Here is a 1,153,433-nt window from a genome sequence, read left to right as displayed (position 1 = left end):
GGATGTGAATGCTTGTCAATAATTGCAGCAAATTTAATGAAAAAATATTCGTTTTACTAAATTTTTTTCGCTTTTTGGCAACCATCTTATACGAATAAAATAAACTGCCTGGTGATAAATCACACCATCTTTTTTTCGCGTCTTGACCATATTATTTGAGCACGTTTTTATAGCATATTTAGGATTGGTGATTGACACACAGTTGACTCACGACTAAGGAGAAAAGTGTGCCCACATTGTCTTTAAGCACACTTTTGCCGTTCCGCTATCAGACTGTGAATGATATGTCCATAATATGTATACAGAACGTCATTGTTACTTTGTCTAAGTATATGTATTTCTTATCGTAGTTTCACACTCAACTTAAAATTGATATCGAATTCGAATTCAGACGGGTCAATTAAAATGGCGGACATTGGAAAATTCCGGTAGTACATAATTATGTAACTAGATAATAATTATTTGGAATAATTAACAAGAAATGAAATTATTGATATTATCGATATTGCTTCTGAGAGCATTAACTTATCAGAGGATATTTCTAGATATAACAATAGCTTATGAATATCATTAATTGAATGAAATGTAATAATAAATTGAAAATGTTCAAATTACTACAGTCCAATTGATTTTATGTTGTTGGCTTCAAATAAACAAATTCAAAAATAATGATTTTACTATGTATACCTATGTTTAGTGTATAAATATAATAAAAATATATGTGTGTATATACATACTTAAGTACCTACGCCCGCAGGAAGTTATACTTCTATGGCGTAACAAAGAAAAAACCTTAGAATTGCGCCAAAATAAATATACCTTTAAAAGGCGAAGGAGATATATTGGAAGTGACAAGTTCAAACGAATTTCGATGAAAATAGAATATATTTTGTAAGCAATTTGCATTGTATTATTTTATTTTTATATTTAAGTGATTTAGTTACTTATGAGCCTGACTTTCTACGAATATCTATATTTTTATCTACTGCTGCTTCTATCAAGAATAAACGGTGCACCTATATAATATGTCGAATTGATTGTTGCAAGCCCTGTTGAAAATTCATTAGCATCTAGTTATTATTGTTGTTTATATAGTTGTGTGTTGAAGTAAAGTTTTCCATATATTTATATATATTAATATTACTACTGTGTGTCTGTATTTGTAACTCTGTAGAGTGTAGTTTATAAATTTGTAATCTGTGGCCAAGCTGATTTTTGTACCGAGTGGTGGCTGGACTGGTGACGCGCCGCCATTTTGATTTAAATGCGCTTGTGGAATAGCGGTATATTGTGATAAGTGGTGTAAATTAACAAAATAAATTACTATAAGCTTCAAAAAAGATAAAAAGTAATCCCAACAATGGTTGCGGTAAGTATATAGCAGATTATTTATTTTAAATCTTTATTTTAATTACGTAAATTCCATCAATATAGACATGTGAAATTATTTTAGCAAACAAAAGTATTCGTCGGGAGTTTACCCCAAGGTTCCAGACCAGAGGATTTAAGAAAACTTTTTGAACGATTCGGTGCTGTAACAGAATGCGATATCATGAACAGATGTGGATTTGTGCACATGGAAACTGAAGATCAAGCATCAGCCGCTATCCGCGCTCTGCACAACTCTACGTTTAATGGCGGGGTTATTACCGTGGAACGAGGCAGGATCAAGGAAAGGGGACAGCGTGGTGGTGGTGGAGGTCGAGGTGGCCGCGGAGGCATGCGAGGCGGCATGGACAGACGGGGCGGCGGACCTATGAGAGGAGGTGGACCGCCCAGAGATGCGCCGTACCCTATGAGGGGAGATAGACACATGGGACATATGCGCGGAGGCGATATGAGAGGCCCGCCCATGGGAGGTATGGGAGGCATGAGAAACGGGATGGGTGGCGGGGCCCCTTACGATCGTGGCATGGATAGGCCCCCGATGGGAGGTTATGATGACAGGTACAACGGCTACGGAGAGGACAGGCGTGGGTTTGCGCTGATGGACGGCCGTGGAGCTCGGGAGCAATACGGTGCACCGGCACCGATGTATCCTGACGACAGACGGGGATACGCACCGGTCGACGACATGCAGCAGATGTATCCGGATGAGAGGCACACACCCATGTACCCTGACGACATGATGGACCGGCGAGGCGGTGGAATGCGCGGTGGACAGATGCCCATGGGAGGTGGATATGATAGGGCTCCTCCGCGATCAGCTCCACCAATGGGCAATGGGGATATGTATAGCAGGAGAACACCACCACCTATGTAAGTGATAATATCATTACTATTATAGTCTTGGTTAAAACTTATAATCTAGAGACACTGCATGTAAAGTCAATAAATATTAAATGTAACATAAATGTTAATTATTTTAGTAGTAATACTACATGAAACTTAATAAAAAACTGCATAGTTATAATAATGTGTTCTGGAGGAAAGCAAAACATCTGCGTCTTATTTTACATTTCAAGAATCCATACACAAAGTTGTCCCTATTTTGGTCTCATTAACTGAGAGACAATAACAATGGAAGTTACCCTAAAAGTTATTGTTTATTTGCATGTTAACTAACATAACTATCACACTAAAGTATTATGTAACACATAATACACTGTCTTTTAGCTCTTTAGTGAAGATATATTTTAATTGGTTTCATTTTAAAATTTTATTTTTACATCTTACACACATTGAGTGTTTGATGTTCATTTCAAATAAATGCCACACTCCTGACAAATAATTTTGTAGATGTACAGTATTGTAATAATTAATTACATTGAATGTATTATTGTTTGTTAAGTAAATTCCATTGAAAAGTGATAACAAGTGAAAGATATGGATTACAATCTTTTTCACACAGATAATATGTACTCCCTTATTCATAATAGTCTGCTAACTTAAAGCATTGCTAATTCTCACTCTTCTTCTATTGACCTAAGTCAGAATGAGAAAAAACACTCCTAAGCAGCTGTTTAAAGTTAGTGGACCATTATGAATAAGGGGGCTAGTCTTCATCATAGACTGCTGATAGTAAAAGATCTACTAGACACTGGTCACACTTACAGACTTCAGTGTTATTTAGGAATCATTTCATCACAAATTTCACACACACCAACAGAACATAATATTTGTCTTAGCTTTAACAAAACAAAATTTCTAGTTATGCAAATATTAAACTGTTTATTATTTATTATATTCAATTTGAATATGGTATTTGTTTTTGTATAAGTTAATATTGACTCAAATATAAATTTGTTTATTCATAACCTTGCATTATGCTGTTGCACATACAAACACATGACCCAAGAAAAATATTATGTCTATACACAGCATGGTACAGTTTTCTTATAAATTGGAAAAACTTATAAACTGGGGAAAGTAGCTATTAACCGGGTAAATGTAATGTGGACCTACAAGACCTCATTACATCTCTATGAGGGGAATACCTCCCAAAATTATCAAACCATTAGTGCTCGAGTTCATCTCAGTCTTGACCCATATAGCCGAATGGTTATGGAATATTAAGGAATATGGTTGTTTGTTTCCGAGGCATGGCTGCTTATATGTATTTATGTAAGTATATTGTATTAAATACATTGTTGTCTTGTACCCATAGTACAGCCTATATGCCTAGTTTGGGGCAAGATAATTTGTGTAAAAGTGTGTTAATATAAAAAAAATGAAAAAACATTCTATGTGGGCACTAATTGGTCACCATTATTATGTGAAACATTGGGTGTCATTTTGATATTTACTTATTTCTTACATTAAATATTTCTTTTCATGTATGTGAATGTACAAAATATGTATCACATGAATAGTATGTTTGCAACAATATGACTGTGGCACCAATTATATATATACATACACCTTATGTGAATACCCTTATAGCAATAACAAAAAATATTCAATAACAACTACATAGAGATATAGATTACCTATGTATATTATCTAAGTCATATATATTTTTTAAACCTTCAATATTAAGATTGTTTGTAAGATTTTACAACATTCTTCATTACCAATTTCAGGAGGGGTGCTGCAGGTGGTGCCACAGGAGGGTATGACCGGGATCCCTATCCACAGCCGTATGCGCCCATGGGACGGTAAGATGACCTGCAACTTTATCAGTGTCTGTAACCAGTGAGCAACCATCTGTACATTCATTATTCAGTAGCATACAATAATATTTACAAAAATTGTGTATTTGTAAATCTACTTACTATATTAAACCTCAGAGGGACTCATAACACATTCATTGTGTCTAAGCCTCTTATGCTAGAATTTTATACAAATCTATGGCTTTGTACTAAAAAAATAAGTTCTAAGAAAATTTATAGTAGTGAATGTGTTTACACATGGGTATGGTAGGTTTAAAAATATAATATTCTTATCATTTATAATACTAACAATAATATCATAAAATTTAATAATATTATTTAAATTACAAATGTGTGTTGTAAATATGATTTTATTATTCTTGATTGGTTAGACTTTCAATTGAATTATTACTCATTCTAACACCTAATTATTATTGATTTATTAAATGATTAGTCAGACAAAAACAAGTTTTATATTTATTACTTATAATTGGGGATCTTGTTATTAACTTAATCATATTCAGAGTATGTTTAAACATGTACATGTGGTCAATGTACAATTACGTAGTATTATGTTGCATTGATAGATACAATATCTATCACCCTCCATACATTTCTTTAGTAGTTGGGGCTATTTACAGTTAATCTTTACTTTGTAGTTTATAATCACTTGTTTTTGACATATCCATATGTGTATGGTTACTGACTGGTTACTCGCAAAGTATATGTTTGATGTCACTAGCACTAGCTTTGTTCACATATCTCAAATAGTATATTATTTGCGACGTTTCCGCATAAAACTTGCGTTTTGATTGTTTATGTAGCTCTTCATAGAGTTCAATGTTCAAACTTAGACTCAAATATTATGTCATCGATGATATCCCTGAAGTGTTGTTGAGAGTGACTCTCACACGTATCAGTTGCGTTGGTCGTCGTCTTAAGACGTAAGTGCCGTGGGCACGCGCGGCAGAGAGCGCACGAGGCCGGCTCCCGGCACCTCAGAGGGCGAGGTCGCTTGCCGCGCGCTCGGCCCGTGGTCGTTCGCGGGGCGGAGCCCTGACCTTAGTTCTCGTTTGCAGCTACGCACAAACGCAACGTTATCAGTAACCGGGTAGGCGATGCGAGGCGCACCGCATGAGCTAAGCGGCGTTTTGTGTTTAGCGCGGGCGGCGGCGGCGCGGCGGCAGGGCCCCGCGGGAGGCCCCAGCGACCCGGCGCGGGGGCCCCGGCGCGCAGGCCCCAGCTACCACGGACCAACAAAAACTGTATAGCGCTAGTGTAGTCGCTGCACGCCACGACACGTCGCCGCGACGCGCGACACGACTCGCGGCCCGACCTCGCGACGCGGTCTTAGCTCGAGATTACGGTCACATCTAGCCCTAAGTACCTCGTCTTAGCTGTACATTCATCATGTCAAATCGCTTTTCAATTTCAAATAAATCAATGTAACGGACATTATGTTTTCATTTACCGTTGACTTATGACACGAGACGATGCAATTGTTTCCACGATTGGTGCGTCCGAGCAATAAAATTAAATGTTAAGATATCATTAAATAAGATGTATATGATAAGGCTAGAATAAAGTCCTGATATGGAACAAGGTGTCTTAGTTATTTAACATCAACATGCGCTGCGGCGACTACGTCCCTCTCCTGTCACCGTTCCGAAGCTCCTCTCCGTAAATCCCATTACATAATACAATAATGTGTAAGTGTTACTTAAACACAGCAGCTAGTGAAAGGCATTTTTGGTCCAAATAGGGTGTTTGCATATGAGTAAAATAAGTGACCTATATTTTAATTGTATTAAGTCAGAAATATGCGTGTATCAATAATTTTGATTATTACTTTATTTTGACCAAGAAATTAAATCATACATTCTCATAGCGACGCCGTTGGTCAGAGGAAATTAGGCGGAAAAGTATGTCAACCTTGGTTGATGAGACTATAACCAACATAGTATATAACTGAGCGCACCAAAATGGCAGGCGTTTAAACAATTTTTTTTATAACTTTAACCAGTATGGGGTGGAATGTTGTAAGTAACTATATAGCGATAGTAAACTAATGAATAAAAGTATATGCATATTGTATGCTGCAAATCAAATGGCGATAAGTTCTCAGTAAGAAGTATTTCATTTCGAGCAGGTGATAGAACATTGAGCATACAAAATGGCACAATTATTTTAAAATATATCGAAACTTTAATTATTAACTTGTCTAGGAAGAGCGATGCGTAATGAAAAATGTATAGTAACTAAAACAATGGGCTTGAACGTGACTTCGCATGCATACAAGAATGCGTTGCAATTGTCGTTTACAAGTGCCCTGTGTTGGTCATGCGGAGTCATATCGATTGTTTAATATTTTCCATAAAATAGGAGCAAACTTTTTTTTATTTTCAGATACGTTTTTAGCGTTTCCTATCGTGCAAATGTTCGTCGAAACCGGCGAAGGCTCGATGTTATAAAAAAAGGCATTTATTTTCATGCATACTTACCAAGCGCAAATTGTCTATTTTATATGCTGCATAATGCTTATTGTTCAATAACAGTGTTGCCATCGAGCAGAGAGCGAGCGGAGTGAGCTTATTAGTATTTTTGGCGTTTAAACGCTAGAACTCTAGATAGGTTAATAATTAAAGGCTCCAAATGAATAACTAAATATAATAACTGTAAAAAATAAATGGCAACTAAATTATCATCAGGAGGAACTATTTGATTTCGTAGTAGTGATGGCAAAGAAAAGGGAATATTTAAAAAGAATGTTGTTTATTTGGGTATAAGGGGAGCGTTTCGTAGAATACAAATTAATCTGAGCAATATTTTTTGTATATTATGTTGTGTGTGCTAACGTTCCGAGCGTCGACTTTCAAATGGAAAGTTCGGGCGAGACTTTCAGACGTAATTGCGGCTGACGTAGACGACGTTTGTGGCGACCGACATAGACGTAGTTGACGTTGATACCGACGGCGTATACGTTAGGAGGCGACACGTGACGGCGGAAGACTTCTGCGTGCGAATATACAATCGTAAGTACGGCTCTAAGGACCAAAACGGTCTCGTAACGATCAATCTCTCGATGTCAAACAAAACTATCGTGACGTCATCGTGTGAAAGGTTCCATCAGCACGTTTGAGGCACTTAACACGTTGTGCGTGTTTCTGTACTTAGCATAACATTAATAATTTAACTGTCTCGTTAAAGATCAAAACTCAGTAAATGTGTAAGAGTTGATCGGCACTGTTTGAGAAGAGAAATTTGTAGTTTAAGCTTTGTGGAGTTTATTTCTAATGTTATTTTTAATTTTGCAGGTATGGAAATTTATTACTATCCAGCAACGAATTAGGCAGCAGAACTCTAGTGTTCCGCCAAGTATACGAGGGGCGGTCAAAAAGTTCGCGGAATGGCGGGGTTGGCGGGGGTGAGGTCGCTCCTCCAGGTAGCCGCTACTTGAGTAACTCATAATTACTATATATGCCAATTTCTAGCCTAATTGGGTCATTAGCTTTCGAGTTACAAACGAGTGAACAAGTAAATCGGGAACAAACTAGCCACTATGGAGAAAATTGAACATCGCGCCGTCGTAAAGTTCCTCACCAAACAAGGAAAAACGCCTCAAACTATTTTGCAAGAGATGTTAGCTGTTTACGGAGACTCTGCTCCTGGTAAAACCATGATTTACAAATGGCACGGCCTTTTCAAGCAAGGAAGGGAGTCAATTGAAGATGATCCTCGACCTGGACGGCCCATTGAGGCCACTACGCCGGAAATCATTGAAAAAGTTGAAAAACTTGTATTGGAAGACGGAAGGTTGAAGAAGAAACAACTTGCAGCATCAGTTGGAGTATCAGAAACCACAATTTTAAATATTCTTCATCAACATCTTGGCATGAGTAAAGTGTGTTCAAGGTGGGTCCCGAGAATACTCACGCCGCTGCAAAAACGTGAGCGCGTCAACTGTTCCCGCGAGTATTTGGACCGCTGTGGAGAAGTTAGGGAAGAAATTATGGCCCGAATTGTAACCGGTGATGAAACTTGGGTTCACCACTATGAGCCTGAGTCAAAGCAGGAGTCGATGCAGTGGCACAAAAAAGGCACACCACCCCCAAAAAAATTTAAAGTGTCGCAATCGGCCGGAAAGATCATGGCGACTATTTTTTGGGATACTGAAGGTATTCTTTTGATCGATTATAAAGAACGTGGTGTTTCTATAACGGGAGAGTACTACGCTTCCCTATTGGACCGATTAAAAGAAGCTATTAAAGAAAAAAGAAGAGGAAAACTGACAAAAGGTGTACTCCTTTTGCACGACAACGCGCCCGTTCACACGAGTCATGTTGCGACGGCTGCCATTCATCGATGCGGTTTTGAACAACTACGCCATCCACCCTACAGTCCAGACCTGGCCCCTAGCGATTTTTATTTATTCCCAAAGATGAAGAAAGAGCTGCGTGGAAAAAAATTTAGAGACGATGATGAAGTCAAGTCGGCGATTTCGGCGTATTTTGACGCCCAAGACAAAACCTATTTTTTCGACGGTATTAATAAGTTATATGCCAGATCCCAAAAATGTATTCGTGTTAAGGGGGAATATATTGAAAAGGAAAAATAACATAATGTATCATTTCATCTTTTTTCCCAGTCATTCCGCGAACTTTTTGACCTCCCCTCGTATGTTCAAAGGTCAAGGACTCCGGGTTGAAGGTGAATGATATATTAATTTGAGGAAATGTTCTTCGTATCTATGTTTTGAGTATGTTAGACCATACATGATGAGAGAGATGAGATGAGTGAAATAAACGACTTAGGCAATAATGTGTTTTATTTAAATATAGATTTGTATAGAAATAGTAATATATTTCACCTTTACCAAAATACTAATGGATCAAAATAATTGGTTCGGCCATCGCTCTCATTTCTTGCGCGGTGCACCCCAGTATCAGCTCGAACTAAGTGACCGTGTTCAACGCAGAGTTGTAAAATGTAGAAACCGCAATCTAGCACCTTAATTCTAACCCAGCAGTCCCTCAAAATTAGGAAGTCGGGGAGCAGTCCCCAGTCTTGAGAGAGACAAATAGAAAAATAAAAAAAGTAGAAAGTCCGCTCGAATCCTAATAATATTTTAAAAATACGAGAAATCGTCCGTATTCTTACCTTTACCGCTTCGCCCTTTTTAGTAAGCCATATTTTTGAGACCTCAAGCAATAGGGCTTTAAAGGCCGGCAACGCAACTTCTTCGCCTGGTTTTGTTGGTTGAGTCGCCAACGCGGCTCCCGGATGTGGATAGCCACATGCCGTCCTTATTGGATCTTCTGCTGACTACACATCCCGATGGTTACCAGGTCTTCGTCGACGCCCCTCTCGGAACGTCCGACCATTGCCTGGTCAGGAGTGTAGTGCCTATCCGACGCCAACGTCGCAGACCACCAGCGACCCGCCGCGTTTGGCACTACAAGTCAGCAGATTGGGATAGGATGCGTTCCTTTTTTGCATCCTACCCTTGGGGGCAGGGTTTGTTTCTCATCGGATGATCCTAGTGCCTGCGCCGTTGCAGTAGCCGATGTGATACTACAGGGTATGGATATTTTTATACCAAGCTCTGTAGTACCGATCGGTGGCAGATCACAGCCCTGGTTCGATGCGTTAGTTAAAGCAGCATCTGACTGCAAAAAACAGGCGTATCGAACTTGGGTTGCGGCGCTGGGCACAAAGGATCCGAACTGCATAGTTCTTAAGAGGAAATACAACCGTGCCTCCAGATTTTTTAAGGGGCAAATCGCCCGTGCAAAGTCAAAACACGTCGTCAAAATCGGCGAGCAGCTTTCCAGTTACCCGATCGGAACACGCAAGTTCTGGTCGTTGTCGAAAGCTGCTCTTGGTAACTTTAGCCAGCCGTCCATGTCGCCGTTGCACATGAGGAATGACACCCTGGCCCATACGGCAAAAGAGAAAGCCGATCTCTTGTGCGCTCTTTTCGCCTCCAACTCGACTCATGACGACAACGGAAAAACACCGCCGACCATCCCGCGGTGTCAGAGCTCTATGCCTGAAGTACAGACAGAAAACTGTTAGGCGAGCTCTGTTTTCGTTGGACGTCAGGAAGTCGAGCGGGCCGGATGGCATTTCTCCAATCGTGCTTAGAACGTGTGCCCCTGAGTTGACGCCGGTGCTAACGCGTTTATTCCGGCACTCTTATTCAAAAGGCGTAGTCCCTGACTCATGGAAGTCAGCCCTTGTCCATCCGATCCAAAAAAAAAGGAGACAGTTCGGATCCGGCAAACTACAGGCCTATTGCTTTTACCTCCCTGCTCTCCAAAATCATGGTGAGCATAATTAGCCGTCAGCTCTTGGTATACCTAGAGGGTCACCAGTTGATCAACGACCGACAATACCGGTTTCGCCATGGTCGGTCGACAGGTGATCTTCTGGTATACCTAACACATAGATGGGCTGCGGCTATTGAAAGCAAGGGGGAAGGCCTGGATATAGCGAAGGCCTTTGATCGTGTATGGCACAAGGCGCTCCTCTCAAAACTTCAATCATTTGGGCTTCCCGAGAGCTTGTGCAAGTGGACCTTTCCTTGTGCGGTGATTCCGGGACGATACGACATGGGTACCTTCAAAAAAAGCGCGTACACCTTCCTTAAATGCCGGCAACGCTCCTGTGATTCCTCTGGTGTTCGGGAGATTGTGGGCGGCGGTGATCACTTAACAACAGGTTAACGACCCGTACGCTCGTTTGTCCTCCTATTCGATAGAAAAAAATGTCCATGTTCGGTCGTCTCACAACTTCCCAGCACGTGAGTTTTGCCCGTTAGCCCCTCACGTATAAAAAACGTGGGCGGCGGTGATCACTTATGACCAGGTGACCGTACGTTCGTTCGTCCTCCTTTACCATAAAAAAATGTTAGTTTTACGTGACCTATTGGATTTCAAAAATGAGCCCAAATTCATTTGCCTCCCCGCAAGAACATCGGAAACTATGTCCATATCGTTGCAATGATAATTGCGCAGCAGCCATCTTGAATTTAAGAAATAATCCAAAATAAGCAATAGTAATTAATGCGCGGCAACCTTCTTGGATATCAAAAAAGATCCCAATGTGTTACCTACCCCGAAAAAACAATATCAGTATGATAATTTTGCACGGTGATTTAAAAAAATGATTCCAAATTCGTTCTATGCTATATTGAGAACCCTGGGAATGATATCCATATTATTATTGTTGGCATGATAAGTTTTCCGAAGTGGCCATCTTGGATTTAACGCGACACTTAGATGAGTGGGCTGCTTGTTTCCGCTATGGAATTAGATTCCTTTCTATTTTATATAATATTATGTATGTACCTTTTTATTGCTAGGGGCTACAAAATAATATGCATTATAAAATTAACTAGCTGCTGCCTGCGATTTCGTCTGCCTAGACGCAAAAATACTTTGAAATACATAGGTATCTAGCGTGATAATGTAAGGTTGCACCGACCTCTTTCAAGCAATATTTGAATTAAATTATTTAGTTTTTGCGCTATGATAGTAGTAAGTTTTTGAAGTTATACTTCTTTCGGCGCTTTAGTGAAATTTTAAGATGCGCGCGCATCACTGTAACACAAAAGTAACAAGTTAAAGTTGGTTCCTAAAATTTTCTGACGTTTGCGTCATTCGTTATTTTTTTTTATTATTCGTCCATTATTAGGACAAGCAAAGAGTTCCAGCCCATACAGCCGTATTCATTTTTTAATAATTAATTGCCAGTCATGTTTGCACAATTGCATGTTTTTACAAAATTGTTCTTTCTAAAAACGTCGAATAGCACATAGGAATAAAATATTATTTTAATGATTTTTGCTTCGTTTGGCCAAAGAAGTATAACCTCTTGTGTGCATACATAAGTACACACACAGTTTTTGTTTAATATTCAATGTACAGTTGTTACGATTTTATGTAATGGTGCCTATTAGGAAAATATCCTTAATAATACATAAATAGTGCATATAAAAACAACCATTTAATTATTAATACACAATTTCTTTATTATAAAATCTAACCAACAAAATAGAATATACCAAAAAATACACAAAAAGATATCACAATAATTGATAGTTTAATATTAAATCTTTTCGGTTCACGTCACCTTAGAGAATCAATATACAAAGTTGCATTGTTTAAAGTCCTAATAAACTTATTCACTTCGTAATTAATACAAGTTTTCACAAAGTCCGCGATGTTATAGCCGGTAATACCACCGCAGTCGGTAGCGTTACATTGAAATATTTCCAAAATTTTCAACGTGATTTTCTCGGGGTCAGCATGGTGGATGACTTTTGGAGGCATTCTTCTTGCTTTCTTATACAAATTGTCAGCTGCTATCGTTAGGTTGATCGGGACAACATCGTTGCTGCGCCGTACTTCTTTCCGTGACATTCGACCCAATAGAAAGCCTAAAAAATAATTTAGTACATACATGAATTTGTAATCAGGCCTAAAAACATTCTTAGAAGATACTAGTAGGTACCTACATGACTTGTTTGACACAAGCCTGTACACCAGATGACAGGCTGGATGTCTCTTTCAGGCACAGTTATAAGAACAGAGATAAATACTTTTGTTTTATGGAAGAGGATACACCACAGGAATCATAGGAGTATTGCCGGACCTTAACAAAAGTTAAGGCGATTTTTTTAAAGGTACCCATATCGTATCGTACCGGAAAGACCGAACAATAAAACTCATTCCAGTTTTATTGTGTTTGAAAGAAAATTCCAAAAAACGCAGTGTAAAGGAACGCCAGGCAGAGTTTCAGATGGTGGGATGATTTGATATAATTTGATGATAATTTGTGGATTGTTGTGTGAAGGATACATTCTAATTATTTCTCTGGGGGAATAGAAATTATTAAGGGCTTTGGGATCAACGTACGCTTATTTTTCCTTACTTTCTATAAATTAACGTCGAAATACTTTATAATATAGCTCTATATAAATTATTATAACACTAGAATTACGAGATTGCTTGTAACCTGATTCCTGCAGCCGAATTCCACCTTCGCACGACACGCCACATGTTAGGATATCATCCCCACCATCTGGATGTGTGGCGGTCCTCCACAGTGCGGTTTTCAAGGAGCTTCCTTCCACGTACTACAAAGCTTTGGAATGAGCTTCCTTGTGCGGTGTTTTCGGGACGATACGACATGGGTACCTTCAAAAAACCGTGTACACCTTCCTTAAAGGCCGGCAACGCTCTTGTGATTCCTCTGGTGTTGCAAGAGATTGTGGGCGGCGGTGATCACTTAACACCAGGTGACCCGTACGCTCGTTTGTCCTCCTATTCCATAAAAAAAACGAATTCAAGCTTCATAAGATACATATTAAGTAATTCGGTTTAAGGGTAAATGTATAAACTTCTATAATTAAGTCCTAGTTCAGGCATTATCTATAAATAAATTGAAATTTTAAAAAAAAAAATGGCTCAGTCGTAGACACCACAGCTGACAATCTAAGTGATCTGATAGCCTGGGACTAGATTATGATTATTTTATAGCAAAGACTGTTCATTATTGAACATTTTATAAAAAAGAATGCTGGGAGAGTTTCTATCGCCGCTTCTTCTCTCTCAGAGCAACATTTGTTTCCGAAGCGGTAGTAGTACATTTCTAGTATATTAGAAATGACATCAAAAAGAATTCTCAAGGAATCAATTATAAAATAAGAAAATCAATGCCTTTTTAGAATAAGTAGATGAAAAAGTAAACTTTAACTGCTAATTAAATTACCTATCCATAACAAGTCAATCAATTAATTAACATAACTACTTAGTTTAGAAAATAAATAAACATTATTGTTGATCCGGACAAAAAACTATGATACAATCGTAAAAAACTCTCGATGTAACTAATGCAGTGTTAACTATTTGAAATACTAAGATGTACGTACTTACCTCCGAAGATACAGATGACTCCCACAAAAAATATTATAGTAGCACACAATCTATTATTCGGGGCCGGCCCTGACCCCGAGAACGTTCTATCCTTGCTCATGTTGAAGAAACAGCAAAATTCCGAGAAAGAACGAAGTCAAAACGGCTATGTCACTAACAACAATCGAATGCACCACTGAGGGCGCGACAGCCGACTCTCCCGGCCGTGAATTCAATTCTAGGATATTTTTAGATGACCCGCGTTGTCTCAGACTTGAGGATTTAACATATTTCACGTTTGTGGTAAATTATTGTGTGTTCACGTCGTAAAACTCATGAATAATGCGCTCGTTTTCTTCATGTTACAGTCAGATGGACTGTATCGGAATTGGGTGTACGAAGTAAGCTAGTAATCTATACAATACGAAGATGTGATTAATAATTAGTAAATCACCAATGCACTGAGCAATTTAAATCAAAATACATTTTTGTGTCATTCAAAATTAATGTAAACCGAAGTGTTTCATTAAAATCCATTTTGTATTTCTCGTGTTCCCGATAAAAACATTATATACTTACTGATAAAAATCAAAATCAGTTGTTTCATATTGTTTTACTTAATACATGAAAGCTTCCTTGGATCTAGTATAATAAATTCTGTTATTACTTAAGACGCGGATTGACTAGGATTGTAAATAATAAGATATATAATTATAAAAACCGACGCTACAATATTTGTGTTGATTAAAGTTAGCTAAGCTGCAAATGGGCATTTATTTTTAATAATTTTCTTTTGTTTATTCAATATGTACATATTAAATTGAATATGAATGCAGGTCTCTCTCGGGAAATCGTCGACCAGTGCCGGGAGGAACTTGTGTCTTCTATCGAGTCCTCACTCGAGGTCGCGGAATGGGGTAAATTGAACCTTGTCCAATTTAACCCCCAGAAGACTCAAGTTTGCGCGTTAACCACAAAAAAAAACCATTTGCCGTATCACCGCTCTTCCATAACACTTCCCTTAAAGCCTCGCCTAGTATCGGAATACTGGGTCTCGAAATCTCGAGCGATTGCCAATTCCGTGGCCATCTGGAGGGCAAAGCCAAATTGGCTTCGAAGAAGCTTCCTTGTGCGGTGTTTCCGGGAAGATACATGGGTACCTTGAAAAAAGCGCGTACACCTTCCTTAAAAGCCGGCAACGTTCCTGTTAAACAACGTTAAGTCCTTATTTGTGCACTGTATTTACTTTTGCGTCGGAAGATTGTGGTATGTTGTAATAGACTCTCTAAGAAACGCATTTTTTTAGATATTAAGGTGTATAACCGCGCCTTAATACGTACACATACAGATTTTTTTATGAAAATAAGGGACGAGACGAGCAGGAAGTTCAGCTGATGGTAATTGATACGCCCTACCCATTACAATGCAGTGCCGCTCAGGATTCTTGAAAAACCAAAAAATTCTAAGTGGCACTACAATTGCGCTCGTCACCTGGAGACATAAGATGTTAAGTCTCATTTGCCCAGTAATTTTACTAGATACGGCGCCCCTTAGACCGAAACACAGTAATGTTTACACATAACTACTTCACGGCAGAAATAAGCGCCGTTGTGGTACCCATAAACTAGCCGGCTTCCTGTGCAATGGAGGATTGGTAGATATGCGTCAGACGATCCTGTAAATATTTTGTAAGTCTGTAGCAAAATTCCACAATTAAAATATCACTCTACTTAATCGAAGACAGAGCCAAAAGTAGAACATATTTTATATGTTATACTTTTGGCTTTTGAAGCATTGATTATCTATAATACTAATATTATATAGAGGTGAACTGTGTAAGGCTGCAAGATCACTGGATTTACTAAACCGATTTTGAAAAAATCTGTTACTAATTATAGAAAGTCACATTATTTGTGAGTGACACAGGCTATATTATATTAATAAGAAAAATGAAGAGACTTATATTGATTATAATATTCACTATAGTGTACCCGTGACATTACGTCACTAAAGGGTATGTTCCGATATGCTCTGCAACCACTGCACAGTGTGACGTCAATTTAGTATACTGTGAAGCCGTTCCTTTATAGCCAGTTATACTGGTTACTATTTAAAACGGGACGCAATCCCGTATACTGTCAGCTGCATTTTTTGACGCAGCATTCAAATGAGTGTATTAAAGTTCTCTAGTTCATTAAAAATAACTGTTGTTGGAGTACTAACAAATTTAAAATATTTTGGATAAAACTCTATGTGTTGTTTATAAAACGTTAGGCACTCGAGTGGTTTTGACTAATCACGTGATCAAAGTACTGCGAGTACCTTAACTCGAAAACGCCAATGCTCAGAGTAGAATATGGCGGCGATTTATGACGACATTATATCCCTAGGGTACTGCGGCAGTATACTGTCAGTCCATAACGGAACGAATTTTTCTACAGTGATGGCACTGTGCAGTGCATATCGGAACATACCCAAAAACAGTCCGTTAAATTGTAAGAAATGAAGTCGACTGACAATCTTCCTTTTAAATTATAATATCACGGGATTGACAAAATACCTACGAGATATATGCATGTGGCAGCATTGGAAAACAAACTATTATGGTTACATTGGTAAAGTGGAAGAAGTCGCGGGTAACAGCTAGTATAATATAGGAAAACAAACCAAAAAAAACAGTAACTTCTGGAAGTGGGCACTATATACTTACAAAGAAAAGCACGTAAAACATAATATTTATATATAATACATAATCATTTATTTAGTTTTGTATGAAATTAGAAATACATAATATTATTATACACCGTTTCATACATTCATTTTTATAATAGATCTAAACTTTTCTTTTAGAAAAGAAGATCTAAACTTTTCTAAAAGAAAAACTTCTTTAACAAAATTAATAATTATTTAAAATCCTAGACACTACACTGGCTATCAGAACGACACTTCATTAATTATTTGGTTTCATAGAAAAATATTGAATCAATTAGATATTGTCTTAGATAAACTCTACCTAAAAATCAAATCACAGATAATAATTAAAATATATTAGTATGTAAAAAGATGATAGATTGTATCAAGTTCCTCACAATAATTTTGTAATTTTATTTCGTGGTATGTACATTTTTCGAATAAGTCTGTGCCGGCTTGAAGAAGGCAAGAATGAGGAAACTAGTTGAATAAGGTCGCGAGTGCCTCTGCACGAGATTTTATATTTATTCCGTTTCGATTGACATTAAGTGTGTTGACTCCAGTAACGCAGCGAATAAAAAAATAAAAAAATCGACACCACTTCTTGTTCATCCCCATTTCTGCCAAGCGGTAGCCAGGTGTGCGACACAATTGGATCACCCGCGCCATTTTTTTATTTGTTGATTATGGTAATCAAGTCTGAAGCACTTGCATGTTGTTGAGATGTTAATCTGTTGAGTTTGTGTCGCTGATTCGATGACATTGTCACCTGTTAGTTTTTATTGTGAGATTTCTGACGTTAAGAGTGAAAAGCTCGTTCGACAAGTAGGCAAATTTTACCTATGGCAGGACGTTACATTTTGAAATGGATGAGTGACAAAGTGAAATTAAATATTAAATTAGTAATAGTTAATTAACTGAAAGTCGGTTTATAATAAAAGTGTCGGCCTTATTGAGTAGCAATAAAATTACCCTTCATTTATTATTGTTACGTGCAGACAACTAAAAAAACTGTTTTTTAATAACAATCTTAGTAAAAGTGACATTGGTAGCGTACGTAAGCGTTTCTTATTGGCAATGATGAAAAAATTAATAACGGCATAAAATGTAATATTATAAAATAGATTTATAGTTAAATATAAATGGTATTTATATTATAGTTTGTAACCCCTGGTTATAATGGCCGAAGTGTCAACGCACTTTAATGCTTATCGAAATGGAATGGACTAAGATTTTTTATTAGTTAAAGAGTTATTAAAATTAGTATATGAACTAGAAACAGATTTTTACATTTTTTAAGGTTGAAATAAGGTTACATTAATAGTTAAATAAGGAAGCAAGAGCTTTGAATAATTATGGTATTCGATTATAATGATAAATGTAGTATCACAGACTTTAGTAGGTAATTGAGTCATCTAAATCATCCACTTGTGGAGCCATGTTAAACAGGACCTTCAGATCTTCGATGGTCAACTTGGATGCGTTGGTATGTCGAGCGCCGGTCAGCACGTTCTCCGCCAGTTCTAGCTTGGCTTCCTGCAGCTTTCGGATGGACTGCTCCACGGTGTCCACACACATGAACCTGCTCATTATAATTTCATTAATAATGGATCAAGTTAATTCACATTCATTTTTTATGGAAAAGGAGGACAAACGAGGGTACGGGTCACCTGTTGTTAAGTGATCACACACGTTGCCGGCCTTTAAGGAAGGTGTACGCGCTCTTTTTGAAGTTACCCATGTCGTATCGTCCCGGAAACACCGCTCATTCCACAGCTTTGAAATACGCTGAAGAAAGCTCCTTGAAAACCGCACTGTGGATGACCGGCACACATCCAGACGGTAGGGATGATATCCTAATTTGTCGTGTATCGTTCGAAGGTGGAACTCGGCGACAGGAATCAGGTGAAACATCTCTTCGGAACACTACTCGTAATAAATGCGGTAGAAGACACACAGTGATGGCGTTCGAACAAAGTCTGTATTGAGTTCGCTTAGGAAAGGTTCTGAAGTACCTTGCTGTAGAACTACATTATTTCAGAGAAACTGTTTTTGTATGTGCATAAAAATCTATAATCACATACCAAAAATAATAAGAGAGGTATCGTCAAATAGGTATTTCTCATCTAAATTGAAAATATACCTTATTAAAAACTGTTTATATTCATTAGACGATTATTTTCAACTAAAAACTTGACTAAATACTATATAATACTGCTACTAATCTTTTGTTAAATTGATATTATTGTAACTAATGATTTAGAAATGTATTTTATAAAATTTGCACGCCATAAATGTGGCAAACATGTACTTTATAATATTTATGTAACATCAATCTAACATGTTTATGCAAATAAAAACTTTGACTTTTGTCAAAGAAAGCAGTGGATGTTCCATAATAACCGTGCGTAAATTGATATGATTCCTAGACGCAACGGATTATAGGCCGATATCGAAGGTGACCAAACGACGTTCTATACATATAAGGACATATCAGTCGCAGTCTGATAGCGGATCGGAGCACGCTTTTCTCCTTAGTCGTGTGTCACTGTCCGAATCGGGTTCTACATTCAACATACAACAACAAATGCTTTACATTGCTGCTTATTGACCAAGAATATGTTAAACATTTGTAGTAAATGCGGCAATGTATAAATATAGCAGGCGAAGTTTAATATAGTTTAATATGGTGTAATATGTGGCATGTTCCATAGATCAGCTTTGTTTTAATTGTATTGTATAGAACGTCATTACTGCTGACACTACATCACATACAATTAATTCAATATGATATTTTTTCTTATAAAGTTTAATATTTTTTTTTATGAAAATATGGGACAAGACGAGCAGGACGTTCAGCTGATGGCAACTGATACGCCCTGTCCATTACAATGCAGTGCCGCTCAGGATTCTTGAAACCCCAAAAATTCTGAGCGGCACTACAACTGCGCTCGTCACCTTGAGACAAGATGTTAAGTCTCATTTGCCCAGCAATTTCACTAGCTACGGCGCCCTTCAGACCGAAACACAGTAATGCTTACACATTACTGCTTCACGGCAGAAATAGGCGCCGTTGTGGTACCCATAATCTAGCCGGCATCCTGTGCAAAGGAGCCTCCCACTGGATACACTTTTATGAATGAATATGGATACACTTTTTGTCAGAGGAATTAACTTAGCGTCGCCGTTCTTTTAGACACCCATGAAAAGACCACAATTTGAAGAAACATGAGTCCACGGTTCGAGCTGATGCTGATGACCAGATCAGAGATGAGAGCAATACTCTATATAATGCGGATCCGGACCTGCACCTTAGCGAGCGTGACTCAGCTTTTCAGGAGTACCAGTGGGAGGCTCCTTTGCTTAGGATAACGGCGCCTTTTTCTGCCGTGAAGCAGTATTGTGTAAACATTACTGTGTTACGGTCTGAAGGTCGCCACAGCTAGTGAAATTAGTAATGCAAATGAGACATCCGCCGTACGTTTTGCTCGTCACGTCGCTTATTGTCATAAAAAAATGTGAACAACGCTGGGTGCCACTTGATAAACGAATAAGATAACTTATCCAGTTACATCTATATATCAGAATAAGAAAATAAATTATCGTTACGGGTATCACTATTTTTAATTAACCATCGGCCATCGAATCCAACACGAAAGAAAAATAAAATTAATAAAAAAACTACTGTTATCTTTTTTGAAGCGTTTGTGCCGCTTTAGTTACTAAAACAACTGGCATCGCTGAATAATTATGACGTAAACTGTGGTACCTACAGTACGGACGGTCATTCGGTCTATAACCCTGTCTAAATATAGAACACCGATAATTCAAGCGCTAACAGATTTCCGGTCTCAACTTTTTGGACAAACTCCATTAGAAACAGTCATGAATGAAAGCGACCGTCCGCCTCGTTCAATATGCGAACAAACATTTAGACAGAGCCATGCCATCGAATAACTAATTATCGCTTCAACTTCCGAGTTTCGATTTTTTTTTTTATGGAATAGGAGGAGAAACGAGCGTTTAAACTGTTGTTAAGTGATCACCGCCGCCCACTATCTCTTGCAACACCAGAGGAACCACAGGAGCGTTGCCGGCCTTTAAGGAAGGTGTACGCGCTTTTTTTGAAGGTACCCATGTCGTATCGTCCCGGAAACACCGCACAAGGAAGTTCATTCCACAGCTTTGTAGTACGTGGAAGAAAGCTACTTGTAAACCGCACTGTGGAGGACCGCCATACATCCAGATGGTGAGGATGATATCCTAACTGGTGGCGTGTTGTGCGAAGGTGGAATTCGGCGGCAGGAATCAGATTAAACAGCTCTTCGGAACACTCCCCGTGATAAATGCGGTAGAAGACACAATGAAGCGACGTCTCTACGCAAGGCCTATTTATAACGTTATATTTATAATATTGTGTCTAGATCTTCAATTCCAATGAATGCACCTTACTTGTAATGAATTTAAAACAGTTTTACGCTTGGCTGCATAAGTCTCTCACCTAAATATGAAGTGCTGGTAACTGCACGTACCAGACGATGTGACAATATGTCGTCAGCTTGAAACATGATTTATTATCGTTATTATCCAAAACATTACTATCACCACGATAATATTTATGCGACCCTGGTACCAATGAAGTGTGCGTCGAAGGCATGCCGTCAAGATCACACATAAAAGACACGTCATCGCTTACTATTATAACCGATTAATAGATCTTCTTCATTTAACATTCATATAAGCACATTAACGAATTCACAAAAAAACTGTGATAATCACTAGGTTAACATAAACTTGTTATGCCTACTACACGGTTAAGTCAAGTTAGTAAGTCTTTGGATGCGCAAAGTTTTATGCTTTTACAACATGATCCCAGAAAATACAAAACAATTGTGTTAAGAAATCCAAAAGAATAGTTAATAAACGTTTCTGTGGTAAAAAGGTTAAAACATAAACGACTTTCTTAATGATAACACAGATTGAATAACGCGGAATGGAACGACCGCAATTTCATCCCCAATAGCCCATACTAAATCTCTCAGAAACTTGAAAAAACTCTCAAGTAGGTAAGTCTCCTTTTCTATTTACGTTGAATGCTTGCTTTGTAACAAATATATTCAACTGCCAATCCCGCGGACATATGGAGGGCAAACCCAAATTGGCTTCAAGGAAACTGGGCATCCTTAATAGAGCACGGCAATCCTTCAAGCCGGCCCACATTCTAGCGCTCTACAATGCGCAGGTCCGGCCACACATGGAGTTTTGCTGTCATCTCTGGTCTGGCGCACTCCAGTATCAGCTCGATCCATTTGACCACGTACAACGCAGAGCAGCACATGTGTTTGAATTAAGTAAATATAATTGTCGAGGACGCAATGCTATGAAAACGGCTGGATCACTTGGACGTAGTTAAGCAGAAAGGACTCAAACCACACAAAGGCATTTTTGAGTTATAGGCATTGGAAGTTACAGCTCTAAATAATCTTCCATATAAATAAAAATGAATTGCTGTTCGTTAGTCTCGCTAAAACTCGAGAACGGCTGGACCGAATTGGCTAATTTTGGTCTTAAATTAATTGTGGAAGTTCAGAGAAGGTTTAAAAGGTGAATAAATATGAAAATGCTCGGAATTAAATAAAAACAATGATTTTCCTTTGATGTCCCCCCGTCGTTCAGAAATCAAATTGAAAGAATAGTTAAAAATGAATAACTAATTAGAATCTTTGTTTCTCAGGAGGTAAAAAACGAACATTATTCTAGCTACCTATACTTAGTGGATTAACTACAGCTGTTAACTATGAGGGCAATACAACGTTTGCTGGGCAGCTTCCATATAAATTTCCAAAAAAAAAATATCAGTTTCCGTGTAACATTTTAAAAATAGGGTTTTCACTACATGACAGATTAGACCTTCAGGTGTACGATGGCATACTTAACTCTATTTTGACCAAAGTGTGGTTTGAGTCCTTTCTGCCTAACTACATCCACTTGTCGTTACGTATAGATGTCGGTTCATTGTGTCTTCTACCGTATTTATCACGGGAGTGTTTTATAACTAACTAACTAACACTAATTTCACCTTCGCACGACACGCTACAAATCACGATATCATCCCCATCTGTATATGTGGTGGTCCTCCACAGTGCAGTTTTTAAGAAGCTTTCTTCCACGTACTACAAAGCTGTGGCATGAGCTTCCTGGTGCGGTGTTTCCGTGACGATACGACATGGGTACATTCAAAAAAAGCGCGTACACCTTACTTAAAGGAAGAATGATATTGGGAAATGAGGCGGAGGCGGTGATCACTTAACAACAGGTGACTCATACGCTCGTTCGTCCTCCTTCTTCATAAAAAAATGTTAAATCAATGCATATTGTAAAAAAATGAATATGTATCGGGCGTGTTAGAAGAATGGCACACGCAAGGCACGCACCAGGTGTTCTGTCTATACAATCTTTGGTCTATAATAGCATTATACATTCCGCGGCGGTGACTAAATATTGTCACGTTAATGTTAGAAAATGTTGGCGAGCTATTTGGGCTCAAAACTTGATACACTGGAATTATAACGATAGCAAAATTCTATAAGCTCAACAAAACATTACTTAGATACCTACAAAATCTAGGCCTGGAACGCTTCTTTAATGCTCCAGTGTTGCAAGGAGTATGCGGGTCGGTGATGACATACCATCAGATAACTTGTTTCGTTTATCTTAATCGGTACAAATAAGCAACGGAGTTTTAATAATGAAAACAATAGAATGGATGTATGTTCTGTATGTTCATAAGCACATTGAGGAATTTTCTAGAAACTGTGATATTCATAATGTTAACACGAGGAACAATCATAAACTTGTTATGCCTACTACTCGGTTGGGTCGAGTTAGTAAGTCTCTTGTTGGGCGATGTATATGCTTCTACAATATGATCCCAGAAAATGTACAAAACAAATGTGTTATGAAATTTATAAGAATTGTTAAAAAACGTTTGTGTGGGAAAGGTTATTAAAGCATAAATAATTTTCTTAATGACACCACGGACTGGGAATAAAGCGAATACCCTCAGGTTCTTTAATTATAAATGTTTATTGTACGATATTACATTGTAATCCATATTTTATATTTAAAAAAAAAGCCCGCTGAGTTTCTTGCGCCCATTCTTCTCAGGTCTGAGGCAGTCTCTTTTGAATGGGTGGTAGTTTTTGACGTTCAACAAGTGATTTTAAATCCTATTTTGAATAAAAATATTTGAATTTGATAGTAGGGATACTATCCTATCACCTGCCACGGGTTAAGTTCCCAAACTATTTGGCCTGATATTAGCCGACGTTCAGCACAGCGCTATTTTCCACACGCTTAATTTCGTCCTTATGACATGGGTTGGTACTTTAAAGAAACGCGTACACAACCACCTTGAATGCCGACACAGTTGCAGTTTTTAAAGAGCTAAATACTAAAGAGCTAAAGCCTAGCGTGGCTGACTGTTTAGCACTTATCAATCAAAATCGTTTACACGTCACGGTACAGTAACAATAAATTCGATTTCATTTTTCTAATGATAAAAAGAGTGGTTGATCGCCAATAGCCGAGTACAAACTGACGTCGGTCGGTCAAGACGTGCCTCGGTAAGTTTGCCGCGTGCACTCAAGTCGGTTGTGTTTTGCCTCGCTTGTTCGACGAACGACAGAATCTTTTTCTGGTTCTAATAGTAGGGGTTCCTTAATATTCTGAACATATAATATAAAATGCCACAGGCGTTCTCCATTACTCATCTTGCTCTGGACAGCCTGTAATTTGTTTTCGTATTCTTTTCTTTACAAGTCGAAGAACTAATATAAAGGCAGTGGTAGCTATAGCTTTCCGAACGTATGGTCTCATGCAAAACTGGCTATAATATCAGCCGCTTTAGGCACATCTACTCCATATTAAGGCCTGTATTCACTTTGATTAGTGCGAGTGCGAGTGCAAGTGATTAGTTATTGAGGACGATTAGTGCAGGTGTATAGTGCAAGTAGTGTCCAATTCTTGTTTAGTGGCCCTGTTTAGTAAATTCACTTGTTAGGTGTCGACTAGCAAGTATGGACGAACATAGAGAAGCGCGCTTGCAGTTGCAAGAAGTACTTAAAGAAGTATTAAACGCGGTGGTATCTGAAACCGAAGAACTTTTGGAAGCTGAACATGCAAGACGAAAAATATGGGTTCGAAAATGGATTAATAGAAGACCCATTCATGGCGCAAGCTACCAACTCTTCAAGGAATTGGCTGCTGTAGATGCGACGGAATATTAATTTGCTCTCGTGTTTAGTGGCAGGGACGCTGCGAGTGAGGGGGAAGAGAGAGCGCTCGCGCACTCGCAAAAAAATAAAACACCTGCACTAATCAGTCGCTGTCAGTACTTGTTTTCTCCTAATCACCTGCACTAATTAGTGATTAGATCAGATTAGATCAAAGTGAATCCAGGTCTTTAAGCTGAGAGCGCGATGCTGGCTCAGTCTGACCATTGCAGCCTCCCGTGGCAAACGTCCGAAACTTCCTCGCAAGGCTGCTCGCTCAGTCAGTACCCGGCTATTGGTAGATACATCAATATATCACTTAGTTGGTCACAACGTGGTCAGGATAGTATTGAAGTTTTCTGGTACTATGATAGAATATTGCGGCAGGCAATACTCCCCGTGATAGATGCCGATCCCCGTGATAGATAACAACATACGACGTCTCTACGCAACGCCAAATGATGAAGCTCGAATGATTCTGATACTGGCGTGCACCAGATATGACTATCGATTTTATTCATATTAACTCAACCGATATGTGCGATGTCACCAAATCTTATTCAGGTTCAGATCCTTCTATTTCTGTAATATTTATTGAGAATCATTCTGTTTAAATATATTTCCGGCCGCATTGCGGAAGAATCATTTTGAGTATAAGATGTTTGCCAAAAATAATAACTGCGTGAGCGATATATAATTACCTACATAAACATATAATATATTGTCACAGTTCCGTTTAAGATATCACCTTTGTGAATTAGACGGTTAACTGACATAGATACGGCGAGATTAGTATACTTTAGTTATTTTCATAGTATTATGTCCTATGGTATATTGTTATGGGGCAGTGCGGCCGATATTAATACTATCTTTGTGCTGCAGAAGAGGGCTATTCGCGCGATTTATAACCTAGGTCCTAAAGTATCATTAAGAGAAAAATTTAAAGAAGTAAACATTTTGACTGTTGCTTCTCAATACATTTTTGATAATGTTCTGTATGTTCATAAGCACATTGAGGAATTTTCTAGTGTGACATTCATAATGTTAACACGAGGAACAAACATAAACTTGTTATGCCTACTACTCGGTTGGGTCGAGTTAGTAAGTCTTTTGTTGGGCGATGCATATACTTCTACAATATGATCCCAAAAAATGTACAAAACAAATGTATTACGAAATTTAAAAGAATTGTTAAAAAACGTTTGTGTGGGAAAGGTTATTATAGCATAAACGATTTTCTTAATGACACTACAGACTGGGAATAAAGCGAACACCCTCAGGCTCTTTAATTATAAATGTTTATTGTACGATATTACATTGTAATCCATATTTTATATTAAAAAAAAAGCCCGCTGAGTTTCTTGCGCCCATTCTTCTCAGGTCTGAGGCAGTCTCTTTTGAATGGGTGGTAGTTTTTGACGTTCAATAAGTGATTTTAAATCCTATTTTGAATAAAAAGATTTGAATTTGAATTTGTGGTGTCAACGTGTTATATAAAAATAGGAGGCGCTAAGGACGTAATACTCCTTTGGTTAAAACGATCCATTCGGTTCTAAGGTATTCTTTTACTATTTTTATTTGCACTGTCATCACCGCTTCCTTGGGGGAATATGATTCACCCCCAGGCATTTTCTAACAAGCATTGTTATAAAATGTTTTCATTTGAGGTGTTTCAATTGAACAGTATTCTATGATGTATAATAAACAAGAACGACGAAAGAAGGCCTTTTGTGCATATCATGTTTAGCAGAAATGTTTGATCATTTGCCTTACGACGTTTTTCCAGAGAGATTAAGTTAGGCACACATTGATCGACAGTGGAACACCTAAATTTTAAATGCTTTAAGAAACTTTTTTTGAATTTTCTCTAATAATCTAATCCTTTAAAATTTTCTCTCTGTTGACTTTGAACGAACAAATGCATTACATATAAAAATCATTGTGGTAATATATGTTTAAAATCTTTATTAACTCTAAGAAGAAAACCAAGCATGCGACAGGCTTTTGCAGTCACATATCTATAGTGTTGAATAAAGGTTAACGAGGAGTCAAGTTGAATTTGAATTTAAGATTATTTTTTTTTGCGAGAAAAACATATTACATTACATTTATTAATATTAAGTTGTAAGAGATTATAATTGGAATATTAACACAATTCATTCAAATCATCCTGTTATAACAATCAGAAGGTTTATTATTGTTTTATATATCTTCATATTATCAGCCACGGACTAGTAAAAATAGAAATACTCCGCGTCGTGATATTAGCAAGTGAAGCTTTATGCTAGTGTGTGTGCGGTTACGGGGTATACAAGTTACATAATTTTTTCTCCCTTAATTAATCATATACCTATCCACAAATACTTTTATATTATTGTTTTGACACTTTTTCACAACGCACGACGGCATTTTTAAAATATTTTATTGCGACGCAAACTGATCTGTCACAGACGATGGCAAATCTCATAATGGCGGCCGATCGGCTTGTATTAGTGTAAACGTATGCGTGGAGCTATGTATTTACACGTTTACCGGCTTGTTTTGGTGCTTCACTCTTATGTAAGGTGACACGGAGTCCTTATTTTTTTACTCGTCCGTGATTATCAGCATAGAGATGTGTTAACCTTTTGGTTATGACAGTTTCTAGAAAATTCACTTATATGCCTATGTACATACATAACATTATCAAGAATATATAGCTGTGTAGCAAGCTAATGTGAACGACACAGGTGACCCGCAGTACGAACGCACATTTATCCTCCTTCTCCATAAAGATAAACCTTGGATGTTTTTTTTTATGGAATAGGAGGACAAACGAGCGTACGGGTCACCTGTTGTTAAGTGATCACCGCCGCCCACAATCTCTTGCAACACCAGAGGAATCATAAGAGCGTTGCCGGCCTTTAAGGAAGGTGTACGCGCTTTTTTTGAAAGTACCCACGTCGTATCGTCCCGGAAACACCGCACAAGGAAGCTCATTCCACAGCTTTGTAGTACGTGGAAGAAAGCTCCTTGAAAACCACACTGTGGAGGACCGCCACACATCCAGATGGTGAGGATGATATCTTAACTTGTGGCGTGTCGTGCGAAGGTGGAACGGCGGTAGGAAACAGGTTAAACAGCTCTTCGGAACACTCCCCGTGATAAATGCGGTTGAAGACACACAATGAAGCGACGTCTCTACGCAACGCCAAGAGATCCAGCCGTTCACAGAGCACTGGGTCCACGATGATGTTAGGCATTACCTGTAGATGTGCACCGGGCGCCGCTGCCCCACGCGGTAGATCCGGTCCTGAGCCTGCTGCTCCAGCTGCGGGTTCCAGTGAGGGTCCAGCAGCAGCAGGTGGTTGGCGCCGCACAGGTTCAGACCGACGCCGCCCGCACACAGGGATAGTAGCATCACCTTAACACAAATTATAATAATCTACTTAACTTATGAGCTTCATTTAAAGTAAAAGGCCCGTAGACCTGTTTGTCCTTTCATTTTAAGATTGTATTCTCATTAATAATGAGAAAACTTTGTCATAGCTGCGAACCAAGCTATAAAGAGGCTTGAGTAGAAGCGGGTTGGTATTCCAAAAAAAAATGATGAAAATTTTTAAGACATTTTTATTGCCCGTCGCTAATTGCCCAAAAGCCATACCTTATTTCTATCATTATCGAATTGACACGTTATTTTTTTTATGAAAATAAGGGGCGAGACGAGTAGGACGTTCAGCTGATGCAGACAATGCAGTGCCGCTCAGGATTCTTGAAAACCCCCAAAAATTTTGAGCGGCACTACAACTGTACCCGTCACCTTGAGACATAAGATGTTAAGTCTCATTTGCCCAGTAATTTCACTAGCTACGGAGCCCTTTGGACAGAAACACAGTAATGCTTACAATTTTTTTTTCCGTATTTTCATTAAAAAAAATACGGCACAAATAGGCGCCGTTGTGGTACCCATAATCTAGCCGGCATCCTGTGCAAAGGAGCCTATTTTTTTTTTAGATTTACCAACAATAACTCAACTTATCATTAACAATTGATTTGCACTTATATACTACTTCTGGGTTTGTTATCCTACTTTGGTACATTCAACATCTATACATATAAATAAAACTGGAGTGTAAGTTTGTAATATTGAAATAACCATTTTTTACTGCTTGTCTCAAGGTGACGAGCGCAATTGTGGTGCTGCTGAGAATTTTTGGGTTTTTCAAGAATAATAATGTTGACAAACTTTTTACACACATTATCTTGCAACAAACTAGACATAACCTGTACTATGTGTACAAGATAACGATTTATTTCATACAATATCCTTAAACATACTAAAATACATACATATCATATTCAAACCAACATCCATATTCATCATATGAATGATTGAACCTACCGGGATTCGAACCCGGGACCTCTAGCTTAGTAGTCAATGTCACTAACCATTCGGCTATATGGGTCGTCACTGGATTGTAATGGGCAGGGCGTATCAATTACCATCAGCTACGCAGCAGCAACGACTTGGTCGTCTCATTCCTTATTTTCTTATATAAAATTCTCATGTCACAATGTTAGTTACCTTACTCCTCCGAAAATTTTATATGTATATTCAGTAGGATTGAGAATCAGCTACTATCTATTTTTCATACCCCTAAGTGATAAGGGTTGTTCACCCTTAACTTTTTTTTAATCTTTGGACAATTTTTTTTATTTTTATTTTATTATGATTGAGCATTGAAAAATACATACAACTTCAAATTTTCGCCCTTCTACGATCTACAACTATTTTTGTATAGCGATTTTTATATTATTCTGTTCCATCCACAAAACAGCTATAGGGTTGCAAGATGGCAATCGAATACAATAATTGAAGTACGATATATTTGGTTAAGGTCTAAGAATCAGTTAAATCTATAAATATTTTTTATACCCCATTTTTTTTTATTTATTACCTTATATGGCAATACAACGGTTGTTGGGTCAAATAGTTTAAAAAAAAAACACATTATGTTGACTAAATATTTACCCCCTTATTCATAATAGTCTGCTAACTTAAACCATTGCTAATTCGCACTCTGTCTTCTTCTATTGACCTAAGTCAGAATGAGAAAAAACACTCCTTAGCGGCTGTTTAAAGTTAGCGGACCATTATGAAGAAGGGGGTAAGTCCGTTGTTTGTTCGTCCTCACCCTGACGTCACTGCTCTCGTCGTTCAGCCGCTGTATGAGCGGCGGCCTCGCTGGCACCGCCACGGAGCCGTTGAGCGTGACAGTGGGCACCCCCGCGTGGGCCAACTCTCGCTCCACCAGCCGCAACACCGATGTCCACTGCGACACCACAACCGCCTTCTCCCCTGTTCGAGCATCGAACAAATAATTGATAAAATAATAATAATTTATGTCGATTAGCTATTCGCCCGATCAGCAATGTTAACCGCATTAGGCCGGTCCTACATTGGAAGTGGAATTTCTCCCGACCAGACCCGCCTAGACCGTCCGAACAAAACAAACATTGACGCCTTAAAGGCCGGCAACGCTCTTGTGATTCCTCTGGTGTTGCAAGAGACTGTGGGCGGCGGTGATCACTTAACACCAGGTGACCCGTACGCTCGTTTGTCCTCCTATTCCATAATAATAAAAAAAAAACGCGCCGTGTCCCCTCCTACTCTAGAGCCAGTGCTCGCTCCGGGGAGGGGGAACAAGTCTGAACTGGTCTGACAACAACCAAACAGGTTTGTTGACACCACCTGTTGTTGACACCGCGATAAATTTAAAAAGTGTCATAGAATGACCATCAAAACTTTTGATTACATACTGTCTCACATAAAAGCAGACCTACGGAAATGGAGCAACTTCAGGACTTGTATAGAGCCAACAGGAAAACTGGAGTCTAGACTATACGAAAAAGACTCCCCCTCCTAGCACACGGCGTGTCAATGTTTTGTTCAGTCCCGACCAGACCCGCCCAGACCGTCTGGTCGGGAGAAATTCTGCTTCCAATGTAGGACCGGCCTAAGGCGACCGCTGCCTTGACCACCCCATGGATCGCCATGTTCACTCACAGCAACAACCGAGTGCACTCATTCATTATATCAGTTCAAATATAACCTTAATTTAACGCCACTTTAGAACATTTGTACGTCTAGATAAGACTATGACAGCTGTGAAACCTCGAAATAAATTAATGAATTTAGGACTACCCTCCATTTTGAGCAATGCACGCACACTAACACAAAGTGTCGTACAAATCGCGAGTGTACGACGTAGCTTGTCAAGCACACTAAAGTATTAAAAACCTGGCCTGTTCTTATCGGTTGTAGACGTATAGATTATCCAAAGTGCGCAAGTTTTACTTTTTTCGTTTGGCGATATATCTCAAAGCATCATTTTCACGTCATTGATTTATATATATCACGCTTGTCCAATGAAGCGTCCGTGCCACAAAGGCTAGTGCAGTCGGGGATCGATTTTGCGAATTTATATTTATGTAAATGTGAAGAAACCAACACAGTTCTGCTCTTATAAGGGCTTGAACTCAAGGCGTTTTCACGCAAAAAAAGGAACATAGTAGTTGTCGAAAGTATCCCTTCAATACCTATTCTCATACTTACGCAGATTGTTTCTGACCTCTTTTGCACACTTTATATGTCTGTAGTAGTCACCTATAGTTTTGGGGCAAACAAATGTATAACGCTCCAATATTTCTTCAATCTATGCAATTAATGATTCTGCCTAGACTTAACTATTCGAAAATAAGAAAATTTATTGAAGTAGGCGTTATTTTGCGGAAATCCATAATTATCCTAATATTTTGAGTTTTCTTGAATGTTAATTCCGCCAATATTCGTCTTCAAACAACTCAACAAATTAGAAATAATAAAACACAAAAATAACATGTTTATATTGTTGTGTGCTGTGACGGTTTGGTTTTAGTTGGAACAAACAAATTTGGTTTCTCCACCATTGTTACGTATCTCTTTCGGGGGTAATACGTCACAACAGTCGACTAATCACAGCGCGCCAACCCATGCGACGAGAGTATAAAAGAACGGTTTTCGGCTCACTCAATTCAGTTCCGTGCCAGAGTTTGGCGAGTCAACATCTCCTGAGGATGCCTCGTGAAGAGGCGAAATACGTGACGAGTATTAGAGGAATTAACACACAAGAATATTCAAAACATTTGGATAATTCGAAAATAAAATAAATTACAAGTGATAGGAGTGACTGACATAAAGTGAGCCCCATGCAATCATCAAACACACCTCGTCGTAAAAATTAGCTAACCTTTGTTTGAAAAGACGTTTTTGTTAAGACAGTCCATGACGGCTGTTATCTTGGAGGAGCGCCTCTCCAAGTTGAAGACAGGGTTCTTAGGAGACAGCACGGAGCGGATTGCTTCGGCCACAGTGGTGCCCTCTACAGGGGGCTCCTCAACTTCATCATCTTGTGAATCAATGCTGATGCGACTCTATAGAAAAAATACTACAATTATTACTAACATTTATATGTAATTTAATATATTACGTACGTCATCATCATCAGCCAAAAGTGGACGGCTTTTGGCTGATGATGATGATAGTATATTATTTTATTATGTGTTTACCAACATACGTTCAGACTGTTTCACTAACATTTATATATTTAAATTCAAATATTTTTATTAAAAATAGGGCATGATATCATTTATTGTAAGTCAAAAACTACCACCCATTCCATATGGATCTATTGTTGTCTAAAAATAAATAAATAATAATTACTCATTTCATCAGGCAATAGTCCGATGAAGTCACTTATGATTAAGTAATTTAATTTATTTACACCCATGCTTTAAATCCTCTATTAAAGATTCTGAAACAGTTAGCTTATTACCAACATTAAAACACCCAATGTCGTAATAACCATTACATCATCCAAACGAGTGTTGTAATGTTGTACTGAATTTCATAACAACACTCCTTGGTTTTTTTTTTCGATCCCTTCATGCGCAAAGAGTATCAACAAACAGCCACATTCTTATTGCTCGATGCGTGGTATCCGTATGAATTTAAAAAAAGAACATTTCCGTTTACGCGCGTTCCACACTACCGGAACGTGGCGCGTCGTAAAAAAAAGTAGGTTATTCGAAACCCCGCCATTTTTCTTGAAAAAATGAGCGATTGAAATTTTGACAGCACACCGCCGGATATTTTAAACGCTGCAAAAGAACATAATATTCAAGTGAATTTTAATAATTACACAATACAAAATGTAAATTAACCACTAAGATAAATAATGAAGTATTTCATTAACACTTAGTTTATTTGTATAAAATCAGTAATGAATGATATTAAGTTACTACTAGGACTTGCTGTTTTAATGTTAGCAGTAAGCTAACTGTTTCAGAATCTTTTAAAGGATTCATATTCTCGGTGTAGATAAAGTCTTGTATGCAACTGTTGATAATTAGGTATTAAAACACTCATGTGATACTATTTTCACATTCGTGTTTTAATACCCCTTATTACACAACAGTTGCATGAATAACTATAAACATATTTATTTACTAAACGAACTGCAAGCATGCAGAGTATAAAGAATGACAATGATTGTGACGAGTATTCTACTATGATTTTATTATATATATACTAGCTGACCCAGCAAACGTTGTATTGCCATATAAAGTAAAAAAAAATAGATTTTTTTATAATTAAAATGTCTTGGGGTTTACGAAATATATGACGACCTATAGAATATATCGTACATAAAATTTATTGTACTACAATAATTATTGTATTCGATTGCCATCTTGCAACCCTATTGCGGATCTGTGGATGGAACAGAATTTTATAAAAATCGTGATACAAAAATAGAATAATCGTAGAGATGTGAAAATTTTAAGTTGTATGTATTTTTCAATGCTGAATTATAATGAAATAGAAATAAAAAAAAATGTCAAAAAACATATATGTATTTAGAGGTGCAATCAATATGCACACATAAATTTCATACAAATCGGTTTAGTAGTTTTGGAGGAGTTTGGTAACAAACACCAGGACACGACAATTTTATATATTCAAATTCAAATATTTTTATTCAAAATAAGATTCAAAATCACTTATTGAACGTCAAAAACTACCACTCATTCAAAAGAGACTGCCTCCGCTAGGAAGAATGGGCGCAAGAAACTCAGCGGGCTTTTTTTTTAATATAATTAGATTATATAAACACCGAAACTACTCAAACGATTTTAAATGAAAATTTCTACACTGGAGTGCAGATTGAATTTCTATGTGATAATATTTTGACGCGAGGTTGTCCGTTCTGTTGTAAAATTATTTATTTATTCATTACCAGAACAGTCATGGGTCTACCATTTTCTGTTATTGCGATTCAATTAATGACCCAAACTGAACTGCTTTGCTATTTCATACCACGACGTCATAAGAGCTATCCAATTTAGGTTGCCGTCAAATCAAGTTGGAAATTGAATCGCAAACTGTTTTAGTTCTTTCATTCATTTGTATCATGAGGTAATATTTCAATCTAAAACGGATAGCTTAAGTGTCAAAGTGAGCTATCCAAAAAAAGTTGCTCCTTTTAAGATTAGCGGAAAGTGAACCGTTTTGTTAATAACTTTTAAAAATAGATTAAACATACAGAAAAACAAAATGAAATGGAATTGATGAAAGATTAAATGAGAATACTTTTTTGGACTATTTTGGAAAAAAATACTGATAATAAATACCGAAAATAGAAATTGCATTGCCACTCAGGATTTTGGAAAAACCCTAAAAGTCTGAGCGGCACTACAATTGCGCTCGTCATCTTGAGACATAAGATGTTAAGTTTAAGACCAGTAATTTTACTAGCTACGGCGCCCTTCAGACCGAAACACAGTAATGTTTACATATTACTGCTTCACGGCAGAAATAGGCGCCGTTGTGGTACCCATAATCTAGCCAGCACCCTGTGCAAGAGAGCCTCCCACTGGTAATGTGGCTATGTTCATAAGTATGTTCTAAGCTTGAAGATCCCTAAGTTGTATCGGTTCTAGAACACTGCTACCAGATGATTCCACATTCAAAATTGATTGCTGGCATGCAGTTGTCAGGAACTCAATTGACATGCAGAGCATATACATAATATAGTGTATTAAGTTATATATAATACGACCTGTATAGCCGAGTGGTTAGCGATCCTACCTACTAACCTAGAGGTCCCGGGTTCGAAATCCCGGTAGGTGCAAGCATTTATATGATGAATATAGATGTTTGTTTCCGAGTCATAGATGTTTATATGTATTTATAATTAACCTAACTTAATAATCAACCAGCACAAAAAGCCGAAATCATGCTAGCTATCTAGGACCTTCAATATATAACCAAGTAAATAATAAAATAAAAAATTGCGGACCTCTCTTCTTACAAAGTAAGATCTACAGTACGAGAGTGGCTTTTACAACTCAGCTATGATAAAACCGAGATAATTACTAACTCAAAATTAATATAACTTTATATATTTAATTATGAATATTTATTTATAACTTTGCCTTAACAATATAACTATTTGCTTTATCTATTATTATTTAATTTTATACAGTTCTTATTATACGAAAGGTATGCCTTAAAGTTAGATAAATATTGTTTAAGTGTCAGTCTTAGTTCTATTTCATTAATTATTATCATTAAATAAAACTACATAGCAGACGGTATTCACTGGTTGGCTCTGCACAGGGTTTCCTAGTGAGCCATCCAGAGGAATTTAATTTAAAGGTGCCTCTTTGTTTCTGTTTTTGAGACTGAGACTGTAAATTTATATTAGGCATGAAGAACAATGTATTTAATTATAATTAATAAAATATAATAAAATACGTAGCCAATGGCAATTAAATATATTTTATTACCATCCTCTTGCTTCGGCCTTCCTCCAGGGATAGCTTGTTGAGCTCAGCCAGCAGATCCTTTCCAGCAGGATCTTCATCCAGGTCGGCCGAGTCCTCGTCCAACATGGCTCCTATCAGGCCGCAGTGGCAACACACTTGTCGCAGTCGCAGGAGTAGCACCAGGATCTCGTGCGATTTGACCGGCTTAGCACCTACACAAATATATGTTTATCTACCGGTGCATACAATAAACTATAAAGACTAAATGGTGCCGTGTTCTATATTTAAAAAAAAATCGTACCAAAATTCATGGAAGATGCGAGACTCGAACACCCGCGCCTCTAGTGTTCCGTCCGAGCACTCTTACCAACTGAGATGGTCTTACAACTCGGACGGTTGGTACCATGAATTTTAGGGCAAATTAAAGGAGACATTTTTTTTTGTTCGACGAATAGGCCCACCTCGAAATGTTACAACGGTATATTTAGTATGAAATGGTCTTACTGGAATAATGAGAAATACGACAAAAATGTGAACGTCAAAATAACCTAATAATCATAAAGATATGTTAATAATGAGATATTTTGTTATATCTTGTGAAAACACAAAGGGCCATAATTAAATAGGAGCTATCTAATATCAAAATAAACAAAGCCTGTAGGAAGAGTAAGGATACAGCTGATAAAAGATGGTCATGGAATTCGTGCAAGAAACAGCGCCTCAGTACAACGCTGAATGAATGAAATGGGGGAGAGCGCAGACGTGTGCGTCGCGCACTGTCGTTGCGTTGCGTCGACCCACGCGGTCGATAATTACGGCAAAATGTGTTACGTGTACATTATACTATTCATTTTCAATACAAAATATGCGACCGACCACGTGTTGCGGTTGTGGTACGTGTGACAACACCCTAATAATTGAACCAACAATACCTTGAAGGGCGATCATTTTCTTGTGCATCTTGTAGTAGGCGGTGTCGCGAGTGGTGTTACTCACGAAGTTGTCCGCCTGTTTCTCAGCGCGCTGGTGAAGGAACTGCGCGAATAGTGTCTTCGAGAACACAAGCACCTGTCAGTTAATATTTCACTTGTAGATCAACTTAATAAACGCACAACAAACCAGTTTTAAATGGAGTTAAGACCATTTTATTCAAAGAAACCTTTATAATGAACTTGAAATATCAAAAAACGTAAAATTGTGTTAGAAAGAGGTAGAATAGAACCTAGAATATAAAGTGCTCTATATTCACTGCTTGTGGCTGCGACGTGCTTCACTAAAATATGGTCGAAGGAGGCTGGCCCATGTGTCATGCTCGTGATCGGGCGCTACTCGTGGAGGCAGGATGATCCTGTTAACAGAAACTCTGTTTCCTGTTTTTAAAATTAAAGTTACTTATTCTTTATAAACGCTAATAAAATACTCGCAAAATATCTTTATTTATTTACGGTACATGTGGGTTGATGAATCTACTGTACTCAATAACTCTTGTTACGCATTGAGTATTTTTGTTGCATCACTTTACAAATATTGTATGATTTGTAAAAAGATGAAGCAGAAGATGTTGATTTAAAAGAGTGGCAATGAGTTTCTTGCGACTTCTTCCTATTAAAGCTCAATTTTTTCCGAAGTGACGGTAAATATTTAACCAAAGAAAAGAAATCTTTTGACATTCATAAGTGTCATTTCCTTGACCTACACAAATAAAGTGATTTTGATTTGATATATATATAAGTACTTAAACGTTGACTAACCGATATCTTTTTATACGCTTTATATTAGCTTCACTTGTATGTTTGTAACTGACTCCTTTAGACGCGATTTTGACCCACTTTAAACGGCCAGATTTCATTCAAACTTAGTAGATTTATCGAGTACCGATGACAATACACTAATTTGATAAGATTATTCCATTATTCAATTTGCAAACTAAGATATTTGTCAATTTATATATTTTTTATCTATAGTCGATAAGGCAGGAATTGATGTTAAAGTACTTAATAGTTTTAAAAATACGCTTTTATACAAAATTTAACTAAAAAATTAAAAATTAATAATAGTTTAAAAAAACTAAAAAGCACGCTTTATATAAAATTCAACTAAAAAAAAGAAAATAAAATTTAATAAATTTAAATTGAAAATAGTTTAAAAAAATATATTTAAGAAGCGTGGGGTATAGAAGAACTATTATTTTAATAATATCTTAAAAAGCACCCCACGCTTTTTTTACAATAAGATATATTTTTTTACACTATTTTCAATTTAAATTTATATGTTTTCAAGCCTATCCTGCAGTTGCAACAATAGTGTACTGCATTAGTTATATGTTGTGTTATGAAACCAAAGTTGTGTTCGACTCGATACGGTAAAAAACTATGAAAGACGGTGGTTAGATATATCTGCCAAAAAGTACCGCTTCGTGAGCATGACTTTTGAAATAAGGGAAAATTAAAATATCTTTCAATTATGGTAGATATTCCGCTGATAATTTCTAATAATATAGACCTTAACCTCACGGACGAGTAAAAAAATAAGGACTCCGTGTCACCTTACATAAGCAAGCCACTTGTATGCCTACAATTTTTGCAATACCGCACTGTTACAACAATGTGGCATATAATCCACTTCGTCGTATGTGCCAATTATATGACGAGTTAAGTAGTAATAAAAATTATTGTGAAATCGACATATTTTGTCAAAGTTTATATAATTTTAAAATAACAATTAAGAAGCACTGTAACATAGAACTCAAATATTAGTTGTACTTACATATTTTCAATGTGATTGTAAATAATATAAAGCTGTGTACAATAGTTAGAATCAGGGATGTTGCGAACATTCGCATCTGCATCCGCAAATGCGGAACATCCGCATTGTTTTGGACATCTGCATCTGCTTCCGCATCCGCATTAATCAATGCGAATGTTCATGCGGATGCGAATATTATACAAGTAGCGACAAGAAAGAAATTGGGCGGGGCCGGTGATTGACGCGTGCCGGTCGCACGTGACAATAACCAATGGGAGCGAAGAAATTAGTGACAAGATTCGACACGTTTGTTTGTTTTCGCTAGTGCATCATTTGTTTGTTCCTTTCCTTGCAAGTGGAAGTGAATAAATACGTGTTTGTTTGCGTTGTGAAGTGAAAGTGAACTACTTATCGTATCATAAAGATAAATAGGTATTTTTAATGTTATTGTGATACAGTGTGTAAATAAGAAGAGTTTACAAGAAAACTTTATATTATTTAAGACTAATATCCATAAGATCACAGGGTAACTTCTATTATATTACGCCGGTAATACGTTTTATTGTAGGAAAAAATATCGTTTTATGACGAAATTCGTTATTTTTCCAGTGTGATTCCCGTTATTGATAGTTTATCTATCTAACTATTTAGTCAACAATGTCACCACCGACCAAAAGTAATGTATGGGATTATTTTGAACCAAATAAAGAAGACCAGGATAAAGCTGATTGTAAAATATGCAAAAAAAGCTACTCTCGCAAGGGCCGCACCACGTCGTCTTTAAAAAACCATCTTAAGTCGATGCACTCAGAAGAATTTTCTACATTTGAGAACATTAGTAAAGAAAAAAAATTACAACAGATGAAATCTGACGCAAGTAAGTTTCATAATTAATAGTTTTAATTAATTAATATTTACTTGAGGCATTGTTTGGTTAGTTTAATAAAAGAATAGTTTTAGTTGTGGTTTATTGGCTAAGTTTCCACTCAATATTATAGTTATTTGCTGTCATATAAAACGTCAGTTGTAAAAAGACTAATATATGTAATTCATTTATCTACTTTTTTATTGTTTCAAAATAAAACAACCTGTACATAAATGTATATTTTTAATATGATATTAAAATATGAATAGTGAATTACTTAACTCAAAAACTATTCGGCTGATTGCAAAAATTTTATCACTATCAAAAAGTGTACCTTTTCTTTTTAGTGTAGTTTAGCTTCACGCTATATTTAATGTTAATGCCAGAAAACATTAGGGATCCTTCCTTCTTATAAATATTTATAAGGAATAAACTCCTTTTATTTTTATTTTTTGCAATATAAGTTGGACATTTGATAGAAAGGTTTTCTGGTGTTTTAAAATGTCCTCACTTTTTAATTACTTTTAAGTAAATAGTTTTTTACAACGAAAATTTTTATTTATTTGTGTATTTTTCAGATAAAGTTACCACTCCTCTGCAAGAATCAAAGAAACAACTTTCATTAGAGGAAATGGTTCTAAAAGAAAAGAAGTGGGACGTCAATAACTTGAATTCTAAAAAAATTGATAAACTCATTGGAGAAATGATTGCACTTCAAAATTTGCCGTTTAATTTTGTTGAAGGGCTAGGTTTTCGTAGACTGATGCAAGAATTAGCACCAAGATATAACTTTAGGGGACGCAATTTTTTTACAGATTTTGTATGCAAGGAATTATATAGCAAAGTGGCTCAAAAAGTTAAAGGATTAATCGAAAATTTTGATAACATGTCGTTTACGTCTGACATTTGGTCGGATCCTAGCTCAAACGCTTCTTTGCTTAGCCTGACTTGCCATGGAATTGCAGAAAACTTTGATAGATCATCGATAATATTGAAATGTGAGACATTTGACGGCCGTCACACTGGTGACATAGTTGCTGAAAAATTCAGTAACATGCTTTCTGAATGGAACATTAAAAAACAACAACTGCATTGCCTAATCAGAGATGAAGGGTCTAATATGAAACGAGCCGCGCGATTAGCAGCATTAAATGATATAGACTGTACTGTTCACAAGATACAACTGGCTATCCGTAGTTGTTTAGGTTCTCAAGAAAACATAAAAATACTAAAACAAAAATGTAAGAGAATTACGACCCATTTCAATCACTCTACCATTGCCCAGAAACAACTGCAATCAATTCAGGACAGACTGAATCAACCGCACCTGAAAGTGTTTCAAGATTGTGTAACACGATGGAACAGTACATTCTACATGTTCGAGCGTTTTTCAAAGATAAAGGATGCTCTGAGCCTTTACATGAATGATAATGAAATTGACCCTATTCTACCAGAAGAATGGAAAATGATTGAAAGTTTCATTCAATTACTGGGACCTTTTGAGGAAGCAACACGGGAACTGAGCAGCTCTTCTGCTCTTATTTCATCTGTGATACCGATAATACAAATGCTTGAAAAAAAAGTTGATGACTATTTATATTTAACAAGATCGCAAGAGTTTGATCCGATTCGTCAGGCTGTAACGACTTTGAAAAACGAACTTTCTACAAAGTTTTCTAGCTTGGGAGAAAACAATTTATATACCATCGCTACCTACTTAGATCCTCGCTATAAGCACAAATTTTTCACACCGGTGACTGAAGAAAAGATTAAAGATGACATTTTAAAAATGATAAATATTGAGAATGACAATTTTGAATCAGTTAATACCAATGCCAAAAGGGCTAAAATAACTGATTGCATGGAAAATGAAACAGAACAACTAGGACCAGGGACTTCAGGTTTCAACAAAAAGCCATGCTTAAAAAACGACCTGGCTATGATGTTAGATTCGTCGAGTGAAGACGAAAGTCAAGATGAGCCAGAAAATAGTAGCGTTGAAGCTGTATTAAAAAAAGAGTTACTTGCTTACCGTACTAAAAAAAGAATAAATGTGAGTGAAAATCCTTTAAACTGGTGGAGTGTACATCGAGGGGAATTCAAGGTATTATCGCCGATAGTACGAAGATTTTTATCTGCTCCACCGGGCAGTGTTCCTAGCGAACAACTATTTAGTAGCGCGGGATTAATTTACGAACCTCTGCGTAACAGACTAGAACCAGAAAAGGCGGCAATACTACTCTTCATCAAGTATAATGCTCCTATTTTTAAATTCAACTACTGATATAAAAAACAGAAGGTGTTCAGTTACATTATACATGACTTATATTTTTAACATAAAAATAAGTACTTAATTATGTTTGATTACAATAAAAATGTTAATAATTACGTTGTCATTGTTTTAATTCTTCATGGATAGACTTTATTTACATAATATCTTATACATCCGCATCCGCATCTGCATCCGCGGATGTGAGCCTGCTAAACTCCGCATCCGCATCCGTATCCGCGGATGTGAAAATATCGGCATCTGCAACATCCCTGGTTAGAATTACAATTTTATAGTGATCTTTAATTTTATTTTTATATTTCACATTTTTTACTTTGTAATCGTTTTTGTACCTTAAATAAATAACAATGAGGCTCCAAAACAAGCCGGTAAACGTGTAAATACATAGCCCCACACATACACTTACACTAATACAAGCCGATCGATCGCCATTATGAGATTTGTCATCGTCTGTAACAGATCAGTTTGCGTCGCAATAAAATATTTTAAAAATGCCGTCGTGCGTTGTGAAAAAGTGTAAAAACAATAATATAAAAGTATTTGTGGATATATGATTATCTAAGGGAGAAAAAATTGTGTAACTGGTTTACCCCGTAACCGCACACTAGCACTAGGTGCTTCACTTGCTAATGTCACGGCTCGGAGTCCTTCCTTTTTTACTAGTCCGTGCTTAACCTAAAAAAACTATTGAAGGTAGAAAATCATGTGCGTGTAAGAATCTACAATGATATTAACAAATATAGAACAGTAGAAAAATTTAGTTCAAGTGGTAGAAAAGTTTAGTCCTCCCGACTGATTTTGTTCTGTCAACATTAAAAGTAATGATTTAATGTATTTGTCAAAAGCCATTGACCATTTAAATCAAAGTAAACATGTAAACATTTCAGAAATTTTGATGTTATGAAAACAAGTGGCAGCATTACAGAGTCACTGTGTGTCAACTGTTTGAAATCTCTCTCGAGTAAAATTACCTAATTCTTATTTAATACATTAAGACATTAATAAATGATGTCCTAAAAACTCTAATTTGTCTTGTGTATATCCTGACCTTCTGGTAGACGTTCATCTCCTCCTTGGCGAGGGTCACCGCACACTGGTGCGTGCTCCTCTCTGGCAGACAGTCCAGCTGACCCTTCTCTTGCAGCTGCTGCTTGGTGCGCCTCAGCATCACGCACCGCATGATCGTGCTCAGCCGCTCTTGGCCGCCCTTGCTCTTGTTGTCGATCCATTTCTTCCACATCTATCGTGATCACATAAGCTTAGAACATATTTAGTAGCTGTTTACTGTATATAATATGTACAAGTACAGAAGGCTCACTCTGCAAAATCAATTAAAGAAAAATGAACTCTTACGGCCATCCAAAAAGGTGTAATTCAGATAGCACAGCGCTGTTAACCTAGTAGTTGCCTCTCTTTCTATCGCATGACACTAGTCTCTTCGGAAGACATTAGGGTTGTCTTTTTTACCTAAAACTGTACCTACATAGTGGCCGCTGCGTGTACTTCCGATTTCGATACCTACAGGACCTACACCTAATATAACTACCACAGAAAGAAAAGGAAATATTATAGGTAATTTAATTATTACATTTAAATTATGGAGTCGATTATCAACCGCCACTTACCTAGGGATACCTAGAAAAACCGTAGCTGATCCGCAATTGCCGAACTTGTTTATTTTTGATTGTTTAAATAAAAATTCTTACTATCAATGTCAAACTAGAGAGCATAGGGTGAAAATTAGAAAATTCAAGAAGCAACGATAACCTCTGTTAATAATAGACTTTTTGTCAAAAAAAACACTACGAACACATTAGAGCCCCAATCTTCATAATATTCTACCCCTGGGCGATCACTTAATAGTTAAATATGATTGACTCACTGTTAGTTCATCAAAGGGCGTGCACTTGAGAAACTTGAGTAAGGCAAACAGATCCAGATCCTTATTGTGCAGAGGAGTGCCCGTGAGCGCCCATCGCCTCTTGCCGTTGAGGGCCGAAACAGCGCTCGAGGTTGCCGACTTGTGGTTCCGTACGGCGTGCGCCTCGTCGAGGATTATGCGACGCCAATGTATGCGGGTTAGAACTCCGCCCTGTTACACCGACCTTCGTTAATACGCTTTTATTAGCTTCATACGTATGTTAGTATGTAACTGAAATCACCAGTGGGAGGCTCCTTTTCACAGGATTCCGGCTAGATTATGGGTACCACAACGGCGCCTATTTCTGCTGTGAAGCAGTAATGTGTAAGCATTACAGTGTTTCGGTCTGAAGGGCGCCGTAGCTAGTAAAATTACTGGGCAAATGAGACTTAACATCTTGTCTCAAGGTGATGAGCGCAGTTGTAGTGTCGCTCAGAATTTTTGGGGTTTCAAGAATCCTGAGCGGCACTGCATTGTAATGGGCAGGGCGTATCAGTTGCCATGAGCTGAACGTCCTGCTCGTCTCGTCCCTTATTTTCATTAAAAAAAACAATCTTTGAACATGATTTTGACCCCCTTCAAAACGTCGGACTAACTTAAAATTTGGCTTACTTATTAAGGACCGATGACAATTCAATATAACAAAAAAAATATGAAAAATAAATAATAGTAAAAATACGGTTTTATAGAAATCCCACAAAAAAATTGAAAATTAATCTTAATAAATTTGAATTAAAAATAGTGTAAGAAAAAATGATTTTATTGTAAAAAAAAAAAGAGACGCTTTTCAGGATATTATCAAAATAACCCTTCTACTGTTACATATACTTCTGTATATCTGTTCATAAAATATTTATAACTATTGATACCACGCACCCCGCGCTTTTTTTTTACAATAAAATCCTTTTTTCTTACACTATTTTTAATTCAAATTTATTTTATTCTACAATCAACATTCAAATTAACGGTATATCTTATCAAATGCAAAGTTACACAGAAACTCTTATAAGTTTCTGTTTAAACTTTCAACACCATTTTATTTACAAATTTCTCCTGTTGACCCGTGTTTAAATCTGAAAAATTGTCCGATTTGGTTGGCTGTTTTTTTTAAATACTTTCCAGTATTATTTTTGGAGTTGATATTTCTATATAATAATTATAATACAGCGATGTCGACTATTTAATCTACATATTTATATAAAAAATATGTTCTTTTGTTCAAAATCAAATCTCGAAAAATAAAAAATCTATAGCAATAGCCTTAAATTTTCTAAGTAATATGTTCTTATGGGAGGGTAAACCGCTTCGTTACGTACCGCTGTAGGTACTTCCTTCAGAAAAACATTGAAAGAATTTTGAAAAAAAAAAACAGAAAAAAATAATGACTTTAAAATAATTGTTCCAAATTGATCAGTAATAGTAAAAAGATAACGGACCACTTTCATTCACAATAATATAGTGACGAAATAATTTAGTATCTTTTGAGTATTTCGTATTATTTCATTTTATTCGTATTTGGGTTTCTGAAAATTTTATTACAAGGTTTTTTTTTATTTTATTTTTATGTTAGCTCTAATTGTGTGTTATTTGTTCATTGTACTAGATTTAGAAAATTTTATAATTAGGTTTTTGTTGATTTTATTTTTATCTTAGCTCTAATTGTGTGTTATTTGTTCATTGTTCTAGAACCAGCTAGTTGACTGTTACAGCTTGTTGGATCTTATAATATCTTGACCCTCTTCATTTTCGTTTCTTCTGCTTCTAACTAGCATCTCTTTTGCAAGCTGTGGCAATCTCTAAGTGGGTCTACAATTTAACAATTAATATGTAACTACCTGATTTTCTTTAGTTTAATAATGATTAATTGTAACCCGTTGATTGTCCTTAATAAATAAATAAATAAATAAAGTAATATTTTTTCTCCATATTTCATTATTTTCCTTAATATAAAATCTCTTTTTTTTACTACTATTTTATTTATTACTACGTTTGTAATAAATAAAAGTTATCTGAAGTTTGCGACATTTGTTAATTTTTAAGTTTTTGGTTTCTTCATCCATTTTTTATTTTATTTTATTTATTTTATTTTATTCGGGAAACAAACAGTACAACTTAATACACTTAAAAAATAAAACTTAAAATATAAATCACTGACCAATAAAAGTTTCCACAATTAAATAGTACATAGAAAAATGCGAGCAAATTAATTACAATTTAAAAGTACCTATTTGTAATGAAAATAATAAATATTAATTAAATATATTGATATCCATTATTAGGCCAGGCAAAGAGTTAAAGCCCATACAGCCATATTCGATAAATATTCAATAATTAAGTGTCAACGTCGTTTTTTGCATGATTATTAGAATACATATAATGTATACATTTTGTTGCTCCCTAATCAGCATCATCATCACTACCATCAGCCAAATGTTACTTAGATGGGATTAAATAATGATACTTATAATGTACATACACAAAATTCTAATTTACATATTCAAGAAGCTAACTAACTACATTACATTATCATATTAATATAGGTACCTAAAATTTAAGAAATAACCTTAGCCTTTCTCAAGTTAAACAATTTCTATATTAATAATTTCAACTTAGATTACTTTAAGTTATCACACACGTTTTTTTACACAATAGGTAGGTTACCTTCTCAGTCTCCCGCTGCAGAATGTTGTACGTAGTGAGTATCATGTCGGAGTTGGCCAGTCGGTGCGGCTGCGTCGCTCTCTGCGCGCCGTGGTGGAGGATCACCGAGAGCGAGTGAGACACACAGTGTTTGTTGACTTCCCCCGCCCACTGCTGCATCAGGGACGCCGGGCACACCACTAGAGTGCCGCCCCGAACCACTGTAGCCAAAGTAACAGCCAAACTCAGCAATTTGTATAAGAAATGAACGAATGAATTAATGATTTATTTATTCAACAAAATGCAGGTAGGTCGAAATAATGTCTGATGAGCCTTATACATTTTACCAGTGTTACTGGTATTTGAAGTCATAATAATATATAATATTACAGGTAACCTATAAGGCTGGCAACACATCACCTGTGTTATTGAAGATGCATATAAGAAGTGGTTTTTACTTAACATAGGAGCAGCCACTTCCCATGTTATGACGTCACACAAAATGATCTAACATTTATTATTTATGCCCGGTTCAAATAATTCCAGTCCAGGAATGTACCATTCCAGTACAGTTGACTGGAGTGACAGTATATTCTTCAATAAGGCTCGCCCTCGAATGAGTGCAACTGGAATAGTGTTAACAGCCAATCCAGTGCTTGATTATATGTTGATAACGTATAACGTATATAACAAATTTATGGGATATCACTTTGAAATTTTATAAACACAAAACATGCATCAATTCGCCTTGCAAAAAATTACATACAGATAGAAGGTTTTACAGTAGAGGATGTAAAGAATAACCGCTTTTTTTTGTTCTTCTTCCACTACATCAGTTACTTCTTCCAACAGTTATAATTAAACAGTTTTAGAACAATTTCTAAACTTTCTTGTTACCGATCTAACTTGGAGTTGGAATGACTGGAATATTGTGGATATCGCCCACATCCAGTCAGACTAACTTGTTGGATTACATAGCTGGTATGATGTCAATGGGGCATTAAGGCATGTATGCTATATAGTTTCTATTGATTTGTCAACTTGGCCCAGTAGCTTTTGAGTTAATTCATCAGAGTAAAGCCAAAATATTGTTTATATTCGAGACATTTATTCAAAAATATTAAATAAAAGTTTTCAAAATTTCAATGATATAAAAAAAAAATATTTGTAAATTTATTAAGAATTTTAATGATCTTAAGACATTTTGTAAGCGTTATGTTACAAAATATTTATAAACTAGCTGACCCGGCAAACGTTGTTTTGCCATATAAAGTATAATTCACGCGATAGTTTTATAAGTATTAAAATATTGCCTATATTATAGCCTGTACATCATTTTGTTCTATTGTCAATAGTTTTTGTCAATAGTGTTACAAAATAACAATTTTATTACGGATCCCTAATTTTGAAAAAAAAAACATAGCCTATAGCCTTCCTCGATAAATGGACTACCCAACACTGAAAGAATCATTCAAATCGGACCAGTAGTACCAGAGATTAGCGCGTTCAAACAAACAAACAAACAAACACTGCAGCTTTATAATATTAGTATAGATATAAATTGTTAAAGGGGAACAAACAAGGGAATACAAAGTACTACTCACATCTATTTCTCTTCTTATCTCCATCACCTTTATCATCACCATCATCCTTATCTTGTTCCTTATCACTTGCTATTAGAGATATCATAGTGATGGTCTTGCCGAGACCCATATCATCAGCTGAAACAATATTAAAATGTTAAACTAATGGGTCATTCAGAGATTGATCAGCTCAATACTAACTCCATTTATCAATCAATCAAATTTATATCTTAGCAATTCTCTCTTTATATATTTTAATATTAAATGACTATAGAACACCAATAAAAGAGGTTTTTATGAATGAAACAATGAATAACACAGACCGAAACCCTCTTGTAACTCCAGAGGAATGACAAAATCGTTGTTATTCGACCTTATAAAAAAAGTTGTGCCAAATGTGCCACCGAAGCTTCTCGATGGTTTTTTTTTATGAAAATACGGAACGAGACGCAGACACATCTAAAGCAGGACGTTCAGCTGCTTCAGATGGTAAATGATACGCCCTGCTCATCACAATGCAGTGCCGCTCCGGAAAAACCGAAAAATTCTGAGCGGCACTACAGTTGCGCTCGTCACTTTGAGACATAAGATGTTAAGTCTCATTTGCCCAGTAATTTCACTAGCTACGGCGATCTTCAGACCGAAACACAGTAATGTTTACATATTACTGCTTCACGGCAGAAATAGGCGCCGTTGTGGTACCCATAATCTAGCCGGCTTCCTGTGCAAAGGAGCCTCCCACTGGTATCGTTAAACACCATTTTATGAAATAATATAGTTCTTCGAGATCTGTTACCAAGAATGCCTCCACACGGATTCTGCGTCTCCCGCCAATGGAGCCAGGCGAGCGCGTGTTGCTGGTGCTGCATCAGCTTGGTCTGCAAGGATCGCGGGGGTTTCGCTATCTTGTGCTCCGGAGGACACGACTCCAACGACTGGTACAGCTCGCGGAGACGCTCCAGGATGAGGTTCCTTTCAGCCAGGTGCGTGGTCATTGCTGGAAGTATAATATTGTATGAGATCATCTATATGCATAGAATGAAAATGGTCTTCGTTTGATGATCAATCACGCCTAAACCACTGATCGTATCAACATGAAACTAACACCATTCGATGCGAAATTTATCCTAAATGGTCTATATATTTTTTATTGTATTTGTAAGAAGATGAATAAATTTTAAATTATTTACTTTTATAATTCCCAGCCCAGCGAAGCGGCCCGGAACGGCTAGTTAATAATATACAAATATTATAGACAAACATTATTGTAGTCTTCATTGTTAATAAGACAGTGGAGCATAGTAGCTAAGCAAGAGTTAAGCAACTATATCTTGCTGCGCCCGTCATTCAAGCACTTCAAAGATGCAATGCCCTCCTATATAATTAATAATCCTATATTCGCGCACCATCAAACAGCAATACAACAAGTTTTACTCATTCAAAAATAATTGATGCAGGATATTGCCCGAAGCGACAGAGAAAGAAATAGAGTTAGACAGCCTATGAGATGGGAAGACGACATCAAGAAAATAGCGGGGCAACTATGGACTCGTACAGCAAAAGATAGAACACAATGAAAATCTTTGCAGGAGGCCTTTGCCTCGGAAGATAAGCTCTATCACAGTAAAGACCGTTTGCCGATATTATTTACAGGCAATTTTTTACATTATTTTATTTCCTAGTATGTAAAATTAGTACAGCAAAAAGGCCTTTCATTATTATTATTATTATACTCTTTATTACAATTTCATCTTATTTTCTACATTTATATATATAACATATTTATAAAAAACAATATAAATATAAAAAATAGAGTTCCACCGGCGATGGTTCACGACAATTCCGCCGGATTATTATTATTGCCTGAAGCGAACATAATTTATTTTTAAGGCTTTTTAATAGATACTATCCACCTGGCTAAACATTTATTAACTTACCCTGTTTGCCAAACATTCGCGGTTGTACTTCGTTACTGGCCTTTTGTATGTCGTCCCAGGTAAGTCCCTCATCCTTGTCACCAACCATGATCACAGGCTCATCTGTAAGTAAACATGTTTTATACAGGTTGTCCCAAAGTTATGGGACATGAAGCGAAAGTACCTTAAATATCGAAGATAGGCTATTTTACTGAAAGAAGACTTTATGTTATTTTTAAAAGTTAGTACTTCTGCATTCAAAGATTTTCTAAAAATTACTTGCCTCGTCATTAGTTTTTGGCCATTCTTTCGATTGGCATAATAAGAGTAGGGGTGTTTTCTTTTTACATTTAAGTCAGTTCGATTCCCAGACGAGGTAAGGTACTTTCCCTTCATGTCCCATAACTTTGGGACACCTGTATACCAGTGCTCTGTAGATTCTACTTTTCACACTTTGTATAACTATCTCTTCATTGCTCAATTGCATTTGTAAAAAGCAATGTTCTAAAGAGTAGTTTGTGATGGGAGAAACGAGCAGAAGATCCACTTGAAGTTAAACGGCATCATTTGCCAAAAATCCCAGGCTTTAGATGCAAAAGGCAACTATTTTGTTTCCCAAAAATATATCACCAAAAAGTACACACATAATGCAAATTTTAGGCGCCGGAAACTCTCCTAGGTGCAATAGAGGTCCTTGTGATGTTAGAGATTAAATGTGAGAAATTAAAGAGGAGCTTAATATCTATATATATAAAAATTAATTGCTGTTCGTTAGTCTCGCTAAAACTCGAGAACGGCTTGACCGATTTGGCTAATTTTGGTCTTAAATTATTTGTGGAAGTCCAGTGAAGGTTTAAAAGGTTTGAATAAATAGGAAAATGCTGCTAAATTAAATAAAAACAACAAATTTGTTTTTCCTTTGATGTGTCCATACATAATTTCTATGAAAGAATTTATTGACGCACGGTTTGACAGTTCTGCTGTGAAACAATTTCATTCCGACAGCGGGGTGCATATTTTACGAAGTAATTTTTGATGTTATGATATATTATTGACCAATTCATATAAAAACATTATTTTATTTATTATAAAATACAGAACAACGTCTGTCGGGTTAGCTAGTAACAAATAAATTTCACTTTGGTTGGTTTTTCAGTTAACATGGCTGAAGGCTTATTCACACTTTTAATTTATTTAATCTGTGACTAAATGTTTATGTCCATATATTTTATTCTTTGATTTCACAATTTTCAATCCGGTACACTACACACTGCAGTAACTAAAAGTGGAGTGCTGTGGAAATAAAAGTGGTGGCAGTACTGTGCACCCAACGAAAGTATACGCATATTATCACAAATTAATTGAATTAACACCGCTATTACTAGAGAAAATCTACACATAGAAATGAATTGCTGTTCGTTAGTCTCGCTTAATTCGAGAACGGCTAGACAAATTTGGCTAATTTTTGTCTTGAATTATTTGAGGAAGTCCAGAGGTCAGCTCGGAATTAAATAAAAACAACAGTTTTGTTTTTCCTTTGATGTGTCCCCCATCGTTCAGAAATCAAATTGAAAGAATAGTTCAAAATGAATTAATTTAATTAAATAATATTTCTATTTTTTATATCTTTCCAACTTTCTCAGGAGGTACAAAATAAACTTAATTGTAGGTAACTATAGTAGGTAGATTAACTACATTTGTTAAATATGTATCTATTTTTATGTAGATTGATAAATCTTAAGTTTTGTCAAAGAATATATTCATTATTCATCAGAAAGCTTTACATCGATAAACAGGCTGTATCATAACAGCTTTATGTGTCTGTCAATATCCAATTGAAACCTTTTAAATAGCTAGTAGTACTTCAGTAAAACTCTGTTTTGTAAGTAAGCAACATCATGACGTGTAACTAATCGAAGATAATTATAAAATTTCATATACAAGGTGGCCCACCCAAACCAGTCAGTATGGGGATTTCAGAATATATAAGAGATAGAAGAATATCTTCTAAGGAACTACGATATCGATTTTAGGGAAAACAATAACTGCATTCATAGATTTTCAAAAAAAATCATACACGACTCGGGAATCGAACCCGGTCATTTTGGAAGAAAAATACATTTTTGTTTTATTGCCATATTGATAGTGTAGGTTGTAAGAAGTGATTGTTGCTGTGAAACCTTGTGTCTAAAATTAAAAGAAATTGCTTTATTTGATATTGTTTCATGTAAGTTGTCGGTTTTAGTCGTTAAAAAAATGTAGGCACTGACCAATCGTCATGTTGAAATCCCCATACTGACCGGTTTGGGTGGGCCACCCTGTATACCGTGCATTTTTTTATTTGTTTTAATAAAAAAGGGTTTGGTTTTGTTTATTTTAAGTTTATTTTATACAATAGTTTAGGTGTTTTATTTATCGATTGAGGTAGTACGATGTCTGCCGGGTCAGCTAGTTTTAAATAAAATTGTCGCATCATGTGTCAATATATCGGGTACCGTTGAAAATGAATGCTCTTTCATAGCTACGGCCATGTCAGTCGATCAATTCAGTCAATCCAGGGTCGGTAGCCCATTTCCTGCACTGCACAGGAACTCTCCAATATTAAATCGATTACTATTTAAATACTTTGTGTTTTGGTTTGTATTTTTATTGTAGTTTTAACTATTTATATTAAGTGTATCCTGTGAGTGTTTTATGATTTTTTTTTTCTTTCTTTCTTTCAGATGATCTATTTGGTAAGAAGCTCGCAAGCTTGGTCGTCCTCCAATGATTAACACACATGCGTGAGACAGCTGATGCTATTGAACTTATGAACAGACTTCTACTTCTAGAAGCACCAAAATTGGTATATTTAGTCTGTGTTACCTGTCTCCACAATCATGTTTGCCACGCGGTCCCCCTTGCGTCGCACCTCCGCCTCCAGGTCTTTAAGTTTCGTAATCAACTTCACGCCACCATCTGGCAGTGAAGAGGTATCCATCGACTCCAGTAAGTACTGTAATAACAAGCCGTCATTAAAATTTGGAGAGCAGTTTTCTTTTTTTTTTTAAATAGAATATGATATTACATTATTATGTTATTTTCAATGTGGTTGACAGCACGGCATTGACATAGATGATTGGGCTCGGCCCTCACGTTTAAATCTACAAACTATACTTCGCTCTATCGCTACGGTCCACAATTACTACTCGTACCACTAGCTTTAAGTTAGGTAGGTCTGTCTTTTAAATATGTCGTTGTCAAGAACTAAAAAATCGAGAGGTGATTCGGTATTCGTCTTGGCTCGGGTGTAAACGGCGTGCGGTGCGAGTTCGGTCGAGAGTAGGCGCCGGTCGAGCGCCGAGCAGCCAGTCATTAAAAGACTGTCAAGCGAGGCGGTTGTGTCGCCCGCGCACGCCGGGAACACCACATTCTTATTACATAATCATAAGTCTTTGTGAAGTACCATTAAGATTGTAACGTTCGCTGTTAATAATGATACCGTGTGATTTTATAGGACCGTATTTTACTTGCTGTTGTGGTCAACGCTTACAACAATGGACGATAACAAAATCCTGAACACAAATATCCTGAACATATTATGACGGATGTTGCCCCGTCATATATTCGTCATATGTTCAGGTAATTATCTTAGGTATTAATACCAGCTGTCGAATTTCACCACCGAACGCCCGATTGCAAAGGCAAATTGGCAGACGCATTAAGTGAGATAATTTTTGTATCGCACCTTGAGGAATGATGTACCGGCTGCTGTACTTCTGAACCGATATGATTTTGGCACCTACAGCTTAGAGCACCTATCTCAAGGGCCGGCAACATCTTGAACTTTGTCCCGTCTTATATAAAAAAAAGAACGTCTGCGAACGAAAGCTGACGAACGCATGCGAAAAATAAGCGCGTACATCTTCCTTATTTTTATGAAAATAAGGGACGAGACGAGGAGGAAGTTCAGCTAATGGTAATTGATACGTCCTACCCATAACAATGCAGTGCCGTTCAGGATTCTTGAAAAGCCCAAAAATTCTGAGTGGCACTACAATTGAGCTCGTCACCTTGTGACATAAGATGTTAAGTCTCATTTGCCCAGCTATTTCACTAACTACGGCACCCTTCAGACGGAAACACAGTAATGTTTACACATTACTGCTTCACGGCAGAAATAGGCGCCGTTGTGGTACCCATAATCTAGCCAGCTTCCTGTGCAAAGGAGCCTCCCACCAAAAGCCGGCAACGCACCTGTGATTCGTCTGATGTTGCAAGACAATGTGGGCGGCGATGATCAATTAACATCCTCCTTTTCAATAAAAACGGCGAGTCATAGATAAAGAAGACCCTTCTGTTATCATTGTTCTTACTCTAAAAACTCTTACCTTAACATTTTGCATTTCTTGCCTCAGCTCGTTAAGTTTGTTCAGCTCTCGGTCTCTCACATGCCTCCTCACATACTCCACCTGGTTCGGATACGAGGCCGGTACATTACTGCGGGCGCCAACCTCTAGATATTGTTTTATATCACTGCCAACCTTCTTAGTGACACTAGATTTATTTTTTTCGGCAGGTCTCTTTGCTGACGGCGATCTTTTTGATGACGGCGACTTCTCGGCTTTCAGCTAGAATCGACAAAGACTGCATGAATCAACCAAATTAAAATCAATCAAAAATAAATTTCTCATAAACATAATATTCACTTGTAATGGTTAATTATTGAGCAGTCATAATAGGATTTTATGCAACAGGTGTATATTGAGGGTCAAAAAACACGAGTGGAGTCACTTCACAATTAAGGACGACAAGAGCGTTTTTTGACCAAGTAATACAAATTGTGGAGCATACAATATTTTTTCTACGACTTAATATTAAATATTACAAAAATTAAAAAACAAATATCACTAGTTAGTTAGTTCGAGTTGCTGTTTAAATGGACGGGAAATGCAATGTATACATACTTATCTCTGGTGTGTGGTTTCATTTTTCCTTCAAGGAATGGCAAACGTACACCCATACAGCCAACGCAGGTAAATTGAAAATTACAAAATATACCAAGCTACTGCTCTTGGCAAATTATATTCACAAGTTTTTTTTTTCTTAAGTTGACTTTAAAATGTTTAGTCTAATCATTTAAACATGAAAATATTATGTATTTAATATATTATATACTACGTATTAACTAATATTTCTATGATCTATTAAAAAGAGCGCAAAAAAAGAACGCTGGGAGAGTTTCTTGCGCCGCTTCTTCTCTCTCTTAGAGCGCTATTTGTTTCCGAAGAAGAAATTACATCAAAAAGAATTCTAAAGGAATCAATTTTGAGAAAATAAATGCCTTTTATGAACCTACCATAACTAACCTAGATTTAGTAGTCTGTGGCACCAAAACAATTGTGCTTTTTTGGCGACATTTTAAAATCCTTTTAGGCCATGTAGTATAGACTATTTCAAAGACTCAATAAAGTATTTATTGTGGCTGTATAAATGACAGTTAAACTTAGAGGAGTAGAAAAAAATAATAAACACAAATTATTTTTGATCAAGCCATCATCGAATACAAAAGTACATATTTACCTAGAAACAATAACACCACAGACTTACCCCCTTATTCATAATAGGCTAACTTAAAGCATTGCTAATTCTCACTCTGCCTTCTTCTATTGACCTAAGTCAGAATGAGAAAAAACACTCCTTAGCGGCTGTTTAAAGTTAGCGGACCATTATGAATAAGGGGGTTAATGTAAAGACAAAAAAAAGTTTTTATTTTCATTTTCATTAATTTTACTAATTTACTATTATTTTTCTACCATCTCAATGCTATGTTCCGCGAGTCAAATAGAAGTAACTTCCTTTAGTAACTGTGTTTCCCGGCTTCTGTGTCACAAGCACCTTTGCTTAGTGCAGAGCCAACACTCAGTACATATAACGTACAAGGTACTCAAATATTCACAATTATGTTGAAGTGTATCGTGTTAACTTTAATTTCTTTGTATGTATCTCAATTCTGGTAATAAATTTATTATTATTATTATTATTAAAAGAACATCTCTAACGGAGCTACAGCAAGATAGAAAAGGAAAGCGAATCTATTATAACTGTTACCGATTTTGATTGACAAGTCGTAAAAAGACAGCCTTGGAATTAGCTCCTTTTGAATATTATACTAGCTAGTATAACAGCTACCTTATGTGGGCATATATAAATATCTACATATTTATTTTACATCAAATACAGTTGAGCTAGCGTGTCATTCGGCTTATTACACTTCATCAGGCAAGGTACAGAATTCAAATAACAACTCCGAAAGATTTAGGAATATTGGAAGTTCTAGGGAATCTTGATGCATTTTTATACTACACTAGCTGACCCGGCAAACGTTGTTTTGCCATATAAAGTATAATTCACGCGATAGTTTTATAAGTAATAAAATATTGCCTATATATATATTGTACATCATTTTGTTCTATTGTCAATAGTTTTTGCAGCGCACGCAAAAATAGGTTTCGATTTTACACCTTGCGTTACAAAATAGCAATTTCATTACGGATCCCTAATTTTAGTTTTTTAATCCCTAACATAGCCTATAGCCTTCCTCGATAAATGGACTACCCAACACTGAAAGAATCATTCAAATCGGACCAGTAGTACCAGATTTCTCTCTTTTTATATTTGGACTAGCTGACCCGGCAAATGTTGTCTTGCCATATAAACTATTTTTAGAGTTAGTTTCTTGTACATTGCAACATTACTTTATTTTTCTGAAATAATTTTTTTTTTTTTAAATAAACGTACCCTTAGTTACTCTTCATTACATCAGCTACCTGCCAATAAAAGTCTCCACAAAATCGGTCCAGCCATTTCAGAGATTAGCCGGAACAAACAGACAGACAGACAAAAATTGCAAAAAAAAAATATTTTGGCGTATATACCGTATAAATATTCATATACATATTGTAGTAAAAAACGGTTATTTCAATATTACAAACAGACACTCCAATTTTATTTATATGTAAAGATTGAGATCTAGGAAAGGAGTCAACGTGCGCGAGTTAGAATTTCCTAATAAACCAATAAGTCTCTCCAGAGCACTTAAGTGTTAGTACGAGACACGAAACTTTAGTGGAATGTAAGATTGGTTTGACGCAAGCTTTATTCCAATCGGAAACATTAAAGCGAAAATAGAATCATATCACAAAATGGCTAACAATGTCTCGTCCTTGATTTCTTTTAAAACCTCATATTATGAAATAAAAATATCTGCCGTGGTATTACTAATGTAAACCAAGAAACTATAAAATGTAATTGGTTATATTTTCGGTGTCACATTCATAAGGAATAAGTGTTTACTTACTTTTCTATGCATTTTGATATTCAATTAAAACGAACACTATATCTTAAAAGTCATTAAATATTTATAAGTGTTAATTTAAATGATTGAAACTCAAAAATACTTATTCGAAATGCGGCACTCGTTAGCAATTTGTGATATAAAATTTATAATGTACCCTCACTTCGTTTCATTGAATACCTTTAGTTATGACGTCAAGTATTTTAACCAATCGCGGTTATGTCAATACAATAGTATTGAAACGTTATAGTTTAGATCAGTAATTTCGTAGACAGAAATTACATCGTTCGGCGAATGGCGCGCAATGGCGGGAAATTTTAAAATATTCATACTTATTCATAATGACTTAGCAGAGATTTAAAACATCGCTAATGTACGCTTGTTAAAAAATGTTATTCATAATCGCATATTAGACCTAACACGCTCATTATCTCTTCGATAAAGCTCACGTGACTTATAGTGGCTTGTACCATTCTATAAATCTATTTTAAGCACTCGAACGCAAAAAATATGACCGACATCGATCAGCTGTCTCGTATTTGACGTTAAGTATTGTGATAAATAGCTTCCCGCTCAAAGTTGTTGGATATCCGCCATAGATTGACAGCCGACAGACTTCAAAACATTGATTTTTGAAGTTTGAACTTATTTTGACATCGACTTTTGACAACAGACAAATCATTGACATTGAAAAGATGTTTGTGGAACCATTGACAGTTCGTCATTAAATTAGTTAAAATCGTGTTTTTTTTGTACGAAACATTGCGTACTATAGATACGTATTAGTTATGGGAGATTTATCTAAGGAATATGAATAAGGAATTTTATCGAAGGCTCGATAGGCTTAAAACACGTTTTAACTAATATAACTTTATACCTTCGAATAGCGTTTTATTATTTTTATTTTATTTATTAAAAATTAAGTTTTACCGCACTTACATACCTACATTATTATAATAACCACATATCCTGTCTGTAAATTAAATAAAATAGTTTATATACGTTGTACTTAATATAACTTAACTAAGTAGGTATATATGAGTCCAAAAAAAATCGTACAGTTTCCACTGATTTCATTATGATTGGTTAAAATTATTAAAATAATCGCCATTTTCACGTGAAACGCTAAAATTCCAGATGAAACTATCCAAATTTATGTTCAAACGGTAAGTAAACATGTAACGATGACATGTACGTTTTCAGTTTACAATGTGGTTCACGTCGTTTACGAATGTCGCTCTAAAAGCCAATCACACGGTGAATCGCTGTAGAGATTACACGACTCGAATCTGAAGTTGCCATTTAACTTGAAATATTTGGAGTTGCAAGTAAGTAAGTGGCAAACTTACCAGTGGGAGGCTTCTTTGCACAAGATTCCGGCTAAATTATGGATACCACAACGGCGCCTATTTCTGCCGTGAAGCAGTAATGTGAGAGCATTACTGTGTTTCGGTCCGAAGGGCGTCGTAGCTAGTGAAATTACTGGGCAAATGAGACTTGACATCTTATGTCTCAAGGTAACGAGCGCAGCCGTAGTGCCGCTCAGAATTTTTAGATTTTTCAATAATCCTGAGCGGCACTGCATTGTAATGGGCAGGGCGTATCAATTACCATCAGCTGAACGTCCTGCTCGTCTCATCCCTTATTTTCATTTAAAAAAAACTTGATACGGTAGTGGTGTTCTGTCTATGGATCCGTGACATCGTAACTATTGGACCTATTTTGTTGGGGTTTCCGTGTTTGAAAGATGATATGGTTTGATATGATGGATATGGTTCTTTAAAATTATTTTTCAATGTCAGTGTTTTTTAAAAGGTCGAACTTCTCTAAAGGGTGGAAACACTTTGTGATTGAAGTGGAACTACCACTGGGAGAATTCTTTGCGCAGGACGAGGATACGCCTTCATCTGTCGCCAGGTGCAAGAACTATTTGTTTATGGTTCGGAGAGCGCCTTATTGCTATTAAAATTATTGGGCTAATGAGAGTAAGGTGACGTAATAGCGATGCCGATCAGTATTTTGGGTTTTTAAAAACGGCACTGTATTGTAATGGGCTGGGCGTATGATTTAACATCAGACCATCCTCTTGTGTGTGAAAAAACCAAAAATTCTGAGCGGCACTGCATTGTAATGGGCACCTTGAGACATACGACGTTAAGTCTCATTTGCCCAGTCTCACTGCTTCACGGCAGAATCACGGCGCCTTTGTGGTACCCATAATCTAGCCGGCATCCTGTGCAAAGGAGACTCACCGATTCTTTATATTGCCTTCCCATAACTGTTTTTACCACAAGTTGAACCACGCCTGAAACAGTTACTCATAAATAAATAGTACTTACCTCATCCTCACTATCACTGCTTAAATGAATCACTTCAGGCTCCTTATCAATGATTGTGACATCGTCATCAATTACGTGTAACCTCTTGGCAACTTTGCCCTTCAAGCCATCTGTCTCTATATGAGTCAGATCGATAACGTTACTCTGCGAAACACTGTCATCGAAATTTTCTTCTACATTACTTTGCGTAATGCTGTCGTTATTAAGCCTTTTTCTTGCATTACTCTTTGTAATACTTTTATTAAAACTATTTTCAGCTTCACTCTTTAATGCATAACCATTTTCTCTATTTGTTATATCTTGTAAAGGGCTTGAGAATGGAGAGCAAGTTAGTTTAGAATCATCTACATCATCGGGGTTGTTTTTTTGTGCAGATTTCGTTACACTGAGACCACAGTCAGGTAACTCGTCGAGGCTCGAAGCAGGCCGCGAAGACTAGAAATATAAAAAGGTTTAGCATTCTGTGGACAATAATTAATATATTATGACTTTTTTCTCTATTGACTAACGTCAAGGTGAATTTCACCTGAGTGAAATAAAAAGCATGTTCTTCAGGCAAGATTAAACCATGAATTATTAATAATTTAAATTAATACTTATATTAAAGAGAATTCCTCACAAACTTTGACTAAAACATGTGATCAGCAATTAATAAAAGGCTATTCGATGTATTAAAAGTACTAAAATGGTGACAGTGCTTTCGGGCCACACTTGAATCTAACCTAATAATAACAGAAACAACAAAAGATCTACAATGTATATTATATACTTACATCGGATTGTATAAAGTCTGATTCGTCACTTCCATCTTTTGGTATCACACCCATTATACTCATTCGTGTAGCCCGAGATACAAACATTTGGTCATCTTGGTCATCTGTCTCTGCACTATCTTCGTGATCATATTCAATGGTACCTTCACTGTCATTATCTTTACTACCTATTAGATTTGATTCATTATCAAGATTATTACTAACAACTAAATCATCGTTATTGGTTACATCATCTTTTGTTCGTGTAGCCCGAGACGTAAACTTTTGGTCGTCTTGGTCATCTGCCACACTACTATCTTCTTGATCATATACAACGGTTCCGCCACTGTCACTGTGTTTACTCGGTAACGGATTTGATTCATTTTCACGACCATTACTTATATCTAAATCGTCGTTATTTAGTGCATCATGTTTATTTGATTGGTTAACAGGTTCCTCCGCGTTTGTTACGTTAGAATTATCATCTTCATTTGAATCAGATTCGTCACATTCACTACCAGTACTTCGAAAGCTCATGTTTCTTTTACTATTATTTTTAACTTCTTCTTTATGTGGTGTTTCCTTTAAACAAATCATCTTTCTTTGACGATTATGTTCAATTATGATCGAATTGTCTGAATCAGAATCGAGAAGCATTATACGTTTTTTCTTTCTGTGTCCTATGAAGGAATCTGACGACCGCAGTGCTTTAACCCTCCGTACAATAAATGGACTTGACGATTCTCTTGCAGACGGACAGGGTGAATCTAAAATAGTTGCTATTTCATGAATATCGAAATTTAGACAAAAGTATGGTCAATAAAGTGCCAAAAAAAGGATGTCAAATTTCATTTCATCTATCTGTTACTATGTGTGTTAATAATTTATTATTATATTTCTGACTGAGATTTCGTTGTGACGGATTGAAAAAAGAAACAATTTTCGGTCTAGTAGTTCTTAATGTTACTAAGAATTAACTTAAATAATTTATTCTCCATGTTATAATCTCATAAAATGTATTTTTAAGTTTGTCCTAAACAATTGGAAATGTATTAACATGGTAAGTTTTAAATTTAGCAATTGATTTAATGCTATTATTTACATTTTGCAGCAAAACTCTCGTAGAAGCGGGTTTACGAATTACCAAATTTGTAATTTGCCGAAAATTGTCGTCAAAACAGTTTAAACTGTTGTAAGGTTCAGATTTTCTTCCAGTTATGTCCCATTTAAAAAAAACAGTACTAATACATGAGAAACAGTTAATTTCAACAACAATTCATTCATTCGCAAACAGAATTCTAATTCAAATATTTTTATTCAAAATAGGATTTAAAATCACTTATTGAACGTCAAAAACTACCACCCACCCGAAAGAGACTGCCTCAGACCTGAGAAGAATGGGCGCAAGAAACTAAGCGGGCTTTTTTTATATAAAATATGGATTACAATGTGATATCGTACAATGTGATATAATACAGAAAATATAATTTATTCGAATTCGGTTATACTTGCGTTGGGTATTTATTGCCAGGCTGCTATATTCATAACATCAAAGTGCAAAATGAATATTACGACTTTAAATATGTACAATTAACCTACATAATTATTTACTCAAAACAACGTGAATAGTAAAAAAATACGATTTCTTTTCTCTACATAATTTTGATGTTGTCAACATGTAAAAGATAAATGTATATAAATTTATAAATTGTAACTAACCCCCTTATTCATAATGGTACGCTAACTTTAAACAGCCGCTTACGAGTGTTTTTTCTCATTCTGACTTAGGTCAATAGAAGAAGACAGAGTGAGAATTAGCAATGCTTTAAGTTAGCAGACTATTATGAATAAGGGGGTAAATGTTTTGTATAATCTAAAAAAACTGTTGTATGTTTTTTTTTATTTGTTTCTTTAACTAGTTTGTGATGGTGTGTTACATTATGAATATCAACCATGCTTACCCTCATCATCTGATGAACTAAAAACCATTTTTCTTGGACATCTATTAAAATTTTGATTTTGACCTTCTGTATCATCTAAAATGCATATTATAATATATAAGCTGTTACATTATCTTCAAGCTTTTCCAAAGACTCAACCTATTAGTGCATCAAACTACATTTATTGAATTAAGTCAATAATAAGTCATATGAGTAAAAAAGTAATACATTTTACCATTTACCATTACTTCGGAAAAGGTTAAGCTTTATAAAGTGGCAAGAAACTTATCATCACTCTTTTCAATCAATCCTTACAATAAAAATGATTTAAGTTTTCTTTAGTGTTAATTCCGCCAATATTTGTTTTTAAACAATTCGACACGTGTTTCGCCTCTACACGAGGCATCCTCAGGACGTGTTGTCTCGCCAAAATCTGGCACGAGACTAAGGCGTGTCGAATTGTTTAAAAACAAATATTGGCGGAATTAACACTAAAGAAAACTTAAATCATTTGTATAATTATGGATTTGCGCAAAGTAATGCCTACTCAATAAATTATCAATCCTTACAACTTAAGATTAAGTTATATCTTGTAAAGCTTAAACTTAATTGACTAGTCGGTACATCTCTAGTTATAACAAAATTAAATCTGAATGTCTAATTATGATTCTTATCATAATTAGACATCATACTCACCATCATTACTCCTGCACACGACATTAGTGTTGGTCCAACTGCTTGATTTAGATTTGGATCTGCTTTCTGATATTTCATCCTCAGATCCTGTAAAAAGTAAATAGAATATCTTTTTAATATTTAATAACCATATTATGTTGAACTGAATGTGTTTTTAGCAGATGGTATAAGTTTCTATTAAGCTAACTAGATCATTAGAATAATAAAGCATCCAGAACTAAGAGACATTACATGTTCAAAGTCACTTGGGACATGCAGCTTAAATCAAAACAACTTCTCTGTTGGTCACAGTCTGTTATAGATATCAATACAAAAACTTTTAAATATATGCAGAATATCCAAGTCTATGCTCAAATCTCTAAATAAGTGTGTCATTTTGTCAGTTGGGTACAACAAGGACATTGTCTAAATTCTATAATGGTTTGGTGAGTGTCTGAGTAACTTTTTTTATTTTTAATAACACCAGTGAGAGGCTCCTTCGCACAGGATACCCGCTAGATTATGGGCATTACTGTGTTTCGGTCTGAAGGGCACCATAGCTAGTGAAATTACTGGGCAAATGAGACCTAACATCTTATCTCAAGGTGACGAGTGCAATTGTAGTGCCACTCAAAATTTTTGGGCTTTTCAAGAATCCTGAACAGCACTGGATTGTACTGGGCAGGTCAATTACCATCAGCTGAACAACCTGCTCATCTTATCCCATATTTTCCATAAAAAAAAAACCATGTTCCATGGCCAATGAATATTGGTGGTGACTTACCCCCTTATTCATAATAGTCTGCTAACTTAAAGCATTGCTAATTCTCACTCTGTCTTCTTCAATTGACCTAAGTCAGAATGAGAAAAAACACTCCTAGGCGGCTGTTTAAAGTTAGCAGACCATTATGAATAAGGGAGCTAGTCTCAATCTTAATCCCTTTGAATATGATTTGGTGTCTGTCTTTTAGAAAGTAGCTTTGATAAAGGATTCCATAAGTTTGGCAGTGATGAATTCAATCCAATGACAAAGCTTGTGTTTCAATTGAAAAGTAGCCACAACATGTGATGAAATCAAAATCAAAATATTTTATTGCAAGTCACATTTTACAGTAGGGTGGTACATTAATGGGTAGACAATATGTGACGCCCTACAAGGGCACAGCAATGTTATACATAAAATAAATAAGTCTTATACATTTTATACATTCTTATACTATATTGTAGCTAATTCTCACACTTAGTGTAACTAAAAAATTTGGGTAAATCATAGAAGCATTTTGAAACTAAAAAATTTTTAAGATGTCTTTTAAATAGAGAAGGCTTCTCTTTATTTTTAATATTGTTTGGGATGTCGTTATAAATATTTATTGCCATGTGATGAGGGCTCGATGACACTAATGACATACTTGTTTGGGGAATTTTTAATATGTTTAAATTTCTATTATTTTGCTTGTTATTTGGTAGTGCGGAGTATAAGTCCGAATGTTTTTTAACAAATTTACATGCTTCTAGGATGTAAATTGAAGTAAGAGTTAAAATTTTGTGTTTAATAAAATATGGTCTACATTAATCTATCTGCTGAATATTTTCTAAAATTCTGATACATTTTTTCTGTTGAATAAATATATCTTTTATTTCACTACAGTTTCGTATATATATTGTATTGTATACTGTATATTTTGTAAGAAATTTTTTGAGTTGCACAGCCACTTTGTGGAATCAATTACAAGCTGCAGTTTTGCCAATTGGATACTACTTAGGGACCTTCAAGATTAGAGCATACTCCAAACTTCAGTAACACATCTCTTGACCTAGTGGTGTAGCAGTACTAGTGTACTGCTGATGTCCATGGGTGATTACCATAACATGTTCCATTATGTGAGTCTCCTGACAGTTAGCCCCCTTTTATATAAAAAATTAAATTATAATAGTATGAAAGTGAAATATTAAAATTTTACTGTAATAACATTTAACCCATGGCAGTATAAACATTACATGATATAAGAAATAAACAGGATTTCTCACTTGTAAAAATGTTTCACAAGAATAGGCATATTATGCCAATATTTTACAATTGTTATTAATAAATTTATATGGGGGAGGAATATAGATAAGAGACATGTGTGATGGAAATTGAAAACAGTCACTCATAATCTATGTAATACCAAAGATTGAGAGATGTTATCTTATCTCCAGGCTTTATGGGAGTAGTACGGATTTGCCTCCAAGGCCGGCAACGCTCCTGTGATTCCTCTAGTGTTGCAAGAGAATGTGGGCGGCGATCACTAAACACCAGGTGACCCGTACGCTCGTTTGTCCTCCTTTTTCCATAAAAGAAGCTTTAGATTTTGGATGTGCAGAGATGGATTTTTGAAACCTTTTTTTTTATTTGTTTTTTAAATTTAATATTTGGAGTAGGATTTATAATTATTTTACCTTCTGTGCCGTCTGCCACCGAATCATCTGATTCAGGGATGTACAGAGTTTGATTCTTTTTTGCAGGTGTTTTCTTAGGAGCAAAAGATTCATCCATAAGACTGTTGTCAATAATTTCACAAACAGAGTCGTCTTGCATATCGGTTTTGTCCCGAAACTCAAAAAATGAATTTTCCATTTGAATATGAAATTTTGAAAGATTTTATCACGAATAGATATTTATATTAGATGTCATTTCCTTTAAATGTGTTATATATTATTCTATACCTTTCTCAAAATGCTTGAGAACGAAGGAAGCAAAACAAAAATATCTATAAGCCTACAAGTAAATAAAACACAAACACAAAACGAAAGTTTTTAGACTTTTGAAATTCAAAATCAACTGGTTTGTTTTTTTTTTTTTGGGATTTTATACATCAACTGGTTTGGTTACTCGGCTGAACCTAGAGTAAAATATGTTCCTTGAGCCAAACTTTGTTTTAGCTTCAGTAGACAGACAGATTTGACAAGGATTTAACAGATTATTATCGTTTTTTAAATGAAAGTTGTGACCATAGACTTACAATACTTACTAGCGTTTAGAAAAACAAAGTGAGAGAGAGAAGAACATCTCTATTCTCTAGCGAACACTGACCTCTACTGTTATACAGGTACAATTACTTAGACTGGTCAGTGCTAGCGAAGATACAGCAATATAGTATAGAAAGGTGAAACTATTCGATTCAGAGGGGCACTTCAGTCGCAATTCAGTCAATATCACGTATAAGTAGACTAAGCTTAGAGTATTTGATCGATGTTAACGAATTTACCAGTGTTTATGGTATTGGATCAGTGTGTAACTTACTAAATATTATTACGTTTAATATATTTACAGATGGAGTGAAAACTGGGCGGAGGATTTTCAGGAGGTTTGTACAAGGAAGACGTCCTTAAATGCAAACATTCTTTTTGATATATTTTTCTATCATTCGTATTCAGCGCCTTATGATGATTGATGAACAATTAAACATATGAAGATCGGAGATGTGCTCTGCTCTATACAGGTCCTAGTGTCAAACCATGAATCATATTCAGTAATATTAAAACGTTATTAATGATCAGAAATTTAAAAAAGGATGTACGTAGATACGAATCGGATAAGATTACTTAAAAGTGAATAACACTTAATTCACACGGATTGACTTAGGTTTAAAAATTACAGCACAATAAATATATTTTATAATTTTAAAGATTGTGATCAATAATAAAACAATTGAATAGGCTATGTCCTTATGTAGACACAATTTCTAAAACTATTTTTACTTTTGCCTACAGAGACTAAGAAACTACAACTACGCGCAACGCGAAGCCTGTCAAAAATATCAATTAATGCCATATTGGTATTCCGCTAACCAGGCTTGTTGCAGTTATTTTTCAGGAGCGTTGCGGTGCATGAATAGCTATTCCACTAAACTGCACTGCAACTGCACGGTTACTGCAAATTAACCGTATTCTGTTAAATTATTTTGATTTAATGACAGTAGTTTTCACAGTGCACTGTAATTATAGGAAAATTCAAGTAAACTATACAATTAATGTTTGGATTTATATCCCGAAAGATAATGTACAAATTTTAATTATATAAATGAAATTAATACGAATCACTTTTGTAAATTCTTAACAGTAAAAGATAAAATATAAAAACCTTAAATATTATTGATAAAAATATTTTCGCAACAAACTTTATCACATTAAATTTAATTAGCATATGTTAGACTGATTTAAATAGGTACGTATACTAATTATTAGATATAGATGTTTTAATAACCTACAACTTATTTATTTACTTATTTAAAGAGGGTGGTATTTTACTACTCGTGGTGAGTCCTAGTAACACCACGTCCAGAATTGAACTATTATATTTCTATATTACTACGTCAAGCCCTGCCGCCTTTACGAACCGCAGTATCTTCTTGACGCGAGTATTACAAACAGCACCTGGGAGCAGGGTTTAGCCACCAAGGATGGTATTACACTTATGCATAAGTAGGGCTGCAATCGCAGAGGAGATGAAGAGGCGTTTCAACAGCCTTAAGGCAAAATCGTGTATGAATATGTACAGCTTAGAAGCAAAGAAAGAAATTTAAATATCTAAATATACGTTAGTTGTAAATAAATTCAAGAGCAAGTTGATTGCACTTATCACTAAAATATGTGTTAAAAAGAGATTTTAGATTCCATCTCACGAAGGAATTCTCGCGGAATTACTAGGTACTATAAAGAAATGTTAAAATGGTCAGATATTTATATTGTAGGGGAATTAAAATATTAAGTAGAGACCAAACAAAGAGTATTTTATAACAGTACTAATATATAATCACCAAGCTAGCAGAATTGCTAGCCGGGACAAATAAAAAAAAAAAAAACATACTTCAAAAGTAACCCAAAACAATAACACTACAGTCAAAATAATTAAGGGAATTCAATTAACAATTGAATATAAGATATTTTAAAACTAGATCTAGTTATGAACATTTTGTAAGCGTTTAATTTCAACTCGATAGTAGATAACCGCCTCTTTAACATTCAATATGACAGAAGTCCAGTTGCAGGAGTTTAAGTTAGATCCCGATTCTGAACTAAGATTTGAAGTGGAATCGAAGAATGAAAAAGTTGTTTTAGAGGTTTGATATTTATATTTATTAACTATAAAATTAATTTGAAGCTCTTTACTATATTGAAGATACTTTTAGGTTAAGAGCGGCTATGCTGAGTTATTTGGTACAGAATTGGTCAAAGGAAAACCATATGAGTTCCATACGGGTGCAAAAGTTGCTGTCTTTACGTGGCATGGATGTACTGTTGAGCTAAGGGGCCGTACTGAAGTCAGTTATGTAGCAAAGGAGACACCAATGGTATATAAATTATGTTTGACCATAATATTATTGTTTAAATCATTATATAAGAAATATTTGTTCTATTTGCAATATTTCAAGTATCGAATAATAATTAATTATCAGCACATTAACTAGATAATATTCTATTCTCAATGGCAGCCCTCTAATTATTTTTTTAAGGGTGTTTAGGTCATAGTCAACCAAACTGGTTCAATGTGAATTGCTCAACTTTACCCTTCCTTTTGTATTGTTTGGGAAGTGTATGTAGGTTTCCTCACGTTTTTCTTCACCATATGATTTTACAATAAATTAACATACTTATTAAGAATCTTAAAAATCATAAACACTTAGGTGTATACTGTATGGGCAAGGCTTTGGCACCCAGCCTTAGGCTACTTTTTAAAACAACATTTCAAAATCAATCCAAATATAGACTGTAACCCTAAAACAATATAAGTTAGACTAGTACTCATGTAATGAGAGACGCAGCTCAAGTAATGAGAGTATTTTTAATAGAAAATTGACATTGTTTGCTTAGTATAATTAATGTAAATATTTTTGTTATTATTTGAATTATAATCTCAGCATTAATTTATTATTGTTACTATTGAGATGTTCTATTATAAGAAAATTCATTTTTGTGGCAAGTTGTGCCATAAAATGTTGGACCCTTTCTTTGGATGGAATATAATCTGACTTAGAAAGTCACTTTATTATTAACTTATGTAACAAATAATTACCTTGTCCAGTCTAGTTTCTTATAAATTTTTCTAGTATGTACTTCATTCATGTCAATTCAAGTAGGTGTATAAAAATACTTGAAACCTTAATTATATTTTTACACTACCACTGATTTCTAAAGCCGCTTTTGTTGAGGAGAATCTTCAAGAAACTCGACACTTGCTCTTATAAAATTACAAAATAATATGACAAAATGATAATATTATTGAAAAAAAAAACTATATTTGTTACAGAGTTCTTTTGTGTTGGCACAAATTCAGGCATTTAGATTTTTAATCAACTTAACATTAATTTTGCTAGTTTTCATTTTCACTACATTTACTTTTTATAGGTTATTTATTTAAATGTTCATGCTGCATTAGAACAGCAGAGAGTGGCTGCAGAACAAGAGAACACTAGGGGACCAGTCACAATGATAGTAGGGCCTGGAGATGTGGGCAAATCTACATTGGCAAGGATTCTTTTAAACTATGCAGTAAGAATGGCAAGGAGGCCTATATTCGTTGATCTGGATGTGGGGCAAGGACAAATAAGTGTTCCAGGAACTATAGGTAAATTCATTTAGCTGAAGAATGAATTTGTGAGAGTTTTAACATAATTAAACACTGCACAGAAAGTTTTTATGCTCCGTATATTATATGACACACTTTTATGTTTAATTCATTGACATACAAAAATACCAGTGGGAGGCTCACTTTCACAGAATGCAGGCTAGATTATGGGTACCTCAACACGCATATTTCGGCCGTGAAGCAGTAATGTGTAAGCATTATTGTATTTCGGTCTGAAAGATGTGGTAGAAGTAGCTAGCTGATGCAAAACTCACTATGAATTAACAAAATTATATAACTAACTTGATTTTTTTAATCATTTTGATTCATTATTACATTTCAATTGTTAGAACAAAATATGTTGCAGATGAAATGTGCGAGAGAGATGTCCGTCCTTTTCACATTTTGCACCATGTTCAATGAGCTTCTTATGAGTGTATCCAGGTGTGACTTTGAACATTCCTGCCACGAAATAAAGTGTAAATTTGAATGAATATTTTAATGATTTTTCAGCTTTGCCATTTTTGACAACCTTTTAATAGGTGATGAGTCTAGGTGTTCATAGTAAATCTATGGTTTAATTGCATCTTAGCTTTTGAATATTTAAAAAAAAATATATATTGTTCACACTTAATATTATGTAACTGTATCTTACACACCTCAAATTAAATACTCCTTATGGAAGGGAGGCGTGGACACTCTGAATTAGTGCATTCCTCCAGGAACTTTCTATCATAGTACAACATAAATCTACTGCTATAATGTTTTTTTTTCTTCTTGTACATAATTTTTAATGAAATATAAATAAAAAATGTTTGACCAGAGATGTTAAAAGAATAGGGCTGTTAAAGATCCTTGGGTATTGTAAGAGGTGAAGACAGGCTTTTGATCTGGGAGATTCATTCATCAAATTTTCACTTTAGGTGCACTACTTGTGGAGAGGCCAGCTTCAATTGAGGAAGGGTTCAGCCAACAGGCCCCGCTGGTGTACCACTTTGGTCATAAGGGACCTGGTGAAAATCTTGAATTATACAACACTATTGTGTCTCGCTTAGCTGAAGTTATAGCGGAAAGATGTGAGAATAATAAAAAAGGTACGAAAAATATAATTTTATAAAAGTTAATGATACTATTATGTTCATATTTATACATTAGCTTATCAAGCCTCCAGCAAATGAGGTCCTCTTTTGATTTCTGTGCAGTTGGTGAGGGTATTGTTAATGACTCACATGTTCTAAATACTCACATATGCATTTCACAGGCGGAAATAAGAGGACAACTGCATACACTCGACCGTAATAATGGCTCTGACCAGATAATATCAGTCCAATATTTCTTAAACACCACACGCAAGTCAATTTGTGTACCACTAGATATTATTTTTAACAAGTGCCTGACAACAGGCTGTTTCCCCAGACTCTGGAAATCGGACTACATAACTAACATCTTTAAATCTGGTACAAGAAATGACATAGAAAACTATCATCTTATTTCTATCCTCTCTACAATTCCCAAAGTACTGAAAAGAATCTGAAAAGAGGTCCTCTTCAGCGCAAAAAATGTGATTATTGATCAACAACACGATTTTGTTGCCGGCAAATGAACTCTCACCGATCTTGTATTTACCAAAAACATTTTCATCGGCTTAGATTGGAGAACAAAAATAAACACTATCTACATAGACTTCCAGAAGGCTATCAATAAGTGGATTAAAGGTAACCTCTTCAGATAAACCTCTCGGCCTATCTGCGGGACCGTATTCAGTCTCATCCGTATTCAGTAATCATTAATAGATACCGTTCCTCTCCAGTTCTCGTGACATCCGGTGTACCGCAGGGCTCTATTCTTCGACCTTTTTGCTCTTCTCTATTTTTATCAATATCTCAGTGCTTTACACATTGTCACTATTCACTTTACCGACGATTTAAAGCTGTACAATAAATTAACTAATCTGACTCGAAGGCTTTCACGTCAGCCAGGTCTCTGCATGCAGCTCATGCATTACTTTTGAACTATCATCCCCAAGAACAAACATTGGGTTTCGCGCGCCATTACACAGGATGTGTAAACCTAATAACAATTGTATTCTTGACATCGACATATTTTCGTGTACCCCCGCTGCGTTCAGACCCGATTTAGAATCAAAATCGTTGTTATCGTAGCCTCAACATTTATTTAATTTAATTTGTTTGATATTTTGTATCAATGTTCATGTTTGTGACTGTTTACCTTTTATTTTACTTTTTGTTATTATTTTATCTATGAAACATATGTTAGATCGCATCTATATTTATATTTTGTATCTCTTCCTATATTGTTTACTTCTAGTGATGTTTTTTGTGTTTCTATGTTCCTTGCCTAGTTCGGACTAGACGAGTATTTTTATAATAATATAATAATAATATTGACACACTTTTCACACAAATTATCTTGACCCAAGTTAAGCATATATAGCCTGTGTTATGGGTTACAAGACAATGATATATTTAATACAATATACTTACTTAAACATTCATAAATTCATATAAACATACTTTGAACATGCCATTATTACGGTCGAGTGTATGCAGTTCAACATCTATTTATGTATAAATACATTTAAACATCCATGACTCGGAAACAAACATCCATATTCATCATATAAATGCTTACACCTACCGGGACACCTACAAAAATTATACAAGTAGGTTAGTAAATAATTTATTCGAGTCAATCCATTTTCGTCTTTTTTTATCGGGCGAGTAGCGCCTCCCACAATCGAGTGAATCTAATGAAGGAGTCATTAGATTTTGTCAGGAAAAAAATAACTGGAAGCAACATTATACTAATCTGTTTCTTTAGACTATCCCTGACCCATGATACTAATGAACCCTATAGAATTTGCTACAGCCCCATGTGTTTATTTAATTTGATGACATGGCATAGTCCCTGAACAGGGGAGAAGAAACATATAAACTCTTATTTAAATTCCTAGATAATATATCTACCTATTTCTTTTAACGTATGGGCTTAGATGTAGGCAGAGATCTTATGCCAGAGAAAGTTGCCCCAAAATCGCCAACAAGCAAAAAATTAAAATTATGTTCTTCTGTGCTATAAGTTTCGTTTTATCATTCATATCATTGCATTTAGTATTTAATTTGTTATTTTGATATTACAATATCCTTCAATTTTATGTATAATGTAGATACTAACTATATATTATCTTTGTTTTACCTTACAGCATCAACATCTGGAGTAATAATCAACACCTGTGGTTGGATAAAGGGTGCTGGCTATAAAGTACTAACGCACGCCGCTCAAGCTTTTGAAGTAAGTGTTTCTGTTGATTGTACTATTTGTTAATCTAATTATGTTATGTAATACTATTTGTTTTCCTAATAAAATAAAAGTACATATCATATCCAACACAAGGGGTCAAAGGTTGGAGTATGCTTTATTTCTGAAGGTCCCAAAGTCGTATCGGTTTGGGAGAACGCGCGGTTTTAGAATGCCGGAAGTCAACATGATTCAAGTGGAAAATTCCATTGTAATGTGATGTCCGATGGTGGAACTCGGCCGCTGGTATCAACCCGTACTACTCTTCTGAGCATTCCCCGTGATAAATGCGGTAAATATAGTATAATTTTCACCATCTGAATGAGTGATGTGCTTCTACAGTGCGTTTTTAAGGAACTCTCTTCTACGTAATACCAAACTATGGAATGAGCTTCCTTACGCGGTGTTTCCTGGACGATTCACATGGGTAGGGGAGAGCGGGGCTGAAAGTGCCGATTTTGACAAATCCTTGTATGATTCGGATAAAACAAGTACTATGTCTGAAAGTAGTGGTTCATCCTAAGCCAAATTTAGTCTATAATACGAATTTACCTACTAATTTCGCACATTTTTAATAGTTTTTAAGAAGAAGTGATTTTTTTATACAGCGGCGGCGAGGCACTACCAACCCCACTTTGGGGCAAGTTGTGCCGTAGCTGAGGTCGGTTGTGCCGGTGAAAATGCTAGGTGATTTACATGAATGAAAATTAATTTAGAATTTAAAAGACATCAATTTTATAATAATATATTTATTCGTTATACTTTTTGCTATAAATCAACAGTTTTTAAAATTTAGTTGCTTATATAACTAAGAATTATAATAATAAAAAAAAAAAACAAATTACGTTAAGTAAGACTTGTGTCTTTACTGTAAATTAAGTAAAGCCTTATGTTATTCTTTCAAACAAAACAGCATATTCTTAATCAATAGTTTGAATACTAAAAATAATAAAGATTTCTCTTAAATAGTTCTTTCTAGAGTTATTATCTTATTGATCAGTCTCTTGAGTCTTTTTAAGAAATAAAAAAAACATAAAAACTAGTTATTCTAAGATGACTGATCAGAATAGCAATTAGGACATACAAATGCTAGGCTTTCTTTATCTTCGATACATTGCAAATGGGCCCAATTCTTACATTCTCTGCATTCAATCCATTTTTCTCCAGGGGCAGAGTTAGAATAGGCATCACAACATATGATACAATACCATTCTTGTTCGTCATCAGAACTGTCGTCATCTTGCAAAACTCTTCTTTTAGCGGGGTTTTTAGTCGGCTTTTTTGTTTGTTTACCTTTTCCCTTGCCTTTTCCTTTGCCTTTTCCCTTAACCTTCATTTTAGTTTCACTTCTTCTTTCTTTTTCCTTTTATTAGCCTGTTCTTCAGCCAAAGCATTTTTCTCTGGAGTATCCGTAAGAACAGCTGTCATTCTTTTACGTCGTTTATTATATCCATTTAATCGGGGAGGTGCTTTAGGCAGTGGTCTAATTAGCTCTGGTGAGAAAATTGTTGTATTTTTATCGCCTGTGTTGTTATCAGCTGATTGAGGAAGCTGGAAGCTGCAGCAAGGGGTAGGCTCTTGATTAGCCGATGGTTCACTTGTACAGTCAACCCTGCAGTCGCTTTGCACAGGAACATGCTGTAATATGGATGGACTAGTCTCAATCTCAACATTGCTGCCCACATAATTTGACTCATCAAGATATTGAGGAGTTCTTTCTCGATTGTTTGGAGGGACAGGCAAATTGTCTGTACCTTGTGAGAGTCGATTTTCTGGCATCGGACGATCGGTTACAAAAGACGGTGCATAATCTTCGTCTGTAAATACGTTTGAATTATAGGGCCAAATACCAGCCTTTTTAAATGCGTTGCATATATTGATAGGTGTTACTGCCAACGGGAAAGCGTATTTTACTATACCTGGTATTTCATAAATGCTCATAATCTTTCCAGGATTAGTTCTCAGCCAGTTATTTTGAGCTTTAGAGCAGTATGTTTTAAAAGGGCCATTGACACCAACATCCAGTGGTTGCAGTCTGTGGGTGCAATGTGGTGGGAACGATAATAGTATAACAGAATTTTTCTTGGCTTTTTCAATCACATCAATATCAATGTGAGATGAATGATTGTCTAGGAGTAATAGCACTGGCACTTCAGGTCTAGGCTTAGTGTGTTTTATGAAATGATCCATAAACACTAAGAACTCTGTGCTTGTCATCCAACCGGATTTATTACCAGCCCCAATACACTCAGGAGGACCGTCGCGGATAAACAGGTCTTTATATTTCAAACGTGGAAATACAAACATCGGTGGAATCGAGTTCCCCAGAGCACTTACCGCTAGCTCAACAGTGACCAAAGTTCCACGCTCTGTTGATACAATTGCTCCTACTTGCTTTGTTCCCTTTTCAGCCAAAATTTTCTTTGGTTTCAGCACAGTTTGAACACCAGTCTCGTCCAAATTCCAGATACGTGAAGGAGTAAGATTATGCTTTGTAATCAAGTCGCCAAGTTTCTCGAAAAATTGATTCACATTATGTCGGTTGAATGAGCTCGCGCGTCCTGCACTGGTAGCTTCGGGTGTTCTTATAGAAAGTGTAGAGTTCCTCTTCAGAAAGTTTGTCAACCAATCCTTGCCAGCCTCACCATTTGTATGCCAAGATGGTGGGATGTTTTGTACATTAAACTTCATCGCACACTGGTACGCAGGTTGTCGTACTTCTTCCGGTAGAAGACCAAAGTAAATAGAAGCGCTTCTTAAGATGTACTTCGACAGAAGTGTCTCTTGTTCCTCATTGAACACTAGTCTTGGTTTGTATCCAACCACAGGAGTCAGTCCACTTTTCATATTTTTGACATAGCGTTGTAGTGTTGTGTGACAAATTTCTAATTCACGTGCAACAGTTTTTAATTTGCGCCCATCCTTGATGACTGCTTCAGCAGCACTTTTTAATAGATCCTGAGATGTAGTTCCCCTTTGAGTTTTTCGTTTGTACGTCCTCATTCTGTCAAAGACAATAAATGCAGCATAAAATATCATGTCAAAAAGTACTTTCTTTCTTTGATAAGTGCTCGCGTTAACATAAATAGAATAGAATAGAATATATCTTTCTTTGCAAACATGGATACACAATAGTTCTTATACAATATTAAAACAGTAAACGTTGCTTAGGGGTTGGTTGTGCCGCGGCACAAGCAGCCCCTAATGAACGGCACATTTTACCCCGCTTATCAGAGTGTGATATTTTGTCTCTCATATAAAAATCACTATGCTCAAAGCATTAAAATTACACTGCATAACAAACTAGGATAAATAACAAATATTTTACTAAAATTCTCATATTCAACGCACGAAAAATGCTAGCTTGCGACCAAAAAGTATCGAAACGTCCGCGTCGCTGACGCAACTAAAATGGCAGCCGCTTGTGCCTGACTGTTAGGCATTACGCGACACAATACGATCATATATCTATCTCTTTCTGTTTTCGAGATATTCGCGTCGGCACAATTTACCCCCGGCACTTTCAGCCCCGCTCTCCCTACCTTGAAAGAAAGGACGTACAGCAATAAAATAAAGTACACCGGTAATTCTCCTGTTATTTCTTTTGTGTTGCGGTAAAATGTGAGCGGCGGTGATCACTTAACAGCAGGTACGCTTGCTTGTCCGTCCTTAAATAAATAAATTTAAAAGATTTCCAAGTTGTCTTGGGAGAAACGGAGCTTATAAATAGAGAAGATGAACCGGCCCTCGGCTATACTTGGAGTTTCCGTGAGAGATCATATCATATATGAGGAGATCCAAAGTCACCGACATAGAGTAAATGATTGCAAAACTAATGGCAGTGGGCAGGGCACATAGCTCGACGGACACATTGGCGGCTGTTGGGGCAGTAAAGTCCTCGAATGCCGACCACGTACCGAAAGTCGCGGTGTTGGTAGGCTCCCCACAAGATGGACCGATGAGATCATCCCGACCAGATAGTCAGGAGCGCCGGAATGGTTTGGATGAGGGAGGCGCAGGACCGATCGTCATGGAGATCTTTGGGGGAGGCCTTTGTCCAGTAGCGGGGTCTTACGGCTAATATCATGAGCTGGCCCTTATTAATTAATTTGCGGATATTGTAATTCGTGATATCAATGATACTTCGACTATCGGAATAATTTTTGTACTTGAACAAATGTAATGCTGGTATAGATGAATAGAGATGCTGATATAAGAATGATATGTCAGGTGGATGTGATCCTGGTGCTGGACAACGAGCGACTGTACAATGAGCTGAAGAGGGACATGCCCAAGTTCGTCAAAGTAGTCTACTTGCCGAAGAGTGGAGGAGTAAGTATTCTTTTTGCCTTGTTTTAGGTTACTTATATCCAGTTCACAGGATAAATTGTACGTTATTCCAGAAAAACGTTCCAAACCGCAATCATTTCAAAATTGAGTTAAGAACACAAAACCGGTCACGTGATTCATATTAACGGACTGGCAAACAATGACAGCCCTACTGTTACTCTTTAAATGACATCATGACTCAGTAGCCCAACCCACATATACGGTATACACTTATCTATATATATAAAAATGAATTGCTGTTCGTTAGTCTCGCTAAAACTCGAGAACGGCTGGACCGATTTGGCAAATTTAGGTCTTGAATTATTTGTGGAAGTCCAGAGAAGGTTTAAAAGGTGAATAAATATGAAAATGCTGCTAAATTAAATAGAAACAACAAATTTGTTTTTCCTTTGATGTGTCCATACATAATTTCTATGAGAGAATTTATTGACGCACGGTTTGACAGTTCTGCTGTGAAACAATTTCATTACGACAGCAGGGTGCATATTTTACGAAGTAATTTTTTATGTTATGATATATTATTGACAAATTAATATAAAAACATTATTTTATTTATTATATACAGAACAACGTCTGTCGGGTCAGCTGGTATTTATTAAAATTTAAATATGAATTCCATAAATGTGATGTATGGGGCTTGGAACGTTTTTCAGGAACTACGGGCAATTATTGTGATCGTCCATATACATAAGGGAGCCTCAGTCAAAAATTTTGTATTAGTTATTTATGCAACTGTTGTGTAATAAGGGGTATTAAAACACGAATGTGGATTTATGACACGAGGCGAAGCCGAGTGTGATAATAGTATCACATGAGTGTTTTAATACCTAATTATCAACAGTTGCATACAAGACTTTATCTACACCCAGAATTTGAATCCTTTTAAAAGATTATAAAATAGTTAGCTACTGCTAACATTAAAACAGCCAGTCCTAGTAGTAACCTAATATCATCCATTACTGGTTATATACAAATAAATATGTACCTATTAATGAAAGAATTATGCAATTGCAATTATTAAAATTCACTTGAATAATAAGTTCTTTTGCAGCATTTAAAATATCTGGTGTGCTGTCAAAACTTGAATCGCTAATTTTTTATAAACAAAACACTAAAAATATTATCTTTTTTTGAAAATCATACAGATACCACACATCGAGCAATAAGAATGTGGCTGTCTGTTGAAACTATTTGCGCATGAAGGGTTCGAAAAAAAAAACAAAGGAGTGTTGTTATGAAATCAGTACAACATTACAACACTCGTTTGGATGATGTAATGGTTATTAGAACATCGGGTGTTTTAATGTTGGTAATAACCTAACTGTTTCAGAATCTTTAATAGAGGATTTAAAACATAGGTGTAGATAAAATTATTTTTACCACCACCATTTATTTTTCGGTAAAGGTTGAGTTTTAATAAGCAGGAGTGGTAAGACTCTCATTTACTCTACTACTTTTGAATCAACATTTACAGCTTCATCGTTGAACAAATACTCTATGCCCTACATGAGTAAGAAAAAAAATCTTGGTTTGATTAATGTTAAATATTCAAAATACAGAGGAGCAGCAAAATACCAAGCATGACTGATGGTTACGACTTGTCAATCAAAATTGGTAACAGTTACAATGGATTTGCTTTCCTTTTCTATCTTGCTGTATCTCCGTTAAAGATCTTCTTTTCTCTCGCACTCAGACCCAGGCTTACTTCAAAAATTACCTATTAGAAGTACCGTTTGCATATTTACGACTGCCGTCAGTTAATTTGAGTAATTTCATCCGATTAATTATTGTGTGGCGCCGAACTCACTATTTTAGACGGATGTAATCCACCGTTTCATCAGAGGTCATCTTGGAGTGAGCTTGGTTTCAATCCTCGGATTATGTTTCGTCCACGATGAAATCGAAATGAAAATGAAATCCTCCTTTGGATTTTAGGATTTGGATCTAGGATTTCGAGTATGCATGTATTTTGGGACCCACTGAAAGAAGTGGCGTACATCATGGAAACTTGTTAATAATTATTGTAGAACGTAACAAATCTAAGAAAAAAGCAAATCGTAAGTAAGTCTTAAAAAATGGGAGAAACGAATAATTATACCTAAAAGTAAAATATAACCTTAAATTATTAATCGATATCTGTTGTTTAATCAATAATTTGTATCTTAAGTCTATATATAATTACTGTCTGCTAAAAGATAATATATTAAATATATGGAAGGTTGAATTGAGGATTCATATTTCATTCTTTTTTTAAGAAGGTATCGATTATTTTAAAGATACCTACTTACCTACTGATTTTAGTATCTAAGTATCAAAAAACGATAATAATCTTATTGAATCTTATTATGAATTACTACTGAATTACTAATTTGAGTAGTTATAGATAATTTGATGGTGTCGGAACTTCCATATAAAAACTGACTGTCAAAAACGTAGATGTCAAGTGCGCAAAACATTCCGTTGGTACAAGATGACTTATTTTTTAATGAATTATAATAATTAATTTCTTATGGCTTTTCCCATATTTTAGCGCCTCAATCGCTTTTGTATAAACGTCGTATAAACTTAAGTTTATAATAAATATAAACTTGTATCTACTTGTACGATGCTTTTTAAATTTTTATATTATGTCCATTGTCGCCATCCTCCTTCGCCAAACTTCAAAAAGTGGGCCTTGCTTTAGCAGTTTGAGGCTTTATAATGTAATCATACATCCATCTAGGAAAGGCTTAATTGTTGGGGTATAAATACTCAAACACTAAGCCATTTAATTGTTGTGCAGGTCGTAGAGAGATCCATATCACAGCGGGCTGAGCTGCGCGATGCTCGAATACGCGAGTACTTCTACGGAAAGAGAACCCCCTACTATCCGCATTCCTTTGATGTTAAATTCACAGATTTGAAAATATTCAAGGTAAGTGGTTAATGATGGATAAAATTCTTGGCAGTGGTCAGGGCACATAGCTCGACGGACAGATGGCCGGTTGGGATGGGAGTTTAATCACCACAAGATGGGCCGACGATCTGGTCAAGATTGCCGTGGAAATCGTGGGGCATCAAAGCCCTCGAATGGCGATCACGTGCCGGAAGACGCAGTGTTAGTAGGACCCCACAAGATGGACCGATGAGCTGAATGGTTTTGATGAGGGAAGCGCAGGACCGATCTTTGGGGGAGGCCTTTGTCCAGCAGTGGACGTATTCCGACTGATGATGATGATGATGAAGTGGTTAATAGGAAAATATGTTTAAAATATAAGATTATCTATGTCAGAGCACACATCTAACCTGCACATAATAATATAATAATAATAATATGTTTTATTACTTTATTAAAAGGTATGCACCCAGTTAAAATTAATATAATATATGTATAAAGTAAAATTATATTAAACAATTAAATTTAAAATTAAATAAATTAAAATACAATTCTGTATTCAGGTCTATTTATTTCCTATTAGCCTCCTGGTGCACTGAACGCCAATGCTTGTTAATTGAGCAATCCAGACACCCGACCAGCGTGCTCAGGATCTCATTCTTGGATTCTCGCAATCGGCTCCAGAATGTTGCGATACGCGATCTCATGATCGCAAAGAAATCCGGTACTCTGGCCTCGGCGAACATCGCCGACGCGCTACAGTACCGAGGCAACTTCATCAGGATACGATACGCATCATTGTATTGCACCCTGATGTTGTTGATGGCACGTCTGGTGTAATTCGCCCAAAGTTGGCATGTATAGAAGCTTAGACAGTAAGCTCTAAACAGCGTCACCTTCACTGGGTCAGTACACTTAGCAAAGCGACGCGACAGCATATTACACCTAACAGACAAAGCACGTCTCTCCCCATGTTGCTATATGAAAGTTGAACTATTTGCAGGTTAACACGTGTCTTTATTAGATTTGCGCTATGTATAGGTTATACTTTGCTGTATTTGAGATGATCATTAATTTATTTAAGTAACGGGGACCCAGTGCTCTGTGAACGGCCAGATCACTTGACGTTGCGTAGAATCGTCGCTTCGGTGTCAGTCTTCTATGTACCGCATTCGTACGGCTCGCCACAAATTAGTATATCATCCCCACCATCTGGATATCTGGCGTTCTTTTACGGTGCGGTTTTCAAGACTTTCTTCCACGTACAAGGAAAATATGAAATGAGATTCCTCGTGCCGTGTTTCCAGGACAATATGACATGGGTACCTTCAACAACAGTGCGGCAATCCTATAATTCCTTCGGTGTTGCAACCTCAAACCTCTTCCATAAAATATCTTTAATACGCATATTAAATACTTATTAATAAGTTATCAAAGCATTATTTAATTGAATGACATGTGACGGAAGTCAAACAAGGGTAACTAAGTAACCTATGACACGCCTCCCCCGCGATCCCCAGGAATTAAGGACGCCGGAAGCAGCTGCTCCAGGTGGCGGACATTATACGTCCGCTATCCCTATCTGATAGTGAAGGTATCCAATCCGGCGAGTCACTGTACCGAACTCCCACTTTCTGCCAGATATCGAGTAGTTGCGAGCTTGCACTCTGCTGCCGACCACAAACTCTCTCGCTTAGGCCGGGCTCTTATCTTGGCCACGAGTCGGGTTCTGACTTCTCTCCCAAACATCAGAGTATATATACATATAGAGTCTCCGGGGATGACCGGTGTGGCACGAAGGAGGCTCCTGACAGTACCTACGGACCTTGTGTAGTATCCCACCACTCTCTCCCTCTAACTTGTGCAATGATCTTTTAACTGTTTGGACGAAGCGTTCGGCTTGTCCGTTAGTAGCAGGATGGTAAGGAGCGATCGTTTTATGCACTATCCCATTCTCGTCGTCAAATATTATATACTTATTAATTAGTAATCACGGACCAGTAAAAAAAGAAGGACTCCGCGCCGTGATATTAGCAAGTGAAGCACCGTTATGCTAGTGTGTGCGGTTACGGTGGATACTAGTTACACAATTTTTTCTCCCTTAAATTGTCATATATGGCCACAAATACTTATGTAGTATAGTTTTTTACACTTTTTCACAACGCACGACGGCATTTTTAAAATATTTTATTGAGACGCAAACTGATCTGTCATAGACGATGACAATTCTCATAATGGCCGCCTATCAATCATATATCAGTTTATTCACGTAGGTTACGTAAATGACACTTATGAATGTCAAAAAAAATATTTTTCTTATTGAATCTACCGCTACTTTGTAAAGGGTTCAGCTAATGAGAAGAAGTAGCAAGAAACTCATTGCCACTCTTTTATATCAAGATTTACATTTAAGTAGATCGATTTACAAATCATTTCAAATTACAATATAATATGTAAAATGTAAAATGATGCAACACGCACACTCAAACGTCAAATAGTCAATGTCTTACACGAGTAAGTCAAAAAAGTAAATGTAAATTAATACAAAAGTTATTGAGTACAGTAGCTGCATCATCCACATACACAATAAATCAATAAAGGTATTCTGTAAGCATTTTATAAGCGATTATAAATAAATCAACATGTATATATCCATACATATATGTATACACAAAAACTTTTAAGAATCTGAAACCGAGTCTCCGGCAACAGGATCATCCTGCCACCACAAGCAGCGCCCGTTCACGAGCATGCCGCATGAGCCAGCCATCGCCTCGCTCGACCATATTTTAGGGAAGGGAACGACCCGTCCCACGTCGCCGCCTACCTGTATCGGCCTGTAGTAGTGTAAGCGTGTGCGTGGGGCTATGTATTTACACGTTATTCGTCTTGTTTTGGTGCTACACTGTTATGTAAGGTGGCACGGAGTCCTTATTTTTTTACTAGTCCGTGTTAGTAATCGAAGCATTATTTTCTGATAATAGTATTTAATTGAATGACATGTGACGGAAGTCAAATAAGGGTAACTAAGTAACGTATGAAAACGCACGTCACACGTCACTATATGTGAGCTGATGGTTGTCGCAGGTGGGCGCGCCGTGCCTTCCGGACTCGTGTATGCCCCTGGGGATGCGTGCGGAAGAGGCGCTCACCAAGCTGGTGGCGGTGACTCCATCTCCAGCGCTGCACCACCGGCTGCTGTGTGTCTCCTTCGCGCAGCCCGGAGACGAGCTGGCGCTGCACTGCAACCTGGCCGGCTTTGTCTGCGTGTGGGTAACATTCTTGTTTATCTGCACTGTATCTGCACCATATTACATGAATGTTAGTGCAGCTACTATTACACGAAATTTCCAGTTTTAACCTCAGGGTTATTAGGGTAAGATCACGTTATGTTATGGGTAAAAGCTTAGAACTTTTGTACGTCTAGGTAAACTGTTAGAATCAGGCTGGGGTGTTTTAAAATACCTTCACTTAAAGCAGAGGAAGTGCCCTGCCTCTGAGGATCATACACCATTTAAAAGTAATAGGTCTCGGAGATATAATTTAAATCTCAGCACAGTAACACGTTTCCTAGTTAGTAGCCTCGATTCTCTTCCTTAACTTTTGACTTAAAGGTAGGCGCAAGAAGGGGGCACAATAGATCCATGGTTTTAAGTGCATTTTAATCTCCAAATCATAATAATAATAATAAACAAGGCAGACTGTGATAGTTATGAAAACTTCGAAAAAAAATTTGGGTGGACAGTTAAGCTCTATTTTAACCAATGCAAGCACATTAACACAAAGTGACATACAAATCGCGAGTGTAAGACATAGCTTGTCACGCACCTTAATTTAATAAACCTGGCCTGTTTTCATCAGTTGTCTAACAGCAAGAGGCTCCTTCTAGACATATAGATTATTTAAGGGTAGAGGTTGCTTAGCATAATTTGGTCCGGCGGTTTGGTGAGTAATAATGTCATGCATGTAAAGGAAATTATGTAAAACGCACTCATCAAAGCGACGAATATAAATTATTTTTTCATTGGTGTTAATTTATTTTTATTTATTTATTTAATTCATATAGGAAGACCAAAAGCATACAATAGTTTTAAATAAAATCTAATACTGACTAAAAGCCAATAAAAGGTCCTCACGGATAGCAACATATTAGTTTAAAATAGTTACGAACACTTAAATTAATAGTGTGGTAGATATACTTTTATCATATTTACTTACTTATGCACTAACAATTTAGGGTATGTTCCGATATGCACTGCGACCACTATACAGTGTGACGTCAATTTAGCATACTGTGAAGCCGTTCCTTTATAGCCAGTTATACAGGTTACTATTTAAAACGGAACGCAATCCCGTATAGTGTCAACCGCATTTTTTGACGCAGCATACAAATGAGTGTATTAAAGTTTTCTAGTTCATAAAAAAAAACTGTTGTTTGAGTACTGTCAAACTAAAAATATTAGGCGTAAAAGTTAGGCACTCGAGTGGTTTTGACTGATGATGTGATCAAAGTACTGCGAGTACCTTACCGCGAAAACGCCAGTGCTCACAGTAGAATATGGCGTCATATATTTCCCTAGGGTACTGCGGCAGTATACTGGCAGACAATAACAGAACGAATTTTTCTATAGTGATAGCACTGAGCAGTGCTCGCAGTGCATATCGGAACATACCCTTAGTCAAAGACTATTAACTGGTAGATTGTGATCAAAACAAATTAAGAGCTCAGAGATAAATCCTGATGATTAACGAGTTTTTGTATATTACACACAGATTTCTACACACGTATGGAATATTTTTTTTCGTTTCAACTGCATCGCATATTCAGTATACTTAGACTTGGCTCAGACTGTACTTAAGTAAAATTTGGCTGAGTTTAAGTTATTTTTAATAACGTTTTTATAGCCAATTGACATTATGCTGAACTTAAGCTAAGACAGCCCATTGAAAAAGCCAATTTCTATCACACTCAGCTAAGTTATTTTTAATGGAAAAGCAGGACAAACGAGCGTAGGGGAGAGGGGGGCATAATGGGGACGTTAAGAAAAATACGAAGTAAAATAATTAACGCAATGTATTTATAAATTAAAACTAATCACAACACTTTGGTTACTTATTAAACTATCATTTGGCATAGAATTTGGTGATGTAAATAATCATATGACGTTATAATTTTAATTATTTGAAACTAATGGAAACCCCATCGTGCCCCGGGGTAGGGGCAGTATGGGGTACGTATTTATTTTGCGTCACAGTACAAGCAGATGTGGATTTCTTCTGCATTGTCGTCGTCTACACCAGCACAAGCTGTATGAGCCCATCGTCCACATAGTTGGCAAGCCACCCAACCTTCCGAAGACTTTAAATAAGTGTGGTATCCTCGTCGGTGTTCTTTACACCAGAGGCAGCTTTTTGGGTCTTCTGTTTCTTAGAGTTCTTCTTTAACTTGGGGTCATTTGGATTAGAACACTTCTTCGTTCTCTTAAGTTGTTCTCGTTCTTCTAACTCAATTTTGTAGGGGGTTGAAGTGAGAACCACAGTTTTCCCTCGGTGATAGTTTTTTCTCGTTTGGTTTCTTTGTTCGACTGTCGGGATCGCGAGAATTTCTTGAGGCGAAGCATTTGCAAACGAAGTTGTCAAATCACGACATACTTTTCGAATCGGAGATTGGATTAAGCTATGTTCATTAAGTGTTGATGGTCCAGGCTGACGCTGAGGTGTTGTAAAAGCAGGCAAATCTGCTTCAAGAGGATATTCTTCAAGAATAGGTGGCGGTGGTTGTTGCTGGATTCCGATATTTAAAGGATCTGTTTCAGACTCATTGTTTGCTAGGGGTACGTCTGTGGTTGATGCAGCTAAAAAATCTGAATCTGTAAAGTTATTCTGATTGAAAGGCCATATGCCACATTTTTGGAAGGCTTTGATTGCTGTAGACATTGTTGCAGCTTGAATGTATGCATTTGCAAATATTTCGCTTATTTGAAATGTTGTTATTATTCGCCCCGGGTGTGACCTTAACCAATCAGAGCAGGCATGGTCATAGTATACGTATTTGCGTATGTGTTACATGACCATCTAAAAGAAGCAAGACCGGATTAGTTATTGACGCACCAGAAAAATTGACAAACCGTTGGAACCAGCTCATAAATATTTCACTTGTCATCCATCCCTTAGCATTGCATTCTGCTGTCGTCCCTGGAGGAGCTCGATCCAGCAACTCTTGCTTCATTCTCTGTCGAGGAAATATTAGCGTAGGAGGCATGTAAGTTCCTGCTGCATTAAAACATACCTCAACCGTAACCGTTTGCCCTCGTTCTGCTGAAGAAAGCGAACCTACCTGTTTTCTACCCTTTTCTGCAATAATTTTGCTCTTCGTTTTTGAGACGCATGATATGACAGTCTCATCGCAATTAAAAATTCTGTCTGGGGTCAAATTATATTTGACATATACTTCCCCGGGCAGAGAATAAAATTAACTCACAGCCACTTTATTAAAGCCCATTGCTCGAGCTGCCGATGTAGCTTCCGGTTTTCGGATAGATAAATCTGGGTGGCGCTTCAAAAATCCCTTTCACCAATCTACGCCAGCTATCTTTTTATCACGATTACAATTGTTAGCTTTGCCATTTTTTTCCGCTAGCTGATAAGCTAGCTTCCGTAGGACGATAGTGGTTAAACCAAACAAACGTTCCTCCATTTCTATAATGTACCTTACCAGCTCCTCTTCTTCTTGTTTGGAAAACACGGGCTTGAAGTTACTTGGAGTAGAGTCAAGAGGCAGCTCGCCTTTCCTTATTTTAGCAACGTGACGCTCTAATGTGGTCTTTGGTACGCTATACAGGTGAGCCGCTTTTCTATAGCCAGCAGTTTTGCTTAACACTGCATCAATTGCCTGTTTCATGTTTTCGATGGACCACCAATGGACCTTAGTCTCGAACTTTTCTTCTTATCTGTCCGTACCATTTTTATACCTAAAACAAAATATTTTCTATTCTAAAATGAACAAGAACGATTCTTCAGTTAATTTACAAAACAGGGGCATAATGGGGACAATGGTTGCGGGCATAACGGGGTACCCCGTAGCCATGTCCCCGTTATGCCCCAATTTTCACATTATTTAAAATAACAAACCAAATAAAATGAGTGACGGTTAGAGTATTTTTGTTCAAAACATATCAATAAGTCTTTTATCTACAAAAACAAAATAAATACATGATAGTAGCGACATAAACACTTACCTTTTTATTTGCGTATTCGTAGTCACTCAAAATAACATAAAATTACGTTGAAAATCGTTGTTTGTTTTAAAAATCAAATGCGCGCAGTCTAGTCGCCGGTCACTGTCAGACTAAAGAGAGATACAAAATGGCTACCTATTAGCGAAAACAAAACGCATCTAGAGCGTATACTTTTTTGTAAGTGTGGATGGCCCCGTCGTGCCTCGCGTCCCCGTCATGCCCCCCTCTCGGGTCACCTGGTGATAAGTGATCACCGCCGTCCACATTCTCTTGCAACACCAGAGGAATCACATGAGCGTTGCCGGCCTTTAAGGAAGGTGTACGCGCTTTTTTTTAAGTTACCCATGTCGTATCGTCCCGGAAACACCGCACAAGGAAGTTCATTCCACAGCTTTGTAGTACGTGGAAGAAAGCTCCTTGAAAACCGCACTGTGGAGGACCGCCACACATCCAGATGGTGGGGATGATATCCTAACTTGTGGCGTCTGAGTGACTCTGAGCAAAGTCTGAATTCTCTCTGTAGATCTCAGCCTTAGCCTCAATAATTGAATGTAATAATATTCTTATGTGACAGTACCGCGGTGGACATGGAGCGGCAGACCCTCACGATCCTGTCTCCACAGCCGCGGCCGCTGCCCAACACTATCCTGCTGCTTTCTGAGCTGCAGTACATGGACAACCACTGACCATCAGCAACCAACTACTTACCAACTCCACCAGTCGGGGAGGCTCTTTGCACACACGATGCCGGCTAGATTATGGGCGCCTATTTCTGCCGTGAAGGAGTAATGTGTACGCATTACTGTGTTTCGGTCTGAAGGGCGCCGTAGCTAGTGAAATTACTGGGCAAATGAGACTTAACATCTTATGTCTAAAGGTGTCGAGCGCAATTGTAGTGCCGCTCAGAATTATTGGGGTTTTCAAGAATCCTGAGCGGTACTGCACCGCTCGTCTCGTCCCTTATTTTCAACTCAAAAAATCGCAATCGATCGTAGCTTCAGACTGCTGAGAACGTGCTAAAAGAACAGCGTGCACAGTCGTGTCCATTACAGTTCAAGGACGCGTGACATCCCGACTATGATATTGTAACAAATCGTATTACATACATAACGCTAATTTGGACGATAAACTCTTTCATTTCATGTTACATTGCGTTAGTCTACGCCGCACATTTTAACTCTCATGTATATTGATATTGTATTGTACAATTTTTTTTGAAGTTTTACTTCTTTTTCTAGAAATTTAAGATGCGCGTGCATCACCGTAACACAAAAGTAACAGGTTAAAGTTGGTTACTAAAATGTTCTGACGTTTGCGTCATGCGTTATTTTTTTGTTTCTTCGTCCATTATTAGAACAGGCAAAGGGTTCAAGCCCATACAGCTATATTCATTATAATTAATTGTCAAAGCCATCTTTGCAAGATTTTTACAAAATTGTTCTTTCTCAAAACGTAGCACGAGGAATAAATCATTTTAATGATTTTTGCTTCTTTAGGCCAAACAAGTATAACTTAATTTTATAAATTAATATTTTGTTTTACTTCAGTCGTGTGGGCTTAAGTTTTTAATTTGAATTTTTATTGTCAAAGAAATTCGCTTAAACCGTTATTTTCTTCAGTTAATGGCAAAAATAAATATTAAGTAAGATATGCAAATTAGCGAGAGTAATTCAAGTGTGTGATGGGGTGAGGCGATGTTATTAACAATAAAGCGAATTAAAAAGACTGTAATGTTTGTCTTTGAATCTGTTTGTAAGTATATTTCTGTTAGCTTTTAAGTAGTATATGAAACTGGGCGAAAAGAATTCACAATTATAATAAACATTTATTTATTACACTTTTTTAACCTCACATTAACAAAATATAACTTAACTACTAACATACATAATTACATGATATGGTGCAAATGGCGGCTTTATCACTATGTAGTGATCTCTTCCAGGCAACCATTTGTAATACAAAAAAAGAGAAACATTATTATCTTTTCTTTCTATTTCATTATTATAAACTTTTTTATTTAAAAATTCGATATCAACATTCAATGTTGGTATTTTTAAATCAATTGATTATCTATTCGCCCAGTTTTTGGTATTGTTTTGTACAATACACAATTCCGATGTGTATGTTTCAAAATTGTAAATATAAATAGGGTAATAAATAAAACGATATAAATAAATATACAATAGTTTAATTTCATTTATTGACTAGAAACATTACTATTTACACAAATATAATTTAAACTATAATTTTCGGAGGTAGTCAAAAATATTAAACTAAATTAAAACTAATTAGTTTCCATCAAACTTAAGTTTAACAAAATTAGGTAATAACTAATATATACGTAACACAACGTACATAATATTCATTAAATTGTTATTAATAAAAACCAATTGGATATCAGAATATGTTTATTCTTCCTGCTTTCCTATATTACTGATAATAACATTTATGTACCATAGAAATCTAAATAAGAAGGCAATATAAATGTAACAAACTGTGTTATGTGTTAATTCTCTTAGGGGACAACTTTAGCAGTTATACCTTACACTATATTTATACGGCCTTACAAATACACTCGGTATAAAGTTATAACTAATGATAGACAAAGAAAATGCAAAATGTTTACAATATCTTTGACGACACGAAGTTTTCCGAATGACAATCTGCCTTGCAAATAAACGCGGGAAACGTTATACGTCCGAACAAACCATTCGTAAGCGAAATGTCTATTTGTAAACATTTTACATATTCTTCTTTTTTTGGTTTATGATTAGCTTTATGTCAATTTTATTTGTAAGGCCGAAACAATATACTAGCTGACCCGGCAAACGTTGTATTGTCATATAGATAGAATAACAAAAAGTTGGAAATTTGTTTTTTGGGGTTGAAATAATAGATGTTGGCCGATTCTCTGACCTACCCGATATCCACACAAAATTTCATACTAATCGCTCCAGCCGTTTCGTAGGAGTTTGGTAACAAACGGTACACGAGAATTTTATATATAAGAGATTTATACAGTATATTCTTTATTGCTTTTTTTACAAAATATTTGATTTTTAAAACGCTTTTAACACAATTCATATATTGGATGCAGCACTTTACAAACTAATTTGTTTTGTATATTACACCATTGTAAAATACTGTATTGATTGAAAAGAGTCGCCGTTAAGTTTCTTGTATGTTCTTCACACGAGCTCAACTTTTTACGAACATATATTAGATTCAGTAATTTAAATTTACATTTGTATGACAACTACATGCACACAAAATTTAATTTTCTAGAAAGTATGATAATCATATTATGATCTATAATAGAAACAAATATAAACTTGTTATGCCTACTTACTTGGTTAAATCGATTCAACTTGTCTTTTTGTATAACGATAAGTTTCTATAACTGGCCCCCGAAAGCGAATTGGAATCCTTATTAATTTAACAGTGGGAGGCTCCTTTGCACAGGATGCGAGCTAAATTGTGGGTAAAAAAAATATTGACTTAGGCGTTACCTAGTTAGTTTAGTCTCGTGCCAGATTTTGGCGACAACACGTCCTGAGGATGCCTCGTGTAGAGGCGAAACACGTGTCGAATTGTTTTAAAAACAAATATTGGCGGAATTAACACTAAAGAAGACATAAATCATTTGTATAGAATGTAGGTATTATTGGGCATATATGGTAGTCATAATGTAGCCCGCATCGCACTCACGCAAGGCTCCGTTGACCATAACTTTATGCCACGGCTCTATGCCGTGAAGCAGTAATGTGTAAACATTATTGTGTTTCGGTCTGAAGGGCTAGTCGCCATCGCCGTAGGTAGTGAAATTTCTGGGCAAATGAGATTTAACAGCGCAATTGTAGTGCCGCTCAGAATTTTTGGGTTTTTCAAGTATCCTGAGCGGCACTGCATTGTAATGTGCAGGGCGTATAAATTAACATCAGCTCGTCTAGTCCCTTATTTTCATTAAAAATATAAATTATTGTTCACCAAGAGGCGAAAGCGATTCCTAATGATAGTGCAATCATTGGCAGGGACAAAGGAAGAAATGGAATCTATATAATATTTTAGAACAAAAAATATTTCAAAAACATTATGCCACAGATGACTTAAATTATTCCTGTTTGAAAGAATGATGTTCTGTATGTCTGGGTCGTTACGTGTTGGCCTGTGTCTCTCGAGGAGGCTCGTCGTCAAGCGTGTGTCGGCCGTGCGCCTGCGCGAACTTGACCGCGACCCTCATCGCGTCCTGCACCAGCTGCTCGCAGTTGATCAGGCTCACCTGATAAAAGTAGAACATGTTCATTTGAGTACGTTTGAAGAATAGAGCCATTGTCAAATGCAAGGAAAAGGTTCTGGTACTAAAAAGACGAACAGACAAACATACTTATTAAAAAGAAGCTGTTTAACACGTGTATATTGCCAATTTTTACCTCTGGCTGCCAAACTTGGGCACTCACAGCAGCACAATGCAATAATAATAATATTGACACACTTTTTACACAAATTATCTTGACCCAAGTTAAGCATATATAGCCTGTATTATGGGTTATAAGACAATGATATGTTTAATACAATATACTTACTTAAACATACATAAATAAATACATTTAAACATCCATGACTCGGAAACAAACATAAATATTCATCATATAAATGCTTGCACATACCGAGATTCGAACCCGGGACAATGCAATAGGTTGAAGGTAAGCCAGCGAGCCATGGAAAGAAGTATGGTCAACAAAAAGAGAATAAACAAGATAAGTAATAAACATTTGAGAGACAAAACAAGAGCAGCCGATGTTACTTATGCTATAAAGAGTGTAAAATGGAAATAGGCTGGACACATGATGAGAGATAAATAGAGCAAAACTATCACTACATTTATCACGGGGAGTACTCGTTGGAGCTCGTTCCAGCGGTCGAATTCCACCACCGGACATTAAGTGCAAAGTGCCATCCGCATCACGTTGTCGTCTGACATTCCACAACCGCGCGTTTTGCTAGAAATTTCTTGCCTCGCACAGCCACTTTGTCCAATCAATTACCGGCTGCGGTTTTCCCGAACAGATAAGACTTAGCGAACTTCAAGAAAAAAGTATACTCTCACGTTGCGGTGTCCATGGGCGGTTACCTCACCTCTCCCCATCCCGTGAGCCTCCTGTTCGTTTGCCCCCTCTTATATAAAAAAAAAATATAAATGGTTCCCAAGAGGTTGCAAGAGAAATAGAGGTAGACAAATTAGAAATTATGGGTAGTTGAAATAGTGAATTTGGCTGGAAGAACCTGGATTAGACTATCTGCAAATAAAGAGGAGTGGAGAAGAACAGGGAGGCCTTTGCCCAGAGGCACACAGACAATTAAGTATTTAATAATAATAATAAAATTATTTATTAGTTTTAACAAATTCTCCATAATAAATAGTGGCAAGAACCTCCTTTAAAGCATATAAAGAATGCTTGTGCCAGGAGGCTCCGCTCTTTCTTAGCCTTAAAATAACATACTTTGAAAACTTAATAATATTTTAAATGTGCGTGTGTGTGTGTGTTAGTGTGTGTGTCGTAAGATCAACTCAGTATCATCATAATTTTGTGGTAGTATCCAGGTGATCAGTGCAATTTTACATTCATGGGCGTTTCTATTAATTGTAACTGTTTGTTTATTTTATTATAAAGAAATGCCGCACGACATTTATACTGCATGCTATAGAACTCCGTCCTAAATGGTGTTTTTTAACAAAGGCAACTTTATCTTTCCTTCGTTCTTGTATTCAATATTAGGATTGTATGTTATTGTTTTATGCAATTTTAGAACACATTGTACAATATATAACTTTCTGACAGTTAATAAGTTACAAAGCTGATACAAGCGTTCTGTAGAAAAACGTTGTCGCTTAAAGTGCATAACCTTTAAAAGTGCTCTTTGGGCTCTTTCCACTTCCAGTAATCTTGATATAATAGCACCACCCCATACTGCGATACAATATACAGTAACAGACTGAACTAGAGCTATATATATATCATGCAGTAAGTATCTCTGAGGGCCCTTATTTTTTGCTGAATACTTATATAATACGTTATTCTATTTAGATAAGAGCTAGATTAGATTAAGGCTAATATTATTGTCAAACATAAGTGCGAACCGAACTGAACTGAAAGCATGGAGAATGCGAACCGAACACATCTATCTCGCTCACACCTTGCTTCGCGTTCGCCTTTGTTTTGTCTTAGCGTGACATGCCTTTCGGTTCGCCGCGAATTCGGTTTATTTTCGCTTTTCCATGTGACTAGATTCAAACGATACTATACATAACAAAATGAAAACGCTTCGCCACGGTTTCGGTTCGCTGTCTGTTTAAAACAATAACTCAAGAGAATGATAATATCAGTATGTTGAATCAATAGCTTAAAATTTGGACTTCATTCAGTCCGTGATGTTATTTCAAAACTATTCAGATGGTCAGAAATCAGAAATGAGTTGTTTGATTTCTAAGCGCCTAAATATGGTCCAACAAAAACCAAAAAATTGCATCTCTTACTAAAACCACCACAAAATCGCTACGCTAAAATGACAAAATAGGGCGTAACCTAATAGGCTGGCTAGGTTATTCCTCTATGATGATGTGAGCGGCGGGGATCACTTAACATCAGTGGCTACTCCTACAAAAAAAAGTCTAAAATACGGGTTAGTTACATTTGCTTTTTTAGTCTACCCAATAACGCCATCAAAATACCCTATTATTTCAATAATTTTTATTTTTACCTTGGTGGCGGACATCTGTGCGTGCGTGAGAAGCTGGTCCCCGGAGACCAGCTCAGCGCTGAAGATGGGCAGGATACAGCGCAGCCACGCACCCGCCGTGAAATACTGTGACACGCACTCCTGTCAGACATAAAAAGATCATTAAAACTAACGGTATATGCTTAAGACTATCTCTCAGAAGTCAAAATATGATCAATAACAGGTGTATAACACGAAATACACATATGTTTTGTTATAGATTAATAAAGATAATATAACAAGAGATGGCGCTGTTAACATTTGTAAATCGAAATTCGCCATCTTGGTTTTTGATTATTTCTTGTTATAGCGCCAATAGTAATACACATATAACTATTACGGCTTTCGGCTTTATGAAAAAATTGTGAAAGTGACAAAGGCAAAGGGTTCAAGCCCGTACAGCCGTATTCGGAATTTAATAATTAATTGTCAAAGCCATCGTTGCAAGATTTTTACAATATTGTTCTTTTTACAAACGTAGAATAGCACGAGGAATAAATAATTTTAGGGATTTTTGCTTTGTAAGGCCAAAGAAGTATAACTTCTTGCGTGCATACATAAGTACACACACTTTTTTTCCGACGTTTACACAGCTGACATATCTAGATGTATTAATGATCTACGCATCCCTTACCCGGGGCACCGTGGCCACGGCGACGATGACTCCGCCCGCGCAGCCCACGAACAGCGCAGGCTGCTGCGTGGATCTCGCGCCGGCTGACAAGGCACGCGCGGCCACCTCGTGCGGCATCAGGTACGAACACCGCAGGAAGTGCACCACAAACCGCCGCCCCAGTCGCTCGCTTTCCGCCACCGCCTCCCTTATTTCCGCCTCCGCTATACCGCTACAACATCACAAAAAAAAAAACACTATTAGCATTAGGCGCCACTTCCACAAGCGAATAAATCGCGACGTGTACTCACATAGGTAATCTGCATGAGACCACGATTACAACAACCAGCGAATGCACACGACTCGCGCGTACTTTCGAATCGAATCGTTTAATGAAAAACGTACTTTCGAATCGAATCGTTTAATGAAAAAAAAAGAGTTCATTTAGGTGACAAGAGCGGAATAAGTCGCCTCAATAGTTCTTATTTATTAATTATTATTGATTACATGTGTAAGTATCGCAAAAATGAACAATATTAATGTATCAGACAACTTGGTAATGGCTTCTGATCTTAGACATAGCCGCGTTCTTTCATCTTGAGCGTGGCGAGTACTGTGAATACACCGCGTATATCGCCGTGTCGAACGTTAAATTAGAGTGAAAAATATATTCACGCTAATATCTATCTATCCTTGTCCTTCTCCTATCACGCTCTCTCCCTTCACTGCTTCGCTGCACCGCGCCATATTGAAAGAAGTAACCAGACCTTCGCCGATGTATTCACATTCTGCGCACGCGTTTATTACAAAGTGAACTCGCTCCCTTCGCAAATTATCGCGCCGCGAAACGAATTGTGAAAGGAGAAAAAGCCGCTTGAATTGTATTGCCCAGCCGACAGTGGTCTCCATGACATGACAGCAATATTAGTCACTCGTGGAAGTGTCGCCTTATATTGTTTCTGATTTTCGAATAAATGTTTGCTTTTTCGACGCATTTCCGGCGAAGGAAATATCGTGGGAAAAACCACACACTCCGCCCTATCTTCTACCCCGCAAAGTTTTCTTACAAACCTAAAATTCTGAGACAAAGAACGATTTCACTCGTTACCTTTAGACTTTAGAGAAAAGATATTAAGGATCGGCCGGATTGCTTGGCAATCGTTTGCTTTACATAAAACCAGCAAAGAAAATGCGATGTAAATATTTTGTATTGAAATAAAAGAATAGGTAACACTAAAGAAGTCATCTCGATCGACGTATGAATCGTTCGAAACCTGCTCACTCGATTGGGCTCTACTGCGCCACGATAAACAATGGAGTAAATTGAGGGACATTTCACGTGAAGTGAAGAGCGAAAAAAAAGTATGGTTCTGAAATTTGTTCATATTTGGCTTACTTCTGGTAGGTATGAATGAGGACACAAAATATTTTTTTGTATGATGTTTTTTGTCAAGTTGTTGGCTTCTAAAGAATTGTAAACGGTTAAAGAATTTATTTCTCATAAGAATTTACAAATTCACATTTAGAGAAAACAATTTGATGACTTTATTATTAAAGTAAATGCCGTTAAGCTTAGTTTAAATATAGTGCATTATAAATATAATATAACTGTAATTTGTTAAGATATCGTGTCAGCAGGCGTAGTCTGACTCACCGTGGCCGGTGACCACTGGCAACGGCTGACTGACTACTGACTTGTGACAGTTGTCGCCTGTCGCTCGCCGGAATGTGAAGTGTCGTTATTGAAATTCTTATTTTTCTTTTAAATTTTCGAATTAAACTTATTTATTTTAATATAAAATATGTCGTCTTATATAGAAAATATATTTTTCTTTTTAAATCTATACTAATATTATAAAGCTGCAGTGTTTGTTTGTTTGAACGCGCTAATCTCTGGTACTACTGGTCCGATTTGAATGATTCTTTCAGTGTTGGGTAGTCCATTTATCGAGGAAGGCTATAAGGCTATGTTTATTTTTTCACCAAAATTAGGGATCCGTAATAAAATTGCTATTTTGTAACACAAGGTGTAAAATCGAAAACCTATTTTTGCGTGCGCTGCAAAAACTATTGACAATAGAACAAAATGATGTACAGTATATATATAGGCAATATTTTATTACTTATAAAACTATCGCGTGAATTATACTTTATATGGCAAAACAACGTTTGCCGGGTCAGCTAGTATAAAATAAAACTGGATTTTTTTTATATGCAAAACTAGAAATAAACTTTTAAATCAGAATTTTAGAAAGTTCAACCAATTTTTTTAATTTTTTTATTTCATAACATAGCTTAATGTTCATTTATAATACACTAGAAGTTTTGAAATGAGATCTCTAATACTTTAGGAGATAAATGAATTAAAGTACATACGTGTCGCACTGAGCGTGTTGTGGTTCCGTGAAACTTTGTTACATATAAAACGTGATATTAACTAAGCATCACGTTAAAATTTATCTTATTTTCTCTATGTAACGTGTTAGACTCGAATCCGCCGAAACCGCTTGACCGATTATCATGAAATTTTGTGTGCATATTGGGTAGGTCTGAGAATTGGACAACATCTATTTTGGGTTGGACTTAGTATCTCTTAGCACGAATTTGGATGTAAAATATATTGAAGTTGATAGAGCTTTAGTCCACGATTATCCTCATGTGTATGTTAGTGAAATCCTCCTAAAGGCTGGACCGATTTTTCAAATTTAAGACGTACAGGACAACGTCTGCTAGGTCCACTACTGTTTATATAATATTCTAATTTACCTGTATGTTAAAAATTGTGTGATGGACTTCTTTTGTTCGTAAAACATATTAGTATTATGATGCTGTACCGCCAGGACTTAATATACACTGGCTTTTGTACATTTTACTTATTTTGATATGATAAAGATATAATAAAATTGAATTTTATTTTCTCTGCGCACTTCACGTGAAATGCTTCATAAACTAGTTCATGACACCAACTTACTCCAAAGCAGCTTCACTTCTAGTCGCAGCTTTCTTCTGCAGCGTGTCGAGCAGTGTGAGGCAGTTTGCGTACTCCCCCCAGGGCGCTCCCCCCTCCCCACACAGCTCAGCCAAGTGCCGCTTGATCTGCCCCACCTCCTGTTTGACTCGCTCCACATCCGCCAGCTCTATCACCTGAGACAACTTCTCCGCACGACAGAATAATTCGCGCACCTGTAAGTTTTATTACAGCATTTTCTTTTGTATCGGAATAGAAGGGCAAATTAGCGTTCGGGTCACCTGATGCTAAGTGATCACCGCCGCTCACATTCTCCTGCAACACGGGGGGTATTATTATTATGATTTGGGGATTACAAAGCACTTAAATCTTTGGATCTAATGTGCCCCCTACTTGCGCTAGTTCGCCTGCTCTCAAACTTAAAAGTTAAGGAGGAGAATCGAGGCTACTAACCAGGAAACGTGTTACTGTGCCGAGATTTAAATTAAATCCTCGAGACCTATTACTTTTAGAAGGCGTAGGATCCTCAGAGGGTCCAGGCATGGCACGTCCTCTGCTTTGAGTGAAGGTGTTTTAAGACACCCCACGGGGGGTTTTGCAGGAGAATAAATTAGGGAGGATATCGCAACATGTTGACGTCTGGTATTCCACAACCACGCGTTATGCGAGGAACCTCTTGCCTCGCACAGACACTTTGTGAAGTCAATTACCCACTGCAGTTTTCCCGAACCGATACGACTCAGGAATCGAACCAACCGAAGGCCAGGAACGCATCTCTTGGCTTTTCCACGAGCGGTTTACACTTCTCATCACGTGAGTCTCTAGCCCGTTTGCCTCCTCTTATAAAACGAGGAGTACGCGCTTTTTTGTAACATAAAAATCTTGAAAACTGGCCCCATTTATGATTCAAGTACTTAACCTACAGAGAGAGGCACGCGTTGAAGTTTGCCTTGCCATGTTGCATCGGTGCAAATATGAAGGGGTTTTGTAACGTGTCATGAAAAATGGATTCATCGCAAGCGAACCTTGCAATAGCTGACTCCAGGTTAAACGACGCAATAATGCCCTTAAGCGAAACTTCTCATAGAAAAGTGATAAAAATCAATGACACACTACAATTTTTAGACGATTTGGAAAATTTTTTCACAGAGAGTAAAGACCGCAAAGACATTAATGATCTTTCCGTGAAATGGCTGAAATGAATACATCACGAGGATAAATACTTCGATTAAATAAATATATTTAACTTTAAAATAAAGTGTAAGCCGTCGCGCGATGCTTGGCAGATTATCTTGTACAGGTAATATGCATAAATGGATTTTTTTCGACAGGATCTCTGATAGCCTGAGTTTCTAACCTGCTAGTTGGTGGCAGATATGTTTCCGCCAACTTACCAACTATTATATTTTATACTAGCTTCTGACGGTATTACTATGAAAATGGTCAGGTGATAACTTGCTTCATGTTACAAAAGCCACGCTATATCGTGGCGACGCGTCGCTAAAAGTCGGAAAAAAGCGCAAAAAAAAGAATACTGGGAGAGTTTCTTGCACCGTTTCTCAGAGCGCCATTTGTTTCCGAAGCGGTAGTAGTATCTAGTATATTGGAAGTGACATCAAAAGGAATTCTAAAGGAATGAATTTTGAGAAAATAAATGCCTTTTTATGCCTTCATAAGCAATCCCTAATATGTGATGGTATCACCTGCAGCGCGCGCGAGCCGGTCGCCGCATACAGGACTGGCGCTTGCGTGCCGGCTCCTCGCACTCGCGTCACTACTATTTCTTCTACCAAACCGGTTGAGGGCACGTGACTACCGCAACACAGCTCCCTATATAGATAATAGAAAAACTTTAATATGAATATGTACTTACTAATTTTTCCAAGTCTTACTTATACATTAATGAATATTGTTACGGCATTCAAATTTGAATTTAACAATTGTTATGGAACGTTTGTGTTGACGACCCATATAGCCCAATGGTTAGTGATAGGGTCACTATCCGCTTAGCTAGAATTCCCGGGTTCGAATCTCGATGGGTGCAAACAATTGTGTGATGAATATGGATGTTTGCTTTCAAGTCATGGATGTTTACAATTTGTACTTATGTAAGTATATCGTATTAAATATATAGTTTAATATATCAGGTTAAATATGGGTTCAAGCCATACTACATCTAGTCTATGCCAATTTCCGTTTTAACAGTTATCTCTAAAATATTAGAAAAAATAATAAATACCAGAATAATTAAGTACTAAAATACATACGCATCCCGGTGTGGGTTTCGTGAGGGTGTCAGCACTGAGGATCTTATTCAAAATCTTACTCAAGAGACAACAAAATATATGGACAGGAATAAAAATACTCAGGCTCAGACTCAAAACAGGCTTTTGGCACCGTTTCTGTTTCCATACTTTGGCGTAAAATTTAAAAAAAATGAATTGGTGTAACGGGTAACCTTTTAAAATTACTGACGGATTATCTTCATAATTGGACTCAACGTTTAAAAAATAATAGTGACTTTTTTAGTTCTCTTAGAAATGCCACATCTTACGGTATTCCTCAGGGTAGTGTTTTCAGACTCACGCTATTCTTAATGTATATCAACGACGGTGGGTTTTTCTTCTTCGGAGAAAGGACTGCCTTGGTACATAACTGGCTTAAAATTAATTTGCTTACTTTAAATCTAACGAAAACAAATTATATTACATTTTCCATAAAATATTCTACTCAACTCAATTCTAACAAAATCTATCTTGGTATCATCACTTAAATATTGTTGCAAACAGAGCAAGAAAACTAATCTGGATTTTCAAGCGCCTACGTAATTGATTAGGATATAAAACAAATTAAGTACGTATATTTATCTCGGATACAATCCATTCTTCTATATTTTATAAGAATCATGGGGGAACTTTTTAAACTAAATTTTTAGGCATTGAACGAGCACAGAGATAAATGATTATATTCATATATGCTAAGCAAAAATCGTCATTATGATACCACAAAATTATATCAAGATGCAATATCTTTTATCCGTTAGAAAATTATATATACTACAATGCATACTAAATGTACACAAAAGTATATCCAACATATCCCCCTATTTTAAATAAACGTAAAAAAATACAATAATTAAATACAACATCAGTTTTGCTAGTCTTAGGTGTCATTCTTGCCATCTGGATGTGTGCTGTCCGCCATAGTACGGTTAATAAGGATATTTTCTTTGCGTTTAACTAAATTGTGGAATAACATTCCGGGTATTACCATTTCAATTTAATTTTTCATTCAATTTAAAATTTATATTTATCGTTTACGAGAATCGGCGGCTCCATGCGACTTTATTCGTGATGATGATATTGGTTTTCGCGGAACACTTAAACATATTGGTTCTATAACAAATGTACATTAACTTAATTTAACACTCATATACATTCGCCAGTCAATCCGCGTCCACAATTCTTGTTACAGGGCTGAAATACCGGGACCTCAAAAATTAATTCAACTAGATAGTCCCAACAAAATAGGTCCTGCCGTTTCGGATAATAGAAACGTTGCAGAACACAATATTCTAGCAAAAATGAAAAAAAATGGTATTCTGGTATAAGACAGTGTTAATATGCAATTAGGTACATTAAGTAAAAATGTTATTTTAATAAACTCTTCAATAAGCAAACAAACTGTAAATGTAACACAAACTTTGAAACAAGTGGCGGCAGGCACGTGACTAATCTTAGTCCAGTCTCCGGGTAGGTCTCTCCAGGTATAGTAACGATGGACGGGTCTGATGATAGATGGGTGCTTTCGATGATACGTGTTTTCAACGGCGCATTGGTCTTTATTGATTCCCTGTGGACACATTGAAAAGAGACTTTATATATATATTTTATTTGTTTTAAAGATTATGTATTTTTGTGAGTATTGAACCCCAAAGAAAGATATGTTTACCACCAAATAAAATTGAAGAAGTCCGCTGATAGGCGCATATGACGTCGAGTTGAAGAAAACGCCCGTGGGAAGAAGAAAAAGAAGAAGAAGCGTACATTTTCGAATAAGTGGTAGTTTTTGACGTTCAATAAAGATTTAAAATTCTATTTTCAATCAAAATATTTTAATTAAATCTATTAAATGACTTACCTAACTAATTTCTGTGCGTCAATCACAACCTTATGTGACAACTTATCACCGTAAACTGCCAGAGTCAACGAGAACCCCGTTTCGTTAACACTGGAACCCGTTTGGTACACAACACTAGATGGCAGCACCTTCCTTATTGCAGCGTTCAACAAATGTACACCAGTATGATTTCTCATGATTGACATTCTTCTATCACTATCAACACTTAACAAAACTTCACTATTATTATTTATATAGTTTTTATCATTACACAGTTTGAAACAACCCTTATGGAAGACAAAGTCTCGAATTTTAAATACACTATCAACATTAAATTTAATGTCTTTGTAGGTTATAAGACCAGTATCGGCCACCTGGCCACCGGCTTCTGTATAGAAATTTGTGCTCTCTGTGACTAAATAATACGGTCTATTTTCACATGCGTCTAGATAATCAATCCATTCGGTGTCCTCATTCAATATGGCTATCAGTTTAGTCTTTAAAGGTTTGAAAACAATATTATCATTGACTACATAATCGTATTTCGGACTACCATTGGTAGATTTGTAGCCATTTTTAATCAGAGTTTCAACAGCTTGATCGAATAACACTCCTTTTTTTGTCGTTTGCTCCTTAAAGGATGTTTTGTGTCTGGTTTTGTGTTGCGACAGGAGTTTCCAGAAAGTTGTCTTGTCGATATCATAATTGTTAAGTTTTGCGATGCGTTCAATAGTTTCCTCTTGGAATCCATGAGTGTCATACAGCTTGAATACGAGTTCTCCAGGAATTGTGTTGGATTTATGTTTATTCATGGCCTGTAATAAATTTTAAATATAAACTTCACAAAAACTGTAAAGCTTTACATTCAAATCGTGGCAGTGGGCAGGCCACATAGCTCGACGGACAGATGGCCGGTGAAGCGAAAAAGTCCTCGAATGGCGACCACGTACCGGAAGACGCAGTGTTGGTAGGCCACAAGATGGACCGACGATCTGGTCAAGATCGCCGGAATACGTTGGATGAGGGCAGCTGAAGATCGATCGTCGTGGATTGTCCAGCAGTGGACGTCTACCGACTGACGATGATGATGAATCTGAATTTTGGCTTTAAGACATAAGAGAAGACACAATTGCTTAAGCAAGTATTAATGCAATCAATTACTCTTTGTTAGACAATCTAAAAATATGAAGCGGTTTGACCGATTTGAATTTCTTCTATTACTTTCTTTATTTTCCATTCGGGGATGGTTTAAAAGACCAGAAATAATGAAAATACCCAAAGGACCATCCGAACAAATAAAGTCCAAAAGATTCGAAAGTTTGTTATTCTGTGAGACAGTTCTAATTCTCTCTTCTGTCTTTCAATGCAAGTTTCAAAACAACGATTCATTCATAGGTCTAAGTTAAATGAACTTTATTCAATTAGGCTCAAACTAAGCGCATTTAAATCGTCACTATAAATATTTCTTTTAAATTACTGAATCTGCCAAAGTTCGGAAAAAGTAAAGGTCGTGAGAAGAACATACAAGAAACTCAACGGCCACTTTTTTCAATCAATAGAGTATTTCTGCATCCAATATATGAATTGTGTTTGTTAAAAGTGTTATAAATAGGTAAAGTTTTAAGAATGTTGTTTGTTACAAATATTATAAGAAAATTTTAGTCGAAATTAAGATCAGTTACCTCTTTTAGTTCCCTGTATCCAAGGGGGAAACCAGGCAGTTCAATGTCGGAAAGAGCTTCAACCTCCGGATTAGTCTTAACCAAATCTTTCCACTTCTTCGCCAAGTTGGACCTGAGCTTCGCATAACTGTCCCTCTCATGAGCCAGAATCAATTTTGCATCTTTTTCTTTAACCACCAACTCGGGATATGTCTCTCCAAGAGTGCGAGCCACTTGGTCATAGAGGATGTTCATGAGATTTGGTTGGTGGAACACCTCGGAACATATTCTGAACGATTGGCGCATTATTTGTTTGAGATTGATGCTGGAAGAAATTCAATTCATTCAATCTAGATTTTTCAGCTATTTATCAACATTTTACCAAGAATTGACCAAAACTACACAAGCACACAAAATTTACCAATACTAGCCCCTTGCTTCTACACAACCAATGAAAACAGGTCAGGTACTTTAATGTGCGTGACAAGCTACGTCTAACACTCGCGATTTGTATGTCACTTTGTGTTAGTGTGCCTGCATTACTCAAAATAGATGGTAACAGTTAACCTCAATTTTTTTCGTCGTTTTCACATCTGTCACAGGTCAGTCACAGCAGTCTAAGGTTTAGACGTATAAATTATCTAAGACCAATACAATTAATGAGTAAAAAAAGGAACTGTTAGTGCAAAATAATATGTTTATGGGCGACGGTTCATACTTTTCTCTTTATCTCTACATAGGCTGCACTAAAAGTATCGGGAATTTAATATTTCCACTGTTCCTGTCATATTAAAATCTTTTTAATTGAAAACTCCTTGGTTTTAAAAATCGAATACCATTTATTTATTTAAAAAAAGATTCTCGGTCTTGTCACAAGGTCTTGTCAAACTTGTTTAGTCGTTGAGAAAATGGAATTAACTCGAGAAAATTTTAGAGCGATGATTTATTATGACTTTCGAAGTGGTTTAACACAAAAACAGTATGTTGACCGGATGATTTCTGCATTTGGTGATAAAGCCCCATTCAAAACCACAATTTATCGCTGTTTTGCTGAATTTCAACGTGGACGTGTCAAGCTCGGTGATGATCCCCGTCAAGGTCGACCAAAAACTGCAGTCACCAAAGAAAACGTTGATGCTGGGCGTAAGCTGATTGAGGAAGATCGACATGTGACATACCGCGAAATTCAGGCAACTTTAGACATTGGCATGTGTCAAATACAAATAATCTTGCATGAAGAATTAGGTGTAAAAAAGTTGTTTTCCCGGTGGATACCGCATTTGCTCTGTGAAGAGCAAAAAACGGCTCGTGTTACTTGGTGCGTCAGAACTCTCGAAAGATTCCACGCAGGATCCTCAAATGCTGTATACAACATCGTATCAGGTAAATTGTTCGTTCACGGATTGTTGCAAAAAAATGGTGGCCACGTTTGTCTCCGAAACCGGCCATGTTGAGACTATTCCTCTTGAGGGACAAAGAACGGTTAATGCAGAATGGTATGTTAGCATTTGTTTGCCACAGGTCGTTTCTGAACTCCGTAAAGAGAACTGTACCCGCCGCATCATTCTCCATCACGACCATGCAAGTTCTCACACCGCGCACAGAACAAAAAAGTTTTTAGAGCAAGAACACATAGAATTATTAGACCATCCGCCGTACAGCCCCGACCTTAGCCCTAATGATTTCTATACTTTCCCTAAAATAAAGAATAAATTGCGTGGTCAGAGATTTTCATCACCTAAAGAAGCTGTGGACGCCTACAAAACGGCCATTTTGGAGACCCCAACTTCCGAATGGAATGGTTGCTTCAATGATTGGTTCCATCGTATGGAAAAATGTGTCAAATTTCGCGGAGAATACTTCGAAAAGCAATAAATACATTTTTAAATAGTAATGTTGTGTCACTTCCTTGATTCCCGAAATTTTCAGTGCCGCCCTCGTAATACAAACGTTGTCTACCTAACACAACAAAAGTAAGAAATCCAACTAAGGCGAGATTATTAACATGAAATAAAACAATTTTAATTATAATATTAAAATTGTTTACTTTCTATATGATACCACGGTTAGGGATTGGACCATCAGGCTATTTAATAATAAATTATGTTGTGATGAAATTTTATAAAAAAAAATACGATGAGTTTCTTGCGACCTTTATTATCAGGTCTGAGGTATAAATTTTGGAATTAGCGGTAGCTTTTGACGTTCCATAAGTGATTTTAAATCCTATTTTGAATAAAAATATATGAAATTGAATATAAAAATTACTGTAGTAAATATTTCTCTAACTGGTTGCACTCGACTGGACTATGCCCGAACGAGTTTCGTATCCCAGCGTGACGGCTAAGTCCCATTCAATACACATATATTAAAGTGTTCAGCGCTCGTGAAGGAGTTTTCACTTCCACACAGAAAAATGCAGTTAAATTTAGAATGAATAAATGCGCTGTTGAATAGCAATGAATAACTCTCACTAACTGTTGTTCAATGCTACATGCAGTATCTTGCCAACAAACTGTTATAGTTTGGCAAGATATATTTATAAGATCAAAGTGTAATTATTAAATTAAAAAAAAATAAAAATATAAACACAGATAATTGTGATTTATCTGGTGATACAATAGAGTATCTACTGTGGTGATGACAAACCATCAGATGACCCATACACTCATTTGTCCTATGCAAAATTGGTAAATTAGTTTTATTTCGGTTTTGTAGTAACCTAGATCTTAAAGCTTATGCTTGGTATCTTTTGTTAAATCAAATTCAAATATTTTTATTCAAAATAGGATGTGACATCACTTATTGAAAGTCAAAAAAAAACTACCACCCATTCCAAAATGAATGCCTCCGGCCTAAGAAGAATGGGCGCAACAAACTCAGCGGGCTTTTTGTTTTCATCAGAAATTTGTTTTACAATTAAAGTAACATTTACAAAGTAATATTGTACAATTAAACTTATTATTTAACAGCTTGAGGGCGGTCGCACCATTCCCAATCTGTGGTATCATTAAGAAAGTCATTTATGTTATAGTAACCTTTACCACACAAACGTTTTTTAACAACTCTTTTGAATAACGTAATACTTTTGTTTTGAACATTTTCTGGGATCCTGTTGTAAAAGCATATACATCGCCCCACAAAAGACTCGCTAACTCGACTTAGCCCAGTAGTAGGCATTATAAGTAAATATTATATAGTAAGACCCTGGCTTATACATGAATTAACTGTGGAAATGGCTAACCAATATGGTGACCCAGTGCTCTGCGAGCGGCTCGATCACCTTTCGTTGCGTAGAGACGTCGCTTCATTGTGTCTCTTCTATCGTTTTTATCACGGGGAGTGTTTCGAAAAGCTGTTTCAACTAATTCCTGCCGCCGAATTCCACTTTCGCACGACCCGTCACAAATAAGAATATCATCCCCACCATCTGGATATGTAGCAGTCCTCCACATTGCGGTTTTCAAGGAATTTACTTCCACGTATTACAATGCTATGCAATGAGCTTCCTTGTGTGGTGTTTCCGCGACGATACGACATGGGTACCTTCAAAAGAAGCGCGTATACTTATCACCCGGTGACCCGTTCGCTCGTTTGTCCTTTTCCAGAAGAATCAACAACCTGGGAACCTATACCATCCGGTAAACGAATATTGCCGAAATTCCTCGGCTTGTAATCATATTTACCTGGTAGCCGGGAACACCCCATCAGCTAGACACACACTTATCATCCTGCTGTGGTCAGCCAGTCTCCTGTACGCCTGGTCCAATATCGCATCATCTTTATAGCTTCCTCTATATGGATCTACGCCTTTACTGTTCTGAAACGTCAAAAATTATTATATTTACTTTTTTTTTATGGCATAGGAGGACAAACGAGCGTACGGGTTACCTGGTGTTAAGTGATCACCGCCGACCACATTCTCTTGCAACACCAGAGGAATCACAAGAGCGTTGCCGGCCTTTAAGGAAGGTGTACACGCTTTTTTTGAAGGTACCCATGTCGTATCGTTCCGGAAACACCGCACAAGGAAGCTCATTCCACACCTGTTGATTAGATGATGGTTTTTAAACCAGATCACCAGAGGAATAATAACAGCAGCTACACCTTTTAAGTAGATGCGTTTTCTGAAGCTAAATACCCGTATCATATAGACCTGGACCGCAGATAGAAGACCGTTGAGTATCTTGGTGCTGAACACTTTTCTATTGAGCATTGTACTTGACGAGGTGTGAGTACGATGATGGACTTAAGAGACGAAAATCACCATATTTGATTTTCCCTTGTTCTGACATTCGTGATAGAGACTGCAGAAGATACAGGATGAAGTGGAATTTCATCGCAACAGTAAGGTATTAAAATCAACGTGTATAAGCAATTCATTAGTTTTAACTGCCATACACTTTTATTTGTTCCAAAATTCTGCAGCTGGGGGCCTCCTCCTCACATCACGTGAAAAACTAAAACCAAATTAGTGACTTCGCTAGTTTTCTCCATATTTAGTTATGGTGCCGGAACCTGGACACTGAAAAAGGCCCGCCGACTTTCCACAATACGCCTTCGTAGGATGCTGGAATTCTTTGGACATATTGCTCGTAAAGAGGGTCATAATCTGGAACAGTTGATGGTGACAGGCAAGGTAGATGGCAAGCGTCCCAGAGGACGCAGTCCCACGAGATGGTCGGACCAAATACGATCTGCTCTAAACATCAACTTCCATGATGCCCTTCATAAGGCAGCAGATGGAGGGGAATCGTACGGGAGAAACTAATGAAGCGGGCTCACGACCCTCAGTAATGAGGAAAACGATGCGAGGAGGGGGCTTCCGCAAGTCCTCTCCTGGTGCTAAGGTGCGTGTTACTTCCTCTCGGCGTGTGTAAGAAAAGGATTTTGCGTTGCGTTACACCGAGAACTTAATGCGAGGCGATTAGGTCGTTGACCACTGATATTGTAACAATTTACTATTATATTAAGCGTACATTATTGGTATTATGCGATTTGCGTGCGAACTCGGTGACAATTTGTTATTTGCGGCGCAAGAGACAACTGTCATTAGATTATTTCCAAAGGCAGTTCTAATCCTATTTTTTTTCAATGTACCTTCAATATGCAAATTACCTTCTGTATGGCTGTGATGATTGGAACGAACAAGTCGGTGTCGTAATTGGAGGGTACGCCCTGCAGCAGCGCCGACATTCGCTCAAGCCCCATGCCGGTGTCCACGTGCTGTCGGCGAAGCCCTACCACTTTACCTGAAGCGTCCCTGCAATTATAATAAAACAAATCAGAATTATACATTCAGTTAAAAAAAAATACATTTAGTTAATAGTAAGTATTGCATAATATGTAGATAAACTTGAATTGTTTTGTTTTTCGGTAGATTTCTCGTGACAGGTATCGTCATGCTCGCTTGTGGCGACAACGTGAGACGGGTCGTTCCCTTCCCTAAAATACGGTCGAGGGATGCGATGGCTGGTCAATGCGTCATGCTCGTGAACGGGTGCTATTCGTGGTGGCTGGATGATCTTGTTACCGGGAGGTCTGCTTGATGTGTTTTTTATTATTATTATTTCCTTTACAGTTAAAGTTATTACATATTTTATTTTATGAAATGCTCTCATAATGCCTCTATTTATTTATGGTATGTGTGGATTGATTGATTGATATTTATGGTATTGTAATTGAAATGATTTGTTTTTTACAAATCAAAATTTAAATCTTGACTTAAAAGAGTGGCAATGAGTTTCTTGCTACTTCTTCTCATTAGCTCAACCCTTTACGAAGTAGCGGTAAATTCAATAAGAAACAATATTTTTATATATTTTTTTGACATTCATAAGTGTCATTTCCGTGACATACATGAATAAAGTGTTTTTGAATTTGAATCATGAATGTCAAAAGTTATACATGTTATCATATTTTACCACAACTTCGGAGAAGATTGAATTTTAAAGAGAAGAAGTGCTAAGAAACTGTTTGCCATTCTTATCCAACAACAACAGCAACCTACGTGACATGTACTAAAACCTTCTCCGAAACACGCTACATCTTAAGGTATAAGTATTATTTCGATCGGTTCAGTAGTTTTCACAGTGTAAACGAAGAAAAAAACGACTCTCCATTTATTAGTATACGATTACGACAATTTTATTGGTATAATGTAAAAATGAAGTTCCATCATGGAGTAACTAGTTGTAGTCAGGTAGTATGGAATACCAGATGGAATAGTTTGGACCAACTTTTCCAAATTTTGATCCACATTCACTCTATATATGTGCAGACGTACAACTTAATAACATCATAATTCAAGCATTTAAAAACAAATCGAATATTTGATATTCAGGTTTTGTCTCAAACATTATTTTCTCTCATTGAATCTTCCACCATTTTATAAATACAAAATTTTATCGAAATCGTTAGAGTTGTTTCCAAGCTACGTCTAAATATAGAGTGTAAGACCCTTTGTGGACATATTAACCATTTTTTTTTCAGTTCACACGCACAATTAAAGTGGTATATATGTGGATAGAAAGTACTGAAACGATCAAACAATTTCAAGTCTTATAGTATCTGTAGTGTATTGACATCTAGTCTTAACTGAGTATGTGTTAACTATCATTGTCACTGACAGTGACATTAACCGTGTGACGTTGAGTGCTATATAACGAATGCACAGTACAGCGGAAGGTCAGTTCTAATCGGCTATTGGTTGCGTGCGGACGTCTGAGGGGGTATTGCTACATAGTAAAGATTAGTAGTTTCACTCGTGAGGAAACAAGGAACATTACAGGATCCATAAAATATTATGTTCCCGAGGTATTTAAAGGTCAATGTGTAGTTACTATATTTATTGTGCAATTTAAATAATCCTGGGAACTATTATTTTAAGTTAATGGAATGCTTGTACACAAGTAAATACCCACATTAATTGTAATGATTATCATTTTTCTACTTAATAAGGTGATCTTTATCTCCAAATATCTCGGAATAATTACAGATTTTTTGGTACCATAATGCATTTTTTGTTTGTAGTAGTATCTTCTATTCATGTATACTACTTTTATTGTGCGCTAAAACTTGCTCAATTCGTAATATATATTATTTACGCATAAATAGTAAGTATATTATAAAACATAATATTTTATATTGTACCTATTACACTGAATGAAAACAATATTCCACAGCTCTGTGAGGGATCCGTCCTGGTTCACATAATGTATCTCGGTGCAGGGCCCACAAGGGCCACAGTCACCCATCTCCCAAAAGTTGTCCTTCGCATCACAACTCCTTATGCGACTTGGTGGCACACTAAAAATAAAACATTCTTAATAGAATTGAACCAAATCAGCGAAGAATCTACATTTCCGCCATGATAAAAGGGGAACAAATGGGTTTCCTGATATACGCCACCCACACAACCAACGCTGAAGGAATCACAGGAGCGATTGATGGCCTTTCAGGTAGTTGTATTCTTTAAAGATACAATTCCAAAGGTTGGTAGTATGTGGTAGAAAGTTCGCCACAAATCCAGATGGTGGGATTGATAAGTTTATGTCATGTGGTGAAATTAGGAAGCAGGAATCGGGAAAAACAGCTCTTTAAAGTATCATCATTCATCATAAAGGCGGTAGAAAATAAAAATCATACTGTTTACAAAGTACTAAATCTCTCCAATTTCAACAGCTTTGCATACGAGTTGATACTGGAATGCAGAAAACCAGAGATGAGAGGAATACTGCATATTAATACTGCCAAACATCCAGATTGTGGATATGGTATCCATGTTGGTAGCATGTGAAGGTAGAAATCGGCGGAAGGAATCAGGAATCATCTTCGGAGCACTTCCCGTGATAAATGCGGTAGAAGACACACAAAGAAGCTCTATTATTAAAAAATCTACTATTTTTCCAAAGCATTTGATATGGTTAATTATGATATCATGCGACAAAAACTAAGGGACACTTACTGCAGCGCGACAGGCATGTTTACTGAGGTGCGCGTAGATTGTTTTTACGCGACTGTGCGTATTCTAATGGTATTCTGAGGGTATTTTCTCACAGGTTAGATTGTCAGTACCTGAATTAATGATGTATGATACATCATGCTGACACTGGTCCTGTCCTAGGCTACAAAGTCTTGGACTTTAAGAATCTTGACACTAGATTTTAAGTTATTTTCTTACTAACACATTTTATAATGATCGTTTGTAGGTTGAAATAAAGAATTTTATTTATTATTGTTATCTATGCAATGAAAAGTGATCTAGCCGTTCACAGAGCACTGGATCCCCGACTATTTAAGCAGCTCTGTGTTGCATTGTCAAATAATTAAAAATAATACTAGGGTGCGCCAAACCAGAGATGAAAGCAATATTCCATATGTGGCCAGTCCTGCGCATTGTAGAGCACTAGAATGAGCTCGGATATGGAGCTGCCGCGAGTGGGCAGACTCGTGGTCACAATCTATGTAAAGGACATGCCAAAGTTAGTCTTTCGCATCCGTCTACCACATGAGCATGATGGAGATCAAGTGCTCATTGAGTATGTGTTTGAGACTGGGGAACCCAATGGCAATAGTAGAACGTGAGCGTGTACATCTATGCATTTCGCAGAACAAGGCGACATTTATCATGGCACTCACCATCCCCAAGGACATCATACAAGCAGTCCTGCAGAGGAACCACCGCATTTACCTCAAATTTAGAATGCCAGGGGGAAGTTCGTTGACACCCCCAATGGGCTTTCCAGCCAGGGGGGATAAGGCTCATGGCAGAAGCTGCAAAACCAAAGGTTCTAACATACAGCAAGGAAACAATATAAGTTGTGTCAAACCGAGCTGTTGAAGCCTCAAATGTCAATGAGATTTTAGTCCTACCCATTCCCCCATCTAATCACTGTACTGCAATGCAACCTCCACCACAGCAAAAATGTGACAACTCAACTACATATATGGTTGGAGGTTGCATCTACCACCACCAGCCATTTAACTGAGCAGTTGATCAGGTGTGGTAATGTATTCTCCAACAAAAGTTTTTTGTGAGCAATTTTGAGGTGAGAAGCCTGTACTTTTACGTCAAACGAAACATATACATAAATCTTATAGATTTCTGTTCCAGACATCTGTGTACTATGAAGTTGAAACCTTAAATACATTTTTACATGAGCACCTGTAGATTGTATACAGCATCGACAGTACTGTTGTCGGCATAACAATGTGTGTTGGTGATAACTAACAAACAAATATACAAGAGAAATAGTGTAAAAAGATAACACAGCTTAAGAGTAGCAAAACATGGGCTTCTGGTATGCAGCAACTGTCTATAATGAAGCTGGATCTCGGCTCTTGGTGAAAAAAAATATTACATTGGAAGTTTATTAAAAAAGCTGTGTCCAATATTTGATCAAAGGTCTCTCTTATATATGTACAATAGTTTGTATGGACTACTTAATGTTATTGAAGCAATAAGTTAAGTGTGATTCAACAGTGTTCTTGTCATGTTTACTTCTGGTAAATAATAAAATTATAGCAAAAACAAACCCAATTGACTTCCATATGTCTCTACATTCTCTGTCTTCAGTGAGCCCAATCACTGGATCACCAGCAAAGTATGTCACTAAAAGATTTTCTGCTTTCAGCCTATATGGACCAAGTAGGAGGTCCCACGCCATTTCACATGCTTCCTTCTGTTGTAAACATAAAAAATTATTGCTATCATATTCTTCCTTACAGTGACACTAATTTAAAAATCAAATAATTTCAATTTTATATAATACTAGCCCACCTACCTACCTACAACTTTGTCCACATACACATACAACTGAAGCATGTAGTGCTTATAAAAATTATTGTTTCTTAAATCTTTTCCGTTCCGGGAAACGCTGATCGCGTGATATGACTCAGATTTGTGCAATTGTGGTGCTCATCCAGCATTCTGTCAATGCTTATTATTTTACGTGTAGCAATAGATTGCTCCATTTATCCAATTAGCATGATTTCAGGGCATGTATCAGAAAGCTATTGAAATGACCTATAAGACCATGCAAAATAAACCATCTTATAAAGAAGATAAGGTCAGGACTTGGTAAGGGAGTAGGGTGCCATACTGTACTTTCGGTTTTGATGTATCTGAAAAATCTAGTACCCTGGGTCACTTCCAAATTAATTTAACATATCATAATGTAGTTTTTGGTTAAGAGACAAGACTGTTTTTTTTTTTATGGAATAGGAGGACAAATGAGCGTACGGGTCACCTGTTGTTAAGTGATCACCGCCACCCACAATCTCTTGCAACACCAGAGGAGTCACAGGAGCGTTGCTGGCCTTTAAGACTGTGTCTAAGGATAAATCTTAGAAAACTTAACTGAAACCTATCCAGTAGTTTTTCCTTAAAGTGCACAGCTGCTGTCCCCTATCATTTTATATATTGATAAGATAGAGACATAATATAATGACTTAAATATTTATGAAAAAAAATCAAAATATAAAAACTACTAACAAAAATATGAATAATCCTTACCTTGTAATAGCTTCCAAATGACCAGTTACCAAGCATTTCAAAAAATGTATGATGATGACCATCTACACCAACCAAATCCAGATCATTATGTTTTCCTCCTACTCGCACACACTTCTGGGAATTAACAGCCCTAGCACAAGGAGGTTCTATGATTCCAAGGAACACACCTTTAAACTGGGGAATAAATATTATTTATATATGGGCATGTAGTTACATAAGGCAACTTAAAACAGTTACTTTCAAATAGTAAAAATATATTCTACCTGATTCATACCAGCGTTCACAAAAGGAACAGTAGGGTCACATAATGGCACAACCGAACTAGATTTCACATACTTATGCCCTTGTTTTTGAGTAAAAAATTCAATAAATGTTTTACGTATCTCAGCACTTGTGGACATGAAGCATTTTTGGGGCTCTTTTTTCATAACACAACTCCGAACCGGTACTCGCAACATAATTTATGTTTAAATCCTGCCTGATAACTGTAAAGTAAGGCTATTTTAGAACAGCTTCAGTATTTTATTTTTAATTCATTTTAAAATAACTTTTATTAAACACTTGAAAATAACTTTTTGGTAAGTTTCGCTCAAGTTTCGACTTCGTACTTCTCACTTTTCAGTTCGCAACTTCGCAATTTTTTATTTTTTGCAAAACACTTCAAACGTCAAAACAAATCTGTCGTGTCAACCGTCGAGTGTCTTTGCTGACAATAATTGACGTTGTCCTCATAGTTTTTGTTTTTTTGTATCCAATTTTGTCTTGGCCAGCCTTATTAGCATTAGCCGGAAGACGTCCACTGCTGGATAAAAACACGATCGTCATGGAGATCTAACGGTCTTGTGCTGCCTTAACTAACCTATTCCGGCGATCTTGACCATCAAGGTCAAGATGAACCGATAATCTTATTGGTCCATCTTGTGGGGAGCCTATCAACAGGAGAGCCTATTGAATAGTTTTTACATTCTACATCACAATGTAAATAATTACAATTTCCAAAAATATATCGTGTTGTTTTTTTAAATCTTCGAAGACAATCCGAGTCTACATACTCTTACAACATGAGGCTGTTTCAACTTGTTTAAATATTTAACCCAACGCGTTCCGGGCACTCTAAACCTTGATTAATATGAATCAATCAAGTATGTAGGTACTAGGTCGTAATGATTTGCGTGCGTGCGGGTAAGTGATCACAGCATTGAGGTGGGTGTTTTTATACCTACCCATATCGATAGTACAAAAGTTAGTCGAATTCTTTGTTTCGCTTCAAGTGTTTGTACTTTTAGAAAATAATTATAGCTCATTATTATAATCTATATCATATATATAAAAACTGAACCGTTATAGATTCGTCATGTGTGTCTGTCTGTCCGTGTATGTCACAGTCACTTTTTTCCAAAACTTTAACTTTTTCTTATAAACTTTTTCTATACTGTTGAACCTTGTTAATAGTATTCTGTGAACCGCATTAACATTTTCACACAAAAATAGAAAAAAAAAACTATAAATTTTGGAGGTAATACTTAGAAATAAAAATAAAATTGGTAATGGTAAAATGTGTGTCCCGCTCCCTGTAAGTTCTAAAATAGAAGAGAATGATAAAACTAAAAAAAATATATGATGTACATTACCATGCAAACTTCCAACGAAAATTGGTTTGAACGAGATCTACTCGTAGTACAAGTAGTTGTTTCTTAATACGTATAAATGATGAGATTTGCTCTGTATTATTTTGATCAAAGATTTATTGCCTTTTCAATTTAAATAATTTAATATCGTTTTCATTTCTATATAACTTTTATATTATGCTACTTGCTGCTAAAGAACCCTTGATGGGCGAGTCCGACTCGCACTTGGTCGCTTTTTATGTTATTTAAGAAAGATATACAACCTATGATACTGACCCATCTCTACTCCGTGCGTATGTCGTAAACTAAATAGAAATTGAATATATTTTTATTTACCACATAGAATCACATTAACATAACAAATTGCATCAATACTTGGTAAACGCCCTGAAGCTATATCAGTTCGAAAAGGGACTTTGGAATGGGAAGAAGAAGACAAGAACTATGAACGTACAATAAACAACTAGACTCTCAATGATCTATTAAAAGGTCATCAAAAATTTCCGACCGGCGATAAAGAAATGTATACGTACAGCTGACATCAAAACATCCATTCAAATTAACAACTTATTTCGTGTCAGTAATGCCAATTGAATACGCTCATTAGAAACTTAGACAAGATCATTTTGAGCCATTTAAATGTAATAACAAAGGTAGTTATATAACAAAATAATTAAAAACATCAAGTTAGCTACACAATTATTATTCATTTAAAGGGGCACTTACCTGAAATATGTCCATTATTTTTAAATTTCACTGAACACTTAGACATTGCATTGTAGCTGTACCTACAACCAATAATATCAATTAACACAAATGTCAAATATCTAACTTGTAACGTAGCATTATAGATCGTAGAAATAGTAATCGTGCATAATAACTGTAATAAGCGTATGCCGAAAGATTTGTTCTGACAAGAACATTTTATTTTATATAACGTAGTATTAGCTCTGATAAGAACATTTTATTTTGTATAACGTAATATTAGCCCTGATAAGAACCATTTCATAATGCTGTACATCAACTCATAGAATCATACAGATCACCAGTTTAGTCATCTCAGTAAAGTTTCAAGCATCGTACTTTCTCTCGACGATCGCAGATATACTCGCGTGATCAGTCATATGCCCCGCGATACACAACCGCACAGCAAGGCCGAGCGTCCTCGAATGAAGCGTCGGGACTCGGGGGTCGATCGCTATTCATGCAATTTTAATCAATGAGCAACAGCCGTAGGTGCGGAATGCTCATTGACATCGTATGATCGAGGTTCGACGCGAGTTTACACAAACTGCGATAGCATTAGTTTTAGAGCGTGATAGAACACATAATATTATTCTCAAATCTTATTGAATGAAACGTTTTACTATTGGTTAAAATGTAAGCTCTAGTATTGGTGTGTATTTCCTGAACTTGTAAATATTTTTTAAGTAACGATTGTAATTGGGTAACTAGTTTTAAGGATTCTGTATATATATCGTGTAACTTTTTAATAAATCATATCTTCCATATATCTTCCACATATTCCTCACAGTCAAGCAGTTGTTTTATTTAATCGCCAAACGCTCAGTCTCTAAAGTGGTGACTCCGAACAAGAACACCGACGGAAGGAACCCGAACAAGAACGCCGACGGAAGGAAGCCAGGACGCCCGAACAAGAACACCGACGGAAGGAAGCCCGAACAAGAACGCCGACGGAATGAAGCCAGAACAGAATACACCGAACCTCTGCCCGGCTACACATTGAAGAACAGCTTCACCAGGTCGCCGAAACGACGAATTCCTTTTCGACGAATCTCTGCTCGAGGAATATCAACCCGACGAAGAAATGGAAGACACAAACCAGGCTCAGCCACTCCCAGCGCCCACCGCGACAGAAATCTCCAGCATTTCACTGTCGATGCGCATACCACCATTTTGGCGGGAAAATCCGCGATTGTGGTATGACAGCTTTGAAGCCGCCACCGATGATCTCAAGAGGAGTCAAGCCCAGCTGACACAGATAGTGCTCGTCCAATTAGAAAAAGCTGACATCGAACAAATCTCCGACATCCTATTTAACATACCGAGAGACAAACAATATTCAGCAATCAAGGAACGTCTCATATCAGTGTATGAAGAATCTGACAGCCGCAAGTTCCAGAAGCTACTCGCCGAGATGGAGCTTGGAGACCAGAAGCCTTCACAGCTACTGCGACGCATGCGTAACCTTGCAAGGGACAAGGTTACCGACTCCACCCTCCGCATGATGTGGAGTAAGCTACAACCAGCCCACGTCCGCTCCGTGCTCGCTGTCAGCGAGTCATTCAGCGCGAAGTCCACGCTGGAGGAACTAGCGTTGCTTGCTGACACGATGATGGAGCAAATCCAGGAGGTAGCAGCCGTCTCCAGCCATCCACTAGCCGTCTCCAGCCACCAGCATCAGGTCCAGAATCATCGACGTCAAATCAGGTAGATCACACACAATTCCTTATTAACGAGATACGAAAACTATCACTAGAAGTCGCCGAACTCAAGTCAAGGCCATCTCAACACTATCATCGCCACCGATTTCGCTCGTCATCTCGAAATAGAGCTTCATCACAACACCGTTCCCGCACACTCAATAGCTCACCAACACTTTACTGTTATTACCATCGTCGATTTGGTAGTGAAGCCCGACGTTGTACTACGCCCTGCAGCTTCAAGAAAGAGCCATCGGGAAACTAGAACGGACGCTAGCTGCGGCGGAACCCGGCGTCCTTCACACTTCATACCGCCTTTTTGTCACAGACAAGAAAACAAAGATGTCATTCTTAGTAGATACCGGTGCTAATATATCCGTCCTACCAAGAAAACTAGGCCTGAAAGCAACGCCTCTACCATTTAAATTGTACGCTGCAAACAACACAACAATTTCAACTTATGGTGAGAAAACATTAGAACTCGATCTCAACCTCCGTCGACCATACAAGTGGAAGTTTATTGTAGCTGACGTCACGAAACCAATATTAAGTGCCGATTTTCTCAAACACCATCAACTTATCGTAGACTTAAAAAATCGAAGATTAATTGATGCCGTCACAAGTCTTAAAATCAACGCGCCAATAATGTCATCGACCTCACCCACAATACGAAGTATCGATATACAGGCCCCGTACCACGCGATACTCGCCGAATTCTCCGGTACCACGAGATTAACATCGATGCAATTATCGCCAAAAATTAACGTGGAACATTATATTGAAACACAATCCATTACATTGCCGTGCTTGTCCCATTCCACCTCATCGTTATGAAATAGTGAAGAAAGAATTCGAAAACATGATGCAACAAGGACTCTGCAGACCGAGTAAAAGTCCATGGTCTTCACCACTCCATATAGTACCTAAGAAGAATGGAGATATACGGGTATGTGGTGATTACAGACGATTGAACAGCATAACCAAACCCGATCGTTATCCAGTGCCGAGAGTCAAGGACTTCACCCATCATCTGTCTGGCAAAACAATATTCTCCACAATCGACCTCAACCGCGCTTACCAACAATTGAAGACCACGGAACAGGACATAGAGAAGACAGCTATCATCACACCAATGGGTTTATTCGAATTTCCTCGCATGTGTCCTGGTCTGAAGAATGCGGGACAAACATTTCAGCGATTTATTCACGAAGTGCTCCGTGGATTAGACTACGTTTTCCCATTCATCGACGATTTGCTCATAGCCTCAGCAAACGAGACTGAGCATTGCGATCACCTAAGAACAGTTCTTAGAAGATTGGAAGAAAACGGTATTACTATCAACCCCGCGAAGTGTAACTTAGGCAAAACGGAAGTCAAATTTCTTGGATACATCGTATCAAAAAACGGTATAGAGCCACCAGAAGAGAAGATTAAAGCCATTACCGAATATTCAAAACCGAAAACTATAGAAGGTTTAAGACGATTTCTAGGCATGTTAAATTTCTATCGTGACCACATACCGAATGCTGCATCAATACATGCTCCGCTAAACGCTTACCTACATCATGTCAAGAAACGTGATAAAACAATAATTAAATGGACCGACGAAGCATCACAATCATTCGAAGCGTGCAAGAATAGTATATCCAAAGCTACCTTACTCGCTCACCCATCACATGATGCCCCTATCGCAATATTCTGCGATGCGTCTGACAATGCAGTAGGTGCAGTCCTACAACAATACATCGAGAATAATTGGCAACCACTCGGTTACTTCTCAAAGAAATTCTCAGAGGCGGAGAAGAAATACTCAGCGTATGACAGAGAACTCTCAGCCGTCTATAAGTCAGTGAAACATTTCCGTAAGATGTTTGAAGGACGTGAATTAATTATATTCACAGACCACTAACCCCTCACATTCGCTATGAATAAAACACATACTGCAAACGAAACGCCACGCCGAACGCGCCAATTATTATTCATCAGTGAATTCACAACCGATATTCGACACATCAGTGGAAAAAACAATATTATTGCCGATGCATTAAGTCGAATAGAAACAATAACAGTGTCACCTACGATCGACTACAGCGAATTATCAATCGCACAAGAGAGAGACAGCAGCATAACACAACTCATTCAACAACCAAACTTAACCTTCAAGAAAATAAATGTACCTAACACGAACCTAGAATTATATTGTGAAACATCAACAAGTCATATACGTCCTTACATACCTACAGACTTCCGCAAACAAATTTTTAATAGTGTACATAATATTACTCACCCAGGAATACGAACATCACGTAAATTAATATCTCAAAAGTTCTTTTGGCCATTAATGAATATCGACATCGGGAAGTGGAGTAAAGCTTGTATAAATTGTCAGAAAAGTAAAATACAACGTCACACAGTCAGCAATATTCAATGTTTTGACGCAAGCGATCGTTTTCAGCATATACGCATACATATTGTTGGACCTCTACCTACCTCTGCTCAAGGACATCGTTATCTGATAACAATGATCGACAGACATACTGGTTGGCCTGAGGCAATCCCTAGCGACAATATTACAGCCGAGACAATTGCAGATATCATATACAATCACTGGATCTCAAGATTTGGATGCCCAGCGACACTAACAAGCGATCAAGGTCCACAGTTCGAAAGCTCTCTGTTTACCAACCTCATGAAAACTATGGGAGTTAAACGGATACGAAGTACTAGCTATAACCCAAAGAGTAACGGAAACGTAGAACGCTTTCATCGTTGCTTGAAGACAGCCCTTCGTTCAAGGTTAACGAACACCTGTGCATGGGTCAATGAACTACCAACCGTATTATTAGGCCTGCGCGTAGTTCTACGATCGGACACAGGCGTTAGCGCCGCCGAACTAACATACGGCTATAACCTTCGTCTACCAAGTGATTTCTTCGACATAAACACACAAACATCATCTACCTCATTGGATCATACCTACGTTGATAAATTACGCATACCGTACCCATATCGCAGCTAATAAACCACACTCACCTACTTCACATCGTAATAACAAACACATATTTGTTCATCAAGACTTACATACATGCAGTCATGTGTTTATTAGAATAGATTCAGTAAAACGACCATTACAAACACCATATGAAGGACCGTACCGTGTTATCAAACGAAGCGTTAAACTTTATACCATTCATTTACCAGGTCGACAAACAAACATATCGATCGACCGTTTAAAACCTGCATATTTATTAAATGAAACTGAAGAAAACAATACATTATATTCATTACCTTTACCTGTACAAGTTACCCAAAACCTTACCGATACCATACCTAACAAACATACCACCAATACCCAAAATACCACGTTAACGGACCCTACGAACAACTTGACGTCCCAGCCTATCAAAATGTCAAGGACAGGCCGACTCATCAAGTTGCCGGTGCGTTTCACTTGAAGGGGACTCCTGTAGCTGTACCTACAACCAATAATATCAATTAACACAAATGTCTAATATCTAACTTGTAACGTAGCATTATAGATCGTAGAAATAGTAATCGTGTATAATAACTGTAATAAGCGTATGCCGAAAGATTCGTTCTGACAAGAACATTTTATTTTATATAACGTAGTATTAGCTCTAATAAGAACATTTTATTTTGTATAACGTAATATTAGCCCTGATAAGAACCATTTCATAATGCTGTACATCAACTCATATAATCATACAGATCACCAGTTTAGTCATCTCAGTAAAGTTTCAAGCATCGTACTTTCTCTCGACGATCGCAGATATACTCACGTGATCAGTCATATGCCCCGCGTTACACAACTGCACAGCAAGGCCGAGCGTCCTCGAATGAAGCGTCGGGACTCGGGTTTATTTTTCTTAATTTTTTTTTTGAGAGGAGGAAATACTGTTACGTATTACGACATACGTATTACGACATACACTCGAGCCCCGGAACGGGGCGTAATATGTCGGACTCGAGTGTCCGCGTAAGCGGACACCCCATACCGACTAAAACCTGCTCTGTGTGCTGCTAACAAGCAGCTCTGGCTTTCACAGCGAAGTAGGACGTGGGCCGTGGAGGCCGCAAAGACTACGCAACAACAGTCGCGGGGCGTCTCCTAAGGAGACTCGAACCCCAGACCGGCTGTGTGTATGTGGGAAGGAGAATGAAAATGAAGATGAAAGATGAAAAGGTGATAAGAACACACTCGCCGGCGAGTGTGGTGATGTTTTGTGTAATGTATGTAAGTGTGTTTGTATGTGTTTATGATTGTATGTATGTTTGTTTGTATGTATTTAAGTAGTGTAAATGTTAGTGTGCATGTATGTTTGTGTCTGTTTGTGGAGTGTGTTTGTGATTGTGTAAGTGGTGTATCAGTCCGTCAGTCAGTCCGTGTGTGAGTGAGTGTAGTGAAACGATTACAGGACGAGGACTAGCGTCTCGTCGGGTATCAAAACAATGTGTAGTGTATCTAGGGTGCGGGCCGCTGACCATCGTCAGAGTGACGAGTGCCAGTGGTTTGCGGTGGTTGACCGCGCCTACGCCTGCGAAGGCGGTGTGTGCGTGTCTGTGTCGGTGTTTTTGTGGGTGTCGCGTTCGCGATGGTGATGTCGTCATCCGGGTCATCCGTTACGTGTCTGGGACGTCTTATTGGGTTGAGACTATGGTGAAGGGGGGTGTACCCGCATGCCTTCCTAACCAAGATGTTGGGATGGTTAGGCGCCTTGTCAAAGAAGCGTCGCGAGATCTCTTTAAAGTGTTGAGCTATCGTCGGAAGCTCTAGGTCGCGGTGAAGGTCAACGTTTCGGATGAACCACGGGGCTCCGGTTGCCATGCGCGTGAATTTATTTTGAACTACTTGCAGACGACGTTTGCCCTGTGCTGCCCCGGGGCGTAAAAAGAATAGGGTAGTCCCAGGTCCAAGGGTGTCGTAAGAGGCGACTACGGGCTTTTTGAAAGTGGGAGAGTCACGCTGCTGTCTTATGACGTCAGCACAATCGGGCCAGACTCGTCCGGGTTACTTACCACACTCGCACAGAATACCGGCGTGAAGTAGCGGCCTAGTGCCGCTATGTTTCGCATAGGTTAGTGTTGAGGACCGGAGGCCATTCCCCCCCCGTCCTTTCCCCCCCCCTAACAAAATATGAGAGCGGTCCTAAAAAAGAAATTACCCCAGGAGGGTACCGGCTCTTGTAGAGCCGGAGAATCCCTCCCCGAGCATTCGCGCTCGGGCTGCCCCTCGTATTCTGGGGGGGGCACAGTACCGCGTATGTCACAGGACAAACAGGGCAGCAACACCACGGCACCCCGCTCCACGCTTAATGTGGACTTTTGTAACATTCGGGGAATTCATTCCAACTTAAACGCCGTCCACCACCACCTTGAGACGGCGCAGCCGGCCTTGTGTTTCCTTACGGAGACGCAGATATCTCGACCTAGCGATACGTCATATTTAACGTACCCCGGGTACAAAATTGAGCATAATTTCATGCCTCATGCCGGGGTATGTGTGTACGTTAGTGAGGCTATCTGCTGTCGCCGTCTCGGCAATTTTGAGGGTAGGGGCCTGTCTACTCTCTGGCTCCGCGTAGATTTAGAGGACCGCGTCCGCATCTATGCGTGTGTCTACAGGTCCCATAGTGGTAACGCAGAAACGGATCACCTCATGGGCTGCGTTCAAGCGGGTAAGTGATCACAGCATTGAGGTGGGTGTTTTTATACCTACCCATATCGATAGTACAAAAGTTAGTCGAATTCTTTGTTTCGCTTCAAGTGTTTGTACTTTTAGAAAATAATTATAGCTCATTATTATAATCTATATCATATATATAAAAACTGAACCGTTATAGATTCGTCATGTGTGTCTGTCTGTCCGTGTATGTCACAGTCACTTTTTTCCAAAACTTTAACTTTTTCTTATAAACTTTTTCTATACTGTTGAACCTTGTTAATAGTATTCTGTGAACCGCATTAACATTTTCACACAAAAATAGAAAAAAAAAACTATAAATTTTGGAGGTAATACTTAGAAATAAAAATAAAATTGGTAATGGTAAAATGTGTGTCCCGCTCCCTGTAAGTTCTAAAATAGAAGAGAATGATAAAACTAAAAAAAATATATGATGTACATTACCATGCAAACTTCCAACGAAAATTGGTTTGAACGAGATCTACTCGTAGTACAAGTAGTTGTTTCTTAATACGTATAAATGATGAGATTTGCTCTGTATTATTTTGATCAAAGATTTATTGCCTTTTCAATTTAAATAATTTAATATCGTTTTCATTTCTATATAACTTTTATATTATGCTACTTGCTGCTAAAGAACCCTTGATGGGCGAGTCCGACTCGCACTTGGTCGCTTTTTATGTTATTTAAGAAAGATATACAACCTATGATACTGACCCATCTCTACTCCGTGCGTATGTCGTAAACTAAATAGAAATTGAATATATTTTTATTTACCACATAGAATCACATTAACATAACAAATTGCATCAATACTTGGTAAACGCCCTGAAGCTATATCAGTTCGAAAAGGGACTTTGGAATGGGAAGAAGAAGACAAGAACTATGAACGTACAATAAACAACTAGACTCTCAATGATCTATTAAAAGGTCATCAAAAATTTCCGACCGGCGATAAAGAAATGTATACGTACAGCTGACATCAAAACATCCATTCAAATTAACAACTTATTTCGTGTCAGTAATGCCAATTGAATACGCTCATTAGAAACTTAGACAAGATCATTTTGAGCCATTTAAATGTAATAACAAAGGTAGTTATATAACAAAATAATTAAAAACATCAAGTTAGCTACACAATTATTATTCATTTAAAGGGGCACTTACCTGAAATATGTCCATTATTTTTAAATTTCACTGAACACTTAGACATTGCATTGTAGCTGTACCTACAACCAATAATATCAATTAACACAAATGTCAAATATCTAACTTGTAACGTAGCATTATAGATCGTAGAAATAGTAATCGTGCATAATAACTGTAATAAGCGTATGCCGAAAGATTTGTTCTGACAAGAACATTTTATTTTATATAACGTAGTATTAGCTCTGATAAGAACATTTTATTTTGTATAACGTAATATTAGCCCTGATAAGAACCATTTCATAATGCTGTACATCAACTCATAGAATCATACAGATCACCAGTTTAGTCATCTCAGTAAAGTTTCAAGCATCGTACTTTCTCTCGACGATCGCAGATATACTCGCGTGATCAGTCATATGCCCCGCGATACACAACCGCACAGCAAGGCCGAGCGTCCTCGAATGAAGCGTCGGGACTCGGGGGTCGATCGCTATTCATGCAATTTTAATCAATGAGCAACAGCCGTAGGTGCGGAATGCTCATTGACATCGTATGATCGAGGTTCGACGCGAGTTTACACAAACTGCGATAGCATTAGTTTTAGAGCGTGATAGAACACATAATATTATTCTCAAATCTTATTGAATGAAACGTTTTACTATTGGTTAAAATGTAAGCTCTAGTATTGGTGTGTATTTCCTGAACTTGTAAATATTTTTTAAGTAACGATTGTAATTGGGTAACTAGTTTTAAGGATTCTGTATATATATCGTGTAACTTTTTAATAAATCATATCTTCCATATATCTTCCACATATTCCTCACAGTCAAGCAGTTGTTTTATTTAATCGCCAAACGCTCAGTCTCTAAAGTGGTGACTCCGAACAAGAACACCGACGGAAGGAACCCGAACAAGAACGCCGACGGAAGGAAGCCAGGACGCCCGAACAAGAACACCGACGGAAGGAAGCCCGAACAAGAACGCCGACGGAATGAAGCCAGAACAGAATACACCGAACCTCTGCCCGGCTACACATTGAAGAACAGCTTCACCAGGTCGCCGAAACGACGAATTCCTTTTCGACGAATCTCTGCTCGAGGAATATCAACCCGACGAAGAAATGGAAGACACAAACCAGGCTCAGCCACTCCCAGCGCCCACCGCGACAGAAATCTCCAGCATTTCACTGTCGATGCGCATACCACCATTTTGGCGGGAAAATCCGCGATTGTGGTATGACAGCTTTGAAGCCGCCACCGATGATCTCAAGAGGAGTCAAGCCCAGCTGACACAGATAGTGCTCGTCCAATTAGAAAAAGCTGACATCGAACAAATCTCCGACATCCTATTTAACATACCGAGAGACAAACAATATTCAGCAATCAAGGAACGTCTCATATCAGTGTATGAAGAATCTGACAGCCGCAAGTTCCAGAAGCTACTCGCCGAGATGGAGCTTGGAGACCAGAAGCCTTCACAGCTACTGCGACGCATGCGTAACCTTGCAAGGGACAAGGTTACCGACTCCACCCTCCGCATGATGTGGAGTAAGCTACAACCAGCCCACGTCCGCTCCGTGCTCGCTGTCAGCGAGTCATTCAGCGCGAAGTCCACGCTGGAGGAACTAGCGTTGCTTGCTGACACGATGATGGAGCAAATCCAGGAGGTAGCAGCCGTCTCCAGCCATCCACTAGCCGTCTCCAGCCACCAGCATCAGGTCCAGAATCATCGACGTCAAATCAGGTAGATCACACACAATTCCTTATTAACGAGATACGAAAACTATCACTAGAAGTCGCCGAACTCAAGTCAAGGCCATCTCAACACTATCATCGCCACCGATTTCGCTCGTCATCTCGAAATAGAGCTTCATCACAACACCGTTCCCGCACACTCAATAGCTCACCAACACTTTACTGTTATTACCATCGTCGATTTGGTAGTGAAGCCCGACGTTGTACTACGCCCTGCAGCTTCAAGAAAGAGCCATCGGGAAACTAGAACGGACGCTAGCTGCGGCGGAACCCGGCGTCCTTCACACTTCATACCGCCTTTTTGTCACAGACAAGAAAACAAAGATGTCATTCTTAGTAGATACCGGTGCTAATATATCCGTCCTACCAAGAAAACTAGGCCTGAAAGCAACGCCTCTACCATTTAAATTGTACGCTGCAAACAACACAACAATTTCAACTTATGGTGAGAAAACATTAGAACTCGATCTCAACCTCCGTCGACCATACAAGTGGAAGTTTATTGTAGCTGACGTCACGAAACCAATATTAAGTGCCGATTTTCTCAAACACCATCAACTTATCGTAGACTTAAAAAATCGAAGATTAATTGATGCCGTCACAAGTCTTAAAATCAACGCGCCAATAATGTCATCGACCTCACCCACAATACGAAGTATCGATATACAGGCCCCGTACCACGCGATACTCGCCGAATTCTCCGGTACCACGAGATTAACATCGATGCAATTATCGCCAAAAATTAACGTGGAACATTATATTGAAACACAATCCATTACATTGCCGTGCTTGTCCCATTCCACCTCATCGTTATGAAATAGTGAAGAAAGAATTCGAAAACATGATGCAACAAGGACTCTGCAGACCGAGTAAAAGTCCATGGTCTTCACCACTCCATATAGTACCTAAGAAGAATGGAGATATACGGGTATGTGGTGATTACAGACGATTGAACAGCATAACCAAACCCGATCGTTATCCAGTGCCGAGAGTCAAGGACTTCACCCATCATCTGTCTGGCAAAACAATATTCTCCACAATCGACCTCAACCGCGCTTACCAACAATTGAAGACCACGGAACAGGACATAGAGAAGACAGCTATCATCACACCAATGGGTTTATTCGAATTTCCTCGCATGTGTCCTGGTCTGAAGAATGCGGGACAAACATTTCAGCGATTTATTCACGAAGTGCTCCGTGGATTAGACTACGTTTTCCCATTCATCGACGATTTGCTCATAGCCTCAGCAAACGAGACTGAGCATTGCGATCACCTAAGAACAGTTCTTAGAAGATTGGAAGAAAACGGTATTACTATCAACCCCGCGAAGTGTAACTTAGGCAAAACGGAAGTCAAATTTCTTGGATACATCGTATCAAAAAACGGTATAGAGCCACCAGAAGAGAAGATTAAAGCCATTACCGAATATTCAAAACCGAAAACTATAGAAGGTTTAAGACGATTTCTAGGCATGTTAAATTTCTATCGTGACCACATACCGAATGCTGCATCAATACATGCTCCGCTAAACGCTTACCTACATCATGTCAAGAAACGTGATAAAACAATAATTAAATGGACCGACGAAGCATCACAATCATTCGAAGCGTGCAAGAATAGTATATCCAAAGCTACCTTACTCGCTCACCCATCACATGATGCCCCTATCGCAATATTCTGCGATGCGTCTGACAATGCAGTAGGTGCAGTCCTACAACAATACATCGAGAATAATTGGCAACCACTCGGTTACTTCTCAAAGAAATTCTCAGAGGCGGAGAAGAAATACTCAGCGTATGACAGAGAACTCTCAGCCGTCTATAAGTCAGTGAAACATTTCCGTAAGATGTTTGAAGGACGTGAATTAATTATATTCACAGACCACTAACCCCTCACATTCGCTATGAATAAAACACATACTGCAAACGAAACGCCACGCCGAACGCGCCAATTATTATTCATCAGTGAATTCACAACCGATATTCGACACATCAGTGGAAAAAACAATATTATTGCCGATGCATTAAGTCGAATAGAAACAATAACAGTGTCACCTACGATCGACTACAGCGAATTATCAATCGCACAAGAGAGAGACAGCAGCATAACACAACTCATTCAACAACCAAACTTAACCTTCAAGAAAATAAATGTACCTAACACGAACCTAGAATTATATTGTGAAACATCAACAAGTCATATACGTCCTTACATACCTACAGACTTCCGCAAACAAATTTTTAATAGTGTACATAATATTACTCACCCAGGAATACGAACATCACGTAAATTAATATCTCAAAAGTTCTTTTGGCCATTAATGAATATCGACATCGGGAAGTGGAGTAAAGCTTGTATAAATTGTCAGAAAAGTAAAATACAACGTCACACAGTCAGCAATATTCAATGTTTTGACGCAAGCGATCGTTTTCAGCATATACGCATACATATTGTTGGACCTCTACCTACCTCTGCTCAAGGACATCGTTATCTGATAACAATGATCGACAGACATACTGGTTGGCCTGAGGCAATCCCTAGCGACAATATTACAGCCGAGACAATTGCAGATATCATATACAATCACTGGATCTCAAGATTTGGATGCCCAGCGACACTAACAAGCGATCAAGGTCCACAGTTCGAAAGCTCTCTGTTTACCAACCTCATGAAAACTATGGGAGTTAAACGGATACGAAGTACTAGCTATAACCCAAAGAGTAACGGAAACGTAGAACGCTTTCATCGTTGCTTGAAGACAGCCCTTCGTTCAAGGTTAACGAACACCTGTGCATGGGTCAATGAACTACCAACCGTATTATTAGGCCTGCGCGTAGTTCTACGATCGGACACAGGCGTTAGCGCCGCCGAACTAACATACGGCTATAACCTTCGTCTACCAAGTGATTTCTTCGACATAAACACACAAACATCATCTACCTCATTGGATCATACCTACGTTGATAAATTACGCATACCGTACCCATATCGCAGCTAATAAACCACACTCACCTACTTCACATCGTAATAACAAACACATATTTGTTCATCAAGACTTACATACATGCAGTCATGTGTTTATTAGAATAGATTCAGTAAAACGACCATTACAAACACCATATGAAGGACCGTACCGTGTTATCAAACGAAGCGTTAAACTTTATACCATTCATTTACCAGGTCGACAAACAAACATATCGATCGACCGTTTAAAACCTGCATATTTATTAAATGAAACTGAAGAAAACAATACATTATATTCATTACCTTTACCTGTACAAGTTACCCAAAACCTTACCGATACCATACCTAACAAACATACCACCAATACCCAAAATACCACGTTAACGGACCCTACGAACAACTTGACGTCCCAGCCTATCAAAATGTCAAGGACAGGCCGACTCATCAAGTTGCCGGTGCGTTTCACTTGAAGGGGACTCCTGTAGCTGTACCTACAACCAATAATATCAATTAACACAAATGTCTAATATCTAACTTGTAACGTAGCATTATAGATCGTAGAAATAGTAATCGTGTATAATAACTGTAATAAGCGTATGCCGAAAGATTCGTTCTGACAAGAACATTTTATTTTATATAACGTAGTATTAGCTCTAATAAGAACATTTTATTTTGTATAACGTAATATTAGCCCTGATAAGAACCATTTCATAATGCTGTACATCAACTCATATAATCATACAGATCACCAGTTTAGTCATCTCAGTAAAGTTTCAAGCATCGTACTTTCTCTCGACGATCGCAGATATACTCACGTGATCAGTCATATGCCCCGCGTTACACAACTGCACAGCAAGGCCGAGCGTCCTCGAATGAAGCGTCGGGACTCGGGTTTATTTTTCTTAATTTTTTTTTTGAGAGGAGGAAATACTGTTACGTATTACGACATACGTATTACGACATACACTCGAGCCCCGGAACGGGGCGTAATATGTCGGACTCGAGTGTCCGCGTAAGCGGACACCCCATACCGACTAAAACCTGCTCTGTGTGCTGCTAACAAGCAGCTCTGGCTTTCACAGCGAAGTAGGACGTGGGCCGTGGAGGCCGCAAAGACTACGCAACAACAGTCGCGGGGCGTCTCCTAAGGAGACTCGAACCCCAGACCGGCTGTGTGTATGTGGGAAGGAGAATGAAAATGAAGATGAAAGATGAAAAGGTGATAAGAACACACTCGCCGGCGAGTGTGGTGATGTTTTGTGTAATGTATGTAAGTGTGTTTGTATGTGTTTATGATTGTATGTATGTTTGTTTGTATGTATTTAAGTAGTGTAAATGTTAGTGTGCATGTATGTTTGTGTCTGTTTGTGGAGTGTGTTTGTGATTGTGTAAGTGGTGTATCAGTCCGTCAGTCAGTCCGTGTGTGAGTGAGTGTAGTGAAACGATTACAGGACGAGGACTAGCGTCTCGTCGGGTATCAAAACAATGTGTAGTGTATCTAGGGTGCGGGCCGCTGACCATCGTCAGAGTGACGAGTGCCAGTGGTTTGCGGTGGTTGACCGCGCCTACGCCTGCGAAGGCGGTGTGTGCGTGTCTGTGTCGGTGTTTTTGTGGGTGTCGCGTTCGCGATGGTGATGTCGTCATCCGGGTCATCCGTTACGTGTCTGGGACGTCTTATTGGGTTGAGACTATGGTGAAGGGGGGTGTACCCGCATGCCTTCCTAACCAAGATGTTGGGATGGTTAGGCGCCTTGTCAAAGAAGCGTCGCGAGATCTCTTTAAAGTGTTGAGCTATCGTCGGAAGCTCTAGGTCGCGGTGAAGGTCAACGTTTCGGATGAACCACGGGGCTCCGGTTGCCATGCGCGTGAATTTATTTTGAACTACTTGCAGACGACGTTTGCCCTGTGCTGCCCCGGGGCGTAAAAAGAATAGGGTAGTCCCAGGTCCAAGGGTGTCGTAAGAGGCGACTACGGGCTTTTTGAAAGTGGGAGAGTCACGCTGCTGTCTTATGACGTCAGCACAATCGGGCCAGACTCGTCCGGGTTACTTACCACACTCGCACAGAATACCGGCGTGAAGTAGCGGCCTAGTGCCGCTATGTTTCGCATAGGTTAGTGTTGAGGACCGGAGGCCATTCCCCCCCCGTCCTTTCCCCCCCCCTAACAAAATATGAGAGCGGTCCTAAAAAAGAAATTACCCCAGGAGGGTACCGGCTCTTGTAGAGCCGGAGAATCCCTCCCCGAGCATTCGCGCTCGGGCTGCCCCTCGTATTCTGGGGGGGGCACAGTACCGCGTATGTCACAGGACAAACAGGGCAGCAACACCACGGCACCCCGCTCCACGCTTAATGTGGACTTTTGTAACATTCGGGGAATTCATTCCAACTTAAACGCCGTCCACCACCACCTTGAGACGGCGCAGCCGGCCTTGTGTTTCCTTACGGAGACGCAGATATCTCGACCTAGCGATACGTCATATTTAACGTACCCCGGGTACAAAATTGAGCATAATTTCATGCCTCATGCCGGGGTATGTGTGTACGTTAGTGAGGCTATCTGCTGTCGCCGTCTCGGCAATTTTGAGGGTAGGGGCCTGTCTACTCTCTGGCTCCGCGTAGATTTAGAGGACCGCGTCCGCATCTATGCGTGTGTCTACAGGTCCCATAGTGGTAACGCAGAAACGGATCACCTCATGGGCTGCGTTCAAGCGGCATTTGATGACGTGCTTGCTCAGATCCCCTCCGCTGAAATCTTAGTCTTGGGTGATTTCAACGGGCACAATGCCGAATGGCTTGGATCACGTACCACAGACTACGCAGGGCGATCTGTGCATAATTTTGCATTGGCGTATGGTCTGTCCCAATTGGTTGAGTCGCCGACGCGGCTCCCGGATGTGGATAGCCACATGCCGTCCTTATTAGATCTTCTGCTGACTACACATCCCGATGGTTACCAGGTCTCTGTCGACGACCCTCTCGGAACGTCCGACCATTGCCTGGTCAGGAGTGTAGTGCCTATCCGACGCCAACGTCGCAGACCACCAGCGACCCGCCCCGTTTGGCACTACAAGTCAGCAGATTGGGATAGGATGCGTTCCTTTTTTGCATCCTACCCTTGGGGCAGGGTTTGTTTCCCTTCGGATGATCCTAGTTCCTGCGCCGTTGCAGTAGCCGATGTGATACTGCAGGGCATGGATATTTTTATACCAAGCTCTGTAGTACCGATCGGTGGCAGATCACAGCCCTGGTTCGATGCGTCAGTTAAAGCAGCATCTGACTGCAAAAAACAGGCGTATCGAACTTGGGTTGCGGCGCTGGGCTCAAAGGATCCGAACTGCAAAGTTCTGAAGAGGAAATATAACCGTGCCTCCAGATTTTTTAAGCGGCAAATCGCCCGTGCGAAATCGAAGCACGTCGTCAAAATTGGCGTGCAGCTTTCCAGTTACCCGACCGGAACACGCAAGTTCTGGTCGTTGTCGAAAGCTGCTCTTGGTAACTTCAACCAGCCGTCCATGCCGCCATTGCACATGAGGAATGACACCCTGGCCCATACGGCAAAAGAGAAAGCCGATCTCCTGTGCACTCTTTTTGCCTCCAACTCGACTCTTGACGACAACGGAAAAACACCGCCGACTATCCCGCGGTGTCAAAGCTCCATGCCTGAAGTACAGTTCCGACAGAAAACTGTTAGGCGAGCTCGTGAAGAGCGAGAAAAGAGTGGGAGAGAGGACCGAACCCTGTGGCACGCCAGACCTGATGGGTCTGGGTGAGGATAGGGTGCCCTTTACTCGATATCGGAAGGAGCGATCAGTAAGATAGGCTCGAATGATGCGCACGAGCCTGTCTGGCACTCCCAGTTGATACAGCTTGAATACTAAGCCGTTGTGCCATACCTTGTCGAAGGCCTTCGCGACATCGAAAAACACGGCTGTCGTGGTAGCGTGAAATTGACGCCGTATGAGAATGTACTCGGTGAGTCGGTGAGCCTGCTGGGAACAGGAGTGAGCGGTTCTGAATCCGAACTGTATGTCGGGTATCAGGTTAGGCTCCGCGATGAATTGATTAAGACGCGCGAGAATTAATATTTCGTAAAGTTTCCCGATCGAGTTAATTAAGCTAATAGGCCTATAGCTACTCGGATTAGCTTTAGGTTTATTGGGTTTTGGGATACCGATAACAATGGAATCCTTCCATTGTTCGGGGAACGCGCTATTAGACAATAGAATATTAAAAATGGTAACCAATTAAGTAATAACAGTCGAGGGTAGGATTTTAAGAACCCTATTGTTTATAGTGTCGGGCTCCGGGGCCTTCTTGGAGTGAAGCTCCTTAATGATAAGCTTCACCTCTTCGTAAGAGGTGGGTTTTATTACATCGCCTGAAGGGCTCAGAGCGGAGCGACGTTCAACTTCACGATCAACTTCGTCAACGTTTGTCGGGTCGGCTGCTGCATTTGGAAAGCACTGACTCTCGAGACTATCGGCGAGGCATTCAGCCTTCTCATGGTCATCGAGCGCCGGCTGCAGTCCCGGTCTGTCCAAAGGAGGCATGACAGTGGGCGGCTCCTGTTTGAACGCACGAGGCAGCTTCCAGAAAGCCACATGTGATGGCTTAAGGTTGCCGAGCAAGCGATCCCAACGTTCGCCGCGGAGTACCCGCTGTAGGTAGCGGAGTTGGCGCCTATTCTCGACCGACGGATACCTATCGTAAAGTCTAGTGGCTCTGTGCTTCTGTGTGAGTAGGTTCCTGACCTCTGGAGGCAGGTTTAGGCGATGCGGTTGCATCGTCGGAACCTGCCTGGAGCAGGCCTTGATCCTATTCTGTATATGTGACGCCACATGAGAGATAGCACTGTGAGCCGTGTCGACCGAGTCGATGACGTCCGGTATAAGGTCAAGGTCGTCGGACTTGATAGACTCGAGATCCTTTTCCAGCCGTTGCCAATCGATCACTGTTTTCGTCGGTGGTTGAAAGTTAACCGGTGGGCCTAGATTTAGGACGACGGGCCGGTGGTCTGACTCTAATTCGTGAAAAACCTCGATTGAATTTACATTGAGCGTTACGTTTTTAAGTAACGCAACGTCAAGAATGTCGGGTCGGTGCGCGACGTTATTCGGATAACGTGTTGGTTCGTCGGGTGCTATTACTGAAAAGTTCAGCGTGTCTGTGAGAGAATCTAATAAAATTCCGTTTCTATTTGTGCCTCTACTGTTCCAGCTGGAGTGTTTGGCGTTAAGATCGCCGCCCACTATGACTGCGGCCCCGTGGCCGAGTAATGCTTCTATATCTGTGTCTAATATTTGTTTGTTCGGCGGAAGATAAGCTGAAATAACAGTGATCGGCTGGTGATTCGCCATACTGACCCGGATGGCAGAGGCCTCGATGTTAGTGAGGACCGGAGGATCTATAGGTAGTACAGTGTAGAGACCTTTTAAAATAAATGAGGGTGCCGCCCATACGGGTGGTGCGATCATTCCTGACTAAGTTATAATTAGCGATACGCGGATCGCGTATACGTGGTTATAGAAATGTCTCTTGCACTAAGAATAGGTCTAATTGATGTTCGTGAGCGAACTCCTTCACCAAGTCTAGTTGAGGCTTAAGGCCTTGGGCGTTAAAATACGCTATACGGAGCGTATGTGGCTTAACCCGTCCGCTTACGTAATTAGGCATCGCGAATGTTTTTATACTTTCGCCCTATATCGGTGAGGGCACGGAATATTTTGGCGTTGTCTGCCATAACTTGCAGGAGCGATGGCGGGTCGTCCCGGACAGCCTCGAGCCTGCTGGCCAGGGCTGTGATTTCATCTATGTCGAACAGCTCTGACAGTTCGAACATGAAGGCAAAGGCGCTGCCGCCTTGGTTACCTGTTGCCGCGGACGCGGGCGCCGGTGGTCTCGGTCGCGGGACCGACGCCGCCGGGCGGGACGCTAGCGGTGGCTGGAGGGGCGCGGGGGCCGCGAGAGTGGCCTCTGTGGCAGTGTTGGCAGCCGGAGGAGACCTCGCCCAGGCGTTTACCTTCGGAGGCGGCGCAGGTTTGAAGGTCGGAGTGAACTCCTTCTTCTCTGCTCTGCCTTGCGGCTGGCGGCGCCCTGGGTGACGCTTGTGTTTGGGTGCCTTGGGACACCCGCGATAGCTCGCGGGGTGCCCCTTCTCCCCGCACAAGACGCAGGCCGGGGGCTCCACGCATTGCGCTGGTCGAGGGCACTCCGGCGTGCCGTGTTTGCCGAGGCACTTAACACACCTCGGGGTGTGTTCGCAGTTGCGTGCCGAGTGCCCGTATAACTGGCATCTGTGACACTGACCAGGCCCCCCGCGGTTGCGAGGAGCTTCAGCCCGGATGCCCTGAAGGGAGCAAACCGATTTTATATTAAAAATTTCCTTTCCCTCTTGCGTGAGGTCGAGGACGACGAGAACCATGTTAAATGGTTGTTTGTTGGTGGTTCCGCGCATACGGTGCACTTCGTGTGCAGGGTAACCCTGCTCTTTGAGGTCCAACAGAATGTCGGCCTCGTCTAACTCTCTGGGGACGTTCCTAATAACGACCCTCAGACGCTTCTCCTCAGGCAAGGCGTTCGTGTGGAAACCCACACTCAGCTCTCTAAGAAGGGATGTCAAGGCGCGGTGGTCCGCTACCTCTTTGGTCTCTAATTTGATGAGAGATTGGTACGCCCTCGCCTGGAAGGAGAGCGTCTTCGGGATCCTATTTTTGATAACCAACTAGCGGCCTCGGTGTCCTATAAAAATAGGAGGCGGGCGCTTGGTCGGAGGCGGTACGCGGGCTTTAGCGGGCGCGGGCGTAGACGCGGGAGTGGAGCCAGTCGTGGCCGCGGCTTTCTTGGCGGGTGTGCCATCAAGAGAAGGCGATTCGCGACCGCGCTTCTTCTTGCGACTGACGGTGATGAAGCCGTCAGCATCCGACGCGACACTCTCCGCTCTCGACGGTAGAGCGGTTTCCGGCTGGGCCGGTGAAGCACTGGAAGCCCGAGGGGCTTCCGTGCGGTCAGGACTGACCGCGGGGACCTTAGGGGTTGCCTGCGCGTCAAAGTACGCCTGAAGGACAGGCGGACGGGCTGATCGGGTGATCACTTTCCTTGCTTCGTTCCTAGCTTCGGTAAGCTACGGAGCTTGCGTCGGAGTCATTACCTAATTCCATTTCGGATTACCCGTCGGAACCCGAAACGTCAGATGATGAGTTATATTTTTTGGATTTCGCTCTAATAGCCGGATCCACTGTTTCATCTATTGTTTCCTTAATAGCGGAGCGATCTTCTCCGTGAATAACCTATCTAGTAGGGCGCTTAGAAGGCCCTCGTCGGCAACCATTGGTGAAGCCATGGTTGTCATATTTAATAACTAGGTTGAGCGGGCAACAACCCCCGCTGCCCGAGTCAGGCAGAGGGGGAATATAATAATTAAGTGGACAACTATAGTTAAGTTGTACACTTGCACATTAATAAATAATATTAATAATAATAAAGTATGCAAAATTAAAAGAAATTAATAATAATAATTAAGCCTAACACTTAGCTTTGCTGGATGTACTGGCTGGGCCGGAACCCCGATGCACGCTGTGCAGGCCCCCGCGGAGAAGACACACACGTCACGAACTGCAACTCACAAACACACACGATTAGCGTGCAGAATCGCGAAACACAGCACAGGTGCTAACTAACACGATCGTAAAACCGGGTAATTAACACAGATAATAACTAAGCTACGTTCCGCGAAGGAACGTAACAGGTGCGAGACTCAAAGAGTGTCGGGACTCGGGGGTCGATCGCTATTCATGCAATTTAAATCAATGAGCAACAGCCGTAGGTGCGGAATGCTCATTGACATCGTATGATCGAGGTTCGACGCGAGTTTACACAAACTGCGATAGCATTCGTTTTAGAGCGTGATAGAACACATAATATTATTCTCAAATCTTATTGAATGAAACGTTTTACTATTGGTTAAAATGTAAGCTCTAGTATTGGCGTGTATTTTCTGAACTTTAAATGTTTTTTAAGTAACGATTGTAATTGGGTAACTAGTTTTAAGGATTTTGTATATATATCGTGTAACTTTTTAATAAATCATATCTTCCATATATCTTCCACATATTCCTCACAGTCAAGCAGTTGTTTTATTTAATCGCCAAACGCTCAGTCTCTAAAGCATGGCACTGTATTCAAAGTGTGGTTGAAACTCGAAACACAATTAAACGAAATCATTGCCTAATAGACGCGTAGGTAGAGATTTGGTTCAGAGAATTTTTGAGCGTGATTGTGAATCTAGTAACTTATGTATAGTTGTTTATTGTACGTCAAGTCGTACGTTTATTGTACCCAGACCTATGAAGGAGCCCTTAACAAATAAAGAGGATGTAAATACTTAAATACGCGGTAATAAGAGGCGGGACTGCTTGTAAAAATTTAAATTTAGTTTTGTATGAAACGTGCAGTTATTATTTTGAAATAGTAGTAATTACAGTATCACAATTGGCCACGAAGTATAATCCGGCTAACTTTGAAAGCGAACAGTTGCAAACGAGTGGATTTCGGCTATCTCCTTTTTTTTTTACAAGATTATAGCCGTCATCTGTCAATCTGTCAATGACTGCACGTTTCATACAATCGAGTGATAACAACAAGGCTAGGCTGATAACAACAGCTGACAATGTCATCTATCAATAGGTTGTCATTCCCACATCACATCTAGAAATAGATTATAGATAATTTTGTTTGAGTTTTATTAGAATGGTTGTTCTGTAATATATACGTGTTTATTTGTGAATGGTAAATAGTAGAATATGTAGTTGAACAAATTCAGCGGGACTCAATAACAAACTCTTTTAACAAATTATTTATAATTTTTTACATTGTTATGATAAGGGACACGTCAACCTTGTAGTTAGAGGATTTTTTGGCAAAAAATCATGAAGTACTTTCATGTTTACGTTTTCATGCTATGTATATTATTAACCACTGCGGAATTAGTGGGACCAGAATCACCTCAAAAAGATAAGACTAATGATAATGATGAAACTACAGAAACAACAGTTACCGAAGGCGATGCTTACAACCTTATGAAACGAGAGATAAATCTTCTTCAGGAATACGCAAAAGCTATTCGCGAAGCAAAAGAATTATTGAAGGAAGATCAAATAATTAAAGGTGCGTTATAGTCTACACAACTTAATACAGTTCATATAATAAATACCTGGCAGTGTGTAGCTTTGTAGCTCATACATAGTAACACAACAGGCCCTGGGATGAGTTGGTTTTTTTTTAATAGAATGAGGTAAAAGTTAGTTCTCACACAGAAAACAATTTCTTTTTAATTACAAAATAATTGAACTATAATCAAGGTCCAGACCTTGTCAGTTGGCTAAATTAATTCACAAGGTATTTAAATATGTATAGAGTCCTAATAACCTTATTAACCTTTCCAAATCGGCAGTGCCCCCGGGCACTAGATTTTTCAGATACACTAAAACCAAGTGTGCAGTATGGCACCCTCTCCCTTCTTCTGACCCTTATTTTGTTTATAAGATGGTTTATTTTGTAGGGTCCTATATCTTGTTTTAACAACTTTCAAATACATTCACTCAAATCATCATAATTATTAGTAATCTATTGCTACATATATAATAATATGCATTGACAGAACTCTGACCAAGTGCCAGAATTGCGCCAATCAACTCTAGATCAGAGAGCATCAATTTGCTTAGGTTGAAGCGTTCATCATTATTGAAATAAAATCCTGTATTTACAAAATGAATAGACAGAAGCTACATATCAGTATATGTAGCTTCTGTCTATCCAGGTTACCAAGAAGTTGATGTCCAATGCTAATATTTGAATTTCCCTCATTTTATTTGCCAATGTTCTGGGAAGTTCTTAAAAATAGTTAGAAGCCATAGGCTCATTTTATTTTATTTTATTTTTGATACCTTGAACCTTTTTTATGAATTAGCAGGAGCAGTTATCTTGATCTTACGACTCAATTCTAAACTAGTTTCGCATTGTCTAAACTATTCATATTTTCTTATGTGGTTATTGCAACTGTAGTTAATAATAAAATTCTGTATTTACAAAATGAATAGACAGAAGCTACATATCAGTATATGTAGCTTCTGTCTATCCAGGTGACCAAGAAGTTGATGTCCAAAGCTAAAATTTGAATTTCCCTCATTTTATTTGCCAATGTTCTGGGAAGTTCTTAAAAATAGTTAGAAGCCATAGGCTCATTTTATTTTATTTTATTTTTGATACCTTGAACCTTTTTTATGAATTAGCAGGAGCAGTTATCTTGATCTTACGACTCAATTCTAAACTAGTTTCGCATTGTCTAAACTATTCATATTTTCTTATGTGGTTATTGCAACTGTAGTTAATAATAGTTAACATTAAAATTAACTAAAAGTGTTCAAAAAAATTAGAAAAAAGGTCTAAACCACAAATAGGTGAAAAAAGCGGATTAAAAGGGAAAAAAAATATTATCTCCTAAACTACGCAAAAGCATAGAATATACATAGGGGTGATTCGGATACTCATCACCATGAGGCTTTCAAATTTTAGCTTTGGACATCAACTTCTCGGCCACCCTGTATAGTGATGTTTGCTAGTAAGGCTACTTAAGAATCCTGTTTAGTGTTGTAAGTAAGTTCTCTGCCTGAATATGAATGCTCTTGTTGTTGTTTAATACTTATAAATTATTATAGTGTCCATTTTGTTGTTTTAGGTGACCAAGATGAAAAAGAAGAAAATGCAAATTTAGAATTTATGAATATTTATTCATTGAAAACTGGTCAAACATTGTTTAAAGACGATGACTTGGGTTGGCTTGAAAGTGCAAAAAGTACAAAGAGTGATACTGAGGTAAAATTTGAACATTATTAAAAAGAGATTATGGCTCTTGCTTATAGATGTGACCCAAGATAACAAAATTGATGTTCCAATGACATTTTTATCTTATTTATCCACCTTCGCACGACACGCCACAAGTTAGGATATCATCCTCACTATCTGGATGTGTGGCGGTCCTCCACAGTGCGGTTTTCAAGGAGCTTTCTTCCACATACTACAAAGCTGTGCAATGAGCTTCCTTGTGGGGTGTTTCTGGGGCGATACGACATGGGTTCCTTCAAAAAAAGCGCATACACCTTCGTTAAAGACCGGCAGCGCTCCTGTGGTTCCTCTGGTGTTGCAAGGGATTGTGGGCGGCGGTGATCACTTAACAACAGGTAACCCGTACGCTCATTTGTCCTCCTATTCCATAACAAAAAAAATATATTACTTGAAGCACAGTTATTTATACTTAATACGGGATATTTACAATTACATATGGTAGTTTTTGTAAATATTATTTTATGTGTCAACAGTGTTTGAAACCATATTAGTTTTAAATGTTATATCTGTATACTCTTCAGATTCACCTCAATAATATATCACAAATACCAGATCTTATATTTTCAAATATCAATCCCACTTTTCTTCAAAAGAGCTTATTTATTCGTAATAATACATAATTTAATTGTTTATAGGACTATAATTGTTTATGTGATTCATATCATTTACAAATTGTAGAATACATCAATATATTTACACAATTGACATATTAATATTAATCAATTCAAGCAATACATAAAATTGTATAACTTGTATAATTTCAGTTCCTGTTGCATGTAGCCCCCTTGAGGCCTCAGACTTGGTAATAATTGATTCTAAATACAAATTTTAAACAACTCCAGGTTCCTTCTGTTCTTCTCATTTTCAGAAGTTGAATTCTAAAGTGTTAATAATGCCTTGTTCCATTTTTACAATGTCTTGCTTGTTTTACTTGCTGTCTGCTATATATATTACTATACTATTCCACCTTCGCACGACACACCACAAGTTAGGATATCATCCCCACCATCTGGATGTGTGGCGGTCCTCCACAGTGCGGTTTTCAAAGAGCTTTCTTCCTCGTACTACAAAGCTGTGGAATGAGCTTCCTTGTGCGGTGTTTCCGGGACGATATGACATGGGTACCTTCAAAAAAAGCGAGTACACCTTCCTTAAAGGCCGGCAACGCTCCTGTGATTCCTCTGGTGTTGCAAGGGAATGTGGGCGGCGTTGATCACTTAAGACCAGGTGACCCGTACGCTCGTTTGTCCTGCTATTCCATTAAAAAAAAAACTAAAAAAAAAATGTTTTTTTCTATGGATTTGTTTTTACAATGTCTATCTAGGTCTATCAATCAATGTCTATCTAACCATATATCTGCAAAATTTAGTCGAAGAAGACCCAAGTTTGTGTGTTTATCTCTAAAAAGATCTCCTCAATTTGAGATCACTGCTCCAACTGCCACAACTTGTAACGACATACTCAGTGTCAATATAATATTTTCATCAGTTCCATGGGCACTTGGAAGAGGAAGCCAAATTGGCAGTCCCGGAAACACCTCACAGCGAAGCCCATTCTAAAGCTTTAGTATGTGGAAGAAAGCTCCTTGTAAACCGCACTGTAGTGAAACACTACTTATCCAGATGATGGGATTATATTCTAAGTTGTGGCGTGTTGTGCGAAGGTGCAATTTGGCGGCAGGAATCAGGTGAAACAGCTCTTCGGAACACATGATAAATGTGGTAGAAGACACACAAACACGTAAAGCGACGTCTCTACGCAACAACAAGTGATTTTCGAATGGATAGAGCTGATACCGGGATGCGCCAGACGAGAGATGACAGCAATATTTCATATGTGGCCGGACCTGCGCTTTGTAGAGCGCTAGAATGTGGGCCGGCTTGAAGTCTTGCCGTGATCTATTTGTAACGCCCAGCTTCTTCGAAGCCAATTTGGCTTTACCCTCCAGATGACTGCGGAATTGCCAATCGCTCGAGATTACAGTATTCCGATACTAGGTAATACGAGAAATGCGGTTTATTTAGTGGTCAATGCGCAAAGCTGAGTCTGCTGGGGGTTAAATTGGACAAGTTTCAATTTACCCCATTTGGAAGTGTCCAACATATCATTGATTAAAAAATCTGGAGGCACGGTTATATTTCCTATTTAGAATTTTGCAGTTCGAATCCTTCGAGCCCAGCGCTCGTTTTTTGCAGTCAGATGCTGCTTTAACTGACGCATCGACCCAGGGTGGATCTGCCACCTGCCTGCAACTATATAATGTGCAAATTAGGCCTCACATAGGGCACTTTTCTCACTTTGGGCGGGCGCTGCCCAGGACCAGCTCAATTTGACCGCATAGAACGAAGAGCGGCTCGAGTGTGTAGGGGTAGATATGTGGGTTCTCTCTGCATCTTCTACACCTTATATGAGGAGGCTTGCTTTCCGTCCGCATCGTGTTGCCGTGTGGCATTCTACAACGATTTGAAAGACCGAAAGAAAGAAAACTTTAATGTGATCACTACACTACAATGAACACTACAATAAATCTTAAAACAATTAAATCAATCTACATAATTATACTGATAAGAAAAAAAAAATTACTAAATATAGTGTCACATGTAAAAAAATGCTCTCCCACAATTTGGAAGAAATTTCTTGCCTTGCACACTTTGTGGAATTAATTACCTTAACTATTACCTAACAGAAGTTTCCATCCAGTGAACCCCTTGCCCATTTGCCCCCTATTATATAAAGCAAACCCTGGCTTCTGGGCTAGAGGCCCCGGGTTCGAATAATCAATCATTCGAGAAATCACTACTCTGCTTGAATTCTTGTTTGTTTTATTACTTTAATTGATTTCTGAGGTCATCATAGACATTCACCATGACACTTACGAGCGTATTCACGCTAAAATCAATATATATACAGTAATAAGTGTTACATGCAGCTTTATTGGTGAAATTATTATTTTAGGAAAGCCATTTCATGCAACTCAGGATTTATGAAAATCTAAAATTATGAACTTACAAATAATAATATTAGTAAATCATATACTTGAATATATTGCTTCCTACCATACCCTGGCGAAATATAATAAATAAGAATATATTAGTTTAAATTTTCTACTTCTTCTTAGAGTACAACTGATTACAGAATGATTATGAGAATCCACAAGATATTCTGAACAAGTTGGCGCCATTACCAGAGGAGGAAGAAGAGGACCTCAGTCCTAAAATGCAAGAAGGTATAACTTTGTTATCAGTTGCTATTCATTTTAGTAGATTAGTTCATACCAGATTTGTTGCGGATGCAAATATTTTAACATCCGCGGATACGGATGCGGATGCGAATTATTAGACGTTCACATCCGCGGATGCCGATGCCGATGCGGATGCGGAAAGATAAAGATATTTCATATTTAAAGATATTTCAATTTTAAGTCCATGAATAAATGATATCGTTTTAATTGTTTGTATTTATTAAATACTAACAAACAAAACTAAAACAAACTTATTAACTTAACAAACTAACCAATACTTAAAAACTTATACTAATCAAATTTTGCGAACAAAACTAAAATAATGTTTGGTCGTACTTAATACTTATAGCCTATAAAGCATCAAAAAATCCGCAGATATGCATCCGTAATAGATCCGTATCAATTGATCCGGATGTGGATACGGATGCGGATGTCTGAATTAACGCGAATGTTCCGCATATGCGGATGCGGATGCAAATATCCGTAACACCCCTGGTTCGTACCTAGGATAAGCTCAGTAAAATGCTTTAAATTATTTTCTTTATTCTTAATCATCTCAAGTATCAGTTATATCTGTCTTGAATTCTGGGAAACAGTCACGTAACTGATTTTTTTAATTTTACAGCTAAGATACTCTATGATGCTGCAGTGTTGAAAATCAAGAAGCGAACACCAGACCTCCGAGGTGCTATACTGCAAGTTAAGCAAGCAGCGGAAAAAGGCTATGCTCCAGCTAAGATAAAACTGGCTTGGTCTTACATATTTGGTGAAGGGGTGGAGCTGAACCTGGATAAAGCCAGAAAGATATTTGAGGGCCTCTCGGAATACGGACACGCCGAGGGTCATGCTGTAAGTTTTGATGATATCTTAAATTTGGAGCATACTACCCTTTGTTATGGGAATGAATACCCGCAAACCAAAACATAAGCATGATGATGGTTGCGTAGGTCGTTTTTAAGTATGCTAGTTGAGTAATAATATCTCTATTGGTGTTTCACAGCAGCAAACATGCTTTGTTCATAGTAACCCTCATTTTTCTTATCACAGATCTTCAACATTACTCCAAATGCCTGCTATGGTTTACTAGTTATCAATATGGCGTAAAGTTCTCATTTCTGCTCTCATGCAATCATATTTGATCAAAACATTTAGTTGTGTGCAACGAATATCTGCTCAAAAGACATTTCCATCTACCAATATGTCGAAATTTCCCATAATTGTGTGTAATCTAACCCATTTACCACATAGTGTTCCAAGGAGATGCTTGACCTGCTGCCAAATCACACAAAATAATCATAAATATCATTATAACTGTAATTAATTATACATTTTTAAATGTTCTCCGCGTACCTTAGTATTTCATTAACTAGGGAAGTCCACCCATCATTGAATGGATCCCATTGAGTATTTTTGTCCAAGAGCGTGTTGAATGATGCCAATGAACGCGGTATAGGTGCCATGGCTGGGGCGCCATTTTATGGGCGAAGATTATTGAATTAGGGACACGTGTACGACATGATTGATCATGAAGATTTTTTAGCTGTTTGCAAGTCCGCCTGACCTCCAGGGAGTTGAAACCAAAACAACCTAAGACAAATTTGGTTGGATATGTATCCGAAAGGATAATATCCATAGCAACGTTTGTACAGGTGTCTTAGGAAGGCCTTCTGCACTTTGCCTAATACTAGTCCGTACTTTATCTCGTAAGTATCCCCAACACAGGTGCTTGTTTATAGTTTGCTTCTGATTAGGGCATAATAATCGTATTACGAATGGATTATGGAAGTCTCGAGAGTTTTGCAGTACGAATCCTAATCTTTGAAATGGTCAAAACTTACGCCCAGATCTCTATCCTTATTTACTCTGGGAATAGGAATTCCATCCATTTTATATAAATGACCATATTACATCCACATGACCAAACCATGGAATTAATTCGATGTCTACTTACTGTTTGCATTTTTAGGTTTAAGCTCGTTTCAGCCTTATGTCTTATAGTCGAGTGGCACACACAGCTAACTTTAGTATTTATTGAAAGGTGTGTGTAGATTTCCCTTTAGACATTTACGATGTTCCCTTCACCGTGTTTAAGAAAAAAATGATATGCGAAAACTCATTGGCGGTGGCATCTACGTGGCGGAGATCGGCTCTAATATTTCCGCCACCGACACTTGAAAAAAAAATTCTGTGATTCCTTTTGTACAAGAGAGCTAATAATTCTTCTCTCCCACACATAAAATAATAAAAAAACAGTAAAATGAACATTCAACCCTTTCCTAGGGCTTGGGTTTTCTTCACGCGACGGGATTGGGAGTTCCCGTGTCGCAAGCGAAGGCGCTTGTATACTACCAGATGGGCGCAATCGGTGACAGCGACTTCGCGCAGATGGCTCTTGGCTACCGATACTGGCAGGGGGTCACTGTGCCCAACTCCTGCAACCTTGCTTTGCAACTGTATATGAGGGTCGCTAGTAAAGGTATGTATTATCTTAATTATTTTAGTTATCTTGAATGTAAATTTCGCTTATAGTTCTTCAATCAATTCGACACGTGTTTTGCCTCTAGACGCGACATCCTCAGGAGATGTTGACTCGCCAAACTCTGGCACGAAACTATTAGTCTCATGCCAGAGTGTGGCGAGTGAAGTCAAGTAAGATAACTCAAAAAATTTGCATAATTATGTTTTTCCGCAAAATCGCCTAAAACAATATTTTTTTTAAAGTTTTGCAGCTTTTTTATTTAAATATTTGAAATTAATAGGAGAAAACAATGTTTAGTTATTAATTTATGCACATAATATAAACTCTACTATTATCCACTTGTACGCACTTTTTTAAAAGTAACCATGTAGTATCGTCCTGGTAACACTGCGCATGGAAGATCATTCCATAAGTTGGTAAGCAGAAAAATAGTTGATTTACTTTGTTTGTGACCAGTGGCGCGACAGGTAACGTACACCGGCGGCGGTGCGGTTCAGCGCACGAGGCTCACGGACGAGGGAGAGGGCGCTCTCGATACAGACCTCATTGAGTACTACCAGCTGCTGGCCGAGAAAGGAGATGTGCAGGCGCAGGTAATAACTCACTCCACAACTCCTTTTGGAACATCTTTCTAGGATTTAAGTTACAACAGTTCTTTGTTTTTTTAACTGCACTTAAACAACACCTGACATGATTCAAATTCAATTCAAACTCAAATATTTTTTAATGCAAATAGGATTTATAATCACTTACTGAACGTCAAATGCATTTCTTATATCATATCCTCACCAAAATGGGGATTAACTAACGAATTAAAAGTCTTATATTTTGATTGGCTCAATTTCAGATGATATTTTGTAAAGTCGACTAACATTGTATAATGAATGAAATAACGTCTTGTAACTTATAAATCAAAAAATGTTTTATTGAGCTCGATAGGCGGCATACAATGAATGCTACAGTTTCACCAAGAGCGGGTGATAAATGTTATTAAGATATTGGAGGTTTAATAACTTCATGCTTCTAATCGGACAAAGTCTCATCCGTTTATCTCTTCACGGAACCAAATAATCTTTGGTCCTTCGATCCGAATATATATAATTGAATTTTACAGGTGGGGTTAGGTCAGCTGCACTTCCAAGGTGGTCGTGGGGTGACCCTCGACCTGCAAAAAGCACTTCACTACTTCCAACAAGCAGCCAGTGCGGGCAACTCAATCGCTCACGGATATCTCGGGAAGGTGACTTTGTTAGCCTTACATTCCTACAATTTGTAATCAGGGGCGAAGAAGTTAGCAATTATGTCCCTCTTACTAATAATTTTTTTTTCTGATATATTGTCAGTTTGTCTGAGGCTGAGTGAAGAAGTGACTAAATGATGAATTTTGTATCGCAAATAGCAATATTTATTATTATTTATAAGTATTGCATTAACTAAAAGTTATTTATTTCAGTCATAATGATATCAGTATGCTTCAGGCTCAGGGACTACTGGGCCTTTAGACCGATAAATTTTGATCGGTCGGATATTGTTATACGTTATGTTACAGGAAACATGGTGAATGGAGCTTTGCACTCCTTTATGAACGGGCAGAAGGTGTCTAATAAGGCTCGTTTGGCTGTGCATGAGGAGGTGTTGGTTCCAACACTCATGTACGTAAGTGAAAGTTGGGTATGGCAGAAGAAACATGAAAGCAGAATAAATGCAGTTGAGATGAGAGCGTTGAGAAGTATGATAGGAGTTAAACTGAGTGACAGGATAAGAAATAGTGAGATAAGGAAACGTTGTGGTCTGAAAGAAGATGTTGTGACAAAAATTGAGAAAGGTATGCTGAGATGGTTTGGACATGTCGAGAGAACGAATGAAGAACGATTGACGAAGAAAGTGTATAAGGCCAGTGTGAATGAAAGTGTTGGAAGCGGTAGACCTAGGCGGACGTTTCAAGATCAAATCATGGACGTCTTGAAAAAAGGCGAGGTCAAGAGTAACCTAAACCAAAGAGCATGTATGAAAGGAATAATGAAAGTAGACGAAGCGAAAGAAGTATGTAAGGATCGTAGCAAGTGCAAAGAAGTAGTCTCTGCCTACCCCTACGGGAAAGAGGCGTGATTTTATGTATGTATGTATATTGTTACAGATATACCTGGAGGGTGGTGACGGTATTCAAGCAAACAACGAAACCGCTTTGAACTACTTCAAGAAAGCTGCCGAATTGAACAATCCGATCGGTCAGAGTGGCATGGGACTGATGTACTTGCAGGTAATAACTTTTTTTTTTATATATTTTATGGTTCAGCCTTATATGGTTTTACCGGATTGCATTATTTTAAAAATATGTATATGTTTAAACTTTTGTGTAATAAATATGTATCTGAATTGTTTATTTAGTGATTGACGTTGACGAACAATATTTTGATTTTTATGTCAATAAAATATTTTTGACTTTGACTTTAAAAAACATTAAGTATTACCTACACTTACAATTGGTATTTTTAACCTAATATAAATACTTCCAGGGCCGTGGGGTGCCGAAAGATCCACAGATGGCGTTCAAGTACTTCACGATGGCTGCCAACCAAGGGTGGGCGGAAGGACAGTTACACCTGGGCTTCTTGTATTTCAGTATGTTACAATGTTAAACCTATTTATCAAACAATTTAAATTTTCCGCGCCTCTCCGTCCCAGCGCTCTTACCAACTGAGCCAACCATTCGAGTGACGTACGGTTCGTAAATCTTGGTATGTCTTGTTCAACATGTTCTCAGAATGTTCTGTCTGTCTTGTTCAGCTCCATCTATACAGGATCTACTTAACAGTTGATAACCTGATCAACACCAATAATTGCATAATATCCGGACGTCCGAGCCTTGCTCGGATTTTTAAGAATGTACAAAACTTGAACAAAATAAAAACTAATAGGATATCTGGATTCGAATCGGGGTCTTTTGCTTTCCGGATCACCCAATGTCCCATCTGAGCTATTATAGTCTTGTAAGTGGGGAAATTTACCATTGTATTCTAATGTTAATGTTGCTGTTTCTCATTAAAATAAATACATATATCATAGGATAAAACTACATTTTTTAAACTTGAAACCTTGAAAAATTTTATGAAAATCGTTGGAGCCGTTTCCGTGTTTCAGATTATATATGTATACAAGAATTGGTCGTTTAAAGGTATAAGATTAGGAATTTTACTTCAGATGTCGCTATTTCAAATCTAAACAATTTGTTATGTTAAAGTGGCAACCCTCACTTCTGGAATTAATAATAAAATTAAATTTGTAGCATGACCGATGTGGGACTCAAACCCGCGCCTTTCGGATTCTGTCTGAGCGCGCTTACCAAGTTTGTAATATTGAAATAACCGTTTTTACTACATGTATATGAATATATGTATATACACCCACCAAAACAACATTTAAAAAAAAACTTTTATTGGCAGGTAGCTGATGTAATAAGGAGTTACTTAGGCTACGTTTATTTTAGAAAAAATCTGATTTATTAGAAAAATAAAGTAATGTTTCAATGCTCAAGAAACGATTTAAATCTAAAAATAATTGATATGGCAAAACAACGTTTGTCGGGTCAGCTAGTCTATCATATAACTTGCAGTGGTAGTCTCACGCTGTGTCGTTAGGGGCCGGTCAGTGTCGCTTTTTAATTCTAATACAAATTAGCATTTTAACGGATGCATTTATTTCGGTCTGTAGGAGATTCGAACTCCTCCAACTAACCTTGAAAAACTAAATCCTTCATGCTTACTATAATTCCACCTTGTATGTTATGCCTCTGGTATTGCAAATGTCATACATCTTTTAAGATAGTTTGATGCAATAAATGGTATCTCCATAATGCATTCCAGAGCCGCATATTATGACCACCATGCATTTTAAACAGTAATTGCAAGTTTTCTGGCAGCTGTCATAGTTCTTTTTAATTCAGAGACAAACTAGAGTCCGCCCCAACTATCATATCGTTCCATTTCTTATTAACGTGAAAGATTTGTCAAATTTGACAATTTAGAAATGTTCGAATTTTGAATGAAATATTATAGAATATGTTATTATTTAGCAATAATACCATTGTCACAGATATGAAATTTGTTTTAACAGTCTATTTTTATTGTGGTCATAATGTGCGGTTCTTGAACTCATTTTGATAATGTTGATTATATATTAGTTATTTATGCAACTGTTGTGTAATAAGGGGTATTAAAACACGAATGTGGATATCACGTGAGTGTTTTAATACCTAATTATCAACAGTTGCATACAAGACTTTATCTACAGCCAGAATATGAATCCTCTAAAAGATTCTGGAACAGTTAGCTTACTGCTAACATTAAAACACCAGTCCTAGTAGCTATTCATTACTGATTATATACAAATAAACTAAGTATTAATGAAACAATTATTTATTTTAGTAGTAATTTATATTTTGTATAGTGCAATAATTAAAATTCACTCGAATATAATATTCTTTTGCAGCGTTTAAAATGAATCGCTCATTTTTTGTAAACAAAACAATAAAAATGTCGAAGAAAAATGGCGGGCATTCGAATAACCTACTTTTTTTTACGGCGCGCGACGTCCTGGGAGTGTGGAGCGCGCGTAAACGAAAATGTTCTTTTTTTGAAATTCATACAGATACCACGCATCGAGCAATAAGAATGTGGCTGTATGTTGAAACTATTTGCGAATGAAGGGATAAAAAAAACATAGGAGTGTTGTTATGAAATTCAGTACAACATTACAACACTCTTTTGGATGATGTACCTAATGGTTATTAGAACATTGGGTGTTTTAATGTTGGCCATAAGCTAACTGTTTCAGAATATTTAGTATAGGATTTAAAATATGTTAAGCCTTAGTAGCCACTAACATTAGATAGTTTTATCTCTGTTATGGTCAGAAGTTACTCGTTGCCATACATAAACCGTGTCCGTGATATCATAGGCGGTACCGGCGTGCGGCGCGACTTCAAGCAGGCCAACAAGTACTTCTCGCTGGCGTCACAGTCGGGCCACGTGCTGGCGCTCTACCACCTGGCGCAGCTCCACGCGCAGGGGCTGGGAGTCATGCGCTCGTGCACCACGGCCACCGAGGTACTCACTCAAAGTCTAAGTTCTTTATTTGCCGGAAACATTCACAAGTAAAGTTGTTACAAATTTAAGAATAGGCATGCCACATGTTTGGTCTTGACAGACATGCAAATATTTTTGTGGTTTCTCTTCACAATATTATAAACCTTACACAATTAATAATTACTGCTACCTTTAATCAGACCAACGTAAAGCCTATTAAAAGACCCTAGACATACACAATTACTATGATAAATGAAATGCTAAGAGATAATGTAGTAAAAATAATCACAACAAAATATGATATTATTGGTAAAAATAGTATTACATTACCACCATTAAAATTAGCAACAGCTTCCTATTTTTGTCTAGAAGACGCAGCATATGCAGATATATTGTTTTTGATGAAAATCGCTAGTGGGTCAGTTGACTGTCCCGAATTGTTATCGCACCTTCTTTTTGAACGCTAGTGAAGTACAACTACAGACGAAACAGCGTAATTATCAGATCTGCGCACTTTATCACTTTGAATAGTTTCAATCGAATTCAAAAAAAAATTCTTATTAGTCATTTTTTTGACGTAATACCTGTTTATTTTATAATACTTAATTGTGAAGTAATATTGGCCTATAATGTCATTTAAGTGATTGATTATATATTTCGTAAATAGTGCTGTAAATCTTCCTCATATTAAGTTTGAAAAATGAAATTTGCCCAAACTATATAAACATTTTTATGTGACCAAATGGCATCTATTCCGCATTGAACTAAAGAAGAACTACGTAAATCGGATCACAAATCTCAGAGTAAACGGTGTACATACATAAAAAAAATACCGATCGAATTGAGAACCTCCTCCGTTTTGAAGTCGGTTAAAAAAACCAGGTCGATCTGTCACAGCCAACTGGTCCTAACTAGACCATTGAATGTCTGGACCGATCGTGAACTGAAGTTGCATCATTCAATGTTTAACAAGTGGGATTCTTTATAGGTAGGCACTTTTATGTTGGTTATACATTAACCCCCTTATTCATAATAGGCTGCTAACTTAAAGCAATGCTAATTCTCACTCTGTCTTCTCTTATTGACCTAAGTCATAATGAGAAAAAACACTCCTTAGCGGCTGTTTAAAGTTAGCGGACGATTATGAATAAGGGGGTATATAATGTAATTAATAAGCCTCACATAACCGTTTACTACAAATCTTAATATCGTCGTCACCATCTCGACGTGTAGCGTTCTGCCACAGAATGCTTATCAAGGAATTTTCATTGCACATACAACCAAATTATTCCTAGCATAGTTTTTTTTAGATCAATAAGTCACGGGAAACAAGAACCAACCATCGCTTATGTTTTAGTCATCATATTTAATATAATTGGGTTCTCTCTGCATCTTCTACCGCATGTATCACGGGGAGTGATTGACTGTTCGTGTTGATTCCAGCGGTCGAATTCCACCACCGGACATTAAGTGCAAAGTGCCACCCGCATCACGTTGACGTCTGGCATTCCGCGTTTTGGTGGAAATTTCTTCCCTCGCACAGCCACTTTGTCCAATCAATTACCGGCTGCGGTTTTCCCGAACAGATAAGACTTAGCGAACTTCAAGAAAAAAGCATACTCTGTAGGCCGGGAACGCATTTCTTGACACCTGTTTTTGCGGATGTCCATGAGCGGTTGCCTCACCTCTCCCCATCCAGTGAGCCTCTTGCCCATTTGCCCCCTCTTACATATAAAAAAAATTATTGTGTGCCGGCAGCTGTTCAAAAATGTGTGTGAGCGCGGGCCGTGGTCTTCTCGGTTGATGCTGGCACACGCCGCGTTCCGCGCGCGCGACTCGGACGCCGCGTTTTTGCAGTACTTAGCGCTGGCTGAGCGTGGCTACGAGATCGCGCAGACCAACGCCGCCTATTTACTGGACGAGGGTGAGTCTATTTTATATTATTACAACTTCCCCGGCAGACTTTGTTCTGTCAAAAGGTAAAAATTAACCAAACGTTACCAGTGGGAGTCTCCTTTGCATAGGATGCCGGCTAGATTATGGGTGCCACAACGGCGCTGTGAAGCAGTAATGTGTAGCAATTACTGTGTTTCGGTCTCTAGGGCGCCGTAGCTAGTGAAATTACTGGGCAAATGAGACTTAACATCTTATGTCTCAAGGTGACGAGCGCAGTTGTAGTGCCGTTCTGAATTTTTTGGGTTTTTCAAGAATCCTGAGTGGCACTGCGTTGTGATGGGCAGGGCGTATCAATTACCATCAGCTGAACGTCCTGCTCGTCTCGACCCTTATTTTCATAAAAAAATGTTTTGAGTTTTCTTTAGTGTTAATTCCGCTAATATTTGTCTTTAAACAATTTGACACGAGGTATCCTCAAGTGTCGACTCGCCAAACTCTGGCACGATACCGAATTAAATGAGCCGGAAACCATTCTTTTACACTCGTCCCATGAAATGACGCGCTGTGATTGGTCGGTTGTTGTGACGTATTACCCCCGTAAGAGTTACGTAACGATGGTGAAGGGACCAATTTTGTTTGTTCATTCAACAATCTTAACATGTTATTTTTGTATTTAATTATTTCTAATTGCTCTAACACATTCAAGCGAAATCCTTTTTCACATGTATGTGTATACACGTTTGACCGGTGTCAATGAAATGTTTCGCGAAGTGTGATTTTCGCGAATACATATAATGTTATTTCCGAGTGATGACGTTATGAATATATCAACAATAAACGACGATGAAATACAAAAATGAGTTTCATAGACTGCAATAAACTTGATGATAATCATTCTAATGTAAGCCCGGCCGGTACCGCCGCAACCCCTCTATATCCCTGCATTATAAATCAGTAATATCTTCGAAAATATTAATTTAAATTACATGCCGTTATGGTCTATATTAAATGCACAATGTATTTAAGATATTTAATTGGATTTGAAAAGTAAATAGACATTTACCATCGCTGACTTTTTTGTAGACCATATTAAGGTGTACTGTAGTAATTTATTTTGATCTAGTGGGTTCAGCTAGCGCTGGCATTGTAAGCGCGAAAAATGTGTTTATTGATTACATCATATTAATTAGAAACCTCCAAAATTATCAGTGTTTTTCTACTATATTATACATATAAACTTCCACTTGAATCACTATCTATTTAAAAAGAACCACATGAAAATCCATCCATCCAAGTTTTAAAGATCTAAGCATACATAGGGACAGACAGTGGGAAGTGACTTTGTTTTATACTATGTAATGATAATATACGGTTACTAGTGGACCCGACAGACGTTGTCCTGTACATACGTCTTAAATTTGAAAAATCGGTCCAGCCGTTAGTAGGAGTTCACTAACATACACATGAGTAGGAGAATTATATAATATGAAAGGAATTGAGAATCTAAAACAAACTCAAATTCACGGAAACAAACAAAAAAACATCAAAATCGGTCCTGCCGTTTAGGAGGTAGTTTAATTGTGAATCTAAACCATTCTCGAATCCACCTGAAGACACACACCAATCTCAAATTCACTGGAACACACAAAAATATCATAAAAATCGGTCCAGCCGTTTAGGAGGTAGTTCGATTGTGAATCTAAACCATCCTCGAATCCACCTGAATACACACAGAAAGTTTCATCAAAATCGGTCCATCCGTCTAGGAGGAGTTCAGTGACATACACACGCACACAAGAAATATATATATATATAAGATATTACTAGCTTTGGTATCGCGATCTAAAGTGTAACACTGCAATACATGGCTTGCACAAATTTTCTTCAAACAAACCCTTGGATAAATGTTGGCTTACGGCCGTTCCCAATATTCAGTCTATCTCTTGCTTGAGATAAAAATTGTAACTATCGTTGAATTTTCTGTCCCAATAAACTTGTCGACGGTAACTCAACTTATCCGTACACGCTGTCTGACAATGGGACGACGTACAGCTTCCCAGCGATAGAAGTTTGTATGGAAATTTCAATTCACGCGTACCACTATAAGTCGATAAGAATGTCTTATCGGGTATATTGGGACAGCTTCAGATTATTGACAGCATTCATACGGCTATATATAGGTGACGTATTAACAAGAAGATTTACACTTTTATAACAAGATTTCAGAAAATGTTCAAAACAAATGTTTTATGAAATTTAAAAGATATGTTAAAAACGTTTGTGTGGTAAAGTTTGCTATAACATAAATGAATTTAATCAGGCTATTAAATAATAAGTTTAATTGTATGATATTACATTATAACCATATTTTTTATGGAAAAAAATGAGGCCCGCTGAGTTTCTTGCGCCCGTTCTTCTCAGATCTGAGGCATACTTTTTGGAATAGGTAGTATTATCAATAAGATATTTATTGACATACGACAGTTAAAATGTTTATTTCTTTATAATTTTTCGTAATTATTCTATAGGGCTATTCTAGGACCTAGCTTATAAATAGCGCGAAAAGACCTCTACACATGGCATTGCACAAAGATGGTATTAATATCAGCTATACTGACCCATAACACAATATACCAAAAAAAAAATTGTGTGTGTGTGTACTTATGTATGTACGCAAGAAGTTATACTTCTTTGGCCTAACGAAGCAAAAATCATTAAAATTATTTATTCCTCGTGGTATTCTACAATTTTAGATAGAACAATTTTGTAAGAATCTTGTAAAGATGGCATTGACAATTAATTATTATCTTAATAATGAATACGGCTGTATAGGCTTGAACTCTTTGCCTGTCCTAATAATGGACGAAGAAACCAGACAAAATTACCGAATGTCGCAAACGTCAGAAAATTTTAGGAACCAACTTCACCCTGTTACTTTTGTGCAATAGTGGTGCGCGCGCATCTTAAAATTTCACTCTCATCATTTTTTTCAAGAAGAAAACTTCAATAAAATCAGGACATCTAGGAAATAATAAAATTTAAATTTTAAACGAAGCAGTACTGATTTTTTTAGGTGAGGTACGAATGTTCGGGTCGGATTCTCCTTCGTCGCCCGGTAAAGGTGAGCGGTGGTCCCGTGCGCTGCAGCTGTGGTCAAGGGCTGCGGCCCAGGGCTGTGCCGCGGCACGTGTTAAGCTCGGAGACTACCACTACTACGGACTCGGGACAGCCCTGGATCTAGAGGCCGCTGCGCATCACTACAGGTATTTTTTAGTGAAAATAAGGGACGATACGAGCAGAACATTCAGCTGATGGTAATTGATACGCCATGCTCACAATGCAATGCCGTTCAGGATTCTTGAAAAAGCCCAAAAATTCTCAGCGGCACTACAATTGCGCTCGTAACCTTGAGACATAAGATGTTAAGTCTCATTTGCCCAGTAATTTCCCTAGGTACGGCGCCTTACAGAGCGAAACACAATAATGTTTACACATTACTGCTTTACGGCAGAAATAGGTGCCAATGTGGTACCCATAATCTAGCCGGCATCCTGTCCAAGGGAGCCTCCCACTGGTAATGATCTTAGTGAGAGATAGCCCGCTTATTATAACACGCAACTCAAACTGAAATAAATACAATAAGAAGTACAAGAGCTCACAGAAAAGTGTTGTAAACCATAAACGGCTAAGATTTTGACCTTTCTACACGCTTTTAAAAAAAAAATATATTGAAGTAGGCGTTACTTTGCGGAAATCCATAATTATACAAATTATATATATACATTTGTTTGTATGTATGTTTGTTTGTTTGTAACCAACTTATTTGGGCGCGATTTAGACCCACTTGAAACGGCCAGATTTCGTCAAACTTGATGACACTACATTAATTTGATTAAAATTATTCCATTTTTTAAATTTTCATAATAACATTTTTGTTAATTTATATAAATTTCATCTTTCTTCTATTAGGCAGGAATTGATGTTAATTTCAAAATGTTTTTTTTTTATATTTTTTAGTTCGGTTTTAAACAGTTAGCTAATTGCCAACATTAAATACCCAATGTACTAATAACCATTACATCAACCAAACGAGTGTTGTAATTCAGTGCAACATTATATCATCCGTTTTCATAATAACACTCTTTTGGATGATATTATGGTTATGAGAACTGGCTTTTTAAATGTTAGCAGTAAACAGCTAACTGTTTCAGAATCTTTTATAGAGGATTCATATTCTGGGTGTAGATAAAGTCTTGTAAGCAACTGTTGATAATTAGGTATTAAAACACTCATATGATACTATTATCACACTCATCTTCGCCTCATGTGATAAACCCACATCCTCTAAAAGATTCTGAAACAGTTTGCTTACTGCTAACATTAAAACAGCCAGTCCTAGTAGAAACCTAATATTACTGTTTATATACAAAAAAACTAAGTATTAATGAAAGAATTATTTATTTTAGTAGTAATTTACATTTTGTATACTTAGTGCAATTATTAAAATTTACATCAATATTATGTTTCTTTGCAGCATTTAAAATATCTGGCGGTGTGCTGTCAAAACTTGAATAGCTCATTTTTTGTAAAAAAAAAATACAATAAAAATATCAAAGAAAAATGGCGGGGATTCGAATATCCTACTTTTTATACGGTGCGCGACGTTCCGGTAGTGTGGAACGCGCGTAAACGAAAATGTATAAGAATGTGGCTGTCTGTTGAAACTCTTTGCACAATTGTTAATCTGCAGGATAGCATCAGAGAACCTCCACAACGCACAGGCTACGTTCAACCTGGGCTACATGCACGAACGCGGGTTGGGGCTGTCGCGTGACATCCACCTGGCCAAGCGCTGCTACGACCTGGCCGCTGAAGCCAGCCCTGACGCCAGGCTACCAGCTGCACTGGCTCTCGCGAGGCTCACAGCTGTCACCGCCATGTCCTCCGTACTGGATGTAAGTAAACCTGCCTTTTAGCGAGGTGTACGAGATTTTTGATATTACCCTTCTTTAGGTGCGTTTTGAAAAAATTATGAAAGTGAAATTTTAAGATGCGCGCGAATCACTATATCTATATATATCACAAAAGTAACAGGTTGGAGTTCCTAAAATTTTTCCAACGTTTGCGTCATTCCTTATTTTTTTTTGGTTTTGTCCATTATAACGACAGGCAAAGGGTTCAAGCTCATACAGCTGTATTCATTATTCAATAATTGATTATCAAAGCCATCATTGCAAGATTTTTACAAAATTGTTCTTTCTAAGAAAGTAGAATAGTACGAGGAATAAATCATTTTAATGATTTTTGCTTCGTTAGGCCAAGGAAGTATAACTTCTTGCGTGCATACATAAGTACACACACACACTTTTTTAAAGGTGCCCATGTATCGTTTTGGAAACATCGGGCAAAGAAGGAGAAAACCGCACTATGGGCGAACGCCACACATCTAGATGGTGAAGACGATATCTAACGTGGAGACGTGTGTTGCGAAGGTGGAATTCGGCTCATAATAGCTACTTTTCTCTCAGCGCGCCTTTTGTTTCCGTAGCGGTAGTAGTAATGTAACTGGCATCCAAAAGAATTTCAAGCAATCTTGAGAAGAAAAATGCCTTTATTTAATAAAAGCATAATATTAGCCAGCACCTTACATAATTGTTACTACTTTGGGACCATAAAGCATAGGGCGTACTCTGGTCACATAGACCAAACTCTGGTAATGCAGATATGCCCAAGACAGCTGTTCTCAGTTGCTATCAAGTATTTACAAGGCCACTTGTCTATATTATATATTTAAATTCGGGCTGCTTGTGTTAAAGCAGTCGAGATAAAATTGACAAAATGTGTATCATTCATTGTATGTGTTATTTTCTTTAATTTCCAATTGCAGTCATTGTTTTAGGTAACTTTGCTTGACGTAAAAAAAAACAAGTGGGGATCAACGTCGCATGTCGATAATATTTCCTTAAAATGTGCAAAATGTTTGCATTTCTTAAATTCTCGTGACAATTTTGATTTTCAGTCGAGATCGCATTTGAAAATGTGTAATTTGTTTAGACATTGTTGCAGAGTCCGCTAGCCGTTATATTTATAACGGGCGAGTCGACCCTCCTGTGCAACTGGGACGTGTACTTGATCGCGTTACTGGCGGCAGCCCTGGCGCTAGTGCTGTACTTGAGGCGACCTCGCCAGCCCGCCGGCGCTAACTGAGCTGCCCTTGTGACACCTAGTGTGTCAGGACACAGACTATACACGAAATGTCAATATTGACTTTTTTTTTAATGACCTTAGGCAGTGGCTACAGAAATCATTGGCCAATACTTTGTTGAATATTTATAAAATATTTTTTTTGTAGTTATATTTTTGAATAAAGCTGTTATGAAATCCCAGGAATTTTTTTGACGAGTGATACTGTCTAAATCTGGGCTATCGTTCAAACTATTTTGTGAAAAGATGAACGCAATATGTAGTCAAAATGATCTCTCATTGACTTATTAGTATCCATGTAAGTAGAAAAATATTTCTGTATGAATTAGATAACAGAATTATATTAAGCCCAAATAATTTTCAGATTTTTTGTAAACTAGTGAATGTTCTTGCTTGGATTCTGTTATAAAAACACTGTAAATAAACTATTTATTATTATATTTTTGGTTTTTATTATTCATCCATTTAAAAACATAAAATCGACATCGGAAATGTTGAGCTGAGAATATGTGGCATAATTACCCCGAATAAAAAACAAAAACATTGAACAACTGCTAAGTCCACAAAATTTTTATTGCCCCTTTTCCTCCTTTATACGGTCTGCGTAAAGTTGAGAATTTTTGACAGCCGAATACAGACTAAATAACAAATGCAACGCCTGTATTCTGTGGTTCAATGTGTCACCGTGTATTGGAATGTCAAACATGGCACAGATTATATCAACGTATTCTGATATAGAGCAGTCTAGATTCGCCGGAGGGAAACCAGAATCGTTCAGAGTTTCTTCTATCATCTCTGGCCACTCCTCCATCAAGCTCTCGATATCCGGCATTTTGCTGTAGAAAAAAATGTATTCGTTTAATAAATATTCGTTAATACCCCATCCCAAAATTATCAACCAAAAATGAACAGACTATATAATATATTTTAGCTGTAATCACTAGCCATCAAATTCAAATAGTTTATTTCTCAAAATAGGATAACTACATCACTTTTTGAAGTCAAGAAAATATACAAATAATAGAATAATACAGTCCTACTGCTTATAAATTAAAATAGTATGCAGACCTTAAAATTATTTACATTGCTTTAATCCCATGCACTTTTATCTGTTATATAATCTTTAGTTGTATAATAAGCCTTTTTAAAAGTGTCTGTTTAACAAATATTTTAAACGTTTTTAATTGTAGTTTGCAAATTTCTTCAGGGATTTTATTATAAAAACGGACACATTGTCCCCTGAATGATTTGTCTATTTTCGTTAGCCTTGTGTGAATCAGAGCAAGATTATGTTTATTTCTAGTGTTGCAGTTATGAATGTCACTGTTTTTTTTAAAACGATTTATATTTTTATGCACAAATATTAGGTTTTCAAATATGTATTGACATGGTACTGTTAATATGTTGATCTCCTTAAATTTATCTCTCAGCGAATGTCTATTGGACAGATTGTAGATTGCTCGAACAGCTCTTTTCTGCAGCACAAAAATCGTTTGAAAAATCTGTTTCGCAATTAATTTCCTCCTTAATTGGATTCATTCTGCTAGCAGGGGTTGGCCTATTACTCCAACCACCAGCCCAGCTCCTTCCTGGGATGTTCGCAGATTTCTCGGAGCGACATCGTATTTACGAGAATTGTTGGCTGTTGCTTGGCATCCTCCTTGTACATTTATGATTTCGTGAGTTACCCATAAAAATGTTAAAATTAATGTCATACACTCACGCCTATGTATTTTTTATGGAATTTGGAGGACAATGAAGTATTGGTGACACGGCCTAATATCTCATATAAGATAGTACGAACCTTCAAACACCACTCTAGGAAATTCATTATACAATTTGTTAGTAAACAGGGAAGAATGATCCTTGAAGACCGTACATCCAGATGGTGGGGAAAATATTTTCGCGTAGCAACGCTTCGACGTACATGACGAGAGTTGTCAAACTTCAAGGCATTGATAATTTCCCCGCCAGACAGCTCCATCAGCAATACTTGTAGCTCAGCGGATGTGTTTACTTCAGACGCTGTAGACCCGGGTTCGATACACCTACCAGTGTATTGAATTTTTGTGTTTTGTAAAGTTAATGGAAATTTCTGGTAGGTACATGATCAAATCGAACAGAGAAAAAAGAATGGGAAATGTGTAAACAGGATAAAAAATAGTTAAAAACATTCTATCACAATTTAAATTTAAAAATGGATTGGAAGAGAATCATTTTGAAAATAGAACAGATCCGGGGCCGTAAGCCGTACTACGCGTGGCCTACCGCGGTTCCGGTTCAGACTCGAAAGTGTAAAGGAAAAGAAAAAGAAGTGGAAAGTGAATAAGAAGAAGATAGAAGAGAACTAGTGTTCGGTGCGGTGTGATCTGCTGAAGGCACCGCCATTGACAAGAGAAACAGCGGCGGACCGGCGAAGTGCAAGTTTTAAAAGTGAACGCATATAAAGACTCGTTCCTTTAAGCGGAGTTATTATTTCCAATTCCTGACCGACTCTCGTGTCGCTGGCGTGTAGAGCGATGTAGGAATTCGATGTTGGATCTATTTGTAAACCCCAATGCAATAATTCAAAGTTCATACTACGAGTAGGCAAGCGTTGGCGCTGGTTTGGAGAGATGCAGCTCGCTCACGTCCCGGATCCATCGTTCTATTGCGCGGGGGTTTTTCTCAGCGTCCTCGACCTTCTTTGTTAACTGTAATTTTACGAACACCTTTCATGATCACTGCACAAAGTATTGCGCGTAATTGCATTTGTAAATTGTATTGAACACCCTCCAAATATGGCATTGGTCAGCTAACTAAAAGTTGGCACGATCGCAGTACAAAAATAGATGAAATTTAATATATAAATTATTAAAAAATATATTTATTTAAGTGTATTACACAAGCCCAAGTGAATGTCTTGTATGTGCCAGCTTCAGTTAACTGACCTCTCTCTGTCTTGGTCTGGGATCATGGTGAATATGAAATATTACCACAGTGGACTTGGCGCTGCTGGTCTTAGATATCGCTCGTAGCTGCAAATGAAGCAGGGCGGAGTCGCTCTGTTCTGCCGCCGGCTCGTCGAGTACCGTGAGACCTGTCCACAGGGATACCAGGAGGTCATCACAATTAGAATCACTACTACTGTTCACTACATTTTCATATTGAAAGTTTATGGATCAATTATACCTACGTACCTATCTAAGTATTACTATTAATTTCTAGAATCCACCTTAAACTCTGTGAGTGTGTGTATGTGTGTGTATATGTTTTATAAATACATTAACCGTACCCGAACATGTATCTTGTGAAAATTAAGAAATAAAACTCAATTGACAATTATGCAGTTTGGGATACTGTCATCGACCGCAGTCGCTCCGAGCAGCCGCTACTCGAGCCTGGACCACTAATACTTATTCCTTAAATAACTATTCAAATTCAAATATTTTTATTGAAAACAGGATTTTAAATTACATTGTTATGCTGTTTAAAAAAAAATGTGTAAATTTTTTTTTTAGATCGTTACTTTTTTAAGATGTTTGTCCAAGTAATAAGGTACTATCAGCTATTCTGATGTTATGCATAGGTACCTAATTAAAACATGTTGCCATCAGGGGGCCATATATTATTAAACAGTCCCGTAAATTTTAATGCCGTAAAAATATAGAGAAAGAAAACTACTTATAGGTAAGTACTAACTGACCTAAGTTTTCGATGAACTCGAGCGCGTGTTCGGCCAGGGGATCACCTCTGGTGCCGCACGCAGGCGTCGTCACCTTGATGAAGGCATCCGTGTCCCCCACGCTGGGCACGTATTCGGGGATGAACGGCTGCAGCTTGAACTCAATGTCTATCTTTTGAGGTGTGTATCTAATTAAGATATATTCTTATTATTTAATATATGTATATTATTAATACTTGTATTCCACGTAAAGAATAAATTGCATAAAAACATTTCAACAACAACATTGGAAAAACTAGTTGTAGGAGCAATTTCACTGTACTCTATGGTACATCACTCTATTTAGTCTTTGTCAGTTGGCAGCCATCTTGTACTGTATACCGTACATGTGAATAATACTTGTGAGTCGTGCGATACCCTTTTCAATGTACAGGAGTAAATCGTAATGAGTGTGTTCGACAAAGCATTTCTACAATAAAGCCTCATCGTCCAGAAGGATAGCGCTTTCTTTAAACCAAGTACATCAACACAACTTACCTATACCTACACCTTAATAATACACTCACATAGATCCAAATCGTTTATATTACTAACCAACTTACCTACAACATATTTGATAAGTTTATACATATACAAAATTGTTTTTACTAGAATAATTTAAACAACTATTCAGTACTCTTCTTACTTCATGATATACTGGAATATGTTCTCCATTTCCGGTGGCACTTTTAAATCCATGAACTGTTTCGGATCGTACGCCCCCTCTGCGGGGATGACAACACCAGCAGGACGTTTCTTGCCACTGCCGACATTTGGCAACACTGGCTCCGTGCCTCTCAGTTCTGTCTCTATGTCCACGCTATCGGATTCTGGAAACAGTATCAAGCTGTTAGCATTGAACACAGCAAGTATATTTTTACTTAAATTTGAAAATACCTAGAAGGATATACTTAAATAAACAAATCGCCCTTTTAGGGCCCATAACAGAGCAGGGTCACTACCTAAGGGTGACAGTTCCAGGAAGACACTTCTATGATCACCCATCAAAAATACTTTTGCCGACTCACAACTGTGTGCTAATTAATGCACGAAAACTAAATTTGAATAAGTATAATAAATCCTTCTCTGTTTCAAAAACCTAGGGCTAAGCTGTTACATGTCTAGCCAAAGCCTCTTTGATATTGAACAAAACATTTTACAGTTCATACACCGTTTACCAAGGTTCTTGACCACTTTGGTCAGTATTACAATTATTGTCAGCAACTAAGTACCTACAGCTTTTTCAGTTTTCCAATTTAGAACAAAGAGAGTAGATACCGCCTAATGTAATATCAAATTATTATTAATAATAATGATTGAAGTAGGTAAGTATAACAAGTATTTAAAATATGATACTTTTAAAGGACTAAAACGCGTGTAATTGTAACTGTATTTGTACATTAGGTTTTGTAATAGGAGCTAGTTGTTGTAGGCGTAAAAGTTACACTTTTATTAGATACTAGCTGACCCGACAGACGCTGTTCTGTATACATAATAAATAAAATAATGTTTTTTTATGAATTTGTCAATAATATATCATAACATCAAGAATTACTTCGTAAAATATGCACCCTGCTGTAGTTATGAAATTGTTTCACAGCAGAACTGTCAAACCGTGCGTCAATAAATTCTCTCATAGAAATTATGTATGGACACATCAAAGGAAAAACAAATTTGTTGTTTTTATTTAATTTAGCAGCATTTTCCTATTTATTTACCTTTTGAACTTTCTCTGGACTTCCACAAATAATTCAAGACCAAAATTAGCCAAATCGGTTCAACCGTTCTCGAGTTTTAGCGAGACTAACAAACAGCAATTCATTTTTCTATATATAGATTATTTCTTTTTTTGTTTCCCGACGTTTTGTGACCCTTGCAGAGAACTTTTTCACAGGGAATGAAAACTTATAAACTACTCAGCATATATATCTTATTAATCGTACAACCGATGGTACGTACTTACGGCTCTTTCTGCTGTTGCCAACACTTTCGTTTAGGCACATTCGCTATATAGATTTGAAAAGTCAATCTACTTCAATCCATTATCTCTACATTTCGATAAACAGACGAAAAACCTTGCTTGAAATTACCTACGACTCAATAAAATGGTGTAGTTGAAGTATAGATATCATTTGGTAGGTATATATAGGTACCTACTTACAACAGCCGAACGAGTAGTTTTCTTAATTCGTTTATACCTAGTAAGTACTAATTTTGCTATGTGAGAATTAAGTTTTTGACGTTCCTTGATTTATAAATGGTGGACGCACAATAGATAAAACGAACCAGCTCAACGCTCACCGGAATTCGAGGACTCGCGCGCAGTATCCGAGTGCCGCTGTTTCTCCGCTCCGGCTGTTTTCGATTCCTTCAGCTCTTGTTCCTTGCCAGACTTTCGGTCTGGCGACTGAAACATTCACAACATTAGAAGACTTGTGAAATCCCAGCTTTTGCAGGGATTTCTTCCACGTTAAATTATTTTTGCGTCCCCTCGAGAAACCTAAATGTTGAGATCAAATACATCCCTATATCCTATTCTGTAGGTACCTACCCCTCAAAATGGTTGAGTAGTTAAGGCATGAAAGCGTAGGTGACAAACATACAAACTCACATTCAGAATCACTAACTAATATTAGTTCGAATTTATTCATCTAGGTATTGCAATAATTTCCTAGCAACTAACTTTCCCAGCTGAGCCCAAACTAAATCTACATAGTATATAACCTCCCGTCACTAGTAGGTACCTATATTAAGAAAAAATATCGGAGAACAGTTAACCACTAAGATCAGCAATGCACATCGCGAGTGAAAGACATAGCTTGTCATGCACTCTAACGGCCGTTCCCAATATTCAGTCTATCTCCGGTTGTAGCCTACTTGAGATAAAATCATAACTATCGTTGACTTTTCTGTCCCAATAAACTTATCGACTGTAACTCACCTTATCCGTAAACGCTGCAGCTGCCTGTCAATGGGAGGACGTATAGCTTACCAGCGATACAAGTTTATATGGAAATTGCAATTCACGCGTCCCAATATAAGGCGATAAGAATGACTTATCGGGTATATTGGGATAGCTTCAGATTATTAACAGCTAATTACTGACAGTAGAAGGTAGTATTTATCTCTATCTGTAAATAGTATATTGGAAACGGCCACTAGATTAATTAACGTCGATTAAAATAGCGCTGAGCTGTTAACCTCAATTCTCAGCATCGCACGCACACTATAACAAAGTGACATACATATTATTCTAAATTAAAAACGTTGTTTGTTATGCACACTAAAGTAATAAACCTATCCTGTTGTGATGTGATTTATATCGAAAAATTTACATAGTGGGATGTTTTAGCGTCATCCATAAGATTAAATTATTTCGTTCTAATAGCCCAACCCAATAGGGTACCTATTAACTAGTTTTCAATTATGATAATTTATCAACCCTTACCTCATCCTCCTCTGAGAAATTATCGAACTTATCCGGGGTGGAGTCACTCTCAGACGAGTCGAAGTCATGCCGTGCCGTGTGCCTCGCTGGTGGATTGAACTTGGACATGTTGACCACCTCTTCTTCAGAGCTGGGGCTTTCTATCTCGGTCGCGTCCACCACCACCGTTTCGTCGTACATTCCTCGTGGAACATTCGGGCTAGCTGTCAGTTCTGGCGTCGTGAAAGTTTGGCAATATTTGTTATCCGTTGTCATGGCAACGCTCGGTACATGAGACGCGAGCGCGTCGCTGCTGGCTCGGCATAAATGCTGGTTTCCGAGTTGTATTTTGTTTGGTAACAGCTTGTACAAGGCGCGTGAACATTGTTTTGATACACCAAAGAACAAGTAAAGTAATATATGGTTGTGGATGCTTGTTTATAATGTATTCATAGTTTGCATTAAAGCCACTGTGAATAGAACAGCCCTAACAATAGGGTAAAAAAAAGCATTTGGTGGCAGAGAATCTAGATAATTAATTACACTTTTGTTGACAAAATGTATGAGCGCATGTAGACTTACTAATGGCCTGATTGTTAGTCTAAGAATAAAACAAATTTTGACCTTCACCGGTTATCGAGATAATAGAGAAAATTTTAGTGCCTACCTAATTACTTCGACATTAAACCTACATATAGCCAAAGCATGGAATGAAGCTCTTTCCATGTTTCCAGTTCCATTACTTGGTTATTTTAAAAATCACTTTCTTTAGAGGCTTGTGTAACACTTGATGAAAATCTCTCCTGTGTTGCAACGGTAAATATTCAGCAATGATCGCTTAAGATAAGTGATATTCATTGTTTTCTGATACCATAAAATCAACGGAATCTATATAAATATTACTAGCCGACCCTACAGACGCTGTCTTGTACACACGTGTTAAATTTGAAAAATCGGTCCAGACGTTAGGAGGAGATCACTAACGTACGTAGGAGAATTATATATCGACTGTACTGAGATTCTAAATTCTAATCTCAAATTCACTTGAACACTCTAAAAAAATCATCAAAATCGGTCCAGCCATTTAGGAGGTAGTTCAATTGTGAATCTAAACCATCTTCGTATCCACACACAGAAAATTTCATTCGAATCGATCCAGCTGCTTAGAAGAAGTTCACTTTCGACACACCTAGAGAAGAATTATATATATAAAGATAAGCTGCGAGTTGTAAGTTATAAGTCCTAATTTCTTGCGGGACATCTGTCACCTATATCATATATCTCCTAAACTACGCAAAATCGTAGAACATACATAGGTCATTCGGATACTCATCACCATGAGGCTTTCAAATTTTAGCTTTGGACGTCAACTTCTCAGTCACCCGTATAATCATAAACATGCATCACAATGCTAGGCCCGTTTGCAACGCTCCATGCATTGAGAGATGACATATAAAACAGCAGTTTATTTAAAAAGCTTAAGGCTCGTGTGCTTCTCTACCGAATTTGTACGATACAAGCAGGTGTAGGAGTAGGATTGTTATTTGTCCGATCATGAAACCGGATACGTTGATCGTCTTTGTACTATTAGATTTAACCACAATCTTTTTGCGCAACGCTGACGGCGATAATACCCCCAGGGACTGTGCGCATTCTTTCAAAAAAACAAGACCGTGTGTTCACACGGGATTCACATAGCACATTTCACATAGCAGTCGGATACGGGAACGCAGGATGTGCCGTATCTACACAACATTCGGTTTTCCCAGGTCCGATGAAAATAAGATTCGGCAAAATATGACTCTTTTCTTACGGAAAAGGAGGACAATCGAGCGTACGGGTCACTTGGTGTTAAGTGATCACGGCCGCCAACATTCTCTTGCAGCACCAGAGGAATCACAGGAGCGTTGCCGGCCTTGAAGGAAGGTGTACGCGCTTTTTTTGAAGGTACTCATGTCATATCGTTCCGGAAACACCGCACAAGGAAGTTCATTCCACAGCTTTGTAGTACGTGGAAGAAAGCTCCTTGAAAACCGCACTGTGGGAATGATATCCTAACTTGTGGCGTGTTGTGCGAAGGTGGAATTCGGCGGCAGGAATCAGGTTAAACAGCTCTTCGGAACACTCCCCGTGATAAATGCCGTAGAAGACACATAATGAAGCGACGTCTCTACACAACGCCAAGTGATCCAGCTGTTCACAGAGCATGGGTCCCCGACAATTCGAACTGCTCTGCGTTGCATGCGGTCAAATGGATCGAGCTGATACTGCGGTGCTCCAGAACAGAGATGACAGCAATACTCCATTTGTGGCCGGACCTACGCTTTATACAGCGCTAGAATGTGGGCCGGCTTGAAGTATTGCCGTGCTCTATTTATGACGCCCAGTTTCTTGGAAGCCAATTTGGCTTTGATCTCCAGATGGCCGCGAAATTGGCAATCGCTCGAGATTTCGAGACCTAGAATTCCGATACTAAGTGAGACTGTAAGGGAAGTGTTGTCGAAGAGCGGCGGACTGAAATGTAATATAGTGATTGGTACCAACAGTTGCGGAAGGCTGTGGAAGTTTCTAGTATTAGATCTACTGAGTGCCAAGTGGGAGATTTTTGACCTATTGAGTCGAAAGAGCGTTATGATGTTTTCCTCTACTTTTACTAGATTGCACTCTTTCGAGGCCATACAAATTGTAAACTTTCACGCGATCGTAGGTAAAAAATCTCACACTTGGCACTTTGAACTACACCACAATAACGCGTCGATTCGGATCCGTTCAGTATTGATACTGTAAAGCTTTCTTTGTCGAGGATATGTCGCTTCTATTACATTCAAATTTGATTTAAATTTAGATTTTTATGGCTGATGATACCAGTATAAATTATACCTAATTGAAGTTGAAATATTTTAAAAATATAAGATTATCAACAATTTGTAGAAAAATAATAATTATACATTAACCAATTCAAAGTCTTTAATGATTAAAATATATCGTACAAAAAATAGTTAATCTAAACTATTGAATGAGTGGTGATTTTTATTCCGTTTGTATAAAACAAAATATACAAGTGGTCTTTCTTGGGACATAATTAATTTTTGTATGATGTAGTTAGATATGTCCAACTCATAGGGTAACTAATGGTAACCCTATTGCAATGACTCCGTTTTTGTCTGTCTGTAAGGGACACTGTTAGCCAGAAACAGCTGAAATTTTGATAGTGTGTTGTTAGATACTGTTGCCACCTTAATAATAATAAAATGGCCACCATGCAAATAAAAAAAATATATAAATTATATACATTACTAGTGAGACACTTTTGATACTCAAGGACTGGCGGAAACACACTCCTGTCGGCTCTTGCCTTTAACCACCGAAAGAATCGCAAACTAATGTATCCACACTTTTTTTTAAGGAAATTTACTCAAAAGTAGCTGACTATATTATATACAGATATCGCGCGAGTTGAATGCAGCGTTCAGGGATGCGATAGTGCTGTGACCTAATCATGAGTGTGTCGATAAATTTAAACAATGCTTTAAGATTACCATTTTACACTAGGAATGATGTAAAGATTATTTAATTAATTTTTTCATCATTTTAACCTACTTAACCTTTCTACCGTTTTCTGCGGTACGTAGCACTGTGTTATTTAATTAATGAAAATTAGGTCTAAATACAGTAACTACATGTGTGTTTTATTGCAGAATATAAGTTAAATTGTATGATTGTCAGTCGATTAATTGCATTCTATATTTGGTTTATAAAGTACACGATCAAGTTGATCTTAGTAAAGAATTTCGAATTTTTGACTATGTTCCCGAATATAGGCTAGCCATATTAGTATTATAGGTGGTTGAATAAGTGGTTTTCAAGGTACCTACTTAAATATTTCAGAATGGCGCCAACACAACCAAAAGAACCAAGAAAAACTTGCGATAAAGAACAAATGATTAAAGCCATAAAAATGGTTCGCGAGAAAGAAAATGGGCACTTTCAAAGCAGCAAACATTTTCAAAATACCAATAACGACATGCAACGCTAAGCCTGAAAACGGAACTTAGTCTTGAAGAAGCGGCTGTCACCATATTAGGTAGAAAAATTAAGTTGGGGACACAACAAAGAAAACGTTTTAGTCAAATGTATTTTAACGTTGGAAATCAAATTTCATGAACTAACAAGGACTGATCTTCGCAGAGTGGCATACATGTTTGCAGTACGAACATTTTGCAAAATTCGTTTGATGATTCTGGCATATCAGGAAAAACATGATTAAGGCTATTTTTAAACGTCATAAGGACAAACTGTCAATTAGGAGGCCTACGGTATTGTCATTTGCAAGAGGATTCGGCTTTAATAAGGAAAACGTGGACAATTTTTTTCGACTTCTGGAAGTGATGTTCGAAAAAAAAACTTCACCAGACCGTGTCTACAACGGTGATGAAACCGGCCTGACATTTGTCCAAAGTATAATTCTAGAAGTAATTGGACGCCGAGGAGAGAGGCAGATAACAGCAGCGGAAAGGGGTTCCCTGGTTACAAATGTAGTATGCATGAATGCCATCGGCCAATTTATACCTCCATTCATAATTTACCCAAGACAAAATATGAACTTACAACTGATGAAAGGTTGTACTCCTGGAGCTAAAACCTATTCACCCAACACCAGACAAAAGAGTATCACTGATATTAGATGGACACTTCAGCTACACCCAAAACATTGATTTAATAGACTGGGCAAGAGAGAATAATTGAAATGATATTGTTTCTCTACCAATTAACACAAACCAGAAGCTGCAACCGTTGGACAAGACATTAATGGGGCTGTTGAAAGTTTACTACAGTGAAGAAATACGAACCTGGATCAGAGACAACCAAAGACACAACAACAGACCACTGAGCCCTTTTGACATTGTAGATTTATTTGGGCGAGCTTACATGAATATAACTTCGTCTCCATATAAAAATAACAATAAGAAGAAAATTGAAAACAAAAATAATAAACCCAATCAAAAGAAAGAAGTATAGGAAATAAAAGAGCATAGACCAGGGACCAAAGTGAAGGTGAAGAAGATATCCAATTCGATTCAGATAGTGAACCAGATGCCCCTATAGGAAGAAAGGTTCCTGACTCTGCCGATGCAGTGTGTATGTTTTCCGAAAACGCAGCAGGAGTACTGTGGATCAGATGTTTAAACCTAGTTACTGCAACTAAAAAGTTTTTTTGTTTCTAAAGTAGATTTTGAATACAAAGAAAAGCTACGTTGTATTTGTATTTTTTGATTTTATAACTTAATCTTCATCTAAAATTTAGTTTCTTTTGTTCAGAACATGAATACCTAATGTTCATAATTATAAAAAAAATGATTTAAAACTGCTTTATTTCTTTGATATTTGCCATATGACTATAAGGCTTCGCGCGACCGTTACAAATGACAACGCGCCCGCTTGAAGGTTAATAATTTAATCCCATTTTTTTGTTCTACCCTTCTTCAACACACATTTAACGGAACGTTTAACGGAACTAGATGGACTTGGCCATCAGTCGTTATTGAAATAAAAAAAATATGTGTGGCACTCGGGGACTGCCGCGGTAAAGCTATTGCACAGCATTTTTTATCAACTCATGCAATTATAATTATTTATTTATGCAGTATTTGTTTTTTGATAAAATTAATTTAAAAAACAGAAAACGGGTAGAGAGTAAAATTTAACTTGCAAGATTTGATTACAGACAGACAACGGGACAGGTGAAACTAAATAAAAATGCTTGTCATAATAATAAAAATTTAAAAACGTGATAAAAAAAATCAAGACGTACCCGGCAACTGTAATGACCATTGCGAAATATCTATATACATCTAGTAAGTGTTAGGTTATTTTCGTTACGGAATTTCTGGATGCGGTCTCCACGCTCAAGGCCCGCGGTAGAAGCTATGCAATAGCTTAAAAATAATAATCGCAATATTAGTATTAACGCGTTAACACGGTAAGCGACGGATACGGCACACAGTACACACTACACTGCAGGCGCTCGAGGCGAGGCGGGGGAAGGCAGGGGAGATGCTCCGGCAGTTTTCCTCAGGCCCTGACTGCATTCAACTCGCGCGAAATCTGTACTTATAATGAGAATCAATTATGTACAGAGCACTCTCTTAGTGTTTGTATGTCACCAATCACATTTATAATGGTGCTAAATGCGAGTTCGACTGAATAAGTTTTATATTTACGTTTTTCCAATAACAATCGACAAATTAAGAATATATTAAATTAATGCTGATATTATAACTACATAATATATTATGGACGGCTTTACCTGTTACATACCAAGTTGTCTCATTAAAAAAATACTTAAAATTATATCAATTTTTATCGATCCGTAATTAATCTTCTCTTTGTTCACAGATTTTGATGAAGATTCGGACTTGACGATTCACATTTTGTTACAGATATGAACTAATAATTTCCACAGCCACACTGGCATTTCCGTTTTCACATTAGACATTGTGTGTGAATGTACAATTGAATATTTACTTACAAACAATAGTACAAATTTAATCCAAATATCACAAACACAACATCTACAAAAGGTGTCAACAACAAATATATTAATCCAACAAGCTTGCAGATAATATATTAAGGTTTAATTAAGCTCGGTTGCATCATATTAGCTGTTTTAGTTAAGGTTTAAGTCAAATTTAACATTCACTGTGGAATGTGTTGCACCATCGTATTTGGCATAACATTAAAGTTAAAAAGTGGAATATCAGATATTTATATGAAACTTTTGACAGGCGATTATCTATTTAACATTAAGAATAGCTTTAACCAGTGAAGATTTGATGATTACAGTTAACATTTTGAGTTATGACATTAGTTTTAAAATTCTCAAATGGTGCAACTCATTTTTTGCTGCCTTTGAATTTGACAAGTTCATACAAATTAGTCAAATATAGACACCACAAACACAGAACATTAAGTATAATGTATAATGCCAGCAAGATATATATTTGTATGTTAGTGAAATATTTATGGTTGATATGTCAGTCAAATACAACATATAAAAATCATGATTGCCTGTTTAAGTTAGCATCACAATTCAAGAATATAATATCACAGTTGATGTAAATTGCAAACACAACCATATCAAAACAAAATTAGTCCTAACATAAAATTTTAAAGTAAGCCATATAAAGATATGTTTTTATGTAACAAGAGGATGAATACGCTTCAGGGCCTCCTGATGACAAGTCATCAACATTGCCCATTATTTCTTGTCAAATGCACAGTGTAAATAAGATTAGCACTAGCTTTTACGAGTCTATGATTCTTGTTTGCAGTTTAGTGAAGTCATGTCAAGTGACTTTTCTGAATCTCATCACAAATTGCCTTCAGTTTCTCATTTTCTTCTGTTTTCTGGTTCAGTGTTGCTTCCAATGAGTTAATACATAGGTCTTTCCTTTTAATCATGACACTTAACTTAATTACTTCTGCTTTGTGTGCTTCCCTCATCTTTTCAAGTTCTTCATTAGTATGATTGAGTTTTGTAGTGGCATGTTGATTCAATAAGTCATAATTATTTTGCATTCTTAAAAGACTTTCTTCAAGTTCTTCAATTGATTTTTTATATTCCTCCTCATTCGCTTTAAAGCTCAAGATTATTTGTTTGGTTTTTTCATATTTATTAAGTAAATCATTATATGAATGTTCCACACTAGAGAGATGCCTTGCAAGTTCATCACATTTCCTTATCAGTTGTTTTCTGTCTTCCAAGTAACAACTTTTTTCTTGTTCTGTCTCTGATGCTATACTTGCAACTGTTCTCTCATATTCATCCACAACTGATGTCATTCTTTCGGCCATTTCAGTCCTTTCATCAAGCCTTTCTTTTAAATTTGAAATTTTTCTTAATCTACCATCAATTTCATATTTGAGGGACTCCATTTCAGTTTCAACTACTGTCAATTTATCTTTCAAGTCTTTATTTTCTGTTCTTAAAATTTTTTCTTCCATTTCTTTACCTGTTAACATTTCTCTTAAGCATGTGATTGTTATGTTATTAGTATGAATTTGTTCAGGAATACATTGGTAAATTTTGATGTCTTGATCCATAAGGCATATATCTGAAGTATCATTAGATATGAGATGTTGGTCAAAAGCAGCCATTTCAGGGGAAGATAATGATATTAACTGTTTACTCAATCTAGTTGGTGTTGTTGAATTTCTTGAAACTGCTGTATATAACCTTGGGGTTATAGTCATACCAGATATGCACTTATTATTATTATTTGTGTTTTCACTTAAGCAAGTTAATTGTGTGTTTGTTCTATATAAAGATGAAATATTATTATCTTGACAAATATCACCTTCTACATTTAAGGTTTTCTTTGATGTTTTTTGATTTTCATGGACTTTATTCAGTGCTAATGAGACCCTATGAGCAAACAAAGGGTCAAACTTTAAGAATAAACTTTCCTTTCCTTTATCAATAACCACACTACTTTTACTCTGATTGAGAAAGAATTCAAATGTTTTTGCATCAATGAATATTTCTCCATTATCATTATTTACTTTATTTGATGATTCACCAAAATTTATCATGTCATAATCTTCTAAAGTATCTTTCATAACATGTTTCTTCGTTGACATGTCTTCAGTGTGTATTTCCCTGATAGTCTCATTCATATCAGATTGAGTTGAGTGGCTTTCGTCTAGTATTATCATATTTTCTATTAAACTTTCATTATATGTCTCCTTACATTTATTCTCAAAGGAATTTGGATTAACAAACTTTTGTTCTTTTACCAATGCTGCGTTTTCTCCACATATTTTTATTTCTTCAGATGTAATATTACTGTGATTTTTAGTATTACAATCAGATGTTACATGAAAGTCTAAGTTTTTAATTATTTTTGAATTATCTTGCTTTGTGGCATACTTAGCTAATTTTGTATTTTGTTTATCGAAATTTGTCAAACCGTTATTGTATTGGCCTTCCATATCAGGTTCAACTAATAAAACAGGTTTCTCATATTTTGCTGTCTTCTTAACATTAATATTATGAGTTTCTGTGTAAGATTTATAATCAGAAAGTGTAGTTTCAGGATCATTGGTTTCTAAGTCATCCACTTTTATTTTCATAATATTGTCATCATTGATGAGTGTAACATTCTGCAGTACTCTAGATTTAGTACAATTCAATATATCCACATTTCTTAATGTTGAGTTAAAAGATTCAGCATGATTCTTACTAATATTCATGTCATATGCATATTCTTGGTTGTTGGTGTGTAAATTTTTATTTGTACAAATTTGAGGGGATGTAGGCAAAGTTTGGGTCACAAAGTCACAAAGATTTGAGGATGTATTAGAAATATACCGAAATGTATTTTCTTTATTGTCCAAGGGGTTTTCTGTTCTTTCCAATTCCATTGGCTCCATGTTGCCCACATTCATGATAGCCCAATAGTATGGATACGAAATATTGCTCCTTTTGTATCAACAGAAGACTAAAACAAGTCAAATATATTAGATTAGTATTAACACTATATGTATTATATTAATTATTAATATTTAATTATAAGTAAGTATAATATATTTACTATAAACAGCCTGATGATTGCTCTTCAAAGCGACTTTTAGTTCTATATATAATATTAGTAAAAAAAAACTCACATATTATACTCACTGAGTTTATACAACTTGAATGTCTAAACTCTATAGAAATCAAATGAAACTTTAATATGTATACAAACATGTAAACTTACAAAGAGCTTCGCGACTGCAAAAAGGTAAAACAGCCAACAACTATGCGATATAATTGTTCATCTTAGGAATGTTTTATTGTTTAATAACTATTTTCTCCATGCTCACGATTTCCGTTTAATTTTAAAATCTTTCCTCGATCTAGATCTATATTATTTATATGCTAGGTGCAATGACGTTCTATACAAAAGAACGTCAGTGATTTTAAATAGGTAAACGTATTGTCAGTTGTCACTTTCCTTGACCATTCCTTGGTTTCATGGATTGTCAACAATAACAACCGAAAAAAAAGCGCGGGAAACGTTGAATCGATTGGTCGTATTTTCTTTCGCTGAATTTTTATTTTTGATTTTATCAGTATTAGTATAGTACAGGGGTGCTCAAGCTTGAACTGCTGGCGATCTACCTCAAAATTGTTAGACTACGATCGATCGGCTCTGAGAGGCTTCAAGTATGTGTGATGATAGATTGTCGTCTAGGTAGAGTGTCACGATGACATAGATATTAGTTTTGCGCAAAATATGCATTTTTTTAGTCAAGGTATGTGTAGGTCTGCTCTTAAGTGTCAATGAAAAAACTCATAATTATTATTCTAAATTGCGAGTTTCTTGGTTCTTACAAAACAAACGCGTTCTAAATTTACAAGCTTAACTAAAGAGTGACTTTGGATGTTGAAGCGTGACACTGCATGCCCTGAGCATACTTTTCATAAGATGTACGAATTACTGATTTTAGTTTATTATACCGGATTTTTTTCTCGAGATCTACTCAAAAAGCACTCGCGATCGACCTGTCGATCCCGATCGACCGTTTAAGCACCCCTGGTATAGTATATTAGTGTAAATTATATTTATATTTAGTGTTAATATATTAGGTTTAGGGTTTAGCTAGAGTCCAGGTAAGTTTTTATGTATATCATAATATGAACAAGTGTTATATGAGATAGAGCAGAGTATCAGCAGTAGACTATGAGCAAATCAGTGCATTCACCATTATTTAATATAAGAAAACAATTTTATAAATTAATTACAACTTTTTACTCTCATGACAACGTAATAACTGCTTTGTAGTCATAGTAACCAAAAGTCACTAATTTCTTCTTCTATGAGTAAGACCTCTATGATACTCCCCCTCACGATGACCTTCAGGTCTGAGTGACACCTATCATCTTTAGAAGCTTTAACAATCTTGGTTGTGATAATGCCTTTGTAAAAAGGTGTGCCTCCATATGTTCTGTGTCCTTGTAACGGATGGTCACTAATTTCTTCTGGACACAATCCCGTATAAAATGTTCCTTTATACTGATATGTTTCGATCTCTTACCAGTCATTTGATTCCTTCTTTGCTTCTGTCATCGCCATATATTCGGCTTCTGCTGTTGACAAAGCCACTGTTCTTTGTTTCTTTGGTGCATAACTCATAAGGCCACCACCATACTTAAAAATATAACCGGTATATGAACGACGGTCAACGGTACATGCCGCCCAGTCAGCGTCAGCCATGCCTGTTAGTGCCATTCCTGATTGTTTATATCTGATGGTTACATTCTTCGTTCCTTTTAAATAACAAATCACTCTTTTTGCAGCTTGCCAATGTGTATTATCAAAACATGTATTATATTGGCTCAAATAACTAACAGCAAACATTATATCTGGTCTTGTGGCTACAGTGAGGTACATTAGAGATCCAATTAACATTTGGTATGGTATATTCTCCATATCTGTGAGTCCATTACCCTTCTCCAGTTTCAGACCAGTCTCCATGGGCGTTGACACTGGCTTACATTCAGCCATGTTGAACTTATTTATTAAATTTTCAATATAATTCTCCTGTGACAATGTTATTTCTCCCCCTACATGGGTGAATTGTATGCCCAGGCAATGATGGAGTGAACCCATATCTCGTAACTCAAAAACTTTTTGCAGTTTTGTTTTGACTTCTCGTAACAACATTTCTGATTTATATGCTAGTATTAAGTCATCCACATAAATGTTTACAAACAGCTTTTCTCCTCCTTTTTCTAATATATAAGCAAGGATCCGCTGAAGAATTCTTAAATCCGATTTCCAACAATTTCTCATGTAACTTTAAGAACCATTGTCTTCCTGCTTGTTTCAAACCATATATGGCTTTGTTTAGTTGACATATCCCATTATTTTTATATCTATTTATATCTAAAAGCATTCTTTTGCTTTTTTAATCAACTCTTTGTCTTTTCCATGTGTAATTATGTATTTTAAATATTTATCCAGATTTTTCGGCTTCTTCATATAAATTTGTTCATCTAAATCGCCGTTTAAAAATGCAGTACACACGTCTAGTTGGGATAACTTAAATTTATTTTCAATTGAATGTGCAATAAGTGTTCTAAGAGTACTTATTTTTGCAACAGGTGCAAATGTTTCAGTGTAATCAATATCTTCTTTCTGATTTAACCCACGCGCCACAAGTCGTGCTTTTCGTCTATCTATTTCTCCCATTGCATTATATTTATATTTTAAAATCATTTTACTATCAATCAAATTTTTGCTTTCGTTACTGTGTACAATTTTCATAGTATTATTTTTAAGATGAGATTCAATCTCGCTTATTATTGCATCTTCCCATTCATCCATGTTCTCGTCTATTTCACAGAAGAATGATTGTTCAGCATCCATCTCATAATCTTGATGCCATGCTGGTGGTTTTCTCTGTCTTTTATCAGTAGAACTAGTCGGATCTATTTCACCTGTTTCTGTATTTGCGTCAACAAATATTTCATCATTGTTCAATTCCTGGTCAGTTTCATCAATTTCATGTTCTTTCAAATCTTTATTATCTTCTACATTTTCTTTTTCAGAAGAAAACATAATTTCTATTTCCTTTTTATTAACTACATCTTGTTTTTGTTCTCCTTTGATCTCGTTTTCATAAAACATTTTGTCCAGTATTTTGACATCTCTGCTAATCATTACCTGGTCTGTTTTTGGGTTGAAAATCCGGTATGCCTTGTGATTTTCCGAATATCCTACAAAAATTCCAGGTGTCGCTCTGGCTTCAAATTTTCCATTTTTCTTTCCATTTTTATGTACAAACGCCTTAGTTCCGAATATGTGAAAATGTCTTACTGACGGAACTCTCTTTACCCATTTTTCAAATGGAGTCGCGTTATCAATACTTGTGCAAGGACTACGGTTTGCCAAGTAGTTAGCTGTATTAATAGCTTCAGCCCAAAAAACTTCTTTCATATTGGCGTCTATCAATATACATCTAGCTTTATCAAGCAATGTCCTATTTTTTCTTTCTGCTAAGCCATTCTTATTTTTATACTTACTTATACTATATATATACTTTTTTATACTTTTGTACCACATATTATTAGTTGAATAAAGGATTATTATTATTATTATTATTATTCTGTTCTGGCGTGTATTTTGCGGAAAGTCTCCTTTTGATGCCATTCTCCTTCAAATATTTGTGAAAATTATTGTTAATATATTCTGTCCCATTGTCACTTTGTAAGCATACTATCTTCTTTTTGGTAAATCTTTCAGCCTCATTTTTGAATTCCTTAAATTTTGATAGAGTTTCAATCTAAGTTTTCATTGTATATACTCTTGTATATCTTGAATAATCATCTGTAAATGTGATGAAGTATCTGGAACCCCCTTTCGATGGCTGCCTCATGGGACCACATACATCACTATGCACAATTTCTAATCTTTCATTTGTACGTTGCTCATTTTTAGGTGCATTAAACGGTAGTTTTATTGCTTTGCCTTTAGCACACACTTCACAGTCTTTAACTGTGTCACTGTTATTGAATTCTAAGCCTTCCATAATTTTCTTATCAAGTGCTATTCTCATTTGTCCTTCATTTAGATGTGCTAACTTTCTATGCCATTGCTGCATTTTGCTTGCTTCGCAGTAATTAGCTTTCTCTTCTATGTTTTCTTTAACGTAGTACAAACCGTCTGAATGTCTCTCTGCTTTTAACAGAATTTTATTGTTTCGCATCACGATAGCATTTTTTTGTTTAAATAAAACTGTTCCACCTTTGTCTGTTATTTTTCCAACTGACATTAGATTTGTAGTCAGCGATGGTACGTACAAGGCTTCAGTTAGTTTCAGATTTGGTATTTTATAGGTGTAAAGTTTTGCTGGACCTCGTCCTTCAATTTGTGCAAGACAGTTTTTTGATGCTAACCTTAACGTTTTGTTATCAGATGATGTGACGTACATCCGCTGTCAAGACACCATTTCTTAATTTTTTCTTTATTATCAGACGTATTTAGGCATGTTTCTTCTAAGCAACATAGACTTGCATTATTTTTATTAACTCGGTCCACTTTTGACCAGCATTCATGAGCTTTGTGTCCTTTCTTTTTGCATTTAAAACATTTAACAATAAAATTTTTTATTTTTGCCACGTTGTCTACTATACAGCGCCTCTTGTTCAGAGTTTTGTTCACTTGTACTAGCTATATTTTTTCTTGTCTCAGCTTCTTCAATTATCTTTATTTTCAAGTTGTCTGGATCTGGTAGATCATCCCTGGATTCTATCGCAATTCTAAAATTTTCAAAAGATTGAGGTAAGCTGTAAAGCATCATAATACTAAGAAGATCTTTATTAATTGGTATGTCCATATCTGCTAGTTTATCGACGATATCCATAAATTTATTCAAGTGATTGACAATGTTATAACCATCTTTCATCTTCTTCAATATCAACTCTTTTAATAGGCTTGCTTTTCTTGCAGGACCTTTGCTATAATATATGCTTTCTAGCGTATCCTAGACATCTTTACTTGTATGACAATTTTAACTTGTTTAAATTTGCCCGGTGATATTATGAGAAATAGCTCGGCTAATGCTAACTCATCTTTTTCCATATAGTCATTCAATGCATCACCTTCTCACGTTGGTCTCTTAATTTTATTTGAAACATAGCTCCAAAGGCCAAGTTTTAATAGTACAGCTTTTGCATGGATCCTCCATGTATCGTAGTTTTCTCTTTTCAATTGTTCTATGTGCACGTGATTACTCATTTTTCTCTTTTATTCCCGTTTCTGGGCCCATAACCTGTTATGTGAGATAGAGCAGAGTATCAGCAGTAGACTATGAGCAAATCAGTGCATTCACCATTATTTAATATAAGAAAACAATTTTATAAATTAATTACAACTTTTTACTCTCATGACAACGTAATAACTGCTTTGTAGTCATAGTCACCTCTATGATAGTATGACCTCACCGCCTGACTTGACCGCCCCGGGGGCTGAGATAGTTCCCCCGGCGGCTAATTTTATTACTGTGTCGACCAGTAATGAATCGGAAATGGACATGGATAGTTCTGTTTCCAAGCGTACAAGTCGCAAAAGATCTCATCTACATAAAATTTTCAAAACCTGTAATATGAAAAAGAGGAAACACGCTCAGGCGGTGGGTGGTAAGACTGGATGTCGTTGTGGAGGCAATGAAATTAGTGATACTTCAATAAAAATTACTAATAAACCTATAGAAACATTTAATATCACTAGTGAAAATAATCCAATAATTCTCTCAATACCCTCTATTGGTTCAGATCCTATTACATTTCTATTGGAAGGATAAAGTACAACGCATGTGACATAGCTCCATTTATTATGCACGTATAAAGAGAAATAAATTCACCAAATAACAGTACCACTCTACACCCTGTTTAATTTGGCAGGTTCCTTAAAAAAAAATCTAAATATTATTTAAATAAAATAGGTAGGAACAGAATGTCTTTATCATTCTTAAGTTTCACTGATGCTAACACCTTCATTGATAATTCCAACTTAGAAAAGATGAACTTGAAAGCATTTATTCCATCATTCCAAATAATGCGCATGCGCTTTGTACGAGGCGTGCCCTCGGACTGGTCAATTGAGGATGTTATTGAAAATGTGTCAGTGCCTAGTGGTTGTGGTACTCGTGAGGTTCTCAAGGTTAGATCAATAAATTATAAGACTAAAGTGGAGGGTTCTCCTGTCTGGAAACTTACTCAAAATCTTGTTCTGACATTCGATGGCCAGGTCCTACCGGAACGTATATTCGTTTGTTTTAATTCCTTACCAGTAGAGCTATACACATAGCCAACTAAACAATGTTTCAATTGTTGTCGATTTGGACATACGAAATTGCAATGCCAATCAAAATGTAAATGTTACAAATGCGGTTCTGAACACACTATTGACTCTTGTAATGTAAATGAGGAGAATGTTAATTGCTATTGCTCAGGTTATCATTTTGCTATCAGTAGAAGATCTACTGATAGCAAAATGATAACCTGTCCAGAGTATGAGCGTCAAAAACAAATTAAAATTTCTATGGCACAAAAATGCATCTCATATGGGGAAGCAGCGAAATTGATTCCTCCTATTAATAAATCCTATGCTTATATAGCAGGAAGAACATCAGTTTCTTATAATATTCCAGTACATCTATCTACTCGCCCTCATTCATCTCATCAGTCACAGCCAAATAGTTCATATAGGAAAACAATCTTTAGAAATCGTCGTACACCCCCTAATTATTATGTTATATATACATTACTAGCCGACCCGACAGACCTTGTTCTGTTCATACAAAAAAAATATTACGGGTGGGATTTTGTAAAATTTTTAGCTGACCTCTACTCGGTGAAAAGAATATTCCTACCAAATTTCAAGTCTTTAGCTGTAAAAGTTCCAGAGATATCGTGATGAGTGACTATTTACGTGGAAATCTCTTATTTATTCGTTATGATCAAGAGGCTCATCAAAATATAATCAAAGAATTTCACACTCCCCAAGATTGCTGTGCATTGGAAAATACTTCCACATTGACTACATCAGATATCATTCAAATTCTCATTCAGACATTAACTCAGTCTAATATTAAAATACCATACAACGTTGCATCTATAATCGATATGTTCAACAATCCAGAAACCCTTAAAAATGGCAGTACTTCAAAAAATTCTACACTGGAACTGTAGAAGTGCAGTTTCTAAAAAATCTGAAATAATATACTAAATAAACAAGTATAAGGCTTGTTTATTTGCACTCTCTGAGACTTGGCTTAAGCTAGGCTCCCCTTTTAAAACCACGGATTTTCTTGTTTAAGAGATGATAGGTCTGATGGGTATGGTGGTGCCGCTTTACATAACAGAAACACTATCTCTTTCTATCCTCTATCACTTCCTACCTATAGTAATTGTTCCGTGGTAGCAGCACAGATAAATAATATTTGTGTAGTTTCTATATATATTCCTTCCGCTTCTTCACTACTTAAACAGTCTTATCACACTTTCTCCTCTCACACAGTCTTCCTCGTCCTTTTATAATTTTAGGAGATTTCAACTCCCATCATATTTCTTGGGGATGTTCTATCTCTACACATTGTGGTGAAATGTTAATTAGTGCAATAGATCTTTCTCTTTCTTCGCCAAGTTTAGCTTCATGTATGACATGTCATACGTCATCTAACTCATATGGAAGTGATCACTTCCCAATTGTTGTTTCATTTCCGACTAATGATTCGCGTTACTTACAAAAATATAAACTCAAAAATGAAAAATTATGGGTTAAATTTAAAAGTGCCGTAGACCTCAATATTTCGAATTTACCCAACTTATCGCATGGAGTTAATAATTGTAGCAATTCATTTACAAGTGCACTACTACAAGCTGCAGATGAAACATTCCCTTTGAAAATGTTTCCTGGTCGCCATATCCCTTCTCCACCTTGGTGGGATAAAGAATGAACTGAAATAGTTAAATTAAGAAAAGAGGCTGAGAAACGGTACAATAGAGACATGTCAGATGAGAACTTTAGCGCCGTGTCACGCAAACTACTAAAAGAAAAAAATGCAGGGATGCAAAAAAAATCCCTATCCATTTCTCCTCATGTTAATCCACCTATTGTTTGGCAAAATATAAGACGATTTATAAATGTTATCAGTGATAATCGTATTATATCATTATACCCAATTTTAAGCGAAACATTTCTGGATCGTCTAGCTCCACCTTCAGTTCGGGAACACAACCTTTTTTGTAGTAATATTGCTTCGTACATCTTCCATAACCTATGTATCATTAATTCTACCTTCACTATGCAAGAACTACAAGGTGCTTTAACTTCGATCAAAGACTCTGCCCCAGGTGAAGATGGTTTTTTAGCAAACCTTAGTCAAGCTTCTTTTCAGTATTACTTGGATTTAATTAATAGAATAATTATATCGGGCAATGTTCCGCCTTCTTGAAAATCGCAAATTATTATTCCCATTCTTAAACCAGACAATTCACCGAGTCTAGCATCATCATATCGCCCAATAGCATTATCATATGTAATCGCTAAAGTTGCTGAGAATTTGGTAAAAATTCGTCTTGAATGGTTCATTGAAAATCGTGAAATACTACCCGAATCACAGTTTGGATTCAGGAAAGGTAGAAGCACTTTGGATAGAGTGGGTACTTTTATGACAGATATACGATTACTTTTTACACGTAATGAATCAGCTATTGCAGTCTTTTTAGACTTGCAATCAGCTTATGATAATGTCAATGTATATATTCTTCAATATAAAATGAATAAACTTGCTATTCCGGATATTCTAACTAACTTTATTATAAACCTTCTGTCAGGTAGAACAATAAAACTTGACCAACAACGGGATCAAAGTAGACTTGTGTGGAAAGGACTTCCACAAGGATCTGTACTCAGTCCGATACTTTTTAACCTATATACTCATGTCTTGGAATCTTCACTTCCGAACTCTATTAACATGCTTCAATTTGCTGATGATTAAGTATTATATGCCATGGGTAACACTATGAATGAACTAAATGTTCATTATGTAGCCGAATATCAAATTCCTTACATTGTTTATAACTTTGGATGGATGAAAATGGTCTCAGCGTTTTACCTCTTAAAAGTTCGGTAGTTATCTTCACGCGTCAACGTTTACATCCTCCAATTGTCATATTTTACGATAATCGTCGAATACCAACTAATAACCATGTCATGTTTTTGGGAGTCATTTGGGAAAATTGATTGAAACATTTCACTTGAACTTTAAGAAAGTTAAATTAATAAATACAACTTTAACTTTTTCAACAAAACTTAAAACAATCGCGGGCTGCGTAAAGCACTCCAGACATCGGACACACATTCCGAAAGCTCGCGTTAAGCTAAATAACAAATTACAAATACTTAAATAAAATGGCGAAAATTAATAAAGGCGTAAATAGGGTATACCCCACAATTCTAGTTTATCGATACTTTATTTACAATTACTAACCAACAATCTAAACAAAGCATTAAAATCTAGTAGTTTGGTGTTATTCGAATGTTTTAATATTTTTAACAATTAATAAATTAATGAATGGATAAGCTTTGTAAAAAAATAGTTCAATACTTACGAAACCACTGTTTTAATGAGAGATTTCCTGCGCAGCGAACAAATGGGAGGCTCTTTTGCACAGGATGCCGGCTAGATTATGGTTACCACAAAGCGCGCCTATTTCTGCCGTGAAGCAGTAATGTGTTAGCATTACTGTGTTTCGGTCTGAAGAGAGCTGTAGCTAGTGAAATTACTGGGCAAATGAGACCTAACATCTTATGTCTCAAGGTGACGACAGCAGTTGTAGTGCCGCTCAAAATTTTTGGGGTTTTTCAAGAATCCTGAGCGGCACTGCATTGTAATGGACAGGGCGTATCCATTACAATCAGCGGTGCGTCCTGCTCGTCTCGTTCCTTATTTTCATAAAAAAAGTAAGTTTGTATGATTTTTGATAGGTTGCTTTCAAATTACACATAATTAATAAATTGTTATTGTTTAGTTCTTCCTTATCCACGATCATTACCTCCAAACTACTTCATATTTTATAAAAATAAAAATTCTGAAGCTACTTAGTTTTAAATACCTAGTTAGGTGTAGTATTTTTACAATAACAGAACAATTTCAATATAGACTTAAACAGCTTATTATTTATCGATTACAACTCCTTTTAAAGAAACCTAACTATCGATAGAAGACGTCATTCCCTACGCGGACCTTGCCTTTGAATAGCGGTGTCTTTTTGACTGCGGTCAAAGAGACACCGCCGGCACGTGTATCTCTTTGACGGCCGCGGGGGGCGCAATTCAAAGGCAGCTCGGCAAAGCGACAACGCCTTATGATGTTGAAATATTCGAGTTCATTGAATTATTGACCCAGTCCCCCAAATCTTACAGGACGTTTAAATTTATTTAAAATGAAAAGCCAGCCTATTTTTTGACAAACCACTGCACGGATTTCGTTAACTTTTCGCATATCGTCAGCTAACAAGTATGTACCTATATTTATTACATAATCAAATCAAATCAAATCATTTATTAATAACACCATGTTACAAGTCAAAAAGCAAAAATAGGTCAATTTAAAATTCAAATTATCATTTTACATAGGTAGGGAAGTCCTACCTCACAATAATACAGTATTATGTAATTATATATTGTTATGTATATAAAGAAAATAAATATTTTTTACGTGTTGTAAAATAAGTTTTACCTAGTCAAATAACTGGCATCTTGTAGAACTCCTCAACTGAGTAAAACGTATGTTGGAGAAGCCATTTTCGGAGTTGTGTCTTAAACACCGTTGTGGAAGTTGCATCTTTCTTGATCGAGTTGGGCAGCTTGTTATACACAGATGGACCCATTATGTATACTGATCTCTCCGATTTACGCAGCTTATGGTCTGGTGTGACCAGTAAATGTGCGAGATTGTTGCTGCGTAAAGATCTAGATGTATTAAAACCTTTCTGTCGGAAGAGGTTTATATTATTATACGTGTACAGTGCTATTTGATAAATCAGCTCGCAAGGTAGAGGCATGATCTGAAGTTCTCTAAACAGCTCTCTACAAGAAACATCGCGCATATAAGCTGTTTCCATACTGTATATATATAAAGATAGGGAAAAAAACAAGATAGGGAAGACATGGACTGTTATAGACCAGTTACACTTATACCAATTTTCTCAAAAATAATAGAAAAGTATATTTGTAATAACTTAAACGATTATTTTGAAAAGAATGAAATATTAACCGAAAAGCAAAAAGGCTTTAGAAAAAATAAATCAATTAATTTAGCAATATACAATTTCTTGAAGGAAGTCATTACTAATGTAGATAAAAGAAAGCATGTATGCGTACTTTATATGGACCTCACTAAGGCATTTGACTATGTCGACCATCAAATATTATTGAATAAGCTAAGCGGGTACGGGGTTAGAGGAAACAGCTTATCACTTCTAAAATCATATCTAACGGGGAGGCAACAAATGACACAAATAGCGAGGTTAGTACGGCATGATAAAACAGAAACACCATATATATCGGAGTCAAAAACCGTAACCACTGGAGTACCGCAGGGAAGTATATTAGGTCCATTGTTGTTCATAACATATATAAACGATTTCCCTACGGTAACCAACCATGAGATGATTTTATTTGCTGACGACAGCACAGTGATATTTATAGGTGAAAATTTAAATTCTTTTGAAAGTGACATTAATAATACTATAGGCAATATTATAAACTGGTTGACATGTAACAATTTAATCATAAATCTTGACAAAACTAGCATAATGACATTTGTAAATAGACGCAATAAGATAGCATTGAACATTAATTATCTAAGTAAAAAAATATCTGAAATAACACAAACAAAATTTTTAGGCCTACATATTGATGATTGCCTAAATTGGAAAACCCATATTGAAAATTTGTGCATGAAGCTAAATAGATTTTCATTTGCATTGCACATGCTGTCTAAAGTAGTAAACCAGTCCGCAGTGTTAGTAGCTTTTAACGCATATGTCACATCAAATATTCGGTACGGGATCATATTTTGGGGAAATTCCACAGATAAGGATAGAGTCTTTAAATGTCAGAAAAAATGTATAAGATCTATATTTCATTTAAGCCCTACTGATTCCTGTAAACCATATTTTGATAAATTTAAAATACTTACTTTCCCGTGCCTATATATATATGAAGTGCTAGTATTCATTAGAACAAATGATCAACTATTTAGTTACTCTGATAGTAAACGCAGAAAAAATAAAATATGTTTCACGCAGCATACAACGGCACTTTTTGGTAATAGTATATTTAATATAGCTCCTCAGCTATATAATAAACCTCAGCATCATTAGCGGACCAGAACTTAAATATTAACTCTTTTAAAAATAAAATTAAGGAATTTTTAATGACGAAGAAATATTATTCAGTTAAAGAATATTTAACAGACATGAATGTATAGTCATTAGAATAAGTTAATTCAGATATTTCAAATTAACATTTTTAGTAAGCAAATTTTTATTTTTCACATTTTTATAATATTATGGTGGATAGACTTTTATGAATAATTTGGTTTTTATGTTGTATGTTTTTCACGGTAAAGTTAGAGTAAGAATTGTAAAATATTATTTTTGCATGCCTACCCGGCAGATTGTTAGCACCTATGATTATAATGTAACACCAATGTACCCACTCAATCTATGCAATTAAATGACTTGATTTGATTTGATTTGAAAGATGGACTGTGATTTCGGTGTTTCATTATATTGCAAAGTTAATAAATGCCTAAACTCAGTACTTCATTTTAATAAAATTCGTTTGTTTCTTTATTATGATGATTTTGGATTGATGATGTTTTAAATAGTTTGTATTATTATACAATGACCCTTTGTGATTAAGGGTATGTTCCGATATGCACTGCGAGCACTGCACAGTGCTATCACTAGAAAAATTCGTTCCGTTATGAACTGCCAGTATACTGCCGCAGTACCCTAGGGAAATATATGACGTCATAAATCAGATAAAATAAAGAATTAGGTACTCGCAGTACTTCGATCACGTGATCAGGCACAACCACTAGATTGCCTAAAGATGTATAAACAATACCTACAGTTTAATCCCAAATATTTTTAATTTGACATTACTACAACAATAGTTTTTTTAATGAACTAGAAAACTTTAATAAACTCATTTGATTGCTGCGTCAAAAAATGCGGCTGACAGTATACGGTATTGCGTTCCGTTTTAAATAGTAGCCAGTATACCTAGCTGTAAAGGAACGGCTTCACAGTATACTAAATTGACGTAACACTGTACAGTGGTCGCAGTGCATATCGGAACATACCTATAAAACATATCCCATATTTTCATATATCAGCGCGCATATTGATAATTATAACGGATTGGGTGAAATAAAGAGAATACGAGTATAAGCACTACGTTCACACTAAATCCAAATTTTTTATCACATATTTCTTTCTCTGAGTGACAGATATTAGCCTAGTACTATTCAACTAGTCCATGGTATAAAATAAATTATAATTCTCATTCTATTCATTTCATTCTTCTCTAAGCAAATTCAAGATCAATGTTTTGAAAAAAAATTTATAGACTAATGATATTTTTAAATGATTTATGTCACTAGGCCATACAGCCTATAGACTATAGCGTGCGATTTAAGAAAAAAAAGTGGCTTATGTCAAATGCCATACGTTTCAGGAGAGACGTTAATTTAATCCCTTTAAAATTGTTAGATTGAAAATATTCTTTAGTTCGAAAAGTTGTGGCAACAAAGTTTGTTCGTTCATGTAATTAAATACATTGATATATTTTTTTGGAAGCTTGGGATTGGATTGCCTATTTTGTAAAACGAGTAAGAATATTTGTATATACACTTCATCACACTACCAAGAATTTGTTTAATCTTTTTATCGGAAAACCTATATATAATGTAAGAAAAAAAAGTATATAATATAAGTACCTGCTTTTTTTTAGTTGTTAAAATTAGAGCAATTTTATTGTGATAATAAGTATTGTTACTCTAGCATCATAATAATTAACGATCAATGTTCAATGCTGTCGTGGCGGTTTGTGCGTAGCTATAAAAATAATAACTAAGTATATTTTATTATTGGTTTTCCTACAGCCGAAAACCGGTGGATCAAATGAAAAAGTAAACAAAATATAACGCTAACAATAATTGGTATTTAGTATGTTAAGTATGAACGATAGCAAATTATAAGGGTAGTAGGTATATACCATGTATATACTTTTTGTTCACAGAACCTCTGTGCACATCATCTTTTAATTTCTAATTGCGTCGGCTAGATATTCTTCCATACATTATTGCATAACGCAACAGTTCATAGATGTTCTATGTAAAATATACTATATTTTATTAAAGTGACGTAAACTGCAGGTTCACCATTATTTTCGATTTCTATGTCGTAATTTATTTGTTTTCACATTGTATATTGTATAATATATAAATAAATATAGTAATGCTGGCCGCAGTCTGGATCACTTGCCGTTGCGTAGAATATCGCTTCATTGTCTGCCGCATTTATCACAAGTGTTTCGAAGAGCTGTTTCACCCGATTCTTGTCGCCGAATTCCACCTTCGCTCGACACAAATTAGGATATCATGCCCACCCCTTGGATGTGTGGCGGTCGTCCACAGTGCGGTTTTAAAGGAACATTCTTCCACGTATTACCAAGCTATGGAATGAACTTTCTTGTTTGTTCCTTGTTTCCGGGACGATACGACATGCGTACCTTCAAAAAGGCGCGTCCACCTTCCATAAAGGCCGGCAATCCTCCTGTGATTCCTCTGGTGTTGCAAGAGAATGTGGGCGGCGGTGATCACTTAACTCAAGGTGACCCTTACGCTCGTTTTTCCATAAAAAAAGACGTTTTTTATAATATGCAGGTATTTTTGTGTTTTTTATTATATGTACCTATTTTTTTATTAGATTCAGAAACTACTTCTTAAAAGTTCGAATCTACCACCTAACGACGAAAATTTTTAGCCCTGTGAAAGGAAGCAAAAATTCACTTAAGCCTGGTGGCGATCAATTTCTTGTCTCTCTTCTCTAAATAAGTTTAAGTTTAATATTAAGCGCATACTATCACAAAATGCGTATTATAAGATAGAAGAATATTTAAATGACAAAATTATTTGGAACAACAATTGTAATTTAGTGACAAAACAAAATAAATAGATGATAGGTAACAGGTATTATATGTACAATACCATCGATGCCATTTGTATTTTATATTTTTACGATAATGTATTAAATTATTCTGTTGTATTTATGACGTGGAAAAGTGTATTGTATATACCGACTTTCAATAAATTGTTTTGATTTGATTTGTCATTGTGTGGTATTGTCTACTGTCATTGTCTTGAAGCGCTTACCACTGAAACGTTTTCAACAATTCTTCTGAATTTCGCAATACATGTATTTTGTAGATTTTCGATTGAGATTCTGATCCTACTCAAGACAAAAAGCTTCCCAACAAAAACTAGGGTTGTTTCGGGAGGGAGAAGGTTAGGCAGTTAGTCTGCAGATAGTGACGCGCAGCTCTGGAAACATGTATTTATTATTATTAAGGAGCTTCCCGAGAATTTTACAAGTGGTTGACCTGCTGCCTCACTGGGCGCAATATTCAGCTAGTTATCGACGATTGTTGATCAGACCCTAAGCCTGTAGACGCCAGTATTCTTTAAGGCTGCAGCGTATGCTATCCCTTCATTAATGATATAATATGTAATGGATTGCGATGCCGACAGTACGGTGGAGATAAGTACGAGGGGTGCGTTGTTCACATAAAACCTGTTTGTTTACAGTATTGAATTCCATGTTCGTCAACACACTACAAATTGGGATATCATCCCCACCATTTGGATGTGTGGCGTTGCTCCACAGGGCGGTTTTCAACCACATACAACCATGCCGTTGAATGAGCTTTCTTGTGCCGTGTGCGGTGTCTCCGGGACGATGCGAAATAGGTATCTTCAAAAAAAAGCGCCTTCCTAAAACCTTCCATTTCCTTCTTTCTCTGGTGCAAGAGAATGTGGGCGGCGGTGGTGATTTAACATCAGGTGACCCGTACGCTCGTTTGTCCTTCCCTTCCATAAAAAAAGTATGTGTGGGTTGATACACCTTCTCTCGTAACTCGAGAAGTCAGAAGAAATAAGTCGCGACTATTTCTGTTGCACCACCTTGCATAGACTGTTTAAAGAAAATATAAAAGGTGAAGCTGTTAATTATGTTGATTTAAAAGTGTGGCAATGAGTTTTTTTACCACTTCTTCTCTAAAGTTCAAACAATACAAAGTGTTGGTAAATGTTAAAACTAATAACTGTGACTAAACTAGAATACAATACACACATACCGTAAAAGGGGCAAAGTTATTTTATTTTATAAAAGAGGAGTATGATAACCCCGGGCATTGATTAGGATTTTTTAAACTCCGATTAATAAAATGGACCAGTGACCGCGACGCTTATCAATAATAAGAAGAATTTAATGAATATTTTTTTATTCCAGAACACGTTTAACTCCTTTGAATCAGCAATATATGAAAACTTTATCTGTTTATTCTTCTTTGGAATAGAAAATGTAAATGTACATTAATAATGACATAAAATTATTTTATATAAAAAATAAGAATATTAACTTGGCAATATTTTGATTACATGTGAAAACAAAATGAATGATAATTATAATCCCATTGAGATAAATTCCTCATCATTTCATAAGTTAAATTCCTCAAATTGCATTGAGTTGATGGATATACAAGATAAAAACTCAAATACATGTATGAAAAAGGTACTCCTAAACACGAATACTGCAGTAGGAAGAAAATTTGATGGCAGAATTGAAAAACGATGTGCTGCAAGTAAAGATATGCTGAATGCAACTGGTTCTATTAAATCTGATATAAATAACACAGTGAGAGAAAAGCTTGCTGAAGATGACACACTTAAAGGACAATTTTTGGATATTTTAAAGAAAGAAAATGTTGATAACACTGTAGAAAATATAGACATGATAAATTTCGAATCGTCATTATCAAATAAACAAAACAATGATGTCGGTGAAATATTTATAGATGGAAAAACTTTTGAATTCTTCTTAAATCAAAATAAAATTAATGTTGTTAATAATACTGAAAAGGAAAGTCTGCTATTAAAATTTGATCCACTATTTGCAAAAAGAGTTTCTTCAATTGATAAGCATGAAGATTTCAATAATGTCAAAAAATCACAAAGGACACCTTCGACAAATGAACCATTCAGTAGTGATACTGTAGATACAAATGGAACTAATACTTGTAAGCCGACTATGATTGTGAATCCAGCTATTAATTATCTAGTATCAACAACACCAATAAGAGAGAATAGACAGTTAATAACATTTACTCCACCCCCAGTAACTACTGTTGACCACTATTTACTTAATGATAATCCCAACATAAGTCTAATGGATCTAGACATCGCAATACACGAAAAGATGCATGAACAAATTTATACTAATAATATTAGAACACTTACACAATATAAGGAGATGTTAGCTGATAAGGAAATAGAGTTAAATATGCTACGAAAAGATACGCAAGACCTAGCATATAAATTGACTGTAATAAAATCTCAAGTAATGGTTAACAAACATGAATGTAATGATAAATTAGATAATATTAACAATTTAAATAAAAAGATTAGGGAAGAGACTATAATAACTAAAAAAATGGCCACAAGTTTAGAAGCACGCGAGGAAGCGGTTAAATGTTTAGTATCAGAGTTGGAGGGTGACAGGAAACGTAGAGCTGAAGAGAGAATAAAATTAATTTATGAACGCGATGAGTTTACTGCTCATCTCTCTAGTATGAAACATTCATTTAATGATTTTCTTTGTAAATATGAGAAAAGCAAACAAACTATTTTAGCATTGAAAGCAAATGAGGACAGTTATATGAAATCTATTGAGGAATTTGATGAGTCTGTTTTGAAAATGCAGAGTAATTTTAATTTATTGAAACAACAGACTACGTCCCAACTTAATGATGCCAATCAAGAACTTGAGAAGATCAACAAATTGCATGAACCAGAAGTATTGAAATTGAAGGCAATGATTAAGATGGAGGAACTTCGTATTAATTCATTGGAAGTTATGCTGGCTCAGAAAACACAGGAAGGTGAAAAGTTGACTGCTATTTGTGAAGAGCTTATTTGTCGTGCTAGTGTCAATAAAGGCTGAACGTTGAAATAAGTATCAGGCTTTTTAATAGAGTGATAGTAAAAGTAGGATGCTGCAGTCGCTCGTCGTACCGTTTCGCTACGGTGTATATTTGAGCGAAGCGAAATAAACTAGCGAAGTACAAAAACAAAACAAAATTTATCAAACAAGATTTGATCAATCGGCTCAATTTTTAAATAAATATAAATAGCGCGTGCTAATTTAGAATAATTTGTAAATGATGTTTGTTTTAATTATAATGATTGAATCAAGTCAAAATCTGTCTAGAAAATTTCGAAAGCTTTCTAGGAGTTAAATTTTTTTTTAAATCGGTCTAGAAATGGCCGAGAAACAATTTAACACAGAAATCAATTGGAGTCACCCGGTGGGAGCTCCGCTCATCTTCGCTTCGCTCAATAAATTGTTAGGAACTGATGAGCGGATGGTAAATCATAAATATTTGTTTCGCATTTCAGACAATCGACCCTTTTAATATATGTTCAAAATATATCTTTGTTATATTTGCGTTAATAAACTCATTTTTTAACTAGCTATGTTTCATGTGGAAATGACTACCTATATGACTGCTCTCTCTCAAAGACTCAGTGTTACCTATATTAACTATTTATAAATTGCGAACTAATGAATAATTAACTTTCCTACATTTAGATTGTGTTTTCATCTTTCGTTGATCTATTAATATTTATTTAAAGCATGTTATACGGCGACCTTAGATCGTGTTCGGCTGTAAGTCACTTATTTTTATATAGTATGTTTGCGTTTTATATGATGTGTTTTTGTTGTTAACCATTATTGTGCGGGCCATAATTGATGACTTAATAGATTTTACGTACATTAAATTAATTAATTTTTAATAAACGAATATAGTTTACCATAATTGTCTATATTTTCATTTAATTGATTAATTAACTAGGTACTATCTACGTACGCACTTTTGTGTATTTATTGAAATAGTGTCTTCGCAAAAAAAATACCAGTCTGCGAAGTAGAAAATCGTCTAAGTCCATTAATACCAGTAGTAATTGGCCACGAAGTACGTATAATCCAGCTAAGTTTGAAAGCGAACAGGTACATAAAACGTAGGGGATTTGGGCAACCTTCGTTTTTTACAAGCTTATAGACGCGATCTGTCAATCTATCAATGATGCAGTCGTTTCATATAATCGAGTGAATCGCTTTTTTTTTAGAGAGTTGCGCTAGGCTGGTGAGCGTGCCCAACGGTGGTTAATAAGCATAAGGTAACGTACGTTTACCCTTTAATAAAAAAAAACTAGCAGTTTATAGTCGTGTTCTATAATTCTTATGAATTTTTGAAGTGGACAGCTGGTACTTTTTTTTTATTGGTTCCACAAGGAACAGGCTAAGATCAGAGACCATGCTGCCTAGTCATGGACATGTTGCACAGCTGGTACTAAACGTAGGTACGACACTCTACATGTTTTTAGGTTAGGACTGAATTATACCGAAAAAAAAAAACAAATCTATATATCATTTGAATTGTAACTGGCTGGATATTCATTGTGTTTTCTATGATTTTAATAACACTCGTGTAGGTAAACAATCACAATTGTGGTTTAACGTAATTGCTTTCGGAGAATTATTCCATATTTTTTTTTGCTGATTCCAGTGCAGAGATACAGAAAAACACTTTGTTAATAAGGTTGTAATTTGACCATTTTCCATAGAAACTAATAAAATTTATCACCAGATACAAATTATTCATAATACAATTTTTATTCACATTAACTAATTAGTATCTTAAAATTATACAAATTCATAGATTATTGAATTATTATACTTATAAAGTCTACGTTAGTTTCTCAAGCAGCTCAATTTTCCTGTCGATATCATCAGCAGAGTATGTGTACTCAACCGGTTCTTGTTTTATCTCGTTCGATTGTTGATTTCTCTTCTGAAATACAGGTCTTTATTTATTGACTATATTTCAAATTCAATATTATATGTATATACGTTAATGTGTAAGCAAGTTTCTGTTAGTAATAAAGTTTTACTAGTGAGAGGCTCCTTTGCGCAGGATGCCCACTAGATTATGAGTACCACAACGGCGCCTATTTCTCCCGTGAAGCAGTACTGTGTTTCGGTCTGAAGGGCGCCATAGTTAGTGAAATTACTGAGCAAATGAGACTTAAAATCTTATGTCTCAAGATGACGAGCGCAATTGTAGTTCCGCTCAGAACTTTTGGGTTTTCCAAGAATCCTGAGCGGCACTGCATTGTAATGGGTACGGCGTATCAATTACCATAAGCTGAGCGTCCTGCTCGTCTCGTCCCTTATTTTCATAAAAAAAAAACACCTAGCAATAAAAACATCATCTTGTTAAACGTCACCTTTGACAGTTTAAACTGGCTTTCCATATTTAAATAGAAATAAGGAACTGTAAATATGAAAATCCATAATTTGTATATTTAATACAAAACATAGATAATTTATACATCTAGACTGTGACAGCTGTGAACACGTGGAAGAAAAAGCGGCGGACTGTTAGGCCTTACTTTCAGCAAAAGCATGCACACTAAAATAAAATGTCTGACGTATCGCGACTGTAAGACGTAGCTCTCATGTACACTAAAGTAATAAACCTGGCCTGTTATCATGCGATGTCTAATAGTAATAGGCTCTATCTAGACGTATAAATTATCTAAGGTACAAAAATATGTATCATATTAAAATAACAAATATAAAAGAAAAACCATTATAGGTAGTAAAAAAGAATTGAGTACCCGACTTCTGCATTTTTAACCCCAAGCAGTCTAAATTTGAGTCAGTTACTTTACCAGTGGGAGGCTCCTTTGCATACGATGCCGGCTAGATTATGGGTACCACAACGGCGCCTATTTCTGCGGTGAAGCAGTAATGTGAAAGCATTACTATTTCGGTTTGAAGTGCACCGTAGCTAGTGAAATAACTGGGCAAATAAGACTTTACATCTTGTCTCAAGGTGTCGAGCCTAATTGTGTTGCCGATCAGAATTTTTGGGTTTTTAAATAATCCTGAGCGGCACTGCATTGTAATAGGCAGGGCGTATCAGTATCAATCAGCTGAACGTCCTGCTCGTCTCTTTCCTTATTTTCATAAAAAAAAAAGTTAATTAGCTTCTAATATTTTTTTATCTTCACCGTTCTTTCCCACCATTATTTATCGATATAAGTACTTACGTACCTATTCAACTGCAAAAAAGAAATTTCTTCTGAAAAACGAGTGATTCAAGAATAGGAACCTCCATGGTAACGCTGGATATGCAGCAAAGAACTTTTCCAACTAGTTCTTTCCAGAAAACTGTACTCCCTTAAAGAGGAGTTACCTGTAGCATGGGCAGGGGCGTGCATTGGTTTAGCAAGGTAGGCACTGTGGATCTAACTAGTCGTAATTGCGTTTCAGTTCGACGGTACGACATTAGTTATTTATGCAACTGCTGTGTAATAAGGGGTATTAAAACACGAATGTGGATTAATACCCATAATAGTATCACATGAGTGTTTTAATACCTAATTATCAACAGTTGCATACAAGACTTTATTTACACCCAAAATATGAATCATCTAAAAGATTCTGGAACAGTTAGCTTACTGCTAACATTAAAACACCAGTCCTAGTAGTTACCTAATATCATTCATTACTGATTATATACAAATATACTAAGTATTAATGAAACAATTATTTATTTTAGTAGTAATTTACATTTTGTATAGCGCAATAATTAAAATTCACTCGAATATAATGTTCTTTTGCAGCGTTTAAAATGAATCGCTCATTTTTTGTAAACAAAACAATAAAAATATCGAAGAAAAATAGCGGGGATTCGAATAACCTACTTTTTTTTTACGACGCACGACGTTCTGGGAGTGTGGAGCGCGCGTAAACGAAAATGTTCTTTTTTTGAAATTCATACAGATATCACGCATCGAGCAATAAGAATGTGGCTGTTTGTTGAAACTCTTTGCGCATGAAGGGATAAAAAAAAACGTAGGAGTGTTGTTATGAAATTCGGTACAACATTACAACACTCGTTTGGATGATGTAATGGTTATTAAAACATTGGGTGTTTTAATGTTGACAATAAGCTAACTGTTTCAGAATCTTTAATAGAGGATTTGAAGCAGGGGTGTAGATAAAAGTTGTTTAAAACGCTGCTTGCTTCGCATATATAATCTGTAGACTGCCTGCCGTAGGCAGTAAATTAACTAGAACACTAGTGCTGTATTTATTTAGGTACATAATGAGATAGGCACTGCCATTTGCCTATATGATATGCACGCCCCTGAGCATGGGTGATGATAAGTTGTGCCTGCATTTGTGTTTTCATAACCCTCACTATAATTTCAAACTATTTTTACCAAAGTTAATAAAAGCCGTTAACAGTATAAATACGCACCCAGAATTGTGCATATTCTGGCGATATGGAGTGTAGGTACGCGATCTTGTCTTCCACCGCTTTGAGTCGCTGATAGACATCTGTCGAGACGGGGGCGTTGTTAACGAACGCTTCGACGGCGAGTACGCGCTCTCGTATAGACTGCGGCAGAGTCGTGTCTTCATAGCTCTCTGACTTAGGTATTGATGGAACTGTTTGTGGACCCCACTCATTATGTACTTTGCGAACTGTAACATAAGCACAACATGGATTGTAGCTGTGATATTAAATTGTTTTTAACACTCTATCCTACTAATATTATAAATGTGAAAGTTTGTATCTCTAGATGTATGTTTGAACTTCTTTAACGCAAAATCTACTGAATAGATTTTGATGAAACTTTACAATAATATAGCTTACACACCAGAATAACAAATAGGCTATAATTTATAAAACTATAGTTTGAATTATACAAAATATAAAAGAAGTGTGATTGTTACTAATGAATACAACTAGCGCCATCTCTTATCAACTAGCAAGGAACAGATCAATACAATTTATATGGCAAAACAACGTTTGCCGGGTCAGCTAGTATTTAATATATCTACAAACTTAACATCGAAGCACCACGTAAGAAAGTTCATTCCACAATTTCGTTGTACGTAAAAGAAAAATGTACTGTAGACGAACACACAAAATTAAATATATTCAATGTTTGATAGAAAGCTTTATCCCTCAGACCAAACAAGGCATTGTTTGGTATTGTTTTGAATGTCATTTTTGTTATAATTACCTACGTATTTTAAAGATTGGTAAAAAAGCAGCAAAACGTAAAATGAAGCGACGCGAAGGTATGTCCGACATTGAAGATCAAGGAGAATTTTCGTTCGCATAATAGAACTAAATTTTACAGCACAGCCAACCAAAATCAATTTCTGTGAAAGGATTATTGAAGACCAAATATGACGAGTGATTTAAGTGCTGTATTCGTCACCGCATGCTCCTCGCGGGTGGGCGTGCATCAACTCCCTTTTCGGCCTTGTCAAGGAAGAAAGGTCTCTCTTCTTTCACTCGCCTCGCTACCCACACTCTGATTTCTCTTTCTCCCGCCCTATTTCGTAATATCTGGATGAAACTTTATAAAAGTTTATTAATAACTTAGCAAAAAATTAATTAACTTAGATATTTTGTTATTTGTGGTAGGTACACTAAATTGATCCGTTTGTTGAATTGATCTTCATTCATGGGGCAGTGCAGCCGATATTAATACCATGTTTGTGCTGCAGACGAGGGCTATTCGCACTATTTATAACCGTCCTAGGTCCTAAATCTAATCTAATCCCAGAAAATGTACAAATATGTTACGAAATTTAAAACAATTATTAAAAAACGTTTCTGTGGAAAAGGTTACTATAGCATAAATTATTTTCTTAAAGTTACCACAGACTGGGAATGAAGCGAACATCCTCAGGCTCTTTAATTATAAATGTACCTATATTGTATGATATTACATTGCAATTCATATTTTTACTAAAAAAGCCCGCTGAGTTTCTTGCGCCCATTCTTCTCAGGTCTGAGGCAGTCCATTTTGAATAGGTAGTAGTTTTTGACGTTCAATAAGTGATTTTGAATAAAAATATTTGAATTCGCGTACGTCTGAGTTTCACAGCACTACTTATTGAGAGACCCTGAAGTGTGTAAGATAATTGGAGAAATAATATTTTGAGGGATTTTGTGGTGAATCATAACTCTATCTATATTCGACCGGGAACGTTTAGCCTTCAAAACACATGACAAGATTTTGGCTCCTTATAACAAGCTCATAACAAAAAGAATAAGCAGATTAAGGCAAGCACGATTTTTTTTTATGGAATAGGAGGACAAACGAGCGTACGGGTCACCTGGTGTTAAGTGATCACCGCCGCCCACATTCTCTTGCAACACCAGAGGAATCACAAGAGCGTTGCCGGCCTTTAAGAAAGGTGTACGCGCTTTTTTTGGAGATACCCATGTCGTATCGTCCCGGAAACACCGCACAAGGAAGCTCATTCCACAGCTTTTTAGTACGTGGAAGAAAGCTCCTAGAATACCGCACTGTGGAGGACTTATTTTAGGACTTACTTTTCAAATGACCTTTCGAGTCATTTCGCTTCACGAACTGCGTTCTCACTCTAGCACACGACTCCTCATCGTCCATCTCGCTCTTGCCCGGTATAAAATCGATGATATTACTCATATTGACTTGCTCGCGTTTCCTCTCGATAAAGTTCTGAATGCGTTTCGTTAACTCTTCGTTATTTACATTAATCTGAACCAAACTATTGTCCACTTTGATACTTTCTCTTTTTACACCTAAAATATTCGGTATAAGGTTAATATCATATTTGTGAGTCAAATCAAACAAGAATTCAATGAAAATATTTTTATTTATGTACTTTCAACACTTAACAGGCTACGTAACAATCTTAAAAATAACAAGATAATAAATTTTGTATATGTGAAGCATACTGAGAGTTTCTGGAACTGGCCACTTATAATAAAAGCTATAGAAAAGCAATTACGAAATTTAAAAATGGAAGTCTTGAGGATTATTTTATTTTTTATTGGCAACTTCTCAATCCATAAAATTTAAAACAAGACATTGAATTATTACTGAAGTAGACTGCTCAAACTGTTTTTTACAATGATCTCAGCAAATACATATTCATACTGAAATAATGCGAGAGTAGTCATAAAAAAATATTTTATAAACATATTAATAAATATATATAATATTTGGCCTTATAGCAACAATCAGTATGACACAAGTAATCAATGTGTTTTTTTAATATTTCGACCTAATAAGTATACTTATTGTTTTAATACATAGTAAACAACACTTGGTTTTAACCAATGTAATAAAAATATATATATTTATAATTCTCATTTGAAAAGGAACTTTTCTCTACGCTACATATTCACAACAAGCTGTATAACAAACTATTTTATATTGCTGTGCACAAAAAGAGAGGACACAGCAATGTATCAAATAAAAAAAAACCTACACCATGATATGCATTTTGTTCAAAAAATCACATGCTTATAAATTAAATAGGCACTTAAACTAGGACAACCATTGCACAAGTAAAATAATATAGTAAAAACTAACTTACAACATAATATATACTTTATAGTTTTGTAAGTCACAATGCATTTAAAATATTGTATTGTCTTATTTTGGTCTGGCATTCTATTGTCTCTGCCTACCCCGACGGGAACAAGGTGTGAGTTTATGTATGTATGTATTTTGTTCTGTTTTGATTGTGTAAGATTGAATGGTATATGTGACCCCAATCTACAAGGTGAATGATATTGAGTACTGGTTATCAATTGTTAATAGTTGAGAAATATTTGGAGACCAAAATGTTATTTAACGACCCTATAATACTCTATTGATAAGATAGTGACCACTGTAATTTTAATAATAAATCGTCTTGAGAAATAAAACTTAGACACAATCAATTTCAACTTACACAATAACTTTTATGTTATACTTAACGGGATGTCTAGCAGGGTTTTCTGAATTTCCCCGATATTTTTACGTATGACGATAAAGAAACAGTGAAATAGGGTAGTTCAATATATCTGCCAACAATATCAGTCATCCAAACATGAGGAAGATGTTTGAATAATGTTGAAGTAAGACTCTCTAATAAACATTTAATGAAGTATAAATAGTTGCACTTAATTACCAGAAATAAATAATGCATAATTCATTTTATCTACACCCATGCTTTAAATCCTCTATTAAAGATTCTAAAACAGTAAGCTTATTGCCAACATTAAAACACCCAATGTTCTAATAACCATTACATCACTCAAAAGAGTGTTGTAATGTTGTACTGAATTTCATAACAACACTCCTATGTTTTTTTTAATCCCTTCATGCGCAAAGAGTTTCAACATACAGCCACATTCTTATTTCTCAATGCGTGATATCTGTATGAATTTCAAAAAAAGAACATTTTCGTTTACGCGCGCTCCACACTCCCAGAACGTCGCGCGCCGTAAAAAAAAAGTAGGTTATTCGAATCCCCGCCATTTTTCTTCGATATTTTTATTGTTTTGTTTACAAAAAATGAGCGATTCATTTTAAACGCTGCAAAATAACATCATATTCGAGTGAATTTTAATTATTGCACTATACAAAATGTAAATTACTACTAAAATAAATAATTGTTTCATTAATACTTATTTTATTTGTATATAATCAGTAACGAATGATATAAGGTTACTACTAGGACTGGTATTTTAATGTTAGCAGTAAGCTAACTGTTCCAGAATCTTTTAGAGGATTCATATTCTGGGTGTAGATAGTCTTGTATGCAACTGTTGATAATTAGGTATTAAAACACTCATGTGATACTATTATCACACTCGGCTTCGCCTCGTGAGATAAATCCACATTCGTGTTTTAATACCCCTTATTTACACAATAGTTGCATAAATAACTATTATCTACACTCATGCTTTAAATCCTCTATTAAAGATTCTAAAACAGTAAGCTTATTGCCAACATTAAAACACCCAATGTCCTAATTACCATTACATCATCCAAACGAGTGTTGTAATGAAATTCAGTACAACATTACAACACTCGTTTGGATGATGTAATGGTTACTAGGACTGGCTTTTTTTTGTGTGAGCAGTAAGCTAACTGTTTCAGAATCTTTTATAGAGGATTAATATTATGGGTGTCGATAGTCTTGTATGGAACTGTTGATAATTATGTATTAAAACACTCATGTGATATTATCAACCCACGTTCATGTTTTAATACCCCTTATTGCACAAAAGTTGCATAAATAACATGGAAATGCCTGATACCGTGTAGATGACAAGTGACAATATTATCTGAGCACCAGATGTCCTAACCAGTAACATACCACGAACTAGATATAGATAGGCTAAAGAGACAACCAGCTCTGTAAAGATCTATATCCATGTAGTGCGACAATTTTTTTTTAAATGAAAATCAGGGACGAGACGAGCAGGACGTTCAGCTGACGGTTATTGATACGCCCTGCCCATTACAATGCAGTGCTGCTCAGGATTATTGAAAAACCCTAAAAATTCTGAGCGGCACTACAACTGCGCTCGTCACCTTGAGACATAAGATGTCAAGTCTCATTTGCCCAGAAATTCCACTAGCTACGGCGCCCTTCAGACCGAAACACATATAATATTTACACATTACTGCTTCACGGCAGAAATAGGCGCCGTTGTGGTACTCAAAATCTAGCCGACATTCGGTGCAAAAGAGCATCCCACTGGTGTCCAGGACAAAACCACAGATAGTGTCAAAAGGTCATGATGGAGTGAAAGAAACAGACAGCACTCTATAAATCTGAAACTGGCGGAATATCTCTTTATAACAACCGATGTGCATTATTTATTGCCCATCACTAAAGGACTCCAATACACAATGTATTAGACTCTCTGTGTTCGTTTGGAAGACCACGCACATTCCACATTCTCCTTCCAGACGGGCTCGCTCCCTTCGTAAACCTCTTTCTTCCAGACGGGCACGTTGCCCTTGAAGGTGTCGATGCAGAACGCTACGGCGTCCAGGGACTCCCTGCGATGTGGACTGCTCACAGCTATCACTATGGATGCCTCACCGCACGGGACATTGCCCAATCTGAAAAGTAATATGCTTCATTTCAGCTTAGTTTTGTTAGTCCAACACAGATCTTATAGCCAGTGACAACTGTAAACCTGCACATTAGTGATGCATTCGACAAAGGTAATGTAATCACTGGCTATTTAACGCAACACGACGTCGTCTGCATATTTTAAAGACACGATGGTTGTCTTGTAAAGCCAGCGCTGAGTTTTTTATGACAATACGGGACGAGACGAGCAGGATGCAGCTGAAATCCTCAAAAATTCTGAGCGGCACTACAACTGCGCTCGTCACCTTGAGACATAGGATGTTAAGTCTTATTTGCCCAGTAATTTCATTAGATACGGCGCCCTTCAGACCGAAACACAGTAATGCTTACACATAACTGATTCACGGCAGAAATGGGTGCCGCTGTGATACCCATAATCTAGCCGGCATCCTGTGCAAAGGTTCCTCACACTGGTTATCGTATAGGTTTAAGAGCTGATCATCTACACACAACCCGAAAAATCCTGAGTGGCATTGCATTGTAATGGGCAAGGCGTATCAATTATCATTAACTGAACCTCCTGCTCGTCTCTTCCCTTATTGTCATAAATAAAAATTTTACCACCAGATGGTGTATTTATCGAATGATATAATAATAATAATGACAATCTGCAATACAGTCATCGCGTAGACTATGCATTAGACACTGTATAGCCATCATACATAGACTATACATAAAAATCTTACGCTTTTTTTTTAACGTTACGGACGTTTTTTGCCGGCTAGGGTATCCCTCGGCAACGCCCCATAACGAACTTCGGTCCCAAGACCTTTGGATTTCGTCGCAGGCGTGTGTAGATTTTATCACGATGCCGTAAGAGCATCGAATGAACATATTAATTCAGAATATCGAAAGTAGGAACATGACGGGCGGGGACGTACCGGTGCTAGCGTCCGCATTAACCTTGCGCCACCGACACTTTTAGTGCATAACACGGCATTTTAATTTACAAGAAATTAATATAAATTATATATCTTGCAATGATTTAATAAGTTTGGCAATAAATATTGTCAATAAGATTTCACTTTTGTTTTAATGTAATTAGTAGAAGATTTATCAGTGGAAGGCTCCTTTGCACAGGATGCCGGCTAGATTATGGGTACCACAACGGCGCCTATTTCTGCTAGTAATGTGTAAATATTACTGTTTTACGGTCTGAAGGGCGCCGTAGTTAGTGGAAATTACTGGGCAAATGAGACTTAATATCTTACGTCTCAAGGTGACGAACGCAATTGTAGTGCCACTCAGAATTTTTGGGTTTTTCAAGAATCCTGAGCAGATGTAGTGCACTACATTGTAATGGACAGGGCGTATCAATTACCATCAGCTCGTCTCGTCCCTCATTTTCATAAAAAAAAAGATTCAATTAATGATTATTTCACTATGAAACACCGAACGTATGTTGGGTAGATGAAATATATTTTAGGTCATATCATTTACTAACAGATAGTTATTGCATCATAAATGTTGATTACATACTATGAGAGACAAGGTCAGGACACAATAATAATACTAAGTGTCTGTTGTGTTATCAAGGTTACTTTATATCTCATTATTTGTTCAACTGTGTAGTATTTCCTTTTTGATATTAACGCGAGTGTTAAACATTTAAATAAAACACTTTTTAAAGGATTAAAACTCGTGTAATTGTTTCTGTATTTTTTTAAATACTTTTTGCGAAATAGATAGTCTGCTAAAATAAAAGTAAATAAATTTTTACTTTTAAAAGAATAGTAAATATTTTTTTTATGGAATACGAGGACAAACGAGCGTACGGGTCACCTGGTGTTAAGTGATCACCGCCGCCGTGGAAGAAAGCTCCTTGAAAACCGCAATGTGGATGACCGCCACACATCCAGGTGGGTGGGGATGATATCCTAACTTGAGGCGTGTCGTGCGAAGGTGGAATTCAGCGGCAGGAATCAGGTTAAACAGAAACTTCGGAACACTCCCCGTGATAAATAAATAAAATGTAATTTTTACTCTTAAAATAATAGTGAACAATTTTTACTATTATTTTAGCTAACCCGATGATTCGAGCCTTTCCGGGCGACTGGGGTTGCCCCGACACGCGTTTTAACCTTTCAAAAAGTGTTTTATTCAACTGTGTATGCTTGCTATTGATAAACATGTATATGTGCACAGCTTGAGCCTAGACTCTAGACCATAGGTTCTCAACGTGGGCGATAACACCCCCTTGTGGACGTTTGAGACTTTCGGGGGGGCAGTAGAACACCCAGAGAATATTAGGGGGCATTGAGATGGCGCCGATGGGGCGTGGGTAGATTAAAAAATATAGTCTAAAAAGGCAAAAAAATACACGAAAATACTCTAGAAAAAAAACATATTCTCAAAGTGGGCGGTGAGCAAAATAAGGTTGAGAAACTATGATCTAGACTAACAAAAAATGTAATTAACATCAGCTAACAATTAATGTATACTATTTTAACACACTGTATATTTATATTTGTTTTTTAATCAGTAAGCATAAGTATATTAAGTAAAATAAAATGGCTCTTCTGCCTAAAATTGGAAGTCCATATCATCACACCAGCATTAATGAAGTCATATGTAGGGCATTCGCCACTCTCAATATACCAGCTATTTTAGAGCCAAGCAAGCGTCCTGATGGAATTAATTAATAGCCTGGGCAAGGGAAGGGCGCTGGTGTGAAAAGCGACTTGCGATGACGCTTTGGATGCACATCCAAAATTACTGTAGTTGATACTTAGGAGGCTGCTTCAACTGAAGACAGCAAATGTCGCAAATATGTGTGACTTATATGTTAGTGAGTCTGTTCATGTATTATCTATAAATAAATTTAAATGTTTTATTAAAAAATGGCTCAGTCGTAAATCCAACTACTCCACAGAGGAATATCTAAGTGATCCGACAGCCTAGATTATGATTATTTTATAGCAATAACTATACAATACCGTATATTTGATTAAAAAGAGTGCAAAAAAGAAAATGCTGGGAGAGTTTCTTGCGCCGCTTCTACTCTCTCAGAGCGCCATTTCTCTCTGAAGCGGTAGTAAAGTCTAGTATATTAGAAATGACATAAGAATTCTAAACAGTGTTACTTATAACTAATTGTTCAAATAGTTAAGTATTTGTACAATCAACCCTGTTATCCACAAATAACTCTTATGTTCTATGCCAATATAGCCAGCAGAAATATGTTGTCTAATTTATTCTGAGTGAAACAGATCACTTGCAGTACCTATATTTTATTTTGTAAGGCATAAACAATTATACTATCTCAATAAGTGCCAATGTTCTATTACAAACCATAGCTATTCAATAAATATTTTTAAATCCTGCTATAGTAAAACCAATCTATTTTAATCATTGGCAATTATATTACAATACATACCTATGATAAATAGCTATTCCATGTAAAGTGGACCATTTGTTCCTCATCTCATCACAGATACTCTTCATCGACTTCAAGGCCATTGGTTCATAAGCTTCATATTCTAATCTTACTACCTGAAATATAGAGATATGCTTGAAACTGAGAATATTCATAATTTTTAGTAGTCTCTGCTTTCACAATAAAAACGAGATAATTATTAAATATACAAAAGCAGAACTAAACATAGTTTATAGATAGATATTAATACCATCTTTGTGCTGCAGCAGAGGGCTGTTAGCGCTATTTATAACCTAGGTCCTAAGGAATCATTAAGAGATAAATTTAAAGTTTAAAAGGAAAAAAATATATTCAGATGCAGCAGTCAAAATGTTTATTTAAATTTTGACTGTTGCATCTCAATATATTTTTGATAATGTTCTATATGTTGATAAGCACATAAAGAAATTTGCTAGAAACTGTGACAGTCATCATTTTAACACGAGGAACAAACATAAACTTGTTATGCCTACTGAACAGTAAATGAATCACAAAAATGGCCACCTTTTTGCTCTTAATAGTGATTTTCATTATTATAACACTAGAAATAAGGGATTGCTTGTAACTAATTCTAGTAGGCTTCATAAGATACATAATAGCTTTAAGGGTAAATGTATACACTTCTATAATAAAGTCCCAGCCACTGTTCAGGCATTATCTATAAATAAATTTAAATGTTTTATAAAAAAATGGCTCTGTCGTAAATCCTATTACTCCACTGCTGAATATCTAAATGATCCGACAGCCTGAGACTAGATTGTGATTATTTTATAGCGATAGAAAATACAATATTGTATATTTTTATTGAAAAGAGCGCAAAAAAAAAGAATGCTGGGAGAGTTTCTTGCGCCGCTTCTTCTCTCTCAGAGCGCCATTTGTTTCCGAAGCGGTAGTAGTATCTAGTAGTTATTAGAAATGACATCAAAAAGAATTCTAAATGAATCAATTTTGAGAAAAAAATAAATGCCAGTTGTGTCGAGTTAGTCATTAAATGGGTGATGTATATGTTTTTGCAATATGATCCCAGAAAATGTACACAACAAATGTGTTACGAAATTTAAAAGAATTGTTAAAAAACGTTTGTGTGACTTACATGACATACTTAATATACTTATGTACAAACAAGTCAAAAAAATATGATTCAAGCTACAAATAAAAATAATAAAATTACTATGTATTGTTTATCATGATAGCTAAGATAAAATATACTAACCTTTTTACCCTCAAAATTATCTCTTGTTGTGCCAACAAATAGTGACACAGCACCACAACTATCATTTATCACCAATTCACTTATTGCTTCTATAGATAATTTATCTATAGTCAGTTTTAAATGATCCATCTTTAGGAATTAAGTTAGACCAAGTTATCCCCCACTCAATGGTGGAATCACTGCAATGCTATCAAACTCTGTGACTTCTATATCCCTGGTGTCTGAACACACCTCTTCATTCTTTGCTAGTAAAATATTGTTCTTAATACCTTCTAAGTTGTATGTCTTAGTAATTAAGTTGAGGAGTTGACTATAAGCTACTTTCCTAGGAAGATTGATTCTGGACTCTCGAGTTCCAGCTAGTTCTTTGGATTTTGCAAAAAAGAGAACCTTTACTGTGACTGCATTCTCTATTTCCATACTTTACTCTGAAACAGATATTAGAATAATTCATTGGTCATAAAGATAATGAATATAAGTAGATTGACCAGACAAGATTTGTAGAGTAAATATAGGATGCCTATGTATGGATGGATTAGCTTGTAGTACCAGGAATAAGAGATCTTGTATGGAATATGTGATAGAAGAACTTTACAAAATATTTAAGGACTCAGGTCCATGGCACGGGTCTGTAAGCTGTCCTGCCCTTCTGGGACAGTCATGAATTCAAGTATAAATTCATGTCTGATGAAATAAAATTAAATCATGAGAGGAGATTCATATTATTTACTAAGAAAACATAAAAACAGATACTGTATGAATGTTAAAATAAACTTAAAACACACAGGGTGTTCCTTCATCCAAACAGATTCAATGTAATATGGACTTTGATGGTAATTATATTTATTATTAGTATTATAAAAAGCTTAGATATTGATAAGATATTTTGGAATCTCAATGCAAGTAAACAAACTTTATATTTATATTTTTAAAGATTGAGAAATCAGTCAACAAATGGACTCTGTGTACCGTAAGTCATGTATTAAAAACCTACTATTGCACAATTTAATTACATATTATATTCGGCACATAACGCAATAATTAGGTACTGATTACGAAACCGGTTACCGAATTTCTAAGTCGTAGTACACTGTTTATATGTAGAGCACTAGAGTAGAAACAATTGATATAATCTTAAATTAAATAAATGAATTTTAAATATGGATTTAGTGTTAAAAAATACATAAACACCGATGATTTATAAATAGATTCGAGATTATACACGTACATTTAAATAAGCGTAAACCCAATCGATCATTATATTATGATACTACAAACACTGTCTGCATTTATAACACTTGCAATAATTTTTCCATTCTAAGTACCGCTTCTGTATTGAATTGTGTGTTTTTACTTTCTCATTTTGTAATTGATTCAGTTTTTCATAATGTTGCAGGTACCAGGTGGTTCGTGTTCCGTACTCTGTGACTGACTAGTGACTGTGACAGTTGTTATATTCACAAAGATCAAAGAGAATTTATACACTAAGTTCAACAAAGACATTTTTATTTTTTTTGATTCTGTTCGTCCATCTGTACAGGCAAAGGGGTCAAAAGCCCATACAGCCAAGTCTTATTTTTATTTTTCTATTCTTCAGTCTTCTTCTTCAGTCTTCACTTTACACAGCTTGTTCAAAGTCAAGCTAAGTCTTTATATCATCTTCATCTTCAAACATAAATAGTACAATTTCACATAAAAGTAGTATTTCGTGTTCTTCATGTTTCAGTTTCTTCATATACATATAGGTTCGCATGAAAGGCCGAAGTCAAGTCTTTTATTGATAATATTCTTGTTCCAATGAAGATCAAGCTTAAACCCCGGGCGGGTTTAATAATAATAAACTTTTATGATATAATACTAAAATATAAATCTCATATACGTTATAAGAAATATATTATACATGAATTATAAGTAATAATGATGAATAATAGTTGAATATAATAATTATAAGATAATATGAAACTAATTTAAGGTATACCTACATATATACTGTTTACATTTATACATTAAAATTTACATTCTATTCTATTCTATTCTTTCTAGTGGCTTCTGTGGAAGGGGCACCACAACTCGCCAATGTCACGTTTCAGTAGACCAACAAGCTTAGAGTGTGTCATTTGATCGGTGTAAACGAATTTATAAGTGATTATAGTAATGACCGGTGCCCAGAATCAAAACAGATTTATTTTCTTATTATACCTGAAACAAATATACATGCTGTTAGATTATAATGGACAAACACTAATAATATTACTTATATAAACATTTATTGTGTTAGTTATAACTTAATATTATTCTGTTTAATATATTTACATAAAGTATTTACAAAAGGAGTGAAAACAAAGGTGAGGAGGCATTTCATGGAAGTGGGGCGGGGGATTTCAGGAGGTATAAAGTTGTACAAGGAAGACTTCATTAAAGGGCAATTAAAGAATAAATGGTCTACATTTCCCTCATCAAGTCCACATTCACATAGAGAATGGTCTCTAATTCTTAATTTGGCTAGGAATACTGGAGTGCAAGAGTGGTTTAAGCGTAACCGGCAAACTGTTGATATTATTGATTTATTGGGGAATCTAAATTTCGAGAACCACGGTTTTAAAGGGATTACAGGTTGTATATCACCATAAAAGACGCCTTTAACAGTTTTGGAAACCTGCCAGATGTTTGACCACCTCTCAAATATATTTATTTTCAAAGTGGAGCACAAGTCATGAGAGAAGATTTGAGAATGTTGTTGGGAACCTGTATGAGCAGCTGACCTGGCACAAGCATCAGCATTTTCATTGCCGATTATACCTGCATGGCCTGGTATCCATGCTAGAACTATGTTGATGTTGAGATCATAGCACTCTTTCAAGTTTTCTCTTATCTTAAGTATAATTGGAAACCTACTTTTTGAGCGAAATGGATTTGAGAGGATGGATTGAAGGCAGCTTTTGGAGTCTGATAATATAATAGAATTGTTTAGGCCATGGGACTTAATAAATAAAATAGCTTCAAGTATAGCAATTGCTTCCCCTGTGAATACCGAAGTGACAGTTGGGCAGCTATAACTTAATACAATTCTTGTGGAGGGGATCCATACTGCAACACCAACTGGGCTCATGTGTATTTTAGAAGCATCAGTGAAAATCTTATGCCAATTTTGGAAATCTGAATGCATAACATGAGAAAATGTTTTGTTAGCTTCTATGGTGAACTTATTAATGCCCAGATCTAAAATTATTAAGGGTTGGAAGGTGAGTGCATTAAAAGGCATTGAGAATAGCGGTAATTTCGAAAGTTGAAAAAAGGGGTTAGGGAGTTGAGAGTACAATAGGTAACTATGGGCAAGACATGATCTCTTATCTTGAGAAATTTGGTTATTGTTGTATAGGCCAACTAATTGATCTAATTTATGCAGCAAAGGGTGATCCCGGAATTCCGCAAATTTAAAAAACAGTTTATTAGCGAGGAACTGTCGACGAAGCGAGAGGGGAGGTTCTACACACTCGACCTGCATAGCATTAATAGGACTAGATTTCATAGCTCCTAATATAATGCGCAAACATTTTGCCTGTAATTTGTCTAACTTATCTAAACCTGCCTTATTGCCTGGAACCAAAAGTAACGTGCCATAATCCATGTGGCTACGAATTATGGCATTGTATAGCAATCTTTGGGTGAAGGGGTGAGCCCCCCACCAAACGCCAGATAATGACCGAAGGATATTAATATTTTTTTCACACTTTTGGGAGATGTAGTTAAAGTGCTTTACACCTGTCAATTTTTGATCCAACCATACACCCAAGAACTTAACATTATCGACAAAAGGAACTTCAATATTGTAAATTTTGACTTTGATTACAGGGAGACGTCTTTTGTTGGTGAATAAAACTACCCTACTTTTGGAAGGTGATAGTGTTAGCCCATGTTGCAAGAGCTATGATGAGAGATATTCTAGAGCATGACTCAAACGATTAGAAGAAGCCTGTATAGACTTATCAGAAGTATATAGAACAATATCATCTGCATATTGCAAGATTTGGCAAAAGGGGGTAACTGTGCTAGAAATATCAGAGGTATACAGGTTGTATAGTAAAGGACTGAGAACAGAACCTTGAGGTAAACCTTTCCAAACTGTTTTAGGAGGTAGGTATGAGGCCCATCCTCAATCCTCTTTAATGGTAATTGTTCGCTCCATTAGCATATTGCATATGAATCGAGTTAACTTCGCTGGAATACTCAGCTGAATGAGTTTGCTCCTGAGCAGAGGAAGAGACACGTTATCATATGCGGATTCTATATCTAGAAAAACTGCCAAAAGAGGTTCTTTTGGAAGTTGAAATTTTACTATTGGATGGTTTTTTTATGGGAAAATTTTGGTCAGCACTAAATATCATGGCCTCTGCTAATTTATTATAAATTTCAACAGCATTTGAATGGTTAGGATTGGGAAAGCTTAAAATTTTTTCATCAAGGCAAGTGGAAAATTGCTGCCAATTAGCATTTGTTAATCTGTATTTGAGAGAAGGGGAAAAATTTTGAGCAGGGATTACTTTATCAGGTAATGAAATGATAATAGGATAGTGATCACTGCCATTGGAATTTTGAAGGATGTTCCAAGAAATAAGAGAAGCAAGACAAGGAGAACATAGGGTCAGGTCAACTGCACTTTTTGAATTTTGAGAAGGAGCAACCCTGCGGGTTGGAGAGCCATCATTTATTATGCAGAGATTACATTCATCAAAAATATCAAGAAGGGAAAGAGAAAAATAATCAGTAGTGCTAGAGCCCCAAGACATGTGATGTGCATTAAAATCTCCCATTAGAATCATAGGAGAGGGAATAGACGAGATTAAATGGAGGATGTCTGCAATCATAGTTGAATGAGGTTGAGGGATGTATATAGAGACCATGGAGATGTTCAAAACTTTTGCAGCAACAATATTTATACCAGGATGTTGGTTTGGAAGGATTATTGGGGAAAAGGGAAGGGTGCATCTTATAAATAAGGCACAGCCTGCACCAACACCATCTGCTTGATCATCCCTGAGGCATGCATAGCCCGGGACCCTGAAGTGTGATCCAGGGGCCAGCCATGTCTCAGATATGGCGATGGCAGAGGGAAGGTATTTATTTATAAGATGAATAAGGCTTGGTTTCCTAGGACGTAGGCTTCTGGTGTTCCATTGAAGGATGGTCACTGGGGCCATGATTGTTACAAAGGGATAAGATGTGAGATAGTTTATGGGCAACGTTGGACGGTATGTTAAGAGTGTTACTTGATATGAGACTTAGAATGAGTGAAAGGAGAACCTCCAGGAGGTTTTCATTCTGTACTGTAGAGGAGGGAATAGACTGATGCATTAATGCTGAGCCATTGGGGAACACTGAAGGTACCTCAGCAATAATGGCCTGATGAGCAGCTTTATCATAGGACTTGCTTAATGGGGCTCTAGAGTGTGGAAGAGAAGTAACAGTTTTCCTATATGAGGTAGTTGGAACAGAAGGAATACTAGTCTGGCTCGTGTGGGTTGTAGGGGCATTATGGGATGAGGAAGGATTACTTAGAATTTCTGTGAATGGCCTTGTAGATTTTGGGCAACGCTTTGCTGCCTCTACATAAGAGATGTTCTCTTGTGACATTATTATTTTAATTGTTCTTTGCCTACCATGTTCAGGACAACCTTTATTGGTGGAAAAATGTTGTCCAGAACAATTAATACAATTTGCATCTTTTTCTAGTATATTACATGAGTCACCAGACTGGGATTGGGCACATTTATAACACCTTGAGTTGAATCTGCATGTAGTTTTAATGTGTCCAAATCTGCTGCAGTTCTGACATTGAACGGTGGGGAAGAGGTAAGTTTCTACTGGAAGGGAGTTATGGAATAGGAATATTCTGGTAGGGAGTGATTGTCCTTGGAAAGTAATAACTATAGTTTGGGTTGGGATCCAAGAAACTTTATTATCCTCAATAACTTTTCTATTGAGCCTGCGAGCTTTTAAAATCTTTCCACAACCTGTGGGAAGATCAACTGACTCGACAAACTCATTCATGGATAAGTCCACCGGAACCTGGCGGACAATACCCATCTTTGTAATATTATAATTAGGTATATTTGCTTCATATTTGTTTGCAGTTAAAAGTGGGTTATCTAAAAATTTGTTGGCATCTGAAGCTGATTTGAAGGTTACTGCTATTTTATTCCTACCAACTTTTTGAATACCATCCGGGCATATATTGGCAACTTTATGTCTGTGTAAAAGTTGACCAAATTTTATAGGTCTTATTGTTAAACCTGAAGAGGGATCTTCTTCAGTGCGGGAAACATGAATAATAAATGGACCTTTATCTAATGAGGTGTATTCTTTAATCCCCACAACTAAAGTTGGGTGATTATATATATTCTGTATGGATGCAGAAGCCATATCGGTATCAATAATTGTCTTTTTAGAGACTGCATTTGCGTTATGTGTTGCGCTGTCCTGTAAACGACGTTTCGATCCAGGTAATGGAATATCCGGAGGATCCGGAGGTTCTGGGGGGGTTATATCCATAATGGATAAGTTGGTAGTAAGTCTAAGTTAGTAAGCACGCAATTAGATATCTATGTTAAATTGTTAATAAATACTTACTAGTAAAAATACTCCACCACCAATAAGATAATAAAAACTGCTATACACAAGTTATTAATAGGCACTGTGAGAAAATATAATTATAAACTGTAATAACACTCGACTCACGCGTGTTAGCTACCGAAATCCAATTTTTTATTTATATTTTGTAAAAAAAATTCAACTCCGGAGTATTAAGTATGAACTCAAATTTACATTATAAACACAAGTCCAATAATAATTTATGGACGAATATGTTTTGTCTGTGCCCTTACACAGTGTCAAAAGCCAAGCCGTATTTTCAAATTTCGCCTACCGTTGAAACTATAAATTTGTAAAGCGGCACGAAGCAGTCATAAGTTTTCAATAACTGCTGAAGTGAGCGCGGGATGTTTTCAGCATTCTTATAAATATCCAAGTCTGTCAATGTAAATCTTTGTAGATTATATTGGGGACAGTCAAAGAAAATGTGATCAAGAGTTTGGATGGATAAATTACAGAATTGACAAGTTGGAGAATCTAAAACACCGATCATAAATAGATGAGCACCAATACGAGAATGTCCCAGACGTAACCGACAAATTGTGGTGTAAAATTTTCTGTGTAAGTATTTTTTCTTTTTAACAAACCAGGGAGGAGAGATTTCGTTTTTAATGTCGGCTAACCATTTGCCCTTTGTTTGAACAACTTGTTGCCAATAAATCTGAAAGTCTTGCAAGAATGTACCTTTAAAATGAGACAGTGCATCTGTATGTGGTATGGGAATGTTCAAAGCAGTATGTATCTGATTACTATTCACAATAGATTTAGCAAGATAATCAGCTTCTCCTTTCCTTCCACGCATATGTGTGAAGGAGTCCAGAATAAAACAATTTCTTTTGTTAGGGATAAGCATTGATATTTGTCTCTAATATTGTAAATGATGAAATTAGTTGTAACATTACATTTAGGATATTGTAAAGCTTTTAAAACACTCATGCTATCCGTTATAACAATCCAATTATTATATGACTGTTCTCCAATATATATATTCTAGAGAGCTTATATGGCAGCACATTCTGCTGTGTATATACTAGCCAAGGTATTTAACCTATGACCAAACCCACTCCGCAGTTGTATGTCATAAACTGCCATAGAGACAGCAGTATTACTTTTAGATCCATCAGTATAAAGTTGGTTATAATTTTGCCACTCTGACAGCATACTATATACATCTTCCTTATATTTTAATGATTCATGCATAATTATTTTAATAGGTGTATATTTTGAATTATAAGAATTTAAATAACATGGCCAAAGAATACTAGAAAATAGATTATGATCACAAGAAAAATGTAACAAATCAGAGATGCCTTCTACTTGATAGTAGGAATTATTGTCAGTTTGGTTAATATAGTCCTGTATCTTTAATAGGAGTGGATGATTATTAATAAAAGTTAATTTGAGAAAGAATTTTGTTTGTAGATATTTGAATCTAAGAGCTAGTGGGAGAATATTACATTCTACTTGTAATGATATAATAGGAGTAGACCTAAAAGCTCCCGTTATGATCCTTAAGCATTTATTTTGTGTTTTTTCTAATTTATTCACTAATGTAATTACTCCACCATAACAAAAGAAGGCATACTCAAAATGGCTACGGACTAATGACTTATATAGTGTTAGCAAGATGCGTGGGTCTGCACCCCAATATGTACCAGCTAATGATTTCAGAATGTTGCAGGCCTATTTGTGCCATCTAAAATTACTTAAAAATGTAACTCCTAAAAACTTTATTGAATTATCTATTGAAATTTCCTGAGTACCATAATATATTTTTGCATCTCTTATTCTTATAGAATGCTTTGAAAATATTACTTCTTTGCTTTTGTCAATACTGACCTCAAGACTAAGATATTGAAAATAAAGCTCCAATTTTTTGAGTGCTAACATTAAGATCTAACACAACATTTGATAAATTAAGTCCTGAACTATATATACACTACTAGATCATCAGCAAATTGGAGGTTAGAAACTCTATTACCCAAAACAATATTTATTTGATTTATGTAGATTATAAAGAGCAATGGACTCAAAATTCCGCCCTGCGATATGCCTCTATATGAATATCGAGGACCTATTAATTGGTTATTGACTCTAACATAAAGTTTACGACCATGCAAGAAATTGAATATCCAACTATTTTTTCAGGGACATTTAAGGATAGAAGAATTGATGATAATTGTTCTAAATCAACATTATTAAATGCTCCTACAACATCCAAAAAAACACCAGCCAATATCTTATTGTCAATCTGGGCACTATGGATGTCAAGACATAAATGCCGTATAACTCTCACAAGCAGAACGACCACATCAAAATCCAAATTAATTATTAGGTAAGAGGTTGTTACTATCAATATAAAATATTAATCTCTGTTTTATTAATTGTTCAAAAATTTTACCAACACACGAGCTTAGTGTGAAAGGACCATATGAATCAGCTGAACTAGAATCTTTCCCATGCTTTAAAATTGGAATTAGACAGTCTGTTTTCCATTCTTCTGGAATAGTGGAGTTCTTCCATAGGAGATTTAATATTTTTAGAAACTTATTTAAGTTAGAAGAGTTTAGGAGTTTAAACATTTTATGGGAGAGCCAATCCAAACCGCATGCAGAGTCCTTTCTTGATGATAGACCAGCTTTTAATTCTTCAATAGTAAAAGGGGCAATCATAAAAGAGTTGGTGCTATTTAAAGGATGATTATTGTGAATAATTGTCAAATTTGGTACTGTATATTTGTAGTATATTTGTGTAAAAAGTTGGATATCCAATTATTGCTAGAGAAACTATTATTAGAATATAAGTTCTTAAATTTCCTCATTTTTGTCCAAATCTGTTTCATTGGTGTTAACCTATTTATGGTGGAGCAAAAATCTGTCCGGGATTTACGATGTTCAAGTCTTAATATACATTTTTTCTTTGCTTGAGCTTGCTTAAAATGAATGTAGTTTTGGATATTGCAATTTGATTTGAATAACAGATAAGCCTGTTTGCAATCTTCTACCACTTTAGTACATTGCCCATTCCAACAGGGAAGTTGTCACTTTCTTTTAGGTAGATTAGTAATATTGTTACAGTGGTAGTTGGTTTTAGGTACTGAATTTTCTACCACTCTAAGAATTATGGAACAGAAGTTATTGTAAGACTTCTGTAGATTACAATTATTTATATCAAATTGTTTTAACAAGTCATTTACTAAGTTCTCATATTGGTCCCAATTTACTATTTTCAGATTACTGTGTGGAGGAATGTTGGATGGAATTGAAGAAGATTCAGTTTCCGACACTACCATGGAAAATTTTGTGATTGTAGGCAAGTGATAGCTGCCCAAAGAGTCCTGATGAACTTGCCATTCACAGCACAGGAATAATGAAGATGATACTATTGTTAGATTTGGTCTCCAAAAATTAGTACCCACTATAGTTGGTTGATCATTATTTAAGAGCATTAAGTCATTATCGTCCATTACATCCATGATGTCTCTACCTCTAGAATTGGTTCTATTACAACCCCAAATGGTATGGTGAGCATTAAAATCACCAGCAATTATTAGTGGTTTTGGAATATTATGCAACAGTCTATTAAATTTAGATTTGTCAAAGTTAGGTACACTGTTGCCAGGACTATAAAAGCTAACAATTGAGATGTCTTTTTTCGTCTTCTCAGCCCCTGCGCCGAGCAGACTACTACACGCGCCTGTGCTCACGCCCCGCTACGCCGCCAAGCTACGCCCAGTGCTACGCTACGTGTGGTACAGTTCGACTGGTTAAGTCGAATTCGTTCCGGCCCGCAGCTTGTTTACAGCAATTTTTATTGTAGTAAGTGAGTTGCGTGTCATCGCGGTTGAAATGAAGGATACCTAACGGTGACAACTAACTCGGCTAATGTTGACCCGGTGCGTTTCTCAGACCTCCTGACCTGAGAGAAACCGGACGACCCGATCCCATTGCACTTGGGCTTATCCCAAGGGTGACGGTTCGCGGCTATAACCATTAGGGATAGCCGCGCCACTTCCAACCCCCGTTGCTCTCTGCCCTCGGCGGGGAGGCTTCATCAGCATGGCTCTATCAGCGGACCATGTCAACGCCGTTGTAGTCCAGATTGTGGCTTTGCTTAAAGCCGCAAATCTCCATTTCGACCAGTCACGAGTCGATAGCCTCTCCTCCGTATTCAACACTCCAAGTCGGCCCCTTGCTGACTCCCCCGCGTCCCCCGATGAGCCCTCCGCTCACAAAACTACTCCCGAGGACATGGAGTTCTCCGACTCCGCCTCCTGCGGCCGAAAGCGGCCAGTCCAGTCCTCCTCTGAGGACTCTGACAACGGAACTGTCACTGGCTCCGTTGTCAACACCTCCCGACTTCCCTCTGGAGAACCTTTCCAACTGGTTCAATCCAGGAAGAAGCGCCAGTCCAAGCGCTCAGCCACCTCCACGGATAACGTACTCTCCGCCCCAACCCCTGTCCCTCTAATGTCTCTCGACATTAGCTTGCCCGAGGTCTCTATCACCTCATCTATGAAGCCAGCCACGCGCTGCACGCCTGTCCTCCCTGCAAATAAGCCCCCACCGCCTATCTTCATCCGAGACAAGGCAAAGTGGACTTATGTTGCACAGCTCTGCGCCGACAAAAAGGTGCAATACACCCGAGCTACCAACACGGGTGAAGCCATCCGCGTAGTCGTCCCGACTACGGAGGACTTCCGAGTCCTCACTCGCCTCCTCACTCATAAGAGTGTCGCATACCACACTTATGCGCTTCCGGAAGAGCGCAAAGTGAAAGCCATTCTACGTGGCGTCCCTTATGAGCTCCCCAGTGAGGTCATCCTGGAGGACCTGACCATGCAAGGGTTCAAGGCCGAGGCTGTACACAAAATGTACAGCCGATCCGGCAAGAAATACCCTCTGGCTCTGGTTATCCTAACCAATGTCCCCGAGTCGAGGGAAATTTTCAAGAGAGAGCTCATCGTATGTGGGCTCTCAAACATCCGAGTAGAAGCTCCACACAGACGGGGCTTCCCAGGGCAGTGCCATCGCTGCCAGCTTTATGGCCACGCAGCTGCAAACTGCTCAGCCCCGCCTAGGTGCGTCAAGTGCCTAGAGCCTCACACAACCAAGGAGTGTTTGCGTCCCGCTTGCGTCCTTTGTGGGCAGGAAGGACATCCCGCGAACTACCGCGGATGTCCCCGCGCCCCTCGTCACTCAACAACGAAGACTGCTAGGAAGCAGTCTTCAAAACCAGGGCCACCTCCGGCCACTGGCGCGAACTTTCCTCAACTGAGGAACAGGACAACCGGGCCTTTACTCTCCACTTCTTGGGAGAAGCAGCCCCGGTCTAAAGTCCGGCCCAGACATCTAATGTCAATTCCCGCCCCGTGCAAGTCACCCTGAGTGGCCGCAGATGGGCAACACCTCCTCAACCAGACTCTGGAGTGCATAACCCCCCTGAGTTTCTTGACGAATGGAGAATTCGACATTAAATAATTCAACATTCTAGCCAACAAATTCAAAACAGCTAGGTCTCCACATGAGCGCCTTATTGCGATGATAGCGCACCAAGACTTGGTGAATTCTATGTACTAATGTCCCAATCGCGTAACGCTTCATCACAGAACATGGGGCGAGTGAAGCCTCAGGGCGTATCACTTGTCTGATTCAATACGCGCGGCCTGCGCACCAACCTCCCAGAGATTAAGGAATTTGTTCGCAATAAGGACGTCGACCTATTGCTTATCCAAGAAACATTCTTTAAACCCGACGCTTCAAAGGGATTATCGATCCCTTCCTACTCTCTTGTACACAATGGCAGAGCCGACGACCGTCGTGGCGGACCGTCTCAAGATACCTCTCCAGAGCGACCTTGAGACTCTTCTCTCACTAGGTGACTCAGTCATCTTGTTTGGAGATTTCAACTCCAAACACACTGACTGGTAGTGTCTATCCACAAACGGGAATGGCATCAAGCTCCGCCGTCTAATTAGGTCTATGGACTTAGACGTCCTAAGTCCCACCTCTCCAACACACTACCCGGATAACGTAGCACACTCTCCCGATATTTTAGACATCGCCTTGGTCAAGGGTGTCGCTCTTAATTTAAGGGCGATTGAACCACTCGATGACCTGGGCTCCGACCATCGTCCAGTCTCCCTCAAGCTCGGGCCCCATGCCCCCACCCCTACCACCACTCACCCTAAAACCCTCACCAACTGGGAGGGTTATAGGGAGTCTCTTGCATCAACTTTTGATGCCCCCAATTCACCATATGCAATCTCGTCCAACTATTTCGACAGTACGGATAAGATTGACATCACGGTAAAAGCACTTACTCAAACAGTGCATTCCGCTCTCCATGACAACGAGCGGGTGGTTAAGGTTAACACCCATAAGCTCCCGCTTGATGTCATGAACCTCATTAGAGCCAAGAATGCAGCTCTCAGAAGAGCCGCCAAGTACCCAACGCCCAACTATAAGGTCACGCGCTAACTTCCTCCAGAGCCAAGTTAGGTTACGTCTCTCCGAATTGAGGAATTCCAATTGGTATTCACTCATGGAGAACATTTCCCCTTCACACCAGGCGTATTACAAAGTGGCGAAAGCCCTTCGTACTGACGCAATATTCCACACTCCGCCTTTGATACGCCCCGACGGCAGTACAGCTTTCGAGGACAGGGATAAAGCGGAGTGTTTTGCTGAAAGCATTGCTTCACAATGCTCACCCAGCACTTCTTCTTTTGAACCCCTCCACGTAGCGTCGGTGGAGAATGAGGTCAGCCGTCTGAACTCAATACCTCTCACCGACGATCCCATTCCAACTACTGTAGAGGAGGTTAAATCTATCATCCGTGGATTAAAACCTGGCAAAGCTCCAGGAGCCGACGGTATTTCCAACCTGGCGCTCAAACACTTCCCCGAGCAGGTGATCTTCTTTCTTGTCCTCCTCTTCAACGCCTGCCTCGACCACTGCTTCTTTCCAACCGCTTGGAGTCCAACTCTCTCTCTTCGCTGACGATACCGCTCTCTACGTCCAGTCCCAACAGATATCTTCAGTCCTCTCCAGGCTCCAACGCTCAGTTAATGAGCTAGGTGACTGGTTTAGGAAATGGCGTATTGAGGTCAACCCGGATAAAAGCTCCACAGTCCGTTTTGATTTTAAGCGCAGACGCTTCTGCCGGGATCGACCCATTCATCTATTAGGCTCCCCTATCCCCTTCAGGTCCACAGCCAAGTACTTGGATGTGACCCTCGACTCCCAATTCACCTTCAGGCCTCACGTCCAGAAGGTGACCGGAACCGCCCGCTTCTATCTGTACCGCCTAAACAGTATGTTAGGTAGGCACAGTAAAATGTCTTTTAGGAACAAGCGAACACTCTTCAAGGTTTGCATTCGACCGGTTATGACTTACACCGCTCCAGTTTTCGCTCATGCGAAACCCAATATTATAGATAAACTCCAAACAGTCCAATCCATTTTCTGCCGTAAGGCTGTCAATGCCCACTGGTGCGTTAGAAACGCAGACCTTCACCGGGACTTAGAGCTCCCCACCATCCAACAAAACCTAAAGTGCTTGTCTGAAACTTTCTTTAAGTCCTCAGACAATCACCCAAATCCCCTGATTAAGGAGGCAGCGGATTATACCCCCCCCCCCCCCCCCCCCCTCCTTCACTTTATCAAGTCAGGAGGCCCAGACACGCCCTCTCCGATCCCCCTAACAAACTCTCGTCTGACCTGGAACGCCTCTTGGCATCCGGGGATAATCAGACGCATTTAGATTCACCTCTACTTTGTGATCATCCTTCTGATGTCACTAGTCCCAATTAGATAGCACCTTCTGTGCAATATCCCAGCGGAAACTCCATAGGGAGTGCCGCTAGCGCCTCTCTCTCCCGAAGAGAAGGTCGCCTTCGATGTAGGCTTAGAGGGCACCTGCCCAAAGCCAACTGCAGGTGGTGTTTAGTGGGTTTCACGTGAGTCCCACATAACCAACGCAGACTTAGGCTGCGTTGGTATGCATGAGCATTCACCACCTCCCTCCCGTCGGGTAGCCCATTCCCTTGCTTGGGCGCAAAAATGTATTTTTGTTTGTATTTAATTTTGATTGCTACATTTTGCAAGGAGTTCTCAGAAAATGTTTCTAACTTTTGAAAATAAATGCCATTTCTAACAAAAATTGCTACACCATTGTGATCATTACCACAATCATTTCTTAGTATTGTATAACCTCTGATAGAAAACTGTATATTTGGTTTAAGCCAAAATTCTGATATAAGGGCTATGTGTATGTCCTGCTCATAAAGGTTTTGAAGCTCAAGTCTGTTACTCAACAGACTTTGAGCATTCCACTGTACTATGTTAAGTTTGTGACAGTTGAATGTGACGTTTTATTTTTAATTTCTATGGTATCTCTAATAGCTGAACTAATTGCGTGTGAGCTAATGCTTTGATTCTGTGTTTTATTTAGTGTAATGACTTTTATTATTGATTCTGTGATTAGGTTCATTGCTGCTGGATTGGATAAAATTAAATTAATGATGTCTTGTGTGTTCTCTGTCTTATTGAGTGATGGAAAGTTTGTTGGATGTTTAAATAAATCTGATAATGGTGTTTTACTTTTATTTTTACTATCCAATATCTTCTTTTGTTTTATAGGGCATTGACCTGATACTGCAAGATGGTTTACAGTGCACACATACTGCTTTGTCAATAGGTATAGTACATTCTTTATATGAATGATTTTCAGTGCAGATTGAGCAACGTTGCGCATTCTTACAGAATTTAGCCAAGTGGTCAAACCTAAGGCATCGGAAACACTGCTTAAATGGTGGCACATAAGGTCACACTGGTAGACGCCACATCTTTAAGTGAACGTAATCTGGGAGTGAAGTAGATGACGCAAAGGTAATAATGACTGCCTGTGTAGGTTGTAATATAAAACCACTATCGGATTTGTTTTTTTTCATTATACGCCTAACAGAAATATTTTTTTTTTACTTGACAAAGATTTGAAAATTTTTTTGTTGGACATATCAATGGGTACTGAGGAAATCACTCGAGACAATTCAGTGGCACTAGCTGGGATGGACGCCTTAATATTTTGTTCCATTAAAAATGTCGTGTTGTCTAGGAATGTATTAGCCAAATTGGGTCGTTCAAACACTACTCCTATCTTATATTTGTTGAGTTTCTTAAGATATTTAATGCCTTTAATGAAGCGCGATAAGTAGCTACTAAGAGTTAGCATGTCACGACTACCAAGTGGCTGTTCAGTGACACTCTCTATGAAGACTATAAATTCATGACCGGCACCTGCGTCTTCCGGATATCGGCGACAATAGTCGGCCACCCTATATGGCAAATAAAAGTCCTCGTGGTCTTCCAAAACTGTACGCGAATCTGAGTATTCGCTACTTTCAGAGGTGGAATCTAGAATAGACTCACCTTTATCTCGTTCCGGCTTCGTTTTTTTTCCGCCTTTTCGACATCTCTTAGCACAAACCTAAATCACTAAATATATAGTCTTTTACTTATACTAAACAAATTAAATGATAAACATATACAAATACTTAGATACTTTTCAAAAATATGAGGATGATATACAATATAATAGAAATATTTAATTTTATGGTTAAAAAGACCGCCCTAAGCACTCAAGAGTTCCCGCGCTTTTTCTCAACAAAGACAATAATAATATACAAAATCATTTTATTGCAGGTCAGGGACCCATATAAAACATGTTTACATATAAGTAGGTAGTCAAAATATTTTAAAATTATAAAAAAGAATATGTATGAAGTTAACTAATTAATATAAAATTAAAGTCACTTCAAAAAAAATTAAAATAAATAGTCATTTTACGTTAGGGATCTGGTGTACCCTTAGCCAGTGTTCAGCCATATCTTCCTGCAGATATGTTAAAGATAGTAGTGGTTCCTGTGGCGAAAAACAAGACGGGTGACATGTCCAATATAGCTAAGTATAGGCCTATTTCACTAGGGACAATTGCTGATAAGGTACTTGAGCGGTTGTTGCAGCCTGAACTGATGAAGAATGTACGGATTAATGATTCTCAGTTTGGTTTTCGTCCCGGTCTCTCTACAGAGTCGGCAATTCTGTCTCTAAAGCATGCCGTGAATTATTATAAAAGTCGTGAAACATCAATCTATGCGTGTGTCCTGGATCTGAGTCGCGCATTTGATCTTGTTAATTATAATATATTATGGAGAAAAATGCGTGACTCAAACGACCACATCGGTATTGACGAGCTGATGAGATATTGGTACGAGAATCAAACGAACATTGTGCGTTGGGGCGACACAGCCTCTAGTGAGTTTAGATTAGTGTGGTGTACGTTAGGGAGGGCTAACCTCTCCGGACCTGTTTAATCTTTACGTTAATGACCTTATTTGGGGAGCTGAGTGGTACTGGCATCGGTTGTCATATTGACGGAGTTTGTTTTAACAACTTAAGCTACGCTGATGACATAGTGCTACTTAGCCCCTCAATAAATGGTCTTCGTAAATTAGTATCGATTTGCGAAAGTTACGCCTTAAGACATGGATTAAAATACAATGTACGCAAATCAGAAATGTTGATCTTTAGAGCTGGTAAAGGTCCGGAGAGGATGCCACCAGTTTTATTAGATGGGATACCAGTTCGGGTTGTGCAATAGTTCAGGTATCTCGGACACATGTTGACGGGGTCCCTGGGCGACGACCATGACATTGAACGAGAGCGAAGGTCACTGGCAATAAGGTGCAACATGATCGCTCGCCGATTTTCTCGGTGCACTGAGGATGTTAAAGTTACGTTGTTTAAAGCGTAAGTACTGTATGAGTTTTTATACTTCCCAATTATGGATCAACTACACCAAAAGATCCTTTAAAATCCTCAGGGTTCAATATAATGATGCCCTTCGCATTTTAATAAAAATGCCGAGGTATTGTAGCGCGTCGGGCGTGTTATATACATGTATATATATATATATAGCATATTTAATACACATATTAAATAGCGTGGAGAGGGCCTCATACAATTTGTTTCCAGCGTAGAGCATGTGCTCAACACCCAGACCATCATGGCCTGGTGATTTACCGCGTTTCATATCTTTAATCGTTTGGAATATAACCGTTGGACTAAAGTTTACTACAATTACAATGTAGTAAACTTTACTGTAGTGTCATTCATATTTTATTTATTTAAAAACATTAGGTACACGACCATCTGCTCAAACATACCATAACAAAAGAAAATTTAAATCATTTTTTAATATTACAGTCGATTAAAAGAAAACGGTAAGTTTATGAGCCGTACTACATAAAGTAAACAGCTATGAACTACGATATATGTATCCATTATAAGTTTTAACCCCGCCACATTAAAGATATATAGCAGAATTTTATATTTTAAAATCTATTTACAAATTTATTTGTGTGCTACACATGTAGCGGAACTGTGAATATTTAGAATCTTATACGAATACGAATATTTCTTCCATGAGTAGCTTATCTGACTCGTCTCCAAAGCTGTTAATATATAAAAAAGTCAAAGAGAAACGTTAGTAACATAATGTTTTGAAAATTGAATTGAATTTGTTTTTAACTTGTGAGTTTCTTTCAACTTTAGGTTAAAGTAATTTGCAATTGAATTAATTATAAAGTAGCTTTGAATGAAGGTCTTATAAATATATTCACTCATTCAGGCGCCTGCCGCTAGTATTACTTTGTTCCTCGTGTGTGTGAAATAAATGAAAGTGCAAATAGGAATGGCTATTTGAATATAAAGTTGTGAACAAGTAACAACTGATATTATGCGGTGTTTTGATTGAATTTAAGTCTTGCTGCAATATACTAACATTATTTAAAAGCGAAAAAACATGGGTGAAGTGGTGCATATGGATTTGGATATCATAAAGGATTGTTTTGACGATAAAGAAAATACATTTCAGAACACTAGTCATCCAATACTCACAAAAGTTGAAAAAATTCACGATATTTCGAATATTTCTGACAACCATGTTGGACCCAAAGGCTCAGCTATCAAAAATGATCAAGGTGTTAATATAAATCAAAATCTTTCTAAATCTTCGAATTTGTTATTACCTGAAGAGAGTTTATTGAAGTCTTGCAAGTCCTTACCACTGCAAACCTTAGCATCGGAGAAATTCGTTTGCATGAATAGACAGTTGACAGCAAGACAAAGTTCATTAGATATAGTTCAGAGAAATAATGCCACATTGACAACTTCTAGCACTGATATGATTGAGGATAATCATGCTTTACCACTGAAAACAATTCCACTTGCTCATACTCTAGATAATAAACTATATTCTAGAGGATTGGAGAATAATTTAACTGCTATAAGATTATCTGAAACCTCTTTAGCAGCATTTGAAAGTGCTAGTAAGCAAGATTTATCAATTAACATAGATATGACTAGGCTAGCCAAAGATGTAGCTTCAACTAAGAATTTAAACCATGATAGTCTATCAAATCAAATATCAAAAAACCTTGACACAGAGGCGCAGTTGGAAGAAGATAAATTATTTAATTTTGCTATATCATCAGCTCTTAATAATTCAAACAGTTGTGTCGAAGATGTTAATCAGGATAGTACTTTAGAATATATGGATATTTCATTTAATGAGTCTGTAAAAAGTATTATAAAAGATCAAAAACAAAGTTCAACAATAGATGAAAATAATTTAACTGAATCGGATAGTGAGTTTCAGGATTGTGAAACAACTCTGAATAAAAGTGGCTATCTGAGTATTTTGAATACTGAAACACAAGAGTTAGTTGATAAAGATAACTGCATGATTGATAATAAAATGAATATAATCTTTCAAGATCAACTAATACAATCAAATAAATTTGAAATAAAAGAATCTATGTGCAATGAAAATTCAATATGCAAAAATCTTTCTATGAATCTCAGCAATGACAAGAAAAACACTAAGTCACAAATAAAAAATATTATTCTGGATCACATGAATATTCACAGTCATATGAATGCTTCTAATAGTTCAGAAGAAAGTAATATGATATCCATAACAAAAGAAAGTGGAGCCAGTCATATTAATGAAAACAGGTCAGAAATTGTATTCCCAATCTATGTAGCAAATATTGTTGGTAGTGTCAATGTGATCAAGTCTATAGAAAAAATTAAAGATGACACTGTAAAGCCTCCTTATTTACTTGAATCTGATGATAATCAAGCTAATCCTAATTTCATTCAAAGCACACTCATAATAAATAGTTCTCCAACAGATAAGAAAAGTGAGTGTGCTGTAGCTAAAGTCAGTAATAGTAGTGAGGTTCTTAATAAAGTTTGTGTACAAGGTTTCAAAAATAAACATGACAAAAGTAATAACAATAAAACAAATTTAAGTATAGTTACTGAGGAAATTGATAATCACCAGCGAGAAGAAATCACACTTTTTGATCATAGTTCAGCTACTGAAAGTTATAGCATTAATGCAACGAAACCAAATGTAATTCAGAATACTGCTTTAGTATGTCCACTTAAAGTTCAAGAAACAAGAAAGATCAAATCAAACAATGAAAAAAATGATACCATTTTAAAAGAAACCCAATCCAACATAAGAGAAGTAAGTAATGAATATGACGGCACATTTATAACTGAAACTGCAAATAGTTGTAATAATGTAATAGATAATATACAAAACATAAATTTGATTGATTTTGAAAATTTACCAATAAATGATGTTAAAAATAATAATGGTGAAATATTTATAGATGCTGAAACATTTGAGTTGTTCCTAAATAAAAATATAAAAAATGTTGTTATTGATAGTGGTAAAGAAAGCTTGTTTCTTAAATTTGATCCTTTGTTTGCACAAAGACTGTCACTTGTATCACAAAACAAGGATCTTGGAAAAGATTTTTTTCAGAAGAAAAACTCACACGTGGGAGATAATAATGTGCTTCAAGCAATAAATAACGTAGCTTCATGCAGTGTAAATAGGGAATCATCTGATTGTGTTAGTGAAGAATATACGAATGATGTTAATACATGTAAGCCTATTATGGCTGTGAGCCCAACTCCCAATTCAGTAGCAGCAATAAAATCAACAAAACTTACTAGAGATAATAGACAATTAATAACATTATCTTCACCTGCAATGGCTGCTATTGAGCAAATACTTTCATATAATGGAAATTCCCATACAAGTCTATTGGATCAAGATATTACAATTCACAATATTAATCCATTACAAATCTGTTTAAGAGAAATGCTAGCTAGAAAAGAAACTGATGTCAATAGAATACAATCACAAAATGAAGACCTTAAGGATAGATTAATAGAAGCTGAATCTCAAGTGAAGTTTCTCAAACATAAAAGTGAAGAGACTTTAAGAGATTATGCCAATATAAATGAAAGGGTCAAGGAAAAGACTGAGATGAACAAGAAAATTGCAGCAGTCTTGGAAGAATATGAGAGAAAGATTGAAAGTTTAGTATCAAATTTGGATCATTACAGGAAATGTAACTCTGATGAAAGAGCAAAATTATTAAGGGAATGTGATGAACAGGCAGGCCATGTGTCAAGCATAGAGTATTCATATAATGATTTATTTTGTAAATATAAGAAAAATAAACAAATTATCTTGAGCTTAAAACTCAATGAAGATGAATATAAAAAAACTTTTGAGAATATAGATGAGAGAGTATTGGAAATGCAGACAAATTATAATTTATTAAAACAAAATACCACAGTAAAACTCAATGATGCAAATGAAGAGTATGAGAAGATGATGAAAGTACATGAGGCTGAGGTTATTAAATTAAATGCCATTATTAATAGCAAGGATCTATGTATTAAGTCAATGGAAGAATTGTTGAGTCAGAGAACTGAGGAAAATGAGAAATTAACTTCTATATTTTATGGGATTATTAATAAAAGCTCATCATAATATCTGTGATTCAGAATCAGAGGGCAGATTAGCACTTATTAATTTACCATAGATCATTTATCTGTCTAGATAGACTGCGAAAGCTGTGAAAACGTCGAAAAAAATTGAAGTTGAGTGTTAGCCTTTTGAGCAATGCACACACACTAAGACTTAGTGACATAAAAATCGCGTGTGTAAGACATAGCTTGTCACACACACTAAAGTAATAAACCTGGCCTGTTTTTATCTGCTGTCTATCAGCAAGAGGCTCTAAATAGACTATTGCTATTATAAGTAGCCAAGAATGATTAATAATTTACAAAATGCCCATTTTTAACTATCACTTACTACTATTGTTTCCAATTTTGAAAAATAATGTGCTAAAATAACATTTTATAAGAGTGTATATTAAAATTTTAATTAGTAGTGTACTGAATTAATTTTATTCAAGACAATATTAAATGTTTTATGTACATAACAACACAACTTTATATTTCCAGTCATAAGCCATAAGAGAAAGTAATATAAAATGATGGCTATTACCTTCATTCACAGCAGTAATGTTAGAAAAAAAAAAATATGAGCTTAAAAATATATTATGTCGTTAATTTAATAGTGACTGATTTTAGTTTTTGTTTCACTTAGTACTGTAAGCATGTGTGAGTACAGATAGCATATGACAGTATAGATGGGGTGTGAGTGAGAAAGAATGATAAGTGGCAACATGTTAGATTAATTTCTCTAGAGACTCTGCTTACAAATAAAGTTACTACTTATATACTAACTAGCTTTTACTCGCGACTTTGTCCTTGTAAAATAGTAACTTTGGGCATAATTCTTTGGGATCCTTTGCAAATAATACACATAAAAACTGGCCTTCCGCTGCTGGCGGCGCTCTTCTACGATAAAGCGGATTTCGTTTGTCAATGTGGACAGTCTCTTTAAAAGTATTTCCCTTTAATCTCCTATTTCATCCCCATGAAGACTAAAGTTTCAAAATGCTTGAACAAATACTATAAATTCATTTTTATCAATGCCTAAATACAAAGTTTCATGCTGTCATCTTCGATAATGACGAACTTCCATCCTCTATCTTAAACCATCCATTAATTTTTCGCAATAAATCTTTTTCAAGCTCTGATTTATCTCTGTATCTACTAAATTCATCAAAATCGGTTCAGTGGTTTATGCGTGAAAGCGTAACAAACTTACATTCATTTATAGTAAATAATATGTAATTAAGTAGGGTGTAATATGTATTATATCGGTGGTCACATTTATGAACATATGTAATTAAGTAGGGATTATATCAGTGGGTTGTCATTTTAGCGATGTATTTTGTATTATTGGAGATATTTTAAGTTAATAAAACATAATTGTTAGATAATTTTATGTTCTGTTTTTTTCATGGAAATTGTTATGTGATCACTATCACCCACTCCCATTTAGATTCCGAGGAATTACAGAAGTAGCCAGCCCTTATTTTGACCCATATGGTATTGTCCTGGAAACTCATTGGACAGTTTTGTTGTATGTGGCAGAAAGATCCTTGAAACTGCACTGTGAAGGAACGCCACGCATTCAGATCATTAGGGCGATACCCAAATTTGAGGAGTGTAATGTAAAGGTATTCGTCGGCAGGAATCAGATTAAACAGCTCTGAACACTCCTATGATAAATGCGTCGGAAAACACAATGAAGCGGCGTCTGTAAGTGGTCTGCCACTTACATAGTACTGAATCTCGAAAAAGCTCTCTGGAAGCCTATATTTATAGTGAAAGATTTGCGTGATTTCCATGAGTTCAGTATTATGCCTTGACCATAAGTGCCGGAATAAAAGGGTTACTACCGTGCCCAACTCAGGAGCTAAGTCTTCAGGCATAGAGCTGACACCGCCGGATGATCAGCTGTCTTTCCATTCAAAAAATGCGCGTATACCTTTCTTAAAGGCCGGCAACGCTCCTGTGATTTCTCTGGTGTTGTGAGAATGTGGGCGGCGGTGATCACTCACCATCAGATAACCCTTACGCTCATTTGTCCTCGTCTTCCATATAAAATTGATCGTTCGATGTACGTAAGAATTATTACTTTTTCGCGCTACTAATTAGGGAGGTATAGGCCACTAACTTGAGCTTATATACCTACTCGTGTTATTTACTTTTGTTTTAAATGTATTTTATATCCTAAGTGATCCTTTCGGGAATGATACTGGGTAAGAAAGGAATTCCAACCTTGTTTCTTTTATGTTTTGTGAACTCTACGAAGTACGAACCATTGTGTAATTATTTTTAGGTAAAATCATCCTTACCTACGTTAACACAGGAGAAAATAGTAATAATTTCTATACTTACTGTAATGTTTTAAATCTATCTTTTCTAATCAAGCCTTGTAAACTTAAGTACCAACTTATAATGCCTGTGCTGATATAAATAATAAAATGACAACGAAGGAATCCATAGATAAGTTTTTGTACACTTCGTCATAATAATTATCATATCCACCTTTCCCATGGTAGGGGGAAACATGTTTTTTTTAAAAGTTGTATTGTATTAATCGTTCTTATTAATAACCAGCTATCTACTGCCCGCTAGCTTTTAATGAAGATGACCCATCACTGAAAGATTAAAATTAAAACAACAATTACTTTGGCAATTGTATTTATTTACACATTTAAACAAAAATATAACAATTTATATCGCTCTCGATTTTAGCCTCTAACACTTAGTATTTTAAGGACATAATAATAGCCTTCACATTAATTTTACAACCTAGTCACACAAATTCAATGTATTGAATATATGAATAAAAATACATTTAAAAATAATTCAATATTTTAGTCAAAAGGAAAATACATAAATTCAACATAAACATAAAGTCTCCTTTCCACTATCGGCAATGAGCGTGACTTGTATGATCGTATGTCATCGGTAAGTTAATCGTTGATCCGATACACAACAATAAATGTGTGTGTGTGGATGCTTCCTCGATTGTAAGCATCCACACGATCGTTTGTGATCATTTACTGGGCGGCAGTCCTTCAAGATGGACGTGGAGTTTATAGCAATATGATATAGATATATGAACGAAAAGTTGTGCAAAAGAAATGGAATTAGAGAAGATGGTAGTGTTTCAGCATTCATCTTAATATAACAAAGTAAACTAGGGTTCCACAATAAATTCAATTTAGTAGGATAGGTACCAACCAATAGGCATTCTCTTAATAGCTCACAGTCCAGTGCCTTCTAGTTAAGGCGAAGAGTAAGCAGAAAACACGCAACATGGGGTTTTTAGACAAGTTTTATGGTGAAAGTATAGCATTTCGAGCTATGAACACTACTTAATCCTGTTACACATATCCTTAAGTCTTATTTGTAGGTTGCTAATGCTTGCTGTTGGTTATAGTTAACACTGCCGAGCCTTTTTGAAATACCACATTTCTTTGAAGTTAAACAAGTTTTTTGGCATGGCGTGACGCATTTTTTTGGTACTTCTCTCAGAAAAGTTATTCTTATAGCTTGTACTTTTTTGTGTAGGTTCATTTATTCAGATTAGTAGTGAATAACGAGGATTGTAAGAACCAACACCCAAGAATTTTGAAAATATTGGCTTTGTCACATAGATGGCGGGCTGGCAGCCGTGAACTCATATCGCTCAAGGTCGCTGGCATTTAGTGTCGCCTTAATGAATGACCGGCCACGCGAAATCCCTTTGAAGCGTGCCCGAAAAACCGACAAGACTTGACGGTGACAAGACAAGATCGCCTTTAATCGCCGATTGTGAAGAGGCGTCATAATATAACATAATGCACTATTAAAAAGCTGGCAGAGTACAAAATAGAAACAATGATTTTTTCAGTATCTCACTTGTCAAGACAAGTACGAGCGACATAACCGAAATTAATTAGATCGGTTTAATTTTTCGTTTTCTTCTTAGATAATTTATACGTCTAGGAATATTAGTCTAGTGTGCGTGACAAGCTTTGTCTTACACTCGGGATTTGTCTGACACATTGTTTGAGTGTGCGTGAATTGTTCAATATAGAGGTTAGTTCTAAACTAAATTTTTTTTCGATGTTTTCACAGCTGTCTATGAAGACGTATAAATGTTCTAAGTATTTTTCTTTTACAGCAACAGGACTGGACACCTAAGTTTAGGGACATTGTAAGTATTTACCGCCATTTTTTGGCCTTTTTAGTGATATTGCCGATGTCTAAAGCGGCTAAGTTCCTACGTGAGGATAATAATACATATCAATTAATAATAGATGAGTGCAAATTATAAATAGTAACTTGTAGTAAACACTACTGTTTTATTGCCATTACTAAAAAGTGCTCTACAGTAATAAAATTCTCACTCAGTGGGTCTAACCTGTGAAACTATTAAAATTTATTTATACTGTGGTAAATTTAAGTATTTCACTTTGAAGACATACGCAATCAAAAATATATACAATTGCAGTCAATTTATACAAAGGAAATTGAACTCAATTGTAATGTAATAAGGAACAATTTGTAGGTATGTCTCACAATTGTTTATGGAGACATTTCGTTTGAATATTGAAAATTTCAATGTTAAATTAATGCTTTTAATATTAAAGCACTCGTCGGGTTATTAAATAATATTAGTGTAAAACAAATAGGTTACATACGCATTTGACAATTGTTTTCCTTTATTCTATTATGATAATCTACTTATATTTATACAGCAACGTTTTAGAACAATTTTTGTATGCACCTCTTAAATACTAAACATTTACGGCCGTTTTCAATAACCTATCTATCCTTAGTTTCACCTACGGATACATTGCTGTCACCGTTTAATGACAAGATGTTATCTATCCATAGTTATAGTCCAATGCTTTCTGTCGATAGGTTATTGAAATGTAAGTAAGCTTAAAAGGATAGATCTGTCTACCTCTAGTAAGTTAAACTAAGGGTTATTGAAAACGGCCGTTAGTAACGTACAAGACCAGTGGTAAGTGTTTATTGGACGAAAAATAATGATTGGAAATGTTCTAGAATTTTTTTATTGTTCGACGGAAATCATTTACCATTGTCATCATGGTCATGTTATCATCATTCATAATAATTTAAGGCCCGATGTATAGGCTAGAGGCTACTGGAAACCAGCCACACACTTGGTGTAATTTAAAGTAGCTTTTTATTATTATTATAATTAAAAAAAAGATTTGTCGGTTTTCACTTAATATTATTGTATGGTAATTATGTACCTAAATGGTTTTTGGGTAAATAATTTTACATTAACCATAGGGAATAGGGGATGGCTGAAAAACAGCGCTGCATGGAACCATGAATCCATGATACCATGTGAAGTGAAACTGTGCCTTCTCCTTTCGCATATTGTTTAACAACTGTTATTTTTTAAAGTGATTGACACAAATTGAAGCCACAACAAGATCTATCAACGATATGTAACTCGAACGGTAGGCTCAGTGGAAAGAGCGCTCGCACGGAACGCGACAGATCGCGGGTTTGAGTCACGCATCGTTTATAAATTTTGTTATCAAATTGAATTTGTGTATACATTTTATTTTTTGTAATGTTCTGTATGGCAATAAATAATTTATTTAATATAGTATGAAAGCGACAGATGGCGCTGAGTTAAGTTAAAGCTTTTTTAAGTTTCCGTCCCCAACGGATAATCAACGAGAACTCATAACTATATATTGGCTGCCATGCAAAAGAAAAGGTTCTTAAAAAGTACTTCTAAAGTATATATTCAAACATCTTTTACGATAGTACGAAATATTCGGTTTTTGATATCAATCTTACGGCCTTAAAAATACAATTGGTATAAATTTGTACCTGAGGATAAACGAAGAATACGCAAAAAGTTTACATATTATAGACATTTTGCTTATGATTGGTTGATTCGGACGTATAACGTTTCCCGCGTTTATTTACAAGGCAGTTTGACATTTGGAAAACTTCAGAATTATCATTGTATTGACAGTGTTGTCAACGATATAGCCAACATTTTGCGTATACTTGTTTTATTCTAAGGTATAAGTTTACACCAAGTCTATGCACACGTTTTACAGTCCACAATTTTTAAATTACAATCCGGGGAAGTTGTATTAAATTTCATTTCACCTACCAGTAGTCTTGTACGGCGTCATCAGAAACTCGACCAAACAATAACATATAATACTGGTCAACACATGGTTATATGGAAGACATAGTAATAAAGTCGGGTATGAAAATATGTCCAAATCAGGGGAAAACTCTTATAAAATATTAAATTACATCTGGATGTGTTGTATATGGTTTATATTTAGTAGTAGGTTAACAGTGTCGGTATAGTCACAGTACAAGTAAGAGAACAGTAGCGGTCTCCTTCAAATTTATACCTACGTCTCATGTCGCTGACGAATTGGCCAGGAGGGGCTCAGCAATGACAGCAAAAGGACCAGAACCAACTATCCCTCTCCCGTCTAGCTGGCCTACAACGGTCATACGTCAACACACCAAGGAACTACATAATAAGTACTGGATGGAAGTGAGTGGGTGTGGACAAGCAAAAGAAGCTCTACCTCAAATAGACTCCAAGCTCACTCGCAAGCAAGTGAAACTTCCACGAGCGAGAGAGAAATAACTCATGTATTGACGGGTCACGGCCCTTTTAACAAATCATCTGTTTAATATAGGTATCACCGACAGTCCATTGTGCAGAGCCTGCATGGAGGCAGAAGAAACAGCCGCACACATCATTCTAGAGTGTAGGAGTGTGGCCACATACCGGGCTAAACACCTGGGGTCGCCGAGGACTCTCCCCGAGGTTATGGGTGACATCAGAGGTTTGATACACTACCATGAGGAGGGCAAAAACCACGCAAAATGGGCGCGCTGTAGTCGTCGAGTTGCGGATAATAGCCCGTGATAACCTATTACGTAGTTTGTAGACACAAAAAGACAGCGACCAGTCTCGGCGGCGTACGGCGTGGCACTCTAAAAGTTTTGTCTCCCCAAGATTGCTTAGCGGCCGTTTAAATCGTTTGTAAGTGTGCGTGCGTCGATTCGGGAGCTCTAATATGAAGTTAAAGTACTGTTCTATTACTGTACTGTGGTATAGTTATGTAGGGAACATAATATTGGCTTCTATAATATTCTATAGATTTAAGTATAATAATATTATATAAGTTAGTAGCAATAAAACTAACAATAAAGGCCGGAATACACATGCCTGTAAAACAGATCATTAGCTTGCATACAAGTTAATGGCACATTCAATAGTACACAGTGAATACATTTGCAAGTTAATCTTGCATGCTTACGCATGAGTGTGGCACACTTGCATCCTACTTCACTCTGTTCAAGTTGAGCTTGCAATGGAAAACATTCCAAGTGAATTAAATAGTATTGTACTGCAACTAACAACATAATGTGTGGCTCAAATTAGGAGAGAAAAAAAAGAAGAGAAGGGCAGATTTGAGACAAAAATTGGATTACCAGAAGGAAGAATTTAGGATCCAGCCAGCCAAAAGATAAATATATATATTGCCCGTAGGTTGCGAAGTTGCGAGTCTGCTCACACGTGCCGGTTTCGCAGTCTCTCTCATATTGCATGAAAGTAAATCAAATTGTGTGCGATACCCATACATACCCATGACAATAGCTGGCACGTGCAAGTGGTATGCATGTGTGCCAGATGAAGGCATGTGTATTTCAGCCTTAATAATATGTTTAATGTTTGTCTGGGGCAGTAATGCCACCACAACTATTCTTTCACAAAACAGCATTGCATTATAATCTACCGTTCCGGTATATTAGTGGAGCGCCGTAAGATTTATACCTCGGAATCCATGGCCAGTCAATTAATCTCTATATAATAATACTTTGGAAATGTGTTTTTAATAGTATATTATAGAAGAAAGTTATAATTCATGATTTTTTAACTGTGGTATCCAATTCTATGATTTTTTTTTACTTTCGTAATCAGTGCATCTTCCCATAACACAAGACGGCAATTTAATGTTGTACTTATATCAAATTGTAAGCAATTCTGTCAACAACAACCGCGTGCGTACCGTTTTCGTATCGAGAGACCGACTACGACCAAAGGGGCCAATTGCCTCCATTTAGGCGATTCATTTTCGGCGCGCTAGTGACATATCTACTATTTTAATACTATGATATATATATATATAGAAGGATGACACTTGATATGTTTACTGAATTGTATATTTGGATATATTGACATATTATCTTATCTACAACGTAGGAATTTGATTAGATAGACAAGTCAAAAATGTAGATCTTTATAGCGGGGGGCGTGGGGAGGGGAAAGTACATAAATTCGAATCGAATTTAAAATTATTGTAATCGAGATCGGAAAAATTTTTTATTTGAATTTTTTTATTTGAGCTTTTAATAATCTAATAAAACACTCGTTATTCATTGGCTGGCCCTGGATTCCAAGATTTTACAATTTTCATGCCTTACTTCACTATATAGGTATGGTTGTTTAAATGCTGGTGTAATTACAATTTACAGCAACACGAGACATTCCATCTAAAGTCCCAGTCTCAGTTCACGTTTTAACACTGTTATGGGCAGATGGTGCTGTTTTAATGTCAGTATATCACTAACCTGTATAAATACCACTGGACAGGCTGTTCCATATGTTTGACAGCATTCTTTTTTTGTGCTTATTTAAAGCGCCACTCGCGAGCGTCCAGAGAACTAAGTTTGACGTATAATACAAATGGCTGCGAAGGAACAAACAATACTCAGAAGTATTTGTACATTTGAATTAATTTCGTTTTCCGTGTTATGTATAATTCAAGAATCAAAGTAATAAAGTACACATTTTTTTTGTAAATAGTTTCTCACCATCTATCGATGTTTGCTGAGGTTGTCATCACTAGTTTTAGTACCGCAGACTCTCGCTACATGGCCAACAGCGCCAAAATGGCGAATATCAAACAGGCACAAAAGCACTTTGAGAGCCGCCAGTCCAGTGGTATAAAGTAGAGGTCAGCGCAGTATATGAAACATTATAATATGACTGAACTATTAACTTAAAGAAATATACAATTTTGATTTTGATTTTATTATTATTATTTGAATTTCTAGTGACTTACTAATTGAATTATTTCTATTTTAAGTATTGTAATCTGTGTTTACCCGAGGTTGGTCGAAAACGTAAATTATTATTTTTATTAACAGAAGTTGAGTCGTCACAACGGCTGCAATTCGGGAGTGCCGGTAGAAGTGAAAACTTGAACATTAACGTTGTGCATTTTTGAATACAATATTCATTTAATGCGCTATCGTACACAAAAATGACAATTTTAATTACATAAAAAATTTAACACTTCAGAAGTACTACAATTATTTTACATTAAAAAGTTAACCTCATAAAAAAATCACCTTTCATCCATAATAAACTGTAAAAATAATTCACGGCTAAGATTTGATCCCTCCACCTAGCGGTGGTTCGGCTTCTACAATCACAATGATCCAACCACTGGTATTGGACCGTATGATCATTTAAGTCGAAATAGCCGAACTATAATTACTTAAAAAAGAATGCTGGGAGAGTTTCTTGCGCCGCTTCTTCTCTCTCAGAGCGCCATTTGTTTCCGAAGCGGTAGTAGTATCTAGTAGTATAAGAAATGACATCAAAAAGAATTCTAAAGGAATCAATTTTGAGAAAATAAATGCCTTTTATGCCTTTTTAGAAGAATAAACTTTCATCCATACTTTTAACGACCGTCTTACGAATTTTCGATCAGGCCACGTGTCCTGACGCGAATTTAACATTTTATATTATAATTTTAGTGCGATTATTGCTACGAACGTATCTAAAATAGCAATAACTGCGCAACGGTTTTCTTTTGTTGAGTTGTGGCTTTCCCTTCCCCCTGAGTACAGCACAACAAATTTATAGTTTCTATTTCAAAACTGCCTCTTGTTAGGCAGCGCATGACATCAGGCCAGGTTTATTACGTTAGTGTGCAAGACAGCTACGTCTTTCCCTCGCGATATGCTTTAGTGTGCGTGCGTTTGCTTAAAATAGAGGCCAACAGTTCACCGCTATTTTTATTCGACGTTCTCACAGTCTCTTATTTTATCCATACGTTAGCCCGACACAGATATTCAGAATTCTTAAATGTCATAAGCGCCCAATTTAATTTTACCTATAAACGTTTCCGTGGTAATGGTAAACGGTAATATTTCATTCATAAGTGTTTGTACCGAAAAAATTGGCATAATTATTATTTTTTTAATTCGCTAAGACTGCGTCCGTCGCAATGAGACTTAAAGATGGAATGAATATAATATAACAGAATTACAGAAAGAATCCCATGATACGAAACAGCATCTATATCATACAAAAGGAGGTAAGTATTTAATGTGATCATCAATGAAGGTGTACATCGAAGTATTTTTCCATTTCATTAATGAAATTCACGAACGTCATATCAAACGCACCGGTAATCTAATGTTTAATTTAATAATTACAACTGTTTTCGTCTACAATTACATATAAATTTACATTCTATATTTACAGAGTCAGCGTATTCACAAAGCAATTTATCACAGACCATTCTTTGCACCCACACAATTTAATTGAATTGTTACAATAAAATTCACACTTCGAAAATATAGCATTAAATTCATAACACGCAAGTGATAATCTGAGAAAAATAAATTCTACATCGGAACTAATATCAAAACAAATTCCATGTTACTTAATTAAAATCGAGTCACATCAAACATATCACAAAGAAACATTGTCTTTTTTATTTACGTACTAAATCACATTTTATAGATAAAGAACGAGATATTTAGTTATATTACGGTCGTTACTACAATCAGCAATGAGGATAGGAGCAACAAGAATTACAGCAACATGCTTATTACGTTGCTCACATCCTCAGCAATACACAAATTCCATTCCTCATTTTGAGTATTTGCTTTTATTCAGACAATCATATAACCAAGCGACAGTTATTTATGGCAGTTACAAATAACAAGTACGACTATTAGTTTAAATTTTCAATTCTGTGTATACCCTTTTGGCTTACAATATAATCGCATTTCGTACGGGCTTTGAACCCAGAAAAGCGATTGAGGAGATCTGTCCGATACACATAATTGTCAACGGCTAATATTCATGTAAGCATTGGTCGTGCATGCTATGTAATGAAATTCTGCTGGTATTTTCATAACTAAAACTTAAAAAACATTGATAAATACGAATTGAGGATAACAGCAACAATTGTGTCAATGTTATCTCGAATCATGTTGCTGTCATCCGCATCCCAATTCCCATATACCTGTTTGTGCTAATGATAGTGGAAGAGATTGAGGAGTCGCCTGTTGATGGAGTACTGCTGCTTGAGCTCCGATAGAGGCTCTTCATCATTTCGTATGCAGAAGTAACTAGTGATCATACTGCGGCACATAGGACATTTGTCGAGTTTTGCTGAAAAAGATAAAAAAAACAAAATTAAACCTCGCCTTAATCAAGTTTTCACTACTGTCGTGTGTTTGAGATCACACCATATTTTTTAATCCATAGAGGATGTATTAAATGATTTTCCGTCCCTCGACCGATTATCCTCTAGCGATGATGTAATCCGTTACTGCAGACCTTCGTGACCGCAACCTTGTACAGCGGCCAGCGAACGTGTGACCCGCATATAAAAGTCTTTGTTTACGTTCGTATCGATGCAACATGGAATACAAATTGTACGACGAACGGCATTGATGATAATATTCTATCGTATTCAAATACGCTAATAATTAAAGCCGGCAAGAATAAAGGTGACCGAATCGATGAAACTATCAACTTACGTGGCAGCCATTTTGAAAATAGCCACCCTGGTTTTTAAAATTTATGGTCCTAGAGGTCTTGGTCAAACAGGGGATGCAGACTACGAACAGTCTGGGTTGGCATGAGTGGGATAAACCCAGGGACGTAATTCAGGACCGGTCAGGAAGCACGAATTCTTTACCATTTTATGCGTTCCTACGCATGCAGGACCAATGAGCGTGCAGGTCAGCTGATGGAAATATTTTATCATCACCATATACTCTCTTGCAACACCAGAGAAATCACTCCAGCAATCCTTATCGACAGTGACTCATATTAAATTCAGAATATATGTCAAGGCAGACTACATCTCTTCCTTTTTATAAAAATACAATTATGATAGGTAGTCAATTCAGTCCAACTTAACATTGGAAAAAAGAATAGGTATATATTTAATATACAGTAGTTATATATACACTAAACACATTGGTTACGAAAATCATAAGGAGTAGGAAAATAGAAACATTAAGAATTGGATGTGTGGCGGTCCTCCACAGTGCGGTTTTCAAGGAGCTTTCTTCCTCGTACTACAAAGCTGTGGAATGAGCTTCCTTGTGCGGTCTTTCGTGGACGATACGACATGGGTACCTTCGAAAATGCGCGTACACCTTCCTTAAAGGCCGGCAACACTCTTGTGATTCCTCTGGTGTTGCAAGAGAATGTGGGCGGCGGTGATCACTTAACATCAGGTGACTACGGGTCACCGCTCGTTTGTCCTCCTATTACATAAAAAAAACGGTGCCTATATGTATAACAGTTTATATTTTAAAATAATCAATGACTTGTCCTTGGTTTAAAAACTTAAGTCATGTCTATTTCTTTCTTTTACCCCTTGCCTGGTACTCCCATGTCACAAAGTAAGATAAAATCGTATATTATGTCGCGTGCGGTGTTGATAGAACTTTCTGTCACGTACAACCGAATTGAAAGAACTTGCTTGGGCGGTTATTCCAAGATAAGTACGTGCTTTTGTTCCAACTCCACAAAAATAGAGAAAATCGACGACACGGTTCTGGTCATACAACTGACAGACGCTAATTTGTCGTCTTACTCTTAAAAGTATGAAATCAAAAAAGCTTTTCTGAGTAGACTAGAAACTTCTCTAACGCACAAGCAGGTTCATTAAGTCGAAGGTCAATCTTATTATGGAAATTAACATTAAGTATGTTTATAATGGGCCAATGACTTTACAATGTAACAGCTTTGTGTAATTTTTCACATGTAACCCTAACTTTTGACACCTCGCCATTTACGCAAGCCGAATAGGCTATTAAACCTGTTTGATACTTTAAATTTCTGCGTTCGTTTTTTATCAGATGGAGTTGAGCTTCACTCAAGGAAGGGTTCATAATATCTAAAAAGATGTACGAACATTATGCTAACACGTATAGGTCAGTTGCGGGGACGTTGGATGAATCCGCATCATGAAAAACCGGTCCGTCTCTCTCTTACGCGGGTCCACCTTATGAGAGAGACAGAGATCATTTATTATTTACTTTTAATTATTATTACAATTCCTGATTTCTCTTTGAACTTGCCCGTTATAAATGTAAAAAAATATGAAGAAATAATTAAGCGAAGCGAAGCTGAGCGGAACTCCCACCGGGTAACTCCAATTGATTTCTGTGTTAACTTGTTTCTCGGCCATTTCTGGATAGATTTAAAAATTTTTGAACTCATAGAAAGCTTTTTTTTTATGGAATAGGAGGACAAACGAGCGTACGGGTCACCTGTTGTTAAGTAATCACCGCCGCCCACAATCTCTTGCAACACCAGAGGAATCACAGGAGCGTTGCCGGCCTTTAAGGAAGGTGTACGCGCTTTTTTTTGAAGGTACCCATGTCGTATCGTCCCGGAAACACCGCACAAGGAAGCTCATTCCACAGCTTTGTAGTACGTGGAAGAAAGCTCCTTGAAAACCGCACTTTGGAGGACCGCCACACATCCAGATGGTGAGGATGATATCCTAACTTGTGGCGTGTCGTGCGAAGGTGGAATTCGGCAGCAGGAATCATGTTAAACAGCTCTTCGGAACACTCCCCGTGATAAATGCGGTAGAAGACACACAATGAAGCGACGTCTCTACGCAACGCCAAGTGATCCAGCCGGTCACAGAGCACTGGGTCCCCGACAATTTGAGCTGCTCTGCGTTGCACGCGGTCAAATGGATCGAGCTGATACTGGGGTGCGCCAGACCAGAGATGACAGCAATACTCCATGTGTGGCCGGACCTGCGCTTTGTAGAGCGCTAGTATGTGGGCCGTCTTGAAGTATTGCCGTGCTCTATTAATGGCGCCCAGTTTCTTTGAAGCCAATTTGGCTTTGCCTTCCAGATGACCACGAAATTGGCAATCGCTCGAGATATCGAGACCCAGTATTCCGATAATAGGCGAGGCTTTGAGGGAAGTGTTGTCGAAGAGTGGTGATACGACAAATGGGGTTTTTTTAGTGGTAAACGCGCAAACTTGAGTCTTCTGGGCGTTAAATTGGACAAGGTTCAATTTTCCCCATTCCGCGACCTTCTCAAGAGAGGACTCGATAGAAGACACAAGTTTCTCCCGGCACAGGTCGACGATTTCCCGAGAGAGACCTGCATGGCCCGTGTATACGGCATCACCAGTGCTGTCATCTGCATAGCAATGAATGTTGGAGATGTCCAACATATCATTGATATGCAGAAGAAACAGCGTGGGAGACAGCACGCAGCCTTGGGGCACTCCAGCATTCACCGGCTTCGGGTTCGAGCAATATCTGTCGACAACGACCTGTATGCTGCGCCCAGTGAGGAAGCTGGAGGTCCACTTGCACAAGCTCTCGGGAAGCCCAAATGATGGAAGTTTGGAGAGGAGCGCCTTGTGCCATACACGATAAAAGGCCTACGCAATATCCAGGCTAACTGCCAGGCCTTCCTTCTTGCTTTCAATAGCCGCAGCCCATCTATGTGTTAGGTATACCAGAAGATCACCTGCCGACCGACCATGGCGAAACCCGTATTGTCGGTCGTTGATCAACTGGTGACCCTCTAGATATACCAAGAGCTGACAACTAATTATGCTCTCCATGATTTTGGAGAGCAGGGAGGTAATAGCAATAGGCCTGTAGTTTGCCGGATCCGAACTGTCTCCTTTTTTTTGGATTGGATGGACAAGGGCTGACTTCCATGAGTCAGGGACTACGCCTTTAGAATAAGAGTGCCGGAATAAACGCGTTAGCACCGGCGTCAACTCAGGGGCACACGTTCTAAGCACGATTGGAGAAATGCCATCCGGCCCGCTCGACTTCCTGACGTCCAACGAAAACAGAGCTCGCCTAACAGTTTTCTGTCTGAACTGTACTTCAGGCATAGAGCTCTGACACCGCGGGATGGTCGGCAGTGTTTTTCCGTTGTCGTCAAGAGTCGAGTTGGAGGCGAAAAGAGTGCACAAGAGATCAGCTTTCTCTTTTGCTGTATGAGCCAGGGTGTCATTCCTCATGTGCAACGGCGGCATGGACGGCTGGCTGAAGTTACCAAGAGCAGGTTTCGACAACGACCAGAACTTGCGTGTTACGGTCGGGTAACTGGAAAGCTGCTCGCCGATTTTGACGACGTGTTTTGACTTTGCACGGGCAATTTGCCGCTTAAAAAATCTGGAGGCACGGTTGTATTTCCTCTTAAGAACTGTGCAGTTCGGATCCTTTGTGCCCAGCGCCGCAACCCAAGCTCAATACGCCTGTTTTTTGCAGTCATATGCTGCTTTAACTGACGCATCGAACCAGGGCTGTGATCTGCCACCGATGGGTACTACAGAGTTTGGTATAAAAATATCCATACCCTGTAGTATCACATCGGCTACTGCAACGGCGCAGGCACTAGGATCATCCGAAGGGAAACAAACCCTGCCCCAAAGGTAGGATGCAAAAAAGGAACGCATCCTATCCCAATCTGCTGACTTGTAGTGCCAAACGCAGCGGGTCGCTGGTAGTCTGCGACGTTGGCGTCGGATAGGCACTACACTCCTGACCAGGCAATGGTCGGACGTTCCGAGAGGGGCGTCGACAAAGACCTGGTAACCATCGGGATGTGTAGTCAGCAGAAGATCCAATAAGGACGGCATGTGGCTAAACACATCCGGGAGCCGCGTTGGCGACTCAACCAATTGGGACGGACCATACGCAAATGCAAAATTATGCACAGATCGCCCTGCGTAGTCTGTGGTACGTGATCCAAGCCATTCGGCATTGTGCCCGTTGAAATCACCCAAGACTACGATTTCAGCGGAGGGGATCTGTGCAAGCACGTCATCAATTGCCGCTTGAACGCAGCCCATGATCGGTTTCTGCGTTATCACTATGGGACCTGTAGACACACGCATAGATGCGGACGCGGTCCTCTAAATCTACGCGCCAGCCAGAGAGTGGACAGGTCCTTACTCTCAAAATTGCCGAGACGGCGACAGCAGATATCCTCCCTAACGTACATACATACCCCGGCATGAGGCAAAAAATTGTGCTCAATTTTGTACCCAGGGTACGTTAAATATGACGTATCGCTAGGTCGAGATATCTGCGTCTCCGTAAGGAAACACAAGGCCGGCTGCGCCGTCTCAAGGTGGCCACCGGTCCTCGACACTAACCTATGCGAAACATAGCGGCATTAGGCCGCTTCTTCACGCCGGTATTCTGTGCGAGTGTGGTAATTAACCCGGACGAGTCTGGCCCGGTTGTGCTGACGTCAAAAGACGGCAGCGTGACTCTCCCACTTCTAAAAAGCCCTTAGTCGCCTTTTACGACACCCATGGGCCTGGGACTCCCCTATTCTTTTTACGCCCCGGGAAAAGTACAGGGCATAAAATTTTCTAGGTTATTGTCGAGACAGAATTTTTTCGACTTGATTCAATTATTATAATTAAAAACAAACATGAGGTACAAATTATTCTAAATTAGCACGCGCTATTTATATTTATTTAAAAATTAAGCCGATTGATCAAATCTTGTTTGATTAATTTTGTTTTGTTTTTGTACACAGACTTAGTTTACTTCGCTTCGTTCAAATATACACCGCAGCGAAACGGTACGACGAGCGACTGCGGTATCCTAGTTTACCTAATGAGTGACTGTGATTTTTTTTTTAATTTTCTGATTAACGCGAATGGAATAAGATACGGAAGGAAGGAAGGAAGATGGAGTTGTTCGTCGACGTGCACTGCTTCGGGTGACTCATTGTTATGGCAAAATCGACTACATTCATTGGTTGGTGATAAAAAGTTTGATGTTACATAATATTATTTCTTATACCTGTACATATTTAAAGTATATGTAGGTTGATGCAACTACTGTACTCATAGCTCTTGGGGTGATTGATGATTCAATAACTTTTTTTAAACATTGCATGAAAGTCCAATTATAGATGATTTTGAAACAATGCTATGAATATAGATTTAGAAGATTTGCACTGAGTTTTTTCCATATTAGTTAATTTTTCGACTTGGTGGATAGTAAAATTATAGTTTGAACAACTAATCACAATTGTCATTTCCTGACCTGTATGCCTAAATGATTTCGATTTAGATTTTGACTTTAATATCACTTTTCGCTAATATTTCAGTTTAGCATGATCACGAGTAACTTACTATTTATTTCAACTATTTTCAGGAATCATGAACCGCAAATGTTAGGCAGTGGAAATTTTGAGGGCTTGTTTTTAAATTAAAAACCATGATAGCAGTCTGGCGTTGCAAGAGTATGCAGGCGGCGGTGATTTATTTTTTATTTTACTTTATTCGACAAACCAACAATATTTATGCACAAATGTAAAAATATCAACAGGGAGACTTAAAACGAAAAGACACATAGTAAAAATATCAATAACTGGCATGTGCAAAAGATTTAGAGACATACAGATTATTTAAAGTAATGTAACAAAAATAATAGTAATTTCTACAAATTAGCTCCCTTACGCAGGGAGTCAACGACATTACGACGAAAGCAGGTTGATGTGGAATTAAATAAATTGAGTCGCTGATTATTTTGAGAAACTGTATTAAATTGGCGACAAATACGATTGATGCAGGAGTGATATGCTAGGTTAGTACGGCTACGTCTACGATTATGTCTAAATATGTTGTTGGTACAAACTGTGCGTTTAGGGATTTTACAATTGAAATGTATCATTGGTAATAGTGAAGTATCAATGATTACCTAACATCAGGTGATTGGTACACTCGTTTGTTCTCCTCTTCCATAAAAAAGGACATAGGATAGAGGGGCGTGTATACCATATAGGCAATTAGGCAGTGCCTACCTAGATAAACCTAGAAGAACCTAGATAAATATAGCACTAGTATTAATTTTTTTTATTTATTTATTTTACACACAAAAAAAGTATTTTACAATTTACTTAAATTTAAGTACAAATATAAACCCGTTCGGATTTTACCGTGTACTACACTCGTCGCATGTTATAAATAACTAAGAGAAAACTAAGAATATACTATATGACATAATATCAGTACTTCAAACTAATTACAATATGACTTGAAAGCATTTATTACAATAATTAATAACATTAAACACTTATTCTAATTTTTACAAACTTATTATATAAAATTAAAATCAAACAAACCTAGTTCTTACCGCATACTTATTTACAAGTACACTTGATATTGTTAAATTTGGTTCCGTTATTCTAAAACAAAACTTTTATGAAACACCCACCAATTAAATTTTTCCTTACGCTAGATACTCAATATCTACGGTAAGCAGTTTCCAGATCTCTATAATTATATCACAAACCCACTTAGTATTGTCGGACTAAAGCGTAACTAGGACTAGTAAGATCTACAGTACCTTGCTAGAAAACCAATGCACGCACCTACAGGGGGTAGGATAGTGTTGTAAAGTCTTCGCTCGAGTCGGTCACGAGGTCGAGTGTACTTTTTATAAGAGTAGTGAGGGTGTGGGGTTTGCGTCAGGGGTGATACTCACGCAAGCAGGAAGCACACAGACAGGCGTGACGGCAGGGCAGCAAGGCACGGGACAGAGGTGCGGAGGCACACACGCAGCAAAGTGCCTCACCACCTGCGCGGAACCCCTCGCTCATGTCGCTTAGATCGCGCACAGACCCGCTCACGTACAGTTGCTGAAACGAGCGCCGATGACTTGCTGATGAATCACTAATGCATGTAGCATGCTGCCATTGGGAGGCTACTTTGCAAAGAATGCCAGCTAGATTTAGTAACACACAATTTTTTTTAAATTAAAATAAGGGACGAGACGTGCAGAACGTTCAGCTGATGGTAATTGATACGACCTGCCCATTACAATGCAGTGCCACTCAGGATTCTTGAAAAACCTAAAAATTCTAAGCGGCACTACAATTCCGCTCGTCACCTTGAGACAAAAGATGTTAAGTCTCATTTAACCAGTAATTTCACTAGCAACGGCGCCCTTCAGATCGAAACACAGTAATGCTTACACATTACTGCTCCATGGCAGAAATACGGCCCTTACGGCTAGAATAATCTAGTTGAACAAAGGTCACTAGGTAAGGCGCCCTCTAAACTATCACAGAAATACTGCTTGCACACTAGTGCTTGGCGACAGAAAAAGGCATCTCTATGGCATCCTGTGCATACAAGTATTTGTTGGAAGGAAGACTGAGAAATGGTGAAAACTTGAATTGTTTACTAATTACTGTACCTGTTACAGGTAGCAATTGCTACAGGAATGCAAACGAATCCATTGAATCTGAGTTAGTGCGACAATGATTGAGAATGTAGAAGAGAAACAAACCAAGGCCTGAATGGTGGTATATGGTAAAGATACCATATATATACCACCATTGAGGGATCCGGACTGAGCTGGGATGCATTCTAAGAAATGTATCCCAGCTCAATCCGTTTATTTGCCAAATGCGGTCGCGAATGTTCTGCGTAGCGTTTAGGTGGCCAACTCTTAACTAGGCAATGATAGAATGGTTATCCGCAAAGATCCAACAAGGAATTTATTGACCACACGACATTGCATTTTTTTTTGTGAAATAAGGGACCGGACGTTCAGCTACGCCAGATATGCCCTGCCCATTACAATGCAGTGCCGCTCAGGGTTCTTGAAAGAACCAATAATTCTGAGCGGCACTACAACTGCGCTCATCACCTTGAGACATAACATGTCAAGTCTCATTTGCCCAGTAATTTCACTAGCAACGGCGCCCTTCAGATCGAAACACAGTAATGCTTAATACTGCTCCACGGCAAAAATAGGCGCCGTTGTGGTACCCACAATCTAGCCGGTTTCCTGTGCGTAGGTGCCTCCCACTGGTCTGTTACTACTTAGTTCCTGAAATAGATAACCTTTGACAAATACGTACTAGATAGTTTAATTATTTATCATTGGCCGCCCACGAAGCCAATTGCTCATATCATAGAGCAAAGGAACGCGTGGAGAGCGTTTGGGTACGTTTTTACTTTTTTATTGCCAATAGTCAATAATTACGGCGAGGGAAGAACCAAGAAGTGCCTGCTGCAATTGATCAATGCATGGGTTAGACGTTCTCACCCTCGGTTGACATTTTTCTCTTTAAAATATACTAAATCTATCCTTTACCTTTAAACAGGACAAATGGCCATTAGCCTGCTTGAGATATTGTGCTATAACTCCGCTGGGCAGCGGACACTGGTCGTCCTTTATGTGCACGATGCTAATCAATGCGACCTGCGAACAAACAACAAGCTTTAACTAATGGAGAAAAAGAGGGAGCGGTATTACCGATCTTGCGTTCTCTCGCACTTTTCAACTGTCTGTTCAAGTTGGTTCACACCGATATTATCCTTTATCACAATAACGTTAGGCCACATCTTTGGTTTCTTCATAATTCTTCAGACAGGGTAAGGAAAAAAGCAAAGCAAAAAATACTTGTCACTCTTTATAGGTCACAAGTCACAAAAAAAATCTACAGCAACGGGAAAATGTCCTACAAGATGGCAAAAAGTCACCGAACAAAAAGACACATATACACATACACTATAATTAAATTTAAATAAACCTTGATAAATACAGTTTAGACTTGAGTTTTCATACAGAATGCGAAGAAACTTTTCCCGAATACTGTTATTAGGTGCAACTCGTCTGGTAAACTGTACAATTATTAGCAAATGGAAAAAAACTATATTCTTTTTCTATTACATAAAACATATAACATAATTAAACAATTGAAGCTCCTCCAGAATCACTCTCTATCTCAAGTACGTCGTACGACTAACGCAGCGTGTTTTTGTTATTCAATTCAATTTCAGAATATCTTTATTAACAAGTAAATTAAGTTATGTACAAAACCAGTGTAGGTAGATCCTAGTAGTACAGTATCGTGATTTTAGGTATTTTTTTATGGGTACTTAGGCCTAATAAAAACATATAAAACAGAATAAATTAATTACATGCTAAACAAACGTTGTTAAGTATAATAATTAATGATTCAGCAAGGTTTCGTCTATGTAAGCCTTAGATACAGCATTACATTTTATATCAGTTGGAACTTAGTAATAAAATCAATATTTTTTATTGCTACCAGGCGAACATAGATGAAGAAGAGATAGTTGAATCTGTTTGAAAAGTGATGAATGATGCGTGTCTACATATTTATCCTGACGACATGCTGTATCAAGACTTCATATGCAGTTCAGAGACATATTTAGTCTCCAAGCTTTTTTAGTAAGCGACATTACATAACAGAGTTTTGTATTCAAAATATTCACTATAAAAAACGTGGTGAAACGGCTGGTCAAGCAATTTCCGATTTTTTGCTAAAACGAACATAAATTCGCAATATAACATACTGCGAAAACTATTGGAATAATACTTAAGCTAATAATAAATTAAGCTATGATGAAACCAAGAATATTATCAATTAAAAAATATATATTTATTTTTAACTATTGGCTTTATCTATTACTATTTAATTTTATAAAGTTTTTTATTATAAGTTAGGTATGCTTTAAAGTCAGATAAATATTGTTAGTTTTAGTTCTATTTCATTCATTATTAACATTAAGGCGACACTAAATGCCAGTGACCTTGAGCGATATGTGTTCACCGCTGCCGGTCCGCCATCTATGTAACAAAGCCAATATTTTCAAAATTCTTGCGTGGAAAACAGTTTATATGCTTACAATCCTCGTTATTCACTACTAATCTGAATAAATGAACCTACACAAAAAAGTACAAGCTATAAGAATAACTTTTCTGAGAGAAGTACCAAAAAATGCGTCACGCCATGCCAAAAAACTTGTTTAACTTCAAAGAAAAGTGGTAGTTGAAAAAGGCTCGGCAGTGTTAACTATAACCAACAGCAAGCATTAGCAACCTACAAATAAGACTTAAGGATATGTGTAACAGGATTAAGTAGTGTTCATAGCTCGAAATGCTATACTTTCACCACAAAACTTGTCTAAAAACCCCATGTTTGCGTGTTTGCTGCTTACTCTTCGCCTTAAATAAAATAACATAGCAGACGGTCATCACTGGTTGGCTCTGCACAGGGTTTCCTAGTGAGGCATCCAGAGAAATTTAATACATTAAAGATGCCTCGTTGTTTCTGTTTTGCAGACTGACTGTATGTAATTATAATTAATCTAATATATAAAATTCTCATGTCGCGGTGTTTGTTGTTAAACTCCTTCGAAACGGCATGACCGATTCTCATGAAATTTTGAGTGCATATTGGGGAGGTATGAGAATCGGACAACATCTATTTTTCATCCCCCTAAATGTTAAGGGTGGTCCACGCCAAATTTTTAATTTTTTGACATTTTCTTATAAATTTGTTTGATTATGAGTCAGCACTAAAATATATACTAGTCAAAACAAAATAAGGGCCACCACGTTTTTACAGTATTCTCATGAATCCGTTTAAAGGTTGATCAATGATTCAATTGCATAAATTGATTGATTTTTATTGTAGACAGAATAAAATAATGATGCATTCCATTAAAAAAGAAATTTTCTCCACTTTTTCTAAAAATTAACATTTTTGCAAAAATAATTAGTCAAGAAAAAAAATTCTGAAAAAATAAAAACCTAAAATGGTGGTTGATTTATGACTTTCCTCAATATCTAGTATGCCGTCCTCGATCACTAATGCACTCTTGAAGCCTAGAAGGTACACTCTCCACCAGGTGTACCACTGTTTCTTGAGGAATTTGTTGCTTGGTTTCAGAACGTTTATTAGCTGTCTTTCATTGTGCACGGGTTGGTTTGTGCTTCGAGCACTGCGTTTCAGTAAGTCCCACATGTGTTCAATGGGATTTAGATCCGGACTGTTTGCAGGCCAGTCCAACACCTGTATACCAGCCTCCTCTAGGGCTTCTCTGGTGGCCCTAGCTGTATGAGCGCGAGCATTATCGTGCATCAGGTGGAATCTTGCGCCGATTCTGTGTGCATATGAGATCACATGGGGTCTTATGACCTCCTCGATGTAACGTTGAGCTGTTATTGTGCCTTCGTTTAGAATTACCAGCTCGGTTCTGCCGGACATAGAGATTCCTCCCCATACCATAACATTGGGGCCCCCAAATCTGTCACTTTCATGGATGCAAGCATCCGAAAATCGCTCACCTTCGCGCCTCCAGACCCTAATGCGACGGTCATCACTAAAAAGTTTCACTTTGCACTCATCCGTAAACAATACTGTCCTCCAATCATTCATATCCCACGCCAGATGCTGCCTTGCGAGTGATAATCGGTTTGCACGATGAGCACTTGTTAATGGTATCCGCACTACACGTCTCCTGGAGAACTGCTGGTCCTCGTGTAAACGATTTCTAATAGTTTGATCACTAACACGTGTACCGGTCGCCTGCCGCAAACGGTTTTGTAAGGAACGGGCTGTTATACAGCGTTCTCTACGCGCAGTCAAGCGCACGTAGCGGTCCTCCTGTGCTGTAGTTGCTCGAACTCTGCCAGATCCCCGTCTCCTGGTTAGTCTCCCAGTCTCTTGAAAACGATTCCAAGCATTCTGGATCGCTCGCCGAGAAAAACCCAGCTGCAACGCCACAGAACGCTGCGAATGGCCTTCTTGAAGCAATGTTACGGCCCTAGTTACGGTTGGCAAGTCCATATGACTTCGAATTCTCGGCATAACTTTTTTTAAAATGTTAATTCAGCGACTAGTCAAACAAAACTGACAGTGTTCCTGAGAGAATCGTCAATTTGACTGAGTTGAAATCCGTCTTAAAATCGGGTAGAATCAAGTGGTTACAATAAATTATCTAAAACTACCCACTTTAAACAATTATGCGGGTGGAATGCTCAAAAATGTGTGTAAACAAATATGGTAACACCACAATAAATTATCAGCTACTTGAGAATGCATAAAAAATAAATTATCGCTAGCGAGGCCAAAAAAATCAAGTGGCCCTTATTTTGTTTTGACTAGTATACATCCATTTCAAATTTTCACCCATCTACGATCAACAGTTACTTTTGTATCACGATTTGAATATCGGCAATACAACGTTTGCTGGGTCAGCTAGTAATCTTAATATACATATTTCTTGTGTGCGTGTGTATGTCACTGAACTCCTCCTAGACGGCTGGACTGATTTTGATGAAACTCACTGTGTGTCTTCAGGTGGATTCGAGGATGGTTTAGATTCACAATTGACCTACCTCCTAAGCGGCTGGATCGATTGTGATGATATTTTTGTGTGTTCCAGTTAATTTGAGATTGGTGTGTGTCTGCAGGTGGATTCGAGAATGGTTTAGATTCACAATTGAACTACCTCCTAAACGGCTGGACCGATTTTGATGATTTTTTTGTGTGTTCCAGTGAATTTGAAATTGGTTTAGATTCTCAATTCCGTCCATATAATATAATTCTCCTGCTCATGTGTATGTTAGTGAACTCCTCCTGACGGCTGGACCGATTTTTCAAATTTAAGACGTGTGTACAGGACAACGTCTGTCGGGCCCACTAGTCTATATATATAAAAATGAATTGCTGTTCGTTAGTCTCGCTAAAACTCGAGAACGGCTGAACCGATTTGGCTAATTTTGGTCTTGAATTATTTGTGGAAGTCCAGAGAAGGTTCAAAAGGTGAATAAATAGGAAAATGCTGCTAAATTAAATAAAAACAACAAATTTGTTTTTCCTTTGATGTGTCCATACATAATTTCTATGAGAGAATTTATTGACGCACGGTTTGACAGTTCTGCTGTGAAACAATTTCATTACGACAACAGGGTGCATATTTTACGAAGTACTTTTTGATGTTGTGATATATTATTGACAAATTCATATAAAAACATAATTTTATTTATTATATACAGAACAACGTCTGCCGGGTCAGCTAGTAATAATATATAAATGAAATGAAATACTTAATATACCTTCAGATGCAGCGTGTTGTGTCGAAGAAGATTTTAGTATAATGTTTGTTGGTGAGTTTACTTATTCGGAACCTATATTTCTTCGACTTAAAAATACCTATATATTTGTAATACAAATAATTCAGTCAATGTCATTTCATTACATATGACAATTCATACAATGAGCGGGCGCGGGGTATATACTTAATTTATATGTCGAATCAAAGTTTGCCAATACATTAGTTTTCGACAATAGAATAACGACATTTATTCCTACCGGGTTTTATTACCGATACGTTTTTCAAACTCAAAATTATAACTTTTGATTAGGCTTTATTTTTTATCTTACTTACTTATAGCCATAATCCAAGGTTTCTTTTTTAATATTTAAGAAACCGGCAAGAACCTGGGCAAATTTTCCCTTTCGAAGATTTCGCATCACAAATTTCACAAGAATTAATAATCATACTTTATAAATATTTAAAATTCAAATATTTATATTCAAAATAGGCTATAAAATCACTTGTTGAAATTAAAAAACTACCACCTATTCAAAAGAATGGCTCAGACCTGAGAAGAACGGGTGCCACAAACTCAGTGGGCTTTTTTCTTTTCTTAAAAATGGTTCCATAGTTACAAAGTAATATCGTACAATTAAACTTATTATTTAATAGGCTGCCGGTAGTCGCACCATTCCCAATCAGTGATATCATTAAGAAATTCATTTATGTTATAGTAACCTTTACCACACAAACGTTTTTTAACAATACATTTGTTTTGAACATTATCTGGGAGCTTGTATCTGTAAAAGCATACACAACGCCCCACAAAAGACTAATAACTCGACTTAGCCGAGTAGTAGGCATTATAAGTTTATGTTTGTTCCTAGTGTTAACATAATGGTTATGACAGTTTCTTGCAAATTCACTTATTTGTCTATGTACATACATAACATTATCAAGAATATATTGAACAGTTGAGATGTTTATTTATCAGTTATTGTACATTTAATTTATTGTAATTACAATAATAATATCTACATATTACAGTAACACTACTACATATGGCAGTACTGACTGCGCTGGGGAGTAACACCTATAACTCAGCGCTGATATACGAGTGTCACCGATCCTTAGAACGAGCTGCCTCTAACAACTGGGTAACTCTGCAATGGATCAAAGGACACAGCGGTTCGTTGGGGAACGATGCAGCGGATGAACTTGCAAGGCGGAGGTCGGAAACGCAAGTGGCTGGCCCAGGGCCAGTCCTGCCGCTACCCTTCAGCCAAATGCGGTCATGGATACGCTCTCTCACCAACAACCTACATGGAACCCGATGGACAAATGTCTCAGGCTGTAGACAGTCGAAAGAGGCGATTCCTGCACTATCGCCCAAACTGACACGTCGACTTATTAGCCTAAACAGACATGACATCCGAATTATGGTCGGCACCCTAACGGGTCACACATCACTGAACAAACACCTATTTACAATCGGCGTTACGGACAGTCCTAAGTGCAGGGCCTGTCTAACCGAAGATGAAACGGTCACTCACGTAATCCTGGAATGTGCTGGGGTGGCCAACCAACGGGCACAAACCTTAGTAAATACAAGGTCGCTCCAGGAAGTCTGCGAACACCCCAAGAGTGTTCTGAACTTCTGGAAGGAGCTGGGCTGGTTGGAATGACTGGCCAACACTGCACGCAAAATGGACCCAATTAAGTGGTCTAATTGCGGAAACAGGAGCCCTTTACATTGGTAAAGGGCTCCTGTTTGGTATTGACCAATACCAAAAAGATAGTCGTTGAAATTTAAAATGAACACCAATTCCTGCCTTATCAACGATAAATGAAAAAAATATATACATTAACATATTAAAATCTATAATTTTATCAAATTCTGAAATCTGGCCGTTTAAAGTGGGTCTAAATTGCGCCCAAATGAGTCGGTTACAAACAAACATACATACAGGTGAAGCTACTAAAAATTAAAAAGGGTGTAATGACAGAACGTCTGTATTCGGCCAGAACTGTGATGACATTAGTAAAAGAGCTTTCTGCACGTTTGGCGCGGTGCCAAGAGACAGCTTGCCACTGTACACTGTGCATCTCTCCAGGAAAGTTTGCACTGTTTATTTTTTATGATATGCATCGCACGTTACGACCCAATTCCTTTTTACTATTCCACGGGTCAGTTAACTTGACAAATGTCGCTTTTTTGTACATCTTCTACCGCAAGCTGCATTTTCATCACAGCGAGTGTCTTGAATAGCTAAATACAAACTCTTTGCAAATATATCATATAATATATCCTTTAATTTATCAGAAAATATGTACCAATGGGTGTAAATAATTTTAAGGTATCAATGTAATCGGCCGTTTCTGGCATGAACAATTATTGTTAAGTATTATTTCATTTTTCATTTCATTACAAAATTATATATTAATTAACTCTATATTTTAATAGTCCATTGAAATGTTGTAGTTTAAGGACCGAATCTTGCATTTTTTAAGGGCGTAATTTTATTTTTGGGACATTCATTCCCCATACCTTCACATTCGACGTTCAATTATATAATACCACGTAAAAAAAACGCGCCTAGGGTCTCTAAATATGAGAAAACTAAGTTAAACAGTTCGTTTTGACAGGATTCTCATGAGTATTGACGAACCCGGTCAACTTTGGAGCACTGTAAGAGCGTTTGAAAATGAAGGAAATTAAAAAAAAATACAGAAAAATTTTCTTCAAAAGACTATCTACAATATTGGTCTGAGGTAATTCTTTTTTGTAAAATGTAAAAAAAAAGTTACAGAGAAACTTTCTCACTTTTTGCTTATAACTTCTGTCATTTCAAATTTAAAGCAAAAGTCACACGAACATTTTTGTAGGCAAAGAGATTTGCTACAAATTATCCCTTTACGAATTTTATGTGGGATGCATAGTTTCCGAGATATTGTGAAAATGGTGTTTGCACCCTTTTATCCAAGATGGCGGCCGGGGCACAAGGGCGGCAACCAAAGTAACTTGGAGTCAAGCTTCTATTAACCCCCCAGACATGTCCCAAAAATAAAATTGCGTCCTCTAAAAAATGCAAAGCTCATGTAACATTTCAATCGACTATAAGCACTTATGTCAATCTATATATATAAAAATGAATTGCTGTTCATTAGTCTCGCTAAAACTCGAGAACGTCTAGACCAATTTCGCTAATTTAGGTCGTGAATTATTTGTGGAAGTCCAGAGAAGGTTTAAATCTATACTTATTACTTATATTTACTTATAATATTATAAAGCTGCAGTGTTTGATTGTTTGTTTGTTTGAACGCGCTAATCTCTGGTACTATTGGTCCGATTTGAATGATTATTTCAGTGTTGGGTAGTCCATTTATCGAGGAAGGCTATAGGCTATGTTTTTTTTTCAAAATTAGGGATCCGTAATAAAATTGCTATTTTGTAACACAAGGTGTAAAATCGAAAAACTATTTTTGCGTGCGCTGCAAAAACTATTGACAATAGAACAAAATGATGTACAGGATATAATATAGGCAATATTTTATTACTTATAAACTATCGCGTGAATTATACTTTATATGGCAAAACAACGTTTGCCGGGTCAGCTAGTGGTGAATAATTGCATGAAAATGCTCGGAATTAAATAAAAACAACAATTTTGTTTTCCCTTTGATGGGTCCCCCGTCGTTCAGAAATCTAATTGAAAGAATAGTTTAAATTAATAACTAATTAGAATCTTTATATATTTCTAACTTTCTCAGGAGGTAAAAAACAAACTTAATTTTAGCTACCTATAGTTGGTGGATTAACTACAGTTGTTAACTATGTATTGGGTTACATTTATGTAGTTTGATAAATCTTAAGTGTCACATAATAAATTTCTGAACCTTACCATAATATCTGACATTTGACAACCAATATGTCGATCGATACCTTAGACAAAAAGTGCCTCCTTCTATCTTTGTGAGTGACGATTAACGCTAAGTGCGCGAGAACTTTTCTCCCTTCGATTAATTAAAATTAACGATGCCGAGGAGAAGACGACCTGACTAAGGTCGTCGCAGTTAATCAAATGTGCGAAGAGCTACCTCATTTGCTTACCGCAATGATGACCAGAGAGAGACATGTCAAGAAAAAAGTCGTTTTGTTATGTCAGAATTGCGTTCTTTAGTGAGTGACAACGAAGTACATAGGCTTAGAATGCAACGAGTTCATGCACATCAAACACAACAACAGAAATAATGAAATTGAGCGATTCCGCAGACGCAGTGCTCCTGTGATTCTGGAACGAGCTTCTTTCCACTGTGATCCGGCAATAGATTATTGTGCCGACAAATCGGTAACAATTGGGGAAATGACAGTTATTTATAAATATTGTAACTTAAAATACAGTTATGAATCTACTAGATTATGTTGTGCTGGAGGCAAAGCAAAATTGCCACAATTGGTCCCACCACCAGATCATTTACGATCTTTAGTTTTTGGGATTGGAAATGATACTAAGCACTTCTTGGCCCACAATCAGAAATGTCGCAGCTGTTTCCAGATGACATCGATTTGGCATTACACATATTATACAGGAAAATTTCATGCCCACTTTCATGGTATTATACCGTAATATCTAATTATATAACTAGCTGACCCGGCAAACGTTGTTTTGCCATATAAGTTGTATTGATCTTTTGCTTGCTAGTTGATAAGAGATGGCGCTAGTTGTATTCATTAGTAACAATCACACTTCTTTTATATTTTGTATAATTCACACTATAGTTTTATAAATTATAGCCTATTTGTTATTCTGGTGTGCAAGCTATATTATTGTAAAGATTCATCGAAATCTATTCATTAGATTTTGCGTTAAAGAAGTTCAAACATACATCCAGACATACAAACTTTCACATTTATAATATTAGTAGGATATTAAAATATTAAAAAAATATTTTCATACCCCTAAATGATAAGGGTCCCCCACCAAATAGTTTTTTTTTTAAATTTGTTTGAATTTTTTTTTATTTTTTATTTTATTATTACTCAGCGTTGAAAAATAGATACAACTTCAAAGGTTCCCGTCTAAGATCAACACCTATTATTGTATCGCTGTTTTTTATATTATTCTAATCCATCCACAGATACGCAATAGAATATAGCAAGATGGCAATCGAATATAATTATCATAGTAGTACGATAAATTTTATGTACGATACATTTAGTAGGTCTGAGAATCGGCCGTCATCCTTTTTTTATACTCCAAAAATTTTTATTATTGATTTTTTATTACTTTATATGGCAATACAACTATTTAAAGACTAGAATTAATATATTTTTTAAAGTCAATTTAATCTAATGTGTCAACATTTCAATTATTGGAATAAAAACAATTGCTTAGGTTATCACCTAATGAGACTTATGAATGTCAAAATTGTGCATTTTACCAGTTACCCCCCCACTTCGGAAGATACTGACAAGCAACACATTATACTGGCCAAACTTTTAAATAATCAACCAATTAAAATCTCACTATCTCAGTCAATATCTCCTGAGGATGCCTCGTGTAGAGGCGAAACACTCGTCGAATTATTTGATGACAAATATTGGCGGAATTAACACTAAAGAAAACTCAAAACATTTGGATAATTATGGATTTCCACAAAGTAACGCCTACTTCAATAAATTTTCTAAAATCTCAGTAGTTTAACATATAGGCACTAAATATTTAATATCTGTGTATAAAACAAATCAGCAGACTCCTGTAAGTGATCACCACCGCCTTAACACTCTTATATCATGACAAGTTGAATAATATTGCACCAGGAGTGTTCCTGGGATATTTTTTATAATGAAAATAAGGGACGAGACGAGCATGACGTTTGATATTTTTTTTTTAGATTTCCGATATTTTTTTCTTTTAATTAGAATACTCACTGTATCGTCAGGCCGGAGCTCAGCCGTGTCCCTCTGATCCCTGGCGAGGATCACGACCAGAGGGTAGCAGTTCCTGGGCGGAGGTCCAAGCTGGAGCGGCTCCTCCGACGATAGACTCAGGACTGACTCCTCGTGGGGCTCGCAACTGAAACAATAGTTACTTAAATTGAAACGTTTAAGTATCTTTTCTTATATACTACTATAATACTACACAGATTGTGTCTATCACTACATATTATAAAACAATGTCCTCAGCCGCGTCTGTCTGTCTGTCTGTTCGCGATAAACTCAAGAACTACTGCTACTATTTTCATATTCTTTTCTCTAATGGAGCGTGCTTCTCGAGGAAGGTTTTAGTATATACAATGTTAAATATTTGTATACATTCATTATTTGATTCGTCATGTCTGTCTGTCTGTCCGTACGTCCGTATGTCACAGCCACGTTTACCCGACCCTATAAGAACTATACTGTTGAAACTTGGTAAGGAGATGTATTCTGTGAACCGCATTAAGATTTTCACACATAAATAAAAAAAAACAAAAACATTTGAGGGTTCCCCATAGTTAAAGGAGATGTATTCTGTGAACCGCATTAAGATTTTCACACATAAATAAAAAAAAACAAAAACATTTGAGGGTTCCCCATAGTTAGAACTGAAACTCAAATTTTTTTTTTCATAAAACCCATACGTGTGGGTTAATATGGAGGTCTTAAAAAATGATATTGAGGTTTCTAATATCATTTTTTTTTCAAAACTGAAGTTTGCGCGAGAGACACTTCGAAAGTGGTAAATTGTGTATCCCCCCCCCCCTCCCCCTGTAGCTTCTAAAATAAGAGAATGATAAAACAAAAAAAATTCACCGAAAATTGGTTTGAATGATCTGTTGAGATCTAGCAAGTATTTTTTTATTTAAAAAAAAATACAATATTTTTAAAACATCGATCAAAGTTACAACGAACTACAAGAACTTTTATATTATGTTACTTGCTGCTACGGAACCCTTCATGGGCGAGTCCGACTCGCACTCGTCCGCTTTTTTTATCGTCAGAACGGCGTCGGTCGGGTCACCAAGTTTAAAATAATTTTTGAAACGATGAAGCTGTTGTGCTCATTAAAATGAGTGGCAGACTTGCAAGATTTGATTACAGACAGACAACGGGACAGGTGAAACTAAATAAAAATGCCTGTTATAATAAAAATAAAAAAAACGTGATAAAAAAATAAAGAAATTAAAAAATCAAGATTTACCCCAGGCTCGAACCTGGGACCTTCTGCACAAAAAGCATACGTGATAACCGCTGTTCCACGGCAGCTGTAATGACTAATGACCGTGCCGAAATATCTATATAGATCTAGTAAGTAAGTGTTAGGTTATTTTCGTTACGGAATTTCTGGATTCGGTCTCCACGCTCAAGGCCCGCGATAGAAGCTATGCAATATCTTAATAATAATAGCGCGTTTTAATCCTTTACAGCCTTACAAATAAACTTTGTATAAAGTTATAACTGATGATAAACAAAGAGATGCAAAACGTTTACATTATCGTTGACAACACTGTCAATGCAATAATAATTCTGAAGTTTTCCGAATGACAATCTGCCTTGCAAATAAACGCGGGAAACGTTATACGTCCGAACAGAAACATTCGTAAGCAAAATGTCTATTTGTAAACATTTTACATAATATTATTGGTTTATGATTAGTTATAACTTTATGCCAATTTTATTTGTAAGGCCGTTAAAGTTTAAACAGTATCATAATTAAATAAATGAGGAATACTCGCGTTTATCAAACACAATACTATGAGAATGTATGTCAAAATAGCTTGACATTTCGATAACGATGGCCATTTAATAATAATTGTAATATTTCGCCACTCAAGTAGATAATAATACATTGAAATAATTCAACGCAATATGGCAAATAATAATAGTAGTTATGTATACTTGTTAATTTTTTTTTATGGAATAGAAGGACAAACGAGCGTACGGGTCACCTGGTGTTAAGTGATCACCGCCGCCCACATTCTCTTGCAACACCAGAGGAATCACAACAGCATTGCCGGCCTTTAAGGAAGGTCGTATCGTCCCGGTAACACCACACAAGGAAGCTCATTCCACAGCTTTGTAGTACGAGGAAGAAAGCTCCTTGAAAGCCGCACTGTGGAGGACCGCCACACGTCCAGATGGTGGGGATGATATCCTAATTGGAACAGTACTGCTAGATTTCATGAATAACAAACAAGTAAGCTTTCATAGCTAAGAAGCGAAAAATTGTTTCAACTAGCGCCCCGCTTCCCTACGCGGAGGGCGTTGAAATCATAATATAATAAATTCAATATTATACTTTAATATTCCTGTTTTGTTTGTATTTTTTCCTTTTAGTGTTTCGTCTAATTAGTGTAAGTGGCACTGCCGTGCTAATTGGACAATAAATAAATAAATAAATAAATGGCGTGAAATTATGATTTACGTAAAATAAGATCCGTTACAAATATTTATCTCAGATATCATATCACTATCATTTATTTATTTAAGAAACAATTTAGATACATAATAGAAGTATCTGTGGCGCGATAGCGCTATTGAATCTCACGACGTTCGCCCTGGTTCGATTCTCGTCCGCCACAACTGTTTATCGGTTTTCGGAATTCATATACATCTCATTATTATAACACTATAAATAAGGGATTGCATGTAACTTATTCTAGTAGGCTTCATAAGGTACATAATAGCTTTAAGGGTAATTGTATACACTTTTATAATAAAGTCCCAGTCACTGTTCAGGCATTATCTAAAAATAAATTTGAATGTTTTATTAAAATAAAAGCTGAATATCTAAGTGATCAGACAGCCTGGGATTATGATTATTTTATAGCAATAGCAATGACAGTACAATATTGTATTTTTGATTAAAAAGAGCGTAAAAAAAAGAATGCTGGGAGAGTTTCTTGCGCCGCTTATGCGCTCTCTCAGAGCGTCATTTGTTCCCGAAGTATCTACTATATTAGAAATGACATCAAAAGGAATTCTAAATAATTTAATATTGAGAAAAGAAATGCCTACTATGCCTTTATAAACATTCAATTCGGCAACGCTCTTGTGATGCCTCTAGTGCTTGTGATACCTACAAGAGAGTACAGGTCGCGGTGATCACTTGCCCTCAGGTGACTCGTACTCGTTTGTCCTCCTCTTCTATAAATAATAAATTATTTAGAAAGATCTAAAGTCTTATGTATATTACGGTATATACATTTCAGTAGGTACTGTAGTGTACTGACATCTAGTCTTAAAGATTAGTTGTTTCACTCGTGAGCAAACGAGGAACATTACAGGTACAGTCTTCATTCACCTATTCATTTTTCTGTACGTTGTGCTTTGGATACAGTTATTATTTTGAATTTTAGACACTAGATTTGGGCAAGATATTGTTTTTACTTTAGATTAAGGATTGGTCTCCGCTGCGCAACAACTAGATACCGCAGGTGTAGTCGCATATTGCGGCAACTAATACTACGCCCAAGTGGCCGTACTCGAGCCAGTGTCGAACAATGTATGACGTTGACGTGCCACATGTTTGTTCTGTTAAACTTTGCTTATAATTGAAACTAAAATGCCGGGTTGCGTAGTAAAAACTTTGTTAAAATAATACTACAAAATATGGAAAACCAAAAAACTATTAGACCATTTCATGGGACATTCGTAAAAATCTCCTGTGATTCATCTGGTGTTGCAAAATGGTGGCCTCCTTTTACATCTGGTGACCCGTGGTTTTCCATGGATAAAAACGGACAGAAATAAGCCAGTGGGAGGCTCCTTTGCAGAGGATGCCGGCTAGATTATGGGTACCACAACGGCGCCTATTCTGCTTCGGTCTGAAGAGCGCCGTAGCTAGAGAAATTACTGGGCAAATGAGACTTAACATCTTGTCTAAAAGTGACGAGCGCAGTTGTTGTGCCGCCCAGAATTTTTGGGATTTTTCAAGAATCCTGAACCGCACTGCATTGTAATGCGCAGGTCGTATCAATTACCATAAGCTGAACGCCCTGCTCGTCTCGTTCCTTATTTTCATAAAAAGAGTCATCTTTGTTTGGACTCTAGAGCGCACGAAAGGAACCAACATACTGAATATATCTGACAAAACACGGGTAATGTGTAATCCTATGCGTCACGCAGTCGAGTAAAATAGGGTTGATACTCACTGACAGACAATGCGGAGTGGAATAAACCCAAATGTTCACCCGCAATAATTCCGTACACCGCTCAAGGCCCGCATCGTACGAACCCTACGCCAACGTTATTTGACATTGACTGCATCATTTCGCAACTGTAATTATCCGTTCTAGTTGGATGTGGTAAGTGCGATGTCGAAATGTTTACCGTGGCTTTATTTCCAAAACGTAATATTTTCGTATAGCCTCCGCGCGTTGTAATAGGGAAAGGGCGCCAAGTAAATTAATAATATAAGGAACCTAAATTCAATAAGGCGTCTCAATATCTAATCCGTGCTAAAGTTTATTGTTGTATCTTTTTAGACGTATTTTTGAAAAGATTGGCAACAATAGTGGGTGTGGACGAAGTGTGACAAACGGCGGACAGGGATCCACAGTTTTGTGGCATCACATGTTTATAAACCAGTTTACCAGAGTATACCAGAGTACGGCTCTTTTGCACAGGATGCCGGCTAGATTATGGGTAGATAAATACCACGCACCAGAATATGGTGAGGATGATATCGACGGAGGACATCTCTCTAGTATCCTAGAACATCTTTAGGGCCAATTTGGTCTTGTAAGATGACTACATGATCACAAATATCCAAAGTCTTGTATGTATTCCATACTTGTACAGAGAATCTTCGCGAAATATTATAGAAATTGGCAAAGAGGACTCTAGGTCTTAACCCGCAACCTTTAGGATTTTTATCCACAGCCCAATTATACCTCTCACTGCAAAACTTTAAAAACGACACTCATCGAATTTTATATGCATAATAACAGCATACAGAACGAATATTTAATGATAGTAAGGAAGTGTTAAATATAAATAAAAAAGTTTTTAAAATACTTTTGAAGTAAACTTCTTTAGACGCGAATCTCAGATTTTTTTTTCTGGCGGAAGTAACGCTCAGTACAAAAGTCAATGGAAAGAAATTGACTAACCGATATGATTTAATGGTTTTAAAAAAAATTTCAAATTCCTCAGTAATATTTTTTTTTAATCTCCAAGTGTTTTCATTGTTTATTTATTACTACTATTGCAATAAAAAATAAATAAGTTTTCACAAATTTTCTGACATTCGTTAATTTGTTCTTGGTTTTTGTTTTTCGTTTCCATTATTAGGATAGGCAAAGGGTTCGAGCCCATACAGCCATATTTGTTAATATTCAATAGCAACGTCATATTTATATGTGCGATTGGACAATGAACTGGATTATAAATAGAATATAATATGATGAAAATAATAATCAGTAAAATAAAATGGCGGAATCCCAGGATAATTTTACTCTTTCATCAATAAATAAGAATAAAAGAGAAAATCAAGAGCCTGATAATGAAGAAGTAAAAAGTTTAAGTGTTTATATTGTGATGAATAATTATGTGAAAATATAACATTATATCATTATTTGTAAAATATATAAAATCTCACTTGATGAAATAATATTAATTATATTATATATTTATAAAGGCATTTTTTATTTTAATTAATAATTTTATTTTATTTTAAAATCTAACAATGCTCCTAGCTCTTCAGTAATACGTGAGTGCTTAGTTGATAACACGGCTTTATTTAATGTATCTGAATACTGGGTCTAGAAATCTCGAGCGATTACCAATTCCGTGGTTATCTGGAGGGCAAAGCCAAATTGACTTCGAAGAAGCTGGGCGTTATTAAGAGAGCACGGCACTACTTCAAGCCGGCCCACATTCTAGCGCTCTACAAAACGCAGGTCCGGCCACACATGGAGTATTGCTGTCATCTCTGGTCTGGCACACCCCCGTATCAGCTCGATGCATTTGACCGCGTGCAACGCAGAGCAGCTCGAATTGTCGTGGACCCAGTGCTCTGTGAATGGCTGGTTCACTTGGCGTTGCGTAGAGACGTCGCTTCCTTGTGTGTCTTCTACCGCATTTATCACGGGGAGTGTTCCGAAGTTTCTGTTTAACCTGATTCCTGCCACCGAATTCCACCTTCGCACGGCACGCGCCCCGTTAGGATATCATCCCCACCATCTGCATGTATGGCGGTCTTCCACAGTGCGGTTTTCAAGTAGCTTTCATCCTCGTACTACAAAGCTGTGGAATGAGCTTCCTTGTGCGGTGTTACCGGGACGATACTACATGGGTACCTTCACTAAAAGTGCGTACACCGTCCTTAAAGGCCATCAACGCTCTTGTGATTCCTCTGGTGTTGCAAGAGAATGTGCGCGGCGGTGATCACTTAACACCAGGTGACCCGTACGCTCGTTTGTCCTCCTACTCCATAAAAAAATGTAAGTTTTACTTCAATCGCGCGTAAAGATTACACGCACACACTTTTTTTTATTTAATTCCCTGTATCCTATATTTTTTTTGGATACTGAATCCAAATATTCTATATTCGGTCTCAAAAAAGGTGGTAGCCCTACATAGAACATACACTAATAAGACTGAATTGCTGTAAAATATTTTCAAACTACCCTCAATTCTTGAAATCAAAACAATTCTCGAGTAACATTATTGACCCCGATATTCTACTCAGGAAACACTGCGTCGTTTCTAGGAAGTTCAAACAACAGATTGAAGGAGTTGGATGTTTATAAAACAGCAGTTATCAGCGGCATTGAGCCGTGTCGGCCATTGTTTCGTAATGTGGTACTATGTTGCGCAATTTTACGCGTGCATCGCTGCACAATCTAAGGCTTGCTACACATTATAATCGTACGTACCACAACTACAATATACTAACGGGCATTTCTTAGTTCTCCTTATTACTTATTAGGGTCTACCAACACAGGATTGACACATGGCAATTCTTAACACATCGCGCATATAAAGTTACAAAATAATTCGATACATAATAATAGAAAATTTTAGTGACATAAAAAGGAATAAATAACATTTAAAAAAATAATAGTTATAAATCTATTTTACGAATCAGATTGTCATGTTCTCTAAAGAAATCATCTTAAAATGTATTAGCATGCTAATATAGCTGTAGAGAATAGAGAGAGTTTTAAGGCGAAAGCTAAATAACTTTTACATTTTCTTATATATACTATATATACAGGGTGTCCCAAAGTTATGGGACATGAAGGGAAAGCACCTTAAATATCGAAGATAGGCTATTTTACTGAAAGATGACTTTATGTTATTTTTTAAAGTTAGTAATTCTGCATTCGAAGATTTTCTAAAAATTACTTGCCTCGTCTGGGAATCGAACCGACTGAAATGTAAAAATAAAAACCCCTACTTTTATAATGCCAATCGAAAGAATGGCCAAAAACTAATAACTCTTTTTAAGTAACATAGTATTTTAAGAGAAAGGAACAACGTAAAATGAATGTTTTCCTACTTGGATTGGATTAGATGGCCGGCCAGATCGCTGGACCTTACACCATTAGATTTCTTCTTTTGGGGATACGTGAAAGATATGCTATACAAAAAACAATACGAGAACGTGGGCGAGTTACAAATAGTATTATGCCATTTCATCGAGTATTCACCATAAAATGATAAGAAAATCAACAGGCAGCGGCAACAATTTGCGTAAGACAAGAGGGATCACATTTTGAGCATTTAATTAATTAATTTACAAAAAAATACCCACTTAATTGACTACTTTCTTTTAAAATACTATGTTACTTAAGAAGAGTTATTAGTTTTGGGCCATTCTTTCGATTGGCATCATAAGAGTAGGGGTGTTTTTTTTTACATTTAAGTCGGTTCGATTCCCAGACGAGGCAAGTAATTTTTAGATAATCTTTGAATGCAGAATTACTAACTTTAAAAAATAACATAAAGTCATCTTTCAGTAAAATAGCCTATCTTCGATATTTAAGGTGCTTTCCCTTCATGTCCCATAACTTTGGGACATCCTGTATATTTCTTTATATAGATACTCTCGGAGCACAAACAAGCATATGGGTCACTTGATGTTAAGTCAATTCTGTTGCAAAATCACAGGAGCGTTGCCGGCTTTTTCGAAAGTGTTAGCAATTTTTGAAGGGTAACCATATCGCATCATCCTGGAAACACCGCATCAGAAGCTCATACCACAGCTTCGTTGTACGTGGGAGAAAGTTCTTTAAGACCTGCACTGTATAGAAATGCCAGACATCCAGATGGTGGGGATAATATGCTAATTTGTAGCGTGTCGTGCGAAGGTGGAATTCGGAATACGACTTTTAACATAGAGCACCACCTTCCGAGGCAACAGCGACGCGTTGTACTTGTAGTACATGTGAACACACCCTAAGCTGTAGGGCTGCGAGCGCATCCCCTCCACTGCTAACCTCTCCGCTTCACAGACCTTCTTATCGCGTGCCGTGCTGATATAACCTTTGCTTTAAGAAATTATACAATGAATAAAATTTTCTAGATAGTTGTTGTAACGTGTACACTTCTTTGTTACATATTCGGAATCAATAAATATTCGTGAACGTACTTCATTTATTACTTAACTATATACGAGGGCTGCACTAAAAGTATCGGGAATCAAGGAAGTGACACAACATTACTATTTAAAAATGTATTTATTGCTTTTCGAAGTATTCTCCGCGAAATTTGACGCATTTTTCCATACGATGGAACCAATCATTGAAGCAACCATTCCATTCGGAAGTTGGGGTCTCCAAAATGGCCGTTTTGTAAGCGTCCGCAGCTTCTTCAGGTGATCAAATCTCTGACCACGCAATTTATTCTTTATTTTAGGGAAAGTATAGAAATCATTAGGGCTTAGGTCGGGGCTGTACGGCGAATGGTCTCTTGCTCAATTCAAATTTTACAATTCCTCAAATCAATTTACTCAATTCAAGAAAACAAACACTTTACATAAAGTACGACTTAAAAATCATTTATGAAACGACAAAGTCGGAGTCTCTACATTTCCAAGTAGTGCTATAATTTAGTTACATTTACCATAAAAACGGTGTTAATAATCTGAGCTTAACAATCTTAATAGTTTTTTTTTTATGAAATTAAGGGACGAGACGAGCAGGACGTTCAGCTGATGGTAACTGATACGCCCTGCCCATTACAATGCAGTGCCGCTCAGGATTCTTGAAAAACCCAAAAATTCTGAGCGGCACTAAAACTGCGCTCGTTACCTTAAGACATATGGTGTTACGTCTCATTTGCCCAGTAATTTCACTAGCAACGGCGCCCTTTACCGAAACACAGTAATGCTTACACATTACTGCTTCAATGCAGAAATAGGCGCCGTTACCCATAATCTAACTGTTACAGGTAAATCGTCATGAAATATAAATAAACTCTTCCCTCGGGGCGCTAAAGAGGGGGAGATGGGCAGAAGGCACTTTGTTTGCTAGCAACCGTGCAGCCAAATATGATTGGCCATTTGCGCCGTTCACGCCGATTTTTCTAGCCGGTCAACGGCGTCATATCTTGATCAGCGGCGGCGGTCATCGGCGTACACCCCGGTTACCACAGCGGCGCCTATTTCTGCCGTGAAGCAGTAATGTTTAAGCCTTACTGTGTTTCGGTCTGAAGTGCGCTGTAGCTAGTGAAATTACTGGGCAATTGAGAGGCAGTTGTAGTGCCTCACAGAATTTTCGGGTTTTTCAATAATCCTGAGCGGCACTGCATTGAAACGGGCGGGGCGTATCAATTACCATCAGCAGAACGTCCTACTCGTCTCGTCCCTGATGTTCATAAAAAAAATATTTGTACCAAACCTTAATGGAGATGCGAAATTCGATTCGGCACCTCTTAAGATTAGCCGTTTCATATTCCATATCTACTAGTTTTAGAAGTTAGGAATGTTAGGAGTTTTCACCTAATTGTCTCAGTGTTAGTGTGGTTAATATTAAATTTTTGATAGATTATTCATAGATGTAGGCCTCGTCCATATCGTTTCATCTTTTCCTGTCTTTGCTCGACCATAGCCAGTCGTAGCCCAATAAGATCATCAGTCCAGCCTTTATTTGGTCTACCAACATTCCTTTTCCCTTCTGGTCCCATCCTTTTCCCATTGCTTTTAGCGTCCAGCGTCCAGTCAAGCACGATTTGTGTCCAGCCCTATGCCATTAAGTTTTTAGGCGTGAGTTAGAGCATCGATTACTTTTGTTCTTTGCCTTATGTTATTATTATTATTTGCCTCTTGAGATAGGATTGCAATACTAACTTAGCCTAATGTTGTCACTAAGCCAATCGTCCGATACTAAGGAGGGTAGAGTCAAGGAGAATTATCTGTGTATATAATACTAATCACTCTAGGTCATAGTTTCTCAACCTTATTTTGCTCACCGCCCACTTTGAGAATATGTTTTTTTATTTTACTTGATTAGCGTGTATTTTTTTGCCTTTTTAGACTATATTTTTTAATCTACCCACGCCCCATCTGCGCCATCTCACTGCCCCCTAATTTTCTCTGGGTCTTCTACTGCCGAAAGTCTCAAACGCCCACAAGGGGGCGTTATCGCCCACGTTGAGAACCTAGAACGTGCACCTTGAGTCTAGGTGCACGTTTTCTCATAATAACTCTTTAAGGTTATATTTACTACATTATTTTGTTAAAGTAAGTTGTTGAAATTTTCACTATTTAACTACTTTAGTCGACAATAATATTATTTCTTTAACTCAGCATACTTCAATTCATTTACAATTGCTACATTCACCCACGGACTAGTAAAAAAATAAGGACTCCTTGTCACCCCACATAACAGTGAAGCACCACTACAAGCCGATTAACGTGTAAATACATAGCCCCACGCACACACACTACTACAGGCCGATAGGCGGCCATTATGAGAATTGTTATCGTCTGTGACTGATCAGTTTGCGTGTCAATAAAATATTTTAAAAATGACGTCGTGCGTTGTGAAAAAGTGTAAAAACGATACTTTATAAGTATTTGTGGCCATATATGATGTTTTAAGGGAGAAAAAATTGTATAACTAGTATCCACCGTAACCGCACACACTAGCATAACGGTGCTTCACTTGCTAATATCACGGCGCGGCGCCGAGTCCTTCTTGTTTTACTTGTCCGTGCATTCAATATACTTCATACACTGTGCCTACACCAGCGCCTTTGTGGAAGGTTTTCGAACTGTTATTTACTCTATAACCTGGACCCTTTTTAACTGTTCTCCCTTAAGAGATACTCCTTGCCTCTACCCTCCATATCCGATACGTACACCGTTCATACGTTCATTAAATCTTGGCATGTCTGTTCGACTTTCGAGTTGTGGCGCCATCTACAGTATCTACTTTACAGTTGATAGCTAGCTCAAGTGCAATACCTACATAAATAGGAAATTAACATAAGATATTTGTTTAGCGGTTATTATTATTTATTACTAGCAGCCGTCCGCGACTTTGCTTGCGAAGATGACGACAATCTTAAAAATTGAATGGGATTATGTATCCAAATGTTTTGAGTTTTCTTTAGGGTTAATTCCGCCAATATTTGTCTTCATAGAGTTCGATACGTGTTTCGCCTCTACACGAGGCATCCTCAGGACATGTTGACTCGCCAATTTGGACTGAGTTTTCTCTGGTAGGAGACCAGTCTCGACATAAACGAAAACATTTGGATAATTATGGATTTCCGCAAAGTAACGCCTGCTTCAATTTTTTTTTTTGGGATTATGTAGATTGTAGACAATTTAATTTTTGTTTATGGAATCTATCGGAATAGGCCACTAAAAATCCCGTCCAAATCGTTGCAGCTATTTCGATTAGCCGGAACAAATAGGCAAAAAAATGTAATATTTGATTTTTAATAAAAAAAAATATTATGTGTGAGTGTCGCGAAACGGTTGGGACGCGTTATGTTTTATTCAAATAGACTCATTAATAGTTTTCATATAATAAACACACATAAGACAATTTGTACTTCTATAAAGAATAACACTACAAACCACTTTATATACATTGTGTGTTAATTAGTTTCGCAAGGATTATTAGCGGAAGCAATCCGTCGCGAATTTGAATAAGTTGATACTAGATAATTATTTCCTAGTAGACCAACTATAAATAAATATTTCGATATTTGAAAATGAAATCCATTCATATACATCTGCTTCAGTGACGTGACACAACACATTTGGACAATGAACTAAACTAAAGAAGATATATATAAAAATGAATTGCTGTTCGTAAGTCTCGAATTATTTGTGGAAGTCCAGAGAAGGTTAAAAAGGTGAATGATGAAATAAATATGAAAATTCTCGAAATTAAATAATAACAACAATTTTGTTTTTCCTTTGATGTGTTCAGAAATCAAATTGAAAGAATAGTTTAAAATGAATATCTAATTAGAATTTATATCTCAGGAGGTAAAAAATAAACTTTATACAGAACGTCGGTCGGGTCAGCTAGTTAATAATAAAAGGAGGATGGCGAGAATGCATGTATTTTGGGAACCCACTGAAAGAAGTGGCGTACATCATGGAAACTTATTAATAATTATTGTAGAACGTAACAAAACTAAGATAAAAGCAAATTTTTTAGTAATTCTAAAAAAGTGGGAGAAAAAAGATATACCTTAAAGTAAAATATAACCTAAAATTATTGAACAATATCTATTGTTCAATCAATAATTTGTATCTTATGTCTATGCCTAATTACTGTCTGCTAAAAGATAATATATATTATGTGGAAGGTTGGCCAGCACATAATAATTGAGGATTCACAATTCATTCTTTTTTCAAGCAGGTATCGAATCTTTTAAAGATACTTACCTACTGATTTTAGCGTCAAAAAACGATAATATTCTTATTGAATCTTATTGTGAATTACTGTTTTGAGGAGGTATAGATAGTTTAATGGTGTCGGAACATCCATATAAAAATGAATGCCATGTAAAAAAAAATTGATGTCAATAATCAACTGCACAAAACGTTCCGTTACTGCAAGAGTTATTTGAATTTAAATTATAATAATTTATTTCTTTTGACTCGCATATCTTAGCGCCTCAATATTTTTTGTATAAAAATCGAATAAACTTGAGTTTATAATTAATATAAACTTGTACTTGTACGATGCTTCCTTAATTTTTAAAATATATGTCCATTGTCGCCCGTCTCCTTTGCACATTATTGGTAGTCCAGGGAAGGATATAATAACTTGGGAAAAAAATCTTTTCGCACATCTCTACTAATATTATAAATGTGAATGTTAGTTTGTTTGTTACACTTTCACGCCTAAACATGGGGATGAAGTAGGAGATTAAAGTTCACAGGGAAATACTATTGAAGAAACTGTCTACAATGACAAGGGATGTACGGTGTATAATACAAGTAAATACGAGCAGTTTTTATGTGTATTATTTGAAAAGTATCTTAAAAAATAAAATGCCCAAAGTAACTATTCAAGGCGACGAAGTCACGGGTCAGGGAAATAGTAGATTTTACAACGAGTGCACAAAACGAAACATTTTTATTCGAGACTTTTAGCAGCCCGAGCCGAAGGTGAGGTTTGATAGTAATGTCGAGGATAAAATGGTTTTGTGGACGAGTTATAAACTCTGCTTTCATTTCGATTGCGAGGAAATAAAACAGTAGCATAACATGGACATTTTTAACAATTTTAGCAAGTTTGAAGAAATTAATAAACAGACGAAAAAACAAGACCCGTTTCCCGCCGCTTTTTTTTATTTTGATATTATTATTATTATTATTGATATTAGGCTTGGGCTCCCGACCTATACAGCCTACTATTAAATTAATTTTGTAAGATATATATTTATATATATTTAATTAATTAAATAACCTACCGTATTTTAATTTTAATATCTTTTATGTCTTAAAAAACACATGAGGCAAATAAATTAAAGTAAATATTATAAAATAACAAATTCTATCTCTGAACTTTTTATTGTGTTTGGCTGTATGCCTCATTTTCTTCGCCTTAATATAGATACATTTATGAGTAGATACGTTAATGCACTTGCCCACTTGGGCACAAAAATCGATTTTGTGCAGCCCATATCGTGCACAAATAAGCAATTTCAGAGCATGAGAACTGAAAAAGTATTTTCGCACATAGTATGTATAAACTTGATATAAAATCTCTTTGACTCTCTTGTACTATTTTTATCTGGCTAGTTTTGATGCTATTAAAACCAACATTTCGAATAAAGCCAACTAATTAGAACAATGTTGTTTCCAGCTATTTAACATTTGTTTTTCATTCTGTCAAAATGAGTGGATCATAAAGAAAGAAGATACATTTATAAATTTTATTACAATAAAAAATACAAATCAAATTGAGAACTTCCTCCTTTTCGAAGTCGGTTAAAAAAAGGGAAACAGCAACAAGCCGTGAACAAAAATGCGACGTTAAGTATTGACCTAGTAGAAAGTCATTTTAAACGTGAAAACCAACATGGAATTTGTCAAAGATGCAGCACCTCGCTCTAGTTGCCCTAAACTGGAGGGCATTTTTGAAAAAGTGGATTTAGTTCGGTTTATAAGTAGTAGTGACATAGCTGAAAAACTGGAAATTGACTACAAAACAGTTTTGACTCATTTGAATAAAAGCTAGATACAAAAACATATAGAGGCGTGCATTGGTTTTCTAGCAAGGTAGGCAATGTAGATCTAACAAGTCGTAGTTGAGCTTTGGAATATGCATAGAATGCTTACCGTAGGTATTTTGTATCGAGCGTAAGGAAAAATTGTATGAGTGGGTATTCAATTGAAAGTTTGGAAGTAAAATACAGAACCAAATCAAACTAAATTATCTTTAACACTATATTTATTTAGGTTTATAACGAGGTAGGCACTGCCTAATTGCCTATATGATATGCACGCCTCTGCATACATAGTAGGTACAAAAAAAATGAACCCCATGAACCGTTTACTCATTTGCAATACTTAATGGAGACGTAATTCAAATTCAAATATTTTTATTCAAAATAGGATGTGAAATCACTTATTGAAAGTCAAAAAACTACCACCCATTCCAAAATGAATGCCTCAGGCCTGAGAAGAATGGGCGCAACAAACTCAGCGGGCTTTTTTTTTCATACAAAGTAACATTGTACAATTAAACTTATTATTTAATAGCCTGAGGGCGGTCGCTCCATTCCCAATCTGTGTTATCATTAAAAAGTCATTTATGTTATAGTAACACAAACGTTTTTTAACAATTCTTTTGAATAACGTAATACTTTTGTTTTGAACATTTCCTGGGATCTTGTTGTAAAAGCATATATATACATCGCCCCACAAAAGACTTACTAACTCGACTTAGCCGAGTAGCAGCTGTTCCTGGTGTTAACATTATGGTTATGACAGTTTGAATGAAACACCAACCGTTTTTGAAGAGAGGAAAACGTATGACAGGAACGTCCAAAAAAGGTCAGGGTCAAAGATCGGTCAGACTTCACAGACTGTGGGCAAAATCCGGTATAACTCGCAATAAGGTGACTGGATGACCTTGTTAACAGGAAGCCTGCTTCATGATATTTTTAAAAATTTATTTTATTTTTTTAAATTAAAGTTATTACTTGTACTAATAAAATGCTCACATAATGCCTTTATTTATTTACGGTGTTTGCCTTTATTTATTGATTCACCTACTTTATACTCAATAACTCTTCTTTTTATTACTTATTAATTAACATTTACTTTTATTTTACTTAGGGCCTCGTTCACCATGTCCAAGTAAAGCTGTGATTAGTAACTTCTCAATTAACATTAATTGGAAGCTCATGTAGCTTCCAATGACTATCTTTTGCCAATTTCACAAGCGAAAATTATGTCTTGAGTAACTACTGATTGGTTAAGTGAGTAATGAATCTATCACACGTCATATTCGTTCAATTTTATGTCAAATATCACTTGTCAAACGTCATTGCATGGATTTTGTTGAATGTTGAGCGTTCATCTCGCTGTTTAGCGCCCCCTGTTTGTTTACCTTTGGAAATAGAAAGCATCTGGAAATAGTATAATACAATTTTAGTTATTTAATGGTTACTTGTGTGAATGTCATTATTATGGATAAAATTAAAAGAGAGAGAAGTGCATACTTTACACGAGAGGGATATTTTGGTATTATTAAATAGAAATATGGTAATATCTTGGAATTTAAATATACGCATACTTGGTATTTGTTCCATGGAAGAATAATCTAACTCGTCCAATTTAAACAATTCGAATAAATCCATACTTAATAATTTATTTTCATGCTACCTCTGAAATTCGTTGAAAGATGCATAAAACAACAACTGATAATAATAGTAGGCACTTAATATGTATATGCTAAGTAACCGTGCTAATTGGCAGAAGATGCGGCAAGTTAATCGTAAGATTAGTGTTACTTTATGATCGTTAAATTCGAATGTTATATTACTATTGACTTTAATCAGTAATTAGCTTACTTGATAGTTTACTTGAAGGTGGTGAAAGAGGGCCTTACTCATGTAAGGCATTTAGTATTTGACGTTGGAGTATTTTTGTGGCATCATTTTCCATATTATATTGTAATTGAAATAATTTCTAAGACGATGATGGTGTAAATGTTGATTTGAAAGAGTGGCAATGAGTTAAATGCCACTTATTATCAGTAAGCTCACCTATTTCCGAAGTGGTGGTAAATGTAAAAAAAAGGCAAGATTGACATTCATAAGTATTATTTCCTTGACCTATATGAACAAAGTGATTTTGATTTGATTTTAGGTTATGATGAGTGTAGGGTGGGGATGGGAGAGCATTGTTCATTAAGAGTAGAACGGGCAGAATCATCAATTCAGATCTCTACTACCCCAATAACTGGTGAGGCTAAAGCAACAAATTCAGAGAAAACGGATGGAATTAATGTATATAAAGAGTCCTTAATCACGATAACGCTAAACCACACACATCTTTAGCCACAACGCAAAAATTAGGATAGTTTGGCTGGCAGTATTAATGATCTGCCGTATAGCGCTGACCTTGCCCTTTCAGATTCACATCTGTTTCGGTCTCAGAATTCTTAAGCAGTATCATGTCAAAATCAATTGGATTGCCTAACTATGGCCATTTTTGGCTAAAAGTCCCAAAATTCCTACAGCAACGGGATCACGTGACTTTAAAAAGTCATCGAACAAAATGGCACATATATACACCTAATGTTATTAAATTTCAATACTATTTTCCTAAAAAATGCAAAACTAAAATACTGCTTACAAATGACTGCTTCAAGGCAGAAATAGGCGCCGTTGTGGTACCCATAATCTAGCCGGCAAACGAGCCTTCCACTGGTAAATGCCTCTTACGTCACCGGGCATGGGACTTCCCTATTCTTTTATGCCCCGGAATTGCATAGGGTGTTCATGTCCTACTAGAAATGGCTCTTATTATGGATAAGATAAGATAAGATAAACTTTATTTGCATTGAATAGGTTTCATTACAAGATGGTATAGTACAAATGTTTACAGTTTGCTATTCAGCTCTATACAAAGCATGCAAATGTCAGTGATTTACAATTATTTATATAAATAAGAAATTTAAATATCCATGTGACATTTCAAGAATTCACTTACATTATAATATACTAATGTCAATAGAAATTTTTTAAGAGTTAATCTAAATTTATATTCGGATAAATTTTGTACACATTCGGGTATTTTATTAAATAATTTAACACACATTCCGTATGCTATTTTGCATCAGAATTCGTATATTCGGTATAGTGAGAAGGCTGCTTTAAGTGGTGCAAATATTTGAGCCACTTATAATGACGCCGACTGACCTTGCTTTTTCTAATATGGCTGCGACATGTTGTGGATTGCACATAAATGTTGGAACATTTTATTTACTTTTGGAAACGAGGCTTATTTGGATATGTGCTACATGGATTTCCGAATTGATACAGTATTTTTAGATAAGTTATTAGTTTGGGGGGAGATAATATTTTGGTCTTTATCAAGAACCAAAAATTAATAACAATAAGAATAATTTATTTACATATAAACTTGGTATAACGTTATAACTGATGATAAACAAAGAATATGTTTACAATATCGTTGACAACACTGTCAATACAATGATAATTCTGAAGTTTTCCGAATGACAAGCTGCCTTGCAAATACACGCGGGAAACGTTATACGTCCGAACAAACCATTCGTAAGCAAAATGTCTATTTGTAAACATTTTACATATTCTTAGTTTATGCTAGTTACTTTATGCCAATTTTATTTGTAAGGCCGTAAATATTTTACAAGCTTATATGTATGACTACATTGTGATTTTCATTGAATCGCCACACCAGTCGGAGACTGTGTCGTGGGATCAAATAGAGCTATAATAATCTTACAATAAACCATTTAACTTGGCAATTATCATTTGGCATTATTGTGACAAATTTTGAAGATACTCTAAAAATAACAATTTAATTAAATAACTACAAATTTATTAATACCAAATTGAAATGAAAGTAAAAAAATTAAATAGAGAAAAAACAGTGCGTGTGTTTTTGTAAAAAGGCAAAAGGCATTTATTTTCACAAAATTTATTCCTTTAGAATTCTTTTTGATGTCATTTCTAATAACTACTAGATACTACTACCGCTTCGGAAACAATTGGCGCTCTGAGAGGGAAGAAGCGGCGCAAGAAACTCTCCCAGCATCCTTTTTTTTGTGCTCTTTTCAATAAAATAATCACAATCTAGTCCCAGGCTGTCCGATCATTTAGATATTCAGCAGTGGAGTAATAGGATTTACGACATAGTCATTTTTGTTATAATTCATGTAGGTAGGACAATAAAATAATTATCACCCACCATAAGCCAGCAACGCATGTCATGACCTCTGCGGTTGAAAACGCATAATCACGCGTAGTTCAAGTGTGGATGACCCCTTATAAATAATTAATGATTTTCACACGGAATAGCGGGGCATGTTTACACATCACATGATGTCGGGCTGAACGAGACCGTTGACATTCCGTTTGCTTGGTTCATCTTTCATCATCATATTTGTCTGACAGTAAAATACAAACATTAGGAACATTTTAGAATATTCCACTGAGATGTTAATTAATTTTTTTATATCTATTACTAGCTGACCCAGCAAACGTTGTATTGCCATATAAGAAAAAAAATCAAGAATTAAAATTTTTGGGGTATAAAAAAGATGATGACCGACCAAATATTAAATCCTGCATAAAATCAACCAACTATACTATAGCTAAAATTAAGTTTGTTTCTTACATTCTGAGAAAGTTAGAAAGATATAAAGATTCTAATTAGTTGTTCATTTTAAACTATTCTTTCAATTTGATTTCTGATCAAAGGAAGAACAAAATTGTTGTTTTTATTTAATTCCGAACATTTTCATTTTTCATTCACCTTTTAAACCTTCTATGGACTTCCACAAATAATTCAAGACCAAAATTAGTCAATTCGGTCCAGCCGTTCTCGAGTTTTAGCGAGACTAACGAACAGCAATTATTTTACATATATATAGATTTTATAAGATTACTAGCCGTTCCCACCCGCTTCGCTGGGCGAATTTGAAAAGGAACTCGAAACGTTGGAATTCGAATAGTGGTAGTTTCATGTCGATACGATCAGTGGTTTAGGCGTGAAAGAGCCTCAAAGAAAGACCATTTTCATTATATATATAAATATAATGATAATCGGTTTCCATCTATTATATCTTTCGGAGTGAAAAGAGATTAAGAGCATAGAAAGCCACCAAATGAAAAATTTGCTATGTAAATGTAAATAACTAGGCAGTGGAAAAAGCCGTTCTATACAGGTTTCTTCAACAAAACAATTTTATTGAACTTAAATAACCAAAAAACGAAAAAGCGGCCAAGTGCGAGTCGGACTCGCCCATGAAGGGTTCCGTAGCAGCAAGTAACATAATATAAAAGTTCTTGTAGTACGTTGTAACTCTGATTGATGATGAATAATAGTGTATTTTTTTAAATAAAAAAAAAACTACTTACTAGATCTAGTTCAAACCAATTTTCATGGTTAATGTACATCACAATATATATTTTTTTATCATTCCCTTATTTTAGGAACACGCATTTTACCACTTTGGCAGTTACTCTCGCGCAAACATTTCAGTTTAGAAAAAATGATGAGAAATATCCTTATAATTTTTGAAGACCTATCCCTAGATACCTACCCCACACGTATGGGTCGTGATGAAAAAAAAATTTTGAGTTTCAATCTAAGTTTGTGGAACCCCTAAAATTTCTAGTATTTTCTATTTTTATTCGGTTTACAGAATACATTTACTTACCAAGTTTAACAACAGAATAGTTCTTATACTTTCGGAAAAAGGTGGCTGTGACATACAGACGGACAGACAGACAGACATGACGAATCTATAAGGGTTTCCTTTTTTGCCATTTGGCTACGGAACCCTAAAAACGTGGTTAGAGGTAGAACAATACTGAACAAAAAATGTATGTACCCATATGTCTTTGAATGGCTTTGAAAATTTTTCCCACTCATTTTGGACCCATCTCGATATGCCATACATCATTGATGGACAGAGTTTTAAACACGACTTGCGACGTACATTTGACCAGGATCGAAGGACACACATACTTTACTACTTTACCATCAGGTATTTTTTATGGAAGAGAACACCAGAGGTATAACAGGAGCGATGCCAGCCTCTTCGGAAGGTGTACGAGTTTTATTACGTCAAAGTCTGTCGATAAATTACAAATAAACAAAATATTGCATTTGAATTTGGAATCTGTCATTTTAATATGATTGTTCACTGAGTTTTCTCATTTTGGCGCCAATACATAGTTCAATATTTTGCGAACCGAAGCGCTGTGATTGCATTACACAAAGTAAGTATGGAGCCAAATGTAATTTTTAAAACTCTTCATAAGCTTGGTATTAGTAAAATGTTTGTGTACCCCGTTTGTGACAGAAAAAGATCTGGCCGTCCACGTAGTGTTCGTACGAAAAAGGTGGTCAAAGCAGTAAGGGGAACAATTCGAAGAAATTCTGTCCGAAAGCAAAAGATTTATCTTAGGAGATGAAGATATCACCTAGAACCTACCTAAATGTCGCGTATTTTAAAAGATGACTTAGGACTTGCAGCCTATAAGAGAGAAATGATTAGTCATTGCTTAACTGATAATTTAAAAAAGAATAGTGTGGTAAAATCGAAACAATTACTGAAGCGGTACGCAAAGGGAGGTCACAGAAAAAATTTGTTTACGGATGAGAGATTTTTACAGCGACATTTAAAAAAAAAGACCGTATTTATGCTCAAAGCTCTAAGGAAGCTTCCCAATTAGTCGACAGAGTGCAACGTGAGTGCTCACGACTCCAGTGATGGTTTGGTGGGGTATTAGCTATGAAGGAGTGTCTGAGAAATACTTTTGTGAAAAAGGTATCAAAACATCAGCACAAGTGTATCAAGATACCATTCTTGATAAGGTAGAGAAGCCCCTTAACAACACCATGTTCAATAACCAAGAATGGTCCTTGCAGCAAGACTCGGCGCCGGGTCATAAAGCTCGGTCTACGCAGACTTGGTTGGAAACGAACGTTTCGGACTTCATCAGATCTGAAGACTGGCCGTCGTCTAGTCCCGATTTTAAACCACTGGATTATGTTAATGGTCAGTTTTAGAGAGTACGGCGTGCTCTAAACGTCATGATACCATGGAGTCCCTAAAACAATCCGTACGATTGGCAGCGAATAATTTTCCCATGGAAAGAGTGCGTGCTTCTATTGATAACTGGCCTCAACGTTTAAAGGACTGTATTGCAGCCAATTGAGACCACTTCGAATAAGCTTTTTATATTTTAAATTATTTTATATTTATGTATTAAATAAATATTTAAAAACTGTAAAAGTAATCAATGTTATTTGCAATGGATTTTTTTCTTTGTTTTAGTATTTATTCATAAGATACATAATAGCTTTAAGGGTAAATGTATACACTTTTATAATAAAGTCCCAGCCACTGTTCAGGCATTATCTATAAATAAATTAAAATGTTTTATAAAAAAAATGACTGTCGTAAATCCTATTACTCCATTGCTGAATATCTAAATGATCGGACAGCCTGGGACTATATTGTGATTATTTTATAGCTATAGAAATGACTTTACAATAATGTATATTTTTATTGAAAAGAGCGCAAAAAAAAATGCTGGGAGTTTCTTTAATGCCTTTTTATGCCTTATGGCAAGACTAGGTATGTATGTCTTTACCCAACTTACCCACTTATCCTCTTATGACTTACATAACAGAATAACATATTTAAACGCCACTGCAAAATTGTTTCTTAGAACTCATTACTTTTTAATTACTTCTACCATTTATAAAACCAACTTTGATTATTAACTATAATTGACTAACTCACAGATAATTGAGTAGCTAATAAGACATTTCAAATTTAATTATATTAAATAATTAAAATATTAAACAGACAATTATTTATCTTCTCAATTAAAAACTAATTATCTAAGAATTTTTAGTAATATAATTTAAATCTGAGCCCATGATTTCTTTCGTGTATCAAAAAGTCCTGTTACTATAACATTTTTTATGGAAAACCAGGATAAACGAGCGTACGGGTCACCTGATGTTCATCAATCACCGTCACCTGCATTCTCTTGCAACACCAGAGGAATCACAGGAGCGTTACCGGCCTTTATGACAAGTGTGTGGCTGTATCTATAATAAATATGATATCCCGATATTCTCAACTGACTTCAAAAACAGGAAGCATAAAAAGGCATTTATTTTCTCAAAATGAGTTCCATTGGAATTAATGAGAGTATGTAGTTAATATTTTGCTATCTGAATAAATGCTTATTAAATACACTTTATCGCAACTTAAATTTATTTTTTTATTTAAAAAATAAAGTCCCGACTACGTAGGATATCGACAATTCCGCCGGTGATTAAGGCGATAGACTGAGAACCTTCCGCACAATTTCCAACACAGCTGCCTTCTTATTTGAACTTTGATTCAGTTACTACTCAGCAACGAGCTTCGTCTATTATCTCAAGAGGCTCCCTCTTGAGATAATAGACGAAGCTCGTTGCTATAAGACTGATTACGGAAACGACTATCGGGACAATTACTGTTGGATCAACATCGCAAATATCAGTAAAATCGAGTTTGTCTTTCACGAGCTTATCACCACACGGAACGGTAATTTCAATAGCAGTGAATGCCTGATGCTCTAACCGATCTGCCAACACAATATCAGGCTTATTAGAAAAATAGTTATGTGCAGAACAGAACTGATTCTGCACCAGAGTTCATACTTAATCACCAGACACCAGACTTCAAAATGTACCTACAAGATAGTTTTAATATACTTATTTCTTTATTTATTCAGGGCATACATTTATACATTTAGGTATTAACTTATAAATTGTATTTTGTTAGTATTGTTATTTATTATTTTCGATATAAGAACCTTTAGCGGTAAAAGCCTCTTCCATTAATTTACACTCGTTCATGTCTCTTGCAATAATTCTTGTCCACATCTTTCTGTTTCTACTATGTCATCGTTCCATCTCTCATTAGGCCTGCCTCGATTTCTTTTCCTATTCATAGAGTACCAGTTCATTACTACTTTCTTATTTACTAATACTACTTTCCTACTTATCTTTCGTCTTTTGTTCTTTATATATATCTAGCCCATTTCCTTTTAAACGTAGAACAGATAAGGCTACATCTTTTGCTTTGGTTTTCTTTCTTATTGGGATATTACTAACTTTCTCTTAGCCTTTGCCCCATTAAACTTCTTTCAATTCCTCTCTGACAATCTTAAATTTTTTCTAAGCTTCTATCGGTCAGAGGCCATGTCAATAGGTCTCTATAGCTTTCGTTTTAAGCTTCGTTGGCAAATTTGATTTTTAAAATTTCAAACACCAGTATTTATTCCAAGTGCTTTCAGTTCTACATTCTATTTCTTTCTCATTGCAATATTTGAATGATATTACATGCCTTAAGTAAATGTAATCGTCAACATAATTTATAATATACTACTTATCGCGATTATTTAACAAAAAATCATTTACAATGGCAACATCATCACGGAATACTTCAAAAAATATTCTCGACCTCTGACATTACCAGTCGCGTAAGTATTTACGTGCAAAATGCAAAACCTCTGTGGACCTTGGTATTGAACACTTCCTGGACGCATAATTAACGGATCCATTGTTTTCAGAATCATATATTTGCGTCACACTCGAATAGGTCAAGAACCTAGAACCTGTGTTTAATATAAAGGGTGTCCAGCGGGAATTTTTCAACTTTAAATAAACGTTACTCATTTGTTAGCGGGGTTAGGGCTGCGGAGGGGGTGACGTTAGAAGCGACGTTTCTGCGGATTTGTCAGTCGCCATGAGTCATTGGTCGGGCGCGCACCGCGCGTATGCGGTGGAACAATATTTGTTGAACGGCAATTCGCCTATTCGAGCGCGTCGTGCTTTTTGTTTGCATTACAACATTCGGCGATTAAGCGATGGTCCGAGTACGCAGCTTATCAGAACGTGGGTGCAAAGATTTCGAGAAGAAGGGACAATGATCAATAGGCCGCCACCAGGACCGTCTACGTCGGCAGCAACACCAGAACGAGTGGCACAGGTGCGTCAAGAAATTCTTAGAAATCCAAGGAAATCAGTAAGAAAGATTGCCGCCTCTACAGGCATTAAGAAGTCAACTGTGCATACGATTTTGAAAAAAAAACTAAAGCTTCATCCCTATAAAATGCAAATTGTCCAAAAATTGAATGAGAACGATTATGTTTCAAGAGAAAGGTACGCCAGAACGGCTTTGCAACGATTTCGAACCCCCAGAACACTTGGAAACATATTGTTCAGCGATGAGGCACATTTTCACATCGGGGGTTACGTAAACAAGCAAAATATGCGTTACTGGAATCCCAACAACCCAAGAGAACGTCATCAGAAAAGTTTGCACTGCCCGAAAACCACAGTATGGTGCGCCATCTCAGCTCAAGGAATAATCGGACCGTATTTTTTTAATCAGGGGGAAACTGTGGATACCTCTGTATACTGCCGCATGATTGATGAGTTTTTAGTGCCGCAATTGCAAGTTTTTCCAGGACGCAACAATAGGACACATTTCCAGCAAGATGGGGCAACCCCGCACACTTCCAGGGTGTCCATGTCGAAGTTAAGGGACATTTTCCCTGGAAAATTAATAAGCAAGTACGGAGACATAGCCTGGCCACCACGATCGCCTGACTTGACGCCCTGTGATTTTTTCTTGTGGGGATACCTCAAGTCCAAAGTTTACTGTAATAATCCCCGCACCATATCTGCCCTACAAGAAAATATCCGGCGTGAAATTGATGCAATCCCCCAAGCACTGTGTTCGCGCGTATTCGCCAATATGAGGGTTCGCTTACAAGAGTGTGTTACGCGAAATGGACGTCACTTGGAGGACATTATTTTTAAAAAATAAAATCCGCAGAAACGTGCTTTGTTTTAAAAATATAATAAATATTTTGAGTTTAATAATATGTTTTTTATTTAAGTTTAAAAAACAAAATTTTCCGCTGGACACCCTTTACATGTAATATGTCGTAGACATTTGATAACAAATAACATATTCCGATAAAAAAAAATACGTTATAGTGATATTATGTAACTTATTCGGAATAATTTTTATTTTCAGTCGGCTTTCGATAATTTATTTTTTGAAGTTATACTTCTTTAGGCGCGTTAGGAAAAAAATATGAGAGTGAAATTTAAGATGCGCGCGCATTACTGTACGACAAAAGTGACAGGTTGAAGTTGGTTCCTAAAATTTTCTGACGTTTGCGTCATTTGTATTTTTTTTAGTTTCTTCGTCCATTATTAGGACAGGCAAAGGGTTCCAGCCCATACAGCCGTATTCATTATTTAATAATTAATCGTCGAAGCCATCTTTGCAAGATTTTTACAAAATTGTTCTTTCAAAAAGCGTAGAATAGCACGAGGAATAAATCATTTTAATGATTTTTGCTTTGTTGGGCCAAAGAAGTATAACTTCTTGTGTGCATACATAAGTACACACACTTTTTTTATTAGATACGCACAAGCCAGAGTCTATACGACTCGCCTTTCATATTATTTTTTGCATTTTATGGAAGAAACGACAAACGAGTATAGGTATGTACATACAGGCAACCCGATGGTACTTACCGCGGCCATATCTATTGCGTCACCGACAGTTTTACATACCATCACCGACACCTTCGTAAACACAATAATGTTCGCCAAACAATTAATCACAGCTCATCTTTAAATAAGTATGCGACATCATTATCTTATTTATAAGACAAACAATAATTACTACTTGACAGCTATTGCATACCTAATTAAATGCGGAGGCATTTTATCTACACTAATATATAAAGCTGCAGTGTTTGTTTGAACGCGCTAATCTCTGGTACTACTGGTCTGATTTGAATGATTCTTTCAGTGTTGGGTAGTCCATTTATCGAGGAAGGCTATAGGCTATGTTTTTTTTTCAAAATTAGGGATCCGTAATAAAATTGCTATTTTGTAACACAAGGTGTAAAATCGAAAACCTATTTTTGCGTGCGCTGCAAAAACTATTGACAACAAAATGATGTACAGGCTATAATATAGGCAATATTTTATTACTTATAAAACTATCGCGTGAATTATACTTTATATGGCAAAACAACGTTTGCCGGGTCAGCTAGTTATAAATATAATAAAAGCGGCCAAGTGCGAGTTGGACTCGCCCATGAAGGGTTCCGTAGTAGCAAGTAACTAATATAAAAGTTCTTGTAGTTCGTTGAACCTTGATCGATGTTTTAATAATTTTTAGTGTATATTGGGTAGGTCTGAGAATCGGACAACATCTATTTTTCATCCCCCTAAATGTTGAGGGTGGTCCACGCCAATTTATTTTAAATATTTTTGTTTTTTTTTTTAAATTTGCATACAACTTAAATTTTCACCCATCTACGATCAACAGTTTCTTTTGTATCGCGATTTTAATATCGGCAATACAACGTTTGCTGGGTCAGCTAGTAATATAAGTATAATATATTGAATGAAAGGTAAATTGCGGTTTACAATTTATGACGTATTAAAAAAGTTTATTTAGTTTAATCATTTTCTTTTTTTAGAAGTTACAGCAAACTATTCAGTTTAGAAAAAAAAATGATAGTAAGAACCTCAATATAATTTTTAAAGACCTATCCATAGATATATGGGCTTAAACCACACATATGGGTTTGATGACAAACAATTTTTGGGTTTTAGTTCTAAGTATGGGGAACCCCCAAAATTTATTGTTTATTTTCTATTTTTGTGCAAATCTTAATGCGGATTACATAATACACCTACTTACCAAGTTTCAACATTATAGTTCTTATAGTTTCGGAAAAAAGTGGCTGTGACATACGGACGGACAGACAGACAGACATGACGAATCGAAAAAGAACAGTCAACGTGATACATACGACATTTAAAAAGTCACACCTACAAATTGGTGAAGATCTGGCAAGCATTGTGGAAAAATCTTTGGAATACTGAAAATTATAACATCCAGAGCAATCACACAGGCATTAGCTTTTTCAGGTGGAAAATGTTATGAGAAAAATTGGGAAGACGAAAAGTTCGTCTTAATGTGATACGCTCTGCCCATTACAATTCAGTGCCGCTCAGGTATATTGATTGAACCTGTGCTGCGCTGGTCAAGTTGAGACATGCGATGTTAAAGTCAGTCGACCCAATAATTATTGGACATTCTGCTTCACTGCTGAAAAAGGTGCCGCTGCGTTACCCACTTAGCTGACATCTTGTGCAAAGAAGCCTACCACTGGTTTGCCTACGGGCTACATTTTACCGGGACACCATGACGGCGCAACCAGTCGCCGCTTGGAACAATAGTACATTACATTAGTGCACAAAGTAGCTAGTTCCACACGAGACGTTCCGATTTGCGCACGAGTATCGTATACTATTTTTCCTATTAAGTTGCGCAAAGTTCGACCACTTTAATTATTTTCAAACATTCCAGCACGCTCAGCTACATTCTCGCACGCTCTTGTCAACGTGTGGGAAAGTGGTACATTGCGAACGCAAATGCATGCGCAAAATCGAACTTTGCGCGCGATTACAGGAAAAATATATACAGCTCTATGGAGAGTTACTCATCCGGTGTCAGTTTAGTGACGCAACCAATATGGCGGCGCGACCAGCTCGGTCACGTCCACAGAATGCTATTGCCTACGCCATGCTGGTCACGCCACCACTAATTACTATAGAGCTGTATGGTGTCTCGCGGACTCGGCCGCCAGTGACGTGTGCACTGTCGTGTTTTGTTTTTTTATTGCATTTGTTAATTGAATACGATAGATAATTTGAATACAGAAAAGTTTATTATTGAAATTCAAAGTAGACGATCAATTTAGGATAATTCCTCATCAGATAATTCCGATTTAAAAATGAAATGCTAAGATTAAATAACTCTCTTTTTCTACTTACATTTTTTTTTATGAAAATAAGGGACGAGACGAGCAGGACGTTCAGCTGGTGGTAATTGATACGCCCTACTCATTACACGCATTGCCGCTCAGGATTCTTGAAAAACCCAAAAATTCTGAGCGGCACTACAATTGCGCTCGTCACCCTTGAGATATAAGATGTTAAGTCTCATTTGCCCAGTAATTTCACTAGCTATGGCGCCCTTCAGACCGAAGCACAGTAATGTTTACAAATTACTGCTTCACGGCAGAAATAGGCGCCGTTGTGGTACCTATAATCTAGCCGGCTTCCTGTGCAAAGGAGCCTCCCTGGTTCCTTACAGCAGTAGTACTATCTCTTCGAGGTTCATTTTAATACCCTCTCAGTGTGGTGTGGCGACTCTGGTATGAGTACGTATGGTGTCTAATTTGGTAGCTCACGGACACCATGGTGGCGCCACTGGTTGCGCCACCATGGTGTTAAGTTGAAATATAGCCCTAAGTTCATTTATTTTTACACAAATAAAACTGAAAACAAAATTTTATGAACGATGCGGGACTCGAACCCGCTAGCTCTCGCGTTCCGTGCGGGCGCTCTTTCGTATCGTGACGTATCGTTTATAAAATCTTGTATGCTTTGTTCAACTCTCAGGTTGAGGCTTCATTTATATTTTAAGCGATAGATATGACTGTACAATATTGTATATTTTTATTGAAAAGAGCGCAAAAAAAGAATGCTAGCAGAGTTTCTTGCGCCGCTTCTTCTCTCTCAGAGCGCCATTTGTTTTCGAAGCGGTAGTAGTATCTAGTAGTTATTAGAAATGACATCAAAAAGAATTCTAAAGGAATCAATTTTGAGAAAATAAATGCCTTTTATGCCTTTATCTACAGGATCTACTTTACAGTTGATAACCTGCTCAGCCCCAATATTTGCATATTAGGCAATTGACTTGAGATGTCGCTCTTGCTAATCTAAGCAATAAGATATGTTTTTAAAGTGATAACCCTTACTTCTGGGGTTAATTACACAAATAAAACTGAAAACAAAATTTTATGAACGACTTATCAACTTTGCCAACCGTTCGAGAGACGTTATCATTGAGAAAATCTTGTATGCATTGTTCAAGTCTCAAGTTGTGGCTTCATTTATTTTTGTTGCACGTTGTTGAAAGTTCCCTGAAAACCGCACTGTGAGGACTGAGGATCGCTGCACACACTACGAGGAGGATGATAGTTAAGCTAGCGCGATGGTGAATTCACATCAAACACCTCTTCGGAACACTCCCCGTGATAAATGCGGTACAGGACAAAGAACGAAGAGAGGTTACAAAGAAAAAGTTCTTGATACACGAAATGATGTTCGACATCGGTGAAACTCTAAGTGGGCGTTCGGAGACGCGTCATCTACCTTCAAAGTGAGCCTGAGCACGGCTCTCGTCAGTCGAGAGCATACATAAATAAACCGTTTGAGTGTTTTATAATTAGTTCCGGCAGAATTAATTTATTTATTCAAAGAAAAAAGTCCCTCTTTGTGACTGAGAGAATAATAAGATACCTATTCTATAAAACAAAAAAGTTTGAAACACCAATAATATGAATGACGTCACGGCTCAGTAATGATTGATTTCAGAGGCGTGACGTCATAAACGGCCACCATGACAAGATCCTTCTTGGCGTCTTCATTATTATTATTATTAGATTCGTTAAAACAACAGTAATTCGAGTTACACCTTACTTTATAGCTATATTTTATATGTGAACTATACATATATTTTCATCGGAGATTATAGATGTGAACCGAAGAAGAGGAAAGTAAATAAGACTTTTTTTAATGCAAAAGGAGGACAAACGAGCGCAAGGGTCAATAAGGAAGGTGTACGCACTTTTTTGAAGGTACTCACGTCGTATCGTCCCAGAAACACCGCACAAGGACGCTCATTCCACAGCTTTGAAGTACGTGGGAGAAAGCTCCTTGAAAACCGCACTGTGGAGTACCTACCGCTGCCACACATCCAGATGGTGGGGATGATATCCTAATTAGTGGCGTGTCGTGCGACGGTGGAATTCGGAGGAATCAGGTGAAACAGCTCTTCGGAACACTCCCCGTGATAGATGCGGTAGAAGACACACAATGAAGCGACGTCTTTACGCAAAGCCAAGTGATCCAGCCGTTCACCGAGCACTGATGATGGTATGATCACAATCTATGTGCCGACTCTCATACTCTCTTTCATTCTCCAGAGTAATACATAAGCATTATCGCTCTTTCATGTGGAAGCTCTGAAGGTTTAAAGATGAATCCCAGCTCTAAAAGTTCATGCATCCAATATAGGATAATTTATATTTCAGTTTAAATTCTTTATGACTTTTTATGAAATAATTTATAATATTATTTAAACACGACTCATACATTGGATGCAGCACCTTACAAACTAATTTGTTGTGTATATTACAGCCATTGTAAAATATGATCTGATTGAAAACAGTGGCCGTTGAGTTTCTTGTATGTCCTTCTCACGAGCTCAACTATTTCTGTACATTTGGTTATTTCAAATGAATATTAATGAGATGATTCAAAAGCGCTTAGTTTAATCCTAATTGAATGAAGATGATTATTTGACTTTGAAGTTTTTTATGAGCAAAATTGAAGTGACGAGCAAGACTCGGCACTCGTCGTTCGAGAGCGAACATAATTAAGCCACTTGAGTATTTTATAATTAGTTAAATTAATCTACATATATACATAAATAAAAGTGTATGTTTGATGTCGATACAACAGTTTTTATGAAATACGCATAAACAAATAAGGTATCTGATTTAATTAAAACACTTTTAAAGGATTAAAACGCGTGTAACTGTAACGATTTTACATTATATTTTTGCGTAAAAGTTACATTTTTATTTTAGTCAACCCGACGTTTCAAGACCATTCCAGATCTCGTTTTCAGGGGGACTACAATTACACGCTTATTAATCCTTTAAAAGTGTTTTATTTCACTGAGTTGACGTCGGTGCTAGCACGTTTATTCCGGCACTCTTATTCCAAAGGCGTAGTCCCTGACTCATGGAAGTCAGCCCTTGTCCATCCAATCCAAAAAAAAAAAGGAGACAGTTCGGATCCGGCAAACTACAGGCCTATTGCTATTACCTCCCTGCTCTCCAAAATCATGGAGAGCATAATTAGCCGTCAGCTCTTGGTATACCTAGAGGGTCACCAGTTGATCAACGACCGACAATACGGCTTTCGCCATGGTCGGTCGGCAGGTGATCTTCTGGTATAACTTACACATAGATGGGCGGCGGCTATTGAAAGCAAGGGGGAAGGCCTGGCAGTTAGCCTGGATAAGCGAAGGCCTTTGATCGTATATGACACAAGGCGCTCCTCTCAAAACTTCCATAATTTGGGCTTCCCGAGAGCTTGTGCAAGTGGACCTCCAGATTCCTCACTGGGCACAGCATACAGGTCGTTGTTGAGGGATATTGCTCGAACCCGAAGCCCGTGAATGCTGGAGTGCCCCAAAGCTGTGTGCTACCTCCTACGCTGTTTCTTCTGCATATCAATGACATGTTGGACACCTCCAACATGCATTGCTATGCAGATGACAGCACTGGTGATGCCGTATACACGGGCCATGCAGGTCTCTCTCGGGAAATCGTCGACCAGTGCCACTTGTGTCTTCTATCGAGCCCTCTCTTGCGATGGTCGCGGAATGGGGTAAATTGAACCTTGTCCAATTTAACCCCCAGAAGACTCAAGTTTGCGCGTTTACCACTAAAAAAACCCCATTTGTCGTATCATTGCTCTTCGACAACACTTCCCTTAAAGCCTCGCCTAGTATCGGAATACTGGGTCTCGGAATCTCGAGCGATTGCCAATTTCATGGCCATCTGGAGGGCAAAGCCAAATTGGCTTCAAAGAAACTGGGCGTCATTAATAGAGCACGGCAATACTTCAAGCCGGCCCACATTCTAGCGCTGTACAAAGCGCAGGTCCGGCCACACATGGAGTATTGCTGTCATCTCTGGTCTGGCGCACCCCAGTATCAGCTCGATCCATTTGACCACGTGCAACGCAGAGCAGCTCGAATTGTCGGGGACCCAGTGCTCTGTGAACGGCTGGATCACTTGGCGTTGCGTAGAGACGTCGCTGCATTGTGTGTCTTCTACCGCATTCACGGGGAGTGTTCCGAAGAGCTGTTTAACCTGATTCCTGCCGTCGAATTCCACCTTCGCACGACACGCCACAAGTAAGGATATCATTCCCAACATCTGGATGTGTGGCGGTCCTCCACAGTGCGGTTTTCCACGTACTACAAAGCTGTGGAATGAGCTTCCTTGTGCGGTGTTTCTGGTACGATACGACATGGTTACCATGGGTAATGGTACAAAAAAAGCGCGTGCACCTTCCTTAAAGGCCGGCAACGCTCCTGTGATTCCTCTGCTGTTGCAAGAGATTGTGGGCGGCGGTGATCACTTATTAACAGGTGACCCGTACGCTCGTTTGTCCTCCTATTCCATAATTAAATAAAAATAAATGTGTAACACTCGCGATAATCAAAGAAAATACTAAGGTATCTGATAATATTGTGTTTTTGTCTGTCCGGAGGGTTATCACTTTAAAAACATAACATATTGTCTATTAGAGTATTTCACAATGGCCGTAATATACATAGCAAACTAGTTTGTAAAGTTCTGCATCCAATATATGCGTCGTGTTTAAATAATATTACCTATTTCATAAAAAGTAATAAATAATTAACTGTATAAATATAAATTATCGTATATTGGATGCATTAACCTTTAGAGCTTGAACTCATTGTTTCAACCTACTAACATGAAAGTTACTCAGTACCTACTTTTACCATTCAAAATGTATAAGGTTTTCGTGCAGATACATTCTACGCGAGCAATATCGCCGCGGATCTCCTTAAAATTTAGTTGTTCATTCGTTGCTCTAACCATATTGAACACGGCAAGACCACTTGCCGCTTCAATATTTGCATACTTGCCAAACACAGCTATTTACTTAAGCCAGTGAAAAAGGGTTCTCAATAGATTTTACACGTCTCCTTTGCACAGGATAATAATAATAATATTGACACACTCTTACACAAATTATCTTCCCCCAAACTAGGCATAGCCTGTACTATGGGTACAAGACAACGATATATTTAATACAATATACTTACTTAAACATACATATAAACATCCATGACTCGAAAACAAACATCCATATTCATCATATAAATGATTGCACCTACCGGGATTCGAACACGGGACTAGCTTCGTAGTCAGGGTCACTAACCATTCGGCTATATGGGTCGTCAGGATGCCGGCTAGATTATGGGTACCACAACGGCGCCTATGGCGAAGCAGTAAGGTGTAAGCATTATTGTGTTACGGTATCAAAGGTGCCATAGCTAATGAAATTACTGGACAAATGAGACTTAACATCTTATGTCTCAAGGTGACGAGCGCAATAATTGTAGTACCGCTCAGAGTTTTTGAGTTTTTCAAGAATTCTGAGCGGCACTGCATTGTAATGACCAGGGCGTATCAATTACCATCAACTGAATGTCCTGCTCGTCTTGTTAAGAAAAAAAATGCAATTTTTTATTATTTTTCTCTTAATAGAATAAAAAATCTACTGCAACAAGGACCCTCATTTTGATAAAAAAAAAAACCAAGGAGATTGTATGCGTCTACGATCTTTTTACAACATTGCTGACCAAGAAGAAATTTCTCCTGGATATTGAGGTTAGGGTTAAACCCTATAGACCAATGTTCCGATGTCTTAAAGTTGTTAAATATCACGTTTGTAGACTCCCTTCCATACCTTACAGGTCAAGCTAATATAAAGCGTAAAAAAATTACAGAAAAAAATTATTTCTTCTCATAAAGAGAGGCTAAAACACTGTAGCTCTTCGAACCGCCAGTCTTCTTGAAATGCATCAAGTTATGAATAAAATCTTTGCGGAAAACTATCGTAACTATCGTTGACTTTTCTGTCCCAATAAACTTATCGACGGTAACTCACCTTACACGCTGTCTGGCAATGGGACGACGTATAGCTTACCAGCGATAGAAGTTTGTATGGAAATTGCAATTCACGCGTCCCAATATAAGGCGATAAGAATTACTTATCGGGTATATTTGTAGAGAGTATATTGGGAACATAGCAACCGGTAATTAATTCCACAAAGTGACTGTGCGAGGCAAGAAATTTCTTTCAAACGCGCGGCTGTGGAATGCCAGACTTCAACGTGATGCGGATGGTATTTTTCATTTTGACGTAATGTTCGGTGGTGGAATTCGGCTGCTGGAATCAACCCCAACAGCTCCTCTGAGCACTCTCTGTGATAAATGCAGTAAAAAACGCAGAGAGAACCCACATCTCTACGCAACGCCGACGAATTTAATTTTTTATTAGTCCTGCCTACAGTTTCGTCTGCAATATTGTGTAATCTGTATTGAATTAAAATCTGTCTGCAAAATACGAAGATTTTAAACCTGCAACTTAACTAACACCTAAAATGTCTGATACGAGGGATGGTAACCTCGGTCATACTCCGACATACATTGAAAGGGTATAGTTTACCTGGTGAAGCTGAGGTGTGTGGAGGAAAGGATCTCGGGCAGGGTTCCCCATAGCGTCTGGTGCAGCTCCCGTACTGGGGCACCCCACCAGCTCGCGTGCCAGTACCGCACCGTCGACGACATGGAACATCTGACACCTGCACATCCAATTAACTATTAAACCATCACAACCATGTATATATTGAAAGGTTAGATGCCAGTGGAAGTGTGACAGTGTCGAGGACAATGGAATCCGTATCTCTGCAAACCCTCCTAGACAGCAGTGATTGTATGTGTACTGTAAGGTTAGGTCACGGCAAAGGTTTGATGCTAAAAGAACTCTTGGAAGTGTGACAGTGCCATGGATGGATGGATGGAATTCGTATCTCTGCAAACCCTCTCGTACAGCAGTGATTTTATGTGTGTTATTAGGTTAGGTCACGGCATAGGTTTTATGCTAGAAGAACCCAGGACATTGTGACAGTATCGTGGATAATGGAGTCTGTAATATACGCCTTCTCATCTGGGAGACAGATGTGATTTGATAATGTAAGAAATCTGTCGACTTTAAAACAAGCACTCCGAGGAAAACTAGTACTCTTGGATATAAATAAAGAAAAACGCGTGTCAAAGGTTCTGTAATATCGCTCTTCATAGGGTTAAATAGGACAGGTCAGGTCAATTGGACAGCTGATATGCTTGGTAAAAGTCGTTAAACTACCCGCGAAACACTGTGGCCATATGTGGTAGTTTTTCATAAGTTGTTTTTTAACAATCCGTACATTCTAGATTAAAATTCATGCTTTATTATACCAAAATAACTATATTTCTGCATGTCAGGCACTCCTCTATAGTGAGGTCATCAAGAAACTTTACGACATGAGTACCTGCAAACTTAGCACGTATACCGTCAAAAGGCCGGCAACGATGTGATTGTGTGATGGTGTTCCAGGATAATGTATGCTGATGCGTAGGCTCGTTTGTCCTCCTATTCCATTAAAAAAAATGTTCGCTTATAAAATGTGAAGATTTACCATCATCATGAATCGTATCATTAGATTTGATATTTTTTAAACTGGACCACTCAAGAATACCAATAAGAATAATATTTGAAATTAAACAAGTTATATACCAAAGCGGTTCATAAACATCGGACCACTGATAAGAAACATAAACTTAAACAGGAATTATTCAGCTTCCGCCTTTTTTTAAATTGTTGGACAAACACGACTCGTTCGTCAGTGATCGAGTGTTTCCTCATTATCGAACCCAATGATTCAATTGACATTAAAACAACGGGTTGATCATTGATGTCATATATTTCAATCATTTAGCAGCCCGCAACTGTTTGTGTGTTGAAAAATAAAGACGTTATTTTAACTTTTTCATTCTCTAAATAAGAATCTCTTTCGGACTTCAAAAATATCCGATAAATAATTATCCCATTGGTCCAGCATTATAACAAAAATAGCTTGTAGGTTTTTTTTTCATTTTATCTATTTTTTTATAAGCCTATGTATTGTATAATGTTGCTATATATTGCAAACGTGCAAGAGGCTCACGGGTTTGGGACTACGCGCAGCTTCAGCTCCATTCGAGTTTCGCTGAACGATTTTGGTGACACTTATACAGCTCTGCATCTATCAACCACGTACGGAACTTTAAATCACGTCTGCAGTCTTTAATCTTTGCGTGCATAATGATTACATCAAATCAATGCAGGAACAATACAGGTCGCAACTTGTCGACAAGGAGTCGCGAACCATCCCTGTAAAGAGCTGTCCCGCCGCATTCGACGGCGAACAGCGCTGTACGCGGCGGAACAGCGCCGAAACGCTCTCTATAGCATTCGCATAATAAAAACACATTAATCCTCATTTTATGCTGGTTTGCCGCGAAAGCAGAATGGACACGGAAAGCTGAATCGACGAGTACACGCCTCTATACAAAATTGTTGTTTGCTATGGACAAAAGCTGAAAAGAGCTGAATAAGTGCGCGTAGTCCCTTAAGGAGTGGTGAGCCAACCGCCCATGGACATCCGCAACAATAGGTGGCAAGAGATGCGTTGCCGGCCTATATAAGGTGGGGGTATACTATTTTCTTGAAAGTTCCTAAGTCGTATCGGTACATAAATTAATAACGATACGTATTTAAAAAGTTCAATAAATTAATTTATTTGTAATGTGTGATTGTTTATTTATATACACACTGTTGTCTGGCGCGCCGTCCGCGTCTATAAAGCAGCCAAAAATAATGTGCCAGCATCACTTAAAGCAAATACCGGAACAATATATTTAGCTTTATTGTTGACCCGATCTCTTGTTGATAATCATGCAAAATTCAGATTTTATTATATGAATACTAGCTGACCCAGCAAACGTTGTATTGCCGATATTAAAATCGCGATACAAGAGTAACTGTTGATCGTAGATGGGTGAAAATTGGAAGTTGTATGTATTTTTTAATGCTGATTCATTATCAAACAAATTTAAAAAAAAATGTCAAAAAAAAATTAAAAAAAAAATCGTGTGGACCTCCCTTAACATTTAGGGGGATGAAAAATTAAACACCATGGTGGGACGTGGGAATGTAACAGAAACTGCCGAAGAGGAAGGTAAATACTAGGTAATAGGACGTGGGACTGCCTAAGTAAAAATTGAAATTTAGTATAGTATGAAACGTGAAGTATAATCCGGCTAAGTTTGAAAGCGAACTGTCGCTTAAAAACGTAGTATCTCCTGTTTTTACAAGATTAGAGCCATCATCTGTCAAACTGTCAATGCATGCACGTTTCATACAATCGAGTGAATCGCTTTTTTTTTAGGGAGTTTGGCTAGGCTGGAAACTGCTCGTAATGCTATCTGTGTTAGGACTTCGGAAAGAGTACTAGTGACGGACGCATCGTGCGTTATTGGTTTAACCGCTTTCGTAATTACTCGCATGCTGTGTGGTTAGCTTACCCACCCACAATAATGACTCATTTCAGCAATACCGGTTTGTTGATTTACTTACCAACTAACTGCAAAAATTTGGTAATTTAACTAAAATGTAGAGAGCAACGCGCATTGAAGTTTACCGTATGTTTTTACCGTAACAGAAATAAAGGTGTTTTGGACCAGATTGTGATGCGTGACGCAAAGTGAATCCTTTACATTAATTGGGACAACAATTCCCTAAAGCGAAGCTTACCAATAAGGCTCCTTTGCACAGGATGCCGGCTGAATTATGGGTACCACAACGGCGCCTATTTATTGTGTTTCGGTCTGAAGGGCGCCGCAGCTAGTGAAATTACTGGGCAAATGAGACTTAACATCTTATGTCTCAAGGTGACGAGCGCAATTGTAGTGCTGCTCAGAATTTTTGAGGTTTTACAAGAATCCTGAGCGGCACTGCATTGTAATGGGCAGGACATATCAATTTCCATCAGCTGTTTGATGGTCACTTCATTGCGTTCACAAGAGCTTCCTCAGATTCAGTTACGCAAAAACAGCAGATGCCTATTATATAGAGTTCCGAACGATGCATGATGAAATAAATAAATTCGCAACAAAACAGTGCCGACCCATGAATCGGTAACCAATGGTGGGAGTTAGATCTCATACTGCTCGTGAAACAGTTTTAACACTGCAAGAAGTGCAGTAGGGCCAGCAGGGGAGCATCCCTCCCCTCCATACTTGCCAGGTCGTGCCAACCGACTAACATTTTTTCGTGATTTAGATAATTTTTGAACCGAACAAGAGAGACTCAAAGAGGTGGACAGAATTTAATCGGAATAATGTAATCTATCTTCTTATAAGATGGCAGAAATATGTGCTAAGACAACTAGTGTAGTTAGCTCAACTATCAACAATCAGCAAGACAGGAGACAACTGAGATCCCTCACGGGGTTCCTCTCGGGCCACTGCAAACTGAACGGGCAGGTAGCCAGAATGGTTTTCAGTGAATTAAACCGGTGCAGATTCTGCTGCGAAGCCACTGAAGACCCCATACACATCCTTCGGGAATGAGAGGCCATTTCCAGAATCAGGGGTATCTTAAAACATCCTCACTCAAAGCAGAGGGCGTGCCCTGCCTGGACCCTCTGAAGATCTTCCGCTTCTTAAAAGGAATAGGTCTAGAGAATACAATTTAAATCCCGGCACACATTTTCTAGTTAGTAGCCTCGATTATTCCACAGCTAATTGTTTTTTTTTTAGACATAAGAAGTCCGGGGTAGGCGCACTAGAGCAAGTACAATAGATCTTAGGATTTAAGTGCATCTAAATCCCCTACTTATAATAAATAAATAAAAGTAATGACAAGACGAATTCGCGGATAACGGCTAGTTCACGAATAAACGTCAAAACATTTAAAAATTGACTCAAAGTATTGACTATAGGCTGACCCAAATCTTCTAATATATAAAATTCTCCTGTCATGGTGTTAAACTTTGAACTCCTCCGAAACGGCAATACAGATTCTCATGAAATTTTGAGTGCATATTGGGTAGGTCTGAGAATCGGACAACATCAATTTTTCATCCCCCTAAATGTTGAGGGTGGTCCACACGAAAATTTTTTTGAATTTTTTTTTTAAATTTTTGATTTGATTATGAGTCAGCATTAATAAATATATACAACTTCAAATTTTCACCCATCTACGATCAACGGTTACTTTTGTATCGCGATTTTAATATCGGCAATACATCGTTTGCTGGGTCAGCTAGTATTTATATAAAGTTTAACTCAATAATCAAATAAACATAACAGAAATACTCGTACACACATAATCGGTCAGTGGCCGCGTGACCGGCAAATATCTACTTAATATGTATATTATTGCGATTCCACTTTTGATTACATTTTCCCGTTACAAGCCTATCTTTAAATACAATAGTAGTTAAAAAAAAACGCTTTTTATATATTTTTTTAGTTTGTATTAAGTATATATAAAAGCGTGTTTTTTTAGTTTCTTTTTAAACTTGCACTTAATTTGCATTGTTGAGTTAAAACAGAAACGAACACACAGACCCAGTCCAGACAGTCCCACAGACAAACCATCCAGATGGTTTTTGTGGGACCAATATTTTATTTAGTAATTGGAATGTCAAAGCTGTAATTAAACAAAAAAAAATCTCTGTGGTATTCGAGATAAACCGTTTAAAGATCTTCGTTGAAATTTAAAATAAACATCAATTCCTGCCATATAGAATTAACGAAAATCTTGGAAAACTGGAATAATTTTATCAAATTAATGTATTGTCATCAGTCCTCGTTAAATCTACGAAGTTTGAACGAAATCTGGCCGTTTAAAGTGGGTTAAAATCGCGCCCAAATGACTCGGTTACAAACAAACATACATACAGGTGAAGCTAATAAAAAGCGTGAAAAATTATGTTTTTTTTTCTATTTATCTCGTATCTAGCTGCCCGGACAGACTTCGTTCTGTCAAAACTTGAGCTTGGACCCAAAAAATAGGTACTTGAAGAAACTACCTATTGTAGTCGGTGTTAATGTGCGTAAGGTAAACAAATGAAAAGGCTAATTACAATAATTTTATTCAAAATAGGATGTGACATCACTTATTGAAAATAAAAAACTACCACCCATTCCAAAACGAATGCCACAGACCTGAGAAGAATCGGCGCAACAAACTCAGCGGGCTTTTTTTTCATCAAAAAAATATGTTTACAAAGTAATATTGTACAATTAAACATATTATTTAATAGCCTGAGGGTGGTCGCTCCATTCCCAACCTGTGGTATCATTAAGATCATTTATATTATAGTAACCTTTACCACACAAACGTTTTTAACAATTCTCGGTACTGTAATCGATTTTGATTGACAAGTCGTAATCAGTCAGCCACGCTTGGCTTTACCTCCTTAGTATTTTGAATATTAAACCACTAGTTAACGCACACATTGACAAATCAAAATTGGTCACACGTCATCGGGCTGTTAAATCTTCTATACGTATATTCTTAATCTGTTTACAAAAACACTGCACTTGGAGGCTAAAATAACGGAGCACATACACGGACGAGTAAAAAAAGAAGGACTCCGTGTCACCTTACATAACATTGAAGCACCAAAACAAGCCGGTAAACGAGTTAATACATAGCACACGCACACACTTACACTAATACAAGCGGATCGGCCGCCATTATGAGATTTGCCATCGTCTGATAGATCAGTTTGCGTTGAAATTAAATATTTTAAAAATGTCTTCGTGCGTTGTCATAAAGTGTAAAAACGATACTATAAAAGTATTTGTGGCCATATATGATTATTTAAGGGAGAAAAAATTGTGTAAATGGTATCCCCCGTAACCGCACACACACTAGCATAAAGGTGCTTCACTTGCTAATATGACGGCGTGGAGCCCTTCTTTTTTTACTCGTCCGTGAGCGCATACGGCAATATTTCTACATCATACAGAGACAAAGAAAGCCTTACTACGCATCTTCAGTAGAAGGTCATACGAGTTCAGTTCGATTAAACTCCCTCATAATGCATTGTTACAAGACCTTCGAGCATCGGGGACTTTTCAAGTGCCAAAAACTCGTTTTGCATCCAAATGACCATTATAGGCGGGTGTTTTCGGCTGCTTCTCGGGTGAATGGCCGCACCAGAGACAATGTGGTATAATTATAGATTATAGCAGGGTACAAGGTCGGATGATTTTAAGATACATAATAGCTTTAACAGTAAATGTATACACTTCTATAATAAAGTCGCAGCCACTGTTCAGGCATTATCTATAAATAAATTTAAATGTTTTATAAAAAATGGCTCTGTCGTAAATCCTTTTACTCCACTGCTGAATATCTAAATGATCGGACATCCTGGGACTAGATTGTGATTATTTTATAGCGATAGAAATGACTGTACAATATTGTATATTTTTATTGAAAAATAATGCTGGGAGTGTTTCTTGCGCCGCTTCTTCTCTCTCAGAGCGCCATTTGTTTCCGAAGCGGTAGTAGTATCTAGTAGTAGAAGAAATGACATCAAAAAGAATTCAAAAGGAATCAATTTTGAGAAAATAAATGCCTTTTTATGCCTTTTTAAAGAGCGGTCAATTGAGTGAGATTTGCACACAAAGAGCCCGCACCATCGTAGACTATGTATTTCTTAAATGAAATATTTGTAAAAAGAGAAATATTCAGTAAAAAGTCTAAGGTCAAACACGTCCTCATCAACTTGAAAGAAAACAATAGACTTTCTTTGGAGTAAAAAAAAATAACGGGTTGCACTCCGGGACTACCGGCAGAAGTGAAAAATAGAATATTAACGTTGTGCATTTTTGAATATTTTGGAATGGTTAGGGAATAATTTCGCACGAAATGCTTTATTTATTAGTATAAGAGTACTTTCCTAGTAGCATTCATGTGGTTAAATACAATATTAATTTATTGCGCTATCGTACACAAAAAATTTAATTAATATTACATAAAAAATTTAACACTTCAAAACTATTACAATTATTTTACATTAAAATGTTTATGTCAGAAAATTCAAATTTCATCCATAATTTCATCTACTGTCTTACGAATTTTCGATCAGGTCACGTGTCCTGACGCGAGTTTAACATTTTATACCCATCCCAATAAAAGTGCTCATTCCCGCTAAAGAAGTTTTCACTTCAAAAATAAAACTAGACGAAGCTATCCCGCTCAAAGTCACGCGTGGCGAGTGTAGGGACCTTTATTACATTTGGCTTGGCACCGACTTCAAAGCTATTAATATGTTGCACATACAAATAATAGTATTTTATTATTATTAAAGGTAAAGGTTTGCATAAGGGTGTATTAAATTAAATTTTTAGTTAAGTATTTGATACTTTTCAGTTTTTGAAGTCGGTTTTTTTAAGTGAAGTTTTTTTTTATTTTTTACGGTTTAGTGGGAGTTAATAATAATATATAATCAACCTGAATGAAAACTGCAAAAAACAGCCATACACAGAAAACAATTATGTCATCCAGGTAGACGAAAATTTTCATATAAATGTTCATAAAATGGCTGTAATATACATAACAAATTACTTATTAATGTGCTGCATCCAGTATATCAACAAAAGTAATAATTAATCCACTGTATTAACATAAACTATCGTATATTGGATGCATCAACCTTTAAAACTTGATTTCATTGTTTGTGTAAGGATGCTTCGTGAACATGATGGTCGTGATTTCTATCATAATTAGTAATAGCATGCACCAAATACAATGATTTATTAACTATCACAGGATTGGATTCGAAAATTACAGTGAAGCCGGAACTAATGTAAGTATAATTCTATAATTACAAAAAATAACACTTCTCTGTATTCGATAAGGCTGGTTTTAGATTTAGTAATGAAAGTTGATAAGAATGCTCAAAAACATTTCATTCATAAATTCAAATTCAAATATTTTTATTCAAAATAGGATTTATAATCACTTATTGAACGTCAAAATCTACCACCCATTCAAAAGAGACTGCCTCAGACCTGAGAAGAATGGGCGCAAGAAACTCATACTTAATATTATAACATTACAGGAAAAGGAGGAGGAGTGGAGGGTCTGTAGATACTACGTAATTCGATACTGGCTAGAAATTGATCTTATTCCTAGCCAACAGATATGTTTGAAGCGTTTCTACAGATATGCTTAAGCAAAACAGATTAAGGCGAAGGGTAAACAGAAAACACGCAAACAAGGTGTTTTTATACAAGTTTTGTGGTGAAAATATAGCATTTGGAGCTACGAACACTACTTTATCCTGTTACACATACCCTTAAGTCTTACTTGTAGGTTGCTAATTCTTATTGTTGGTTAAAGTAAGCACTCCAGAGCTATTGTGAACTACCAGTTTTCTTTGCAGTTAAACAAGTTTTTTCTCGGTATCATGCATTTGTTTAGTATGCTACTATCATAAAAGTTGTTCTTAAAGGTTTTACTTTTTTATGTAGGTACATTTATTCAGATTAGTAATCAATAATGAGGATTGTAAGCAATTAAACAGTTTGCGCCTGTTAAAATTTTTAATTTTCGACGCAAGAATTTTGAAAATATTGGCTTTGTTTTATAGGAGCCGTGAACTCATATCGCTCAAGGTCGCCAGCATTTAGTGTCGCCTTAAATGACAGAGTTACATAATCGGGATAGTAGAAGACCATGTTAACACTGGAACACACTAACTCACATACAATTAAAATTATGATATACAACGACTGTTATTGTCCAACCAACGCAATCCAAAAGAAAGGATTCATAATTGATATCATACAATTATCAACATCCTATAAATGAGTCTATAATTTACACAATCACATATTCTTACCGCACACAAATTTTCTGATTTTATAAATAGTTAATGATGTTGTGAATGTTTGAAATTATTTCTTATCATTACGATATATAGAGAGGACAGCTATCTTCATGTAATTGACATTGGCTGGTTATTATACGCATACGATTGATAACAGTGCGAAACATAACTCAAAATATTTAATATTACATGAGTAGGAGGGGATATTCGGTGCAAATCCCGATTTTTTAAGATTTCCCGAAGATGCAATATCATGGAATAAAGCGGACGAAATCGCAAGCAGAATATAGACATGATCTGACTTTTCATAAAGACGAAAATTTTAAAAATCATAATATGTGTGTCGTTTAGACAGCACAGTCATAGGGTATAAATTCCTAAAAGCTACTTATTATTTTTTATGGGTATAAATAAATAATCAAAGATCATGAGTGATTAAATTTCTGAGAGTGCTGCATTCAGAGTTCAGTCTAAAGGATCTTTGGATCACTCATTTATTCTGATGCAAGAGGAAGAAGCCAGAGAACTATACCGTGACCGTGGTATATGGAGGCCCGTAAACTCTGCCATAGCAACGTTTAATCTTCGTGTACTTGCGAAAATTTGATATAAGGACAGCAAAGAATCTAACCAAACTGAAGGAATAAAATAATGGGGGACTTCAGGTCTATAACATAGTGTGTCTGTTGGGCTCTCTATCTCAAGTGTTCGTACATATTTGAACGTTATTGTATAGTCAGTTTTTGCTATCGGCAGTACAAAATCACTAGCTGTGTGAGTTTCTGGACAAATCTCTCTTATTAAAAGAGCAATAATGTTGTTTTTTGCTTTAAAGATGTACGAGATTATTGATATATTTATGGGTAGGAAGCAGGCTATATTATACATATTGAAAAGTAATATGTATTACTAGTACCACTACTAGTATTATATTTAGTACCAACATCTTCCTGTGCAAGAGAAATTAGTTAATTGTTTCGCCAAAAAATATCATCAGAATACTTGTTATATGGTTGAGAAACCTATCTTGTGTAGGTACACTCGTGTTAATTAAGTAAGACAGGGTCCAAAAATTATTCCTTTAGACACCCCAGCATGAACTTGATAAAGGCTTGCATGGATGGCTGGTTATCATGGCATTTTAACCGATGACTCAATTATTATTATAAACATAGTTTTTAAGCTTTTCTCCTAATATTCAAATTGTCAAATTTTAATAGTAAAAATAAGTGGCCCAATGTCGAATGCTTTCTTGAAATCTGACTTCATAACATTCTTATTTCTTAAGTAGGCCATCTAATTGAATATGGCATGTCAACACGCTGCCCTCCAATTCTTTATACTGATATACACTACCAATGAATTGAACTTACCATTGTAACCAATAGGCTCGTTGTCTTGCAGTTTGAAGGTAAAGGGTATGTGAACCCTCTGCATCAGCAATCGAGGTGGATGCATGGAGCGGGGCCAAGCGTCATCACGGCCCTCGCCCACTATGCCTATCACTTCCATGTTCCTGTGAATAACGGCCAGATTAAATACTCTTTCCATAACTTATCTTGCAAAATTGTGAGTGGTTATGGTGTTCCCATTTACGAACTTAAAATGCGACTATTACAGCTACAAGACGGCAAAAAGTCATCGAGCAAAATAGCACATAATAAATGTACTGTAAGTATTAAATGTAAATATACTTTAAAAAAATATATATTAAGTTTTTCCCTGACATAATAAATAGCTCTATTTAATATATTATCAGCGTATGAATCTTTATTATTAATAGAGTCCGCTGACCTCCTTAGCTACACATCTATAAAATGCACGGGGAACAAATGATTGTCGCCGTTTATTTCAAAAACAAAACAAGTAAGTAAGTAGCTGTACTTTGCCTTCTGAGCTCGTATAATTTAAACGGCATTATCTCGGAACGGATACAGCTGTAACTGTTTATCATTGCATTACTTTTGTGCCGCGGATGCACGCACGCATCACGCACTTGTTGTATTATTTTACTAGCTGCTGCTCGCGGCGTTGTCCGTGTGTACGTTTCTAAGCAGCAAAAATACTATGCCTGCATCTGACGTGATAATAAGTAACCTGTATATTGTGCTGACCTCTTACTAATATTTTTTTTAAATAAGAACTAAATATATTCAGCAATTTATGCCTTTTAACCGGACGTAAAATTCTTTTTATTATGAAAATAAAGGAAGAGACGAGCAGGACGTTCAGCTGATGGATTACCATGGGCAGGGCGTCTCAATTATGATTGCCCAGTAATTTCATTAGCTACAGTGCCCTTCAGACCGAAACACAGTAATGCTTACACATTACTGCTTCACGGCAGAAATAGGCGCCGTTGTGGTACCCATAATCTAGCCGGCATCCGGTGCAAAGGAGCCTTCCACTGGTAAAATACATACAGACAAGCGGACAAAAAAAAACTAAATACTGTGCTTATTACTTTGTTACGATATTATTTAACTGGTAACAATACATTGAAGTGAACGGCCCAGAAACTGGTTCGTTTGTGAAAAAAAAAGTAAGTGCTATATTGTTTGTATCTTACCCCCTTATTCATAATAGTCTGCTAACTTAAAGCATTGCTAATTCTCACTCTGTCTTCTTCAATTGACCGAAGTCAGAATGAGAAAAAACACTCCTATGCGGCTGTTTCAAGTTAGCGGACCATTATGAATAAGGGGGTTATTATATATTATATAGCAAGCCGAATTAAACAATAGCAATATGCATTATTAATGGAGAGGTCGTTCTTGAAATTCGAGTTACAGCGATATGAAGTCCAAATATATAAAATATATTAAAGTGGACTATTTATGCAAAAATCACCGTAATTCAAAAAATATTTTATTATTTTTAGTTCGGCTTGCTATTGAAATATGATTTTTAAGACAGAGATAATTATTTATTTTTGTCATTTTTAGTATTAAAATTTATAACGTCGTCGGTAAATTGTATGCGAAAGTGTTGATTGAAAGAGTTGTGAATGAAACAGACGAAAAAGTATGGGATGCACAAGCGGGATTTAGAAAGGGAATGGGATGTACGGATCAGGTCTTTTCCTTGCCGGTGCCATCGGTGAAAAGTTTTTGGCAAAAACATGAAGGTCTATTGCGCGTTCGTGGATCTAGAAAAGGCCTATGATGGTGTGGTGAGGAATGAATTGTGGTCAGCAATGTCCCTCATACGAGCATTGCAATCTCTTTAAAGAGATTCTTGTGTAAGGATAAACGGGGCATAGACTGAATGGTTTAATATCGAAAAAGGTGTTAGACAGGGATGTGTAGCGTCAACGTGGATGTTTAATCAGTTCATGAACAATTGCTTGACAGGTTAAAAAGAGAATGAAAGTGGGTTGAGAATGAATGAGTTACTCCTAAAATGTTTTCTCTATGCTGATGTCCAAGTATTAGAGTTACAAGAGATGGTAACTATAACTATGAATGGAGCTTTTGGTAGAAAGGGAATGAAGATGAATGTAAAGAAGACAAAAGTGATGATGTTTTAAAGAGATGAGGTAGTGACAGACTGCAATATCGTGATTGGAGATGAAAAAATTGAACAGGTGAATGAGTTTGTGTATCTGGGATACACAAACTCATTCACCTTCTAAATTTACAAGAGATGGAAAGTATGAGAGTGATATTGAAAGAAGAGTGAATGCAGGAAACATAGTGAATGGAGCTTTGCACTCGGGGCACTTGTATGAGGGGGTGTTGGTTAAATGAAAGTTGGGTATAGCAGAAGAAACATGAAAGCAGAATAAATGCAGTTGAGATGAGAGCGTTGAGAAGTATGAAAGGAGTTTAACTGAGTGACAGAGTAAGAAATAGTGAGATAAGGAAACGTTGTGGTCTGAAAGAAGATGTTGTGACAAAAATTGAGAAAGGTATGCTGAGATGGTTTGGCCATGTCGAGAGAATGAATGAAGAACGATTGACGAATAAAGTGTATAAGGCCAGTGTGAATGGAACCTAGGCGGACATTTCGAGATCAAATCAGGTACGTCTTGAAAAAAGGCCAGGTCAAGAGTACCCTAAACCGAAGAGCATGTATGAAAGGAATACTGAAAGTGGATGAAGCGAAACAAGTATGTAAGGATAGTGGAAAGTGGAAGGAAGTGGTCTCTGCCTACCCCTACGGGAAAGAGGCGTGATTTTATGAACGTATGTAAAATTTATAACGTCGGTGGCGCGATCAATGAGAACATATCTGCCAAAGTAGTTTTATATTAACAGTTAAATTTTTTTCTGGCAGTGGCATTATTATATTATGAAGATGACAGGGTCAAGTGTCAAACATAAGTTGTTGAACTGTAAGAAGGGGATTGAAGTTGGTTTTTTAGTATGGTATGCATGTAAAAAAAGCAAAATCAACATCCATCTAGACCCGGTACCGGGTCGCAACATTCCTTGTTTTTAAAAAGACCACAGAATAAAACTTATGTCATTTTCCGCGAACTTGGGTGCTGTAGTAAAAAATAAGCAGAAGTTTAATTACTTCGCACTAAAATTTAGTGACTAAAGCGATACCAATTCATTTATACCTAATGGATGATTATTATTTTACTTATTGGAACCAGCTTGGGTTCAAAAGTATAAAGTGGGCTAAGAAGGGGCAGTGTGAAAATTACCGAGCCACGACAAAACAATGTATGGGAAACAAATTAGAATATCAACCCCACCATCTGGATGTGCGGCGGTTTCCAAGGAGCTTTCTTCCACGTACTACAAGGCTGTGGAATAAGCTTCCTTGTGCGGTGTTTCCGGAACTATACGACATGGGTACCTTCAAAAAAAAGTGCGTTCCTTAAAGGCCGGCAACACTCCTGTGATTCTTCTGGTGTTGTGAAAGGTGGTGATCATGTAACACCATGTAACCCGTACGCTCGTTTGTCCTCCTTTCCATTGAAAAAAAATTGTGTGATTTTTGATTAAAAACCTCTCACGGAACAGATTTTGATCAGAATATAGGGACAGAATGAGAAACATTAAACTTATAGCAACCTTCTTTGTCGTCTGTGTTTGAAAAATACCTAACTGCTACTCCACTGATGTCACTATCCAAATCGGGTTCTAAATTGAAAAAGTGTTTATAATACTGCCTATTGACCAATAATATTTTAAGCAACTAGAAAAAGCAGAAATGTATAGCCATAGCTGTCGACGCTTATTATGGTACCTATTACGCCATGTGCATGCATTCTGGCAGAATGGCATTTCGGCTTTGTATGACGTGCATTGTTATTGGAATTTGTCAATAGTATTTCATAACGTCATCAAGAATTATTTCGTAAAATATCTTCTAACGGCCGTTCCCAATATACTATCTACAGGTAGAGATAAATTACAACCTTCTACTGTCAGTAATTAGCATACAAACTTCTATCGCTGGTAAGCTATACGTCGTCCCGTAGACAGCGTGGACCGATAAGGTGAGTTACCGTCGATAAGTTTATTAGGACAAAAAGTCAACGATAGTTACGATTTTTATCTCAAGTTGACTGAATATTGGGCGCGGCCGTTAGTGAAATTGTTTCACAGCAGAACTGTAAAACCGTGCGTCAATATATTATTATGCAAAACAAATTTTAGAAATAAAAATAATTATGGGTCTCAAATTGAAATAAAAACAATCCTATCTCTCAAGTTAGACTAAACTGCACTCCATGACGTAATCCCTATTAAAATCCGTTCATTAGTGAAGGAGTTTACTGGGAACAAACATCAGGACACTGGATTTATATATATTACTGAGCTGACAGACGTTGTTCTGTGGATAATAAATAAAATACTTTTCTTATGAATTTGTCAATAATATTTCATAACACCAAGAATTATTTTGTAAAGCATGCTCCCTGTCAATGACGTTCTATATTATGCATAGAAAGCCATTGCTACCTGTTGTTAACTATAATGAAAATGTGTCACAGCAGAATTCTCTCATGGAAAATATGTCCATACAAAAAAATATTGGAATTAAAAATAATTATGAGTCTCAAATCGAAATAAAAACTATCCTATCTCTCAAGTTGGACTAAACTGCACTCGATGGAGTAATCCCCATTAAATTCCGTTATATAAATTTAGGATTAAGTTTTAACCAATCTGCAAGGTGGCGGTTTCATAAAAAATTGTGGTCACCCAGAGGTCGAAATTTGACCATATCTCATTTAATTTTCAAGTTTGATAATTAGTTTGGTTAATAAGGGTTTATTTGTTAAAGACTAGAATACCTCTATAATGTATGCATGTGTATGTATGTGTGTTATTGAAGGAGCAGTGTGTGTTATATTTATTTTAATTTATTTATTGTACTCATTATATATAAGAAAAATAGCTTTAGCTTAAAACAGTTATGACTACATAAATATAATCTATACTAATATTATAAAGCTGCAGTGTTTGTTTGTTTGAACGCGCTAATCTCTGGTACTACTGGTCCGATTTGAATGATTCTTTCAGTGGTAGGTAGTACATTTATCGAGGAAGGCTATATATTCAAAATAAGGGATCCGTAATAAAATTGCTATTTTGTAACACAAGGTGTAAAATCGAAAACCTATTTTTACGTGCGCTGCAAAAACTATTGACAATAGAACAAAATGATGTACAGGCTATAATATAGGCAATATTTTATTACTTATAAAACTATCGCGTGAATTATACTTTATATGGCAAAACAACGTTTGCCGGGTCAGCTAGTATAATATATTGACACACTTTTTGCTCAAATATAGCCTGTGTTATGGGTTACAAGACAATGATATATTTAATACAATATACTTACTAAACATACATAAATAAATACATTTGAACATCCATGACTCGGAAACAAACATCCATATTCATCATATAAATGCTTGCACCTACCGGGATTCGAACCCGGGACCTCTAGCTTACTAGATAGGATCGCTAACCACTCGGCTATACAGGTCGTCATAAGGTGCATTAACCTTCATAAACTGTAAATAAATAAACGTTTAATGTAATTTGTGAACATTGCATACGCAATACCTATAATATACATTAATATCTACTATTATAATATACTAGCATGGTTTTATTTTTTACTCTCCCATAATAAAAAAAAAATAGTGCATAATGATGTTAAATGGTTACCTCATTTTCTCCTGCAATACCAGGGGGAACACAGGAGCGTTGCCGGCGTTTTCGAAAAGTGTCCCTACGTCCTTTTTTACCCCCATATACTATGCAATAAAAAACTTATACTCATTTCGCGTACTTCTAAATTTTCTTATAACGACATATCAAAAGGAAATTGTATCCAATTATAAATTGTGTCGGTGGCTTAGCACCTCGCTCGTGAGCAATTTTCAAACACATACAGCGTTGTTTTGAACGGTTTTGTAAAGTAAAAGGCCAACCAGACTGAGAATCTGTGTCAGGTTGAGTGAGTATTTTAATGATCTTATTATTGCACTAGTCGCTGCCCGCGACGTCGCTCGACTCGACTCGATAAAGCAGCAAATACTCGTATATACATGCATCGAGTGTGACGGTATATCCATATTGTCCTAACCTCTTGTATATTCATGTAAATTTGAATTTATACTATTCTATTTAAAAGGAGAACGCTAGTAACAATGGGTCACCCAATGGTATGTGTTCACCGTAGCCCATACTCTCTTGGTAAACCAGAGACCTTAAATAGTCGAAAAAATGTAAATTATAATATGATGATGAACCGGGTTCAGTGGTGAGAGTCAACAGTGGTTTATGCGTGTTGCTCGGACATAAATCAAATCAAATCAAAATCATACAAATTATTTAAGTTTTCTTTAGTGTTAATTCCGCCAATATTTGTTTTTAAAACAAGTCTCGTGCCAGATTTTGGCGAGACAACACGTCCTGAGGATGCCTCGTGTAGAGGCGAAACACGTGTCGAATTGTTTTAAAAATAAATATTGGCGGAATTAACACTAAAGAAAACTTAAATAATTTGTATAATTATGGATTTCCGCAAAGTAACGCCTAACTCAATAAATTTTCTTAAATCAAAATCAGTTTATTCACGAAGGTCACGGAAATGACACTTATATATATAATGTCAAAAAAAAATTTCTTATTGAATCTACCGCTACTTCGTAAAGGGTTGAGCTAATTTGAAGAAGTAGCAAGAAACTCATTGCCACTCTTTTATATCAAGATTTACAGATCATTGCAATTACAATATAATATGTAAAATGATGCAACAAACACACTCAAATAGTCAATGTCTTACACGAGTAAGTCAAAAAAGTAAATGTAAATTAATACAAAAGTTATTGAGTGCAGTAGCTGCATCATCCACATACACCATACATACATGGCATACGAACAGACACACGGGGCAAACATACTAAAATTCTATAAACCGCTTTTTGGGATGGGTTGTTGATTACACAGTACGTATTCATTAAAAAAATATTAAATGAACAGTTTTTACTTTGTTACGATTTTATTGTATGTTACTAGCTGCTGCCCGCGACGTCGTCTGCGTGAACGCTTTAAAGGAATATATTTATATAGCTTTATTCTTAATATATATTATAAATTACGTGACACGTTGTTTGTCCGCGACGGACTCCTAAACTAATGAACAGATTTTAATTGGGGTTACTTCATGGAGTGCAGTTTGGTCCAACTTTTTATTTCGATTTGGGACCCATAATTATTTTTATTTTCAATATTTATTTTGTATGGACATATATATGAGGGAATTTAGTGACGCACGGTTTGACAGTTCCGCTGTGAAACAATTTCATTATAACAACAGGAGCATTTTATACGAAATAATTCTTGATGTTTTGAAATATTTTTGGCAAATTCCTATAAAACAGTATTTTTTTATTATCTACAGAACAACGTCTGTCGGGTCAGCTAGTATATATATATATATATATATATATATATATATATATATATATATTTGCCTGCATGTAGCGTGACAATATGTAACCTACATGTTGTCCCGACCTCTAGTTAATATTGCAAATTTTAATTAAATCTATTCAGTAGTACGCCCGCCGCCCGACCGCACCATACTATCGCGCACTCGGTTGGTCATCGTCGTTACTATTAAAATATTTGTCTAACTGATCTAACGTGAGAGACAAAGTTTATCTACTTTAAACAACAGACGCGATAAAAGTGTTTATTTTCACTTACTTATGTCTTATGGATCGTGTCGCGGTGTTTATTACCAAACTCCCCCAAAGCGGCTGAAACGATTTGTATGAAATTGGGTAGGTCTAAGAATCGGCCAACATCTACTTTTTATGCCCCAACCATTTTTTTTTTGCATTTTTTTTATAAATTTATGTGGCGATACAACGTTTGCTGGGTCAGTAAATTATAGTCAAATAAAAATTATAAATTTTTATTGTTATGGACTATTTAACATTAAATAGTTGGTAAATCCAACGGTTTTTGCGGCGCACGACAGAATAGCTCGTAGACGGCAGATTTTTATTTTACTTACTTGACACTTATCGTTGTATTTTGAATAATTCACATAAAATCTTTATAAATCATAGCTATAATATTGAAGTTTCATCAAAATCCATTCCAGTAGTTTTTGCGTGACAGAGTAACGAACATACATCCACACACTCTTACAAACTTTCGCGTTAATATTATAATATTAAGTAGGATGTATAGATGAATTGAGTAACATGTTCACTTTTTATACAAATACTAGTGGACCCAACAGACGTTGTCCTGTACACACGTCTTAAATTTGCAAAATCTGTCCAGCCGTTAAGAGGAGTTCTTATTTATATGGACGGAGAGAATTATATTATATGGACGGAATTGAGAATCTAAACCAATCTCAAATTCACTGAAACAAACAAAAAAATCATCAAATTCGGTCCAGCCGTTTAGGAGGTAGTTTAATTGTGAATCTAAACCATTCTCGAATCCACCTGAAGACACACACCAATCTCAAATTCACTGGAACACACAAAAATATCATCAAAATCGGTCCAGCCGTTTAGGAGGTAGTTCAATTGTGAATCTAAACCATCCTCGAATCCCCTTGAACTCAAATTTCATCCAAATCGGTCCAGCCGTCTAGGAGGAGTTCAGTGACATACACACGCACACAAGAATTATATATATAAAGATTGACATTAAATTTGAAATTATTTGTTTTCCTCTACATCTGCATAAAAGTGCCAGTTTGGAATAAGTACATATTTATAAAAACTGGGGCCTTACAAATGCCTTCGTAACTGATATTATTATGTCAATGTTGATTATATTTTACAAGATTGAGTGGTGTCGAGCAAAAGATCGTGGGTTCAATCCCCGTTGGGAATACTGCATATATACATTTCTATGCTAGGTTGGGTATGTATATTGTTATACAATTACGTTCCGGGTTTCAGAAAATTAATTTTTTTGTAGTATTAGTACACATTTAACCTCAAATTGAATGTGTAAAAACCAAGTTTTTGGTTTTTAAGCTATTGCATAGCGTCTATCGCCGGCCTTGAGCGTGGAGACCGAATCCAGAAATTCCATAACGAAAATAACCTAACACTTACTTACTAGATCTAGTCCCAGGTTCGAGCCTGGGGTACGTCTTGATTTTTTTTAATTTCTTTATTTTTTTTATCAGGTTTTTTAATTTTTATTAGTATGACAAGCATTTTTATTTAGTTTCACCCGTCCCGTTGTCTGTCTGTAATCAAATCTTGCAAGTAAAATTTTACTCACTTCCCGTTTTTTGCTTTTTTTTTAAATTAATTTTATCAAAAAAAATACTGCATTAATAAAATAAATAAATAATTATAATTGCATAAGTTGATAAAAAATGCTATGCAATAGCTTAACCGCGGCAGTCCCCGAGTGCCACACGTCTTTTTTATTTTTATCTTTTACAAAATCCATTTTTTTTTTTTCACGAAATTTGGTGAAAATTTACCTTTTTATGTCCCAAATACACTGTAATTTATTAGACGTGAACTATTTATTTTTTCAGCTTATTTTGACTCAAATATCGAAAAAAAAACCCTTATTTTCCATCGAAAATTAACCCGTCATAATATCAGCTTTTTCAAAAAATTGGTCTGTTTTCTGTTCGTCAAAATATCTACTTTCCGATAGGGTAAAAAAAAATACAATGGTAAATGTTCGGAAAATTTAGGCTCATAAAAAGGCGTTTCATAAGGAATTCATACATTGTTGTCTTGCAGGCCACAGCACCGACTATGCCTAGTTTGGGGCAAGATTATTTGTGTAAAAGTGTGTCAATATAATATAGGTATTATATTGTGGTAGCAGGGCGGAAGGCAGATAGGTAGTGTGGAAGTCAGTTTAATTGGAAGCTAAATTTGAAATGTATGATATCCTTTTTGTATGAGGGACGTGACGAGCAAGACTTACACCGCATGGTAGGTGATTCAGGCCTAGTAACTTCACAAGCTGTGGCGCCATTGTAACCGAAACAATAAAAGCCTAAACACATGGTCGGACTTGGTACGGCGGGACCTTTGGACGGTCCTATGGCCGGGTACGATCCGGACGATAATAATAATAATTTAGTGCGATGGAGAATGCGATGTAACAGTACCAGGTTGGACGTTTTCTGTTTTTGTATTATATAATATTATGTTGTGATAAATATTTATAATTTATTTCTCAGCACCGCGACGTGAAGTGTCAAACGGGAGCTACTGAAAATCAGTGCTGTGACCAATTGTCACAGGTAACCTGAGTAGCATCCCTTTTGATACACACTGCCACACAGCTGCTATATTATAATATCTTGGTAAAGTTATTTATTTATTCTTTGTAAAATATGTTCTAGGTTAGTTTTAGTTATAATTTTTCTTTTTTTTATTCTTATTTTTGTAGCAATGTAATTTTTCATGTGTGTGTCAAATAAAAGATATTATTATGTACCGAATATGGTCCGCTACCGGACCGCGTCCGATGGTTCGGCCGCACCAAATCCGACCATGTGTTTAGGCTATAACAAATTTCCGACACCATGAAGTAACGACAAATCTGACTCCTGTATAGTGTGGTATCTTGCCTATTTTGCGCTTGAAATAAGTGTAGTAACGCAAGGTATTGCCATGGTAAATTTTGCACGTATTTAATAATATAATATTGACACACTTTTTACACAATTTATCTTGCCCCAAGTTAAGCATATATAGCCTGTGTTATGGGTAACAAGACAATGATATATTTAATAAAATATACTTACTTAAACATACACATATAAATATACATAAACACATTTAAACATCTATGACTCGGAAACAAACATCCATATTCATCATATAAATGCTTGCACCTACCGGGATTCGAACCCGGGACCTCTAGCTTAGTAGGTAAGATCGCTAACCACTCGGCTATACAGGTTGTCATTTAATCTGTTATTTATTCTTTATTTTATGTTCCTAAATTGTTTTAGCTTTAGTTATTTAGCTTAGTAACGTTGTGCATAACTCTAATTTAGATATATTTAAAAAATAATACTATATATTTTACACGTACATGTTAAATTATGAATCTAGTTGGTAAACTTATGTAAATAAATAAATTACAAATATGAAAATATGAAAATATATATAATACTAGCTGCCCCAGCAAACGTTGTATTGCCGATATTAAAATCGCGATTTTTAATGCTGACTCATAATCAAACAAATTTAAAAAAAAATGTCAAAAAAATTAAAAAAAAAACATCGTGTGGACCACCCTTAACATTTAGGGGGATGAAAAATAGATGTAGTCCGATTCTCAGACCTACCCAATATTCACTTAAAATTTCATGAGAATCGGTCAAGCCGTTTCGGAGGAGTTCAAAGTTTAACACCATGACACCCGAATTTTGTATATTAGATGTACCTACAATGCTCCCGGGAGGAATTGAACTGTTACTCAGTACTTAGTGGTAGACACTTAAACCACTCAACCAACGAGCCCACCTAACCTTGAGCTGCTCTTGCATAAGATAATACTTACTTACAATACAACATTCATATATTTTTACTGACCTCAATAATAATGTACACATATGCATATTTTTTTGTGTTTTTGAATAGTTTAATATAAAATATCCGGACGACCAAGCCTTGCTCGGATTTTTAAGAATGTACAAAACTTGAACAAAAAAAAAACTAATAGGACACCTGGATTCGAACCGGGGTCTTCTGCTTTCCGGATCACCCAATGTCCCATCTGAGCTATAATAGTCTTGTATATAGTGGCGAAATTTACCTTTGTATTCTAATGTTATTGTAGCTGTTTCTCATTCAAACATGGATAAATCATTTTTTTTAAATTGAAACCTAGCTAGATCGATTTATCACCCCCGAAATCCCCTGCATACTTAATTTTATGAAAATCGTTGGAGCCGTTTCCGAGATTCAGATTATATATATATATATATACAAGAATTGCTCGTTTAAAGATATAAGATATATCTCAGTGTTCATTGGTGTTCTATTTTTGCTAAAATAATGACATTAAAACATCTATGTAATAATGCATGCATGTAGGTGTATATAATAATAATAGAGGTTAAAGTATTAAATTACCATAGAACCTTCATAGTTCGAGATTATTGAGTAAAACCTTTTTCACATGGTACCTATATAGTTCTTCTTTTAATAAATGTGCAACATTCAATTATCGACTTTCAGTTGTGTTTTTTATTCAGCTTAGACAAGAAAGATGGAGACTTCGAAAATTCGAGTGATTTTTTTTAGTTGAAACTCGTTTTGCCTTGTTGAATCGATACAGAAATGAAGGAATATGGAATCGAATTGTGACATGCAATGAAAAGTGGGCTATTTCTGTTAACCGAAAGCGAAAAATGCAATGGTTGACCCCAGGTCAAATGCTGCAACAGTGTCCCAAAGCAAAGCTTAACAATAAAAAGGTAATGGCTTTCTCCGAGCTGGTCAAGCAATAACAGCAGATGTCTACTGTGCCAAACTCCGAACAATGATAGAAAAACTAGCAGTGAAACAGCCCCGACTCATGAGTCTATCTTCACCATTATTTCTCCATGATAACGATAGATCCGCGAGACCTGCAAGGAGACTACAAGAACTGCAATTAGAAACCATTCGTCACCCTCCATTTCGTATTCGCCAGACCTTGCTCCAACAGACTACCATTTTTTTTCGTAATTTGGACAATTTTCTACATAATAAAAAGTTATCTTCTCAGGAGGCAATACAAATTTCTTACACACAGTTTGTCGAATCTAGATCACCACAGTTCTGTTCAAAGGCATAAATGACCTTCCTATTAGGTGGCAGTAATGTATAGATAATAATGGTTATTATTTTTATGACATAAATATGTTTACTTTCTTTAAAAAAAAAACGAATTCCAATTTTTAACCCTTTGTAATAATAAATAATGTACCGGTGACGAGAAAACCGTATATATATATGGAATATAATAAATATGTGATAGATTTTTATTTAATTGTAGGTTACGGTGAGAGTTAAGACTTATTTTTATTGTGTTAAGAGTAAATGCGACATGTTTAGTTTTAGACTCAGGCTGTGTAAAAATAATACAGACTCTATTCAAAGTTGTATACCTAAATATGTGCCAAGAAATTGTATTAAACGGATTCCCAAACGTAGACCCAGACACGTCCAGAGTGAGCTACCCGAAACACCGTATGTTCCGCGTTTTATTATACTTATCCGACCTTACAAATAAACTTAGTATAAAGTTATAACTCAATAAATATGATAAACAAAGAAAATGCAAAATGTTTACTAATAATTCTTCCCATGCCACTAAATAAATAAAAAAAAAATTATAATTCTGCAGATTTCCTAATGACAAGCTGCTTTGTAAATAAACGCGGGAAACGTTACCTATATGTCCGAACAAACCATTCGTAAGCAAAAAGTCTATTTGTAAACATTTTGCATATTCTTGGTTTATGCTTAGTTATAACTTTATGCCAATTTTATTGGTAAAGCCCATCGAGTTTTGACTTTTCCGTAGTTATCTAATTCTATAATGCAAGTTATTATTCAGCAATATCATTTATCTAGTGCGATATCTGCTTTATTTTTTCTTTATTAGGTTAATTGCATGACGTGCATTCACAAAAACAATAGTGGTGAGATCTGATACCATAAAGAAATTGAACCCCATAGGTACTAAGTGTGAATTCAAATACTGTGTTTTGTTGATTAAAAATGTTGCACAAAAAATATACAGTTTACAGTTAAACTTTTTTTAATTATAATTCCAAAAGTCAAACCGTTATGAGCTGAATAACACGTAGTCCTTCCAACAAGTACTTTGTTGCTCAACTTAATGTTTTAGTCTCAAAAAAATATGGATATATATACTCGTATCTGTGGCCTGGTGTTAAAAGGGCCAAAGTACGTTTTTGTATGAAACGAGATTGTAATGCCAGTTTATTGTAAAAGTATGATGTTTTTTTGTGCTAAAAGGGCGTTAGTGTATTAACTATGTAAAAAAGGCCAATGTAGAGTGCACTTTCATACAGTTAGGAAAAAAAAAGTGATAAAAGGGCTGCAGTATATTTAAGCCGCTAAGAAAATAATTTTTGATAATTATTGATATTGGCCCTATTAGCACCAGGCCGCAGATATTATATACTAGCTGACCCAGCAAACGTTGTATTGCCGATATTAAAATCGCGATACAAAAGTAACTGTTGATCGTAGATGGGTGAAAATTTGAAGTTGTATGTATTTTTAATGCTGACTCATAATCAAACAAATTTAAAAAAAAATGTCAAAAAAATTAAAAAAAAAATTGGCGTGGACATTTAGGCGGACGAAAAATAGATGTAGTCCGATTCTCAGACCTACCCAATATGCACTCAAAATATCATGAGAATCGTCAAGCCGTTTCGAAGGAGTTTAACTACAAACACCGCGACATTAGAATTTTTTATTAGATAAGAGATTTCCACGTATATAGTCACTCATCACGATATCTCTGGAACCATAAGGCGTAGAGACTTGAAATTTGGTAGAAATATTCCTTTCGCCGAGTAGAGATCAGCTAAGAACGGATTTAAAGAAATTCCATTCGCAAGAGTTTTTTTTTATAACAGAACAACGTCTGTCAGGTCCGCTAGTTTGGAATAAAATAATTCAAAAAGTAATATCTAAATTCAGATTGGAAAAAAACATGAAAGAAATTTCTTATCAGAATGTTAAAACTAATGGACCTGTAAGGCCATATTGTATAATTTTACCGGACGGGCGAAAATTCGGTCGAAAATGGATAGGTATGTAAAAGTTGATTGCATAAATCTCTACAATTTGTTTAAATTGCAACAAACAACTTAGAAGTAAGGTACTGAAAAAATAAGAAATTTTATAAAACCATCCATCTCTCATTTTTTTTTAAGGGAGGAGGACAAATGAGTGTATGGTCACCTAACAGCTGTTTACTACAAATGTCACGAGGGGCTGCTGAAAACCAGTGTTGTGTTGGTGTCTTCTACACTGACCAACAATACACTGAGTCAGCTCCTTTTAGCATGGAATCATGTTCATTTAATTTAATTAATTACTTTAAGATTTATACTGTAAATTGAAGGTGTGTTTTTAAAGTTAATAAAATGTTTCTATTCTATTCTAACATTAGGTGAATGTTAGGTGATCACCACCACCCACACTGTCTCACAAAAACAGAACTCGCAGGAGTGTTGCTGGTCTTTTGGGAGGGTATTCACTAAGTGAGCACTGTTTAAAAGGTACCCATGTCATGTGAAACACCTCACAAGGATGTTCATTCCACAACATGGTTACATGTGGCAGTTTCTTGAAAGCATAGATGAAAATCATATATCCAAATACCCAAGTTTATGGTGTGTCATGTGATGGTGGAATCTGGCTGTAGGAATCAAATCAATCAGCTCTTCAGAACTCTCTTGTGATAAATGTGACAACACACACAAATGAAGCTAAGTCTCATCAGACAACAATTTAAAGCAGCTTCATGTTGTAACAATTTATATTCAAAAAATGATTACACACCAGGTAAAAGAAAAATGCTATGCAACAACCACAGAAACTCATACGGCAATAGGCAAGTCATGACAATGAAAGACATACAGACCAGAGATGGACCTTGATGATAACAAAGTGAACAGGGTTTATAATATTGCAAGATAAAGCTTCTTCAAGCAATGGAAAGATATGAGAGTGGCTGACACCATTACATGTAATAAACATATTAATTTATATTTTGAGTAAAATAGGTTTAAGTTTCCCTACCACATAAAAGAAGCAACTTTATAGGACCACTTCATTGTCTATCTGTCAAGATCCTGATTCTCAGGAATAAGTGTTTGAAGTTTCAAAGAAGCTTTTTTTTATGGAATAGGAGGACAAACTAGTGTATGGGTCACCTGTTAAGTGATCACCGCCGCCCACATTCTCTTGCAAACACCAGAGGAATCACAAGAGTGTTGCCGGTCTTTAAGCTTTTGTTCAGTTTTATGATTTGCCATCAGTTGCTAGACTATGCCTACTAATATTATACATGAAAGAAAGTTGAATGAAAGTTTGTTTGTTATGCTTTCATGCCTAAACCACCAAAACTGTTTTGATAAAATTTAGTACTAGAGATAGATAGACTAGAGATTGAAAAAAGACTACTAGGCTACCTTTTATTGCATAAAAATAAATAGAGAGGATGGCAGTTTGTATGAAAATTCATCATTATCAAAGATAAAACCATGAAACTTTGTATATAGGCACTTGATTAGAAATAATTTTTAAACATTTGTTCAAGCATTTTTGAAACTGACCTACAGGGGATGAAATAGGAGATTAAAGTTCCTAGGAAAATACTATTAAAGAGACTGTCGACAATGACAAGGGCTATGTGCTGTATCATAGAAGAGTACTGACCACAGAGGAAAGAGCAGTTTGTATGTGTATTATTTGGAAAGTCCATAAAAATTGCCCAACGTAACTATTCAACACAGATGAAGTCACGGTAAAAGTTAGTAATACAATATGTTTGGTACAGTAACACTAATGTCTAGCAACTAGTCAAAGCATAAGTAAAGGAAAACGTCTAAATTATAATTAAATATCAACTAAGGTTGATAATAAACAACACTTAGCTTTTTAATGAATGAATGTATTTCTACCTATTCTTATTACTACATACTACAGAGAACAATGGTAAACAAAATCCATCAAACTCAAAATTCCATCTCAATGCTCTTCACACAGTCTATCTCTTTCATTTATTAGCTTTCTTTTGCTTGTCATTCATTCATGCTAAATGTGGACCAAAGCATAAATAAATATTGACTTGAAACTATTTCTTTTTTATGAATCCATGGATGGAGAAGCTATGGTATGAATTGTGTATTGTAATACTTAATCTGTTAAATTTATTATAGCTATATAATACATGAATTTTATTACTCTAAAATAAATAATGTGTACATATTTTTATGCTGCATCTAAGTGAATTGTTTATTTATGATGTTGAAATTCAAAATAAAGGCATTTGTAAAGTTTTGACTAGTTGAGAATAAAAAAAAAATCTAGCTAGGTATATAATGCAAATATTATGTCACATATAGTTAAATACTAAACCGTTTCATGTTATTTTCAAGAAGAAAAAATATTTACCTCAATAATATGACTAGCATGACGAACAGCGCAATTAGAGCGCCAATCATAATAAATATATTAGGCAAATCTGCCAAAGTAAGCCCAGTAGAACCCATCTTAGATAATTTATCACTCATAAAATATATAACACACAATTATGAGAAAGTCCCATATCTGTTTACTTCACACGCGCATCTAAAATAAGTCAGCTCACTATCAACACATATTTTTTTTATTTTTGATAGAAAATGTTTATTCCATTGCGTTAGTAAAATGTTAGCCAACAGTTTTACACGATTGCATTATTAGTTATTACAATATCACTTAACCTTGCCGATAACAGACTGAGCCAGCGTTGTTTTCGTCGCGTTTATCCGACGAAAACATTATCATTGATCGAAAACATAAAACAACACGTTACACCCGTATTCAATAGCACTGTAGTTTATTGAATGATCAAAAATAATGACGTGAGACGTCTCGTCTCATACAGCTAGTGACGGGGCGACGAACGGGAATGCACTGAACATGCACTCCTAATGAGCAAGACAGAAAATATTACTTTCTCTGAAACAAAACAGGGATAGCAACTGTAAACTAATGTTCAAGACGACCGGATACAATAAGGGCACCGATATAGCCATCTATTTTCAGGTTGGTTATTTGTAAATTTGACAAATAAAAATTGCTATTTGTTTTTGTTCAATCAGCTGGTATGTAGTAGGTATTGTTATGAGACAATTGAAAATTGACATTTGACAGTCACAGTTGACAGTAGTTGTTGTCATTAAAAGAAATATTTGCGGGATTGCCAAATCTAAGCTCAAATTTAGCCGTAAATAATAAATAATTTCTAATATTATATTCTATTTACTACTTGTAATTATGCATGAACACAATTGTAGTACCTATTAAATATTAATATAGTTATTCCTTTGAAAAGATCGTTATTTTTTCATGAATTTGAATGTGATGAAGTTTTGTTAAAATTATTTAATGGTTAAAGAACTTTATTCTCATTAAGAACAGAAAATATTCACTTACATGAGAAAACAATATAAACAGTAGGTAGGTATCTTATTCGTAGTACTACGAGTCTATACAAAACAAAGTGGGTAGAAATGAAAACCCCGCGTAAACATTATGATCAACACATGCATTAAGAGCTACTAGATACGGCATGGCACGTCGGATAAGAATAGTTTGATATAATTTTATTGATGTTACCTGCATCCTTCGGTTTTTTGCAGCATACGGTATTTATTAGGGACAACATTTTGGAAAGCTTATTTTAACAATTTCTAAAAGATTTACAATAGTTTTTAGTTTTACAGTCATGTCAGTTTTTCACCACATACTTTTTCTCTGTCATAAACTCTTGACCTGTTTTAGTATAATTAAGATTCTTTCTATATTTTAGCCATAGTGCATTTCTTCTATCTATTCCCTCTATGATATTTTTATTTACCCAACCTTGTTTTACTGTGTTTCATATATTTTTTTTTGTTTATTCTACTCTGATTTATGCTTTCTATTATGTTCTCTTCTAAAATACAATATTCTGATTGTTCACTATCCTTGGTACAGCTTTCAATGGTTTTATAGAGTATTTCATAGTCGATCACTTGACATATAAGTGTCTTCAAGGGTTCTGCTTTATAGTTGTGAATTTCAAAATAAATTTGCTTATGATCTGACATACTAGATTCTATTATGGCAAAGTGGAATTTATTCTGTTTTAAATTTGAGTTAATGTTATCTAAAATAGTTTTAGTTTTATCAGTTTCACGGGTACAATAGTCTTGGTGAATTTTATTTATTATTTCAAAGCCACTTTCTTTTACTGTAAGTTTGTGATTCTGAACAGTTTTGTCTGTGCTTAGTAGGTCATAATTAAAATCTCCAACTATTAAAGCCCTTTTCCTTTTTTCCAGCTGCGTTGAGTAAAAGTCTAAGAAATGTGAGTGGTTAGTACGTCCGGGTTTATGTATTCCATCTACATCTAAAAAAAATTTGCTTATGTGAATCCAAAGGTAATGATTTTCATCAACAGAGTGTTTTTCAATAAAATTATGTTTGAGACTGTTTTATGGGCAAAAATTGAGACACCACCACCCCTTACCTCTTGTCTGTAGTTGTAGTAATGAATTTAACCTGGAAGCTGAATTCTATTTGCCTCATCCTCTGAGTTGACCCATGTTTCTGTTATAACTATTAGTGGATAATGGTATTTTCGAAAGACTGAACAATGCATCTTAATTCGTCTAATTTTCCTTGCTTAGTAATACTGCGAACATTTGCGTATAGGTATTTTAAAGACTTCTTGGTAGTTGTAATATCGGAACACTTCTTGCCAATCTGAAAAGAAGTTGTGTCCCAGTTTTTCTTTTTTGAATCCGTTATCAGTTTTTTGGCGGAGCAGAAATAATTTCGCGCACACCCCTAACGTATTTTATGATAAGATTTGTTTCCCCACTTTTTGTTCGACGCTCAAGCTCTTCTCGGAGATATTTCATAAATGATTGCTGTCGGGGTGTTGCTGCCTGATCAAACATCAGAGTAAAGCTTATTCACGTCGTTCATCACACTTGATTTGTTTCGAAGTATATGCAGAGCTGTTTTTGAAGACTCAAAACAAACTTTGATTAAACGGTGTTTTTCTGGGCTATATTTTCCTAAGCATAATACTTTTTCAGGTTGAGGAGAATCTGTGTACATAGTTTTTAGGATACTCCAAGAGGCGTTCTTATCATAGTCCTGTCTCTGTCTTTATTATTATTTATCATTATTTAAAGGTACTATTAAGTATTTGTAATTAATAAGACTTTAAAATTAATTAAAATGTATTATTATTATTTTAATTTCAAATATCTAATTCATATCACTTTTAGTATTTTGTATATAGTTACAGCAGCCTCAAAAGTACTTAAGTAGGAATTAAAATACAAACAGCTTGAAAAATAATACATGAATTGTAAGTAACTATTATTACTGTGTAATTTGGATAATATATTAACCCTATATTAAGGCGAATAGTGAAACTTGAAACATGCAACATTTATACAGATTACATATAACTCTTTCATTTTCTGCTAGGTGTCGCTAATTTAAAAATACTTTACTGATTACTCTATATATTATTACTAACTAGCTGACCCGGCAGACTTCGTACTGCCTCAATCGATAAATAAAAGACCAAATTATTTGTATAAAATAAACTTAAGTGTTAATAACCGTGTTTTAAGGAAGATTATTTTTAACCTCCTGAGAAAGTAAGAAAGTTATAAAAATTCTAATTAGTTTTTATTTTAAACTATTATTTAAACGACGGGGGACACATCATAGGAAAATCAAATTTGATTTTTTTATTTAATTCGAGTATTTTAATATTTATTCAACATTTTAAACCTTCTCTGGACTACCACAAATAATTTAAGACCAAAATTAGCCAAATCGTTCAAGCCGTTCTCGAGTTTTAGCGAGACTAACGAACAGCAATTCATTTTTATATATATATAGATAGATAATTACAGCTGTTCTGTTAAAATAATTAATTTGGTTTTGGGAAATTTAGGATGCGAATGTTCAGTTTCGAGGTCGCTGTTGGCTTTGGTCTTCTCTTCCAAATCGTCCACTTCTTGTTCTTCTTGGCGTCTAAAGGGATTGGTGTACTTAGTAGGACGAGTCACTACTTCAAGCCACCGCCTGCAACTATACATATAAGGCGCTCATTCGGTCTCATACGGAGTACTGTTCTCACCTCTGGGCGGCCGTTCCCCAGTACCACCTTCTTCCATTTGACCGCATACAACGAAGAGCAGCTCAAATCATCGGCGATCAAGTCATCTCACCGATCGGCTTGATACTTTGGCGTTGCGTAGAGATGATTTACATCTTCTACCGCATTTTAATTAATTAATCATGAGGAGTTCTCAGAGGAATTGTTCGGGTTGATATCAGCGGCCTAATTCCACCACCAAATATCACGTCTATATGCGAAATCGCACCCGCATCATGTTGACGTCTGGCATCAATAATGACGCTTTTTGCCTCACACAGCCATTTTGTGGAATCAATTACCGGGTCTAGTTTTCCCGAATTGATATGACTTAGGGACTTTCACCAGTAGGACCTTTACCAGTGAGAGGCTCCTTTGCACGGGATGCCGGCTAGATTATGGGTACCACAACGGCGCCAATTTCTGCCGTGAAGCAGTAATGTGTAAGTATTGCTGTGTTTCGGTCTGAAGGGCGCCGTAGCTAGTGAAATTACTGGGCAAATGAGACTTAATATCTTATGTCTCAAGGTGACGAGCGCAGCTGTAGTGCCGCTCAGAATTTTTGGGGATTTTCAAATATTTTTTTCCTGAGCGGCACTGTATTGTAATGGGCAGGGCTTATCAATTACCATCAGCTGAACGTCATGCTCGTCTCGTCCCTTATTTCATAAAAACAAACCTTCAAGCGTAAAGCATACTCCCATCGACGATCAGGTGACCTTATAGGACGGCAACACATCTCTTGCTCCTGGTGTTGCGGATATCCATAGATGGTTTTACTGACCACTTCCATCACGTGAGTCTCATGCCCGTATATCCTCAAATATACAAAGAAATAGATAAGTTTAAATTCAACAATAAGATGCAAAGAATGACAACATCCTCCAGCAACCATAAATGTAATGAGTGTATATCCACGAGCATGACTCACAGACCAGCCATTGCCTTCCGCGACCACATTTTTAGGGAACCAGTTCGCCGAGCATGATGAAGCCATAAGTCTTTGTTATTTTTAGTTAAGTAAAAATAACAAAAACAAATTTGTAGTTATGCTCAGGTAATACCTAAATAAATAAAGAAAATATTTTTGAATTTTTATTTAAATTGAAAAGATATTTAGAAATAGAAATAGAAACACTTTGTTCGCAATAAAAAAAACACTCACACAAAAACACAACAATTTACAATATTAATTAAAGTCTTAAAATACTAAATTAAATAACATAACAAATATTATAAAAAATTAAAAATAAATAAATAAATAAAAATAACAGTGAGAGCGTAATTCCCTGCTAAAAGGAGCTGACTCAGTATATTGTTGGTCAGTGCAGAAGACACCAACACAACACTGGTTTTCAGCAGCCCCTCGTAACATTTGAAGTAGAAAGTTGATTTAGTCTTCCCATTGTAATGAATTTGTTATCAAAGGGAATGACTACATATTAAATTTTATTGATTTTTTCGTTTTTCCTAAATTATAGTGTAATAAAAAAAAAAAAATTGTAATAATAATAAATATTAAATCATAGTATAATCTGTACGTAACTGTATATAATATAATAAAAGTGGCAAAGTAAATACAGAATTGTGATAATTTATAAGATACATTGCACATCAAGGATAATTATTATATTATAATGATTTTAAAATAGTTTTTTTATATTTCAATATAAAATTTTGAACATTTTTAATAGTCTAACACTTTACATTTAATTTAATATTTTTACTAATAGTAATACTAAGATGTTAATTATTTAAAGCAATTCATACTAATGCTTTCTTATCATCTAAATAAACCTTTATATGTATTGTAAGGTGAGGCGAATATAATAGGGGTTAAATAATGAAATTGCCGTTTTATTGTACCTGGGTAACACTGAAAATGTTTAGAAAATGAAAAACGGCTTAATGTAGAAAGTTGCCAATACTTTTATTGTTTTTCGAAGTAATCTCTGTTCCTCTCTACACATCGTCGCATTCGATGGAATCACTGAGCAAAGCAGCCCATTCTTCTGCAGGGGTCTCTTCTATGGACTTTTCGTACGCTTTCACCGCATCTTCAGGGCTCGTAAAGCGAATAACTCGAATTTTATCTTTAGTTCTTGGGAATAAATATATCTATGGACAAATATTATTTCGACTACTGTCAACCGCAGTCTAACTGAAAATGAACGTGGTGTTTAAATTCTCTTTGACCTGCTCCTGCAACAATCACGAAACGTCGGGTTAACTAAATAAATTATGAAAAATGGCACTTTTACGCTAATACCTGATTTAAAAAAAACACAAGTACGCGTGTTAAAACACGTCCAACAATCCTTTAAAAAGTATTTTATTTAAATGTGTAACACTCCTGCTAATCAAAGAAAGTATGTATTATAATAATTAAGGCGAATATAATTAACCAAATTCAAAAATATATTTTGTGAAAAAGAAAGTAAGCATGTGAAAGTTCTATTATTAAGTAGGTTTATATTTTATTTTTGAAAGTAAAGCAAAACAAACTGACCTAATAAAGCAACCAATAAACGTATATAATTATGAATTATGAACCGAAAAAATATTTGTACGCGGGAGGCGAGGATCGAACAGAAGGCACCTATGTGAGAGTCAACGGTTCTATGAGCTATGTCTTTTGCGCTTGCGACGTTTCAATTACATAAGATATGAGGGAAGCGATCGAATCAGAAATGAGGAGATCCGTAGGAGGACCAAAGTTACCGATGTAGCCCAAATGATTGCGAAACTGAAGTGGCAGTGGGCAGGGCACATAGTTCGACGGACAGATGGCCGTTGGGGCAGTAAACTCCTCGAATGGCGACCACGTACCGCAAGACGTAGTGTTAGAGGGCAGCGCAGGACTGAGCGTCGTGGAAAAATTGTGGTAGGCCTTTGTCAAGCAGTGGACGTCTTCCGGCTGATGATGATGATGATGATGACCGAAGCGATGCCTGTTCCGTGCGTCAGAAGCGCCGTTCCTTGTGCCTGGTCAATTTGTAAAGTTTCAATCATTTTAGGTTTTTATTATTTTTTTACTTTATTCTTTTTTCAACTTTCACTTTGCATAGATTGTATAAAAATAATGTAAATAACAAATGAGCGTACGGGTTACCAGATTTAAAAAATAAAATGATGTTAAGTGATCACCGCCGCCAACAATCTCTTGAACAACACCAAGGGAATCTCAAGAGCGTAGCCGGTCTTTTAAAAAGGTGTACGCTTTTTTGATGTCGTATCGTCCTGGAAACACCGCACAAGGAAGCTCATGCCACAGTTTGGTTGTGCGTGAAGGAAAATTCCTCGAAAACTGCACTATAGAGGAACGCTACACATACAGATGGCGATGGTATCCTAATTGGTGGCGTGTCGTGTGTGGAATTCAGTTTCAGGAATGAGGTCCAAAAGGTCATCGGAACACTCACCTACGCATCTACGCATGCCAAGTGATCTAAACGTTCACAGAGCACTGGATCTTCAAAAATTCGAGCAGCTCTTCTTGAAGATCTACTGAAGCAACATTTACCGAAATGGTGGTAAAATATATTATAGACTTCGACATTAATACCTAAGTACTCTTATTCTCACCTAAATGAAATAAGTAACAAAAAAAAAAGCGTTGTTCAGGTCTTCACCAGCGCGAGCGCATCGTGATCTCCACGGAAAATATAACCCTAAACATAACCCTTGACATTAGAATGCCCCCAGGCTCTGTCCCCTCCTCGTGTTAACCGGCGTAACGCTCGCCCGTCCTCCCCCTTAATAATCCTCCACCGCCTATCTTCCTTCAGGATAAGAAGTTCACTTATGTTGCCCAAAGAGTATCACGTACGATACCTTTGCGCTCCCGGAAGAGCGCAAGGTCAAGGCCGGACTCCGTGACCTCCTGTATGAGCTCCCTTACGTGGTCATACAGGAGGACCTCATTCAGCAAGCTTCCCTGTCGAGGCTGTTCATAGAATGTACAGCTGTATTCGGGAGGATACCTAAATAATGATAAAAATACTTGATAATACCCTTTCGCATTTGCCTCTCTTCCGAAGGCTGCTAATAAGCTGCCTTCCAGGCCATCCAAGCCAGGGCCACCTACTAAATCTCAATCTCACTTTACTTAATCAATCAGCACATTCTGTAATCATATCTGGCTGTATACAAATCTTGTTGTTGAAAAGACTAAAAACGCTATATTATGAATACCTATAATATTCCAACGGTATATCTGAAATGTTTTCAAGTGAAAATTGCAAAACTCTTTCAAACGAAGAAGAACAGTGCGATAAACGATAATAAATATATTATGAGGTAACAAAGATAAAAAATTCTCACGAATTGATAACTCACTCTTTTTTTAAGTCGATTAAGGAATTTCAAAAATACCAATAAAATAACTAAAACTTTAATTTAATACACCTCTTATGCAAACCTTTACCTTGAATATTAATAAAATACTACTAGTTCTATGTGCTACATATTGGTAGGTTTTAAGTCGGTGCTAAGCCTAAAATTATAAAACTTAATATTATAAACAGCTTAGGTACTTACTAGTCCCGCTCAAAGTGACGCGTGACGAGTGTAGGTATCTACTATTACATTTGTAATATACATTCAACCTGAATGAAAACTCCTTCAAAAAGCCGTACACAAAAAACAATTATATCATCCAGGTAGACAAAAATTTTCATAAAAAATGTTCATAAAATGAAAACTGCTGGACAAAACTTTGTAAAATTTTTATGGGACCAAATGGCATGTATTACGCATCGAACTAAATAAGAATTACGTAAATCGGTTCATAAATCTCAGAGTAATGGGTGTACATACATAAATAAAATACCGATCGAATTTAGAACCTCCTCTTTTTTGAAGTCGGTTAAAAATATAATTCGTTTTAAACCATGTCACAGTTTATTTAGCTAATTGCTTTCAAATGGAGAACAAACACACTAGAATCTAGCCCCTCCACTGTGGTTGTCATGTGGACAGCTCAACAGAAACTGTAAACAAAACAGGCGATCGATAAATTATAACAGTTCTGGATAAAACCTTAGCGGCTTTCACCAGAGCGCCTCGTGTCCTACCTAATAAAAAAAAACTAGTCATAAATTTTGGCGGCAAATGAAATTGTATCCATATTCCATAAATGAATAATCGTGTTGTGAAACTGAATAATTGCAGTATTTACAAACAGTGGAATAAAGTGGCCTCCTGTATGGAGAAATGGTTCGGTGAAAAGCGGTTGTGGTTATTTGGAAACAATCTGCCGCTGCTACCGAGAAGGTAGGTGGCCTTGAACTTTATATACCTTCGGACGGGTCCGGAAATCATGTCTTGATGGCAGGTGATCACCGACTTAAACAATTGTGAACCAATGATCCTGCTTTTTGTGACCATCTATACCTTAAGTGTTGTTTTTGTAAGATGTATTTAAGAATTCAACTCAGACAGGTACCTATATTATATGGAAATACGAAATTTTATAGTTATCTAGTTGATGTTAGTTACCTAGAAGGCTACAACTGGCAAACGGTTTTTGATTTGTTATAACAAGAGCCTTTCACTAACCAATTGAAATAATATTGACAATAGTATTTGCTTAAAATATTTGTTTGAAATTTTAAAACTTGACTGTTGACTGTCAAGAACCATTTATTTTGTGAAATCGTCCTCAGACGTAGGCTTCTTCTAGTTTTTTCCACTCATCTCTTCTGCAAACCTACCTTCTCCATACAAAAATTGCCAAGACGGCAAATATAAAGTATATCAACGAACATACTAATACCCCAGCATGAGGTAAAAAAATATGCAGAATAATGCACCCGCGTATGTCACATACGATGTGTCGCTCGATCTGCGTGTACGTAAAGAAATAAAGAGGCCGGCTGAGCCTTTGCAATGTGATGGTGGATGATGCTTAGCCCATGCTGTATCCATATTCCATATACACGTAGTGTACAAAAGTCCAAATTAAGCGAGGAGCGGGGTGCTGTGGTGTTGTTGCCGCGTTGGTGGCGATAAGTGATAGTATCCCTTAACCAGACGATAGGCTACCAGTGCTAGATTGCTTGGGAATCGATTCTTCGAGTCTGAGTTAAGCTAATCTTATCTCCTGTGTCTTAAGAGGCGACTAGCGAGTCGCCTTTTAAGACAAGCATAGGCACTACTAGGCGTAGGGAGGTTTTTTTATGATAATAATGGACGAGACGAGAAGGACGTTCAGCTGATGGTAATTGATACGCCATGCCCACTACAATGCAGTGGCGTTCAGCTTTCTTGAAAAACCCAAAAATTCTGAGCGCCACTACAATAGCGCTCGTCACCTTGAGACATAAGATGTTAAATCTCATTTACCGAGTAATTTCATAACTATGGCGCCCTCCAGACTGAAACACAATAATGCTTACATATTTCTTTTTCACTGCAGAAATAGGCGCCGTTGTGGTATCCATAATCTAGCCGGCATCCTGTGCCTTTCCTTTGAGCCTCCCACTGGTAGTTGGAACGTCCCTATTTTTGAACACCCCGGGTAAGCACAGGGCAAATAAATTTATGACGATTTAAACACACATTTAGACAACATTCTGTTAAAGCTGGATGCACGTCGGCCGTAAGTCGCCTTTATCCAGTTTTGAAGTCGATATTGACGACTTTGGTTGCTTAAGATCGTTTTCACATATAATTTAACTAAAGTATTTTATAAAAACGACGTAAAATGCATAAGCAGTCTGTATCAATTCTGACAGATATTGACGTTCGCAATTTCTGAGAAATCACTCCATTACTTGTTCTGCTATATTTGACAGAATATTATACACATTTACATGGAAATATAATTAAATTCATTTTCGGTTATGATAAGGGCGGAAACAAAACGCAGAACACTAGTTAGTCCGTAAAAATATGCTCGAGGGGTTAAGTTAAAGTTATCGTGCAGGAGACAAATTTATGGCCAAATTACTGTGACGCAACTACATGAAGGGAAAAATCAATAAAAGTATTATTGCTGCCGACGTCGTCTCAGCCAGGTAGTTGGTACATAACATACATATTTTAATTTTCTACTCAATGAGATTGTTGCGACCTCATCAAAAATCTTTCCTTGCAGGAGAGATGTATTAAATAGGCTAAAAGATTGATATGATTTTGGTAGGTACTTATAAAACGTTGTCGTTGCAGGAAAGGTCGTTGTTGTATTATATTTTTACCAGTGGGAGGCTCCTTTGCACAGGATGCCGACTAGATTATGGCCACAACGGCGCCTATATCTGCCTTGAAGCAGTAATATGTAAGCACTGTGTTTCGGTCTGTAAAGGCGCCGTGGCTAGTAAAATTACTGGGCAAATGAGACTTAACTTCTTATGTCTCAAGGTAAAGAGCGCAGTTGTAGTGCCGCTCAGAATTTTTTGAGAAAAGTCGAGAATCCTGAGCGGCACAGCATTGTAATCACAGAGCGTATCAATTACCATCAGCTGAACTTCCTGCTCGTTCGTCCCTTATTTTCATAAAAAAAAATATTAGACATTGTCTAACCCCGTCCGGCTAACATTCTCTTTCTTCGATGTTTCGGTGTAGAATGTTCATTCCTAATTACCTCTTAATTCTCAATGTTGTCAAAATCGGTTAGCCGAGAACGGACAAAGTTAATTTCACATTTCCGTGTTATTATGGATTCTAGTTGGTATGTATATGTGTGTTCGTAATTAAGGATTAGAATACTATAGATATCGATTTTGCCAATATATCCAACTTTGTCATAAACATGCTTTAACAGATTTGGTGAATACTGACGTCACGATAAAAAATATGTGGAGGCGATTGACTATGATATATGAAGCCCACAGACGTCAACTGCTGAACGTAGGTCTCCCCCAAACACTTCCATAGTGCCCGATCTTGGGCGGTCTGGATTATACTTTTATCGGGTCATCAGTTCTTCTTGGGGTCCCATACATCGTCCTCCTACCCGTGTTCGCCACTCGAGAACCTTATCTAACCTTCGATTATCAATAGTGAAGGACCACGTTTCGGTGCCTTGTGTCATCACCGGCACCACACATGAATTGGAGAGATTATAGGCTCTGAAGGACACTGGTCGTGAATACAACAATACGATTGACATATTTGTCGAAGTTGGGCTTACCTAACTGATTTATGTACTGATATATGCACACGTCATAATCACCAACAACTCAACTACTAACGAAATAATTTGACGAAAATGAGTAAATTATAACTTACAATATATATGAAAAACATATTTTCTAAAATATTGTTGATGCTGAATGAATAATAATAATTAACAATTTATTCAATCAATAAAATGAGTTCTATTCAAATTCAAATATTTTTAATAAAATAAGATATGAAATCACTTATCGAATATCAAAAACTACAACCCATTTGGAAATGAATGCCTCAGACTTGAGAAAAACGGGCGTAAGAAACTCGGCGGGCTTCTTTTTTTTAATAATAAGATTTCGAGACAATCATATTGATAATTTAAATAGCCTGAAGGCGGTCGCTCCATTCCCAATCTGTGGTGTCATTAAGAATCGTTGTAGAAACCCTCATCAAGAATATATTGAGATGCAACTCTTTGCTCTCAATTATTCTTTAGGTTAAGTATAGCGCCCAAAGCTCTCTTCTGCAGTACAAAGATGGTATTAATATCAGCAGCATTGCCCCATACCTATATACCAAAGGACATAATACTGTGAAAATAACTTAAACTAGTCGTTCCGCATCTGTGTCAGTTAAGAGGGGACGCTAGCAGCGTTATACCATACAAACGTATCCCCTTTTTTCTCCCTGGATAATGCTTCTAGAGCGGAGAATTTTGTCACAAAACCCAGATATGCTAAAGCTATGTCTGTACGATTTTTTCAATCAACTAACGACATAAGAAAATATGACTTTTCAAACACCGTAGAAAATGCCATTTTTATACCGTCCTATTCAGACGAATACGTAACAATTTTGAAAGGTTTGTAAGAAAAAAGGAAAACATAGGGACATAGACTTATTCTTCCTGAAAATATTGTGTCAGAAGTTTTTTTGTATGTTCAATATTTTAGGGGATAACAGGGGAATACGAAATCTCTATTTAGTCAAAATTTTGGAGGTAAAATCGGTCTGAGCTGCATTTGTCCCTATCCCAATTAAGTCTAAGCTCGTTTGGCGTTTTAGATCGCGCGCTAGCAGCCGCGCGATGGAGCGCTATGAGAAGTTGGCGAAGCTAGGCGAGGGTTCATACGGGCTCGTCTACAAATGCCGTAACCGGGACACCGGCGAGATCGTCGCCATCAAGAAGTTCGTCGAGAACGAAGACGATCCACTCATTCGGAAGATTGCCCTGCGAGAGATCAGGATGTTGAAGGTTACATATTATACTTAATTCTTAGTAATAATATTATAAATGCTGATCAATTTGTTATGTTTTAAAGTGATAACCCTCACTTCTGGGATAAATTACACAAATAAAACTGAAAACAAAATTTTATGAACGACTAACCAACTGAGCCAACCATTCGAGTGACGTATCGTTGATAAAATCTTGTATGCTTTGTTTAACACTCACGCACAGAACGCTAGAGGTCGCGGGTTCGAGTCCCGTATCATTCAAAACATTTTGTTTTCAGCTGTATCACTTTAAAAAATAACAAATTGTTTATATTTGCAAGAGCGCCATCTCAAGTCAATTTCCTAATATGCAAGTATTGGGGTTGAGCAGGTTATCTGTAAAGTAGATCCAGTAGATGAAGCCACAACTTGAGAGTTGAACAAAGCATACAAGATTTTATCAACGATACGTCACTCAAACGGTTGGCTCAGTTGGTAAGAGCGCTCGAACGGAACGCGAGAGGTTGCGGGTTCGAGTCCCGCATCGCTTATAAAATTTTGATTTCAGTTTTATTTGTCTAATAAATGCTGATGTTAGTTTTACTATTACACTTTCATGCCTACTTAACCGATCAATTTGAAATATTTCACACACGTTGTCAGGGGTACCAAAGAGGTCATTTTTCACACGAAATTTTGAAGAGTTCACGTGGGAGTATGATGGTAATTTTAGCTCGGGTCCACATATTACAATGACGACGAAAGAACACTACGGAATGTTCTAAGCATTCCACGAATTTAGTATTATTTGTGAAATCCAAGATGTCCGCTGCGTAAAATTATGATTTCAACAATATCGTTTCTAAGGTTTTGAGGATTGCAGAGAACGAATTTCGGATCATTTTCATTAAAACCAATACGACTGCCGTGCAAATTCAAATTTCTTTGTTGCAAGAAAATGTATAGGAAATTATTTTGTAAGTCATTTTTTTACCCTAACAGCACTTTGACGTACATTGGTAAATGGCCTTCTGAGAAGAAGTGCTGCAAGAAACGCAGCAGTTAGCCTTTTTTTTAAAAGAAAAATACTTAAAGAATACATGTAACATTTATAAAATGTAGATGGGCATATAATAATTATCTGTATCAAATATTTTTATCATTAAAACAATCCTGTATTTCGTAGTAGATAGACCTTTGACATGTGGCATTTTTTTTTAAATGTGGTTTAAATTGATGCAAAAATGCGAATGCGAGTTTTTTAGTTAAGCTTTCTTATCTGAACTACTTGACCAATCATAACAACGCAAGTGAAAGAGAGAGAAACTAACGACCGTTTTCAATAACCTATCTATCCTTAGTTTAACTTACTAGAGATCTATCCTTTTACGCTTACATTTCATCGGCCGTTAGACTGTATCCAGATAGAACGAAAGCTAAGAAACGAAAGAGAAAGAGTGTGCGTGGCTAGGAAAAAGAAAAGGAAGGGAGACCGTTCCCTTGCGTTACCCAAAATAGTACTTCAATTATTAGGTACGTCAATTAATACGTCATGGCAATGAAAGAGAATTCAAATTCAAATATTTTTATTCAAAATAGGATGTGACATCACTAATTAAAAATCAAAAACTACCATCCATTCCAAAACGAATGCCTCAGACCTTATAAGAATGGGCGCAACAAACTGAGCGGGCTTTTTTTTCATCAAAATAGTTTACAAAGTAATATTCTACAATTAAATTTATTATTTAATAGCCTGAGGGCGGAATTGGACGTGGACATTGCGTGAATCAAAGAGAATATAATCACTACGTTTGCACGAATGGATTCCCAACTGAGCGAACATTTATAAAGATGACACGTAACGACTCGGGGCAGCGCAGGATCGTTAGCGAGGATAGGCCTATATTATATATTATAATAACGCAGTGCCTACCACGTTACCAGGCACTAGTGTTAAACTACCTATGGTAGGCAGTCTACAGATTGCATATACGCAAGCAGCGGTTCATGCAACTTATGTCCGTCCTACTGTCGGAGTAAACTGCAACTACAACTAGTAAGATTCACAGTGCCTACCTTGCTAGAAAACCAATACGCGCCCCTGCCTACTGCCAGTGGGAGGCTCCTTTGCACAGGATGCCGGCTAGATTATGGGTACCACAACGGCGCCTATTTATGCCGTGAAGCAGTGATGTATAAACATTACTGTGTTTCGGTCTGAAGGGCGCCGGTGAAATTACTGGGCACATGAAACTTAACATCTTATATCTCACGGTGGCGAGCGCAATTGTAGTGCTGCTCTGAATTTTTGGACTTTTTAAGAATCCTGAGCGGCACTGCATTGTAATGGGCAGGGCGTATTAATAACCATCAGCTGAACCTCCTGCTCGTCTCTTGCGTATTTTCATAAAATAAAAAACATCCAATATTGGACCACTAAACGGGCCTTATTACAGATATGTCGTATCAACCTTGAAACACATGTGGAGGGGAGCCATTTTCAAAGTTTCTTTTTGTAAGTGGGAGAAAGTTTCTTGATAATCAGACTGTGAATGAACGACACCTATCAATTATTATTTTTTCCAGTAATTATTGATCCGTAATGGATTTACGTTTGCCTTTGCCTAATTATGCAATCAACGGACGAGCAAACGCATGTTACCCCCTTATTCATAATGGTCCGCTAACTTTAAACAGCCGCTTACGAGTGTTTTTTCTCATTCTGACTTAGGTCAATAGAAGAAGACAGAGTGAGAATTAGCAATGCTTTAAGTTAGCAGACTATTATGAATAAGGGGGTTAATTTAATAAGGAATATACCTAATGTATTATGAAGTTTGAATTTGCCTCAAATATTGTTTTTCGAATCTTTTTGGACATATGGTATAGCGGACTTTCTTGTAGATACTGACACGTTCTATAATATTGTAGAACATTTTTTTGTTCTATAATCAATAATTTCCGCAAAGCACGCGATGACATAATTCAATGTTTTAATATTTCACTTTGAAAGATAATTTGAATATTTTCAAACCTATTTGTATTTTTCGGTATCTACGATAAAGATGTTAATGATTAATTTAAATTATGCATATTCCCTATTGAATCTAAAAAGAATTCTAAAGGAATCAATTTTGAGAAAATTAATGCCTTTTATGCCTTTTATAGATCGAGACTTTTATGTTGATAACTATAAAAATTAATGTTTATTGCCAGAACCTAAAACACCCGAATCTGGTGAACCTTCTGGAGGTGTTCCGACGGAAACGGAAGCTGCACTTGGTCTTCGAGTATTGTGACCACACTGTGCTACATGAAATGGAGAAATATCCTTCGGTGAGTGCAATATTTGTCAATATACTTGTGAAGGTCGACAGGATTTAATTTCTCAAAGTATTATGTAACCAACCTAATTAAATTACCATTTTAATGTGTTTTGTAAAATCGTAACCATTCTTTTATTAAAAAACGAACAATTCGTTGGTACGTCACGTTGTCTGTACAACATACCACACTCAGCTTCTTTGAAGTCTTAGATTAAGTATTGGTCTCCGCTGCGCTCCAACTAGATACCGTATCTACTACCTAAGAGCAATAGCTTTTTTATTACGGCAACTTTATATTGTAGTGTGTATTGGCTACATATAAAGATGCTTGTGTGCGTGGCATCTTGACATTTCAGCATTCCTTTCTCAGTCCTCTCATTACGTAGTATTTTTTACCAGACAAGTGTGTAGTAGAACACCACACATCCAGATGATTAAGTATTATTTATTAAATAAAAATCAGTGTAACCTTTACCGCCGCAATACCGCAATCAAAGCTAAAACATATTATGATTACGACACTACCGACTATCGGTTCAAAGCATTTCTTACAAATCTGCTCGGCAGTTGCATTACGTATTATGACATATTGCGCTAGCTAAACCGGCTTGGGGCATGTTCACACAGTGACGGATCGTAACTATTAGAAGGGTTTAGCACCACAGATTAGAGTCCGATCCGTATCCGTAAAAACACACTCCGAAGTAGTCGTAGAACATAAATATAATTTGAACACTAGAAATAACTACAAGCTAGTGCCCCCCTACTAGGCTCTGTAAAATAAACAATTCTTTTGCATGCAATGGTATTAAATTTTAGAATGAATTACCAAAAAGTGTATTTGAATTATTAATAAATAAATTTAAATCTTTTACTAAACGCAGACTTATGTCGAAGGCTTATTACAGTATTGAATATTACGTAAACGATATTACAATATGTAATTAAATAGTATTATAGTTGTTTTTTTATTATATGGTTCAGCCTTGTGTTGTTTCACTGGTTTGCATTGTTTTGAAAATATGTTTAAACTTTTATGTAATTAATATGTATGTATCTGAATTGTATTTTTATGTGATTGACGTTGACGTAGCAGTCTTTTGATTGTATGTCAATAAAATATATTGACTTTTTGAACTATTTCTACGATTGACGTAAAGAAATCGGTTGATGGAAATGAAATGAAAAAAAAAATTATTTATTGCGTCGAATACAGTATACATTATAGATTTTAGAAATGTATTGCAGTGGTATTCGGCTTATTTAAATTAGCATGCAAAAAGAACACTTAAAATTTAAATTTAAAAACTTTCTTAGCACTTTAATTTTTTTTTTTTCGATTAACCATTTAAACAGGAGTCCAGTAAATCGTTTCTGTGGTAAGTTTTTTATTTCTAGAGGTACTAAACTAACTGACTGTACTGACTAACTAAACCATAGAATTAGTTCTACGACTATTCCGGACCGTGTTTTCACGACGGCGAAAGAAAGCTACGAAAAGAGAAGGATAGATACACGTGTATCTATAGATATAAATACACTGTGGTACTACAATGGCGACATTAAGTAAACAAAAAAGTGTGTGTGTACTTATGTATGCACGCAAGAAGTTATACTTCTTTGGCCTAGCGAAGCAAAAATAATTAAAATGATTTATTCCTCGTGCTATTCTACGCTTTTAGAAATAACAGTTTTGTTAAAATCTTGCAAAGATGGCTTTGACAATTAATTATTAAATAATGAATACGGCTGTGTGGGCAAAATAACGAATGACGCAAACTTCAGAAAATTTTAGGAACCAACTTCAACCTGCTTATCTGCGCATCTTGAAATTGCAGTCTCATCATTTTTTCATAAGGTGCCTAAAGAAGTTTAACTTCAAAAATATTCAAAAATACAAATACACAATTCACCTGAATACATCAATTATTGTCCTTAACCTGTAACAAAAAATTATGTAATAATAAGTTGCGCTAGCATCGGCAACCTATGACACCTTCTGCGTGCTTACTTATGTACTTGTAATAGGGGTGATTAAAATTTTGTTTCCTAAATATGTAATTTGTTTATTTGAAAATTTGTAAAATTCAATTACTTACTTTAATTTTTTAATTTATCTTTTTACTTACTATTATATATTCTTTGGTACTACCCGTTTTTTCGTATTTATAGTCAGTTTCGTTTATGTAAAGTCGCCATTTTACCGCCACGCCGTATGAAGCGTGGGTATTGTGTAGCGAGTGAAAGAGAGGAGAGATATTCTCTCGCTTTTGTTTGCCGTCGCCTCGATCGTTCTTTGTGGACAAAGCCTTACAGGAAGGTTATTTTAAATGATTAATTTTTTACCAGCACTTATTAATATGCGCTATTATATCAGCGATTAACGTATACGATGTGCCACGCGTAAAACAGAAGGCTCTAACCTTTACTGATTATTTATTCGAGTATAGGATTAGTTTTGATAACATACTTTTAATAAAAAATAAATACCTGCGTTATGTTTCTATTACCGTCTACAATATTTAATTTTGGTACTTTTTTCCGTGGCCTATGGAGTCGCACGCTATCTATTTTTTTTTTATTTAAAAAGAAAACTTACAAAAGAAATTAGACAATAAATACAGAAGAAGAGTAAAAGCTAATTACAAGCTTTTGCAGATAGAATTTATGTATGAAAAAGAAAAAACACGCAACTGGGAGAAAGAAAAGGAATACAGGGGAAAAAAATTGCAAAGAATAAATAAATAAAAAAGCTATACAATATGCGGTAAAAATAAAGCAAATTTGAACAATGGCCAACAAAATTCTTAACGAGTTGTTTAGGGATTATTTATAAGCGTTAAATTATTCTTTTGGCAGTGTTTTACGAATGGTGGTGGCAGTGATGCAAAAAAGATCCAAATGTCACATACGTCAACGTATACTTATATTGTAATTGATGAGTATTTGTTGTGAATATTTTGTCTTTCGAATCACGTGTATCTTAAATAACAGTTATTAGAAGTATACCGAAGAGGACTGAGGGCCTACCATCAACTTTTAATTAGCGATGCGATTCCGATGCAGTTCAGTTTAGGTACCTAATTTGAAGTGCCTTTTACTGAATGGCGTTTGGATCGCTTATGAAGAATGAACGAAATAAATTTGTCTGTGGTCCGCGGTGTGGGAAAGAGATGACGCTCTACAGTCGTTGTATAAGTTTGTCTCTCTTACTCGAACCATATGCGTTGCGTTTCGAGACCTAAAATGATATGATTTTAGCGGTTTTTTTCACTTTCCGACTTGATTTAACGTCAACCTAAATTAGATAGCTCTAATCACGTCGTGGTACGAATTAGCAAAGCAGTTCATTTTAGGTTGTCAATTGAATCGCAATAAGAGTTCATGGTAGGCCCGCTGAACTCAATAGTCAAAACATTATGATTGCTTTTCTGAATTTTTTCTGACGGTTTTCTAAATTTTGATTAGATGCTGTCACCGACGATTCGTTATTAAAAAAACGCATCGTCGAGTGGTGTATGTATGAATTACGATTTACATTCACGTGGCACGTGACTCGTGAATGAGATCACGTGCAGCCTCTGCTACGGTTCAGGTTGCACAAAATGCGGTTAATTGATTCGCATTAAGTTTGTGGCAAGGTCGCTGCTTGGGTGAAGTAAGAACGGATAGTAATAAATAAAACAAATGTAAGGACAACCGAATAACTAACGTATATTGGTATAGTAAAATATTAAGTTTTTATGACTTATTTATCAATAATAGCCTTCTCCGATTTTGTTGAGTTCTTGAAATAATGTTCTTTAATGTTCCATATGTTTGCCAGCAAATTTTGTGTGCCTATTTAATGCGCCAATCGCGAGCGTCGAGAGAACTAATTTTGACGTATAATACAAATGGCTGCGATGCTCTGAGGTATTTTTGCATGATTAATTAATTTCGTTCGTTTTCCGTGTTATTTATACTTCAAGAATCAACGTAGTAAAGTACACATATTTTTTGTAAATAGTTTCCCACCATCTGTTGATGTTTGCTGAGGTTGTCATCACTAGTTTTAGTACCGCAGACTCTCGCTACAGGGCCAACAGCGCCAAAATGGCGAATATCAAACAGGCACAAAAGCACTTTGACAGCAGCCAGTCCTGTGGTATACAGTAGAGGTCAGTGCTTATTACTGTCACATTACACTCACTTGACATATTTCACTTTTTTATGAAAGACACGGTAAACGGTAGTTCGAGTCACCTAATGTTAAATAATCATCACGCCCACATTCTCCCACAACGTCAGAGGAATAACAGGAGCGATCCCGGCCTTTTAGAAAGCTGTGCGCGCTTTGGTTTGGTTGATCGTGAAAAAAACCGCATTGTAGAGGAACACCACAACACCAGATGGTGATGATGTATTCAAGTACTGGATCCCCGACAGCTCGGAGTTGCACGGAGTTAAATTTTTATAAGGGTTTTACCAAAAATAGGCAAGGTATTAAGGGGAGAGTTGTGGAAGAGCAGTGATACGATTTTTTTTAAATGGTTAATATGCAAACTTGTGTCTTCAGTAGATTAAATTTAACAAGTTTTATTTTTCACCATTCCGTGACCAGCGTCGATAGAAGATACAAGTTTCTTTTGGCACTGGTCGACGGTTTCTCGAGAGAGTTCTGCGTTCCTGTAAAGGAATATTAGCAACATGCCCCTTTTTCGAGACAAACGTAGAGACCATTTTCTTTAACATGCTGCGGGAGCGAACCACTTTCGTTGGTTTGACCTCGTCTTCGCAGACCCAAACTGCTGACTGATGTTTTCTTTCATGTTCGTATGAAGAAATCCATAATTCGTCACTTGAGACGATATTATAAACGGCATTTGACTTCCTCTGTTGAAGCTTTGCAGAGTATTCTGGCACCAATCTACACGAGCTGCCTTGTGTTCTTTGGACAAATTGTGGGGAACCCAGCGGGACACTAGCTTTCTTACATACAGCTCATTATTTAATATCGACTGAATTGCACTCATTCCGATACTGATAACAGCCTGAATCTGCTCGTATGTCACATGACGGTCATCTAATATAATAGTTCGCACAGCTGCGATGTTTTAGGCTGTTCTTGGTCAACCTGCAGAAGAAACAGTGCTGAGCGACACACGACCGCGTCGGAACTCGGCATACCAGCGGTATATTGTCGTTTGACTCAGTGCTTCAACATCATAAATCGAAACAAGTGCGTTGAGAAATTTATATTGAGATAAGCCGCGACGAAAATTGTGATAAATTATGGCACAGAAATGTTGACGCGTGAGCTCCATTTCTGTTAACGACGTGTCAACTTTAAATCAACATAATTTTTGTTTTTGAACTTTTTTTAAATTGTATAACTGTCATTAAGATTCTTAGAGGCCAGTATTCAAATTCTAAAAAAGGTTTTACTGTAACTCATGCTGCGCCCAGTGAGGAAGCTGATGGTCCACTTGCATCAAATCTCGGGCAGCCCACAAGATGGAAGTTTCGAAAGTGCGCCTTATGCCATACACAATCAAAACATTCGCTTAATAAAAAAAAATCAAATCACCTATTCTCGCGCGGTTATTTTCTCGAAACATCAATCTTATAACTATTTAATGGGACTAAGCCGATCGATGGCTCGAAATAATTGTTGAGAATTGTTCCAACTAATTTGATTCAAAATCTTTATATTAATAAGCATTTATTTCAGGCATAACTCATAGAAAATACAATTGAAATCAAAATTACAATTATATTACCACTAATAAATTAAATAAATATCGTAATTACTAGTTAATTTTACTTAGTTATATTTAATGCTATGCATCTATTGAAAATATCGTAATTATATAAATAATTAGAGACAGCCGTCAGAATTTCGTTTTTGGAGCGTCTCATTCAGTCCCAAAAAGATGCAATTCTTGTGCGAATTATTGCGAAGAAGTCGAGTATTCTCGCTCTCGCATACATATTTATAGCACTGCAATATCTGGGAAGTTTCATAAGAGCTCGATAGGAATCATTATATTGGACACTTAGTGAACTTAAGGTATTGTTGGAATAATTACACCACAGTTGGCAGGTGTACATACACAGGCAATAAGTTTAAAACAGAGTTGTTTTCACCTCATTGCTGAACTTTGCAAACCTTCGTGCTATCATGTTGCTACGTCCGAGAGCGCCCTTCGCTCCCTCTCAATATCGCAGTCATCTCTCAGATATTCCATTAAGATATGACCTAATATTTGAATTGATTTACAGTTTTTTAACTTTTCTCATTCAGATATACCTCAGGAATATTTTATGGTCCCTCTACAGATCTAAATACTATCAATACGGTCTTATTAACATTGTACTTCAATGTTTGTTAGCATAATTTTCACAAATTGATATTATTGGTACTACAGGGTTGTCCAGAGCTGCTGTCGAAGCAAATAATCTGGCAAACGCTGCAAGGTGTAGCGTACTGCCACAGACACAACTGTATCCACCGTGACGTCAAGCCGGAGAACATCCTGCTCACCAGCGACGGTGTCGTCAAACTCTGCGACTTTGGCTTCGCGAGGTTAATCAGTGCGTATATATTTATAGTTATCTGTCACAGATGTCCCTGTTTTGTTTTTGAGTTCAAAATAAACAATCAAACCAATCAAATGCTATTACTTTTATCATGGGCGTAGCTGGGCATTAGGGTGTTAAAGATAAGCAATGGACATGCAAAAAGTATTTATTGTTTAATTTAAGGTTGAATAACAGTCCAGTTGTAAGTCCATAATAACTGTAATCAAAATCATATCTCTGTCACAGTTAAGAAGTTGAACAGGTGGACATCACCAGTCCGAACCCTGCTATTTTTTATAAAATTTTGGTAGTAAGACTTTGCTTATCCTTTACTATAATATATGGAATGAAAATATAAGAATTATTCCGTCAGGTGGAACTTGCTCATCAGAATATTCTATCCACACAATGATCCCTTTTGGTGTCGACCTAAGGCGAAGAAATAGTAACTACCACTATATTATTTATGATTTAGAAAACTAGAATATTATATGAGGCAATTAGAGTGGAATATGTGAATTTATTTAATGTAGTTTAGTATAGTGCAATTGGTGCCTTTTACTGTAGACAAACAGTGGTGTGTAAGTACTATTATAAATATGTGTTTTATTTTGAAATTAAGGTCCGTCTTCCACGGACGTCGTAGCTATTTAAATTATTGAGCTACTGAAAATAAGGTCCATCTTCCAAGGACGCCGTAGCTATTGAAGCTATTAAAACTTAGCTCCATGTTCCGAGAGCGCCGTAGCTAGTCAAATCATTGAGCTACTGAAACTAAGGCCCGTGTTCCAAAGGGCGTTGCAATACTAAATGCGTAACCTAGTGTATTGTTGTCTCTTTTATGCACACTTAACAAGACAGTGGCAAAATACGCTTGATCACGGGCTAGTGGTATTGAGTCGTCTTCTAGGATAACAGACCGTAACACAAGTACAATCGCAATGTCCGCCGCGCCGTGAGCCGCAGTTGAAGAGGCCCCCGCAGACCATCAAGTGTGCGTCTTACTCTTTGCGTCACTTCAAATCATCCAATTATTTTTTTGAGTTATCTTGAGTATAAATTCCGAGATAAAGAGACTTTGAGTCTCGTGCCAGAATTTGGTGACTCAAAATCTCTTGAGAATGCCTCGTGTAGAGTCGAAACGCGTGTCGAATTGATTGAAGTCAAATTTTAGCGGAATTTACACTCAAGATAACTAAAATAAATTGGATAATTATGGATTTCCGCAAAATAAAGCCTATGTCAATGAATCTTCACTTCTAATCATAAAAATAGATCTCATGTTATTGTATAAATTCTTAGCCTGTGTGGGATAATACACCGAAAACCTGTCTTTTCTCACACTTCGTTCAAATGATAACAGAATAGCGTCGCATTCCCAGCGCCGACATTCCTATTTGCTCTTATAAAAAGTGACATGACATGCAAGATTTTCAACTGTTGGTGATTCGCTCCTGCCCTATAATAATGCAGTGCTGCTCAGGATTCCTGGAAGCCTCAAAAATAAACCTAATTCTTTGAAAATTGTGAGCGGCACTGTGATACCACTTGTACCCTTAAGTCTCAGTAGCTCATAATACTATTTCTGAATAAAAGTAAAGTAAATATTGTGTATTTTAAAATTATTTTATCCAATAAAAGCACTTTGTACTACTAAGTAGGTATAATTAGGAAGTTAGTAACAAAATGCGATAGTTATAGTGATAATTGTATTATAAGTAGGGCTATATAGTTTTGTAGACAAATTTAAAGCTAGTAATAATTTGGGTCCTACTACAGCACCTACAATTAGGTCCCCTAGAAGCTATACATGTATTTACGACAAAGAACATACTTACCAGCAGAATTCATCATCATCAAAGGCCAGAAATACACTTGTAAGTAATTCTTAAACGATAAAAAGGTAAAGGTAAGTATAATACTTAGTTAATTACTAGTTAACATCAATTATGCGAGTTAACCCGGGTTCTGCCACAGTCTGTGAAGCCTGACCGAACTTTGACCCCGACCTTTTTCGGACGTGATCCAATTGTCATGATCGGTTATCAACCTCTTTTAAAACGATTAGATTTCGTTTATTTATTCATTAAAGCCTTTTTAAAATATAACACTATTTCTAATTAATTAACTATAATATTGTATACTAGCTGACCCAGCATACGTTGTATCGCCATATAAAGCAATAAGAATAAAAACTTAAATTTCTTTTTTACCTCCGGAGAAAGTTCGAACGATATAAAGATTCTAATTAGTTATTCATTTTAAACTATTCTTTCGATTTGATTTATGATCGACGGGGGACACATCAAAGGAAAAACAAAATTGTTGTTTTTTTTTAATTTCGAACATTTTCATATGTATTCTAACCTTTTAAACCTTCTCTGGACTTCCACAAATAATTCAAGACCAAAATTAGCCAAACAGATCCAGCCGTTCTCGAGTTTTAGCGAGACTAACGAACAGCATTTCATTTTTATATATATAGATATCATCCCAATGCGGGCAAAAGCCTCTCCCTTCTCCATCCATTCGTCCTTAATGTTTGCTGTACCGGACAAGAGCACTCCTTCGTAATTTACTATATCGTCTCTCCATCTAGTACCAGGTCTTCCTCTTCTTCTTTTGGCATCTAATAGATACCAGATTGTGACTATACTGCTCAATCTTTTGTAACTTGCCCTTGATATGTGTCCTGCCCAATTTCGTTTTATAATTTTTGCGATTTTTATTATGTCTTTTAGTTAAGTAGATTTCGTTACGTCCCAATAATAATCGCAAATGAGTACACGATTCGTAAGATTCTTATAGGAAGCTCGTGGGGCACCCAAATATCGGTCTTTATTGTGTATCCAACTTTTTTGAGCAATGGCGTTTATTTTATCCGTTATAGGGCTACCAGAGCGAGATGCTTTAACATCAAAATTTCCAGATTGAGAACGGCCTAACCAGACTTTGTACAATTCTTACTGACACCGCATTGTGTCCATAAACGTCACAAATTTCTTTCGCGTTACATTTTGCGTTACATTTTTTTTCGTACTATGTATATTTTAAAATGTATCGAACTTCTTCATAAATTTCATTCAAATTGGCAGAAAGAAAAATACATTAAAAATGGCTGCAAACACTATACAAACTTTTTGTTTCTATTTTTTTGAAATTTAACCTTTTTAATGTCATCAAAGACCACCAGCCAAAAACAAATAGTTAGTACAAATAGATTTTATTACATATATATATATATAGTTCAGCCCATAGTTTGTGTACAACAAGAATTTTTCTTGTATTAAAATAAAAGGAAAAAAAATTTACGTCAACTTATAAAAGTTTTTGTTAATGGACGGAATATAAGTAGGTATTTCCATTATAAAAACAAGTGCGCAAAAGCGTCAATAAGTTCGTAAGTAACATAAATACTATAAAATACTATACTAAACTACATGTGCTCAATAAAATAAATTTAACTTAAAATAAAATAAATTTCCAAGTACCTGGAAACCAAAACCAAATTGTATTATAAAATATATAAGTATCAAAAATCGTTGTTTTTCAGGTGCTTGGGACATGGTCCCAGAGATAGAGACGCCATGTGCAAGGAACTGCATACCATCCATGGTATTAATAGATCGATTATCGCGGGATCTAGGAATTTGCATAAGCTATCGATATATAGTTTTTAAAAAAGTAAAAAATTATGTAAACAAATGTTTTATGTAAAACCGCAATGCAATGTTCTGTAGAAGGTTATTGAGCGCCAACTTAGATACTTAAAGTCGTAAAAGCAGGTCAAACCCTAGATCTACAGCGGAGATTGCGAACGGTGAATAAGTCGGGTCAAACATTATCTCAGTTTAATCTTCTTACGTAAATAGGTAGGCTAGCTAATGGGCTTACCGATCGAGATATGCAAATGTGTATTACAACCTATTTTAAACTGCGGACAATATCGTCACATCGAGAGTTTTTGAATTACGACTATTTTGCGGGTTCGGGTGTCGGAACAATATTTTTTATTTCCCATCTGAGCACTTGAGAAGATCTATTTTTTTTTTTTATGGAATAGGAGGACAAACGAGCGTACGGGTCACCTGGTGTTAAGCGATCACCGCCGCCCACACTCTCCTGCAACACCAGAGGAATCACAAGAGCGTCGCCGGCCTTTAAGGAAGGTGTACGCGCTTTTTTTGAAGGTACCCATGTCGTATTGTCCCGGAAACACCGCACAAGGAAGCTCATTCCATAACATTTGTGAGCGAGGTCCAAAAATTTGTTTTTCGATATACATAATAAGTAATATGTTCCGGGAAGGTTGTTCAGTTTCGTGGTGTCTGTGTTATTAAATAAACGCAATTTAAAGTTTTTCCAAGATTATTACTTTTTGTCTTTATGTCACTACAGAATTACATGTCAGGGAAAAGTAATTTTTGACTTGGAGTAAATTTTCATTGCGATTATTAATAAGCCATAATATACTGTAATGTAGTACTCTCTTTTCTGTTTTTACGTATAAATAAAACAATTTTAAATAATTAAAACGCGTGTAATTGTAACTGTTTTTAGTTTAGAATTCAGTCCTCCTGAAAACGAGGTCTGTACACGTCGGATCGACTAAAACAAAAATAAAAATGTAACTTTTACGCAAAAATCTAATGTAAAAACACAGTTACAATTACACGCGTTTTAATCCTTTAAAAGTGTTTTATTTAATGTGTAACACTCGAGTTAATCAAAGAAAATACTAGTTTTTACGTATCCAAGCTGTACAAATTACCTATATCGAAAATTAGAAATAAGTATTTTCTTTTTATGCTCTTACTCGTATTAAGGCAAAGAATTAGCAGAAAACACGCAAACATGGTGTTTTTAGACAAGTTTTGTGGTGAAAGTATAGCATTTCGAGCTATGAACACTACTTAATCCTGTTACACATATCCTGAAGTCTTATTTGTAGGTTGCTAATGCTTGCTGTTGGTTATAGTTAACACTGCCGAGTCTTTTTGAACTACCACTTTTCTTTGAAGTTAAACAAGTTTTTTGGCATGGCGTGACGAATTTTTTTGGTACTTCTCTCAGAAAAGTTATTCTTATAGCTTGTACTTTTTTGTGTAGGTTCATTTATTCAGATTAGTAGTGAATAACGAGAATTGTAAGCATATAAACTGTTTTCCACTCAAGAATTTTGAAAATATTGGCTTTGTTACATTGTGTTGGCAGGCTGGCAGCCGTGAACTCATATCGCTCAAGGTCGCTGGCATTTAGTGTCGCCTTAATGTTTTGCTAGCCTTACATCCTGCATACTGACCGGCGACCGAAGTTACCAAGAGCTGAAATAGTAAAAAACGGTCAAGTAACAAAATGTTGCTCGTTGAGCCTACTCTGTAATAATATAAACAGTATACTTACCTGTTACGGCTTATGAGACAGCCTTCTAACAGACAGACAGAACGCTTGAAGAAGGGCGGAGGCTTAGAAGTATGGTTTCGTTGGCACCTTTGATAACTGAAACCTAAAAAGATATCTCCAATTTTCGCTTCACGTAATATAGAAGCTTAGTATAAGGATTGGTCTCCGCTGCGCTCCACAAAGATACCGCAGGCGTAGTCGCAAAGTGTGGCAACTAATACTACGCCCAAGTGTGTGTACTCGAGCCAGTCTCGAACAATGTGTGACGTTGCCGTGCCACATGTTATGTTAAACTTTAGTAGTAGGGATTCGCCGGTTCTGGCTCACAGTAGTAGGGATTCGCCGGTTCTGGCTCCTCGATTCTGGCTCACTTGCTCGTGATGCCTACTAAAAAAAAAAAAAAAGAAGTTTGGTGTCAAACTGGGGGTTTTGATGTATTTCCGAGCGATTGCGCTGATCCGTTTTTCGATATCTCCTATAGTTTCAAAGTTAGCATTTTAAATTAAAGAGATCCATAATCATTAATAATCACTGGTCATTTAGCTAATGATTGGTGAGCGACTCAATGTCTAAATTTCCATGAACGTGATACAGGTAATTTACTAATTACCTCTATCACATTCGTTACTACGATTAAAAAGACAGTTTCTGTATTTATTATTTATTTTTAAAACATAATTTAAATAAAGTATATAATAAAACATCATTGCAGATTGTATCATTTTCAAAATATTTGATGAAATCATTCAAACTCTTTTTATTAAACTTAAGGTATAGATACATTATGCAGTACTCGCCACACACTGCGGTATATTCATTCTGTACTCTTGCAGTATTGTAGTTATACATTCTGCAATTCCTTTGTAAAAACATCAGCTGGAATCCCTGAGGTGGACGACCATATGAATCGAAGTATTGTCCAATACCCTGCTCATCAATGTGTATTGCAACCCAGTGAGTGCCTGGTTTATTATCACTATCTAAATTGCTGACAATATAACAGGGCGTTACAACATATATCGGCAATCGGTTTGCCGCGTAAACATTATTTTTAATACTGGGATCGATTTTGTTCAAATAATTCTGTATCTCGATTGTATTCATATTAGTTGAGAACAGGGTCTTGTCAGTTGCGAGGATTGAATAGTTATGTGGATCATAATAACATAAGCACTCAATAAATAAGGCTTTAATGTATCTTATTCATGTATTTAAAACTTATATGGTTACAATAAAACAAAATATCATTACAAGCGATTCAAATATAAATCTATGAACATTTGATGAAATTATATTTTCATCAATTTTATTATAATATAAAAGCTGATTGAAAACGAACTTTGTACCTACATACTTACGTAGTCATTAGTACAATCTGGAAATGTTGACTCCATTAAACTATCAATAATTGAACTTATCATTTAAGTGCCATTATGTTTCACCATAATAAAACAAAATATCATTTTATATACATATTTTTATTATATAAATTTATAAGGTAATCTAGTATTTAATCAACATAAAAAATACACAAGGATACAAACGATTCAAACATTAATTATTATATTCTAACTGCTGTAATCTACAGAAATATTACGATTTTTATCAATTTCAATAACATTATCGAATTCCGCATAAACAATACAGTTAATTGTTTGTGTAAGAGCTGATTCAAAACGAACTTCTAATCTTACACTACCATGTTTTATAAGATTCCAATGACTTGAAGAATTTGCTGATAAATCGGGTGTTAAGTCGAAGGCTAGCAAGCAAAACCCTTTGGCATATTGCTCTCTTGATACTCCATTGCCTTCATTTAGGAAATGTATACCTGTTCCTGAGAATAACGTATGATAGACCGTAGTAAAAATATTATTGTCAAACGATGGCTGTAAGGCTTTTGAAGGTATCTGTTGTCCATCTATGTATAAACAAAATGTATTAATATCATAATTTTCGAAATTGAATGGGTTTTTTGTGAGACTACCATTAAAGGATGCATTATTCACAAAACCGACTATACACCTTTTGGGTATTTGACCAAGGAATATGTTATCAAGGGTTTTCCCCTGAATGCCTGATGATATAGTTAAAACTTTGACTTCTGCTCGCGTGATTGGATATTTTGCTGTGGTAGATGATAAAACTTTTTGATGTGCAAGTAGCACAGTTGGGTTGATTCGTGCTCTTCGAATAATAAGAGTTGCATCTGTAATAGACACTTTAAATTTATGGTCAGTTGATGAAGCCATGAGATTGAAATTTTCTCTAGAACGAACTAACTTTACGCACATGTCAACACCATTAATCAAAAATTTTTCTTGGTTGAATAAATCTCCATGTAAATGTCCTATCATTTCTATTTCTTTGCTTTCACTAGCCAATTCTTGTCTTTTAATAAATCCTTTATTTTGTTCATCAGTTGCATCCATTTTTCCAGCTGTATCTTCATACCATAGACCACAAGTGAGATGAGATTCTTTTGCAGCAGGTGCATAATTCAATAGAGTTTCAATATAAGCTCGATATGCATATGTATTATTCGGTGGCGATACAAGTTTTTGATTTAAATATACATCAAGTTGACTGAAAAGTGTATGTAACCAATTATTAACTGGGGCCACAACTGTCGGTACTGTCAGTTTTGTATAATCTTGATTCAAAACTTTAGCTTTTATATGGAGTAAAGTATGGGATAAATCCACATAGTCATCACCTGCCCCAGGTACTTGAAATTCTATTGGTCCATCATCAGCAAGTGATGAAATGGGCTTATAATGAATCCATAGTCCACTTTCAATGCTAGTTTGAGTTGATGGTAATGCAAATAAATCCAATTCGGACTTAATGCATTCACAAGACTGACTATGTAAAAATGACATATTTAATCAGTAAATATATCTTTGATTTGTTTTTGATTCAATTTTAATTTCTTAATAGCTTTCGCTTTCGCAGTCAATGATGGAATGATCGCAGAACGACGTTTTCGTTTTGTTATATACCCAGATCCAAACATGTTGATATTATCTATTTTAGCATCAGCTTTTCGTTTCAAATTTGAGCTGACTTCTTTTAGACGAGTTTTTATTGAATCTTCCATGGGGCGTGCATTAACCATATCTGATAATATACCTACACCGGTACTTAATGCTGCTTTACCAATAGTTCGAACACCACTAGACAGTAGTGGTAAAATAGATCTAAACAGCCCCCCAAGAAAACTTCCGATTCCATGACCTCTTTGATACGGTGCTCCTTTATAAATAACTCCGATACCCGATCCGGCCTGGTGAGTATAATAGTGTTCATATGGACATGAAATATTATCACGTTTGCCGTACATTATAATTTTTGAAAGTGGAGTTTAATGCACACTGTTCCAAATTGGAATGGTATCTTTTGACCGGTGCTTGTTCTTATATCTATTTCAATTGTATCAAATTCTCTACGCATCACAGGTAGGTAATGGGGAGGAGAGAAAACGTGCATTTTGTACGCTCCATATATGTATTTTGAGGGATCCAATGGTATTATTCGTAAAAGGGGTGTCATAACATCCCCAACGATTTGAGGCTCCACTATGTCACAATAAACAAATAATTGAGACGGTAAACCCAAATGCAAATTAGCTGGACACTTTCCAAAATTTTTTTCAACGAGGTTCCTGTTTGGTTCGAACCCTAGTTGAAGACATAATTTAGGTGATAGAGTTACAGATTTTATGGATTCATCCGTTATCGTAGCAACTACAATCCTTGAAACCTCATCGCACTTAAATTTAATTTTTTCTCGAGTGTTATTCTGTGCCATCAAAATATGATTTATGTTATCGTAATTTGTGGCTGGAATATGTGTCTTGTAATAAACATATGACGGTTTACTTTCATTGGGTACTTGCATCAACTTTGTTATATAAATAATGTTTTCATGTTCTTGAACGGTGAACATAGTGCATGGGTACTGAAATTCTACTACTCCAACCCTCCATTCACCTTCTAGTATTGTTGGTTTTGGCAGTTTCGTAGAAAATAATGTTGTTGTATTATCAGGAAAATAATCCATAGAACTATTGCTTAGTAAAGTTAAATAAAAACTATCTTTATTCATATTTTTTTCAAAGTAGAAGCTAATATCCAGCTATTAAATTTATTTGGATAACCTCTCCACTTCACCAACAATTCTTTTCTGTTACCGGTATATCGAGAGCGTATTATTTTATCTATTTTGTATTTAGTAGTGGGGTCGAATATGATTTTTTGTAACTCTTTTTCATAAAAAGTACCAACTATCTCCTCGCCTTCTAAATCCTTTAAAGTAAATACTACAAACGGAGATCGGTGTATTATGGTAGATACGATGAATATTTCGTCACTCCAATTTGATTCATATCCTTTTTGGAAAATATGTTTATGTTTTGTTATTCTAACATAATCTCCAACGTGAATTCTTGGATTCACCATACTAATTGATGTTTTTATCTTACTTTCTCTATCATATAAATTTTGCCATACACTCATTATATTTGTATTATTAACATCACATGGACACATTTTTATACTAGAATGAAAACTATGATTATATGAATGCACTAGATCTTGTAAAACATCAATGTATTTATGAGTATTTTTGTGTGTAAAATAGCGCCACATTTTCGTTTTAAGAGTTCTCTGAAATCTTTCGACAATACTTGCTTTAATATCTGGATTATTGGTTGTATAATAATTTATGTTTTTTAATTTAAAATATTTTTGTACATATTTGGAAACAAATTCAGTTCCTTTGTCAGACTGTATATGTGTAGGTGTAGTATTAGCTTCAGCAAAAATACTTTCAAAGCATTCCTTAACTGTTTCAGAGTTTTTCTTTTTCATTGCTCGAACATACGCATATTTACTAAAGACATCAATAACACAAAGTATGTATTTGAAACCATCATTATATTCCGAATAAGATCTCATATCACTTAAATCGGCCTGCCATAACTCATTAATATTAGACAAAATATATCTGTTACGAGGAAATTTTCTTTGAACAGGTTTATGTAATGTATATGTTTCTTGTGATTGTAACCACTTTAATACACTATTTCTGTCCATTTTACCCTTCATTGCTTTTGACAATTTATCAATAGTGCTGTAGCCAGCAGGATGTGATTCATCATAATAAATTTTATTTATTTCTAATATGGGGTCCATTTTTCCCAGTCCGATCTTTTTTTTAGTTTCCCTGTGTACTTATTACTTGTTGGTGTAGAAAATTCTTCGTCAGGTACTGATTTAGCTTCAACCTCTTTTAATTGCAAATGGTTTATAAAATCCACTCGCATTGGGTTCCCGATATAAGTGAGTGGTACTTTTATTTCCTTTAAAGTTGTTGCGAATTTTTCCCAACCTATAGGTTCACTTTTCTGAAGAGCTCTCAAGGTATCACTCACCAAGTCCACAATATTACTCCCAGGTATTTTTTCATTATCTATAATCACGGTACCAGATTCATCCCAGCTTATTTTATTTTTATTCAAGGAAATCAAATTTAGTAAAAGTTCACCTTTTTTAGCATATGTTTTCGGTATTAGTTTCAGTATTTCAGAGCTCGTGTATATTTCTCCAATATTTTTGTTAACCTTCACTGATGTTTGAGAAGGAACTACATTTATTTTATTCACATCATGATTTATATAATCAGTATCGATTTCATTATGACCTTGATTAAAACCAATATATGAATCATTATCATTTATAAGTGGTATGTGGTATGGTTGTCGATCCTCTTTGACGAAGTTTAGATATCTTTGAAGGGTTTGCAAATATAAAATACATTTCTTTCGATCTTCTATGTCACTGCTTAAGATATTTTGCATATCAGTATCTAATCGAGATCTTGGCGTATCATTTTCTTTGGGTTGTTTTAACTTCTCCAATAATGATGGTTCAATAAGTAACATTTTTTTAGCATTATCCATTTTCTTAAATAAATGAATTAATCAACCCACTTAGAATAGAACCCAATATTATCGGTAGAAATGAACCTCCTTTTTGTACAATTATATTTTTTCTAATTTTATTCGTACCTTTTCTTACCAATTTTCGAAGAATATTTTTATATTTCTTTAATTTAGATTTTTCTTTCTCGGCCAATTCAACGTTACCCCACAGTACGTTATGAATACATTCACAAATGTAATTTATTTCTGTTTTGTTACATGATTTTAATAAAGCTTTTTGATATTTTGGCTTCAGTTTATGTAGAGCAATTAACAAATCTTTATGCGTCTTTAAACGTCTATGCATCATTTATAAATGATCGAAATTTCTTGATTCTTACCATATTTAAACCCTTTTGTGGGTACATAAACAGTGCAATATCCATCGGATGGAAATATCTTTGTCTTAACGCGACACAATTCATTTGTTTCTTGTTTCAAATCAATCATTAAATAACCATGAGCTTCATTGGTAGCATCTCTGTAAGAATCTTCCAAATATTTCGGATTTTCAGGGAATACTTGACGAGATAAGTATCGAATTTGGGTTTTATCTCGAGGATTTTTGAAATATGTTATATAACTTGAGTTGAGTGATATATCTCTTTGTCCTTTACCTTGATGAAACAAATTTTGAGATAAATAAAACACACTTAAGTTTCTATGATGACTTCCTTTCGTGAATATATCAACAATACGACAATCTGATTCCCTCATCAGGTCATCAATTATTACAAGTTGAGGATTTTTTCCGTCGAACATAGATAAATCAGGTAAACCTTGAAGATAATTAATGTGGTTGAGATTATATAAAGGCTGCATTTCATCAAAGCACCAGGTGATTTGGGTAAAATTTGTATCACAGATATCATTCAAAAATTTTATAAAATTATTTACGAAAACTGATTTTCCACATCCACTTGGACCAGCAACTATTGCAGTGAATGGATGATTGAAATGATGCATTATCTACTACGTCTATGTGTGTTAAGGTTTAGTATAGTAATGAAACAATATGTTATTAAACCACCATTTATTTAAACAGAAAAATCTATAATTGAAACAATATACAGTACATCATGTTTTACTCCGCAACTTATACATCTAAATACAATAATCTCTCATTTGGTTTTTTAAAACTATAATAATTTATTCTTAAAATTTAATATAATATTTATTCTATTTTATGATGACCCCAAGCTAAGGTATCAATATTATTTGGTAAAATGTACCGTTTGGTATCATTAAATGACAGACTAGACTTATTTATTCTTTGAGTAAAAATATTATGCTTTATTGATTTAAATCTAAGCATTGAACAATATTCGTTCTTATTTTCAAATAAGCAAGTCTTATAATTTTCCATTTTCATATTCTTAGTAACACTTTTATTAACCCCCTTAGCTTTAGCTGTGAATTTTCCCTCAACATCTAATGCATACATTTTAGATCTAAGTCCTACAAATTCATTAAATATGTTACCATTGTTTTCATCTTTAAAGTAGCCTAACTTCTTTTTATTGAGTTTTGGATAGCCAAATATATTTTTTTCTGTATAGTCAGAGGTATCGAAACGCAAATGTAAATCAGGTTTTATATCTCTGTAAAAATCATCTGTAAAAATTTGATATATTAAACTATCAGTATCTGTGTACAATAATTTTAATTTGTTTTGAAACTTTTTAAACATATAGTTATAGTGAAAATCGTACATTAGAGTTTTAGAAATATCCAATATACAAAATCCCAAATAAATAGGTTTATTATGGAACAATTTCGTCTTTCGTAATTGAACTGCAACCAAATTTTCATTAAAAATAGATAAACTATGGAATTCTGGCTTAGCAATTAAATCTTGTGCGCCTAGAATTTTACCCTGATTTTCCCAATGACTCAATAATTTTACATTTACTCTTTTTTCGATATTTTCCATTGTTTTTCCAAACACTGAGTTATTCATTAATTTATAAAAATCTTTTTCGAAATCAGATGTGGCTAGTTTACGCATGTTTGTATTTAAATCTATATAATATTGTAACCATGCGCATTGTTTGAATTTTAAAATTCTATGAATTTTTTGTAATTTTAAACCCATTGTCAGACATTGCTTTAAATTTCTGTAGTGAATCACATATTTAATTTTATTACGAAGGTTTGGAACTAATTTTATGTCTTTTGTATTACCAATACATATATTCTTGGGACATAAGGGTAGGTCAGAATGTAAATCATGCAGTTCAATAGGATATTCTAGATCTACTTCCGAAATAAAACCATATTCATAATCATCAGGGACATCAAAATTAGTTGTGACATCTACCCACTCAAAACCTCCTGTAGGAAGGAATTGAGACATGGCCCATCCGTAAAGGTTATTAGCATCAAGATAAGTTAAAAATGAGTTTGGTGTGTCTTTATCATATTCTCGCATATATTTGTTATTAGCTTTGGCATAACGATTGCTACATTGAGATACACCTCCTCGAATGCCCGATCTAATAAAAGCTATTTGTTCAAAGTCTTGAAGTAATTCTAATTTAATTTTTGTGCATTTTAACATAGCATCCCAACTTAACCCAGGTGCTGTATAATAATGAGCTGGATCTAGACCATATGTTTGCAAACATAAGGCTCGGAAATTTTCAAACACATCTGTTAAAAGTAAAACATCGGTTTTAAGATATAAATCAGAATAATCTGACATATTTTGACAATGAAAGTGTTGCCAAACATCCTTGGCATGTTCATAATCTTCATCGGAAATATGTGTGTCGGTTAATGTATTGTAAAATTTATCGCGACTAGGGAGTGCTGAAAGTTTTAAGGAATCATGTGATGACATAAATTCATATGGATAAATTCCTTTTTTTCTAAGACGTAAAAAATCATTATTATTTGGAAAATTATATTTTAATGTTTGAAATTGTTCATCCTTCAAATTTTGAACAAGTTTGTATAAACTACAAGGCAAAAATTTAAACGAATCAACGAATCTCAATTGAATTTTATGATTATTAAATTTTATCGTTTTTGTGAAAGAAATGTACTTTTCTTTCGTTTGTAGAATAATATCAATTTCCCCTTCAATAGAATTTAATGCATGAACAATAAAATGAGAGTCGTATTGACTAAGATTGTGTAAAAAAACTGGGATGTGATAGGGGATTCTAAACTTTGTCTTACATACTTCGTGTGCAACTCCTCTAAAATGTCCTGTATGCGAGTCAAAGTATAATGCACATTCACCATTTAAATTAAATTGACATATAAAGCAGTCTTTACATTGCGAAATAATTTCATTATCATTGGAAGTCAAAGGCTTTGGACTTATGACAAAAGAATTCTTTGTGCAAATCACTTCTAAATCTTTAGACAACTGATTCATAAAGACATGAGTACAATGAGGACCACTATATGTTTCATATTTTGATAAACTATCATCATATGAACATTTGATATAGTACCCAAAACTATAAACTTCGTGTTTGTGAACATTAGTTGTATAAGGTTTTGATGGATCGTTAAAGCATGTCTGAATTGGATTAAGGAAAGCTTCAAAGTCCGCGTATATAACAAAGGGTATTTGTAACATCTTATTAAATTTATCAAATTTTAAGACATTGTTTGAAATTGGTTGTCCAAACCAATCTTTTAAAGTTTTTTCTGTACTAGGCAATTCCACTTTAATATGACAACAATCATTCAATTGATGGGCTGATAACTTATCATTTGTTGAGAAGTGTAAAAGACAACCGTCACAGATGTAGATTGCATGTTCATGGTTTGAAATTTGACCACTTACTAAACGCGATAGGTTTTTAATGTAGCAAAAATTATTAATTGTTCCGTGCGAAATAAATAATAAATTGATATGAACAATTTTCCGTGATTTTGTTAAATACAATGGACCAACTAATTCATGTACTTTCTTTTTACAATTGTATTCAAGACCAAAAACATTTACACTTAAATTATTTAACCTTTCTACTTTTTGTATATCTGTCATTTTAACAGGAAACGTAACTCCGTCAAAATTTAATTTATTTGAATATTTACTGTAAGATGAAACTCTCTGAGAGTTCTTAGTAACTGGATATAATGCAGAAAGCAAAGCCCATTTAAAGCATAAATCATCCGAGTTTTGTACATTTATAACACTTTTTTTTAATTTGATTTCTTTAGGTAATTCAATGTATGATTTTCCACGTAATGGATTGAATTTGTTTATATTCATGTCTAATGCATTTATTTTCTTAAGACTCCAACCACTATCTTTTTTCTCAAATGTGCTAATTTTAGTCATCAACATATCACATAAGGACGAAAAGAAAAAATTTAAATCCTCACCCTGCATTATAGTATAACTACATGTTTGAAATTCAAATTCATTAGAAATATTTTTTGTTTCTTGAACAAAATTAGCGTGCAGAATAAAATTAACTTTAAAAATTGTAAGCAATCGAACAGATTCCTCAAATAGTGAAATAATTTCATTTTTAATAGAATTCAAAAACATTTCTGGTGTTTCGAATGTTTGTAATTGGTTGGATTTACTCTTTATTTTATATGAGATTATTCTGTTACCAAAAGCCGATTCGTGTACTGTGACATTTTTTAAAGTACTATGTAATTGCATTACGTTATTCTTATGGAGGTTACTTCTAAGATGATTTGCATAATATCTTTTCCGTATTAAGATTTGACATAAAGAACAGTTCACCATTTCATCGTTCACACTGGTGAGCCCCGATGATGTGGATGGTTCCCCTTGTCTTCCTCTCTTTGTACTTGTATCATTGTCTTCACTGTCTTGTAATACTGCACTTCTTCTCTTAAAACCTCCTCCACTTTGTAGAACAGGTTGACTACAACATAAGTGAATGATATTAGCCACATTTCATCAATAATATGATACTAAATAATTTACAAAGAAAATAACTCACTTGATCATTTTTTCAACCTCATTACATACAAAGCAGAGTTCCATATCGTTATGTTTAATTTTCCAAATGATGAGAATATAATAATATTATTTGTACAAGAGAATAAATAAACTAATAACTAAACTGAACTTATATTTATGTATTTCTTCATAGCTACCTACTTATTGTTAAAATTATATTTCTTATAATTTTCTGTTTCTAAAATTTTCTTCGTAACATTGTATAAAATTTTTTTTATGTCCTTATAACTTTCATTATTGTCGATTGTATAATATTTTAATCTATAATCAGCGTATTTCCATTGTTCTTGTGCAGGCGTGTTTTTTATTTTATTGAGATCATAGATTTCTATTTTAACCAAATGTGATGCATTTCTTCCGTCATCTGCATTAGTTGTATTGTAAATACTTCCATTCTCATGTGCTCTGGATATTGATGATGATATTTTCTTTTGTTTTGTTTTTTTCACTTCGAATAATGCATCTATATTTTCATTTGAGCTGGCCCGCTTCAAGGATTTAAGTTGAGGAACTTTTAATGAATCCTGGCTATCTTCAGACAATGGATAGTAAAATGTTTTATATGTATTTTCTTCCATTGTTGGGTTGAATGCATTCTACAACAACAATAAGACTGCTTTAGAATAGTATTATACATACATATCTTAATATAACAAATGATATTACTTTTAAATTTCAAAGTGAATAATAGATAAAACTTACCTCCATTGCAGCAAATCACTCAACAATTACACACCACACAAAATATATAATAATTTGACTGAATACGCCACTTCAATGATTATTTTTCTGAACAGTTCTAGCATTTTATACTAAAATATCGTAAAAGTAAATTTGTTTATGATTAGTACTGGTTTTTAAATATTGTGGTGAAACATAATGGCACTTAAATGATAAGTTCAATTATTGATAGTTTAATGGAGTCAACATTTCCAGATTGTACTAATGACTAAGTAAGTATGTAGGTACAAAGTTCGTTTTCAATCAGCTTTTATATTATAATAAAATTGATGAAAATATAATTTCATCAAATGTTCATAGATTTATATTTGAATCGCTTGTAATGATATTTTGTTTTATTGTAACCATATAAGTTTTAAATACATGAATAAGATACATTAAAGCCTTATTTATTGAGTGCTTATGTTATTATGATCCACATAACTATTCAATCCTCGCAACTGACAAGACCCTGTTCTCAACTAATATGAATACAATCGAGATACAGAATTATTTGAACAAAATCGATCCCAGTATTAAAAATAAGGTTTACGCGGCAAACCGATTGCCGATATATGTTGTAACGCCCTGTTATATTGTCAGCAATTTAGATAGTGATAATAAACCAGGCACTCACTGGGTTGCAATACACATTGATGAGCAGGGTATTGGACAATACTTCGATTCATATGGTCGTCCACCTCAGGGATTCCAGCTGATGTTTTTACAAAGGAATTGCAGAATGTATAACTACAATACTGCAAGAGTACAGAATGAATATACCGCAGTGTGTGGCGAGTACTGCATAATGTATCTATACCTTAAGTTTAATAAAAAGAGTTTGAATGATTTCATCAAATATTTTGAAAATGATACAATCTGCAATGATGTTTTATTATATACTTTATTTAAATCATGTTTTAAAAATAAATAATAAATACAGAAACTGTCTTTTTAATCGTAGTAACGAATGTGATAGAGGTAATTAGTAAATTACCTGTATCACGTTCATGGAAATTTAGACATTGAGTCGCTCACCAATCATTAGCTAAATGACCAGTGATTATTAATGATTATGGATCTCTTTAATTTAAAATGCTAACTTTGAAACTGTAGGAGATATCGAAAAACGGATCAGCGCAATCGCTCGGAAATACATCAAAACCCCCAGTTTGACACCAAACTTCTTTTTTTTTTTTTTTAGTAGGCATCACGAGCAAGTGAGCCAGAATCGAGGAGCCAGAACCGGCGAATCCCTACTACTGTGAGCCAGAACCGGCGAATCCCTACTACTGTGAGCCAGAACCGGCGAATCCCTACTACTAACTTTGCTAATAATTTAAAACTAAAATGCTGGGTTGCGTAGTAAAACTTAGAAAAAATAATACTACAAGAAATAAGAAAGACACTGGGTTCGCATAATTATCATCAGTAAGTATTTTGTATTATAAATATATTAAATTCAATGTAAAATAACACGAAGCGTACGAGTATGTTACAAAATTTGAAAGATGCCATTGAGTGTGAAGATGCCACGCACACAAGCATTTAATAGTTGCCGTAATAAAAAAGCTATTGTTGTCAGGTAGTGCGGTATTAAGTTGGGGCGCATCAAAGACCAGTAAATTATTAGGTTTCGAAAACGATAAATCTGGTGACAAAAAGGCCACAGTCACTGTTTTATTAGTAAATCTTAGATATAATAGAATATTTAAAAACATGTGAAAAGATTAATATGTATATTTGTTTAGAGAGGTCAAGTAAGAGGTGGAAGCCAAAGTAATGTTGCTTCATCAAATTACTTTACTGACATTTCAACGAGAAGATTGTACAATATAGGGTAGTCACGGCCAAAACTCAATCTCTCAAATTCATATTAGTTTATGTTTAGGTGTTGCGTGTGTTGAATTTAATATTTATCGATCAATGAATAAAATAGTATAGGCTTGCATAGTTTCTGCGTGATAACATGTTACGTAGGCCACAATAAAAGTTTTGCGTAACATAAAAATAACAACATGTTATAACCAAAATATTATGTTTATTGCTTTTCAAAATACCCTCCTTTACATTTTAAACATTTTTTTATGCGATCGAACCATTTTTTCAAACAGGAGGATCACAGATCTGAAGGCATGTTTTCTACGTGCTGATTGAACACTATCACTTCGCCATTGGTATTGAAACCTCTCATCAAATCTTTGATTTTAGGGAAAATACAGAAATCATAGTGTGCTAGGTCGGGGCTGTGTGCAGTTTTTCGGAACCTAAAAATGATTTAGTTTTGTTGGCCGTGTGTGAAGATGCGTTGTGATGATGTAGGAGAACGGTCGTCTTTCGCGAACTTTTTTTAACACCCGGGGTAAAAAATGGTAGAATACCACTCGGCATTAACACTCTTTTGCTCTTCAATTAAAATTGTGGAGATGGGACCCGTAGCTGAGAAACGAAATGCGATCATTTTTTACCAACGTTTGTCGCCTGCCTCACTTTTGTTGGCCTGTTCCCATTTTCAAACACCCATTCACAACATTTGCTGTTTTTTTTCGAGTTCAAAACAAAAAATCCACGTTTCGTCTCCTGTGACAATGTCATAAACAGCATTAGAATGTCCGTGGTTGTACTTCATTTGCATCTGTGAGCAATATTCCACGCGAGCTCGCCTCTTCTCCGCTGTCAGTTAATGAGGGATCCAACAAGAACAAAGTTTGCGAACTTTCAATTCTTCGTGTAAAATTTTCTGAATTTTGCTCATGCCAATCCCCAATAGTCCTCGAATTGTCTCATAGGTAATCTGCGGGTTTTCTTCAATTAGCCGCTTAACAGTAGCCACATTATTTTTGTTGACAGCAGTTGAAAGCCGCCCTTCACGAAATTCGTCATGTAAAGAAACCCGACCTCTCTCAAATTCAGCAATCCATCGCCTCACGGTGCTCAAGCAAGGTGCTTCTCTCCCAAAGCCTTTTTGAAGAAGCGGCAAAGTGCTGTGGAGAGAAAGAACTTTTAAAATCATAAAAAATCATCGCTCTAAAATCTTTTCGACTTAATTCCATTTTCGTTGTGCACTTAGAACTTTGAAGTGTGATAAAAAACGATTGACAAATGATTTCCCGCCAATTGTTTTTTCGAATAACATTCGAAATTCAAATAGTTCCGATTAGCTAGAAGTGCAAACTTTTAGTGTGCCCCGTGTATGCAAAGACATGTGCTTTCTTTTACCTACTAAACAATATTTATGCTGAGAGAGCTAATTTGGCTTGTTATAAACTATAATGCTTCTTTTTTTTATGAAGTTCCAAAATTTTGACATTAAAAACTCCAATACATATACTCTTTTTTTATGAAAGATAGGACAAGCGTTGCTGGCCCTTTAAGAAAGAGTAGGTACGCGCTTTTTTTGAAGGTACCCATGTAGTATCGTTCTGGAAACATCGCACAAGGAAGCTCATTCCACAGCTTAGTCGTACGTGGGAGAAAGTGTCTTGAAAACCGGACTGTGGAGGAACGCCACACCATCCAGATGGTGAGGATGATAATCTAATTTGTGGTGTCTCGTGCGAAGGTGGAATTTTGTGTAAAATTCTTTGACATTCATAAGTTTCATTATGACCTAAGTAAATATAATAAATTTCTTATATTCTATGTCTATGGTTGTATTATTCTTCATTATTCTCGGCTCGTGAGTCGTGCAAATATAATACGAAATACCTACTATAAACCATAATAATATATACATTTATACGTCTCGATAGACCTTCCTGTTAGGCACCGCATGACAACAGGCAAGGTTTTTTACTTAAGTGTACATGACACCTACGTCTTACACTCGCGATACGTCAGTCACTTTAATAAGTATGCATTTGTTGTTGAAAATAGAGGTGCGTGTTCACACTTCTATTAAGTAGATAGTACTAGTAATAGTGAAGTAGTCGCTCGCCTCGACTGTTTCAGTCCGAATTTGAAAGGATAAGAAGTAAAAAAGTAACGCCGTTCACTTTTTTAATAGCAAAATGTTTGTAGACGAACATTAGCTCCAATATTTGACTAGGTGTTTAATTTTTATTGCAATTTTCGTTAGGTTGTCTAATGATTTTTAAAAATATTTAAATACTTAATACCAAGGTTTCTTTATTAATAATCTAGCTTTCAATGGTTACAAATTTTCTACAAAAAGTAGGTTTAATAATTTATATTTATGTTACCCATTACAAGTCAAATAAAGTATTTTGTTTCTCTATATTGTATGAGGCAATAATACAATTTTTTATTAGAATAGAAATTTACTAACGACCCATAATCTATCAGGTCTTACCAACCAACATATCTAGCCTCAACCGGAGAGTTGAACAATCGTAGGTACCAAGAATAATGAAAGGTGTAGGTATAGAACGTTTAGCTTAGCAGTCCCGCACCGTCCAAAAATATTGGTATGAACTATTTAAAAAAATGTATTTTTATTCTCAATTTCATTAAGTGGTGGGAGAAATTGCATAAAAATGACAAAATATTATTAGCTATTTATTTATTTAGATCTACAAGTCGAGATCGAAGATAATATATAACGAAAAAACTGCTTACGCCACTTGTGGCAGCTAATAGCTTGCACCATAACGATGGCATTTAAGGTCAACCTTCACCTCAGCTATATTGGTCCCAAGGCCCCGCTCTGCGGTCTTCCGTGCCAGTGTACCTACCGAGATTCGCATCATGTTGCGTGGGTTATTTATACATGATTACAGGCACTTTCTTTAGGCCTTGTTAGTGGGCGTAGGATCATTGTTTTGCCGAAACAATTAACAGTTTGGTTATTGTTGTCTATGAAAGATAATGAGGGTTGCAAACCGAAGTTTACCATTCGGAGGCTTCTTGGCACATGATGCCTGTTAGATGGGCACTAAAATGGCGCCTTGCCCTGCCATCAAGCCATTAGTGTGCTACCACTATTTGTCTTTCGGTTTGAAGAGGGCCGGTGCTAGTGAAATTACTGGGCAAATGAGAAAGTTTTTAGGAACCCAGGAAGGCAGTTTATTGAAATAGACAGGGCCTATCACTATCAGGTCGTATTGCTCGACTTGTAACTTTTTCTCATAAAAAAAAACCACTTTAATATTATACTTGTAGTATTGTTGTACTCTATTTCACGTACACCTCTTTATAACGCTTGTAGAGTACGTTAAAATAGTCTTATTAGAAAAACTGATTTTTTAGCATATGCCTAATAAAAAAAAAATTCTCGGTATTAACTAAATGTAGTAGGTTGGTTTAACAAACATTTCATTTTACTACGATTTTGTAGTAAAATGAAATGTCGGTTTGGTAAGTTGTTGAAGTTGAAGTTTGGGAATAAATATACTACTTTAATAATTAATTTAATAATAAAAAAAATTTACTCTTTTTAACCGACTTAAAAAAAGGAGGAGGTTCTCAATTCGTCGGTATGTTTTTTTTTATGTTTTTTTTCTTTACTTATTTCAGAGGCTTACCAAACCCTAAACTCTTTTAGACTACAGTTGGCAACCCTACCTGCATTATAAATTAACTTCGCTATTGTTTTCCACTTATAAGGTACCTAGTTATTATTTAAAATTCGGAAAATTAGGCCATGAGAAACTGATGAGGTTTGGAATTTTGTATCTTCATTTTTAGTAGGTATTATTAAGTATATCATTTGAAGCTAGCTAAAGTAATATTAATATTATTATCTACTAGAACCTATCCCATATTGAAGGATTGGCGAATAGGCTTAGTTCTGCAGCATATGCGGTTAAGAAAATTAGACGGTTAACTGACATAGATACGGCGAGATTAGTATACTTTAGTTATTTTCATAGTATGTCCTATGGTATATTGTTATGTGGCAGTGCGGCCGATATTAATACTATATTTGTGCTGCAGAAGAGGGCTATTCGCGCGATTTATAACCTAGGTCCTAAAGAATCATTAAGAGAAAAATTTAAAGAAATAAACATTTTGACTGTTGCTTCTCAATACATTTTTGATAATGTTTTGTATGTCCATAAGCACATTGAGGAATTTTCTAGAAACTGTGAGATTCATAATGTTAACACGAGGAACAAACATAAACTTGTGCCTACTACTCGGTTGGGTCGAGTTAGTAAGTCTTTTGTTGGGCGATGTATATGCTTCTACAATATGATCCCAGAAAATGTACAAAACAAATGTGTTACGAAATTTAAAAGAATTGTTAAAAAACGTTTGTGTGGGAAAGGTTATTATAGCATAAACGATTTTCTTAATGACACCACGGACTGGGAATAAAGCGAACACCCTCAGGCTCTTTAATTATAAATGTTTTTTGTACGATATTACATTGTAATCGATATTTTATATTAAAAAAAAGCCCGCTGAGTTTCTTGCGCCCATTCTTCTCAGGTTTGAATAGGTGGTAGATTTTGACGTTCAATAAGTGATTTTAAATCCTATTTTGAATAAAAATATTTGAATTTGAATTTGAATATCAAGCACTAGCTGCGTACGGGGGAAACAGGACTGTAGGTCTTATTGTGATGGAGGCTGTCTCACTGCATTTCAATTAAGGGCCTAATAATTAATGACCTGTCACTCTCGTTTATATACCTGAATAAAATAGCATAATAAGTAAATAAGTCCTAAATGCTGCTTTTCAGAGCAATAATCAAGTACAGTATATATAGTCAATAACTCGATAATTTTGCGCAATTTGAAAGTTCTTAAAAAAAACCATAAGTGGTTACACAATTACAACACAGTAATTACAAATAAAATGAAAAGCTAAAACTTGCCCCGAAATGTAATTTTAACTTCTTTAGTAATTCGCGCTATACTAATAATATCCATATTACTTGCCATAATCGTAGTCTCAGTATAAACGACCACTCGCCACCATATGATTTTGAGAATATATTTTGAGAATAGCCCATTCACTAACGCGTCTGTCCCTAAAGCATCGATGATTGGATATTTGAATTGAATTGACGACCCATATAGCCCAGTGGTTAGTGACCCTGCCTTGACTTGACCTGAGCTTGAGGTCCCGGGTTCGAATCCCGGTAGGTGCAAACATTTATATGATGAGTATGGATGTTTGTTTTCGAGTCATGCATGTTTGAAATATCATTCTTTTGTACCCATAGTACAGGCTATGCTTGGGTTTTGTACAGTTTGGGGCAAGATAATTTTTGTAAAAGTGTGTCAATATTTATTTATATATTTATAGCATCGATAGAAGCCAGTGTTCGATATGAATAGGACACATTTGATCACATTGTTCCTTATGCAAATTAAATTTGTAACCAAAATGTATGAACGATGCGGGACTCGAACCCGGGGGAGACCTTTCGGGTTCCGTCCGAGCGATCTTTCCAACTGAGCCAACCGAGTACGCATGGGTAGTAAATTTTGGAATATCTTGTTCAACTCTCAGGGTCGTTCATAAATTTTGTATCTTTTATTATAACAGTAAGTGAGAGTTACTTATAAAAATAACAAATTGCTCCTTATGGCTTACGGGAATAAGGTTCTGAACTTATGAAACTGTGTGATTTGAACGTGTGATGTTGATCTGTGCAGGTCCTGGGGAGAGCTACACGGACTATGTGGCCACCCGCTGGTACCGAGCCCCTGAGCTGCTGGTGGGAGACACACAGTATAGCACTCCGGTCGATGTCTGGGCCATTGGTAACGATTTACTTTTAACAAAGTATTTTCTGATTTGATGAATTTGATTAACTCGAGTGTTTCATTTTTAAATAAAACACTTTTTAAAGGATTAAAATGCGTGTACTTGTAACATTGTTTTTACATTACTTTTGCGTAAAAGTTACATTTTAATTATTAGTTTAGCTAACCCGACGTTATGCGACCTTTTCAGTGCACGAGTCGTGATAGTATTTTGAATGTCGGGTTGGTTAAAATAATAATAATGTTCCTTTTATGAAAAAAACTAACCAGTTCTCTGTGAACGATTAGATCACTTGGCGTTGCGTAGAGATGACGCTTCATTGCGTGTCTTCTACCGCATTTATCACGGGAAGTGTTCCGAAGAGCTGCTTCACCTGATTCCTGCCGCCGTTTTCCATCTTCGCACGACACGCCACAAGTTAGGATATCATCCCCACCATCTGGACGTGTGGTAGTCCATCCTCCACAGTGCGGTTTTCAAGGAGCTTTCTTTCACGTACTACAAAGCTGTGGAATGAACTTCCTTGTGCGGTGTTTCCGGGACGATATGACATGGGTACCTTCAAAAAAAGCGCGTACACCTACCAAGAAGGCCGGCAACGCTCATGTGATTCCTCTGGTGTTGCAAGAGAATGTGGGCAACGGTGATCACTTAACACCGGGTGACCCGTACGCTCGTTTGTCCTCCTCTTCCATAAAAAAAAACAAAACCAGTTATTATTAGCTACGCGCGTTTTAATCTTTTAAACAGTGTTTTATTTATATTTACTGTTAAGATAAATTTATTTGTTTGACCTCCGAATCTCAAAAAACTGTAAAATAATAAGTTTAAATGTACCTTAAGTTACCGAATAGAAAGCTTTGCTTAGTAAGTAGGTATTGAAATAAATTTAGCCAAGGCCTAGTTCCAAACGATTGTTAAATACAATGGCATGCTTGAACAATAGCCTGAAGCCATGCTTAAAGTTTTATTAGAACAAATGCCACGGAGTCCACAAGGCCAATTTAGGCGAAGAAATTTTTGCTTTGAACTTAGGTTCAAGCTTTGGGGCTATTGGGATATTTGGGACATTTTTATACTATTTTATTAGATTTTTTGATGATTTAGTACTGAAGTAACATAAAAATCACAAAACGAGTCGATAATATTATTAGTTCTGAGGCTTCTGAGGTAAAAAAAAATTAAAATAACCTTTCCAATTCGAAGATGTCCTTACATATTTTATGAGTTTGAAAATCTTCCCGACGATGATAACATACTCGATCGGCCTTACAAATAAACTTGGTATAAAGTTATAACTGATGATAAACAAAGAAAATGCGAAATGTTTACAATATCGTTGGCAACACTGTCAATACAATTATGGACTTGCATCCCGTGCCACTAAATAAATAAAAAAAAATGATAATTCTGAAGTTCTCCGAATGACAAGCTGCCTTGCAAATAAACGCGGGAAACATTATACGTCCGAACAAACCATTCGTAAGCAAAATGTCTATTTGAAAACATTTTACATATTCTTGGTTTATGATTAGTTATAAATAACTTTATGCCAATTTTATTTGTAAGGCCGATAGAGTATGTTTTAATCGTCGGGAAAATTTTCGTAATAGGTATTCACTACCAAACATTCTGTCAATGAACTCAGTTGTGCAGGCGGGTGAATGTTTATTGTTGATGATCGTAACATAATATCGTAATCGTCAGGTAATAATCAAAACAAATATTGAAATTAGTAAGATCTTGTACCTATCTGAAAGCGTTGGGCCTTTATTAGGCGTAGGTATGTGGTGTTTTAAAGTACCTACAATTGGTTTTAGCTAACCTAACAAGTGCACTTCACAATAATATTTTTATTATTCTTATTTTTCGAAAAATTGCTTGACCGATTTTAAACATCTTTGACCAGTAAACGAACTACGATTGTAAACGCTACAACCAATCCTACAATATTAGTGTTGATCATGTTTTGAGATTTTTGACTCCAAAGTTTAGTTTTGGGAAGCAACTTTAAAATTTTTTATTGGATATTTCAAATTATATATAAATATTCCATTCAGTTCAAAATTTTCTATAAGTCCTTCTTTGTGCACTGTATTTTTTGCGTCGGAATATTTTCATTGCGTTATGTTGTAATCGACTCTCCAAGAAACCAATTTTTGTGGATATTGAGGTATGACCGCGCCTTAATACGATGAGCAACATGGACTGCAAAATTATTTTTAAAAAAAGTTAGAGATCTATGTAATTTGCAATAATGTAAGAATTGGTAAGCCTCGTAGCCAATGCTTGGTGTTAAATACTATGACTGATGTTAAAACCAGCAAGTTGTTATATTTCTTACTATCAAATTGAGTGGAACACGCGAGAAAGAAAGAAAGAAAGAAAGGAAAGAAAAGAAAGAGAAGAAAGAAAAGGAAGAAAGAAAGAAAATATATTTATTGACAAAAATGGATACATAAAAATACAAAATTAGCAGCGTTTTCCGCACTAGGCATGCCTGTATCGCGGAAAACAAGTGAACATACAAATACAATTAAGTAACAAAACCGGTTCATGAGTGAGCTTCAAATTAAATTTTTAAATGAATTCTGAAAATATTTGATAGAAGTAAAGTACTCCTTTCTAAAATTAATATAACATGTAATAAGTAACCATTATCTATGTGTTTAAGCACGTACAAAATATTTATTTATGATTTGAGTAGTGATCTGAATTATTCTGAAATAATATGTGTGAGTGTGCGTGTCTGATGTGATTGTGTGAGTGTGCGTGTGTGATGTGTTTGTGCGGTTTGAAAAATCTTAGTGGGTTATTTTAAGCAAGTTTTCGGTAGAGTCGTAGTCTAGGTAATGCAGTCGTCTTTTTAAATTCATATTTAGACAATTAGTAATGCGAGCATTATAGTAGGTATTCCAATAATCAGAGTTCCGGTAAAAAGGTTTATAATAAAATATATCTGGTCTTTCAGGATGTGTATTCGCAGAGCTTCTCTCCAGCGAAGCGTTGTGGCCTGGCAAGAGCGATCTGGATCAACTGTACCTCATCAAGAGAACGTTAGGCGACCTGCTACCCAGACACATGACCATATTTTCACAGAACTCATTCTTTCAAGTAAGTATCTCATTATACTTACGAGGAAAATAAAGCCAAGTTATTATCTAATAAGATCGCTGCATCATGCCACTATACCAAGATGTGCAATATTCTATTTATTGAGCGATGCGAAGCCAATGGATTTCTGTGTTAAATTGTTTCTCGGCCATTTCTGGACCAATTTTAAATTTGAACTTATAGAAAGCTTTCGAAATTTTCTACGTTATTGTCGAGACAGAATTTTGAATTTAGATATGATTCAATTATTATAATTAGAAACAAACATGATTTACAAATTATTCCAAATTAGCACGCGCTATTTATATTTATTTAAAAATTGAGCCAATTGATCAAATCACAACAAGTTTTAATTGTAACATTGCTATCCTTTGATGATTTTCGAATGTTCAGATCTATAAGCATCAGTTTTTGTACACAGACTTAGTTTACCTCGCTTCGTTCAAATAAACGCCGCAGCGACTGCGGCATCCTAGTAATTTTGAAGACCCGCAAAGTCTAGTTACAGTCTCTACCTTTCATGCTGACAGAGACTACAACTATGATGGGCGAATAAAAACACTACGGCTGAATTTAGTGCTCGACCGACCGTATCCGTACGCGCTGCGTTTGACCATGTTACGTTTAGTGCTCAGCTGACAGAAAACTTGATATATTATCGTCTAAGCGCGTCAGCGGAGCGACGTACGCCGGACTGACGATTATCATCAGCGCGACGTAGCTGTACGCGCGTAGCGATTCATTAGCGCTGGACTGTATGCGTTCATTATAATTATGTTTTCATTGTTATTGCTACGCTTGGCCGACGTCAGCGCTGATCGTCGCGTCGGACGTCGCGTCGGTCGAGCACTAAACGCAGCCTTTGCGTTTTAATTACTTACGCCGAGGCCCATTGATACTACTTCCAAAGATAAAATTCAATTTCAATTATTCTATTTTTTAAGAGTAGATGCTACAAAAAAATCCCACCAAAAATTTATTCGAGTTTCTGCTATTCTTTATGGATATGTGTTTAAAGACAGAAATTTATCATTACTAGAGCAAGAAACACTTTATTATAAGAGATCATGGATCAGTTTCACTTAGCAGCAGCTATGCAAATCTAAACACTTCTAATAAGCTTTTTTATCTTCTAGGGCATGGCTTTGCCCGAGCCGACAACATATGAACCGCTAGAGAAGAAAATCCCGCACCGATATGCCAACAACGAGCTGATATTAGACTTTCTAACGGTCAGTAGGTAAATAATGTTATAATTTATAAGGGAACATAGTCTAAACGTGACACCTTTTCGTAGTGAAATATAAATTAATAATGATTAATAGTAATGATTGTTATTTGGCTAGGTGACGTACTTGTTAGGTGGGAAACGTCACAAGGACCTACCTAGCCAAAATTACTTTTATCTATTGCCAACATTAAAACACCTAATGTCCTAATGACCATTACAGCATCCAAACGAGTGTTGTAATGAAATTCAGTACAACATTATACCATCCGTTTTCATAATAACACTCCTTTGGATAATATTATGGTTACAGAAATGGTCAGAAATAAGCTGTGTCAGAATCTTTTATAGAGTATTGTACTAGGTAACTGTTGATAATTAGGTATTAAAACACTCATGTGATACTATTATCGACCCATATTCGTGTTTTAATACCCCTTATTACTTATCGTCATATTAGTCACATATTGATGGAAATATAAAAATTTATTGTTGTACTACATAAAAAAAACAAATTTCAGTGTAATTTTAACGAAGGTTGTTTATTTATTTATTTGGGCAACTAACAAATTACACTCTTTACATTCCTAAACTTAAAATATAATAATAATATGGATAAGTGTTAATTCACTTATAAGCTACCACAACATTCATAAGTCGTTGTGGTTTGTAAGAAAAGATTCTTTTTGCACACAATCTCTACCTCTTTAAAATATTGGTTGCTGCTTTGGAAAGGAAGAGAAAATTTTTGAGAGTCGAGTTCTACAATTCAAATATGAGTTTCGAGAGTAGATACATACCTACACATGGCAATTAGTCACAATTATTTTCGCATGAACCCAATTATAAGTACGTACCTATAATGTTAATTAGGTATATTAGTATAAATACTTAAGTATTTATTTTTGTTATTATGCGAAAATAATCGTTGAAAATGGTATTGTCACAGACTCTTCTTTGCATTCGAAACTCTAGGATTGCTTCCCTTGTTTGAGAAGCAAGGTGACGCCGTAAGTATATTGTGGCAATCTTCAGGGGATGCCTTTGCCAAATGGAAAACGGGTAATATGCCAGAGAAAAATATTGCACCTGCTTTATTTTATTTATATAAGTAGGTAATAATTTTTTTATAGAGTTTTATTTTAAATACTATACAAAATGATAATATGTGACAGAAATGTCTTGACAAAGACCCCATGATGAGGTGGACCTGTGAGCAGCTACTGCGGCATCCCATTTTCGAGAACTTTCTGTTCACGCTGCCCACCTCTGACTACGACGAGTTCGAGAAGGCCAGGCGCGCACAGGTATGTCGCTTCTGGAAACTTAATTGCGGAAAAGAAAAAAGTTTTTTATCGCGCCTTGAATACGAGCATGGCAGGCAGACAAACCGTACCTAGGTACTGCGCTGAAATTATTTTTTAATGGAAGATGAGGAGAAATGAGTTGCGGTTCATTAATGAAAATTAAATAGGTAACTAATTACTTTTTTGATTACTTTAAGCTGCTTTGAAAAAGTTTAAACAACTAAATCTTTAATCTTATACTACCTTCAAATTGGACTTGATAAAATAATCTACATATCTAATGCAGCAAATGTTCACGGAGAGACTTCATGCCAGTGTTGAAAATTCATCTGTACAAACTGATAATACACCAACTACAACATCGAAGGGCCGCAAAAAAAAATGATTGTTAGTACTTACAAGGAAACAAAATATACCTAGGTGATAGTGTCACGAGTAGACTGTTGTGTTCTTGAATCACGTGACATGTCACAGTTTAGAATTTGATTAGTATATCATTGCATAAACATTATACATTTTTTGATAGATATTTTATTAATGTATGTTAGTATGTATTTGATAATAATTGTGTGAAATACTACGATTTTAAATAGAACTTAGTGTAAGTTAGCGAAGTGAAAAGGGTACTAAATACGAAATGTAAAAAACACAATAGGTAGATGAATTATACGCAGGTGTTTTTGAAGAAGTAGTATTAGACACTCCAAATTAAATTTATTTTTTTGCCTATTGCTTCTTTTTTTGTTGTTTTCATCAAGTCTGTATAATTAAATATTTTCTTTATAGTTGAATATCTTCTAAACCTTTGCTATATACTACAACAGGTACAGTCTTCATCACTGCTACCACAGCTGGTGACAGAGAGAGTTCAGCAGAAAGGAAAAAAATCAGACTTGGAATCAAGAGGCCACCTACCATCTATATGACTAGCGCCGATCCATCGTATTTAACAAACAATAAACTATTTATTCAATATAAATATGGACTGTTACTTTACCCTCTTAATACTTTTATTGTTAAATAACAGTGCGTGTGAAGTGATGTAACACAAGAGTCTGTTAAAATCATGAATATATTATAATAACCACCTTAAAAGTACACACATTTAAACAAAACCACATAAAATACCAGTGGGAGGCTCCTTTGCACCGGATGCCGGCTAGATTATGGGTACCACAGCACGCCTATTTCTGCCGTGAAGAGTAATGTGTAAGCATTACTGTGTTTCGGTATGAAGGGCGCCGTAGCTAGTGAAATTATTAGGGAAATGAGACTTAACATCTTGTCTCAAGGTGACGAGTGCAGTTGTAGTGCCGCTCAGAATTTCTGGGTTTTCCAATAAAAACACATCAACATACACAATTGCATACAAAGGTAAAAACTATTCTCAATTGTTAACTTGGGCCATACTGAAGGTTTCTGGACTGGCCATTTGTAATCAATTATTATACATAATTGAATTTGTGCGTGATTGCTATTTGTTTTTTCTTTTGTGACATCGTTTTGAAAAATGTTCAATGAATTAAACTTGAAAAAATTTCGCGCCCTTATTTTTCGCTAAGGCATAGCTAAACCGGAAAGTTGCCAAATCTTCAATTGGAATTTGCCATTTAGTGACGAAGCTCACGCTTGTAGCTTTGTGTATGCCTGGTTCAGTACTTCAGGCGTGGACGTGATCGTCTTTCGTGAGGGTCAAAGAGGATGTAAATAGGACGTAATAAAAGGAGGGACTGCCAAAGTAAAAATTGAAATTCAATTTAGTATGAAACGTGCAGTCATTTGACATAAGTTTGAAATAGTAGTAATTACAGTATGGCGATTGGCTATCTTTGAAAGCATACGGTGGCTTAAAACGTAGTGGATTTTGGCTAGATTTTTGCAAGATTACGGCCGTCACCTGTCAATCTATCAATGACTGCACGTTTCATACAATCGAGTGAATCGCTTTTTTCTTAGAGTTGCGCTAGGCTGGTGAGGGTCGCCGGGCGACTGCTGATACCGAAACTCATATATTGATATGACAATTGATTGAGACTATTTTTATCTCTTCCATAGCAGGACAAACAAGCAAACGAGTCACCTGTTGGTAACTGATAAAAAGTATTTACGTGTCAGCAATTTAGTACCTACGAAACTTAAGAGAATTATAAGCGTTGGAAAGAAAATTGTTGCTTCTTTTTCCGACAAATCGGGATATTAGTGACACTAACTTGAAAGCCAAATAACAGTTACTTTCCAGTAGAAAGCTTCTTTGCACAGGATGCCGGTAAAATGGGGACCTCAGTGTGTGGTATTTTATGTGTATCACAAATGTATGCGCGTGCTTGGGGTGTGGCAATTTACACGTGATGGCGGTGCGGGTTTTGTGCTGAGAAGGGAACGACCTACCTCGTATTCCTCTGTTCTCCTCTTGCAAGCGGTGTTTGTCTACTGTATTTTGAAGCACGGCACACACTGTATTGGCGAATTAGGTATGTAATTTGTTCGTGGTGCGGTAGGTAGGAGTGTCTGGCGTGTGTCAACGCAAACAGACGGCGCGTTGCCACGGACGAAATTTCGAGTGCATCGGAGGCTCTTCTCTCGCCACCTTCCACTAGATTAAGTAGGTCGTGTAGACGGATAATGCTTAGGTGATAAAAGGATGGATATAAGGTAAGGTATGGCGCGGACATGCCCCCGGCCTAAAAATCATTGGTTTTTAAGAAAAGAAAACGCGGTTATAAAATAAGTGTGCGGTTTAAGATGAACAATTGAACTAAGCGCGGTTAAATAATGAAATATTATAAAGAAAAACTTAAAGCGATTAGAAATATGAGGTTTATACTATTGAGAAGGTAGAATACACAGACAAACAACAGGTCTCAGGGGCCGTTCATAAAATACGTCACACTAAATACAGTTCATTTTGACCCCCCTTCCCCTATTGTCACGCTGTGTCACACTTTCTGTGACCCCCCCTAGAAATATATTTCTATTATTCAGAAGTCCAAGGATTTACGCTGCTAAATGGCGAATGAAGGAATAAAATAATAATAAATACATGAGAAACAGTATTTTCATTTGTTACTAAATCGAGAGCGCAGGGTACGTGGAAACGTTACTCTCTGAAGTATTGGAATAACAAAGAAACCAGTGGTGACGGATCCCAACGCCGCTAGTCGCGCCACAGAACTAGCGCTCATGTCAAAAAATAATAAACGGCGAACGTCACGTTGCCTTATACCCCCCCATCCCCTCTTGTCACATTCAGCCAGACCCCTACCCCCCCCCATGTAGATTAATATTTTTTCATAGGTGAGTTACTGATCGCCTATTGCATGTTGTGTGTCTTAAATGCCATAATAAATATCTCAATACAGCCACCACAGTGTGGGCTTTGTAGTGGATTAAATTTCCATGATATGTGGCTAGTGAAAAGCTCGTTTGCAAGAGATTTGTTATATTCCCTTGAGTTCACAAGTGAAGTAAAGTAAAGCACCTCATCTTTATCATTCTCACTTGGGAGTCCTTTTTTTTGTGTTATTCACTTTCTTAATAAGATCTTCAATTCATTGATTTTCGTAGGGTAGGGTTTAAACCTGTAGTATTAAGCATTAAGAAATGTATAAAAATGACTGGCGTCAAATTGTGTATTGTGTGAGAAATCATATTAAGCGGGTTCTACTCTATGTACTAACACTATTCTATCACATACATATTATTTGCGAGAAAATAAGTAACATCTGGGGTCCGTTAAAGGGGTCTTTAAATATACCTAAAATCTTAATCTTTTGAAGGTAGCAGCTACAGTGCTAGTAAAAAAACATTTACTTAAATTAAAAATTTTATTGAAATAACTATTTTAAACATCTTAGAAGTATCTATCTTATGAAAATGTACAATTATTGTTCAGTCCTTTATATTACTTCTCTGAGCTCTGGAAAATCTGAAAGCACAAAAATTTCCAATAGGTAAAATGATTTTACTAAATTCCATCAAAATATCCACTTCTACAACTATTATTTTAACAATTTTTAAAGAACTATCATAAGATCTGGTCATCTAATGATGGACAATCTCCCCAAACCAATCCCAGCTTTAAGCTCCTCAAAAATTTACATTATATTTATGAAAATAAGAGACGAGAAGAGCAGGATGTTCAGTTGATGGTAACTGATATAACTTGCCCATTACAATGCAGTGCCACTCAGGATTCTTGAAAAACCCAAATATTGGTGGCACTACAAATGTGCTCATCACCTTGAGACAAGATGTTAAGTCTCATTTGCCCAGTAATTTCACTAGCTATATGGGTTGATTGTCAAATTAATGCCAACTTTTAGATGATTAATAATATTATTGCCACCTGAACATATAGGAAAAATATATATTTTTAAAACCCCCCATAAGTAGAATCCCAATTCCTCTAACTGCTCAAACCCAAAAACAGTGTAATAGATACTTATTTGGATGAAGTGTCAACTGCTACAAACCTAGGTAAGTGCTTACAGTGTGTGAAAAAAAAATTACATTAAATAAATTGCATTAGTAAAATTGTAAATTGTAGCAAGACTTAGTGTCATGGGAGGATTCACAACTTATATAATTATAGAAGTACCTACTGAAACCTTAAGTAGGTACTTTCAGTTTAGAGACTTGCCTGCGGTAATTTTTTTCGATCGTCTTTAGAAACGAGAACGTCGACTGTTTGTAGATGCATCCAACCATAATGAGCCCCTATAATGAGTGGAACTACGACGATGGCAACCATATTTTTATTTATAAATTGTCGCGGGCCCATGGTATGACTTTACAAATATTTTTACATATAAGATGGAAAATAGATTGACAATGAAAATGTTTATTTTATTGCACAATATTCATTAATAGGATAAAAATACATTTCAATATTTTATTTTTGGCATATTAAAATTGACAAATGACAAAAGTAAGTGATAATTCATCCGTCATGTGTCAATTTTTTTTTTCTTGGCACTGCTCAATATGAAAATTCAGCCTTGTGTCAATTTTAATTTATTGCCAATAACCTTAGTTACAACAGTACAATGTTTTCGAACTTACAGTATTCCTGGTGTTTACCAAGTTTACCTTCAAGGTATTTAATTAGATCTCTTTGTGGGCTAATGACAATAACACCAGAGTTGGGGATATTACATTTTTTTCCATTTTTAGTTCTTTGGCAGCTCGACGACTGACAAGTTATAGTGAAGTCCTTTACGATGTAATAATCGGTGTCGCTTATTTTTTTTTTTTGTTATAGATTAATTTAATATTTATTTTCATATTTATAAATATTAAAATAAATATAAAAATTTGGTACATGCAGGCCCTGCACAGTGGGCTGTAGGTAACACCTATGTTCAACAGATGCTTGTTAAAAGGGCCGTGACTCGTTACTACATGAGTTATATTACGCAACCTTGCTCGTGGGAGTTTTACTAGCTTGCGAGAGAGCCTGAAGTATTTCGAGGTAGCACCTCTTTTGTTTTTCTGGAACGACTCACTTCTATTCATACAATCAGTATTTACTATGTAGTTCATTGGTATGTTTTCGTATGACTGTTGTATGCCATCTAGATGGAAGAGGGAGGATTGACTCTTGTCCTATTGTTGTCATCTTCAAGCCTCTCCAGGTTAGTCCATCAGAGGCATCATTACCTTGTGAGTCATCGTGACCCTTTATCCATTGAAGAGTTACAGGCATTGGTGACAGTTGTATATTAGCGTTGTCGAATCTAGTATAAATTAGTATTCTGACGACTCATGTTAATAAAAAGAAAAGAAACTATTTTACTTGTTTAATTTATATGCCCTATACTAAGAAGAAAGTAAAACTTTATATGACGTTAATATTTTATTTTATTTTAACCTTTTAGTTTTCTTGTGATCCTGATTAAATAACATATTAGCATTTATTTCTATCGATTATTTGTAATATGTGGCACAATCGTAAAAATCTTTATGTGTGGCATATCACTGCACTCATGTACCCGTACATGCAGTGCAATATTATTTTAACTTAAACAAAAAGAAACTTTATGGGAGTGAGCTGCCAAAAAGCTATTAATAAAATGGACAAAGTGTAGTGTAATAATATCGTGATATATATATATATATATATATATATATATATATATATATATATATATATCTATATATATATATATATATATATAACTAGCTGACCTCTACTCGTTGAAAAGAATTTTCCTACCAAATTTCAAGTCTGAAGCTCTACTGGTTCCAAACATGCAAAATGTTCATTAAGTAGTTGCTGAAGATCTGAAGAATTGCTATTATCATTGCTGCATTGATCTCTTGACATCGATCAAGTTATTTGTCCATGTTGCCCATGAAGTATAATTGTAAAAATTTAAGCTGTGCATCTTCGAGCGGTTGCAGTGATCCGTTAGGATGGTGAATCTGTCCTTATATCTACAATATCAAAAGCAAAATCCGTATTACTGATTTCTAAACACCTTTTTTAGAATTAACATATACAATACATAGGAATAAGTATAGTAGGTATGTTATTCTTCTACTGTATTGTGTGTAAGTATGTAAATAAATAAATACCTTGAATGTCGGATTAAATCCTCGTTCTTAGATGTCTGCTCCAAATGATGTCATTTGGAAACAAACATTGTATTTTTGAGTGTTTTCTAGAAAATGGCAGCACAATTCTTGCGTTTCTCTGCAATTCTCGCAAACAATGTCCATCGGCCCAATGCGAACGCTAGTATGCAAGCAGTACAGTATAAGTACTGCAATCGTATCGAAACGCTGCTTGATTCAAATCAGTACTTCATAAATTTCTTCTTGTTCGTCGAAAATTATCTATAAGTTGTTGATATCTGAGGATTCTATAAGTTACTGGACGATTTCGTATTGCCAACCGATCCGTTTTACGGGCTGCTACGCTTTGCTCTTGTGATTCATAGCACGACGTCGATCCAAACTGAAGCGGTTCTTTTCTTCAGTCCTTTCATTCGCAATGTTTCAAATCCTAGTTGCATTACGTCTTTGTCAGGAATAATTTGATCGCCTTAGTCGTTAGCTAATAGTCACTCGCACACTCGAAACAAACACACCAACCAGTCAACTTGAATAAAATGACGTGCACTGTCAGTTGCATTTTATTACTCATGTACAATGATATGATATACAATAAAGAGGTAGATATCGCACTAGCGCGCGCAAAATGTTGCAGACAAATTCAGACAATTGTCGTAATTTCATTTAGTCGGCTAATAGCAGCGAGCTTAGCGGAACGTTTTCGTGGCGTAACAATAATAATCTATAATGCCAACCTGTGTGTTAAGAACATGTAAAAACTTTATTTGCAAGATATATAAGAGTGAAGGTATTTCATAGCATACGAAATTATATAAAAGAACGTCGTATTTGTATTTTATCACGATTTATTTTCTAATTTACAAATAAGTCTCGAATTATTAACGTGGTGGTTCGAGCAAGATAGAGAATATGATGTTAACTGCGCGACAAGGACAAATAGTATGTGTCATAGATTAATCAACCAGAAGTGAAATCGTAGGCAGTTTTTTCAGTAACACTGCCCTTTCGGTATATCCCTTGCTAACTGCAGAAGAATCAACGGATCATTTTCTGTTTCTCCCATTATCTTATTGTAATAAACCCTCAACAAAAATACATTCATAAATAATATTATATACAAGAAATAATAATTGTAAACTTAAAACTTTTTGGGAGCCGTCGTTAGTGAAATTGTAAAAATGGAACCCTTACTGTTAAAACATTTCGGTTTTGTTTTTATATGTCTGTATGTCTTTTATTATTTTATGTACAAATAATTTATATCATCCATATAGCTATATATTATACCTAATCAATATTAAACAAAAAATTTTTAATTCAATAACACCTAATTTACCTAATTTAAATGTAGTTTTACTACTTTATAACTATTATTACATGAACTCATTAATTAATCGTATTTTATTCATAAATCACGGTGTACGGTAAAAAATCATATCTGGTGAATGATTCTGTGTTCTTGCTATGCAAATACGAAGCAATTAGCAAATTAGACTAATCTCTTTTTCACTTGCGATAGTTGCATTTACTATCCTTCTTTGACGTGTAATCGTAATGTAGTGTGCTATTGAAATGGTAAATTATTCATGTGTGCGTTTGTGTATCATTTACAAACACCGAATGTTGTCTAGGTAACCTATCTATACTTTTAAATATTGCTCATGTAGCGTGAAAGTAACAGAAAACTTCATTGAATTCCTTCTATTCTCGAGATGTCATGAAAATGTCAATCCATACAAAATGTATCAGAAAATAATTCTTTCTTATAATAATATTTTTTCGTTATTTCTTCGATATTTTATTACTTATTATCCTATTCCGAACTAAGAGAAATCCAAAAAAACAAACAACAGAAAAATTGGTCTAGCCGTTCTTGAGTTATAAATGGTGTAATGAACATGACTTTGTTTTATATATATAAATTTAATATTGCAAGTAATTAAACGGGCTATTACATTTTAAATAGGTGGGGGAACGTAACACTATTTCGTGAGAGCAGCCGGCGTTTATTGATTAATATAACGTTATCACGTCAAAAATGGTGATATAAAAGTTTGAATAATATTCCAATAAATTTTTGGCTTCTTAGAGTGGAATAAAGTGATTCACTCGTTGTATAGAACGTGTTGTCATTGATAGATTGACAGATGAGTGCTCTATTCTTGTAAAAAATTGAGATATCCAGAGACGTTTTAAGCAACTGCTCGGTTTCAAACTTAGCTGGATTATACTTTGCCACCAATTGTCATACTGTAATTACTACTATGTCCAACTTATATCAAATCTCTGCACATTTCAAACTAAACAGAATTTCAATTTTTACGACGTCGCGGCTCTTTTAGATAGTATTTACATCCTCTTTGCTATTGACAATGTAACATGACATGCCCCGTTGATTTTCGCTGTTGGCATATTTTGGCACTGATAATTGAAAGTTGACACTTGACAGTTGACACATCACATATGTAAAAGTACGAAATAAAAATAATCTGGTAATAAACATGGTCGCGTTTCAGTAAGAGGGTGTACGTTTCCATTTATAAATAAAATTTAATAGGAGCTTATTAAGCCAGAGTGTTTGAGACAAATTGTAAGTAAAGTCTATCTCTTTTGTGCAATATACAATACATACATCCTAATAATAATAGCTACTTTTACTCTAGGTAAACACCAAACCAATAAGCTTCATACTAAATTAAGGATGACGTCTGAAGAAAGCCAGATTTCAGAGGAACTGAAAGGATGTTACGAAAATCTTATTGTAATTGACATTGGTGCAAACTTGACTAACAAGAAGTACGGCCGTGATCTCGATTCTGTAATACAAAGGGCGAAGGATGCAGGTATGTTTTGAAGATCGTGTGAGTACATTGCGTGTCTTTACACACGTAACAGTTATAATAATGGTATAACAATTTCAACTTACCGTGATGTAATACAATTTCAATTCGATTTATTGTTCTATTATACAAGAATGTATAATCTCTAATATAAGGTGTAATCTCTAGTAATATATTACCATATCTTTGCTTACATATGAAACTTTGTATTTATGATGTTGAACAGCACTTCTAACGATAATTGTCTATTGTACAGGAGTCCAAAAGATAATGGTCACAGGCACATCAGTTCGAAGCAGCAAAGAGGCATTAAGACTCACCCGTCTGTATCCTAGTACAATATATTCTACAGCAGGTAAGATCTTAGTATAAGCACAATTTAAGTTTTACTAATATTATATATTACTAGCTGACCCAGCAAATGTTGTATTGCCGATATTAAAATCGCGATACAAAAGTAACTGTTGATAGTAGATGGGTGAAAATTTGAAGTTGTGTGTATTTTTAATGCTGACTCATAATCAAACAAATTTAAAAAAAAAATGTCAAGAGAATTAAAAAAAAAAATTCGTGTACATTTAGGGGGATGAAAAATAGATGTTGTCTGATTCTCAGACCTACCCAATATGCACTCAAAATTTCATGAGAATCAGTCAAGCCGTGACACGAGAATTTTATATATGAGATATTAAACACAATATGTGCCCCAATTATAATATATTAATATATTATTAAATTCTCTTATTTCTCAAAATTGATTCCTTTTGAATTCTTTTTGATGTCATTTCTAATAACTACTAGATACTACTACCTCTTTGGAAACAAATGGCGCTCTGAGAGAGAAGAAACTGCGCAAGTAACTCTCTGAGCATTCTTTTTTTCTATAAAAATATACAATATTGTACAGTCATTTCTATTGCTATACAATAATCACAATCTAGTCCCAGGCTGTTCGATCATTTAGATATTCAGCAGTGGAGTAATAGGATTTAGGATAGAGCAATTTTTTTTATAAAACATTTAAATTTATTTATAGATAATGCCTGAACAGTGGCTGGGACTTTATTATAGAAGTGTATACATTTACCCTTAAAGCTATTATGTATCTTATGAAGCCTACTAGAATTAGTTACAAATAATCCCTTATTTCTAGTGTTATAATAATGAAAATCACTATTAAGAGCAAAAAGGTGACGATTTTTGTGAATGTATATTAAATTTTCATAAATGAATTTTTTTTTTAAATAAAATAAAGCATGTTATTCAGGAACCATACACCATTATACTGGTAAATGTATGTTAAAAATTAGCTTCAGATTTTATTCATTATAAAACAATAACAAGAAATCTTTCCTCTTTATTTTAGTGCAAGGCTTCCTTGTGTGGTGTTTCCGGTACAATATGACATGTGCACTTTCAAAAAAAGCCACTCCATAATAATGGGCAGGACCTATCACTTACCATCAGTCACTTTCACTTTTTCTCATAAAAATAAAGAAAACATGAGAACGCCACATACACCTGCACAGTAATTAAAAAGTTGTGTATTGACTGAAAACTACAGGCCCAAATGGTGTTAAACCGAGGGTCAATATCTCTCCAAATAGGAAGGTGCACAATATGTCCTGTTGCAGTAAATTCTTCTTCTTCTTCTTCTTCGTCGGATTACTCTTAACAGAGCAGTGTGGTGTGGTCACGTCGAACGATGAACGATTCTACGCCAGTTATCCCTGGCTGTTGCTTCTCTGGCACATGTGTTGAGGGGAGTATTGGTTAGGGCTTTGGTATGGTCTGTCCAGCGCATAGGGGAGCGTCCTCTTGACCTACTGCCGTAAATAGCAGTTGCAGTAAATAGGCCTTGAATATATGGTTTGGTTATCCTCATCTAGTTCCTCTCTGAACAAATAAACTCTGGTTTTTCTTTTAATCATACATTGGCTTTGAATGTTTCGCTAGGTCATTCATTTCCAATGCTTCCATTCATGTTTGCAATACATTTATAACATGAATCTATTGATCTATGATTATCTCTTTCTAATTGTGATATGCAATAAGGATTGTTTAATTTTAAATTTTCTTATTTTTGTTAGAATATTTGAGCATCCTATCAATCGACATACCAAATTAGATATGATAGGTTGTTGTAAAGCATTTGGCAGACATGGTATTAAGATAGTGTCAAAATGTTCAGATTATCAATGGAATTGGGTAAAAGTGTCTGATTATGCACAATATCTATTGTTTTATCTTTTTGTTTAAGTTATTGTTTCAAAGTTTGGCAGAAATATAAACTTGTTTAGCCTACTACTCGGTTGGGTCGAGTTAGTAAGTCTTTTGTTGGGCGATGTATATGCTTCTACAATATGATCCCAGAAAATTTACAAAACAAATATGTTACGAAATTTAAAATAATTGTTAAAAAACGTTTGTGTGACAAAGGTTACTATAGCATAAATGATTTTCTTACTGACTAACAGGCTGGGAATAAAGCGAACACCCTCAGGCTCTTTAATTATAAATGTTTATTGTACGATATCACATTGTAATCCATATTTTATATTAAAAAAAGTGCACTGAGTTTCTTGGGCTCATTCTTCTCAGGTCTGAGGCAGTCTCTTTTGAATAAGTGATTTGAATCCTATTTTCAATAAAAATCCTTGAAATTTGAATGTCTAAAGTAATTTAATAAATGACATGAATTTAGTTGTAAAAAACAATTTTTAACATGTCTTTGTATAGGAATGTGCATCATTCTGTTTTTGTCAGATTTACTGTCCTGAGGGCCTACCATGAACTCTTATTGCGATTCAATTGACAACCTAAAATGAACTGCTTTGCTATTTCGTACCACGACGTGATTAGAGCTATTTAATTTAGGTTGACGTCAATTCAACTGATTAAATCGCAATGATGTCAATTGAATCGTCAAACTGTTTAGTTCATTCATTTGTACCATGCGGTAATATTTCAACCTAAACTGGATAGCTTGTGTCAAAGTGAGCGATTCGAAAAGTTGCTACTTCCTTAGAGGAAAGTGAATCGTGTTGTTAATAACTTAACTTAAATTAACTTTAAATAGTGAAAACATACAGAAAAGGAAAATTTTATTGATGAAAGATGAGATGAGAATACTTTATTGGACTTTTTTGTAAAACAAAATAAATACCGAAAATGAAAATACTAAAGACGAGGTAGTAAGGGCCCGGGCTATTCGCAAGAACGAATCAAACAAAATGTACTCTGTGCTCCTGTCAAATCAAACATCAATGGAGGTGCGTTCATAACCCGTTATTTTTACGAAAACACCTAAGCAAACATTGAATTTGTATTTAATAAGTACAAAAAAGGGCTTAATGGTTTATAGTTTGACGCTATAAAGCGCAATTTTAAAATCTATTTTAGTATTATCTACGCATAAAAACCGCTAAAATCATATCATTTTAGGTTTCGAAACGCAACGCATATGGTTCGAGTAAGAGAAACAAACTTATGCAACGACTGTTGAGTGTCATATCTTTCTCACACCGCGGACCACAGTCAAATTTATTTCGTTCATCATTCATAAGCGATCCAAACGCCATTTAGTAAAAGGTACTTCATGGTACGAATTTCAGCGATTCAGAACTGCATCGCAATCGCATCGCTTATTAAAAGTTTATGGTAGGCCCTCTAAACTTACGGTATATCTGACATGATTACAAATTTTAGAGCATTCAATATTGGGCCATTGTTACAAATACAATGAGAATACTCAAATATGACTTACATTTGATTGTTACAAAAAGTAAATTATTTAAAATAAGCACAAGAGTTATTATTGAGTATAGAAGATGCACCAATCCACATACCTACTCTGTACATAAGCGCGTACACCTTCCTTAAAGGCCGGCAATACTCCTGTGATTCCTCTGGTGTTGCAGTAGAATGTGGGCGGCGGTGATCACTTAACACCAGGTGACCTCGTGTGTCCTCCTTTTCCATAAAAAACATAAATAAAGGTATTATGGGAGTATATTATAAGCTCTTATATTCTTGACAAACTCGACCTGTTTTACAGTACGTAGTCATTCTAATCGTAAATGTACGCCTAGGTTGACCTATTTCTATACTAACCCTATCTAATTTTACTGTATAAATTACTGCAGGCGACCTAGTTTCGCCCATGATCTATAACCAAATCAACATTTACTTTGTAATGCATTACACTCTTACGGCCGTTCCCAGTAGGTATACTATCTATAGATAGAGACAAATTAATACCTTCTACTGTCAGTAATTAGCTGTCAATAATCTGAAGAGATAGAGACAAATTAATACCTTCTACTGTCAGTAATTAGCTGTCAATAATCTGAAGCTGTCCCAATATACCCGATAAGTCATTCTTATCGCCAGTTCACTGTTGCAATTTTGCATATAAACTTCTATCCCTGGTAAGCTACACGTCGTCCCATTGACAGACAGCGTGTACGGATAAGATGAGTTACCGCCGATAAGTTTATTGGGACACAAAAGTCAACGATAGTTACGATTTTTTATCTCAAGTAGGCCACAAACGGAGATAGACTGATTATATAGATGGTCACAACCTAAGAGTTGAACAAGACTTACGAAGATTTACGATCGATGCGTTACTCGAATGCTTGCTCAGCTGGTAAGAGTAATCCGTTCGGACGGTACCCGAGAGGCGCGGGTTAGAGTCCCGCATAGTCCATAAATTGATGCACATATTAAATTTGTATAGAAGTCTACTGTTCCTCAATATGTGATGGAGTAGGTGATGACTATAACTCCTCCATGTAATTTGTCAATCTACTGACTAATGCGTTTCGGGAGTCCTTGGTGAGCCCCTTGTTTAGCCCGGTATGTGGTCACATCGCTGTAGCAGCAATGTGTGCAGGTCTCTTCTACTTCAATTCTAGCTCTGCGCAGGGGACTGTCGGAATCATCTGCACTAAACAAATGTTTGTTAAAAGACCGACAAAGTTTCAGCTACTTACGAGATAGTTTAGTGTATTCTCACACTGCTATACTTAGTTTCTAAGTTGTGCATATCTAGAAGGTACAGTTTATCACGCGAACTGAATGCAGTCGGGGCCTGAGGCAAAGGGCGGGAGCAAATTTCACTCTCATCATTTTTTAATAACGCGCCTAAAGAAGTATAACTTCTAAAAACGAGTTTTTATTCATCGAGAAAATGGTGAAAACTGTTTCAGACATATGTGTTGAAGAAAGAGGCACAAATATTTTAGATTTAATTAATTAGGTTAAAATGGTAAATAAATTAATAAAATATTTTTTCATCGGCTCAACCTAGTGTCAAATAGTAAACTTTAGTCGTTGTTTAAATTTATCGACACACTCGTGATTATAGTCATCAACTATAATAAGGTTACAGCACTATCGCATTCCTGAACGCTGCCTTCAACTCGTGCGATATCTGGATGTACAATTATCTTGTTATAGTTTAGTTATTTTCATGTTTGAGTACAAATTGTTTTACACATCTTTATAACCTGTTAGGAGTACACCCTCATGATGCGAAGTCTATGGTGGAAGAGGAGCTGTGGTCTGACCTGCAGGCGACGGCAGCGGCGCCCGAGTGTGTCGCCGTCGGGGAGTGCGGCCTCAACTACAGCAAGGACTTCTCCGAGCCCCACGTGCAGCGCGAAGTGTTCAAACGACAGGTGACCAACATTCATTCAGTTACCAGTAGTCTACCAGTGGGAGGCTCCTTTGTACAGGAAGCCGGCTAGATTATGGGTAGCACAACGGCGCCCATTTCTGCCGTGAAGTAGTACTGTGTAAACATTACTGTGTTACGGTCTGACGGGCGCCGTGGCTAGTAAAATTACTGGGTAAATGAGACTTAACATCTTATGTCTCATGGTGACGAGCACAATTGTAGCGCCGCTCAGAATTTTAGGATTTTTAAGAATCCTGAGCGGCACTGCATTGTAATGGGTACGGCGTATCAATTACCATCAGCTGAACGGCCTGCTCGTCTCGTCCCTTATTTTCATTAAAAAAAGTTATTCATGACATGTCAAGTCGAATCAGAAATGAGGAGATCCATAGGAGAACTTAAATCACCGAAATAGTCCAAATGATTACGAAACTGAAATGGCAGTGGGCAGAGCACATAGTTTGACGGACAGAGGGCCGGTGGGGCAGTTAAGTCCTCGAATGGCGACCACGTACCGGAAGACGCGGGTATACCCACCCTGAAGATGGAGCGACGATCTGGTCAAGATCGCCGGAATAAGTTGGATGGCAGGCCGACTAGTCTTTGTCCAGAAGTGGACGTCTTCCGGCTGATGATGTTGATTATGAGATTTCGAAATTCTCTTTGTAACAAACCCAGTCATCAGGTTTAGTTATTTTCATAGTTTTCTGTCCTATGGTAGGTATGCTATTATTGGGCAATTCTACTGCAGTTAATAACGTACTTCCTAGAGAAACATTAAGAGAAAAAATTTAAGAAAAATCAAAATATTCTCTCGTATATAATTATTATTTTTGATAATGTGTAATCAATTAACATCAGGAATAAATATAAACTTGTTATACTACCAACTACTCGGTTAAGTTGAATTTGTAAGTTTTTAGTTGGGCGATGCTTTCAAAATGATTCCAGAATTAATATACAATATCTGGCCGACCGAGCCTTGCTCGGATCTTTAAGAATATGCATAACTTGAACAAAAAGGACATCTGGATTCGAACCGGGGTCTTCTGCTTTCCGGATCACCCAATGTCCCATCTGAGCTATTATAGTCTTGTATAAAGTGGCGAAACTTACCTTTGTATTCTAATGTTAGTGTAGGTGTTTCTAATTCAAACACGGATAAAACGTTTTTTTTTTTAAATTGAAACCTAGCTAGATCGATTTCTCGCCCCCGAAACTACCTGTATACTAAATTTCATTAAAATCGTTGGAGCCGTTTCCGAGATACAGATTATATATATATACAAGAATTGCTCATTTAAAGATCTTATCTATCTTATATATCTTCTAGATATACAAAACATGTTGTGTTGCGATGTTTAGAGAGAAATGACCAAATTACACGCGGATGAAGTTGCAGCCAGTAATTGGAAGCAAATCAGTTTTATAATACTACTAGCTGACCCGACAGACATTGTTCTGTAGATAATAAAAAAAATACTGTTTTATAGGAATTTGCCAATAATATTTCAAAACATCAAGAATTATTACGTTAAAAATGCTCCCTGTTGTTATAATGAAATTGTTTCACAGCAGAACTGTCAAACTGTTTGTCAATAAAATATGTATAGAAAATATGTCCATACAAAACAAATATGGGAAATAAAAATAATTATGGGTCCCAATTCGAAATAAAACTATCCTATCTCTCAAGTTGGACCAAACTGCACTCCAAGAAGTAATCACCATTCAAATCCGTTCATTAGTTTAGGAGTCCATTGAGGACTAACATTGTGACACGAGATTTATATGTATTAAGATTAAGATAGCGCGTGAGTCCTCCCTCACACGCGGTATCGTTTGAATATCAAAACAAAATTATATATTCTGTTATTCTAATATTCTTTGACTTTCTATTAAACATATCTCTATCTTCTCTCTTTCTATTAAATATATAAAATTCTCGTGTGTCATGGTGTTAATAATAATAATAAGTTTATTTATTTCAGGCAGCATTGCCCATATATTGTTAGTATTAACTTATTCTAGGATTAGTGATATTACAAGGATTTATTTTTAGATTTAAGAATAATATTCCATTTTCTATTAATATAATTATGTACATTATTTAAGACTCTTAATATACTATTTTCATTTTTATTAATTCTATCCCTAATTGAAAAAATCTTTTTCCTCAGAATACCATAAAAATCATCTACTCTGTATAAGGCAAACATATGAGATCCACTACGAAAACGTGTTAATCCCAAGAACATCCTAGAAGCATTATTATATTGAACTCTAAAAATGTTCATAGTTTTACGTGTATGCTTCACCCACATGTTACTTGTATAAAAGGACTGACAGTAGGTGGTGAACAGTAGCTTTTTGACATTCCTACTGCACTTCTGAAATCTTCTAACTATCATGATCGCCCTAACTGACAAATTTCTTCTCTCTCTCTCTCTCTCTCTCTATATATCATCATCATCGCTCAGAGTGCTGGTAACAAAATGGCCTAAATATTTAAATTGATTTACATTAACTAACTCTTTTCCATTAAGATATATTGGAGGGACGCAGTCAGGACCTCGCCTCGACCGAAACACTAAAACATTACTTTTTTTTTTAATTATAAAGTAAATCATGTTTACTTGCATATAAACTTGCATTAAACTTTGAACTTCTCCGAAACGGATTCACCGATTCTCATGAAATTTTGAGTGCATATTGGGTAGGTCTGAGAATCGGACAACATCTATTTTTCATCCCCCTAAATGGTAAGGGTGGTCCATTTTTTTTTGACATTTTTTCTTAAATATGTTTGATTATGAGTCAGCATTAAAAAGTACATACAACTTCAAATTTTCACCCATCTAAGATCAACAGTTACTTTTGTATCGCGATTTTAATATCGGCAATATAATGTTTGCTGGGTCAGCTAGTTAATTATAAATATTAAATATTAGGCCAAAGGCCGACCGTTCTTATTTTACTTAGTTCTCTAATTTGTCTCGTTATTCTATTAATATTCGATTATGTTCTCCTTCGCGTAAATATTCAAATCTAATATAACAAACATAACATTAAAACACCTACTTTAAATTATTATTAGTCAATGCTGTGCATTTCTTTTATAGGTGTGCATATTACAATTGTAAATTATGTTTATATGTAAATGTATTAATATGTATTCTGTTGAAGTGCTTAATAAATAAATTATCAAATAACAAACATAAACTTGTTATGCCTACTACTCGGTTGGGTCGAGTTAGTAAGTCTTTTGTTGGGCGATGTATATGCTTCTACAATATGATCCCAGAAAATGTACAAAACAAATGTGTTACGAAATTTAAAAGAATTGTTAAAAACCTTTGTGTGGGAAAGGTTATTATAGCATAAACGATTTTCTTAATGACACCACGGACTGAGAATAAAGCGAACACCCTCAGGCTCTTAAATTATAAATGTTTATTGTACGATATTACATTGTAATCCCTATTTTATATTAAAAAAAAAAGCCCGCTGAGTTTCTTGCGCCCATTCTTCTCAGGTCTGAGGCAGTCCCTTTTGAATGGGTGGTAGATTTTGACGTTCAATAAGTGATTTTAAATCCTATTTTGAATAAAAATATTTGAATTTGAATTCTTTAGCTTGACGGCCAACCATAGAACAATGAGTTCTTATAATTATGCGGATAAGAACTCCTTGTTACAATACCTAGTAAATGTAAAAATATTTTTAATACATCTCCGCCCACTGTTCAGATGCTGTAGGTCTCAATAAACAAATATAAAATTCAATTAAAAACAAAAAGAACTGCAGTAGAATAGTATTATTACTCTCATAATATATAATACTACTTTGCTGACCCGGCAAACGTTGTTTTGCCATATAAAGTATAATTCACGCGATAGTGTTATAAGTAATAAAATATTGCCTATATTATAGCCTGTACATCATTTTTTTCTATTGTCAATAATTTTTGCAGCGCACGCAAAAATAGATTTTCGATTTTACACCTTGTGTTACAAAATAGCAATTTTATTACGGATCCCTAATTTTGAAAAAAAAAACATCCTTCCAACAAGCCTTCCTCGATAAATGGACTACCCAACACTGAAAGAATCATTCAAATCGGACCAGTGGTACCCGAGATTAGCGCGTTCAAACAAACAAACAAACACTGCAGCGATATTAGTATAGATTTAGGATTACTAATTTAACTACACGGAGTAAATTTTAGGGATACCTTGTTGATAGTACAATAAGTAGTGTTTTACGAAAAGTTAAAATGACCACACACGCGCACATGCTCATACACACACATACACACACACACACACTCAGACATCCTGTTTGTATAATATTTTTCTTTTGTTAAATTATATTTTTAGACTTAATTTGTGATCCCTAGTTTTTGGTACTGTTAATTTTAATTGATATGGAAGAGCGTGGCCTTCTGGCACAGGTGTTTCTCACTTAATAGAAGGTCACATCCACTATTATGTTTGTACCGTTTTTTTTACAGAAATAAATATTATGTGACTTTTTCATTTTCATTAGATTGCCGGGGGCTAGATAATAGTTATCACGGATAAACAATTTATTAGCACTGTTCACTGTTTTTAGGCCAAACCTTAAAATTATTAAAGTTCGTGTTTTAAAGATTATATTTAGTAACAAATTACTATAATAATAGAATTTAAAACATTTTAATCGACCATCCCGTACCGGTGCTACAACTTGAATGCCTATATTCGTGGTCAACTGACAACGTCACATCGGTGTTGTCAGTTGACTGTCTCTATTTTACATTTTAATAGATTATTACAATTTAAGGCGCGGACTGACTAGGATTGAAAACGCCACAACCAACCCTACATTATTTATGTTGATCATGTGGCTAAGCTAAGCAAATGGGCATTTATTTTACTGGTTTTCTTTTGTTTATTCAAAATTTACATAATAAATTGAAAAATTGTTCGGTTTAAGTTTTAGAAAAGTACTAATTCTATTCAATTCTTCGAAAAAATAATATTGTTATCGCTTAAAATTCGTTAGTTTATTTTTGGGAATCAACTTCCAAATTTTTTATTGGATATTTCAAATTATATATAAGTATTATATTCGGTTAAAATTATCATTAAATCCGTCTTTGTGCACTGTATTTTTTGCGTCGGAATATTTTCATAGTGTTATGTTGTAATCGACTCTCTAAGAAACTAATTTTTGTTGATATTGAGGTATGACCGCGCCTTAACAATAAGATTGATTATTAAATAAAATCAACCAAGTATAGAATTATAAATGCATTAAAATTATAAATATGTTGGTAACGCTACCAAATTTGTTATGTCTTAAAGTGATAACCCACACTTCTGGGATAAATTACAAAAATAAAACTGAAAACAAAATTTTATGAACGATGCGCGACCCAAACCCGCGATCTCGCGTTCCGTGCGAGCGCTCTTTCCAACTAGTCACAACTTGAGAATGATCAAAGCATACAAGATTTATCAACAATACGTCACTCGAACGGTTGACCCAGTTTTAAAGAGCGCTCGGGTTCGAGTCCCGCATCGGTCATAATATTTGTTTTCAGTTTCATTGTATAATATATTTTATTGTTGAAATACGAATTTTTATGGATGAGTAGGATGAACAAGTCAACTAGCCAACCTTTTAAGGCGGCAAATAGAACTTAAGTATGAATTTAAAAACTGAAAATTAGAACCAACTATGGTAAAAATAATATAATATTTGAAGGAGCACAGCTATACAATAAGCTACCGAAAACTGTTAGAGAAGCGACTTCGCTCAACATCTTCAAAAAAAGGCTGCTATATCATTTACAAAGCAATGAATAAAAAACATCTTGTCATTGTAACAATAAAATATATCTTGTAACTTGGACCACCGCCTTAAAAACCGGAAAGCAGCAATGAGCAAATTCGCCTCTCACTCACTGATTTATGTTCTCATGTAAGTGACGACAGTCTTAATGAGAAATTAAAGTTCTTTAAACCGAAAATTGAATCCGGCAGATTCACATGGTGGACGAGAATTGAACCCGGGGCTCCTTGGTCAGAGTAAACGGTTCTACTTGATTTGCTTGCGCCGCTGTTGTTTTTTGAAAAAAATATTGCAAGAGTTTCTCCCGCTTCTTCGTTTTCACCGTTTCCACCTTCGCACGACACGCCACAAGTTAGGATAGCATCCCCACCATCTGGATGTTGGCGGTCCTCCACAGTGCGGTTTTCAAGAAGCTTTCTTCCTCGTACTACGAAGCTGTGGAATGAGCTTCCTTGTGCGGTGTTTCCGGGACGATACGACATGGGTACCTTCAAAAAAAGCGCGTACACCTTCCTTAAAGGCTGGCAACGCTCTTGTGATTCCTCTGGTGTTGCAAGAGAATGTGGGCGGTGGTGATCACTTAACAGCAGGTGACCCGTACGCTCGTTTGTCCTCCTATTACATAAAAAAAAAACCGTTGTGGTGATAGTATTTTAACCGACATCAAACACAATATACGTATAACAAAAGTAAGAGTTACTCGCCATCTTTAATATTAGTTAAATCGCAGCTATACATCTTTTTATAGGTGCGATACATTTCATATATTAATCGTTACCGTTTGTTGCGTGTTAACTTCCTAAACGGTGGCCTCCCGGTGTAAAGATATAAATAAATTGAAAAGGTGATTTCAATGTCTCGAATCACAGGATGAGTACAGCCGTACATTGACTCTTGGGTTCAAGGAGTTTATATTAATAAAGATAGAGTGCGTCATTTTGAGTTTGAATTCCTAATGTAGATTTAAAAATGTAACATTGTAGGCAAATGTAAATATTCTAGGTACTAAATTGCGATAGTCTCATCAAGTGGTTGATGATGTGATTGTAATAAGTATTTGTTAGCTGGTGTGTTTGTATTATTTAAATGATATTTTCGATAGTTCAAAACAATTAGCTCACAGGTGCGCGTTGTGGTGATCAGTTTGTTTTTTAAATCTCCTTAATACCTTATCAAAAATGCGATTAGTAATTTTTTTATTGGACGAGCCTGTTAGTCCAGTGCTATTTGGATGTCTGCTTGTCGAGCTACAGTGCGGCTACGACTATGTACCATCAAGTAATCCTGGTGCTTCCTCTTTGATATCTCACGTAAAAATAGTACGGGGTTACCTATAATAAACTTCCCATGCTCGTGACGCACTCAGACTGCTCCAGACCTATATGGTCACGAAGAAAACACCGCATAGTTATATGTTTTACATTATCTAGTATAGTATTTTCTATTCTTTAGACGCTTTAGCGTCGGAAAAATACGCACGCTCTATTTTATTTACATAGCTTCTGTGGAAATGAAACAGTTAACGTCCGCATCTTGCATGTTGTTCATCGTTTGCTTATGTTTGCTGTGTGTACCAATTATAGAAGTGTACATACCAACTGCCGAATACTTGGTGGCATCGAACACGGCACGTAATAATAACAAAAAAGAAATGGAAAATCAGGGGAAACGAAACATCTGACATCTGACTAACACTGGCAGTTATATTGAGACAAGTCTGGTCTCTAGAACGACACGAAGAAATATAAATGCATATAAACTGTATAAAACGAACCTCAATGTTAATGCCAAAAATGAGGATTAGAATAATTTATTGTACGAACCATGGATTTAGAACAGAACTAGCGTATAGACGATCTGGCAGCCTGATAATTCGTGACCAATTTTGATTTGTCATTGTGTGCGTTTGCTAGTGGTTTACTATTCTAAATACTAAGTAGGTAATTCCAAACGATGCTCTCGGTTTTCAACTTCACCAAAATTTACACGGTACCATACCGTGGTATGGTATATAATAATAATATAATATTGACACACTTTTTACACAAATTATCTTGCCCCAAGTTAAGCATATATAGCCTGTGTTATGGGTTACAAATCAATTCTATATTTAATACAATATACTTACTTAAACATACATAAATTCATATAAACATATCTACCTAAATACATTTAAACATCCATGACTCGGAAACAAACATCCATATTCATCATATAAATGCTTGCACCTACCGCGATTCGAACCCGTGACCTCTAGCTTAGTAGGTAGGATCGCTAACCACTCGGCTATACAGTATAATATAATATGGAATAATATCGGTATAATCGGGCTAATTCCCGCAACTCGACGGCTGCGCGCCTATTTTGCGTGTGTGGGAATATATTTGTTATTCCTGCCACCACAATTCTTCCAGAGACCTTAGCAACCTCCTCTCCCCCCTAAAGACTTCTGAGAGTGTGTTTGGGGTACCGAGATGTTGAGCCCGGTAAGTTGTTACACCTGGACAATGCAGAAGTACCTACATGTGCAGCAATTTCCTCTGTCACTATACAGGTCCTGCACAGGAGGCTGTCACTTATGCCCATATTAAAAAGATGTTTATTATAAGGACCGTGCCCGGTTAGGGCCGCCGTTATCTGTCTAAGTTGGATTCTATTGAGCTTAAGGCGAAGAGTAAGCAGAAAACCCACAAACATTGTGTTTTTAGACAAGTTTTGTGGTGAAAGTATAGCATTTTGAGCTATGAACACTACTTAATCCTGTTACACATATCCTTAAGTCTTATTTGTAAGTTGCTAATTCTTGCTGTTGGTTATAGTTAACACTGCCGAGCCTTTTTGAACTACCACATTTCTTTGAAGTTAAACAAGTTTTTTGGCATGGCGTGACGCATTATTTTTGGTACTTCTCTTAGAAAAGTTATTCTTATAGCTTGTACTTTTTGTGTAGGTTCATTTGTTCAGATTAGTAGTGAATAACGTGGATTGTAAGCATATAAACTGTTTTCCACGCAAGAATTTTGAAAATATTGGCTTTGTTACATAGATGGTGGGCCGGCAGCCGTGAACTCATATCGCTCAAGGTCGCTGGCATTTAGTGTCGCCTTAATAAGGCAATTTGCCATACTGGCATCAATGTTGGGGAATTTACACGGTTATAATAACAATGGATTCTCTTTCCTTATTTATATCTTGATTTATTTATTTGATGTCCAATTAGCACGGCAGTGCCACTTACACTAATAAGGCGAAACACAAAAAGGAAATTTACAAACAAAAATGGAATATTAACGAATAATTGAATAAATTATACAATTTTAATGCTTTCCCCGTACCTTTGTATTTCAGAAACAAGGAAAGTCCATCCATTATTGAATGGATCCCATTGAACTTTTTTTGTCCAAGAGCGCGCTGAAAAATGCCAATGAGGCAATGAACGCGGTTGCCAATAGGCAATGGTTGCCATGGCTGGGGCAACGGTGTGATGAAGCGGGTCTATGAAAATTTTATTTTATCGTGGGCGAAGATGTATATAATATATATATATACTAGCAGACCCGACAGACGTTCTGTAGATGATAAAAAAAAATACTGTTTTATAAGAATTTGCCAATAATATTTCTAAACATCAAGAATTATTTCGTAAAAAAATGCTCCCTGTTTTATAGTGAAATTGTTTCACAGCGGAACTGTCAAACCGTGCGTCACTAAATTCTCTCATAGAAAATATGTCCATACTAAACAAATCGAAATAAAAACTATCCTATCTCTCAAGTTGGACCAAACTGCACTCCATGAAGTAATCCCCATTAGTCATTAGTTTAGGAGTCCATCGCGCACAAACAACGTGTCACGTAATTTATATATATTATGATATTTGTATATATACATCTTCGCAGACATTGTTCACATGTACCTACGCTACCATTCTAAGTTTATGGTACGAATTTATTAATGGGTTAATACGAAAATGCTCGTTTGTAAAGTATCGTGTCTTAAAAGAATTCTCGACCACTCATCTTCGATTTTCGCGCTCGTTGCTCAAAAACTATGCTTTGAAACCGAACAAGATACAAATAGCTGTTAACATTTAAGTACATACAGAACTTTATACTCGGCTACCAAAGTAAGGTTTTTCATTATTTAAGTTTATAATAAAGGTTTCATTGATTGAACCGACTAAAAACGATTTTAACGATGAAACGACGCGGAATTAACCGTAAGGGTTAAAACATAATACTCCAAACGAAAATATATACAAATTGCTCAAAATTCATTGATAATTAACCGTTAAATTTAAAACCGTTTCCATGCCTAGCTCAAAAATCGCTGAATCGCCTCAACTTACACAATATGCGTAGACTCTTGGATAACATCGCCCTATATCTAGATACTTTATCTAGAAAACACCTCCATTTACTTGGCATCTTATGTGTCAAGGTGACAAGCGCAGTTGACGCTCAGAATTTTTTGTTATTTTACGAATTCTGAGCGGCATTGCGTTTTAATGGGCAGGCCGTATCAGTTACCCTCAGCTGAACGTCCTGCTCGTCTCGACCTTTATTTTCATAAAAAAAATCTTTAATCTGTTATATTGGCAGGTCGAAATCGCGTGCGAGCTCAGGAAGCCCCTGTTCGTGCACGAGAAGGAGGCTCAGGATGACGTCATCAAGATTCTGGATGAGTTCGGGAACCGGCTGCCTCCCGTCGTGATCCACTCTTTCACCGGCACTGTGGAGCAGGGCATCAAGTACATTGAGAAAGGATTCTATCTGGGTATGGGACCTTACCGTTCGAATATTACGAAACTGAATTAAAAAACTGAATATTTTTTTATCTAGATCCATGCATTAAATCCTCTATTAAAGATTCCAAAACAGGTTAGCTTATTGCCAACATTAAAACACCCAATGTCCTAATAACCATTACATCATCCAAACGAGTGTTGTAATGAAATTCGGTACAACATTACAACAACAATTCAGTACAACATTATTACGGATTCATATTATGGGTGTAGATAAAGTCTTGCATGCACCTGTTGATAATTAGGTATTAAAACACTCAATTGTTACTATTATCACCTATTAAACTCACATTCGTGTTTTTATATACCTTATTACACAGCAGTTGAATAAATAACTAATAAACTAATCTTAAATAAATAGAAAACAGAAATAATAAGATTTAAGTTTGGTTAGAACTGAATATTTTTATACGCTTCACCTGTATGTTTGTAACCGACTTCTTTGGGCGCGATTTATACCCACTTTAAACGGCTAGATTTCGTTCAAACTTTGTAGATTTATCGAGGGCCGATGACATTACACTAATTTGACTAAAAAATGAAAAATAAATAATAGTTAAAAAAAACTAAAAAGCACGCTTTATATAAAATTCAACTAAAAAATAGAAAATAAATTTAAATTGAAAATAGTGTAAAAAAAAGCGTGGGGTGTAGAAGAATTATTATTTTAATAATATCTTAAAAAGCACCCGACGCCCAAAAAAGTCGGTTACAAACATACAAACATACAGGTGAAGCTAATATAAACCGTATAAAAATATTCAGTTCTAACCAAACTTAAATCTTATTATTTCTGTTTTCTATATTCTATTTTTACAATTATATTGCTTACTTTTACCAAGTTTTACTTACCTTTGCTGCGGTTAACTTTTATTGTTAGTTGTACGTGCACGCTTGCACCTAAGCAGATATCGCTTTTATCTTTAACATCTATGTTCTCAGTGAGATGTTCCAAGGGAATAATTGTAATTATTTTATTTATAATTTGTACTCGTATGTGTATTAAATCTTTAGTTTCTGTTTTTGTCTCCAATAAAGTAAATACATAAATACTTGGGAATCGCATATTTCCTTATTTAAACTATAGATTATCCCCAGTGGAGTGTTATAAATAATCGTTTAACTCTCACATTCCCCTTCAAAAAGGTTTGATTAGAATAAAATTTACTCGAAGCAAAAAACACCAAAATAGATCATGGCGCGACGTTATCACCGTTTTACTGATAAGTAACGTAAGTAATATTTAGAATGAGATAGTTAAAATAAAACGATTTTACATTATTGATTAATATTATCACAAGTTAAACAAAATATTAATTGCTTTTAAACAGTTTCGCGTATTTACTTGCTGGTTTTAAGTGAAATAGATCACCAGCATCTTAATGTATAATAAAAATAATTTTTTTATTGATGACCCTGCCGCCTTCTAGCTCATGTGGAGTTTATACGGTCATGTTCCTACTGTAGGCTGTAGCTTTTTTCGCAGCGCAGTTCTTATAATTAATGTAAGGCTGGTGTGGTCGCTGCAGGTATCACCGGGTACATCTGCAAGGACAAGTCAGACGGCGGCATCCGGCGGCTGCTCTCGGAGAGGATCTTGCCGTTGGATCGGCTGCTCGTGGAGACAGACTCACCCTTCATGTTCCCAAACATGCGCGCATCTAAGTTGCCTCTGCACGTCAAGGACTCGCTCACTGAGAGGTGACTGTGTGTGATTGCTTTACATTTCACTAACTAGATGGCGCCACTAAGATACTATAACTCGCTATCTCCTACTACTGCTCGGTTCATGTAACACATTTGTATTTTACTTATAAATGTTTTTTGAACTCAGTATTGTGCAGTGATTATTTTCTGGAGAAATGCTTCAGTGCATGCCATCCATCCTCTTCGTCCAATGATAGATTAGCTGGTCAAAAAAGTAGGTAAGTATTTGATCTGCCTAATGAAGATTATCTGACTTTCAATCTCTGGTGTATATAGCTGACATGTGTCCAGTTATAGATATATTAACCATCGTAAATGTCATCATTGCCAGGTCCATGAACTTCGTGAACCGGTACTGCACGTTCCAGCGTAACGAACCGTGCGCGCTGCCAGCCCTGGTGGAGCTGGTGGCCGGCTTCCTGTCGGAGCGGCCCGAGGACGTGGCGCTGGCCACCGCATTCAACGCGCTCAAGCTGTTCGGTCTGAGTCAATGACGGTCTGCACCCCACTGTCCAGGTAAGTTAGTGTCAGTCCGGTTCGAAGGACCAGCGCTTGCAACCGCCTCCAATGCGCCTAAGATGTTCTTGTTCAAAAGTGGTCACCTGTGCTCGTAAAATTAATTATGAAATTGCCAATCAATTGCTTCAGATTAAAATTAAAGTTATTATTATTTATATAATCGCTAATAAAATTCTCGCAAAATTCCCTTATTTGCGGTGTGTGTGGATATTGCGTCTACTTACTGTACACAATAACTTTTATTTCATATTAATTTACTTTTACTTTGACTTACTCGTATAAGGCATTGACTATTGACGTTTGAGTATTTTTGTTGCATCACTTTACATATTATATTGTAATTAAAATGATTTGTAAAACGATGAAGGTGTAAATGTTAATTCAAAAGAGCGGCAATGAGTTTGTTGCTACTTCTTCTCATCAAGCTCATCCCTTTACGAAATGGCGGTAAATTTAATTGTCATTTCCGTGACCTACATGAACATATACATAAAGTGATTTTGATTTAATTTGATAAAATGTTGACCGTTTCAGTAATAAAAACTTATTTTTAGCCTCAATTTGAAATGATGAAAATTATTGCAATAATCCAACCATTGAAACTAATTCTAATTTTAGTTATACATTAAATCCAGGGTGCTTAGTGAATTATGTGGGAGAGCTGATGATATTACTGCTTCGTACCAAGATATAATAATCACCGCCAGCAACTGGAGAATTCTTAAGCATGAGCTGAATATGTTTCCTGTCTTCTGTCAACAGATTTGCAGTATGGCCTAATCTTTCATCTTTCAACAGTTTTCAGGGAAATCAGTCTAAACATTGATAATATTTAGCGTTTGGTATTTAAAATTAAATGCTACATTCGTTATATTAGGATATTCTTACTAAATAAAAACAATTGTCCTGGAAACTCTTGAACTATTGGAAGATTAGTCAAGTTTTTTAACAAATAGTTAAACCACAATAATATTTACATGTTTGTGCCTTTGACAATTACAATTGTATCGAATTTAATATTTCTGTTGAAATTAGTAGTTATTCTATTAGTTACTAAACTAAAGCGATAGATAGATTCTTCAGACGTCAAAGTAAAACACGACAAAATAATTCGTTTTAATAAATGTTACTACAACGGTTACAACTTTGAAAAGTCAGGTACTTTTAGAAGTTTACCCAATAATGGTAACCTAAAACGAAAACACCCTATATTTTTAAGTGGCAATTCGAGGCTAAATACTAATCATAATATTATAAAGTAAATCTTGCCAGCGATGTTATAATAAAATGCCTCTCTATTTTAATATAGGTAATTTCTTGATTGCTGAATGTTATTTAAGCTATTTATACAATGTTTGGTCCAAACTAGAATCTTACCATGGGTTGGTTTGATGCCATCATTGCAAATGGAAAGCATTATATTAATATAGATATATTGTTTGTGGTAGCTATTTTATTTCTGTTCACTGTATTGAACACGCTTTTTATACAATTTAATAAAGTGGCAATGACTAAGCCATGATGATCTCATTTCAAATTGGGCCACAGACCGGCATGGCATGTAAGTCTGTTTATACTCTTTGTATAATTATTTATTGTAGGTGTCATGTTTTGTCTGTGGTCGGGTTTGATTATATGTCTCGATACAGTTATTTTTCTAGCGAATCAACACTATTTTTGACAATATTTTTTGTTTAATGTAACTAATATAATATGAACAATTATGAAGCCGTTAGTATTCGGTAAGAATACAATTGCCACTCTATTTGACCGCACGGTTTTTAGATATTAGAGAAGCATAGACAACGATTGCTTGTAGACTATGTGACATTGTCTATGCTTTTGGGTTAGGTAATACTGCTCTGCGCAGAGCTCTATTCGAATTGTCTATTATTAAATCATTGAATATATTGTAAATAAGTATCTAGCGCTGGTAGTCACAACGAAATGAAAGACTGTGAGTTTTATGTAGAAATCTATGTTATATACAAATGTAATCTATATACTGAACGTTCAGTAGCTAATATAAGTATTGTTATTGATTCCTTTGACATTATGAAGTTTATATCAAATATTATGCACTGATTTGTATTAGAGTTATATCGTGAATGTTGAATAATGTAGCGATAAGTCTCGAGAACGTACCGGAGTGCCTTCAATGTAACGTCCCTTTGTGATACCTTCATTATATTTTCATAGATTGTATAGATGATTCTTGCAATAAACGTTATATAAAGTATGTTGGTTATTATTCCCATACAAATTTACATTAATAAGTTGAATTAATGATTAATCAAGTTTAGTTAATAAAATCGTCGGGTGGTGGACCTTAGCAATGAATATGTAGATAATCACAGAACAGAAAAAACTAGTAGAAGTGGCATCATGTCAATTTACTATGCAAACTGATGTCGCCAAACTCACACATTTATCTATTAAATATGTTTATCTACACCCATGCATTAAATCATCTATAAAAGATTCTGAAACAGTTAGCTTATTGCGAACATTAAATCACCCAATGTTCTAATAACCATTACATCATCCCAACGAGTGTTGTAATTTTGTACTAAATTTCATAACAACACTCCTAATTCTTTTTTTCAATCCCTTCGTGCTCAAAGAGTTTTAACAGACAGCCACATTCTTATTGCTCGATTCGTGGTATCGGTAGTTCGGAGTTTCAAAATGAGAACATGTTCGTTTATGCGAGTTCCACACTACCAGAACGTCGCGCGCCGTAAATAAAGTAGGTTATTCGAATCCCCGCCATTTTTCTTAGAATTTTTTAATGTTTTGTTCACAAAAAATGAGCGATTCATTTTAAACGCTGCAAAAGAACATAATATTCAGGTGAATTTTAATTATTGCATTATACAAAATATAAATTACTACTAAAATAAATAATTCTTTCATTAATACTTAGTTTATTTGTATATAATCAGTATTGGATGATATACCAAAGGTTACTACTGGGACTGGCTGTTTTAATGTAAGCAGTAAGCTAACTGTTTCAGAATCTTTAAGAGGATTCATATTATGGGTGTAGATAAAGTCTTGTAAGCAACTGTTGATATTAGGTATTAAAACACTCATGTGATACTATTTTCACATTCGTGTTTTAATACCCCTTATTACACAACAGTTGCATAAATAACTATAAACACACACTTAATTTTTATGACAATCATGAAAAGACATAACTACAAATTTATTTACATCAATTTCGAACTTAATTCAATTACGCTAATATCATATTCTTAAAGTGATTATGACAACTCGGAACTTTTTCATAAATTGCGAAAAATAACATATAAAAACTTGATGGAATAGGAACTCTGTAACCATAGATTTGACTTCTGTTAAAATACCTAGTGTTGTACGAAAATGAATAAACATATCGATAAGTTAGTGAAAACTAGAAATGATGTTATCAGGGTTGATTTATATACTTTAGTATATTATATACTTTATACATATACTTTAGTATATTACCGATAAAGTATGTCGTAAGCTAAAATAATAACAGGCCAGTATTTTTTCTTAGGTATAGTTCTATTTGAAAGGATAGACATATTTAGCTCAATTCAAATAAAATCAAGACACGAACAGTCTTGGAAAGTTACAATATTAATATTATATTTACCTGGGAAGCAATACACGCATAAAACATAGTTTTTTAATAAGTATTCATCGTTATTCTGTATAAACCCAGGGGCCAGTACGACATGAGATTTTATAAACCGTACTGCTTCCATGCGTAATGCGCGTGCAGAAAGAAAATTTTCAAAACAAGCAGTAACGAATGATTAATAAAAAGAGAAGCTATAAGTACTGATGCAGTATTAATAATCTTGTTAGTCTTATGATATATGATATTATAATGTATATTGTGCTATAATGATGGCAAACATTCCCTGAATTCATGGTTTTCGATCTATTTTTTTCAATTCTATGGGGTATTTCCTCTACTCAACCTTATCGGTGTAAAAATTATTTAAAAAATAACGCTTACTTAGTTTAACTGGAATCGTAAACATATTTGTTAAATAATAATTAGGTGTTAATAAATAGGTGTACCTAAGAGACAATTAAAACTATTAATTTGAATTCATCGTAGTCTATCTTGTCCATATTTACCACAACCATATCATTTTGCTTACTTACACCCTTATCGCATGACAATACTTAAATACAATTAATTAAAATGGACATATTTTTACAGTCCATATTGGCACAATAAGGCATATTTGTAGTTTTTTAAAAGATAATTATGCTTCACTTGACATCAAATGACAGGTCTCACTTGAACCTCGAGTAGGTACATTTGCTGGCAATGGGGCGGTAGTTGGACGGATCTGAGCGTACACCTTTCTTAGGGATCGGGTGCACTAAAGCCGCCTTCCATAATTTCGGGACTACGCCTGATGAGTAGGAGAGCCGGAAAAGACGGGTAAGGACCGGCGCCAGTTCCGGAGCACATGTCCGCAGCACTATCGGGGGAATGCCATCGGGCCCGCTCGATTTGTGAATGTCCAAGGTGAGAAGCGCCTTAAGCACGGCACTATGCCGGATTTTTACCTCCGGCATATATGAATCGCACCGCGGAATATGCGGTGGTGGTGCACCTTGGTCATCCAGAGTCGAGTTGGACGCGAAGAGGGAGCCCAGGAGATCAGCTTTCTCTTTCGCGTCATGGGCCAGCGAGTCATCATCCCTGTGCAGTGGCGGAATGGCTGGCTGGCAGAAGTTTCCTTGGACAGCCTTGGCGAGCGACCAGAACGCAATAGTTCCCGAGGGAAGGCGTGCAAGTCTCTCGCCAATTCTGCCAACGTGCTTCGACTTCGCGTCAGCAATAACTCTTTTGAAGGACCTAGAGGCATGATTGAAGTGTTTTTTAAGTTCGCTGGGATTCACATCCTTAGATACCACCGCATTGAGCCAAGCCTGATAGCACTCCTACTTTCAGAGAGACCATTTTGCAGGAGCAGTCAAACCATGGTTGGGACTTGCCACCGATAGGCACAGAGGAGGATGGAATGAAGAGTTCCATACCTTGCAGTACCACATCAGCAATAGCGTCAGCAGCGGTATCTGGATCTCCCAGCGAAAAACAGATCTGCCTCCACGGGTAGGATGCAAAAAAACACCGCATCTCGTCCCACTCTGCTGACCTATAGTGCCACACTCGGCGACAGCCTAAGAAGCGGGGCCGTGTTAGGCGCGTGATCGGCACGGTGCTCCGGATCAGGCAGTGGTCCGACGATCCCAGAGGAGGGTCAACGGAAACTAGGTAGCCGTCCGGATTTGAGGTCAACAGAAGGTCCAACAGTGAAGGTGTATGATCTTGCACATCTGGGATTCGCGTTGGCGCAATAACCAGTTGCGTCAGACCATATGCTTAGGCGAAGTCGTGAACAGATCTCCCTGCATGATCGAAGGTACGTGAGCCTAGCCATTCGGCGTGGTGGGCGTTAAAATCGCCAATAAACACGATCTCTGCAGTGGGGATCTGCTCCAACACGGAATCTGTAGCCATTTGGATGTGTTCGAGGAGCCGGTCAGTCTCTGCGTTACCGCTATGGGACCTATACAGGCATGCGTAGATTCGCGGATGGTCATCGCAGTCTATACGCAGCCAGATGATGGATAGGTCCTGGTCCTTCAAGAAAACTCAGGCGTCGAGAATAGACATCCTCCCTGACGTAAACGCACACGCCAGCCCGTGGTATAAAGGAGTGTTCCATATTATACCCCGGGTAGGAAAGGTAAGATGAATCAGCCAGGGAGGATATCTGTGTCTCGGTTAAAAAGAGCAGGGCCGGCTTCGCCTTCTCCAGGTGAAACTGGACGAAGAAAAGACAAGAAATTTGATCGAAGCCCCCTGATGTTGCAAAAGTCCACAGCGAGTGTGGAGGAGGGTGGTTTGAGCCTCCTGCTCTGATTGCTCCGAGTCAGCGCAGATTTGCCCCCTCCAGAATACGCGGGGCAGCCTGGGCAACCACTGTTAGGTACAGGCCCTAATTGTGGACGCCCAGGGACGGATTCTCCAGGGCTGCATAGCCTGGTACCGTCCTGGAGTAGTCTCTTTTTAGTCTGTGCTGCCATTTGTATTTGGGAGGGGGGATGTAGGCCTCCGGATACCCCACTCACCGGACGAAACACAACGGCATAGCCGCTATTTCACGCCGGTTTCGAGTGGGGAAGTGGTATTTCTCCGGGCGTGCCGGCCCAATTCGGTTGTGTCCGTGTGGATCCAACATGGCACTACCACTCCTAGTTGTCTTCTTTGCCTAAAATTGTACCTACCTAGACGAATAAGGTCATCTTATAAATAATAACTCAGTTTTTTCTTTAATATAAATAGTTATGTAATCGTAATTTTAAATCAATCTTCTTTAGAAGACCACGACATACTCAAACCTACTTAGTATATAGGAAATAAATAGGTAGATATCATGCTTCTATTATGAATAGTAATTTCATAATAACAATAATCCCTTTAAATTAGACTGTTTCAGCGTCTTTAGAAAGCTTAATAAATTTAAATTTGGATCGCAATGACCTTTAATATGCTAGATTTTTTTATCTATCTCCATTTTAAAAAGATCGGTGGGACCGGTGAAGTAGGTTAACAACGAGTTAAGTAAACTCGATACCGGCCCCGTTGATGTGGCCGCCGCGCGTACTTACGTTATAGATAACCTAAACGGGGAGTGAGAGAGGCCGGGCCCTAGTGAGACACCTGATGGGAAGTAGGTCATCATCGCCGCTCATTCTGCACTGCACGAATCACAGAGGTATTGCCGGTCTTTAAGACGAGTGTAACGTAAAGTACCAATATGGTATCGACCTGGAAACACATTGCTAAGAAGTTGATTCCATAATTCGTACTTTGAAAACAAGGTTACTTGAAATCCGCGAAGGTGTGGTGTAATTTTAGTATTTTACTGTTGGCCAAGTAGCGAGAGTCTACGGTACTAAAACTAGTGATGACAACCTCAGCAAACATCGATAGATAGTGGGAAACTATTTACAAAAAAGAAATGTGTACTTTACTACGTTGATCCTTCAAGTATAAATAACATGGAAAATGAACCAAATTAATTAGAATTGCAAAAATACTACAGAGTATTATACGTTTCTTCGCAGCCATTATATTTTACGTCAAAACTCACATAACATCAAAAGTTCTCTGGTCGCTCACGAGTGGCGCTTCAAATAGGCACAAAAAAATTTGCTGTGTAAATAAAACATTTAAGTTTCTTCCGCCATATACTGAGGGAGCTAAAAATCTATCCTCACTCGTTAAAAGCCTGGTTGCTGATACTTTGGTAGTAGGTACTTTGTTACCTCGATGAAAGCTTTCAACAAAATAAGTCTTAATATAATTATTCCTTATAACTATGGGTAAAAATATTTTACAGTTAATGTTAAGGCTCCTTTCTTATATATAGATATAACAAAATGTTTAAGAAGAAACTTTTTATAGCGTAGAAAATTGTCCAAATCACGAAACAATTGGTAGTACATTAGAGCAAGATCTGGTGAATACGGAGGGAGACAAATGGTTTCTAATTGCAGTCCTTGTAGATTTTAAACGGTTTTTCGTTCTGCATGAGGTCTCGCGTTATCATGGAGCAATAGTGGCGAAGATCGATTCATGAGTCGGGGCTGTTTCACTGCTAGTGTTGCTGTCATTGTTCGGAGTTCGGCACAGTAGACATCTGCTATTAGTGCTCGACCAAATCGGGGAAAGCTATAGTGAATAACACCATGCTGAGACCACCAAATAGTTACCATTAGCTTTTTATTAGTAAGCTTTGCTTTAGGATACTAATGCGGCGTTTGACATGGGATCAGCCATTGCATTTTTGGCTTACGGCTATCGTAAAGAATCCACTTTTCATCGCATGTCACAATTCGATACAATATTCCTTTATTTCTGTATCGATTCAACAAGGCTACACAAGTTTTTTCACGCGTTTCTTTCTGCAGATCATTTTATTGATTGACGTAAATTAGTCAATATTGTAGATACGGTTACTTTAAGCCATGCCGCTAATTCCTGGGTAGTTTGGATCCGCTCGCACCATCTCTTTCAATTCATTGTTATTCATCTATGTGGGCGATCTTCCACGAGGTTCGTTCTTCAAATCAAAGTTTCCATCACGAAAGCGTTTAAGCCAAAATAGCACGGTGCGTTCATTAGCAGTCCCCTCTCCAAACGCAACATTGATATTGCGAGCTGTTTCTGCCCTGTTAGTTCCGCCTCGGAACTCGTATTAAAAAATCACTTGAATTTTCGAAGTATCCGTCTTTCTTTTTTAAGCTGACTAAAAAACCAACTGAAAGTCGTTGCACATTTTTTAAAAGAAGAATACATACAACCACACACCACAATTTTTTCACAGGTGAAAAAAGTTTCCGCAAAAATCTCAAACCAAGATGGTTCTATGTCAATTCAAAGTACCTATTACAATTTCATACTTTAACTCCCATTATAGAAGCAAGTAGGCCTGCCTGGGCACTTTTCTGGGGTTCTCTTTTGGTAAATTAAAATGATATAAATTGTTGCTTCGGAATCTGTGATTATTGAAAAAAAAAACTCCGATAGTCGCGCTATCGGAGTTTTTGTTTATGGAATAGGAGGAAAAACGAGCGTACGGGTCACCTGGTGTTAGTTTGATTCAAATTCAAATATTTTTATTCAAAATAGGATGTGACATCACTTATTGAAAGTCAAAAAATATTTCCACCCATTCTAAAATGAATGCCTCAGGCCTGAGAAAAATGGATGCAACAAACTCAGCGGGCTTTTACTTTTCATCAAAAAAATATGTTTACAAAGTAATATTGTACAATTAAACTTATTATTTAATAGCCTGAGGGCGGTCGCTCCATTCCCAATCTGTGTTATCATTAAGAGTCATTTATGTTATGACGAGATGTACAACCGAGTGGTTAGCGAACCTACCTACTAAGCTAGAGGTCCCGGGTTCGAATCCCGGTAGGTGCAAGCATTTATATATGGATGTTTGTTTCCGAGTCATGGATGTTTAAATGTATTTATGTATGTTTATATGAATTTATGTATGTTTAAGTAAGTATATTATTAAATATAGCATTGTCTTGTAACCCATAGCACAGGCTATATATGCTTAACTTGGGGCTAGATAATTTGTGTAAAAAGTGTGTCAATATTATTATTATTATTACCATACAAACGGTTTTTAACAATTCTTTTGAATGATGTGATACTTTTGTTTTGAACATTTTCTGGGATCTGGTTGTAAAAGCATATACATCGCCCCACAAAAGACTTACTAACTCGACTTAGACTCAACGTACCTGGTGTTAACATTATGGTTATGACAATTTCTAGCAAATTCACTTATTTACCTATTAACATACATTACATGATCAAGAATATATTGCGAAGCAACAGTCAAGATGTTAATTACTTTGAAATTTGCTCTCAATGATTCTCTAGGACCTACGTTATAAATAGCGTGAATACCCCTTTTCTGCAGCGCTCCATAGCAATATAGGACATAATACTATGGAAATAACTAAAGTATACTAGTCGCGCCGTATCTATGTCAGTTAATTGTCTAATCTTTTTAACGGCGTATGCTGCAGAATTAAGTCACACCTTCAATATGGTTGCCATATATCCTCATTGGAATCCAGAGTAATGCCAAGAAATATAGCAGATTCTATCGGTTTTATCACCTCTCCGTACAAAACACTTGCATCAACATTTTTGACATTTGGTACGGTTAATTGTATATATTTCGTTTTCTTGATATTTAACAACAGGTTATTAGCGCTAAACCAGTACACGATGTCAGATAGAATATAGAAACAACCACTTTGTATGTAAAGATGAAAAACCACTTTGTTTGGCCAATGGTACCTACTGAAATAAAGTTCTTGGTAGGTGACCAAATTTATACCATTACAAGTCTTACTATTTTAGTATACTTACAGTTTTTATTTGACATTGCTAGCGGGTTTCATCAGATATCATGGAGCTTATTTCGTTAAATAAATGTCTATATGATGAAACCACAATATTCTTTGAATAAGCCTATTTCTGCCGTGAAGCAGTAATGTGTAAGCATTACTGTGGTTTGGTGTAAAGGGCGCCGTAGCTAGTGAAATTACTGGGCAAATGAGACTTAACATCTTATGTCTTAAGGCGTAGTTGTAGTGCCGCTCAGAAGTATTGGGACTTTTCAAGAATCCTGAGCGGCACTGCATTGTAACGGGTAGGGCGTATCAATTACCATCAGCTGAACGTCCTGCTCGTCTGGTCCCTTATTTTCATTAAAAAATAAGCATTTTGGAACAGTCTACTCCCAGAGTAGACTCCCACGGTATGCATCCTCAGTTCTTTCCACCGAAACGTGATCACGAAAGGTAGTAGAAGGGTTAACTGCTATAATAAATTCCTTACATAATTAATGCGTCTCGATAGAGCCTCTTGCTGCTAAACAACCAATGAAAACAGGCCAGGTTTATTACGTTAGTGTGCGTGAAAAGCTACGTCTAACAAAGTGTTAAACAACTCCCGAGTATTTGTATATAACTTTGTATTTTTGTGCGTGCATTGCTCAAAATAGAGGGTAACCGTCAACCTCAATATTTTTTCGACGTCTTCATAGCTGTCACAATCTATCTATATCTTGTACAAATTTAAAATATTTATGGGGATATTTGTGGATCCCGCGCCTCAAGGAAGGTATGGTATGGTATAGGGGCTACTGTATCCGGAATTAAACCACTACTATGGGTCCATTTTGTGTGCAGTATTGGCCAGTTACTCCAACCAGCCCAGCTCCTTCCAGAAGTTCAGAATATTCCTGGGGTGTTCGCAGACTTCCTGGAGTGACCTCGTATTAGTTAAGGTTTTTGCCAGTTGGTTGGCCATCCTGGGCACATTCCAGGATTACGTGAGTGACCGTTTCGTCCTCGGCTAGACAGCCTCTGCACTTAAGACTGTTACGCCGATTGTAGCTAGGTGCTTGTTTAGTAACGTGTGACCCGTTAGGGTGCCTACCATTATACGGATGTCATGTCAGTTGAGGCTGCCTGCCGGAAGGTTACCATAAAGAGCGTGTGTACTTAAAGGTCAAGTAAAAAGCAGATCTTTCCATAAAAATATCTTAAAATAGATACTATAAGACTATTTGCACTACATCAACATCGGCCCATTAGCTCAGTTGGTTAGAGCGTCGTGCTAATAACGCGAAGGTCGCGGGTTCGATCCCCTCATGGGCCACTTTTTTTTTTATTCATTACTTACTAGCTGACCCGGCAAACGTTGTTTTGCCATATAAATTGTATTGATCTTTCCTTGCTAGTTGATAAGAGATGGCGCTAGTTGTATTCATTAGTAACAATCACGCTTCTTTTATATTTTGTATAATTCACACTATAGTTTTATAAATTATAGCCTATTTGTTATTCTGGTGTGTAAGCTATATTATTGTAAAGTTTCATCAAAATCTATTCAGTAGATTTTGCGTTAAAGAAGTTCAAACATACATCTAGACTTACAAATATTAGTAGGATTAATAGATCGCACTCATTTTTTAAATTTATTTTGTTCTAAAACTACACTTACATGCAATATGAAACTATTGGGTAGACCGCATACAAAAACACCAAAATAATCAATAACTAATTTATTACACTATAATATTTACAAAAGAAAAACATACAAACATTCTTGCGAGGTCTTACAACTAACAATAATTATTGTTGAAACATGCATGCATAGGGCCCAAACAATTAGAAAGATAGGAGACATTTTCATCACCCTAATTTTATATCCAAGAATAATCTATAATTGGTAAGTATAATATAATATTTCAAGTCTTATAATAATAATTATTTATTAACATTAACTCAATTTCATTATGCATCATGCATATTAAGATTTTATTCGATAGTTCACATCAGCATTTGCAACTATTTTGAAATTACAAAAAAGAAATTATAAAAAAAAAAACAAATATTATAACATCTAATATAAAGTCAAAATACATTTTTATATGCTATGGTTGTAATTGTTTTTTTTACACTTTTATTTGATCGTCAGACCAATAATTGTCACTTAACAAATTTTTTTCCCCAGAATTTTGCCGTGTTATAAAAGAAATGAATAATTGCTAAATTATGATGTACGCATAATTCTGAGGTAATAAAGTGTGTTTTAATGTATTTCCATTACTTAAATTATATGCATATACCCAATTAATCTCTACATCTTTTTATGTTAATAAGGAACGAGACAAGCAGGACATTCAGCTTATGTTGATTGATACGCCCTGCCCATTCCGCTCAGGATTCTTGAAAAGCCCAAAAATTCTGAGCAGCACTGCAATCCATTTTCAAACAATAACTTTTCTGGGACGATACGACATGGGTATCTTCAAAATAGTGGGTACACCTTTCTGAAAGGCAGGCAACACTCCTGCGATTCTTCTGATGTTACAAGAGAATTAAGGCGGTGGTGATCACTTAACATCAGGTGACCCTTGCGCTCTTTTGTCCACCTCCTCCATTAAAAAAAACTAATTAAAATGAAAAGGTTAGAATTAAGCAACAATAGAAAATAAGAAATTAACACCTATTTTTTGTTCCAGATATATACTTGTACATTTTTTTAACCAAGAAAACATATACTTCATAAAACCGCACGGCACTCTCTAACTCTTATCAAGTTTCCTTACATGAGGTGGCGGTGGAGAAGTGATCACTTTTCTGGAGAGCCGCGCCTGCCCCGAGACAGGGTCTCGTCCGAAGTATTTCACCTGGATCTCTGAACCCACCTCCAGACCTAACGCGGACGGATGCAGTATCTGAAAGAAAAAACATCTTCTCACCAATATGCATTTGAAATATGATCCCTGGGAGGCTCCTTTGCACAGGATGCCGACTAGATTATGGTTACCACAACAGCGCCTATTTCTGCCGTGAAGCAGTAATGTTGTAAGCATTATTGTGTTTCAGTCTGAATAGCACCATAGCTAGTGAAATTATTGGGCAAATGATACTTAACATCGTATGTCTCAACGTGACAAGCGCAATTGTAATGCCGCTCAGAAGTTTTGACTTTGTCAAGAATTCTGAGCGGCACTGCATTGTAATGGGCAGGACGTATAAATTACCAACAGCTGAACACCCTGCGTCTCGTCCCTTATTGTCATAAAAAAAAAAGGTTAACGAAAGACAAAATGTCTAACCGCGAACTTCGGATCCGAAACACTATTTATTGTAAAAGGAAAATGTATGATCCGTCGACTGAAACTTCGTATTTCGATTTTGGTAATAGGGCTCCAGATCCGGTACTGTTCTAACTTGCGGAGTTTCTACGCCTACGTCGAACCCATTTTTTGTAATAGCGTAACTTAAAGTTTATCTAAGCCTACTAAGATACGTAATAATTAACTAGGAGCAAGTATATACTTCGATGTGACACGCAAAAATAATATTGTGTATGATCGAGATCACAACAAAAAAACATTGCGTGCGTACAAAGTACACATGTCAGAAGTGAAACCTGTATGGTGCATGAACCTCTAAACTGCATATGAATTCCTGGTACGTGTTGCTCGGATGACACATGATTTCAACCGCTATGAAAGACATTCCTACCACCACTAATATATATAATAATATTATGTTATCCTGGTGTCTATGTAGTAATACGTCGTGCGCTTGGAGTCAGAATATATTAAGGTATACTCGCGCCATACTTAAGACAATCTCTTCTTTAACTATGATCGCCTGGTACCAAAACATTGTATTATGCTTCCTATCTCATTATCTCCCATGTTAAATATTATGAATTATTGATATGACTGCTCTTTTTACTGTCGCTTTTTCGTTTCATCGACTTTCAAATCACAGCGATGATAAAAAAGTTTTCACTTCAATAGTATGCATATTTCTGTCTCATTCTTTGCCGGCTTCATCCTACACATTTTTGTATTTGTGTCTCTTACCTGTCGTTTTTTCCGTTGCATCCGGTTTGAAATCACAACGATTCTAAAGAAGTTTCACTTCAAAAATGTTAGGAAAAAAAAATTAAACAATATTAAATTATCATTGTCAGAGTTTGTTTTCTTTTTTGGTCGCAAGAGGAAGTTGATGTGATCATAATCCATCAATTAGTTTGGAGTGACAGAAATTAAAGTGTTGAAGTTAAGTGGTAATGGAGTATCTATTATCACTCGAATCTCATCTTTAAAAACATGGTGTAATGTAGCTGGAGAAGCCGAACTAAACGGAAAACATAAAAACACAATAAATGATTTCATATCATTAGAAATATCAATAGGTACGGTACCTTTCTGTGATCGAGCTGAGTGTTGTGTAACAGGGCGGGCGACATGCCAGGGTACAGCGTCACCAACACGCCGTTGTCGCGTACTTCCACCACCTGCCGACACACACATCAAATTGAATTGAAATCAAACGAATTATTATTAATGTTATCTAAATATTATTCAAATTGATAGTGATATCGAAGACATTTAAAGATTCTCTTTAATACGACAATAAAGTCGACATATTTGATCACTACTTACACAAATTTAAAAAATATATTAAAACGGTTCTTTCAACGACCTCAATCGTTATTTTTCGATAATATTTTGTGTAAATTTATATTAAGATTGTATTCGTAGATATATAATATATTATAGTTCTTATTTCCTCATTTTCGCCTATAATTGAGTCATCACTTACCACCATATGAATGTCATTGTTTTTGTAATATACTGTGTTTATATTAGTGTATACCTTGTTGGCGGAATTTAATAAATAAATAAAGTCAAAGTAAAAAAATATTTTATTGACATAAAATCAACAGATTGCTCGTCAACTTCAATCACAAAAAAAAACAATTCAAATACATTTGCTAATTACATAAAAGTTTAAAAATATATATGTTAAAAATTATGCAGTTCAGTAAAACTAAATAATAAAACTATTCAAGTAATATCGTTTACGTAATCTCGACATAAGTCTGCATTTAATAAAAGATTTAAATTTATTTATTGATAATTCAGATACACTTTCTGGTAATTTATTGTAAAATTTAACACCATTGAATGCAAAAGAATTGTTTATTTTACAGAGCCTAGTAGGGGGCACTATAAGCTTGTCGTTACAATACAAACTATTACTTTTTTTTTTACGGGGCCCATATGTCGGGCTCGGGTGTAAACACCCCCTACCGACTAAAAACTTCCTCTGTGCTGATAGCCCTGAAGGCTTTTACAGCGAAGCCGGGCGGGGGCCTTGGAGGCCGAAAATGTAGCTCACAGGCGCGGGGTGTCTCGGAAGGAGACTCGAACCTCGGACCGCCTGCTCACTAGGCTGGATGGAGAGAAGATCACCAACGACCTAATATATCTTTTAGTCCACAAACTATTACTATGAAGTGCGCGTCAATCAAGCATCTATAGGTCACAGAGCCCAAAAGCTATTGTCAAACATAAGTGTTAACCGAATCGAATTGAAAGCATGGGGAATGCGAACTAAAGTGGAGCCACTCGTGTCAAAGCATTGGTTTATTTGCCACCCCCTGCCACCACCAGCGGATCTTCAAAAGATTTTGTTCCGAAGAGCTGTTTAACCTGATTCTTGCCGCCGAATTCCACGTTCGCACGACACGCCACAAGTTACGATATCATCCCCACCATCTGGATGTGTGGCGGTCCTCCACAGTGCGGTTTTCAAGGAGCTTTCTTCCACGTACTACAAAGCTGTGGAATGAACTTCCTTGTGCGATGTTTCCTGGACGATACGACATGGGTACCTTCAAAAAAAGCGCGTACACCTTCCTTAAAGGCCGGCAACGCTTCTGTGATTCCTATGGTGTTGCAAGAGATTGTGGGCGGCGGTGATCACTTAACAGGTGACCCGTACGCTCGTTGATCCTCCTATTCCATAAAAAAAAAATGGGGAGCGAAACGCATTCTGAAGACGATAGTATGTTGCGTTTCGCTGTTTTATTACTAAGAAAGTTTATTTAGGAAACTCTTGATTTTCAATAATCATGGCGGTCACGTATCGAATAGTTTTGTGAATAAACACAATATGTTATGTTTTTTTAAAGTGATAACCCTCTAATTAGAGCCTTCTTATTAATACCTTCTAATACCGCCGGAGGTCGTGGGTTCGAATCCCGCATCGTTCATAAAATTTTGTTTTTCAAATTTTATTTGTGTATTAATCCTAGAAGTGACGGTTATCACTTTAAAAAAACATAACATAATGTTTAGATTTACAAGAGCGACATCTCAAGTCAATTTCCTAATAAGCAAATATTGGGTTGAGCAGTTTATCAACTGTAAAGTAGATGCTGCAGATGAAACCATAACCTTAGAGTTGAACAAAGCAAACAGAATTTTATAACGAGGCGGTACTCGAACGGTTAGCTCAGTTGGTTAGAGCACCGGCACAGAACGCCAGAGGTCGTGGGTTCGAATCCCGCATCGTTCATTTTAAATTTTGTTTTTCAAATTTTATTTGTGAATAAACACAACCGTCGTCGTAACTAAATGACAACGCTTCGCTTCGCTTTCGGTTCGCTGTCTGTTTGACAATAGCTTAAGAGATTCGGTGGTACGTAATTCAAATTCAAATATTTTTATTCAAAACTAGTTGACCCGACAGACGTTGTTCTGTATATAATAAATAAAATCATGTTTTTTATGTATTTGTCAGCAATATATCATAACATCAAGAATTATTTCGTAAAATATGCTCCCTGTTATTGTAATGAAATTTTTTTGCAGCAGAACTATCAAACCGTGCGTCAATAAATTCTCTCATAGAAAATATGTCCATACAAAACAAATATCGGACGACGGGGGACAGGACACATCAAAGGAAAAACAAAATTATTGTTTTTATTTAATTCCGAACACTTTCATATTTATTCACCTCTTAAACCTTCCCTCGACTTCCACAAATAATTCAAGACCAATATTAGCCAAATCGGTCCAGCCGTTCTCGAGTTTTAGCGAGACTAACGAACAGCAATTCATTTTTATGTATATAGATGGGATGTGACATCATTTATTGAAACTCAAAAACTACCACCGATAGTTGATAACGAATGACTCAAAAAATATGCTTACAAAGTAATAAAATAATGTACAATTAAACTCATTATTTAATAGCCTGAGGGCGGGCTCTCCATTCCCAATCTGTGGTATCATTAAGAAAGTCATTTATATTATAGTAACCTTTACCACACAAACTGTTTTTTAACAATTCTTTTGAATAACGTAATACTTTTGTTTTGAACATTTTCTAGGATCTTGTTGTACAAGCATATACATCGCCCCACAAAAGACTTGCTAACTCGACTTAGCCGAGTAGTAGGCATTATAAGTTTGTGTCTGTTCCTGGTGTTAACACTATGGTTATGACAGTTTCTAGCAAATACCGATACACTGCACACAACTTTAATATTAATATATATTTTCAGTTCTATTACATTTATAGTATTTTACGTATATTATATGTTTACAAAATTATTTTTTATATGAAAGATATAATAATATTATAAAATAATATTGACACACTTTTTACACAAATTATCTTGCCCCAAGTTAAGCATATATAGCCTGTGTTATGGGTTACAAGACAATGATATATTTAATACAATATACTTACTTAAACATACATAAAGTCATATAAATATACATAAATACATTTAAACATCCATGACTCGGAAACAAACATCCATATTCATCATATAAATGCTTGCACCTACCGGGATTCGAACCCGGGTCCTCTAGCTTAGTAGATCGCTAACCACTCGGCTATACACGACGTCTAAAGATGGCAGACGTGGAAGTGTTTTATGTTTTTTTCTTTTTTAAATTTCATTGTTTACTGGCAATCCGACAGTTAACCAGGTAGATGCTGAAAATCAGCGCTGCAGCCAGAATTGGTTTACAGCACAAGCTGAGCATCGGGCCTTTCTTTTGCCACACAACATATTTAGTTAAGTTAGGATTAAGAATATATATTAAGTATTTAGATTGTATTTTTATGTGTGTGGTATGGAATAACTTTTTCTAATTTCAAATTCACTCATGTGCCTATGAACATACATAACATTATCAAGAATATATTGAAAATAATAATAATAATTCTTTTATTTCAGGCCAATTACGTCCCATAGTTAACATTAATTCTTTATTCTAGTTAAAAGTAGACTTAAAAACTAGAAAACCATCACTGTATTAGGGTGTATGGTGTCCAAAATATAAAAATTCATAATATTAATTACAAGTCCAATTTATTTTTTGTTATTCTCAATGTGAACAGATATCCATCCTTTATATATAGGACTCTTGATATCGTCAGATATAGCCGTGAGGATTTTGTTTTGAGCTGCGCAATCGAATCCAAAATGTCGCGATTCTCGATTTTATTACAGCGAAGAAGTCAGGGACCCCACCCTCCACCAACATGCCTGATGCGCTGCAGCATCTCGGAAGATTCATAAGGGCCCTGTACGTTATACTGGACCCTTAGGCCTTGTTCCCACTATGCCGGACCGGTAGATCTGACGGAAACCGGACACCGGACAGAATGTTCACATTACACCGGATCCCGGATCTTCTTCGGTCTTATCCAACAGCACAGGTATCTCTTGGACAAGCGTAAATAAAGTTTCTGCTTAAAAGTCCATGCTACACGCCTTCTTTTATCAGAAAATGCGAGCCAAATCACTTGAGGGGAGCACGGGCGCCGCGAGCGGGGGACAGATACCGGCGCAAATTCGTTCACATAACTCCGGTCCGGTGGTTTTACCGGCACTTCGCAGTGACAAAACGCTCGGTAAAAATGCCGGGCTCGGTATTTTTTCCGGATCCGGCATAATGTGAACAGCTTCATATATATTCTTTAGCCATTAGCTCTTCCGGCAATTTTACCGAGCCGGTAAATCTGCCGGTCCGGCATAGTGGGAACCCGGCCTTATTCTTCTAAATGCTTTGTGTGCAAATGTTACCCACAGCTGACAGGTGTACATGCCTAGGCAGTAATCTTTGAATAGGGTAGTCTTTACATCCCTACTGCATTTAGCGAATCGTCGCGCAAGCATGTTTAGTTTAAGCAATAGACAAGATGTTAATTTTTTTTTAAATTGTGCTCTCAATGATTCTTAGGTAGTCAACATACCTTGGCGGTATAGATGGCACCAAACTCCAGTTGCGGCACCGACTCAGCACTGAGCCAGCGAGCAAGCCGAGTGCGTGCTTCGCTCATTGCGCACTCCGACGGCGCAAACACGGCGTACTTGTTTTCATCTATTGGACTGATCTGTAAAATCAGAACAAATATAAACGAATGTCGCGAAGGGAATGAAGCACATAGAAAGTAATTTAAAACATAACTTTAAAAAATTTGTATTGTACTTTTGTTCGAAGCCATCTCGGCTCACAAGTCTAGAACCCAAACTACAATACATGCATAACTCGCCTGGAGCGTATACAGAAGTGCTTTCTCAGGCATCTACAATTTAAAAGTAAAACATACATCCATACAGACAGATGCAAGAAATTCCACATCCTTCCACTACATCTTTCATCATCATCTTTTATATCTACTGAATATCGCATATGCTTACGAGTCCCAGGCGCACGAGTTAGAAGACCAGAACTGTTACATATCCCAATGATATCAACATACTATCGACAAAACTCATTCCTTTTAAGGGCATGCAGGTTTTATAATGACATTGTTAGAGACTGTAGCATATAGATTTATTTAATACAACGGTAACGAAATTAAAACACCAGCATTTATTATTATATTATTAAAATATTATTAAGTAATAATAATAATAATAATAATATTGACACACTCTTACACAAATTATCTTGTCCCAAACTAGGCATAGCCTGTACTATGGGTACAAAGACAACGATATATTTAATACAATATACTTACTTAAACATACATAAATACATATAAACATCCATGACACGGAAACAAACATCCATATTCATCATATAAATGATTGCACCTACCGGGATTCGAACCCGGGACCTCTAGCTTAGTAGTCAGGGTCAGTAGGTATAATATAGTGTAGACTGAAGAGTATATGACTAAGCAAAAGAGTATTCAATAAATGTCAGCCTTTATTGAACACGTGCATGTAGATGCACGTCCGTTTATGTATTAATTTTTTATGTATAATAGATAACACTCTTAAATAAACTAAGGAATCTTTATAACCATGTCGCTAGATCAGATTGAGTGATTGTGTTATCGTCGATTTGTTAATAATAATCTAGTAAGTATTTATTATGTAATTAGTTAGTAAATAAGTAAATATTGTATTTGGGATTCGAACCCGGGACCTCTAGCTTAGTAGACAGGGTCACTAACGATTCGGCTATATCGGTCGTTATAAGGCAATGTGTCAGTCCCAACCACTGACCTCTACTATATACCACTGGACTGGCGGCTGTCAAAGTGCTTTTGTGCCTGTTTGATATTCGCCATTTTGGCGCTGTTGGCCATGTAGCGAGAGTCTGCGGTACTAAAACTAGTGATGACAACCTCAGCAAACATGGATAGATGTTGGAAACTATTTACAAAAAAAGTGTGCTTTATTATGTTGACTCTTAAAGTATAAATAACACGGAAAACGAACGAAATTAATCCAAAATGCAAAAATACTTTAAAAAGAGTATCGTACGTTCCTTCGCAGCCATTTGTATTATACGTCAAAATTAGTTCTCTGGACGCTCGCGAGTGGCGCTTCAAATAGGAACAAAAAAATTGCTGTCAAACATATGGAACAACCTGTCCAGTGGTATTTATACACTCACAGGTCGTTTCTCGTCATTTATATGTGTTTTGGATTGTACCACTTATGTGGTTCTATTTTTCACTATTATTCCTGTCTGCTACAAACACACCTGCACGCCCGTCTCCAGATACAGTCTCTTGAGGTTGGTGCCGCCCACACCCAAAAGCTTGGCTCGCTTGTGTGGTTCCACCTCCATCTCCTCTAGCACTGGCATGCTCTCCTTGCGGTCCTGTCTACATATCATCTCTTATTTATTTACGGTGTGTGTGGAATGATGCATCTACTGTACCCAATAGCTCTGCCCGTGGGAGGCTGCTTTTTACAGGATGCCGGCTAGATTATGGGTACCACAACGGCGCCTTTTTCTGCCGTGAAGCAGTAATGTTTAAACATTATTGTGTTTCGGTCTGAAGGGCGAAGTAGCTAGCGAAATTACTGGGCAAATGAGACTTTTTCAAATTCAATTCAAATTCAAATATTTTTATGCAACATATCCTATGTTAAAATCACTTATTGAATGTCATAAACTACCACCCATTCAAAAGACTGCCTCAGATCTGAAAAGAATGGGCGCAAGAAACTAAGCGGGCTTTTTTTTTAAATAAAATATGGATTACAATGTGATATCGTACAATAAACATATATAATTAAAGAGCCTGAGGGTGTTCGCTTTATTCCCAGTTCGTGGTGTCATTAAGAAAATCATTTATGCTATAATAATCTTTCCCACACAAACGTTTTTTAACAATTCAATTCGTTTTCGTAACACATTTGTTTTGTACATTTTCTGGGATCATATTTTAGAAGCACATACATCGCCCAACAAAAGACTTACGAACTCGACCCAACCGAGTAGTAGGCATAACAAGTTTATGTTTGTTCCTCGTGTTAACATTATGAATGTCACAGTTTCTAGAGAATTCATGTGCTTATGAACATACAGAACATTATCAAAAATGTATTGAGAAGCAACAGTCAAAATGTTTATTTCTTTAAATTTTTCTCTTAATGATTCTCTAGGACCTAGGTTATAAATCGCGCGAATAGCCCTCTTCTGCAGCACAAAGATAGTATTAATATCGGCCGCACTGCCCCATAACAATATACCATGGGACATAATACTATGAAAATAACTAAAGTATACTAATCTCGCCGTATCTATGTCAGTTAACCGTCTAATTTTCTTAACCGCATATGTTGCAGAACTAAGCCTATTCGCCAATCCTTCAATATGGGGGCCCCACTGCAATTTGGAATCAAGAGTAATGCCAAGAAATACAGCAGATATCACTGGTTTTACCACCTCTCCATTTAATGAAATATTCGCATCTACATTTTTGACATTTGGCGCGGTGAATTTAATATATTTGGTTTTATGATTATTTAACAATAAGTTATTGGCGCTAAACTAGTACACGATGTCAGATAGAGCATTGTTTACTTCGTCATATAAAACTAACATCATATGTCTCAATGTGACGAGCGCAATTGTAATGCCGTTCAGAATTTTTGGATTTTACAAGAATTCTGAGCGGCACTGCATTGTTATGGGCAGGGCGTATTTATAACCATCAGCTGAACGTCCTGCTCGTTCGTCCCTTATTGTCATAAAAAAAAACTAGTTTTAACGTATTAATTAACACTTACTTTTGTTGACTTACTCGTGTAAAGCATTGAGTATTTGACGTTTAAATATTTTTTTTTACTTCACTTTACATGCTAATATATTATAGTCGAAATGATTTGTAAAACGATGAAGATTTTTTTTTTTATGGAATAGAAGGACAAACGAGCGTACGGGTCACCTGTTGTTAAGTGATCACCGCCGCCCACAATCTTTTGCAACAACAGAGGTATCACTGGAGCTTTGCCGGCCTTTAAGGAAGGTGTATGCGCTTTTTTGAAGGTACCCATGTCGTATCGTCCCGGAAACACCGCACAAGGAAGTTCATTCCACAGCTTTGTAGTACGTGGAAGAAAGCTCCTTGTAAACCGCACTGTGGAGGACCGCCACACATCCAGATGGTGGGGTTGATATCCTAACTTGTGGCGTTTCGTGCGAAGGTGGAATCTCATTAAAGCTCAACGTTTTCCAAAGTGGAGGTTAATGTAAGAAGAGAAGAAAATTTGACATTCATAAGTGTCATTTCCTTAACCTACCTACATGAATAAAGCAGCAGTTATTTTTCTTTTAAATTTCTAGCAAAACGTTAAACTAGTTTTATCATTAAATTTGCGTAAAATTACGTTACAAAATTGGACACTGTCAGACAAAAACCATCTGTCTACAGAAAATACCTCACCAGAGGCAACAAATGGCGCTTAACTTAATAATGCCAACCACAACAATACTATCTTTACTCATATCAACCGCAAAACCCCCCCTGAAAACGTGCTCTAGAAAGGTCGAGTTAAAAAAAATAATAATGGAAAAAACAATGAGAGCAAAATTTAAGGAAATAAACATCTTGTTGCCTTTCAATATTCTTGATAATGTTATGTATATAAACTGTCATAACCATAATGTTAACACCAGGAACAAACATAAACTTATAATGCCTACTACTCGGCTAATTCGAGTTAGTAAGTCGTTTGTGGGCGTTGTTTATACTTTAACAACAGCCCCCAGATGATGTTCAAAACAAATGTATTACCAAATTCAAAATAATTGTTAAGAAACGTTTGTGTGGTAAAGGTTAGTATAACATAAATGGTTTTCTTAATGATACCATTGATAGGTAATTGAGGGACTGCCTATAGGCTAATCTCAGCTAATCTCATATATATATATATATATATATATATATATATATATATATGAGATTTCGACGTATATAGATCACTCATCACGATATCTCTGGAGCAATATATTAGAGATAAAGACTTGAAATTTGGTAGGAATATTCTTTTCACCGAGTAGAGGTCAGTTATGAACGGATGTTCCAAATTCCATCCGCAAGAGTTTTTTTTATTATGAACAGAACAACGTCTGTCGGGTCAGCTAGTAAATAATAAATTTTATTACACGATTTTATATTGATGTTGTATATTTTTATAAAAAAAAAAGCAACCCGCAGAGTTTCTTGCACTCGTTCTTCTCAGGTCTGAGGCATACCTTTTGGAATGGGTAGTTTTTGACTTTTAATAAGTGATATTATATACTATTTTGAATAAAAGTATTTGAATTTAACTAAAAATGTAACTTTTACGCAATTTTTACCAGTGGAAGGCTCCTTTGCACAGGAAGCCGGCTCGATTATGAGTACCACAACGGCCCTTATTTCTGACGTGAAGCAGTACTGTGTAAACATTACTGTGTTTCGGTCTGAAGGGCGCCGTAGCTAGTGAAATTACTGGGTAAATGAGACTTAACATCTTATATGTCTCAAGGTGACGAGCGCAATTGTAGTGCCGCTCAGTATTTTTGGGTTTTTCAAGAATCCTGAGCCGCACTGCATTGTAATGGGTAGGTCGTAGGAATTACCATCAGCTGAACGTCCTGCTCGTCTCGTCCCTTATTTTAATAAATTTTAATTTTAACACATTTACAATAATTACACGTGTTTTAATAATTTTAAAAGTGTTTTATTTAAATAAATATTTATTTATCATAGACAATGTTAATTACTGACCTGGGTTTATCAATGCACTGGTTCATAATATCAATAATTTTGCTTTTAGCGTCGCAGGCTTTCTGTACAGACTCCATCACTACCCTGAGAGGGAGACCTGGTATCTTAATATCAGCCTGTAAGGCGGTTATGCCTTTCTTAGTTCCAGCCACTTTGAAGTCCATATCGCCCATGTAATCTTCAATACCCTAGAATGATTCAGAGGCATATAAGATTTGAAGTAAAGAATATTTACAACTTTAAAAACCTGGTCAACCTTATATTTTTAATGTTTTTATCAGTGGGACGCTCCTTTGCACAGAATGTCAGCTAGATTATGGGTACCACAACGGCACCTTTTTCTGCTGTGAAGCAGTTATGTGTAAGCATTATTGAATTTCGGTCAGAAGGGCGCCGTAGCTAGTGAACTTACTGGGCAAAAGAGTGTTAACATCTTATGTCTTGTGGATTTGTCAAGAATCCTGAGCGGCGCTGGATTGTAATGGACAGGGCGTGTCAATTATCATCAGCTGAACGTCCTGCTCGTCTTGTACTTATAGTCATAAAAATCAAATACAATATATACTTTTAAAATTGTATTTCATGAAGAAACATTATTTATATAGACGAATTGTATAGCTGAGTGGTTAGCGATCCTACCTACAAAGCTAGAGGTCCCGGGTTCGAATCCCGTTCGGTGCAAGCATTTATATGATGAATATGGATGTTTGTTTCCAATTCATGGATGTTTAAATGTATTTATGTATGTTTATATGAATTTATGTATGTTTAAGTAAGTATATTGTATTAAATATATCATTGTCTCGTAACCTATAACACAGGCTATATATGCTTAACTTGGGGCAAGATAATTTGTGTAAAAAGTGTGTCAATATTATTATTATAATTGGCATCACGTCCATTTTGATTTATTATTATTTGTTGATATATTGGCAATCATAGACTTAGAATATTCTGGGGTATAGACGATTTGACAGCCCGATAACGTGGGACCGATAATTTTTTTTTAATTATTTATTACAGCTTTGATATATGTATGTCAAACTTAAAAAATAACAGTAACTAAAAAAATGGTCCCAGAAAACCATCTTGATGGTTAGTATTGTTTTAATATTATGTAAATAGATATGGAGTTTTTATAAACATGGAATTTGTCAATGTGTGCGTTACTTAGTGGTTTTGTTATGTTATTAAAGTGATAACCCTCACTTTTAGGATTTATACTCAAATAAAATTTGAAAAATATCGGGGCTCGAACCCACGACCTTCGGCGCTCCGTGCCAGCTCTCTAACCAACTGAGCTAACCGTTCGAGTGACGTATCGTCATAAAATCTTGTATGCTTTCTTCAACTCTCATTTTGCTTTTAAATTTTGTTTTTATATTTACGAAATTTCAATTAAAATCGATCACAGTCACAACAGATCCCCTTATCTTGGCAATATTAATGTAAGTGGCGGGGGAAGACGTAAGGAGAACAACAGCAAGAAAAGGGGTGCACTTAGGGGTAGATATCTATATTGGTTTTATGGTAAAAGTATTTATTTACTTAAGATACAATATTAATCTATGACACTTGGTAAATAATTTGTGAGTACGCGGATTTCTACTATTAATTGGTTAAAATGGTTACTCGGACCAGTCCTGTAATGGTTATAGACAAATGGTTAATGGTAACTAGGACCGGACCGATCAATGGTTACTCGCGTACTGCCTTACTAAAGGCAACATATGGTTATAAGTAATTAATATTATCTATGTTATTATAGTTCGATGGATTTACTTCGAACACCAGAGATTGTATCAAAAAATAAAAGCCATAAATGAGGTTGGCACTACATACGGTTATAAAATAGTCATCCCAATTGGAACATATAATCCATTCATAATAATAGTCACCTAAAATAACAAATTTTTCTACTCGGTGTACTTCACTGTTAACTTCGGTTAAATTCCAGCAACACAACTATTTGGAACTATTTTTTACTGCTTATCTTAAAGTGGCCACCTACTTTTGCAATTATTCCCCCATATGAGATTGTTCCTATTAACCCCTATCCTATATAGAACAGAGGTATGATTAGAGTGGTGTGTTAGCGCAGACTCACTAACAAATCGGTCAGTATCCTGTAGTCGGCGACGTGACCGCGCTCGTCTGGCGTGGACACCAGGCCGATGGCGACGCCGGCGGCAGGTGCGCTTAGCGGTACTCCGGCATCCAGCAGAGCCAGCGAGCCGCCACACACAGACGCCATCGACGACGAACCTGCACGACATCATGTTACATCAACCAACATCTGGAAGACCTAGTTCTGTATCTTTATAGAAGGATGTTAAGTTTTTCGCTGTGCTTCCCAGGAGCATAAAAAATTAGTTCCCAGGCCCAAGGGTAAGGTCGTAAGAGTTGACTAAGGGCACTTATCAGTAGGAGGCTCCTTTGCACAGGATGCCGGCTAGATTAAGGGTATCTCAACGGCGTCTTGTTTTGCCGTGAAGCAGAAGTGTGTTTATTGTGTTTTGGTCTGAAGTGCACCGTAGCTAGTGAAATTACTGGGCAAAAGAAACTATATTTTATGTCTCAAAGTGACGAGCGCAATTGAAGTGCCGCTCGGAAATTTTAGAAAAGTGTTTTTCAAGCAGCCTTAGCGGCACTGCATTGTTGCAGCTGAACGATCGTCTCGTCCTTTACTGTCACTAAACATTTGGCAGAGCTAGTTCAGCATTTTCTATGGAAGAATTACGATAGTCACCGCTGCCCACTACCTATTGCGACACCAGAGGGATCACAGGAGCGTTGCCGGCTTTTTAATAGGTTATACGCGTTTTTAAGGTACTGCACGCTTTATCTTCTAAAACACCGCGTCAGGTACATCATTGCACATTTGGTTGCATATGGCGGATACTCCTTGAAAGCTGTAGTAGAGCATAGGTTCTCAATGTGGGTGATAACGCCCCCTTGTGGGCGTTTGAGACTTTCAGGGGGGCAGTAGAAGACCCAGAGAAAATTAGGAGGGCATTGAGATGGCGCAGATGAGGCGTGGGTAGATTAAAAAATAGTCTAAAAAGGCAAAAAAATATACGAAAATACTCTAGAAAAAAACATATACTCAAAGTGATCAAAATAAATTGAGAAACGATACAGTAGAGGAATGCCACACATCCAGGTCATGAGTAAGATATGGATGTTTGTTTCCGAGTCATGGATGTTTATATCTTATATCTTTAAACGAGCAATTCTTGTATATATATATATATATATAATCTGAATCTCCGAAACGGCTCCAACGATTTTCATAAAATTTTGTGTACAGGGGATTTCGAGGGCGATAAATCGATCTAGATAGGTTTCAATTTAAAAAAAGTAGTTTTATCCGTGTTTTAATGAGAGACAGGTACAAAAACATTAGAATACAAAGGTAAATTTCGCCAATATACACAAGACGTATAATAGCTCAGATGGGAAATTGGGTGATCCGGAAAGCAGACGACCCCGGTTCGAATACAGATGTCCTATTAGTTTTTTTTTTGTTCAAGTTTTGTACATTCTTAAAAATCCGAGCAAGGCTCGGTCGTCCGGATATTGTATGTTTAAGTAAGTATGTTGTATTAAATATATCGTTGTCTTGTACAGTAGTACAGGCTATGCCTAGTTTGGGGCGAGATAATTTGTGTTAAAGTGTGTCAATATTATATACAAGTTTATGGCGTGTCATGCGAAGGTCTACAAGTGGGAGGCTCTTTGCACAGGAAGACGGCTATGGGTACCACAACGGCGCCTATTTCTGCCGTGAAGCAGTAATGTGTAAATATTACTGTTTTTCGTTCTGAAGGGCGCAGTAGCTAGTGAAATTGCTGGGCAAATGAGACTTAACGTCGTATGTCTCAAGGTGACGAGCACAATTGTAGTGCCGCTCAGAATTTTGGGGTTTTCAAGAATCCTGCGCGGCATTGCATTGTAATAGGTAGGGCGTATGAACTACTATCAGCCGAACTTCCCGCTCGTCTCGTCCCTTATTTTCATTAAAAAAGAAAGTGGAATTCGGCGGCAGGGACTCAGGTCAAACAGCGCTTCGGAACACTCTCCATGTTGAATACAGTAGAAAAAACGAGGTCTAGATAAAAAATCAAGCCGTTCATAGAGTTCACCAACAGGTTTGTTTCTCTAATAAAAAAAACCATCACTCACCATTAGACTCCAGTACTTCAGCAGTTAGTCTCACGGTGAATGGCTGCTGGGGCACCACAGGCATGAGGCCCCGTTCAGCAAGGGCCCCGTGCCCCACTTCCCGCCGTCCCGCGGGGCCACTGCGGCCCACTTCGCCGGTCGCATAAGAAGGAAATTCGTAGTGTAGGAAGAAATTCTTCTCCTTTATACCACTAGATATAAACATATTATTATGAAAACTATATGATGACTAGCTGACCCAGCAATCGTTGTATTCCCATATAAAGTAATTAAAAAAAAAACAATAATTAAAATTTTTGGGGTATAAAAAATAGATGCAACCGATTCTCAGGCCTACCAAATCTATCGTATTACAATTATTGTATTCGATTGCCATCTTTCAACCCTATCGCGGATTCGTTGATGGAACAGAATAATATAAAAATCGCGTAGTTGTAGATCGTAGAAGGTCGAAAATTTGAAGTTGTATGTAAATAAAATTTTAAAAAATGTCAAAAGAAAAAAAATATTATATGCAGTGGTGGGTCACAATTCTCATTTAGGGATATGAAAAATAGATGTTGGCCGATTCTCAGACCTACCCCGATATGTACACAAAATTTCATAGAAATCGGTTCAACCGTTTCGGAGGAGTTTGGTAACAAACACGGGGACACGAGAATTTTATATATTAGATGGATGGATTATATAATTACTTATGTCTAATATATTACTCCGTTTTGTACACTATTTAAGCAGGTTAAAAAGTGGCCACGCTATATCAAGTTGATACTCAAACTTAATACGTTTGTTTACGAGACACTGTGATCATTATTTGACCGATGAGTCAGTAGTGTTCACTTCAGTTGAATAGAACTAAATAACAGTGTATTTCAGTAAATTTTGCCAAAAACCATCTGTCAACAGCAAATACCACCATCCGAGGCAATAAATGGCGCTAAACTTCATAATGACAACTATGACATATACTATCTTGACTACTGTCAACCGCAGTCCCCCTGAAAACGTGCTCTGAAAAGGTCACGAAACGTCGGGTTAGCTAAAATAACGGACTCCCTATATATGACCTTCAGTCAGAAAATAAGACATAATAGTATTGCCACTATATATTTGCCACTAGTATTAAAATTATGTAAATCTAAATAAGTCATAATAGTTTCGTCATATCTGGTAAAAAATTAGGAATATATAAGGTATAAATCTTATGTTTGTTTCACGCATTCTTCTCAGGTCTGAGGAGTTTTTGACTTTCAATAAGTCACGTCACTATTTTGAATAAAAATATTTGAATTTGAATATGTAAAAATCTAAATAAGTCATAATAGTATCGCTATATCTGGTAAAAAATTAGGAATATATAAGGTATAAATCTTATGTAAATCTCACCTCGTGATCATAGTGAGAGGGTCCATTTTGAGCGCGCTTTCGGGTGAATCAAATGCTACAGTACACAGCACCTGGGTTTGTCCACGTTGAAACAGCGCACTGCCATGTAATGGCTCGTACAGAGACACCTGTAAATAAAAGAGATTTTATATATATTATAAAAGTGAAAGTTTGTATGTCTGGATTAGAGATGAAACGGATAGCAGTTTGGCCGGATACCGGATATTTGGCCAACCATGTGGCCGAATATCAGGCCGCCGGATATCCGGCGGAACTTAGCCGTTTGGTGTATCGCTCACATAAACACAGACTTGCGTAGGCGGCGCGCGAACTATCGAGTAGACTCGGTTAGATTCGGTTCTTTTCGTTAATGAGCGAAGTTAGCAACCTCTCAATGCAGAGAAATTAGTATTTATCCACAATAATTTGCCTTTAGTGCAGTGTGAGTACTAATTAATTATTTTTTTTCTATTGCATTCATTTACTATGGTGTGATTAAAAATTTACAACTAAAACTAATTATATTTCTTAAGTGATACTAAAACTAACTAAATAAAGCAAATAATTACTTATAAATATATTTTTTATGCAGATTTTTTTTAATTCGGCCTGATGCCTATCCGGCCGAATAGTAGGTAGTTATCCGGTATTCGGCCGGATAGTATTAAGGCCGCCGGATAGGCCGGATACCGGATAGTTACCGGATATCCGTTTCATCTCTAGTCTGGATGTATGTTTGTGCTTCTTTAACGCAAAAACTACTGAATAGATTTTGATGAAACATTACAATAGTATAGTTTACACACCAGAATAACACATAGGCTATAATTTATAAAAATATTGTTGCCATATTATATTAACCCGAAAAATGAAAACACTTTTTCGTGGTCGTGGTTGTTGGCTTTAAAAATAAAGTCTGAAAAAAAAAACGGTAGAACACTAAATATAATTTGTATAGCAAAACAACGTTTGTCGGGTCAGCTAGTATATATATATGCTGCAGAAGAGGGCTATTCGCGCGATTTATAACCTAGGTCCTAAAGAATCATTAAGAGAAAAATTTAAAGAAATAAACATTTTGACTGTTGCTTCTCAATACATTTTTGATAATGTTTTGTATGTTCATAAGCACATTGAGGAATTTTCTAGAAGCTGTGACATTCATAATGTTAACACGAGGAACAAACATAAATTTGTTATGCCTACTACTCGGTTGGGTCGAGTTAGTAAGTCTTTTGTTGGGCGATGTATATGCTTCTACAATATGATCCCAGAAAATGTACAAAACAAATGTGTTACGAAATTTAAAAGAATTGTTAAAAAACGTTTGTGTGGGAGAGGTTATTATAGCATAAACGATTTTCTTAATGACACCACGGACTGGGATAAAAGCGAACACCCTCAGGCTCTTTAATTATTAATGTTTATTGTACGATATTACATTGTAATCTATATTTTATATAAAAAAAAAGCCCGCTGAGTTTCTTGCGCCCATTCTTCTCAGGTCTGAGGCAGTCTCTTTTGAATGGGTGGTAGATTTTGACGTTCAATAAGTGATTATAAATCCTATTTTGAATAAAAATATTTGAATTTGAATATAACAAGAATAATAAAAAAAGATCAAATAGGTATATGCGACATTGAAAGTTTTTATAACTGGCCACTTGTAAACAATATACAAAAATGATAATAATAATAATAATAATCCTTTATTCAACTAATAATATGTGGTACAAAATGTTTTTGTGCCCTACCCTCTGCGATAGGATACCCTGAGTTGCAGAGGCTAGGTCCTTCCGAAAGGCTATCCATTATTAAACATAATTAGCAAACTCACTAAAAAGAGGTACGTGTGTGTGCGTGTATGTGTATGAGTGCGTGTGTGTGTAAGTGTGTGTGTGTGTGTGTGTGTGTAAGTGTGTGTGTGTGTGTGTGTAAGTGTGTGTGTGTGTGTGTGTAAGTGTGTGTGTGTGTGTGTGTTTGTGTGTTTTTTTTTAAGTATTTGTTAGTATGTCAAACTTTGCACAAGATTAAATAAATGTTAGTAATTGAATATTAAGTTTTAATTTTAAGAACATTTTCTGTATCTTCGTATTTTAATACTATTAGCCATGATTTTAAAGATTTTGTTAACGAGAATTTATTTATTTTACTTATATTTTTATTATATTTACTGATGTAGTTGTAAGCGTATGTTGTATATATAATGGTTAAGAATATTATTAAGTATGTATTTTATTCATTTTTATTACATAAATAAAATTTGAAAATAAAATTTTGTGAACGATGCGGGACTAGAACACGCGATCTCTCGCGTTCCGTGCGAGCGCTCTTACCAACTGAGCCAACCGTTCGAGAGACGTTAAACAGAATACCTAATAATTTTCTACTTTAATAGTTTTTCTATTTTTCATTCATAAATGTTTGCTACCTCAATACGAGAATGTCATTATACTCAAGTACTGGCTTCAAAAAATGTCAAGTTGGAAAAAATGGTTACGTGAACGTCAGAGTGTAATTCTCCGATTGCCCAACGCTTGCCGAGATGGAACAGCATGTTGGATCGGTTTTTGCATCAATAGCACCGACGATTTTTTTTATTAAAAATAAGGGACGAGACGAGCAGGACGTTCAGCTGATGGTAATTGATACGCCCTACCCATTACAAGCAGTGCCACTCAGGATTCTTGAAGAAAAACAAAAATTCTGAGCGCACTACAATTGCGCTCGTCACCTTGAGACATAAGATGTCTCATTTGTCCAGTAATTTAACTAACAACGGCGCCCTTCACACCGAAACACAATATGATGGTGCAAAATGCCACACAAGCCATTTCACGACCAGTGAGGTTATGTATTGAGCAGGGCGGAGCACACTTTGAGCCGTTTCTGTAAATTTGACGTTTATTATGAAAAAGTAAGTGTTCATTTAGGTTGTTTCGTTAGGTTAAGTTTTTTAAGAAATTTTGTCGTTCCGCGAAGTAGGTAAAAATATAGGTACATTCGTCGTAGTTTACTCTTTTATTTTACTGAAATAGGGTATGCACAATAGTGAAATATTTTTTATTTTTTTGGGGTATGTTATGCAACGTTACTACGATCCTTAAATATTGTGAATGGACTCGTTATAAGGCCCCATTTAACCTGCTTTCGGCTTTACGGGTACTTTTGTAACAACCTGTATAATTGGTAAAAAAAATGTTGGTATTTGTAAATAAATAATTATTGGAACGCACTGATCTGCATCTACAGATGTGCATGCGTAGACAACGAATATAAACAGAGAGAGAAAGAACTGTTCTAAGGAGAAGTTGAGTGTTTAATGTGATTTCTCCCTTCCAGAAGATAGATTTGTAAATAATATACAATTTACCTCACAGTTAATTTTCCTTAGTTCATCTAAATGTCTGCCATCACACCGAGTGTCCGTCTCAAATATCAGCTGCCTGAAGATCTGCCGGAGGTTGGTGTTAAAGCAGTCTTGCAATTGGTTGAGATCTGCCTCGGTTTCTCTCAGCTGATTCATCACTGTCTGACGTAGTTCTGAGATCGCGTTGTCGCGAGATAGTTTGTCGTGATTGTGGTCACTGAAATGTGTGGTAAATAGGTGAATAATAATCTATATATATAAAAATGAATTGCTGTTCGTTAGTCTCGCTAAAACTCGAGAACGGCTGAACCCATTTGGCTAATTTTGGTCTTGAATTATTTGTGGATGACCAGAGAAGGTTTAAAAGGTGAATAAATAGGAAAATGCTGCTAAATTAAATAAAAACAACAAATTTGTTTTTCCTTTGATGTGTCCATACATAATTTCTATGAGAGAATTTATTGACGCACGGTTTGACAGTTCTGCTGTGAAACAATTCCATTACGACAGCGGGGTGCATATTTTACGAAGTAATTTTTGATGTTATGATATATTATTGACAAATTCATATAAAAACATTATTTTATTTATTATATACAGAACAACGTCTGTCGGGTCAGCTAGTGTTTTATAAAAAAAAATGAGTCTGTAGTAAATCCTACTACTCCACAGCTGAATACCAAATACACTAGTAATGTAAGTAATTATGATTTTGCACATTTTCATTTAAAATACAATAATTGGAATACTACTTACCTTAATATTTCTCTAATTTTCATAGAAGACAATGTTTGAACAGAATCAACGATGCTTTGTTCCAGGGCAGTCTGCGTCTCATATTCTCTCTTCATCTTTCCATAATCTTTTTGTAATTTTTCAATACTCCGCACAATATTTTGTGCTTCTTTAGTACCTGTAAAAATTTATACAACATTGCGTTAGGGAAAAACTCTTTTAAATAGTAATAAATTCTATCTTCTTCTTGCCCACTGCCACTTCAGTTTTGAATCACCTTTGCAACTCGATTTAAATTGCAAATTAAAACTGAAACATTAGCACACACTCATATACTTACACAACAAATACACACACACACACTCATTAATACAGAGGTTGATACATTTAAAAAAAATGTTTTGATTTCTTTATTTATCTGCATCGTACCAAATAGTTCTTAGGTTTCCCCCTCTCATTACTATGTATCCCACCTAACACCTTAGGGAGGTGGGGATGGCTGCCATATTAAGCTCAACCTACTCCCCTTTGTCTTAATTTATTATATTATATAGTTTAAAATAAGTTAAATTTGTATATTTAAATTTACTTCGAGGCAAAAAATGTTGTGATTTTATGTAATGTGTAATGGTGGATGAGGTTGAACTCATAGATGGATAAGATTGATTTTCATTGAGTGTAAATTCCGCTAATTTTTTGTCTTAACTTTCGACAAGTGTCTCTCCTCTACACAAGGCATCCTCAGGAGATGTTGACTCGCTAAATTGCATGAGACGACTAAAATTCTGGCATTGAATTTTTATATAAATATATTTGATTTAATTCTATTCAGTAGTTGGCCTGCCACCAGACCGCACGATAGTTTCGCGCACTCGGTTGGGTAGGTGAGGACCTTGCCCGGAAACAGCACGAGCTTCCGTCTTCTCCTGAACGATTCTGCCAGCGCGTTTCCCTCGTGGCCTTTTTTGGGGCTTACTACCGCCTGCTACTGGTTCGATTGTCGGCTGTCCTACGGACTTGCCTTTATCTCCAGTAGCGTTAGGTTTAGGGGGATTGCTTTTGCGGGCTTTTATCATCGCTTTTCTAGCCTCGGCTCGCGCGCGATTTCGTGCGGTCCTGCTAGGTGCCTTGTAAGTAGGCTTGGACAAATATTTTTAAATATTAAAAATATTTGTCCAAATGATGCAGGGATACAAAAATATTGTCAGTGAGCTTATCACAATCAATTATAAGTGGGCATAACTTACATTCATACCTAATTTGATGGCCTTCAACAGATCCTGTTGCAGAATATCTTTAGCGCTACCTTCTAACATAACAACTAGGTTTCCACTGGCAGCGGCCACTATTAGATTCAGTGTGGATTCCTCCAAGTCTCTACGGGTTGGGTTCACAATGATCTCATTGTCTATGTGACCTAATCTGAAATAATATTACTTTTTGAGAAATCCTGTATGAACATTATGTAGCAGACTATAGTGTAGTGCCTAGCAACAATTTTATTTCAATTAAACCCTTTAGTTATTGGTAACCAGTTGTCCAAATAACACACAAACTTTTCCTTAACCCCTTACACCTTTATCCTAGCAACTTAGCCAGTACAAGTTAAGAATAAACCGCGAGCCGCGACATCTATGGTCGGATGGCGTAACACACATTCTGTCAAGTAACCGCACACGATATATGAGCTCCCGCCACATTTTTAAATATGATAATAAAACTAAAGAGATTATCTAGATTCTAGAATGTGTGAAATACTTACTCTTCTAAAAAATTATGTCTTAAAATAAAATAATTCTTAGTGAATTAAGATTTTGTATGATATATATAATTTGATATAAGTTGGGTCATAAATTTGTATATTATAATATAAGAATAGTTTTAAATGGAGCTTAAATGGAAGTAAATAATGTAGAATAATAAATGCCTGAAAAATATTAGAATACTTAATACATTATTTGCAAACAGTTATTATGATGTTACATAGAGCTTCGGAAGATTTCACCTCTCAAAGTATGTCAGTGTTTTGTGGTACTCAAAGAAATAACAAATCATTGAGATTGTTCAATTGCATATCTTTGGGTTCTTGTTAGTGTGTTTAAGATAAGTGCGGATTTTTATTATTTAAGAAATATTGTCAGTCTAAATATACAGTGTTTTTTTTAAGTGGGACAGTGGGGAAATCCTAAAGTATAAGAGATACAGGGAAACTGTCTTAGGAAACATTAGGTACTTTTTTGTGAAAAAAAAAAAATTGGTATAGTCAAAATTTTGGTCAAGTGTGAGTTGTCCCTAAAAATTATTAATTTTGATGAAATTTTTTTTTGACGCACATCTACTCAGTTTCATGAGGGGATCATTTTATTGTATGGGAAGAAAAAAATCGGGACAGCAGAAGTTAGGTAAATTTAATAAAATAATTTTACATTAAAGTAAATGTTCAAAGTGGCCTCCCTCTTGTCGAATGCAGGCACGAGCGCGTTTCAGAAGGGTAGCTTTAGACAAGGCGTTGTGATGTATGTTGTTCAAATGATAATGCAATGCGTCTTTTAACTCTTGTACCGAGTTAGTAAGTATCTGCATAAATTCGACCTTTAAGGTACCCCCAAATGAAAAAATCCAACGGTGTTAAATCGGGTGAACGTGGTGGCCATTTAATAGGACCATTTGTGCCCATCCAGCGATCAAGAAAATGTTCATTTAAAAACTGTTTAGTAGCGATACTATTGTGGGCAGGGGCGCCGTCTTGTTGGTAGATGATATTATTCAAATTATTTAATGGAATTGCCATATCTACTAAATCCACAGCCACGTTTAATATTTCCTGATATTTTTGACTATTCAATGTTCCATGGTAAATTTTAATGGCAAAGATTTTATTATCTAATATTGCACACCAACAATTAAAGGAAAAGCGGACCTGGGTATGGGTTGCCGTAGTTCGGAAGGGGTTTGTACGTGCCCAAAAATGATTATTTTTTCTATTGTACAAGCCTATTCTAATATTCTATTGTTTGAAAAATTGCATTCATCTGTCCAAATAATCCGGCTTGGAAAAGACGGGTTTCTAATCGAGCATGCTACAAACCACTGGTAAAATGCTAATCTCCGGTCAGTGTCTCCTGGAAGCAATGCTTGTACAAGATGACCTTCTATGTAACACTTGTACTTGTAAGCCTTCAATACCTTTCGTACTGTAGATCTATGCACACCGATATTGTTAACAGCTTCCCTCAATGAGGCTTTTGGGTAGGCTTCAAAATATCCTAAGATTGCGATAGTTGTAAATTCATTTATTACTGTGGCTCGTCTCTTCCGTTTTAGTGTAAAACAGCCTCCCTTTCTTAAATTTTTCACCAGTTTGTCAAAAATTTTGCGGTTCGGTTGATCGCGGTCCGGATAACGTTCCCGATACCACTGTAACGCATTCACAGAGCTACGATAATTTACAAAATACGCTTCAATTAAATTTACTTTATGCGAGTTTGATAATTTCATGACGAGTAAAATACTGTTTGTTTCAAGAAGTTCCAAATTTAAAATTTGTTTTTTTTTTTTTAAATTAGATTTGTAAGGTAAGGTGCTCGCGTAAGAATACCTTAAAGTATTTTAATCCTTTTTAAACCAAATAAAGTGTTCCAAATTCAATTGTAAAACTGGAATAGGCAATATTTTTTTTAATAAAAACCTTGCAGTGGGCAGTGGTAGGCAATTTACAAGGGCTGTAATAATGAAAACAAATTTCTTAAATTTGACTAACTTCTGCTGTCCCGATTTTTTTCTTCCCATACAATAAAATGATCCCCTCATGAAACTGAGTAGATGTGCGTCAAAAAAAATTTCATCAAAATTAATCATTTTTAGGAACAACTCACACTTGACCAAAATTTTGACTATACCATTTTTTTTCACAAAAAAGTACCTAATGTTTCCTAAGATAGTTTCCCTGTATCTCTTATACTTTAGGATTTCCCCATACTGTCAATGGGCAATGAATGATCGGCAATAATGGCCGGGTGTCTGGATTGCTCAATTAACAAGGGGTTCAGTGCACCAGGAGGCTAATAGGAAATTAAAATTAAATTTAATTGTATTATATTATTTTACTTTGTACATATATTACTGTAATTTTAACTGGTTGCATACCTTTTAATAAAGGTATATTATATTATTAATAAAAAGATATACCTCACAGCACCAATGGGTCCATTCCATGGCACATCGGATAAGGCCAGGGCTGTACTTGCTGCATTAATAGCAACAGTCTCGGGAAGATTTGTACCATCTACTGCAAGCATATTGCACACTATTTGTGTGTCAAAATTGTAGTTATATGGGAACAGAGGTCTCAGAGACCTATCTATAACCCTTGATGTTAATACTTCTCTGTCAGTGGGACCTGTAATCAATACGCATTCAAGGTTATAAGAGGAACACTTTATTTACCTAACACATTCAATCTTATCATATGGTCATCAGGCATCCGTCTATCTTGTGGGGGGCCTAACACTATGTCTTCCAGTATGTGGTCACCATTCAAGGACTTTACGGCCACAACAGCTATCTGTATTGAATCTAATCTATCAATTGTATTGTATCTGTTCTTAGAGGTAAGTGCGCCTGCCCACTGCCACTTCAGTTTCTCATTCATTTGGGCTATGATTTTCCTACGGTTCTCCTCATTTCTGATTTGATCTTGAAAGCCATACATTGCCCTCTGAGCGACCATTAGCTTTCAGGTCTTCATTTCGTCAGTTGGCTCTGCCCAATAGACAAGTTTCTTGCCAATACTCTGTAGCCATGTAACAAGGGCTACAGAGTATTGGCAAGAAAGGCCGACTTGATACACTGTGTGTTATGGCGGTGTATATCGTGAGTTATTGACCAGGAAATCTATCTATCTAGCTGCCTATACTCATCCCTACATCGTCCGGGGACTGAAGAGCCATTTGATGTCTTCCAACAATTTGAATGTAGAATCTAGATTTTCTGGGTTCTTTTAGAAGAGCCTGGAAGAACTTAGACCCAGCCGAACAGCTTCCACAAACCTGTTAATATACTCATCCACGTCAAAGCAATAGCCCCAGACATTTGAGGCGGTTTTGCAATTGGACTTGAAAATTTTCCGGGTTTGGATATCCAAGGGTGTGTTTCGGAGTGTACCAGGGAACTTACCCAGTTGACACCACTCCAGATTATGATTAGTATTCAATGTGCGCCGTAGTAAGCAGTGCTCTTTGTTCCAGTTCTCACTGGGTTAATCACAGATATATCATTGAACATCTTGAATGTCTTTTGGTCGACATAATAAAGTCAATCTCAGCTTTGGTGGGACCATTGGCTCTAAAAACCAAGTCTATTTGCGTTGTTTAGGCTTCATGAAGAAGGAAGTCGTCATACAGAAATCCACCTTCTCCATGAAGTCAACCAGCATCTGGCCTCGAGTGTACCAATTTCCATAACCAAATTGCCCCACTCTAACTCATTGCCGCTACATTTGCCTAGTTTTGTGTTGAAATCTCCCGTTGACAAGAGACTTATGGATGAGGAACCCGACACACCCTGGGATAATTGGTCGCCCTCCCGGAGTAGAGCAGGTGTCCCAAATTTAAGATTATTGAATCCTCCCCCTGTCTGTGGACTTTAGATAGCCCTACAACATCAACCCCATCTTAGACTGCTCAAAGCTTCCTATAGTTTCTCCAACTTCTCATCAGTCCGCAGTCTTGACATTGTATGTAGAACCGGCCTATGGTCTTTGATTATGGTAGCCTTGCCTCCCTGCCCCATTGCTTAAGCATAAATCTATATAAGCAATCTATATTTGGTCTTACTCACTACTCACTCACCTAGTTCTTTTCTTAGAAAATTGGTTGGGATTCTACCAGCTGCAGCAGCTTTCTGTCTGTAGTCAACAACTAGAGGCAAGAAGTTGCTACTGCTCTGTTTAGCTTTGGACACAACGGTTGAGAGAACACTTGTATTGCCTAGGGTAGCTACACATGCACCATCAGCAAACCGGGCATAACGGCCAGAAGTCAACTTCAACTTGGTCCTGGAATAAGATATGAATAATGTCAAAACTCGGGAGGTTTATGTACATTATTAAAAACCCAACAATTATTGTTTGACAATGGGAAACAAAATGTACAGGAAACAGGAGGACTCTTCCCTCACTTTTGGTGGTTAATGCTATGTAAGCTTATATTGTTTGTCAAAATTAAAAAAAATTATTAATCATTTATAATAAAATATTGTGGATGGATATCTTAGTAATTTCAACAATCAATGATTCAACATATTATTACCATACGAAACATACATTACGTTTTACATATATAAGCATATCATCAAATTTTTATCATCTACATGTTGACTATAAATTATTTCCTACATGAGAAGCTAGCTCAAATAGGTTATGTTTTATAAACATAATATTTACTTATTCTTTATAGATATTATATAAAGCCTTACCCATTGGAAAAAGGTACTTCTATTTCCGCTAGATTTGCTTTAGAAGATAAATATTTTCTGTAATGCCTACATTTACATCGAACTCTAGTTAGTAATAGTCGGTGATTGACTAACATCTTTCCTTTTTTATTTTATCATCTAATTACTATCGTGTCAACTGTTGTACACTTGTATTAAATTAAAAATGAGTATCTTTAGCACTTGTTTCTTTCTTCAATACAAAAATATTTTTATTTTTTTTAAAGTAAAAACATAAAACAGCAACAGAAGTTTTAATTTTTAAATTTACAACCACACAACACTTTTTTTTTATTATATAAACTGGCTTCGTCGACTGAATGTCGACGATTCGGCCAACGTCAAGGTGGAGAGATTTTTTATTTTAATTTAGCTGATTGGAGTATATAAAGAGCTGAATTAAAAGGAAATGATCGGTTGATTTAGCTGTGTTTTGTGAACTGAAGAATAGGCAACAAGAGTTAGTACGCTTAGTAATAAACACCCATAATATTAACTACCTTGTTAGTATCTAATCTAAGTCTAAGGGAGAAATGTGCGAATGTAAGTGAGAATATGTGCCTAATAGAAGCGTAGAAAGTATGGAGGATAGAAAATACAATTTAATATTATTGCGATATTTTTTTTTTTTTTTTGGAATAGGAGGACAAACGAGCTTACGGGTCACCTGGTGTTAAGTGATCACCGCCGCCCACACTCTCTTGCAACACCAGAGGAATCACAAGAGCGTTGCCGGCCTTTAAGGAAGGTGTACGCGCTTTTCTTGAAGGAACCCATGTCGTATCGTCCCGGAAACACCGCACAAGGAAGCTAATTCCACAGCTTCGTAGTACGAGGAAGAAAGCTCCTTGAAAACCGCACTGTGGAGGACCGCCACACATCCAGATGGTGGGGATGATATCGTAACTTGTAGCGTGTCGTGCGAAGGTGAAATTCGGCGGCAGGAATCAGGTTGAACAGCTCTTCGGAACACTCCCCGTGATTAATGCGGTAGAAGACACACAATGAAGCGACGTCTCTACGCAACGCCAAGTGATCCAGCCGTTCACAGAGCGCTAGGTCCCCGACAATTCGAGCTGCTCTGCGTTGCACGCGGTCAAATGGATCGAGCTGATACTGGGGTGCGCTAGACCAGAGATGACAGCAATACTCCATGTGAGGCCGGACCTGCGCTTTGTAGAGCGCTAGAATGTGGGCCGGCTTGAAGTATTGCCGTGCTCTATTTATGACGCCCAGTTTCTTTGAAGCCAATTTGGCTTTGCGCTCCAGATGGCCACGGAATTGGCAATCGCTCGAGATTTCGAGATACAGTATTCCGATACTAGGCGAGGCTTTCAGGGAAGTGTTCTCGAAGAGCGGTGATACGGCAAATGGGTTTTTTTTAGTGGTAAACGCGCAAACTTGAGTCTTCTGGGGGTTAAATTGGACAAGGTTCAACTTACCCCATTCCGCGACCTTCTCGAGAGAGGACTCGGTAGAAGACACAAGTTTCTCCCGGCACTGCTCGACGTTTTCCCGAGAGAGACCTGCATGGCCCGTGTATACGGCATCACCAGTGCTGTTGTCTGCATAGCAATGCATGTTGGCGGTGTCCAACATATCATTGATATGCAGAAGAAACAGCGTGGGAGATAGCACACAGCCTTGGGGCACTCCAGCGTTCACGGGCTTGGGATTCGAGCAATAACCGTCGACAACGACCTGTATGCTGCGCCCAGTGAGGAAGCTGGAGGTCCACTTGCATAAGCTCTCGGGAAGCCCAAATGATGGAAGTTTTGCGAGGAGCGCCTTGTGCCATACACGATCAAAGGCCTTCGCTATATCCAGACCAACTGCCAGGCCTTCCCCCTTGCTTTCAATAGCCGCCGCCCATCTATGTGTTAGGTATACCAGAAGATCGCCAGTCGACCGACCATGGCGAAAGCCGTATTGCCGGTCGTTGATCAACTGGTGACCCTCAAGATATACCAAGAGCTGGCGGTTAATTATGCTCTCCATGATTTTGGAGAGTAGGGAGGTAATAGCAATAGGCCTGTAGTTTGCCGGATCCGAACTGTCTCCTTTTTTTGGGATCGGATGGACAAGGCATGACTTCCATGAATCAGGGACTACGCCTTTTGAATAAGAGTGCCGGAATAAACGCGTTAGCACCGGCGTCAACTCAGGGGCACACGTTCTAAGCACGATTGGAGAAATGCCATCCGGCCCGCTCGACTTCCTGACGTCCAACGAAAACAGAGCTCGCCTAACAGTCTTCTGCCGGAACTGTACTTCAGGCATAGAGCTCTGACATCGCGGGATGGTAGGCAGTGTTTTTCCGTTGTCGTCAAGAGTTGAGTTGGAGGCAAAAAGAGTGCACAGGAGATCGGCTTTCTCCTTTGCCGTATGGGCCAGGGTGTCATTCCTCATGTGCAACGGCGGCATGGACGGCTGGTTAAAGTTACCAAGAGCAGCTTTCGACAACGACCAGTACTTGCGTGTCCCGGTCGGGTAGCTGGAAAGCTGCTCGCCAATTTTGACGATGTGCTTCGATTTCGCACGGGCGATTTGCCGCTTAAAAAATCTGGAGGCACGGTTATATTTCCTCTTCAGAACTTTGCAGTTCGGATCCTGATTCCATGTTGAATCACATAAGTGTGATTCAACATGACACACTTATGTGATTCAACATGACACCGCCTCTGACAGGGCAATTTATTCGCCAGTAAAGATGGAATTCAGTAATTTAAAATTATATGGAACTTAGGGATCCAAACTGCAGACCCGACCCAGCTATTGTTGGATAATTTGGATGCGTCCGTGTACAACGTCACCCAATCAGACCAATCAGAAGATAGAATAGAATTAAATTTTCTATTGGCTTCAGGGCAGTGTTTAGTAATTCCAAAGTCAAAGAAAATTTTAGGATGGAAAATGAGAGACTGATATTCAACTTCAAAGACTGGGCTAAGGCTGATTGGTAAATGGGAACTGGAAAGGCTTTAAATTTAGTATAAGAATTAATTAACGGAGGCGGATCTTTATGAGACCAATATAAAGAAGTTTAAATAGTTAGAGACGTAGAGTGCAGAATATCAAGAAGGGGGTGTGCGCTAAATTGGATTACGTTAGTTAGGAATCTATCGGCTAGGTACTGACAGCGAAGGTGAAGAGGTGGGTCTACACACTCCACTTGGAGAGCGTTGACGGGAGAACATTTCATAGCACCAGTTATAATTCGTAAGCAATTCGACTGGATTTTCTCTAATTTGGACAGGGCTATTTTGCTACACGGCTCAAGTAGAAAACTACCGTAATCAAAATGACTACGAACGATAGCATTGTATAAAAGTTAGTGACAAAATGGGTGGGCACCCCAGCGTACCCCCGAAAGAGCCCTCATAACGTTGACACCCCTCTCACATTTCTTAAGGATGTACTTCAAGTGGTGAATACCGGAGAGCTTAGAGTTAAGAAAAAGACCAAGGAATTCAACGTTATCCTTAAACAGGGCTGATCATTGATTAGGATGATCAGGTAATTCATCACCTACTGAGAGATTAATTATGATCGGTATAGTGCGTTTTCGGGGAAAAAATAACCGCAGTACATTTGGGAACAGAAAGAGAGAGGTTGTGGTCTAAGAGCCATTGATTCAGATAATATAAAGCAGAATTTAAGCAAGATGAAGAATAGTTGAAAGAAGATGAGATGGAGTATAGTGCTATATCATCAGCATATTGAAGAATTTTGCAGAATGGGCTAACAGTAAGGTCAAGTTCAGTATATATATGTATATAATTATATTATATAGGATATGACTTAGCACCGAACCCTGTGGGAGGCCCTTCCAGACAGTTCGAGGTGGGAGGAGGGTTCCTTGATGGCGGATGGAAATAGAGCGACCCATTAAAATATTACCAATGATATTGATCAACCTAACAGGAATACTCAGCTGGTGCATTTTCTGCCTGAGTAGAGGAAGGTGAACGTTGTCATATGCCGCTGAGACATCTAGAAAGACCCCAACAACATGTTCGCTTCTAGAAAATGCTAAACGAATGTCAGAAGTAAGGATGCTTAGGCTGTCCAACGTACCCTTACCTTTCCTAAAACCATATTGGCTATTAGAAAGGAGATTTTTATTTTCTATTATCCATTCTAATCTATTTTTTACCAAATTTTCCATAATTTTGGCCAGAACTGACGACAAAGCAATGGGACGATAGGAGGAATCAACCAATGGGTCCTTGCCAGGTTTAAGGATGGGTTTTAAGAATTCGGGATTACACAGGAGGAGTATAACGAATTGAGAATATTAAGAAAGACTTTTTTGCTTGTGGTAGAGGATTTAAAAATGAAGGAATCATGAAGGTGATCAAGAACAGATGTTAGTTCAGAGAAGGAAAAAGGATCGTTCATTTTGTCTGAATCGGAAAGGGTGGAAATCGGATCGGGGGTAAAAAGGCAATCAGATTCAGGACGTAGGGAGGAGCTATATGGAAAAAGAAATCATAAATAAAAGAGTTTGGGTCATTGTTTGAAATGTCCGGCATGTTAAAACATCTACCATACGTTTTTATATTTTTCCAAACGAGGGAAAGGGGGGAACGAGGATATAAGGATTCACAGAATTGACGCCATCCAAGGGAAAGGAAAGAAGTCTTGATGTGCGAGCAGAAATCTGTTTAAAAGAAATAAAATCTACCATGCTACAAGATGTGGAGAACATTTTCTCAGCTTCTATTCGCGAGCGGACCATGGTGGAGCATTCAGCATCCCATCAAGGAGGGGAAGAAGTTAATTTTCGGTCAGGATTTTTTATGGGAATTGAAGCATTAGCAGCTTGTAAAATTGACGAAATGAACTTCTCATATATCTGGAGACAATTAGATGTTGTTATCTCTGTAAAAGAGTCACTTTCTGAGTCCATAAGCAATGAAAATTGATGACAATTGGCATTGGCGACTCGGTATTTAAAAGAGAGGTTGGGAAGGAGAAAAGGGGGGATATGGATGGGAATAAGAAATAATAATGGGAAAATGGTCACTACCTGTTCAGTACTTGAACATAAATAAAAGATTTGTGAACTTAAATGTATATATTAAAAACTCTGACACATTATCAAATCCAATATTAGGTGTAATAACAAGTACGGCGTGCTTGAAGGTTTGATACGGAATGAACGAATGCTCGGACTTCGAGAGCCGAAGAACTGGTTCCGCGACACAGGGATCGTATCATTTCGTAGAGTGAACTATAAAATATGAATCACAGACGGTAACATATTCCCGGCCCTGCAAAGCTTAAACTGCTTTCAAGAATCCCTTGCTTGAGTATTGGGCAAGAGATATATTCTATTTAAAGCGCGACGAACAACACCTCTTGCCGTTGAAATGTCAGCTACACGGGCTACGCCATCAGGACCCGGGAACAACCTTGATATGCGACCAAGACGCCAATGGAGTGGTGGAGTGTTATCCTCTTTCAGTAGGACCATATCGTCAATTTGGATCTCGTTCTTCTTTGTACGCCACTTGATTCGAGACTGTAGCTCCGATATGTATTCGTTGCTCCATCGCTTCCAAAAATGCTGTTTTATTTGTTCTATGCGCTGATACCTGTCAAGACGATTCATGTTAATATCTGTTAAACTTGGAGATGGTAACGACATCAGGGGTCGACCAATTAAAAAGTGACCCGGAGTCAAAGGATAATAATCGTCAGGAGAGGAACTTAAGGGACATAAGGGACGGCTATTAAGGATGCATTCTATTTGAGTAAACAAAGATGATAATTCTTCAAACGTTAAATGTGTTTTTCCTAATATCCTAGTTAAGTGAAACTTAGCGGATTTAACTCCAGTTTCCATCAAATCATTGAAGTGAGGAGCATACGCTGATGAGAAGCAGAATTCGACGCCCTCGCTGGCTGCAAAATCAATGATAGAAGTAGAGTTCGAATTAAGAAATTGCTTAATTTCCTTTACCGCCGCAACAAAATTTCCTCCATTATCACAAAATATTTTATTTGGTAAACCTCTACGAGAAATAAATCGCTTTAGAGCTAGAATAAAAGCATCTTTTGAGAGTTCGCTTACAGCCTCCAAGTGAAGACATTTATATTTAAAACAAATAAATAAACATAAGTAGCATTTACTAATTATGCAACCACGGCCTTTGCGATCCGTGATCATAAATGGTCCAGCAAAATCCGTACCGATTACATTAAATGGAAAATCCGGCATAAGTCTTTCAGCAGGGATGTCACCCATTATATTTGACATAGATTTTACCTTGGAAACGCCTACAAGTACTACAGCTTCGGACAGTACGCCGTGCCAGGTTTCTACCACCTATAGGCCAAAATCTGGTACGAATAGAAGCTAGTAGAGCCTGTGGACCACAATGTAAAAGTTTAAAGTGTTCTTGTTCGAACAAAAGCTTAGTGGTTTGATTTTAATAAAATAGGATGCTTCATGTCAAAACTGTATTCGGATGCTTATATGCGTCCGCCTACTCTTATTCATTTATTGTGTAGAAACGGATTAAGTGCAGTAATATTAGAATTTGGATTGAGGGCCATTTGTTTTTGTAACAAATAATATTCATGCGGAAAAGATTCCAATTGTGAGACGTACATTAGTGATATTTGAGCGTTTTCTAGTTCAAAAACCGTTAATGAACCGGTTGCTTTATTAATGCCTTTACAGTTCTGACAAAATCTATTTATGTATGCGAATATACGCACCAACCTTTTGAATTTAGAATATTTCTCCCAATTAATGAAAGGATCTCTATTTAGTTTGATCGTTACAGTTGCAAATGATTTTAGCTCTGGTAAAACTTGAAGATTTGACTTTATTCGCGTGGAAGGCCACTGCTTCTCTGTTGACGATAGAAATTCGGGACCGAATCACCATAGATTACAGTTTATAACTTCTCTTGGATCAAATCCCCGAGATAAGAGATCGGCTAGGTTCAACTTGGTAGGAACGTGTCGCCATGATGATGTGTTAGTTAGTTCTCTTATTGTAGCGACTCTATTTGCTACAAAAGTCTTAAGATTTTTTGAACCTACTCTTATCCAACCAAGAACTACGCTGGAGTCAGTCCAATAAAAACACCGCAAAATATTATGCCGTGAAGCTTCCAAAACCTTTGAACCCATTTCCGCAGCTAGTACGGCAGCACAAAGCTCTAAACGAGGTATTGTAGATGGCTTCGACGCGGGAGCAACGCGAGCTTTAGCACAAAGTAGACTAACACGTACATGCCCCTGCTTGTTGATACTACGAAGATATATGCAACTACCATAAGCTGGTTGAGATGCATCGCAAAAACAATGCATTTCAATTAAATCTACATTTTTTATAAGAACCAATCTAGGTATTTTCAAGGAAGACATTAATTCAAGGCCTTCACTGAAGGTTTTCCAAGCCTTTACAATCTCTTTAGGAGCTGGGTCATCCCAAACTAAATTATTTGACCATAAACACTGTATTAATATTTTGGGTACAAAGATAGGAGCCCCAAAGGATCGAAAAGTTTGAAAGTCGAAGAAAGTATGCTTCGCTTAGTCACTGTGGGGTTGAGATAGTCGACTATATGTTATAGGAAAATGTAATGTGTCTGAGGAAGGGTTCCAGCATAGACCTAAAGTATGGGTTGATTCACTTATTAATAAATCACCTGGAACCTGCCTTTCGTCTAACTTCAACAAAGATGGTAAATTTGATCGGTACTTGCGTAAGTGGAATCCTCCCTTTGCGAGGTTTTCTTTTATGGAATTTTGAATTGAATGGAGCTGGTGCTCATCATCATCACCTGTCAACAAATCATCAACAAAAAAATCAGATTGAATGATATTTTTAATGATAGTGTTCTCACACTCCTCTCCAATTTGCCAGAGAGATCGAGTGGCAAGGAAACTTGCACTGGAAAATCCATAAGTGACCGTGTTTAGCCTGAGAGTTTGTATAGGTTTGTCTTCCGCATCACGCCATAAAATTAATTGGAAGTTTCGATCAGACTCGTCAATTAACAATTGTCGATACATTTTCTCAATATCGGCTGATAACACATAGCGATACAGACGAAAACGGATAAGGATATTGAAAAGAGAGTCTTGGATCGTAGGGCCTATCATTTGTATATCGTTTATAGACATACCAGACGTTGTGCGAGCTGAAGCGTCATAAACGACACGAAGACGTGTTGACTCACTGTTTTCACGTATGACAGGATGATGCGGGATAAAGTGGCCATTTTCAGGGCGGTCTACTTCTGAAATTGGCAAGTGACCCAAATTAGCATATTCATTAATAAAGTTTACGTATGCAGCCTTTAATAATGGCTGTTTACGAAATCGATGTTCTAAATTATGAAATCGTTTCTTTGCCATATAGTAAGTATCACCTAAGCATTCCGGATATCGCTTAAATGGGAGTTTTAGGAAAAACGCCCTTCTTTGGTACGTTTTGTGTGTTGTAAAAAATGTTGTTCACAAGCCCTTTCTTCGTCTGTGAGTAAAGGTTTTTGTGGCAAGCTTTCAAGCACGCCGTACTTGATGTTACACCTAATATTGTATTTGATAATGTGTCAGAGTTTTTAATATATACATTTAAGTTCACAAATCTTTTATTTATTTTCAAGCACTGAACATAAAAGTGGCCTTTAAAAGGATATAAAATCTTCTAGCGTTGGCACCTCCAAAGCGCTTACATTAGTGTATATGAATTCCTCCCACTTTGTTCGCGTATTGCTGTCTAATTTTGCTGAAACCATAAATATGATCAACGTATCCTAATGCTCTGTTGGCTGTTTTAATGCACGTAAATTTTTTGTAACGTGATCCACAATAAATCTTAGGGATTTGTCCGATTCGCGTGACGCTTCAATATTAAAAAGTGATCTCAAATGATTATTGATTAATTGTCTTATGTTGTTATAACGATCGCAAAGTAAGTTCCACGCAACAGGGTAATTATTATCAGTTACCTCGAGGTTACTTATAACGCGGGCAGCCTCACCTTCCAAATAAGAGTTCAAATAGTGAAATTTGTGAATATTTTGAATTTTTGCATTGTTATGAATTAATGAACTGAAAGTGTCACGAAATTCCAACCATTTGTAATAAGTACCATCGAAACTTGTTATTTTTATTATCGGCAAACGAAACCCAATAACTTCGTGATCATCATCGTCTGCAGTAGTAAAACTGCTTCCGTGATTGTGTGACTTTTTAGGGCCACTGCAGCTGGCTATGATTTCCTGAGCCGCGGCAATCGAAGTGTGAAAGGTTCGTTCGATGGCCTCTCTCGTATCTAATTCGTAACTTAAATTCTTTTCATTTATCGCTTCTACTTGATTCTGCACGCCATCGAACTCGACAAATAAGGCTTCGATCTTTGCTAGTTTTTGAGTTAGTATGCTAACCTCGGATGGAGTGGGCCTTTTTCCCTTAAATTCATCTAAATAGTTGCTAAATTTCTTTACTCGTCCTTTGATTGAAACACGTTTTTAAATTTAAATGTTTATAATTAGCCTCCATACTATGTGGTTAACGTACGACACTTCAAAACAGCTGATAAACTATAACGTAAATAAAGTTAATACGATACGCTTCTCGCTTCGTTGTATGATGCACCGTTAGCTGATAAGCCGAGATCGTCAGCTGAGAATGGCGGTGGTAGTCAGCTGCGCGGCACTCGCTGCCAGCTGGTCTGCAATCGCCAGTTGGCCGCGACCTCAGTAGCAAAGCGCTCACAGGCGCGGAAGCGATGGCTGGACTGCTGCAAGCCCGTATGCAATTTCACAGCTGGTAAGGATTGTTGTAAATTCTTGTATAAATAGGAAATAAGCAAGCAAAGCGATGAGCAGTTATAGTTTATTATGAGAATGAATTTGAAACGATCAATTGATATCATGAACAACTAGATGATTAAAAGTGCTTAATTGTTATAAGTAGAATGAAATAGAATCAATGAAGTTAGAATAGCTATGTCTAATGCGAGCAATAAGTAATAATAGTTGCAGAGCTGGTAGATTAATAATATAATTTAGAAATTAGGCTTTTTAGCAAAGTGATTATTGTATTGGGTTATAGTTTATACTTAATGTATTACATCTAAGTGTACTCAAATATAATTAGAATTGGTAAAAGTTGATTAAAGGAACAAAGAAAAGGAACGGGCTCACTTTTTGGCTGGCATAACCGATGCTGTGACGCGATGGTAGGAATCTAGACGTCAGCTGGCTTGCACGTGGCTGCAAAAACGAGGCTTCCAAAATCTTGAATATTTCTCTTGATTGTAAAATATAAATATGGCTTGATATGCTCCGCTGCCGGACAAGTAGTGCTTTGATTTGCCACACACTCCCAAACTTCTGGATTACTTAATTACTGTGCACGTGGTAATCTTGCACGTAGTAGGTTCCGTTGACCTTTGGACCGACGCGATGAATTGACAGAATCAAGTTATTTGTTGTAATTAAATATCACGGTTGCCACTTTTATGTTCAGTACTTGAACATAAATAAAAGATTTGTGAACTTAAATGTATATATTAAAAACTCTGACACATTATCAAATACAATATTAGGTGTAATAACAAGTACGGCGTGCTTGAAGGTTTGATACGGAATGAATGAAGACTCGGACTTCGAGAGCCGAAGAACTGGTTCCGCGACACATGGATCGTATAATTTCGTAGAGTGAACTATAAAATATGAATCACAGGCGGTAACACTACCCAATGAACTTGTTAGCACTAGCCAAGATAAGAGGGAGACTAGAGAAGATGCAAGAGAAAGTTCTGGCACACTGATATTTTGTGCTGGGGAAACTCTACGAGTGGCAGATCCATCATTGAGGATACATAAATTTATGTCATCAAGAAGATCTAAAAGGAACGAGGAAGATACAATGAGAACCCCAGATGGTGTGTCGGCAATCAAAATCACCTAATACCACCATGGGGCTAGGCATTGAGGAGAGGATAGTATTTAGTTCGAGAATGATGTTAGAATTGGGGTGAGGGATATAAACAGAAACAAAAGATATATTAGCAGCTCTGGCAGCTACTACATGTAAACTTGGATTATGTATAGGCACAATAATTTGGGAGAGTGTCATTCATGTATTAATCAGCAGTACACAACCTGCCCATCCATCATCCCTGTCATCCTGGAGGCAAGAAAAGCCTGAAATGGGACCCAGGCATGAGCCACGTCTCCAAAATGGCAAGGATAGACAATTTGTGTCGATTGGTCAAATATGACAAATAATGTTTATGACGGCGAATGCTTCTACAATTCCATTGGAGAATTTGGAGACCTACAGGAGCCATTATTGCGGGAAAGGACTTCAAGTAACTGTTCAACCAGGGCAAGGACATTGTTCGGTAAGGCGTCCGAGAATTTGGACAGCATATTAATAAGAGAGCAAAGAAGTAGTTCAGCAAGATTATCATTTGGAGTGGGAAGAGGGGTTGATTCTATGGATGGCAATAGCTGTAAGACACAGCCGTTTGGCTGAGAAGAGGAGGGAGAGGAGATAATATTTTGGTGAGCCTGACGGTCATAGGATTTCCCTAAAACTGATTTAGGTTTAGCTGGGAGTGAGAATGTCTTCTTGTAAGATGTTGAAGACGTGCGAGGTCGCACGTTGGAATTGAGAAGTTTGAGGAGTAACAGGGAGGAATGAGAATCAGAAGAGACTCAGAATAAAGTCGTCTTGGTTTATTAAACCTGGTTGAGGCTTCCAAATAACTTATATTTTCCTGTGACATAACAAGTTTAATCATTTTTGGCGAGCATGTTCGGGGCATTTAGTATCGATGGCCATATGACTTCCACCACGACAAAGGTAGCAGGAAGCCTCCAAGTCATTACTTGTGCAAGAGTCTCCGGAATGAGGTTGAGCGCATTTATAACATCGTGGCTGAGATCTGCATTGTTTGGCTATATGCCCGAATCTGCAGCAGTTACGGCATTAAATCGTGGGAAGCTGGTAAAGGGAAACTGGGAGAGAAGCATGGTAGCAATATACTTTATCGGCTAGGGATTGGCACAAAAAAGTTAGTTCCACTGAGTTGGATAGTACCCATGTGGTGATGCCATTATTCCTAACCTTAACATTTAGCCTTCTCGCTCGAATTACATCTCCACAATTTACAGGTACACTATGCCTTGAATAAGTTCTTCGAGGGACCAATCTGTAGGTATATCGCGGACCAATTTGTTACATTCTAGAATATCTAAGTCTAAGAATTTGTTAGCTTTTTCAGCTGAAATAAAATCAACTAAGATCTTATTGTGGCTAAGTTTCTTAAAACCTCCCTCTTTAAAACCGGTTATATTATTATTATGTAGGAATTGTGCAAATTTAAGGATTTCAATGCGTATCCCGACGCGGGGTCTGGTTCAAATTTAGAGACATAGACAGAGAATGGGCCTTTGTTTTCATCAGAGTATTTAAGGTTACATCAGAGTCAAAACAAGGTTTGATTGGAAAGCTCTTAGCGTAAAGCAAAGTGCCATATTATGCGAGAATCAAAACTTGGCCTAGCTGTTTCATATAGCTAGGGAAAAGGGAAGCAAAGAGAATTTAAATACTACGTTCAAAGGGAAGTAAAAGAATATAATTAAAATCAAATTGACAGCCCGCTGATCAATGTTGAAGTGACGAATGCCTGCGGCCAAAAAAAAGGACCTTGCCTTTGCCGTGAACTAAACTAATGCGAGTGCTTGGCAAATAAGACGTAAATACTACTTAATGGTGCTTAGAATGGGTTTCGGTGTCACTGTCATCGTCAGGATCAAAAAGGATTTGCCGTGGTTGTATCCACATACCTTCCTCAGCAAGGTGTAAGAGTGGAGGTCACCTTGTAGTAAAAGCGGCGTGAAGGCTATTTAAAATACTGAGTAATAGTTGTCGGCTTAAAATCGCGATGTAGGTAGTTCTAGTCTACATCCAGGAAATACCACGGGACACCGGTGGCCGAGTGCATGGATTAAAAATCAATTTCAATAATATAATAAAACTTCAAAATACAAGAAAAGAAAAATGATTTTTGCTATCCGTATCAACATACAACTAATATAGGGACCGAGCGTCTAGACTGTCACGCCACCTGAAAAGTTTTTCACTTTTCAGTGCGCGAGAAATGATGCGCACCAAAAACGTTACTATCCCATTTGATGAGTAGGTTTTACTCTCCATATTTTTCTCATACCGGGCGCCTTATATTAAAATCGATTCTTATGGAGTAAACTCAAAAAAAATCTAGGCATATTTGACCTTTTGACATACAAACGCTGTGTATACTTATTATTGTTAAATATAATATTACTAGCTGACCCGACAGACGTTGTTCTGTAGATAATAAAAAAAAAATTGTTTTGCCAATGATATTTCAAAACATCAAGAATTATTTCGTAAAAAATGCTCCCTGTTGTTATAATGAAATTGTTTCACAGCAGAATTGTCAAACCGTGCGCCAATAAATTCTCTCATAGAAAATATGTCCATACAAAACAAATATTGGAAATAAAAATAATTATGGGTCCCGAATCAAAATAAAAACTATATAACTAACAAAATAAGAAATTACATAAAATTACACAGTTTCACGTCTGTAATACTTTAGGGTTAGAGGTGTATTTTTTCCACCCACGTTACACTATGTTTAATTCCCACGTAACAGGGGGCGACCCTCTACATTTCTGAACTATGGGCTGCTAGTGAGATATTTGCAACGAAAAACTCAATAACTGCCCCATTCCATACCCAGGCCGGGTAAAAAGCCCGGCCCGGGAATGGAATACCTAGGTACCTATTATTAATACGAGGATGGTCAAAGATATCCATATTTGACAAAAAAAATTGTGAAGAACAATTTCTTAATAGCCTATTAGAATTATCTTTATTGGATAAAACATTTTTGAATTAAGATGTTAAGTCTCATTTGCCCAGTAATAACACCAGCTACCGTGCCATTCAGACCATACCATAATAATGCTTACACATTTTTGCTTCACGGCAGAAAAAGGTGCCGTTGTGGTACCCATAATCTACAATAACAAATTTGGAATTATTTTCAATGTCACTTGAAAAAAACCTCAAATAATTCTACATTGAAGTGCTTACGTAATAACTTATCAAAAATGTGAACTCATTTAATTTTGAACATAATAAAAAAAACTTGAATTAAAAATGGTGAAGTGTGTAGGGTGCCTTTAGAAGCAGTTTCGTTTAGTGAATGTCGACAGAATTTTCAAACATTTACACACACAAAGCAGTAAATATCGTACGTATGTACGATATTTACGTACGTACGTATTCAAAGTACAATTCAAAGAGTATTAACGCAGACAGGCCGATCTTATCAATCTAACATATTTAAATAAATACAAAATGTAATAACACAGTTACAATTACACTAGTTTTTATCTTTTAAACGTGTTTTATTTAAATTTATTTACACTAGCGGTACAATCAAAGTATCATAATACTAACATAGCATAGTATCATAATTAGATTAGAATTAACTATGTTTATTGGGTAATACATAACTACAGTATATACAAATTTAGAAGTATTTTCAATGTCAGCTAAATCAAATGCACATCCAAAATAACGTTGTCTTCATGGCAAAATGAGTACACAAATTGCTTCACAGCTGCAATGAATAGTAGGCATTTTACAATTATCTGATATTATGTCACATCTACGTTTTTCATCTGTTTTAGGTCAAAGAGAGTTCAAAAAAACAGCTTATTAGGGTTGAGGGAATCATAGTTTTTGCGAAAACTTAGCACTTTAAATATTGTATTAAAATATAATGCTAATTCATTTCTGATTTCACATAGTCATTAGAGATAACCTAAGGAATGTTTGGTTCAAAGCATAGTATACCCATTTAGTTTCACAGTGTATATAGATTATTAAATATAAGGAATTTTTAATTATATCTAGCCATAGTACCTACTAATTGTATATTATGTAGTTAGTACGCCTGTTTAATATATAAATAAATTAATATTTTTCTTTTATGGAATAGGAGGACACACGAGCGTACGGCTCACCTGGTGTTTGGTGATCACCGCCGCCCACATTCTATTGCAACACCAGTTGCCGGCCTTTAAGGAAGGTTTACGCGCTTTTTTGAAGGTACCCATGTCGTATCGTCCCGGAAACACCGCACAAGGAAGTTCATTCCACAGCTCTGTAGTACGAGGAAGAAAGCTCCTTGAAAACCGCACTGTGGAGGACCGCCACACATCCAGATGGTGGGGATGATATCCAAACATGTGGCGTGTCGTGCGAAGGTGGAATTCGGCGGCAGGAATCAGGTTAAACAGCTCTTCGGAACACTCCCCGTGATAAATGCGGTAGAAGACACACAATGAAGCGACGTCTCAACGCAACGCCAAGTGATCCGGCCGTTCACAGAGCACTGGCTCCCCGACAATTACAAACTAGACGTTGCACGCCGTCAAATGTATCGAGCTGATACGGGGTTTGCCAGACCAGAGATGACAGCAATACTCCATGTGTGGCCGGACCTGCGCTTTGCAGAGCGCTAGAATGTGGGCCGTCTTGAAGTATTGCCATGCTCTAATAATCACATATTTAGACAAATTTGGAGAAAAATAAGTTCTGTGTTTAAAATAGTTAAGTTGGAATTAGTTAAATTGTCATTAATAAATAATATTGTAATTTTTTTCTATATATTTTTATTTTTTATATTTATTTTTATTGAGAGTTCAAATTTTGTTACCAATGTAAGAAACATCTAGTACACGCAGCACGCTATTAATTAACTGCCTAGTTATAAGTTAACTATATCACTTAGATCACAATTTATTGTAATTTGTTGGTGTTCCTAAATTATAACAATAATATGAAAATGCTACTAATAATAATAAAAAAATATAGCTACTAAAATTTTAGGTAGTTACCGAGTATCACCTTATACAAACTCTACGGAACTATGAATACATTGGAATCGGAGTGACAAAGTCACAGTGACTTTTTTAGAAGTGGAATGACAGTCACGGTGACAACAAAATAATATTATTTTACCTCTCCAGCGCGCTATTGCTACGTGAATACTTGCAGCAAAAACGGTTTTTGCCGCGAGCGTGAGACAAAGTGTTTTCAAAAGTTTAAATTTCAATCCCTACGTGACCATACATCCGGGAATTACTCTGCGCTAATAAAATAAACAATGCAATCCGTATCGTTCCGAAACTCATTTTAGCCTATCGTATTATCTCATTGTCACAGAAATTTATTATTATAATAGTTTCTCTTACAAACCTTATAACCTATAACACTTTTCTCGCTAGTCGAGGTGAAAAGTTTGTAGCTGTACCTACAACCAATAATATCAATTAATACAAATGTCTAATATCTAACTTGTAACGTAATACCTTCGTAGCATTATAGATCGTAGAAATATAAATCGTGCATATTAACTGTAATAAACGTATGCCGAAAGATTCGTTCTGAAAAGAATATTTTATTTTATTTACCGTAATATTAGCTCTTATAAGAATTTTTTTCATTTCATAATGCTGTACATCAAGTCATAGAATCATGCAGATCACCAGTAGTCAACTCATCGAAGTACAAGCATCATCACGTTCTCTCGAAGACCGCAGATATACTCACGTGATCAGTCATATGCTCCGCGTTACACAACCTCACAGCAAGGCCGAGCGTACTCGACTGAAGCGTCGCGGCATCGATCACTATTCATTCAATTTTAATCAATGAGCGACAGAGTGGGTGCTAAATGCTCATTGACATCGGATGGTCGAGGTTCGACGCGAGTTTACACAAGCGCGCGCTCGCTGGCCGGCTTACTATAGCCTTAGTACCTATAGCCGATAGCATTAGTTTTAGAGCGAGATAGAACACATAATATTATTCTCAATTCTTATTGAATGAAACGTTTAACAAAACGGTCAAAATGTAAGATTTAGTATTGGTGTGTATTTTCTAAACTTGTAAATATTTTTTAAGTAACAATTGTAATTGGTTAACTAGTTTTAAGGATTTTGTGTATATATATCATGTAACTGACGTAAAACATATCATCTTCCACATATTCCTCACAGTCTTCATACTACTTAAGCAGTTATTTATTTGATCTCCAAACGCTCAGTCTCCAAAAGTTGTATGTTTCATACGAGCGCAAATTTTTTTTTGTCTTTTGCCTTTAAATCACTCACTACCTCAGTAGTCTTTATTAGAATCACTCGCTACGCTTGTGATTTAATTCTAGACTACTTGGCCAATTCGTGATTAAAAGTCAGCACTCGTAGAACAAAATAACTTTGCTCACTTGCTGAACAAATAAGTATTTCCCCATAGACCAAGTTACTATACTTGGTCTATGATTTTCCCCCACCTCTCGGCGTAGCAATGCAGTTGCAGTTTTATCCCTGCCGAATAGGTACGTATCTGCATCAGTCAGTAACGTCAATTGAAAATTGTCAAATGTGAAAAATTGTCAAACTACAGCTGTTAGCTGTTGATCATGAATTCGTAAATGTAAAATTGAAATAAATCTGAATGATATCCAATAATCATTCCAATACATTGAAAATATGTGAATATTTTATCTAATAATAAAACCGTTCGTTGCGGTGTTAAAAGCTGAAAGCTTTATCTTCTTGGAGAAGTTAAAATGATATTTTTTTGATAAAAATACTTTGCGGTAAAGAATGCTATTATGATTAAAACGCAGTACTACCAGTTGTTGGGCATCTGAATGAAAAATAATCCTGCTACACCCGGTACTTGCGTTCTACTTATTCGTTTCTCTTCCTATCATTACTAATGACTATATTATAGATTTTTAACTTTATCATCGTAATTCGTAACGCTCGTGTATATCACAATAATAATAATAAGTATTAATAAAATGACGACTATTGTAAGTGAACTTAGTATGCACGATCTGAACAATAAATTCTACGAAATAATGCAAAACGAAAGCAACGTAGAAGATGCGGCAAAGTTTATCTACGACAGTCTGTATGACGATGTAGCTATGGGATTCCTATTTGAATTCCATCACGGATTGAAGACAGGACTTACTGACTTGATCGAAGGCGAGAAGGAAGATGAAGAAAGTTATAAAATTGTGAATTCTTCAGAATATGATGTGTTTGGATTGTCTGTATTGAAGAAGACACAAGATGCTAACTGCTCCTGTCCTAATTGCGAGCGTCCAGTTTCAGCGTCACGATTTGCACCACACTTAGAAAAATGCATGGGTAAGTCAGTAAGGTGCCTTGGATATTAATCCATAAAGTTTACTGTCCTTATGCTTTCTTTATAGGCTCAATAATAATAATAATAATTTATCTGACATAATTTTATTTCTTACTGCAGGTTAAAAATGTCTTTGATATAGTAAAGTAAATATACACTCCGACATGTACACTAATAAATAAAGAAAAAAACTGAAGAACTGTTATCACTTATTGAATTTCAGTAACCTTTTCACATTACAATTAAAAAAAGCTTATCGGGCTTAACAATTAATATCTCCTATTTATCATTACATGACATATACAATATTATTACTAACATTGTAGGAATGGGGCGCAATAGCTCTAGAATTGCCTCAAGGCGCATAGCATCAAATAGTCGTGAGCCAACATCATATGCAGGGCTACCAAGTGATGATGAAGATGATGCTGACTGGTCTGGTGGCTCTGTCCATAGTGAGAGACGGAAGAAGAGGATTAAAAACAGTAACAGCAGGAAATCTAATAAAATGCACAAGTTGGTAACATTTTTCACATAAATTTTGTGTAACTGGCTTAAACATGGGTCTGTAAGCAAGAAAAACTAACAATAGTTCAGTTAATCCCACAGTTATGAAGTTACTTTAGCCTACATCCAGTCCATAGCAAAAATGTATAGAATTAGGGAACAAATATTTATGAGAAATTAAGATTTCTTAAGATTATACTAGTTTATTTCAAATTATTTTTTGTTAGATGTGGGTGTAGATAAATATATTTTTATTTTAAATTACATAAACGTAGATAGAATTAAAAGAAACAAAAACAGTAATATTATGAATAATAGCTTATGTAATGAAGCCTCCTGCTACCTATCTATAATTTAGTATAGGCTGATGGTGAGTTTTAGATGGTAATGGACAATTTTATTATATATATCTGCTGGATCTGCCTGGGAATGAAGATAAAGGCACATAATATTCTTAGGATCAATTCTTATTATTATAACACAATGTATTCCACTTCTTAGAAGATATTTCCTGAAATTTTATTCATGAAGTAACCATTTTCCATGTTATCAGTATCATCACTGCTGATAATTAATTTGGTAAAATAAACGCAATTTGATATTAACTATTTTCTAGTGTCAACAGAAATACTGGTCCCCACAACTCGGACTCCAACGATGGTTGTGCCACCTATGAGACAATGAGTGCAATTGAGAAGAAGAATTTGTTGCAGCAATTGTGTGGGGTTGTTTCTGAGCATACTAAAAAGTTTTGTACTAGGTAAGTACTTCCACAGAGATCCACATACCTCACACAACTCAGCAAATATAAAGTTGCTGCCCTTTGGGTAGAGAACCCTAAAAAGACTTCAACTTCCTTCCTTGTGCGGTGTTTCCGGGACGATACGACATGGGTACTTTCAAAAAAAGCGCGTACACCTTCCTAAAAGGTCGGCAACGCTCCTGTGATTCCTCTGGTGTTGCAAGAGATTGTGGGTGGTGGTGATCACTTACCAACAGGTGTGCCGTACGCTCGTTTGTCCTCCTATTCTATAAAAAAAAGCTTCATTTGTTCAACAGTTGATGTATCATCTCGTTCCAACATTCATTTTCAATCTTAGCAAATTGTTCAATTACATTTTCGGCATTACCTTGACATAAGTTTGGATATCTACCTGTGTAACCTCCACACATTATAACAGGTGGGGAATCTTGTATTAATATTGTTATGATTTCAGAATAGAAACGGTACTTTTGTTTTGTGAATTTTCACTGTCACTGAAATGGTGGCCTGTCTCTATCTCAACACTTTACTTAATTATTTATATTAATTGAGTCAGTTAGTAAGTTAGTTTAGCTGGGCTGTTGACACACTAAGCCTCTTGATTGGGCCATTGTGCGTTTTCGTTTGTCTTCTTACTCCCACCAGCCCAGATCATTCCAGAAGTCTAGCAGTCTTTTTAAATTTCTGAAGGCATCTGGGAGCAGGATTTGTGCCCATTGTTCGGCCACACTCCTGCACTCCATAAACACATGTTCTGGTGTGTCTTATGCCTCCATGCATCCTCTGCACAAAATTATAACACTAGAAATAAGGGATTGCTTGTAACTAATTCTAGTAGGCTTCATAAGATACATAATAGCTTTAAGGGTAAATGTATACACTTCTACAATAAAGTCCCAGCCACTGTTCAGGCACTATCTATAAATAAATTTAAATGTTTTATAAAAAAATGGCTCTGTCGTAAATCCTATTACTCAACTGCTGAATATCTAAATGATCAGACGGCCTGGGACTAGATTGTGATTATTTTATAGCGATAGAAATGACTGTACAATATTGTATATTTTTATTGAAGAGCGCAAAAAAAAAAATGCTGGGAGAGTTTCTTGCGCCGCTTCTTCTCTCTCACAGCGCCATTTGTTTCCATAAAGAATTCCTTTTCCAGAATTCCTTTAGGAATTAATTTTGAGAAAATAAATGCCTTTATGCCTTTAAAGGGCTGTTTGTTACACCTATGACATATAGATGCTTGTTCAAGGGACAGTGACCGGTAACAACATCTACTATTTTTATGTATTTTGTCCCATCAGGTTGAGGTAGCAGTGGTTCCGGTCCATATGTAAGTACGATTTTATTTTGTTTGTTCACAGTGTTCTGTCCATGGGTGCATCTAGAAGTGGTATTTCCTTCAAGATTCCCTTTAGGACTCTGGAGTGAATGGTTTCTGTGTTTTGTTTCCATAGACCGTTTGCCGTTAGTCTTAAGGCCGCCTTTGCCTTTTCCTATACCACCAGATCTAAAGGTCTAAAATTCAAGACATGTTCGAGTGCAGATGATGGAGTGGTCCTCATGCATCCAGTAGCCGTTACGGTCGCTAAGGGTTGGAGACTCTGGAGTTTCGATTTTACTGTTGTCAGTTGTGCCCTGAGCCACCATACAACTGTTTCATGGGTTAGGGAAGGTCTGATGACCGAATGTGTAAAGCAGTAGTATTATCTTAATACTGATACCCCATTTTTTGCCTACTAGCCTTTTGCACTGGTAGAAAGCAATACAGGTCTTCCTTGTTTTGTCTTCGATGTGACTCACCTAGTTCAGGTTGTCATCAAAGATGATGCCACGTCACAAACGTCTGGGCGTTTAACTGGATTTGATAGGGAGAGTTTGGTGTTAAAGAATTTTGGTGGCTGGAGTTCCGGTAATTTCCTCTTGTTTGTGAAAAGGATAAGTTCTGTCTTTTGTGGATTTACCGACAGAGTATTCACCACTATCTGAACCGCCCTTTTTCTGACTAGTTCGGTAATCCAGTTCCTTATGACAGCTTCTAAATGAAATTTCCGTAGGGCGTGGTTAATGCTGTTGTGCATAGTCTTGTCAAATGCCCCTTCTATATCTATAAAGGCAGCAAGTGTGGAAGCTTTGGTCGTGATAGCCATTTCTATTTTGTGCACCTCCGAGTGGAGTGCTGACTCTGTTGATCTGAACAGTATGTTATGTTTTTAAAATGATAACCCTCATCTCAAGTCAATTTCCTAATATGCAAATACATATTGGGGTTGAGCAGGTTATCAACTGTAAAGTAGATCCTGTAGATGAAGCCACAACCTGAGAGTTGAACAAAGCAAATAAAATTTTATAACGAGGCGGTACTCGAACGGTTAGCTCAGTTGGTTAGAGCACCGGCACGGAACGCCGGTCGTGGGTTCGAATCCCGCATCGTTCATAAAATTTTGTTTTTCAAATTTAATTTCTGTTGATCTGCCTTTCCTGTATTGGTTGATATTTCCTGTGTTGGTTGAAGTGTAGCCTTATCTTTTGAAGTGTTCCATCTCTTAGTTATCTATCTACTAGTCTTTCTAGTGTTTTTAACAAGAATGTTGTTACACTAATGGGCCTGAAGGATTTGGCATGTGTTTAGTCCTCCTTGCCTGGTTTTTGTAAGAAGACTAGTTTCGCCTCCCTCCATTGTTTCTGGATGTATTTGAACTAAGTAAGAACTAAGTAAATTGTTAGTAAGTGTTCAGTTATTTGATTACTGGAAAGATTCCATCCAGCCCTGCGGATTTGAAAGGTCTGAAACTCTTAAGGCCCATTCTATTCTATCCGCAGTTACTATTTTGTTTCCGATTTCCCCATTCTTGGGTGGTTGGTGCGCTGTAATGCTCATTTGCCCACTCTGAGTCTGACACAATTTGACATTCGGGGAAGTGTGTTTCTTGTAATGATCTGCTGGTTTTTTGGTCTTTTAGGGATCCTAATAGATTCAGATCATCTTTAGAAAGAATTTTCTTCATTCTTGCGGCTTGGTTTGTTGAACTTATACTACTGCTGAAGTTGTGCCAGGCTGGAGTTCTGCGGAATCTGTTTCGTTTTTGTTGTATTTTTGTGCTCTTTTATATTCATTCCAGTCTTCCTTAGGTGGGTATTTTTTACTCGGTTAAAAAGTGCACTGAGTCGTTTGCGAAGACGTTCAAGATCTGTCCCCCACCTTTCTTGAGACTTTCTTTCCGGATTTTAGATGTTACTAAAGGACATGCTAGTTCATATCTTTTAACAGTGATATGGTAAGAAGCTATATGTTACGTTCTATGTTGTCTGTACTAAGTGTTACGTCTGTTATTTGTGTTTCACTTGGTGTTTTGGTTAAAAGATTTGTGTACCTTGTGATATCTGTCTTATGTTCTGTTATGTTGTTGTGTTCAGGGTGTGTTGGATTCTAGTTTATCTGGTAACAAACGCGTTTGTGGTCCGCGAAAGATGGCTCGTGTGTGCCGCCGAATGTGGAAAGATATATTCAGTTAGCAACTCCCCCGTTTATTAATAGACTAATAATTAGGTAACATTTAATGAGAGTGTTTTAAACATATTTTATTTTTATTCATTTGAAGTAAGAGTATCTCGTTTGACCTGAATGAGTAGTAAGTGATAGGATTGGATTTGATACTCAGCCCTTTGAGTATTGAGTGATAGGATTGGATTTGATACTCGGCCTATTGAGTATTGATTGATAACATTGTATTTGATATTCGGCCCATTGAGTAATGAATGATAGGATTGTATTTGATATTCGGCCCATTGAGTATTGTAGTGATAGGATTGTATTTGATATTCGGACCATTGAGTATTGAGTGATAGGATTGTATTTGATATTCGGCCCATTAAGTATTGAGTGATAGGATTGGATTTGATATTCGGACCATTGAGTATTGAGTGATAAGATTGCATTTGATATTCGGACCATTGAGTATTGAGTGATAGGATTGTATTTGATATACGGTCTATTGAGTGATAGAATTGTATTTGATATTCGGTCCATTGGGTATTGAGTGATAGGATTGTATTTGATATTCGGCCCATTGAGTATTGAGTGATAGGATTGTATTAGTTATTCGTCCATTGAGTATTGAGTGATAGGATTGTATTTGATATTCGGCCCATTGAGTATTGAGTGATAGGATTGTATTTGATATTCGGCCCATTGAGTATTGAGTGATAGGATTGTATGTGATATTCGGCCCATTGAGTATTGAGTGATAGGATTGTATTTGATATTCGTCCAATGAGTATTGAGTGATAGGATTGTATTTGATATTCGTCCAATGAGTATTGAGTGATAGGATTGGATTTGATATTCCGCCCATTGAGTATTGATTGATAGGATTGGATTTGATATTCGGCCCATTTTGTTCATTTCTGTTTCGTTGTCAAGTTTCGATGAAGGGGTCGTAGATGTCGAGGTGAATAAAAAAGTAAGAATTTATATAAGTTTGGATCGTTGGTCGCGCTATAGGATGAACCTCTGACCCTCACTACAAAGCCCCTGGTTCGAGCCACATGGCAATGTGATTTCGGTTTTTGAAACACATGTAAATGTTTATTTGATGCTTTATAAGGTCGGCGACACTGTTGTGATTAGTCTGGTGTTACAAGAGATTATGGGCCGGGGTGACCCGTATGTTTGTCTGTAAAGATTTGATGTCTTTACACTTTGAATGTCCAATTCAAAGTCAAATAAACTTTATTCAAATAGGCTCAAACTAAGCGCTTTTGAATGGTCACTACAAATATTTCTTTTGAATTACTGAATTTACCATATTATGTTCGTAAAAAGTTGAGCGCGTGAGGACAGCATGCAAGAAGAAACTCAACGGCCACTCTTTTCAATCAAATAGAGTATTTTTTTTAATGAAAATAAGAGGCGAGGCGAGCAGCACGTTCAGCTGATTCAGCTTGCCCGTTACATTGCAGTCCCGCTCAGTATTCTTGAAAAATCCCAAAAATTCTGAGCGGCGCTTCAACTGCTCTCGTTACCTTGAGACAAGATGTTAAGTCTCATTTGCCCAGTAATTTCCCTTTCAGACCGAAACACAGTATTGCTTACGCCTATTTCTGCCGTGAAGCAGTACTTCACGGCAGAAATAGGCGCCATTTTACAATGGCTTTAATATACATTACAAATGAGTTTGTAAGGTTCTGCATCCAATATACGAGTCGTGTTATTGATATTGCAGATCGACTCGATGCCCGCAGCACACGGACGAACAACGCAGAGCGTTACGTAACAGCGTTCTGGAGCCTTCTACCCCAGAGTCGCAGATGATGGGGCTTACCGCAGACGACGCGGGCTCGCCACCAGACTCCAGCCCTTCTTCATCATGCTCCTCGTCCAGCCGGAAGCGAGATAGACATCGGGCTCCCATGAAGGGCAAGAATAAACGCGAGAGAAATATGTCGCCTAACGCACGTGACTGAATCACATCAAACACATGAACAGTTTTAATCACGGACGAGTAAAAAATAAGGACTCCGTGTCACCTTACATAACAAGACAATGATATATTTTCATATAATTCATATAAAAAAATACATTTAAACATCCGTGACTCGGAAACAAACATCCATATTCATCATATAAATGCTTGCACCTACCAGGATTCGAACCCGGGACCTCTAGCTTAGTAGCTTTACATAACAGTGAGGCACCAAAACAAGCCGGTAAACGTGTAAAAACATAGCCCCACGCATACACTTACACTTAATACAAGCCGATCGGCCGCCATTATGAGATTTGCCATCGTCTGTGACAGATCAGTTTGCGTCGCAATAAAATATTTTAAAAATGCCGTAGTGCGTTGTGAAAAAGTGTAAAAACAATAATATGAAAGTATTTGTGGATATATGATTAATTAAGGGAGATAAAATTGTGTAACTTGTATACCCCGTAACCGCACACACACTAGCATAAAGGTGCTTCACTTGCTAATATCACGACGCGGAGTCCTTCATTTTTTACTAGTCCGTGGTTTTAATAAGGATAAAGTATACATGTTTTTACGTACCAAAATTACGAGCTTTATGTTCATCATATTCGAACGCTTAGCTTGTGCTTCTGACTAAATATGCATTTATTAGTAAAGTTATACCCCCTTATTCATAATAGTCTGCTAACTTAAAGCATTGCTAATTCTCACATATCTTCTTCTATTGACCTAAGTCAGAATGAGCAAAAACACTCCTTAGCGGCTGTTTAAAGTTAGCGGACCATTATGAATAAGGGGGATATTAATTTAAAAAAAAAATTACGACATTAAGGGACGAGACGAGCAGGACGTTTAGCTGATGATAATTGATACGTCCTGCAAGTTACAATGCAGTGCAGCTCAGGATTCTTGAGAAACTTATAAATTCTGAGCGGCACAACAATTGCGCGATATAAGATTTTAAATCTCATTTGCCCAGTAATTTCACTAGCTACTTACACATTATTGCTTCACGGCAGAAATAGGCGCCGTTGTGGTACCTATAATCTAGCCGGGACCCTGTGCAAAGAAGCCTCCAACTGGTAACATCAAGATTTAAAGAACATGCGTCATCGAACGGTTGGCTTAGCGGTAACACCCGTTGGGTTTAGAGGGTTGGAGGCGTAGTTCGAATCCCGCACCGTTAATAAGGTTCGGTATTTAAATTAAATTATTACATTTAATACTAGAAGTGATGGGATTCATATACAATAGCAAAAAGGTTAAAATGTCTGGGGGAAAAATATTATTGTAGTCATATAAACGCTATCCATGTAAGTGACCATAAATATTAGTGTAAAATACTGTATTATAATGGATACTATACTCTACATATAACTAGCTATACTATATATATATATATATTTATTTTTTTAAAAACTAAAAACTTTATTAAAAACACAAAATCTTCAATGAACAAATACTCAATGTACGATTTTATTATAAGTGTGAGAAATAATTATAAAAGACGCCATTTTAGGTTTAATCTCTATTGACTCAGGTTATACAATGAACTTGTGTGTAGGTATATAGAATTACTGTCTTATTCATAATGGCTTAGCGGAGATTTAAAACATCGCTAATATACGCTTGTTAAAAATCGCATATTAGAGCTAAAACGCTCATTATCTCTTCGATAAAGCTGACGTGACTTATAGTAGCTAGGACCCTTCTATAAACCTTTTTTAAGCACTCGAACGCAAAAAAACATGGCCGACATTGATCAGCTGTTCGTTAAATAATGTGTTTTAAAGCTTTCCGTTCAAAGTTGTTGGATATCCGTCATAGATTGACAAAAACAGACTTCAAAACTTTGATTTTTGTAGTTTGAAATTATTTTGACATCGGCAACTGACAAACCATTGACATTGAAAAGAGAAAAGAGTCTGTTTCCATTGACAGTTCCTCATTTAAATTAGTTAAAATCATTTTTTTGTATGAAATGGCAACTTTGCGTACTATAGAGACGTATTAGTAATGGGAGATTTATCTAACGAATATGAATAAGGATTTTTATCTAATCGTTCGATAGGCAACACGTTTTAACTAGAATAGCTTTAAACGTTCGAAAAGCGTTTTATTATGATAAGGCAGTTAAAGTATGTTTATACTAAAGCCAGGGAGACAAGATAAAGAATATAAACAAAGGGACTTACTGAGTTATATACTCAGTTGTATTGTCATAAATACGGCTGATTCGGTCTCATTAGAATAGGAGATCCATAATTTGTATATAACTTATTCCAATAAAAATGTTTTGAAGCCTTGAAAAAGGTTTCGTTTGTTACACTAAAATTATGACAGACAAAACATATTTACATTCTTTATCTTGTCTCGTTGGCCATACTATTATAGATGTTCAATACTTTTCTGTCAGGTACAGTACTTGTCGCACTGTCTATTGTAGAAAATAACTGGTAAATTATATATAAAATAATTAAGTACATTAAATATCACAATTAATTAAAGTGGGGAATTTAATGGAGTCCTATTTGAATGCTATGTCAATGTTCCAAAAAAGGCTGAAGATAAAATGTAAAAATGCTGGCAGCCTCTTTGGAATCCTCCACCTTAGGTTTTTATTATTTGTTGTACCAGAAATACATTTGTAAATTATTGAGGCTTATAAAACACCATAGACAATATATGAGCGTATAGACTCAACAAGGTTTTCAAGAGAGAAGAACATCTATAACGCAGATACAGCAAGATAGAAAAGGAGATCGAATCTATTGTGACTGTAACCGTTTTTGATTGACAAGTCGAAAAGAGTCAGCCACGCTTGGCTTTAGCCCCTTAGTACCTATTTTCAAAATAAAACTACTAACGCGAACATTGACAGATCAAAATTGGTCAAGAATTATCGGGCTGTCGGGTCGTGTATACGCTGGTATATTCTAAGACTATGTGAGAAATAGCCCGCGACCACTGATCTGTATAAATACCACTGGACAGGCTATTCCGTATGTTTGACAGCAAATTTTTTGTGCCTATTTGAAGCGCCACTCGAGAGCGTCCAGAGAACTAATTGTGACGTATAATACAAATGGTTGCGAAGGAACGTACTATACTCTGAAGTATTTTTGCATATTGGATTAATTTCGTTCTTTTTCCGTGTTATTTATACTTCAAGAATCAACATAATAAAGTACACATTTTTTTTGTAAATAGTTTCCCACCATCTATCGATGTTTGCTGAGGTTTTAGTACCGCAGACTCTCGCCAACAGCGCCAAAATGGCGAATATCAAACAGGCACAAAAGCACTTTCACAGCCGCCAGTCCAGTGTGATATAGTAGGGGTCAGTGCCCGGGACGGACAGATGGGCGGATGGACGGATAACAGAGTTTTAGTAATAGGGTTGTCATGTGTTCGCATTGTGTAGGAATTCTAATTCTGGATATCTATCTTATAAAAAAATATATTGTAATAAGATAAATATGTGTCTACCTATATGTTTACGAATAAAATAAATAAAAAAATTAAATTACTTTTATTTATTAAATAGAACAATAAATCATGAAGATTTTTTTTAATTTTACAAATATGATTAAAGGGAAATAATTAGTTGAAAAAATAGCGTGTATTATATTGTCATATGTTTTTTACAGAATAAATGAAAAGTAAAATTCTTGGGCATTAGGAAAGCGTTGTATTCACTACCAAAAATTACTGGTAAAGAAGTCTGTTCCGTATTTATTTGTGAAGGAGCATTCTGCGTCACTGAAGTCCTTCTGTGCGAAGGTTTGCCGGTGCTCTGCCAGCTCGGTGTATTTTGAGAGGGAGTTCTCAACGTTCTTCAAGGTCTCGCCCTGCAGCCTCTCTCTCTTCCTCGATAGCACCCAGGTGAAGACTGAAACCCATCAACTGTGATCTTCACCATGTATAACTTGAAACTTTTTTCAATGTATAATAAGGCTATGGAATTGACTTGTTTGTTTCCAGGACGATTAAGATATGAGTATCTTCCGAAAGAGCTCGTATAAATACCTAAAAGTTCGGCAACGCTCCTGTGATTCCTTTTGTAAAAAGTGGGCGGCAGTGATCATTCAGCAAGAAGCGACCCGTACACTCATTTTCGTCCTATTCTTCCATTAGCCCAGCCCAAGAAAGGAGTTGGAAAATCTTTTGCATCTACCCGCATTAAAGTAAAAGACAATGTTTGATTTATACCAATATTTGGTATGTGTTGGTCAACTTTCAGGTTGTATCTACAAGATCTACTTTACAGACGATTATTACATATTAGGAAATTGACTAGAGATGTCGCTATTGCAAATTATTAGATTTTCATGGTATACCTAAATATTTCTCGTAATAGGATTATAAATCTTTAAATTGAATGGTCAATCCCATTTGTTTAGCGATTTTAATCTAATGTAAAATGGTAGACTTAAAACATTGTTTAATCACACACTCATGGTTAAAATCATCAATTATAATTCTCTCTAATAATGTAATTGGTGTTGTAACCGTTTTAATCAAAATAAATAAATAAAAATAAATAATAAATAGGTCAAATCACCATCGCATTCGCGATCTCTGCATTCAACCTGCTCGAAATCAATTAAGGCGCTATAGTCCTAAAAAGTGACATTTTTGAAAATCTACTTAAAATACTTCTACAAATACTACGGTTCCAATTTTTTACATGTTTATCTTCATTTCTTTATCTAAATTATTGCAGTTTCGAAAACACGATTACGAAATAAAATCTCGATAGATTTATTTTTTTGTAAAATAGGCTTTTTGATATGAATTGTTTTATATTATCATATAAATATGATGGCTATAAACACAAAACTTATTTTACTCGATAGTTTATTAGTATTTATAAATATTCATCGTGGGTTTTATCAATTCGCTTTGTGAATTATTTTATATTAATTTTTTTCATAATAAACCAAACGCGACGCCTTGGTTGCATGCTCGCTCATGCCAGCAGTACGCCCGTGACCACTGTCAAGGACGATACTGTGTTCGTTTCTCTCGGGCTCACATTACGTAAGATTTTAGCAAACAAGTACAAATCGGGAATCATAGTAAAAAAATGACGATGCTGCAACAGCATATTTGCTAAAATATAATATAGGTAAATGGAAGTCGGAAAGTACTAAAATAAAATGTACGTAATATTATTTTGAAAATTATGCCACGCGGAATTTTTGTATGTATGTACTTTAGGGAAGTAAGATCTTGGATCCATCTTGGATTTAAAAAAATATGCCAAATTCGTTCTCTGCACCCTCGAGAACCTCGGACACGATATCTATATTGTTAAAATCATAATTTTGTGCGACGGCCATCTTGGATATCATAAATGTTCCCAAATTCGTTCTCGGCACCCTCGAGAACCTCGGATATATACCGATATTGTTGAAATCATAATTTTGCACAGCGGCTATCTTGGATTTCAAAAATGATCCCAAATTCGTTCTCTGCACCCTCGAGAACCTCGGATACGATACCCATATTGTTGAAATCATAATTTTGCGCGGCAGCCATCTTGGATTTCAAAAATGATCCCAAATTAGTTCTCTGCAGCTTCGAGAACCTCAGATACGATACCCATATTGTTGAAAAAAAAAAATTTTGCGTGGCGGCCATCTTGGATTTCAAAAATGATTCCAAATTCGTTCTCTGCAGCCTCGAGAATCTCGGATACGATATCCATAATGTTGAAATCATAATTTTGCGCGTAATATAACATTTCTCTCATACGTCGATAAAAAAGATTTACTTCAAAAATGCATAAAAAATATCACAGTAATTCCGTACTCTAGCGCAACTGTAAGTTTTAAAAAATATTACGCGGTCCTTCTGGGTCGGCGGTCGTTGACCCGCATCGCTCGGTTCGTTCTCAGCCATGCCCGACGCCCGTGTCCATGTGTACCTACGTTCGAGCGATTTTTACCTAAAGTGTTGGGAAAACCTCGCCTTAACTGATATCTATGAAAGGATGACGTCAGGAAGTTGACTTGAGGAAGAGGAATTAAGAGGTTGAAAAACACAATTAATTCTTCAATATTTAAACTATCGACGGAAATATAGATTCTGGATACGACACCATAAAAATGTCAGCCATGCCACATTATTTCAAGAGTTTTACGACTAAAGTTTTACAGAAAATATTATGAAAACATAAAATAAAAACCGACATCAATAAGAACAAATAATAAAAGTGAGAAAATAATTTAATTTATTAGGTACCGACTATAATATTATGAATACAAGAGTTAATGTAATTCTATAAGAATATTTTTGGAGCGTCCTCCTTTTTTTTGAGTTAAAATACGTCGTTAAACTACTAAAGTCGGTTAAAAATACGACAGGAACGCCTTTTACATTAATGATCAGTCTATCGAATAACCCCCTTATTCATAATAGTCTGCTAAATTAAAGCATTGCTAATTCTCACTCCGTCTTCTTCTATTGACCTAAGTTAGAATGAGAAAAAACAGCCCTAAGCGGCTGTTTAAAGTTAGCGGACCATTATGAATAAGGGGGTTTATGATTAAATGTGACGCTTTTGGGTGTGCGAGACGAGGGGAGAAGGTGCGGGGAAAAGGGGCATCGTGCTACCCGGCCGCCCGACTACAGACATCTCCGCTCTGCCGCGCTGCTTGCTCGCTCGCGGCACAAAATCAAAGAAAAATGAGACATCTCCTCTCCTCTCCGCTTGATCCATTTCCACCGAAGCTAAGCGGAGAGGAGGTGTGGAAATAACGAAATCTGATTGGTTATCAAAACGCATCTCTTCTCCGCTTTGGTGAAAACCGGGCCAGATAATATGGTCTGTCTTGATGTCGGCTGAGATAAAAACTGACTGTTAATAGAGCGATAGTGATAAATAACTATTTCAGTACCTCAGTTCCAATGTGTACCTACCAGATCTGTAATTCAGTAAGTTTGAGATAACTATGAGAATTTTTCTATAAACGATAACCCACCATTACCTCAGAGATACAAGTGGATGAGTAAATGCAGTTTAGTTGTTACTATAAATATTTTTCATAAGTCTGGTATATTTTTGTTGTTTTGTTTTAAAACCCTTTTCTTAATTGTTACCTACTCCTTGGAAATGTGGTATCAATTTTATCATAATCCACTTACCGTAATGTGTTCGTAGTTTCTTTTTTAAAGTTTTACAAGTGTAAGCGATGGCGTAACTATCGTAGTCTGTTGATAAAATGAAGAAAGGGAACTGAAGAATTTTGTCTGTAACAGAAAGATTTTTGAGGTGAATATCAAAAAATGACCCACACTCCAAAGCATAGATAATTTATAAGTCTTGATAGAGCCTTTTACTGTTAGGCAACTCATGGCAGGCTAGGTTTATTACTTCAGTATGCGTGACAAGTTACGTCTTACACTCGCGATACATATGTCACTATGTTTTAGTGTGCATGCGTTGCTGAAAATATGGGTAAACAGTTCGCCGCTATTTTTTTTGACGTTAGGCTTATCTAAGCCCCAAAAGGACACTGGTCTTACACACAGACAAGCCCAAAATCCAACGGTGGGATACATATTGGAAAATGCTATCATGAACGCTCTTGGAAGGACCTAGAGTTAGTAGACCTAGTGTAGTGCGGAAGATCAGTCTCAGTCTTAGCGAAACTTTAAGAAAAAACCGGTTCACTGGATTGTCTGAAACGTCAAAAGTCATTGACAGATGACGGTTATAATCTTGTAGAAAACGGAGATAGTCGAAATCCACTACGTTTTAAGCAACTGTTCGTTTTCAAACTTAGCCGGATTAAACTTCGTCGCCAATCGCCATATTGTAATCACTACTAATTCAAACTTATGTCAAATCACTGCACCAACTTCTTTGGTGGATGTAAATACTACGTGTAACGTATTAAGAGACGGGACTGCTAAAGTAAAAATTGAAATTTAGTTTAGTATGAAACTTGCACGGTGCAGTCATTTAGTAAATAAAGTATAATCCGCCTAATTTTAAATGTGAACAGTTGCCTAACGGACATTCCCAATATTCAATCCATCTCCGGTTGTGGCCTACTTGAGATAAAAAATTGTAACTATCGTTGTTTCTGTAATCGTAATCGTATTTTTCTGTAATCGTATTTTCTGTCCCAATAAACTTATCGACGATAACTCATCTTATCCGTACACGCTGTCTGTCAATGGGACGATGTATAGCTTACCAGGGATTGAAGTTTGTATGGAAATTGCAACAGTGAACTGGCGATAAAAATGACTTATCGGGTTCATTGGGACAGCCTCAGATTATTGACAGCTAACTACTGACAGTAGAAGGTAGTAATTTATCTCTATGTGTAGATAGTACATTGGGAACGGCCGTAAAACGTAGTGGATTTCGGCTATCTCAGTTATTTACAAAATTATAGCCGTCATGTGTCAATCTATCAATGACTGCACGTTTCATACAATCGAGTGAATTGCATTTTCTTAGAGAGTTTCGCTAGGCTGACATCCTCTTTGATCAGTCTTATCTAGAGATTGTAACAGCTTGAGTAGGTTTGTTTAGTCAAGTTGACTAGTTCTATTGTTGTAAATCTGTACCTCCATCTTCATGGCTGACAATGAACTGTGCCTTTCTGCCAGCGTCAAATGTTGGGTCTACCCTAGCGAAGTAGGACTTTTGTGTCCTGTTTCCCTGGTCAATATCTATATATGTCTCCCGCAGAGTATACCCCAGGTTGTCTTCTTGGAAGTCGAGGGAGGCGCAGTCGTAGATACTTCGTCCATCGCTGGCATAGCTGGCAACATTGTACCATTCACCTGAAAACTATCAAATTATCGTGACATTCTAATTTAGCAAACATAAAACAAGCCTAACCTGCAAAACATATCATCTAATAATCTAATAAATAAAATTCTCGCGTCCAGGCGCGTGTTATCAAACTCCTCCGAAACGGCTGAAATTTTGTGTGCATGTCGGGTAGTTCTGAGAATTGGCCAACGACCTATAATGACCCGCCCCTAATTTTTTGACAAAATTCTTTATTTTAATTTTACTATGCTTTAGCATTAAAAACACATACAACTTAAAATTTACACCCTTCCACGACCAACCCCTGTTCTATCCATGGATCCGAAATAGAGTTGCAAGATGGCAATCAAAAATAAAGATTGTAGTACGATAAATTTTCTTTTTACACTAAGTGTAAACATAAGTCTTATATAAATAATGTATATGCAAAAGAACGTTTGCCGTGTCAGCTAGTAATATTATATAGTAAAGCGATGGACTCCTAAACTAATGAACGGATTTTAATGGGGATTACTTCATGGAGTGCAGATTGGTCCAACTTGAGAGATAGGATAGTTTTTATTTCGATTTGGGACCCAAAATTTTTTTCAATATTTATTTTGTATGGTCATTTTTTCTATGAGAGAATTTAGTGACGCACGGTTTGACAGTTCCCCTGTGAAACAATTTCATTATAACAACAGGTACGTTACGAAATAATTCTTGATGTTTTGAAATATTATTGGCAAATTCCTATAAAACAGTATTTTTTTTATTATCTACAGAACAACGTCTGTCGTGTCAGCTAGTGTATAATATTTTATAACTGAGAATGTTACGTAGTGGTTCGGTTACTCTGTTTTGGCGAATCTGATGTCTATCTGTTTAATAGTTAAAGAAAATATTATTACTTTGTATGCAAGGTAAAGCCCCATTTGTCGTATCACTGCTCATCGACAACACTCACCTTAAAGCCTCTGGGTCTCGAAATCGCGAGCGATTGCCAATTCCGTGGGCATCTGGAGGGCAAAGCCAAATTGGCTTCGAAGAAGCTGGGCGTCATTAATAGAGCACGGCAATACTTCAAGCCGGCCAACATTCTAGCGCTCTACAAAGCGCAGGTCCGGCCACACATGGAGTATTGCTGTCATCTCTGGTCTGGCGCACCCCAGTATCAGCTCGATACATTTGACCGCTTGCAACGTAGAGCAGCTTGAATTGTCGGTGACCCAGTGCTCTGTGAACGGCTAGATCACTTGGCGTTGCGTAGAGATGTCGCTTCATTGTGCGACTTCTACCGCATTTATCACGGGGAGTGTTCCGAAGAGCTGTTTAACCTGATTCCTGCCGCCGAATTCCACCTTCGCACGACACGCCACAAGTTAGGATATCATCCCCACCATCTGAATGTGTGGCGGTCCTCCACAGTGCGGTTTTCAAGGAGCTTTCCCCCACGTACTACAAAGCTGTGGAATGAGCTTCCTTGTGCGGTGTTTCCGGGACGATACGACACGAGTACCTTCAAAAATAGCGCGAACACCTTCCTTAAAGGCCGGCAACGCTTCTGTGATTCCTCTGGTGTTGCAAGAGATTGTGGGCGGCGGTGATCACTTAATACCAGGTGACCCGTACCTACGCTCGTTTGTCCTCCTATTCCATAAAAAAAGCGACAGACTCAGGACGAACAAAAGATTGTTGAGTTTCATAAGCTGAATAGAATTTATAGCAATAATATCAAATTGGGAACATAGTAGATATCTTACTTCATCGTTTATTTTGGTATAATGTTATTATACCTACTAGTAAAAATACTTTAATTTCAATTCAAGCTTTTATTGAGTTGGTAAGTATGTACTGTTACAAATTGGTGGTAGTTAGATACTACTTAATAATTATTTTTTGGTCTTTATTCTTCTTTAATAGTAGGGAAAAGGAATATTGGCAGACCGAACAGAAAGTAGACTTATTACCTTACTCATACTGCAGACAAGGACTGGCTACGTTTGCGCAAGGATAGGAAAAGATGAAAATAAAAATAAATAGGAGATTTCACGCAAGTATTGATATGGACCCCATATCATAAATTCAAATACCTTGATAAACAATAAGATGAAACCAATGTGAAAAATATTAATTACATTGTAAACTTGTTAATATGGAGGTTATTAAAAGTCTTATTATTTTTATTACTTACTCTAGTATAGTCTAGATTCTCTTGTATCTTAACATCGGGGCACTCTCCGGGTAATGTGAACTCAGCAGCCAACGCACAGCCAAACAAACAAACAAACAGAACAATCATTATAACGAGTGCCAGCTGGCCACGCGTCGGACAAACACAGCTTCCAAATGACAAGAACCGTATCTCTACAGTAATCATCCAATGAGATGACCCTTGCGGACACTGTTATTTATATTCTGCAATCATCGTCGAGTGGATAAGATGAAAATTGATGTTAATAATAAACATAAATATATCTTACACGACATCTTAACAACTAGTTCATAACGTTTCTTTCCATGCAATAGGGTGTATAACGTATTTAAGTATCATCTGATGGTGAATGATAACCCATACTCTCTTGCAACACTAGTGGAATTACAGGAGCGTTGCCGGCGCATTACTCCTTTTTACGTAGTGTACCGACGGACTAGTAAAAAAAGAAGGACTCCGCGCCGTTATATTAGCAAGCGAAGCACCTTTATGCTAGTGTGTGTGCGGTTACGGGGTATACCAGATACACAATTTTTTCTCCCTTAATAATAATCATATATCCACAAATACTTTTATAGTATTGTTTTTACACTTTTTCACAACGCACTACGGCATTTTTAAAATATTTTATTGCGACGCAAACTGATCTGTCACAGACGATGGCTAATCTCATAATGGCGGCCGATCGGCTTGTATGAGTGTAAGTGTATGTGTATTTACACGTTTACCGGCTTGTTTTGGTGCCTCACTGTTATGTTAGGTGACACGGAGTCCTTCTTATTTTACTCGTCCGTGAGTGTACCCTTTTTTTTCGAGGCCCAATGTCCATTGCATAAGGTGCAAAAAAGTTAATTTCATAGTTTTATAAAATATTTTTATGATACAGAGTGGATGTAATTGCCCAATTTCTCTCGCAAAAACTATGGTTTCAAATAGCTTGATTTATGAATGAGTCTTTTCTTGAATAAATCTATAGCTTTTTCAACATGGGGGTCTGACGTCGACGGATAAAACAATGTCTGGATGGCGAGCTAGTTCTTCATCTAACCACCATATCACCAATAACCACCTACCAAAAGTAATTTTAACTATTTACCCCCTTATTCATAATGGTCCGCTAACTTAAAACAGCCGCTACAGAGTTTTATTTCTCATTCTGACTTAGGTCAATAGAAAAAGACAGTGAGAACTAGCAATGCCTTAAGTTAGCAGACTATTATGATTAAGAGGGTATGTCTATCAACGTAACTGATTTCAAGTTTCATACTGTTAATCGCCACTTAAAACCTAACCAATTTATTACTTGACAAATTAGTTTTAGCTACGTTTAACATTATTAAGATATTGTAAAAAATAGTTAGTTGACATGTAATTTCAGTGTAATGTCTTAAGGAAAATAAGAAAAAAAAAGCATTAAAATATTATATTATTAAAACAGTTAATACTGAACCATTTATCATGTTTACTGGTAAGTAAAATGATAATAATTTAATTATAGGTCGTTATGAGAAAGGCGAGATAACCTATGATAGCATTCAGTAGACGTCCAGAACGCAACAGATCATGTTTTCTTTAATAATAATTGTTTTAGCTTGTTTTAATAATGTACAAGGATATTTTACCAGGCCAGGGAAGTGTCCAATTGTTGAAGTACAGGAGAACTTTCGATTAGCTGACGTACGTATTTTTTAAAGTATGGACTATCAATTAATATGGGAAATTTTCTAAAGAGCTTAGTAGTAGGGTTATGTTCTTCCACTGATTTCAAACATCGTATCCATACACGCTACAAATTATTTTACTACCCTTAACATCTGGATCTGTGGGGTTCCTCACAGACAGTATTTTAAAACCTTCTTGCACGTACAACGAGAAATGAATGAGATTCCATGCGCGGTATTTCCATGTTGATGCACCCCATGGCGCATACTTTCACAAAATTGTGCACTAAAAGGTCAGCAATGCTTGTTTTTTTTTTATAATAATAAGGGACTAGACGAGCAGGACGTTCAGCTGATGGTAATTGATATGCCCAACCCCGCGGTTCATAGGTATAGTAGTGGGGATGCCTAACTAAAACAAGCTACTCAGGTATATTAAAGCCTTCCAATTCGTATCGTGCTTACCGGTTACATCCTCCCCAAAGTGCTATTAATATTATTTACGCCAAATTTTCTTTTCAACAAGCGTATAATTTAAACAGTAAGTAACTAACGATTTTCAGAATTTCATTGACTCTTAAATGTCTATGTTTTAATGGTAAATTAGTCTTATATTTGTCCGTAAAGTAAAACCTTATTGTTTCAGTTCTACAATAAATGGTATCAAGTATACCACTTTTCCAGCGATGGCCAGAGCCTGAACAACTGTTCCACAATCGAGCTGATGACGAGGCCTTCCGGCATCTATCTAAACCAGTCCAGGATAGATCTTGGACTTTTCCACAGGTACAGCGTGGGCAAAATTGAAATACCAATTAAGGAAGAAGATGCTGCTAAAATGGATCTGATATTCGCCTTTAAAAACGCCCCAAGACGCTGTGAGTCTGTATTGAAACATCATATAATAATAAGTTCTACTTAATTAATTAGTTCTAGTCTAATCTCACTATTATTAACTACTATTCCCGATCTACGGCCGTCCTCAATAACCTATCTATCCTTAGTTTAACTTACTAGAGGTAGACAAATCTATCTTTTTACGCTTACATTTCAATAACCTATCGACATAAAGCATTGGACTATCGGCCGTTATCAATAATAGAATAGAAACATTTTTTTAACAATAAAAACACACACCTTCAATTTAATGTATATATCTTAAAGTAATAAATTAAATTAAATGTAACAAAAATTATTAAAATACACACAAAAAAATTAAATAAACTGTGCGGCGCGTGATTCCATGCTAAAAGGAGCTGACTCCGTATATTGTTGGTCAGTGCAGAAGACACCAACACAACACTGGTTTTCAGCAGCCCCTCGTAACATTTGAAGTAAACAGCTGTTGTAGTCTTCCCATTGTAATTTTTTTTTTCATGAACATGTTGAAAACAATTATAATTATAAATAAATTATTATAATTAATATTAAATCATATTATAATTTTAAGTAAATAACCATAATATTTATATTATAGGTGGCACAAGGTATATTAGTATAAAAAATGAGATATAGATAAAATATTAATAAACATTAACCCCCTTATTCATAATAGTCTGCTAACTTAAAGCATTGCTAATCCGCCCTCTGTCTTCTTCTATTGACCCAAGTCAGAATGAGAAAAAACACTCCTTAGCGGCTGTTTAAAGTTAGCGGACCATTATGAATAAGGGGAAATATATACATAATAAAGATACAGAATACGGCCGCTAGACAATTAAGGCTTTCTTGTTTCTTCATATTTCTTGTGCATCAGTATGTTTAATAACTAGATTCTGCCCGCGACATCGTTCACATTTTAGGCCTTAGTATTTTCTTTGATTAAGACGAGTAATTTTAATAAAAAAAAAACTTTTCAAAGGATTAAAACGCGTGTAACTCGTATTTTTACATTAGGTGTTTGCGTAAATGTTACATTTTTTAAATTATTTTATTTAACCCGACATGACCTTTTCAGAGTACGTTTTCATTCTACCCTCAGGGATCGTTTTACGCAAAAGCCTAATGTAAAAATACAGTATCAATTACACGCGTATTTAATCCTTTGAAAAGTATTTTAATGTGCTTATTTACACATAAGGCTCGGTCTACATACATAGACGGTCTTTCTTTTCTTTCATTCTCTTTGCATTAAAGGTTAATGCATATGCTGGACATAATCTTTTTTTCATTATATAGCTTTCTATTACTGTTATCATCATCATAATTATCATTTCAGCCGGAAGACAATCAGTCGTGCGCTGCTCTGCATCCAACGTATTCCGGTGATTTTGACGGTAGTTAGATCGTGGGTCCGTCTTGTGGGGGGCCTACCAGCACGACGTCTTTCGGTCGCCATTCGAGGACTTTTCTGCCCCAACGGCCACCTGTCCGTCGTCCGTCTGTAATAAGACGTTTCTTCAGGAATTCTTAAAATTTTCGAGATCAAATGTCCTCTTAATCCTTTTCGATATTCCTGGTAACGTGTGCCGTTTCATGATGATCGAATGACTACTTAAGGCATAACTAACGCACAAACTCACACCGCATTTGTATTATTAATTAGGATAATAAATTAAAACAATATGTTGGCTTTCAGTGAAGACAAGAAGATATCCATTCAGAGTGCTAGCTACAAACTACAATTATTACGCGACAGTTTACACGTGCCAATACAGTCCACTTATTGACAAACACTACAGTAAGTTAACCAACTTAAATTCATTCATAGAACCAGTCCTATCCCCCAGAGAGGTAGGTATCTCCATTAACATTAACATATTCACAATGTAAACAATTCAGTTAAACAACTGAGGTGAGCGGGTGCTGGTACTGAATGCTTATTGGCCAATTAACAATCACAACGTATCGTGATTGGTTAAGTGTTGATCACAACACAACGTAAACAATCGCTATTGGTTACTGTGGATTTATATAAGAAGTGTGTTCCTTGTATACTTGACCTGTTTTCAAGTAGATACATCCTCGCCTTGATCAAGGAATGTACCAACGCGTAGGTCGGCTTTTATCAACAGTTACATCTACACTGTGTACTAAATCCACTATTTGATCATTTTAGCACGACCAGAGACCACAAATAAGCTATAATGTAGATTTATCAACTAATATACACTAAAACGAACAGATTTATGACATTAGTAGGATTTATAGCTTAGAGAGTTTAACCAAAGGGAGATACATGTCTTAATTGTTTTATGGAAGGAGGTCACAATAGCTTATGGGTCACCTGATGTTGAGCGATCATTTTCTAGGATCATTGCAATCACTGACAATCTTTTGCAAATAGGAATTACATTAGTGGTAATAATTAATAATAAAAATAATATGAGGAAAAGTGACGACACCAACCAACGGGCAGGGGGTTACCAATATTGGTACACCTGCCCTGTGCCCTGTGATTGATGGTAATTGACCCAAAATTCCGATCAGCATGCCAAATGCGCTCGTCACTTTGAGACATGAGATATTAAGACTCATTAGCCCATTAGTAATTTCGCTAACTTCAGCTACGGCGCCCATCGAACCGAAAGACCGTAAAGCACGCACATTACTGCATGGCAGAAAAAGGAGGGGATATGGCCGAATAGAATAATGCCCTAATGATGATTTAAATGATGGTAATCACTTAGAAGATTTACGAGTAGTGTATTCTTTATGTCCCTTAATTTAAGTCGTATTTTATTTCAGTTTACGTCTGGATCCTATCAAGACATCAGATTCTGAACGACGTTTCGAAAGAGCTGGCTGTGAAATCCCTGCATCAATTAGGATTGACAGGTGACATGCTTGTGAAGGACTCACGGAGTTGCAACGCTAAATATTACGATGACTTTGTAACAGAACCCATGACCTTTAGGTTCCCTGTGCCGATATAAAACGATGTCTGAATAAATTTGTTTGTGTACTAAAACTGTCATTTGTGATTATTTTTTATTTTAACTGTCTAGTGTTGGTAGGCCCCCCACAAGATGTGCGATCTGATCAAGATCGCCGTGTAGATTGGATGAGGGTAACGCAGAACCAATCCTCATTGCTAACTTTGCCAGCAGTGGACGGTTTCCCGGATGAAATGGATAACTTTCTATGGCTTCTACTCGGCTACGGCGAGTTAGTAAGTCTTTTGATGGGTTGAAGTATGTGCTTTTAACAAACAAACAAAAATATTTTTATTTCGCAGTTAAATTGTATTACACTTGAAATGTATTTTTTTTTCTTACAGCTCATTCGGGAGACAAATTTCCTTAGAGAAGAACGAGCAAGAAACTCTAAAGTTGCTCTTTTCAAAACTGAATGATATTAGATTTCAATTCCAATATATGCAAAGCGATGAAAAAAAATACACAAACGTCACTTACACGAGTAAGAAAAAAAATGTAAATTATTAAGTATGAACATAAGCTTACACCAGGATAGCAGAAAATATATCTACAAAATATTTTGCGAAACAAAAATTAGGTTGCCACAGGCTGACGTCTGCCATCATTGTAGGCAATAGAAATCTAAATGAGAATGTACTAGAAGTAATAAACCCGCGTTAAGCGTAAATTACTATATAATCTAACTGCGAAAACTCTTCATCAACCATAAAAGAATACCTACTAATTATACTACAAAATATTAAATTAAGTCACTATGAATTTATTCAAAACAAAGATTGATATGCTTAGATATGCCTAGAGAGATTGCTACAGCTGTGAAAACCAAAGAGAATTTAAACACTACGTTCAGTGAAAACATCGAAAAAACCTTTATTTTGAGCCAGTCACGCACAATAATACAAAGTTACGTACAAATCGCATGTGTAAGACGTAGCTTGTCACGCACACTAATATTATAAACCTGACCTGTATTCATCGGTTATCCAGCAGCAAGAGGGAGAATACATCAAGTAAAACTCACTCCTTGAAAGTGTTTGTGTCTTTATTTACACTAAACTGCTGTTTTTTTTAAATATAATTCATGTTGATCATTTTTCACTTTAGTTTACTTTCATTTAAACAATTTGTTATGTTTATAATGATAATCCTCACTTCTAGGATTAATACACAAAATAAATTTGAAAACATTCTTTAATAAAATTTTATTTGTGGATTCTTCATTCATTTCTTTCTTTCAATATCTGGAGCGTTGCAAGCATTCATACTAATGTAGTTAGTTAGTAAACTAAAACTGGGCTGCTTACGCACTTAGCCTCTTGATAGGCCACTTTTTACTATTGTAAGCAATCTGGGATGGTTGGAGTCAGAAGACAAACCATACGTCTAGCAGTCTCTTTAAATTACAATAGGCATCATGAAGCAATGATTGAGATCGGAGGATGTGTGCCCGTTGTTCGGCCACACTTTTGCACTCTATAAGTATGTGTCTGGGGTTTCTTCTGCCTCCATGCATCCGCTGCAAAAGGTCTGTCATACCTATGGTAGATAGATGTTTGTTTAAGGGAAAGTGACCGGTGAGAAAGCCTGTGTTTTGTGTATTTTATCCCCGTGTACGTACCAATGTAATGAAGATGTCTAGGCGTAGTAGTTTCACAAAAATTACATGCTTACAACATGTATATGACCTTCATGAGTTTTCTATGAATAGTTCAAAGATCACCAGTTATGAGTACATTTTATAAACAGGCGACTGCCTGTTGATGTCACCACTGGGTATCAAACGATTGCGTTTAAGGCGCTATAGTCCTAAAAAGTAGCATATTTAAAAATCTACTTAAAATACTTCTACAAATACTAAGGTTCCAATTTTTTGACATGTTTATCTTCATTTCTTTATCTAAATTATCGCTGTTTCGAAAACACGATTACGAAAAGAAATCTCGATAGATTTATTTTTTGAAAAATAGTCTTTTTTATTTGAATTGTTTATATTATCATAAAACTATGATAGCTATAAACACAAAACTTATTTTATTCGATAGTTTATTAGTATTTATAAGTTTTCACTGTGGGATTTATCAATACGCTTTGTGAATTATTTTATATTAATTTTTTTCTTAATAAACCAAACGCGACGCCTTGGATGCATGCTCGCTCAAGCCAGCAGTACGCCCGTGACCACTGTCAAGTAAGGTATTGTGTTCGTGTCTCTCGGGCTCACATTACGTTAGATTTTAGCAAACAAGTACAAAGCGGGAATCATAGTAAAAAAATAATGATGATGCGACAGCGTATTTGTTGAAATATATAGGTAAATGTAAGTCGGAAAGTGCTAAAATAAAATTTACGTAATATTATTTTGAATATTATGCCACGCGGGATTTTTGTATATATGTACTTTAGGGAAGTTAGATAAATCCAAGATGGCCGCCGCACAAAATTATGATTTCATCAATATGGATATCGTGTCCGAGGTTCTCGAGGGTGCAGATAACGATTTTGGAATCATTTTTGAAATCCAAGATGGCCGCCCCACAAAATTATGATTTCAGCAATATGGATATCGTGTCCGAGGTTCTCGAGGGTGCAGAGAACGATTTTGTGATCATTTTTGAAATCCAAGATGGCCGCCGCACAAAATTATGATTTCAGCAATATGGATATCGTGTCCGAGGTTCTCGAGGGTGCAGATAACGATTTTGGAATCATTTTTGAAATCCAAGATGGCCGCCCCACAAAATTATGATTTCAGCAATATGGATATCGTGTCCGAGGTTCTCGAGGGTGCAGAGAACGATTTTGTGATCATTTTTGAAATCCAAGATGGCCGCCGCACAAAATTATGATTTCAGCAATATGGATATCGTGTCCGAGGTTCTCGAGGGTCCAGAGAACGATTTTGTGATGATTTTTGAAATCCAAGATGGCCGCCGCACAAAATTATGATTTCAGCAATATGGATATCGTGTCCGAGGTTCTCGAGGGTGCAGATAACGATTTTGTGATCATTTTTGAAATCCAAGATGGCCGACGCACAAAATATGATTTCAGCAATATGGATATCGTGTCCGAGGTTCTCGAGGGTGCAGAGAACGATTTTGTGATCATTATTGAAATCCAAGATGGCCGCCGCACAAAATTATGATTTCAGCAATATGGATATCGTGTCCGAGGTTCTCGAGGGTGCATATAACGATTTTGGGATCATTTTTGAAATCCAAGATGGCCGCCCCACAATATTATGATTTCAGCAATATGGATATCGTGTCCGAGGTTCTCGAGGGTGCAGAGAACGATTTTGTGATCATTTTTGAAATCCAAGATGGCCGCCGCACAAAATTATGATTTCAGCAATATGGATATCGTGTCCGAGGTTCTCGAGGGTGCAGAGAACGATTTTGTGATCATTTTTGAAATCCAAGATGGCCGCCGCACAAAATTATGATTTCAGCAATATGGATATCGTGTCCGAGGTTCTCGAGGGTGCAGAGAACGATTTTGTGATCATTTTTGAAATCCAAGATGGCCGCCGCACAAAATTATGATTTCAGCAATATGGATATCGTGTCCGAGGTTCTCGAGGGTGCAGATAACGATTTTGTGATCATTTTTGAAATCCAAGATGGCCGCCGCACAAAATTATGATTTCAGCAATATGGATATCGTGTCCGAGGTTCTCGAGGGTGCAGATAACGATTTTGTGATCATTTTTGAAATCCAAGATGGCCGACGCACAAAATTATGATTTCAGCAATATGGATATCGTGTCCGAGGTTCTCGAGGGTGCAGAGAATGATTTTGTGATCATTATTGAAATCCAAGATGGCCGCCGCACAAAATTATGATTTCAGCAATATGGATATCGTGTCCGAGGTTCTCGAGGGTGCAGATAACGATTTTGTGATCATTTTTGAAATCCAAGATGGCCGCCGCACAAAATTATGATTTCAGCAATATGGATATCATGTCCGAGATTCTCGAGGGTGCAGAGAACGATTCTGGGATCATTTTTGAAATCCAAGATGGCCGCCTCACAAAATTATGATTTCAGCAATATGGATATCGTGTCCGAGGTTCTCGAGGGTGCAGAGAACGATTTTGTGATCATTTTTGAAATCCAAGATGGCCGCTGCACAAAATTATGATTTCAGCAATATGGATATCGTGTCCGAGGTTGTCGAGGGTGCAGAGAACGATTGTGGGATCATTTTTGAAATCCAAGATGGCCGACGCGCAAAATTATGATTACAAAATTATGGGTATCGTATCCGAGCGTCTCGTGCAGAGAACGAATCTGGATTTCAAAAATGATCCCAAAATCGTTCTCTGCACCCTCGAGAACCTCGGACACGATATCCATATTACTGAAATCATAATTTTGTGCGGCCGCCATCTTGGATTTCAAAAATGATTCCAAATTCGTTCTCTGCACCCTCGAGAACCTTGGATACGATACCCATATTGTTGAAATCATAACTTTGCGCGGCGGCCATCTTGGATTTTAAAAATGATCCCAAATTAGTTCTCTGCACCTTCGAGAATCTCGGATACGATATCCATAATGTTGAAATCATAATTTTGCGCGTAATATAACTTTTCTCTCATACGTCGATAAAAAAGATTTACTTCAAAAATGCATAAAAAATATTATCGCAGTAATTCCGTACTCTAGCACAACTGTAAGTTTTAAAAAATATTACGCGGTCCTTCTGGGACCGGCGGTCGTTGACCCGCATCGCTCGGTTCGTTCTCAACCATGCCCGACGCCCGTGTCCATACGTACCTATCGAATCTAACGTTCGCGCAATTTTTACCTAAAGTGTTGGGAAAACCTCGCCTTAAGCGATATTTGGTTCCAGTTTCAGCTATTAATTTTCTTAGTACTGGGATCACTAAGCGTTTTTTGCTTTTATGGAACATGTAGTTCTCAAGCAAATTACCATATTCTTTAAAGTAAGCATCTTTTTCGATTTAAAAAGTATCGAACAAATATGTTCCAATCGTGTTTTCAGTTTAGGCAACGGAAAGAAAAAGGATTGAAAATATATATATTTAAATTTCTCTTTGATAGGATATTTCGTTTAGTTGTAAAATCACGAGAAAATCTCATATAATTATGGGTGCCTAGCGTTAATTCGAGTGTTACACATTTTAATATTATACTTTTTAAAGGATTAAAATGCGTGTAATTCATTAATTGTAACTGTATTTTTTAGATAAGGTATTTGGGTAAAGGTTACATTTTTGAAGTTTAAATTCTTTTCGCACGCGTGGGGAGTAAACTGGTGAATGCGTGACGAAATTGTGAGGGAGATATAAGTTAGTGAAGATAGAAAGAGAGAGAGAGTTGAGTTATTTTAATGAATAATATCAATAACATTTTTAACTGTTTTAATGACAAGTGTCGTAAACGTCAAAGAAGTTTTACTTTAAATGGGCGTAAAGATAACAAGCACACGCTTTTTTTTTATAAATTATCTATTCAACCCGACATTTCGTGACTTTTGCAGGACCACTGTTTCCGACTGTTGTTTTTCTTGCACATATTATATATTTTCATTTACTCCCGATGTACCATCACACCCCAATTAAGATCAACAAGCGAACTTCGTTTAAGAAAGCAAAAAATATATGATTCATTTAGAATTATTTTTGATGTCATTTCTAATATACTAGATGCTACTACCGCTTCGCAAACAAATGGCGCACTGAGAGAAGTGTCGCAAGAAACTCTACCAGCATTCTTTTTTGCGCTCTATTTAATGAAATATACAATATTGTACTGTCATTGCTATTGCTATAAAATAATCATAATCTAGTGCCAGGCTGTCGGATCTCTTAGATATTCAGCTGTGGAGTAGTGGGTTATAAAGATGATTATTTTCCTCTAGTAAATATTGTGTTAAATAGAGAATTAAATTTTATAACGTTGGAATAATAAGACTGATGCAACGTTACAAATATAAACATAATTTATAATATATTTAATTAGAAACTAATAGCCTGGAACGTTTTCTCTCTAGGTGAACAAGAAGATAAAATATTATGCGGTGTACTGTTCTAAAAGCAAAGTTTTGTTTATCGATAATGGCTCTTCGACGCGATGCTTACCTTCTGTTTTACTTATGTATGAAAAACTTAATTTATATAATACCAAAACAATTTTTTATTTTTGGCGTAAACCCTCACTTCTGGGATTAATTATACAAATTAAATTTGTAACTAAAATTTATGAATGATGCGCGACTCGAACCCGCGACATCTCGGGTACCGTTCGAGTACGCATGGGTCGTAATTTTATTTAGGGTTCCGTAGCCAAATGGCAAAAAATGGAACCCTTATAGATTTGTCATGCTTGTCTGTCTGTATGATTATGTCACAGCCACTTTTTTAAGATCTATATTGTTGAAGCTTGGTAAGTATTAAGATTTTCACTCAAAATAGAAAATAAAAATAATTTTGGGGGTTTCCCCATACTTAGAAATGAAACTCATTTTTTTTTATCATATAAGTGTGGGATATCTATGGATAGGCCTTCAAATGATATTCAGGTTTCTAATATTATTTTATTCTAAACTAAATAATTTGCGCGAGAGACAATTCCAAAGTGGTAAAATATGTTCCCCTGGTACTTTTAAAATAAGAGAATGATAAAACTAAAAAAATATATTATGATGTACATTACCATGCAAACTTCTACCGAAAATTGGTTTGAACGAGTTTATTTTAATACGTATAAATGATGAGAGCTCATTTGCACTGTATGATTTTGAGCAAAGATTGTTTTGCCTTTTCTATTATACTAATTTAATATCATTTTCCTTTCTATATAACTTTTATAGTATGTTACTTGCTGCTACGGAACCCTTTATGGGCGAGTCTGACTCGTACTTGGCCGCCTTTTTTAGTAGATCCTGTAGATGGCCACAACCTGAGAGTTGAATAAGATATGCCAAATTTACTATTATATGTGCGAGCGCTCTGTACTTAATTTATATGGCAAAACAACGTTTGCCGGGTCATCACTTGTTTAAAATCTATATATATAAAAATGAATTGCTGTTCGTTAGTCGCGCTAAAACTCGAGAACGGCTGTACCGATTTGGCTAATTTTGGTCTTGAATTATTTGTGGAAGTCCAGGCAACGTTTAAAAGGTGAATAAATATGAAAGTGTTCGGAATTAAATAAAAACAACAATTTTGTTTTTACTTTGATGTGTCCCCCGTCGTCCGATATTTGTTTTGTATGGACATATTTTCTATGAGAGAATTTATTGACGCACGGTTTGACAGTTCTGCTGTAAAACAATTTCAATACAACGACAGCGGGCATATTTTACGAAATAATTCTTGATGTTATGATATATAATTGAAAAATTCATAAAAAACATTATTTTATTTATTATATACAGAACAACGTCTGCCGGGTCAGCTAGTTTATATATAAAAACGAAATTTTCTCAAAAACGTGTATTAAAATATATAAAAATATCGCAATCACTTCCCGATGTCATCTCTGGTTCTCGGCACGGTGTGAATATGTGCCGTCCACAGATAGGGGCACTGTTCCACATCCTGGTTTATTTTGTGAAGATACAAAGGACTTGCATCTGGTAATGAGCTTAAATCTTTGTAAGCTGTTTCTAAGTATTCTGCTTCTAATGTCTTCCTTCTTGATAAGATCCATGTTGTTACTGAAAGAGAAAACTAAATTTTAATGCTCTTTGGAAAAAAAATTGTTTTAAGATTGATTTTGTGCTATTACTGCTTGGTCCTAAGATAAATGAAATGCGGTACGCGAAAGAAGAGGAATTAGAAACATTCTTTGTAGGTAAGTGACCACCAGATAAGTAATCCAATCACCGTCACTAGGTGTCGCTTATTTGAAGACACCCGTGTTAAAACTACATACAGGAATTTCACTCCATAGTTTGATTGTGCGTGGAAAATAGGGAAAATCATCATCATCATCAGCCGGAAGACGTCCACTGCTGGACAAAGGCCTCCCCCAAAGATTTCCATGTCGATCGGTCCTGCGCTGCCCTCATCCAACGTATTCCGGCGATCTTGACCAGATCGTCAGTCCATCTTGTGGGGGGCCTACCAACTGCGTCTTCCGATATGTGGTCGCCATTCGAGGATTTTACTGGGAATAGGGGAATAACTTTACAATTTGAATCAACAAAGTATATTGAACAAATCAAAATTGGTCATTGGCATTATCGGGCTGTCATCTTTACGCTAATATATTCTAACTCTGGTTTAAGTATAAGTATATAATAATAATCTAATTTTTTCTGGTTGCTTAGAAAATGTGATTTATTCCGACAGTGCATAATAATGAAATATAATTGTATAATTATTTTTATTAGGTATAAATAAACGTTAGCGATGGGGCTATGAAAAATAGACCTGATACTTCAATATTAATTAAAAAAACTCTAATAATCACTTAGTAATTTAAGTTGTTCTTTTGCACTGGATGCCGGCTAGATCATGGGTACCACAACGGCGCCTATTTCTGCCGTGAAGCAGTAATGTGTAAACATTACTGTGTTTCGGAATGAAGGGCGCCGTAGCTAGTGAAATTACTGGGCAAATGAGACTTAACATCTTATGTCTCAAGGTCACGAGCGCAATTGTAGTGCCGCTCAGAATTTTTGGGTATTTCAAGAATCCTGAGCGGCATTGCATTGTACTGGGTTACCATCAGCTCGTCTCGTCCCTTATTTTCATAAAATACAACCGATAAAAACAGGCCAGGAATATTAGATTACCGTGCGTAACAAGCTACGTCTTACTCTAGCGTTTTGCATTACACTTTGTGTTAATTACTCAAAATAGAGGTTAGTTCTAAACTCAATGTTTTTAGACGCTTACACAGCTGTCATAGTCCATCTAGACGTATAAATGATCTCAGTAATATACCTCAATTCTAGAAGTAACAACTAATTATTTGCATATCCTTATTTTGATCAGCTAAGTACCATCAAATAACACAACCAATATTTAAACTCAATCAGATAAAAGGGATAAAAATAATTCCATCCGTAAAGCATGTTAAAAAAACAATCTACCCAACATTTATAAAAATGAGTATACATACGATATTTCAATTGTAAATGTTCATTTACCCTGCAACCATAAAGCACAGAGTAATTTGTATAATCTGTTGAAACAACAGACAACGGAATCCCGACCGGATCTGTAATTGTACAATTATTGTTTTAGCACTTCACATGGCTATTTGTGTTCACTATTGGGTGTTTGTTACATTTGGCAAAATATATGACGTTCAGGCAAACATGCAAATACAACCATCCACACGTGGCAGTCAAATAACAAACACACAAACATTTGGAAGCAGAATGCAAGGTGTTTACAGACACTATGGATGGTACAATTCCAGGAATTTTAGCACTGTTTCATTGTCCCAATTCATATTCAATTGTTGTTCCAGTTCTCTCACTCACAACACAGACACAAAAGCACGTCCGGACAAGTTCACGGCGCGTGCGCTTCTAAAATCTAAATATGGCCAATGTGTGGACGGTTTATTTGCTTATTTGCCTATTTGACCCTTTTGATGTGCCTCGAAAAACCGACAAGCGCACGGTAACGCGTATTTGGTACTGGCCTTATTTGTCAAATAGGCAAATAAGGCCACCACTTTGTCAAATAAACACCACATGGCAATTATTTGCCAAATATAATAAATACACAAATACAAATAGCCATGTAAAGTGCCACCTTAAAGCTGGCTTTGTATTTATTTCACAAATAAAATTTTGTGAACGATGCGGGACTCGAACCTACAACCTCTCGCGTTTCGTGCGAGTGCTCATCCAACTGAGCTAACAGTTCGAGTGACGTGTCGTCAAAAAATCTTGTATGCTTTCTTAACTCTCAGGTTGTGGCTTCATCTACAGGATCTACATTACAGTTGATAACCTGCTCAACCCCAATATTTGCATACTAGGAAATTGACTTGAGATGTCGCTCTTGCAAATCTAGATTAAGATAATATCTAGATTAGATAATCGTTCATAAATTTTTATTTTGAGAGGACTGTATTTATAAAGGGGGTACTCAGGTGAACAGAACAGTAATCATTGGGAAAAAGGAAATAGCAGCTTTTCAGCTCTTCTGCAAGATCCTGGGTTCTTCTATATTTGCCTTAGCGTGCTTTCGCGTGCGGTTACTTGACAGAATTGTTTCGCCATGCGACCATAGATGTCGCGGCTTGCGGTTTATTCTTAATTTGTACCGGCAACTTGCTAGGAAAAAGGTTTTAGGGGTTAAAGGTTTAAGGAAAAGGTTGTGTCTTATTTGGGCAACTGGCCCTACAAGACTACAATATTTGATCAACTGACTAAAAACTAATAAATAATATTTAACTCACTAATTAACACACCTAATTACAAACAAACATGGTGTTAGTATGTTTAGCCATAGATAGTGAACTAGTATTATATAAATCAATACAATTTGGTTGTTAGTCTATTGGGGGGAGCCTAAAATATTAGAGTGATACTCCAAATCTGTTTTCAATAATGGAGCTGAAAAGTAAATGTCGTTCTTTCTGAAGATTCTACTAGGAACGGAAAAAAAGTTGACTACAATCAAATAGTTGATAAAATTTGGAATGTAAAAATTTTATTACATCTCAGCCGAGCCGAATAATGACTCGATATATTCATGATTCTGTACATAAAACCATAATCGTATAATGCTTTTATGTAATTAGAGATTAGAGTATGACGTAGGAGATTCAGTTTGATAAACAACATATCTCAAGTAGACATGATTCACTCTTTCTAGTGTAAGGATTGCGCTCGTCACTTTGAGAGATAAGATGTAAAGTCTCATTTGCCCAGTAATATCACTACTACTAGCTACGGCACCCATCAGACTGAAACACAGTAATGCTTACTCGTTACTGCTTCACGGCAAAAATAGGCGCCGTTTTGGTACCCATAATCTAACCGGCATCCTGTGTAAAGGAGCCTCGCACTGGTGAAAGCGCGTTTATTAGAATACATTAAGAAGTATGTGGACCGGCATACGTTTATTTCGCTCGCTAATTGAGGTTTGTGAATCACGTAATGATAGGCGATACATCTTACGAGCAAACATTTTGAACAGTTCTTCTATAGCACCTGCCACCTTGAGAGGTCAGATGTTATGTCACAGTAGATCAGAAATTTAATTAACTACGACACCTTTCAAACCAAACACTCATGATTGCTTGAAGGCAGACAACTCCGCTTTGGTTTCACAGTGCAAAACTTACCGGTGTGTTGTGCAACGGAGCCTTATACTGTCAAAGAAACTTTATCCAATAGGCTTAAACTAAGCGCTTTTAACCAAAGTAACCGACATAGTCCAAACGATTGTGAAACTGAAGTGGCAGTGGGCAGGGCACATAGTTCGACGGACAGATGGCCGTTGGGGCAGTAAAGTCCTCGAATGACGACCTCGTACCGGAAGACGCAGTGTTGGCAGGCCTCCCACAAGATGGACCGACGATCTGGTTAAGATCGCCGGAATACGTTGGATGAGGGCAGCGCAGGACCGATTGTCGTGGAAATTTTTGGGGGAGGCCTTTGTCCAGCTGTGGACGTTTTGCGGCTGATGATGATGAAGCGCTTTTGAATGGTCACTATAAATATTTCTTTAAACTTACTAAATCTACCATACGTCTGGAAAAAGTTGAGCTCGTGAGAAGTACATACAAGAAACTCAAAGGCCACTCTTTTCAATCAAATGATGAATACATGACTCGTGTTTAAATAATACTGATAATAAATAAAAGAATTATTGTCGAATGCTGGCCATAAAATGACGGTTCAGTACTGACCTATATTGTTCGCCTGTATCCTTAACACAGCATCATATCCTGGCGAGTACGTGCTATTCATGTGAATGATGTGGTGGACCTCGTCCGCTATAGACCCGTGCTGGATCTCAAGCACTCGGTCGCACAGTTCGAAGATCTTGTAAGAGCAGTGCGCGTTACGTTCGTACCGTATTGGAAAACTTTCAATAACATACCATTTACCTAGAAACTGTAAAGAATATAAAAAATTGCTTTGTTTTATGAAAGTGGTTTCATGATATCAGCATTATAATCAAAAGAAAGAAACCAAATTTATATATATTATTACGCTTTACAATTTATTTAATTAAAAAAGCCTTTCGTCAGATGTGGGGCTCGAACCCAAGCTTCCTCTTAGGAACTTAAATCTGGAGGCTTAGACCACTCGGCTAAACTGACACAAAAGCAGTTGTTGAAATTAATGATTCAACTTCACACCTCCGCGGTCGGCTGTTATGCAATATTCAATGCGATGGACGAAAATATTTGAGGCGATGTAATAGAAGTTACACTTTAACTAAACATAAAATGTACTAAATGGATAATCTTCACAGTATCCGGGGTCTCAAAAATAGGTAACATATTGCAGACGACTTCCTAATTTCATCAGATCTCATCAATACCTTTTTTAGGAAGTTCAAGCTAAGAACATACTCTGATTCAAAGGTCGGCAACGCAAAGTCAAACTCAAATAAACTTTATTCAATTAGGCTTAAACTAAGCCCTTTTGTATCGTCTCTACAAATATTTCTTTTAAATTACTGAATCTACCATATGTTTGGTAGACGTTGCGCTCGTGAGAAGAACATACATGAAACTCAACGGCCACTCTTTTCAAGCATCTCTAGACCTCTGCCTGGTATTGCAGAAACACATGGGCGGCTGTATTTAAAGTTTCATCAATCAGGCCACCAATATCTTTATACAACAAGTCAGTTTTCAGTACCCGTAATCACTTCTATTTACATTAGCTCTATAAGCATGAGTTGACTTTCTACATCCATTCATCAATCCTGCCAATGACCAAACTCTCAATTTTACAATTTATATTTCAATTACATTAGTTGTGGAGCATAACTTTTTCTATATCAGAGGAGGACCAACGAGCATATAAGGTGCACAAACGAATCTCAAGAGGATTGCCGGCCTGGCATGCTGTATTATCAGAATGCACCGCCCAAAGCCGTTCATACCATAATTTTGTGGTACGAAGATGAATCCATGAAAACCGCGTTGTGTACGTAATAATATGTCTTCCACGATATTTTAGTTTGTCTCTTGTGGTGCGAAGATGTAATTCGACGGCTTTTCGGAACAAGGTGGTAAAAGTCGTAGACATAATAAAGGGCTTAGCATCAACATAATACAAAACATTTGTATTTCATCACGCAACAAACACCTTTCATTATCATAAAACCAAACGAAGGCAAAATGAAAAATAAAAGTTATTTGTTTCAATAAAAGGCATTTGTTTTCTCAAAATTGATTCCCTTAGAATTCTTTTTGATGACATTTCTAATATACTAGATACTAATACCTACTACTACTTCAGAAGCAAATGGCGCTCTGAGAGAGAAGAAGCGGCGCAAGAAACACTCCCAACAATATTGTACTGTCGATTTTTTCGAGATTTACGACAGAGCCATTTTTTAGTAAAACATTTAAATTTATTTATATGTAATGACTAGAGACCGGATTATATTCTACAAAAATGCCCAAAATATGCATGCAAATATGCAAGTAAAATAGCTAAAATATGCATGAAAATCCATAAAAAGTATACAATTAAACATAATATGCATACAATTAAACAGGAAAAAATAAAAAGTCATATTTTATTTTATAAAGGCTTGTACTGACAATCGTATTTTGTGGAAAAAAACTATAACAAGATATATCTACTTAGGTAACAATGAAATTTAAGATTTACCTTTAAAAATATGTACGACTAAGTACTGTTCTAAATGTTCTGTAGACAAATTGTGTCTACAATCGCTTAATAATTTTTTTTTTAGCGGAAAAGAAGCGTTCTACTGAAGTTACTGGGCAGAACTTAAATTTGGGAGCAACGTTTGGGCTTACTATGAAAAGAATCGAACGATGAGCGAGATCGAGCGTAAATATGTATATTTTTTTTTCTCCTAAATATGCAACCGCTGAAAAGGTACTAAATATGCAAAAGCATATGCTATATGCATTTGCATATAATCCGGTCTCTAGTAATAACTGAACAGTGGCTTGGGCTTTATTTTAAAAGTGCAAAAATTTAGCATTAAAGCTATTATGTATCTTATGAAGCCTACTAGAATTAGTTACAAGCAATCCCTTATTTCTAGTATTATAATAATGAAAATCATTATTAAGAGCAAAAAGGTGATGATTTTTGTGAACGTCTGTTAAATTTTCAAAATGTACTGACAATGAACAGTCATAATATTTATTACTTTAAACTTTTGTTTGAGAAGTTTCAATAAATTTACATTCCATCGATATTTAAATACAGATCACTCGCGAGTGACACACATGATAAATCGTCTATAAACAATGGTTCAAATATACCTCACCTTATCAATTTGAAAATACTGAATTGTGTTCACATCCTGACATTGACCAAACTGTAGCACCTGACCACAAATTATTTCAATTAAAGCCAACGAAACTACAAAAATATTTCTATACATTTCTTCGCATTTTCAACAAAAATGTTTGTCTCAAACTACATGTTAAAGATACCGATATCTCGAAGATAAATGCGATAAAAGATGAACACGTATAGGGTTATTGAATTGATATTTCGGCATAAAATAGATTATCTAAACATGGGAATTCTGAGAAGGAAATATGCGAAAAGAAATGTAAGCCGTTATCTACGCCTGTATTACATCTCTATTGATTTAAATGCAAATATTGTGTTATACAAAATATATAAGCGGGACTGGAGCCAACCGTTCGAGTGACATATCGTCAAAAAATCTTGTATGCTTTGTTCAACTCTCAGCTTGTGGCTTTATAAACAGGATCTACTTTACAGTTAATAGCCTGCTCAACCCCAATATTTGCATATTAGGAAATTGACTTGAGATGTCGGTCTTGTAAATCTAAACAATTTGTTATGTTTTTAAAGTGATAACCTTGGATTCTTGGATATGAACGTCCTCTGGCGTTCCGTGCCAGTGCTCTGCCAACTGAGCTAACCTAAAATCTTTTATACTTTGTTCAACTCTCAGGTTGTGGCTTCATCTACCTTACAGTTGATAACCTGCTCAACCCCAATATTTGCATATTAGGAAATTGATTTGAGATGTCGCTCTTGTAAATCTAAACAATTTGTTATGTTTTTAAAGTGATAACCTTGGATTCTTGGATATGAACGTCCTCTGGCGTTCCGTGCCAGTGCTCTGCCAACTGAGCTAACCTAAGATCTTGTATACTTTGTTCAACTCTCAGGTTGTGGCTTCATCTACCTTACAGTTGATAACCTGATCAACCCCAATATTTGCAAATTAGGAAATTGACTTGATATGTCGCTCTTGTAAATCTAGAATTAATACACATTATGTATTAATCCTAGAAATGAGTGTTATCACCTTAAAAACAACAAATTGTTCATGAATAAATAAATAAGTAATTCTAGCCGTTCCTTTTAATTTGAACCTAAAAAAGTACAATACAATTCAAAATTACGGAAATCAGCGCACCGATGAAGGAAGATAATATAAGCCAGCCGCAGCGACGTCTCGACTCAGTTCATCAACAGCTTCCGATCTTAATTACGAAATGTTATACTTGTTTTTCACAACGTTGGTCGCCGTCGGGGCTGTGGAGAGGAATGCGAGTTGTCCTTTTGTGAGCCCTACGGAGCTGGATTTGAAAGAAGTGAGTCATAATGACTAAATATATAAATAAAATCGGAGTGTCTGTTTGTAATGTAAAATAACATTTTTTACAATTTTTGTCTATCTGTCTGTTTGGTCCAGCTTATCTCTGAAGTGGCTGGACCGATTTTGACGGGATTTTTGATTGGCAGGTAGCTGATGTAATAAGGAGTAACTTAGACTACGTAATTTTAGAAAAATTCTTTTATTTTAGAAAAATAAAGTAATGTTGCAATGTCCAAGAAACGGTCAACTCTAAAAATAATTTATATGGCAAAACAACGTTTGCCGGGTCAGTTAGTTTTTAAATAAAAATACTTTTTACACGCTTTGTATTAGCTTCACCTGTATGTATTTTAGTTTGTAACCGACTGATTTGGGCGCGATTTTGACCCACTTTAAACGGCAGGATCTCGTTCATCAGTAGATTTATCGAGGACTGATGATAAAACATTAATTTGATTAAATTATTCCATTTTTCAATTTGAAAAATCAGATTTTTGTTAATTTATATAATTTTCATATATCGTCGATAAGGCAGGAATTGATATTAGTTTTAAATTTCAACCATTATCTTAAACCAATTTATCTAATATTAAGATATTTTCGATAACCAAAGAGAATTTTTTGCTCAAGAAGAGGAAATTGTCAGTAAATTTTCCAAAAACCTATGTCAGTAATTCCATCTCCGAGGCAATAAATGGCGCTAAACTTCACAACTATAACAATTACTATCTCGATTCCTGTCAACCTGGAATCGTGCTCTGAAAAGGTCACGAAGTATTTGGGTTAAATAATTAATAGTAAAATTTTAAGTTTACGCTCACACTGTCAAAATAGACCCATGCTATTTGGGACTAGATCTTTCATATACACTAAAATCGGAAGTGCCGTTTGGCACACTACGCCCTGACCAAGTTCTGACTGTCATTTTGTTTCTAAGATAGTTTATTTTGCATGATCTTATAGCTTGTTTCAAAAGTTTTCTTATATATTCTCTCATATCATCCTAATTATAAGCAATCTATTAATGCACGTAGAATGAATGCGCTAAAATAGACGCTGCGCGCGAGCCAAAATGGAGCCGATCTATAGCTCCATTTGGCGTGGGGGGAATTGTTGTTACAATTACAAGCGTTTTAATCCTTCGAAAAGTATTTTAATTAAATGTAACACTCGGGTAAATAAAAAAATGCTATTCTTTTTAAATTCAGGTTTTCGCTATTATGTTTAAAATGAGAGGTAAGATGACGTGATGCAGAATTGGACACGTCTAGGCACATTAAAGTTTATCAATATCTTATAATAGCAACATTAGTTATGACGGATCATATATCGGAGTGGTTAGGGGCCCACTAAGCTAGAGGTCTCAGGTTCGAATCACGGAAGGTGCAAATCATGGATCGTACAGGCTATTTCTTGTTTAGGACTAGACAATTTACGTAAAAGTGTGTGTAATTGTTATTATTTTCATTATTATCAGTTTTGGTCTTATTCTTGTACTTTATATTTTAATAATTATGTATACAAATAGGGTATATGCATGAATTTTTAAAATACATACTTAAATTTGATTTTTTGCATCCTAAAAATTATCAAACACATCAAATTATAGATAAAAACATTCTTATTCAATTAAAAATAAATCATCTTTACCGGCAATATATTTCGGCTATTTAAACGCGTCATTTTGCGCGGGGTTTCTGTGATGTCAGAGTCTATCCCAAGAATCTAAATTGTACTAATAAATGTAGGGCCGGTTTTTTCCTTCGGTTATACTGCGAGAACTACTGAACCAATCAGAATAATTCTTGAACCATTAGATGCAGCGTGTTTCGGAGAAGATTTTAGTATATAATATAAATGTGATTACTTATTTAGAACCTATTTTTTTACCGAGAAATGCCTATAAATTCGCAATACAACTAATTTAGTCCATGACATTTCATTACATATAGTGATAATTCATACAATGAGCGGGCGCTGGGTATTGTCAGCACTTGTCTTGTGTAAACAAATTTGTCACAATTGTGGTGAAATGTATTAAATTTAATTACATTTTGTGATTTATAAAATAATTGAACAAAGGCAAAAACTTACTTAAAAGTATTTTCTGGTGCCAAAGATACTTTCGAATAGTGCACTAGATAAAGTAAGATTCAACTATTCGAGTAAAGTGGTATAAACCCGAATCTCGAATTGTCGGGGACGCAGTGCTCTGTGTACCGCTAGATAACTTGGCGTTGCGAAGGGACGTCACTTCATTGCTTTCGACCGCATTTATCACGGGGAGTGAAGAGGTGTTTGATTGTGGCATATACATGTTGCGTTCCTCCATAGTGCGGTTTTCAAGGAACATTCTTTACGGAGCTTTCGTACAACCAAGCTGTGCAATGAGCTTCCTTCTGCGGTGTTTCCAGGACGATACGACATGGGTACCTTCAAAAAAAAACGCCTACACTTTTTTAAAGGGCTTTTGCACTCCAACACAACTAACACTCTTGCGGTTCCGGTTTCTGGTATTGCAGCAGAATGTGGGTGGCGGTGATCATTTAACATCAGATGATACTACGTTTGTCCTCTCTTCCTTCCAAAAAGTCAATGAGAAGAGATAAAGTATCTCCAACAACTTACTTATATTGCTGTGGTATATATTATTCAAGGTACTTACAAATTTTGAAGTGAGTTTAATGAATATGTAATTTTTTATATATTTTATAGTTAGATTATATTTTACTTTAAAAATGCAAAAACTTAAAACAGAATCTTAACATTGATCTCAAAGAGAATCATATATTAATAATGATCTTTAATAACAGAAAAAAAAAACAACGGATATAGTAATTCCAATTAAATTATATTTTCTGCATTTAAATATTTATGTTTAGTTTTAGAAATTAATGTGAGAAAATATGAATTGAGAAAACTTAAAAATTACATTAATTATCACATAATTACCTAGCAACTTTCACTCTTTTCAAATTCAGAAGAAATAAAATCTGGATTCGAAACACAAGAACACGTCATCAAACAGCATCATAAACGCATCTCTTTTTGGAAGATTATCTGATTGCGTTTTAACAAATCCACTTTCAGTAATTATAAATAATACTTATACAGATCATTAAATAATAAAAAACCAACATAAAATTTAGGAGTGAGGGTTATCACTTTAAGAAAACATAACTAATCGTAAAATGTTTTTATCTCTTCCAGTTAGATGGCAAATGGTATCTAGCAGGTGTGGCAACTGACCTGAATATCGACGGTGACTGCGCTATGGTGGTGTTCAACCACAAAAGTATTAACACCACAGATATCTCTATCAGTTGGGTGGTAAACAACACTGTTAGCTTCTATAACGGTTCTGTGGCTCTCACTGTCGACAGCGGCAGCGGGGGTGATCTACTCTTTGTCACCTATACTGGTAATAATTTTTTTTAATGACAATAAGGGACGAGACTTGCAGGACGTTCAGCTGATGATAATTGATACGGCCTGTTCATTACAATGCAGTGCCGCTCAGGATTGTTGAACAACCTAAAAATTCTGAGCGGCACTGCGTTCGTCACCTTGAGACATAAGTTGTTAAGTCTCATGTGCCCAGTAATTTCACTAGCTAGAGCGCTCTTCAGACCGAAACATAGTAATGCTTACACATTACTGCTGCGGCAGAAATAAGCGCCGTTGTGGTACCCATAATCTAGTCGGCATCCTGTGCAAAGGAGCCTCCTGGTGAATAATTTAATTGTTTTCTGTTATATGTGAGAGATTTCCGCCTATTTAGTGACCTATGATGATATCTTTGGCACCATAAGGCCCAGAGACTTGATAAAGTAGGAATATTCTTTTGTACCGGAAGATGTAGTGTTGGTAGGCAAGATAACATGGATCAACCGACCGTAAGATTTTGGGCCTTTGACCAGCAGTGGACGTCTTCCGGCTAAAGTTATGAATTATGTTTTTTTTAGTTGAGAAACTTCACCCGCAGGGAGCGGTAATACTTAATTACCCACATGTGAATGATTCAAAAATACGTTTTTGTTTTATGTCTTATTTTTTTCATTAGTTTAGATTTCAAATTCATTCGATTTTTTTTATAAAGAAAAGAACAACGTCTGTTGGGTCAACTATATAGATAATATACATGTACATTATATAGATAATATTTTAAAATTAAATACTTTTAAAGGATTGATTTGTAATTGTAACTGTGCTTTTACATTAGATTTTGCGTAAAAGTAACATATTTATTATTATTTTAACTAACCCGACGTTTCGAGACCTTTCCAGATCACGTATCCAGGGGGACCTGGTCCCCAAAAACGCAAAATCTAATGTAAAAACACCGTTACAATTACACTCGTTTAATACTTTAAAAAGTGTTTTATTAAAATGTGTAACACTCGCGTTAATCAAAGAAAATACTATATAATATTTTCTCTTATTAATAAACATCATTGTATGTATGTTTGTCCTCTTTATACTACCTACTGTAACGAATATCGTGAAATATTGCATATCAAAACAGTTTTTACGGAATACTAATTGGGCATACATACGCGCGTGTCCTAACACGCCAGCAAAAAAAAAACCGTAATATTGCAAATAATCATATTATTTATACGTCTAGATAGGCCGTTTTCAAAGTCAAAGTCAAAAAAAATCTTTATTCACTGTAAAACTTTATAAGTTATTTAGTGCTAGTCAGGATGAAGTACAAAAGTTACAATAGCATTCAAATGAGTATAACAATATTCATTAACAAAATTTAGAACATTAATTCCAACTATCTTTATCATTCAAATAATCTTTCACATTATAATAGGCCTTAGATGTTAATTTATTTTTTACGATACATTTAAATTTTTTAATAGGTAATATTTTAATTTCATTTGGGAGTTTATTATAAAATATAACTCAATCCACTTTAAAAGATTTTGCAATTTTACGGAGCCTAGTAGATGAATTTGCGAGTTTATGTTTGTTTCGAGTATTGACACTGTGTACATCACTATTCTTTTTAAATTGGCTAATATTTTTATGAGCGTATAGGAGGTTCTTGTATATGTACTGGCAGTGTACTGTCATAATATTTATTTCACTAATCTTTTCTCTCAATGACTTTTTACGTTGACGTTCAACTTACTAGACGGAGACAAATCTATCCTATTGACAGATAGCATTGGACTATAACTATATTGGACAAAACTATGGATAGATAAGATCTTGTCATTAAACAGTGACAGCAATGTATCTGTAAGTTGAACTAAGGATAGATATGTTATCGAAAATGGCCGTTAGAAAACGTCGAAAAAATTAAGTTTACAACTAAACTCTATTTTGAGAAATTGTAAGACGTAACTTGTCACGCACACTAAGCTAATATTTCTGGCCTGTTTTTATCGGTTGTCTAACAGCAAGAGACTCTATCTAGACGTATAAATTATCTAAGACTATAGCCTAAGGTTGACCCAGCTACGCTGATCAAAATAAAAAAAAAACCACTAGTTTTAGAATCTATAAATTCCGAAAAATAAAATAAATTATTTCCTATTACATAATATCAATAAAGTATCAAGATTTGTCGTATATGAATCTGAATTTGATTTACAGATAAAAAATCCCAGAAATATTCAGTATTGGGTGTGAACTACGAACATTACGCTGTGATACTTGGATGTAATGATGCTCCCGAAGGAAATAGCAGCACATGTAAGTTCTGTTAATGTTTATATTATTTTACTTCTGATAGACTTAGGCCTTATTTTTTTGTGAAATTAAGGGACGAGACGAGCAGGATGTTCAGCTGATGGTAATTGATACGCCATGCCCATTACAATACAGTGCCGCTCAGGATTATTGAAAAAAACAAAAATTCTGAGCGGCACTACAACTGCGCCTTGGACATAAGATGTTAAGTCCTTGTCAAGTAATTTCACTAGCTACGGCTTCGCTAGCCCTTCAGACATAAACATAATGATGTTTACACATTACCGCTTCACGCTTCAGTGATAGATGTCGTTGTGGTACCCATAATCTAGCCGGCATCCTATGCAAAGGAGCCTGCCACAGGTAAACCTTGACCATTATTTATATATTTCCAGGAGTTCGTGATCCTTCTATCGATTTCTTTTTTGTTTTACCATCTACTTTAATTTCTTTTCAATCAGAGTTTGTCATTATTTTAGTTTTGTATACGTTCATTGTGAGGCATACTTTAGCACTTTCATCTGACAATTGTTGTAGTATATGCTCTAGTTTCTTTGAAGACTCAGAAAATAGTACTGGATCGTCCGCAAATCGTATATCGTTTTGTTTTTCCCCATTTATATTAAGTCCCTCACTTTCCCATTCAAGATTTCTGAATATCATTTCTAATACTGCTGATAATAGTTTGGGAGATACAGGATCTCCCTGTCTAACTCCTCCTTCTATTGGGAACTCGCTGCTGGATTTATCTAATCTTATTCGAGCTGTGCTTTTGGAGTATACATTCTTTAAAATATTTATTATTTTTCCATGAACTCCTTGAACTTTAAGAGAGTTCCATATTGCATCATGTTCTAGCGAGTCAAAAGCTTTATTGTCGTCGACAAAACCTAGATAATATACACATTTGTACTCTTTAAATTTTTCTAATATTTGTTTTACTGTGAGTATATGGTCTACAGTCGAGAATTTTGTGCTGAAGCCTGCCTGCTCTTTGTTTTGGTTCTCGTCTAATACCTTAGAGATTCTTGATAGTTATACCTTGGAGAAAATTTTATATATGTTTGCAATCAAACTTATCGGTCTATAGTTTCCAATATCGTTTTTATAAACTAGTACTATAGTTGATTTAGTCCAGTCTGCCGGAATGCTTTCAGTCTTCAGGATTTGATGAAATAGTTCAGTGAGCTTGGGTGCTATTATAGGTGAGGTGGCTTTAAGCATCTCATTTGATATTTGGTCAGGTCCTGGTGCTTTGTCGTTTATCTGTGATTTCATAGCTGAAACAGTTTCACTAAGAAGGATCTCCGGTCGAGGATCTTTGTCTGTAATAACATCATATTCATTGTCTTTTACATACATTTTCCGCTAGGTTTCGATAATTTCTAGAACTTTTTTTATTTATTTAATTTATTATTTTTATCTCTTTCCCGAGTTATATCTACGCGTATTTGAGATCTTATTTATTTTACTTGATTCTGCAACTTTAGTTTTAGTGGCCTTACCGTTTTTTGAAATAGGTAACTTTCTTCTGATAGGGTCTTTGCTTCTGGTTTACATTTTATAGTTTATTAGGTTATTATTATCCCTTATTAGGTTATTATTATCCCTTATTAGGTTAGTTATTAATTAATTATATATATATATATATATATATATATATATATATATATATATATATATATATATATATTCTTCTATATTCTCATAGTTTTTGTCTTCCTGGCTTAAAGCTATGGACAGATTATTTTGTAGTTTCTTGTAATCCTCTGTTATAGGTACTGGCTTGGTGTTTCTATAATTCCTTCTCGACTTTTTGGCTGGTCCTATGTGCTGTTATCACTCTATGGTCGGCATTAAAAAAAATTGTTCAAAACATGTGTATTAGAAAAACTTCTCGCTTTATTTGTCATAATAAAATCAATTTCATTCTTATAATTTCCATTAGGTGATACCCAGGTCTTTTTTTATTAGGTTTTCTTTTGTATTGACTGTTGAGAATTGTTATTTTATTTTGTAAGGCATAACTGATAATTTTATTACCATTTTTACTGCGTATACCATAACTAGAATTGACTATTATGTGTTCTTCGCCGGGCTTACGTTGTCCTATTTTGCCATTGAAATCACCCATAACTATAACATTCTTTTTCATATAGTGGTTGATCGATTGTAATCTTTCGAAAAATTCTTCAATTTTCAAACGTCAACAGCCGCTAAGGAGTGTTTTTTCTCATTCTGACTTAGGTCAATAGAAGATTGAGAATTAGCAATGCTTTAAGTGAGCAGACTTCATAAGAATAAGGGGGTTAATGTTTAAGATTGCTATTCTTATTTCGGTATAGCCCAATTATTTCTTCTACTTTTGCTGACAGATATTTTTTTAATCTCCGTTATGATTATATCTCTATTTCTTCGCACTTCGCTTAAACCTATTATGTCCCATTTAATAGCGTCGACTGCTTTTTCAAATTATTCAAGTAACCTTTCTGGTGAGCTACTTTATCGTACATTTAATGTATATATGTTTGTCTTTTTTAGAAGGGTAGTTAACTGTGAAGTTATAATTAGAATTTAGAGGGTGATGGTCATTTTCCTACACGATGACCAATCGGCTTGGAGGAATATCCGTATATAGTACGAGTATATATATACAAGTGATTACAAGATTACCTGAGTGATACAAGTGATTAGCTCTTTGTACCAATATTTCTTATAAATTTATATTTATTTTTATCAAAACTATCTTCAAAAGTGTATTTTTAGCAATTTTTTTCAAGTTTTTGATGACTTGGCACCTGATCTGCGCACTCTCAAACGAAATGTTTTCTGACGGGAAAACATGAAACATTTGAAACGGGAAGTGGGCCATTGTGAGCATTGTTTTTGTAATTTTTATAGTTATCATGCGTATGCACATGAGTAACACGGTTCGTCATGCTCACTAAAATGGCATTGCTTGCAGCAGTGCCATGTGCCGGGTCGTCTCCTACCCTCAAATATGTGCGAAGGGAACGATGGCTGGCCCGCGCGTCCGCTCGTGAACGGGTGCTGCTTGTGTTGCTAGGTCGACCTGTTATAGTAAAAAAAAAAACAAAAAAAGAATTCTGGGAGAGTTTCTTGCGCCGCTTCTTCTCTCTCAGAGCGCCATTTGTTTCCGAAGTGGTAGTAGTACCTAGTATATTAGAAATGACATCAAAAAGAATTCTAAAGTAATAAATTTTGAGAAAATAAATGCCTTTTATGCCTTTACGAAAACACAATTTGTTTTTTATTACTTTTTATGAAATATTTAATTATAAAACGCTTTTATCTTTGAATAAAAATCATAATTAAATAGGATGCAGTACCTTACAAACTAATTTAATCTTGTATATTAACAGCAATTGTAATAAACTCTATTGATTGAACTCAACGCCACTCTTGGCGTTGAGTTTTTTGTGTGTTCTCTCAAATCTCACGTGCTATTAATTTTCCGAACATTTTTTTTATATAAGAGGGGGCAAACAGGCAAGAGGTTCACGGGATGGGGAGAGATGAGGCAACCGCCCATGGACATCCGCAACATCAGGTGTCGAGAGATGCGTTGCCAGCCTTTAAGGTGGGAGTATGCCCTTTTCTTGAAGGTCCCTAAATCGTATTCGTTCGGGAAAACCGAAGCTGGTAATTAATGCACAAATTGGCTGTGCGAGGCAAGAAATTATTTGCATAACGCGCGGTTGTGGAATGCCAGACGTCGACGTTTTGCGGGTGATATTTTGTACGTCATTACGTACAAAATATCACCTGCAAAACGTCATTTCTGACCAGACATTTCTGGTGATGGAATTCGGCCGCTGGAATCAACCCGAACAGCTCCTCTGAGCACTCCCCGTGATAAATGCGGTAGAAGATGCAGAGAGAACGCTACGCAAAGCGAAAGAATCAAGCCGATCGGAGATGACTTGATCACATGCTGGATTCAATAATTTAATAGAAATATTTATAGTGACGATTCAAAAGCGGTTTACGCCTAATTCAATAAAGATTCTTTGACTTTGAAAAAAACATTATAAACAATTTGTTATGTTTTTAAAGTGATAACCCTCACTTCTAGGATTAAAACACAAATAAAATTTGAAAAACAAAATTTTATAAACAATGCGGTATTCGAACCCACGACCTCCGGCGTTCCTTGCCGGTATATAATATTGGGGTTGAGCAGGTTATCAACTGTAAAGTAGATCCTGTAGATGAAGGCACAACCTGAGAGTTGAACAAAGCAAACAGAATTTTATAACAAGGCGGTACTCGAACGGTTAGCTCAGTGGTTTAGAGCACCGGCACGGAACGCCGGAGGTCGTGGGTTCGAATCCCGCATCGTTCATAAAATTTTGTTTTTCAAATTTTATTTGTGTAAAAACATTATAAATTCATAATTAATAATCCCATTTACGACGGTGAGTTAGTTGTTTTTCAGCCATCTATATCTTTATCTTATATGTCAGTATTTAATCAACTACTCAAGGGATGTAGCAATTTATGGAGACTGTTGACAATTTTTTCTAAGCGAGTTTTATTTGACGCCTATTTTTATGGTCTGGGAATTGAATGAGACACGCGGCGGTTTTCAATAACCTATCTACCCTTAGTTTACATACATCGCTGTCACCGTTTAATGACAAGATCTTATCTATCCATAGTTATGTCCAACATAGTTACGGCCGTTCTCAATATACTATCTACAGATAGAGATAAATTACTACCTTCTACTGTCAGAAATAAGCTGTCAATAATCTGAAGCTGTCCCAATATACTCGATAAGTCATTCTTATCACCTATTGGAACGCGTGAATTGCAATTTCCATACAAACTTCTATCGCTGGTAAGTTATACGTCGCCCCATTGACAGACAGCGTGTACGGATAAGGTGAGTTATCGTCGATATGTTCATTAGGACAGAAAAGTCAACGATAGTTACGATTTTTATCTCAAGTAAGAGATAGACTGAATATTGGGAACGGCCGTTATAGTCCAATGCTATCTGTCAATATAAGAATATGTCAAACGGCCGTAAGCTTTCACATTTGTACGGATAATTATATCAACAGGGAGCAACGAAATAATTCATGTTACGAAATTTTATTGACAAATTCATTGAAAACAGTATTTTATTTTAGTATGTACACAACAACGTCTGTCGGATTAATATGATGTAATGCTAAAACATCCACTTTATATATATATATACTCTTAGGTATATATACCGAGATTATGCAACGAATAAGTAAATAGCAAGTCGGGATCATGCACGTTTCCGGTTCGCTGGCTCCGAACTCTAGTGAAGCAGAAAATTAATTTGAAAGGTCACCGCTTCGATACTCGCTTCTATGCTAAGGAAATAATTAACAATTCCGGAATCAATGTGATTTGTATTTTCTCTTTGTGTTTTCCGTGAGGTTTTTGTTGTTTGTTTTATTAGGGATATTTATTTTGCTGTGGTTCTTTTGATGTATTTGATGTAGATACATGGTTAATTTTGGGATGAAAATACGAAAATATTGGTAGAAATCGAATTCAAAGGCTTAGATAATTTATACGTCTAGATAGATGAAAACAGGCCAAGAATATTAGTTTAGTGTGCGTGACAAGCTACGTAGCACACTCGCGATTTGTATGACACTTTGTGTTAGTGTGCGTGAATTTTTCAAAATAGAGGGTAGTTCTAAATTATTTTTTTTGTGTTGTTTTCACAGCTGTAACAGTCTATCTAGATGTATATATGATCTAAGTTCAAAGGGATTGAATGATGACATAATTAAAAGGACCAAATGCGAGTTTTATAAGCTTACAGTTCCAAGAGAAATTTGTAATTTACACGATAATAGAAATAATAAGTATGTTATAATTATCATGTTGTATATATCTGTAAATATTTTGTCTATGTCTAATGTTTTTGCTTTGTGAAAATCAAATTATTAATATCAGGAAATAATATATAATGATTTCTATTTATCTAAATGATTTGAGTTAGTGTTAATTCCGCCAATAATTATCTTTAAACAATAGTCTAGCACGATGCTAGTATTGTGCCAGATTTTAACGAGTCAACACGTCCTGAGGATGCTTCGTGTAGAGGTGAAACACGTGTCGAATGGAGTTCCGCAAAGTAACGCCTACTTCAATAGATTTCTATTTAACAAAGTACATAACATATTTTCTTTTGTTTTACAATTTGAATAGTAGTTTATTGGCTCTATTTTTATCAGTTCTGAGGCAATTCTTCCCACTGGGAGTTTCAAAGTCAATTCCAACTTTCAAAGAGTAATTTTGAAGTTATAACTTCTTATGGGAGAGTAAAACGCTTCGTAACGTAACGCGTTACGATGCCGGTCTGTCTGGCTTCCCTCTCTCTCACGCATACACCAGCAGTAGGCAGGCCTCTTCTCTCACTCTAACCAATTGTATAACTTTTATAGAATTATATAATAATACTAATAATGTACACAAAATTCAAATTTATTTAATAGGTACACACAACAGAATTACAACAAATACATAATAAACAAAAAAAAACTATCAGCTAAATACAAGATAGGCTGCAACTCCACGAGGTAATGTACATATTCACGAATTGTATAAAATATAATGTATTATAAATAAAAGATTTTATTAATAAATAACTTTTCCTTACTTTATCATATTAAAATTTAAGTAATTTATTTATCTATTTATTTATTTAAAACATCACAAAATCCACAGAACTTAAATTAGGTTATAATAATACTATTTTGTAGGACTTACATCTAATAACGAATTTACAATGTGTGTGAGTGTGGGGTTTGGTGAGAGTGCATGTGTGTGTGTGTATGTGTGTGTGTGTGTGCATGTGTGTGTGTGTGTGTGTGTTTGTGAATTACTCTAAATTTAACCTTCCTTTAGATTTTTATTAACATTCCTTTTAAAGCAGCCTTTACTGTTACTAAAATGTTCAGTACTGTTGAATTGCTTATTATAGTTGCATAGAGTGCGACAGATTACCGAATTTTCATAATTTAAACAATTTTAATATTAAATAGTTCAACTTAGATTAGTTTAAGATATCACTTCTGTCGGGTGTCCCGAGACGCATAGGTTTTTTTTATTCCATTTTTGAATAATAATTATTGAATTTGACATTTTTTATTTCACAGATGAGCTTTGGAAGCTAACAAGAATGCCACACGTTAAAGCTATGGATGCGAACAAAATATCTCTGGCGATTGCCAAGTACAATCTCCAGGACACACCCTTCATGAACTTCAACAATACTGAAGACTCCTGTAGGATCAACGCCGGAAGCAACTTGTATCCTGCGTCCTTGATACTGACGACATTGGGAGCGGTATCCTTGTTCAGAAGACCGTATGTATAGGAACTGTATCCCTACCTACGGAGTGGCCCCCTAAATCCCTTATCTATCAATATATTTTACCAGTGGGAGGCTCCTTTGCACCGGATGCCGGCTAGATTATGGGTACCACAACGGCGCCTATTTCTGCCGTGAAGCATTATGTGTAAGCATTACTGTGTTTGGTCTGAAGGGCGCCGTAGCTAGTGAAATTACTGGGCAAATGAGACTTAACATCTTAGTCTCAAGGTGACGAGCGCAATTGTGGTGCCGCTCAAAATTTTTGAGTTTTTCAAGAATCCTGAGCGGCACCGCATTGTAATGGGCAGGGCGTATCAATACCATCAGCTCAAAGTCCTGCTCGTCTCATCCCTTATTATCATAAAAAAAAAATATATATAAAAGAGAATGTATGTTTGTATGTTCCCTAATAACTCCTAAACTATTCGATCGATCTCAATGAAATCTATTGTAATAGATTCGTTGAAGCTCAAGGAAGGTTTACATATATAGTATGTATATATGTACGTGCTCAGTTCTGTGTGTACGCGGACGAAGTCGCAGGGAATCAGCTATTAATATTTAAATATTAATGTATTTAATTAACTATAAAAAAAAAAACAATAAAATCATTAATTATTTATGTTTAAGTAATTTTAATGTTGTATGTAGGTATGTTATAGTTTAAGGTATTTTTTTTATTAATTGATCATAAATGAAGATAATAATAATGATGTACACTGAAAATAAAATTAAAATCAGACAAATAAATACAAAGTTACAGGAAATTGAAATCCCGCTGTCATATTTATAAACGCAATGTAACTAAAGTTAGTCCACGTTTAAAATCACTTCGTCCTGTCATATATCTATAGTGACAAAGAGACCACTACCAGTGGGAGGCTCCTTTGCACAGGATGCTGGCTTTATGCTATATTATGTATACCACAACGGCGCCTAAGCCTAAATTCTGCCGTAAAGCAGTAATGTGTAAAAATTACTCAGTTTCGGTCTGAAAGGCGCCGTAGCTAGTTAAATTACTAGGCAAATGAGACTTAACATCTTATGTCTCAAGGCGACGAGCGCAATCGTAGTGCCACAAACTTAAGGTTTTTCAATAATCCTGAGCGGCACTGCATTGTAATGGGCAGGGCCAATTACGATCAGCTGAACGCCTTGCTCGTCTCATCCCTTATTTTCATAAAAAGTTTTAAATTTGGAATAACTTTAGTTCGAGTTTATTACACAGTTGGAGTACGGGTCTTCTGTCAGTACCTATCTCGCAAAACATAAATTTGTAAAGCTTCTATGGCGAGACCAAGAAGTGACGTCATACTTTATTATGGTCATCTCTGTCTAATCAGAATTAATAAAACCTTTCCAACTTGGTTGTTATTTGATTGATTGAATTAGTATTTCGTGATTGTATTTTGTTATAAGTGGTAGTTTTAATATTCAAATTTAAAAAAGCAATATTTTGCTTTTTGAATTTATTTAGTTATTTCCAATTGTATCTGTAAATAAAGTTGTTCTAAAAACCAGTGCTGACCCGGCATAGTTGTTTTGCTATATAAATGCCTGCGCCCGCTGATTGTACGAATTGGCTATTCTTCGATTTTTTATATAAATGCTAAAATGATCGTAAAGATTCGATAGCCAACTGGTATTTTTAATTTCTCATAATAATTGTACTTTTTTATTGAAGTAGGCGTTACTTTGGGAAATCCATAATTATACAAATGATTTGAGTTTTCTTTAGTGTTGTCGCCAATATTTGTCTCCAAACAATTCCACACGTGTTTCCTCGCCAAAATCTGGTAACTGGAAAGCAGCTCGCTGATTTTGACAACGTGTTTCGATTTCGCACGGGCGATTTGCCGCTTAAAGAATCTGCAGGCACGGTTATATTTCCTCTTTTGATCTCAGATCCTTTGAGCCCAGCGCCGCACTCCAAGTTCCATACGCCTGTTTATTTTACAGTCAGATGCTGCTTTAACTGACGCATCGGACCAGGGCTATAATCTGCCACCGATCGGTACTACACAGCATGGTATAAAAATATCCATGCCCTGTACTATCACATCGGCTACTGCAACGGCGCAGGCACGGGGATCATCTGAAGGGAAACAAACCTTGCCCCAAGGGTAGGATGCAAAAAAGGGACACATCCTATCCCAATCTGCTGACTTGTAGTGCCAAACGCGGTGGGTCGCTGGTGGTCTGCGATATGGGCGTTGGATAGCCACTACACTCCTGACCAGGCAATGGTCTAACGTTCCGAGAGGGGTGTCGACATAGACTTGGTAACTATAAGGATGTGTAGTCAGCAGAAGATATAATAAGGACGGCGTGGACATCTGGATGGATAGCCATATTACTAATATACAAAATAGTTCAAACAAAAACCATATTATACAAATTGTAATAAAATATAGAACTATAGAACCTACAAAATATTTTTTTTTATAAATTAGTTACAAATTCGATTCGTATAATCAATAAGTAAGGGATATCACTTTAAAAAATAACAAATTGTTTAGATTTGAGTATGAATTTGAGCGGAGAGATATCGCAATTCAATTTCCTAATATAAAATTATTGTGGTTGAGCAGGTTATAAGCTGTAAAGTAAGTTACTGTAGATGGAGCCACAACCTGAGAATTGAAAAAGGCATACCTAAATTTACGAATCATGCGTCACTGGAACGGTGGCTCAGTTGGTGAGAGCGCTCAGTCCCCGAGAAGTCACGGGTTCGAGTCCCGCAGTAGTAATATTGCTGACAATAACCTGTATAAAACGTATGATACCAAAATCAATCGAAACAAAAACGAAGGAAATCTCTTAAAGTTAAAAAAATTACGTAGACCACGATTCGCTTTTAGATATTGAATATTAAATTAGGTTGTTAATAGGATAGAACAGCTGATAGCACTTCAAATAGCATTCAGAGTTAAAAAATATCTGAATAGTTTATTTTTAAGATACATTAATCAGCTGAGCGCTTGCAAAGGACCGGATTGAATGAAATGGTGGAATAGTTAGCTAATAAAATTTTATAATGCCGAGTGCAATTGAGATGAAGCGAAGATCGGATCGTGTTTTAGAATGAACTTATATTACTACGTTTTGAATTGGTATTGGAATTATTGGATATTGATTGCTTTTGAAATTGATATCATAGAAATTTTATTGAATTAGGCGTTACTTAGCGGAAATTCATAATTATACAAATGATTTAAGTTTTCTTTCTCGAAAGTCTCGTGCCAGATTTTGGCGAGACAACACGTCCTGAGGATGCCTCGTGTAGAGGCGAAACACTTGTCGAATTGTTTTAAAAACAAATATTGACGGAATTAACACTAAAGAAAACTTAAAAAGAAAACTTAAATCATTTGTATATTGATATCATAATTAGTTGTGGAACCGGCATCATCAATTTGTATGAAGAACGCATTGCAACGGTTTTTTGGGTCCATTTTTAGGGTTCCGTAGGCAAATGGCAAAAAACGGAACTCTTATAGATTCGTCATGTCTGTCTGTCTGTCCGTCCGTATATCACAGCCGAAACTATACGAACTATACTGTTGAAACTTGGTAAGTAGATGTATTCTGTGAACCGCATTAAGATTTTCACACAAGAAAAGAAAAGAAAAACAACTAATTTTGGGGATTCCCAATACTTAGAACTGAAACTCAAAAAAATTTTTTTTCATCAAATCCATACAACCCAACGTTTGTAGGGTATTTATGGATATGTTTTTAATAATGATATTGAGGTTTCTAGTATATTTTTTCTAAACTGAAAAGTTAGCGCGAGAGACAATTCCAAAGTGGTAAAATGTGTCCCACCCCTGTAACTTCAAAAATAAGAATATGATAAAACTAAAAAAAATATGTCATGTACATTACCGTGCAAACTTCTACCGAAAATTGGTTTGAACGAGATCTAGTAAGTAGTTTTTTTTTAATAGGTAAGTCATAAATAGTATTATCAATAACTTAATTGAAAAAATACACTATTATGAAAACATCGATTAGAGCTACAACGAACTACAAGAACATTTATATTATGTTACTTGCTGCTACGGTACCCTTCACGGGCGAGTCCGACTCGCAATTTTTTTTTTGTTTAAATTATGGAATAGGAGGACAAACGAGCGTACGGGTCACCTGGTGTTAAGTGATCACCGCCGCCCACATTCTCTTGCAACACCAGAGGAATCACAAGAGCCTTGCCGGCCCTTAAGGAAGGTGTACGCGCTTTTTTGAAGGTATCCATGTCGTATCGTCCCGGAAACACCGCACAAGGATCGAGCAGATACTGGGGTGCGCCAGACCAGAGATGACAGCTATACTCCATGTGTGGCCGGACCTGCGGTTTGTAGTGGCTGCTTTTTTATTGTTTAAAGCTATAAGACTTCTTTATAATTCGGATGACGTTAATACCGATGACGTAGCAAACCATCCATCCAGGGTGTTTGTAGTAAATACAATTCAAATGAGAATAGGGTCGAGTTTGTGCCATACTATGATGTCATAGCTGTCAATTCACACCAAAACAAATTAAATATGATATTTAGTTATTTTATTGAATGTAAGAATATTATTATAATTATTATTGATAGTGCGCCACTTCTTCTCATTAAAGCCCAACCTATCATGATGAAAATACGGGACGAGACGAGCAGGACGCTCAGCTGATGGTAATTGATACGCCCTGCCCATTACAAAGCAGTGCCGCCCAGGATTCTTGAAAAGTTCAAAAATTAGGAGGCACTAGGTACAATTGCGCTCGTCACCTTGAGACATAAGATGTTAAGTATCATTTGCCCAGTAATTTTACTAGCTACAGCGCCCTTCACACCGAAACACAGTAATTGTTACACATTACTGCTTCACGGCAGAAATAGGCGCCGTTGTGGTACCCATGATCTAACCGGCTTCCTGTGCATAGGAGTCTCCCACTGGTTGTTACAATAAGGTGATTGGCCACGAAGTCCGGCTAAGTTTGAAAGAGAACAGTTGCTTACAACGTAGTGGATTTCGGCTATCTCCGTTTTTACAAGATTATAGCCGTCATCTGTCAATCTATCATTTTGCAAGTTTCAAACAATCGAGCGAATCACTTTTTTCTTGGAGAGTTTGGCGAGGCTGTTGAATTTAGTTACGTATGAAAGGTCTAGATTGCGCTAGTTGTCTGAATACGTGCGATCAATCGACGCGTGGGCCTAAACTGCAAGACAGTTCAGTTGTCAGTCAGTTGCAGCGTAGCGAAACTCATTAAGAAAAAATCATTTCACCCGATTATATGAAACGTGCAGTCATTAATAGATTGACACATGACGGCTATAATCTTGTAAAATCGGTGAGCAGCACTACAACTGTGCTCGTCACCTTCAGACATAAGTTGTAGTCTCATTTGCCCAGTAATTTCACTAGCTACGACGCCCTTCAGACCAAAACACTGTAATGCTTACACATTACTGCTTCACGGCAGAAATAGGCGCCGTTGTGGTACCCATAATATAGCCTGCATCCGGTGCAAAATAGCCTGCATCCGGTGCAAAATAGCCTGCATCCGGTGCAAAATAGCCTCCCACTGGTGAACTTCTTTCCTATCAATAAACCAACACCAAAAATTATCATACACCAATGAACATCGCAGAGTTTAGCTTTATCGCCCCTATCCTTACACTTTAGAAGACCGTTCACTTTTATTGCTGTTTTTACACTCTTGCGAATAGATTCCTTGAGTTTCGTTTCTGGAGCATTGCAAACTTTATATTTACTTCGTAATCGTGTGTTTTCTTAAACATTCCTTAAGCCTTTAGAAATACGGTTGCGTTGGGCTTGACATATAGTTATGAATGCAAAGGTATTTTGGTGGTTTAAAGACGAGTTGATTACGGTAATGCTTGCAGGTGAAATAGTGAACTCGAAGTTAGGTGTTTCTTGAATGTTTTGTTGGGTGCTTACGTACAAATAATTGGCAGCGAAACGGTAAATGGCGTACGTACACAACTTAGTTTCATATTCTTTTAATGTCAGCTATATATAAGTCGTAGGTACATTGTCAAAGCTGTGATATTATACTTTCACTATTGATATTATAATTAACCGATAGATTGTCAATGGACTTCATTTCTTACAATTAAAAGGTCTGGTTTTAGTGATATTGTAATGTCACTGGTACACTATATTGATATTATAATAAATCTAGGTATATTATTTGTATAGCTGACCCAACAGACGTTGTTCTGTTCATATTAAAAAAAACTCTTGCGGGTGGAATTTCGTAAAATTCTTAGCTGACCTCTACTCGGTGAAAGGAATATTCCAACAAAATTTCAAGACTCTTCGCCTAATGGTTCCAGAGATATTGTGATGAGTGACTACATACGTGGAAATCTCTTATATATATATATATAAGAGATTTCCACGTATATATATATATATATATATATATATATATATAGATGAAGTTAGCAGTGTGAGACGTTGAGCGTTCTGATTGGTCAATTTTATATGTATATTTTTTTGATACGCAATTTGCTTGCAACTTTTCATCTGAAATTATTGTTGAAATATATAGTAGTGAACAAGAGGTTCTGGCACTGGTTGGTGCTGCCGCGGCAAGCTACGCTCGGCTCGTGCGGTGGGATTGACAGTGTAAATTTGCTTTTGGGATCTACGGATACTACGATTACTAATGCATAACTATACAATTAGTTTCATACTTGGCTATTGGGAAACCCGTGTGCATTTTTTGTTGGTCATATATATTTATTTATAAATAAAATTGTACGGTATGCTAAAATACATCTCACGTGGTAATATTTTATTGCTGATGATTAAAGAGTCTTTGAAGAAAAATTAAATTGCCTTCTGCGTTTCACTGGCAAAATGTATTGTAGTTGTGTGTTGTAGTTGGATATTATTGACTTCCAGGTCAACTTATGGATTTTAGGATGAATAATGAATACAGATAGCCGTTGGGGCATTAAAGTTCTCGAATGTAAAGTCCTCCAGAAGACAAGATGGACAGTTGACCTGGTCAAGATCGCCAGAATACGTTTGATGAGGGTGGCGCAGAACCGATTATCGTGGAGGTGTTTGAGAGAGGCCTTTGTCCAGCAGTGGACATCTTCCGGCTGATATGGTGATGATGAAGCATGGGTAATTTTGTTTTTTTTGAAAAGGGAAATGTTTGTTTTTTTCTTTTCTTACCTTTCTAGCGATCGACTTTTCTAAAGCGTCAGTAAATCGTGTGTTCAAATATTCGTATTTTTGGTATTCAAAACCTACCAAGCTGATAACGCGCTACTACTTCGGTGTGAAATGTATTATTATTATTATTATTCGAAGAGGGTGGCTATTTCCTAGTCCTAAAAGATACCTAGTAACACCGCGTCCAGAATTGGACTATTGTGTTCGCCACTCATACTAAAGCTCATCGTCAAGCCCTGCCGCCTTTCATTTTGCCATCAGTGTCATGGAACTTGACAGCGTGACACTGACGCGGCGGGAAATGTATGTAGTCTTAAAAGACCACATTAAAACTGCTTCATTTCGCTTGGGCCTACTCAAGTTCTTAGTTTTATATTGTATTAATGTCAATTATATATATGTCGTAGGTCAAGTTGATGAAATACCCTCAAATTTGAAATCTCTCTCAAAAAGCAGGGAGCCATAAGTTTGCGTCACATATTTTGACATTTTTAGTTGAAAATATAATTGACTGTATTGTATGAGGTTTAATCCCGCGCCTTTTAATAAAACGTTATCAGAATATGGCTCACTGCACTACATACAAGTTTTCAACGGCTCCCAAAACGATGATATTTTTGTAGCTGCAACGTTTTTAATCTCCTGGTGAATTTTCATACTTTGCTGAACGTTGAACTTTTGTCATTATAAACCTCGTTATGTGCTGGCATTTCGTATTTTAAGTTGCAGTTGAACATTTTTAGTGGAATTTTTGGTGATGTTTTAACAGGCTAATTTGATAATCTAAAATTAACTTTTATAATCTATTAAAGATAATTGAGGCAGTACAATAAAATGAATGGTCTGTGCTTAAGAGGTAGACAGAAGCTGAAGCTTTTTAGATTATTGTGTGAATTTTTTTTTAGAAATAAAAGCAATATTCTATAAAACAAAGAATTAAGTATACAATTGATTTGAGTTTTCTTTAGTGTCAATTCCGCCAATATTTGTCTTTAAACAATTCGACACGTGTTAGGCCTCTACACGAGGCATCCCAGGACGTGTTGTCTCGCCAAAATCTGGAACGAGACTGAATAAAGTGAGCCGGAAGCCGCTCTTTTGTATAAAAGGTTGATTGAACGCGCTGTGATTGGTCGGCAGTTGTGACGTGTTACCCCCCGGAAGAGATACGCAACAAAGGTGATGGGACTGAACTTGTTTGTTCATTCAACAATGTAAATATGTTATTTTTGTGTTTTATTATTTCTAATTGCTCTAACACATTTAAGCGGAATCCTTTTTCACATGTATGTAAAATATTAAAATTATTATTGTTTCCGAGTGAGTGACCGGTATCAATTAAGTGTTCCGCGAATAGTGATGTTTCGGAATGATTATTCCAATATGTTCCTTTAATCTAATTTCGAAATTTTTGTTTTGACAACTCTGAAAGAGCGGTGTCATTCACAGAATCACGTTTTTTGTTTACAATTACCAAGCTTGTTTATCTAGCAACCCGTAACTGCATAATGATACCTCGAGTATTATAAACACAAGTGGGTATCACGTTTCAAGTGGCCGGCGTCGGGTTTGGCGCCTAGACAGCTCAAGTGGCTTTTGCGGGCGCGCGGGACATGTTGGCGTATCATAGGTTAATAATTCCAAAACAGCATCGCGCTAGCACGGGCGAGACAATAATTAGTATGAAAAGGATAGGTGCAGCTCCGACTTAAAATCGTGAGTAAAAAACTCAAAAAAAGGGTCTCGTCCTCAGTAGTTTCTTTCTCCAAATATTAGCCAATCGTAACTTAATTTTGGAAACTGAATGAGAAGGAAATATTGTGTCGGACCGCTTAAATTATCTCTCTTATTGTTGTCGTTTATATACTAGGCTGTACGAAGTACTTTTTTTAAGTAATATAAGTTAAAATATCAATAAATGCCAAACAGAGAGGCACGGATATTGATCTTATTTGAAGATTATATTGGTCCAGAGTTAGAAATAATGGAGGAAAGAGAATTAATGTTCTCTTGTATGGAAAAACGGCCATTTTTATTTCCTCCTAAGTAAAATTAGAATGTTTAATTGAATTGGTGGCTATTTTAAGGAGATTCATAATATCCATAGCTCTAGACCGTTTGGTCGAGCGGGTCCTGCATCAGTTTATTGGTCTACAGTCTACACTATCAAAACTGAGCGTAATTAACACATAAGATATAAATTCAGAACATTTAACATGACATTTATATTAACTAATACATCACACTTAACATAACATTTAAATTAATTATTTACATTTAAATAAAATGAGAGAGTGCGTGTAAATGCCATGTGTGTGCGAATAATGGCTTTATTAATGCACTCAAAATTCTCTTTTTTAAGAATAAATACATTAAATAGCATAAAAAAGCAACGCTGCTGTGATTCCTTTGGTGTTGAAAGAAAATATCGTTTGCCGCGAGCACATACCGTCAAATGACCCTCGTAGCGTATAAACAAAGAACTAGAAACTTGGAGGTGATGTTTTTATAATTTTTGTCTAATATAATAGATCCAAATTCAAATTCAAATATTTTTATTCAAAATAGGATGTGACATCACTTATTGAAAGTCAAAAACTACCACCCATTTCAAAATGAATGCCTAAGACCTGAGAAGAATGGGCGCAACAAACTCAGCGGGCTTTTTTTTATTCATCGAAAAAATGTTTACCAAGTAATATTGTACAATTAAACTTATTATTTAATAGCCTGAGCGCGGTCACTCCATTACCAATCTGTGGTATATCCTTGAGAAAGTCATTTATGTCATAGTAACCTTTACCACACAAACGTTTTTTAACAATTCTTTTGAATAACGTGATACTTTTGTTTTGAACATTTTCTGGGATCTTGTTGTGCAAGCATATACATCGCCCCACAAAATACTTACTAACTCGACTTAGCCGAGTGGTAGGCATTATAAGTTTATGTTTGTTCCTGGTGTTAACATTATGGTTATGACAGTTTCTAGTAAATTGCCTATGAACATACATTACATTATCAAGAATATATTGAGAAGCAACAGTCAAGATGTTAATTTCTTTGAATTTTGCTCTCAATGATTCTTTACCTCTTTTGCAGCACAAATATTGTATTTATAGCGGCAGCATTGCCCCATTAGATCATAGACTTATAATATACTAACGTATAAACAACCTGATCAACGCGTGACCAACTTTTAATTTTTCAGTGTGCGCGTTAGGTATCGGCTTAAAATTCAAAATCTTAGGTCTTATTCCACTTCCTACTTCATTGATGATTGACATTCTCTTGTCCTCTCATGAACCTTGCGCATAAATACTTCCTTCCTAATGAATGATATTAAGTTTTAAATATGTAGCTCCATTCCATATTAATTTCTATACTTACCTAATTCTATTCAAGGTTTAGTTAACATAGAATTTTTTTTGATATTGTTGAGTAAATATAATTCCTCGATTTTTCTTTTAATAAATTGAGAATAACTTAAACGCCCAGCGCGCGAAGCCAATAAACCAAAAAGAAGAAGTTATGAGTGAAACTCTACAAAGACGAAGATATAAGACAAAACTTACATAAGTTTTATGTAACTTTTAACGCTTAAAAAATATAAAGACTTCCAATAAGCTACAGACTGCGACAGTGTTCAGGACAACACTTGCCAATATTCATTTATTCCTGCACGTTTTAATGATACACAAAACGGAATAAATTTGCTCTTTCAAGAACTGCGGTTATATTAATTTATCTCTCGATACTGTATTCATTAATTTAAGAGAAGTAAACCATGTTCATAGTCGTCATATTGTGATTAACGACTCTTTCAAATCTATAGGTGTTTCATTTATATCACTAGCGGAACCGACAGTCGTTGTTCTGTTAAAAAAAAACTCTCGCCGATGGAATTTCGTAAAATCCGAAATTCTTAGCTGACCTCTACTCGACGAAAGGAATATTCCTACCAAATTTCAAGCCTAGAGAACGCGTAGACGCTTTATGGTTCCAGAGATATCGTGATGATTCAATATATAGGTGGAAATCTCTTATATATATATAGATCTCTTTTATATACATAAATTCACTTACTATGCAAACGAAAAGCTAAGGAAGATTCAGGAAAAAACCAGATGTCCACAGATGTCCTTAAACATGCACTAAAAATGAAATGGCAATGGGCAGGACATGTGGCTAGAGTCCTAGACCAAATTACTTTTAAAAGCCACAAGATGGAGTGGTCTCTCAGGTAGTATATATAGATTGTACTAAAGCTCTTTCAACAGATCTTTGTAATCAAATTTGGGGCTAGCCGGCACTCTAGGTAAATGATATGTAAAATCTTAATGACTTAAAAATCCAGGTTAGTTTTCTCATTAGTATGGATTTGGATGCCATTGTAATAGTTAAGAAACATCACCTCAGTCTGGTCTCTTGTCGGAATGTAGTGCGTCTGCTTTCTTATCCATCTTGGAGCAGGTTGAATCGTGATCCTGGTCGTTGCTGTTGGAGGAGGCACAATCTTACACCTTGCTTTTATTAAGGAATACGAAAGAAGTTTACTCAAAGAATCTGTATACATGACTATGTGCAAAAATGTAAGGGCTCCGTCCGGGGAAGTCATTGACCCAATATGACATCGAGATAGTAGTTTGAGCAACTTTCTAAATATATGGGCAGTTACAAATTACTGTACTAACATTGTAAACGCAGTCATGAATTTGAATTTTGAAATCTTTAGCAGGTCGTTATATAAACTATGTACTTGGTCTTATTTTCATTAAGGGTAAGTAGATTCGTATTTAGCATGTATAAATTTCACGCAAGCCCGCTTCGGTATTTTTCCTCACACTGTCCTATGAGTCACCAGTGAATACTATCACAGTGTCATCGACAAACGAGAAGATGTTTGCATTCTTGAGCCTAATATCAAGGAAAACAGTTATATATATTCAATATTTCCCTATTGGGTTGGTCCAAGAACACTGCCCTGTGGCACGCCGTATGATAACGACGAATGCACTGGTGCACTTACCTAGTTTTGCTTTTTGCTTAGGTTCAGAAAGATACTGGCTGAATAGGTGTAGCTGCGCACCTCTTATACCTTCTTATAGCTTCTAGTTAATTCATAAGAATGGGGAGAGAGATAGTGTAAGCTTTGTTGAGATCTAGAAAAACTGAAATACATTTTTTAACGTTTGTCAACTTTCTCAGCAACCAGAGAGCATAGTGCGGATTTGCTTCATGCTTCAGTCAACCTGCCTCGTTGAAAACCTTATTGATGTTCTGTAAGTATATTAAGTTTATCCGGATAATTTAATAGCCATAAAAAAGTTAGTAAAAGCATGCCACATTTCAACAAAAGCCAAAAAATCAAGCAATATATACAGTTTTTCCAAAGTGTTAGCATTAAAATTAAGATGATACCAATTATCCATTACCTACTCCTCTATTTCAATAATTGCACTTAGATTTCGAAAGGAAATACAGACAGTATAAGGTTCATATAAGGGTGTTACTTTAAAACAAAACTAATTAAATTTCACACAGTCGCCGTAAAATAGGTTGTCAAACTTATGAAATAACTGCAATAAGTTAGTTTTCCACCGAAGTTTTTAAGTTAAACTGTAAATATGGGAACTTATTAGTTAAGTTTAATTACACACGTGTAGTTGCCAACTTTGATGTTGTTTTAACTTCGAGCGTATAAGGACTTTTGGTTGTTACATAACACTTAAAATTATTATTTAATATATATTTTGTGATACTTTAAATCAGCCTTATTCCTTTTTTTGGAATGTTCTGAACTTCTGGAAGGAGCTGGGCTGGTTGGAGTAACTTGACATTACTGGACCCATGCAAGTGGTCTAATTGCGGAAACAGGAGCCCCTATACCATACCATTGATTTTGAAGAAAGATATAGGTCAGTATGCATTCATCGTAATCTCTGCTGTGACATTAAAGAAAGGCGAAAGATTTATACGTTAAGAAAAAAAAATTGTTTCAAATACCTACCAAAACTACTATTCTTTTTTAACAAGTGTTATCTTATCTACATCCACGGCACTATAACTGTAAAGCCCCAAGAGAGCCGTCTGAGGTGGTATGATCGCATAGTCAGGACTGTGGTGAAGATACCACTAAACTTGCCAGAGAAATAGAGACGCAGAGAACGCCCTTCATACACATAACGCCAGCATGTCAAGCCTCATACATAAAGAAAATCTTCTCAACCCGACAACTTTAGACAGAATATCATGGTGCCAGAAGATGAGGAGAGACCATCCACCTTTATTGGTTAAACTAATTGTAGGCTTTGGGTGCAAGACAACTTAATACAATTACACCATTGACAACTTAATACATACATTATTTTACCAGTGTACGAGGCTTCTTTGCAAAGGATGCCGGCTAGATTATGGGTACCACAACGGCGCCTATTTCTACCGTGAAGCAGTAATGTGTAAGTATTACTGTGTTTCGGTCTGAAAGGCGCCGTAGCTAGTGAGAGTATTGCGCAAATGAGACTTAACATCTTATGTCTCAAGATGACGGGCGCAGTTGTAGTACCGCTCAGAATTTTTGGGGTTTTTCAAGAAGCTGATCGACCTGCTCGTCTCGTCCCTTATTTTCATTAAAAAAAACAAATTCTTATTTAACTACAATTACATTTATCAATCTGAGACAGACATTTAACAGCCCAGCAGCTCAGTCCCAAAGGTTATCTAGATCCAGATATTCTGAAATCTTATTTCGTAACCTTTTGTGTACAATATTTTCTTCGGAACTGATTTATATTCGTTTAAGGTAAGTTCTGTATGTTAACATAGGCCTCTGAATGAGTTTGTGGCTTTATGGAGTCGACTTTACATGACTAGCAAGCTAATCCCTATTTCTTTTATTGACATTATGAATGTCACTATTTTTTTAAACGAATTTGTCTAAGATTAAGGATTGGTCTCCGCTGCGCTCCAACTAGATACCGCACTACCTACGCCGTCCGCTTCGTGTTATTTTACATTCAAATTAATAAAATACAACATACTTATGATATGTGATCCCAGTGTCTTACTTATTTCTTGTAGCATTATTTTTACAAAGTTTTACTACGCAACCCGGCATTTTAGTTTCAATTATTAGCAAACTTTAACAGAACATGTGGCACGTCAAAGTCACAGATTATTCGAGACTGGCTGGCACTTGGGCGTAGTATTAGTTACCGACCTACTGTACTGACTACGCCTGCGGTATCTAGTTGGAGTGCAGCGGAGACCAATCCTTAATGTAAGGAATTTGTTTTATTTTTGAAGTGAAAACGTCTTTAGTGGCGTTGAGCACTTTTCTTGGGTTGGGTATGAAATGTATGCGCTCTACCAGGTCACGTGCGTCAGGACACGATTTAAAATTCGTAAGATCGAGGGACTTGAGTATTTTATTTAATTTTTTATTTTGATATTTTAAAGAAAGCCAACAGCTAGTTGTACATACATTAAAATAATTAACAAACATAATTCATTCGATCTAATAATTATGCTTCCTTAAATAATTAATTGGCATGTACATAGGAACAAGTATAATATTATTAAGTCTAACATATTAATTACAAACAAACAACACAAGTATAATTAAAAGTTATTAAATAAAACTTCATAAAATTATTAAATAAAATCTTCTCGCACTCCTATCGCCACTTGAAACCATGAACAAAAAGGTGTAATTTCATTCCTAATGTTAATTTGTTAATCACTGCTAAATTGTTTTACCAAATAGGCTCTAATTGAATTAATACTGGAGTTAAAGACATCAATATTATCCGTGTCGTAAAGTAATTGAATGACTGCATAGCTCTTAAAATAAAGGTATTTCTTCTATAATTCGTGAAATTTTGTTACAATTCCATACAAAACAAAATAACAAAAAAATGTTTGTAAGTCGAATTATGTAATTTAAATTGTCATTTTTGTGTACGATAGCGCAATAAATGAATACTATATTTAACTACATAAATGCTAGTACTTTTATTCTGATAAACAAAGCATTTCATGCAAAATTATTGCCTAACCATTCAAAATTGTTCAAAAATGCACAACGTTAATTTTCAAGTTTTTACTTCTGCCGGCACTCGAGGGGAAAGCCGTTATTTTTTTTTAAAAAAACAACGTTCAATGTGGTAGTGGATCTAGACACTGTTTAATTTTAATTGTCGTTGTCGTCATTAAAAAACATTGTCGTCGGAAAGTAAACCATAATACCTGAATCAAATCAAATTTAATTTGAATTTGAATTAATTTCACCCATACATACCAATAAACTATGTATGTTTAAGAAAAGCTTGTATAAAGGGTCTTATAGTCTCTTTTTGTACTGTTTGTACGAGTAAGAAAAACTGAAAAAAAATTCAATTTAGAATTAGTATCAAGTACTACAATATCGAATATTGCAATTCATTTGAACAGCGCTGTCAACTCAGATTAACGTCGCGAGAACGCATAGCAGAAATCTGTTTAGTACTTGGCTTGTTTACCGCTGTGTATCGCCAAGAAAATTAAATGTACGGGCCAATTTGAAACAGCAAAGGGAGGAAAGAAAGTTGAAAGTGGCTGCTGTTGTATTGTTTTGCTCGGGTTGGCTTTAGCGAGAGGATTGGTTGGAAAGTTTTCAACTTCAAAGGAAACAAACATGATTCATACGGCCAGCTAGACTGTGCAACAGTTTGAAAATTGTTGAAATTGTACTTTTTTTTGGGTAATATGCGAAATATAATATGATTATTTTGATTACTTGTGATTTTTCAAGAGAAAAATATATTGTTAAACAATAAAAAAAATATTTGGACTGTATTAACTACCTGTATTGTGTGTTAACTAATTATTTTGTGTGTGTGTTAACTACTATTTGTGTATTAACTACCAAAATCTTTTAATTTGAAGCGGTACAGTACGGAACCCTCGGCGTATAATTATTCAGAATCCTATTTTTTACTTTTTGTTAAGCGCTACCCTCGTCAATCAACTCAACTAAAATCATTTTGCTTCTACTATTTTTCGCACACAGTACTAAAATAATAATATGGTCTGGTCTGTCTTCAAATATTAAAACTGCAAAACACTTTCAACTTCTTCCTATATATACTTTTCGTCAAATTAAGATCCGTCATTTGGCACGTCGGTGAAAGCTGCCCCGAAACTATCTACACAATTAAACATGTTAATCATTCTTGTATGCAGTGTGTGTATCGCGGATTTTTGTATTGAAAAATCAAATTAATAGCAATCATAGATTTTTATTGCACCAGCAATATTTCTAGCGAGTTCTTTTGTGTCGCATTTCTCTTGCAGTTGCAAATTATTAGTATTCTATTTGCTCTCATTTGTTATTGTGGTTTTTAACTGACTAGTAACTAGCAATATACCTAGTCTTGCCAAAAAATTTCTTTTGCAAATAACATTAATTACTTTTACAGTGTTAAGATTATTCGAAGTGGTTTCCATTGGCTGCAATACGTCCTTTAAACGTTGAGGCCAGTTATCAATAGAAGCACGCAGTCTTTCCGTGGGAAAATTGCTTGATTGTTTTAGGGACTCCAAATTATCATGGCGTTAAGAGCAAGCCTCATTAAGATCGGGACTGGACGATTGTCAGTCTTCAGCTCTGATGCAGTCCGAAACGTTCGTTTCCAACCAAGACTGCGTAGACCGAGCTTTATGACCCGGCGCCGAGTCTTGCTGGAAGGACCATTCTTGGTTATTGAACACGGTGCTGTTAAGGGGCTTCACAACCTTCTCAAGAATGGTATCTTGATACACCTGTGCCGATGTTTTGATACCTTTTTCACAAAAGTATGGCTCAGTCACTCCTTCATACCCATAAACCATTACTGAAGTCGGATAGTGCCCACGTTGCACTCAGTAGACTAATTGGGAAGCTTCCTTAGAGCTTTGAGCATAAATACGGTCATTTTTAAAATGTTGCTTGATTGTAAACAAAATCTCATCCGTAAACAAAATTTCTCTATGACCTCCCTTTGCGTACGCCTTCAGTAGTTGTTTCGATTTTACCATCATATTTTTTTTTTGAATTATGAATTAAGAAATGACCAGTACATCTCATGCAAGTCCTAAGTCATCTTTTAATATGCGCAACATGGTTCTAGGTGCTATCTTCATTTCCCGAGATAAAATATTTTTCTTTCGGACAGGATTTCTTCGAATTCTTTCTCTTACTGCTTTGACAACCTTTTTCGTACGAACACTACGTGGACGGTCAGATCTTTTTCTGTCACAAACAGTGGAGGTATCATTGTACCTATTAATTGCCCGGTACACAAACATTTTACTAATACCAAGCGTATGGCAAGTTTTAAAAATTGCAATCGGCTCCATACCTACTTTGTGTATAATCGCAAAATATTGTCCAATGTATTGGCGCCAAAATAAAAAAACTCAATGAACAATCATATAAAAATGACAGATTCCAAATTCAAATGTAATATTTTGTTTATATTTAATTGTAACAGTATTTATGGCCTGACTAAGTATTATATATTTAACCAAGTATAACTTTAGTGCCTAGCGGTTTAACCCGCATTAAAATATTATCATAAAATTCCCTTTTGATGCTCATATAAGAGGTACGAGGTAATTTATTCCAGAAGTTGTTATAGATGAACGAAGTATGTATGGAGACATAACAGTAATTAAAACGTTATTAATGAAAACGTAATGTAGGAATCATGGCAGGAGGCGCGATTTCTAGTTTGCCTGGCAATTTACAAATATAATTGTGAATTGTACGAACGAACTTCAAAAGTTTATTTTTCAATTATGAACATTAAAAACTTATTAGTAGTCATTTAGATATTTCCTCAACCTACAAGAATAAAGTGATTTAAACTTGATTACATAAAAAAGATGGTACTTCTATTCATTTATTAGATATTAAATATCCCTAGTTCCTGATTCATAGTCTAGGCCTAGTACATAGTCTGACCATGAGTTTTATTTTTAAAGAATCTCGCCGTTCTGAAAGGGCAAAGGATAGAGGAATAAAATTGGCTATTGAAATAGTACAAGAGAGTACGTACAGCATAGCTTATAGATTATTTGCAGATATCCAGAACTGCTTCAAAAGAAGAAGAAAATTATTCATTTGACTATCTCAAAATGATACTTATGAATGTGAAAGACTTTACCACCACTAATAAAATTTGATAAACAAAATTTTATGAACGATGCGGGATTCAAACCCACGACCTCTGGCGTTCCGTGCCGGTGCTCTAACCAACTGAGCTAACCGTTCGAGTACCGCCTCGTTATAAAATTCTATTTGCTTTGTTCAACTCTCAGGTTGTGGTATCATCTACAGGATCTACTTTACAGTTAATAACCTGCTCAACCCCAATATGCACCGGCACGGAACGCCGGAGGTCGTGGGTTCGAATACCGCATCGTTCAGAAAATTTTGTTATTCAAATTTTATTTGTGTATTAATCCTAGAAGTGAGGGTCACTTTGAAAACATAACATATTGTTTAGATTTACCACCACTTCTTCTTAATATATACGTCACAAATCTGATCTCCTGTACACACAGTCTTTACAACACGGCCTTTTGTAGCCCTATTAGGAAAAGTGGAATTCCGAGTTAGGCAGCTTTAAGCGTGTCTGTGCGCGCGTTCTTATGTATCGTGTTCTTAAACGAATGCGCGACGCGTGATGGTTAGTGTGTTTCTTCCTAGTGGTGTTGCCAGTCGAAATTATGGTACATGGCCACATGCCTTACCGAGTTAACAGAAAAGAAAGGCATTCAGTTTTATACTTTACATTTTAATAAAACTTGTTGATATTTATTAATTCAAGTCTCACCTTTGGTTTTAGGACAGGTGTCTAATCTGTTTGGCCACGAATATATGGATTTACGCACTGTTTGTATGGTAATTTAACTAGCGTGTCTTTTAGGGTAGACCATGTCATACAAAACTGACTATATTTGAAGCCCATGGTTCCAAATCTGGGCTAGATGAGGGTAAGATTTCAACTCTTATTAATTCCGGCGTTATACTAAAGCGAACGTTACATTTCTAAAAATTAATTTATATAATTATATTGGTATTATGAAAATGAGTTTTTGTCTTAAATTGACAAGGAGGCGTTTGAGCTAAAATTAATCCAGATGTTTTAAACTGTGGCCATATAATCTGACTACGATAGATAATGCTACAAAGTACTACGCGCTACGATGCTACGCTAGGAACGGAGTATAACTATTATTTTTGTTTTTAACGATATTTATTTATTATTTTACCTAGTATTTAACAGGGTTATATTTAGAACATAACGTTTTTTTATGGAAGATGATGACAAAAAAGCATACACACGGTTCACCAGTGGGAGGCTCCTTTGGACAGGATGCCGACTAGATTATGGGTACCACAACGGCGCCTATTTCTGCCGTGAAACAGTAATATGTAAACATTACTGTGATTCGGTCTGAAGGGCGTCGTAGCTTGTGTAATTACTGGGCAAATGAGACGTAACATCTTATGTCTGAAGGTGACGAGGGCAGTTGTAGTGCCGCTCAGAACTGCATTGTAATGGTCAGGGAGTATCAATTACCACCAGCTGAATGTTTTGCTCGTCAAAAAATCTGATGATCTGTGATCATCGCGAATTATATGGTTCTTCTTAACCGTTTTGGCGCAAACTGCATAACAGCATTCTGGAACATGGCATTGCCATGGCACCGGTTGATATAACAGCCTTTTAGGGTTTCATGTGAGGCCGCAGCTGCGATATGGACATCCGGACTTTTCATCATTGGCCCCTACGGTTGTACCCGAATTAAGTATTGAACAGTGCACAAAACCTTAGTAACTCGCGCCAATATAAATTCACTGAATTTAACTATGGTTAAAATAAAGTTAAATTTTAGAGTACAACTCATGCATTAGTTTTTTCGTGATACATTGTTGTTTTGGCCTCTGTTGATCTTAAAATGTGGGGTGTGGGTACTAATATGAAGTCATTTAAGTTTTTCTTCATTATCCGTAATGTACAAACATCGGACTGTTACTTACATTTAATATTGGAATTATCAATATAAATGAACTTATCACTTTACTGCGGAAATCTACAAAAAGATGCCGTTTAATATTTATCAACAAATTCGAGCACAAATAGTAATACTATTAATTGGAACGATGCTCTCATGAAAACCCGATCCCATCTCGGTGGTTCCACTTAACTAAGAAAACTAATATCCGGGCGTCGGGCCCGCGCCGCTCAGGAACAATTAAAAGTAGCGAACGTTTAACAGCTGTCGTTGTCGTGCGTTCAATGTTCCTTAAGCCACATCAAGTCCAAGAGTTGCTGAAGCTTTTTATCTTAATATTTTATTTAGCTTATCATATATAGACAGATTACAGAGTATATTAGTTTGTAGGTCTAGGCTAAAACATTTTATCATACAAGTGTTAGGTTAATATATAATAATAGTTAAGCATAGAAATATGATTGAGTTAAATACTGGGCGTTGGGGACAAGTGACGGGACCCCTACCGATTTGAGAGTCTTATGACACGTTTTTAATTGAATACCATAATATAATGCTTTCTACTATTGCATTTCCCCGTGCTATTATGGTTTCTAATAAAAAAGTACATCTGATCTATAACTATGTATGTACTTACAAACCTACCTTGGCTGACACCGACTCCACGAATAACATTAAACGTACCTAGACTAAGATTAATTAATTAGATCGTACAAAAATTCGCAATTATTTTCATAATTTTAAGTGCATATTATATCTATTGTTTTGGAATAGTGTTTTTGAAGTCGGTTGTTTTTTTGTTAATTTTTATTTTTTAGTTTTAGTGAATCTGAAGTACTCTACTTTTAATTGTCTTAAAATGTTAAAATATGAGTAGATCTATAAAATTTTGCATACAAATAATTCGGCTGAGTATCCCTAATTTGCTCCTAAGAATTGAAGAGTTCCGTTACTTTGTCATGAGTCCCATAGTCAAAACCTAACCAAAATATCACCAAACTCGATTTGGAGTATATTCTTTCCAATAAAAAAGAATTATCGAGGTCGGTTGGCGCAATATTCAGCTACTCGTAAATTTGTCGTAAACATACTTATAGCAAATTTAAGACTTTTATGGTTTTCTCATGGATGCCATTGTCAGATCGGAATTGCAATGGAACTACACGGAAAGCTCCAGCTTTCAAACAAAAAAAGAATTATCAAAATTGGTCCCAGTCGAAAGTTCTGAGGTAACAAACATAAAAAAACATACCAACGAATTGCAAACCTCATTCTTTTTTGAATTCGGGTAAAAAAATCAGAGTTCATGGCCTGCATGTATCATTCTTAGTAGTTTATTACTAATGCAAATGTGTATTTGATTTTTGTTTGTTTGTTTGTTTCTTACGCGGGGTAAGGGGTAGAAACCCTTATTAAATCAACAGAATATCATGAAATATTGCAAACACGTTTTCAGGTGTACAGAAAATGACACAGGGTATATTTTATTGCGAAAATATTAAGAGTGTCCGAGGAAGAGCAATACAATTCTTAGACAACTTTTCTATCGACATGGTGTAGGAATTGAATTTGGAGATTTTTTTAAGTCCAATATGGTTGCTGCGCTAATTATTTTGCAACAATATTAATATTTTTTTCGAGTTTCTCGAGGTAATACAGAACGAACTTGGGATGATTTTAAAAATCCAAGATGGCCGCCGTAGAATTATCATTGCCACAGTACGGATATCGTTAACATGATTCTGACGGTAGCTGAGATCGAATAAAAAAAATTATATTGAGATTTTTTTACAATGGCTAAAAAGCAAGCTATATTTTGATGAAGGACTAGATAGACCTAGTATCTGCATCTGTCAAATGAAAACACCGAATTTGAATACCTAGCAAAAACTATCATCATCTCTTGAACTATATTTGCTGCAAATTTATGAAGCCACCCTCCTTATAAGAGAATGTACCCTTCAAATATACTGGCAAGGTTTGTGTGGAACCGTTGAAATTGAGAAAATTGTGAACTGAATTCATCGGAAATACACAGAACATACTTTGAGCCTTTGAAACTCTATGAAATAGCTTTTAGATTTTGTTGGGTTGAAATAAATATAAGTTTTATGCTGATAAAATAAATATAAATTACTAGCTGACACGAGAGACGTTGTTCTGTAGATAATAAAAAAATACTGTTTTATAGGAATTTGCCAATAATATTACAAAACATGAAGAATTGTTTTGTAAAAAATGCTCCCTGTTGTTATAATGAAATTGTTTCACAGCGGAACTGTCAAACCGTGCGCCACTAAATTCTGTCATAGAAAATGTATCCATACAAAACAAATATTGAAAATAAAAATAATTATGGGTCCCAAGTCGAAATAAAAACTATCATATCTAGTTGGACCAAACTGCACTCCATGAAGTATTTACCATTAAAATCCGTTTATTAGTTTAGAAGTCCATCGCGGACAAACAACGTGTCATGTAATTTATATATTATATTAAAAAAGATATTCGTAGAAAACAATCTGTTGGTGAGCTTGGTTATAAAAGACTTACACAAATAAAATTTGAAAAACAAAATTTTATGAACGATGCGGGATTCGAACCCACGACCACTGGTGTTCCGTGCCGGTGTTCTAACCAACTGAGCTAACCGTTCGAGTACCGCATCGTTATAAAATTCTGTTTGCTTTATTCAACTCTCACGTTGTACTCGAACGGTTAGCTCAGTTGGTTAGAGCACCGGCACGGAACGCCGGAGGTCGGGGGTTCGAATACCGCATCATTCATAAAATTTTGTTTTTCACATTTTATTTGTGTATTAATCCTAGAAGTGATCACTTTTAAAACCTAACATATTGTTTATAATAGACTTAGTTCTTAGCGAAAAATTTAAAGAAATAAATTGAATGTTCCTTCTCTCTCTCTCTCTCTTTGTATTTTAATGAAAGCTTAATATAGTATATACTTTGTGCTTGGTGTAAATATTTATGGCTTACCAGTTGATAATGTTTATATATATATTGGTTCGTTGGCTATATACATAATTTTACTTTAACAAATAAATATACAATTATTACTGTCACTATTTACATAACTGACATAAGGCGACACTAAATGCCAGCGACCTTGAGCGATATGAGTTCACGGCTGCCGGCCCGCCATCTATGTAAAAAAGCCAATATTTTCAAAATTCTTGCGTGGAAAACAGTTTATATGCTTAAATACCTCGTTATTCACTACCTATCTGAATAAATGAACCTACACAAAAAAGTACAAGCTATAAGAATAACTTTTCTGAGAGAAATACCAAAAAAATGCGTCACGCCATGCCAAAAAACTTGTTTAACTTCAAAGAAAAGTGGTAGTTCAAAAAGGCTCGGCAGTGTTAACTATAACCAACAGCAAGCATTAGAACCTACAAATAAGACTATGGGATAAGGATATGTGTAACACGATTAAATAGTGTTCATAGCTCGAAATGCTATACTTTCACCACAAAACTTGTATAAAAACATCATGTTTGCGTGTTTTCTGCTTACTCTTCGCCTTAAAAGTTACAACATTACTAAGCACTTAATCTACAAGCTACTTATAAAAACTTATTAACTTATCTATATACCTCTTTTTATATAAGTTACAATTAGACAAGAATACGTGTCAGTATTCAAAGTAAGTCCATCGAATAGCATTATATTACAAATATTGCTTAGTAGATAAAATTAATTTCTTATAACCATGTGTTGCCTTGCGTAAGGTAGTACATCGGTGACCATTGATCGGGCCGGTCAAGTTACCAATAACCATTCGTCTAAAAGCATTACAGGACCGGCCTGAGTAACCATTTTAACCATTATTACCAATGCATAGTAGAGATGCAGTACGCGTGTCACCATTGATTGGGCAGGTCCTAGTTACCATTAAAAATTCGTCTATAACCATTACAGGACCGGCCCGAGTAACCATTTTAACCATCAATACCAATGCATAGTAGAGATGCAGTACGCGTGTAACCATTGATCGGGCCGGTCCTAGTTACCATTAACCATTCGTCTATAACCATTACAGGACCGGCCCGAGTAACCATTTTAACCATTATTACCAATGCATAGTAGAGATGCAGTACGCGTGTAACCATTGATCGGGCCGGTCCTAGTTACCATTAACCATTCGTCTATAACTATTGCAGGACCGGCCCGAGTAACCATTTTAACCAATTAATAGTAGAGATCCGCGTACTCACAAGACGTAGAATCATTACTTATAATTATTTAACAAGTGTCATAGATTAATTTAGAACCAAAATAAGTAAATAAATATTTTTACAATAAAAACCAATATATATCTACACCTAAGTGTCCCCCTTTTCAGCCAGTGTCATCTAATTTAAAAAATAATATATTATTTAATTCATACGTTTAACTCGAGAAGCAATTAATTTCTTGATCAAGTAGCTGCCATAAAGTACACAATAGCTTTATGGGAAAATAAATCTATATATATAAAACAAAGTCGTGTTAGTTACACCGTTTATAACTCATGAACGGCTAGACCAATTTTTCTGTTGTTAGATTTTATGGATTTCTCATAGAGATTAGAAAGAATTCAATGAAGTTTTTGTAAGTTTCACGCTACATGAGTAATAAAATACAACTAACAGTGCACGTCATGTTATTCAAGTTGACTGGTTGGTGTGGTTGTTTCGAGTTTCTATTAGCTTACTGTGCCGATATTATCATTAACAATGTCACGACCAAGACGATCAAATTATTCCCGACAAAGACGTAATGCAACTAGGATTCGAGACATTGCGAATGAAAGGACTGAAGAAGAACAAGAAATTGCAGGTGAAAAGAACCGCGTTAGTATGGATCGACTTCGTGCTATGAATCACGAGAGCAATAAATTTTTACAATTATACTTCATGGGCAACATGGAGGAATAACTTGATCGGTGTCAAGAGATCAATGCAGCAATGAAAATAGCAATTCTTCAGATCTGTAGTAACTACTTAATGAACATTTTGCATTTCGAGTTAGCCCGCAAATCTTTCCTTTCCGATCCGTCTCGCATTCGCCCTGACCATTCAAATCTTAAGCCCAATCCTAGAAAGTGAAGTAAGTGGCATGTTCACGCGATGGCAGACCATCTGCATTATTTGCTTGATGCGCATGATAATAAAACGTTAAATGCCATCTATCACAAGGTGCTTCACTGAAGAGTGCAACCCAAACACCAAAATACACAGCCAATAAATAATCATTAACAAACACGATTTTTTTATTTCCTTATATTTATTATCCTATTAAAATATTGAAATTAATTAAATCCAAAATCTGCTCATTTTTTGCCTCTAAGGCGGAACAATGTTCGCCAGGTCAGCTAGTATATGTATAATACTCACTCGGGTATAACTTTAAGCCGCAGAAATCGTAGACAAAAGGAGAAGTACTAAAAACGGTAAAACTTAAAACCAGAAATACGCAGACAAGTGTGTAATATGCTAGAAATAGTATTCTAAAACTGATATGCAATAAAACAGACGCTAGGCGTTGGGCTCAGAACAATACATATATCAGTGTGTTGCCAAAATTTACGATGTCACCCCACTGTGTGCACGTACGTACCGTGAAAGCCTTGCTACGATCCGTGTGACCCTTTTGACTACGTGACTCCAGGAAGAGTGATTTGTGGATCTGACCCCATATGGAAAATGTGGAAATGCATTACATTTTGGGAAGTTATTCGGTGCGTGGATCTTCGACGCTCTCTATTATGGAACTATAATGGCAAAAATTGCTTTTTATAATTCTTTATGTTTTGTTTGTTTATGAAAATACGGAACGAGACGAGCAGGACGTTCAGCTGATGGTAATTGATACGCCCTACCCATTATAATGCAATTATGGCTCAGAATTCTTGAAAAGCCCAAAAATTCTGAGCGGCACTGGAATTGCGCTTGTCACCAAAATTTATTATTTTGTTCTTCTATTTTTGTGTGAAAATATAAATGCGGTTCACAGAATACATCTTCTTAATAAGTTTCAACAGTATAGTTCTTATAGTTTTGGAAAAAAATGGCTGAGACATACGGACGGACAGACAGACAGACATGACGAATCCATAAGGGTTTGGCAATATTTACAAATTTGGCTACGGAACCCTAAAAAAGCCCGCTGAGTATCTTGTATGACACCTGAGAAGAAGCCCGTTCTTCTCAGGTGTGGGCCATACTATGTTGAATGGGTGGTAGTTTTTGATGTTCAATAAGCGATTTTAAGTTAATCAAGATTACTGATAACATTTACATAATTCAAATAGTGTTCCACTTACCATCATAACACATTGAATTGATATAAAAAACAAATCAAATCAAAATCACTTTATGTAGGTCACGGAAATGACTCATATGAATGTCAAAAATTTTTTTTATTGAATATACTGCTACATGTAAAGGGTTAAGCTAATGAGAAGAAGTAATAAAATGTTAATAAGATGATAAGTCTCATTTGCCCAGTATTTTGACTAGCTACGGCGCCCTTCAGACCGAAACACAATAATCTTTACACATTACTGCTTCATGGCAGAAATAGGCACCGTTGTGGCACCGATAATCCTGTGCAAAGAAGCCCCCCAAAGTGGTAAATAAATATGCCGCGAATACAGATATACGTGAATACGGAATGGTAATTAAATGGGATTTTATGGGAAACGTTCCTATGACAAAATAAAGCACAAATATATATAAAAAAAAACAATTTCAAGTGTTCACAAAACAGAAATTCTATTTTGAGTATTATTATCTGTATGACAACTTAACCATAAAACGATATATTCAAGCGAACGTGTTTAATATAAAGGAGTTCAAATCGTTGAAATCCCAAAACATTTTATAAGCGCTTTCAACAAAGTTCGGTTGTAGTGCTATCATCCTTCTGCTCTTAAGGGTCATTATGGCGAGAACGTGCGGATAATACCGCTCCAGTCTACACTGAGTGATCGTTGAACTAAACTGCTAATCTGCGAGTATGCTTCTTGTTTGAATTCAGGCAATATTCAGCTTTGAAGCTTATACAATTGAATGGAATGTTTGGTGTCACTGAGAGTAGATATTTTATCAATAATTGGAGCACTTTATGACTGTTTTATTTTTGGGCATTGTGAAACTATAATTTTTTGTGTTTTTCCAGATGTTCTATAATTAATATGCTTGCCTTAATACTGGCTATTTACATATATAATAAAAACACTTTTACGAACCACTTGAATAGAATATATATATGAATATATATTTGCTCTTAATAGTGATTTTCATTATTATAAAACTAGAAATAAGGGATTGCTTGTAACTAATTCTAGTAGGCTTCATAAGATACATAATAGCTTTAAGGGTATACACTTCTATAATAAAGTCCCAGCCACTGTTCAGGCATTATCTATAAATAAATTTAAATGTTTTATAAAAAAATGGCTCTGTCGTAAATCCTATTACTCCACTGCTGAATATCTAAATGATCGGACAGCCTGGGACTAGATTGTGATTATTTTATAGCGATAGAAATGAGTGTACAATATTGTATATTTTTATTGAAAAGAGCGCAAAAAAAGAATGCTGGGAGTTTCTTGCGCCGCTTCTTCTCTCTCAGAGCGCCATTTGTTTCCGAAGCGGTAGTAGTGTCTAGTAGTTATTAGAAATGACATCAAAAAAATTCTAAAGGAATCAATTTTGAGAAAATAAATGCCTTTTAATGCCTTTTTTTATATTCAATTATTTCACAATAATCACAACTATATACAAGTAACATTAAATGATTTAAAACAATTGGGCAGTCAGGTGACCAGCAGCAAGCACGTCCGATACTTTCGACTGCCCCAACAAGAAGTGCCCAATAGCCGAGAGCAATTCGTAACAGTTACCCTACTACCAACCTTAAAAATATGAAACTAATACCAACATCATAATTGACATCACTAAGATTTTGCATGTGATTATATAATATTACAATCACTAAAAATATACTAAATATAATATATAAATATAATTACTAAAACAATATAATAGTTACAAATGATTCTACTAATATTATCATAACTGAATGTTGGTACTAATTGGAATGTCGAAAAACCATTACACATAATTTACACAAATGTACATTTTCCTGATAAAGGCAATATAACACAAGTAATCTAAAGAAATATTTTCGACACTGGCTTAAGGCTTCTATTTAGGGAGATGCATTACAATTTACACATATATCGGGCATTTTGTGTATATATTACAAAATATAAACAGAGTGAATCCAGTGTCCTGGTGATTGTGAAGTGAACTCCTAAACTTATGAACGGATTCTATTATTGATTACTTCATGGAGTGCAGTTTTGTCTAACTTGAGAGATAGGATAGTTTTAATTTCGATTTATTTGTTTGTATGGCATCATACTTTCTATGAGAGAATTTATTGACAGTGGCAGAGTCTAAGGCAGTCTATTTAGAATGGGTGGTAGTTTTTGACGTTCAATAAGTGATTTTAAATCCTATCTATATATATAAAAACGAATGCTGTTCGTTAGTCTCGCTAAAACTCGAGAACGGCTGGTCCGATTTGGCTAATTTTAGTCTTGAATTATTTGTGGAAGCCCAAGGAAGGTTTAAAAGGTGAATAAATATCAAAAAATGCTCGGAATTAAATAAAAACAATAATTTTGTTTTTCCTTTGAAGTGTCCCTGTCGTTCAGAAATCAAATTGAAAGAATAGTTTAAAATGAATAATTAATTAGATTTTATTATCTTTCTTACTTTCTCAGGAGGTTAAAAAGAAACTTAATTTTAGCTAACTATAGTTGGTAAATTAACTACAGTTCTTAACTATTTATCAGTTTATTTTTATGGAGATTGATAAATCTTAAGTTTTGTCATAAATTAAATTTCTGAACGCAAACATAATATTTGATATTTGACGCCCAAATATATGTAGGTATATTGATAAATCATAATCTATATATATATTTATATATATATAAGAGATTTCCACGTATATAGTCACTCATCACGATATCTCTGGAACCATACGGAGTAGAGACTTGAAATTTGGTAGGAATATTCCTTACGCCGAGTAGAGGTCAGCTAAGAACGGAATTTAAAAAATTCCACCCGCAAGATTTTTTTATTATAAACAGAACAACGTCTGTCGGGTCAGCTAGTTTTGAATATAAATTTTTGAATTTGAGTTAGAATTTGACACACGGTTTGACAGTTCTGCTGTGAAACAATTTAATTATAACAACAGGGAGCATATTTAACGAAATAATTCTTGATGTTATGGAATATTATTGACAAATTCATAAAAAAAAACAATATCTTATTTATTATTATTATCTTATTTTAATGACTGTCGGGTCAGCTAGTGTATATATATGTATTATATATTCATTCTTTAAAAAATATGTTCTAGGTTAGTTTTAGTTATAATTTTTCTGTGCTATTCTCATTTTTGTTGCAATGTTATGTTTCATGTGTGTGTAAAAGATATTATTATTATATCATATAAATACCCTATTCTACTCTATAAATTTGTAGGGCTCGGTGTTGTGGACGAAATCAGGTGCGGAAGGCAGTATGCTAATAAATATAGAAAATTCTATTCAGTACTTGGTATACGGTATATTATACTGAATTGACTGGGCTATATGAAAGCCGTAATCCTGTTAGTATTATCCCAAAAGGAAAACATAATGACATTGCAATGCAGAAAGGTTCAAAGGGCCCTTAGGTACAAAATAAACTCAATGCACTAAAGATCGTAAAGAATGCCTTTTGATAGACATCTTACGAATAGAAGGAGCGTATCGGAAGGCCCGAACCAATATTTTAAATCATTTACAGTAAGTTATGGCGATAGTCTTGCAGCTGTATTGACAGGGAAATATATTGGTTGTATTCTTACCACTTAACTCTGCTGACTTGATATGCTGAGGGTGGTTGTAAAATTAATGTAATCTCTGATTCATTCAGAGTAAAATTTATTAGCAGTTCATGGGTTACCGCGCGGGCGTCTGATTTATAGTGTGTCAAAGCGAATGCCGCGCCCATTCCTTGTGTCTCACCTAAACTTTGGTTGTGCCTAGCCAAATTAGAACCTTTTAATAATAAGCTTTAAATTTTCCTTCGATGGTTGCGAAACTGAAGTGGGCAGGGCACATAGCTCGACGGACAGATGGCCGTTGGGTCAGTAAAGTCCTCGAATGGTGACCATGTACCGGAAGACGTAGGGTTGGTAGACCATCACACAAGATGGACCCACGATCTGGTCAAGATAGACAAGAAGACAGTAAAGTCCTCGAATGGTGACCACGTACCGGAAGACGTAGTGTTGGTAGACTATCCTACAAGGTGGACCCACGATCTGGTCAACATCGCTGGAATAGGTTGGATGAGGGCAGCGCAGGACCGATCGTCATGGCGATCTTCCGGACGTCTTCCGGCTGATATTATGATGAAATGTTCGTTCTAGTATGGAAATTATTGCAGGTTGCAATTTTATTAGGTTCTAAAGAGATTTTGCTGGTTTACATCTCGTCGGAACCGTAACGATTCAGTATGTCTTATGTGATAGACAACCTTATTGCATAAACAAAGCTTAGAATCATGACATAATATTAAAAAAGCTGTAAATTGAGAATAGAAGATAGGATTAATAAAATACGATGTTTATATTGTGCTTGGGAAAAATTATATACAGTTTTAAAAAAGTAACTTAATTGTTTTTATCTTAGTAAAGCCCTCCTGTAGGTTAAATATATGACCACAGGGTTATGATATTACAAGTGATTTTTTGGTTGAGAATAAACTACTTTGCATTTACTGTTCACACAGTGATGGATCACACCATGGATTAATTTCTTTCCTATGGTATCTTGATTGCACATTTCTTTGCTATTTTGAAATAAAGCAATACAATCCTACCAAGAAGCGCCGTCTATACCTTTATAAGTCAAATGCTTTTGCTATCGCCCTTTGCCCCTTTGTTTCATCGGAGGGGAACACGTAACAGAGGATAGGGAATTACTTTGGCGTTTATCTTTTATGGCCCGTGCTGTGAGGGGAGTGAAAACGATTTGGGAAAAATTAATGCAGCGGGGCACACAAAGGCTGCCTTTTGAAAATCGTATTTTGAATTAGCGGTATAATATCACCTTTATTCTTTACACTCGAGCAGCTTACACCCATTCGTTACAATTTACTTCAGTTCGTTGCTCGAACTGTTCGAATTTCATAAAATAAATAAATTTATATTTCAACATCTTGAGTTGTTTTAACATTATTACATATAATATAACATCATTTTTTTTTACTAGTAAGAGGCTCTTTTGCACTGGATGCCGGCTAGATTATAGGTACCACAACGACACCTATTTCTGCCGTGAAGCAGTAATGTGTAAGCTTTATCGTGAAATTACTGGGTAAATGAGACTAAACATCTTATTTCTCAAGATAACCAGTGCAATTGTAGTGCTGCTTAGAATTTTTGGGTTTTTTTTAAGAGCAGGGCGTATCAATTACCATCAGCTGAATGTCCTGTCGTCTCGTACCTTATATTCATTAAAAAGATCATACACTATTGCCAATAAATCAAACTTTACGATGTTTATCTCTGGATGGCTGGATTTAAGCGGGTATTATCTGCCGATTATCATATTGCATTGCACGCACGGGCGCAACAAACTCAGAAATACAAACGAAGTCACCGGCAAAGATCTCTTATTGCGGATTTAAAAAGATTTAATGCTTCTTACTTTAAATAATGATATGAAGTAAATACTTCTAGCAAATGTAATCTTTTAAAGAGAAAAAATTACTGAATAGGCAGTGTTTCGAAACAGTAGTGCACTTTGACTTTTGGATTTGGTTTAAAATATATCCATGTATGCATATTCCTTCACGGAAAAGCGCTGCTGCGGTAAATATGATGTGAAATACATGAAGTCAGATCAAGTACAGATTTCGACATAAGTTTTTGAAATTAAATAGCAGGCATGTTCATGTTGCAACCTCAAGCTCTCATAGGAACCGATGCGTCATCCGTTATAAGCAGTAACATAAGAAAAACAACTTAAGTATAATTTTTACGAAAATGAGGGTAGATAAAAATTACAGAAACACTGCGCCCCACTTTAAGTGCTCATTTTGTCTTCAACGTTGGTATCTTACCAAATAATTTTGTTCAAAATTCTTATCTTTTTCTTCCGCCGTTACTAAACTTTAGTTATATTAAGAATCCCATAGCTGTTAATTATATTCATAAATCAGATGCGTTAAACTTTTTCAGTGCTGATCGAATCAATTTGAAGCGAACGACTTAAATAAATATTAGATGGAGCGCGCAAAATCAACAATTGCCACAAATGATTTTTTTATGCCATTCCAAGGACACATAATTAATAACGGATTGCCAAACTAAATTGTGAAATATATTTTACGATATAAACTTATAACCGAAGTGAAGGCGCGTGTACAGATCCACAGGTATAATTATAAATTACAGTAAAAAAAAAAATATATTGTTGTATATTACTATATAAAATTAAATTTTCTCAGTTTTATCAAAGCTTAATTGCAAAATGCACTCAAACATAAAAAAAATATAACCCTAAATCAACGCCGAAATGAAAACATTAAATTTTCAAATAACGATAATTAACCCTTTTATGAAACTAAATTCATTTTTGAAACATAGATTGAAATATGCTTTAATATTTTATCTGTCACAGCTGCTCTATCTAAAGTTTCATTAATTCTATGTTTTGGCATCACGTGGCGTACACTTTTACCGGTTTTAAGTGTTAAGCTCGCCGGGCCGGGGCTTCGAATTAGCACATTTTAAAGTAGATTTTAGCCCACTCTCATTTTCTATGCAAAGCCTTTGAGCGCATCAAGAGTGTTTAGTGGCCGCTCGTAGTTGCTAAGCGAGGATATCAAAAGCTGATATTTTGCTATTGAATTATCTTCATGCCAACTTGCAACTTATTTGTTCATCAGCCCATCAGTAAGAACGGATCATATTATTTTAATGGTTTTTTGAAGTGAATACTTCTTTAGCCACATTGGGCACTTTTTGGCAGTGGAAAATCTTATGGGTTTGTGTTACCGACATGCTCATGACTGGCGCACGCGATAAATAAATAATTAAAAAAAAATATATGAATATATTATACAGTTAGACACTTTTTGGATGGGTGAAATCTCGTGAGTTCGGGTCAATGAAATGCTTATAGCAGTATATCAGTTCTGTAGCTATACATCTGACACATTGTGCAACTTATATGTTACTAGTTGACCCAACAGACGTTGTTCTGTACATAATAATGTTTTTTATGAATTTGTCAATAATATTTCCATCAAGTATTATTTCGTAACATATATATATTTCTTGTTGTTATAATGGAATTGTTTCACAGCAGAACTGTCAAACCGTGCGTCAATTAATTCTCTCATAGAAAATATGTCCATACAAAACAAAATATATATTGCAAATAAAAATAATTATGGGTCCCAAATCGAAATAATAATTATCCTATCTCTCAAGTTGGACTAAAATGCATTGCATGAAGTAATCCCCATTTAAATCCGTTCATTAGTTTAGGAGTCCATCGCGGACAAACAACATATCACTTAATTTATATATATTAAGATAAGTGAAATTGAATGATATGTATACGTGTATACTGTGCATTGTTGAAATAGTGTCTTTGTTGGATTTTTTTTTGACTGTAAGGGACGAGACGAGCAGGACGTTCAGCTGATGGTAATTGATACGATCTGCCCATTACAATGCAGTGCCCCACAGTGCAGTGCAAAAACACTGAGCAGTATCTACTATAATTGCGGTCGTCACCTTGAGACATGAGTGTTAAGTCTTATTTGCCGAGTATTTAAAACAAAACCCGATTCTCGAAAAAAACCACAGCACAAATTATGGTTTATATCGATTGAACAAATCTATAGATAATTATTCATTGCATTCATTTTTGCCCAGCAAAAGGGGCACCGCTAGGTACAGACACACTTATTTTGAAGGCTACGGGTGTGTCGACATGCAAATACTACGTAAGTTGATTTCCCAGTTTGGATGAGCTGCTTGAGACAGGGTGGAGGAATACATCCATGGTGAGGGTGATATTTTCGTTTGAAAATTTAACTGCAACAATTTATAATAAATTGCTGAGGATCGCGTTGGACAGACGGACATACAGACCGGACAGTTGAGTGTTAGTAATACTTGTACAAAATCATCATTATTATCAGCAAGGGAATAAAGTTAGAGCGATTCCTAACGGGGCGGAGGGTGGTATTTGTAGGAACGAAACAAAGTCGAGGTACACCCGAGTAATTTCTACTACTTTTTTTTTTATATGAGAGGGGGCAAACGGGCAAGAGGCTCACGGGATGGGGAGAGGTGAGGCAACCGCCCATGGACATCCGCAACAACAGGTGTGTCAAGAAATGCGTTGCCGGCCTTTAAGGAAGTATGCTTTTTTCTTGAAGGTCCCTAAGTCGGAAGACCGCTGCCGGTAGTTAGGTTGATTCCACAAAGTGGCTGTGCGAGGCAAGAAATTTCGAAGAAAACGCGCGGAATACCAGACGTCTACGTGATGCGGATGGTACTTTGCACGTTATGTCCGATGGTGGAATTCGGCAGCTGGAATCAACCCGAACAGCTCCTCTGAGCACTCCCCGTGATAAATGCGGTAGAAGATGCAGAGAGAACCCACATCTCTACGCAATGCTAGAGAATCAAGCCGATCGGAGATGACTTGATCGTCGATTATTCGAGCCGTTCTTCGTTGTATGCGGTCAAATGGAAGAAGCTGGTACTGGGGAGCACCCGCCCAGAGGTGAGAACAGTACTCCATGTGAGGCCGAATATGCGCCTTATAAAGTTGCAGGCGGTGGCTTTTAGTGAAGTATTGTCTCGTCTTACTGAGTACACCAAGGTTTTTAGAGGCCAGTTTGGCCTTCTCTTCCAAGTGACCACGGAACTGAACGTCGCTCGATATATCGACGCCAAGTATGCCAATACAGGCTGTGGCAGTTAGAGGAGTGATCTGGAATCGAGGGGATACGACAAAGGGAGACTTTTTAGTGGTGAACGCACAAACTTGTGTCTTCTTGGGGTTGAATTGGACTAAATTTTGTCGGCCCCATTCCGTCATGAAATCGAGACTATCCTTTGCAAAGCATAGTCTCGATTTCAGACACAAGTTTGATCCGGTTCTCGTCGACGCTATCCCGGGACATGTTTGCACGGCCAGTGTAGGAAGCATACCCCGTGCTGTCGTCTGCATAGCAATGAATATTGCTGATTTGCAGCATATCATTGATATGCAGAAGAAACAGCGTAGGGGATAGCACACAGCCTTGCGGGACACCAGAGTTTATGGGTTTTAAGTCGGAGCATGCACCGTTGATAACAACCTTGATGCTCCGATCAGCCAATAAGCTAGTGACCCATTTGCACAACTTCTCCGGAAGCCCATAGGATGGCAGTTTCGCTATAAGCGCTTTATGCCACAACCGATCAAAGGCCTTCGCTATGTCCAAACTCACCGCCAACGCCTCTCCCTTCGACTCAACCGCTTGCGCCTTGGAGAAAATGGAGATAATGGCAATGGGGTGGTAGTTGGACAGATCTGAGCGTACACCTTTCTTAGGGATCGGGTGCACTAAAGCCGCCTTCCATAATTTCGGGACTACGCCTGATGAGTAGGAGAGCCGGAAAAGACGGGTAAGGACCAGCGCCAGTTCCGGAGCACATGTCCGCAGCACTATCGGGGGAATGCCATCGGGCCCGCTCGATTTGTGAATGTCCAAGGTGAGAAGCGCCTTAAGCACGGCACCATGCCGGATTTTTACCTCCGGCATATATGAATCGCACCGAGGAATATACGGTGGTGGTGCACCTTGGTCATCCAGAGTCGAGTTGGACGCGAAGAGGGAGCCCAGGAGATCAGCTTTCTCTTTCGCGTCATGGGCCAGCGAGTCATCATCCCTGTGCAGTGGCGGAATGGCTGGCTGGCAGAAGTTTCCTTGGACAGCCTTGGCGAGCGACCAGAACGCATGAGTTCCCGAGGAAAGGCGTGCAAGTCTCTCGCCAATTCTGCCAATGTGCTTCAACTTCGCGTCAGCAATAACTCTTTTGAAGGACCTGGAGGCATGATTGAAGTGTTTTTTAAGTTCGCTGGAATTCACATCCTTAGATACCACCAAATTGACCCAAGCCTGATAGCACTCCTGCTTTCAGCGAGAGGCCATTTTGCAGGAGCGGTCAAACCATGGTTGGGACCTGCCACCGATAGGCACAGAGGAGGATGGAATGAAGAGTTCCATACCTTGCAGTACCACATCAGCAACAGCGTCAGCAGCGGCATCTGGATCTCCCAGCGAAAAACAGATCTGCCTCCACGGGTAGGATGCAAAAAAGCACCGCATCTCGTCCCACTCTGCTGACCTATAGTGCCACACGCGGCGACAGCCTAAGAAGCGGGGCCGTGTTGGGCGCGTGATCGGCACGGTGCTCCGGATCAGGCAGTGGTCCGACGATCCCAGAGGAGGGTCAACGGAAACTAGGTAGTCGTCCGGATGTGAGGTCAACAGAAGGTCCAACAGTGAAGGTGTATGATGTTGCACATCATACACCTTCACATCTGGGATTCGCGTTGGCGCAATAACCAGTTGCGTCAGACCATATGTTAAGGCGAAGTCGTGAACAGATCTCCCTGCATGATCGGTGGTACGTGAGCCTAGCCATTCGGCGTGGTGGGCGTTAAAATGGCCGAGAAACACGATCTCTGCAGTGGGGATCTGCTCCAACACGGAATCTGTAGCCAATTGGATGTGTTCGAGGAGCCGGTCAGTCTCTGCGTTACCGCTATGTTACCTATACAGGCATGCGTAGATTCGGGGATGGTCATCGCAGTCTACACGCAGCCAGATTATGGATGGGTCCTGTCCTTCAAGAAAACTCAAGCATCGAGAACAGACATCCTCCCTGACGAAAACGCACACGCCAGCCCGTGGTATAAAGGAGTGTTCCAAATTATACCCCGGGTAGGAAAGGTAAGATGAATCAGCCAGGGAGGATATCTGTGTCTCGGTTAAAAAGAGCAGGGCCGGCTTCGCCGTCTCCAGGTGAAAGTGGACGGCATTTAAATTTGAGCGAAGCCCCCTGATGTTGCAAAAGTCCACAGCTAGTGTGGAGGAGGGTGGTTTGAGCCTCCTGCTCTGTTTGCCCCGAGTCAGCACAGATTTGCCCTCTCCAGAATACGCGGGGCAGCCTGGGCAACCACTGTTAGGTACAGGCCCTAATTGTGGACGCCCAGGGACGGATTATTCAGGGCTGCATAGCCTGGTACCGTCCTGGAGTAGTCTCGTTTTAGTCTGTGCTGCCATTTGTATTTGGGAGGGGGGGTGTAGGCCTCCGGATACCCCACTCACCGGACGAAATACAGCGGCATAGCCGCTATTTCACGCCGGTTTCGAGTGGGGGAGTGGTATTTCTCCGGGCGTGCCGGCCCAATTCGGTTGTGTCCGTGAGGACCCAACATGGCACTACCACTCCTCACATACTCATAAATGCTTCAAAATCATAATAAAATAAAAATATATTTTAATTATATTGCGATATAATTAATAATTAATGTGTCACATAGTTCGACGGACAGATGGCCGGTGGGACAGTAAAGTCGAAACTCGAATGGCGACCACGTATCGGAAGACGCAGTGTTGGTAGGCCCCCACAAGATGGACCGACGATTTGGCCATGATCGACGGAATAGGTTAGATGGGGGCAGTGCAGGACTGCCTGATGATGATAATGATAATAATAATTACATGCTCACTTACATATAAAAAGCAGAAGGAACTTGTCATGAGATCGTTAAAGATATTTATACTATCAGTATCTTATAGCTGGCAGTGGATTTAAGGTTTTCTTTGCGATGGTCACGGGCTCGCAAGATATTAACATTTAGGTACTCTTACTTGTGAAAACAATTACACTTTTCCAATTCTTTTAGAGACCTACATTATTTATGAGGTATTTCTTGCATTAGTTAAATAATTTTATAGTTAAATTAATGATGTAATAGACTAATAGACCAGGGTCGATAATTTTTGAAACCAAAAAAAATAATAGTAAGATGTAACCCATTGGAAAAGGAAGAAAATATTGTAAAAATAAATTACAGGCGAGCTAAAGTCGGGAAGTGTAAAGAAGGGGGGGTTTAAGGGTAAAAAGTGGTTAATCTGGATTTCCGGCAAAACTACTAGTCCTTTGAAAAAAGTTAAAAACAAAATTGTAGGTAATAAAAAGATCTACCACTTTTGTATTTACAATTTTTTCACATAACATCAAAATATAATTTATGTAATGTTGCCGGAAATCGAGATAAGCCATTTTCTACCCTTAAACTCCCTCTCCCTTCCACTTCCCGATCTCAGATCACCCATAATTTATTTTACCTTTCATTCTTGTTATATTCTTTTTCCTTTCCAATGGCTTCAGCACTGGTCTATAATTAACTGAAGTTATTACTGTCCATTGCTTGCTCAGATTTCTGATAGATGAAGTTTTAATTGTTTCTACGATGAGTTGAGCATTTCAATATTCTAAGATTACCCTGTTTATATATACTCAAAATATGTAAGTTTGTAAGAGAGTACTTTGACTTTTATACCATAATCTTAGACGCGCCCCGGTGCAACATACCTCGCTATAGAAATAATATTTTGCTATCTTAATCAAAATTCACATTATATAGTTTGACGACCCATATAGCCGAATGGTTAGTGGCCCTGACTACTGAGCTATAGGTCCCGGGTTCGAATCTCGGTAGGTGCAAACATTTATAATATGATGAATATGGATGTTTGTTTCCGAGTCATGGATGTTAAGTACGTATATTGTATTAAATATATCGTTGTCTTGTACCCATAGTACAGGCTATGCCTAGTTTGGGGCAAGATAATTTGTGTAAAAGTGTGTCAATAAGATATTATTAATATTATTATTATTAGTTCGGTCCTAACCGAAAGTCAATTAAAATTTATAATAAGTTAATAGATTTCTGAAAAGCTGAAACAAATATTTAAAATTCATAAGCTATTTTAGAAAGTTACTTTTGGAAAAAGTTATTATTCAGTTAATGAATACTTTGAGGAAAAAATTGAATCTCTGCCCCTCTGTTATTCATTGCTTATTATGAGATACATGTGATGATAGCTTTGTACTTTAATGATGTGTTTAGTTATTATGTGGGTAGTTGTAGAAAGCCTCCTTAAAGTTATTATTTCATAATATCACATGTTATCTTTGACTGTCAACATGAAAAAGGAAGTGACAGTATTATATTTAATAAAACATTAAGGCGACACTAAATGCAAGCGACCTTGAGCGATATGAGTTCACGGCTTTCGGCCCGCCATCTATGTAACAAAAAAAAAATTTTTGGGTGGAAAACAGTTTATATGCTTACAATCCACGTTATTCACTACTTATCTGATTAAATGAACCTACACAAAAAAGTACAAACTATAAGAATAACTTTTCTTAGAGAAATACCAAAAAAATGCGTCACGCCGTGCCAAAAAACTTGTTTAACTTCAAAGAAAAGTGGTAGTTGAAAAAGGCTCGGCAGTGTTAACTATAACCAACAGCAAGCATTAGAAACCTACAAATAAGACTTAAGGATATGTGTAACAGGATTAAGTAGTGTTCATTGCTCGAAATGCTATACTTTCACCACAAAACTTGTCTAAAAACACCATGTTTGCGTGTTTTCTGCGTAAGCAATAAAGCAATAAATATATGTCGGTCAAAGTTTGTAAATGTAATTCTAAGCACGGTGAAACCGTTGGGCACATTTAGTCGCAGCATATACGGCGCCCTTTGAAACGTGAAATTGTAGTGTCCACACCACTGCTTTGTGTATGACATAAGCCTATATTTATTATAAGTTTATAAAAAAAAATCGTATTACAATTTAAAGGATTATTTAGATGAAAAGAAAGCTTGGGTATGTATTGCTCTAAAGAATTAGACCTTTAATTACTCTTAGTAAAATATTATATTTATAATTATGGATATAAACAAAATGATCAAGCGATAACGAGTTCTCGTGACAGATTCTATCATGCTCGCTTAAATGTCACCGCTTGTGGCGGCGATGTGTAACGGGTCGTTCCCTCCCCTAAAATATGGTCGAGAGACGCGATGGCTCGCCCATGTGTCATGCTCGTGAACGGGCGCTACTTGTTGTGGCAGGATGATCCTATAAACAGAAACTGAACAATCCTGTAAGCAAGAACTTCATAATTTTATAATCGCTCATAAAATGCTCGCAAAATACCTTTACTTATTATCATTATAACTTTTGTTTTGTATTACTTTACATTTACTTTTTTGACTTACTCGTGTAAGGCATTGACAATTTGACGTTTGACTAATTTTAATGCATCACATTACATATATTGTAATTAAAATGATTTGTAAAACGATGAAAACGTAAATGTTGATTTAAAAGAGTGGCAATGAGTTACTTGCCACTTCTCCTCGACAGTAACTAATTCTAGTAGGCTTCATAAGATACATAATAGCTTTAAGGGTAAATGTATACTCTTCTATAATAAAGTCCCAGCCACTGTTCAGGCATTATCTATAAATAAATTTAAATGTTTTATAAAAAATGGCTCTGTCGTAAATCCTATTACTCCACTGCTGAAAATCTAAATGATCTGACAGCCTGGGACTAGATTGTGATTATTTTATAGCGATAGAAATGACTGTACAATATTGTATATTTTTATTGAAAAGAGCGCAAATAAAATAATGCTGGGAGAGTTTCTTGCGCCGCTTCTTGTCTCTCAGAGCGCTATTTGTTTCCGAAGTTGTAGTATAGTATCTAGTAGTTATTAGAAATGACATCAAAAAGAATTCAATAATGAAAAATAATTTTTAACATTCATAAGTGTGATTTCTATGACCTACATGAATAAAGTGATTTTTTTATTTATTCATATGTTGGGTACTGCCACATTACACACACATTATACATTGTTTTTTTTTTTTTTTTTTTTTTATGGACGTACCTACGGACGTACGTACGGGTCACCTGTTGTTAAGTGATCACCGCCGCCCACAATGTCTTGCAACACCAGAGGAATCACAGGAGCGTTGCCGGCCTTTAAGGAAGGTGTACGCGCTTTAGATAGAGAATAGTTACAGATTTTTACACGCTTTTTATTAGCTTCACCTGTATGTATGTTGTTTGTTTGTAATCTTTCATTTGGGCGCCATTTTGACCCACTTTAAGGGGCCAGATTTCGTTCAACCTTAGTAAATTTATCGAGGATCCATAAAAATACATTAATTTGATTGAATTACTGCATTTTTCAATTTGCAAAATTAGATTTTTGTTAATTCATACTATTTTCATCTATCGTCTTTAAGGCAGGAATTGATGTTAGTGCTAAGTTTCAACATAGCGTGTTTTTAGTGGTTTTTTTAACTACTATTTATTTTATTGTTCTGGTATATTCCGTAGACATTATAGACTAATTGCAATGTTCATTCATAAATTTTGAAACGTAAACGTCAACAGATGTTTACTGTAGTTTGTGAATATTGCTAGAACTCTAGGCTTTTTATGGAAGAGTAGGATCTTAGATTAAGGATTGGTTTCCGCTGCGCTCCAACTAAATACCGCAGGCGTAGTAGTTTTTTTGCATGCATTTGATGCAGTCCCACGAGATGGTCGGACAAAAAACTATCTTCTCAGAACATCAACTTCCACAATGCCCTTCATGAAGCTAAGGATGGCAGCAAATGGAGGGAAATCGTACGGGAGAAACTGATGTAGTGGGAAAGTCACGACCCTCAGTAATGAGGAAAACGACGCGAGGAGGAGGAGGAGGTACAAGCTTGTGTGACACCATGAATTGAACCCGAGGCTGTTTGTTGATGGGTGGCATCAAATTTATAAAGTTGGAAACTCCTTCATATTTTACTGCTAATTTCTCAGGTTTTACCATAAACTTAGTATGCTACCGTAATAGAAGAACCCTGTCTGAAAGTGAGATAGCTATCCTTACATTAAAACTTAGGTGTGAAAACCGTTTTGAAACAATTTAGTCCATTAGTCGTATCAAATTCATTCAAAACATAATGGTGCCGTGTTCTGTATGTTTTTATTCATTTATGGAACAGGAGGACAAACGAGCGTACGGGTCACCTAATGTTAAGTGATCACCGCCGCCCACAATCTCCTGCAACACCAGAGAAATCACAGGAGCGTTGCTGGCCTTTAAGAAAGGTGTACGCGCTTTTTTTGAAGGTACCCATATCGTATCGTAACACCGCACAAGGAAGCTCATTCCACAGATTGTGTTGTTATATATTGCAACAATCTAAAACTAAAGAAACAATTTACAGGTAAATAGTGATTCTTCAATACTAATTACATGATGTTCTACGATAATAAACAAAAATTAAATATTACTTCTACTATTATTACATAAGCAGTAAACACTCTATTTTTTTAAGTTTATAATCATTTAAGACAATATGGTTTAGATAATAAAATATTGTACACGTGAATATAATAATAATAATGACACTCTTTTACAAATTACTTTCCCCAAACTAGGCAGAGCCTAGTTTATTGTTGTTTTGTACCCATAGTACAGACTATGGGTACAAAACAACAATATATTTAATACAATATACATACTTAAACATACATCCATGACTCGGGAACAAACATCCATATTCATCATATAGATTGCACCTACCGGGATTCGAACCCGGGACCTCTAGCTTAGTAGTCAGGGTCACTAACCATCCGGCTATATCGGTCGTCAATGACGTCAATATGACGCCATTTATCAATATTTGTCATACGGATTGACCAAAAGTAAAATACTACACACTTCACTAACCCACTAACACATCTTTAAAACTAGTACAAATGAACATTTTAAATTTAGTCTCGCCGTAATGAGGAGAGTGTTTGTCTATGAAGCCAGTGTACTGAGTTTATGGGCTTAAACCCACAAATAAATTAATTAAGGACACGAGAAAGCTATTCAGCAAGACTTAATATATTGCACGCCTCGAACGCGAAGCTGCGAGGATGTGTTTTATAACCGACCTGTCAAGGTCACACGATTTCCACTCTTTAAACTGCATATTTTTTTTCTATTACTCTTACACATTATAAAAAGCACATCAATGTAAAGCTGTGACACTAATGAACAATCCTTATACTTTTTTTAATTTGTCGAATACGTATTAATATAAAATTAGTTCATTAAAAAAATGTATCGTGGACGTCCATTAGTCTGTGGTTCAAAAAAAAAAACGTGGCGTGGTACGGATATCTCGAGAACGACTTGACAAAACGACTTAATTTTTTTTTCACAATTTTCAGAATAAAGCAGAGTAGGTTCCTTTCGAAAACCACAACTGTAGGCCTTCTCGTTTTTTTTTTTTTAAAGCAGGTGATTCGATTTTATTCTATACGTTCGAGGCATCCACTTTTGGATTTTCCAATTTTTTTTATTAACAAACGTTAAAATTAAATTAAAACCACTTTATTTTTTTCTGTACCAAGATTTTAATTGGATTCCATCCACTATGCAATGTGGCAAAAACAACACTAATGTGAATTGCCTCACATTTATTTCCTGTTATGGAACAGTGCAACAAAACCGTTCTGTAGACAAAACTGAACCGAATATGGTAATAGTTGAACATTTCGCTACCGAAGCAACTTCTCACAAAGTCATAAGTTGATAGTGTATGTAAGTAATAGTGGGTCGTGTTTCATTTTAAATTCAATACAAGTTCTTGCAACAAATGTTACGATGAATTGAGTGTCTATTCGCAACTGCGCCAGTATTATAGGCTTAGGTTTATGATCCACTAAGCAATGCTATAATCTACATACTATAATCGTATTATAAATTTAGTATATTATAAAGGTCCATATGGAGAAACAAATTAATTAGAACTGAACTATCTGAACATTTTAAACGTTCACATTAACGGCCGCTCCCAATATACTATCTACAGATAAAGATACTACCTTCTAATGTCAGTAATTAGCCGTCAATAATCTGAAGCTGTCCCAATATACCCAATAAGTCATTCTTATCGCCTTATATTGGGACGGGTGAATTGCAATTTCCATACAAACTTCTATCGCTGGTAATCTATACGTCGTCCCATTGGCAGACAGCGTGTACGGATAAGGTGAGTTACCACCGAAAAGTTTATTGGGACAGAAAAGTCAACGATAGTTACGATATTTATCTCAAGTAAGAGATAGACTCAATATTGCAAACGGTCGTAAGTCTATCAATTTAAGCGACATATTTATCCACAAAACGGCATTGCATTCCTTAATGAATTCAAAAATATTTTAAGACTAATAAAGGAATTTTATCAAATTAAATTTACAATGGACCTCGCAACATATCGCGGCCAACCTATATTTTTTTCAGCTTTGAAACGAAGCTTACAAACACTATTTTAACAGTTTAATTTCGCAGCATTTTCTTATTCATATTAATATTCAATTTGGGTATGTTTGTGTTTGAAATAAAAATTTAAGGATATTGATTTGAAATTTTGCATAACATTAAGGTGTGTTCCTAATATAAAGGATGGATTCTACGCTATCCACATTGTCTTCATTCATAAAGCTCATAAGCGTTAACAATCGAAGTATAGCTCTACGTGGATGACCTGCCCAATCGAAATGTTCGAACTCTATGACAAACAACTAGCATCTGCTCTGTCTTATTGAGTTTCCAACTTCATATTGAATCCGAGCATACCTTACATTTACACTTCGTTGCAGTGCTATTTTACATCTACCTTCAAATTTTTGACAGGTTTTGAACTGAAAATATCTGTAAGTTGTATAGACATTCACAGTATATGATCAAATAGGACGTAAATACTACGTAATTACAGGCGGGACTGCCTTAGTAAAAATTTAGATTTAGTTTAGTATGAAACGTGCAGTGGTTTGACATAAGTTTGAAATAATAGTAATTACGGTATGGCGATTGGTCACGTAGTAAATCCGGCTACGTGTGAAAGCGAACAGTTGCATAAAACGTAGTGGATTTTGCCTATATCTGTTATTTCAAGATTATAGATAGCCGTCTGTCAATCTGTCAATGACTGCACGTTTCATACAATCGAGTGAATCGCTTTTTTCTTAGAGAATTTCTGCCGCACCACTGCAGCGCCTCCGCTATGTTCGCGGCAGCTCACACAGATGGCTTTGCGGCCATCATGCGCAAGCCGTGCGCTTCTACCATGCGCCGCACGCGTGACAGTCCCAACACCATACTGCATGTGCTGTCGGACCGGTGGGACTCCCCGATGCTGGATCGTTGGATACGGCTGCACGCAGTCGTATAGTAATTTACCGTCATCATCGCGAGGTCCACCCGGACCAGCCTGTTATTTTATTTTATTTATTTTCTAAATATGTGATTTAATAAGTTATTACTAACACTATTTTGTAAGTTTGCAAATTATACTAACAAATATGGATGTAATCTCATGAATGAATCCGAAATAAATGATTATTATTATTATATTATTATCGGGTATTTAAATACTTAGGCCACTGGGTGACTGAAGATTTGAGTGATTATGTCGAGATCGGAAGGGAACTTAGGTGGCTGGCTGTTCGTTGTAACATATTGTACTGGGTACGAAATCAGTAATCAGTTTCACCGCCATTATTATGGGCCTGCTACAGACTCGAAGAGTGGCATGGGAAGTGGCGACAGAGACGTAGTGTATCAACATTACCCATCATGCCAGACATCATGCTTCTGTATATAAATGATCTTCCTAATCTTATAGAGAAAAAACATAAGGTAGTATTGTTTGCGGACGACACTTCACTGCTTTTCAAAGTGAAAAGAAACCAAGCTATGTATGACGAAGTGAACGATATTTTATCTGACATCGTGTACTGGTTTAGCGCTAATAACCTATTGTTAAATAGCAAGAAAACTAAAAACATTAAATTTACCGTACCAAATGTCAAAAATGTAAATGCAAATGTTTTGTTAAACGGAGAGGTGATAGAATCGGTGGAATCTGCTATATTTTTTGGCATAACTCTAGATTCCAAATTACAATGGGGCCCCCATATTGAAGGATTGGCGAACAGACTTAGTTCCGCAGCATACGCGGTTAAAAAGATTAGACAATTAACTGACATAGATACGGCGCGACTAGTATACTTTAGTTATTTCCATAGTATTATGTCCATACTATGAGATGATATTCCATAGTATGATATTAATACAATATTTGTGCTGCAGAAGAGGGCTATTCGCGCTATTTATAACCTAGGTCCTAGAGAATCATTGAGAGCAAAATTCAAAGAAATTAACATCTTGACTGTTGCTTCTCAATATATTCTTGATAATGTAATGTATGTTCATAGGCACATAAGTGAATGTGCCAGAAACTGTCATAACCATAATGTTAACACCAGGAACAGACATAAACTGATGATGCCTACTACTCGGCTAAGTCGAGTTAGTAAGTCTTTTGTGGGGCGATGTATATGCTTTTACAACAAGATCCCAGAAAATGTTCAAAACAAAAGTATTACGTTATTCAAAAGAATTGTTAAAAAACGTTTGTGTGGTAAAAGTTACTATAACATAGATGACTTTCTTAATGATACCACAGATTGGGAATGGAGTGACCGCCCTCAGGCTATTAAATAATAAGTTTAATTGTACAATAATACTTTGTAAACATATTTATTCGATGAAAAAAAAAAAGCCCGCTGAGTTTGTTGCGCCCATTCTTCTCGGGTCTGAGGCATTCATTTTGGAATGGGTGGTAGTTTTTTTGACTTTCAATAAGTGATGTCACATCCTATTTTGAATAAAAATATTTGAATTTGAATCTCTATTCTGTCGATTTTTGATATCGAGTCAAAGGACTGGACATATTTTGTCGCGATGAATTGCACGAGTAGAGCAGTGTATGGGCAAAATAGGGTGACATCGCGGTGTGTGAGGAACATAGCAATGAGTAGCACAAGGAGTATAGTCTGGCAGTCCCGCGAGACGGCGATAGCACCACAACTCTCATGAGTGTTTTTTTTTTAAATGGGCACGAGGCTCACGGGATGGAGAGAGGTGAGGCAACCGCCCATGGACATCCGCAAGAACAGGTGGTTGCCGGCCTTTAAGTTGGGAGTATGCTTTTTTCTTGAAGCTCCCTAAGTCGTATCTGTTCGGGAAGACCGCTGCCGGTAGTTGATTCCACAAAGTGGCAGTGCGAGGCAAGAAATTTCGAACAAAACGCGCGGTTGTGGAACGCCAGACGTCTACGTGATGCGGATGGTACTTTGCACGTAATGTCCGATGGTGGAATTCGGCCGCTGGAATCAACCCGAACAGCTCCTCTGAGCACTCCCCGTGATAAATGCGGTAGAAGATGCAGAGAGTGTTTTTGCAGATCGTTTAGAGTCCCCCTTTAACAAAAGTGGATGTGGCTTCACACCAATTTAATATAATTTTTTATACCATTATATACCATACATACATTATAATATGTTTTATTTATTCAAAAATATATCCTAGTTTCACAAACAATGAAGGGCGATAAAGTATAAGTATTAAAAGGTACCATTTTCCCCGCTCCTCGAACACTTATTCTTTTTACATTTTCATCAGTCTTTTCATACAATCTCACCGAGCTGTATAGAACTTGCCACCGCCGAGTAAATTGCAATCGTGCTGCAGAAATGTCTCGTTCTATAACGGAAACTTACTAACATGTCAAATAACATGTTTCTAAGATTCTTGTTATTTTGAAAGTGCTCCGATTTGCTATAATATAATAAATAATACCTAGTAAAATTACTGGGCAAATGAGAATTAACATCTTATGTCTCAAGGTGACGAGCGCAGTTGTAGTGCCGCTCAGAATTTTTGGGTTTTTCAAGAATCTTGAGCGGCACTGCATTGTAATGGGCAGGTAATCTCTTATATAATATCTATATTTTAAGAATGAGAGAAAAAACCGCCGTTATGATAACATTGCAGAGCTAATGTTAAAAATCAGAAAAATTGGACAGGTGTACATACTTTAAAAATTGTTTTATGTAAATCGTATCGTACCTACATTAATCACAGAAAAATAAATGTGGCGATAAAGAAAAAATGTAAATATAATAAAATATAGCTGTAAAGAATTCAAGGTATGAAAAAAATTAAGGCTAATCAAATTTTTCTTCTTTTTCGCAAGTAAGATCCATATTTACAGGAAGCGGTGGTGTCGCTTTGGCGTACACTATAAATATAGACAGGATTTCAACTGATTTGTCGTTACCTTCAAAAAGGTAACTTTAGATTTTTCACATTCAAAATCCCCGTTATTCGCAGCTTAATGTTAAATGCTTCGACGCGTCGTGAGATGTTATTTCCTCTTCTAAGATTATTATGGCGAAGGGAGCAATGGCTGAACATTAAATCAAATTAAATATATTTTATGACGTATGCAAATTGCATTACAATTGGCAAATGTCATATTTTCATACAACTCGTTCGGAAGGCTGATTTCCTTAGAGAAGAATGAGCAAGAAACTCTAAGGTTGCTGGTTCATAACAGAATGGTGTTAAAAGTTATTTTCAATAAAATTTACTAATCATTTCAATTACAAAAATACAATATGCAAAGTTATGCAATAAAAATACTCACACGTTAATTACTAAATGCCTTACACGACAACGAAGTCAACAAAATTTAAATTAATAAGTAAAATCACAGTTATAGTTATTGAATACATACATATAGTACAATATAGTAGATACATCAATACATACATACCGTAAATAAAATAAAGGCATTATGTGGTCCAAATAGAATTGCGTCGCTTGGAGTGACATTTTATTTTGTACAAGCTGTCCTGACAGACGTTGATCTGTTCATAATAAAAAAAAAACTCTTGCAGATGGAATTTTGGAAAATCCGTTCTTAGCTGACCTCTATTCGGTGAAAAGAATATTCCTACCAAATTTCAAGTCTTTAGTTCTAATGGTTCCAGAGATATCGTGATGAGTGACTACGAGTATATACGTGGAAATCTCTTATGTATATCTATACTAATATTATAAAGCTGCAGTGTTTGTTTGAACGCGCTGATGTCTGGTACTACTGGTCCGATTTGAATGATTCTTTCAGTGTTGGGTAGTCCATTTATCGCGGAAGGCTATATATAGGCCATGTTTTTTTTTCAAGATTAGGGATCCGTAATAAAATTGCTATTTTGTAACACAAGGTGTAAAATCGAAAACCTATTTTTGCGTGCGCTGCAAAAACTATTGACAATAGAACAAAATGATGTACAGGCTATAATATAGGCAATATTTTATTACTTATAAAACTATCGCGTGAATTATACTTTATATGGCAAAACAACGTTTGCCGGGTCAGCTAGTATATATATATATATACATATATAGCTATATACCTATCTATTTTATCATATAACATCGTGTTTAAAAGAATAAATGAAAAAAAAAAGGATAATATAACACTGTATCATTATTTTTTTTACATTTTTAAATAGATTTGATTAATTGCTATCCATATTTTTATTGCTACTAAATAACAGGCATGAATTTTCTATGAAACGTCCGTTGATTAAATTTACCGAACATTTACCATAGTCATTTTCTTACACCATCAGTAGAGATTTCAACGAACAAAAGCCCATCAACTTTTTTGAAAAAGCTGATATTTTGACGGTCAAAAAATGAATATTTCAAATCAAAAAATTACTGTGTATTTAGGGTATTAAAAGCTTTTCACCAAATTTCGTGGGAAAGAACAAGGCTATTTGAAATTTTCACATAAATTTTGAGGTTATTTATGAAAAAGAGTGTAAACAAGTTTTAGATCTTTTTATTGCCTCAAACTTTGCTATTTAACTTTTTTCCATAGGACTTATTAATTATTGTTTCGCCGAAAATCGAGATAAGCCGTGTTTTACCCTTAAATACTCCCCCCCCCCTTTTTCCACTTCCTGACCTCAGATCGCCCGTAATTTGTTTTTCCTTTTATTTTTGTTAGTTTCATCCTATGGGTTTCATCCTATAATTTATTTTTCACTTTCTATCATTTTCATAGGCTTAATTTATGCAGTAATCCTTCCATAAAATTAATATTTTCGTATTACCAAAACCAAATTATTTCACAATCTTCGTTTTTTCTTAACTATTTTTTATTAATATTCTTACTGTAGGTTATTTGAGAAAGAAATAACTGCTTATATATATAAAGCGCTATGTATCATTCGGAAGAAATTGCGATTCCATTACTTGTATGTATTGGGGCCCTCATTTCCACCCTGTGCGTACATATAACATACTTGTAGAAATCACATACATTAAGTAAACAATATACGATTTTTATACGTAATTTTGTATGTGTAAATTTAGAAGCTTGATTTTTTAACAGATTTTGCACGGCACACGTAGTGGCCCTTGACAGACAGACAGACTCGCGGAGACTATTCCTATTCGAGTGTATATTTTATTTTATTGTGAAACAACATCGCTACTGTAAATAGAAAGAAAGAAATATATTTATTTGTAACAAACACAATATTTACATAATTATATAATAGAAAAATATATATACAAAATAAATTACAAACTGGAGTGTTTGTCGCAAATTGGTCACACTTCAGCATAATGCTGATTACTTTTTTTTTTATATGAGAGGGGGCAAACGTGCAAGAGGCTCACGGCATGGGGAGAGGTGAGGCAACTGCCCATAGACATCCGCATCAATTTTCATGAAGGTTCCTAAGTCGTATCTGTTCGGGAAGACCGCTGCCAGTAGTTGATTCCACAAAGTGGCTGTAGTGTCGCAACTAGCGCTGATCTTCCAGTGGGACGACTAAGAGACGCCACACGCCTTTCTAATTACACTTACTACACGTCATATCTTCGTTAGCAGGTAAGTACTTTCATAGTTAACCTTACCTCATGTAACTATAGTTCAAACAAGATATTCTACATTAAAAAATTTCAACAAGCAAACTAGATTGCACTGGTGTCTTTAGTTACATGATTATTTATTTATTTATTTATTTATTTCACTTTTTTGACACCACATTAACAAAATATAACTTAACTACTAACATACATTACATGATATGGTGCAAATGGCGGCCTTATCACTATATAGGCTGTCCCAAAGTTATGGGACACGAAGGGAAAGTACCTTAAATATCGAAGATAGGCTATTTTACTGAAAGAAGACTTCATGTTATTTTTAAAAGTTAGTAATTCTGCATTCAAAGATTTTCTAAAAATTACTTGCCTCGCCTGGTAATCGAACCGACTTAAATGTAAAAAAAAACACCCCTATGATGCCAATCGAAAGAATGGCCAAAAACGAATACTATGTTACTTAAGAAGAGTTATAAGTTTTTGGCCATTTTTTCGATTGGCGTTATAAAAGTAGGAGTGTTTTTTTTTTGACATTTCAGTCGGTTGGATTCCCAGGCGAGGGAAGTAATTTTTAGAAAATCTTTGAATGCAGAAGTACTAACTTTTAAAAATAACATAAAGTCTTCTTTCAGTAAAATAGTCTATCTTCGATATTTAAGGTACTTTCCCTTCAAGTCCCATAACTTTGAGACACCCTGTATAGTGATCTCTTCCAGGCAACCATTTGTAATACAATAAAAGAGAAAGGCAGTACATTAAAAGGATGAGAAAAGTGTCAAAAATATAGACACACATAATATATACTATACTAAAATATAGATAAATTTATAAGAAAGTAAAATAAGTAAAAAGTAGGAACAATAATTAATATTTCAGAATTGTTAAATTTTGTTGGTGGATACAATACATACAGATAGATTCTATTAAATAGTAATTAACATGTTTCTTGTTTGCTGCTCAGAGACGAATCTCTAAATAATAAAGTGATCTAAAAATATTTCTTTTTCCGTCCGCTTTCCATTGACTCCGTATAAACCAGGTCAACGATGAATACCAAAGTTTTTCCATTTCGCAGGTTCTCTGCGTAACTGTATATCAGAATTTTTATAGAGGTATAAAGGGTTTCACGTAAACTTCACGTTTTATGACACAAATCCTTGATTTAAATCCTGATCTTAAGCATCACGTTCGGTCAGTGAGCTTATATTTTTTTTTATTGGTCTACCAGCGATTTTACATACAAATATTTCTTAAACAATTAACAATTTAAATTACATATTCAGGGTATGCTAAATCATTTAAAGGTAAACACTACATGCTAATTTCGCTCAACAATACATTATTATAAATGTAAAAGTGAGTTCAAAACTAAAAACAGTGAAAAAATAATAGGAAAGTCTGCAATAACCAATTAAGAACTGTTTTAAGGATAGCTAGGGAAATAATAATTGTTTTAACTAACTATAACTAAGTATAACAAAAATCTAAAACTAAGCTAAGTAAATAAAATTTTAAAAACAAAATTTCATGAACTATGCGGGATTCGAACCCACGACCTCCGGCGTTCCGTGCCGGTGCTCTAACCAACTGAGCTAACCGTTCGAGTACCACCTCGCTATAAAATTCTGTTTGCTTTGTTCAACTCTCAGGTTGTGGCTTCATCTACAGGATCAAATTTACAGTTGATAACCTGCTCAAACCCCAATATTTGCATATTAGTAAATTGACTTGAGATGTCGCTCTTGTAAATCTAAACAATATGTTATGTTTTTTTAGTGATAACCCTCACTTCTAGGAATAATACACAAATAAAATTTGAAAAACAAAATTTTATGAACGATGCGGGATTCGAACCCACGACCTCCGGCGTTCCGTGCCGGTGCTCTCCCCAAATGAGCTAACCGTTCGAGTAAGTAAATATATAATAAAATAAAATAAACTTATCTAAAATTTTAATATATTACCTTTGTTATAACTAACAGAGCAAAGTAATCTATCACACTCATAACTGGCTGACTAGATTTATATATTCGATAATTAATAATATTTCGAGTTGTCCTTTTTAAAGTAAAGGTGCGTTTTAGGAATTGCAAAATGAAAAGTCCTTGTCAATAATTAATCGTCTGTGACTGTTCAGAAATAGAACCACTTCTAAATTTTTATACGCTTTAAACCTTATAAATTAACTTGGTATAAGGTTATACCTGAGAATAAGCCAAGAATTTGCAAAATGTTTACAAATAGTTTATTCGGACGTATAACTTTACCCGCGTTTATTGGCAAGACTGCTTGACATTCGAAAAACTTCAGAATTATTATTGTATTGACAGTGTTGTCAGGGATTAAAGAAATAACCATTTTGACTGTTGCTTCTCAATACATTTTTGATAATGTTCTGTATGTTCATAAGCACATTGAGGAATTTTCTAGAAACTGTGACAAACATAAACTTGTTATGCCTACTACTCGGTTGGGTCGAGTTAGTAAGTCTTTTGTTGGGCGATGTATATGCTTCTACAACATAATCCCAGAAAATGTACAAATCAAATGTGTTACGAAATTTAAAAGAATTGTTAAAAAACGTTTGTGTGGGAAAGGTTATTATAGCATAAACGATTTTCTTAATGACACCACGGACTGGGAATAAAGCGAACACCCTCAGGCTCTTTAATTATAAATGTTTATTGTACGATATTACTTTGTAATCCATATTTTATATTAAAAAAAAAGCCCGCTGAGTTTCTTGCGCCCATTCTTCTCAGGTCTGTGGCAGTCTCTTTTGAATGGGTGGTAGTTTTTGACGTTCAATAAGTAATTTTAAATCCTATTTTGAATAAAAATATTTGAATTTGAATTTGAATCGTCAATATTTTCTATATTCTTGGTTTAATTTCAGGTATAACTTAAACCATGTTTATTTGGAAGGCCGTAAATCAATAACTCTATTTCGGCATATTAATTTTATTTTATTTACTTCCTTATTATTTATTTGTTTTAGACAACTTTACATAAATGTTAGTGAAACAGTTCTAACCTATGTTAGTAATTCTAATAATAAATTACATATATGTAAGTAACAAACTTATTCTATATTAGTTGATATAATTATAATAAACTTACAAACAAAAGCAGACATCCAGTGCGCTTGGAATGCGCTATCCTGTCTGTCGGCTATCACCTTCAAAATAATATTGAGACTCCTCTCCAACCTATTTTTGACGGAGACGATTCTTTTTCGTATGATTGCGGAGAAACCATGGACACGGTTCTCCACAAACATACCGGACGCCCTACAATACCGAGGCAGTCCCAACATTATCCTGAAGATGTTATTATATTGGACACGGAGAGCATTCATAGATTTTTGGATATAGTCAACCCACAGACTGCAGGTGTTAAAACTCGTGATCTTTACGCGTTTTGTGCATCGTGCAAATCTGCGGGCTAAGATATTCCCTCTAATCGCCAACGCCCTCCGCTCCCTATCAATGTCACAATTATCCTTCATGTCTGCTGTGACCAAGGTTTGTGAACATGTGCACCCTAAGCAGCTCTGCACAGTACAACCTCACAAACAACATTAATATAACATTTTATTTTATAAGAGTGGGAAAACGGACCCGCGGCCATCCGCAAAACCATATTGTGGGTAAATATATTACTATAATATTATAGGCATTGATAATTACTTCTTGAGTATTATAATGAAAAACAAGAGTTAATTTTCACAAAAATGTTGGAAATTGCCGCTCTACTAAGCTAATTTGCAGTTTCGAACAAGCTCCACACAATATTGGCATGTGCTTTAGTAAGCAGCGACCCAAACAATTTGTACAAGCGAAATGCACCCAACCTACTTTCCCGGCAACCGATTCAAATTCTGTTTAATTTCCTCTCTCACATAAATTCTTTCATTTTAAATTGTCGTCTTAAGTTTTATTAACTCCCTAGGGTTTTTTGTTTGAACAATACGTTGAAGGAGTTTTGAAACAAAAATTATCGTATTTGATTCTTGCCATAAAATTAGAAAGATATTTTTCCAATACCACAGAATAGAGATAGATTCTTACTGGTCCCAAAGTTATGGGACATGAAGGGAAAGTACCTTAAATATCGTAGATAGGGTATTTTACTGAAAGAAGACCTTATGTTATTTTTAAAAGTAAGTATGCAGAGTGCATTCAAAGATTTTCTAAAAAAAATTGCCTCGTCAGGGATTCGAACCGACTTAAAAGTAAAAAAAAACACCCCTACTTCTATGATGCCAATCGAAAGAATGGCCAAAAACTAATAACTCTTCTTAAGTAACATAGTATTTTAAAAGAAAGGAGCAACGTAAAATGTTTGAGTCAAATTTCAAGAAAGTTGTTTATTGCCGACGACGACGTCCGAAAAGTAGAGATATTATCATTCCATAGATAACATTGATTATTCGTAAATAAGTACCCACTTCATAATTAAAATACTTTATAGCATAGTTTTATTTAGTTTAAAAGCGACACAACAGTTACAAACAGATTTGTGCCATATCATATCGAGTATTCACCAAAAAACGATAAGAAAGTCAAAAGGCAGCGGACTCATAAAAAGATTGACGATTTGCGTAAGACAGGAGGGATCACATTTTGAGCATTTAATTAATGAATTTACAAAAAAAAATACCCCCGTTTCACCAATGTAGCTTTTGCCGCACTCCCAAGGAATTTCGTAGACGCCAGGGTTCTCCAGAGGGTCCCGATCCTTAGGAGATCGTAGAAGACTACCAAACTGCGTCAAGGGGCGGAATCGGCCATCTTTTTCTTCCTCTATAGTAAAACCTATCTTCGGATGCATTTTGTTCAGGTGGCCCAGTAGTGTCCTTACTCCTTTCCTGGGAACAATGTTAGACGATGTGTTTGCCATTGTTGGCCACAGCGGCCTCAACATGTGGAGCGGGTCCCGGCTTATCAACCATACATGAGAGGGGTAACGTATCAAATTGGACACCTATTACGCCGTAGATATAGCATTAGGACGATTTTCCGCCCCCTGACGCAGATTGGTAGTCTTCTACGATCTCCTAAGGATCGGGACCCTCTGGAGAGCCCTGGCGTCTACGAAATTCCTTGCCTTTGCGGCAAAAGCTACATTGGTGAAACGGGATGCAACATAAAAACCAGACTCACCGAGCATATCCGCAGTGTTAGATAGCAATACCACGGCAGTGGCAGAGCACGCTCTAAACTCCGACACGTGACATTATATTAGGTTCGATAGGGTGAAAGTATTCGCTCGCAATAAAAACTTTGTGTCTCGCAAGCTGCTAGAAGCCATAGAAATTGACCGTCGACCTAACTTTAATAGAGACAATGGTTGGGCTCTGCAACCAACTTGGAAACCTGTGTTTCAAAACGCGTCTCGCAATAAGACATATAGTGCTGATGCGATGATCGTATAGTGGACATAGTGAGTATATCCTGTGCACCCGTGGACACCTACAGTGATACAGTGTCAGTGATCTCGTGCTCGTCATCTCCGGCGCACTCCTCGCCTCCCGCACCTCCCGCCCTGTCCAGCCGCGCTCGACGAACTTAAGTCCGCAGTAAGAGGTGGGACGTTACCGCGAAACTACCCACCTAGTCGGTACCGACACCGACAAAAACGTGAGTAAAGCCGTTTTAACAGACAATTTAATAATGACTCACGAAAGTTTTAATAATTTATATTTTACTTGTCTTGAATATACTTATTATTGTAATATAAGTTAAATATACCAATTATATTGATATGATTTAAAAAAAACGCAAATGTTGAGTTTTTGCCGATTCGTCTAAATATAAGTGTCCACGCCAATATCCATCTATCCTTGTCCTTCTCTTATCATTTTGGATGGAACACACACATCACACTGGATGCCGGCTAGATTTTGGGAACCACAACGGCGCCTGTTTTTGACGTGAAGCAGTAATGTGTAAGCATTATTGTGTTTCGGTCTGAAGAGCGCCGTAGCTAGTGAAATTACTGAAAATGAGACTTGACATCTTATGTCTCAAGGTGACAAGCGCATTTGTAGTGCCGCTCAGAATTTTTGGGTTTTTCAATAATCTTGAGCGGCCTTGCATTGTTATCGGCAGCATCAATTACCATCAGCTGAACGTCCTGATCGTCTCGTTCTCGTTTTTCATAAAAAAAAACATCAACCAGTCTTTCGCCGAAACCTTCACGGTCTGAGCCCACGCTTGCACCAATTACGAATCTGTGGTAGTATTTTAAAATGCAATCGACGATTCAAAAGTGGCTTTTGTAAATTTACTTGAATTAATTTAAAGTGTTGGTAGCCCAATAGGAAGAAATGTTGATTGACTTCAAGTGCTCCCTGTTCGATCCTCGCCCGCCACGTACCAAAACGCTTCCAGTTTTCGAATTAGTCCTAGCGGCACGTTTCTGTTTAACTTTTCTACTAATTGAAACTAAAATGCTGGGTTGCGAGGTAAAACTTTGTAAAAATAATTCTACAAGAACTAGAAAGACATTGGGATCACATATCATCTGTAAGTATTTTGTATTTTATTAATTTCAATATAGAATAACCCGAAGCGTACATAATTTGAAAGATGCCATTGAGTGTCAAGATGCCAGTCAAACAAGCATCTTATAGTTGCCGTAATAAAAATGCAATCGTGTGTTTATTTATTTACCGATGCGAGTGAAACTTTTTTTCACAAATTAACATATTAATATCAGCATAGTACGTATTCACAAAATGGCCAGATATCTTAAATCTGGTGTCTAAACATTGTGACCGCGCGGCCAAATTGACTTGAAAGCAGTAGTTGAAATTAATGATACTATATATACCAGTACAATACATACCAGTGGGAGGCTCCTTTGCAAAGGATGCCGGCTAGATTATGGGTACCACAACGGCGCCTATTCCTACCGTGAAGCAATAATGTGTAAGCATTATTGTATTTCGGTCTGAAGGGCGCCGTAGCTAGTGAAATTACTGGGCAATGGGACTTAACATCTTATGTCTCAAGGTAACGAGTGCAGTTGTAGTGCCGCTCAGAATTTTTGGGGTATTTCAAGAATCCTGAGCGGCACTGCATTGTAATGGGCAGGGCGTATCAATTACCATCAGCTGGACGTCTCGTCCCTTAATTTCATAAAAAAAAACTGCATCCCTACTTCAATCGGCTGGGTAGTACCGCTGCTGTTTGTAATGCAACATGATAACATTACGAACTACTTCGTAAAATATGCACCCTGTTGTTATAATGAAATTTTTTCACAGCGAAACTGTCAAAGTTCAGTTCTCAGTTTTAAATTAACTCATCGAAAATATGTCCATAGAAAACAAATAAAGGAAATAAGAATAATTGCTTAAGATTGTAAATCTCCCACAAAGACAACAGCCAAATCGTCAATTGTGGGTGAATTAAACCTCGTTGTGTGTTCATCGGCAGGTGTTGTGTCAGCTGTCAGTTGCATACTTCATTGTCATTCATTAAGGAAATCAATTCTGACATAGAAATATGACTAGTTTTTGATCTGTCTATCTCTGGTCATCATTGCGGTTAGCACGTCGCACGTTTGGTTGACTGCGACGACCTATGACAGGTCATCTTCTCCTCGGCATCGTTAATCAGTTAAATCTGATAGATAGTTAACAACTGTAGTTAATCTACTAACTATAGGTGGCTAAAATTAAGTTATTTTTTTACCTCTATAGAATGTTCGAAAGATATAAACATTCTAATTAGTTTTTCATTTTAAACTATTCTTTCAATTTGATTTCTGAACGACGGTGGACACATCTAAGGAAAAACAAAATTGTTTTTTTTTTATTTAATTCCAAGCATTTTCATATTTATTATACCTTTTAAACCTTCTAAAACCTGCTAAATCGGTACAGCAGTTCTCGAGTTTAGCGAGACTAACGAACAGCAATTCATTTTTATGTATATAGATTTAGTAGTTAACGTTTTATCAAACTTATCACATGTGATAGTGCTCTGTTTATGACAGTGTCATCAAGTTGGAATAGAATTTAGTTAAAGCTCGATGCGCAATTAAATTCTTTTGTGTACAACAATCAGTGGCACACAGCGGGCGGCTTATCACCGCTCACGCTCCGATTGTCACAGGTCAACAATTGTACGCTCGCGAATTCATACCGTTAGTCAAACACAGGCAATATTCATATACAGAACAATTTTGTGAAAGGCCTTTGATAAAATATGCGGTAATATTACAGAATATTTATATTTACTATAATACACAATGAAATCCAGAAAGATCATTGAAATGAACCTTTCTGTGGGGTATTTAACTGTTCCTGAAAAAAAATAGGATAACGGTTGACCTTAGGCAACCTCTGCAACTTCCCGCAAATTCCATACATAAACGCTTCAAATTGTACATATGACGATTTTGAGCTCTTCAAGCTCAAAAATATAGTTTGTGCTGTTTTGAGCTCTTTCTTATTCTCGAGAATAAGGCAATCACTGTAATGCTGTGCTTGGCTTCAATTATGACATTTTTTGGCCTTGTTTTGTGTCAAATAATGTAAGTATTATATTTTTCTTTATATTTGTATGTGTGTTTTCTACATTGGTTCGAATCTTAAAAACGGCTTGAAGATTTGAATGTGGTCGTGACTGGTGTATTAAGGCTAGCTCACAGTATTAGTTTTAGCTTGTACATATTACGCTTCAATTTATTCAATGTTTTTTTTATAATAACAAGAAGCGATACAATCATTTTAATTACAGTTTAATAATAATAATATTGATATATTTTTACATATTTAACCTAGCCTAAACTTGTTCTATCAGTAAGTACAAGACAACGTATAATATGTCGGATCGGGCTATATAATAGGACTTTACGCTCAAACAAATTAACAATAATTATGAAAAGTTTTCAAATCAGATTATAATGAAATTAAGTTCAAATTAATTCTGTGGATCGAAAAGACACGCGCGCTCGGTACGAGCTCCAGTATTAGACTGCCCGCTCGCTCCTATGGCCATGTCTGAGGTCGACTCGGTAGACGTCCGCGTCGGTAGTTTCCGTTAAGCTTCTCCGACATATCTTTAAATGAGCAATTCTTGTATATATATATATATATATATATATATATATATATATATATATATATAATTGGAATCTCGGAATCGGCTCCAACGATTTTCATAAAATTTAGTATATAGGGGGTTTCGGGGGCGATAAATCGATCTAGCTAGGTTTCAATTTAAAAAAAATGTAGTTTTAATGAGAAACAGCTACAATAACTTTAGAATACAAAGGTAAATTTCGACACTATATACAAGACTATAGTAGCTCAGATGGGACATTGGGTGATCCGGAAAGCAGAAGACCCGGTTCGAATCCAGATGTCCTATTAGTTTTTTTTTAAATTCAAGTTTGTACATTCTTAAAAATCCGAGCAAGGCTCGGTTGTCCGGATATTTATATTTAATACAAATACCTTAGAGGCTGACAATGCTCCTGTGATTCCTCTGGAGTTGCAAGAGAATGTAAGCGGCTGTTATCACTTGACATCAGGTGATCTATATGCTCGTTTGTCCTCCTCTTTCATAAAAAAACAATATAAACGATAATTGTATGTATATAATACAAAAAAATCAATTCAAAGTTATATGTCTTGTATATTACAATACAGTCACTGCCGCTCAAGATTATTCCCATAATTGGACGAAGTTCCTGAAAAACGTTCCAAGCCACAAACCTCACATTTTAAGGAATGCATACATATTAGTGTAATCCATACATGTGGCTTGGGCTACTAAGTCATGATCTCATTTAAAGATTAAACGTTAATATGACCAGTTTTGTGTTCTTAACTTAATTTCGACGTGATTGTGGTTTGGAACGTTTTTCTGGAATCACGTCCAATAATTTATCGTTAAACGGCTCGTCAATTTAGGGGCCATCCATAAAGTACGTCACACGAATTTTAGGATTTTTGAATCCCTCCCCCCGTCCTTGTCACGGGTTGTCACATTTTTATAACCCCCCCCTCCTGATGTGACGTCACACATTTTTTAAATTTATGTATGTATTTAAAAATAATCGAGAGAAAACAGCTATTTTAATTTTTTACTTATTTTTATTAAATAATAATCTAATAAAATCAACATAAAGTCCAACATTTCATAAAACCGAAAAAACAAACGACTAGTTAGAAAATAATAAACGATTAATTATATTAATTAAAGATAAAATACTTAATTATCGAGTGTCCATGGACTTTGGATCCACTCTTTTATATCAGCTATTACTGGTAAATCAGGCACTTCATTTTCGTTCTGAATTTGAACGTCAGGATCATCCTTAGTGTCGACATCATTCTCTTCCATCCATAAAGCATCGTCATCATTCATTAAACAGAGAATTTCTCGGGCACGTCTAGCCGCAATTCTTTGAGGACGAATTTTCGCTATAGGTAACATTTCTTGTTTTTTATGTGATTGTTTGTGTTGATTAGCGGCTTTATATGAGGAAAAATATAAACAACATACGCTTCACGATCTTTTAAATATGTATGACTCGACACTAGGGCAATAACTATCGTATGGAACTCGTTTCAGATGGGATGATGCTCGGAGATTTAATGACAATTGTAGTAATAATGGAGCAAACTTAGCCTCGTCGTCATCACTTCCTGCGACTACATAACCATTTGATTTTTGTTTAATCAACACAGGTGGTGGTAAGAATCCTCCTTTTAATAATTGCCAAAGACTAGAACGTCGTACTGGGCAACATGTGATAGTCTCGCGTTTTACAATTTGTAAAAAATATTGTGACTCACGTACGTGATTAGCATACCAAGTAGCATTATTTTTCAACATCATAGCAAGATTAGCTTCGAGTCTGGTGTCAGTTGGTACAACATATTCGGCAACTACAGGAATTTCATCAATGACTGATTTGCTCCAAATATCAGCTAACACATTTCCTGCACTTTCAAAGTTCCGTTTTTCTAGCTCCAGATCAGTAGTTCGATTACTTGAATCGAGATGTGACCCAAAATCATCATGATTAATTATTACACCAGTAAGTTCACGACTAGACGCCGCTCTAGAAGTTGAATGACGTTGCATGAGAGATTATTGCATAGCGAGAATGCTAAATTATTAATAAATATAGATCAAGTTCGAAAATTTTTAATTCACATCCAAACTTTGCGTTTTAGTATTTTAAATTTTAACATGTGACGTCACAAAAGTATTGACCCCCCCATGTCACACGATGTCACACTTCGGTGATACCCTCCCTCCCCATTAACGTGTGACGTACTTAATGGATGGCCCCTTATTATTATAATATTTTTATTGTTAAATTAAACCAACATAGTGTGATAAATAAAATATTGGCAGAATATTTTATAGCTTATAAAGTGAACCGTTATTGGTTCGATGTAACCTCAAATAATAATTTATAACGAAAACCAGTAAGTTGGAATCCACGCGCTCACAAATTTCACTTAAGGAGGCTTGTGGGATACTTTTATGGCCGTTGTTCAACTATAAAATAAGACTGCAGTGTATATTATAAGCTTACATATCAGCAAGACCTCTCTATCAGCAAGAACTTTGTGTTTTCAGAATTCTTTTGTAAGATGTATTTTATTTGCAGTGTGCTTTCGTTTTTTATTATTTTACCTCTATACTAATAAATAGGGAGCCGTTTTTGTTTGTTCTACTGCGAAAAGTAGAAAACCGATCGGAATAATACTTATACCATAAGATGCAGCGTGTTTCAGAAAAAGTTTTAATATACTAAGTCTGGCCATAAATACGGATCCAATTAAAAATAAACAAAATATTACATTTGAATTTTGAATCTGTCATTATTATTTGACTGTTCATTGGGTTTTCTCATTCTGGCGCCAATATATTGTACAATATTTTGCGATTTAAAAATAGAGTGGGGTGATAAAGAGAACCGAATCGCTGTGATTGCATTACACAAATTAGGTATGGAGCCAAATGCAATTTTCAAAACTCTCCATACGTTTGGTATTAGTAAAATGATTGTGTGCTGGGCTATTAATAGGTATAATGAGACTTCCTCTGTTTGTGTGGTTCTCCTATACTTTAGAGTGCCTAAAACAATCCGTTCGATTGGCAGAGAAGAATTTGCCCATGGAAAGAGTGCGTACTTCTATTGATAACTGGCCTCAAAGTTTAAAAGACTGTATTGCAGCCAATGGAGCCCACTTCGAATAAGCTTATTATATTTTTTTTTATAATAATGCATTCAACTAACACACTGTGGACAGAGAAATACCATAGACAACAGACGCATTGTCATCTGTGAGGTTAACATTATGACAGTTGTCTATTTCGCCGCCTAATAATATAACCAAAATTGTCACCAAGCAATACAGTTCGCACGCAAATAAAAAATATAGATCTCACGCAAATCGTCATATATACGCATAAATTCCGCTTAATATAATTACGCAAGTTATCCAGAACACTTCATCAATAGTCAATGATCTAATCGGTTAGTTCTCGGTGTAACGCATCATAAAACCTTTTTTCTACGCACCTCGAGAGGAAGTAGCACGGACCTTCGCACCAGGAGTTCCTAGAAGACTACCGGGGGCCCCAAGCTGCAGACCATCACGTCCAGGATCTCCCGTACGTCGGCATATTATTTTAGCCATAACTGATTGCGCAATTTTAATAATAATCATTTTTTAACCACACAACATACACACTGTAAAAGTAATAATTGTTATTTGCAGTAGAAATATTTTTATTTCTTTGTTTCAGTATTTAGGTCAAGACTGTTGGTGTTTACTTATCCAGAAACATTATTTTTGACTTAGAAATACCTATAATATTCGTTATAGAAATAATTCAGTCAATGACATTTCATTACAATATGACAATTCACACAATGAGCGGGCGCGGGGTAACTAATTTATATGACAAAAGAAAGTTTGCCGGGTCAGCACTTGTTTGAAATATGCGAAAGAAATTATGTATATGAATCAAATTCTGACGTGTTTTTACAAATAGCAACATTGTTGCAACCCCACCGCGGTGGCCGTCAAATTCGCTATTTTGTTTCTATGGTGGCTCTGAAATCCGGAAAGCCCACCATCAAAGGTAATTTTTTGCAAACAATTGTATAATGTGTATTATCTCATTATCTTCAGAGATAAATGACTATTTATACATAAATACACGCACAGATTTAAATTATCTACGATTTACCATAAAGTTTTTATGATAAATTGTGCTTTGATTGTATGCTGTCCTGGCCATAATTAGGGTACCTATCAAATCATCATAATTCTTGGAATTGTAAATAAATAAAATCATAGACGGCTTTGATAAGTTGTTTTATTTGAAATATGAACTAACTTGAAATTATACGATTATAAAATCAAATGCTTAGAACATTTTTTTTTCACCAAGCCTGTTTGAAGCAAAGATAAAAATTGTACCGGTGTCAGCACAATATGGTTAAAAATGTAGAGTGGGAGCTTAGCAAAATTGCTAAGTAGGATTATGATACTACAATAAAATTATTGGATTTAACGCGCCAAAGTGAGCGAGCCCATCCTTCCGAATTTCGGGCAGCCCACCATTGCGGTACTTCAGTGACATTCCGAAATCCGGACGATTCACCATCAAGTTACAATTGACATAAAACTATGTGTCAGCCATTATAAAATTATGTCAAAACGACTTTAAATAGCTCTGTTTTCAATTCAAGTTTAATTTGTGAAACAGTTTGTTAAATTAATAATCTTCTTAATCTATATCTATATATAAAAATGAATTGCTGTTCGTTAGTCTCGCTAAAACTCGAAAACCGCTGGACCGATTTGGCTAATTTTGGTCTTAAATTAATTGTGGATGTCCAGAGAAGGTTTAAAAGGTGGTTGAATAAATATCAAAATGCTCGGAATTAACTAAAACAACGATTTTTATTTTCCAATTCGTCGTTCAGAAATCAAATAAAAATAATAGTTTAAAATGAATAACTAATTAGAATTTTTATATCTTTCTAACTTTCTTAGGAGGTAAAAAATAAAATTCCTTAAAAACACGGGTAATCACTTAAAAAAGATTCATTTTGTTTGTTTTACGTTTATTTTATACAAAAATTTAGGTCTTTTATTGAGGCATTGAGGCAGTACGAAGTCTGCCGTGTCACCTAGTATTGCAATAAAACACACTATATATCACAAGGTATTTGCGTGTGTTTGCCCTAAATTTTGTATTACAAATTGCACCCGTATAAGGGTGTTAGTAACGTACTTTCGCCCCTTGGTTTATTTACATTTACACAAAACAACATTTAATTCGGCATTGCTAATTAATAGTAGCACAGTACGTGATCATTGCGTGTAACGGTACAGACAATGAAGTTTGAACCCTCATTAAAAATAGTAAACTATTAAATTTAACCCCTCATAGGGGGTAAAGTGCGTACATCGAGACACCTAATAGCTGTAATTAACATTATCTTCCGCGCTTAAAATGGCGTTCAGATGGAAATAGCGCATGGGATGTGTTTGCTCTTCAAATTAAATTACCCGATTTTATAGTGTGGTAGTTTTCCGCCCTGACTTTACCCGGATCATCCAAATGGTATGAGTTTTCTTGAGTGATAATTCCGAGAAGATTAATTGTCAGACACCAATTAGACACGACTCGTCTGTGAATTTAACTTCTTCTGAAAATGCCCCAAATACAGGGGAAATACGTGTCAAATTGGTGAAAGACAAATTTAAACGGAATAAACCTCAAGACAAATTCATAACATTTGGATAGTATGGATGTTCGCAAAATAATGCCTGATTTAATAAATTATCTATCCGGGATTTTATGGAATCAAGCGAAGAAACAAATATCTGTAAAATCTAACCACTCATCAAAAACCGAATAGCACTGTGAGACTAAAATTACACCGATACCGAAGTTAGAGAAATCTATAAATATAAATCTATCTTAGAGACTAGCCGAGGGATACAACTGAAATCTGAAAGTCGCTCAACTGCCTCAGAGCAGGAGTAAGGTGACTTAGAGCAACCTTAGCGAGATGGGGCTTCATCTCTGTAGTGCATCTGCGGTCATCCGAGACAGACCGTTACGCATATGACTGGGTGCACTGCGTGCCCGACAACCTGCACGAACGAGGAGCTAGACGAGGCCATCGACCGAGCTATCACGGTAGTGGCTTGTTGGGCTGCCCGTATTTGAGGTGATCGTCGACTCGATAAGAAGAAGAACATCTTCGCGTTAAATAAGCGACACAGGTGGGCAAGGAAGCTGCTGCTATCTAGATGGCTCTACACAGTAGAACCTGGTAATGAGTGCCCCACTACACGCGAGACCCCCGGACGAAGATGGAAAGAGGAAGTCATAGGCATAATCGCGAGCCTACATAGAAGAACAGGACAATAATACGTGAGACAGAGAATATACTGACTGACAAAGCTAGTAACTACGACACAACTGGAAAAATAAATATATTAAGCTAAAATACTCAAAGATACTCACAATGCATTGGGAGATGAAGTACCAGGGTATAGGGCTCAGCCCTGACACCCTCCTTCCGTCCCATACAGGGGGTAAGAAGACAACTCAACGTCAAGGAAGCTTGTAGGCGATCACTAGATACATGAGTGCCGGCACAGCACTCGGGGTTAGCACTTTAATAATAAAATAATGTTTCATTCAATAATTTAAATTATTTTCAAAGAGATAAATCAAATATCAAATGTATTCTTAAATGTCATTATTTTATTTCTCTGTTACTTTTACGCCTCAACCACTAAGCCGATCGTCATGAAATTTGAAAATTTGGCATAGAAAAGACAATATGGAACGTTTTATCTGGAGTCCCTGAGGGAAAACTAGATGTGGCATAAACGTGAAATGCAGAAAAACCTATTTAAACAACGTCTAAAATGGAACACGAAATGTCGCCATATTTAGTGAAAGACATATCTCAATAGGGCATTTCCCGCAACGTTTTCTAAAGCGAGCCATTGTGGCCGTATTTGTGTAGACAATACGCGCTAAGAAACTTGAATGGAGTCGAGATTTGCAACTAGGTTACCCAGGAACATAATAGTAATGGAAAATTATAATTCTTGCATGTTTTTTTTAATTGACTATAATTTTTACAACAGCCTGAACTTATTTCAAAGCAATCTTCGTGTATGATGGCGTAAGATTTTAATTTACGCAGATTTATATGGTAATATAGAGTAGGTATACTGCAGAAAATAAAAAGTGTGTGTCTTTACGCGCGATTGAATTAAAATTTGATAATTATTAACTTATGGAAAAATTTACAGATACATATAAACATTATACTAAATAAATAAATAATTATATACATTAATAAAAGCCGTGCTACCAACCAAGCACTCACATATTAATGAAGAGCTAGGAGCATTGTTATATATTTTTAGCCGACTTCCAAAAGGAGGAGGTTATCAATTCGATCGGTATTCTTTTATGTATGTACACCGATTACTCTGAGATTTATGATCCGATTTACGTAATTCTTTTGTGTACGGCTTTCTTTGGAGTTTTCATTCAAGTTGATTATATATTATTATTAACTGACACTAAAACGTAAAAAATAAAAAATAAACTACGTTTAAATATTGATAGCTTTGAAGTCGGTGCCAAGCCAAATGTAAGAAAGGTACCTACACTCGCCACGCGTGACTTTGAGCGAGATAGCTTCGTCTAGAAAAAAACAACCCAAGCGGACAGACACGCAAGGACAGACACCCTAAATGAATACATTAAGTAAGCTGTTTATAATATTAAGTTTTATTTTGTTTAGGGCTTGGCACTGACTTAAAACCTATCAATAGGTAGCACATACATATAATAGTATTTTATTAATATTAAAGGTAAAGGTTTGCATAAAAGGTGTATAAAATTAAATTTTTAGTTATTTGATAATTTTCAGTTTTTGAAGTCGGTTTTTTTAAACGTAGTTTATTTTTTATTTGTTTCTCGGAAACGCTGACGTATTAATACCTCATATTTTGAGCAAAGTAGGCATTTCATTCTCTACCTAAAATAAAATTATTTTACAAAGAATTATACAGATTTATGTTGAAACTATTCATTAGCGAATAAACACTTACATTTTTTAACCGACTTCAAAAAAGGAGGAGGTTCTCAATTCGTCGGTATGTTTTTTTTTGTTTTTTGTTACCTTAAGAACTTTCGACTGAGTGAACCGATTTGCATAATTATTTTGTATTAGAAAGTTGGTGCTTCCCGTGTGGTCCCAATATAATTTGGTCCAGATCTGACTATGGCATCCATGAAAAACCCGTCATAAAGTCTTAAACTTGCTACACATATGTCAACGACAAATTAACGAATAACTCAATATCGCGCAAACCGATTTCTATGATTCTTTTTTTATTGGAAAGGATATACTTCAAATATAGTTTGGTGAGAGTTTGGTTGGGTTCTGATTCCGGAATCCATGACAAAGTAACGAACTCTTCAATTCTTAGGAGCAAATTAACGATACTCCGCCGAATATTTTTATTCTGTTAGGATATTTAAGTCATCTAGCATCACGTAGTTATGGTCAAGTAATTGTCGTAGTCGAATATGATAATCAATGGAACTCCTTAACAACTTACAGTAAGGCCGCGTTTCCACCTGCAAGCAAACTCGCGGAAGTCTTGCATGAGTTCTTAAAATAGTATTTACATGTCGTACTAATTCCTTCAATTTATTTTTGCTATTAATGTATTGCGAGAAGCTCGCAGATAATACTATCGCAACTTATCGCGGAGCTTACGAGTGTCGCGCTTTTCAACTGTCAAGACGTGTAGCAGCTGCATTAATAATTTTGTTGTTGAATAAGAAAAAAAGATCAATATGGGTTCGAGAAAGGATTTCTACGAGATGTGAAGCTGGTGTTTACCATAATTTATTACGTGAAATACTACTGGAAGATGGTCAACAATATTTCAATTTTAATCGTATGACCGCAGTTGATTTAGAAGTGTTATTTTACTAAAAATTGGCGTTATAAAAAAAACAAGTCACAAGACACACATTTCAGAGATTCGATATCACCGAAGGAAAGACTCGCTTTTGATGCTGCGATTTTTCGGACTTCATTCTCAATTGTAGAGAATTCTGTTACGATGGAATTAAGCACAGAGCTATTTTAATTCGGTTCTTATAATCCGCATGCCGTAAGTCCCACAGAGAAGAATTGCACTGATAAAATCCTATTAACTTTATAGTTTATTCACGAGACCATTCACGACTTTGCCGATGACTTATTATTTTCAATTTAAACAAAAACAATTCGTGCGATACTTGCTGCGAGATATATGAAACTAGACCGATAAGCAGCGAGATCTGTCGCGAGTCGATGCAGGCATGTTTAGACATGTTCTCGCAACTACTCGCAAGTAGCGCTTGACAAACTGAACAAACAAATAGGGTTTACTTTTTCTTCTGGAAAATGTTATAGGATGTCAACAAAGTTTCAATTTTAGTTTTGTTAGCCCTGGAGAAATAATTAAAACTTTTAAATCTCTAGACATGAAAAAAACTGCTGATAAATGGGGCATTTCTGTTAAAATAATAAGTTCAATAATTGATGTCATAGCACCATATCTTGCAATCTTTAATAATTGTATTAATCATGGCGTGTTTTCTGACCTTCTGAAACATAGTAAAATTACATCAATATTTAAATAGGGATGCCCTTCTGACCCGAATAACTATCGTCCTGTGTCGGTTTTGCCGACCCGTAGTAAAATTTTTGAAAATATAATTTTGAGCCAAATGCTTACTTTAACTCTCATAAGTTACTTCATTTGAAACATTTGGCTTTACTAGGCGACGTTCAACAACGGATGCAGGTGTTGAGCTTATCAAGAATATTTTTGATGCCTGGGAAGGAATCGCAGAATGCACTTGGCATCTTCTGTGATTTATTAAGGCTATTGATTCAACATTCAACATTCAACGCTGGTCAGGAAGCTATGTCACTATGGCATAAAGGGAACTGCGCTCGATCTTCTGATTTCATATCTAAACAATAGAATTCAGAGGGTCGACGTGAATGGCAGGAGATCACCTGGGACTCCTCTCAGTATGTGGGTACCACAAGGGTCTATTCTCGAACCGTTCCTCTTCCTTATCTATATAAATGATCTTCCTAATCTTATAGAGAAAAAACATAAGGTTTGCGGACGACACTTCACTGATTTTCAAAGTGAAAAGAAACCAAGCTATGTATGACGAAGTGAACGATATTCTATCTGACATCGTGTACTGGTTTAGCGCTAATAACCTGTTGTTAAATAGCAAGAAAACGAAATATATAAAATTTACCCTACCAAATGTCAAAAATGTTGATGCAAGTGTTTTATTAAACGGAGAGGTGATAAAATCGGTGGAATCTGCTAAATTTCTTGGCATTACTCTGGATTCCAAATTACAATGTTCGCCAATCCTTCAATATGGGGATATTGAAGGATTGGCGAACAGACTTAGTTCTGCAGCATACGCGGTTAAAAGATTAGACAATTAACTGACATAGATACGGCGCGACTTGTATACTTTAGTTACTTCCATAGTATTATGTCCTATGGTATATTGCTGTGGCGCAGCGCTGCCGATATTAATACAATATCTGTGCTGTAGAAGAGGGCTATTCGCGCTATTTATAACCTAGGCCCTAAGGAATCATTGAGAGCAAAATTCAAAGAAATTAACATCTTGACTGTTGCTTCTCAATATATTCTTGATCATGTAATGTATGTTCATAGGCACATAAGTGAATTTGCCAGAAACTTTCATAACCATAATGTTAACACTAGGAACAGACATAAGCTTATAATGCCTACTACTCGACTAAGTCGAGTTAGCAAGTCTTTTGTGGGGCGATATATATGCTTTTACAACAGGATCCCAGAAAATGTTCAAAACAAAAGTATTACGTTATTCAAAATAATTGTTAAAAAACGTTTGTGTGGTAAAGGTTACTATAACATAAATGACTTTCTTAATGATACCACAGATTAGGAATAGAGTGACCGCCCTCAGGCTATTAAATAATAAGTCTAATTGTATAATGTTGCTTTGTTACTTTGTAAATGTTACTTTAATTGTAAAACATATTTTTGATGAAAAAAAAAATAGCCCGCTGAGTTTGTTGCGCCCATTCTTCTCAGGCCTGAGGCATATATTTTGGAATGGGTAGTAGTTTTTTGACCTTCAATAAGTGATGTCACCTCCTATCTTGAATAAAAATATTTGAATTGAATTGCAACACTGATAAAGTGGCTGGAAAGAATGGTCAACAATAAATGTTTTATTTGATATTTCATTTCTTAGGATATAATAGAAATAATGGATACTTACCGTGGTTAGATTACTGTTCCATCATATTTTAATCGGTCCCTATAGTCTTGGGCACACTTTAGTCGCGCAACTGGTCATTTTATTTTATTTTGTTATTTATTAATTCGTGCACACACAGCGAGGTCAAGATTTGCACTGAACGGGCCAGAGCGAGCCTGAGCCTGGCGCCAACAGTTGGCGCCACAATATTTCGACGTCAACTTCCTCGTCCATCTAGACATGTATATTATCTAAGGTCAAGTCATTATCAGGTTTTTGATTTTCTCTTTTAATCTTATTTATTGTTGAAAGAGTAAAATGTTCCTGGGATTACGCCATTTCATTTAACTGAATAATTATTTTCTTTTTGCTGACCCGGCAAACGTTGTTTTGCCATATAGGTAATTTATTTTTAGTGTTCGACGGGTTTTTCTTTTACGTATTTTACAAATACAACTACTATGAAAAAGTATTTTCATTATTTGGGTTAATATATAGTGTATATAATATATGACACTCACTTAATTTTGAATTTCTATTGGTAACAGAATTTTCAAAATCGGCTTAGTAGATCCAGAGATAAAGGCCGGCAATCCTCTTGTGATTCCTCTGGTGTTGCATGAGAGAATGTGGGCGGCGGTGATCACTTAACACCAGGTGGCCCGTGCGCTCTTTAGTCCTCCTTTTGTATAAAAAAAGATTACCCTCTAGAAAAATGCGATACTGATTTTAAATGAAAGAAAGTATTTTCTTTTTTCGTAAATTTTTCAATGATTAGGTATATATTATTCTGCGATTTGGGACAAAGGAAAATCAGTCCAGCTGTTCTCCAGATAAAAGTTTCACCAATAGGACGGATAGTACGGACGTATATGATAGTTGACAGTAATGAAAAGTAATAGGTAGTTACTGCAATATGTTCCCATATGCTCCTAAATTATGTTAAACTATTTATTTCAGTAAACATGCAGATTTTGCAATTTAAAAACGCGTGAGCAAGTCACGTAGACTTGGCCTTAGGAAAAACATGGCATGCCCAAATGTATGCCTGCTTCTTTTAAGGTTTGACCCTGCGATTTGTTGATAGTCATTGAAAATGCAAATTAATAGGAACTGCAGGCGTTCAAAATTAACTTTCACCCGCAGCCGTCCGGTCGCCCGCAAGCCCGTCCCACCGCCTGCCCCCGGACCGCACCCGAATATCGCGCACTCGGTTGTTTATCATCATCGTCATAACAATGCAAATATTTGTTCAAATAATGTAGTATAGACGGAGATTATTTACTTTAAATATCTGTTATGTGAGTATGTTTCTGATATGTAAGCTATATTATGTGTCAATAAATTCCATTTAGTAGATTTCGCGTGAAAGAGCAACAAACATACATCCATACATCCAGACGTCCATACATTCCTACAAACTTTCGTATTTACAATATGAACAGATACTTCTTTGGAAAGCCAGAAGGTAAGGGTGAGATTTTCACAGGGCTGTAGATTAAGTTTAGTATGTATCGATGTACCTATTTAGTATTTCTGACCTAAATGACTTGTCGTTCTCACTCTTTCCTCAGGTAGAAATCACGTCACACACAATTGATTTAATATGAGATTCTTAAATTTTAGAATACTTACACATTGTTTTACCAGCAATATAAGGTATCAATTTACAAATTTTACTAAATTATAAGTTGTTGAGTACTAAGCTATAAAAGAAACTATAGTTTTTTTATATTTCCCACGGGAACTCGTTAATTTTCTAGGATGAAAGTTATCCACGATGCTGACCGGCAATATAATTATCGAAATGCCAAATTTTATTAAATTATGTACGTAAGTTATTGTGCACTAAGCAATATAAGTTACCTTAGTTTTTTAACTATCTCAAGGGAACTCCTTAATTTTCTGGGATTTAAAGTATTTAAAGTGTTGACCGTCAATTTAAGGTATCAACATGGTAAATTTGACTAGATTAGGTGCATAAGTTGTTGTGTACTACGCTATATATGTTACAATAGTTTTCAACTTACCCACGGGAACTCTTTAATTTTCCTGGCTGTAAAATATCTAAGATGTTGACCGGCAATGTAAGGTATCCACATGCCAAATTTTAAAAATTATGTTCATATGTTGTTGTGTACTACGCTATTTAAGTAAGTAGAGATTTTAACTGTCTCACGGGAACTCTATAATTTTCCGGGATGAAAAGTATCTAAGATGTTGTCTGGGGATATAAAGTATCATCATGCAATATTTTAATAAAATCCGTCCAATGTTTCAGAGAGTAGCCAGTACAAACAGACAGACAGACAGAGAAGTAAAAAAATCCAAAAAAAACGGGGCTTCTTTCAATTTCTTTTCTTACATCCCCCTGAATCGGTTTTAATAATTTTTTTCTTTGTACAGAAGTTTGATCTCTTTAAATTTTTTATTGGAATAGATTGTAGTATGATAAGTTTTATTTACGATATATTTGGTAGGTATCAGAATCAGTCCTCATCTATTATTTATACTCCAAAAATTTTAATTATTGAATTTTTTTTTGCTGGCTTAGCTCATAAAATATTGTTATTTATGTATTTGTCAATAATGTTTCATAACATCAAGAATTATTTCGTAACATATGCTCCCTGTTGTTATAATAAACCGCAATACAGCAGAACCAGACCGTGTCAAACCGTGCGTCAATAAATTCTGTAGCAAGAGGCTCACGGGATGGGGAGAGGTGAGGCAACCGCCCATGGACATCCGCAACAACAGGTGTGTCAAGAAATGCGTTGCCGGCCTTTAAGGTGGGAGTATGCTTTTTTCTTGAAGATCCCCAAGTCGTATCTGTTCGGGAAGACCACTGCCGGTAGTTGATTCCACAAAGTGGCTGTGCAAGGCAAGAAATTTCGAAGAAAACGCGCGGTTGTGGAATGCCAGACGTCTACGTGATGCGGATGGTACTTTATCCGATGGTGGAATTCGGCCGCTGGAATCAACCCGAACAGCTCCTCTGAGCACTCCCCGTGATAAATGCGGTAGAAGATGCAGAGAAAACCCACATCTCTACGCAATGCTAGAGAATCAAGCCGATCGGAGATGACTTGATCGTCGATGATTCGAGCCGCTCTTCGTTTTATGCGGTCAAATGGAAGAAGCTGGTACTGGGGAGCACCCGCCCAGAGGTGAGAACAGTACTCCATGTGAGGCCGAATTTGCGCCTTATAAAGTTGCAGGCGGTGGCTTTTAGTGAAGTACTGTCTCGCCTTACTGAGTACACCAAGCTTTTTAGAGGCCAGTTTGGCCTTCTCATCCAAGTGACCACGGAACTGAACGTCGCTCGATATATCGACGCCAAGTATGCCAATACAGGCTGTGGCAGTTAGAGGAGTGATCTCGAATCGAGGGGATACGACAAAGGGAGACTGTTTAGTGGTGAACGCACAAACTTGTGTCTTCTTGGGGTTGAATTGGACTAAATTATGTCGGCCCCATTCCGAGACTTTGCAAAGCATAGTCTCGATTTCAGACACAAGTTTGTTCCGGTTCTCGTCGACGCTATCCCGGGACATGTTGGCACGGCCGGTGTAGGAAGCATACCCTGTGCTGTCGTCTGCATAGCAATGAATAGTGCTGATTTGCAGCATATCATTGATATGCAGAAGAAACAGCGCAGGGGATAGCACGCAGCCTTGCGGGATACCAGCGTTTATGGGTTTTAAGTCGGAGCATGCACCTTTGATAACAACCTTGATGCTCCGATCAGCCAAAAAGATAGTAACCCATTTGCACAACTTTTCGGGAAGCCCATAGGATGGCAGTTTCGTTATAAGCGCTTTATGCTACACCTGATCGAAGGCCTTCGCTATGTCCAAACTCACCGCCAACGCCTCTCCCTTCGACTCAACCGCTTGCGCCCATTTATGGGTGAGGTATGCAAGAAGATCACCAGCTGAGCGACCCTGACGGAAAACGTACTGGCAGTCGCTGATCTGCTGGTGCCCCTCTAGGTATCCCAAGAGCTGGCGGTTGATGATCGACTCCATTACTTTGGAGAAAATGGAGGTAATGGCAATAGGGCGGTAGTTGGACGGATCTGAGCGTACACCTTTCTTAGGGATCGTGTGCACTAAAGCCACCTTCCATAATTTCCGGACTACGCCTGATGAGTAGGAGAGCCGGAAAAGACGGGTAAGGACCGGCGCCAGTTCCGGAGCACATGTCCGCAGCACTATCGGCGGAATGCCATCGGGCCCGCTCGATTTGTGAATGTCCAAGGTGAGAAGCGCCTTAAGCACGGCACTATGCCAGATTTTTACCTCTTTATATGCGGTGGTGGTGCACCTTGGTCATCCAGAGTCGAGTTGGACGCGAAGAGGGAGCCCAGGAGATCAGCTTTCTCTTTCGCGTCATGGGCCAGCGAGTCATCATCCCTGTGCAGTGGCGGAATGGCTGGCTGGCAGAAGTTTCCTTGGACAGCCAAGGCTGTCCAAGGCGAGCGACCAGAACGCACCAGTTCCCGAGGGAAGGCGTGCAAGTCTCTCGCCATTTCTGCCAATGTGCTTCGACTTCGCGTCAGCAATAACTCTTTTGAAGGACCTGGAGGCATGATTGAAGTGTTTTTTAAGTTTGCTGGAATTCAAATCCTTAGATACCACCGCATTGACCCAAGCCTGATAGCACTCCTGCTTTCGGCGAGAGGCCATTTTGCAGGAACGGTGAAACCATGCATGGGACCTGCCACCGATAGGCACAGAGGAAGATGGAATGAAGAGTTCCATACCTTGCAGTACCACATCAGCAACAGCGTCAGCAGCGGCATCTGGATCTCCCAGCGAAAAACAGATCTGCCTCCACGGGTAGGATGCCAAAAAGCACCGCATCTCGTCCAGCTCTGCTGACCTATTGTGCCACACGCGGCGACAACCTAAGAAGCGGGGCCGTGTTAGGCGCGTGATCGGTACGGTGCTCCGGATCAGGCAGTGGTCCGACGATCACAGAGGAGGGTCAACGGAAACTAGGTAGCCGTCCGGATGTGAGGTCAACAGAAGGTCCAACAGTGAAGGTGTATGATCTTGCACATCTGGGATTCGCGTTGGCGGAATAACCAGTTGCGTCAGACCATATGCTAAGGCGAAGTCGTGAATAGATCTCCCTGCATGATCGGTGGTATGCGTGAGCTTAGCCATTCGGCGTGGTGGGCGTTAAAATCGCCAAGAAACACGATCTCTGCAGTGGGGATCTGCTCTAACACGGAATCTGTACATTTTTGGTTCGAGGAGCCGGTCAGTCTCTGCGTTACCGCTATGGGACCTATACAGGCATGCGTAGATTCGCGGATGGTCATCGCAGTCTACACGCAGCCAGATGATGGATAGGTTGTGTCCTTCAAGAAAACTCAGGCGTCGAGTCTGACGTAAACGCACACGCCAGCCCGTGGTATAAAGGAGTGTTCCAAATTATACCCCGGGTAGGAAAGGTAAGATGAATCAGCCAGGGAGGATATCTGTGTCTCGGTTAAAAAGAGCAGGGCCGGCTTCGCCGTCTCCAGGTGAAAGTGAACGGCATTTAAATTTGATCGAAGCCCCCTGATGTTGCAAAAGTCCACAGCGAGTGTGGAGGAGGGTGGTTTGAGCCTCCTGCTCTGTTTGCCCCGAGTCAGCGCAGATTTGCCCCCTCCAGAATACGCGGGGCAGCCTGGGCAACCACTGTTAGGTACAGGCCCTAATTGTGGACGCCCAGGGACGGATTCTCCAGGGCTGCATAGCCTGGTACCGTCCTGAAGTAGTCTCTTTTTAGTCTGTGCTGCCATTTGTATTTGGGAGGGGGGGTGTAGGCCTCCGGATACCCCACTCACCGGACGAGACACAGCAGCATAGCCGCTATTTCACGCTGGTTTCGAGTGGGGTAGTGGTATTTCTCCGGGCGTGCCGGCCCAATTCGGTTGTGTCCGTGAGGACCCAACATGGCACTACCACTCCTAACTGTAGTGAGTGTGTGCCTCTCAAATCTTAACTATTCATCCATTATTATACCCAAGATACGTGCTTCACTAACTCTTTTAATACTATTACCATTTATTTGAGGTAATGGATGCTATTGCCCAATAATATCGATCTGATTTTTAGCTCCCAATATCATGAACTTCGTTTTATCAGGATTTAATAATAGGGTGTGTGACTCTGACCACTTTGAAATACGTTGTAAGTCTTAATTTAGTTTCGTAACAGTACTATTAACATCGTCACGCTGACATGTAATATATAATTGTATATAGTCAGCATATAAGTGGAACTTACAATGCCTAATACTTTACTTTCTACGATGTCTGCACAGTAAAGTGCACAAATTATAGGATGGAACCTTGTGAAACACCTCAATTGACAGGAGTAAAATCAGAAAAACATTTCTTGGCAATTGATGTAAGTTCCACAGTCTGCTTACGATATTCTTAGTAAGAAACCATTTAAGGGTGTCTATGGTAAAGCTATAAAATTTTAACTTAGATATTAATAAAGAATAAAAATCTATTTATGGTTTCAAAGGCACGCGAGAAGTCTAGTAAGACCAAGATTGTACACGCCCCCTTATCTTGGGCATCTAATATATTATCTATTACTTCCATTAAAGCAGTTTTCTTACTATACCATCTACGGAAACCCGATTGCAATTTTGGTAGTATGTTATTTATCTCTATATATTCTGTGACTTGAGCATAAACATTTTTTTTTTCACATAAACACTTTCAATACTTATGCTGGTTTGTTACCACGTATCTCCGCCGTGTATGGACCGATTATTTTTGTTTGATAAGTTTTACCCTCAGATTTGGGGCATTGTAAAAATATAGATGGTCATGGAATCTATGAGTAGCTGTGGGAAATCCTTAAATTTTTAATAGTTAGAAATTTATATGACAAGGGCAAGACTATTAAGAGAATAGTAACTTTCGTAATAGTTCCAACTAGATTAGATTCCAAAAAAATAGATTAAAGAGGAATGAAAATGATAAAATCGAACTTGGGTTTGGTGATAAAACCAGTATGATATGACATTAGTTGTTTATATACAAGCATTCAATCTCAACTAACACTGTTCCGGGCACAGTTGCATCGATTGTTATATCGCACTGAATGTTCACTTCGGAAGCTCGTTCACTACTGATCGAAAATCTTTTTTATACCTCTGAGGATTATTCTCGACTGGTTTTGAACAGTGTCGTGTACTAAACAGTCCTCTTTCATAAAAGTGTAGTAATTAATAAACAATTCATTTATCTTAGTGTATGAAGTGTTGGGATTCCGTTACGCTTGTAAAACGAATTTTATGCCTCTCGACGTGACATTCTCATTCATATTGAAATCAGCTTGTTCGAAGAACTCCATGCACCCATAAATCGCACTAAGGTCCGCTTTTGGACTACTTTTGAGGCCTCTGTTTGACTGTGAAATAACAAAGCGCATAATAATAACATTATGTGCTTTCAAAATAGGAGTTATTTCGTATAAAATTTTATTCGTGTTAACCGTAACAGCCTTGCTTTACTATAAAAGCTTTGAGAATAATTGTTTTGTTTGAACTACATACGGAACAGCATTATTACAAACTTCTAGCTCAAAACCGATAACTATAATGAAGTAAAAACCTGGGAGGCTAGTCTTTTTAAACCGACTCCACTCATTTTTCGGTGGATTAACTCTCAGATTGGCCCCACTGTAAAAAATGTTAGGTTGTCTTTGGTAAAAGTTATTTGTGAGGAAAAGTAAGGAGACGAATGGCGTAAATCTGATGGTGAGTGAAGTCTGAATTTCTAAGCAGCATAGAAATTGTGCGTCACTTAGGGACATTTAGTTTTTACTCTCATTAAGCCAGTAATTTCATAAGCTACGGCAACCTTCCAAACCGAAACACAATAATCTTTGTATATTACTTTTTAATAGCAGAAAAAGACCCCGCTGTGGTACCCACCTAGCTGGCATCCTGTGCAAAGAATCCACCCACTGGGGAGCTCTGATGATAAAGCCATGAGCAATTCAGGAAAGTCCTCAAATCTCACACGACTAAATAACTAGCGTTAATGTTTTCTCCTAAACAACTAAATAATAATTTGTATGCAGAAAGTATTACATGGTGAGGTTGAACAGATGATGAATAATATCACAAATGCACATTCAGTACATACAGTTCCACAAAAGTGATCTTGTGGAACTTTGTAATCTATAAGTCTATAACCAATCAAAAATAATGATAATGAAAATAATACCATTGAACTGATAACTGAGAACTGAAGACGACAAATAACACTTCTACGAATGCCAAAATGCCGAGATACCTGAGATTGATTACTGCCCGCTTGCAACATCCCTACAGCTCTTTGCATTTCATTTGCCGTCAAATGACGTCGCTCCATGACGTAAAGAATATCTAACAATTCAATTTTGTCGCTAACTTTATTTAAATCTTTGGTAAAATTATAAAATCAAGACTAAACGTAGCAATAAAAACGCACTTAAATTCAAACAAAATCCCTTTCATTAAAAAGAAAAACAAAATAAAATCGATTTTTTTTTTGCAATCAGCCAGTATGTTATCAATAACATAAATTTGTAATATCATGCATGTTGCTTAGACTTTTTTGATGTGTGTATTTATTGGTAATAGGGAGTGACATTAACATATTGCAACCACACTTGGTAAGCGTCATGAAGCAACTACAGACACCACTTTTATGTATTAAATACATGATTAAAATTATAGTTTATATGGATGTTAATTAAAGGTTCTACTGCTTACTACCTTATACCATTAAGTTATACTTCTTTTGAAGTGTAAAAGATATATAGAGTTAGGGTGATCTACCGAGAGAAGATGCAGGACTGCCAGGCACAACCAAACTGTAAAATGAGCTTCAGTGTTGCCAGGACCATTCGACGTGGTAACCTTCAAGTAAAGCCTGTACACCTGTGTTAAGTCCTGTAATCCGAATATTGTCGCAAGATCGTTGAGCGGTGGTGATCACTTAACATTTGCTGACCTGTTTGTTCGTTTAATATCCCAAGTCCTGTCCTGACACTGGTTAGCTCTGTGGTGTTAAGCACGCCTCAATCATTGTCTTATTAAATTTTCTCAGTGAAACTAGATAAGGAAACATTATATAATGATCATAAATATAATATATTTTAAACAAGACTTTATGTAGTTTAATTTCGTTAAAATGTCATGTAACATGTCTTTTACATATTTTTATTTAAGTGGTCCAAATCTATACAGGGTGTCCCAAAGTTATGGGACATGAAGGGAAAGTACCTTAAATATCGAAGATAGGCTATTTTTCTGAAAGAAGACTTTATGTTATTTTTAAAAGTTAGTAATTCTGCATTCGTTCTCGTCTGGGAATCGAACCGACTTAAATGTAAAAAAAAAACCTCCCCTACTTTTATGATGACAAAAACTAATAACTCTTCTTAAGTAACATAGTATTTTAAAAGAAAGGAACATCAACAACACAACACAACGTAAAATGAATGTTTTCCTACTTGGATTGGTACGAATGGACCGATTAGATGGCCGGCCAGATCCCCGGACCTTACACCATTAGATTTCTTCTTTTGGGGATATTTGAAAGAAGAAACACTCAAAAATACAATGTTTGTTTCCAATTGACCTCATTTGGGGCAGACATCTAAGAACGAGGATTTAATCCGACATTGAAGGTATTTATTTATTTACATACTTACACACAATACAGGAGAAGAATAACATACCTACTATACTTATTCCTATGTATAGTGTATGCTAATTCTAAAAAAAGTGTTCATAAATCAATAATACGGGGTTTGCTTTTGATATTGTAGATATAAGGACAGATTCACCATCGTATTGGACCACTGCAACCCCTCGAAGATTCACAGCTTAAATTTTTACAATTATACTTCATGGGCAACATGGACAAATAACTTGATCGATGTCAAGAGATCAATGCAGCAATCATAATAGCAATTCTTCAGATCTGCAGCAACTACTTACGAGTTAGCCCGCAAATCTTTAATTTCCGATCCGTCTCGTATTCGCCCTGACCATTCAAATCTTAAGGCCAATCCTTGAAAGTTTGTTGTCTGAATCAAGACAATCCATTTCCCATGTTCAATCTATATACATATAAGAGATTTCCACGTATATAGTCACTCATCACGATATCTCTGGAACCACTAGAGCTAAAGACTTGAAATTTAGTAGGAATATTCTTTTCAACGAGTAGAGGTCAGCTAAGAACGGATTTTCCAAAATTCCATCCGCAAGAGTTTTTTTTATTATGAACAGAACAACGTCTGTCGGGTCAGCTAGTATATAAATAAATACGTCATTAAAAGAGACTTCCAATTCTAAGTATTTGAGGAAGCGCGGCGCGGCTTATTTAATCTAACATCTTCCCAACTAAAGTTAAGCGAATGAAACTACAATGGTTCAATTTTGTTCGCCATCAAGAACAAATTTATAAAAGATAGACGTAAGCTTCTGTCAGTTTTTAATACTTTTGCAGATGCCTGTGCGAGGTCAGCTACTGCAACAGGTTCCAACTCCCATGACTTGCGCACCATACTGAAACCCAAGATGCATGAGAGTTGGTCCAACATATGGCAAGTTTCAAAAACCTCTAAAGGACCATTTTATGGAGATCTACAACCTGTAATTCCTCAGAAACCTTGGTTCTCCAAATTTAAAATTACCAACAAGTCAGTGGTATCAATAATTTGTCATTTACATTTTAATCATGCTTGTACACCACTATATTTAGCTAAACTAAGAATTAGGGAAAATTCCCTTTGTGAATGTGGTCTAGATGAGGGAAATGTGGATCATTTATTCTTCAATTGTCCTTTAACGCAACCTTTTCTATACAATTTTATACCTCCTGAAGTTCCCCGCCCAACTTTCTTTAAATGTCTTCTCTCCCTAGTTTTCACACCTTTTGTATATATTTTGTATAAATACATTAAAATAAATAAGATTAAGTTGTATATATCACTATATATAATAATTTAAGAAATCATATCTGTGTATGTCTTTATAGTCTTAACAGCATGTGTATTTGTTTCAGGTATAAGAAAACAAAACTTGTTTCAATCTTTAGCACCGATCAATACCATTAAAATTAGAAAACAAATACTCTAAGCTTGGTGGTCTACCTTAACGTGACATTGGCATACTTGTGGTATAACTTCCACAGAAGCCACAGTAGGAAGAATAGAATAGTCACCTATTTTAAGCGAATAATTTCTACTTATAGTCTTGGTTCTATTTTACGCCACATTATGTACTTGGTTGAAAAATATACCTACAAAATATAAAGTTAATTCTGAAATGACAAATATTGAAATTATCTGCTGTAAATTAATCTATCAATCGAACAAAACCTATTACTAAATTTCTCATTACTTAATGTTTGTAACGCGTGACTCTTTATGCTCGATCAATCTACATAGAACAACTGCGTCGATCGTGTACAATACATGTTTAAAATCAAAATGGGGTCCATTTTTGTAGGTTTTATGAACTTCTTGCTTATTATGCAGTTAATGTGTGGCATGTATTATAAAAAGTTCTTCAAACATACTATTTCGAAGATTATTGGAAAACTTTATTGCTTAATTCAAAGTAGTTTCCTCATCTGGTGTTCAGCCAGTGCGTTTCACGCGAGTGGTTTGAATTCTACTAAATTCATATTTGTGTTTCTTGATAGTATTTCAATGATTCTGATAACTGGTTTTAATCTAAACGATCGTGTTGACCGCTTTTTAGAAAAACTCTCGCTCGTGGAATCCGCTTTAGAAGTTTCTGGAAATGGTCGCCCTGTTGCATTTCATGTAGTTGTTTTTATAATACTCGTGAGTGCTAAGTGCTTTTACCTATTTCATGTCTCTAGCAAACATAATCTTGGCATCTCAATATTATTTTGGGGCTTGTGTGTCATTAAGATTGCACTTTTTATGAACACTGTATTTAGAAATGTGCCATTTCATCTGACTTGGCATAGAATGAGAAACCTACGTAACAATTTTGACAAAGTCTTCTCGCAATCAAAAATAGCAAGGGGTGATGCTGATAAACAAATCAGTAAGATAAAGCAGACAATGCTTTTATATGGAGAATTACTTGACAATTTTAATTCACTTGGATTGGTATTCAAATGGTTGGTAAGTACCTGCGACGGTTTCAATTTTAATTAAGTATTCTAGACCACATTTAGTTTAAGTGACAAATTTTCACAAAAAATATAATTGGTATAAGAGGGGGCAAACGGGTAAGATACTCTGATGGTTCCTATCCCATATCTTACCCTCTGAGAAGGGTTAGATATGATGGGAAGGTATGCGTTGCTGGCCATTAAGTTGAGCGTTTGCTCTATGATTGAAGGTCATGACTCGTATTAGTTCGGGAAAACTGCAGCCAGTAATTGATTGCAGATAGTGTCTGTTCAAGCCAAGAAGTTCCACGCAAAACTCGTGGTTGTAGAATTCCAGACGTGAACATGATGCGTACATATAAAACCAGTATTCATTGTGTAATAATTAAAATGAAATTAATTTAACTTCTTATTGTTTTATGGATTTAATCATCACAACGAGTAAATAATGCGCTTGATGTTAAGCGGTATCATCAGCCCTTAACAGTTATAATAACATATTCAAGGTCGTTACCCCAACGACTCTAGCTCCAGGATCGCAAAGTACTGCAATTCTGTATGTAATTATTCCCACACGATTTCACACTGGAACGCAAAATGACTTAGCATTGATGTGAAGAGTACGATGAATACAAATTTAAGATGGTACTGCTACGGACGAATACTGCAAATACAGTTTGGCTTCGACGACTTCGCAAAGGCTAAGTAACGCTTGTTTTATCTGAAGCCAAGGTTGTATTTCCTCATTAGAACTCTACAGTTAGGATTCTCGTACTCAACACCGCAATCCAAGACAATCCTGTTGTTTGCAGTCAGTGGTTTTACCAATGCAATCGAACCAGAGCTATGAACGCTCGGAGAGAGTCTCTTGCAGATCACTATCATATTTTGATCGAAGAATGGAAGATGGGAACCGGTGCAGTATATCATTGGTTAGGTCTTAGCTCTGATTTTCCACGAGAGTGCAGTGTAGTTTTTTGTGGGCCGGGGTTGCACAAGGAAATTTAAAAGTTTGTTATAAACAGCAAAGGTCAGGTGTCCCTAATTAACTTTTTGTTGCAGATTATTCGTGACATCATACATGTCACGTTATACGTTTTGCTCATAACCGTAGAGACATCTTATTCGCTGACTCGGGTGAGTGATCAAAATGTTTTTGTTTGGAACCATTATCAGAATTCAAATCGATCTTAGACATTGTTAGATATATTTATTTTTAATATATTTATTTTCTTTTCAAATAATTTTACTCTCACAGACACATTCTGACGTAAAAAGAGTGATTCAACCCAGTGATAAGTGAACCTGTCCACTTAGCCAGAGGTACCAGGTTCGAATCCCGGTAGGTACAAACATGTACCTAGTCTAGCCATAAATACTGAAACAAAGAAAAAATTTATATTGCAAATAGCATTTATTACTTTTACTGTGTGATAGTTTAATACATAAATCTTTTGAGAATTAAGGCCAGTTATCAATAGAAGCACGCACTCTTTCCATTAGAAAATTTTCTACTGCCAATTGTATGGATTGTGTTAGGAACTCCAACTTATCTTAGCGTTTAGAGCAATTTGTACTGTCCAAAACTGACCATAATTCATAATCCACCAGAATAAATAATAATAACAGCCAGTCTTAATCTCTGGTGAAGTCCGAAACGCTCGATTCCAACTAAGACTGCGTAGCCCGAGCATTAGGACCCAGCGCTGCGTCTTGCTGGAAGGACCATTCTTGGTTATTGAACATGGTGTTGTTAAGGGGCTTCAATACCTTATCAAGAATGGTATCTTTATAGAATTGTGCCAATGTTTTGATACCTTTTTCACAAAAGTATGGCTCAATCACTCCTTCATAGCTAATACCCCACCAAACCATCACTGAAGCCTGAAAGTGCCCACGTTGCACTCTGTCGACTAATTGGGGAGCTTTGAACATAAAAATGGTCGTTTTGTTTCATAAAATGTTGCTCAATCGTAGAAAAAATTCTCATCCGTATACAAAACTTTTCTGTGACCTCCCTTTGCGTATCGCTTCAGTAGTTGTTTCGATTTTACCACTTCTGAGTTAAGAAATGACCAGTACGTCTTTTATAAGCTGCAAGTCCTAAGTTATCTATTAAAATACGTGACATGGTTCTACGTGCTATCTCAAATCTCTCGAGATAAAATCTTTTGCTTTCCGACAGGATTTCCTTGAATTCTTTCCCTTACTGCTTTGACCACCTTTTTCGTGCGAACACTAGGTGGACGGCCAGATCATTTTCTGTCACGAACAGAGGAGATCTCATTGTACCTCTAATTAGCCCGGTACCAAAGATTGTACTAATACCAAGCGTATGGAGAGTTTTAAAAATTGCATTTGGCGCCATACCTACTTGTGTAATTCAATCACAGTGATTCAGTTCTCTTTATAACACCACTCAATTTTAATATAGCAAAACACAATTCAAATGTAATATTTTTGTTCATAATTCATTGTAACAATATTTATGGGCAGACTAAGTATATAGCCGCGTCCAAACCGACCGAGCACGGCTCGCAAGGCAGCCTCAACCAAGCGTGACCTCGAGGTCGAGCCGTCGGCTGTCGGTAAACGGAAGGCGCTCAAAGGTGCCTCAGAATGTGCGTTTGTTCGAGAGCGCTATTTCCACAAATTAAGTTAAGGTTAGCTAGTACCATAAACATACCTGGTGATGCGACATACGTGTAAAATTATGGACGTTTTTAAATAATTATAATGTTTTAAATCCTGAAACATTCGATTTCCATATTGATTGCGATGCTCATATAGTCATTTTATACCCAAGCGTATTGATATTTTCTTTAAATTTGACTGTTTCTTTCTTCTTACAAATAAACTACTAGAAAAATGGCTGCAGTAATAATTACAAAACCATACATATGAATGCTCGCGAGTTTCGCCTCTGTGTTTCGGCGGTGCATCTTGAGTCTATCTATATTCGGTAGGTCTGAGAAACGGTCATAAACTATTTTTTATAACCCAGTTATTTTATTAATTTAGTAATACAATGTTTGACAGGTCAGCTAGATATATTATAAAATATTGTATTAGTAAACTTTTTTGAAGTTATTTGAAAATTAAATGTAAGTAGTGTTCCGCGCCATTGCTGTTAGAAGATTGACGCTTGAAACGCATGCTGGACGTTCTACACAAAAAAAAGCATCCCAACATGTTGTTAAAATTACATTTAATTGTCCATAATTTGTAGGCTCATGTGTTGTCTAGATCTTCTGAAGCATTGTGCAATATAATATTACTCTTGATTCCGTGTTTGATGGTTGAACTGACTAAAGCAGAAGTGAAGAAAATTAGACTGAAGCTGACCGAAGTTTATTCACAATGCGAAGGTAATAAATAAATAATATTATTTTATTGTGTGGTTTTTTTATTACCAATAGTGAGAATTTATGTATACTTTTTACTATACGTAGTTTAGGGTATATATTCAATATAAAAAAGGTGACAAAATATAAAATCATTTAGATAATTATAGATCTGTAACGAATAACATCTGGATTAATTAACCAACAGTTATATAAATATGGTGAAAATCATACTTCTAGGACACACAAAGTTCAGTGTATCTTATTTTCGGTAAATATTCTAGAAATTATTGTGTACTATTTGACTTTGTAATGAAGAGCTCAAAAATGACGCAATATCATTTCCGGTGTTTTCTGCATTACATGTGTCAACGAGTCTCTGTTAGTTTTGTTAATTCAATAAGGTGTAATTTGCGTTACTAGATGTTTATCATGTAGTCTTGTTTCTAGGATAATTATATATTGATGCTTTCGACTATATTCACCACAAAACATGCTAATGATAATGATGGTATCACATTGGTGATTATATTAAACATTTGATGGTTGCCGAGCCAAAAATTTCCATAGCAATTATAAAATAGATTGATTAAAAGAACGAAATGCAATATTGTTTCCACATTAATTTGACATTATAGGTACTATTGTATTGGATCGAACTGGCCTTTAAAAATAGCCATACCACAACATACATGGTATAATTATATTTGTAACTATGCATTAGATAATGAAAAGTTATTGACAAAATATGAAGGAAATATACATTTGTGGAATAGCTAAGCCACTTATGTAAGTAGGGGTCTTACGTTATTATTCCTTTATTAAGCTGTGCAGGACTTTCAACATTGTTATATTTATAATTTCACACCCACTTTGAAAATAGTTAAAACAGCCTCGGATGAAAATAGCATAGCAATAGGCAAGGGAAAAGGCATTTATTTTGTCAAAATTGACTCCTTTAGAATTCTTTTTGATGTCATTTCTGATATACTAGATACTAATACCGCTTCGGAAACAAATGGCGCTCTGAGAGAAAAGAAGCGGCGCAAGAAACTCTCCCAGCATTATTTTTTTGCGCTCTTTTCAATAAAAATATACAATATTGTACAGTCATTTCTATCGCTATAAAATAATCACAATCTAGTCCCAGGCTGTCCGATCATTTAGATATTCAGCTGTGGAGTAATAGGATTTACGACAGAGCCATTTTTTTTATAAAACATTTAAATTTATTTATAGATAATGCCTGAACAGTGGCCGGGAGTTTATTATAGAAGTGTATACATTTACCCTTAAAGCTATTATGTATCCTATGAAGCATACTAGAATTAGTCACAAGCAATCCCTTATTTTTAGTGTTATAATAATGAAAATCACTATTAAGAGCAAAAAGGTGACGATTTTTGTGAACGTATATTAAATTTTCATAAATGTACTGACAATGAACAGTCATAATATTCATTTCTTTAAATTTTTCTTTGAGAGACTGTCTATAACCAAGCTGATATATAGCACGAACAGCTCTCTTTTGCAGTGCAAACACTATATCAATGTCAGCAGCATGACCCCATAGTAAAATACCGTAGGTCATGATGCTGTGAAAATAACTAAGGTACACTAATCTAGCGGTGCAACATTCGTGTACTCTCTAATCTTTCTAACGGCATATGCCGCAAAGCTGAGTCTTTCTGTTAGATGGGCAATATGTGGACCCCACTGAAGCTTTTTATCTAACGTGATACCCAAGAAGACGGTAGTGTCCACAAGTTCTAATCTCTGGTCATTTATAAGTACGTTGGTTTGTATCTCCGCTGTGTTTGGTGTAATAAACCGTAAACACTTTGTTTTTTTACTGTTTAAGTGCAGATTATTCGTCTCAAACCAACGCACTATCTTTGAGAGTGCATAGGTAAAACAAATATAATATAATGTAATAATAAACCTTGATAATCATAACTGTATACAGATGGCTGAAAAATGCACACATAACTTCTGAGGAACCTACGCCTTTAGATCAATTATACGTTTAGATGGACTGTGACAGATAACATCTATTTTGAGCAATGTACGCACACTAACACAAAGTGTCATACAAATCGCGAGTGTAAGACGTAGCTTGTCACGCACACTAAAGTAATAAACCAGGCCTGTTTACTGTAGTATATAACAATAATTAGTTTTCAAATTTTATTTCTGTTTACATAGATTATCTAACAGTAAGAGGCTCTATCTAGACATATAAATTATCAAAGCCTACGCTAGTTAAAAGCAGAATTTCTCCATGACAGTTTATCCCATAATGTTGGAAATATTGAAAGTTCCCCTGGTTCAGAGGATGTGATTTAAGTATAACTTCGTGTGATCTTAAGTTTCTTATTAACTGCCGCGATTTCCATAACTTCGAAGGTATAGGGTTAGAAACCTAAGGACTTTCAGAGGAGAAGCAGGAAACACAATAGACCATCTTAATCAAGCTCTTTGACCTCATATTTCTGTACATTATTACTATACACATTTAATTATTATACTTAATACGATACAACATACCTTTAAGTTAAAACAACATTCTACTCTCCCCATGTCAAAGTTACTTTACTAACTGATGTAGCTTCATCACGTTTACAGAGTGTTGTTGTAATAATTTATATTATTGTCACTGCCTATGGTAAATATATATATATTTATATTCTATTACATTATACAAAGACTTTGCTTTGCAGGTATCTATAAAAAGGCATAAAAGGGCATTTATTTTCTCAAAATTTATTCCTTTTCAATTCTTTTTGATGTCAATTCTAATATACTAGATGCTACTATGACGGACGTTCTGACTTTCCATCTTATGAGCAACGTGGACATTTCCATTCTAACAAAGCCTAGTTATAATATCAATATCGGAATTTTTTGATGAAATACGAATAAATTCTAACATCGAACTTATCACAAAAAAAAATGTTTGTTCAAATTAAAAAAATAAATACGGAATGAGGTTTTACATATTTTCAAGCGGATGTATATTTACGTACTTTTAATAATAAACTGTGGTGTTCTATTTAATTAGCTGTCAAATGTGTTTACAGATGAAAGAGTCAAAGAGAAGGTGGAAGATGCGATCATGTTTTTGGAGTTGCGTCCGTTTAAATTTGTTATATCACGAATTGTATCAATCGATATTCATCTGCCTCTTGCGATTACTAGTCTTATGACTACCTATGTTATTGTTGCAGTTCAATTTACGCACGTTTATAAAAAATATAATGACACACACTAGTACGTTTTCAGAATTAGCTTGAAGTACAAACTATAAGTATATGAGTGTAATAATATAGGTTTATTGTGACACTTCAGATGTGTTGCAACATTTCTTACTTTATGATTTATCATTTAAATGGTTTATAGTGTGCTTAAAGCTAGTTAATATAAGTATTGTAAGTTCTGTACTATTGTTGATTTGGAGCGCTTGCGGGTAAAAACCTTCTCAAATTTTATAAAGCTATTTTTCTTTTGGCCCGCTTTGGAAAAATGTTGCGAGTGATTTTTTGCGCGCGCACAACGACATCTAAAAATAATAGGATGAAGTTGGTTTCTAAATGTCTCTTTAATTATCTTTGTAACAATTATTATGGAGACTATACGCTATTATGAAGTGATGTATTCGTCTATTTATTACGAGACCTAGACTACTATACTAGAGACTAGATTCATTGTGTTATTTAAAAAAAATATATATATTTGTGATTGTATTCGCAATTGTAATGTTTATGGCAATTCAAATGATAACGTGCAAATAGTAAATTATAAATATCAATCGAAAAGTAACCCACCTACTTATGGTCCTCTAAATAAAATGAACGAGAGACTATGTTAGAGAGATGAAGAGTCTAAATTAATTAAATACTTGCAGAAACAAACCAACCTGTGTCTGTTCTGTGTCCCAGCATACTTGTGTATCTGTTGCTATACCTATATTGGTTTTATGATATTAAATAACTAGACGAAGAATACGCACACTAAATCGTAAATGATACGCCCCGTCGCTACAATTCAATGTCTCTAATTTTAAAAATCCTTAGTAGCGACTACGCTTGTCACGTTTACAAATAGATAAAACATTATCATAAATTTTTCCGTTCAGTAATTCTTGACTGTTTTCTTCTATGTTTTTAGCCCTTGATTTTGAGTTTTGAAAGAACTTGTTTTGTCAAGAACGAAACCTTTATTTTTGAGAATTATAATAATAATGTTTGTTAGAGCTGTGGTTGTCCTGTTCACACTAATGTCTGTCTCACCCACGGAACAGAAAAAACTAGGTCTCACCCGCGTTAGCGCGACAGAAATATTTTTAGTTTGTGAAAGGTTTCAGCTAATTTTACCTCTTACCAAGCTCTATAGTATAATCAAACATAGAACAAATAGGAATTTTGTCACCTGTATTTGTGGATATATTTAAAATTATCTATTTGTAAGTAGTTTTAATATCTAACAAGTGATTTAAAAATAATTGTTTGACATATTTAAGACATTTTATATTTATCACTAAATAGTTTGTGATTTGACAGCTTAAAGAATTACACCAATGTATTGTTTAGATTAAATTAAAACGATTAAAACAATAATTATTATTTCTTTTTATCTTATTTAAGTAACTTAACAAATTTAAATCATATTTTATGTATTTTAATACAAATTGAATATGTAGATATCTTTTCAATTCTCGTTTCAAATGTTTTGTAATATGACTGCGTTTTCAATGAATAATGTATTTTATGCTTAATATTATGGGATAAAGTATGTAATTACCGATTTGTACTGAAAAATTTAAACACTTTTTTTTTAATTAAACATATTTATTTAATCGAAATAAATACCATTATTATCTAAACATCGCTGCTATCTCATAGGAAGGTCATTAATGCCTTTGTGATGCCTGTGGTGATCTAGATTCGACAAACTGTGTGAAAGCATTTTGTACTGCCTCCTGAAAAGAAAACTTTTTATCACGTAGAAAATTGTCCAAATCACGAAACATATAGTAGTCTATTGGAGCAAGGTCTGGCGAATACGGAGGGTGATGATTGGTTTCTAAATTGCAGTTCTGTCTCGCGTTATCATGGAGCCCCACTATGGTAAAGATCGAATCATGAGTCGGGGCTGTTTCACTGCTAGTTTTGCTGTCATTGTTCGGAGTTCGGCACAGTAAAATCTGTCGTTATTGCTTGACCAGATCGGAGAAAGTCATAGTGAGCACACCATGCTGAGACCACTAAGCAGTTACCATTACATTTTTGATGGTAAGCTTTGCTTTAGGACACTGTTACGGAATTTAACATGTGGTCAGCCATTGTATTTTTCAAAATGGCAAAATAAAAAGTGGTCACCTACCTACGGTCGACAAAGACAGTATTCAATTACAGTGCCCCGGGGTCTATAAAGTTGACTGCTGCTGCGGAAGCTTATGAGCTTCCGCTGGTCCGTCCGATATATGTATCGGACAAATGAAAAGAGCTATTTCTCAACGCTTTAAGGACAACATCGAGCTGCATAACCCATGGGTTATTTCTGCTGAACGCCAATACATCGCACAGCTTGTTAGAGATAAAATAAATAAAATTAAAAAAACATCCTAAAAATTTTAGTAAGGAGGATGGTTTTAGACTACCGCAAACATGGAATCACGTGGTCTCACTCTGCAATACAAATGCAACAAAAACACCCGAAAGAATGGATGACGTCAGTAAAGACGAGACAAGCAGGACGTTTAGCTGATGGTAATTGATACGTCCTACCTATTACAATGCAGTGCCGCTCAATGTATGTGTGTCGTGAATTATGGAATCAAAGATCAAAACGAATTAGACGCCACGTGCAACAGTTTTAAGGTGTCGCCGCAGTATCGCCGCGACCACGATTCATGCAATTGGATTGAAATATCGGCGTCAAATTAATAAAATATGTATGGTGAGTACCCGTCATAATAAAAACTATGATCTCCACATAAAATATAAAGTGGTAAAATGGTAGATGTGGAGTTATTAATTTAGCTATCGTAAATTATCGTCATCTCTCAGGCTACAATTGTGCGGGACTTGTCAGAGACCAAGCTAGGCAATACAAAGTCAGCATCTACAAACGTGATAAGTTTATATATCGCTCGTATTATATTTCCATCACAAGAATATTTCGTTATCGCTCAAGTTTTGTCTTCATTTTAGTTCAATATAGAAAATTGTATAGACGAGACAATACTTGAGCATTCCCAGAGAATATACAACAGGTATCTTATTAATTTTAGGTTGAGTTCAGTATTTCGCCGATTTCTTCCTGGAAACATATCGCAAGAAAGGTCGTACTGCAAAATGGCTGTAGGTTTAAGAAAATTAATTGAAAACCGCACTGTAAATAAACGAAACATGTTATTGGTGGTGTTTGCTTGAATTTGTTGGCAGGGGTCAAATCTTTTTGGAATACAGTCCGTAATAGACGCTCAACAAAGTGAAGTGTCAAAGAATCACCACCAGTCCACATCGTTTACAGAGAACTGGATACTGACAGGTCAAGCAGCTCAAAACTAACGGCCGTTCCCAATATTCAGTCTATCTCTTACTTGAGTTAAAAATCTTAACTATCGTTGACTTTTCTGTCCCTATAAACATATCGACGGTATCTCACCTTATCCGTGCACGCTGTCGTCCAATGGGACGACGATAGCTTACCAACGATATAAAGTTTATATGGAAATTGCAATTCACGCGTCCCAATATAAGGCGATAAGAATGACTTATCTGGTATATTGGGACAGCTTCATATTATAAACAGCTAATTACTGACAGTAGAGGGTAGTAATTTATGTAGGTCTACCTGTAGATAGTATATTGGGAACGACCGTAAGACGTCTACAGACGGCGGGTTTAAGCGTTTTATTAATTTGTACAAATCTTCATTCGGCGAGACTCAGCAGGCTTATAAACAAAAATTTCCCTATATTGTTCCGGATTTTAAACGTTTTTAGTAAAATTCATGGCAAGCTCATTATGATTACTAATTAACCATTGACCGATGTTATTTCTGGTTCAACTGACATCTCAGTGAAACTCCTGTAGTGCAAGACAGTATGTGTATAGATCACAAGTTTAAAGCCCTCCCATTAAAAGTTTAACTTCAAAATTTTTTTATTACAAGATTTTAACCTTAGATAATTTATACGTCTAGATAGAGCCTCTTGTTGTGAGACAACGCATAACAACAGGCCAGGTTTATTAGTTTAATGTGAATGACGGCTATGTCTTACACTTGCTATACGTAAGTCACTCTTTTTTACTGTGCGTGCGTTGCTAAAATAGAGGCTAACAGTTCACCACTATTTATTTCGACGCGTTCACAGCTCGCACAGTCTCACTAGATGTATGAATTAAATAAGAATTTAATCAATTCCTATTATTATGTTAACGATATTAATTATGGGTTTTAGCTTTTGTTGATATTACAAAAGATATTAATTAGCTTTACACATTTATTTAACCTTAGTATTTTGCAGTAAATTTAACTTCTAAATAATGTTTTAGCCAAGAAATTTTACTAAGAGTCGTTCAGTTAATTTGGCTTATTAATTTGTAAGATCTAACACATTCCATGCGGTGTTCTTAAACTCATTGTGTTCCCAGATGATAATGGTTATTCCAATAATAATAGCAATTAGATTCCCTGGCGTACGCACTATATTAGCATTCAAGTCGGTTAATGTAGGTTTGAAATTAGTGGATCCATGATTATTGATCTAATTATAACCAACCTTCAACAACTGTCCTGCTAATGTTATTTAAGTGTGAAAGTTAATGATATTATGCGTGGAAGTTTATTACTCAGTCAAACAAAAACACAGTAGTCAATGATGATTGCAGTTTTATAAAATAAAATGATTTCACTAGCTACGGCGCCCTTCAGACCGAATAACAGTAATGTTTACACATTACTGCTTCACGGCAGAAATAGGCGCCGTTGTGGTACCCATAATCTAGCCGGCTTCTTGTGTAAAGGAGCCTCTCACTGGTACAACGTACCAATACAGTATACTCTATTGACGAGAATACAACACTCTTGTGGTTCTTCTGGTATTATAAAAGAGTATGGGCTGCGGTGATCACCTACCATCAGATAACCCGAATGCTCGATTGTCCTCCTCACAAATCAGTAGGGACAGCTTACCACACATTACGGTGACGGTAATGTTTAACAAATCAGATGATAGCGTATTTGAGAAAAATTAAATACAAGTAAGTCCAAAGTTTTTCATTAATAACAAACAAATAAAAAAACCAGTAAAAATAGGCAATAGGCTGATAATTTATTTTTTTATGAATCCGACCGATGATGATGATGATGAAAGGACAAGACGAGCAGGACATTCAGCTGATGGTAATTGATACATCCTGCCCATTATAGTGCCGTGCCGCTCAGGATCCTTGCAAAACCCAAAAATTCTGAGCGGCACTACAATTGTGCTCGTCATCTTGAGACATAAGATGTTAAGTCTCATTTGCCCAGTAATTGCAATAGGTGCCTTTCAGACCGAAATACAGTAATGTTTACACATTATTTACGTCAGAAAAACGTACGTACGTACATAATTGGTAAGCATAATCTAGCCGGCATCCTGTTCAAAGGCGCGTCCCACAGATGATGAAATACTTGAAAAGGCATTTTTGTATGCAAATAATATAACTTTAACAGTAAAATAAAAATATAAAATACAAGGCAAAGATTATACAACGGCCCTTCAGTTGGAACTGCAACATTTTGCTGAATGGTATGAACTTATGAAAATTATAAAAATCTATAAAAAATATAACATGAAAATAAAAAAAAAAAATCCGAATATTTAACTACATAAGTTTTATGTTATATTACGTAGTCAGATCGATCGAATTAGCGAATATAGCCCTTAATAACAGGCTACTAATGATAGAAATGTAATAGCTATCAAAATGTAACTTGGCTGGGCCTACAGTAGCCCTGCCCTATTCTCGTAACAAAACGAGAAAAGGATCGAAGCGACCTTATGTCAAAAAGTTAAATTTCGTATTCTTGTTACAAAAATTAACGGTTCAGTTCCGATTTAGAGAAATCGGAGGATACGTATTCCAGTAACAAGATGTAACGTCAATTGTTGGGAGATGCTTAATCTGCAAATTGACATTTGTTTTAGTTGACAAGTTAAAACATGACGCGTGGCTCCGATACAGTTAAAAATTAGTTAACGTTCTAGGGAAATCATAGGAGAATACGAATCTAGAGCGAAACGTGTATAAGATCGGAACTTAGCGTCAATGATTTTGATATTAAGTGAATAGAACCGCAGATATACAGGTCTACCTAATTAAGAATTTTGTTGAAGAAAAAACCAACTCCATAATTAATAGTTCTACAACATTTGCAGTATTAATAGAAAATATAACAGATCCTATTTCGAATAAAAATATTTGAATTTGCTTAATGGTTGAAAATTTACATATTGTTAATTCGATGGGTGTGCCCAAAGATATATATGGATGTAAAAGTAAACTTTATTGAAGAAAAAACAACTCCATAAAAAGTTCAAATATATTAGTATCAATAGAAACATAGAAAAACACCAACTGTATTATTCCGTAGTGATAATTATAGCTAGTAAATTTAAAAAAATACCTAGAAATTATAATTTTGTGTTATACATCTGTAATTATTTTAATCTTCAAAATAATATGCCTTTAACCCCTTTTAGGTTAATATATCAATTTAATTAAGACTATTACGAACGGCTAAGCTAAACTAAACAGTATGCGACGCTGACGTTCAGAACAGAGTTAATTAAGGAGCTGGTGTTGTCCCGTTTGAGGTAGCGACTTGAACACGTGGCAATTAAGTTGCGGGGAATTGGAAAGCGAGACTATCATACATACAACTAGATTAGTAATTGTACCTTCTAACGCTACTCGTACGTTATACATATATTAAAAAAAATCAATTGAACTACTTTAAGAGTAGCATCCGTCGTTATTGACGCAGAAAAGCATAAGGCTGCGTGTATATTAATTTTTTAATGACAATAAGGGACGAGATTACAATATTACAATTACAATACCCTACGATAAGAAATGGGGACATCCGTAGGAGAACCATAGTTACAGACATAGCCCAAATGATTGCGAAACTGACCTGGCAGTGGGCAGGGCACATAGTTCGACGGACAGATGCAGAATTCTGCAGACACATTGTGCTCGTCACCTTGAGACATAAGATGTTAAGTCTCATTTGCCCAGTAATTTCACTAGCTTCGGCACCCTTCAGACTGAAACACGATAATGCTTACACAGTCATTATTCACGGCAGAAAAACGTACGTACGTGGTACCCATAATCTAGCCGGCATCCAGTGCAAAGGAGCCTCCCACTGGTGAATAAATACTTGAAAAGTATTTTTGTATCCGAAAATTAATAAGTTTTTAAATTATGCCATTGTAAAATATAAATAGATTGAACAGTAAATTAAAAATATTAAATACAACGCAAGTTTTATTCAGCGGCTCTTCAGCTGAAACTATAACATTTTGCTGAATGAACTTACGAAAATTTTAACAAACTATAGAAATTTATAACATGAAAATAAATTAAATAAAAGCTTTTAATCTCACTCAACTTAGAAGTCCAAAAGCTACGTTTTTAGAATTAATTAAATAAAATTTTTTTTTAGAAAGAATCTTTCTTATTTGAATGTACGAAACTTCTTCGGCGATACCCCTTATTCAGTTGCTTCTTTCGTCCAAAGTTTTAGACCAACTTCTATAATGTCATCAGTCTCACATTCTATACTTTCAGTTTTTTTTGCCTTTTGTTTATTTTTTTTAATTTTATTATTTTCTTTTTTTATGGAATAGGAGGACAAACGAACGTACGGGTCACCTGGTGTTAAGTGATCACCGCCGCCCATATTATCTTGCAACACCAGCGGAATCACAAGAGCGTTGCCGGCCTTTAATGAAGTTGTACCCGCTTTTTTTAAGGTATTCATGTCAAATTCAAATTCAAATTCAAAAACACTTTATTCATGTAGGTCACGGAAATGACACTTATGAATGTCAAAAAAATAAATATATTTTTTCTTATTGAATTTTCCGCTACTTCGTAAAGGGTTGAGCTAATGAGAAGAAGTAGCAAGAAACTCATTGCCACTCTTTTAATTCAAGATTAACATTTTAATTGTTTTATAAATCATTTCAATTACAATATATGCAAAGTGACGCAACAAAAATACTGAAATGTCGTTCTTTACCGCCTACAAGAAAAAAGGTTTTATTTTACAGCCTCAAAGAAATTGAATTATTTATGTTCAATTAATTACATTGTGCTTTATTTATTATGTTAATAAAGTTTAATTTTGATAATACATAAATGAACGGTATTAACAATAGAACTTGCAGTCATACCACATAACACATGTTTTTTTTTCATATAAGGGAGGGCAAGAGGGTCACGTGATGGGAAGTAATGAGGTAACCACCCATGGACATAAAAAACCAGAGATAAAGAGATGCTTTAAGGTGGGTATGTTCTCTATGCTTCAATATTAATAAACAATAATGAATATTCTCCATGATTAACCAATGGGAGGCTCCATTGCACAGGATGCCGGCTAGATTGTGTGTAGCACAACGCCACCTATTTCTGCCGTGAAGCAATAATGTATAAACACTTTATTGTGTTTCGGTCTGAAACACGCCAAAGCTTGTGAAACTACTGGGCAAATGAGACTTAACATCTTATGTCTCAACGTGACGAGCGCAATTGCAGAGCCGCTCAGAATTTTTGTGTTTTTCAAGAATCCTGAGCGGACTGCATTGTAATGGGCAGGGCGTCAATTACCATCTACTTAACTTCCTGTTCGTCACGTCACTTATTATCATGAAAAAAAAAGACACCACATAAGCCATGTTATTTTACTATAAGGGAGTGCAAACTGGCAAGAGACTCACTTGATGGGAAGTGATGAGGCAACCAACCATGGATATAAGCAAAACAAGAGATCAATAGATGCTGTAGGGTGGGAATATTCTCTATGCTAGGTCCCTGAGTCGTATTGGTTCGGGATTACTGCAGCGGGTAATTGATTCCACAAAGTGGCTGTGGAATACCAGATGTCAACGTGCTGCGGATGGAATATCACATTTTTACGTGATGCCCGGTGGTGCAATTCGGCTGATATCATCAACCCGAGCCACTCCTCTCAGCACTCCCCATGATATATGCGATAGACGATGCAGAGTGAACCCACATTTCTACGCAATGCCAAAGAATCAAACCGATCAGACATGACTTGATCGTCTAAGATTCGAGCCGCTTTTTGTTATATGCGGTCAAATTTATGGTATGGCAAATTAGTTATTTGTAATGTGTAGGTAATAGGGTTCCACACCTTATTTCACTCATAGATTCTTCAGGTGCATTCTCATGTAAGTAGTTAAGAAAACAACTTCTTCTTCTTCGCGTGCCTCACCGTCTAGTTCTTGGGAATAAATAAAAGTTGCAGGGTGCCAGGTCAGGACTGTATGGTGGATGACTCATTTTCTCGAAACCTGCCACAGTCAAACATTCAAAAGTCCGTTTTGCGGAGTGCGCTGAAGCATTGTCGTGGTGAAGGGGGATCGTGCTTCGAGGGCACTGCTGTCGAATTTTTCCAAGACAACATGCAAACAGCGATTGACATACCAGTCTGTAGTAGCTGTCCTTCCTTCTTCTAGCACAACTATCGCGAAATGACCTTTCCGACCAGAGAATCAGGCAATCATCTTTTTTCCTTGACTTCTTCCTTTCTTTACCTTAGTTGGCTGATCCTCGAAAGGAAACATCCACTGAGCTGATTGTCTTTTGGTTTTAGGGTTCGTAGCAATATATCCAGCTTTCATGTGACGATGCCAAATACAGCATTTGAATCACCGCAGTTGAACTTATCTAACATTTGGCGACACCAGTCCATGCGAAGCTGTTTCTAGTCGTCGGTTAAAGTATGGAGAATCCATCTGTTACAAAACTTCCTGACGCCTAAATGTTCGTGTAATATGTTTTGAACTTCACTCATACAAATGCCTATCCTGGTATCTACTGATAGGTCACTCTCTTATCTTTCTCTATCCTGCGTCGCACAGCACTGATGTTATCTTCAGTAGTGGCTGTTAAAGGACGTCCCTCGCGCGGATCATCATTTTGATTGCTATTTTTAAACCGATTGTAAGTAGTGGCAAGAGGTGGAAATTAGGAAATGCTAATCTCAGCCTATCATAGCTTTGTTGTTGAGTAAGCCCACAACGAAAGTCGTAATAAATCATTGACCGAAAATTTTCTCGCGATAGGTTCATTTTCACGGGTAACAAGAGTTTAGATTTGCCGCCAATTCACAAAAACAAATGACAAATGTATGCAATATGCTACATTAGTTTACCAAAGAGTTCTAAAATTGAAATAAAAAAAAATTTCATTAGCAATGTTTCTAACTGGCCAGTTCTAAACACTTTCAGTGTGACCCACCTATCGTACCATAATTTAAATATTTATTTTGCATTAAAATATATGAATGTATATAAAAGTGTAATGTAAACTGTCGCCTACTTTAACCTATATAGAAATGACATTAAAAATAAAACGAGATTAGATTAGAGAACAGTTAGAGTAGGGATGAATACTTACACATTAACTGTTACTGAGTGGTAACAGTGTTTATTGTAACATTTATTTGTAATTTCCCGCCCGCAAAGTTTTTAAGATCTAGCTCAAATATTTCTCTCGACATTCAGTAACATATTATAAATATTTATCGGTTGGTACTAAATTAGTTTGCTCGGAATGCAACATTATTTTACAAAGGTAACTCTAGTTATTAGAATTGCTAGTTATTTGCAGATATTTCGATTTACCCTCTATTTTATATTCACGTTAAGTAATCAAAGTACTGCAGACGTAAGTATTTGATGACAATTCAAAGGTGATTGAGAAAAAGGAGCAACTAAGAGATTCCTTTTCTCTTATTCGGGTTTTCAATTCACTACAAAACCCGAAAAAATCAAGTAAAGATTACGTCATGCGTATGAAATTTAATAAGCCCGACATCTAACCATCTTTATTAGTGGTTATCCACCATCTGTACCAGTGGGAGGCTCCCTTGCACAGGATGCCGGCTAGATTATAGGTACCACAACGGCGCCTATTTCTACCATGATACAGTTATGTGTAAACATTATTGTGTTTCGGTCTCAAAGGCGCCGTAGCTAGTGAAATTACTGGGCAAATGAGACTTAACATCTTATGCCTCAATTGTAGTGCCGCAAAAAAAGTTTGTGTTTCAAGAATCTTGAACGGCACTGCATTGTTATGGGCAGGCGTATCAATTACCATCAGCTGAACGTCCTGATCGTCTCGTTTTTTATTTAAAAAAAAAAAATCTGACCAAATAAAGGCGTTCCTGTACAAAATTCATAAAATACTTAACACTATCCGTCGTCTTACAGCGTGTACGATTTAACTATTTTATTGCGGCAGTATTTGGGACTCGGGTATTTTATTGGAACTACATGGAACAGATCTTGAAATTATTATAATACTTTCACAAGTTTATGTATTTATCTACACCATGCTTTAAATCCTCTATTATAGATTCTAGAACAGTTAGCTTATTGCCAACATTAAAACACCCAATGTCCTAATAACCAATGAAATTTAGCACAACATTACAACACTCGTTTGGATGATGTAATGGTTACTGGGACTGGCTCTTTTAATGTTAGCAGTAAGCTAACTGTTTCAGAATCTTTTATAGAGGATTCATGTTATGGGTGTAGATAAAGTATTGTATGCAACTATTGATAATTAGGTATATAACACTCATGTGATACTATTATCACATTCGTGTTTTTATACCCCTTATTACACAACAGTTACATAAATAACTATTATACGTACTGACACGAAAAAAACAATATACATATAGTGAACCTCTTTCTATATGCTTTATGAAATAGTGTCTATGGGATACTAAATAAAATCGACACAAAAAGTATAAAAGAAAATCATTTTTCAGTTTTCATTAAAAATACTAAAGAACTAGAAGAAATTGATTTGACAACACGACATAAGTAAAAATTCAACAAAATTTTGGTCTATATATACACTGGCCTGCAAAAGTAAGTATCACACTTTTCAAATTATTTTTTTTTCTTAACTATAGAAGGTAGAGATTTAAGATTAAAAACGTTTTGTTGCAAATTTTATAGGCTTTAATTCTTAGAAACTAAAATTATACATTAGTAACATTTTTAACTTAAAAAATATAAAACAATGAAAAAAGACATTTTTAGTTTAGTGTAAAAAAATTCAACTTAAATGTATTACATGTTATTTAATTTTTAATAACTGGTATTGCCTCCTCGAGCTCTGATTACAGCTTCGAGCCAGTTTGGCATACTGAACACTAGGTTTTGGAGCCGATGTTGGGGAATATTCTCCCATTCTTCTACCAGGGCCTGCTTTAGTGCCCGAGAGTTAGAGGGTAGTAGGTGGTGGTCTTCGATTTCTGACTAGCCTCCCAAGCTCATCCCAGGCGTGTTCAATCGGGTTGACTTCTTGATGGCCAAGCCATCACGCTGATACCGACCTCCTGAATATACTCTTGTACGATATGAGCCGTGTGTGGCCGGGCTCGATGCCGATGCATGATAATCATGCATCAGCATCGATCCATCACCCATATTTGCTAAATACGGCCCTGCATACTCATTGAGAATCTCTTGAGCATATATTTGCCCAGTGAGGGTGCCATTTTCTATGGCTACTAGCTCTGTGCGACCTTCTGAAGATATGCCAGCCCATACATGTACACTGCCTTTACCGTATTGGATTCTTTCTGAGATGCAGGCTTGAAGGTATCGCTCACCAGGTCGCCTGTAAACACTTCGCCATTCTTAAACAAAATTCTTGACCATTCTTCTTCATCCCACTGCATGTGTTCACGGGCGTATCGCAGTCTCGCTACTCGATGCTGTCTCTCGAGTTTAGGGCCACTCGTTGGTCTTCGGGGTTTCAAATTTGCTTCAGCAAGTCCTTTTCTCACTGCACTGTCACTAATGTAGTCCCTCCGGGTCTGAAGTAGCTGTTGCTGGACTTCAACTGCATTTTGGTGGCGATTTCTTAACACAGTGGAAATAATATAACGATCTCCTCGGGCACTGGTACACCTGGGTCTGCCATTACAAGGTCTCCTCAGATGGTGTCCAGTCTCTTCGTACCTTCGCTTTACCTTCTGGACCGTTCGCACCGTCACACCCACCATTCTTGCAGTGCGACGCATACTGATGCCTAGTTCCAGAAAAGCCATGATCCTAGCACATTCTTCAACTGAAAGAGGCATGATAAATAAATAAAAATTTAAAACAGAAAGAAAAATGTGAATGGTAAAATTGTAATTCGGAAACGTCCACTTTAAAAAAGGAATGGTTTTGTTTTTAAAGTTTTTTTTCAGCCAATTCTTAAAAGAAGGTTACCGACTATAAAGTTTTTATGTACAAAATTAAATTCTCTTTGGAGTCCTTTTTATTTCGAAAGTATTTCTTGTGAACTTATAACGTTATCCCAATTTTAAAAGTGTGATACTTACTTTTGAAGGCCAGTGTAGTATACTAGTATAGTAATGGCATTTACAATATTATATGTAAAAATAATTGAGCATGAATTACTCTAGTAATTTACCCTGACTTATCAACTAGAGCCGACTCTACCCGGAGTCTGGTACCTGGCTCATGCGTCATGCTCGTGAACGGGCGCTGCTTGTGGTGGCAGGATGATCCTGTTGCCGGAGGCTCGGCTTCAGATTCCTAAAAGTTATTATATATATAACTTTAATAATAAGCGATTATATATTTATATATAAGTAGTTGCTGCAGATCATGAATAATTGCTATTATCATTGCTGCATTGATGTCTTCATGACGTTGTTCCTCCATGGTGCCCATGAAATATAATTGTTAAAATTTTTGGTGTGCATCTTCGAGAGATTGCAATGATCAATTGGATCATTGGTGATGGTGATCGATGGTGAATCTGTCCTTGTATCTACAAAATCAAAAGCAAAGTCCGTATTACTGATTTGTAAACAATTATTCTTAGAATTAGCATATATAATACATAGGAATAAGTATAGTAGGTATGTTATTCTTCTACTGTATTGTGTGTAAGAATATAAATAAAATAATATCCTGAATATCGGATTAAATCGTCGTTTTTAGACAATGTCTGCCCCAAATGAGGACATTTGGAAACAAACATTGTATTTTTGAGTGTTTGCTAGAAAATGTCGTGATTCGGTTGTTTCCCACTAAGGCAGCACAATCCTGGCGTTTCTCCGGAAAATACTTGCAAACAACGTCCATCGACCCAATGTGAACGCTAGTATGCAAGCGGTAATCAGTACTGCAATCGTATCGACGCTGCTCGATTCAAATCAGTACTTCATAAATTTCTTCTTGTGCGTCGAAAATTATCTAGCTGTTGATCTCTGAGGTTTAATGGCTGCCTCACTTTGCTCTTGTGATTCAGAAATACAACGTCGAGCCCATACTAACGCGGTGCTTTTTACCTGCAATTTCTTGTTCTTCGTTAGTCCAATTCGCAATGTTTCAAATCCTAGTTGCATTACGTCTACGTCGGGAAAGTTGGCACAATAAGCTAATAGAAAATCGAAACAAACACACCCACCCAATGACATTCTATACATCTTATGTATAGAATGTTATATTGCGTCATTGCACCTACCAGTGAATAACATGACGTGCACTGTCAGTTGTATTTTATTACTCATGTAGTCATGTAGCGTGAAACGAACAAAAAACTTCATTCTATTCTATTCTTCCTACTGTGGCTTCTGTGGAAGATATACCACAGATTTGCCAGAATCACGTTAGATTAGACTACCAAGCTCCTCCTCTTCTAAGTTTAACGGTAATAATCGGTGTTCAGATTACATAAAGTTTAATTTTCTAATAATATCTGAAACATATGATATACATGCTTGTAAGACTATAAACGACATACACAAATGGAAATACTTAAATAATTAATTAATATAAGTACTAAATAATATTTACAACTTAATCTTATTTATTTTAATATATTTACACAAAATATTTACAAAAGGAGTGTAAACTAGGGAGAGGAGACATTTAACGGAGGTTGGACGGGGGACTTCAGCGGGTATATAATTGTGCAGAGAAGATTACATTATGGGACAACTAAAGAATAAATGATCCATGTTTCCCTCATCAAGACCACAATCACATAGAGAATGATCCCTAATTCTAAGTTTAGCTAGGAAGACTGTTGTGCAGGCATGGTTTAAACGTAAGCGGCATATAGTTGAGATTATTGTTTTATTATGAATCCTACATTTTGAGAACCAAGGTTTTTGAGGAATTTCTGGTTGGAGATCTCCATAAAATTTGCCTTATAAAGTTTTGGAAACTTGCCAAATGTTTGACCAACTCTCATACATCTTGGGTTTCAGGGTAGAGCACAAGTCATGAGTGAATATTTCAGAATACTGAAAGGAAACTGAATGAGCAGCTGATCTAGCACAGGCATCTGCATTTTCATTACCAGAGATGCCCATGTGACCTGGAATCCAAGCTAGAACTATGTTAATTTTGAGTTCATAGCACTCTTTCAAAGTTTCTCTTATTTTGAGAATGATAGGAAACTGACTTTTTGACTTAAACGGATTTGAGAGAATTGATTGGAGGCAACTTTTAGAGTCTGAAAGGATAATAGAATTGTTCATGTTGTGAGACTTAACAAATAGAATGGCTTCAAGAATGGCGATTGATTCCCCTGTTAACACAGAAGTGGTAGGTGGGCAGCTATAACTCAGTATAATTCTTGTTGAGGGAATCCATACTGCAGCCCCAACCGGACTCATGTCTGTTTTTGAAGCATCCGTGTAGATTTTATACCAATGTCGAAAATCTGAGTCCATTATATGAGAAAAAGTTTTATTTGCTTCTACAGAAAACTTATCAACACCTAAGTCTAAAATTACTGAGGGTTGGAAAGTAAGAGCATTGAAAGGCATAGAAAATAAAGGCAATTTAGAATATTGAAAGAGAGGGTTAAAGAGCTGAGAAAATAAAAGGTAACTATTTATAACGCAAGGTCTTTTGTCTTCAGGTACAATATTATTATCATTGTATAAAACAGCTAATTGTTTTAATTTTTGGAGTAAGGGATGAGCTCGGCAGCCAGCTAGTTTAAAGAAAAATTTATTGGCAAGGAATTGTCTACGTAGTGAGAGGGGAGGATCCACACATTCTACTTGCATTGCATTAATAGGGCTGGATTTCATAGCTCCCAATACTATACGTAAACATTTAGCCTGAATTCTGTCCAATTTATTTAGACCTGCTTTGTTTGGTGGGATTAAGAAAATAGTGCCATAATCTAAATGAGTGCGAATTATGGCATTGTATAGTAATTTTTGAGTGACGGGGTGAGCTCCCCACCAGACACCAGACAATGAGCGAAGAATATTAATATTTTTCTCACATTTCTGTGAGACATAATCAAAATGCTTGACGCCAGATAATTTGTGAACCAACCAAATACCCACAAACTTAACATTATTAACAATTGGTAGATCAACATCATAAATTTTAATTTTAATAGGTGGAAGAATTCTTTTATTTGTAAATACAACTACCTTACTTTTAGATGTTGATAGAGACAGTCCATGTTGTGTTAAATATTCAGAAAGATAATCAAGAGCATTATTTAAATGATTAGATGAATCTTGTATACACATGTCAGAAGAATACAGGACAATGTCATCTGCATATTGCAGTATCTGACAGAAAGGTGTAACGGTACTGTTGAGGTCATGGGTATACAGATTATAAAGAAGGGGACTAAGGACTGAGCCTTGAGGTAAACCTTTCCAAACTGACTTAGGAGGGAGGTAAGAGGATGGACCTTTAATAGTGATGGATCTCTCCATTAACATGTTACATATGAAACGGGATAACTTCACGGGGATACTCAGCTGGTTCAGTTTACTCCTGAGTAGAGGAAGTGAAACGTTATCATATGCAAATTCCATGTCAAGAAAAACTCCCACAAGTTGTTCTTTTCTGAGGAGTGCTATTCTAATGTCAAAGTAAAACGTAAAACTAAAAAGAGTTATAAATATTATTACCCTCAAGAAAGTAAAGAAATAAAAGTTCTCCGTTTTCCGATAATGCATTTTACAGCTTGCCAATAAAACTTATTACTGGTTGGCTTGTATTTTGTTGCAAATCTGATATTTAATCCATTTATTTTGTTGCATTCTACGATGTTAGCTCTGTATGTCTTTAATCAATGGTGATGTATCCATTTCTATATTATTCGAACGCAATAAACTATATAATTATTCATATAATAAAAAATACTTTACGATATTTTTTTTATTGAAAAGACTCACTAATTTTTGGAATTATAAAGACAAAAACGCCAGCATATCTCTATTCGAAACTGTTATGGGCAAATGAGGGCAGGGTGTTGAATTTTATAACAAGGAACATTGTAAAGGCTAAGCTTTGTCCTCCCAAGCATCACACTGCAGCTTTCAGGGGAAGTTTCAAGTACAATGCCACCAAGTGCTGGAATAATTTACCACCGCCGCTACGGGGTTTATATACAGTCTCCAATTTTAGAAAAAAATACAAATAATACCTATTAATGACCAATACCTCCCTACATCTCAGCCTTGGTGAACACTGTTTAAATTTTATTGTATTATATAAAATAGCTACTCGTATTTATTATTATTTTTTCTTCCTTATATATTTACACACATACGTTTTTTATTATTTTTGTTATTGTCATTATTTATTTTTAGTAACATTTTTTTTATATAATAATTATTTTAGTGCCACTATTAATTATATTTTTCTTTTAAAAAATGTCAGTTCAGCTCCAAACTTCACACAATGGGGTCACTGAAAATCAGTGTTGTGCTCATAATGTATGGACACAACTATAACTGAGTGGACTCCAGTTTTGGAAGACCACTGCCACATCAAGTTTTGCTTTTGTTTCTTTTGTATTAAGTTAAGTATTAGATTAAGCATATATTTTGTTCTCATTAACTTTTTTATGTTAATGTGTCAGTTTTTCTTCCAAAATAAATTCATTTTCATTTCATTTCACTAAGATTTTAAATTATTAAAACGCTGATTAAGGGAGTGATAATTTGTAAAATGCTTAGTCTGGCCATAAATATTGTTGCAATAAAAAAAATATATATTACAATTGAATTTGGAATCTGTCATTTTTATATGATTGTTCGTTGAATTTTCTCAATTTGGTGCCAATACAATTTTGTGATATTAAAATGGAGTGGGGTGATAAAGGGAACCGAATCGCAGTGATTGCATTACATTACACAAAGTAGGAATGGATCCAAATGGAATTTTAAAAACTCTCTATACATTTCGTATTAGTAAAATGTTTATGTACCGGGCTGCTAATAGGTACAATGAGATATCCTCCTATGTTTGTGACAGACACCTAAAGATCTGGTCATCCGCGTAGTGTTCGTACTGTTATATATGCACATATGTATTCTTTAATTAGACATAACATTAGCGTCAGCACTTTAAGATCAAGGCGTCACCTATTAAAATATAAAGTCATTCAGTCTCCTTCCGAATCCTGAGCCACTCATACATTTCAATTATATTTTCTAGTTCTAAATAAATTTCGATAAAAGTTCATTTTTAATATTCCGTCTAACAAATGGTGGCAGCGCAAGGGATTTAAAATTTTATAAATCCGCGGTAAACACCTCAAGTGAAAAGTTATAGTGATACCAAAAAGTGCAAAAGTGAAAATAATATCTGTGTTGGTTGGTTCTAATAAGTGTTTAACAAAATAGTATTAATCCAGAGTACTATACAAATCTTAGTGACCGCCTGAATCCAATGTTTGTGAACTGCTAACAAGCTTCGACCTGCTATACCGGAATGAAATAACTATCTACGTGGTGCTCTCCAACATCGCTGAATCTTCTTCTCTTCATCAACGCCGAGTCCGTCTAACAGTACGAAAAAGATGGTGAAAGCAGTAATGGAAAGAATTCGAAGAAATCCTGTCCAAAACCAAAAGAATTTATCTCGGTAGATGAAGATAGCACCTAGAACAATGTAGCGTATTTTAAAATATGACTTAGGACTTGCATCGAATCCAATCTGCAATATTTCTAGCTTACGTACACCAAAACAATCAGCCTAGCGAAACTCTATACGAAAAAAGGGATTCACTCGATTGTATGAACCGTACAGTCATTGACAGGTGACGGCTATAATCTTGTAAAAAACAGAGATAGTCGAAATCCACTACGTTTTGAGCAACTGTTCGCTTCCAAACTTAGCCGGATTATACTTCGTCGCCAATCGCCATACTGTAATTACTACTATTTCACACTTATGTCAAATCACTGCACTTTCACACTAAACTAAATTTTAATTTTTACTCAGGCAGTTCCGCCTCGTATTACGTAGTTATAACATCCTCTTTGAAAACAACGCTATAAATTGTCATACTAACGGACAAATAAAGAACTTCGTTTTTTTTTATATTAACATGCTGAAATAGATTTTAAGACCAAACTGAAGGAGCATTATATTATTTTATACATTAGTTCTATCGAATAGCAAACGTCTTATCTAAAATAAAATCTTTTCTCGCGCTCCTTGACATCGACTTGGTCTGAAGTGCTCTTGTAGAAGTTTTATTTGTAGTCACTCTTGTCCTCCAAGATTGTTCGACGTCGGTCTGTGTCGCATAAGAACATAATGGAAAAGTGTGATACGTTACCTATTCGAACAATTTAGTATTGAGTTATCTTTTTTCTTTTTCTCACACGCCACCCACATTCTCTTGCAACACCAAAGGAATCACAAGTACGTTGCCGGCCTTCTAGAAAGGTTCACGCACTTATTTTGACGGTACCCATTTGTATCGTCCCGAAAACACCGAACAAGGAAGCTCATTTCACAGCTGGGTTGTACGTGCAAGAAAGCTCCTTGAAAACCGCTCAGTTGAGGAGCGCCACACATCCAGATGGTGGGGATGATATTCTAATTTGTGGCGTGTCGTGCGAATGTTGAATTAAGTTCTTAATAACCAAATAATTTCTTAAAAGACTTACGAGTGATTGGAAGCGTAGGTGGAAAAAAAAACAGCCGTATTTCGTTATGCCATACGTTACAAATGATGCAGTGATGACCACGTACCATCAAGTTATCCCTATGTATGCTCGTAATAAATACAAAATATTACAAGCATGAGGTACAATAAAAGTGATATTGTGGTCATTTAATATTACTGCAGCCACAACATTTCCTTATTCAGGTTCGCCTTTCCTTACTGCTATAATATGGTTTTATAACCCAACCATAAAATCGCATTGCTAGCCCAACTTTAGCCAGCATCCGGCTAGTTACTATCCTAAAAACGTTATATGCACTACTATTCTAATATGGAGTTTATTCTATGTATCTCTAGTTACGGATAAATTGCTGTCAAGAAGTTTCACTTCTGACATGTGTACTATGTATGCACGTCATTTTTTTTTAATAAAACTGCAATGCAATCTATTTTTCAATCATAACTATGTCTGCAATATAATATTGATTACTTGATTCAATGACGTTTTATACAAATAGATAATGCACTTCATACAATATCAAAGCCGAAATATGACACATGGCACTAATGACACCATAATATGCTTCGACTGATGTCTATACAATTCTGCGTTTACTCCAGTTGCTTAAAATACTATTGGTCAATAGGCAGCAATGTAAATACATTTTCAGTTTAAGCTGCGTATTTTGAAATTAGAACCCTAATTGGACAGTGACATCAGTGGAGTACAAGTAAGGCATCTTTTTAAGACCAGACGAAAAAGTGGGTTGCTATAATTTTTACGTTTGTCAGTCTGCCCCTATTTTCTGATCAAGATCTGTTCAGTCGGAGGTTTTTTTAGTTTTTAATCAAAAATCACACTCATATTATAAAGGCGAAAGTATGTATGTTTATTTATTGATTTGTGCGTACATTTGTTACTCCTTAACACTCTAAATGTATTTGGATCGAATAAGTTAGGGAAACCTATAATGAGAGAGACAAATACTCAAATATAATATTATTACTTAGGTACATGAAATTATTCGGGAAACTGGTATTTAAAAAATTAAGTTAAGATAAGTTAATTTGTTCAATGTTGTCTTTGGGACATAAACATCTTTTCCAGGGTATCTTTTTGGCATTTGTAGTGTAAGCGGACAACAACATATCTTGGTATGACAGCTTTTGTCAAATTATAAATATGGCTACTATAACTTTTGTATGTCACACGCAAACAAAATATATTGACTTTCAAAAGAGATTTCAATACTTTTGATGTTAAAAAAGTCTCATCACACTTTATGACCTCACTCATTAAATAAGAGATTAAAAGTTACAATATAAATTAATAAATATCTATATGACGTTGTTATTGAATCTTAACGAATTTGGCTGTATGGGCGCTAACCCTTTGCCTGCTCTAATAATCGACGAAGATACCAAAAACTGGATGGTACAGAAACGTGACGCCATCTTGCCGTAACGGACATCCGGTTCCGTTGCATTGTCGTCCAGTTACCTCGTAGTCGCGCTTAAGGAAGTTTTACTTCAATAATTTTTTTTTGGTCAGTTTCAATATATTCAGAGTCATGGTCAGATTGCATCTCTCACTTTTTATATTTTTAATCACTCTTTATAGTCAAGTATAGTTTCTAAGTGCAACCCACGTTATGTAGAAAAGCATAGGCATAATTAAATATAGCCATTATGCAAATATATCATCTGTGTGATATACTCGTGTATGATTTGGAATCACGCTCGTAATATAAGATTATGTCGGCTTAATTTGAAGCATTGCTTTACCTTGAGACTAAGAAGTTTGTAATGGAAATTGGTCTCTAAAAGTGAAGTCTTTTCGGCCTACTTTAGTGTGTCTTAGTATTAAAGGATAAAGTAAATCTTATCATTATTACTTTTGATTTATGGAACCATAATTAAATCCAGATTTCTTACATGGCTTTTATATGATATTATAGGGGTTCGTTCTTTGCAACTGTAATGAATTTAAGAGGCCCAGGACTAAAGTAGTAGTTTATACCTGTCTCGTACGTAGTATCCTAGAATATTGCAGTTCTGTGTGGAATCCGCACTACGAGATATATGTAAAGCGGTTAGAAACTGTACAAAAGCGGTTTTTATGGCACTTGTCCTACAGTTGCAACTTGTCTAGGCACCTTTCAAGTTATAAAGATCGTCTGCTACATTTTCGTCTCAAATCACTTCGACATCGTAGAGAAATGCTTGACACCATGTTTCTGTACAAACTTATTAATGGAATTATAGATAGCCCCGATCTTTTACCTAAAATAACTATTAATATTCCTAGGAAAGTACAAAGATTAAAGAAACCTCCTTTCAATATAAACGGAACTAAATCGAATTTGGGACAAAGCGCTCCACTATACCGATACATGAAAAGTTACAATTCGATTCATAACATAGTCCCTGTTGGTATAGCAACCAAGAAAGGCAGAACTAAGGAAAGCTTAGAGATAGACATTTTCTAAAATTCTATAACACAATTTAAGAAATTGGCGGATGAGACTATAAAAAATCATCTTACTCAGTAGGTAGTTAATTGAAATATGTAAAATATGAATTTAATAGAATTATTTAATTTTTAATAATTATTTGTTTTTGTTTGTTGTATTAATTTGAATTATTATTTGCTGTAATTAATGTAATGAGCTTAATTTTATTTATTCTATTGTTAGTAAATTGTTTTTTTTTTTAACCTGTTATAAGTAAAAACTGTACATTAATTTAATTATTATATTACTACTATAAAATTAATAATTTAATTATGTATCTATTATAATTTAATTAAATAGTGATTTAATTTTTAAAACAGAAATTTTTACTTTGTAATGTACTTGCTTTTTATATAAGAATGTTATTTGCGTTATTGTGGTAGCACTCAACTTGTAATTGAGACAAGTGCAATAAATAAATAAATAATATTGTCTTACTAGAAAAACAGATTTAACTGAAACCCAAGATGTTAGTATTTTACGTTTTTTTATTAACATAATACAGCGGGTGTACTCAGACAACCTCCGAATGTGGAAGGGTTCCATAGTGCTTCCTAATCGTAATTAAATCTTAAATAATCATAACTGAATCATAGCTATTGGCATCTAAGCAAGAAAATTCTGGAGGTCTACCCGCAAAATGGACAACGCTAAATTCGGAAATACTCTACTCTATCAAATGTTCGAATTCATTATCGTTTATCGTAACCATAGGCTAAGTTATGATTTTTTACTATGTTAGAGTGAATGAATTAAATGCTATATATTATAATATTGAGTTTTAGTTTAGTATGAAACATGCAGTGATTTTTTTTTTTTTGAGAGGAGGAAATACTGTTACGTATTTACGCCCCGGAACGGGGCGTAATATGTCGGACTCGAGTGTCCGCGTAAGCGGACGCCCCATACCGACTAAAACATCCTCTGTGCTGTTAGCAGCCCTGGCTTTCACAGCGAAGTAGGACGTGGGCCGTGGAGGCCGCATAGACTACGCAACAACAGTCGCGGGGCGTCTCCTAAGGAGACTCGAACCTCAGACCGGCTGTGTGCTTGTGGGAAGGAGCATGCAGTGATTTGACATAAGTTTGAAATAGTAATTAGAGTTATTGGGCGACGAAGTATAATACCGCTAAGTTTGAAAGCGGACCCTTGCTTAAAACGTAGTGAATTTCGGCTATTTCCGTTTTTAACAAGATTATCATCTGTTAATCTATCAATGACAGTACGTTTCATACAATCGAGTGAAACGCTTTTTTCTTTGTTTGTTGTTTCGCTAGGCTAGTTTAGACGTTTAGGCGCGTTAATTGAATTTGTTTTTTAACTCAATTTTTACCATTTTACCACTTTATATTTTATGTGAAGACCATAGTTATTTTTATGACGAGTACTCACCATACATATTTTGTTAATTTGATGCCGATATTTCAATCCAATTGTATGAATCGTGGTTGCGGCCGAACAGCGGCGACACCGAAAAACTGTGCATGTGGCGTCTAATACGTTTTGATCTATGATTCCATAACTCACGACACACATACATTGAGCGGCACTGCATTGTAATAGGTAGGGCGTATCAATTACCATCAGCTAAACGTCCTGCTCGTCTCGTCTCTACTAACGTCATCCATTCTTTCGGGTCTTTTTGTTGCATTTGCAGAGTGAGACCACGGGATTCCATGTTTGCGGTAGTCTAAAACCATCCTCCTTGTAAAAAAATTTAAGATGTTTTTAATTTTATTTTTTTTATCTGTAACAAGCAGTGGGTTGTATAGGTAAAAAAAAAATATTGAAGAATCCCATAATATTAAGCATAAAATACATTATTCATCGAAAACGCAGTGACATTAAAAACATTTGAAACGGGAATAGAAAAGATACATATTCAATTAATATTAAAATACAAAAAATATGATTTAAATTAGTTAACTTACTTAAATAAGATAAAAATAAAAAATAATTATTGTTTTAATCGTTTTAATTTAATCTAAACAATACATTGGTGTAATTCTTTAAGCTGTCAAATCACAAACTATTTAGTGAAAAATATAATATTTCTTAAATATGTCATGCAATTATTTTTAAATCACTTGTTAGATATTAAAATTACTTACAAATTGATTACTGACATAATAATTTCAAATATACACTCAAATACAGGTGACAAAATTCCTTTTTGTTCTATGTTTGATAGGCGCCGTAAATGATGAAAAAACTTGGTTATTGATACTATAGAGCTTGGTAAGAGGTAAAATTAGCTGAAACCTTTCACAAACTAAAAATATTTCTGTCGCGCTAACGCGGGTGAGACCTAGTTTTTTCTGTTCCGTGGGTGAGACAGACATTAGTGTGAACAGGACAACCACAGCTCTAACAAACATTATTATTATAATTCTCAAAAATAAAGGTTTCGTTCTTGACAAAACAAGTTCTTTCAAAACTCAAAATCAAGGGCTAAAAACATAGAAGAAACCAGTCAAGAATTACTGAACGGAAAAATTTATGATAATGTTTTATCTATTTGTAAACGTGACAAGCGTAGTCGCTACTAAGGATTTTTAAAATTAGAGACATTGAATTGTAGCGACGGGGCGTATCATTTACGATTTAGTGTACGTATTCTTCGTCTAGATATTTAATATCATAAAACCAATATAGGTATAGCAACAGATACACAAGTATGCTGGGACACAGTACAGACATAGGTTGGTTTGTTTCTGCAAGTATTTAATTAATTTAGACTCTTCATCTCTCTAACATAGTCTCTCGTTCATTTTATTTAGAGGACCATATGTGGGTGGGTTACTTTTCGATTGATATTTATAATTTACTTTTTGCACGTTATCATTTAAATTGCCATAAAAATTACAATTGCGAATACAATCACAAATATTTTCTTATCTAGTTGGTAGCTCTCAATAAATAGACGTATACATCTCTCTATAACAGCGTATAGTCTCCATAATATTTTTTTTATGGAATAGGAGGACAAACGAGCGTACGGGTCACCTGTTGTTAAGTGATCACCGCCGCCCACAATCTCTTGCAACACCAGAGGAATCACAGGAGCATTGCCGGCCTTTAAGGAAGTTGTACGCGCTTTTTTTGATGGTACCCATGTCGTATCGTCCCTGAAATACCGCACAAGGAAGCTCATTCCACAGCTTTGTAGTACGTGGAAGAAAGCTCCTTGAAAACCGCACTGTGGAGGACCACCACACATCCAGATGGTGAGGATGATATCCTAACTTGTGGTGTGTCGTGCGAAGGTGGAATTCGGCGGCAGGAATCAGGTTAATCAGCTCTTCGGAACACTCCCCGTGATAAATGCGGTAGAAGACACACAATGAAGCGACGTCTCTACGCAACGTCAAGTGATCCAGCCGTTCACAGAGCACTCGGTCCCCGACAATTCGAGCTGCTCTGCGTTTCACGCGGTCAAATGGATCGAGCTGATACTGGGGTGCGCCAGACCAGAGATGACAGCAATACTCCATGTGTGGCCGGACCTGCGCTTTGTAGAGCGCTAGTATGTGGGCCGGCTTGAAGTATTGCCGTGCTCTATTAATGACGCCCAGTTTCTTTGAAGCCAATTTGGCTTTGCCTTCCAAATGACCACGAAATTGGCAATCGCTCGAGATTTCGAGACCCAGTATTCCGATACTAGGCGAGGCTTTGAGGGAAGTGTTGTCGAAGAGCGGTGATACGACAAATGGGGTTTTTGATAATAATTGTTACAAAGATAATTTAAGAGACATTTAGAAACCAACCTGTTATTTTTAGATGTCGGTGTGCGCGCGCAAATATTTAATTGCAACATTTTACCAAAGCGCGCCAAAAGAAAAAAGAAATTTATAAAATTTTTAGAAGGTTTTTACCCGCAAGGGTTCAAGATCAACAATAGTACAGAAATTACTAATAAAATACTCATACTTACTAGCTTTAAGCACACTATAAACCATTTAAATAATAAATCATAAAGTAAAAAAAGTTCCAACACATCTGAAGTGTCACAATAAACCTATATTATTACACTCATATACTTATAGTTTGTACTTCAAGCGAATTCTGAAAACGTACTAGTGTGTGTCATTATATTTTTTATAAACGTGTGTAAATTGAACTGCAACAATAACATAAGTAGTCATAAGACTAGTAATCGCAAGAGGCAGATGAATATCGATTGATACAATTCGTGATATAACAAATTTAAACGGACGCAACTCCAAAAACATGATCGCATCTTCCACCTTCTCTTTGACTCTTTCATCTGTAAACACATTTGACAGCTAATTAAATTGAACACCACAGTTTAATTGTAAAAGTACGCACATATTTAATCGATTAACAATCTGAAAAACCTCACTTCGCATTTATTTTTAATAAATTCAATAATTATATTTTTTTGTAAAAATTCCATGTTAACAATGCCACAGGATGCCGGCTAGATTATGGGTACCACAACGGTGCCTATTTCTGCCGTGAAGCAGTAATGTGTAAGCATTACTGTGTTTCGGTTTGAAGGGCGCCGTAGCTAGTGAAATAACTGGGCAAATGAGACTTAACATCTTATGTCGCAAGGTGTCGAGCGCAATTGTATTGCCGCTCAGAATTATTGGGTTTTTCAAGAATCCTGAGTGGCACTGCATTGTAAATGGCAGGGCGTATCAGTAACCATCAGCTGAACGTCCTGCTCATCTCGTTCCTTATTTTCTTAGTTTGACATAATAACTAGGCTTTGTTTGAAAGGAAAACGTTCACGTGGCTCATAAGATGGAAGGTGAGAAACTCCGTCTATAGATATCTGCAAAGAAAAGCCTTTGTATAATGTAAAAGGATGTAAATATATTTATTTACCATAGGGAGTGACAATAATATAAATTATTACAACAACACTCTGTAAACGTGATGAAGCTACATCAGTTCGTAAAGTATCTTTGACATGGGGAGAGTAGAATGTTGTTTTAACTTAAAGGTATGTAAGTTGTACCGAAGTAATATAAATAATTCAATGTGTGTATTATAATAATAATAATGTACAGAAATATAAGGTCAAAGAGCTTAATTACGAGGATCTATTGTGTGTCGTGATTTGTTTAACTCCTAACGCTTCGAAGTTATGGAAATCACGGCAGTTAATTAGAAACTTGAGATCACACGGAGTTATACCTACCACATATCCACAGGTGTACGAGCTTTTCTTGAAGGTACCCATGTCGTATCGTCCCGGAAACACCGCACAAGGAAGCTCATTCCACAGCTTCGTAGTACGAGGAAGAAAGCTCCTTGAAAACCGCACTGTGGAGGACCGCCACACATCCAGATGGTGGGGATGATATCGTAACTTTTGGCGTGTCGTGCGAAGGTGAAATTCGGCGGCAGGAATCAGCTTGAACAGCTCTTCGGAACACTCCCCGTGATAAATGCTGTAGAAGACACACAATGAAGCGACGTCTCTACGCAACGCCAAGTGATCCAGCCGTTCACAGAACGCTAGGTCCCCGACAATTTGAACTACTGGATCACTTGGCGTTGCGTAGAGACGTCGCTTCATTGTGTGTCTTCTACCGCATTTATCACGGGGACTGTTCCGAAGAGCTGTTCAACCTGATTCCTGCCGCCGAATTTCACCTTCGCACGACACGCCACAAGTTACGATATCATCCCCACCATCTGGATGTATGGCGGTCCTCCACAGTGCGGTTTTCAAGGAGCTTTCTTCCTCGTACCACGAAGCTGTGGAATGAGCTTCCTTGTGCGGTGTTTCCGGGACGATACGACATGGGTATCTTCAAGAAAAGCGCGTACACCTTCCTTAAAGGCCGGCAACGGTCTTGTGATTCCTCTGGTGTTGCAGGAGAGTGTGGGCGGCGGTGATCACTTAACACCAGGTGACCCGTACGCTCGTTTGTCCTCCTATTCCATAAAAAAAAAAAAAAAGAGGAGCGCCTTGTGCCATACACGATCAAAGGCCTTCGCTATATCCAGGCTAACTGCCAGGCCTTCCCCCTTGCTTTCAATAGCCGCCGCCCATCTATGTGTTAGGTATACCAGAAGATCGCCAGTCGACCGACCATGGCGAAAGCCGTACTGCCGGTCGTTGATCAACTGGTGACCCTCAAGGTATACCATGAGCTGGCGGTTAATTATGCTCTCCATGATTTTGGAGAGTAGGGAGGTAATAGCAATAGGCCTGTAGTTTGCCGGATCCGAACTGTCTCCTTTTTTTGGGATCGGATGGACAAGGGCTGACTTCCATGAAACAGGGACTACGCCTTTGTTTTAACTAGCGTAGGCTTTGATAATTTATACGTCTAGCCAGAGCCTTTTGCTGCTAGACAACCGATGTAAACAGGCCTGGTTTATTACTTTAGTGTGTGTGACAAGCTACGCTACACTTACACTCGCTATTTGTATGACCCTTTGTGTTAGTGTGCGTACATTGCTCAAAATAGCGTTTAACTGTCACAATTTGTCTAGAAGTATACTTCTATATACATATATTTATAAATGATCTAAAGGCGTAAGTTTCTCAGGAGTTGATCTTCTTTCTTTCGTCATCTTTGGATTCTTCAGCCATCCGTTTACAGTTATGATTATCAAGGTTTACTGTTGGGTCACAGTAATGCTCAGTGTTACATTATATTTGTTTTACCTAATGCTATGCTGTTTTCATCCTTATCATAATAGTCTTATAGGCCGTTTTGACTATTTTCAGAGTGGGTGTTAACTTGTAAGTATATAACAATGATGAAAATCCTGCACAGCTTAATAAAGGAATAATAACGTAAGACCCCTACTTACATAAGTAGCTTAGCTATTCCACAAATGTATATTTCCTTCATATTATGTCAATAACTTTTCATCATCTAATGCATAGTTACAAAATAGTATATAATTATTATGTTGTGGTACAGCTTATTGTGAAGGCCATTACGATCCAATACAATGGTGGTGCATTTATTATGTCAATTTAATATAGACACAATATTGAATTTCATTATTTTAATCTATCCAATTTGTTGAATTGTAATTGTGACTACTCACCGATTCTCATATTATTAGTGTGGTGTTATATTTTGTTGTACTATTAGATATTAGTGAATCTTTCTTTTGTTACTTTTCATACTCGTTTTCTTTGTACGTAAATTACTTCCTTTTTACTTTTAAGATAATTTAAGTTTTCTCAGAAAGTGAATTGTAAATTCTTTTGAGAAAAAAAGATTCTTAAACCATTATTATTTTTATGAAACTTTTTGATTGGACAACCATCAAGCCAGTCGGAGGCTCCTTTGCACAGTATGCCGGCTAGATTATGGTTACCACAATGGCGCTTATTTCTGCTTGTGTTTCGGTCCGAAGTGCGCCGTAGCTAGTGAAATTAGTGGGCAAATGAGACTTAACATCTTATGTCTCAAAGTGACCAGCGCAATTGAAGTGCTGCTGAGAATTTTTGGGTTTTTCAAGCATCCTGAGCGGCACTGCATAGTAATAGGCAGGCGTTTCAATTACCATCAGCTGAACGTCCTGCTTTTATTATTTTCATTAAAAAAACCAAAATGTCACCATCATCATTACCATGGTTTGTGGTGACTATAATCTAAATCATCAATATAATTGTCACGTTTTTTAATTTTGAACATACCCTGAACTAGGTATATTAAAAAGTTGTGCATAAATGTGCGATTCTCGCGTTTTATAATAATATTAACACACAGTAAAATTAAATTATTTATTTATTACCTTCACATTGTGAATAAACTTCGGTCAGCTTCAGTTTAATTTTCTTCACTTCTGTTTTAGTTAGTTCAACCATCAAACACGGAATCAAGAATAATATTATATCGCACAATGATTCAGCAGAATTAAACAACACAGCACCCTACAGATTATGGACAATTAAATGGAATCTTAACAATAATATGTTGGGATGCTCTTTCTTATGTAGAACGTCAAGCATTCGATTCGAGCGTCAATCTTCTAACAGCAATGGTGCGGGAGAACACTACTCTTGTATTTAATTTTCAATTGACTTCAAAAAAGTTTACTTATACAATACCTAAACTTTATATAATATATTCAGCCGACCCGTCAAACATTGTATTACTAAATTTATAAAAAAAAATTGGGTTATCAAAAATAGTTTACGACCGTTTCTCAGACCTACTGAATATACATATAAAATATCATAAAAATCGATCACCAGCTAACTTTAACATAATTTATGCAAATAGCACTCGCGAGCCAAAACCACCGTTAACAGCTAGGGAACGCACACTCTGAGGTACCTTTGAGCACGTCCCGCTTACCGACGGCCGACGGCTCGACCCCGAGGCATGCTCGGCCGAGGCTGCCTTGCGAGCCGCGCTCGGTCGGCATGGACCATAAACTTAGTTACTACCAAAGACAAACCCTTTGTGGAAATGAGATAACTGTGCTTACATAAAAACCTAGGTGTGAGAATGAGATGGAATAGATGAAGACCATGAAACCGTTTTGAAACAATTTAGTGTCCGTCTCCTGTCAAATTGGACCGCGTTTTAATTTGAGTGTTATTATCGTTATTGTTTTGTGTTTAATTACACAAATGTAACTGAAAATAAAATTTTATGAACGACCGGGCTTCGAACCCGCGACCTCCCTCGTTTCGTGTGAGCGCTCTTTCCAACTGAGCCAATCGTTCGAGTGACGTATTGTTTATAAAATCTTGTATGCTCTTTGTTCAACTCTAATGAAATTGACTTGAGATGTCGTTCTAGCTAATCAAAACAATTTGTTATGTTTTAAAGTAATAACCCTTACTTCTCGGATTAATTACACAAATAAAACTCTTTCCAACGCGCGCTTAAGAGCCCTCACACGGAACGCGAGGTCGGAACAGAGGTCGCGGGTTCGAGTCCCGCATCGTTCATAAAATTTTGTTTTGATTTTATTTGTGTAATTAATCCAAGAAGTGAGGATTATCACCTTAAAAACATAACAAATTGTTGTGTGTTTTAACGGATACAAAAAAAAATAATGGTGTCGTGTTCTGTATTAGATTTTGTTGTTACATATAGCAACAATCCAAATAAAGAAACGTTTTACAGATAAATAATGATTCTTCAATACTACTTTCGTGATGTTTATTTTCGTAGAACATATGCACTAAAATACTAATATTACACTTAAGATACGCAGTAAACACTATTATCTTAAGATTTTATATTAATAAAAACAATATATGATAGGAAATAAAATATTGTATACGTGAATATGATCGCCAGTTATCAATCACTAACACATCTGTAAAACTAGCACACATGTATATTTAAAATTGAGTCTTGCCGTAATGAGGAGATTGTTTATGTATTACGCTAGTTTACTAGTTATGGTTTGGATGCGGCTATATTATACATGTTTGCAACTACCAGGATTCGAACCCGGGACCTCTGGCTAAGTGGACAGGTTCACTAATCACTGGGTCATCTCACTCTTTTAACGTTAGAATTTGTCTGAGAGTAAAATTATTAATTAACTTATATTATATTATTATTAATATAAATTAACAATGTTTAAGATAGATTTGGATTCTGATTAAGATCCAAAACAACATATTTTGATCACTCACCGGAATCAGCGAATAAGATGTCTCTACGGTTATGAGCAAAACATACAACATGGCATGTATGATGTCACGAATAATCTGCAACAAAAAATAATTAGAGATACGCCTTACCTTGCTGTTTATAACAAACTTATAAATCACCTTGAGCAACCCCGGCGAGCAAAAACAAATAGATCGCTTCAGGTACATGGCTGTCCTTAGAGGCGACCAAGGGTTTTTTGATGTGAGTGAGTCTCTTTGTCATCAAATGACGACAACATAAACGGTTTACTACTACACTGCATTCGAATGCAAAATCAGAGCCGTCGCAGGTACTTACCAACCATTTGAATACTAATCCCAGTGAATTCAAATTGTCAAGTAATTCTCCATATAAAAGCATTGTCTTCTTAATTTTACTGATTTGATTATCAGCATCGGCCCTTGCTACTTTTGATTCCGGGAAGCTTTTCTCAAAATTATAACGTAGGATTCTCATTCTATGCCAAGTCAGATGAAATGGCACATTTCTAAATACAGTGTTTATAAAAATTGCAATCTTAATGATACACCAACCCCAAAATAATATTGAGCTGCCAAGAAATTTTTTGCTAGACATATGGTATAGGTAAAAGCACTTAGCACTTGCAAGTATTATGAAAACAACTATATGAAATGCAACAGGGCGACCATTTCCAGAAACTTCTAAAGCGGTTTCCACATGCGAGAGTTTTTCAAAAAAGTGGTCAACACGATCGTTTAGATTAAAAGCAGTTATAAGAATCATTGAAATACTATTAAGAAATACAAATATGAATTTACTCGAATTCAAGCCACTCCCGTGAACCGCACTGGCTGAACACCAGATGAGGAAACTGCTTAGAATTATGCAATAAATATTTCCAATAATCTTCGAAATAGTATGTTTGAAGAACTTTTTATAATACATGCCACACATTAACTGCATAATAAGCAAGAAGTTAATAAAGACGACAAAAATGGAGCCCATTTTGATTTTAAACATGTATTGTACACGTTCAACGCAGTTGTTCCGTGTAGATTGATCGAGCATAAAGAGTCACGCGTTACAAACGTTAAGTAATGAGAAATTTAGTAATAGGTTTTGTTCGATTGATAGATTCATTGACAGCAGATAATTTCAATATTTGTCATTTCAGGATTAACTTTATATTTTGTAGTTATATTTTTCAACCAAGTACATAATGTGGAGTAAAATAGGAACAAGACTATATGTAGAAATTATTCGCTTAAAATAGGTGCCACAAGAAATGGAAAGAGGCGATGCGATGAGAGCAGTCCTGAGTTGAACTAGGTACCTCATTCAAAAAGTACAGGTAGGTTGGTAATCTTATTGTTATGTAAATTTTTAATTAAAATTTAATATTAAAAACTGACAGAAACTTACGTGTGACTTTTATAAATTTTATCTTGATGACGAACAAAATCGAACCATTGGAGGTTAATTCTCTTAACTTTAGTAGGGAAGATGTTAGATTAAGCCACCTTGCTTGCTCAAAAATGGGAAGTCTCTTTTAATGGCGTATTTATTTATTTATTTGGAAACAACACAGAAGCACCACTAAAATAAAAAAAGAAAGATGTGGTCTCGTGCGACACCAGGTAGGAACGAAGTTCCTTCGGCTAATGTAGAATCGAAAATTTGTAAAAAAAAAATCGTGTTCAATTTTATGTAGGTTTTCTTGATTTTACTCTTAAATTTTGCAGATTAGTTTTTATTTCAGTACAGGAAAGTATTTAGGGAATACAGTATTTTAGGAAATAATAAATTACGTAAAATAAAAAACAAACGTAGTCCAAATTATCAATTGAAATAACAAAATATGTCTCTTTATTTTTGTTTGACAACATAAAATTACATAGAAATATATTCCACGGACTTTTTCTTACGGTTTTACTATTACATTTTTTTCAGTTTGGTCCCGCAGCAGAATCCCTATCTCCTCCAAGCCTTCGTTCTTCTTTCGTTCCAATATGGAAAACACATATTACGTGACATTTTAACGAAATTAAACTACGTTGAGTCTAGTTTAAAATTTATCATATGAATGATAATTATATGATGTCTTTAGATTCACTGAGAAAATATGTTAAGTGATCACCACCGCTCAACTCTCTTGCGACAATATTCGGATTACAGGCCTTAACACAGGTGTACAGGCTTTACTTGAAGGTAACCACGTCGAATAGTCCTGGAAACACTTAAGCTCATTTTACAGATTGGTTGTGCCTGGCAGTCCTGCATCTTTTCTCGGTAGATCACCCTAACTCTATATATCTTTTACACTTCAAAAGAACTATAACTTAATGGTAAAAGGTAGTAAGCGGTAGAACCTTTTATTAACATCCATATAAACTATAATTTTAATCATGTATTTAATACATAAAAGTGGTGTCTGTAGTTGCTTCATGACGCTTACCAAGTGTGGTTGCAATATGTTAATGTCACTCCCTATGATCAATAAATACACAAATCAAAAAAGTCTAAGCAACATGCATGATATTACAAATTTATGTTATTGATGACATACTGGCTGATAGTAAAAAAAAATTCGATTAGATTTTGTTTTTTTTCATAAAATTTAATGAAAGGTATTTTCGTTTAGTCTTGATTTTATAATTTTACCAACCATTTAAATAAAGTTAGCGACAAAATTGAATTGTTAGATATCCTTTACGTCATGGAGCGACGTCATTTGACGGCAAATGAAATGCAAAGAGCTATAAGGATGTTGCAAGCGGGAAGTTATCAATCTCAGGTATCTCGGCATTTTGGCATTCATAGAAGTGTTATTTGTCGTCTTTGGCAGTGCTACAATAACGCAAGGGTACCCGCTGAACAGCATTCAGCCCGTAAAAGGAGTACAACCACTCGGTAAGACCGGTACATACAACTGACTGCAGGACGCCAGCCGATGTTAACCACTCGAGAGATAAGTGTGAGGCTACAAAATTCAAGTGGTGTTGATGTAAGTCCCCAAACTGTGCGAAATCGACGAGCTCGATGCCCAATTAGGTGCCCACCGATACGTCACGGGAATCGCGCTCGTCGAAATGAATGGTGTAGAGAACTCAGAACATGGACCCAGGAACAATGGGATAAAATTATGTTTTCCGATGAGTCGCGATTTGGGTTTAGGCCTGATAAATTAAGGGTGCGAATGTACCGTTGGCCCGGAAATACTGAAAGGGTCAGGTGTATTCAGGAAGTTCTTTCATACAGTGGCTCAACAGTTATGGTATTGGCGGGTATTATGAAGAACAGGCGAACTGAGCTCGTTTTTGTAAATGGAAACATGAACGCTGTTAATTACGGTGAGGATATTCTCAGACCTTATGTCCATCCATTTTGCACAAACCTTTGGCTCCGATTTTACGTTGATGCATTACAATGCGCGTCCACATACAGCTCGGCGAACCAGTCAATACTTGGCAACGGGGAACGTCCGGATATTCCCCTGGCCTGCACAATCGCCAGACCTCAACCCCATCGAGCACACATGGGACATGCTCCAGAGACGTGTTTTGAAGGACTTGGATGGAGTGACAACAACCCAACAGCTGAAGGATTTGCTACAATTCCGTTGGGAGCGAATACCGCAAGATTACATTAACAGTCCCATTAATTCAATAAATAATCGTTGCCGACAAGTTCTGAATAGCAGAGGAGGCCATATTTCGTATTAAATTATCCTATTCTTTCACAATAAATTCATTTTCTTTAGAAATTTCATTTTGTTAAAAAAATGTTCAGTTGCTTATTTATGTACCTTTGTTTCTGCAGTATATTCTAATATTGTTAATTTCTGTTATTAAAATAACTTATAAAGACAACAGCTGTTATTTTTACATCATAGAACCCAAAAAATATTATTTTAAAAATAAAATACAACGTTATTATGTGAAAAACCACCCTAAACTTTAAATTAGTACATGTTGCTTAGACTTTTTTGATGTGTGTATATTATATCGATTCAATTCTATTCTTCCAGTTAATTCACTAGATCAGTTCAATGGTATTATTTTCAGTATCCTTATTTTTTATTGGTTATAGACGCGAAATACTTACTTTACAAAGTTCCACAAGATCAGAAATGGGCATTTGTGATATTATTCATCATCTGTTCAACCTCACCATGTTATTTATTTATTTATTTAATTCAAAGAGATCTCCATATATATTAGTAAATGTATTAGTAACAATAATTCTTATGTACTACGTTAGTATTATTAGTGGAATATATTTATAAACCTAGAGCTAACTGTATCCAGTGTTTCTGGAAGGAACAGTCAGCTCTGGCAGCAATCATCTTTAGGATGCTGTTACTGCTAACACGAAGACGCTGCTAAGACGACAAAAGTGGAGCCCATTTTGATTTTAAACGAAGACGCTGCAACATGGAAACCGCTTTTTTGCGCATTATGGCATGGAAACCATCCACAGATGCCTCAGCAAACATTCCAGAAGCGCTACAACGCCATGGTAGGTACAATTTCGTGACTTGTGTTTTGGAGTCCGAAATATCATAAATTCACTCTTTGAGGAGTTATATTTTAAGCCGTGAGCCGCTGCATATGTCTCGCAAATGGAAATAAGCTTCCTAAGTCCTCCGACTGAGGGACTAAGCAGTACCATATCATCTGCGAAACTAAGATTATTACAACAGGTTTCATCTATGTGGCATCCAACGTGTGTGCTGCTTAGTTCCTCAATCAAGTGATTTATATAAAGATTGAAGAGTAAAGGAGACGTTAAGCCTCCCTGTCTAACACCACATTCTAATAGATATTCTTCTGACAGAGCATCCATCCACCTAAGCTGATTTTTTGATTGGTATACCAATACTTGTGAACTGTTCTGGCACTCCTGCACTTCTCATTTTGTCCCACAGTACTGGATATGACACCAGGTCAAACGCCCTTGACAAGTCAAGAAAGCAGGCAAACACTGAGGTTTTCCTATTGGTATTTTTTCCGTTGACGTACCGGTTCTAAAACCAAATTGCGCATCATGGATTTAAATGTAATCACCAAGTTGCTTATTGAGCAAGCTGTCAAGTATCTTAGCCGCGATTGTAGCAAGGGCTATGGGACGGTAGTTGCTCATGTCAGAAGTGTCACCTGTTTTATTCTTCACAACAGGGATGACAATAGTTCGCATTAATGCTTCCGGTAAATATGAATGACCTATACACAAAGTGTAAAACAGAGAGAGAACACGCGGAAGATGAACACCAGCATACTTAAAGTTACCGTTACACTTTCTGCATACAAATTATTATTTAGTTTCATAAGATAAAACATTAACGCTAGTTATTTACTCGTATAAAATTTGAGGACTTTCCTCAATTACTCATGGCTTTATCATCACATCTTCCAAGTGGGTGGATTCTTTGCACAGGATGCCTGCTAGGAGGGTACCACAGCGGGGCCTTTTCTATTAAAAAGCAATATACAAAGATTATTGTGTTTCGATTTGGAAGGTTGCCGTAGCTAATGAAATTACTGGCTTAATGAGAATAAAAATTAAATGTCCCTAAGTTACGCACAATTTCTATGCTGCTTAGAAATTCAGACTTCACTTACTGTCTCCTCACTTTTCCTCACAAGTAACTTTTACCAAAGACAACCTAACATTTTTTACAGTGGGGCCAATCTGAGAGTTAATCCACCTGGTCTTATGAAAAATAAGTGGAGTCGGTTTAAAAGACCTGGCCTCCCAGGTTTTAAGCCGACTGCATTATAGTTATCGGTTTTAAGCTAGAAGTTTGTAATTGTTGTTCCGTATGTTATATGTTTATACGAAATAACTCCTTCTATTTTGAAAGCACATAATGTATCGCGCTTTGTTATTTTACAGTCAAACACAGGCCTCAAAAGTAGTCCAAAAGCAGATTTTAGTGCGATTTATGGGTGCATGGAGTTTTTCGAACAATCTGATTTCAATATGAATGTGAATGTCACGTCGAGAGTCATAAAATTCGTTTTATAAGCGAAACGGAATCCCAACACTTCATACACTAAGATGAATGAATTGTTTATTAATTACTACACTTTTATCTAGAATAATCCTCAGAGGTATAAAAAATATTTTCGATCAGTAGTGAACGAGCCTCCGAAATGAACATTAAGTGAGATAACAACAATCGATGCAACTGTGCCCGGAACAGTGTTAGTTGAGATTGAATGCATGTTTATAAGCACCTAATGTCATATCATACCGGTTTTATCACCAGGCCCTAGTTCGATTTTATCATTTTCATTCCCCTTTAATCTGGTTGGAACTATTACCAAAGTGACTATTCTCTTAATCATCTATCACTTGTCATATAATATTCTATGTATTTAAAATTTAAGGATTTCCCACAGCTACTCATAGATTCCATGACCATCTATATTTTTACAATGCTCCAAATCTGAGAGTAAAACAAAAATAGATTGGTCCATACACGGCGGAGATATGTGGTAACAAACCAGCAAAAGTATTAAAAAAATTGTTTATGCTCAAGTCACAGAATATTTAGAGATAAATAACAAGCCACCAAAATTGCTATCTGGTTTCCGTAAACGGTATAGCAGGACTACTGCTTTAATGGAAGTATTAGATAATATATTAGATGCCCAACATAAGGGAGCGTGTACAATTATTTTGATTTTACTAGACTTCTCGCGTGCCTTTGTAACCATAAATAGAAGGAAGGTTGAATGTCGTATCGTCCCGGAAACACCGCACAAGGAAGTTCATTCAGCTTTGTAGTACGTGGAAGACGGCTCCTTGAAAACCGCATTGTGGAGGACCGCCACACATCCAGATGGTGGGTATGATATCCTAACTTGTGGCGTGTCGTGCGAAGATGGAATTGGGCGGCAGGAATCAGGTGAAACAGCTCTTCGGAACTGTTGTATAGATGCATCTATGTGTGCGGGCTGCGACCCGGCGTTACAATAAATTAGTGTGTTACCGACTTGCTTGTTTCACTGACGTACGTTCATGCGCCCTCCCGTTACTTGACAAATACTCAACAGGAACACACATGATAAATGCGCTAGAGGACACACAATGAAGCGATGTCTCTACGCAACGCCAAGTGATCCAGCCGTTCACAGAGCACCGGGACCCCAACAATTCGAGCTGCTCTGCGTTGCACGCGGTCAAATGGATCGAGCTGATACTGGGGTGCACCAGACCAGAGATGAGAGCAATACTCCATATGTGGCCGGACCTGCGCTTTGTACAGCGCAAGAATGTGGGCTGGCTTGAAGCATTGCCCTGCTCTATTTATGATGCCCAGTTTCTTCGAAGCCAATTTGGCTTGCAAACTTGTGTCTCCTCGGGGAGTTAAATTAACAACAGGACAAGGTTTAATTTACCCCATTCCGGAGGCTTTTCAAAAGAGGACTCGATAGAAGACAAAAGTTTCTCCCGGTACTGGATGACGATATCCCGAGAGAGACCTGCATGGCCCGTGTATACGGCATCGCCCGTGCTGTCGTCTGCATAGCAATGTATGTTAGAGGTGTCCAACATTATACATGCATATCATTGATATGCAGAAGAAATAGTGTGGGTGATAGCACACAGCCTTGGGGCACTCCAGCGTTCACGGGCTTCGGGTTCCAGCAATAACCGTCGACAACGACCTGTATGCTGCGCCCAGTGAGGAAGCTGGAGGTCCACTTGCACAAGCTCTCGGGAAGCCCAAATGATGAAAGTTTTGAGAGGAGCGCCTTGTACCATACACGATTACGAACGTTCAGAATAGAGTTAATTAAGGAGCTGGTGTTTCCCGTATGAGGTAGCGACTTGAACACGTGGAATTAAGTTGCGGGGACTTGGAAAGCGAAACTATCATACATACAACGAGATTGGTAATATTACCTTCTAACGCTACTCGTACGTTATATATACATATAATAAAAAATAATTTGAACTATTTTCAAAGTCACATCCGTCGTCATTGACGTAACATAACATTTTATTTATTTATATTATCAAAATACACACTATCATTACAGTATATTCCAATGCGATAGAAGTACATACAATATTTCACTATTTATACATCCTTAAATTTTATAACATATTATAAATAACCTTAACCATATTATAAATAGCCTTCGCTATATCTAGGCTAACCGCCAGGCCTTCCCCCTTGCTTTCAATAGCCACCGCCCACCTATGTGTTAGGTATACCAGAAGATCACCTGCCGACCGACCATTGCGAAAGCCGTACTGCCGGTCGTTCATCAACTGGTGACCCTCTTGGTAAATCAAGAGCTGGCGGTTAGTTATGCTCTCGTCCCTTATTATCATAAAAAAATTAATGCAGCCTTATGTATCTGAAGTCAAGGATCTTGGAGTGATTCCTGATGCAAACTTGACGTTTCGTGATCATGTCACTAAGGTTTGTAAGAAAGCTTTTAGGAATCTGGGGTTTATATTACGTATGGCTCGTAGTTTTTCCAATATTAAGACAATTATTAATTTATATAACGCTTTGGTTAGAAGCCAGTTAGAATGCAACGCCGTTATCTGGGCTCCTCATGAAGCCAAGTACAGTATAATGTTAGAGCGGATACAAAAAAAAATTTATACGGTACCTGTATATGAGGCTATACGGGGTTTACCCTTTTTATCGACTTATGTACCCGACATTATTTATTTTGGGTATGGTAGGATACAGCGAGCTGAGGGTAAGAAGGGACCTGGCGCTAATCTCATATCTATTCAAAGTACTTAGAGGGAAGGTGCATAATGCGGATATATTGAGTAGACTGTATTTTGTTGTTCCGGATAGGTACGTATGGCGCCGACGTCGGCCGCCGTTGCTGATGGTGCCGTCCGCGCGCACCAACTTGTTAAGCCAGGCTGCGGTGACGCGTGCCCTTCGTACTATTAATGATGTAGCCTCACAGACGGATCTGTTTTGTTGCACTCAGGGTGAATTCACGAGAGTAGCATTATTTATAAAATGTTATAAAATTTAAGGATGTATAAATAGTGAAATATTGTATGTACTTCTATCGCATTGGAATATACTTTAATATATTTTGATAATATAAATAAATAAAATGTTATTTTACGTCAATGACGACGGATGCGACTTTGAAAATAGTTCAAATTATTTTTTATTATATGTATATATAACGTACGAGTAGCGTTAGAAGGTAATATTACCAATCTCGTTGTATGTATGATAGTCTCGCTTTCCAAGTCCCCGCAACTTAATTGCCACGTGTTCAAGTCGCTACCTCATACGGGACAACACCAGCTCCTTAATTAACTCTGTTCTGAACGTCAGCGTCGCATTCTGTTTAGTTTATCTTAGCCGTTCGTAATAGTCTTAATTAAATTGTTATATTTACCTAAAATAGGCAAAAGGCTTATGATTTTGAAGATTAAAATAATTACAGATGAATGAACACAAAATTTTCTAATTTAGGTATTTTTTTAATTTAATAGCTATCATTATCCTTTGGGTCACCCATTGAACTAACAATATGTAAATTTTCAACCACTAATGGTTTGCCTAAGCAAATTCAAATATTTTTATTCGAATTAGGATCTGTTATATTTTCTATTAATACTGAAAATGTTGTACAACAATTTACGGAGATGGTTTTTTCTGCAACAAAATTCTTACTTGGGTAGACCTGTATAGCATAGCCAAGTTACAATTATTTGATAGATATTCTTTTTCTATCTTTAGGAGCGTGATAGCAGCAAATATAGCATATAAAAGCTATATTTGTTAATTCGATCGATCTGACTACGTAACGTAACGTAAAACTTATGTAGTTAACTATTATTGCCTATTTTACTGGTTTTTATTTGTTTGTTATTAAAGGAAAACTTTAGACTTACTTGTATTGAATTTTCCTCAAATACACACTATCATCTGATTTGTAGCTAAAACATTACCTTCTCCGCAATGTGTGGTAATCAGCCCATACTCCTTTGTAACACCAGAGGAACCACAAGAGCGTTGTATTCTTGCCAATTGAGTAGGCTCATTTGCACAGGAAGCCAGCTAGATTATGGATACCACAACGGCGCCTATTTCTGCAGTGAAGCAGTAATGTGTAAAAATTACTGTGTTTCGGTATGAGATTTAACATGTTATGTCTCAAGGTGACGAAGCACAATTGTAGTGTCGCTCAGAATTTTTGGGTTTTTCAAGAATCCTGAGCGGCACTGCATTATAATGGGCAGGGCGTATCTATTACCATCAGCTGACCGTCCTGCTCGTCTCGTCCCTTATTTACATAAAAAAGCTTATTGGTTTTAATCCGGATATTGCCATTTGTATCTAGTGTCGGGTGTTACGCCAGTGCATAAATAATATTTCATCAGTCTTCAAATTTCTAGTGTTAAGAAAAGAAAACACTTGCGACAACGCCTTTGATCCATATTTTCCGGGTCCTTGTGGAGAAACTGCGTATGTGTTATATTATGATGGAGGGATGGAAAGATGGGCTCTAGTTTTCGACACTAACCTAAGCGAAACATAATAGTGCCAGGCCGCTACGTCGCGCCGGTCTTCTGTGCGAGCTTGGTATTAGATCTAGACGAGACTAGCCCGTTGATGTCGTCGTCATAGGATAGAATTTTGAGACAACCGAGCGTACGGGTCACCTGGTGTTAAGTGATCACCGGCGCCCACATTCTCTTGCAACACCAGAGGAAACACAAGAGCGTTGCCGGCCTTTAAGGAAGGTGTACGCGTTTTTTTTTAACATTAACTTTCACACTTAAAAAACACTAGCAGGATAGCTGTTATTGAAGCTTGGTTATAACTGGGACACCAGTGGGAGGCTCCTTTGCACAGGATGCCAGCTAGATTATGGGTACCACAACGGCGCCTATTTCTGCCGTGAAGGAGTCATGTGTAAGCACTACTGTGTTTCGGTCTGAAGGGCGCCGTAGCTAGTGAAATTACTGTGCAAATGGGACTTAAAATCTCAGGTCTCAAGGTGACGAGCGCAGTTGTAGTGCCGCTCAGAATTTTTGGGGTTTTTCAAGAAGCATGAGCGGCACTGCATTGTTATGGGCAGGGCGCATCAATTACCATCAGCTGAACGTCCTGCTCGTCTCATCCCTTATTTTCATTAAAAAAAAAATTTGATCCATAATCATGGATCCACTATTTTCAAATCTATATAAACCGCCTTGTATGTTATTATAGTATGTATGCCAGGGAATCTAATTGCTATTATTATTGAAATAACCATTATCTTCTGGGAACACAATGAGTTTTAGAACACCGCATGGAATGTATTTGATCTTACAAATTAATAAATCAAATTAACTGAACGACTCTTAGTAACATTTCTTGGCTAAACATTATTTAGAAGTTAAATTTACTGCAAAATACTAAGATTAAATGAATGTGTAAAGCTAATTAATGTCTTTTGTAATAGCGTCAAAAGCTAAAACCCATAATTAATATCGTTAACATAATAATAGGAATTGATTAAATTCTTAGATAATTCATACATCTAGTGAGATTGTGCGAGCTGTGAACACGTCGAAATAAATAGTAGCAAACTGTTAGCCTCTATTATAGCAACGCACGCACACTAAAATAAAATGACTAACGTATTGCAAGACATAGCTGTAATTCACACGAAATAAATAAACCTGGCCTGCCGTTATGCCTTGCCTAACAACAAGAGGCTCTATCTAGACGTATAAATTATCTAAGGTTAAAATCTTGTAATAAAAAAATATTGAAGTTAAACTTTTAATGGGAGGGCTTTAAACTTGTGATCTATACACATACTGTCTTGCACTACCAGAGTTTCACTGACATGTCAGTTGTACCAGAAATAACATCGGTCAATGGTTAATTAGTAATCCAATGAGCTTGCCATGAATTTTACTAAAAAAGTTTAAAATCCGGAACAATATAGGGAATTTTTGTTTTATAAGCCTACTGAGTCTCGCCGAATGAAGATTTGTACAAATTAATAAAACGCTTAAACCCGCCGTCTGTAGACGTCCTACGGCCGTTCCCAATATACTATCTACAGATAGAGATAAATTACTACCTTCTACTGTCAGTAATTAGCTGTCTATAATCTGAAGCTGTCCCAAAATACCCGATAAGTCATTCGTATCGCCTTATATTGGAAGGCGTGAATTGAAAATTCCATACAAACTTCTATCGCTGGTAAGCGTCCATTGTCAGACACCGTGCACGGATAAGGTGAGTTACCTTCGATAAGTTTATTGGGACAGAAAAGTCAACGATAGTTAAGATTTTTATCTCAAGTAAGAGATAGACTGAATATCGGGAACGGCTGTTAGCTTAGAGCTGCTTGACCTGTCAGTATCCAGTTCTCTGTGAACGATAATAATAATAATTATTCTTTATTTGCATAATGTGTGTATACAAGTTAACAAAATAATTCTATACGAATCAACACATTAGCCAAAAAGGGCATGCAAATTACATTACCTCCATGTCATTATATAATAATAAAATTCTAAGATTACAGCACATAATATTACATTGTTACATTACATTAGCATCTACACAAAATAAACATGTCATATACATATTATGTAGTCAAAGTTAAACACAAGATTATAAAAAAAAAGAAAATCACAAATTTTAAAAGTCGGATACAGCATAAAAATTGTAACTAATTAGCCATTGATATAATTGAGTTTTAAAAGGACCGATGTGGACTGGTGGTGATTCTTTTACACTTCACTTTGTTGAGCGTCTATTACGGACTGTATTCCAAAAAGATATTTGACCCCTGCCAACAAATTCAAGCAAACACCACCAATAACATGAGTATCGGTTATTTACAGTGCGGTTTTCAATGAATTTTCTTAAGCCATTTTGCAGTACGACCTTTCTTGCAATATGTTTCCAGGGAGAAATCGGCGAAATACTGAACTCAACCTAAAATTAATAAGATTCTTGTTTTATACTCTCGGGGAATGCTCAAGTATTGTATCGTCTATACAATTTTCTATATTGAACTAAAATGAAGACAAAACTTGTGCGATAACTAAATATTCTTGTGATGGAAATATAATAACGAGTGACATATAAACTTATCACGTTTGTAGATGCTGACTTTGTATTGCCTAGCTTGGTCTCTGACAAGTCCGGTACAATTGTAGCCTGAGAGATGACGATAATTTACGATAGCTTTATAGCTAGTGTGTTATTATTAACAACTCAACATTTACCACTTTATATTTTAAGGGTAGATCATAGTTATTATAATAACGGATACTCACGATTATATTTTATTAATTTGATGCCGAGATTTCAATCTTATTGCATGAATCGTGGTCGCAACGGAACTGCAGTGACGGTGAAAGACTGTGCACGTGGCGTCTAATTCGGTTTGGTCTTTCATTCCCTAATTCATGACACACAGTACTGACGTCGTCCATTTTGGGTCTCTTTGTTGCATTGATACTGCAGTGAGAGACCACGGGATTCCATGTGTGCGGTAGTCAAAAACCATCTTCCCTATTAAAATTCTTAGGAGGTTTTTTAAGTCTATTTTTTTTTGTTCTCTAACAAGCCGTGGGTTGTTAGAGAGCGTGGGTTATGTTTGACTGCGCTAATGTTATCCTTAAAGCGTTGAGAAATAGTTCCTTCTCGTTTGTTCGATATAGGAGCTTCCGCAGCTGCAGTCAACTTTATATACTGTCTTTGGTGAACGTAGGTAGGCGACCACTTTTCAAATCAAACATCCTCCTCAGTATCCTACCTATTTTATCAGTTACCCCTTTTTACGTATGGTAGAAATGCCACTTGCCGTTCCACCGTTGCGCCTATGTGATACACTTGTTAAAACCTAATTAATATAAACCACAAGGGTCTATTCTTGGACCCTTCCTCTTCCTAATTTATATATATGATCTACCTAACCTTGTAGAAAAAAAACACAAGGTGGTATTGTTTGCGGATGACACTTCACTTATATTCAAAGTGAAACGAAGCCAAGTTTTATATGACGAAGTAAACAATGCTCTATCTGACATCGTGAACTGGTTTAGCGCCAATAACTTATTGTTAAATAATCGTAAAACCAAATATATTAAATTCACCGCGCCAAATGTCAAAAATGTAGATGCGAATATTTTATTAAATGGAGAGGTGGTAAAACCAGTGGAATCTGCTATATTTCTTGGCATGACTATTGATTCCAAATTGCAGTGGGGCCCCCATATTGAAGGATTGGCGAATAGGCTTATTTCTGCAGCATATGCGGTTAAGAAAATTAGACGGTTAACTGACATAGATACGGCGAGATAAGTATACTTTAGTTATTTTCATAGTATTATGTCCTATGGTATATTGTTATGGGGCAGTGCGGCCGATATTAATACTATCTTTGTGCTGCAGAAGAGGGCTATTCGCGCGATTTTTAACCTAGGTCCTAAAGAATCATTAAGACAAAAATTTAAAGAAATAAACATTTTGACTGTTGCTTCTCAATACATTTTTGATAATGTTCTGTATGTTCATAAGCACATTTTCTAGAAACTGTGACATTCAAAATGTTAACACGAGTAACAAACATAAACTTATTATGCCTACTACTCGGTTGGGTCGAGTTAGTTAGTCTTTTGTTGGGCGATGAATATGCTTCTACAATATGATCCCAGAAAATGTACAAAACAAATGTGTTACGAAATTTAAAAGAATTGTTAAAAAACGTTTGTGTGGGAAAGGTTATTATAGCATAAACGATTTTCTTAATGACACCACGGACTTGTAATAAAGCGAACACCCTCAGGCTCTTTAATTATAAATATTTATTGTACGATATTACATTGTAATCCATATTTTATATTTAAAAAAAAAGCCCGCTGAGTTTCTTGCGCCCATTCTTCTCAGGTCTGAGGCAGTCTCTTTCGAATGGGTGGTAGATTTTGACGTTCAATAAGTGATTTAAAATCCTATTTTGAATTAAAATATTTGAATTTGAATTTGCTCTAGTTCCTGCGTCAAGTGATACAGTATATATCGTGAGTACCGTCATAATAATAACTATGTTAAAGTTCCGCGACGATTACCAGTGGGAGGCTCCTTTGCACAGGATGCTGGCTAGATTACGAGTACCACAACGGCGCCTATTTTTGCTGTGATGCAGTAATGTATAAATTACTGTGTTTCGGTCTGAAGGGCGCCGTAGCTAGTGAAATTACTGGGCAAATGAGACTTAACATCTTACGTCTCATGGAAACGAGCGCAATTGTAGTGCCGCTCATAATTTTTGGGTTTTTCAAGAATCCTGAGCGGCACTACATTGTTATCGGCAGGGCGTATCAATTACCATCAGCTGAACGTTCTGCTCGTCTCGTCCCTTATTTTCATAAAAAAAAAGTTAAAAAACATAATGGAAGGTAAGTTTGTTGTTTTCGTGATTATGAGGGAATTTGAATCTTCACGTCTATAGTTCATTCTTACTTTCTTCAATCATGTGATTATTGATTATAAGTTTGACCTAAGATTTGGTCTAAGTTTTTCCTATTTCTTGTTCAATTATGTTTATGTTTCAAGTTGTTGTAACGAATACAAACGCTATTAAACTATACAATAAAATTCGATGAAAAATATAGTTTCTGCAACGTACAAATAAATTGTGGTGTTTCCTTTTGTGGTATTTTCAACATGGACATTGGTATTTTAATAAAAAAGTGATAACTCCTTTCAAAAAGGAATTTCTCTGTTGTTACAAGAGTGTATGGGCCCTGGTGATGTATTACCTTATAAATTAAAAAAAGAATTTGTTCCACCTTAAATAACCACAATGCAAGATTTGAGAGTAGTTTATTTTTCTTCTATAGCGGAAATACATGTAAAGGTGAGTTTTGTAAGTCCTACTGAAAAAAAAAATTCAATTCTCATTTAATTAATTGTTTAATTATTTCTCAAACAACACAGAGTAATATTTCATACAGAAATCTTGACGATTCCGAAATACTAATAAGCAGAGAAACCGCATGAAATACATTATTCAATGAAAACGCAGTGGTATTAAAAATATTTGAAACGGGAAAAGAAAATATAAATATCTAATTAATATTAAAATATACAAAATATGATAATATAAATATTATACGCTTACTTAATAGTAATAAAAGTAATGTTGTACGAAATATTGATGATGCAGTATCTAAACAATACATAAGTGTAATTCTAAACGATATTATAAATGACAAACTATTAAGTGATAAAAATAAATGTCTTAAATGTGTCATACATTTTTTTAAATCACTCTTTAGCAATTGAAATTACTTAAAAATAGATTACTGATATCATATTTGCAAATATACACACAAATACAAGTGACAAAATTCCTATTTGTTCTATTTTTGATAGGCGCCGTACACGATTTCATTGTATTGGATTTTTGATACCAAAGAGCTTTGAAAGAGGTAAACCTTTCACAAACTAAAAGAATCTATATCAATATATCTGTCGCGCTAACGCGGAGACAGACATTGGTGTAAACAGAACAACCACAGCTCCGAACAAAACTTATTATTATAGTACTCAGAAATAAAGGTTTCATTCTTGACTATTTCCACCTCCAAAGCTCAACCAATCTCAAAGAAAACTGCTTCATATTGATTTTGTTGTATCAAGTGCTAAAAAACAAGAAAAAAAACAGTCAAGACTTACCGCACCGAATATGAAACATTAAACGTGAAATTGCTGATAATGTTTCCTCTATTTCTAAAATTGACAAGCGTAGTCGCTTATAAGGATTTTTAAAATGAGTGACATTGAATTGTAGCGACGGGGCGTATCATTTACGATTTAGTGTATTCTTCGTCTAATTATTTATAATCTTAAAACCAATATGAGTAAAGCAACAGATGCTGGGACACAGTACAGACACTGATCAGTTTGTTTCTGCAAGTATTGAATTATTTTATACTCTCCATCTCTCTAATATGGTCTCTCGTTCATTTTATTTAGAGGGCCTTATGTGGGTCGCTTTACGATTGATATTTATAATTTACTTTTTGAAAGTTATCATTAGAATTGCCATAAAGATTACAATACACATTTTTTTTTATTTTTTTTTAATGACATAATTTTTGTATCTAGTTGGTAAGCTTAAATAAATAGACGGATACATCACTCCATAATAGCGTATAGTCTCCATAATAATTGTTACAAAGATAATTTAAGAGACATTTAGAAGTCAACTTCACCCTGCAATTTTTAGAAGTCGGTGTGCGCGCGCGAAAATTCTCTCGTAACATTTTTTCAAAGCGCGCCAAATGAAAAATAGCTTTATAAATTTTGAGAAGGCTTTACCCGCAAGAGCTCCACATCAACAATAGAACAGAACTTACAATACTTATATTAACTAGCTTTAAGCACACTATTGATAAATCATAAAAGTAAAAAAAGTTCCAACACATCTGAAGTGTCACAATAAACCTATATTATTACACTCATATACTTATAGTTTGTACTTCAAGCGAATTCTGAAAACGTACTAGTGTGTGTCATTATATTTTTTATAAACGTACGTAAATTGAACTGCAACAATAACATAGGTAGTCATAAGACTAGTAATCGCAAGAGGCAGATGAATATCGATTGATACAATTCGTGATATAACAAATTTAAACGGACGCAACTCCAAAAACATGATCGCATCTTCCACCTTCTCTTTGACTCTTTCATCTGTAAACACATTTGACAGCTAATTAAAATGAACACCACAGTTTATTTGTAAAAGTACGCACATATTTAATCGCTTAACAATCTGAAAAACCTCACTCCGCATTTATTTTTAATAAATTCTATAATTATATTTTCTTGTGAAAAATTCCATGTTAACAATGCCACAGGATGCCGGCTAGATTATGGGTACCACAGCGGTGCCTATTTCTGCCGTGAAGCAGTAATGTGTAAGCATTACTGTGTTTCGGTTTGAAGGGCGCCGCAGCTAGTGAAATAACTGGGCAAATGAGACTTAACATCTTATGTCGCAAGGTGTCGAGCGCAATTGTATTGCCGCTCAGAATTATTGGGTTTTTCAAGAATCATGAGCGGCGTTGCATTGTAAATGGCAGGGCGTATCAGTTACCATCAGCTGAACGTCCTGCTCATCTCGTTCCTTATTTTCTTAGTTTGACATAATAACTAGGCTTTGTTTGAAAGGAAAACGTTCACGTGGCTCATAAGATGGAAGGTGAGAAACTCCGTCTATAGATATCTGCAAAGAAAAGCCTTTGTATAATGTAATAGGATATAAATATGTTTATTTACCATAGGGAGTGACAATAATATAAATTATTACAACAACACTCTGTAAACGTGATGAAGCTACATCAGTTCGTAAAGTATCTTTGATATGGGGAGAGTAGAATGTTGTTTTAACTTAAAGGTATGTAAGTTGTACCGAATTAATATAAATAATTCAATGTGTGTATTATAATAATAATGTACAGAAATATAAGGTCAAAGAGCTTAATTACGAGGATCTATTGTGTGTCGTGATTTGTTTAACTTCTAAAGCTTCGAAGTTATGGAAATCACGGCAGTTAATTAGAAACTTGAAATCACACGGAGTTATACCTACCACATATCCACAGGTGTACGCACTTTTCTTGAAGGTACCCATGTCGTATCGTCCCGGAAACACCGCACAAGGAAGCTCATTCCACAGCTTCGTAGTACGAGGAAGAAAGCTCCTTGAAAACCGCACTGTGGAGGACCGCCACACATCCAGATGGTGGGGATGATATCGTAACTTTTGGCGTGTCGTGCGAAGGTGAAATTCGGCGGCAGGAATCAGGTTGAACAGCACTTCGGAACACTCCCCGTGATAAATGCGCTAGAGGACACACAATAAAGCGATGTCTCTACGCAACGCCAAGTGATCCAGCCGTTCACAGAGCACCGGGACCCCGACAATTCGAGCTGCTCTGCGTTGCACGCGGTCAAATGAATCGAGCTTATACTGGGGTGCGCCAGACCAGAGATGACAGCAATACTCCTTGTGAGGCCGGACCAGCGCTTTGTAGAGCGGGCCGGCTTGAAGTATTGCCGTGCTCTATTTATGACGCCCAGTTTCTTCGAAGCCAATTTGGCTTTGCCCTCCAGATGGCCACGGAATTGGCAGTCGCTCGAGATTTCGAGACCCAGTATTCCGATACTAGGCGAGGCTTTAAGGGAATTGTTCTCGAAGAGCGGTGATACGGCAAATGGGGTTTTTGTAGTGGTAAACGCGCAAACTTGAGTCTTCGGGGGGTTAAATTAGACAAGGTTCAACTTACCCCATTCCGCGACCTTCTCGAGAGAGGACTCGATAGAAGACACAAGTTTCTCACGGCACTGGTCGACGTTTTCCCGAGAGAGACCTGCATGGCCCGTGTATACGGCATCACCAGTGCTGTCGTCTGCATAGCAATATATGTTGGCGGTGTCCAACATATCATTGATATGCAGAAGAAACAGCGTGGGAGATAGCACACAGCCTTGGGGCACTCCAGCGTTCACGGGCTTGGGATTCGAGCAATAACCGTCGACAACGACCTGTATGCTGCGCCCAGTGAGGAAGCTGGAGGTCCACTTGCATAAGCTCTCGGGAAGCCCAAATGATGGAAGTTTTGCGAGGAGCGCCTTGTGCCATACACGATCAAAGGCCTTCGCTATATCCAGGCTAACTGCCAGGCCTTCCCCCTTGCTTTCAATAGCCGCCACCCATCTATGTGTTAGGTATACCAGAAGATCGCCAGTCGACCGACCATGGCGAAAGCCGTACTGCCGGTCGTTGATCATCTGCTGACACTCAAGGTATACCAAGAGCTGGCGGTTACTTATGCTCTCCATGATTTTGGAGAGTAGGGAGGTAATAGCAATAGGTCTCCTTTTTTTGGGATCGGATGGACGAGGGCTGACTTCCATGAAACAGGGACTACGCCTTTGTTTTAACTAGCGTAGGCTTTGATAATTTATACCTCTAGCTAGAGCCTTTTGCTGCTAGACAACCGATGTAAACAGGCGTGGTTTATACTTTAGTGTGTGTGACAAGCTACGTCTTACACTCGCTATTTGTATGACCCTTTGTGTTAGTGTGCGTACATTGCTCAAAATAGCGTTTAACTGTCACAATTTGTCTAGAAGTATACTTCTATATACATATATTTATAAATGATCTAAAGGCGTAAGTTTCTCAGGAGTTGATCTTCTTTCTTTCGTCATCTTTGGATTCTTCAGCCATCCGTTTACAGTTATGATTATCAAGGTTTACTGTTGGGTCACAGTAATGCTCAGTGTTACATTATATTTGTTTTACCTAATGCTATGCTGTTTTCATCCTTATCATAATAGTCTTATAGGCCGTTTTGACTATTTTCAGAGTGGGTGTTAACTTGTAAGTATATAACAATGATGAAAATCCTGCACAGCTTAATAAAGAAATAATAACGTAAGACCCCTACTTACATAAGTGGCTTAGCTATTCCACAAATGTATATTTCCTTCATATTATGTCAATAACTTTTCATCATCTAATGCATAGTTACAAAATAGTATATAATTATACCAAGTATGTTGTGGTACAGCTTATTGTGAAGGCCATTACGATCCAATACAATGGTGGTGTATTTATTATGTCAATTTAATATAGAAACAATATTGAATTTCATTATTTTAATCTATCCAATTTGTTGAATTGTAATTGTGACTACTCACCGATTCTCATATTATTAGTGTGGTGTTATATTTTGTTGTACTATTAGATATTAGTGAATCTTTCTTTTGTTACTTTTCATACTCGTTTTCTTTGTACGTAAATTACTTACTTTTTACTTTTAAGATAATTTAAGTTTTCTCAGAAAGTGAATTGTAAATTCTTTTGAGAAAAAAAGATTCTTAAACCATTATTATTTTTATGAAACTTTTTGATTGGACAACCATCAAGCCAGTCGGAGGCTCCTTTGCACAGTATGCCGGCTAGATTATGGTTACCACAATGGCGCTTATTTCTGCTTGTGTTTCGGTCCGAAGTGCGCCGTAGCTAGTGAAATTACTGGGCAAATGAGACTTAACATCTTATGTCTCAAAGTGACCAGCGCAATTGAAGTGCTGCTGAGAATTTTTGGGTTTTTCAAGCATCCTGAGCGGCACTGCATAGTAATAGGCAGGCGTTTCAATTACCATCAGCTGAACGTCCTGCTTTTATTATTTTCATTAAAAAAACCAAAATGTCACCATCATCATTACCATGGTTTGTGGTGACTATAATCTAAATCATCGATATAATTGTCACGTTTTTTAATTTTGAACATACCCTGAACTACTTAGGTATATTAAAAAGTTGTACATAAATGTGCGATTCTCGCGTTTTATAATAATATTACCACACAGTAAAATTAAATTATTTATTTATTACCTTCACATTGTGAATAAACTTCGGTCAGCTTCAGTTTAATTTTCTTCACTTCTGTTTTAGTTAGTTCAACCATCAAACACGGAATCAAGAATAATATTATATCGCACAATGATTCAGCAGAATTAAACAACACAGCACCCTACAAATTATGGACAATTAAATGTTATTTTAACAATAATATGTTGGGATGCTCTTTCTTATGTAGAACGTCAAGCATTCGATTCAAGCGTCAATCTTCTTACAGCAATGGTGCGGGAGAACACTACTCTTGTATTTAATTTTCAATTGACTTCAAAAAAGTTTACTTATACAATACCTAAACTTTATATAATATATTCAGCCGACCCGTCAAACATTGTATTACTAAATTTATAAAAAAAAATTGGGTTATCAAAAATAGTTTACGACCGTTTCTCAGACCTACTGAATATACATATAAAATATCATAAAAATCGCTAACTTTAACATAATTTATGCAAATAGCGCTCGCGAGCCAAAACCACCGTTAACAGCTAGGGAACGCACACTCTGAGGTACCTTTGAGCACGTCCCGTTTACCGACGGCCGACGGCTCGACCCCGAGGCATGCTCGGTCGAGGCTGCCTTGCGAGCCGCGCTCGGTCGGCATGGACCATAAACTTAGTTACTACCAAAGACAAACCCTTTGTGGAAATGAGATAACTGTGCTTACATAAAAACCTAGGTGTGAGAATGAGATGGAATAGATGAAGACCATGAAACCGTTTTGAAACAATTGAGTGTCCGTCTCCTGTCAAATTGGACCGCGTTTTAATTTGAGTGTTATTATCGTTATTGTTTTGTGTTTAATTACACAAATGTAACTGAAAATAAAATTTTATGAACGACCGGGCTTCGAACCCGCGACCTCCCTCGTTTCGTGTGAGCGCTCTTTCCAACTGAGCCAATCGTTCGAGTGACGTATTGTTTATAAAATCTTGTATGCTCTTTGTTCAACTCTAATGAAATTGACTTGAGATGTCGTTCTAGCTAATCAAAACAATTTGTTATGTTTTAAAGTAATAACCCTTACTTCTCGGATTAATTACACAAATAAAACTCTTTCCAACGCGCGCTTAAGAGCCCTCACACGGAACGCGAGGTCGGAACAGAGGTCGCGGGTTCGAGTCCCGCATCGTTCATAAAATTTTGTTTTGATTTTATTTGTGTAATTAATCCAAGAAGTGAGGATTATCACCTTAAAAACATAACAAATTGTTGTGTGTTTTAACGGATACAAAAAAAAATAATGGTGTCGTGTTCTGTATTAGATTTTGTTGTTACATATAGCAACAATCCAAATAAAGAAACGTTTTACAGATAAATAATGATTCTTCAATACTACTTTCGTGATGTTTATTTTCGTAGAACATATGCACTAAAATACTAATATTACACTTAAGATACGCAGTAAACACTATTATCTTAAGATTTTATATTAATAAAAACAATATATGATAGGAAATAAAATATTGTATACGTGAATATGATCGCCAGTTATCAATCACTAACACATCTGTAAAACTAGCACACATGTATATTTAAAATTGAGTCTTGCCGTAATGAGGAGATTGTTTATGTATTACGCTAGTTTACTAGTTATGGTTTGGATGCGGCTATATTATACATGTTTGCAACTACCAGGATTCGAACCCGGGACCTCTGGCTAAGTGGACAGGTTCACTAATCACTGGGTCATCTCACTCTTTTAACGTTAGAATTTGTCTGAGAGTAAAATTATTAATTAACTTATATTATATTATTATTAATATAAATTAACAATGTTTAAGATAGATTTGGATTCTGATTAAGATCCAAAACAACATATTTTGATCACTCACCGGAATCAGCGAATAAGATGTCTCTACGGTTATGAGCAAAACATACAACATGGCATGTATGATGTCACGAATAATCTGCAACAAAAAATAATTAGAGATACGCCTTACCTTGCTGTTTATAACAAACTTATAAATCACCTTGAGCAACCCCGGCGAGCAAAAACAAATAGATCGCTTCAGGTACATGGCTGTCCTTAGAGGCGACCAAGGGTTTTTTGATGTGAGTGAGTCTCTTTGTCATCAAATGACGACAACATAAACGGTTTACTACTACACTGCATTCGAATGCAAAATCAGAGCCGTCGCAGGTACTTACCAACCATTTGAATACTAATCCCAGTGAATTCAAATTGTCAAGTAATTCTCCATATAAAAGCATTGTCTTCTTAATTTTACTGATTTGATTATCAGCATCGGCCCTTGCTACTTTTGATTCCGGGAAGCTTTTCTCAAAATTATAACGTAGGATTCTCATTCTATGCCAAGTCAGATGAAATGGCACATTTCTAAATACAGTGTTTATAAAAATTGCAATCTTAATGATACACCAACCCCAAAATAATATTGAGCTGCCAAGAAATTTTTTGCTAGACATATGGTATAGGTAAAAGCACTTAGCACTTGCAAGTATTATGAAAACAACTATATGAAATGCAACAGGGCGACCATTTCCAGAAACTTCTAAAGCGGTTTCCACATGCGAGAGTTTTTCAAAAAAGTGGTCAACACGATCGTTTAGATTAATAGCAGTTATAAGAATCATTGAAATACTATTAAGAAATACAAATATGAATTTACTCGAATTCAAGCCACTCCCGTGAACCGCACTGGCTGAACACCAGATGAGGAAACTGCTTTGAATTATGCAATAAATATATCCAATAATCTTCGAAATAGTATGTTTGAAGAACTTTTTATAATACATGCCACACATTAACTGCATAATAAGCAAGAAGTTAATAAAGACGACAAAAATGGAGCCCATTTTGATTTTAAACATGTATTGTACACGTTCAACGCAGTTGTTCCGTGTAGATTGATCGAGCATAAAGAGTCACGCGTTACAAACGTTAAGTAATGAGAAATTTAGTAATAGGTTTTGTTCGATTGATAGATTAATTTACAGCAGATAATTTCAATATTTGTCATTTCAGGATTAACTTTATATTTTGTAGTTATATTTTTCAACCAAGTACATAATGTGGTGTAAAATAGGAACAAGACTATATGTAGAAATTATTCGCTTAAAATAGGTGACACAAGAAATGGAAAGAGGCGGTGCGATGAGAGCAGTCCTGAGTTGAACTAGGTACCTCATTCAAAAAGTACAGGTAGGTTGGTAATCTTATTGTTATGTAAATTTTTAATTAAAAGTATTAAAAACTGACAGAAACTTACGTGTGACTTTTATAAATTTTATCTTGATGACGAACAAAATCGAACCATTGGAGGTTAATTCTCTTAACTTAAAGTAGGGAAGATGTTAGATTAAGCCACCTTGCTTGCTCTAAAATCGGAAGTCACTTTTAATGGCGTATTTATTTATTTATTTGGAAACAACACTGAAGCACCACTAAAATAAAAAAAGAAAGATGTGGTGTGGTGCGACACCAGGTAGGAACGAAGTTCCTTCGGCTAATGTAGAATCGAACAATTTGTAAAAAAAAATCGTGTTCAATTTTATGTAGGTTTTCTTGAATTTTCTCTTAAATTTTTCAGATAAGTTTTTATTTAAGTACAGGAAAGTATTTAGGGAATTCAGTATTTTAGGAAATAATAAATTACGTAAAATAAAAAACAAACGTAGTCCAAATTATCAATTGAAATAACAAAATATGTCTCTTTATTTTTGTTTGACAACATAAAATTACATAGAAATATATTCCACGGACTTTTTCTTACGGTTTTACTATAACATTTTTTTCAGTTCGGTCCCGCAGAAAAATCCCTATCTCCTCCAAGCCTTCGTTTTTCTTTCGTTCCAATATGGAAAACACATGTTACGTGACATTTTAACGAAATTAAACTACGTTGAGTCTAGTTTAAAATCTATCATATGAATGATAATTATATGATGTCTTTAGATTCACTGAGAAAATATGTTAAGTGATCACCACCGCTCAACTATCTTGCGACAATATTCGGATTACAGGCCTTAACACAGGTGTACAGGCTTTACTTGAAGGTAACCACGTCGAATAGTCCTGGAAACACTTAAGCTCATTTTACAGATTGGTTGTGCCTGGCAGTCCTGCATCTTTTCTCGGTAGATCACCCTAACTCTTTATATCTTTTACACTTCAAAAGAACTATAACTTAATGGTAAAAGGTAGTAAGCGGTAGAACCTTTAATTAACATCCATATAAACTATAATTTTAATCATGTATTTAATACATAAAAGTGGTGTCTGTAGTTGCTTCATGACGCTTACCAAGTGTGGTTGCAATATGTTGATGTCACTCCCTATTACCAATAAATACACACATCAAAAAAGTCTAAGCAACATGCATGATATTACAAATTTATGTTATTGATGACATACTGGCTGATAGTAAAAAAAAAATCGGTTAGATTTTGTTTTTTTTTCATAAAATTTAATGAAAGGTATTTTGTTTGAATTTAAGTACGTTTTTATTGCTACGTTTAGTCTTGATTTTATAATTTTACCAACCATTTAAATAAAGTTAGCGACAAAATTGAATTGTTAGATATTCTTTACGTCATGGAGCGACGTCATTTGACGGCAAATGAAATGTAAAGAGCTATAGGGATGTTGCAAGCGGGAAGTTATCAATCTCAGGTATCTCGGCATTTTGGCATTCATAGAAGTGTTATTTGTCGTCTTTGGCACTGCTACAATAACGCAAGGGTACCCGCTGAACAGCATTCAGCCCGTAAAAGGAGTACAACCACTCGGTAAGACCGGTACATACAACTGACTGCAAGACGCCAGCCGATGTTAACCACTCGAGAGATAAGTTTGAGGCTACAAAATTCAAGTGGTGTTGATGTAAGTCCCCAAACTGTGCGAAATCGACGAGCTCGATGCCCAATTAGGTGCCCACCGATACGTCACGGGAATCGCGCTCGTCGAAATGAATGGTGTAGAGAACTCAGAACATGGACCCAGGAACAATGGGATAAAATTATGTTTTCCGATGAGTCGCGATTTGGGTTTAGGCCTGATAAAATAAGGGTGCGAATGTACCGTCGGCCCGGAAATACTGAAAGGGTCAGGTGTATTCAGGAAGTTCTTTCATACAGTGGCTCAACAGTTATGGTATTGGCGGGTATTATGAAGAACAGGCGAACTGAGCTCGTTTTTGTAAATGGAAACATGAACGCTGTTAATTACGGTGAGGATATTCTCAGACCTTATGTCCATCCATTTTGCACAAACCTTTGGCTCCGATTTTACGTTGATGCATTACAATGCGCGTCGACATACAGCTCGGCGAACCAGTCAATACTTGGCAACGGGGAACGTCCGGATATTCCCCTGGCCTGCACAATCGCCAGACCTCAACCCCATCGAGCACACATGGGACATGCTCCAGAGACGTGTTTTGAAGGACTTGGATGGAGTGACAACAACCCAACAGCTGAAGGATTTGGTACAATTCCATTGGGAGCGAATACCGCAAGATTACATTAACAGTCCCATTAATTCAATGAATAATCGTTGCCGACAAGTTCTGAATAGCAGAGGAGGCCATATTTTGTATTAAATTATCCTATTCTTTCACAATAAATTCATTTTCTTTAGAAATTTCATTTTGTTAAAAAAATGTTCAGTTGCTTATTTATGTACCTTTGTTTCTGCAGTATATTCTAATATTGTTAATTTCTGTTATTAAAATAACTTATAAAGACAACAGCTGTTATTTTTACATCATAGAACCCTAAAAATATTATTTTAAAAATAAAATACAACGTTATAATGTGAAAACCCACCCTAAACTTTAAATTAATACATGTTGCTTAGACTTTTTTGATGTGTGTATATTTTATCGATTCAATTCTATTCTTCCAGTTAATTCACTAGATCAGTTCAATGGTATTATTTTCAGTATCCTTATTTTTTATTGGTTATAGACGCGAAATACTTACTTTACAAAGTTCCAAAAGATCACAAATGGGCATTTGTGATATTATTCATCATCTGTTCAACCTCACCATGTTATTTATTTATTTATTTAATTCAAAGAGAAATCCATATATATTAGTAAATGTATTAGTAACAATAATTCTTATGTACTACGTTAGTATTATTAGTGGAATATATTTATAAACCTAGAGCTAACTGTATCCAGTGTTTCTGGAAGGAACAGTCAGCTCTGGCAGCAATCATCTTTAGGATGCTGTTACTGCTAACACGAAGACGCTGCTAAGACGTCAAAAGTGGAGCCCATTTTGATTTTAAACGAAGACGCTGCAACACGGAAACCGCTTTTTTGCGCATTATGGCATGGAAACCATCCACAGATGCCTCAGCAAACATTCCAGAAGCGCTACAACGCCATGGTAGGTACAATTTCCTGACTTGTGTCTTGGAGTTCGAAATATCATAAATTCACTCTTTGAGGAGTTATATTTTAAGCCGTGAGCCGCTGCATATGTCTCGCAAATGGAAATAAGCTTCCTAAGTCCTCCGACTGAGGGACTAAGCAGTACCATATCATCTGCGAAACTAAGATTATTACAACAGGTTTCATCTATGTGGCATCCAACGTGTGTGCTGCTCAGTTCCTCAATCAAGTGATTTATATAAAGATTGAAGAGTAACGGAGACGTTAAGCCTCCCTGTCTAACACCACATTCTAATCGATATTCTTTTGACAGAGCATCCATTCACCTAAGCTGATTTTTTTGATTGGTATACCAATACTTGATTAGGGCAGTGAACTGTTCTAGCACTCCTGCACTTCTCATCTTGTCCCACAGTACTGGATATGACACCAGGTCAAACGCCCTAGACAAGTCAAGAAAGCTGGCAAACACTGAGGTTTTCCCATTGGTATCGTACCCAACAGTATGCTTTAACGTTAATATGGCACTTTCCGTTGACGTACCGGTTCTAAAACCAAATTGCGCATCATGGATTTGAATATAATTACCAAGTTGCTTATTGAGCAAGCTGTCAAGTATCTTATCCGCGGTTGTAGCAAGGGATATGGGACGGTAGTTGCTCATGTCAGAAGTGTCACCTGTTTTATTCTTCACAACAGGGATGACAATAGTTCGCATTAATGCTTCCGGTAAATATGAATGACCTATACACAAAGTGAAAAACAGAGAGAGAACACGCGGAAGATGAACACCAGCATACTTAAAGTTACCGTTATACTTTCTGCATACAAATTATTATTTAGTTTTTTAAGATAAAACATTAACGATAGTTATTTACTCGTATAAAATTTGAGGACATTCCTCAATTACTCATGGCTTTATCATCACATCTTCCAAGTGGGTGGATTCTTTGCACAGGATGCCAGCTAGGAGGGTACCATAGCGGGGCCTTTTCTTTTAAAAAGTAATATATTATGTTTCGGTTTGGAAGGTTGCCGTAACTAATGAAATTACTGGCTTAATGAGAATAAAAATTAAATGTCCCAAAGTGACGCACAATTTCTATGCTGCTTAGAAATTCAGACTTCACTTACTGTCTCCTCACTTTTCCTCACAAATAACTTTTAACAAAGACAACCTAACATTTTTTACAATCTGAGAGTTAATCCACCCGGTCTTACGAAAAATAAGTGGAGTCGGTTTAAAAGACCTGGCCTCCCAGGTTTTAAGCCGACTGCATTATAGTTATCGGTTTTAAGCTAGAAGTTTGTAATTGTTGTTCCGTATGTTATATGTTTATACGAAATAGCTCGAAATAAGTTTATACAAAATAGAAATTTTGAAAGCACATAATTGATCGCGCTTTGTTATTTTACAGTCTTCACTTGTTATTTTACAGTCTTCTTCTTTACAGTACAGTTTTTTTAGTGCGATTTATGGGTGCATGGAGTTCTTCGAACAAGCTGATTTCAATATGAATGTGAATGTCACGTCGAGAGTCATAAAATTCGTTTTATAAGCGAAACGGAATCCCAACACTTCATACACTAAGATGAATGAATTGTTTATTAATTACTACACTTTTATCAAGAATAATCTTCAGAGGTATAAAAAATATTTTCGATCAGTAGTGAACGAGCTTCCAAAATGAACATTAAGTGAGATAACAACAATCGATGCAACTGTGCCCGGAACAGTGTTAGTTGAGATTGAATGCTTGTTTATAAACACCTAATGTCATATCATACCGCTTTCATCACCAAACCCAAGTTCGATTTTATCATTTTCATTCCCCTTTAATCTGGTTGGAACTATTACCAAAGTGACTATTCTCTTAATCATCTATCACTTGTCATATAATATTCTATGTATTTAAAATTTAAGGATTTCCCACAGCTACTCATAGATTCCATGACCATCTATATTTTTACAATGCTCCAAATCTGAGAGTAAAACCTTTGAAACAAAAATAGATTTGTCCATACACGGCGGAGATATGTGGTAACAAACCAGCAAAAGTATTAAAAAAATTGTTTATGCTCAAGTCACAGAATATTTAGAGATAAATAACAAGCCACCAAAATTGCTATCGGGTTTCCGTAAACGGTATAGCAGGACTACTGCTTTATTGGAAGTAGTAGATAATATATTAGATGCCCAACATAAGGGAGCGTGTACAATTATTTTGATTTTACTAGACTTCTCGCGTGCCTTTGTAACCATAAATAGAAGGAAGGTTGAATGTCGTATCGTCCCGGAAACACCGCACAAGGAAGTTCATTCAGCTTTGTAGTACGTGGAAGACGGCTCCTTGAAAACCGCATTGTGGAGGACCGCCACACATCCAGATGGTCGGGATGATATCCTAACTTGTAGCGTGTCGTGCGAAGATGGAATTGGGCGGCAGGAATCAGGTGAAACAGCTCTTCGGAACACACATGATAAATGCGCTAGGGGACACACAATGAAGCGATGTCTCTACGCAACGCCAAGTGATCCAGCCGTTCACAGAGCACCGGGACCCCGACAATTCGAGCTGCTCTGCGTTGCACGCGGTCAAATGGTTCAAGCTGATACTGGGGTGCACCAGACCAGAGATGAGAGCAATACTCCATATGTGGCCGGACCTGCGCTTTGTACAGCGCAAGAATGTGGGCTGGCTTGAAGTATTGCCCTGCTCTATTTATGACGCCCAGTTTCTTCGAAGCCAATTTGGCTTTGCTCTCCAGATGGCCGCGAAATTGGCAATCGCTCGAGATATTGAGACCCAGAATTCCGATACTAGGCGAGGCTGTAAGGGAAGTGTTGTCGAAGAGCGGTGATACGACAAATGGTTTTTTTTTTGTGGTAAACGCGCAAACTTGTGTCTCCTCGGGGAGTTAAATTGGACAAGGTTCAATTTACCCCATGCCTGGGGTTTATATTACATATGGCTCGTAGTTTTTCCAATATTAAGGCAATTATTAATTTATATAACGCTTTGGTTAGAAGCCAGTTAGAATGCAACGCCGTTATCTGGGCTCCTCATGAAGCCAAGTACAGTATAATGTTAGAGCGGATACAAAATAAATTTATACGGTACCTGTATATGAGGCTATACGGGGTTTACCCTTTTTATCCACTTATGTACCCGACATTATTTATTTTGGGTATGGTAGAATACAGCGAGCTGAGGGTAAGAAGGGACCTAGCGCTGATCTCATATCTATTCAAAGTACTTAGAGGGAAGGTGCATAATACGGATATATTCTGTAGACTGTATTTTGTTGTTCCGGATAGGTACGTATGGCGCCGACGTCGGCCGCCGTTGCTGATGGCACCAACTAGTTAAGCCAGGCTGCGGTGACGCGTGCCCTTGGTACTATTTATGATATAGCCTCACAGACCGATCTGTTTTGTTGCACTCAGGGTGAATTCACGAGAGTAGCGTTATTTATATGTTAAAAAAATTAAGGATGTATAAATAGTGAAATATTGTATGTACTTCTATCGCATTGGAATATACTGTAATGATAGTGTGTATTTTGATAATATAAATAAATAAAATGTTATTTTACGTCAATGACGACGGATGCGACTTTGAAAATAGTTCAAATTATTTTTTATTATATGTATATATAACGTACGAGTAGCGCAACTTAATTGCCACGTGTTCAAGTCGCTACCTCATACGGGAAACACCAGCTCCTTAATTAACTCTGTTCTGAACGTCAGCGTCGCATTCTGTTTAGTTTATCTTAGCCGTTCGTAACAGTCTTAATTAAATTGATATATTTACCTAAAAGAGGTAAAAGGCTTATGATTTTGAAGATTAAAATAATTACAGATGAATGAACACAAAATTTTCTAATTTAGTTATTTTTTTAATTTAATAGCTATCATTATCCTTTGGGTCACCCATTGAACTAACAATATGTAAATTTTCAACCACTAATAGTTTGCCTAAGCAAATTCAAATATTTTTATTCGAATTAGGATCTGTTATATTTTCTATTAATACTGAAAATGTTGTACAACAATTTACGGAGATGGTTTTTTCTGCAACAAAATTCTTACTTGGGTAGACCTGTATACCTACAGGCATAGCCAAGTTACAATTGTTTGATAGATATTCTTTTTCTATCTTTAGGAGCGTGATAGCAGCAAATATAGCCTATAAAAGCTATATTTGTTAATTCGATCGATCTGACTACGTAACGTAACGTAAAACTTATGTAGTTAACTATTCATACAAAATATTTTTTTTTTATCAGCCTATTGCCTATTTTACTGGTTTTTATTTGTTTGTTATTAAAGGAAAACTTTAGACTTACTTGTATTGAATTTTTCTCAAATACACACTATCATCTGATTTGTAACTAAAACATTATCTTCACCGCAATGTGTGGTAATCGGTGTTTACTGATTTTTGTGAGGAGGACAATCGAGCATTCGGGTCATCTGATGGTAGGTGATCACCGCAGCCCATACTCTTTTGTAACACCAGAGGAACCACAAGAGCGTTGTATTCTTGCCAATTGCCTTTGCTCAGGAAGCCAGCTAGATTATGGGTACCACAACGGTGCCTATTTCTGCAGTGAAGCAGTAATGTGTAAAAATTACTGTGTTTCGGTATGAGATTTAACATGTTATGTCTCAAGGTGACGAAGCACAATTGTAGTGCCGCTCAGAATTTTTGGGTTTTTCAAGAATCCTGAGCGGCACTGCATTATAATGGGCAGGGCGTATCTATTACCATCAGCTGACCGTCCTGCTCGTCTCGTCCCTTATTTACATAAAAAAACTTATTGGTTTTAATCCGGATATTGCCATTTGTATCTAGTGTCGGGTGTTGCGACAGTGCATCAATAATATTTCATCAGTCTTCAAATTGCTAGTGTTAAGAAAAGAAAACACTTGCGACAGCGCCTTTGATCCATATTTTCCGGGTCCTTGTGGAGAAACTGCGTATATGTTATATTATGATGGAGGGATGGAAAGATGGGCTCTAGTTTTCGACACTAACCTAAGCGAAACATAATAGTGCCAGGCCGCTACGTCGCGCCGGTCTTCTGTGCGAGCTTGGTATTAGATCTAGACGAGACTGGCCCGTTGATGTCATCGTCATAGGATAACATCTTGATTCTTTCACATCGATAAGCCCATAGCCGCCTCTTACCCTTGGGCCTGGTACTCTCCGGGGTAACATAGACGAAATTACTTGCGAGCGGTGAAGGGATCCTCACAAGAAATAAAGTAGACTCTGGCTCTCTCTCTGGGTTATATACAGTTCATTAAATTGCCGGCGAGAACGCTTGTACTTATCATACTCAAGAATAGTCTGGCCTTACCCTTGTCATCTACGTGGTATATTAAAATAATTGAATATGTCAGAGGTAAGAATAGAACTGTGGCAACAATTAAAGCTCGGCAATTGGCAAACAATGTATTTTATTTGTCATAAATTTCCAAACATAATATCATTTTTTTTCTTTTTCTTTTTTTATGACATAGGAGGAAATAGGAGGAAGGTGTATGCGTTTTTTTTTTAACATTAACTTTCACACTTAAAAAACACTAGCAGGATAGCTGTTATTGAAGCTTGGTTATAACTGGGACACCAGTGGGAGGCTCCTTTGCACAGGATGCCAACTAGATTATGGGTACCACAACGGCACCTATTTCTGCCGTGAAGGAGTAATGTGTAAGCACTACTGTGTTTCGGTCTGAAGGGCGCCGTAGCTAGTGAAATTACTGGGCAAATGGGACTTAAAATCTCAGGTCTCAAGGTGACGAGCGCAGTTGTAGTGCCGCTCAGAATTTTTGGGGTTTTTCAAGAAGCCTGAGCGGCACTGCATTATTATGGGCAGGGCGCATCAATTACCATCAGCTGAACGTCCTGCTCTTCTCATCCCTTATTTTCATTGAAAAAAAAATTTGATCCATAATCATGGATCCACTATTTTGAAACCTATATGAACCGCCTTGTATGCTATTATAGTATGTATGCCAGGGAATCTAATTGCTATTATTATTGGAATAACCATTATCTTCTGGGAACACAATGAGTTTAAGAACACCGCATGGAATGTGTTTGATCTTACAAATTAATAAATCAAATTAACTGAACGACTCTTAGTAACATTTCTTGGCTAAACATTATTTAGAAGTTATATTTACTGCAAAATGTGTAAAGCTAATTAATGTCTTTTGTAATAGCGTCAAAAGCTAAAACCCATAATTAATATCGTTAACATAATAATAGGAATTGATTAAATTCTTAGATAATTCATACATCTAGTGAGATTGTGCGAGCTGTGAACACGTCGAAATAAATAGTAGCAAACTGTTAGCCTCTATTATAGCAACGCACGCACACTAAAATAAAATGACTAACGTATTGCAAGACATAGCTGTAATTCACACGAAATAAGTAAACCTGGCCTGCCGTTATGCCTTGCCTAACAACAAGAGGCTCTATCTAGACGTATAAATTATCTAAGGTTAAAATCTTGTAATAAAAAAATATTGAAGTTAAACATTTAATGGGAGGGCTTTAAACTTGTGATCTATACACATACTGTCTTGCACCACCAGAGTTTCACTGACATGTCAGTTGTACCAGAAATAACATCGATCAATGCTTAATTAGTAATCCAATGAGCTTGCCATGAATTTTACTAAAAAAGTTTAAAATCCGGAACAATATAGGGAATTTTTTGTTTTATAAGCCTACTGAGTCTCGCCGAATGAAGATTTGTACAAATTAATAAACGCTTAAACCCGCCGTCTGTAGACGTCCTATGGCCGTTCCCAATATACTATCTACAGATAGAGATAAATTACTACCTTCTACTGTCAGTAATTAGCTGTCTGTAATCTGAAGCTGTCCCAAAATACCCGATAAGTCATTCGTATCGCCTTATATTGGAAGGCGTGAATTGAAAATTCCATACAAACTTCTATCGCTGGTAAGCGTCCATTGTCAGACACCGTGCACGGATAAAGTGAGTTACCTTCGATAAGTTTATTGGGACAGAAAAGTAAACGATAGTTAAGATTTTTATCTCAAGTAAGAGATAGACTGAATATTGGGAACGGCTGTTAGCTTAGAGCTGCTTGACCTGTCAGTATCCAGTTCTCTGTGAACGATAATAATAATAATAATTATTCTTTATTTGCATAGTGTGTGTATACAAGTTAACAAAATAATTCTATATGAATCAACACATTAGCCAAAAAGGGCATGCAAATTACATTACCTCCATGTCATTATATAATAATAAAATTCTAAGATTACAGCACATAATATTTCATTGTTACATTACATTAACATCTACACAAAATATACATATTATGTAGTCAAAGTTAAACACAAGATTATAAAAAAAAAGAAAATCACAAATTTTAAAAGTCGGATACAGCATAAAAATTGTAACTAATTAGCCATTGATATAATTGAGTTTTAAAAGGACCGATGTGGACTGGTGGTGATTCTTTTACACTTCACTTTGTTGAGCGTCTATTACGGACTGTATTCCAAAAAGATATTTGACCCCTGCCAACAAATTCAAGCAAACACCACCAATAACATGAGTTTCGGTTATTTACGTGCGGTTTTCAATGAATTTTCTTAAGCCATTTTGCAGTACGACCTTTCTTGCGATATGTTTCCAGGGAGATATCGGCGAAATACTGAACTCAACCTAAAATTAATAAGATTCTTGTTTTATACTCTCGGGGAATGCTCAAGTATTGTATCGTCTATACAATTTTCTGTATTGAACGAAAATGAAGACAAAACTTGTGCGATAACTAAATATTCTTGTGATGGAAATATAATACGAGCGATATATAAACTTATCACGTTTGTAGATGCTGACTTTGTATTGCCTAGCTTGGTCTCTGACAAGTCCGGTACAATTGTAGCCTGAGAGATGACGATAATTTACGATAGCTATAATAACAACTCAACATTTACCACTTTATATTTTAAGTGTAGATCATAGTTATTATTATAACGGATACTCACGATTATATTTCATTAATTTGATGCCGAGATTTCAATCTTATTGCATGAATCGTGGTCGCAACGGAACTGCGGTGACGGTGAAAGACTATGCACGTGGCGTCTAATTCGGTTTGGTCTTTCATTCCCTAATTCATGACACACAGTACTGACGTCGTCCATTTTTGGTCTCTTTGTTGCATTTATACTGCAGTGAGAGACCACGGGATTCCATGTGTGCGGTAGTCAAAAACCATCTTCCCTATTAAAATTCTTAGGAGGTTTTTTAAGTCTATTTTTTTTTGTTCTCTAACAAGCCGTGGGTTGTTAGAGAGCGTGGGTTATGTTTGACTGCGCTAATGTTATCCTTAAAGCGTTGAGAAATAGTTCCTTCTCGTTTGTTCGATATAGGAGCTTCCGCAGCTGCAGTCAACTTTATATACTGTCTTTGGTGAACGTAGAACGCGACCACTTTTCAAATCAAACATCCTCCTCAGTATCCTACCTATTTTATCAGTTACCCCTTTTTACGTATGGTAGAAATGCCACTTGCCGTTCCACCGTTGCGCCTATGTGATACACTTGTTAAAGCCTAATTAATGTGGGGGTACCACAAGAGTCTATTCTTGGACCCTTCCTCTTCCTAATTTATATAAATTATCTACCTAACCTTGTAGAAAAAAACACAAGGTGGTATTGTTTGCGGATGACACTTCACTTATATTCAAAGTGAAACGAAGCCAAGTTTTATATGACGAAGTAAACAATGCTCTATCTGACATCGTGAACTGGTTTAGCGCCAATAACTTATTGTTAAATAATCGTAAAACCAAATATATTAAATTCACCGCGCCAAATGTCAAAAATGTAGATGCGAATATTTTATTAAATGGAGAGGTGGTAAAACCAGTGGAATCTGCTATATTTCTTGGCATGACTATTGATTCCAAATTGCAGTGGAGCCCCCATATTGAAGGATTGGCGAATAGGCTTAGTTCTGCAGCATATGCGGTTAAGAAAATTAGACGGTTAACTGACATAGATACGGCGAGATTAGTATACTTTAGTTATTTTCATAGTATTATGTCCTATGGTATATTGTTATGGGGCAGTGCGGCCGATATTAATACTATCTTTGTGCTGCAGAAGATGGCTATTCGCGCGATTTTTAACCTAGGTCCTAAAGAATCATTAAGACAAAAATTTAAAGAAATAAACATTTTGACTGTTGCTTCTCAATACATTTTTGATAATGTTCTGTATGTTCATAAGCACATTTTCTAGAAACTGTGACATTCAAAATGTTAACACGAGTAACAAACATAAACTTGTTATGCCTACTACTCGGTTGGGTCGAGTTAGTAAGTCTTTTGTTGGGCGATGTATATGGTTCTACAATATGATCCCAGAAAATGTACAAAACAATTAATGTGTTACGAAATTTAAAAGAATTGTTAAAAAACGTTTGTGTGGGAAAGGTTATTATAGCATAAACGATTTTCCTAATGACACCATGGACTGGGAATAAAGCGAACACCCTCAGGCTCTTTAATTATAATTAATTATTGTACGATATTACATTGTAATCCATATTTTATATTAAAAAAAAAGCCCGCTGAGTTTCTTGCGGCCATTCTTCTCAGGTCTGAGGCAGTCTCTTTCGAATGGGTTGTAGATTTTGACGTTCAATAAGTGATTTAAAATCCTATTTTGAATAAAAATATTTGAATTTGAATTTGCTCTAGTTCGTGCGTCAAGTGATAAAGTATATATCGTGAGTACCGTCATAATAATAACTAGGTTAAAGTTCCGCGACGATTACCAGTGGGAGGCTCCTTTGCACAGGATGCTGGCTAGATTACGAGTACCACAACGGCGCCTATTTTTGCTGTGATGCAGTAATGTGTAAACATTACTGTGTTTCGGTCTGAAGGGCGCCGTAGCTAGTGAAATTACTCGTACTTAAATGAGACTTAACATCTTACGTCTCATGGAAACGAGCGCAATTGTAGTGCCGCTCATAATTTTTGGGTTTTTCAGGAATCCTGAGCGGCACTACATTGTTATGGGCAGGGCGTATCAATTACCATCAGCTAAACGTTCTGCTCGTCTCGTCCCTTATTTTCATAAAAAAAAAAGTTAAAAAACATAATGGAAGGTAAGTTTGTTGTTTTCGTGATTACGAGGGAATTTGAATCTTCACGTCTATAGTTCATTCTTACTTTCTTAAATCATGTGATTATTGATTATTAGTTTGACCTAAGATTTGGTCTAAGTTTTTCCTATTTCTTGTTCAATAATGTTTATGTTTCAAGTTGTTGTAACGAATACAAACGCTATTAAACTATACAATAAAATTCGATGAAAAATAAAGTTTCTGCAACGTACAAATAAATAGTGGTGTTTCGTTTTGTGGTTTTTTCAACATGGACATTGGTATTTTAGTAAAAAAGTGATTACTCCTTTCAAAATCATCCTTATAAATTAAAAAAAGAATTTGTTCCACCTTAAATAACCACAATGCAAGATTTGAGAGTAGTTTATTTTTCTTCTATAGCGGAAATAAATGTTAAGGTGAGTTTTGTAAGTCCTACTGAAAAAAAATTCAATTCTCATTTAATTTAATTGTTTAATTATTTCTCAAACAACACAGAGTAATATTTCATACAGAAATCTTGACGATTCCGATATACTAATAAGCAGAAAAACCGCATGAAATACATTATTCATTGAAAACGCAGTGATATTAAAAACATTTTAAACGGGAAAAGAAACTATAAATATCTAATTAATATTAAAATACACAAAATATGATAATATAAATATTGTACGTTTACTTAATAGTAATAAAAGTAATGTTGTACGAAATATTGATGATGCAGTATCTAAACAATACATAAGTGTAATTCTAAACGATATTATAAATGACAAACTATTTAGTGATAAAAATAAATGTCTTAAATGTGTCATACATTTTTTTAAATCACTCTTTAGCAATTGAAATTACTTAAAAATAGATTACTGATATCATATTTGCAAATATACACACAAATACAAGTGACAAAATTCCTATTTGTTCTATTTTTGATAGGCGCCGTACACGATTTCATTGTATTGGATTTTGATACCAAAGAGCTTTGAAAGAGGTAAACCTTTCACAAACTAAAAGAATCTATATCAATATATCTGTCGCGCTAACGCGGAGACAGACATTGGTGTAAACAGAACAACCACAGCTCCGAACAAAACTTATTATTATAGTACTCAGAAATAAAGGTTTCAATCTTGACTATTTCCACCTCCAAAGCTCAACCAATCTCAAAGAAAACTGCTTCATATTGATTTTGTTGTATCAAGTGCTAAAAAACAAGAAAAAAAACAGTCAAGACTTACCGCACCGAATATGAAACATTAAACGTGAAATTGCTGATAATGTTTCCTCTATTTCTAAAATTGACAAGCGTAGTCGCTTATAAGGATTTTTAAAATAAGTGACATTGAATTGTAGCGACGGGGCGTATCATTTACGATTTAGTGTATTCTTCGTCTAATTATTTATAATCTTAAAACCAATATGAGTAAAGCAACAGATGCTGGGACACAGTACAGACACTGATCGGTTTGTTTCTGCAAGTATTGAATTAATTTAGACTCTCCATCTCTCTAATATGGTCTCTCGTTCATTTTATTTAGAGGACCTTATGTGGGTCGCTTTACGATTGATATTTATAATTTACTTTTTGAAAGTTATGATTAGAATTGCCATAAAGATTACAATAGTGAACACACATTTTTTTTTATTTTTTTTTAATAACAAAATGTATCTAGTTGGTAAGCTTAAATAAATAGACGGATACAGCACTCCATAATAGCGTATAGTCTCCATAATAATTGTTACAAAGATAATTTAAGAGACATTTAGAAACCAACCTGTTATTTTTAGATGTCGGTGTGCGCGCGCAAATATTTAATCGCAACATTTTACCAAAGCGCGCCAAAAGAAAAAAGAAATTTATAAAATTTTTAGAAGGTTTTTACCCGCAAGGGTTCAAGATCAACAATAGTACAGAAATTACTAATAAAATACTCATACTAACTAGCTTTAAGCACACTATAAACCATTTAAATAATAAATCATAAAGTAAAAAAAGTTCCAACACATCTGAAGTGTCACAATAAATCTATATTATTACACTCATATACTTATAGTTTGTACTTCAAGCGAATTCTGAAAACGTACTAGTGTGTGTCATTATATTTTTTATAAACGTGCGTAAATTGAACTGCAACAATAACATAGGTAGTCATAAGACTAGTAATCGCAAGAGGCAGATGAATATCGATTGATACAATTCGTGATATAACAAATTTAAACGGACGCAACTCCAAAAACATGATCGCATCTTCCACCTTCTCTTTGACTATTTCATCTGTAAACACATTTGACAGCTAATTAAATTGAACACCACAGTTTATTTGTAAAAGTACGCACATATTTAATCGATTAACAATCTGAAAAACCTCACTTCGCATTTATTTTTAATAAATTCAATAATTATATTTTTTTGTAAAAATTCCATGTTAACAATGCCACAGCATGCCGGCTAGATTATGGGTACCACAACGGTGCCTATTTCTGCCGTGAAGCAGTAATGTGTAAGCATTACTGTGTTTCATTTATTTACCATAGGGAGTGACAATAATATAAATTATTACAACAACACTCTGTAAACGTGATGAAGCTACATCAGTTCGTAAAGTAACTTTGACATGGGGAGAGTAGAATGTTGTTTTAACTTAAAGGTATGTAAGTTGTACCGAATTAATATAAATAATTCGATGTGTGTATTATAATAATAATGTACAGCAATATAAGGTCAAAGAGCTTAATTACGAGGATCTATTGTGTGTCGTGATTTGTTTAACTTCTAAAGCTTCGAAGTTATGGAAATCACGGCAGTTAATTAGAAACTTGAGATCACACGGAGTTATACCTACCACATATCCACAGGTGAACGCGCTTTTCTTGAAGGTACCCATCTCGTATCGTCCCGGAAACACCGCACAAGGAAGCTCATTCCACAGCTTCGTAGTACGAGGAAGAAAGCTCCTTGAAATCCGCACTGTGGAGGACCGCCACACATCCAGATGGTGGGGATGATATCGTAACTTTTGGCGTGTCGTGCGAAGGTGAAATTCGGCGGCAGGAATCAGGTTGAACAGCTCTTCGGAACACTCCCCGTGATAAATGCGCTAGAGGACACACAATGAAGCGATGTCTCTACGCAACGCCAAGTGATCCAGCCGTTCACAGAGCACTGGGTCCCCTACAATTCGAGCTGCTCTACGTTGAACGTGGTCAAATGGATCGAGCTGATACTGGGGTGTGCCAGACCAGAGATGACAGCAATACTTTATGTGTGGCCGGACCTGCGCTTTGTAGAGCGCTAGCATGTGGGCCGGCTTGAAATATTGCCGTGCTCTATTAATGACGCCCAGTTTCTTTGAAGCCAATTTGGCTTTGCCCTCCAGATGGCCACGGAATTGGCAATTGCTCGAGATTTCGAGACCCAGTATTCCGATACTAGGCGAGGCTTTAAGCGAAGTGTTCTCGAAGAGCGGTGATACGGCAAATGGGGTTTTTTTAGTGGTAAACGCGCAAACTTGAGTCTTCTGGGGGTTAAATTGGACAAGGTTCAACTTACCCCATTCCGCGACCTTCTCGAGAGAGGACTCGATAGAAGACACAAGTTTCACCCGGCACTGGTCGACGTTTTCCCGAGAGAGACCTGCATGGCCCGTGTATACGGCATCACCAGTGCTGTCGTCTGCATAGCAATGGATGTTGGCGGTGTCCAACATATCATTGATATGCAGAAGAAACAGCGTGGGAGATAGCACACAGCCTTGGGGCACTCCAGCGTTCACGGGCTTGGGATTCGAGCAATAACCGTCGACAGCGACCTGTATGCTGCGCCCAGTGAGGAAGCTGGAGGTCCACTTGCATAAGCCCAAATGATGGAAGTTTTGCAGAGTTTTTTGAAGTTTTTTGAAGAGCATAATTAACCGCCAGCTCTTGGTATACCTTGAGGGTCACCAGTTGATCAACGACCGGTAGTACGGCTTTCGCCATGGTCGGTCGACTGGCGATCTTCTGGTATACCTAACACACAGATGGGCGGCGGCTATTGAAAGCAAGGGGGAAGGCCTGGCAGTTGGTCTGGATATAGCGAAGGCCTTTGATCGTGTATGGCACAAGGCGCTCCTCGCAAAACTTCCATCATTTGGGCTTCCCGAGAGCTTATGCAAGTGGACCTCCAGCTTCCTCACTGGGCGCAGCATACAGGTCGTTATCGACGGTTATTGCTCGAATCCCAAGCCCGTGAACGCTGGAGTGCCCCAAGGCTGTGTGCTATCTCCCACGCTGTTTCTTCTGCATATCAATGATATGTTGGACACCGCCAACATGCATTGCTATGCAGACGACAGCACTGGTGATGCCGTATACACGGGCCATGCAGGTCTCTCTCAGGAAAACGTCAACCAGTGCCGGGAGAAACTTGTGTCTTCTATCGAGTCCTCTCTCGAGAAGGTTGCGGAATGGGGTAAGTTGAACCTTGTCCAATTTAACCCCCAGAAGACTCAAGTTTGCGCGTTTACCACTAAAAAAACCCCATTTGCCGTATCACCGCTCTTCGAGAACACTTCCCTTAAAGCCTCGCCTAGTATTGGAATACTGGGTCTCGAAATCTCGAGCAATTGCCAATTCCGTGGCTATCTGGAGGGCAAAGCCAAACTGGCTTTAAAGAAACTGGGCGTCATAAATAGAGCACGGCAATACTTGAAGCCGGCCTACATTCTAGCGCTCTACAAAGCGCAGGTCCGGCCTCACATGGAGTATTGCTGTCATCTCTGGTCTGGCGCACCCCAGTATCAGCTCGATCCATTTGACCGCGTGCAACGCAGAGCAGCTCGAATTGTCGGGAACCCAGTACTCTGTGAACGGCTGGATCACTTGGCGTTGCGTAGAGACGTCGCTTCATTGTGTGTCTTCTACCGCATTTATCACGGGGAGTGTTCCGAAGAGCTGTTCAACCTGATTCCTGCCGCCGAATTTCACCTTCGCACGACACGCCACAAGTTACGATATCATCCCCACCATCTGGATGTATGGCGGTCCTCCACAGTGCGGTTTTCAAGGAGCTTTCTTCCTCGTACCACGAAGCTGTGGAATGAGCTTCCTTGTGCGGTGTTTCCGGGACGATACGACATGGGTATCTTCAAGAAAAGCGCGTACACCTTCCTTAAAGGCCGGCAACGGTCTTGTGATTCCTCTGGTGTTGCAGGAGAGTGTGGGCGGCGGTGATCACTTAACACCAGGTGACCCGTACGCTCGTTTGTCCTCCTATTCCATAAAAAAAAAAAAAAAAGAGGAGCGCCTTGTGCCATACACGATCAAAGGCCTTCGCTATATCCAGGCTAACTGCCAGGCCTTCCCCCTTGCTTTCAATAGCCGCCGCCCATCTATGTGTTAGGTATACCAGAAGATCGCCAGTCGACCGACCATGGCGAAAGCCGTACTGCCGGTCGTTGATCAACTGGTGACCCTCAAGGTATACCATGAGCTGGCGGTTAATTATGCTCTCCATGATTTTGGAGAGTAGGGAGGTAATAGCAATAGGCCTGTAGTTTGCCGGATCCGAACTGTCTCCTTTTTTTGGGATCGGATGGACAAGGGCTGACTTCCATGAAACAGGGACTACGCCTTTGTTTTAACTAGCGTAGGCTTTGATAATTTATACGTCTAGCCAGAGCCTTTTGCTGCTAGACAACCGATGTAAACAGGCCTGGTTTATTACTTTAGTGTGTGTGACAAGCTACGCTACACTTACACTCGCTTTTTGTATGACCCTTTGTGTTAGTGTGCGTACATTGCTCAAAATAGCGTTTAACTGTCACAATTTGTCTAGAAGTATACTTCTATATACATATATTTATAAATGATCTAAAGGCGTAAGTTTCTCAGGAGTTGATCTTCTTTCTTTCGTCATCTTTGGATTCTTCAGCCATCCGTTTACAGTTATGATTATCAAGGTTTACTGTTGGGTCACAGTAATGCTCAGTGTTACATTATATTTGTTTTACCTAATGCTATGCTGTTTTCATCCTTATCATAATAGTCTTATAGGCCGTTTTGACTATTTTCAGAGTGGGTGTTAACTTGTAAGTATATAACAATGATGAAAATCCTGCACAGCTTAATAAAGGAATAATAACGTAAGACCCCTACTTACATAAGTGGCTTAGCTATTCCACAAATGTATATTTCCTTCATATTATGTCAATAACTTTTCATCATCTAATGCATAGTTACAAAATAGTATATAATTATTATGTTGTGGTACAGCTTATTGTGAAGGCCATTACGATCCAATACAATGGTGGTGCATTTATTATGTCAATTTAATATAGACACAATATTGAATTTCATTATTTTAATCTATCCAATTTGTTGAATTGTAATTGTGACTACTCACCGATTCTCATATTATTAGTGTGGTGTTATATTTTGTTGTACTATTAGATATTAGTGAATCTTTCTTTTGTTACTTTTCATACTCGTTTTCTTTGTACGTAAATTACTTCCTTTTTACTTTTAAGATAATTTAAGTTTTCTCAGAAAGTGAATTGTAAATTCTTTTGAGAAAAAAAGATTCTTAAACCATTATTATTTTTATGAAACTTTTTGATTGGACCATCAAGCCAGTCCGAGGCTCCTTTGCACAGTATGCCGGCTAGATTATGGTTACCACAATGGCGCTTATTTCTGCTTGTGTTTCGGTCCGAATTGCGCCGTAGCTAGTGAAATTAGTGGGCAAATGAGACTTAACATCTTATGTCTCAAAGTGACCAGCGCAATTGAAGTGCTGCTGAGAATTTTTGGGTTTTTCAAGCATCCTGAGCGGCACTGCATAGTAATAGGCAGGCGTTTCAATTACCATCAGCTGAACGTCCTGCTTTTATTATTTTCATTAAAAAAACCAAAATGTCACCATCATCATTACCATGGTTTGTGGTGAATATAATCTAAATCATCAATATAATTGTCACGTTTTTTAATTTTGAACATACCCTGAACTAGGTATATTAAAAAGTTGTGCATAAATGTGCGATTGTCGTGTTTTATAATAATATTAACACACAGTACAATAAAATTATCTATTTATTACCTTCACACTGTGAATAAACTTCGGTCAGCTTCAGTTTAATTTTCTTCACTTCTGTTTTAGTTAGTTCAACCATCAAACACGGAATCAAGAATAATATTATATCGCACAATGATTCAGCAGAATTAAACAACACAGCACCCTACAGATTATGGACAATTAAATGTTATTTTAACAATAATATGTTGGGATGCTCTTTCTTATGTAGAACGTCAAGCATTCGATTCAAGCGTCAATCTTCTAACAGCAATGGTGCGGGAGAACACTACTTCTCTTGTATTTAATTTTCAATTGACTTCAAAAAAGTTTACTTATACAATACTTAAACTTTATATAATATATCCAGCCGACCCGTCAAACATTGTATTACTAAATTTATAAAAAAAATTGGGTTATCAAAAATAGCTTACGACCGTTTCTCAGACCTACTGAATATACATATAAAATATCATAAAAATCGATCACCAGCTAACTTTAACATAATTTGTGCAAATAGCGCTCGCGAGCCAAAACCACCGTTAACAGCTAGGGAACGCACACTCTGAGGTACCTTTGAGCGCGTCCCGTTTACCGACGGCCGATGGCTCGACCCCGAGGCATGCTCGGTTGAGGCTGCCTTGCGAGCCGTGCTCGGTCGGCTTGGACCATAAACTTAGTTACTACCAAAGACAATTCCTTTGTGAAAATGAGATAACTGTGCTTACATAAAAACCTAGGTGTGAGAATGAGATGGAGTAGAGACCATGAAACCGTTTTGAAACAATTTAGTGCCCATTAGTCTCCTGTCAAATTGGACCGCGTTTTAATTTGAGCGTTTTTATCGTTATTGTTTTGTGTTTAATTACACAAATAAAACTTAAAACAAAATTTTATGAACGACCCGGCCTCGAATCCGCGACTTCTCGCGTTTCGTGTGAGCGCTCTTTCCAACTGAGCCAATCGTTCGAGTGACGTATTGTTTATAAAATCTTGTATGCGCTTTGTTCAACTCTAATGAAATTGAATTTGCTATGTTTTTAAAGTAATAACCCTTACTTCTGGGATTAATTACACAAATGAAACTCTTTCCAACGCGCGCTTAAGAGCGCTCACACGGAACGCGAGGTCGGAACAGAGGTCGAGGGTTCGAGTCCCGCATCGTTCATAAAATTTTGTTTTGATTTTATTTGTGTAATTAATCCAAGAAGTGAGGATTATCACTTTAAAAACATAACAAATTGTTGTGTGTTTTAACGGATACAAAAAAAAAATAATGGTGTCGTGTTCTGTATTAGATTTTGTTGTTACATATAGCAACAATCCAACTAAAGAAACGTTTTACAGATAAATAATGATTCTTCAATACTACTTTCGTGATGTTTATTTTCGTAGAACATATGCACTAAAATACTAATATTACACTTAAGATACGCAGTAAACACTATTTTCTAAATTCTTAAGATTTTATATTAATAAAAACAATATATGATAGGAAATAAAATATTGTATACGTGAATATGAACGCCATTTATCAATATTTGTCATAGACATTGACCAAGGAAAATACAACATACTTCACTGACTCACTAACACATCTGTAAAACTAGCACACATGTATATTTAAAATTGAGTCTTGACGTAATGAGGAGATTGTTTATCTATTACGCTAGTATACTAGTTATGGTTTGGATGCGGCTATATTATACATGTTTGCAACTACCATGATTCGAACCCGGGACCTCTGGCTAAGTGGACAGGTTCAGTAATCACTGGGTCATCTCACTCTTTTAACGTTAGAATTTGTCTGAGAGTAAAATTATTAATTAACTTATATTATATTATTATTAATATAAATTAACAATGTTTAAGATAGATTTGGATTCTGATTAAGATCCAAAACAACATATTTTGATCACTCACCGGAATCAGCCAATAAGATGTCTCTACGGTTATGAGCAAAACATACAACATGGCATGTATGATGTCACGAATAATCTGCAACAAAAAATAATTAGAGATACGCCTTACCTTGCTGTTTATAACAAACTTATAAATCTCCTTGAGCAACCCCGGCGAGCAAAAAAAATAGATCGCTTCAGGTACATGGCTGTCCTTAGAGGCGACCAAGGGTTCTTTGATGTGAGTGAGTCTCTTTGTCATCAAATGACGACAACATAAACGGATTACTACTACTAACTAGTTCTACACTGCATTCGAATGCAAAATCAGAGTCATCGCAGGTACTTACCAACCATTTGAATATTAATCCCAGTGAATTCAAATTGTCAAGTAATTCTCCATATAAAAGCAATGTCTTCTTTATCTTACTGATTTGATTTTCAGCATCGGCCCTTGCTACTTTTGATTCCGGGAAGCTTTTCTCAAAATTATAACGTAGGATTCTCATTCTATGCCAAGTCAGATGAAATGGCACATTTCTAAATACAGTGTTTATAAAAATTGCAATCTTAATGATACACCAACCCCAAAATAATATTGAGCTGCCAAGAAATTTTTTGCTAGACATATGGTACAGGTAAAAGCACTTAGCACTTGCAAGTATTATGAAAACAACTATATGAAATGCAACAGGGCGACCATTTCCAGAAACTTCTAAAGCGGTTTCCACATGCGAGAGTTTTTCAAAAAAGTGGTCAACACGATCGTTTAGATTAATAGCAGTTATAAGAATCATTGAAATACTATTAAGAAATACAAATATGAATTTACTCGAATTCAAGCCACTCCCGTGAACCGCACTGGCTGAACACCAGATGAGGAAACTGCTTAGAATTATGCAATAAATATTTCCAATAATCTTCGAAATAGTATGTTTGAAGAACTTTTTATAATACATGCCACACATTAACTGCATAATAAGCAAGAAGTTCATAAAGACGACAAAAATGGAGCCCATTTTGATTTTAAACATGTATTGTACACGTTCAACGCAGTTGTTCCGTGTAGATTGATCGAGCATAAAGAGTCACGCGTTACAAACGTTAAGTAATGAGAAATTTAGTAATAGGTTTTGTTCGATTGATAGATTAATTTACAGCAGATAATTTCAATATTTGTCATTTCAGGATTAACTTTATATTTTGTAGTTATATTTTTCAACCAAGTACATAATGTGGAGTAAAATAGGAACAAGACTATATGTAGAAATTATTCGCTTAAAATAGGTGACACAAGAAATGGAAAGAGGCGATGCGATGAGAGCAGAGGGGCTTGGAGCACTCCTGAGTTGAACTAGGTACCTCATTCAAAAAGTACAGGTAGGTTGGTAATCTTATTGTTATGTAAATTTTTAATTCTATTTATAATAATAAATATATATATGTATTCAAAACTGACAGAAGCTTACGTGTGTCTCTTATAAATTTGATCTTGATGATGAACAAAATCGAACCATTGGAGGTTCATTCTCTTAACTTTAGTAGGGAAGATGTTAGATTAAGCCACCTTGCTCAAATACTAAGAATCGGAAGTCTCTTTTAATGGCGTATTTATTTATTTATTTGGAAACATCAAAGAAGCACAACTAAAATAAAAATATGGAAAACACATGTTACATGACATTTTTTATTGCTTAAAATCTATCATATTAATGATAATTATATAATGTTTCCTTATCTAGTTTCACTGAGAAAATTTAATAAGACAATGATTGAGGCGTGCTTAACGCCACAGAGCTAACCAGTGTCAGGACAGGACTTAGGATGTTAAACGAACAAACAGGTCAGCAAATGTTAAGTGATCACCACCGCTCAACTCTCTTGCGACAATATTCGGATTACAGGCCTTAACACAGGTGTACAGGCTTTACTTGAAGGTAACCACGTCGAATAGTCCTGGAAACACTGAAGCTCATTTTACAGATTGGTTGTGCCTGGCAGTCCTGCATCTTTTCTCGGTAGATCACCCTAACTCTATATATCTTTTAGACTTCAAAAGAACTATAACTTAATGGTAAAAGGTAGTAAGCGGTAGAACCTTTAATTAACATCCATATAAACTATAATTTTAATCATGTATTTAATACATAAAAGTGGTGTCTGTAGTTGCTTCATGACGCTTACCAAGTGTGGTTGCAATATGTTAATGTCACTCCCTATTACCAATAAATACACACATCAAAAAAGTCTAAGCAACATGCATGATATTACAAATTTATGTTATTGATGACATACTGGCTGATAGTAAAAAAAAAATTCGGTTAGATTTTGTTTTTTTTTCATAAAATTTAATGAAAGGTATTTTGTTTGAATTTAAGTACGTTTTTATTGCTACGTTTAGTCTTGATTTTATAATTTTACCAACCATTTAAATAAAGTTAGCGACAAAATTGAATTGTTAGATATTCTTTACGTCATGGAGCGACGTCATTTGACGGCAAATGAAATGTAAAGAGCTATAGGGATGTTGCAAGCGGGAAGTTATCAATCTCAGGTATCTCGGCATTTTGACATTCATAGAAGTGTTATTTGTCGTCTTTGGCAGTGCTACAATAACGCAAGGGTACCCGCTGAACAGCATTCAGCCCGTAAAAGGAGTACAACCACTCGGTAAGACCGGTACATACAACTGACTGCAAGACGCCAGCCGATGTTAACCACTCGAGAGATAAGTTTGAGGCTACAAAATTCAAGTGGTGTTGATGTAAGTCCCCAAACTGTGCGAAATCGACGAGCTCGATGCCCAATTAGGTGCCCACCGATACGTCACGGGAATCGCGCTCGTCGAAATGAATGGTGTAGAGAACGCAGAACATGGACCCAGGAACAATGGGATAAAATTATGTTTTCTGATGAGTCGCGATTTGTGTTTAGGCCTGATAAAATAAGGGTGCGAATGTACCGTCGGCCCGGAAATATTGAAAGGGTCAGGTGTATTCAGGAAGTTCTTTCATACAGTGGCTCAACAGTTATGGTATTGGCGGGTATTATGAAGAACAGGCGAACTGAGCTCGTTTTTGTAAATGGAAACATGAACGCTGATAATTACGGTGAGGATATTCTCAGACCTTATGTCCATCCATTTTGCACAAACCTTTGGCTCCGATTTTACGTTGATGCATTACAATGCGCGTTCACATACAGCTCGGCGAACCAGTCAATACTTGGCAACGGGGAACGTCCTCATATTCCCCTGGCCTGCACAATCGCCAGACCTCAACCCCATCGAGCACACATGGGACATGCTCCAGAGACGTGTTTTGAAGGACTTGGATGGAGTGACAACAACCCAACAGCTGAAGGATTTGCTACAATTCCATTGGGAGCGAATACCGCAAGATTACATTAACAGTCCCATTAATTCAATGAATAATCGTTGCCGACAAGTTCTGAATAGCAGAGGAGGCCATATTTTGTATTAAATTATCCTATTCTTTCACAATAAATTCATTTTCTTTAGAAATTTCATTTTGTTAAAAAAATGTTGAGTTGCTTATTTATGTACCATTGTTTCTGCAGTATATTCTAATATTGTTAATTTCTGTTATTAAAATAACTTATAAAGACAACAGCTGTTATTTTTACATCATAGAACCCTAAAAATATTAATTTAAAAATAAAATACAACGTTATAATGTGAAAAACCATCCTAAACTTTAAATTAGTACATGTTGCTTAGACTTTTTTGATGTGTGTATATTATATCGATTCAATTGTATTCTTCCAGTTAATTCACTAGATCAGTTCAATGGTATTATTTTCAGTATCCTTATTTTTTATTGGTTATAGACGCGAAATACTTACTTTACAAAGTTCCACAAGATCACAAATGGGCATTTGTGATATTATTCATCATCTGTTCAACCTCACCATCTTATTTATTTATTTATTTAATTCAAAGAGATCTCCATATATATTAGTAAATGTATTAGTAACAATAATTCTTATGTACTACGTTAGTATTATTAGTGGAATATATTTATAAACCTAGAGCTAACTGTATCCAGTGTTTCTGGAAGGAACAGTCAGCTCTGGCAGCAATCATCTTTAGGATGCTGTTACTGCTAACACGAAGACGCTGCTAAGACGACAAAAGTGGAGCCCATTTTGATTTTAAGCGAAGACGCTGCAACATGGAAACCGCTTTTTTGCGCATTATGGCATGGAAACCATCCACAGATGCCTCAGCAAACATTCCAGAAGCGCTACAACGCCATGGTAGGTACAATTTCGTGACTTGTGTTTTGGAGTTCGAAATATCATAAATTCACTCTTTGAGGAGTTATATTTTAAGCCGTGAGCCGCTGCATATGTCTCGCAAATGGAAATAAGCTTCCTAAGTCCTCCGACTGAGGGACTAAGCAGTACCATATCATCTGCGAAACTAAGATTATTACAACAGGTTTCATCTATGTGGCATCCAACGTGTGTGCTACTCAGTTCCTCAATCAAGTGATTTATATAAAGATTGAAGAGTAACGGAGACGTTAAACCTCCCTGTCTAACACCACATTCTAATCGATTTTCTTCTGACAGAGCATCCATCCACCTAAGCTGATTTTTTTGATTGGTATACCAATACTTGATTAGGGCAGTGAACTGTTCTGGCACTCCTGCACTTCTCATCTTGTCCCACAGTACTGGATATGACACCAGGTCAAACGCCCTAGACAAGTCAAGAAAGCTGGCAAACACTGAGGTTTTACTATTGGTATAGTACCCAACAGTATGCTTTAACGTTAATATGGCACTTTCCGTTGATGTACCGGTTCTAAAACCAAATTGCGCATCATGGATTTGAATATAATTACCAAGTGGCTTATTGAGCACGCTGTCAAGTATCTTAGCCGCGGTTGTAGCAAGGGATATGGGACGGTAGTTGCTCATGTCTGAAGTGTCACCTGTTTTATTCTTCACAACAGGGATGACAATAGTTCGCATTAATGCTTCCGGTAAATATGAATGACCTATACACAAAGTGTAAAACAGAGAGAGAACACGCGGAAGATGAACACCAGCATACTTAAAGTTACCGTTACACTTTCTGCATACAAATTATTATTTAGTTTCATAAGATAAAACATTAACGCTAGTTATTTACTCTTATAAAATTTGAGGACTTTCCTCAATTACTCATGGCTTTATCATCACATCTTCCAAGTGGGTGGATTCTTTGCACAGGATGCCTGCTAGGAGGGTACCACAGCGGGGCCTTTTCTATTAAAAAGCAATATACAAAGATTATTGTGTTTCGATTTGGAAGGTTGCCGTAGCTAATGAAATTACTGGCTTAATGAGAATAAAAATTAAATGTCCCAAAGTGACGCACAATTTCTATGCTGCTTAGAAATTCAGACTTCACTTACTGTCTCCTCACTTTTCCTCACAAGTAACTTTTACCAAAGACAACCTAACATTTTTTACAGTGGGGCCAATCTGAGAGTTAATCCACCTGGTCTTATGAAAAATAAGTGGAGTCGGTTTAAAAGACCTGGCCTCCCAGATTTTAAGCCGACTGCATTATAGTTATCGGTTTTAAGCTAGAAGTTTGTAATTGTTGTTCCGTATGTTATATGTTTATACGAAATAGCTCGAAATAAGTTTATACAAAATATAAATTTTGAAAGCACATAATTTATCGCGCTTTGTTATTTTACAGTCTTCACTTGTTATTTTACAGTCTTCTTCTTTACAGTACAGTTTTTTTAGTGCGATTTATGGGTGCATGGAGTTCTTCGAACAAGCTGATTTCAATATGAATGTGAATGTCACGTCGAGAGTCATAAAATTCGTTTTATAAGCGAAACGGAATCCCAACACTTCACACACAAAGATGAATGAATTGTTTATTAATTACTACACTTTAATCAAGAATAATCTTCAGAGGTATAAAAAATATTTTCGATCAGTAGTGAACGAGCTTCCAAAATGAAAATTAAGTGAGATAACAACAATCGATGCAACTGTGCCCGGAACAGTGTTAGTTGAGATTGAATGCTTGTTTATAAACACCTAATGTCATATCATACCGGTTTTATCACCAAGCCCAAGTTCGATTTTATCATTTTCATTCCCCTTTAATCTGGTTGGAACTATTACCAAAGTGACTATTCTCTTAATCATCTATCACTTGTCATATAATATTCTATGTATTTAAAATATAAGGATTTCCCACAGCTACTCATAGATTCCATGACCATCTATATTTTTACAATGCTCCAAATCTGAGAGTAAAACCTTTGAAACAAAAATAGATTGGTCCATACACGGCGGAGATATGTGGTAACAAACCAGCAAAAGTATTAAAAAAATTGTTTATGCTCAAGTCACAGAATATTTAGAGATAAATAACAAGCCACCAAAATTGCTATCGGGTTTCCGTAAACGGTATAGCAGGACTACTGCTTTATTGGAAGTATTAGATAATATATTAGATGCCCAACATAAGGGAGCGTGTACAAGTCATAGCCAAGTTACAATTGTTTGATAGATATTCTTTTTCTATCTTTAGGAGCGTGATAGCAGCAAATATAGCCTATAAAAGCTATATTTGTTAATTCGATCGATCTGACTACGTAACGTAACGTAAAACTTATGTAGTTAACTATTCATACAATTTTTTTTTTTTTCTCAGCCTATTGACTACTTTTAATTGTTTTTATTTGTTTGTTATTAAAGGAAAACTTTAGACTTACTTGTATTGAATTTTTCTCAAATAAACACTATCATCTGATTTGTAACTAAAACATTACCTTCACCGCAATGTGTGGTAATCGGTGTTTACTGATTTTTGTGAGGAGGACAATCGAGCATTCGGGTCATCTGATGGTAGGTGATCACCGCAGCCCATACTCTTTTGTAACACCAGAGAAACCACAAGAGCGTTGTATTCTTGCCAATTGAGTAGGTTCCTTTGCTCAGGAAGCCAGCTAGATTATGGGTACCACAACGGCGCCTATTTCTGCAGTGAAGAATAATGTGTAAAAATTACTGTGTTTCGGTATGAGATTTAACATGTTATGCCTCAAGGTGACGAAGCACAATTGTAGTGCCGCTCAGAATTTTTGGGTTTTTCAAGAATCCTGAGCGGATTATAATGGGCAGGGCGTATCTATTACCATCAGCTGACCGTCCTGCTCGTCCCGTCCCTTATTTACATAAAAAAACTTATTGGTTTTAATCCGGATATTGCCATTTGTATCTAGTGTCGGGTGTTACGACAGTGCATCAATAATATTTCATCAGTCTTCCAATTGCTAGTGTTAAGAAAAGAAAACACTTGCGACAGCGCCTTTGATCCATATTTTCCGGGTCCTTGGGGAGAAACTGCGTAGTCCCCCATGTGTTATATTATGATGGAGGGATGGAAAGATTGGCTCTAGTTTTCGACACTAACCTAAGCGAAACATAACGGTGCCAGGCCGCTACGTCGCGCCGGTCTTCTGTGCGAGCTTGGTATTAGATCTAGACGAGACTGGCCCGTTGATGTCATCGTCATAGGATAACATCTTGATTCTTTCACATCGATAAGCCCATAGCCGCCTCTTACCCTTGGGCCTGGTACTCTCCGGGGTAACATAGACGAAATTACTTGCGAGTAGTGAAGGGATCCTCACAAGTAATATTGTAGACTCTGGCTCTCTCTCTGGGTTATATACAGTCCATTAAATTGCCGGCGAGGACGCTTGTACTTACCATACTCAAGAATAGTCTGGCCTTACCCTTGTCATCTACGTGGTATACATATTAATATAATTGAATATTTCAGAGGTAAGAATAGAACTGTGGCAACAATTAAAGCTCGGCAATTGGCAAACTATGTATTTTATGTGTCATAAACTTCCAAACATAATATCATTAACTTTCACACTTAAAAAACACTAGCAGGAGAGCTTTTTTTTTTTTTGAGAGGTGGAAATACTGTTACGTATTTAGTTACGTCCCGGAACAGGGCGTAATATGTCGGACTCGAGTGTCCGCGTAAGCGGACACCCCATACCGACTAAAACCTCCTCTGTGCTGTTAGCAGCCCTGGCTTTCACAGCGAAGTAGGACGTGGGCCGTGGAGGCCGCAAAGACTACGCAACAACAGTCGTGGGGCGTCTCCTAAGGAGACTCGAACCTCAGACCGGCTGTGTGCTTGTGGGAAGGAGAGAGAATGAAAATGAAGATGAAAGATGAAAAGGTGATAAGAACACACTCGCCGGCGAGTGTGGTGATGTTTTGTGTAATGTATGTAAGTGTGTATGTATGTGTTTATGATTGCTCCGGTTGCCATGCGCGTGAATTTATTTTGAACTACTTGCAAACGACGTAAGTAGCTTGCGTATGACAGTATGGGCCGTACGATGGTTTTGTACAGCGTCACTTTGTGTTTGAGCGGAAGTTTGCTTCGCCCACACACAAGTGGATAAAGGCGACTGAGGACAAATCGGGCTCTATTGCATACCGTATCAATATGTTTCTTGAAGTTCATATTGCTGTTGAACGTGACTCCTTATTATTGGTAATCCTTCACCCACGGTATGGGTGTTTCATACAGTTTAATAACGTCGGTCGGTTGTTTCTTAGCGCGGATGTTTTTCGCGTTACCGAAGAGTACCGCTGCACTCTTGGTGAGGTTCACTTCAATCCGCCATTTTCTGAACCAGTTGCCTAGTTCATCGACGGCGGCTTGAAGCACTTTAATGTTCTTGCTCAAGGTTGAGCGGTTGGAGCCAAAGTAGAGTGCCGTGTCGTCAGCGTACTGAGCGAGCTGGACACTCGGAAACTTGGGAATGTCGCTCGTGAAGAGCGAGAATAGAGTGGGAGAGAGGACCGAACCCTGTGGCACGCCAGACCTGATGGGCCTGGGTGAGGATAGCCCTCTACTCGATATCGGAAGGAGCGATCAGTAAGGTAGGCTCGAATGATGCGCACGAGCCTGTCTGGCACTCCCAGTTGATACAGCTTGAATACTAAGCCGTTGTGCCATACCTTGTCGAAGGCCTTCGCGACATCGAAAAACACGGCTGCCGTGGTAGCGCGAAATTGACGCCGTATAAGAATGTACTCGGTGAGTCGGTGAGCCTGCTGGGGACACGAGTGAGCGGTTCTGAATCCGAACTGTATGTCGGGTATCAGGTTAAGCTCCGCGATGTAATGATTAAGACGCGCGAGAATTAATCTTTCGTAAAGTTTCCCGATCGAGTTAATTAAGCTAATAGGCCTATAGCTACTCGGATTAGCTTTAGGTTTATTGGGTTTTGGGATACCGATAACAATGGAATCCTTCCATTGTTCGGGGAACGCGCTATTAGACAATAGAATATTAAAAATGGTAACCAATAAAGTAATAAGAGTCGAGGGTAGGATTTTAAGAACCCTATTGTTTAAAGTGTCGGGCCCCGGGGCCTTCTTGGAGTGAAGCTCCTTAATGATTAGCTTCACCTCTTCGTAAGAGGTGGGTTTTATTACATCGCCTGAAGGGCTCAGAGCGGAGCGACGTTCAACTTCACGATCAACTTCGTCAACGTGTGTCGGGTCGGCTGCTGCATTTGGAGAGCACTGACTCTCGAGACTATCGGCGAGGCATTCTGCCTTCTCATCGTCATCGAGCGCCGGCTGCAGTCCTGGTCTGTCCAAAGGAGGCATGATAGTGGGCGGCTCCTGTTTGAACGCGCGAGGCAGCTTCCAGAAAGCCACATGTGATGGCTTAAGGTTGCCGAGCAAGCGGTCCCAACGTTCGCCGCGGAGTTCCGCGATACGTTCCCGTACCACCCGCTGTAGGTAGTGGAGGAGGTGCCTATTGTCGACCGACGGATACCTATCGTAAAGTCTAGTGGCTCTGTTCTTCTGTGTGAGTAAGTTCCTGACCTCTGGAGGCAGGTTTAGGCGATACGGTTGCATCGTCGGAACCTGCCTGGAGCAGGCCTTGATCCTATTCTGTATATGTGACGTCACATGAGAGATAGCACTGTGAGCCGTGTCGACCGAGTCGATGACGTCCGGTATAAGGTCAAGGTCGTCGGACTTGATAGACTCGAGATCCTTTTCCAGCCGTTGCCAGTCGATCACTGTTTTCGTCGGTGGTTGAAAGTTAACCGGTGGGCCTAGATTTAGGACGACGGGCCGGTGGTCTGACTCTAATTCGTGAAAAACCTCGATTGAATTTACATTGAGCGTTACGTTTTTAAGTAACGCAACGTCTAGAATGTCGGGTCGGTGCGCGACGTTATCCGGATAACGTGTTGGTTCGTCGGGTGCTATTACTGAAAAGTTCAGCGTGTCTGTCAGCGAATCTAATAAGATTCCGTTTCTATTTGTGGCTCTACTGTTCCAGCTGGAGTGTTTGGCGTTAAGATCGCCGCCCACTATGACTGCGGCCCCGTGGCCGAGTAATGCTTCTATATCTGTGTCTAATACTTGTTTGTTGGGCGGAAGATAAGCTGAAATAACAGTGATCGGCTGTTGATTCGCCATACTGACTCGGATGGCAGAGACCTCAATGTTAGTGAGGACCGGAGGATCTATAGGTATACAGTGTAGAGACCTTTTAAAATAAATGAGGGTACCGCCCATACGGGTGGTGCGATCATTTCTGACTAAGTTGTAATAAGCGATACGCGGATCGCGTATACGTGGTATTAGAAATGTCTCTTGCACTAAGAATAGGTCTAATTGATGTTCGTGAGCGAACTCCTTCACCAAGTCTAGTTGAGGCTTAAGGCCTTGGGCCTTAAAATACGCTATACGGAGTGTATGTGGTTTAACCCGTCCGCTTACGTAATTAGGCATCGCGAATGTTTTTATACTTTCGCCCTATATCGGTGAGGGCACGGAATAATTTGGCGTTGTCATAACTTGCAGGAGCGACGGCGGGTCGTCCCGGACAGCCTCGAGCCTGCTGGCCAGGGCTGTGATTTCATCTATGTCGAACAGCTCTGACAGCTCGAATATGAAGGCAAAGGCGCTGCCGCCTTGGTTGCCTGTTGTCGCAGACGCGAGCGCCGGTGGCCTCGGTCGCGGGACTGACGCCGCCGGGCGGGACGCTAGCGGTGGCCGGAGGGGCGCGGGGGCCGCGAGAGTGGCCTCTGTGGCAGCGTTGGTAGCCGGAGGAGACCTCGCCCAGGCGTTTACCTTAGGAGGCGGCGCAGGTTTGAAGGTTTGAGTGAACTCCACCTTCTCTGCTCTGCCTTGCGGCTGGCGGCGCCCTGGGTGACGCATGTGTTTGGGTGCCTTGGGACACCCGCGATAGCTCGCGGGGTGCCTCTTCTCCCCACACAAGACGCAGGCCGGGGGCTCCGCGCATTGCGCTGGTCGAGGGCACTCCGGCGTGCCATGTTTGCCGAGGCACTTCACACACCTCTGGGTGTGTTCACAGTTGCGTGCCGAGTGCCCGTATAACTGGCATCTGTGACACTGACCGGGCCCCCCGCGGTTGCGAGGAGCTTCGGTCCGGATGCCCTGAAGGGAGCACACCGATTTAATATTGAAAATTTCCTTTCCCTCTTGCGTGAGGTCGAGCGGTTTCTGTCTGGGCCGGTAAAGCACTGGAGGCCTGAGGGGCTTCCGTGCGGTCAGGAGTGACCGCGGGGACCTCAGGGGTCGCCTAAGCATCAAAGTAAGCCTGAAGGACAGGTGGGCGGGCTGATCGGGTGATCACCTTTCTCGGTTTGACCGAGGCCACGGAACTAACATCGGAGATGTTGCCTAATTCCATTTCGGAATCCCCGTCGGAACCCGAAACGTCAGACGACGAGTTATAGTTTTTGGATTTCGCTTTGATAGCGGCATCCACTGTCTCGTTGATTGTTACTTTCATTAGCGGAGCGATCTTCTCCGTGAATAACCTATCTAGTTTAAGTTTATAATCTTTTTTAAGTTTATATGGATTCAAGAAGGTCGTATATTGATAAGAAAAGATGTAAATGATAAGAAGATATTCCAAGTGCGTTGTGAAAGTGATATTAATACTTATTTGCTGGAAAACTCACAAAAGTAAGGTATTTATTTTTGTCCACGCATTTATCTAAAGTAGACAGTTATATTTATTCTATACCCTATAAAAGTAAAAGTAATTATTACAATGGATATTGAATTTAACGATTTTTATGTTTCAAACTATACAAAATTGCAAAATTGGCAAGAAAATATACAAAAAGCAAATTTGGCATTACATATTGTTCATATAAATGTGTGCTCCCTACGTAAACATTTCAACGAGCTATTAATGTTATTAAACCCTTGCCTATCTAGCCTAGACGTTATATGTTTATCGGAGGTAAATATTAGAAAAGACGAAACATGCATGTACAATATAGATGGTTATACTATGTATTCGAACACAAGACAGAATAGAAGAGGAGGGGGTATTGTCATGTATATAAAAAATAATATTCAATTTCTACCTGAAACCGTGCATTGTTCATCGTTTGAAACTATATACGGACAAATAACTATTAGCGAATCTTGTTATAATACAAAATTAATGGTCATATACAGACCACCGAACATGAACAAAAACAAATTCATTACGGAAATCAGAAGAACACTTCACCGTACTTCTACACTTAAAAATATTATTCTAGTTGGTGACTGCAATATTAACATCCTTCAAAGCGAGCTAAACTCGACCGCAAATGAATACTTAAACACATTATCGGAACTAGGCTTACAATGTGGCATACAAGATGTGACTCGAGAAGCTATTGTTGCGGGTCGCCGGCAGGCGTCCTGCCTCGACCACATATTTGTGCGGAATGCAACAGCCGCTTCACTGCACTCATATACTGTAATGAGTAAGGTGGCCGATCACTATTTAATTGGACTTATGATCGAAGTTCCGAAACAGGTTTTCAACACGACAGCTCCTTATCTTGTTTACAATAACAAAGAAATAGCACGCAAAATACAGGATGTTCAGTGGTTAGAACTGCTACAGTGTAATAATAGCACCGAAATATATCATAAAATAAGTGAAATCTTTTGTGAAATATATGACTCATCAAAAATGCATACCAACAATAGAAAAAAACGTGAAACTAAGGAATGGGTTACCAAGGAGCTGAAAAATATGATGGAATACAGAGATTTACTTTTTAGGCAATGGAAAGCTAAACCAGATAACAATCTACTTAGACTTAAGTATAATAAATATAGAAATAAATTACAGAAAGCCATAAATGTCGCTAAAAATAATCAAAGAAAAAAATCAATTGAATGCTGTAAGGGTGATATGCGTAAAATATGGAAAGAAATAAACAGCTGGCTAGGTAAGAACAATTTATCTGTAGATAGTGTAATAGAAAAATATATGGGTAAAAATGAAACACCCAAAACTATATGTAATAAATTCTGTGAGACTTTCACAAATGAAATAGATAAAATAAAACATAAATGTCAGCACAAGTTTTTAGACAGGCAAACATATATTAAGGAATCCAACATTAGTTTTAGATACCAAAAAGTGACTGCGTTTGTAGTAGAGAAAATTATTGATCAATTAGATTGCAATAAGGCGCCAGGCTCGGATGGTATAAGGGTTCGGGATATTAAATTAATTAAAAAAGACATATCTCAGGTTATAGCGCATTTTATCAATCTAAGCATTAAGAAAGGAATGTACCCAGAAGAGTTAAAACTATCATTAATTAGACCAATTCACAAACAAGGACTACATACAGACTATACAAATTACAGACCCATTGCAATCCTAAACACAATAAATAAAATTACAGAAAAGGTCATTGTCGGCCAATTAGTAGCATTTCTGGAAAATAATAATATTATATCGAACATACAACATGGTTTCAGACCAAATAGAAGTACAACAACAGCGCTTACTTCTTTTACTAATGATGTTAATACTTATTTAAATGAAAAACAATTGGTGGTAGCTATTTTTATAGATTTTAAAAAGGCTTTTGACACGCTGGAGCACGACGCCTTATTGCAGTCTATGGATGAATGCGGTATACGAGGGCCTATTAAAATCTGGTTCCAAAACTATTTCAAAAACAGGCTACTTAAAGTAAATGTCCTTGGAGCAGAGAGTGATCCAGGTACAGTATTAAATGGTGTTCCAACTGGCTCCATATTTGGTCCGATAGGATATAGTATTCATGTGAACAGTATGAGCAAAGTTATAAAAAATTGTAAAGCATATATGTATGCTGATGACACATGTTTATTGTATAGTAGTAGAGACCCAAATCTTATTCAAATCATATTGCAACAAGATTTTAATAATATTAATAAATGGGCACATGACAATGGAATTATTATTAATATGGAAAAGACAAAATGTATGCCTATATTCTCACCATATAGTCAATATAAAGATATTAAAATTAAAATAATAGGACATAGTTACTCTTGCTTGCATAGTTCCTCACAAATATGTCAATGTAGTCAGTTGGAACAGGTAACGTCGTATAAATATCTAGGGCTCATTGTTGATAAAAATTTCTCATGGAATGCACATGTTAACGCAGTATGTTCGAAACTCCGCACAGTATTTGGTAAAATTTATCACTTAAAGTCATCGGTGGGTAAAAATATTTTGTACACCCTGTATCACTCTTTGGTCGAGGCAACAATTAGTTACGGATTGAGTAGCTATGGACTAACTTTTACTACGAATAAAAATAAAATCAAAACTTTGCAAATAAGAACATTAAAGCTCTTAGTGAACAGAAATGTAAAAAACAAACTTAACGGGAACTATGAACGCTTGTTTAAAATATGTAGTATTATTCCAATTGATAAAAAGGTAAAATTATTAACGTTAATCGAACAATATCGAGATATAAATAAATTTGTAGTACAGAGAGTGCATACCTACTCAACTCGGCTATCTAACAAAAACAAGCTAGTGGTACCTAAAATATGTAATTATTACGGTATGCGTAGCATGCAATGGGTAATACCTACATTAATAAATGAATTAACTACCCATATAGCGTCACAATTGTCGAATTGTAAAACAAAAAATCAGGTGAAAAACTTATTGCGAAAGTTCTACTTAGCACAATGTCCATAATAAATAGACTTAAGAAATACTGGTAGGGACTTTTAAATTGTCCCACACAAAAACATAATATTGATTTGATAATTTGCGAAACACGAGAATTACTGCCGACAAACTGCTGCGCAGTTTGGCAGAATAATATGTATACATCGTTTTATAATGTTGTATCAGAAATAAATAAAAAAAAAAAAAAAAAAAAAAGTAGGGCGCTTAGAAGGCCCTCGTCGGCAACCATTGGTGAAGCCATGTTTGTCATATTTATTACCTAGGTTGAGCGGGCAACAACCCCCGCTGCCCGAGTCAGTCATATTAATAATAATAAAATATGCAAATGCATGCAAAAATGTGTGTGTGTGCCTTAGGGAGGATATCTGCTGTCGCCGTCTCGGCAATTTTGAGGGTAGGGACCTGTCTACTCTCTGGCTCCGCGTAGATTTAGAGGACCGCGTCCGTATCTATGCGTGTGTCTACAGGTCCCATAATGGTAACGCAGAAACCGATCATCTCATGGGCTGCGTTCAAGCGGCAATTGACGACGTGCTTGCACAGATCCCCTCCATTGAAATCGTAGTCTTGGGTGATTTCTACGGGCACAATGCCGAATGGCTTGGATCACGTACCACAGACTACGCAGGGCGATCTGTGCATAATTTTGCATTGGCGTATGGTCTGTCCCAATTGGTTGAGTCGCCAACGTGGCTCCCGGATGTGGATAGCCACATGCCGTCCTTATTAGATCTTCTGCTGACTACACATCCCGATGGTTACCAGGTCTTTGTCGACGCCCCTCTCGGAACGTCCGACCATTGCCTGGTCAGGAGTGTAGTGCCTATCCGACGCCAACGTCGCAGACCACCAGCGACCCGCCGCGTTTGGCACTACAAGCAGATTGGGATAGGATGCGTTCCTTTTTTGCATCTTACCCTTGGGGCAAAGTTTGTTTCCCTTCGGATGATCCTAGTGCCTGCGCCGTTGCAGTAGCCGATGTGATACTGCAGGGCATGGATATTTTTATACCAAGCTCTGTAGTACCGATCGGTGGCAGTTCACAGCCCTGGTTCGATGCGTCAGTTAAAGCAGCATCTGACTGCAAAAAACAGGCGTATCGATCTTGGGTTGCGGCGCTGGGCACAAAGAATCCGAACTGCAAAGTTCTTAAGAGGAAATATAACCGTGCCTCCAGATTTTTTAAGCGGAAAATAGCCCTTGCGAAGTCTAAGTACGTCGTCAAAATCGGCGAGCAGCTTTCCAGTTACCCGACCGGAACACGCAAGTTCTGGTCGTTGTCGAAAGCTGCTCTTGGTTACTTCAACCAGCCGTCCATGCCGCCGTTGCACATGAGGAATGACACCCTGGCCCATACGGCAAAAGAGAAAGCCGAGCTCCTGTGCGCTCTTTTCGCCTCCAACTCGACTCTTGACGACAACGGAAATACACCGCCAACCATCCCGCGGTGTCAGAGCTCTATGCCTGAAGTACAGTTCAGACAGAAAACTGTTAGGCGAGCTCTGTTTTCGTTGGACGTCAGGAAGTCGAGCGGGCCGGATGGCATTTCTCCAATCGTGCTTAGAACGTGTGCCACTGAGTTGACGCCGGTGCTAACGCGTTTATTCCGGCACTATTATTCCAAAGGCGTAGTCCCTGACTCATGGAATTCAGCCCTTGTCCATCCGATCCAAAAAAAAGGATACAGTTCGGATCCGGCGACCTACAGGCCTATTGCTATCACCTCCCTGCTCTCTAAAATCAAGGAGAGCATAATTAGCCGCCAGCTTTTAATATACCTAGAGGGTCACCAGTTGATCAATGACCGACAGTACGGCTTTCGCCATGGACGGTCGGCAGGTGATCTTCTAGTATACCTAACACATAGATGGGCGGCGGCTATTGAAAGCAAGGGGGAAGGCCTGGCAGTTAGCCTGGATATAGCGAAGGCCTTTGATCGCGTATGGCCCAAGGCGCTCCTCTCAAAACTTCCATCATTTGGGCTTCCCGAGAGCTTGTGCAAGTGGACCTCCAGCTTCCTCACTGGGCGTAGCATACAGGTCGTTGTCGACGGATATTGCTCGAACCCGAAGCCCGTGAATTCTGGAGTGCCCCAAGGCTGTGTGCTATCTCCTACGCTGTTTCTTCTGCATATCAATGATATGTTGGACACCTCCAACATACATTGCAATGCGGACGACAGCACTGGTGATGCCGTATACACGGGCCATGCAGGTCTCTCTCGGGAAATCGTCGACCAGTGCCGGGAGAAACTTGTGTCTTCTATCGAGTCCTCTCTCGAGAAGGTCGCGGAATGGGGTAAATTGAACCTTGTCCAATTTAACCCCCAGAAGACTCAAGTTTGCGCATTTACCACTAAAAAAACCCCATTTGTCGTCTCACCGATCTTCGAGAACACTTCTCTTAAAGCCGCGCCTAGTATCGGATTACTGGGTCTGGAAATCTCGAGCGATTGCCAATTCCGTGGCCATCTGGAGGGCAAAGCCAAATTGGCTTCGAAGAAGCTGGGCGTCATCAATAGAGCACGGCAATACTTCAAGCCGGCCTACATTTTAGCGCTCTACAAAGCGCAGGTCCAGCCACACATGGAGTATTGCTGTCATCTCTGGTCTGGCGCACCCCAGTATCTGCTCGATCCATTTGACCGCGTGCAACGTAGAGCAGCTCGAATTGTCGGGGACTCAGTGCTCTGTGAACGGCTGGATCTCTTGGCGTTGCGTAGAGACGTCGCTTCATTGTGTGTCTTTTACCGCATTTATCACGGGGAGTGTTCCGAAGAGCTGTTTAACCTGATTCCTGCCGCTGAATTCCACCTTCGCACGACACGCCACAAGTTAGGATTTCATTCCCACCATCTGGATGTGTGGCGGTCCTCTACAGTGCGGTATTCAAGGAGCTTTCTCCCTCGTACTACAAAGCTATGGAATGAGCTTCCTTGTGCGGTGTTTCCGCGACAATACGACATGGGTACCTTCAAAAAAAGCGCGTACACCTTCCTGAAAGGCCGGCAACGCACTTGTGATTCCTCTGGTGTTGCAAGAGAATGTGGACGGTGGTGATCACTTAACACCAGGTGATCCGTACGCTCGTTTGTCCTCCTATTCCATAAAAAAAATGCAAAAATTAAAAAAAAATAATAATATTAATTAAGCCTAAGACTTAGCTTTGCTGGATGTAGACTGGCTGGGCCGGAACCCCGATGCACGCTGTGCAGGCCCCCGCGGAGAAGACACACACGGCACGAACTGCAACTCTCAAACACACACGATTAGCGTGCAGAATCGCGAAACACAGCACAGGTGCTAACTAACACCATCGTAAAACCGGGTAATTAACACTGATAATAACTAAGCTAAGTTCCGCAAAGGAACGTAACAGGTGCGAGACTCAAAGAGTCCCGAACAATAGCGCGCGATAACAATAGCTAGCCCAGTTGGCCTGAGCAGATAGTGCGATAACGCAGGTAATTAAAATATTCGAAGGAGGACAGATAACGCGGCACGTGTGCTCGCGTTGCCTGCCTGAATCGAACTGTCTGTCGCAGGATAGCTGTTATTGAAGCTTGGTTATAACTGGGACACCAGTGGGAGGCGCCTTTGCACAGGATGCCAGCTAGATTATGGGTACCACAACGGCGCCTATTTCTGCCGTGAAGGAGTAATGTGTAAGCACTACTGTGTTTCGGTCTGAAGGGCGCCGTAGCTAGTGAAATTACTGGGCAAATGGGACTTAAAATCTCAGGTCTCAAGGTGACGAGCGCAGTTGTAGTGCCGCTCAGAATTTTTGGGGTTTTTCAAGAAGCCTGAGCGGCACTGCATTGTAATGGGCAGGTCGCATCTATTACCATCAGCTGAACGTCCTGCTCGTCTCATCCCTTATTTTCATTAAAAAAAAATTTTATACATAATCATGGATCCACTATTTTGAAACCTATATAAACCGCCTTGTATGCTATTATAGTATGTATGCCAGGGAATCTAATTGCTATTATTATTGGAATAACCATTATCTTCTGGGAACACAATGAGTTTTAGAACACCGCATGGAATGTGTTTGATTTTACAAATTAATAAACCAAATTAACTGAACGACTCTTAGTAACATTTCTTGGCTAAACATTATTTAGAAGTTAAATTTACTGCAAAATACTAAGATTAAGTGAATGTGTAAAGCTAATTAATATCTTTTGTAATAGCGTCAAAAGCTAAAACCCATAATTAATATCGTTAACAAAATAATAGGAATTGATTAAATTCTTAGATAATTCATACATCTAGTGAGACTGTGCGAGCTATGAACACGTCGACATAAATAGTAGCAAAGTGTTAGCCTATATTATAGCAACGCACGCACACTAAAATAAAGTGACTAACGTATTGCATAACAGAGCTGTAATTCACACTAAACAAATAAACCTGGCCTGTCGTTATGCGTTGCCTGACAACAAGAGGCTCTATCTAGACGTAAGGTTAAAATCTTGTAATATAAAAATATTGAAGTTAAACTTTTAATGGGAGGGCTTTAAACTTGTGATCTATACACATACTGTCTTGCACCACAAGAGTTTCGTTAATATGTCAGTTTTACCAGAAATAACATCAGTCATTGTTATGGTTATGGTTAATTAGTAATCCAATGAATTTGTCATGATTTTTACTTATAAAGTTTAAAATCCGGAATTAAGTACAAATTAATAAAACGCTTAACCCGCCGTATGTAGACGTCCTAAGGCCCATCCCAATATACTATTTACAGATAGAGATAAATTACTACCTTCTACTGTCAGTAATTAGCTGTCTATAATCTGAAGCTGTCCCAATATACCCGATAAGTCATTCTTATCGCCTTATATTGGAACGCGTGAATTGCAATTTCCATATTAACTTTATATCGCTGGTAAGCTAAACGTCGTCCCATTGGAAGACAGCGTGCACGTATAAGGTGAGTTACCTTCGATAAGTTTATTGGGACAGAAAAGTCAACGATAGTTAAGATTTTTATCTCAAGTAAGAGATAGACTGAATATTGGGAACGGACGTTAGCTTAGAGCTGCTTGACCTGTCAACATCCAGTACTCTGTGAACGATGTGGACTGGTGGTGATTCTTTGACACTTCACTTTGTTGAGCGTCTATTACGGACTGTATTCCAAAAAGCTATTTGACCCCTGCCAACAAATTCAAGCAAACACCACCAATAACATGTTTCGTTTATTTACAGTGCAGTTTTCAATGAATTTTCTTAAACCTACAGCCTTATTTTGCAGTAGGACCTTTCTTGCGATATGTTTCCAGGAAGAAATCGGCGAAATACTGAACTCAACCTAAAATTAATAAGATTCTTGTTTTATATTCTCGGGGAATGCTCAAGTATTGTATCGTCTATACAATTTTCTATATTGAACTAAAATGAAGACAACATTTGTGCGATAACGAAATATTCTTGTGATGGAAATATAATACGAGCGATATATAAACTTATCACGTTTGTAGATGCTGACTTTGTATTGACTAGTTTGGTCTCTGACAAGTCCGGTACAATTGTAGCCTGAGAGATGATGATAATTTACGATAGCTATAATAACAACTCAACATTTACCACTTTATATTTTAAGTGTAGATCATAGCTATTATTATAACGGATACTCACGATTATATTTTATTAATTTGATGCCGAGATTTCAATCTTATTGCATGAATCGTGGTCGCAGCGGGACTGCGGTGACGGCGAAAGACTGTGCACGTGGCGTCTAATTTGGTTTCGTCTTTCATTCCCTAATTCATGACACACAGTACTGACGTCGTCCATTTTTGGTCTCTTTGTTGCATTTATACTGCAGTGAGAGACCACGGGATTCCATGTGTGCGGTAGTCAAAAACCATCTTCCCTATTAAAATTCTTAGGAGGTTTTTTAAGTCTAATTTTTTTTGTTCTCTAACAAGCCGTGGGTTGTGCAGCTCGATCCAGTGGTTGGTACCGGCTCTAAGCAAGTTGTCGGCTATTGCGGATTTTTTAGGATCGTTATGTTTGACTGCGCTAATGTTATCCTTAAAGCGTTGAGAAATAGTTCCTTCTCGTTTGTTCGATATAGGAGCTTCCGCAGCTGCAGTCAACTTTATATACTGTCTTTGGTGAACATAGGTAGGCGACCACTTTTCAAATCAAACATCCTCCTCAGTATCCTACCTATTTTATCAGTTACCCCTTTTTACGTATGGTAGAAATGCCACTTGCCGTTCCACCGTTGCGCCTATGTGATACACTTGTTAAAGCCTAATTAATGTGGGGGTACCACAAGGGTCTATTCTTGGACCCTTCCTCTTCCTAATTTACATAAATGATCTACCTAACCTTGTAGAAAAAAAACACAAGGTGGTATTGTTTGCGGATGACACTTCACTTATATTCAAACTGAAACGAAGCCAAGTTTTATATGACGAAGTAAACAATGCTCTATCTGACATCGTGTACTGGTTTAGCGCCAATAATTTAGTATAAATAATCGTAAAACCAAATATATTGAATTCCCCGCGCCAAATGTCAAAAATGTAGATGCGAATATTTTATTAAATGGAGAGGTGGTAAAACCAGTGGAATCTGCTGTATTTCTTGGCATTACTCTTGATTCCAAATTGCAGTGGGGCTCCCATATTGAAGGAATGGCGGATAGGCTTAGTTCTGCAGCATATGCCGTTAAGAAAATTAGACGGTTAACTGACGTAGATACGGCGAGATGAGTATACTTTAGTTATTTTCATAGTATTATGTCCTATGGTATATTGCTATGGGGCAGTGCGGCCGATATTAATACTATCTTTGTGCTGCAGAAGAGGGCTATTCGCGCGATTTTTAATCTAGGTCCTAAAGAATCATTAAAAGAAAAATTTAAAGAAATAAACATTTTGACTGTTGCTTCTCAATACTATTTTGATAATGTTCTGTATGTTCATAAGCACTTTTTTGAAACTGTGACATTCATTATGTTAACACGAGGAACAAAGATAAACTTGTTATGCCTACTACTCGGTTGGGTCGAGTTAGTAAGTCTTTTGTTGAGCGATGTATATGGTTTTACAATATGATCCCAGAAAATGTACAAAACAATTAATGTGTTACGAAATTTAAAAGAATTGTTAAAAAACGTTTGTGTGGGAAAGGTTATTATAGCATATACTATTTTCTTAATGACACCATGGACTTGGAATAAAGCGAACACCCTCAGGCTCTTTAATTATAAATAATTATTGTACGATATAACATTGTAATCCATATTTTATATTAAAAAAAAAAGCCCGCTCAGTTTCTTGCGGCCATTCTTCTCAGGTCTGAGGCAGTCTCTTTCGAATGGGTGGTAGATTTTGACGTTCAATAAGTGATTTAAAATCCTATTTTGAATAAAAATATTTGAATTTGAATTTGCTCTAGTTCGTGCGTCAAGTGATAAAGTATATATCGTGAGTACCGTCATAATAATAACTATGTTAAAGTTCCGCGACGATTACCAGTGGGAGGCTCCTTTGCACAGAATGCTGGCTAGATTACGAGTACCACAACGGCGCCTATTTTTTCTGTGATGCAGTAATGTGTAAACATTACTGTGTTTCGGTCTGAAGGGCGCCGTAGCTAGTGAAATTACTCGGCAAATGAGACTTAACATCTTACTCTGTCTCATGGAAACGAGCGCAATTGTAGTGCCGCTCATATTTTTTGGGTTTTTCAAGAATCCTGAGCGGCACTACATTGTTATGGGCAGGGCGTATCAATTACCATCAGCTGAACGTTCTGCTCGTCTCGTCCCTTATTTTCATAAAAAAAAAGTTAAAAAACATAATGGAAGGTAAGTTTGTTGTTTTCGTGATTACGAGGGAATTTGAATCTTCACGTCTATAGTTCATTCTTACTTTCTTCAATCATGTGATTATTGATTTTAAGTTTGATCTAAGATTTGGTCTAAGTTTTTCCTATTTCTTGTTCAATAATGTTTATGTTTCAAGTTGTTGTAACGAATACAAACGCTATTAAACTATACAATAAAATTCGATGAAAAATAAAGTTTCTGCAACGTACAAATAAATTGTGGTGTTTCCTTTTGTGGTTTTCTCAACATGGACATTGGTATTTTAATAAAAAAGTGATTACTCCTTTCAAAAAGGAATTTCTCTGTTGTTACAAGAGTGTATGGGCCCTGGTAATGTATTACCCTATAAATTAAAAAAAGAATTTGTTCCACCTTAAATAACCACAATGCAAGATTTGAGAGTAGTTTATTTTTCTTCTATAACGGAAATAAATGTAAAGGTGAGTTTTGTAAGTCCTACTGAAAAAAAATTCAATTCTCATTTAATTTAATTGTTTAATTATTTCTCAAACAACACAGAGTAATATTTCATACAGAAATCTTGACGATTCCGAAATACTAATAAGCAGAGAAACCGCATGAAATACATTATTCATTGAAAACGCAGTGATATTAAAAATATTTGAAACGGGAAAAGAAAATATAAATATCTAATTAATATTAAAATATACAAAATATGATAATATTATTAATCAATGATAATATTATTAAATTAATTTAATTAAATATTAATAATCGCGTTATAAATTCGGAAATAGAAATTGCAAATGAATTTGATAAATACTTCTCCGAAATCCCGATTGTCACGACCAAATACCTTAACTCTTCGCCAAAAGCAGCATATGATATGCTTAAATTACACGTACCAGTATCTTCTACTGACTTGAAATTTAAGTATGTTACAGGTAGCGATATAATAAAAATCTTCAAATTAATTAACCTAAAAAATACAAAAGACCTATGGGGCCATTCGACTAATATTGTTAAATACATACTTGACATTATAGCACCTGAATTAGCAATAATATTTAATGAATGCATAGATGAGGGTGTGTTCCCTGACCTCATGAAATACAGCAAAGTTATACCTTTGTTTAAATCGGGCAGTTCTTTTGACCCTGCTAATTTCAGACCTATTTCAGTGCTGCCTGTTTTTAGTAAAATTTTTGAAAAACTTTTGCTTCAACAGCTACAAATGCATTTTTGTAAATTAATGAACAAAAATCAGTTTGGTTTCACTAGGGGTTTATCAACAATTAATGCGGGTACTAGACTCATTGAGCACATATTTGACGCCTGGGAAGAGTCACAGGATGCATTGGGCATTTTTTGTGATTTGTCAAAAGCATTTGACTGTGTCCACCATGAAACTTTACTCCTAAAACTAAAGCATTATGGAGTGAAAAATAGAGCCCTAAATCTGTTAAAATCATATTTAAGCGAAAGAGTTCAGATAGTCGATGTAAATGGCAAACGGTCTTCGGGTAAACCTGTGCGAATAGGTGTTCCACAGGGTTCTATTCTCGGTCCTTTCTTGTTTCTTATATATATTAACGATCTACCGTCTGTGGTAGATGATAGCCATGAGATTGTATTGTTTGCTGATGATACTTCACTTATTTTTAAAGTGAAGCGACGTGCGGATATTGATGACGAGGTAAGCAATGCACTCTCAAAGATAGTGCGTTGGTTTGAGACGAATAATCTGCACTTAAACAGTAAAAAAACAAAGTGTTTACGGTTCATTACACCAAACACAGCGGAGGTACAAACCAACGTACTTATAAATGACCAGAGATTGGAACTTGTGGACACTACGGTCTTCTTGGGTATCACGTTAGATAAAAAGCTTCAGTGGGGTAAACATATTGCCCATCTAGCAGACAGACTCAGCTCTGCGGCATATGCAGTTAGAAAGATTAGAGAGTACACGAATGTTGCGACCGCTAGATTAGTGTACTTTAGTTATTTTCACAGCATCATGACGTACGGTATATTACTATGGGGTCATGCTGCTGACATTGATATAGTGTTTGCTCTGCAAAAGAGAGCTGTTCGTGCTATATATCAGCTTGGTTATAGACAGTCTCTCAAAGAAAAATTTAAAGAAATAAATATTATGACTGTTTATTGTCAGTACATTTATGAAAATTTAATATATGTTCACAAAAATCGTCACCTTTTTGCTCTTAATAGTGATTTTCATTATTATAACACTAGAAATAAGGGATTGCTTGTAACTAATTCTAGTAGGCTTCATAAGATACATAATAGCTTTAAGGGTAAATGTATACACTTCTACAATAAAGTCCCAGCCACTGTTCAGGCATTATCTATAAATAAATTTAAATGTTTTATAAAAAAATGGCTCTGTCGTAAATCCTATTACTCCACTGCTGAATATCTAAATGATCGGACAGCCTGGGACTAGATTGTGATTATTTTATAGCAACTGTACAATATTGTATATTTTTATTGAAAAGAGCGCAAAAAAAAATAATGCTGGGAGAGTTTCTTGCGCCGCTTCTTCTCTCTCAGAGCGCCATTTGTTTCCGAAGCGGTAGTAGTATCTAGTAGTATAAGAAATGACATCAAAAAGAATTCTAAAGGAATCAATTTTGAGAAAATAAATGCCTTTTATGCCTTTTTTTTATAAATATTATACAATTACTTAATAGTAATAAAAGTAATGTTATACGAAATATTGATGATGCAGTATCTAAACAATACATAAGTGTAATTCTAAACGAAATTATAAATCACAAACTATTTAGTGATAAAAATAAAATGTCTTAAATATGTCATACATTTTTTTTAAATCACTCCTTAGAAATTGAAATTAATTAAAAATAGATTACAGATATCATATTTGCAAATATACACACAAAATTCCTATTTGTTCTATTTTTGATAGGCGCCGTACACGATTTCATTTTATTGGATTTTGATACCAAAGAGCTTTGAAAGAGGTAAACCTTTCACAAACTAAAAGAATCTATATCAATATATCTGTCGCGCTAACGCGGAGACAGACATTGGTGTAAACAGAACAACCACAGCTCCGAACAAAACTTATTATTATAGTACTCAGAAATAAAGGTTTCATTCTTGACTATTTCCACCTCCAAAGCTCAACCAATCTCAAAGAAAACTGCTTCATATTGATTTTGTTTTATCAAGTGCTAAAAAACAAGAAAAAAAAACAGTCAAGACTTACCGCACCGAATATGAAACATTAAACGTGAAATTGCTGATAATGTTTCCTCTATTTCTAAATTGACAAGCGTAGTCGCTTATAAGGATTTTAAAATGAGTGACATTGAATTGTAGCGACGGGATGTATCATTTACGATTTAGTGTACGTATTCTTCGTCTAATATAAGTAAAGCAACAGATGCTGGGACACAGTACAGACACTGGTAGGTTTGTTTCTGCAAGTATTGAATTAATTTCTCTAACATGGTCCCTCGTTCATTTTATTTAGAGGGCCTTATGTGGGTCGCTTTATGATTGATATTTATAATTTACTTTTTACATAACAATTGCCATGAAGATCACAATAGTGAACACACAATTTTTTAAATTTTTTTTTAATAACAAAATGTATCTAGTTGGTAAGCTTAAATAAATAGACGGATACATCACTCCATAATAGCGCATAGTCTGCATAATAATTGTTACAAAGATAGTTTAAGAGACATTTAGAAACCAAGTTCATCCTGTTATTTTTAGAAGACGGTGTGCGCGCGCATAAATTCGTAACGTTTTTTCAAAGCGCGCCAAATGAAAAATAGCTTTATAAAATTTGAGTAGATTTTTACCCGCAAGGGCTCCACATCAAAAATAGAACATAACTTACAATACTTATATTAACTAGCTTAAAGCACACTATAAACCATTTAAATGATAAATCATAAAGTAAAAAAAGTTCCAACACATCTGAAGTGTCACAATAAATCTATATTATTACACTCATATACTTATAGTTTGTACTTCAAGAGAATTCTGAAAACGTACTAGTGTGTATCATTATATTTTTTATAAACGTACGTAAATTGAACTGCAACAATAACATAAGTAGTCATAAGACTAGTAATCGCAAGAGGCAGACGAATATCGATTGATACAATTCGTGATATAACAAATTTAAACGGACGCAACTCCAAAAACATGATCGCATCTTCCACCTTCTCTTTGACTCTTTCATCTGTAAACACATTTGACATCTAATTAAATTGTACAGAACAGTTTATTGATAAAGAGGCCAAAGAGGGTGTAAATACTACATTGATAAGAGGCTTGACTGCCTAATTAAAAATTGAAGTTAAGTTTGAAACGTGCAGTGATTAAACATTAGTTTGAAATTGTCGTAATTACAGTACGGCTATTGGCGACGAAGTATAATCCGGCTAAATTTGTAATCGAACAGTTGCTTAAAACGTAGTAGATTTCGGCTATCTCCGTTTTTTTTATAAGATTTTAGTCGACATCTGTCAATCTATCAATTACTGCCATACAATCGAGTGAATAGCTTTTTACTTAGAGTTTCACTATGCTGAAAAGTACGTACATATTTGCTTAAAAATCTGTAAAACGACATTCCGCATTGTTTTTTAAATGTAAATAAAGATTGCGAAGAAGCGAAATAAAGATTTTTTGTGATAGGTTCCATGTTAACATTTATACGTATTTCATAAAAAAATGTGATTTTGACATAACGACTAGGCTATTTTTTTAAAAAGAATGAAAAAACGGCGACGTGGCTCATCATGATGGAAAGTGAGATCGTCAGTCTATGTATTACTGCAAAGCAAAGCCTTTGTATTATGTAATAGAATATAAATATATATATTTACCACAGGGAGTGACAATAATATAAATTATTACAACAACACTCTGTAAACGTGATGAAGCTACATAAGTTCGTAAAGTAACTTTGACATGGGGAGAGTAGAATGTTGTTTTAACTTAAAGGTATGTAAGTTTTATCGTATTAGGAAATACTAGTAGCTGGCATAGAATTCCACGAGAAATCGATAGTTCAGTTTATCAAAATAATTTAATATGTGTATTACAATAATGGACAGAAATATAAGGTCAAAGAGCTTCATTACGGGGATCTATTTTGTTTCCTGTTTCTCCTGTGAAAGTCCTAAGGTTTCTAACCCTATACCTTCGAAGTAATGGAAATCGAGGCAGTTAATTAGAAACTTTAGATCACACGGAGTTATACATAAATCACATCCTCTGAACAAGGGGACCTTTCAATATTTTCAACATTATGGGATAAACTGTCATGGAGAAATTCTGCTTTTAACTAGCGTCGGTTTTGATAATTTATATGTCTAGATAGAGCCTTTTGCTGCTAGACAACCGATATAAACAGGCCTGGTTTATTACTTTAGTGTGCGTGACAAGCTACGTCTACACTCGCTATTTGTATGACACTTTGTGTTAGTGTGCGTACATTTCTCAAAAAAAATGGTGCTTATCTGTCAGTCTATCTAGATGTATAAATGATCTAAAAGTGTAGGTTCCTCAGGGGATTTGTTTGGATTCTTCAGCCATCCGTAAACTGGTATGATTATCAAGGTTTACTGTTGGAGCACAGTAATCCTCCACGTTATTTTACATTTGTTTTAACTACTGTTATGCAATTTTCATCGTTATGATATATGTCATAGAGGCTGTTTTCACTATTTTCAGAGTGGGAATGAAATTAAACATAATTATGATGAAAGTAATGCACAGCTTAATCAAAGAATAATAACATAAAACCGGTACTTAAATTTGTGGCTATTCCACAAATAACACATATAACCTTCATATTTTGTCAATAACTTTTCATCATCTAATGCATAGTTACAAAATCGTATGTATTATACCATGTATGTTGTGGTACGGCTATTTGTGAAGGCCATTTCGATCCAATACAATGGTGGTGTATCATTAACATCATGTAACATTTCGTTCTTTTAATCTTTCCAATTTATAATTTTTATGGAACTTTTTTGCTGAGCAATCATCAAACGTTTAATCAAAACCAAAGTATTACCATCATTATCATTAGCATGGTTTGTGATGAATATAATCTAAAGCATCAATTTATCATAATTATCCTAGAAACAAGATCCAATCTAAAGTTTCAATTGTAACTGTTCGTATCAACATGATAAACAATTAGTAACACAAATTATACCTTACCACCATATTTATACAACTATTGGTTAATCCAGATGTTATCCTTGACAGATTTATAATTTATCTAAATATTTTTTTTTGTACGCAATGGTGATGGTAATTTATATGCCCTGCCCATTACAGTGCAGTGCCGCTCGGGATTCTTGAAAAACCTAATAATTCTAAGCGGCACTACAATTGTGCTCGTCACCTTGAAACATAAGATGTTAAGTCTCATTTGCCCAGTAAATTCACTAGCTACGGCACCCTTCAGACCGATACACAGTAATGCTTACACATTACTACTTCACCGCAGAAACAGGCACCGTTCTGGTACCCATGTAACATTATAATATATAATCTATATGGCATCCACTGGTAAATATTATATGGTTATAATATTTTGTCACCTTTTTTTTTTGAACCGTGAACCAGGTATGTTAAAAATGTGTACATAAATGTGCGATTCTCGCATTTTATAATAAGATTACCACACAATGACGTTCTTATCTACCGATTTCTGTGGCATGTGGCATTTAGGTAAAGCCAAGACAATTTCTTCTTACAAAGAAAGGCTGGCCATCTTTAAAATGACCACTTTGGATGAACGTAGAGAACTTCTGGATCTTCTGTTTACTCATAAACTATTGAACGGCTTTATCGACTGCCCCGAATTGCTAAATAAATTGAGTCTAAGAGTACCAGTAAGTATTCCACGTAAGCCTATTACTCCACTTTGTCCTCCACTTCGTCGAACGATCCTAGGTACCAATTCCCCAGGCCCTCGATTATGTATAATTTTTAATTCTTACAGCGTTGCTGATATAATTAAACGAAAAACAATTGGTGGTAGCGATTTTTATAGATTTTAAAAAGGCTTTTGACACGCTGGAGCACGACGCCTTATTGCAGTCTATGGATGAATGCGGTATACGAGGGCATATTAAAATCTGGTTCCAAAACTATTTCAAAAACAGGCTACTTAAAGTAAATGTCCTTGGAGCAGAGAGTGATCCAGGTACAGTATTAAATGGTGTTCCAACTGGCTCCATATTTGGTCCGATAGGAAATATTATTCATGTGAACAGTATGAGCAAAGTTATAAAAAATTGTAAAGCATATGTGTATGCTGATGACACATGTTTATTGTATAGTAGTAGAGACCCAATTCTTATTCAAACCATAATGCAACAAGATTTTAATAATATTAATAAATGGGCACATGACAATGGAATTATTATTAATATGGAAAAGACAAAATGTATGCCTATATTCTCACCATATAGTCAATATAAAGATATTAAAATTAAAATAATAGGACATAGTTACTCTTGCTTGCATAGTTCCTCACAAATATGTCAATGTAGTCAGTTGGAACAGGTAACGTCGTATAAATATCTAGGGCTCATTGTTGATAAAAATTTCTCATGGAATGCACATGTTAACTCAGTATGTTCGAATCTCCGCACAGTATTTGGTAAAATTTATCACTTAAAGTCATCGGTGAGTAAAAATATTTTGTACACTCTGTATCACTCTTTGGTCGAGGCAACAATTAGTTACGGATTGAGTAGCTATGGACTAACTTTTACTACGAATAAAAATAAAATTAAAACTTTGCAAATAAGAATATTAAAGCTCTTAGTGAACAGAAATAAAAAAAACAAACTTAACGGGAACTATGAACGCTTGTTTAAAATATGTAATATTATTCCAATTGATAAAAAGGTAAAATTATTAACGTTAATCGAACAATATCGAGATATAAATAAATTTGTAGTACAGAGAGTGACATACCTACTCAACTCGGTTATCTAACAAAAACAAGCTAGTGGTACCTAAAATATGTAATTATTACGGTATGCGTAGCATGCAATGGGTAATACCTACATTAATAAATGAATTAACTACCCATATAGCGTCACAATTGTCGAATTGTAAAACAAAAAATCAGATGAAAAACTTATTGCGAAAGTTCTACTTAGCATAATGTCCATAATAAATAGACTTAAGAAATACTGGTCTTTTAAATTGTCACACACAAAAACATAATATTAATTTGATAATTTGCGAAACACGAGAATTACTGCCGACAAACTGCTGCGCAGTTTGGCAGAATATTATGTATACATCTTTTTATAATGTTGTATCAGAAAAAAATAATAATGACATATTTGCTGATTCCTTAGCCAAATTCCGCAAGACTATTTGCAACATCATTGGTAATATTTACTAATGTTATAATTGGAAAATTAATGTAACTGTGTATAAAAATGTAACCTACTCATTTATTTATTAAAAAAAATGTTTAATTCGTATCTTTTATTTATTTATTTATTTATTCTGTGCATGCTGTGTTTATTTGTAAGTAATCACTACATTTAGTTCCTAGTTTTTAGTTCTACTTTTTATATTTGTGTGTATTATTGTAAGTGATTATGTGATAGTTACCACACAATAAAATAATATTATCTATTTATTACCTTCGTATTGTGAATAAACTTCGGTCAGCTTCAATTTAATTTTCTTCACTTCTGCTTTAGTTAGTTCAACCATCAAACACGGAATCAAGAATAATATTATATTGCATAATGCTTCAAAAGATTTAGGCAACACAGGAATCTACAATTTATGGACAATTAAATGTAATTTTAACAATATGCTTTTTTTATAATCTTGTGTTTAACTTTGACTACCTGTTGTATACTTTGTGTAGATATTATTTGGATGTATGTACTTATAATGTTAAAATTTTATTATTATATAATGAATGGGAATGGAGGTGATGTAATTTGCATGCACTTTTAGCTAATGTGTTAATTCAGTGGGCCCATTCTTCCTTAGTGGTCTCTTCTATGGCATTTTCGTACGGTTTCACCGCATTTTGAGGGCTCGTAAAGCGAATACCTCGAATTTTATCTTTAGTTCTTGGGAACAAATAAAGTCGAAGGGCGCCAGGTCAGGACTATATGGCGGATGACTCATTATCTCGACACCTGTCACAGTCAAATATTCAACATTGATCATCATCTGAAACATTGTCGTGGTGAAGGAGGATCCTGCTTTGAGGGCGCTGCTGTCGAATTTTTCCAAGACCACAGGCAAACAGTGATTGACAAAGCAGTCTGTAGTAACTGTCCTTTCAACTTCTAGCACAACTGTCACGAAATGACCTTTCCGACAAAAGAATAAGGCAATCATCTTTTTAAACAATTTGTTATGTTTTTAAAGTGATAACCCTCACTTCTAGAATTAATACAATAAATTTTTTTCAAATTTTATTTGTGAATCATCTTTTTTCCTTGACTTGTTCCTTTCTTTACCTTAGTTCGCCGATCCTCTAAAGGAAACACCCATTGAGCAGATTGTCTTTCGGTTTCGGGTCCGTAGCAATATATCCAGCTTTCATCACCTGTGACGATGTCAAATACAGCATTTGAGTCACCACTGTTAAACTTATCGACCATTTGGCGATACAAGTCCATGCGAAGGTGTTTCTGGTCGTCGGTTAAGGTATGGGGAATCCATCTGGTATAAATCTTCCTGACACGTAAATATTCGTGTAATATTTTTTGAATATGACTCATATCAATGCCTAGGCTTGCCCGTATCTGCTGTATCTGCTGATAGGTCACTCTCTTATCTTCCTCTATCATGCGTGGCACAGCACTGATGTTATCTTCAGTAGTCGCTGTTAAAGGACGTCCTTCACGCGGATCATCATTGAGATTTCTACGTCCACGCTTAAACTCGTTAAACCGATTTTAAATAGTGGCACGAGATGGAGCTTCATTAAGAAATGATAATCGTAGCCTATCATAGCTTTGGTGTTGAGTAAGCCCACAACGAAAGTCAAAATTAATCATTGACCGAAAATTTACTCGCGTTAGGTTCATTTTCACGTTATTATCATTTATCAAAAGTATCAATCAGATTTGCCGCCAATTCACAAAGACAAATGGCAATTGAATGCATTATACTACATTAGGTTACCAAAGAGTTCTAAAATTTAAATTTAAGAAAAAGTTTTCATTAGCAATGTTTCTAACTGGCCAGTTCTAAACATTTTCAGTGTTCCTACGTAAAATATCATAAAAATCGATCAACCCGTTTCGGAGGAGTACGGCTACTAACATTACGTGGCACGAGTATAATATATACATTAATATGTTAGTGTCATATCTCCATTATGTGGTTCTGTTTTTATAAATATATATTTGATTTGATATTAAGTCTATTTTCAGTTTTAAAAGAAATTATAATAACAATATTGACACACTTACACAAATTATCATCCTCCAAAATATACATAACCTGTTATATATATATTACTATGGGTGGATTATCTCAATTTTTTAATGTTAGAATGTGTCTTTGAGAGTAAAATTATTTGAAAAAGAAAATAAATGTAATTAACAATGTCTAAGATCGATTTGGATTCTGATAAAGTTTGCAAACAAATACATTTTAATCACTCACCTGAGTCACCGAATAAGATGTCTCTACGGTTATGAGCAATACGTAAAACGTGGCATGTATGATGTCACGAATAATCTGCAACAAAAAATAATTAGGCATACACCTGAACTTGCTGTTTATAACAAACTTATAGATCTCCTTGAGCAACCCTAGTGATCAAAAAATTAGATCGCTTCAAGTACACGAGAGTATTTGGAAGCAACTGAGGGTTTTTTGATGTGAGTATATCTCTCTGTCATCAAATGACGACAACTATAGTGTAAAACGATTAGTAGGTACTAACTCGTTCTACACTATTCACTGCATTCGCATGCAAAATCAGAGCTAAGTACCTAAACACTGCTAAAACTGTGGCGAAAATCGGTCCCCATCTTCCCAACACCCTTCGAACAAAATCTGAGAGCGATCAAACAAGAGACGTGTTGGATCTGCTAGTCATACATACTCTCTCCGAGCGTTCTGGCAGGTTTGTTACTGATCACTTACTGAGCAGATAACAGGATTGGCTTGAATTGCGGTATTGAGTGCAAGAATAATAACTGTAGAGTTCTAATGAGGGAATACAACCGTAGCGCCATACAAAACAGGCGTTACTTAGCCTTTGCGAAGTCCATGCAAATTTTCAAATTTGGTTAGGACTTTCTTCTTTTCAATTACAACACCGTGGAATAAAATTCATTACCTGGGTGTTTCCAAGACGATAATTAAAAGGCAATTCTCCTATGACTCCCATGGTGGTAAAAACATTACGGGTGGCTATGGTCACTTGTATCAGGTGATCGATATGCCCATCTAAACTCATATTTCATACATAAATTGTTAAATACATTATGTAAAGTAGGACCACACCAAACTGTATTTGCAGTATTCGTCCGTAGCTCTAGTCCTCTAGTCTAGTCCGTAACGTTTCCATCTTTGATTTTTACCCATCATACTCTTTATATCATTGCTCAAGCAATTTTGCGTTCCGGTGTGAAATGGTGTGGGAATAATTACATGCAGAATTGCTATGCGATTCTGGAGCTTGAGTCGTTGGGGTAACGATCTTGTATATGTTATTATCACTGTTAAGAGCTATAGATGCCGCTTAACATCAAGCGTACCAGTTGCTTGTTGTGATGATTAATTTCATAAAAACAATAAGCAGTTAATTCAATTTAATTGTATTTAATTACACAACGAGTACTTTTTTTTATATTACGCATCATATTCACGTCTGGCATTCTACAACCACGAGTTTTGCGTGGAACTTCTTGGTTTGAACAGACACTTTTTGCAATCAATTATTGGCTGCAGTTTTCCCGAGCTAATACGACTCAGGACCTTCAAGCATAGAGCAAACTCCCAACTTAATAGCCGGCAACGCATATCTTCCTATAATATCTAATCTTTCTCAGAGGGATATGGTACGGATAAGATATGGGATAGGAACCATCAGAATATCTTACCCGTTTGCCCCCTCTTATACCAAATATATTTTTTTCGATATTTGTCTAAAATACTTAATCAAAATTGAAACCTTCACAGGTACTTACCAACCATTTGAATACCAATCCCAGTGAATTCAAATTGTCAAGTAGTTCTCCATATAATAGCATTGTCTTCTTTATCTTACTGATTTGATTATCAGCATCAGCCCTTGTTACTTTTGATTCCGAGTTGATTTTGTCAAAATTGCAACGTAGGATTCTCATTCTATGCCAAGTCAGATGAAATGGCACATTTCTAAATACAGTATTTATAAAAATTGCAATCCTAATGCCACACCAACCCCAAAATAATGATCCGCCAAGAATTTTTTTGCTAGACATATGGAATAGGTAAAAGCACTTAGCACTCACGAGTGTTATAAAAACAATTATATGAAATGCAATAGGGCGACCACTTCCAGAAACTTCTAAAGCGGACTCAACAAGCGAGAGTTTTTCTAAAAAGTGGTCAACACGATCGTTTAGATTAAAAGCCGTTATAAAAATCGGTGACATACTATCAAGAAACACAAATATGAATTTACTAGAATTCAAGCCACTCGCGTTCAACGTACTGGATGTACACCAGATGAGGAAGCTGCTTTGAATTAAGCAATAAATTTTCCCAATTATCTTCGAAATAGTTTGTTTGAAGAACTTTTTATAATACATGCCACACATTAACTGCATAATAAGCAAGAAGTTAATAAAGACGACAAAAATAGAGCCCATTTTGATTTTAAACATGTATTGTACACGTTCGATGCAGTTGTTCTGCGTAAATTGATCGTGAATAAAGAGTCACGCGTTACAAACATTAAGTAATGAGAAATTTAGTTATGGGTTTTGTTCGATTGATAGATTAATTTACAGCAGATTTTATCAATATTTGTCATTGCATTTATATTTTGTAGGTATATTTTTCAACCGAGTACTTAATGAGGCGTTAATTAGGAACAAGACTATAAGTAGAAATTATTAGCTTAAAATAGGTGACACAAGACATGGAAAGAGGCTGAGCGATGAGTGCAGAGGAGGGTTGTGTCGTTGTGACTTCTGTGTTGAAATAGGTACCTCATTCAAAAAGTATATTATGTACGTTGGTAATTTAATAGGTAAGTGACTTCTAATTTAATTTTTTAAGAAGAAGATGTTAGATTTGCCCGCCGCGCTCGCTTAAATATCTAGATTCGGCCATAAGTTGAAAATATTTATTTGGAAACGATACAGTAGCACCACCTAACAGCTGATAAAAATATGGAAAAGACATGTTACATGAAATTTTAACGAAGTTAAATTACATAAAGTCTATTTTTATAATCTATCATATTTGTGATGTTTTCTTATCTAGAGAACTTCTCTGAGAAAATTTAATAATTGAATTGAAGCGTGCTTAACGCCACAGAACTAATCAGTAACAGGACAAGACGTAGGATGTTAAACGAACATACAGGTAAGTTAAATGTTAAGTGATCACCGCCGCTCATCTCCCTTGCAACAACTTTTGGATTACAGGCCTACACACAGTTTTGGGGTGCTACGAGAGATTACCTCCACGTGTGCTAAAGGGCCTTCAGTCCGAGGTGGAATATTCTATTCTCCCGGAATGAAGACTCCTGGCCGGTGCATCCTGGGTATCTGTCAGTGAATTTCTTTAGAAATATGGTCTATTGCTGGCTGATGGCTAAGAATCTCTCAAAAACCCAATCCAAGGTGTCATACATACCGTGCCGATGGATGCGTGGCTGAGGGGTTGCTCAGTCTTAAACGGTGTCTCTCCGAAACTGGGGCGAATCGGAGTAGTAACCAGCCCTTCGGGTGGCATGCAGGGCTCTGCTGTCCGTGACTTTCCTTTCCCTAGCTACTCGTGGGACTTATATGGACCAAAACAAACAGAAAACAAAAACCCGTTAGTCTCCTCCTGGGAAGAATATTCACAGAATGGAATAGTAGACGCTTTGGAGAGGGCTTTGCTGTCCTCTCCACCCGCCTCACACTCGAATGTCGAGGAGCCGAGACAGGTGGTAGAGGAAAGTGCATCAAGTGCTTCCGAATTGCCCCAACCGACGGCCCAGACTGATGAGGCTCCCAAGAGGGTTCGAAACCGCTTGGGAGGTGCTGCTAGGAAGAGGTACAAGAAACTGATCGCTGGGGTAGGAGCCGAAGAGGCCCTCGCCCTATGCAGGAAGCCTTGGGACCAAATCCTAAAGGAGTGGCCTACCCCTGAGCTGAAAGCGCTAAAGCGCGCACGCTCTGAAGAAGACTTTCCCAAGTTGCAACCTCGCAAAACGAGTAGGTTGATTCCTCAGACCGAGCAAGCTGGTGTCATTAAACCCAGCTATAAGGACACAGTAGGTTCCACACGATTAGGGATCCGTAATTCGGACGCTATGAGTGAGGAAAAGATGAAACTTGTCCACCGAGCCCTAATCCTGGCCATTTCTAAAATAACCACAAAGGGCACGGGACCTAAGTTTCCGGGCTTCTCACACAAGCCAGGCTGGATTTTGATCACGTGCGCTAATCAAAAAAGTCAAGACTGGCTAGTGGGAGAAGTTCCCAATTTAAAACCGTGGCCCAAGGCGCAGCTCTCCATTATGGACGAGAAAGAACTGCCAAAACCTCAAACAGTCACAACTTTTATTCCGGAGAGCGAAGCATCTAGCGTAGATGAAGCGCTCTCCCTACTGCGGGTACAGAACGAAGGACTCAACACAGAGCTCTGGAAGGTGCTATATGACAGGGTCGAGACAGGAGGTCGAGTAACGACCTTCAACGTTGACGACCCGTCTGCTGAAGCCCTGAAAGCTGTGGAGTCCAAAGCGATCATTGGATTCAAGAGGGTCAGCTTCAAATTTAAGAGTAGAACTACCAACACTCTTGCAACCTCTACGGACTCAACAGTCCCACAAGGGTCGGCTCTGGCCCAGGTAGGGGTATAGAACGCTCCGGGCACCTCCAGAGTTGGTACCACAACGGAGCCTCGGTTTCCTCTGTCAGAGCTGGACCTATAACTAAAGGTCCAACTAAGGGCAAATCGCAGGCCGGACGTCCTGGCGGTGAAAAACCGCACAAAAGGACGATTAGACCTGCAAAAGACAAAAAGCCCTAAAAATGGCACCCATGGGTCAACCGGCGAGGATTCTTCAAGCTAACCTCCACCATGCTGTAGCTGCCACTGAAGTAATGGAGTCTTGGAGAAGGAACAGCAGACCTTGCCATCATTCAAGAACCTTGGGTTGCTGGCACTTCCATCCTAGGACTAAATACTGCTGGTAAGACCTTATTTTACGCCTGTGGTGTGCGGCCTCGAGCCTGCATAATCTTTAACAAAAATGTTGAGTTCTTGCCTGCTACAGAGTTATGCTCCGACGACTCTGTGGCGGCTTATGTAAATTTCAAAGGGTGGACTGGGTCTAGAGCAATCATTTGCTCGGCCTATCTGCCCGGAGAACACAGTGACCCTACCAACATCATCAGGCCTGTGGTGGAATATGCGCGGAAGCACAAGGCCGAACTACTGGTTGGGTGCGATGCCAACGCTCACCACTACGCATGGGGGAGCACTAACATCAATAATAGAGGTGAGATTCTAAATGATTTCCTTAACTCTAACCATCTTCACCTTCTTAACATAGGTTGTACTCCTACCTTTGTAACCAGAGCAAGGCAGGAAGTTTTGGACATAACCTTCGCTACGGAAAATCTTGCCAGACATATCCTAAACTGGAAGGTAAGTAATGAAAACTCCATGTCCGACCACAAACACATAACTTTTTCTTTAGCAGCCACTCTTGACTGTCGAACCATAACCTTTAGGAATCCGAGACGGACTACCTGGGACACCTACCAGGTAAACCTAAGGCGGAACCTAGAATCAATTCCGAAGAGTATCAAGTCCGTAGAGAGCCTTGATCTAGCCGTGTCGGCTCTGACGCAAGGTATTATAGATGCCTATGAAACGAGCTGTCCACTAGAAACAAAGACCTCGAATCGAGAAGTACCGTGGTGGAACTCTAAGCTTGAAAACCTTAGAAAGAAAACCCGAATATAATTCAACAAGGCTAAAAACACCAAAAACTGGTCAGTTTACACAAAAGCCTTGACGGAATACAATAAAGAAATAAGGAGGGCCCGCAGAGCATCATGGAGGAAGCTATGTGAGGACGTCATGAGTACGACTCAAGGTGCAAGACTTCATAAAATGCTCTCGAAAACACGCCCGAACCAACTGGGACTTCTGAAAAGACCAGATGGGACCTTCACATCCGATGAGAAGGAAACCTTGGAACTTCTAGTCTCAACCCATTTCCCTGGAGCGCTCAATCTTGAGGTTGAAGAACTAAAGGCGAATACACCATTTAGAACTCGTAGGGAGGACTGGTGTATGTCCGCCAAAGTAAAAAGAACGGCACAGGTGAAATGGGCAATTAAATCGTTCCAACCCTATAAAGCAAGTGGGGAGGATGGCATCCTTCCTATCTTCCTGCAGAAAGGAATTGACATTCTCCTTCCACATTTACTCAGGATCTACAGAGCGAGTTTTGCATGTGGACACATCCCAAAACAGTGGACTAAGGTCAAGGTACTGTTTATTCCAAAGGCTGGCAGAAAGGACTACTCAATTCCAAAATCCTTCAGACCAATCAGCCTTACCTCATCCTTATTGAAAGGTATGGAGAAGGTGATAGACAGGTACATCAGAGATAAGGTTTTACCTAATAACCCCATCCACCGTACTCAACATGCCTATTGTAGAGGTAGATCTACTGAAACCGCCCTATTACAAGTCGTAGACAGGGTAGAAAGGGCACTTGAGGACAAACAAATTGCGCTTTGCGCCTTCCTAGACATTGAAGGAGCTTTTGATAAAACACCCATAAAGGTCTTAGTTAAGGCTTTAGCCGATAAAATGGTCGACTCTACCACGGTCAAATGGGTTGAGTCGATGCTCTCAAGTAGGATTGTTAGATTGAGGCTACATGGTGTCTCTCTTGATGTAATGACCACAAAAGGATATCCACAAGGAGGCGTCATTTCGCCTCTACTATGGACCCTTGTCATTGATGGGCTTCTCTATAAGATGGATGAACTTCGAATTGACACTCAAGGTTATGCTGATGACCTAGTGATAATGATTCGAGGCGACAGCCAAAGTACCATCTCGTACCTTATACAAAAAGCGTACATAATATCCAAATGGTGCCAAGAAAATGAACTGGCGGTTAATGCTGACAAAACTGTCCTTGTTCCTTTCACAAGGAAGCGGAAGTTGGAAGGCCTCATATCTCCGCGACTGAATAATAGATCTATACCGTTTTCCGACAAGGTAAATTATCTGGGACTTACTTTAGACCAGAAACTTACCTGGAATAGTCAAGTGGACGGTATTGTGCAAAAGGCAAAATTTGCCTTAAGAAGTTGTAGTCGTCTTGTCGGCCAAAAATGGGGTCTAAAGCCCAACATGGCCCTTTGGCTGTATACAGCCATTGTAAGACCACTTATATCATATGGTTCTGTGGTCTGGTGCAGAAAAATTGCCCAAAAGACCGTAATGCCAAATTAGGAAGCCTTCAAAGAACTGCATGCGCGATAACAACAGGAGCCATGACGTCCACGCCGGGAGCAGCCCTAAATGCACTTCTGAACCTGCCGCCCCTAAACCTATATCTACAAAAGGAGGCGAGGGCCAGCATGCATAGAGTAATGACCCATATGCGGACTAACTGGCTCTCAAACTCGCTGCGGCTATTTGAGCAATCCTTACTGAGAAGTCCTGTATTAGACATGGTGAGTGACGCCATGCTGCCGAAATTTGACTTCATCAGCAACTTTAGTATTGAATTCCCCACAAGAGAGGACTGGTTAAACAATCGAATTACTTGGAAAAAAGGGAGCCTTAAATGGTATACCAATGGATCCAAGTCGGGTTCTGATGTTGGCTGTGGAATCTTCGGAGAGTGCCCCAAATTTGGCAAATCTGTCAACTTGGGAAATCTTGCCTCCGTTTTCCAGTCGGAGGTATACGCCATAATAGAATGTGCGGACACCATCCTAAATAAAGGCTACGTCGGCAAGTGTATTTATATCCACACAGATAGTCAGGCGGCTCTGTCCGCTATAGATTCCAACAGATCAGTCTCAAAGCTTGTAGACAACTGCCGGACTATACTGAATACTCTGGGAGGAATGAACAGAGTTACACGTCGATGGGTTCCAGGACATGCAGGAATCGAAGGCAATGAATACGCCGACGAACTTGCAAGAATTGGCGCTAAAAGCACTCAATCCCTGAACCCTTCTGTGGTGTCCCAAGGAGTCTTGTTAAATCAACCCTTGATACATCATGTTCACAAGAGTGCATTAAACTCTGGAGCAACACTCCGGGCTTAACCCATTCCAAAACCCTAATCCAAGCCTTCAACAAAAAGGCTGCAAATGAGGCACTAGAGCTAAGTAGAGAAAACTTACGCATATTAACCAGGACATTAACGGGGCACTGCAGATTAAACAAACACCTCTCAATCTTAGGTCTCAGAGATTGCAGAGCGTGTAGATTCTGTAATAGTGCAGATGAAACCCCGCTACACATTTTCTCTGAATGTGGTCCTTTAATGCGTAAACGTAGCATCTCTTTGGGAAGTCCAATCCTTTAACCATTTGAGATACGTCAGCTCACTGCAAAAGACATAATAGGATCCATGAAAAGAATCAATGTTTGCAGTGAGCTATAGTTTAACAGTGGCTATCACAATAGATCACATTGGTCGCAGTGTAACAGGGCTGAAATGAACAGGATCAAAGCCACTTTACAAACCATAACCATACACACAGTTGTAAAGGCTTTCACAGTTTGGTGGTGCTAGGCAGACATTTAGTACTGTATCTTTCCTCAGTACATCACCCTAAGTCTGTTAATCTTGCTAAGCATTACAAAAGAAGTATAATTTATTGGTAGAACATAGTAAACGGTAGAATCTTTACTTTACATCCATATAAACTATAACTTTGATGATGAACTGTTGTAGCTTCATGACGCTTACCAAATGTTGTTACAATATGTTATTGTCACTCCCTATGATCAATAAAAATATCTCGATTCAATTCTATTCTTTCAGTTAATTTACTAGATCAGTTCAATGGTATATTTTCATAATCAACCAAAGGGTTATCGCTAGTTAGACGCTTAACTATCTTGTTGTCGTGAAACATTTATTTCAAAAAGTTCCACAAGATTACAAATGGGAATTTGTGATATTGATCATCTGTTCAACCTTACCATAATATACTTTCTGCATACAAATTCTTATTTAGTTATTTAAGAGAAGACATTAACGCCAGTTATGTACTCGTGTAAAATTTGAGGACTTTCCTGAATTGCTCAAGGCTTTATCATCAGATCTTAGCAGTGGGTGGATTCTTTGCACAGGGTGCTGCCCAGGTAGGTATCACAGCGGAAACTTTTTCTGCCTGAAAGCAGCAATGTGCAAACATTATTGTGTGTCGATTTGGAAAGGTGCCGTAGCTAATGAAGTTACTGGCCTAATGAGAATTAATATTGTGTCCAAAGTGACTCGCAATTACTATTCTGCTTAGAAATTCAGACTTCACTTACCATCAGATTTACGCCTTGCTCATCTCACCACTTTCTCTCACAAATAACTTATACCAAATACAACCTAACATCTTTTATAGTTGGACCAATCTGAGATAGTAGGGGAGCCCACAATGCTAAATGGGGATTTACTCAAGCGTCGTAGAGACCTATTGGGTTGCAAAGCTTAGATGATAAGAAGAAAAAAATGTTATATGATATATACCTTTTCATCGGTGGGGGAAGCGGCCATAGATTTTTAAATATGTAAAAAAAAACTGTTGCATGGACATCCTCGAGCGCGTCAGATATTGATAGCATCAATGCCCTACGTATTTTTAATAATGTACGTATGTTAATCTGATCGTTTGCATAATGCGGTTGTATGTAAGGGTTGAAAATGAAAAAACAAATTAATCGAACTTGTCAGATTTTCTAAGGGAGTGTTAAGTGCACCAAAAAAAAGCTCTCATTCACTAATCTGACGCTTTAGTAAATCCCGAAATCCTCGCTGGGCACCCCTACTTAGAGTAAATCCACCCAGCCTTACAAAAAATAAATGGAGTCGGTTTAAAAGACCTGTCCTCCCAGGTCTTCAAACCGACTGCTTTATGCTTTGAGGTAGAAGTTAGTAATTTTTGTTTCTTATGTAGTTGAAATAAAACTGTTATTCTCAAAGCTTTTACAGTAAAGCAAGGCTGTTGCGGTATTAACACGAGTAAAATTTTATACGAAATAACTCCTTCTATTATGAACCGCATAATGTATAGATATATAAAAAATTAGCCCAAAAGCCTCTTTTAGTGCGTTTTATTCAATATGAATGTGAATGTCACGTCGAATTTTTCATAAAAAAAAATTATAACAACAGCGAGCATATTGTACGAAATAATTCATGTCATGAAATATTATTGGCAAAATTCATATAACAGTATTTTATTTATTATGTTCAGAACAACGTCTGTCGTGTTACTTAGTTTATAATAGTAATATCTAAGCATAAAATATGAATAATCTGATATTATGACAGATGTGAAGTTTGACTTAACGAGGGGACGAAGCAGGCCATAATGACTGCGGTAATTTGGGGAAACTCATTTTACAAATTAGGAAGTTATGTGATTCGTTTAATTACTTTATACTGTGTGCCAACGATGCATCTTTCCTTGTATATGTGAAAAATTATTCAAAATTATTTAAGCAAGTATGTACTATTGCTAAGTCAATGCATATTAGAGAAATAATTAAAAATGTTTCAAATAAAATAAAAATGACTTGGAAAGTTATTAACTGGGAATCTAGAAGAGCGAAAGACTGCAAGTTTGAATATAATCTAATAATAAATAATACAAAAATCCACTCTGAGCAGGAAGTAGCTTCTGCTTTTGAGAATTTTTTTTCTGACATTCCAGTTTCCATCTCAAGCACCCTTGTCTCCTCCACCAGTGTTGCCGAGTCACTTCTTTTGGAAAATGTTAAGGAATGTAAACAAAATTTCAAATTCAGTGTTGTTAGCCCAGCAGAAATAATTAAAACTTTCAGATCCTTAGAAATGAAAAAAACTGCTGATATATGGGGCATATCTGTAATAATAATAAGTTCTGTTATTGATGTCATTACACCAATATTTAAATCGGGACTAACTTCTGACCCGAATAACTATCGCCCTGTTTCGGTGTTGCCAACCCTTAGTAAAATTTTTGAAAAAATTGTTTTAAGTCAAATGCTTACTCACTTTAACACTTATAAGTTACTTCATATAAAACAATTTGGCTTTACTAGGGGACGCTCGACTACGGATGCAGGTGTTGAACTCATCAGGAATATTTTTGAGGCCTGGGAGGAATCACAGAATGCACTTGGTATCTTCTGTGATTTATCTAAGGCTTTTGAATGTGTTCAACATTCAACGCTGGTCAGGAAGCTATGCCACTATGGTATAAGAGGATCTGCACTCGATCTTCTGATCTCATATTTAAATAATAGGATTCAGAGGGTCGAGGTGAATGGCAGGAAATCTCCTGGGACTCCTCTCGGTATGGGGGTACCACAAGGGTCTATTCTTGGACCCTTCCTCATCCTAATTTATATAAATGATCTACCTAACCTTGTAGAAAAAAAACACAAGGTGGTATTGTTTGCGGATGACACTTCACTAATTTTCAAAGTGAAACGAAGCCAAGTTGTATATGATGAAGTAAACAGTGCTCTATCTGACATCGTGTACTGGTTTAGCGCCAATAACTTATTGTTAAATAATCATAAAACCAAATTTATTAAATTAACCGCGCCAAATGTCAAAAATGTAGATGCGAATATTTTATTAAATGGAGAGGTGGTAAAACCAGTGGAATCTGCTATATTTCTTGGCATTACTCTTGATTCCAAATTGGAGTATTATATATATTGAACCCCATATTGAAGGATTGGCGAATAGGCTTAGTTCTGCAGCATATGCGGTTAAGAAAATCAGATGTTTACTGACATAGATACGGCGAGATTAGTTTACTTTAGTTATTTTCATAGTATTATGTCCTATGGTTTATTGTTATGGGGCAGTGCGGCCGATATTAATACTAAATAAATCTTTGTGCTGCAGAAGAGGGCTATTCGCGAGATTTATAACCTAGGTCCTAAAGAATCATTAAGAGAAAAATTTAAAGAAATAAATATTTTGACTGTTGCAAATTCAAAAGAATTATTAAATAAACATTTGTGTGGGAACGGTTATTATAGCATAAACGATTTTCTTAATGACACCACGGACTGGGATTAAAGCGAACACCCTCAGGCTCTTTAATTATTAATGTTTATTGTACGATATTACATTGTAATCTTTATTTTATATATAAAAAAAAGCCCGCTGAGTTTCTTGCGCCCATTCTTCTCAGGTCTGAGGCAGTCTCTTTTGAATGGGTGGTAGATTTTGACATTCAATAAGTGATTATAAATCCTATTTTGAATAAAAATATTTGAATTTGAATTTGAATTTGAAATAACAAAATATTTTAAGAGTAACAAACCTACTTTTAAACTTTCTGCTTGAAAATTTCAAAAATCGATGTTCGGTGCTTAGTGATCTGCTGAAGGCACCGCCATCGACAGTAGCAGCTACATCGGCAGACTGGCGAATTACAAGGTTTAAAAGTGAACGCAAACAAAGACTCGTTCCTATAAACGGATTTATTGTTTCCAATCCCTGACCCACTAATACCAGTGGGAGGCTCCTTTGCACAGGATGGGTTTTATGGGTACCACAACGGCGCCTATATCTGCCGTGAAGCAGTAATGTGTAAGCATTACTGTGTTTCGGTCTGAAGGGCGCCGTAGCTAGTGAAATTACTGGGCAAATGAGACAACATCTTATGTCTCAAGGTGACGAGCGCAATTGTAGTGCCGCTCAGAATTTTTAGAGTTTTTCAAGAATCCTGAGCGGCACTGCATTGTAATGGGCAGGGCGTATCAATTACCATCAGCTGAACGTAACTGCTCGTCTCGTACCTTATTTTCATAAAAAACGGCATGGGGCATCTTCGTCTTCGTTACACTCTTAGAAGACATTGCATGTGGCAAGTGACAAGTGGCATGGGGCATACAGACTACTTATGGAGTAGGCTTAATTCTTGTAAGTAAAAAAAAAAGACTCTCGTGCCAATAAATTATATTTTGGAGCTCAAAGAGCTCAAAATAGTCATAAGTACCGTTTGAATCGTTTAGGTATGGAATTAGCGGGAAGTTGCAGAGGTGGCCCTTAGGGTCAACCATAATCCAAATTTTTTTATATGAAATGCACTAATGAGGAGCTTTCTTGAAAGCAAACTATGGATATTACCATTACTGGGCAATTTTAATTTTATTCAATTTATTTATTATTAATTATAATAACATACATTGTTCTTCATGCCTAATATAAATTTACTGTCTCAGTCTGAAAATAGAGACAAGGAGGCACCTATAATGTATAAAATTCCTCTGGATGGCTCACTAGGAAACCCTTTTCAGAGCCAACCAGTGATGACCGTCTGCTATGTTATTTTATTTAATGTTAATAATGAATGAAATAGAAATAAGACTGACACTTAAACACTATTTAAAAACAATATCTAACTAACTTTAAAACATACCCATCTTATAATAAGAACTTTTTAAAATTAAATAATAATAGATAAAGCAAAAAGTCAAAAATAAATCTTTATGATTGAATATAATATAAAATTATATTAATTTCGAGTTAATAATTTTCTTGGTTTCATCATAGCCGAATTGTAAAAGCCACTCTCGTACTGTAGGTCTTACTTTGTAAGAAGAGAGGTCTGCAATTTTAATTATATTATTTACTTGATTATATATTGAATGTCCTAGATAGCTAGCATGATTTCGACACATGACAAGATTGAACTTCAGAAAACAGTAAACATTTTTGAATCTACGAGAAGGTATAGCCAAATTTTCACTAAGGCGACCGGGTTTTTTAATTAAGCAGTGTAGAAATAATTGACGAACGGTAAGGACTCTAGTTGAATTAGAGTTAACATCTATCCTCTCATGGCGACGAGTTTATTTCAATCATATTATTGATAAAATACAATTTAATTTGCGAGTTTTTTATCAAGTCTTGTCTCTATTTTCGCTTATTGAAAATACCCATGTGATGTGCAATGCGCCTTTCATTGATAGATATATAGAATCATATTATTTATTAAGCAATATTATGCTATGTACATAATATAATATCTATTTGTGGTGTTCCAATTAAAAAAAATGTACGTGTTAGATTCAAAACGTAACTGGAGTTTATTCCTTAAAAAGGATTATCTTAAAATATATATAATAGGCAAAGGAAGTAAATGAATATGTAAATATATCTATTCATATTAATTCGATAAAATATATTTGTTTGCATATTATTATTTCATACGCTGCCAGTATCTTCAGAACCTTGCCTAAATATTATATTTTTTAAGGTTTTTATTTTTAGGTTCATTGTTATAGTATATTTTTTCTGTATAAATAAGTGCATTTTAATATTACATACTTTAAATAGGTTACATAAAAATATACTTCTTACATTATATTATTTATTTCGAAAATAGTATCATCACTATGACAAGGCTTATGAAAACTAAAATAAGATACATGAACATATTTATCAAAAGGAACATTGTAATCGCCTGGACTGAGAAGCGGGGAGCACTATACGGGAGAAAAATTTGACCCTTTACTTTTTGTTAAGGTTTTATTTTACTACCCATCTATGTTTTATACCGTGCCTTATAGTCAAAACAATTCTTAAGGAGTAAACTCCAATAATTGAAATATACAAATTATATCTTTATATATATATAATTCTTGTGTGCGTGTGTATGTCACTGAACTCCTCCTAGACGGCTGGACCGATTCTAATGTAACTTTCTGTGTGTATTCAGGTGGATTCGAGAATGGTTTAGATTCACAATTGACTTACCTCCTAAACGGCTGGACCGATTTTGATGATATTTTTGTGTGTTCCAGTGAATTTGAGATTGGTGTGTGTCTTCAGGTGGATTCGAAAATGGTTTAGATTCACAATTAAACTACCTCCTAAACGGCTGGACTGATTTTGATGACTTTTTTATTTGTTTCAGTGAATTTGAGATTGGTTTAGATTCTCAATTCCGCCCATATAATATAATTCTCCTGCTCATGTGTATGTTAGTGAACTGCTCCTAACGGCTGGATCGATTTTTCAAATTTAAAACATGTGTACAGGACAACGTCTGTTGGGTCCACTAGTTTTATAACTAGTGGACCCAACATTCTGTATATATAAATATAAACAAAACACAATAGCATATTAAGTCATGTATCTATTGTTGGTGTTCTAATAAATTAATATATAAACATGCATTGTTAAGCTGATAATACTATTGGAGATGTTGTATATACACCAGCCATGCAGGGCTCTCTCAGGAAATCTTTATGTATCGAATGAAATTTATTTCTTTTGTCCCACTTGAGGATATCATTGAATCAGGTAATTTAAATCTTATTCACCCCTGAACACTACTAAAGTTTCCATGGCTTACGGTATATAAATGATCAGAAAAATAAGTAAACTTTCGATTACGTTAAAATTTATGGGTAAAAAGAGTAAAATTTACTGATTCTGTAGAAATCGCACAAATCGGCTAGCAAATATTCTCTAGCCAGTTAAGGTAAATATAATTTGTATCGTAAGATAAGTATGATGTGGTACTCTTTCAATTAATCAAATCCATTAACGACGATTTTTAATAAAATTAAGAAGAGCTATGTTGAGCTAATTTATGTAGAGACACATCACCAATTTAAAGAGCAAATGTAAAGATCCCTTCACATTGTTGGGAGACGTTAACGTAGGGGATGTACTAAAGGAAGAACAGGAATAGGAGAGCTTCGATGAAATGGTTAATGCAAGTGGAATAAACACAGGGAAGTATTTCAAGATCGTGGCATATAGAAGCTAGATTCTCTGACCACCCTTGGGAGATTTTTCAATGTAATGGGAGGACAAAGGATCTCACGGATCACCAGATGTAAACTGACCATCTTTGCTCAAAATCTCTTTAAGAAACACCAGAGGAAGTATTGGACTATTGTTGCCAGCCTATTTTGCTTCTTATTAAGAAACCCATGTAATATCATCTCGGAAACATAGCTTCAGAAAGCTGATTCTACAAATTGATTGTACGGGGAAGGAAATTTCTAGAAAACCGCCCTGTGTTACACGCTACAGATCCAAATGGTGAGATAGATAGTTTAGTTTAAGGCAGTGTGGTAATTCCTCTACTTTTTCGTTTTATAATTATCATCTGTAATAGATTAAAAGATTTAATTGAGCACGAATTATGTACCTTATCCGTAAAATACCACATGAAAAGCGTTTAATCCTTTTGTGGAAACTATTTGAGTGAAAAAACTCATTCGAACTAAATCCCGCGTATGAGGAAACTTTCTCATTCGATGTTAAGCTTTCGGAACTAAAAGCTACAGAAACCAACTTTCCGCTTCTATTTATTGTTCTGTATTTTTTATTTTATTTGTGTTTTCTAAATTACTTGCTTTTTATTATTAAAAATTATTGTAAATAGTAATTTTGTAGGGAAATGTGTTACAATTATAAATTTTTGTGAATATAATAATATTTCCGAAATGACCAAATCCATTCTCCGTAAAAGAAATCTGCATGATGTATTTGATTTGGATTGGAAAAATAGATACTCCTGGCATGATAATTCTTCATATTAAGAGTGTTTAATCTTATGAATATTACATAGGAATATATGCAATAGGTTTTTTTTATGGAATAGGAGGACAAACGAGCGTACGGGTCACCTGGTGTTAAGTGATCACCGCCGCCCACATTCTCTTGCAACACCAGAGGAATCACAAGAGCGTTGCCGGCCTTTAAGGAAGGTGTACGCGCTTTTTTTGAAGGTACCCATTTCGTATCGTCCCGGAAAGACCGCACAAGGAAGCTCATTCCACAACTTTGTAGTTCGTGGAAGAAAGCTCCTTGAAAACCAAAAAAATAATGTCAAAAACCGCACTGTGGAGGACCGCCACACATCCATATGGTGGGGATGATATGGTAACTTGTGGCGTGTCGTGCGAAGGTGGAATTCGGCGGCAGGAATCAGGTTAAACAGCTCTTCGGAACACTCCCCGTGATAAATGCGGTAGAAGACACACAATGAAGCGACGTCTCTACGCAACGCCAAGTGATCCAGCCGTTCACAGAGCACTGGGTCCCCGACAATTCGAGCTGCTCTGCGTTGCACGCGGTCTAATGGATCGAGCTGATACTGGGGTGCGCCAGATCAGAGATGACAGGAATACTCCATGTGTAGCCGGACCTGCGCTTTGTAGAGCGCTTAGAGGTTTATATAAAAACCATGTAATTTCATTATAAAGAATCATTTTTTGGGCTTGATTTGTGTGTGTATCATATGCGATATAATATGTTCGCCATGCTAAAAAAATGGCATTGCGGCGGCGTCTTATCCTTGGTGTTCTCCTTCCCTCAAATATGTGTGACGGGAGCGATGGCTGGTCAATGCGTCAACTCGTGAATGAGTGCTGATTCTTGTGTCTGATAGACTGGTGGTGCTATAGTTAATAAATCTTTGTATTTATTTGTTGCGATTATTGATTATAATGACAGTAATAACGACCAACATGTTCACGAATTATCTTCACACAAACAATGAATTCAAGCAGTAAAGGTTGTTGCATCCAATATACAATTAGTCTTAAATATCTCTTTTTGGCCACTTTGATATTAATATTATGACCATGTACGGCCAATATATTTATAGCAATCTCCTGCACGTGCACAAACATTATAATTTATACAGTAAAATAAGCGACAAACATAATTTGAACACTAGAAATAACTATAAGCTTATAGTACCCCCTACTAGGCTCTGTAAAATAAACAATTCTTTTGCATGCGATAGTATTAAATTTTACAATAAATTATCAAAAAGTGTATCTGAATTATCAATAAATAAATTTAAATCTTTTATTAAACGCAGACTAATGTCGAAGGCTTATTACAGTATTGAATATTACGTAAACGATATTACAATATGGAATTAAATAGTATTATAGTTGTTTTTTATGGATTATATGGTTCAGCCTTGTGTTGTTTCACTGGTTTGCATTGTTTTGAAAATATGTTTAAACTTTTATGTAATTAATATGTATGTATCTGAATTGTATTTTTTGTGATTGACGTTGACGAGCAGTCTTTTGATTTTATGTCAATAAAATATTTTGACTTTGACTTTGGCCAAATTACAAATCAGCCAATACAGCACTTTCTTCGGGTACTCAGAGACAGTAATTGCAGGTTACTAAGACCAATGTTGTTATTCCTTGGTATGAATTCAAATAGATTCAAATTTTAATAGGAATTTTAATCACTTATTGAACATCAAAAAGAACCACTCATTCGAAAATAAACGCCTCAGACCTGAGAAGAACTCGCGCAAGATACTCAGCGTTCTTATTTTTTTAAATAAACTTTCGTAACAATACAATTTATTAATTAAATAGGCTGAGAGACTGAGAATGAATCTCAAAGTGTGATATCATTAAAAACGGGATTTATGTTCTAGTCAATTGAAATCTTTTACACTTCGGAACACGTTAATTGTTTTGTACACTTTATGGGATCAAGTTGTAGAAGCATATAAAACTCGCAACAAAAAACTTTACAAACTTGACTTAACCGGGTAGTAGGCAGAATAAGTTTGATTGTTCCTGGTTTCTGCTACAGTTTCTAGAAAATTCGCAAATGTGTCTTTATGTGTACATACATTAGATTATTAAGAATGAAAGGGGGTATTATTCATCGTGAGAGGAAATGTTTGTACAGAGTATGGTCAGGAGAGTGAGGTTCTACAATAATGTTTTTTCTGAAAGACTTTAAAAGTACTGTCATAAGGCGAGTTACTACATATTACTTTGCTTGTTGGTTACATTAATTTTAGGGCAAATTAAAATCACCTTCCAGTCACCGACGAGTAAAAAAAGAAGGACTCCCCGCCGTAATATTAGCAATTGAAGCACCGCTATGCTGTGTATGTGTGTGCGGTTACGGGTGATACTAGTTACACAATTTTTTCTCCCTTAAATAATCATATATGGCTACAAATACTTTTATAGTATCGTTTTTACAATTTTTCACAACGCACGCATTTAAAAATATTTTATTGCGACGCAAACTGATCTGTCACAGACGATGGCAAATCTCATGATGGCGGCCGATCGGCTTGTATTAGTGTAAGTGTGTGCGTGGGGCTATGTATTTACTCGTTTACCGGCTTGTTTTGGTGCTTCACTGTTATGTAAGGTGACACTGTTTTTGAATTTCGTTCTTCTAATTTAATGACGAGTTGTAGAAGTTGTAGTCGTGGCTTGTTAATGCAAAACCAATAAAATATAGACTCTAGATTCAGCAGGGTGATTATATCGCGAGCTGGAGTTACAAACAAAAAAATTAATAATATATTAACTTTAATCTCACTCAAGAATACAGAAAATGTCAACAATTTTCATTACACCGCTATTAAATTAACTAGTTTGAGACTTTATTCAGTCTGAGCTGTAATTTGTGGATGTATTCCGTCGGTTGTTGAAGTAACTTTGCCGCGAGACTATTTAGTATTGTTACCAATCCGGAGATGCAAGGGAAAATATCATGTTTCTTTTAATTTTCTGTGATTTTACTAGACTTTTCATTTTGGGCATACGATACATTATTTAATTCAGGTGTATTTATGAAGTTCATTTGACTTTTTTGAGTTATCCCGCAAATTGCATGACGAGTACAGTGGCGTGTTACAGTACGTGTCACTTTGGGATTATATTATAATGCCTAACGGCCGTTCCCAATATACTATCTACAGATAAAGATAAATTACTACCTACTATTATCAATAATTAGGTGCCAATAATCTGAAGCTGTCCAAATATACCCGATAAGTCATTCTTATCGCCTCATATTGGGACGCGTGAATGCAATTTCCATACAAACTTTGCTGGTAAGTAATTGGGATAGAAAAGTCAATGATAGTTACGATTTTTATCTCAAGTAAGCGATAGACTTAATATTGGGAAGGCCGTTAAATTATCATTGCATAGACCACAGCCTTACAATTTACTAGCGTAAGTTTATTTTAAGTCCTTTATTGCAACAATATAGATATCGACGCAAGTTGCCGGGTGGAGAACTAAAGTCGAGTCTAATCAAATGTTTTATATTGTTTTGATCATAACGATAGAACAAACATTGAGCTGATGTATACAAAAGTGCTGAGATAGATGGACCAAACATCCACTCGGGTCGAGGACCTACTGAAAAGAGACTTAGATTTAATGTAAATGGTGCTAATAAAAGAGATTGCATGAAACAGTCAATTATAATGATGAAGTATAGCAAACTAGTCACCTTTACTATCATCTACTGTGAAGAATTTTGGGTATATTGCATTAAATTAGAAAGAAAAAGCCAATCATCCCCAAGACATAGATATGGTAATATTAAGTATGTATCTACTGAAACGTCCGGGCAACTAGAGCGGCTTTTTTCTTTAGACAGTCAAACGTCCAGGCAACCAGAGTGGCCCAGTCGACTTGCGTATTTATTTTGTGTTATAATCTGTAGTATGAGTGAATTAGCTTGTCAAATACGATTTTTAAGACTCTATGGTAAGTAATTGTAATAGGCTTATCTTTAAATATCAAGTATCCGAGCAAAAATTAAAAGAAATAATTAAGTGAAAATCGCTTTGCGGGGGGAATTGTCATTTGTTTATTTTTGTAGTGTCAAGTGTTTTGTTATTGTTTTGTTTATCATGTAAGTGTAATATTTTAATTACGTATTATATTTGTTTTATATATGAAATTAATCCTCATGATATCTAGTTTCCGATTTTATCTACAAATTACATATAAAATTCTTCTTACGACATTAAATCGACAAGTTATAACAGTATGATCGATACTACTTTATCGATTTGGTTTAAATATCAAATTTTTATTGTAATCCAATAAATTAACAGTAAATCATTGCTTGTAATAGGGACAAAATATCATAAATATAATGTTTATAATATTCAATAATCTGGATGTATTGAGACAACCAAGTATTTCACGTTTTACTTGTGCATTCCGCAGATAAATTGTAGGTATATACTAAGAATGGGTGCTTTATTTTAGTTTAATGCAACAATCCCGTAAGTCGAAGTAATGACATATTAATATCAAAAAATAGGTTATATAGTCTATTTCAATAATAATCAAGTTTTATTAATGTGTGCGCTAATATTTTACATAAAAACTTAATATAATGAAAATGTTATCACATTTCTACCTATAATCTCGAGCTTTAACCTTTTATTTATATATATCTTGTGTTCAAAAACATAATTTATGATTTTACACGTTGATTTTCTATACTTTTAACTACTTGAATGTATTTTTTATATAGCCATAGGTGGAGTCGTTAGGTAATTATATCGCTTTTAATAATGATGAATCTCGCGCTCGCCGTCGGATAATCTTAATCGCGTCATCGGACGTTCCGCTACCTGCCAGCTGTCATTAATCGGACGTTGCAGTAGGTATATTAATATTTATTTATCGTCTGCATGTAGTGCATGCTGCAATTCAATTAATCTGCTTAAGGATTCTGCGGTCAAGCTTTCGAAAATATTCTTGAAACTGATAATGAAAATCAAATTCCTCATTGGGAGCGAAGATATTAAATCCCATGATGTTTTACTTTGGCTTCATCCACTCCAAGTGATAAGCAGTACTTTAGCAAGACTACTCACTACTACTCTTAATTCTTAACCTTCCCAAATCAACAGTGCCCCAGTGCACAAGATTATTCAGATACACCAAAACCGAAAGTGCCGTACGGCACCCTACTTCCTCACCAAGTTCTAACCCTTGTTTAGTTTATATGATGGATTATTTTGCATGGTCTTATAGCTTGTTTCAATAGCTTTCTGATAAATTCACTCAAATCATCCTATTTATAAGCAATCTATTGCTACACTTAAAATAATACGCTTAGACAGACCAATATATATCAGAATATCAAAATATTGAACACTTTAATTTTCATTATTTCCAAGTAAATCTTTTAATGTAACAAGTCCATTTGAATCTTTGTTTTCAAGCCTCCCAGTATTCTGGCAAGCAGTAAGTCGGATCGTCAGTATCAGTAACGTCGCAAAAAAACTTTCTGATTCCTAAAACAAAAATTTTTAGAATTTCTTATTATAGAAACCTATTGATACTTACTTCACTTAGGACTAGCTCTTGCACTGACGAGCTCACATATTAAGTCATTAAAACATAGCTTAGGTACATTATTTCTATATGTAATTGTGTACACAAAGCCGTAATAATTTTCAAAATTCTTCTATAAGCTTACAGTTGTAGGTAATAAAATATAACGGTACCTGCAATTATTGAGTGACGATACTCATTATTATTAGTTGTTTTATTAGATGTAGACAGAATCTCACTTACAGGGCTTGCGTTTGTCGTTGATAAATTTTCTAAAAAATTATAATTTCATGAGAAAAAATGTTTAATAGAAATAGAAATGTTTAAATTTTATTTATTTTTAATTACCAAATATCTGTCACACATATACTTAGTCTGGCCATAAATACTGTTAAGATAAAAAAAAATACCTCTTACATTTGAATTTGGAATCTGTCATTTTTATAAATCATAACAAATCAAAATCACTTTATTCATGAAGGTCACGGAAACGACACTTATGAATATCATAAAGATATTTTTAATTGAATCTACCACTACTTCGTAAAGGGTTGAGCTAATGAGAAGAAGTAGTAAGAAACAGAAAGAAGAAAACTAAATGAATTTTTTTGTTCATTGTTTTTTCTCATTTTGGCGCCAATATAGTGTACAACAGTTTGCGAAATTAAAAAGGAGTGAGGTGATAAAAGGAAACCGAATTACTGTGATTGCTTTACACAAAGTAGGTATGGAGCCAAATACAAAATTGTAAAACTCTCCATACGCTTGGTATTAGTAAAATTTTTGTATACCAGGCTATTAATAGGTACAATGAGACTCTTCTGTTTGAGACGGAAAAAGATCTGACCGTCCACGTAGTGTTCGTACCTATAAAAGTGGTCAAAGCAGTAAGCGAAAGAATTCGAAGAAATCCTGTCCGAAAGCAAACTATTTTTTTTCTTTATTTCAGTATATATGGCAAGACGAGGTTTATATTTTGTTATTATTTTTATTTTATTATTTAGTTTCTTAGTACTTCAACAACCATTACCTATTGTATCAATTATGATTGATAAGATGGTGAAAAAGTCGTTGAAATTACGGATTAAGGCGCTATAGTCCTAAAAAGTAACATTTTTTAAAATCTACTTAAAATTATTCTACAAATACTACGGTTCCAATTTTTTGTCATATTTATCTACATTTCTTTATCAAAATTATCGCTGTTTCGAAAACACGATTACGAAAAGAAATCTCGATAGATTTATTTTTTGAAAAATAGTCTTTTTTATTTGAATTGTTTATATCATCATAAAACTATGATAGCTATTAACACAAAACTTATTTTATTCGATAGTTTATTAGTATTTATAACTTTTCACAGTGGGATTTATCAATACGCTTTATCAATTATTTTATATTAATTTTTTTCGTAATAAAACAAACGCGACGCCTTGGTTGCATGCACTCTCAAGCCAGCAGTACGCCCGTGACCACTGTCAAGGAAGGTACTGTGTTCGTGTCTCTCGGGCTCACGTTACGTTATGATTTCAGCAGTATAGATATCGTGTCCGAGGTTCTCGAGGGTGCAGAGAACGATTTTGGGATCATTTTTGAAATCCAAGATGGCCGCCGCACAAAGTTATCATTTCAGCAATATGGATATCGTGTCCAAGGTTCTCGAGGGTGCAGATAACGATTTTGTGATCATTTTTGAAATCGAAGATGGCCGCCGCTCAAAATTATGATAACAACATTATGGGTATCGTATCCGAGGTTCTCGAGGGTGCAGAGAACGATTTTGTGATCATATTTGAAATCCAAGATGGCCGCCGCACAAAATTATGATTTCACCAATATGGATATCGTGTCCGAGGTTCTCGAGGGTGCAGGGAACGATTTTGTGATCATATTTGAAATCCAAGATGGCCGCCGCACAAAATTATGATTTCAGCAATATGGATATCGTGTCCGAGGTTCTCGAGGGTGCAGAGAACGATTGTGTGATCATGTTTGAAATCCAAGATGGCCGCCGCACAAAATTATGATTTCAGCAGTATAGATATCGTGTTCGAGGTTCTCGAGGGTGCAGAGAATGATTCTGTGATCATTGTTGAATTTAAAGATGGCCGCCGCTCATAATTATGATTTCAGCAATATGGATATCGTGTCCGAGGTTCTCGAGGGTGCAGAGAACGATTGTGTGATCATATTTGAAATCCAAGATGGCCGCAGCACAAAATTATGATTTCAGCAATATGGATATCGTGTCCGAGGTTCTCAGGGTGCAGAGAACGATTGTGTGATCATATTTGAAATCCAAGATGGCCGCCGCACAAAATTATGATTTCAGCAATATGTATATCGTGACCGAGTTTCTCGAGGGTGCAGATAATGATTTTGTGATCATTTTTGAAATCGAAGATGGCCGCCGCACAAAATTATGATTTCAGCAATATGGATATCGTGTCCGAGGTTCTCGAGGGTGCAGATAACGATTTTGTGATCATTTTTGAAATGTAAGATGGCCGCCGCACAAAATTATGATTTCAGCAATATGGATATCTTGTCCGAGGTTCTCGAGGGTGCAGAGAACGATTGTGTGATCTTGTTTGAAATCCAAGATGGCCGCCGCACAAAATTATGATTTCAGCAGTATAGATATCGTGTTCGAGGTTCTCGAGGGTGCAGAGAATGATTCTGTGATCATTGTTGAATTTAAAGATGGCCGCCGCTCATAATTATGTTTGTATTAGTGTAAGTGTGTGCGTGGGGCTATGTATTTACTCGTTTACCGGCTTGTTTTGGTGCTTCACTGTTATGTAAGGTGACACTGAGTCCTTCTTTTTTTACTCGTCCGTGCTTACAATTTGATGTTTTTGAATTTCGTTCTTCTAATTTAATGACGAGTTGTAGAAGTTGTAGTCGAGGCTTGTTAATGCAAAACCAATAAAATATAGACTCTAGATTCAGACTGCATTTGAGTCTCGTGCCAGATTTTGGCGACACAACACGTCCTGAGGATGCCTCGTGTAGATTTGAAACACGTGTCGAATTGTTTTTAAAAACAAATATTGGCGGAATTAACACTAAAGAAAACTTAAATCATTTGTATAATATATTAACTTTAATCTCACTCAAGAATACAGAAAATGTCAACAATTTTCATTACACTGCTATTAAATTAACTAGTTTGAGACTTTATTCAGTCTGATCTGTAATTTGTGGATGTTTTCCGTCGGTTGTTGAAGTAACTTTGCCGCGAGACTATTTAGTATTGTTACCAATCCGGAGATGCAAGAGAAAATATCATGTTTCTTTTAATTTTCTGTGATTTTACAAGACTTTGCATTTTGGGCATACGATACATTATTTAATTCAGGTGTATTTATGAAGTTCATTTGACTTTTTTGAGTTATCCCGCAAATTCCATGACGAGTACAGTGGCGTGTTACAGTACGTGTCACTTTGGGATTATATTATAATGCCTAACGGCCGTTGATCCGTCCGTCCCATTGATAAGGTGAGTTACCGTCGGTAAGTTTATTGGGACAGAAAAGTCAATGATAGTTACGATTTTTATCTCAAGTAAGCGATAGACTTAATATTGGGAAGGCCGTTGAAGTATCATTGCATAGACCACAGCCTTACAATTTACTAGCGTAAGTTTATTTTAAGTCATTTATTGCAACAATATAGATATCGACGCAAGTTGCCGGGTGGAGAACTAAAGTCGAGTCTAATCAAATGTTTTATATTGTTTTGATCATAACGATAGAACAAACATTGAGCTGATGTATACAAAAGTGCTGAGATAGATGGACCAAACATCCACTTGGGTCGAGGACCTACTGAAAAGAGACTTAGATTTAATGTAAATGGTGCTAATAAAAGAGATTGCATGAAACAGTCAATTATAATGATGAAGTATAGCAAACTAGTCACCTTTACTATCATCTACTGTGAAGAATTTTGGGTATATTGCTTTAAATTTAAAAGAAAAAGCCAATCATCCCCAACAGATAGATATGGTTATATTAAGTATGTATATTAATATTTATTTATCGTCTGCACATTCTCCAGAGTGCATGCTGCAATTCAATTAATCTGCTTAAGGATTCTGTTGTCAAGCTTTCGAAAATATTCTTGAAACTGATTATGAAAAACTAATTCCTCATTGGGAGCGAAGATATTAAATCCCATGATGTTTTACTTTGGCTTTGGCATCATCCACTCCAAGTGATAAGCAGTACTTTAGCAAGACTACTCACTACTACTCTTAATTCTTAACCTTCCCAAATCAACAGTGCCCCAGTGCACAAGATTATTCAGATACACCAAAACCGAAAGTGCCGTACGGCACCCTACTTCCTCACCAAGTTCTAACCCTTGTTTAGTTTATATGATGGATTATTTTGCATGGTCTTATAGCTTGTTTTAATAGATTTCTGATACATTCACTCAAATCATCCTATTTATAAGCAATCTATTGCTACACTTAAAATAATACGCTTAGACAGACCAATATATATCAGAATATCAAAATATTGAACACTTTAATTTTCATTATTTCCAAGTAAATCTTTTAATGTAACAAGTCCATTTGAATCTTTGTTTTCAAGCCTCCCAGTATTCTGGCAAGCAGTAAGTCGGATCGTCAGTATCAGTACGTACGTCGCAAAAAAACTTTCTGATTCCTAAAACAAAAATTTTTAGAATTTCTTATTATAGAAACCTATTGATACTTACTTCACTTAGGACTAGCTCTTGCACTGACGAGCTCACATATTAAGTCATTAAAACATAGCTTAGGTACATTATTTCTATATGTAATTGTGTACACAAAGCCGTAATAATTTTCAAAATTCTTCTATAAGCTTACAGTTGTAGGTAATAAAATATAACGGTACCTGCAATTATTGAGTGACGATACTCATTATTATTAGTTGTTTTATTAGATGTAGACAGAATCTCACTTACAGGGCTTGCGTTTGTCGTTGATAAATTTTCTAAAAAATTATAATTTCATGAGAAAAAATGTTTAATAGAAATAGAAATGTTTAAATTTTATTTATTTTTAATTACCAAATATCTGTCACACATATACTTAGTCTGGCCATAAATACTGTTAAGATAAAAAAAAAATACCTCTTACATTTGAATTTGGAATCTGTCATTTTTATAAATCATAACAAATCAAAATCACTTTATTCATGAAGGTCACGGAAACGACACTTATGAATATCATAAAGATATTTTTAATTGAATCTACCACTACTTCGTAAAGGGTTGAGCTAATGAGAAGAAGTAGTAAGAAACAGAAAGAAGAAAACTAAATGAATTTTTTTGTTCATTGTTTTTTCTCATTTTGGCGCCAATATAGTGTACAACAGTTTGCGAAATTAAAAAGGAGTGAGGTGATAAAAGGAAACCGAATTACTGTGATTGCTTTACACAAAGTAGGTATGGAGCCAAATACAAAATTGTAAAACTCTCCATACGCTTGGTATTAGTAAAATTTTTGTATACCGGGCTATTAATAGGTACAATGAGACTCTTCTGTTTGAGACGGAAAAAGATCTGACCGTCCACGTAGTGTTCGTACCTATAAAAGTGGTCAAAGCAGTAAGCGAAAGAATTCGAAGAAATCCTGTCCGAAAGCAAACTATTTTTTTTCTTTATTTCAGTATATATGGCAAGACGAGGTTTATATTTTGTTATTATTTTTATTTTATTATTTAGTTTCTTAGTACTTCAACAACCATTACCTATTGTATCAATTATGATTGATAAGATGGTGAAAAAGTCGTTGAAATTACGGATTAAGGCGCTATAGTCCTAAAAAGTAACATTTTTTAAAATCTACTTAAAATACTTCTACAAATACTACGGTTCCAATTTTTTGACATGTTTATCTACATTTCTTTATCAAAATTATCGCTGTTTCGAAAACACGATTACGAAAAGAAATCTCGATAGATTTATTTTTTGAAAAATAGTCTTTTTTATTTGAATTGTTTATATCATCATAAAACTATGAGAGCTATTAACACAAAACTTATTTTATTCGATAGTTTATTAGTATTTATAACTTTTCACAGTGGGATTTATCAATACGCTTTATCAATTATTTTATATTAATTTTTTTCGTAATAAACCAAACGCGACGCCTTGGTTGCATGCACTCTCAAGCCAGCAGTACGCCCGTGACCACTGTCAAGGAAGGTACTGTGTTCGTGTCTCTCGGGCTCACGTTACGTTATGATTTCAGCAGTATAGATATCGTGTCCGAGGTTCTCGAGGGTGCAGAGAACGATTTTGGGATCATTTTTGAAATCCAAGATGGCCGCCGCACAAAATTATGATTTCACCAATATGGATATCGTGTCCGAGGTTCTCGAGGGTGCAGAGAACGATTTTGGGATCATTTTTGAAATCCAAGATGGCCGCCGCACAAAGTTATGATTTCAGCAATATGGATATCGTGTCCAAGGTTCTCGAGGGTGCAGATAACGATTTTGTGATCATTTTTGAAATCGAAGATAGCCGCCGCTCAAAATTATGATAACAACATTATGGGTATCGTATCCGAGGTTCTTGAGGGTGCAGAGAACGATTTTGTGATCATATTTGAAATCCAAGATGGCCGCCGCACAAAATTATGATTTCACCAATATGGATATCGTGTCCGAGGTTCTCGAGGGTGCAGGGAACGATTGTGTGATCATATTTGAAATCCAAGATGGCCGCCGCACAAAATTATGATTTCAGCAATATGGATATCGTGTCCGAGGTTCTCGAGGGTGCAGAGAACGATTGTGTGATCATGTTTGAAATCCAAGATGGCCGCCGCACAAAATTATGATTTCAGCAGTATAGATATCGTGTTCGAGGTTCTCGAGGGTGCAGAGAATGATTCTGTGATCATTGTTGAATTTAAAGATGGCCGCCGCTCATAATTATGATTTCAGCAATATGGATATCGTGTCCGAGGTTCTCGAGGGTGCAGAGAACGATTGTGTGATCATATTTGAAATCGAAGATGGCCGCAGCACAAAATTATGATTTCAGCAATATGGATATCGTGTCCGAGGTTCTCAGGGTGCAGAGAACGATTGTGTGATCATATTTGAAATCCAAGATGGCCGCCGCACAAAATTATGATTTCAGCAATATGTATATCGTGACCGAGTTTCTCGAGGGTGCAGATAATGATTTTGTGATCATTTTTGAAATCGAAGATGGCCGCCGCACAAAATTATGATTTCAGCAATATGGATATCGTGTCCGAGGTTCTCGAGGGTGCAGATAACGATTTTGTGATCATTTTTGAAATGTAAGATGGCCGCCGCACAAAATTATGATTTCAGCAATATGGATATCTTGTCCGAGGTTCTCGAGGGTGCAGAGAACGATTGTGTGATCATGTTTGAAATCCAAGATGGCCGCCGCACAAAATTATGATTTCAGCAGTATAGATATCGTGTTCGAGGTTCTCGAGGGTGCAGAGAATGATTCTGTGATCATTGTTGAATTTAAAGATGGCCGCCGCTCATAATTATGATTTCAGCAATATGGATATCGTGTCCGAGGTTCTCGAGGGTGCAGAGAACGATTTTGGGATCATGTTTGAAATCCAAGATGGCCGCCGCACAAAATTATGATTTCAGCAGTATAGATATCGTGTTCGAGGTTCTCGAGGGTGCAGAGAATGATTCTGTGATCATTGTTGAATTTAAAGATGGCCGCCGCTCATAATTATGATTTCAGCAATATGGATATCGTGTCCGAGGTTCTCGAGGGTGCAGATAACGATTTTGTGATCATTTTTGAAATCGAAGATGGCCGCCGCTCATAATTATGATTTCAGCAACATGGATATCGTGTCCGAGGTTCTCGAGGATGCAGAGAACGATTGTGTGATCATATTTGAAATCCAAGATGGCCAACGCACAAAATTATGATTTCAGCAATATGGATATCGTGTCCGAGGTTCTCGAGGGTGCAGAGAACTATTGTGTGATCATATTTGACATACAAGATGGCCGCCGCACAAAATTATGATTTCAGCAATATGGATATCGTGTTCGAGATTCTCGAGGGTGCAGAGAATGATTCTGTGATCATTTTTGAATTCAAAGATGGCCGCCGCTCATAATTATGATTTCAGCAATATGGATATCGTGTCCGAGGTTCTCGAGGGTGCAGAGAACGATTGTGTGATCATATTTGAAATCCAAGATGGCTGCCGCACAAAATTATGATTTCAGCAATATGGATATCGTGATATCGCGGCGGCCATCTTGGATTCCAAAAATGATCCCATAATCGTTCTCTGCACCCTCGGGAACTTTGGCCACGATATCCAAATTGCTGAAATCATAATTAAGTTTCTTCATTTCTTCCCGGTTAAATACATATTATTATTATTAACTGACACTTAAAAGTAAAAAATAAAAATAAAACTACGTTTACAAAAGCCGATTTCAAAAACTGAAAAGTATCAAATAACTAAAAATTTTATTTAATACACCTCTTATACAAATCTTTACCTTTAATATCAATAAAATATTATTATTTAAATGTGCTACCTATTCATAGGTTTTAAGTCGGTGCCAAGCCCTAAACAAAATAAAACTTAATATTATAAAGTTCTTACCTACTGTAATTATTAAGGTTATCTGGCCGCGCGTGTCTGTCCACTGGGGTTGTTTTGTTCTAGACGAAGCTATCCCGCTCAAAGTCACGCATGGTGGGTGTAGGTAGGTACATTTACTACGTAGTAAAATTTGCCTTGGCACCGACTGCAAAGTTATCAATTTGTAGCACATACAAATAATTGTATTTTATTAATATTAAAGGTAAAGGTTTGCATAAGAGGTGTATTAAATAAAATTTTTAGTTTTTTGATACTTTTCAGTTTTTGAAATCGGTTTTTGTAAACGTAGTTTTATTTTTATTTTTTACTTTTAAGTGTCAGTTAATAATAATAATATGTATTTAACCGGGAAGAAAACTCCTAAAAAAGCCGTACACAAAAAACAATTATATCATCAACATAGATAAAAGTTTTAATAAAAAATGTTTATAAAATGAAGACTACTGGGCCAAACAATGTAAATTTTATTATGGAACCAAATGGCATCTATTCCGCATCGAATTAAAGAAGAATAATGTAAATCGGATCATAAATCTCAGAGTAATTGGTGTACATGCATAAAGACGGTTAATAGATAAAACATTCCGTGCGAAATTATTCCCTAACCATTCAAAAATATTCAAAAATACACAATGTTAATGTTCAAGTTTCACGTCTGCCGGCAATCCCAGAGCAACCCGTTATTACTTTTAAAGATACTAACTTATTTTGACATAAAGAAAAAGCATTGAAAAATAGTTGTTATTAACATGCTACTAATTTAAAATGTAATTAAGTTATAAATAGGACAGCCAAAGAGATTTTATTACAAGCTTATACATACATAAAATCAAAATCAGTTTATTCACGTAGGTCACGGAAATGACACTTGTGAATGTCAAAAAAAAAATCTTATTGAATCTATCGCTACTTCGTAAAGGGTTGAGCTAATGAGAAAAGTAGCAAGAAACTCATTGCCACTCTTTTATATCAATATTTACATTTCCATCGATCTACAAAACATTTCACTTACAATATAATATGTAAAATGATGCAACAAACATACTCAAACGTCAAATAGTCAATGTCTTACACGAGTAAGTCAAAAAATTGAATGTAAATGAATACAAAAGTTGAATACAGTAGCTGCATCATCCACACACACCGTAAATGTATAAAGGTATTCTGTGAGCATTTTATTAGCGATTATAAAAAAATAAATATATATATCCATACATATATATATGTATGAGTTCCGTAGGTCCTGTTGGATTTAATTTTTAAGATTGCGCTATTACGATTTTTAGCGGACAAAGTTTGGAGTTAAGCATCTTATAATATTAACTATATATGACTACTACTACGCACAATTTGACACAACAAAAACAAGATCATATAGTAAGCCGTTCTTGAGTTGTAAAAGAACATCCAGACGGAGAGATGGACAGACGAAAATTTCAAAGATCGTAGAATTGGTTTAAGTCAGACATAAAACGTATATTTATCACAAAATTTCGCAAAGAACTGTATATGCAGACAAAGGCTAGAGATTAATGTAGAAGTATTTAACCGACTTCCAAAAGGAGGAGGTTATCTATTCCATCGGTTTTTTTTATGTATGTACACCGATTACTCTGAGATTTATTATCCGATTTACGTAATTCTTTCTTCTCTTTGTTTGATGCGAAATAGATGCCATTTGGTCCCATAAAAAATTTACGCAGTTTGGCCTAGTAGTTTTCATTTTATGAACATTTAAATGAAAATTTTCGTCTACCTGGATGACATAATTGTTTTCTGTGAACGGATTTTTTTTTGAGTTTTCATTCAAGTTGATTATATATTATAATTAACTGACACTAAAACATAAAAAATAAAACTGGCATTGACTTAAAACCTATCAATAGGTAGTACATATAAATAATAGTATTTTATTAAAATTAAAGGTAAAGGTTTGCATAAGAGGTGTATTAAATTAAATTTTTAGTTATTTGATACCTTTCAGTTTTTGAAGTCGGTTTTTTTAAACGTAGTTTTTATTTTATTTAATATACGGTTCGTTCAAAATTGCAGTTTCATCTTTGTACTATAAGTCCGTTTAACAATGCGTTTCAGTTATGGTCTGGTTGTTTCAATTCATAACATTGTTCATTCATATCAATTTCCCCTGACCTATTATTATTATTACTCATTTTAAAACAACAACTTAACATCTGCCTTCATATCATCTAAAAAAATATATTATCAGAATGATTTTATTCGAGGATTTCCACACACTCACAAATTTCACTCAAGAGAATGCATTTGGACTACTTTTATGGCCGCTGTTCGGCTATTAAATAAAAATGTGTGGCATATAATGTACCTTATAACAGAAAGAGTTATTCTGAATAAAATAACTCTTACTTATGTGTATTTTAATACCATAAAAGGTAATTTTGGTTCTAGAATCTTGTTACATATTTTAACAAAACTGATATTATTTTTCCCATAAAGATTCTTTTAGTAAATAATGAAAGGAGAAAATTTTATGTGTGCATTTATTATTATCTTTATTCTGTCTTATTTAATAAACGCATTGTAAAGTTACTCCAGTCTTTAAAATACTTCTCCCTGTCATGTAGTTCTGCAGTAACAAAGGTAAGATAAAGGCAAAAAGTTTTAAACTTGCAATAAATTTACTTAGCGCTTATTAATAACACACTATAACTTTATCTTTTTTTTTAAATGAAAATAAGGGATGAGACGAGCAGGACGTTCATCTGATGGTAATAGATACGCCCTACCCATTGCAATGCAGTGCCGCTCAGGATTCTTGAAAAACCCAAAAAATCTGAGCGGCACAACAATTGCGCTCGTCACCTTGAGACATAAGATGTTAAGTCTCGTTTGCCCAGTAATTTCACCAGCTACGGCGCCCCTCAGACCGAAACACAGTTATGTTTACACATTACTGCTACACGGCAGAAATAGGCGTAATAAAAATAAAATATCTTTCGCAATTATTCCGTAATCATTCCAAAATATTCAAAAATACACTATGTTAATGTTCAAGTTTTACTTCTGCCGCAACTCGCGGGAAAACCCGATATTTTTCTTAAAGAGATTCACTTATTTTGACCGAAAGAAAAACAATTGAAACAACAACAAACTTTTAAATAATTTTAGTTTCAAAATAATGAATGTTCAAAGTGAAGGGCTTTGAAATTGGTAATTTAAACATTAATATTGTACTTTGGAAAGTAATTGGTATTATTGATTCAATCACGCATAATAGTCGGGTCTGTTTTAATGTGGTTCTATGTGAAAGGACGTAGGATTGATCTGCCACTTGAGGCAAGATTAGTAGACAACCATTATCAACTTTTGTCTTAGTTTAGTGGCTATGAGATTTAGATTCATGTAACAGGTTCTACCATGAATTTAACTGCCAAAAGAGTGTGAAGTTTGTTTTATTTTTTTTAATGAAAATAAGGGATGCGACGAGCAGGATCATCAGGTTCAGGTGATGGTAACTGATACGCCGTGCCCATTACAATGTAGTGCCACTCAGGGTTTTTGGAAATCCGCAAAAATTCTGAGCGGCACTACAATTGTGCCCGTCACCTTGAGACGTAAGATGTTAATTCTCATTTGCCCAGTAATTTCAGTAGCTTCTGCGCCCTTCAAACCGAAATACAATACGGCATCCTGTGCAAAGGAGCTTCCCACTAGTAATAAATGTATATTTTATTTTTTATGTAACTTTCAAGTGATCGGATAATCCTTCGTTTCCCGTTATCCACGACAGGAAACGAAGATCTAAATGAAGTTTTTTTTGTAATTATTTCACTCATGAATATCATATATATACCATTAGATATAGTCACAAATAATATATCTGATTCAAGTACTGTAATAACAACATAGGACGTGAAGTAAAATTAAAACATAAGAATCATGAAGTGAAATATCGTTTATTATGGGAATTTTAGCTAATTAATTGTCATGAACCTTTCACAGCTTTTATAAGTGATACTACCTAGGTAACACTGAAAATGTTTAGAAAATGAAAAACAACTTAATGTTGAAAGTTGCCAATACTTTTATTGTTTTTCGAAGTAATCTCCGTTCCTCTCTATACATCGTAGCATTCGATGGACTGCCACTGAGAAAAGCAGTGGGCCCATTATTCCTTAGGGTTTCTTCTATGGCATTTTCGTACGCTTTCACCGCATCTTCGGGGCTTGTAAAGCGAATACCTTATATTTTATCTTAAGTTCTTGGGAATAAATAAAAGTCACAGGGTGCCAGGTCAGACGGTACTGTATGGCGGATGACTCATTATCTCGACACCTGCCATATTCAAATATTCAATAGTCAGTTTTCGGAGTGCGCTGAATCATTGTCGTGGTGAAGGAGGCTCAGAATAGGGCGCTGCTGTCGAAATTTTTCCAAGATAACAGGCAAACAGCGATTGACATACCAGTCTGCAGTAACTGTCATTCCATCTTCTAGCACAACTGACGCGACATGACCTTTCCGACTAAATAATGAGGCAATCATCTTTTTCCTTGAATTCTTCCTATCTTCACCTTATTTGGCAGGAAACCTTAAAGGAAAGGTTTACCTTGAAAGGAAACACCCACTGAGATGATTGTCATTTGGTTTTGGGTTCGTAGCAATTTATCCAGCTTTCATCACCTGTGACGATACAGCATATGAGTCACCGCCGTTGAATTTATCTAACATTTGGCGACACCAGTCCATGCGAAGGTGTTTCTGGTCGTCGGTTAAAGTATGGGGAATCCATCTGGGCTCCATCCATCCAATATATTTTTGGGCACCTCATGTGCTATTTATATATTGTGTAACGCAAAAGATGTCTTTATTCGATAGATGAATCGCAAGACACCAATTCGTAACTTTACTTGTACATTGTCAGGGCCTTAATGTCAAATGAATTTTCGTAACGGTCGGTCTTGTTAGATCAGGATTTGCGACATAAGAAATCAAGTTTACGTGAGACCTTTGATACCTCTATAAAAACTGTGATATATACAGTTACATTGGGCACCTCCGAAATGGAAAAACTTTGGTATTCAATGGTGATCATGCTTGCAAAGTCAATACGATATAAATAATAAAGAAATATTTTTAGATCACTTCATTCCATAAATCGCGGTTCTGTGCCGGTCCTGGGGGTAGCACTCCGAATTTTGTTAATAGTAAAAGTTTGCCAAATAGGTCTCAATTCATTTTTTTTATGGAAGACGAGTACAGATGATCACCGCCGACCATACAGCATCTGACAAGAGCGTTGCCGGCATTCTAGAAAAATATACGCGCTTCTTTTCAATGTAACTTTGTCGTATCACTCTAGAAACACCGCACAAGGAAGCTCATTCCACAGCTTGGCTTTACATAGATTGATGATTGTGTGAATTGATGCATCCACTGTATTATGTACTCAATAATTGTGTTTTTTTCTTATTAATTTACTTTTTTTGACGTACTTGTGTGAGGCATTTAGTATTTGACGTCGTTGCATCTCCTTGCATATTATATTGTAATTGAAATAATTTGTAAATTTAATTGAAAGGAAGAACTGGTAATACCATTCTGTTTTGAAAAGAGCCTTAGAGTTTCTTCCTCGTTCTTTTCTAAAGAAATCTGCCTTCCGAATGAGCTGTATGAAAAGTGACATATTTCATGTCTAACATAATAATTTAGCTACGAAATAAAATATTTTTAATTTGCAAATAAAATTTAAAAAATTTTATGAACGATGCGGGACTCGAGCCCACGACCTCTCGCGTTCCGTGCATGTGCTCTTTCAACTGAGCTAACCGTTGGAGTGACGTATATAAAATCTTGTATGCTTTGTTCAACTCTCAGGTTGTGGCTTCATCTACAGGATCTACTTTACACTTGATAACCTGCTCAACCCCAATATTTTCATAATAGGAAATTGACTTGAGATGTCGCTATTGCAAATCTAAACAATTTGGTATGTTTTTAACCACGCTGTTTTTCCGTGTATTTTATATAAAAAAAAATATATTATATATAAAATTCTCGTGTCACAATGTTCGTTCCCGTACTCCTCCGAAACGGCTTGACCGATTCTCATGAAATTTTGTGAGCATATTGAGTAGGTCTGAGAATCGGCTAACATCTATTTTTCATACCCCTAAATGTTAAGGGTGGTCCACACGATTTTTTTTTTATAATTTTTTTTGACATTTTTTTAAAATTTTTTTGATTATGAGTCAGCATTAAAAAATACATACAACTTCAAATTTTCACCCATCTACGATCAACAGTTACTTTTGTATCGCGATTTTAATATCAGCAATACAACGTTTGCTGGGTCAGCTAGTATTTATATATATTTATAGTGAAAATGGTCTTTGTTTGAGGCTGAATCACGCCTAAACCACTGATCGTATCGAGATTTTCGTATCAATCGTATATTTCGAATTAGAACGTTCCTTCATTAATTTATTTCCTTCCTTTTAAAATTTGCCCAGCGAAGCGGGCGGGACCGACTAGTATATATATATCATTTGTACCATCATGTAAAAAAACTATATATATAAAAATGAATTGCTGTTCGTTAGTCTCGCTAAAACTCGAGAACAGCTGGACCGATTTGGCTAATTTTGGTCTTGAATTATTTGTGGAAGTCCAGAGAAGGTTTAAAAGGTGAATAAATAGGAAAATGCTGCTAAATTAAAAAAAAACAACAAATTTATTTTTCCTATGATGTACATAATTTCTATGAGAGAATTTATTGACGCACGGTTTGACAGTTCTGCTGTGAAACAATTTCATTACGACAGCAGAGTGCATATTTTACGAAGTAATTTTTGATGTTATGATATTATTGACAAATTCATATGAAAACATTATTTTATTTATTATATACAGAACAACGTCTGTCGGGTCAGCTAGTATTTAATAAAAATTTTCAGAATTCTCTTTTTTTAAAACAGGTATAATTTCCTTTCCAATTTTCTGATATTGTATAATGCCTAGCAAAATTTATTATATTGAAGTAATCTTTATACTTGGTTCTACTATCTCCAATACCGGAGGTTGCGAGCTGGAAATCCGAAGGCGATGTGCTATAACCAGATCTGCGGTAGAGAAGCTCAATAAGATCTGGAAGGACAGAAGGATCACCAAAACCACCAAGGTTCGACTTATGAGGTGTCTTGTGTTTCCAATCTTCCTCTACGGGGCTGAAACCTGGTCCCCTAGACTTCAAGACCGCCGCAAAATTAATGCCTTAGAGATGTGGTGTTGGAGACGACTCCTGAAAATCCCTTGGACGGCTTTACGAACCAACAAATCCATCTTAAAAGAACTGAAGATAAAAGAAAGGCTATCGTCGACTGTGCAACTACGAATTCTGAAGTTCTTTGCTCACATCTCCAGAAATGAAGGATCGATTGAGCGGTTGATAGTGAAGGGAAGGTGGAGGGGAAAAGAGCGAGAGGATGCTCACCCACACGATGGACGGACCTGATCAAAATAGTGACCCAGACACCTATTGTGGACTGCTCCCGTAATGCTGCAAACCGTCAAAAGTGGAGGAGCATCGCGAGGGAGACCAACGGCGACTAATGTTGCGTCATCTTGGCAACCACGACCACTCTGACAAGAGTGAACGATTGAGAAGAAGAAGAAGAAATCTTTATACAGAATACATCCTTCGTCTTTCCTTCAGAGGTGTAATATCACAAAAACAACAGTGTAGGAAAAATTCTTAAATATAGTGGAGACCAATAAAATCTGTTTATCTTGTTATTACACTCTCAAAGCTATGTTTAGTGAACATATAAAATTTAATTTAAATCTTATTAAGATAAATCTTCAGTTATAGTTCGTAAATAGTCCTTATCTCCTGAGCAACAAAATTCTACAAGACTCGACAGAAAGCGAACAGTACTACAAAGTCAGCAACAAACGTGATAAGTTTATATATTGCTTTTATTTTCCATCATACCAATTTTTCTTTATCGCGCGAGCTTTGCCTTCATTTCTGTTCAATATAGAATATTTTATAAACGCATCAATGCTTGAGCAGGTATACTCACAGAATTGTAAACATGTTTTGTTTTGGATTTCAATTTATTTCCTGTCTTAAGGATAAGTTAAACAGTAACCATTGGGAGGCTTCTTTGGCAGCTAGATTATGGATCTATTTCTGCCATGATGCAGTAATAATAATATTAATGACACACTTTTTACACAAATTGCCCCAAGTTAAGCATATATAGCCTGTGTTACAAGACAATGATATATTTAATACAATATACTTACTTAAACATACATATATTCATATAAACATACATATATACATAAACATACATAAATACATTTAAACATCCATGACTTGGAAATAAACATCTATATTCATCATATAAATGCTTGCACCTACCGGGATTCGAACCCGGGACCTGTAGCTTAGTAGATTAACCACTCGGCTATACAGGTTGTCATGTAATGTGTAAACAATATTACATTTTGGTCTGAAAGGTGCCGTAGCTAGTGAAATTACTGGCCAAATAAGACTTAACATCTTATGTCTCAAAGTGACGTGCGCAATTGTAGCGCTGCTCACAATTTTTAAGTTTGTAACACAGTAATGCTCACACATTACTGCTTCACGGCAGAAATAGGCACCGTTGTGGTACCCATAATCTAGACGGTATCCGGTGCAAAGAAGCCTCCCACTGTTTTATGCTTATTGACCGAGAATATTTTAAACAATTGAAGTAAATGCGGCAATTCAGAGATTTTGCAGTCGGAGCAAATTATGGTGTAACATGTGGCATGTTCTATACATTTTTTCTCTTTTTATACGACGTGATTTGTCTATATGTATAGAATCTCTTTCATACATATAATCAAGTAGGTACGTAGCTAAATTTAACGTACGGGTTGGTAGCGAAAATTACCTTGCTAGTTTCCTTTACGCACATTCACTTCAATATATTTTTAAAACGTGTAGTAATAATTATTATATACCCCAGTTGTACAATACTTATTGAACTCAAATTTTTTCCTATAAAAATATATTATTAAATGTTATTTTGTGAAAATCCATTGCTACTTAAAATGACATAGATGATCTTTAGAAGTTTCACAAAATCCTTTATTTTTACACAAATAATTATTGGATGTGTTCCTTTTCGATACAGACCTTCCCGTAATTTTTTCACAACAGTCTCTCGCTATTCTCGACCGTATTGCCCTGATACTGTTTTTAACCGACTTGAAAAAGGAGGAGGTTATCAATTCGATCGGTATTTGTTTTATGTATGTACACCGAATACTCTGAGATTTATGACCCGATTTACGTAATTCTTCAAGCTAAATGTAATAAAGGTACCTACACTCACCACGCGTTACTTTGAGCGGGTAGCTTCGTCTAGAACAAAACTAATTACAGAGGTAAGCTGTTTATAATATTAAGTTTTATTTTGTTTAGGGCTTGGCATTGACTTAAAACCTATCAATATGTAGCACATATAAATAATAGTATTTTATTAATATTAAAGAAAAAGGTTTGCATAAGAGGTGTATTCAATTAAATTTTTCGTTATTTGATACTTTTCAGTTATTGAAGTCGGTTTTTTTTATTCTATCATCTTCTAATCTAAGCCGCTTCTACCTTTGGACCATCTATGTTGTGTGTTATACCATTCTGTGTTATTTTACCCCCAATTTTCTTTTTATTTTCTGATCAGGTAACCACATCATTTAAGTTTTTAATGAATGATTTAACATCTGTATCTTTTGTTCATATCAGGCAGCGTAGCGAAACTGTAACAAAAAAGCGATTCACTCGATTGTATGAAACGTGCAGTCATTGATAGATTGACAGATGACGGATATAATCTTGTAAAAAACGGAGATAGCCGAAAGCCGCTACGTTTTAAGTAACTGTTCGCTTTCAAACATAGCCGGATTATACTTCGTCGCCAATCACCATATTGTAATTACTATTTCAAACTTATGTCAAACCACTGCACGTTTCATATTAAACTAAATTTCAATTTTTACTTAGGCAGTCCCGCCCCTTAGTACGTAGTATTTACATCCTCTTTGATGTCAGGGTACAAGATATCTTCTGTTTTGTATTTCTAGGAACGACTTTATTGATTACTCTGTAAGAAAAATGCAACTTAGAAAATATTGGACCTAAAATCGTAAAACAATAATATGCAACTAAATTTAAGAGATAAAATTAGGTTTACAAGATTTCCAACAAAAATATAAGCTAACCAGTAATAAAGTTTTATTGGCAAGCTGTAAAATGTATTATCCGAACACGAACATCTTTTATATCTTTACTTTCTTGGGGATAATAATATTTAACATCTCTTCTAGTTTAAGTATCAATGTTGTTTACTCCACGCATCGACTTATACAATATCTTTAAAAATAATACGATTTTATCTTTGTTTAATGTGCAAAATTCTGGTTTACCTAACACATGGTGGCTATCAAGGCCGCGCAGTTAGCCTGGATACAGCGAGGTACTACTCTCAAAACTTGCATCATTTGACGACCCCTATAGCCCAGTGGCTAGTGACCCTGCCTACTGAGCTAGAGGTCCCGGGTTTGAATCCCGGTAGATGCATACATTTATATGATGAATATGAATGTTTGTTTCCGAGTCATGGATGTTTTTAAGTATTTATGTATGTTTAAGTAAGTATATTGTATTAAATAGAACAGGCTATGCCTGGTTTGGGGCAAGATGATTTGTGTAAAAGTGTGTCAATATTTATTTATTTTCTTCTTCCCGAGAGTTAATACAAGTGGACCTCCACTTCCTCACTGGGTGCAGCATACAGGTCGTTGTCGACGGTTATTGCTCGAACCCAAAGCCCGGGAACACTCAAATTCCCCAAGGCTGTATGCTATCTCCGAAACTGTTTCTTCTCCTGGATTTTCCCCCACAAACCTTATGTATTAGTTTTAAGCACAATAATGTTTTATCACTCAACACGTAGATAGGGTTGTAGAAATAATTTTTCTGAGACCTACACATATAAGGCTTAATTGTAAATTGCTAAAATAAGTAGATTATAAGTAATTTTGTATTATATATTTTATTTTCAAAAATAGAAACTTGGAATTTGAATTTTTCTTTATCAATGATATGTTGGACACCTCCAACATATTACATTGCTATGCAGACGACAACACCTATGAAGCCGTATCAGGGGCCATGCAGGTCTCTCTCGGGAAATCGTCGACCAGTGCCGGATGGAACTTGTGTCTTCTATTGATTCCTCTTTTCTTTTTTTCTCGTCTTCAAAGCTTCTGTGATTCCTTTGGTGTTGAAAGAGAATGTGGGCGGCGGTGCTCACTCAACATCAGATGGCCCGTACCCTCTTTTGTCGTCCTCTTCAATAAAAAACATTAGACGACCTTCTAAAAACTATCTGTGCCTAGAATTCTTCTTTGAACATGTGTTATGAAGATACACTGATTACCATCCCGCAGTGTCAGTGATTAAAGCCTGACTCAGAGTCCAGACTAAGAAATACTACTGTGAGGTTTCTAAGGGCGCATTATTCAAGTGGACCGAATGCTATGCGTTCTGACATCTTCATATTGGATGGACCTGGCGAACCACATGCCTATTGCCAAAACCTTAAAGGCAATTAATTACTGTTATTATACCTACAGATTCAAATTCAAAATACTTTATCCAGAGCTGGCTATTTATACAATTAATAAAATTCAGAGTCCATTTTCACAAATATGTGCAGGGAACGATGGCAGGTCCACGCGTCAACTCGTGAACGGGTGCTGCTTACGGTGTCAGGTCGACCTGTTGAAATCATTGTATTTATTGAATGCAATTACTAATTATGATAGTAATCACGACCATCATGTTCACGAAGCATCCTTACACAAACAATGAATTCAAGCTCTAAAGGTTGAAGCATCCAATATACGATAATTTATATTTATAAAGTTTGTTTTACTTTTTATGCAATATTTTTTTATTATTTTAACACGATTCATATATTGAATGCAGCACTTCACAAAATAATTTGTTTTTTATATTACAGCCATTGTAATAGAGTATCTATTAGATTGAAAAGATTGTATGTTCTCACGAGCTCAACTTATTCCACAGATATCCTAAATTCAGTAATTTAAAAGAAATATTTGTAGTGACGATTCAAAAGCGCTTTATTTAAGCCTAAATGAATAAAGTTTATTTGACTTTGACTTTGAAAATCTTTCATCTAAAAGTCAGAGCTCAGAAGAATAAATTAACAATTAATATTTTATTTATATACTGAATTCGTACTAGAATTATTACGTAAAAGAATGTAATAATGATAGAATAATGATTACAAAATCAGTTCCATGTAGCGACGATAAAATATCCAAATCCTGGATACGCCCGCAATAAAATATCTGGATTGAACAAAGTGTAATTTTGGATTCCGCTCCGGCGTAGGCTATAAAGACGTGTACAGACGGCGGGTAGTATTAACCGTTTTATGAATTTTGCCTGGGAGAGGCTTTATTTGGCAGATGGTGCAGGCTTATTAAATTTTGGACGCTCAATGTGCTGAATTTTTTTAATGTTTTGTACCGAATTACGTATTCCTCATCATACCACAATGAGCAGTAATAAAAATAATGTAATTTGCTAAATATGAAATACAGATTATAGTCTTATCTACTAGATATTACTGCAAAAAATTGTTAATAACTATTATGTAAGTAACTAATTAGAAAAACCCCGAAAATAAATTATGTTGGCGGGTTATCTTCTTTTCGGGTTCCTTATTTTCATGTTTTAATAAATTTTACGGTCAACTTTCCCAAATGAGCATGGCTTGCACAAACGAAGATACTAGTTTTCGACAGCAAGTATGTTTGCCTCTTGAGACACTTATGAATATTGGTCTACCAATTTCCAGAGCTCAGATATATTTTTTCAGGAAATTTCTTCCTCTCTTTAAATCTTAATGTTTTAGATTTCAATAATATCAATTAGTTTTTGAGATACTTTTCAAAAAAATAAACCGGCATTTTTAGATTAACGACGTTTTTTGAGCTAATCCGAATAAAATGACACTTCATTAATATTTTTCCGAGACTGCAGAGTAAAATTAACAAAAAAGCACTTATTGCCTAGATCTAGTCGAGACTATAACTAATATTAAATTTATAATTATTACCGTTTACAACCACTTCGGAAGTTTTTGAAAGTTAAGCTCACTGTCGGATAGACGCAAACTATATAATATGGTATTCTTACACAAACTCGTAAACGGTACTATGAATAACTCGGAACTGTTTATCCAAATTTCCTTCAAAGTTCTCTCCCGTATGCCGCGGTATCCTACTTCACTTTTTGTACATCGAATCTACAGAACAAATTTCGGTATTAATTCCCTCATACCTAGGCTAGGTAGACTATACAAGGAATTAATAGCCAGGAATATTTCTATTGATTTTTCAAGTGAAACTTTTATTACATCGTCTTAAACTTTTTCGTCTGTGTCTTGCATGTCGCGTGACGTTCGGGCGGCGCTTATAGTTCGCAACAACTGACCGTGTAGTGTATAGACTATTACTCATTTGTGCCAGTTCTCCACGCTATTTTGTTTGTTTTTGTCAGTGTTTAATGTAAATGTTGTTATTTATTAAAGTGAAACTTTTATTCAATATTTTTAACCAGGGCTAAGACACAAGAGTTCAATAAAAATATTAGTTGGAGACTTAGTCTACTTTTATTATTTCCCATTATCATACCAATTAATTATCCATGTATAAAATTAAGATTGATAAAGCGATTTCTACACCCTTAATGGAATACTATTCCAAAAATTTTTAGTTAAATGTCTATAATGCGAAAAAAGTTTCACTTTTACCGTGGTTTCATAAAACCACACAATCCTTTTTTTCTATAATGATTTGGAAAATTTAAATAACCTTGTCACATCACTTGACTCTCAACTTTCAAGTAGGAGATGTCAAGCAGTAACTACTTAGAGTTGTACTTGTTGTGTGTTTTCTCACCATTCATCTTTTAATATAAGCTGTTCATTTTTATATCCGTTTAATCTAACTTCTGTCGTACAACTTATCTGTCTAAATTTGTAAATGTTAACTTACGGCCGTTCCCAATATACTATCTACAAAAAGAGATAAATTACTACCTTCTACTGTCTTTATTTATTTATTAAAGCAGACCACATTATACACAATACAATTTTCTTAATCTAATGTAACAATTAGTAGTACTAAAGTATACGACAATAACGGTGAACATAAAAATTACAAAAAATACTCCCTAATTACTTCTGACAAATAGAACTAATACTATCTAAGCTATAATAAAAACAAAATAATGTCAGTAATAACATAATAAGCTATAACAAAATAAAATAACAAAATAATGTAAGTAATTAGCTGGCAATACTCTGAAGCTGTCCCAATATACCCGATAAGTCATTCTTATCGCCATATATTGGGACGTGTGAATTGCAATTTCCATATAAACTTCTATCGCAGGTAAGCTATAGGTCGTCCCATTTAGAGACAGCGTGTACGGATAAGGTGAGTTACCGTCGACAAGTTTATTGGAACAGAAAAGTCAACGATAGTTATGATTTTTATCTCAAGAAGGCAACAACCGGAGATCCACTGAATATTGGTAAAAATTTTATGTGTGTTTTTGTGTTGGTGGTTCAAATAAAATAAAAAAAGGTTGTAACGCCAAAGAAAACCAATCTGTTCAAATTTTCTTTTTCCACGCTACACATTACAATTGTTTCTCAAACACTTTCTTTTTTCCCACAGAGTTAAAACTTACTGCTAACTTATAACACGAGGGTGCATACGAAAGTAACATTTTTGGGGAACTAATACACATACATATAGTTTTAATTTTATGTAGTCATAGTATTATTGTAAATAGAGTTATAGGATTGGTTTTGTTTGAATAAAATTTAACAATTATATAATATATGTATTGTTATGAGGCAATGTGGCCGATATTAATACCATCTTTATCCAGATCATTAAGATAAAATAACATATACACTGTTGCTTATCATTCTTGATAAGAATGTAGACATACGAGTACATAGGCATATTAGCTAAATAGAAACTGTGATAATCGTAATGTTAACACCAGGAACAAGTATTGACTTGTTTTGGCCTACTACTCGGTTAGGTCAATTTGGCGAGTATTTTTGGCGAATGTTTGTCCCAGAAAATATAAAAAGCATACGTGTGTGTAACTAAATTCAAAATAATTGTTGATAAAAATCTTTTATGTGTCAAAGTTTACTGTAACACAAATGACTTCTTAAATGGTACCACAGATTGGAAATGGATTTACCACCCCCAGTGTATTTAAGTTATCAATTATATATATATTATATATCATTGTTAAGAAATTTTATTGAACAAAAAGAAGCCCGCTCAAGTTTCGTGCCCGTTCTGTTCAGAACTGAGGCATATGTTTTGGAATTGGTGGTAGATTTTGAGGTTCAATATGTGATTTTGAGACCCTTAAAATTAGTTTAAAAAGCGCATTTTTAAGTGAAACACAGAGTTATCTCTGTTAGAGTTGGATTAAAACTGGTTGGACTTAACAAGTTTCTCAATCTCCACAAATTCTAAAAATTTTCCATTTATAGGTGTAAGGGAAATATCGTAACATATTTAACATAAAATTTATTGCATAAAAGTTGCTAATTTTGCTAATAAAACAACTCGGAAGTATAAAGTTATGAAAAGTTAATCTTGTTATTAAGTTATTGCTGTGGTTTTACAAGTTATTTAACTTGAATGTTCTAGCGCCGAGGAAATAAGGAAAACTGCTGAAATTATATTCAATGAAGGGTTTTTATTAAATTGCGAGGGAAAGGGAGCTTTTTTTACTTAAATATGACCTGTTAATGTTCTATTTTGATATGTAAATGATATGGTATGAGTCATAAACAGGATGACGTTGTAATAATTGCTACACCAACCCATAAGTCAAGACTTGTCAAGGTGTTTCCAAACAGTAGATAAAGTGTTTTTTTTTGCAATCAGACGAAAAATTGTTTGGACATATGAAGTGTTGTGCGATACAGGATTTTGGAAATAGGATCGGCTAAAATAGGACTTTGGACGGTATTTCGAATGGTGCATATAAATAAAGTGGTAGCCACAAAATTGAAAAGTTAATTAGACTTTAGATAAAATAATAAAATATTGGTTGAATTGATCTAAAATAATAGTAATATAAAGAAATATAATCATAGGTACGATTCGTTGAACATGATTGTTTCTTTCGGTAATCGTGTACGGTAGTGTTTTAACCAAGGCATGAAAATATAAATAAAAAACATATTCGAACCGTTAAGGTTTAGGTACATAGGAAACTGTATATTCGGTTTTGTTCTACTTTTAACGACTACTTCGCCGTGTTTCACTATTTGAATATATTATAGAGGCCCAATGCAGTGCCGCTCAGGATTCTTGAAAGGCCCAAAATTTCTGAGCGGCACTACAACTGCGCTCGTCACCTTGAGACATAAGATCTTAAGTCTCATTTGCCCAGTAATTTCACTAGTTACGGCACCATTCAGACTGAAACACAGTTATGCGTGAACACATTACTGCTTCACGGCAGAAATAGGCGCCGTTGTGGTACCCATAATCTGGCCGGCATCCTGTGCAAAGGAGCCTCCCACTGGTAGTTGTGAGTTTCCACCTAGCTTCTTTTTTATGTAAGAGGAGGACAAAAGAGCATACGTGTCGATTCGCAAGAAGATTGCCGGACTTTAAGGAATATGTACTATTCTTGGGTACCTTACCCATGTAGTTTTGTCTGGGAAATACTGCACAAGGAAGCTCATTCCTCAGCATGGTTGTACGTGGAAAAATGGAGCACCATCGACGAGTCTTATAACAGAGTAAAATATTAATTTTACTGATTTTCTCTCGACTTGACAACACGAGACGAACCTACGGTCGACTATTTGATAGTTACTCTCGGCTCGTGTACGGCTCTCATGGAATAAAGCGGTATGTAAGGATTAAAAAAACAATTTTATATTTATATTACAAGGGATATAGTAGAAATAAACGTTTAATAAAAGATAATATGAACGTATGATTAGAAAACGCTAACAGGACTTGATTTTATTACTCTGCATCATCTCTGAATTGGAAATGCATGTCACTTAATTGATTGTTCATAAATTATAAGAATATATCATTCGTTAGGCAGCGCTCTTCTATGATAAAGCGCATATCGGTTGTCATTATGGACAGTCTCTTTAACAGTATTTCTCTGTGAACTTTAATCTCCTATTTCATCCCCATGTAGGTAAGAGTTTCAAAAATGCTCGAACGAATGTTTATAAATTATTTCTTTTCAAGTGCCTAAATGCGAAGTTTCATGTTCATCTTCAATGAAGAGGAATTTCCATTCATTTGCCTTTTTCAACCCCTTCATTTATTTCTTTTGCAATAAAAGATAGCTTTTGTCCTTTTTCAAGCTGTAGTCTATCTCTGAACTCAATTTTATCAAAATCCATTCAGTGGTTTTGGCGTGATAGCGTAACAAACAAACTTAAATTCATATTTATAATATTAAGTACGGATATTATAAATTATATTTTATTTGTGCTGGCAGGTTGTGTTTGACATTATTATTGTGGCATAACGAACTATTGACAGCATACCTACGCATTTATTAAAAAATAAACGTAAAATTGATAAATAATCATCGACATAATCTAGTATATAAAATTCTCGTGTCCCGGTGTTTGTTCTACTAACATCTACTTTTCATACCCCTAAATGATAAGGGTCATATATCACGACTCACAGACAACAGATGGACGATAAAGACAACGAAATGGAAATGGCCGGTGGGCATTAGAAAAGTTGGAAGACCGTGTAAGAGGTGGGCTGATGACCGTGTAAGAGGTGATTGAATACGCTGGAAAAGACTGGCTAATATTGGGCAAAGACCGAATAGTGTGGAAAAAAATGGAGGAGGCCTTCACCCAACGAGGGGCCCATACTAATAATTAAACATTTATTATTAAGAAATAGAAAAAAAAAATACTAACATAAAACTGTTCTCTTTTTAAGTTCTTATAATATTAGGCCTCAGTTAAGTTTACAAACAATAATTATAAGTTTGTTTTAATTTTTAAATTTAGCTTAACTTAATTATGTAATTTAGTATGGGAATAAAAGGCTTTTATATTTTATTTTATTTATAAATGATAAGGGTGACCCACTCCTTAATATTTTTTTTCTTTTTTTATTCAGCGTTAAAAAATACGTACAATTTCAAATTTTCACCCGTCTACGATTTTTATATTATTCTGTTCCATCCACAGATCTGCAACAGGGTTGCAAGATGGCAATCGAATATAATAAGTATTGTAGTACAATATATTTGGTAGGTCTCAGAATAGGTCATCTATTTTTAATACCCAAAAAAATTTTATTATTGTTTTTTTTTTATTTCTTTATATTATGGCAATACAACGTTTGGTGGGTCAGCTAGTAATATAATACATCCATTGAGAAGCATATGAATGTGCCTTCTCAAATATTTACAATATAACAGGTCATGTTCAAATTTTATTATCAAACATTTGAAAAATGTCACCCACATCAACAATTTTAACTCTTGAAAAGGGTAGCAGCGTAACACGTAATGGAAGGGACTGTGTAAAAAGGTCAGGCCCTGAAATGTACTTGTTGCCACATACTTTACAACTGGACATTCAAATTTCCGGCAACTCATTACCTAAAGGTATGGTACCACGTTTGTAATAATGTCTCTGTACATAATACTTGAGTGTACAAAATTACAATTATTAAGGTTCGGCGGGTACTTAAATTAAATTTGGAAGTATTTCGGGTTCTTTAAGTTTCGTAACACTCATTGCACGCCTCATAGGCGAAGCGTTGAGGCATCCAGACTATATAATTTCTGATCCAGGTTGAAGTGGGAGGCTCCTTTGCACAGGATGCCGGCTAGGTTATGGGTACCACAACGGCGCCTATTTCTTCCGTGAAGCAGTAATGTGTAAGCATTACTGTGTTTCGGTCTGAAGGGCGGCGTAGCTAGTGAAATTAGACTTACCATCTTATGTCTCAAGGTGACGAGCGCAGTTGTAGTGCCATTCAGAATTTTTGGAGTTTTTCAAGAATCCTGAGTGGCACTGCAATGAAATGGGAAGGGCGTATCAATTACCATAAGCTGAACGTCCTGCTCGTCTTGTACCTTATTTTCATAAAAAAAAGTAAAACCTCTTCGACACATGTATAAGGGATTAGCTGGTATGAATAAATCTGCTGTGACTAAGAGGAAAGATATGTAAGAGTAACTCTTCAGACCTTATTACCTGATAGCATAGACGAAATAAGAAAGTACTAGATGTGATTATATCATCAGTGAGTTCAAATTCAAATACTTTTATTCAAAAAAGTATATTATAGTATCACTTATTGAAAGTCAAAAACTACCACCCATTCCAAAAGGTATGCCATAGACCTGAGAAGAACGGGCGCAACAAACTCAGCGGGCTTCTTTATTTTTTATAAAAATATGGTGACATTAAAATTAATTTCTTAATCCATCGGTCGCTCCATTCAAAATCTGTTGTATCATTACGAAATTATGTCATAGTAGCCTTTACCACACAAACGATTTTTAGCAATTCTTTTAAATTTACATTTGTTTTGAAAATTTTCTGGGATCTTGTTGTAAAAGCACACAGCGCCCGACAAAGGGCTTAGTATCTCGACTTAGCCGAGTACGTAGGTCACACTAAAAGTTTTGCATAACTTAAAAAAACAACATGTCGTAACCAAAATATTATATTCTCCTTTACATTTTAAATATTTTTTCATGCGATCGAACCGTTTTTTAAAACAGAAGGACCACAACCTGAAGGCAGGATTGAACGCTTTCGGAATTGGTAAAAGTGAAACCTCTCATCAAATATTTGATTTTGGGGAAAATACAGAAATCATATGCAGCTAGGCCGACCTAGCCCCGAGGCTATGTGAAGGATAGGTGACGAGTTGTACTTTTTCGAAGGTGTGGGGAAGCGTTGTCATGATGTAGGAGAACGCGGCTTTATAGTCGTCTTTGGCGACCTTTTTTAAACAAATGGTAGAATACCACTCGGCATTAACACTCTTTTGATCTTCAAGTGGAATTTTGCAGATTGGATATTTAGCTGAGAAAAAAAATTCGATTATTTTTTTAACAACTTTTTTCTCGCCTGTCTCACTTTTTTGGCCTGTTATCATTTTCAAACATCCATTCACAAGATTGCTGCTATGTTATAAACAGCATTAGAATGTCCGTGGTCGTACTTCATTAGCATCTGTGGGCACCATTCCACGCGAGCCCGCTTCTGCTTCGCTGTGAGTTCATGAGGGATCTAACGGCAACAAAGTTTCCGAACTTTCTACTCTTTGTGTAAAATTTTCTGAATTTGGCTCATACCAATCCCCAATAGTCCTCGAATTGTCTCATAGGCAATCCACGGGTTTTCTTCAATCGGCCGCTTAACAGTAGCCACATTATTTTCGTTGTTAGCAGTTGAAGGCCGCCCTTCACGAAATTCGTCATGTAAAGATACCCGACCTCTCTCAAATTCTGCAAGCCCAAATCATGGAAGTTTTGAGAGAAATGATCAAAGGCCTTCGCTATATCCAACCTAACAGCCAGGCCTTCTTCCCTTTCAGGCTTTCGATAGCCGCCACCCGTCATTGTGTCAAGTATACCAGAAGATCGCCTGCCATCCAACCATGGCGAAACCCATACTATCGGTCGTTGATCAACCGGTGACCTTCTAGGTATATACCAAAAGCTAGCGGTTAAATATGCTCTCCATGATTTTGTAGAGCAGGGATGTAATAGCTATAGGGCTGTAGTTTGCCGGATCCGAACTGTCTCCTTTTATTTGGATTGGATGGACAAGGGCTGACTTCCATGTGTCAGGGACTACGACTTTTGAATATGAGTGCCGGAATAAACGAATTTGCACCGGCGTCAACTCAGGGGCACGCGTTCTAAGCATGATTGGAGAAATGCCATCCGGCCCGCTCGACTTCTTTGCGTCCAACGAAAACAGAGCTCGCTGAACAATTCTCTGTCTGAACTGGACTTCAGGCATAGATCTCAGACACCGCGGGATGGTCGGCGGTGTTTTTCCGTTGTCGTCAAGAGTTAAGTTAGAGGCAAAAAGAGCGCACAGAAGATCGACTTTCTCTTTTGCCGTATGGGCCAGGCTGTCATTCCTCATGTGCAGCGGCGAGAGAGACGGCTGGTTGAAGTTGCCAAGAGCAGCTTTCGACAATGACCAGAACTTGCGTGTTGCGGGTAACTGGAAAGCTGCTCGCCGATTTTGACGACGTGCTTCGATTTCGCATGTGCTGCTTAAAATCTGGAAGCACGGTTATATTTTCTCTTTAGAACTTTGCAATTCGGATCCTTGATTGAGCCCAGCGCCGCAACCCAAGTTCGATTCACCTGTTTTTTGCAGTCAGATGCTGCTTTAACTAACATATCGAACCAGGGCTGTGATCTGCTACCGATCGGTACTATAGAGATTGGTATAAAAATATCCATGCCCTGTAGTATCCACATCGGCTACTGCAACGGCGCAGGCACTGGGATTATCCGAAAGGAAGCAAACCTCACCCCAAGGATAGGATGATGATAGCAAACTTATGAATTCTCGTTTTTTCTGTATAGAGCTGTCGGATATACCCGATAAGTCATTCTTATCGCCATATATTGGGACGCGTGAATTGCAATTTCCATACAAACTTCTATCTCTGGTAAGCTATACATCCTCCAATTGACAGACAGCGTGTAATAAGGTGAGTTACCGATAAGTTTATTGAGACAGAAAAGTCAACGATAGATTTTTATCTCAAGTAGGCCACAACCGGAGATAGACTGAATATTGGGAACGGCCGTAAGTATGACTTTGGTAATATTATAAAACACTCAAATACAGTGTGATGTAAGCCTAAAAGCCCTTATTCTAAAGGTCTGACTCCCATTACGCCAACTTAGCTCTTAAGTAAATCAAAGCTTCAAATGAAGCTTCCATAATCTAATATTACGAACGTGATCCCAGCAAGTCATACACGAGTATATCACAAAGTCGACCCATTTGCATAATGGCTATAATTAATGGCCTCTGTGGACCTCGCATGTTGCTTATTAAACACTAATTATTATTATTGATCTCAAGTTTCAAACAGCATTATTATAATATTATACGGGACTTCTGAGCGCGATTTGGTCTGCTGGAATTTGATGATATCGCGTTTCCTATCGTCATTTATTTGTACCCGACATACAGGGCGTTGAATATTTCTGAATTTTAAAAATTTTTGAAAGTGGACCTCTTTGGTTACATATAATAAAGAAGATTTTAAAGATATATCTACAGCTTGAATGCAAAGAGGATGTAAATTCTACGTAATAAGAAGCGGGACTGTCTAAGTAAAAATTGAAATTTAGTTTAGTATGAAACGTGCAGTGATTTGTTATAAGTTTGAAATAGTAGTAATTACAGTATGGTGATTGGCGACGAAGTGTAATCCGGCTAAGTTTGAAAGCGAACAGTTGCTTAAAACAATGTGGATTTCGGGTATCTCCATTTTTTACAAGATTAAAGCCGTCATCTGTCAATCTATCAATGACTCCACGTTTCATAGAATCGAGGGAATCTCTTTTTACTTAGAGAGTTTCGCTAGGCTGCTTAAATGTATGAGTCCTGATATAAGAAACTACGCTATAATATGCATCATTCTTCTTAGTTTTCTTATTAAAAATTGCTGAAAGGACAATAGATTCTGTACTTGCTTTATTTGCGTATTTTCAATACGGTTCTAACTACAGAAAAAATATTTTTTTTTAGTTTCAAGCTGGTTTTAAAATTTAATGATGTCCACATTTAAGGATTATGAAATCAAAATCCTTCGATGGTAAGGGTGGTATTTAACGTTTAATACTGACGGGACCAAAGTAGAACATAGTCCAAACGATTGCGAAACTGAAATGGCAGTGGGCAGGGCACAAAGTTCGACGGACAGATGGCCGTTGGGTCAGTAAAGTCCTCGAATGGCGACCACGTACCGGAAGACGCAGTGTTGGTAGGCCCCCCATATGGACCGACGATAAGGTCAAGATCGCCGGAATACGTTGGATGAGGGCAGCGCAGGACCGATCTTCATGTAAATCTTTGGAGGAGGCCTTTGTCCAGCAGTGGACGTATTCCGGCTGATGATGATGACTGACGGGACGTGTCGAATAACTGAAACAAGCATAATGAAAACGACGTTAAGTCTGCTAGACCACCATAACTTACATATGAAAAAAAGTGTCTGTAAATATATACGTACAGAAGAAGTTATACTACTTAACTTGACTTCATAACAAAACGATATTCATACTTTTTATTCCTCATGCTATTTTACGTTTGTAGAAAGAAGGATCTATTGTCAGCCTAACGAAAGTCTCTAAGAAAAAAGCGATTCTCTCAATTGTATGAAACGTGCAGTCATTGATAGATTGACAGATGACGGCTATAATCTTGTAATAAAAACGGAGATAGCTGAAATCCACTACGTTTTATTCAACTGTTCGCTTTCAAACATAGCTGGATTATACTTTGTATCCAATCGCCTTACTGTAATTACTACTATTTCAAACTTATTAACTAAAAAATATTACTAAAATATGTGCGAGTGAAGCGATTGCTGGTCCATGCGTCATACTCGCGATCGGACGCTCCTTGTGGTGCCTGGTGGGTCATTATTGTAAACATATAATTGCTCGCATAATACAGTGTATGCGAACGGATACTTCTAATTCACTCGAGTCTTTAGTTTTTTTTTATGATTAATCACTTCCTTTTATTTTTACGCATATAAGTCAAAATATTTGAGTAATTTATGGGTATCAATAGAGATCGCCGATTTACGATAATGCCTTGTAATTATAATATTATTTTAGTGCAATAAATAATTTTTATTCATTAATTCAATAAATACCCTGATAATCTCAATATAAATAAATTAAATAAAAATACAGAACAATAAATAGAAGCGGAAAGTTGGTTTCTGTAGCTTTTAGTTCCGAAAGCTTAACATCGAATGAGAAAGTTTCCTCATACGCGGGATTTAGTTCGAATGAGTTTTTTCACTGAAATAGTTTCCACAAAGGGATTAAACGCTTTCATGTGGTATTTTGTATATAAGGTTGCTATCTCTTACTCAATTGAATCTTCTATTTAAATATATTGGTTTTGTTTTGGCTCAACTAATCTTGGTTGGTTAATATACAAGTTGTTAATTTATAAAGGTCGACAAAATGTCAAAGTTATACATTTTACTATTTATTAAAATTAAAAAAAAACTTTAGTCGTTGTAATAGTTTTAGTGCGAATAAGATGATGTACAAAAGTAATTTAAAAATACAATTGAGTATAACATAAAAGGCATAAAAGGGTTTTATTTGCTCAAAATTTTTTCCTTTTTAATTTTTTTAACGTAATTTCTAATACTTCTAACGCTTCGGAAACAAATGGAGTTCTGAGAGACAAGTAGTGGTGCAAGGAACTCTCTCAGCACTCATTTTTGCGTTCTTTTAATAAATTATACAATATTGTACTGTCATTGTTATTGCTATAAAATAATCATAATCTAGTCCCAGGCTGTCCGATCAAGTGATCGGAAATTATATTTTATATATATTTAAAAAAAAAATTGTCTCTGTCGCAAATCCTACTACTCCACAGCTGAATATCTCTGGACAGTAGGTGGGATTTTATTATAAGAATGTATAAATATATATTTACCCTTAAAACTATTATGTATCTTATGAAGCCTACTAGAATAAGTTACACGCAATCCCTTATTTCTAGTGTTATAATAATGAAAGTCAGTATTAACAGCAAAAAAGTGACGATTTTAACGTATATTAAATTTTCAGAAATGTACTGACAATGAACAAGTAGTACCGAAATGAGTCTAAAATCGGTTAGGTAATCTTTATCTAAACAATTTGTTATGTTTTTAAATTGATAATCCTCACTTCTAGGCTTATACACAAATAAAATTTGAGAACAAAATTTTATGAACGATACGGGGCTCGAACCCACGACCTCTGGCGTTCCGTAGCAGTGCTCTGCCAACTGCGCTAACTGTTCGAGTGACGTATCGTCATAAAATCTTGTATGCTTTGTCCAACTCTCAGGTTGTGGCTTCATCTACAGGATCTACTTTACAGTTGATAACCTGCTTAACCCCAATATTTGCATATTATGAAATTGACTTGAGATGTCGCTCTTGTAAATCTAAACAATTTGTTATGTTTTTAATGTGATAATCCTCACTTATAGAATTATACACAAATAAAATTTGAAATATCGTCATAAAATCTTATATGCTTTGTTCAACCCTCGAAAGAAGCCACAATCTGATAGTTTTTCAAATTATATTTGTGTTGAATCTTTATCTCCTGACTAAATTTGGAAATATACAACATTCCACAAACTTTTTGAATATTTATGGTAAATCTGTGTTTATAATTACTATTGTTTTATCTGTAGATTTTACTATGTTAACAGAAATTCCCCAGAGATCTTTAGTTTTCTTAACACTGATAAGTCTAAAAGTTTTAATAGTGTCTATGCGATCAACAGAATACATTTTTCTGCAGCAGAGTAATTGAGACACAAATGAGGAATAGATATTTTATGGTTTGTTATTTTATGAACACTTCAGAAAACATACGCTTCAATAACAAGAAGTGGTACAAAATTATTGTTACACGAATTTTGCAGATTCATAATTTTAAAGGTTACATATTTTAATTAAATTTTTTGTTCAAATAACAATAACATTTGACATTCTGATATAATTTGATTTACAAATAAATTAAATGTCATATTTGAAGATTGATCATGTATTTACAAACGAATATTATCTCAGCTCCTTCATATTCAAACATGAGTTAGCAGAGCCTGAATTTCTAACAGAAACAGAGCCACGTGTGTGTCTATTACGTTCACTTTGATTAAACCCATGTGATTAATGTGAACGGATCCAATGGAACGGGCATAAAGCATTCAGAGCACTTGGAGATGCGCTTAGAAACCTCCATAATATAACTGATTACTTAAGATCTATACCTTAGTTAGGGATTGGTCTTCGCTCCACTGCAACCAGATACCGCACTACCTAAGAACAATAGCTTTTTTTGTTAGGGCAACTATTAGATGTTTGTGTGCGTGGCATCTTGACACTAAATGGCATCTTTCAAATTTTGTAACATACGCTTCGTGTAACATACATTGAAATTAATGAAATACTAAATACTTACTGATGATATGATTGTGATCCCAGTGTCTTTCTTTTTTCGTGTAGTATTATTTTTATCAATTACTACTACGCATCCCGGCATTTTAGTTCCATTTATTATCAAAGCTTAACAGAACATAACACTCCAACGTCACACATTGTTCGGGACTGGCTTGAGTACGCCCACTTCCACGTAGAATTTGTCGCCGCACTATGCGATTACGCCTGCCGTATCTAGTTGGAACGCAGCGGAGACCAATCCTTAATCTGAGATCTATACATAAAACAAAATCGTAAGCATACTGTATTTTTTATCTACGCATTAAATATTAAAAATGCAACTTATACACATTTTACTGATACAACCGTGGCTAAAAGAATTGTATTATAATTTTGTTCGTTGGTTGGTTTGTCTGCAAGTATTAGCATGATCACATCTCTGAAATAAACTGAACTAAATGGAATATATCGTGGCATATAAACTGAAAAACTGACTTTTCGTATGATGTAATGGTTATTGATAATTATTCCCATTTTATATGAAAGCTCAAAGTATTTTTTTTAATTTCATTAACACTTAGTTAGGTTTGTGCTCATTCGTTCGATCATATTACACAAACATTTAAAGACTGATAAGTGAAAAGCGACAAGTAGTTTTTTCGGTCCTTTCTTGAATTTGTTAACTTAACTGGCTAAAGAATTCTGAGGAAACCGAAACAGGTGGAAATCTGAAGGTGTAGGCTTAGGGCTATATGGCGCATACATAAGATAGTTTAACTGGCAGGTGGCCAGTCTCTTATCTTATCTTATTTTTTGCTGAGCTTACAATGTTATCGTGACGAAAGACACACCCTTTCCAATGATCTTTTTTTTTAAATAAATTTTGTTTATTTCAAAGATAAGCGTATACATTTTAGTGGTTGAGACTTCCCATTAAGTTGTCTTAGGACACTTGTATTGGGACTATGTTGGAACTTTTAATAAACAATATAGAAAGAAAACAAAAATGATTAAATTTAAGTTTTGATGATCAATTCCAGGCACTTTCTTTCAACTTATTGCTTTAACTTCATCAGACTTTGCCAGTAGGGATTCGATAAATGGTTCTGCCCGGGAAAAGCTCATTATGAGAAATGTCTTTCCGATCCCACGGAAAACACAACATCACCATATTGGGAGTTACCACGGGAATTGGCACACTCTGTGAAACCTGGCTGAACTTTTGACTACGTCATTCAATTCTGAATTCTGAACTTTTGACTACTTCATCACAATCTCTTCAAAAACGGTTCGATTTTATTCAATCTTCTAAAGAATCGCAAACGAGTTCTTTGATTTTGTTTTATCTGGATTTGACAGCTCTTCAGCAATGTCGTAACTACTAAAATGCTAATCATACTCTAATTTTTCAGAATGATGCCAATAATATCCATAGCATGCGCCAAAAGCGAGGTGCATCTTTGATATCAAAATTCCCGGATTGAAAACGCCTATGCCTTTTTGCTACTCTTAGTGCCACTGCATTAGGTCCATAATGTCACTAATGTTTTTGCGGTTTTTTCTTTTCAGTAATAAAAATTTATAATGTATTAAATTTCTTTATTAGGTTCACTCATTTACAAAGACAGAAAAACGAATAAAAATAAGCGGGTCACAACATTTTACTCATAATTCATTTCGTTTTTGAAATATAACATTTTTAATGTTTCAAAAAAAATAGCACATCGAAACTATACTATATGCGAAAATACCAATTAGCCTAAAATAGCCCTCTTGTAGCTTATAATATCATCACTATTTGATTATTAACTAAATCAGATTAAAGATCTCGCAAAGTCATTTGGATTCGGCGTGTATCAAACGAAATACATAATCATATATAATAAATATATATTATAATATTATATTTTGAATTTTTCTGAAACTCCACTGTGTAATATACCTAAACATAGTACACACGGCCAAAATTATTGTATGGGATACACATCCCGTACGTACACACGTACGTAAGCGCATAAGAAAGGCATTGAAGCTCTAAATAGGACTGTCCAAGATATGAGGAATTGTAACCGACTTATGGTCGGAGTCACAGTACTATTGGCTAGTGAATTTAGACAGACGTTGCCTGTTGTTTCACGAGGGACACGTGTAGATGAAGTGAAGGCTTGCCTTAAGTCAACAGTTCTATCGCCTAAAGTTAATATTTTGTTCTTAAAAGTAAATATAGGTGTCATTTTAAACATGATTCAAAAGGTGGATGAGTTCTCCAATTTGTTTCTAGACATTGGTGATAGAAACATTTTGGAGGAGGGTGAGGTGAAATAAACATTCCCAATAATCCTTGGTGATGTTGTGAGAGATCTGGCTAGCTTAACGGACAGAATCTACCTCAATATTGTTCAATCTGTTGTTGTTGGTTCTCTAATTATTTTAATGCGCATTCTAAACCCTCTAAAACTTTGCAATGGAACCAGACTTCAGGTCCTTGCATAAACATGTGATCGAAGCCACCATTTTTACTGGCGTCAACCAAGGGGAAACAGTCTTTATCCCTAGGATTCCCTTGATACCATCGGATTAACAATTTGAATTAAAACGTCTACAATTTCCGGTTAAGCTATGCTAAGCGATTACAATTAAAAAAGCATAGGGCCATATTTTGAAACTAGCCAGTAGGTATAGGTCTCAGAAATGATTGTTTCTTGCATGGCCAGTTGTATGTGTCGTGCTCCAGAGTCAATTCACCAGATTTTTAAAATTCTTAAACCCGAAAAAAGAACTAGAAATGTTGTTTACTGGGAAGTTTGGAAAAAATTTAAGTGTCAGCTCTTTATTCAAAAAAAAAAATGTAAATTGCTACCTCTTTCAGTATGAACAATGAAGTGCGGTATTTACTAGCAGTAGGACTATTGTCGATGGGTTTGATTGACCTTCCAGTAGGAAAAGAATCTCATAGGAAATCACAAATATAAACTGCTAGTAGCTTATAATAAGATGATTGAAGTTGCAAAGCATAAGCCATTCAAACAAGAATCCGTAAGGGTAAATAAAACTCAAATATTCATAGAGCTACGCAAGTACTATGCGTATCTAGTCAAAGGATTATTCTGTACAAATTGCATTCTAACAAAACATCATTCATGGATACCGCAAACTATAAATGTGCTTGTGAAATTCAATTGTCAGCTGTCAAACGACGAGATCGCTTGATTTTCAACGCTACCAACTACATCAATTATATGTTTGATGGCATTTTTGCCTTTTTCTATGGAAGACGAGTGTATTAAGTGTCTATTAAATATGTAAAGTATTGCCAGTAAGCTTTAAACATAAGTACTTATTAGCAATTAACAATCATGGCAATCAAGAACATAACCCAATTATGCACAACCACTATACTCGGTTGATGTCCGCTGGTAAGCTCGAGGTTCCTAGAATCAATAACTAACTAACGGAGATAGGACTTTGAAAAAACGCCTACCTTATCTATTAAACAGCTTGCCTGAGGACATCCGACTAGAAACCAGTAAAAGAAAATTTAAAACTAAACTTAAGAAATATTTTGTCAACACGGCCATAAAATTAAAATTAGATTTTTTATTATATTTTTTATCAATATTTGTTAATTACACTTGCATTAAAATCAATGTTCTAAGAAGCATTAATGTATTACAAGAGACTTGATCCTGCAGACAAATGGGCGGGACTATGTTAGCTTTTAAGATTCTTTCTGTAAATGATTAATAGTATAAATAAATAATATAAAAAAAAAATTAACTGCCCTCACGTTACAGTAACAGCATCGTACTAAAATTCAACATCAATATCCAATGGCTATAAAGACCAGTGACCTATTCCCAAGACGCCACACTATTCTGGGATACCCTCATTTGGGATCCATGGCACCTCGGTGCACCAGAATTAAACGAAGACATGCTGCTGACTCTCTGACAAATCAAGGAGCTGACGTATATGTTTTGCAGTGAGCTGACGTGTATCAAGTGGTTGAAGAATTCTAAAAGACTTCCCAAAAAGATTTTCTTATGACAGTAAGGGATGAGACGAGCAGGACTTTCAGCTGATGGTAATTGATTCGCCCTGCCCATAACAATACAATGCCACTCAGGATTCTTGAGAAACCCAGAAAGCGCTCGTCACTTTGAGACATAAGATGTTAAGTCTCATTTGTCCAGTAATTTCACTAGCTATACGCCCTTTCGATCGAAACACAATAATGCTTACATATTACTGCTTCACGACAGAAATAGGCGCCGTCGTGGTACCCAGCCGGCATCCTGTGCAAAGGAGCCTCCCACTGGTGAATAAATGAGATGGTATATTAACGCAATAAAGGACCATATTCGCAGAGGATGTGTAAATAAAACATTATTTTTTGATTTCGTTCAATCTAACTTATAAAGGGCAAAATGTAACAAAATATTTATCGAACAGAATAAGACGGTACATAAAACTCGACGTATCGGTAAAAGCTCTCGTAATGTACTTCTTGAGGTATTTGTATGCTAAAATATTTGCCATGAATTATTCCTGCCGTGGAATTTGTGAGGGCTTTGAAGACGAGTTTTGAAAACTTGGAAGATACAAATGTTTTATGAATTATATCTATAAAATATTTACACATATTTTGAAGAACTTGAGTAGTAAGTAACTGTTGAACAATGGGTATGGTCTATGGTATGGCATGGTATATGGTCCACGTTCGGGTTTTTGTAAAACTAATGGAATTCCAGGTGGAAAGTTTCTCCATGCATAAGAGAAAAAATAATGAAGTCTAAATAAAACTTTACTTATAATTTAATATAATATTATTGTTTTAATACCTGCTTGCTGAAGTCAATAACTTTTTTAGGAATTCAAATGCATTATATAATTTATGCTTAAATCGTAAATGTACTTTACTATCGTAATACTACTTATACTTATACTGTTTCTCTCTACATTTTGCAAACTTCCCAGAAATAACAGCTTACTGCCAGAGTTGCATTTTATTAGTTTTTAATTAGTCTTAAGACAAAGTAAATAATATTGACTATAAAAAAGAGCGTAGTATTTATATTGAATATTATATATTTTATTTATTTATGTAAGATACTGTTAAAATGAATCTGTTAGCTACAAACAATGGTTCGAGAGCGGGAAAATAACCAACACTTTCATATCCCAAAGGAACAGCTCTATATTCTGACCTCGAGCTTTGGGGAAATTCACAATTTATTCTGTTACCTTTATTTGTTACAAAAATAATATGAAGTTGAGTCATACTGTCATACTTAAAATATTAAAAAACAGAATTAATCATTGGTCTTTGCTGTTTTTCAAATATTCAACGTCGACACTGTCATCATCACTGAGAAGGAATAAAGGAATCGATGGAATCACTGAGAGATGCAGTTGACCCGCTCTTCTTTAGGATTCTTTTCCACAGCCATTTGCAACGCATTCAGTGTTTTTGGCTGAATATTTTTCTAAATATCAAACTTTCATAACCTGTGACGATGTCAAATACAGTTAAGTGTGCCATACAGCGATTCGTCATAGTTTTGCTCGGCGCTCTGTTTAATATAACTTTGCAAGTTCTTAGATACTTGGCAGATCAATCTCAAAGAAGACTACAGTACTCCATTCAGGATCTAATTAAATTAATTCTACAGAGCGGCCATAGTTGAGGTCAGGTCAAGAGGAGGTCAGATAAATTTCTTTTTTTTTAGTGAAAATAAGGGATGAGATGAGCAGGTCGATCAGCTGATGGTTATTGATACGCCTTGCCCATTACAATGCAGTGCCGTTCAGGTTTCTTGAAAAACCCAAAAATTCTGAGCGGCACTATAATATTGCGCTCGTCACCTTGAGACATAAGATGTTAAGTTTCATTTGCCCAGTAATTTCACTAGCTACGGCGCCCTTCAGTCCGAAACAGTTATGTTTACATATTGCTGCTTCAGCGCAGAAATAGGCGCCGTTGTGGTACACATAAACTAGCCGGCATCCTGCGCAAAGGAGCCTCCCACTGGTTAATTTCTATAGTAACTGAAGTAATTAATTTTAACAGTAACACAGGTACAATTTGCTGTCAATATTATTGAGGCGTGACCTCTGTAACTTTACCTCTATTAATTTCCAATAAGTTGCCAGGTTTAATAATTGCAGCTAAATTTCACACTAATATGCGCGTATAATAGGAAGAAGTGTTGGTAGGCACCCGACAAGATGGACTGACGATCTGGTCAAGATCGCCGGAATACGTTGGATGAGGGCAGCGCAGGACCAATCGTCGTGGAATTATTTGGGGGAGGCCTTTGTCCAGCAGTGGACGTCTTCCGGCTGATGATGATGATGATGCGATGGCCATACATAATTTACTTAGGTTGCTTTATAACCAAGAAAAGCACGGGTCACCATGGATGCTGGTAATTAGATATCTACATATTCTACTAAATTGGAGCTAATACCAATAATCAATGATCATAAGTAATACATTGTATGCTAGAAAATATTATTATATTTACTTAATAATTTTATTTCTTAAAGTATTTCTTTTTTGCCACATTGTAAGATAATGTAGTCTCAAACTACTGTAAGATAGTTTGCTATAAATTTTTATCAGGCGTAATTTTTAGTATTTCTTTTGGCTGGTAGGTATATATTTAAACCAGAAATTCTTTTCGATCACTAGATATTTTTGTACATATGCGTTTCTCTATTTATGGGATGTAGATTAATATTAAAGATGTGAAAGAGTTAAACTTAAAAATTTAGAATCAAAATGTACATAGTATAATTCAATCATGTCCTGTTCGCGTTGTAAGCTTGAGTCGTCACTCAAGCTTACTATACCGAACGAGCTTAACATGTTTTTATGAAAATAAGGGACGAGACGAGCAGGACGTTCAGCTGATGGTAATTGTAGAAGTAGGCGTCGTTGTGGTACCCATAATCTAGCTGGCACCCTGTGCAAAGAAGCTGGTGAAACATATCGAGTGTGGAAGCTAGACTTGTTCAATATAATTAATGTATTAAACGCACAAATCGACCAAAGAAAAACCAACATCTGTTAAAACTTAAATGATTGTTTATATAATATATATTTCTGATTTCCTATGAGATTATTTCTTGCTGGAAGGGCAATCAATAGCTGGGTCGTTTCTTGGAGAAAGAACTTTCTCCAAGAAAAGTAACCAGCCAATAGTACAGTGAGTCCGCCCATACGTCGTTTACAATTCCTTATATCTTGCAGAGTCTTATTTAGAGCTTCAATGCCTTTCTTATGGGCCATAGCACACTCATCCCATACAATAATTTTGGCTTCTCGAAGCACGTGTTCAGGTTCAAAGGTTATTTGAAAGGCGTAGGTGTCAAAGATGCTTTAATTATATAGGTACCTATACAAATATAAAAATAATACAATACGGCCGAACTTCATAAGACTTTCATTGAATAGTTGATTCAAACCCAATTACACTCCCTTTCTTAGATGATACCTACTTCCTAAGAAGACCTACCAAACTTCAATTTAACAATTTCATCCCCTATTTAACTACCCTTAAGGGGAGATTTCACAAAATAACGTATAGGTACAAATTTTCATTACTTATAGCGAGTAACCTAAATTACGATTTTTAAGTCTCTAACTTAAAAAAAATAAGACTTTCATGCAACCTTCCAACCCCCATTTCACCCCGTTTGGGGTGGGGGATTTTAATAGCATGCTTTTTTCTTGCACTTGCCTTCTATAAAGAACCTACATTTCAAATTTCAAGTTGAAATAAGTATAGTTCAAATTTTTCTATACAAACTTTATTCCCCTATATTACCACCCTGAAAAGAGGATTTCCCAAAATGACATCGACTGATTTATGTTATTTAAACCTAATAACCTAAATGTAAATTTTCACGTCTCTAACTTGAAAAACATAGGACTTTCATACAACCTTCGACCCTCCTTTCACCCCCTTAGGGAAGTAGTTTCTCAAAATCGTTTCTTAGCTGACACCTACGTCCTAGAAAGAACCTACCTTCCAAATTTCAAGTTTGTAAGCTTTGTAGTTACTGAGATTTCGTGATGAGTCAATTACCGGTAGAACTTTATATATATAGAAAAGGAGCCAATCACAGATACTGTAGAGAATGTTTTTTTTTATGGAAAAGGAGAACAAACGACCGTACGGGTCACCTGGTGTAAAGTGATCACCACCGCTCACATTCTCTTGTAACACAAGAGAATCCCAGGAGCGTTGCCGGCCTTTAAGTAAAATGTAGCCATGTCGCATCGTCCCGGGAACATTGCACAAGGAAGCTCATTCCAAGTTCCTTGAAAACCGCACTGTGGAGGAGCGCCACACATCCAGATGGTATTAATAATGACACAAAATATTAGAAGCATATATAGGAATATTGATGAACTAAATGTTTTGTTAACAAGAATGAAGTTAAGTATTGATATCATCATACTTAAAGAGTGCTGGCTTTGTAGTGATAGGACAAACCCAGTGCTTTCTGGATATAAATCGTACAAGACATCACGACTACTAAACCAAAATGACGGACTAGTGACGTACGTTAAAAGTGAATTGTCTTTTTCAGTAAGCGAGCCCCATCTCATTGAGGCGAACTGTCTGACCCTTACATCTGGTGATACATGCATAATCTGTATCTATAGGCCGCCAGCTTTCAGAGATACAAGCAATTTCATTTCATCACTGGATGCATTATTGATACAGCATAAAATGTATAACAATATAATTATTGTAGGGGACATCAATATAAATATCAGTCCTGATAATATCACTACCAAAGGACAATCGGACGAATTTTTATCCCTAGTTGCTAGCCATGATATTCTACCAGGACATACATTTTCAACCAGAAACAACAGCTGCTTAGATCACATTTTGCTTAAAACTCGATGTGACAATATTGTGGCTGTGATTAAGACAGATATTACGGATCATGCGTCAGTCCTACTTAACATCTCAAAAACTACTATGCGGCATAATATTGAATATAAATCTGTAAAAAGAATTAATTATGAAGCTGCACTAGCAGAGCTACTAACCACGGACTGGAATTTCATTACTGATTCTGCAGATGCTAATATAGCAACGAATATGTTTCTCAGCTACTTAGCAAATGTAATCAAACAACATACTGTGGTAAAGAGAGTTGCAAGCGCTAAAAGAAAAATAAAGCCCTGGATAACCCCAGGGCTAATAAGATCAATCAGGAAGCGAGACAATCTGCATAAAAAGTGTCGTAAAGCTCCTAATAATATTGAATTGCAAAAAACTTACAGACTTTACCGAAACATGTGTAACTCTATCCTCAAAGCAGCCAAACGGAAATACGATAGGCAATTACTAAATAATTCCGTACATAAAACTAAAGATATGTGGGATAATATAAAACAAATTTGCAATATTGGTAGTGGTAAAACTAACGAATGTAAGGAACTATTAAGCTTATCATCTTCTCCAAACGATTCTGTAAATATTGTAAACAAATACTTCGCCACAGTAGGATCCTCACTTTCAGCAGATATATCTGCTAGTCTCTCAGCAGAACTAATGGTGAAAAAAGACAATGAAAAATCTACTAAAACTCCTGAATCATCGTTTGCTCTCTTTCTTGTAAATGAATCCGAAATTATCAGCACAATTAATTCACTCAAATCTCAAAGCACTCCAGGGTGGGACGGAATATCAAACACTTTTATAAAAATACTAAATTTGCTATTTGCAAACCCATTACACACATTTGCAATACTTGTTTCTTGACAGGAGTTTTCCCCACTGCATTGAAAAAATCTATTATATGTCCCATTTATAAAGGTGGAGATAGAGATAGTGCTTCGAACTATCGCCCAATTTCTTTACTTCCTGCACTATCCAAGATTATAGAAAAGATCATAAACAAAAAATTTGTGATATACCTAGAGAGTAAAAACTTGTTATCGAATAATCAGTTTGGTTTCCGGCCCAAAAAATCAACTTTTACCGCAGTAACAAAAATAACATATGATTTAGTTAATAACCTGGATTCAGGTAAAAAGTTTTTGGGCGTTTTCCTAGATCTCACGAAGGCATTCGACACTGTCTCTGCTCCCAACCTTTTACATAAACTAGAGCAACTCGGTATAAGGGGTTTTCAGCTTAAACTTTTTGAAAGCTACCTTACAAAACGCAAACAAGCGGTTAAAATTGACCAATATCTAAGTGACGAGGTCTATGTTGACTGTGGAGTTCCGCAAGGAAGCATACTCGGGCCAACGCTCTTCACTATATATATTAACGAGCTCTGTAACATGCAATTACCTAACACTGTCATGTCAACATATGCAGACGACACTGCATTAATATTTTCAGGAAGTACATGGACAAACGTTAAGGAAATAGCAGAAAGAGGGTTATGCAAAGTATCTAATTGGCTAAAACGCAACATATTGACCCTAAATGTAAATAAAACGAAGTATGTCCCATTCTCAATTTCAACCAGAAACAATCCTGATCAGGACTATCAGATTAAAATACATTCATGTATGCATTTTCCTGGTCGATCTGACTATTGCAACTGTCCAAATATCCAAAAAGCTGACCATATTAAATACCTGGGAGTCTATCTAGACAGACACCTGAGATGGGACATACATATCGATAACCAGACAAGCAGAATTAGGAAACTAATATATATTTTAAAAGCTTACGACATGTCACAGATCCGGAACTTACAAAAAACATTTATGTGTCCCTGGTACAATCGCTATTAATATATTGCCTACCGGTATGGGGAGGAGTCCCGAAATCACACCTAATAAGTATAGAACGGGCACGGTAATGTTTTTTAAACGTTTTAGGCATCCCACAAAGCAGCTGTATCGTGAAAATAGGCTAATGAGCGTGAGACAGTTGTATATTTTACATGTGCTTCTATATAAACATAATGAACTCCCATATAACACAATACGCGAACAAATTAAGCAAAAAGGCTCCGACATAATGTCTGTCAAATACCATCAAACAAAACAAAATTTACTAATAAACAAATCCCTTTCTTATCAAATTCTCTATATAATAAAATAAATAAAGATCTAAATATTTTTGAAATGACCACAAATAAACTCAAACATGAAGTTCAAAACTGGTTTCTAACAAAAGACTATAGAGAAACTGAAGAATTGTTAGAAATTATAACGTAATACATTTAAAATATAACATGACTCTTCTTAGTAAGTTAAACTACTTTAGGATCAATAAATAAAATCCACCACAAAAAAATATATATATATATATATATTAATAATATACAACTTATAACTGCATCTTGTCGCATCTAGTAGCTGCTAATACTGTGTTTATTCATGGCGGTATCAACTCACTTATTGTTTTATTGAGGGTACATGTAATTTTAATACAACAGTGAAGTACAATTTATTTTGTGCAATGATTGCCATTTTTATTAGAAACTGTGGTGATAATGTAGTGTGTTTGATTATCAATTGGTAGACATCCTGTTATTTAATTAAGTCTAACAAACCAAATATGTGAATCAGGTTAGCTACCTAACTACCCAACTGGCGAAATGGTCTGGGTATGTACCGAAAGTAATTCTGCTTTAATTAAATATCACATTACACGCATCATTTACATTACATCAGTTGACCTAAATAATTAATATACGATATTATTTAATAATACTTATATTTCAATAGGGTTAGGATATATTTAAACTTGCTTAATTTAAAACTAGGTAATAATTTAGATACCTTACGTCACTAATTAGCAAATAAGCACATATTCTTTTAGAAAATATTATATCTATCTATATTTCATACATATAAAGAAATATACAATCATATACCTTCACTAGTATGTACATAATTATCTGGTGGTATACATACCGACCTACATATTTACTCATTACTACTCATACCTTTAAATTAATTATATACTATATTATATTATTTATTTATTTTTCCTCTCAAAATTATAAAACTACTACTCATTTTGTGCATTATAATAGTCAGACATACACATTCTTGAACTATGGAATAACAGACCGATACACGGGGAGTACTAATATCCTAAACACAGGGAAACTTAGTTAGGAGTTAGAACTCAGCCATGTACTAGTAGATTGTTGTCATAATGTAGACTACATACCTACCACTCCAGCAAAATATCAATTTTCTGGGAAGGCACCAGCTTTTATGTCTGCTTCACATAAAACCTACTGTCTGTATGTGCCTAGGTTCTTTAAGAAGTCCTAGCAATAAAAACTTCGTACCTACTTGTCTAGATGCACTTACCAAACATAAGTATATAGGCTTCTTCTTAATGTTTGTATCTAAAGGTTGTGATGTATAATGTTGTGTAGTAGGTATTATGAGTATGTAGTAGCATGTACATGGCTTTTTTGTATAATACGTTTTTCTTTTGATACAAAATAAAAATATTTGTATTTGTATTTGTATTTGATAATACCCTAATTTGTGGCGTGTCGTGCGAAAGTGGAATTTGGTGGTAGGAATCAGATGAAACAGCTTCAGAACACTCCCCATGATAAATGCGGTACAAAACACGACATGAAGCAACGTCTCTATGCTACGCCAAGTGATATAGCCGTTCACAGAGCATCCGGGTCCCCGACGTGGTCAAATGGATCGACTAGGGCGCCAGATCAGAGATGACACCAATACTCCATGTGTCGCTGGAGCCGCGCTTTGTAGAGCGGTAGAGTGATGGCCGGCTTGAAGTATGGCCGTGTTCAATTTATGACGCCCAGCTGGACGATACCAGGCGAGGCTTTAAGGGAGGTACTGTCGAAGAGCGTTGATATGATAAATAGGGCTTTTTTAGTGGTAAACGCGCAAACTTGAGTCTTCAGAGGTAATTTAGACAACGTTCAATTTACCCTATTCTGCGACCTTCTGAAGAGAGGACTCGATAGAAGACTCAAGTTTCTCCCGGCACTGATCGACGATTTCCCGAGAGAGACCAGCATGGACCGTGTATAAGGCATCACCAGTGCTGTCGTTTGTGTGTAATGTATGTTGGAGGTATCAAACAAATCATTGATAGAGTCAATGATATGTTGGACACAAACAAACAGATTTTCGTTATACGTGTCGACGTCATAAGACTGTAGCGTGATTCTCCAACTTCAAAACAGCCCTTGGTCGCCTCTTACGACACCCTATTCTTTTTACGCCCCGGCGAAGCACGGGCCAAATATGTATATGATATTGTTCCATGACTGCATTATGTATTTTAGAGCAACGATTTCATTATGTTGTAAACTTGGTGAGAATCAGCCATGCGCAAAAATTTTTACGAAGGCAAAATTATATCCAGATAATTATTGCAATATTAAAAAGATTACTTGAAATAATAAATATGGAGAGCTAAAAAGACTCGAGCACAATTGTATAATAATCAACTTTTAATTAGTTCTTCAGTAAGCAAGAGGCTAGCTTGCATTGCTTTATTTTGCAAATGATTTTTATTGTGTCTGGCTTCGGGTTTGTAGCAAAGTACTGCTTTTATTGGCTTGAAGAATTTACTCTTAACGACACGATTAGTCGAAATGAGAATTATAATGTCATTGAATTAATTGTTATTGCATCAACCAATAATTTATAATTTATAATTATAATTTAATAATTTATAATAATACATATCAAACACAAATGGTTGCGATTTATATTTGTGAAGTTCTCAGAATGCTTTGTTTAATGCCCTTTGTTTATGGAATAAAGGACAAATGAGCGTACCTGATGTTAAGAGATTAATGTGTCCAACATTCTTCTACAACAGCAGAAGAACCACAGGAATATAGCCGGCCTTTTAGGAAGGTGTACATACTTTGAAGGCAACCATCTCGTATCGTCCTGACTGTTGTTGATGGCGCAAGGGAGCTCATTACACAGTTTGGAGCTGTGTAGTTAGCCATATATCCAGATATTGAGGATAATATCCAAAATTTCTCGCATGTTGTGTGACGGTGGACAGCAGCATGAATCAGACTAGATTTTCGGAATATTCTCGATGATAAATGTAGAACACAATGAAGGGACTCTACGCAACGCCACTTGCGTTCGAGCAGTTCACAAAGCAATGAAAAAACTAATTGGGTCTAAAGCATGGGGCTGTATTTTGCAGTAGCGGCCATATACGTATCAAGGTATATTGAGTTTTTCTCACAACATTGCCAGTAGAAGGCATCAATGATGTGCTCTCGTTCGACCAACCACCATGGATGAGTACGCGAGGCACCGATTTTTAAAATTCCTCTGCGATGAAAACTTGAAGAGTCTCAAGAAATAAATATACCAGCATCTTTGCTTCAATGAGACTCTATAGTGCAGTGTGGATTCTACTGGTGAATTTAAGAAAAATGGCTGATTTTGCCGGCAATTAATTCAAAACCACGGGTGCATAAACGCAACGGCCAACGGTGCATCTTTTCAACTCCCTGGAGTAGGATCTCAGCATAGCCAAGGTAACTGGGCTTAAATTGCTGCGATTTACTTCTGTGGTATTGGTTTTTCTCGAGGATTCATCATTAGGGATCTAGTTTCATTCTTATCTTTAACCACCAAATTAGTTGTTTTTACAACTTACACAGTGGTGCAGGCTATTTACACGCATCATCAGTATCCATCATTGTTTCTTAAAACTGGTAAATGGACATAATCGTAACGTTTGGTTTGCGGGTTTCAGTACGACTCGCACAGAAAGTGAAGGTATAGTGTTGATTTTTTTTTAGATAAGTTCTCTCGGTTCCTTAATTTAATATATTGTTGCGTAGCAAAGCTTCGACGTATATGATGAGAGTTGTCAAACTTCACATCGTGCAGCAACGTAAATGATGAGAGTTGTCAAACTTCAAGACATTGTTAATTTCAACAGCTCCGTCAGCAATACTCGTAGCTCAGCGGAAATGTGTTTACTTTAGACGCTGTAGACCCGGATTCGATACACCTACCAGTGTATGAATTTTTTTGGGTTTTGTAAAGTTAATGGAAATTTCTAGTAAGTTCGAGATCAAATCGAACAGAGTATCTTTTTACTCTGGATAGAAAATGTGTTAGCAAGATAACAATATTTAAAAGAAATTTCTAGTACCATTTAAATTTAAAGATGGAATAGAAGAATTATTTTGAAAATAGAACAGATCCGGGGATATATAAGCCGTACTAAGCGTGGCCTACGACAGTTCTAGTTCTGACTCAAAAGTGTAAAGGACGAAGAAGAAGAAAAGAAGAAGTAGTGAAAAGTGGAAAGTGATCCAAGAAGAAAAAGATAGAAGAGACTCAGTGTTCGGTGCGGTGTGATGCGTTGAAGGTACGAGTACCGCCGCCCACAAAAGGAATAGCGGCAGACCGGTGAAGATGCAAGTACAGAAAAAGAGTTGAACACAAATAAATACTCGTTCCTATAAGCGGAGTATTATTTCCAATCCCTGACCCACTCTCGTGTCAATATCATATTAATCTACTGTATCTATGTATGCAGTGGAGAACGTGGAAACAACTAATCATTTGGAAATTGACCTTTTATAACAAAGACTTCCTGAAAATATTAATAAAGATTTGCAAGTACTTGCATCGTATCTAACTGAAGATATACCCAAAGACCATTCTGCGTAGTGTGTGTTTTAATAACAAGTATGAATAAAATTATCCAGCAGTTTTCATGTAAATAATTACAGATACAATGAATATTCAACTACAAATTGAAATATTTCGTTCAAGACGTTTCGACAACATCTTACATCGAGAAATAAAGGAGTTAAATTCTCTGGTAGAAACGTATTCAAACTTTACTAGAAACCGGAAGCACAAATTCAAATTAAAACTCAAAATATAAGTTCAAAATTATAAAAAAAAACCCTCAAAGGCGTGGTTCATCTTCTAATATATAAAATTCTCGTGTCATGGTGTTAAACTTTGAACTCCTCCGAAACGGCTTGACCGATTCTCATGAAATTTTGAGTGCATATTGGCTAGCTTAAGGGTGGTCCGCACAATTTTTTTGACATTGTTTTTTAATTTGTTTGATTATGAGTCAGCATTAAAAATACATACAACTTCGATCAACAGTTACTTTTGTATCGTGATTTTAATATCAGCAATACAACGTTTGCTGGGTCAGCTAAGTAGTAAAATATAATATTATTATTCTTGCGATAAATATTTTTAGAAATATTTACCATCACAATATTCCAAATAATTTACCGAAATCGTTTCTTGTAAACCTCGATATTCTTGATACCATTTTGCGTAAAGACACTTCAATTCGACCAGTACTTTTAAAAGTTCGGAAACTTTAAAGGCGGGAATTTTTATTGTACTATTTATTTTCTGATCTCAAAATAAAAGAGTTGTTTCATCCCTTCATAATTTTTTGTACTTAGTATACAAACTTATATTTAAAATGTGAGAACAATGGAAGAGGAAGACGAACCAACCTGTACCAGTCCAGATGTAAAGTGATCACCGCCGCCCACATTCCACTTCAACACTAGAGTAATCACAGGAGCGTTGCTGGTATTTCAGACAAGTAAACGTGCTTTTTATGAAGGTCGTATGTCGTTTAATCCTGGAAATAGGGAAGGTCATGCCATTGTTTGGATTCCTCCACCAACTTTCAGAATGATACGTAGGGCACGCTATGGGCCGTTTTGACGTTGTTTGATGTTTCCTATTAATAATTATATTGAAGGAGCAAATTACTGTACTTTATTGTCAATAGTGACGTGCAGTTAGTCATAAAAATTTATCGAATGTATAATTTTAGGACACAAAATTTATTTACTACATTGATTTCTAAGCTCTATGGGTCCCGCGAACATTTATTTTTTATTTTTATAAGATTCTAATTATTGGTGTACTTATTTACCACAAAACACGGCATTTGTTTTTCGAAATTCAAAATTTTTAAAAATGAATTCTAATACGATCGTCACATTGGATCGCTGGCCAGCACAACTATAACCTCCGGCAAACTCGCGTCAATGCTCAATGCAAAACAAAACAGTTTCGACTCGACGTTGCTTCGAAAAGTACAAATTGTGAGTGCACTGCGATTGTGATATAGTTTTGACCTGGGTTTGAATTTCGGATATTGATACTGCACTACTGCTCGTTAATATGGACTCTGGATAAGCTTTTTGTTGTGGATTTCGGATATGGCCGAACGTACGCAGAGAACTTTTCTTAACAGTCACACACGTGAGTTCTTTATACGCCTTTGTAACTATTTCGATCGTGTATTTATCCTATAACGTCAATAGTTGAACGCGTAGCTGATGCGCTTAATTTTGGACAACGAACTGTTATACGAATAACTAAAGAAAATTATGGTGAGAATGAAGACAATAAACTTCACACACCAAAAACGAGAAAACGAACAAAACCAGAAGTAGGCATCGATAGCTTTGATGCGGATGTCATCCGAAGACATGTGACAATATGAAGACATACTATTTACGGAAGGAGTATCCAACAAGAAAAAAGTAAGAGCAATCACTGAAGGAAGCTGGATTTTTCTTCGGTGGGGAAAGTTCTTTAACGAAGATTTTGAAGACCGTTGGATTTCGATATAAACAATGTAACAAACGCAAAATATTGATGGAAAGATTTGATATCGTGATGGCAAGATATAGTTTTTTACGGCGAGTGAAAGAAATTGAAAATTAGCAAAATGTTGTGTTTTTGGATGAAACATGGCTTAATGCTATCCACGCTGTAAATCGTTCTTGGACCGATGACACTGCAGCATCTACGTCTAAGTCGCGTCTCTTTTCCTGTTGGAAAAGGATCGCGACTTATTATTTTTCACGCCGGAACCATCAATGGGTTTGTCGAAGGTTCTCTCATGGCTTTTTCGTCAAAAACGACTGGAGACTATCGTGAAGAAATTAATGGAGAAAAGTTTACTGAATGGTTTACCTCAATGTTGTGTAGCCTCCCTGAACCATCTATTATAATTATGGACAACGCCTCATACCAATCGATGAGCTGACATGTTAAAAGCGGAAATAGTACGTCTTTTAGAAGAAAAAAACCAACCAAGATCCGATACGTCATTGACGAAACATAATAAGAACAGAGTTGATGTGGGCTCAAATTAAGGGATATGCTGCAAGACGCAATACAGAACCCCCATTTACCACAACAAAAATGTTAAAAATATTAGAAGAAGCTTGTGAACGTGTGACTAAAGGAGACTGGGAAAAGGTTGTGAATGAAACTGTTAAATTAATGAGGGAAGATTATGAAAGAGATGTGAAAATAGATAATATTTTAGAAAACGAAAAAAATAGCAGTGGCGACAATGAAAATAGCAGTATGGACGAATCTGATCAAAGCTGGCCTTCTGTTACACCTTTTTTTGGTCTCTTTTTGTATTTATATGTTTCTTATGTGCATATAAAGTATGTATATTCATTTTGCATTCCAATATTCAGTTCGTTCAAATATATTAAGTAAACATTTATATTTTTGTTTTATTAAACCTTTTTAATCAGGTACTACTTGCAAATAAAACTAATAGATTTGATTATATTTTTTTTAGAGAATAAATTGACATTTCACATCACTATTATAATATGTCAAAGCGGCCATCATAGTTTGAGGCGTATTTACACACATAACTAGGATATTTCATAATATATACTATCTTTTCATACTTGAAATTCATACATGTTCTACAACCTTCTCGGAGGGATAGAAGATTTCATACGTGGCTGTCTTTTTTCCGAAAGTAGCTTTCTCATTATCTCAGATCTTTCCATACATCACACCTTTGCTATAATTACTGTATTATAGCATTTGTTATAATATAATAAACAAAATTTTATTGAATAATTTTAGGTTTGAAATATTAATATATGATGGGGCACGGCGATCACATGGTCAGGATTCTCGCTGTTATCCATTGTCGTGGGACTTTAACACCACAGCAAGTAAAATACAGTCTTACAGAAATACGGCTTAATAATTAGCAAGAAACATTTATTTATGAAGCAAAGACTATTATAGCTTTTAATAATAGATTATATAATAAGAAGTGGTGTTCCCGGTATGCGCGTGCGACACAACCACTTCGCTCAATAGCTCTTCCGTGACTACCTGCTCGGCGCCCGCCCGGCGCCTGCTCTCGCCCGCACTCGCACCACACGCCATCATATTCGTACTCCCTTCTTGTGCTCGACGTTCTTGATGAAATATAAAATGAAATGATCATGTCTATAATAGGGTTACGCATTTATTTGTAAAAGTTTGTCTTTTGAGATAATCTTATCTTGCGTTTAGCTCCATATAGGTGCAGTAGATATTGATTTCAGTACCGCTCACAGTTATAAACAAATAAAAATTACGAGTGACCGTATACCAGCTGTTTTCATTTCTATTCTTCATTTCATTACATCTTAGGATTTGTCCAAATCTGACTCATAAAAGGAAATACAAGTGAAATAAGATAAAATTACTTACGTCAATAAAAATAAGCAGATACAGATAAAATAGCAATTAAAAACTTCCTTAAGACTAAATAAAATGCCAACTTAAAATGCAACTATTGATAAAGGTTCCCAACAACCTACATAAATAAAAATCTAATAGTCCCCCAAATAAAATATTACCTTTCCAGTATATTAGAATGACTCTTCTGTAAATTAGAAGCAACGAGGGAATTATATTATCTATTCCACGTGTAATCGTTAGCAAGACCTTTCGGCATAATTAAAGAATGTTCTGGAAAAATAAGAGTTTTGGATTCATTTCTGCCTAATGATATTCAGAGCACGCACGCGGCTGTGGAGGTGATTTTATGAGGATCTTTGTTATGAGAGAATAGCGATTTAGAATTTTTGTGAAATAAATATGAAAAAAAAACTGAAGTGACAGTGGGCTGGGCACATAGCTCGACAGACAGATTACCGTTGGGGCAATAAAGTCCACAAATGGCGACCACATACCGGAAGACGCAGTATTGGTAGGCCCTCCACAAGATTGACCGACGATCTAGATAAGATCGTCGGAATACGTAGCATGAGGGCAGCGCAGGACCGATCGTCGGAAATCTTTGGGGGAGGCCTTTGTCCAGCAGTGGACGTCTTCCAGCTGATGATGATGAAATATTGTGGTTAGGCCAAAACCAAAACCAACAAGAAATGTTCCTGATAGAGTAGAATGCAGAAACATTTATTTTTACATTGTGGAAACATCTCTACCGACTGTAGTGTTACCGAACCAGTATGAAGAGACTTTCAAGCAGCATACACTAACTCAAGATATCGGAAAGACCTCCTTACTGGTTCCGCTTGTCATATTTTTCTTTAAACTTTGCATTTTAAGATTATCGTAAAGCGCCCACCCATTTGCAACTGTTATAAAAAATGATGTTAATTTTTGGTTAATTTTCTTTAAATAGATTTTTGCTACTGTCTATCGTAATAGAAAGAAGAAACACAATATTTGCTATATTTTACAATACATTATCAATATTACATAAATTATAGTCCTAATTCCTAGTTGACTCAATCTTAGTGACGTCATTTTTGTAATACCAGACCACGGAATTGGATTCAACATTAGATCTTACTAGGGAATTATATAGTAACTAAGCGAAGGATAATTATCCAAATATCTACTACTATAATTAGTACGTATCCTGCACAAAACCGTTCGCTTGTGACTAACAACTGCGTAAATGTAATTCCACAAACTATTATCGTTATTGGTATTAAGGAAAATACTTATTTGTTCCACCTGCTCTATCTAATGAATTATTTCACTAATAAACACCTTATGAAAATTGGCGTACGTGCAAAATCGTATAAGGTGTCTACAAATAATTTATTGTTACTGGCTTATATTTGGTAGTAACATAGAATCAAGTTGCTAAATAATAAATAAATAATATTGACACACTTTTTACACAAATTATCTTGCCCCAAGTTAAGCATATATATCCTGTGTTATGGGTTACAAGACAATGATATATTTAATACATAACACTTACTTAAACATACATAAATTGATATAAACATACATAAATACATTTAAACATCCATGACTCGGAAACAAACATCCATATTCATCATATTATAAATGATTGCACCAACCGGGATTCGAACCCGGGACCTCTAGTTTAGTAGGTAGGATTGTTAACCACTCGCCTATACTATGCTTATTAATGTATTAATAAGTTGAGTTTTAAAGTGATTTTATGGTTATGATGTTGATTTTATGATTTTAAATTAAAGAATACGCGACAAGAATATTTAAGTTATCTAAATATTAATTTAATTTGATTTTGAATTTAATTTGAATTCCATCACAAGGCTTATTTGAAATGTTGTTTTACATCTTGCATCACTAGTTTTTTTTATGAAGTTAAGGGACAAGACGAGCAGGATGTTCAGCTGATAGTTATTGATACGCCCCACCCATTACAATTGAGTGCCGCTCAGGATTCTTGATAAACCCAAAAATTCACTACATTTGCGCTCGTCACCTTGAGATATAAGATGTTAAGTCTCATTTGCCCAATAATTTCACTAACTACGGCGCCCTTCAGACCGAAACACAGTAATGTTTATACTTTACTGCTTCACGGTAGAAATAGGCGCCGTTGTGGTACTCATAATCTAGCCGGCTTCCTGTGCAAAGGAGCCTCCCACTGATAAACTTTAAGAGTTTACTGGGCTTCCAGATCACTATTAAGTGATAAAAGTATATATCACTGGATAGTTTTCGCAACTCGACGCCTATACGTTTCTTTTACGTGAAAACCCTGGATTCATGCCCTGTGCGACTTGGTCAATCTTACACACAATCTTTGAATTTTTTTGCAGATATTTGTGGGTTTTCATTACGATATTTTCTTACACCGTAAGAGCATTGAATAAACGTACTTATGAATTCAGAAAACTGATACATACATATACAGAAATACATTTACTTGTCGGCCTGACTCCATTTTTATAATATTAAGAAGCAAAAAATATAATGCCTTTGTCTTTTTTAACAGCAAAAGTGTTGAAAACAAACATTGGTTGTAATAGTTTTTAAATATTGTGTTATTTTCCGGAAATCCACTGCTTATTATAATGTTGAAATTATTTCCACAAAATAATTTTGACACATTTTTTGCCTCTGCACGAGGATCTTCAGGAGCTGTTGACTCCACGGACGCTGAAACAAGACTCAAGAGAGACTCCCGTCGGTTTTAAATAAAAGCTTAAGATGTTTAACTATTTATTACATTACTGCGTAGAAAATCATTTTTTTTTGATATAAGATTCACTTGAAATAATATCCACTTGAAATAATATCCACATCGGCGCTTTTCGCCTCAAAATGTTCGCCTAAGTTCGGCGTGCGTTCGGCGCTCGCGCAGCGTTCTCCCCGTGCGTATTATTTTACGTGTAGTAGCACAATACTTATAACTAGGGTGATTTGAGTGTCTGTCACTGAAAGCTATTGAAACAAGGTATAAGACCATGCATAAATTATTCATATTGTGTTTTTATTTTAGTTCACACAGACTTTTCTTCCGACAATAAATGTAAAAATATGTATATTTAGAATAAATAATGTTTTTCAATGATAATTACTTGTTTTATTTACTAACTTTTATGTTCTTGTAATAAGCATTATATGTTCTTTATAAAATAAAGATGCCTTCATACTAATATTTTGATATATTCATGCAGAAACATACCAACGAAAATGATGATCAACAGAAATTGCTCGCGTTAGGAGCCGTTCTTCCAAAACGATTTTATGAACAGATATTTAGCTTCTACACTTTTATTCATATACCATTCGGTAGGAAATTTAATCTAGATATTATTTTGATAATAGTAGATCAGATTATTTATAAAATACTATACTGTTTGAAGCAAAAACTAGACTGGGGTAGAAAATTCATTATAAAATCCAAAGATTTTTATCCTGTACATTTTGTCATGAAAATCTATGTTTTCTGTTCATACATAACATCTATCAAAATGGCACTGAAATGACCTTTTCAGCAATATATAAAACATGTACACCATATAACAAAAACTATTGAAAAAAAGCTAAATGAAAGTGGCTTGCGTGGACACAAAACCGTTACACACACACACATGCTTACACAAATGCTTACGTGTATTGACACTGGTGCTCTAACTTCGCGGTGCTTGAGAATTCTAAATTTCTTAGCATTTGCCTTTCTTGTGGTATATGGTGTAGTTTGTCTTCCTCCTCCTTGCGTCGTATTCCTCATTGCTGAGGGTCGTGATTTCTCTGAGGATTCAACTTTTTGACAATGGTTCGCCAGCTGTGTCTATCTTTGGCAACGTGCAGAGCTTGTCTTACTCAGTGTATATTTAACGAAAAAGATATATCCGCGCGCCCCCCGCGAACAGACATAATATATCTGCTTGCCACCTCGGGAGCAAGCAGACATAGCAATTCTAGATTATTAGGTATAACTCCACAAAGAACAATCTTCGTGCGCTGTCTCGTAAGTGAACCGCATTGTCCGTAAAGCTATGACGTCGAATGTTGGTGGCCTTGTATCGTAACGAATTGAAATCTGTATCGGATTTCATTCGTTCATAATTGCATAGGTAAATAGACCATCTTGTACACGTAATAAGCGCTAAAACTGGGTGAGGTAAAACTGTGCCATTCGGCACTACCGATCTCTGCGTGTTTGTAAAATCAAGGTAATGTATTGAAGTTACTTATTGAAGCAAAAATAAACATTTTGTATGTTTATTTTTCAAAAACATTCGACAAAGAAGCAATAATATATAATAAAATATAATTAACATTTCTTATCTTTCGTCGTATTGGGATTGGCGCGATTTCAACCTTTGCTCTTGCATGAAATAAATATTAATTTGGCTTTTGAAAGGGAGGGCTCGCTGAGTTTCTTGCGTCCATTCTTCGCAATCCTGAAGTATTTCTCTTCCGAATAGCTGCTCAAATCCGACTTTCAAGAAATGATTGCATGATCCAATTTAAGATAAAAATATTCAGATCACATTTACTTCAACAAATCTTTTTTTTAGGAGAGTCTCAATTGATATGATAAATATGAATCTGAATTTGTTTGTTACGCTTTCAAGCCTAAATAACTCAACAAGGCATCATGAAGTTTTGCACACAGGAGTATAAAGAAAAGTTTTTCTTTTTTTTTTTCACCAGAAATTCTTAAGTTTGGAGAGAGCACGTTTTTATTATTGTGAATTCGCGGCAAGAACCTAATTGGCGATTTCAAATCAAATCAAAGTAAATGAAGAGGGCAAAAAGGAATAATGGGAGAGTTTCCTCTGCCGCTTCTTCTCTCTCAAAGCGCAGTTTTTTTCGAAGCGGTGGCAGTGTTAGAAGTGACATCAAAAATAATTCTAAGGGAACAATTTTGAGAAAATCAATGCTTTTCATGCCTTCATCACTTTATTCATGTAGGTCAAAGAAATGACATTTATGAACATTAAAAGTTAATTATTTTACCATTTACCAACACTTTGGAAATTTTCTGTGACCTCCCTTTGCGTATCGCTTCCATAGTTAGATAATTCGATTTTACCACCCAATTCTTTTTTAAATTATCAGTTAAAAAATTATCAGTATGTTTCTTATAGGCTGCAAGTCCTAAGTCATCTTTTAAAATACGCGACATGGTTCTAAGTGCTATCTTCATCTACCGAGATAAGATATTTTGCTTTCAGACAGAATTTGGCTCCATAACTACTTTTTGTAATGCAATCACAGCGATTCGGTTCTCTTTATCACCTCACTCCATTTGAATATCGCAAAATATTGTACAATGTATTGGTGCCAAGTTAAGAAAATTCAATGAACAATCATATAAAAATGACAGATTCCAAATTGAAATGTAATATTTTATTTATTTTTAATTGTAACAGTATTTATGGCCAGACAGACGAGAACCAACCTATACTTAGGTTTGTTCTCGTAACTATAAATATATAAGATAGTTTTAATTTAAAGTTAACATTATTTTTCTTACTGTCAACGTTGCCAACGCTAACGTAGAAATTAATTGTATCAAACACTAGCAAATATTCCGATCTACTAAGTAATTAATATCGTAGTTCAGACAATAGCAATGCATACATTATAAAACTAGACGATATCACACTAAAACAGGATTTAATTAAGTAACTGTCTAAGGTAACTGTAATTAAAGATATCTCCTGTTTTCCAATCTTGTATCGATGCTGAAGGTACATTCTAATACTGGTCTAAACGGATTTTGCCTAGTTTTATATTTTGACAGTTTTAGCCGCTAATCCTCTAGGAACTCCTGGTGGTTGTCGGCGTTTGTTCGAGTAGAAATAATTTATGAGTTGCGTTAAACAGAGAATTTCATGCGATGCCATTAGGTCGTTGACCACTGATGAAGTATTTAAATATTAGGTATTGCTTGCAAACTCAATTGGCCTGAAATTAACCACTCAGATACCAATGCGTCTGTTGCCTATGGGTATCTCTCTATGTTTTTTTTTCTACAGGAACCATCTGCAGTACAGCTTGCCATAACAAATCACAACAAAGAGAATAAACAATTATAGAGAATAGAATAACATAGTTTTTAAGCCTGTAACTAACGAAATATGGGCTTCTGTTGCCTTTATAAATAAATGTATTACACTGTGTATAAATTGATAAATACTATTTAATTATATATAATACTCTTATATCTTGGGAGATTTTTTTTTAATGTACATTCAAATAATTGGACGTATTTAAGCAGTAAGGACTCAAACCACACAAAGGCACTTTTGAGTTATATACATTTGAAGTGTCAGCTCTTAAAAATATTCCAAAAAAAACAGTTTCAGTGTACATTTTAAAAATAGGGTTCACTACATGACATTTTCGAACTACAGGAGCACGATGGCATACTTAACTCTATTTTGACCAAAGTATGGTTTGAGTCCTTTCTGCATAACAACGTCCAATTGTAACTCATAAATCATCACGTTTGAGTGTTTTTGTTGCATTTGTAAAACGAAGATGCTGTAAATGTTAATTTTAAGGAATGGCAATGAGTTTCTTATCGTGCTACTTATAGCGGTGGTTTATGGTTAAAATGCATAACTTTAATACATCCATAAGTGTCATTTCTTTCACCTAAAAGAAAAGTGATATTGATTATAGTAATTATATATTTTTTAATTGCTTATAGAATTCTTGCAAAATACCTTTATTTATTTACGATGTGTGCGGATGATACAGCTACTGACTCAGTAACTTTTGTTTTCTATTAATTTACATTTAGTTTTTGACTTACTCGTATAAGGCATTGACTATTTGACGTTTGGGTGTAATTGTTGCATCACTTTACATAAAATGTAACCGAAATGATTTGTAAAACGATGAAAATGTAAATGTTGATTTAAAAGTGTGACAATGAGTTTATTGCCACTTCTCTCATTAGCTCAACACTTTACGAAGTGGCGGCTAATTCAATAATGATATTTTTTTTTGACATTTATAACACGGACGAGTAAAACAAGAAGGACTCCGCGCCGTGATATTAGCAAGTGAAGCACCGTTATGCTAGATGTGCGGTTACAGGGGATACTAGTTACACAATTTTTTTTCCATTAAATAATCATAAATGGCCACAAATACTTATAAAGTATCGTTTTTACACTTTTTCACAACGCACGACGGCATTTTTAAAATATTTTATTGAGACGAAAACTGATCCGTCACAGACGATGACAACTCTCATAATGGCCGCCTATCGGCCTGTAGTAGTGTAAGTGTGTGCGTGGGACTATGTATTTACACGTTAATCGGCTTGTACAGATGCTACACTGTTCTGTAAGGTGACACGGAGTCCTTATTTATTTTACTAGTCCGTAATTCTTAAGTGTCATTTCCATGACCTTAATGAATAATAATATAAATTTTATATGGAATATAAATTAATTCTGCTTACAACATGCTTAAAATAGATAAACTGAATGTGATATTTAGTAGTCAATAGATGCAATGCGAACTAGATGAAGTATTGGTCTAGAGTCTAGACGTAATAATTTGAGATAAGGCGTGTTAAGCTGCCTGGGTCTTGTGGTTTAGTTGATACTCTGATAATTTTCAACAACGACGGGGCTCTTCACTTTCAAGGCATTTATTTTGTCTCAAAATTTATTCGTTTAGAATTATTTTTGATGTCATTTCTAATATAGTACTACTGCTTCGGAAACAAATGGTGCTCTGAGAGAGAAGAAGCAGCGCAAGAAACTCTCCCAGCATTCTTTTTTTGCGCTCTTTTAATAAAATATACAAGATTGTTCTGTCATTGTTATTGCTATAAAATAATCATAATCAAGTCCCAGGCTGTCCGATCACTTAGATATTCAGCTGTGGAGTTGTAGGAGTTAGAGCCATTTTTGGGTCTTGCGCCGCCTCTTCTCTCTCAGAGCGCCATTTGTTTCCGAAGCGGTGGTAATGTTAGAAATGACATAAAAAAGAATTCTAAAGGAATTTTAAGAAAATAAATCACTTTCATGCCTTTTCTGAAACACCTACCAATTGGGACCCATCGCATCATCAAATATAAATTAAATAAAAATAAATAAGAACACATAAGAAATCAATTAAATTAAAAATCAAACTGCGTCGAGAAGCACGCACACTTTTCCGTTTGACATACAACCTTAATTAAAGCCCCACAGTTAATGTCCATTCTAGTAAATTAGGATTTAATTCAACGTCAAAAATGTGAGGGAACGTCATAATTTTTTGACACGGGGCAATGAGTCCTTTAGTATTCTGAACACGTTTCAAACACAACGTAGATTTCCCCGGCGCGTCTTGATCGAGCCTGGAAATGTGGTTTTTGTCAATTTTCCTACCTCGCAGCAGATGTTCTTTATATCAATTCGAGTTCTGGGGAGATATTACAAATCTAGCTACTGTTTTAAAATAATCTAAGAACTTATGTCCTATATCCGCGAAGTTTGTATGTAAATTATATACAACTTTCAACAATAAATCACTGATTGAAACTTTAATTTTATTAAAATTATATACATCATAATGTTACATATTATATTTTATTAGTTTACTATTAGTATAGTAATATTATGTAAGTATTTTAAGCTATAAATGTATTTGTATGTCGTTGTCGCTGTCCGTGCTACGGTGCCAACTGAAAATCAGTATGGAGCCTCAGACGGCTCGACTTACAACCGTTGTCACTTATTTTTCTATCCTTAGTTTAACTTACGGACATTGCTGTCACCGTTTAATGACATGATCTTATGTATCCATAGTTATAGTCCAATGCTATCTGTCGATAGGTTATTGTAATGTAAGTAGGCGTAAAAGGATAGATTTGTCTACCTCTAGTAAGTTAAATTAATGATAGATAGGTTACCGAAAACGGCCGATAGTCAATGCTAACTGTCAATAGGTTATTGAAATGTAACTAAGTGTAAAAGGTTAGATTTGTCTACCTCTAGTAAGTTAAATTAAGGATAGATAGATTATTGAAAACGGCCGATAGTCCAATGCTATCTGTCAATAGGTTAGTAAGTAAGTATACTGTATACTGAGTGTTCCTCCGATTATTGGCAACACTAAAGTGATTGCACTGCTCCTCAATATTATTGTTCTAATATTTCTTTTTAAATTCCACTAGGTATGTATTCATTATTCATTAATTGTTACACATTATATTGAAATTACTTATTTCGTTAAATGTTCCTTTTTTAATGATATAAATTTTGACCTAATATTATGTCCTGCAGTGTAATAATATTGTTAATAACACAAAAATCGTCACCTTTTTGCTCTTAATAGTGATTTTCATTATTATAACACTAGAAATAAGGGATTGCTTGTATCTAATTCCAGTAGGCTTCATAAGATACATAATATTCCATTCCAACTACTAGGCTCCGTCAAATTGCTAAATCTTTTAAAGTGGATTGTGTTATATTTTATAATAAACTCCCAAATGAAATTAAAATGTTACCTATTAAAAAATTTAAATGTATCGTAAAAAATGAATTGACATCTAAGGCCTATTATAATGATAAAGATAGTTGGAATTAATGTTCTAAATTTTGTTAATGAATATTGTTGTACTCATTCGAATGCTATTGTAACTTTTGTACTTCATCCTGACTTGCACTAAATAACTTATAAAGTTTTACAGTAAATAAAGATTTTTTTGACTTGACTTGAAAGATTTTTTTGACTTGACTAGAATAGCTTTAAGGGTAAATGTATACACTTTTATAAAACACCAAATGGCCCAACGGAAGACCAGCGCTGATTATCAAACCAGCAATTATGCTGAGTTGGGACCACTTTGTGACGTATAGAAAATAATATTTCTGAATTTTGTTTTATGTTTTATTGTACTATATCGTCATGAATAAACTTTTTTTCTTTCTTCTTCTTTCTTTCTTTCTATAATAAAGTCCCAGACACCGTTCAGGTATTATCTATAAATAAATTTAAATGTTAAAAAAAAATGGCTCTGTCGTAAATCTTATTACTCCACTGCTGAATATATAAATGATCGGACAGCCTGGGACTAGATTGTGATTATTTTATAGCGATAGAAATTAGTGTACAATATTGTATATTTTTATTGAAAAGAGCGCAAAAAAAGAATGATGGGAGAGTTTCTTGCGCCGCTTCTCTCTCAGAGCGCCATTTGTTTCCAAAGCGGTAGTAGTATCTAGTAGTTATTAGAAATGACATCAAAAATAATTCTAAAGGAATCAATTTCGAGAAAATAAATGCCTTTTATGCCTTTTAATAAAGTTTATTAATATTATTATTATTATTAAATTAATATAAACATGAAATTATTTTAATGATAAAGTCATATCACATTTTTAAAATTTGGGTACGATGTCGGAGGGGAAATTGAATATCCGAAAGCATGTGGTCGCTATTTTATAGTTAGATTTTTCCTGATTTACCAATAAAATCTCCTACATGTTTAAGTAACCTGGAAGAGGTCGCTGAGTAGCGATAAGGTCGCCTAAGTATGCGCATATCTATTTAATAATCATGTATCACAATCACACATTATTCAGGACTTCTTTTTTTTATATATTTAACATAATAGTAACAATCTATAGAATATTATTATTAGCGATATTATTTCATTATAATTTAATCTGTCAAACTTTATTTATGTCAATGCATGCACATAGTTTATTGTATTAATTTGTAAAATGGAAATGCTGTAAAGTTTGCTTCGATAAATAAATAATTGTACTATCGCAACTATTATATACAAATTGTAACTTTATGTATTTTGAGTATCTGAAAGTATTTTGTCATTCACTTCTGTCATGCAAGATTTTTTCTTTTTTGCGCCCAAACAAGGGAAAGGGCTACCCTCCGGGATAACGACGGGAGGGAGGTGGTGAATGCAAATGCATACCAACGCTGCCTAATTCTGCGTTGGTTATGTGGGACTCACGTGACAACCTAGGTGCCTACCCAATAAACACCACCTGCAGTTGGCTTTGGGCAGGTGCCCTCTAAGCCTTCATCGAAGGCGACCTTCTCTTGGAGAGAGAGAGGCGCAAGCGGCACTCCCTATGGAGTTTCCGCTGGGATTATCATGCAAGAAATGTTACTGTTTCTTTTAGCAAAAGCATTTAAAATTTACATAGTGTGTTTTATCTTGCGGGACCTTTCTTACGGCCGTTCCCAATATTCAGTCTACTTGAGAAATAAATCGTAATTATCGTTGACTTTTCTGTCCCAATAAACTTATCGACGGTAACTCACCTTATCCGTGAACGCTGTCTGTCAATGGGACGACGTATAGCTTACCAGCATTATAAAGTTTGTATGGAGATTGCAATTCACGTGTCCCAATATGAGGCGATAAGAATGACTTATCGGGTATATTGGGACAGCTTCAGATTATTGACAGCTAATTACTGACAGTAGAAGGTAGTAATTTATCTCTATCTGTAGATAGTATAATGAGAACGGCTGTAAGTCTGTACCGGTTTATACTATCGCCGAGAGGATGAACTGATTTGGTATACGAAAAACTAGTTTGTCCTAAGATCGGGTTTGGCTGGTTAAATATCTTTAAATTTATTTATTTACTAATTACGGATAATTGTTGTAAATACCTCTTTTACAATTTTTTTTATTTACCTTAATTTTTTTGTTGAAATGATTTGTACTATAATGATTAAAAGCTATTTCTGTTGATGTTAAATAGTGAAAATGAATTGGCTCTTCTTCTTATTAAAGCTTACCAACTCAACAATATATCTGTCGAAATATAAAGAGTTTTTACTCTGTATAAAATTCAAATATTCCTTTGAAAAAAGGAAAATATTTTTTATTTTTTATCTCGTATTATATTCTTGATAGAGGCTAAGAGCGCATTCGCACTACGTCCGATCCGTACCCGTGAAAACACGGTCCGAAGTAGTTGTAGAACTATTTCCTTGTAGTTTACGCACTTGATCCGGCTTCCACCATCCGATTTCTTCCCGTCAACCGCTTGAAATAGTTTTACCAATACACCGGACCATATTTTCACGGGTACGAATCGGATTCGGATCGGACGTAGTGCGAAAGCGCTCGTATACTTGATTTGATATTAAAGACATTAATTTATTCGAATTCATTTTCGCTATGGGCCTTTTCGTGTTTCTTTCTGCCTGTATAGCCAACCTGCATAGCCGAGTGGTTAGCGATCCTGCCTACTAAGCTAGAGGTCCCGGGTTCGAATCCCGGTAGGTGCAAGCATTTATATGATGAATATAGATGTTTTTTTCCGAGTCATGGATGTTTAAATGTATTTATGTATGTTTAAATGTATGTTTAAGTAAGTATTTTGTATTAAATATATCATTGTCTTGTAACCCATTACACAGGCTATATATGCTTAACTTGGGGCAAGATAATTTGTGTAAAAAGTGTGTCAATATTATATTATTATATAGTATTGTAAATACACAGGAATAATTCATTAAAATCGTCAACATAACACTCAGTAACATTAACATAATGACTCATATGTAAATGGGATATAAATATTTTATGCTCATTCGGTTGATTTATTTGTTGCAAAACTATACCGTCGATTTACGATAAATTGTTTGTTCATCTTCGGATTGCTTGTATAACATGAATGTTTTGATTAAATAATAATGAATCTGTATATATTTTATGGAAGAAGAGAATTCAGATGAGATTCTTGTTTACCAGTGGGAGGCTCGTTTACACAGGAAGCCGGCTAGATTATGGCTACCACAACGGCGCCTATTTCTGCTGTCAAGCAGTAATGTGTAAGCATTACTGTGTTTCGGTCTGAAGGGCGCCGTAGCTAGTTAAATTACTGGGCAAACGAGGCTTAACATCTTATGTCTCAAGGTGACGAGCGCAATTCTAGTGCCGCTCAGAATTTTTGGGTTTTTGAGAATCCTGAGCGGCACTGCATTTTGATGGGCATGGCGTATCAATTACCATCAGCTGAACGTCCTGCTCGTCTCGTCCCTTATTATTATAAAAAAATCAAAATCCAAATATATTTATTCAAAATAGGATAATATGATATTACTTATTTGAAAATCATTCATGCATGTGGTTATCTTTGACCTAAAGGATAATGCAGATATCGAGAGAGAGCGTAGGGCGTCGTCTGTTAGGGCAAATATGATCATCCGCAGATTTGCTCGCTGTACCGTGCCAGTATAAATGACACTCTTAAGGCAGAGTAAGCAGAAAACCCGCAAACATGGTGTTTTTAGACAAGTTTTGTGGTGAAAGTATAGCATTTTGAGCTATAAACACTACTTAATCCTGTTACACATATCCTTAGGTCTTATTTGTAGGTTGCTAATGCTTGCTTTTGATTATAGTTAACACTGCCGAGCCTTTTTTAACTACCACTTTTCTTTGAAGTTAAACAAGTTTTTTGGCATGGCGTGACGCATTTTTTTGGTACTTCTCTCAGAAAAGTTATTCATATAGCTTGTACTTTTTTATGTAGGTTAATTTAATCAGATTTGTAGTGAACAACGAGGATTGTAAGCATATAAACTGTTTTCCACGTAAGAATTTTGAAAATATTGGCTTTGTTACATAGATGGCGGGCCGGCAGCCGTGAACTCATATCGCTCAAGGTCGCTGGCATTTAGTGTCGCCTTAAAGATTACTGCACCTCATTTTACACGAGCAATCTGTGGGTTGACTATGCGTAGAAGCAGTACAATACCCTGCTTGTTCAGTATAATAATGCGTTCAGAATGTTATTGGGGCTGCCAAGATACTGCAGCGCGTCGGGGATGTTTGCTGCGGCACACGTAGATTGTTTTTACTCGATTATGCGTAAGCGGTGTACGTCCCTGTTGAGTAGGGTCCGGGCTAGCCGCAGTTTACTGAGGGCATTTTCTCACAGGTTTGATTGTCAGTACCTGAACCACTGCTGTGTGATACATGTGCTGACAAGTCGGTCCTGTTCTAAGTTAGGAAGGTTTAGATTTTAAGATATCTTTTACTAACACTTCTCAAATTTGTTTGGGCCGGTGCAGTAGTTGTATCAATGTCTATTGATTCACTTCAAAAATCGTTGGTCGATATGACCACAGCTTTCGCCACAAGATTCGAGCAGTTCGAGAATAACCTCCAAAACATTAAAAACACAGCAGCTGCTTCAAATAATAATTCAAACGTCAACGACGTAGTCGGGGACTTTTACGCTTTTCGGTCATTTGTAATTGCGTCACTGTCGACGCTTCACAGGCAAGTAGAATTACTTCAGAAAATATCTGACCAAGCGGAGATGAGGTCCAGACGTAAAATGCTACTGGTGCACGGAATACCAGAGCATAGTAAAGAGGAAACATCGGCAGCTGTCGTTAAGAACCTAACCCAACATCTTAAAACCCCCAAGCTGGATGTGACTTCCATTAGTAGGTCACACCGTGTTGGTAAAAATAAAAGTGATAAGCCTCGGCCCATACTTGTAAAATTTGAAGACGTGGATTTAAAAAAATCAATATGGTTTAGTAAAACTGCCCTAAAAGGGTCTGGAATTACTCTGTCTGAGTTTCTTACCAAATCTAGACATGAGACTTTTATGACTGCCCGTCGAAAATTTGGGGTGAACAAAACCTGGACAAGTAATGGTACTATTTTCATACTTGATTCAAAGGGATCGAAACACAGTGTGAATTCTGTCGCTGAATTAGATGCTATTACCACCGACACAACGCACGAACAATTGAGAGCTGGAGAGTGTGGTGCTGATCAGAAGCAGGAGGCTGCAGGTAACACCAGGCCAAAGAGAACTAACAGGAATAAGTAAATAAGCATAAACTAAACTAAAGTAATAATTACACAAATCAAATCCTAAGTTCTTTTTCATTTAAATTACTTGAATTAAACTCCTTGATCTAGTGTTTCTATAATGATTTGCAGTATCTATGGCTAGGAATTTGTTAAATCTAAGTATCAATCTCCATCTAATTCTATTTTGTTTAATGTCTCCCTACTCCTCAACTTGTATGTCTACTTTATAAGGCTAGCAACATTTTGTAACAAACTATTTGTTATTATTAAACACTGGACTCTTGTTTATAATACTAATCTCAATTTATTCAATGTTAAATTGATATCTAATTTCTAACTTAGACTTCACTTATTTGATAGAACTGAAACTGAAACTGTGAATCTTGAAATAAGTTTGTACTTTAAAGTAGTATATGATAAAATTTGTACAATATGTAAGCATTACTTGATTATATGTGCCTAGTCAACATAATATAATATTAGGTAATATTGTTTACATTTTTGTGTCACTATTTACCTACAAGAAATTTAATTAACTATATATTTAATAAACTTAAAATCAAATATTAAGTTTAGAGTTAAACTATATACTTACTTTATACTACTTTTTGGTGAACAATAAACTGCATTAAACTTTATTTATAGTTTCTAATTGTTTGGTTCATAATATAATATATCAGTTAATCCAATTTAATAACTTCTATTCATAAAACATATGCATAAATTGACAATCTTTGTAAGTCTGTTTTGTATCTTCATTTATATTTACTATACATTTCATTGTAAAATTATATACATTTGATATTCTAATACTCTTGGTGTAACATTGTAATTATAAAACATAATAATACTAATACATTGACAATGTTTGTAAGTCGGTTCTGTAACTGTATCATCATTTTACTATACATTTCATTGTAAAATAATATCAATTTGATATTCAAAATACTCTTGGTGTAACATTGCATATCATTATATAGCAACATAATCTATAAATTTTATAATGTTATTGTTAATTTGATTAGTTGTAATAATTTGCGCTAGTAATTTCTGTTCAATTAATTCATGTGAGACTGGCGTTAACAGGATACAGTTTTTTTGAATAAAACCACTAATATATTAATTTCAAACACATTAATATAACTTGAAAACGCAATATAATATATACATATATTTTTCGTTGGATTTAGATACATAACATTTGTTATAATTAATCTAAGTATTATTGTTTAGTTAGTTAGTTTAGTTATAATTGATCTAAGTATTATTGTAACATATCTACTTATTAATTATTATTTATTTGTTCTGTACTTTTTAATCTTGATAAATTGTAGCTGGTAATGGCAGATACTAGTGATAGCAGTGAAGTTGATTTTTTGTCCTTGAATTCCTCAAGCAGCCAAAGCTGCGCTGATGAAAGCTACTACAGCATCTCACCTACCTTCTCTCTTCGTAGTGAACTTGAGAAAGCTTTTATAGATTGTGTTAATAATTTCAATGTTTTACATATAAATGCTCAGAGTGTGCCTTCTAGCTACACTGATATGCTTGCTTCATTTGATTGTAATAATATTCATGCAATTCTAGTGTCTGAGAGAAAAAAACATTATCTGTCCTCTATTTGATAGAATCTATCTGTATGTATCCACCAATATAATTCAACAATTCTGAAATGTTAATTATTGTTCCTACTTTTTACATATTTTACTTTCTTATAAACGTATCTATATTTTAGTATAGTATATATTATGTGTGTCTATATTTTTGACACTTCTTACCCTTTTAATGTTCTGCCTTTCTCTTTAATTGTATTACAAATGGTTGCCTGGAAGAGATCACTATATAGTGATAAGGCCGCCATTTGCACCATATCATGTAATTATGTATGTTAGTAATTAAGTTATATTTTGTTAATGTGGTGTCAAAAAAGTGTAATAAATAAATAAAAATAAATAAATAACACTAGGTCTTAAGTTGCTTTGTTAATAACACATTATGATCCTTTGTTGGTCGAAATAAAGAATTTATTGTTTATTATTGCTATTAAGAACCCTTTCGTAAAGTTTGCCTTCGATCTGAAAAGAACGGGGGCAAGAAATTTATATTATTACAATCATTATCATTATTACTTAACCAAACAAACGTTTTTTTAACAATCCATTTGAATTTCGTAATGCATTTGTTTTGAAAATTTTCTGGGATCTTGTTGTAAAAGCATCGCCCCTCAAACGACTTACTAACTCGACTTAGAAGAGTGGTAGGTATTATGGAGCCAGAATCCAGAAGATTCACAGGAGCGTTGCCAGACCGTTCTATGTCGTATTGCTCTGGAAACCCAGTGCAATACATCTTTTATCTTTAGTTTGGTGACACGCGCAGAAAGTTTATTGAAAACCACACTGTGGAGGGACGCCACACAATCAGGTGATGATGATATCCAAGTTTGTGTGGCATCGTGTGTAGGTGGAATTGGGCGCCAGGAATGGTAAAACATCTATTCGCAACACTTCCCGCGATAAAGATTCGACTTACTAACAGCCGTTCCCAATATACAATCTACCGATAGAGCTTCTAGTGTCAGTAATTAGCTATGCCAATATACCCGATAAGTCATTCTTATCGCCTTATTGACACATCGTGTACGGATAGGTGAGTTACCGTCGATAAGTTTATTGGGATAAGTCAACGATAGTTACAATTTGTATCTCAAGTACGCCACAACCGGAGAGATAGACTGAGTATTGGGAACGGCCGTAAGACTCTGTTGTCAGTCATTGCGTCCGGACTCTCCTATGGAATTGGAACTCATAAACCGAAATAGTATGAATAAAGTAATCTTTAAATTTTAACAGGATGTTGAATCACTTTCATATTGGATTCTTGCGACCTCGCTCCCTAAAATGTATGTTGATCTTTCTTAACAGTTCTATCCAACTTTGCTCTATTTACAGTAATAACAAATGAATTTAATGTAAAAATTGACACTAAAATTTAACGTAAAAATAAACGTCCTATATTCAAATTCAAAACAAATCTAAACTAATTTTTAACACGAAGCACCGATTATTCCAAAGTATACTTGTTAACAAGCTCACAGTTAGTTCGGCGTTCGTGATTCTGTCAGCTATTAGACGGGTCGCAACAGCTGCGCAAGCGACGCACGAACTGCGACACACTAGTGATGTTACCCAATTAATTAGTGACAGTTTTGTGTCGATAAAAGATACCGATTGGGTGAGTGAGTCAATTAGTTTTTTTTAAGTCGCTCGTAAACGGGCACCCCTACGTTAATACATTACAGTACAAGTTAGCGCCAAATGCGCTGATGTTAGAAGTTATTTTAATTTACAAACCTGAAATCCGTACTTTGGTACAATGAAGTCACCAGTTACACAGTTATACACATACATTCACACATAATTACAAACACACATACATATATCGCAAACGCCGACGAGTGCGAAAGTTTCTTCAAACTTAAAGTCGATTGGACTAACAGATAATATATTAGATCGTTAGTAATTTTCTCTCCGTTCAGCCTAGTGAGCAAGCGGTCCGAGGTTTAAGCCTCCTTCTAAGGCGCCCCGCGCATGTGAGCTACATTTTCGGCCTCCAAGGCCCCCGCCCGGCTTCGCTATAAAAACCTTTAGTGCTATCAGTACAGAGAAGTTTTATAGTCGGTAGGGGGTGTTCACACCCGAGCCCGAAATATCTATGCTCGTTTCGTGGTCTTCAAAACGTAAATGTATTTTCTTCCTCTAAAAAAAAAAACTTACCACCACTTCGGCAGATATTAAATCATAAAGAAGGCTTGCAATAGCTTATCAGGTTCATTCAGTATTCAGTCAGTTCTTCTCCCCGTGTCATTACGAACGGATTTAGCTTCATGATGCGTTCATTTGAGCTTCAATGAGAAGAAGTTGGTATTATTTATTTACTTTTATTAAAGCTTTACTAAAACACACTTCTTTTAAACTTGGCTATTCAGACTGTTAAGTCTGAAACTGTAACTTACATAGTGTTATTACACGACTGATGGTATAAAAAGACGCCGCTGTGGTCCTTAGCTGGCATTTTTCGTAAAGGAGTCCACTAATAAAACTTTACGTATTTGTGAACAATGGCATGTCTCTCCGTATCAATAGCCGCCAATAGCTCTTTCATGAAATAAACATATAACACAAAGTCAGATACTTTTATTCAAAGATATTCATAATTAAACTTTCAAATCACCTTTTCCAATATTTTTTACGCTGCTTCAGATTCTGCTGCTAAAGCTCCTTAGAAGAATCGGCGAGAAATACAACAATTTTTGTTTTTTTTTAGCATAATTATAGTACCTATATGTCTGTATAGAACAGAATCTTGGAACGTAACTTTTGAACCCTTCAAAACCTGGGCTTAATTTGAAACTGCATATTTATCAAGAACAGCAAAAAATTAAGATTTTTTCACAATAACTGTACTTTTATGAACATTTATCAGTAAAATATTTACCGTTGACAACAAGCATTCCATACTTTATTGCACTCAAATACATTTTTATCAATCTATTCTTAATTTAACGTAATAGTTAACATTAATAGTTTATTCAACTTAATTTTAATTTAAATTATATTCACATAAGGTTTATACAATAACAAAGGAACAACAATATTATACTTGTATGAGATAATTAATTCTATGAATTTGAATCAATTAATTCTCGCGTTAATATACAAACAGTTCGATGAAGGAAATATATAATAATGCAATTATCACTGTTGGATCAAACCAAGCACCGGTTGTTGATCAATACTTTAGTTTATCTAAAACGATACTTCTGCGCACGAATATGCGTGCGTGGAATTCCATTTTATCATTTTCCCAACAGAACTTGATTTCAGAAAAATTCCTGAAGTATATTCAAATTCAAATATTTTTATTCAAAATAGGATTTAAAATCACTTATTGAACGTCAAAATCTACCACCCATTCAAAAGAGACTGCCTCAGACCTGAGAAGAATGGGCGCAAGAAACTCAGCGGGCTTTTTTTTTAATATAAAATATGGATTACAATGTAATATCGTACAATAAACATTGATAATTAAAGAGCCTGAGGGTGTTCGCTTTATTCCCAGTCCATGGTGTCATTAAGAAAATCGTTTATGCGATAATAACCTTTCCCACACAAACGTTTTTTAACAATTCTTTTAAATTTCGTAACACATTTGTTTTGTACATTTTCTGGGATCATATTGTAGAAGCATATACATCGCCCAACAAAAGACTTGCTAACTCGACCCAACCGAGTAGTAGGCATAATAAGTTTATGTTTGTTCCTCGTGTTAACATTATGAATGTCACAGTTTCTAGAAAATTCCTCAATGTGCTTATGAACATACAAAACATTATCGAAAATGTATTGAGAAGCAACAGTCAAAATGTTTATTTCTTAAAATTTTTCTCTTAATGATTCTTTAGGACCTAGTTTATAAATCGCGCGAATAGCCCTCTTCTGCAAAACAAAGATAGTATTAATATCGGCCGCACTGCCCCATAACAATATACCATAGGACATAATACTATGAAAATAACTAAAGTATACTAATCTCGCCGTATCTATGTCAGTTAACCGTCTAATTTTCTTAACCGCATATGCTGCAGAACTAAGCCTATTCGCCAATCCTTCAATATGGGGGCCCCACTGCAATTTGGAATCAAGAGTAATGCCAAGAAATATAGCTAGAATATAGATTCCACTGGGGTTACCACCTGTCCATTTAATAAAATATTCGCATCTACATTTTTGACATTTGGCGCGGTGAATTTAATATATTTGGTTTTATGATTATTTAACAATAAGTTATTGGTTTACCAGTACACGATGTCAGATAGAGCATTGTTTACTTCGTCATACAAAACTTGGCTTCGTTTCACTTTGAATATAAGTGAAGTGTCATCCGCAAACAATACCACCTTGTGTTTTTTTTCTACAAGGTTAGGTAGATCATTTATGTAAATTAGGAAGAGGAAGGGTACAAGAATAGACCCTTGTGGTACCCCCATACCGAGAGAAGTCCCAGGAGATCTCCTGCCATTCACCTCGACCCTCTGAATCCTATTTTTTAAATATGAGATCAGAAGATCGAGTGCAGATCCTCTTATACCATAGTGGCATAGCTTCCTAACCAGCGTTGAATGCTGAACACAATCAAAAGCCTTAGATAAATCACAGAAGATACCAAGTGCATTCTGTGATTCTTCTCAGGCCTCAAAAATATTCCTGATGAGTTCAACACCTGCATCCGTAGTCGAGCGTCCCCTAGTAAAGCCAAATTGCTTTATATGAAGTAACTTATAAGTGTTAAAGTGAGTTAGCATTTGGCTTAAAATAATTTTTTCAAAAATTTTACTAAGGGTCGGCAACACCGAAACAGGGCGATAGTTATTCGGGTCAGAAGTGAGTCCCGATTTAAATATTGGTGTAATTTTACTATACTTCAGAAGGTCAGGAAACACGCCATGTTATTACAGCTATTAAAAACTCGTGCTAGATATGGTGCTATGACGTCAATAACAGAACTTATTATTTTTACAGATATGCCCCATATATCAGCAGTTTTTTTCATTTCTAAGGATCTGAAAGTTTTAATTATTTCTGATTTTATTAATATTGGGTATCGATATGTAAAGTCTTCAAATGCATTACGGGGAGTGCTCTGAAGAGCTGTTTTCCCTGATTCCTGACACGCCACAAACTTTAACATCATGCTCACCATGACGTGATCTGTGGCGTTCCTCTGGTGTTTCCAGGACGATGATATAGGCACCTTCAAAACAAGTGTTTTCTAAAAAAAAAATACTAAATTAACCTGATTCTTGCCAGTAACTTCTAATTGTTATTAGTAACGTTGTTACGTTAGTTCTAGTATATATAGTAGGAAAAAGTAAATATAAATATGGTTGGAATAGAAAAAGTATCGAAAAAATTCCCATCACTAAAATGTTATAATATCTCTTAAGATTATAGCCTCATACGATCATAACTCAATAAAATCTTTTGATTTATACGCATTCATCAGCATAAACAAGACATATAGTGGCTTATAAGTGGTATATTATGAGAATTATATCGCTCTATATATGAATACAGAAATAATTAATATAATCTTTCAAATAACTATAAGAATACTAGCTGACCCAGCAAACGTTGTATTGCCGATATTAAAATCGCTATACAAAAGTAACTGTTGATCGTAGATGGGTGAAAATTTGAAGTTGTATGTATTTTTAATGCTGACTCATAATCAAACAAATTTAAAAAAAAATGTCAAAAAAATTTAAAAAGAATTTTCGTGTGGACCACCCTTAACATTTAGGGGTATGAAAAATAGATGTTGGCCGATTCTCAGAGCTACTCAATATGCTCACAAAATTTCATGAGAATCGGTCAAGCCGTTTCGGAGGAGTACGGGAACGAACATTGTGACAAGAGAATTTTATATATAAGATATAGTAGTTGTAGTATGCAGACTATGGGCTTAAGATCACTCTACCGTGATATGTCATAGTTACTATGTCACATGAACTTAAAATACGAAAAAGGGTCTGTTTATCTGTAATTATGTGGATTTTCTATATTCCAACTTCCTTTTTAATATTTTCTCCTAACCAAGGGATGAAATTATTCTTTGAACTGAATTACAAAACCGTACTCTTATTGTCTCCTATTGTTTATTAGGGAACTATATAACATAACATCAGTACTTCAAACTAATTACAATATGACTTCAGAGCATTTATTACAATTAATAACATTAAACACTTATTCTAATTTTACAAACTTATCTATACTAATATTATAAAGCTGCAGTGTTTGTTTGTTTGTTTGTTTGTTTGAACGCGCTAATCTCTGGCACTACTGGTCTGATTTGAATGATTCTTTCAGTGTTGGGTAGTCCATTTATCGAGGAAGGCTATAGGCTATGTTTTTGTTTCAAAATTAGGGATCCGTAATAAAATTGTTATTTTGTAACACAAGGTGTAAAATCAAAAACCTATTTTTGCGTGCGCTGCAAAAACTATTGACAATAGAACAAAATGATGTATAGGCTATAATATAGGCAATATTTTAATACTTATAAAACTATCGCGTGAATTATACTTTATATGGCAAAACAACGTTTGCCAGCTATTCTAATTAGACAGGGAAAAAATCAACACATCAACAGGACAAATAGTGATGGATCCAGGTTTTCACCCTTGGGTGAAGGAGAATGTAGAGTTTTATTACTGGGGCTTATATCCTAACTGTTTATAGCGCAAGAAGTGTGACTACTCCTCGGGTGATGATGTGGATACTTTAATAACTTTATACTGACTAAGTTTGCCGGCTACGATGAAAAAATTACAATACATTAACTGGCCACAAACTGGTCAAATTTTTTGGTCTTATTTAATTATTCTTAACGTATTTAATAGCGCTTCCTCGCTCAAGACCTTAACATTACTCTCTTGCACCACCAGAGGATTCAGAGGACCGTTGCCGACCCTTAAGGAAGCTGTACGCGCTTTTTATGAAGATACCCATGTCGTATCGACCTGGAAACACCGCACAAGGAAACTAATTTAACAGCTTTGTAGTACGTGGAAGAAAGTTCCTTGAAAACTGCACTGTTTTTTTTTTGTATAAAAATAAGGGACGGGACGTGCCAGACGTTCAGCTGATGGTAATTGATACGCCCTGCCCATTACAATGCAGTGCCGCTCAGGATTCTTGAAAGATACCCAAAAATTCTGAGCGGTACTACAACTGCGCTCATCACCTTGACACATAAGTTGTTAAGTCTCATTTGCCCAGTAATTTAACAAGCTACGGCGCCTTTCAGACCGATACACAGTAATGTTTACACATTTCTGCTTCACGGCAGAAATAGGCGCCGTTGTGGTACCCATAATCTAGCCGGCATCCTGTGCAAAGGAGCCTCCCACTGTGGAAGACCGCCACACATCTAGATGGAGGGGATGATATCCTAATTTGTGGCGTAATCTTGCGATTGTAGAATTCGGCGGCAGAAATCAGGTGAAACAGCTCTTATTATTATTACTACCTTTATTTTTATCATTATGTTTATCAGATAGTTTTTCATAATTGTCCAATATTTGCCTGTAGGGAAGTATGTAATTATGAATGCATGAAATTTGTTTGCGAATATTTTATAGCTTCACAACTTTGAATGCACGTTCACCACACCAATGTGAAATAGCAGTAGTAATTAAAATCGAATTAGCTTAAATTTGTTTCTGGAAATATCCACGCTAATTACACCGTTTGGGATTTTTGCTTTTGCCTATTAAGGCAGCTTTTGTGGCTTGGGAGTTTAAAATTAGGAGCAGATATTCGAATTGCAAGATACTCTTAGAAAGTACGTTTATACGCATTTATAAATAAATAAAATAATAATTCGGGAAAATAAGAGTTATATGAAGACTAAAACAATCATAAAAATGTAATTTCACGCCTCATTATATTACGAGTAAGTTAAGCGGAAATTGTATTTTAATTATGTATTATAATGCAAAACATCTATGGTAAAGTTATTTTTTTTTTTACTGTTAATTAGAGACTAACCAATTAGATGCCAGGTTATGTAAATCTCTTTGTTCATTTTGTATGAATTCAAATGAAATATAAATTGGTAACTGGTAAGCAAAAAAACTATCCAAGATATTGATAGAATTAAAGTCAGAAAAATTATAAATAAAGTCAAGAAGTCATTACCAGCCATGATTGCGTATCGGCGAATGTCTACTGGCGTTGTACAACACGCCTCCAGAGATGTGACAAACGTCTTATGCGCTTACAGCTATATTTAAAACGTGAAATCTTTAATTATGTGGTGGGGGTGTATTCTTAAACTTACTCAAAATTTGTACAATGTAATTGAGTGACTAAGTTTCGTGTATGTAAAATATGATTGATAAAAACTGTTTGGCAAGATGATGGAAAGTGAAAGTCAACCGCACATTTCCATGAAATGCCAGAAGTCAAGAGATGCGTTAGCAGCCTTCAAGTAGGAAACTAGTTGTAGGCTTAAGGTCCCCAAACAAATTGCATAGGTATCCAAAAAGTGCTTATGATAAGTAAAATTGATTTTACGAAACGTATTGAAGGGTAATATAAAACCACAGAACAGGTGAAAAACAGACGTCAGCACAATTCTTCCAAACACTCCTTGAGTTTTATACATATTAATAAACTACTTCAACAACATTTATCTTATTTCGAATTTCGAAAACCTCACAGCCAAAGAAATTGCAGAAAAACAGGTACTTATGTGGAATACTTATCTACGAAAGATCTCAGTAATATGTAACTGGGAATTGAGTCAAATTAAAAGGCACTGGAGAAAATCATAAGACCTCAGCACTCAGGCATCTAATAATTCTTCTCGAAGGCCTTGGCAAAAATACACTGAGAATGTAACCACTTCAAACAGGGATCAGTAAGATAAGACTAACTACCAAATAGGGCAATCTCTATCTCTCTCTTCTCCAGATGCTTGAGATACAAGAAAATAGGACAGTCCCAAGAGGATTTTTAAAGCTTTAATTTTAAAACACCTCTCAAAGGAGAAGATATTTTAACTAAATAAATAAAATCTGTAAAAGATATCCAATTATTCGAGTAATGTAACCCAATCAAAACTTTGAAAATACGTACGTACGTATAAGAAGAAATGACACAAAACATGGATGTATAAATAAAATCCTTAAATCATAAGTTTATATTATAAATAAGATGATTTTCTTTTCTAGAATGATCTTTAAAATGTTTAAAAATATGGAATTCGGTACCATGCTATTTTGTATAATCCAATGCTAAATCTATATAAAAAAAAATTAAACTTTACTTTTTGTCTTAAAAAACTTTATTTCACGTGTGAAAGTACCTAAAAAACCTAAAGTGTGAAACAATCTTAATTTAGATCGAATTTTTGCTATAGGAATCAATATTAGAATATTATAATAAATTCTCCTACAACTTTAGGTTACCTGGAATAGAACGCTGAGTAGATAAGGTCGCATAATTGTGCTACCATAACTCCAGGGCAAGATAATTTGTGTAAAAGTGTTGACACACTTTGACACTTTGACACACGTTGACATTATTATAATAATCTTATATACATAGTGTAATTTATAATTTTCATTCGACATAGACAAACCTCCATATAACGTAAAAATATCTAACGATAAATTTCATCGCGTTCAGAATAGAATCCTCAAGTATTTTAAACTGTAAGCCATCTAGATCACAAGTGCCTCAGATTTGAGTTATACTGTCTTCCAGATCGCATTCCTTGCGGGCTCTGTCTACGAGAATTATGGTCACACGTCGTTTTTGATGAAGCCAAACATGTATTTGTGGACGGCCATTTTATTTGGACCCATTACGTATGAGACACTGTGCTATATCACTACTCTTAGCTTGGTTTATTCTGATCCAAATAAAGCTGCAATAATATTATCAGTATTCATATAAGCTTACTTTGAATAAGAATAAATTTATTTAAATTGATCTTTTCACATATGCATTGTTATTAAATTACAATGACTTTTAATATTTTACAAGCTTATATAGATGGCAATTTTCAATGAATCGATTGACAAGATTGTAATGTGGGATCAAAGAAGGCTATGATTATCAATAAACCATTTAATTTGGCAGTTATCATTTGGGATTTCTATGGCTATTTTCAGAGATCAAAATATAAGTACAACTTTAATAATATTAAATCATAAACTAATTAACTTACCAGTAGGAGGCTCCTTTGCACAGGATGCCGGAAAGATTATTGGTACCACAACGGCGTCTATTTCTGCCGTGAAGCAGTAATGTGTAAAAATTACTGTGTTTCGGTCTGAAGGGCGCCTGAAATTACTGGGCAGATGAGGTAGCGAGATCATGTTCAAATTTAAATTCAAATATTTTTATTCAAAACAGGATATGATATCACTTAATGAAAGTAAAAACATTCGGAAATGAATGCCTCAGACCTGAGAAGAACGGGCGCAAGAAACTCCGAGGGCTACTCAATTTTTTCAAGAAATTTTAAACAATCAAATTTATGAACCAAATAGCCTGAGGGCGGTCGCTCAATCTGTGGTTTAATTGAAAAAAGTAATTTATGCTATAGTAACCTTTACCAGACAAACGTCTGTTAACCGAAACTCTTATGGAATTGAGAATAAAATGTGATTCATTAGTTAAGCTAGCTGCGTTAACAAAATCTACGCGGACAAACTCGCCGGCCGTCGCTAGTAACTAATTACAATGATAATAATGCGGGTAGAATAAAGTTGTACATAACAAAAGCCCTCTAAAGCATTCACATTTATATTACAAAACGGTGCTCTGCAGTAAACAAAAAGCATTGTTTATGTGTGAAATAGAAGCTATTTTCATAATAGCCTTTTTGGTGCTACAATTGAGATATAGCTCTATCACTTTGAAATAATGTCTAAAATTCGATGATGTCATTCATGTATGGGGTGAATATTGGCAACATAAAATTTTTCTTTCGATTCGTAGACACCCATCAGTTGATTAAACTAAACAGCTATCACGTTGAGAACAGAATAATATATTCCACACAAAGAAGAATGGAATAATACATTTATAAATTATTAACAGTGTCTTGAAATCATTGTCCTTAAAATATGTCCTCGAGGTAGTTGAAACAAGGAGCTTTATGCCAGCGCCTTAGATTAAGGATTATTGCAGACTGCCGTAGTAGAAAAGCTATTGTTCTTACGTAGTGCGGTATCTAGTTGGAGCGCAGCGGAGACCTACGCCTAATCTAAGGCTTAAGCTATATTCAATGTCGTCATTTTCTACGAAATCTGAAAATGGTGGCTGATCGATAGGTATTGTAGGTACTAAGCCTAACAATAAGACCTGAATATGGTGTGAATAGGTACTAACAATAAGATTGTGGTGTGAAACATTAAAAGAAAATGCATTCTCGAAACCTGTACACATTATACAAGCTCCGTGACTGCAGTTTTTGAGCAAGTGTGTTCAAAATATATTAAATAGTAAATATTGTGTTGAATAACCCTTAACGACAGTGATGGAATCTTGTTATATTATAGTGCGTAACGTGAGTATGCAAACGTTGATTGGTGATGCCTGTGTCTGCCTCGACCTAACGACACAATGACGTCACTAAAATGGCGGCCGGTCCCATTCTCAAGGCGCGGTGATAGTAAATTTTAAAAACAAGATCTCATTATACAATATATGAAGCAGGTGAACATCAGCAATGCGACACAGAGCTGCCCTAATAAAATCAAAATAACTTTATTCATAGTAGGTCACGGAAATGTCACCTATGTTAAAAAAATATTTATTCTTTTTGAATTTACCGCTACTTCGTAAAGGGTTGAGCAAATGAGAAGAAGCAGCAAGACACTAATTGCGACTCTTTTAAATCAATATTTTACATTTTCATAGTTTTACAATTGATTTCAATTACAATATAATATCTAAACAATATGTTATGTTTTTTAAAGTGATAACCCTAACTTCTAGGATTAATACACAAATAAAATTTGAAAAACAAATTTTTATGAACGATGCGGGATTCGAACCCACGACCTCCGGCGTTCCGTGCCGGTGCTCTTACCAACTGAGCTAACCGTTCGAGTAACGCCACGTTATAAAATTCTGTTTGCTTTGTTCAACTCTTCCGGCACGGAACGCCGGAGGTCGTGTGTTCGAATCCCGCATCGTTCATAAAAATTTGTTTTTCAAATTTTATTTGAATATAATATGTGTTTACATATTATAATGTATTTTAAAAAAAGGGAAAGTAAAGTAAATTTGATGCAACAAATATACTATACTAAACTTACATACTATATAAATTAATAGTCTAGAACACAGTTCTCTGTGAGTCGCTCGATCAGTTTGCAGCATGGCTTCTACTGCATTTATCGCGGAGAGTATTCCAAAGAGCTGTTTCGCCTGATCTCTGCCTCCTTTTCTACCTTCACACCACACGCATACCTACTTATCATCCAATCACCATATAGATGTGTAGTATTCCCCCTGACACATGCTTTTATCAAACTTTTGATTGAACCTTCTTGCGCGGTGTTCACTGGACGTTACGATATGGGTATCCTTGAAAAAGTGCAAACGAGTAAAAGATCGCAATAACTATTCCTGGGACTTCTATGTATCCTTTGCAAGAAAGTACGGTAGTTTAAGGCTGCGGAACGAGCCAACGGCCTTGAGGAATCGGGCGGAGCTAGGTTACCTCTCTCGCATAAAATCGCCATTGTTTTAATTCATAATAAGAAGCTTTTTTAATTTATTACAAAAATAATACAATTTCTTTACAAAAATAACAAAACTATGTCATATATATTTTTTTAAATAAATAAATAAATTTCGATTATTTCAAAGATTACATATACATTTTTAGTGGTTGAGACTTCCCAGTAAGTTGTCTTAGGACATTTGTAGTGGGTATATCTCGCAACTTCCTTAGCAGATACATTTGATTTAGTAAACAATATAGAAATAAACAGAAATGATTAAAAACCAAATTTTACAATTTACAATTAATTGTGTGTGTGAGAGAGAGTGAGTGTGTACATGTGGATTAGAATTTGGACCTTTAATTGGGTCCATATATACAATGCGTGTCTTTGAATTAAATAGTATTGGTAAACAGTAAATAATTTATCATACATTTTTTATCAAGAATGAATGATTAACATGGCTCATACTGTAAAAATTAGAGGTAGTTTGGTGATAATTTTCGTAATTAAGGATATAAATGTAAAGAAAAAAAGTGTGTGTGTACTTATGATATGTATGCATGCAAGAAGTTATACTTCTTTGGCGTAACAAAGCAAAAAACCTTAAAATTATTTATTCCTCAACGTTTGTAGAAAGAACAATATTGTAAAAATCTTGCAACGATATCTTTGACAGTTAATTATTAAAATGAATACGGCTGTACGGGCTTGAACCCTTTGCCTATCCTCCCAATGGACTAAAAAAAATAACGAATGTCACAAACGTCAGAAAATTTTAGGAACCAACTTCACCCTATTACAGTAATGCGCGCGCAAATTAAAATTTCACTCTCATCATTTTTTCATACCGCTCCTAAAGAATATAACTTTAAATATGAATTTCTTTTCATATATTCTGTAGACATGTAATTATTTTTTATAAAAATAAAAGTTTTATATAAACCGTTAAACCGTTTTCAATTACTCACACTCACTCACATACACACACACACACACACACACACATACAAGGTGCACTTTTTGACCTTTCGGTTCATATACGGTTCATTACACCAAACACAGCGGAGGTACAAACCAACGTACTTATAAATGACCAGAGATTGGAACTTGTGGACACTACGGTCTTCTTGGGTATCACGTTAGATAAAAAGTGGGGTCCACATATTACCCATCTAACAGATAGACTCAGCTCTGCGGCATATGCAGTTAGAAAGATTAGAGAGTACACGAATGTTGCGACCGCTAGATTAGTGTACTTTAGTTATTTTCACAGCATCATGACGTACGGTATATTACTATGGGGTCATGCTGCTGACATTGATATAGTGTTTGCACTGCAAAAGAGAGCTGTTCGTGCTATATATCAGCTTGGTTATAGACAGTCTCTCAAAGAAAAATTTAAAGAAATAAATATTATGACTGTTCATTGTCAGTACATTTATGAAAATTTAATATATGTTCACAAAAATCGTCACCTTTTTGCTCTTAATAGTGATTTTCATTATTATAACTCTAGAAATAAGGGATTGCTTGTAACTAATTCTAGTAGGCTTCATAAGATACATAATAGCTTTAAGGGTAAATGTATACTCTTCTATAATAAAGTCCCAGCCACTGTTGAGGCATTATCTATAAATAAATTTAAATGTTTTATAAAAAAATGGCTCTGTCGTAAATCCTATTACTCCACTGCTGAATATCTAAATGATCGGACAGCCTGGGACTAGATTGTGATTATTTTATAGCGACTGTACAATATTGTATATTTTTATTGAAAAGAGCGCATACAAAAAGAAGGCTGGGAGAGTTTCTTGCGCCGCTTCTTCTCTCTCAGAGCGCCATTTGTTTCCGAAGCGGTAGTAGTATCTAGTAGTATAAGAAATGACATCAAAAAGAATTCTAAAGGAATCAATCAATTTTAAGAAAATAAATTCCTTTTATACCTTTTATTGTTAACCATAGAATGTAAATTGGTTGCCTACAGGACAGGCTACGCCTAGTGTAGGGAGCAAATATTATGTAATATTATGTGATAAAGTGTCTGTATATTATAATAAATAAATAAAAAATAAAAAAATATCGCTCTTTTGGCGTTTTCTTGCGATAATGGCCTTAAAGAGCACCAACATATACAATCATTAAAATCGCGTGTGTGTCAGCTGTCGGGAATAACAAAACATTCACATATTTATGAGTGTTAGACACAACGAGATTATCACGTTATAATAATCTATTTTCACGTCGCGTTACAGTCGTCTCGATAAATAACGTGCTCGTTTAGCAATGGCTCTGATGTGATACTTTACAGGGCCGTACTTGAAATATAGGGGCCCGAACATTTAATTTTAATTAAAACACGATGTAGTTTATTGCTTGATATACAATATATAAATAAAAGAGAATGTATGTCTGTAGGTTCCCTAATAACTCCTAAACTATTCCGACCGATCAAGTAGTAGAAGTACGTATTAAAATTATCTTGATTCCGAAGTCCATGCATCAAAATGAAGGTGGAGAAAGCGATAGGTAAAAGTTAGGATTTTAAGCCATAAATTTGCTTGTTTAGCGGGCACACGTTGTACACTTTTTTTTAAAGATATTGAGTTTTTAAACCAATTTATATAACAATATGAATTAGTGAAAAGGCTCCTGTTTCCATTAATTGATTTCTGGTATTGAATACTAACTTGTTGAGTTCATTAACAATTTATCGTCAAAGATATGATTTTTAAAATATTTTGTATGCTGTCCGTACAAACATCTTTTAAAACACATAAATTACTACCCGGGGCGAATAAAGAACAAAAAGTGGGGCAAAACAAGAAAAAAATAATAAATTATTCATTATTCTTATTTTCGAGACGAAACAGGAATAAAATCTGGGGCGAAACAAGATTTTTTTTTGTGGGGCGAAACTTTGCGGGGCGAAACAGGAACAAATCGATTCGTTGAAGCTCAAGGAAGGTTTACATATATAACTTATATGGCAAAACAACGTTTGCCAGGTCAGCTAGTATACAATAAAACACACTTTAAGAAGCTTATCTGTGTATACTTAAAATAAAAATTGCATAAATTAAAAGAAATAAGAGAACAATTTTAAAATAGGTACAGTTAATACTATATAGATCGTATCGTAAATTAAGTAGTATAGTAATTCAAATTCAAATATTTTTATTCAAAATAGGATGTGAAATCACTTATTGAAAGTCAAAAAACTACCACCCATTCCAAAATGAATGCCTCAGGCCTGAGAAGAATGGGCGCAAAAAACTAAGCGCGTTTTTTTTTCATCAAAAATATGTTTTAGTATTAAAGTAACATTTACAAAATAACATTGTACAATTAAACTTATTATTTAATAGCCTGAGGGCGGTCGCTCCATTCCCAATCTGTGGTATCATTAAGAAAGTCATTTATGTTATAGTAACCTTTACCACACAAACGTTTTTTAACAATTCTTTTGAATAAGGTAATACTTTTGTTTTGAACATTCTCTGGGATCCTGTTGTAAAAGCATATACATCGCCCCACAAAAGACTTGTTAACGTTAACGTTTGTTAATCAATATAAAGATAAAAAAATATTAGTATCGACTAAACGTTATCGATTCTTATTTTTATATGTTAATTATTTTTAATTGATTTAACAGTAGTTTTAAAAATTGATGGATTGGTTAGTTGTAAAGAACGATATAAGTCGTACGTTGAATTTTTTGCTGTCGTAGCAGAAGTAAGATATCCTTAATGATAAAACGCCTTTAAAGTGGAAACTAATACTTAAAATGATTAAAATAAATAACGCTCTTGAAATGACACAAAATTTATTAAAAAACCATATAGTTGCTATTGATATCAGATAATTTGCTATACTCAAATTAATAACAGATAATTGCGGCCAATTATTTATTTTTATTTTTTTATTTTATTGTAATTGGAAAACTTACAGCTAAATACAATAATAGTTAGGAAAATATTTACATAAAAGGCTATTTACAAGTTTTCGCAGATATTTACTAGCTAATTACATAATAAATAGTTACAAAAAGAGGATAACAAAATCTGATCTAGCGATATGGTAAAAAAGATTCGTTAGTTTATACAAGTATGTTATCTATTATACATAAAAAATTAATACATAAACGGACGTGCATCTACATGCACGTGTTCAGTAAAGGCTGACATTTATTGAATACTCTTTTGCTTAGTCATATACTCTTCAGTCTACACTATATTATACCTACTTAATAATGTAATAATAAATGCTGGTGTTTTAATTTCGTTACCGTTGTATTAAATAAATCTATATGCTACAGTCTCTAACAATGTCATTATAAAACCTGCATGCCCTTATAAGGAATGAGTTTTGTCGATAGTATGTTATAGGCAACTAATCCCTAATACATTGCATACTCCCTCTACGTTCATTTAAAAATAGTTTAATCGAAATCGTACCAGCAGAATCAAGCGGTAAGCGATCCTGTACTATAAGAACATGTTTTTAAAATATGGCCTATATAGGCAGGTCAAACTGCATATAATGTGATTGAATATATCAATATTATATTATTTGTTATTTATTTATTCAATTTATTGAAGTCACTCACTTAATTTAATTCTTCATTGTGCAAATGTGCTTATTATTCAAATGTAGTACATTTAATGCTGACAAACTTTATTCTTTAACAAAATTTAAACGTATTAGAAACCAACAATTTCTACATATGTAGGTTTAGCTTGGTAGTTTCACCTATTCGTATATTTGGCAAAGTTGGTAACGTTTACTTAACCATCATCATCAGCCGGAAGACGTCCACTGCTGGACCTCCCCTAAAGAGCTCCATGACAATCGGTCCTGCGCTGGCCTAATCCAACGACTTCCTGTGATCTTGAATAGATTGTCGGTCCACCCTGTCTACCAACACTGCGTCTTCCAGTACGTGGTCGCCATTTTTTCATCGCCGTCAGGATTTGCCGTTGGGACAGTAAAATCCTCGAACTATGTGCCGTGCCCACAGCCACTTCGGGACTTTGGCTGTTTATATATCCTGGATTGGTATTGTTTTGATTTCCTCATTTCTGATTCGATCTCGAACGGGCAAAGTTATACAAGTGAATATAAAAATGTTAGTAACTTCACACATACACTATAAATAAATACAAGTATTATTGAAACATTTCATAGATTAATTAAAAACAATATGTATTCAAAGAAAATATACCTGTAAAATAAACAAAATAAAACAATTTCTCTCTCATAGAAATATTCAGGTGCATGGAACAGTCATCATATCCCTAGACTGTATATTAGGTACGGGAACGACCCTTTCCACATCATCACCACAAGCAATGACATGATCGAAAATAGTTTACTACTTAAGCTAAGTTAGTTAAATTCAGCTCGTGCTTCGGGGCCTCCCTGTGTATGATTTCGTACGCGAATGACAATATTGCTCCCGTCACGGCTGTGTGTTTGTGTGTATGTTAAAATGTATTCATTTGCGCAAGTCCGCCTAAGCGCATAAATCAACACTGCCTTAGGCGGCTTATTAATATTTGCAATGAATAAGAATACTGGATGTGACTAAAACAATGGCACAACTTTTGTGCATCTACAATAGTATAATATTGAAATTTGAACATTTTGATGTATAGTTTTTTGAGTTATACATTTTTTTTTAATACTACAGTTACTATATCCCAGGTGTTGAACCTATTAGGAAGGGTTTCTTTTATGTCGACATATACGTAAGTCAGAAGTCCTTAGTCTTCTAACTCCAATTAAATCCTTGTTTATTAAATTTTCTAAATAGATCTCTTCTAGTTCTATATTATCTGTAACTGTAATAATATACCTAAGAAGAACTTCGGTATGTATTGCTAAGCTTTTACTCGGAAAGAGATGCATAATACTGTTTGTACAGAAATATAATGTGTATTAATTGGAAGATTACTTGTATTTTGTGCAGAACAGTTGTCGCATCTGTTTTTACATTATTATCTCGTGGATCTTAAGATGATTACAATGTTTGATATCAGAATGCTTAACAGAAAACTGAAGTCTCTATACTAACAAATATCATTAGTTTAAGGATTGGTCCCCGCTGTACTCAAACTAGACACCGCAGGCGTAGTTGTAAAGTGCGGCAAGTAATACTACGCCCCAGTGGGCGTACCTACTCCAGCCAGTATCGAACAATGTGTGACGTTGACGTGCCACACGTTCTGTTAAACTTTGCTAATAATTGAAATTAAAATACCGGGTTGCGTAGTTAAACTTTGTTAAAATAATACTACAAGAATTAAGAAAGACACTGGGATCACATATTATCAATAAGTGTTTTAAAATAACACGAAGCGTGTGTTACAAACATTGAAAGATGTCATCGAGTGTCACGATGCCACGCACACAAGCATCTATAAGTTGCCGAAATGAAAAAGCTATTATTCTTAGGTAGTACGGTATCTAGTTGGAGCACAGAGACCAATCCTTTATCTAAGCATACATTCTTAGATCATTTATACGTATAGATAGTCTGTGTCACATGTCGAAAACTGTTAGCCTCTGTCATCAGCAATGCACGCACACTAAAACAAACTGACGGACATATTCCGACTGTAAGACGTAACTGTCATTCACACTGAAGTATTAAACCTGGCCTGTTGTCATTTCCAACAGCTATAGGCTCTATCAAGACATACATTTTCTAAGCATATATCACTTCGTTGTTCGTCTCTTAGCTTGTTAGACCATTTTTATGTAGTACGAAGTTCATATTCACATGAAATAAGACTTGTCTACGACAAAAGGTAATAAATTCCAAAGTCTCAGGTTCTGCTGATTACCTTAGAACAGTAGTAGAATTAGTTTCATAACATTTCCTTTGATTAACGCGAGTGTTTTTTAAGAATTACAAGTCCGAATTGATATTTATATCACAACTAGCTGACCCGGCAAACGTTGTTTTGCCATATAAAGTATAATTCACACGATAATTTTATAAGTAATAAAATATTGCCTATATTATAGCCTGTACATAATTTTGTTCTATTGTCCATAGTTTTTGCAGCGCACGCAAAAATAGGTTTTCGATTTTACACCTTGTGTTACAAAATAGCAATTTTATTACGGATCCCTAATTTTGAAAAAAAACATAGCCTATAGCCTTCCTCGATAAATGGACTACCCAACACTGAAAGAATCATTCAAATCGGACCAGTAGTACCAGAGATTAGCGCGTTCAAACAAACAAACAAACACTGCAGCTTTATAATATTAGTATAGAAAATACATTAAAGCTTCGTTATATAATATTTTATAATATAATATATTTTGAGCAGCAGACTCGTTGTTAAATAATTAGTAACAGCTTGGATTATTGAATAACTCGTTCACGTTATATTTGCCATTGGATTAATTGCTTGCGGTACAAAATGAGTAATTGGGATTATTAATTTTACAATAGGTACAACCTGTGAAGCAATGATGCAAAATACAGTTGAATTTATCATATTATAATTGTGGTGATAAAGACTGGAAACTTTGACGGTGATCAGTCCAATTAGATGTACACTTACATTAAGGATTGATTTTCGCTGCGCTCCAACCAGATACCACAGGCGTAGTCGCAAGGTGCGGCAACTAATACTACGTCCCCAGTCTCGAACAATGTTTGACATTGACGTGCTATATGTTCTGTTAAAATTTGCAAATAATTGAAACTCAAACTTTGTAAAAATATACTACAGTAGAAAAGACAGACACTTACATATCATCAGTAAGTATTTTGTATTTTATTACGAGTAATTTCTATCTATACTAACATTATAAAGCTGCAGTGTTTGTTTGTTTGTTTGTTTGTTTGTTTGTTTGTTTGTTTGTTTGTTTGTTTGTTTGAACGCGCTAATCTCTGGTACTACTGGTCCGATTTGAATGATTGTTTCAGTGTTGGGTAGTCCATTTATCGAGGAAGGCTATAGGCTATGTTTTTTTTTCAATATTAGGGATCCGTAATAAAATTGCTATTTTGTAACACAAGGTGTAAAATCGAAAACCTATTTTTGCGTGCGCTGCAAAAACTATTGACAATAGAACAAAATGATGTACAGGCAATATTTTATTACTTATAAAACTATCGCGTGAATTATACTTTATATGGCAAAACAACGTTTGCCGGGTCAGCTAGTGTAAAATAACAGGAAGCGTTTGTTACAAAATTTGAAAGATGCCATCGAGTGTCGAGATGCCACGCAAACAAACATCTTTACAAAATATAGCAATACTACAATATAAATTTGCTATCATAAAAAAAAATTTGTTCTAAGATAGTACGCTATCTAGTTGGAGCGCAGCGATCAATCCTTAATCTAAGTATCTACACTAGCTAAGTAGCTAATGTAGTGAAACTTTTTTAAATAAAACATTTTTAAAGGATTGAAACGCGTGTAATTGTAACTGTATTTTTACATTAGTAATTTTTAGACCTAAAATAATAATAAAAATGTAACCTTTTCGCAAAATCTAATGTAAAAACAAAGTTACAATTACACGCCATTTAATCTTCTAAAAAGTGTTTTAAATACATCTTTATTTATAAAAATAAAGGCCGAGAGGAGTCGGACGTTCAGTTGATGGTAATTGATACGTCCTGCCATTACAATTCAGTGCCGCTCAGGATTCTTAAAAGACCCAAACGCCCCTTGAGACATATGATGTTACAAATTTCACTAGCTACGGCGCCCTTCAGACCGAAATACAATAATGATTATACATTACTGCTTCACAGCAGCCATAGGCGCCGTTGTGGTACCCATAATCTAGCCGGCATCCTGTGCAAAGGAGCGACCCACTAATAAAATTATGGCTGCGGTGATCATTTTAGGTGATTTAGGCGGGGATGATAACTTATTATCAATCCAGTTTTCTGTTTTTGGAAGACATCATCTTTTTGTATCAACACCTACCTTTTTTATAACTTACGATCACTTAATATAATATTATGAATAAAAATCAGTTTCATTAAAAATGTATTTATTTTCATTTATTGTGCTTCTCATAGTCATAAATAGGACAATTGACGCCCAGAAATTTTAATTACAATAGTGAAATTTCCATCTATACAATATGAAACATAATAAAATAAATATCCCATAATTTATAATTAACAAAAAAACAAGAATAATGTGTTCACAGTAATAAATGTATCTTAAATATAAATAAAATCAAGCCTATTGTAAGTACAAACTGTGCAATAAAATATTTTATTATTACTACAAATAAATCACGATTTCTATCTTTTATTCTTAATATGATGTTCTGCGCAATATTTTTACATATATTAAAATCATATAAATACATTATCCATTACATCCAACGGGGTAATGCTGCCAGTATTCTTGGTACGCTTCCTCGTAATGATAGTTTTAATTTTATGTAGGCCTAGTATTGTAAATATAGTTATAAGATTTGTTTTATTCGAATAAATATGGAAGATTAAAATCATTATAAGACAATTCATACCTTCAAAAAATTTAAATCAGAAACGAAAGCATTATTTATTCAATTTATCTATAACCGTCATCTTTTGTATGAAATGTGAACTATGTATGAAATGCGCTGCAAAGTGTATTCTTTGGGCTTTATCTACATATATAAAAATGAATTGCTGTTCGTTAGTCTCGCTAAAACACGAGAACGGCTGGACCGATTTGGATAATTTTAGTCTTTAATTATGTGGAAGTCTAGGTGTAAAAGGTGAATAAATATGAAAATGCTGCTAAATTAAATAAAAACAACAAATTTGTTTTTCCTTTGATGTGTCCATACATAATTTCTATGAGAGAATTTATTGACGCACGGTTTGACAGTTCTGCTGTGAAACAATTCCATTACGACAGCAGGGTGCATATTTTACGAAATAATTTTTCATATTTTGATATATTATTGACAAATTCATATAAAAACATTATTTTATTTATTATATACAGAACAACGTCTGTCGGGTCAGCTAGTGTTTTATAAATGTTTAGGTTTGTTTTTAAGTTCGTCTTTTTTCTTATTCATCAATATTATGTTATAAATGAAAGTATGAATGCCCTTTAGATATTAATCCATCGTTTTTTGAAGTCTTGTCTATTTTTACTATCCTCAACGGGTACTTAAATTTCACAATTACTGTGAAATTGATCAATGACAATCCATACCTTAGATTTAACTCTCGTTATTTTACTGACTTTATTAAAAGCAACCATTTTAGTAACGTTATAAAAAAAGATGAATTACAAAATTGCTACTCTGCCTTGTAGGACAGTTAATACTCTTTAAATCATAAAGCAATGACTCGTACAAATAATACTATAAAATAACATAATTTTTTTTTCTTTTAATTATATGCCCAATATTGTAACATAATTATTCCCGCATCGTTCATAAATTTTGTTTTCAAATTTCATTTCAGAAGTATGGCTTATCACTTTGATAAAATAGAAAACTGTTTAGATTTGAAAGAACGACATCTCAAGTCAATTTCCTAATATACAATTATTGGTGTTATCAACTGTAAACTAGATATTGTAGATGAAGCCACAACCTGAGAGTTGAACAAGACTCATAAGATTTATCAACGATACGTCACTTGAACGGTTGGTTCAGTTGGAAAAGCGCTCGCACGGAACACGAATTTAGTTCCAAATTTATTTGTGTAACATAATTATTGCAGTCAAACGCTTGAATAACTGTACCAAAAACACTGAAAATATCTACACATTTATATCTCCCACCATAATATTTCACCAGATTTTAAAATAATTGATTATAATACAAAATTACTCCTGAATATAACTGATAGTCAAAAAGGGAAACATAATAACGACAGATAAAACGGTTTTAAATAAAACGATATTAAATTCAGCATAATATCGGTCATTTGACCGTTGAGACAACTTAAAATTATTTGCCGGTAAATCCACAGTAAATCTTTTAGATGTAAATAATATTCGTAGCGGCCGTGAAACTGCTAAATGTAAAGATTTGCGTAAGATCATAAATAAAAACGATTAAGCTAATATTTTACAAAGTGCATGCATAAATAGAAAATTGTCTTTTAGGCCTATAGTAACTTTCGGAACGGCAGAAATAGGTATATATGCTTTTAGCACCAGTGAGAATTTCTACATAATCAAATACCGTAACGCAAAATTAAAACATTCGTGATATGATTACAAAATTCAAATTTCTACAATATCTTAGATCTACTTTTTACAATATCTACAGAATTACTCACCCGATTTTTACAAAGATTCAATTATTTGGGACTAGTTCGAAATAATTTACAAGGACGAAATACTAATCTACGCATGGTCACATTATATAGTACAAAAATATCTAATTCTGAAACCAATTTACATAAAAGATTGAAGTCAAATACAAATAAATTATGTTATGTATTTTACATTTTATAAATTACTTACTATTAGTCATTATAACCATTAGAGAAGGCATGAGGCCGTTAACCAGAAATAGGCCACGAGAAAATAAAACTACTAAATGCTTATCGTACTGCCAAATTGAGACTTTACACTACTACAGTTTCAATAAAATCCTTACTTTTAATATTTAAAACAATTTGTTGCAGTTGTATTGTGATAGAAAGAGCGATTAATGAAAGGTTTCTAAATTTGACATGTCTGATCACCCGTAGATTCTTGAATTACATCTTAATACGATTTTAGTAAAAATCAAACTCAAATTTAAGTCTTATTTTTCCTTTCCGTTATCATACTAATAAAAAAGTAGTCTAACTAATTCCGCTTTATACAAAAGCATATTCACGTTCGTTCAAATACTATTAATGTCAACCCTCAGGCATCTGGAGGTCTATTACCAAAATCGAAAGCCGAAGTTTCGGTCCAAAACGAAATAACGACGAACTTCGAATTTAATCCTATTACCAAAGTACTTCGGGTCCGAATTTCGTTTCGGAACCATAGACAACCAAAGTAAAGTTGTAGTGACGATCATAATAATGTCAAACAACGAGAAAGTAAATGTCAGGTGAATTTGGGATTAAGGTAATCGAAAGACAAAATGTCTGATAGCGTACTTAGTATCGACCTTCGGATCCGAAACATTTTCATTATAGGAAAATGTACGATCCGTCAACCGAAACTTCGTATTTCGATTTTGGTAAATTTGGCTCCTGAGTTTAGTAATTTTCGTGAATTAAGAAAGGATAGAACGATCATTACCCTTACAATCTATTATCTTATTTGGGAGTTGTAGCTTTCATATTTCAACCACTATAATCTCAGTATGGCAGCACGGTAAATGTCTCACAACTATTCACCTAAACTTAAGTCCAATATCACTAATTTATGATAATTGAATTTCAGCTGACAACCTGTGTCTGGATGAAGCTCTTGTGCCACAAGTGCCACATGTATTATTGCTGTAACCTGAGTCGGAACCAAACGATGAATCTCCACTGGGAGGCTTGGGAGATGCTCGTGGACCCCTCCAACAGGCGATTCCAGGAAGCTCCCCACCAGGCCAAGCTCCACCTGCATTTATAGGCATTGGCCCCGGTGGTCTCGCACCGATCGTGCCCACTTGAGGATACAGCCTTAACAAAGCATCCAATAGAACTCCTTCGTGAAATTCGGAAGGATCAGGTGGATGGACATGTCGCGGCATTCTATGTCGTCTCCTGTCTAGGGATTTTGGTCGTCGATCTAAGCGTTGCTGCCGAGGTCGATGTGGAAGAGATTGTGGCGGCCTGGAACAAGTCCGACAAGGAACGTCGCCAACGAGACTGAGCTCATCTTCAGCGAAGTGGTCATCGCTGTGGACTGAGTCATCTGATCTGTGAGGAAGTTCTTCGTAGACGGGAGCATTGCAAGCATTCCCGCATGGGTTATTGCCGCGCCATGATCCGTTCCCGCCGCAGACAAACACAGTGCGACCCTGACCGTTTGGTCGTTTCGTTTCAACCATCTGTAAAACAGTAATTAGTATTAGTGTTACAAGGGTATAAAAAGTGAGATATTATTTAGGAATATTTTGGAATGGCATTATTGATGAAATCATTGCATATTGTTCAGAAGGGCGTGATTGGATCCATTTAGTAGCAGATGAACATCAACAGAGAATACATCGCATTGACGTTCAAATAAAATCAAATCATCTTTATTTGCAGGATAAGGAATTAATGTGGGTTTATTGTCTTATCATTTTCTTGACATTATTTGACATTATAGTTCACGATATATGATTGCTTTTTGCTTTAACGCTTCAAACATAGATATGTTGTTGTTGTTGGCTAGGAATTAGATCGGCTCCTTGCCAGTACCGACTTACGTAGTAGCTACGGACCCTCCTACGGACCCTATAATTAATAGGTCCTCTTATCCTAGCTCATAAGGCATGCAAACTTATAATACTGATAGAATTACTTATTTTTTAATTCTGATATGATTGTTTGATAATAGGTATTATTAATATACTGCCTTATAATAAAACTATATACATCTCAAACGAAATTGAAATTAACATCAATTATAAAATAAATTTAAAGAGTATATTTATCATCTACTATCATGCAGGTATGACACATTCGTCTTCTAATAAATTAGACAGCAACGAATGTACTAAATATTGTTTGTGTGTGAAAGATCTTGAATAAGAATTCAAACTTACCTCTAGTTGAGGTTCCATATCTGGCCTCTGCGGCAAAGGTGGTCTCCTTGGTAGGTCTTGCAGATCTTCGTATAGTGGTGCAGGGGGTGGAGCCCTCCTCTGTGATCCGGAACTCTGACTAGGTGCTGTGGATTTTGATGGCAGTAGATTTGTCACTTTTCTTTTATTTCTGGAAAGATAGTTTTACGATAAGGAACATGAGATTACAAAAACAATAATTAGAAAAAATATTTAGTAAGTATGTAAAATTCATCGACCAGTGCTTCTAAGTCTATTTTTTTATGACAGTAAGGGATCAGACGAGCTAGATATTCAGTTGATGGTAATTGATACCCCCTGCCCATTACAGTGCAGTGCCACTCTCTGCACTTGTCACCTTGAGACATAAGATAGTAAGACTCATTTGCCCAGTAATTTCACTAGCTACGGTACCCTTCAGACTAAACACAATAATGTTTACACTGCCTCACTACAGAAATAGGCGCCGTTGTGGTACCCATAATCTACACCGGCTTCCTCTGCAAAGAAACATCCCACTGGACAGTTTTGGAATCAGATATTATAATAATATCATTAATTTCTGGTTAAGATTAATGACTATCATATTCTTAACTTGAGTCAAGATCATTAAGCAATATATTCTTTTTATTTTTAAGGGAAATAAACAGAAAATTAATAACTTATAAGTAATACAAATTATGTTATTCCTTAATCAATCAAGTTTCTAATACTTACATTATTATCAAATAAAAATAAGTGAATGTGTTATATAATATAATATTTTCATTTGTTTAATAGACAAATTTGTATTTAATTCATACAAAGTAGTACAATTGAAAGTAGATTTTCATTTAAATCAAAGTAAATCACACGACTAATCCGTTGTCAAACGTAGGTAGGTACTGTTATGCGATATCATTAAAACAAAACAAAATGACTAAATGTTAGTGACGTAGTGCAGTTTTATTTCAAAGTACCCTCATTATTACTTTTTATAATATGAGAAATTTATGTTAATGATACTACATATTATTTTATTCTAATGTGTATCAGGCTCGTTAGCTTAGCGGTTAGAGTCACCCATTTAATTCTTATAGAGGTGGTCGGGGGTTCGAATCCCTCACGAGCTGTCAATTTTTTGTAGTTAGTAGTTAATTTTTATAAATGAATATTGATTATTTAGATGTACTTGTACCGGCTCGTTAGCTTAGTGGTTAGAGTCACCCATTTAACTCTAATAGAGGTGGTCGGGGGTTCGAATCCCTCACGAGCTGTTATTTTTTTTATGTAGTTGGGATTTAAATTTAAAAAAATGCATATCAGTTATTTAGAAGTTCTTGTACAGGCTCGTTAGCTCAGCGGTTAGAGTCACCCATTTAATTCTAATAGAGGTGGTCGGGGGTTCGAATCCCTCACGAGCTGTTATTTTTTTTTGTAGTTGAGATTTAAATTTAAAATATTTCGTATCGATTATTTAGCAATATATGTACAGGTTCGTTAGCTCAGTGGTTAGAGTCACCCATTTAATTCTAATAGAGGTGGTCGGGGGTTCAAATCCCTCACGAGCTGTTTAATTTTTTTGTTATTTTTAAGACTGATTTTGAAAATGAATACCGTTTATGTAGTAGTATAATTTGAACAGAATCGTTAAGTTTTATATTTAATTATTATTTCCGTTATATTTTATTTATTTCTAATTGAGCCACCTCACCACCACCCCTTGGGGGTCGATCTCTCATGAACTGTTACTTTTTTTTATGAAATAAATAGTAACTTTAATTTGCTGTTTTGTGAAAAAAAATAATTGCCTCATGAGAGAGATATGTTATGAGGGTGAGGATTATGTAGTGAAGACCCGCCTATGTCCTAAGCTTGTCAGAAAAAAAAAAGAATCAGTGTCAATCAAGAATCCTGAACGGCACAGCATTGTAATGGGCAGGGCTTATTAATAACCATCAGCTGAACGTCATGCTCGTCTCGTCCCTTATTTTCATAAAAAGAAAAAAATTCTCCCGAACCCAACAACCTTAGGTAGAATGTCATCCTAATTTGTGAATGATTATTAATTAATTAATTCTAATATCATATTATGCTTAGTGTTAATAAATTCATATGTAACCAATTAGCAATCCGGGTAATATCCGATTCTGGTTTTGCTCGAACTTAACTCGAGAATAAGAGTATCATCAGCGTAGGGTAATACGAATATCTCATTGAAAAAGAAATGGATTTTATTTCAATACCATAAACCAACCAAACCAAATAATCAATCCGATCTATAAATTAAATGTTAAATCTGATCTTTCTTAATCGTAGATTAATATAATGAATTGTTATTATAAAACGTTTAAGATAGCGAAGACACATTGTCTTTCTAAACATAGTTGACAGAAATTGATTCGATATTCCATTCAATAATAAAAAAACACGACCACTTATCAAAATCTTTATCACATGCGTGTTTTTTTATTATTTTATTGTTGAACTTCCGACAGAGATGTCGTGATGTCTCGACCACCCATCGACAAACAGACGGATTTATAGTGCGAGCGCACAGTATTGATCATTGTAAACGGCAATAATTGTCTATAAAAGGGAGTTGCTCTACGTTGAAGGACGATAAAAATGTAAATTATTTTACTGGATGCTTTTGAGTATAAAGTGATTGATCTGTAATTAATTTGGATTCGGCTGTTTTTGAGGATTTGGATTGTCAAAACGTCGGGAGTTTGACAGAATTACAGCTGCTTCACAATCGGTAGGTTTTTGCTGGGGTAAAATAAGTTTAATGTTTTAAGCAATGATTAGTATCACTTTAAACTGTTTGGCCTGATTGAAGGCGTCATAATATATTTCATGATTTAATGTCAGTTCTTAAGTAATATAATTTATAAATATAATTATAAAGTAATTTATAATTATATTTATCTCTTTTGTTTCCTATTAAATGTGAAATCGGTGAATAACCATAAAAAGGCATAAAAGGCATTTATTTTCTCAAAATTAATGCCTTTAGAATTCTTTTTGATGTCATTTCTAATTACTACTATATACTACTACCGCTTCGGAAACAAATGGCGCTCTGAGAGAGAAGAAGCGGCGCAAGAAACTCTCCCAGCATTCTTTTTTAGCGCTCTTTTCAATAAAAATATACAATATTGTACAGTCATTTCTATAATATAATATATTCATAGCAATTAAAATAATCAAACAGGTATGTTTAATTATATAAACTTATTTATTCCTGCAACTTTTCATGCGAAGATGTGCTAAGATTTTTTTTAAGAAATGACCCTAGATTATATCTCGACGCCTATAACGATAACAGTTAATATTATAGCTTTTATTGCTAATAATAATATAGCATGAAATGAAAAAACAAGCTGTTTCCCACGGAAACCCAATTTAAAATAGTTGCGCATACAATTTATGGACATAGTGTTAGTAAATAAACACTAGTTTATATTAATCTAAGAATATTAAAGAATACAAATTAAAACAAATCAAAAAATAAATGAGTATTTATTATTTGGTCACTTCAGATATAGTCTGAAATAATATATATAAGTAGTTGAAAATAATTTTATATCAAAATTAATAATATGTTAAAAATATGCTGCGAATGGAAATGTCTGAAAAATTTCTGTCAAAAATAAACCGAAACCGAAACAGATTTCACGCAGACACTACGTGATCGTGTTTGTAATGAAATAACTTTTATTTTCATGTTAGGTTTATTTATTCAAGAGTGGTGAAATTTTAAGAGATTTTATACCTGCCAACACAATTGTTATGATGTGATAGATATAGTCAAATTAACGATAGCAGTTCTGACTTACGGCTGTTTTCAATAACCTATCTACCCATAGTTTAACATACGGATACATTGCTGTACCCGTTTAATGGCAAGATCTTATCTACAATTACGGCCGTTCCCAATATACTACCTACAGATAGAGATAAATCACTACCTTCTACTGTCAGTAATTAGCTGTCAATAATCTGAAGCTGTCCCAATGTAACCGATAAGTCATTCTTATCGCCTTATACTGGGACGCGTGAATTGCATTTTCCATACAAACTTCTATTGTTGGTAAGCTATAGCTACAGATAAGGTGAGTTACCGTTGATAAGTTTATTGGGACAGAAAAGTCAACGATAGTTACGAGTCCAATGCTATCTGTCAATAGCTTATTGAAATGTAAGTAAGCGTAAAAGGATAGATTTGTATACGTCTAGTAAGTTGAACTAAGGATAGATAGGTTATTGAAAACAGCCGTTAGACTTGATAGTTTCGATTGGTATGTAATATGCGTGCACTGTTTAAAAAAATCAATCTTGAATTTTCATTTAGTTATATGACAGACTTTTTTAAAATTCGCTCGTTTTTTGTTAACATTTAAAACTTAATAAAAAATACTTTTCACTTATTAATTTGATAAGTAAATAACGGTCAAAATCAAACGAACTTACTATAAATGATGAACAATCGCATATCTAATATTTAAGATAAATCCAACATTTTTTGGAACATTAAATGAACCTACACTGAGCTTCACGATATCTGATGAACGTTTGTCACTCGCGAGATAAAGTGATCACCTAGAATCAAGCGAAACGCCTGCTTCCTTATCGGTGTAACATAAGTAAGTACGATCATTTTTGTTCATTATTTTCGAGGTTCTTAATGATTATGTACGACTTTTAGTATATCTTATACTTACTTTTCTTGATAGAAATCACAGTAAGAAATGTTATAACTCCTTAAGGCGCGGTCATACCGCAATATCCACAAAAATTGGTTTCTTAGATAGTCGATTTCAACAAAACGCAATGAAAATATTCCTACCTTCCTCAAAGAAAATTATTAACCGAATAGAATATTTATATATAATTTGAAATATCCAATAAAACATTTGGAAGTTGCTTCCCAAAAATAAACTTTGGAGTCAAAAATCTCCGAATTATTAGCTATAAAAACATTCTTTTTTTAAAGAATTTAATAGATTTAGTACTTTTCTAAAACTTAAAACGAACAATTTTTTAATTTAATATGTGAATTTTGAATAATCAGAAGAAAATCAGTAAAATAAATGCCCATTTTCAGCTTAGCCACATGATCAACACAAATATTGTAGGGTTGGTTGTACCGTTTACAATCCTAGTCCTAGACCGCGCCTTAAGGCGAAGGGTAAACAGAAAACATGCAAGCAAGGTGTTTTTAGACAAGTTTTGTGGTGAAAATATTGGATTTGGAGCTATGAACACTACTTTATCCTGTTACACATACCCTTAAGTCTTACTTATAGGTTGCTAATGCTTATTGTTGGTTAAAGTTAGCACTCCAGAGCTATTATGAACTAGCAGTTTTTTTTGCAGTTAAACAAGTTTTTTCTCGGCATTATGCATTTGTTTAGTATACTACTATCATAAAAGTTGTTCTTATAGATTTTACTTCTTTATGTAGATACATTTATTCAGATTAGTAATCAATAATGAGGATTCTAAGCAATTAAGCAGTTTGCGCCTGTTAAAATGTTACATTTTCGACCCAAGAATTTTGAAAATATTGGCTTTGTTACATCGGAACCGTGAACTCATATCGCTCAAGGTCGCCGGCATTTAGTGTCGCCTTAAGACTGTCGCCTGTTAGATTCTTACCTACGATTGCGACGCTCCGGATATTGGGGGTTCACATAGTGAAAATTGATCGTCATATTATTATTAAATTTTAACATATTTTTGATTGGTAATAATTGTAAGTTGTGGAAGGGTAACCGCATTTAAAAATACTGAAATACACCACATTTACGTGTTGCTTTACGTAAATATGATGTTAAGATTAATATATCACTACATCCTCCCTGATGGTCACTAACGGCCGTTCCCAATATTCAGTCTATCTCTTACTTGAGATAAAAATCGTAACTATCGTTGATTTTTCTGTCCCAATAAACTTATCAACGGTAACTCACTTATCCGTACTCGTTGTCTGTCAATGGGACAACGTATAGCTTACCAGCGATAGAAGTTTGTATGGAAATTGCAATTCACGCGTCGCAACATAAGGCGATAAGAATGACTTATCGGTTTTTTTTGACTTACTCGTGTAAGACATTGACTATTTGACGTTTGAGTGTGTTTGTTGCACCATTTTACATTTTACATATTATATTGTAATTGAAATGATCTGTAAATCTTGATATAAAAGAGTGGCAATGAGTTTCTTGCTACTTCTTCTCATTAGCTCAACCCTTTACGAAGAAGCGGTAGATTCAATAAGAAAAATATTTTATTGTTTTTGACATTCATAAGTGTCATTTTCGTGACCTACTTGAATAAACTGATTTTGATTTGATTTGATTTGGTATATATATATATATTGGGATAGCTTCAGATTATTGATAGCTAATTACTGACAGTAGAAGGTAGTAATTTATCTCTATCTGTTGATAGTCTATTAGGAACGGCCGTAAGTCAACTGTGAGGCGACAGTTTTAGTGCGACTATGTCACTTCTAATGCCTTCTTACTTTCTTCTATGCATTTCAATAGACAATAACAGTAGATACATAATATATGAATTCGAAAACCGACACAAATTGGTTCGTGGCGGGCGAGAATCGAACCGGGGTTTCGTGTCATTAAGTCTGAGGCATTTTAATAACTGAATGAATACTACAATCTTTAATATAAGAAATTCATGGAAAGTATTTTTTTTTTATTATAAGGGCACTTGCGCAAGGATCTAACTAACACTTGACTGCTTCACAGCTGTCATGTCAAAGCCTCGACCCACAGGTTCTAACACGGGACACGTCGTATTTTTTGGTGTAGTTTTTTACCAACAAAACGCAACACCTCACCCTATTATTCCGCCCATCACTACAGATAACCGCAGACGCCACTCAGTTTCATAGCCCGTCCGACTGATTAGTGCCGGGCCACTTATCGACAAACTCGATATCGACAAAGCGACTGCATCGATACTTTATCGTGTTCGCATTTTACGTTCCGTTAAGTTTGCTTATTAATTTCGATTAGAGGTGTTTATTTGATTATCTCATTCTGTTTGGAATGCCGGTATTTTTTATGTTTTTTTTTTTATGGATGGAAGGACGGATATACGTGTTTGCATTCTAAAAGGGTGTGCCGCCATCGCCTTATAGACACTTGATACTGATGGAGGTATATAATAACAATTTTACAGCGTTTAGTATGTGTTATTTTGGATGATATTAACGACTTGAATGCATGGCCATCAGAAGTTTTGTGCAAACCATGATAGACCTTCAGACCGAAACACAAAAAAGGCATACACATTACTGCTTCACGGCAGAAATAGGCGCCGTTGTGGTACACATAATCTAGCCAGTATCTAGTGCAAAGGAGCCTTCCACTGCTAACCTATTTTACCTTGAAAGAAAAAAACAATTATTTTACATTAGAATTAAATCATATTTCTTCTCGCGTACCAACAGTGCGTCTTGCAGCACGTGGTCGCCATTCGAGGACTTTGAGTTTTTAAATTCTCCAAAGCACGTTTTTTTATGATAATAAGGGACGAGACGAGCAGTACGTTCAACCGATGGTTATCAATACGCCCTGCCCATTACAATGCGTGCAGGATTATTGAAAAACCCGAAAATTCTGAGCGGCACCACAACTACGCTCGTCACCTTGAGACATTAAATGTTTAGTCTCATTTGCCCAGTAATTTCACTAGCTACGGCGTACTTCAGACTGAAACACAGTAATATTTACAAATTACTGCTTTACGGCTATCCTGTGCAAAGGAGCCTCCCACTGTAAATAATAATAATTGATACATAAATTAATTACGTCTAATAAGTATTTTATGCGGCGTACAACGAAGCGATCACGTGTGACTAATTCGCATTAGTAGTAATTAATACGAATTATACGGTACGGAACCATTCGTATGGACTCATTAGCCGGCCATTACTGACGGACCGACGGACATGCGGCGCCTTGCAGGCTCCAATTACCTGAGCTGTGTTTAGTGTTCAGATATGGAAGCTGTCATAACAACTATTCAACCGATTTTGATCGTTTGGTTGGCAAGTGGATTAGAACTGGTAATGAGTTTTACACAGCGTAAAAAATTATTTTAGTTGCTTAAGACGTAATACGTGTAATATAAACCCAATAACCGACATAGTCCAAATGATTGCGTAACTGAAGTGGCAGTGGGCAGGGCACATAGTTCGACGGACAGACAGGTCAGTAAAGACCTCGAATGGCGAACACGTACCGGAAGACGCAGTGTTGGTAGGCCCCTGACAAGATGGACCGATGATCTGGTCAAGATCGTTGGAATACGTTGGATGAGGGTAGCGCAGGATCGATCGTCGTGGAAATCATTGGGGGAGGCCTTTGTCCAGCAGTGGACGTCTTCTGACGATGATATCTCGACTTGCGTCGACACTCTGGCTCCTTCTCATGTCCAAGTTACGTTAGTTGGTGCTGGACTGCCGATGACAACAAGCGTCGCAAATATGTTGGTCTCAGTGAGTCTTACATCATTGTGTCGTTTGGTGTCGAAACACTTGGCCCGGGGGGCACAGATGCGCGGAGAATGTGCAAAATACTGTCTTCGTGCCTCAAAACGACTACTGGAAACCCAAGCGCTGGTTGAAATTGCCGGATGAAATTGCCGTTTTTGCGTACTTGCTACTTTAATTATTAATTAATTATTAAGTAACGAATACGGCTATACGGGCTTGAACCTTTTGCCTATCTAATAATGGACGAAGAAACCAAAAAAAACGAATGTCGCAAACGTTAGAAAATTTTAGGAACCAACTTCACCCTGTTACTTTTGTGTTACAGTGATGCGCGCGTATCAAAATTTCACTCTCGTCATTTTTACATAACGCGCCTAAAGAAGTATAACTTCAAAACGTTGGTGACTATATTTAATAACATAATAGTAGTTTCAAGACACAGTGGTCTAATACAGTGAGTGAGGAAAGCGGATTATATTACCGTGTTTGTGGTTAGCTTGTGTTATAGAGGGCTGATCGCATTAGCCCATATGCCGTGAAGATATCTCTTAGTAATGAACTCAATATCTATGCCCTATAGCTTCAATCTCTAAGATTTTTTTTATGGAATAGGAGGACAAACGAGCTTACGGGTCACCTGGTGTTAAGTGATCACCGCCGCCCACATTCTCTTGTAACACCAGAGGAATCACATTAGCGTTGCCGGCCTTTAAGGAAGGTGTACGCGCTTTTTTGGAAGGTACCCATGTCTTATCGTCCCGGAAACACCGCACAATGAAGCTCATTCCACAGCTTTGTAGTACGAGGGAGAAAGCTCCTTGAAAACCGCACTGTGGAGGACCGACACACATCCATGAACACTCCAGTATGGTTTAGGTTCTTCCAGCCAATGTAGATTGCACAGGTCGGATTCACTGAAGCCAATTTTTGCTAGGTGTCCTTTAAGTTTGCAGCTAGAAAGGAAACCTGTGACGTTTCGTACTTAATTCTTGCTTAAGCTTATGCAAAGCAATGTCAAAGAGCAGCTTAGCTTGTCTATACCCTGATAAAAAGAGCCAATGATAAGCTGCTTTGCAGATTTTCGATCCTTCATGACTCTATGGATTACGATTTCTCCGACACCACAGAAGGGTTCAAGTCCAGTGAACGTAGAAGTAGCTCCTTTCTTCGATAACCTATCGATCATTTTATCTTATATCTTTAAACGAGCAATTGTTGTATATATATAATCTGAAACTCGGAAACGGCTGCAACGATTTTCATAAATTTAGTTTACTTGCAGGGGATTTCGGGGGCGCCAAATCGATCTAGCTAGGTTTCAATTTTAAAAAATGTAGTTTTATCCGTGTTTTAATGATAAACAGCTACAATAACATTAGAATATGAAGGTAAATTTCGCCACTATATACAAGACTATAATAGCTCAGATGGGACATTTGGTGATGAGGAAAGCAGAAGACCCCGGTTTGAATCCAGATGTCCTATTAGTTTTTTTTTATTCAAGTTTTGTATATTCTTAAAAATCCGAGCAAGGTTTGGTCGTCCGGATATATATTATAATTTTCCAAAAACTTCCGATTCAGAACAAACAATTAAATAAAAACGTCGACGACCTGTATAGCCGAGTGGTTAGCGATCCTACCTACTAAGCTAGAGGCCCCGGGTTCGAATCCCGGTAGGTGCAAGCATTTATATGATGAATATGGATGTTTGTTTCCGAGTCATGGATGTTTATATGTATTTATGTATGTTTAAGTAAGTATATTGTATTAAATATATCATTGTCTTGTAACCCATAACACAGGCTATATATATGCGTAACTTGGGGCAAGATAATTTGTGTAAAAAGTGTGTCAATATTATTATTATTATAAAAAACATATACATTATAACTCAAAAACATCTACCAAAAAACCTTCGATGTCATTATTTCACCATACAAATGATTTGAGTTTTCTTTAGTGTTAATTCCGCCAATATTTGTCTTTAAACAATTCGACACGTGTTTCGCCTCTACACAAGGCATCCTCAGGACGTGTTGTCTCGCCAAAATCTGGCACGAGACTCAAATCATTTGTATAATTATGGATTTCCGCAAAGTAACGCCTACTTCAATAAATAATTTCACCATTCAAGTTTGTTTCCGAGTCATGGATGTATCAATGTATTTATGTATGTTTAAGAAAGTATTTTGTATTAAATATATCATTGTCTTGTAACCCATAACACAGGCTATATATGCTTAACTTGAGGCAAGATAATTTGTGTGAAAAGTGTATCAATATTATTATTATTATTCAAAAGCAGTAGAATGAGAATCTTAACTGAATATTGAGCTTGTCTTAGCATCATAAATAAAGAATACACTAAACAACAAAGCCAAAATCTTTTATGGAAAAACCTTATGCAATATATTCTACATTATTCTTAAAATACCTTTTTTAACCTGTCCCTCAAGTTGACATTGACAAAGTGAAAAATCTTGTACAGAGATCAGCGTGCGTGAAAATGAACTGAAAAGTATATATATTTATAAATGACTTAGGATTAATATATTAGATTTTCCTTTGGACTGGAAATAAAAGGCTTGGTAATGGAAATTGGGGCATTTTTGATTTACAATAATAATATATTCTTAATTTGTCATTATATTTGGCTAATAGACAATCTTTGTGGGTAAACTGTGTACAAAAAGATTAGGTTATGCCACAGAGAAGCGAGAGGTACTTACGTATTATATTATTAAAATTATAGATAAGAATTTAAAAAAAATGACCGAGTTTTGCTAGAAATAATATTGAGATTAATAAGATACTCAATAAAATAAAAGTAGAAATATTAATGACGTTAAGCCTTTATAACCGCCACCGCGTCGCTTGAATTTTAGTTTTTTTTTTATTACGTGTTACCACTATTTCCTGAGAAGTGACGTCATAATCGGCCACCGTGAAACACAAGAGCGTTTTCGCGAATAATTCAAAGTACAGTCATTCGACAGCTCATTATTTTGCCGAAATAATTTTTTTTAGAGAATCATGCTTAATGTAAGAATTTATGATAAAAATATTGATTAGAAGTAGTTCTTAAACATGACATATGTATCTGTTTTATATCTATGAACTAGCTGTCAGATACGGTTGTCGTTCTGTTTTTAAATTACAACTTTTCAGAATTGGTCTCCGCTGCGTTCCAACCAGATCCCCACTACCTAAGAACAATAGCCTTTTTATTACGGAAAATTTATGTGTGGCATCTTGACAATCACAACGCCCACATGGGCGTCCTATTAGTTGCCACACTTTGCGACTACGCCTGCGGTATCTAGTTGGAGCGCAGCGACAACAGCAGACCAATCCTTAATCTAAGTGTTCAAACAATGCTACCAATATAGATAAAGATCAGATCAAAAAGTATCTATATAACATACCTACACCAATTGAACATACATACAGATCCTATCGTATCGCCAACCATAGAAATCATCTATATATGCGTCATGGTTTTTCACTTTTCAGATACCCTAACTCCCGTTATAAAAATAAAAAAAAAAATTAAATGTTAGTGTTTGCAAACCAAAAAAGACTTAGTAAATTTAATTTAATTTAATGAGCAAATTTTAATTAAATTTCACACACCATAAGATGTTAATTATTATAACCATATGATAACCATGAATTATTGAATACAAATATATAAATAATGTTTAAACCAGCAATAGGTCAGCACTGATACCTTCCCCAGGGGCCGAATCCTAATTAATGAAAAGTATCAAATAACGGAAAGTTACGGTAGAAAATATCGATAAATTGTTAACCCTTAGTCTCGAAAACAGAGGCAGGTCAACTAATATACACAATGAAGTGTCCAGTTTCAATTATAATTTAGCGTCCGGAGTAAACCAATTTTATCCGGATTATACCGGTTACATCTTAAATTGCGTTCAACTTTACTTTTAATACGAGAGCTACGGACCAAGCACAGGCATATAGTAACGTGGTTGTTTATTTATTTATTTATTTAGATAGTTACACCAACAACACATCATTATAAAATTAAAATTTTAGCAAGTACACAAGGGCTAGTACAATATGACATGTCTTTATAGGTGTAAACAACATTTACAATAGTGCGAATAGAATAACAAAGTTGAACAATTAAACATAATAAAATTAAAGAAATAAAGAGTTCAACAAAAATGATGATATTAAATTGTTTAAATACATTTCTACTTTAAAAAAAGAGATTTATAAAATTTATAACTATACAACAATGCAATAATTTACTTCTTATATTTAACTTACATAACTAAGATCTTAATACTTTAATGCAGTCGCTTTTAAATTTATTGATATATGTCATATGAAAAATATATTGTTTATTAGTATATAATGAAATAGTGTATAATATGAGCGAGAGACACAGGCGAACACGATAAGGGAACCGAGAGTGTCTTGTGGTCAATGCACATGCGATTCATACCACGATTTTCATTAACCTTGCGAAGAAAATAACTAAAAGAATAAAGTGAAATGTGTTAGAGCTATAAAATCTTTTTCTTTTATCAAAAATCACGTTAAATTAAGAATACTTCGTCTACATGTATACGTGTTGATTTTTTTATTGCATGCTGGCCAAACATTTGACTACGAAGAGTTTTTAAAATCCATTTTACATTGATGTGTGGTTCAATTGACCGATATGTTTTACTTCGTTCGTTAAAAAGGAATTTTTTCCCGATTTACGTATATACTAACCAATAAATACGTACATTTTTGAAGTATATTAAAAGAAAGAATTTCTATACTAAAGGGAAAACTGTGGTTACTTTTATAATAACATTTAAATGATATTTTTAATTCAAATTATACCATAAACAATCAATAATTTTGTGGGCGCTATATGCCCACTGCGCCTGGAGAACCAGCCGTAAGCCAGTTATGGTTTAAATTAAAGTCTGATGAAAGCTATAACATATAACATGCATATAACATATGAAAAGCCCAAAAAAAAACAGTTGATTAAGTTTAATTTTAAACATTTAATTTCGACACTGAGACTTCATTACTCCACATCAAATAAAAATTATCTCAGTCCACCAAAAATTGTTGTATTCATTTTAAATAAATGAATATTCCTTCATTTTTTAAATAATTCCTTCATTTTTGAAATTTTACCAAATGACGCCTAACATTAACGTTGAATCGTGTTTCGTGAATTTAAATAAAGTTATAAAACCAACACATGGGGATAATATGAATAAAAAATTACAGCGAGCTGCATTGACTTCTGAAAGCAACACTTCGAGGGTAAAAGTTTGACGCCGGCAGCAAACTTCGCAGACACGACAGCTGAGCTGGAAACAGCCTGTTACTACTTGTTATTGGATTTCCAAATAGAGCCTCCCCTTCTATCTAATCTACTATCACATTACGGCTAGATAAATCTCCAATTATATTCTGCATATTCAAATTCAAATATTTTTATTCACAATAGGATGTGAAATCACTTATTGAAAGTCAAAAAAACTACCACCCATTCCAAAATGAATGCCTCAGGCCTGAGAAGAATGGGCGCAACAAACTCAGCGGTATTTTTTTTTCTTCAAAAATATGTTTTACAATTAAAGTAACATTTACAAAGTAACAAATTAACATTGTACAATTAAACTTATTATTTAATAGCCTGAGGGCGGTCGCTCCATTCCCAATCTGTGGTATCAGTAAGAAAGTCATTTATGTTATAGTAACCTTTACCACACAAGCGTTTTTTATATATACTACATAGGTAGTCATAACATTATCTTGATCATTCAAATTCAGAATAGTTTTTTTAAAGGTTATAATTTCGTGTTAGGGAAAATTAATTATTGCAGTTTATTCCTTTCAGAAATTATTAAGTAATTTAAGGCGACCTCTGTTTGGAAATCTTAAATAAGTTTAATATAGGACATTAAAACCTTCCGCCTAGGTCTGAAGGTTTTAATATCAGACCTAGGCGGAACGTGTGACATAAAAGACCTAGGCGGACGTTTCAAGAAAAAAAAAGGCCAGGTCAAGAGTACCCTAAACCGGAGAGCATGTATGAAAGGAATAATGAAAGTGGACGAAGCGAAACAAGTATGAAAGGATCGTAGCAAGTGGAAAGAAGTGATCTCTGCCTACCCCTACGGGAAAGAGGCGTGATTATAATATGTAGGTATGTATTAAAACCTTCCTTTGGATATCAAAGAATATTTTTTATTATGTATTTAATCTTCAACGTCGTTTTCAACGTTCTTCTACCATTCCAAGAGTTCACTCTTTGACACCACGTCCTTCTTAAAATTTCTACCTACAACCACTGCCAGAAAATATTAGTTAATTACCCGCTGATTTATAATAATAATAATAATCTTCATTTGGAAAAAGTGCCACCAAATTTTTTACGAATAAAATAGATACAATAGATGAACAATTAATATTATATGAAGAAAAGAAAAAATAATAATACAAATGTTAAAAAACAATAAAGAAAGATATAATAATGCTATAAAACTTGGAAGGATTATTTAATTACTTAGAATAGAATAGTAGAACAAACGGAGGCAGCAGCGCGATTCGCAAAATGGAATGTTCTCAGCAAACGTTAGGACGTATCTTCCAAACACAGATATTATGCAATTTTTACTAATGCATTAGTACACAAATGAAATTTGAAAAACAAAATTTTATGAACGATGCGGGACGCGAACCCACGACCTCTGGCGTTCCGTGCGTTTGTGTATTAATCCTAGAAGTGAGTGTAATCACTTTAAAAACATAACAAATTGTTTAGATTTACAAGAGCGACATCTCAAGTCAATTTCTAATATGCAAATATTGGGGTTTAGCACTTTATCAACTGTAAATTAGATCCTGTAGATGAAGCCACAACCTGAGAGTTGAACAAAGTATACAAGATTTTATGACGATACGTCACTTGAACGGTTAGCTCAGTTGGTTAGAGCACTGGCTCGGAACGCCAGAGGTCGTGGGTTCGAGTCCCGCATCGTTCATAAAATTTTGTTTTTCAAATTTTATTTGTGTATTAATCCTAGAAGTGAGTCACTTTAAAAACGTAACAAACTGATATTATGAAATTCCTAGATTTTTTTTATCGTGGCAGTAATGTGTGATAAAATTATTATGACATTTAAATATTTATCGCATCCTCTATCCAACAATTTTTTTTTAATATACCCTCAAATATAATTCGCCTATCCACCAGTGAAATATCACTGGGTTTAGTAAATAAGGAATAACATGAGTTTGAATTTAATTTAAGTTAAACTACAAACTAACACAATCACGTCGAAACTATGGAACAACTGATAATCGATAATGAACAAATCAAGTCCATGTTATCGTGCCAATATAACATGGACTTGATTTGTTCATTATCGATTGGACTTGATTGTAAGATAGTGAGTATTATAGATTTATGAGGAAACTACCAATATCTTAATCACCGAGTTGTTTCGTTACAAATGTTACAAATTCATGTTCATAATAATAGCTGGCTATCGGATTATTGCAGAATGATAAACTAAACTGATTTATAATTTGTTTCTAGTATTTGATAAGTCTTATAAGGCCTTTGTCTGAAATACTGAAGATTTGATAAGTTCGAGCTTTTAGGAGTAAAAGCATCCGGTCATTTCCAGTAGGAGACTTTTTGCACAGGAACACGTCTAGGATACCCTCCTATCCTATCCCTCGGTATTGCAAAATTTGTAAATGAACCACTTTGCTGATAATTCATTTAAAATCATAAAAACAGTTAAGTTTTTATTTGCATGAAAAAGATTATATGACAATTGGTGGACTGTCAGTGTCTAATAGAATAGTAACAGTTACTTAGCAAATGTATGTTCAAGCGAAATTCGACCTACTCGTTTATTACGACTGTAGGAAAATAACATTAAGGTGGGTCACGGTTCAATTTTGTCGATAGTACAAAAGCGGTGCCTTTTTCTTCCGTGAAACAGTAGGGTGCAAGCATTATTGGTTTTGGGTTTGAAGAGTGCTGTAGATAGTGAAATTACTGGGCTGGTAAGGCTTAACATCTTATGTCTCAAAATTATGAGTTTTTGGTTTTTCAAGATGCCTGACTTTCAATAGGCAAGGCATATTTACGTCAGGACAACTACTTGGTCGTCTCATCTCTTTTCTCAAAAAAAAAAACTTATACTTTAGTATCTATCAGATAACGTATAAGCCGCTTTAAGTAGGTAGTGAAATGAATTATACAATTTACTTTTTGTTAGCATCAGTCGTATGGTTATAGTGCTACAATAAAATTTCATTTTCATTCACCCAGAAGATTGCGCTGCGATAGAATTCTAAGAACTTATTCGATTCGATCACCTTAGACGATTTTTTTTGCGTAGAGTTAATATTCAGATAGGTATCTATCTGAATATCAATCATCTGATAGATACCTATCTGAATATTAAGTCTAAAATTGTTCACCTACCCTATCATCTTTAACTACTCTCACTTTCCTTTTAAAATCATCCTCCCACCTTCTAATCTGTCTTCCTTTCCTTCGTTTCCCGTCCCTTAGATACCATTCTGTCACGGTCTTTTTCCATATCTCTTTCTTTTTCTGAATAGTATTCCTAATTAAATATTTATATAATCAAAATAGTTTGAAGTGGTTTGGCGGTGGATAAACCTGCCCGAGATTCGGGGTTGCTATTCTGCACGGCTGCTAGTTTTAATAAAATGGGGTTGTGGATCCCCTTGAGGCGACGTGCACCAATGCACCCCTGTGTGCGAGCGGCGAAAGGAACCGACATCTGGTTACCCAACACGCAAACTCCAGTGGGAAATATAAATTTGTACGCAATTATTTATGCACGTGGAAAAGAGTAGTAGTAAAAAACTGTATTGCAAATACTTTGCTTACTTTCCTTCAATTAAAACACGACTGAGTGTAGAAAGTTGAAAATTTTGAAAGGAGATTTTCTTATGACATAACTATGTATCCCCCAAAAAAGAATTTTTTGGAAATTTCATCTTCAGGTGGCATGGTTAGCTTTGCATGATTGTTTATATAGGGCCTTAAAACCTTCCTTTGCGATATCAAAGAAGATTTTTTTATTTAATCTTTAACGTCGTTTTCAAAATTCTAGGTACCATTCCAAGAGTTCACTCTCTGACAATCTACCACGTCCTTCTAATTATTTCTACCTCCAACCACTGCCAGAAAATATTAGTTCCTTGTCCGCTGATTTTAAATAAATAATACCCTCTTATTAGAGGATTATATTTAATCCGCCCATCCACTAGTAAAATATCACAGGGTTTAGTAAATAAGGAATAACATGAGTTTGAATTTAATTTAGGTTAAACTACAAACTAACACAATCACGCCAAACTGTATTGTAAATACTTTGATGTTTTCATAAAGGTACATGTTATGGATAAGCTTTATCCAAATGATTTGAGTTCTCATTAGTGTTAATGCTACCAATATTTGTCTTAAAACAATTCGATACGTGATTCGCCTCTACACGAGGCATCCTCAGGACGTGTTGGCTCGCCATAATCTGGCACTGAAATAATTATGGATTTCCGCAAAGTAATGGCTACTTCAATAATTTTTTTTATTAGCTTTGTCAAAAGAAGAAAACCAAATTTGAAATGGCGGCTTGTAGTTACATACTTGCAAGTGCAGCAGTATAGTAAGCAAAATCATTTTAATAAAAGGGTACGTCTTTAATTCCGCTCTTTGGTTGACCTAAACATTTTTTATTATTAATTTACTACTGATTATTGTTATACGCTGTAGTAACACGTGTGTACAGATAGCAATAGTAAATAAAAGTAAGCGACGTCATTAAAGATTCGGCCTTTAATATGATCTACAAAAGGCACCGGTAACGCCTAAAGCCTATTAACGCGTTAAAAACAGTATTAAAATATTCCATGCTTTAAATGAGTGGCTCAAATGGCTATATTAACAGTAAATGCCGTTGATAATAGAGCAGCGACAATCGACATTTACTGTTTCGACAACAGGACGTTCAGCATATGGTAATTGATACGCCCTGCTTATTACAATACAATGCCGCTCAGGATTATTGAAAAAAATCCAAAAATTCTGAGCGGCAATACAATTGCGCTAGACACCTTGCTCCACCCTTCAGAAAAAAACACAGTAATGCTTACACATTACTGCTTCACGACAGAAATAGGCGCCATTATGGTAGCCATAATCTAGCCTGCATCCGGTGCAAAGGAGCTACCCACTGGCTAACGGTTTTGTGATCAAGGTAGGAAAAAAACAATTTGGTAAGTATCTAGATGTGTGGCTAAAATTATTTTGTAGTTGCATTGATAATTCGTTTTTCAAATTTAAATTATTGTTCCATTTGCGATAATACTGCTACGTGTTTAAAGATTGAATGTTCTGGTAGGTATATTGCAAAATGTCTAATAAGTTTATGTTCTGCAACATGAAAGCAACTGCAAAATATAACTAGGTGCCAGTATTAAGAACAGCTACAATGTAGAAGTATGTGGTTGTGAAATAGAATTATCAGTAATGTCCGCTAGAACAACGGCAGTCATTAAATTCTATTGTTTGAAACAACACGAAGCACTTCTCTGCGATACACACGGCTAGTATGTTTGACAAACTTATTATTTTAATATTATAGATTACTTCTCTTCTCTTTTATTAGTGCGATGCGAATAGAAATCAAAGAATTAAGAGTTACAAAATTTATTTACTAAAATTAATGGTTATACAAAAAAAAATGAATAACACAAAAAAAATACAAAAAAAGCGTGAATTTTCTCAAATACAAGTTATCTCAACTTGAATATACAAATATTTTAAATATTAATCTTAATGCAGTTGCTCCAGACGATAATTTTGAAATAAATATAGTCTATGTCCTGGTCCTGTCATATTTTTTTTGTTGTTATATTTATATGTTCAGTTAATTTAAAGTAATGTACCTATTGGTCATGATGACCAACTTCGAATAAATTCAGTTGTACATAATTAGAATCAATATATAATAATAATATTCCACCTACTGTTATCTTATTAACTTAAACTATTTCAGTGTGGCCAGTACAGGTTGCTTGGAAGAAATTGCCTTTAAGCGGTAAGGCCACCTATTGTTTATTTTATATACTTTAAAATAAATATAACATATTTAATTTTTTTGTGGAGTGCAATAAAGGTATATTTCATTTGGGAGACCTCCTAGTCATAACCAATGTAGCACAGCACCGATAGGACAGAACCAGCTCTTGCGTCCCGTAATCCCAGCGACGTACATCTACGTCTCTCACTTTCACCACACCACTAAGGCCTCCGACATTGTTCAGTACTTGGTGGAGAAGACAAGGTTCCGGTTGGGGGTCGAAAAGTTGGTGACGCGTCACGCAGTAGACTTCAACTCTTTGTTGTTCGCGTCCCGACGGAACGACCTTCCTGGACGTGCAGCTGTGGCCGAAGGGGGTCGTGTTCCAAAGTATCGCGGACGGCGCCGACCGCCGAAAGCTACCGAACCCGCCCCTCACATCGCCGCGAAAATGTGACGTAGATTTAAGTTATATATCATATGTATGTTAGACTATAAGGTATTTATTTTATGGGCCTTGTAGCCTGAAATAAATGAATTATTATTATTATTATTTCATTTCATCAATATATTGGACGCAGATGCTAACAGATACATTGAAAAATGATGCGAGTATTGAATAACAACCAATATATTGTGCATTTGGAATAAAATTATAATAACAGCATCGATGTTAATATTACCAATCATTACGTTATTATAGGTGTGAGTTGATATAAACATTTGAACAAGATCGTCGTATTTAATCGTATAACAATATATTTATTTCATATTTAATAGAACTTAATTCAAGATAAGTTCGCTGATCCACCGCGCCGTATTTTCGTAATCTACCATGCGTGAAATGTATCGTGCTTATTCAAATCAACACAAGAGTGAATTGAGATATCATGCAAATACGTCATTGTATGCAGATCATCATAATAAGGGCTTCGAGCAATACAGAACATGTAATGATAATGTGATAGAGGGGATTAATACAGATGTTACTATGATATGTACAGTTTATGTGGGGCATTTATATTAACTAGCTCAGCTTTGGCTCACTTAGGTATCTACTAGTAGTGAATCGCCCCGGGGGTTCAGAAACAGATTGACAGTAATTTACACTGCCTGGTCTTGTTCAACAAATGTAAATAGTAGAATGGTAAACGAGACTTCTTGTGTCTTCTACCGCATTTATCACGGGGAGTGTTCCGAAGAGCTGTTTAACCTGATTCCTGCCGCCGAATTCCACCTTCGCACGACACGCCACAAATTAGGATAGCATCCACACCATCTGGATGTGGCGGTCCTCCACAGTGCGGTTTTCAAGAAGCTTTCTTCCTCGTACTACTAAGCTGTGGAATGAGCTTCCTTGTGCGGTGTTTCCGGGACAATACGACATGGGTACCTTCAAAAAAAGCGCGTACACCTTCCTTATAGGCCGGCAACGCTCTTGTGATTCCTCTGGTATTGCAAGAGAATGTGGGCGGCGGTGATCACTTAACACCAGGTGACCCGTACGCTCGTATGTCCTCCTATTCCATAAATAAAATTAAAAAAAAACAGGCCATATACGAATATCATATAAATTTTTTAATATCCAATTATATCTACGACTAGCTGACACGGCAAAAGTGAAAGCCATATAAATTATTTTTTGACATAGACCGTTTCTTTGACATTGCAACATGACATAATTTTTCTAAAATAAAAGATTTTGTCTAAAATAAACGTAGCCTGTGTTACTCCTTATTACATCAGCTACCTGCCAGTAAAATTCCCGTCCAAAATCGATCCTGCCATTTCAGAGATTAGCCGGAACACACAGACAGACAAAAATTGTAAAAAAATGTTATTTAGGTGTATGTACCGTATATATATTCATATACATGTAGTAAAAACGGTTATTTCAATATTACAAATAGACACTCCAATCTTATTTATAGGTATATATGCTGTGAAACATACAGAAAGGTGTTTTTCTGATATCTGTAAAAAGTTTCCTAACTTTAAAAGGAGGTTTTACTCAGTGTTGCGATTTGTCTAGTAGTGGTCTATTCGTATAAAGACAATCCGTGACACTAGATTGAATGCACAAAATAGCAAATGTGGATGGAAGTGTAGGTAGAGATAATGGGAATCAAAATGAAAAGAGACTGTATGGAAGAGTTGATGCGTTTTTAAGAAGTCACGAAAGCTGAATTAGTAGATAGATCATGAGTCAAGATATGGCATGGGTAGTAGACAGATTATGTACTGGCATTTGTCCTAATTTCCTGGCTCCTTTCATTCGCAACTACCAATTCATGCAACATTCCCATTTCTTGGTACTCTTCTGGGATCTTTTCAATGCGTTGATACGGCCGAATTCGCCGTTCCCAAGGAACTTTTATTGAAGAACAGCGAAACCAATACTGTGGAAATAATTTATTTGGACGGTGTTTCTAAGTACACCTAACTAGAAGGCCGACGGACGCTGTTATATTACCAGTAGGTGAATAAACTCGTTTGTCCACTTATACCATACAACAAAGCCTTCTAAACTCTAAATTTGTTCATTCAATCTATTTCAATTTCTTCTCTCTACATGACACAACCTATCAATGATTTATGCTACAAAAATTAAGAAGGCAATAACAATTTAAAACTGCAGGATATTTACCAGATTCTGTTCATAAATTCAAATTTATGTACTGTCCTCTCAAACATCTTAGTTCAATGTTACGCACTTCACATTCACTTTGAAAATCCCAGCCTAAGCACTTGAAAGACAAAAGGTTTAACAATCCATTGTGCAGGTTGGACCCCGCTTTTCGAAGAGGTTTTACAACCGAAAGTTTCGAGCGAAGGACCCGCTGCGTTTAGTAGCTTTGTTTTTTAAGAGTATCACTATTATTCTCATTGTTTCATAAGGTTTGTATTATTAATTTGATGCTTTATAAATTGCAGCTGTATTCGACGAAAGATGTGGACGTTAGGTTCAAATTAAATGCATTATTCCATTGCTTTTAGGTAATATTTCTAGAGTATCTATGTTTATTACGCATCAAAGTAGATTTGAATACAAAGCTTGTCATAAATTTACCTTGACAACTAGGCATAAGACATATTTCTTACAATTTATTAAGAAAACTTTATATTTGGCAGATATATTTCTTTATTCATAACATACTGATGTTATTATTTGCAATATAAATAGTCTCTGTCTGTCAGGTTTAAACACAAATGGGTACTTTTTAATGAAAAGTTCAAGTTAAAATACCTACAGTACTCGAACGATTTAAATATTTTACGATAGCCAAATGTAATGTCGACAAACGTCGCCATTGAATATCTCCAAAAAACATCTGTCAAACAGGTGATTTAATTCAAACGAATTGCCTTCAGACAGGATATGAAGAAAAAACTGAATATTCATATTGGTTTGAAGCTAGACTTGCGCATACGCTGTCCCGCCCTGCTCGCTGATTGGCTGGACGATTTAATATTAGCCAATCGCGTTGTGGCGGCGAACAGAGTGTATAATTTTGGCGTAATTAGTCACGCATCAGAGTCTCTATCGTAAATTGCTATTTCTGTACGTTATATTCAACTGTCTACAACATTTGACGATATCATTTCGTATGTGATAGAATTCTTAGATCGTATCTTTGCTTCTTATATCCAATTCGTAGATTTCCACATTATCTATGTTTAATAATATCTCTTTACAATTAGTATTAGATTTACATCTTGATACACTTTGTTTTTAGCTGAAAAGTTATTGAAATTTTATTTATTAGCTTACAAAATTTGTTTATGGCCAAGAAAACCTTACTAAGGGGTTTTGTAATATGTATAGATTGTCAGAAAAATATCAAACTCACTTGATGTTAGAATCACCTTCACCCAGTTCAGTAGCCAGAAGACTCAAAAGGTTTCATACTATGTCGGTAATAATAATTTCATACACAAATACGACAAAATCCTTTCGTTTTTCAGATTTCATGATTTAATAGTGTGGAATCACTCCCGATCATTACATCATTAACCAAGTAGACTTCAGGCTCTCTCGCAAGCTACTAAAACTCCCACACCAAAGATTACGTAAATTAACCCATGTTATAACGGGTCACGGACCTTTTAACAAACATCTGTTTTGTTTAGTTGTCACTGACAGCCCGCTGTGCAGAGCCTGCATGGAGGCAGAAGAGACGGCCGCACACATCATTCTGGAGTGTAGGAGTGTAACCACTTACTGGGCTAAACACCAGGGGTCACCGAGGACTCTCCCTGAGGTCATGGGTGACATCAGAGGTTTGATTAACTACCTTGAGGAGCTGGGATGGCAAGATTAGCCGACCACCTCACCACGCAAAATAGGCGCGCCATAGTCGTCGAGTTGCGGATAGTAGCCCGTGATAACTTATATATACATCATTAACCTTAACTTTGAGTAGGTTTACCTATTGGGGAGGGTAACAAACGTAATATAATTAGCAGGGTCTTATGTTATTTGTTACCAGAGGTTGATTTTCTCATCGTAATATTATAATAAACATATATCAGTACATGGTCCTTTATGTGCCGAAATAATAATTCGGAATAAAACTAGATACGAAATAGGAATCTAGAATTCTCTGCGGAGATTGGCACTGAACTTAGCAGCACGCAGGTACATTTAGAGTTTCTCAACCATAGCTTTTACCTGGTTTCCGTTTTCTTTTTATCTTCCCTTGCATGTTGCAGCAGCTGATACTTATTATGAGGCAGTATGGCCGAAGCATTGAAGTTTATTCATAAAACATTATCCTAACCCGATTATAAAAATTCTAGCAACTGCATTGTATTTTTCATTTACCCCTATTACAATTTCTACCACCCGATTTTTAGATAACGCTCCGTCAGTTTAGCTATTGATTTTTAAACTAAAGTTGATAGAGCTAGATCGCCAGCTATAAATAGATAAAGGAAACAGTTATTCCAATGCAATATGGCGCCATATTGTTGTGTTTATTATCCATAAATCATTTTACGTCAATACATAAACATTGCGGGGATCGTTCCCGTAACGTTCGGGATACACTTTTTGTAAACGGTTATTTTAGAACGGGACAAGTTATGATTAGAACGTATTTAATAACCCACTCGAAAATTTGGGGACTGTTCTTGTTTTTTGTTCTCGTATTTGGTTCGTATTATTTTTAAGTAGGTACCTTTTTAGCGCTAAATTTTTTTTATAAAAGTGGGTTTTGGTGAAAATGTCTATTCAAAAAGTAGGAGAAGAGCACCATGCCCTATGATCTCTTTTACATTAGAGGAAAAGCATCGGATTTTTCAACTGTTCTACTCCGGTCTATGGCATTTGATTTCCTAATGGGAATACAGTAGATTGTGACTTATGATTTTTATTTCAATCTTTAGTAAAAAACTATTTGAATTTGATTGGTTGTGTTATTGACCGCCTGCTGTTTAACCTTTTTCTACTATTTTTAACGCCCTTTAGTATTTTTTCTTACTGCAGTGGACTGCTACATTAGTGCGCGGATATTCGTGTTACATTGGCGCTATAAAAACATCGTATACGGGTATTCCCGATGTTCTTGTTTACATTGGAGGAAATGTAAGGAAGTTAATTGAGGAAGTAGGTACTGGCATTGTTTTGAATCTCTGTAAAATTTGTAATAAATTTTTTTTATGGAAAAAGAGGACCCGGTGTTAAGTGATCACCGCCGCCCATATTCTCGTGCAACACCAGAGGAATCACAGGTGCGTTGCCGGCTTAAGGAAGGTGTACGCGCTTTTTTTGAAGGTGTATGTAATATGTATCGTCCTGGAAATACCGCACAAGGAAGCTCATTTCACAGCTTTGTGGTACGTGGAAGAGAGCTCCTTGAAGACCGCAATGTGGAGGATCGCCACACATCCAGATTGTGGGGATGATATCCTATTTTAGGCGTATGAATATTGCGAGTATTTACTATTTGCAAAACGTTAGAAAATCTCAAAGTCTGGACTACAACTGAAGTGGCGAAGAACACAAGCGAATATTGTCGTAATACAACCCTTAGATTCGCGCCAACTAACCGACATTACCACCATAATAATTCGTCATGGCCCGAATACTGTTCAATCTGCCGAACTTGTCACATTGCTTGCCACATTTGTCGCGATAGTCGCGAAGCCCCAGCTTTTGAGGTCAATTCAGTGATAATATTTATTAACTATCTCAAAAGTTGCGTATTTAGAAACAAATGTAAATTCCATGCATGAGGTTCTAAGGTGTACGTCCCTGCTTAAATACCTAACACACATGTGTCATTCATAAATCAAAGTGTCAATCCGTATTATATCTAACTCGAGGACGTGTGTACACTGTATTGTGACTGCGACATGTATAATTAGGTACGTGACCTTCCAAGTCACAAGCTGTAGCGGGAGCAACTATAGTCGCCTACTAGTCATACTATTTTGATTAGTTTGTTCTCTATTTGAAGTGGGAACTTTTTAGGTGCGTTGTTGGCTGGTTGCGGCTGTCACGCTCGGCTATGAAACGCTCATTTGGATTGGAGCTACAACAAATGGTATAGTATTCTCTACGACTGCTATCAATAGGTCGCTTTAGTAGGTCCTCACTAAAAATCAGTTCTGAAATTGGGGTTATCCTATATTCAATCCCAAATTTGCTAAAAAATAATGATCAACAAAGTCAGTTGTGCATAAATTTTATCGATGGTACAACAGCAATTTAATCCATATTATATCCAACTAGAAGACGTGTGTACACTGTATTATGACTGCGACATGTTTAATTAGACTCGTTAAGTTATAAGCTGTAGCGATAGCGATTTGATTGTATTAATGAAAAGCAATACTTTCATTTGATTTATTAATAGCCGTAAAGAGTTAAAAACAAAATAAGACGTAATAAAATTTGATGTTATTTATAACTGTTATTTTGAATTATCACATAATAAATAGCATCGACTATTTCTTATGTGATCTTCTATATCTTTTATTCGAATAATTCGGTCTTGTACTTACTACAAAATTATTATTAAAAGAGGTTCTAATTTGAGTATTTCATCTACGAAGTACATATTTGAAATTCACATTTTTATTGAAATGAAAAATTAATGAAAATAAAGTTTGACGAATGCTTAAAGTAATACTTAACTGCTTAATAGTCATATATAAATAGAAAACATTTTTGTGAATAATCAAAAAATTATAACAACTGCTAAATGCTTTCTTTCCAATTAGCTTCCGTTTATTTCAATAACTGATATTTAGGAACAATACCAAAGTAATGTTTATTAATATTTAAATAAAAAAATTAAATAATAGTAAAACAAAAATAATTTAGCTTAAGACAGTTTTTACTATAATTATTTATATAATTATTTAATAAGTTTAAAAAAATATGCTTATGAATGTCAATAGTTATATATATATTACTATTTACTAATTTGGAAAGAAAATAATCAATGACAAATGAAAATAATTATGACAATTTTTAATGAAATTTTCTAAATATGTATGTGAATTAATGAGTTATTACTAACACTATTTTGTAAGTTCGCAAACAGTACTAACAAATATGGATGTATGGATGAATCCGAAAAAAATGAAAAAATAAATGTTAATCGCTACCCGCCTCTGACTTGTGTCACTAAACCACTTCTGAGATTAAATCTTGAATAGGTGACAGCTACTCTAATCAACTTTCACAAGCCATTGCGTTCGTGTGTCGTCGGTTTTAAGACCTATTAAACACCCACTGTGAACACCCTAATAAGGTTCATTCACTTTCAACCCTTACTCATCAAGTTCAAGTAAATAACGTTTTATTTTAAAACAAATTCATTTAAATTAATAGTTTACAGGAACATAGTTTTCAACAACAATAGTTAGAATTCTTAGATTAAGGATTGGTCTCCGCTGTACTCCATCTAGATACCACACTACGTAAGAACAGTAGCTTTTTTATTACGGCAACTATTAGATGCTTGTGTGGCATCTTGACAGTTGACACTCAATGGCATCCTTCAAATTATATCACTTCGTGTTATTTTACATTGAAATAAATAAAATACAAAATACTTACTGATGATAATATGTGCTACCTACCAGTGTCTTTCTTATTTCATGCAGTATTATTTTTAAAAAGTTTTACTACGCGTTTTAGTTTCAATTATTTGCAAAGTTTAACAGAACATGTGGCACGTGAACGTTACACATGTTCGAGACTGACTTGACTGACTTGGGCGTAGAAGCCGCACTTTGCGGCCACGCTTGCGGTATGTAGTTGGAACGCAGCGGAGACCAATCCTTAATCTAACTAATAATAAATAAATAATAGAATAAAATAATACCGCAAGAAACAAAAAGACAAATTGCTTCGCACTTTATAAATTTCTATGTAAAACTAGCTGACCCGACCGACGTTGTTCTGTATATAATAAATAAAATAATGTTTTTATATGAATTTGTCAATAATATATCACAACATCAAAAATTACTTCGTAAAATATGCACCCTGTTGTCGTAATGAAATTGTTTCACAGCAGAACTGTCAAACCGTGCGTCAATAAATTCTCTCATAGAAATTATGTGTGGACACATCAAAGGAAAAACAAATTTGTTGTTTTTATTTAGTTTAGCAGTATTTTTCTATTTATAAACATAAACGATTTTCTTAATGACACCATGGACTGGGAATAAAGCGAACACCCTCAGGCTCTTTAATTATCAAAGTTTATTGTACGATATTACATTGTAATCCATATTTTATATTAAAAAAAAGCCCGCTGAGTTTCTTGCGCCCATTCTTCTCAGGTCTGAGGCAGTCTCTTTTGAATGGGTGGTAGATTTTGACGTGCAATAAGTGATTTTAAATCCTATTTTGAATAAAAATATTTGAATTTGAATATATATATCATTCTATTACAATATACTACCACTTTGGAAAGCTGAGCCTGATGATGTGGAGTAGTAAGAAACTCGACGTCACTCATCTTCCTTTAGAATTATTTTTGATGTAAGTTCAAACACTACCACCGCTTTGGAAAGGAATGGTGTTCTGATAGAGAAGAAACGGAACAAGAGACTCTCCCAGGATTCTTTTTTGCACTCTTTTGAATAATTATGCAATTTATACAAAAGTTATTGCTATAAAATAACCATGACCTAGGCTGTCCTATCGATTTTATGAAATTGTTATGTTTTTTTTAAATTACCCTCACTTCTAGGATTAATACAAAAATTAAACTCAAAACAAAATTTTATGAACGATGCGGGACTCGAACCCACGACCTCTCGCGTTCCGTGCGAGTGCTCTGCCAACTGAACCAACCGTTCGAGTGACGTATCGTCATAAAATCTTGTATGCTTTGTTCAACTCGTAGGTTGTGGCTTCATCTACAGGATCTACTTTACAGTTGATAACCTGCTCAACCCCAACATTTGCATATTAGTAAATTGACTTGAGATATCACTCTAAATCTAAACAATTTGTTATATTTTTAAAGTGATAACCCTCACTTCGAGGATCAATTAAGATCGAAACAAAATTTTATGAACGATGCGGGACTCGAACCCTCGACATCTCGCGTTCCGTGCGAGCGCTCTGCCAACTGTCTATACTCTATATAGACCAAATAATATTGTATATTGTTATATTCACAACTTACTTCCAAACAAGTATGGCTCCTATGAATATCCCGATGACCAGCACTATGGAGCAGAGAGCTATCACTGCTGACGTCTGCAGAGAGGGTCCACTGTGGTTGTATGCATCTATCTTCTGTAAAAAAAGAAGAGATATAGTTGTACATTGTGGTATGAGATAGAAGTAGGGGAGGAAAAATTGGTGGCTTTTACATTAGCAACACATTCTGTCAACTGTGTTGAGTGACCAGAGCAGTTCGATGTGATTGCGTAGTGGGTATCGCATTTCGCTACACCTTAGATCAGTTTGTAATGTGCTAACACTCAGATGAAGCATATGAAGATGGAGCCTAACTGTAAGCAGTAATAATAATGTTTTTTTTTATGAAAACAAGGGACAAGACGAGCAGGACTTTCAACTGATGGTAATTGATACGCCCTCCCATTACAATGCAGTGCCGCCCAGGATTATTGAAAAACCCAAAAATTCTGAGTGGCACATCACCTTAAGACATAAGATGTTAAGTCTCATTTGCCCAGTAATTTCACTAGCTACGACGCCCTTCAGACCGAAACACAGTAATGCTTATACATTACTGCTTCACAGCAGAAATAGGCGCAGTTGTATGACCCGTAATCTTTTTTTTTATGAAATTAAGGGACGAGACGAGCAAGGCGTTCAACTGATGGTAATTGATACGCCGTGGCCATTACAATGCAGTTCCGCTCAGGATTATTGAAAAACCCAAAAATTCTGAAAGGCACTACAACTGCGCTCGTCACCTTGAGACATAAGGTGTAAAGTCTCATTTGCCCTGTAATTTCACTAGCTTCCCTTCATACCAAAACACAATAATGCTTACACATTATTGCTTCATGGCAGGAATAGGCGCAGTTGTGCTACCCATAATCTAGCCGGCATCCTGTGCAAAGGTGCCTCCCACTTCATGATTATTATTATTATATTATAGAAAATCGTAGCACTTTCAAAGAATCTTAGAAACATGTTATTCCACATGTTAGTAAGTTTCCGTTATAGAACGAGACATTTCAGCAGCACGATTGCAATTTACTCGGCGGTGGCAAGTTCTATACAGCTCGGTGACATTGTATGAAAAGACTGATGAAAATATAAAAAAAAGAAGTGTTCGAGGAGCGGGGAAAATAGTACTCCTTAATACTTATATATCGCCTCCTTTCACTGTTTGTGAAACTAGGATATATTTTTGAATAAACATAACATATATGTATTATGAATCTTGATGGATTTTTTATTTATTCCTTGTGAATTCTCTCAAAATCACTGAAAAAAAATGTATTCTTTTCATATTACCGTTAATATAATGATATGCGTACGTCATTATGCAGGGCAATCATAATGAAACCCAGTCTGCATTATAATTTTAAATACTTTACAGTTGAGTTGCCCATTCATCATCCCCACGATTTGGATGTCCTTCGGTCCTGCAGTCCTCTACAGTGCGGTTTTCAAGGAGCTTTCTTCAACGTACTACAAAGCTGTGGAATGAGGTTCCGTGTGCGGTGTTTCTGAGACGATACGACATGGGTACCTTCAATAAAAGCGCGTACAACGTCCTTAAAGGCTGGCAAGGCTCATGTGATTCCTCTGGTGTTGCAAGATAATGCAGTTTATACTTTTGCAGCTATCGTCGTTTTCACTTGTTTGTATTAGCTTTGTAAAATTGTTCCAAATAAATGTTTTGAGGTGATTACTTAACACCACTTAACGCTCGTTTGTCCTTCTTTTCCATAAAAAAAGACACCACTAATTTCCTTATATATATAAAGATATTTTACTCGTCAATTCCATTAATTAACGTTTTATTGTATTATACTATCAGCAGGTAAGTAGTGATTAAGTATTTAATTGGAATGGAATGAATTGGAAGTAAATTCAACTTAATAGCTTCCTACTTATTTTAAAGTCAGTAATCAATTCGTTCTTAATCCTTCACGATATTTTTTTTGAAACAAGTCGATAGGAGATGAATTTATAAATATAGAATCCTGTTTATTAACTTTGCGTAATTACAATTTTATTATATTCGACACTCTACAATTTTTATAATTAAGTTTCATGTAAGCGGGAATGCGAAAATGAAAAGCATTTTTATTACTAAAGCGAACTAACTATATTTCGCCTTTGGTTTTGCGGATTATTTTTATCATTTATACTTTATAGAAATTTGAATGAACACTTAATAAAAATATACAAATACAAACATACAAAAAATAGCAAATCATTTTTCATACATTGTAATTGTAATGAGTTTGTAAGACGGTGAAAATGTAAATCTTGATTTATAAGAGTGGAAATTAGTTTCTTGCTACTTCTTCTCATTAGCTCAACCAACCTTTACGAAGTAGCGATAAATTCAACAAGAATTTTTTTTGGCATTCATGAGTGTTATTTCCGTGACACAAAACTGGTCACTAACTTGGCGAATGTTTGAATAATTAGAAAACAAGATATTAAAATATTTTTTTGCAAAAAATATAACTAAGTGGTATTCAAATGCTATGAGATTTCTTGACAGTTAATTCCGCTAAGATTTGTCTATAACAAGTCATCCTCAGGAGATGTTGGCTCACTGAATTATGGAACGAAACAGAATTGAATAGCCTGAATTAGCACTCAAGAAAACTGGTAACATTTGGACGATTATGGATTTCCGCTAAAAAACTCCTAATATTTTTTTTAATATTAGTAGCTAAACTAACGTGAAATAGAGGCTTTCCCGCTGTATTATGTCTGTGGGCTGTCCAGAGGCATAGCCATAGACTACTCCAGAACGGTATCACAATAAGCAGTTCTGGAGAATCCATCTCTGGAAGTCCAAAATCAGGACCTGCTCCTCTGATGCTCAAGGCCATGCCAGAGTACTGAAAGTGGGCAAAACTTTGCTGACTCCAGCAAGAGGATCAGACCACCTTCCTTTGCCGTCCTTCTGTAATACCAGCGCCCATTTTCAAGTGAACGACGGTCATGCCACACTTGATCTTTTTTACCGAGACACAGATATTTTCTCGGGCTGATGCATCTTACTTTACCTATACAGGATATTATAAAGAGCACAGTTTTTGTATCGTCACGGGATAAAATTCTTCTAAGCGCCTCAGTATCTTTAAAGGAGAAAACCTCTCCATTCTTTATCTACGCCGAGACTGCGACGACCATCTGCGAATGTAATAACAGAATGTCAGAGATTCGCCGGCTCTTTAAGCACATTCATATGGCTCCATGTTTTCATGTTTGAGCAGATCCCCACAGCAGAGATCGCGATTATTGGTGATTTCAAAACCCACCGCGCCGAATGGTTCATCTAACATTTACCGATCACACGGGAGGGTATGTTCACAACTTCACTTTTGAATAATGTTCTGACTCCTCTGTCTCTGTTCCGCTTTCAATTCAGTCAACTAGATTTCTTCTACTTCTTCATAAGCACATTGAACTGTTTGTGTATGTCCATAAAAATCTATAATCACATCCCAAAAATAATGAGAGAGGTATCGTCAAATAGGAATTTCTCATCTAAATTGAAAATATACCTTAGTAAAAAATGCTTATATTCATTAGACTATATACTATATAATACTGCTACTAATCTTTTGTCAAATTTATATTATTGTAACTAATGATTTTTTTTGTATTGTAAGAAATGTATTTTATAAAATTTGCACGTCATAAATGTGGCAATGTACTCAATAATATTTATGTAACATCAATCTAACATGTTTATGCAAATAAAAACTTTGACTTTGAGGAATTTGCTGGAAACTGCGAAAATATAGTAGTATACGAGGAACGAACACAAACTTGTTATGCCTACTACTTGGTTAAGTCGAGTTAGTAAGTCTATTATTGGGCGATGTATATGCTTTTACAACATGATTCCAAAAAATATACAAATCAAATGTGTTACGAAATGTAAAAGAATAATATATCATAAATGATTTTCTTAATGATACCACAGACTGGGAGTTAAGCGAACACCATCAGGCTCAATAATTATAAATGTTTATTGTACGATATTACATGCTACTTAATATTTTTGCATAAAAAAGCGGCTGAGTTAGGCCTACGACACACTATTTTGAATTGTTGATAGTTTTAGACGTTACATAAGAGATATTGAATCTAATTTGACTAAAATATTTGAAAAACTTCTTCAACATCTATCAGTCTCCTTAGCTGATTAGCACAACAAATTCCAATCCAAACTGAATTTGGAGCAACAATATTTACATATTTTCCAATTCTGTCCCGGATTTAACGTCAGTCAAACTTTATAAATCGTTTAACAAAACAATTTCACAACACTACGATTAAAAATCACACGTCAATCAAATAACGCCATCTAATAAAGCAATTTTGTACACAAAAGAACCCCCAAATAACAAACTATATTACACGGTACATTTATTGCTAGCTTCCCCTTGCGTGTGGATAATATCAAAAGAAATTAATAAAAACAGAGAGAACTTACTATCCTTATTGCATTGTGGCGTGCAGGGTTGATATCACTACAGCATTGCGTAAAAGTAGTGTTATTTATGTATAAAGCTGTATTTTTCCTTTATAATGAGAAACAGGTAAACAAGCAAGGCTTAATGCCGCTAAAGATGCTTGAAATATCAAACAATAAAAAAATCTTAAAAATCACTAGGTAGCCAAAACATGCGAAGTACACAAAACACAAACAGTGCTTGGATGTTACTAAGCAGTAAAAAATAACGCTTTAGTTGTATATAAACATTTAACACACCTTAAGACTCATCTATCACAAAACTAGGCATTGCTTGAATCACATATATTTACTGCGATTCTTACCCGATACCGTTACTTTATAGATCATGCGTTACTTTATGTATCATGGGTTACTTCATAGAACGTGGGTTACTTTAAAGATCATGTACTACTTCAAAAAGATCATGGTTTACTTCAAAGATCACGGTTTACTTCAAAGATCATGTATTACTTCAAAGATCATGTGATATTTCGAAGATCATGGGATTGTTCATCAAGGGTTGTTACTAGATTTTATGCTATTATTATGCTAAGCACGTAAGATATATTTGATAATTTGTAACAGCTTTGGACAGAATAACCATGTTTGATGTAAATAAAACAATAATTAGGGGTTGTTAAAGATCAATATTTTTGTAAAACATTGTAATTTTAAAATGTAGATAGCGCTAGCAATAACGCCATCGATTCACGAATAAAATTGTGACATTACTTACGACTGTTTCCTCAAAAATCAATTGAAGATTAGCTGAATTGTATTCCCTAAATCTAGATAATATCTTCTGTCTTTCAGATGTACTAAGACCATATTATAAGATTGAGATAGTTATAATCAAGTAAAATGTAAGAAAATACCAAAACTCTCGCAACATGTTAAGTATATAATAATATGTGTTTAATTAAGAAATATATTGTAATTAAGTTGAGAGTACGCTGTGTTTCGCGTTCTCGTGAAATGTATAATGAATTTTCTTTATTTATATTATCATTAGAAGCACCCGCAATAATACGAAATAATTAATTCAAATAAGAACAGTGAAATAAAAATACATACAACTACTTTCACCTGGTTTTCTTTGATATAATCTTAAGAGAGGTTTTACCATTCAGTTTATTACATTTTAGTAATCAAAATCTGTCAGTTCAATTTAAAATTCTGTAGACAAAGTCTCTAAACAGTCTTAAAGTCTATATAAAAATATAATATTGTTGTTTATTGTATTAGTAATGTGATTTTTTTAACTTATAATTTATTTTCTTGTTTTTCAGTTTCAAATAACATCAAATATGGGTACTCATAATTAAAATTCGATTTCTACTTTCAACTCTATAATGATATGAAAATATATATAAAATATTGTATTTTGGGTTGGTGAAATTTCGATGGAATATTCCATTACAAACTTGTTCTTGTTGTAGGCTTATTTACTATTTAAATATATCAAAATTAACGAAATTACTAATTAATCTCTGGTACTACTGGTCCGATTTGAATGATTCTTTCAGTGTTGGGTAGTCCATTTATCGAGGAAGGCTATAGGCTATGTTTTTTTTTTTCAAAATTAGGGATCCGTAATAAAATTGCTATTTTGTAACACAAGGTGTAAAATCGAAAACCTATTTTTGCGTGCGCTGCAATAACTATTGACAATAGAACAAAATGATGTACAGGCTATAATATTTGATTACTTATAAAACTATCGCGTGAATTATACTTTATATGGCAAAACAACGTTTGCCGGGTCAACTAGTATAAACATACAACGAAAAAAATTAAAAATTAATTAGATTAAAATTACTATTAAAACATAGTTTTGTCATGTCAAAACTCCAAAATCTTATACAATGTGAACAATTCAGACTTTTAAAAGAAGTTATGATTTTAACTTATAGGTACTATTTACTTCTTATTTTTTTTCTCAGCGCCAAAAAATATGACCAAAACTAAAAAATAACAATTTGTTGCTTTTTGTAGCTTTAAATTAGTGTGATGATTATGGGGTTAAGTAGACCTAAAATGTATCAGATTGAATGAATTTAAGAAACAGGATTTATGAATAATTAAACTGACTTTAAGGAAGAAATTTAGGAACAATAATTATAAATATTATAAGCCACTATTACAAAACAAAACCTAGATATGATCCAATAAATCTATCACAATTTCTTCAAAAAATTGATATAATATATTTCTTCCTTTTAGGGTTGAGACGATGGGTTCTTGAGGAACATCAGCGCAATAGATGAACGAGATTTATAGGTGTAACAATGAATTGGCACGTAGCCCTACCACAGAAAATTTGGACTATTATAAATATATAATGTTGCCAACTTCTTGATCACCTTACCTGAACACTGGGAATTTGAATGTTTTTTTTCTTAGAATTACGTAATTGATTTATTAGTACTACACGGGCACATAATTTCTGGACCTCGCTGGAACGTGAAGCCCCCTTCAGTTCCCCTTTTACCCCCTCGCACACTTCCTGTTGCGTCAGTACGGGTTGCAGTTTAATTACCGTTAGCTAGTCCTGTAGTTTCTGTGTCGCTATAAAAGTACTCCCAGAAAAGCATATACTTTTATTGCTTAACACAGACTCTTTCATCGATTTTTCATCATTTTAATTATAATTATTAGCATCACAACACAGTATTCTGAAAAACAAATCGTTGTTAATTTATTTATAATAATATCCTAGTGATAATTGTTTTGCACACCGTAACGAAGCGACAATGTGACGTCATCGACGTCAGGTCTAGAGATAATGTAATGATTATAAATATAACTGGAATAAAGTTGTAAAACAGTTTTTATTTTATGGAATAGGAGGACAAACGAGCGTACGGGTCACCTGGTGTTAAATGATCACCGCCGCCCACATTCTCTTGCAACACCAGAGGAATCACAAGAGCGTTGCCGGAAAGGAACGTGTACGCGCTTTTTTTGAAGGTACCCATGTCGTACCGTCCCGGAAACACCGCACAAGGAAGCTCATTCCACAGCTTTGTAGTACGAGGGAGAAAGCTCCTTGAAAACCGCACTGTGGAGGACCGCCACACATCCAGATGGTGGGGATACCAATTAGAAAAACTAATCGTAACTAAAGGTTCCTAAAAGAAAATTAATAGAACGTCCATGCGCCCAAATCGGAGATCAAATAGATACGGACATCGATGACGGATGTCGGTTCGGTTGCCGGGAGTTGGGATTTGACAAATGGTCCTTTTTCTTCAGTCCTGAGAGGTCTTGTTTGATGCTATCTCGGTTTTTATGAGAGCCTTATACAGCGTCCGCTTCGGGAATTCGGGATATCAGTTGAGATCGAAAACATCGGCATTTTGAATGAAGCTTGATGTATTCTGCATATAAATCATTGGTTATATTATTTATCACCGTTGTTTTAGAAAGTATCTTTGTTTGTTGTTTATTTTATAGTACAATTTCTTTTTTATTGCTTAATAGGATGTTGGGAAGTGAGTGTTTATCGGAAAACTATAATTTTGTTACGGATATTATTATAAGTTTTATTGTTACAAGTTTTTAAACTCCCATGCAATTGCAATTGTCTCACCGCTGGCGAAAAATAGACTATTAACTAACTATTCTTGAAAATGAAGAACGAAATTAATTAAATTAAAACCTGATAATTTCATTTGTAAAGTAGATTTTATAGTATTTTTAAATTTGACAAATATTGTATTATTTTATAAATATTTCCAGCAATTTATTTTCTCTTTATTATGTTATGAATTGTTTAGAGTTTTTTTTTCGCGATATATTGCACGACAAATCACTGTTCATCTCCTAAAGGTAAAAGGCGGATTTCACTATTTAACTTTTTATTTTCTCCTTTTAAATATCCGATATCAGAAAAAATAGACATGTAACAAAAATGTAACCACTGAAACAGTTTAACAAGAGCCTCAATACATACGAGTAGGGGAAAACTCATATTTCCCGAGTGATATTCCTACGTTCTACTTATAATTAAAACACTTCCAATTCAAAAGCACCATGTTTGACGTAAAATGTAATTAATTCGGTACACAGTTTACTTCCAAGCGTCGGTCACGCCCATAGATAACGATCACCCAATTGTCAAATTTCCCCCAACTCTTACTTAATTGTTTATAATAAAGAAACGCATTTCAACCCCACGACAAACATGTTCCGTACATAATGATAAATACTGGCTCGCTCATTATTAGGGTTCAGCTAATACAGGGGACTCGATTCCAATATAAATTTGTGTATTTTATTTGTTTGTTGAATGTGTTATGCCATGTTTGTTTTAAACTGCTTATGTTTTCACCTTTTAAAGAATTTGTAAGGTCTTTTTGCGTAGGGATGTGGATTTTCTGTACATCATCTACATAATGTATGACAGGGAGTATACAGAGCTTTTTGGGTTTATACCAGCAGCAGAATTTTAAGACCGGACATTACTTTAAAATGGGAAATTGTACTTATACGTTGCACCATATTATCGTCTGGTTTTCCACAAGCACGCGTTCTCCAAGGCACTTCTTGTCTCGCACAGCTACTTCGTGGAATCAATTACCGCCTACAGTTTTCCCGAATCGATACAACTTTGGGACCTTCATGCATAGAGTAATTCAGATGTCTATGGACTTTTTACTCGCCACTGACTTACTCCTTGACAGTTGCTTCTCAATATATGCTTGGTAATGTAATGTATGTTCATAGGCACATTGAATTGCGTGAAGTAATTAAGTGAATTTGCTAGAAACTGTCATAGCCATAATGTTAACACCAGCAACAGACAAAAACTTATAATGCCTACTACTCGGCTAAGTCGAGTTAGTCTTTTGTGGGGCGATGTATATGCTTTTACAAAAAGATCCCAGAAAATGTTCAAAACAAAAGTATTACGTTATTCAACGGAATTGTTGTAAAACGTTTATGTGGTAAAAGTTACCATAACATAAATGACTTTCTAAATGATACCACAGATTGGGAATGGAGCGACCGCCAGACTATTAAATAATAAGTTTAATTTTACAATATTACTTTGTAAACATACTTTTTTTTGATGAAAAAAAAGCCCGCCCGTTGCGCCCATTCTTCTCCGGTCTGAGGCATGAAGAAGAAGAAGTGATATAAAATATGTACATATTAGGATGACAGCTTGCTTTTTTATACGTAAGATAAGCAGTTCAATACGACCGTTTTATAAAAACTTTGCACACGCATTTAAGTTATCTTTAATAAAAATCATACTTTTGGTATTATTTTAATATAATTTTTTCGATGTTGCTAATGAAAGTTTTAACTATAGAAATAAAAATAAGATGGAAGTCGAGTTAAAAATATCGCCACACAGGTGACTTTGGATCACCATTGAGTAATTAGTGATTTAGTACATCTAAATGCGGAAGTTGTTATCTGTTAATAAAGATACCAATCAAAATATTACATTTCATCGGTTAGAGTTTGTTTAACTAAATTCTCGAAAGGTCTTGGTCTCTGAATATTAGCACTTATTACAGTTTTTTTTTTATAGGAAAGGAGGACAAACGAGCGTACGGGTCACCTGGTGGTAAGTGATCACCGCCGCCCACATTATCGTGCAACACCAGAGGAATCAGAGTAGCGTTACCAGCCTTGAATGAAGGTGTATGCGCTTTTTTTTAAGGTACCCATGTCATATCGTCCCGGAAACATCGGACAAGGAAGCTCATTCCACAGCTTTGTAGTATTTGGAAAAAAGCTCCTTGAAAAATGCACTGTGGTGTCCACAAGCACCGCCATACATCCAGTAGTTGGGTCTGATAACCTAATTAGTGGCGTGTCGTGCGAAGCTGGAATTCGACGGCAGGAATCAGGTGAGACAGCTCTTCGGGAACACTCCCCGTGATAAATGCGGTAGAAGACACACAATGATGCGTTATATTTCTATTACCTTATCATTTAGCTTTTATGATTTTTAATACTCCTTAGTAAGTTTATGTTTCCATACGCTTCAAATACAAATGAATTAATGTATTGATCAAGATAAGACGATCAAAGTTAAAGCTTATTAATATACGGAACCATTTGGGAAATAAAGTTCTTACTTAGCCACTCTATGTTATTAAGAGGAGTGCCCTTTTATTGGCGGTTCGCTATTATAAATATTATTGAGTTATGTGTTTTGTTAGAGTTGATATTATCATCCCAGCTGGCTTATATCATACACATATTAAATACCATCTGCTTATTAACATGAGCGCGGATATGCAAATTGAGATAATAGAGAGAAACTTTTTAAGAAATTAATTAGTTGTTTGGTGCTATTAAAGGTCCCTACTAATATATCAAACGCGAATGTGACGTATTTATTTGTTTATTTATTTCAATACTCAATTTTAAACACAAGTCGTAAGGGGTACAGAAAAGAACAGGGTTCTTATGTAGGGTAGGTTATTTCTATGTTTATTAGGGTTTTTATCTTGAAATGTTTAAGAGTTCCCCAGGGAGAATGATGGCGCAAGAAATCTATGGAAGGGAGGAGAATCAATAAATTTGGGATCATATTTGGAATCCAAGATGGCCGACCCGCAATATAGGAGTTCAACAATATGGGTATCGTTTTCTAGATTGGCAGAGTATTAATTTGGGATTTTGTTTGTAAAGCAAGTTACTACCACGTGCATTTATAACTTCAACAATATAGATATCACTTCCAAAATTATTTGGATAATAGACGAATTTAGATTTATGATATCCAAGATATGGGCACCGCGCATGATTTCAACAATATGGATCGTTTCAATAGTTTTCGGTGTAGTGTAGAACGAAATTGGGATTTTAATTATACTAGAGTGTAGAATAATGGTGGAATTTGGAGCTTAAGACATTGGGACCAAAACAAAGTTTCTTCGGAACACTTCCCGTGCTGAATGCGGCAGGAGAACCACAATGACACTACGAAACACCAAGTGACCTACACACTTATTCATCACTCCCTCACACACCTATGAAAATCATACACAACACACATGTTACTAACTTCACAATCACTATATATATATCTCTAACACTCACCCACACACTTCATCCAAAACACATATAATAATAATAATAATAATAATGTGTACATTTAAAATCACTTGTTCAGTACTATTTTTTAATTTCTTGCTATCAATTAGCGTACTCTGTTTTTTATTTAGATCTTTGTGCATGGAACATCATTCCTTATTGTTGGGGTTGTAAGGGCGTTGTTAGCTGCGCTGCATTTTATACTTTTGCAGCTATCATCGTTTTTCCTTGTTTGTATTAGCTTTGTTACATTGTTCCATTTTTTTTATTTATCATTATTATTAATTATTCAGGCTGATACTGGTTTGCACCAGACCAGAGAATAATGTCATACTCTAAACGGAGGCACACCTGTGTCGTACGGCGTCAAAATATGTGGCGACTTGAGTTACTATCTCGATTTATGATATAGATGACCGAAATATATTCCGCTCGAAATTTCAAAAGTCAGTACCGTGGCAAGGCATTTAGAGAAGTATTGTCGAGGAGCGGTGATATTCCACCAGACGATCCATGCGCTTATTTTTTTCTAATCATATAAATTAGTTATAGAAACGAGGCATTTAAGCTGATTTAAAAGGACTCTAAGTAACCAGTTACACTTTACTTAAACTGTTACAAATGGCAATTTGTTACCATTAACATTCATACATACTTGCCCTTTAAATAACACAAACGACAGCTACTGTTTATAATCAGCCCGAGGCGTAATGACGTCGATTTGTCAATGGGCCCCCTTCTTAATTAATAAAAAGTTCCACAAAAAGAATTGAATAAGGTTTTAATTAATCTTGGCCGTATTCTCAGAAAAGTTCCTCATAAATTATTATTATCTTAGCCCCCGAACTTTGGGCCTGTGGCTATCTGGTTTAAGAACGATGCATAATTAATTCCTTTTTCTCGTGAGTTAATCACTGCATTCGGATTTTCTTGCCAACTTTACTAAGAACTAATAGCGAATTATTCTCACAAAGATACGTATTTAACGACCTTTATGTCTCTATGGCGATTGGCGACCACGTACCGGAAGACACAGTGTTGGTAGGCCCCCACAAGATGAACCGATGATCTGGTCAAGATCGCCGGAATACGTTGGATGAGGGCAGCACAGGACCGATCGTCGTGGAAATCTTTGGAGGAGGCCTTTGTCCAGCAGTGGATGTCTTCTGGCTCATGATGAAGTCTCTAAAGTGACAAAATGAGCAAAATATGGAGCTACAGAAACATCACAAAAGCCACAGAGTCCACGTTCTTGCAAAAGCTTCAGTATGAGCCTAGTCTTTGTGCATCTAACTCATATTTTTGTATACTGCCGAAACGTGGACATTGCAAGAGGTTGAAAAGCAAAAGATAGACGTTCTGGAAATGTGGTGCTGGATATGGATGCTTTATGTATCGTGGACCAATTTTCGAAACGTTTCAAACACCGTCTATCTGCCATAGTTCAGTTCCACACACTGGCCTTCTTTGGACAAGTTTGGAGGAGAGACAGCTAGTCGCTATAGAACGCCATGTCATGCAGGGCAAAAGTGCAGTGGGAGGCTCCTTTGCACAGGATGCCGGCTAGATTATGGGTACCACAACGGCGCCTATTTCTACCGTGAAGCAGTAATGTATAAGCTAATGCTTAACAGAAACACAGTAATCTGTGTTTCGGTCTGAAGGGCGCCTAGTGAAATTACTGGGCAATGGGACTTAACATCTTATGTCTCAAGGTGACGAGCGCAGTTGTAGTGCCGCTCAGAATTTTTCGGGTTTTTCAATAATCCTGAGCGGCACTGCATTGTAATGGGCAGGGCGTATCAATTATCATCAGCTGGACGTCCTGCCCGTCTCGGCCCTTATTTTCATTAAAAAAAAAGTGGCATTTGACCGCCCGGTAGGTCAAGTATACGATGGACTGATGGACTCTAACAGAGGGACATATAAAGAATATGTTATGTTTGTGTGAAGTGAGGGTTATCATTTTAAAACCATGACATATTGTTTAGATTTACAAGAGCGACATCTCAAGTCAATTTCCTAATATGCAAATATTGGGGTTGAGCAGGTTATCAACTGTAAAGTAGATCCTACAGATGAAGCCACAACCTGAGAGTTGAACAAAGCAAACAGAATTTTGTAGCGTTGCGGTACTCGAACGGTTAGCTCAGTTGGTTAGAGCACCGGCACGGAACGCCGGAGGTCGTGGGTCCGAGTCCCGCATCGTTCATAAAATTTTGTTTTTCAAATTTTATTTGTGTAGAGACATATGGCAAAACATGTGAGGTGCATTACATCTGCGCATTTTAAACTTAACAATAAACAAAAAAAACTCAATAACTTGTTGACAACCACGACCGCAAGAGCACATCATTGACCGAGAAGAAGATGTCTCCTAAATATCCAAGTGGGACTTTATGTGTTACTTTACTATTGTACGCAAAGTAGGAATATTTAACAAATAAATTACGATAAGAAGAGTGCAACTTAATACCGTTCACCAATGCAGCATGGGTCATAATTGCTATATCGAGCAAATTATTATGACGGGTACTCACGACATATATTTTATATATTTGATGCCGATATTTCGATCCAATTGCATGAGTCGTGGTCACGGCGGAACTGCGCTGGCGGCGAGAAACACTTGACACATTGACACTTGACACTAATAGTACATCAATCTGTCCAATTGGCGCCTAGTTCGTTTTGGTCTTTGATTCCCTAATTCACGACACACATTACTGACGACGTCCGTACTTCCGGATCTATTTATTGCATTCGTACTGCAGAGTGGTACCACGGGATTCCATGTTTGCGCTAGCCTAAAACCATGCTCCCCATTAAAATTGTTAGGATGCTTTTTAATTTCTATAGCTTCTGTAACAAGCCGTGGGATGTATTGGGGTTCAGCAGAAATCACTAGTGGGTTGTGCAGCTCGATCCGATGGTTGGTACCGGCTTTTAGCAAGTGTTCAGCTATTGCAGATTTCTTAAGATGTACTCCTTAACGCGTTGAGAGATAGCTCGTTTTGTCTGTCCGATATCAGAGCTTCCGCAGCTGCAGTCAACTTTATAGACTAAATCGAGCAAATACCGTTAATGTATACACAAATATTTGTGTTTAAAAACTTAACAAATTCTATACTAAAACCTCCCTCAAGAACCATGCTATTCATTGGTGAAAACAACATGAAGATCGGTGCAGTATTTTTTGAGTTTATCGCAAAGAGACACACGCGGTGGAAGTCTTTGTTTTATAATGTGTAGTGATTATGACAGCTTCAGTAAATAAAATAAAATGAAAATAGATATATAATCTAAAGTCTAAACCTATTTGAATGTTGATTATTTCAGAACCCCCCAAGAAACTGTTGTACTTTATCCGAATCGTTTTAGTTGTCTACCCTCAAGTTCTCTACAACAATATCCCATCTGTTCCAGTCTAGAGCAGTATTAACTGGTTACATAAACATTTTTTTTACTTCAGTAGTCAAACAAAAATCATTCTATTCAATAAATTACTGATGGTGTATTCAAATCAACTCCCGACATTACGATCAGACAACAATATCATAAGATATGTGCATATATCATAGAATCGCTGAATCATTTTGGACAATTAGACAAGCAAATATAAACAAAGTTGATACATATTAGATATTAATATATTCGTAGACAACATGGGCGTTTGGTAACGAGACCATTTGACGATTTTGACGAGTCGAAGGGTCTGCCTATCGAGCGAAGAGTTTGATCTCTGCTAAGAAAAAAGAGGCCAAGCGCGGGTCGGACTCGCCCATGAAGGGTTCCGTAGCAGCAAGTTACATAATATATAACATTGAAAGTAAAGGTACCATTTTAGTATTGCTTGATTATTCTCGAGCTTTTGACACCTTAAATTTAACTCTATTACTATCAAAATTAGCCTACTATGGACTCAGTGAAACTAATATACAATGGTTTCATAGTTACCTCAGTCATAGAACTCAGAAAGTTGTTACTACAGAAGAAGATGGTAAAGTTCGCTATTCAGAGTGTAGTAACATGAAAAGAGGAGTTCCACAGGGTTCTATATTAGGCCCTCTTTTATTTATTTTGTAAAGTGCGGACATATTGCAAAATATAAAGCACTGTAAGTATCAAATGTATGCAGATGACATTCAACTATATTTATCTTTCAATCCTCACGACATAATTGATGCAATCAATTTAATTAATTCAGATTTAAACGAAATTTACAAATGGTCAGAGAAAAACTAATTAATTCTCAACCCAGCTAAAACAAAATATATGATTTTCGGTACGCAAAATAATAATGAAATTGAAGATGTGCAAGTATGAAGCAAGAAATTTAGGACTGATAATGGATGAAGGTGTACGATTCGAAAAATATATAAACTTGACAATTTCAAATTGTTTTTATCGTCTTAAGGTGTCATATAAATTAAGATAATACCGTAATTTAGAAACACGCATACTTCTGTGTGATGCTCTCGTCCTTTCTAAATTTAATTATATGGACACCGTTTATGGCCCACGACTACTTAGTAAAACTAAAAATGCATACAGCGAGTGCAGAATGCGTGCGAATAATAAACTCAATTGGATTCGAAATTCAAAAAATCTTAAACGATATTGCTGTGTATGTTTCTATTTAATTTTGATTAATGTTTGTTTGTGTAGCGTAAAATAAAAAATTTAATAATAGTAGGAAGTAGGCTTGGATTGCATTTGAAGTTAACTACTATAACTACTATAACATTACTATCTAGTGAGGCCTATACTCACCCATTGATGTCTGATATAAAAATAAACCAGGTTACAGATTAACTAATTAAAACCCTAAAGTTAATAACCATAATATGATTAGTTTGTGTACAATGTGTTACTCCTAACCCTTTTTATAGCTGAACAAAATCCCTCATAAACTTTATCGTGTAAAACCTTAATAAGCCCAACTTTATCAGTGAAATCTTTAACAAATTTTTTTATAACGATTTTTATGGGCATGTATTTATCACGTGTCTTCGCCTCGACCACCCAGATATTCTGCGAAGTGTGAGTCAACGCGTTATTGGAACTACTAACGAGGTGGCCGAATGACTTTATTAGAATTTAATGTCTTAATCAATATTTTACGCTACTTAATGGTTTGAACTAAGCGCGCTTGGGTGTGAATCAACCTTCCTGGAAAGAGCCTTCGGAATGATGTGATTACTGGGCTGAAACTGCGTTATTTATTAACACGAGCAAAAAAGTAAATGCATTTCTAACATATTGAACATACGGATAAAAAAGGAAATGCATTTCAAACATGTTAAAAAACTTAAAACATTTCTAACGTGGTTTTATTTAGTATGCCGAAAAAATATATGAAAATCAATTATAAAATGTTCTTCATGTGCTTGTTTTGCCAATGAATCTTTGGACGGGAAGATACTAGACAATAAAATTTTGTACGTAGATACTGTTGAAATATTAGTTAAACACTTCAAATATTTTTTAAAACTATTTTTTCAATTTGTCATCTGATTTCATTCTGAAATGTTAAAAATTTGTTCATTATTATCCTCTTCGGTATTGTATATTTATTTACCACTCTGTTGAGTGAAATTCCCCTTCTAAGGTGTAGTAAGGGCAGTAGCTTAGCCTCTGCAATCTACATCCTTGTAGGAATCGATAATAAGCTCCGTTCAATGAACAATGTAGGTACTATTGTTAAATATATATATTATCAACAACGGATCCTCGCAACCAAAACCAAAATGGCAACAAGTCATAACACAAGTAAGAATCGTCTATAATTTACTATAAAATATAGTATAACAAGCAATGATTTGTAGACAACAAAATCTTTGTAACTAAAGGCTAAAATAGACAAAATACAACGATGACTAACGTTTACCGTAAAAATGTGAATTTACCACGGAATTACGGTTATTAGATACGAAGTTAGTAAAGCCGAGGTAATGAAGTAAGCAAATAGAAACTCGGTATCAATGTTAGCATTACATACACTTACGAAATCCAGCAATAAACCGTTACAGAGTATCATATAAACAAGAGTTTCTATGGTACCATCATAAAACAGTACCGGGCGAGCGTATATTTCAGAGAAGTTTTTGTTCATAAATTTTGTTTGCGTAAAATGTTTCTCTGCGTTATAGTTTTGAGTAATAAATAATCGCAGTATATCTCTCACAATATATAATCATATTTATGTGAATATAAGTTACGTTTTGTCTTGGGTGTCGTGGCAAACAAAACGGATAAGTTCAATGAAAAGTACCCACAAAATTTGCTATATTTCTTGGCATTACTCTTGATTCAATAATACAACGTCGACTCATTGAAAGATTGGCTAATAGACTGAGTTTAGCAGCATATGCTGGTAAAAAGATCAGACGATTAACAGAATCGTCTAGTTTAGTTTATTTTCACAGTATTATGCCTATGCTATTATTGTGGGGCAATGCAACAGATATTAATACTTGAATAATCTAAATAGCAGAAGAGGGCGTTTGAATTTCAGTAAAGTCTGTTGGGTCAGTTAGTAAATAAAAAATTTAGCAGGAAATCCCTTAAAAAGCAAAAGAACTTTTATACCAGAAATAATAGACAGAAAACTTTATCGGATTATAACCAAAATGAACGCTAGTGAGAATGAAGCCTTATATCATGCACGAGCAAACTATTATAAAATAGACACGACTTTCTTTCGGTCGTAAAAAAAGATGTCGCGATAAGACATTGTTACCACTCCTTCATTAGTACCTACCCGCATATGTTAAATATTTACACACAGATAACAATATTCATTACCATTTTTAGAACAAAACGTGAAACGCTGTAGATAACGAACCAAATGATTCATCAAGCAAACAATAGGGATAAAAGGACGCCTTTGAAATTTCCATCACTAAACGCGTTATCTGATGGAGAAATAAAAACAAACATTCCTTTATCTTGATTGATAACTTTGTTGTAGAAGACCACTGCCAGCAGTCATAACAAAAATTTCGGAAAATTAGCCCTCGTTTCGTAAGTTTGTATTAATTCATTGACTTCTTAAATTTGATTGCAACGCTACTGGTTTTTCTAAAACATTGTTTTGTAGAAATTAAAAATTTGTTAAATGTGAATATACATTAAAAACTGAAGTTAATTTGTTAGCATTGTTATGAATTGTCTGCTTAAAAAAGATCATCGGAGATGCTATGGGAATTGTCTGCTTAAAATATCTAATATTATACTTACTGGTACCATATCGCAGGTTTCCAAGTCTGGTATTGGATCATCCCCACAATAGTATTCAGACTGGAGAAACGGCGGTCTCGGTGGTGGTGGTAGAAGAAACTCAGGAGGTGGTCCAAGACAATCACACTCCGTCAAGTCCGTGGGTTCCAAGTCCCACATGTCGAATTTATCTAACTTAACACTATTCACAACCTCACTGTATTCACTAACACTCAAACTATTTCGTTTGACACGTTTCACTACATCTGGAGTCCTTTGCTTTATCACTTCTGTTATGTAAAGTTCATCATCAACATCACTCCACACATTACGTCTGACTTCATCATCATTGAAGTCTTCATTATCTTCATTCGCTACCTGATCATTGATTGTCTTACTCGAATCTGACCTAAGATCATTTTCATCATTCTTCTCTACGTAAAAATACTTAAGTTTATTTTTAGCATTCTTCCATACATTTTGTACAGTCCAAGAAGCGTGCTGTGACGCTTTATTTGGACCACTTTTGTATCTTTCGGCCATACGCAGATTTCTTCGCTATCTGTAACAATAATAATATATTTTCATTAATATAATGCATGTGCAAAGAACAAACATCTTGTTTTCTAACAATATTGATTTATCTTCAAAATGTGATAAATAACCATAAATTTCAGTATGTGTTAAAGACTAGGCACTGCTCATTTTCTTTTGACCCATAATTTGGAGATGAAGATACAATATATCCAGAGAGAGTAGCAAAGCAAAATAATGAAGCTGCTTTGATAAATGCTATGCTATTTTAACATCCTACAGAGTGTTAATTCTAAGTATTATTAATAATTGTTCTCTAAAATCATTACACAGTTAAACCAATATTTCATTTCAATCGCTAAACATATAAACCTTATCTCACACTAACTGTAATGTTTCGTCCAACTACTTATTATTTAATAAGAGTAACACCTCATTTCATATAACAAAAGAAGCCGCAATTAGAGACTACTACATTTGAAGGCACAATGGCAGCGATACCATCTGATATCACGAGTTACTTTAATTTATTTTTTATCACATCAATTTGAGCGGATGGTTTTCTAGCTGTTGCCTTAAATCATGATAATGTCAGACATACCTGTAGATTGAAGTTTTTTATCCCACTCCGAATTTAACGGTGTCTTCAATTTGATTGACAGAAATGTTTAGATTATAAAAGAATGATTCGATGCTTATATTTGAAATTGAACCATTAGTTAGATTGTTTGATTGTGAAAGGTTAAAAGTTTTGAATGGCAAATCATTTGGATATGTTAATGTTTTTATAACCGTTTGTGTTATAGTCGGTACCATATCATATTAAAATAAAGGTGTTATGAGTGTCAGCTAAGATACTAATACAAATGTTGTTCATATCATTTTCTCTGATTACAGTTATGTTTGAAGTTGTTGGAAATACTATCAACTATCCAATGATTGATGGAACACCTACCATAATATTAAAAATCTCTGACCCAAAACGTGAGCTTAAAATTATTGAGTATTTGATCTATGGCTTGATTAGCTTATGTTTATAAAAATAATGTTATTTTTATTTATTTGTCTCACTCGTGTAAGGCATTTAGTATTTGACGTTTGAGTAATTTTGTTACATCACTTTGCATATATTGTACTTAATTTAAAATATGATTTGTAAATTTATTTGACAATAAGAACTTGTAATATTCTGTTTTTAAAAGAGCTACATTAGAGTTCTTGCTAGTTCTTCTCTAAGGAAATCTGGCTTCTGAATAAGCTATATGAAAAAATTACATATTTGATTTGATTTAATCTAAACTGAAAATATTTATTTGAAAAGACTTAAACACAGATGCCTGACTTTGTGAAATTTCGTTACCTTTGATACTAGACAGTCTAAACAATTTAGCCTAGAGTACATTGTAAATATGAAACGAGCAAAGAGGTTTATAAAGAGAAAGTATTCGTAGGGCCAAAGGTTGAAAGGGGTGACCCCGTCAAAGATGACACTCAAACAGCTCAAAGAGAGAGAGACGTATAAAATTTTAATATGATGCTCAATTAAAAGAATTTAAATGAATGCTCTTTTATTTTATTCTCCTTTTGTTTATAATATGAATATCTTTAAACAGAAACAGATGAAAAACATTTTGAGTTGAATATTTTGAGAGAACCGATTGAGTAGTTGTAGAGTGAAAGCTAAAAAACAAACAAACCTATTCCATTGATATATTAATGTGTTTCAAAAAGCGATTATAATTTATAATACACAAGCAACAATTTTCGAAGTGAAAATAACGTCTAAAAGCGCACTGGGCAACTTTATTTTATGGATATTGAATGAAACTAAGCAGTCACGCTATGCTATTTAACGCCGCTGGTTCAGAAACTCGGCTCAAGTCGACTGAGAGTCTCCCTATGCGAGAATAGTTTTATTTCGAATTATTATCCTCGTCTCGACGAAGTTTTTACTTACATTTGCATTTCCAATATAAGTAAATTATAATAACATAACTACAAGTGGAAAATAAAAGAACAGGAGGATTGTGTTTGGGGGAAACCTATTTTTGTTGTGAGATATGTAAATACTTAATACTTGTAAATTTAAATATTTTTCTAAGTCACGCTCGCTTACAGATCTTAGCAGTATAAGTGTCTTAATTTCAGAACAAAATATTATGTTAATTGCAGTCTAACGGAACTCTCTAAGAAAAAGGCATTTATTTTCTCAAAATTGATTCCTTTAGAATTCTTTTTGATGTCATTTCTTATAATACTAGATACTACTACTGCTTCGGAAACAAATGGCGCTCTGAGAGAGAAGAAGCGGCGCAAGAAACTCTCCCAGCATTCTTTTTTTGCGCTCTTTTCAAAATTTTCAAAATATACAATATTGTACAGTCATTTCTATCGCTATAAAATAATCACAATCTAGTCCCAGGCTGCCCGATCATTTACATATTCATCAGTGGAGTAATAGGATTTACGACAGAGCCATTTTTTTATAAAACATTTAAATTTATTTATAGATAATGCCTGAACAGTGGCTGGGACTTTATTGTAGAAGTGTATACATTAATTACCCTTAAAGCTATTATGTATCTTATGAAGCCTACTAGAATTAGTTACAAGCAATCCCTTATTTCTAGTGTTATAAAAAAAAAGCGTTTCACTCGATTGTATGAAACGGGCAGTTATTGATAGATTGGCAGATTATAATCTTATTGACAACGGATACAGCTGAAATCCACTACGTTTTAAGCTACTGTTAGCTTTCAAACTTAGCCAGATTATACTTCGTCGCCAATCGCCATACTGTAATTACCTACTACTATTTCAAACTTGTCAAATCACTGCACGTTTCATACTGAACTAAATGTCAATTTTCACTTAGGCAGTCCCGTCTCTTATTATGTAGTATTTACATCCTCTTTGGTTAATTGTATGCAGTTAGATTTTTGAAGGTACGATCAGACAATTATTTAGGATCGAGTTTAGTACGTGTGATAAGGGTATTGCTATTGTTCTATGAGTAATAGTAATTGGACGCCGATTATATCAACTGTGAGAAAGGCACTCAGATTTCATAAGCGAAAACAAATCTATGAGTGCATGTTATTGGTGGCATAAGCACATATTATTCAGGACTTCTTCTTCTTTTTGATAATAATATTATTGTAACGTTATTATTTCATAATTATTATTTACTTATCTATTTATCATGATATCTCTGGAACCACAAGGCGTAGAGACTTGACTAGGTTAGTAGGAATATTGATTTCGCAGAGTAGAGGACAGCTCACGATTTTACGAAATTAAACCCGCAATAGTTTTTTTTTGACGACCCATATAGCCGAATGGTTAGTGACCCTGACTATTAAGCTAGGGTTTCCGGGTTCGAATCCCGGTAGGTGCAATCATTTATATGATGAATATGGATGTTTGTTTCCGAGTCATGGACGTTTATATGTATTTATGTATGTTTAAGTAAGTATATTGTATTAAATATATCGTTGTCTTGTACCCATAGTACAGGCTATGTCTAGTTTGGGGCAAGATAATTTGTGTAAAAGTCCGTAATATTAATATTATTGTGAACAGAACAACGTCTGTCGATTAGCTAGTGTTTTCGTCTTGATAATTTTGATCTGTCAAACTTTGTACTAGACAAAACATGCAGGTATATAATTTAAAGTAAAGAAGGTGGAATTCGGGGCAGGAATATATAAATATTCATCATATAAATGTTTACACCTACCGGGATTCGAACCCGGGACCTCAGTAGGCAGGCTCACTAATCATATAGGCGATAGAGGTCTTCGCATTTGAATTGTGGTTTCAAATAAACAATCTACTGGCTCGCTCAACTAATTGAACCTCCGAATTTCCGTCACAGGTACAAGTAATTAACAAGACAAGTAATTACAAATCACATAATCACAGACCGTGTCAAATTGCCTTGACTTTCAACACCTAATTACCCATTGTATTCTGTCGTCTAAGATCTTTATCAGCAATTGTGGCTTGATATGTCAAATCAATGTAGCTGTGCTCATTAAGATTTTGGCACGAAGGAGCTGCCATCAGCACAATGCTGAAGAGCCCTCGAACCTCTTAACGAAGCTATTCTGTTGGTTTTCTCACGTGAATTATTACTGTCGCTAGGGTTGTCCCGGATCAGTTACACCAATATTATTATTAATATTATAATTTTTAGTGATTATTTTTACTATATTATCTCTTAACATTTTATTAATTATTGTATGTTTCAGGATCTTTTAGGTATGGCTTTACGTTGGCCAAATTGAATGTGCCAGTAAATATTGATTTATGTTAATAAGGCATAAAAGGCTAATGTTTTCTCATAATTTATCAATTAGAATTCTTTTTGATGTCATTTCTGATATACTAGATAGTACTACCGCTTCGGAAACAAATGGCGCTCTGAGAGAGAAGAAGCGCTGCAAGAAACTCTCACAGCATTCTTTTTTTGCGCTCTTTTTTATAAAATATACAATATTGTACTGTCATTGCTATTGCTATAAAATAATCATAAACTAGTCCCAGGCTGTCCGATCACTTAGTTTAAAATAATAATGTCTTAAATTTATAACTGTAAATGGTTTTGCAAATAAAGTTGTGTGTCTTCTACCGCATTTATCACGGGGAGTGTTCCGAAGAGCTGTTTAACCTGATTCCTGCCGCCGAATTCCACCTTCGCACGACACGCCACAAGTTAGGATATCATCCTCACCATCTGGATGTGTGGCGGTCCTCCACAGTGCGGTTTTCAAGGAGCTTTCTTCCACGTACTACAAAGCTGTGGAATGAGCTTCCTTGTGCGGTGTTTCAGGGACGATACGACATGGGTACCTTCAAAAAAAGCGCGTACACCTTCCTTAAAGGCCGGCAACGCTCCTGTGATTCCTCCGGTGTTGCAAGAGATTGTGGGCGGCGGTGATCACTTAACAACAGGTGACCCGTACGCTCGTTTGTCCTCCTATTCCATAAAAAAAAAACTACTTTGTGCTTTTACTTTGTACTTTGACTTGTATAAATATTGTTAGATCTATACGAAATGATTAATACAATAGATATGGCTATAAAAGCTTGTTACTGACAGTATTACCAATTATGTTATAGGTTTTATATTTGTCAACCAATGGCGATCCCAACTAATAAATATCTTTGCTAATTATTAGAAGTATAAAAAATCATTGTTACAATAGAATTATAATTCACAAAATGCATTTTAGTTATTACATGATACTCAAATCAAAATACCAAGTTTTAAAATTAATGTCTGTTTGTCAGTTAAGCTAAGCTCCAAAACGGCTGGATTAATTTTGATAGATCTTTCACTTGCAAATTGGCTCATGATGTAACTTTTTTGTAATAAGTAAATTTGCAAGTTTTGCACTACATACATACTATGAATAAAAAAGACATAAAATACATTTATTTTCTCTAAAATTTATTCCCTTGGAACTTTTATTTTTAAAATGGCGCCCTGAGAGAAAAAGCACCGCAAGAAACTCTCCCACTATACTAAACACAATTTTTTAAATAATGTAGTAACGTCTTTGCTATTTCTATTAGATAAATTATAAACAACAAAATGTTTGTATAATCTGACAAATACAACAACTGCGGTGCCCTTAGAATTTTTGGGTAGCAACGTTTTCACAGTCTCTTGCCAGATTTTGGCGAGACAACACGTCCTCAGGATGCCTCGTGTAGAAGCGAATCACGTGTCGAATTGTTTTAAAAACAAATATATGGCGGAATTAACACTAAAGAAAACTTAAATAATTTGTATAATTATGGATTTCCGCAAAGTAACGCCTAATTCAATAAATTGCTTATATATATGTAAATTCCGAATAAGACCATCCAGATGTGAAAATATATTTATTAACTCGCGATTTGTTATTTCATAGTCAGAGTCGATATCATAAGACTATAATACAATCCAACAAATTAAATTTGAAAACAAAATTTATGAACAATGCGGGATTCGAACCCGCGACATCTCGCTTTCCGTGCAAGCGCAATTCCAGAGAGTTGAACAAGACGTACAAGATATATCAACGATATGTCACTCGAACGGTTGTCTCAAAAATGTATCGGAACCAAAATAAATGATATAATGTAACAGTGACAGCCCTGGATCATATCGGCCATCCCTCTTGAAATGTTAATCCGAGGTTACGTAGGTCTAGAGGTTGATTCAAATCAAAACGTATTCGCATTCCTGTCGGTACCTGAACGTTGTGCCTACACTTAAGTGCTTTTAACTCGATCTGTACTTCGTTTGTGATACCTTAGAGTACCGTTTCATTTCTGTATTCGTAATGTACTTATAAATGTTTTACAAGAGGCAAGAAATGGGATCTATAATTCTAGGAGTAAAATATTCTTCTTTAGATTTGTGAAGAAGAAGTTTGTGAGTAACTGAATATTCTTTTAATGATGTACAAAATATATAAAATTTACCATAGACTAACAAATTATACTTTTAACATTTTTTTTAACAACCAACATCTCTACTCGATTGTCCTAATACCTATGCAAGTATTGGTTGAGCAAGATATATAAAAAATTGGGAATCAAACCTGACTCAGTGGTTAAATTGTCTTGTAAACGAAATTACGAAGGTTATATCGCAGGCCGACACTTATCTGTCAAAATATTTAAAATAAAATTTAAAAAAAAAAACACTAAAAATTTGCCCGCTGCCATTATACAACCAGGCATAATAAAGCCCAAGTAAGATCTCAGTGTATACTTTTTTATAAGTTGCTCTTATTATTTTAACAAAACAAAATAGCATTAAGGAGTCGCTGCCAAAAAACACAGTCATGCCAAGTTAACCCATCCAATGCTGGTAGCAAATATGGTTCACATAAAAATGCAATTTAATATCGCGGGCGGGACAATTTGAAACGATTGTTGGTTTCTGGGTCGATGTTAAATATTAAATATTTACTTTTTGCGGACGGAAAACGTTCATTGAGATACTTTTATTGATATCGTGCTTGGCACGCTGCACCGCAAGATGCAACGATTTGCGTCTAGAGTTTGAAAGCAAATGTTGTAAGCCAAATACGGTAAGTGATTGAAATAAATATTTATTTAAGGACGACTTAAAAGATTTCGATTAATTTACGTTGGCAGGTTTTCAGGACATTGATTCAATCACCAAAGGATCAATTTAATTGGAAATAAGTTGGGCTTGGTTATTGTTTAACAGTTTCAGATTGAGTTAATACTTTTAACAATTTAAATAATGCGATATTATAATTATATAGTACCTACACTTCCAAAGGTAATTTTTAGGGCCCACGCCTAGAGATTAATCAACAAGACACCTATTAGTTCGAAGACTGCGCTATCCGGTCAAATATCTGTATGTCAGCAAGCTGTATCTGACTCTGTTTGAGAAACACTTCATTTCAAAGTCCTACTAATACTTGTTCTAAAAACAAAAAGACTTTATACTTAAAGTCTTAAAGTACTCTTAAACTTTATTTTGAAGGAAATTCTTTATTTCATTTTTACTTTGGAAGGAATATCTAGATAAATGTTTGTAAGTGCATTTAAAATTTTAATAAATTTTATGTAATAGTAAGTCACTTGCCTCAGCTTCACTCAGACGGAATCTTTTCTCTTTTAAATATAATATAGTATAAATTAGCAAATCATATCACAGAAATATTGCAATATTTTTAACATGAGAGTAAGAAAAGTTACAGTAAAATAAATAGATAATCTTTCGATATACGGTTTTCCCGGTCGTCCAGCAAAATTAATTCTTACGTTATGCATACAATCATTAGAAGTAAACTTAAAATTACAAATTATCATTGTATAAATATGAAATTAAATTGTTTTAGTTAGTTAAACATTTTTTCATTGTAAATTCAAAAGTAATTTTGTTTCTATATTTTAATAATACATTATACATATTTTTATATACACATTTCAATTGTTTTATACAATTCGATGATTATATTTTTTATTTTTATATTTTAAAATAGTTAATACATAATAAATTATATTAAAACACACTCCAGAATATAATAATCCCAACAAATAGAATTAATCCTAATTTACTCACACAGAGAAATAGTATGATATTTAATTATTTCCGCACTTCTTGCGCTCGGGCAAGTAAGTACCCGTCAGCACTCGCTGGGTTAACCAAAATGAGCTAACACAGATAAACCCACGAAAACTTAATTATATTATGATGTGTCTCGGGAAACTAATGGAGTATAGTGATTAAGTAATTTGATTATCTTATATTTGTGTGTTGTTTATTTGTAATGTGCGGTTTAGATGATCGTGGGGCCTTATTGATGGTAGGGGTTCACACGAGTTATAAACATCAGGTTGAAAACTTGTTAAGAGAAGTTATAATGTGGTACAATGATGTTATAACATACTGCACGTATATAGACCCGTACACTGGTTTTTCCTTTTATTCCCTTAAAAAAAAGAACTATTCATAGGACCTAATATGAACTACGCACCTTGAACTGGCATTTTAGTTAATGTAAAGTTAATATCTTGCCACTTCTTTACATTAAAGGTCAATCTTTACCGATGTTATGATAAGTGGTTAAAAAAAAAAAAACTCCCAAGTGTCACTTACTTGACCTAGATGAATAAAGTAATTTTGATTTGATTTGAGATAAGCAAGACTTTACGCTACTGACGTTTATCGAAAAAAGTACTAAGTGCGTGCTGGTATTCAAATTTAAATAATTGTACTCAGAATAGGATTTTCAAATCACTTATTGAACGTGTTATGTGTTTATGTTAGATTTGTGTTTGAGTCATTTATAAATTCAACTCGAAATATTTCATCTGTGTCTACAATTGTGAATTTTGGCATGTTGCCCCATTGGAATTCAGTAATTAAACATCTAAGACAACTAATAGACGTAAAAAATACGCGTTACACAAATTCTACTACACTACTCGACCGAGGGGAAATATATTATGCTTTTGATTATTTTAATTAATAATTAGAATACCTACCCCTGCCTACTGAGCTAGAGGTCCCGGGTTCGAATCCCGGTAAGTGCAATCATGTATATGATGAATATGAATGTTTATTGTGTATGTTAAGTATCGTTGTTTTGCACTCATAGTACAGACTACGCCTAGTTTGGGGCAAGATAATTAGTGTAAGAGAGAGTGTGTCAATGCCTATATAAACTTTAATGTTAATTAAAGTAAACATGTAAAGATTTACAAAAATTATATTAAATTGAAGTAGTAACTTAGAAACAAATAATAAAAACATGCCCCCGAGGCTGGCAACTTTACCAATTTGATTGGCTTAACTTATCCTCTGACAGAGGTATTAATTCTCTTTTGCAATAAGTTTTGATTAAGTATAAGTTATAGTTAAGTTTTTCTGATATAACATGACATCATACTTAGGTTTATTTAAGAAGATAATGTAATCTAAATGTAATTATTCAAACAAATGCATAATATGCGTCATTTATGTACATTTCTGAGTTCTGTGTGTATCACAAAATGTTTCATAATTGCAACAATAGGTGTAAGTCATATTTTTTTTTATTATCATTGGATATTTATAGCTTAATATGACCCGTTATTTATCGGTTGGTTTTAATATACCTACAGATTAACTTCCAAGACGGTAGAGTTTGCAGAAAAATATTTAGTCATAAAAATCTATAAAAGTAAACACAAAATTAATCAATTAATGCTTAGATTTAAATATTGTATTATAATTTGATTTAAACATTGTATTACTACTGAAATTAAACTGTATAGATTAAAAGTACATAATTTTATACTAACTTTCACAGAACTGCGATAAAATCCAAATAAAACACATAACTCCATCCAACATTTAAAACCATTAGAATAACAATTGATTTAAAAAATAAACACTTAATTCCACAACACTACGCGCGCGTATTACTTAAGCCGCACAAACGTGTGCACGCCACGAGAGTTTTAAACTAAATGATTCGAATTTCGAACTCCCAAGTCCCAACTTTCGAACCCATTCGACACAGGATACCTGACGTGTTATTGGTGGAATAAACAGTTCAGGTAGAGGCTTGCTTTCAAGTTCTGTTGAATTATTGTTGTTAACTTGTTTATATTTTAAAGAAATTAAAACAATATTTAAGTGGTTATTGTTTAGTATAAAAAAAAATCAAAATTTTAGGACAAAATGCGCAAATGTTTGCAATATAATATTTAAATATCTTATTTTACGGACTGAATTAACTGAAAAGCGCAGTATGTCCATCCACTAACACTTTCTTCAATTTTATTGTATTGATGTACAAAAGCGGTTATATGTATTGAGAAAATATGAGAAAGTTTGTGTAGATCATAGACACTGATATTAAATACCGTTTGTCAAAGATGCCTATGGAGATTCACCTTTATTTTAGTACGATTTCGTAATTATAAGGATAAATATGATTTTTTAACCAGTGTGCTTTTTTTATAAAAATTAGGGACGAGACGAGCAGGACGTTCACATATTTAATGCAGTACCTTACAAACTAATTTGTTATTTATTACAGCTACTATAAGAGTGACCGTTGAGTTTCTTGTATGTTCTTCTCACGTGCTCTACTTTTTCTAAACATATGGAAGATTCAGTAATTTAATAGTAGAAATATTATTATCTAGTGACTAGCTGACCCAGCAAACTTTGTATTGCCATATATATTAAAATTAAACTGAGAAAGTTAGAAAGATATAAAAATTCTAATTAGTTATTCATTCTAAACTATTTTATCAATTTGATTTCTGAACGACACTGGGGGACACATCAAAGTAAATACAAAATTGTTGCTGTTATTTAATTCCGATGATTTTCATATTTATTCACCTTTTAAACCTTCTCTAGACTTCCACAAATAATTCAAGACCAAATTAGCCAAATCGGTCCAGCCGTTCTCGAGTTTTAGCGAGACTAATGAACAGCAATTCATTTTTATTTATTATATAGATTATTCAAAATGCTTATTTGAATAAAGTTTATTTGACTTTGACTTTGAAAATTAACAGAGCTAACGATACCCGTAACTAAGACTCCAGTTTCCATCCGGCAGTCTGTAAGCGAGATGTGTGAGGTTCCTTTGCACAGGATTTCGGGCAGATTATGGGTACCACAACGGCGCACGTATTTCTGCCGCGAAACAGTAATGTATAAGCATTATTGTGTGTCGGTTTGAAGGGCACCGTAGCTAGTGAAATTACTGGGCAAATGACTTAACGTGACGAGCGCATGACATGCGGGATTCGAACCCACGACCTCCGGCGTTCCGTGCAGGTGCTCTAACCAACTGAGCTAACCGTTCGAGTACCGCCTCGTTATAAAATTCTGTTTGCTTTGTTCAACTATCATAGTAGATCCTGTAGATGAAGCCACAACCACAATCCCGCATCGTTCATAAAATTTTGTTTTTTCAAATTTTTTTTGTCAACTTGTTATTATTAACATCCTACGCTATTTAGCTATGCGTCTAATTTTGTTCGTTTGATTGTAGTCCCGTTCAGAATTTTTGGGTATTTCAATAATACTGAGCGGCACTGCATTGTAATGGGCAGGGCGCAATAATTACCATCAGCTGAATGTCCTGCTCGTCTCGTCCCTTATTTTCATATTTAAATAAAATCTATGTTATTGACGAGTATATTATAATGCATTTTATTTAGCAGGTATATCAGCAAAGAATCTGTCTGTTCTATCCCTCAAAATATACCCTAATCACGAAAGTGGTTTGCCCTAAATCCTAATATGTCTCCGCCGCTGAAATAGTGTTGCCATTCAACTCTCCTAATAAGAAGTGAGTTAATTAGTTTTCTCTTTAGGAGATCTCGTACACTGATTTGGATAGTGTTTGGATTTAATTAATTAAGTGTTGAGATGAACAGGACATTTGTACAATGTCCACATAATATATATATATCTAAAATTAGTCGTATTATTATCTTTTAATATTGGGCAAACGACATGTATGCATACATTTAAAAAGCTATGTGTGGGCTTGTCACGTAGCTAGACTTGTTAATTGTGTCACAGGTGATCAGAAAATATAACAAGGTACTAAGGAGCAGAGGTCGAACATCAGCCCAGTGGTTTGATGATATCATACAAGTGGCTGGTGAACAGTGGATAGAGACAGCAAAGAACAGGGATGGTTGGATATCTTGATAGTGATAAAACGCGAACTTGATTTTTGTATTCGGATATCTTAGCTTGAGCTTATTCTCAGTATACTTTCAGTTAATTTGTTATGTTTTAAAGTGATAACCCTCACTTCTGGGATTAATTACACAAATAAAACTGAAAATAAAATTTTATGAACGTTGCGGGACTCCAACCGATCGAGTGACGTATCGTTTATAAAATCTTATTAATATCCGGACGACCGAGCCTTGCTCGGATTTTCAAGAATTTACAAAACTTCAACAAAAAAACTAATAGGACATCTGGATTCGAACTGGGGTCTTCTGCTTTCCGGATCACCCAATGTCCCATCTGAGCTATTATAGTCTTGTATATAGTGGCGAAATCTACCTTTGTATTCTAATGTTATTGTAGCAGTTTCTCATAAAAACACAGATAAAACTACATTTTTTAAAATTAAAACCTAGCTAGAACGATTTATTGCCCCCAAAATCCCCTGTATACTAAATTTTATGAAAATCGTTGGAGCCGTTTCTAAGATTCAGATTATATATATATACAAGAATTGCTCGTTTAAAGATATAAGATAAGCTTTGTTCAACTCTCAGGTTGTGGCTTCGGCTTCCCGAACGGTTGGCTCAGTTGGAAAGAGTGCTCGCACGGAACGCAAGAGGTCGCGGGTTTGAGTCCCGCATCGTTCATAAAATTTTATTTTCAGTTTTATTTGTATGATTTCAGTTATCAAATAACTATAAAAACGATAATAAACTATATTTAGTCGTAGATTAAGGATTGCACTCCGCTCCGTTCCAACTAGATACCGCACTACCTTAAGCAATAGCTTTTTTATTACGGCAACTATTAGATGCTTGTGTGCGTGGCATCTTGACACTCAATGTCATCTTTCAAATTTTGTAACAAACGCTTCGTGTTATTTTACATTGAAATTAATAAAATACAAAATACTTACTGATGATATGTGATCCCAGTGTCTTTTTTATTTCTTGTAGTATTATGTCTACAAAGTTTTACAACGCAACGCGGCATTTTAGTTTCAATTATTAGCAAAGTTTAATAGAACATGTGGCACGTCAACGTCACACATTGTTCGAGACAGGCTCGAGTATGCCCACTTAGACCAATCTGTATATCGCTATATATATACCTACAATTATTGTAATTGTAAATATTCTTGAATAAATGAATCGTCCATTAGTTTCTTGTTTGTTCTTCTCACGAGCTATGCTTTTACCGAATACAATAACATAGATTAGGTATTAAAAATTGAATGACAGTTCAAAAGCGCTGAGTTAGCCTGTTTGAATAAAGATTATTTGAGATTGGGTTTGAAAAATATAACGTAAGTAGGCAACGTTAATAATGTGTTGCTTTGATTGTATAGCTTGCTTGTTTAACTTGTGTCTCAATAGCAGTAATGGAAAGCAAACCAGGATATATTTCGTAAATAACAAATATTATTAGTTCCTTGGTGGTCGGTACGTTAAGTAAGTAGGATTCATAGCGTAACCCGCCGTGTTGACTCGCGTCAGCGGTTACTTACCCTTCAAAAAGGTCTACTCACATTACTGATTATAATGTACCTGATATATTTTTTTTAAATCATACTTCTTTAGGCTCGTTAAACAAAATGATGACAGTAAAATTTTTAGATGCGCGCGCATCACTGTAACACAAAAATAACAGGGTTAAGTTGGTTCCTAAAATTTTCTGACGTTTGCGTCACGTTTTTTTTGGTTTCTTCGTCCATTATTAGGACAGGCAAAGGGTTCAAGCCCATACAGCCGTATTCGTTATTTAATAATTAACTGTCAAAGCCATCTTTGCGAGATTTTTATAATATTGTTGTTTCTACAAACGTAGAATTGCAGGAGGAATAAATAATTTTTAAGGATTTTTACATTGTTACGCCAAAGAAATATAACTTCTTGCGAACACACACACTTTTTTTTATTTATTTAAAAACATCTTTGGCGCTGTTAAGGCTGCTATCCCAAGACATCGCCAAAATAGCACATAGTTGAATTCATATTTTGTTGACGGTTTATGACTCAAAAAACCCCAAAAATTCTGAGCGGCACTACAACTGCGCTCGTCACCTTGAGACATAAGATGTCAAGTCACATTTGCCCAATAATTTCAGTAGCTACATCGTCCTTCATACCGAAACACAATAATGCTTACACATTACTGCTTCACGGCAGAAATAGGCTCCGTTGTGGTACTCATAATCTAGCCGGCATCCGGTGCAAAGGAGCCTCCCACTGGTATGATGATGGCTGGGTCTTATACTGTCATAAAAGATAGGTTTAAGCATAGACTTACTACATTTACTATAGACTTACTTATATTAGTGTATAAACGAACTGACAGCCCGATAATACGTTTACGGCACTCAAAATACGTGGGTGGTTCAAAGGTTAAGCTCAAAACCACAAACCGTACGTTAAGCATCTGTTAAATGCCAGATAAGACAGAAAATCCACGAAAACTTTCCAAAGAATAAGAGTTGTGACGATTCGAGTCGAAGTGAATTCAATATTATCATCATCAGCCGGATCATCACCGATCCTTTGTCCAGTGCTGGACAAAGGATCAGTCCTGCGCTGCCCTCATCCAACGTATTCCGGCGATCTTGACCAGATCGTCATTCCATCTTGTGGGGGGCCTACCAACACTGTGTCTTCCAGTACGGGGTTGCTATTCGAGGACTTAACTGCCTCCACGGCCATCTCTTCTGTGCTATGCCCTTCCCACTGACACTTATACAATATATACTTGGTCAAATGATTTCTTACCCAAGTTTGGAACAGTTTACCGTACTTGAGAAGAAGTGACAAGAAATCATTAGTCATTTCCACAATTCTAATTTCTCAGACTTCTTTTGCGTTGTGAGTAATTCGATTTCCCGAATAACTACAGTCTGCATAAAAAATAAGAATATAATAGGCCTCCTTCAGTGCGCAATGACCCTGAAATGAGACAAACGCATGCCGCGGCTTGAAGCTGGGGTAATACGAAAACAAATAAGTATTCATACTGAATTGTCTATACTCTCGAAATTGTTGACGAGTACGTCTACCTTGGTCAGCCGTCGAAGCCAACACGGATGGGCAGCGTTCGGGAAGCTCCGTAAATCTTCTCGTTCAAAATACCACAGTGTCTGAAGACGCAGGTTTTTAGCGAGTGTGTGTTGCCAGTGATGATATACGGTATGCACACGTGGTATACTATGGGAATCTATGAGGGAGCTCATTGTTGCTCTGTTTCCCTGCGAGATCGAATCAGAAATGAGAATATCCGTAGAAGAATCAAAGTCCATCAACATCAAACTGAGATGTAATCGACAACTTCATTCATCTCATTAGTAACATAGATCACTTTGGATAAAGAGACTTAGTGACAATGCCCTTTGCAGCTAGAATCTAGGTTAAAGAGGCGTACTAGATATTCTGATATCATTTGCCAAGTGACACAGCCAAGACAGAGTCCCATTCGTTATCAGGCACATCACGCTTGGCAACGTCACTCGGCCATATTGCTTGAATTACGCCAAATATGCAGCTGGATTTGTGAATTTCGGGACATATTTTCTTATATTATTGCTGCAATCATAGTCTCATTCTATCATTTATATGATTCGTACATGAGTATGATTTCGATTTAAGTGTTTCTTACAAATAGGGACAACGAAACTTTACTGTATGATATTACATTACATTTTTTAGAGAAAGAAAGGACTGATATATTTATTTTATAGCATCACAACTGTATGGCCCTAAAGAGGTATTCAGAGGTGTATAACACGCACATTCACCGCCTATACGTCTTGTACATCGTACGTAATGGAAGCAACTCCATTACACTATGACCACGAACTAATAAGCCCATAGATTATAAAGGGGTTACAGATATAACATACAGAACTCAAATGTTGTATACATTCAGTCACCAGTAACTGTAGCTTACGTATTGTGGTTATTACTTTCTGTTCGGCACAAAGCAGAACCAAACTTGGTGATCATAGTCCGCTACATAGAATGCGATTTTTTGCAAATTATTACAGAGATGCTATAGATATCTTCTGTGACAATATACCCAAAATAAAAAATAAATTAAGTACACAGATACGTTAGCAAGTAAGTAATCTGTTAATCTTTTTTTTTTTATTCTTGGCTGTTAGAATAAGTCCTGTTTTTATCAAGCTTGTTTGTTAAGCGTGTTTTTTTGCGCTATAGTTATTGTTTCACTTAATCACGCATGCCACGTCCACATTCAGTAGACTCAATTGATAAATAGTATTTTTGTATATTTTACTACTTTGCAATCCATACAATTGTAGTCAGTTTTGTGGACTAAATAAAAAAAACAGACCAATTACATATAGTACCCCGCACAAAATCATTTCCATTAACCAACTGAGGTCAGTTGGTTAATGGTATTCTTTGCATTGATAAAATATAATAGGTATTGAGAGTCCAATGGTCGATAGGTATAATGTGATGAATTCCAGATTATATTCCATCACAGGAAACGCATTACTGCTTTGTACAGTTTGGGTATAAACCTCGAGCACGGTAGCACTACTTAATGGGAAAAGATAGCTCAAACTGCTATCTTTTCCCATTAAGTAGAGAGCAATGAGTTACAAACATTATAAAATTTTTTGAGTTAAAGGAGGTTTAGGTGCTATAAAGGAGGGTATATATATATATGAGTTTGATTTTCAGGCTTTAAGGGAGGAAAATAAAACATTTTTTCAAGTGGAGGCTTACAAAGAGGCATGACTAATCAATCAACATTAAATACGAAACGAAACTGTGTCTTAATTCATAATAATATTTCAATACAAGCTATTTGAAATCAAAATAGAAAGTATAAATAAGATAATATTAAAATAAAACCACAGTCTACCAACTGTAATATTAAATTCATATTTTCGCCTCCCAATGAATATTGGCGTGGCCTGTTTGTTTATTTAAAAATAAAAACAAACACAATCTCGATAAATGCGCAAATTCAACAAATGCAAATATCTGCAATTTCAATTCGAAAAATCTAAATCAATATTAACTTTCAATAAATTCGGTTTTGTGTTCGTCGGAGCGATAACGCCACAGTATGTATATTACAGTTTAAAGGCATAAATAACAGTTTCTCATTTTTAAGCTCGAAAATTAACTTTTACAGACAATAATGTCCATAGTTAATAACTTATTGACTTACGTCATCTTAAATACGATAATCGATAGTCGGATTTGAACAATGGATCATATATGGATACATTTGTGATTATGTTCTGTATGTTCATAATTGCACATTGAAGAATTTTCTAGAAACTGTGACATTCATAATGTTAACACGAGGAACAAACATAAACATGTTATGCCTTCTACTCGGTTGGGTCGAGTTAGTAAGTCTTTTGTTGTGCGATGTATATGCTTTAACAATATGATCCCAGAAAATGTACAAAAGAAATGTGTTGCGAAATTTAAAAGAATTGTTAAAAAACGTTTGTGTAGGAAAGGTTACTATAGCATAAACGATTTTCTTAATTACACCACGGAATGGGAATACAGCGAACACCCTCAGGCTCTTTAATTATAAATGTTTATTGTACGATATCGCATTGTAATCCATATTTTATATTAAAAAAAAAAAAGGCCGCTCCGTTTCTTGCGCCCATTCTTCTCAGCTCTGAGGCAGTCTCTTTAGAATGGGTGGTAGTATGTAATTTTTGACGTTCAATAAGTGATTTTATATCCTACTTTGAATAAAAAAATTTGAATTTGATCATTAATATTGAAACCATTGTATTTATATTGTCTTATTGTTATCACAATGTTACTGTTTTATAATAATTGTATCATATAATGTCTTGGTAGTTCAATAATATTATATAAACTAAAAAACACGCTAAAGAGCAAGACAATCTCTTTGGTATTCGAATATATCTTTATTTTAAATAAATCGGTTAAAGATAAGGGTTGAAATTTAAAATTAACAACAATTCCTGTCTTGTCGACGATAATATATGAAAATTAAATTAATTAAAAATAGCTTATTTTGCAAATTGAAAAATGGAATAATTTTATCAAATTGTCATCAGTCTTCGTTAAATCTACGAAGTTTGAACGAAATCTGGCCGTTTAAAGTTAGTCAAAATCGCGCCCGAATGAGTTGGTTACAAACAAATATACATACTGGTGAAAGTAATAAAGAGCGTGTAAAAAGATGCATTGCTTTGATATCTGAGAACATAAACCGATCGTCTGAAACTCTTTTAATGCCGACAGCCAAAGCAGGGTAGATAATTAGGTTAATTTACAATCGTAAATTAAAGTCCTTAAAAAATGTTTTTTTGTAATTAGTTCTTTGAAGTCTTAGTATTAGTAGTCATGTATTTAATAATAATAATATTGAAACACTTTCACACAAATTATCTTGCCCCAATACAATATACTTACATACTTAAACATATATCAATATCCATGACTCGGACAAACATCAATTCGAGGGATTCGACCCCGGGACCTCTAGTAGTCAGGGTCACTAACCATTCGGCTGTGTGGGTCGTCAAGGTAGTAAACTTTTAAAATTTTGTGTAATTAAAAATGGAAGAGTGACAATAACTTGTATCGTATGTACGTTCATCAAAATATAGCTTTTAGCCTTTGGGTACTGTGTTACTAATTGGTGTATGGTTTTCAGATAACTTTGTTTTTATGTCCTACAGTATTTCAATCTAAGTGTATTTAATGTTCTTTTTGTATCATTGCCAGAAGTCTTCTAACTACAAAGCTAACTTGTCGGTCTGCTTAAAGCATTATATATGCGCCATTTTAAGTTGAGCTGAGATTTGCTACAAAATCAAAAATTTACACATATTTTATCCAATCACCTGCTTTATTATAATTTCTTTATATTTTCGATGGATATCATCCGTTGTCAGTTTAAAAATTTAACTTACCTTTTATACTCGCAGTAGTAACTTGATTAGGTGTTAATGCTAATATTGAATTGGAATTCACATAGAACTTACTACTGTTATTTTCACTCTGTGGCAATATCGACATCCTAATCCTAACAAACACTTATCTGCTTTTAACTTTGCCAATTTTTGGGATTGAATCTCTTTTGTTTATATTTCAATGCGATCGTATTATCATTTCGTTACTCGATGAAACATAAATATTGCGAAACGGGTCGTGTTTCTCGTTAATATTTTAAATTTAGCTTTAAATTTTAAAGTTTGAAATTGGAATGTTTCTATGGAAATTACTGCAATATCGAAATTTGTGTTTGTTTTGCTGGATTTCGGATAATGATGTTCTGAATAAAGATTATTACGGCATCCTATTACTGATATTAAAGGTATACACATCTCTATCATGATTTCAATGTCTAAATTACATCCAGAATATTTCATGACACCTGTTTTTTCTTTGAAAAAATATTTTTGAAGTTCTCTCTGTTGCATACATAAAATATTACCCTGAAAAGTAATAAGTCTGATATACAATAAATAAATTGATTTAAATATGTTTCAGATAAGTATCGTTCATAGTATGTTAAGAAGAAGCGTATCAGAAGTCAGTTGTATTTTAATTGAATCCAATGGCTTTGTAAAATGTTATTTATTTTCATGCTGAAGCCTCATTAAAATACAGTGTGTCCCAAAGTTATGGGACATGAAGGGAAAGTACCTTAAATATCGTAGATAGGGTATTTTACTGAAAGAAGACTTTATGTTATTTTTAAAAGTTAGTAATTCTGCATTCAAAGATTTTCTAAAAATTACTTGCTTCGCCTGGGAATCCAACCGACTAAACTGTAAAAAAACACCCCTACTTTTATGATATGTAGGTATGAGAGATAAGATAGTCAATTAAGTGGGTATTTTTTTGGTAAATTAATGCTCAAAATGTGATCCCTCATGTCTTACGCAAATCGCCAATCTTTACCCTAAAGTATTTTAATTATGAAGTGGGTACTTATATACGAATAATCATGTTGTCATTGGAATGCTAATATCTCTACTTTTCGAACGTCTTCGTCGGCACTAAATAACTTTCTTCAAATTTGACTCAAACATTTTACGTTGTTGTTATTAGTTTTTAGCCATTATTTCGATTGGCATCAAAAAAGTAGGGGTGTTTTTTTTTACATTTAAGTTGGTTCGAGTTCCAGACGAGGCAAGTAATTTTTAAAAAATCTTTGAATGCAGAATTACTAATTTTAAAAATAACATAAAGTCTTTTTTCAGTAAAATACCCTATCTGCGATATTTAAGGTACTTTCCCTTCATGTCCCATAACTTTGGGACACCTGTATATCACTATTCTATAATGATGTACCACAGAATGGGAATGAAGCGAACACCCTCAGGCTCTTTAATTATAAATGTTTATTTTATGATATTACAATGTACATAATCCATATTTTATAAAAAAAATAGCCCGCTGAGTTATTTCGCCCGTCCTTCTCAGGTCTGTCGGCAGTCTATTTTGAATGGTTTTTGACGTTCAATAAGTGATTTTGAATATCTATGTATATAAAAATGAATTGCTGTTCGTTAGTCTCGCTAAAACTCGAGAACCGCTGGACCGATTTGGCCAATTTTGGTCTTGAATTATTTGTGGAAGTCCAGGGAAGGTGAATAAATAGGGAAATGCTGTTAAATTAAATAAAAACAACAAATTTGTTTTTCCTTTGATGTGTCCATACATAATTTCTATGAGATAATTTATTGACGCCCGGTTTGACAGTTCTGCTGTGAAACAATTTCATTGCGACAGCAGGGTGCATATTTTACGAAATAATGCTTGATGTTATGAAATATTATTGACAAATTCATAAAAACAGTATTTTATTTATTATATACAGAACAACGTCTGTCGGGTCAGCTAGTTTTGAATAAAAATATTTGAATTTGATGCGATACATGCGTTTGTGCTTCACAAACATGAACCACCAGCTCGTTAGCCTGTCTATTCATAAAAAAAAACATAACTAAACGTGTCAAATTACAGTACCATAATCTCATAATTAAATCAAACTATCAAAATTTACATAAAGAGGACTGCACACTCACACAAGCGTAGCGTAATTAAAGCAGCGAGCGAAAACGGGCGGTCGCATCACGACCCACGACGCGGTGGCCACGATGCCGGTCTTAATACTACCGACTTAATTAACTTCAACGACGTCAATTTACAAGAAATCTCGTACGTGATAGACATGAATGTATCTAGAATTATATTACATTTAATTTATGCAGACATTTATAATTTAAATTATTGTTTCCAATCCACATTTTTACTACATTGACAACAGATTTATTATTGTATCATAAAAGTGTCAAGAATCATACAAAAATATATACTTTAAGAGCAAGATTTTTATGCCAAACCTTGATATTGAGTCAAATTTAATTTAATAGATATGTTTAAATTTTTTGTCATTATACCTGTGTGCCATTTTTTTTTTGAACCGGAAGACGCAGTGTTGGTAGGCCCCCCACAAGATGGACCCACGATCTGGTCAAAATCGCCGGAATACGTTGGATAAGGACAACGCCGGACCGATCGTCGTGGAAATCTTTGGGGGAGGCCTTTGTCCAGCTGTGGACGTCTTCCGGCTGCTGATAATGATACTGCTTGTTAAAGTATTTATTTATTTATTTATTCATGTATAGGAAACAAAACAGTATTATGATACTTCATGATACTTATTTAATTAAACATGTATATGTAATTTAAAATTTTCAAACGAATTGAAGCACGACGCAGCGTTTCAATAAGCATTTGTGCAAGGGTTCTTACAGCAGTTATAATTACCAGCACGTGGTTCGATTCAAATTCCGTACGTGTGCATATCATTGTGATTTGAAATTGGAACACGTTAGAAGTTCGTTAACTTGAATTTGAAATTACGTAACGAATATCGACGGTTCTCCTGAATTGATAAGGATTATAACTAAAATAGACATATATACTTGTATTCATTGTTATAACTCTGAATGAGGCATAAAAAGGCATAAAAAAGGCATTTATTTTCTCAAAATTGATTCCTTTAGAATTCTTTTTGATGTCATTTCTAATAACTACTAGTTACCACTACCGCTTTGGAAACAAATGGCGCTCTGAGAGAGAAGAAGCGGCGCAAGAAACTCTCCCAGAATTCTTTTTTTTGCGCTCTTTTCAATAAAAATATACAATATTGTATAGTCATTTCTATCGTTATAAAATAATCATAATTTAGTCCCAGGCTGTCCGATCATTTAGATATTCAGCTGTGGAGTAATAGGATTTACGACAGAGCCATTTTTTATATAAAACATTTAAATTTATTTATAGGTAATGCCTGAACAGTGGCCGGGAGTTTATTATAGAAGTGTATACATTTACCCTTAAAGCTATTATGTATCTTATGAAGCCTGAAAGGCTTTATCTCAATTTATCAATAATACTTTAAGGGGCACATTTTAATACAATAAATTCCTTTATTCATTTATTTCAATCGACTTTACTTACTATTCATCAAACAATCGAATGGACTATTTGGGGTCATTTTTACACGCTTTTATTAGCTTCACCTGTATGTATGTTTGTTTGTAACCGACTCATTTGGGCGCGATTATGGATATAATCGAGTTCTTCAATCAGATTTCTTTCAAACTTCGTAGACTTATCGATAATAAAACATTAATTTGATAAAATTATTCAAATTTTCAATTTTAGAAATAAGACTTTTGTCAATTTATATAATTTTGGCAGGAATTGATGTTAATTTTAAATTTTAACAATTACCTTTTACCGATTTAACTAATATTAGGAAATTTTCGAATACCAAACAGAACTTTTAATTTAACAATGCAAATTAAGTGCAAGTTTAAAAAATCCAGGCTAAAAATTCTATAAAAGCGTGTATTTAGTTTTTCTTAATTACTATGATAACGTCTTAATTTTAGAACATTTACTTTTTTTGACGTAATCGTGTAAAGCAGTTAATGCCTATGACTGCCATTTGATTTGACGTTTGAGTGTTGTTGTAGCATAACTTTACATTATATTGTAATTGAAATGATTTGTAAAACGATAAAGCTATAAATTTTGATTTAAAAGAGTTGCACTTTTCTCAAGCTCAACTTTTGGTGCTGGTAAACTTAACAAGAAAAGAAAAGTTTTGACATTCATAAGTGTCATTTCCTATTTCCTTGACCTACGTGAGTAAAGTGACTTTCATTTGATTTAATTCTTCAACAGCGTTAATATAGTGAGTTCGCGATAACAATTTATTCCACCCATATTTTCCATAAGTTTCTCACATAAACTATTAAACTTTAACTTTTACAGCCACAGTTTTCATTTTTTCATTTTCACTTTCACAATTAAAATTTATTTTCATTCAATATTATTTTTTATAGTTCGCAAGAACAACTTTTCTACATCGTATGACTTTGACAAGTCCAGACAAGTTACGAGTAAAATTATTTATAGACAGTTATAAAATAATTTACTTATAAGATTTTATCCTGGGTAGTCTATAATAAATTATTATTCTATGACACAAAAGCAATCCAATGGGAGTCCTCGTTTTACATAAATAACAACTTTAATGACATTGCGCTAGTTTTTGCTCTGACTTGATGACTCTATCAATGTGTAATGAATAACAGGATACAAAATAACGGAGACAAATATATTTGTAGACGGAGCAGAGCCTATTTTTTAAATAGTAAGTGCCATAGCTTAAATTACTGGGCTAATGAGACTTGCAGCGGCGTCGTGTGCCGTATCGTCTCCTTCCCTAAAATATGTGCGAAGGGAATGATTGCAGGTCCATGCGTCAACTCGTGAACTGTGCTGCTTGTGGTGCCAGGCCGACCTGCTATAGTTAACAAATCAATGTATTTATTGGATGTGATTACTAATTATGACAGTAGTCACGACCATCATGTTCACGAAGCATCCTTACACAAACAATGAGTTCAAGCTCTAAAGGTTGATGCATCCAATATACAATAATTTATATTTATACAATTTATTCTTTATTACTTTTTATTTAATAATTGATATTTAAAACGCTTTTAATTAACACGATTCTTACCTTCCAAACTAATTTGTTTTGTATATTACAGCCTTTGTAAAATACTCTATCGATTGAATAGAGCGGCCGTTGAGTTTCTTGTATGTTTTTCTCACGAGCTCTATTAATTCCGAACATATTATGATAGATTTATTAATTTCAAAGAAATATTTAAAGTGGCGATTCAAAAGCGCTTAGTTAAGGCGACACTAAATGCCAGCGACCTTGAGCGATATGAGTTCACGGCTGCCGGCCGCCATCTATGTAACAAAGCCAATATTTTCAAAATTCTTGCGTGGAAAATAGTTTATATGCTTACAATCCTCGTTATTCACTACTAATCTGAATAAATGGACCTACACAAAAAATTACAAGCTATAAGAATAGCTTTTCTGAGAGAAGTACCAAAAAAATGCGTCACGCCATGCCAAAAAACTTGTTTAACTTCATCTTTGATGTTAAACAAGTTTTACTATTAAGAGTACTATTAAGAGTGGTAGTTCAAAAAGGCTCGGCAGTGTTAACTATAACCAAGAGCAAGCATTAGCAACTTACAAATAAGACTTAAGGATATGCGTAACAGGATTAAGTAGTGTTCATAGCTCGAAATGCTATATTTTCACCACAAAACTTGTCTAAAAACACCATGTTTGCGTGTTTTCTGCTAACTCTTTGCCTTAAAGCCTGATTGAATAAGGTTTATTTGACTTTGACTTTAGCAAAGTCAGAGATACGAACGCGATTGCGAAAATGCTTAGAATTGTGGGTATTTTCAAAAAATGGGCAGGGCATATCATACCCTACTATTAGGTGAATGGCTCATCTTGTCACTTTTTCTCATAAAAACATGACACGACACTCTGAAATAATATTATAATCCAGTCTCTACACTACTCAGGCGACTATTAAAACAAAGAGGACAACTTTTAGCAGTCACCCAAGATTGATAAAACCCACTACACTACTTCGGACAAGTTCTACAGTGTAGACACCGTGTCAGACAAAAATTTTATAAGTTTGAAAACAGATTAAACTTATTATTAACACTTTAAATTTGGTGCTTGTAAAAGTGATTGGATATCAACTAATAATTTTAAATCTGCATGATATTAATAATATTTTTTACGAACGAAAGTTGCCGAAATTTCACCTTTAAGTTATGTACTTACCTACAAAAAAATTGCAACTTGCGAGTTGCAATTATTAAGTTATTCCGCCAATGTAATTTCGTGCCAACTTCGACTTAGAAGAAGAAAATAGAAGAGAACTAGTGCTCGGTGCGGTGTGATCTGTTGAAGGTACTGCCATCGACAAGAGGAACAGCGGCAGACCGGCGAAGTGCATGTTCATAAAACTGAACGCAAATATAGACTCATTCCTATAAGCGGAGTACTTATTATTCCCAATACCTGACCCACTCTCTAAATTAAGTATGATTGTCTAACAATATATCAACATTAAATTGATAGCTGTTAAAAATCAGCGGACATTTCTTTAAATCATTGCTAGGGCATTGCTCCATCTATATATTTATGAGCATGTGCCAAATACCCGGCGTTATAATAGAAAAACTAAAATGGTACAATAAGCAGATGTTGACAATTCTAAGCCTAACCTCAGCTAGTTGGTATACATGGTTTTCATGTATATGTATTTTTTTTTGTTATGAAATAGGAGGACAAACGAGCATACGGGTCACCTGTTGTTAAGTGATCACCGCCGCCCACAATCTCTTGTAACACCACAGTAATCACAGGAGCGTTGCCAGCCTTTAAGGAAGGTGTACGCGCTTTTTTTGAAGGTACCCATGTCGTATCGTCCCGGAAACACCGCACAAGGAAGTTCATTCCACAGCTTTGTAGTAAGTGGAAGAAAGCTCCTTGAAAACCGCACTGTGGAGGACCGCCACACATCCAGATGGTGGGGATGATATCCTAACTTGTGGCGTGTCGTGCAAAGGTGGAATTCGGCGGCAGGAATCAGGTTAAACAGCTCTTCGGAACACCCCCCGTGATAAATGCAGTAGAAGACACACACTGAAGCGACTTCTCTACGCAACGCCAAGTGATCCAGCCGTTCACAGAGCACAATTCGAGTTGCTGTACGTTGCACGCGGTCAAATGGATCGAGCTGATACTGAAACTTCCAGCTTCATCACGAGATCTGTTTGACGGTACTATTTTCATTGCCTTTAAATGTGTTACATACAGTCTATTAATTATCTTATCAAACGTGAAGTATTTACAGCAAAGATTCCGGTAGCCGTTCGTGATTTTCAGTACAGTTCAGCTTTACCATATGATGTTTTCTGTATACAAAATTAATGCAAGCTTAATTGTTAAAACAACTTAAAGAAAATAAATTTTTAGGAGTTCCCATCGACATCTCATAGATTCCACCTGGGAGTATATCCTTTCACAAGAAAAAAATTCTACGGTCAAGTAATAAACATTCAAACTTTGATAATTTATACGTCTAGATAGACTATGATAGTTGTCAAAATGTCGAAAAAAATTGAGTTTAGGACTAACTTCTATTTTGAACAATTCAAGCACACTAACACAGTATATATATAATAGTCGCAAAAAATCGCAAGTGTAAGACGTAGCTTGTCGAGCACATTAAACTAATATTCCTGGCCTGTTTTTATCGGTTGTCTAACAGCAAGAGACTCTAAATCGAACAGACAACCTCTTTTTTTTGAAGTCGGTTAAAAACATGAAATTGTAAACGAATTGGATTCAATGGTGGAATTGCCAAGTAAAAAAACACCGCTTCAAAATCTAAAGTCGTGACCCACTTTTTAACAATACTCCCATAAAATTTTGACGAAATACATCTTCAAAATCTTCAAAGGTTTTTCCATAGAATACAATATTTCGATTACAATAATATGTCTCGGCCCATCCAATCACTTTAACAGCAAAATTTTTCTCGTCTCGATAGACTATGACAGTCGTCAAAACGTCAAAAATAATTGAGTTTAGGACTAACCTCTATTTTGAACAATTTAAGAACACTAACACAGTGTCATACAAATCAAGTGTAAGACGCACACCTAACTAATATTCCTGACCTGTCTTTATTGATTGTCTAACAGCTAGCATTCAAAATTAAATCAAATAGACAACTTCTTCGTGTTTTAGAAGTCGGTAAAAACACGAAATTGTAAATAAATTGGATTCAATAGTCGAATTTCCAAGTAAAAAAAAACCGCTTCAAAATGAAAAGTCGCGACCCACTTTTTAACAATACTCCCTTAAAATTTTGACGATAAAACATCTTATACAAATGATTTAAGTTTTCTTTAGTGTTAATTCCGCCAATATTTGTTTTTAAAACAATTCGACACGTGTTTCGCCTCTACACGAGGCATCCTCAGGACGTGTTGTCTCGCCAAAATCTGGCAACGAAACACGAGTCGAATTGTTTTATAAACAAATATTGACGGAATTAACACTAAAGAAAACTTAAATCATTTGTATAATTATGGATTTCTGCAAAGTAACGCCTAATTCATTTTTTTTTTGATAAAACATCTTCAAAATCTTCATAGGTATTTTCCATAGAATACAATATTTCGGTTACAATAATATGTCTCCACCCATCCAATCACTTTACCAGCAAAAATTTTTCTTTTCTCGATCAACGTGACGACCCGTTCGCGCTTCCACCAATTATGTGAATTAAATGCCTCTTCCAATTACTTACACTGTATGAAATGCAATAAATTAAGGCAGCTGAAGTTAAAATATAGCCCTGGGCGGCAATTTCCATGTCTGATAAATATGGAAGTCTTTTGTATGTAAACTCATCTTGTTAGTGCAACTTCAATGGTGTTTTATTTGTTGTAAACTTGAGTTATTTATAGATTGCCTCTACTTATGTTTTATAGCTGAGTGTTTGTGTGAATATTTGGTTTACTACGTGGTGAACATCCTCCCAATGTTTGTTGGTAAATTTAAATACTTCGAATGTTATTAAAATGATCGTATGCGTATTATTAACAAATTATACACACATTAAACCAACAAAACATACAAGATTTATCAACAATACGTCACTCGGTTGGCTTAGTGAAAGAGCGCTTGCATGGAACGCGAGAGGTAGTGGGTTCGAGTCCCGCATCGTTCATAAATTTAATTTGTATATTTAACCCGGAAGTGAGGGTTATCACTTTAAAACAAAAAAATGTTTAGATTTGAAAGAGTGACATTTGAAGTCAATTTCCTAATATGCAAATATTGCGGTTGAGCAGGTTATCAACTGTAAAGTAGATCCTGTAGATGAAGCCACAATCTGAGAGATAAACAAAGACATGTCGATTTTTATGAACATTACGTCACTCGAACGGTTGGCTCAGTGGAAGAGCGCACGGAGAGTGAGAGGTCACGGGTTCGAGTCCCGCGTCGCTCATAAGTTTTGTCTTTAATTTTTTTGTAATTAATCCCAGAAGTGAGGGTACTTTAAAAAATAACCAATTGTTTATCTTTGCCATTCCGTTGGTATTAAAAGTTGATAGAAACATTATGAATTTCAGTAATTTTGGAGTACAGGGCGCAAAACCAACGCCATACGCAATTATAGAATAACCAAATTATGATCGTAAGCACCGCAGTAATAAAGAGGCAATGACAAAGGCAAGTTAATGAAAGAAGTCGTCGAGAGCGTAGCACAATAATTTGTACATAATATAGAGGCTTTATCAAAGGCTATGTATCCGAGCAATTTTAATTAATTCCTCCTTGTTTGTGAGTTAAGACTGTGTTTATATTGATAGCGGAATAAAGGCTTTAGAAGGCTGGTTTTGTTCTGGTGCTCCCAAAGGAAATGAAGGCAAAGATATTTTCTTATTTTTAACAATAATTTTGTAAGCCTGCTAAGGTCATATTTAGATTTATACTGAGCAGCAATTTGGAAATCATGCATGCGTTTACCAAGCCATTTATGGGTACCATAACGGTGCCTACTTCTGCCATGAAGTAGTAATTTATAAGCATTATTGTGTTTCGGTCTGAAGGGCGCCGTAGCTAGTGAAATCACTGGGCAAATGTGAGTTAACATGTTATGTCTCAAGGAGACGAGTGCAGGTGTAGTACCGCTCGGAATATTCGGGTTTTTCAAGAATCAAGAAGACGTACCAATTACTATCAGCTGAACGTCCTGCTCGTCTCATCCCTTAACTTCATTAAAAAGACATTCGTTATATAAATTTCCAAGACGCGTGACGATCGGTCCAGCGCTCCTCTCATCCAACGTATTCCGGCGATCTTGACCAGATCGTCCGTCCATCTTGTGGGGGGCCTACCAACACTGCATTTTCCGGTACGTGGTCACCATTCGATGACCTTACTGCCCCAACGGATATCCATCCGTCGAACTATGTGCCCTGCCCACTGCCACTTCAGTTTCGCAATCATTTGGACTATGTCGGTAACTTTGGTTCTCCTTCTCATTTCTGATTCAATCTCGCCTTTTTAATGTATTAAACTAATATTAGTTGATATCATATCATCCACTTAATTAGTTTTCAATTGAGAAAAAATAATCAATCAGTAGGTATTACGTGTCTCTAACGGTGCCCCTAACCAAAGTCGCGTGGTTAAATTAGTCTATTAGTACATAACTTGTAATTTCCCCCCCCAGCAATGAGTATTAGCGATTAATTGAAAAGTTCCATTAGCAACATCGCCTTGTAAACAAGATTTACAGGAAACAGGATTATATTATTTAGAGAACTAACCGGCTTTAATCACTCAATGACTTACTACACAAAAAAATGAATTTTGGACATTTACTGTCATGGTAATAATTTAAAATGTCAAACAATTGACTATCTACAGCGAAACATATTACTGCTTCACGGCAGAAAAAGGCGTCGTTGTGGTACCCAAAATCTAGCCGGCATTCTGTGCAAAGTTGCCTCCCACTGGTTTAATCTTTATCATTATCATTTCAGCCCGAAGACGTCCACTGCTGGACAAAGGCCTCCCCCAAATATCGCCATGACGATCGGTCCTGCGCTGCCCTCATCCATCCTACTCCGGCGATCTTGACCAAATCGTCGGTCCATCCTACCAAGACTACGCCTTCCGGAACACAGACGTGGTCGCTAACTATGGGCGTTATGAGGAAGCTTGCTGTTGCTCAGCGGGCAATGGAGAGGGCTATGCTCGGAGTTTCCCTGCGAGATCGAATTAGAAATTAGGAGATCCGTAGGAGAACCAAAGTCACCGACATAGCTCAAATGATTGCGAAACTGAAGTGGCAGTGGGCAGGGCACATAGCTCGGCGGACAGATGGCCGTTGGGGCAGTAAGGTCCTCCAATGGCGACCACGTACTGGTTAAATATAGAATATAATTTTCACAGAATGTGTTATTATCAGATAAAAGCAGACATAAAATAGCAATAATATTGAAATAAATACTTTATTTTATTAAAGACTAGCTGACCCGACAGACGTTGTTCTGTATATAATAAATAAAATTATATTTTAATATGAATTTGTCAATAATATATCATAACATCAAAAATTACTTCGTAAAATATGCACCCTGCTATCGTAATGATATTGTTTCACAGCAGAATTGTCAAACCGTGCGTCGATAAATACTCTCATAGAAATTATGTATGGACACATCAAAGGAAAAACAAATTTGTTGTTTTTATTTAATTTAGCAGCATTTTTCTATTTATTCACCTTTTAAACCTTCTCTGGACTTCCATAAATAATTCAAGACCTAAATTTGCAAAATCGGTCCAGCCGTTCTCGAGTTTTAGCGAGACTAACGAACAGCAATTCATTTATATATATATAGATCCCCATTAGGTGTATTGGATTAGTATTTCCTATATCAATTTACTTACAAACATGCTTTCATACTTTTGTCTGTAACTTTTACGATACAAAATTATTGGCATTTAGTTTATAGGTAAACTATACAACAACGTTTGCGATTTTCCGCAAAAACAGAGACGAAATGGATCGTAAATTTTAACGAGCGCCATTGGACCCGGTTTTTGGTTTTCGAGATTGTATTGTTTGGGCTTGTGTGTTTTTCTTGCTCGGTTAGTCATTGGTTTATTACAATGTGGGGTTTATGAGTATTACTTAATGTAATGTATTACAAAAATATCGAGTTAATGGTAGTACTGACAGTGCAATTTTTGAGGTAATAGTGTTCTATAATGTTTAATGAAAATTAGAGTCGAGTCGAGCAGGACGTACACGTACATTGATGGTAATCGATACGCCCTGCCCATTACAATGCAGTGCCGCTCAGGATTATTGAAAAACACAAAGATTCTGAGAGGCACTACAATTGCGCTCTAGATGTTAGATGTTAATTTCACTAGCTATGGTGCCTTTCTGACTGAAAAACAATAATGCTTACACATTACTGCTTCATGGCAGAAATAGGCGCCGTTGTGGTACTCATAATCTAGCTGGCATCCTATGCGAAGGAGCAAAACGGGTGTACGGGTGTTTATTGATCACCGCCGCCCAAATTATCTTGTAACACCAGAGGAATCCCGACAATTCCGGTGGCTCTGCGTTGCATGCGGTCAAATGGTTCGAACTAATACAGGGGCGTAACAGACCAGAGATGACAGCTACTCAGATACTCCACGAGTGGCCGGACCTGCGCTTTGCAGAGCGTTAGAATGTGGGCCGGCTTGAAGAATTGCCGTGCTCTATTTATGACACCCATCTTCTTCGAAGCCAATTTTGCCTTGCCCTCCAGCTCTTAGTTTGATCATAGAGAGAGGATGGAAGTAGGTTGAATCGGAAAGGTGGACATTAAACAACATATGAAAAATGAATGGCGATCCTTTTTCAATGATCTTTTCTTAATTTTACTCGGATTGCCGACATTTTGCATACAATCACTTCACAAGGTCTTAATATACGAAACGTTACATTTTATCTATTCCCAATTCAAATAGGCTTCATAAGATACATAATAGCTTTAAGGGTAAATGTATACACTTTTATAATAAAGTCCCAGCCACTGTTCAGGCATTATCTATAAATTAATTTAAATATCTTATTAAAAAATAGCTCTGTCGTAGATCCTATGTCAATGAAAATATCTAGGTGATCGTTAAGCCTGGGACTAGATTATGATTATTTTAATTAAATTATTAAAAAAAAAATTAAAAAGCGCCATTTGTTTTCGAAGCGGTAGTAGCGTGTAGTATATTAGAAATGCCATCAAAAAGAATTCTAAAAGAATCAATTTTGAGCATATAAATACCATTTCACATATTATTATAGGTGGGCTAATAATATTTCTATCAACTCATTATTTAGATCTAACAGTCCTTCACAATCATCCAAAAATAACTCTTTTATATAAGCCCTGATAAATTCAAGTACTAGAGTTGAATGAAAACCAACAACAAGTTTTTAATAACAGTTATTAATGCATAACGTTATTAACATTATCCATTGATTCTCCATCCAATTATGATGCACAGAATGTTATTTACTAAGATGCGAGAAGCTCAACAATCGCGGATGAAGAGGAGCTAATCCATTATGATTTAATAATTACCTTCTTAATAATTCCTTAGCGTTTCAAATCAAATCAAATCAAAATCAGTTTATTCACGTAGGTCACAGAAATGAAACTTATGACTGTAAAAAAAAATCTTATTGAATCTACCGCTACTTCGTAAAGGGTTGAGCTAATGAGAAGAAGTAGCAAGAAACTCATTGCCACTCTTTTATATCAAGATTTAAATTTAAGTACATCGATTTATAAATCATTTTAAATTACAATATAATATGTCTTAGTTCAAGTAAAATATATGTTTAAGTAAAAATTTTGCGTAAAGGCATGTCGTGATAAAATAAATATAGATATTTAATTCAATTAATATCTATAAGAAATAATTTATTGCTGTAGTTACTTATATGTTTTTTTTGATGAAAATAAAGGCCGAGATGAGCTGGGACGTTTAGCTGATGGTTATTGATACACCCTGCTCATTACAATGCAGAGCCGCTCAGGATTCTCGAAAAACTCAAAAATTCTGAGCGGCACTACAATTGCGCTTGTCGCCTTGAGACAAAAGATGCTAAGTCTCATTTGCCCAGTAATTTCACTAACTTCAGACTGAAACATAAAAATGTTTACACATTACTGCTTCACGGCAGACATAGGCGCCGTTGTGGTATCCATAATCTAGCCGTCATCCTGTGCAAAGGAGCCTCCCACTGGAACTTATATGTATATACTACTATACTTTTATAGTTATACCTCGTCTTAGCAAAACCAAGACTATTACTAAGATTATTTAAGGAAATTAATAATTTTGTATTTTTTGCATTTATTTTGTATTTTTTGCATTTATTTTACATTTTTTGAATATGTTTCCTCTCAAGTAGAAGGAAAGAGCTTTCACATAATATTGAACCATAAGTTTATGAATATTTCTTTTCAAGCCAATAAACAAGAGTAAAAAACTATGAAATAAATTCTATGTAATATCAAGTGAAAAATATGTTTAAGTAAAAATTTTGCGTAAAGGCATGTCGTGATAAAATAAATATAGATATTTAATTCAATTAATATCTATAAGAAATAATTTATTGCTGTAGTTACTTATATGTTTTTTTTGATGAAAATAAAGGCCGAGATGAGCTGGGACGTTTAGCTGATGGTTATTGATACACCCTGCTCATTACAATGCAGAGCCGCTCAGGATTCTCGAAAAACTCAAAAATTCTGAGCGGCACTACAATTGCGCTTGTCGCCTTGAGACAAAAGATGCTAAGTCTCATTTGCCCAGTAATTTCACTAACTTCAGACTGAAACATAAAAATGTTTACACATTACTGCTTCACGGCAGACATAGGCGCCGTTGTGGTATCCATAATCTAGCCGTCATCCTGTGCAAAGGAGCCTCCCACTGGAACTTATATGTATATACTACTATACTTTTATAGTTATACCTCGTCTTAGCAAAACCAAGACTATTACTAAGATTATTTAAGGAAATTAATAATTTTGTATTTTTTGCATTTATTTTGTATTTTTTGCATTTATTTTACATTTTTTGAATATGTTTCCTCTCAAGTAGAAGGAAAGAGCTTTCACATAATATTGAACCATAAGTTTATGAATATTTCTTTTCAAGCCAATAAACAAGAGTAAAAAACTATGAAATAAATTCTATGTAATATCAAGTGAAAAACGGCGTTCACTTAAAAATATACGAGGCCGAAGGCTGTAAATCAGTTTTTCCATGGCTTTGCTAACTTTGAATAAGGATCGTATGCACCTGGTGCAGGCTGTTACGGAAAATGTAGGTTACATTTTAAACTGCCTTCGCTGAACAAAACGGAACTGTGTTTTACGAGAGCTATACTCCTAATTCAAAGAATGTTTGTTTTTTTTTTAAACATTCATAAAAGTACCGAGCCTGTTATTGTAGATTTGAGTTTTAGATAACATGAAATGATACGTATATGTAAAGTAAAACTTTAACTTACTAAAAATTCATTAAAATTTTAAGGCATGTAAAGTGACCTCTAGCAATAAAAGATTTATTAATTTACTTTTTTAGCGCGGTGTAGACTTTGCGATCAACTTATCGAAAACTTTGAAGGCAATCCAGAAAATTTTAATTCTGAAATATTTTTGGCACTTTGCTCACATACGCGAAGATAGTCTCGAAGACTGATGGTGACGGGGAAGTTGGAGGGGAAAAGACCGAGAGGCTGAAACCCGAAGAGATGGTCCGATCAGATATCCGAACATCTGGATATCCCCATCAGTGTAGCACTGCAGCAGGCCACTGACCGTGATTGATGAAAGCGACAGTCTACGGACTCACGATCCTCAGCAGTGAGCGGACGATGAAGAGGAATTAAAAACATAACTAATTATCAGAACTGAGACTAACGTCAGTACAAATTTTTATTCGATATTAATATTTTAACATCCGAAAATTGCAACAAATTGTTTTACTTCCTACACTACTGGGCGAGAGACGCGGAATCAAATCTAACATCGTTCACAAGTTTTGGAACAAATGATATATTTAGAATCCTTGTTTATAAACCATTTAGCTCTGATCTCTTTAATCTCAATATTATAACAACTATCAGTCATTTATATCATGCGATATTAATACTTGAATTTACGTTTAAAGCATACTTCCCTAATGAATTAAAATAAGAAATAAACATTTGGAAAAGATTCAAAATAATCCACTTCATCGCTTAAAAGGTTTTATTTTTCGTTCTTCATTCGACAAACTATGCAAATACCTGGAAAGAATCCCGAAATCTAGATACGTAATCAACCTTAACTCTTCGTTTTGTCTTCGTCAATCCGAATTTCTTTCACGAAATTTTCTTTCCGTATCCGGGGCAATTACGGGGACATTTGTCAGGGTAAATCCAGCGTTTGATTTCGATTGATTGATTATAGTGTTCAGTTCAGTATTATAACAGTTCGTTAGGGGATTCATTCCATCAATTATTTCATTTTCGGTCACGAACGGGCCAATTAGTAAAGTTGGACGGCGCAAAAAGACTTCTAATGGAAGTGAAAAGAAGTTTAAGTAACGTTTATTGATTTGCAATTAGGATTCAGCGTTTCTCAGTTAAGAGTGGAATTAAGGTTGAGAATTCGCTAAAGCTCCATTTAATGTAATACTTTTGTACTAAAAGAAACCTGAACATAATATCCTGTAAAATGGAACGATTGATAGTTTAGATTGCACTTAAAAGAACCTAACTATTTACTTTTATGACATTGAATATTTATATTATACATTATTAATTATATTATTATACATTTATTATACATTATTAATTATACATTATACATAGGTACTAAATGGATTATTAAATTACTTACGTCTTATAATATCATTATAATTTAATTTTATAAAATATATTAATGATAGCATTGTGAAATCCCACATGTTTCAGAATAACAGTAGTGTGTGGGTATTTAGACAATTTTATAACATACTAGTTGACCCAGCAAACGTTGTAATGCCGATATTAAATCGCGATACAAAAGTAACTGTTGATCGTAGATGGGTAAAAATTGTTTGAAGATGTATGTATTTTTTAATGCTGACTCATAATCAAACAAATTTAAAAAAAATGTCAAAAAAATTAACAAAAAATTTTGGCGTGGACCACATTTAGGGGGATGAAACATAGATGTTGTCCGATTCTCAGACCTACCCAATATGCACTCAAAATTACATGAGAATCGGTCAAGCCATTTCGAAGGAGTTTAACTACAAACACCGCGACATGAGAATTTTACAAGAGTCAATTACAAATATTTGTGATATCAACTATGTTTTTTTTATGAAAGCGGAGGATGAACGAGCATACGTATCACCTAATGTTCAGTGATCACACCCGAGGAATCACAGAAGCATTGCCAGCCATTCAATATAAGTGTACGCGCGTTTTTTGAAGAAACCCATGTCGTATCTTTCTAAAAACACCGCACAAGTAAGTTCATTCCGCAGCTTGGTTGTACGACGAAAGTTCCTTGAAAACGCCAGACAACTAGATGGTGGGGATGATTTTCTAATCTGTGTCGTGTCTTGCAAAGCTGAAAATTCGGTGTTGCTGTCTAATGTAAGTATCATCAAAAATATTAAGATAAAAAAAGAAATGAGATTCTTTTACAAATAAATATTGTGCACGTTGAAAATTTTCAAGCAACGTAAAATAGCGAAACTCTAGTCCTAATGCGAAAGTTAGTTTTACGAAAATATTTAAATTAAAAAAAAACAAAAGTGATGCGAATGTAATAAATATGTGCAGCAAAAAAATAACATCAAACATGTAAAATTAATATTCAGTTCAGCCTATCGAAGCCTTTTGTTTGAGTTTTGACGATAAATTCATTGAGCTCTGTCAATTCACGCGGACGCACAAACAAACAATGAGTCAGCATTGCTTGTAATATTAAATTTAATCAAATTCATGATTTTTATTACAACTGGCTAAAATACTTTGGGATTTTTTGTCATATTTTTAAAAAGGCTCTCTCTCTAGGCGTACTTTTTTTTATGGAAAAAGGAAAACAAATGAGCGTACGGGTCACCTGGTGTTAAGTGTTCACCGCCGCCCACATTCTCTTGCAGCACCAGAGGAATCACAGTAGCGTTGCCGGCCTTTAAGGAAGGTGAACGCGCTTTTTTTTGAAGGTACCCATATCGTATCGTCCCGCAAACACCGCACAACGAAGCTCATTCCACAGCTTTCTAGTACGTGGAAGAAAGCTCCTTGAAAAGCGTACAGTGGAGGATCGCCACACATTCAGATGGTGGGGATGATATCCTAATTTGTGGCCTGTCATGCGAAGGTGGAATTCGGCAGGAATCAGGTGAAACAGCTCTTCGGAATACTCCCTGTGATAAATGCGGTACCCGTACTGTGTATCGGTCCATCTTGTGGGGGAACTACCAACAACCAACTTTACTTCCCTCAATGGCTATCTGTCCTTCGAGCTATGTGCCCTGAGCACTTCTGCTTCAGTTTCGCAATCATGCGGGCTGTGTCGGTCACATTTCTGATTCGATCTCGCAGGGAAAATCCGAGCATAGCCCACTCCATTGCCCTCTGAGTTGAGAACCATGAGCTTCCCCATAAGCTCCATAGTTACCGACCACGTCTGCATTCCGTATCACTTCTATATTTAAATATTATATCCTAAACTTAAATAATTATTATACGAGTATACATAAGCATTTGTTTTGTTTTTATATTTATCATTTAGTTTATTGTATCTTTGTAAAAGGAATAGGATTATCATCACGGCGTCTCCGGTTCTATCCACGCCCGCCACGGACCAATGTGTTTTCGGTTTTGAATTCGAAATTCGAATGAGGTCGGACATGCTCTTGTGAGTTGTCTGGTGTTCCAGGTATGGGTCACATACCTTCAGGTGACTGCTTCCATAAAAAAGGCATGGCAAGCTAACAGCCACCTTTTGGAATCGTCTGCTGCTTTCCCGAACCAATACGACTCAGGGATCTTCAAGAAAAAGCATCCTCCTCTTCGTGTCGTTTTCCTCATTACTGAGGGTCGTGACTCCCCCACTGCATCAGTTTCTCCCGTACACTTCCCCTCCATCTGCTGCGATCCTTAGCTTTATGAAGGGCATTATGAAAGATGATTTATCGTATTTGGTCCGACCATCTCATGGGACTGTGAAGAAAAAGCATACTTCCACCTTAAAGGCCGGCAATGTATCCCTTGACTCCTGGTATTGTGAATGTCCATGTGGGGCTGCCTCGCCACTCCCCATACCATGAGCCTCTTACCGTTCGCCCTCTTAAATAAAAAAAGCTGATCAAATCCCATTTCACTATGCCACCACATTCACCATAAAATATGCGTTAAAGTAAAATAGCTGTATTGCTCGTCGTTTATTCATCATTTAAAATTTTATTATTTTCTCTAAGATATTCAATTTCGTAAAGTTTTAATGACAGAGCTACGAATACCTAAACTAAAGTCGTTAAAATAATACAGATCTTTGTAGTTTATATTGCTATTAATTCACTCACAACTCTTTTATGTTTGTTTATAATACTTTTACTCTTGAATTAAATCGCTTTTTAAGTGCAGCTATAAAAAAGTTTCTGCAGAAATTTAAGTCTTTACGAAAGTGTAGTTTATTAATTTGTTAATTATTTTTGGTGATAAAAGACGTCGGGGATTTTTTTATGATAAGGGACGAGATGAGCAGAACGTTCAGATGATGGTTATTGATACGACCTACCCATTACAATGCACTGCCGCTCTGGATTCTTGAAAAACCCGAAAATTCTTAGCGGCATTACCTTACGACATAAAATGCTAAGTCTCATTTACACAGCAATTTCACTAGCTACGGCGCCCTTCAGACCGAAATACAGTAACGCTTACACATTACTGCTTCACGGCAGAAATAGGAACCCTTGTGGTACCTTGAGGGATTTTTGATGTAAGCGTCAAATATACAGGATGTCTCAAAGTTATGGAACATGAAGGGAAAGTACCTTAAATATCGAAGATAGGCTATTTTACTGAAAGAAGACTTTATGTTATTTTTAAAAGTTAGTACTTCTGCATTCAAAGATTTTCTAAAAATTACTTGCCTCGTCTGATAATCGAACCGACTGAAATGTAAAAAAAATACCCCTACTTTTATAATGCCAATCGAAAGAATGGCCAAAAACTAATAACTCTTCTTAAGTAACATAGTATTTTAAAAGAAAGGAACAACGTAAAATGAATGGTTTCCTACTTGGATTGGTACGAATGGACCGATTAGATGGCCGGCCAAATCCCCAGACCTTACACCATTAGATTTCGTCTTTTGGGGATACGTGAAAGATATGCTATACAAAAAACCGATACGAGAACGTGGGCGAGTTACAAACAGAATTGTGCCATATCATATCGAGTATTCAACATAAAATGATAAGAAAATCAACAGGCAGCGGACTCATTAAAAGATTGGCGATTTGCGTAAGACAAGAGGGGTCACATTTTGAGCATTTAATTAATTAATTTACAAAAGAATACCCACTTAATTGACCACTTTCTTTTAAAATACTATGTTACTTAAGAAGAGTTATTAGTTTTTGGTCATTCTTTCGATTGGCATCATAAGAGTAGAGATTTTTTTTTTACATTTAAGTCGGTTCGATTCCCAGACGATGCAAGTATTTTTTAGAAAATCTTTGAATGCAGAAGTACTAACTTTTAAAAATAACATAAAGTCTTCTTTCAGTAAAATAGCCTATCTTCGATATTTAAGGTACTTTCCCTTCATGTCCCATAACTTTGGGACACCTGTATATTCAAATGTGATGTCGCACTTTTAGCCAAGATGCAAGTGATCACCGTCGCCCACACTCACTTGTATTAACAGGGGGATCACCGGAAGTTGTCGAAATTTTGGTTGTCATACTTTTTTTAAGGACCTTATAATGTATCGTCAAGCAAGCGGTTACAAGAGTTTAGTTCAAGGTGGCAAAAAAGATAGTGTGGATTAGATCTATGTTAGTGGTGTGTGGGTTGAACCAGGTAAAACATCTCTTCGGAATATAGCAGAACATCACTTCATAATAGCTTTTTAATATAAAAATAGTGATATTATAAAAGACACATGAACAAAGTGACTTCTCCTGAATAGAGACATTGAGAAATGTCATAAATAATGCTATTTTTAATGTGTAGATTTTAAGGTATTCAGAAATTCTTAATATTTACCACAAAAATTATCACCGAGCGAAGTTGATACAGGTGGTTAATTATTATTGCAAATATTTATACTAAATGACGAAATTTACTTGAAGTTATTGATCGATCAACCCTACTAGTTTTAAAGCTTTGAATAGGAAAATAGTCTTATACAGCGGAGATCATGTTAATACGTGATGTAGTGCCGCTGTTTGCTCGCTATGAGGAAATAAGACAACATGTCTCTGCCCCGATTTGAGGACTAAAAAGCATAATATGAAAAGCGAGTGAACTAACAATGGATATAAATTTTCTATGTAGAAATTTTATCTATCTAAACAAGCTGTGTTGCAGTGTAACTAAGCGTATCTTAGCTAAATCTTGTTACAGCCTCTTGTAAATCTGTGAACGTTAATTTGAATCCTTGCATCTGTTAACCAAAGAGTAATTGGATTCGGACTTCATTGTTAGGGTTGTCACGCGTATAATATTTAAATCCAACATTTAACTATGAATCAGAAATGTACAAACTTGCTTATATGTTTTCATATTTCTTATATTATTATGTTGGAGTATTCGATAAAACAATTGGATAAACTAATATCAAAAGCTATGCAATCACATAAAAATACGCTACCGAAATCCCCAAATCCTATTACTTATCCACGAAACGTATATAGTCAGCGTTATCCTAAATTGTATTCGCGAACTAAAAACCTGCTTCTCAGCCCTACCGAACTGACAGTTCATTTCGCTCCTTCCCCAATACATTTTGTTATGAAAACTTATTCGACTTTAAGACATCTGACTAATTTGGATGGCAGCCAATTAAAGAAACGCCAGATTTTTCTGTTCCCTTTTTAACGAAGTTACTCGGAGTTATGTCGGTAAATTTATGACATAATTTTGTCCAACAAACAGTGACGCCGCGTCGGTTTGTATCGAGCAATTATTGTTGGGATTATAGAAAAAGTTGTGAGTGGAAATATAAGAGGAAAGTTAAAGGAATTGTATGACGAAATACGGTTCTGTATTTCCTTTTGAACTTTGAATATCGCAAGGAAATGTGTTACGTTTTAAGTCTTTGTGTGGAGTTTGCGGAGAAAATACATATTTACTTGTGTTTAAAATAAACTCTTTCTTTAGAAAAGCTGAAATTGCTTCAGCCTTTATAATACGGTCCCATTCCGTGATAATTTATTTTCTATTGGTCCTTGTCTTCTTAGAATTTGTTGAGATGGTATGGAAATATATTATAAATAAATTACAAATACCTTTCTTTTACATTTTAAAACATTTCTGATATTCTATACGTCTTTGAATGCAAATGTCCCCAATTTAAAGTTAATTATATTATTACTTATGTATTAAGTTGTTAAGTTTTTTGTGTATTTGTTTGCAACGGATCAGCTCAAAATTTTTTTAAGAATTCTTTCACCTTTAGAAGAGTTATAGTAACATAAACTGTGTTTCATTTTCAAAATTTGTGAAACCCTCTTTTTATGTATGTTATGTATCAGTTAGTATATTACTATAGTTCCGTCAAGTATTACTTATCAAACCCTACTCGCATAAACTAGATATACATCAGTGACAAATAGACCAGTGCCATCACCAACCATCAAAATATAAACCCTATTCGTCTATTTATGACTGACAAAATGCAAAAGCTACTTAATACCGTAAATTTGCCAGATATTCAGTTTGATAAACACGTTTATTACAAGCTTTTTGCCAAGGTTTTTACTTCTGAGTAAAAACTAAACAATACATATTAATGTGGGAGTTTTTATTTGCAAGAACACTTGCACTCACCCACCACTCACCTGTCCTCGTTTTTTTGGTGACATTGACAATGACAGTGACAGTTTCGAAATGTTACGAGTTAAGACATTGCTTGTCTGTGGTTTGTGTTGATTGAGCTATTTGAATCTGTTTTTATGTCACTCTTTGTTTATATGAATTTATGGAAATATGGGTTATTTCTTTCTGATTTGATACTTCTAGCAATGCTATCCTTTCTCTCCAGTTTGGGATATTCCAATATCTGTTTGAACGATATGACTGACAACGCTGTCTTGCTTTACATGTCAGAGATCCAAATGTCTGTTGCGGCTTGTAGTCTGGAACCATGTTGTACAAAGATATCGCTTTATATATCATCCACGGTTTTTCTGATCGTATCATTCCGAAGAGCAGTTTGATTCGCATTTTCTTTCCCAGAATTGGCATTTCTCAAGAGGCCTTCTTCCACATGCAACCAAACTGTGGTATATATGCTGTACGTATTCTTACTATTCTGGTATTCTAAAAGATCATCAGCTAATCCGTCTTTTTATTTGTTTATATTTTTTTTAATAATTTTACCATCGATTTATGTTCTTTATAACTCAGAATCGAGCGTTACCGAACTCGAAATTTGATCATTTTTAAATATATAAACGTCCCAAATTTGTTTTAATATTTTTTTTTTATGGAATAGGAGGACAAACGAGCGTACCTGGTGTTAAGTGATCACCGCCGCCCACATTCTCTTGCAACACAAGAGCGTTGCCGGCCTTTAAGGAAGGTGTACGCGCTTTTTTTGAAGGTACCCATGTCGTATCATCCCGGAAACACGGCACAAGGAAGCTCATTCCACAGCGTTGTAGTACGAGGAAGAAAGCTCCTTGAAAACCGCACTGTGGAGGACCGCCACACATCCAGATGGTGGGGATGATATCCTAACTTGTGGCGTGTCGTGCGAAGGTGGAATTCGTCGGCAGGAATCAGGTTAAACAGCTCTTCAGAACACTCCCCGTCATAAGTGCGGTAGAAGACACACAACTAAGGCATAATAACAGCTAAGGCAATAGAAAATTAGCGTTGAAACATACTAATGACAAATTATATCGCACCTGTGCTAGCGTTTATAATGCTGACAATTTAAGAAGTTATTATTTCAAGCTGTATTCAGCTTGTTTAACGTTCCTAAATCCCTATCTTAACTTGCCTTTGTCTTGTAAGTACTAAGATTTAGTCACAGCGGAAAGTTGTACACTTAGGACTTTAATTATAGTTAGTTATCCTTTGTTACAACTCTGCTAGTTTAAAAGTTTTACTTTCTTTAACCTTTTATTTACTCTGTTGAACCTGTTTTATATATTAGTTCAATTGTTTTTCTTGAGGAAATAGTCAAAGGATGTTATTTCAGTCACAGTAAAGTTATTTCTATGAAATGTTTATAGCTTCTAGCATCTAGGATGAGGTTTATGATACAATAATAGAATCAGAAAAGATCATCATCATCATCAGCCGGATGACGTCCTCTGCTGGACAAAGGCACCATGACGATCAGTCCTGCGCTGCACTCATCCAACGTATTCCGGCGATCTTGACTAGATCGTCGCGACGGTCCATCTTGTGGGGGGCCTAGCAACACTGTGTCTTCCAGTATGTGCTTTAGGACTGCCCCAACGGCTACCTGTCCGTCAAGCTATGTGTCCTGCCTACTGCTACTTCAGTTTCGCAATCATCTGGGTTAATTAATCCCAGAAGTAAGGGTTATCACTTTAAAACATAACAAATTGTGTAGATTTGTAAGAGCGACATCTCAAGTCAAAATATTGGGGTTGAGCAGGTTATCAACTCTAAAGTAGATCCTGTAGATGAAGCTACAACTTGAGACTTGAACAAGATTTATCAACGATACGTCACCCGAACGGTTGGCTCAGTTTGAAAGAGCGCTCGCACGGAATGCGTAAGGTCGGGGGTTCGAGTACGGCATCGTTCATAATATTTGTTTTCATTTTTATTTGTGTAATTAAACTCAGAAGTGAGGGTTATCACCTTAAAAAATAGCAAATTTTTATGTCATTTTATTAAAAACTAGCTGACCCGACAGACGTTGTTCTGTATAAAAAATTAAGTTTATATTTACCTCCCGAGAGAGTTAGAAAGGTATTCTTTCTATTTGATTTTTGAACGACGGGGGACACATCAAAGGAAAAACAAAATTGTTGTTTTTCTTAAATTCCGAGCATTTTTATATTTATTCACCTTTTGAGCCTTCTCTGGACTTCGACAAATAATTCAAGACCAAAATTAGCCAAATCAGTCCAGCCGTTTCTGAGTTTTAGCGAGACTAACGAACAGCAAATCATTTTTATATATATAGATAGAGTTGTTGTTCTTTAAATGACATAAATCAACAACAATATATATCTATTACACAAGCTGTAAAGCTTGTTGTTGTAAAGAACAGAATCTTATACATTTTATTACCAAAACCGTGCACATATTATTAGTTTCCTGTCACTTTTTGTCCATGTATGTCATTAATAAAATCGACAGGTTGATAACAAGGGCACAAACAAATCACAGCCGTCACTTCTTTATCTCTGTCGAATACGTTAACGAAATATAAATGAATGACGGAATACACCAAGTGCTAGGTGAGAAATGTTATTTAATATAATATTATGGTACTAAAGACAGGTTAGAACTGGATTTGTACTATCTCATAGACAATTTTTATATCCTTTATGAAAATAAAGGACATGAGGAGCAGGACGTTCAGCTGATGGTAATTAATACGCAATTCCCATTACGCTCAAGATTATAGAAAACCCCAAAAATTCTGAGCGGCACTACCACTGCGCTCGTCATCTTGAGATATTAAATTACAAGTTTCATTTGCCCAGTAATTACACTAGCTTCAGCATCCTTCAGACCGAAACACAGTAAAGTTTACACATTACTGCTTCACGGCGGGAATAGGCAAAGTTGTGGTATCCATAATCTAGCGGGCATCATAGAAGACATAGCAATGCCATGTGTACTATCGACAAAATTGAATCGAGACCCACCATAATGTCATATTCCTACTGCAGTCATAAAAAAAAACAAGTAGGTTGAAATTCGCTTGAACAGACATTTGGTTACTGTTATTATTTTATTAGACACGGACAGTCAACCAATCATTATGTACAACCCTTTTCGTGCAAATATAAACCTACTTTGATGAATATATTTTGTCGATGGTACATGTCAATCAATGTATGTCGTCAATTGTAATTTTTACAAAGAGTTCAAAATAAAAATGGGGGAGTTTTTTCTCTATCAGAACCCAAATTTCGTTCCCAAGCGATGTTAGTGCAATATTAATGTCGCTTTTTATATATTTTTTTAAGTTTGGGTTTATTATGTTGTTAAGAGGCAGGACTGCCTCAGTAAAAGTTTAAATTCAGTTTACTGGTTTGAGATTAGTTTGAAATAGTAGTAATTCATCAGGGCATTTGGCAACGTATAATCCAGCTAAGTTTGAAAGCGAAAAGTTGCTTCTAAAGTAGTGGATTTCGGCTATCTCCGTTTTTTACAAGATTATAACCGTGCTCTGCCAATCTATCAATGACTTGCACGTTTCATACAATCGGGTGAATCGCTTTTTTCTTAGAGAGTTTCGCTAAGCTGATGTCGCAAAGAGGATGTAAATACTACGTTATGTCAGTGTCATGAAATATTAAAAAAATTTTGAAGTAGCTTGGTGTTCTTTGTTCAAAAAGAGAGTAATCATAGAATATTATTGAAATAATTAAGTCATGGAAACAAACTTGAAAATTCTTTAAAAAAACTCGTCTCTCCTTCACTCGATATTTCTAATTTAGTAGGATAGGCGGTTTACTAAAAAGTAAGAAATTAAAACTCAACAGCCATACATTTTGTTAACAAAGTAAAACAAATTAATTTTTAATTACGAATTTATACCCAAAATACTTAAATAGCTTTAACGAAATTACTAAATATTTTATATGAAAGTTTATATTCATTTAATATCAAAAGTTTTAATAAGAGGCCAATTTAGACTTGACGAGATATGATGGAATAATTAAATTACTAATTACGTAATATATTTTTCATTTCTCATACTCGGAAAGTTATGTTGTTTTGATCTGATTGTTGGGTGGAAAATAGTAGTTCCCTCCACAGAGATGGAAAAACTCATACGAATTACTTTCAACCTAAGGGCCGGAATGAATTTTAAAAAGCGACCTGCTGTCAGCTATGAAGTTTTATGTAAAAAAAAAAACAAAAAAAAAATACTGCGGCCATGTGACTTTCTAAACAGCCAGTGTTAACTTAGCGCAAACTTCTTTGAGCGGAATAAGCCGCAACAATTAAGCGGTGAGTTCCATATTTAAAATTTAAAGTCTACATAAATTGTCCTAATTTAGCAATTAATTTTAAATAGGTACCTACTACTTATATATATCATCAACTAGTTGACCCGACAGACGTTGTTCTGTTTATAATAAATAAAATAATGTTTTAATAATTGCCCTGTGCTGCCCCGGGGCGTAAAAAGAATAGGGTAGTCCCAGGTCCAAGGGTGTCGTAAGAGGCGACTACGGGCTTTTTGAAAGTGGGAGAGTCACGCTGCTGTCTTATGACGTCAGCACAATCGGGCCAGACTCATCCGGGTTACTTACCACACTCGCACAGAATACCGGCGTGAAGTAGCGGCCTAGTGCCGCATAGGTTAGTGTCGAGGACCGGAGGCCATTGCCCCCCCCCCCCCCCCCCCCCCCTCAACAAAATATGAGAGCGGTCCTAAAAAAGAATTACCTCAGGAGGGTACCGGCTCTTGTAGAGCCGGAGAATCCCTCCCCGAGCATTCGCGCTCAGGCTGCCCCTCGTATTCTGGGGAGGGCACAGTACCGCGTATGTCACAGGACAAACAGGGCAGCAACACCACGGCACCCCGCTCCATGCTTAATGTGGACTTTTGTAACATCCGGGGAATTCACTCCAACTTAAACGCCGTCCACCACCACCTTGAGACGGCGCAACCGGCCTTGTGTTTCCTTACGGAGACGCAGATATCTCGACCTAGCGATACGTCATATTTAACGTACCCCGGGTACAAAATTGAGCATAATTTAATGCCTCATGCCGGGGTATGTGTGTACGTTAGGGAGGATATCTGCTGTCGCCGTCTCGGCAATTTTGAGGGTAGGGGCCTGTCTTCTCTCAGGCTCCGCGTAGATTTAGAGGACCGCGTCCGCATCTATGCGTGTGTCTACAGGTCCTATAGTGGTAACGCAGAAACGGATCACCTCATGGGCTGCGTTCAAGCGGCATTTGATGACGTGCTTGCTCAGATCCCCTCCGCTGAAATCGTAGTCTTGGGTGATTTCAACGGGCACAATGCCGAATGGCTTGGATCACGTACCACAGACTACGCAGGGCGATCTGTGCATAATTTTGCATTGGCGTATGGTCTGTCCCAATTGGTTGAGTCGCCGACGCGGCTCCCGGATGTGGATAGCCACATGCCGTCCTTATTAGATCTTCTGCTGACTACAGATCCCGATGGTTACCAGGTCTCTGTCGACACCCCTCTCGGAACGTCCGACCATTGCCTGGTCAGGAGTGTAGTGCCTATCCGACGCCAACGTCGCAGACCACCAGCGACCCGCCGCGTTTGGCACTACAAGTCAGCAGATTGGGATAGGATGCGTTCCTTTTTTGCATCCTACCCTTGGGGCGGGGTTTGTTTCCCTTCGGATGATCCTAGTGCCTGCGCCTTTGCAGTAGCCGATGTGATACTGCAGGGCATGGATATTTTTATACCAAGCTTGTAGTACCGATCGGTGGCAGATCACAGCCCTGGTTCGATGCTTCAGTTAAAGCAGCATCTGACTGCAAAAAACAGGCGTATCGAACTTGGTTTGCGGCGCTGGGCTCAAAGGATCCGAACTGCAAAGTTCTGAAGAGGAAATATAACCGTGCCTCCAGATTTTTTAAGCGGCAAATCGCCCGTGCGAAATCGAATCACGTCTTCAAAATTGGCGAGCAGCTTTCCAGTTACACGACCGGAACACGCAAGTTCTGGTCGTTGTCGAAAGCTGCTCTTGGTAACTTCAACCAACCGTCCATGCCGCCGTTGCACATGAGGAATGACACCCTGCCCCATACGGCAAAAGAGAAAGCCGATCTCCTGTGCACTCTTTTTGCCTCCAACTCGACTCTTGACGACAACGGAAAAACACCGCCGACCATCCCGCGGTGTCAGAGCTCCATGCCTGAAGTACAGTTCCGACAGAAAACTGTTAGGCGAGCTCTGTTTTCGTTGGACGTCAGGAAGTCGAGCGGGCCGGATGGCATTTCTCCAACCGTGCTTAGAATGTGTGCCCCTGAATTGACGCCGGTGCTAACGCGTTTATTCCGGCACTCTTATTCAAAAGGCGTAGTCCCTGATTCATGGAAGTCAGCCCTTGTCCATCCGATTCCAAAAAAAGGAGACAGTTCGGATCCGGCAAACTACAGGCCTATTGCTATTACCTCCCTACTCTCCAAAATCATGGAGAGCATAATTAACCGCCAGCTCTTGGTATACCTTGAGGGTTGATCAACGACCGGCAGTACGGCTTTCGCCATGGTCGGTCGACTGGCGATCTTCTGGTATACCTAACACATAGATGGGCGGCGGCTATTGAAAGCAAGGGGGAAGGCCTGGCAGTAGGTCTGGATATAGCGAAGGCCTTTGATCGTGTATGGCACAAGGCGCTCCTCGCAAAACTTCCATCATTTGGGCTTCCCGAGAGCTTATGCAAGTGGTCCTCCAGCTTCCTCACTGGGCGCAGCATACAGGTCGTTATCGACGGTTATTGCTCGAATCCCAAGCCCGTGAACGCTGGAGTGCCTCAAGGCTGTGTGCTATCTCCCACGCTGTTTCTTCTGCATATCAATGATATGTTAAACACCGCCAACATGCATTGCTATGTAGACGACAGCACTGGTGATGCCGTATACACGGGCCATGCAGGTCTCTCTGAGGAAAACGTCAACCAGTGCCGGGAGAAACTTGTGTCTTCTATCGAGTCCTCTCTCGAGAAGGTCGCGGAATGGGGTAAGTTGAACCTTGTCCAATTTAACCCCCAGAAGACTCAAGTTTGCGCGTTTACCACTAAAAAAACCCCATTTGCCGTATCACCGCTCTTCGAGAATACTTCCCTTAAAGCCTCGCCTAGTATTGGAATACTGGGTCTCGAAATCTCGAGCAATTGCCAATTCCGTGGCCATCTGGAGGGCAAAGCCAAACTGGCTTTAAAGAAACTGGGCGTCATAAATAGAGCACGCCAATACTTGAAGCCGGCCTACATTCTAGCGCTCTACAAAGCGCAGGTCCGGCCTCACATGGAGTATTGCTGTCATCTCTGGTCTGGCGCACCCCAGTACCAGCTCGATCCATTTGACCGCGTGCAACGCAGAGCAGCTCGAATTGTCGGGGACCCAATACTCTGTGAACGGCTGGATCACTTGGCGTTGCGTAGAGACGTCGCTTCATTGTGTGTCTTCTACCGCATTTATCACGGGGAGTGTTCCGAAGAGCTGTTCAACCTGATTCCTGCCGCCGAATTCCACCTTCGCACGACACGCCACAAGTTACGATATCATCCCCACCATCTGGATGTGTGGCGGTCCTCCACAGTGCGGTTTTCAAGGAGCTTTCTTTCTCGTACCACGAAGCTGTGGAATGAGCTTCCTTGTGCGGTTTTTCCGGGACGATACGACATGGGTACCTTCAAGAAAAGCGCGTACACCTTCCTTAAAGGCCGGCAACGCTCTTGTGATTCCTCTGGTGTTGCAGGAGAGTGTGGGCGGCGGTGATCACTTAACACCGGGTGACCCGTGCGCTCGTTTGTCCTCCTATTCCATAAAAAAAAAAAAATAATATGAATTTGTCAATAATATATTATAACATCAAAAATTACTTCGCAAAATATGCACCCTGCTGTCGTAATGAAATTGTTTGACAGCAGAACTGTCAAACCGTGCGTCAATAAATTCTCTAATAGAAATTATGTATGGACACATCAAAGGAAAAACAATTTTTTTGTTTTTATTTAATTTAGCAGCATTTTTCATCATTTATTCACCTTTTAAACCTTCTCTGGACTTCCACAAATAATTCAAGACCTAAATTTGCCAAATCGGACCAGCCGTTCTTGAGTTTTAGCGAGACTAACGAACAGCAATTCATTTTTATATATATAGATAAATAGTTTAGATAAACAACTAGTTTTATTACCTCATATTCGAAATGAAAAGAAGAGTGTTTCACACGGGTAAAATAATCAATTCCTACTCGGACTATAGCCGCCCTTGCTCGGGCGTCTAAATACCTCGGGAATTGATTCTTTCGACCCTCGGTTAACAATCTACTATTGTTCCTTATAACATGAAATGGCTGCAGTTTTCCCGAACCGATATGACTTAAGGACCTTCAAGAAAAGAGCATACTCCCACCATAAAGGCCGGCAACGCATCTCTTGACACACCTGTTGTTGCGGATGTCCGTGGGCGGTTGCCTTACCTCTCCCCATCCCTTTAGCCTCTTGCCCGTTTGTCCCCTCTAGTATATAAAAAAGGTGAATGTTGGCGACGGGGTTACTTAAAATGAGAGATAAAGCACCCATTCTCTCTCTTGCTCTTCTCTTCCATAAAAAATATTAAATACTTCACCCACTCGTTCTCTATCAGAACTGATTTGTTTTTATATGACACAAAGTTTAGGTCATCCAAATGTGTTTATCTTGACAGATTATGCATTAAGCATCGAGGTTATAATATTCTTTGATTAACGCGAATGTTACACATTTAAATAAAACACTTTTAAAGGATTTAAACGCGTGTAATTCTAACTGTATTTACATTAGATTTTTACGTAAAAGTTACATTTTTATTTTAGCTAACCCGACGTTTCAAGACCTTTCTAGATCTCGTTTTCAGGGTTTCTAAACGTCAGGTTAACTAAAATAAAAATTCAACTTTTACGTAAAAATTGAATGTAAAAACAGTTACAATTACACGCGTTTTAATCCTTTAAAAGTGTTTTACTTAAACATCGAGGTTATTTTAACTTGACGCACTTCCATGTATTTATACAAACTAAGTTATTTTATATTCAAATATTAGATAACTTAAACTTCTAGATAGTCTCTTTCTGCTAGACAACCGATGAAAACAGGCCAGGTTTATGACTTTAGTGTGCGTGACAAGCTACGTATAAGACACGCGATATGTAAATCACTTTGTGTTAGTGTGTGTGCTTTGTTCAAATTAAAGGGTAACTGACAACCTCCAACCTTATTTTCGACGTTTTCACAGCTGCCACAGTCTACCTAGACCAGACGTTTTCAACCGGTGTGCCACTTATATTTTCAGGTGTGCCACGATTACTGCACTAATATCAGAAATAGCTATTTAAATGAGAATGTAGTAAAAAAACAACTGACGCTTGATGTGTGCGATTCGCAATACATTCACATAAAAAAAGGATTGTGTGGTTTTATCAAACCACGGTAAAAGTGAAACTATTTTTTCACATTATAGACATTTAACTAAAAATTTTTGGAATGATATTCCATTAAGGCTACAAAAATCGCTTTATCAATCTTAATTTTATACTTGGAAAATTGAAATGTTACTGGGAAATAATACTCACAAACAAAATAGCGTGGAGCACTGGCACAAATGAGTAATAGTCTATACAATACACGGTCAGCTGCTGCGAACTATAGGCACCGTCCGACCGTCACGCGACACGCAACACACAGCCGAAAAACTTTGAGACGAATTAAAAAAATTTCACTTTAAAAATGAAGATTTAATTTTTAACCATACTTATATTTTTATATTTGTTTCTTTTTGGGGTTTCGTACTTAAAAGTGTCAACGAGATCCTAGTCATAAGCCTCTGTTTTCCGTTATGTTATAGATGTTATGGATATATTGTACGGAACCCTGTATGCACAGGTCTGGCTCACACTTAGTTATGTTTTACTGGTGTGACGTGATGAGCAAAAAGTGTGCTTTGTATACCAAAATGTTGGAAACCCTGGTCAGATGTATAAATGGTCTAAGTCAAAAGGTTGGAAACCCCTGATCTAGACGCATAAATGGTCTAATCGAATCCTCAAGTATTTCAACTGCTAAATAAAATTTTAAAAAATAATACAACTAACGGATGCGGTTTTAAATAAAGAAAACAAACATAAATATAATTTATGAATTATCATCTCAATATTGAAAATAAATTGGATGATCGCTCGAAGTTGTCACCTCAAAGCAACAGAAACGTTTCCGTTTTTAGAACACGGCAGAAGTTGACACGGAAATAATCCGGCCGACAGATATTTTCTCAAATTAACACGAACTGCGCACGAATTGATCGAGTTATGGTCGAGAGGCTTAGACGTTTCCGAATTAAATAGAATTTATCTGTTTTAAATTTACTCAAATAGTATTTCAAAAGGAAATTATTAAGGAATTTTTATGAATTATTAATTTGATTATTTTATATTATAAATGTATTATTAGTTATGTTTCTATCAAATGAAACATTCTCAAGACGTCCGACTTTTTTGAAAACTTTAACTGGGATCACTAGGTTTATAAACACTAGGTCATTTCCAACGAATAAGTCGTCGAACGGTTCTTAAATTAAACGGTCACTAATGGTAAAAGCAAAATGTATCTACTATTTTTTCTTTGTGCAAACGTTAAACGTTTGTTTAACAAGCCCTTACACACCGGTTACTTTCGCAAAAGTCGAAATGAGACACGTGTATTTACTGAGATATAAATATTATCTGTTATTTATTAATAAACACAAAGTAAAGTTATTCCAAAACTAAGACTTTTTGTCTTTATCTTACCTTTGTCATTAAAGAATTACATGACAGGGAGAAGTAATTTTAACCTTGGAGTAACTTTACACCGCGTTTATTAATATGACAGTATAAGAATGTACTAGTATGAAATGTCTTTGTCAAATGACTAGGCGATTTAAAAACCGTTCGTAATGATGAACTTAAATGCTGAATAAAATGTACTCTTTATAAATACTTAGGCGTTACTCATTGTAAATTATCTTTCGGTTTCCAAGCTTTGCCAACTACTAAGAAACGCTAAAAAAAAACAATAAATAAAAGCCGGTAACACTCCTGCCACTCTTCTGATGATTAGGTGACCCAAATGTTCAATTGTCCTCCTATTTAGTGGAAAATGAACGACTGTGGAAGTTTATAAGCATAGGCTAATAACTTCTTTTTATTAAAATCGGAGACGAAACGAGCGGGACGTTCAGCTAGCTGATGGTAATTGAAACGCCCTACCCATTACAATGCAGTGCCACTAGGATTATTGGTAAACCCAAAAATTCTGAGTGGCACTACAACTGCGCTCGTCACCTTGAGACATAAGATGTCAAGTCTGATCTTCCCAGTAATTTCACATTACTGCTTTACAGCAGAAAAAGGCGCCGTTGTGGTACCCATAATCTAGTCGGCATCCGGTGCAAAGGAGCCTCCCACTCCTTCAAAGTTAGTTACTGATAATGTACTTCTACAGGTTTTTAAATGAAAGGTAAGGCAGGAATGACAGGTCTCTGATTGACAGAGTTTTATTGTAGTAACACCGTTTCTGTGTGTGACCACCCAGAGCGAACATTCTTCTAATCCTTGCCATCATAAAGTTGTTGCTTTATCTGCTTTGCATAGGGTTGCCACTTGTCAGCTGTCTAAAAGTTTTTTTTTCCAGTTGCTTGTTATTCCTGAATGTATTTGTTTAGTATATTAATACTATCATTTTATTCAATTAAGGTTAATGGAATATACTACCGTGTGGTATCTGTAGGTCTGCTCATAGGTGGTGTTAAGAATTGTAATGATGAATCTTTGTTGTAATCGAAAACTTAATAGGTTTAGAGATAATAATATAAAATATTTATTAATAGTATTTTATGTATAATATGATGACGGCAGCGCGGTCTTCCGGCTGATGATGATGGTGATGTAAAAATTAAAACTCTTTTTTATCCTATTTATAGATAGATGGTGGATAAGGCATGTCATGTGCTATCCGTCGTGTTTTTTTGTTTTCATGTGAGATGTAACGTTTTGGTAGTGCTTAAATTTATGATTTAGTAAATTGTTCATTATAATAATACTTTTATATTATAGGCGTCAATCGGGCAAGTGGTTTTACTGATTTAAAAATATTATATATTCTCACCTACATATCTTGACAACCCTAACGACATTCCTGTGCCTACACTGTTAAATTAAAGGTGTTTGATTGCTGAACTCAATGGTTTCCACTGTTTTAACAGTATAAAAGTTGTTTTGTAACTATTTGATTAAAAGTATGAAGGAATAGTCCAATCTTGCGTATTACTGCAAATTTTAAAGTATTGTCAGTTCTGTGAATACCTACAAAGCAGTCTGGATATCTAGTCGCGAAAAATATGCAAGGGTCGTCACAAAACTTGCTTTAAGAAATTTAAGCTATTTATAGGATAGGTGAAACCTACGTAGATTAAAAGAAAAATATGATATTTTAGAATGGAGTCCTATAAAGAATGCACGAGATAACGCCATATCTAACATTTTAGAAAAAAAGAAATGCGTCAAAAGAACTCAAAAAATTGGGGATATAAGCTAGGTGAATGCTTCTATACTTTGGACAATGCGTAGGGATGTCATTTTTTACGAAAAAGGAGGGTAGAGCAACGAGGCCTCCTGATGTAAAGTGATCACTTTCGACCAAAGTTCACCAACACCAGAGGAATAACAATAGCGTTGCCGGACTTTTTCATGAGTTTATGTGCTTTTTTGAAACTACCCGCTTCCTATCAATTTCAAAACACCAACCAATAAAGTCATTGACAGTTTGGTTGAATGTGGAAGAAATCTTCTTTAAACACTGCGGAAGGACACTACACATCCAGATGGTGATGATAATAGTGCTCCTACTAACATAACCAAGGATTATGTCGGAATTTGAGATGAAGTTCTGTCAGCCTAACGAATCTCTCTAAGAAAAAAGCGATTCACTCGATTGTCTGAAACGTGCAGTCATTGAAAGATTGACAGATGAAGGATACAATCTTGTAAAAACGGAGATACCCGAAATCAACTACGTTTTAAGCAACTGTTCGCTTTCAAACTTAGCCGGATATACTTCGTCGCCAATCGCCATACTGTAAATACTATTATTTCAAACTTATGTCAAATCACGGCACGTTTCATACTTTTTACTAAGGCAGTTCCGCTTCTTAATAAGTATAGTATAATAGTTGCAAGATAACAATGACATATACTTTTAACATTAAAGTTTAAAACTAACCCATGATTAAATTAAAATAATAAACATTTTCCCTTAGCATCGGATACGGGTAACCACGATACTGCTAACAAGATAATAATTGTTCAAAATTTGTATCGGCCCACATGAGTATCCCTAAGCCAATCGGCTTAAAAAGTATGAGAAGGAAGTGAAAATTTATTTCAATTGAACATAAAAAGTATTGACTCTATGTGACTAAATACTTCATTGGAATCTTGACTGCTGGCATTAATTCAATCAATTGAGTTGCCTAATGTTCGGGTGACTAATTTTAAAAATTATCTAAATATTGTGGATGTATTAAATGTTTTTTAAAGTAGCAGTTATAAATGATTATATATACCTAGAGGCAGAAGAAACAGCCGCACACACCATTCTAGAGTGTAGGAGTGTGGCCACAAACCGGGCCAAACATCTGGGGTCACCGAGGACTCTCCCCGGGGTCATGGGTGACATCAGAGGTTTGATACACTACCTTGAGGAGCTGGGCTGGCAGGATTAGCCGCCCACCTCACCACGCAAAATAGGCTGTAGTCGTCGAGTTGCGGATAGTAGCCCGTGATAACCTATATACCTACTCTGGCCATAAATAAAGGAAGAATGAAAGAAAAACAATCTAGTGTCCAATTTTCACGTGGTAGAAGTGAAACCTTCAAAATATATGATGAATTTTTTCATAAAAATGATGAAAAATCTCTACAAACGTATAAAAAGTACACGTATACAAAACGCCACGTATGTTGTGATGCCATTTCTCAAGCTTTGTACTACGCATGCGCGCTCAGATAAGAATGGGAAAGGAAAAGATATTAATGTTAATTATCATAATGAGAATATTAAAGAAGCACAACTTGTCAATTTTCTTGGTATTTCTTTAGACAGCAACTTGTCCTTCAAGTTACATGTTGACAAAATTAGCAAAAAAATTAACCAACATGTATTTGTCCTCAAACGCGTATCAAAAACAATAGGTGAAAAAACAGCGCTAATGGCATATCATGCATTCGTGGTTTCAGCTTTAAGATATGGATTGGTCATATGGGGCAACTCGGTGAGCATAGGGCATTTATTTATTGGACAGAAGAAGTGTATCAGGGCGGTTTGTGGAGCCGGCCCCCTGGATTCTTGTCGACCGCTATTTAAAAAATTGAAAATTCTATCGCTGCCATGCCTATACATTTATGAAATAAGCCTATTTGTTCAAAAACATATGTGTGATTTCTATACAAAAAAAAGCCAGAAGGTTTTAAATACAAGGTATCCAAATAAACTCATAATGCCCTTCTGTAGAACTGCATCTTTTAGTAGAAATTGTTTCAGCATGTCTGTGAAAATATATAATAAATTGCCCAATGAATTGAAAGATTTACCGTTCAAAGTTTTTAAAAGAAGACTGCATCAGTGGTTAACAAATAAGTGCTTCTATAGTTAAAATGAATTTTTCAATACAAAATGAATTAGTCTATTTGATAATAATATATGTAAATTAATATACTTTTATGACATTGAATTTGTTAATATTATACATAGGTACTAAATGAATTATTAAGTTATTTACGTCTCATATTATGATATTATATAAGTATTAAAATTTCATTTTATAAATATTATTGATATCATTGTGAAATCCGACATGTTTCAATATAACAGTACGATTAGTGTTTAGACAATTTTGTAACATATTTTGCATGTCAATTGACGAAACATATTGGATTATCCATTATATTGTTAACACCTTAAGTACAATGTTTCGTGCAAATAAATTTCATTTCATTTCAAATACGTAGTAACACATGTATGACGCTGAGGCCCAAGCAAACTGTGGGAGTTTGCGTTGGTAAACAGAAGTGGAGGTACGAAGCAGAGCAGAAAGAGAACTACCAACACCAACAAAAACAACAACAACAGGTCAGCACTCTCCATTTCATCCGCTTTGGAAGACATTACTATCACCGCTACCATAGTCTCCTGGTATCTATGTAGTAATACGTCATGCGCATGATGTCAGAATATATTCGCGTCAAACATAACACTCTCTGTATAAAACACAAGTATTTGAAAGGCAATTGCCTCTCTAGCTACCTATTTATGTTAATAAACATATCACACAGACATTAACGAATGGCCACGGCGAATATAGAAACGTCGGGTGTTAATTAAAAACGATGCTTGCACCGAACATAAATACATGTACCTACGTCATAAAGTCACTATCAATTTGCAAGATTTATTTGTTTGCAAGAACTGTATAAATATCCTTTCCTTACTTGAAATGATAAATGAATTTGTTTGTTTATATCCTACACTGTGATGGCTGCTCCATAAGATTGTTTATCGTAAATTATTATAAGATTTAAAGTTAATCTATATTAATAAGATGAAGAGGTAAATTTTTTGAGGTTGTATGTGATAATCTCTGGATTTACTGAAGGGATTTTGAAAATTCTGTCAACAATAGAAAGTCATTAACTCGAAAAATAAAATTACTGGCATTTTCGTGGCAGGCAGATTTGCAAAGTTGGAATTTCAGAGACAAAATGGTCGAACTATGAGCATATGGCAGCTTTGGAACAACAATCAATATAACAACTAACTTTGGTAAATACCGATGAGGTCGCGGGAAACAGATAGTTACTAATATTTGATATTTAAAAAGCTTTTTAAAATTGAATTCAAGCTCAAGAATTTTTATGTTGCAACCATATTAAATTTTAAAACCCAATAACTCACATTATAATTTGTCACTATATTTTTAATGAGTTTTAGGAAGTTTGGAATCTAGAGTGGTGATTTGTAGATTGGATCATCTCAGGAAGTTGCAAGGGATAATGGAGCGGTGGTGATCAAATATTTTGTCCTAGTTTTCCTCCTCTTTCGAAACTCTATTTGATTCCACTTTCTCATACACAATAATTTAATGATAACAACGTGGTAATGAGAAGTTCATGTACGTGTCGAGAAATAGGATTAAACTAGATTTTACAAGTTTATGGGCACAAGGGGGTAGATAGAGGACTCGCAAAGGTCTACTTACACATAAATTCCAGATCAGAGACATAGTTCCAAAATCGGCAGTGCCCCAGGGCACTAGATTTTTCAGATTCACCAAAATCGAAAGTGGCATATGGCACACTATTCCCTAACTAAGTTATGACCCTTATTTTTTTTATAAGATTATTTATTTTGTATAGTCTTATACCTTGTTTCAATAGCTTTAAGATACATTCACTCAAATCAACATCATATTTATAAGCAATCTATTTATATACGTAAAATAATACACATTGTTAGAACGCTGCGCGAGCGCCAAAATTACGCCGATCTAAAGGATACCGCACGCGATCAGTCATTCTCGTGCAATACTAATATTATGATGATTAAATCTTTTATAAATTGATGGAGACAATGTTTGAATAAAACAATATTCGATGTTACAATATACGACAAAAGTCACGGGAATGATCTAGTCAAGAGCAAAATAATGGGCTTTAAGTACAAACATCAATTAATGTGACGCAATTTAACAATACTGCGAACTGGCGTTTTAATGTCCGAGCATAGTTTCCTGATTAGAGCCTGAAAATCATCACATTTGAGCAAAACTACAACCGAAAATAAACCTAAATATCAGTGCTTAGAATCTAGAATTAAATTCTGTGCCAATAATGCTTGTTGGTATGTATCGACAGAATTATAAGGTTTTCGGCACTTCAAAGCGATTTCAATTTGAAACATGCGAGTAAGCAAAGCTATAATGCTTTAAATTTTAATGTGAACCGCCATAATGTTTCTTTGTGACTATTGTTTGAACAACCTTACTAAATCAAATCAATTATCAGAACTGGTTTCTTGCAATAATATTGGAATGACCAATCAAGGTCACGTTAGCACACTTCACTCTCGGTTGAAGCTCTGCATTATGTTGAGTATCAAAATAGCTTACGTAATCTCTTTTTTTTATGGAAAAGGAGGACAAACGAGCGTACGGGTCACTTGGTGTTAAGTGATCACCGCCGCCTACATTCTCTTGCAACACCAGAGGAATCACAAGAGCGTTGCCGGCCTTTAAGGAAGATGTACGCGCTTTTTTTGAAGGTACCCATGTCGTATGGTGCCGGAAACATCGCACAAGGAAGCTCATTCCACAGTTTTGTAGTTCGTAGAGGAAAGCTCCTTGAAAACCACTGTGGAGGACCGCCACACATCTAGATGGTGAGGATGATATTCTAATCTGTGGCGTGTCGTGCGAAGGTGGAATTCGGAAAACTCTCCGTGATAAATGCGATTGAAGACACACAATGAAGGGACGTATCTACGCAACGCCAGTGATTTTTTAAATAATAAAGAATATTTTTTGTAGATTTGCTGGCATCGCATGCGCTGTCCCAAATCAAGTTCTCTTCACCGTCAAATATCACACTAGAATCTTCAGCTATCAAACAAATGAAAAAGAAAGCAAGAAACTTTTCACAATGAAAAAGTAGATATATAAATAATGAAAACTGAAACGCTTAAAATACTAAAATTCAAACAAAAATATAGTTATTTCAAAAACCTTGAGTTTTAACTCCTATTCGCAGTCAACAAAAACTGAACATTTGTAATAAGACCAATCGGGAAGTTTACTCTATTAATAGAATGTTCATATTTTTTTTATGACACTAAGGGACGTTCAGCTGATGGTAATTGATATGCCCCCTGCCCATAACAATGCAGTGCTCAGGATTCTTGATAAACCCCAAAATTCTGAGCGGAACTATAATTTTTGCGCTCGTCACGTTGAGACATAAGATGTTAAGTCTCATTTGCTCAGTTATTCCACTAGCTGGGCGACCTTCAGACCCAAACAAACACGACTGTTTTACAGCAGAAAAAGGCCATAATCTATCGGCATCCTGTGAAAAGGAGTCTCCCACTGGTAACTTGATAGAATTCTAATGTTTCAAACTAAAAAACGTGAATATAATATTGTAAAAAGCAAAACATATAAGAATACTAGGGTTATTAACGAAATGGCAACATAGAAACATGAACTGCTAAGCTCTGGAAACTAATTACTTGCAGCTAGCTACTAATTGAATTACACCTCTGATGTTTCGAGACTCCGTGTAGTTTGATCTCTGTTGGTAGAAAGTTGAGTGTGTCTGGCATAAAATTGGTGGATTCGGTACGAGTTTTCAATATGGTTTTCTCAGTCATGTTAAATGGATTTTAATTCATTAATGCAAAAAGTTTAAAACACTGATCAGTATTGTCATAACTTACACTTTCTAACAATGAAAGATAATTTATTTTGGTTTCTATTGCAGTTTATAGGCAACCAACTTTTGCCTAGTCGATACTACTTACTTTATATGCTGGTGTGTCATGCGAAGGTGGAATTCTGCTGCAGGAATCGGGTCAAAAGCTCTCCGGAACTCTCCGTGATAAATGCGGTAGAAGACACACAATGAAGTTAAGCCTCTACACAATACCTAGTAATCTAGCCGTTCACAGATCACTGGATCCTCGATAATTCGAACTGCTCTGCGTTGCACGCGGTCAAATGGTTCAACCTGATACTGGCCCCCTGACTATAGATGACAGGAATACTCTATATTATGTGACCGGGCCTGTGCTTCTTAGAAATTTATCTGTATCAGTAACATAGATAAAACTTTAAACAAAACTACTTCTTATAATACATTATAGATATGAATCCGAAAATATAAGCAGTAATTTTCGTCAGATAAATAATATAAAATACACTATAAATCTCTACAACCCTTCATGTGAAAACATTACCGAAACACAACAGTGGCACAAAATAATTAAAAGCCCATCAATTTATCGGTCAAATATTTTCCCAATCAAACAAATGAAAGCGGACACAGTGAACTAGTGAACGTATTTAGGGGAAATCGACATCGCAGATAACAAATATACCTAACGAACGGAATTGTTATGACATATGTCTACAGACTGACAATACGAAATTTGCAATTCGAATGTTCTGGAAAATTGTTGTTTTAATTATATAAATAAAATTGTTTATTTTGTGTCTACATGTTTTATGTACGTAGATATTAAGATACCTAGGTGCTTTAAGGTATGAGGAACAAACATAAACTTGTTATGCCTACTACTCGGTTAAGTCGAGTTAGTAAGTCTTTTATTGGGCGATGTATATATTCTTCAATATGATTCCAGAAAATGTACAAAACAAATGTGTTACGAGATTTAAAAGAAGTGTTAAAAAACTTTTGCGTGGGAAAGGTTACTATAGCATAAACGATTTTCTTAATGATACCACAGACTGGGAATGAATCAAACTCCCTCAGGCTCTTTAATTATAAATATTTATTGTACGATATTGCATTGTAATCCATATTTTATAAAAAAAAACCCAGCTGAGTTTCTTACGCCCGTTCTTCTCAGGTCTGAGGCAGTCTATGTTGAACGGGTGGTAGTTTTTTGACGTTCAATAAGTGATTTTGAATCCTATTTTGAATAAAAATATTTGAAGTTGAATTATGTTCCATAATCCACCGAAAATAATATTTTTGTACAAACGAGGAAGACAGTCGAGCGTACGGGTCTCCTGATGTTTAGTCATAACCGCCGCCCACATTCTATTGCATCAGAACACCAGAGAAATCACAGGAGGCTTGTCGGCCTTTAAGAAAAGTATACGCGAGTTAATTGAAGGTACCTATATCGTATCGTCATTGAATTACCACACAAGGAAGCTTGAAAGAGGAGCCATTGTTTGTTTGTCCGATATATTTTACTCAGGGTTGTATAGAAAAGTAAAGATAATATATTTTTATTTGAAAGTAACTTTAGTTGGATAAAGAATTATTGATGAGATGTAATATTTAGATTGGTATAGTTCAAGGATGTAAGAAAGAGTTAGATACACTGATAATAATGAAGAAATCGCCGTTCGCGTAACGTAAGAAATAACCGTTCGTTCGTAACGCTCTCGTCACGCGTTCACCAGCTTACTCTCCAAGACAAGAAATCACCGTTCGCGTAACGCTAGCGTTTTTTTGTAACGCTCACATCACATTCAACAGATTACTCCCTAAATTAAGCGTGCGTAAATAAGTTTTACTTCAAAACCCATATTTGATTCAATCGGAAATGAAAAAAATCCTGAAGTATTTTTCAGCAAAACGTTAAATGAAATCGTTAAAAAAAAATTAATGAAAAATAAATCAAGCATTTTAAACTTCCCGCTATGAAAATTGAAAATTTTCGAAAATTCGGAGAGTTACTGGTTTTACTCCGTTTTTCGTCGTCGATCGCCACTAAGCCGGTTGAAATTGGTTAATACGTTCCTAAGTTATCGTAGACGAAAGAAAACTGAAAAGTGTTTTTTCGGAATTACTTCCAAATCCCGATCGTTCGATGATGAGGCAAAAAAAACTGCGTCGAATGCCACCGCGAGAAATTTCAATAGTTATTGCCGTTTGAAAATTCAAAAAATAGTGTTTTATTAAACTTTTACCAAACTTTTGAGCTCAAAACAACACACATTATATTTTTGAGTTCGAAGAGCTCAAAATCGTAAAATACAATTAGAAGCGTTTAGGTATGGAATTAGCGGGAAGTTGCTGGGACGGCCTTTAAAAATCCACAACGTTGCGCAATTGCTATATTTACATATGTTTTCAAGGTACTGCGTCCAATATACTAAAAAGTTAACAAATTTCTAAGTAAATAATAAAATCATTTACTGTCAATGTGACGAAAGCGCTGTAAATCTACCAGTGTGACGAAAGCGCTGTAAATCTACCAATGTGACGAACGCGCTGTAAATTTACCCTGATAAGTCGTCACCCAAAGCTATACGCTGCCTTATTCACATAAACCGCTTACAATATAAACATATTACATTTTATCGACAGACAGCTGCCCTGGATCTAATATGAAGGTAGCAGACATCGGCCATTATCTAAATTGTAATACGGTTAACAAAACAGCGTGAATTTGTGACATGTGCGCAGGAATGCAACGGTTACGTTAATACAGGGTCAATTTGAGATAATATTTTATGATTTTTAATGGTTTTAATGTGACAGTTCAAAGTACAAAATGTTTTTATTTTTATATACTAGCTGACCCGGGAAACGTTGTTTTGCCATTAAAGTATAATTCACGCGATAGTTTTATAAGTAATAAAATATTGCCTATATTATAGCCTGTACGTCATTTTGTTCTATTGTCAATAGTTTTGGCAGCGCACGCAAAAATAGGTTTTCTATTTAACACCTTGTGTTACAAAATAGCAATTTTATTACGGATCCCTAATTTTGAAAAAAAATCGATAAATGGACTACCCAACACTGAAAGAATCATTCAAATCGGACCAGTAGTACCAGAGATTAGCGCGTTCAAACAAACAAACAAACACTGCAGCTTTATAATATTATTTTTATATTTACAGTAAAAGACTGATGTTAGATGGATTCATATGGCAACACCAAAAAAACAATACATCGTTTTATACAAATGATACAATTTGATATTATAATTATTATTTATTATAATTAGAGGTCCCGGGTTCGAATCCCGGTAGGTGCAATCATTTATATGATGAATATAGATGTTTGTTTCCGAGTCATGGATGTTTATATGTATTTATGTATGTTTAAGTAAGTATATTGTATTAAATATATCATTGTCTTGTACCCATAGTGCCTAGTTTGGGGCAAGATAATTTGTGTAAGTGTGTCAATATTATATTACAATGACGTAAATTTGATTTCAAAATAATTATCTAGTATGGAGCTAGCTCGACATAAGTGGGGAATTGACGACCCCTATAGCCCAGTGGCTAGTGACCCTGCCTACTGAGCTAGAGGTGCCGGGTTCGAATCCAAGGAATCATTTATATAATCAATATTAATGTTTGTTTCCGAGTCATGGATGTTTATTCGTATTTATGTATGTTTAAGTAAGTATATTTTATATATATCGTCGAAATGTACCCAAGTCTACTACTAGCCTGTAGGCTATGCCTAGTTTGGGCCAAGATAATTTGTGTTAGGGTGTGTAAAAAAAAATAATCAAAAGTCGCATTCAGAATTCTCTTTCACCATGATAAAATGCTGTAAATTTAAATATGCTGCTTTAGTGTTTAGTTGATTGTCTAGTTTTGAAAGAAATAATATTGTAGTAATATTATTACTTTAGTACTTTTAAAAAAAGATTTTTTTTTTCAATTAAATAAAATATATTATATTATTGATTTTCGTTTTTTTTTTATTTAATATAAAAGGAGGCAAACCGGCAAGAGGCTCACGGGATGGGCATCCTAATTTACGGCGTGTCGTGCGAAGGTGATATTCAGCGGCAGGAATCAGGTGAAACAGCTCTTGGGGACACTCCCCGTGATAAATGCGGTAGAGGACACACAATGAAGCGACGGCTCTACGCAACGCCAAGTGATACAGCCGTTCACAGAGCATTGAGTCCCCGACAATTCGAGCTGTTCTGCGTTGCACGCGATCAAATGGATCGAGAGGATGATACTGGGGTGTACCAGACCGGACTAGACCAGACAACAGTAAATATATCAATTTATTTAAATTTTTTTATGATTCCTTAGGACCATTGATAGTTAACTAAACGTTGAATAAAAAAAAATCTCACATACTTATTTCACAAATTTATCTCTTCAACGGAACGCCCGATTAAACATTATGCCCTTATTGGTAAAATGTTACAGTAGTTGCCGACAGTGAATAAAACACGATTAACTGTCCGTTGCAAACCCATGTCAACACCAAAAAAATATAGTAGCCACTGTCATGCCATCCTTCTCCCACCTATAAACAAATCAATATATCGGTCTCTGTCATCAAATGTCCAACGTTTACCAGGTATCTTCGTTGGTGTAGAAATTCAGATAACTATCTTGATTCTGGGAAGGTTCACTTGAGCGGTTTCATCGTATTACTTCACACTCGATACTTCCATGTTTTGGGGACTTGTATCGTTACGCATACGATAATTTTATTTATTTGCAATTTAGATTTGACATTCTATGCAGGCAATGATCCTAAACGGTAGATTGAGAGATGTTTTAATAATAAAAGGAAAGAGTAATTGACTGTGAAATAGCGGTGAGCCGGTTCAGGCAAAATTAAGAATATACACAAATAAAATTTGAAAAACAAAAGCTTATGAACGATGCGGGACTCGAACAGACGACCTCTGGCGTTCCATGCCGGTGCTCTAACCAACTGAGCTAGCCGTTCGAGTGACGTATCGTTATAAAATCTTGTATGCTTTGTTCAACTCTCAGGTTGTGGCTTCATCTGTAGGATCTACTTTACAGTTGATAACCAGCCCAACCCCAATATTTGCGTATTGGGAAATTTACTCGAGATGTCGCTCTTGTAAATCTAAAGAATTTGAATTATGAAGCCACAACCTGAGAGTTGAACAAAGCATACAAGATTTTATGACGATACGTCACTCGAACGGTTAGCTCAGTTGGATAGAGCACTGGCACGGAACGCCAGAGGTCGTGGGTTCGAGTCCCGCATCGCTCATAAAATTTGGTTTTCAAATTTTATTTGTGTATAATAGGCGGGTTTTATAGGTCTTATAATATAATAAGAGCTATAAAAAACATTAAGTTAAGATAGAAAAAATATCGTGAACAGTCTTGGAATTTCGCCGGTAGCTTCGAAACGCAATTAAAATTGAACATAATGAAGTCACCATTCGATCAAGATTCTAGGAATACCAGATCGTCAAAGAGCGATTTGTAAGCCACTCAATAAATTGAGATGTCTGTTGGTTAACGGCCTTTCTGAGCAGGTAGATACAAAGATCGGCATATGGTCCTACAGATTGTATAGGGATGATTGATGAACCAGTAAATTAGTACGTGATTAACGCATCGACGAGTTTATAAATATAAGGGTGTCGATTCTGTGTATCTATATGCATTATAGTCAATATAATTTACACTTTCATAAAGCATTTCTTGGAAATTCATGGAGGTTTTGTTTGCAGATGTCTAGGCATTTTAGTGTAAGAATTTCGACTGTCGAATCGTACTTACAATCATTAAAATAAACCTTAAAATAAACAATATATTAAGAAAAAGTGTGTGTGTGTGCCTACTTATGTATGCACGCAAGAAGTTATACTTCTTTGGCCTAACGAAGCAAAAATCATTAAAATGATTTATACCTCGTGCTATTCTACGTTTTTAGAAAGAACATTTTTATAAAATCTTGCAAAGATGGCTTTGAAAATTAATGAATACGTCTGTATGGGCTTAACCCTTTGCCTGTCCTAATAATGAACGAAGAAACCAAAAAAAAAATAACGATTGACGCAAACGTCCGAAAATTCTAGGTACCAACTTCAACCTGTTACTATTCGCATCGCATCTTTAAATTTCACGCTCATAATTTTTTCATAACGCACCTAAAGAAGTAATATATACATATATAACTTCAAAAATATAATATGTTAATTGTATATTTGTTAATTTACCATTTATTAATTCAATTATCTCAATTTAAAAAAATCTCCCATCTAATCTGCATGGCAATTCAGTCTGTTTCATAATAAACGGAGCTCCAATTACATTTGGCTTAGTTTCAAAACAAGACAATCGCTTTCCTAGGAAATGATCCAGAAATTCAGACTTAGTTTATAGGAATGTCGCCGTGTCAACAGAGATAGTTAAGCTTAGATAACGAGCGAGGCTTACCTAGTTTCAAAATCCGTGTAAATCTATTTGTGCTTGCCTGTCCTTAGGTGATGACTTTATCACACGAATGGAAATGTGTCTTATTAAATCTTTGCATGACATATTTATTATTGTGATCTTCGTAGATAATTTATAGATGGAGCCTCTTGCTGCTTAGCAACCGATGAAAACAGGCCAGGAGGTCTATTACCAAAATCGAAAGCCGAAGTTTCGGTCCGAAACGAAAGAACGAAAGAAAGTATTTCGGATCCGAATAGTAGGGATGGATTTTGTTTCGGAACCATAAACATATCCATACAAAGTGAAGTTGTAGTTACGACCTTATTAATCTCAAACAACGAAAAATTAATCAAGTGAATTTGGGAAAACAAAAGAAAAAGGTAAACGAAAGACAAAATGTCTAATGGCGAACTTTCGGATCCGAAACACTTTCGTAATAGGAAAATATACGATCCGTCAACCAAAACTTCGTAATCCGGTTTTGGTAATAGGGCTCCTGGTGTATTACTTTAGTGTGCGTGACAAGTTGCGTCTTACACTCGCGATTTGCATGTCACTTGTTTTTTTTATTTTTATGACTTTAAGGGACGAGACGAGCCGGACGTTGAGATGATGGTAATTTATACGACCTAACCATTATAATTCTTGACAAACCCATAAATTCTGAGCGGCACTACAATTGCGCTCGTCACCTTGAAACGTAAGATGTTAAGTCTCGTTTGGCCAGTAATTTCTCTACCTCGGCACCCTTCAGACCGAAACACAGTAAAGTTTACACATTACTGCTTCATGGCAGCAATAGGCGTTGTGGTACCCATAATGTAGCCGGCATCCTGTGCAAAGTAGCCTCCCACTGGTGGTAGTTATGTGTTTTTTGTATGACTTTGCCTGGCAAAAGCATAATATTTTTGTTTGTTCCTGGTCTTAGTTAGTGTACGTGCATTGCTCAAAATAAAGGTTATCAGTCAACTTCAATATTTTTTGTCATTTTCACAGCTGTCACAGACTATCAAGACGCATAAACAATCTAAGGTTCTTAAGGTTAATCTTCTTTAGAACTTATAGATGTAAACAAATCTAACTGATTTTAAAGCGTTAAGGCGAGTCTCCCTTAGCCAATTCGAGCCAACGTTACAAAGACTAGCGTGACAATTAAGTCACATTCAATTCCCACTAAATAAAGTACTAAGTCTGCCTAAACAAGTTTTCACTTAAATTATTAACTTATCTATTTTTAAAGGAATACTTATAATATAACTTGGACTTAATTTAAGGGACAAGTTTAAACTTTTATTTTTAACAAAGGTATAGCCAACTAAGACCTCTTGTAACACCAGAAGAATAAAATGAGATGCTTATAGCTACAATATTGTTGAGAAACAAAACCTTTTTTCTTCTTCAAGTCTACAAAATCAGTAAAAGATTTACGACCGTTTCCAATAACCTATCTATCCTTAATTTAACTTACTAGAGGTAGACAAATCCATCCTTTTACGCTTACTTACATTTCAATAACCTATCGAAATAAAGCATTGGACTATAACTATATTGGGCATAACTATGGATAGATAAGATCTTGTCATTAAACGTTACGTTATTGAAAACGGCCAATAGTAGACTTGAAAATAGTTAAAGAATCTGTATAATTCAATCATTTATTATTAATTTATTCGTTTCTTTATTTAATTGATGTATATGTAATAGACTTCGATCAGAAATATTGAACTCGTAGTTTGAAACAGCAGAAGAAATTTGAATAACCACAAAAATATTGTCGTATGGAAATTTATTTCTAAATAAAAATGTCATTTACAATAGACGACCGCGCCGGTAGAGAATACCTTAAAACATAGTAACATCACTTTATTTCAATGTACCCTCAGAAATCGAATAATTTATATCCACCTCAAAATGTAATGGACAAAATAACGGACAGAACATTCATGCCATAGATAACTTAAGTGTTTTTACGATCATAGTTAACTTTTACGACGCTAAGTCCGGCGGGGCGGTTTATTTTTAGTGCAATGTAGAGCGAAATTTAGTTTACTGTTTGAGTGGGCTTAAAGTGTCGACTATTTCTGCTGCACAAGATTACATTTTGTTGCATTATTTTAGATACTATATATATAGTAGCTGACCCAGCAAACGTTGTATTGCCATATAAAGTAATAAAAAAATTTTTGGGGTGTAAAAAGTAGATGCAACCGATTCTCGGACCTACCAAATTTATCGTACTACAATTATTGTAAGTATTGATCCATTGCTATCTTGCAACCCTTTTGCGGATTTGTGTCGCGATACAAAAATAGGGGGCGATAATAAATAAATAATATAAAAACAAAAACTAACGTACAAAAAAATAAAAAATAAATTTGGTGACCACCCTTAGGGGGATGAAAAATAGATAGTAGCCGATTCTCAGACCTACTGACTATGCATATAAAATTTGGTGAAAAAATCAGTAAAGCTGTTTCGGAAGACTAAGGTAACTAACATTGTGACATGAGAATTTTATATATAAGATATAATTGGCAATTGGACGGCTCATAAGCGATGCGTGACGTAGTTTAGCTATTCTCAACATGTCAACAAAAGCAGTTTTCTTTAAACTGAAATCGATTTTATGAAGTGGAAACTTCTTAAGCATCATTTTTATTTGAAAGTCTATGAAACGAAAATCGAGACAGTAAAAAGAGATTGACACATAAATTCATACGATTTAACGTGGGAGAAAATGAGATAGGCAGCATTATACAGTGTTTTAGTACCAGGCGATCATAGTTTAAGAAGAGATAGTCTTAAATATGACGCGAGTATACCTTCTGACGTCATGCGTAAGACCTAGTACTACATAGTACATACACACCAGGAGAACATAAATATGATAGCGGTGATAGTCTTGTCTTTTATAACGGTTGAAATCATGTGTCATTCTAGCAACATGTACGAGAACTTTGCGAGCTTTCGGTGAGCAAAACATTTTTTTCAGAGACACTATATTATGGTGGGATTCGTAATGAAAATATTTAAGATATTTTAATTAACAGATTAGATCGAATAATTAGTATTGAATTACCTGTTCTTATACCTGCCAAACCAATTGTTATCAAGGGATATAAACAGTCAATTTAACGTTTGCAGATTCTATAATACTTGATAATTTCGATTGGTATGTTGTCTCTTAAAGAAAGCGTTTACAATATTTAAAACAATCCTTGAAGAGTTTTTATGTAACTAATATATTTCTAGCATTTTGATTTAACATAGTTTTCGGGTGAAAATGACAGAAGATCGCATTTTATTCCAATGAAAACTATACAAACATACGAGTCTAGCAAGAAATAATCATATTCTGCGAAAATACAAAACCCGGCATTTCTGCAAGTCACGATGACAACTGACATTGAGATAACGATCCGAAAAGGTTTTACTATTTTATTTTTGACAATCGTTAAGTCTATATTATCTCTTAGTTTATTGACGAGGGTGCCATATGCTTGGCGCCGTGGCCTAAAACAACAAACGGAGCGCCACGTGAGTTTTATGGAGCTGGCAAGTGTTTTCAACAATAGTGTTATGACCAGTGGCTGTTTGATTTCTTTATCTCTACAAGTGGTTTATAGATTTTATTGTAACATGAATAGCACATTATGTTCCAGCCACTTTCTAATCAAATAAGAAACATGATTGACATGAACTAACATAGCATTTACTTTTAAAACACCTTTTTAAGGATTACCTTTCCAGATCTTGTTTTCAGGGGGACGGATCATATGGAAAGGTCTAGAAACGTCGGGTTAACAAAAAAAATAATAAAAACGTAACTTTTATGCTAAATCTAATACAAAAACACAGTTACAAATACACGCGTTGTAATCCTTTAAAAAGTGTTTTATTGAAATAAACTAATATAATATAAAAAAAAAATTGAATTAGGCGTTACTTTGCGGAAATCCATAATTATCCAAATGATTTGAGTTTTCTTTAGTGTTAATGCCGCCAATATTTGTGTTTATAAAATTCGACACGTGTGTCGCCTCTACACGCGGCATCCTCAGGACGTGTTGACTCGCCAAAATTTTAAACAAATATTGGCGGAATTAACACTAAAGAAAACTTAAATCATTTGGCTGACATAATATGTAATTTGTGTTATAACTATCGAGATTTATTGAAACATTCCTTTCTGGGAAAAAGTTTGGGGAAAATTTTGTTTAGATTTTATAAGCAACATTTTAATTCCATTTCAAATCATTTCATCCATGCAATCATTGGAATTGAACACCATATCCACTGTAAGATAGGTTTCAACTCAAGAGTCGCATAAAACCTTAAACGTTTTACGGTCGTCGTATTACGCAATTATAATATAATATAGTATTATATATTTTTTAATGAAAATAAGGGACGAGACGAGCAGTACGTTCAGCTGATGGTAATTGAAATGCCCTACGCATTCTTGAAAAAACCCAAATTTTCTGAGCGGCACTACAATTGCGCTCGTCATCTTGAGGCAAGATGTTAAGTCTCATTTGGCCAGTAATTTCACTAGCTGCGGCGCCCTTCAGACCGAAACACAGTTATGTTTGCACTGCTTCACGGCAGAAATAGGCGCCGTTGTAGTACCCATAATCTAACCGGCTTCCTGTGCAAAGTAGCCTCCCACTGGTTTAAGTAGGCTAAGCATTTTGTTACTACCTAATTTAAAAGATGGGCTGGAAGTTTCTTGTCTGTTCTTCTCCCGATGTCAAAGACCCTTTACGAACTGATGTAGCTTTTTGACGTTTACCAAGTGTTGTTGTAATCACGGACGAATAAAAAAATAAGGACTCCGTGTCACCTTACATAACAGTGAGGCACCAAAACAAGCCGGTAAACGTGTAAATACATAGCCCCACGCATACACTTACACTAATACAAGCCTATCGGCCGCCATTATGAGATTTGCCATCGTCTGTGACAGATCAGTTTGCAGCGCAACAAAATATTTTAAAAATGCCGTCGTGCGTTGTGAATAACTGTGAAAACAATAATATAAAAGTATTTGTGGATATATGATTAATTAAGGGAGAAAAAATTTTGTAACTGGTATACCCCGTAACCGCACACACACTAGCATAAAGGTGCTTCACTTGATAATATCACGGCGTGGAGTCCTTCTTTTTTACTAGTCCGTGGTTGTAATATATTATGTTATTGTCACTACCTAAGTAACCCAAATATATTTCTATTCTACTCACCACCACCATTACATTCTCTAATATTGAAACAAAAACTCTCTGTAAAACTTATATGCATTCTTCGTTGTCGAAGATTAAGGATTGGTCTCCGCTGCGCTCCAACTCGAACCGCAGGATACCGCAGGCGTAATCGCAAAGTGCGGCAACTAATACTACGTCGAAGTGTGCGTACTCGAGCAAGTCTCGAACAACGTGTTCTGTTAAACTAATAATTGAAACTAAAATGCCGGGTCCCACAAGCACACAGCCGGTCTGAGGTTCGAGTCTCCTTAGGAGACGCCCCGCGACTGTTGTTGCGTAGTCTTTGCGGCCTCCACGGCCCACGTCCTACTTCGCTGTGAAAGCCAGGGCTGCTAACAGCACAGAGGAGGTTTTAGTCGGTATGGGGCGTCCGCTTACGCGGACACTCGAGTCCGACATATTACGCCCCGTTCCGGGGCGTAAATACGTAACAGTATTTCCTCCTCTCAAAAAAAAATAAAAATAAATAAATAAAATGCCGGGTTGCGTAGTAATACTTTGTAAAAATAATAACAATAATATTACTACAAGAAATAAGAAAGACACTGCGATCACATATAATCAGTAAGTATTTTGCATTTTATTTATTTCAATGTAAAATAACACGAAGCGTGTGCTACAAAATTTGAAAGATGCCACGCATACAAGCATCTAATAGTTGCCTTAAGGCGACACTAAATGCCAGCGACCTTGAGCGATATGAGTTCACGGCTGCCGGCCCGCCATCTATGTATCAAAGCCAATGTTTTCAAAATTCTTGCGTGGAAAACAGTTTATTTGCTTACAATCCTCGTTATTCACTATTAATCTGAATAAATTAACCTACACAAAAAAGTACAACCTATAAGAATAACTTTTCTGAGAGGAGTACCAAAAAAATGCGTCACGCCATGCCAAAAAAACTTGTTTAACTTCAAAGAAATGTGGTAGTTCAAAAAGGCTCGGCAGTGTTAACTATAACCAACAGCAAGCATTAGCAACCTACAATTAAGACAAGAATATGTGTAACAGGATTAAGTAGTCTTCATAGCTCTAAATGCTATACTTTCACGACAAAACTTGTCTAAAACACCATGTTTGCGTGTTTTCTGCTTACTCTTCGCCTTAATAAAAAGCTATTGTCCTAGGTAGTGCGGTATCTAGTTGAAGCGATATTTAAAAATAAAATTAAAGCAAATGTCTATGTTAATATTAAATGCAGTAAACTGTTTGAACGATGATCTAACGTGGACATCAGTAAACAAGAAATGTTTTCCCAGCATAACAATGAATATTCCTGAGATATTTTTGAATGCGGAAATTGCGAGCCTGAGGGCTTATTCAATTCAATCTGTCTTAGCTTCGGTTTATCAACGTTAATTGAAACAGTTTTCTTTATAATTTTTTATGTTGTCTTAACATTTTAATTAATGCGGCCGAGTGAACGAATTTTTAATGTGAAAATTTAACAAGTTCTGCTGGAAATATGATCTAAAAATAGATTTTAATATCAACTTATAGCTGCTATTAAGAGGGATCTAGAACCCTCTTTAAAAGATTTTTGGCACTTTTCTGTAGCTGATGTCATTAAATTTTCCCACAACATTTCAGGACAACGTTTAAAAACGTTTGTGTGGGTGAAGTTACTATAGCATAAACGATTTTCTTAATGATACCATAGACTGGGAATGAAGCGAACACCCTCAGGCTCTCTAATTATAAATGTTTATTGTACGATATTACATTGTAATCCATACATTTATAAAAAAAAAGCCCGCTGAGTATCTTGCGCCCGTTCTTCTCAGGTCTGAGGCAGTCTATTTTGAATGGGTAGTAGTTTTTGACGTTCTGTGATTTTGAATCCTTTTTTGAATAAAAATATTTGAATTTGAATTTGAACGAGGCACAATTATTGCGGTGTTACATATTCTCTGTACTACTCTACGGAATAGACGTCTGGATCCTGACAATGGTGATGTGCCCACGCCTAGACGCCTATTAAAGAAAAGAGAAAGGAGGCTATTAAAGGAATATTATTACAATTTCTTGAAGAGAAATGTCTCTAATAATAATAATCTCTTATAAGGGATGATACAAATCTACAATTGATGTCGAAGAAACTTGAAGTTTCCGAAGACGTTAAGAAAGAGAAGCTGTAAAATTTAACATGATAAGTATCAGCTACTCATCATGCAGGGAAATATACAATAAACCTAAAGCCATAGAAGTTGTATATCATAGGAGAAAGACTAGACGGAGTGGTTTGGCTTGTCTAAAACCATAACTATCACCAGCCCCGATGAGGAGACGGCACACTAAAAAGAAAAGACTGACTATCCTCGCTAAAAACATTGAGATTGTAACGGGCATGTGGGTAGTTCTATTTGCATGTCTCACTGAGAATTTATCAATAAAACAATTTAAAAATGGAACGATCAGCATCTCATCCAAATTAAACTGTATTATAATGTCTAATGAGAGTTTGAATGTTTCGTTTGAATTAACTCAGTGTTTTCCAAACTTTTTAAGACCATATCCCACCTTATCATTTCTAAACTCTTTATGCCCTAACATTATTTTTAAACTTTAAAAAAGGTTTAATCCCTTAAGAAATATAAATGATAAGTTTTAGGAAGAAATCACTATAAGATTGTTATCAAAACATCGTAGGTAAAATTTCAAAATATATAAAAACTGAAATTTTTAATATTGATTTTTCTATATTCATTACCCTTGATGCTTAGTACAAAGATTTTATATTAGGTTCCAATTTACTTAGCATTAATATCAAGTCTCCGCGTTGTGCTATATCAAGTCGGTTTTTTATCAGTAAATAATTTACAGCACTAAATCTACATTCACCTAAATATGAAACGGTACTAAAACTTTTCTTACACATTCTTGGATTTTGTCTTTTTTTTTAATTTATCAGTGATATCTAGCATTGCATTAAAATAAGCCAAAGTGTAAGGGTTAAAGTCTTGTCGAGTCCATTTTTTCATTGCCCCCCGAAAGTATCAAATTGTCCCCCTACGAGTCGTGGGCCCCACGATGGGAAACACTGACTTAACTACTAGACCGAGCAACATAAAATTGTATACACGTTGCCAAGGGTACATAAACACACACTTAATATAGGGTGCATTTTTCCCCAAAATGTTTAAGTTCCCTAGGGGGGCGATTCGAATTAAACACGAACGAAGTCACATCCTGTGCTATAATTTAGCACAATTTACGTCCGTAATATCCAGAAAAAAGCTGCACATTCTCTTCCTAACAGTGAATCAATTCGTAAGTCCAAATCAAATAAAGTTACTAATTAAAGATTTTTTCTATGAAAATAAAGGACGAGACGAGCCGGACGTTCAGCTGATGGTAATTGATACACCCTGCCCATTACAATACAGTACCACTCAGGATTTTTGAAAGACTCAAAAAAAAGATCTTAAGACTAAAACAGTTAATTGTGCAATATATAAAAAACGCATCGATAGTAACTGCAATTCATTTATAGAGGAATAAAATATGATTTTATTTAGCATCGTGTGATTAAGAAATGATTTATTCAATTGCTTATTTATTAAGGTTTACATTTTTTATATGTTTAATCACCTAATACGAATTATTAACGATTTATTTGAATTAGGTACTTCTTTTTTTTATTATGCTTCTTTTTTTCAGCTCAAATTTTAAAATAGTATTTTTGTTCAATTATATCGAAGAGGGTAGAATTGTTTTTGTATTATCTGTGGTAATATGTACTTCCCTACTACCTTGTCTAATCTTTATTCGATATTTAAACGTAACAAAGAGATTCTTAACTGCCATCAGACATAACGTTTCTAAAACTTCTTTTTGTGTTTATTTGTTGCATAAATATTATAAAGAAAATAAATTTCATTAAAGCAAAGGTAAGACAAATAAATAACCTATAGCTCAAAATTCACAATTTCATATTATTCTATTATATTATTGTCCCCTATTAAAAATTCTGCAATTTAAAGAAACTTTAATTTACTCGTTTGGATAAATAGCTGCATAATATTATGAGAATCTGTAGACTAATCCCAGCCGTAACAAATCCGGCTACTATGTCAACGCAGTTCTACGAAAACGTTCGAAATTTAAAAGAGAACGTATATTAACTGCCAAGCGGACATGCTAAAACAGATGTTGTGTCTTCGCTTGACGGATAGGTCAGCCGAGGTCGGGCGCCATCTTGCGAGCTTCCCGCCAATGGCGTCCCCGGGGTGCCTGTCAACGGAGCGAGCTAAACAATTACCGGCTTCGTGACTGCGAACTGAAAGTCGAGATGGGTTTTTAAAAATCCCAGTGAGATATTTGAAAAGCTGTGAAAACAATTTGATATCGAGATAACTGCTATTGTGATCTGGTAGAAATCGAAACAGTTCCAAAAAATATACTAAGATAAATAAGAGTAAAAACTAGAAAGTTTCTACCGAAAGATTGAAATGCAAAAACAATCTTTAAGTTTGAGTTAAACATAATCAATCAATAAGAAAGTTAAAATATTATAAAAATATATAAATATTCATGATTTCTCGTTTTTTTTACGATTCCCTAAGAAGTAAATCTTGAATCTAATAATTTAGATCAATACCAATTCTGAAGACATGAGTCTATAAAGTATAAACTATAATTATCTGATTTAATCATCATAAAATTGCAGTATACATTTAACTAGCGGTTTCTCGTAAGCTTCAATCAAAGCGCACCTGTTCTCTCGTTTTAATGAAGACATTTAGGTTCCTTCGCAGGTGTCCGTGACTCCCCGAAACCAATCCGACGGCTCAATATCTTGCTCAATTCATTATGCGCTTTGTTTTTTTTTTCAACTGTTTTTGTCTGTCCCGCGAACTTTATTGTCTCTGCCACAATTTATTGGCCAAAGCCGCATTATAAATCGCGTCAGACGTAACATATGTACGTAATTAAGCTGTTAAGTTTTTAAGCCTTTCGATGCTCTGTGGGTAAATACGAGGCATTTTTGAATAAAATTTACAATAGTTTGATTTTATCTGTGGAATGATACCAGAAGATCAAAGTCAAACCCGGTTCGAAAATCGAATCGGTTTGCGTTTCGAATCTCGATTACGTAGTGGGTGTTGTTGGCGATTTGAAGACGCTCGTATCCTTTGAAGTATCAGCACTATTTTGTTAAAGCTAAGGCTCTTTTCGGATTAAATTGGATTCTCTATAACATTCTAGAGATAGTCTGTAATTCCTTGGTACGTGAGATTTCGTTGATGCTTTTTATTCACAGTAATTTAAGCTTAATTACAAACGTGCTACGTATAGTTTTCGAGCGGCTTCGTTTTATTATAGTTATTGTATGATTAGATGATTATCAAAGTAGTTGCGCTCGAACAAGATTACGTTTTATATGATAATTAAAATGTAGGTAACAGTTCGGTTTCGAGTTCATTATCGAATTTACGATTCTGTGTCGATAAAATATAGCGTCTCGGAATAGGTATTTGAATAATTATCGACAAACGATGTATCGATTACATGAATTTTAATGAGCGAATCCGACCCCAACGTAAAAGCTAGTGATGTAATTCAGTTTCACCATGGAAATTGTTTCTTGGCAATTTATAAACGAGCAAAGTTCGAGTTAAATTATTAATTAAAACAATATCGATTCAATCAATTTATAATTAAATAAAATCAAAATCAAGTTATGAAAGACAAGTTATTGCCCGTGGAATTCATTACTCCGTTATAAGGATTCTTTTATGAAAAGGAGGACAAACGAGCGTACGGGTCACCTGGTGATAAGTGATCACCGCCGTTCACATTCTCACCGCAACACCAGAGGAATCACAGGAGCATTGCCGGCCTTTAAGGAAGATCAATAAGATTCAAGTTTCAAAATGCAACACTAAGTGCAAATTAAAAAAAAATGTTTCTGTATAAATAGTAAGAGAGAGATAAAGAAGGTATTTGTTTTTAATGACATTAATGGGCGAGACGAGTTAGTTACTAGAATTACAAATAAAATTATTTTACATGAGTATGATTAAAAATTAAATAAATGAATATTTATCACCTACCAACAGGTGAGGGCTGTTTTTTTTAAACATAAAAAACGCTATTATTACATCACTAGCCGAATGTATCTTTATTTGCTACAAAACAACACAAAAAAAGGCCTATGGCAGATGCGGAATGACTGCACAATTAATTTTATTATAAATATAACGACTCTATCCCAATGAAACCATTTCTCCTAAGATTTGACACGATATAAATTTGTTGCTTTTTTTATCCTTACGCCATATGCCCGGGTTTTATTTAGGCTGGTCAGGTTTGGTCACTACCTATTCGTGGACAGCTGTTTGTGGTTTTCTAAAGCTATATTTAATTCTTGTTTTATCGCCGAATATAAAGGAGAGTTTTTTAATGTTGAAACGGGTTCAGTTGCATTGTTATTGCTCATAAAATCACCACCCAGGGTAGTGGTAGCAGAAAAAGAAAAATCCTTTTATGATTGAATATGAACATACAGTATATTATGTGTACTTAATTAAAGCCAATTTGTGTGTGCGTAGGAATTGAGATTTCCATAGTCTAGTTTTTTAATGAAAGAGAAGTACAAGCGAGGGTATGAGTCATTTAATATTAAGTGACGATGAGCAGGGGCCCGCAAACGAATATAAAACAATTCACATACATTGTTTGAAGCCCGACGAGATAGTCCGCGTCCTGCAATCGTTTAACACCACACACATCACAAATCACACACCTGCAATAACACTACACACAAATAGTCACACACTTATTCACACATAATTACAAACACACATACATATCACCACACTAGCCGGCGAATGCGAAGTCTCATCAAACGTACTCTACGTTTGATGAGACTTCGCAGTCGCCATTGGACAAACAGATATATTAGATCGTTAGTGATCTTCTCTCCATCTAGCCTAGTGGGCAGGCGGTCCGAGGTTCGAGCCTCCTTCCGAGACGCCCCGCGCTTGTGAGCTACATATTCGGCCTCCAAGGCCCCGCCCGGCTTCACTGTAAAAGCCTTTAAAAGGCTATCAGCACAGAGGAGGTTTTTAGTTGGTGCACGGTGTTTACACCAGAACCCGACACATGGGACCCGTTTCAGGGTCTTCAATACATAAATGTATTTACCTCCTCTACAGAAAGAAAATGTTATATTAACTTAAGCCGCCCACGTTTTTCTGCAAAACCAGAGAAATAACAGGAGGAGCTTATGCCGACTTAATACCCCCCAGATTAGAGAGCTCAAAATTTTAGAGCAGAACAGTCATTGCACTCGTCTCCTCTAGACTTACTAAACGTAACATGGCCAATTTCTAATTCCAATCTCTAGTGTAAGATCATTTAAAAATCAGATTATATGGTATCCTTCAATAGATTCTGAGAGTTAGTATAAAGTACTCAATGACACGCACATAAAGCCACCACAAGTAGCGCCCATTCACGAACATGACGCACAGACCAGCCATTGCTTCCTTACCTAATGAAACGATGACACCGCCACAAGCATAAATAAAATAATTCATTGTGTTGAGTATACGTTTGCAGGTTCCACATCTGCTGAAAAGATTGTAGATTTTTCCACGTATATGTGTAGAATCTTCCCAGTACTCGAAACTGAAAAATAATGAAGTAATGGGTGGGTATGATAAGCCACCATAACTGGGATACTCTTGAATTGTACTAACTTTTCGGTACCACATAACTAACAAATACCCAAGTCAGTGTGATATAACTTGAGAACAAAAGGAAATCGATCCGTTGAATTTGTGTGAGGAAGACAGTTTGAGATCCAAACGCACCACAGATTCACACCATAATGTCTTCAGATTATGTTGCTTAAGTCAGTGGCGTATTGTGCTCCACTGTAATTCTGAGTCAGCTCAGGCATCAGGTCATGCTCGAAATGCAACGTGTAATTGTTACTATAGAAGACAGACTATTGTTATTATGCGATGACCGAACATAACACCAAGGTTTCAGAACACTTACAGAGTAGATACTAGGCCTCCAGACATTTTACCATCTCCACATTTAAATTTTGCAATGAGATCAATATTTTATGCACCTGCGAACCCCAATAGTGACATAAAATCAGTTTAGTGCCACCGTACGCGTATCGTCATCGCCGCAGGTAAACCCCGCCCCTCCCGGCTTGTCGAGCACTAGAAGCACAAATCCGTAGTGCGAGATGCGACGTTACCACTACACTCATCCTGATGTATGACCTCCGAATAGTCCGTAGGTACCTACATCTATTTTTTTTCTTTTATGACAATAAGGGACGAAACGAGCAGGACGTTCAGCTGATGGTAATTGGTACGTCCTTCCTATAACAATGCACAGCCGGATTGTTTAAAAAAATCAGAACGGCACTATAATTGCGCTCGTCACCTTCAGACATAAGATGTTAAGTCTCATTGGCCCAGTAATTTCACTAGCTAGCCCTTCAGACTGAAACACAATAATGCTTGCACATTACTGCTTCACAGCAGAAATAGGCGCCCTTGTGGTACCCATAATGTAGGCGGCATCCTGTGTCTCCCACTGGTAAACTCCCACACTAAACTGTAATTAAAAAAATATTTGACAGTAAAAATATTTGAACTACTACTAAAAATAAACTTAATTGCGCGGTGTTAGCAGCTTAACATAACATGGATACATTCAAAATAAGCAATAATTCCTGTGATGTGACAACGACCAAGAGTAGTAAAATATGTAAATCATAAATGATGTGATAAAACGGCAAATTTAAATGTAATGTTACATAGAAAACATATTATCAAAACACTAACAATGATCTGATGATTGTATTAAGAATAATTATTATTAATAACAACAATGATATACATATCGGTCGCATTTGTATATCAAATATAACAATGGCGTGTGAATGAGACAAAAATAAAACCAACAGATGGCGAAAAGCGATTTCAATTTTTTGCAATTCACATCAAATAGGGGCTGTAAACAAAGGTTCCGACGGCAATTTTGCCACAATACATCGATTTGTGCTTCCATACACCCATACATTCTTATAGTCATGTCATCTTTGATGTCATATTGACCCTTTTTGACGGCATAACAATGATTTGAACAATTGTTAAATGAAATATCATTCGCATAATGTTAGGGGACTTCGTATATTTTGGACGTGTTAATTCAATAATAATGCTTGGAATAGCTGTACGAATTTAGCGAAGAGAATATTAGACTTTTAGGAAATTTACCATATATTCCTAATATAGAAGAGGCTTACAGTCTACGACGTATAATACGTAATACAAAGTAGAGGAAACTTTTGTCGTTCTTACGGGCATTCTGAACTGATTACTTCCGTAAATTCAATCATCCAAATGCGATCTTAAGAAATGCTAGCGTCCTCACTAGGCATCTGCTTGTCATGAATGAAACTTTATCCCCTATAGTCCCCCTACTAAGTTAAGAATATTTTTTCCTATTACAGCAGCCTTTCTAGCTCGATTCAATTTGACTAACTTTTTTTTTATTACAGTAAGGGAAGAGAGGAGAAGGACGTTCAGCTGGTGGTAATTGATACGCCCTTCTCTTTACAATGCTCAGGATTCTTGAAAAACCCAAAAATTATTAGCGGCACTACAATTGCGCTCTTCACCTTGAGACATACGATTATAAGTCTCATTTGCCCCGTAATTTCACTACCTACGACGCCCTTCAGATCGAAACAAAATAATGCTTACACATTACGCTTTATGGCAGATATAGGACCCTTGTGGTACCCATAATCTAGCCGGCATCCTGTGCAAAGTGGCCTTCCACTGGTGAGGTGACTATAGGAAAAAAACGTAAGCACAGAACATGTGGTTCATCTCCACATGGTCTGCTATTGAACAAAATAATAATACCTAACAGAAAAACGCTAAAAAACCAACAGCGCTTTATTGCAGCAAATTTTTAGGATTCCATACCTAAAGGGTTATCAAAGCGAACCCTTCCTCTATTCTTATTACAAAGACTCCACATGTCCATGTTTATAAAAAAATATAATAACAGCAGAATACATATTTCAGAATTAATTTGCGTGTTTGAATTCACAAGAAAATAAATAGATGCTAGAATGATATACGAAGATGTAGTGTTAGAAAATAGTCTTCGTGCATAAAACGCTGTCTAGTTGATACTTACTCCACTATTCCACTTTCTGGAGCAGAGAAAACGATCTACATGCTAAAACACTCCAATATGCAAAATTTTAAATTAGACCATCAACTACTTTATGAGATTTTCGGTCACTGGCATACGGAAGTTGAATTTTGAATTATACCAACATAATATATATAAATCCAGTGTCCTGATATTCGTTCCCAGTGAACTCCCAAACTAATGAAGGGATTTTAATGGGGATTTTCATGGAGTGCAGTTTAATTCAACTTGAGAGATAGGATTTGGGACTCATAACTGTTTTATATTTGCAATGTAAGTATTGTTTTGTATTGACATATTTTCTATGAGAGAATTTATTGACGAACGGTTTGACAGTTCTGCTGTGAAACAATTTCATTATAATAACAGGGTGCATATTTTACGAAATAATTCTTGACGTTAGATATTATTGACAATTTCATAGAAAACAATATTATGTTATTTACTGTGTACAGAAGAGCAATGTCTGTGGGGTCAGCTGCTAGTATAAATGTTTTAAGAGGAATAAGTCTATATTATTCACAATGACTAATTCTCACAAAAAATAAAGACAATCACGTCAGTAACTTTTCATTACACCTGGCCATACATGCATCAGTATTCAAAGGTCTGTCATGTATGAAATGCAATGCGAAATGTGAATAATTTAGAACGGAAACGATTCTCAATTCAGTTGTCTCCGATAATGTCAGGTGGGAAATTAATTGGTTTACGAGTACGCATACGTTGTGGATGTCATAGGAGTCAATTATTTTCTTTGTAGTAGTTGTAAAGGAACATATTTCATGTTAAAATTTTGGCAGTTCCAGCAATTGATTCCAGTAATTATTTGTAAATTGTTGCTAAGCGATGAAGCTACTATTTTTAAAAGTATATTTCTTTTAGAAGTTTAATGAAAGTGGACGATGCGAAACAAGTATGAAACGAGCGTAGCAAGTGGAAATAAGTGGTCTCCTACCCCTACGGGATGGAGGCGTGATTATATGTATGTGTAAAGTAAGATAAAAATTGTCAGGGTAAAATTTACTAAGCGCGAGCGCACCTACACCCATATTCGACACCCTGACGATAGTTGGTCAAATACAAATGTATCATATTTCACCTACACTAAGCCTTTTATATCATAGATACCTATAGAACCACAACCATGGACGAGAATTAAATAAACTTCTATATGTAAGAGTTGCGGTATAAAAAAAGTCCAAAAGAAACTCTGCAAATTGTAATAACTCCGTGACTTTTACAAAAATAACCTTAAATTTACCAAATAAGAAACAAATAATTCAAATTTACCTTCATCTACTGACATTCAAGGAAAATCTTATAATAACCAATGTAAAAATTGTAATAGTATTTATTACCCTGAGGTGCGAACAAAGTACGGCATAACGTAAAATTTTACGTTCTCGCCTGATTATTTTCTGCTCGTAAATTTATTTATATTTTTCAGTGATATCAACGTTCTTCATACCTGTTTAATGACGTCATTCAGTACCTGAAATGGAAGAATGCATTGTTATTTGAGTGTCTATGAAAGTAAAATATGTTAATGTTACACAGAACAATGGTTTTTATTTATTATTTGTAAAATGACTTGCAGCTGAGGGTTCCGTTAACATGGAAGTCGATTTAAACCGATGGGTTCAAAATAAAGTCAAATAAATTTAGGTCCACAAATACCAGTGTCTGAAGACGAAGGTTCTTAACCAGTGTGACATACGGAACGCAGACATGGACCCTAACTATGGGCCTTATGAGGAAGCCAATTGTCGCTCAAAGGGCAATGGAGAGGGCTATGCTCGGAGTTTCCCTGCGAGATCGAACCAGTTAAGTAAAGTTACCGACATAGCCCAGGTTGCGAAACTGAAATGGCATTTGGCAGGGCACATAGCTCAACGGACAGATGGCCGTTGGGGCAGCAAAGTTGTCGAATGACGACAACGTACCGGAAAACGTAGTGTTTTATAGACCCCCACAAGATGGACCGACGATCTGATCAAGATCGCCGGAATAGGTTGGATGAAGGCAGTACAGGACTGATCGTCATGGCTATCCTTGGGGGTTTGGGGACATTTTCTAGCAGTGGACGTCTTCCAGCTGAAATGATAATGATGAAGGAATTTAGGTCGAGTTTACCCGATAGGACCTTTCCATGATCAAATTATTAGTAGACTTCAACTTCTTCTTGCGTTTAATACACTCTTACATAAGAATCTATAAAAAAAGTTGATAAGTTTGGTAAAAAGTAAACATTTTATTCGTTTCGGAACCTAGCTAGTATTAACTACTGCCACATAATTAAATTTTGTAAGTGATTAAAAGTATTCGCTAATAATCGTTTAATAAGCCTGGTTAAATTATTAAAAAAAATTGTTACTATTACGCATTAATCTATTGTCAAAATGCAGTTCAGCACAATATGCGTATCAATCCTTTAAAAAGTATTTATTTAAATAAATGTGTAACACTCGCTGTTAATCATTGATTGTTGATATTATGTGTTTGATATTAATATCAACATTTCACTAGATCCGAGGGTAATGTGATATACAAACAGGCGGACAACGAATTAATACTATTATTGCTTATTTTTGTCATTTCGAGATATAGTGCGTTATTCCACAGTGGAATTTTCACGGAACTTTCTTCCACGAACAACCAAATTAATGGAATAAACTTGCACATCGCTCGTGTGCCGGGTGACCTCATAAAAATATATAGAACTCTGATGAGAATAGTTCATGCTTCATTGCAATACATTATGCAGAGGACACTCAGTTTGGGTATGTGGGTTTACGGGTTTTTAAGGTCATGTCAACATGAAAAGTACCATGTCAAAAAGGAAGAAATATACAATTATGATGTACGTGAAACTAGTTCTTTGAAAACCGTACTATTTATAAAGTTTTAGTCATAAACTTAGTATACTAGCGAAATAGAAGAACTCAGTGTGAGTGAGATATATCCTTACTCAAAAACCTAAGTGTGAGAAAGAGATGCAATAGATGGGCCGTGAAACCGTTTTTAAACATTTAGTGTCTATTAGTCTCCTGTGTAATTGGAAGTTTATGTATATATATATATATATATATATTTTACGTATGTTTGAACGGATATTAATTAAAAATATAATGGTGTCGTGTTCTGTATTAGATTTTGTTTTTATATTCAGCAACAATCCAAATAAAGAAACATTTCACTGTTCTGATTCTTCAATAATACTTTCGTTGTGTTTATTATCGTTCAACATATTCACTGAAATATTTAAAATTACATTTTAATTGTCGCAGTAAACAATCTATTTTATAAAGATTATATACCCACATAAGATATACACATACCCACACATACCCCACATAACCACACAACCCCACATACCCACACACACACGTAAGTAAACTGAATGTTAAACGTACTTTGTTTCTCTTGTTTCAGTTTATCTTTAGGAAGCTATTTAATAATTTTGTCTTGCCTAAGTAATATAAAATCTCTGTTGGCCCATGTTTTGTTATACAATAAAAGGCATAAAAGGCATTTATTTTCTCAAAATTGATTCCTTTAGAATTCTTTTTGATGTCATTTCTTATACTACTAGATACTACTTCCGCTTCGGAAACAAATGGCGCTCTGAGAGAGAAGAAGCGGCGCAAGAAACTCTCCCAGCATTCTTTTTTTTGCGCTCTTTTCAATAAAAATATACGATATTGTACAGTCGCTATAAAATAATCACAATCTAGTCCCAGGCTGTCCGATCATTTAGATATTCAGTAGTGGAGTAATAGGATTTACGACAGAGCCATTTTTTTATAAAACATTTAAATTTATTTATAGATAATGCCTGAACAGTGGCTGGGACTTTATTGTAGAAGTGTATACATTTACCCTTAAAGCTATTATGTATCTTATGAAGCCTACTAGAATTAGTTAGTTAATACTTTAGCAAATAAGTGATGTTATGTGCTGTAGATTTTTATGAAATAAATAAATAAATATTAATTTTTAAAAATATAAGTTAGATAATAAAATATTGTACACGTGAATATGACGCCGTTTATCAATATTTGTCATAGGGATTGACCAAAAGCAAAATACACTCCACTATTTTGAACATTTTAAATTTAGTCTCGCCGTAATGAAGAGTGTTTTTCTATTACGCTAGTATACTAAGTTTATGGTAAAATATTTTATTTTTAATGAAAATAAGGGACGAGACGAGCAGGACGTTCAGCTGATGGTAATTGATACACCCTGCCCATTACAATGCAGGGCCGCTCAGGATTATTGAAAAATTAAAAATTCTGAGCGGAACTACAATTGCGCTCGTCACCTTGAGACAAAGTACTAGCAAAAATGGTTAAAATAGTTAATTTTTTATTTTATAATATTATGTTGTGATAAATATTTAAAATTTATTACTCAGCACCGCAACGTGAAGCGTCAAACGGGAGCTACTGAAAATCAGTGCTGTGACCAATTGTCACAGGTAACCTGAGAAGCACACACTGCCACACAGCTGCTATAATATAATATCTTGGTAAAGTTATTTATTTATTCTTTGTAAAATATGGTCAAGGTAGTTTTAGTTATAACTTTTCTTTTTTTATTCTTATTTTTGTAGCAATGTAATGTTTCATGTGTGTGTCAAATAAAAGGTATCATTATTATTATTATTAATATTTCATCTTCTAACTGTTACATTATCACAGTAACTTGTAATATGTCACAGATCTAATAAAAATCAAGAACAATGTGACGAGACGCTTTTTCATCCGAAGCCATTACCAATTGTTATAAAAACGTGCTCTAATGATCCCACTTTCAATCCCTTCGCACGTTTCTCATACCTGGTGCATTGCCTATCTCTTTCATTTGCATCGATAGCATGCAGCCATCTCGTTCGCTCTTATAGATCTGAGTAAACAACATACGCTCCAAATTAAGCAATTATGGTTATTTCGAAGAGCGTATATCGAGTTGTGGCGAGAGAATGTGTTATTTTGTAATAATTTGAAAGAAGGCATCCGCCGAAACTATAAATTATATACGAGGATAATTTTTAAGTAGACTATTAGAACTACTGAGAACGTTACGCTTGAAATGATGACTGTCGGTTTTGTCTTTAATGTGAGCCAGGTTTTCAGGTTCCAGGTTGTAGCTGTCACCCTGTCAAACATCGAACCAGACAACTGTCTGGTTCGATGTTTGACTTCGCCATCAGCTGTAGAACTCTACAGCTGATGGCGAAGAAAGTTGAAGTGCTCAAGAAGTTAAGAAAAGGTAGCTGCAATACTTTGGTGATATGATGCGTAATGGTACCTCCCACTTGCTAAAACTCATCATCTAGGGAATGCCTCATTACTATTTCCAAAGAGGATGTAAATACGATGTAATTAGAGTAATAATTGAAATTTAGTTTAGTATGAAACGTGCGGTCATTTGACATGAGTTTAAAATAGTAATAACAATATGGCGACGATATATATACGGGCTAAGTTTGAAAGCAAACAGTTTCTTGAAACGTTTTTTACAAGATCACAAGTTCCTTGGGCCGCTTTTTCACTCTCAGAGCGCCATTTGTTTCGGAACCGGTAGTAGTATCTAGTATATTATAAATGGCATTAAAAATAATTCTAAAGGAATCAATTTTGAAAAAGTAAACGCCTTTTATAGCCGTCATCTGTCAATCTATCGATGACTGGACGTTTCATACAATCGCATTTTTCTTAGAGAGTTCGCTACACTGGACTGATCTAGCAAAAATGAGACTACAAAATAAAAACACCTAATCGAAATTCGCACCAAACCATAAAACAATAAACAAAACCTTTTTAAGAAAAACCTAATCAAAAGTATCGTTAATTTAAACAGCGTTCCATCGGCACGTCAAATCGAATCATTTAGAAATATCATTAAGAATTCCATAGACAAAAAAATTGGCTGTTGAGTCCGCCATAACGACAAAGTGATTAATATTCTGTGGCAGGAATCACACCACCATTGCGTATGTTAATATGATTGGACGTTTTCATATAAATTACAACACCGGGCGGGGTCTATTGGTGTAATTAAAAAGCGTAGATTATTATCGCCTTACCGACCAGCCTGGTTTCCGGTGCGTAATTGTTAATAGGTCAGTTCAAATAGGTTTTATAATGAACATTGTTTTCTGTGAATGCAAGGGGCCAGTCACAATGCTTAATGGTATATTAATAAGAATATTATCAATAGTAAATTATGCCTAATAAAATAATTTAAGTATTCGTCAGTTTAATTAAATAATGCTGACTTAAATTGCTTTTAAACCGACTTCTAAAAAGGAGAAGTCTTGTGTTTTATTATGATGAGATATGATATCAGAATGTTGTAGAAATTTGGAGAAAATATTTTTTTGTTAATTTTTATTATTTGTATTGGAAGTTAGTTGTATATACTTGTAATAAAAAATTTGAAGTGAAACTTCTTTAGAATCGTTGTGATTTCAAACCGGATGCAACGGAAAAAACTACAGGTAAGAGACACAAATACAAAAATGTATAGAATGAAGCCGGCAAAGAATGAGACAGAAATATGCATACTATTGAAGTGAAAAATTCTTAATCATCGTTGTGATTTGAAAGTCGATGAAAAAGCGACAGTAAAAAGAGCAGTCACATAAATTCATAATATTTAACATGGGAGATAATGAGATATGAAGCATAATACAATGTTTTGTTACCAGGCGATCATAGTTAAAGAAGAGATTGTCTTAAGTATGGCGCTAGTATACCTTAATATATTCTGACACCAAGCGCTCGATGTATTACTAGACAACCCTGTTGTCCTGTTGTCTATTAAATAGACAACAGGAGAACATATTAATATATATATTAGTGGTGGTAGGAATGTCTTTCATAGCGGTTGAAATCATGTGTCATCCTAGCAACACGTACCAGGAATTCATATGCAGTTTTTTTTTTGGTAGGTTGTTTGTAGCACAAAAACTTACGGGATCCCGTTTTTTGTCCGTTAGTTTTTGCCTTTTATTCTAAAGACCCTAGCTTTTTTGTTTCTGAAATTATTGGAATTGTATTGTCACAATATTTTAGTCTTAGATAATTCATACATTTTACTAGAGTCACTTGCAGTTAGGCAATGCCTGAAAACAGGCCACGTTTATTTCGTTAGTGTGCTAAGACACGTGTGACCAGCTACGTCTTACATTCGTGATATGAGTGTCACTTTGTTTAAGTGTAAATTAAAATAAAATGAAAATAAAGGGCGACAGTAAGCCGCTATTTTTTTCGACGTGTTTTTTTTCACAGCTGTCACAGTCCATCTAGACGTATAACTAAGATATCAGTGACACCTGCTTTTAAATCAGCTTAGACAATAAGCATGCGCATACGAAGCAAAAAACAGGTAAAAACTCCAAAAACTATTGTTTTGGCATCTCTTACGCGTATATTTCTTGTTTCAAAAATATTTTATGTACAGACGCACCACGCTTATGATATCTGTTCAGATTCCATTTTTTTTACCAAATAATTCGGGCACGAATGTAAATTGTTTAGCATTATCCGAGATATTCTTGTTTTTCCTATAAAGTTCATTAATTTATGAGGTGCAAAATATATTTTTTTTAGTGTAGAGAATCGTAATTATCATTGGTGTTAACATTAAATATTAATAACAATATCAGTAGTGACTCTAAAGTTATAAAAATTTAATTAAAAGATTACTATTAAGGGAAAACATAATGTAAATTTGAAGGGAAATAATAAATAGGTAGAACTAAATCATTCGGAGTCATCTTTTGGCTTTTATTATGATACAATTATCATTCTAATAAAAATATCACAAAACCAAGCAGTAATGTGCATATGAAATGTTAAATTATATCCATTAAGCATAATTATGTATGCAAGAGCTATTAGCAATAACCGACACCTAGCACAGGTGAATTTGCATCGCAAACAGGCATCGCTAATATGAAACTAATGCGACAAGACTGGAGCACTATTTGAACGTTAGAAATTGAATAATTTAATGTGTTAATACAAGCTTTATCTCGCTGCTTACAAATAAAATGATTTTAATTTATAAATATGTCAACTTTATATAATCGAGGAAAGCAAGCGTCGCAAATATGTCCGTCTCAGTGAGTCTTACATTTTTGTGCCGTTTGGTGTCCAGACACTTGGCCGTGGGGCACAGAGACGCGGAGAATGTACAAAGTACTCGGCTCAATAAGGCTACTGGAAACCCAAGCGCTGGCAGCTATTTTGGTCAACGGATCAACCTTGCTATCCAACGCTGAAATGCTGCCAGTATTCTTGGTACACTACCCCGTAATGATAGTTTTATTTTAGTGAACTCATAGTATTGTAAATTTAGCTTTGATTTGGACAAACTTAAGTGCCAACGATGCACGCGAAGAAGAAGAAGAAGAAGAACAGTTTTCTATACTTAAAAAAAATTGATTAAAATTTAAAAAGATTAAACATCCGTTTATTTAAATTTACTGATTTCCAAAAAAAAGACTGTCTTCAAACTTTATCACTTTTTCAAAAGCCCATAAGAAAAAAAGAGGTGTATATATATATATATTAGATTTCTACTAGAGTTCAATTTAATTATATATCGAGACACCTGGCTCATGGGGCCCAGAGATTGCCAATAGGGCTACTGGTAAGCCAAGCACCGGCAGCTATTTCGGTCAATAGATCAGCCTAGCTATCCAACGCGGAAATGCTGCCAGTATTCGTGGTACACTTCCTCGTAATGATAGTTTTACTTTAATGTAATCATACTAGTATTCTAAATATAGCTATTAGATTTATTTTGTTTGAATTTATTTAAAATGTTCTTAAATAATATATTAATATCACATAGTGCAAATGGCGAGAGAATGGCGCGACATAATATTTATATGAAATTTGTGTCTTAAAACTGACCGAAATATAAACAAATTTCACGACAGAAATTATTTTCATTGTCCTCTTATCGTGAAACCTCTTACAATACAAATACAATAATAATTATAAACAATCTAAAATATTTATCTGAGCACCACTGATGTTTGAAAATCATAAAAAGTCGTACATTATTAACATCTCCAGTGAAGCTATTTGCAATAAGTTACAGCTTGTCAACGTAATATGTCGCGTCAAGTTAAAATGACTAAGTTATGCGGCTTGTATTACACGTCTCGTTTACTTACCGTGCCTAGTGATATGGCAACATAAACTGCGTTCTATGTAATTTACTGGCGCAAACTTTATGGTGTTTATGATGTTTTTAGTAAATAACCAATGGGACCAACCAGTGGGAGTCAACTTTGCACAGGATGCCGGCTATATTATTGGTACCACAACGGGCCTTTTTCTGCCGCGAAGCAGTAATGTGGAAGCATTATTGTGTTTCGGTCTGAAGCGCCGAATCTAGTGAAATTACTAGGCAAATGAGACTTAACATCTTACGTCTCAAGGTGACTAGCGCATTTGTAGTGTCGCTCAGAACTTTTGGGTTTTGCAAGAATCCTGGGCAGCCCTATATTGTAGTAGGCAGGTATCACCTACCATCAGGCGAAAGTGTTCAGATTTCGTTCATACCTAAGTGAAAATGCTCATTTTATTACTTTTTTTAAGAAAGGCAAAGACTCGTACGCTAGTTAGTGATTTTACTCCGTTTAAAAACACCACCAAGCCAAAAGAAAGACCCAAACTACATATATAGCTATCGACATCAAGTTATTGACGTAAATAAATGCATGTTAAAATTTAATAACTGTTTAACAGCGGATATACGTGCCGTTAATGATTTACGTCCCATCTTTATGTCGTTTCCCGCCTTTTGGTCATTATTAAATAATGTTCCTGACGACGGAGACCTATATTTTCTGCTTTGGGAAATTTTCAAAATGGCCACGACTTTTGTCCGTAAATCTTTTAATATTGTCGCTTAGAAAATGTTACGGATTAACTCGTGGAGCGAAGGTTCTTATTTAATAATACTATTAATTATAGTCTAATTATTAGAAAAGTTTAATTTAAAGTGTTCGTCGAAAGATTACACGAACATCGCGAATGATAAAAAAATATTTTGATATTTTTTACGGGACTTTCTGATGTTATTCTTAATTAGTATTTGTAGAAAAAAATAACACTGTTCTCAAAATAGTTATGAATTGTTGACTAGACATTTCGGCTTCTGAACCCCAGTGTCGAAATTATAAAAAGAAATTGCCTGATCCCTGATCAAGCTGAAATAAACTTTGACATGTCAAGCGCACAAGGGGTCATATATTATGCAATATTCATAAAGCAAACATCTTTGTATTTGCAATTTGGGGCCATTTTGGAAATAGAAATACTAATATGCACTCTGGTAATATTGCAGCTGTGTAACAAATGCGGTTTTGTTGGGAAGGATGGACATCAAAGTTGTAGTAATAGGGTTTTTTTTATTTACCAGTGGGAGGCTACTTTCCACAAGGATGCCGCGTAGATTATGGGTACCCCAACGGCGCCAATTTCTGCCGTGAAGCAGTAATGTGTAAGCATTAATGTGTTTCGGTCTGAAGGGAACCGCAGCTAGTAAAATTACTGGGCAAATGAGACTTAACATCTTATGTCTCAAGGTCACGAGCGCAGTTGTAGTGCCGCTCAGAATTTTTGGGGTTTTTCAATAATCCTGAGCGGCATTGCATTGTAATAGGCAGGGCGTATCAATTACCATCAGCTAAACTTCCTGCTCGTCTCGTCCCTTATTTTCATAAAAAAAAATATACTATAATATAATAATACTTATAGAGTTTTGAACCCTAAAGATTACAATGTCATACATACTATGCAAATGCATAGTAAAAAGAGAACAAACCCAATAAAAGGAGTGCCCATGAAATCTTCACACAAGTACATCGTACAAACGTATCTCATTCCGTGCAATTACCTCGGGAATAATGAAGACGTAATACTGTAAAGAGATATCTGACATTAAAACCTTAAGCCGAGCGTTCCATAGAGTGTAATCAAAAAGACAAGCGGTTACATTAATTTCTATACATTCACAGTAATGGACGGAATCGAGTCATTTAGTAAAAATGTTGTTAACCACTGACTACGTATAGATAGGGTTGTCGACAATTTTTTTTGTGTAATATCCTACAACCAAAAATTATTAGTGTTTCTGCTGCATTATATTGTATAGATTTTATGGATGTTTTATATTATGTTGCTGAAACTGTTAATCTAAATTAAAGAATTTTTATTTAAAATAAATTACTTTTTTCTTATTAAAGCGCAACTTTCCTGCATTAAAAGGAAATTATAAAAGTTTTATTTTTAATTTGAGAGAAATGAAACAATGGAAATAAAAAACTGACGCTAAAAAAAAACAAATCAACTTTTCACTCTAAACAATAATCGTACTCATTTATGACCGATCAGTAAAAAACACATAATTATAAATAATAATGTTCGCTTCAGCAACCCTAGTTTCTAACCGACCAATAAAATCATATAAAATCAGACCTAGTTCCTACTTTAAATAGATCTACATCCCATCAGTTAAACAAATAAATATTGTATAAAACATATAACTAACATTAGGCATCCCTGATCTGAGAAATATAAAGTCATTAGAAATTATACCTTGTTCTTTTACTGTTAAAGTCTATATTTCATCTGCTATCACACAATTTTAATAAAAAATCGCGCTGTCATCCTGTCGACGCGTTGCCGTAACAAATCGCAATGGAGACGTCAATTCCTTTACGTACAAAACCAACAAACGAAATAAAAAGTGAACAAAAAACGAACAAGCGTCGAGTAAATAAAAAGATCGATCGAAGTCGTGATGTCTTGGCTACTTAAAAAATTATTATTGTACAAGACAGATCAGGGTTGGCTTTAAGAATGATTCCGTACACTTTGCTTTTGATATAACACAAAATCATGATGTTTGAACAATAGCAAACAAAGAAAAACTAATTTAGAGTACTAACGATAATTTAGTAACAAAATTACTAAAACTTGATAAAAACGCCACCTATCGGGTCCAATTATTATTAATTGAAACCATTCGCAGGCCCACTGAAATGTAAATAGCGGCTTAGTTTTTAGATGTTCAGTATTAAGCACAGTTAGCACGAGAATACCTCATTTTTAAAATATCGTTTTAAGATGTTTACTTACTATAAAACTTTTTTTACAACAGAATATTGCATGTAGTAAAACTAAGGTGCAAGAAGTATCTACCACTAATGCTGGAAACATTTCCTCGCTGGGCTAGTCTATTTGCCAAGTTGCCAGTTTTGGAGAATAGTAACTCTATTGCGACGCATAGATAATGCCTCATAAAATATCCGCGCCACTGGGCCACAGAGGCCATATGCCACACCAAATGGCACAAAGATGAACGACTCACTGAGACCGACATATTTTTCATGTTTGCTATCCTCGGCAGTCCATGTAGCAACTTCAACATCAATTAAAGTTGCTAAGTTAATTAATAACTACGTGTCATATGACAATCTCCCTCGGACTAGAAAGGTAATAAAGTATATCAAGTCAGTAAAAAGTTCATAGTGCCCAAAAAACACATATATAATCGAAATATGTAAGTTTGTAAGAAAACACCCAAATCTATACACTAAAATCATAGGCACAACACACCTCGCTATAAAAATAATATTTTGCAAACTAAATCTATAACATTACACAGTTCCGGTCCCTACCCAATGTCAGTTAAAATTTATAAATAGTTAGAACCAGAACCAGAACACTTAAAAGCCGAAACCAACATTAAAAAGTTCATAAGCTCTTTGAAAAAGTTACTTTTGGAAAAAGTTTCTATTCTATTAATGAATACTTAGAGGAAAAAAAATATTTGAATGTCTGCCCCTCTGTCGTTCATTGTATAAATAAAAAGCTGACTGTCGTCTTCACACGAAAGGCAATTAATCCTTGCAATATCTTCTTAAGAACCTGATGATTAAAACGGTTAAATATTATATTTAACGGCTAGTTTTCTATATATCTCTAATTAACAATATAGCATTATATTTTTGCAAGAATCATCACTGTAGTGTACTGAAATACTTTAATACCTATATATTTTTTGGGATTTAGTAATAGAATCTTTCTTAGAATTTCTAACATTAAACATTAAACATTTTGTATTTTGTATTGTATTTTATAGCATATAATAATATTTGTAAATCCTATATAGATAACTAATTCATTACGGCAAATGACTGTAATCTTTGTTTTCATTATTCTTTGTATTATGCTGCCGCATTATACATTTTATATAAAAATATGATCTATTGCTAACTTTTTTGTACACAAAACAATTTATATCCTTTCGTGTAATAATACCCTTCACAACTTTAATCGATTGTATCGGCAGATTATGTAAACTTGATATGTTCATTTTTCGGTTTATGTAAATCGGTCTAATATAAGTATTTTAGTTGCTAGCTTTTTCGAGCACTACACAATTTATAATTTCTGTTATAAAATGTGGAACTCTAGGTCTGTTGTTTTCATATATTTATTGTCATATTTGTTTAAGACTTTTTCCCAAATACAAGAAAAAAAATGAATCATATTTTTATCATGATATTCAAACTAAAACCAGATATATGTGAGTTGCATAATTGTTGGAATATATTGCAGCATAACTACAATTCACTAGCTTTTTTAACTTGTATAAGGAACCCAAGAAACTCCATCATAGACAATAGCTGACCCAATTCGTGCATCCGAATTCGGAGCTACGTTATATTTTTATTTATCGACAGTGTTAGTTTTGGAGATTTTTTGTTTGCACTCGCAACTATGCAATGTTTCGCAAAAATACCGGAACTAAAATGTTTGTCTAAAACGGTTCGTTTGTTAAAAAGGTTGCACTAGCTTTCCAGTTATAAAGTTAGAAAAAGTGCATTAGATTTTTGAAACAAAAGTGTACAAAGCTAAAACACAGTGAGGCGTGTAATGGCTGAATAGAGCATCGCGTTATTTTTGAAATAGATTTGCAGATTATGATTTGAGATATTAAAAATTCAATATCACTGCTCTATTATGTAGGATGGGAGGAGTGGGAGATTTATGTGGATGAGTGGGAGGCTCGTTTGCACAGAATGCCGGCTAGATAATGGGTACCACAACGGCGCCTAATTCTGCCGCGAAGCAGTAATGTTTAAGCATTACTGTGTTTCGGTCTGAAAGGCGCCGTAGCTTGTCAAATTACTGGGCAAATGAGACTTAACATCTTATTTCTCAAGGTGACGAGCGCAGTTGTAGTGCCATGACAGGTGAAACTAAATAAAAATGCTTGTCATAATAATAAAAATTAAAAAAATGTGATAAAAAAACAAGAAATTAAAAAAAATCAAGACGTACCCCAGGCGCGAACCTTCTGCACAAAAAGCATACGTGATAACCGCTGTTCTATGGCAACTGCAACAACCTTTGCGAAATACCTATATACATCTAGTAAGTAAGTGTTAGGTTATTTTCGTTACGGAATTTCTGGATTCGGTCTCCATGCTCAAGGCCCGCGATAGAAGCTATGCAATAGCTTAAAAACTTACAAAGTATATCATGTCGGAACCAATTGCTACTGTATGTGAAAGCATTCGCAATTTATTAGGCTCGTGTGGGATATAAGATTCATGGCTTATTTAGAAACTGCACTTGTGTGTTAATGAGACAGCTAGTCACTTAAAGGCAGACACACAATATAACGATCAAACCAACAGTAGACTGGTATAATACTAAGCTTTTGATACTTTACGGCCTTTAACACTAATGTCGATGTATTCTTCTATATTTAACATTGATATAGAAAGTGGGTTGTCACCAATATCTAATTAATGCATTTTTACACAAATCATCATCTCAAACTAGACATAACTTGTATTATAATGGCTAGAAATCTGAATATTTAAAACATACATGAATATATAAAATTACTTCCATAAATCGATTTCGAACATGAAGCATCGGTAATGTAATCGGTAGAATCACGGATCCACTGGTTCGATCCTCGCTCGCCTTGTACGAATGTGTTTTCGGTTTTCAAACGCATTTGTATGTTTATGCGAACTTTATAAGTTTTGTAATGCTCATGTGATTCCTCTGGAGTAACAAGAAAGTAGGGATCGTAGTGAATATCATTTACCAACAGGCATGCTATGGTACAGGTAGGTTCGGAAACCATCTGAGCCAAAAGCCACTAGACTTTTAGGTAGATTGTTATTTCATTGTTACGGAATGTCCTAAATGGATTGGGCGTTCAATGAGCTCCCAATATTTTAGCAATAAGGATTTAAATTATTAATAGAAAATAAAATCTCTCAAAGCCTTCTTTCTTCATCATTTTTTAGAGCGCAATAGCGAGAAAGAACCAGCTTAAGAGATCGATGTAGAAACAGTGTAATATGAGAATAAAGTGGTGACAGAGTAAATAAAGTATCGCTTATAGGGAATGTTTATATGGATTAGTTATGTATAAATGGTGAAATTACATTAACTACACTAATTTCTAGAGCGAATGTGTGTTGGAAGTGTTTCCATGATGAGATAGGGCAAGTAAGACTAGGTCAAGAGTGCCTTGAAGAAACCAGGTAATATGTCATGACCGTAGCAAAGAAGGACGTTTGTGGAAGATATGTATGATAATTTATTCAAAAATAAATTTGGATTTCAACTCACTAATTGAAAATCAAAGGTTGCTATCTGGGAAAGAATAAATATTAAAAGCAAATGTTTTGAATGAACTATAGGTACTAAAATGTGTAAATCAGAAAAGAAAATATAACAAATACAACAATTTTCTTTATCGGCTCAACTGAAAGTTAATTTAAAGGAAATCTTAACGTTTCAAAATGATTACTTTTTTAAGGTTTACTTTATCCATTTCCAAAAGGCCATGTAATGGTGATTTTGTCCCCATTCCAATAATAATCCAATCGAGTACACAATAAGAACTGAGTTGTAACTTTTTCTTCACAACGCTCTCAAGGGTCATTAAGTTTTGTTTCAACCTCAACGATGGAGGCTCTATTTGTACTTTTTGTTACCAAGAAGTTTCGATGTGATGAGATTTTAATTTATTTTCAATGTTTGTATTGTCTGTCTGAGATTATCATTGTTTGTACGGGATTTATATAAGGAGGTAATCTGGAGTGTATTCATCTTACCGTAAAGAATTATTGCGAGTGCCTTGTATTTGTTTAATATAATACATTTATAAATCCGTACGCTGTTAATATTATTTTCTGTTTCAATCAAAATATGAAGTATAATACTATACTTTATAAATTTTTGTGTTATACTTTGGTAATAATTTACCAGTGGAAGGCTCCTTTCCACAGGATGCCGGCTAGATTATGGGTACCACAACGGCACCTATATCTGCCGTAAAGCAGTAATGTAAGCATTATTGTGTTTCGGTCTGAAGGATGCCGTAGCTAGTGAAATTACTGGGCAATTGAAACATGACATCTTATGTCTCAAGGTGACGAGCGCAGTTGTAGTGCCGCTCTGATTTTTTGAGTATTTCAAGAATCCTGAGCGGCACTGCATTGTAATGGGCATGGCGTATCAATTACCATCAGCTGAATGTGAACGCCCTGCTTGTTTCGACCCATATTTTCATAAAAAAAATATTACGTACACTACCAATCCTGCCGGTTATGAGATAAGTAGACATATCTATCAATCGAATAATGGGCCTTTCATAATTCATCAATTTCTTATGCCTACCTTATTGCATAATGGAAGATTTTTATTTGACAAATCTTCAACAGCTATTTAGTGGAGTAAGAGGCTTAGAAATTTTTGGGTTGTTGTTGCCAGTTATTTAATTATCGTGTTCGCCTAAAATTCTTGTCCGAGTCATCTCGAAAATATTTCTGGCAGTCAAAATGGAAGGAAACAATTTTGTGAAGGTTTTCTTATTATTTTAAAAGGGCTTAGTTGCGAGTCTTCTGCGTTTGTCATAGTTAAACTCATTCAGACTGAGACAAGCATCCATGACTTTAGACCAGAACACAATATTAATAGTACTGCTGTTAGCGACAAAAATAAGTTTGTTTGCAGTAATACTGCCGGACGACACAAACATTTCGCGTGGTTGTATGAAGATTAGTCTCTGTACCTTTTTACTCATGTGGCGATATAGTTGGTAAATTCTATTTTCAGTTTATTCGTAAGCATTTTGCATATTTTTGTTTTATTGTCAAGTATTATACCATGTTTATTTGTAAGGCCGCAAACCACGAAAAAGTAAACGAGAAGAAAATAAACTTCTAAAGTGTCTTCCAGATCCACTTAAAACCAGGATGCCTACTTCGTGAAATGCCAGAAAAGTCCTTCATAATATAACTATTCAAATTCCTTCTACGGCACATAATCTTCTTCGCTCTTCTATTCAATGAAAACTCCTATGGGGATGTTGAAACATAATTCTTAATATTTTGTTGTATTAATTGTATTATCTGATTATGTCAACCAAAATTTGCCACAAACTAAACAAACACATTGTCACACAACGCGGCTTCACAAGTGTTGTGTCAATATTGAGCTAAAATTAAACCAATTAAGTTCGCTCGTAATAATATTTTTGTCAGAAATAATATTCGAGGCAAACGCATTAACATGATTGTTTTATTTATCCACATCGTTTTTGGCGAGCTTGTCAGTTGTGCGATCAGAGTCACAAATGGCGATATATTACGAACGTTTTATTTGAATTTGTGTTTTCAAGAATGGGGTATACGGATTGCTAAAGTTTTAGCAAAGGAAAGTTTATTTATACAGGCTATCTTATGTAGCTAGATATTACCACAGCGGCACCTGTTTCTGCAAGTGAAATTACTGGTCCAAAGAGGTTTAAAATTGTATGTCTCAAAGTGACTAGCGCAATTGTGATGCCGCTCAGGTTTTGTTCTTCTCGTCATATTTTTAACAGACTTCATCAAAAAAGTATAAAAATAATTGCATATTTTTGTACAATCTAATTAATTAATCAAATTCTAGATACGATTATTGTTATTTTTGGACTCAGTGTCAGCCAAGATAGGTTTGTAAATACATACAAAGTTATAGGTGAGATGTGCTTGAGTCGCACGCGCGACGTGAGGAAGCGAGAGGCGAGAGCGGGGCCGCGGCGGGAAGACCCCGATTATACTAAAAAAAAACTAGTATTAGATAAATTAATTAAATTGTATAAAATAAGCAATTATTTTTATAATTTTTAGTGCATATTATATCTATTGTTTTGGAATAATGTTTTTGGAGTCGGTTGTTTTTTTGTGTTAACTTTTTTTTATTTAATGAAAAAAATAACTTATAATAAATAAAATATAATGAAGAACATTTTCGTAAGTAAATTCTGGTAATAGAAGACCATGTGATAAGTACTTTTTAATGGACTACCTACAATAGAAACTTTTTAAGACACTGCAATGCAATAATATGCATATAAGGCGTCATCATGAGTTTTATTTTAAACTAGCCTATTAAACGTATAACCGTAATCTTTAACCCACGTCTTCTATGATGAAGACATCGGCAAAACAAAAACATAATAAAAGTCGGGGGGCGTTCGTGCTGCCTGCGGGTGTAAGGTATATAGTAATTATCGTCAGACTCAAAAACGCCGACGCGTTAGGGCTGTCACGGGAGAGATAAATAAAAAAAACTTAAGAAAGCCCATATTATAGTAAGGATGTACGTTTTTCGAGAAGACACGTTTGAATGGTTTATAAATTTTTGTTTTAAAAACATTTATTGAAGTAAGCGTTACTTTGCGGAAATCCATAATTATCCAAATGTTTTGAGTTTTCTTTAGCGTTAGTTCCGCCAATATTTGTCTTTGAATAATTCGACACATGTTTCACCTCTACACGGAGCATCCTCAGGAGATGTTGACTCACCAAACTCTGTCACGAGACTCAGTCTTATTTTTGTTTAATAATATGACAACTCTTTCTGTTTGACAACGGTTTCGAAACTGGTTACTTCGGAAACTAGTTGTAGCTTCTTGATTATGTATAAATAAAAATTGGAATGTATTAAAGTCAAATATTTACATTTGATGTATGTTATTGAAGGATGGTCTTACGGTAGCTCTGTAGATAAGATATTGACAACATCTATGGGTCCCGGGTTCGCATCTCACTAGTGGCAAAATAATTTGTATGAATATGTTTGTTGTATAATAAATTGTATAAATGATTTTCAGTAACCCATACAAGAGGATTTCAATATTTTGGGCCTAATTAATAAATAATCTGTATGGAAGTGTGTCAATTATGACTATTTTAATTATTATTAGGATTAAATCAACATTTTATTACAACTTACTATTAATATTTACGATAACACGAGTCATTACTTCCCAAAGATATTACTACTACTACGAACGTATTTAATATGTATAACAAAAGTAAAATTCTTATTTCAAATATTCTCAAAATACGTATTAAAATATCGCCAATTGAAGTAATAAATTAAACTCAACAAATAATATTATATTCCATTAAGGAGTGGTCGACAGCCCTAACCCACACTTGCGCACGCGCACACAAAGGAAACTTTATTCGCACGAAGCGGTAAAACTAAGCACACACGCTGCGTCCGAGCACCGAACATCATAATTACGAGGACCACTGACGTGCGTCGAGCTGTAACGAGCTTAAACAAAATGGCGGACATTATTTCACCCACATGGTTTGAGATTGGGATAAAATATTCTTTGTTAGTTGGTTGTTTATTTGTTTATAAGTAAAACAAAGGGCTCTTGTAATACATAATAATTATGATTACAATGAAATAATCATTTATACGTCTAGATAGACTATGACAGCTGTCAAAACATCGAAAAAAAATGTGTTTAGAACTTATCTCTATTTTGAGCAATACACGCTAGGAAATAAATAACATATTAGCTTAGATAAGGATATATATTAAGATATTTTACTAACGGAAAAGAAACAATGCAGTAAAAAACATAAATACCTATTAAAGAAACACTTAACTATGTAGTAAAAAAGTGGTGAAGAGTTCCACGCCATCTTACAAAATATACACACTTTATTTTCATTGGTAAAATAAATACATTACATTTTAAGAATTTTTAATGCGGTACTTGTAATTAGAGATGAAACGGATATCCGGTAACTATCCGGTATCCGGCATATCCGGCGGCCTTAATACTATCCGGTCGAATACCGGATAACTACCTACTATTCGGCCGGATAGGCATCAGGCCGAATTAAAAAAAATCTGTATAAAAATATATTTTTAAGTAATTATTTGCTTTATTTAGTTAGTTTTAGTATCACTTAAGAATTATGATTAGTTTTAGTTGTAAATTTTTAATCACACCATAGTAAATGAATGTAATAGAAAAAAAAAATTAGTACTCATACTGAACTAAAGGCAAATTATGGTGGATAAATACTATTTTCTCTGCATTGAGAGGTAGCAAGCGGTTTCGCTTCTTTTCATAAATAAGGCCAGCTTCAGAAAAAAGTCTTTCGCTGTACACACTGCTGCAAGGTGCTGAAAGATAGATTTTGGCAAACTTTGTTAAATTTGGGTATTGTTTGGTTGTATTACAACTTGTAATATACGCTCTGTCAAAATGTCAGCTGTCTAACTATTATGACATAAAATAAGTAATTACTTACTTGATAGTTGATGAGTTGCTAATCAATGTATTTTTAACAGAATGAAACAAAACCTAAAGGCATTCAGCATCATATAAAAATTTAAACTAATCCGATTGAGCATGAGAAACAATTTAAAAGAAAATGTAAGAAAATAAATTGTATTTAATTCTTGCTTAAATAAATACATTTTTGTTACACTGTGTGATGTATTCTACTTAAAAAATAATTTAAAACCAAGAGTCAGTGAGCCTTAATATTAATTTGAAATGCTTCTTAGTTTTATCTTTGACATGATCAAAGCGCCCCTTATCAGATGTACAAAAAGAATTTTTGATGGACTGCATTTGTTATTCTTTTAATTAAGTTGTTAAAACTGTATTAAGTTAATTTATACATAATTCGAATTAAAGTAACGTTTTAATGATTTGATTATAAATAAATAAGTAGGTTTACGTATTGTATTTAAGGGCATCTCCCCCTTCAGTGATGAATATAAATTAGATTGAAGCCAGTTCTTTTTCTTACAAGGTAGATATTAGCTAGATCTGTATCTATTTATATAACTTAACTTTCCCGTCTTATGTCGAGCAAAGTTCAGCTCGGTGCTCACTTGGAAGGGAAGGCTAAATTGTCCTATAAAAAGCTTGGTGTACTCAGTTAGGCGAGACAGTACTTCATTTAAATCCACCACTTGCTTATTCTAACCCTGGGCAAACACTCCCCTGAACCAACTTCTTTGATGCAACCAGGAGCGTCTAGAAGAATCAACGTTAAATTAATCTTCGATCGGCTTGATTCTTTGGGTTGCGTAGACATGTGGGTTCATCTTCTACCGCACATATCAGGGGGAGTGTTCAGAAGAGTTCTTCAGGTTGATATACTAGCAGCCGAATTCCATCACCGGACATTTCGTCTACATCCGTATTCCACCAGCATCATGTTTATTCCGCCTGCAGTTTTCCTGAACTGATACTACATATTAGGGACCTTCAACCTTAGAGCATGCTCCCAACTCAAAGTCCGGAAGCAGATATTATGATCTAGTGTTCCTAATGACGGAAGTCCATAGGAATTTGCCTCACCTTTCCTCATCACGTAAGCCTCTTCTTTCCTTATTAGCAAAAAAATACATACAATTTTACTAGAGGGAGATCTAACTTCACAGTGGTGGAAAATCATATCGCATTGTAAGTAATTTACTATCACATCTTCCAAAACGCACCATACTGATTATAATTTCACATTGATGTATAGAAATAGTAATAACAAACGGATGGATAGTTTTAAGTATCCAAACCGTAGCGGTGATCATTTACCATCATGTGACAAGCATGCTATAAAAATAAAATACCCGCAACAAAGCATTAACCAACAAGAATTTTATAAATTTACGGCAGCTGAAACTAAAATGCAAAAGTATAAAGAAACAATACTAAAAGACTACTAGGAGTCAGTAAACACAAGAAGATTTTCATACAATAGCCTTAATGACGGTGGCGTAGGCTTGCCGTCCCACACAGTGCATGATAATGAAGTCCAGCAAGCATACACAGTAGCAGGAAACATTTAAATATAAGTTAGTGAGTGATTAATATTTATTACTCAAAGCGATTTAGAAATGTAAATTTCTGAATTTAGATAATTCCGCTCGAAGGTTATGATTTAAATAGCAAATTACAGAATTGTGTAGGAGTTGAACTTTGATTTATACGATTTTATGCGACGGGAAGAATTCATTGCTTTAATAATGGAAACAATTCTTACAATCAACTGATACTACTGAAGTTATAATTGAGCAAAGTAACAAGTATAACGTAAATAATTTTAGATAGGAAGATTTCTTGGAAATCTGAGACAACATATCCGATAACAAACTTTAAGTCAAGCATAAAACATTACAGTTGTCTAACCAGTAAATTAAAAATAACATATAAATACAACTAATCAAGATGTGGGAAGAGAAATAGCTGGGTAATTATTAAAACAAGATTACTATCGAGAATTTTTCAAAACAAGTTTCATATTAGGGACGTCTTACAAACGCTTCCAAAAGTAATTTACTTGCCACGATTATGATGAATCGTTTCTGTAAGGTTTAACGTTTAACGCCTTGCGTGACATCGTCTTTAATATGTTATTTTGTTACTAATGAATCATCCGACTGACGCAATGTTTTGTTGTTGGCATCTTAATTATTGTCATTACTAACTTTACTCAATTTATAATAGGCATTTTCTTCTGGAAAGTTATAATGCTCTCTAAAATAAAGGTTTTCACCATTGTACTAATTTAATTTATAGTAATGTTGGACAGAAATGTTACTTTCACGCTTTGTAGGGAATTGTGACATTGGTATTAATTATTGTCATCAGTTTTCAGTAATTCATATTTAATGAGACATTATTGAAAATTTAAAAAAATAAATAAAAAACCAGTTTAGGTAGCTTTAGAAAATAATCTTGGTTTTAAAATGGTTTTTTACTGACCTTCTCGTATGTTCTCAGAAAACAGTTTTATTTGATTTATCATGGAAATTTAAAATGTTGCATGAGTATCTAAATTCCCCTGTTAGGAACCAACTCTGAGCGCTGTAGCTATGTCATGGTATCTAATTAATTCTAAAATGAAAGGCATATACAAACTTTCATATTTGTACTGATAACCGAAGAAGAGTTACTTCATGTGGAACTAATTCTGAATTCTAAATTCAAATTGGTTCACCAAAACTTAAACACAGTCCAACTTAAACTTCACCTTGTAAAATACTCGACTCGCAAAAGCATTTCTTTAATTTTTATATCATGCTAAACTAAAATCGAAATTTACTTGTATTCCAAAGCTTTTATATATGACGAAAATTTAACATATGCAGTTAAAACAAATTTGCTTTAAAAGGTTTTCAGCAAAAGGGTCCGTAAATTCGCACAGCGAATTGGTCGGTCGTCTCTGTGAAGTTAATTTGTTTACAAATCTCGACAAAGTAATAAAAGGGCTTAGTCCTGTTTTATTTAAATTAGGCAATAAAATAAATACAGTCCGCTGATGGCAGAGAGAAGAACTCAAAACATGAGACTCCGAGACAACTCTTAACTAAATTGTATTATTTTGCATTCATTTTTGTCGAAACATCCCTTAAATCGACTTACATAATATTTATTATAGCTGTCTTCAAATGGAGCGATGTTTCAATTTACAATTTTGGCAAGAGTTCTTGTTGCTACTGAAGCTATTTAAAATAATGATATGTTTCAAGTAATCGCTTTGAATAAAATACGCATTAGATGAATTAAAAATTAAGTAGGACCATAATAATTGCGTTATTTTTTTTTGGAATAAGAGGACAATCCAATTCATCTTATGGTTACTGTGGCTATCAAGATGATCACAATGGCTTTACCAGACTCTAAGTCTTTTTTTGCAGGTATGTATATATCTTTTTTTATGAGAAAGGAGGACAAACGAGCGTACGGGTCACCTGGTGTTAAGTGATCATCGCCGTACACATTTTCGTGCAACACCAGAGGAATCTCAGGAGTTTTGCCGGCCTTTAAGGAAGGTGTACGCCCTTTTTTTAAGGTACCCATGTCGTATCGTCCCGGAAACACCGCACAAGGAAGCTCATTCCACAGCTTTGTAGTACGTGGAAAAAAGCTCCTTGAAAACCATACTGTGGGGGACCGCCACACATTTAGATATCAAGGAAAAATCACAATAAGAAGTTTGTTACAAAGTTTGGGAGATTGAATAAGATTAAGCAGTTAATCAGAACACTCTTCGTGATAAGTGTGGACAGAAATATACTTTGTAGGTAGCGTTATTTTCCTAATGGTATAAATAAATATAAATGATTTCTATATCAATTGAGTTGAGAAGACACATTGTTATTTTGATTCTTTCTTGGGTTCTAGAAGATATCTGAAATATTCCTGCACCGGAGCAATATTTAGCAGGAGAGTTTGGATGATTTCCGGCAGTAATCGACACTAACATAATATGTAAAGTAAGATGGCAGTGGCCCGACATACAAGACTGCATTTCGTGCGAGTGTGGTTATAATCCAGTAGGAGGCTCCTTTGCACAGGATGCTGGCTAGATTATTGGTACCAGAACGGCGCCTATTCCTGCCGTGAAGCAGTAATGTGTAGGCATTACTATGTTACGATCTGAAGGGTGCCGTAGCTAGTGAAATTATTGAGCAAACGAGGCTTGACATCTTATGTCACAAGGTGGCGAGCACACTTGTAGTGCCGCTCAGAATTTTATGGTTTTTCAATAATCCTGTGCGGCACTGTATTGTAATGTGCAAGGCGTATTACCAGCAGCTCAACGACTTGCTCGTCTCGTCCCTTATTTTCACAAAAAAAAAGAGTCTATCGGTTTGTCATTATTTTTTTTTGGAAATCGAAACATTTGTTAAACTTTCCTAAAATATTATGTGTAATGAAATTCGCTCTATAATAATTACTTTAAATACTTACTACAGACTTAAACACACAAATTGTTTATCAAGTTATTATAAGCCTATTATATCCTGAATTAGATTTGAGAATAACGCCCTCAGCTTCATCGCAAGTAATTATTTCCGCAACAAAACAAAGTTAGGTAGTTTAATTAAGCCCGACAGCTGACTGCGTCATCTGAACATCATTTCAATGAGATATGAGGCGTTAAAGACTTAGATCTTTCAAATTACACGCCATTAATTGAGACGTCAAGTTCGCAAAAGAAAAAAGTAGGCCCGTTTCCATACTAATTTAGATATCATGAGAACAGGACGGACAAATTGTTTGCGATTCGTACCCGCTTCGAAGAATTAAGACATCGGACGGTCGCTTTGTTAGAGAATTATTTTTAGATGCCGACATTTCAATCGGGTTTGGTCAAAGTTAAGATTGGAGGTTTTTGTTGTGGAATAGTTTCGAGTTGAAATTGATTGAATCCCATTTAAGGATTTGATAAAAACTGTCGCCTTAGATTACCTTTGGTTTATGCATAAAGTCTAAAAAAAATTAAATTCCAAAACCATTATCATTAAGCTACATTTACCAGTGGCAGGCTCCTTTGCACAGGATGCCGGCTAGATTATGGGTTCCACAACTGCGCCTATTTCTGCCGTGAAGAAATAATGTGTAAGCATTATTGTGTTTCGGTCTAAAGGGTGCCGTAGCTAGTGAAATTACTGGGCAAACGAGACGAAACATCTTACGTCTCAAGGTGACGAGCGCAATTATAGTGCCGCAATCAGATTTTCGTGTTTTTCAAGAATCCTGAGCGGCACTGCATCGTAATGGGCTGGGCGTATCAATTTCCATCAGCACAACGTCTCTCCCTTATTTTTATTTAAAATAAATATTTCTTAAGGGAGAGGAGGCCAAATAAGCTTACGGATCGCCTGATGTCGCCCATATGTTTCCGTAATGCTAGAGGAATCACAGGTCCGTTGATGGTCTTTTAGGAAAATGTACGCGTTTTTTAAAGGCATGCATGCCATACGTCGTGGAAACTCCTCACGAGAAGGCTCTTTCCATAATTTGGTTTAACGTCTTTTGAAGTTTCTTAAAAACGTACAGTACGTATTGGCTACACATCCAAAGTGTGAGAATGATTTTCAAAGCGTAATCATTTTTAATCTTTCTAATAATTGTTTGAGTTAATAACATGCTATAAACTTTAGTTTAATGAATTTCGATGAGGTAAGAAGCTATTCTTCCCAAAAGTAAATACCCTTTAAGAGTGGATTGAGTATTTTCAGCTTTACCTCGTAAATTATTACCGGAAAATAATAATTAACAATAATTTGAACCCATTAATCAGTGAATAATTAAGTTGACCAATGACGACGTGTAATTCAATACGATCCTAATGCCATCGCCCAGCAGCCTCAGACTTAAGATTGAATATTTGTACAGCATCAGTACCAACATACTGCTAAACTCAAAAATTAAGTAAACAGCTGAAATAGATATCACAACAGTATTGGCCCCTGATGTAGATGTTACTTCTAGTGTTACTAGTTCGAGCTGGGGAGCCCCATGTGAGTCTATGAGAGGAATATTCAATGAGTGGACAAAACTGCAGAAATATATCATACAGTCATTATCATCAACATCTTTGGGGAAAACTTGCGTTCACCGGTTGAAGCAACAACTGTCACTTCGGTTCTGTTCTGGCCCGCCTAATACCAATGTGGTAGGAGTTTTCGGTTTTTGATTTCAAATGTATATTTATTCGTCACTATAAAAGGTATGCTACGCTCCTGTGATTCTTCTGGTGTAACAAGAAAATATGAGATACGGTGATCTCATACCAGATGAGCCCTATGTTTGTATACTCATGTGTAAAAGAAGGTTACATAAAGAAAAAACGTTGAAGATAGCAAATGCTTAGGAAGCATATAAAAACTTAAGGATCAGTGCCTTTTCCTGCCATAATAAATAAAAACTGAAACCTATTTCTACATTTTGTTCTTATTTCCATTTTCATCATGCATAACCTATTTCCGTGAATTAAGCTTATATTTAAATTATGAACGCGATATTAAAACGATATTAAATTCATAAATGAAGTAATAAATAAATGTTCAAGCCCACGCCCAGCTCAAGAATGACGTGCATTTTAATTAACAACTAGTTAAATAATTGAACAGTGTCAGTGAAGCTTTAATAGTCAACAGTTAATTGACACAAGAGAAATAGCGAAATGTTCACAGCAGCGTCAATGAAAAAGCAATTAAGCGCTTAGAAACTAAAAAATAAATTGTTTTCATTTATTGTTTTCCTACAGATATTTTCAAATGAACTACGTAATAGAATTTACCGCAAAGAAGATTCACACATTTTGTGCCGTGGGGATGTATATAGCAGACATACTTACCATCTGAAGACAAATATTCTGAATAACATTAGTAGATTTAAATAAAACACTTTTATAGGATTAAAACGCGTGTAATTGTAACGGTTTTAATGTAAATCTAAATAGATCTCTACATATAGTAGAGGTAAATTCTTCTATAGGTGGTCGAAAGGCTTTGGAAGCTGGACATGACGATAGCCAATTTAATTGAGGAATATCATCAAAAAGATAACATGTATAGTTGATGAGGTATTTGGCAAAATGCGCAATACGTTAATGTTATTCTGCACAATAGTGTGGTAAACATCTAGCCTGAGACGGCCAATTTGTATGTTCCTGAACCGACACGACCCTACAAGCTAAAAAAAATGTTTTTAAATTTTGTGGATGTCCATGGCTGGCAGTTATATTCGATCAAGTAAGTTGTCCATTCGCCCTCTCTAACATAAACAAGTACCTCTCAAACTGTAAAAGAAATTTTCAACTAGTCCTGTTCGAGGAAAGAGATACAGATTATTTTCCATTTAAAGTCTCTCAAAATTTTTATTAAGCTTTTAGCTAGCTAGCAGGAACGTAAAATTAGATAGTATTTGTAAATGCTCTCAAATTACCATTAAAGTGTTATTAATGGCTATGAATGAAAAAACTCCAATTAAAATCGATCTCGTTTCTTTTCATACAAATATGGTCACTTCTGCCACCCAGTTAACCGAATTGTAAAAAATGGTCTGTGCTAAACGAAGACTAGGCAACAGAAGTGAAAACTTTTAGTTGAGGTTAATAATATAAAATATAGCAATTTGATTGTCCTATATAAAGTAAATTCATTTACCTACCATGTATTATATCACTATAATTGTGTATAAATTAATCTGATCAGTAACGCAATACGGTCCAATAAAGAACAATTTTAGATGTGTTGTTTTATCAATCGACAATAACGCTTTATGTCAGACATTACCCATTCCTCTCATAATAAATATAACAAGCAACCAGAAAGTATATTCAAGAGTAAGCGTAAACCAAATCAGAATCATAAGTTAACATTCGGATACGAAACAAAAGGAACCATCAAAATAGATGAATGCCCAAGTACCAATGGAAAAGTAATTTAGCACTTAGAAAAAGATAAATTCGCTTCAAGTACAAAAGTATTATAAATTGATGCGAGCGAGACCAGAATGACTTGGTAATCGAAGTCAGACACTCGGTCGTTATTAGTAAATGATATTCGGTGTTTTAATGGCGATTTTATTCAAATACGCCGAACGAAATAGAAGATTTATGTCTTAATAAAGATTCTCGTTATAAATTCAAACTCTTTGGTGTCTATTATAGTGTCGCATTTTGAGTTAAAATATCTTAAGCATTAATGTTTCAAGTTCTTAAGATCTATTTGTTAATGGGAGTCATTTTTTATATCATTTACGATATATATATTTCGGGTTTACTTGTTGTAATCTGTCGATAACCAGTTTTTTCTTTAGTGAGAATGTTGGACAAATTGAGATGATTAATTAAGGGATACGATTGTGGGACCAACGGTGAACTGATTGAATAAACTTTAGCTTGTTTATAGAAAATTTTACCGATTATTGTGAATGTTAATGATAAATTGCTGTAAACGGGACATCATCTATCTACGCGTTGATCTATATTAATATACTAGCTGACCCGGCAAAGGTTGTTATGCCATATAAATTATTTTTAGAGTTAGACTGTTTCTTGGAAATTGCAACATTACTTTATTTTTCTAAAATTAAAAGAATTTTTCTCAAATAAACGCTTCATTAAGCCTAAGTTATTACATCAGCTACCTGCCAATAAAAATCCCGTCAAAATCGGTCGAGCCATTTCAAAGATTAGCTGGAACAAACACACAGATAGATAGGCGAAAACTGTAAAAAAAAATATTTTGGTGTGTGTATATATTTTCACACATGTAGTAAAAAACGGTTATTTCAATATTACACACAGACACTCCAATTTTATTTAAGTGTATAGATTATAACTAACGAATGTTGTTCTATTGTTCGTTGGTTGTTCCTACTTGTTAGTTTTGAATAATTTGTCTGTTTTACTCTATATTTATATCAATACTGCGAACCAATGTTATATTTATATGCTCAGTATTTGAAAACAAGAACGCGAAATATTTGACAAACAAATAAATAACCAGTCCCGTACATATATCTCCATATACAATGTATTTATAATTTCTCGTGTTCTGCCAAGTATGTGTACATAACACCGTTTACAGCAACTATTCAGATAAAATTTTACGTATCGCATGTTACTGAATAAGTTGGAGATACAAGCAAAACACAATTTTCTACATCAGTTGATTCTACTAAAAGTCTTATGACCGTGGAGAGTTGGACCCCGCCCAGGCTCATTTCCATATTCACAATGAAACGTATACGCCGAATTATTTATACATCTCGAATGTTTAATGTTAATAAAATGTTCAAATTTATACAACTGTGCTTCCTATTTTAATGCTGTTTTTCGCCGTTCGTGATTGCGCATGAATTTCAATTATTTGGGTCAACGTTTTTGCAGGCGATAAAAATATGTGAGGTTAAAGAGAATGTCTAATCACTTTGTTGAGTATTAAATCTGCAAACGTGATTAATTTTAATACTTTACCTTCGAAAAATATAATCTTTCAAGGATCAATATTTATGTGTGTTTTCACACATGATGGCGACCGAATAGCAGGTGTCGGAAACTATGGTTTTCTTTAGCTTCATCAAAAATATTTGCTTGAAATATTAAAGTCAAGTTTACAAGTAAAGTTAACCAAAAATTATAGTATTTTTTGAACAATCAGTTTCTACTATTACTAGTGAGTCTAAATAATATACTATTCACTATGATGTAACGCGTACAACTATGCCTGTATTAATAAAAATGTTAAACTTTAGTCGTAGGCTCTAACTTGGGTATTGCGGCTGACTTCTTTGGTGTATGCTTATCGTGAATAAATAGATGGAGATTAATGTTTTCATATATACTAACTATACTGCTTTTGTGATTTCAATAACTGATAATGATACCATCATAATATTTTAATTAATCAATAGGATAATGATGAAATTGACAGAAGTAGCATTTCTATGTGGATTCAAAAATTTTGATATTGAAATGTTTACATTACATACGTACATCTGGATCCTTAATAAAATTAATATTAGAGAACGCATGGTGTCAATCGGTAAGGCTCATCTTAAAATTCCTTGCATTACTTCAGTGGTAATTATATTAAATGAATTGATTATATTAAAAAAAAAAACAAGAAAATGCAAAGTTTGCAAATAGACATTTTGCCTATGATTGGTTTGTTCGGACGTATAAAGTTTCCCGCGTTTATTTACTAGGCTGCCTGACATTCGAAAAATTTCAGATTTATCATTGCAATATATTCTTGGTTTATTCCCAAATATAGCATTATACCAAGTTTTTTTGTAACGAAGATGCATAAAGTAATTATAAAACTTATAAACACAAAAATATTATTGCTGCAAATCCATTTCGCTAAAATCTTATAAAATCTGACGGTGTAACAAAATCATAGATTTCCACTTTAGCTTAATGTTTTTAACGAAGATACCATTAGGTTCAATATGTTTCTCCTACATTATATTAATACCTCCTTATTTATCAAATAGTTATTCAAATGACATCAACATATCTAGTGTTATGAGACACTTATGTTCGGTTCGATCCATGTTTATGTGATCCAATTTATTACGATTAATCAATAGTATTTTAATGGGATGCCACAAGGTATATTACTAGGACGACTTTTTTATCTGTTATGCGCTAATGATCAAGTATTTAACAAAATTTATTAATAGCTTAAATAAATAATCTTCAGTCTTGGGATTATTAATGTCATGCATAAAACATGTTCTGTAAATTATTTTTAACATGCAGAAAAACTAAACTAGCTTTATAATCCCGTATTTCTCCAATATGTAAATGTTTGTTTAAAGATATTTTAATACCTTATTAACTGATCATAAATTCAAGTTTATGCTTTTATAGAATATACATTTATTAACGTTTCAAGAGTATTTCCGTCATGGTTGTGTAAAATGTAATCACTATACAAATTAAATTTGAATACAAAATTTATGAAGGATGGTGGGACTGGAATCCGCGACCTCTCGCGCCCTGCGAGCGCTCTTCCACTGAACCAACGTAAGGTTCATAAATATTGATTGTCTTTGTTCAACTCTCTGGTTGTGGCTTCATCTACACGATCTACTTTATAGTTGATAAACTGCTCTGTTGAAGAGCGCACATAAGGAACGCGAGAGGTCGCGGGCTCGAGCCCGCATCGCTCATAAATTCTGTTTTCAAATTTTATTTGTATAATTAAACTCAGAAGTGAGAGAACTTTAAAAAAATAACAAAAAGTAATCATTATACTTATTTATCGGTTTTTATACAAATAAATAAAATAAAAGACATTTAGCATTATTCTTATTTAAGTACAGTATCAATTGCTTGAATAAAAATCAAATAAAATATATAACCTTTGGTATCATTTTACAGATAAGACGACATGTGAATTATTATTATTGACAACAAAGGCAGGATAAAAATCCGAAATGTATTTATAAGAAATCGCATCACGTATTAAGAAATTCGAGAACAACATGTAAAGAAATCTCAGAGGAAATAAAACGAGCAAGACTTTACGAATAAATTATTGCAATGTAGTGTATGATTTATAGTCCGATGTTAGTAATGGAACAGCTTGAAATGTACAACTGTTAACGCAAGTCGATATAGTTGGTGATGTCTAAGATATTTAATAAAGAGATACTAAAGTCGATGATTATAATGCGGACGCAGATTTGGTAACTTGCTGCGAGCGCTGTACGGATGCCTCACATTAAGCCCAGCGGGAGTTCCGGCGAGTAAACCAGTATCTTAGAGGGTAACGTAATAATATAACTATTCCTTGACCATGTTAACAAGACACTTTGTGTCTCAAATCTAGAGCAATACGGCCTTGTAAGCATGACTGTTTAGTGTGTTTGGGGTCACACTGAAGTGTCTAGTTAAATTTGACGTGTAACATTAATTCATGCTTTCGTTGATTACTCACGATCGAAATGATTATGATGTTAAAATTTGTAATTAAACTTTTGACGTTTCAAGCTATGGTTGATTTCTTTATAAGCGTTGGATGTTTTATTATCATCGTATTGGTGTAAAACTAGCTTGTTTTATTACAAGGTAAATATTGTGTAGAGCTGTTTCGGATCTTTTTGTGGTAGTCGAAAGGATTTCAATCTGTGATGTTAAAAAAATATCTTATAAATAAACATGAGTGAGTATCTATGTTTTAAGCAACAAGTTGTGGGTTAGAACCCCGCTAGATATATAATATATAAGTATATATATAATCGCTTATAAAATGCTCATAGAATACCTTTATTTATTTATGGTGTATGTGGATGATGCAGCTACTGTACTCAATAACTTTTGTATTAATTTACATTTACTTTTTTGACTTACTCTTACTTGATTTTACATTTTACATATTATATTGTAATTTGAGATGATTTGTAAATCGATGTACTTAAATGTAAATCTTGATATAAAAGAGTGGCAATGAGTTTCTTGCTACTTCTTCACATTAGCTCAACCCTTTACGAAGTAGCGGTAGATTCATTAAGATTTTTTTTATGACATTCATAAGTGTCATTTCCGTGACCTACGTGAATAAACTGATTTTGATTTGATTTAATTTATAATGCTTATTACTTCATTTATGATTCGTCAGTCATTCATAATCTTCAAATATTGCAGTGTCCTTCTTTGTGTGGTTTGTTTAGATCGATATGACGTACATCCACATCGATATGACAGACTCGTAGACTCCCGATTCCTAAAAAGATTTTGGGCATATTATTTAGGTTGCTTTGATCCAGATAAACAATAAAAAATGAACGCGGACCAAAACGTAAAAACGAATTAATATAATACTGAATGCAATAACTCATCATAAAGTCATATTTACCGTGAAGTACGCGAGTTGAGATTAATCGGGATCTGATCTTATAAGTTTGTGTTTGTGAGTTATGTTTGTTTTGAATTGTAGATTAGATTTAGTAGGAATTCTGGTGATATATGCATCGAGTTTGTCCTCTACTTTGGAAACCATTGGTACGTGAATATAAAATAAACATACCTCTGGTTATAAATTTCTGACCTAAACATCAAAATAAAATGTAGGTAGTAATATTTTAGGATTTGTAACAACATCTTTGGTTTGATTCACGTCTTTGCCGTATACGATAGGTATTTTACTACAGGTAGATTATATACTTTTCTGCAATACAGGTTAACTTATGTCTTTCAAATCCTCGTAAATATTAGGTAGCTAACAGGCTACTTTAGAAGTTTCCGATGCTTACCTTCTGATATCACTAGAAGACCAGGTTACAGTCGCTTAACTATTTTGTTGCCATCCGTTAACTAGTATATTTACTTACAATCCTTACATAGTTATTAATTGTGAACTTTTTCACTAGCGCCATGACACTCGACGATACTTTCTGTATACAAATGATTGATTTGTGATTGAAAACGTCATATTATGCTACCTGGTTATTTTTTTAATTGTTTTATAAAAATACGGGACGAGACGAGCAGGACGTTCAGCTGATGGTAATTGATACGCCCTGCCCATAACAATGAAGTGCCCTGTGCTGCCTCGGGGCGTAAAAAGAATAGGGTAGTCCCAGGTCCAAGGGTGTCGTAAGAGGCGACTACGGGCTTTTTGAAAGTGGGAGAGTCACGCTGCTGTCTTATGACGTCAGCACAATCGGGCCAGACTCGTCCGGGTTACTTACCACACTCGCACAGAATACCGGCGTGAAGTAGCGGCCTAGTGCCGCTATGTTTCGCATAGGTTAGTGTCGAGGACCGGAGGCCATTCCCCCCCGTCCTTTCCCCCCCCCCGCCCAACAAAATATGAGAGCGGTCCTAAAAAATAAATTACCCCAGGAGGGTACCGGCTCTTGTAGAGCCGGAGAATCCCTCCCCGAGCATTCGCGCTCGGGCTGCCCCTCGTATTCTGGGGAGGGCACAGTACCGTGTATGTCACAGGACAAACAGAGCAGCAACACCACGGCACCCCGCTCCACGCTGAATGTGGACTTTTGTAACATCCGGGGAATTCACTCCAACTTAAACGCCGTCCACCACCACCTTGAGACGGCGCAGCCGGCCTTGTGTTTCCTTACGGAGACGCAGATATCTCGACCTAGCGATACGTCATATTTAACGTACCCCGGGTACAAAATTGAGCATAATTTCATGCCTCATGCCGGGGTATGTGTGTACGTTAGGGAGGATATCTGCTGTCGCCGTCTCGGCAATTTTGAGGGTAGGGGCCTGTCTACTCTCTGGCTCCGCGTAGATTTAGAGGACCGCGTCCGCATCTATGCGTGTGTCTACAGGTCCCATAGTGGTAACGCAGAAACGGATCACCTCATGAGCTGCGTTCAAGCGGCATTTGATGACGTGCTTGCTCAGATCCCCTCCGCTGAAATCGTAGTCTTGGGTGATTACAACGGGCACAATGCCGAATGGCTTGGATCACGTACCACAGACTACGCAGGGCGATCTGTGCATAATTTTGCATTGGCGTATGGTCTGTCCCAATTGGTTGAGTCGCCGACGCGGCTCCCGGATGTGGATAGCCACATGCCGTCCTTATTAGATCTTCTGCTGACTACAGATCCCGATGGTTACCAGGTCTCTGTCGACGCCCCTCTCGGAACGTCCGACCATTGCCTGGTCAGGAGTGTAGTGCCTATCCGACGCCAACGTCGCAGACCACCAGCGACCCGCCGCGTTTGGCACTACAAGTCAGCAGATTGGGATAGGATGCGTTCCTTTTTTGCATCCTACCCTTGGGGCAGGGTTTGTTTCCTTTCGGATGATCCTAGTGCCTGCGCCGTTGCAGTAGCCGATGGGATACTGCAGGGCATGGATATTTTTATACCAAGCTCTGTAGTACCGATCGGTGGCAGATCACAGCCCTGGTTCGATGCGTCAGTTAAAGCAGCATCTGACTGCAAAAAACAGGCGTATCGAACTTGGGTTGCGGCGCTGGGCTCAAAGGATCCGAACTGCAAAGTTCTGAAGAGGAAATATAACCGTGCCTCCAGATTTTTTAAGCGGCAAATCGCCCGTGCGAAATTGAAGCACGTCGTCAAAATTGGCGAGCAGCTTTCCAGTTACCCGACCGGAACACGCAAGTTCTGGTCGTTGTCGAAAGCTGCTCTTGGTAACTTCAACCAGCCGTCCATGCCGCCGTTGCACATGAGGAATGACACCCTGGCCCATACGGCAAAAGAGAAAGCCGATCTCCTGTGCACTCTTTTTTCCTCCAACTCGACTCTTGACGACAACGGAAAAACACCGCCGACCATCCCGCGGTGTCAGAGCTCCATGCCTGAAGTACAGTTCCGACAGAAAACTGTTAGGCGAGCTCTGTTTTCGTTGGACGTCAGGAAGTCGAGCGGGCCGGATGGCATTTCTCCAATCGTGCTTAGAACGTGTGCCCCTGAGTTGACGCCGGTGCTAACGCGTTTATTCCGGCACTCTTATTCAAAAGGCGTAGTCCCTGATTCATGGAAGTCAGCCCTTGTCCATCCGATCCCAAAAAAAGGAGACAGTTCGGATCCGGCAAACTACAGGCCTATTGCTATTACCTCCCTACTCTCCAAAATTATGGAGAGCATAATTAACCGCCAGCTCTTGGTATACCTTGAGGGTCACCAGTTGATCAACGACCGGCAGTACGGCTTTCGCCATGGTCGGTCGACTGGCGATCTTCTGGTATACCTAACACACAGATGGGCGGCGGCTATTGAAAGCAAGGGGGAAGGCCTGGCAGTTGGTCTGGATATAGCGAAGGCCTTTGATCGTGTATGGCACAAGGCGCTCCTCGCAAAACTTCCATCATTTGGGCTTCCCGAGAGCTTATGCAAGTGGACCTCCAGCTTCCTCACTGGGCGCAGCATACAGGTCGTTATCGACGGTTATTGCTCGAATCCCAAGCCCGTGAACGCTGGAGTGCCCCAAGGCTGTGTGCTATCTCCCGCGCTGTTTCTTCTGCATATCAATGATATGTTGGACACCGCCAACATGCATTGCTATGCAGACGACAGCACTGGTGATGCCGTATACACGGGCCATGCAGGTCTCTCTCGGGAAAACGTCGACCAGTGCCGGGTGAAACTTGTGTCTTCTATCGAGTCCTCTCTCGAGAAGGTCGCGGAATGGGGTAAGTTGAACCTTGTCCAATTTAACCCCCAGAAGACTCAAGTTTGCGCGTTTACCACTAAAAAAACCCCATTTGCCGTATCACCGCTCTTCGAGAACACTTCCCTTAAAGCCTCGCCTAGTATCGGAATACTGGGTCTCGTAATCTCGAGCAATTGCCAATTCCGTGGCCATCTGGAGGGCAAAGCCAAACTGGCTTCAAAGAAACTGGGCGTCATAAATAGAGCACGGCAATACTTCAAGCCGGCCCACATTCTAGCGCTCTACAAAGCGCAGGTCCGGCCTCACATGGAGTATTGCTGTCATCTCTGGTCTGGCGCACCCCAGTATCAGCTCGATCCATTTGACCGCGTGCAACGCAGAGCAGCTCGAATTGTCGGGGACCCAGTACTCTGTGAACGGCTGGATCACTTGGCGTTGCGTAGAGACGTCGCTTCATTGTGTGTCTTCTACCGCATTTATCACGGGGAGTGTTCCGAAGAGCTGTTCAACCTGATTCCTGCCGCCGAATTCCACCTTCGCACGACACGCCGCAAGTTACGATATCATCCCCACCATCTGGATGTGTGGCGGTCCTCCACAGTGCGGTTTTCAAGAAGCTTTCTTCCTCGTACCACGAAGCTGTGGAATGAGCTTCCTTGTGCGGTGTTTCCGGGACGATACGACATGGGTACCTTCAAGAAAAGCGCGTTCACCTTCCTTAAAGGCCGGCAACGCTCTTGTGATTCCTCTGGTGTTACAGGAGAGTGTGGGCGGCGGTGATCACTTAACACCAGGTGACCCGTACGCTCGTTTGTCCTCCTATTCCATAAAAAAAAAAAAAGTGCCGCTCAGGATTCTTGAAAGACCCAAAAATTCTTAGGGGCACTACAGTTGCGCTCATCACCTTGAGACATAAGATTATAAGTCTCATTTGCCCAGTAATTTTACTAGCTACGGCGCCCTTCAGACCGAAACACAGTAATGCTTACACATTACTGCTTCACGGCAGAAATAGGCACCGTTGTGGTACACATAATCTAGCCGGCATCCTGTGTAAAGGAGCCTCCCACTTTCTGTATACAAATAATTGATTTGTGATTGGAAAACGTTATATTCTTAGTTACCTATCTGGTTCCCTCAAGTACTCTATCATTAGATGTAAAAAAAAAATCGGTCCAAAAACGGATTTCAACATGATAATCAGTCACTATTTCAATTATTCATATAGTAATCCTACATTTACAGATAGTAAGAACAAGTTCAATTCAAAAATCTAATTTGTCTAATCACACTGCAATAATAATTAACATTCTTAAAAAGCTTCTCACATCTATAAAAGTAGCGTTATCTTAATGGTCCGTTAGTCCGTCTAATGATATGAATGAGATTCCATAAACCATTCTCGAGAAAAACTATCGTCTCTGATTCGCACTGGTTTTTCTCATATCTCCAATACAAGCTTGGAATGGGCGATATCATGTCATATATCTATAGGAGCGGCGACCGACAGGTGACAAAAAGCGTTATGAATGCCAGAAGCGGTCGTTTTTATAAGGAACCAGTTCTGTTCAATAAGAATGTTGGGGTTACAGTGATGAGGAACAAAAAGATTGTATGTGTCTCCTAAATAAGCGGACTGGGATGTGGATGATTCTAACATTATCAAACAATACGCTTTATAAACAAACGGTAGGCTAGGGCCATTTCGATTGTTATGGTTCCTAATTATACAAATGATTTAAGTTTTCTTTAGTGTTAATTCCTCGTTTTCTTTAGTGTTGACTCTCTCTGAGTCTCGTGCCAGATTTTGGCGAGACAACACGTCCTGAGGATGCCTCGTATAGAGGCGAAACACGTGTCGAATTGTTTTAAAAATAAATATTGGCGGAATTAACACTTAAGAAAACTTAAATCATTTGTATAATTATGGGTTTCCGCAAAGTAACGCCTAATTCAATAAATTTTCGTGGTTCCTAATGCATACCCGATATAAATTCGTAATAATAATTTAAGTCAGGGTGCGATGCGATGTGAGTTGATGATGATTTAGCCAAACAAGTCCACAGCTATATAATATTTTCTATGTACATTTTATATAATAGTGCTACATTGAGTGTACATAAATAATATTATGATACTGTTAAGATACTGTCTATAAATCTCAAGGACATATTGGTTATTTGAATTCTTCACATAAATTTTGAGGTTATGTGAAAAGAGTGCAAACACCCCCCTCCCCTTTTTCTTCTTCCCGGCCTCAAGTCGGCCGTAATTTATTTATTTTTACTTTCATTTTTGTTATATTCTCATCCTTTTCCAATGGGTTTCATCCTACTCTTATTTTTTTGGTTTAAAAAATCATCGACCCTAGTCTTTTAGTCGTAACCGCGAATTTAGTGGCCTCAAACTAACAAATATAATAAGATACTGCGATGCAATCGGCATTTAACATGAAACAGGCCGTGTTAAATAATAAAAACTTGATAATTACGAGATGTAAAAGAAATATGATGAAGAATCAACAGAACGGGATCCAAACATAATTATGATACAATTGATATTTTGGAAGCGACGCCTTGAATTTAAAACAGCGTTTATACACAATGTTTTATTTAATTTAAAGGCGTGGATTTTGTTAACTTTATTTTATTCGTTGGGTCTAATATATTGAATTAGTAGATTGTAATATCATTGTTTTTTATGATAGATGCGTTTGCCATTCTAATGCAGTATTACTGAGAGTTCTTATAAAATCCGAAATTCTGAGCGGCACTGCGATTGCGTTTGTTTTGCTTTGACACATTAGTTAGTGCGAACTCTAAGGCACGGTATCTACCAAAGCGGATAGGAGAGGAGACGAGAGGGGATATGCCGCGAAGCTGTCAAGTTATTTCCAGCAAAGCGGAGAGGAGATATGAACTGTGCATAGCGGAGATGTGAGCTGTGAGAGCTCAGAGTCAGTCAAGTGATATCTACGAATGGTCCGCCTACAGGAATCTCCACCCCGCTTTATCGCTCAACGCGGACAAAATTCTTTAGAAAAATGAGACATTTCCTCTCCGCTTGATCCATTTCCACCAAAGCTGAGCGGAGAGGAGATGTGAAAATATCGAAATCTGATTGGTTATCAAAATACATCTCCTCTCCTCTCCGCTTTGGTGGATACCGAGCCTAAGGCCTAAGGTTATCAAACCAAGCGATGGGTTTTGTTGTATTTCATTTTAGGTTGGGTCTAACTTAATATGGCAAATTATTAGAATGGAGTAATTTTTTTAACAATTGCTGTAATGTGTCGCTTATGCTCTAGAAACTCCTACTTAACTATCGTTGACTTTTCTGTCCCAATAAACTTAACGACGGTAACTCACCTTATACGTGCACGCTGTCTGTCAATGGAACGACGTATAGCTTACCAGCGATATAAAGTTTGTATGGAAATTGCAATTCACGCGTTCCAATATAAGGTGATAAGAATGACTTATCGGGGACTATGGGACAGCTTCAGATTATTGACAGCTTATTACTGACAGTAGAAGGTAGTAATTTATCTCTATTAGACCGGCCGTTAGATAATCGCAAAACGTTGACCTTGTGACCTTTGTATGATGCTTCCTATCTCATATTCTCCCACATTAAATCGTGTCTGTCTCTTTGTACTGTCTCGCTTTTTCGTTTCATCGACTTTCAAATCATTGCTAAAGAAGTTTTTACTTCAATAAGATGAAGTTAAGTTCACAGCACGTACCCTCGCTATCATATTATAAGATAACAACCAGAAACGGACTAACATGGAATGTGTTGAAATTTGAATCTATCATCACCTTTTCCACCTCATGCTGGATCAAATCAATGATCAAATAATAAGAAACCTACCTTCCATAAGGATGGTTATTAAAACTAAAGCAAAACCAGTCACGATACATCGATTAAATTCAACTTCAATTACAATCTAAATTGATCTTACAAACCTTTCCGGCAACACAAATAGAGCAACTGTGATAATAAACTTCTTATTCACAAATAAATGGGTGTTGAAACGTTAATCTTATAAACGATATTACATCGCTCCATTGCATCGAGTAATCCGATTACGAAAGATTCGTAAAACAAACTGGTGGTGCCATGAAATAATTCCTCTTAGGGAATAGATGTTGTTAAAAAAATATGAGAGTGAAATTTTAAGAAGCGCGAATTGCTGTAACACAAAAGTAACTGGGTGAATTTGGTTTCTAAAATTTTCTTACAAATTCAAATTCAAAAACACTTTATTCATGTAGGTCACAAAAATGACACTTATGAATGTCAAAAAAAAATATATAAATATTGTTTCTTATTGAATTTACCGCTACTTCGTAAAGGGTTGAGCTAATGAGAAGAAGTAGAGAAAGAAACTCATTGCCACTCTTTTAAGCCAAGATTTACATTTTAGTTGTTTTACAAATCATTTCAATTACAATATATGCAAAGTGACGCAACAAAAATACTCAAAAGTCAAAAACTGAAAGGCTTACACGAGTAAGTCAAAAAAAAGAAAAAAATGTAAATTAATACTTATAAACACAAGAGTTATTGAGTACGTTAGCGACATTAGTTTTTTTTTTCTTCGTTCATTATTAGGAGAGGCAAAGGGTTCAAGCCCATACAGCCGTATTCGTTATTTAATAATTAATTGTCAAAGCCATCTTTGCAAGATTTTTCCAATAATATTGTTGTAGGAACTAATAAGTTATTTGTATATGTATGCGTGACCACACTGTCTTCCCATCAATTATAATTTTATTTTATATTCAGTAGCGGTCTCTAACTCATGTAGTTCAGTTCACTTATAAAAATTAATTAACTTATAAAGACTACACTTTCGCCGTTGAATAGGACCCTAATCTACAATTGTTCTTTCGACAAACGTAGAATGGCACGAGTAATAAATAATTTAAAGGAGTTTTGATTTGTTACGCCAAAGAAGTATAACTTCTTGCATGCATACATAACTACACACACACTTAATTTTTTTTCTATAGGGTATCTATAGATGTTACACCAATTTAGTGAAAAATCTTAGAAATTTCACTTAATCCAGAAAGTCGACGAGAAGAAATGAGGAATCAATTTCATCCAGTATTCAGCTAACTTGACCCAACTTATCCAAATGATTTGAGTTTTCTTTAGTGTTAATACCGCCAATATTTGTCTTTAAACAATTCGACACGTGTTTCGCCTCTACACGAGGCATCCTCAGGACATGTTGAGTCGCCAAAATCTGGCACGAGACTGACTTCAGTCTTTGGATAATTTTGGATTTCCACAAAAAACGCCTGCTTCAATAATTTTTTTTGACCTAACTTGCCAATTCGTTTTGCCAACACGTTAAATAAACAAGCTAAATCATTTCGAGATGCTCAAGCAATAAGTTGGGATAACTTGATAAGATTCGAGATTGAAAAACGAACTTAGCACAGACTAACAAGAACTATTGATCAACTTAGGGCAGAAGTTAGGTTACTATTATATAATATACTACATCATAAGCTGCACATTCAGTTACTTTGACAAAAAAACCTTAAAAGCTTTTGAAAGACTGCTTCAAAAATTAGTCATCATGAAATCTGGAGACTATGGGAGTTGTAAAATTAGCTCTATAGGTAAAAATACGAGAAACATATTTAGATGTGAAATAAAATATCAAATGATAACATAAATAAAACTGAAAACAAAATTTTATGAAAGATGCGGGAGTCGAAGCCGCGACCGCTTGCGTTACGTGCGAGCGCTCTTTCCAACTGAGCCAACCGTTCGAGTGATGTATCGATTATAAAATCTTGTATGCTTTGTTCAACTCTCAGTTTGTGGCTCCATCTACAGGATTTATTTTACAGTTGATAACCTGCGCTACTGTGACGTTGACGTGCCACATGTTCTGTAAACCTTTGCTAATAATTTAATTTAAAATGGCGGGTTGCGTAGTAAATCTTTATAAAAATAATACTACATGAAATAAGAAAGAGACTGGTATCACATATCATCAGTAAATATTTTGTTTTTTATTAATTACAATGTAAAATAACCCGAAGCGTATGTTACAAAATTTCAAAGATGCCATTGAATTTCAAGATGTCACGCATACAAGCATTTAATAGTTGCCGTAATAAAAAAGCTATCGTTCTTAGGTGGTGCGGTATCTAGTTGGAGCGAAGCGGAGACCAATCCCTAATCTAAGTTTCCGACAAAGCTTGTCACATAAAATTATCTTTTATTTGCACGTCAAACAAAACCGTGTACTGTCACATTTGTTTCCAATTAGACACATTATGAAATAGTGTGGAAGTCGAGATGGGTGTCTGTCTGTCATTAATAACCCGGCGTTTCAACACATGTGAGTTTAAGTTACAGATTTATTGTGTGATTATTGTTTATCTCTTAATTTTATAGTGTGTTAAATGCCTTGTTTGGGTCGTGTAAATCATTGTATTTGAAGCAAAAAATAGTCCTGTATGAACGTTATGATGGATTGGGAATGTTTTAGTTATAAAAGAAACTTATGATAAGCGAAATAGAGTTTGACAAATCTCTGTATTTGTAATTATGCTCAGGAAAGAAGAATGCAAGCATCGAAAAGTGTAAACATATATTATTATATCTTCTATATTAGAAGAAGAATTTGAAAGAATAGGAGGTCTCCTAGTCATAATCAATGTGGCACAGCACCCATAGGACAGAACCAGCTCCTGCGTCCCGTAGTCCCAGCGACGTATATTTACGTCTCCCGCTTTCACCACACCACCAAGGCCTCCGACATTGTTCAGTACTTGGTGGAGAAGACAAGGTTCCGGTTGGGGGTCGAAAAGCTAGTGACGCGTCACGCAGTAGACTTTAACTCTTTTGTTGGTCGCGTCCCGACAGAACATATATCGACATTCCTGGACGTGAAGCTGTGGCCAAAGGGGATCGTGTTCCGCAAGTATCGTCACCGCGAAAATGTGACGTAGATTTAAGTTTTAAAAATATGTATGTTGTTAGATTATGAGGTATTTATTTTATGGGCCTTGTAGCCTGAAATAAAATGATTTAATATTATTATTATTCGAAATTATACATCTATATATATATTATATATTTATAGTATATATCTATCTACTATCTGTAAGAAATAATTTATATTATTTAAACACGACTCGTATATTGAATGCAGCACCTTACAAACTAATTTGTTGTGTATATTACAGCCATTGTACAATACTCTATTTGATTGAAAAGAGTGGCGGTTGAGTTTCTTATATGTTCTTCTCACGAGCTCAACTTTTTACGAACATAAGGTAAATTCAGTAATTTAAAATAAATATTTGGGGTGACGATTCTAAAGCGTTTTGTTTAAGCGTAATTAAATAAAGTTTATTCGACTTTGACTATAATCAAATTATCAATTTCTAAGGAATTCTAATTATAACTCTTTTTTAATTCTTTGACTTTTTGTCTGTCTTTTTGTGCAGATGTTTACGTAAGGACTTGTTGAAATCATCATGATAAATTTATGCCTATACAACTATTCGTACTATATACTACTTACTGTATAAGTACTAATATATACTTGCAATATTCGAATCAGAATTAGTGAAAAATAGAGAAGACCGTGAAATTAAATTTTACTATTTAACTGTTTTATGCACACGAATGTTTCCCCAAACTGAATTCAAAACTTTTTTTATGACTATAAAGGACGAGACGATCACGACGTTCAGCTGACGATAATTCGCCCTGCCTATTACAATGCAGTGCCGCTTAAGATTCTTGAAAAATCCAAAATGTTAAGTCTCGTTTGCCCAGTAATTTCACTACCTATGGTAACCGAAACACACACTATGTGTCAGCATTAGCTGACACATAGTTCTGGCACTCATAATCTAGCAGGCATCCTGTGCAAAGGAGCATGCTAGCAGCGACACTTTGTTCCCCCGTTGAATATTGGCTATTTAGCAGTCCTTCAGAATAAAAGTAATATAAGTCATTGAACGACTCTCAAACTGACGCATTTTGTTCTAACACGTCATAAACTCACACGTAGTCATTATAAATCCAATTTGCTCTATAATTAACACAACAAACAGTGGATTGAGAAACCCGATCTTACTTAAAAATCAAACACGGTTGGTAAGTACTACTGACAGCAAACATTTTTAGTGTTAAAATATTTGTCAAAGCCGGTAGCGGTCACTTTTACGTCGCTTTTACCGATAATGGTCAAACAATATTTGATAAACTAACGATCGGTCCTTTTCATCGATATTTTTTTAAGTAGCATTACATCAGCTGTGAGTCATTTAAGCATCGAATTTTGGACATATAATGCTAAGTCAGAAATCATTTTACTTTAGACATGCGTAAACTATATAAGTTAGTCTTGACATTTTAAATATCAATTTTTTTATGGAATACTACGCTTTTCATGGGAATTGGCTAGTAAATTTTCACAATAAAAGTTGAAGTTACATTATAAAAAACGTATGCTTTTAAGCCATCTAAGGCTTCGCCTTGGTTACGCGGTTACGGTTAATGCGTTATTGTTTAACTCTTATTTATTCTTGTTTTATGCTAAAGAAAGATTTCAAGTCCCTTTTCAAGATTCTTGAGAATTTGATACATAAATGATAAGTCACAGTAATAATTTTTGAAGTGAAAATATCTTTAGCGGCGTTGAGCACTTTTATTGGGATGGGTATAAAATGTTAAACTCGCGTCAAGACATTTGACCTGATCGAAAATTCGTAAGACAGTCGTTGGAATTATAGATGAAATTTGATTTTTCTGAGAGATAAACTTTAATGTAAAATAATTGTAATAGTTTTGAAGTGTTAATGTTAATTAATAATCAAATGGCGGTGATCACTTAACACAAGGTCCTGTACGCTCGTTTGTCCTCCTTTTTCCATACAAAAAATAGGGTTAAATTTTTTATGTACTGCAAATTGCTATTTTTGTGTACGATAGCGCAATAAATGAATATTTTATTTAAGAACATAAATAGATAGTACTTTTGTAATGATAAATAAAGGCAATCATGCGAAATTATTCTCTAACCATTCCAAAATATTCAAAAATGCACAACGTTAATATCCAATTTTTGACATCTGCGGCACACAAATAATGAAAAATTTTATATTAGCCGTTTAAGTATAGTTTACTTGGCGGCAAAAAAAATAACACTTTGAATTTTACCGATCTAGCTGGCATCATGTGCTAAGGAGATGTCGTGGTCGTTGGCATTTGGACTTCCGACACGGACCACTTCGGAATACTTCAACTATAACTGTATAAAGTTATATATTGGTGGGATTAAAAGCAATATTATTACATGTTTCAGTGTAAGAGAGTCCCAGAAAGCTTAAGATGGGAAACATCTTAGACGCTGTATTAAAGGTATCTTCAAAAAAGGATTTTCATCCTTTTTGATAAAAACCCAAGTTTATCATTTAAATTACAATCTATCCTAAGGCTAAAAATAAATTTAATTTAAACTTATTTAACTAAGTAGAGTAAAACTAAGAGTGTCCATTAGCACTGTTCTTGTAGTCTCTATTAAGGGGAAGACATTACGTTCTTGTGTTCTTTATACTTAGTAATTGTTAGTTAACATGTAACAATGTTTCAAAAAAGCTGAGTATTTTTTCTATTTTCATGATAGATTTTGTGGATGAGAATATGACGCATTATTTGGCGGTAGGTGATAAGTAATGTACTTGCTATTAAGATAGTATTTGATAAAGATTTGTTGATTCTGATGAATTTAATAACAAACAAATGCTTATTAAAAATAATAAAATGGTATAGAAATGTATGTAGAGTATGCTCTATTATACATAGCGAGAATTGGAATTGCTTTGTGAAAGCTTGAGTACATAAAATATATGTACAGGTATTTGTGTAAATTCAAGTACAGTAATAAGATAGCCTTTAATACTCACGAGCTCGCTACGGCGCGGATCCTGCAACAAACAAAAGACATCAACGTCAAAACACCATTAGCAGTTCTCAATACACATCTATTTTATATCAGTTACATTAATATTGACAGTGACTATAAAGGTGTCTTCATACAAAACAGATGCGGCGGTAACAGTGCGGCTGTCCGGGAGCATTGTTTAACTTTAGGAAAATTTGTAGAGATAATAGATAATAATAAGTTGATGTATACTTATATAGTATGACGTAAACTCTGAAAATTTATGTCAAATATAAATTTACTAAAGATATTAAAGTTGCATTATTTATAGTTTAACCTTTCCCGAACATACGGTACAACAGAAAAGTAATATCTAACGTGTTCAAAGTAGCCTTAAACCCACTTTTATAATGGTTAAAGGGCTTAGTTTAAACTAAATTACTTTCATAATGGTTATTGTGAACTTAAATTTAACTTTGCAAATTTAATATTTTATTTTCTTATTTTGTGATATATGTATGGAACGCATGATAATACTTGAAATATACAGCAGTTATAAGAATTTTTATCAATTACATGCTGAAAGTATGCAATTTTAACATTAATTTATTCAAGGTGTCGTGATCGTTAAATAGTTTCAAACTTTTGGATCATTCGACGTCGTATTGGATCTGTGTGGAACACCTTAACTATCACTGAATAACTTAATGTGTAGGTGGGATCAAAAGAAACATTATGCGTTTCGGTTTAACATTCAAAGATAACCGTGTATGGCCTATACTCTAAAGTAAGATTACTATTTTATTTACTGCCTCAAAATGCTTGATAATCCATGTCTTAATTAGCCAGGCGGGTAGAGAACCTTTACTATAACACATTCAATGATAGATTTTTGTCGTAATTCATATAATTGAACTATATAAAACTGAACTTTGATGTGAGAGCTTAAGGTTGGAATTGTAACAACTTTTAAGGTTTTAAAATATTTTCTCTCAGACTGTTCACGATTTAATGGTAGCGGATCAGATCATATGTTTGATCGGTCAATATTCATTTGGTAGAGAGCGATTTGATTAGAACATTTTGAAAATGCACCATTCTATGTTATTCGTTTTGAAATATAACATTCTGATTGAAGCTTTTATTTTTTGGTAAGTGAAGACAAAAGGAATCACATTTATTTGTGATAGTATATAAAATCTGGGAGAAGAAGTAAACCTGATTTTCATGTTTATAGATGATGGTTTTATATTTTTATTTAAAGCTTCTATCGGCTATTAACTTAGATATTTCTGCATTTTAATTTTATGCTCATAAACATTAGTTTAAAATTTTATTATTAACTGAGAGACGTTGCTTCATTGAGCATCGCATTTATCGCGGGGAGTATTCCGAAGAGCTGTCTAACCTGATTCCTTCCCCCAAATTCCACTATCGCAAACCACGCCACAAATTAGGATACAATACCTATATATTATACATCTGGATAGGTGTGTGGTGTTCTCCCACAGTGTGGTTTTCAAGGAACTTTCTTCCAAGCTGTGAAATGACTTTCCTTACGCGTCGATTTCAGGACGATACGACACGGAGACCTTAAAAAAAGTACATCTTTTCTAAAAAGCTGGCAACGTTCCTGTGATTCCTCTGGTATTGCAAGAGAATGTGGGCTATGGTGATCACTTAAAAAACAGATGACTACGATCGTTTGTCCTATATATATTATCGTCCAAATTTTCATTTGCTTGTCTTTCGACATAGGCCTAAGAGCTATCCATATTTTTCTGTTTCGAGCTTTTCTTCAAAACGTTAGATTAGCTGTATTTTTCACATCGTCTTCTCATTGAATTGTTGTTGTTATTTAATATTAACGAATATGGCTCTATGGGCCCGGATCTTTTACGTGTCTGATGGACGAAGAAAAATTAGCGAATGTCGCAAACGTCAGACTGAGAACTTTTATTTATTATTTATTAGTCATAAATGAACAAAAATACACTTGGAGATTTTCAGAAAATAATACTGAGCAATTCGAAACAATTTTTTAAACCATTAAATTATAACGGTTAAAAATTGTTTCAATTGCCTTTTTTCTGCCGGAAGTACTAACGTTACTTAAAAATATTCTGAGTTACTTCACGGACGAGTAAAAAAATAAGGACTCCGTGTCACCTTACATAATAGTGAGGCACCAAGACAAGCCGGTAAACGTGTAAATACATAGCCCCACGCATACACTTACACTAATACAAGCCGATCGACCGCCATTATGAGATTTGCCATCGTCTATGACAGATCAGTTTGCGTCGCAATAAAATATTATTAAAATGCCGTTGTGCGTTTTGAAAAAGTGTAAAATCAATAATATAAAACGATTTGTGGATATATGATTATCGAAGGGAGAAAAAAATTATATAACTGTTATACCCCGTAACCGCACACACCTTGCTAATGCCACGGCGCGGAGTCCATCTTTTTTTACTAGTCCGTGAGTCACGTCACGCCTAACGAAGTTTTACTTCAATAAATAAAGAAATAACTCCCTAGTTAGCAAATAAAACACGTTAGATCATAATGAACTCTGACATAACGATACAGTATCAAGTGCGGTCCGTTTGTTACCATCGTTTCTTTCCTAGCTGGTCATAAACGCCGCGGCGGCCCATAAACCAAGGCTTTATCGAGATTTGTTCGACTTCTTTATGGAACACGGATTTCTGATGTTGATTGATTTCAATACCTACCAATAAATATCTCTTGATTCGTTTATTTGGGATCGTTAGATATGCTCTGTGTGAAGATATACAGACTTTGTGTAAGCTTTATGGGGGTCGTATAAGACTTGATTGATTATTTGACTTTGCATGTTAACTAGGAGCTGGGTGACAGTGTGATAGCTTAGAAAATGCCATTTCTTAGAGATATTAATTCTGACTGTTTTTTTTTTTATTATTGATCAGAAATTTACTAACCATTCTGTTTTGTTATTTAATTGAGGGTCGTTGATTTGTTATTAATAAATTTTTATTCTGTTACCTAGGTACATAATTTTTATGCTTTACAAAATAAATATGCATAATATACATTTCCCTCTCTGATGGTTTTAAATATATACAATATATTAATTTATATCCAAAAAAAAAATTATAAAACAAACCAAAATTTATGGATCATGCATTCAGATTTATACAATCTTCAACCATTCCTCTGCCGCCAAGCGGAACTGTACATGACTTGGGATTCGGTTTGAAGAGCGTCGTTTTAGTTAAATTACTGGGCTAACAAAACTTAACATTTTGTATTTCAAGGTGACGAGCGTAGTTGAGTTGTTGCTTAGAAATATGGCTCATAAATTAAAAATCAATTATTTCAACAGACTTTTGTTTGTAACTACAATATCATTTTAAATGAAAAATCTTTCCAAAGAAGAGGCGGACCTATGAGGTGAATACATAAAAACATACATCTTTTTTCAAAATCAGTTAAAATAACAATATAAATCATACATCATAAGTTAAGGTCAAGCTAATTATGAACTTTCCAAGCTAACATCCGTGAAATGAGTGTTCATCGCTTACAGTTGGCTCACATTATGTTTTAAAGTTAGTCTTTGTTAATGGGGGTTTTGTTGAGTTGTTAATCGAAACATTGGTTACGGTAGTCCTCGGTTGCGAATCAAAGGTTGCCTATAAATCAGGTTCTATTGAAAGGTAAAACCGGGCCTTATTTGCAATCAACTCAGAAGATGTTGAAGTAGGAAGACGAAAAGACAAAATAGCGAAGAATGAAATATAGAAAAAATATATAAACTATAAGACATACTAGGAATCGTAAAACTACAAAATAGAATTGAGCAGGACATATATTGAGGGCAAGAAACGAAAGATGGATCAGTATAGCCACAAACTGGTACCCATTAGATGCCGAAAGAAAAAGAGGTAGATCTGGTACTAGATCTAGTAAATAACGAAGGAGTGCTATGGTCCCGTAATAGGGACGAATGGAAGAAGAACGGGGAGTGATATATAAAATATTATAAGTAAATTAATTAATAATAGCTTAATAAGTGAATAAATAAAGAAGCTGTTTGTCAATAACGGAATCGAAAGATGTATAATAGGAATAAAAAGGAGATGAAATAAGACTAACAAAAATTAAGAGTAGGATAACTTTATTCAAAGTTGCAAAGCTGTTCGCAGTAGAAATAGGTGACAACGACTACGTGACAAATGCGAAAAATGAGAATAAGATATAAATGAGTGATATCTACGTGAATGCAAAAGGAGCAATAGGCGAGTAATTTAAACGATGGGAGAAGAGGTTAAGAGAATGAAAAGTTCAGAGTGGATGAGAATGGCAAGAGGGAGAGAAAAGGAGGAGGCCTATATAGAAGGACAAGCTTTTGAGAAAATCACGATGATTAATTAGTAAAGGATGTAAAAATTGTAATTCATAGTAACAGCAATAGAAGAAATATAGAAGAAGAAAAGAAAGGAAAATCATTTTTTCTGTAACTTAAACCTAGTATACAAGAAGACTTATTATTAATTTATATAAATTTGCAGTTCACTTTTGGAGTTTACCTGAAATAATACCCATAGGTGATATGATTAGCGCTGGTCTTCCGGACAACGCCAGGGGTCTAGCGGGTTGGCATACTACATACAGGTTAAACATACATAAATGGTTGCCAGACTAAAATAATATTATATCAAAAACACCAATTAAAACAAGACAACAATTGCATAAAATTTCGTGACCTGACTGACCTAATTCAAAAAGTTATCCAGTAATATAATTAAGTACAATAAAATGGTTATAAAAAAATTATAATAACAATTCTAATTGCGTGATTGATAAAGCCTTATTTATTTCATAATTAGCTGTTAATATAAACGCATATTAAAATTTTATTTGTGTACTAGCTGATCCAGCAAACGTTGTTTTGCTTAATAAATTATTGTTAGAGTTAGACCGTTTCTTGGACATTGCAACATTACTTTATTTTTCTAAAATAAAAGATTTTTTCCAAAACTAACGTAGCCTAAGTTACTCCTTATTACATCTGCTACCTGCCAATAAAAGTCTCGTCCAAATCGGTCCAGCCGAACAAACAGACAGGCAGAGAGACAAAAATTGTAAAAAATGTTATTTTGGTGTATGCACGTTATATTTATATACATGTAGTAAAAAACGGTTACTTAGATATTACAAATAGACACTCCAATTTTATTTATATGGTATAGATATAAAGACAAGAGTTTTTCAGTTCCGTGTTGTATTACTAAAGACATATTCCCTTACCATTGGAATCCGAAACACGAGCTCATAGATAAAAACATCAGAGTGACATCTCGATCACGACTCGAACTCGATTCGAACACGAAATGTTATGCTGTCAGGATATCAGGCAGGCGTTGACAAGGTCACGGCCACAAGATTAATGCTCCAAGCCTCCGGGACGAGACTTTTCCCTTTATACTTATTGTTATAAATGATCGCATTTGATTCTGTATTCTTGATAACTAGATAATGGAGTTTTCTTTGTGTTTTATTGTTGTGATTATTAAATAATGTTGAAAGTCTCTTTTGATTAGCTTTACGGCAGTCTCATTCGATTTATTTCGTTTGGCGCGTAATTTTAGCTTATCCACTCAATTTTATTGCAAAATTATTGAGATGTAGTTCATAATAAATATATAAAAAAATAACCAAAAAACAAACCGACTTAAAAAAATATTTCAAAACAATAGATTTAATATGCACTAAAGGGTAAAAAAATGTATCTGTATACAATCTATTTAATTTATCTAATTCTAGTTACAATTGTTGATTCGTTAATTATAATATATAATAATATAAAAGTTCTGAGGTACCAAACATAAATAAAATACCGAAAATTGAGAACCTCCTCCTTTTTTGCAGTTGGTTACAAAATCTCCATCTTATAAAATGTCATTTGATATTCCTATATTGTGATTTATTATTGAGTGATTTATCATGGATTTCTGCAAAATAACGCCTAATTCAATAAATGACTTAATATTCACAAGCTTTTTCAAAAACTTTGTATATATTATATAGTTGGAAGAGTACTCGCACGGAACGCGAGAGGTCGTGGGTTCGAGTCCCGCATCGTTCATAAATTTTTTTTTTCAAATTTTATTTGTGTATTGATCCCAAAAGTGAGGGTTATCACTTTAAAAACTTAACAAATCGTTTAAATTTGCAAGAGCAACATCTCATGTCAATTTCTATCATGCAAATGTTGAGGTTGAGCAGGTTATCAACGGTAAAGTAGATCCTGTAGATGAAGCCACAACCTGAGAGTTGAACAAAGCATACAAGGTTTTATGACAATACGCCACTCGAACAGTTAGCTCAGTTTGTAGAGTACTCGCACGGAACAGGAGAGATCGTGGGATCGTGTCCCGCATAGTTCATTAAATGTTGTTTTCAAATTTTATTTGTGTATTAATCCCAGAAGTGAGGATTATCACTTTAAAAACATAACTAATCGTTTAGATTAACATGGGTTAGTAAATATCTTAAAAGATATTCCAAAGCTAAATTAATACGATATAATTTGTATACGGTCGTGTGTACAAATTTCTCGATTCATTTACACATTGTGTATTCATGCAAATAGCTCCTATAATGCTGAATTTAAATCAGCCGCGTAATGGGCAGTGGTTTCATTTCGTTTGCCAAGTTAAAAATAAATGCTTCAGTTAATGCATCGAACTAATTCCTTTTTGTACCTATTTTTGTTAATTGACAGATGAACGCATTCACTTGCGACCTGATAAAGCCAATCAGATCTGAAAAAAAAGACCATATCTTATTTCAGTACATTAAATACAGATAAATAAAAAATCACAGCCCAATGGCAAAAAACGGAAACCCTTGTGGATTCGTCATGTCTGTCTGTTTGCCCGTTCGTATGTCACAGCCACTTTTTTACGTAACTATAAGAAATATACTGTTGAAACTTGGTAAGTAGAGGTACTCTGTGTACTGCATTAAGATTTTCACACAAAAATAGACAAACACAATATGTTTTAGGAGTTCCCCATACTTAGAACTGAAACTCAAAATATATGATGTACATTATCATGCAAACTTCCACCGAAAATTGGTTTGAACGAGATCTTGTAAGTAGTTTTTTTTTTAATACGTCATAAATCGTAAGCCGCAATTTACCTTTCATTCAATATACTCAAATATAAAAAAAAAACATTTAATTTCATAAACATAAACTTAAATTACTTGCTGCTACGGAACCCTTCATGGGCGAGTACGACTCGCACTTGGCAGCTTTTTTCTTCTTCTATAACTTATCGTATTGACATTAGGTGACTGACTAGGGCCACAGTAGACATGTACGGTGTTAGGGCTGCGTTCAAAGTTTTATGGGTTTAGCTCCCAACAAGTATTTTTAATCTAAGAATGTCTTTTTTTGTGTTAAGTGCCAAGAATTCACTTTATACAGAAAGAGTATTATTACCTTTATATTATATTATAAAGTACATATACATACATGAAATAGAGTACTAAATTATTTAAATAAAACACTTTTTAAAGGATTAAAACCCGTGTAATTGTAACTGCGTTTTTACATTAGATTTTCGAGTAACAGTTACATTTTTATAATTATTTTAGCTAACCCGACGTTTCAAGACCTTTGCTCTCTCTTTCATCTCGACGACGAAGGAAGCTGTTCCCGAATTTTTGAAGATACCCATGCCGTATCGTCATTCCACAGCTTGGTTGTACGTGGAAGAAAATTCCTAGAAAACCGCCTGGAGTTGAAAAACTTGAGAACCGCCCCACATGCAGATGGTGGGGATTATATTCTAATTTGCTTTACGATAAAATTTACCAGAGGATAGGATTCCAGTTAAGACCGCAGCCGTGCCATTTACTGTCGTAAAGCAGTAATGTGTAAGCACTATTTGGTTTCGGATTAAAGGGCGCCGTAGCCGTAGTCTAGCGTAGTCTAAACCTACGCTCATTTGACCCCCTCTTCAATAAAAACAGCATATCATCAAAATTACTATCCAACGAAGATTGCAACAGTATCTAATTAACCAGAATGATTAATCCACGTAAATCATAATTCATTGCGTGCCATAACTTTTTCTGGCTAATAGAAAACACCAACAGAATCCTATTCAACCCAACTCCAGTGAAGTTCGTAATCTGCGCCAAATAACGATGAAATAGCTTTTATAACTAAGTTTTTTCGCCATCAACCTTTGTTTTTGGAACAATAATTGCCTCGTTTCCGCAGAATATATGAGGTATCAAGTCATATTTACTTTGGCAACATTTCTAACAGAACAACACTAAACTGGGTAAGCAATAATAAAAACTTGAATTTCTAAGTTATGAATAGATACTTAACCTAATGATAAATATAGCTATAAATTTCATCAATAATATTGAATGAATGTCGCGGGTAAAGGGCAGCTTAATAGTGTAAGGTAGAAAATATAGTTAATATCTAAAGTTTCGGTTAAAAGTACTATAGCGTAAAGTAAGCTTAAAAATGCATTACATAAAGAATTTTTATACCACGTCATGACTTTTAAAACAAAAAGTTCAATCCAAATATGTAATTTATTTATGTGAGATTTGCACATACATAAATAATATAAATTGTTTATCAAACATCATATCAGTATCAAGTATCAACATCACAACTGTTTGATTTTTTTTTAATTTATTTAAAATGCAATGTATGTAGTTCAATTTTTTTTTATTAAGACAACAAACAGCATACAATAAAATACATGTGTTTTACTTAGTCTAATTATTACATGCACCAATTAAGTTTTCACAGATTTATTATCTAATTAATTATCTACTAATATAGCTTAAAATATAAAAAAAACACACGTTTAAACTTTAAGAAGCTGTGTGTGAAGCCGCTTTATATTAAATACCATAAATATTTGCAATAAACATCCATATTTATCATATGTTTGTGCCTACCGGGATTCAAACCCGGGAACTCTACGCTCAACAGGCAGGCTCACTAACCACTCGGCTATATGGGTCAATGCGTCAATGTGGCAATTAAAGCATCGGAAAAAAATATTATTTACTTTTTAATAGTTTTCTTTTTAAACTGTTGCACATACAATTTAAAAAGAATTGACTGAAGGCAGTAAAAACTTTTCTTTCACTGAACGATGTATGAAGTATGTAATTCCAAAACATTTTAAAATCGATTAGTTAAAGTTTAACAAATGTAGCAAGAAACACATAAAGGTGAAACAGAATGAAGAGATTAACTCCCAAATTGTTGCCCCGTAGTAGCACATAATTGAGGACCGTACTCACCTTCCCTCGCTCCCTCAGGGCTGCCAGAAATAATTCATGTATTCTTCAAGTGAAAAGTTGTTTAGGTGAATTTGAGAAAGGATAAACATATCAGTTGCTAAAAGTCATTCTTAATGCAACAATTAGATTGGAAATTAATAATTATTACTGATCAATCCAAATTAATTCTTAATTCTTGAAGACTTTTTATCCTTTCTACGAACATGAAGGTAACGTCGCTATACGACAATAAGAATCAACTTAAAAAGTTAATTCTTTACAAAAAGGCAATTTATGAAACGGAAGTATTGCCTAATAAAATAAGTAATTTATTAGCTCAATTCTCGAGAACGAAACGTTACATCGCATCGTCTCCGCTGAGGGACGACAGCTGGTCTACGGAACCCACCTCTCAAGATAGGACGCCTGCAGGTCAATATGCTTAAGAATATACTAAGAAGCAATCTGCGAAATATATTCGACGGCCATTTAATAATAATAAAAGAAATTTATATAAAAAGTTAAAATTAAGTTATACTTCTTTGGCCTAACGAAGCAAAAATCCTTAATAATAAAAATTTATTCCTCGTGCTATTCTACGTTTGTAGAAAGAACAATTTTGTAAAATCTTGCAACGATGGCTTTGACAATAAATAATTATTAAATAACGAATACGGCTGTGCGGGCTTCAACCCTTTGCCTATCCTATTAATGGACAAAGAAACTAAAAAAAAAATAACGAATGTCGCAAACGTCAGAAAAGTTAATGAACCAACTTCACCCTGTTACTTTTAGGTTAGTTATGCGCGCGCATCTTAAAATTTCATTCACATTATTTTTCATAATGCGCCTAAGGTAGTATAACTTCAAAAATTCAAAATTTTTACTGATTGCCCTTTATTGATTAGGATATGATTACTTTAGACAACATTTAAAAGTAGAGAATATAGAGACCCAATTTTAACACACTCGCTGATAAGGTATGAGTAAGTAACAAGTGAAAAAGGGTGTTCAAAACTAAGAATAATTTTAAATTATGTTTAATATTTTTTTAATGAGTTATGCTTATGTTTTCATATTATTATATTTTACATAACTTTATAATGTTATTTTATTTTTAAAGCTTATTTTTTGTCCATTTCAATTTTTATCTAACACGTTTTAATTCTAAAACGTATTCACTATTTTTTTTTATTTTTTATTATATAATGCAATATCTATTTCAATAATATTATGTATACTAATATTATAAAGCTGCAGTGTTTGTTTGAACGCGCTAATCTCTGGTACTACTGGTCCGATTTGAATGATTCTTTCAGTGTTGGGTAGTTCATTTATCGAGGAAGGCTATAGGCTAGGCGTTTTTTTTTCAAAATTAGGGATCCGTAATAAAATTGCTATTTTGTAACACAAGGTGTAAAATCGAAAACCTATTTTTGCGTGCGCTGCAAAAACTATTGACAATAGAACAAAATGATGTACAGGCTATAATATAGGCAATATTTTATTACTTATAAAACTATCGCGTGAATTATACTTTATATGGCAAAACAACGTTTGCCGGGTCAGCTAGTTTAAGATAAATTATAATTTTTTATCTTAAAACTCAACTTAAATACTGTGCTATAGTAATTGCATAACATATTTTTTTTATGAGAACAACAACAACAAGTAAAGTCTTTAAGAAACTGTTATTTAAATTTATATTTTGAAAATTAATCTAAACACATCCAATATATATTATACAAATTAAAACATATATGGCATTGAATATTAAACTAAAGTATTCTTAGCTACTGTTAAGTTTGCTTTTTTTTTATTTTACACTAGCTGATACCCGCGACTTCGTCTGCGTACACACATGACACTTTATTTCTTGAAACTTTATTAACTTTATATTAAATGAAGGTATCACCATATTTTATCAATTAAGATAAAAATTATCTGATAATAATACATAGTAAATAATCTACCAACTATAGTTAGCTAAAATTAAGTTTCTGTTTTACCTCCTGAGAAAGTTAAAGATATAAAAATTCAAATAAGTTAATTTTAAACTATTCTTTCAATTTGATTTCTGCACAATTGTTGTTTTTATTTAATTCCGAGCATTTTTTCATATTTATTTACCATTTAAACCTTCCCTGGGCTTCCACAAATAATTCAAGATCAAAATTTGCCAAATCGGTCTAGCCGTTCTCAAGTTTTAGCGAGACTAACGAACAGCAATTCATTTTTATATAAATAGATTATTTTATTTCTAACATGACGTGGGACAGCCCTTAAAATATATTCGTTTGTACATTGATTCCTTTACAATGTATAAATTATTTGAATATAATGACTTATTTTTGTAGACAATTGAAGGTTCCTTTTGCATCATCGCATAAGCATTAGGACTTCTTCGAATAAGCGGATGTCCTCCAATGAAGATAATGACTTATTTAATAATAAGTTTGAGTTTACCAGTGGGAGGCTCCTTTGCACAGGATGTCGGTTAGATTATGGGTACCACAATGGCGCCTATTTGTGCCGTGAAGCAGTAATGTATAAATATTACTGTGTTTCGGTCTGAAGGGCGCCGTAGCTAGTGAAATTACTGGGCAAATGAGACTTGACATTTTATGTCTCAAGGTGACTGCGCAGTTGTAGTGCCCCTCAGAATTTTTGGGTTTTTCAATAATCTTGAGCGGCGCTGCATTGTAATGGCCAGGGCGTATCAATTAATATCAGCTGAACATCCTGTTCATCTCGTTCTTTATTATTTTCATTATTTATATATAATTATTATTTATTTTCATATAAAAAAAATAAAATAAAAAAAAATCCATTAAAGCCAAAGTAGAAATTCTATAAAAATTGTCGTAATACGTTGTCTAAAAATATAATCAATTTCAAATTTTGTATACAATAAAGATAAAGTTTAGCAATATTCGCCTATAATATTAATTCCCAAACGCTATAAGCTTCGTACTTATGACACACCACAGAACGTGTTCGTGATTCCTGGACCAACCAAGGCGATCTAATATCCTTGAGAGTTCACCACACTAAAGATACTCGTTTCAATTTAAATCTACTTCGAATACTTTAAATAACATTGTAAATTTTTACTGACTGCTAGAAAAGTGTGGTTTAAAATAAGAGGTTATATAAATCCATCATCGTTTTTATTAAACCATATATTTTGTTAGTAAAATAAGTTTAGGTAACCGTAGTCTAGTGGAAAAAGCTGTGTTAAAAAAACTGAAAATTCGTCTTGATTTGTTATTTAATAAAATCTAATCAGGAATGCTAAAATCCTTATAACTTCTTTGTTATTTCAAAGATGAATTAGTTTTCATCTTTTCATTTGTTACTAATCTAGTTTCAAAATGAGTTATTAGTTAAAATTTAATATTTTGTTTTCATTATAATACCAAATAGGACAATGTTTTTTAATAAGCTATTTTGTATTACTGCATTGGATACATTCTCATTTCTCTTCTAAATGCCAAAGCGGCCATCTGATCATTCGTGTATCGATACTGAATCCTATTGAATCAGCATTTCATTATGTCAATTTAGATTTCTAAACGCATAGAGTACAGAATACGCTTATCTGTCATGTTCATATAAAAATCCAGCTAAAAATACCAATACTTCATCTCATAGATGGACTGAAATAAATGACAGATCATCAAAACTTTCCATAGATTCATCAGAATGACAATGTTGACTACAACTGGGTATAAATAAAAGAAAAAACTTAGCAAACACGGTCAAAAAATTCACACACTTTCAGCAAAACTCAAAAGTACATTTGCATATAAACAAAAAGATAAAATACCTCGGAATTTCGAAGTATAATTCGTCATAAGCTTCCGTATTTCATTTGAGCTCGGCTTGACGGAATTATTCAAATAATCTCCTTCACTCCTCGATATTAAAAATGGAATTGTGAACCGTGAAACAGTGAATTCGAGGTGTATTTAGAGGTCCCTGGTTATAAGACCTCGCGAATATTCCAATTTTTATGTTTATTTCCTTGTTTGAAAATGTATCTTATTTCGTAGATTTTACTAATCTTGAGATGTATTTCTTATCTTAATATATAAAAATCCAGTGTCCTGATGTTTGTTTCCAGAGAACTCTTAAGCTAATTAATGGATTTTAAAGGGGATTACTTCATGGACAGCAGTTTGTCCAACTTGAAAGATAGGATAGTTTTTATTTCGATTTGGGAACCACAATTATAAATTTTATTTTGTATGATCATATTTTTTTTTGAAAATGTATTCACGGACGGCTTGACTATAATTCTACTGTGAAACAATTATCTGAAATAATTGTTGATGTTATTAAATATTACTGACAAATTCAAATTCAAATATTTTAATTCAAAATAGGATGTGACATCACTTATTGAAAGTCAAAAAACTACCACCCATTCCAAAATGAATGCCTCAGACCTGAGAAGAACGGGCGCAACAAACTCAGCGGGGTTTTTTTTCATAGAATAAATATGTTTACAAAGTAATATTGTACAATTAAACTTATTATTTAATAGCCTGAGGGCGGTCGCTCCATTCCCATTCTGTGGCATCATTAACAAAGTCATTTATGTTATAGTAACCTTTACCACACAAACGTTTTTTAACAATTCTTTTGAATAACGTAATACTTTTGTTGTTTTGTTTTTGTTTTTGTTGAACATTTTCTGGGATCTTGTTGTAAAAGCATATACATCACCCCACGAAAGACTTACTAACTCGACTTAGCCGAGTAGTAGGCATCATAAGTTTATGTCTGTTCCTGGTGTTAACATTATGGTTATCACAGTTTCTGGCAAATTCACTTATGTGCCTATGAACATACATTACATTATCAAGAATATATTGAGAAGCAACAGTCAAGATGTTAATTTCTTTGAATTTTGTTCTCAATTATTCTTTAGGACCTAGGTTATAAATAGCGAGAATAGCCCTCTTCTGCAGCACAAATATTGTATTAATATCGGCAGCGTTGCCCCATAGCAATATACCATAGAACATAATACTATGGAAATAACTAAAGTATACTAGTCGTGCCGTATCTATGTCAGTTAATTGTCTAATCTTTTTAACCGCGTATGCTGCAGAACTAAGTCTGTTCGCCATCCTTCAATATGGGGGCCCCATTGTAATTTGGAATCTAGAGTTATGCCAAGAAATATAGCAGATTCAATCAACTCTCCGTTTAACAAAACATTTGCATTTACATTTTCGACATTTGGTACGATTTTAATTTATTTAGTTTTCTTACTATTTAACAGATTGCTATTTGACTTGCTATTTGACAAATTCTTAAAACCGTTATTCATTTATTATGTACAGAACAACGACTGTCGGGTCAGCTAGTGTTGTTATACGTATATTTATTAGATCAGTTTAGAATCTAAGTCTATATCTTTCCTATCTTTGATTGATTTATAAATTGTTTAATAAAGTTTCTTTCTCTATTCGCTTTTTGTTTCCATCAGCGGTGCTTTGATTGCTTTTAACTTCTGCTTTAGTAATGTCAAATGAATTCAAAATTTATCTGTTTTGAGATTTTAAACACTAAATTCAAATTCAAAAACACTTTATTCATGTAGGTCATAAAAATGACACTTATGAATGTCAAAAAAAATATATAAATATTGTTTCTTATTGAATTTACCGCTACTTCGTAAAGGGTTGAGCTAATGAGAAGAAGTAGCAAGAAACTCATTGCCACTCTTTTAAGTCAAGATTTACATTTTAGTTGTTTTACAAATCATTTCAATTACAATATATGCCAAGTGACGCAACAAAAATACTCAAAAGTCAAAAACTGAAAGGCTTACATGAGTAAGTCAAAAAAAGAAAAAAAAAGTAAATTAATACTTATAAACACAAGAGTTATTGAGTATAGTAGATGCATCAATCCACACATACCGTAAATAAATAGAGGCATTATGTGAGCATTTCATAAAATAAAAAATACATAATAACTTTAACTTTAAAGGAAATAATAAAAATAAAAATAAAAATAAAAACACATCAAGCAGACCTCCCGGTAACAAGATCATCCAGCCCCCACGAGTAGCACCCGTTCACGAGCATGACGCATGGACCAGCCATCGCCTCCCTCGACCATATTTTAGGGAAGGGAACGACCCGCCCCACGTCGCCACTAATATACGCTATCACAATAAATATACGTAAGCATGTAATACAAGTATTTAAAAAAAATATGTTACTTTAAAATGGTACACTCCAAGAGTGAGTTACATTTTTACACGCTTCACCTGTATGCATGTTTGTTTGTAACCGACTCATTTGGGCCCGATTTGACCCACTTAAAAAGAAACGACAGTGCATTAATTTGATAAAATTATTCCATTTTTCAATTTGCAAAATAAGATTTTTGTTAATTTATATAATTTTTTCATCTATCGTCGATATGGCAGGAATTGATGTTCATTTTAAATTTCAACCATTATCTTTTCAACCAAAGCGTGTTTTTTAATTATTTTTTAAACTTTTTTTTTATTGTGGTTATTATTTATTTTTAAATTGTGGCAACGTTTTGAAAATTGGGTGGCCGCAGTTCAATGATTAAATTCGAAAAAAATGTCGTACAATGATTTTTATGAGTTTGACTGTGGCTTAAGTTATGTTGTGACTCCAATTAGCATTTATTGCTGATGAAGCTCCACCTCTCCATCTCCAGGCGTGGACGTGATACATTTCTAGTGAAGGTCACCCGGCAATTGACCGTGTACCATAATATGACAATTGATTGAATCTGATGAAAATTACTCGCCAGAAAATTCTTAGGTATTAGGTATTGATATTTTTTTTATTTTTTATGAAAATAAGGGACGAGATGAGCAGGACGTTCAGCTGATGGTTATTGATACGCCCTGCCCATAACAATGCAGTGTCGCTCGAGATTCTTAAAAAAACCCCAATAATTCTCAGCTACCCTACATTAATTGTGTTTGTCACCTTGAGACATAAGATGATCATCTCTCAAGTCTAATTTGCTCAGTACGGTGCCCTTCAGACCGAAACACAGTAATGCTTACACATTACTGCTTCACGGCAGAAATAGGCGCCGTTGTGGTATCCATAATCCAGCCAGCATCCTGTGCAAAGGAGCCTCACACTGGTTATTACGTTTACAGCTCGAAAACCCTGAAAATAGCTAAAGCAACCGTTAGCAAAGCTAGACACACAGATGCAATGTTAAACCTGATAAGAATCCATCGTCTGTAGCCGCCAAGTGACAGTGCAGCGATCTTTTACCATTACCCTCCTTTATAAGCCTTGAGACATCTCTAAGCATATCCACTACATCGGCTCATCGATCAAATCTTATCTATCCACGTGGTCAAATAACCTAATCCATTACATCCTTCCACTTAATAAAATACGTCTCGACTTATTTACAAATTGATAAATATGACGGCAGGCTACTGCAGTGACAGCCTGCGACAGCTGATATCCTGCTCTGATGTATAGGGAGTGAAAGAGTTGGAAGACAAAAGCCCTGATAAGCGTTGTCTCTGGAAATGAGACGTGAAGTGTTTATTATGATTTATCAAGTTTGGAAGCAATGAATTATTTATAGGCTTTTTATTGACAAGGATTTTCGTGGTTCTAGTAGGGATAAAACTTCTGAAACGGACGTGTTATTATCATTCATAGCATGTATTGATGATGTGTGTATATCTTTATAGCTTTAGTACGTTCCGAATATAATTTCGTTTACTATTTTTTAACTACCAAAATAAAATCCGACTATTTAATGCAACAAAGTTTTATATATTCAGCTTTTCAGAAAGCCTACCACAAATTATGGACATAATGGGAGTATAGATTTAATCAAAACAAATCTTATAACTATATTTACAATACTACGACTACATAAAATTAAAACTATCAGTACGTGGAAGCGTACCAAGAATACTGGCAGCATTACCCCGTTGGATAGCAAGGCTGATCCGTTGACCGAAATAGCTGCCAGCGCTTGGGTTTCCAGTAGCCTTATTGAGGCGCGAAGATAGTATTTTGAACATTCTCCGCGCCTCTGGGCCCCACGGGCCAAGTGTCTCGATACCAAACGGCACAAAGATGTATGACTCACTGAGACCAACATATTTGCGACGCTTGCTGTCTTCGGCAGTCGAAGCAGCAGCCCCACCATCAACTGACGTAACTTGGACATGAGAAGGAGCCAGAGTGTCGACGTAAGTAGCGTCCCACACCAGCGCCCTTCCCCGTGCCCAAGCCACCAGCGTCATTCCATCAGGACGCTTGCCATCGCGGCGGGTAATACCATTTGGCTCTAAAACAGCTGGTATATTAAGAGCGGCAAATGCCCTGCGGATGACTTCATTAATGCTGGCGTGCCAACTGATACGGCCTGCCAATTTTAGGCAGGATAACCCGTGGCGTCCAAGAACGCCACATCTACATTGATGTGGTTCATTCAGTTTTATACCTAGCCGGAGTGATACGCATATTGACAATGTCATATTGTCAAGTAGCGTTCCAATCGGCGCAGAAGGCAAGGCTTGTAACCAAAATCCCGACTCATTTTCTATCACGGCCAAAAGACGAGCACGCTCTGTTATGTCAGTAGATGAGATCAAAAGATCATCAAAGGCTGACTTACAAAGAAGAGCGTCCCATGCTTTTTGACACTTTAAATCGTCTGGAAAATTTTGAATGTTTGCAATATTTAACCAAGCATTGTTAGCTTCGTTCAAATACACAATCTCTGAGTTACCTGGTACATGATTTACAATTCTAGTAACAAAAGGCTGCGCACTATGAACTGAAGATAGAAATGCTAGTAAGGCAACGCCCGAAACTTTGCGAGTACCCAAACCACCAAACCGTATCGGTAAAGAGGCTTGAGACCATGCACGATCTGTAAACGCGCAATTCAAAACGGTTTCTAAAATATTTTTAAGTGAAATATCAATCACATCAAGCATTTCCATAACGGGCTAGACCTTAAGAGGTACGTAAATTTTGGAACAGATAAACAAGACCGAATAATAGTTAAGGCCATATGAGAATTAATTTTTAATAATCTGTCCGAAACATTATTAAATTTTTTAATGTGGTCGTTTAAGATCGTTGGAATTGAAACAGGAAATAATGGAGCTCCAAGAAGGTCAAGTGAATTCTTATCCAAAACTTTAATATTGGGGGCCAGAACATTAAATTTATTGGTAATATCAACCCGGTCTGAAATTTGGAAATTTTCGCCGATAAAAAGCTCGCATTTCGAAAAATTTAACTCAAGGCCGATTGAGCTAAAACTTTCTATTACAACTTTCAAATCATCTAAAACAGAGTCCACTTCACCACCCAAAGTACCATCATCCAAGTACCAAACATTAAATTTTGATTTTAGTTTTGTTATGGCGGAATGAATGGCAAGGCTAAATATTGCTGGACCAAGAGGGTTGCCTTGCTGACAGCCAACAGAAGACCATATATTATGATTTTTGAATAATAATTTGGATGGTTTACTATAACATTGCCAAATATAATGAAAGATTGAAGGAATTGAATTTTAACTTCTCTCAGCAGAGCTCCCCTATCAACAGAGTTAAAAGCATTTTTCACATCTAATTTTAAAAAGACATCACCAGAGTTCCTCTCCAAAAAAGTTCGCGCAGCGTGGACTGCAGCTTCGCAACCACTTTTGCAGCCGAAACCCAACTGAGTTGGAATGAATTTAGTTGATAGGAAAGGAGAAATATGTTTACAACAAATTTTAGAAACAAGGCGTCGAAATGTGCATCACCTTTTATCTTAAGAGCACATATATTCGCACCATATAAAATGTCGGTAATTTCGGTATTTACTTTTCCAGAAAGCATGAGATTTACTAAGAGAACAATGTCCTCAAGCAACGCACTACCCGCATCCCCTGTGGAAGAACATACCAGATCTTTCAGATGCTGGGGTGTCAGTCCATCGGGGCCGCCGGCAGAACCAGTCTTAAAGGACATTATTGCTTTTAGTACATCACCATCATTAGCCCGTAGATGATTATCGGAAAAAGATGGTTCCGGAATAACACAATTAGCATCTGGTGATGGGTGTTTACTTTGTAAAGCCAAAAGTGTTTCATTTGAGTCGGGTGCCAGGATATCATTTGAAAAAAGTATAGATGCAGCACCTTTCACGTCACCGCCATTAACTTTCTGTTCTTCTTTTCGAAAAATGTTGAATTTGGAATTTTGGTTACTATTTAAAATATTGCCAAAGATATTTGGGTCAGAACAATTTGATTTTATTTGCTGTGTGAGTGAACTGTGGTCATCTTTTTTTGCATGTAAAGTTGAATATGCGAACATGAACAAATGCTCCCAACTATCTTTTGAATTTTGGTTGACTGTAGATCGAATGACTTTGGAGAGTGCAGTTGCAACAGTAATGCGAGCCCCTTTTGGAATCCGCTTTACTACTGGAGCCGAATTCTTTAATTTTCCTAATAATTCCGAAAAAATTGTTGTAACATGATATGCGTTCTTTGTCGAGGGCAAGGTGCTATGATGTATATCCGAAACTAACGCGGAACTGTGCTTTTTACCGGTGTGAATTTTTAAGCCTCTTGCACCTCTAAAATAACGTGTAGGAGAGCATAGGTCACATTTCACAAGATCACTGGCTTGGCTACAAACATTGTTTATGTTTTGATTATTATCACTCATTAATTCACTATTGGTCCATTTAACAGTCACTTCACACACAAGCTCAGCTATTGGTCCTCGAATGACACGAACTAATGGACATAATTATATTCATATTCAAATATTTATTGAAGGTCAAAAAACTACCACCCATTCCAAAATGAATGCCTCAGGACTGAGAAGGATGGGCGCAACAAACTCAGCGGGCTTTTTTTTCATCAAAAATATGTTTTACAATTAAAGTAACATTTACAAAGTAACATTGTACAATTAAACTTATTATTTAATAGCCTGAGGGCGGTTGCTCCATTCCCAATCTGTGGTATCATTAAGAAAGTCATTTATGTTATAGTAACCTTTACCACACAAACGTTTTTTAACAATTCTTTTGAATAACGTAATACTTTTGTTTTCATCATTTTCTGGGATCCTGTTGTAAAAGCATATAATACATCGCCCCACAAAATACTTGTTAACTCAACTTACTCGAGTAGTAGGCATTATAAGCTTATGTCTGTTCCTGGTGTTAGCATTATGGTTATGACAGTTTCTGGCAAATTCACTTATGTGCCTATGAACATACATTACATTATCAAGAATATATTGAGAAGCAACAGTCAAGATACTACTAGTACTATATAGGAATTACACAACTGCCTAAACTGATATATAGAGAATAACCGTGGGGCGAGGGACTAGCGATTTATGGATGAAATTGTGAATCGAACGAAATTTGTAAACAATTTGCCCTTGGGAAATAATTTTGATATTTTTTCTCCCTTAAAGATCTGCATGACGATCGGTCCTGCGCTGCCCTCATCCAACATATTCCGGCGATCTTGAGCAGATTGTGGCTCCATCTTGTGGGGGGACTACCAACACTACATCTTCCGGTATGTGGTCGCCATTCAAGGACTTTACTGCCCCACCGGTCGGCTATGTGCCCTGCCCACTGCCACTGCAGTTCCGCAACCATCTGCGCTATGTTGGTGACTGTGGTTCTCCTACGGATCTCCTCATTTCTGATTCTCATATAATCATCATTCGTCATGTTGTAATGGAGTAAGTAAATTATGTATACAGAGTTGTTTTATAACCCTTCTTCCTATCAGTCGATTCCCTCACTGCTGAGGATCGTGACTCCCTCTGATCTTGTCCACTAGTTGTTGCGTTCCGTTGCCTGATGTATTGCAACATTCATTGGCACCTCCAGCTCTTTGGAAAATTATATAAGGATCTCCGTATGGGCCTCCGGCCTCACAGTCTCTTTTCTTCTACCTTCCCTGTCACCATAAGACGCTCCAAATTATGAGCGAGCGAAATTACGAGCAATGTGGCCAAAGTATGGCTATGTAGGCAAATTGTGGACAAGCGCTGAGTTTTCTCTATTTTCAGCTCCTTCAGTACAGCAGCATTTGTGCGGTATGCTGTCGAAGATATCCTCAGAATCCTGCCACAGCACCACATTTCATAGGCGTTGATTTTCTGCCTAAGGGCGGCCTTTATTGTCCACGTTTCCACACCATAGAGAGCTATGGGAAAGACAAGTGTGCAAACAATTTGCATTTTTGTTCGATTTGTTATATTTCGGTCTTTCCACAACTTACTCAGTTCGGTCATTGCTGGCCTGGCCATTCAATGCGTCTCCTTATTTCGGGTACGCTGCTGCCCTTGTTGGTTATGGTAGATCCAAGGTACTGGAATTTTTATTTATTTAATAGGAAGCCCACGTTGTATACAATGTATTACCTTATGGTATATTTACACATTAATTACTTATATTATTTAACATCGTATACCCCATTTACGGGCTAACTCGACATGCAATTAATTACTTAATTAAATTACAAGTACTTAAAACATTTTTAACATATGACAATTTCCTCGTTAACTTACTATCTAACTTACTTTATAAACTAGCTACCTACACAAAAATATTAAAAACTTATAACTCTAAACAAAAATAATAAAAACTAAATTTTATATAAAATAAATTTTATTAAATATGAAAAAACGAATGATATTATTCAATTAAATGATTTTTAATTTTGCACTTGAAAATCGATGCAGAGTTCCAAAATATGTCCAATTCTGCTATTTTAAATATGTTGTTATAGGACATTACAATTCTGTTAATAGGAGTGGTCCTAACTAGGTTACTCTTTGTAATTATTGGCATAAAAGTAATTTTATTTTTAATATGTGACCGTGCCTTTTGTCTGGGAACTGCTAACCTTATTCTGTTTAATGGAATCGATCCACAGTCTCATATTCTTGTAGGAGATTGTATGGCTCCGAAGCTATCAATCACCATGAGTTTGGTCTTGGACATGTTGATGGCAAGACCCATTTCTAACCCTTACTATCCGGTTAATTCCGCAACAGTCATAACAGTGTAATAATGATAAAAAATAAACCTACGAAATACATAAGTATTACGTAGGTTTATACGAAAAAACTTTTAAGTAAACTTGTATGTATAAGTAAAATTAAATCTATATTATATATATATATAAATAAATTGCTGTTCGTTAGTCTCGCTAAAACTCGAGAACGGCTGGACCGATTTGGCTAATTTTGGTCTTGAATTATTTGTGGAAGTCCAGGGAAGGTTTAAATGGTGAATAAATTTATTTTTATTTATTTATTATGTACAGACACTACAATATGAAAATACTTGGAATAAAATAAAATAAATACAATTTTGATTTTCCTTTGATGTGTCCCCAGTCGTTCAAAAATCAAATAAAAATAAAAGTTTAAAATGAATAACTACTTAGTTAGAATTTTTATAGCTTTCTAACTTTCTCAGGAGGTAAAATATAAACTTCATTGAAAAAGGATTCCATATGTTTGTTTTAAGTTTATTTTATACAAAAATTTAGGTCTTTTATCGATTGGGGCAGTACGAAGTCCGCCGGGTCAGCTAGTACCCAATAAAAAAAAATTGTATTATTACTACGTGAACTAGTTTAGAATTTTTTAGGTTTGCAAGCCTGGTATCTTTTTATATATACCTAAAACAGTGGTAAAAAGTAGTGATTTAGTCATCTCTGACCCCTGTTATCTTTAAACATGTTAAAAATTCAACACAATATAACCATTAACAAGTCTAATCCGACTTAAAAATTCATAAGCCTTGATAAGCAGAAGTGGTTTGAACAATTAAGTTTATATATAAATTTATATCACTGTAATAATTTAGTGTCCGCGCCCGCTGTTTAATAACTCTATTTCTTTAGGCCAGCGCTAACACGTCGTAAATTGTACTGATAACAGAAAGCCTAGCCGAGTGTTTTATAGAAGGTCCCGACATGCCTTCTGACGTTCAAACTTTATTTTATAATCGGCCCTATGTTAGTTAAACCATTGACAACTTTATGCGACTTCTTTCTTTATATTTTGTATTCATTTTAGGATTTGGTTTGGATAAGAATTAACTTTGTTTCAAAAAAATTATTTGGTCTGTAATTGTCTTTACTTGTCATTTTTACGAATTCTCGTCGACCATAAATGTAGAAATTCATATATAAATCATACATTATATATTTTAAGTACTTCTCTTCTAAATATTTTCATTTCATTTCCTTTCATTTCATTTATTCAGGATACAAACGGTCACAATTCAAAAACATTACACTATTTTATTTAATGAAGACCTATAGTTCCATAAAATAATTTTAAAACTACTTAATACTTACAATGTGAGTGCTTTGTTATATATATAATAAAACTAAATATAAATGCAAATAAAATGAAAAAATATAAAACCTATAAAATACAAAACTTAATATATTACGATATGAAAATAAAACAGAAAGATTTACTAATGCTACTTATGTTTACACATGTCTTCTTTAATCATAATTTTGAATTTTGCAAACGGCAAGTGCAAAATATCTAAATTTCCAAATTTTTCATTAAAAAGTTTACAAGCTTTAAATATACCGTGTTTATGCAATGTCTTCTTGGTTCCTGAAGTTGCGGAGGCACTGTCATGCCCCCAGATATGTTGGCGCTAGATTCAACTTATTTTTATAAACTTAACTGTGAATCTTTTACAAATTTTCGTATACACAAAATTTTATATATAAAATAAATGCCCTTTAATTCACTGTAGATTACAAAAATAAATAGTTGATATCTATGTTAGTGTTATATATTTATTTCTTAATATTGTTATTGTTTTTCATACATTTTTATTATTCCTATGTTTATTAATTGGTGGAGGCCTCCTTCAAAGATAGCCAGTCCTCTCTAGATTGGCCTATTTGAATCCAGTTGGGACCGGCTGTTTTTTTGACTCACTTTTTCAATCGGCTACTTCTTCTCTGTTCTTCTCGTCTCTCCTTCTTTCTCTTCTTGTTTGCATCATCTGTTAGCCTTAGGTTAGACTTAGGTAGGTTTATTTAGTCTTGATATTTGGGTTTGATGATAATTAATTCCAGTGTTGCTATAAATAGCTATGAAGTGATAAGAAAATGTCTTGCCTTGCTTTCTTCTTCTTTTCACTGGAAATTCAGTCTCCAGTTCTTCTCTACACTAGCTGTTATTGTATACATTCTTGATTAATCATCATCATTATCAGTCGGAAGACGTTCACTGCTGGACAAAGGCCTCCCCAAAATATCGCCATGACGATCGGTCTTGCGCTGCCTCCATCCAACGTATTCCGGCGATCCTGGCCAGATCGTCGGTCCATCTCAGGGAGGCATACTAACACTGCATCTGCCGGTACGTGGACAATTCCATTCGAGGACATTTCTGCCCCACCAGCCATCTGTCTGCCGAACTATGTGCACTGCCACTTCGCAAACACTAACGCTATGTTTGTGACTTTGGTTCTCCTACGGATCTCCTATTTCTTGATTATACAAATGTATTCCTTTTCTACCCCTTTTTCATTTTATGTTTTTTTAACGATTACGAGACAAGCACTTCAAGCACAATTACTGTTTCACGGCAGAAATAGACGCCGTTTTGGGACCCATAATCTAGCCGGCATCCTGTGCAAAGTAGCCGCCCACTTCCACCTTGCAGTAAAGTATCTGCAAAGAGATAAGCTGTGGACAGGGAGCCAGTATTGGCAGATCTTTAAGGCTTTATAGATAGCTACAACCCAAAAATACAGGTTACAAATAGACAGCTTAAAATTAGTAGATGCAAAAGTAAAAACTTTCAAATTCCGCTATTCTTTAGGCGTTGCTAATAAAATATGTCTTCAATTCACAAACCCTACATTAAGATTCTCATTGCGGATCACGGGAATAAATTACAATTTAAAACACAATCCGACCAGCATTTAGAATGCATATAAATCCTAATGACAACTTTATCTCAAACATAAACTCTGCTAAGAGTCGAAGCTAAACGTAATTACCTCAAATAGCGAAAACCCACGCAACTTGGACATTTCATCATCGCTGTAACACGTGAATATAGACGGTATTAAGACATGTTAAGGTATATAGTCCCTTGGATGTAACGTGTAAATATTGCATCGTTTAGTCTACTATTTCTCATAGTAATTAAGTGTTTGCACCTAAGTATCTTTATAGCGCATGCGTCTTGAATATTCCGTTTCACGTACCTGTATTCAAGTCCTTGAACAACATCGCTATAAACGTTTTAAATTTCCTAGTGAGAACTTCTTTAGACACGCTAAGCACTTTTTTTTGTTGGTATTTAATTGGACTGAGCCATCACGTAAGGTTATGTAACGCTTGTTCGAGTAATCTCGGCTCGAGTCAATAAAACATACCAAATGAACATTATCTTTTCTTGTTTTGGTAGAGTTCTCGTGACAGGCATCGTCATGCTCGCTTAATGCCACTGCTTGTGGCGACGACGGGGACTGGTCATTCCCTTCCCTAAAATATTTTCGAGGGAGGCGATGGCTGGTCTATTCGTCATGCTCGTGAACGGGCACTGCTTGTGGTGGCTGGATGATCGGTGCCTCAGCGGGAAATGTGATGATTTTTTTTTTTAAATTAAAGTTATTATATTTTTTTAATATAATAACTAATAAAATGTCACATAATGCCTTTATTTTATTTACGGTATGTGTGGATTGATGCATCTTCTGTATTGTACTATAAGTATGTATTCAATAATTATAACTATGTTTTTACTTATTCATTTACATTTTTTTTTACTTACACGTGTAAGTAGTTTCGTATAGTTTGTTGCATCACTTTGCATATATTGTAATTGAAATGATTTCTTAATCCAATTGAAAATAAGATCCTGTAATATCATTCTGTTTTGAAAAGAGCAACCTTAGAGTTTCTTGCTCGTTCTTCTCTAAGAAAATCTGTTTTCCGAACGAACTGTATGAAAATATAACATATCGCAAGTGTAATGCAATTTAACTGCGAAATACCCCACCATCTGGATGTGTGGCGGTCCTCCACAGTGCGGTTTTCAAGGAGCTTTCTTCCACGTACTACAAAGCTGTGGAATGAGCTTCCTTGTTTCCGCGACGATACGACATGGGTACCTTCAAAAAAAGCGCATACTCCTTCCTGAAAGGCCGGCAACGCTCCTGTAATTCCTCTGGTGTTGCAAGAGATTGTGGGCGGCGGTGATTACTTAACACCAGGTGACCCGTACGCTTGTTTGTCCTCCTATTTCATAAAAATAAATATATATGTTTTTTTGAATTGATTTAATTTAAAGGAGACTCGCTTTGTGACCATAGTAGTAGGTATTTCCTATTGTAACTCTCGCCTTGATTAAGTCTTACTACCAGATGCATGCAAATAGATATTATATACCAACCTTTTCAAGTAAATATTTACAAAGATTTTTTATATTTTCCAACAGTAAAAACTCAACAAGAATTTCAAACTTTGATTTTAAATTACTACAGGAAGCGTAATCGAACGAAACTTGAATCCGAGATCGTTAAAGTTATCCATTCAGTTAAGAGTTAATGTTTCGCAACTTTTAACATCAACGATTTGCAAAAGAACAGCTTCAAACGGCCCATTGGACAACCGAGAGTAGTTACTCGTTAACCATGAGGTTTTGTTTTACCATAAAAAAACCTCATTGATGGTTTTTAAAATTTAACTATACATAAATTATTTTTAGAGTTAGACCGTTTCTTGGACATTGCTATTTTCTAAAATAAATTTTATTTTTCTCAAAATAACGTTGCCTTAGTTACTCCTTATTGCATCAGCAACCTGCCATTAAAAGTCCCGTCAAAATCGGTAAAGCCATTTCAGAGATTAGCCAGAATAAACAGATAGACAGACAGACAAAAATTGTAAAAAATAATGTTTTGGTGTATACACCAAAATAATATATATATTCATATACATGTAGTAAAAAACGGTTATTTCAATATTACAAACAGACACTTCAATTTTATTTATATGTACAAATATACAAAAGAGAGTGCTATATACCAGCTTGGTTATAAACAGTCACTTGAAGAAAAATTTAAATAAACTAATATTATGACTGTTTATTGTCAGTTAATTTATGAAAATTTCAAAAAAATCGTCACCTTTTTGCTATTAAATGTGATTTTCATTATTATTACACTAGAAATAAGGGATTGCTTGTAACTTATTCTAGTAGGCTTCATAAGATACATAAAAGCTATAATGGTAAATGTCCCAGCCACTGTTCAGGCATTATCTATAAATAAATTTAAATGTTTTACTAAAAAAATGGGTCTGTCGTAAATCCTACTACTCCACAGCTGATTATCTAAGTGATCGGACAGCCTGGGACTAGATTATATTAAATGACTGTATAATATTGTATATTTTATTAAAAAGAGTGCAAAAAAAAGCATGATTCTAGCGTCACTTGTTCTCTCTCAGAGCACCAGTTGTTTCACGAAATCAAAAAGAATTCGAAAAGAATCAATATTGAGAAAATAAATGCCTTTTTATGCCTTTTTTTTGTATATTTTATGGTGATGTACGTGAACTCTTAATGTAAAAGGAAGACACATTGAAGTTCCGTTTCCATTTTCAGATTTAAGAAATATATAAGAATTTATTACACGGCCACTTTATCTCTGGATATCGCTTGAACGTAATGCCCCCTCTGTTCCCCTTTCACCCCCTCACGCTCTTCCTGTTGCTTCAGTACGGCAGTTTAATTACGGTTAGGTTAGTTAAGGCGAACAAGTTTTATGGTGAAAGTATAGCATTTCGAGCTATGAACACTACTTAATCCTGTTACACATATCATTAAGTCTTATTTGTAGGTCGCTAATGCTTGCTGTTGGTTATGGTTAACACTGCCGAGCCTTTTTGAACTACCACTTTTCTTTGAAGTTAAACAAGTTTTTTGGCATGACGTGATGCATTTTTTGGTACTTCTCTCAGAAAAGTTATTCTTATAGTTTGTACTTTTTTGTGTAGTAATTTATTCATATTTGTAGTGAATAACGAGGATTGTAAGCATATAAACTATTTTCCTCGCAAGAATTTTGAAAATATTGGTTTTGTTACATAGATGGCGGGCCGGCAGCCGTGAACTCATATCGCGCAAGGTCGCTGGCATTTAGAGTCGCCTTAAGTCTATTACTCGTTTGTTTGTAAAGTTTTCATTATTACGTTTCGACATTTGGTGTTAATAGTTCAGTAGTTTCTGTAGTTCTGTACCGGTAATAGTAATGCCACAAAAAATTAATTATATTTTCACGTGACCCCAGATTCTTTGATTGATTTTTCATCATTATAATAATAATAGTATTACAACACAACACCTTTATATCAATCCATGATAGTAAATAAATAGTTGTTTATTTATTAATAATAATATCCTAGAGATGCTTGTTTTGCACAACGTTAGGTCCAGAGATTATGTAACCGGGTAGTAGAGGTCCGAACGGAATCATATAATCGTTTAGGTCATAACAGACCACATTGTTAGTAATTTTTGCATTTAGAAACTGGATTACGGAAAGTTAATACGGATGGAGACTTCACCAGTGGGAGGATGCCGGCTAGTGAGGCCGTGAAGCAGTAATATGTAAGCATTACTGTGTTTCGGTCTAAACGGCACCATAGCCAATGAAATTACTGGGCAAATGAGATATAACATCTTTGTGTCTCAAGGTGACGAGCGCAATTGTAGTGCCGCTCAGAATTTTTAGGTTTTTCAAGAATCCTGAGCGAAAAAGATAAAAAAAATGTAGGAAACGAATGTGTACGGCTGACCTAATAGTATTACTTTGGTGTCTGTTTTCATCTTGACAGGAAGATCATTTGTTTATAAATGACGTTTATGCATCACGCTGAGAAACAACTTTAAGAGTTATAAGAAAATAGTAAACTTTAAAAGTAATTTTTAAATAAAAAAAAAAAAATTGTACAATTCCAGCAGCCGAAATTCCGAAAGCCAGACATTAAATTTCGTTATACGAGGCAAAGCAAATATTTCAGTTTCAAGGTTCAGTTTTCATAACGTAGGTACAAGTTATAATCATAGTTATTCTCAAAAAAAAAAATGTAACCTACTTTAAGGCATGTCGAACTCTCTTCAAATAAAATTACAAAGAATCAAGAAAAACGAGAGAAAAATCAACTGAACCTGTAAGAATATAATAAGGAAATTAAATTTTCTGGCATATATGGCGAAGTATTGAATGTCGGCTCAATATAAAAAGAATAAACCACAGTACAGTTGTAACAGTAGAAGACATTTTGTTTGAAAAAGGCTTATAAATTAAGATCCTGCATAGACTACGCAATAAACCTTACGTAATCTTTTTAAGCACTTAAATATTTCGATTTACCTATTTAGAAAGCAAATACTTCACATTTGGATTGTTTATATCGTAACCATATCTAAAATGTTGATTCTGCCGTGGCCAATTATTTGGATAATAAGATACAAACTAACACAATTATCAATATATATATAGTTATTTTTTGAAAACTTTGTATATATTATACTTTATATATATATAATATATATATATATATATATATATTGATATTAGAAATCATTAATAAGTTATTTATAAAAAAGCACCATTTTAGGCCCTGCCATTATAACATAGAAAATCTAAAAATGAATGAGTCTGAAACTTTCCGCAGATAAACCTAATACTGATTCGATTCGATTATTCATATCGCTACAGCTGTTATTGTGATATTATCAGATATACAGGAATTGCTTGAGCATTAATTTGTACTTAATACTCACTTATTATATAAACAGTATTAGATAACATTTTTTTTATTGAATGAAAGTACTTTTTTTATTTAAAATGGCAACTGAAATACGATCAATATAATTGAGTTTGTTAATTCCACAAAACTTATATATTTAAACATGCAATTCTTGAATATATATATATACTCGCTGACCCAGCAAACGTTGTATTGCCGATATTAAAATCGCGATACAAAAGTACTGAAACTGGTGATCGTAGATAGGTGAAAATTTGAAGTTGTATGTATTTTTAATGCTGACTCATAATCAAACAAATTTAAAAAAAAATGTATAAAAAATTAAAAAAAAAATTGGTGTGGACCACCCTTAACATTTAGGGGGATGAAAAATAGATGTTGTCCGATTCTCAGACCTCCCCATATGCACTCAAAATTTCATGAGAATCGGTCAAGCCGTTTCGAACTACAAACACCGCGACATGAGAATTTTATATATTAGATATATATAATCTGAATCTGGGAAACTGCTCCAACGATTTTAATGAAATTTTGTATATTTTATGGCATATGGCGAGAAATCAATCTAGTTAGGTTACAATTTTAAAAGATATAGATAAAGATATATATATCCATGTTTTAATGAGAAACAGCTACAATCACATTACATCACACAGTGCATTAGAATACAAAGGTAAATTTCGCCACTATATACAAGACTATAATAGCTCAGATGGGACATTGGGTGATCCGGAAAGCAGAAGACCCCGGTTCGAATCCAGATGCCCTATTAGTTCTTTTTTTGCTCAAGTTTTGTACATTCTAAAAATCCGAGCAAGGCTCAGTCATCCGGATAATATTTTATTATAATCATAGTTAATAAAATATTATCTAAACGATATCAAGTTACATCAAGGTTAAGTGATATCAAGAAAATATAGCACTCCCTATAAATGTAAATAATAAAATATTCTGGTTGTCATACCGATGTTATTTAACTGTGTCGGGCAGACTTAAGAGTCTCTACGTGAGCAATTTTCAAGTAATTTTCAATACTAAAAGCGCTTGGCATATTCATTTTCGTTAAATCGTTTCTTCTTTTTATACTTTTGTTCAGAAATGATTTTTTATGAAGATTTAATGAAAGCTTTTAGTTTTACTTGCATTCAAATTGACTGAGTGCTTCATTATGTTATTGTCACTAGTCTTCTTACTTATTTAAATACATATATTTATTCAAAATAGGATTTTAAATGATTGGTTACCCATAAAAAACTACCGTCCATTGGAAAAAATATGCCTCAGACCTGATAAAATATTCATGATAAAGTCATTTATACTCATAGGCACATAAATAAATTTGCTAGAAACTGTCATAACGAAATGTTAACACGAGAAACAGACATAAGCTTATAATGACTACTACTCGGCTAAGTCGAGTTAGTAAGTCTTTTGTGGGGCGATGTATATGCTTTTACAAGAAGATCCCAGAAAATGTTCAAAACAAAAGTATTACGATATTCAAAAGAACTGTTAAGAAACGTTTGTGTGGTAAAGGTTACTATAACATAAATGACTTTCTTAATGATGCCGCAGATTGGGAATGGAGCGCCCGCCCTCAGGCTATTAAATAATAAGTTTAATAGTACAACAATACTTTGTAAACATATTTTTCGATGAAAAAAAAGGCCCGCTGACTTTGTTCCGTTTTGTAATGGGTGGTAGTTTTTGACTTGTTTAAATTTAAATGTCACATCCTAATTTGAATAAAAATACTATAGTTAGTAGTCGTTCCCTTCCCTAAAATATGGTCGAGGGAGGCGATGGCTAGTCCATGCGTGATGCTCGTGAACGGACGCTTCTTTTAGTGGCTGGATGATGTTATTACCGGGAGGTCTGCTTCATGTTTTTTTATTTCTTTTATTTAATTATTTTAAAATTATTTTAAAAATATTATATTTAATAAAAGGCATAATGCCTTAATTTATTTACGGTATGTGTGGATTGATGCATCTACTGTACTCAATAACTCTTATGTTTTTAATTATTAATTTACTTTTATTTTTGACTGACTCGTATAAGGCATCTAGTAATTGACGTTTGAGTATTTTTGTTGCATCATTTTGCATATATTGTAATTAAAATGATTTGTAAATTACATTTTAAATAAGAACTCGTAATATCTAATCTCTCTCTCTAATCTCTCGCTCATTCTTCTCTAAGGAATTCTGCCTTCTGAATTAGCTGTAAGAAAAAAAATATATATTTCAAGTGTAATATGATTTACGTATGAAATAAAATCTTTATATATAAAAATGAATTGCTGTTCGTTAGTCTCGCTAAATCTTGAGAACGGCTGGACCGATTTGGCTAATTTTGGTCTTGAATTATTTGTGGAAGTGCAGGGAAGGTTTAAAAGGTAAATAGGAAAATGCTCGGAATTAAATAAAAACAACAAATTTGTTTTTTCTTTGATGCGTCCCCCGTCGAATTTATTGACGCAACGGTTTGACTCTATGTTTTAGGTTTTAGGACGCTAAGGTTTATGCTGTGAAACAATTTCATTAGAACAACAGGCTCCACTTTTACGAAGCAATTCTTGATGTTATGATATATTATTGACAAATTCATAAAAAAACATTATTTTATTTATTATATACAGAATAACGTCTGTCGGGTCAGCTAGTATGTAATATATTTTGATTAGATTTGATAGATAAATGAAATGAAATGAAAATGAAATATATCTTTATTGCACACCACAAAATAATGAAACATAACAAAAATCGAGACTACAAAAAGCAATAGGCGGCCTTATCGCTTAAGAGCGTTATTTCTACCAGACATCCTGTAATGAATCAGTTATAGTTGAAAAGATAACAGAAGGTGGTGTTATCGATATGCATACAATTTAAACATACAGTTAATAATTCCAAGAAAAGAACTAGTATTGAATTTGTCACAGTAATAAAAAATAATTATGGCGCATTGTTTTGAAAGATTGGAGAGTTTGAGCCTTTCTGATTTCAGAGGGAAGAGAATTCCATACGTTAACAGCTTGCACAGCAAATGAATTGTTGAAAAAGGAAGTTTTATGAACAGGTGTACAAAGCAAGAGATTATGGACAGACCGAAGATATAGTTGGTGAGAACTTAATGCTGAAAATTATAGTGAAGATACTATAACAAAAACGTCATTATAAAATAATAACGAAATAATCTCAATCAATCACAAACATGGCAGACTTATGATTTATTATATATAATATCCGGACGACCGAGCCTTGCTCGGATTTTTAAGAATGTACAAAACTTGAACAAAAAAAAAAACTAATAGGACATCTGGATTCGAATCGGGGTCTTCTGCTTTCCGGATCACCCAATGTCCCATCTGAGCTATAATAGTCTTGTATATAGTGGCGAAATTTACCTTTGTATTCTAATGTTATTGTAGCTGTTTCTCATTCAAACATGGATAAAACCATTTTTTTTAAATTGAAACCTAGCTAGATCGATTTATCACCCCCGAAATCCCCTGCATACTTAATTTTATGAAAATCGTTTGGAGCCGTTTCCGAGATTCAGATTATATATATATATATACAAGAATTGCTCGTTTTAAGATATAAGATACGTTGATTGTATCCGTAATACTGCTAAAAGTTAACATAGCTACTTGATTCCATATCGCTTTATTCAATTACTTCTCGTACATAGGCCCTTCGATACAGGACTGTACGTTGTATCAGCAATATTATTTGATCAGCTTACGGCTTGTTCAAATATTGATACGTCCTAAATTCTGTATACAATAGATAGCAGTAACAAAATCTATACAATATTACATATATCTTTAATATTGTTACTCATGTATTTGCAGTAAATATCTCGTTTGGAGGAGGAAGTATATATATACCAGTGCGAGGCTCCTTTACATAGGATGCCGGCTAGATTATGGGTAAAGGGTTAAGCAGTTATGTGTAAGCATTACTGTGTTTTGGTCTGAAGGCCGCCGTAGCTAGTCAAGTTACTGGGCAAATGAGACTTAACATCTTATGTCTCAAGGTGACGAGCGCAATTGTAGTGCCGCTCAGAATATTTGAGCTTCTCAAGAATCATGAGCGGCACTGTATTGTAATGGGCAGGCTGTATCTATTAGCATCAGCTGAGGTCCTGCTTGACTCATCCCTTTGTTTTCATAAAAAAATAATATATACTAAAATAAAATTTTGTTGATAAGTAATTATGGTTTGCTCTAGTAAAAAAATAGCTTACTATTATTTTACATTTTTCTACCGTGCGTGTTTAGTTTTTTAAAACAATCAATAGTTTTCTTCTTTTTAAATCTATATTAATATCATTTAATAGTAGTATTTAATAGTTTCAAGAATTAATTTTGTGTAATGCAAATGTTATGAAAAAAAGTAAATATGTAAGTACTGTAATCTGTCCTTATATGATGGCAAATTTTCATTTAAATAGAAAGTTTTGATGGTGGTGAAAATTCTGCTCAAAAATTTAGTTCTTTAGATAGATATTGGACCTGCTAATACAATGTCAAATAACAATTTGTTGCTTAATTCACGTTAATACTATCATACCATACGCTATAATCTAAAAAGTAGTATACAGTCTATTATCATTCTCAAATTGATGTGGCCTTCCTCTAACCAGAGGAGAAAAAAGGCTTCTTCTGCTCTGGTGTTGCAAGACAGGATGCGAGGCCATGACAACATACCATCAGCTAGTCATCATATCAGCCGAAAAACGGCCACTGCTGGACAAAGGCCTCCCCTCAAAGATCTCCATGACTATCGGTCCTGCGCTGCCCGAATCCAACGTATTGCGGCGATCTTGATAAGATCATAATCGGTCTTCAAGTACGTGGTCACCATTCATGGACTTTACTGCCCCAACGTCCATCTGTCTGTGGAACAATGTGTCCTGCCCACTACAACTTCAGTTTCGCAATAATTTAGGCTTAACTTTGTTCGTTGGTTCTCCTATGGAAACTCCAAGCCCTCTGAGTGAACGTGAGCATTCTCAATAGGCGAATAGTTAGCGACCACGTCTGCGTACCGTAAATCATCACTGGCAATACGCACTGTTTGAAAACCTTCGTCGTCAGACACTGTGATATTTAGGACGAGAATATTATCGGACGGAGCTTCTCGTAGCCTTAGCCAGTTCCAACAAATAAACAAATTCTTCAGTTTTATAATATCAGAACATTTATTGAATTAGGCGTTACTTTGCGGGAATCCATAATTATACAAATGATTTAAGTCTTCTTTAGTGTTAATTCCGCCAATATTTGTTTTTAAAACAATTCGACACGTGTTTCGCCTCTACACGAGGCATCCTCGTCAGTCTCGTGCCAGATTTTGGTGAGACAACACGTTCTGAGGATGCCTCTTGTAGAGGCGAAACACGTGTTAAATATAACACGTGTTTCGCCAAAAACAATAGTTTTAAAAACAAATATTGGCGGAATTAGCCCTAAAGAAGACTTAAATCATTTGTATAATATCAGAACAGACATGTAGGTATGTACGGATATTATTAGATACGGGCTTAGCAGCAGATAAAAAGTTTTATTCAATCGGACATCCCACAGTTGTCAATAAATCTGTCATACAATGAAATGTGAGGCAGGAAACGTAGTTACCTGGTCAAAGGGACCCCGAAAACGTCACCGTGTCAACATTGTGATATGGGATGTCATAAAAAAACAGTTGACAATTTGTTTCGGATTGTAAGGAATGATCAATCATATTTGATTCTTAAGAATGTCCAGGTGGTTTCAATCTTAGTATTTGATTACTTCTAGCGGTGGTTTTGATTATTTTAACCGGCTTATATTTGAGCTTTTGCTCTTGACCTAAGTCAGAATGAGAAAAAACACTTCTAAGCGGCTGTTTAAAGTTAACGGACCATTATGATTAAGGGGGTATATTTATAAGTTTTAGAGAAACACGAAAACATATCTACATTATTAAAATTTGAGCTTTGATGAGCCATTTTGTTGATTTCTTAAAGATTGAGCTGTTCTGTAACAGACAGCGCGTGAGTTGAACGCAGTCGGAGCCGTAATGAGCATGAGCATTTCCCCCCGCTGTCCGCACGCCTCGCCTCGCGCGCCTGCCTTGTAGTGATGTGCCGTCCTTGACAGTTATCGTAAGGTTTCCGTGTTATCACGTTAATACTGAAGTTGCGATCGCGTGTTATTTTTTTATTTAATTAATGATTCCGTTCCAAAAAAACGAGTTTTTATTGATCGCCAAGCAAGAAAAATGGCGAATTGTTTTATACATACGTGTTGAACAAATACAGAACAAAAATTTGAGATTTCATTATTAGGTTACATTGGTAAACTTAAGGCATTGTTAAAATTTATCGACCCAACCATATTTGACGTAGTAAAACGATACTCAATCAACTATAAGGCTCGTTTGACAACTCGCCCAAACCCGCTTTCCAGTATGCTCTTGCAGCAAAATCTGATTAGAAGACTCAAGAGAGCCAATGTGCTACCTTACTAAGGGGATAATGGCAGTGGCTCCACCTCGCCAAACCTCAACCTCTTGCAACTCACCTGATTATAGTCTTGAGGACTGATCATTAGTCTAAATGGAAAAAAAAATTATAATTATGTCATTAAGTCACAGCACTATCGCATTCCTGAACTCTGCATTCAACTCGCGCGATATCTGTACGTTATAACTGTTAATTAATATATTAACTGTCAAGTGAATGTATGGCAACGTCATTCTTATTCCAATCTGACAGGCTTCCAAAGATGGCGGGCAAGGTATTATCATGCACCACCACGATTTGTATGTCAAAGTCAAATAAACTTTATTCAATCAGGCTTTTAAATTACTGAATTTGCCATATATTCGTAAAAAAGTTGAGTTGTTGGGAAAAACATAAGAGAAACTCAACGGCCTCTCGTTTCAATCAAATAGAGTATTTTACAATGGCTGTAATATAACAAATAATGTAATGTAACAAAGATATAATTCGAATATAAGTAGTTTATTTAAATCAAGATTTATTTAATATTCAAATAAACGTTTACGTTGCATAATAGGCTTCTAACCAATCAGTCTTTCTAAAAGGTTGGCAATTACGCCCTTGTTGGCAATTAATTAATTTTGGCGACCTGTATAGCTGAGTGGTTAGCGATCCTACCTACTAAGCTAGAGGTCCCGGTTTCGAATCCCGGTAGGTGCAAGCATTTATATGATGAATATGGATGTTTGTTTCCGAGTCATGGATATTTAAATGTATTTATGTATGTTTATATGAATTTATGTATGTTTAAGTAAGTATATTGTATTAAATATATCATTGTCTCGTAACCCATAACACAGGCTATATATGCTTAACTTGGGGCAAGATAATTTGTGTAAAAAGTGTATCAATATTATTTATTTATTATTTATTATCATTCTTTACGCTCCTGATATTCCTCTGGTGTTGCAGAAGAATCATTTAACACCGATTTACTCCATCTTTTCCATAAAAAAGGCGGGTTGCATAATTCATAACCAAGAATTTTTTAACATAAATTCATGGGCGCACGCCTGCTACGTTTTAAGTATTTAATAAGTGATATTGTTAGCTCACGTCGTATCTGCGACGTAAGAAAAAAAGGAGACTTTTATCTTATTAAATGATAAGACGAGCAGAGATTACATTACTTACATTACATTACATCACAAATTAGATCTCTCAGCCAAATTACTAGAATCACTGAGTGAATCCATTAAAATTTTCCCTATCTTTACAAAATTCTCCCTATATATCTCTCATACCATCCCCACTGAATATATATAGAAAATAAATGGTAACTGACCTGTCATTTAGTTTAAGAATTGTGTTTAAAAATGTGCAGTAAAAACATGCTTATAAAAATAGAAAATGATATTGCAAAAGCGCAATTTCAGTGAAATAAAAATGTTATGTTTAGAAAATTTATTGAATTAGGCGTTACTTTGCGGAAATCCATAATTATACAAATGATTTAAGTTTTCTTTAGTGTTAATCTCACCAACATTTGTTTTTAAAACAATTCGACACGTGTTTCGCCTCTACACGAGGCATCCTCAGGACGTGTTGTCTCGCCAAAATCTGGCACGAGACGAATTGTTTTAAAAACAAATATTGGCGGAATTAACACTAAAGAAAACTTAAATCATTTGTATATTTTTAGAAAATTAAAGGTTTAATACTTTTAAAAAGGGATTTCTTGTCAACTCGCATTAAAAGTACTTTATTTAGTATATTTATATTTTTAACTAATGACAATAAACTAAAATAAAACTTGGCATGATTATCTGGGCTTAGCTCGACATAACATCGACAGTAAACCACTCGTGTTATGTATTTCAAAAACACTTCAATAAAGATAGTAAAAAGCTCTCGGCGACAGATCTATTTCAAATGCTAACATAGATACCAAAGTTTATGATAGGATTACTTCACTGTAGTGTTAAATATACAAGCTTATTAGACGAATATAGTACAAAGTATTTTCATTGATCAATGCGAGTTATACACATTTTTAATAATAAGATTAAAATCCGTAATGCGGTTGATAAACTTATTAAAATTATTTTTATTTAACAATAATTAAATCATCGAAACTTCTGATGTAATCAACCATAACTCTTTCCAAATATCTATTTTATTACATATTTAGAATTTATAAATAATATAATATAAACTAGCTGACCCAGCAAACGTTGTAATGCAATTACAAATTTTAAAAAAAAATTTTTTGGGCTATAATAAATTGATGTTGGCTGAGTCTCAGATCTTCCCGATATACACACAAATTTTCAAACAAATTGGTTAAGCCGTTTCGGAGGAGTTTGGTAACATGTTTGTGTAACCACGACACAAGAATTTTATATATTAGACTAGCTGACCCAGCCAACGTTTTGCCATACAAATTAATAAAAAAATTGGGGCTATAAAAAATAGATGTTGGCCGCTTATCAGACCTATATGCACATAAAATATCCTAAAAATCGGTTTAGCCGTTTCGGATGAGTTTGGTATCAAATACTGCGACACGAGAATTTTATATATTAGATGTCTCTTTGTAACTATACTATACATTTTTTTCTATTTGTTCCGTCTTTTCTCCGAAATGACCGGACTGCCTTTGACGGTAATTTTTATAGTTACTAAATTAGGTTCTGCCACAACAAAAAATCAGTTACTTGTCACCTACAAGCGTAAACAATAAACATACTAAATGCCTACACGAAGAACATTCCTGAATAATGGAAGTAAAATTACCTTATATTTGAGATAGCTTTTAAAGATTAAAAAAACACTTGAGAACTACTACAGAAGGCTCATAAATCATTTATAAGTAGATTCTAGTTAAGTCAAGTGCGGTTATTTGTATGCCGTGGCTCGATAAATAGTATTAAAAACGTTTGTGCTTTCCCGACATGGATTTAACAAACCGACATGCAGTAGCACTTTATCAAGATTCAATTAATGATAGCGTTTGATAAGACTTAAATGAGTTAAACTTGGCAATGTGGAAATAAAAGTGAATTATTAAATATGTTTTAATGCACAATGTTTATTTTATGATGCTAAGACCAGAACTTTCCAGCCAATATTAGATAATGGTGTGGTGTTGAATTTGAAGAATTGTTAAGAAATAACTGACAACTGAGCAATCGCCCTCAGGATTATCATCATCAGCCGGAAGACGTCCATTGCTGGACAAAGGCCTCCCCCAAAGATTTTCACGACGATCGGTCTGCGCTGCCTTCATCCAGATCGTCGGTTAATCTTGTGGGGAGCCTACCAACACTGCGTCTTCCGGTACGTGGTCGCCATTCGAGGACTTTACTGCCCCAACGATCATCATCCGTCGAACTATGTGCCCTGCTCACTGCTACTTCAGTTTCGCAATAATTTGGGATATTTGACAGTAAATTTTACTGTACAAGATTATAATACTGCGACGAAATTTTGTATTAAAAAAGAAAAACATCGCTGAAAACGGGCACAAGTCAGAATTTTGTGTGCAGAATAGTTTTTACACTTGATGTTAAGTAATCACCACCGCCCACATTCTCTTGCAACACCAAAGGAATCACAGTAGCGTTGACGGCCTCTTAGAAAGGTGTACGAGTTTTTTTTGTAGGTACCCATATCGTATCGTCCTGGAAACACCGTCCAAGGACGCTCATTCCACAGCTTGGCTATGGCTACGTGGATGAATATTCTTTGTAAACCGCACTCTCGGAGGAACGTCTCACATCCAGATGGTAGGGATGATATCATAATTTGTGGCGTGTCGTACAAAGGTGGAATTCAGCGGCAGAAACTAGATCAAACAGCTCTTCGAAATACTCCTCGTGATAGATGCGATAGAAGAGGAAATAGGTACTAGTTTTGTACAACAACAGAAGAAATTACATTAAAATCGAGGCAAATACAGTCGCAACACAGGCACAAGTCACATAATATAATGATAAATTCAACAAAAAGCGTATATCCTGTCGAAGACCACAAATGCTCGGAAGATCAGATATTGCGTTGACAATGAGGGCACACAATGCGAATTTGTAAGATAACTTCCGGTAGTTTTTACAATGCAAAGCCCACTGCGAGCATTCCACTATCTATCACAAGTATTGTTGTTATTGTCTAGTATTATACTTGCATTTGTAAAGGCGTAAAATATAGCGAAACTATAAATGTTTTTGTGTACGCTTTGAGCGGAGGCTAAAGTTGAGAATATTGAAGCTGCGGTTAATGTTTCGATTCGTAGTTTCTGTTTAAATTTAGAAACAATTTGAAACAGGAATGATCAAATATTTTAATTATTTCTATATTGTGTGCTTGAAATGCCAACAGTTTATTGCTCGTGAACAAAGTTGTAATATATATATATCACACTTAAGACAAGAAGACTTAAGAAAAAAAAACTTTCTAAGAAGATTTGAGAAAATTCATTGAAGTAGGCGTTACTTTGCGGAAATCCATAATTATACAAGTGATTTGAGTTTTCTTTAGTGTTAATTCCGCCAATATTTGTCTTTAAACAATTCGACACGTGTTTCGCCTCTACATGAGGCATTCTCAGGACGTGTTGTCTCGCCAAAATTTGTCAGATTATTAATTAACACTAAAAAAAACTCAAATGATTTGTGTCAGAAGATTTGTTTTGTCAGAAATTAATTTCACACTTGAATTACTATTATTGGTATTATTAGTATGTTATAATATATATTTAAATCAATATGATAAGCCATTTAAAAATAAAAGTTATCCTATAACTGTTGTTGTTTAAGTTTTAATTAGATTCTATTCTTTCATATTTCAAGTAAAACTTCTTTAGGCGTGACTTGGAGCTAACTTAGAATTTTTTTCTGACGGAAGTAACGCTAAGTAAAAAAGTCAATTGAAACAATTTATTAAGCCGTTATAATTTTAGGGTTAAAAATAATATATAAGTTATCAGAATATTTCTGACATTTGCGACATTCGTTAATTTGATTTTGGTTTCTTCGTCCATTTTTAGGATAGGCAAAGGGTTCGAGCCCATACAGCCATATTCGTTAATATTCAATAACAACGTCATATTAATGTAAACTATTATATTAGCAACCTTCAATTTCTTATTACAGATTATTTTATTTAATGAGTGAATGGTACGAATGGTATTAATGAATTATAAATAGAATATAAAATGAAAATAATGACCAGTCAAATAAAATGGCGGAATCCCAGGAACATTTCACTCTTTCATCAATAAATAAGCATAAAAGAGAAAATCGAGAGCCTGATAATGACCTGACCTGTAAAAAGTTTAAGTGTTTATTTTCTGATGAATAATAACATCAAAATATAACATTATATCATTCTTTGTAAAATATATAAAATCACACTTGATTAAATAATATATAAACATTTATTATAAAGGCATTACTTTATTTAGGTAGAGAAAGTGCCAACTATGCTCAAAAGATGAAGTTATATCGTTAGCGTTTCCGAGAAAAAAATAGCAAAAAATCTACCAAATCTCCTCAGTAATACGTGAGTGCTTACTTGGTAAAAAGGCTTTATTTAATGTAATATAATGATGAATCTGTTAATTATTCCTATAGTTAATTATTATTTAGTTTTACATCAATCGTGCGTAAGGATGCTAAAAAAGTGTATGCGTGTAGCACACACTTTTATTGTTTTAGCTTAGGTTATTCTCTACGCTTTAAGAGTCACTCTCAGCATACTATTCGTGCGCTTGTAAGAGTTTATGATAATATTTTGACACTGTTGCAAGTGCCATGGAAGTGAGCTGACTGATGATAAGTGATAACCTAAATGTCTCTCTACACTACTTCGTTGTATTTTGCACACTCAATGAATGCTTAGGCTAATTAACTAAGAATGCATACGCAAGTACTACGGCCATAAACACGTTAGTTTTTGACAGAAAAACGCTTACGAGAGTTCCAAGCAAATTATTAAAAGATAATATTTTCATTGATAATGACAATGTTATGTAACGGCAACTTTTTTTTTAGAATATATGGACTCAGTCCATATATCGCGCACTATATTGAATATTATTATTTTTAAAAGATAATGTTTTACTTTCTTACCCCTCGGTAGGAGCGTAATAAAATATTGTGTATCACCGCAAACAAGTTTAGCGTAACGCGATCTCTCTCGGCTCGATTTTAGTCAAAACAAAATCAGTACAGGCTTTTGTTGGCAATCCACTCCTGAGGGTATCATATTTAAGCGGGGGTTTAAGAGTAACGACAGCAAAATAAGCATTTGCGTTGAGTAAACTGTTGTATTTCATCAACATAAATATTGCGGTGTGTTTTATTAGATGATTTATTTACAAAAATTATAACTGACGAGTGAATGAGTGTTATTAAGAATTTTGCATATAACTATATATATATAGTGTTTAATCAAACAACAACAGTCAAACTGGGAACTACTGAGATAATATTCTTTGAAATTGTATAATATTTTATCCGTTTGTCATTATAAAATTAAATATTATATTATTTAAAATAAAAAAAAATAAAATTTATTATTTATTAAAGCCCCTCTCAGTTTAATATTACTAACTTAATAAGTTACTTCTTATATATCATCCCATTGCTGGCCAAAGGCCTCTTCCTTCTAATTCAAATTGCCCTTATTCTCCCGAGTCATGCATTTCTTCTTTTGGCATCTAATGGGTACCAGTTTGTGGTTATACTGCTCCATCTTTCGTTAAGGCCTTTCCCTTGATATATGGCCTACTCCAATTCCATTTTTATTCGATTCAAGAAAAAATATATTATACACTCTTATTATGCCAACGGTACAGTGGGTGGTAAGTACAGTCCGTATAAAAGACGATGTGTTGTTCCATTGGTAAATAAACAGTGTGATGGCAAGGAATCGCGTTACATGTTTCTTGTACCGGTTTTATGGAGGCTGCTGTGTGCTTTCAATGGGGGAAGATTCGCGAGATGACATGAGAATCTGTATTCATACGAACTCAATGGTATCGGGTGTATGAAGTATGTAGTCATATGGTTTACTAGCTTTTGTGTTAAATGGCTGACTGGGTTTAATGTTTGTATGCTAGAAATTATGTGATATAAATTCTGTATTCAACATGTTGAAATGCAGAAGTTATGTATTTTCTCTAGGAAACTTGTAAAAACTATCGAAAGCGAATTGAACTCTTCATTGAACATTCGTTACCTTCATAAAAATATATATTTTCAGCCTTTTGCCACGCTGTAGTGTGTGTATCACCTTTACACACCTATGCACACACTCATCTTTCCAACTAGTATATAAGTAGTTGCATAGAGTAATAAAAGAGCATACATTCGCAGTCAGACTTATAATCAATTCAATACCCGAACCTCCAACATCGCATGGCGACCCTGCCAGTGCTGCCTGTTGGCAGATGGTATTGATGTACGAGTAAAGTGCAGTTAAAATGACTAAAATGGGATAAATGATCACATTTGAGCAACAAAAAAGTGTGTGTGTACTTATGTAAGTTATACTTCTTTGGTGTAAAAAAAGCAAAAATCCTTAAATTTATTCATTCCTACTGCTATTCTACGTTTGTAGAAAGAACAATATTGTAAAAATCTTGCAAAGATGGCTTTAACATTTAATTATTCAATAACGAACACAGCTGTATGGGCTTGAACCCTTTGCCTGTTCCAATAATGGACGAAGAAACCAAAAAAAAACGAATGTCGCAAACGTCAGAAAATTTTAGGAACCAACTTCAACTTGTTGCTTTTGTGTTACAGTGATGCGCGCGCATTTTAAAATTTCACTCTCATCATTTTTTCATAACGCGCTTAGAGAAGTACCTATATCTTCAGAAATACATCATATAATGTAATTTTAAGACTCGCTAGGCATTAATTATCAATGCTTTTTGTGTCACTAAGTCTTAACTTTTTATGTTTTCTTAAAATAGACGCAGAAAGGTTCAGATTTTATTATTTTTACTAATTTCAATGCTCATATAAACTAGAATACTTAATATATCTTTAAGGCTTATGAAGTGAAGTAAAAATATAATGTAATTAAGCACAAATGAAATACAGGAAACGAAATTGAATCAAAATTTTGGCACTAAAACTTTTTAAATCAAATCTGCAAAAGTAAAACTTCATAAGTTACAGCGGCACTAGTAATGCAAAACCCGATATCAAATCTATTTGTTATATTTTTCTTTAAACATAACATAAACCCAAATACATTCCTATTGCAGGGACAAAGAACGTCATTTTAAAACCCAACATAACGCATCCTAAAAAAAAATGTAACAAAAATAATCTTGATATAAAAGGCGTAAATTAAAAATAAGATACATCGCTTAATCCGCCTCATTGATGTTCAATAAAAACTTCACAGCATTATTCATACTGTTTCCATTCAAAAATATAAAAAGCATGTTTTAATAAAAATCTATAGGTAGTTTTTGCGTTCAGGTAGTTAAGTTCTAATCCACTTTTTTATTTACAGTAAATCGAGTTTCAAAAAGATTTGGAAATTTAATCGGATGTAGAAGCTGATGAGCCGCTTGGTGTGTGTAACAATTTGAGCCATCTTAGGCTAAAAATCCCGTGGCACGTACAGCATTTAAGGTTTATTTTTGCATGGCAGGATACAGCTTATTGTCATTGGAGTTTTATGACTGTGATAGCTCTATAGAAACTTGCAGAAATGGGTTACAAAGTAAAACTTTCTGTCGTACACTTTGTGTTTCATTTGTAAGCAAAACTGCGGGTTAATATTTCAACTGTTCAAAGGTTAATATACGATATTGGGCTTGGATTTTTAGTATTTTACTGTATAGAAGTTTACCAGTGGGAGGCTCCTTTGCACAAGATGCCGGCTTTTATTTAGGATTGGATTGGATTTTTATTTTTCATGGAGTAGGATGACAAAAGTCATAGTTTTCGGTCATATATTTTATCAGTCAATTTATGGCCAACGTAATATTTAAATAATACACTTTTAAAGGATTAAAACGCGTGTAATTGTAACTGTTTTCAGTGGGACTCCCTGAAAATGAGATCTGGAAACGTCTGGAAACGTCGGGTTAACGAAAATATCAATAAAAATATAACTTTTACGCAAAAATCTGATGAATAATCACAGATGTAACACTCGCGTTACTCAAAAAAATACTATATCTAATATATAAAATTCTAGTGTCCGGTGATTGTAACCAAACTCCTCCGAAACGGCAGAACCGATTTGTATAAAAATTTTGTGTGCATATCGGGTAGATCTGAAAATCGGCCAAAATCTATTTTTCACATCCCTAAATGATAAGGGTGACCCATCCCAAAATATTTATTTGATAATTTTTTTTATTTTTATTTTAAATAATGAAAAATACATATAACTTAAAATTTTCGCCCTTTTACGATCTAAAACTATTTTGTATCACGATTTTTATATTACTCTGTTTCATCCACAAAACCGCTTGGGTTGCAAGAGGCAATCGAATACAATAATTGTAGTACGATAAATATTTTATTCAATAATTTAAATTTTTTTATACCCCAAAAATTTAAATTATTGAATTTCTTTTAATTACATTATAGGGCAATACAAAGTTTGCTGGGTCAGCTAGTACCGTAATAGATAACTTCCATGTTGTATTGACATTTGGTGCTGTACATTTACAACATCCGTTCAAATCTCTTATTTCATCTCATCACGATAAGACAATTGATGCCATTTATAATTCAATCTTGTTAATAAATAGTGATCGTGACTCTTCGGTAGTATTCGTGTAACATCGTGATTCCAAGACATGCGGGGCTTGGGTTACGCGGTCAGACATCAAGTATTTATCAAATCATTGAAGATAGCTGAGCAAAAATGATATATTCCAACGAACTGTTAAGCTAGCTAAAAAAACGACTTTAAAAGTATAAAATAAGTTAATATACGTACATAATAAGCTACTATTATTTGTATGTGCTACCTATAGATAGGGTTTAAGTCAGTGCTTGCCTGCTTGGGTTGTTTGGTTCTATACAAATCTATCCCGCTCAAAGTCACTTGTGGCGAGTGTATGTACTTGCTAATAGCAGGCTTGGAACTGACTTTAAACTTATAGGTAGCATATACATTCAAATAATAGTATTTTTCCTCCAACTCCTTTTCAATATCGGCTGAAAAGAAGAACTTTCTTCCATGGTCTTTTACTGTTTCAGAAGAATTATAAGAGAAAAACAAACACGTATTTTTTCTTTGTTGTCCACTGACTTTTAAACGTGGAACTATTTACCATAATTGTATCAGACAGCCCGAGAAGAAACGCCACAACACGTATTACCAGAGTGGAGCAGTTCGAATGTCTTGCATCGCTCTGAGATGTCTGCAGCAAAATCTAACTAATCTTGTTTTCGGCTTAAAAGTCGATGATGTGGATGAATTATAGGTCTAGAGACATTCCATATAAGATTTTTTTATGATAATAAGAGGCGAGACGAGCAGGACCTCCAGCAGATGGTTATTGATACATACTGCCCATTACAATGCAGTGCCACTCAAGATTCTTGAAAAACCCAAAAATTCTGAGCGGCACTACTGCTGACGAGCGCACCTTGAGACATAAGATGTTGAGCCTCATTTGCCCAGTAATTTCACATCTATATAACTCTTGTTCCATCATGCGATGAAACGAATACATAAAAAGCATCGTCTTTTGATACAAATGGTGTCCTTTCGTCACCGAAAATACTTAGCTACATGTTATATAGTTTGTACTAAAGTCATCAACGTATATAGTTTATGAAAAATACGGTTGCTTTTTATCGCCGTAACATAAACTTCTAAATATACGCCAATGCACACTCGTAAAATGTACAATTAGTTGCGAAATCAAGTAGAAAATAACGGTGAGAAGCGCGAAGTGACTGACTCGTAAAGGAATGACCGCTAGAGCCTTTGTCTTTCTAACAGCTTACACAAAAGCTCCCTAGCTTTCCATTGTCGAAGCCCGTTACACGAATATATACTTTATCTAAACGCGACACGTGCGAAAACTGCTTGTAATAACAGTTACTTGTATAAGATTTTAACAATAAGTCGTCATTTTAGTCTTTCTCTTGGAGTGTTTGATGAGTGAAAGCATTTCATTACACACTTTTAAAAGCTGCTTCAATATCTAAATGGTTTACGATGAAATTATTCAAATACTGCATCTATATGTATATTAACAATTATACTCATACATTTAATAATTACTAACATTTGCGACAAGGTAGTAGTAGGAAAGGTAGGCAGATTAGACGGTGGGAGGACTATTTTAAAAGGATAGCAGGACCGGACTGGATGAGAGTAGCAAGAGACCGAATAAGGAAGTCTTTAGAGGAGGCCTTTGTCGAGAGACAAATTAGTAGTTAAGCTAATCTAAGTTTTATTTATAAGAAAAAAAAGTCACTGGTTATAATAAAGGCTATTTTATATTATAAACTATCATCTACCAGATCAATAATACTGTTATATCTGATCTCTTGACAGCTTTCATTAAAAGCTTAATTGAAAATAATTGAAAGCAGAGAGCATTACTGTTTATAAGAATTACTGTTTCACGTGTTTCTTGCCGCCAATTTCCACCTTCGCACGACACGCCACAAATTAGGATATCATCCCCACCATCTGGATGTGTGGCGTTCCTCCACAGTGTGGTTTTCAAGGAACTTTCTTCCAATTAGTACATAGCTGTGGAATGAGCTTCCTTGTGCGGTGTTTGCGGGATGATACGGCATATTTTCTATGAGAGAATTTATTGACGCACGGTTTGACAGTTCTGCTGTTAAACAATTTCATTATAATAACAGGGAGCATATTTTACGAAATCATTCTCAATGTTATGAAATATTATTGACAAATTCATAAGAAACTGTATTTTATTTATTGTGTACAGAACAAAGTCTGTCGGGTAAGCAAGTAAGTTATATTTTTACAAGATAGCTTATAGATAAGGGCTTATAAGAAACCTCGACCGGAGAATAGTTTTTTTCTTTGCAGGTTCTCTTATTCGACAAAAAAAGTGAATTCTTATAAGAGAGCGTCTTATTAGATTTCTTATATGTCTTATCAGATGCAAATTGTAACAAAATTTAAAAAAATCTTCTAATGGGTATAATAAGATGATTTATTATTCGCATACATAATAACTGTGTAACTACGTAATATTTCACGCGAGTAAAAATGTTGAAAAAATTAACTTGACACATTAATAAACAATTTGTTATGTTTTTATAGTGCCTCACTTTTTAGTATTGTATCAAAATTGTATTTTGGATTTTTTTATGACGATAAGGGACGAGACGAGCAGGACGTTCAGCTGATGGTAATTCATAAGCCCTGCCCATTACAATGCAGTGCTGCTCAGAATTCTTATATAATCTCACTACAATTGCGCTCGTCTCCTTGAGACAAAGGTATTAAGTTCGTTTGCCCAGTAATTTCACTAGCTGCGGTGCCCTTCAGACCGAAACACAATAATGCTTACCAGTACTGCTTCACGGCAGAAATACGCGCCGTTGTGGTACCCATAATCTTGTGCGTCTGTTGTAACTGTACTCCTAAACGGCTGGATCGATTTTAATGAACCCTTCTGTGTGTCTTCAGGTGAATTCGAGAATGGTTTAAATTCACAATTGAACTACCTCCTAAACGGCTGAACCGATTATGATGATTTTTTGTGTGTTCCAGTGAATTTGACATTGGTTTAGATTCTCAATTCCGTGCATATAATATAATTCTCCTGCTCATGTGTATGTTAGTGAACTCCTCCTAACGGCTGGACCGATTTTTCAAATTTAAGACGTGTGTACAGGACAACTTCTGTCGGATCCACTAGTATTTTATATATGACTCAATTGTAAACGATGAATACACAGCCATTCTTATAAGTATTAACTTGTTAATAGTTTGTTATTTTTAAGTAATATCACTCACTTCTGAGATTAAATAAACGGTTATATGGGACGGTTGGTCCAGTTGGTAAGAGCGCTCGGACGGAACAAGAAAGGCGCGGGTTCGAGTCCCGCATCGTTCATAAATATTGGTACAAATTAAATTTGTATAATTATTAACTTGTTTTGTGATAATCTATTAAGCAAACTCATCCATAATAAATGTATGTTTGTATGTTCCCTAATAACTCCTAAACTATTCGACCGATCTCAATTAAATCTTTTGTAATAGATTCGTTGAAGCTCAAGGAAGGTTTACATATATAATTTATATGGCAAAACAACGTTTGCCAGGTCAGCTAGTCCATAATAAATGTGGTAGAGTTACAATTTTTTTTATGTTGATTTGTAAATTATTTCAGCGTGCAATAATGGTGTAATTTTGGAAAAACATTAATAAGTAATTTTGCTTAAAACTTCTTGAAAGTTTTGTTTTTGTAAACAGTTTCTTGTTGAATCCACAATAATTTATCAAAAGTGTAATCTTTATAGATTAGGTAACCGTTATTAAGTATTTAGATATTTAGATAAAACTAAGGTAAAATATATGTCGTTTAGTATTTAATACACACAGCACGTTTTTCGCATATAACGAGATACAAATCTGTACTGGATCCCTTTAAGTTTGTCCCGAATTCTAATAAGCTGATGGGTCGGACCTCGTGTTCAGGTACAGGTGGATCAATAAACTAGTGATGTAGTTATAAACATATCGAAAAAGTTAATTTATGTTTGCAAAAAAGTCATGATTGTCGATAATAGTAATGCAATAGTTTTCTTTTAATTGCTGTTAATAAATTCTTATTTTAAATTTATTTTAATTATATTTGATTTTGGCCGTAATGCCTCTTGTTTGCCTGTATCCCCTTGTTTCAGATTATCTGTAAAAACGAAATGTAAAAATCAAAAAAAAATGTATTTGCGATTTATAACATAATAATTTTGACTTCCTGCACGTCTTTCTCTCCACTCAAAACTCTTAATAATAATATAAAATTTAAATGAATATTAAAAGTTTATTAAAAATAAATAAAAATACAGAATTTTCAAAGTTATTATCTAGAAATTAATAACTTTTAAGAGTATAAATGTATCTATCTACTTGGCGATTGGAAAGATAGGCCTGCGAGTTTCTTATACGTTTTTTCCATGCGATCTATATTAGAACAAAATAATAGAGATTCGGCAATCTTATTTGATTTGGAGGTTTGAACAAACAACAAAAATTTAATTTATTACTATGATACAGAATAACCAATTACAAACACGTCATGATTGTGCTTCAGCGATTTGCATTAAACTTAATTTCATAGCTTCCAATAAGAAGTTCTTGCAGAGCTATTAATTACTTTGTTACCAAAACATAAAGACGGAACATGATTTATTCCAATGTGACAATTTAATTACTTAATAATATCTAGAAGTATCGATATTACAAGTTCTATCGATACAACATTGAAATGGTTGGCCAACACTAATAGATAAGCGTAGTCCAATTTCGCTGTGTACAGTATGTAATTACTATTTACTTAGTTACCTGAATTTAATACAACACAACCCTTTGAATGTCTACACTGTATTTTTTTATAATTATTATTTGGGTTGGCATATTGATTTAATATCAATAATTATAGATTCTAAAATTGTTATGTGAATACTGCAATATTACTTAGTTTGAAAACATAAACCGGTCAACTGTGCCTGCACAGGATGCCGGCTAGATTGTGGGTACGACAACGACGTGTCGCTGTCGTACCCACAATCTAGCTTCACGTGATTCTAATCAAGCAGTCATGTGTAAATGACTGTGTTTCGGTACGTAGGGTGCCGTAGCTAATGAAATTACTGGGCAAATAAGACTTAACATCTTATGTCTCAAGGTGACGAGCGCAATTGTAGTGCCGGTCAGAATTTTTGGGCTTTTCAAGATTCCGGAGCGGCACTGCATTGTAATGGGCAGGGCGTATCAATTACCATCACCTGAACGTCCTGCCCCTCTCGTCCCGTATTTTTATTGAAAAAAAACTGTCGGACATGCAGACGAAGGTTTCCATGCCATCTTACATATTATAACAATGAGTACTGTTGAATTATCTACTCATGAAAGAATATTGTGTGGCAGCCATTAAAAATTAGCCATTATCTCAGTTTTTTGTTATTATTATAGTAGTAATACGAATTCAGATTGCTTTAAAAGTTCAGCTTTCTAGCTGTTGTATTATTTTATTATATTAATAATTGTAGATATTAAAAAAATAATGATACTAATACTTAATTGTGGCATTTTTTCATAAATTGTTTAGCCCCAAACTAGGCTTATCCCCACTGGATAGGTAACGATATATTTAATACAATATACAGACAAAAACAACCATATATATTATACGTACATAAGCATCCATGACTCGAAAATAAACATTCATATTCATCAAACAAATGTTTGTACTTACAGGGATTCTAACTAGGAACCCAAACCTTAGGGGGCCAGGGTTGCGAAACATTTGGTCATCTGAAGACTATGTTACTATTCGTAACACGATCCGAATAATGTTCAAGGAATATCGATAATAACAGTAAGATAATATGATTGCCTGATAACATAGTTTTGAAAGTTTAATATAAAATACAGAACAATTCAATAATAGATACACAAGTATGGATTGTATAGAATTTAAAATAACAAATAGATATCATATTATTGTGTCAATACAGTCTGTTAAGAATAGCATAAAATATAATTTTCAACTCAAATTTAATCACAGAGATATACAATTAAAACTTCTTAGCTTTCTTACATACTTCTATCTAGAAACTGAATGTATAAATTATGAGAATCTTTATACAAAAACCATGAATATCGATTCATGGTTTTTTACTTAAATAATAAAACAAAAAAATATTTTTAAAAACTTGAGGGTTTTTTACTAACATTATCATATCACCTCACACTCAGATCTCGGATCTCTACTTGCTACTTCCCTAATCTATCCAACTTGCTTTCAGCCCTTCCAAACTTTCTACTTCAAGGTATTGTTAATGCACGCTAACTCGAATATACGTCCATGAAATTTGTCAAAATAATATAATTTCATTTGTCATCTCAACATTATCAAACAACTTCATCGTATTCTTAAACATTCCCAATCTGATCATCAAAGTTGCCATTTGATCAGTGCTTCATCATTTACTCTTTAAATTTGTTCAGACAATCCTCTTTCATCTATCCTCTCTTCATTACCAAACCCGCTCAATACGCCATCATTTTTTCATTAATTTACATGCTAAAATCGTGTGATTACGAATCGGAAATCAGACTTAACAATTAACATGAACCGGTTTCGGTAGGGCACCGGTATCGACACAGCGCCGTGACCAAGACGCTCGCTTATCTTGAGAATCATCTCCGGCATAATGTCTTTATTACCAGCGCTCAATTGATTCCGAGTAAGCATTCAGAGCTCGATTATGATTGCCCTGTTTTGTTGGTAAAATACGGTGTTTTATTTTTGATCTAGAGTCTAAGGAATCTCGTAATAACTTTACAATAACTTGTAATGATATTCACATTTGATTGAGCTAGAATAGGATTTCCTTCAACTGTTTCACCGTTGAGTTGGCTAGTTTGTTCATATAAAATACTAAAAGTGTGACTATTTTCTTGTAAATTATACTCACCGGCTCTGCTTCGCATATTGTAAGTTCAGTACCTGAAATGAAAATTTAAATGAGGATACAAAAGCGATTAGTTTATACCAATTTGAGCAAAATTTATTTTAGTTTGAGCTTGACAAAAATAATAGAAATTGTTTATCAAAAAGAAAGAAATATTTTCCTCACTAAGAAATTGCAAAATAACAAAGATAAGTTTATAGGTAAATAAAGTCAATAATTATTTTACGGGACTTAGTAAACGCTATGCATAACCAGATCAGGTAGCGTAATACGAACGCCTCATACTGCATCCGTTAACTTGCGATTTAAAATGGAGTGATTCATGTCTTTTATATAACGTAGTAAGTAGCACCATTAAACCGGAACACATCAGCACAAAAGCGCTGCTGTTATGTGGCAATACTACAAAGAAAAACACTAGCAGAGTTTCTAGCATCGGTTTTGGAATCCAAACTTCTTTGTGCTCAAAGATTCAAGCCTTTTTTTATGGCGAAGAGCACTGGATTCGCGATGATTTAAACTTTGAATGAAATAGAACGGACAATACTAAAAAAAAATATAAAGTTTGGCAATGACCGCTCCATGTATTTATATTTCTTTGCCTGCATTTGATGAAATTTGAAATTATTTATCTATTATTTAAGTAGGTAATCAAGCAGCCCTGTAGTATCCGTTTTTGAATATGATGATAATAATATGAGAATTATACTAGCATAGATAACTAACCAATGATAATCTCAACAAACTAAAACATGTCAACATAACATAGAAGTATACTAAGGATTAAAAAAAGCGATAGAATAAACTTAAAAGAAAAAAGAAAAAGGACAAACATTGCAGACGTATCACATACAATTAGTAAACTCAAATGGCAATGGGCAGGACACCTAATTCAAATTCAAATTCAAATTCAAATATTTTTATTCAAAATAGGATTTATAATCACTTATTGAACGTCAAAATCTACAACCCATTCAAAAGAGACCTGAGAAGAATGGGCGCAAAAAACTCAGCGGGCTTTTTTTTATATAAAATATGGATTACAATGTAATATCGTACAATAAACATTAATAATTAAAGAGTCTGAGGGTGTTCGCTTTAATCCCAGTCCGTGGTGTCATTAAGAAAATCGTTTATGCTATAATAACCTTTCCCACACAAACGTTTTTTAACAATTCTTTTAAATTTCGTAACACATTTGTTTTGTACATTTTCTGGGATCATATTGTAGAAGCATACACATCGCCCAACAAAAGACTTACTAACTCGACCCAACCGAGTAGTAGGCATAACAAGTTTATGTTTGTTCCTCGTGTTAACATTATGAATGTCACAGTTTCTAGAAAATTCCTCAATGTGCTTATGAACATACAAAACATTATCAAAAATGTATTGAGAAGCAACAGTCAAAATGTTTATTTCTTTAAATTTTTCTCTTAATGATTCTTTAGGACCTAAGTTATAAATCGCGCGAATAGTCCTCTTCTGCAGCACAAAGATAGTATTAATATCGGCCGCACTGCCCCATAACAATATACCATAGGACATAATACTATGAAAATAACTAAAGTATACTAATCTCGCCGTATCTATGCCAGTTAACCGTCTGATTTTCTTAACCGCATATGCTGCAGAACTAAGCCTATTCGCCAATCCTTCAATATGTTTGTGTGTATACAATTCATGTATTCAATATAATTGGGGGCCCCACAATCACTAATACGAGGCAAACAAGAAAAATGGGATAAAATAGTAACAGAATGGTATCCTAGAGAAGGGAAAAGACAGAGAGAGGCGCCGAGTGGTAGATGGAGCGACGATTTAAAAGATGCTAGTGGTGTGACGTGGAGCAGATCATGTTATGACCGAAAACACTTGAAGAGCCTTGGGGGGGGGGGGGGGGGGCTATGCGAAAGCAAAACTGTGCAGATGTCTATTGCAAACTAAATGTAAATCTAAAACTATTTAAACATTGTTATTGAAGGCTATAAAAGCCTTTATATTATTATTAATGTGGTAATTATAGTAATTGCGGATAAAAATTGTTGAAAGAAATGTTAAAAATCCAAATGATTTAATTAAATAAGATACAATGTTTTCGTTTGTTTGTGTTTAAATGTTTAAGTTGCTAAATTAAGACGTTATTGAAAAAATAAATGATGTACAATTATTATATAATTGATATCAGCAGTTTTTAGTTTTAAAATACCGAGACTTTTAGTTAATCTACTGATAACGCAAATCTTTTATACCAGCCATTGCAACAAATTCAATTCACTGATTGACTGCAAGAAAATTACATTTATGATAAAATACCAAAATGTTAACAATAACATAATATTATATTATCGAAAATAGCCAGTAGAAGACAACTAAGCAACAAGTAACTGCACAGATGGTGTAAATGAATTGACTTCTTGACAATGTTACTACAACAGATGTAAGTCTCTCTAGCAATGCAGATGCTATATAGGATAATATTATGTTATAACGTGAAACTTTGCCACATTGCGTTGTTGATTTTGCGCCACGCGCGGTGTGGCAGCTTAGCACCTCAGGAGTTAATAGCTGTTCAAAGTATATTCCTTCACTATAAATATTTGTGTTTGGAACCGTTGTGGGAAACAGTTGTTTCAGTCATGAGGGACGTTCTCCAGGACTTGTAAATCTCGTTTACCTCTTCTTAGCTTGTGTTTAATTTTCGTAAAAAATTACAAAATGCAAGGTCGTGAGTTCTATATTTGGGACCTTCAAAAATTCGTTATCTTAGTAGAATGTTCTGTCAGGTTCAAAGCAATATTTCCCAGGTTTCGTCCTCGGATTGTCATTGATAGCCAAGGAAAGTCCTCCGCTATATTTTTTTATCATTTTACGTTACCACTTTACACGAAGGAACTAGTAGGTACTACTAGTACTACTAGTAGGAACTGCTTGCTACCAAATTGCAACGCTAATTACCTATATATTCAAATAGGTTCAGCCGTTCCTGAGATTATCTGCCACAAACAAGTAGACAGACAAAATAATATTCCAAAAACAAATTTGGCCTCGTTTGTATAAGGTAAACGAGTGGATATTATATTTTTTATGTACAGATACACCGTGCTTTCGATTTATATTTAATTTTTTAATTTCTGTTCTGTTTCTCACTTTCAATTAGTGAATATATTTGAATTTGTCCTAATAGTATTATTTTTTTAATGGACAATCAAGTAAATTTTTATCACGCCCACTTAAAAGTGCTGAATTAATTAATACTGTGCGATAATGAATCAGACAGATCATATCATACAAGAATATGTTCAAGAGATGCAAAAGCAATTTAATTCAAATCCATTCACGTATTCTTCGGCAAACAAAAGAGAGAGAATGTCGGAAAGCAGAATAAATTCGTGTCGAGCACACTCGGGCTATTAACATACTGTCAGAATTAGACAATTCATTAGATTTGATTGTTTAGCGTGACTCAACATACGAAATAGGGCTGCCACTAGGTATTTTAATTAGCTTATTATTTACTATTTATTTTTGTATATTCTTTTCAATTCATACGAACGTTTATTCGATGCTTTATAAGGCTTTTGTCATGCCTCTGATCACCAACACCAAGTAATCTACATCTGTATGTACGTTCATTTCATCAAATCCTTCAATAAAAAGGGAATTTGAGGACTCACTTCTTGGCATGAAGTGTATAAATAATTTGTATCTACTTGTACCTACATTGATCAAAAGGATCTTTCTTTTAGGTAGTATTAGTAGGTAGGATGATGTTATTACAAAAAATGACTCGTATAGCAGATGGAGTCACACATAACTATCACAATATGTCCTAAGTCGTAATGCCCATTCCAAAACATTAATCCAAGCCGTCAACAAGAAGGCTGCACATGAGGCACTAAGGCTAAGTAGAAAAAACTTACGCATTCTAACCAGGACACTAACGGGGCACTGCAGATTAAACAAACACCTTTCAATCTTAGGCCTCAGACATTACCTAAGTTGTTCAATACCGAGATAAGCCTTACTAAAGAAGTTAAATACCTGGGGGTCATACTGGACAGTAAGCTGCTTTGGAATAAACACATAGACCACAAGCTGGAAAAAGCATGTATAATATTTTGGCAGTGTAGAAGACTCGTAGGCAGAACCTGGAGTCTTGCTCCAATGATATGTAAATGGCTATATACAGCAGTTATTAGACCAATTATCACCTACGGAGCAATAGCTTGGTGGCCCAGGACAGAGCTAACAACAGTTCAAACCAAGCTGCAGCTATTCCAACGGCTGGCCTGCACAGCCATAACTGGTTGCATGCGCACTACGCCAACATCTGCCCTAGAAACCATTCTAGGGCTTACACCGCTTGACATACATATCCAACATGAGGCGACAATGTCGGTTCTCCGCCTGAAGCTGGTGGGTGTATGCAAGAATGATGACTGCCTCACAGGAAACCTCTGGAACAGAGTAAGGAAGGATTTCCCACTCTGTGAGGCACCCTGTGATAGAATACCCAAAACACACATCTTTCAAAAGAATTACCGTATTCAACTGTTCGAAGTGGGAGCAGACCAGTCAGGTGTAAATGAACTCAGAATTTACACAGACGGCTCCAAAATGGCAGCCGGAACTGGAACTGGCATCTTCTCACAGGGACTGAATATACACACCTCTATACCCTTAGGCATACACAGCTCCATATTCCAATGCGAATGCATAGCCATCAAGGAAGCTGCAGACGCGATACTAAGAAGGAAAATACACGGATATTATATCCGTATTCTATCCGATAGTATGGCAGTACTGACTGCGCTGGGAAGCAACACCTATAACTCAGCGCTGATATACGAGTGTCACCGATCCTTAGAACGAGCTGCCTCTAACAACTGGGTAACTCTGCAATGGATCAAAGGACACAGCGGTTCGTTGGGGAACGATGCAGCGGATGAACATGCAAGGCGGGGGTCGGAAACGCAAGTGGCTGGCCCAGGGCCAGTCCTGCCGCTACCCTTCAGCCAAATGCGGTCACGGATACGCTCTCTCACCAACAACCTACATGGAACCCGATGGACAAATGTCTCAGGCTGCAGACAGTCGAAAGAGGCGATTCCTGCACTATCGCCCAAACTGACACGTCGACTTATTAGCCTAAACAGACATGACATCCGAATTATGGTCGGCACCCTAACGGGTCACACATCACTGAACAAACCTATTTACAATCGGCGTTACGGACAGTCCTAAGTGCAGGGGCTGTCTAACCGAAGATGAAACGGTCACTCACGTAATCCTGGAATGTGCTGGGGTGGCCAACCAACGGGCACAAACCTTAGTAAATACAAGGTCGCTCCAGGAAGTCTGCGAACACCCCAGGAGTGTTCTGAACTTCTGGAAGGAGCTGGGCTGGTTGGAATGACTGGCCAACACTGCACGCAAAATGGACCCAATTAAGCGGTCTAATTGCGGAAACAGGAGCCCTTTACCAATTACCAATTACCTTAGGCCTCAGAGATTGCAGAGCGTGTAGATTCTGTAATAGTGAAGATGAAATCCCGTTACACATTCTCTCTGAATGTCGTCCTTTAATACGTAAACATAGCATCTTTTTGGGAAAACCAATGCTTCCACCACTGAGATACCTCAGCTCACTGCAAAAGATATAGTAAGATTCATAAAAGAATCAATCTTAACAGTGAGCTATAATTAACAGTGGCTATCACAATAGATCACATTGGTCGCAGTGAAACAGGGCTGCACTGAACTGTAACTAAAGCCACTTTACAAACGATAAAAATAAGTCGTAATGACTCAGGTTACCTTAGGTCAGGACCATGTAGAAAGAACGAGGGGGTAGAAAAGCTGTGAAACGAAAGAAAAAGGGGGTGTAGCAAGGTGAATGAAAGACAATCCATACCACAATAATATGGCGGCGTTCAATAAGATAAAACTATTTTGAAAACAAACCTCTGAGTAGCACTCAGTTTTAGTTACCATTGTAACCTGTTTTACGTATTGAAAGTGACATTTGCTAAATAAATATCTTAAATATTCACACTATACTAGAGACAGATTTTTCGACTTTTTTCTCGGTGTTGGAGAATCATGTTATCATCGTAAAAATAACACTCTCATAATTTTTACTCTCATAATATATAAAAATTGCAACAAAATAAATAAATAATTAAATGAACATAGGCGCGTGACAACCCGTGTATGTTTTATTACTAGCTGTGTGGCATTCACTCCAACATTTATGCATATTAGTTTTATACAAATTGATTCAATCATACAACATATTTTGAAAATAGAATTAATGTTTTCTTGAATCTACTTTTGAGCTAGCCAGTTTAGTCATACGATATTTTTCTTAAACAATAGCTTAGATGTTATTCGTGTATTAGTGTATCAACACTACAAAATATACAAGATCTAAAAGTACTAGTAGTTGTTTTCCAGTTAGTGAGAGGCTCCTTTGCAAAATTCTAGCCATCATCCTGCGGCTAGAATTTTGGGTACCTATTTCTGCCGTGAAGCAGTAATGTACATTATTATGTTTCGGTTTGAAGGGCGCCATAACTAGTAAAATTACTGGGCAAACGAGACTTAACATCATATTATGTATCAAGTTGACGAGCGCAATTGTAGGGCCACTCAGAATTTACGGGTTTTTCAAGAATCCTGAGCGGCATTGCATAGTAATGGGCAGGGCGTATCAAATACCATCAGCTGAACGTCCTGCTCGTCTCGCCCTTTATTTTCATAAAAAAAGATATTGTAAAAATGCCAAAACTCATCAGATATTTTATAATGTTAGATATTTTATATTTCGACTTACACTGGCACAAATAGGCTTGACAATTAGTGAGCTTCTTATTTTTTTTTTTAATTTTCGTTACTTATTTTCATTTGAAGTATATATATCACATATAGCTGGCAGAAGCAAATTACCCACGAGTATCACGTTTAACTAAGTACTCTATTTTACACCTCGATTATCATATGAATAATCTAGGAAAAATCCCCGTATTCAAGACCGCTTTCTCAGCTGGACTATACACTGCTTAGTATTCAAAGAACAGAGCCTTTCATAATTCCGCCACTACTTAATACTGCCTTATACACGACCACCGCAGCATACGACCAGAGGGCATGACCCCCACTCGATAAATCATCACTCACACGGATGTTTTGTCCAGAGCTCAACGTACGTTGGACGCTATGCCTCTTGCTTGCTTCTTTGTTTCACAAAAACGTGATATAAAAGATTAACTTATTAGTATTCGGGTCTGAATTGCTCTTCTTGAGTCGTGCGTGAGAAGCGTATGATTTTAAATGGTCTGTTTTCTAAACATTCAAACATTTGCATATGACTTCATATTTTTCAAGGCCAAAAGTTATATTGTCTAACGGCCATTCCCAATATTCAGTCTATCTCTGGTTGTGGCCTACTTGAGATAAAAAATATAAGATGAAATTGTTTGTTTTCATTTTGTACATTAACAAAATAAAAATCTTCAATTTGGAAGTTAGACATGTTACCCACTGATGATATCGCATTCTACACCGTTTTTTTACCGACTTCAAAAAAAGAGGAGGTTCTCAATTCGTCTAATTAATTAATCTAATTCTAGTAACGATTATTTTTTTTTTTGGAGTCGGTGTCAGCCAAGGTAGGTTTGTAACTACGTACATAGTTATAGGTGAGATGTGCTTGAGTTGGACGCGCGACGTGAGAAGTCGAGAGGCGAGAGCGGTACCGCGGCGGGAGGACACAGATTCCAAAATTACTTAATAATAAAATAATCATAACTTGAATTATATTAATTAATTTGATTGTATAAAAATACGCAATTATTTTTACACTTTTTGGAATAGTGTTTTTAGTCGGTTGTTTTTTTTTATTTTTTTTATTGTTTGAGAAGTTTTTGAAATTATCCGTTACAAACAAATACACAAAAAATCAAATCTCTTGTCTTTACACATAACAATACTCTTTTGGCATCACATGATTGATTTAGATCAAAATTAGGATATCATCCCCACCATCTAGATGAGTGGCGTTCCTCCACAGTGCGGTTTTCAAGGAACTTTCTTCCACGTACTACAAAGCTGTGAAACCAGCTTCCTTGTGCGGTGTTTGCGGAATTATACGACATGGGACCTTCAAAATAGCGCGTACACCTTAAAGGCTCGCAACGCTCCTGTGATTCCTATGGTGTTGCAAGAGAATGAGGGCGGCGGTGATCACTTAATACCAGGTGATCCGTGCACTCGTTTATCCTTCGTTACCATTAAAAAAAAGATCTAGTATTAGGGCAAGTCGAGATTTATTCTTAGCTCAGTTTAATTATTAAAAATGTCGGTAGAGTAAATTGTGTTACGCCATCGATGTACATAATTGAGTTTAAGATAGCGCATAGTTAAGTGGCTCAGTAAGCGTAATTTAACTAAGTCAATATTTTTTGAGAAACTTACAAACTATTAAAATCACATTAAGATTTAAAAAAAGTAAACATTGTAGAGCGTGGGTGTTATGGCTTAGTTTCTGTTTATCAATTTCTTACTCGAAATATAAGTTAAATTAAAATCGGAATAGGTCAAACGAAATATTATGCAGTTCACTTAATAGTAACCTAACACCACCCACATGTATTTGGTGACACTCGAGAAGTTATAACGGCCTACATTTTGCATATTCTTGGTTTTACTTTATATAACTTTATACTTATATTTTTTTTATAAAAATAAGGGACGAGACGAGCAGGACGTTTAGCTGATGGTAATTGATGCGCTCTGCCCATTTCCATGCAGTGTCACTCAGGATTCTAGAAAAACCCAAAAATTGTGAGTGTCACTACAATTGCGCTCGTCACCTTGAGACATATGTTAAGTCTCATTTGCCCAGCAATTTCACTAGCAACGGCGCCCTACAGACCGAAACACATTAATGCTTACACATTACTGCTTCACGGCAGAAATAGGCGCCGTTGTGGTACCCATAATCTAACCGACATCCTATGCAAAGGATCCTCCCACTGGTAAAAACTTAAATTAATGTTTAACCTTAAACTGATATTGGAGTTGTATAACTGATATAGGTAATGGTTATCAAATCGCCACAGGGTGTTTTTTATTGAAAGCGCAGGACCCACCTGATGGTGAAAGAGAGCCATACACAATATGTTACCAAGCAAAACACAAGAGGTTAGTAATAGATATTAAGTTATTCATTGGCTCTAAGCCCTCTAGGCGTAGTTAAAACCATTGAATGTAATATCGATAGCACTTTGTTACGGAGCGAAGAATAATTACATGTGAATCCAGGTACCGTTACATAATTGACCGATTAGCCGCATCACTTATTCTGGTAGACATTCGTCTGAAAGTCCTATTAATCATCATCATATGGGTGTAATAATATCGGTTTTGATGATTTTTTAAGTTGTCAATACTTTAAATCCACCTAAAGTAAAGAAGTTTTACATATATTATATTAGAATATTAGTATTATACATTATTAGGGGCGCCGTATTAGTCCCCGTCACCAAGCAGAAATATTCAATGGGTATGTTTTTAGCTGACCAACAGGTACTCGACTTGAAAGAGCTTAAAGCCAGTTTTTTTATGACACAAAATAGACAGCAATTTAGTTAAACAGGTCCGATTTCGCGAAAGAGGTCATTCGTCAAATCCTACTCGGATGTGAGGCGTTCGGTAAGCTCCATAAAATCTTTTGCCTCAAATGTCACTGTGTCTCCAAAGGAAATTTTTTAATTAGTGTGTGTTGCAAGTAATGACATGCGGAACGCAGACGTGGTCACTAACTATGGGCCTGATGTGAAAGCTCATAGTCGCTCAGAGGGCAATGGAGAGGGCTTTGGTCAGAATTTTCCTGCGAATCAGAGATGAAGAGATACGTAGGAGAAACAGAGTCAATAACTTAGTCAAGATAATTGTGTAATTGAAGTGACAGTGGGCAGGGCACAAGGCTTGAAGGACAGATGGTCGTTGGGGCAGTTTAAACGCAATGTTGGATGGCCCTCCACAAGATGGACCGATGATCTGGACAAGTCCGGAATAGGTTGGATGATACCAGTCAGATGGACCGACCGTGGTGGAGATCTTTGGGAAAACATCATCCAGCAGTGGGCGTCTCTCGGCTGAAATGATAATGATGGTTAAAACAGATGCACAGTAGACGTCGAGTGATGGAGAGTTCTTCGAATGGGTTGTGAACACATTTCCTTAACTGGTATCGGCGTCAAAATAAACAAAAATGGCTTTCAAATTATATAGAATTAAGTGCATCTAATTAATTATTAATTAGTGCTTCCTTGCACAATTATCCAACGAATCACCGTTCAAAGACTATCAAGCTATAAGGCACTTGATAAATACTTGTTGTGAAAAATGTCAATGAACTTTTTATTTCCCTTGAGACACAGCTCAAGTTATATTGGTTGTTAAGAACTTATCAGAACCATCTTAGAAATTAGTCGAAACTCGATACCTTTGATATGAAAATTTACCATATTTATGAAGTTTTTCAACGGTATCGATCATTATATTTCGTGGTATCATTTTTAATTGCTCTGTTAGAGAATTCTTTGTAAATATTAAAAAATAACAGGATTTGCGCTATAAAAGTAAGATTTAACATCTGTAATATATAATTCTGTTTCGGGTTTTAAATGTCTTCTGCTTTTTCGTTTTTGTTTGATCGTGAAGATATCATAGCTATAACTATAAAAATCAATGCAATTCATCACTTAGGTAGGGCCTAGAGATTCAATATGAGAATACCAATATTGAGTGTTGCCTCACTTGAATTTCCGAGTAATTAGGATACTAATTATAATAATAATAACATTAAAGAAATAGAAATCTACTGCCTATTTCCAGCCTACCCAGCTGGGTCTAGTAACCCTTTCGGGTGGGCTAAATTCTGGAACAGGATCCAAGAAAACTTAACGAAAATTAAAAAAAAATAACATTAAAAACGATATCTTTGGAATTCGGCGTTTGCCAGTTTGTTGCTAACGCAATGCAATTTTATATTCAAAAAATTATCGAACTGAGATGTACTACAGTCGTTTGTGCAATGTACAATGTGCAAAAAAGTTTTTGTTTCCATTTTACTTTCTCGTACAAAAACGAATAATAGCGTAAGGCGACTGTCAAGATCGAGCGAGGTGTCATGTTAATTCGTACAAGTTATATATAACTTTTCAATTGAATGGCAGATTTTGACTTATTCATAATAAGTCATAAAATATACAATGATATGATCTTATATATACAATTCTCGTGTTACAATGTTCGTTCTCGTACTCCTCCGAAACGGCTAGACCGATTCTCATGAAATTTTGTGAGCATATTGAGTAGGTCTGAGAATCGGCCAACATCTATTTTTCATCCCCCTATATGTTAAGGGTGGTCCACACGAAATTGTTTTTTTAAATTTTTTTGACTTTTTTTTTCAAATTTGTTTGATCATGAGTCAGCCCTAAAAAATACATACAACTTCAAATTTTCACCCATCTACGATCAACAGTTACTTTTGTATCGCGATTTTAATATCGGTAGTACAACGTTTGCTAGGTCAGCTAGTATATTATATATATATGATATTTATATGATGAATATAGATGTTTGTTTCCGAGTCATGGTAGTTTAAATGTATTTATGCATGTTTAAGTGAGTATATTGTATTAAATATATCATTGTCTTGTAACCCATAACACAGGCTATTTATGTTAACTTGGGGCAAGATAATTTGTGTAATAAGTGTGTCAATATTATTATTATTATATTATTATACAATATTCAAAGTGTTTGCTTCACGAGGATCGGTTGAGTAAGTAGTAAAATCGTAAAAATAAAACAAACTCAAAATCGTATTAATATAAATTAATATAATTATAATTAATATATAGTTAGGATGATATTCATCAATTAAGAGTTGAACGCATTCAAAAACGGTTCTTATGGCACCTTGCTTTTTCTTGTGGGGTACATAAGCAATTGCCATCGTACTGCGATAAGTCGAGACACTTTAACTTGAAAACTCTTTCTGTTCGACGACAAATGCTACATCAAATATTTTTATACAAAATAATTAGAAATCAGCTCGACAGTCCATCACTCGTGCACTCCATCAGCTTACGAGTTCCCCGCCGAGTACCCAGGCGTGCGCAATTCGGAGTTGGCCTGTTCCATCAGCCATTTGCCAAAACTAACCTTAAGCAATTTTCCCCCATACCACGTCTATCAAGAACTTATAACTCCATCTGTGGTGAAGTAGATATTTTTAAAGATTCTTTACCTGCATTTAAAAAAAAATTACGAGATTGTTAGGCGCCAAATGATTAATATTCTTCTTCTTTTTTTTTTCTTCTTTTCAAATTCGTATCTTGATTTTATAATTTTTTGCTTTATTTTATTTTATTGTTTTCTTGGTATCACGGAAGCAAAGACTGTGCATGTTGTGATACCTTAATTTGTTGTACATTCAACTCATTATTTGTTAATCTATACTAATATTATAAAGCTGCAGTGTTTTTTTGTTTGTTTGTTTGTTTGAACGCGCTAATCTCTGGTACTACTGGTCCGATTTGAATGATTCTTTCAGTGTTGGGTAGTCCATTTATCGAGGAAGGCTATAGGCTATGTTTCAAAATTAGGGATCCGTAATAAAATTGCTATTTTGTAACACAAGGTGTAAAATCGAAAAACTATTTTTGCGTGCGCTGCAAAAACTATTGACAATAGAACGAAATGATGTACAGGCTATAATATAGGCAATATTTTATTACTTATAAAACTATCGCGTGAATTATACTTTATATGGCAAAACAACGTTTGCCGGGTCAGCTAGTATTTGATATATTTTAAGCGTATTAGAATGTAACAACTACTGGTTGTCCTATAAATAAATAAATAAATAAATGACACCTCTGTTGGATGTGGCAATTTTCGGAAGCAATTTCATCTTTCAATATCATATTAATATGGTCAGATAGAAAAAGAATCAGTAAACACATGCTCTTTCAATTCCCACCATGATTCTTATGATAGTTTTTTCCAGAACTAATAGTCAGAAATTCTGTTACAATATTATTATGAAGGTACATGTACAAATAATGTAATAAGACTCAATTGCTCAAAGGAAATCACATAATACAAAATAAACCAACTATAAAGATAACGAATCCTTTTGCAATATACAGACCCTCCCAATAGATTCACATGATAGCTATTTACTGAAACACAATGCTCTATGCGAAACCGATACTCTTTGACGGACCTTTGATAGTACTGTCTAGCACAGATCAAAAAACTTCAGATGGAGCGCGTCCTGCGATACAATTTTATCAATGAATTTCTTTATAGAATCTTGTTTCATTGGACTTTATCCATACTAACATATTTTATCAGTAGGATGAATATCCTTTAAAGTGTCCACATAAGCTTATTTTATTAATATATTTAGATAAACACATCAATAAACGATTAAAATTTTAGCAAGTACACAAGGAATGATACAATACGAGATGTCTTTACAGGTGTAAACAACATTTACAATAGTGCGAATAGTATAACAAAGTATAATAAAATTAAAGAAATGAAGAGTTAAACAAAAATGATAATGAAAAGAACTTAATTATTACTTAATTTTTAAACAATATAACTTCTAATAGAATAAGGGATGTAATTTGGTTTTTTTATCGAATGCATTCGTTACATTCGTTGATTACGGTTTTAATGATCTTATCTATCGATAATTGTTTTGACATGTAAGTGATCCGCCCTAGGATTCTTGTAATAATAGAAGACTCCAAAGAGCTTGGAACACAAAATCTCTGAAAGTGAGGTGCTTTATGATAAGAGATTATATACTTTAATTACAAAAAATAACCCCAGTTTGTTCTGTTTAATATATTTGTATTATTTTAACACTATATATTGTTTTTTGCTTTTGCACAAAAATTATAGGCATAGTCATAGTTGAATAAATAACCATTAGGTCTCAAATTTATTTATTTAATAAATTCCGCCAATAAGGTAACACAGTATAATACAACAACAATGACATTCATATTATGTTAAGTGATGCCTCAGATAGGCGAATTTGACACGCTATTCAACTAAATTAAAAAAACTAAATCCACAAAATAAAATAAGAACTAAAATATATTATATATCTAAGAAAATAATATAAATTAACAAAAAAAATAGATTGCGGTGAACCCACCCTTGAAAGAACCGTTTTTATATATTTTTAAAAATTTAGTAAATTGTTATGAAATAAATCGTGATGTCTGTTATATTCCCTGGTAATTCTATACAAGGGAGAGAAATAGCTTTTTAACTAATAATATTATAGATATACGCTCCTTTTAATGCTACTTTTTATTTTAACACGTCTAATTATATTATTATCGTCTTTTATATATTGAGATTTATATTTATATTTATGTCTTATTTAATTATTTATATAAGTGAATTATTTATTATATGGCAAGCGCACTGTATCTCCAAAGTTAAACGGGCACCGTTGAAAATCAGTGCTGTTTCATAGCCACGGCCGTGTCACAGATAATCCTGAGTCGGTGACCCATTTCCTGCACTGCACAGGTACTCTCTAATTTTAAATCAATTACTATTTATTACGTTCTTTTTTGGTATCCTTTGTACTTTTATCTTTTTATATTAAGTGTGTGACTGTGAGTGTTTTGTGAAATAAATGATTTTCTTTCTTTCTAATAAAATTAACACAATATAAATTTCAACATTTTACCATTTCTGATTAAAAACCAATAAACACGAAACCAAAACTGCTTAATAAAACGAAAAATTTTCATGAAAGATATATCAATTTAGTATTTCATGAAGAATTTTCAAGGATTCTGTACTTTAATAATATTATAAGTAGCACTTACGTCTTTATTCGGTGGGGAGTACAATATTAACTCCGTCTATGTTATACTTAACTCTTACCTAACGCTACAGCTTATCTTTACTATACGGTTCCACAGTAAATGAAATCTTCCCAGTAAATCAATTTATATTATTGACTTAAAAAAAAACTACTTGATAGTAGAGAAAATATTTATTGCTGTAAGTGTCCGTTTAAGGAAATTTAGTAAATTTATATTATTTAAATTGATGAAAAATTATGAATGAAAAATTAATGTTTCACAATAAATCGGAACGCTTTTTTATTTGGAATTTATTTTATTTATATCAATGGGTTCTATTCAGGACATCAAGGAATTTTTATATACGAAAGTAGGTCATTACCACCTACATTGTCCACGTGGATATTTTTTTTATGAAAATACGGGACGAGACGAGCAAGACATTCAGCTGATGGTAATTGATACGCCCTGCCCGTAATGCAGTGTCGCTCCGGATTCTTCAAAAGCCTAAAAATTCTGAGCGGCACTACAACTACGCTCGTCTTTTGCCGTCGCCTAGAGACATAAGATGTCAAGTCTCATTTGCCCAGTAATTTCAGGCGCCCTTCAGACTGACACACAGTAATGCTTATACATTACTGTTCACAGCAGAAAAAGGCGCCGTTGTGGTACCCATAATCTAGCCGGCATCCTGTGCAAAGGAGCCTCCCACTGGCCTATCAAACCCAACCCCGTTAGCCGGTAGTCACTTGACTAACGGGTTTAATAAAAATCATCGAAATAAATAAATAAATACATAAAATGGAGTAGCGGCGAGGAATTTATGACAACGGCTATATAAAGCAACTTAATTATGGCCCATCTATATCAAATTACTTTAAACGTAATTAGCGTACATGTAAATGAATTTAAAACGATTTAGAGCAATCAACTTGCAATTTATAAATTTATGCGTACACAGAGCAGTCGTTATGCTAATATATAGCGATAATTGCTGCATAATTCTTGAGCTCGTTAGCTTAGACTTGTCTAGTTCTTCCTAGGTCTGTATTTTATATGGCGGAATTTGAATAATTCAATTACTTCTCGGTTTTATACTAGACACGAATGCTTGTGGCAAGCGCTGGACCTTACAGTTAAAACGTAGTGGCGGTCTGTATTACTCCTTATTTTTGAGTTACTCTGCTAGCTTCATGTTAAAGACTTTTAAACATATAAAAAACATTTTATCATTTCAGCCGAAGGAATATTTTCAGAACCATCTATAAAAAAAGAAATGTGTGGTTTTATGAAACCACGGCAAAAGTGAAACATTTTTTCACATTATAGACATTTTTGGAATAATATTCCATTAAGGGTATAAAAATCGCTTTATCAATCTCAATTTTATACTTGGAAAATTGGAATGATAATGGGAAATAATAAAACAAACAAAATAGCGTGGAGCACCGGCACAAATGAGTAATAGTCTATACACTACACGGTCAGCTGCTGCGAACTCTAGGCGCCGCCCGACCGTCACGCGACATGCAACACACAGGCGAAAAATTTTGATATTATGTAATAAAAGTTTCACGTTATATATTATATTAGTTTTTAAATGCAGTCTAAAAGGTAATTTTGAGTTCACTTAACTATGCCATTGAAACAGTCACAGGCGAATAATAAAAAAATAAATAATCCTTTTATTTCAATTCAATAATGTAATGCTAAACGATATAGAAAAGATTTTTGCAATAATAATAACTTTTGTTTTAAAGTCCAGTCTTCTATTGAAATATTTTTTTTATATCTAATGCTAGAACTTAACACCGTAAAAATATGTATTACACACACAGTGTATGTGAGTGTCTAAAGGAGCGTGTGAGAATGATATGCGAAAACATTTGTGATTTCTTTTAGTTCATTGAATGGTCTTCGTGTATTATTTATTTATTTATTTTATTTATTAATTTCAAGGAATATCAACAGCTATTTACATTAGAAACTTAGAGCTAATTACAGATATTCACTAATAGACAATAGAAGTAGTAAGAAGCAACATTATAAAGAGTAAACATGTAAAATTATAATCTAATAATAAGCACACTTGATATTTACAGGTTAGGATTCATAAAACGTTTTCATAATACATTGTTTCATTGCTTTGACAGTTGTATTGAAAATATCCAAATTAATTATTTCACTGTATAGTTTATTACAGGTGGTGCTAGCTCGCAAGATATAACTATTGCTGCGGTAGTTAATAGATGATTGAGGTATATACAATAAACGGCTATAGCGTAGTGCAGTTGACGAAGTTCTCAATGAAATTGTCGAAAGAAGATCTGGACAATCAACATTATTTTGAGCTATTTTCAAGAAGAAAGCAACGTCAGAGATCATACGTCGTTTCTCAAGCGGTAGTAAATGTTGCTTTCTACAATGCTGTTCGTAGGACTTATCATTTCATTATTCCCCCCCCCCCACCCCTGTTCGTTGAATACATGCCTAGAACAACCAATTTTTCAACCCTCCCAACACTTTATAATACATCGACTTGTAAAATAAGAGTATATAAAAAAGATATAGCCAGCGGTCATAAAATTTTAACAGTTTTATTGTTGAATCATATTTTATATTGCTATAAAAACACGAATTGCAAATACCTCTCAGCAATCTCATCTTGAATATCTACAGCAATAATTACACAGCTTTATTTACGACCTGTATTTTAAATCAAATTGAAACATAATACCTCTTTATTACGACAAATTAGTTTCCATGCATATCGTAAAGTATTTTACGATACCATTCATAATTCAAGTATAAATCAAACTTTCTCTCGTGAATAGTTTGTGATCGCTTAGATGGCATAAAGCCTTTTCATTCCCTATCTGAAAATAAATGATAATCATAAAATGGATATGCGATTCAAAATTTATCAATAATGTACGGGTGATGAAAATAAATGCTATAATTTGCTTAAAGAAATGTTTTCAAACGAGAAAAACATTATTTATATCAATAACATAAAATGGTACTAGATATAAATTTTATTGTATGTAGGAACAGCGACATAAAAGAGGTTTGCCCGCAACCTACATGCTTACTCATTTACAAGGTTTTAAATAAATAAATTCACATTAACACATCCTTTTTTTAAAAAAAAATAACCAGAATAGTTAGACGAAGAGGAGTCATATGGAGCTGCCAATGGTGAGAAGTAATTATGGAAAACAGACAATAACATTTGAGGGAGTTATAACAACCTGCCCTCAGAAATAAGAAATGCAAAAACATTGTCTTCTTTTAAAGCGAGCCTTCAAAGGCATATACTCATTAACGTTGAAAAGTTTCAATAATATAAGTGGGTTGTTTTATGTTTTGTCTATTTGCCTATCATTGTATTGCATTCTGTACCTACCAAAATCATTGTTTAATCAAAAAAATAATCAAAAAAAAAAAATAGGTACTTAACCTATTTTAATTGTTAAAATGTTAATTTCTCATGTAAATGACAATAGGTCTTAATGAGAAATAAGTTATTTAAATCTAATTTGATCAGACTACACAGGGCCGAATACGCCAAATTGTAAGCAAGCTGCTATTTCTCATAGGCGTGTCAGGCAAAGGATGCATAGAGGCAGAAGAATCGGCAGAGCACGTGCTTACAGAGTGTAGGAGTGTGGCGGAACAATAGGCGCAAATCCTCCGATCTCCAACATCGCTTCCTGAGGCCTGCAAATTTATATAAAGGCTGATATACTTCCGGCACAGTCTGGGCTGGTTGGATTAAGAAGACGAAGAGACATGCACAATGGCACAATCGAGAGACTTAATGCTTAATTAAACAGCCTAGACAAAGTAAGTGTAAGTAGGATAGTGTTGAATTATCCAAATGTTTTGAGTTTTCTTTAGTTTCGCCTCTACACTAGGCATCCTCAGGAGATGTTGACTCGCCAAACTCTGGCACGAAACTGAATTAAATGAGCCGGAAACCGCTATTTTATACCCTCGTCCCATGAAAGGACGCGCTGTGATTGGTCGGCTGTTGTGACGTATTACCCCCGGAAGAGATACGTAACAATGGTGAAGGGACCAAATTCGTTTGATCATTCAACAATGTAAACATGTTATTTACATAGTGTTGAATTGAATTTATACATTAATCACCGCCGATCATAGACTCTACAACCCCTCCGTGGCGTCGATTTCGAGTATACGTGTGTCTGAAATAGGTTCAGAATCTGACAATTTGAGACTTCTTTTTATTACTTATTGCCAGGTATTTGTCATAAGTATATTGATTAAACATGCTGATGTTATTTGTACTTAGAACTTATGCTAGTACTACAGTGTACGTTAAAATTTATTATATTTCAAATTCAATAAAAAAATAAGCCGAAAAAAGTAGCCAATCTTAAACCATCTAGGATAAATTTCGCATCGAATGGTGGTATTTTCATGTCGATACTATCAGTGGTTAAGGCGTGATTGAGCCTCAAACAAAGACCATTTTCATATCTTAATATATATATTTCTTTTGTGCGTCTGTTGTAACTGAACTCCTCCTAAACGGCTTGAACGATTTTTATGAAACTTTCTGTGTGTTTTCATGTGGATTCAAGAATGGTTAAGATTCACAATTGAACTACCTACTAAACGGCTGGACCGATTTTGATGATTTTTTTGTGTGTTCCAGTGAATTTGAGATTGGTTTAGATTCTTTATTCCGTCTATATTATATAATAATTCTCCTGCTCATGTGTATGTTAGTGAACTCCTCCTAACGGCTGGACCAATTCTTCAAATTTAAGACGTGTGTACAGGACAACGTCTGTCGGGTTCACTAGTATATATATAAAGATTGTACTGTAAAGAAAAAGAAACTGTTATTCTGTACCGGATAGCCAATCTTGCGCATATTATAGAGTCAGTGATTATAATATGGCTTACTTTAGGTCATTTCATTACTAAATTCTTTATTAAAACAAAATAAAAACAACAGAAAAGTACAGCGAAGTTCGTTGAACATAAAACATGCTATAACTTAAGGCTATTAATCACTTCACGACTTGTGTGATGCAATGAACCTTAATGAACGTATAATTTTTATAGCATATATAAAGCAGATGATTGAGGTGTTGGAAAACATGAACTAGATCAGCGATGTCGATGTGTGATCGGAGATTTAATGGAAAATACATAAATAGCAGTCAGCCCCCCTACCAATAACACTTATAATACTGTTTTTTTTTATGAAAATAAGGGATAAGGTGAACATGACGTGCAGCTGTTGGTAATTAATTAGAATGCAGTGCCGCTCAGGATTACTGAAAAACCAAAAATCCTGAGCGGTACTCAACGTCGCTCGTCACCTTGAGACTTATGTTGTCAAGTCTCATTTGCCCAGTAATTTATTTATTTATTTATTTGGGCAACTTACAAATTACACTCTTAACATGCTTAAACTTAAAATACTATAATATGGATAAGAGTTAATTCACTTACAAGCTACCACAGCATTCATAAATTTCACTAGCTACGGTACCCTTCAGACTGAAACACACTAATGCTTACACATTACTGCTTCACGGCAGAAATAGGCGCCGTTGTGGTACCCATAATCTAGCTGGCATCCGGTGCAAAGGAGCCTCCCACTGGTACTCTTCACCAATAACATAAATATTGCTTGTTTAAATATCGCCACTTTATCCCTCACTTACTGAATGAATCAATGAATAATGAACGCATCTTCACATATAGTTAAGGATCATTCTAGAATTATGTCAAACAATGCAGTAGGTAGTAAGAAAGTAGAGAAAGATAAAAGGCAAACCGCAGACGAACATCCTGGCTTAAGAACCTTCGCCAGTGGTTAAACATGAGTACAAAATCATTGTTTAGGGCAGCGGTGAACAAAATCCAGTTAGCCTGAATGATTACCTACCTCCGATAGGAGATGGCACTATAAGAAGAAAAATGCAGTAGGTAGTGTAGAAGGGGTTGGTAATTTAAACGCACTAAAACTGTTATATCTGTATTAAAAATAATCTAGTTAGAATTATAATAATCACTGACAATTAAGTGACGGGAATAGTGTCCCCTTACAATTCACAATAAATAATGCCTACTCGAACGTAGCGAACGGCTGATACCGTGATAACGCTATGTTAGTTGGCTCTGCTGTAGTGCCAACTAGTGACAGTTTATGACGTTAGTAGCGTCTATTAACACATCAATTTATCAATATTATAATATTGCTGACAGAAGTAACATGCTTTTGTAAACAACTGTAAGGTCAAGGATTTTTTACGGTGATAACTATCTATTGAAATCCCGCGAACATTCGACGCAAAAATATCAAGAAGATTTGGAAGTCACTTATCCTTTCTCTGGGAGATAACCTTGATTAATAGCTATTACTTAATTTAATTTGTTTAATCTACTTTTAGTTGTTAATTTAATTGCTATTACTGGGTAAAACCGGTTACTATCTTTTATTTCGTTTGGAAAGTAAATGAAGCAAGCGGCAATGAAGATAGGTGAAAATACGGTTCTACACCTTTATAATGAACTAAACCTTCCGAAATCGGCAAGTGCCCCTGCGCCGCAGTATGCCTCAGATCGGCGCGATTTTGGCGTGCGCGCAGCGGTCTGTCAATGTGTATTATTTTACGTGTATAATTATGATGATTTGAATGAATCTTTATGATGATTTGAAAGCTATAAGATTATGCAAAATAAACCATCTTATAAACCAAACGAGGGTCTGAACTTGGTCAGGGTGTAGTGTGCCGTACGGCACTTTTGATTATGTTGTATCTGAAAAACCAAGTTACATATGGAAAATCCCGGTTTCGGATTTTGGAATGTTTAAATAACCTTTACCGTTAAACTGTAACTTAACCGGTTTAATTTCTTTTTGGTTTCCAAGCCTTAAATGAACTTGAGTATGTACGTATATATAAGGTATGTTTTACTCACTGGCTACTAAAAACTGTTAATTAGTGCTGTGTTAAACAATACTTCCTTTACCCACTGGATTTTATACAGCGCGTTATAGTTCACATTGTTTACATATTCATAACCAATTAACATAGTTAGCGGGTTTTTATTACTACACTAATTTCTATTATGTGTTTCATTCACATTTTTTATCATCTTTTTACCAGTTTTCACATAAACCTACTGTCTGTATGTACCTAGTTTATCCAAGAAGTCCTAGCTACTTGTCTAGATTCATTTACCAAACTTAAGTATGTAGACTTCTTCTTAATCTTATGGTTGTGATGTATAATGTAGTCTAGTAGGTATTATAAGTGTGAAATAACTTGCACATGTTTTTTTTGTATAATACGTTTTCTTTTGAGAAAAAATAAAATATTTGTATTTGTATCTTTTTACCAGTGGGAGGTTCCTTTGCACAGGATGCCGGCTAGATGATGGGTTACAACAATATCACGTCAGCCGAAGTTCAATTCGTCTCGTCCCCTATGGTGATAAAAAAGAGTATATTGAGGTCACTTTATGTTATGAGATCCCCGCGGCCCATACACTCTTGGAACACCAATTTTTGACTACTTTTTATAGGCGATAGGGAGTCTAGTTGTTAAAGAAATTTTCACTTCAATAATTCACGTTGGCGCGTTATTATTGAAAGTCTCGTCAGTAAATAGTGATGACAATTAGATATTCAATTCAATTTCGAACTAGGACAAGCCCCAGCGAATGTACTCGGGTATTTGAAACCCGCATGTCATCGGAACTATCCGGAATCAAATTATAAATATCTACGCACGCTGTAAACAATGAATATTCGCAATATCCCCTGCATTTAACTTTAGTAGCCTATTGCATTTAAATTAAACATAATCCTGATAGTTATTTTAAACTAACTGAGCTAACCGTAAAGTCCTCCAATGGCAACTACGTATCGGAAGACGCAGTGTTGGTAGGCCCCCCACAAAATGGACCGACGATCTGGTCAAGATAACTGGAATACGTTGGATGAGGGCAGCGCAGGAACGATTGTCGTGGATATCTTTGGGGGAGGCCTTTATCCAGCAGTGGACGTCTTCCGGCTGATGAGCTAACCGTTCGAGTGACTTATAGATCGTAAGTCTTGGTATGTATTCAAGTCTCTGTGTCAATTGTAAAGTAGACCTGTCGATGGAGCCACAACCAAAGAGTTTAACGAGACTAACCGAGATTTACGATACAAGCGTCACTCAAACGGTTGGCTCAGTTGGTAAGAGCGCTCGGCTGAAATCTGAAAGACGCGGTTTCGAGTCCCGGATGATCCATAATTTATGGTTACAAATTTAATCCTGCTCATTCCAAAGATAGCTTTTTCAAAATCTTGGTATTCAATGCCCCCGGTTCGGTCCTCGCGCGCCACGTATTAGTGTGTTCTCAATTCTTAAATAAATAATAATAATATTGACACACTCTTACACAAATTATCTTGCCCCAAACTAGGCATAGCCTGTACTATGGGCACAAGACAGCGATATATTTAATACAATATACTTACTTAAACATACATAAATACATATAAACATCCATGACTCGGAAACAAACATTCATATTCATCATATAAATGTTTGCACCTACCGGGATTCAAACCCGGGACCTCTAGCTCAGTAGACAGATACAGTAAACCAACTGTGAATAACCGTAACTGTCTGTTATCATTTCGTGTCGCTTGTATTGGGAATCTGTCTGATTATCTTTAATTACGGAACTGCGGACCATAATCTACCGAGGGTACTTTATTCAGTCCCCACAAACTGCAGTATTTGGTCAATGGCGAGACTAGAACTAATCTACGTTTGTAGTACTAATAAATCTTTGACGCTAAGGCTGTGTTTATACTGCATAAAAGATTCACTATATTGGACTAAGTATGGATAGATAAGATCTTGTCATTAACTTTAGTTAGGGATATATTGCTATCACCGTTTAATAACAAGATCTTATCTATCCATAGTTATGTCCAATATAGTTTGTTATTAGTTATAGTCCAATGCTATCTGTCGATAGGTTATTGAAATGTAAGTAAGCGTAAAAGGATAGATTTGGCTACCTATAGTAATTTAACTAAGGATAGATAGGTTATTGAAAACGGCCGTTAATCGTGATTAGAAGATATATAACTAATCATTCCCGACGACCAAAATATTGCTAAAACGCCACCGTGAGCAGAACTTCTGGCGGGAAATAAAGAGAAGAATAACTACAAATTTAAGTAGAAATATGGAATTATTGAATAGTAGGCCACGTAAAAAAAAGAACCCGAGTGAGGGTAACATAGTCGAGAATAAAAGCTCATTCGATACCGCCAAAATATTCGATACGCCTAAAGCAGTTTTCTAGACAGTAAATAAATAAAATATGAAAATTTGGTTGAATATTAAAAAATGTTATGAATCTCGACTGCAAATTCATTTACCTAGCATAACCAATTCCAGAAATGTTTGAGGCAATTCGAATTATACCTTCGCACGACTCGCCACAAGTTAGGATATCATCCTCACCATCTGGATGTGTGGCGGTGCTCCACAGTGCGGTTTTCAAATTCAAATTCAAATACAAATATTTTTATTCAAAATAGGATGTGAAATCACTTATTGAAAGTCAAAAAAAACTACCACCCATTCCAAAATGAATGCCTCAGGCCTGAGAAGAATGGGCGCAACAAACTCAGTGGGCTGTTTTTTTTCATCAAAAATATGTTTTACAATTAAAGTAACATTTACAAAGTAACATTGTATAATTAAACTTATTATTTAATAGCCTGAGGGCGGTCGCTCCATTCGCAATCTGTGGTATCATTAAGAAAGTCATTTATGTTATAGTAACCTTTACCACACAAACGTTTTTTAACAATTCTTTTGAATAACTTAATACTTTTGTTTTGAACATTTTCTGGGATCTTGTTGTAAAAGCACATACATCGCCCCACAAAAGACTTACTAACTGGACTTAGCCGAGTAGTAGGCGTCATCAGTTTATGTCTGTTCCTGGTGTTAACATTATGGTTATGACAGTTTCTGGCAAATTCACTTATGTGCCTATGAACATACATTACATTATCAAGAATATATTGAGAAGCAACAGTCAAGATGTTTCAAGGAGCTTTCTTCCACGTACTACAAAGCTGTGGAATGAGCTTCCTTGTGCGGTGTTTCCGGGACGGTACGCCATGGGTACCTTCAAAAAAAGCGCGTACACCTTCCTTAAAGGCTCCTGTGATTCCTCTGGTGTTGCAAGAGATTGTGGGCGGCGGTGATCACTTAACAACAGGTGACCCGTACGCTCGTTTGTCCTCCTATTCCATAAAAAAAAGGTTCGTATAATACAGCAGAAAAAACTAATAATTGCTAATCTGAATAAACTACAAACTTAGTCATACTAACAAATGCCAACAAGTAATTAGCTCACCTCATGGAAAGTCAGAATCTTCCATCCGTTGATGTATCTACTATTATATCTTCTTAATATAATATATATAAATCCAGTGTCCTGATAATTGTTTCCAGTGAACTCCTAAACTAATGAACGGATTTGAATAAGGATTATTTCATGGAGTGCAGTTTAATCCAACTTGAGAGATAGAAGCTTGCTTTTATTTCGATATGGGGCATATAATTATTTTTATATCCAATATTTGTTTTGTGCGCACGTTATTGACGCACGGTTGGACAGTTCTGCTATAAAACAACTTCAAATTTTAACAACAGGGAGCATATTTTGCGAAATAATTCTTTATGTTATCAAACATTATTGACAAATTCATAAAAAACAGTACACTTTTATCATCGTACAGAACAACGTCTGTCGGGTCAGCTAGTGTCAAATATATTATTATTGTATCATATGCTCTATGCACTTGGAAATCCCTTAGCCGCACCGAAATCTGGAGATTCTAGATATAGATACTAGAGAACAGCAGATTCTACTAAGTAGCCGCTAACCTCGCACAGGTAAGAGTTGGTTTTATTATTTTAATGAAAAAAAGGGACGAGACGAGCAGGAGGATCAGCTGATGGTAATTGATAGGCCCTACCCAATACAATGCAGTGCCACTCAGGGTTCTTGAAAAAACCCTACAATTGCGCTCGCCACATTCAGACATAAGATGTTTAGTCTCATTTGCCCACTAATTTTACTAGCTACGGCGCCCTTCAGACCGAAACACAGTATTGTTTACACATTACTGCTTCACGGCAGAAACAAGCGCCGCTGTGGTTCTCATAATATAGCCAGAATCCTGTGCAAAGGAGTCTCTTACTTTCGTGTGATCGATTCGAAAACGAACGAATGAAAAAAGATTCAAACCATGATGTGCATACACCCTTATTTTGTTCAACGCACGTATTCGAGCGTACTGTATATTGTTTTTAGTTTTATTTTCTTGTATTTAAACTATTTTAGGTTCTTATTCTTAAAGTATCAGAGTTTCCTCTGGTAAATGTTAACGTCGGGAATAGAACATACTAATACTGCTAATTTGTACTAAACTTGCTGTAAATGACGTCACTTAAATATGTTCACACAGGAAATAATGTAATGAATACCATTCACAATAACATTCTTTTTAGTTTTACATTCATAGATTTAATAATTACAATATGCAATTCATTAAAATTAACAATATTATATTATCAATACTTAGTAAAGTAATTCAAATTAACATATTGAGTAAATCAAAAATAAATGCAATGTACCTGTGGCATAGACGTAAAATGTAGTAGCGTTTATACATAAAAGCGAGAGAGAAGAATATCACTTACGAAGATACAGCAAGAGAGAAAAGGTAAGCGAATCTTTTTTTATGAAAATAAGGGATCATGCCCATTACAATGCAGTGCCGCTCAGGATTATTGACAAACCCAAAAATTCTGAGCGGCACTACAATTGCGCTCGTCACCTTGAGACATAAGATGTTTTCTCATTTTCCCAGTAATTACCACTAGCTCCGGCGCCCTTCAGACCGAAACACAGTAATGCTTACACATTACTGCTTGACGGCAGAAATATGCGCCTATCTATTGTTACTGTTACCAATTTTGATTGAAAATTCGTAAACAGTCAGCCATTTTTGGCATTAGCGCCAAAACCACTAGCTAACGCACACATTGACAAGTCAAAATTTGTCAGTGTCTGTATATTCTTACGGCCTTACAAATAAACTTAGTATAAAGTTATAACTGAGAATAATCTAATGTTAGCGATACCAACATATTTATAATTTTAATTCATTTAAATTTCTATATTTGGTTGATTTTATTCAATTTGCATGATTTATTTAATAATCAACCTTATTGTTAAATTGTAATAATCTATTAAAATGTAAAATAGAGACAGTCAACTGACAACACCGATATCACGTTGTCAGTTGACCACGAATATAGGCATTAAAGTTGTAGCACCGGTACGGGGTGGTCGATTAAAATGTTTTATATTCTATTATTACAGTAATTTGTTAATAAATACGATCTTTAATAATCATAAGGTTTGATCTCAAAACAGAACAGTGCTAATATCACTGTAGCAAGACTAAGAATACACTGTCAATACAATAATAATTCTGAAGATTCCCGAATGTCAAGCAGCCTTGCAAATAAACGCGGGAAACGTTATACGTCCGAATAAATCAATCAAATATTTTGCATATACGAGTGTTTGACTTATTCTCAGGTATAACTTTAAACTAAAACTATTTGTAAGGCCGTAAGCCTATGGATCTGTGTACTAAAGATCATGAAATCTATTAATACAATCATAATATTATCATAACTCTTTCTCAATACATGTTTTCTTGGTGCCTTAAGAGTACGATTCCCAGTTTTCGTATTTCATTAGAGCACCGTTAAAATATTCAGCGTTGAAAATATTTAATAAGATTGACAGTTACGATCTCTGCGGTGACGATATCTTGAAAGTTTTTTAATAAAACACGTTACTGGCATGAAGGCAGGGCGCAATCTGGCGGGAAATTTTATTCCGCCTTTCGCTTACAAATTTCCACTTAGCTTTCTTGCGCGAGGTTTTATTGATGAGAAGTAAAAATAGATTAAAAGTGTTCGCTCGAACTCTTGTTTTCTTTATTCACATAAAATTTTACAAGTTCTTTTGAATATTTCCTTTCGAACCTTTGACGTTTTATAATTTTCACATCTCGACAGCCTTTGTGGTCGGCAATGCTCTTGTTATTCTGACGTCACAAGAAATCTTGGATGGTTGTGATCACATACGATGGCGATGAAGTAATCTGTACACATTGGTGGGATTAAATAAATATCTACATCCTGTTTCCATTTGCAAACGTGCAGACGTGGTCGCTAACTACGGGCCTTATGAGAACGCTCATGGTCACTAAGAGGGCAATGGAGAGAGCTATGCACGGAGTTTATCTCGCGAAATCGAATAAAAAATGAGGAGATCCGTAGGAGAACCAAAGTCACCGACATAGCGCAAATAATTGCGAAACTGAAGTGGCAGTGGGCAGAGCACATAGCTCGACGGACAGATGGCCGTTGGGACAGTAATGTTCTCGAATGGCGACCACGTACCAGAAGACCCAGTGTTGGTAGGTCCCCACAAGATGACTGACAATCTGGTCAAGATCGTCGGAATACGTTGGATGAGAGCAGCGCAGGACCGATCGCCGTGGAGATCTTTGCGGAAGGCCTTTGTTCAGCAGTGGACGTCTTCCGGCTGATGGTGATGATTCCGATAATTTGAATTGAAATTGAATTTAGTTAAATCATTTTCACGGAACTAAACCAACTAATAAAAATATGAGTTGATCTAACAGCCGCTACCTTTTTTGTAACAATATAAGCATCTAAATAATAAATATAATATTATTACTGTTACTTAAATTTAAATTTAAATTTCCTGCCAGAATACCACGACATCTATGTGACTTGTTTGAGCCAAGTTTCTGTAAAACCAATCTAGGACGTGATTCACCTGTGGTACGCATTTCTCGCCGCTATAATGACTATACAAAGAAAAGTCCAAATATCGACATTAATTTTGATAGTCTTAACAACTTTAAATTAAAGCTTATTAAGTGTGACCTATCTACAGCCTCAGAATGTAATACCTAGATAGTCTTATATAATAAATTGCTTGGATTACTGCATTCACAGATTTGTAATTAATATAAATAGCTCGTAATTTACTAATTTTAATTAATATTTTTTTTTTCTTTTGATTTCTCCTTACTAATAATTTTTGTAACAGAAAGCATGCTGTGATTACCTTTAATTGTAGGAAAAGTTAAATTTTATAAGTAATGCAATGTAATTCTTAAAACTGTAACTACTATTTCTTATGCTGGTGATCCATTAAATAAAAAAAAATATATTATGATACCATAGCTCATAAATGGATATATAAGCGGTTTGATAAGTTAAATATTTGCTATATTCAGTTTGCTCTAAATATAAAAAGAAAATATAAGGATAGTTTGAAGAGCCTTTGCAAGTGATTAATTCACTATTTATTTATTTATTTTTGCATAATATTAGGCATTCCGCTATTTTAATTTTCCTCACATAAAAAATCAGTAATAAAATAACGAATAGACATCCGGCGTTTAAAACCAAATACTCTCTGGAACATTTAAGCAAGGAAACGTAAAAAACCGGTTAGAGCTTTAAAAGAACCATTGTTTACCGCGTCTACCGTCAATCTATCACAGTCGAAGATAAAAGCACTGGATGTCCAAACCATTTTATACTGTGAATCAAAGGGGAGACGTAACCATAACAAAACTTGACGCCAAGTCAATTTGACAACAAGCCGTCCGCGATCGTTTGTGACTATGAGTGAATCTAATAACTCTTTATTGCCATTCACATTGAAGCCATTAAGTCAGCGATTTGAATTTAATTCTGAGGGTAATTTAAAACTTTTTGTGTAGAGATACAGATTTAAATAGATAGATATCTAAATAGACAATGTAGCTTAGACTTTTAGGCATAATCGTGCCCGCAATAGCAAGAGAGTTTTAGCAAAAGTTATTTTAAGAAAACCAGGAATAACCACTAATTTATACGGTATTTCAACGTTTAGATTAATCAAAGAAAATAGAAATCGTCAAATTTAACATCGATTGAAATTTAGCCCATTTACACATTTCGAATTAATATTTAATCCACAGTACTAACGGCCAAAAATAAGCTCTGGCCCCTGGCATACTTTTATTAAAGCTTTCTTATTCTTGGAACTCTTGTCTGACCCATTTTAAGATGACTGATACTGGAATGATCACATAGGTATTCTCTTCTCATTATTCCCACCAATTTCCAATATAAATGTGCAATCCGTTTATTCTCTCTACGTGTCATAGTAATATATCAAATATCTTGAATATAGTAATTACTTCACACTAAGCTAGAGGGCAAATCGAGTAACTTTACGGTGATGGAAAATAATGTCGCTGTGCGGGGACACTGGGCATTATCAAAAAGCCATCTAACATTTTTTCTCAAACTCGCCATAAACAATATAACTTAAAAGCACGTATTCGATTCGCGACGAAAACTTCATATTTTTGTGTATTTTCCAGGGCTATATCGGAATCATTTGAGTAAATTATTCGATAATTAAAACGATTTTAGCCTTGATTTAGTGCACTACAGAGATTTTTTTATTAGATAAAATAATAAAATAAGTTTTTTAAAGAGAACGCAAATCGATTTGTAGTACGAAAGTAGTCACGAAAACAAACGTCAGACTTATCTTTTAAGACAAATACACCAACACATAATCTTAAAGCGCCCAATAACGAAAAGATGCCCATAATATATTAAATAAGCAAAATTAAAAAAAATACAAAATCGATTCACTGTAACATTATTTTAACTAGTATTCGAATAGAAAGTTAAATATTAAATGAAAGTTAACACAGGTATTGTTAAATATACATTTTTTTTCAGTCAAATTTATGAACCGGTTTATTTTACACAATTATTTTAAAAACCTCGCGGGCCACCATTTGCTGATCAATCCGTGCCGGGCGCACTTTTAAGAATGTATAATAAATATGAAATATTCCGCTTTCGCTACTTCAAAGCGCTACACTGCCGGTTTACTGGCCACACCACCACAGCTTTCGGTAGAGATCAAAGATTTAAAAATAGCCCAAGTTGACTGCAGACATCACATATCGTAAACGTTTTCGTAATTGGAAGAGCGGTGATGTAAACACTGATTGTACAATGACCCACTAATTTCGGAATTACTAAATTTATGCATTTTTAATATGCTTTGAAAAATAAAATATTTAACATTTGTTTTGTTATAGATAATTATTGCACTGTGATGAAATGAAATGCTAAGCCGTTAATTGTTACAATTTTTTTGTTATCATTGTTTATTTTTACCAGTGGGAGGCTATTTTGCTCAGGATGGCGGGTAGATTATGGGTACTACAACGGCTATTTCTGCCGTGAAGCAGTAATGTGTAAGCCTTACTGTGTTTCGGTCTGAAGGGCACCGTAGCTAGTGAAATTACTGGGTGAAATGGGACCTAACATCTTATGTTTCAAGTTGACGAAGACAAGAATTTTGGGGTACTTCAAGAATCCTGAGCAGCACTGCATTGTTATGGGCAAGGCATATCAATTACCATCAACTGAAAGTCCTGCTCGTCTCGTCCCTTATTTTCATAAAAAAAATATAAGGTTTGTAAATATAGCTACAATACTTAGATCATTTATAGGTCTAGATAGACTTTGACAGCTGTGAAGACGTTGAAAAAATTGAGGTTGACTGTTAACAGTCAAGTTAACAGTCACTAGAGCTTAACCTCTATTTTAAGAAATGCACGCACACCAACAAAAAGTGACATATAATCCGCAAGTGTAAGACGTAGCTTCTCACGCATTCTAAAGTAACAAACCTGGCCTGATTTCATCAATTGTCTAGCAGCAATGGGCTCTATCTAAACGTATAAATTGTCTAAGCTATAATCATTATTTAGTTATTTATTTATTTATTAATTAGGATTTCTAACAACAAGTACACTAATACAAAAATAAAAACAATACAATTAAATTAATACTAAGTGTCTTATCACTTACAGGAAATCACAGCATGCACAGAATTTTACTTAATTAAGATAACAACACACTTATTTTTTTATTGCATACATAAAATAGTAGAAAAATTAATAAGCATAGATTCAAGATCCTGTTTGGGTAATATTATTAAAGATATCTCTTTGAAGAATAATTTTCTTAAAGTTTGAGGAAGCGAAAATATCTAAGGAATCCTTGTTATACTGATCATACAGGGTATACATTCGTGACAATGGGCAGAATTTTCTTAGATTAGTGCGACAATTTGGTAATGAAAATAAGATTTGCCGCTGACATGATCTTGGAATTCTATTTGGTATATGAAATCTAACTTTGCTGAGTAATATTACCTTTCGAGTAATATTACGTTTGTTCCCAGCTTGAGGCGCGGACTGACTAGGATTGTAAACGCTACAACCGATAGTACAATATTTGTGTTGATCATGTGGCTAAGCTGCAAATGGGCATTTATATTACTGGTTTTCTTTTGTTTATTCAAAAAATACATATTAAATTGAATAATTGTTCGGTTTAAGTTTTATAAAAATACTAATTCTATTAAGTTATTTTAAAAAAGAATATTGTTATCGCTGAAAATTCAGAGATTTTTAAATCCAAAGTTTATATTTAGCAACTTCCAAATTTTTTATTGGATATTTCAAATTATATATCAATATTCTATTCGGTTCTAATTCTTTTTTATGTCCTTCTTTATGTACTGTATTTTTTGCGTCGGAATATTTTAATTGCGTCTTATTGTAATCGACTCTCTAAGAAATTAATTTTTGTGGATATTGAGGTATGACCGCGCCTTAAGCACCTTCATGATTTAATAACATTTCTTGCTATTACAGACACTCGTCCATCAGATTGGAATACATTCGCTGTTAATCAGCTGATCTCTGCTCCAAACACCGTAGTTATTCACAAACGTGTCTTCGAAGCGATTCTAAGTGGAAGATCAGGCACGACCAACACTCCTTTTAAATATCGTGAATATTTCTTACTTCGAAACTGAATTATTGTACAAGATTGGATTACGATAGTTTCTGAAGTCGAATTTGTGTTTTAATGAAGACTATACTAGAAATGCTTTGCAACTAATTGTTTTTAATGTGTACTTTTTAGGGTTCTGGAGTCACATATCTAAAAGTGGAACCCTTATAGATTTGTCATGTCTGTCAGTCTGTCACAGCTACTTTTTTCCGAAACTATAAGAACTATACTGTTGAAACTAGGTAAGTAGATCTATTCTGTGAACCGCATTAAGATTTTCACACATAAAAAGAAAACAACAATAAATCTTGGGTGTTGGGGATACTTAAAACTGAAATTCAAATTGTTTTTTCATAAAACCCATGCCTTAGGTAGGTAGGAGATGGATAGGTCTTCAAAAATGATAGTGAGGTTAAAAATATATGATGTATGGTTGATGATTTGAATGAGATTTAGTATGAAGTTTTTTTAATATGTCATAAATCGTTACAACGAACTACAAGAACTTTATACTATGTAACTTGCTGCTTCGGAACTTGCCGGCTTTTAATATTAATGTATTTTTCTAATTTAAAGAAAGTCTATATGATTTTAACAAGCCTATTGGCTCGATGTATAACTTATAACTAGTATATCTATTAATCTGTGTATCATTGTATATAATATATAAGAGAAAAATTTACATATACTCAAGAAGAATACGTATTGGAAGACAATACAGTAATATTTTAACTTTGGCATAAAATACTGACTACTCTTAAATAGAAAAAAAAAACTAAAACATGATTTATTAAAAGTAATATTATACACCGATCAAATGGCTATGCGTCCATATACAAAAAAAAGCTATCATTAGGCATCTAGTGTGCTACATACGTTAAGCCCTGTCTATCCCAATATACACGGGGCACACTAAAAGTTTTGCATTTCCAGCTAATCGGAACTATTTGAATTTCGAATCTTATATATATATTTTGACACGTTGCAACCTTCTTAGTAATAAAAAAAAAAATTGGCGGGAAATCATTTGTCATATTTTGTTTTTAATCACACATCAAAGTTCTACGTACGCACCGAAAATGGAATTAAGTCGAAAAGATTTTAGAGCGATGATTTTTGATGATTTAAAAGTTCTCTGTCTCCGCAATACTGTGCCGCTAGTTTTCATAATGCTTTTGGGAGAGAAGCACCTTGCTTGAGCACCCTGAGGCGATGGTTTGCTGAATTTGAGAGAGGTCGGGTTTTTTTACATGACGCATTTCACGAAGGGCGGCCTTCAACTGCCGTCAACGAAAATAAAGTGGCTACTGTTAAGCGGGCCATTGAAGAAAACGTGTGGAACCTATGAGACAATTAGAGGACTATTGGGGATTGGTATGAGCCTAATTGGGAAAATTTTACTCGTATAATTAAATAAATTTGTACCTGAGTATAAACCAAGAAAATAAAAAATTTACAAATAGACTTGTAGTTTAGTTGCTTGTTGTTTATTCGGACGAATAACCTTTCCCACGTTTATTTTCAATGCTTGACATTCGTAAACTTCAGAATTATCATTGCATTGACAGTATTGTCAGCAATATAGTCAAAATTTTGAATATTCTTGTTTTATTCTCATTATAACTTTATAACAAGATTATTTGTAAAGCCGTATGACTTTAAAGATCAAATTTTGCACAGTCATCACACTTCATACCTATACAAGTCATCCTGTGAAGTTAGCAATCGAATCATTTTTTTTTGGCTAAGATAGCACGATGTTTAGATTTGGTAAGATGTTTAGATTAAATCAAATTAAATATCTAGGTTCAAAACTTCGGCGTTGCTCTAATACTCGTATAGCGAACACTGTTTAGCCAATCAGCTCGTGAATATGCGACACACGTACTGATATCGCACGGAACAACGTATCGAATAACATTTTAATTGCTCTACCGGAGAGTCTCCCAGCCATTAACCAACGTCCATAATTGTAGAGGTTGAGCTACCAGCTAATCCGATTTGAACTAACGACGTTTCTACAAGCCCTTTGCCAATCAATACACATTACCCTGGTGGCTTGGGCACGGGGAAGGTCGCTGGTGTGGGACGCGACTTGCGCTGACACACTGGCTCCTTCTCATGTCAGAGTTACGTCAGTTGGTACTTGGGCTGCTGTTTCGACTGCCAAGGACGGCAAGCGTCGCAAATATCTTGGTCTCAGTGAGTCATACATCTTTGTGCCGTTTGGTGTAGAGATACTTGGCCCCCCAGATAATGTACAAATACTATTTTTCCGCCACAATAACGCTATTGGAAACCCAAGCGCTGGGAGCTACTTCGGTCAACGGATCAGCCTATCTATACATCGCGGAATTGCTGCCAGTATTCTTGGTACGCTTTCACGTAATGATAGTTTTAATTTTGTGTAGTCATAGTATTGTAAATATAGTTATAACTTATAAGAGTTGTTTTGTTTGAATAAATACAGATTATACACATGATATTAAACATTTACCCCGTAAGCGCAGACGCACGCGTTTCCGAATTGGATAAGCGAAAATATTCCGTATGACAATCACATTGGATACTTTTTTTATGACAATAAGAGACGAAATGAGCAGGATGTTCAGCTGATGGTAATTGATACGTCCTGACCATTACAGTGCAGTGCCGCTCAGGATTCTTGATAACCCCAAAAATTCTGAGCGGCACTACAATTGCGCTCGTCACCTTGAGACATAAGATGTTCAGTATAGTTTGCCCAATAATTTCACTAGCTACAGCGCCTTAAACACAATAATGCTTACACATTACTGCTTTACGACAGAAATAGGCGCCGTTGTGGTACCCATAATCTATCCGGGATTCTGTGCAAAGGAGCCTACAACTGGCACGTCCGGAATCAAAACTCATTGAACTTTCTCGTCAAAGACCGGTAACGCTCCTGTGATTCCTCTGGTGTTGGAGGATATTATGGACGACGGTGGTCACTCAGCATCACGTGATCAGTACGCTTGTGGCGGCGTGGTCGGGCGGATCGTACTCGTGTAACGCATTGAGTATTTAAAGTTTGAGTATTTTCTTTGCATCACTTTATAAATACTGTTTTAAAGTAATATGTTAAATAATGACTTAGAAAAGGGGAAATGGGTTCCTTTCCACTTCTCATTAAACCTCAACCTTTTCCGAGGTGGATGGTAGATGGTAAGATGTAACTATACCAGTGGGAGGCTCCTTTACACAGGATGCCGGCTAAATTATGGGTACCAAAACGACGCCTATTTCTGCTATGAAGCAGTAATGTGTAAGCATTACTGTGTTTCGGTCTGAAGGGCGCCGTAGCTAGTGAAATTACTGGGCAAATGAGACTTAACATATTATTATGTCTCAAGGTGACAAGCGTATTTTTAGTGCCCCAAATAATTTTTGGCTTTTTCCAAAAATCCTGAGTGGCACTGCATTGTAATGTGCAGGCCGTTACAACTATCATCAGATGTACGTCATGCTCGTCTCGTCCCTTATACACAAAAAGAAACTAAGATTTTGTTTGTCAATAATGTTAATATAACGTTGCGGCTAGTTCATGAATAAGGTTCAATGAAATCGAATGTGACAACCACATTACAGTCAATGGTTTGATTACATTTCTTGCTTATAGTTATAATTAGAGTATAAAAAAAGTCTCGTTTTCCCATGAACACCTTATTAATGGGACTGGAATCTGGTTTATATGTGTTTATAAACAGGTTAGGACATGTCATTAGAATTATAGTAGAACTTCCCATGAAACTAGTTACTGTATAACAATCAATAAAAGACAGTGTGGGTCAGTATGGTTCATTTGTAGCTTTGCAGTGAAACGACTTAAGGCGAAGAGTAAGCAGAAAACACGCAAAATTGGTGTTTTTAGACAAGTTTTGTGGTGAAAGTATAGCATTTGGAGCTATGAACACTACTTAATCCTGTTACACATATCCTTAAGTCTTATTTGTAGGTTGCTATTGCTTGCTGTTGGTTATGGTTAACACTGCGGAGCCTTTTTGAACTAGCACTTTTCTTTGAAATTAAATAAGTTTTTTGGCATGGCGTGACGCATTTTTTGGTACTTCTCTCAGAAAAGTTATTCTTATAGCTTGTACTTTTTTGTGTAGGTTCATTTATTCAGATTAGTAATGAATAACGAGGATTGTAAGCATATAAACTGTTTTCCACCCAAGAATTTTGAAAATATTGGCTTTGTTACATCGATGGTGGGCCGGCAGCCATGAACTCATATCGCTCAAGGTCGTCGTTTAGTGTCGTCTTAAGAGCGGCTAACCCGTCATATTTTTCACACAAATGTTCGTACGTGATAACGCCGTTTTTTTATTTATTTAAATAAGGTACGAGACTAGCAGAACGTTCAGCTGATGATAATTGATACGCCCTACCCATTACAACTTGAAAAACCCAAAAATTCTGAGCGGCACTACAAATGCGCTCGTCACCTTGAGACATATCATGTTAGACTTAGTGAGACTTCACTTGCCCAGTAATTTCACTAGCTACGGCGCCCTTTAGACCGAAAAACAGTAAAGTTTGCACATTACTGCTTCACGGCAGAAATAGGCGCCGTTGTGATACCCATAATCTAGCCGGCTTCCTGTGCAAAGGAGCCTCCCACTGGTAATGCATCTTTCTTTAAAAATACTTACAGGTATGGTTATGGTTTGTAAAAGGCATAAAAGGCTTTTATTTTCTCAAAATTAATACCTTTAGAATTATTTTTGATGTCATTTCTAATATACTAAATACTACTACCGCTTCGGAAACAAATGGCGCTCTGAGATAGAAGAAGCGGCGCAAGACACTCTCCCAGCATTCTTTTAAAGCGGCTTTGTAACAGTTCAGTGCAGTCCTGTTTCACTGAAAGCAATCAAATCAAATAAAAAATCAAATCAAAATCAGTTTATTCACGTAGAACACGGAAATGACACTTCTGAATGTCAAAAAAATAAATTTTTCTTATTGAATCTACCGCTACTTCGTAAGGGTTGAGCTAATGAGAAGAATTAGCAAGAAACACATTGCCACTCTTTTATATCAAGATTTACATTTAAATACATCGATTTAAAAATCATTTCAAATTACAATATAATATGTAAAATATAAAATGATGCATCTGACACACTCAAACGTCAAATAGTCAATGTCTTACACGAGTAAGTCGAAAAAGGTAAATGTAAATTAATACAAAAGTTATTGAGTACAGTAGCTGCATCGTGCACATACACCATAAATAAATAAAGGTATTCTGTGAGCATTTTATAAGCGATGTCATCTATAGTGATAGCCAGTGTTAATAAAAGCTCACTGCTAAGACTGATTCTTTTCATGAATCTTACTATATCTTTTGTATAGAGCTGACGTTTCTCAAAAAGTTGAAGAATTGGACTTCCCAAAAAGATACAAGAAGATGATGAGAGTGATCTTATAGGTATCTTGTGAATTATATCTTGGTTTCTATCGAGGCAGAATATACAAATTTCAAGAAATAATTACCTTCTATATATCTGCTTTTTTGCACAAATTCTATATGAAATTTGGCCGTTCATAACGTACTCATTATTATAATAAATTGTAAAAGTAAAGAAAATATTGCGATAGAAACTTCGCACATGTAATACGATGAACTGATAATATGATGAACATATTTTATTTCACAAATTTGTAAGGACTAGGTACTCAAAAACATTTATGTCCTGGAAGAAGTTAGGAATAGACTCCTGAGCGGCACTGTATTGTTATGGGCAAGGCGTAACAATTACCGCCTCGTCCCTTATTTTCAAAAAAAAAAAAAGAACTTAGTAGGTTCATTAATGTACCGGAGTCGTCTCAGACGGAAGCAGACTGCATGTAGAGTCTAAGTTATATATTACTAGCTGACCCGACAGACGTTGTTCTGTATATAATAAATAAAATTGTGTTTTTTTTTTAGGAATTTGTCAACGAATTGCTTCGTAAAAATGCACCCTGTTGCTGTAATAAAATTGTTTCACAGCATAATTACTGTCAAACCGTTGTATCAATAAATTCGACGGGGTACGCATCACTGGAAAAACAAATATGTTGTTTTTATTTAATTCCAAGCATTTTCCTATTTATTCACCTTTTAAACCTTCCCTATACTTCCACGAATAATTCAAGACCAAAATTATCCAAATCGGTCCAGCCATTCTCGAGTTTTAGCGAGACTAACGAACAGCAATTCAGTATTTATATATATAGATAGATCGATTTGCTAGCACTTCGGGTAAGTAACCCTCAAAACGTCAAATAACTTAATTAATTTTACCCAACCTCATAAAATTTGTAGTAATAGTTTACGAATTAAAAAGTAATATAATCCTTCATAAATAACAGCCGGTAACTGTAGCCCGTAGAGACATATAAATCAAATATATAAAAGAAGAAAACATTTTTTATAAAAATCACGATACTTTTAAGTAAACAGAATGATACGACCTCAAATAAATCATAAGCCTCGCTTGACGGCAGCGAGCGAGATCCAACAATAAAATACTTAGTGTAGGCTTTATTTATTTCTATACGATCTCTAATGATTTCTAATGAAAAGAGCTTCTGATGTGCCTACAGTATTTTATTATACGCTGTGATGTAAAAGAAACCAGCCGTATTCAGATTTCGTTTTATTAAGGCGCGGTCATACCTCAATATCCAAAAAAAATAGTTTCTTAGAGAGTCGATTACAATAAGACGCAATGAAAATATTCCAACGCAAAAAATACAGTACAAAAAGAAGAACATAAAGAAGAATTAGAACCGAATAGAATATTTATATAAAATTTGAAATATCCAATAAAAAATTTGGAAGTCTGAAAATCTCTGAATTTTCAGCGATAACAATATTCTTTTTTAAAAGAACTTAATAGAATTAGTATTTTTTTAAAATTTAAACAGAACAATTATTCAATTTAATATGTATTTTTTGAATAAACAAAACAAAACCATTAAAATAAATGCCCATTTGCAGCTTAGCCACATGATCAACACAAATATTTTACTATTTATTGGTTGTAGCGTTTACAATCCTAGTTAGTTCGCGCCTTAATACATTCTTAAGTGGCTGCTTTGTTTTGTGTATTTCAGGTCAAAGTCAAAGTCAATAAATCTAATAAATTAGGCTAAAACTAAGCGTTTTAGAATCGTCACTATAAATATTTCTTTTAAATTACTCAATCTACCATATGTTCGGGAAAAGTAGAGCTCGTGAGAAAAACATACAATAAACTCAACGGCCACTCTTTTCAATCAATACAGTATATATATATGAATCGTGTTCAAGGGTAAAATCATTTTAAATATCAAATATTTCATAAAAAGTACTAAGGCAACAAAAACATGTTAACAATGGTACCGAACCCTTAGTTGAAACAGTAGTAAGCCATTTTATCCCCGGACGTATAAAGTTAATGACTCGACGACTTTTTAATCAATTCCCATTGTTTGTTGTTCCGATTATTAAAAAAAACAATAGCGTCAGAGCTTAATCAATTAGTGGTCGAATATAAATAAGATCCATTGATGTGTTGAGTAATGAAGCGAGGATGGAACAGGAATGGTCACGGAATCAGGTTTCAATGAGCGAGTGACTCCCACGCGCCGAATAGAACAATTTTTCTAATAACGTTTAATTACCTTTGCATGAATTCTGATCCAGTATTTCGTAAGTTAATGTTTTCTTGTAAAATTAGATTGTTTGATCACTCCAGTAAACTTTTAGAAAGGAAATTATACGGTTTGAGCAAATTTTGGAAAAAATGTGAAAAAGGTCGTCCCTTTTTCACATTTTTTCCAAAATTTGTGAGCAATTCACCTAATTGAAAGATACTCCTGCCAATTACAATAACGTTCAGGATTCTTGAAAAACAATGCGTTTTCAAGGAACTTTCTTCCACGTACAACTAAGCTGTGGAATGAGCTTTCTAGAGTACCTTTCTAAAAGGCATACACCGCTTCTGTGATTCCTCTGGTATGTGAGGACTAACATAACATGCTCGGAGTTTCCCTGCTAGATCGAATCAGAAATGATATGGTAACTTTGGTTCTCCTACGGATAGGAGATCCAAACCAAAAGTTACCAACATAGTCCAAATGATTGCGAATCTGAAGTGGCAGTGCGCAGGGCACATAGTAGTATTGGTAGGCCCCCCACAAGATGGACCGACGATCTGGTGTCAAGATTCCCGGAATACGTTGGATGAGGGCAGCGCAGGACCGATCGTCGTTGGAAATTTTTAGGGGAATCCTTTGTCCAGCAGCGGATATCTTCCGGCTGATTATGATGTTGATGATGAGAACAAACGAGCGTACGAGTAACCTGGTGTGAAGTGATCACCGCTGCCCACATTCTCTTGCAACACCAGAGAGTCACAGGAGTGTGCCGGCCTTTAAGGAAGATGTACGCGCTTTCTTTGAAGGTATAAACAGCACAAATAAAAATCTGCAGGAATTAAAAGGCTTTATTTTTGGAATCAATAAATGTGTCCCTAATTATGACGAAAAACCATTTCTAAATATAAAATTATTTCGAATTCAAAATAATTTGTTATAAAATATATGCATTTTATCACTGAAATTATAATTTTGAAGTAGGCTGTATTGTTATATTATGTAATGATTCACATTAAGTTTTGCGTATGCTTAAAAACACTTGCGCACCATTTCAGTTTTAATAATTAAACAAATTTAAATGCAATATATGTTTGTTTTTTCCTAGCAAGTGTGTTGAAAAAGTGCGTATGAGACTCGTGAGCAAGTTGTATGGCTATTTGTAATTAATCACCTTACATTGGACGTATGCAAAAATGGAAACTAGTCGGCATGTATACAGCCGACCAATCGGCTAGTCAGCTAGTCGGCTAGTCGGCCAAAGTCATCATCGGCACATCTCCAATTATATTTATTTCATTATGTTTAGTTTCATTAGCCCATTAATTTCATTAGCTATGGCGCTTCGATCTAAACGTGAAGTTTGAATGGCAATGCATGTTTAGCTAACAGCCACATTTTTTATGCAATCTTTAGTTAAAAAATATTTTGAATCCAGTGTCCAGATTGTATGCCATGCATCAATAAATCCCTGATCTTCATTAGATATTAAATATAGATTAAAAGAGAATTCCATAGATTAGTTATTGGAATGCAGAAAGCAAATTTAGGATTACGAATTTATACAGAAATTGCCCGTAAATGACATAATTCTAAACTAAATATGGAATGCCGAAACTTGGCGGACAAACTATTTTTATGCACCCCCACGTAAGGGGTTATGCTTCTCGTAAAAAGAAAAAAACTATGAAAACTTTTTAACGACTTCATTCTTTGCTCTTGCTTGGCTTCCCTGGGGATCTCTTCAAATTTCGGGATATAATGTAGCCTATGTTCATTCTCTTAACTCAAACTATGTCCAAACTGAGTTTCTTCATCTTTGAGGTTCGTAGTTTGGCCGTGATAGAGTTAAATCAAACAAAGCAACATTCTCAAAAATTATTTTTTACACAGAAATAAAATTTGAAAACAAAATTTTATGAACGAAGCAGGACTCGAAACCACGACCGCTCGCGTTCCGTACGAGTGCTCTTTCGACTGAGCTAACCGTTCGAGTGACGTATCGTCATAAAAAATTGCATGCCTTGTTCAACTCTCAGGTTGTCGCTTCATCTCCAGGATCTATTTTACAGTTGATAAGATGCTCAACCAAAATATTTTCATATTAAGAAATTGAGTTGAGATTTCGCTCTTGTTAATCTAAGCAATTTAGTAAGTTATACGTCATTCACTCAACATAAATGACTTTCTTAATGATACGATAGTTTGTGTAATAGAGCAAGCGCCGTCAGGCACAGGCACTTTGTGGAATCAATTACCGGCTACGGTTTTCCCGAAGAGATACGACTTAGGGAACTTCAAGAAAAAAGCATACTCCCACCTTAAAGGCTGGCAACGCATTTCTTGACACACCTGTTTTTGCGGTTGTCCATGGGCGGTTGCCTCACCTCTTCCCATCCCGTGAGCCTCTTGACAGTTTGCCCACTCTTTTATAAAAAAAGGGCTTTTTCAATTATACATTCGTTATGAATTTTGATACTAAAAAAATACTAATTGAGCCCGTTCGTTTTCTGGGGCATTAATTACCGAATGAGTAGTAGTTTTTGACTTACTTAAGTGATTTCATATCCTATTCTGAATAAAAATATGATTGGCATAAAAGACATTTATTTTCTCAAAATTGATTCCTTTAGAATTCTTTTTGATGACATTTCTAATATACTGGATACTACTACCGCTTCGGAAACAACTGGCGCTCTGAGAGAGAAGAAGCGGCGTAAGAAACTCTCCTCTTTGAATTTGAATCTTGGTTAATTTATGTTACAACCATATTTATTTCATCGGATCTTTAAATGACCATTCCAAATCCTATTAGAATCTTCTAAGAGGTGTAAGATCTTATCAGTATAAAATAAAATTTAATGTCTTGTTAACATTTATAGTAATGTCAGCATAAAATTTTATTACCAAATTAACGATATTCTTAAAGGAATAATGTTACTGATATTGGTATTTTTTGGATTTTATAATGAATACATTTATTGAAAAGAACTGTCAAAAAACGTTAATGTGGTAAAGGTTGCATTGACATAAATGATTTTCTTAATGTTGGGAATGGGGTAAATTTTCTTGTGACAAAAATTTAATAAAAAAACAAGAATCCCACCGTATTTTTTGCGCTCGTTCTTCTCAGGTAGCATAAATTTTCGAATGGTTGGTAGTTTTTGACGTTGAAGAAGTGATTTTAAATACTATTTTGAATTAAAATATGTAAACGTTATTGATTTCTTTTAAACTCTACCGCTTCGAAATGAGGTAGAGTTTGAAAACTGTTGTGTTATGTCTTTGTTTGTTTAATAAACATTGTGAATGACTTAATACTTAATTCCAAACCAATGAATCGCATTAATGTCAAAAAAAAATGTTTTTATTCTTTATTTTGTTCTACAAAGTCATACAGTATAGATATACAGTTACTACTACTCGCGTTAAACCTCATTTTCAATGTAACTCTATGGTAAATGTTTGAAGCTGAATAACTTTTGATCCCGACCACCTAGACCTACTGAATATCATCAAAATTGGTTCAGTAGTTTAGGCGTGAAAGCATAACAAACAAACTTACAGTCACATTTATAATATTAGAAGGGATATAGACAATAGTTTTGAAATTATGATATATGATAAGATGTTCAGTGCGCCCGAAAAAGTTTTCACTTCAAAATATCACAGTTTAAGAGGATTCTAATAAGAAATAGTGTTACCAATACTATACCATACTATAATTATTTCACATGTTGATAAAATGCAAACAGAATAACTTTTGTTTTATTCACAGTGTGTGCTATTAATGTATATTCTTTTATCCATACTTTTGATTCTTAATGAGTCTTATGAAAATTTATGAATATTTTTGTTGCGTCCTTTGTATTTATATTAAATATTATAATTTTGTGACTATAATTATTGATTTTGAAAGGTGGCAATGAGTTTCTAGCCATTTCTCATTAACTTTTTCCGAAGTAGTTTAGTGTATCGTTAATTTAAATACTAGTAGGTAGTACCTATTATAAGCTTTCTTCTCTTTCAGAGATGAAAACCCATTTTTGAGTATGGGCTCCACTAAAGCCTTCCATCTCTCTGTAACTTGTCCGTGTTTTCTCCAATGGTTTCCTGGTCTATACAATATACCTCTAACCCTATCATTGCTGGGAAAAGAGGTGTTGGAAGAAGAAGACTTAAGAGCCAAGAGGCTCAGAACTTTAAGGGAGTGGACTGGTACAAAGACAGTCCAAGAACTATTCCGCTTAGCCATGGACAACGAAGAGTTTAAGAAGCTGACTGCTGACCTCCAGTTATGGAGAGGCACGTGAAGAAGAAGAAGTCCTATATTTAAATAATAGCTTGTAAGTAAAAAATGGAACTCTCAAGCGTGTGTCCGCGCCCACTCAAAGTATTTCAATTTTTTTGCGTAGGATGTAGAGAACGAAGTACGAATACCGTTTTTATGATATTTTGTCCAATTAAATATACTTTACGATGTGTATTATAACAGTTATATAATTGATATTTGACCAAACATAATTTACAAACAGCTGTTCCTGACTTTTACTAGGTTTTAAATGTTTATATGCCTCTGCTTTTAAATATCTATTATATGAATTAATTAGCTTATGGATCCGTATCTATCTTATAAAATATAGAATTATCTAACTCTTCACGAAATATAACGTACATTGCTTATGTTTTACATGAAAAGTTCTGATAATTAAGTATATTCATTTGCTTGAATGAGAATTTTTCAATAAAAAATAAAAAAGCTAATATTTTCTTTTCATAATATTGTATAGATGTAAATAAATGGATACCACCCTGATAACAGTGCTTTGAAAAAACAACGCAAATCTTATATTTATGGGTAGGTACCACAACGGCGCCTATTTCTACCGTGAAGCAGTAATGTGTAAACATTACTGTGTTTCAATTTGAGGGGTGCCATAGCTAGTGAGCTTACTGGGCAATTGAGACTTAAGATCATAAGTCTCAAGGTGACGCAGTTGCAGTTCCGCTCAGAATTTTTGTTTTTAAGAATCCTGAGTGGCACTACATTGTAATGGGCGAAGCGTTTCAATTTCCATCAGCCAAACGTCCTGCTCGTCTCGTCCCTTATTTTCATAAAAAAAATCTTATTAAAAAATCAATTTCACGTGTATGTAGTTATTATTTATCAAGAATAACATTATAATAAATAACTACTAACTAAAATATATACAAGCAATACTTACATTAATATACAATTTCGCGGCAAATGTAAATAATATTTCGCTGAAACCTCATTCATCGCTTCCGTTCGTTACCCGTTTAAAACGATCCATTAAATGTTACTCTCGTCAAAATAATATAGTTCTGAAATTACCATTTCATTGATGTTTACATATAATCATAACGCATCCGTTCATTTGAAACACTGACTGAAACCACATTTTCACATAAACAGATTAGTTCAGAAATCCACACACTCGAACGAATATAGAGTTCTTAGTAACAACGAACTCACTCGCGATGTTTTAGCCGAGCGGCGAACGTAACTCTCTCCCTCGACTGTCGGAAAGCGACTGAATAGAAATTATTTAGCTTTGGCAACACCGCCAGTGCATCCGAGGATAAACGAAAACTACCGAATATGATTTTGAGGTGAAAACGGGATAGGTAAATGTGTTATGCGTGGAAAGAGAATGTGTAAGGAGTCGGCTGTAAAGTGCAGAATGCAAAAGGACTTTTTATGTCGTAGACAGGTCGTAAAGGTTGTTTGCATATTGACTTTGCGATCGCAGCGTAGGCAATTAACTAACGTGGTACCTACACTTAAGTGTTACCCTAAGAATGTCCAATGTGAGTGTCTAGTGTGAGTCTGTGTGGATATAATTTTGCCTGAGAATACAGCCGTTAAAAAAATAATCAAAGATTGTTGCAATTAGGGTTGCTAGCCTTACTCAAATATAGAGTTCTGTAATATATTTAATTTAAGTGTACTTTATTATCTACCCATATGTAATAATACTACCCAGTGGGAGGCTCCTTTGCACAGGATGCCGGTTAGATTATGGGAACCACAACGGCGCCTATTTTCGCCGTGAAGCAGTAATGTGTAAACATTACTGTGTTTCGGTCCGAAGGGCGTCGTAGCTAGTGAAATTACTAGGCAAATGAGACTTAACATCTACCGTCTCAAGGTGACGAGCGCCACAATAGTGCCGCTCATAATTTTTGGGTTTTTCAGTAATCCTAAGCGGCACTGCATTGTTATAGGCATGGCGTATCAATTACCATCAGCTGAACGTCCTGCTCGTCTCGTCCCTTATTTTCATAAAAATAAATTAAAATACTAGTTCGCTTGAATAGTATTTTTTACCAAAATAGACTTATTTATAGTCATAAATATGACATACAAGACTTTCTTTTTAAATCTCTTTAGCTATTAAGTATTCTCGGTCGTGTCTGTGAGCAGCAAAAATTAGTTAATATAAAATTATGTCAATTTCTTGCAGTAAAAAAAGCTTGGAAATATCTTATAACTGAAACTCCATTTTAATAATATGTACTCTATATTTTAGGTTCTCAAAAATCCACCATACTCTACATCATATAGAGAAACTGGCAACCCTAATTGCAGTAGCCGTAACATCACAAATTTCATAAAACGAAATCATAATCTTTGAACAAATATAAATTTCATAAAAACTTAACTTTTATAGAAGTAAATCCATTGAACAGCATTAAATTACCATTTTAGCTGTTTTTACACATATTATTTCATTTCACCGGGATTAAATTATTGAAAATACTGACGGTGCAATGAATGGCTGATTCAAGTTCGATGCAATTTCCGAAAAACTTAATTTTTAAGTCACTTATTTTTTTAAACTTTAACTTAGATTTACAAAATAATTATTGTCATTCTAGTGTTCAGCGAGTCAACAACTCCTGAGGAATCGGTTTCAGCAGGTTTACACATTACCAACAAAACCGTTTATTCAGTCGAGAGTTCAGTGGCGGCGAGTCTTTGATGGAGAGGGCCTTTAGCTCAGTAACTCTTGGACGTGCGGGCGGGCTGCTGGTGCACTAACTGATATACTAGGCTGGTATTCTAAACAACATTAGCTTACACAAATAAATTTTGAAAACAATTTTTTATGAACGATGTGGGACTCGAACCCACGACTTCTCACGTTCCGTGCGAGAGCGCTCCCATCTGAGCTAACCGTTCCAGTGACGAATGGTCATAAAATCTTGTATGCTTAGTTGCACTCTCAGTCAACAATCAGCCTAAGCTTAACCAATATAATATGCATGTATATATTGGAACATTTAAAAGTCATTCTGACCAATTTGATGTCGTAAAATTTCTTGAAAAATTGCACACGTTTCACGGACCGAAGACAAAACAATATTTTTATCTTGAATCCTAACTAGGATCTGCACGACAATTTCTACGATAAATTTGGTTTACGTCGAGCAATGTAACAATTAGATTGCTTATGAAAACAAAGTCATTGTTAAAGTAGCTTAGATCATTTTTTGAATGTAAAAAAGAAGAAAATAAATCAATGTTTAAAGAACTAAGAAAGCAGACCTAAGTGAATTTTTGTAGTTCTTTTTCCACTGAATCTCTTTAAGTTTGGATTGCTTGTAACGCATAATGTTTTCGATTATTAAATTATGTTAATTAATTTAGTGTCAGGGTGTTTGATGTTTTAGTTTAAACAACAAAGGTACGTTTGCGCTTCTATTTTATGCTATAAATAGAAAAATCGTAACGATTTTGGCATCAGCCTCGTCCGGGATAATATTACTTAACAGTAGTATTTGTATCTTAACCTTCGTATCTTGAAGAGTAGAGATTAAATAACAATAATACAAATCTCCTTCATTAGCAGATATACTTCAAGTTCTAGGAAATTGTGTCATTCTGTCTTATGACGTTTTATTTTACCACTAGATTACTTATGGGAAGCTTTTTTGATTTCCTTTTCAACTGCCGAAGACAGCAAGCGTCGCAAATATATTGGTCTCGTTCTTGTGCCGTTTGGTGTCGAGACACTTGGACTGTAGGGCCCAGAGGCGTGGAAAATGTACAAAGTACTATCTTCGCACCTCAGTTATAGAGCTACTGAAAACCCAAGCGCTGGCAGCTATTTCAATCAACGGATCAGCCTAGCTATCCAATGCGAAATGCTGCCAATATTCTTGTTTCACTTCTCCGTAATGATAGTTTTAATTTAATGTAATCATATTTGTAAATATAGTAATAAGATTTGTTTTATTTTCCGATTACAACCTCTATATTTATGCTATGATACTAACCTTTTTTATGTATTTTATTTACTTTATCTACACCCATCCTTTAAATCGTCTATTAAAGATTCTGAAAAAGTTAGCTTATTGCCAACATTAAAACACCCAATATTCTAATAACCATTACATCATCCAAATGAGTGTTGTAATGTTGTACTGAATTTCATAACAACACTCCTTTGTTTTTTTTCCGATCCCTTCATTCGCAAAGAGTTTCAACATACAGCCACATTCTTATTGCTCGATGCGTGGTATCTGTACGAATTTCAAAAAAAGAACATTTTAGTTTACGCGCGTTCTACACAACCAGAACGTCGCGCGCCGTAAAAAAAAGTAGGTTATTCGAATCCCCGCCATTTTTCTTCGATATTTTTATTGTTTTATTTGCAAAAAATTTGCGATTCATTTTAAACGCTGCAAAAGAACATTATATTCGAGTGAATTTTAATTATTGAACTATACAAAATGTAAATTACCACTAAAATAAACAATTGTTTCATTAATACTTAGTTTATTAGTATATAATCAGTCTGATGTTTTAATGGTAGCAGTAAGCCAACTGTTTCAGAATCTTTTAGAGGATTCATATTCTGGGTGTAGATAAAGTCTTGTATGCAACTGTAGATAATTAGGTATTAAAACACGAATGTGGGTAATAGATATATATATGATAATAGTATCGAAGAGTGATACTATTACACAACAGTTGCATAAATAACTATTACACACCATTTATTTCCACTTAACTTATTTCATACTAATATTTTATGAACATAATAAAACAACTGATGCTTGAATAAGAAATGAGGGTCAAGTGAAAAGTAATTCCAAACGAAACTTCGTAACTCAGTGAAAATACTTTACAAAGAAGGTGCTTTCAACCAGTTTTCCTCCATCAGGTGCAGTAATCCACAGTCTTTACTCAAAGCAACAATTTCTATGATTCTCTATCTATCGATTTGTATTATTAAACATTTAATGTGGATGATAGATATTATGTAGGTACAGACAGTAACTCTATCTGCTGATTTTTTATCTTCAGTTTTTGGTTTACTTTTCACTCTTTAAGAAAATTTTGGATGGGAAATAGTACCGCTTCGGAAACAAATGGCGTTCTTAGAGAGAAGAAGCGGCGCAAGAAACTCTCCCAGCATTCTTTTTTTGCGCTCTTTTTAATAAAATATACAATATTGTACTGTCTTTGCTATTGCTATAAAACAATCATAATCTAGTCCCAGGCTGTCCGATCACTTAGATATTCAGCTGTGGAGTAATAGGATTTACGACAGAGCCATTTTTTATAAAAGTTTTAAATTTATTTATACATAATGCCTGAACAGTGGCTGGGCTTTATTATAAAAGTGTATATATTTACCCTTAAAGCTATTATGTATCTTGAAGTGTAGAATTTTTACTATTATGATTCACCGTATGTATTAATACAAATCAGGCCGTGATTTTTGTGTCTCATCGAAACGAAGATGTGCTTTTAATATCTGACTAATAAACAACGTATAACTGGTGTGGAACGTGATTTGCGTCGACACTCTGGCTTCTTCTCATGTCCAAGTTACGTCGGTCTCAGTGAGTCATACATCTTTATGCCATTTCATGTCGAGAAATTTGGCCCGTGGGGCCCAGAGGCGCGGAGAATGTACAAAGTACTATCTTCGCACCTCAATAACTACTGGAAACCCAAGCACTGGCAGCTATCTCGGTCAACGGATCAGCCTAGCTATCAAACGCGGAAATGCTGACAGTATTCTTGGTACGCTTCCCGTAATGATAGTTTTAAAGTTATGTAATCATAGTATTGTAAATATAGTTCTAAGATTTGTTTTGTTTGAATTAATTAAATAGACTTATAACTAATTGTATAAAATAAATTCACACGTATTAAAATTTCTATGTACCTGGTAATAGCGGTATATTTTTTTAACTGCTAGACCGATAATAATGAGACTTGATTACAGATAGTCCATGTTGTAGGAGTAGCTATCGTATCAAAACAATAATTTTTGTAATGCAAGGCAACAAAAACAGCCAGTAATCATAACGCGTAAGTGACTGTTTATATCAAAAATTATATCCAAAAAGGCTACTTCAACCAAAACATATACATTCACTCTGACAGTCAGGCAGCACTGTTGTCTTTAGACGCAGACTTGATTGAGTCAAAATTAGTCAAAAACTGCACTGACTTCCTAAACACATTAGGCATAAAAAACAGAGTGATTCTCAGATGGGTCCCAGAGCATGCCGGAATCATAGGCAATGAGCTTGCAAGAGTTGGAGCTACAGGAGTCCAATACGATCCGGAACCTATTTGCGGACTGACTAAGAGCGCCATTCGTCACACCCTGAGGAACCAATGTAAACTAGAAGCACTTAAACGCAGGAACAATTCAACAGGTTTAAACCAAAGCTATGATAAAGGCTTTCAATAACAGAAATGCGACTGAAGCCCTATCATTGAGCAGGAAAAGCCTATGCATACTCACCAGGATGCTTACTGGGCACTGTCGCCTAAATAATCACCTCTGTGTGGTCGGAATAAAAAACGAAAGAACTTGCAGATTTTGCCTTGAGGCCGATGAAACGCCTCTTCATCTCCTCTGCAATTGCGGCCCACTAATGCATAAGCTTAACACCATCCTTGGCGATTATACCCTTCTCCCAGATGCTGTTTGCAATACTCCGCGCCATGGAGATACTGCGGTCACAAACGCGGCAGGGCTTGAGGACGAGCTATAAGTATGAGTCGCGAACACAATAGTTTAATTCTGGACTTGCTGTTACTAGGACCCATATAGCCTCCCTCTGCAAATAATAATAATAATAATTGACTGTTTATTTGTCTACCTAAGCCTTAAGAAATATTCACAAATGAACAAAATACGAAGTATGCTTGTGTGGTATAGTCAAGATTGTGAGTGCATTTGGTTATGAGATGTCATGAAGCACGAACAAAAAGCTTATTCAAAGGGTAAGCCAACCCTTTTATAAGGGATTGTAAAGGGGAAAGCGACCTGAATTGACGCAATAGCTTTCTGTGCGTAAAATTAGTGAACACGGTGCTGTTGCTTTAAGGGATCAGAATGAAATTCTATTTTGAAATACAATGTTTACTTAAGATTTTAATTAGGATATATTATAACTTTTACTTAAACTAATAAATTCATCACACTAATATGAAAAAAACGGAAATAAAAATTCAATAATATATATTAATAATAGGATAAACTGCCCTTTTTTGGCTGTTACAGAATTGAGATATTCACATAATGCTAAGAACTTTTTAGATTTAGAAAACCGGCCAAGTGCGAGTCGTACTAAAGCACGAAGGGTTGCTTACCATATCTATAAAAACCTATAAAAATCATGTTTGTTTTATGGGAGCGCCTCAAATATTTATTTTATTCTGTTTTTTTGTCTTTTTTGTTATAGTTGTTTCGGCTCTAAGTTACTCTTAGCCGAATGCAAAGCATATACTCGTAAATAAGGATTCATGAAATATTATAGTACTTTAAATACAAGCTCTGTTACTAAAAGAAACATAGGATGTAGAGGATACGGTTAATGAACCGTGCAGTTTTTATTTAATCGCTTCCGTAGAAGAAACTTTGGCTTGGATATTGAACTCCGGGAAGAATGAAGTTGTATCGAATGATAAAAAGAGCATTCTATATGATAATCGCAAGCGATATTCAATTGCCAGTGACTCCCGGTCAAACGCTGCAGCAAAGCCCTATAGCAAAGTTGACATAAAGAAAATTTATGATAACTGTTTGGTGATAGCTTCATGGTTTAATTCACTACAGGTTACCCTGTCTTCCCCGGGACATAGGAAAGTTCCAGGCCCAAGGGCGTCGTAAGAGGCGACTAAAGGCATTTACCAGTGGGAGGCTCCTTTGCACAGGTTGCCGGCTAGATTATGGGTAGCACAACGGCGCCTTTTTCTGCCGTGAAGAAGTAAATTGTAAGCATGACATAACATCTTATGTCTCAAGGTGACGAGCCCAATTGTAGTGCCACTCTGAATTTTTAGGTTTTTTAAGAATCCTGAGCGGCACCGCATTGAAATGGTCAGGGCGTATCAATTACCATCAGCTGAATGTCCTGCTCGTCTCGTCCCTTATTGTCATAAAAAAGGTTACCTATAGCAGATGTCTGACCTTAAAACCATCATGGCGAAACTCGCAATAAGACAGCCGCGACTCGTCGTCGTCTACTAGCTGCAGCTTCGTTGTCTTCGTGGACGCTTTATAGCAGTAAATATATAATATATGCCTGCACCAAGCGTGACTATATCTAGCCTATATGTTGTCAGACCTCTTCATAAAATTGCAAATTTGAATGTAAGTTAATCAGTAGTTCACCTGCCACCGGACCACACCATAATATCGCGCAATCGGTTGGTCATCGTCGTAACTATTAAGATATTTGTCAAAATTATGTAGTGTAACAGACGCAGTTTATCTACGTTGAATACCAGATTCGATAAAAGTAATTATTTTGTTATGAGGATAAATTTGTTACTATAAAATGTGCGTTTGAAATAAATTGTAAACATTCATTAAAACATTCCTACAAACCTTCGCGTTTAAAAATGAGACAATCTTCAGAAATCCTCCGACATCCCCTGTACTGTCCAGAGCTCCAACCGACTACAATTTTTTTTGGAAATTATTTACATGTTAAAAAAATTGTTCTCAAGTAGCAATAGAAAATACATTCACAGACTTGGTTTTTGAAGGGATAATTGAGATTCTCGAAAGATGGCATCGTAGAATGTATCGATGAGGGTAAGTTCTGCGATTAAATACCTCTATTTATTTACGGTATGTATGAATTAATGCTTCTACTGTACTGCATGCCTGTTTTTATTTGCCTCTTTTTAGACTTACATTGAGTATTTGACTTTTGAGTATTTTGTTGAGTCACTTTACATATTATATTGTAATTGAAACGACCTATAAAACTATAAAGCTGTAAATGTTGATTTAAAAGAGTGGCAATGAGTTTCTTGCCGCTTCTTCTCCATAAAACTCAATCTTTTCTTTTCTGATGGTAAGTATAGATAGAAAAGAAATCTAGAGGATCTACTTTACATTTGATAACCTGCTCAACCCCAATATTTGCATATAAGGACTTAGGTAAGATGTCGTTCTTTCAAATCTAAATGGTTGGCCCAGGGGAAGAGCACTCTCACAGAACGCGAGAGTCCCGCGTCGTTCATAAATTTTCATTTCAAAATTTAATTTGTGTAATTAATCCCAGAAGTGAGGCTTATCACTTTAAAAAAATAACAAATTGTCTCAGACATCTCAACGTAAGCATACATTTTACACAGTCTATGAATTAAAAGAAAAGGCGGATTTAAATGAACAAGCATGATAAATTCTACATAAAGGAAATAAGAAATAAATTTCAACTTTATAAAAGACACACGGCTTTCATTTCATTCACATTTTCTACACACATGATAAATTTTCGTCGAGACTCTAAACAGAAAGAACATTTTAATATCTTCACACTTATAGTTGCATATACGTGACTTTACCCGCGTTTATTCGTTATAGATGTTAAATAAATAAATACAAATTATATTTTCTAGTAATTTTAATGGTCCATTACGACATGCTGCACTTTACAAAGCCTTATGATTATGTTAATAAGAACGTGGTGTTCCCGGTATGCGCGTGCGACACAACCGCCTTGCTTGGTAGTTCTTCCCTGACTGCCTGCTCGATGCTCGCCCAGCGACCAATCTCGCGCACACTCGCACCGCACGCTGATTATGCCCGAGCTAAGACACCGAATCATGCTCATTTCTCGTATATATTTTATAGGGAAATTCTAATCAAGCCCAGCAGAATCGTTCAGAAACAATAGCTTATTTTAAATATGGTTTAATCATTGCGATGGCAAGCGTCCTTGTCATAATATAACGGTGGTAGCTTGGGCAAATGGCGCTAGAGTTTTAGTAGACTCGTTTCGGTATTCTGGCTTTCAGGAAACTTTAGTTGTTTCTGGGGCTCTTGATTCAAATAATAAAGATCAGATACCAGAATAGGTCACAAAAATTTTAGTCTCAGTGAGTCTTACATATTGGTGCAGTGTGCTGTAAAGACACTTGGCCGTGGGCCCACGGTACGGCGATACTGTATAAATTACACGTCTCAAAAGATGCTGGAAATCCAAGCATTGACAGGTATTTCAGCCAATGGGTCAGCCAGGCTATCCAACACGAATATTCTACCTGCATTGCTTCTACTGATTGGTGGAAGTGTAACAAGAATACCTCAGTCAGCATTTTGCGTTAGATAGCTGGTTGGATAGTTACGTTGAACATGTTTTAGGGAGTAGTCGTAAAAATTTAAGTACTAAATTGAGTTCTGTGTAAGCATTACTTCTGTGACCTCATCTCAAATTAATCTCTTCCAGAGATTTCCGCTTAAATATGCCTAATTAATCTGAACACGCTGAAAAAGAACTATGGCTTATTTCACAGTCAAGTGTCCCTTAATATCGCAACAGTAGAACTAACTGTTGTGCTGCGATCGTCCAAGACAGTACTGCACTTGTATTCACTGTGTTCCAGTTGAAATGGTGTGAGATGGTTATTACAGGCACTTTACATATTCGTACATTTGTGCCTAAGTTATATTATTTCTAAGATAGTGAATATTATCCAACTAAAGAATCGTATAATTAAGACGTTCAACGCGACACTCTACTCATTTTCAATATATCTGCTTTTTACATGTGTCTACATACAAGAGTAGTATTTCATATACTTAGTAATTGAGGTCCAAGCCCTGTGAATATATTTACTAAGCTCTTGTCAACATCCGGGAATTCTCAAATATATAACTAAAAGCTCATCATTCGATTGGACTTGGTGAGCTACTTTGAACATTTCCAGTAATGGATGTTTCATAAGATAATTAACGATTAATAATCGCGGATTGTTTAAACAGGCCCTTCATCTGTATGTCCTAGTTCATACATTCGAAATTGACACATTTTTACTAAACCCAGTGCAATTGGGCATCTGATAACCACATCATACTTTTCCCCCTAAGTATTCAAAGTATTGTATCAATAAAATCAATATAAACTTTAATTAAGCTCTGTTTAAACTGAGGCTACTATCGCGCATTACACGGGACGGAAGTCGTTCGCGCCGATTGTGTCAGCTAACTTGTATGGACGTGTTCAAATTGACGCGAGTAGTCGCTCAAGTTGAAGCGAAACAAGAGCGGGACGCCCGGCGGGATTAATCTCACAATGCATGATGTTTCTCCACTGAAGAACCAAATATGACACGCGGGAAGTCACGTCAGTATGAGAGGCTAAGCGACTGAGCGAATTGCTCTAAAACGCGTCCCGCGTCCCGCGCGTTATTCGCCTCAGTTTGAACAGAGCTTTATACTATTATTATTATTAACTGTAATTATATTTTATAAATGAAAAACATCTTGATGGTATCTTGGTATTCTTGAACCACATGGAAAATACTTAGTAAAATGTATTTTTTATATAGTACTAATTCTATAATTAGAACTAATGTTATAGATTATAAAATATCTTAACTCTCTAGTAATGTTTTAAACGAATTAGAATCGTATATTAATTTATTTCAAAAAATTGCGAAACTGAAGTGGCATTGGGCAGGGCACATAGTTCGACGGACAGATGGCCGTTGGGGCAGTAAAGTCCTCGTATAGCGACCACGTACCGGAAGACTCAGTGTTGGTAGGCCCCCCACAAGATGGACCGCCGATCTGGTCAAGATCGTCGTGGAAATCTTTGGGGGAGGCCTTTGTCCAGCAGTGGATGTCTTCCAATGGCTGATGATGATGATGATGTGAAAACTAGTTATTGGCTTTATGTTATACAAATAGATGTCAACAAAGTTATAAATAGCTGTAAGTTTTCTTAGTAAATAAATAAATACCTAATGGTAGCTCTTTTAAAAACTGTGCAGCAAAATAAACATTTTTCCGTAACAAAATTGGACATACCATACCAGACAGAAAACAAACATCGTATTGTTTTTAGATTTTAATTTGAATTGCTGCAACTTTGTTTTAATTTTATTCCAAGTTCGCGTACATTTGCCTTGCACGAACTCATTTTGTCGAATGGAAAGTAATCTAACATGCTGCTCTGTTTTGTTTTAACCGCAACATGATGATGTGTTTTGTTTGTGTTATGTCGCAGGGTAATGAGAATACCAGGTATTTCGTGAAATGTCATGAATGCCATGATTTTTTTTGTGTGTTTGAAGAATTTCTTTAAGCTATTACTAACCTATTAAAGAATCTTTCTAACACTCATATTAAAGAAAGTCTTGTAGTCCATAAAATAAATAATACAATAATATTGACACACTCTTACATAAATTCTCTTCCCAAAACTAAGCATAGCCTATGGGTACAAGACAACGATATAATATTTAATACAATATACTTACTAAAAAATACATAAATACATTTGTATCCATGACTCGGAAACAAACATCCATATTCATCATATGAATGATTGCGGGATACCGGGATGCGAACCCGAGACCACTAGCTCAGTAGGCAGGGTCTCTAACCACTGGGCTATAGGGGTCATCATGTTGATTAATTTCCGAGAAACCTACGAGAACTTTCTGAGTGCTAACTCAGGCTTGGTACGCTGTTAAAAGACCCTCAAACTTTCACAAACAATTACATTATTGACATGTTTGCATTAAATATTTTTACAACAGAATTTGGTATCTCAATGTTTCGACCATTCAAATATTTGTATCGCTGTCTTGTGGTTGTTTAGGGCTTGTTTTATGTTTAAATTTGATAATATTTTTGAGGTTTCGAGTTTGATATTAAAGTTAGCAACAAAATCTTTGTTCTGTATGTCAGTACTAATATCATTTACCGAGAATTTTTACCGAGACAATTCTTATGTTGTGGTATTTTATGTCTTTATAGAATTATTTGATTCTATTAGTATTGGTAGGGCTATCAAGTATAATAAGTTTAATAAAATAATTTATAATCATATAGATTTTTGTGAGCTTTATAGGCATCGTATGAAGTATGTACAAAAGTGTAAACCTATTGAGTACTATAATAGCATAACATCATATCTATTAAAATTCAAAAAGTACACTGCATAAATATATAATTTATCAAAAAAAATTACAGTCTACACGGATAAAATGCCATAATAATCCCCTGATTAATAATATAATGCCCGGGTACGGCGGTAGCTACCGCCGTATCTACCCGGGCCCCCGAAGCTGTATATTTTATTTCAATTGTATGTAAAAATTTCGGAAATAGTGACAGATATATAATTATGACGAATAAATATTTCTTTTAATTTTATGCAAACATTTTTTTATCTTTTGTAAGTAGTAAACTTTTATTATATCGTCTCAAACTTTTTCGTATGTGTGTTGCATGTCACGTGACGGTTGGGCGGCGCCTATAGTTCGCAGCAGCTGACCGTGTAGTGTATAGACTATTACTCATTTGTGCCAGTGCTCCACGCTATTTTGTTTGTTTTTATTATTCCCCATTATTATTCAAATTTTTCAAGTTAAAAATTAAGATTGATTAAGCGATTATTATACCATTAATGGAATGGCATGCAAAAATTTTTATTTAAATGTCTATAATGTGAAAAAATGTTTCACTTTTACCGTGGTTTCATTAAACCACACAATACTTTTTTTTATACTGATAATAATATAAAATGTAGGCTAGAAATACTTAAATCCGAAAATAATAATTACTATGCAATGGTCATTATAACAGCTGGTTAAGACACTATAACCACAGTAGATATGTCTATGTCTTCTGTGCTATAATCACAAATTATAAAGTACTAAGAAAGATCATGACAACGACATAAGTTCAATTAACGACAAGTTTCTTCTTTCAAAGTCTTGAATGTTCGAGAGTGCAAACGAAAGAAACGCGAATATCCGTTTTTAGTTTTTATTGAGTGCGCTAAATGCATCCGATACTAACATTGACCACGAGAAAAAATGTGTACACATCGATGCAATAAAATGTCGCTGAGTTCACTAGAGGAAGCGGTGACTCTTTGATTAGGACTCTCTTCCAGTGCAAGCGTTTCAATACTATATTAATATGTAAAAATATCACATTTGTGCTAGATTGTGGAATATTATAATAAAAAACGGTGTGTAAAAACTATTATAAATAAAATAATAATAATATAATACTAATACTCGTAAGACTAGTAATAAAGACCACATGAAATAAATGAAAACTTGATTAAGACGAAGTGAATAATGCGAATTAATTATACCTTTGCTAACATCTTTTGACTCAATCTAACTTCACCCGAAGATTATTACAAAGCTGAGCGTGACGGTTCAGTTTGATTCAAGACGCACAAAATAAATGTCATCGTCGTAGAAGTTCGCACTACAAAATTAAGTAAATAGTTTTCTTTTAAGATGTGTTAAATATCTAGAAAACTCCGTATTTTTTATTAAAGAGTGGCAATGAGTTTCTTGCTACTTCTTCTGATTAGCTATTTAATAAGAAAAATATTTTTTTGACATTCATAAGTGTCATTTCCGTGACCTACATAAATAAAGTGATTTTGATTTGATTTAATTATATTTTGTTGAGCTTTCAATTTGTTCATTGGCCATATTATTATTAAGTCGGTTAAAAATGGAATTAGTTGACTTTACCCAAACGCATGTTTAATTGGCGAGCGTGGTGGCTCAGACTGACAAAATAACCAAAAATATTCTATTTTATTCTAATTATTATAAATATACACTTGATCGCCATACCATATCTATACAGGAAAACAACCACCGAACGCATTTATTTCACAATTTTGTGCATAGGCTTAATTCTACACACCCGGGCGACTATTTTATTACATATTTTTTAATTTTATTTATTTAATTATTACAGCTTTTGTGATACTGTAGCGCTACAAAAATACGCAATTTATGCCATAATTTAGATAATATTACTTAAAGCAATATAAATAGGATATCAAAATACTTTTTACCAACACCATACCTACTATTTATAAAATACATCGTCTGCTTGTTACGCTGCCAGCTACATACTTCAAACGAAAGCCACTTAAAGGTCTCCTTTCTCTTTCACTCGCCACCTCACACACACTTCTTCTCTTTCATTTCTTAATATTTCTTCGCCGTCGTTCTATATACCTATTTGGATCCAGCAGGATAATATATTTTAAACTTTTAATGCTATGACTGTGAATACGCATTGGGTGCTTTTGCTATATACTAAACACATTTTAAGCTGGAATGTCATATCATTTACATTTCGTTTTCATGGATCTGTATTAATGGGTAATGATGGGTTGCAAATCAAGTGGCTGAAATACATTATTACATTACAGCTTTCTGTGTGCACTTACTTTATCGTTCGCCCACTCGACCGTTAGGTTTAGGCCTTGTTCGCACGAATGGGACAGACGAACGTGGGTGAAATCCTGATTTTATTGCTTTCAGCTTTACACACTTATTTGAATGAGTTTTTAATATGTCATACGGCGAAATAGTTAGCTCTAAGCTCAGACAACGTGGGCTGTGTTAAGAAATATGCTAATTCTATCATTACGATGTTATTTACTATAACGGTTTAGCTTACTACATAATTATTGGTATTAAATATGGATTAATTGTGTAGGAAAGCTGTCGTTTACGACTTTCAACAGTTGGATATTATGTTCATTTATGTGTCCTCTAGTCAGGCAGTTAGGATTAAGATAATATTAACACTGCAGAACTAAAAGTTTGCCAACATATTTCTTAAACTCTATTTATTTATAGTTGAATTACTTTTTACCGGTATTAATTTCCTAGCTTTCAATAAATAAAACATGTCACAGTTTTTTTTTTTTAATCTACTTCAAAAAAGGAGGAGGTTCTCAATTCGTTGGTATTTTTTTATGTTTGTTACCTCAAAACTTTCAACTGGGTGAACTGATTTTGATAATTCTTTTTTTATTTGAAAGCTGGTGCTTCCCGTGTTGTCTGATTGTTATTTGGTCCAAATCTGACAATGGCATATATGAGAAAACCATAAAAGTGTTAAATTTGCTATACATACGTACAGCAAATTTGATTTCGATTCGACACGATTCCAAAAATAACAATAATTGTAACTAGAATTAAATTAATTAATTAGATCGAATAACAATACGCAATTATTTTTATACACCTTAGTGCATATTATATCTATTGTTTTGGAACAGTGTTTTTGAAGTCGGTTGTTTTTTTGTTAAAATATTTTTTTTTGCAATTTTATTCAATAAAAAACGGGTGAGCTTTCTTACACATTTGAATGATGATAATTAATAGATGCTTTTTACTATACTGACGGCCGATGTCCATAGACATCAGTATTTTCGAGTTTTCTAAGAACAGGTTCTGCAAACCTAAAATTAAAGACCTTCAAATTGAATTAATTGAAACGTTAAGTAAGTTTGTTTGAATAAAGTTTTTTGAATTGTAAGCTTTAAAAAAATGTGTTATGTTTATTTCACAATAGTAATAACACACAGTAATAAAATGCATAAATAAGAGTTATTTCAATTTTAGGTTACCACTGGGTTTACCACATTTTATAACAGTACTTACTGACAACACAGACTAGTAAAAAAATAAGGACTCCGTGTCACCTTACATAACAGTGTAGCACAAAAACAAGCCGATTAACGTTTAAATACATAGCCCCACGCACACACTTACACTACTACAGGCCGACAGGCGACCATTATGAGAATTATCATCGTCTGTGACAGATCAGTTTGCGTCTCAATAAAATATTTTAAAAATGCCGTCGTGCGTTGTGAAAAAGTTTAAAAACGATACTTTATAAGTATTTGTGGCCATATATGATTATTTAAGGGAGAAAAAATTGTGTAACTAGTATACCCCGTAACCGCACACACACTAGCATAAAGGTGCTTCACTTGCTAATATCACTTAACAAACACGTATTCTATTTGTGTAATAAATAATAAACAATGAAGTAACGAAATGTTATTATTGTAAGTTTAGTAATTATTTTTATAATGAGCGAACGGCAAGCTGAAATCAAGATTTGGTTTGGACAGTGATTTATAACGTTGCTCTGAGTTCCTTGGAGATCTTACACTACCCAAGCGTGTATGACCACGTACTAGGTATTGAGTGCATCTTTTGTATTTTAACACTAGAAATAAGGGATTGCTTGTAACTTATTCTAGTAGGCTTCATAAGATACAAAATAGCTTTAAGGATAAATGTATACACTTTTATAATATAGTCCCAGCCACTGTTCAGGCATTATCTATAAATAAATTTAAATGTTTTATAAAATGGCTCTGACGTAAATCCTATGACTCCACAGCTGAATATCTAAGTGATCGGACAGACTGGGACTAGATTACGATTATTTTATAGCGATAGAAATGACAAATGATGAAAAGAGCGCAAAAAAAGAATGCTGGGAGAATTTCTTTCGCCACTTCTTCTCTCTCAGAGCGCCATTTGTTTCCGAAGCGGTAGTCGTATCTAGTGTAATAGAAATAACATCAAAAATAATTCTAAAGGAATCAATTTTGAGAAAATAAATGCTTTTTATGCCTTTATTCAAGTGAAAACTTCTTTAACTGCGTTGGGCTCTTTTCGGTAGTTGAAAATCTTATGGGTTCGCGACGCCGACATGTTCATGACTGGCGTACGCGATAAATAAATAATTGAAAAAACTACACATGCCTACAAAGTACACATGTCAGAAGTGAAACCTGCATTGTGCATGAACCTCTAAACTGCATATGAAGTCCTGGTACATGTTGCTAGGATGACACATGATTTCAAACGCTATGAAATACATTACTATCACCACTACCATATTTATGTTCTCCTGGTGTCTATATAGTAAACCGTCATGCGCATAAGGTCAGAATATATTATAAAGGCATACATACATACACTCACGTCATACATCAGACAATTTCTTCTTCCTCTATGATCGCCTGGTACCAAAACATTGTATAATGCTTCCTATCTCATCTTCTTCCACTTTAAAATCTTATGAATTTATGTATGTGATAGTCTCTTTTTACTGTCTCGCTTTTTCGTTTCATCGACTTTCAAATCACATCGAGGCTAAAGAATTTTGCACTTCAAAAAATAAATATATAAGTTGAGAAACGGTCTCTTGGGTTCGCGTCACCGAAATGCTTATAGCAGTATATCTGTAGTTATACAGCTGACGTATTGTGCAACATTAATGCTGTGTATATTATGTTATAAGTGAAATTGAATGGATTTAGTGAAAAGTTCAATGTGTATATGGTGTGCATTGTTGAAATAGTGTTTTGATCAATATTTAATTGAAAATAAGTATTTAAAATAAAACGAAATTAATATTTTAATTGTTTTAAGACTTTATGAAATTTAAAATTTTTATGCTAAAAATTTTATTTTTTCACTTATTTCGGCAATATCTAGAACTGCCATTTTTTTTATTTCTGGTATAACCTAGAGAGCCTGGAAATAGTTTTGGATCAAATTAGGAATAAAATGCAGAACAATAGAAATCGATAAGGTTTTTCTTGCTAGCCTTGGAAGACCGTCTTATCATGGTGCTTCTCTGTGTCCAGCCTTTCTTTTCTCGCTCAGCAACTCTCTGTATTCCCATCTAGAATTTAATGCTGTAGTGCCATGTAATCCTCCATCAGCCTCAGCCCGTGATTTCTTCTTTATTTTGTCCTCAATGGTTCTGTAGATGTAGCCATATTACGCGTCTTTCCTTACTTTTTTACAGTTTTGACAACAACCGTTTATTTTCTCATACTTCTAAGCACTTTTTCAATTGTTACCTTGTTTTTCAATAATGAAATTTTGATCATGCGTCTATATAGCTACATCTCACAACTTGAAGGAACGTTTATTTGGATAACAAGTATAGAGAATCAAGAATCAGATGGAAGCAAAAACGTAATACTTTTTTCACGAGTAAGTGATTCAGGAAGGAATGAATTATTAATGAAATATGCACAAGTATTCTTGATTATATTACATCTCGGAAATCGCAACAAATGAACGGATATGACGACATCTCTCGCCGGTAATTGTTTTATTTAAATTGAATGCTAAAACGGAGGTTATGATGCATTGTATGCAAGCGCTACCGTCGTAAGTTCTCCGTTTGACTCGTAAATATAGGAGACGCCAAACCAGAAATGTGGTGTTAATTGTAATATGCTTTTGTACAATGAGTTAAGATCAAATAATATTAATTTAACAAAAGGCCTGTAATGTATTTTATACGAAGATTTGGTGGAGTTTGCTAGTAAACAGTGTTATCTTTCCGTATGAATGATACAGAGAGAGAGAGGAAAAACTATAAGTAGGTACGTCTACTAGCACAGCGAATGTTGGGAGAGTTCCTTGCGCCGCTTCTTCTCTCTCAGAGCGCCATTTGTTTCCGAAACGGTAGTAGTATGTAGTAGTATATTAGAAATGACATCAAAAAGGAATGAATTTGTAGAAAATAAATGGCTTTTATGCCTTTTTATTACTGCTATTGGTACCAGGCGAACATAAATATTACACAACATTTTGACAATTATTGATTCGCAATTAAATTGACATTGAAAGCTTAGGTATGAATTACCCAAAAGAATTAAATTACTTTTTTTATTTTTAATAACTTTACATATTATATTGTAATTGAAATAATTTGTTGGGTATGGCAGAAGAAGCATAAAAGCAGAATTAACGCAGTTGAGATGCGATCACTGCGTAGTATGTGTGGGGTAAGACTGACTGATAGAATTCCGAATGCGGTAATACGAGCGCGCTGTGGTTTGAAAGAGGATATTGTGACAAGGACTGAAAAAGGAATGCTTAAATGGTTTGGACACGTGGAGCGAATGAGTGAAGAAAGAATGACGCATCAAATATATAAGGCAAGTGTGTGTGGGCAAGCCGGTCGCGGGAGACCTCGTAGAACATTCGTCGATCAAATTGGGGACGTTTTGAGAAAAGGAGAGGTCTGAAGCACCCGCAACCGGCGAGCATGTATGAAAAGAGTTATGAATGTAGAGGAAGCGCGTGAGGTTTGTAAGGATAGAAGCAAATGGCATTCTATTGTCTCTGCCTACCCCGACGGGAACAAGGCGTGAGTATGTGTGTGTGTGTGTGTGAAATCATTTGTAAAACGATGAAAGCTGTAGATGTGGATTTAAAAGAGTGGTAATGAGGTTCTTGCTACTTCTTTACATTTATACTCAACCTTCTCCTAAGTGGTGGTAAATGTAAAAAAGAATGAAAACTTTCGACATTCATAAGTGTTTCTTGAAATACATGAATAAAGTGAATTTTATTTTGTTTTTGACAATTGTCCGATAGGTAATTTCTTGCTATTGAAAAAACGGAGTCTCTAAATTTATTTAACACATTCAAATAAAGAATGTTTAACAAATAAAACATTGTGTACTAAAAGAGTTTCAAGTCAAGAATGGTGATGAGAAAAGGCTACTTATTACTGCTGACAAGTTTATGGTTTCGAGACAATACGACGATATGTTCTGTGCATTGTGTGTAACATTGCAAACTGTGTGTGATTCATACTTTTATTGTTGTTACAATGTCAAAGTATTTAATGTTAGCCATTGAGTTATGAAAGTTAAACAGATATTACTTTCTGGTGGGAGGGGAGGCTACTTTGCACAGGATGCCGGCTAGATTATGGGTACCAAAACGGCGACTATTTATACCGTGAAGCAGTAATGTGAAAAAATTATTGTGTTTCGGTCTGAAGAGCGCCGTAGCTAGTGAAATTACTGGGCAAATGAGACTTAACATCTTACGTCTCAAGGTGACGAGCGCAATAGTAGTGCCTCTCAAAGTTTTAGGGACTTTCAATAATCCTTAGCGGCGCCGGCACTGCATTGTAATGGGCAGGGCGTATCTATTACCATCAGCTGAACGTCCTGCTCGTCTCGTCCCTTATTGTATTAAATAAAATTGCCGCATCACGCCAATACAGAGTTTTTCTGAAAGAACTTTATTCCACGTCCAACTAAGTTTTAATACAACCTTGCAAGGGAAAACGGTTGGTCGTAAGGACTTAGCATAAGGTGACCCTTATACTCGACTAGACTAGACAAACGTGTCTAGAAGGTATTCCTTAAAAATACCAAACAAAAAATTTTATAAAAAATCAACTAAAAATGTAATAAATAAACACATTACCATGAATACTATTGAGGATGCGGCAATGATACAAGATGACATCAAAAGTTTGTTTACGTGCGACGATATGATCTTGAACATCTCCAAATGTTACTTATTCCATGCGCTTTACTATGAAGGCATGAGGTTAGTTCTACATTCGTGATAGATGGCAGCGCATTTTGCAACGAAATTAGACTAAGCAATAATTTTGGGCGTCAAAGACCGCTTTAACAGATTAAAAATTCATATTCAAATATGTTTTTTTCTAAACAGGATGTGATAACACTTATTGAAAGTCGAAAACTACCATCCCCTCCAAAAAGTATGCCTAAGACATGAGAAGAACGGGTGCAACAAACTCAGCGGGCTTCTTTTGTTTCATAAAAAATATAGTTACAAGGTAATATCGTTACAATACAATCAAACTTATTACTTAATAGCCTGAGGGCGGTCGCTCCATTCACAATCAGTGATATTATTATTCTTAATTAATAATAAAGTTTACTATGACATAAATAACTTTCTAGTCATTTATGTCATAGTAACTTTTATCACACAAACGTTTTTTAACAACGCTTTTGAGTTTTGTAATACATTTATTTTGAACATTTTCTGTTATCTTGTTGTAAAAGCATATACATCGCCCCACAAAAACTTACACGTCTTAGCCGAGTAGTAGGCATTATAAGTTTATGTCTGTTCCTATCCATATAGACAATATTATTTGCAGAGGATATAAATGTATTGGCTTGATTCTGCATAAATGTTGGTTCAGGTCTACCAACATTAAAATGATTATGTCCAGTAGACTACTTTGTGGCTCGCAGCATCGCATGTAACCCGCTCTGCGACATATATATGAAAAACCGAAATGGGTGCAGAAGATATTTGTGGTATGTAATATTTTTTTACTTACTATCTCTTTGCGAAAACCCTAAGAAGCTACGACACGAGAGTGAAATATCCTCGACAATTTATACCTCAACGCTTAACTCCGCAGCGATCATTAAAACTATTTTTTTTTTTGCAATAATACCAATATGGAAATAAATGTTTTAAAAGATATCCTTTCAAATGAAAAAAATACAAATGAATTCATTAATGATCGAATTTTTAGGTAACGTATTTACATAAGAAATAAAAGTAACAGCTATTTTTGAGGTAGGTTAAAAGTTAGGCTCGGGTATTTTATACCATCTAGTCATGCCAGAGAATCCATTCCATATTGTGTTTGTGCTCGTAATCTGGACTACTTCATCAGCATTTAAGATGACTATACATCGCACCTTCACAAAACACTGCTTACAAGTGGCATCTTCCGCGTAGAACCCATGCCCTTTATAACGTGAAAACCTTTTGTTAAGATCACATTGTCGATATAATCTTACTGGAAGTGGCATTTGAAAAAATAAAACCCGAGAGTAATGTGAATCTGCTTCTCAAAGTTCATAGTCCTTATTATAGTTATCAATTAGTGTTGCTTTGTGAATATACACCTACAATAATCGAAAGCTGATAAAATGAATTTTAACCGTTGTTCTATTTGAACAAACGCGCAGAGGTATCAAATTCAAAACAAAACTAATAAGCGGTTCCTTGAAACACACATCGGACGTGATTGAATGTTTTTTTTAATTAATGGCTCCGTCGACTGGGTACCGACGATTCTGTAGACGTCAGGGTGGTCAGGTTTTTAATTTTTTAACTGAGTGAAGAAAATTTATTGAATAAGGCGTTACTTTGCGGAAATCCATAATTATACAAATTATTTAAGTTTTCTTTAGTGTTAATTCCGCCAATATTTGTCTTTAAAACAATTCGACACGTGTTTCGCCTCTACACGAGGCATCCTCAGGACGTGTTGTCTCGCCAAAATCTGGCACGAGGCTCCAACTTGATGTATAATTTCGCCTGTTCAGCTATACCTGCCGATTTAAGAAAATTTATTGAATAAGGCGTTACTTTGCGGAAATCCATAATTATACAAATTATTTAAGTTTTCTTTAGTGTTAATTCCGCCAATATTTGTCTTTAAAACAATTCGACACGTGTTTCGCCTCTACACGAGGCATCCTCAGGACGTGTTGTCTCGCCAAAATCTGGCACGAGACTCAACTTGATGTATAATTTCGCCTGTTCAGCTATACCTGCCGATTTAAGAAAATTTATTGAATAAGGCGTTACTTTGCGGAAATCCATAATTATACAAATTATTTAAGTTTTCTTTAGTGTTAATTCCGCCAATATTTGTCTTTAAAACAATTCGACACGTGTTTCGCCTCTACACGAGGCATCCTCAGGACGTGTTGTCTCGCCAAAATCTGGCACCATATTTGTGGGCTGAGCTATCAAATAGTGATATTGTTCATTTTTAATACATATGATTAATAACTTACTTGTAAGCGAGCAAAATTGGACAGAGAAGAATTAATTAATGAATCTAAGTGAGAATATGCGTCTAATAGAAGGGTAAGAAAAATAGAGAAATAAATATATTGTAAATATGTTTATGAAAGGGTTTGGCATAAAGTGAAGAGAAAAGGTAGCTTGATGTGATCTTATATATATATATATATATATATATATATATATATCTTTGGGTTATAAGGAACTGGCAATTGGGGCAATAGAAAAGAATATGTTTGAATCTACCTTCCTCGAGGCTACGTTGCATATAAAAGGTTACACCTTCTGCGGATACTGGACAAGAAGACTGGAGAGCAGAAGCCGGACTTAGTGTCGACCCAATACAACGCATCATGCCATGTCAGTGTGATAGTAATGACAGTATCCATGAACTGTCATATGATAGTGTCCGGAAAAAAAAATATCGGTATTAAAAGTAATCTGAGCTCACTACAAAGTTCCATCACGGACCATCAGCGTCGCACGAAGCGTCAACAATGTTTGTTTGTTTGTCACAGCCACTATTTTCCGAAACTTTTTTTTTTTCATCAAACCCAAACGTTTGGGGATATACCTGGGTAATACTGAAAACCTTTAGAAAATAAAAAACTGCTTAATGTAGAAAGTTGCAGGACTCTATGGCGGATGACTCACTATCTCGACACCTGCCATAGTCAATTCAACAGTCCGTTTTGCGGAGTGCGCTAAAGCATTGTCGTGGTGAAGGAGGATCCTGCTTCTAGGCACCTGAGTCAATCATCTTTTTTCCTTGACTTCTTCCTTTCTTTACCTTAGTTGGCTGATCCTCGAAAGGAAACAACCACTGAGCTGATTGTCTTTTGGTTTCGGGTTCGTAGCAATATGTCCAGCTTTCATCACCTGTGACGATGTCACATACAGCATTTGAGTCACTTGTTGAACTTATCTAAAATTTGGCGACACCAGTCCATGCGTAGGTGATTCTGGTCGTCGCTTAAAGTATGGGGAATCCATCTGGTACAGAGCTTCCTGGCGCCTAAATGTTCGTGTAATATTTTTTAAACTTGACTCATACCAATGCCTAGGTTTGCCCGTATCTGCTGCTCTTATCTTCCTCTATCATGCGTCGCATAGCACAGATGTTATCTTCAGTAGTAGCTGTTAAAGGACGACCCTCACGCGGATCATCATTTAGATTGCTACGTTCACGCTTAAACTCGTTATACCAATTGTACATAGTGGCACGAGATGGGGCTTCATTAAAAAATGCCAATCGCAGCCTATCATAGCTTTGTTGTTGAGTAAGCCCACAACGAAAGTCATAATAAATCATTGACCGAAAATTTTCTCGCGTTAGTTTCATTTTCACGTGTAACAAGAGTTTTAATTTTGCCGCCATTTCACAAAAACAAATGACAAATGAATGCAATATACTAAATTAGGTTACCAAAGAGTTCTAAAATTGAAATTCTAAAAAAGTTTGCATTAGCAATGTTTCTAAATGGCCAGTTCTACAGGATTTTTTTTTAATACGTATAAATGAGGAGACCTGAATTCGAGCAAAGATTTTTTGCCTTTTCCATTTAAATAACTAAATATTATTTTCCTTTCTATATATAACTTTTATATTATGTTACTTGCTGCTACGGAACCCTTCATGGACGATTTCGACTCTATATATAACTTTTATATTATGCTTACTTGCCTGCTTCATTTTTCAGACATACAGTGAGTTATTTAAATTTAATGTGCATAAAATTAAATTATTTTAACATGTCACATCTAGGTACTTTATATCCCGCATATTCCCTTATAGTCCGGTTCTTTGTTACGATAACAACAATGAGAGTGTTAAACGACAAAGATGAAGGGATTTCGCGAACTTCTTCCGTTGACCGCTCTCATATAAGATCTTGACATCTCCCGAGTGGACATTAAGATTCTGTTGAGAGGCTATTATCTTACTGTTGCTTATCGGAAGGTTTTATTCTTGAAATAGATGTGCTAACTATTATTATGTTGCTAAGTAGGTACTCGAAGCGGACATCTACTTTATAATTTTGCTTACTTTATAATTAAAAACGGCACAGGTATTTTTAACTTCCCACTAAGTAAATTGAAAATTTTCAAAAAAGTTAGGAAGTTTTTGGTTTATCCCGTTTTTCGAAAATCGAGTTTTCATCAGATCTTGACGTTTTAAAGTCCTAGGAAGCTTCCTTGACAATTCCCGCGATGGTGTCCGTAAGTCTGCATATATTTATGTGTGTGTGTGCGCCCGCGCGTGTGTTTGTGTGTGTATGGATGTAATATTTGTTTGTGGTGAACATATATTTTTTTGTTATTGAGAATGATTATTTCATAACCAGTTAGTAAGATAAAAAAAACTCAAAATGTTATAATATATTTAAAAATGTACAGCCGGACAGACGACATTTTATGTTTATTAATTTTCGTAAGGGATGAATGCCTATTTTATAATTATGATTAAAAAACAATAAAAAAAAATATATAAAAAAAAATATTTAAAATTGAGCGCTTCTAAGGCGCATCGTTATTGCAGTAGCACAAAATAACTTTATCTTTAATGAAATACAAATTATATAAATATTAAAATCACCACGGTTGGTCATGATCACAAGTGACGCCAATGCAGCAAGGTCAAATTCAAATTCAAATATTTTCATTCAAAATAGGATTCAGGATCACTTATTGAACGTCAAAAACTACCACCCATTCAAACAAGACTGCCTCAGACCTGAGAAGAATGGGCGCAAAAAAACTCAGTGGGCTTTTTTTCATATAAAAATATGGAATAAAACGGAAAGGTCCGTAAAATCTTCTCGTCCAAAATACCATAGTGTCTGAAGACGAAGGTTTTAAACTAATGTGTGTTGCCAGTGATGACAAACGGAACACAGACGTGGTCGCTAAATATGGGCCTTATGAGGAAGCAAGCTGTTGCTCAGCGGGCAATGGAGAGGGCTATGCTCGGAGTATCCCTGCGAGATCGAATCAGAAATGAGGAGATCCGTAGGAGAACCAAAGTCACCGGCATAGCCCAAATGAATGCGTTAATGAAGTCGCAGTGGGCAGGGCACATAGCTCGGCGGACAGATGGCCGTTGGGGCATTAAGGTCCTCGAATGGCGACCACGTACCGGAAGGCGTAGTGTTGGTAGGCCCTCCACAAGATGGACCGACGGTCTGGTAAGGATTGCCGGAGTAGGATGGATGAGGGCAGCGCAGGACCGATCGTAATGGCGATATTTGGGGGAGGCCTTTGTCCAGCAGTGGACGTCTTCCGGTTGAAATGATGATGATGGATTAAAATGTGATATCGTACTATAAACACTTATTATTAAAGAACCTGAGGGTGGTCCTTGAGGGTCAACTAACAACTGAGTCAGCTCCTTTTTCTAACAATGCTGTACAGACTTTTAAATTATAAACATGACTAAATAAATTTATTTTTTATCCTTTATATATATAAGTAAGTGTTAGGTTATATGTATATATATATATATATATATATATATATATATACATCTTTGTGCCGTTTGGTGTCGAGACACTTGGCCCGTAGGGCCCAGAGGCGCGGAGAATGTTCAAATTACTATGGTCGCGCCTCAATAAGGCTACTGGAAACCCATGCGCTGGCAGCTATTTCAGTCAACGGATCAGCCTTGCTATCCAACACGGTAATGCTACCAGTATTCTTGGTACGCTTCCACGTAATGATAGTTTTAATTTTACGTAGTCGTAGTATTGTAAATACAGTTATAAGATTTGTTTTGTTTGAATAATATTTTTTTATCCTTTGTTTTATTCTTTCTAAAAGGTACTTTTGTCATTTATTCTGTGTTGTTTCTAAAAGGTTCTTATAAATTCTTTAGTTATCGTCATTGGTCATTTTGTTATACCATCTTAAAATCCCCCCCTACGAACCCCTATAAATGTTATAAGCCTATTATTATATTTGGGAGTACTACCGCTCCAGCGTATGGGCTGTTGAGATCTTCTAAAGATGCCTCGAGTAGGGGCGAAGAAGAAGGTGATATGATTTTCCGAAAATAAAGAAAAAAAATATAAAAAAAATACAGTTTAGTTTCATCTAAATGAATACGCGGCACTGAGTAATCGAGTGTAAGTGAATTTGGTAGTTATTATTTGTTTAAAAATAATAAGAATTTGTTATTTCAAATAAAATTATAGTTATTTATGCAACAGTTGTGTAATAAGAAGTATTAAAAAAAAAAGACGTGTGGCACTCGGGGACTACCGCGGTAAAGCTATTGCATAGCATTTTTTATTAACTTATGCAATTATAATTATTTATTTGTTTAATTTATGCAGTATTTTTTTTTGATAAAATTAATTTAAAATACAAGCAAACGGGAAGTTAGTAAAATTTAACTTGCAAGATTTGATTACAGACAGACAACGGGACAGGTGAAACTAAATAAAAATGCTTGCCATAGTATTAAAAATTAAAAAAATTTAAAATACTATGTTACTTAAGAAGAGTTATTTGTTTTTGGCCATTCTTTCGATTGGCATCATAAAAGTAGGGGTGTTTTTTTTTACATTTCAGTCGGTTCGATTCCCAGACGAGGCAAGTAATTTTTAGAAAATCTTTGAATGCAGAAGTACTAACTTTTAAAAATAACATAAAGTCTTCTTTCAGTAAAATAGCCTATCTTCCATATTTAAGGTACTTTCCCATAACTTTGGGACACCCTGTATATAATATTATATTTTATCTAAATTTTTGTTTGAAGTTAAAAATATCACAATTTTCGTTTAATGTCCTCCCCATATAAAGAATCATCTTAACACTAAAGATCATCTTTAACAATAATTTAAATCACAATGGATACCTGCAAAATATCGCCAATATCTATTAAAAAATTCTCAATTGTTGGCACTTGATATATTGAACGCACATATTATCTGCAAAAGCGCGGAGTCATCCAGTACTTTACAATTTTTCATTACAGATACATTTCACCCCAGTGACTAAGTATATTTGATCTAAAAGATGCCTTTTGTTCACTTTCACAAATAAATCTTTGATCATTAATGATGAATGAACTAAAAACGATTCAGCAATCTGGGCTTATAATAGCTGGGGGATTATCAACTTGTTAATTAATGGATTACATAGAAATGGATAATATTAAAATGAAAAATGATTTCAAGCCCAATTATTATTCTAGCCATCTGGAGGTTGTGTTCGTCGGCAAGGGTTTTCCCCAGATTCCTTATTTACAATTTTCATAATCTTATAGCCTACGATCCTAGTTAGCACATACAATGAAATCTTTTCAGATATTGACATATTAGGTATCGGTATTACAATTGATATCAGCAATTAATAGCACATTGTAACAGCATCAATTTATTTAATGTTATTAAATTAAATTTAAACTTAAATCTCATTGTTATTAAGTTAAGTATTCTCATTGGAGACTTATATATTATCTAACCTCATAATAATACTGTAAGCAACATCTGTTTGTAATAATCTCTTGATTACTGCGTTATTTGAGTCTTCTTTTCTTTCTTGTTATCTAACACTTATATAGTAACCCGTGGACATTGTCGTAGGTTATGCATTTAGTACTACTTATGTTATTTCTCCCTCTAATGCATAGGTTCTCAACGTGGGCGATAACGCCCCCTTGTGGGCTCAAACGCCCTTTCTGGGGGGCAGTAGAAGACCCAGTGAAGATTAAATTAGGGGGTATTGAGATGGCGCAGATGGGGCGTGGGTAGATTAAAAAATAAAGTCTAAAAAGGCAAAAAATACACGAAAATACTAAAGAAAAAAACATATTCTCAAAGTGGGCGGTGAGCAAAATAAGGTTGAGAAACTATGCTCTAATGTAATCATCTAGTGTGTAATAGTTTTGTGTCCCAAATAAAATAAGATCCAACCGCTCGATTCTGCAGATAGGTACGTTTTTTTTATAAAACTAATTTTAAATGAATGTTTAGGGAGTATGCAATGTATTAGCGATAAGAAAATTTATTGACATGTGAGTCATGGGACGAGGGTATAAAAGAGCGGCTTCCGGCTCATTTGATTCCTCCCCAGCGAGGTCATACTGGAGAACCTGACCACTCAAGGGTACAAGGCCGAGTCTGTACACAAAATGTACAGCCGATCCGGCCGGAAATATCCCCTGGCACTGGTCATTTTAACTAATGTCCCCGAATCGAGGGATATTTTCAAAAAAGAGCTCATCGTATGTGGGCTCTCAAACATCAGGGTGGAAGCTCCACACAAACGGGGCTTCCCAGGGCAGTGCCATCGCTGCCAGCTTTATGGTCACGCAGCGGCTAAGCCCCGCCTAGGTGCGTCAATTGCCTAGAGCCTCACACCACCAAGGAGTGCAAACCCACCCGCGATGCGGAGACTCCTCCCGCTTTCGTCCTTTATGGGCAGGAAGGACATCCAGCGAAGTACCGCGGATGGCCTCGCGCCTCTCGTCCCTCAATAACGAAGACTGCTAAGAAGCAGTCTTCAAAACGAGGGCCACCTCCGGCCACTGGCGCAAACTGAGGAACAGGACAACCGGGCCTTTACTCTCCACTTCTTGGAGACAAGCAGCCCGGTCTCCGAGACATCTAATGTCAACTCCCGCCCTGTGCAGGTCACCCCGAGTGGCCGCAGATGGGCAACACCTCCTCAACCAGACTCAGGAGTGCATAGCCCCCTGAGTTTCTTGACGAATGGAGAATTCGACATTAACGAATTCAACATTCTAGCAAATAAATACAAAGCAGCTAGGTCTAATAAGGGGCGCCTTATTGCGATGATAGAGCACCAAGACTTGGTGAACTCTATGTCTTAATGTCCCGAACGCATGGGCATGTCAGGACATCCGTCTCTGATCATAGCCTCAATCTACCTCCCTACTCTCAAGATCCCTCTCCAGAGCGACCTTGAGACTCTTCTCTCACTAGGTGACTCAGTCATCTTGTTTGGAGATTTCAACTCCAAACACACTGACTGGAAGTGCCTATCTACAAACGGCACATTATATCAAGCTCCGCCGTCTAGTTAGGTCTATGGACTTAGACGTCCTAAGTCCCATCTCTCCAACACACTACCTGGATAACGTAGGACACTCTCCCGATATCTTAGACTTCGTCTTGGTCAAGGGAGTCTCTCTTAATTTAAGGGTGATTGAACCACTCGATGACCTGGGCTCTGACCATCGGTCATCCAGTCTCCCTCAAGCTCGGGCCTCATGCCCCCTCATGCACTCACCCTAAAACCCTCACCAACTGGGAAGGTTACAGGGAATCTCTTGCCTTAACGTTTGATGCCGCCGATTCACCGTATGCAACCTCGTCCAACTACTTCGATCGTACGGATAAGATTGACATCACGGTAAAAGCACTTACCCAAACAGCGCAGTCCGCTCTCCATGACAACGAGCGGGTGGTTAAGGTTAACAACCATAAACTCCCGCTTGACGTCATGAACATCATTAGACCAAGAATGCAGCTCTCAGAAGAGCTGCCAAGTACCCAAAGTCCAAGTATAGGTCTATACTCCAGCGCCAAGTTAGATTACGTCTCTTCGAATTGAGGAATTCCATTTGGGATTCACTCATGGAGAACATTTCCCCCTCACAACAGGCGCATTACAAAGTGGCGAAAGCCCTTCGTACTGACGCAATATTTCACACTCCGCCTTTGGTACACGCCGACGGCAGTACAGCTTTCGAGGAGAGGGATAAAGCGGAGTGTTTTGCTGAAAGCATTGCTTCACAATGCTCACCCAGCACTTCTTCTTTTGAACCCCTCCACGTCGGTGGAGAATGAGGTCAGCCGTCTGAACTCTATGCCTCTCACCGACGATCCCATTCCAACTACTGTAGAGGAGGTTAAGTCCATCATCCGTGACTTGAAACCTCGCAAAGCTCCAGGAACCGACGGTATTTCCAACCTGGCGCTCAAACACTTCCCCAAGCAGGCGATCTTCTTTCTTGTCCTCCTCTTCAACGCCTGCCTCGACCACTGCTTCTTTCCAACCGCTTCAAAAGAGGCCATAGTTATAGGGATTCCTAAACCAGGGAAACCCCTCAATATCCCCTCCAACCACCGCCCCATCAGCCTCTTCAAGGCTTTGGGGATAGTCTTTGAACGGGTAATTCTGTTCCGTATGAGAAAGCATCTCTTTCCAACCGACGGTCCTCCCTTAATAATACCCCAACAATTTGGCTTTCGTGCTAAACACTCTTGTCCTCAACAAGTCCACCGCATTGTAGAGTACATCTACAGCGGGTTCTATCCCAAACGCAAGAAGACAATCGCTGTCTTCTTCGATGCTCCGCAGTCCGTTTTGATTTTAAGCGCAGACGCTTCTGCCAGGATTGACCCATTCATCTATTAGGCTTCCCTATCCCCTTCAGGTCCACAGCCAAGTACTTGGGTGTGACCCTCGACTCCCAACTCACCTTCAGGCCTCACGTCCAGAAGATGACTGGAACCGCCCGCTTCTATCTGTACTGCCTAAACAGTATGTTAGGTAGGCACAGTAAAATGTCTTTTAGGAACAAGCGAACATTCTTCAAGGTTTGCATTCGACCGGTTATGATTTACGCCGCTCCAGTTTTCGCTCATGCGAAACCCAATATTATAGATAAAATCCAAACAGTCCAATCCATTTTCTGCCGTAAGGCTGTCAATGCTCTCTGGTGCGTTAGGAACGCAGATCTTCACCGGGACTTAGAGCTCCCCACCATCCAACAACACTTAAAGTGCTTTTTCTGAAACTTTCTTTAAGTCCTCAGACAATCACCCCAATCCCCTGATTTTTTTTTCTTTACGAAAATAAGGGACGAGACGAGTAGGACGTTCAACTGATGGTAATTGATATGCCCTACCCATTACAATGCAGTGCCACTCAGGATTCTTGAAAAACCGAAAAATTCTGAGCAACACCACAATTGCGCTCGTCACCCTGAGACATAAGATATTAAGTCTCATTTGCCCAGTAATTTCACTAGCTACGGCACCCTTCAGACCGAAACACAGTAATGTTTACACATTACTGCTTCACAGCAGAAATAGGCGCCGTTGTGGTACCCACAATCTAGCCGGCTTCCTGTGCAAAGGAGCCTCCCACTGGTGAAACTGATTAAGGAGGCAGCGGATTATACCCCCCCCCCCCTCCTTCACTTTTAGATTTTTTTTATGGCATTTAGATTCAACTCTAGTTTGTGATCATCCTCCTGATGTCACTAGTCCCAATTAGATAGCACCTTCTGTGCTACATCTTAGCGGATACTCCATAGGGATTGCTGCTTGCGCCTTTCTCTCCACACGAGAAGGTCGCCTTCGATGAAGGCTTAGAGGGCACCTGCCCAAAGCCAACTGCAGGTGGTGTTTAGTGGGTAGGCACCTAGGTTTTTTACGTCAGTCCCACATAACCAACGCAGACTTAGGTTGCGTTGGTATGCATGAGCATTCACCACGTCCCTCCTGTCGTCATCCCGGAGGGTAGCCCTTTCCCTTTGTTTGGGCGCAAAAACAAAAAAAAAACTCATTTGATTCAGTCTCGTGCCAGATTTTGTCGAGACGACACGTCCTGAAGATGCCTCGTGTAGAGGCGAAACACGTGTCGAATTGTTTAAAAACAAATATTGGCGGAATTAACACTAAAGAAAACTTAAATCATTTGTATATTAGCGATAAGTTGCCTGTAGAAAATTGGCCGCAATGACCTGTAATTAATTGTAGTATTATTAAATTTCTGATATTAATTATCACTGTATGTTTATTATAAATTGTACGTCATTTTAAAGGAAATAAAGTAAAGAATTGGAAAAAATATGGTTGCTAGCTCTCAGTTAGCCTCAACATAATGGTTGCCAGTTGTAAACAGGTATATTATTGTTCATTATTTATCGTCATCTTTTTTTACACAAATAAAATTTTATGAACGACGCGGGACTCGAACCCACGACCTCAGGCAACAAGATTTTATAACGATACGTTACTCGAATGGTTGGCTCAGTTGGATAGAACTCACGGAACGCCGGTGGTCGTGGGTTCGAGTTCCGCAACGTTTATAAAATTTTGTTTTTCATCATTTTATTTGTGTATTAATCCTAGAAGTGAGGGTTATCACTTTAAAAACACAACATATTGTTTACATCTTTTTTTATTTTCATTAAAATTTGAAGTTTTATATTTACTATTTACGATAAACTATGGTTGCCAGTTAAAAAATCACCGCAAGCAGAGGTTGCCATGATTTCAATAAACGATTCTAGCTTCAAGTAAGTGTTTTTTTTTTGCAAAAAGAAGACAAGCGAATGCATTAGTCACCTGGTGTTAAGTGATCACCGTGTGTTTTTTTTTATGGAATAGGAGGACAAAAGAGTGCATAGGTCACCTGGTGTTAAGTGATCACCGCCGCCCACATTCTCTTGCAATAGGAATCACAAAAACGTTGCCGGCCTTTAAGCAAGGTGTGTGCGCTTTTTTTGAAGGTACCCATGTCGTATCGTCCCGGAAACACTGCACAAGGAAGCTTATTCCAAAGCTATGTGGTACGTAGAAGAAAGCTCCTTGAAAACCGCACTGTGGAGGACCGCCACACATCCATATTTATTTATTTATTGAAAAGACCAACACCATAAATATTACAAAAGAGTCTTAAAAATTAGTGTAGGTACATATAATTGCCAATTACAGGTCTCTATATAAACAAAAAATCAACTTTTTTAACTTAAATTACTTTACTTAATATAATAATATGTATAGTTTAAACATTAAATATGGTGCGTATGATATTCTAACTTGTGGCGAGTCATGTGAAGGTGGAATTCGGCTACAGGTATCAATTGAAACAACTCTTCATAACACTCCCTGTGATAGTTGCCGTAGAAGACATACAATTTAGCGACGTCTCTACAGCCGCTCATAAAGCACTGGGGTACCCGACATTTTGAGCAGCTCTGCCTTGCACGCGGTCAAATGGTTCGAGCTGATACTGTGGTGCCCCAGAACAGAGATCACGTAACAAATGGTCCTTCTTTTGCGCTCGCACTTAGCTAGAATGATAGACGTATAAATTATCTAAGTTCATTATAATTATTATCTATACTATAATATATTAGATAAGATTTGTATCAAAATAGGCTTGAACGACAGAAATATAATGACACTAGCTGACCCAGCAAACGTTGTATTGCCATATAAAGTAATAAAATAAATTCGATAGTAAAAAATTTTGGGGTATAAAAATTAGATGACGTTTATTATAATTTATCATACATAGATATATATAAATGTACGTCAAATTTATCATACTTCTATAATCATTAAATTCGATTGCCATCCTGCATCTCTAGTGCGTATCTGTGGATGTAATACAATAATATTTGCTAAATTAAATCGCGATAGGAAAAAGGTGTTGATCGTAGAGGGTTGAAAATTTAGGGTTGTATGTATTTTTTAATGTTGTACCATAAAAAAAAATATCAAAAAATTAACAAAAATAATTTAGAGGTGACTACCCATAACATTTAAGGGGATGAAAAATAGATGTTGTTCAATTCTCAGACCTACCCAATATGCACACAAAATTTCATAAGAATCGGTGAAGCCGTTTCGGAGGAGTTTAACTACAAACACCGCGCTATTTTCAATGTTTGATTTTACTAAAATAGTTTTCTTATTATAATCGATGACCCAAATAGCCCAGTGGTTAGCGACCTTGCCTTCTGAGCTAAAATTCCCTGGTTCGAACCAAAAATATGGATTGCAAACATTAATATGGATGTTTATATTATGTACTTATGTATGTTTATGTGTGTATATTATATTAAATACTTATATCGTTGTCTTGCACCCTAATGCTATGCCTAGTTTAGGCCAAGATAATTTGTGTAAAAGTATGTTAATATTCAAATGTATATCTCTCTTAGGATTCGAGGACACTAAAACTATATAATGTTTTCAAACAAAGATTTATTGAGTGAAGCCTTAAATTATATATATATATATATATTTTCTATGGAATAGGAGGACAAACGAGCGTACGGGTCACCTGGTGTTAAGTGATCACCGCCGCCCACATTTTCTTTGTGCTACACAAGAGGAATCACAAGAGCGTTGCCGGCCTTTAAGGAAGATGTACGCGCTTTTTTTGAAGGTACCCACGTCGTATCGTCCCGGAAACACAGCACAACGAAGCTCATTCCACAGCTTTGTAGCATGTGGAAGAAAGCTCCATGAAAACCGCACTGTGGAGGACCGCCACACATCCAGATGGTGGGGATGATAACCTAACTTGTGGCGTGTCGTGCGAAAGTGGAATTTGGCGGCAGGAATCAGGTTAAACAGTTATTAATTGCACTTAATTAGATAACATTACGTACGATGCGCGAAGTAAGGTCTTTCCATCTTATTATAAAAAAGACGAATTCATTTTCATAAGACCGGATTGGTATCGCTTGAAATGCCAAAAATAATAAATACACGAGTATCCCTAGAGACGAGAAACTTCATGTCCCTTTGTTTTTCATTGTTTCAAATATAATCTATTGTATTGATATTCACGTGGGATACAAGTTATAAACACGTCTTTTGTTTGGCGTGACATATCGGTTATTCAATGGGTTACGTGTGGCCTGTCAGGGTGAGGTTACTGCTCCAGATGAAAATGATCACAACTGCCTTAGGGAAGGAGAAGTTTAACAGTTGCTATGTATAATAAAGCTACATTAGCTCGTAAAGGGGCTTGGACCTCGGGATAAGAACTAATAAGAAACTTCAAACCTAGAACTAATTTACTTATTCATACATTTAATAAAGCTTTGTCAGATGTGAGGTTCGAGGTTTTAAGGGTATACTTTATGAATCTATGTATTTGTAAGTTGCAATTACTAATTGTGACAGTAATCACGACCATCATGTTTACGAAGCATCCTTACAAAAACAATGAGTTCAACTCTAAAGGTTGATGCATCCAATATACGATAATTTATTTTATTTAAACACGACTTATATACTGGAGGCATCATCTTACAGACTAATTTATGTATATTTCACCCATTGTAAAATTATTTTGATTGAAAAGAGTGGCCGTTGAGTTTCATAAATTATATTATTCTTCTCACGAGCTGAAGTTTTTACGAAAATATGGTAAATTCAGTAATTTAAAAGAAATATTAGTAGTGACGATTCAGAAGCACTTAGTTTAAACCTACTTAAATAAAGTTTATTTGCCTTTGACTTTGAACCCAGAACTGACTTGAAAACAGTTGTTGAAACTAATGATTCAACTCCACCTCTACTCCACGGCCGACTGCAATGCGACGTGCGACAGATGGGCGAAAAAAATTGAGGCAATGTCATAAAAGTTTCACTTTCATAAAATTAAATTAAATAAAAAAAAAATTGCAAAAAGAAATGCTGGCAGAGTTTCTTTCGAAGTTTCAGAGCGCCATTTGTTCACGAGGAGTTGGTAGCGTGTGAAGTGACATCAAAAAGAATTCTAAAGGAATCACTTTTGAGAAAGTAATTTTTTATGCCCTTTATTAAGATTAT

At 35.9% G+C, this 1,153,433-nt stretch overlaps 23 protein-coding genes and 3 non-coding genes across 45 annotated transcripts; 14 read left to right on the top strand and 12 right to left on the bottom strand.

Annotated features, from left to right (window-relative positions):
* Positions 1 to 1,201: 1,201 nt before the first annotated feature.
* Positions 1,202 to 8,909, top strand: LOC126964802 (RNA-binding protein 4.1). Of its 3 annotated transcripts, XM_050808074.1 has the most exons (5): positions 1,202 to 1,369; positions 1,454 to 2,259; positions 4,023 to 4,097; positions 7,406 to 7,471; positions 8,769 to 8,909. In XM_050808074.1, exons 1-5 carry the CDS (start codon positions 1,361 to 1,363, stop codon positions 8,794 to 8,796), a joined length of 984 nt encoding a protein of 327 aa, XP_050664031.1. In that variant the 5' UTR covers positions 1,202 to 1,360; the 3' UTR covers positions 8,797 to 8,909. The 3 variants fall into 3 exon arrangements, with proteins under 3 accessions (XP_050664031.1, XP_050664030.1, XP_050664032.1); XM_050808073.1 differs by lacking the exons at positions 7,406 to 7,471; positions 8,769 to 8,909 and adding an exon at positions 5,253 to 5,693; XM_050808075.1 differs by lacking the exons at positions 7,406 to 7,471; positions 8,769 to 8,909 and adding an exon at positions 5,171 to 5,311.
* A 7,824-nt stretch (positions 8,910 to 16,733) lies between these two features.
* Positions 16,734 to 65,599, bottom strand: LOC126965203 (transcription termination factor 2). The gene is made up of 19 exons (XM_050808643.1): positions 65,259 to 65,599; positions 62,841 to 62,927; positions 62,166 to 62,240; positions 60,226 to 60,971; positions 59,453 to 59,887; positions 54,148 to 54,387; positions 52,643 to 52,772; positions 49,799 to 49,900; positions 48,658 to 48,858; positions 47,883 to 47,999; positions 46,300 to 46,499; positions 43,600 to 43,809; positions 42,766 to 42,957; positions 36,750 to 36,885; positions 35,839 to 36,029; positions 32,241 to 32,424; positions 30,147 to 30,310; positions 28,218 to 28,375; positions 16,734 to 18,281 (listed from the first exon to the last, which is right to left on the bottom strand). Exons 1-19 carry the CDS (start codon positions 65,434 to 65,436, stop codon positions 18,095 to 18,097), a joined length of 3,933 nt encoding a protein of 1,310 aa, XP_050664600.1. The 5' UTR covers positions 65,437 to 65,599; the 3' UTR covers positions 16,734 to 18,094.
* LOC126965204 (zinc finger BED domain-containing protein 4-like) lies at positions 38,635 to 41,815 on the top strand. The gene is made up of 2 exons (XM_050808644.1): positions 38,635 to 39,439; positions 40,006 to 41,815. Exons 1-2 carry the CDS (start codon positions 39,220 to 39,222, stop codon positions 41,709 to 41,711), a joined length of 1,926 nt encoding a protein of 641 aa, XP_050664601.1. The 5' UTR covers positions 38,635 to 39,219; the 3' UTR covers positions 41,712 to 41,815.
* Positions 65,600 to 67,669: 2,070 nt separating the features above from the next.
* On the top strand, positions 67,670 to 329,084 carry LOC126964928 (protein CLP1 homolog). Of its 2 annotated transcripts, XR_007729449.1 has the most exons (10): positions 67,670 to 67,921; positions 67,991 to 68,152; positions 69,207 to 69,426; positions 70,350 to 70,520; positions 72,650 to 72,738; positions 76,975 to 77,076; positions 79,877 to 80,008; positions 83,057 to 83,238; positions 87,782 to 87,973; positions 328,983 to 329,084. XR_007729449.1 is itself a non-coding variant. In XM_050808258.1 (9 exons), exons 1-9 carry the CDS (start codon positions 67,829 to 67,831, stop codon positions 87,891 to 87,893), a joined length of 1,263 nt encoding a protein of 420 aa, XP_050664215.1. In that variant the 5' UTR covers positions 67,670 to 67,828; the 3' UTR covers positions 87,894 to 88,762. The 2 variants fall into 2 exon arrangements, 1 of the variants encoding a protein (XP_050664215.1); XM_050808258.1 differs by lacking the exon at positions 328,983 to 329,084 and having other exon boundaries at positions 87,782 to 88,762.
* Positions 89,438 to 114,498, bottom strand: LOC126964914 (alanine--tRNA ligase, mitochondrial). Of its 2 annotated transcripts, XM_050808232.1 has the most exons (15): positions 114,434 to 114,498; positions 114,125 to 114,346; positions 113,862 to 114,035; positions 112,883 to 113,028; positions 110,498 to 110,653; positions 108,464 to 108,608; positions 107,032 to 107,165; positions 103,367 to 103,670; positions 101,706 to 102,499; positions 101,268 to 101,417; positions 99,269 to 99,395; positions 97,569 to 97,780; positions 94,619 to 94,829; positions 93,967 to 94,086; positions 89,438 to 91,486 (listed from the first exon to the last, which is right to left on the bottom strand). In XM_050808232.1, the coding sequence occupies exons 2-15, from the start codon at positions 114,317 to 114,319 to the stop codon at positions 91,361 to 91,363; spliced, it is 2,994 nt and encodes a 997-aa protein (XP_050664189.1). In that variant the 5' UTR covers positions 114,320 to 114,346; positions 114,434 to 114,498; the 3' UTR covers positions 89,438 to 91,360. The 2 variants fall into 2 exon arrangements, with proteins under 2 accessions (XP_050664189.1, XP_050664188.1); XM_050808231.1 differs by having other exon boundaries at positions 114,125 to 114,490.
* LOC126964917 (protein sel-1 homolog 1) lies at positions 138,216 to 159,746 on the top strand. Of its 2 annotated transcripts, none has more exons than XM_050808238.1 (14): positions 138,216 to 138,665; positions 140,236 to 140,372; positions 143,538 to 143,628; positions 144,269 to 144,492; positions 145,924 to 146,119; positions 146,579 to 146,715; positions 147,237 to 147,362; positions 148,260 to 148,382; positions 148,639 to 148,744; positions 151,079 to 151,227; positions 152,965 to 153,130; positions 156,176 to 156,365; positions 157,853 to 158,057; positions 159,169 to 159,746. In XM_050808238.1, exons 1-14 carry the CDS (start codon positions 138,428 to 138,430, stop codon positions 159,307 to 159,309), a joined length of 2,229 nt encoding a protein of 742 aa, XP_050664195.1. In that variant the 5' UTR covers positions 138,216 to 138,427; the 3' UTR covers positions 159,310 to 159,746. The 2 variants fall into 2 exon arrangements, with proteins under 2 accessions (XP_050664195.1, XP_050664194.1); XM_050808237.1 differs by having other exon boundaries at positions 159,157 to 159,746.
* On the bottom strand, positions 159,862 to 166,785 carry LOC126964931 (intraflagellar transport protein 46 homolog). The gene is made up of 7 exons (XM_050808261.1): positions 166,458 to 166,785; positions 165,311 to 165,416; positions 163,656 to 163,839; positions 162,992 to 163,158; positions 162,282 to 162,385; positions 161,887 to 161,999; positions 159,862 to 160,142 (listed from the first exon to the last, which is right to left on the bottom strand). Exons 1-7 carry the CDS (start codon positions 166,710 to 166,712, stop codon positions 159,878 to 159,880), a joined length of 1,194 nt encoding a protein of 397 aa, XP_050664218.1. The 5' UTR covers positions 166,713 to 166,785; the 3' UTR covers positions 159,862 to 159,877.
* Positions 169,386 to 176,344, bottom strand: LOC126964918 (transforming acidic coiled-coil-containing protein 3-like). The gene is made up of 2 exons (XM_050808239.1): positions 176,195 to 176,344; positions 169,386 to 175,936 (listed from the first exon to the last, which is right to left on the bottom strand). Exon 2 carries the CDS (start codon positions 175,881 to 175,883, stop codon positions 173,778 to 173,780), a length of 2,106 nt encoding a protein of 701 aa, XP_050664196.1. The 5' UTR covers positions 175,884 to 175,936; positions 176,195 to 176,344; the 3' UTR covers positions 169,386 to 173,777.
* Positions 189,747 to 195,150, top strand: LOC126964919 (uncharacterized). Its single transcript, XM_050808240.1, has 2 exons — positions 189,747 to 189,893; positions 192,574 to 195,150. The coding sequence occupies exon 2, from the start codon at positions 192,736 to 192,738 to the stop codon at positions 194,281 to 194,283; it is 1,548 nt and encodes a 515-aa protein (XP_050664197.1). The 5' UTR covers positions 189,747 to 189,893; positions 192,574 to 192,735; the 3' UTR covers positions 194,284 to 195,150.
* Positions 195,999 to 209,267, bottom strand: LOC126964932 (molybdopterin synthase catalytic subunit). Of its 2 annotated transcripts, XM_050808262.1 has the most exons (6): positions 208,998 to 209,267; positions 207,746 to 207,861; positions 204,160 to 204,335; positions 200,777 to 201,007; positions 198,677 to 198,903; positions 195,999 to 196,195 (listed from the first exon to the last, which is right to left on the bottom strand). In XM_050808262.1, the coding sequence occupies exons 1-6, from the start codon at positions 209,124 to 209,126 to the stop codon at positions 196,091 to 196,093; spliced, it is 984 nt and encodes a 327-aa protein (XP_050664219.1). In that variant the 5' UTR covers positions 209,127 to 209,267; the 3' UTR covers positions 195,999 to 196,090. The 2 variants fall into 2 exon arrangements, with proteins under 2 accessions (XP_050664219.1, XP_050664220.1); XM_050808263.1 differs by lacking the exons at positions 195,999 to 196,195; positions 198,677 to 198,903; positions 200,777 to 201,007 and having other exon boundaries at positions 201,063 to 204,335.
* Positions 207,005 to 224,248, top strand: LOC126964926 (uncharacterized). Of its 3 annotated transcripts, XM_050808251.1 has the most exons (4): positions 207,005 to 207,153; positions 216,046 to 216,206; positions 217,794 to 217,980; positions 218,878 to 224,248. In XM_050808251.1, the coding sequence occupies exon 4, from the start codon at positions 219,704 to 219,706 to the stop codon at positions 221,030 to 221,032; it is 1,329 nt and encodes a 442-aa protein (XP_050664208.1). In that variant the 5' UTR covers positions 207,005 to 207,153; positions 216,046 to 216,206; positions 217,794 to 217,980; positions 218,878 to 219,703; the 3' UTR covers positions 221,033 to 224,248. The 3 variants fall into 3 exon arrangements, with proteins under 3 accessions (XP_050664208.1, XP_050664209.1, XP_050664210.1); XM_050808252.1 differs by lacking the exons at positions 207,005 to 207,153; positions 217,794 to 217,980 and having other exon boundaries at positions 215,892 to 216,206; XM_050808253.1 differs by lacking the exons at positions 207,005 to 207,153; positions 216,046 to 216,206; positions 217,794 to 217,980 and adding an exon at positions 218,100 to 218,350.
* Positions 233,191 to 325,408, bottom strand: LOC126964934 (cell growth regulator with RING finger domain protein 1-like). The gene is made up of 7 exons (XM_050808265.1): positions 324,817 to 325,408; positions 307,532 to 307,674; positions 296,888 to 297,023; positions 261,670 to 261,814; positions 250,978 to 251,085; positions 249,358 to 249,511; positions 233,191 to 242,004 (listed from the first exon to the last, which is right to left on the bottom strand). Exons 1-7 carry the CDS (start codon positions 324,933 to 324,935, stop codon positions 241,865 to 241,867), a joined length of 945 nt encoding a protein of 314 aa, XP_050664222.1. The 5' UTR covers positions 324,936 to 325,408; the 3' UTR covers positions 233,191 to 241,864.
* LOC126964927 (cyclin-dependent kinase-like 4) lies at positions 325,308 to 379,180 on the top strand. Of its 4 annotated transcripts, none has more exons than XM_050808257.1 (10): positions 325,308 to 325,452; positions 337,757 to 337,946; positions 341,129 to 341,248; positions 347,649 to 347,814; positions 348,176 to 348,247; positions 372,441 to 372,548; positions 375,524 to 375,666; positions 376,803 to 376,898; positions 378,070 to 378,201; positions 379,026 to 379,180. In XM_050808257.1, exons 2-10 carry the CDS (start codon positions 337,779 to 337,781, stop codon positions 379,125 to 379,127), a joined length of 1,107 nt encoding a protein of 368 aa, XP_050664214.1. In that variant the 5' UTR covers positions 325,308 to 325,452; positions 337,757 to 337,778; the 3' UTR covers positions 379,128 to 379,180. The 4 variants fall into 4 exon arrangements, with proteins under 4 accessions (XP_050664214.1, XP_050664211.1, XP_050664213.1 ...); XM_050808255.1 differs by lacking the exon at positions 325,308 to 325,452 and adding an exon at positions 335,463 to 335,595; XM_050808254.1 differs by lacking the exons at positions 325,308 to 325,452; positions 348,176 to 348,247 and adding an exon at positions 333,695 to 333,850.
* A 2,826-nt stretch (positions 379,181 to 382,006) lies between these two features.
* On the bottom strand, positions 382,007 to 383,125 carry LOC126964944 (uncharacterized). The gene is made up of 2 exons (XM_050808277.1): positions 382,841 to 383,125; positions 382,007 to 382,126 (listed from the first exon to the last, which is right to left on the bottom strand). Exons 1-2 carry the CDS (start codon positions 382,979 to 382,981, stop codon positions 382,103 to 382,105), a joined length of 165 nt encoding a protein of 54 aa, XP_050664234.1. The 5' UTR covers positions 382,982 to 383,125; the 3' UTR covers positions 382,007 to 382,102.
* A 4,096-nt stretch (positions 383,126 to 387,221) lies between these two features.
* Positions 387,222 to 408,410, top strand: LOC126964936 (3'-5' ssDNA/RNA exonuclease TatD). The gene is made up of 8 exons (XM_050808268.1): positions 387,222 to 387,367; positions 387,441 to 387,620; positions 387,874 to 387,972; positions 393,138 to 393,301; positions 403,740 to 403,914; positions 405,475 to 405,646; positions 405,984 to 406,168; positions 406,807 to 408,410. Exons 2-7 carry the CDS (start codon positions 387,479 to 387,481, stop codon positions 406,144 to 406,146), a joined length of 915 nt encoding a protein of 304 aa, XP_050664225.1. The 5' UTR covers positions 387,222 to 387,367; positions 387,441 to 387,478; the 3' UTR covers positions 406,147 to 406,168; positions 406,807 to 408,410.
* An 8,974-nt stretch (positions 408,411 to 417,384) lies between these two features.
* Trnai-aau (transfer RNA isoleucine (anticodon AAU)) lies at positions 417,385 to 417,458 on the top strand. Its single transcript has one exon. It is a non-coding gene; the product is annotated as a tRNA-Ile (tRNA).
* A 1,350-nt stretch (positions 417,459 to 418,808) lies between these two features.
* LOC126964915 (polyribonucleotide nucleotidyltransferase 1, mitochondrial) lies at positions 418,809 to 447,110 on the bottom strand. 3 transcript variants are annotated; one of them, XM_050808233.1, is made up of 14 exons: positions 446,817 to 447,110; positions 446,192 to 446,397; positions 444,531 to 444,741; positions 441,598 to 441,764; positions 440,364 to 440,520; positions 439,611 to 439,824; positions 436,238 to 436,365; positions 434,852 to 435,042; positions 432,774 to 432,931; positions 430,667 to 430,854; positions 427,144 to 427,267; positions 425,396 to 425,536; positions 420,534 to 420,626; positions 418,809 to 419,043 (listed from the first exon to the last, which is right to left on the bottom strand). In XM_050808233.1, exons 1-14 carry the CDS (start codon positions 446,930 to 446,932, stop codon positions 418,891 to 418,893), a joined length of 2,247 nt encoding a protein of 748 aa, XP_050664190.1. In that variant the 5' UTR covers positions 446,933 to 447,110; the 3' UTR covers positions 418,809 to 418,890. The 3 variants fall into 3 exon arrangements, 2 of the variants coding, with proteins under 2 accessions (XP_050664190.1, XP_050664191.1); XM_050808234.1 differs by lacking the exons at positions 444,531 to 444,741; positions 446,192 to 446,397; positions 446,817 to 447,110 and having other exon boundaries at positions 441,590 to 441,737; XR_007729447.1 differs by lacking the exons at positions 418,809 to 419,043; positions 420,534 to 420,626; positions 425,396 to 425,536; ... (3 more) ...; positions 434,852 to 435,042; positions 436,238 to 436,365 and having other exon boundaries at positions 439,679 to 439,824; positions 441,590 to 441,764.
* Trnas-aga (transfer RNA serine (anticodon AGA)) lies at positions 422,622 to 422,695 on the top strand. The gene has a single exon. It is a non-coding gene; the product is annotated as a tRNA-Ser (tRNA).
* A 4,807-nt stretch (positions 447,111 to 451,917) lies between the features above and the next one.
* LOC126964933 (uncharacterized) lies at positions 451,918 to 453,091 on the bottom strand. Its single transcript, XM_050808264.1, has one exon. It carries the CDS (start codon positions 453,085 to 453,087, stop codon positions 452,131 to 452,133), a length of 957 nt encoding a protein of 318 aa, XP_050664221.1. The 5' UTR covers positions 453,088 to 453,091; the 3' UTR covers positions 451,918 to 452,130.
* An 11,186-nt stretch (positions 453,092 to 464,277) lies between these two features.
* LOC126964935 (SAGA-associated factor 11 homolog) lies at positions 464,278 to 475,380 on the top strand. Of its 2 annotated transcripts, none has more exons than XM_050808266.1 (4): positions 464,278 to 465,106; positions 465,431 to 465,620; positions 466,228 to 466,371; positions 471,606 to 475,380. In XM_050808266.1, the coding sequence occupies exons 1-4, from the start codon at positions 464,752 to 464,754 to the stop codon at positions 471,844 to 471,846; spliced, it is 930 nt and encodes a 309-aa protein (XP_050664223.1). In that variant the 5' UTR covers positions 464,278 to 464,751; the 3' UTR covers positions 471,847 to 475,380. The 2 variants fall into 2 exon arrangements, with proteins under 2 accessions (XP_050664223.1, XP_050664224.1); XM_050808267.1 differs by having other exon boundaries at positions 464,279 to 465,106; positions 466,237 to 466,371.
* On the bottom strand, positions 468,659 to 1,117,460 carry LOC126964921 (uncharacterized). 6 transcript variants are annotated; one of them, XR_007729448.1, is made up of 9 exons: positions 1,117,145 to 1,117,460; positions 1,071,266 to 1,071,297; positions 1,017,907 to 1,017,927; positions 972,608 to 972,631; positions 887,746 to 888,286; positions 868,933 to 869,045; positions 839,628 to 839,796; positions 836,524 to 838,925; positions 468,659 to 468,699 (listed from the first exon to the last, which is right to left on the bottom strand). XR_007729448.1 is itself a non-coding variant. In XM_050808242.1 (8 exons), exons 5-8 carry the CDS (start codon positions 888,265 to 888,267, stop codon positions 838,305 to 838,307), a joined length of 1,425 nt encoding a protein of 474 aa, XP_050664199.1. In that variant the 5' UTR covers positions 888,268 to 888,286; positions 972,608 to 972,631; positions 1,017,907 to 1,017,927; positions 1,071,266 to 1,071,297; positions 1,117,145 to 1,117,460; the 3' UTR covers positions 834,949 to 838,304. The 6 variants fall into 6 exon arrangements, 5 of the variants coding, with proteins under 5 accessions (XP_050664199.1, XP_050664200.1, XP_050664202.1 ...); XM_050808242.1 differs by lacking the exon at positions 468,659 to 468,699 and having other exon boundaries at positions 834,949 to 838,925; XM_050808243.1 differs by lacking the exons at positions 468,659 to 468,699; positions 972,608 to 972,631 and having other exon boundaries at positions 834,949 to 838,925.
* On the bottom strand, positions 475,372 to 483,034 carry LOC126964939 (lopap-like). The gene is made up of 4 exons (XM_050808270.1): positions 482,828 to 483,034; positions 480,444 to 480,669; positions 479,007 to 479,111; positions 475,372 to 475,746 (listed from the first exon to the last, which is right to left on the bottom strand). Exons 1-4 carry the CDS (start codon positions 483,011 to 483,013, stop codon positions 475,553 to 475,555), a joined length of 711 nt encoding a protein of 236 aa, XP_050664227.1. The 5' UTR covers positions 483,014 to 483,034; the 3' UTR covers positions 475,372 to 475,552.
* On the top strand, positions 484,368 to 488,425 carry LOC126964940 (insecticyanin-A-like). The gene is made up of 4 exons (XM_050808271.1): positions 484,368 to 484,525; positions 485,156 to 485,387; positions 487,088 to 487,189; positions 488,197 to 488,425. The coding sequence occupies exons 1-4, from the start codon at positions 484,412 to 484,414 to the stop codon at positions 488,382 to 488,384; spliced, it is 636 nt and encodes a 211-aa protein (XP_050664228.1). The 5' UTR covers positions 484,368 to 484,411; the 3' UTR covers positions 488,385 to 488,425.
* On the bottom strand, positions 495,843 to 502,996 carry LOC126964945 (lopap-like). The gene is made up of 4 exons (XM_050808278.1): positions 502,830 to 502,996; positions 500,248 to 500,455; positions 497,494 to 497,592; positions 495,843 to 496,081 (listed from the first exon to the last, which is right to left on the bottom strand). The coding sequence occupies exons 1-4, from the start codon at positions 502,944 to 502,946 to the stop codon at positions 495,885 to 495,887; spliced, it is 621 nt and encodes a 206-aa protein (XP_050664235.1). The 5' UTR covers positions 502,947 to 502,996; the 3' UTR covers positions 495,843 to 495,884.
* On the top strand, positions 504,029 to 518,106 carry LOC126964941 (uncharacterized). Its single transcript, XM_050808272.1, has 4 exons — positions 504,029 to 504,141; positions 507,357 to 507,567; positions 509,757 to 509,855; positions 517,025 to 518,106. The coding sequence occupies exons 1-4, from the start codon at positions 504,043 to 504,045 to the stop codon at positions 517,243 to 517,245; spliced, it is 630 nt and encodes a 209-aa protein (XP_050664229.1). The 5' UTR covers positions 504,029 to 504,042; the 3' UTR covers positions 517,246 to 518,106.
* Trnas-gga (transfer RNA serine (anticodon GGA)) lies at positions 855,114 to 855,187 on the top strand. Its single transcript has one exon. It is a non-coding gene; the product is annotated as a tRNA-Ser (tRNA).
* Positions 1,117,461 to 1,153,433: the final 35,973 nt, after the last annotated feature.

This window comes from Leptidea sinapis, chromosome 6 (assembly GCF_905404315.1).
Source record: "Leptidea sinapis chromosome 6, ilLepSina1.1, whole genome shotgun sequence".
NCBI classification, from domain to species: domain Eukaryota; kingdom Metazoa; phylum Arthropoda; class Insecta; order Lepidoptera; family Pieridae; genus Leptidea; species Leptidea sinapis.
Note: the sequence above shows the minus strand (reverse complement) of the source record. Positions and strands in the feature narration are given on the sequence as shown.

Coding starts and splice junctions, on each gene's coding strand:
- LOC126964802 (XM_050808073.1), top strand. Junction 2,260..4,022: donor AGGAGAACACCACCACCTAT/GTAAGTGATAAT, acceptor TACCAATTTCAG/GAGGGGTGCTGCAGGTGGTG. Junction 4,098..5,252: donor CCGTATGCGCCCATGGGACG/GTAAGATGACCT, acceptor TTTTGTGTTTAG/CGCGGGCGGCGGCGGCGCGG.
- LOC126965204 (XM_050808644.1), top strand. CDS start 39,220: ATGTCACCACCGACCAAAAGTAATGTATGGGATTATTTTGAACCAAAT. Junction 39,440..40,005: donor ACAGATGAAATCTGACGCAA/GTAAGTTTCATA, acceptor TGTATTTTTCAG/ATAAAGTTACCACTCCTCTG.
- LOC126965203 (XM_050808643.1), bottom strand. CDS start 65,436: ATGGAAAATTCATTTTTTGAGTTTCGGGACAAAACCGATATGCAAGAC. Junction 54,388..59,452: donor GCAGTGATAGTGAGGATGAG/GTAAGTACTATT, acceptor TGTCGATTCTAG/CTGAAAGCCGAGAAGTCGCC. Junction 52,773..54,147: donor AAGAAATGCAAAATGTTAAG/GTAAGAGTTTTT, acceptor TTGTTATTACAG/TACTTACTGGAGTCGATGGA.
- LOC126964928 (XM_050808258.1), top strand. CDS start 67,829: ATGACAGAAGTCCAGTTGCAGGAGTTTAAGTTAGATCCCGATTCTGAA. Junction 69,427..70,349: donor AAGTGTTCCAGGAACTATAG/GTAAATTCATTT, acceptor TTTTCACTTTAG/GTGCACTACTTGTGGAGAGG. Junction 83,239..87,781: donor CTGGCCGGCTTTGTCTGCGT/GTGGGTAACATT, acceptor CTTATGTGACAG/TACCGCGGTGGACATGGAGC.
- LOC126964914 (XM_050808232.1), bottom strand. CDS start 114,319: ATGTTGCGAGTACCGGTTCGGAGTTGTGTTATGAAAAAAGAGCCCCAA. Junction 103,671..107,031: donor GGGGTGTTCCCGGCTACCAG/GTAAATATGATT, acceptor AATTTCTTCCAG/CATCAATCTCAAACAAATAA. Junction 94,087..94,618: donor CCGTGGCCACGGTGCCCCGG/GTAAGGGATGCG, acceptor TATGTCTGACAG/GAGTGCGTGTCACAGTATTT.
- LOC126964917 (XM_050808237.1), top strand. CDS start 138,428: ATGAAGTACTTTCATGTTTACGTTTTCATGCTATGTATATTATTAACC. Junction 148,383..148,638: donor TGGGACTGATGTACTTGCAG/GTAATAACTTTT, acceptor AAATACTTCCAG/GGCCGTGGGGTGCCGAAAGA. Junction 153,131..156,175: donor CGCCTATTTACTGGACGAGG/GTGAGTCTATTT, acceptor TGATTTTTTTAG/GTGAGGTACGAATGTTCGGG.
- LOC126964931 (XM_050808261.1), bottom strand. CDS start 166,712: ATGACAACGGATAACAAATATTGCCAAACTTTCACGACGCCAGAACTG. Junction 163,840..165,310: donor GCGCGAGTCCTCGAATTCCG/GTGAGCGTTGAG, acceptor TACTGTTTCCAG/AATCCGATAGCGTGGACATA. Junction 163,159..163,655: donor ATATTCCAGTATATCATGAA/GTAAGAAGAGTA, acceptor TATCTTAATTAG/ATACACACCTCAAAAGATAG.
- LOC126964918 (XM_050808239.1), bottom strand. CDS start 175,883: ATGAATGTGGGCAACATGGAGCCAATGGAATTGGAAAGAACAGAAAAC.
- LOC126964919 (XM_050808240.1), top strand. CDS start 192,736: ATGAATGATAATTATAATCCCATTGAGATAAATTCCTCATCATTTCAT.
- LOC126964932 (XM_050808262.1), bottom strand. CDS start 209,126: ATGGATCATTTAAAACTGACTATAGATAAATTATCTATAGAAGCAATA. Junction 207,862..208,997: donor ATAATTTTGAGGGTAAAAAG/GTTAGTATATTT, acceptor TCTATATTTCAG/GTAGTAAGATTAGAATATGA. Junction 201,008..204,159: donor CTGGAAGGAGAATGTGGAAT/GTGCGTGGTCTT, acceptor CGAATATTTTAG/GTGTAAAAAGAGAAAGTATC.
- LOC126964926 (XM_050808251.1), top strand. CDS start 219,704: ATGGCTCTATCAGCGGACCATGTCAACGCCGTTGTAGTCCAGATTGTG.
- LOC126964934 (XM_050808265.1), bottom strand. CDS start 324,935: ATGAGTGATAAATTATCTAAGATGGGTTCTACTGGGCTTACTTTGGCA. Junction 251,086..261,669: donor AGCTCCGGCCTGACGATACA/GTGAGTATTCTA, acceptor GTTTGTTCGCAG/GTCGCATTGATTAGCATCGT. Junction 242,005..249,357: donor TCTGTGTGCTTCCTGCTTGC/GTGAGTATCACC, acceptor TATCTTTTTCAG/CAAAACTCGACAAATGTCCT.
- LOC126964927 (XM_050808254.1), top strand. CDS start 333,714: ATGAATAATCGTGTTGTGAAACTGAATAATTGCAGTATTTACAAACAG. Junction 347,815..372,440: donor TGGCTTCGCGAGGTTAATCA/GTGCGTATATAT, acceptor TGATCTGTGCAG/GTCCTGGGGAGAGCTACACG. Junction 376,899..378,069: donor TGATATTAGACTTTCTAACG/GTCAGTAGGTAA, acceptor AATATGTGACAG/AAATGTCTTGACAAAGACCC.
- LOC126964944 (XM_050808277.1), bottom strand. CDS start 382,981: ATGGGCCCGCGACAATTTATAAATAAAAATATGGTTGCCATCGTCGTA. Junction 382,127..382,840: donor ATCGAAAAAAATTACCGCAG/GCAAGTCTCTAA, acceptor TTGTGCTTTCAG/ATTTTCCAGAGCTCAGAGAA.
- LOC126964936 (XM_050808268.1), top strand. CDS start 387,479: ATGACGTCTGAAGAAAGCCAGATTTCAGAGGAACTGAAAGGATGTTAC. Junction 387,621..387,873: donor ACAAAGGGCGAAGGATGCAG/GTATGTTTTGAA, acceptor TCTATTGTACAG/GAGTCCAAAAGATAATGGTC. Junction 393,302..403,739: donor GCGAAGTGTTCAAACGACAG/GTGACCAACATT, acceptor TTATATTGGCAG/GTCGAAATCGCGTGCGAGCT.
- LOC126964915 (XM_050808233.1), bottom strand. CDS start 446,932: ATGTTAGTCAATCACCGACTATTACTAACTAGAGTTCGATGTAAATGT. Junction 446,398..446,816: donor GAAGTACCTTTTTCCAATGG/GTAAGGCTTTAT, acceptor ATCTTATTCCAG/GACCAAGTTGAAGTTGACTT. Junction 439,825..440,363: donor AAAATTAGAGAAATATTAAG/GTAAGTAGTATT, acceptor CACACATTTCAG/TGACCACAATCACGACAAAC.
- LOC126964933 (XM_050808264.1), bottom strand. CDS start 453,087: ATGGGTGACATCCCTGCTGAAAGACTTATGCCGGATTTTCCATTTAAT.
- LOC126964935 (XM_050808266.1), top strand. CDS start 464,752: ATGACGACTATTGTAAGTGAACTTAGTATGCACGATCTGAACAATAAA. Junction 465,107..465,430: donor ACACTTAGAAAAATGCATGG/GTAAGTCAGTAA, acceptor CTAACATTGTAG/GAATGGGGCGCAATAGCTCT. Junction 465,621..466,227: donor AAATCTAATAAAATGCACAA/GTTGGTAACATT, acceptor ACTATTTTCTAG/TGTCAACAGAAATACTGGTC.
- LOC126964939 (XM_050808270.1), bottom strand. CDS start 483,013: ATGATTACTGTAGAGATACGGTTCTTGTCATTTGGAAGCTGTGTTTGT. Junction 479,112..480,443: donor TGTCAGCCATGAAGATGGAG/GTACAGATTTAC, acceptor TTTCTGTTACAG/ACAAAATTCTTCAGTTCCCT. Junction 475,747..479,006: donor GAAACTACGAACACATTACG/GTAAGTGGATTA, acceptor GATGGGTTTCAG/TCTTCACCTGGGTGCTATCG.
- LOC126964940 (XM_050808271.1), top strand. CDS start 484,412: ATGTTTTCTTTAATAATAATTGTTTTAGCTTGTTTTAATAATGTACAA. Junction 484,526..485,155: donor AGAACTTTCGATTAGCTGAC/GTACGTATTTTT, acceptor TTATTGTTTCAG/TTCTACAATAAATGGTATCA. Junction 487,190..488,196: donor ACTTATTGACAAACACTACA/GTAAGTTAACCA, acceptor ATTTTATTTCAG/TTTACGTCTGGATCCTATCA.
- LOC126964945 (XM_050808278.1), bottom strand. CDS start 502,946: ATGTATAGAAATATTTTTGTAGTTTCGTTGGCTTTAATTGAAATAATT. Junction 497,593..500,247: donor GATACAGGCGAACAATATAG/GTCAGTACTGAA, acceptor GTACAATTACAG/ATCCGGTCGGGATTCCGTTG. Junction 496,082..497,493: donor ACATTTACAATTGAAATATC/GTATGTATACTC, acceptor TTTCTCTTTCAG/TAACAACATGGATCTTATCA.
- LOC126964941 (XM_050808272.1), top strand. CDS start 504,043: ATGTTATACTTGTTTTTCACAACGTTGGTCGCCGTCGGGGCTGTGGAG. Junction 504,142..507,356: donor CGGAGCTGGATTTGAAAGAA/GTGAGTCATAAT, acceptor TATCTCTTCCAG/TTAGATGGCAAATGGTATCT. Junction 509,856..517,024: donor CGAAGGAAATAGCAGCACAT/GTAAGTTCTGTT, acceptor TTTATTTCACAG/ATGAGCTTTGGAAGCTAACA.
- LOC126964921 (XM_050808242.1), bottom strand. CDS start 888,267: ATGGCCGAAAGATACAAAAGTGGTCCAAATAAAGCGTCACAGCACGCT. Junction 869,046..887,745: donor AAACCTGCGATATGGTACCA/GTAAGTATAATA, acceptor CTTTTTTTACAG/AAGATAGATGCATACAACCA. Junction 839,797..868,932: donor GGAGCCATACTTGTTTGGAA/GTAAGTTGTGAA, acceptor CTATCTTTCCAG/AAATAAAAGAAAAGTGACAA.